At 43.6% G+C, this 975,175-nt stretch overlaps 2 protein-coding genes and 1 non-coding gene across 6 annotated transcripts; 2 read left to right on the forward strand and 1 right to left on the reverse strand.

The window, feature by feature from the left end:
• The first annotated feature begins 409,710 nt into the window (after positions 1 to 409,710).
• On the forward strand, positions 409,711 to 411,986 carry LOC124795605 (piggyBac transposable element-derived protein 2-like). The gene is made up of 2 exons (XM_047259675.1): positions 409,711 to 411,426; positions 411,942 to 411,986. The coding sequence occupies exons 1-2, from the start codon at positions 409,711 to 409,713 to the stop codon at positions 411,984 to 411,986; spliced, it is 1,761 nt and encodes a 586-aa protein (XP_047115631.1).
• A 10,684-nt stretch (positions 411,987 to 422,670) lies between these two features.
• On the forward strand, positions 422,671 to 974,929 carry LOC124794816. 4 transcript variants are annotated; one of them, XM_047258475.1, is made up of 6 exons: positions 422,671 to 422,849; positions 695,815 to 695,931; positions 898,673 to 898,831; positions 937,929 to 938,028; positions 965,964 to 966,058; positions 974,055 to 974,929. In XM_047258475.1, exons 1-6 carry the CDS (start codon positions 422,831 to 422,833, stop codon positions 974,381 to 974,383), a joined length of 819 nt encoding a protein of 272 aa, XP_047114431.1. In that variant the 5' UTR covers positions 422,671 to 422,830; the 3' UTR covers positions 974,384 to 974,929. The 4 variants fall into 4 exon arrangements, 2 of the variants coding, with proteins under 2 accessions (XP_047114431.1, XP_047114430.1); XR_007016614.1 differs by lacking the exons at positions 422,671 to 422,849; positions 695,815 to 695,931; positions 898,673 to 898,831; positions 937,929 to 938,028 and adding an exon at positions 964,580 to 965,876 and having other exon boundaries at positions 974,055 to 974,104; XR_007016615.1 differs by lacking the exons at positions 422,671 to 422,849; positions 695,815 to 695,931; positions 898,673 to 898,831; positions 937,929 to 938,028 and adding an exon at positions 964,580 to 965,776 and having other exon boundaries at positions 974,055 to 974,070.
• Trnas-uga lies at positions 771,103 to 771,177 on the reverse strand. Its single transcript has one exon. It is a non-coding gene; the product is annotated as a tRNA-Ser (tRNA).
• Positions 974,930 to 975,175: the final 246 nt, after the last annotated feature.

A 975,175-nucleotide genomic window follows, 5' to 3' on the forward strand; every position in this document is an offset into this window, starting at 1 on the left:
TGCGAGCGGCAGCGGCAGGATGCGGGTGAGTAGGAGAGCGCGGCACACCAGCTGCTCCTTGCCCGGCAGGTAGGGCCCGCTGCACTCCAGCTGCCGCGGCGGCGGCGGATCCAGCAGCGGCTCGCACCTGCGGCACGGAGAGCGGGAATGAAAACGTGAAAATAGCTCTGCGGCGGGTGGTGTGAAACCGGCGACGCTTGAAACAGCTCTGCAGGAGCCTGCAGAACAAGCAGGAGGTCGAGCACCAGGTGTTCGAGAAGTAACTACGATTTGCTGCTTCTCGGCGCACTGAAATATCACTCGCAAAGTTATTACAAAGAACAAACCAAACAGATATTTGACACTGCTTCTCATTAATAGTCCCTTTACATTTGTACGCAACAGTTTAAGCGATTTTCCCACTGTTGGAAGTAGTGCTGGAAGTCTCCCGGGGGAATCGCGTTCAAAAATATTTGCGATTCCGTTTGAATCTCTTCTTCGCAATCGTAAGTCTTCCTTTCAATTATAGCTTCATTTTCGGAAAGAACAAATTACAAGGAGCTGTACCAGGAGAACAGGGTGAGTGGTGGGACAGTTGTCACGGTTTTATTTTCCAGTAATTCCCTCGCAGGGAAGGAAGTGTGTACCAATACATTGACATTAACTAGCAATCACACTTTGTTCTGCGTATCTCTCAGATCATTTGCATCTAAAATCTTTCCTCTGTCTCCTCAAAACATCGCAGTAGCACTTCCTCGTGACTACCGGACCACATGGCCGAAATTCCTAGGAACAATTCCATAAATGTCCAAAAACTCATTAGCACTGATTTGATGTAGCTGCGAACATTGTAAGAGGTACTACCATCAATAGTTGTATCACGTAGTAAATCGTACTCGTTACATGGCTATTTCTCTGGAACTTGTGGAGTTGAGCGTGCCTTTTCCAGGCAGGTGCGTTGCCTTGCTGTTAAGTGTTGTAACTGCGACCGGGACGGTCGCGGGGTAGCAATGACGGAAAGCGCGGCGGCGGAGAGGCCCGCGAACAACACAACGGAAGAGGACGGACACGACCAACGAAGGACAGAACGAATATAACAATATCGAACAAAGGAGTCACAAGGAAACAAACACGTCCACTCGTACACGAACAACAAAGTAAGCTGTGTAACTCGAGGCGAGGTGTCAAGAGATTTACGCGAGATTAGACTGGCTGGCTGAGCTTTTTTTATTTTTTTTCTTTATTGTAATTTTAATCACCTCATACAGGCGGGCTGTCAGCAGCATATCACGCTGCTCTTCAGCCTTAAGTGGTACAATAATATGACATATAGGTGACACAGATAACACAATAAAAACGGCGGGCAAAAAATGTAGATACGAAAAAACGATAAACATGAAGCCGCTGGACGAGAAAAAACACTAACACTTGTTGACATGGCGCACATAACACGGACGACAGCGACGGCACACGTGAACAATGGTGGCGTGACGGCGAAAGAACACTAAACAGAAAACGAAGGCACACACACGAGACACTGATGGCGATGATCTCCGGCGCGCGAATGTTCACTGTGCGTGCGCGAGTCCGGGGACCTACCAAGAGGGGAGGAGGGGGGGTGGGAGAGGGAGAGGGGAGAGCAGAGATGCCACGGGCAGGGGTGATAGGGGGAAGGGAGGAAGGGGGAGGGGAAGCCCGGGACAAGATGGGTGGAGGAAGGGGACAGGGGAAAAGGAAAGAGAAGGGAGGGAGGGTGCCTAAAGGAAAGGACACAGGAAGTGGTTGGGGGGGGGAGGATCAGAGTTGATACGACGGGTAGATGGAGGGGAGTAGGACGTCATCAGGGAGGGGGAGCTGGTGGAAGCCACCTTGGGAGAGGGTAAGGAGGGTGGAGAGATGGAGGCCAGGTGGGACGTGGGAATACAGGCACGGCAGTGGGCGGGGGTGGGAAAGGATGGGCAAGACAAGCGGGTAACTGGCTGAGCTTTGAGCTTGTTTCTTTTTTCCTTTGTTGACTTTCGATTCCCCCCCGAAGGGGGCGGGCTGGCAGCAGCTTAGTACGCTGCTCTACAGCCTACAGACTTTTATTTTAAAAACGGAAGAAGAAAAGAAACAAGAAAAACAGGCGATAAAACAGTGACATAAAGTGTAAAATGGCGGAAAAATGCGGAAAGATAAAACAGAAAGCAAAAGGGGTTGGCAATGTTAATAAAAGACACAGGAATCAGACAAGTAACATAGTACATACACAATTAAAAAGCACGGCGACAGTCTGGTTTCTGTTCACAAGAGATAAAAAGCACACCCAGCAACAGTATGATGGCCGTTTGCAACACTTCCCAAAAAACACAACATGGAACACTCACTGTAAAACACTGCACGAAAAGGGCGGCACAAAGATGTCACTCCCGAGCCAAAGGCAGATGGGGGGGGGGGGACCTGGAGGAGGGGGAAGAACAAGGAGGGAGGAAGGAAAAAAACGAAAAGGGGAGGAACCAAGGAAGGAGAGGACTAATAAAGGGGGGAGAGGGGCAGGGCAGACACGAGAGGGAATGAGAGGAGGCAGAGGAGGGAAATGCAAAAGGACTCGGGGGAGAGAAGGGGGCAGAGAGAGGGGAGGTCTGGCTGAGCTTTTTTTTCTTTATTGTTATTTTCAAACCCGTACAAACAGGCAGGCTGACAGAAGCATGGTACCCCACTCTTCAGCCATAGAGTAGATAAATAAACAACAGAAAGAATACACAAATGTGACATAACAGTGGGTAATAAAACAGTAGACACATAAAGACAAACATGGCGCCTTTCACACTCGACGACAATCCACACTACAAACTGTTGTCATGACACACTAACACTGAAGATGGCGATGGCACAGGCGAACGATGGAGTGTGACGGTGAACACTGAACACTAAACACGACGGCACACACGAGATGCTGATGGTTATGATCTCCGGCGCGCAAATGTCCACTTAGCCTGTGCGAGTCCGGGGACCTGCCAAGAGGGGAAGAAGGGTGAGGTGGGGGAGAAGGGAGAACAAAGATGCCAATGGCTGAGGAGATTGGGGGAGGAGGAGAGGGACAGGGGAGGGGAAGTCCGAGGGAGGAGTGGGGAGAAATGGAGGAGGGAGGGAAGAGGGAGAGAAGGGTGGGAGGGTGCCCAAAGGAGCAAAAACAGGAAGAGGGAGGGAGGATCAAAGTTGGTAGGCGGGATAGATGGAGGGGAGGAGGACACCATCAGGGAGAGGGAGCTGGCAGAAGCCACTTTGGGAGACGGTAAGGAGGGTGGAGAGATGGAGACCGGGTGGGACATGGGAATACAGGCGCAGCAGCGGATGGGGGCGGAAGATGATGGGCGAGACAAGCGGGTGAGGAGGATCGAGTTTGCGGGAGGTGTACAGGATCCATATGGTTTCAAGGAAAAGGTGGAGGTAGGGGAACGGAATGAGATCGTACAGGATCCGCATGGGGGAGGGGAGACGGATGCGATAGGTGAGGCGGAGAGCATGGCGTTCAAGGATTTGAAGGGATTTTTAAAAGTTAGGTGGGGCAGAGATCCAGGCCGGATGGGCATAACAAAGGATAGGGTGGATGAGGGATTTATAGGTGTGGAGTATGGTGCAGGGGTCCAGAACCCACGTATGGCTGGAAAGGAGGTTGAGGACACGGAGTCGGGAGCGTGCCTTGGCTTGGATTGTCCGGAGATGGGGGGGTCGAGGAGAGTCGACGATCAAGGGTGACGCCAAGATAGTTAAGGCTGGGGGTGAGGGCGATAGGACGGCCATAGATGGTGAGATAGAAATCAAGGAGGCGGAAGGAAGGGGTGGTTTTGCCTACAATGATCGCCTGGGTTTTGGAGGGACTGACGTTGAGCAACCACTGGTTGCACCAAGCGGTGAACCGGTCATGATGGGATTGGAGACGGTGTTGGGAGAGCTGCAGGGTGGGGGCAAGGGCAAGGAAGGCGGTGTCATCGGCAAACTGGAGAAGGTGGTCGGGGGGTGACGGCGGCGGCATGTCCGCCGTATATAAAAGGTACAGAAGGGGAGAGAGGACGGAGCCTTGGGGCACACCGGCGGAGGGAAAAAAGGTGTAGGAATCCGTGTTATGGATGGCGACGTAGGAAGGACGGTGGGAGAGAAAGGAACCGATCGGACGGACGTAGTTAATGGGAAGGGGGAAGGTTTGAAGCTTGAAGAGGAGACCGGAATGCCATACGCGGTCATAAGCACGTTCGATGTCCAGGGAGAGGAAGATTGCGAAGCGACGGGAATTAAGCTGTTCGGAAAGGAGATGAGTGAGGTGAAGGAGAAGGTCTCTGGCTGAGCGAGAGGCAGGCGCTTAAGTACTCTATCGGGGGCGCCGCTATTTGCAAAATGGTTCAAATGGCTCTGAGCACTATGGGACTCAACTGCTGTGGTCATAAGTCCCCTAGAACTTAGAACTACTTAAACCTAACTAACCTAAGGACATCACCCACAACTATGCCCGAGGAAGGATTCGAACCTGCGACCGTAGTGGTCGTGCGGTTCCAGACTGTAGCGCCTTTAACCGCTCGGCCACTCTGGCCGGCCGCTATTTGCAGCTGGGACCACGTGTTCCACTGTGGCGCCCTCACATTAAAAGCGGGCCAGGAGGCGCGCGCCGCCACAGCTTATGGCGCGATGGTGCAGAGACCTCTAGGGGTCTTCGACGTCCATGACGTCTGGCGCGGATTCAAATTCCGCGGCGCCCGGTATCAGATTAAGTCCAACAACGGCCAAGGAATACCGGCGATGTCCCAGAGTAGGAGGAGAAAATCGTTGTTTGGGTTTCGTGCGAAACGATTAAGTGCAGTTGCGTCGCACCAAAATTATTTGAACACGTGAATGTATGTTCTGTCGGTGCAACTAATAGAAGGCAGTTTGTTTATCGCCACATGCGTTTCGTTTCTTTTATTTGTGAAGCATCATCAGTGGCCTGTAATACATGTTTCTTTTTATACATAAAATAAACGTATTATGTGGTAGATACAATATGTTGCTATGCTACATTTGTCCTGTTTTGCTCTTGTTTTTTAGGTTAAAATAAACTTTTGTAGCACAAAACCTAAAAAAACAAGAGCAAAGCACGACAAAACGTAACGTAATGACATATTGTATGTACCACATAACACGTTTATTGTGTGTATAAAAAGAAACATGTATTAAAGGCCACTGAAAATGCTTCATAAATAAAAGAAGCGAAACGCGAAGGGCAATAAACTGCGTGCAATTAGTTGCATAGACGGAACACACCTCCACGAATTTAAAGCACCTAAGGAAAGACGGAAAACAGGAAAAATGACGATTATTTGAACAGTTTGCTAAAGAAATGGATTATAAGTCTGGTACTATTGCGTCGATAGGTAGAGTAATTGTGAACCATGATTTGGTTTATTCGCGGAAGGTGCGCGTAGTTACCTATGAAATCAGTAGACGAAAGAATAAGGCCGTTCCTAGTCAGCAGCTTCCATTGGCTGGACCTCTTACTGTTTGAACAGTTCTAAATACGCTACAGTGAACAGATAAAACATGAGACATTAACTAGTAAAAGCAATACAGCAGTGACAACCTGTTAATACGACCATGGATGGGCCTAGGCACTGACAGGAGGGTGTTACTTGTAAAATGTCAATAAACTAAGTAAAATGATCTGTGCTATTACCCTTCGAAAACAACATTTTTCCACCTAAAATTTTGAGAAACCACAATACTTATAGGCAGACACGTTTTCGTATCAAGCAACGTGGTAAAATTTATTTTGCAATGGAGCGTTTTCTCTCTGTTAATCATCCCCTAACAATGTCCGATCGGTACAAATCAGAATGAAAGGAGATAAGAGGGAGTTTATAATTCGAATGTTCGTTTGCGATAATTGTTGTTTTATTTCAGGATCATAGCCATATTCCAATGATTTATCGGCAGTTATGACGCTGCACAGGAAATCTGCATTATCTAGAACTGTCGTTTGCAATGCACTGCACCACTGCACCCGATTGTGTCGTTTGTCGGCGTTCAAAGGACGATGAATTAACTTCCCTGCAGCTGGTCTCATTAGCTAGAATACATGGACATCTGCCGTAGGAAATTTCAAAGCTTTGACAAACATCATTGACTGTCTGACCTCAGTCCTTGTGAACCACTTCATCAACTTTCGTCATCGTTTCTGTATTTGATTTGAGCAAGATGATAGTCGGCCCGAATATTTGTTATCCACCATAAACATCCAGCCATCTTCAAATAGCTAAAACCACACTTCTACTACTTTCTCGCACAAACCTTGCTTGTCAAACGCTTCTCTTGTCGTGCCATGTGATTAAACTTCAGTTCTGGAGCTTCAGGTAAAACTTGATGCAGATAGTTTGTCCATTTCAAAATTCGCGGACACAGTAGACCGCAGTGTAAAGATATTAGCAACAACATCCAGACTAATACATTCACAGTGAGGACACGTATTAGAATGTCAGCTGAAAGACACAACTGGAGACGCCTTTGTACTACCGATTGTTTGTGTGCGATATTTCAGTTCCCGGAAATTTTGGGTAGCTCCCTGTGCACTATCGCCAATTATCTCTGATAAATATCGAGAGTTCTATCTCTCTCTCTCTCTCTCTCTCTCTCTCTCTCTCTCTCTCTCCCCCTCTCTCTCTCTTACACACACACACACACACACACACACACACACTTTTCCTCATGCAATATCACCCTCTTTTTCTGTATTTCTTTCTCTGTCTGTCTGTTTCTTATATAGCTTACATACACAGTCATGTACGTGCACGTGCTCACACATACACCCGCACACATACACGCACACCCCCGCATGCGCGCACGCGCGCGCGCGAGCGCTCACAAATGTGACAGCTATAAATACAAACAGACCAAGATCGTACAGTGCTCGACTTTCGCTTGTGGAGTGGTAGAATTTGTCCTGTGCCAGCATGATTTCTGTTGCCAACGATGCCATAACACAATTTTTACATCGCTGGATTCATACTGTTTATTACTCCTTTGTGGAAAGGTGAAAGTTCAACGTGATTAAATATTTACAAGGGAACCTCCCCATCGCACCCCCCTCAGATTTAGTTATAAGTTGGCACAGTGGATAGGCCTTGAAAAACTGAATATAGATCAATCGAGAAAACAGGAAGAAGTTCTGTGGAAGTACGAAAAAAATAAGCAAAATATACAAACTGAGTAGTCCATGCGCATGATAGGCAACAACAAGGACAATGTAACTCGGGAGCGCCGTGGTCCCGTGGTTAGCGTGAGCAGCTACGGCACGCGAGGTCCGTAGTGCAAGTCTTCCCTCGAGTGAAAAGTTTAATTTTTTATTTTCAGACAATTATTATTTGTCCGTCCGATGCGAGGTAACTGCGCCGTAGTATGGGGACGCTACACCCACACAAACATCGAAACACACGACGTAGCGAACAGTCAAGTACCAGCCAGGGAGCCTCGTTAGGAGGAATACCCTCTCTTCCGTGCGCTGTAGTCGACTGACATCGTGTGTTTCGATGTTTGTTTAGGTGTAGCGTCCCCATACTACGGCGCAGTTACCTCGCATCGGACGAACAGATAATAAATAATTGTCTGAAAATAAAAAATTAAACCTTCCGCAGCTTCTCAAGCTAACCACGTGACCACGGCGCTCCTGTACTCACAGCAACCTTGATGTTGCCTATATTGCACATGGACTACACATTTTGTATATTTTGCTTATTTTTTCATAGTTTCACACAACTTCTTCCTGTGTTCTCGATTGATCTGTGTTCAATTTTTCAAGGCCTATCCACTGTGCCAACTTATAACTAAATCTGAGGGGGGTGCGATGGGGAGGTTCCCTTGTTACAAGGGAGTCTTTTGCAAAGTACTCCCTGGAATAAGAAATTATGCCGAGTTATTGCGAGTAACCCACTAAAGCCACTGAAGTAAAGTTCGTACTCTTCGTCGGAATACACGCCGTGATGAAGAACTCGAGCAACGTATAGCTGTGTGCTGCATTGCAGTTCAAGTCCAGGTGGCAGGCTTTTGCGAGCAGTCTGCTCAACAATTTGCGTTTTTACAGTTGTATTGCTGCTCCACTGTTCTACTCCACCGACGATTATGAAACAGCGGGGAGAAAATTCTTTGCAGTTGGTTGTTTAAAAGATAAGACCCACTTAGGACAACCACGAAAACGACTGCAAATGCGTGTGGAGGCTGCAGCGTCCTGTGGGGCGCCGATTAATGAAAATAATAAATCATAAGTAATAGGAAATATTAGAATATTGTTCGCTGACTTTACTGGAAACTATTTTTGTGGTCAGCTAGAAAGCGATGGAGAACATACTGACCATAGTTTCCAGTCTGCAAGTCCACATTCTTGTCCAGCCCACTGACAGAAATGTTTCTGTTTTCTACTTACTCAGCGGAGTCAGGAACTACGACTATAAATGAAGATTTTGAGTTCTAATTGATAGATATATTTGACAAATTTTCAAACGCTCAACATCGTAATATTCTTGACCTTAACACCAATAATAAATCTCTGTAAGCTAAAACGCACTATGAGCAGTTCAGAGACGACCTCTACGGTAAGTTCCCATTAAATGGTCTTTCGCCCTAACTTCTGATAATCAAAATAATTGCTCGCCACAAAAGTGGGAAATAATTGTAACCGCTTGCCACGCGGATTTGTTAACATTATGGGCGGCACACAAACCGCCACTTCCGCGAAATCTAAGTGATGCAGGACGGTGTACAGTTCTCGTGATTTCACTTCCTATTTGTGCCGAAAACATGAGTTTAGTAGAGGTCTGGCTGTGACGTCATCCGAAGCATCGCGAACTCTGGCGTTTGACTGACATGGACGTACGTTAGTGGGTGCGAAGTAAAGTCTTTTCAAAAATCTAAACGATCCAGGACAGTGTACAGTTCTCGCGAGTTCACTTCTATTATTACTGAAAATATGTGTTTAGTAACAGCCTGTCTCTGACGTCATCCGAGGCAGCGCGTACTCCGGCGTTTGACGGACGTGGATCGTACGGTAGCTGGGTGCGAAGTGAAGTGAGGTCTTGCCTCTCAGGCCGTATTTATATACGGGCGCAGCGGACGGCCAAGGGAACATCTGCTGTTATCCGCTCTATGCCTACTGTAGCAGCCTCTAAACGACCGCTTTCTCGAACACACAAAATTTTATAACATTGTCATGAATCAATTTGGAATCTTCGTAATTTTTGTATGAATGTAGTTAAGTTGGATATAATCACAGAAAAAGATTTAGCTTGCCTGTGTATAAACTTTGGTATCTAGAAATTTTAGAACGGAACTGACAGTAGAACATGACCTCTGAACTACATCTTTAAGAGCCCTTTTATTTGTTATTATTAATATCCAGGCCTTGAAACTTGTTATAGCTTTACTATTTAATAGGTTTCATCACGTGCTGTAATCAGAACTTTCTTGTATTAATATAACAGATACTTAATCTGCTACAAATAAGGACGTTTTTGTTCCAAATTTAGTTTTCAGTAAATTATTCGAAACCTATTAGAGATAGTCCAAGGGGTCATGTAGTTACTATTTTTTATGTTGAACTGAAGCGTCATACAAATTTTCATATTTCTAAGTCTAATATTTAGCGCCTTTAGTTTTTGTTAAAAACGTGGATTCTGACCAATATATTGCTTTAATCACGTTGAGACTTGTACCAGTTAATTTTGACATACACTTACACATTTTGACCAGTTTCGGGTTTCCTAGCTTTATTATTTAGCGCCACTTATTTTTTTCTTAAAACCTTGTATTTAGGGAAAGATATCCATCCGATCACTCCGAGACTTGACAATGTACATTAATATACTGAAACATATGTTAACAAAGTTTGGAAAAGCAACTTTAACTTTTAAGTTCATCCTTAAATTATGGTGCAATACTTGTGAGCTACGCACAGACGCGTTATGGTAACGTGGCTCTACTAGCAGTGAACTGGATGAAGTCTCGGCACACTCGCTCGCCTCTGTATCTCTCAAATGACGCAGCGCTTGTTTCGCCACAATCTGCAGAACTTTCGCCAAAAATGTTATTTGTAAGTGGTCACAGTAATTGAGAGTTCCACGGTCGACATTACTAAAACGTATGATATGACTGGAATGAATGATTTGAAGTTAAAACAAAGTGACTGATCAGGCAAAAACGTCTCCAGGCTTGAGGGCGAATGCTCATTGTCTTTACAGCTCTACCTTCAAGGGGAAAAGTGTTTTTCACCTAAGAGTGTGCAATATCGCACTACAAAAGCGAGGAACATTTATTTCTGAAGTAAAGACAAACCACATGTTTAGAAAGAATTTGAACAAACCCCATCACATGTCATGATCTGGGCAGAAATGTCTGAAACACAGTCTGTAGGTCCACGTTCCTTTGACATATCTCACCATCTGACGCGATTGGTTTGTTCCACATCTGTAACATCGGAGACTGCTCGGTAGTATATAATTCCAGAAGAATGGAGCACCAGCCCATCATGCTACTGCCTTTAGAAAATATCTCAGCGAGATATTTTAGAATAAGCCTTCTGTTCTTTTGCCTGCATCTTTGGAGTGACCATCTCAAAGTCATGACATGTCATCGTGCGTCAATGCGTTATCGAGGTTCATTAAACAGAAGATTGCTGCCACACGTCACGAGACAGTTGTCGAACTTAAGGGTGGTGTTCGACGTGTATTTACTGCCACCACTCCAGGAATGTTGAGAATTTCATATCGTTCAGGGAGGAAAATCACAGTGTTATGAAAACGATGGTGTACACATAGACACCCAGGAGTAAACAATTAATAGTAGTCACACTACCTCAAAATTGTGCTCCGCCATGATCCCACATTAACACAATGCGACCATCTAGAAATATGTGGACACGCGGTAGGGGATAAAGTGACTTTCTGACCACACTGCATATCTGTCAGCCAGTCCTGCAGTCAGCATTTCGGTTATGGGTTCGTGTTTCAAGACGATAATCGGCGAGCACACAGTACGCACCTCGCGAAAATCCTCCTCAAGACAGGAAACAACCGAATGGAGTGACTTGCAATATCTACAACATGCCCCTGATCCAGCGTGCAATTGACAGGTTGAAACCTGTAATGTGTCATCACGGCAATCCGTCTCACACACTGAGTGTCACGTCAGGGGTACCACCTTCGAAATGTTGGACAGAATTAAGCCGTACCGTTTCAACCATCTAGTTGTCTATCTTTTCAACCACCTTGCGGACAACATGTAAAGGAGATCCAAGCCTGTTACAATGTACAATGTGGAGCAACACGATACCCAATGTTATCCAGTAGCAAATTTCGATTTTACAGTTGAACAAACCTGTACTTTCGACTGAAGGCCTTGTTTTAGATACTGTTTTGTTGTTATTCCACAGTGAGGTCATTTTTATTTTAGTTCCATGAGGATTATTCTTTCGTTCCCTGCTGTTATTGAATTTCAAATCACACACCTTCGCAAATAGCCTGGTCGTATAAAACATTGTCGAGCAGTTTGCATCCATGCTCTGAGATGCACAGAAAATTTGCAGACGCCTCCTTTCTGAAGTCGTCAGTCAGTGTTCAGAGCGCAACAGAGACACTTCTCCGTGTCGATGGGTCGCGGGTAAAACTGCATTCACAAAACGCTGCTGACAGCGAGTCAGCTGTAAATTTGTTGAACGTAATAATGCCAGTTAAAAGGAAATTCATCGAAGTTAATACAATTCTCAAAGGGAACCCGAGTATATAAGAACTATACCCACCACAATCCACAGCCAATAGACGCTTTACCTTGAAATATTATTTAGAGACGAGGCACGTTGCTGACAAACAAATGACCAGGAAAGTGACTGAACTGAACTTAGTTGTGATTCATTTGATTCACATGACGTAGATGTTTTACCATCACAAGTCGCTGTAACATGCAATCGCGCAACCTCATTTCAAAAGACGTAAGTGTAGTGGGGAAACTCGGCAACCAAAAATCGCCAATAAGGATTTTAGAGGAAGGACAGGATCCTGTGTTATGTATCGTCATTCATCATTTATTGCACATAAAATAATTTATTCATGTAAAGGTTTCAGATTTAAAACAAGCAATAAACTGTACTGAAAGTATAAAGGCCGGCCTCTGGTGGCCGAGCGGTTCTAGGCGCTTCAGTCTGGACCCGCGCGACCGCTACGGTCGCAGGTTCGAATCCTGCCTCGGGCATGGATGTGTGTGATGTCCTTAGGTTAGTTAGGTTTAAGTAGTTCTAAGTTCTAGGGGACTGATGACCTCAGATGTTAAGTCCTGCCGGCCGAAGTGGCCGTGCGGTTAAAGGCGCTGCAGTCTGGAACCGCAAGACCGCTACGGTCGGAGGTTCGAATCCTGCCTCGGGCATGGATGTTTGTGATGTCCTTAGGTTAGTTAGGTTTAACTAGTTCTAAGTTCTAGGGGACTAATGACCTCAGCAGTTGAGTCCCATAGCGCTCAGAGCCATTTGAACCATTTTGTTAAGTCCTATAGTGCTCAAAGCCATTATTTTGAAAGTATAAAGGTTCCTTAAATTCGAACATTGTTTACGAGTTTTAACAGAAATTCAACAATATAAAGCTATCAGACAGAAAAAACAATAATTTAATTGCAAAAAACCGCAAAATATGAGTATGTTTGCATGACCTTAACAACAACTTCTTAGAGGACAAGAGAGGAGTAAGTAACACTTCATTTCACGTGAATCACAGTTTTAGCAACTACACACGGTCGAACGACTAATTCCCAAAATTTCTTCGCAATAGGTAACAAGATCCATGGGCACAATTATGTTAACAATACTTCGCCTGTAGAAGGAAAGAGATGATGAAAATAACGGGCAAGAAGTCGATCGAGGAAAACGAGGGAATCTCAACCCCTGTTTATTAAAATAATTTTGAAACATACATGATAATTGCTACTAGTGGTAGCAAGAGACTCCCATACTCTTAGAGAATATCAAGAGCGAAATTCTTCGTGTCCACCATGACTTTTGGAAAAGCATCAGCATATAATCCTTTTTTCCTTTTAGAAATATAAAAATACAGCAACAGTAAAAAATATACCAATCTCAATATACAGCCTGTAACATTTCTGACATAGTCAGCCATCATATTAGGCTCCAAGAAGCTGTTCCCAGAGCAGTGGAGATGCAAGAAGTATATAGATGACAAAATGTGGTGTGAGGTACCAGTGACAGATGCTAGATTCGGTACCATTCCCGTGACAAAGACCGCCTGCATAATGCTACAGCTCTGTGATTGGCTGCTGTGTTCGGAGAAAGGGCGCCAAAACGTTAAAGTATAGTTATCATTATTAGTTAAACTACTCATTGGAATAACATCACTTTTTAATATAAATATCTCTCAACAGTCTGATGTTAATGAAACCAGGTAAATGAATATGACGAAAATTACGAAAGAATAAGATTTGGTGGCAGAAAACGAGGTCAGGAGATTACTAATGCAAAGATTGTGTTAAGCTTTATGGAGGTAAATACTATATTCTTAAGTATGAATTGCCAGCGGCGTAGTTTCTGTGGAGGTAATTGAGTATGTGTTTATAGGCAAGGGATGGTCCTGCCAAAAAGGTTTATGTAGTGGAGGTGTATTATTTTTAGGCGACAGGTAAGTCAGCCAATAGTAGATGAGAAGTGAGGAAAGGAGAATTATTCGGCCCCATTATAATGTAGTGTGAGGAAGTGGAGGTTTAGGGTAACGTGTGAGTCGGCCCATTATTCAGGAGGTATTCATTGGCGAAGTGGTTACCGCCAACTGGTTATGATGTACAAGGGAACAGACGTATTATTATTGGCATGAGCAAGACACAACACTAACACGAAAATCTCAAGGGGCACAGACAATACATTTACGATTTAAAGATAAGGCCACATAATATAAGGTATGGAGAGTAGTTCACCGGTTTATAATACGGAATATAAACAGCTCAGTCAGCCCCTACGAAGTGAAGTCACATAATGCTTGACATACGAATATTGACGCTATAATGTTATGAAATGATTACAAATGTGTACACGTTCCACTGACTCTGTAAGTAGTAACAAGATTTATGATAAGAGAAAGGTATGGTAACTCTTACTGTTGAGTGACGCGCCAAAACGTTAAAGTATAGTTATTATTATTATTAGTTAAACTATTATTAGATAAACTAATCATTGGAATGACTTCACTTTTTAATATATACCTCTCAGCAGCTGACTATCAATCAGTCATTTTATGATTATTAAAAACAATTTAAATCAAAAATAAAAGACTGACGAAATTGCAGACGAAGCATTTCGGAAGTGTTCGGGTCACGCCTTTTCTGGTATGGCGCGCGAAGTGTTTCGGGCTGTTCGTCACTCTGGTTTAGGCAGTCGAGAAGAACACAACTGTTGTCTGTCGTAGGATGTGTTTCCAATTTCTATTTAAGTTCCTGTTCGTCACTCTGGATCAGGCAGTCGAGATGTACAGTCATGTTGTCTGTGGCAGGATGTATTTGCCAGTACTCAGTACTAAAAGATTCACTTCGGTAGTCATAAGGCACAGACACGTGCCACAAATAGTGCAAAGATACATTTTCGTAAACATTGTGTTTGATCATTGACTTTGTTGTATCAGAAGGTGTTGTATTAAGATCATGTAGTCTTCTCGTATATTAAAATACGCGAGTGGCATCCCAAAGAAGTGATACATTATTTCAGAACAGAACCTCGCTAAAAGTCAGTTTCAGCCTCAAGATACAGAACCTACGTCCTGCGTGCTGTTTTCTGCGCTGGGGACATCAACTTGAAGACAGCAGGTTGGTGGACGATAACAGAACCTTCGTATTCCACACAGTGCAGTCGAAACAACTAGGTGCCTCACGTGTACTGCACGCACAGAACAAATGTGCTCAGTGACACGTCATCTGCAGTAATGCAGAGGAGGTAAAGGAGGATGATCGTTACTAACACGTTAACACTCAATTCATTCTTAATTTCTTGCCGTAAGCCCGAAGGTATGGCAATATACAAAATTAAAACTCTTTTCTTTGACATAGAAATTAATGACCGCTTTGAGAGCACAAGTTATTAAAGGAAACACACCAAAATTGTGTCAAAGACTCTGAGGGATAGAACAAAACAAATGAATAGGTGGGCTACGGTAACACCGACCACACAACGGTAGACACTGTTAATGCCTCGCTAGCCCGACCGTTCGACAGCCGGCGGAGGGAGAAACAGTGTACTGCTAGACTACGGGCGTGCGTACCAAGGATCAGAAGCCTTAACCAGGCTCGAACACTCACGCCGGCGCATGTCAGTCCCAGGCCCACAAGCAAGCAAGATTAGTGTAGACACCTGGAGTACTGAGCGTATATTAGTAAATATTAAATTACGGTGACGCCAAGCGCGTGCAAACAAAGTCAAATTGACACAATTAACCCCGAAATATACCAATGGACCCCTAAGAGTAGAGACACAATTTCAATTGAGTATACAAAATATAAATAACAAACACATTGTGAGCTACAGCTAAATCTACTGAAGAACACAAGGAAATTTAAATCTTAAAACGATTGGGTCAAAACCACACTTGGCCGGCCTGTAGGGCCGAGCGGTTCTAGGCGCTTCAGTCTGGAACCGCGTGACCGCTACTGTCACAGGTTCGAATCCTGCCTCGCGCATGGACGCGTATGATGTCCTTAGGTTAGTTAGGTTTCAGTAGTTCTAAGTTTTAGGGGACTGATGACCTTAGATGTCAAGTCCCATAGTGCTCAGAGCCAAAACCACACTTAAATTTCCCAATAAAACTAATTCCCAAAATATCCAATTCTAAATCTGTCTTACAGTCGTTGCTTATCCGGTGCAGAGGAAATACTCAGAACCCCTCAGAAAATATCTGTCCCAACAAAATGGCTGACGAATACGACCTCTACTCGGCAATACACGGTACTACCTGGAACAGATTAAATGCCAGTACTGAGAGAGGTTCAAATGGCTCTGAGCACTATGGGACTCAACTGCTGAGGTCATTAGTCCCCTAGAACTTAGAACTAGTTAAACCTAACTAACCTAAGGACATCACAAACATCCATGCCCGAGGCAGGATTCGAACCTGCGACCGCAGCGGTCTTGTGGTTCCAGACTGTAGCGCCTTTAACCGCACGACCACTTCGGCCGGCTACTGAGAGAGGGCAAAACAATAAATACCCAGACTGATCACAGATTTTCAAGGTAACAATATCAGTGAAACAACTCAAACCCTGGAGCGGATAACTTTATTTACTATTCAGTATAAAACTTCAGGATAAACACACCGCCGGCCGCTGTGGCAGAGCGGTTCTAGGCGCTTCAGTCCGGAACCGCGCTGCTGCTACGGTCGCAGGTTCGTATCCTGCCTCGGGAATGGATGTGTGTGTTGTCCTTAGGTTTAAGTAGTTCTAAGTCTAGGGGACTGATGACCTCAGCTGTTAAGTCCCATAGTGCTCAGAGACATTTGAACCATAAACACACTTACAGATATAGAGGCCACAAAATATGTTCAAAAAAACGACGTAAGCACAGGGAAATCATCTTAAAACATCTTCAAGAGTCTGCGTCCTACAGTATAAATTCTCAGCTGGCAGATAAGCAAACCAGGTCTACATAGCAACGGCCGTCATCGGCCCCCTCTCCCCCCCAGCACCTAGGCTTCCATTCCAGGCTAGACTACAACACACTGCAATTACTGCCGACCACCATTTCGCGAGACACTTGCTAGACTCGCACTGCTCTCACCTCTCCCCAGGGACTGATTTGTAGCTCCACTAGAGCGCACCACCTCGCTCTCAAGCCGCAACCGACGCCCAAAGATCAAAACAGTGGGCAACGGTCGATATCCAGAGAGCCGGCATGGCTCGGTAAGTACAGAGCAGGTCAAATAGCATCTAGCTCCTGACAGGCTAAGAAAGGTATATCACTTATGGCCAACATTGGGGAATTTAGAACTAATGTTAGAGCGGCCTGTTTTCATTAAAAAAAAATCAAACAAAAACTGTCCGAACAGGCCTTGAAGGCCGAACGGTACCGACCGGCCGTCGTGTCATCCTCAATCCTTAGGTGTCACCAGATGCAGATACGGAGGGGCATATGGTCAGCGCACTGCTCTCCTGGCCATTGTCAGCTTCCGTGACCGGCGTCGCTACTTCCCAATCAAGCAGCTCCTCAATTCGTCGCACAAGCGCTGAGTGCAATACGCTAGCCAACAGTGCTCGGCAGCCCCAGACGGTCACCCATCCAAGTGTTAGCCAAGCCCGATAGCATTTAACTTCGGTGATCGGATGGGAAACGATATTACCACTGTGGCTACATGTATGTAAAGGGGTTGGGCAAAGTACAGAAACATAAAAAAACCCAAAACATCACCATGACTAATGCGATGTAGGAAATGCGTTGGCATCAAAAACAGATTCCAGTAGTAACAGAATGGATAAATACAGGTCCTGTATGTTTTCCAAAGAAATTTTATACGATTCTTCCTGCAATTTGGTGGCAAGGTCAGGTAACGATGATGGAGGTAAATAGTTATCATTTATCCATCTCTCCAAAGTAGACAACAAAGGCTCAATAATATTGCGATCTGGTGACTGTGGTGGCCAGGGAGATCCTCGTGCCAACAAAATCTGTGCTGCAAGCTTTGTGGACAGGGCCTTGTCGTCTTGTAACACGGCATCACTGCTGGGAACCGAATATTGTATCATGGGATGGACCTAATCAGCCAAAATATAGTACTTTGCACAGTAATCACAGCGTCCACTGAATACCAAGATATGGCTGCCAAACTCATCATCAAAGACCCGCCATTATACACTCTTGGGACGTAAACTCTACCAGGAGGTGGAATCAGTGTCAAATAACGCTCGTCCGACCAAATTGCTTTCTTACATTGCTATACAGTCCAGGTTTTATAGCTTCAGCATCATGTTTTCTTCTTCTTACAGGCGTTTCTGTCACTGATGAGTGGCTTCGGAATTCCACCTCCACCTGCAATTCCCTATTCTGGACCGCCTTTCGCGCTGTTTTGGTTTTGACAGGATTCCATAACGCCACATTCAGTTCTGTAGTGACTTTTTCAGCTGCCGTCCTATTATTATTCATCGTTATCCTCTTGAATGGCCGTCTGTCACGATCACTCAACACACACACACACACACACACACACACTTCCGAACGCGTTGTGACTTAGCGGATGATGTTTTTCCACATTCCACAAAGAATTTGCCGAAGCTCGAATTCCCTTATCTCCCACATAATGGACTCACAATTACACAGAACACTTTTCTGACTACGACTGACACTTACGATGTATTGAGGACATTGCTGAGAAGTCGTTCGTGGTCAAATATAACAGTGCAACCGGCAGGTTTGGTTATCATGTGCATTTACGTTCAAGTTTTAATTTCTCGCGGCATCTGTGAATTTTTGTCCGACTCTAGTAGCAGATCCTAAGTTTTGTGTGGTCGTGGAAAAGGTTGTTCGACTCACATCTCAATAGTGGCTGCAAGAATTGGACTTTAAAATGAAGTCATACGTCTGGGTCAGGAAAGGACACGCGGTTCCTTGTATTTCTGTGTGAGAAGGTCATCACTCTCTGGTCGGAGGGGGGGTGGGGGGGGGGGGGGTGGGAGGGGGCAGTGCGGTGGATGACAAACAGACATCACGTTCTTGGTCCTAAATATTACTGTTCACATCTCAGAATCTTCATGAGAGCAGTCACTGAACTTACATGGGGGCACTAAGGCAGGAATACTACTATGGACCACTACCATTACTAAAAAGAGCAGAAGAATCATCGTAAGGACACTCTGAAAAATCAGTATAATTTCTTGCTCTCCGACATCGCATGATCTGTACCTCTTTGATTTTTACCGGAGGGGCAAATTTAAGCGCCAGTTACTTTTTGTTTTATTTCTTACATCGTTAACTATAATTTAAATACATACTGTACTTATTGTTTTTTAGATTGTTGCTATCAAGAGTTAACATTAATTTCTTCACATCAGCTACTACTAAAACCTACAACAACATAATACTACTCGCCCTCACGACAGCCATTTCTACTAGGTACTAATTTAGTTTACATCCAAGTCAGGATTTTTTTCCAGAATCCATCGTTCCCTTGGTCTGTAGACATCCCATGCCCGCACTTTGTGCCAGTGGGGGGGGTAGTCTGCCATGTTTCGATTGAGTTGCTGCCAGACAGTATCAACTGAATGTCCATACAGAGTACTCCTACATCCTCTGGTATGTTGTGTTGTGGGTAGCTCTGGATGTGAGAGGCCTTGTTAGTATGGAAGTTGAAGTGTTGCTAGAAGTGCTATTACAGTAAAGTGATGAAATATGGAAGTGGGTCAAGATGTGATTAAAAGTGAGCAATGCTGCCGATAACGTATTTGTGTATCCTCTCGCTGCGTGTCGTACCGTACAGTATCAATTATCCGCGCCGTGTTCGGTCTCCCAGAATGAACTGATGTGAATCAGTAGAAATTAGTTACCACAAAAGAGTGCAGTCATGTGCCAGTGTTTTGTAGCGAGCGTGAGAACGTGCGTTCGGTCATCGCGTTTCCGCGTCATCAACAATCAGCCGCGTGGCTACGGTTACGCGCACACTCGTACAAGTGAGAACTGAATAATTAACTCTATAAACAGTGGTATATCATTACTAGTGTCAAGGAGGATTGGTACCAAAAGAAATCTGTGTATGCGTGGCGAGCGTAAGAACTTTCGTTCCATTATTCGGCTTCCGCATCATCAACAATCATCCGCGCCGTGTTCGGTTACGCGTACGCTCGTTAGAGTGATATTGTGGACTGGTAATCATCCATCAATTGGGATAAACACCTACGACCTAGAATGTAAACAGTGCAACCTGCGATTTTCTTTTATCGCCTCGTAATACAGCTGTTCATACCAGACGTACGACAGTGTCATGTTTTAACGTTGAGCGGCTACCCTAAACCCGCTTGCATATTTCGATAGATAATTTCAGGCAAGCCAGCAGCGGTGTGGAGCAGAACAATGCGACTGCCGCGGGATTATCAGGTACGTGGTGTGGACAGGGCGCACGGTCGGAAGTGAGAAACCAGTTTAAGGGCTCCGCATCACCATTCGAACCCCCGTGCGTGTTACATGGCGACCTTCAGGACTTGCAATTTCGGATAAGAAGTGCCCTATAATTTACTAGGAGAGTGAACCATTTGTGTGTTAGCAGTGACTGTTAGTTTGGATTGTTGAGTGACGTCACGCGAGCTGTGGGATGTGTACGTCAAAGAACTCGTCCGATCCGTAACAGTGCAAAGAACTAGTGCTACGAAGTAAACATACTCCACGGTGGTGCGCTTTTGACGACGCTAGCGGCACCTATGTGTGAAAGGGAAGACTTATTTGACAGCCTTTACGGAAGACGACGCTAGTGGCACCTATGGGCAAAAGTGAAAATCTTTTGGCACCCATCACCGCATATGACGTGAGCGGCTCATTCCCACGCGTTGCAGAGAAGGTGCAGTGCTGACAGCGGCTCGGCGCTAAGGAGCAGCTGCGACTGTGAGGCCACCAGGCAACGCAAAAGTAAGTCGTGCATCACAACGTTACGTCACACAACTGAAGCAATGAGAGTAATTAACTGGCAATGCAGATTGCGTTCTATAATTACGTAATTACAAACAGTGACAGTTAAAAGCCTTTTATATCAGTAAATTGACATCACGAGACATTATTTACCTTGGCGATCGTACAGTCTAGTAAATGTCACTGTCACACCCTGCTTACTTAGTCGTCCAATTTTTTAACAACAGTTATTACAATTGCAGAACTATATTTACGTTGTTGTGTTGTTGTGGTCTTCAGTCCTGAGACTGGTTTGATGCAGCTCTCCATGCTACTCTATCCTGTGCAAGCTTCTTCATCTCCCAGTACCTACTGCAACCTACATCCTTCTGAATCTGCTTAGTGTATTCATCTCTTGGTCTCCCTCTACGATTTTTACCCTCCACGCTGCCCTCCAATGCTAAATTTGTGATCCCTTGATGCCTAAAAACATGTCCTACCAACCGATCCCTTCTTCTAGTCAAGTTGTGCCACAAACTTCTCTTCTCCCCAATCCTATTCAATACCTCCTTATTAGTTATGTGATCTACCCATCTAATCTTCAGCATTCTTCTGTGGCACCACATTTCGAAAGCTTCTATTCTCTTCTTGTCCAAACCGTTTATCGTCCATGTTCCACTTCCATACATGGCTACACTCCATACAAATACTTTCAGAAATGACTTCCTGACACTTAAATCTATATTCCATGTTAACAAATTTCTCTTCTTCAGAAATGCTTTCCTTGCCATTGCCAGTCTACATTTTATATCCTCTCTACTTCGACCATCAGTTATTTTGCTCCCCAAATAGCAAAACTCCTTTACTACTTTAAGCGTCTCGTTTCGTAATCTAATTCCCTCAGCATCACCTGAGTTAACTCGACTACATTCCATTATCATCGTTTTGCTTTTGTTGATGTTCATCTTATATCCTCCTTTCAAGACACTGTCCATTCCGTTCAACTGCTCTTCCAAGTCTTTTGCTGTCTCTGACAGAATTACAATGTCATCGGCGAACCTCAAAGTTTTTATTTCTTCTCCATGAATTTTAATACCTACTCCGAATTTTTCTTTTGTTTCCTTTACTGCTTGCTCAATATACAGATTGAATAACATCGGGGAGAGGCTACAACCCTGTCTCACTCCTTTCCCAACCACTGCTTCCCTTTCATGCCGCTCGACTCTTATAACTGCCATCTGGTTTCTGTACAAATTGTAAATAGCCTTTCACTCCCTGTATTTTACCTCTGCCACCTTCAGAATTTGAAAGAGAGTATTCCAGTTAACGTTATCAAAAGCTTTCTCTAAGTCTACAAATGCTAGAAACGTAGGTTTGCCTTTTCTTAATCTTTCTTCTAAGATAACTCGTAAGGTTAGTATTGCCTCACGTGTTCCAACATTTCTACGGAATCCAAACTGATCTTCCTCGAGGTCCACTTCTACCAGTTTTTCCATTCGTCTGTAAAGAATTCGCGTTAGTATTTTGCATCTGTGACTTATTAAACTGATAGTTCGGTAATTTTCACGTCTGTCCACACCTGCTTTCTTTGGGATTGGAATTATTATATTCTTCTTGAAGTCTGTGGGTATTTCGCCTGTCTCATACATCTTGCTCACCAGATGGTAGAGTTTTGTCATGACTGGCTCTCACAAGGCCATCAGTAGTTCTAATGGAATGTTGTCTACTCCCGGGGCCTTGTTTCGACTCAGGTCTTTCAGTGCTCTGTCAAACTCTTCACGCAGTATCTTATCTCCCATTTCATCTTCATCTACATCCTCTTCCGTTTCCATAATATTGTCGTCAAGTACATCGCCCTTGTATAAACCCTCTATATACTCCTTCCACCTTTCTGCCTTCCCTTCTTTGCTTAGAACTGGGTTGCCATCTGACCTCTTGATATTCATACAAGTGGTTCTCTTCTCTCCAAAGGTCTCTTTAATTTCCTGTAGGCAGTATCTATCTTACCCCTAGTGAGACAAGCCTCTACATCCTTGCATTTGTCCTCTAGCCATCCCTGCTTAGCCATTTTGCACTTCCTGTCGATCTCATTTTTGAGACGTTTGTATTCCTTTTTGTCTGCTTCATTTACTGCATTTTTATATTTTCTCCTTTCATCAATTAAATTCAATATTTCTTCTGTTACCCAAGGATTTCTATTAGCCCTCGTCTTTTTACCTACTTGATCCTCTGCTGCCTTCACTACTTCATCCCTCAGAGCTACCCATTCTTCTTCTACTGTATTTCTTTCCCACATTCCAGTCAATTGTTCCCTTATGCTCTCCCTGAAACTCTGTACAACCTCTGGTTCTTTCAGTTTATCCAGGTCCCATCTCCTTAAATTCCCGCCTTTTTGCAGTTTCTTCAGTTTCAATCTGCAGCTCATAACCAATAGATTGTGGTCAGAATCCACATCTGCCCCTGGAAATGTCTTACAATTTAAAACCTGGTTCCTAAATCTCTGTCTTACCATTATGTAATCTATCTGATACCTTTAGTATCTCCAGGATTCTTCCAGGTATACAACCTTCTTTCATGATTCTTGAACCAAGTGTTAGCTATGATTAAGTTATGCTCTGTGCAAAATTCTACAAGGCGGCTTCCTCTTTCATTTCTTCCCCCCAATCCATATTCACCTACTATGTTTCCTTCTCTCCCTTTTCCTACTGACGAATTCCAGTCACCCATGACTATTAAATTTTCGTCTCCCTTCACTACCTGAATAATTTCTTTTATCTCGTCATATATGTCATCAATTTCTTCATCATCTGCAGAGCTAGTTGGCATATAAACTTGTACTACTGTAGTAGGCATGGGCTTTGTGTCTATCTTAGCCACAATAATGCGTTCACTATGCTGTTTGTAGTAGCTAACCCGCACTCCAATTTTTTTATTCATTATTAAACCTACTCCTGCATTACCCCTATTTGATTTTTTATTTATAACCCTGTAATCACCTGACCAACAGTCTTGTTCCTCCTGCCACCGAACTTCACTAATTCCCACTATATCTAACTTTTATATTTACGTTAGCTTATATTTAATTTTTTTTCTTTTACGTGATCTTTTATGTTATGCGTGCTTCTGAGCACGAATTACAGCGCTGAATGCATACGGCCTTGTAGATTAGTTGCAGTTATTGCCATCCATTCTGTGCAACGACAGTTATTGCGATTTGTTTATTTCTTGCTTGGGTGACTTTACGGTGGTTCAATATGGCAAATGAGGTTGGTGCAACTGCAGTAGACAGGGAGGTGAAATCAGACTCTTTAGGCAAAAGTAACCAGGTAGAGACGAAAACAGAAGCAAGGGGTAGTGAAGTGTCGGATTCCGGTATAGGGGACAGTAGTCTATCAAGAGAGATGGGAAGTCCTAATGCAGTGTCGTCACCAATCATGGAGACGCCTAAACGGGATGAGTGTAAACTTAGGCCTGACCTGTGCATCGATGACGTGCTCAAAACTTTATTGCAGGACAAACAGAAATTATTATTGCAAGATAACAAACAATTAATGGAAGATATTATGCATCAGAAGGAAGATATTAAGCGATGGGTATAGCATGAAAACAAACAATTAAGGGAAGATATTATGCATCAGAAGGAAAATATTAAGCGATGGGTATAGCATGAAAACAAACAATTAAGGGAAGATATTATGCATCAGGTGGAAGATATTAAGCGATCGGTAGAGCAGATAAACGAACGACTCAGTAAAATGATCGACGAAACTAATGAGGCTCTAAGGAAGCTGGCTGATTCCAGTCATCAAAGGATAGATGAAATTACCATTCGGTTTGAGAAGAACTTTGCAGGTAATACTAAACCTTTTGAAAAGGTAGACTAGAATGTCAAAGAAGTGAAGGAAGAACTCACTAAAAAGGTTGAGGTTTACGACGAGCATTTTGAACAACTGGATGAGGAAGTGAAACACTGTAAACACAGGATATCAGACGTTGCGCCAAACCAGGACGCTTATGCACGGCGAGTAGAAGAGGTGTGCAGTGAGGTAGGCAAGACTAAGAAACAGGTCAGTCAGCAGGTGAAGAGTGAAGTGAAATCACTATTACGTGATGGAAGCGTTGCCGGAGATAGCTTAGTTGGTATACAAAATGATGTCTTCCTTGGCATAGGGAATTTTAAGACCTTCGAACCAAATGGAAGATGGCATACCAGAAATTTCTTAGATCAATTTAAGGCTGTGTTACCTGAATTATGGGACGAGCAAAGAAAGGTACGCTTCGTTGCAGTAAGATTGGAAGGTGAAGCTGGTACCTAAAGCATGAGAATAGGACATAAGTGTACAACCTTTGTTGAATCTGAAAAAGAATTTTTGCAACAATATTGCTCGCGACAGAAGCAAAATGAAGTACGTAACAGTCAATACCAGGGTACAAGCTTTGACAGAGGGCGTGACCAGAAATTAAAGAAACTTTTTCAAGATTATTATAAGAGGAACTTGGGTTTAGGTGAACCGATGACGACAGAAGCAATAGTGTCCCTGATCATAAGTAAACTACAGACAGGAGTTCAGGATAAGTTGTTAGCAATCCCTAGAGATGTCGTAGAGGCAGTGAAGTCAGCCTTAGGACAATTAGACACGTTGTAGGATTCACGAGGAACAGGAGGAGGAGAAGGTGATAGTAGAGTATCAGGGAACAACGAATCCAATACAGATACCCATTTACAAGGGGAGGCCGCCAATTGTGAAATTCAGATTCGATTCATACTGCGCATAATAAAAGCTCATGGCCAGAGGTGTAATGTGGCAAAGCACCAAGATGCAGTTCTCAGCCGTTGTCGAGAAAATCGACAGTTAAAAGAAACCGTTGCGGTGAAATACTCTCTACGATTAGTAATTTTCTACAGCGTGGTGGTGCAGCAGTAAGCGCTCGGGTTCGTAATCCGAAGGTCGCCGGATCGAATCGAGACCGCCAATTGTGAAATTCAGATTCGATTCATACTGCGCATAATAAAAGCTCATGGCCAGAGGTGTAATGTGGCAAAGCACCAAGATGCAGTTCTCAGCCGTTGTCGAGAAAATCGACAGTTAAAAGAAACCGTTGCGGTGAAATACTCTCTACGATTAGTAATTTTCTACAGCGTGGTGGTGCAGCAGTAAGCGCTCGGGTTCGTAATCCGAAGGTCGCCGGATCGAATCTCGCTTCATGCAACTTTTTTTAGTATTTGTTTTTTGTAATTTATATATATATAATTCCCGGCAATCAGTTGCAACAATTATGCATATAATAAGTTGTTGAAAGTCGTTTGTCGTGCAAAAACTGGCGACTTCGAACATCATTATGTTTTCCACAAACAAAGTTGTATTTCACAAATGTTATTAATTGTCTTCATAGTGTTAACCACCTATAGTTAACGGAAGACGTAGAAACGAATACGTACAGCGTAAGTCAAACGTTCGAATTAGAATAGAGACCCCACGAACACAAACTTGCAGTGGCAGGTATGAAATATAAACTCCGTTACTCGCTCGTTACACTTGAAGGACAGATGTTGAATGGGCCGAAACGAGCCGCCCCATAACAGCGTAGTTGCCTGCTAACTTCGAAAGAAGGTAGATGTGGTCCCTAGCGCAACTTATAACATCGTCGAAAATCAGTGCGGACGGGAGAGCTTTGGTATACCCTGTTAAAAAAACGTAAAAATGGAGGCGGTACAATATTAGAATTACAAAAAGCTAATTATAAAAAAATGTATTGCGCGAGATTCGATACGGCGACCTTTGGATTAAAAACCCGAGCGCTTATCGCTGCGCCACGACGCTGGAGAAAATTATCAATCGTAGAGAGTATTTCACGGCAACGGTTTCTTTTAACTGTCTATTTTCTCGACAACGGCTGAGAAGTGCATCTTGGTGCTTTGCCACATTACACCTCTGGCCATGAGTTTTTATTATGCGCAGTATAAATCGAATCTGAATTTCACGATTGGCGGCCTCCCCTTGTTAGACCATAACAATAGACACGATGGACGATATTGGAATTCTAATGGCAGGAGACATGGCGGTAGTTTCTGTGGCCATGGTGGCCACAGAGGACACTGTGATAGTTACGGATATCGGAACCCAGGGTATGATGCATCAAATGACCAGGTTCGAAGCTCAAATCATAGCCCAGACAGGCAGCATAGGGAAGGAACACCGGAAAACTAGAGGAGGTTCCTGGTGAGGCCCGATCAGGAACGGAGGATGGAAGACCCATAATTATGTCTATTCGCAAGCTGGATAATGTGACAGAGATTGAGGAAGACCTATCGCAAGAAGTTGGTGAAGGCTGTGAGAAAGCTATACAGCCTATCATTAAAGCAGAAATCTTTGGTACTCGTATCGATGTTTTAGTGGATTCTGGTAGCCAGGTCAATGCACTATGTCAGAAGCTTTATGCGAAGTGGTTAGAACAAGGAAGGAAGATACCCTATTTTCTTGTAAATGGGATGTGTATCACAGGCGCCGTTGGTACAAAGAGCAAGGTTATTAAGGAACAGGTCTTAGTCACAATGAAGCTTGGTGATGAAGATTGTAATGTGTTGGCACTAGTCGTGTCCAGGTTGGCGTTGCCCATAATCTTAGGGGTCGACTGGCTAAGTGAACAAAAGGCTCAATTAAACTTTGGGAAAGGATGTGTGAAAGTGCAGAAAGAAGGAACGGAAGTTGTTATTGCCTTTAGAGAGAGGATCAATGTCAAAGAAGTAGTTGTAACGACTAAGATATGCTGTGATATCGATCTGAAACTAACACCACAAGGGGACGTGAAAGGAGATTCGGGTGCTCTGAGCAAGAAGCAGTGGAGATGGGAAGGCAAGATCAGCATGGAAAATATTGAACCTGTTGTCAAACGGAAACTCCAGTTATTAGAGCATCAAGACCTTGAGACCAAAGAAGAATTGATGAGGGTCCTGCGAAGGTAGAGGCAGGTTTTTTCAAGTGAATATGGTATAACCAAGACAGCTGAATGCAAATTACAAGTGAAGGAGCATGAGCCATTCTTTGTAGGGCCCTATGTGATACCACAATCGAAACTTGAAGCAGTGGAAGAAGAGCTCCAGAGAATGTCGCAAATGGGAATAATAGAAAGGTCAACTCGCCAATATAACAACCCGTTGTTCATTGTGGAAAGGAGGAATGTGCTGATAGCCAAATATAGGCCAGCCTCAAATCCAGCTGGGAGAGCCATGAAAGAGGTGAACCGCTTGTGCAGGACATATTGTAGTCGGAAGCATTGCAAATGGAAAGAGCATATAACAGATTTTGAGGGTGTAATCAATAGCCTACCTCATGCCATGACAGGTTTTGCATCATGTAAAATCCTGCTCAACCAACCTCCTGAAAGTATATTCTCCAACATCTTGAATGATTCTCCCGCTGTAGATCGTGGAACAGGAAAATTGAATTGGCCGTGGAACATCTACGTGATGAGGCTCAACAGTGGAAAGAAAGACATGATAAGATCGTGCGACCGATTAAGTATGAAGTCGGTGACCTTGTGTTAGTCAAAACCCATACACGTTCTAGCAAGCTGAACGAAGAAATTTAGAAGTGCCGTCATGAATACCAAGGACCATATCGTATTATTGATATTAAATGCCCTAATACTGCGCGAAGTCAGGTAGACACGAGGGAAAACACCATGTGGAGAAAATTAAACCATACCATAGTGAGCAAGATTAACGACTGATTGTTATATGTGACGTGTAGGAAATGTATATATATCAGCTACTATTGTCCCTAAGTACAGGCATTAGTTTATGATTATTATGAAGTCTTATGAGGACACTCTAATCGAGTGAGATTTAACTAGGATGTGTTCCCATCATATGGAGTATCATTTTTTTTTCATTTCACTTTCTATCTGTTTAATTTGGATTATATGTCTTACATTTCTACTTACCCATACATGATGATGATTGGTTTGTGGGGCGTTCAACTGCGCAGTTATCAGCGCCCATACAAATCCCCAACATTTGCTCAGTCCAATCTCACCACTTTCATGAATGACGATGAAATGATGAGGACAACACGAACACCCAGTCGTCTCGAGGCTCTTACCCATACAGTGATTTGGTTTGACTGATTACGTGTCTCTAGTGTCTATAGGTTGGGCTATCCAAAAGTTTTCATTTAAAAGTTTCTTACTACTCCTGCTTAATGACTGCTATTATTTTTTTCTACCGTTCACTTAGTAACTAAATTTAACGTAGTGGAGATCGATATATTTTTTTTCTTATTAGCCTATGTTTTTTTTTACTATGTCATATAGAACATTGTTATGTTTACTGCAGTAGTAACAGACTATGAGTAGGTTGACTAGATATTGCTAGGACAACACTGAGAGCGTCAATTAACCTGTTTCATGTACGCCAATTGACGGATTACTGCGAGGCGAGAGCGGCGAGCTGACGACTATACACATCATCTCGTCGGCGCAGCATCGACGCTACAGTCACCCCCTACCTCTTTCAATGCAAAGAACGCTCCCTTGTGACCCAGTGTTGTGAGTAGTGAAATTATTATTTATTTAGTTTTTTTCTGGATTATTCACGGCCTTGTACTGGTGGAAGTTCTCTAGTTTTATACCCAACAGTGTTCAGTGATATCTTCTTGGAGTAGCAGTGAACGCGTGTGTTTTTCTACTATTTTTTTATCTCTTTCTTCAAGGCACTTGCCTTTCACATCTAACCTATTGTATTTGTAATTGTGAACTTTTCTATTTCAGGGACAATATTTTTGTCTCTTATTGTATTAGCTCTTTGTTTATCCACTTTATTGTAACTGTGCTTTGCTATACAGGTTGCACTATAGGTAGGGTTCTTTTATTATGTAGAATTTTGTGTATTTGACAACTGTTCTTTACATTTCAATGATTGTAACTCACTTCTGGTCCACAATGTGGCAATGGATCTATACCCGTGGGATGGGTCAGTATACCCCCTGTACCCCCCCTCCCTTCACACCATCTCTTTAACCTCCTGCAGTAGGGAATTATCTAGATTTCTATATTCTCTCCGACAATTCGAAAACCATTTCATCCGGGAATTTAAGCGTACTGTCATATCACTGGCTTGCGGGCAGCGCGTTTGCAGAGTCGAGCACGGGACAAGGAACTGTTATGTTGTGTTGTGGGTAGCTCTGCATGTGAGAGGCATTGTTAGTATGGAAGCTGAAGTGTTGCTACAAGTCCTATTACACTAAAGTGATGAAATATGGAAGTGATTCAGAGGAAAGTGCGTCAAGATGTAATTAAAAGTGAGCAATGCTGCCGATAACGTACACTCCTGGAAATGGAAAAAAGAGCACATTGACACCGGTGTGTCAGACCCACCATACTTGCTCCGGACACTGCGAGAGGGCTGTACAAGCAATGATCACACGCACGGCACAGCGGACACACCAGGAACCGCGGTGTTGGCCGTCGAATGGCGCTAGCTGAGCAGCATTTGTGCACCGCCGCCGTCAGTGTCAGCCAGTTTGCCGTGGCATACGGAGCTCCATCGCAGTCTTTAACACTGGTAGCATGCTGCGACAGCGTGGACGTGAACCGTATGTGCAGTTGACGGACTTTGAGCGAGGGCGTATAGTGGGCATGCGGGAGGCCGGGTGGACGTACCGCCGAATTGCTCAACACGTGGCGCGTGAGGTCTCCACAGTACATCGATGTTGTCGCCAGTGGTCGGCGGAAGGTGCACGTGCCCGTCGACCTGGGACCGGACCGCAGCGACGCACGGATGCACGCCAAGACCGTAGGATCCTACGCAGTGCCGTAGGGGACCGCACCGCCACTTCCCAGCAAATTAGGGACACTGTTGCTCCTGGGGTATCGGCGAGGACCATTCGCAACCGTCTCCATGAAGCTGGGCTACGGTCCCGCACACCGTTAGGCCGTCTTTCGCTCACGCCCCAACATCGTGCAGCCCGCCTCCAGTGGTGTCGCGACAGGCGTGAATGGAGGGACGAATGGAGACGTGTCGTCTTCAGCGATGAGAGTCGCTTCTGCCTTGGTGCCAATGATGGTCGTATGCGTGTTTGGCGCCGTGCAGGTGAGCGCCACAATCAGGACTGCATACGACCGAGGCACACAGGGCCAACACCCGGCATCATGGTGTGGGGAGCGATCTCCTACACTGGCCGTACACCACTGGTGATCGTCGAGGGGACACTGAATAGTGCACGGTACATCCAAACCGTCATCGAACCCATCGTTCTACAATTCCTAGACCGGCAAGGGAACTTGCTGTTCCAACAGGACAATGCACGTCCGCATGTATCCCGTGCCACCCAACGTGCTCTAGAAGGTGTAAGTCAACTACCCTGGCCAGCAAGATCTCCGGATCTGTCCCCCATTGAGCATGTTTGGGACTGGATGAAGCGTCGTTTCACGCGGTCTGCACGTCCAGCACGAACGCTGGTCCAACTGAGGCGCCAGGTGGAAATGGCATGGCAAGCCGTTCCACAGGACTACATCCAGCATCTCTACGATCGTCTCCATGGGAGAATAGCAGCCTGCATTGCTGCGAAAGGTGGATATACACTGTACTAGTGCCGACATTGTGCATGCTCTGTTGCCTGTGTCTATGTGCCTGTGGTTCTGTCAGTGTGATGTATCTGACCCCAGGAATGTGTCAATAAAGTTTCCCCTTCCTGGGACAATGAATTCACGGTGTTCTTATTTCAATTTCCAGGAGTGTATTTGTGTATCGTCTCGTTGCATGTCGTACCGTACAATATCAATCATACGCGCCGTGTTCGGTCTCCCAGAATGAACTGATGTGAATCAGTAGAAATTAGTTACCACAAAAGAGTGCAGTCATGTGCCAGTGTCTTGTAGCGAGCGTGAGAACGTGCGTTCGGTCATCGCGTTTCCGCGTCATCAACAATCAACCTCGTCGCTACGGTTACGCGTACGCTCGTACAAGTGAGAACTGAGGACTGAATAATTAACTCTATAAACAGTGTTATATCATTACTAGTGTCACAGAGGATTGGTACCAAAAGAAATCTGTGTATGCGTGGCGAGCGTAAGAACTTTCGTTCCATTATTCGCTTCCGCATCATCAACAGTCATCCGCGCCGAGTTCGGTTACGCGTAAGCTCGTTAGAGTGATACTGTGGACTGGTAATCATCCATCAATTGGGATAAACACCTGCGACTTAGAATGTAAACAGTGCAACCTGCGATTTTCTTTTATCGTCGCAGAATATAGTTGTTCATACCAGACGTCGGACAGTGTTGTGTTTTAACATTGAGCGGCTATCCTAAACCCGCTTGCATATTTCGATAGATAATTTCAGGCAAGCCAGCAGCGGTGTGGAGCAGAACAATGCGACTGCCGCGAGATTATCAGGTACGTGGTGTGGACAGGGCGCACGGTTCAGAAGTGAAAAAACTGCTTAAGTCCCCCCCCCCCCCTTCCAAAATTTGAACCCCCGGACACGTTACACCTTATTCACCACAAGAACATTGTGAGACTTGCCGTTTCCCCTTATCATGCTTTTACGTGGTATACGATTAAGGTGGCTCACTCCAGACTGATTTTTGAGAAGAAATCTTTTCGTCGGACTCACTGTTTAGGATTAATCCCATCTCTTCTACCATAGGAGAAGGATCACATTGCGAATTTGGCGACTGAGTGTGATCGTATTCTGTACTTGACGGTATCCAGTTCTCTTCAGGAAATACTTTGTCGCCGGCCGAAGTGGTCGACCGGTTCTAGGCGCTACAGTCTGGAGCCGCGCGACCGCTACGGTCGCAGGTTCGAATCCTGCCTCGGGCATGGATGTGTCTGATGTCCTTAGGTTAGTTAGGTTTAAGTAATTCTAAGTTCTAGGGTACTGATGACCTCTGAAGTTAAGTCCCATAGTGCTCAGAGCCATTTGAACCATTTTTTGAAATACTTTGTCGCTTCCTTTCGTAGGAATAATTCCACACTCTGGAAAACCTACATCAGGATATTAAAACCCTACAGCTGCCATCCCATAGGTAGAGACACCATGCGTGTCTGACAGTTTTGATAAATCATGCAGTTTGCCGCATCGGCGTCAGCTGTGATCACTTCCGTATCTTTCGCAGAGAGTAATTTTCCTGTGCATTACATAGGCCAGACTTGGATCATTTTATGTATTCTGCAGATATGTAAAGAAGTACTGTAGAGGTACCTTGCATCAAAACATACGGAGTAAAAGCTCGGTTAGGTGAAACAAGAAAATCAACCCTGTTCAGTTCAAAGAACCGGTTTCAAGATTCCTCTTCATGAAATTAGGTGAAAGACGTAATTGTGTACATCCACACAGGAATCTTAGCTCAGCTCCTCTCAAATGCGGTTTCAGTGCCTTAAGCAACGAATCTTTCTTGGTACCGATGAATCCACGTCCTCTCAGTAAGTATGTAAAATATCTTTACACACGTTCTGTAGTTCTACATCTACATCTACATTTATACTCCGCAAGCCACCCAACGGTGTGTGGCGGAGGGCACTTTACGTGCCACTGTCATTACCTCCATTTCCTGTTCCAGTCACGTATGGTTCGCGGGAAGAAAGCCTCCGTGCGCGCTCTAATCTCTCTAATTTTACATTCGTGATCTCCTCGGGAGGTATAAGTTGGGAGAAGCAATATATTCGATACCTCATCCAGAAACGCACCCTCTCGAAACCTGGCGAGCAATCTACATCGCGATGCAGAGCGCCTCTCTTGCAGAGTCTGCCACTTGAGTTTATTAAACATCTCCGTAACACTATCACGGTTACCAAATAACCCTGTGACGAAACGCGCCGCTCTTCTTTGGATCTTCTCTATTTCCTCCGTCAGACCGATCTGGTACGGATCCCACACTGATGAGCAATACTCAAGTATAGGTCGAACGAGGGTTCTGTAAGCCACCTCCTTTGTTGATGGACTACATTTTCTAAGCACTCTCCCAATGAATCTCAACCTGGTACCCGGCTTACCAACAATTAATTTTATATGATCATTCCACTTCAAACCGTTCCGCACGCATACTCCCAGATATTTTACAGAAGTAACTGCTACCAGTGTTTGTTCCGCTATCATATAATCATACAATAAAGGATCCTTCTTTCTATGTATTCGCAATACATTACATTTGTCTATGTTAAGGGTCAGTTGCCACTCCCTGCACCAAGTGCCTATCCGCTGCATATCTTCCTGCATTTCGCTACAATTTTCTAATGCTGCAACTTCTCTGTATACTACAGCATCATCCGCGAAAAGCCGCATGGGACTTCCGACACTATCTACTAGGTCATTTATATATATTGTGAAAAGCAATGTTGCCGTAACACTCCGCTGTGGCACGGCAGAGGTTACTTTAACGTCTGTAGACGTCTCTCCATTGATAACAACATGCTGTGTTCTGTTTGCTTAAAACTCTTCAATCCAGCCACACAGCTGGTCTGATATTCCGTAGGCTCTTACTTTATCAGGCGACAGTGCGGAACTGTATCGAACGCCTTCCGGAAGTCAAGAAAAATAGCATCTACCTGGGAGCCTATATCTCATATTTTCTGGGTCTCATGAACAAATAAAGCGAGTTGGGTCTCACATGATCGCTGTTTCCGGAGTCCATGTTGATTCCTACATAGTAGATTCTGGGTTTCCAAAAACGACATGATACTCGAGCAAAAAACATGTTCTAAAATTCTACAACAGATCGACGTCAGAGATATAGGTCTATAGTTTTGCGCATCTGCTCGACGACCCTTCTTGAAGACGGACTACCTGTGGTCTTTTCCAATCATTTGGAACCCTCCGTTCCTCTAGAGACTTGCGGTACACGGCTGTTAGAAGGGGGGCAAGTTCTTTCGCGTACTCTGTGTAGAATCGAATTGGTATCGCGTCAGGTCCAGTGGACTTTCCTCTATTGAGTGATTTGAGTTGCTTTTCTATTCCTTGGACACTTATTTCGATGTCAGCCATTTTTTCGTTTGTGCGAGGATTTAGAGAAGGAACTGCAGTGCGGTCTTCCTCTGTGAAACAGCTTTGGAAAAAGGTGTTTAGTATTTCAGCTTTACGCGTGTCATCCTCTGTTTCAATGCCATCATCATCCCGCCGTGTCTGGATATGCTGTTTCGAGCCACTTACTGATTTAACGTAAGACCAGAACTTCCTAGGATTTTCTGTCAAGTCGGTACATAGAATTTTACTTTCGAATTCACTGAACGCTTCACGCATAGCCCTCCTTACGCTAACTTTGACGTCGTTTAGCTTCTGTTTGTCAGAGGTTTTGGCTGCGTTTAAACTTGGAGTGAAGCTCTCTTTGCTTTCGCAGTAGTTTCCTAACTTTGTTGTTGTACCACGGTGGGTTTTTCCCGTCCCTCACAGTTTTACTCGGCACGTACCTGTCTAAAACGCATTTTACGATTGCCTTGAACTTTTTCCATAAACACTCAACATTGTCAGCGTCGGAACAGAAATTTTCGTTTTGATCTGTTAGGTAGTCTGAAATCTGCCTTCTATTACTCTTGCTAAACAGATAAACCTTCGTCCCTTTTTTTATATTCCTATTAACTTCCATATTCAGGGATGCTGCAACGGCCTTATGATCACTGATTCCCTGTTCTGCACATAGAGTCGAAAAGTTCGGGTCTGTTTGTTATCATTAGGTCCAAGATGTTATCTCCACGAGTCGGTTCTCTGTTTAATTGCTCGAGGTAATTTTTGGATAGTGCACTCAGTATAATGTCACTCGATGCTCTGTCCCTACCACCCTTCCTAAACATCTGAGTGTCCCAGTCTATATCTGGTAAATTGAAATCTCCACCTAAGACTATAACATGCTGAGAAAATTTATGTGAAATGTATTCCAAATTCTCTCTCAATTGTTCTGCCACTAATGCTGCTGAGTCTGGAGGTCGGTAAAAGAAGCCAATTATTAACCTAGCTCGGTTGTTGAGTGTAACCTCCACCCATAATAATTCACAGGAACTATCCACTTCTACTTCACTACAGGATAAACTACTACTAACAGCGACGAACACTCCACCACCGGTTGCATGCAATCTATCCTTTCTAAATACCGTCTGTAACTTTGTAAAAATTTCGGCAGAATTTATCTCTGGCTTAAGCCAGCTTTCTGTACCTATAACGATTTCAGCTTCGGTGCTTTCTATCAGCGCTTGAAGTTCTGGTACTTTACCAACGCAGCTTCGACAGTTGACAATTACAATACCGATTGCTGCTTGGTCCCCGCATGTCATGACTTTTCCCCGCACCCGTTGAGGCTGTTGCCCTTTCTGTACTTGCCCAAGGCCATCTAACCTAAAAAACCGCCCAGCCCACGCCACACAACCCCTGCTACCCGTGTAGCCGCTTGTTGCGTGTAGTGGACTCCTGACCTATCCAGCGGAACCCGAAACCCCACCACCCTATGGCGCAAGTCGAGGAATCTGCAGCCCACACGGTCGCAGAACCGTCTTAGCCTCTGATTCAGACCCTCCACTCGGCTCTGTACCAAAGGTCCGCAGTCAGTCCTGTCGACGATGCTGCAGATGGTGAGCTCTGCTTCCATCCCGCTAGCGAGACTGGCAGTCTTCACCAAATCAGATAGCCGCCGGAAGCCAGAGAGGATTTCCTCCGATCCATAGCGACACACATCATTGGTGCCGACATGAGCGACCACCTGCAGATGGGTGCATCCTGTACCCTTCATGGCATCCGGAAAGACCCTTTCCACATCTGGAATGACTCCCCCGGTATGCACACGGAGTGCACATTGGTTTTCTTCCCCTCTCTTGCTGCCATTTCCCTAAGGGGCCCCATTACGCGCCTGACGTTGGAGCTCCCAACTACCAGTTAGCCCACCCTCTGCGACCGCCCGGATCTTGCAGACTGAGGGGGCAACCTCTGGAACAGGACAAGCAGTCATGTCAGGCCGAAGATCAGTATCAGCCTGAGACAGAGCCTGAAACCGGTTCGTCAGACAAACTGGAGAGGCCTTCCGTTCAGCCCTCCGGAATGTCTTTCGCCCCCTGTCACACCTTGAGACGACCTCCCACTCTACCACAGGTGAGGGATCAGCCTCAATGCGGGCAGTATCCCGGGCAACCACAGTCGTAGTCCGATCGGGGGATGCGTGGGACGAGCTGGCCGTCCCCGACAAACCCCCATCCGGACCCCCACAGTGATGCCCATTGGCAACAGCCTCAAGCTGTGTGACCGAAGCCAACACTGCCTGAAGCTGGGAGCAAAGGGATGCCAACTCAGCCTGCATCCGAACACAGCAGTTGCAGTCCCTATCCATGCTAAAAACTGTTTTGCAAAGAACGTCTGAACTAATCTACAGAGAGCGCAAACAAATCGACCAAATTTAAACGGTTATTAAAATACAAGATTGCCTAGTAAGTGCAGTAATGCTGCTACTTGCGCACTGCTGACACTGCTCGGCGGCGGAAGGAGACTACGCGAATTTACACTATTCAGGTACTAAAACGCGATGCTACAACTCTCAAATACTATAATACGCCCGAAATTTATGAATTAAACAATGCAAGTACCAAAAACACGTAAAGAAATTAAGAATTAAACTATGTAACAAATGAGTGAGCTAGGAGTATACGACTTGCTGCTGCAGCTGCTTATCCAACGGCGGCAGGGAGCACACTGACTGTGACCAACCGACACTGGCCGTTCAAAACAAAAACAGAAGACAAACGACTACGCGAATTTACACTATTCAGGTACTAAAACGCGATGCTACAACTCTCAAATACTATAATACGCCCGAAATTTATGAATTAAACAATGCAAGTACCAAAAACACGCAAAGAAATTAAGAATTAAACTATGTAACAAATGAGTGAGCTAGGAGTATACGACTTGCTGCTGCAGCTGCTTATCCAACGGCGGCAGGGAGCACACTCACATGGACGCTTATTGCTGTGCGGGAATAGCCGAGTGGTCTAAGACGCTGCAGTCATGGGCTATGCGGCTGGTCCCAGTGGAGGTTCGAGTTCTCCCTCGGGCATGGGTGTCTGTGTTTGTCCATAGGATAATTTAGGTTAAGTAGTATGTAAGCTTAGGGACTGATGACCTTAGCAGTTAAGTCCCATAGGATTTCACACACATTTGAACATTTTTGAAGACCGTTTATTTCCTACTAACATTAGGACTTTGTGATATTCTGTGGATTGTGTGATACAGTTGTCGTAAGTGGCTATTTAATTACATAGAAACAATCAAATAGGTTACTGTTCTATTACTTCGTAACAGTAACTAAACGAAACACTTCTTTCAACGACGGCTTCACTTTCAAAATAATACGAAATAAATAAAACAGTAACAAGTATCTTTCCGTTTGTCAGTTTTTGTTCTTGATTAAATTAGTGTCAAAGACATATTAGAACTTCATGAAACAGTTAAAATATTTCAAGGGGTATATCACAGAAAATTAGGTATCTCTTATTTCATGAACAAAAGTTCTTTGAATTTTCTAACATGTATTGAGAAACTAGATAAAAAAGAAAAAGAAATGTAACAATAGATTTTCTGCGGGATGAAAAATAAAATTATCCGTGTACATTAAGGTTAGTGTTGTCAGAAAATATACAGGTTTGATGTTGTTGTTGTGTTCTTCAGTCCTGAGACTGGTTTGATGCAGCTCTCCATGCTACTCTATCCTGTGCAAGCTTCTTCGTCTCTTTCTGCCCTCCAGTACTAAATTGGTGATCCCTTGATATCTCAGAACATGTCCTACCAACCGATCCCTTCTTCTAGTCAAGTTATGCCACAAATTTTTCTTTTCCCCAATTCTATTCAATACCTTCTCATTAGTTATGTGATCTACCCATCTAATTTTCAGCATTCTTCTGTAGCACCACATTTCCAAAGCTTCTATTCTCTTCTTATCCAAACTATTTATCGTCCATGTTTCACTTCCATACATGGCTACACTCCATACAAGTACTTTCAGAAACGACTTCCTGACACTTAAATCAATACTCGATGTTAACAAATTTCTCTTCTTCAGAGACGCTTTCCTTGCCATTGCCAGGCAAAAATTTTATATCTTCTCTACTTCGACCATCATCAGTTATTTTGCTCCCCAAATAGCAAAACTCCTTTACTACTTTAAGTGTCTCATTTCCTAATCTAATTCCCTCAGCATCAACCGACTTAATTCGACTACTTCCATTATCCTCGTTTTGCTTTTGTTGATGTTCATCTTATATCCTGCTTTCAAGACACTATCCATTCCGTTCAACCGCTCTTCCAAGTCCTTTGCTGTCTCTGACAGAATTACAATGTCATCTGCAAACCTCAAAGTTTTTATTTCTTCTCCATGGATTTTAAGACCTACTCCGAACTTGTCTTTTGTTTCCTTTACTGCTTACTCAATATACAGATTGAATAGCATTTGGGAGAGGCTGCAACCCTGTGTCACTCCCTTCCCAACCACTGTTTCCCTTTCATGTCCCTCGACTCTTATAATTGCCTAACTGCCATCTGCTTTCTGCACAAATTGTAAATAGCCAATAGCCTTTCGCTCCCTGTATTTTACCCCTGCCACCTTCAGAATTTGAAAGAGAGTATTCCAGTCAACATTGTCAAAAGCTTTTTCTGAGTCTACAAATGCTAGAAACGTAGGTTTCCCTTTCCTTAATCTTTCTTCGAAGATAAGTCGTAGGGTCAGTATTGCCTCACGTGTTCCAACATTTCTACGGAATCCAAACTGATCTTTCCCGGGTCGGCTTCTACCAGTGTTTCCATTCGCCTGTAAAGAATTTGCAGCTGTGACTTATTAAATTGATAGTTCGGTAATTTCCACATCTGTCAACACCTGCTTTCTTTGGGATTTGAATTATTATATTCTTCTTGAAGTCTGAGGGAATTTCGCCTGTCTCATACATCTTGCTCACCAGATGGTAGAGTTTTGTCAGGACTGGCTCTCCCAAGGCTGTCAGTAGTTCTAATGGAATGTTGTCTACTCCCGGGGCCTTGTTTCGACTCAGGTCTTTCAGTGCTCTGTCAAACTCTTCATGCACTATCATATCTCCCATTTCATCTTCATCTACATCCTCTTCTGTTTCCCTTGTATAGACCCTCTATATACTCCTTCCTCCTTTCTGTTTTCCCTTCTTTGCTTAGAACTGGGTTTCCATCTGAGCTCTTGATATTCATACAAGTGGTTCTCTTTTCTCCAAAGGTCTCTTTAATTTTCCTGTAGGCAGTATCTATCTTGCCTCTCGTGAGATAAGCCTCTGCATCCTTACATTTGTCCTCTAGCCGTCCCTGCTTAGCCATTTTGCACTTCCTGTCGATCTCATTTTTGAGATGTTTGTATTCCTTTTTGCCTGCTCCATTTACTGCATTTTTATATTTTCTCCATTCATCAATTAAATTCAATATTTCTTCTGTTACTAGCCCTCGTTTTTTTACCTACTTGATCCTCTGCTGCCTTCACTAGTTCATCCCTCAAAGCTACCCATTCTTCTTCTACTGTATTTCTGTATTTCTTTCCCCAATTCCTGTCAATTGTTCCCTTATGCTCTGTGCAAAATTCTACAAGGCGGCTTCCTCTTTCATTTCTTCCCCCCAATCCATATTCACCTACTATGCTTCCTTCCCTCCCTTTTCCTACTACCGAATTCCAGCTACCCATGACTATTAAATTTTCGTCTCGCTTCACTGTCTGAATAATTTCTTTTATCTCATCATACATTTCATCAATTACTTCATCTGCAGAGCTAGTTGGCATATAAACTTGTACTACTGTAGTAGGCCTGGGCTTCGTGTCTATCTTGGCCACAATAATGCATTCACTATGCTGTTTGTAGTAGCTTACCCGCACTCCTATTTTTTTATTCATTATTAAACCTACTCCTGCATTACCCCTATTTGATTTTGTATTTATAACCCTGTAATCACCTGACCAAAAGTCTTGTGCCTCCTGCCACCGAACTTCACTAATTCCCACTATATCTAACATAAACCTATCCATTTCCCTTTTTAAATTTTCTAACCTACCTGCCCGATTAAGGGATCTGACATTCCACTCTCCGATCCGTGGAACGCCAGTTTTCTTTCTCCTGATAACGACGTCCTCTTGAGTAGTCCCCGCCCGGAGATCCGAATGGGGGACTATTTTACCCAAGAGGACGCCATCATCATTTAATCATACAGTAAAGCTACATGCCCTCGGGAAAAATTGCGGCTGTAGTTTCCCCTTGCTTTCAGCCGTTCGCAGTACCAGAAGAGCAAGGCCGTTTTGGTTAGTGTTACAAGGCCAGATCAGTCAATCATCCAGACTGTTGCCCCTGCAACTACTGAAAAGGCTGCTGCCCCTCTTCAGGAACCACATGTTTGCCTGGCCTCTCAACAGATACCCCTCCGTTGTGGTTGCACCTACGGTAGGGCTATCTGTATCGTTGAGGCACGCAAGCCTCCCCACCAACGGCAAGGTCCATGGTTCATGGGCGAGGAATGGTTTGATAAGAAACGGAATTTCCATTCAAGTGTTTAAAATGAGAAATGTTTAAATAAAATAGCTGTTAACGTAATCATTTAAGACTAAATTTAAATATTTTAGCATAATAATTCCAAGTTTCATGTGTCTTTAACATTTGGTGACACTGTTAAATTTGAAGCAGGAACAGCCGCCACAATAACACAGTAACTCAAAATAGGAAAGTATAAATTGAAATTCACATACATTAATATCAATGAAAAGTCGCAGGCAAACACAATTTTCGCGTTTGCCTGCGAATAGCAGTGCAAAGTTCCATTTCCTCGAAACAACTGTTACACACCTTAAGGTTCTTTCGGAGCTTCCTGCTCCAAGATGATAGTCATGGTATTCGCTGCTGTCTAACAGAACGGAAATTCTAAACTCACAAATGTCGAAGAGCCCAGCATGTCGCTCTGTATCGTACAATAGAAATTAAAATTGTGGAGTAGTAGACACAACGGGCTTGGTGGGCATTAATTATTAGTCGCTGGCGGCGTTAGCTCGCAGTGGGAAGACGCCCACAAGAAAGACCGATCGTGGCGCGAACATCACAGCACTTGGGACTGCAGGTCTTACAAGTGCCAGCAACCATCTACCGCGGGGAGCGTGTAAGTATTTCAGATGAGCTTATTAATTCATGAAGCGCATTTAAATACGTGCAAGTAGTCGATAGCACGTTAAAAGTTAAGACCTTTAATGGGTGCCTTTTCAAGTACTTATTTATATCCCGTGGGCTCTGCATGGAGCCGAGCGTTCGCGAAGTGTGGCAGACAAGCCCATTAGTGTGGCGTCACAAGATCGTTGCAGGGCCCGTAGTTCTCGTGAACGTCGTGCCAGGTATCTAGCACAGTAACGCTGTACATGTGCACTAGATCGGGTTAGTATTCGCGCAGCGGCTTCCACATTTATAGGGACCTCGAGATGCTACCATGCATGCGCGTAAAAGCTCTCATAGACTGAAGAAAATAGCATTCGTAATATCCTCTGCGGTGAAATGAAGTGAGGTTTATCGTGCATACAGCGTGGGAAGTTCCTGATTTGCTGAAGCTACCATGGCTAAAAGCTGAATTAAAAGTCCGTAATGCGCTGCATTCGGTCTGTTACCGGAGTTTCCTCTATCTGCCATTTTAATTTAATGGCAATCAGCGCTCGGTTCCAGGCAGTGTTTCGCTGAAATCCCGCATCCCTGTTGATCAAATTATCTGCCTTTCGGATATGTACCGCTTCATTAGTAACAAAATTCTAGAAAGAAAGTGCTGATGATAAAACATACATTGGCCGATGTTCCAACAAATCTCTGTTACTGCCGATGTGGCATGTTGGCCTAGTCGACTATGTCAGTGGTATGAACAGAGCGTTCTTGCACAGTGTGAGAGCTGTGCCCAATACAAGACTTCCGACAATGGCATAGAATGCTGTATGTGCCACATTTTCTAAGGGCAAAGACCTCTTTGAACATATCACATTCCATAATTTTGCGGATGGGAGAGAGCGTACATTATGTCACGGTGATCCTTTTGAATCTTGAAGATATTCTATTAAATAACGTCATAGAGCGCTTTGTAGTGAATGCCTCCGTATATTGATTTACCTCCCTGGGCTGAAAAGATTTGACCGGAATGCATTACGGATCTCTTTTTCACTATTACTATCCTGTGGACCACTGTTATTAGACGTTGCAGCTCACACAGAGGCTGCAGGGTCCAGAAACCACATCTGTTCTACGTACCAGGGATCATAATACACAATCGCACGCTGATGAAAAATTTTGGCCAGTGTGATTCCTGCTCGTGGCCCTTACAATTTTGGCCTCCTCTGCCCAGAGGTAAAATACAGGGAGCGAAAGGCTATTTACAATTTGTACAGAAACCAGATGGCAGTTATAAGAGTCGAGGGGCATGAAAGGGCAGCAGTAGTTGGGAAAGGAGTGAGGCAGGGTTGTAGCCTCTCCCCGATGTTATTCAATCTGTATATTGAGCAAGCAGTAAAGGAAACAAAAGAAAAATTCGGAGTAGGTATTAAAATTCATGGAGAAGAAGTAAAAACTTTGAGGTTCGCCGATGACATTGTAATTCTGTCAGAGACAGCAAAGGACTTGGAAGAGCAGTTGAACGGAATGGACAGTGTCTTGAAAGGAGGATATAAGATGAACATCAACAAAAGCAAAACGAGGATAATGGAATGTAGTCTAATTAAGTCGGGTGATGCTGAGGGAATTAGATTAGGAAATGAGACACTTAAAGTAGTAAAGGAGTTTTGCTATTTAGGGAGTAAAATAACTGATGATGGTCGAAGTAGAGAGGGTATAAAATGTAGACTGGCAATGGCAAGGAAATCGTTTCTGAAGAAGAGAAATTTGTTAACATCGAGTATAGATTTAAGTGTCAGGAAGTCGTTTCTGAAAGTATTTGTATGGAGTGTAGCCATGTATGGAAGTGAAACATGGACGATAACTAGTTTGGACAAGAAGAGAATAGAAGCTTTCGAAATGTGGTGCTACAGAAGAATGCTGAAGATAAGGTGGGTAGATCACGTAACTAATGAAGAAGTATTGAATAGGATTGGTGAGAAGAGAAGTTTGTGGCACAACTTGACTAGAAGAAGGGATCGGTTGGTAGGACACGTTTTGAGGCATCAAGGGATCACAAATTTAGCATTGGAGGGTAGCGTGGAGGGTAAAACTCGTGGAGGGAGACCAAGAGATGAATACACTAAGCAGATTCAGAAGGATGTAGGTTGCAGTAGGTACTGGGAGATGAAGAAGCTTGCACAGGATAGAGTAGCATGGAATCAAACCAGTCTCAGGACTGAAGACCACAACAACAACAACAACAACAACAACAACTGCCCAGACCTCATCTGTCGCATATTGTAGCTGCTGAAGATGCCAAACTTTTATTTCGATGGAATATTTTAGAACTTACTCAATGTTATCTGACGGCGATAACGAGAAGTCTGTCTACAACGGATCCGGAAGAGAGGCCTAAAAAGTCACCAAATTGCAGTATTATTGCGCAGAAGTAACGCTATATAAACCTCAAATAAATGTAAACAAAATGACAATGTCTCAAAAGGACATTTATAAACTTCAGTACCAAAAGTTATTTATGTGCCAATTTTGCCTTTGCGAAAAGAGTCAGAGATAGTAAGAGAGTAAAAGGCACTAAGTGAGGGAGAGTCTGTCAGAATAGCTCATTACAATCGGCAAAGAAATGTTTTTTCTTTAATTTTACAAATAACAGCCCAGATAATTTTAATTAAATGCACCAGGATATAAACTTTACAAAAAGAATACACTGAGGATGGATAACAAGAGCAGACAGTTAAATCGGTTATCAGAAACATGGCGAAACGCGGGAGGAGCTTCTGTGACGTGGCGTGTCAGAACTGTCAAGTTTGATCAGAAGAGACATAGTCAGTGTTATTGCCAGGCTGTACCGCCCACGAAATGACCGCGGCTGCCATGAAGGAATCAGATAAAGTTGAAGCTAACTTTACAACCTGATGTTTTCTGTACTGTCGTAACTACACTTCTAAGTGGACTACACCTTTCAGTATACACTAAAAGTTTTGTATCCACTTGTCAACACTTTAGCACCTGACCTGCTGCCCAGGGGAAAACAAACATTAATCGCTTGTTTGTGGCATGCGAACATGGAGGTACTACTCAACCTTAAAACACACGACTTGTAAATAGCTATAATCGCGTAAATAATGATGTAATGTTGTTCAGTACACCGGCCTCAGTCACCAACAAAAATAACCACAATCATACTCATTAAAGCCGGCATACTTTCCTTAAAGCGTCACTTACTACCTGTAACGCTACATGACGCTATACAGTCTCGCGAGGGGCAGTGGACGTAATGTTTTGGCTCATCAGTCTATTTCAGGGCTACCACTAGGATTTAACCAGAAGTAATAAAGTTCCGAAAAAAAGAGGAAGACAAAGTGATGAAGCACGTTTGAACAGCCACTCGAAAGGTGGAACCGTATATCAGCAAGGGACTTTTTATTAACTAGACACAATTTTACTAATTGTAGTACACATAACATGAAAAGCCGAAAACTATAACGGAAATGTGCGCTAAATTAGCACAAGAATCTTTAGCTACACATTTGTTCATAGGTTCAAATATTTAATAAAGAGTAAGACTCGTTTTGTCTTATTAATGACACTAATATTCAAATAAATTCCAAACTATTTGCAATACTACTAGCAGAATTAAGTTTAATTTTGGTTTTATTCAACAAAAGTCAATGTGCGGCGGGAGAGATATTACATCCAACGTTTCCCAAGTTATCTATCGTACTGTAACATATGGGAGTTTCAGCGCAAAATCACGAGATGTAGGAGAGATTATATATATATATATATATATATATATATATATATATAGAGAGAGAGAGAGGAGAGAGAGAGAGAGAGAGAGAGAGAGAGAGAGAGAGAGACTCTTGTACGCGCTTGACGAGACAGAACATGAGTAAGAGGAACTTGTCTTATGTGCAACCCATCGGTCCCATCTAAAAATCTTCGTATTTTCGCTGCGCAATGACTACTGTGCTAAATTTTGGGTGCGCAGCCGCCCAGAAATTCCACGTCTTCATCAATATTTCAGCAGCATGCCACTCGGCCTTTTCAGAGGGAGTCAAAACACCGACGCTAAACCTTTTGTCCTTTCTCTTTATTGTTATTTCAATTCCTCACAACGGGGGAGGGCTGACAGCGCTCTTCAGCCAAAGGTTACACAAACTGTATTCACAAATGATTAAAATATATAAAAGGTGACAACAACAGATGATTTTGTAAAAAAATACTTGTTGTTGTTGTTGTTGTTGTTGTGGTCTTCAGTCTAGAGAATCGTTTGATGCAGCTCTCCATGCTACTCTATCCTATGCAAGCTTCTTCACTACCAGTACCCGGTGCAACCTGCATCCTTCTAAATCTGCTTAGTGTATTCATCTCTTGGTCTCCCTCTACGATTTTTACCCTCCACGCTGCCCTCCAATACCAAACTGGTGATCCCCTAATGGCCCAGAATATGGCCTACTTAGCGATCCCTTCTTGTAGTCGAGTTGGGCCACAAATTTCTCTTAGCCCCAATTCTATTCAATACCTCCTCATTAGTTATGTGATCTACTCATCTAATCTTCAGTATCCTCCTGTAGCACCACATTTAGAAAGCTTACTATTCTCTTCTTGTCCAAACTATTTATCGTCCATGTTTCACTTCCATACGTAGCTACACTCCATACAACTACTTACAGAAACGACTTCCTGACACTTAAATCTGTACTCGATGTTAACAAATTTCTCTTCTTTAGAAACGATATCCTTGCCGTTGCCAGTCAACATTTTATAACCTCTCTACTTCCACAATCATCACTTATTTTGCTGTCCAAAGAGCAAACCTCATCTCCTCATCTACTACTTTAAGTGTCTCAATTCCTAATCTAAATCCCTCAGCATCACCCGACTTATTTCGACTACATTCCATTATCCTCGTTTTGCTTTTGTTGCAGTTCATCTTATATCCTCCTTTCAAGACACTGTCCATTCCGTTCAACTGCTATTCCAGGTCCTTCGCTGTCACTGACAGAATTACAATGTCATTGGCGAACCTCAGTTTTTATTTCCTCTCCATGGATTTTAATTCCTACTCCGAATTTTTCTTTTGTTTCCTTTACTGCTTTCTCAATATGCTGATTGAATAACATCGGGGAAAGGCTACAACCCTGTCTCACTCCCTTCCCAACCACTACTTCCCTTTCATGCCCCGCGACTCTTATAACTGCCATTTGGTTTCTATACAAATTGTAAATAGCCTTTCGCTCCCTGTATTTTACCCCTGCCAGCTTCAAAATTTGAAAGAGACTATTCCAGTCAACATTGTCAAAAGCTTTCTCTAAGTCTATAAATGCTAGAAACGTAGGTTTGCCTTCCCTTATTCTATTTTCTAAGATACGTCGTAGGGTCAGTAGTGTCCCACGTGTTCCAACATCTCTACGGAATCCAAACTGATCTTCCCCAAGGTCGGCTTCTACCAGTTTTTCCAATCGTCTGTAAAAAAATTCGTGTTAGTATTTTGCATCCGTGGCTTATTAAACTGATAGTTCGGTAATTTTCACATCTGTCAGCACCTGCTTTCTTTGGGATTGGAATTACTATATTATTCTTGAAGTCTGAGGGTATTTCACCTGTCTCATACATCTTGCTCACCAGATGGTAGAGTTTTGTCATGAATGGCTCTCCCAAGGCCGTCAGTAGTTGTAATTGAATGTTGTCTGCTCTCGGGGCCTTGTTTCGACTCAGGTCTTTCAGTGCTCTGTCAAACTCTTCACGCAATATCGTATCGCCCATTTCATCTTCATCTACATCCTCTTCCATTTCCGTAATATTGGCCTCAAGTATATCGCCCTTGTATAGACCCTCTATATACTTCTTCCAACTTTCTGCTTTAACTTCTTTGTTAATAACTGAGTTTCCATCTGAGCTCTTGATAATCATACAAGTGGCTTTCTTTTCTCCAAAGGTCTCTTTAATTTTCCTGTAGGCAGTATCTATATTGTCCCTAGTGAGATAAGCCTCTACATCCTTACATTTGTCCTCTAGCCATCCCTGCTTAGCCATTTTGCACTTCCTGTCGATCTCATTTTTGAGACGTTTGTATTCCTTTTTGCCTGCTTAATTTACTGCATTTTTATATTTACTCCTTTCATCAATTAAATTCAATATTTCTTCTGTTACCCAAGGATTTCTACTAGCCCTCGTCTTTGTACCTACCTGATCTTCTGCTGCCTTCGCTACTTCGTCCCTCAGAGCTACCCATTCTTCTTCTACTGTATTTCTTTCCCCCATTCCTGTCAATCGTTCGCTAATGCTCTCCCTGAAACGCTCTACAACCTCTGGTTCTGTCAGTTTATCCAGGCCCATCTCCTTAAATTCCCATCTTTTTGCAGTTTCTTCAGTTTTAATCTACAGTTCATAACCAATAGATTGTGATCAGAGTCCACATCTGCCCCTGGAAATGCCTTACAATTTAAAACCTGGTTCCTAAATCTCTGTCTCACCATTACATAATCTATCTTAACTCTTCCAGTATCTCCACCCTTATTCCATCTATACAACCTTCTTTCTTGAGTCTTGAACCAAGTGTTACCTATGATTAAGTTATGCTCTGTGCAAAATTCTACCAGGCGGCTTCCTCTTTCATTCCTTATCCCGCTTTCCACATTCACCTACTACGTTTCCTTCTCTTCCTTTTCCTACTATCGAATTGTAGTCACCCATGACTATTAAATTTTCGTCTCCCTTCACTATCTGAATAATTTCTTTATCTCATCATACATTTCATCAATCTCTTCTTCATCTGCGGAGATAGTTGGCATATAAACTCGTACTACTGTGGTAGGCGTGGGCTTCGTATCTATCTTGGCCACAATAATGCGTTCACTATATTGTTTGTAGTATCTTGCCCGCCTCCCTATTTTTTATTCATTATTAAACCTACTCCTGCATTTCCGCTATTTGATTTTGAATTTATAATCCTGTATTCACTTGACCAGAAGTCTTGTTCCTCCTGCTACCTAACTTCACTAATTCCCACTATAGCCAACTTTAACCTATGCATTTCCCTTTTTAAATTTTCTAACCCACCTGCCCGATTAAGGGATCTGATATTCAACTCTCCGATCCGTAGAACGCCAGTTTTGTTTCTCCTTATAACGACGTCATCCTGAACAGTCCACGCCCGTAGATCCGAATGGGGGACTATTTTACCTCCGAAATATTTACCCAAGAGGACGCCATCATCATTTAACTATACAGTAAAGCTGCATGCCCTCGGGAAAAATTACGGCTGTAGTTCCCCATGGCTTTCAGCCGTTCGCAGTACCAGCACAGCAAGGCCGTTTCGGTTAGTGTTACAAGGCCAGATCAGTCAATCACCCAGACTGTTGCCCCTGGAACTACGGAAAAGGCTGCTGCCCATCTTCAGGAACCACACGTTAGTCTGGCCTCTCAACAGATACCCCTTCGTTGTGGTTGCACCTACGGTAAGGCTATCTGTATCGCTGAGACATGCAAGCCTCCCCACCAACGGCAAGATCCATAGTTCATGAGGGGAGGAAAAAAAAAATACTTACAGGATGATATTGACAATGTTTACAAAAAAAGTGACAATATCCAAGGATTTTGCAAAATACAAACAGGTGGAAAGTATTGACGGTTTTTAAAACTCGTTTGACGATTTCCTATTACAGTTGAAATACAGTAACTGGTGAATGTGAATGATGTCGCAGTGTAATGATGATGCTAGGTGAAACATGAAAAAATTGGATGATGAAGATGCAATGAAGAATATAACTGTGGGGCCCTGCAGGTCCGTAGGTAGCGACTAGAAGTCAGGAAGATGGATCAAGGGGGAAGGAGAAAATGGAAGGATAATTTGAGGTGGAGCGTTGTGGTTAGGATTGGAAAGATGGGTATATCTCTGGACTGATTTCATCGTTGTGGAATGGGAATTGGTTAAAATTCCGTCGGGTCAGGATGGGTAAGGCGTGTACCTTCATGGACTGTGGAACATTGATGTAGTAGCGCAGCAGGGTACCTGGATTGATTACTAGTGGGTGGTAAATTGGGTGCTGGGACTAGGTTTCGCGAGTTACATATCGGATCCGAAGGTGGGCTAGGAAGGGAAGAAGGTGTGGGACGTGGTTGAGTCGGTACAGGGCACAATTTGGGGAAGGTAGGCGGATGTGAAAGGCAAGGCGGAGTGCGTGTCTTACCAGTATTTCAAGGGACTTATAGAATTTAGGCGAAGCACACATCCAGGCAACACTGTCGTAGGTCAGAATGAGGCGGATCAGGGATTTGTAGGTGAGGACAACAGTAGAAGGACGTAGGACCCAGATGCGGGCTGTAGCAGTTTCAGCAGTTGTGGGCGGTTTCGGGCTTTGTGTTGGATGGTGAGGAGATGTGCGTTACATGTTAGTTTTCTGTGGAGAGTTAGTCCTAAATACTCTATTGTGTTAGTCATAAAAATGGTTCAAATGGCTCTGAGAGCTATGGGACTTAACATCTGAGGTCATCAGTCTCCTAGAACTTAGAACTAGTTAAACCTAACTAACCTAAGCACATCACACACATCCATTCCCGGGGCAGGATTCGAACATGCGACCGCAGCAGTCGCGCGGTTCTGGACTGAAGCGCCTAGAACCGCTCGGCCACCGCGACCGGCTGTTAGTCAGAGGGATGAGTTTGTTGCATATGGAGAGATGGAAATCTGGACGACGGAAACGCCGAGTGGTGCGGCCAAAGATAGCGGCTTGGCTTTTCTGTGGTGGTACTTGAAGTTTCCACATATTACACCACCCGAGTAGGAGATTCAAGTGTCATTGGAGGGAGGTGTGGGAGAGTTGAAGGGTGTGATGAGTGGCTAGGTAGATCGCAGAAGGTACTTAGGGAGTGGCGGTTTGAGAATTCTACAGTTCACAGGACTAAACGAGGAGTGAAAGGACAGAGCCTTCGGGCACAGGTGCAGCTGCGTGAAAGTTGCGGAAGCAGGCGTGGTTGACTGTGACATATGTAGGACGGTGTTGAAGGAAGTGCACTAAAGGCGGACTTAGTTCACTGAGAGGGCATAGGTTTGTAACTTGAAGAGTAGTCCAGAATGCCATACCCGATCGAAGGCTTTTTGGATATCAAAGGAGCAAATATGGCGGAGTTTTGTTTATTCAGTTGATGAGAGATTATATGGGTAAGATAAAGAAGTTGGTCGTCGATAGAACAGTTGTGAGGAAAGCCGTATTGAGAATGGGGAGATGGGTTGCAAGCTGCTGATGGATTCGTTGGGTAAGAATGTTTTCAAAGATTTTGCTGGAAACTGACGTGCGGTTGATAGGTCCATATGATAAAGTCTGAGAGTGTTTTTAAAAAGCACTGGCTTCGTCATTTTGAACCCTCCGATTGCGCCACTGCGCATGCGGCCACAAATACCCAAGAACCAGAAACGTTGATCTGAAGCATCAACTGAGCCTGTGGCTACCCTGACCAGCCACACTGGGAAGTCGACGAATCACATTCTGCTGCACTGTGTCGACGCCTTTGAAACTTTATTAAAGAGAGCGCCACATTTCGCAACCTGTCCAAGCCAAAACCATTATCTCTATCAATTAAATTATTTGCTAGACGAGTTTCTTCTGTTTCTTCCACAACAGAGACTACTATGAAGGCGCTAGAATTCCGGTATTTTCGCACATCATAGAGTGACCGGTGTCAAATCAGCCGATTTATTGGGCTATAAAATCTGACTACTTATGATGTCCGTGCATTTTTTATGGACTGTACGAGCTGTCTGTGAGATATACGACAGGACTTCAAGAAAAAGACGGTGGAATCTTCTAGTTTGAAACGCATCCCGTTTTGTAGACATAGTGACAAAACTTTTGTAATGTGGCCCAATGGTGAAGACAAGGTCCGTCGCAAAGACGATGGCACCTTGAGACATCAGGTCTATGAAAGCCGACAGGTTTATATTTACGTGCAAATAGAGGTCACCATCCTTCCAAGACGATGAGTGTCCTTGGAACTTCGGTTCAAAGAGCACGTATCATTGCTGAAGAGAGCGGACTGCAGGATGAGCTTCTACACTTGAAGAGATTTTTTAAAGTCAATGTGCGACAGCAACGTAAGGCGCTACAGATAAAAGTTAAGGTAGGAATAAGGATTCCGGAAGAAGAAATATTTAAAACAATGGTCTTCCTGCCCTATGTGGTAACCCGGCGTCAAAAATAGGACGGATTCTCACCAACCACAAAGCGAAAGTGATTTCTCCTCTCCGCCACAAACAGCAACACTCTTGGATTCCGTTTAATATAATTTGATGCTCCTGAAGTCTAGGGTTTACAAGTACCCCAGCAAGTGTGGTGTTTTGTTCATCAGAGAAGCGACTCGCGCAGTCCATGAAAGATGCACGGATCACCGTAGACAAACCAGCTTTTACAGCCCAATAAATCGGCTGTGACAGAGCACTGTATCGACACTGGACGCTTTCTATTGTATGAAAATGTCTATATTCTAGTACCGACTTTATATTTTGGGGGCTCTAGGGTAAAAGAAGCGGTTGAATTGGCAGCTGGCGATAAACGTAATTAACGGAGGTAGCTTTTCAGCTTGGACAAATCATGCAATTCGGCGCTTTCTTTAATAAACTTGCAAAGTTGATAATGATGCAACGACTTCCCAGGATGGATGGACCGCGTAGCCACAGATTCATTTCAAATGGTTCAAATGGCTCTGAGCACTATGGGACTTAACATTTGAGGTCATCAGTCCCCTAGAACTTAGAACTACCTAAACCTAACTAACCTAAGGACATCACACACATCCATGCCCGAGGCAGAATTCGAATCTGCGACCGTAGCGGTACATTCAGTTCATGCATAGCTCTTCCCCACGGATCGAAATCTGTGGCGCTTGTGTATCTGCAGTCGCATGAGCAGTGGCGCTGTCCGCGGGTTTAAAAGGACGGAGCGAGTGATTTAGCTTAAGTCTTTATAGTCACACTGATGGCCGAACGGTCCATGGCCTAAATATTAACGAAGAAGTGGCGTTTATACGCTGCATGCCTGAAATTTAATGAAGCGCTTCTAAAAGTTTTGTCAGGTTTGATTCCATAGGGAAACAGCTGGACCTAGCGATTGTACTCATTTCAAGTAGTAAAGGGATAGCAGTCTGTCGCAATGATGTTTATTGCATATCTAGTTTTTTTTTAAAGTTATTAACTTAGGTATTTGAACAAGATGTTTTGCATTTTTTTAACTTACGTTCAGCTGTAAAATGTGGAGAAGTAACTAACGCCACTGGCTATCTCACACATTTATCACCACACACAATTGTAAAACATTAGTCAGTGCTTTTAGGTACAACCACCTTATTGTTTTATGGACAAAAGTCATTAAAAGTATAACATTATAAACAAAACGATAAAATATAAGAATTCTGAAAATAAAATTGAAGCTAAAACGTGTCAGTGCATCACACATGTGAAGAGGGCGCTGTAGATTGGCATAATGTACGGTGTAGATAGCTGCGTTGTAACCGTAAACAGCGGCCTCAGTGTGAACTCTACCTCTGACATGAAAAGTCCAGTTGGGACTTCTAAAAAATTGCTCTAAGCACCATGGGACTTAACATCTGAGGTCATCAGTCCCCTACACTTAGAGCTACTTAAACCTAACTAACCTAAGGACATCACACACAACCATACCCGAGGAAGGATTCGAACCTGCCACCGTAGCAGGCGCGTGGTTCCGGAATGAAGCGTCTAGAACCGCTCGGCCACAGCGGCCGGCTCCAGTTCGTACTATGTGCATATTGAAATATTTTTAATGTTTCAGCTTACATTAGCTGGTATGTATTTTATGACTGATTTACATTTAAAGCTTATGCAACTGTACATTTAATAAGGCAAACATGTTACCTAATTGCACTGGTTCTTTCTTAGCGCTGAAGACTGCCACACAGTTTCCGAACTCTAGATATGCAACAAACATCACTGCGACTGATTCCTGTACCGTTTCTTACCTCTAAAAGTGTCTGGAAACTTTTCGCCATTATTTGGTTATTTTACATCACTCATTGCGTCTTTTCTCTTTTAATTAATGGATTTAGAACCTGTGATGACCTCAACCCACAGGAAAAATAATTATCAGAATCTGAACTGTGAAGTCATCCAAAATTCTAGTTGGAAAACCACACTCTTCGTTATACTTCTCAATTGGTCACGATCCCACTTCGTTTATGAACTGAAAACTCTAATATTCACGAGAAACTGCTCTGAAATTAACCTGAACCGACAAAATTGTGTATATATTCTCTCAAACGTCAAAGGAATTAGAAAAAGTGACAAAATTTCGTGAATCACACACAATACTGTTAACAATCGTATGAACACGGGGGGGTTTCACCATACGTCTACCCACTTTTGAGTATAACCAATGTCTCTTAATACTACGACTCGTAGCAATACAATATCAAAAAACTTTTATTACTGGGTAAAGAGTCACTACGTGATTTGACAGCTGACATTTGTAATTCCCGCTCACGTCAGGAAAAGCACCAATACGGGAATAGCAGCTTTTACATCATTGGTCAGAACGGAAGCAATTATGTCAGTCGCCGTAGTTTTCGCGCGAAGCCATATTTCGCGACAAAATGCTCTTATTAGTCACTGTCATATGTCTAGTCTCATAACAATATATAAAACTACATAAAATAACTTCAATAATTTTGACATGCAAGGAGAATTAGTCGTAATGAGAGGAAGAAGTTTATATTTGCTGGTGCTTCAACAATGACTACCAGGCAACTTTTAATTCACTGATTGTAATTTTATTTTCGTTCGCAGAAAGCAAACAAACTAAACAAAGAATTTAATTAAACAGAGTCTGTAGTTCTTATACTTTTAATAGAGAAAGAAAGTTTCTAGGTCAGGAGATAGCGTTCGGCGAAATCCCTTAACTTTTTGTTGCATACGAAGCGTTGCGTTAGGCAGCACGATGTCGGCGGGTTACGATGATGAGAGCAGGATACAGACAGTTCCGCTGGTTAATCTTCTCCGGCGAAACGCAAATAAAGTTCCGGCACAGCTGTATCATTAACCCCGTGGTGATTAACTAACCACAAGACGCCGGCATACGACCGTTGTTGGCATGTCCTCTCTTTCAAAGTGCATGACGTAGGAATCGCTCGTTTTTACACTTTATGCACTGTCCGTGACGCTATCGTTCATAATTACACAGTTCGTCACATTCATATAGTCTTAGCCACAATTACACAGTTCATAGAATTGTTCTTGTGTGTGAAGCACACCGTAAACAATGTCCACTCTGTTCTCGCATTTCAAACTTCGACATCGTCACCCAAGTCATTTATATTGCACAGTTAATTAAAGTCTTCACTTTCAGGGCTTCATAGACTGCTATAGACAACAGTTCCACCACCCAAAACCAATACCAGCAAAGTTCATTCGCATAAAAGCACAGTTCGCGTCGGCCACAACTAAGTAATGTTAGCGACACTTTCACAGTCCGGTTTTTTTGCTCTTAAAGTTCGCTGGCGATGGCATTATATACCGCAGTGGTAAAGAGAATTAACAATCTGATAGTTCGGTATCACTGTCCATACAATTACTTATGCTTTTCATAAAACACAGTACTATTTTCCCGCGCACGCTTCACAGACACGCCATCCACCATCCCCTCTACTACACAACAACCTTTCGACTATCGATATCACTATCGCTGTCCCCTGTCTATAGATGTTAGATCGTTATCGTAAATTACATAAACCTTTATAAATGTTATTGACTGCATTTTTCACAATTAATAATATTCCAAAAGAGAACTTTAGAAACTTTACCACAGGTACAAAGCAAGAAACATATTTATCCATTGGCAAACGAAATAATCACAATTACATCTTTAAATTTAAAAACCACAGTAGAATGTTACATAATCATAATTAGAAATGCCCATATGAAGAAAAGAAAAAGAATAGAAATCCAAAGAAAATCACGAAAAAAAAATTTATATGCGTAATTAGCAATGCCTTCACAAACCGACAGTTGTACTGACGTTTCTGATTTGCATGTTTGGGGGGTTGTGTTGTGAAGATATTGCTAATTGCGATAGATAATTTTCTTCCTTTCTTTTATTTTGCTTCATTTACTCTGTACATGTATCACTGACGGTCTAGAATATTTTTTGTTTCGTTCTTTAACATGAAATGCAACTGTTTTGCTCTTACGTGCTGGTTACTTCGCCGCTGAGCTCTGGTAAACTTCATGAATCTCTTGTTAATTGACTGTGCAAACTTTCAGCACATTCTTGGTCTCCTTTGTGATGCTTTTGTGAACCCAAATGTAGTATGCAGCACTGCTGTGTGAACTGTGATGCGAGAGCGATTATCGACAGTGGCTGTTGAACACTGTTAATCAGGTGCATGCGGTATGGTGACGTGAACACGCCTATGTTGTGTAATCGTAATAGACAGAGATGCATGCAAGTTTTACGGCCACGTTCTTATGTTTCTGTCACGGTTGCAACTAAATTTCCACGTGGACGTCATGAAACAAAAGTTCAGACAGTGTGAATACTGTGAGTACTGTAAACAGCCGTGACAATCTATACACGACTGGACAATGATTTTAGTCGTGAGAACCGAGCTGTTTCCATCCCACTGAGTGGTACGAACTGGTGCACTTTAAAAGACATATCTCGTTTGCGGTTTAACCAGCTGCCGCACGCGTTAAAACATTATCTGTCTCCTTAAAGACTTTCAGACTGTTTATTAGGAGTACTTATACTTTCGCCAGAACTGTGAATTCGCAGTTGTGACTATTAAAAGCTAATGAACTGTAGTTTCGCGAATGGGGAGTCAAGGTGAATTTTATTCTATTTTAATATTGTGTACGGCTCGTTGATAACGGTATCGTATGTGTAAGAGGCGCTATTGTCGCGCACATATTAAAGTCAATCTGTACAGTAACAGCTACGCCCGACCGACCAGTGACTAAAAAATGGTTCAAATGGCTCTAAGCATTATCGGACTTAACATCCGAAGCATCAGTCCCCCAGACTTAGAACTACTTAAACCTAACTAACCTAAGGACGTCACACACATCCATGCCCGAGGCAGGATTCGAAACTGTGACTGTAGTAGCAGCGCGGTTCCAGACTGAAGCGCCTAAAACCGCCCGGCCACAGCGGCCGGCCTGTGACTAAAGGAAGGCCACCTATGGTGTTACCACCTGAAGAGTCATATTTCAAGCAAGAGGACAAATTCGATACAATTTCATAGCTGAAGGAGCTACTGTAATTACGTCACTAGTATCAACGAACCGTTGTCGATGTCACGACGCAACGACGACATACACAGATAAGCTGCAACGCCAAGTGCTCTCCCCTTGTGAAGACTTACAGCATTTCCATACATACATGTAACCTCTGTAAAGTGTGTCTACAGTCAGTGATGACATTGTTGATTGCACCTTTAACAGTAGTTATTACTATTTACCTTCTCCGTCTTATTCGTTCCTTTTATTGTAATTGTTATTGCATGTGTTTAAATTAGCTATTGTTACACGGGGCACTATCGAGGAAAACTTTGAATCTGACAGCCGTCAGCTACGTAAAGTGTATTTACATACATCTGGACTTCATTTAAGACATACGACCAAATGCCAGTTTATTTGTCTTTCCGAGTGATGACTGCGCACAGTTACAGTGATTTCAATAATTCTCTACGGGATTTTTTGTGTTCTATTTTCTACTGGAATTTGCTACCAAACTCTGACGTGGTTACTTAACTCTGGAAGTAAAACGGGTTCTTTTGAGTTGAAATAACCAAAATTGACGGCCAAAAGTACGCAAAGTAGACCTATAAGAATCATTTCTTTCAAATGTGTCTCTCTCTCTGTCTCTGTGTGTGGATCTTTAAGATATGACATGTTTTAATTCATCTTGACACTTCGATGGGTTTCTTTTGAACAAATTTTCTTTTGAATATTTTCGTTCGGTCGTTAAAGACCAAGATGTCGTGTGCCCAACTACATATATCATCATCATCGAACAAAACTTGTTGATAACAATAAAAGTTTTTATCACTCTATCATGGCACATACAGTTCATACAGATATATAAAATCGATGTTCTATTCAGTAAACTATGGTGAGACTGTGTCGCCGGCCGGTGTGGCCGAGCGGTTCTAGGCGCTTCAGTCTGGAACCGCGCGACCGCTACGGTCGCAGGTTCGAATCCTGCCTCGGGCATGGATGTGTGTGATGTCCTTAGGTTAGTTAGGTTTAAGTAGTTCTAAGTTCTAGGGCACTAATGACCTCAGATGTTAAGTCCCATAGTGCTCAGAGCCATTTGAACCATTTTGAGACTGTGTCGAGGACTATTATTTTCCTCCGGCACAATCCTGCCAGCAGTTTAAATAAATTACTCGAAGTATCAGAACCATGAGCAGGCGATGGGACCTTCTTGTGGCCGCCGCCTATATACATGCTGTCAACGAACGTCGAAGCTGGTCACACAGTTTCTGCTTACATCCTCTACACATTTTAAGCGGGCGCTAAGACAAGTATACACTTATTTCTATCTACGTATACGTCCGTGCTTCGCAACGAAATGTAAAGAACGGCATTTGCATACCGTTGCATTTTAGGTTCCGTGTCTGCAGCTCGTGGTATTGCGGTAGTGTTCTCGCTTCCCGCGCACGGGGTCCCGGGTTCGATTCCCGGCGGGGTCACGGATTTTTCCCTCCCTCGAGATGACTGGGTGTTGTTGTGTCGTCTTCATTGTCATCATTCACCCCCATTACGGTCGGACGAAGGCAATGGCAAACCCCCTCCGCTAGGACCTTGGGTAGTCTGTAGTGCGGGTCTCCCGCATCGTCCCATACGCTCCTCGGAGTGTGGGACCTCATCATCATCATCATCCCAGTCGATAAAAAAGGAATCCTTATAGAATCACTTTGTCAATGAATTCGTTTTTCCTATCCAAGAAGTTAACTATGAATAAAATCTATCGGAAGAAACAAAGCAATTTCGTAAAATTTTTAATACACAAACCGAAATCAGAAAACCCGTATATGCTAGCCAAGCAAATTCAATGTTAGCTTGTATTCGCAAAGATAATATTGCAGCGCTTAAGTGTATCGCTCCCATAAACTTCCGATGGTAATTCTGCCACTAGGGTAAAAATCTAACAGCTCCAGTTATTAGTTCTTTCATATACTACACCGTCACTAAGTTCGAACTACTAAGCTGAGCAAACTCCTAAAAATTTAAATTATAACGTCCTTTTTTTCGGCATCAAATTTTGATAAAATAAAGCTTACATTTTGTCCCAGTGTACGCTTAACTTACCTCTGAAAACTCCATGAAAATTCGTCTAGTACGGTAGTTTTGGAGATTTGCATGTTCGAACAGTTAAACAGATAGACACGAGATTTTAGATAAAATTTAAATTCCGATATTTTTGACGTTATCCGATTTTGATAAAATAACGCCTGCATGTTGCCTCAAGCTACGCTGAAGTTTTCTGTCAAAACCCTACGAAAATTCGTCTGTTAGTTCTGGAGATATGCGTGTTAAAACAAACAAAGGCACGACCGTTTTACAGTCCTTTTTTTTTAATAGAGGTACACACTGATGTCCAAAATTAAAGCAACAAACTGATATTTCCCCGTTCTGTGTCTAATTCACGATATAATTATACAAACTGTGAACCAGATGGCCGTACGATCGCGTTCTGCACGGAAGATGGCATTCCAGTTCCCGGACAAGCACGCCAACGATGACGTCATGGCACTTGTCAACAGGGTACTGTTTACTTGGTAGTCCTACATCTTCAATCGCTGTCCAGATGATGCACTATGGCACAAAGGAGACGCTTACCAGACTCTCTACTCTGGAGGGCCATAGGAAGAATGGAAGCAGGAGAGACCCAAAATGATGTGGTCCTATGGTTTAACGGGAATCATTCAGTTGTTTCTCGGATGTGGCGACAGTTTATAGAGATCGAAACTGTATCCCGAAGACCAGAGTATAGCCGACCATACGTGACATCAGAAAGAGATGACCGTTATTTGTCTGTAAGGGCACGACGCTGCCGCCTTAGTACTGCACGGCAACTGACATCTGACTTGGCAGCATCCAATGGACGTGTTGTGAAGAGGCAAATGGTGTACAGAAGGCTTCAGCAGAGTGGACTTTGTTGTCGAAGCCCTGCTGTATGTGTACCTCCGATGCGTCTCCACAGAAGTGAAAGCCTAGAATGGAGTTGTGGACAAGCCAACTGGAATGTCGAACAGTGGGCCAATGTTCTTTTTGCAGATGAGTCCCGGTTTCGTTAGGACAGTGATCCTCGGTGGATTCACATCTGAAGGAACAGAATTTCTGGACCCGAACATCGTGGAAAGAGACCAATATCGAGGAGGATCCCTAACGGTGTGGGCAGGGATTATGTTAACCACACGAACAGCTCTTCACGAGATTCGGCGAGGCTTAACTGCTGTCAGGTATCGAGAAGAGATCTTGAGACCTCATGTGCAGTTGTTGCGAGGTGCTATTGGCCCAGACTTCATAGTGATGGGCGATAATGCTCGACCTCATAAAGCACGGGTGGTTAACGTTTTCTTGGAAATGAAAGATATTGCGCCCATGGCGGGCCTGCTCGCTCTCCCGATTTGAATCCCTTAGAGAATATCTAGGATGCACGGGGAGGCGGGTAGCACCAATCACTCTACAAGACTTGCGACCAGCTCTTCAGGGGGAACGGGCGTTATTGTCTCAACATGAGATTCACAACATCATTCACAGCACGCCCCGTCGTTGTCACACCTGTATTGCTGTCAGAGGTGGTCACACTGAGGGCATTAACCAGTTGTCAGAATGTGTTTCCAAATTCGTTAAGTTGGAAAAAACGAAGAACATATTTGTCTACAGCTATGCGCAGTTGTTTGCGTTCTGTATTCTTTACATTATTTCTGCTTTACTATCACCTGTATATACTGTTTCGTGACAAAATAAGCGCAGTCTTCCAAAATTTCTTCTTCTTCTTCTTGCGTTACGGCCTCTGTTGGACCACGGGTAGCCCCTTCGTGGACTGCATTTTCCTCTTCTTCTCCCAGAACCTCTTCATCTCTCTTATCTTCTCTCCCGCTCTTCTTCCGAGATCTTCAGTTTCCGTTTCTCTTGTCGGCTCCACTGGTGACACTCTAATCTTTTCCTGTATTCTTCTCTGTCATTGATCTCCGGCATATTGTTCGGTGTATATTTGTTCCTCCAATTTTCCTTTCCTTCGACCTTCATCCCCAATTCCAACCAGTCCTTCCAAAGTTCAACAACCCACTTGGTTCCTGTCTTTCCTCTTGTCCTCCCTGTTGTTTCCCACACTCTCTTCGTCATTCTGGCCATATTCATCTTAACTACATGTCCAGCAAACCTTGCCCTTTAGAGTCTGATTTCCCCGGATATTGTTCTCATGTTCCGGTACAATTGTTCCCTAGGTCTTCGCATCCACCTCTCCCCACCTCTTTTGGGACGTAGTATTTTTTCAGTATTTTTCTCTTCTTTCTCTAGTTTTCTGCCCCATTTCTTCCTAGTGTCATCGTCTCAGCAGCATATAATACTGCATTCCTCACCGTTGCCTTGTAGTGCCTTATCTTTGCCTCTGTGGATATACTCTTTTTATTGTATATCTCTCTCGTCATGCAAAAGGCTGACCTCATCTTGTTTATCCTATCTGTTATTCCCTCCTTGCTCTTGTTCCTTCCTGTTCAAAAAATGGTTCAAATTGGCTCTGAGCACTATGGAACTTAACCTCTGAGGTCATCAGTCCCCTAGAACTTAGAACTACTTAAATCTAACCAACCTAAGGACATCACAGACATCCATGCCCGAGGCAGGATTCGAACCTGCGACCGTAGCGGTCACGCGGTTCCAGATTGAAGCGCCTAGAACCGCTCGGCCACATCAGCCGGCTCCTTTCTGTTATAAATTCTCGTAGGTATTTGTCCACCATTTGCACAGTGCCTTCCGGTGTTTCCCAGTCTGCAGTGGTATTTAATGTCTTGTTATAGGCGATCCTCAGTCCCACCTTTCTGGCTACATTACTTAAGTTGTCGAGTTGTCTTTGCGTCTTCTTCTGTCTCACTTACTATTGCCATGTCATCTGCAAAGGGTAGGCAGTCCACTTGAGCCCTGTTGTCCTTTTTCCTTTTTGTCCCCCACATGGGTCTTTGGTATTCCCATTTCCTCGTTTAGTGCACTCCACTGCCTGATCACTTCGTCCAGTGCTATATTGAACAACAATGGTGACAATCCATCTCCCTGTTTAACACCAATCTTGAACTCAAATTCTTCTGACAGTGCTCCTCTGAATCTCACCCTTGCTTTTGTGTCTGTCAGAATTGCTTTTATGAGTTCTTGTGTAGTTCCATGAAGTCGTCTGTTCTTCAGGATCGTAACAAGAGTCTGTCTGTCGATGGAGTCATATTTCCGTTTGTTGCTTTAATTTTGGACACCGGTGTAGATATACGTTCTCAATTTCATGTTAAGTCGAAAACAAACTCGTTGTTATATCTACATCTACATACATACTCCGCAATCCACCATAAGGTGCGTGGCGGAGGGTACCTCGTACCACAACTAGCATCTTCTCTCCCTGCTCCACTCCCAAACAGAACGAGGGAAAAATGCCTCTGTACGAGCCCTAGAGTTCCTGAAGCATTTCCGTAACACTCGCGTGATGATCAAACCTACCAGCAACAAATCTAGCAGCCCGCCTCCGAATCGCTTCTATGTACCCCCTCAATCCGACCTGATAGGGATCCCAAACGCTCGAGCAGTACTCAAGAATAGGTCGTATTAGTGTTTTATAAGCGGTTTCCTTTACAGATGAACCACATCTTCCCAAAATTCTACCAGTGAACCGAAGACGACTATCCGCCTTCCCCACAACTGCCATTACATGCTTGTCCCACTTCATATCGCTCTGCAATGTTACGCCCAAATATTTAATCGTCGTGACTGTGTCAAGCGCTACACTACTAATGGAGTATTCAAACATTACAGGATTCTTTTTCCTATTTATCTGCATTAATTTACATTTATCTATATTTAGAGTTAGCTGCCATTCTTTACACCAATCACAAATCCTGTCCAAGTCATCCTGTATCCTCCTACAGTCACTCAACGACGACACCTTCCAGTACACCACAGCATCATCAGCAAACAGCCGCACATTGCTATCCGCCCTATCCAAAACGTCATTTATGTAGATAGAAAACAACAGCGGACCTACCACACTTCCGTGGGACACTCCAGATGATACCCTCACCTCCGATGAACACTCACCATTGAGGACAACGTACTGGGTTCTACTACTTAAGAAGTCTTCGAGCCACTCACATACTTGAGAACCAATCCCATATACTCGTGCCTTAGTTAGGAGTCTGCAGTGGGGCACCGAGTCAAACGCTTTCCGGAAGTCAAGGAATATGGCATCCGTCTGATACCCTTCATCCATGGTTCGCAAGATATCATGTGAAAAAAGGGAGAGTTGCGTTTCGCAGGAGCGATGGTTTCTAAAGCCGTGCTGATGCATGGACAGCAACCTCTCTGTCTCAAGGAAATTCATTATATTCGAACTGAGAACATGTTCGAGAATCCTGCAAGAAACCGATATTAAGGATATTGGTCTGTAATTTTGAGGATTCGTCCTTCTACCGTTCTTACATACAGGCGTCACCTGCGCTTTTTTCCAATCGCTCGAGACTTTACGTTCGGCAAGAGATTCGCAATAAATGCAAGCTAAGTAAGGAGCCAATGCAGTAGAGTACTCTCTGTAAAACCGAACTGGAATCCCATCAGGACCTGGCGATTTATTTATTATTAAGGAATAACGCTGTCTTGTTCACTCAGTGAAGGGGTAAGCTGCAAGCAGCGGTGGGCGTACCGGCCGGTGAAAGGGAAGGAGCAGCAGTGTGGAACCTCGTCCTTTTGGCGGGCGAGCGCGCGGACCCTCCAGAAGACCTCCCTGGAGTCCGGCGGCGGCCAGCAGCTGAGCAGCACCGAGTAGCTGGAGCCAGCCTGGAACGGGAACGGCTGCGGCGCGCCCAGCAGCTGCGGAACCAGCTGGCCCGTCGTCTCGTCCACCACACTCAGGTTCCACCTGCCACAACATGGCCTACTGTAAGCATTCACAAGAAGCGGCCCGGCAGCGACGTTATTTACTACACATGCCATCCCAAATCTAATACCTACGATCAGTCCCAACTGAAATGATCCAACAATTATAATGATGAACCCCTTTCAACGGCCGGCCGGAGTGGCCGAGCGGTTCTAGGCGCTACAATCTGGAACCGCGAGACCGCTACGATCGCAGGTTCGAATCCTGCCTCGGGCATGGATGTGTGTGATGTCATTAGGTTAGTTAGGTTTAAGTAGTTCTAAGTTCTAGGGGACTGATGACCTCAGATGTTAAGTCCCATAGTGCTCAGAGCCATTTGAAGCAACCCTTTCAACGAAACCTGTGTGCCTCACATACAAGCCATTTCACCCAGCCAACTCTCAACGTTACTCACTCCCGGCTCAACACATCAACTGCTTTGTCAACACAATCCTACGAAATATCCATCCCTTTTAACATACCTACAAACCCCAAAATACCCAAGTGCCTGCCAGTCTCAACATACATATCACTGTCTCTGCATCATTTTCCCACAACCATCCAAACTTCACATTCTCCATCCATGGCTACCGACCGCCCGCCGTGTCATCTTTTCCTAAAAGTGGCACTGCATGCAGTAATGAGGGGAGTGGGGCCAGCACACCGTGTTGTAACCGCAGGAACAAGCCAAGTCTAAATACAGTCTTTCTCAGGCAGTACGACGGAAATAGTCCGTAAACACTAGGTGAGGTAAAATGTAAGCTAAATTCCGGGCGTGGCAGATGGGTCAGAAAGGAACACAGCTGGAGAGCCAAGGCGGAAATCCAAACTGTCGGGCAGCTACGCGTGATAAGAAAAGAAACAGACTCCTTAGCAAGACAAGGGACTCGCGGCAAGTAGGCAATTGAAAATATCAACCGAAAACTTCTGGTTAGAGACCGGTGGGAACCGCACTACGTCATGAGGAGCCAACGAAGAGCCCAGCAGGGAGTGCGTGATCATATTCGGTTGGCGCCTCTATCCCTCCACCCAGCCTCTGAAGAACAATAACAAGAATAATACTTAAACGTTACCAAACAAGGGTAAGTTGCCTTCGACGCTACGTCATGCCAAGCGCTGGCTGGGTCGAAGGGGCAGAGCTAACAAAACTCGGGAGAATACCACTTCGGCGTCTCTCGATGTTAGGCTCCAGGCAGCGACAGCAGCAGTCAGCATGATAGCAGCAGCCGACTTGAGCTGAGGAACGGGCTGTAGGCAGGCAGCCGGGGATAATCGCAGAAAGAGCGTTAGGGTGTAGCCGCGGGACTCTGACGTAGGGCGCTAGGAAGTATTGCAGAGCTTCTAGTAGGCAGTCTGGACGGTGGAATCAGTCATCGTCTCTGTATTAGACTTGGCCTTCCTGTGAATGCAATCACTACGCACTTAGGGTGAGCTGAAATTCTTAGGAATAAACTGCAACTTGTTTAAGTTAGCAGAACTTTAATTCTACCCGCTTCCTGGCCTTGTACCTTCACAGCAGGGATTTCCACATCTTAGCCAGATCAAAAAGTGTCCCTCTCACTAAGGTCAACCGGCTAAATCCCTTTCACGAACCGTATCGCTCAATCCCTTGCAATACCCACGTTTGGGACGCGGCAACCGCTCTCCCAGTCATTATCAGTTTTCGTGACCTGGAGCTATTACTAATTGGTCAAGCAGCTCCTGAATTGGCATCACATGACTGAGTGCACCCCGTTCCAGTCCTTCCACCATGGAAAAATCCCTGCCTCCACGTGGCAATCAACAATGTTGACCACTCAGTCACAGAGCCAGACCACCAACCTAGATGGTCTCGTGTAATCTCTCTCCCACATAGGCCTGTGCAGCACATTCCATGATGGTGTACCAATGATCCCAGTGCACATACTTTGGGCGTGCCTAATTGTTCTACTTCTCTCAGCGAATCTCGATCCACCATAACATCCTGCCTTCTCCTACCTAGAAATGCCCACTGCATTCACAAATTTCGCATATGGCTCTACTTTCGTTAATAGCTGTTGATGTGGTACTGAGTTAAATGCTTTTCCGAAGATTAGAAATACCACATCTACCTGATTACCTTGATCCATTGCTTTCAGGATATTGTGTCACCAAAGTGTAAGATGGGTTTTGTATGACCAAAGTTTTCAGAACCTGTTTCGGTTGGCTTCGAGGACATCATTCTGTTCTCAATACTGTGGCACTACAACTCAAGCCCACCTCGTCACATACCAAAATGCGTACATGAGCGGTCGTGGGAGATCAGTTAACAAAGAGAGAGGCCCTCTTTACTTGAAAACTTATTTCCCCCAGATTATTGTACCCGCATTACAATTAACACTCTGCTGTACTTAATTTTTATTATTAATTTTATTTCGATGTCTGCGCAATTTTACATGCAGATTTCCTTCCACAAAGAAAGATCGGAAAGTAAAGAGACAGTCAAAGTAACATTATTTACATGCAACAAAACAAAGTCCCGGCACCTGACCTCCGACACAATAATCATGGGATAATCTAGAAATGTCCCCAAAATGGCGACAACAGTTAGAATCCGCTGAAAATTTTAAAGGCTCTTGCCTCTTCAAAGAGGCACATTGATACAGAAAAGATGTCCCTTTGGACTAGTTGGCATCTTGGCAGGAAGGAAAACCTTTGAGGAACGAAGCCATTATTTGCTCTCTATGTCCCAGGAGGGAGGACGTGCCGGCTGCAGCCGGCCGCTGTGGCCGAGCGGTTCTAGGCGCTTCAGTCTGGAACCGCGCGACTGCTACGGTCGCAGGAGCGAATCCTGCGTAGGGCATGGATGTATGTGATGTCCTTAGGTTAGTTAGGTTTAAGTAATTCTAAGTCTAAGGTCTGATGACCTCAGATGTTAAGTCCCACAGTGCTTAGAGCCATTTGAACCATTTTTGAGCCATGCAGACACCAATGGTTACGGCAGTCGGTTCCAGGGACGTGCCACATAGAGTCTCGTTACAGTTGCAGCTGTTCATTACTTTGAACAAAGAGGCAAAACTACGACCGCGATAAATAATTGTTTCAGGAAGGAGCGTTGTAGCAGCTTGCTGTATGTTCCAAGGAGTCTCCGACTCCGTTGTGTAGTAAGACTTTGCGAACACCTCCTTTGTTACCTAGGCCCAACTCTGATTAGTACCATGGTCTATCTGGTCTCCCTGGTTTATCTCGAAAGCTTTCCACCAGCAGTATCTGTAGTGTAGAGATAAATGCTCCTAATACCACTGGGGTCAATATGACCTCACAAGTACATTGGAAATATGTATCTCCCTTGTTTTAAAAACTGTTATTTTCAAAACATTTGTATTTTTCCCTCTGAGTCAATTGTATGCTATGACGTTTCCTTCATTTTTTTATATCGAGGCACATTACAGTTTATTCATGATTTTTGCACTGCGTACCACTGCGATCAGTATGACCCCAATTTAAATTGTTTGTTTGTCTCTTGGATATAATATTTATCAAAGCAGAACTGTGAATATTACGTTGAACACATTTGAAACACCTGCAACACTGAATATATTATTTCACACTTATCTTTGTACCCATTGTTAGGATATCATGCCTCAGCTATTATAGCATTCCTATTACTACTCGGGTGATAATCACACTGGAAAATTGTACATCCCTTCTTTTCGAAAATATTGTTTTCAAAACATCTGCCTTTCTTCCTCTGAGTTAGACTATTCAGTCATGTTTTGTTCACTTTTATATTTTCAACACAATAAAATTTATTCATGGTTTTTTGCACAGGATACCACTGGTGTCATGTTCTCGAGCTGTACAGGGTGATTATAATTAAAGTTCCGCTGCAGAAAATGACTTCAAATTTCAAAGGAATATTATCGAAGTACGGTTCGCGTCATGGAAAGAATAAAAATAAACAATTTTTCCACCAAATGGCGCTGTAAGTGTCATAACGTAACTGAGTTCGGCAAGAAACGACAGATGAATCGGAACATGATGGCTGTGGAGTGACTTGCACATTAAATCAACCGTACTGAGCAATGTGCATGACCGCGCGAGCTTAGCATTCAACAGTTGTGGCAATGTAAGGTAGGTAAACCACCCACCAAGGCAAGGTCATACCACATCGGATGGGAAAAATGGTTTTCTAACTGTCCTTGAGCCAAAATCCACATAAAAAGCAACAACGATATTGCCTATTGATTGTCCTGAAGCCAAAAACCGCATGAAGAGCAACAGCGCCTTCGGTCTTTAATTGTCTTGTAGCTAAAAACCGCATGAAAATGAAAATGACAGCGGGTTTTAACTGTCGCGAGACTGGTGCAAGACATAATCAGTATGCTGTACACCATTTTCTGTAACAAGCTGGACTCGGGAAACAGCAGATCGGAGTGTCTCACGGGTCATGTTCAGAACGTGTAGCGCAGAGCGTGCCATCAGTTAACCTATCGGAACACTGAGCACGGCATCTTTCAGATAACCCCAGAGCCAGAACGCACATAGATTAAGATCAGGCGATCTGGACGGCCAGGCTGTAGGGAAATGACGGCTAATAATTCTGCATTTCCAAAATGCTTCTGCAGCAGCTGATTCACTGGCTGTACAATTTGCACAGAACCGTTATCTTGCATAAAATTAATGCTACCGACACATTCAGGCTGTTGAAGCGTTGGAATGACGTCGGTGAGCAAAAGACTCTCATAGCGCTTACCAGTGATGGTACTGGTAACAGGATCCGTACGCCCCATCTCCTCGATAAAATACGGCCGCACGATGCCGTCACCCTGCACCACACAATTACTTTAGCAGAATGAAGCGGTACCTGTTGATGTGGGTGCGGATTTTAGTCGCCCATATTCTGAAATTCTGTGTATTGACATGTTCTTGGAGAAATACACTACTGGCCACTAAAAAGAAGAAATGCAGATGATAAACGGGTATTCATTGGACAAATATATTATACTGGAACTGACATGTGATTACATTGCCACGCAGTTTGTTTGCATAGATCCTGATAAATCAGTACCCAGAACAACCACCTCTGGCCGTAATAACGGCCTTGATACGCCTGGGCATTGAGTCAAACACAGCTTGGATGGCGTGTACAGGTACAGCTGCCCATGCAGCTTCAACACGATACCACAGTTCATCAAGTGTAGTGACTGGAATATTGTGACGAGCAAGTTGCTCGGCCACCATTGTCCAGACGTTTTCAATTGGTGAGAGATCTGGAGAATGTGCTGGCCAGGGCAGCAGTCGAGTATCCAGAGAGCCCCGTACAGGACCTGCAACATGCAGTCGTGCATTATCCTGATGAAATGTAGGGTTTCGCAGGGATCGAATGAAAGGATGAGCCACGGATCGTAACACATCTGAAACGTAACGTCCACTGTTCAAAGTGTCGTCAATGAGAACAAGAGGTGACCGAGACGTGTACCCAATGGCACCCCATACCATCACGCAGGGTGATACGGCAGTATGGCGATAACGAATACACGCTTCCACTGTGAGTTCACCGCGATGTCACCAAACACGGATGCGACCATCATGACGCTGTAAACAGAACCTGGATTCATCTGAAAAAATGACGTTTTGCCATTCGTGCACCGAGGTTCGTCGTTGAGTACACCATCGCAGGCGCTCCTGTCAGTGATGCAGCGTCAAGAGTAACCGCAAGCATGGTCTCCGAGCTGATAGTCCGTGCTGCTGCAAACGTCGTCGAACTGTTCGAGCAGATGGTTGTTTTGTTGTAAACGTCCCCATCTGTTGACTCAGGGGTCGAGACGTGGCTGCACGATCCGTTACAGCCATGCGGATAAGATGCCCGTCATCTCGACTGCTAGTGATACGAGGCCGTTGGGATTCAGCACGGCGTTCCGTATTACCCTCCTGAACCCACCGATTCCATAGTCTGTTAACAGTCATTGCATCTCGACCAACGCGAGCAGCAATTTCTTGATATGATAAACCACAATCTGCGATAGGCTACAATCCGAACTTTATCAAAGTCGGAAACATAATGGTGCGCACTTCTCCTCCTTGCACGAGGCATCACAACAACGTTTCACCAGGCAACGCCGGTCAAGTGCTGTTTGTGTATGAGAAATCGGTTGGAAACTTTCCTCATGTCAGTACGTTGTAGGTGTCACCACCGGCGCCAAACTTGTGTGAATGCTCTGAAAAGCTACTAATTTGCATATCACAGCATCTTCTTCATGTCGGTTAAATTTCGCGTCTGTAGCACTCCATCTTCATGGTGTAGCAAATTTAATGGCCAGTAGTGTAAATGGGCGTCGTCTGAACACAGAATGTTCCATGACCATTCATTGTTCATTTCCACGTCAGCAACAAATTGTAGAGCAAGTGTTCGTCTTACTGGCAGGTCAGTAAGAAGCAAATCCTGAACAAGGGTATTTTGTACGGATAGCAATGTAAAATGTTTCGGAGAATTTATGCACCGTCCTCACGCACTTGTCCAAAATTCAGGCGACTCCTTGTTCACTGCATGTTTGCACACACCAATGCTGAAACCCTCCTGCAGTGCAGAGACCACGTCTTCCACTAACGTTAGATCAGTTGTTTTCCTCCCTCTGGAGGAGTTCACTCCAAAAGAACCCGTCTTTTCGAATTTTGTAATTGTTTTCTCCGGACCCTTGACAGAAATAGGAAAAATGCCTTTGTTCACACTCTTGAGTGCCCGAAGCTTCTACAGACATACTACCGCACAGTAACCGTTCTTGTAAAAGGGCCTTATCAGCAGCGCACGATCTTGCATTGAGGCAATCAGGTTGAGGGTCTCAGATGCAATGTGTGGAGCAGCCATGTACAACGCATCTTTTGTTTTTCATACTAGGTGAGAAATCCGGCATTGTACAGGTATCCATTTTGGCAATTTTCTATTAGAAACGAAAAATAAAACAATGAACTGGGTTTGTAGTGAACTATCGACAAAATTTCGTTTTCCTGTATGCGTGAAAACACATTTGAAACTGTCAAACAGTCATGCAAAGAAATATGCATAATGTACAAATGTACAAGTTCAGTACCCACACTAAGAAACATATTCCCGGATAGTTTCTGTATGCTGGACGCAATTGTTTCGCGTGTCTACAAAGCGATTTTGTAAAAGTATGACAACGCCTCTTCGTAACTCTGCCTAAAGCGCTACCAGATGTCAAAGATTTCGTTAAGGTGATTCGTCTGTACGACTGTCTTTATAGTAAAGAATAAACGTATTAAAACTTCATGCAGGATGCGGTATTTTTCAGGTATCTCAATATTTATGACATCGTATGTCTTGAACTATGTGTCTTACAGCGATATATTTGTGTAGGTACATTCAGCAGTGCATACCGTCTGCAAAACTTGTTGCGTGTTACCGTAGTAGAAAAGAAGTAGTAAATTCAAACTTCTTGAACGCTGTGGCAGTTTTTCACGTGTCTCCTGAACTGTACACTGACCACCCAGAACATTATAAGTTCCGACTACTATCGGTATAAACCCTCCAGGCGACAGCAGCTTCACCTGGCGAGAATGACTGCTAGTCAGACACACGCACGGTGCATGTAGTACCACTGAGCGTGCTGTCCGTCTGTGTATAGAATGGTGAAAGAGTGCGATCTGTCTGAGTCTGGCCGAGGGCAGATAGTGATGGCCTAGAGGCTCGCCACTAGCATTTCGGAAAATGCTGGCTTGTACGGTGTACGGTTAGTTCTGTGTTGAACGTCTTCAACACGTGGCGAAACTAATGTGAAACCACATCCAGACATCGTGGAGCTCGGCAGCCACCGCTCATTCCAGATGTCGGCTGTTGGAACAGGACAGGTGGTGAATTGTGGATGAAAAAACATGCGGCTTTAATTCTGGGCAGAATACAAGTGTGCCTGAACACAGCAACGAACCCTCCTAACAATGGGCCTCCGTAGCCAACGACCCATGCAAGTGACAACGTTAACACCACGACATCGAGAACTACGACTGAAATGGGCACATCGTCGTCAGCTCTGGACGTTGGCGCAGTGGCAGACGATTGCATTGTCTTAAGAATCCTGATACCTTCTTCATCATGCCGATAGGAGGGCGCGAATCTTCCAGTGGAACAGCTCCTTGAGACCTGTACTCTGGGACGGAGAGAAGCTGGCGGTGGCTCCATTATGCTCTGGGGAACATTGGGTCCAGTGGAGCTCGTGCAAGGCACCATGACGACCACGGAGTGTCGTACACTGGTTGCAGACCACGTAGACCGCTTGACGGCGATCAGATTTCCCAACGGAAGTGTCATTTTTCAACAAGATAATGCGCCATGTCACAAGGCCAGGAGTGTGATGGAGTGGTTCCAGAAACACAGTGGCGAGTTCCAATTGATGTACTGGCCCACCAGCTCGCTAGATCTGAACCCAATCGACCACTTCTGGGATGTGATTGAACGTGGCGTCAGAGTTCATCGCCAGCCTCCACGGAATTTATGGATATTAGGTGCCTGTGTGCGCAGATGTGGTGCCAACCCCCTCCAGCGACCTACCACGGCCTCACTGCTTCCATGCCACGACGCGTGACCGCTGTTATCCGTGCCAAAGGTGGACATAGTGGCTGTTCGGTATGTCGGCATAATGTTGTGGCTGATAAGTGTGTGTGTTACCATGATATATTTTTGCTGCATTTAGCGGCATATACAGGTTGGTCCATTGATCGTGACCGGGCCAAATATCTCACGAAATAAGGGTCAAACGAAAACACTACAAAGAACGAAACTTGTCTAACTTGAAGGAGGAAACCAGATGGCGCTATGGTTGACCCGCTAATGGCGCTACGGTCGACCCGCTAATGGCGCTGCCGTAGGACAAACGGATACCAACTGCGTTTTTTTAAATAGGAACCCCCATTTTTTATTAGTCTACATATTCGTGTAGTACGTAAAGAAATATGAATGTTTTAGCTGGACCACTTTTTTCGCTTTGTGATAGATAGCGCTATAATAGTCACAAAAATATGGCTCACAATTTTAGACGAACAGTTGGTAACAGGTAGGTTTTTTAAATTAAAATTTGAACATTTTATTTCGGATGTTCCAATGTGATACATGTACCTTTGTAAGCAGATCATTTCTGAGACCGCATGCTATTACAGCGTGATTACCTGTAAATACCACATTAATACAATAAATGCTCAAAATGATGCCCGTCAACCACAGTGCATTTGGCAATACGTTTAACGACATTCCTCTCAACAGCGAGTAATTCACCTTCCGTAATGCTAGCACATGCATTGACAATGCGCTCACGCATGTTGTCAGGCGTTGTCGGTGGATCACGATAGCAAATATCCTTCCAACTTTCCCCACAGAAAGAAATCCGGTAAACGTGCGGGCCATGGTATGGTGCTTCGACGACCAATCCACCTGTCATGAAATATGCTATTCAATACCGCTTCAACCGCACGCGAGCTATGTGCCGGACATCCATCATGTTGGACGTACATCGCCATTCTGTCATGCAGTGATACATCTTGTAGTAACATCGGTGGAACATTACGTAGGAAATCAGTATACATTGCACTATTTAGACTGCCATCTATAAAATGGGGCCCAATTATTCTTCCTCCCATAATGCCGCACCATACATTAATCCGCCAAGGTCGCTGATGTTTCACATGTCGCAGCCATCGTGGATTTTCCGTTGCCCAATAGTGCATATAATGCCGATTTACGTTACCGCTGTCGGTGAATGACGCCTCGTCGCTAAATAGAACGCGTGCAAAAAATCTGTCATCGTCCCGTAATTTCTCTTGTGCCCAGTGGCAGAACTGTACACGACGTTCAAAGTCGTCGCCATGCAATTCCTGCTGCATAGAAATATGGTACGGGTGCAATCGGTGTTGATGTAGCATTCTCAACAGCGACGTTTTTGAGATTCCCGATTCTCGCGCAATTTGTCTCCTACTGATGTGCGGATTAGCCGCGACAGCAGCTAAGACACCGACTTGCGCGTCATCATTTGTTGCAGGTCGTGGTTGACGCTTCACATCTGGCTGAACACTTCCTGTTTCCTTAAATAAGGTAACTATCCGGCGAACGGTCCGGACACTTGGATGATGTCGTCCAGGATACCGACCAGAATACATAGCACACGCCCGTTGGGCATTTTGATCACAATAGCCATACATCAACACGAAATCGACCTTTTCCGCAATTGGTAAACGGTCCATTTTAACACGGGTAATGTATCACGAAGCAAATACCGTCCATACTGCCTAGCGCCATCTATCACAAAGCGAAAAAAGTGCTCTAACTAAAACATTCATATTTCTTTACGGACTAGACGAAAATGTAATACGAATGTGGGTTCTTGTTTAAAAAAACGCAGTTGATATCCATTTGACCTAAGGCAGCGCCATCTAGCGGGCCAACCTTAGTGCCATCAGGTTTCCCCCTTCAAGCTAGAAGAGTTTCGTTCTTTGTAGTTTTTTCGTTTGATGCTTATTTCGTGAGATATTTGGCCTGGTCACTGTCAATGGACCACTCTGTATAGACACTGCCAGCGAAATTTGTTGCGAAAACCAGTTAGTAGGACAGAAGTAATAGATTTAAACGTCGTGCATGATGCGGCAGTTCTTCAGGTACGTTTCTGCTTATGACGTCCTTCCTACTCAAGTATGGTTCTTACCCCTACAGCGATTGATGCCTGACGTAAGGGGTATGGGTACCAATAATCGGCACAGTGGTTTACGAGGAGATGTGTAGCATAAATGTACATATACATTTTATAATATATATGGATAATGCAGGTTACAGCGCCGGGCGTAATTTTTTTTTTTTTTTTGTTCCCTATTCACAGATAATATTCCGTTTTAACTGACCATCGCTGGAACTTTAATTATAATAACTAGGTACAAGAGATGGATGGCAGTGTAGTTTTGAGAGCCACTTGTGCTACGCTTTGACGCACCTGGCCACGGAGACGACGGCACTGAGGGCGCACAGGCTGTCGCTGGAGGTGGTGCGGCAGTGGTTGAGGCCGAAGAGTGCGAGCGCCAGCCAGCCGCGGCTGCCCTCCGTGCTGGTGACCCCGCGGCTGTCCCACGTCGCCGCCAGCCCGTCCAGGTCCCAGCCGCACGGGTAGAGCGCCTGCAACCGCGGCCGCCCGCACAGCAGCGCGCGCAGCAGCCGCACCCCGGAGTCCGCAGGCGTCAGCAGCTCAGTCAGCACCCTGTGCACGCCGCGGAAGCACCAGCAGTCCAACGTACGTTCCAGAAACCAGGAGGTGTAATCCGAAAGGAGCAATGCATCATCTCAAAAAAATGTTACGCAATGAATATTAGCTTATTCGCGGCTACATCGTTTGCAATCCTGGTGCAAATTTAAATTTAATGTATCACGCACAATCGTTAATACGTTCACGCACGGGGCTCAGAATTGTGTTTATCGCTGTGGGGTGGCCTACGTATTCGTGCTTTCCATCATCTAGTACCTCAGCTTTTAATTAATTGTATTCATATACTACTGGCCATTAAAATTGCTACACCAAGAAGAAATGCAGATGATAAACGGGACAAATACATTATACTAAAACTGACATGTGATTACATTTTCACGCAATTTGGGTGCATAGATCCTGAGAAATCAGTACCCAGAACAACCACCTCTGGCCGTAATAACGGCCTTGATACGCCTGGGCATTGACTCAAACAGAGCTTGGATGGCGTGTACAGGTACAGCTGCCCATGCAGCTTCAACACGATACCACAGTTCATCAAGAGTAGTGACTGGCGTATTGTGACGAGCCAGTTGCTCGGCCACCATTGACCAGACGTTTTCAGTTCCTGAGAGATATAGAGAATGTGCTGGCCAGGGCAGCAGTCGAACATTTTCTGTATGCAGGAAGGCCCGTACAGGACCTGCAACATGCGGTTGTGCATTATCCTGCTAAAAGGTAGGGGTTCGCAGGGATCGAACGAAGGGTAGAGCCACGGGTCGTAACACATCTGAAATGTAACGTCCGCGTTTCAGAGTGCCGTCAATGCGAACAAGAGGTGACCGAAACGTGTAACCTATGGCACCCCATACCATCACGCTGGGTGATACGCCGCTATGGCGATGACGAATACACGCTTCCAATGTGCGTTCACTGCGATGTCCCCAAACGCGGATGCGACCGTCATGATGCCGTAAACAGAACCTGGATTCATCCGAAAAAATGACGTTTTGCCAATCGTGCACCCTGGTTCGTCGTTGAGTACACCATCGCGGGCGCTACTGTCTGTGATGCAGCGTCAAGGGTAACCGCAGCCGCGGTCTCCGAGCTGATAGTCCATGCTGCTGCAAACGTCGTCGAACTGTTCGTGCAGATGGTTGTTGTCTTGCAAACGACCCCATCTGTTGAATCAGGGATCGAGATGTGGCTGCACGATCCGTTACAGCCATGCGGCTAAGATGCCTATCATCTCGACTGCTAGTGACATGAGGCTGTTGGGATCCAGCACGGCGTTCCGTATTACCCTCCTGACCCCATCGATTCCATATTCTGCTAACAGTCATTGGATCTCGACCAACGCGAGCAGTAATGTCGCGATACGATAAACCACAATCGCGATAGGCTACAATCCGACCTTTATCAAAGTCTGAAACGTGATGATACGCATTTCTCCTCCTTACACGAGGCATCACAACAACGTTTCACCAGACAACGCCGGTCAACTGCTGTTCGTGTATGAGGTATCGGTTGGAAAGTTTCCTCATGTCTGCACGTTGTAGGTGTCGCCACCGGCGCCAACCTTGTGTGAATGCCCTGAAAAGCTAATCATTTGCATATATACAGCATCTTCATCAAATGATTCAAATGGCTCTGAGCACTATGGGACTTAACGTCTGAGGTCATCAGTCCCCTAGAACTTAAAACTACTTGAACGTAACTAACCTAAGGACATCACACACATCCATGCCCGAGGCAGGATTCGAACCTGCGACCGTAGCGGTCACGCGGTTCCAGACTGAAGCGCCTAGAACCGCACGGCCGCACCGGCTGGCATCTTCTCCCTGTCGATTAAATTTCGCGTCTGTAGCACGTCATCTTCGTGGTGTAGCAATTTTAATGGCCAGTAGTGTTGCTGATAGGTAATACACCATACATCAATGTACTGCTGGTAGGATGAATAGTACAGTCAAGCGTGAGCCACCGGTGGTACACACCGGCGAGGACGTGTTTAATGAAATAACAAGGTTGGGTGAGGAACAAATTCTTGCACACCAATTACCTTCCCTCACGTAACTTGCGGCAGATAGCGGAATACACACACTGATGCATAAATGAAGGAGGAACTAAAACTATAATCGCCCTTACTAAACTAATAAACTCTTCTCATAAGTTACAAACCGTTCATTCTGTTATGTCAGCTGTTCAAAGTTCTCCATCAAATAAAACTAGAAAAATTATGGCTGTTATTTACCGTTTGCTAATCGCAAAACAAGCTTCTCATCGTAAATGGAAAAACTGAACCTCACAATATATTTTGCATCTTATATAAAATCAGCGACCTACCATTCCTTTGCACGGATGCATTACGTGTTACCACTTCTCTCCATATGAGGGTACATAATGCACCCAGGAACAGTGTCGTACATGATTGTTTCGGTGCTCCACGTGTTATGATGTGGGGAGGGATTACGTTGCATGAGCGCACTGATTTCCAAATCTCTGGAGACTGCACACTCAGCGATCCACGTTATTGTGACACTGTACCGCTTTCCCATGTGGGTCTTTCCAGTGGTGCATTCGGCTCTGACATCATTTTCATAGCTGACAATGCGCGACCGCATCAAACTGCGCAGATGGTGGAGGCCTTCGGCCAGTGAACTAGTCCACCAATTTCCGCCATTTAAATAGCATCCAGCAGGTCTGGGATGCGCTGGGGAGACTTATTACTTATTGCAGCACGTCCTCACACGCCGACGACCGTTGAACAGTTTACAATCGCGCAGGTGGAAGAGTGGAACGCCAACAGCAAGAACTCTGTACCAACTTTCTTGTCAGCATAGGAGCACGTTGCAGAGCATGCAATGCTGTACGTGTTAATCACACACCCTATTAAGAACCACGTCCAACCACTTTTAATGTCCATGGGACCATCATCAATCGAGTTGACTATTGTGTAATTAATGTCTTAGAATAAAAGTATCAAGTCTATTCGTCTCATTGCGTATTTCTTTCAGACACTTTCTCTACTGTACTGCAGGAGTTCTTTCTATATGTGGTCCAAATTTCATCAAGCTACTCGTATGTTACTTGGCAGTGGCAAATCTTCCAAAAATTATTTCGTCGTTAAGTTTTTCACACGAGTGCATCTTGGACTAACCACCGACTCAGATCTAACACAAGAACCTCATCTGCTAACCACCCAGCAGAAAACACACAGTTCACTAAAACTGCTGACTGGATGAAGTAGGAGACCGCACCACTTCACTACTGAAAACTTACAAAACCCTGATCCAACCCATCATCTCTTATGAAAATGTTGCTCAAGTGCCCCCAGACCCTTGAACGTCATGCACTCCACCACGCTTTCCGCAGCCGCTTACCTTCCTCCACATGGATCCTTTACCACCTCATCTAATTCACATCTGTCATTAATCACACTGAACACCCTCGAACAACCTCCACCATCCGAAAACTCGCCTCCAGTAGTCCACCAGCTCTACATTTGCATACCCTCCACAATCTCTCCTAATAAAATTTCAACTCTCCTTCCCTTCCTGGCCATGAACTCCGCTCTGACACTAGCCCTTCCTTCCAACTACAAGTCCATTCTCTCTCTCTTTCTCTCCAACCCCCCCCCCCCCCCACCCAGTTCACCTCATCAGTGCTCCCTTTTCCTATATTCCCGTAACCGTTTTCCCCTCCCCTTCTTTCCCTATCCTCTTCTCCTGCTTCAGATTATAGTCTTACTTACATCCTCAACAATTTCCGGACTACCAACATCAACTCGTTCTCCATCGACGCAACCAATCAGTCCTCCATATGTCCATCTTTCTATACTCCTCAATGCTCACTGTCTTCCCCCTTCAACAACAAATGATCTTTTCCGTAGTAGGTCCTTCCAGTTTTAGTAACAATGAATTGCTTCATTTTAAGATCATGGTTTTAAATGGATTGTTATTGTTTTCGTTTAGCTTTTTATAGTTTCCCTTTAAAATTAAAGACGAATAAAGTCAAGTTTTGGTGTATAAAACCTCCCATTAATTTCACCTTTAAAAGTTTTTAATTCACTTGCAAATATATCACCTTGAAGTTAGTGTTTCTTCATTTTAGTGTTACTTGTCCCTTGACTGAAGAGCGGACAAACGTACCCCTGACAGCCCACCCGCTGCACATACGGAGCTAGGGGACTGAAATAAGAACAAAAATAGCCGGAATATGTATGTTGTGGTATCGTATCTGCCAGAGCCAGTGCCTTGAAGATTTCTGCGGGCGTCGCGAGCGGAGCTTTGAACATACCTACCAATGAAGAACCTCCAGACGGCTGACCAGTGAAGACCACCAGGACGGTGTTATAAGTGGCGGGCACCTGGGCACCAGTCTTCTAGTTCACGATTACTTCCAGTTGCTGCCGAACGTTGCATCGTGTTGTTGATGTGTTGTGTTGTGGTCTTCAGTCCTGAGACTGGTTTGATGCAGTTCTCCATGCTACTCTAATCTGTGCAAGCTTCTTCATCTCCCAGTACCTACTGCAACCTACACCCTTCTGAATCTGCTTAGTGTATTCATCTCATAGTCTCCCTCTACGATTTTTACCCTCCACCCTGCCCTCCAGTACTAAATTGGTGATCCCTTGATGCCTCAGAACATGTCCTACCAACCGGTCCCTTTTTCTTGTCAAGTTGTGCCACAGACTCCTCTTCTCCCCAATTCTATTCAATACCTCCTCATTAGTTATGTGATCTACCCATCTAATCTTCAGCATTCTTCTGTAGCACCATTAGCTCTATTATCAAAAACTGAGTGCACTGCCCACGTCATGCCTCTGCTTATAGCCACCCACGATTGGCACAATTTGTCAAAAGTGTAGCAGTTCTTTCGTACAAGTTGATTAAAACGTATTTATTTAAAGTGCATTTGTGTCAACTCTTTTGGTTGCCTGTCCACATTTCTACGGCAACAGATCCTTTGGTCACCTTCCACCCATTTATCATTAGCACCGGGGACATAGCACTTGGCCCCTAGGAACATAACGGTTATCGACTTGCATCATAAGATTTGGCGAATCTACGACGTCACATCATTCTGCTTTCTTTATCGCTTTCTAGACTTTTTTATTACGCTTTCATCACCTGTAGTTGTGGATATTTTCGTTTCAGATCCGCGCTTGCCATTTTTGTTCAGTTTGCTCGTTTATGCTGCCACATATTAGTTTAGCTTTAGTATTTTTCGCTTTCCCATGGCTACCCCATCACCCCAAGAACCACGCGTGCCTGCCTCGCACTTAGCAGCGCCACAATTGCAGCGCCCTTGGCATTAACTCTCGGTCTAATATAGCTTCTTCACTTACAGACGCAACAAATGACGCATCTTACCGAGATGATGAGTAGTTTCATTCAATTGCAAGTGGCAGACAATGAAAACCACAATCAGACGCCATCAATTACGGCAGCGCCAACACTTACGCAGCCATCATCGGTGTCTCCGTGTCACCCATTTGAAGAGGACAAAGAGGACTGGGTTGAGTACTTGGCCCAGTTTGAAGTTCATCTATATGCACACCAAGCACCAGGTACTGTTAAATAGTGTTTTTATTCTTGTGAACAGCCTGTGTGCCAGTGTATAGAATGTGCTGTAAATCGTTTCCCACTTCGCGGCCAGAACTTGTGACCTATGAGGAATTAATCGAGGCTTTGTAAAGAAGCAGTAAGGACAAACTTATAGACAGTGCGTGACAGACTTACAAGGGCTTACTAGGCAATGTAAGTTGGCTCAAATGGCTCTGAGCACTATGGGACTTAGGTCATCAGTACCCTAGACTTAGAACTACTTAAACCTAACTAATCTAAGGACATCACACACATCCATACCCGAGACAGGATTAGAACCTGCGACCGTAGCAGCAGAGCGGTTCTGGACTCAAGCGCCTAGAACCGCAAGCCAACGCGGCAAGCGCAGTATAAGTTAAATATGTGTGTGGTAAGTATTACACTGGCCTCATGACAGGTGACTCCATCACTCAGAACTGGCTGAGAACAGAATAAGGGAACAGATTCTCAAGTGTCCCGATCCTCTTCGGCAGTAAGTTCTGCAAATAACTATCAAGACTTGTGACAATGCGGTAGATAGTTTCCAGTCAGTAAACGTTTGCGCTGCAGCGCCTGGCAATAGCTTTGCGCGGCCGCGTGAACAGGCCGTTTCCGAGTCGAGCGCACAGCAGCCAACTCGGGCTCAACATAGCCAGCCACGTAAACAGCCACGCCGGCAAGGTACTGGCGTGAAGTCTTGCCTGAGCTGGTTCTCAGGGCATAAGCGTCACTTATGCCCGTCACAAAACGCAATTTGTTTTCCATGTAGCAAGAACGGACATGCTCAAGCGGTGTGGTTACAGAAAAAGAAGACTACCTCTCCTAATATACGCCCTCAGAAATCAAACTTCGTTGAACATGTTGTGTCTTCTGAATCAAATAGAGCTACTAGCGTGGAGATGAAATGTGGTAGTTTGCAATTCAAGAAATAAGTAACCTCTTCATCTGTGCAACGCCAATCTAACAAACTCTATGCAAACCTTGTGATAGCTGGTCAGACTACTCAGCTGCAATTAGGTACGATTGCCTCAGTTTCTCTGCTCAATCGCGATACTTACGATCTTCTTGGTAAGCTCACGCTGCAGAAATCACACACTACGCTTACAGCATGAAACGGACAAGACATTCCAGTGCTAGATTGTTGCAGCCTTCTTCCTGTATACCGTAATTTGCAAAAGATGTGAAATTTCAGGTTTTGCGTTCACAGAACAGTGCAAATATATTTGGCCTTGATTTGTTTGATTAGTTTAGGCTGACAACTGTCGTCAGTTATTCCTTTTGATTCGAAGGAAAGTGTTGCTCAGTTCCGCGATGAATTCAAATACTTGTTTGCTAATGGCTCAGGCAAAGCTTATAATTTTGTTGCGTTCGTGACCATGAAGGACAATGTACAGCCTCTCTTTTTCAGGGCTCGCACTATACCACATGTGCTCCGTGAACAGCTAGTTCAGGAACTTTTACAGAGGGACCCATCACAACCAGTCAATGGACATCTTCGTTAGCATTCGTCAAGAAGCCTTCAGGCAAACTTTGTGTTTATGCAGACTTTAAGGCGACAGTGAACCCCCAAACAGTCGTCACTGATTACTTTCCTTTGTCTCGACCTGATGAAGTTACCGACCATTGTAGATAATCGTTATTCTCTAAGATTGATTTACGCGATGCCTACCTCCAGATCCCCTTACAAGGGAACCTCCCCATCGCACCCCCCTCAGATTTAGTTATAAGTTGGCACAGTGGATAGGCCTTGAAAAACTGAACACAGATCAATCGAGAAAACAGGAAGAAGTTGTGTGGAACTATGAAAAAATAAACTAAAATATACAAACTGAGTAGTCCATGTGTAGGATAGGCAACATCCAGGGGGGAGTGAACCAACGAGCGCCATGGTCCCGTGGTTAGCGTGTGCAGCTGCGGACCGATAGGTCCTTGGTTAAAGTCTTCCCTCATGAGAAAATTTTAATTTTTTGTTTTCAGACAATTATCAAAGTTCAGGCACTAACATATAATCAATTTCGCTCTCCAAAATTCCAGGACATGTTCAGATTTGCTTGGACATATGCAGGATTTGACGGTCTGCACACGGAAAAATTTGAAAACGTTAAAAACATATGTTTTGACAGAGCACAGACAAAACTGTGCGACTGTGAAACTGTTGCATTCATTTGTTGCAGTTAATGTGACAAACTGTTATGTTTTCACACTTTTTTGGGAGTGATTATCACATCCACAAGAAAACCTAAATTGGGCAAGGTAAAAGAATCTTTTTACCCATTCACCAAGTGTACAAGTTAGGTGGGTCGACAACATATTCCTGTCACGTGACGCACATGCCGTCACCAGTGTCGTATAGAATATATCAGACGTGTTTTCCTGTGGAGGAATCGGTTGACCTATGACCTTGCAATCAAATGTTTTCGGTTTCCATTGGACAGGCACGTCCTTTCGGCTACTAATCGCACGGTTTTGCGGTGCGGTCGCAAAACACAGACACTAAACTTATTACACTGAACAGAGACGTCAATGAACGAACGGACAGATCATAACTTTGCAAAAATAAAAATAGTAAACTTTTCACTCTAGTGAAGATTTGAACCAAGAACCTCTCGTTCCGCAGTTGCTCACGCTAACCACGGGACCACGGCGCTGCTGAATGCGGACTCTCCTAGATATTGCCTATCTTGCACATGGACTACTCAGTTTGTATATTTTTGCTTAGTTTTTTCATAGTTCCACACAACTTCTTCCTGTTTTCTCGATTGATCTGCGTTCAGTTTTTCAAGGCCTATCCACTGTGCCAACTTATAACTAAATCTGAGGGGGGTGCGATGGGGAGGTTCCCTTGTTAGATGAACACTCACAGCAAGTGTTTGTCATTAATACGCACATGAGACACTTCAAATTTTCGTTTGCCTTTCGGTAATGCATCCGCACCCGAAATTTTTCAGCACTATTTGGAACAATTAACTGCATCTTTGCATTTATCAGATCGCACAGCACACGAGCACCTTAGTAATTTGCGCACTTTTTTCCAAGTGTTATCAGAGGCAGGCATTAAATGTACAGAGACAATAGTTTGTGCTTTCAAACTGAGACCGAGTACTTGGGGCACGTCATTCATTCTCAGAGGATTCATCCGATTCTGTCGCCCTTTCAGGCCATTCCTGACCTCAGACCTCCAAGCAATGTTACTGAGTTACAGTCAGTGCTAGGGAAGCTGACGTCTTACATCCGCTTCATTTCGAACGAAGCTCAGATTGCGGCACCGTTCCACCACCTTCGCCGCAAGAATGTACCCTTTGTGTGGTCCCAGGAATGTGGCATTGCTTTTTGAAGACTCAAATATGGTTCGATCAGTGATAGTTGCCAATTTCATTTTGATCCTTCACTACCTGTATTCTTACAAGGGAACATCCCCATCGCACCCCCCTCAGATTTAGTTATAAGTTGGCACAGTGGATAGGCCTTGAAAAACTGAACACAGATCAATCGAGAAAACAGGAAGAAGTTGTGTGCAACTATGAAAAAAGAAGCAAAATATACAAACTGAGTAGTCCATGAGCAAGAAAGGCAACATCAAAGACCGTCTGAGCTCAGGGGCGCCGTGGTCCCGTGGTTAGCGTGAACAGCTGCGGAACGAGAGGTCTTTGGTTCGAATCTGCCCTCAGCTGAAAATTTTGCTTTCTCTATTTTCGCAAAGTTATGATCTGTCCGTTCGTTCATTGACGTTTCTGTTCACTGTAATAAGTTTAGTGTCTGTGTTTTGCGACAGCACCGCAAAACCGTGCGATTAGTTGACGAAAGGACGTGTCTCTCCAATGGGAACCGAAAACATTTGATTGCAAGGTCATAGGGCAACCGATTCCTCCACAGGAAAACACGTCTGATATATTCTATACGACACTGGTGACAGCATGTGCGTCACATGACAGGAATATGTTGTCGACCCACCTAACTAGTACACTTGGCGAATGGGTAAAAAGATTCTTCTACCTTGCTCGATTTGGGTTTTCTTGTGGATGTAATAATCACTCCAAAAAAAGTGATGAAAACATAAGGGTTTGTCACATAAACTGAAAATAAAAAGTTAAAATTTTCGGTCGAGGGAAGATTCGAACCAAAGACCTCTTGTTCCGCAGCTGTTCACGCTAACCACGTGACCACGGCTCTCCTCGTCTCACACTGCCCTTAATATTGCCTATATTGCACATGGACGACCCAGTTTGTATATTTTCCTTGTTTTGTCGTAGTTCCACACAACTTCTTCCTGTTTTTTCGATCGATCTGTGTTCAGTTTTTCAAGGCCTATCCACTGTGCCAACTTATAAGTAAATCTGAGGGGGGTGCGATGGGGAGGTTCCCTTGTTAGCTGTAGATGCCTCCTAGTACGGTATTGGTGCGGTGCTCTCGCACTGGATTGGTTCTGCTGCCAGACCAGAAGCCTTCGCCTCCAAATTGCTTAACAAAACTCAGAGTAACTATTTGCAAATAGAGAAAGAGGCTCTTAACATCGTCTATGGAGTGACTAAATTCATCAGTATCGGTACGGAAGAAAGTTTTACTTGGCCACCGACCACAAGCCGTGGCCGTCACTTTTAAACTCGGCCGGCCGCGGTGGCCGAGCGGTTCTACGCGCTTCAGTCGGGAACCGCGCGACTGCTACGGTCGCAGGTTCGAATCCTGCCTCGGGCATGGATGTGTGTGATGTCCTTAGGTTAGTGGGGTTTAAGTAGTTCTAAGTTCTAGGGGACTGATGACCTCAGATGTTAAGTCCCATAGTGCTCAGAGCCATCTGAACCTTTTTTTTTTTTTTTTAACTCGGCCAAACCCATTCTGAATCGCTCTGCGCTGAAATTGCAACGCTGGGCTCTCATCTTATCGCACTGTCAAAATGTGATAATGTACATGCCCGCATCCGAATATGCCACTGCAGACACACTTTCGTGTTAGATCAGCGGAAGATCGCCCAGGCAACGGCAGCCATTCTGTTGCGTTATATCCGCACTGGCTGGCCTCGCACTGTGGAACGACGGTGGTTCGCAGATACTTTGCACGTCGGCATGACTTGTCTGTGCTTCAAGACGTGCTTTTGGTATGCGCTGAATCTGAACAACCGCTTGCAGTGATTCCCAATGTTCTCCAGAGACATGTTCTTAGTTTACTTCACCAGGATCACTGGGGCATGGTCAGCACCAAACAATTAGCCCGCTCACATTACACATGATTCTGCATGGACTTCCAAAAAGAGCAGACGACGGCTCCGTGTCACGCTTGTGCAGAACACCTTCTCAACTGTCCTTTGATGGCTGAAGCCTGAAGCGCCTTGGGTTTGCATTTTGTTGGACCCTACTAGAAGACACGTTTGCTGATAGTCATCGACAGATGTAGCAAGTTCCATCTTGTGGTTCCCATCGCTCTATGACGACACATTTCACCCTTCAAGCCTTGCAACCCATACCATACCATGAGTGTTAACCAGAGTTGTTCGTGTCTGCAGAATTCGAGGACTTCTGTACAGACAATGGGATTCGTCACTCCGACAGCGCGACTTTTCATCCACGGTCCAATGGAGAAAGGTCAAGCTTCGTTCGCATTTTTAAGCAGCAGATGGATTAACTTCGCATCTACCACAGGTGGGACCAAGCTTTGCTGCTCTTCTTGTCGTCCTACGGCTCCCAGCCTCGCAACGGCGCATCGCCGGCGAAGTTGCTTTACGGACGGCTCCATCTCACCTCGCTCCAGTTGCTGCAGACACCACGCCGGCCAGCGTCACTCCGCCCACTCTGACAATTTATCACATTAATGTCCCAGTTTTTATCAGATCATGCAGCAGCCGGAAGGGCTGGGAACGCGGCATCGTCGTAAAGTTGCCTGGCAATTGTACGTTTTTGATCCATGGTCCAGGTGGATTGCAGAAGCGGCACCTGAATCAATTTCGTGTCTGCAAACTGAATGATGCTGTCGCTGACTCTTCGTTCGCAGAATCACTGCCTGCCCAGATGATTCAGTCTGCATCCTCTTCTACAACCCTGGGCTCCGGCGTTGCCTGCAGATGGCCCGGAACCGATGGACATGGACCCTAACCTCATTCGCCGCCAAGTGGGCATCAGACGTCCACAGGCATTCTACATCTACATCTACATGGATAGTCTGCAAATCACATTTAAGTGCCTGGCAGAGGGTTCGTCGAACCACCTTCACAATTCTCTATTATTCGAATCTCGTAAAGCGTGCGAAAAGAATGAACACCTATATCTTTCCGTACGAGCTCTGATTTCCCTTCTTTTATCGTGGTGATCTTTCCTGCCTATGTAGGTCGGTGTGAAAAAACTATTTTGGCATTCTGAAGAGAGAGATGGTGATTGGAATTTCGTGAGAAGATTCCGTCGCAACGAAAAACGTCTTTCTTTTAATGATGTCCATCCCAAATCCTGTATCATTTCTCTGACACTCTCTCCCATATTTCAGGATAATACAAAACGTTCTGCCTTTCTTTGAACTTTTTCGATGTACTCAGCCAGTCCTATATGGTAAGGCTCCCACACCGCGTAACAGTATTCGAAAAGAGGACGGACAAGGTTAGTCTAGGCAGTCTCCTTAGTAGGTCTGTTACATTTTCTAAGTGTCCTGCCAATAAAACACAGTCTTTGGTTAGCCTTCCCCACAAGATTTTCTATCTGTTCCTTCCAATTTATGTTGTTCGTAATTGTAAAACCTACATATCTAGTTGAATTTACTGCTTTTAGGTTAGACTGATTTATCGTGTAACCTACGTTTAACGAGTTCCTTTTAGCACTCATGTGGATGACCTTACACTTTTTGTTATTTAGGGTCAAATGCCACTTTTCTCACCATTCAGATATCTTTTCTAAATCGTTTTGTAGTTTGTTTTGATCTTCTGATGATTTTATTAGTCAATAAGCGACAGCGTCATCTGCAAACAACCCAAGACGGCTGCTCAGATTGTCTCCCAAATCGTCTATACATATCAGGAACAGTAAATGGCCTATAACACTACCTTGGGGCACGCCAGAAATCACTTCTTGTTTTACCCGATGACTTTCCGTCAATTACTACCAACTGTGACCTCTCTGACAGGAAATCGCAAATCCAGTCACATAACTGAGACGATATTCCATAAGCACGCAATTTCATAACGAGCCGCTTGTGTGGTACCATATCAAAAGCCTTCCGGAAATCCAGAAATACGGAATCGATCTGAAGTCCCTTGTCAATAGCACTCAACACTTCATGTGAATAAAGAGCTAGTTGTGTTTCACAGGAATGATGTTTTCTAAACCCATGTTGACTGTGTGTCAATGGACCGCTTTCTTTGAGGTAAGTCATAATGTTCGAACACAATATATGTTCTAAAATCCTGCTGCATATCGACGTTAACGATATGGGCCTGTAATTTAGTGTATTACTCCTACTACCTTTCTTGAATACTGGTGTGACCGGTGCAACTTTCACAACGATCCCCTCCACTCTGCTGTCGACCAGGGCGCCGCCGCACTACTTCAAGGCACCGTTGCGATTTGACCACCAGAGGACCTCCTACCGTTGCTGGGTGCAGGGGCACGCCTCCTGTCTCATTTCTCGGCTGGCGTTCCGGGACTGTCTCAAGGTGATTGCTGGGGCCCGGATAGGAGCTCTGCACCAGCCACAGCTTCGGTTCCTATGTCCTCATCGCTTTCTGCACCCACGCCGTGTGGGAGACGAGTGAGAGATAATATGGTTCAAATGGCTCTGAGCACTATGGGACTTAACGTCTTAGGTCATCAGTCCCCTAGAACTTAGAACTACTTAAACCTAACTAACCCAAGGACATCACACACATCCGTGCCCGAGGCGGGATTCGAACCTGCGACCGTAGCAGTCCCGCGGTTCTGGACTGAAGCGCCTAGAACCGCAAGGCCACCGCGGCTGGCGAGAGATAATAAATAAAATCTCTAATGATGTGTCAAGGGCATTACATGACGAATACAGACAGACATGGCCGCATAACAGAATACTGCAACACACCCGAAGCACGTGAGGCAACAGCTCCAATTCGTACACCAACATAGACAACAATACCGAAACACACACTCGCTCAAACAGCGAACACTTTCACCAGTATCGCACAAATTTTACACAACATACAGAATAATTGGAGTGTATTAGAGTAAACAGTGTAATGCAATCAGTCCTGTAAATCTGTTCTAGCTGATGTATGAACAGCAGGAATATCCATCCCGCAATCATTATATCGCTGTTGGGCTGTAACACATGGAACTTTGCACTTACTGTATAAGCATCATAGTAGGTATAATTCAAGACACGTAATATTGGAAATGAAGGTTAATAAATACCCACAAGAAATAACATACTTAACTCTCATATGCCGTTGCGCTTTCCACAATGTACAGTCGTGGACAAAACGAGCGAGACCCCCTCGCCTTTTCCTTATGCTGATCCGCACAGCTTTAAAGTCTGCTACACAGCATAACAGGCAAGGCGACGAAGTGCTACCAACATACTATGCACAGGCGTGAAATTGACAAACTATCCGAATTTTCTCAGGCTGTTTTCAATAATGTGTGTGACAATATTAATGCTGATTAGTGTGTTAAACACAACACGTAAATATAAGATATAAATGAAAGAAGAAACGCTAATTAGTATGAACTGTACTAAAAAAATGAATTTCAGCTTATCGAAATAACGTAACTATTTTAGTAAGACAATGTACCCCAGATCGTTACGAATTAACAAAACTGGTTTTAAGGGCTGGGTAGACTGACAGACTAGTAGGGTTCCATGTTTACCTATTTACGCGACGAAATCCTAACAACGAAAATAGCTACGACGGTTACTGAAGATGAGGGCCGCATAAATAATTCCCCCTACGCTTTATTGGAAATGTTCTAGTTGCAGTCGATACATCAGCATATTACTCGTAGATATGCTTTCGATCCAAATCACGTTTACAGGAATGCAAATAAAATCCATTTGCCTATACACGTGGTAATTCAAATCCCAGTATTAATGCCACCGCGTTTTAGAAGTTCGAGCATTCCCATTGCTAGGTAGCTTAAGAAACACTTCGACTAATGAACGTTTTCGGGCTGTGGCGAGTCTAATGCAGAATTCGAAACAATTGTAGAATACGTCTGGCAGCTATGTAGCCGTTTGTTTCCTGGGGTGGTGCAGAATTATCCTACTAAATTTACTCGCTTAATAACAGTATTTTGTTATTTCGGTAAACATACCGAATGATTGTCACATAAGCAGTGACATAAAGGTAGAAAATTCTTGTTTTTGAGTCCAGAAACCTCTATACAACAAAAACTGCAGATCATTTTGCCATTTTCATTGCGAAATTGCCAGCTTATTCAAGTCTGGGGTAATAATAGACCGCTGTTTGCTTGGGTTGTCTGCTAGCATAGTGAAAGGTGTATGCTACTGCAAGGGAGGTCTGGTTTGTTTTTGGAAAAAAAAAAGTTCATATGTGTGTGAAATCTTATGGGACTTAACTGCTAAGGTCACCATTCCATAAGCTTACACACTACTCAACCTAAATTATCCTAAGGACAAACACACACACCCATGCCCGAGGGAGGACTCGAACCTCCGCCAGGACCAGCCGCACAGTCCAGGACTGCAGCGCCCGTAGACCGCTCGGCTAATACCGTGCAGCGGTTTGTTTTCGGTTCTAATCTCGATGGAGACAGATAGATTATCAGTAACGCAATTTTAAGGAATTCTCGCGCGCCCAATACTTTTTATTGCTACCTTTATTCTATACCGGCGCCCTGTGGATGTAAATATGAAGATCTTGTAGAATTTCATACTTGTTACTGATTACTTTTTCCGCTTCTGTCAATAATTGATTTGACTTATGTGTGGCACTGAATGATTTTTAACTGAATTTCGTTATGAATCTTTACGAATTGCTAAATTTGCACACTTTCATGGTATATCAGCAACGGTAATCCAGTATGACTGGTCTGAACGTTGACACAGACCGTTTCCAGCCGAATGCGCATAATGTTTTGCTAATTCGTAACGATCAGGGGTACTTTGTCTCACTATAACAGTTATGTTATCTCGATAAGCTGAAATTCATTTTTATTAGTACAGTTCATACTAATTAGCCTTTCTTCTTTCATTTACATCTTATATTTACTTGCTGTGTTTAACAAACAAATCACCAGTAATATGGTCATACACATGATTGAAAACAGTCTGACAAAGTTCGGATAGTTTTTCAATTTCACGCCTGTGCGTAGTATGTTGGTAGCACTTCGTCGCCTTGCCTGTTATGCTGTGTAGCAGACTTTAAAGCTGTGCGGATCAGCATAACGAAAAGGGGAGGGGGTCTCGCCCTTTTGTCCACGACTGTACATAATAGTTATAGTTCTTGTAAATAATGTTTTGAAATATTAACCCGTAAATTAAACTGTAGCGACCCGGGACTGCAAGGCTCGAAGTGGTCCCGATGCTTTCAGACCAGGCTGGCTAAGATAGGGTAATATTTCTCTCTATCCAAGTCTTTCCTGTCATCTGCCATAATATCTTCTTAAAATCTGAATATTTTGTGTGTGTGTTTTTTCTCTTTCAATTTCTAATGTATTTTTAATTTATTATTACTTCCATTGTAATTGCTGAAAACAGTAATTGCTGTTTGTAATATGGAATATCTTTTGTAAACTACATGAAAAGCTGTAAAATGAAAGACCTGTTATAAAATGTAAGACAACAGGTCTCTAAATGAGCAACAAATCAAATCAAATCCACGCCTCCCCCCCCCCCCCCCCAATCCCCCGCTGTCGTTGCAACAATCGTCACTATAGACGATGGCGACGAGGTTCGGGGGCGAGGACTGTAGTACCATAGCTAATCGATGCAGCCGGAGGCGGTGCCTTGAAAATTCGAAGATTACTGCAGGCAACATGACTGGCGCTTTGAACATCGCTACCAACAAGAACCTCCAGGCCGTTGACCAATGAAGACCGCCAGGATGACATCATAAGCGGCAGGCACCTGGGCACGAGTCTTCTAGCTCAGTATTACTTCTGTCATAGTATTTTATCCATCCTCGGCAACTGTAGTTGTGTGGAACGAAGTAATAAGCAAGCAGCTGCATAAAAGGAATTTCATTTCCTTATTGATTTCGAGCAATTACTGCCATTCTTCAGAAGTTTATATCTATCAAATTATTTGCGAGTGTAAAGAATAAGCTGCATAGAGCAAAATACCGTGGTCATGTGTTTCATAGCGTGTGTACAAAAACAGTGTAAAGAAAAGAAAGAACAAGTAATGCGATAGGTATAACCTTCTGAAGAAGACCGAAACCGGTAAAGAAATTAAATTTCTTTTCTGCAAATGGCTGTATTATTTCGTTACTTCTAGTTGCTAGTTGGTGCCGAAGGATATACGGAGTTGTTGATAGCTATTTCTACCGGCAAAAATTCATTGTACTTAAACGCATGTCCGTGTCGGGTTTGTGCTAATAGCTAGCCACGGCTGCCCCATGTTGTCAGCAGTGTAGCAGTTATTTTGTAGAAGTTCAGTAAATTATATTTACTGAAAGCGCAGTTGTCTCAACTAATCTTTTGTCTGCATGTCCAACCTATGGCGACAGGTTCTTTGGCCACCTTCCACCCACTTATCATTATCAGCAAAGACGTAACATTTGGTTCCTCGGAACATCCGAGGCATCATAATATAAGTAACACAGGCTGATTTTACTCACTGTACTGCCACCTACAACATTGTTCGTCATTGCCAGTTCTGTTACGAGAGGCGCCAGGCTACCTGATAGACAAACGCTTCTCTCAAAACGAGTAATCATGTTACATTAGAAAAACGAAAGAAGTATCTTAGCTCAAGAGACTGCTCTGTCACCAATCACACTCATTAAAAGAGATGCATTCATAAATTTATAATTTGAAATTTATAATTTGAAAAAATAAAGTTATCTAATTAATTTTTGTCTGTTTTCAGGTACATGTCTATAGACCTGGTACACATTTAAATCACGGCGCCACATTATACGTAGCACGCCGCTAGAGCAGCCAAAACAAACTGACATAGACCATAGATAAATTGGAGTATTGTACGGTAATTCGTATTCTCCATTTCAAACGGATGAGCGATGCAACAGTCCATGTCGACTTGGAGGAAGTGCATGCTAACAATGCACCGTCATATGATGCAGTGATTAGGTGGCAGTGATGCTTCTAACGTGGTCGAGCAAATCTGAAAGACGAAGACCGAAGTGTCAGACCATGTCTCTGTGAACAACCGGGAATCATAAGAGAAGTGGATCCCCTCCTCGTCGAAGATTTGCTTATCACAATCGAAGCTGTAGTGGAAAAAGTGGAAATTAGTGAGTAAGCACTTTCTAACATCTCGCACAACATTTTGAACGTGACAGATTTCGCCGACCACTGACAGGGGAATATTCCAATGTGCTAATAAACGATCTTGATGGTTCTTGGCGGGTCTGTAGAAGAGCCAAAATAATAAAATATGTACAGTTTTGCTTGTGCCCAATTTCATGATCAAGGAGTAAAATACACCCCAAAATGTAATTTAGCACGATAAATTTAGAAGGAATATCTTCGAAACAATGGTACATAAGAAATATTTTTCACATAAAAGTTGATATTTAATTAACGTTCTTGAAAACTGTATTATCAACTTTTGTAATAATCTGAAATTTTGCAAAATGCTATATCACCATTAATTAATTTTCAAAAACTAAAATCTTCATTATAACATAAATTAAGGAAGTTTTCAAGCCACGTACATCTATGTACAGTACAGCTGGTTTCTGAAATACCATTTCTGTAAAATAGGCTGGAGACAACGTGCTGTCAGAGAATACGTAATTAAGATATCTAAATGTTCAATATTATTCTAATTACTTATTTCAATTATTTTTGTTTTATATTTTTAATTGTTATTTATGTTTTGCTTCGTGTTTTCTTTTTGTTTTTTAATTTACCATTTCACATAAGAGTGTTCCGTTCACTGAATATAATAATTAACTCATTATTATGATACAAAATCCTTATAATAATGATAATCAGTAAAAATGCTTAAAATATAACGTTTTCTTTCACCAGACACACAGAATGAAGGAAACGTCTTCACATAATACACATGACAAACAACACATTATAAAACAAAATTCAGCAGGCTTCTCAAATTGTGTCAGGGTATCCTCTAAATATCCTCAATTCTATCACGCATATTTCAGGACACAGGAAGACCTGCTATAAGCAGACAGTCTACATTAGAGCTACTCAACGTAAAAGTTGCTAAGAATGCAAGTGAAGATTCAGATCACTATCTACCTACCGTTAAATTCAAAATTATGTTAATATATAAAAGAAAGAGCCAATATCAACCTAAAAAGTTTGACACTCAGAAATTAACTAAGGGAGATAATTTCATGACACTTTTGGAAAAGAGAACATCTAAAACATGGGAACAACTTCAGAAAGACATAGTGCAGACAGCAGAGGAAACCATTCTCCTTACCAAAAAATGGAAACATGCCTGGTGGAATGATGAGTGTGACGAGATAATCCTAACAAGACAACGAGCTTGGAATATATGGAATGCAAATAAAAAAGATAAAGATAGGAAGTCCCTAAAAGAAGCCCGGAAGCAAGCTTCAAAAGGCCGTATAAGATCAAAGTACAATACATGAAAGACTACTTAGCATCAATAGACACCAACTTCAAACAGAACAATGCTAGGGACTTTTAAACAACTTTCAAAAGTGGCGTAAAGAAACACATTCCACCCAGTCTATTTTTCACGGACCCAAAAACTGCCTATAATAACACAGAGAACTGTAGAATACTTGCCGAATACTTTAAGGAACTACATAACTGTGATCCGCCGAAAGAAAAATTTACTTTCGATATTGTAAACCCAACACCACCGGACTCAAAGCCGCCAAACACAGAAGAAATAAAAGAAATCATAAAAGACCTTAAAAATAATAAAGCACCTGGAGAGGATAACATAGTTGCTGACCTATGGAAGTACTCTAGAGACAACATGATGCAATTTCTACCAGCAATACTCAAATCTGGACAACACACAGCTTACCACCAGAATGGACATCTGCACTAATACGCCCACTACATAAAAAAGGGAAGAAAACAGCCCCTAGTAATTATAGGGGAATCTCCCTCTTACCAGTGACGTATATGATATTACCTAAGGAGCTTTTAAAAAGAGCAGAACAAATACTTGAGAAACAACTAGGAGATTATCTGGACGGATTTAGGAAGGGAAGGTCCCGTGCAGAACAAATATTAAACTAAAAGAACATAATAGAAATGAGGAAATTCAGGAACTTAAAATATGTAATTACTTTTGTAGATTTTAAAAAAGCCTATAATTCAATTGACAGAAATACACTGCTTGACATCTTAAAAGAATTGCGACTTGATACTAAAAAAACTGAAATAATTAAAGCAACTTTGACAAATATAAAATCGAAAGTAAAATTTAGGGAGAGCTCTCACAATCGTTTGAAATAAAGTAAGGTGTCCGACAGGGATAACCTCTGGTTTTCAATTGTGTGTTAGAGAAGGTAGTTCGAGAATGGAGGAAGGCCATCAATACTAATAGGATTCAGCTAGGAAGAAACCCAAACCAGATCACATGTTGACTGTTTAACCTTCGCATATGACATGGCATTGATTACAAATCCGCTACATAATGCCCAAGAACAAATAAGAGAGCTGTAAAAACAAGCAACCAAAGTAGGACTACAAATATCCTTTGAAAAAAAAGTTCATAACAAACATCAGTGATGCTCTTCAAAATATTGCAGTTGACAGCAATACAATACGCAAAATAGATTTCTTTAAATACATAGGACAGTCGATTACATACAATGCAAAAGAAAAGACAGCTATAGAAACGAGAGTGCACAAAATGTAAACATTGTTTCGTACGACCAAAAACGTTTATAGCAAAAAAATCCTTGTCCTGGAACACGAAATTAAGATATTACCAAACAGTGGCCAGACCTGAAGCTCTATATGCGGCAGAAACACGTAAACTAACAAGAAATCGAGATCTTGATAAACTATAGAAGGTCGAAAGAAGAATTTTTAGGAAAATACTGGGAGCTAAAGGAAACGATAATGCTGAGTACAGGTTAAGACCAAACAGAGAGCTACCCTTGAAAACAGAAAAACTAACTGATGTAATGAGGAAGAGAAGACTACAATTTTTTGGACATATATTCAGATTGGATAACAACAGACTATCCAAGCGGATATTCACATTACTCAATAGCTAGAAATCCAAGTCCGCATGGTTCACAGAGACTGTAAATGACATGGAAAACGCGGGAATTACAATAGACACCATAGAAAACAAAACACATTTCAGAAAGGCCGTTCAAAAGATAGAGTTTCAGGAGAGAAAGAAAACAACTAGACGAAAGTGGATTCAAGAAGAAAGGAAACAACACTCTAAAAGGATGAAGGAAATTTGGAAACTAAGGAAATTTAATACAATGCAGAGTAACCAAAGTTGATTCAGCGTACCCTCTAAATGGGTTATTCGAAAGAAGAAGAAGACGATAGCATTTTATTACACATATATGGACGCGGCTTGAAAGCTTATTTAATTTATGCTGCAGTTAAAGTTTTTTCAGTTTTCAAAGTTAATTAATGGCGGTGCGGTACTTTGCATAATTTCAAATTATTACAAAGGTTGATTATACAGTATTCAAGAACGTTAATTACACATCACCTTTTATATAAAAACCATTTTTTATATATTATCGTTTCGAAGATATTCTCTTTAAACCTGATACGCCAAATTACAATTCGGGGCATGTTTTAAATCTTAAAAGTGAGACTGGGCACAAAGAAAAAAATACGTTATGCATTTTTCCCCCATTACCCAACCACAAAGTTTCGTCAAAATCGTTTATGTACACTTGGGTATGTTCCCTTGTCAGTTCCACGACAGCTCACACCCTTGTACAGCAAAAGACAGTCGAAGCGAAGCAGCAGCAGAACCGTTTCAGCATTTTCAGGCCAATCCATATGACCAATGACATCTTTAGCCTCCTGATCACCTTGGACGAATGATAGATGTAAAACTATGACCCCGAGACAAAAGGAGCAAAGAATCAATACAAACATGTGCATTCACCACCACCAAAATAGTGCTAGGCCCCGTAATCCTCGGACAAGATGAATCTAAGCGTTTTTTGCGACTGACGTTGTGTGAAAATAATAGATTGTGCTCGAAATGGGCAAACCGCTATTAAAATCTCCAGACGCGCTCATAGGAGGCTCTCAAGATGAGGTTTTGCGGGAAGTCATTCCAGGTGGTGCTTTTGCTCCAAGAAAATGCCCCAGGTCGTTATGCTCACGGCACAGTCACCCATGCTGGTTCTTTGGGCTACCAAATTTTGCCACACTCCGCCCCGTTTTCTCCTGATGTGGCATCCTGTGATCTTCCTCTTCTGTCGGATGTATAAACCATTGCGTGAAAGGCGATCCTATAATTATGTGATTTTCGAGGCGGACCGTTCCATGACAATCAAAATCCAGACGTCTACAACGAAGGTCCCTGCAAAGTCATCTATCGTTGAGATAAAGGCGCTGTATTAAAGGATGAAAATGCAGAGATGGAAACACAACAACCAAGTTTCACGCTCGCAGCTTCATTTTTTCGAGGTTTTAATTAAAACTTTATAATTACCTCTTGCTCAGTTAGCCGCTAGGGGCACCGCGTGCTGAAGCTAGGCAATGGCTTGTACTCGTCAAGTTCTGCGCTATGTAAAATGTTCCTAGCGTTTCTACGCTCGTAGTGTGGAATTTTGTGTCAGCTGCGGTGCCTTTAATGGAAACAGTTTAATGTAAATTAAGCAAAGTAATACCTGTTTCAGTACTTAATTTTTTGATAACATTTTACTTTTCGTAGAAAAATAAAAGCAAAGCACTTACTGTAACAGTATTTTTTTCACTATGCCCTCCTTTTCGTGAGATTTTAAGGAAATTATTCGGAGAATAAACTGATTTTGTTATTATTCTAGTCCCGCATTCCCACATAAATTGGAGTGCCTACATTTTTGTTATTGGTCATCCACCCTCTTCACACAAATTACGCTGTAATTTATGATAGACTCATTTCATTAATTTACATCTACAGTTAACAGCCGTTTAAAATGTTATCCTCGTACGTTTCTAGAATAATAAATGTATGATTTTTTAATCCTGCAACAGAGGTTTCGAAATTTTTCAGAACTTTTATTCTATAATTGAATTGGAATTTAAACAATTTCATTGTTTTCATCAGAACACGTTTTCAAAATATATTTTCATCAGAACGTTTTCATAATATTTCACCCTACTGTGCTTTCACGATATTTTTTGAAAATCAACTGAACAACTGTAAACGAAATCTTTTATGTTCAAAAAAAGTTAACTTTTCAGTTTCTTTCCTCTGCGTATATCAAGTAAAGAAGCGAAAAATCATTGATCGAATTCCCGAAGAAATAGTCAGCTCCAAACAACCGGGACTGGAAACAGATCTGAGAACTTTTCCAAAAACAACCAACAAGTTTTAGTTATGGTCTCGATTGCTAACGATAACATCCCGTCAGCAGCTTGAAACTCCCATATGTTATTCAAATGCTTGAAGTAAATTACCGAGAACACGCTGGAATCGAGATATTAGCATTCCTCTGTCCTCAGATTGCTCAAATCCACTGCAAATTTTTGCGCATTCCATGTGCAGAGGGAGTGACCTCGATGTCGACAGGACGTTAAGCGCATGTTCCGACAACCGACAAGAGTGGTCTCCATGCAAGCAAAACCGTTCTGCATTATAGCAAAAATACCGAGTTTGCTAGTCTCAGAGATGCTATCATAATGTTTTTACGTAAAAAATAAAAGAAACGGGAAAATCTCTCGGTGGAAGATCCGGGCTGTACGGAGGACGTTGCAGCGTTTCCCAACCAAATTGCAGAAGCGTGACCTTGTCCGACTGGCAGTGTGGGGGCAGGAGTTATCGTGGACTTGGAGGATTGCACCCGACAACATTCCGGTAGCGCGAGGGCAAACGGCAAAGCCCCCAGTGGAAACATACCACACCTCCCTCGCCAAATAAATATAAAGCTGTTCACGCAAGTTCAGTAAGGTCATAACCCTCTTCTTCGAATTCAGGGGCCCTCTGATCGTCGAGTTCCTCGAGTGTGGAACGACAAGAAACGCACAGTGCTCTGTAGTCATTTTGCAGAATCATGCGAAGCGCCATAATGTCATGACGCCCAGGAGCTCTGTCAGAAGGAATCATGCTTTCGCTCGATAACGCCTGCCCCCACACTGCCAATAAGACGAAGGTGATCTGGTTGGGAAACGTTGCAACATCCTCCGTACAGCCCGCATCCTTCGCCGTGTGGTTGAAGAAATGTACGGGTGTACACAGTCGGACAAGGAACTGCATGAGTGGATGTGACTGCGTTCTACGAAACAGGAATTGATTGTCCCGGTTCCCAGTGGGGTAGATGTCCTAACGCGAGGGTTGATTACTTTTGAAGGGAACCATTCCATGCTCCCGTTGTGGTGGGAGTTCAGTTTTCAACTGAGTCCCCCTTACACAACGCATAACATTCCAGGAAGTCCACTACTTGTCGTCGGGTGGCAAGCGCCGATGTGAAGCGGTTACGACGTGATTGGTGCACATTACGACGGTCACCTGAGGTGGTCAGATATGTTGGACCGGAACCTTCAATAGCATGCCTGCCCTCATCTTCCATGTTCTCAGTTAGCAGGCCCTGTCAGGTCAGAATGCCCCAAAAATCTGGATATTTTACGTTTTAACGGGCCGGTTAAATTGAGATCCAAAATTAGGCTCGCCGCTAAGGGTAACAGCGCGGCTCCCCACTTCGGAGGTTCGAGTCATCCCTAGAGCATGGGTGTGTGTGTTGTCCTTAGCGTAAGTTAGTTCAAGTTAGATTAAGTGGTGTGTAAGCCTAGGGACACATGACCTCAGCAGTTTGGTCCCATAGGGAGTTACCACATTATTTACTAAAATGAGGCTCATTTCAAACAACGTAAGATGCTCATAACGCTGACTCACACCAGTACGCGGCCTATCCGTATCCTTCACATTGATCACGCAACGTCTGACGCTGTTCACGCCACTTTATACCCTACCAAACCTGGTAACAACATCAAACATGAACAACACTAATGCCAGCTCGTACCCGGTCTTCCTGTCACAGAGAACTGCATCTCTAAAGATTTACAAAAAAAACTGGCTCTGAGCACTATGGGACTCAATTTCTGAGGTCATGAGTCCCCTAGATCTTAGAACTACTTAAACCTAACTAACCTAAGGACATCACACACATTCGAACCTGCGACCGTAGCGGTCTCGCGGCTCCAGACTGTAGCGCCTAGAACCGCACGTCCACTCCGGCCGGCCGTAATGATTTACATACCCACTGATGGTGTGTGCGTGTACAAAGTTACTTTGACATCTGGCGGTGCCTTCTCGATGTCTGACGACTTTTTTCCCATGCAGTGTAATATGAAGCAGCAGTATAGTCATAGTTCTTACGTCACATGAAAAATGTGTGTCTGGGGAGGGGGAGGGGGGGGGGAGGGAGAGGGTGCGTGGGTAAGCGTAGGAGGAAGTCAGTGTGTGCATAGTGGTGAGACACAAATGTCTAGGGTGGCGTTATCGATTAACATGATAATGAGTGTAATTATACTAAAGAGCATCTATAAACTATACCTGTACATAATTATGTGCTTCTTCGTGGAACTTCTGTTAGTCTTGCATGGAGAATCTGTGCCCAATTGTGTATAACGTGAAGCTACTAGGTGTGGCCATTCCTATTACTCAGATAATGTGCCCACCGTTCGAGGTACACGATGTAGGATGCAGTTACAGGCTACAGTACAGATACTGCGGTCCGTGTTGCGAGCTGACGAAGAAGAGGAGTGCTGGGAAGCCGCTGGACACTCACCTGTAGCGCTCGCAGTACTCCGACTTGCCCTTCTTGCCACCTTTGGCCGGCTTCCCCTTGCCCTTGCTGTCTCGCGTCGCAGTCGAGCCCATTTTGATGGAACTCGTCAGCTGGGAGCCAGACGAAATATGTCGAATACCAGGCTCCATCTCCAGTAGTACGTCCAGTTCATTTGCTTCCTTCTCGTCCAGTAAGTCCACGTTAAGCCTGAAATCCACGTCAATGTCAGTTACTTCACTGCTTCGTAGTCTCTTAAGTGTACAGTTTAAGATCGGTGTGTTTGGTTGGTTCAAATGGCTCTGAGCACTATGGGACTCAACTGCTGAGGTCATAAGTCCCCTAGAACTTAGAACTACTTAAACCTAACTAACCTAAGGACAACACACACATCCATGCCCGAGGCAGGATTCGAACCTGCGACCGTAGCGGTCGCGCGGTTCCAGACTGTAGCGCCAGAACCGCTCGGCCACCAGCGGCCGGCATCGGTGTGTTTGTTGGCGACATTGTAGTTTCACATTGTAGTATCACGGAGGAGCCGTCACAAACGCTGTGACTTGTGAAAGAACGGAAAGGTTCTTAAGCGAGACGAGACCGTTTCCAAATTATTACATCACTACTTGTGTCCTGCCACGCTGCTAGTGTTATGGACCAGCGCCGGTGTCAGAATATCATTGTAAGAAAGTATTCTCGACCGTGGAAACGCCATCCAATTCCTCGCTACCTGTTTCCTGCAGGCTATCGTAGGTGAAGGGAGGTGGCGTTGTACTGCCACGTCCTAATAATTTCTCTATTTGACTTTACACTACTTTCACTATTCTGTTTATGTAATTCTTTGAATATAAATTATTATTAACTCCTTGGGCAAACGTCATATTTCGCTTTAATTTATGTCTCTGAACATGTAAAATGTCTGATATAGTGGTGAGTCCACCAGCAGCACTTTTGTAAAACGGAAAACATTATAAAAACTGACCAATAAGTCGTTGCTTCCCACATTAAATGGCCTAAGTCTGCTGATAAAATCAGTCGAATTTCTGAAATGATTTGGACTTTTTCTACAATTGTTTGGAGTAAAGACACCAAGTACTTTGCCAAATGGTAGGAGGCTGCTCCAATATTCCTCGCAATACGTCGCAGAGGTATACCTTCTTTATGAGTCTTGGGTAGTCTGTAGCGCCAGGGTGGAAATGGATTATGTTGTCTCAGTCTGTTAACGACCACCTTTACCACAGAACAGCAAAAACGCATGGTAAACCGAGATCTCAACCGGGCTTCCAGTAACTTGTTTCCGACGCCAACGTGGTGACACTGCCCGTAACCTCTATCTGGATTTAAGCTGTTGCCCACCGTCTATTCGTCAGAGACACTCAAACAACCTTAAACGGTATTCTCGTGGTGCGGTTCTGCAAGGAACGGTACCTCCTCTGTTTGCTAACTGTTGTCTTGAGTCCTCTTCGTCCTGCAGTCATTGCACTAAAGACAACTAACTGTCTGCACGGTCTGTCGGTATGAATACCTTTGTTTCTCATCTCAATGATACGACCTTTACCGAAGTCTGAAGGATGTCTAAAGCTACACGTGCACGTCCCTTGAGAATGCTATGTTGTGATCCGCACCAGTTCTAGTAATGTTAAGGAACGGATATTTTCTGTTCTGAATATACTGGTAAAAATTCTTCAGGCCATTTTCGTTCTGTCGTTGCAACTACAAAAAGGCTCGTCTTTTTCACCAGATGCGTTTCGTTTTATTGAGGTAAAGCATCATCAATGGTGGTGATATTCGATTGATTTCTCGCCTACATCGTGAAATGCCGTCTGCTAGCACATCGTTGACTTTTTTTTTTACTCTGATAGTTCTGGTCTAGTGTTTACTTTGTCTGCAGCACTATGAGTTGTTCTTACATGTTTTACACTGCACATTTTTTCGCACACAACTGTTTTCTGTTTGTTTCATGAAACGACGTCTGGTGTTGTTTCATAAAACAACGCCTGGTGAAAAAAACACATACTTTTTAGTAGTTGCAACGAAAGAAAGAAAATACACTCAAGAACTGTGAAGCAACTACGGACAATATGGTCACACAAAAGAAGAATTTACTGAAAAAAGTCGCTTTAAGATGAAATTGTGATCATCAGATCCCACAGTCATGTGATTCTACAGGGTCAAGTCGATAGTTTGGTCAATGTGTTCATGGTGTAACACTTCGCATTTTTGTCAGTGTGCTTGATAAGAATGAGGTGTTAAGATGATGATGATGATGATGATCGGTTAGCGGGGTGCTCATCTGCGCAGTTATCAGCACCCGTAAAAATTCCCAATCTTTACACAATCCAATCTCGCCACTTGCACGAATGATGGTGAAATAATGAGGACAACACAGACACTCAATCCCCGGGCGGAGAAAATCCCCAACCCGGCCGGGAATCAAACCCGGGACCCCGTAATCCAGAGGCACCGACGCTAGCCACTAGACCACGAGCTGCGGACTAAGATCTTCGACGCCAGTGTACCTGAGTTGAGACAGGAATATGACTGACTAGAGTAAACTACAAATATAAACCATTAACACAATAGCCACTTCGGCAAGTTTTTCAATCCTTAATGGCCATTTCAGTCCACAACTGACAAGGTACTCCCTCTAAATGAACTAGAGAAACTTGACAGTTCATAGACTGTACCGAGACACACTAGATTCGTCTGAAACACAATGAAGAAATCAGCAAGCGATGTGGATTCGAGGCTGCAAGCCGGCTCGCTTTTAAGGCTTAGCCGTTTGCCGATGCTCTTGCAGAACCTTCAACCCATCCCAATGCTTCAAAGACATTGTGAGTCTGGCACTGTCGTGTGCTACTCGATGGTACGGCGGCTGTGCTTTGTAGCACTGTCGCCTCAGCTCTGACGTTCCGTTGCGCTCTGATATCATAACTATTCGCCTTTAAGTGTTCTGATCTGGCGCAGCCGCCTGGCCACAGATGTGAATATCCACAATTCTAATGGCGTCTGATTGTGTTTTTTGATATTGGTCTCGTGCAGTCCTTACATTAACACTTGCAGCACCAATGCGGAGTTCACTATTTCGCTGAAAGTGTGTCTCCACTTGTAGCCACCCGATAGTGCACTGCCACTCCGTCGTAATACGCTACCAGTACTAACACACAGATGTGAGTGCATCAGTCTACTCAAATGGAGCTTTCAGCCTTTCTCACTAAAACAGGATAGAAATTCCGAACTGTTCGCCGTTTAGTGTGTCGGTTAACTTTAAGTCTGTTCACATCATATCATGCGGACTGTCATTTAAAACTATTTGAGTTTCGATCGTCAAAGGTAGCTATTGCCCCCACAAAGTATTGTAGGTCAACATACACTGTTTATATCCTGCTTTCACTACGTCTGTACCTGTTGTCTAGGAGCAAACTATGTACGAGGGGGAGTTGGGAATTAACCCTTTCAGACCCGAAATTTTTCTGGAGGAAGAAAAATTTTTCTTTATATGGTAGTGGTCGTAGGTGATTTTTAATGATTTTAGGAGCAAGATTTATACAAAAATATGGACCCGTGTCCAAAACGTACTTTGTTCACTTGGCTTCACTTTAAGGACTAAAACAACTAATTATGAAATATTCTCTACTGTAATAAATAGTAAAACGACCATTCAATAATTTCCATACAAAGTAACAACAGAAATATTCAGTTATACACTGTAATATAGCGAACCGTGTATTCTGGTGGTCACGAGTTGCTGCGCACTGCTACATTGACTTGCTGATATTTTGATAGTGATACCCAACGGTTGACAGCACTTGCGCGTGATAAAAAGGCTCAACATTTACAAGTGTGTACCTCAGATTCGCCTAGGGAAGAAATACTTTTGTTGCAGCTAACAGACTGTAAAAGTTAATGTACACAGTTATAGCCAGAGGGTCTGAAAGGGTTAAGTTTCCCCTGTCGATTGTGGGCAGAGTTGTGTCATATGGGCGAGAGACGACACGGCAGGTGAACGCGCACTTGCAAGACACCGACACACGATTGGGTAGAGGTCGGCCGCGATCAAGCAGATGGCGCTGTCGCAGTGCCTGAGCAAAGCGGAGGCCAGCCGCTCAGTCTTTTCCCGGAGCTATAGAGAAGGTGCGTTTTAGAGTCGTGGTCAAAGGCGGAAGCGAGAGCTGTCATCCGCTATGAATGGGCACGTGGAGTATCAGGCACAGAAATTCATAACCGCCTTGTTGAGGTGTATGGGTCAGGTGTGATGTCGAGGCAAATGGTGCGGAGATGGTTCACGCTATTCAGTGATGGACGTTAGCAAGTGCAGGACATACAGAGACCTGGACGGATGTGCACAGTCACTACAGATGCAAATGTCAGGAAGGTGGATGACATGATTAAAGCGAACCGGCGGATCACCATCGATGGAGTAGCGGCAGAACTTGGAATCGGACATGAGCGAGCTCTCAAAATCATCCAAGTCATTCTTCGATAGAGGAAGGTGTCAGCACGATGGGTGCCCTGCCAGCTGACCCCGACACACATGGAACAACGCATGGCGTTCAGCCTGGAACAGCTCGTGCGTTACCGTGAATCTGGCAATGACCTTCTGTTTCGGATTGTGACGGGGGATGAAACGTGGGTCCACCATTACACGCCCGAATCGAAGGCCGCATGCATGGAGTGGAAACATCCGCCATTACCTGTCCGAAAGAAGTTCAGAAGCACTCCGTCTGCAGGTAAAGTGCTACGCACCGTTTCCTGGAATGCCAAAGGAGTTTTGCTACTGGACTTCCTGAAGGATGCAACCATCAATGCTGCACTGAAATGTGCCACTCTGTCGAAATTGAAACACGTGATTCGGAAAAAGCGGCCTGGCCTTCTCAGATCTGGCGTTCTTCTGTTGGACGACAGTCCGAGACCACACATGGCGACGGCAACGCAAAACTATATTTCAACTCTTGGTTGGGAGCTCCTATACTACCCGCCTTACAGTCCGGATCTCGCACCAAATGACTTCCATCTGTTTCCTGCTTTGAAGAAATGTCTCGCCGGAAGGCGCTTTGGCAGCAATGCTGACGTCAAACAAGCCGTTCAACGCTTCTTCCGTAGGCAACGCCCTAATTTTTTCCTGGAAAGCTTTTTGAAGCTTATAAAGTGGTATGACAAATGTCTCAATGTACTTGGAAATTATATAGAAAAATAAAGATATGTCTTATCTTTAATGTCTCATTCTCTTTCTTTTCCTTACACACACAGCTGTGACCACAATCGACAGGGGAAACTTATTTTCCAACACCCCCACGTATTATGTCGCTGTTTACGAGCGACAGTGAAGGTCAGTTTGTGAAGGCATTGCTAATTACGCATATAAATTTTTTTTCGTGATTTTCTTTAGATTTCTATTCTTTTTCTTTTGCTCATATGGGCATTTCTAATTGTGATTATGTAACATTCTACTGTAGTTTTTAAATGTAAAGATGTAATTGTGATTATTTCGTTTGCCAAGAGAATGAGACATTAAAGATAAGACATATCTTTATTTTTCTATATAATTTCTTGCTTTGTACCTGTGGTAAAGTTTGTAAAGTTCTCTTTTGGAATATTATTAATTGTGAAAAATGCAGTCAATAACTTTTATAAAGATTTATGTAATTTACGATAACGATCTAACATATATAGACAGGGTACAGCGATAGTGATATCGATAGTCGAAAGGTTGTTGTGTAGCAGAGGGGATGGTGGATGGTGTGTCTGTGAAGCGTGCGCGGGAAAATAGTACTGTGTTTTATGAAAAGCATAAGTAATTGTATGGACAGTGATACCGAACTATCAGATTGTTAATTCTCTTTACCACTGCGCTGTGTAATGCCATCGCCAGCGAACTTTAAGAGCAAATAAACCGGACTGTTAAAGCGCCGCTAACATTACTTTGTTGCGGCCGACACGAACTGTGCTTTTATGCGGATGAACTTTGCTGGTATTGGTTTTGGGTGGTGTAACTGTTGTATATCACATTCTATCAAGCCATGAGAGTGAAGACTAATTAACTGTGCAATATGAATGGCTTTCAGTGACGTCGTCGAAGTTTGAAATGCAAGAACAGAGTGGACATTGTTTACGGTGTGCTTCACATACATGAACAATTCTATGAACTGTGTATTTGTGGCTAAGTCAATATGAATGTGACGAACCGTGTAATTATGAACGATAGCGTCACGGACAGTGCATAAAGTGTAAAAACGAGCAATGTCTACGTCATGCACTTTGAAAGAGAGGACATGCCAACAACGGTCGTATACCGGCGTCTTGTGGTTTGTTAATCAACACGGGGTTAATGATACAGCTGTGCCGGAACTTTATTTGCCTTTCGCCGGAGAAGATAGACCAGCGGAACTGTCTGTATCCTGCTATTATCATCGTAACCCGCCGACATCGTGCTGCCCAACGCAACGCTTCGTATGCAACAAAAAGTTAAGAGATTTCGCCGAACGCTATCCCCTGACCTAGAAACTTTCTTTCTCTATTAAAAGTATAAGAATTACAGACTGTATCGAAATAAATTCTTTGTTTAGTTTATGTTTGCTTTATGCTAACGAAAATAAAATTACAATCAGTGAATTAAAAGTTGCCTGGTAGTCATTGTTGAAACACCAGTAAATATAAACTTCTTCCTCTCATTAGAACTAATTCTCCTTGCATGTCTAAATTATTGTAGTTATTTTATGTAGTTTTATGTACTGTTATGAGGCTAGATATATGACAGTGACTAATAAGAGTATTTTGTCGCGAAATATTTGCTTGCGTTCTGACCAATAACGTAAAAGCTGCTATTCCCGTATTGGTGCACTTCCTGACGTGAGCGACAATTATAAATGTCAGCTGTCAAATCACGTAGGGACTGTTTACCCAGTAATAAAAGTTTTTGATATTGTATTGCTACGAGTCGTAGTATTAAGAGACACTGGTTATACTCAAAAGTGGGTAGATTTATGGTGAAACCCCCCCCCCCCCCCCAGTGTTCATGCGATTATTAACAGTATTGTGTGTGATTAACGAAATTTTGCCACTTTTTCTAATTCCTTTCAGATATTGTCTTAGATGTCTTTGAAGTTCCAGAGAATATATACACAATTTTGTCGGTTCAGGTTAATTTCATAGCAGTTTCTCGTGAATATTACAGTTTTCAGTTCATAAACAAAGTGGGATCGTGACCAGTTGAGAAGTATAACAAAGAGCGTGGTTTTACAACTAGAATTTTGGATGACTTCACAGTTCAAATTTTGATAATTATTTTTCCTGTGGGTTGAGGTCATCACACGTTACAAGCGAATTTAATTTACTGAACGTAGCAGTTGCGATGAAGGACAGTTACATACGAATTTATGGTCATATAATATATGAACAGTTGTAGTTATACACTGAAATGACAAAAGTCGTGGAATAGCGATCTGCACACGTACACATGGTGGCAGTATCGAGTAGACAAGGAATAAAAGGACAGTGCGCTGGCGGAGCCCTCGTTTATGCTCAGATGATTCACGTGAAAAGGTTTCCGACGTGATTACGGTCGCAAGACTGAATTAACAGACTCTCAACGGAAACTGGAAGCTGGGGTTAGATGCATGGGACATTCTACATCGGAAATCGTTAGGGGCTTCCAATATTCCGAGATCCATAGCGTCAAGAGTGTGCCGAAAATATGACGGCCTTCGCTTAACGACCGAGAGCAGCGGCGTTCGCGTAGAGTTGTCACTGTTAACAGACAAGCAACAATGCGTGAAATAACCACAGAAATTATTGTTCGACCTACGACGAACGCGCCCGTTAAGACATATCGGCGAAACATGGCACTATTGGACTGTGGCAGCAGACGACCGACGCTAGTGCCTTTGCTAACAGTACGACCTGTACCGCCTCTCCCGGGCTCGTGACCATGTCGGTTGCACCTTAGACAACTAGAAAACCGTGGTCTGGTCAGATGAGTCCACATTTCGGTTGGTAAGAGCTGAAGGCAGGGTTCGAATGTGGCGCAGACCCCACAAATCTATGGACCCAAGTTGTCAATGAAGCACTTCACAAGCTAGTGGTGGCTCCACTGTGATTTGGGCTGTGTTTATATGGAATGTAGTGGCTCCTCAGCTCCAGCTCCAGCTCCAACATTGACTGGAAATGGTTATGTTCGGCTACTTGTAGACGATTTTTAGTCATTCGTGGACTTCATGTTCCAAAATATGATGGACTCTTTATGGATGATAATGCGCCATGTCGCTGGGTCACAAGTATTCGTGATGGGTTTGAAGAACATTCTGAACATTTAGAGCGAACGATTTGGTCACCCAGATCGCCCGACATGAATCCCATCGAACATTTACCAGACACAATCGAGAGGACAGTTCGTGCACAAAATCCTGCATCGGCAACACTTTTGCAATTACGGACTGCTGCAAAGACAGCATGGTTCAATATTTCTGCAACGGACTTCCAACGACTTGTTGAGTATGCCACGCCGAGGTGTGGCATTACGCCGGGAAAAAGGAGGTGCAATATGATATTAGGAGGTATCCCGTGGCTTTTGTCAACTCAGTATAAACACATGATGGTCGCTTAATTTATGGAAGATATCTAGCCGGTTATAAAAATATGTGTACACAGCTTTTCCATGCGAGTGCATGAACAAGTAGAGTGGTTGATTCAGTACCTGTAGTTTTGCTGATCGCAGTTCAGATGCCCGACTACATAATCCAACCTCGGCGAAGACTGCCTCATAACAATCACAAAACTTATAGCTTTTGAGACTTCATTTTCTAGTTCATATAATGAGGACGAGCGAAATATTCTAGTAGAAATAACAAGATGCCCTGACTAATATTAACGCAAATAACATTAGTCATCTAAGATTCGAAACTTAGCATCGCTTTAGCAATGAATTTCAAAATTCTCCATTAATGGCACCAATAAATTGTGGGCCGTGCTCTAAAATGGAGTTAGGATTCTGATGGTAACGTGATCATAAACAGTCATAATACACGAAATATTCAAGGTTGGGCTGGTCCCAGCGGAGGTTCGAGTCCTCTGGCGTGGGTGTGTGTGTTTGTCCTTAGGATAATTTAGGTTAAGTAGTGTGTAAGCTTAGGGACTGATGACCTTAGCAGTTAAGTCCCATAAGATTTCACACACATTTTTTTTTATCGAAAGTTGATTTCTTCTTCTATCACAATTTGGGGTTTTTCGTTGGTCCAGGTGACTGAGGATTCAATTCAATTGATGAACCTACCACATCATATCAGAAAATTAAATATCAAGAATCCACTGCCGAAACTGGAAAGAAGGAACTACTGCAAGAACATGCTTTAAAATTTAATGATCGCTTTAAGAGCTAACTCACACGATAGTTAGCATACAGACTATAACCAAAACACATGCACAGTGAAAGTACTGCCTGCAATTTCAGCGCTACCCTTCTGAGTGTGAAGTCAGCTACACCCAGCGGAACGACTAAATGGGCTGACGAGTACCCAGTGTTGCCCTTGCATCTCCAAATACAGACGGTGCCATCCGATATTGTATTCCGTTATTAACGACCTCCATCGTTCACAGAGCGTAAACATTATTCTGGGCCACTAAACTAGTTGTTCTACGTCGAGCCGAATTTTGTCAACATCGACATAAGCTAAATCAACAAACCGGCGACGGCCTTATTGCCTGCGCACCTGCCAATTCAAAGCCATCGATCCACAACGTATTCAACTTCCTACGTCCACGGTGAAGAGCAATATCTCGCTTATTACTAAATCAATACATTAATAATTATGAGTTCATTTTTCTTGTAGCAGTACGATGAGATTTCGGGACACAGTGGAACAGCCTCTCAAAACTGTATAGCATTTCATGGGGAGACACTACGTTGACACAGCGCCTGCTCACCGCAGCTGCCCGTGGTACGAGGGCAAGCGGTGTGGCTGACGCTCGTCTGCTGTTTAACAGTGAAAAATGTCACAAATGTCTTTACCGTGCTGTGACTCCCTAGTTACGACTATGACATGACTGTGTCTATCAGAAATTCGATGGATACCCACTCTGATATCAATAAAGGCCTGGAACGAAAATCGTAAAAATGGTGTATTCATTCCCCAGAAGGTAGACACTTTGCTTCCAACAAGTGACATTATTTACAGACATTTCATTTGTATTTTAATAATAGGACGTATTCGTGTAGAGTGGAATGTTTTATCTAATAACTGAATTTAGAGTGCTATTATGATTAATTGTGATTCTTTCCTAATTAAGCTGCAATTTTACAATGCTACATTTGTTCCGGCGTTACGATAAGAGCCGGCACGGAGATGATGAACTCAAGAGCAGAGAAGGCCGTGAGACGACGCCAGCCAATAGTTCGTTGACTAGGACCAAACAACGACAGCAGAGGCCTCTACAAGAAGAGAATATATGCGCCGCTCCTGCCAGTCTCGGCCGGACAGTAGAAGACGTGCACCAGCAGACCCGGACCAGAAACCACGTACTAGAAGAGAGGCGCAAGAACAGCCGTCATTAGTGATCCATATCCATTACTTGCATGGACATTGTATATAGCGAAAGACATTGATTATTTGCATGTCGCCCATCGCTTGCGACACCACTGTAAACCAAAGTTATTATCAATCTAATTTATTGTAATAAAAACTATTAATGTGATTTGCTTGAATTGTTGTGTAGCTATGCGAGAAAGTTGCATCCTTTACGCACCCTGTAAAAGACGAGTGGGAAAGACCCCACAACACTGATGGCCGCTAACACTGCTACACCAGCAATGGTACCTAATAAAGAAAGTTTACTTGTTGTGTGTATGCAGTATAGCAGGAAGAATACATTTCATACTGAAATGAAACAAATATATATTCAACTTCCTATATATATATATATATATATATATATATATATATATATATATATATATATATATATCAAAAAAAAGTTTTTCATCACCCTGGTTCCCAGAACTCCTGAAGGTAGACGTTGAATGTGGATACTGTATCACAGACACAGTCCCTTTCACTGTTCAGAGATGTCACTAGTCCCTCCCAAAGATGTAAACAACCATGCATGAGCAGCACCTATTAGATGGAGAGGGTCCGACAGCCGATCAGTTCCAGTCATTCCACCAGGAAGGAGGTACACGGCTCGTGTTGTCTGTAGTTGAACCATGCCTAGATGGTCAATACCGCGGTTACATCGCATCCGCATTGTTACTTTGTGCCAGGAAGGGTTCTCAACAAGGGAGCTGTCCAGGCGTCTCAGAGTGAACCAAAGCGATGCTGTTCGGACATAGAGGTGATACAGAGGGACAGGAACTGCAAGGGCCACTACTGCAGTGAATGACCGCTACTTAAGGACTATGGCTCAGAAGAACCCTGACAGCAACGCCACCATGTTCAATAATGCTTTAAGTGCAGCCATAGGACGTCATGTTACGACTGAAACTGTGCGGAATAGGCTGCATGATGCTCAACTTAACTCCCGACGCCCACGGCGAGGTCCATCTTCGTAACCATGACACCGTGCAGCGCCTTACAGATGGGCACAAAAACGTGCCGAATGGACTGCTCAGGACTGGCATCCCGTTGTCTTCACCGCTGAATGTCGCATATTCCTTCAACCAGACAATCGTCGGAGACGTGTTTAGAGGAGGCTCAACGCCATAGACACACTGTCCAGCGAGTGCAGCAAGGTGTAGGTTCCCTGATGTTTACGGGTGGCGTTATATGGGGCCGACGTACGCCGCTGGTGGTCATGGAAGGCGCGCTAACGGCTGTACGATAGGTGAATGCAATCCTCCGACCGACAGAACAAACATATCGGCAGCATATTGGCGGGACATTCGTCTTCATGGATGACAGTTCGCGCCCCCATCGTGCACATCTTGTGAATGATTCCTTCAGGATAACGACATCACGCGACTAGAGTGGCCAGAATGTCCAGACATGAACCCTATCGAAAATACCTGGGATGGATTTGAAAGGGCTGTTTATGGTCGACGTGACCCACCAACCACTCTGAGGGATCCACGCCGAACCGCCGTTGAGAAGTGGGACAATCTGGACCAACAGTGCCTTGATGAACTTGTGGATAGTACGCCACTACGAATACAGGCATGAATCAATGCAAGAGGACGTGCTAGTCGGTATTAGAGTTACTGGGGTGTACAGCAGTCTTGATCACGACCTCTGAATGTCTTGCTGTATGGTGGTACAACATGGAATGTGTGGTTTTCATGAGTAATAAAAAGGGTGGAAATGATGTCTATGTTGATCTCTGTTCCAATTTTCTGTACAGGTTTCGGAACTCTCGGAACAGAGGTGATGCAAAATCTTTTTTGATGTGTGTATATAGGGTATCAGCGATGTTTTCCAGAAAAAAATGAGATAAATGCATCTAATGCATGGTAAGGCGTGTAAAATTGTTGTTGCAAAGGGATGCAAGTGAAGTCGCACTCTGTGTTGTTCCATATTGATTGAAACGAAAGCTGGTAAGAGGATGTCATGAAACAGTTACGTTCATGTAGGTTTATCCTGTTTTTTACGTTTTATATTACGTAAACAACGTTTTTATGATACATGAGAAGAGGGAAGTGATCTAGGTGGTTCGAAATGTGTTCAATAACGGGGCAATGCATTAAGCAATACTACTTTCACCGCAAATATTTCGAAAATTGAACGTGCAGTTGATGTGCGGTTTTCATACAATGGATTTGTAGTCAGGAACTCGTATAGATAGCCAATCAGATTCTAATGACACTCAGAAAGCATATTTTTGTGCAGACATACACTTTTTTAAATGGAACAACTCCTATTGACATTAACGAGATAGAAGTAGGTTAAATTAGAATACCAGTTGTATTTGTTGCATGATTCTAGTGCGAGCCGTATCCGAGATATCGTATTTTGTAAAGTTCCCACACCGACACTTGTACTGTACCTGTGGTAGCACACACTAAAGAACAACCCAAGTGTATACTTATGTGGGTCCTGACCAATAACGAGACGATTAATCACAGTTTGTGTTCAAAATGACCACCAAGAGCGGCAATACACGTTCTCAGTCTGGTATGAAACGACTGTTGCACATTTCGGCGTAGATGTCCGAGCAGCCTGCAATAACACGTCGTTGCATATGATTGGATGTAGTTGGTATATCTTTCAGATTTCCCTACAGAGAAAAGTCCACAACGCCACACCCAGAGAATGGGCCGGCAAAGGTACAAATACAGGTCCCCTGTACCGATTTGGAAACAATTCGTGAAGACATGCTGTAGCACTTCGTGCACTATAGGCTGGACAGCCATAATGTTGGTACCATATGTTCTTCTTAGTCTGCAGAGGAGCGTCTTCTAGCATTTGTGGAAGGTGATCTATTGGGAGGCTGCGATACCTGCGCGCTTTCAGTGTTTCGTCTATGAAAAATGGGTCTATGATCTAATGATTCACTATTCCACACCACTACATGGACGCTGACTTTCCGTCTGACAAACCAAATGGGATTGTCAGCAGACCAACAGTGCATGTTTCGGTGGTTTACCTGGTCGTTAGTGGTAAATGTGGCTTTATCGCTACACAAGATATCCTGATGTGCCAAAACATTATCATGACCTTCATAATAGCTTGTTCGTCGATCTTTGGAACGAAATACATCCCTGATTCTGCGTATTAGGAACCCGACAGTTTGTTGGTATTTTTGTTGAGGTACGTGACATTTGTAAAGGATCTATTATCCCACGAACATAGATGCTAGTACCCGACGCCCAGGTCGATAGTAGACAGGAGTCGATTGTCGAGAGCTGCAGGAGGCAGTGAGATTAGTGTTGAGGGCAGTAGTAGTAATGGAGTGTGTCGAGGGAGAAGTAGTGCGGGAGAGTCGGGCAAGAATGGTGGTCGAGTAAAATTCACAGGAGTATGACGAGTGAGCACGTCCGCCTGATCGTCGTGGGGTTGACCCTCACTAATACCGATTCGCGAGTGATATGAAACAGAAAGTGACAAGTGCCGAATTACGTGTTTCGCGTCAACCGCGTCGGCCAGCAACAACCATGGATTGCAGTGAGGATTGTTGTGAATGTTAACCATCAGCATTGCGTGTGACGAAGCACTGAAAATCAGCCACCAATAAAAAGATATAACCGTAATTAGACGTGTAAGGCGAAGGTAGCAACTGCGTCAGAATTTGTGTGTTCGTAGAAAATACAATACAGTTTGTACATCGCAACCTTCGTGGTCCTTAGTAATAGACAAACTTTCAATCATTCCACTATTCAGTCTCAGAATAGCCGCACTCGGTTGAAATATCCCCGAAACCAGAGCAGGAAAATCGATAGCCTTTCATCCATTAAGCACACGGTCATATAATCATAACAATTAACTGTTTGGCGGCTACGATAAATTACACAAAATCCAATAAGGAATTAATCGGGGGTGTTTCATCTTCGCTTCCATGAAAAGGACAGTTGCAATCTTCAGATCCGAACAGTGATTTATTAAGCACCATTTTTGGTGTCAGTGGAAAGACATTTGCAATTATCGGACGATTTTAGTGCAAGAATAATTCGGTATTGTCGTTACCGTGACTAAAATTACAGTATTCCAACTAGAAACAGTGTAATATAACATTTTTGATGAAATTAGAAATTGCGGGAACGAAGCACATTGTTTAGACAATACAGTGCAAAAGTGACTGAGGAACAGTAAACAATTTCTTTTCACTAGTTCAAGTGACAAAAGCGGTGTTAGTGAACAATGTATTGAAGTATGGACACAAACCCTGCATAAAGTACTGTAAAATTCATACTCTAAGAAAAGGCGCGTTTGTGCATAATCTCGAGTGAACCAACCAAAATTCCGTTACGAAAGTATTAGGAACATGTTTTCAAGTGACTTTGTACCCGAAATTGTCTTTTTGAACGGTGTAAATGGATCGATTTGATGTGGACCCATAAACTGTGACTGCGTTTGCGAGTGTTGACTGTGGCGTAATTGTTGGATGACGTCACACAGACTGTGAGTGGCTAGCCAAGGAATCTGAGGCAGTGAAGAAGTTCCACACGCTGTGACAGCAAAAATTTGGATAGCGGAAATGTACCACACTGTGCAGTGACTGCTGCAGCCAAGTGGCTGAAGTTGAAACAACGACGACGCGGAGTTCGACATCTAGTGGCCAGCCCCCGAAGTATGCGACGCCTGCGCCACCTACCCGCCGATCAACGAAATACATGATAGCAGCTCCATCCCGTCGCCATCCACCGTACTGCGACACTGCGTCAGCGCGATTCGCCGCAAACGTAAACAGTTGCACACGGCACCACACGAGCTACAACGACGCTTCGCTTGACAGCTGCCGCGCCGGAGGAGCCAACGCCAACACGACTAGTAGCGCGACTTCAAACGTCAAAACATCGCGACTTCGACGAGCGTCGAGGGGTGAGTGAGGACGATTTGCTGGCGCGAGACTAATTAATATTGCACTATCTTGACAGTGCGGATGGAACTTCAAATTAAATTTGACAATTCCAGAAATTATAAAAACAATATTTTTTTAACATTTTTTTGCGAATTTGCTCTGAAGCATGGTATGCTAATATGCGCTTGTTTTTATGCTGTACAGCACAGAATAGTGTCTCATTTGCATTATTTATTGTAAACTACATGTTTAAGTTGCGTGTATGTTACTTGGAGGTTTTGTGTATAAATGCAGTCATTGAAGTTTGATCTGAACAGGCATCTGTAATTTATGGTGTTCAACGGAGAGGTCTGTTTTGCCAGTCTGGGTTAACCGAATACAGTGAAGGATTATTTCGTTATTAGCTAATTAGTGAGTGTTTGGGTTACTAGGAGGTTATTTTTTATTTTTTTTTTTTTTTCTTGTCTGTGCATAGTGAATAGTTAGAATAGATCCTGAATTAAAAGAGAAGGTTGTGGAGGAGGTAATTAGAAAAATGGAGATAGGGCAGGAGGACAAGTATGAGTCAGGAATTGGTAGTAGTGGAATGTCAATGGACAGCCCATTGGGTCATTCAACCAGTTACCCTGAGACACCAGTAAAACCAATTAGAAAGGAACTGAGTCTTGAGGATAGAGAATCGCAGTCAGTAATACTTAAGGTGCTCCAAGGAATCGACAAGCATATGGAAGAGATGTCTAAAGGAAATGAAGAAACCAACAAATGTATAGAAGAGATGTCTAAGGTAAATGAAGAAATCAGGAAAGAAAACAAAGAAAACCAAGAAAATTTAAGGAAAGGGCTGCAGGAATTCCAGGAACAGATAAGAATAACTCTTTAGGAGAGAGATGACAAGCTACAGATGAAGGTAGACCGGCTCCGAGAAGAGATGAACGATATGAAAGCAGAGATAATCGGAAAAGCTGAGGGGGATGTCAAGAAAGTCAAGACTGAATTGGAAGGGAGAATGCGAGAAATATAAGTACATCAGAACCAACGGATTGAAGATGTGGTACAGGTGCAGCAGCTGTGCCAGGTTAACATCGGTAAATTGACAAATAGGCAAGTGAAATTGGAGGAGGCTGTGGAACATATAGTCACAAGTGAGATCAAACAGCTGCAGGAGGGAGTCCAACAGCTAGAAACTAAAACCGAAGAGATTGATAGGAAGATAAATAGTGCCACCTTAACAGTAGGAGAGGGCAAGCTCGTTACATTAGTAAATGCTGATGATAGATATACCCAGACCAACATGGGGCAAAAATATAAACCCAAAGGGGCGTTGCATCCAATGATATTTACCAAGTGGTTACGAGGAGTTTTCCCAGCAGATAAAATTCAGTTCGCAATAGACAGAATGGAAGGCGAAGCTTTCACCTGGGGAGTTAGGAAGAAAGAAGAAGTTACCAGCTACAGTCAATTTGAGGAAGAGTTTTTAAAGAAGTACTGGTCCAAAAGTCACCAATGTGCAACATTTGAAGATTTACTGCATCGCAAGTCCCTTAACACCTGGAGAGGTACCTTGAGAGAATTTGCTGAGCATCTATGGGAGCTGAATGAAACATTGGAGCAGCCGTTGAATGACGACATAATGATATCAGCAATTAAAAGGAGATTAAGTCGTAGGATGCAAGAAAACTTATCTGGAAGCCTGATTAAAGATAAAGATACTTTAATGGAAGTATTGGAGCAATTAGAAACTATTCATGCACAAGAAAACGATCAGAGGCATGATCAGAACCAAGGTGGGAATAATTACCATCAAAGTCAGTTTAATGGCCCACCGAATTACAGAGGTAGAGGTGGGGGTAATGGATATAGGAACCGTGGCAATGGTCGACAGTTTTACCACAAACAGAGGAGGGATGATGATAACAGGAATTAGGAGAGAAGGGATGATAGACAAAGGGATCACGAAGTACAAATTGAAGAAATAAGAGACTCGGTAAACTAAACGGCGCTCCGGATGTGGTCCAATCGGGAGTGAGACCTATCAGGACCAACATTAATCTTATTAGACATGATGAGGGAGGTGACTTAAGAGAAGACTTAATGGAGGAAAGTCAGCAAATTTCCAAAGAACCTGTGTTACCCATGGTTAAGGTTAGAATGTACAGTCTGGGTGTTAATGCCCTAGTAGACACTGGAAGTGAAGCTGTGCTATATCCCAGAAACTATATGAACAATTATTAAATACCAAAGTCAGTTTACCGAGTTTTCCAGTAATGGGTGTGAGAGTTGTGAATGCTGTTGGTGCCAAAAGCAAGCCCATTAAAGAGCAGGTTTTAGTTAGCTTTGAAGTAGATGGAGAAGAATATGAAGCGACGTTCTTAGTGGTGCCAGGGCTGAACCTGCCTATCATTTGGGGTATAGACTGGTTGAACGAGGTGGAAGCAAGAGTCAGGTTTGACGAAGGCATCGTAGAGGTAAAAGGAAGAGGAGAAGAAAGGAGGAAGCTGATATTTACAGAAAGGGGTGAAGCAGCGGATGAGGAGTTTCAACGAGTGAGCTTATGTTGGGAGGAGGAACCAGCAGCAGAACAGCGAGAATGGGAACCAGAGGAAGAATGTATGCTGATATTCTATGAAGGATTAGTACAAGAGGATAAACACCGAGAAGATACGATAGGCAGGAAACTGGAAAAGGTGACACACTTGGAAGAAGAGATTCAGAGGAAATTGGCTGCAATAATGCGTAATCATAGGGTCTTCTCCCAACAGCCTGGCATTATGAGAGGGGTAGTGTGTAAATTAAAGATAAAGGATCACAAACCATTCAATATCAAACAATACCCCATTCCTCAAGCAAGAAGGAGGGCAGTGGAAGAAGAAATTCAGAGGATGATGAACCTTGGCGTCATAGAGAAAGCGAGTAGTCAATACAATAGTCCGCTATTTGTGGTAGATAAAAATGATGGGAAGGTGAGAATCGTTTTGGATGCCCGCACGGTAAACCAGATCATCGAGCCAGAACGAGACAAACCGGAGACGATAGAGGAGTTAATCCAGAAATTTCGAGGGGCAAAGATACTCAGTAGTATTGACTTGACTGCTGGGTACTGGCAGATACCATTGGCCCCTGAGTCTCACCAGTATACAGCCTTTACTTATGCTGGTAGGAGTTACCAGTTTAGGGTTTTACCATTCGGGCTTAATGTATCTGTTTCGGAATTTATTCGACCACTGGATAAAATTTTGGGTGAGGAACTGCTAAAGAAAGACACTGTCTATGTAGATGATGTATTGATTGCGAGTGAAACGTGGGAAGAGCATTTGGACAAATTAGACGCCGTGTTAGAAGCATTTGAGGCAGCAGGAGTGACAGCAAACCTAGGTAAATCGGAGTTTGGCAAATCGCAGATAAAATTTTTGGGCCACATGATTTCAGAGGATGGTATCTACCCTGATGATCCAAGTAAATTGGAGGCAATTAGGCAGTTTCCGGTGCCAAGTAGTAAGAAACAACTGAGAGCATTTTTTGGAGTCTGCAAATTCTACAGAAAGTTCATAAAGGAGCCAGTACTAAATGCACCAAATTTGAGGAAGCTAACTAAGGCGAAGATGTCGTGGCATTGGAATGAGGAATGTCAAGAGGAATTCGAGGAGATTAAAGAAACTCTATGCAATGCAGAGCTACTTTACCATCCGGATTTTTCTAAAGACTTCTATTTGGGGGCAGACAGCTCGGATTATGGATTGGGCATACATTTATACCAAGTGGAGAAAAACGGGGAGAACGAGATTATAAAAACTATAGCCTTTGGTAGCAGAAGCCTGAATGCATGGGAAAGACAGTATTCTATTACCGAATGGGAAGTGTTTGCGATAGTTTGGGGCTTCAAACGATTCCGTTACTACTTAGCAGGAAGTGATGTAAAAGTGGTCACAGACCACAAGGCCCTTACATTTTTAACAACCAGTAAACTGAGACATAGTCGCTTGATAAGATGGGCCCTTCCCCTGCAAGACTACGACTTTGAAGTAATATACAAGCCTGGTAGAACCAACACAATACCGGATGCACTATCAAGACTGCCACTTGATTCACGGGGAATAGTGATGAGCAAACCACAAGGTGAAAAAATTAGCATTAACTTGATGAAGGGAGTGCAACATAAAGAGTTCATGAGGAGATTTCTGAGAAATGTACGTAGGGAACAGAACGAGGATGACAGACTGAAGTTGATTAAGAGCAAGTACAGGTGTGCAGGAGAAGAGAAGATCCGCGTGTATTATTATATCCACAATGGGATACTATACAAGAGGAACAATGAGAATGAGGAAAATTGGAAACTGTGTATACCGGAACATGTAGTGGACAAGTTGATCTGGTATACTCATTATAGTAATGCTCATTATGGACCGAAGAAATGTCTTGAGAAATACAAATTAAATTGTGCTTTCAATAACATGGGGAGACGCATACGTAAATTGTTAAATACTTGTGACACTTGTCAGAAAGCTATGACAACAGTCCAACATAAGGGTTATATGCATCCCACAGTACCAGCAGCAGTTAAAGATATCGTAGCTGTAGATTTGTTTGGACCCTTGCCTGCAGCATGGGGGAATTATACACAGATTCTAGTGGTTGTAGAATTAGTTTCAAAATTTGTAAAGTTTTACCCATTAAAGAAAGCTACCAGCAAAGCTATCATTAATAAACTGGAAAAGGACTATTTCAATAGTGTATGTGTACCAAAATGGATTCTGAGTGACAACGGGTCACAATTTAGATCCAAGGAATGGAAAGAAATGCTAGATAAGCATCAGATAGAACCAACTGCAATCTCAAGATATAGACCGGCCTCCAATCTGGCCGAACGATCGATGAAGGAATTAAATCGTTTATGCAGGACATACTGTCACAGGAAGCATGGGTCACGGAAGGAATACCTGGGAGAACTTGAACGTATCAGGAATCACCTCCCACATGACTCGACGGGATTTGCACCATGTGAGATTTTACTTAATCAAGAACCTGATAGTATGTTTCGTGAGCTATTACATTATCCACCTGGAAATGCATAACATGGGAGAAGAAATTAGAACTAGTGGAACTGAGTATGAAAGAGAAAGCAAAGAGGAGACAGGAGAGACACGATAAATTGGTGAAGCCAATAACGTATCGAGTTGGGGATCTAGTACTAGTAAAAGTGCACGCCAGATCGAAGAAAATAAATTCTGAGATACATAAATTTAACCATGTTTATAAAGGACCATATAGGATCATAAGAATTGATCACCCGAACACAGTTGAATTGGAATATGTGCAAACAAAAAGAGCTCATGGTAAAGAACATGTTGAGAATATAAAAAGATACTATCCACGTAAAGAGAAGAGCAATCCAGGTGATAGAAAAGAGTCAGAGTAGGTGTATGGAGCCAGCAACTCTTTTGCTGGTATACCAAGTGGCGACTGGTACACTCCCAGCTGGGTGAGACTTTATTTCTCATTTCAAGTTTCACTCCTCTACCATCTTTCTCTATCCTTAGGTTAAGAAGTTAGCGTATAGTAGTTAGAATAGGTAGTGGTCATCCAAGTAATTTAGTCAGGAACCATCTAGCAGATTTATAGTTGACTTAAAATAAGGATAAGTAGTTACTGTTGATGTGGAGTGTGAGATGTCAAAGAATCAATAAGTTAAAAATCAGTTTAGTGTCAGTACATTACAAAATTAATAGTGCCAGAAGTAATAAAAGGTGTACCAGATCAGAAATTTAATGTTTATAAAATGTGGTGGGAAGCTAACTGGTCAACCAAGAGTTTGTGTAATCTTATAGAGTTGTTTTGTGAGGCATGAAAAGGTCAACCTGTTGTAAGAAAATTGAAGTAATGTATCAGCTTGTAATTAGGATGGCATATAAAGAAACAAATACACGAGGAGATAGTTGTTCGAATAAATTATGTGAAATATGATGAACGGAGAGGCTAAGGAACCTGGAGTAGTATTTTTATGTAGTTATTGCAGAGAATATAGAGGGTTGATGTAGTTTGAAGATGTATATTTATTTGCAGTTGAAGTTGCTGTTAAGTTGAGGGAGTTATGTGTAATGAAGTGTATTGAGTATGATATGTTTGAAGTATTGAAGTATGTCATTTGGCACACGAGCAACATCTGTTTGCAAGTTATTTGCAGGTATACATGTTTATCTGAAGTATGCTGAATAAAACAGAAAGTGTAACTCACGAGTAATGAGTAAGTCATGTATCCAGTTAGCTATCAAAGTCAAGTATGGTTGTACTTACATCAAGCTTTAGAAGCAGAATTCTGGCACTGTGTAATGAATAATAAATATCCATATAGCAGATTTGAATTAATGACAGTATAATAGTAAATATTATATTTCTCATCTGAGCATTAGCGATGGCAGTAAATGTTTGGCAAAATGAAGGGATCAGTAACATAAAATTTTCATTGGGTGACCACAGTAGTTAGTGCGATGCAAATAGTTATGTAAGACATATTTAGTGGTATAATGGAGCATTTAATATTATTGAATCTGTAGAGGTATAAGGGATTGTAAAATAATTGCATAAGTCAATGTGTAAATGCTATACTTTGTTTTGATATTCAATTTCGCTTGTGTTAAGGACTCAAATGAATAAGTTCTGAATTTCTTCTTTTACTTTAGTGTGTGTTCACCAAGTGAGTTATATATTAGAGTGATAGCAGTATGGATGGCAGGAACCCCGCTGAAAGGACGGCATACCAAAAGGGTAGCTGGCATTCAACTAGTTTGTTTTCTTGTCTTTGCTGTAGCAAGTTATAAAAGATTAACCAGCAACAAATATGTAGTTAATAGCCCATACAAATCTTTCAAAGTGAAGATTTTTGGTAATTGAATGTGAGACAACGTTTGTAAAATATTTACCATGCTATGTTAATTAATATATATTGATATTGTATAATGTTTCTGTAGGGGCAGTTTGCTGCCGGAGTCAATAGGGTATTATTTGTGATACGATGTAATTTTCAGCATTTGAACCAGAAATTATGTTCCTCATTTCGATTTATATGCTACGTGATAACTTTTTCCTATTATTCTTTTTCGCCTGTGGCTACAAAGAAGGTTTTTAGGGCGGGGATGTAAGGGATCCATGAACCCACGAACATAGATGCTAGTATCCGACGCCCAGGTCGATAGTAGACAGGAGTCGATTGTCGAGAGCTGCAGGAGGCAGTGAGATTAGTGTTGAGGGCAGTAGTAGTAATGGAGTGTGTCGAGGGAGAAGTAGTGCGGGAGAGTCGCGCAAGAATGGTGGTCGAGTAAGATTCACCGGAGTATGACGAGTGAGCACGTCCCCCTGATCGTCGTGGGGTTGACCCTCACTAATACCGATTCGCGAGTGATATGAAACAGAAAGTGACAAGTGCCGAATTACGTGTTTCGCGTCAACCGCGTCGCCCAGCAACAACCATGGATTGCAGTGAGGATTGTTGTGAATGTTAACCATCAGCATTGCGTGTGACGAAGCACTGAAAATCAGCCACCAATAAAAAGATATAACCGTAATTAGACGCGTAAGGCGAAGGTAGCAACTGCCTCAGAATTTGTGTGTTCGTAGAAAATACAATACAGTTTGTACATCGCAACCTTCGTGGTCCTTAGTAATAGACAAACTTTCAATCATTCCACTATTCAGTCTCAGAATAGCCGCACTCGGTTGAAATGTCCCCGAAACCAGAGCAGGAAAATCGATAGCCTTTCATCCATTAAGCACATGGTCATATAATCATAACAATTAATTGTTTGGCGGCTACAATAAATTACACAAAATCCAATAAGGAATTAATCGGGGGTGTTTCACATTAAACTTCTATGCACAGGTCATGTAACGCGTAAATGACGGGCCGCTGGCTCGCGTAAGCGGTGATGACGCCCAACAGCGACCTGGATAGGTTCCACAGAATTTACATCAAGCGAATTTGGTCACTAAAACATCAAAATGAGTTCACTTTAATGCTCCTCAAATCACTGTAGCACGGTTCTAGCTCCAAAACACGGAAAATTATACTGCTGAAAGACGGCATCGCCGTCTGGGAAAACATCAAGCTTGAAGGTATGCAGGTGGTTCGCTGCTGTCAGCGTGTCTTCGATTACTACCACAGCTCCATTGCAAGCGCAGGAGAATGTCTCCCATAGCATAATACTGCTTCCACCAGCCTGCGTCCGCTGCGCGCTGCATGTTTCGAGTCGCCGTACGTCTCGATGACAGCGTTTGTGGAGACGACACTCGACTTAGTGTAGCAAAAATGTGATTCATTCGAAGAGCCGACACGTATCCATTGATCGACTGTCGGATCTCGAGGGTCCCGTGCCCATTGCTAACGTAACTGACGATATCGTTGGATCAACATGTGAACACGTAGGGATGATCTGCTGAGAAGCTCCATGTACGATGGATGATGTGCTCCGAAACACTTGGGCGTGCACCAGCATTGCGCTCGTTCGACACAGATGCCAGAGATCATCATCTATCCTACTTTACAGAGCGTAGAAGCTTCCGAACCCCACGTTCTGTGTACATCGTGGACGTCCAACTATTTTGCGCCTAGTGGTAGTTTCAGTGTACTTAGTTACCTCTTTCCGTAAATGCTCAAGACAGCACATGTCAACATTCGACCAGCTTCGCTGTTTTCGAGACACTCGTTCGTAAACTCAGCGTAACAATAATCCGTCCATTGTCAAAATCGCTTATCTCAAATGGATTTCTCCATTTGCAGCCCATATCTTCGCTGGGGTTATCCCCGTCCGTGTCTGCTCCGAGGCAGCATGCAGCGTCGAGGTGGGCAGTGGTCATAATGTTTTGGCTTATCGGTGTACATGATACTTCTGAAGTATTCTGTCATAATGCCAATGTACATGAGTCAACACGATTCTCGTAATCGTTTCCATGTAGCTCTTGATGGGGAGAGATGTAATGCAATGGATTCCATGCCGATGGAAAGCGCTTAGGACACCTTCTGACTCACGCCAATTCCTTGTGCGACTGCGCGGGAGCTAACATCTGATCAACTGCAACAGCAAGCAGCAAGAATATTAATTGCCCCCTCTTCCGTTGTCACTTGTTTCCTTCTGTTACGTTATCTAGGCGTTACACTACCACTTTCACGTAACTTATTGAAATAGTTGACGCATACACCGTACGTGAATGAACTGCATCCTTCCTACACTCCATACACCATGAGCATATCGGCTTTTTCTGCACTGCTAAATCCCATCGCCCCTTACCATCTGCTGCTTGGACTATCACACACCAACTGACCAGCAAGTCGGAATGCACTCAAGGAACGCACAAACACACTGTAAGCAAACATAACAACATGGTACCTAGCAAGTACATCTACATCCACGTCATACTGCGCAATGGTGTGTGGCGGCGGGTACTTTCGGTATAACTATCTGATCCCTCCAATCCCTACAACCGTGTTCCACTCGCGAATAGTGCGTGGGAAGAATGATTGTCGGTAAGCCTCTGTACTGGCTCTAATTTCTCGAATTTTCTCCTCGTGGACAATCAGTGAGATGTATGTGGGGGAAGTAATATGTTGTCAGACCCCTCCTGAAAAGTGCTGTCCCGAAATTTCGATAGTAAAACTCTCCGTGATGCACAACGCCTCTCTTGTAATGTCTGTCAGTGGAATTTGTTTAGCATCTCCGTAACGCTCTCTCGCCAGCTAAACGATCCCGTGACGACACGAGCCGGCCGCGGTGGTCTCGCGGTTCTAGGCGCGCAGTCCGGAACCGCGCGACTGCTACGGTCGCAGGTTCGAATCCTGCCTCGGGCATGGATGTGTGTGATGTCCTTAGGTTAGTTAGGTTTAAGTAGTTCTAAGTTCTAGGGGACTGATGACCACAGCTGTTAAGTCCCATAGTGCTCAGAGCCATTTGAACCATTTTTTTGAACCGTGACGACACGTCCCGCTCTTCGTTGGATTTTCTCTATCTCGTCTATCAGTCCTAACTGATAGGGATTCCAGATAGATGAACAGTACTCAAAAATCGGGCGAACAAGCGCCTTGTAAGCCCCTTTTTTGTGGATGAGTCACATTTTGCATTAAGATTCTTCCGATGAATCTGAGTCTGGTGTCTGCTTCTCCCACTACCTGTTTTATATGGTCATTCCACTTAAGGTCGCTCTGGATAGTTATGCCTAAATATTTTACGGCAGACGCTGTCTCCAGTTGTTTGTCATCAATAGTGTAGCTGCACAATAGTGGATTTCTTTTCCTATGTATGCGCAATATGTTATGTTTATTAACATTCAGGGTCAACTGCCAGAGTCTGCATCATTTATCAATTCTCTGCAGGTCGTTGTGCAAATTCTTACTTTCTTCTGGCGTTGCTACTTTGGTATGGACAACTGCATCATCTGCGAATAGCCTTAACGAGCATACGACGCTTTCTACTAGATCATTTATATATATATCGTTAACAGCAACGGTCCTATCACACTTACCTGTCGTACTCCAGATAATAAATCTGTCTATTTTCTTTCGTTAAGAGCGACGTGTTGAGTTCTATTTGCAAGACAGTCTTCAATCCAGTCGCAGGTCTGCTCCGATACTCCGTAAGATCGTATTTTTTTCATTAAACGGCAATGCGGGACGGTGTCAAGTGTCTAACTGAAATCAAGGCACAAAGCATCAACCTGAGCGCCTTTGTCCACTGCGCTGTGGATCTCATGGAGGAACAGAGCGAGATGAGTTTCGCAGGATCTCTGTTTGGAATGCATGTTGATTTTTATGGTTCAAATGACTCTGAGCAGTATGGGACTTAACAGCTATGGTCATCAGTCCCCTAGAACTTAGAACTACCTAAACCTAACTAACCTAAGGACATCACACAACACCCAGTCATCACGAGGCAGAGAAAATCCCTGACCCCGCCGGGAATCGAACCCGGGAACCCGGGCGCGGGAAGCGAGAACGCTACCGCACGACCACGAGCTGCGGACTTGATTTTTATGGAGGAGATGTTCATTATCCAAAAATGTCATAATTCATGAATATAAAACATGTTCCATAATGCTACAACAGATTGACATCATTGATATAGGTCTATAATTGTGTGTGTCGGTACCGGTTTGAATTACCGCGGTCGACGGTTTAACATCTGCGTGTGCTTGTAGGCTGAATAAGAGAAGTAGGCTCGTCTCAGCTTGATGGAATAATTTATTTACGAAACCCTGCGGTCGGAACAGACAATATTACACTGCAACCGATAACTCGTGCGAATGCGTGAGAAAAGTTCAGTACGGTAAACTATTCCGTATCTAACGCACTTGGATTCACGCTTTTGCCACGGAGTAGGACGTCGAAACAGAAGTCAACAATCAAAGAATAAAACACAGAACAAATGTTGCTTGTGTATAGCGTCTCTGGCGTCCAGCGGGAAAGTTTCGGAGCACTGTACTTTCAAACACCCGAGCATGTCGGCGCTGGACGATGACAGAAGACGCCACATCAGCCCCCATGGTGGAAGCGGAGCGTCATTCCAAATAGCGTGCTGGATAACTGACATGTCGTCCGTATCTTGAGGTGCGTGGTGATGGATCAACGGCGATGACGTTGACGGAGTGATTGCTGAGTGAGGCGGAAGTTGTGGTAGGTCAGGCGTCGTTGCTTCCGGAAAGACGTGCGCCGGTTTCACGCGGTCACTGGAGACTAGTCGGTTTCCCATTGATCAAGATGTCCACGGTCTTGCTTCCTCTGGTTACGACACGGTGTGGGCCGGTATATGGTGGTTGGAGCGAGGGTTTAATACCTTCCGTGCGTAACATGACGTGTGTGCAGTAGGATAGGTCACGATGGACAAACGTGGCAGGAGTCCCGTGTCGGTGAGGTTGCTGCGGACGGAGGCGAGCCACATGTTGTCGCAGTTGGCGGAGAAATTCCGGCTAGTCGCCCGTAGGGTTCGGCAGAGCGTCGGTGGCCACGAATACTCCTGGCAGACGTAATGCTTCGCCATAAACCAATTCGGCTGAAGAAGCATCCAGGTCTGGATTGAATGTGCTTCGGAGTCCAAGTAATACCACAGGAAGTGCTTTCGTCCATCCGGTGTCCTGACACATTAGGGCAGCTTTTACGGTACGGTGCCATCGCTCTATTAAACCATTGCTGGCAGGGTGATAGCTCGTCGTCCGGTGGTGAAGTGTGCCACAAAATTTTGTCAACTCTCGAAACAAATCGGACTCGAATTGACGTACCCTGTCCGTTGTAACGTGCAGCGGGCAACCAAAACGTGACACCCAGTGTGTGATGAAGCCGAATGCAATAGTTTCTGCCGTAACATTGTCCACTGGTGCAGCTTCTGGGCATCGAGTGTACCGATCAATCATCGTAAGTGCGTAACGGTGACCATCGGATGATGACAGTGGGCCAACAATGTCAAGGTGGACATGTGTGAATCGTGCTGTCGTGATTGGAAAGCTTCCAACCGGTGAGTGGACGTGGCGATTTATCTTGCTACGCTAACATTTCAAGCAGCATCTCGCCCATTCGCGACAGTCCGTTTGCATTCCAGGCCACACGTAATGCATTGTTACTAAGCGTGTCGTAGCTCTTATGCCTGGGTGACATAAGTTGTGCAGCGAATGGAAAGCGTCCTTCCGAAATTCCAGAGGTAGGAAGTGTCTCGGCTTCGATGTGGACATGTCACAACATAGCTTTACGTCGCTTCCAGGAATGTCTACCAGCTGCAGGTCCAGCGCTGATTCACCATTTGACAGAATCGCTTGTAATTCCGCATCAGCTTGCTGTGCTGCAACGAGGTTGGCGTAATCGATCGTATTGGCAATGCTGCTGACTCTGGACAAACAATCGGCCACTACATTGTCGATCCCAGACACATGACGTACATCAGTGGTAAACTGAGAAATAAACATGAGTTGGTTGTGTTGTGTGGGGGAACAGTTCATGTTGTTCTGACGGAATACGTATGTTAGTGGCTTGTGATCCGTAAAGATAACAAAGTCACGTGCTTCTAGATGCGGTCTGAAGTACTTGACAGATTCGTAAATGGCCAGAAATTCTCTGTCGTATGCGCTCCAAAGTCTTTGTGAGGTTTTCAACTTGCGTCAGAAAAATGCGAGTGGCTGCCACGTGTCATTACATTGTTGTTGCAACACAGCGCCGACTGCGGTCTGGCTAGCGTCGACTACCAGTGCTAACGTGGCGGTAGGATCAGGATGTGCCAGCAGGACTGCGTTGGTGATGCTTTTCTTGGCCGCTTCAAATGCGACAGTCATTTCGTGAATCCAAGTTATGGGCGCGTTACCCTTGGCTTTCGGACCAGTTAGCGCTGCGAGTAAAGGTTTCTGTAGCTCAGCAGAGTGTGGCAAATGGCGGCGGTAAAAATTTAACATCCCGAGGAAACTCCGTAGTTCCTTGGCTGTAGCGGGTCTCGGAATGCGCGAAATGGTTTCCACCTTCTCAGGTAGTGGTAGCGATCCTGCCGCAGAAATTCTATGTCCGAGAAAGTCTACTTCAGGTTCACCAAAGACACATTTTGAGGTATTGAGCACGATTCCGCAGTGTTCCAATCGCTTGAATACTTCAGTTAGATGGTGGCGATGTTCCCCAGGCGACGACGAAAAAACCAAAATGTCGTCCAGGTATGCAAACGCAAAAGGTAAACCATGTAGCACAGAATCTATGAAGCGCTGCCATGTCTGTGCGGCATTCCTGAGTCCAAAAGTCATGAACATGCTCTCGAATAAACCAAAAGGAGTGATGATTGCTGTCTTTGGAATGTCACGTTCGGCTACAGGTATCTGTATGTAGTCCTTTGCACAGTCTAACACAGTGAACACTACTGAGCCACTCAATGCGTAATTGTAATCGCGCAACAAGGGTACGGGATAACGATTGGGTATTTTCCGAGCGTTCAGTGATCTATAATCGCCGCACGGTCTCCGTGCGCCCTCCTTCTTTGGCACTAGATGTAATTGTGAGGACCAAGGGCTGTTGGAAGGCCGGACTACACCTTCGCGCAACATACAGTCAAATTCTGCCTTTGCTGCTTTGAGGCGATCTGGGGCTAAGCGTCGCGGCCTACAAGAGGTAGGGGGTCCGGCAGTAGTCTCAATGTAATGGACGGTATCGTGTCTTACCTCCTTAGCTTCTCCGGGTGGTCGCATCAGGGCTGGAAACCCTCGCAGCAGCTCCGCGTACTCGCCATCCACTACCTGAATTACCTTGGCAGTATGGACAGTGGCATCTCGATGGAATCCGTTAGTTGTTAGGCCGGTGGTGTTGTCGACCAGGCGAGAGTTCCTTGTGTCAGGCAGCAGGTTGTAGTGGGCGAGGAAGCCGGCTCCGATGATTGGTTCGGCGACGTCCGCGACGGTGAAGTCCCACGCGAAAGCGCGCCGCAACCCGAGGTCGAGTTCCAAGCGCATCGTGCCATACGTCGTAATCCGGGAGTTATTAGCAGCTGTGAGGCATATGGACGTAGACGGTCGCTTCTGACGTAGCATGGTTCGAGGAAAGATTGACAAATCGGAACCAGTGGCTACTAAGTACTTCCAGGTGGAACGTCGGTCACTTAACGAACAGGCGCCTGGATGTCGGACAGCAACCGGAGGAGGCGCTCACTTCCGATCGCCGCTGCCGTTTGGGTAGGCGCAGGGCGTCGTACACTTACGTGCTTGCTCGCCAAACTTGCGATGGCACCAACAGACTGTTTGTTCTATCCCTGTCGTAGTCGAGGCTGTCGATGATCGGCTGCGTGAGCGACGACGGAATCGATGTCGGCTCCTGTTATCCGTGTCGCGGCAGTGTAACAGCTCGCTGATTTGCCGTGATAATAAGTCCACTTTGTTGGCGAGAACATCATAATCCGCGCGAGACCGTTGTCGCCGCGCAGGCGCACGCCGCGGTGGCGCAGCAAACTACTGACGGCGTCATTGCCTCTTGGATCTCATCGGCTAATTCGGCCACTGCATCTAGAGACGCGTCAGTCTGTGATACCACGATTGCCTTCACTGGGGGTGGTAACCGGCTGTTCCAGATCGTGCGCAGTAAGCTGTCCGGGACTGTACATGTGTCTACATTACTCCGCAGATGACGTACAGGGTGCTTCAAAAATGACCGGTATATTTGAAACGGCAATAAAAACTCAACGAGCAGCGATAGAAATACACCGTTTGTTGCAATATGCTTGGGACAACAGTACATTTTCAGGCAGACAAACTTTCGAAATTACAGTAGTTACAATTGTCAACAACAGATGGCGCTGCGGTCTGGGAAACTCTGTAGTACGATATTTTCCACATATCCACCATGCGTAGCAATAATATGGCGTAGTCTCTGAATGAAATTACCCGAAACCTTTGACAACGTGTCTGGCGGAATGGCTTCACATGCAGATGAGATGTACTGCTTCAGCTGTTCAATTGTTTCTGGATTCTGGCGGTTCACCTGGTCTTTCACGTGTCCCCACAGAAAGAAGTCACAAGGGTTCATGTCTGGCGAATAGGGAGGCCAATCCACGCCGCCTCCTGTATGTTTCGGATAGCCCAAAGCAATTACACAATCATCGAAATATTCATTCAGGAAATTAAAGACGTCGGCCGTGCGATGTGGCCGGGCACCATCTTGCATAAACCACGAGGTGTTCGCAGTGTCGTCTAAGGCAGTTTGTACCGCCACAAATTCACGATGAATGTCCAGATAGCGTGATGCAGTAATCTTTTCGGATCTGAAAAATGGGCCAATGATTCCTTTGGAAGAAATGATGGCCCAGACCAGTACTTTTTGAGGATGCAGGGACGATGGGACTGCAACATGGGGCTTTTCGGTTCCCCATATGCGCCAGTTCTGTTTATTGACGAAGCCGTCCAGGTAAAAATAAGCTTCGTCAGTAAACCAAATGCTGCCCACATGCATATCGCCGTCATCAATCCTGTGCACTATATCGTTAGCGAATGTCTCTCGTGCAGCAATGGTAGCGGCGCTGAGGGGTTGCCGCGTTTGAATTTTGTATGGATAGAGGTGTAAACTCTGGCGCATGAGACGATACGTGGACGTTGGCGTCATTTGGACCGCAGCTGCAACACGGCGAACGGAAACCCGAGGCCGCTGTTGGATCACCTGCTGCACTAGCTGCGCGTTGCCCTCTGTGGTTGCCGTACGCGGTCGCCCTACCTTTCCAGCACGTTCATCCGTCACGCTCCCAGTCCGTTGAAATTTTTCAACCAGATCCTTTATTGTATCGCTTTTCGGTCCTTCGGTTACATTAAACCTCCGTTGAAAACTTCGTCTTGTTGCAACAACACTGTGTTCTAGGCGGTGGAATTCCAACACCAGAAAAATCCTCTGTTCTAAGGAATAAACCATGTTGTCTACAGCACATTTGCACGTTGTGAAAAGCACACGCTTACAGCAGAAAGACGACGTACAGAATGGCGCACCCACAGACTGCGTTGTCTTCTATATCTTTCACATCACTTGCAGCGCCATCTGTTGTTGAAAATTGTAACTACTGTAATTTCGAAAGTTTGTCAGCCTGAAAATGTACTGTTGTCCCAAGCATATTGCAACAAACGGTGTATTTCTATCGCTGCTCGTTTAGTTTTTATTGCCGTTTCAAATATACCGGTCATTTTTGAAACACCCTGTAGGTACTGTGAAGGTTTTTTATCGCGAAGCGGACACGCGCCGAATTAGTTCTGCTTTCAATCGGTCATAGCTGTTTGTTCCCGCCGGGCTACTTATGATGTCTTGAACCTCAGCGGCGTACTGGTGATCTAGATGGCTGACCACCAGCGCGAATTTCATGGCGTCGACCGTGATACCCGCGCAGTAAAAATTTGCATCGACTTGCGCAAACCACAGGGATGGATTGTGCGGCCAGAACGGAGGTAGTCGCACCGCTAGACGCGCCACAGAAGTATTTGTCGGCTCTGGTGGATTCGCCATCTCCATTTCTTGCAAGGACTTCTCGTAAATTCAGCGTGCACGCAGGAGACCACGTCGGGGACACCACCTTGTCGGTACCGGTTTGAATTACCGCGATCGACGGTTTAAAATCTGCGTGTGCTTGTAGGCTGAATAAGAGAAGTAGGCTCGTCTCAGCTTGATGGAATAATTTATTTACGAAACCCTGCGGACGGAACAGACAATATTACATTGCAACCGATAACTCGTGCGAATGCGTGAGAAAAGTTCGGTACGGTAAACTATTCCGTATCAAACACACTTGGATTCACGCTTTCGCCACGGAGTAGGACGTCGAAATAGAAATCAACAATCAAAGATTAAAACACAGAACAAATGTATATATACAGGGTGAGTCACCTAACGTTACCGCTGTATATATTTCGTAAACCACGTCAAATACTGACGAACCGATTCCACAGACCGAACGTGAGGAGAGGGGCTAGTGTAATTGTTTAATACAAACCATACAAAAATGCACGGAAGTATGTTTTTTAACACAAACCTACGTTTTTTAAATGGAACCACGTTAGTTTTGTTAGCACATCTGAACATATAAACAATTACGTAATCAGTGCCGTTTGTTACATTGTAAAATGCTAATTACATCCGGAGATATTGTAACCTAAAGTTGACGCTTGAAACCTCCGACGTTCAGTTGCGTGTTGTAACAAACACGGGCCACGGTCGGCGAGCAGCATCTGCAGGGACATGTTTACGATGACGACCGTGTTTACGAGTGTGGCTGTAGTGCACTGTTGTGGTTTGGTCTAGCTGTCGCAGTGTCCGCATGTAGCGCTTGCTGCTATTGTTACTCGGCATTCGTCTCTGCACGCAGACCAACTGTAGTACACCGTGTTATCAGACGTCTGTGATAGTGTAGTGTTAAAGGAACTGTGACCATGGTGTATTCGAACTCTGAAAAGGCGGAGATGATACTCATCTATGGCGAGTGTCGACAAAATGCAGCTGAAGCCTGCAGGCTGTATGCAGAACGGTACCCGGACAGAGAGCATCCAACGTGCCGCACATTGCAAAACATCTACCGCCAACTGTATGCAACAGGTATGGTCGTAGCACGCAAACGGGTCCGTAACAGGCCCGTCAGAGGAGAAGCGGGTGCAGTTGGTGTGTTAGCTGCTGTTGCCATGAACCCACACATGAGTACACGGGACATTGCGAGAGCCGGTGGACTGAGTCAAAGTAGTGTCATGCGCATACTGCATCGTCACCGCTTTCACCCGTTTCATGTGTCGCTACATCAGCAATTACATGGTGATGACTTTAATCATCGAGTGCAATTCTGTCAATGGGCATTAACAGAGAATGCGTTGCAGTTCTACCTGTTTACCGATGAAGCGGGTTTCACAAACCACGGGGCAGTGAATCTACGGAACATGCATCACTGGTCCGTGGACAATTCTCGCTGGCTCAGACAGGTAGAGCGACAGCGACCGTGGACTGTAAATGTATGGTGCGGAATCATTGGCGACCACCTCAGTGGTCCTCACTTCATTGCAGGGGCCCAAACAGCTGCAACATGCATCGCGTTTCTACAGAATGATCTGCCAACGTTGCTCGAAAATGTCCCACTGGAAACGCGTCGACGTATGTGGTATCAGCATGATGGTGCACCTGCACATTCCGCAATTAACACTAGGCAGACCCTTGACAGGATGTTCGACGGGCGCTTCATAGGACGTGGAGGACGCATAAATTGGCCAGCCCGTTCTCCTGATCTTACACCTCTGGACTTCTTTCTGTGGGGTACGTTAAAGGAGAATGTGTACCGTGATGTGCCTACAACACCAGAGGATATGAAACAACGTATTGTGGCAGCCTGCGGCGACATTACACCAGATGTACTGCGCCGTGTACGACATTCATTACGCCAGAGATTGCAATTGTGTGCAGCAAATGATGGCCACCACATTGAACATCTATTGGCCTGACATGTCGGGACACACTCTATTCCACTCTGTAATTGAAAACGGAAACACCGTGTGTACGTGTACCTCACCCCTCATGGTAATGTACATGTGCGTCAGTGAAAAAGACCAATAAAAAGGTGTTAGCATGTGGACGTAATGTGCTGTTCCAGTCTCTTCTATACCTAAGGTCCATCACCGTTCCCTTTGGATCCCTACGTACTTCGGTGCTCTCCGATACACACGATCGAACAGCGGAGGAGTCGTACTCAAGCGTCAACTTTAGGTTACAATATCTCCGGATGTTATTAACATTTTACAATGAAACAAACGGCACTGATTACATATTTGTTTATATGTTCAGATGTGCTAACAAAACTAACGGCGTTCCATTTAAAAAAACGTAGGTTTATGTTAAAAAACATACTTCCGTGCATTTTTGTATGGTTTGTATTAACCAATTACTCTAGCCCCTCTCCTCACGTTCGGTCTGTGGAATCGATTCGTCAGTATTTGATGTGGTTTACGAAATATATCCATCGTTAATGTTAGGCGACTCACCCTATATATATATATATATATATATATATATATATATATATATATATATATATATATATATACTCCTGGAAATGGAAAAAAGAACACATTGACACCGGTGTGTCAGACCCACCATACTTGCTCCGGACACTGCGAGAGGGCTGTACAAGCAATGATCACACGCACGGCACAGCGGACACACCAGGAACCGCGGTGTTGGCCGTCGAATGGCGCTAGCTGCGCAGCATTTGTGCACCGCCGCCGTCAGTGTCAGCCAGTTTGCCGTGGCATACGGAGCTCCATCGCAGTCTTTAACACTGGTAGCATGCCGCGACAGCGTGGACGTGAACCGTATGTGCAGTTGACGGACTTTGAGCGAGGGCGTATAGTGGGCATGCGGGAGGCCGGGTGGACGTACCGCCGAATTGCTCAACACGTGGGGCGTGAGGTCTCCACAGTACATCGATGTTGTCGCCAGTGGTCCGGAAGGTGCACGTGCCCGTCGACCTGGGACCGGACCGCAGCGACGCACGGATGCACGCCAAGACCGTAGGATCCTACGCAGTGCCGTAGGGGACCGCACACTGTTGCTCCTGGGGTATCGACGAGGACCATTCGCAACCGTCTCCATGAAGCTGGGCTACGGTCCCGCACACCGTTAGGCCGTCTTCCGCTCACGCCCCAACATCGTGCAGCCCGCCTCCAGTGGTGTCGCGACAGGCGTGAATGGAGGGACGAATGGAGACGTGTCGTCTTCAGCAATGAGAGTCGCTTCTGCCTTGGTGCCAATGATGGTCGTATGCGTGTTTGGCGCCGTGCAGGTGAGCGCCACAATCAGGACTGCATACGACCGAGGCACACAGGGCCAACACCCGGCATCATGGTGTGGGGAGCGATCTCCTACACTGGCCGTACACCACTGGTGATCGTCGAGGGGACACTGAATAGTGCACGGTACATCCAAACCGTCATCGAACCCATCGTTCTACCATTCCTAGACCGGCAAGGGAACTTGCCGTTCCAACAGGACAATGCACGTCCGCATGTATCCCGTGCCACCCAACGTGCTCTACAAGGTGTAAGTCAACTACCCTGGCCAGCAAGATCTCCAGATCTGTCCCCCATTGAGCATGTTTGGGACTGGATGAAGCGTCGTCTCACGCGATCTGCACGTCCAGCACGAACGCTGGTCCAACTGAGGCGCCAGGTGGAAATGGCATGGCAAGCCGTTCCACAGGACTACATCCAGCATCTCTACGATCGTCTCCATGGGAGAATAGCAGCCTGCATTGCTGCGAAAGGTGGATATACACTGTACTAGTGCCGACATTGTGCATGCTCTGTTGCCTGTGTCTATGTGCCTGTGGTTCTGTCAGTGTGATCATGTGATGTATCTGACCCCAGGAATGTGTCAACAAAGTTTCCCCTTCCTGGGACAATGAATTCACGGTGTTCTTATTTCAATTTCCAGGAGTGTATATATAGGGTGAGTCACCTAACATTACCGATGGATATATATATAAGGAAATCCGTTAATTCGTCGACGTAAGCGAATCTGGCACAAAGTGGACTAATATAAATCGACACTTGAGAATGATCATCTCCCAAAGCTGGTCGGCTGTTCGCGTTCTAATGTCATAGCTGAAGGACGGTAAAGACCAAGGGTAGGTAACGAGTTGGACTCCACAGGACGTCGGCAATGGAGGTTTGTCTGCTCTGTAAAGCGGAATACGTGGGAAATGAGAAAAATCTGATGATAGAGTACGATGGTATTTCAGGCAGAAGTGATTCGGCAAACGGCGGTCACAGCACAATACCGAAATTGGGGCGCTGCAGAGGACGACCACTACACTTACCGAATTGAACTACGGGATAGTCAGTTACGATGGTACGCTCCAGATACGCCGTTATTATGTTATAAGGGACATTCACCTGGACTTCCACAGGATTTGTGGTAGTAACTGCTATATCCTGCATCTGCAAATATTTGTCACTGCAGCCGAAACACGCAGGTTGCTAGCACACACCAAAGTAAACAAACTTATCGTCTGACATACATTTTCCGGCATGTTTAGTAGCTAACTTAAGGATGGATGCACTGAAACTCGTGGCGACAGCATCGCCATCCTCAGAGTCCACGTCCCTCCAGGTGGCACTATAGTGGCACAGCTACTTCGCCTGCGCCCGTCATGTGTCTGCCAGAACGAGGATCAAGTATCCATCCGCCTGGTCTGTATTTAAAAATGCAAATGGCTCTGAGCACTAGGGGACTCAACTGCTGTGGTCATAAGTCCCCTAGAACTTAGAACTACTTAAACCTAACTAACCTAAGGACAGCACACAACACCCAGCCATCACGAGGCAGAGAAAATCCCTGACCCCGCCGGGAATCGAACCCGGGAACCCGGGCGTGGGAAGCGAGAACGCTACCGCACGACCACGAGATGCGGGCGGTCTGTATTTAAAGGATCTCATGGCACCAGAGTGAGCAGATCCGATACTGAAGCTCCAGTCACACATGATCGACATAGGAACATTCCTACGAGCAGCCAAGCAGTCCTCACAGAAGCCATCGCTCTGCTCAGACCACTGTCTCGTTGGACTCTGTTTGTTCAGGAATAGTACACCGCCCAACTGAACTTAGAACCTGAATGAACGTTCGGTAGTTACAGTCATTTATTTACATCTTGCTGGACTTTGACTATCAGTCTTAATTATTCATACTTTCTGAACTAACTTAACAGTGACTTCCAATTTTCTTGTGGAACCTATTCAGGACCTATTTGCTTTGGGAATTTTTCAGACTTGTGAGGACGTGCGTCCCCAGTTAACAGTCGTTACATATAATATTGTATGTTCAGTAGCATTCTTTATTCCATTTTGGTCACCACATTTAACGGCGACGAGAGTGTTCAATCTCTTGCGTTTGCATACATTCCCAGTATAGTTACCTCACACAAAGGCCCTTTACAGAACTTCCTTGGCTTTTGGCAGTACAATTTACGTGTGCAATTACACTAATTCATCGGCCGGTGTGGCCGAGCGGCTCTAGGCGCTTCAGTCTGGAACCGCGTCGCAGGTTCGAATCTTGCCTCGGGCATGGATGTGTGTGGTGTCCTTAGATTAGTTAGGTTTAAATAGTTATAAGTTCTAGGGAACTGATGACCTCAGATGTTAAGTCCCATAGTCCTCAGAGCCATTTGAACCATACACTAATTCGACGTTTCCTCGTCCATGGTTTGATCCAGTAGGGACGTGTTCATTCAAGTACTTTTACTGTTAAAAATATCCAAGAGACCCAGGAACTGCCTTCGGAGAAGTTGACCAACATCTACACGGCGCAGTAAGGAGTGGCCATTCGTCAAGTTGATCCAGCTAACGGCGCCGTCTTTTCCCAGCTTTGACAAGAACTGGAACCACGGAGGAACTACAGTATGAGATCAGAACAGCATTTTATAGCTGCTGCGTCTCCCACGGGGAGATGCTTGATAAGCACCAATAAGACATAGGTAAACAAAAACAAGGGTTTGTTACAACCACAGTAGAGAAATTTAATAACAAATGAAAACTCTTCTCAACAACAAATAACACGACTTCTCACATGCTAACAGGCATACGCCTGGAACACACAGTGAATAAACGTAGTGCGACGTAAAGACTATGCTACTAACAATCCCTAACAACGAATGTTGAGCTTTCGGCGTAGCCAACCAACAGGTACGTCTCGGGATATAGCTGGAAGGTCATAGGCCCCGCTGCGGCGTTTTCCGACCGCGCTCTGACTAATAGCCAGCTAAGAGCTGGCGCATGAATTGGCCCAGAGCATCGTTGGAGCGAATTGCCGACGTGTTTATTTGTATTTTTTTTATTATTTTGTTTTTATTGTCCGCCGACGTGTTGGCTTGCACCGCCCTACATAGCGGGGGAATTCGTACCGATCCAGTTTCGCACACGTGACACGGCGGAGGAAATAGGTCCCTGGCACGGAGGACCTCTGGTGGCGCTTGCCCTGCCCTCTTTCGTCCATGGTGTGATCGACACAATCCTGGGAGGCAATGCCTTATGCATATGCAATCCCGTGATGCTTCAGTGTCTGAGAGGTTGCCGATCCCTTCAGGCGAACGTCGAGTACATGGTAGTGGTATATGCCGTAATACATGACATCCTTCGACAGTTTTTAATTATCACATTTTGGAGTGGTAGTTCACAAACTGTTCAAAACACTTTGACTCAGAGGTAAAACCAAATGAACTAACAATAGTGCAACTTATGAAAAAGTTGGTAGATTATTTTAATTCTCAAATTCATGTCGCAGCATACCACGAATTTTTTAGTTACACTAACCAGAATTGTCTCGAGATTGCAAATTTTCAGTGTCAGAAACCTAAATGCAACCATCACATGAGGACTATTCAGTACGTGATATGATTTTGGCCCATTTGTTAGACGATTGTCTTTAAAATTATTTACTGAAATTAAACGGTCCCTCCTTGGCGGCCTGTTTACCACTCATTTGGGCATTTCAACAAACTGTGGTGTCATCGGTAGCCCTATAGGACCGCTCGCATGTTTTTATGACTAGCAAGCTTACTAGGGTTCGGCTCGCTCCCACTGTTCCAAAACGACAGTGATCTCGAAAGCAGTCACCCAACCTATGGACTCATCAGGTTTCCGAACTTCCGAGAAGTTCCTCTTACAATCCTTTTGTCATCATCAGTGTCAGCAGTATTACTTCCAGAAGGTTGCGTGTTCGCTTTGTCACAAATCGGGTTACAGGGCTGAGGCCTGTAACTCCGCCAGCAGGGTGAATGTGGATAGTACACACTCGCGGAAATCAACTCAAATAGTGAGCCTGACCTGTCGGGGGGGGTGTATTGAAGTACTTCAAGTGCATCCAATCTTACGTTGTAATGCTTACAATTTCACTTTGCGGGGTGTCCGCTAATGGCACTCTGGTACAATTCCAAAAAGACACCAGATGTTCCACAACGATCTTCAATACATATACATGTAAGCAGGTGGGTTCACCGCCTCTTCAGTATTACAGAAATGATGCTATTTTCGTGCAAGGCAATTTCTGTCTTACCATCAGGTATAAGGATTCAGTCTTTACAGTCAAATTATTTGTCGTCAGGTCACCAGGTCGCACCAGTATCTTAGATTTAGACCTTTTCTCTACGTTAGGCCTCGTAGTACACGACTTCATCAAGCATATATAAACCTCATTATAAAGCTTATACCTTCAAGACCTCCTCCAAAAATATCTCACAATCTTTGATAGACATACAATGTGTTTTCGTAACTATGAGGCCCACACTACTTTGAAACCATCAGCAATTTCAAAATTTTGTAAATCTAGGCACGTTCTGCTTGCCTTGAAGGACAAATTAAAGTTGAAACTATAGTGGCTGTAGGCCGAAGATGTACTTACCACCATTTCGAGTAGTTTGTGGGCCACAATGAACGTGTTGGTGGAAAAACCAGATGAATCCCTTTATGTCTATGGCGACTTGAAGTCCACAATAAATTCTCGAACAGTCATGTGTAACTATCCGATCTCCAAAATCCAGGATATATTGAGCCAACTGACTAGCGGCACTAGTTTCACCAAGATTGCTGTTCAGGAGCTTACCTTCGATTACCGTCAGATGAACAGGCCAAACACTACTTGTTGATAAGCAAACCTTTCGCCTTGTTCCGATACAACTTAATGCAGCTGGAAATTTCTACAAATCCAGGCATTTTTCAACACCACCTGGAGTATCTGACACACATTCCCCCTCACTCTCCACATTATATTCTAAGACAAAAAACGGCACCGAATGAGATGAAAATCAACAGATCTTATGTGCATGTACAGGCAAACAAATGATTACAATTTCACAAAAATTTGATGATTTATACAAGAGAAAGTGCTTCACACTCTACGCAAGTCAATAACTCGTTGGACCACATCTGGTCCTTATGAGAGCAGTTATTCGGCATCGCATTGATTGACACAGTTGCTGGATGTCCTCCTGAGAAGTATAGTGCCAAATTCTGTCGAATTGGCGCGTTAGATCATCAAACGCCCTGCCCATATTGCTCCAAACGTTCTCAATTGTGAAGAGGTCCGGCGACCTTGCTCACCAAGGTAGGATTTGGCAAGCAAGAAGATAAGCACTAGAAACTCTCGCTTGTGTGGGCGGGCATTATCTTGCTGAAATGTAAGCCCACGATAGCTCGCCATGAAAGACAACAAAAGAGAATGCAGAATATTGTTGATGTACCGCTGTGCTGTAAGGATGCCGCGAATGGCAACCAAAGGGTACTCCTCTTCCAAGGCGAAAATTGAAAAACTCAGATCATGATTACCAAAGCCAGCCATGCACTACTAGTTGTTGGATCTACTTCATTAGGGACATTGGGGCATCATGTTAAGAAAGAGGATGGCCCAGAATCATATGTGCTGGAGAGGCATGGCTAAGAACAGCGAGCATACCCTTGCCAACAACACCAGGTGGCGCCGACTGGGAGATACTTCCAACGGTCTCCTCCCACACAGCCGTTGTCACGGGTGCACTTCAATTTTGTGGGCTCGTTCTTGTCGTCCCAGTGGCTCTCCTGATGGATGTGTACAGCAAGTTCCTATATGTGTGAAGTAAGAGGTCCATCACCTCTGTGGAAACAATTCAGATCATGGCTCATTCATTCTCGACTGAGAGATTGCCAACTACACTCGCTACAGTCAGTGGCTCCCAGATCTCTCCACCGAAATTTCAACAGTTTTGCGAGGACTTGTTAATCAACATGTGTAGACAGCGCCCTTTCATCCGCTATACAACAACATCACTGAGCATTTGGCCATACTTTCAAGACACACATCGCCAACTTCAACAGAATTACAAGAAGAAGAATACGCTGAAACTTTTTCTAGCTTCCTTTGAAAGCATACTCCAAGACAGTACCAGCCCCATCGAGAAGCTCTATGGTTACCCTCAGTGGACCAAGCAGTCAGTTGTCAAGTTAACCACCGACAGAGACTCATTGCCTGTGGGCCATCCACATCACTTCAAGCTCACCAATGAGGTGTTTGCAAAGGAGTGCCACAATGAGGCTAGTGCACACGAACATTCAGTCACCTCTGTCCCTACAGAAGCCCCAGTTTCTCCAACGGTTTTCTTTTTTTTTTTTTCTGGAACACGATCCTGGACAGTTTCTGCAGTTGTGGCCCCATCGACTGCGTATTCACGGCTCGAAGGACAGGGATGCAGCCTGCAGCTACGGAAGGGCGGGGTCGCATCGTCCCCGAGCCTTTGGACACTGACTTTGATGCTCTTTGGACACCTGCTCCTGCAGATGCCTGTGTCGCATGGGAGCTTCTAGACGTCGTAGAGTTCCATCTCTCCCCTAGGAGGGAGAGGAATGCTGTATACTGCAACTGCAGTTACTCAGCAACGCAGCTGATACCAGTGGGTCGCAGGACAAAAAGAGCTGGCCTACATGGATGTAAATAAGCCCAATGACTGTCATTCACATCCTGGCATGTTTACAAGCTACCTTAAGGATGGATCCACTGAAACTTGCGGCACCAATTCTTCAACCTGCAGAGTCCGTGTCGTTGCATGAAGCAATACAGCTGCAGAACTATTTTACCTGAACCACTCACGTGTCTGTCAGCACATGGAGCAAGTTATCGTCCACTTGGTCCGTATTTGAAGACTTCCCAGTGTCACAGCAGACAGTTCCAACTAAAGCTCCAGTCCCAGATAACCAACACAGAAGCACCCCTAGATCAGTCAAGCAGTCGCCATAGAAGCCATCGCTCTCCTGTGACCACAACCTCGTTGATGTCTGCTTTTCAGGAACAACATACAGCCCAGTTAGACTCATAATCTGAGTGGACGTTCAGTACTTACAGTCCGTCATGTACGTTCTATGGCAGTTTCACTAACAGTGTCAATTATTCATACTTTGTGAACTAGCTGAATAGTGACTTTCCAATTTCCTTGTGAGACTTCTATTTATCCTGTGAATCTTTCAGACTTATGAGGACCTGCGTCTCCTGTTAACAGTTTATATACCTTAGTATTGTAACAAATGCATTGAGAATCTTAATTAGTGCGTGTTTGGTTCTGCTTTGTTCACCACACTAATAAAAGTTACAATGAGAGCTGTGGACTATGTGAACATTATTGTAGACCGCTTGGATCCTTTCATGACTCTTGTTTTCCCAAACGGCGATAGCATCTTTCAGCAGGTAAATTTTCGTGTCACAAGATTAGAATGGTGTTACAGTGGTCTGAGGAGTACCAACTTCACCTGGTGTGAACCTGATGGAACACATCTGCGGCGCTGGCTGTTTTTTTTCTGGTAATTGCGTGACCTGGGGCAGACATCACATGTCACATACCTCCAGAAACATACCAAAGAATTGTCACGCAGAATTGCTGTGGTACTGGTTTCCATAGGTGGACGAGCACCCTATTAAGCAGATATTAAGCAGATGGTAATAATCTTTTGGCTCATCAGTGTATTTGAAGATAATCTGGGGGATACAGAGCGCAAAAGTTATTACACAGAACTGCCAACTCTGATTCTAACCCGACTCGGTGTCGAACTGAGCTGAACTTGGATAACAGATACGGCTAAATCATTCCATGATGCTTTAACTCTATACCAGGGTTCATTAACCACAGTGGAATGCAAGCCTCTCTATAACAGTCAAGGTGCTCATTGGAACAGAGATCTGGAGAACAAGAGTTGAAAACCCTCTGCATCTAGGCAGGTCATGCTGGGTAACATGCATTATCATGTTTGAAGGTGACTTCACCAAGACCTCGAAGATGGGGTTCAGCCACAGGTGCTAGCAGGCGAAAATGAGACACCTGCTGAGAAAACTACTGGCTATGCAAACCAGAGGTGATAGTGTTGTGTACCCGGTTACACGCCGTGCCATCACGACAGGCGCTGTGCCCATATATTTACTATGAACGTATGCTGGCAACGTCAGTTCTCATCAGAGCCTAGACATACCGATGTTACCATCATGATGCTCTTCGCAGAACCGAAATTCATTTGATCGGATGACTGATGGTGCCACTCTGTGTGTAGTCACTCACTATGCCGACCACTGTCGTTGGACCTCTCTTTGCAACACCGCCAAGGGAAGCAGCAACAATTATCAGCGTGTTGTCTGTCCGCAGCCCTGCAGACGTCCTCGCACTATAGGTGTGCGAGTTTTTCATGATACGAAGAAGTTCATTTCCTTGCAGAAGATACGTGACGTGGCTGTACGATGTTGCACGCCTGTTTCTCCTCTCAGAAGCTAGTTACGTGTGGTTACTGAGGTCCTGCATTCAACTGAGTGCGGCCCTCCTGAAACCATTGATTCCATATTTGTATGACAGTCATGGGAATCCCACCAACGCGAGCAGTAATATCATGGAACGATAGGTCACAAACCTGCCGCTACGGAGTTCTGAAACTTAGCTAACAGTCGTTTCTCCTTCTTACATGAGGCATTCGCAAATAAATGACATTCAACCGCGATTTACGAATAAAAATGTCCGCTACGTTATTGTTCGTTGTATACAGATAGTAGATTGTGTTACTCTTACCTACTTTGCGCGATTGTGCTGAAATGTCTATCGTTTGCATAATCAACCATGTCGTGTGCGCTTCATGCCAATTAGACGTCGCATGCCGCCTTCATTCAGGCTGTTACAATTTTAATTGCAAGTAGCGTATCTATGTCGAGAATTGCCGAGGGTATTATTTCCAAAGGGAATAAATAATTAAACAAATAAAATACATTTTCATGTTCGCACTCAGTATGCTGCCCTTATTTACATATTTTCTGCGGTTGCTTGTAGTCTTGTATCAACGACCTCTGGAAGCCTGGTAGCTTATCGCCTCAAAAATTTTAGCTTCAGAGAACTAGTGCGTTCCTTAATTTGAACCATGAGGTGAGTCTGTATGTAGACTGTAGCTGACTGTCATATTCTCGTCTAGTCTCCATAATACTAGATCACCTGTTGAGCTTCGAAATATACGGAAGGTAATTTACATATTAACAACATTTTCGCTTCTATCAGGCGAAGCTATTATTTACAGTTAGATCATTATCCCCCTGCTATATTCGAGTCATTCGGTGCTACATTCTTGAAACAAATGAAATGAAGTCCATTTTCCTAGAACTCGTTATATGTAAAAATACTGTCTCTGCAAAAACTGTACCTTATATAACGTTAGCGTAAAATTTTCTCAGATAAATGTCATTCCAAAAGACTTTTACCATCGTAAACTTTTCTTAAATTTGACGAGAGATGGAAGAACTAACATGCAAAGTGATTCAGAGGGTCTTTAACACGTGAAACTGTGTACGAATACTAAGACAATAAATATTGTTCAGCAAGTAGAAATATCAAAGATATGGAAACCACAAATATCAAGCAACAAAATTTATAAATAAAGATCATGCCTGACATAGACAATAAATAAAATGTCAGGTGTGATTCTTTAGTTCCTTTCGTGTCCGCTGGATGCTATGAACCGGCGTTACACCCGTAAACTGTTCGATCAAAATGTTAGGTGGTCGTGCTGTAATAGTGTTATTAATCCTGCCTATAAAAAAATCTGTGACCCCTACTCATGTACTTCAATGACAGAGTATAGAGCTACTGTACAGAGTAACACGTCTTGCAGCCTAGCATAAGACAGCATAAATTTAATAATCAAGAACATAAGATAGAGGATGTCCAATTAAATCATAAATGTTATATCTAATATACTGTACAACCTTCAATCAACTTTATTGAAGAAATGTATAATTTGTGCAAAATAAATAATCTGTCAAACATGTTGGAAATAAGTCTGGCATAGTTAACTTTGCATGTACTTTTGAGTATTATTAAAGGAAACAGACGGGCGCCGCAGTTGAGGTTAGTGTTGCCGATCCAGCTGTTTTGTAGCTAAATGCGTCCTTTTCACGAAACGAAATGCTATGTAAAGGTCAGTTTAGCTATTAGCCACGTACACTGGTGCACCAAACGTTAAAGACGGAAGTAACGTAGAACGATGGAACTTGGGCAACAGATATAAACACCCGCTGCAGCATAGTAGACAGGGTAACTGTTTTTGGTAAAACAGTGGGATAGGAATCTTTGAGTGGTGGCAGTGTAGACCCAAAAAAAAAAAAGTCCAGTAAAAAAAATTGTTCAAATGGCTCTGAGCACTATGGGCAAATGACACGGAATTAGGTTTTCATTATTGTTGAACTCAAACAAATGCTCATTTAGTTCAACGTTCCCAGTATTTTTCAATGATTGTAGAGTTTTCTTGCTGTTCAGTTCTTTCTTATGTAGTGGTCCAGAGTGCCACATCCACATCTGCATCATACTCGGAAAGCCACCTAACTCTATGTGGCGGAGGGTACTTACGGTACTGCTAACTGATCCCCCCTCCTCTTGTTATATTCGCGAATGGTGCGTGGGAACAAGAACCGTCAGTAGTCCTCTGTATTATATTTAATTTTTCGAAACTTCTCAACATGAGCCGGCCGTTGTGGCCGAGCGGTTCTAGGGGCTTCAGTCTGGAACCGCGCGACCGCTACAGTCGCAGGTTCGAATCCTGCCTCGGGCATGGATGTGTGTGATGTCCTTACGTTAGTTAGGTTTAAGTAGTTCTAAGTTCTAGGGGACTGATGATCTCAGATGTTAAGTCCCATAGTGCACAGAGAAATTTGATTTTTTTCTCAACATGGTCATTTAGCAGGATGTATGTGAGAGAAATTAAAATGTCCGACTCTTCGCGGAACGTGCTCTCTCGAAATTTCAATAGCAAACTTCTCCGTGATGCGCTAGGCCTCTTTTATAATGTCAGCCACTGGAGTTTATTGAGTATCTCTGCAATGTTTCCGCTCCGACTAAACAATCCCGTGACGAAACGTGGCGCTTTTCGTTGGATCTTCTCTACCTCTTCCACCAGTCCTACATGACGAGTATCCCAGATTGATAAACAACACTCAAGAATCCGTCGATCAAGCGCCATCTAAGCCACTTTGTGGATAAGTGGATAAGTTACATTTCCTTAAGATTCTTCCTATTAATCTCAGTCTGACGTCTGCTATGTCTACTACTTGTTTTATATGGTTATTCCACATGTTTCGCGCGTGGACGAATGTATGCATTCTTGTATCAATGATAACATTTTGGAAGAAATAATTACCATCTAAACTGAAACTTCTCAGATTTACTCATATTCCCGTGCCACTGATAAATTCTGTTACTTTCGTGGTATTCAGTGTACATTATAGACTATGTTTAGCTGCCATCAGCCATTACACCTTCTGCCTTCTGTGCATACAGCAGGAATGCTAGCCAAAGTCAGGTACTATTGCAAAAAAAAATGGTTGAAATTGCTCTGAGGACTATGCGACTTAACTTCTGAGGTCATTAGTCGCCTAGAACCCAGAACTAATTAAACCTAACTAACTAAGGACATCACACACATCCATGCCCGAGGCAGGATTCGAACCTGCGACCGTAGCGGTGGCTCGGTTCCAGACTGCAGCGCCAAGAACCGCACGGTCACTCCGGCTGGCTACTATTGCAGTCAGTATAAACAGTTTATGAACACTTTTGCCATTCCTTGGCTGCCTTGCAGGTCAGGAAGTAAGTGACGGTGGCGAGATTCGGAGAGAGGTAGCCGCATGTCATATAATGTTCTACGTCACTATTACGCACCTGTCAGTTTCAGGTTTCCAAGTAGAATGTGTTAGGTCAACAAACTAAATCGCTCCCCTGTAAGGTGCGTTATCAACACTTTATTGAAATAAAATCACAAGTTCATTTCTTTTATTTTTTTATACAGTCAGATTGCTTTATGAATCATCTACATCTACATCTACATGGATACTTTGCAAATCACACTTAAGTGCCTGGCAGAGGATTCATCGAACCACACTCACAATAATTCTCTATTATTCCAGTCTCGAACAGTGCGCAGAAAAAAACCAGCACCTATATCTTACCGTACGAGCTCTGATTTGCCTTATTTTATTATGATGATGGGTTCTCCCTATGTAGGTTGGCGTCAACAAAATATTTTCGCATTAGGAGGAGAAAATTCGTGATTAAAGTTTCGTGAGAAGATTCCACCGCAAGGAGAAATGCCTTTGTTTTAATGATTTCCACCCCAAATCCTGTATCATGTCAGTGACACTGTCTCCCCTAATTCGCGATAATACAAAACGTGTTGCTCTTCTTTGAACTTTCTCGAAGTACTCCGTTAATCCTATCTGGTAAGGGAAATTGCAAATACGTGGTAAGTTTCTAAGGGGCCGGACTGCTGAGGTCATCGGTCTCTAAGCTTACACACTACTGAATCTAACTTAAACTAACTTACGTTAAGGACAACACACACATCCATGCCCGAGGGAGGACTCGAACCTCCGACGGGGGTAGCCGCGCGAACCGTGGCAAGGCGCCCCAGACCACGCGGCTACCCCGCGCCGCCTATCTGCTAAAAACCCCAGACCGCGCATCAGTACTCCAAAAGAGGACGGACAATCATAGTGTAGGCAGATACGTTACATTTACTAAGTGTACTACCAATAAAACGTAATCTTTCGTTTGTCTTGCCCGCAACATTTTCTATGTGTTCTTTCCAGTTTAAGCTGTTCGTTATTGTAATGCCTAGGTATTTAGCTGAATTCACGGCCTTTAGATTTCACTGATTTATTCTGTAACCGAAGTTTCACGGATTTCTTTTCGCACTATGTCGCATGTCCTCACACTTTTCTTTGTTTAGGGTCAATTATCAATTTTCGCACCATACAGATATCTTCTCTAAATCGTTTTGCAATTGATGACTTGACTAGACGATAAACGAAAGTATCGTCTGCAAACAACGTAAGATGGGTGCTCAGATTGTCTTCAAAATCATTTATATAAATACGGAAAAGCAGAAGGGAGAACCGATAGAGGTACTCAAAGTACCCTCCGCCATACACCGTCAGGTGAATTGCAGAGTATGGATGTAGATGTAAATGCAGATGTAAATGGGGTATAACACTACCTTGGGGAACGCCAGAAATCACTTCTGTTCTACTCGATGACTTTCCGTCAATTATTATGAACTGTGACCTCTCCGACAGGAAATCACAAAAACCAGTCACATAGCTGAGACGATATTCCATAAGCACGCAATTTCACTACAAGCCGCTTGTGTGGTACAGTGTCAAGGGCCTTCTGGAAATCTAGAAATACGAAATCAGTTTGAAATCCCGTGCCAATAGGACTCAACACTTCGTATGAGTAAAGAGCTAGTTGTGTTTCACAAGAACGATGTTTTTAATCCATAATGTTTGAACACAATATAGGTTCCAAAATCCTGCTGCATATTGACGTTAACGATATGGGCCTGTAATTAAGTGGATTGCTCCTACTACCTTTCTTGAATATTGGTGTGACCTGTGCAACTTTCCAGTCTTTGGGTACGGATGTTTCGTCGCGCGAGTGGTTGTAAATGTTTGGTATGGAGCTATTGAACCAGCATACTCTGAAAGGAACGTAATTGGTATACAGTCTAGACCGGAAGACTTGCTTTTATTAAGAAATTTAAATTGCTTCACTACTCCAAGGATATCTACTTCTAAGTTACTCAAGTTGGCAGCTGTTCTTGATTCGAATTCTGGAATATTTACTTCGTCTTATTTGGCGAAGGAATTTCGGAAGGCTGTCTTTCGTAACTCTGGTTTGCCAGCACTTTCGTCGATAATATTTCCATTGCTATCGAGCAAAGAATGCATAGATTGTGTCTTCTCGCTATCATACTTTATAAATGATCAGAATCTCTTTGGATTTTCTGCCACGTTTCAGGACGAAGTTTCGTTGTGGAAACTATTACAAGCATCTCGCTTTGAAGTACAGGCTAAATTTCGAGCTTCTGTAAAAGATCATCTATCATTTTTGCGGTCTAAACTTCCTGAAGAGCTGCTGCTACGGTCGCAGGTCTGAATCTTGCCTCGGGCATGGATGTGTGTGATGTCCTTAGGTCATTAAGGTTTAATTAGTTCAAGTCTAGGGGACTGATGACCTCAGATGTTAAGTCCCATAGTGCTTAGAGCCATTTTAACCTTCCTGAAGACTTATTTGAATGTATTCAAGCAAAAGATACCTTGCTTACAACATTTTTAAAGATCCTTACATTCGTATGAAACGGTTTAGGGATACGCGGGAAACCTAATCTTTGTGTCCATAGAAAGTTAAAAATCCTATGCTCTCGAAGCATAGTCCACTATTTTATACCTACATCGCCTCACACCGATGAGGAAGAGGAACCATGTGACGTACAAATGTGTTGTCAAGCAGTCATACATGCTTGGACGGGTATGAATCGCAGACAAGAATGAACAATTACATGTCTGATCTGAATTTCTACGAATGTTTGTCTTTCCTATTGTTTCATTTTCCAAGCTGCATAAGATGTCTGAGGTGAAAATGACGCTCAACAGATATACACTGACGATCGAAAACATTACACCAGGTGCTTAATAGCAGTCTAGTCTGCCTTTGGAAAGCAATATTGCAGCCAGTCTTGCGGGGTAAGTCTTTAGTAGATTTCCGGAGATATGTGACACTATATCTCTCGGAAAAAGAACTGGCTGGTGGTTTGTAGACGAGGAGCTGGCATCCGATAGCGTCCTAGACGTTTTCTACGGAGTTTACGTCAAGTTAATTTGTTGCTCCTCAAACGACTATAACACGATTCTGGCCTTGTGCCACAAACAGTTACTCTGCTGCCAAGATGCAATCGCTGTCCGGGAAGACATCAGGCATGAAAAAATACAAGTTGATCCGTAATAATGTTCGCGTAGTCAGTAGCTGTCATGGTGCCTTCTGCTGCACCACAGGTCCCACGCAAGGTCAGGTGAGTACCCTCCACGCACAACACCGCCCACGTCGGCCTGTTTCCGTGACGTGGTTCACGTTTCGAGCAGCGTTTCGCTTCGTTGACGGGATATCCGGACATAACCTCTGACGTGGTCTGGTAACGAAAGTGATTCATCCGTTCAGGAGATATTTTTCCACTGAACCTAAGTCCAACTCGATAATCCTCCCCCCACTGCAATCGTGATTCGCCGTGTCGTTTTGTCAACATTGGAACACGTAGAGATCGCTTACTGTGGAGTCCCATGTCCAACAGCGTGCGTTGTGTTTCAGAACACTTGTGCAAGCAGCAGTATTTTACTCAGTAGTCATATCTGCCAAATATCGCCGCCTATCCTGATTTGCAGACCAGGCGAGCTTCAGATTCGGTGATCTGTGATGAGATGTAGATAATCAACACCTTGTCGCCTTATCGTGGTTTCAGCGTCCTTCAACTACTTTGCACAGTTGCTCACGGGAGTACTACGTTAACAGTCCACCCGCTTCCCCTTTTTTGAGATGTTCGTTCGCTGGTGCGGGGATATAACACTCTGTCATTTGTGAAAGTCACTTACGTCAGTTGATTTCGCTATTTTCACTACAACACTCCCCATCCCTCGCTGCTCCACTTAAACATTTGCCTGCTGCTCTACGTGCCCACAATGCAACCATGTGGCATTCAGACTCGCGATAGGCAGTGGCCATAATGTTTTACCATCGTAGATAATGCTGAATAATGCTCATTTGACAGTATGAACATATATGTAAGATGGGTTATAACGAACAAAATACACAGATTTGAAGGTAATTTCGGGAGTGCTCCAAGGAAGTGTGGCACGACAGCTACTGTTTACAATGCGTAGAAATGATCTTGTAAAAGGCAACGGAACCTAAGATTGTGCGCACATGCTGCGGTCGTCTGCAAGAAAGTGGCAACGCCAGAATACGGTATCGATTTGCAAAATGACGTGCGGAAGATTGATGAATCGTGCAGGCTCTCGCAGTTGACCCCCAACGGAAATAAACGCAACATATTGCGCATACATGGGAAAAAAAATTCGCTACTGTACCACTAAATATTTATGACAAATTGCTGGAATTAGTAATCACCGTAAAATATCTGGGAGTAACTATCCATAGTTACCTTAAGTGGAATGACCACATAAAACAAATAGCAGGAAAACCAAGTACCAGACTGAGATTCATTGGAAGAATCCTAAGGAAGTTGTAACGCCCCAAGGACAGAAAACCCCAATTAACAAACTTTGTGGAAACTTAAAGTAGGGAAGTGAGTCATCTTGACAGTGAGGGCAACTACTGACGATAAAATCTACACTGGTAATATTTTGATTAACACCTATATCATTCAAATATTGAGAATAGCATAGAAAAAGGCGAGATAAAAGGAAAGGATTATCATAGATTCTTTATCAAACATCTATAGAATAAATTCAAAAGCATATGAACGAAGGTTAAATCCAAGAAAGTAATTCAGTCAAAGATAACATTTACCATGGAAGAGAGTTGCAGCCGCATCGAAAAAGAAATTCAATGCGGCTACAATGCAACTCGGATATGGGAGGTTCAGTTAGTTGCTATTGAGTCGCTCTAGAGTACTTTTGCGATAGTTGTCTGGACGCAAACGCTATTAGATTATTTTAGTTTTGGAAGTTTGAAAATTCGTGAAGTAGAGACTGAAGTATTGCTCAGTCATTCCACTGATGAAAGTTAATCTTTACCGTTTTCAACGCGACGGTATAGTAAGACGAGTGTCAGACTTCAATTGAGTGATACTGGTTTATCGGACTTAGCCTTCGTACTGATGAACAGTTACAAACTTTGAGAGCAATGGACAACGACAGAAAAACAATTCGTAGCCTTTAGTAGGGCACAATAAAACGAAAACACGAAGAAAGACAAGTACGCCGATTAGTCAAGAGTTGTCGTCAGCGTCAAGATTCCTGAACTGAATAGAAGTTAATCTTGAATGACATATCGGTATGTGTGTGTGTGTTGTAGGGACAAACAATTAATTGCAGAAAGAACAATAAAATCTGAATCAAAAGATCAATCTTATGTGTCGCCTAACTCTTTAAACATTTTAAGTGACTAAGTGAGGACATGAATAATGGACAGTGAAGAGTGATTAGTTTAAACCAGTATTACGACGTATTAAAAAAAAAAATGTACTCCAACATAAGTTATTTCTGGAGTTACGTCGTACCGTTGTTAATAACTGGACGTAGCAACGGCATAGCAATGACATAGCAACGGAATAGTACACAGAACAATTTCATCCTCGCTATGTATGATGTGAAAAACTACCATAATGATGACATCAAGAATCAAGATTTTATTTCATCACGGAACTAACGGGGCATAAAAATAAACCTTTGCAGTTTACCAGTTCGCACAAACCGAGAAGATTGTTGCGGACAGATAACAGAATATTTCTAAACCACGCGAGGAGTTGTGTTCTTACTAGAGTTACAGGTGCTGTTCCACGTCAATCCGACGGGGACGAACATCGTTACGAGTCGCGCCTCCTCCCGGCGAGTGAAGAAGAGGAGAAGGGACGTCACAAAGTGGAACTCATCCACGACGGGAGTGGTTTACAAAGCACTTGTTCGACTGATTCTTGAATACTGTTCATCAGTCTGGGACGGTTACCAGGTAGAAGAGTTAGAAAAGATTCAATTAAGAGCGGCGCGTTTCGCCACGGGACAGTTTAGTCGACGCGAGAGTTTTACAAAGATGTTCGACAAACGCCAAAGGCAGACGCTGCAAGAGGGGCGTTGTGCGTCACGGAGAGGTTTGCTATTGAAATTTCAGAACATTTATTTCCAGGAAGAGTCGGACAACATATTATTACCTCCCAAACACATCTCAGGAAATGGCGAGAAAATTCGAGGAATTAGAGTTAATACAGAGACTTACCGACATTCGCGAGTGGAACAGGGAAGGGGGAATCAGTTCCTGGTGCCGCAAGTACGCTCTGCCACACACCGTCAGATGGCTTGGGAAGTAGATGTAATGCAGATAAACTATATACGTAGACCTATTTCTCACCATATTTGTTCAGTGTGTATATAACTTTCTTACTTTTTTTTGCATTTACTGCTACCTGTGCCGGCCGCTGTGACCGAGCGGTTCTAGGCGCTTCTGTCTACAACCGCGCGACCGATACTGTCGCAGGTTCGAATCCTGCCTCGGGCGTGGATGTGTGTGATGTCCTTAGGGTAGTTAGGTTTAAGTAGTTCTACGTTTTAGGGGACTGATGACCTCAGATGTTAAGTCCCATAGTGCTCAGAGCCATTTGCTACCTGTGACATATGTACATTCTCAGGTAACGTGGCCCCACATTTGGCTATACATTTGTCTTGTATGTCTATAATTTGTTGGGAATGTAAGAGGACGGCACAGGTTATATTCAATCAGAAAGATTCCCAATAATTAGTAATAAAACTATATTTATTAAACAAGAAAAAATACTCGACTTCAATGATGCTTCTTCTGGTGAAATGTCCGGCACAAATAGACGTTTGAAATTCTTAATGGTTCAAATGGCTCTGAGCACTATGGGACTTAACATCTATGGTCATTAGTCCTCTAGAACTTAGAACTACTTAAACCTAACTAACCTAAGGACATCACACAACACCCAGTCATCACGAGGCAGAGAAAATCCCTTTGAAATTCCTACGAGTACGCCAAAATATTAAACTCCTGTCAGTGTGCGCCTGAGTGATGCCTATGTGGAGTACAGAGCTAGCCTATGATGCCTTCAGAGCATAAGTCTCAGAGACGACGGACGAACACTGCAGCTTGCAACCTGCCGTAACTGTAGACTATACACGACTCGGCGCACAGTTTAGAACTGCCCGCCGTAGCTCAGTGCTCCAGTATTTAAAGAGGCATCGATGAATCCTATCCACGCACGTGATGCCCACGGGTTGGCAGCTGTGGCCCCTGGCGGACGTCGGTATAGTTCGTACTGCCGACCCACACAGGTGCAGCGCTACGAGTGTTTCGAGCGCGGCTTATCGACTGTGGTGTGCGGTACTTTCTGGAGTCGTGAGTACCGTCACCACATAATTTACTCAGGTTTCCTAAATATTCTGTTATCCTACTATTTTCTAAGTACAGCCATAATTTTGTATTGTACATTATGGACCTGTGCCTATGTTTAAACGTAACCCCTAATGGCTTTCAGACAGACAAAATGTGAAATAGGTGGACGGAGGTATTGTGTCTGCGATGCTGAAAGACAACATGGAACTTAGCGGTGAACCACTGCCATTTACAAACATAACAAAATTTTGATACAATTTTACATCAAATGAATTTCTAAGTAAAGTGTGGACTATTTCAAGAAACAAACAACTGATATTATTCGCAGAATTTGTTACAATGCTTGGGATAAAGGCCCGTTACGGTAATCCATATCACCACGATACAGCAATAAAGGCAAGGATAAAAACCGGTGGCCTTGTGTCAAAAGAGATGAAGACAATTTCTTCTGCTACAAGGGTTACGCCAGTATTTTCTGGGATGACATTGCAAAAAGTGAAAGAATAATCATCGAACATAATAACAGTGTTCTACAACAACGAGGCAAAAAAATCGTGAAAAGGGTCATCGATAGCAAAAGAAAAGAATCATCTTTCGTGAGGACAATGATTCAGTACTAAAGATACAGAGGTTGGACCAAAACTTTGGAATATAATACGATGTAGGAAATGCGTTGGCATCCAAAATAGGTTCCAGTCGTCTAGGAATGAATAAGTAAAGGTCCTGTGTGGTTTTCAAGGAAATCTTATACGATCCTTCCTGCAAATTAATGGCAAGTTAAGATAACGATGATGGACATGGACAGTGATCACGCATCCTTCTTTCCAAATTACACCACAAAGTCTCAGTAATAATGAGATCTTGTGGCTGCGACGACCAAGGCAGATACAACAATTCATCCTCGTGGTCAAAAAACGATGCGAGCTGCGTGAACAAGGGACTTGACTTCTTGAAACAAACATTATACAATGGAATGGACCTGATTATGAGCCAAAATGGTCACAACACAGTCCTTTGCAGTAATGGGACCTTGCAAAGTAACTAAAGAGCCCGTAGGGTATCACAATATGACTGCCTAAATCATCACGGATCCTCCACCATGTTTCACTCATGGGACGTAAACTCGGCCAGAAGTCGGAAATAGTGTGAAACAAATTACTTTCTTCCACTACTTCATAATCAAGGTTATATGGCTTTGGTGTCACGTTTTCCCGTTGCGGTCACTTCCATCACTGATGAGAGGTTTTGGAATTTTAGTTCTCCCTGGAATTCCCTGCTTACGGAGCTTCCTTAGTGTTATTTTGAGGCTGACAGGGTTCGTGAATGCGATATTCAATTCTACAGTAACTTCTGTAGTTACAAATCTTCGAATGGTGCTTTTTTGAAACAACAAACACTTTAGCTACCTCGCTTACGGAAGCACCCACTATACGATCACCAGTAATTCTGCCACGTTCGAATCCACTTAGCTCCGACATAAGGCACTCATAACTACGCAGGACAACGTTCTGACCGCGTCCGACAACTGTAACATATTGAGGGCACTGCACAGGTGGTTCGCACAGTACCTCTCAAAATAATTTCACCCACAGCAACGGAGCTCAAGTCGCATCAACGATGACCTGTTAATGTGACGCGACACTGCATTTAACTACACCTAGTTTCATTGCTCCTGTACCTGCCTGGGGGCCGAAGAAAGGAGGACAAATAAAGCGCGAACTTCATGACGTAAATTCTGAAGTTTACATGTGGTGAACAACGGATGTCTTCATGTTTCTAGCTGACATGTCCTGTTGAGCTACGCCCAAAAACTAATCGGACACAAACCCCAAAGTATACGTTCTACCACGATGAATTTGAGTTACGAAGGTAGCCCAGAATGTAATGTACCGCATCTTTTATCTTCAACGATTCTTTATTGAACATAATGAGAATTATACATACGAAAGAATCGTGTTTTATCTCCGAGGCATATTATTAGGTTTTTTAGCATTTTTATGTTTTTTATGTGAGTGAGGAGCTGGCCCACTGCACAACCCCCAACCTGGAGGACCAGGTAATTTTTACTCAAGGTTTTCTTCCTTTAGCCTTTGATAAGCCAATATCATACTACAAGGCAGCAGTTACTAGTTTTGGTCCACCCCGGGTATTTTATTTCCCCGGTACCCACCATATCTGGTGAGCATTCCCCTATCCGCCACCTGGGGAGGCGCCCGATAGGAGACCAGCAAACTCCACAAAAAACTCCAAGTGTTTTATCTACACGCCCTATTTTTTCACCTAATCTGCATCCCATTCTACGGCCTTCCTCCACCACGAAACAAGGGCGTGTATGCCCTGGCGGTACCAAACCTTGTCCTGGTGGCGGACCCAGCGCTTCACTGTGTGAATCACCTCCTCATCGTCCTCAAAATGTCTTCCACGAATGGCATCCTTTAACGGCCCAAACAAGTGGAAGCCCGACGCGGCTTGGTCATATGTGTCAAGTTATCACAGCCGTGGATGGTCTCCCCGACCGCGGTAAATCGTGGAGCTCTGCCGAACCGCCTTCTGATGGCCTCAGCCTCCGTGCCCAGCGACTAACTGTACTTCTGTCGACAGCAGACGCCCCACAGACTTTGCACAAGTGTTTGTGAATATTCCCCACAGTTTCTTTCTCTGCGGTGAGAAATTCAATGACAGCACGTTGCATGTAACGTACATCACCTACAGACGCCATTTTGAAACTGTCCTGCAGCTACGCTATCTGTCGGAAGTGACGGGAACTTGGCGCGCTGATTCAGGAGACTTCGAATAATACAGTATTGGCCATTAAAGTTGCTACACCACGAAGATGACGTGCTACACACGCGAAATTTACCGACAGGAAGACGATGCTGTGGTATGCAAATGATTAGCTTTTCAGAGCATTCACACAAGGTTGGCGACGGTGGCAACACCTACAACATGCTGACATGAGGAAAGTTTCCAACCGATCTCCCATACACAAACAGCAATTGACCGGCATTGCCTGGTGAAACGTTGTTCTGATGCCTCGTGTAAGGAGTGGAAATGCGTACCATTACGTTTCCGACTTTCATAAAGGTCGGATTGTAGCCTAGCGCGATTGCCGTTTATCGTATCGCGACATTGCTGCTCGCATTGGTCGAGATCCAATGACTGGTACCAGAATATGGAATCGGTGGGTTTAGGAGGGTAATACGGAACGCCGTGCTGGATCCCGACGGCCTCGTATCACTAGCAGTCGAGATGACAGGAATCTTATCTGCATGGCTGTACCGGATCGTGCAGCCACGTCTCGATCCCTGAGTCAACAGATGGGGACGTTTGCAAGACAACAACCATCTGCACGAACAGTTCGACGACGTTTGCAGCAGCATGGACTATCAAGGTGGAAGACCATGGCTGCGGATACCCTTGACGCTGCATCACAGACAGGAGCGCCTGCGCTGGTGTACTCAACGACGAACCTGGGTGCACGAATGGTAAAACGTCATTTTTTCAGATGAATCCAGGTACTGTTTACAGCATCATGATGATCGCATTCGTCATCGCCATACTGGCGTATCACTCGGCGAGATGGTATGGGGTACCATTGGTTACACGTCTCGGTCACCTCTTGTTCGCATTGATGGCACTTTGAACATTGGACGTTACATTTCCCATGTGTTACGACCCGTGGCTCCACCCTTCATTCGATCCCTGCGAAACCCTACATTTCAGCAGGACAATGCACGACCGCATGTTGGAGCTCCTGTACGGGCCTTTCTGGATACAGAAAATGTGCGACTGCTGCCCTGGCCATCACATTCTCCAGATCTCTCACCAATTGAAAACGTCTGTTCAATGGTGGCCGAGCAACTGGTTCGTCACAATACGCCAGTCACTACTCTTGATGAACTGTGGTATCGTGTTGAAGCTGCATCGGCAGCTGTACCTATTCACGACATCCAAGCTCTGTTTGACTCAATGACCAGGCGTATCAAGGCCGTTATTACGGCCAGAGGTAGTTTTTCTGGGTACTGATTTCTCAGGATCTATGCACCCAAATTGCGTAAAAATGTAATCACATGTCAGTTCTAGTATAACATATTTGTCCAATGAATACCCGTTTATCATCTGCGTTTCTTTTTGGTGTAGCAATTTTAATGGCTAGTAGTGTAAATAACGTTTCGCATTCCTAGGATTGTTTTCTGAAAAAAAATGCGGTGCATTAATTTCTGGGCGTATATTTCCTACTTCGAATGAATGCTTCAATCAGTTGTCTAATTTGGGGTACTTTTTGAACGACAGTTTAAAAGACATTAAGCTACACTGTCTTCAGGTTCTAGGAAGTCGGATGGTTTGAAGACAGAGCGCTGCTGGCAGAACTTACTGATCTTCCGCGAAGAACAACTGCAGCTCGACGAGCGCGCGCGCCACGGCGGCGGGTTCTTCCGGCTTGGCAGTCCTGGTCATCTCGACGAGTGCCTGCTGCAGGTAGGGGCGCACGAGGCGCGCCTCGGGGGCGGCGTCGGCGGGCGGGGGCGGCGTGCAGGCGGCCAGGAAGGCGGCGAGTGCGGGGGCGTGCTCCGGGCCGCCCGGCTCCGGCCGCAGCACCGACAGCGCCGCCTCCCGCACTACCTCCGCCTGCGCCCGCAGCATCGAGCCCGCACCCAGCGCCAGCCGGTCCTGCAACTGCGGCGCGCGCTCCGCTGACTGCAGGGGCAACCCTCCTCGCGGTAGCGAAAGGATCCGCTTTTAGATCAAAAAACGTCTAATTTTTCTTCGTAGCCCAATTTCAAATCAGTATACAGTGTCTGTTTAAAAGTATCCGGAAACTTATTTCTGGGAGTTTACATTGGTTGTGTTCGCCCTTCGCCATTATGGGGGACTGGATTCTGATGGGAACACTTTCAATGAGATGTCTGTGGAGGAATGGCAGCCGAATCTTTCTCAAGAGCCGAAACCAGAGAAGGTGCGAGAGTTGCCCGGAAAGCGATGCAACGCATTTTTCTTCTCAGCCGAAAACAATGCTACGAATGCGAAACGTTACGTGTGTATTACGAGGCGTGTTTTTTAAGTAAGTACCGTTTTGAAATTAAAAAAGACGTGCTAAGGTATCTCAATAATTTTATTTTCACATGAAAGCCTGCACCTTAATCTACGCACTGACGCCATTACGGTCTGATTCCTCCTTGTTTACGTTGTATAGCGAGTGTTTAAGATGCCTCCGATAATCGTGAGTCCCGCTGACTGCGAAGTACGACCTGTTATAAGACTTCTTAGTGCTAAAGGCCTAAAAGCGATCGATATTCATCGTGAGATCTCTGCAGTTTACGGAGAAAACGTTATGAGTGATGGAATGGTAAGAAAGTGGGTGCGAGCATTTAAAGATGGCCGCACAAATGTGCATGATGAACAACGGAATGGGCATACTTCGGTCGTTAATGAAAGTTGGGTGCAGGAAGTGGACAATAAGGGGAGAGAAAACAGACGCTTTACGATTTCCTCCTTGCGCGATGACTTTCCTAATGCTTCTCGTAGTGTTTTGTATGGAATTGTGACCGAGCACTTGAATTACCGAAAATTGTGCGCACGTTGGGTACCGAAAATGTTGACGGATGTGCACAAAACCAAACGTTTAGACAGTGCATTGACTTTCCTTGAGCGGTACCACAACGACGGTGTGATTTCTTAAGCCAAATCGTTACGGGCGGTGAAACGTGAGTGGCCCACGTTACACCAGAATCAAAGCAACAGTCAATAGAAGTTGAGCAAGGGCATCGTTTTGCTGCAAGACAATGCCCATCCGCATGTGGCGAATTAGACCAAAGATCTCATCACATCTTTTCGGTGGGAAACTCTAGATCATCCTCCGTAGAGCCCCGATCTTGTGCCCAGTGAGTACCATCTGTTCCTGCACTTGGGCGGTCAGCGTCTTCAAGACGATGACGAAGTCAAAACAGTGGTGATGCAGTGGTTAACAAGTCAGGCGGAAGACTTCTATGAGGAGGGTATTCAAAAACTGGTACAACGTTATGACAAGTGCCTCAGTATTGACGGAAATTATGTAGAAAAGTAGATTAAGGTACAGGCTTTCAGGTAAAAATAAAATTATTGAGATGTCTTAGCACGTCTTTTTTAATTTCAAAACGGTACTTACTTAAAAACACGCCTCGTATTTGCAGTCTCCTGAGTGAGCGCGCCAAGTTTCCGTCACTTCCGACAGATAGCGTAGCTGCAGGACAGATCCAAAATAGCGTCTGCTTGTGAAGCACGTTACAAGCAACGTGCTGTCAGTGAATTTCTCACCGCAGAGAAAGAAACTGTGGGGAATATTCACAAACACTTGTGCAAAGTCTATGGAGCATCTGCTGTCGACAGAAGTACAGTTAGTCGCTGGGCACGGACAGGAAGGTCATCAGAAAGCGGTTTGGCGCAGCTCCACGATTTGCAGCGGTCTGGGAGACCATCTACGGCTGTCACACACGACACGTTGCAGCGAGCTGATGTCATTCGCGAGGACAGAAGCATAACGACTCGGCAGTTGGCGTTGCATCTGTCAGTCAGCAAAGAAAGTGTGGATGCAGTTATCTCCACTCTTGGATATTCAAAAGTGGGTGCAAGATGGGTTCCGTGGTATCTAACAGTGGATCACAAATCGCACAGGAAAAACATTTGTCTTGACTTGTTGCAACGCTTAGAAGCTAAAGGCGAGGCCTTCTTGTTCCTAATTGTGAAGGTGATGAAACCTGAATTCATCATTTTGAGCCGGAAACAAAACGACAGTCGACTGAATGGCGCCATTTCCACTCCCCACCGAAGAAAAAATTGAAAGCAATTGCTTCCGCCGGTAAGGACATGATCACCGTGTACTGGGACAGTGAAACTGTGATTCTCATTCATGTGATGCTAAGAGGCGGTACCATTGATCAGAAGCCTGTGTCAACATATGTCATCAGGACGCGCTTCCAGCGACTTCGGCGCCACAGCAACACAGGAGATGTTTTGCTCCAGCACGATAACTCTCGGCCCCACACAAGTATGAGGACTGCTGAACACATCGCAAAACAGGGTTGCACAGTGCTACCCCATCCACTCTACAAGCCTGATCTAGCCCCCTCGGACTTCCACTTGTTTGGGCCGTTAAAGGATGCCATTCGTCGAAGACGATTTGAGGACGGTGAGGAGGTGATTCGCTGAGTGAGACACTGGATCCGCCACAAGGACAAGGATTGGTATAGACAGGGCAAACACGCCCTTGTTTCGCGCTGGAGGAAGGCTGTAGAACTGGATGAAGATCACGTGGAAAAATAGGGTGTGTAGATAAAACACCATTCTTTCGTGAGTGTAATTCTCATTACATTCAATAAAGAATTATAGAAGAAAATAATGCGTTGCATTACTTTCTGGGCAACAGTTACAATTGTTAGCAAACTTATTATCGCCAAGCGTGAACGTGCATCGCTTTCCTTTCAGTTCTTGCGCTAAGAGGCATAGGCCGGTTGATAGCTTGTTGATGTACAGAATATCTAATAATAAACCAATACTTAAACTACAGATCTAAAACCCGCAGATTATTTACAATGGCTCTGAGCACTATGTGACTTAACTTCTGTGGTAATCAGTCGCCTAGAACTTAGAACTAATTAAACCTAACTAACCTAAGGACATCACACACATCCATGCCCGAGACAGGATTCGAACCTGCGACCGTAGTGGTCGCTCGGCTCCAGACTGTAGCGCCTAGAACCGCACGGCCACTCCGGCCAGCGATTATTTACAAAGTGCAGCCAATATTTTTATAGGCCGGTACTGCGGCGGGGCAGGGACGGTCGGTCTGTCGGTCTTTCGTCTCCTTTGCTATCTCTAAGTTACTATCATCGAACAGTTCACCTGCCTCTATATTTCGTCCTTCCGACGTCCCTTCACTCTGCAGTAGTAGATACACGCTAGGCAGCGTAAAGGCGCGTTGATGGAACCACTACCTATTACCTACCATACAGAGGCCGCTTAACTCAAGTTGCGAATCAGTTCCTGTAAGTTCATTTTCACGAATTTCAGGCCATAGGAGAATGCAGTTTAAATGCAGTAAGCAATTGAAAATTCTATTAACGTCTTTTTATTCATAAGGAAGCACATGAAATGGCTATCAAGTCCGTATTTAATAATGCAAGTGCTCTGTCTTCCAAGTTAATTGTTTATCCAACATACTTCACAAATAAAAGCAGCCAGAATTCCTGGAAGTCCGACCCGATTAATTTTGCGACCTAACAGTCACTGACATACCACTATTCGCGAGTCGAACCTTCTGTCGTTTCAGTGGTCTTCTATGTTAGAAGTGCTCGCTAGAGTATTCCATGAAGAACACGGAATATGCCACGCAGAATTGTCTCTATGACCCAAAATTTCACATGTTCATAAAACTTCAATTAATTAATTCAGAAATATCACTCTTTCATCAAAATGTTCGTTAACTTAAGGCTTTTTAGTCACGACACGTTCTAAACACAATGAACTCCCCAGTTCTTCATTTTACATACTATTTTCACGGAGACATCTAGCATGGTGTCACCTGGAAGCAGGTTAGCGAGCAACTATATCGATGCTCCTCTCCTCTCTGCCTATCTAACTATCTGCACGCGGGAACTGCTTGATTCTGATTTGCAATTGATCTGAATGACCAATCACAATGATCCTTCCAGATCATTCCCGTGGTAAAACTTGCCTTAGCGAACCACTAATCAGACAGTCATTTACGTCATTACAATTTCAATTTCTAATATATTGTTTAATAAAATAGAACGAAATGCAAAAGATTCTTTAAATTAATATAGAAACTTATTCCTCTTCAGACTCTCATTCCTGCTGCTGTCTTACAAAAGCAAGCACACATCGACATACGTCATCAGCATCGTGATTGCAACATAATTTTCCCACGGTGGAATTTTATAGTGTTTTACATAAAATGACATTAAGTTTTAGCGCATGTCCTTCATACACTCTCTGATTCATTCCCATGTATTCATACAACAAAATAATAAGCAAATAATAGTTTTGAATGACTTTTTATACTACGTAATATAGAGTAATTAAAGTTTTGAAAAGAAAATTCCAATTAAGTGATTTTATATACTGTGAGTTTTGTTATGACTTCAGATGATACTAAAAGACATTTGGTTATTGTTCCTAACTGAGTTTTGAAACATAAGTGTCAGTTTTAGAACATTTAAGTAATTTTCTCAGTCTCCATAACTATAATAGATAAAAATCTGAAATTTTGACAGGATCCCTTCCTTAATAACAAAAGATTGCGTATCAGGTTTGAACAAAATCGGATGATAATTACTATGGTTTATTCAGATTCGTAGGGGGCATGAATTAGCGTACTGACTGGATGTTACTTGAGACCGTTGTCACGGCTGGTAACGTTAGCTGCGCTGTGAGTCAAAACGAAGAAAAAACGTAGCCATCCTGAAACCACCGTGCTACACGTCTGCGTGCCTTACTGCATCGAATGTTATCTCGTAATAACTTGCTACGTTACAGTACCACGATATTATCTTCGTCGATATACCGTTGCTTTCTTTCGATATATCGAAGCTCAGTCATGACACTTTTTTAAATATCGATGTATCGGTTTCCAATATTTTTAATAATACCAACAGTCCTAATAAGAAAGCCAGACAAAATATTTGTCACTCAATGTGACGTAACGCTAATATCACCTCTAAACTTAATAATGGCCATAATCTGGCAAAGAAGAGAGTTCGAAACTTTTAGGTGCTGGTAACGTCAGCTGCGCTGTGAGCTCGTACTGATGTTGTACCTTAGGTGTATGAAGTGGAATCGACATTCTAACTCATTCCAAAAGTGTTACATTGGATTCAAGTCACGACTCTGGGCAGTCCAGTATATTTCAGTCCTCGTCTCCAAATCATTCCTCTACAATTAACCACTGTCAGGCAGGGCTAGCACTTGGATGGGTGACCATCTGGTCTGCCGGGCGCTGTTGGCAAGCGGGGTCCACTCCGCCCTTCTGAGGAAAATTGAGGAGCTCCTTGACTGAGAAGTAGCGGCTATGGTCTCGTGAACTGATACGGCCAGGAAAGCGCTATGCTGACCACATGCTCCTCCATATCTGCATCCAGTAACGCCTGTGGGATGAGGATGACGCGGGGGCCAGTCGGTCCCTTTGGGCCTTCATGGCCTGTTCGGGGTGGATTTTAGTGTTTGTTATTTTAGTTAACCTCCGGAAAGGTCCACAGGTCGCTTTGGACGTGTGGACAGGGTAGAACGGTCATGCAACCCTCCGCTACCTGACATATATCATGACAGTGAAGTGATGCATGTGCTAGTGTGTTGTGTTGTATCCGTGCAGTAAGATGGGTCAGTGTGGAGACTTAGCAGTGTGGCAGAAACCGCGTATCGTGTTTTAATCTGAGTTTGACGACACCGTGAAGCTGCTAGGTTTCTTGTTCAATTAAGGCGGAGTATACACTGTTTAATAAAGAAATGTATACCAATCGCAGCCATGGAACACATCGTAAAAAAGTGGTCACAAATGGATGCTCACAAATGGATGCTCACAAATGGATTCTACCCCACAGGGACGGGCGACGGGTGTGCGCTTTGTCAGTGACAATCGGTTTCAAACTCGACGGGAAATGCCATGGTCGGTGCATCCAGGTCCATCACAACGAGTTTCCGAGGGGGATTTGAGAGAGAGACTGCATGAAATGGACATCTGGAGTCGGGCATTTCGACATTTATTACAGAGGCCCATGAAGCTGCAAGTTTTCAGTGGTCTAATAACACAAAACTCAGTGGCGACATGTAGTGTGAGCCGACGAGTCACGGTTTTGTCTCGCTTCAAACGATACAAGGCGTGGAGTGCAGGGGTGGCCCAATGAGGCTTTAATTCCTACTGTGTGTTGAGCGTAGTTGAGACCAGAGGTGGTACTGTGTTGTTATGGGGGCGTTTCTCGATCCATTACCTTTGCCGACTCTGTTCAGTTTTCCGTGAAGATGAACCAGCATGATTTTCGATGGCATCGGGGACCAAGTAGTGCCCTTTCTTCATTATCTGCATGACCAGTACGGCATGGAGACTTCCATCTTCCAATATGACAGTAAAGGTTTCCATAGGGTTGTATGTACAGGGTGTTTCAAAAATGACCGGTATATTTGAAACGGCAATAAAAACTAAACGAGCAGCGATAGAATTACACTGTTTGTTGCAATATGCTTGGGACAACAGTACATTTTCAGGTGGACAAACTTTCGAAATTACAGTAGTTACAATTTTCAACAACAGATGGCGCTGCAAGTGATGTGAAAGATATAGAAGACAACGCAGTCTGTGGGTGCGCCATTCTGTACGTCGTCTTTCTGCTGTAAGCGTGTGCTGTTCACAACGTGCAAGTGTGCTGTAGACAACATGGTTTATTCCTTAGAACAGAGGATTTTTCTGGTGTTGGAATTCCACCGCCTAGAACACAACAAGACGAAGTTTTCAACGTAGGTTTAATGTAACCAAAGGACCGAAAAGCGATACAATAAAGGATCTGTTTGAAAAATTTCAACGGACTGGGAACGTGACGGATGAACGTGCTGGAAAGGTAGGGCAACCGCGTACGGCAACCACAGAGGGCAACGCGCAGCTAGTGCAGCAGGTGATCCAACAGCGGCCTCGGGTTTCCGTTCGCCATGTTGCAGCTGCGGTCCAAATGACGCCAACGTCCACGTATCGTCTCATGCGCCAGAGTTTACACCTCTACCCATACAAAATTCAAACGCGGCAACCCCTCAGCGCCGCTACCATTGCTGCACGAGAGACATTCGCTAACGATATAGTGCACAAGATTGATGACGGCGATATGCATGTGGGCAGCATTTGGTTTACTGACGAAGCTTATTTTTACCTGGACGGCTTCGTCAATAAACAGAACTGGCGCATATGGGGAACCGAAAAGCCCCATGTTGCAGTCACATCGTCCCTGCATCCTCAAAAAGTACTGGTCTGGGCCGCCATTTCTTCCAAAGGAATCATTGGCCCATTTTTCAGATCCGAAACGATTACTGCATCACGCTATCTGGACATTCTTCGTGAATTTGTGGCGGTACAAACTGCCTTAGACGACACTGCGAACACCTCGTGGTTTATGCAAGATGGTGCCCGGCCACATCGCACGGCCGACGTCTTTAATTTCCTGAATGAATATTTCGATGATCGTGTGATTGCTTTGGGCTATCCGAAACATACAGGAGGCGGCGTGGATTGGCCTCCCTATTCGCCAGACATGAACCCCTGTGACTTCTTTCTGTGGGGACACTTGAAAGACCAGGTGTACCGCCAGAATCCAGAAACAATTGAACAGCTGAAGCAGTACATCTCATCTGCATGTGAAGCCATTCCGCCAGACACGCTGTCAAAGGTTTCGGGTAATTTCATTCAGAGACTACGCCATATTATTGCTACGCATGGTGGATATGTGGAAAATATCGTACTATAGAGTTTCCCAGATCGCAGCGCCATCTGTTGTTGAAAATTGTAACTACTGTAATTTCGAAAGTTTGTCTGCCTGAAAATGTACTGTTGTCCCAGGCATATTGCAACAAACGGTGTATTTCTATCGCTGCTCGTTTAGTTTTTATTGCCGTTTCAAATATACCGGTCTTTTTTGAAACACCCTGTATATGTTCCTGATTTGACGAGCGATCAAGCACCTCATTGGCCATCTAATAAATCACTCGATTGTATAAACATGAACTGTAATATGGGGAAGAAAAGGAAAATGTTGGGTAGGAAATTATGACGGCTAGCTGCATAGGGCGCTGTGCTAACGCAATGACGAAAGTTGTGTCGGACCCGGACTCGAACCTGGATTTGCCATTTATGACGAGCGGCTGGCTTATGCGCTTCGGACATCCGGACACGGGCCCTGCCCGACTGAAGTTTTCAACTTGTCGCGAGCCACAATGCAGCGTCCCTCGTCCACTAACTCACTACTCGCGAATCCTGATAGCCCGTTGGAGACCCAACGATATTTGTGGATTGGCGCTGAAATAAACGTCGGAAGTCAAGTCCCTCTTCTTTTCAGAAACGTATGTATCTGAGTAGCGTCCGTTCTGTCGGTCATGTGCGACACCACTCCGATATTTATATCAGCCGAACGATTGCACAAAGGGACCGCGCCTACTCGTCATCATCACCGATTTCCTCCTATTTTATTTGAGTAGAGGGGGCTTGGCCACAAATGAAAGTGACACGAGTGGGAATTGCAGATGACCATGCGTTTGGAAGAAATAGCATTTTGGGCGCTGTCAACCGAGGCATAGGCCATTTATGTAAGCGTAGTTTCCAGACAGTGGTTGGCGCAGAGGGAAGAGTATAGGTCGGTAAACCGGAGGGGTCGTAAGATCGAGCCCCTAAGCGCAAATATTCTTATTTTCAGTTTTTACGTTACATAAATTCCAAAAACCCGTAATAATGCTTAACACATTGCATTTATTAATATTTTCATAAAATACATGAAAAGATATTTTTTGACTGATGTGAAGAATCCCTACGTGGAGCAGGACACATATGTCCTGTTAATTGAGCACTGGGAAGCACAAAAAAATTCACAATTATAGAATGAGATTTTTCAAGATGAAGAAGGATTGCTACTGTGCGGTATCACACTAGTCGCCCCAGATGCATTCGACTAGTGCTAGCCTATGCTGTCTATTTCTATCGTCGGGTTAAGTATTTGATAAAGAAGCTTCAAAGATGTTCTTATTTCATCGAGAGTGAAAAACAGATCATATTCCGAAACAACTTTATCAAAACACATCCCACTGTAGAGCACCAACTATCCTCTACAAAATTTGGCGAAATGATGCATTACACGTCGTTTGCTGCCAAACTTTACAATGAGAAACAGCAAATTATTATTGTAAACCAAGTTTTTAATTCTGTAGAAACTTTAAAAAGACCATCTAACAGCAAAAATGCAAGATTCTGAGAAAATTACTGTTCCCTCGGTGTTCCTGTGAATGTCGCCGCAGCACGTGTAAATCATCAACTTTAAAACAAAACTATCTAAATCTATATAAAAAATTCTCTTGTACATTTTATAAGACCACCCCTAAAATTTATTTTTAATCCCACATTTTCCTTCATCTTTCATTTTCAGGCCTTTTATGAAAATAGTAATAAATACGAAGTATTGGACATTATTTCCGTTTATATTCAGTGTAAGGGACGTATAAATTGAAAATAAAATACAGGGCTATTACAAATGATTGAAGCGATTTCATAAATTCACTGTAGCTCCTTTCATTGACATATGGCCACGACACACTACAGATACGTAGAAAAATTCATAAAGGTTTGTTCGGCTGAAGCCGCACTTCAGGTTTCTGCCGCCAGAGCGCTCGAGAGCGCAGTGAGACAAAATGGCGACAGGAGCCGAGAAAGCGTATGTCGTGCTTGAAATGCACTCACATCAGTCAGTCATAACAGTGCAACGACACTTCAGGACGAAGTTCAACAAAGATCCACCAACTGCTAACTCCATTCGGCGATGGTATGCACAGTTTAAAGCTTCTGGGTGGCTCTGTAAGGGGAAATCAACGGGTCGGCCTGCAGAGAGCGAAGAAACGTTTGAACGCGTACGGGCAAGTTTCACGCGTAGCCTGCGGAAGTCGACGAATAAAGCAAGCAGGGGGCTAAACGTATCACAGCCGACGGTTTGGAAAATCTTACGGAAAATGCTAAAGCAGAAGCCTTACCGTTTACAATTACTACAAGCCCTGACACCTGATGACAAAGTCAAACGCTTCGGCTCGGTTGCAACAGCTCATGGAAGAGGATGCGTTCAGTGCGAAACTTGTTTTCAGTGATGAAGCAACATTTTTTCTTAATGGTGAAGTGAACAGACACAATGTACGAATCTGGGCGATAGAGAATCCTCACGCATTCATGCAGCAAATTCGCAATTCACCAAAAGTTAACGTGTTTTGTGCAATCTGACGGTTTAAAATTTACAGCCCCTTTTTCTTCTGCGAAAAAAACGTTACAGGACACGTGTATCTGGACATGCTGGAAAATTGGCTCATGCCACAACTGGAGACCGACAGCGCCGACTTCATCTTTCAACAGGATGGTGTTCCACCGCACTTCCATCATGATGTTCGGCATTTCTTAAATAGGAGATTGGAAAACCGATGGATCGGTCGTGGTGGAGATCATGATCAGCAATTCATGTCATGGCCTCCACACTCCCGACTTAACCCCATGCGATTTCCTTCTGTGGGGTTATGTGAAAGATTCAGTGTTTAAACCTCCTCTACCAAGAAACGTGCCAGAACTGCGAGCTCGCATCAACGATGCTTTCGAACTCATTGATGGGGACATGCTGCGCCGAGTGTGGGAGGAACTTGATTATCAGTTTGATGTCTGCCGAATCACTAAAGGGGCACATATCGAACATTTGTGAATGCTTAAAAAAACTTTTTGAGTTTTTGTATGTGTGTGCAAAGCATTGTTAAAATATCTCAAATAATAAAGTTATTGTAGAGCTGTGAAATCGCTTCAATCATTTGTAATAACCCTGTATTTTCGTATGTGGTCTCGAACCCACGAACCTCAGATTACCGTTCCATGCTCATTCCTATGCGGCAATCGCTGCATGGAATCTAAACTAAACAGACTGCTGATGTTTCACCCGAGCCGCGCCTGAAATGCTAATTTCTCTAAACGCTTGGCGATCTGGAGATCTTCTTTCACTTGCATATCTGGCCAAACACTGCATATAGATTCCATATATTTGAAGTAAATCGCTGATAACAGGTAGGCACGATCCCCTAGTAAATCCCGCAGAGAGTGTTTGGGACAATTTGGAACCACTGATGAAACGCAGGAAACAACAGCCCCTCACAGTCTGATAACTCTATGGGAACTAATTAACAGTGAGTGCCTTCATCAGCGTACGGCACACCTAAAAGTTTTGGACTCTCTTCTTTGCCAGATTATGGCCATTATTAAGTTTAGAGGCGATATTAGCGTTACGTCACATTGAGTGATAAATATTTTGTCTGGCTTTCTTATTAGGACTGTTGGTATTTTTAAAAATATTGGAAACCGATACGTCGATATTTAAAAAAGTGCGATGACTGAGCTTCGATATATCGAAAGAAAGTAACGGTATATCGACGAAGATAATATCGTGGTACTGTAACGTAGCAAGTTATTACGAGATAACATTCGATGCAGTAAGGCACGCAGACGTGTAGCACGGTGGTTTCAGGATGGCTATGTTTTTTCTTCGTCTTGACTCACAGCGCAGCTAACGTTACCAGCCGTGACAACGGTCTCAAGTAACATTCAGTCAGTACGCTAATTCATGCCCCCTACGAATCTGAATAAACCATAGTAATTATCATCCGATTTTGTTCAAACCTGGTACGCAATCTTTTGTTATTAAGGAAGGGATCCTGTCAAAATTTCAGATTTTTATCTATTATAGTTATGGAGATTGAGAAAATTACTTAAATGTTCTAAAATTGACACTTATGTTTCAAAACTCAGTTAGGAACAATAACCAAATGTCTTTTAGTATCATCTGAAGTCATAACAAAACTCACAGTATATAAAATCACTTAATTGGAATTTTCTTTTCAAAACTTTAATTACTCTATATTACGTAGTATAAAAAGTCATTCAAAACTATTATTTTCTTATTATTTTGTTGTATGAATACATGGGAATGAATCAGAGTGTGTATGAAGGACGTGCACTGAAACTTAATGTCATTTTATGTAAAACACTATAAAATTGGACCGTGGGAAAATTATGTTGCAATCACGATGCTGATGACGTATGTCAATGTGTGCTTGCTTTTGTAAGACAGCAGCAGGAATGAGAGTCTGAAGAGGAATAAGTTTCTATATTAATTTAAAGAATCTTTTGCATTTCGTTCTATTTTATTAAACAATATATTAGAAATTGAAATTGTAATGGCGTAAATGACTGTCTGATTAGTGGTTCGCTAAGGCAAGTCTTACCACGGGAATGATCTGGAAGGATCATTGTGATTGGTCATTCAGATCAATTGCAAATCAGAATCAAGCAGTTCCCGCGTGCAGATAGTTAGATAGGCAGAGAGGAGAGGAGCATCGATATAGTTGCTCGCTAACCTGCTACCAGGTAACACCATGCTAGATGTCTCCGTGAAAATAGTATGTAAAATGAAGAACTAGGGAGTTCATAGTGTTTAGAACGTGTCGCGACTAAAAAGCCTTAAGTTAACGAACATTTTGATGAAAGAGTGATATTTCTGAATTAATTAATTGAAGTTTTATGAACATGTGAAATTTTGGGTCATAGAGACAATTCTGCGTGGCATATTCCGTGTTCTTCATGGAATACTCTAGCGAGCACTTCTAACATAGAAGACCACTGAAACGACAGAAGGTTCAACTCGCTAATAGTGGTAGGTCAGTGACTGTTAGGTCGCAAAATTAATCGGGTCGGACTTCCAGGAATTGTGGCTGCTTTTATTTGTGAAATGTGTTGGATAAACAGTGAACATGGAATGATAGAGCACTTGCATTATTATATATGGACTTGATAGCCATTTCGTTTGCTTCCTTATGAATAAAAAGCCGTTAATAGAATTTTGAAATGCTTACTGCAGTTAAACTGCATTCTTCTACAGCCCGAAATTTGTGAAAATGAACTTACAGTAACTGATTCGCAACTTGATTTACGCGGCGTCTGTGTGGTAGGTGGTTCCATCAACGCTCCTTTACACTGCCTAGCGTGTATCTACTACTGCAGAGTGAAGGGACGTCGGAAGGAAGAAATATAGAGGTAGGTGAACTGTTCGATGATAGTGACTGAGAGATAGCAAAGGAGACGAAAGACCGACAGACCGACCTTTCCCGCCCAGCCGCAGTACCGGCCTATAAAAATATCGGCCGCACTTTGTAAATAATCGGCGGGTTTTAGATGTGTATATTTAGGTATTGATTTATTATTAGATATTCTGTTCATCAACAAGTTAGCACGCGGCCTATCCCCCTTAGCGCAAGAACTGAAAGGAAAGCGATGCACGTTCACGCTTGGCGATAACCACTTTGCTAACAATGGTAAATGCGTGTAACTGGCACAATAAAAGGTGTCCGCTGGGTCCGTCCTTCAGTTTCGTCACATATGGGACTTGTTAAGAACAATTTATGTCAACTTCCCTTTTTTTTCATTTCTGCAAACGCTAGTGACCTAGCAGTCGTAGTGTCAAAACTGCGTGTTGCAGTTAAATGTTGCAGTTTCTGTTAGAAGCACCGAGCGCCAATTACGTCAGCATATTGCCTCACAAGCCTTCGAGCAAAGCAAAGTCCAAACTAGTCATTTAGATTTTTGTTCATATTTTCAGCAACTGTTTCTGAAGAATGCCGATTTGCAGAAATAGCACACTAGTTGAGTTAAAAATTGTTTCATAATGCAACTGGTGTGCTATTTCTTCACATCGTAAACACTGTTATTCCACTCACACCGCCACCCCACAGTGCAATCGGACTCCTTCTTTGTGCCACCTATACTTACTTTACAAAGTCAAAGAGAAAGCTTGGACGTGATGGAAGCTCAAAAAGTAGAGTCCTTCACACAGGGAAAGCAAAATTTTGTTCAACTACAGGTTCAAAAAAACGATTTCAAATATTTAGAGAAAACTGCGAAAAAAACTTATAAAATAAAAATATCGGCACTCGATATTGGCAGTTCGATTTCGTTACATCGATACATCACTGAATAGCAGTGCCAGCGTAGATCGATAGCCTCTGAAGAAAATATTGATACATCGATATTTTATCAACAGGTCTACACTGAAGAGCCAAAGAAAATGGTACACCTGCCTAATATCGTGTAGGGCCGTGCCCCAACGCTACGTGGCATGGACTCGACTAATGTCTGAAGTAGTGTTGGAGGGAACTCACAGCGTGAATCTTGCAGGGCTGTCCATAAATCCATAGGAGTACGAAGGGCTGTAGATCTCTTCTAAACAGCCCGTTGTAAGGTAGCCCAGATATGCACAATAATGCTCATCCTTGGCGAATTTTGTGGCCATCGGAAGTGTTTAAACTCTATCTGCAGCAATTCTGGACACGTGGGGTGCCGCGTTGTCCTGCTGGGATTGCTCAAGTCAGTCAGAACGCACCCTCTACATGAACGGATGCAGATGACTAGACAGGATGCTTACTTACGTGTCACCTGTCAGAGTCGTATCTGACCGGGCAACATGTTTCCAGTCATCAAAAGTCCAATGTCAGTGTTGACGGATCCAGGCGCGGCTTTGTATCGTGCAGTCATCATGGTTCACGAGTGGGCCTTCGGCTCCCAAAGCCCTAATCAATAATGTTTCGTTGAATGGTTCGCATTCTGATACTTGATGGCCCAGCAATGAAATCTGCAGGAGTTTGAGGAAAGGTTGCACTTCTGTCACATTGGACAATTCTCTTCAGTCGTCGTAGGTCCCGTTCTTGTATCATCTTTGTCCGGCCGCAGCGATGTCGGAGATTTTTGTTTTGCCGACTTCTTGATATTCACGGTACACTCGTGAAATGGTCATAGGGGAAAATCCCCACTTCATCGCTACCTCGGAGGTGCTGTATCCCGTCGCTCGTGCGCTGACTATAATACCATGTTCAAACTCACTTAAAGCTTGATGACCTGCCGCTGTAGAAACAATAACCGATCTTACAACTGCGCCAGGACTTGTTGTCTTACACAGACGTTGCCGACAGCAGGACCGTATTCAGCCTTTTTACACGCCTCTTTATTTAAGTACGCATGCCTGTACCAGTTTCTTTGGCATTTCAGTGTAGTTCTTACGCGGTTGAAGGAGATACATCTTTCATTACGTTTCATTTACACTACTGGCCATTAAAATTGCTACACCAAGAAGAAATGCGGATGATAAACAGGTATTCATTGGATAAACATATTGTACTAGAACGGACATTTGATTACATTTTCACGCAATTTGGGTGCATAGATCCTGAGAAATCAGTACCCACAACAACAACCTCTGGCCGCAATAACGGCCTTGATACGCCTGGGCATTAAGTCAAACATAGCTTGGATGGCGTGTACAGGTACAGCTGTCCATGCAGCTTCAACACGATACCACAATTCATCAAGAGTAGTGATTGGTGTATTGTGACGAGCCAGTTTCTCGGCCACCATTGACCAGACGTTTTCAATTGGTGAGAGATCTGGAGAATGTGCTGGCCAGGGCATCAGTCGAACATTTTCTGTATCCAGAAAGGCCCGTACAGGACCAGCAACATGCGGTCGTGCATTATCCTGCTGAAATGTGGGGTTTCGCAGGGATCGAATGAAGGGTAGAGCCACGGGTCGTAACACATCTGAAATGTAACGTTCACTGTTCAAAGTGCCGTCAGTGCGAACAAGAGGTGACCGAGACGTGTAACCAAAGGCACCCCACGCTATCACGCCGGGTGATACGCCAGTTTGGCGATGACGAATACACGCTTCCAAAACACGGATGCGACCATCATGATGCTGTAAACAGAACCTGGATTTATCCGAAAAAATGACGTTTTGGCATTCGTGCGCCCAGGTTCGTCGTTGAGTACACCATCGCAGGCGCTCCCGCCTGTGATGCAGCGTCGAGGGTAACCGCAGCCACGGTCTCCGATCTGATAGTCCATGCTGCTGCAAACGTCTTTGAAGTGTTCGTGCAGATGGTTGTTGTCTTGCAAACGTCCCCATCTGTTGACTCAGGGATCGAGACGTGGCTGCACGATCCGTTACAGCCATGCAGATAAGATGCCCGTCATCTCGACTGCTAGTGATACGAGGCATTTGAGATCCAGCACGGCGTTCCCTATTACCCTCCTGAACCCACCGATTCCATATTCTGCCAACAGGCGTTGTATGTCGACCAACGCGAGCAGCAATGTCGCGATACGATAAACAGCAATCGCGATAGGCTACAATCCGACCTTTATCAAAGTCGGAAACGTGATGGTACGCATTTCCCCTCCTTACACGAGGCATCATAACAACGTTTCACCAGGCAATGCTGGTCAACTGCTGTTTGTGTACGGGAGATCGGTTGGAAACTTTCCTCATGTCAGCACGTTGTAGGTGTTGCCACCGTCGCCAACCTTGTGTGAATGATCTGAAAAGCTAATCATTTGCATATCACAGCATCTTCTTCCTGTCGGTGAAATTTCGCGTCTGTAGCACGTCATCTTCGTGGTGTAGCAATTGTAATGTCCAGTAGTGTAGTTGTACGATAAGAAATGCCTGTCCTGGAACACTTTTGGTTTCCAGTCGAGTGCATTGCTAGATAAGCATTCCTTGTGCCGTAACTTCCTTTGGAGAGAGGAAGGGAACAAAGAGTAAATTAGCCGGGGCGCGGCGTCACCTGCTCCCTGGAGCCGAGGAAGAGGTCGTCCTGGGCGAGCAGCGTGAGGCAGTGGTTGCGGGGCAGCCGCGAGCACCAGAGGCGCAGCGCGCACTGGCCCGCGGGCAGAGACAGCAGGCGGCAGCCGCCGGCGCTCACCGACAGCAGGGGCGGCTCCGGCGCCGCGGCCGCCCACACGTAGCGCTCCACCACCAGCGACGCCGCCGACACCTCGCCCTCGCACGGCCCCACGTCGCCGGCACCCACTGTGCACACGGGAGCGGGGAGGCAAATTAACGTCGTCAGCGGAAGTTCAGCAGCCAGCTGCTCTCTCACTGACGGTGCTTACTAGAGCACGTCACTGCAGTGTCGCTCGATCTCGAGGTAAATGAATAGAGCACTGGCGGCACTGGATGAAGCGTTCGTCGTGACCACATACTAGGAGAACTTATAAAGTTTCCATTATAAAACAGAGCTACGACCAAATTCTAAAGGTGGCAGTGGTAAAACACAGGGAGCGAATGGCTATTTACAATTTGTACAGAAACTAGATGGCAGTTATAAGAGTCGAGGGGCATGAAAGGAAACCAGTGGTTGGGAAGGGAGTGAGACACGGCTCTGTATACTGAGCAAGCAGTAAAGGAAACAAAAGAAAAATTCGGAGTAGGTATTAAAATCAATCGAGAAGAAATACAAACTTTGAGGTTCGCCGATGACATTGTAATTCTGTCAGAGACAGCAAAGGACTTGGAAGAACAGTTGAACGGAATGGACAGTGTCTTGAAAGATGAACTTCAACAAAAGCAAAACGAGGATAATGGAATGTAGTCGGATTAAGTCGGGTGATGCTGAGGGAATTAGATTAGGAAATAAGACACTTAAAGTAGTTAAGGAGTTTTGCTATTTGGGGAGCAAAATAACTGATGATGGTCGAAGTAGAGAGGATATAAAATGTAGACTGGCAATGGCAAGGAAAGCGTTTCTGAAGAAGAGAAATCTGTTAACATCGAGTATACATTTAAGTGTCAGGATCAATACAACTGCATCGAAACGTCTCTCAGATCCACGATTGGATTCGAAAACGAGCACCGCAAACAGTCAGTACACCGTCCCCAATCGGTTCGTAGAATCTCGACCGGAAAAAAACTGCAAAGGAAGGATAACAGTCTAAGGTTAAAAAGGAAAAGGACATAAACAAAACACCACAAGCTTCCTCTGAAACAAATGGAATTTGTTGTGTCCTCTGACACCTCGCCAATTTCGACTCGTTGTTATGAAACATTAGGCCATGCCTCCAGCTAACCGAAGTCTCGGCGTTCTAACGTAACACCTCTGTCCACAAAGCAAGTGTTAGCTCAATCAAGTCCCATCATTTCTCCCAGAAACCAGAAAATATCTTACGCCCTCACGGTCGTGCGTGGGAGACGCACTTGCCAACCCTTTCAGTTTTCCGCAGCAGAACAGCAACTTTACTGATCACTGATGATCAATCGTTCCACGCTTTTATACACGCAACACTTATTAAACCTCAACTCCGCGCCAAAAGCACGAAGGCTCTCAGTTGACTCCCGATTTTGCGAGCTGTCGAACTGCTCCACGAGGTTATCTAACGTAAGCCCTTCTAGGCAATCAGAGCAAAATGTAGGAGTTCTCTCCGTCCGCCATTTACTGCTCGCACTTACACCGCTTCCATAAGTTACTGTTTCCTTACCACATTTTCAGAAGTTTCCCTTGGAAAACATCGGCCGTACGAGAAAATTACCTGCCCTCGAGATCAGCCTCGTTGGCTCCAATCATCAACTATTAACGATGATTAGGGAAAGACCATCCATCATCTTCAGGTTCTCGCGTCCGTCGGCCGTCGTAATTTAATGTATATATTATTATTGTTATTATTATTTTTTGATTGTTGCCGACTTACGTGGTGGGCCTTAATAAAAATGATATTTAAGTTGAACAATGTAATAAACTCGGCTAGTCAGTTCGCTTTAAAGCAAGAAATCTTTAGTTATCAATTAAAATTGCGGCCCACACACGCGCGAGAGTATTTTTCTTACCTCCGTTGACCATTGTATTGTAGTCAGAGTCCTGGCTCTGGGTCTCGGCTATGCTACTGAAAATAAGAATCTTAAAGCTAAGTATTTCTGCAACTTCGTGCGGCTGTGGAGAAAAATTAATATTATGCTAATAGCGGGCGAGTTTTCCGCTTCCGCTAATTTTTCATAAGTTAATATCGCCACGTAATGGCGTCGTTGGCTGCATCGGCCGCTGCGATTGTTGAGCTGTAAATTACTTGAATGCAGGTTAATTCAAGGAAGGCGGACATGAAATCGGGATCACCTCTTACAAATTAAAAGTGCACAATAATATTAAATCGTTATATTATATGTTCAACTCATACAAATATGCTTACATTTGTCAGCACACGCAAGATGTCCCTCTAGACACATTCAAGACAAGCGAAGAAGTAAGGTCGACTAAAAAATTAACAAAAGAGTGTAACTGGGCGTCTCTTTAGATCATTCTGTCAAATTATTTCTTTGCAATCTAAACCTACACAGAGAAATTATTATTTTAAGGCTACATGAGAAAAAAAAAATCTCTTACAAATTATGAATGTCTTCTTTATAAATATTGTCTTTTCGTAATGTGGCACTGGGGACGCTATATTGCCCCCCGAAATGTTTATGTCATAAAAAATGTTCGTGTTTTTTGACATAAATATTTCCACTTTCATGTCCACAGTGTCCACACGCAGAGTTTTCTTTCATAGTCTATATATGTCACATCGTATGTTGTAATTACTGAGGTGTGTTGCACACAAAGTGTAATACAGATGAAGTTATCTACATAACAATATAATATACAATTGGTTACGTATGCAGTCATGTACAAAAGGACATAGAATACAACTAGTTTTATTTTGGTTGCTTCTTCTTAGGGTTGCAACTTTTGCAGTGTTCAAAGGTATACAATCACGAGTTAGTCCATAAACTTGAAGTCCCAGGGGTGTCAACTGTTCGCTCCCCATTTGGCGCGGCCGTAGGGAAACCTGGGGAAAACCTCGGCGGAGCGACAGACTAACTGCTTTGGTCACTTTCACTTAATTGTTTCTGGAATGTCATTGGAGTACAGAATGTGCATACAAATATTTTTGTTGCACTATGCAAAAAATGAGGTCATTAAAACAATTGATTGCGGTGTCGTTGATGATCTACGCCGCGACGTTTGGCTCGCGACGGCGTCGGTTGGTGTGTTCGGTGCTCGGCGTTCGCGGCGGCTGCGGAGAGGTCAACGCCCGCTCGACGCCAGCGTGTCTCTCGCCGTCGCGGAACGTCAGAATCAGCTGATCGGCTGCACCGTTGGCGATGCGCTTCTGTCTCGGCCGGGCGTGGCGGAGTGGGATGATATCCGCCCCCCGCTCTTGTTGGCAGGAGTTAGCTCTGCTACGCATCTCCGACGTAGTACATGAAACACACACACAACCAACATAATATTTGTTTCCCGCTGCAGATGGTTACGCTAGTGGGAAAGGAGCATTTATTAGTGCGGCAGTTGTTGTTAAGTTTTCGCCAGTTTCCGAGTGTCAAGCTAGCACTGTCTTGCAGAAAACATGACATGGACCTTCTCCCGTGAATGCAGTTTTGATGCAATACTGTTTCCATTACACGTCAGTTTTTGTCTTGATAAAATTATTTATGTTTTCGCCGCACTCGCAGGCACTGGTGAGTGTCCCAATACGAGCTTAGCACAAACATTCGCCGTTTCTGCGGTCGCTGTTTTGCAACAGTCCACGCATCGCATTCCAATCTCGCATTATTGTGCTCACTGAAACTACAGTCTGTCCCAAAAATATTGACTGTGGGTTCACTTCACGTTAACAGTTCACATTTATAGTAAATTCACAGTTTTTCGTGCGTAATATTGGCGTTTGGCGTCCTCACCGCTGTTGAACGTTCAATACTAGCACTTCACTGTCCATATCACAGTTTCACCTTCACAGTTTTTCACACTGCTTAAAGTAACTGTTTCGATTAGTTCACAAACACTAATGTATTTCATTCAGTCTGAACTGGATTTTGGCTAGTGCTGGATTCTACCAGTCTCTCGCACTACTTGTCTCTTTTCCTTTTCCACTTAGAGTCGTACTTGCCTTCAGATTTTTTGACTATACAATTGTATTTCCGTCTCATCTGAGGTCAGTCCCCATGTCATGTCTGCCCACTCATTGCGTACTTGCCCTCCAGAGCCAGGCTCGACTTTACAAAACTTTGCCTCTCGCATTATTGTAGACATTTTATAATCTAGGCCTAGCGTGCAAGTTCCTAGATTAATGTTAGATTTGTGACTTTTGTTTGCACTACAAATTCGTGCAAATCTCTGCCTTAGCAGATGGCAATATATTTTAACAGTGCATAGCGGTAGTCGCGTTTACTGATTTGCTTTGTACCTTGTCCATAACACATGAGGTACCTTGGGTGATGTACACCCTGCACTCATGTTGTTTAGTAAATTACGATTGAGCATATTTCAAGATCGGTATAGACATAAATACATGAAACGACTTATACACTATAATTTTGAATTTCATAAGTTGCATTACTACTACAGTTCAAAAATATTCATGACACACTAATGAAAAATTCTTTCATCGTTACATGCTGTTGACTTTTTTTTTTAACATTTTTTTAAAGCATTTTTAAACATGACATTTGTAAAATATTCTTAAACCTACGTTCATTTTTTTTTCAAAATGCAATTGCTTAAAAGTACTATTATTCCTTAACGTCTACAAAATTGAATCGCACTAATCTTGTGTGCCTCATTGTCTTTAAATGTTACACTAAAATCTTAACATTTACACACAGAAAAAAATACATTCTAAACTTAACCTACTACACATATGTAAACGTTGCTCTACTGAGCGAACTTCTTTAAGTCTTTGTATGGATAGAGTCCTTTAATCTCTCCCGATTCTACGTCACCCAACAAATAGCTACATCCATGTGGTATGTCTATGATTTTGTAGGGCCCGGCATACACCAGTTGCCATTTTTTATTCTTTTTCGCTAACAGAGATGACTTGGGATGAGTCCTTATTAGAACCAAGTCACCTGGTTGATACACTGTTACCTTCTTTATTTTCTTGTCATGCTTTTCCTTTCGGCGCTCCGCGCACCTCGTTAAGTTATTTAGAGTCTCAGCTATAATTTGTTCGTGAGGTACAACTTGTCGTGGTACAGTTGGTAATGGTGACAGCCAGCTGTCGGTTTCATTCTTTCCAAACATGACTTCTAGTGGAGTATAACCGGTGGCTGAATGTGGCAATCTATTATGGAGTTCCTCAAAAGTCGAAACGTATTCTGCACACTTGGTGTGGCGATTCGGAATGTAAGTTCTCATGAACCTGTTCAACTCTTTAAAGGTACGCTCTACAAGACTGCTCTCCGGGTGAAATCGAGCTACAAAAATGTGTTTAACACCTTACTCTTGTAGAAACGTTTTCCATTTGAGACCAGTAAAATAGGTGGCATTATCGGATAATATGATCTGTGGTTTGCCAACATTAACAAAATAATCTGTTCGTAATTTCTGAATGAGGGGTGTGGCCGTTGAAGCTTTTACAGGATACAATTTTAGAAATTTGGAAAAGGCATCATATACAGCAAATACATATTTCACACCACCTCTGCCAGTGGGCAGTGGCCCTAGAATGTCAACAGAAACTAGTCGTAATGGTTTGTTAGGAACAACAGGATGCAATTCACTTACAGTGGGCAGATTTGTAGGTTTCGTCCTTTGACAAACTACACATGTCCTTACAACATTCTGAATTATTCTTTTCATATTCTTAAAATGACATTGTCTTGCGAGAAGTGCTCTACATTTTTCAATACCCACGTGTCCCCACGAAAGGTGCACGTGCCAGATTAAATCACTGATACATACTTCCGGTACACAGATACACCACAAGTCCTTGTTAACATCCTTCCGGTAATATAATACCCCATTTTGCACAGAATAATGGCTACCTATCTGATTTCCACCCGAAGATAGGAGTTCTCGTTTGACTTTTCCCAAGCTGTATCTTCGTCCTGCAAACTAGGCAGTTGCTTGCACGTCTGCAGGAACTTTTTTCGACAAGTAGGGTCTTTCATAACTAAAATTTTGTACTCTGTTGCCTGTTCTAGTATTGTTGTTAACTCAGGCAGACCTTGCGGCAACCGTGACAAAGCATCAGGCACTACGTTGTCACAACCTTTTATATACATTATTTGAAATTGATATTCCTGCAGAGCAAGCACCCACCTAGTCAACCTGTCGTGCATTAACTTGCATGTCAGCAAAAAACTTAAGGCCTGATGGTCACAGAAAATTTTTACATTTTTTCCGTACACATAGTATCTGAACTTCTTCATGGCCCATACTACTGCTAGTGTTTCGAGTTCGGTGACTGTATATGATCGTTCACAACTTGACAACACTCGGCTTGCGAAACCGATTATTCTTATGTTCTTGTTTCCACCATCCTCATCGATTTGAAATAAACAAGCGCCTAGTCCGACAGTGGAGGCGTCTGTAGCAAGGCAAAATTCCTTTGACATGTCAGGATGTGACAGTAGATTAGCATTTAGAAGGGCTTGTCGTATTTGCTCAAATGACTGCTGGCACAGTTCATTCCATATCCAGGGTGTATTCTTTCTCAGCAAGTTTAACAGGGTATTATCATTTAAAAGCTGGTCAGGTATGAATCGTCTGAAAAATGACACTAGACCCAGAAATGCCTTTAGCTGTTTCTTGGTTCTAGGAGGAGGGAAGTTCTCAATTGCTGCCATTTTCTTCGGATCGGGCACAATACCTGTAGGTGATATTACATGACCAAGAAATTTTATTCTCTCCCTGCCAAATTTGGATTTTGCGAGGTTTGCTGTTACGCCTACCTCAGAAAATCTTTTTAGTACGCATCTCAGCGTGTCCATGTGGCTTTCCCAATCGGGAGTAGCTATTAATAAGTCATCGACATACAACGTTACTCGGTCCAACAAATCTGGTCCTAATACTTTATCGAGCGCTGCAATGAAGACACCTGCACTAACATTTAATCCAAATGGTAAAACTTTAAATTGGTAACTTCTGCCGGCAAACACAAAGGCAGTGTACTTTCTTGATGATTCAGTTAGTGGGATTTGCCAATACGACGAACGCATATCGACAGAGGTCAGATATTTAACTCCATAAAACTTCTGTATCTGTTCATCCAGGTTTTCTGGTCGCGTTCTGACAGGTACAATTATTTTGTTAATGTCGCGCGCATCAAGCACGAGACGTATACTGCCGTCCGCTTTCGCTACGGCCACGAGCGGACTGCTGTACGGGGACAGAGATGATTCAATTATCCCCCAATCAAGCATTTTTCTTATTTCCTTCGTAACTGCCTCCCTCTTTGACCACGGGATGGTGTAGTTTGCGTGACAGAAAGTATCATGAGGTACCACTTCGATGTTATAGGTGTAGCCCTCGATAACACCGGGTTTTTCCGAAAACACATTCTCATAATCTGTAAGTAGCTGAGTCAATTCGTTTTGTTGTGCTCCAGTTAAATGTTCTGACTCCCTAACTTTCATGGCTATCAGTTTCCTTTTTTCCTCTTTGTCTTCAGTAATAAGATCTTTAAAATATACTTGTCTTGTACTTAAGTCAGAATATAAATTCATTACCTGTATTCCTTCGAATCTCGTTTGAAAGCTCCGGCAATATTTACCGTGCACTTCCCGTGTCCTCAACAATGGCAAAATTACACGTCTATCCTCATTCATAAGGCTTACTTCCCCGCACAAGAGGTCGATTTTTGCGTCCCTCTGGCGTAAAAATTCCATGCCCAGGATGCAAGCAACACCTAATCCCCCAACTACTAGGAACGAGCTTTTCATTGCTTCATTTCCTACCGTAAACTCGACTTGCACCTGGTGCTTTATGATATGAGATTGTGCACCTATTGCACCTGTTACACGACAATTCTTCACTGCCAATACTGGTATTCTATTATTTTGACTCAAGTACTTGTAAAAATTTGCACTCATGACATTGGTTGACGCACCGGTATCGACTATTATCTGTATTGGTGCTCCATACATATCTGCTTGCAATATAGCCTGCACAACACTTTTGTCGGTTCGGTTACATTTCTGCGGTATGTCTACAAGTTCCTTTTCTATTTTTGTTCCTTCATTGTATGTCAGCATACAAAGTTTATGGCTGTCATCCGTGAATGTGCCCTCACTACACCATCCTGCAGCCAACAACGGAGAGTGTATTGTGGCTGTCTTTAGTTTAACGGATGAGCATTAGTGGGTTGACAGTTGTCTGTCACTTCCACTAACCTCACATTGTGGTTCTGGTTGTTGTTGTTGCTACTGTTGGGTTGGCCGCCCTGCCTCCCCGATGGTGTATTTTGATATTGCGTATGGCTCTGGTTTTGCGGTGGTCGGTTGTAACTTCCTGACATGTTCTGTGATGGACCTGGGTTGGCGTTCCATTGTGGCGCTGTGTTTTGTTGCCACTGTGGTGTCGGTTCGTTACGACCACGCCACTGGTTTCGGTTGTTCCGCCATTGCGGATTGCCGTTACCATTATATCCATTACTCATGCGTCCATCATGATGTCTCTTTCGATTTTCACGATTATAACCGTTGCCGTTATAACCATTGCCATTGTTTGTGCCTTGATTCTGTTGCCGGTGCTCTTGCCTATTCCCGTTACCGTTTGGTACTAAGTTACTACCATTACTGTGGCTGCTATTGTAATCGGCTTTGTGTTGATTATAGCCTGCATGGTTCCACTTGTTTTCGGTTTTCATATCTTCGATCAATAGGTCAACAGAATCCACTATTTCCATGAATTGTTCTATATCGTATTCCGGCACATTGATGAAATATCTTTTAATTTCACTGGGCAACTTCATTTTTATTAATCTGATTATGTCACGATCGGACATTGGCTCGTCCCAGTACCTGGTTTTGTTTATATACTTTTCGAAATATTTGCGTAACGTTCCCATCTTAGGATTGTACATTTCTGGACTGTACAACTCCTTTCGTAGTCTTTCTTGGACGCTATCGGACCAGAATTTTTGCAAGAATGCACCTTCAAACTGTTGCATCGTTAGACATTTTTCGGACACGTCGGTGGCCCACAGTGCCGCGTCACCTTGAATAAAGGAGACCACGAACTGTATTCTTTGTCTTTCCGTCCATGTCCTGGGAAACACATTCCTGAAGCTCTTAATAAATACAACAGGGTGGACATTTCGTTTTTCGCTATTGAAGGGTTGGAATGTCCTGTGTTTTATTACATTGTCCTCTTTTTTGCACATCTGATTGCTACATTCTGGGACATTCATCACTTCGTGATGTGCGCTGCACGGTATCGCGTGTTGCTCGTGCTCATAATTCGCATTAGGTTGCGGTTGCGCACTCGCACCCTGGCTACCGTCAGCGTTATTATAGTAATCAGTACGCGGAGTCTGATTCATGATCTGTCCGCCACTGTTTACATTGCTTTCCAACGCAGACAGTCTCCGCGCGACCTCCTGTTGCCAATTTGGCAACTCCGCAGTCACACGGGACTTAATCTGTGTTAATTCGGCATGTAGTGCGGCAGCGCTGGCGTCAATATTTACACTCGCGGCCGCAGTCGCTTGTTCTACAGCTGTTTTTACGTCGCTTTCAATCTTTGCAGATATCTCGCGATCCTTTACTTCTAGCCATTCATTTAATTCTTTTTCTACTTTTTGAGCTTGCACTTCCAAATATGCGTCAATACTTTTCCGTGCATCTATCTCCACATTATCCACGCGGTTGGTTAAAGTCTGGACATTGTCTTCAAGCCTAGCCTGCGATATCTGTGATTTTTGCATCTCTCCGGCTAAGCTTTGCACAAGATCGGGGATCTCTTTGCACGCATCCCGCATCTCGGCTAGTTCGCTTTGGATCCTATCTAGTTTCGCTTCATTGCGCTGCTCTTGCTCACGTAGCATCTGAGCCAGTTTTTCGTCTCTTTGTTTTTCCCTCTGTTCTGACATTCTTTCCTTTTCCCTTTCTTTCAGTTCTCTTTGTTGCTCTTGCTCATGGAGCATCTGAGCCAGTTTCTGATCTCTTTCCCTATCTCTTTCTTCTAACCTGCGCAGAAATTCTGCAAATGGGTCTGCAATCGGTGAGCATACTGGTGCCCCGCTTAATCTAGCACTCGATTGGCCCCCCTGCCCAGGCAGTGGAGTTGTTACTCTATTCCCATTCTGCTGTGGAGCGTCATTCACCGTCCACAGATCCTCGCCCCCCGCTCCGGAAATTATGTTATCCGAGGCGGTGGCTTGGGATTCGTTTACGTATTGCAAATGATCCTCACTTTCCATATTAACAGAATTTTGTTCTTCTGGTACGGATGCTTTAGGTTGTCCTATCTTACCCATACTAAATTCACTTTAAGCTACTGACAAATCTTTAACACTGATACACACACAAATAATTATCCCCTCCAAAAATAAACACATAAATACACGAAACGAATAATTATCCCCTCCAAAAATAAACACATAAACACACAAAACACCGAAGGTATCTCATGTGCACATGGGTTCGATATTCCGCACAGAGCTACACAGGATGCTTGTACAATAGGCCTTACCTTACTTATTTTTCTTTCTCGCAATCCTTTTTCTTTTCTACACTTTTTCCTCTCCAGATCTCCTCAGGGTGTGGTTTAGTTGTTGTACATGTAAAAGAATTCATACAAGCATTAATATTTTACAACAATTAGACACATACATAATTACATTCATTACAATAGAATCATATTAATCGGGCCCCACGTTGGGCGCCAATCTCGCGTCCGTCGGCCGTCGTAATTTAATGTATATATTATTATTGTTATTATTATTTTTTGATTGTTGCCGACTTACGTGGTGGGCCTTAATAAAAATGATATTTAAGTTGAACAATGTAATAAACTCGGCTAGTCAGTTCACTTTAACGCAAGAAATCTTTAGTTATCAATTAAAATTGCGGCCCACACACGCGCGAGAGTATTTTTCTTACCTCCGTTGACCATTGTATTGTAGTCAGAGTCCTGGCTCTGGGTCTCGGCTATGCTACTGAAAATAAGAATCTTAAAGCTAAGTATTTCTGCAACTTCGTGCGGCTGTGGAGAAAAATTAATATTATGTTAATAGCTGGCGAGTTTTCCGCTTCCGCTAATTTTTCATAAGTTAATATCGCCACGTAATGGCGTCGTTGGCTGCATCGGCCGCTGCGATTGTTGAGCTGTAAATTACTTGAATGCAGGTTAATTCAAGGAAGGCGGACATGAAATCGGGATCACCTCTTACAAATTAAAAGTGCACAATAATATTAAATCGTTATATTATATGTTCAACTCATACAAGTATGCTTACATTTGTCAGCACACGCAAGATGTCCCTCTAGACACATTCAAGACAAGCGAAGAAGTAAGGTCGACTAAAAAATTAACAAAAGAGTGTAACTGGGCGTCTCTTTAGATCATTCTGTCAAATTATTTCTTTGCAATCTAAACCTACACAGAGAAATTATTATTTTAAGGCTACATGAGAAAAAAAAAATCTCTTACAAATTATGAATGTCTTCTTTATAAATATTGTCTTTTCGTAATATGGCACTGGGGACGCTATAAGGTTTCCCTTCAACAAAAACTGGCCCTTGTGACCACGACAGTGGAGAGGCCTAGAACAAAGGTCCGACCGGGAATTCATATGTTACAGCCCTGCAATGCGACAGATTTTTCCCAGCGATAGATGAATTAGAAGACAGCTTGGTTGTAAAAGTCATCATCTGGCTGTTCAGAAGGCGTTCCACCTCGGAAGTCACCTCGCCGCCAATCTAAAAATGCCTGCCACACAGTGGTTTCTTCATCCAAGGAAAGGAGAAGAAGTCACTTCGTACCTTCTCAGGAGAATCGGAGATGCGGGATACAAAGTGGCACAGCGCGTGTGTCTGTGCCCTATGCAGAGTCGGTTGGTGCGTTCTCATGGACCAGAAACACTTCTTGGACAGTTCCCACAAAGCTTCGTCCTGACAGCCACCTGCGATCTCGCAAGCAGATTCCGGAAGTATGTGCTATGATAGTTTGCCCTTTACGACGGGTTTCTGTTCACACTACACTACGGCAGTGAAAGGTGGCTACACTGAGTCACAGCGCCAGAGATTGCGCCAAAGACTATTATTCCGCCGCCTCCACTGGTGCAGTAGTAGTTCAGATGATGTCGAGGGCAGTTGTTGTTCTGTTGGGCGAGAGAGTAGATGCTGTTCGGTTAGTGTAATGTATAGATGGGAGATGTTGCAATTGTCAGAGTCTATTTGAGAAAGTAAATGGGCTTTTGATTTATGATGCCAGTGTAATGGAAAATTTTCGTCAATATACAATGAGATAAAAAGGTATTACAGTTTTCTTTAATGACAATGCCTCTTCCTCACAGGTACAGTCAACAAAGCATCTGGCTTGTGTTCATTTATTAGACTTGTAATCCTGGTTTCTATGTGCAATTATAGTATTTCTGGTTTTTCAATTAGTTCATTGTAAATGGTGTTTAAAATATTTTGTCGAATTGAGAAAGAACCGAGCCAAATACATGTACGTTGAGTCACACTACCACACACAGAACAGTTACACTTGTGCTGTGTTGTTTCGTAGCTTTTATAGTTGCAGGGGACTTAATTAATCAATTGTGTTAATGGAAATTCCTTGTCATTCTTTATTTTTATTTTATGCAGTCAGATTGCGTGCTAATACTAGTCAGGGCCAACCGGTTACGAGACTTCGTAACCAGTCACACAGCTACTAAAATTATTGCATTTATTCATTAATATTTTTAATTAAGCCCCCTTGCAGCAGAAAGATAAAGAACCTCATCGTCATCTTCCTCACTATAACTAGGTCTTGGACTTTCTCGGCAGTGATGAATACTCTTAAGTTTGAAGCTCTTCTATTTGTGTTGCCTTACAAACAAATTTGCTTTTGGATATGATCCATCTTGAGCGAAACACATTTTTTATTTTTATTCCCGAGACGAGAACGACTCTTCGTGTGGCATTTGGTAAGAATATAAAATGGAACGTTCACATAGGCACAGTCTTAAGAAAAGCAGGTAGTAGACTTCCGTTCATTAAAAATATCCTGAAAAAGTGCCGTCAGTCTACAAATGAGATTCCTTACAGAACGCTTGTATCAGTCTTCGTACAGTACTATTCAAGTGGGTGAGTCCCATTATCCCAAAAAACAGAACTAACGGAAGATTTGAACGTATACAATGAAGGGCAGAACGTATAGCCACCAGTCTGTTCCACTCATGGGAAAACGTCACTGGTAGACGTTTGAAGATAGACGCCAACTATCTCTATTCATAAAGTTTGAACATGTCAGCGCAGAGCACGCCCCTGTGTTTGATACTGCAGGCAAGCACGCCCCGCGCGAGCCTCTTGTTTTCGAAGTATCACGTGGCTGTCGACTTCGACCAGGCAGCGCCTGCTATCTTTGCCTCGATAAGAGTGACACATCTCGGCCACTTCAGGAACTTTAATCAGCGAGAGCCAATGAGAGCGCTGGCGCCAAAATCCGGCTGAACCAGCATGCTCTGAAAGAGAAAACTTACTCTGGGTACGGCATTCATGTGATATAGTCGTTTTGGTGGGCAAAGGTGGCTGTTGTGGAGTCTCAGTGTGCTGCTTGGTATGACTGGGTGAGATTCTTGCCCGTTGCACGTTTTACCCGTTTATTTTACTTACATTCCATATAAGTTTGTTGCATTTCAAGTGTATTTGCAAGTCATGCTTATTCAAAATAGTTTCTCATGTTGCAAGTTTGTTCGATGTGCAGTGGTATTCAATATCAGTTCGTGGTATGTTCGAATCCATATGCACAAATGCTTTAAAGCGTAAATTTATAATCATTTCCTTCAATGGTTTGCAACATCCTTTTCTCTTACAAAGCAAGGAAAACATCGTATAGCTTTCATTTTCGATCTTGTCAACTGATCACGGAATTTGTATCTTATGCAACATTTGTAGCGACGATTTGTATTCTCCATGGCGGTCTACCATTTCTGCAAAATTACTTTGAACTTTATAATATTAATTTATCACATTTCGCGTACACAGAGTCACTGCATTAAATAATTTCTTCTATTCATACATACAAACACGTGGTCTTGCTCACTGATATTGATACTATGTTGCCTCGTGGAGTCTCTTCCCATTTTCCTTTGTGGTTTATCTGCAAAGAAAGATATCTAATAAACATTGCAATTCTTGTACCAACGATCCTTCTTCCTATTTTTTCAGCGATTATGTAAGGCTATATGACACGGTTCCTGAGGTGTAGTTTAGAGCAGTAATTTAATTTCAACGCTAGGACCACAATTCATTATTCATTAGTTCTTCAAAGGAAAAATAAGAATGTAACAGGTGGTAAGCACATTTGCCCTGCACGAAATGAGTCTGCAAGGGAAGGTTCATTATACGGTTAGACAATGTATATTTAATATTTAATCTGTGCTAGTCACAAATGCATTACAAAAACCCGTGTTGCACTTACGAAGGTCAGCTGTCAGCAGAGATTTTTCAGATAGCGTTTACAGGGATCCATATTTGAAAACTGGCAACACAAGTCTGGGTGAAACTCGTTCGAAGCTTCGTTAAACATTGAGTCAAAATTTTCCAAGACGAGGTAGGCTTTCAAGATTCACGAAACAGTATTAAGTGAAGACTCTAGGTTATCGCTATGTGCTGCATATTGCTGCTGTAGCGTCCCCGAAGACAAGACTGTACTAATCCGAGTGCGCATTTAAGCAATCCTTCTTCTCGCGTTCCGTACGCGAATGGAGTGCAAAACCTCTTAATACGCAAAGTCCCCTTTTCAATGCACTTCACATCTTAGAAAACCTTTCCATACATTTCTTGTCGTTTGTGTGAGCTTGATTTCTCTCACCCAGGAGACGAGGAGTCTACTGAACCTGGACACCTCGGTCACCGGACTTGATTTTTACCTATGAGTAATATGAAAAATGTGCATGTTAAACCAGTTGCTAGTATGCCGACTCTCTAACAGCGTGTTCGTGTAGCCTATGGGCTATGCGGCTCCAGCCTGAAACATTCGAAAGACTGTGGCAATTCATGATACGATGTGTGAACGTCTGTGCTGCATCCGAAAGGTGGCAATGAACATCTTCTGTAGCATGAAAAAAAAAATACTATGTAACGTGTAATACAAGATGCCAGTATTACGAGGGTGAGTCAAATGAAAACCTTGTATTTGTAATAACAAATCGAAATTTCGCGCTGTTATCCTGTAAGTTGGTAAGCGTGCTACAAACGGCGTGCAGAATGGCCTGTAGGTGGCAGCATAGTGCAGATGCACACATAGCGTCACAGTATCAGTATAAAGATGGCCGCCCCACTTGCGACTTGCACCAGGGAAGAACAGCGTTCTGTTATTCGGTTTTTGCGTAGTGAAGGTGTGAAACCTATTGAAATTCATCGACGAATGAAGGTTCAGTACGGTGATGCATGTTTGCCACAGGAGCAAGTCTACGAATGGAGTAGGAAGTTCGCAAATGGTGTGACTTCAGTGGAAGAGGCTCCTCGTCCAGGTCAGGCACAACGAGTTGTGACTCCACAGAACATTGCAGCAGTTGAAGCCATAATGAAGGAAAACCGCCGAGTGACACTGAATGACATTGCAGCATGTTTACAGATTAGTCACCACAACACATTGTGCATGATGTGCTCCAGTTTCATAAAGTGTCTGCAAGATGGGTGCCACGGCAGCTCACTCCTGAAATGAGAGAAGGACGTGTTGGTGCTTGTGAAGAACTTCTTCGACGCTTTGAAGGAGAAGGTGATGGCTCCCTTGCAAGAATCGCTACTGGGGACGAAACCTGGGTTCACTTCAACCAACCGGAAACGAAGAGAGTGAGCAAGGAATGGGGCCATTCCTCATCACCAAAGCCAAAGGACCACTCAAAGACGCAATGAGAGGAAAGAAGTTCCGTTCCGATGAAGAGGTACGTCACGCGGTGCATGAGTGGTTGCGCGGACTACCAAAAGAATTTTTTTTTTTCTAAAGGAATTTATGCACTTTGTAAGCGCTGGAGGACTTGCATTGAGCGTGCCAGAGAGTATGTTGAAAAATGACACATTTTTGTACCACTTCTGCACAATAAATAATATTTTAAAAAATATTTAAGGTTTTCATTTGACTCACCCTCGTAATTGCCTTATTGCAAACTCAGCGTCCATCTGTGAACATAAGTTAATATGACATTTCTGTTCCTTTTTCCGTCAGGAAACATCGCCAAAATTTGTCCCCTTACTTAATGTTCATCCTGTGTATATTGTAAATAACAACTGTCGTACCACCGTATCTTGAGTTATGCCGGACATTACGTTTGTTTCTGACGGTGCCAATGAGAATATCATACTGATTTTTATCTGTTAGAAACTCTCCACTCGAGACCGCCTAGCTGTTCGGTTATTCCATACGCACAACTTTGTTTACTAAGAGATGAAGCGGAACTGTAGTGCAGGCATTCCGTGCGTCAGAATCAAGACTTGTGGTGGTAGTGATTTGATGCGGCTCGCAACGAATTCCTCTCCTGCCCCAACCTCTTCATTTCAGAGTAGCACTTGTACCCTAAGGCCTCAATTATTTGGTGGATGTATTTCAGTCCCTTTGCTCTACAGTTTTTATCCTCTACAACTTCCTCTAGTAGCACTGCAGTTATTCTCTGATATCTGAACACATTCTATTCCTTATTCTTGTCAATGTTTGCCACATGATCCGTTCTTCGCCAATTCCGTGGAAATCCCCCTCATGTCTTATCTTTTCAGATCATCTGATTTTCAACCTTCTTCTGTAGCATTACATCTCAGACACTTCGAGTCTTTTGTATTTCGTTTAGACAACTTCTTCTCAATATTTTTCAATTCAACGCCCACTTGCTTCCTTCCAATGAAGTTATGTTGCCTTGCTTTTATGTACGGCAATAAAAAACAAGACCATGTTCTTACAACAGAAATCGGCACAGTTCTGAAATTATTTGTAGATCAGCACTGATGTGATCCACAAGAGTTACTTAACGGAAAACAAAATCTGAAAACAAGTGAACCAACAGATTTCGACTCGAATATGATTGTAATTAGTCTCTTAACTTTTGACCACATGAGAGTAACGCAGACTTTGGCAGCACAGACAAGTGACTGCAAGTAACATTTTATATGTGTAAAAATGATGGCGAATCTGTAAGTTTCATGCATTAAAACACAACTGTGTACCATTTCAGGAAAATATCCACATAAGACTCCTTTAATGTAAAAAGATGAAACACGTCTGGAGAATAAATATTATATTGCAACAAGAAAAATGCGTTAGAAATTTATAAAACGAATATTTATCCAAACAATGCTAACATTTCTTTCTCTATGCTATTTTGAGACGACTTGGTTCCAAACTCCACTTTTTACGTCATATACTCCGTCGAATATATGTACAACAACTTACCACAACAAAAGCGTAGCGGCCGGCTGGAGTGGCCGTGCGGTTCTAGGCGCTACAGTCTGGAGCCGAGCGACCGCTACGCTCGCAGGTTCGAATCCTGCCTCGGGCATGGATGTGTGTGATGTCCTTATGTTAGTTAGGTTTAATTAGTTCTAAGTTCCACGCGACTGATGACCTCAGAAGTTAAGTCGTATAGTGCTCAGAGCCAAAAGCGTAGCATCTACAGTCTCAATACTGACACTCCTAAATGGATGCTGGATGTCGAGCCTATTCAAAGAATTCCCTTTTGGGAGCTTTACTTTAATCTGGCCTCGTTTACTTGGCTGGCGTAGTGACTCGAGGGCAGAATACCCGCTAACATTAGAGCTGCTTGTGGAAGTTAAGACGGTAATTCTTGCCAAATAATAAGTATATTCGTATTTCTATGTATTTGCAAGCTGTTCTGGCCTCATTTTTAAATTAACTAACAAGACATTCTTTTCATCAATGATACTGGACTCAGCTGTCAAGTACCGTCGTACGAATATCTCATCATAGTTATCAGAGATTAAACGTAACTCCTTGTTATTGCAGCTATCCTCATGTTTCTTCCATCCTTACCATTCGGTGGTAGTTCCTGCAGTTCACTCCTCCGATATGACTTCACAAAAAGGATATTCTAGGGTTGCCTCTTGATTTTTTCCAGGATTGTTCCTTTTCAGATGATTTTTATGAAACTGTTACGTCGAATTGGGTTTATGACTTATTTCTTCTTCTCGATAACATGTGATCAATTTATTTTTTCCCCTTAATTTATTTTAGTGTTTGTTTTTTAGATTTTCTTTCTGTCCAGCATGTCTTCGTCGCTCTTCCCATATTAACATCTCTCTTGCTACTAGTTTTTTCTCTTTCCCCAGACTTCGCCCTTCGCAACCATAGGTTATAACGATTCAAATAAATTTCTTGATGAATTTAGTATTTGTTTCAATATTAAGGCGGTTGTTTGATAGTACTTCGGTCATTGCAAGTCTTTCAATACGTCTTTCTTTTGCTATCTATTGCTGTATTTCGCAAGCAGTAATACTCATTTATTTAAATTAGTATTGCATTTCCTATTTTAAGTTTACGTTTGATGTTTCTATTACCATTATTTTAGTCTTGTCTGCATTTATTTTTAGGAAATTAAATTCACGAACAGTTTTGTCTCTTGGCAACTCAAAGAGAAATCACTAAAAGCAAACACAGAATGCACTTCTCCTCCACCCACTCAGCGACTCTTTTCCCTACAACGACCTTACAACGAACCACCGCCGCCCCTAACGTTGCACCGCATTACAACCTACCACCTACCCCACCCTCCGAGAAGCGAAAACACCCTTACAGGAGATCATCTGGCCATCTAGTGAATCCGAGGTTATATCAAGGTTTCCCCAGAAAGCGTTATAGATCCACCTGCTACTCTCATTCTATACAAACGATCTGGAGATAATATGAGCAGTCTTAGACCGTCCGCAAATGAACTAGTAAAATCATCACAAAATCAAAGTGAAATGCCAAATGCTTTAGACAAGATGTCTGCGTAGTTCGAAAAATGGCAGTTGTCTCTACATAATAGGAAGTGAAGTCCTCCACACGACTCCGTTAAATTTCGATTCCACGATAAATCATACATATTTATATTCAATTAAATACCAGGGGATTACAATTACGAACAACTTAAATTGGAGCTGTCACATAGAAAAAGTTGCAGGAAACGCGAACCAAAGATTGCGTTCTATTAGCAGAACACTTAAATAATGCAACAAATCCAATAAAGAGACTGCTTACACTACTATTGTACCATATCTCTGGAATGTTGCTGCGCGGTATGTGTCCTTACAAGGTAACATTGACAGAGAACATCGAAAAAGTCAAAAGAAGTGCCTCTCGTTTTGTACTATAACGAAATGTAAGAGAGTGTCACTGATATAGTAAGCGAGGTGTGATAAAAACCACTAAACGAAGAAAGTACTCACAATATGATGATCTGGTTGTAGATCGATAGCAAACTCCCTGCTTACATTCCTGAATACGTTGTAGTTACTGTAATGGAAAAACACCACTCACATCACTGTCAGAATCTGATTTGACATTGTCTTCCTCAGCACTACTCGAACTATCACTGCTCTCTCCCAGATGTATAATTAAATTTTCGATGCATTCTTCCACAACCCCTTCGGTTTTGGCCGCCTCTCTGATGGCACTTGCAGTGCTGTTTACAATTTTAGCCCACGTCTCGCTTGTCACTTTATTGATAGCTGCTGGAAGGAGAGTTTCCACTTCAGAGACCGTGAATTTTTTATTGTTTGCAGTAATGTAATTTTTTATCTGCGCCCACACTCCTTCAATTGCATTGAAGTGACAGTGGTATGGAGGAAGCCGAACGATTTCATGCCCGTGCCTTTTAGCAATCTCGTCAATATGTTGGACATTGGGGTTTCTTTTGTGCCACAATTTCGAGCAGTTCCGCCTTCCTTAAATCTTCTCTGAAATCTACTTTTCGCCGTTTCAACCACTGAATGATATCGACTTTTTTTGTTGCCAAGGTTGGTGCCTTATCGTGAACAACGGAATGATAAGGCGCATTGTCCATAACAATCACTGATGGACTTGTCAGATTCGTCATAAGCGATGTCTCGAACCATTCTTGAAATACTACACTGTTCATTTCTTCATGGTAATCTCCCGTCTTTTTTGATCGAAACATTTTCAAGCAGTTTGGCACAAAACCTTTCGATGTTCCTGCATGTAAGACAATAATACGCCCTCCTTTGCCAACAGGCAGTGCCATTGTCCCCTCGGGCGTTCCATCATTCCAGCCTCTACGTAAAGAATGGCTGGCATTGACCCAAGTTTCATCTAACCACACTATACTTTCGAATTCCACACCCATGATCCTGCGCAGAAATCTGCACCGCCAACAACTACATCTGTCCTTACCATTAACATTTTGCGTCCGTTAAACAGTGAATAGCTGAAGCCTATGTCTTTCAACACTGTACGCAATGAAAATTTGCTCCCTTTAAAAAGATCGTCTTTCTGAAGCGACACCAGTAATTTAGATAGAGTGGGATGTTCCCTTCTCTTATAATAGCTGTATATATGACGACGAATAGCGTCTTTCTGAAAATCGTCCAAAGCTGTCACCTGCTTATTTCTCGGTCGCTTCTTTCCTGGTGTGTGCAGCTTTGTTGTGCCACCCTCGTCACAATCTACACTATACTGTTCTTTCCCTATCTTTACAACAGTGTTCTTACTTATTTTCAATGCTGCTGCAGTTCTCTTCACAACCTGAACAACAGGAATTAAGGGCCCACCTTTGTCCTTTTCTTTCTCAAAGTAATCCCTCACAGAGCACACGAATTCACGGGCCTGGGTGTGTAGCACACTTTTCTTCCTCCGTTTCACTTCTTGTGTTGGGCTGGTACTACCCGCCGCACTAGACATTGTTTACAACGAAACATAAACAAAGAAACACTAAAAACAACAAAAACGAAATAAACTGCGAATTCAGCTTAAGACAAACGACGAACGACCGCACCGCCTGCACGCGAGACACTGGTAAGTTTCATAAGCGCGCGCGACCGGGTTTCAGAGCGGCAACGTGGCCCTTGCTACCCGCTCAAAGTCAGGCCGTCATTGGCTGCCTGCCTGCGGTCGCTAGGCAACGGAAAGACGCTACCGAGCTGTCAATACCAAAGACCGCTGGCCGGCACACTGATTTCTTGTCCTTAATCTGCGTGGCTGATTCGATCCGTGTCAGGCTAGCCACGCCGTGTTCCGGCAGCGGTATGTTAACGCGCTACGCTATTCGCGCGGGTCCCGCCGAGAAAATAATAGCTCACAAGCAAATATTTACGTGTTTATTTGTCTCGCAGATCTTTGCGATATATGAGAGTGTAATACTGTAGCTATAGTCTGATCACAGCTGTATGCCATCTCTGCGAAACGCCTAAGTGTCTATTGCATAATAATGATGTACACTGGTGGACAAAAAAATGGAAGCACCAAACACAAAACACTTTACCATGCCTAACACGGTGTAGGGAAACTGTTGGCATTCAAAAAAGCTTTCAGTCGTCTCGGAATGGATGAATATAGGCCCTGGGTGGTTTTCAATGGAATCTCAGAGTATTCTTCCTGCAAAATAATAGCAAGTTCGGATAACAATGATGAAAGTAGCGCCACCATTGGGAAACAAACTATGGAGTGGACCTAATCAGTCAAAATGATTACATAATCCTTTGCAGTAGTGTGACCTTGCAGACTAACCAAAGGGCGCACTGGACACCACGATACAGTAGTGTAAATCAGTACAAAGGCAAGATTCCAACGAAACTAGTTTGCTGTGTCTGAAGCAAAATACATCTAATTTATTATAAAAGTAGTAGATATACATACAGGACAAACACAATCATCATGGAATTACGTAGCTTCTTCCACAACACGAGTAACAAAATCAGGCGTTCGCGTTCCGTGAATAGAAATTGGTATAAAGGCACTCACTGTCCTGTGGTATTATTGCTTTGCCAGTAATTTTTCTTCCTGTGTTCTTCCTAATTACCTCTAGAATTTTCTTCGAGGCTGATTTTGGGTTTGTAATTCTTGCAGTGAAATTGTAGCTCAAATCTTCTCATATCGCTCTTTTAAGCTCACAAACGGCCTCAAACTGCCTTCCATTCTAATAAAAACGCCTTGGAAGTTTTCCCCAAAGGTTTTCCATGTCGTTCAAATCTGGGCTACGTGCAGGCCAGGGCAATACATCAATATCCGTATCTTCAAACCACTCTTTGGTTGTAGCAGGAACATGCACAGATGCATTATCTTGTTGAAACATTAGGCTTTCGTCCCTTAGGTCCTCATGTATTGCAATCAGTTCTGTCTCTCGCAGTTCAGTATGCATGTTATAGTTCATTCTAGAGTTCAGCCAAGCAATGCCTGATTTACCTTTTTAGAGCAGAAGTCCTGCTCATTCTTACCTGTTGCTCTATTCTCAGATCATGCCAACAATACTGAAATCCAGCCAGTATATCTCAGTTAAACTTCTTATCATCGCTGAAGATGACTTTATCCCATTCTGCAATCCAATGCAAACGTTTTTCAGCAAATACCAGTCTAGCCTGTTTACGTTTGGGAGTTAGAGGAGGTTTCTGCAGTTGTTTCTTGAATGCTACATATCCGTCGTGTGACAAAATTTGTCGTCGGTTTCTGGCACTTACTGACAACTGCAAATCACCAAAAAGTTGAGAAGAATAGCGGTTTGTGGCCTTTTCTTTCCCCAAAGGTAACCGTTTCCATGTGACAGATAATTTTCTGCTTTGTCTATATTTTCCGTTCTGTCCATATCCTGCGGCAAATCCAACGAAATTATCAATCAGTGTTCTTGAGCGGTTCACCTTCTTGACGATTTGAGCGTCAGAGTGCTCCATTTCGCTGTACGCATCGATTTTTTTTCTTTTTCATAACAACTGTTTTCCGCGTGGCATTGTCACACTCGCAGTTTATGTGCTCGACAGGTTGTGTGACTAACGGTGTCTGTTTCCCATCTGCAGTACAGCGACGTACACATACTCTAACACCACATATAGCCGACTGCCTTTAAACTGAGTTCCACTCTCTGTACCTGTATCGTTGATGTCTTGTTATGTACTTTACTACTGGCATCAAATTCGATACCATTGAATTGTATTCGTTGGTGAACTGGATCTCATACTGTTCCATATACACTATGCACAAGTATTATGGACGACAGTGTTAATTTTCCTACAAAGACCTATGCCTTTATACGGATTTCCACTTCTGTGTAGCCGGCCGCGGTGGTCTAGCGGTTCTGGCGCTGCAGTCCGGAACCGCGGGACTGCTACGGTCGCAGGTTCGAATCCTGCCTCGGGCATGGGTGTGTGTGATGTCCTTAGGTTAGTTAGGTTTAAGTAGTTCTAAGTTCTAGGGGACTTATGACCTAAGATGTTGAGTCCCATAGTGCTCAGAGCCATTTTTTGAACTTCTGTGTAGCTGCCCAAATCAACACCGGACCCATGTCATGTTTCAGTCTTAGGGCGTAAATTCGGCCAGAAGTTGGAAACAGTATGAAACAAGACTCGTCTGACCAAATGGCTTTCTTCTATCTACATCTACATCTACATCTATACTCCGCGAGCCACCTTACGGTGTGTGGCGGAGGGTACTTATTGTACCACTATCTGATCCGCCCTTCCCTGTTCCATTCACGAATTGTGCGTGGGAAGAACGACTGCTTGTAAGTCTCCGTATTTGCTCTAATTTCTCGGATCTTTTCGTTGTGATCATTACGCGAGATATATGTGGGCGGTAGTAATATGTTGCCCATCTCTTCCCGGAATGTGCTCTCTCGTAATTTCGATAATAAACCTCTCCGTATTGCGTAACGCCTTTCTTGAAGTGTCCGCCACTGGAGCTTGTTCAGCATCTCCGTAACGCTCTCGCGCTGACTAAATGTCCCCATGACGAATCGCGCTGCTTTTCGCTGGATCATGTCTATCTCTTCTATTAATCCAACCTGGTAAGGGTCCCATACTGATGAGCAATACTCAAGAATCGGACGAACAAGCGTTTTGTAAGCTACTTCTTTCGTCGATGAGTCACATTTTCTTAGAATTCTTCCTATGAATCTCAACCTGGCGCCTGCTTTTCCCACTATTTGTTTTATGTGATCATTCCACTTCAGATCGCTCCGGATAGTAACTCCTAAGTATTTTACGGTCGTTACCGCTTCCAATGATTTACCACCTATGGCATAATCGTACTGGAATGGATTTCTGCCCCTATGTATGCGCATTATATTACATTTATCTACGTTTAGGGAAAGCTGCCAGCTGTCGCACCATGCATTAATCCTCTGCAGGTCCTCCTGGAGTACGTACGAGTCTTCTGATGTTGCTACTTTCTTGTAGACAACCGTGTCATCTGCAAATAGCCTCACGGAGCTACCGATGTTGTCAACTAAGTCATTTATGTATATTGTAAACAATAAAGGTCCTATCACGCTTCCCTGCGGTACTCCCGAAATTACCTCTACATCTGCAGATTTTGAACCGTTAAGAATGACATGTTGTGTTCTTTCTTCTAGGAAATCCTGAATCCAATCACAAACCTGGTCCGATATTCCGTAAGCTCGTATTTTTTTTCACTAAACGTAAGTGCGGAACCGTATCAAATGCCTTCCTGAAGTCCAGGAATACGGCATCAATCTGCTCGCCAGTGTCTACGGCACTGTGAATTTCTTGGGCAAATAGGGCGAGCTGAGTTTCACATGATCTCTGTTTGCGGAATCCATGTTGGTTATGATGAAGGAGATTTGTATTATCTAAGAACGTCATAATACGAGAACACAAAACATGTTCCATTATTCTACAACAGATTGACGTAAGCGAAATAGGCCTATAATTATTCACATCTGATTTATGACCCTTCTTGAAAATGGGAACGACCTGCGCTTTCTTCCAGTCGCTAGGTACTTTACGTTCTTCCAGCGATCTACGATAAATTGCTGATAGAAAGGGGGCAAGTTCTTTAGCATAATCACTGTAGAATCTTAAGGGTATCTCGTCTGGTCCGGATGCTTTTCCGCTACTAAGTGATAGCAGTTGTTTTTCAATTCCGATATCGTTTATTTCAATATTTTCCATTTTGGCGTCCGTGCGACGGCTGAAGTCAGGGACCGTGTTACGATTTTCCGCAGTGAAACAGTTTCGGAACACTGAATTCAGTATTTCTGCCTTTCTTCGGTCGTCCTCTGTTTCGGTGCCATCGTGGTCAACGAGTGACTGAATAGGGGATTTAGATCCGCTTACCGATTTTACATATGACCAAAACTTTTTAAGGTTCTTGTTTAGATTGTTTGCCAATGTTTTATGTTCGAATTCGTTGAATGCTTCTCTCATTGCTCTCTTTACGCTCTTTTTCGCTTCGTTCAGCTTTTCCTTATCAGCTATGATTCGACTACTCATAAACCTATGATGAAGCTTTCTTTGTTTCCGTAGTACCTTTCGTACATGATTGTTATACCACGGTGGATCTTTCCCCTCGCTTTGGACCTTAGTCGGTACGAACTTATCTAAGGCGTACTGGACGATGTTTCTAAATTTTTTCCATTTTTGTTCCACATCCTCTTCCTCAGAAATGAACGTTTGATGGTGGTCACTCAGATATTCTGCGATTTGTGCCCTATCACTCTTGTTAAGCAAATATATTTTCCTTCCTTTCTTGGCATTTCTTATTACACTTGTAGTCATTGATGCAACCACTGACTTATGATCACTGATACCCTCTTCTACATTCACGCAGTCGAAAAGTTCCGGTCTATTTGTTGCTATGAGGTCTAAACCGTTAGCTTCACGAGTTGGTTCTCTAACTATCTGCTCGAATTAATTCTCGGACAAGGCAGTCAGGAAATGTCACAAGAGTCTCTGTCCCTGGCTCCAGTTCTGATTGTGTGACTATCCCATTCTATACCTGGTAGATTGAAGTCTCCCCCTATTACAATAGTATGATCACGAAACTTCTTCACGACGTTCTGCAGGTTCTCTCTGAGGCGCTCAACTACTACGGTTGCTGATGCAGGTGGTCTATAGAAGCATCCGACTATCATATCTGACCCACCTTTGATACTTAACTTAAAAACCCAGATTATTTCACATTCGCATTCGCTAATAACTTCACTGGATATTATTGAATTCTTTACTGCTATAAATACTCCTCCACCATTGGCGTTTATCCTATCCTTGCGGTATACATTCCATTCTGTGTCTAGGATTTCGTTACTGTTCACTTCCGGTTTTAACCAACTTTCCGTTCCTAATACTATATGCGCACTATTTCCTTCAATAAGAGATACTAATTCAGGAACCTTGCCCTGGATACTCCTGCAGTTTACCAATATTACGTTAACTTTTCCTGTTTTTGGTCTCTGAGGACGGACGTTCTTTATCAACGATGATAATGTCCTCTCTGGTAAGCCGTCTGGTATTTTATCGTTTCGCCCAAGGGGGGGTCCCTCTAACCTAAAAAACCCCCGTGTGCACGCCACACGTACTCTGCTACCCTAGTAGCTGCTTCCGGTGTGTAGTGCACGCCTGACCTGTCTAGGGGGGCCCTACAGTTCTCCACAGTCGCCCGCATCTCGTGGTCGTGCGGTAGCGTTCTCGCTTCCCACGCCCGGGTTCCCGGGTTCGATTCCCGGCGGGGCCAGGGATTTTCTCTGCCTCGTGATGGCTGGGTGTTGTGTGCTGTCCTTAGGTTAGTTAGGTTTAAGTAGTTCAAAGTTCTAGGGGACTGATGACCATAGATGTTAAGTCCCATAGTGCTCAGAGCCATTTGAACCATTCCACAGTCCAGGTTACATGGCTCTGGCACCAAGTTTTCCTGTTGCGGGCATTTTCATCACCGACGAGCGGTTTTGGAATTCCAGTCTGCCTTGCCATTCCCTGATTACGGGGCTCCTTTCGTGTTGTTTTGTCAGTCGAGTGCATGATGCCACAGAGTGTGGACCACAGAGCGCGCGCGGCAGAGGCTGATCGCCGTTCAGCTGCGCTCACCACGACGGCGACCCCATCGGCCACTTCACTTATGACGGATGTGTCTACAGCAGGAGAACCATCGATGGTGACGACCCAAGCAAGGAACAAGGTACGCTCAGACATGGCTAGATCAGAGAACGAAGGAGGGCCAGGGCACCGTCCGCCAGTGGTCAGCCCGCGATCCATAAGGCACAAGTCCAGGGCAGCGAGGAGACATAGTTTCGAGAGTAGGGCCGTCAAACTTCAGGATTACAACCCCTCTGCTGTCAACATTCAACCTCTGCCTGACAACAACGTATGACGATCGGAAGTGAAGATATCAGCTAGCGAGAGACCTGGTTGCCAGACACGGCATGGAAACGACTAATAACGGCAACGATGACACCTTGGGCGATGACAGCAGGCCCATTCTGACTCCAGCGACTGACGCAGAAACTCTCCAATCCTCAAATAACAACCGTTTCAGATTGCTCACGGAAAGTGAGTGGGTTTGAAAACGAAAGCCTTTCAGAAAGTGGACGACACAAAGAGAAAACAGCTGCCAGTACCAATTTCCAATCAGTTCGACTGCTGTCTGTAGAGGGCGAAAAAATGGATGCGACAACACAATCTACTACAACGCTTCAAACACATCTCAAGCTGGCCTATCACGGGCGCTCAAAAATCCGAAGACGAAGATCCCACCCTTCACAATTCCATATACTGAAAACAATGTATATATTTAAATTCAGAACTTAAGAAACATGCCACAGGCTCGATCAAGGCAATACACAAAGGATAGACGACAAACTACCACTCTGAATCATTAACTGAGCAAAGCTTGGCGCTGCATATCTTCCGACAGGCCAAGACACCAGCCGCCAATGGGCAAAACACCCAAGGTGAACAAATACCTGCCTGCCGAAATCTCGTCGCAAGATGTTGAGAAGACACTATACGCCAGGGGATTTCCCCAAGCAACTGTCTATCAGTTTAAGTCCAAAGATGACAAGACTAATCATCTTGTGCCTCAGCTGGTGCACTGGGTCTCGCTGCCAGTAGAAACCATCAGTGACACTATTTACGACGTCCGCCACTTGTTCGATACAAGGATGGAAGTTGAAACACACCAAGCAAAGTAGGGCCCCCACAAAATGCAAGTGCTGTCAGAATTTTTTCCATACTGCCAATTAGTGCGTCTCACCAGGCAGATACGACAGGTGTGGTGAAAAGCACAAAGCCAAGAACTCATAAAGTGAAATGCACCATCTGTTATGTTGAACACCGGGACACTTGGAGAGGACGTGCTACCTTCCAGCAGGTTCTTTGGACATACGCTGTGCAAGGCCAGGCAATGAAGATATGGGAACAGCAACAGCTGCAGAACCATCGAAAGTCACGAAATGCAAGAGTTTCTCATCATTACTATTGCGCCTGCGATGTCATCAGCCAACACTTACAAAGAAAACAACAGTCAAACATCATTCCATCAACAGGACCAGTTCCATTTGACAAAACCAAACTTATGGCAATGTTCACCAACATCAGGGACTTCATAGCAACGTGGCAGCAACGAAACGTCTTTACCATCATTGAGGACACTATCCAAATATTCAGGAAAGGACCTATGAACCTAACGAAATGAATGCACCTCTTTGACGGCACCATGTCAATCTGTGCTCCCAGCATGGGCCATAGACTCATCAGGACAAAAGGCTTCTGCTTCGCATGTTTAACGCTGACAGCTTATTTAACAGAAAAATCGAACTGGAAGAGTTCATCAAATGGCACCACGTAGACATCCTTTTTGTCACGGAAACGCACGCGGACATGACCCATATTTTCAGATTCAAGAACATGACTGGATATAGACTGAACCATGAAATTAACCATGGGGTAGGTACAGCGATCATCATCATTAAGAAATCAATTGTACATGTCTCAACTGTCGACTATGGAAGCCACAGCAATCACGGTCTCGACTTCTTATGGCATCATCACCGCAATAGTAGCTTACCTCAGCCTGCAACGGCCTTTCGAAGAAGACGACTTCGGGATGCCCTTTGACCACTACCCGAACGTGTTACTGTGTGGGTACTTAAAAGCCAACCACCACGCCTGGAATTCAAGGAGAACCAACCCATGAGGAGTTCAACTGTACAGCATCCCAAAACGATTACTTTCAGACTGGAAGATCCAACCCACATCCTCGAAAATCCTATACATAGCCCTGATGTTTTAGACATAGGTATGGTAAAGAACCTGCGTTTGCACCTCCTATCATAGACGCTTAATGATCTCACATTCATCATCACCTGGTTATTGAAGTATTGGCTGATGTTCTGGAGCATTTGCCATCCATCGATATCGATCTCCAACTAGTACCAATTCGAACAGTGGCTGAACAACAATATGCACCCAGTTGATGATGGATTGGCTGCACAAAGCATCGATGAAGCCATTCCAACCTGACAGGGAAAATCAAGTGCGCCTTTAACCAGGTCTCTGTCACAACACTCTTCCATGTCCCGTACCAGGACACCTTTTCGCCAATACGCCAGGACCTGAAAGCCATCAAAAATGGGCCACAAAGATGTTGGCAGTCGTTTTGCAAGCCGGAGTACCATAAAGAGATGAAGAGACTTCGCAGAGAGCTATAACAACAAGCTGTGGAACACAAAGAGGAACTTTGGGGAGACACGATGATCTCTCTTGTACTCTATTCATGAGACCATTGGAGTTTGGTCAGAAATTTGTGAAACCCAAGGCCACTTAATTGAGCAATTCAGATTCTGGCGAGTCCGATTTATGACCATTGGGCAAGGCAAAAACTTTTGTGCCAACTTCAATACCCAAAACACAATCGAAGAACTGGAAGACAATACTGAGACTGGATGAGTTCGCCACAGGGCACAGGAAATTAGAGACACCAAGCTATGAACTGAACTAGAAGTGATTACACCAACAGAGGCCAAGAAGCCCTGAATAGTATTATAAATGTACAGCTCAAACACAATCCTCATACGCCTCTTGTATAGCTCTCGAGGATTTACGACAGTTGCCTGAGGCTTGGCTATTTCCCAGGACCGTGGAAGGTTGCCAGCATCGTCCCATTTCCAAGACCTGGCAAAGACTCAAGTCGGCCAGCCAACTAGAGACTGATGATCGTCTTATCAACAATGTCAGCAATTCTGGAATGACTTATCCTACAACGATTATCCCCGTCACTAATCTGACAACATCCAACCTGACCAGTTCGCCTTCTATCCTTCACTGTCTGCATAGTTCCAACCCCTGCGGGTAACAGAATACATCACCTATAATCTCAACATGTCGAACTATACTGCAGCGATATTTTTAGACGTCGACGTCGAACACTTCCCTGGAGGCGATAAGACGATGAGCCGGCCCACATAAGACGCTTTGTAGGTCGATTCGGGTTTCGCCTAGCGAGACGCCAACGTAAGCATTGCCTAGTTTCATGAACTGTTTGATTCACTTATGATTCTCTCGGCGATAACGATGAAAGGATAAGACCCTATTTATGGTTAATGAATTGGTATAATCAGTAGCACTCACAATATTTACATTTTAACTAAGAAGCATTACAATTTTCAAAACACTATAACTAGGACGCTGACAAGCTGTGTACTTCCTATCTTTGGATAGCGATAAATGTTGCCTCACCAAAGTTCATACAGCCTTCATCAATTTACAACGAACAGTTTCACTATGCTAATGTTACGAAAGTCAAAGACATACGAAATACTTGCAAGGGCACAATAAAAATTATAAAAGTCACTTTTTTAAACGTATCAAATGCCCTTTATTTTACTTGTATTGACGTTACTTTCACTTTTCGCTGTCTCTACTTAAGCCCGTCTCCCACGGAGCAAGATTCGCTACAAGTTTCCTTGCTGGCTCGCGCGACGGCTACCTTGCGGGCTCCGTCGTCTGCTAGCGGGCTACCTTGCTGGGGACCTTGTAAGATTTCCGGGATAGGTCCAGTGCTATTTTTCTTGCAAGGTTCCCTGCGTGCTACCTGCGTTGGCCAATCATGAGGCGCTTCGTTTGTGACGTCAGACGCGGAAAGCTTGAGCGGGAAGCATTTGTTGATAGTTGCGTTTCTGGTGTTGTGAGGTGCGGTAGGAAGTTCTTATAATTATTAAATAATGGCACCGCAGTGGTCCAAGGAAGCGATTGAAACATTGATATGTACTTATAGGGAAGAACAGTGTCTGTACGTCGTGAAAAGCGCAAACTATTATAATAAACGCTTGCGTGCAGAGACACTCGAAAGAGTTGCAAATACTAATACATCCATTCGTATGAAATTTGCAAAGGATGTACGATCTTCTAACCTATAAAATAAAGTCGTAAATAACAGTCATTATTGGTATATTTATAAAATCAAACAGTACTGAAATGGTGATACTTTTCAAACAAAAGTAGGTGTTATGCGAATTAACCTCAACTCTTTATGAAGCATGGAGAGCACACCTTTTTCCAGCGTTTCTCCTCTTAATACAGTTTTTCGTCCACTCTTTCTTTCTTGTTCTCTCATTAGCATACATTTCTGCATCGTTTAGCACCAAAACAGCTAATAACGCCAGTTTGCTCTGAACATCTGTACCTGAAGCAGCCATCTTCGTTCGATACAACATGCAGCCGATCACAACACAACTAGCTGCCGATCTTGCACCGTGGGAGAGCTTCGGCATGGAAGATAGCCCGCTCCTTCCCTGCACGCCGGCCGGCATGCACGCCATCTCGCCAACTTGCGGCGAACCTTGCTCCGTGTGAGACGGGCTTTAGTTACTGACTGGATGCAATAGGAGCACTACAATGCACAAAGAACACTAAATATTAATGCATCTGGTTTCATGAAGTTTTTGATTCAAGTTAACTGCAAATGTATAAAGATTAATTTTCTTTCCAGTTAATAACTTTATGTCATTCACTTATCACTCTCTTGGACTAATGATTAAAGGATAGGACCATGCTGATGGTTAATGAATTGGTATAATCAGTAGCGCTCACCGTATTTATAGTTCAACTAAGAAACAGTATAATGTTCTAAGTACTGAAACTACGATACTGGAATGGCGTGTGCGTAACTAGAAAGACAGCTGGGTCAGTCCTCCTTTGTGGTCCGACGTAATACAGTTTGTAACGACTATTCATGACAACAGGCTCTTCTTTAACAATGATCAACTTTTAATAATTCTGGCCACTCAGTTCTCATATTCCACAACCATTTCTCATTATATGCTTCGTTATGTGCCCAGACACGTGCTCGCTTATCATTTCACAACGCCTTGCCGTGCTTCAGACTCCATTTCGAAAACAGTCACCATTGCGCCCTAGAGCATCGCCAGTTTGCGCCCGTACTTCACCGCAGTATGTATTGCGCATACATGGGAAAAGAAATCCACTACTGTGCAGCTACACTATTGATGACAAACAGCTGGAGACAGCGTCTGCCGTAAAATATCTAGGCTTAACTATGAAGAGCGACCTTAAGTGGAATGACCATATAAAACAGATAGTGGTAAAAGCAGACAACAGACTCAGATTCATCGGAAGAATCTCAAGAAAATGTAACTCATCCACGAAAGAAGTAGCTTATAAGGCGCTTGTTCGCCCGTTTCTTGAGTACTGTTCATCTAGCTGGGATTCCTATCGGGTAGGACTGATAGAGGAGATAGAGAAGACCCAACGAAGAGCGTCGCGTTTCGTCACGGGATCGTCTGGCCGGAGTTACGGAGATGCTAAACAAACTCCACTGGCAGACGTTACAAGAGAGGCGGTGTGCATCACGGAGAGATTTACTATTGAAATTTCGGGACAGCACTTTTCAGGAGGAGTCGGACAACATATTACTTCCCCCCACATACATCTGGCGTATTGACCACGAGGAGAAAATTCGAGAAATTAGAGCCAATGTAGAGGCTTACCGACAATCATTCTTCCCATGCACTATTCGTGAGTGGAACAGGGTTGGAGGGATCAGATAATGGCACCGAAAGTACCCTCCGCCGCACACTATTAGGTGGCTTGCGGAATCTGATGTAGATGCAGATGTAGATGTACATGTACGAGGGCGGTTCAATAAGTAATGCAACACATTTTTTTTCTGAAACAGGGGTTGTTTTATTCAGCACTCAAATACACAAGGTTATTCCCCAATCTTTTAGCTACACAACACTATTTTTCAACGTAATCTCCATTCAATGCTACGGCCTTACGCCACCTTGAAATGAGGGCCTGTATGCCTGCACGGTACCATTCCACTGGTCGATGTCGGAGCCAACGTCGTACTGCATCAATAACTTCTTCATCATCCGCGTAGTGCCTCCCACGGATTGCGTCCTTCATTGGGCCAAACATATGGAAATCCGACGGTGCGAGATCGGGGCTGTAGGGTGCATGAGGAAGAACAGTGCACTGAAGTTTTGTGAGCTCCTCTCGGGTGCAAAGACTTGTGTGAGGTCTTGCGTTGTCATGAAGAAGGAGAAGTTCGTTCAGATTTTTGTGCCTACGAACACGCTGAAGTCGTTTCTTCAATTTCTGAAGAGTAGCACAATACACTTCAGAGTTGATCATTTGACCATGGAGAAGGACATCGAACAGAATAACCCCTTCAGCGTCCCAGAGGACTGTAACCATGACTTTACCGGCTGAGGGTATGGCTTTAAACTTTTTCTTGGTAGGGGAGTGGGTGTGGCGCCACTCCATTGATTGCCGTTTTGTTTCAGGTTCGAAGTGATGAACCCATATTTCATCGCCTGTAACAATCTTTGACAAGAAATTGTCACCCTCAGCCACATGACGAGCAAGCAATTCCGCACAGATGGTTCTCCTTTGCTCTTTATGGTGTTCGGTTAGACAACGAGGGACCCAGCGGGAACAAACCTTTGAATATCCCAACTGGTGAACAATTGTGACAGCACTACCAACAGAGATGTCAAGTTGAGCACTGAGTTGTTTGATGGTGATCCGTCGATCATCTCGAACGAGTGTGTTCACACGCTCCGCCATTGCAGGAGTCACAGCTGTGCACGGCCGGCCCGCACGCGGGAGATCAGACAGTCTTGCTTGACCTTGCGGCGATGATGACACACGCTTTGCCCAACGACTCACCGTGCTTTTGTCCACTGCCAGATCACCGTAGACATTCTGCAAGCGCCTATGAATATCTGAGATGCCCTGGTTTTCCGCAAAAAGAAACTCGACCACTGCCCGTTGTTTGCAACGCACATCCGTTACAGACGCCATTTTAACAGCTCCGTACAGCGCTGCCAACTGTCGGAAGTCAATGAAACTATACGAGACGAAGCGGGAATGTTTGAAAATATTCCACAAGAAATTTCCGGTTTTTTCAACCAAAATTGGCCGAGAAAAAAAAGTGTTGTATTACTTATTGAACTGCCCTCGTATACGTCGGGGTATGGCGAGATAAGCTGCTTCTCATAGATGAAGATCTCCAGACCATTAGACAGATTAGCAGCTTATTACAAAATTGTGGATCATGGTCAAGATTAACAGACAACTGTCAAGCTGCAAACTAGTCCAGGAAGGCATCCTACAAGGATCCGTCTTGAAGCTGACACTCTTTGTTTTTTATGTAAACGATTTGCCAGTGCTGCTCCAAGTCGTCCTCTCCCAGTTTGCTGTCGACACCACCCTACTGACGAGCAGCAGACGACTCATCACTGCCATAGGGTATTACAACGTCATCTTACTTTAACGGAAAAATGAGCAGCAATGAATAACAGTAGACTCAACGCTGAAAAAATGAGAGCGGTCATGTTCACTTGCTGGCGTCCCGATCTGAGTAACAGACTTATTCTCTGCAATAAAGAACTCGCCTAGACCAATCAAGTTAAATATCTGGGGTAGCTTTAGGTAGCAAATTACTTTTCAAACTTCACATCCAGTCTAAGAGGGTGCAATTATTACATCTCCTGCACCAACTGTACTCAGTACTGGCTAGCATGCAAATGAACGTAAAGACAAAGTTCAGACTATACACGACGGTCCTACTGACATTACAGTATGGCTGCTCAGCATGGGGGATCACTGTCACCATGAATCTCAATCCACAACAGATTATCCAGAACGGATGTTTAAGACTCATCCTTGGCCCCCAAAGATGGGTCTCAACAACGACTTATACTAACAAGAGGAGGCCGCCAATTGTGAAATTCAGATTCGATTAATACTACGCATAATAAAAGCTCGTGGCCAGAGGTGTAATGTGGCAAAGCACCAAGATGCACTTCTCAGCCGTTGTCGAGAAAATCGACATTTAAAAGAAACTGCTGCGGTGAAATACTTTCTACGATTAACAATTTTCTACAGCGTCGTGGCGCAGCGGTAAGCGCTCGTGTTCGTAATCCGAAGGTCGCCTGATCGAATCTCGCGCCATGCAACCTTTTTTTTTTAGTATTTGTTTTTTGTAATTCAAATGTGTATACACACACACACACACACACACACATATATATATATATATATATATATATATATATATATATATATATATATATATTAATTCCCGGCAATCTGTTGCAACAATTATGCTTATAATAAGTTGTTGAAAGTCGTTTGTCGTGGAAAAACTGGCGACTTCGAACATCATCATGTTTTCCGCAAACAAAGTTGTATTTCATAAATGTTATTAATTTTCCTCATAATGTTAACCACGTATACTTAACGGAAGACGTAGAAACGATATTCCGAAACGAATACGTATAGCGTAAGTCAAACGTTCGAATTAGAATGGAGACCCCACGAACACAAATTTGCTGTGGCAGGTATGAAATATAAACTCCGTTACTCGCTCGTTACACTTGAAGGACAGATGTTGAATGGGCCGAAACGAGCCGCCACATAACAGCGTAGTTGCCTGCTAACTTCGAAAGAAGGTAGATGCGGTCCCTAGCGCAACTTATAACATCGTCGAAAATCGGTGCGGACGTGAGAGCTTTGGTACACCCCGTTAAACAAACGGAAAAATGGAGGCGGTACAATTGGAGAGCGATCCGCCTTCACCAACATGCATAAGCAATTCATTAATATATATATATATATATGAATTACAAAAAACTAATAACAAAAAGAATTGCATGGCGCGAGATTCGATCCGGCGACCTTCGGATTACAAACCCGAGCGCTTACCGTTGCGCCACGAGTCTGTAGAAAATTATTAATCGTAGAGCGTATTTCACCGCAGCGGTTTCTTTTAACTGTCGATTTTCTCGACAACGGCTGAGAAGTGCATCTTGGTGCTTTTCGACATTACACCTCTGACCATGAGCTTTTATTATGCGCAGTATGAATCGAATCTGAATTTCACAATTGGCGGCCTCCCCTTGAAAGAACTCCAGTTGCCACTGACCTCCGACCAAATCAGGATCAAAACCCAAACTCTACTGGACAAAATCGACGCACTACAGCCGAACACGAGACATCTGGGATGCACAGACTTAGTCCCCGCAGAACAATGGCACTTGCTAAGTGTCTCGTACAACCGCGGAGGAGCCCCAATAAAACTAAAAACTAACTGTAGAAACTATTACTGTAGTAAGGCCTACCGACCATGAGACCAAGCCCTTGTTCATGCTGCAGTAACTTTTGCAGCTGTCGTCCTCTCATTTTTCGTCACAATTCGCTTCAGTGACGGTCTGTCACGATCACTCAACACTCACTTTGGTCCACGGTGTGATTTGTTGGATGGTGTTTTTCCACATTCCCTGTATGCGGTATAACTCTTTGGTACAGTACCTCTTGAAATACCAAAGACTTCGGCTCCCTTGGTTACAGAAGCACCCACCATACAAGCCCAACATTCACACGTGCGAATGCACTCGTAACTACGCAGAGCACTGTTATGACCATGACTGGCACCTGCGAAGTATTGAGGGCATTGAGCAAGCGTCGTTCGTGGTCAAACAGACAGCGCAAACTGCAGGCTTGGCTAGCAGTGGCGTTTATGTCAAAACATGCTGCTGCGCCGTGAATAAGTACAGGCGTGGATTTGAGGAATTTTTGTAAATCTCCCGCAGCTACGGCAGGAAAGCAGAAGTTAAGGGACTGATTGGCACATCGGATGGCAGGCGCGGCCGATATCGATATTTTGCAAACGATTTTGCGAGGCATGTTTATAATACCGCTTGCAAGCTAGACGGCACGGCCCGGCGGGCACTGTATACAAATGTGAAGTAGTCAGGGCAGCACAGGGCACCGGCTTGCTGTGAAGAGCCCATACGTTGCAGTTACAACATCTCCTAGTGACTTGTGTCTGTCGCGGCCGAAGCGGGTTGAGGAATGCTGACGTTGTAATTACTAAAGTGCAGTCCATTTGTCAAATGGCTCTGAGCACTATGGGACTTAACATCTATGGTCATCAGTCCCCTAGAACTTAGAACTACTTAAACCTAACTAACCTAAGGACATCACATGACACCCAGTCATCACGAGGCAGAGAAAGGTCCATTTGTCCCCTCCAGAGAAACTGCATCAGAGGCGTAGGGAAAAGACGTATAAATAAGGCCGGTATTACACTATCAAATTTCTTTGTCAAAGATTTGATCAAAGATGTGATCCAATATTCCGTCCAATATATTTGACAAAGATCTTTGACGTAGCGCTAGAAGGGGTATTACACTGTCATCAAATTTTTCGTCAAAGTTCAAGATGGCTGACAACAACTTGTTATTAACCGCAGCAGTTCTACGTACTCCAATTGCATTGTGTGCACATGCGGAAAAGAAGTGGGGGAAAAAATGGAACTATACATACGAGGTTGAGAGTCTTAAAGTCCTGGGATTACAACTTGATAATAAATTCAGTTGGGAGGCGCACACCACAGAACTGCAGAAAGGCCTTAACAAATGTGTATTTGCAATTCGAGTGTTAGCAGACATAGGCAACATAAAAATGAAAATGCTTGCATACTTTCATTCCATAATGTCATATGGGATAATATTTTGGGGTAAATCTTGAAGTCAAACAAAAGTTTTCAAGGTCCAAAAGCGTGTAATATGTATTATTTGTGGAGTAAATTCACGGACCTCCTGCAGAAACCTCTTCAAAGAACTGGGTATACTAACTACTGCCTCTCAGTGTATTTACTTCTTAATGAAATTTGTCGTAAATAATATATTTCTTTTTCCAACAAACAACTCAGTTCATACATACAATACCAGGAACAAAAATGATCTGCACAAGGACTTAAAAGCACTTATTTTAGTTCAAAAAGGGGTCCACTACTCAGGAACACTCATCTTCAATAATTTGCCAGGAAACATAAAAAATTTAGTTAGAAATAAAGATCAGTTTAAAAGGAGCCTGAAAGACTTACTACTGGCCAACTCCTTCTACTCCATTGGCGAAATTTTTAATAGAAACAAATGATGTATTTATTCATACTATTAGTATTGTTATTTCAGCTTTAAAAAATCGACATGTTCCACATCCACGAGGATCTCCTCAGCACGGATCTATGGAACGATAAACTAATCTAATGTGGGTGAAGCCGTGGGTTTTATGACGACACGATAAAAGCATTCAACAAAACTTGTTACGTGAGCTTACAGTGGAAGACGTCAAGTCGTACATCAATTACTTAAGAATGGATGAGCATACATTTCTGTATGTGCTCAATGAAGTGTATCCTCATATCACAAAGCACAATATTCACTTAAGAACTGCTACATCTTCAGAAGACAGGCTCATTATAACACTCCGATTCCTTGCTACAGGAGAGGGTTATGTTAGGTTAGGTTAGGTTAGGTCAGGTTAGGTCTCCAATCTTCTTAATCTATTTTTGTATTCAGTGTGCCTCACGTTGTAAAGCGCCTCATCAGCTTCAGACATCTCTATTAATTTTCTAGTTGTCGGCACACACCAATTGTATTTACCGGCAATGGTTATAAAAACACTACAGACGACAGAACGCTGCAGCGATGCTAGCGCTCCATGTGGTAACAAGTCACATTGCAATGAACAGAAGACAAGCGGTTTCTTTGATCAAATATACAGCGAGGCCCTAGATTTGATCAAATATTGGACGACATTTGACAAAGTCCCTATTACACTATCAAATATCTTTGACAAAGATATTTGACAAAGATTTTGGACAAAGAAACTTGATAGTGTAATACCGGCCTAAGCGAGCCCAGTGGCTCAAAGAAGGCTGTAGTGTCGCCATTCTGTCTGCGTCTAGAACCGCAGAGAACGACTATTGTTTAAGTTGCGGTCAGCCAGCCCACTGAAGCTACCTCCGACCTCCGTTGTACGGATGCGTCATAGGTGTGGCACGGCGCGATTAGTGAGAGGGCTGCTAGCCTCCGGTCTCTGGGTGACATCGTCTGGCGGAACGCAAGCTTTCGTCGACAGGGGTGGAGCTGGGGGGCGAACTCTCGGCCTCCCAGCTGCTGAGCTGTCTGCAGGCACTGAACGAGCTGCCCCAGGTGGACGGTCGGAGCTCCTAAGGCTCAATACAACGACGACGGTCGGCTGCATGGGGTCCACGAGTCGCGCTTCAGAGAGCAGTGGACCGTGTTCCGGGACACGGACACAGTTAACGCAAGCAACGGTCACCTAGCCGTGGCGCGAGTATTGTTATTACAATTAAAAGAAAACAGCCCTCGGTCACTAATTTTTAACGAATTAACCGGGTTTCGACACTTCTAGCAGTGTCTTCCTCAGAATTTACACCAAAGCATGGTCTATAACATGGTCACAGAATTATGACTAAAAACCGATGATACAAATTACATGTACGGAATTGTCGTGAAAAACTGACAGTACTTATATGTCATTTATAAAATAATAAATATGCCGAAAGGGCATTAGTCACAAAGATATTTAAGATTAAAAAAACTGATGGCGAGCCACTAAGGGCTGCTCGTCACCTGCGTGGTGCAGGTTGCAAAACGGACGGAGGTGCCCGCGTTAACAAATGCGGCCAGGTGAACATGGCACTGCAACGAGCGCGCCATCTAGTAGCCGTAGATACAATTAGGCTACTTCAAAAATTGGCTCTGAGCACAATGGGACTTAACATCTTAGGTCATCAGTCCCCTAGAACTTAGAACTACTTAAACCTAACTAACCTAAGGACATCACACACATCCAAGCCCAAGGCAGGATTCGAACCTGCGACCGCAGTGGTCGCCCGGTTCCAGACTGTAGCGCCTAGAACCGCACGGCCACTCCGGCCGGCAATTAGGCTACTTCACATTGAAATATAGGCAGAAACGATCATAAATAAACAGTATTTGGTACTTAATGGAAAACAGTGTTTGTTTGATAGTAACGTACAACATAACATTTTGTCTACATCAAAGCTTATAACAGTAAAATAAAACATGAAAGTATCATTATGAAAATGTAGATAGGGCTGAATGGCAACTTTTAGAAAGCAATATCGACGTGAAATACAGCCAACAAGCATTTGATAATTAGAAAACATAGGCCTACCTTAGAAGGAAAAGAACATTTCGGCAACCTGCACAAGGAGAGCCGAAGTCAGATATCGAGTAACGGCTTTATACCTTCAAAAATTTTTTTTGTTACATAGCTGTAGCTGTTCGTTAAGGATGAGGCTATCGTTTCGAGATAGATGCTTGAAAATCTCTAATTCTTCTAGAATGTCTAGTCTACGCCGTTTCTTTTCGGTGTGCAAAATGTTGCTATCGCAGATGGCTTTAGGTGAATGACCTGTAATTAGAAGATGGTCGGCAAAAGATAAATTTTGAGGGCTAGTGCCGTTTTTTCTTAGCGAGTGTCCTTTATATCTGGTAGTGAAGGCACGTCCAGTTTGTCCTATATAGTAAGAGGTGCAAGTATCGCAGACAATTTTGTAGACACCAGATTTTTCTAAAGGGGAACGAATAGATTGTAAATTATGAATGAAGTTTTTTCAAATTGTTATTAGTAGAAAAAGCAACGTTGCAATCGTATTTCTCGAAGAATGCGTTGGATCTGATAAGAGATAGGCCCCACGCAAGGAAAAGAGAAATATTTTTTTTAATTAGACTCGATGACAGAAGTGCCTAGCGTAGTAATTCTTTTAGCAGCGTTCTTTTTAAGAACGTCATCTACTGTGATTGGTTTATAGTTATCGTTAACTGCTATTGTTTTAAGGAAATTGATTTCGTCGTTGAACTTTTCTTTAGAAAGTGGGATGGAAATCGCTCGGTCAACAGCAGAATGATAGAAGGATTTTTTATGCGATTCTGGATGAGTAGAAGATGCTGGAACGATCTGGTCGATATATGTTATTTTACGAAATATGTTGTGAAACGTCCTCTTTCAACAATTATACATGACTGTGCTTAAACTGACACACAATATTTTTAGCGCAACGCAATCTGACTTTCAATAATCCCTACAAAAGAATGGCCCTGACTAACATTAACCTATACCTTTCACAAATCACTTACCTCACAAAAATCTTCGTTACTCGAACTACTGCAATACAGCGAGCGCCACTACTGCCAGCTAAAAGATTCAAACTACGGAAGGCACTAACTACTGATAGGCATAGTTAGCAAATGAAAGATTTTAATGGAGAACAAACAATGTATTTACCTTAATAGTCATAATATATATAGCAGTTCATGACATCCAGTCTTACAAATTTCAAAACTCCGCCATCTCTCTCCCCACATCCACCACTGCTGGCGGCTCACCTCCAACTGCGCAACGCTACTCGCTGTTAACATCCAGCTGCCCAACACTACAACAGCGAATATTACAACAATGCCACCCAGCCACAGACTGTACAGAGCACAGCCAGTGATTTTCATACAGAGCGCTACGTGGCGTTACCAATAAGGAAACCTAAACAGCCAACTTACATAGCCCCCATGCTCCCCACAGAAAATTTTACAAATCGTTTTGGGCACTGGCCAATACATATTTGTTAAAATTTTTTCACAATTACAATAACAAAGATATCAAATGCACACACTTATTGATACAATGTTGGTCAAAAGCTAAAATTTACTCACAGTCCATAAAGACAGTCCTGACCATTCATCACAGTAAAATAGCAGTGTTTTTCTCAAAGTCTGAGCAGTAGAAGAAAATGCACACGGAAGTAGTGGATTTCCATGCAGTCTTGAAGAAGTAGTGTTGTCCTTCCAACGAAAAGACAGTGCTGACTCTTGACATGCAGACAGGTAATGGGCCACAACAGAGTAAACCCACTGCAGAGTCAGTCGAAGTTTTGAAGAATACTGGTAGGTAGGTCATCACAGAGCAGACCCACTATAGTCTTGGTAGAGATTGTGGTATTGGTGGGCCACCAGAGGTGCAGGCCCACTGCAGTCCTTGTAGAAATAATGGTACTGGTGAGTCAGCAAAGGTGTAGACCTACTGTAGTCCTTGTAGAAATAATGGTATTGGTGGGTCATCAAAGGTGTAGACCCACTGTAGTCCTTGTAGAAATAATGGTATTGGTGGATCATCAAAGGTGTAGACCCACTGTAGTCCTTGTAGAGATGGCCAGCAGCCATCTGCTGCGACTGTGCAGGTGCACAATCACCATCGAAGAGTTTTGCAGACAATATAGAAAGTCCATAACCACCACTTGTGCACTCACAAAGTTTTTGGAATTGTCCTTAGAACCAGCAATGCTGTTATCCAGTCCCTTGCTGAATTTTTAACACACGTGCAAACACTAGCAGTCCCAACTTCTCACATATTGTGCATATACTATGACCAACAGAAATGTGTGCAGTGAAATGTAACTTACAAGTTACTTAATTTGATGAACTGGTGTCAGTTACAATTATAAATTTACAACATAAGGATACAATTGCAAAGGTGCAAAATACATCATTCAAGAACATAACAATACAGATAACATTTGTAGTAAAACAGGCTTTACAAAAGAATAGAAATAAACATGTACATTAGTGTTACAGGAATTATGACATGAGTACATACATAAAAGATCAGAATAACTTTCGAAACATCAACTTCACACATGAGCAATAAAACAGAACAGAATAAATAATGTCTAAACATCTTTACAAAGAAAATAACATAGTATTAGAAAATTTCTACAACATAACTCTTATTAGCTAAACACATTAAGACAGGAAAAACACAAATTTACATAGTGTCATAACACAAATATACAGGACAGGGTTTGTTTTCAGTGTAACATTTGGTACTGCAGTCCAACTCAAAACTTCATTCCACAGATTTTTTGTCTTATTTCAACATTTGTTTCCACCAAAAAATTCTATCCAAGCATGCTTTCTGTATTTATATGTTCACATATTTCTTACCTCATTATTTATTTTCCATTATCTTACCTCATCATTTATTTCCAAGAAAGTCCTACCTAAACCTGTTGTCCCTAAACCCTACTTTTTTGGTTCATATCCTCTTCCAAAATACTTTTTTGGCCAAACCATTTTCTTATAGCTTCTCAATGCATTTCTTCCAATTCATCACAACTTGTTCTCTTATATGGCCTACCCCATCTTAAGCTAACTTAAATCTACTGAGCTCAGATGCTAAACTAAGGGACGAGGCAATGCAGGAGCACAAAACAATTAACACAAATAGCAATGACAAAAAAAGCAGATTTGCAAGGCAAGCAGCATTATAGAAATTAGCAAAGCAATTGCAATATTACAAGTAATATAAGGCAATGTGCATCAAACAAGAAAAATAAATCGGTAGTAAAACTGGCTTAACAGAGTAATACAAAGTGAAATTCAGTAGCACTATGCCTGGCAAACAGCAGCAGCAAATGCAATAACTTATACCTAAACATGACATAGCTCAAGCAGAAAAAATATTACAGTAAAAATGGCCATGTTTAATACCTATGTCACATCTTAACACTGGGGTGATGCATCACCTTAACGTACACTACTAAATAAGTTACCCAGTCATTGACAAAAATTATGTATGCAATTCCTGTGAAGGGAAATGTCTTTTTGTGCTCCCTCGTTTTTTTGAAGTAGGTTATAAAATGATTATTTACTGGATCTGTAGGCATAAAATATCTATATTAGTACATCTATTAAATTTTATTTTAACCAATGCTGCAGTGCAGCTAGAAACTAGATATTAAACGAAATGAGCAAATATATATAGCCTATATAGAGCAACGCATGAAACGTTATTCACTAGGCAAATGGTGTCTCCAAAGGCAAAAGAATCTCTCAACTAGAAAGACAATAAATGTAAAATGTTTCTCATCATTTCATTAGGCATTTCAGTAAATATCATAAATTAAGAGCTCCACAGTGTAATCATATGTTTTCAGTTTGAGTGTGTCGTATTTGCGATGCTTTCTACAAAGAAATGTCAATAGCGAGGATAATGGCCTCCCCTTTTTTTTTTACCTGTGTCTCTGAAAAGGCACACACTAATGGCTTTTTCTCCAGGCGTCTGACACAGCTGGCCACTCAAGACGCATTACGTCAAGGTCACTTGGCTTTCTTACCGAAATATTTACGACACCAGTTTGCACTACTGTGACAGTCTCATATAAAAATTTCACAGTTCGAGAATTTGCGTTGCAAATCTGTAGAAACAAAATCCTATAAATATAACAGTGTCCAAAAAATATTCGTCGACATTGTGACACATTCATGCATTTAGACACATTTCATAACTCTTAAAGTATGATTCTTGGTTTCCAACATACTTTTTCACTAGTCAGAGTCCCTAACCACTACTCATTATTCCTTACCGTATTACACATATACATATTCGTCAACACTTCTTCAATATTTCATCATAATAAATACGTAGCATAATCAAATTCCCCATATAGCATCAGCTTATTGATCACAAACATACCGCAACAGCGTAATACACATCGTCATCATAACATCATAAAACCTCAGCCAAATCTCAAAAAAGGCTCAGCTTTCTGCAATAATGTCAAAACCTAAAAAAAATTCTCTGCTCATTTCAATAGTGTCATCTACCTCAAACGTACTTTAAAAATCATGTTCCCTTACCAAATACATCATTCAAAGCTCTCATAGTATCACAATGGTTCCAAAAAAATATGAACAGTTCACAAAGTACAGACAAAATACAATTTCATAAGTGTCAAGTTACCCAACTGTGTAACTGTGTAAACATGTGTCACTGATGTAGTAAAAAACAATGTTTATCTCTCAGTTAAATGATCAGATAGCTGTGTAATTTGTGTGCTAGAGAAATATCGTACCGATGTGTAAAGTTGTATAAGCAAATACCATATTAGCTAGGGCTCCTTGTGCTTGCCAAATACATGGTACACAAAGTAATGTGTACCCCCCTGAGGATTAATGTAATTATACCCTCAGGTGTTACAGATTACAGCAATGGAATGAAATGTATCACGGAAAACCTCTGTATCATTGTACTTCAAATATCTATAAAAATAAATGTTTTAAGTACAAAATTAATCACTCAAATACGTGTACTGTAGCGCTAAACTGTGTGTCTTGTTGTAAGATAATCTCTGTGGAAGTGTCGTAGTTATCGTCCTCTGAAAGATAAGTTCTGCAGAAGTCAATGTACTCACCTCATCATAAACAAAAGTGAGATGCTTTGCGTATAAATATCGTAGTTATTATGCTTATTGCCGTGATGAAGAAAGTACTGTGCTGTAAAGTATTGTTGTGCTACGGAAAAGGCTGTCTCCTTGTACCACAAAAGTTACTACTAACATATGTTTTCCTTTCCAGAAGAATTCAGAAAAACTGTGCAGATATAAAACAGATACAGCGCAAAAGCAATATTGTAAATTGTGTCACGTATTAGTAGCATCGTGATATAATAGTGTAGCTGTCAAAGAAACCAAATGCTAAGTCATCTTTAATCTCACAGAATGTACTTCAAATCCAGAATGTATTTTCAAGTAAACCAAAGTGTTGCATTAAAATCTCATTAGCAGTACTGGTAAATGTTCTAAGTATGTGAGCCTTATAGTCATTACGTAATCGTGCAACTAACCAGCAAGAATGTACACACACAATAACACTGTGTCGTCTGTTCACAATAACAATGCATTCGTAATTTCTGTTTAAATAATTTCTCTTGGTTCTTGACTGGATATTTAACTTCAAACATTGTTGCATATTAACAGATTCTAAGTCTGACAAAGCATACTAGTAATGTAAAGTGAAAAGTTATATGGCAAAGACAAAGTTAAAAAGCAGATTATCTTTCAATAAACGGTTTTACATGTGAAATGTGGTGTAAACCTTTACTCTTCCTAGTACGCAGAGTTTCAGCTTGAACGCAATTATCATGTGGTATACATTGGTAAAGAATACTGGAATTTTTCTGAAGGTTAGCGCCTATGTTATTTTTCTCTGGGCCAGGCGGCCTACGCGGCTGCCTGCAGTGCAAGTCATTGTCTGTTCCTTTGTTGGCGCGCGTCGTTATTGGGATTAGGAGACCTAACTTCTACAAATTCACCTTGTCGAGAGTGCCCTGCTCTGTTTGAATCTCGCCAGTTCTGATGCAATTCAAGTCTGTCGTTACGATTATATCGTCTGTCGTCATGTCAGTGGTTCCTGTAGTACCCTTCTTGTCGGTTAAGTGGTGGAGAATTTCTCCCAGAATTATCACTGCACAGTGGACCGTTGCGTCTGAAGTTATTGTCTCCCGTGATAATAATAGTTCTGGTTGCCATATTGTCTGTTTCTATGATTGTCTCTGTTATATTCATTACTACGGAAATGCGATCTTTCTCTGTAACTATTATTACTCTGCCAGTGGTTGTCATGTGGGTGGTGTCTGTTTTGGTCACGATTTGCGTTGTAAGAATATACTTGTCGTGTTCAGTTATTGTTTCTGTCGTCACGGAATTGTGACGGATGTGACCTGTAGTGATTGTTTTCCTGTTTTCGCATCCCGCGACTGTCTGTGTCAATTTCTAATTCTTGTAGGAGTCCCTGAAAAGCTTCAATGTCGTCTTTGCAACGTCCTGTCAAAATAATATTTCTTAAATGTTCAGGCAATTTCATTAAGCAAACGCGGATGAGTTCTGAAGGGCTGTATGGGTTTGACAGGTACTGATTCTTGTGCAACATGTCTTCAAAATATTTCACAAGACTGGAAAATTCAGATTGTTCGAAATGTTTCATCATTATGATGCTATGTTTTACTCGGTCTGTGTAGCTTGAGACCAATATGCTGAGAGGAAGGCATGGTAAAATTCTCCTTCACTGGGACAATCGTGAATGACCAATCGCATTCTCGCAGCTTGTTCATTCTCTAAATAGCCACACATGAATTCTAATCTGTGCTGCAATGACCAGTTGGGAGGAAAACAATGAGAGAATTGATGAAGCCATGCTCGTGGATGAATGTCGTTGCCAGAATTCTTAAATGTTTTGAATTTACGTGTAGTAATGAACAACTGATAGTCAAAATCATCGTGTCGGCGAGTCGCACATCGCTCATTGTCACTTCGTTTTGGCAGTTCCATCTCAAAATTCAATGTGCCTTGCCAATTTCTTTCATAATTTCCGAAGTGTCCTGTGTTATTATTTTGTGGTTGCTCCATATTTCTATGTCCCTCTTCCCGTACTGGAGCGCGAGTGTCCTCTGAAATATGTAATTCTTGTATTACTTGTGCCAACTGATCTTTTACTTCCTGGATTTCTCTTTTGTACTGTGTATTGATTTGATTTTGATTTTGTTTGAATTTTCTAATTTGTTCATACTCTTCAGTGTCAGTCAAAGCTACAGGTCTTGTGTCATTCAGATCATCATCTACCTTTGTAGATAAGTTAGTGAAGTGATCTGAAAGTTCGGCTACTTTATCCGATAGTGAAATTATTTCCTCTGTGTGTTTTTCTGAACCAAGTTTCAGAGTGTCCATTTGTGTTGAAATCGTATCTACTGTGTCCTTTAATTTTTCCTGAGTTATTGCAAGTTGTGTAACCGAATCGGTAGATGCAACTGAGTCAATTTTAGCTTGCAAGGTCTCATGATTTTCATGAACAATAATTTGCAGTTCTTTTATGGCTGCTTCGTGATTCTGCAATGCATTTTGATGGCGCGAAAAAATAGGTTGGAAATGCTCACAAATTTGTGTTTTTACGTCATTACAGGCTTTTTGACATTTCGATTCAATGTTATGTAACTCAGTAGTTATATCTTCACGTGTTTGTTCAAGTGTGGTGTGAAGATTTTGTTCCACTGCATTTAACTGTTGCTGTGTTTGTCTCTGATTTTGTTCCATTGTGTCTAACTTTTGAAGCTTTTGCTGTGTTTGTCTCTGATTTTGTTCCATTTGTTGCATTAATTGCAATAATAATGTATTAGTGTCTGAAATGTGTTTCTCTACGCTTTTTGGCAGTGCATTTTCATCGGCAACATTCACGTTTTGACAAGCAGAAAATGTGTCTTGACTCATCTGAGAAAACGGTGAGGACCCAAAACCTGAGTCTACAGTATTTGCAATACTGTGTTCTGTCATTTCGGATTCCTGAGGCGAGCTGTTCCCGACCGATCGATCGATAATGCGTCCCTGTTCACTAATTGTTTCACTGCCTACACCATTATTTGCAGCCCGCTCCATTTCCCTATGCACAATTACCAAATTACTACTTTGAACATTAGTTAATTCATTACTCTGCGGCGCTAACACACTGCTTTCGTCTTCACTGTCATTTCTCAGTTTACTTTGAACCCTAGTATTACGTTTTTCGCATGCCATTATTGTCACAACATTTCACACGACAACACAGAAAAGCAAAATTTGAAGAGCAAAATAACAAAACACATTAACATAGCATTGAAAATAATATCTAGTTAATTGCAAGCGCAGCTGCAAAATACTTGGTGCAAATCTATATGCATGCCACAACTGAGTACGACAATGAAAAACTACAACTACAAAGGAAATTCTCTCTATAATTACGCGCTAGCAATAAACAAAAGCTACACAAATTTCACAAACTACAAGAAAAAATCAGAAGATTCCAGTGAGGTATCCTTGGCTAAGGGTCGACATATGAAATGTCCCCTTTCAACAATTATTCATGACTGTGCTTAATCTGACACACAATATTTTTAGCGCTACGCAATCTGACTTTCAATAATCCCTACAAAAGAATGGCCCTGACTAACATTAACCTATACCTTTCACAAATTACTTACCTCACAAAAATCTTCGTTACTCGAACTACTGCAATACAGCGAGCGCCACTACTGCCAGCTAAAAGATTCAAACTACGGAAGGCACTAACTACTGATAGGCATAGTTAGCAAATGAAAGATTTTAATGGAGAACAAACAATGTATTTACCTTAATAGTCATAATATATATAGCAGTTCATGACATCCAGTCTTACAAATTTCAAAACTCCGCCATCTCTCTCCCCACATCCACCACTGCTGGCGGCTCACCTCCAACTGCGCAACGCTACTCGCTGTTAACATCCAGCTGCCCAACACTACAATAGCGAATATTCCAACAATGCCACCCAGCCACAGACTGCACAGAGCACAGCCAGTGATTTTCATACAGAGCGCTACGTGGCGTTACCAATAAGAAAACCTAAACAGCCTACTTACAGTTGAAAGAAATTTTATTTGTTTCTATGGTAAGCGTCGAGTCAAGAAAGTTTAATTGACGGGTCTCATTTTCAAATCCGATAATGAAAGAAATTTTCTCATGAAGATCATTGAATAGGTTAATTATCAAATGCTTCTTGGCTGTATTTCACTTAAATATTGCTTTCTAAAAGTTGCCATTTAGCCCTATCAACATTTTCATAATGATACTTTCATGTTTTACCTTACTGTTATAAGCTTTGATGTAGACAAAATGTTATGTTGTACGCTACTATCAAACAAAGATTGCTTTCCATTATGTACTAAATACTGTTTGTTTATAATCATTTCTGCCTATATTTCAATGTGAAGTAGCCTAATTGTGTCTACGGCTACTAGATGGCGCGTTCGTTGCAGTGCCATGTTCACCTGGCCGCATTTGTTAACGCGGGCACCTCAGTCCGTTTACAACCTGCACCACTCAAGTAACGAGGAGGCTTTAGTGGCTCGCCATCAGTTTTTTTTTAATCTTAAGTAGCTTTGTGACTAATGCCCTTTCGGCATATTTATTATTTTATAAATGACATATAAGTACTACCAGTCTTTCACGATGATTCCGTACTTGTAATTTGTATCATACGTTGTTAGTCATAATTCTGTGACCATGTTATAGACCATTCTTTGGTGTAAATTCTCAGGAAGACACTCTTAGCAGTGTCGAAACGGGGTTAATTCGTTAAAAACTAGTGACCGAGGGCTGTTTTCTTTTAATTGTAACTATTCACGGTCTCTGAACGTGCAGCCATGTACAAAATTTTTATTGCTGTTACGTTCGCAAGGCTGGGCAACCAGACGCCGACGCTGCGGATCAAGGCATTCGCGTTGGCGCTGACTCACGCACGCTGCAAGGCGCCATCACCGAGTTCAGTGCAAGGCCGGCCGTGTAACTTCGATGTAATAAAGTCAGTGACACGCTTGCCTGTGTTTCTCCGCACGCTCTGGCGTGAGTCATCCCTCTCTTCCAAATCGTGCCTCTGGATCTTTCTGTGATATTACAACCACTGATGTCGGAGGTTGAACCATAGAGTAAATATCTCTGGAGTGAGCATTGCGTTCTGCGCATGTTGTCAACATTAAACCAGGATTGTCACGTGTTTTCGGGACTTCGCTGTGCGTGTGTGCTTTCCGCAGAGTTTGAAGTTTATAATATCAAGAGTTTTTGTTGTGTTTCACCGTTTGTTGATAGGGTAATGTCGATGGTGAATTACTGTTGTTGCTACGGATGCAAAGAAAAATATGTGAAACGAGGGATAGTAACTTTTCATGGGTACATACCATGTAGCTCTAATTATAGTTATCTTGTTAGTAAGAGACACTGTACACGTTTAAAAATTTCGAGACGCATTATAATTAAGGCTTGATTCTGATGACCTATTTTTCTACGATTTTATGATTATATAATAGATTTTACGGCTCGTATAAAAGTTTACAAACAATCGCTTCCTCTCGTATATTTGCTAGTGGAACAGGGAAGGGAATGGTTAGTTGTTTCAGCAAATACTATCCACCATGCATTTATCAGTGACTTGTCGATTATGTATATAGATTACTCAGTCTACTCTTTATTTAATAAACTGGGAGCAAGTACGTAAAATGCGATAAATAAATACTTCAAAGTGTCAGCAGTAAGAAAAATTGTGCTTTAGGTCGCAAAAACGACAAAATAAATGCGCAGAAATAGCAGAAAAAATGGACGAATTAGCAGGGATATAATCGCTAATGTGTGACAAATTCGGTGTTTTTCGGACACTTGCAAAAGTACTAGCGTACTGTCAAGTCGTTTTGCAAGACTATCACTGCAAAAATGTACGTCAGGCTCTGTAATACTAAAAAGTGCCGTATCATACCGAAAACTACCAAAAATCGAGTGCATCTGAACTGTGATACCTATCGCAAAGAAGCAGGATGTAATATCACTTGCCCTTAAAAGTTACGTAGCTGATTTATTCCCGGTATCAAATGGATACTGTTAAAATGTCTGCGCAACATACGAGGGCAGTTCAATAAGTAATGCAACACATTTTTTTCTGAAACAGGGGTTGTTTTATGCAGCATTGAAATACACCAGGTTATTTCCCAATCTTTTAGCTACACAACACTATTTTTCAACGTAATCTCCATTCAATGCTACGGCCTTACGCCACCTTGAAATGAGGGCCTGTATGCCTGCACGGTACCATTCCACTGGTCAATGTCGGGGCCAACGTCGTGCTGCATCAATAACTCCTTCATCATCCGCGTTGTGCCTCCCACGGATTGCGTCCTTCATTGGGCCAAACATATGGAAATCCGACGGTGCGAGATCGGGGCTGTAGGGTGCATGAGGAAGAACAGTCCACTGAAGTTTTGTGAGCTCCTCTCGGGTGCGAAGACTTGTGTGAGGTCATGAAGAAGGAGAAGTTCGTTCAGATTTTTGAGCCTACGAAAACGCTGAAGTCGTTTCTTCAATTTCTGAAGAGTAGCACAATACACTTCAGAGCTGATCGTTTGACCATGGGGAAGGACATCGAACAGAATAACCCCTTCAGCGTCCCAGAAGACTGTAACCATGACTTTACCGGCTGAGGGTATGGCTTTAAACTTTTTCTTGGTAGGGGAGTGGGTGTGGCGCCACTCCATTGATTGCCGTTTTGTTTCAGGTTCGAAGTGATGAACCCATGTTTCATCGCCTGTAACAATCTTTGACAAGAAATTGTCACCCTCAGCCACATGACGAGCAAGCAATTCCGCACAGGTGGTTCTCCTTTGCTCTTTATGGTGTTCGGTTAGACAACGAGGGACCCAGCGGGAACAAACCTTTGAATATCCCAACTGGTGAACAATTGTGACAGCACTACCAACAGAGATGTCAAGTTGAGCACTGAGCTGTTTGATGGTGATCCGTCGATCATCTCGAACGAGTGTGTTCGCACGCTCCGCCATTGCAGGAGTCACAGCTGTGCACGGCCGGCCCGCACGCGGGAGATCAGTCAGTCTTGCTTGACCTTGCGGCGATGATGACACACGCTTTGCCCAACGACTCACCGTGCTTTTGTCCACTGCCATATCACCGTAGACATTCTGCAAGCGCCTATGAATATCTGAGATGCCCTGGTTTTCCGCCAAAAGAAACTCGATCACTGCCCATTGTTTGCAACGCACATCCGTTACAGACGCCATTTTAATAGCTCCGTACAGCGCTGCCACCTGTCGAAACTCAATGAAACTATATGAGACGAAGCGGGAATGTTTTAAAATATTCCACAAGAAATTTCCGGTTTTTTCAACTAAAATTGGCCGAGAAAAAAAATGTGTTGCATTACTTATTGAACTGCCCTCGTATATAAATAATCCACGACACGTACGAAAAGAATCCGTCTGTACTAGGGATGTAGTGACATTCTAAATCAGGGGCGGGCAAACGTTGCACGCGGCTCATGAGCGCACAGCGCTGCACGTGTGCTGCTCGCGTGCAGGCGTCGACAGGGGCTGTGGCGACAGCCGGCAGGTTGCCGCAGTGTAGTTCCAGACTAAGCTGCGGACGTTGAAGCAAAGCGACCACTACATAGTGGACGTTGTATTTCAACAACCGGAAAATGCAAAGTGAATCAAGGAAACGGAGAATTGGAGATTTGCTATCTTTTAAAAAGGAATGGGTGAATCAGTTTTTCTCTGTGCAAAAACGTGAAAATTGGAAATGTATAATATGTGACAGTATTCTCGCTGGTCGGCGGAAGTTTAATACTGAACGCCATTATAATAAATTTCAGTATGTTGCCGTTCTTAGTGCAATAAAAGAGGAATTTCTCAAGCGATTTGGGGATATATCATACTTATCCCAAGGTTTTGAATAGTTCTCGAGACAATCTGCTGTTTCTATAGATGATATTCATCCCAGTTTGCAAATGTAATTAATAGGTCTACAGCGTAATTCTCGTCTGAGAGACAGGCTCCTTTTGGCAAGACGTGTGATAGATGTTTATCACCACTTTCCACAGCAAGTTTCCACGTCTCCATCGTGAAGCCGCGAAGATAATGTCAATGTTTGGCTCGACATACGTTTGTGAGAGATTTTTTTCTGTTATGAAAATTAATAAGTCTCGGTTAAGAGCAAACATCAGGAATGAAAATTTACGTAACTGTTTGCGTTTGTCTGTATGTAGAAATTTTGTTCCAGACATTAAACGTATTGTAAACTCCACCTGTGATAATTAAATAAAACGTATCGTAGGTAATAGGTACTCTTTCAAACCATGATTACTTTCAAGCACTCCTACTAACATTATTCCTTCATTAAATAAAGTTGGCCAGGAAACAAAACGCATTACAGAGGAAGAAGCGGAGAGACGGTATGGTGGGGAGGGGAGAGAAGCGGGTGGCCAGCTTGCCCCTGTGTGCGCACAGAACACCTGTTAACTGCACACGTGCATGTGCACCGCACACGTGCAGAATTCCTGCCCGCCCCTGTTCTAAATATACAGTGCGCTATACGGACAAACACACGACGTCCCGAGATCACGTGACCAGGCCGGTGACAACACGAAATCTGTTCTGCGCATGTGAATGCTCACTCCAGAGATATTTACTCTATGGGTTGTACCAATGCTTTTCTCACGTTGTTTCCATATTTTCTTCCAATCCCTGTAGATGCAGATAACGCCCAGGTCAAGAACCACTGGTTTAGACGGCGGCGCGTCCTCAGACGTAAGTACAGTTACCTGCCGCGGCGAGGCGTTCAGGTCGAAAACCACTGGTTTAGACCGCGGCGCGTCCTCAGACGTAAGTACAGTTACCTGCCGCGGCGAGGCGTTCAGGTCGAGAACCACTGGTTTAGACCGCGGCGCGTCTTCAGACGTAAGTACAGTTACCTGCCGCGGCGAGGCGTTCAGGTCGAGAACCACTGGTTTAGACCGCGGCGCGTCCTCAGACGTAAGTACAGTTACCTGCCGCGGCGAGGCGTTCAGGTCGAGAACCACTGGTTTAGACCGCGGCGCGTCCTCAGACGTAAGTACAGTTACCTGCCGCGGCGAGGCGTTCAGGTCGAAAACCACTGGTTTAGACCGCGGCGCGTCCTCAGACGTAAGTACAGTTACCTGCCGCGGCGAGGCGTTCAGGTCGAGAACCACTGGTTTAGACCGCGGCGCGTCTTCAGACGTAAGTACAGTTACCTGCCGCGGCGAGGCGTTCAGGTCGAGAACCACTGGTTTAGACGGCGGCGCGTCCTCAGACGTAAGTACAGTTACCTGCCGCGGCGAGGCGTTCAGGTCGAAAACCACTGGTTTAGACCGCGGCGCGTCCTCAGACGTAAGTACAGTTACCTGCCGTGGCGAGGCGTTCAGGTCGAGAACCACTGGTTTAGACCGCGGCGCGTCTTCAGACGTAAGTACAGTTACCTGCCGCGGCGAGGCGTTCAGGTCGAGAACCACTGGTTTAGACGGCGGCGCGTCCTCAGACGTAAGTACAGTTACCTGCCGCGGCGAGGCGTTCAGGTCGAAAACCACTGGTTTAGACCGCGGCGCGTCCTCAGACGTAAGTACAGTTACCTGCCGCGGCGAGGCGTTCAGGTCGAGAACCACTGGTTTAGACCGCGGCGCGTCTTCAGACGTAAGTACAGTTACCTGCCGCGGCGAGGCGTTCAGGTTGAGAACCACTGGTTTAGACCGCGGCGCGTCCTCAGACGTAAGTACAGTTACCTGCCGCGGCGAGGCGTTCAGGTCGAGAGCCACTGGTTTAGACCGCGGCGCGTCCTCAGACGTAAGTACAGTTACCTGCCGCGGCGAGGCGTTCAGGTCGAGAACCACTGGTTTAGACCGCGGCGCGTCTTCAGACGTAAGTACAGTTACCTGCCGCGGCGAGGCGTTCAGGTCGAGAACCACTGGTTTAGACGGCGGCGCGTCCTCAGACGTAAGTACAGTTACCTGCCGCGGCGAGGCGTTCAGGTCGAAAACCACTGGTTTAGACCGCGGCGCGTCCTCAGACGTAAGTACAGTTACCTGCCGCGGCGAGGCGTTCAGGTCGAGAACCACTGGTTTAGACCGCGGCGCGTCTTCAGACGTAAGTACAGTTACCTGCCGCGGCGAGGCGTTCAGGTCGAGAACCACTGGTTTAGACGGCGGCGCGTCCTCAGACGTAAGTACAGTTACCTGCCGCGGCGAGGCGTTCAGGTCGAAAACCACTGGTTTAGACCGCGGCGCGTCCTCAGACGTAAGTACAGTTACCTGCCGCGGCGAGGCGTTCAGGTCGAGAACCACTGGTTTAGACCGCGGCGCGTCTTCAGACGTAAGTACAGTTACCTGCCGCGGCGAGGCGTTCAGGTCGAGAACCACTGGTTTAGACCGCGGCGCGTCCTCAGACGTAAGTACAGTTACCTGCCGCGGCGAGGCGTTCAGGTCGAGAACCACTGGTTTAGACCGCGGCGCGTCCTCAGACGTAAGTACAGTTACCTGCCGCGGCGAGGCGTTCAGGTCAAGAACCACTGGTTTAGACGGCGGCGCGTCCTCAGACGTAAGTACAGTTACCTGCCGCGGCGAGGCGTTCAGGTCGAGAACCACTGGTTTAGACGGCGGCGCGTCCTCAGACGTAAGTACAGTTACCTGCCGCGGCGAGGCGTTCAGGTCGAGAACCACTGGTTTAGACCGCGGCGCGTCCTCAGACGTAAGTACAGTTACCTGCCGCAGCGAGGCGTTCAGGTCGAGAACCACTGGTTTAGACCGCGGCGCGTCCTCAGACGTAAGTACAGTTACCTGCCGCGGCGAGGCGTTCAGGTCGAGAACCACTGGTTTAGACCGCGGCGCGTCCTCAGACGTAAGTACAGTTACCTGCCGCGGCGAGGCGTTCAGGTCGAGAACCACTGGTTTAGACCGCGGCGCGTCCTCAGACGTAAGTACAGTTACCTGCCGCGGCGAGGCGTTCAGGTCGAGAACCACTGGTTTAGACCGCGGCGCGTCCTCAGACGTAAGTACAGTTACCTGCCGCGGCGAGGCGTTGCTCCCAGGAGGCGAGCGCGGGCTCGTCGACTGCGTCGAGCGCGAGCACCAGCTTCTTGGCGTACGGCGTGTCGAGCAGCGCGTACAGGCAGCCGGGGAAGGCGGCGGGCACGACGGCGCAGCCGGACGCAATGGAGCCCTTCTTGCCTCCGCCGGCGGGCGGCCGCGAGTCGACGGCGGCTGCCGGCACGTCGGGCAGGCGCGCCGCGCTCAGGAAGCAGCAGGGCCGCAGCAGCAGCCGCAGCCCGCGCAGCCGGCCCGCCAGCCACTCCACGTCCAGGCACGAGTCGCGCTCGTCCTGCACCGCCTGCCACAGGGGCGCCACGCTAGAGCCGGCCGGCCGGAAAACACCGACCAAATAACGAAATTCTCCAGTCCGCCTGATAATGCGTGCGTCGCGAGCCATTCACCTCCAGACAAAGCCTCCCCCTCCAACTCTACACTGGCGTACACCCTTCGTTTGTTTATCACCACTCGAGTCGGCACCTCTGAGCACTATGGGACTTAACTTCTGAGGTCATCAGTCCCCTAGAACTTAGAACTACTTAAACCTTACTAACCTAAGGACATCACACACATCCACACCCGAGGCAGGATTCGAACCTGCGACCGCAGCGGTCGCGCGGTTCCATACTGTAGCGCCTAGAACCGCTCGGTCACACCGGCCAGGAAAAATGGTTCAAATGGCTCTGAGCACTATGGAACTTAACATCTGAGGTCATCAGTCCCCTAGAACTTAGAACTACTTAAACCTAACTAACTTAAGGACATCATACACATCCATGCCCCAGGCAGGATTCGAACCTGCGACCGCAGCGGTCGCGCGGTTCCATACTGTAGCGCCTAGAACCGTTTGGCCACTCCGGCCGGCAGTCGGCTGCGTCACTTCGGGGAGGCTCTGTGTTTTCTTAGTCCGTTTGCTCTCGACATTTTGTTCCGATTTGCCCCTTAATATTGCGCTCCCATTCAGTGTGTCATTTAGGGAGAATACGTGATTAACTCTGTAGGTTATTTTAGTTCCGAGGCTCTCGTATGTTTCGAAAGCGACGGCAACGGCATTTTTTACTGCCTTGCTAGGCCCAACATAATCGATTACTTTCTTTCGGGGGTCTAATTCCTCAGCCTTTGCCGTTTGAAGATGCTCAAACCCAGATGACAGCCGGCCGAAGTGGCCGTGCGGTTAAAGGCGCTGCAGTCTGGAACCGCAAGACCGCTACGGTCGCAGGTTCGAATCCTGCCTCGGGCATGGATGTTTGTGATGTCCTTAGGTTAGTTAGGTTTAACTAGTTCTAAGTTCTAGGGGACTAATGACCTCAGCAGTTGAGTCCCATAGTGCTCAGAGCCATTTGAACCAACCAGATGACAGACCCATTGAGGAAACTGAGTCCCTCCCAGCTAAAACACAACCGTCTGCGTTTCATCTTAAGCACAATTAGACATGTTGCAAACTTTGCCTCATGTAGCAAGGAATACATTTAGTAAATACACTACTGGCCATTAAAATTGCTACACCAAGAACCAATGCAGATGATAAACGGCTATTCATTGGACAAATATATTATACTAGGACTGCCAGGTGACTACATTTTCACGCAATTTGGGTGCATGGATCCTGAGAAATCAGTACCCAGAAGAACCACCTCTGGCCGTAAAAACGGCCTTGATCCGCCTGGACATTGAGCCAAACAGAGCTTGGATGCCGTGTACAGGTACAGCTGCCCATGCAGCTTCAACACGATACCACAGTTCACCAAGAGTAGTGACTGGCGTATTGTGACAAGCCAGTTGCTCGGCCACCATTGACCAGACGTTTTCAATTGGTGAGAGATCTGGAGAATGTGCTGGCCAGGGCAGCAGTCGAACATTTTCTGTATCCAGAAAGGCCCGTACAGGACCTGTAACATGCGGTCGTGCATTATCCTGCTGAAATGTAGGGTTTCGCAGGGATTGAATGAAGGGTAGAGCCACGGGTCGTAACACATCTGAAATGTAACGTCCACTGTTCAAAGTGCCGTCAATGCGAACAAGAGGTGACCGAGACGTGTAACCAATGGCACCTCATACCATCACGCCGGGTGATACGCCAGTATGGCGATGACGAATAAATATTTCCAATGTGCGTTCACCGCGATGTCGCCAAACACAGATGCGACCATCATGAGGCTGTAAACAGAACCTGATTCATCCGAAAAAATGACGTTTTGTCCATTCGTACACCCAGGTTTGTCGTTGAGTACACCATCGCTGGCGCTCCTGTCTGTGATGCAGCGTCAAGGGTAACCGCAGCCATGGTCTCCGAGCTGGTAGTCCGAGCTGCTGCAAACGTCGTCGAACTGTTCGTGCAGATGGTTATTGTCTTGCAAACGTCCTCATCTGTTGACTCAGGGATCGAGACGTGGCTGCACGATCCGTTACAGCCATGCGGATAAAATGCCTGTCATCTCGACTGCTGGTGATACGAGGCAGTTGGGATCTAGAAAGGCGTTCCGTATTACCCTCCTGAACCCATATTCTGCTAACAGTCATTGGATCTCGACCAACGCGAGCAGCAATGTCGCGATGCGATAAACCGCAATCGCGATAGGCTACAATTCGACCTTCATCAAAGTCGGAAACGTGATGGTACACAATTCTCCTCCTTACACGAGGCATCACAACAACGTTTCACCAGGCAGCGCCGGTCAACTTCTGTTTGTGTATGAGAAATCGGTTGGAAACTTTCCTCATGTCACCACGTTGTAGGTGTCGCCACCGGAGCCAACCTTGTATGAATGCTCTGAAAAGCTAATCATTTACATATCACAGCATGTTCTTCCTGTCGGTGAAATATCGCGTCTGTAGCACGTCATCTTCGTGGTGTAGCAATTTTAATGTCCAGTTGTGTACGACCCACCAAAAATATCTCGGAGTCACTCTGGATCATACTCTCAACTACAAGCAGCAGTCCACGAATACAAGAATGAAGATGGAAGCCATAAATATATCCTTCGCAACAACACTCGTAATACGCGCGGCTCTCGACCATACACCCTGAGAACGACGGCTCCATCAACATGCTTCAGCGCTACGGAGTGTGTGTGCGCAGTCTGGTACAAGTCCACTTGTACGAACATAGTGGATAAAGCGTTAAATGAAACGTGTAGGCTTATTACAGGTTGCCGTAAATCTACGCCACTTGCCAAACCTACCACATTGCTGGCATAGCGACCACCAGCTATTCGTCGTAAAGTACGTGGCAACAAATCAGCCCCATCAGGAAAATCATCCATTGCGTGGGCAGTTCTGGCAGTCCCAAGGTTGAGGTCCAGAAGTAATTTTCTCAACAATGCTTCAGTCTTGCAAACAACAGCATCTAGAGCAAGAAAACAACTGTGGATCTCTCGACTTGAGAATAACTCCGCTTGGCCTCTCATCGAAAAACCTTCCAGCTTGGCGTGAACGGAATTAGAGCGTTCGGAAATGTCTCAACCCTTTTCGTTCTTGAGTTGCAAGATCCAGCAGTAACCTCCTGAAATGGCACGAATTGTGACTGCGGAGAACCATAAACCATGGGCCATCTACTGGATGTCAACTATGCCCCCATCCTACTCAGAAGAAGAAATGGTTCAAATGGCTCTGAGCACTATGGGACTCAACTGCTGTGGCCATCAGTCCCCTAGAACTCAGAACTACTTAAACCTAACTAACCTAAGGACATCACACACACCCATGCCCGAGGCAGGATTCGAACCTGCGACCGTAGGAGCAGCGCGGCTCCGGACTGGAGCACCTAGAACCGCACGGCCACAGCGGCCGGCTCAGAAGATCTTCTACATGCGACATTATGACAACTGTCTCACGATTCTTATCAAGAGTAGCGTAGCTTGGTAGTTGTTTCAGTTATTTCTTTGTAATGGTAATTATAACGTTCTGTACTTCTTTTATAACTTGTGTGAATAAATAGCCCCTTCCGAATCTTCAAGGCAGCATATTTTTGATAGATTTGTCATTTCCTCCAATCAGGCATTATCAGTTCATGGGGAAGAACTTCATCGCCCGCAGCAGTTGGTTCTCCCTTAGTTGGTCAGGTTTGGCACAGGCCAACCAACATTTAGACAGTCACAAGTAATACTGTCTACTGTCACATACCGTAGTAGGAATGCTAGTGGCGTGATGGGTGAAACATAAGAGGAAGTTCATACCAAACTCAATGTGTGTAAATGCCTGTTCCCGGAATACAACTTCTACGTCAGCGATACCAAGAGAGTGGTGACAGCAATCAACAGAGATCGACATCCCACAAGTGTGAAACTACGAAACCATCAGCTACAGTGGGTAGGCAGTTTTGCGTACCTCAGAAGTACAATCTCCAAATATTATTTGATTAGACAGGGGATTATTAATAGAGTGCGAAAGGGTTCTAATTTCTATCAACAAGTAAACATCCTTTTACGGGAGAAATAACTCCAAGAAAGGTAAAATCGCTGATACTCATCAGCTAAACAAACAAACTCCGTCCGAACAGCCCTTGAAGGGCCAATGGTACCGACCGGCCGCCGTACCATCCTCAGCCATTAGGCATCACCAGATGCGGGTACGGAGTGGCATGTGCTCAGCTCACTGCTCTCCCAGCCGTTGTCAGTTTTCGTGACTGATGCTGCTACTTCTCAATCAAGTAACTCCTCAACTGGCCTCACAAGGGCCGAGTGCAGCCCGCTTACCAACAGCACTCGCCAGACCCGAACAGTGACCCATCCAAGTGCTAGGCGAACCTGACGGCGCTTAACTTCGGTGAGCTGACGGGAACCAGTGTTACCACTGCGTCAAGGCCGTACTCAGCAGCTACTCCATACGAATATTCACCTATGGCACTGTATCGCACAGCCTCAAAAATAGAAAGTCATCGAGATTCCTTGCATCAGAAATGGAATGCCTTACATCCACCAGCCTGAAGACCAAGAGGGATAATTTTACATCCTCGAAAGTTGGGACATTACCATGAGCCGCTAGTGTCGGGGGAAATGTAACTATGTGAGCCGACAGTGTCTCGACAAAAAAGCAAATGGGCTGAACCCCGGAAGCCGGCCGGGTTGGCCGAGCGGTTCTAGGCGCTACAGTCTGGAACCGCGCGACCGCTACCGTCGCAGGTTCGAATCCTGCCTCGGCCATGGATATGTGTGATGTCCTTAGGTTAGTTAGGTTTAAGTAGTTCTAGCGGACTGATGACCACAGAAGTTAAGTCCCATAGTGTTCAGAGCCATTTGAACCATTTTTTGGAACCCCGGAAGAGGAAGCAAAACTCGACTTGCGGAATGCGAGACAACATACAGAAAAATAGTGGGTGACACGTGTAGATCTCTGAAGAAACCACTAAATTCCACATGGTGGCCAGCTTTCACTTCTTAAAAGTACTTCAGTTTTCTGTCTCTCTCTCGCTCTCTCTCTCTCTCTCTCTCTCTCTCTCTCTCTCTCCCTCCCTCTCACACCCACCCACCCACCCACCCACACACACACACACACACACACACACATGCACATGCACATGCACAAGACATAGTGTTACACCGCATAAGGCAGTAACTAAAAATTCGTTCTACGAATGAGATAAAAATGAAATATAGGAACAAATGTTGCCAGAAAAGTTTAAAAAAATGTTTGTGTCATAAGCTATCCTAAGCAACTGCTGCTTATCAAATTCTGTTTGCTTAATATATACATAACTGCAGACATGGCTGTCAGGGAGTTACAGTTACTCAAACGCTATGACACTCGGGACTTAGTACACCAAGAATTGTTATTTACCATGCTACTATCCAGAATTTTCAGTTATCAAATCTATGTAGTTAAATTGTTTGCAGAACGAGTGATTTTTCCAAATTTTCATTTGACTTTGCATATTTTCTCAGTTTCTTACCTTGTAACTGTAGGGAGCCTCTTAAGAGATTTTTGCAGCAAAGTGGTGTAGAATCTCACGCTGAAATATCGACAAAAAAAGTCTGCACGCTGATTCCTTGAGGTTACGGATCTGAATACTGTTGAATAGGAAATATTCTTCTAAGTGAGTAAAGCTTCATCTGCACTATCCCACAAGATAATACCCTAGGATACCATTGAGCGGGAAATGCAAAATACAATGACACTTTTGATTGCGGATCAGCGGTATCTGTGAGATATGCAACTGGAAATCATGCCGAACTGACTTCAATGGCCACCTTATTTGTGGGGTGACGTCACTTCAGCTTTGTATCCATTCAGCAACCAATAACTTTTATAGGGTCTCGTTTTCTCCGTGACCACTTGTGCACATTTTTGATCTCATTAAGTGATTGTTTATTCTTAAAAACAGCGTAACATTTCCTTCTGCTAGATTAAACGTCAATCTGTTTGTTGTGAACCAGTTTTACCCTCCGCGGAGCACATGGGGCCTTTTGAGACCCTATACTCCTTATTACTTACTGATCCTGCAATTCTTATGGCCCCTGGCGTCTCTTTCCTAGTTATGATTTAAAGGACCACTATGTAAAAATACCATTAATTAATTCTTTCTTTAATTGATGATAACTTAGTTTTAGAATGAACGAAAACGGGCACTTGGGGTCTTCAAAGACCACAGATGGTTTAACCGATTCGTTGTTGCCAGGAAATAGCTGAACCTGGCAAAACTTTTAAACAACGAAGGTTACTCATTTGCTGAGCTTCAGACGATATTGTTCACGTAAGTGAAGCAAATGATATCTGCCTTTATTAGATAAGCTCAGTATTTGTTTTCAAATCTTACAATTTTTTATATACATATGAAATAATTCATAAAATGAAAGAAATGTCAGTTCATTATAACGGAAATAAGTTATAAATTATGGGAATTGTGGGAAAAATTACTACCTCATAACTTAGTTTACAATTTAAATAAAGTATCAATTTTTTTGTTTAGATCCGATGGAAGACTTCTTCGTAGTGAAGAGGCCTATAAGATTCTTCTTCAGATGGAGGATGATGCTGATGTCGATAATGAATGATGAGTACTTGTTCTGACGTAGTGGAAGAGGAAGCTAATGAAGATGACGCCATTCATGGCGATGATTATGTAACTGTAAGTAATGACAATTCTATGAAAATTTATTTTACTCAAAAAATCACTCCAACTTAGTGCCATACTGCATCTTATAATATAATTCGGGATAAACCTGGTCCTAAAGGGGCACCCACTAGTTCAACAGAAGATGCTCTAAAGCACCTAATTACCTCAGAAAGAATTTCTGTTGTGGTAAGGGAAACTAACAGAGAGGGTAGGCGAGTTTACACCAAGTGGAATGAAGTTATCCAAGTATAGGGTCACCAAACGACCTGGGAAACCGGAATTGTTCTGGTTTTTTATCATGAGAAACGATGTCCCGAAAAATTGTTTCGGGGCGTTCAAAAGTTCCGGAACTCAGCTTTTAAATACATTTTACGAAATTCTATATGTTTTTAGAGATTTCGCTCGACTAAACCGAATACGACACGGTAGATTAGTATATTTTAACTCATTGCTCTGATTTATTTAGAGCAGCACTGCGACTGGAGAGTAGTTGCATTGTTGTAAGTTTCAGGCGTTGAAGCTTGGGAAGAGTAATGAAAGCTGTCAGATTGTCGCAGCACTTACCACTGTGATTGTCATAGTAGTGTAACTGTTGATAACAGAAAAGTTGTACCGGTGGTTCTCGTATTAGTCGTACTGTTGCCAGTGAGTTGCAAACCACGATGCCGTACCGTGTCTGAAAATATGTTGACAGTTATTGTAAGAAGTGGAATTTTGTCTAGAAAGATCGATCTGATAATGAAGCAGTGTGTTCGGTGTTTAACTGTTTTACTAGTATCAGTCATGGTGGGCGTTCTAACATTGTTGATCACATCAAGTCAAATAAACACTTTAACAAACGGAGTGTACCAAGCTGTAATAAAACACTGCAAAATTATTTTGTGAAACAATAGTCAAGTGAAGTCATGAATGTTCCAGCAGCCAAGCTTACAAGTACCTACGACACGGTAAAACATCAGCAAACCTTTAGATCTAGTGGTTGTAGTAATTAGCTCAATAGCGTTATGTTTAATGATTCTTCCAATGCAAAAAAGTTTAGTTCGGCAAGAACTAAGTATCGGTCATATTGAATGAACTTATATCGCTCCCCAGAGTTTAAAGGAATGCTCTTAGAACATCAGGAAGTCTTGTTTTTACGGGATATCCGCTGATGTCAGCAACCGTGAAGCTGCTAAAACATTTCAGTTTGTTTTCAACATTTCGATATTAATGATATTAATTTTTGGAGGTAAGTTCCCCACCTAGTGAAACATCGGAGGGAATTTATATGAATACTATCGAAGTGTTTGATCTCGAAAATGTAAATGCCTGACATTTTGTGGAGACAACACGAACAACAACTTTGGCACTTTAAAAAGACAAAGCTAATTTAACGAATCCACCAAATCAATGATAACATTGCATAAAAACATTGAAGTGATAGTCTGCCATACACATGTTTTACACAACTGAATGCAGATACCTGCTGGTGGTTTGAAACGTAATGTTGAAACTGTTACTGAGGAGGTATTCTCGTAATTTTCTATGTTCACAATTAGAATAGAGAGGCTTAAGGAGTTTTAATATTATATACCGATAGAATACATGAATTAATGTGTAATTCGAAAACCCACTGGTTACCATTATTTATAAAGTTTAACAGGTCATTAATCTGTTTGAAACCTTAAAAGATTTTTTCTAAATGAAGATAAAGAGCCCAAAATATTGCTTCATTTTTTCAGAAATTCTATGAGTGAAACTTACTAATGGTTCATTCATAGCTAGCTTAGCACTTTGCAGCACGGAATAATAGAAACTGAGGGGATCACGAAAAGTGTAATAGACGTAAATGATGCCCTGAAAAATGCTCTTGAAACTGTTTCTGAGAAAAAAGAACAGCGGTTTATTTCGTTTCATGGTAAATCTGTTCTTAAAACAGTGCAAGCAACGTATTCAACAGAAAAGGGCTTTAAAGAAGTTGACAAGTTTTGTGACATTTGTATAGAACAGCTGAGTAAGTGGAGCACCTGGGATTCACCATTGCTGTCGGTGTTTGACTGAATGTTATTGAAGAGAGTGCCAAAACGAAAAAGTGTTGAAGAGAGAGTTTCTTATCTGAGAGCGGAAAACTTGAAGTCGATGACTTTACTCGATTTGATTAAATCGGATAACTGACAAATTTCGCTGGTGAAAATATTCGCAAGTGGAATGATGGAAACGAAGCCAATTGAAGTGTCATGAGAAGTGGATGAGTTTTTTCTTAAAGCTAAGAGTATCTTCAGCAGTAATAATTGCCAGGCATTTGTTTGCAAAATTAGCTCATAATTCCAGTCTAGAAAGAATGTTTTCGTCCGTGAATATCCAGTAGATTGATGAAAGGAACAGAACTGAGATGGACTCTCGTGCAGCAGTCTTACAAATCCTGTACCATTACAAAATCGCCAGTGAAGAATTTCACCACTACTTCCTAAAAACGAAGACGCGAACAAGAAGCCTGGAAGCAGTGAAAAATACCTCATCTCCAATTGCAACCTCACCTACAAGTGCTAAGTAATGTTTAAAGCTTCTGTTTATTTTATTTTATTAAAAATTCGATAGCTGTAGTGTTTTAAAAATCATAGTAAATTTATTTTTTGTTATGTCTGTATTATATAATTACTTCGAAATCTGGAGACTCGAACCCAGTGTGAGTAAAAGAGAAGTGTATTGCTTCCATTTAAATAATCGGTTGGCGAACGTAAAACTGGAAGTAAGTTTCAGAGGCAGTATTCTTCGTCATAATTGGAACCCAAAGTATCTTGGTGTCATCCGGGACCGTACACTATGCTTCGAACAACACCTTCTTAACTTAGCTCAAATGTTGAGGACTCGAAACAACATCCTCCATAAGCTATGCGGAACTACCTGGGGATCTTCAGCAAACACCCTGCGATCTTCAGCTCTGGGCTTGGTGTACTCGAGTGCTGAGTATTGTGCACCTGTTTGGATGAACTGTCATCTTACAAAACTTGTTGACACCCAGATGAATACGACAATGCGCATATCATCTGACACAATCAGATCTACTCCAGTTTATTGGCTTCCACTGTTAACCTGTATAATGCCTCATGATCTACGCAGATGTACTGCCCTTATGAGGAAATTCCACAAGATCTCCAGGAATTCTAACCTACCCGTGCATAGCGACCTGCCACTTTTAAATCGTAAGAGACTGAAATCACGCCATCCAACTCTGTGCGATGCTGCTGACATCGTTGCTGAGGATTTCAAACCCCTTGAAGAATGGAAAGGTCCGTGGGAAGCAGTGACAGATGTGAGCCTGCATAACATCGTCTCAGGTGCTAAACTTCCAAGTGGATTCGACTTACCACGCAAGACCTGGTCTACTGTAAACAATATCCGTACCGGCCATGGCCGATGCAGGGATGCTCTCTTTAAGTGGAAGAAGCTGCCTATTCCAGATAGTGACTGCGGGGCTCCATACCAGACTGTTCAGCTCATTGTCAGTGGATGCAGGATTAGAGCCTATCACGGCGCCAAAGAGGACTACCTGCTAGCAACTCCAGATGTAGTGCGCTGGATTGAAAGACTGGATATTCAGTTGTAAAGACTAACTTAAGCTTCTTGTGTATAAATATGTACATATGTGTATATAATTTAGTTTTATGATATGTCTGTATTAGCCATACGTTAAAATAAAATAATCATTAATGAAACAAATATTTTAGAAATACGTCAAAGAAAATTACTTTATACCAAAAATTTAAAAACATTGGCACATTTGGGGGGAGGAGGGGTTGTTTGTGGCCCGGTTTTCTCCGAAAATGATTTAATCACACTATCCTAATAGTATGCCTAAGATATGGAAGAAACTAGATGCAGAAGAATTAGAGATCTACCATTGGAACTTCCTGGCAGATTAAAACTGTGTGCCCGACCGGACACTCCGCTGCAGAGTGAAAATCTCATTCTGGAAACATCTACCATTGGTTTGTTCATATCTTCTGGAGCCTACAGATCTGGTCGCGGGACTTGAGTGAACAGGGGAACGAGGAAAATGGTAGGTCTAGTTTTGGCATCACCGCCAGATTCCTGTATGCAGGACGAGGAGACGTTCGCATTAGACTGGCGACGTGATCCGCGACTCTACCGTAAGTGGCGACAGTATCACGTGCAGTGGAGAGTGCCTCTACAGTTTTAGCCTTCCTGGCGCGACTCTGCGGACTCAGAAGACAGTCGTTCACTAGCTCTGTCCCGGATTCTTGTCCACAAGGCGTTTACTTGCATTCATTTGCGAATTATTCACATTGTCGCGCTCTCTTCGGTCCGTGTTTGTTCCTGGCCGTGTTTTCGGAATCTGTTCGCTCATCTGACTCGGCAGAAAATCCTAAGAAATTCTGGTCTTATGTCAAAGCGATAGGTGGATCAACACAAAATGTCCAGACACTCTGTGACCAAAATGGTACGGAAACAGAATATGACAGACTAAACGCCGAAATACTAAATGTCTTTTTCCAAAGCTGTTTCAGAGGAAGACTGCACTGTAGTTCCTTCTCTAGATTGTCGCACAGATGACAAAATGGTAGATATCGAAATAGATGACAGAGGGACAGAAAAACAATTAAAAGCGCTCAAAAGAGGAAAGGCCGCTGGACCTGATGGGATACCAGTTCGATTTTACACAGAGTACGCGAAGGCACTTGCCCCCCCTTCTTGCAGCGGTGTACCGTAGGTCTCTAGAAGAGCTTAGCGTTCCAAAGGATTGGAAAAGGGCACAGGTCATCCCCGTTTTCAAGAAGGGACGTCAAACAGATGTGCAGAACTATAGACGTGTATCTCTAACATCGATCAGTTGTAGAATTTTGGAACACGTATTATGTTCGAGTATAATGATTTTTCTGGAGACTAGAAATCTACTCTGTAGGAATCAGCATGGATTTCGAAAAAGACGATCGTGTGAAACCCAGCTCGCGCTATTCGTCCACGAGATTCAGAAGGCCATAGACACGGGTTCACAGGTAGATGCCGTGTTTCTTGACTTCCGCAATGCGTTCAATACAGTCTCCCACAGTCGTTGAATGAACAAAGTAAGAGCATATGGACTATCAGACAAATTGTGTGATTTGATTGAAGGGTTCCTAGATAACAGAACGCGGCGTGTCATTCTCAATGGAGAGAAGTCTTCCGAAATAAGAGTGATTTCAGGTATGCCGCAGGGGACTGTCATAGGACCGTTGCTAATCACAATTTACGTAAATGACTTTGTGGATAACATCGGAAGTTCACTGAGGCTTTTTGCGGATGATGCTGTAGTATATCGAGAGGTTGTAACAATGGAAAACTGTACTGAAATGCAGAATGCTCTGCAACGAATTGACGCATGGTGCAGGGAATGACAACTGAATCTCAATGTAGACAAGTGTAATGTGCTGCGAATACATAGAAAGAAAGACGCCTTTAAAATGGAATGATCATATAAAGTTGATCGTTGGTAAAGCAGATGCCAGACTGAGATTCATTGGAAGAATCCTAAGGAAATGTAATCCGGAAACAAAGGAAGTTGGTTACAGTACACTTGTTCGCCCATTGCTTGAATACCCCTCACCGGTTTGGGATCCGTACCAGATAGGGTCGATAGAAGAGATAGAGAAGATCCAACGAAGAGCAGCGCGCTTCATTACAGGATGATTTAGTAATCGCGAAAGCGTTACGGAGATGATAGATAAACTCCAGTGGAAGACTCTGCAGGAGAGACGCTCAGTAGCTCGGTACGGGCTTTTGTTGAAGTTTCGAGAACATACCTTCACGGAGGAGTCAAGCAGTATATTGCTCCCTCCTACGTATATCTCGCGAAGAGACCATGAGGATAAAATCAGAGAGATTAGAGCCCCCACAGAGGCATACCGAAAATCTTTCTTTCCACGAACAATACGAGAATGGAATAGAAGGGAGAACCGATAGAGGTACTCAAAGTCCCTCCGCCACACACCGTCAGGTAGCTTGCGCAGTATGGATGTAGATGTAGATTAGGTTGACACTTGGTATTTGTTCAAGGCCGCCGCACTTCGTGGTACTGTGCGCTCATTCCGCGCATTTTCACGAACGCTGTCAACGAAACGTGTGATATAACGGTACTCATATTGTGAAATTTAAAATTTTCCCGGCGAACTGAATATTCAAAAAGATTTCGGGCTTGCAGCCGGACGTTCCGTTGTTAACCTCACGGACAAGAATTTGGACGACGCGACGCTGTCGGTTTTAAGTATGGGTTTGAATTTTGCATCTACACCTAGAGCACCACCTTTGATAAGTTTTGTGAGTGGTGTTGAAGAAGCCGTACGACGCCTTCCTATGGAAACTGCAGAGGAAGTAAGGAGGGAAACTTGCCGTGCTCTTCTGAAGGCTCCTCCTCAACACAGTAACATTACCTCCGCAGAAAGGGCTGCACTGCGAAATCTCCGAGAAGATCCGGACGTTGTGGTACTGAAGGCTGATAAAGGCAATTTAACTGTGCTGTTACCTCGCAGTTTGTATGAGGATAAGATGTATGGTCTCCTAAATGATTCTTCCTGCAGGAAGATTGATAACGACCCTACAGGACGTGTGCAACGGAAGACATCTACACTCCTGAATTCTTCCTCGTTGCCTCCAGAGGCGATCAAGCGCTTAAGACCTCATGGCAGCGTACCTCCAAGACTGTACGGCCTTCCGAACGTACATAAAGACGGACTACCCTTACGGCCAATAGTGAGTAATATTGGGGCCCCCACTTACGATTTAGCCAAACATCTTGCATCCTTGCTGAGGCCATTTGTGGGCAAATGTCCACATCACATACGTAACTTGGCCGATTTTATCAACAGACTGCGGGCTCTCCGCCTAAGTACTTCTCAACTTTTAGTTAGTTTTGACGTGGTGTCTCTTTTTACAAAGGTACGTCTTGCAAACACCTTGGCACTAAGTTTCAGGTGGGAATCACTGCTTTGTTTCACCACGCTCTCTCCTCAACATATTTTATGTTCAACCGAGAATATTTTGAACAGATTGACGGTGTCGCCGTGGGTAGCCCCTTGTCTCCCTTGGTGGCCAACCTTTTTATGGAGGATTTTGAGGAGAGAGCACTTGAATCAGCAGCCCTCAAACCAACTGTTTTTTGGAGGTACGTGGATGACACTTTCGTAGTGTGGCCTCATGGAGAAGAAAAATGAATGGAGTTTTTAGATCACCTCAACTCCATTCATGAGAACATTCGGTTTACCATGGAATTAGAGAGAAATGGTTGCCTCCCTTTCTTGGATGAGCTAGTTAGACGAGAGTGATGTCTCTCTGGGGTATTCGGTTTATCGAAAGCCCACACATACTGATTTGTATTTAAATTCGTTCAGCTGCCATCACCCATCGCAAACAATGAGTGTACTTAAAACACTTGTACACAGAGCTCACGTAGTGTCAGATGCAGACAGTTTGCCTGAAGAGCTTGCCCATCTGAAGAGGGTTTTCAAAGAGAATGGATATTCTACCCGGCAAATTAGCAAGGCACTTGCAATTAAGCCAAAGAAACAGGGAGTGGAGAAAGAAGAGAGCACGTCTACTAAATCTTTAGCTTTTCTTCCCTTTGTTGGCAACATTTCCTTCAAAATTGCAAGAATCCTCCACGGTTTCGAAGTGAAAGTAATTTTCCGTCCACCATCGAAGATTTCCGACCTGTTGGGATCAGTGAAAGACGATCTGGTATTGCGGAAGGCGGGAATTTATAAAATACCTTGTCAGTGTGGCATGTCATATATAGGACAAACATTGCGAACAGTAGAATAATGTTGCACTGAACATCAGCACTGTACTCGGCTTTTGCAACCTAGCAAGTCTCTAATTGCTGAGCACTGCATTTCCACTGGACACTCAATGGAGTATGACAAGACAACAATTTTGGCCACAGCAACATCCTTTTGGGACTCAGCTAGATAATGCGTGGAACCCCGTCATCTCTAAGATCTGCTCCAGACGAAGACGTCAGAGTACTCCGATGGCCGCGGCAATTGACAACGCCGAAGACAGCTGAGTTCTGCAGTTCCACCAGCGAGGGCGCTGCTGGCGGGCGGTGTGGTTCGTCTCCATATGATTTTGACGCATGCGCGGAATACTCGCTGCACGCTATATACACTCCTGGAAATGGAAAAAAGAACACATTGACACCGGTGTGTCAGACCCACCATTCTTGCTCCGGACACTGCGAGAGGGCTGTACAAGCAATGATCACACGCACAGCACAGCGGACACACCAGGAACCGCGGTGTTGGCCGTCGAATGGCGCTAGCTGCGCAGCATTTGTGCACCGCCGCCGTCAGTGTCAGCCAGTTTGCCGTGGCATACGGAGCTCCATCGCAGTCTTTAACACTGGTAGCATGCCGCGACAGCGTGGACGTGAACCGTATGTGCAGTTGACGGACTTTGAGCGAGGGCGTATAGTGGGCATGCGGGAGGCCGGGTGGACGTACCGCCGAATTGCTCAACATGTGGGGCGTGAGGTCTCCACAGTACATCGATGTTGTCGCCAGTGGTCGGCGGAAGGTGCACGTGCCCGTCGACCTGGGACCGGACCGCAGCGACGCACGGATGCACGCCAAGACCGTAGGATCCTACGCAGTGCCGTAGGGGACCGCACCGCCACTTCCCAGCAAATTAGGGACACTGTTGCTCCTGGGGTATCGGCGAGGACCATTCGCAACCGTCTCCATGAAGCTGGGCTACGGTCCCGCACACCGTTAGGCCGTCTTCCGCTCACGCCCCAACATCGTGCAGCCCGCCTCCAGTGGTGTCGCGACAGGCGTGAATGGAGGGACGAATGGAGACGTGTCGTCTTCAGCGATGAGAGTCGCTTCTGCCTTGGTGCCAATGATGGTCGTATGCGTGTTTGGCGTCGTGCAGGTGAGCGCCACAATCAGGACTGCATACGACCGAGGCACACAGGGCCAACACCCGGCATCATGGTGTGGGGAGCGATCTCCTACACTGGCCGTACACCACTGGTGATCGTCGAGGGGACACTGAATAGTGCACGGTACATCCAAACCGTCATCGAACCCATCGTTCTACCATTCCTAGACCGGCAAGGGAACTTGCTGTTCCAACAGGACAATGCACGTCCGCATGTATCCCGTGCCACCCAACGTGCTCTAGAAGGTGTAAGTCAACTACCCTGGCCAGCAAGATCTCCGGATCTGTCCCCCATTGAGCATGTTTGGGACTGGATGAAGCGTCGTCTCACGCGGTCTGCACGTCCAGCACGAACGCTGGTCCAACTGAGGCGCCAGGTGGAAATGGCATGGCAAGCCGTTCCACAGGACTACATCCAGCATCTCTACGATCGTCTCCATGGGAGAATAGCAGCCTGCATTGCCGCGAAAGGTGGATATACACTGTACTAGTGCCGACATTGTTCATGCTCTGTTGCCTGTGTCTATGTGCCTGTGGTTCTGTCAGTGTGATCATGTGATATTTCGACTGGACAGCTGCCAGCCATCCTCAGGTGAGCCATCGAAGACTGACGAAGACGCCCTCCGTTCCGTAATACACTCCTGGAAATTGAAATAAGAACACCGTGAATTCATTGTCCCAGGAATGTGTCAATAAAGTTTCCCCTTCCTGGGACAATGAATTCACGGTGTTCTTATTTCAATTTCCAGGAGTGTATTACGGAACGGAGGGCGTCTTCGTCAGTCGAAATATCGTGAATGGAAGCTAACGACGACCGGCTGCAAGCCCGAAATCTTTTTGAATAATGGGTACTCATATTACTAGCTCTCTGTAACAATTTAAAAAACTGTAAAACAGCCGTGTCTCTGTTTGAACTTGCTAATCTCCAAACCTACAAGAAGCATTTTCATGGTGTTTCCACAGGTAACTTGAGCATAGCTTCGGGCGACATATAGAATTTATTAAATCAAAGTAGGATCACGGAAAAAAAGATATCGTAATTTAAAGCTTTATCTGAAACCATCGTGTCTGTCTATTTCAGAATGTAAATCTCCAACACTACTGCAAGAATTTTCTTGGGGTTATTCGCAGGTAACATGAGCGTAGCCTAGGCCAATGTGTATGCTTTATTTTATCAGAATCGGAACACGGAACAGAAAGATACCGTAACTTAAAGTTTTTGCTAAGGTCATCTGCTCAGTCTACTAGTTACGATATAGTACACCAAAAAACCAATAGATGGCGGTGTTAGTCTCGTAGTGCACCAAAAAAGATATAGTTAGTTTGTTTTAACTCAGTGAAGGATGTGTTTCCGGAAGTTTACTTCAGTGACAGAATTAATCGCCACAGCCTAACAGCGAATTTACATGGTTAGTACGTATGGATCTACTGATTTCGCTTTGTTTGTGAAAAACTTAGCGAGATTGCTTCGCTCTTTTTTTTCTTCTTCTTCTTTATTGAGTTTCGATTCCCCCCAGGAAGGGGGCAGGCTAGCAGCAGCTTAGTAAGCCGCTCTTCAGCCTACAGAATTTGTTTTAAAAAGATGAAGATAATAAACAATAAAAGCAGGTGATAAAATCGGTGACTTAAATGGTAAAATGGCGGAAAATCGTGGAACAAAATGGCTCTGAGCACTATGGGACTTAACAGCTATGGTCATCAGTCCCCTAGAACTTAGAACTACTTAAACCTAACTAACCTTAGGACATCACACAACACCCAGTCATCACGAATCGTGGAACTTAAAACATAAAACAAAGAGTAGTTGATGCTAATATTATACATTTGACAGGTAAAATAATAGACAGACAATTAAAAAAAACACGGCGACAGTCTGGTTTCTGTTCGCAACACTTTGGAAAGACGAACAACACTGAACATTCACTTGAACACTGCACTAAAAAATTGGCGCAAATATGACATACCACATCCGAGGGCAGATGGGGGGGGGGGGGGGGGGCGGGGGACCCGGACAGAAGATGGGAAAGGAAAGGGGGGGGGGGGGAAGGAGAGGAAAAACCGACGTGGGGGGGGGGGAGGGGGGAAAGGAGCCGATGGAGGACGAGGACCCATAAGGGGGGGAGGGGGGGCGGGTGCTGGGCAGACGCGACATGGAGTGGGGAAAGGCAGAGGAGGGATTTACAAAAGGTCTCGGGGGAGGGGGGAGAGGGGGGGAAGGCTTTGCTCCTTTCAATAGGTTTTATTTATACTCTTTGCTTTATGATTTGGGTGCGGTCTCATTACATTTCGTATTTGTTTTGTTTACCAATAAAAATTCCTATAAAATGGTCGAGTCTTTCTGAATACACCAGACTCGCTAAAAGACTGAGGACTGCGCAGTCCCACGAATCCAATGGAAACCGTGAGGTGGGATTTGCTGCTGCTCGAGAAGATCCCGTTTCAACTGGAAACTTCTGCCGAAACCGAGGCGTGACGTAACTCGTATCTAGACCATCGTGCATAATCTTGCTCCTCAATAGCCTTCACTCAGAGAGGCTTAAAATTACTTCTCTCCAACGCAACGACATAAAAGCAGAAATCTTGATGGGAAGCGGCGCAGGCGAGGGAGTTTTTGTACCCCGAATCCCGATTATTCCTAAAAATTTACGATTTCGCTTTAAACGAGCACAGTTCCCGGTGAGCTTATGTAATGCCACAACGCAAACAAAGCAAAAGGCCAGACGCTGCGTGCTGGGCGCACGGACGCTACTGTCAGTTCCTTTTCACACGGTCAGCATTACGTGGCTCCTCTCGTGTTAGTGAAGCAAACAAGCTCTTCGTCTATGGCTCCAATCATACTACGTCGAACACTGCAGTAAAGAATTTTTTTCTATTTGCCGCTCAAAATATATCCTTAATGGTTAAGCCTCTAATTACCAACATTCCTTAAAGCCAAATTTGGACACATTTTTGGTTACGCTGTGGTTATATACACCTCGCCTTCTTTATGGTATTAGTATGACTGATATACTAGGCTTCTAATTAAGCACTTTAACGAAACTTTATTTACATATGATGTTTTCCTCTAAATGTACTCGATATTTCACAGTAGCCTAATGGTTCATTACTCTAACTGTCCGCCCCCGGTAGCTGAGGAGTCAGCGCGACAGTATGTCAGTCCCTAGGGCCCGGGTTCGATTCCCGGCTGGGTCAGAGATTTTCTCCGCTCAGGGACTGGGTGTTGTGTTGTCTCAATCATCATCATTTCACCCCCATCGACACGTAAGTCACCGAAGTGGCGTCAAATCGGAATTCTTGCATCCGCCGAATGGTCTGCCCGACAGGAGGCCCCAGTCACACATTTACATTTTTAGTATAACTTAGATACATAAGAATGCCGTCTGACATTTCAACCTCTTTCTGAACACTGTAGTTTAGCTTGTTTTTATGTTATGGAAACTATTTTCGTACATTTATGATATAACTGACTTTTGTTTATATTCATTTCATATAGTACATGTATTGATTATGCTACTGTTTAACATTACGATTTTATAAATATTTCTACCTTATATTGTAAGATCGATGTTATCCTATGTTCGGGGAGAGCAACTTCGTTCTTTTGTTTGTACGTGAAACTATACCAAAGATGTTCGGCAAAGATAGTACAGTCCCCTGCATTTAGTAAGAAATTTATCGATGAGATATTTTTGTATCATATGACGAAAATACCTTATAAACACCTTTAACAAACTCCTCAATATTTTGAAAAATTGTAATACTTACACTTCCGATCTCCTCTTCAGTACTACTCTGTTTACGCCTGTCATTAGTATGGTTGCCTTCCAAAATCCTGTATGTCATACTGGGATCCATGGCATGCCTACATATGAGATGTGGCCATTATTTATGTAATGACAGATGTGATGTTGTGGCTTAAACAGTTTTAAAGCCGTAAGTATTCTCGCATATTTTGCACTTCCTTGGGAAAAAATCTGTAACAATTCCCGTATATTAGATGTATTTTTTGTATCTTTAGATAGAAACCGTGAAGATGGTCTGTGACTGAAACCTGTCGATATCTGGGTTTTAAATAAAAAAGAAGAAGCTTATAGTCATACATGCATTTTATACCTATGTAAAGAAGTTTTATAAGCCAGAAATAAATTCCACGTGTACGAAGTCTTTGGCATAGCGATAAGTAAAAACCTGGGCAATGACAGCTCTCTCCGCCTGTATACAATATTTTGTAAAGTTCTTATAAATATTTGTTCTATTTTTTGAAAAAACTACATACACTACTGGCCATTAAAATTGCTACACCACGAAGATGTGCTACAGACGCGAAATTTAACCGACAGGAAGAAGATGCTGTGATATGCAAATGTTTAGCTTTTCAGAGCATTCACACAAGGTTGGCGTCGGTGGCGACACCTACAACGTACTGACATGAGGAAAGTTTCCAAACGATTTCTCATACACAAACAGCAGTTGACCGGCGTTGCCTGGTGAAACGTTGTTGTGATGCCTCGTGTAAGGAGGAGAAATGCGTACCATAACGTTTCCGACTTTGAAAATGGTCGGATTGTAGCCTATCGCGATTGCGGTTTATCTTATCGCGACATTGCTGCTCGCGATGGTCGAGATCCAATGACTGTTAGCAGAATATGGAATCGGTGGGTTCAGGAGGGTAATACGGAACGGCGTGCTGGATCCCAACGGCCTCGTATCACTAACAGTCGAGATGACGGGCATGTTATGCTCATGGCTGTAACGGATCGTGCAGCCACGTCTCGAGCCCTGAGTCAAGATATGGGGACGTTAGCAAGACAACAACCATCTCCACCAACAGTTCGACGAAGTTTGCAGCAGCATGGACTACCACTTCAGAGACCATGGCTACGGTTACCCTTAACGCTTCATCACAGACAAGAGCGCCTGCGATGGTGTACTCAACGACGAACCTGGGCGCACGAATGGCAAAACGTCATTTTTTCGGATGAATCCAGGTTCTGTTTACAGCATCATGACGGTCGTATCCGTGTTTGGTGACATCGCGGTGAACGCACATTGGAAGCGTGTATTCGTCATCGCCATACTGGCGTATCACCCGGCGTGATGGTATGGGGTTCCACTGGTTACACGTCTCGGTCCCCTCTTGTTCCCACTGACGGCACTTTCAACAGTGGACGTTACATTTCAGATGTGCTACGACCCGTGGCGCTACTCTGGATTCGATCCCTGCGAAACCCTACATTTCAGCAGGATAATGCACGACCGCATGTTGCAGGTCCTATACGGGCCTTTCTGGATACAGGAAATGTTCGAGTGCTGTCTTGGCCAGGTCATTCTCCAGATCTCTCACCAACTGAAAAGGTCTGGTCAATGGTGGCCGAGCAACTGGCTCGTCACAATACGCCAGTCACTTCTGTTGATGAACTGTGGTATCGTGTTGAAGCTGCATGGCAGCTGTACCTGTACACGCCATCCAAGCTCTGTTTGACTCAATGCCCAGGCGTATCAAGGCCTTTATTACGACCAGAGGTGGTTGTTCTGGGTACTGATTTCTCAGGATTTATGCACCCAAATTGCGTGAAAATGTAGTCACATGGCAGTTCTAGTATAATATATTTGTCCAATGAATACCCGTTTATCATCTGCATTGGCTCTTGGTGTAGCAATTTTAATGGCCAGTAGTGTAGACTGTCGTACCCAGTGGCTCACTCTTTCGCAGTGTTGGCAGCAGCTGTACAGCTGAGTGACAGGGATGTGACAACGCCACCCACCTGCTTGCCTTTCTTAGGGGAGATGGAGGCGCTGCGGGTGGTGGCGGACTTAGCGGCGTCGCCCCCGCCGCCCTCCGCGGCGGCCGCGTCTCCCATGTCGGGCAGCGGCGGCGCCTGCAGCCGGCCCAGCGGGCAGAAGACGCTGAGCGTGCGGTAGAGCGCCGGCCCGCGCTCCTGGATCAGCCCGTGGCGCAGCGCCCATGCCTTCCAGCGGTAGCGCTTCCAGGGCGGCGTGGGCGGCCGGTCCCGGTAGCGGATGGCGTTCCACAGCACGCCCGCCCCGTGCACCACCACGGCGCCCGGAGCGTCCTCCGCCTGCACCACCAGCGCCGTTGTGCCCATGTTCTCAGAGACCGCGTCCATGGGCGACACCTTCTCCTGGGGCTGCCCACCGAACGGATCCTCTGCAGCAACTGCGGGCAGTGCATCCTGGCTCAGAAGTTGCATCTGGGCCGTAATTGGTGCAGTGGAACTTCGTCTGTCCGGACTATGTCCGGCCATACGTCATCCAGATTATCGAAAACACAGATAATCTCGGATTTCAGAAGAAAACTAATATGGAGTCAACTTGTCAAAATCTGTGACATTTGAATAAAATCTTCTCGGTTTTTAAATCGCGTCAATTCGAATAAAATTCTCGAGCTTTCAATGGCCACCTCCGCTACCGTCATCAAGAGTACAGACACTGACTGCCGGTGCTGGCTTTTTTTTCCTTTATTGTGATTTCATTCCCTTGCCCCATACGGGCAAGGGATAGTTAGCAGCGGCACAATCCGTCGCTCTTCAGCGATGAAAAGGGGGACAAAATGGCTCTGAGCACTGTGGGACTTAACATCTACATCTATACTCCGATAGCCACCAAGCGGTGGCGGAGGGCACAATTCGCGCCAAAGTCATATTTCCCCCTCCCCCCCCCTTCTATTCCACTCGCGGATCGCGCGAGGGAGAAACGACTGTCTGAACGCCTTAGTACGAGCTCTTATTTCCCTTATCTTTCAATGATGACCATTACGCGATTTGAAATTTGGTGGTAATAATACACTCCTGGAAATTGAAATAAGAACACCGTGAATTCATTGTCCCAGGAAGGGGAAACTTTATTGACACATTCCTGGGGTCAGATACATCACATGATCACACTGACAGAACCACAGGCACATAGACACAGGCAACAGAGCATGCACAATGTCGGCACTAGTACAGTGTATATCCACCTTTCGCAGCAATGCAGGCTGCTATCTCCCATGGAGACGATCGTAGAGATGCTGGATGTAGTCCTGTGGAACGGCTTGCCATGCCATTTCCACCTGGCGCCTCAGTTGGACCAGCGTTCGTGCTGGACGTGCAGACCGCGTGAGACGACGCTTCATCCAGTCCCAAACATGCTCAATGGGGGACAGATCCGGAGATCTTGCTGGCCAGGGTAGTTGACTTACACCTTCTAGAGCATGTTGGGAGGCACGGGATACATGCGGACGTGCATTGTCCTGTTGGAACAGCAAGTTCCCTTGCCGGTCTAGGAATGGTAGAACGATGGGTTCGATGACGGTTTGGATGTACCGTGCACTATTCAGTGTCCCCTCGACGATCACCAGTGGTGTACGGCCAGTGTAGGAGATCGCTCCCCACACCATGATGCCGGGTGTTGGCCCTGTGTGCCTCGGTCGTATGCAGTCCTGATTGTGGCGCTCACCTGCACGGCGCCAAACACGCATACGACCATCATTGGCACCAAGGCAGAAGCGACTCTCATCGCTGAAGACGACACGTCTCCATTCGTCCCTCCACTCACGCCTGTCGCGACACCACTGGAGGCGGGCTGCACGATGTTGGGGCGTGAGCGGAAGACGGCCTAACGGTGTGCGGGACCGTAGCCCAGCTTCATGGAGACGGTTGCGAATGGTCCTCGCCGATACCCCAGGAGCAACAGTGTCCCTAATTTGCTGGGAAGTGGCGGTGCGGTCCCCTACGGCACTGCGTAGGATCCTACGGTCTTCGCGTGCATCCGTGCGTCGCTGCGGTCCGGTCCCAGGTCGACGGGCACGTGCACCTTCTGCCGACCACTGGCGACAACATCGATGTACTGTGGAGACCTCACGCCCCACGTGATGAGCAATTCGGCGGTACGTCCACCCGGCCTCCCGCATGCCCACTATACGCCCTCGCTCAAAGTCCGTCAACTGCACATACGGTTCACGTCCACGCTGTCGCGGCATGCTACCAGTGTTCAAGACTGCGATGGAGCTCCGTATGCCACGGCAAACAGGCTGACACTGACGGCGGCGGTGCACAAATGCTGCGCAGCTAGCGCCATTCGACGGCCAACACCGCGGTTCCTGGTGTGTCCGCTGTGCCGTGCATGTCATCATTGCTTGTACAGCCCTCTCGCAGTGTCCGGAGCAAGTATGGTGGGTCTGACACACCGGTGTCAATGTGTTCTTTTTTCCATTTCCAGGAGTGTATATGCTCTACATCCTCGGTGAAGATCGGATTTCGGAATTTAGTGAGCAGCTCCTTCTGTTTAGTGTCCTACTTAAAAGTTTCTATCAGATTTGTAACGCTCTAGCGATGGCTAAATGTACTAGTCACGAATCTTGCCGCTCTTCTTTGGACCTTGTCAATCTCTTGAACCAGACCCAACAGGTAAAGGTCCCATACAGACGAACAATACTCCAAGACTGGACGAACTAACGTATTGTAAGCTATTTCCTTTGTTGAAGGACTGCATCGCTTCAGGATTCTACCAATAAACTGCATCTAGAGTTCGCCTTGCCCGTTACTTGTGTAATCTGATCATTCCATTTGAGATCATTTCGAACAGTCACACCCAGATACTTGACTGATGTTACCGCTTCCAAAGACTTATCATTTATTTTGTACTCATACATTAATGGGGATTTTCGCCTTGTTATACGCCGTAGGTTCCACTTACTATTATTGAGAGATAACTGGCAATCATTACACCACGCATTTATTTTCTGCAAATCGACACTGATTTGTTCACAACTTTCGTGTGATACTACCTTCGTGTAGACTACGGCATCACCGGCAAACAGTCTAAGGGCGCTGTCAATACCATCAACCAGATCGTTTATGTAAACCGTAAAAAGCAGAGGACCTATTACGCTGCCCTGGGGCACACCTGAAGTTACTCTTGTTTCTGTTGAAAACTTTCTATCCAACATCATATGTCATTGGATAGACCGTAGGCGCGCACTTTTTGTAGGAAGCGACAGTGCGAAACTGAGTCGAACACCTTTTGAAAGTCGAGAAATATGGCATCAACCTGGGAGCCGGTATCTAGAGCCTGTTGTACATCACGCTCAAAGAGGACCAGCTGTGTCTCGCATGACCGCTGTTTCCTAAAACCGTGCTGGTTTCCGCAGATGAGCTTCTCAAGAGTCTAGAAAGGTCATTATGTCTGAACACAAAATATGTTCCATGATTCTACAACAAATCGATGTGAGTGAAATTGGCCGGTAATTATGTGCATCCGATTTTCTACCCTTTCTACAGGTTAGAACTACGTAAACCTAACTAACCTAAGGACACCAAACACATCCATGCCCAAGGTAGGATTCGAACCTGCGGCCGTAGCAGTCGCGCGGTTCCGGACTGAAGCGCCTAGAACCGCTCGGCCACCACGGCCGGCGAAAAGGGGACATAACAACATAATAAGAGCAGACGGAGGGAGTTAAAACATACACTTACACGGAGACGTTAATTATGGGACAGTTAAAAAAGTCCACATAAAGATAAAAAAAAAAGTTGGCGATTCGTGAAGCAGGTAAAATACACTGAAGTCACACTCACAACTTAAAAGTTGGCCATAGTACGAGGGCAGTTCAATAAGTACTGCAACACATTTTTTTTCTCGGCCAATTTTGGTTGAAAAAACCGGAAATTTCTTGTGGAATATTTTCAAACATTCCCGCTTCGTCTCGCATAGTTTCATTGACTTCCGACAGGTGGCAGTGCTGTACGGAGCCGTTAAAATGGCGTCTGTAACGGATGTGCGTTGCAAACAACGGGCAGTGATCGAGTTTCTCTTGGCGGAAAACCAGGGCATCTCAGATATTCATAGGCGCTTGCAGAATGTCTACGGTGATCTGGCAGTGGACAAAAGCACGGTGAGTCGTTGGGCAAAGCGTGTGTCATCATCGCCGCAAGGTGAAGCAAGACTTTCTGATCTCCCGCGTGCGGGCCGCCGTGCACAGCTGTGACTCCTGCAATGGCGGAGCGTGCGAACACACTCGTTCGAGATGATCGACGGATCACCATCAAACAACTCAGTGCTCAACTTGACATCTCTGTTGGCAGTGCTGTCACAATTGTTCACCAGTTGGGATATTTCCCTCGTTGTTAAACCGAACACCATAAAGAGCAAAGAAGAACCATCTGTGCGGAATTGCTTGCTCGTCATGTGGCTGAGGGTGACAATTTCTTGTCAAAGATTGTTACAGGCGATGAGACATGGGTTCATCACTTCGAACCTGAAACAAAACGGCAATCAATGGAGTGGCGCCACACCCACTCCCCTACCAAGAAAAAGTTTAAAGCCATACCCTCAGCCAGTAAAGTCATAGTTACAGTCTTCTGGGACGCTGAAGGGGTTATTCTGCTCGATGTCCTTCCCCATGGTCAAACGATCAACTCTGAAGTGTATTGTGCTACTCTTCAGAAATTGAAGAAACGACTTCAGCGTGTTCGTAGGCACAAAAATCTGAACGAACTTCTCCTTCTTCATGACAACGCAAGACCTCACACAAGTCTTCGCACCCGAGAGGAGCTCACAAAACTTCAGTGGACTGTTCTTCCTCATGCACCCTACAGCCCCGATCTCGCACCGTCGGATTTCCATATGTTTGGCCCAATGAAGGACGCAATCCGTGGGAGGCACTACGCGGACGATGAAGAAGTTATTGATGCAGTACGACGTTGGCTCCGACATCGACCAGTGGAATGGTACCGTGCAGGCGTACAGACCCTCATTTCAAGGTGGCGTATGGCCGTAGCATTGAATGGAGATTACGTTGAAAAATAGTGTTGTGTAGCTAAAAGATTGGGGAATAACCTGGTGTATTTCAATGCTGAATAAAACAACCCCTGTTTCAGAAAAAAAATGTGTTGCATTACTTATTGAACTGCCCTCGTATTAAGACACTCAAGAACGAAGACAATTTAAAACCACTGCACGAGATGGAGAACACACGACAAAGAATAAAAACTGCCAGGAGGAACCTGCCGAAGGAGAGGAGGCGTGAGAGCAGGGAAAAAGTGGGGAGAGGAAGGGGCAGCGGGGCACCGGAGGTGGCACGATCTTCCCCTTGTACAGCCACGATTGCGGCCTCTCACGCCACCAGAGAGGGCCGAAGCCACGCATGCGCGGAAGCTGATTGGGCAGCTGATAGCAGCTCCGGCCCGCCACGGGACCGAGTGACCTCAGGGCGCACGAGGGGTCGGCGCCACGTTTGAAACTGCCGCTCCCGCCCCGCCACAAGCGTCAAGCATTCGTCGTTGCTTCCTTTCGACGTCCACAGTAACATTTTTCAATTCCCTTTTGAAATTTTCAACAAATACTGTATCCTCTAAAAGGCTTCACGAGTCATTACCAGCTGCACGTCCGCCCCCAGTAGCTAAATGGTCAGCGTGACGAATTGTCAGTCCTCTGGGCCCGGGTTCGATTCCCGGCTGGGGCGGGGAATTTTCTCCGCCCAGGGACTGGGTGTTGTGCTGTCCTCATCATCATCCTATCATCCTCATCGACTGCAGGTCGCCGAAGTGGGGTCAACTTGAACGACGGGCACTCGGCAAACGGTCTGCCCGACGGGGGCCCTAGCCATACGAGTAAATAAAATAAGCCAGCTGAACCATTCAATGTCGACGGTACTCCGTTAGTAACCAACCCTGTCCGGCCGTGAAGTTAACCTCACCATTAGAAAACTTCTAGTTTAAATTATCACTTTTTCCTGCGATGTTGGATGTGAAATCGGAACGCCAATTTCCCTTTTAGCAACGAACCACATGGAAAGTGCGCCACACTACAGTTCATTCTTTCCTTCTTTCGTTGTCCTTTATCATCATTATGAGACAAAAGTCTTCAATTTTTTCCGGTTATTCTTCCAATCTGCCACCACTGATGTCCCGACAACAAATCCAGGAGCAATGTTTTGCAATAATTCTCTTTCATCTGTCGAATGCACGCGATGTTGGATGTTAAATCGGAACGCCACTTTCCCTTTTAGCGACGAACCACATGGAAAGTGAGCCATACTGCAGTTCATTCTTCCTTCTTTTGTTGTCATCTTTCTTGTTGACCTTTACCACCATTATGAGACAAATTTTTTCCATTTTTTCCGGTTATTCCTCCAATCTGTCACCATTGCTGTTCCAACAACAAAATCAAGAGCAATTTATTTAATAATCCTCTTTCATCTGTCGAATGCAGTGATGTAACTTCTTAGGCATGGTCATAGCCACCTTCTTTCTGCGTGATGTTATTTTACACTCGCAGCAAGTGCGGACAGGTAGTACTGTTACATTCAGTGACACTGTGCCAGGATCCGTGTATGGCGCTTGGCTCAATTTAAAGTTAATGGTCATCTTCGTCTATTGTTGCTGCTATTCATTCCAGAGTATGAACCACACTATAATTGTTAAACAGAAAAAGAACGATCCAGGTGAACTGGAAACTGGGATTCATGAGAGCCAGATAAACGAAGTTCCACAGCACGTATATTTTGAAGAAGGAAGGGATACTACAGCTTACCGTCTCGTATACACCTAACGGATTCCCTCTTAAGCGTTTTAATGACCTGCTGTAACACGTCATGAAGACGACTGATATAAATATAGGAACATTGGAGAATTAGCTGTGGATCGTGTACTGTAGAAGAACATAACATCCACAGCTGCCAACTTGTTTGGAGGAGAACGCTGCACACATGAAGATATCAAGCAACAAATAACAAAGCTCCTTCAATTACAGCTCAATCCTCCTCCAACCATTCAGTGCTATTTGTATGGGCGCATGTATTATGCCAGGATTGGCTTGTTCGGTCATCGGAAAAACATCCATAAGCCGAGTTGAAATGTTCACGTTATGCTGGAAAAAGCTATCCATGCTCGGCATATAGTAGCAGCCGATAACGACAATAACACGACGGAAATGATGAAGCACCAGCTCTGTAAGACAACTTGTAGGGTAGGGATCGATTCCGATGAAGAGTCTCCCACAGGTAAGAAATTTACTGTCTACTAAGACATGAAGAAAAGATATAAAAGTTCAATTATCACACTGAATCATTCAAGTTACATAATTGTTTTCGTTTCCGGGAATATGTCTTCAGTCATGGATCAGTTTTCATCAACTTGCGCATCATGTTGGACGTGACAAAAGTCGCCAGCTGCTGGGTTCGGCGAGCACTCATACCCGTTCCAAAACTCCATCGAATCTAGGTAACAGTGGAAATGTTGCAGCTGCGTCAGTCCGAAAGGGATGAACGCTTTAGCTGCCCAGTCAGCATGGACGGGTGCTGAACTTGTCACTATGACACCGACGCAAAGCAAAATGACTACAGAAACCATTGGAAATATATGGAACCACCTGCGCCAAAATAGCCGAAGAAGCAACCACCCTCTGGTAAGGTGATGCCCAGTAGATTATTTCTTAAAAAAAACCGTTCTAGGAATATATTACCAAAATCTCCCAACAAGGTCACACAATGCTGTCAATCAAGACGAAGCTTTCTAGAAATCTAGAAATCGTTTTTGTTCCAAGACAACACTCCTGCTTATGCCGTACGGAATATATCCAAACATCCCTCATGTTTTGGCTATCATATTTCGCCTCCCCCGCCCCTCCAGAAATCTCCTGGAATGGTATCCAGTGACTACTTTCTCCCCCCAAGGTTGAAGGAACCATTGTGTGGCAGGAATTTACATGAAGACTACCAGGTTATTCTCGAGGTGGGACACGAACAGCGAAAATGCAGAAGTTTACATTAAGAGTTTCCACCAAGTCATCCAGACCTTTAGGGAAATGTGTGGACTTACGCCGTCACCCAATTTCACGCTAGAAGCTTGATTTTTCAAGGAGCTATTTAAAACATTACGAATACCTCTCGTAGGTACTGCGCGCGCTTGATGGCAACCAGAATCAGCAGCTGACAGAGCTGTCGCAGAGAATGGGCAGAGAACCACCGCAATGAGGCAGGTATGTCCAGCAGGAAGTCACTGCCTCAACTACGAGTTTAAGGACTTCACTGTGTGTATAATATTTTGGAGCTTACGTCACCATAAAAGTGTAGAAAATTGATAATTATATTAAATTTAATAACTGCTATACAAAAATAGGTAAAAGATATGACAAGGTGCCGTTGGGTAGTTCATATCATTAGTTGCCACAATATATCACGAACAATACTGAAAACATATTTATTTAGCCGGCAGACGTTAAGTAGTGCTCATAAACAGACTCACTTAATCAATCGGAAGAAACAGTTACAAAGAAGCATACAACTGTATGCCGTAGGCTAAACAGAATGATTTAAGCACTAGGTTTACATTTAGATACTTCATTATATAAGATCCATGTAAATAACCAAATGAAATTAGGACTTTAATACCATTAATAATGCGCAAACTGAGTAGAATAGTATCGTTTTGAGAACATCAGTGGCAACACCGGGAAACATCTTGCAAGATACGTAGCATACTTCCGGCTAATCACTGGGACTAGGGAATTTTCTGTGTATTGTTTACGAACATCGAAAAGTGCAACTTGATCACTACGCCATATCTCCAGCAATATCAGTCACAGAAATAAGCTCAAACCGCGATGGTAAAGGACGCAGAATGACAAGCATTTCATATATGAATCAGGAACGTGGTTCAATAACTTTAGTAGCGTCCCAGAAGTGTGGAAGGCGCGCCCCATATAAACTCAGAGTACAAGAGCGGGCCACAAAATGCCATTTTCAACGTTGTGTAGTGCGGCACCTGTGATTGTCTGTTTAGTGTCCCTGCATAATCGTTTGCAGACCCAGTTTTTGGGTAGCAAATTATGCATTTTCGAGTTGATGTCAGTTTAGGACGTTTTCTCTGTATATTATAGAGAGGATCTGGAAATATTCCGTGAATATTTGAAAGATAGAACTTTACTTATACTAAAACAGAAAGTTAGAACTTATAATGGGACCACGAGCTAATCTTCTAAATTATTTGGAAGTGTAACAGCTTGCTACATCTCATTACCTGGCCGTGCATTTGTGCCCTTTCTTTGTCTCTTGTCCCTGCAGGGCCGTAGGCTCTCTTCATCCTTGAGCTGAAAGGCTAGTCTTCTTGTAACCCTCCTAAGTGGGTTGTGTATGGTACCTGCATGGCTAGGTTACATTGAAAGTTTTCCCCATGACAGCTGGTGTCAGCAGCACCCGTTGCAGAAAAAGTTCTTAAAGTACTCCCAGGAAACAACACCTTACACAAGCGTTGTTAACAGGAGCAGAAAATGGTCAATTAGAGTGCCTTCATTCTGCTCTTAGCTCGATTGACTAAAGGTTAGATAATTTCGTGAAGCGGTCTGTCGTTAGCGACATGGAGGAGTCAGCTAGGCCTCGTGGCATTGATGTGGCAAGCCGTGGGGGGGGGGGGGGGGGGCGGGGGAGGGCGGAGTTACTGTTTTAAACTGGTTAGGATTTCATAAGTCTGGAGTTAGCTATCTTTCCTGATCAGCGAGGTTACTTTTCCGGTACAGGAAACTTACAGTGTTTTATACAATTTTGGTAAACATTTTTGGAGAGCAGTGATCAATAAATAAATAAATAAATAAAATCATATATTACAAGCGATATGTAGACGATACATTATTGCTTTATAATGGTTCAAAAGATGAAATTGAGAAACTTGCTATAAAATTAAACTCTATGCATCCAAAGTTACAATTTACAGTTGAGCATGAAAATCGAAAATCTATTAACTACCTAGATCTCACTATAACTAATAACAATGGGAAACATTTATTCACCATATACAGGAAACCTACAACCACTGATGTTATTATTAATGCCACATCATGTCATCCTGACAAGTATAAAAAAGCATTTTTTAAGTCTATGATACACCGAATACTAAAATTACCGCTAGAAGCTAATGAGATCAAAAAGGAAATGACCATCTTAAAACAAATTGAAAAAACCAACTCTTTTGACACACGACAGGTAGATATCATTTTTAATAAAGTACAACAATCACAAAGTACTCCACTAATAGGTAATCCAAAATATATGAAGATGACATATATGGGAAACATATCAGATAGAATTACTAATTTATTCAAAAATTCTGGAATAACAATAGCATTTACAACTAACAATACTTTACAACAAAAATTAAGACATACCGTAAGTAAAGATAATGGAAAATCTACCAGATCAGGAGTGTACAAGATCCAATGTAGAGACTGTGAGAAAATATATATCGGCCAAACAGGTCGAAATTTTGCAGTAAGGTACAAAGAACATACGTCGGGTACCTCACGAACAAAGTCCGTATTTGGTCATCATATAGCATTCAATAATCATGCTGAGGGGACAGTACAACAGAATTTACAAGTTCTTCATTATGCAAATAAAGGCTTACTTATGAATATCCTAGAAGAAACCGAGATATATGCTCATTTGAAAACCAAATCATCAATGCTGCTCAATGAACAATTCGATTTTCGCGAAAAATATTATTACGACCTTTTTGACGAAGTTTTATAATAAAAGCATCTACTCTTTTGTTTTTTAAAAATATAAGACTAGTTATACCCATGGCAAAAGAAACGTATGTAAATATGCTGCACAACATAAAAAAAATATGAAATTGACATTGATTATTATAAAAACTATTAGATCGATGATTTAAAAAAATTGTAATCAGTAGTTCAGATATACATAATGTGGAACTTACTCTTGGCTGCTACCCTACTGTTATAAAGAATATTGCTATAAAAACTACAGCTAAAATAAGACGATTCTGCAGCATCCAACAAAGATGCAATTGTGATGTAGGCGACTCGGTATAATCGATATATACTACAACGCCAAGGACTTTCACATCTTTGATGTAACTGGCACTGTAGTAGTATTAAGGTTGCCCATAGAGGGCACAACTGTCACACATCGTAGTTCCCTGTTTTTATCCAAAATATAAATAAGCTGTAGACATACTAACTATCTGTTAATCAGATATTTAAATGAATCAATTTTATGTTATTAGTGTATTTCCTACTTTTATACTTTGACGATGGCGTCATATTATGAACGCTGATTGGCAGTTGTGAAGTAGTGTGACAGGAAGTAGGCGGAGCCTCTGCATATTTAAGCTCGTGCTCAGCACTCATAACCATCAGTTGACTGCGTAGCAGCGAGGAGAGCTCCGCCTACCATCCTAAAGGAGCCAGGGTATAATTAATTTTATTTTATCTTGTTAAAGTTTGACATCATTAGACACTTTCATCTTATTTAAAGATTTGTATCTAGTATTTCTTAAAATTTATCCACAGGTCTGATGATGGTTTTGTAGAAAGAACCGAAACCGGTCACCTGTATCATTAAAACATACATGACGTGATCAAGACTGAACTTTAGTCAAAATATTACAGTGTTTTATTTCATTTTTTTGAGTGTTTCGAATTAATAAGGGTGGAGTTGTACGGTAAAAAGACGCCTCAGAGAAGAGCATGGAACCATTAGCTAGCTGGAGGTGATGTTGGATAAAAATGACGGACTTGACTAGGGTTAATTGATACTGAAAGTTTCATTTGTTTCCGTGCAAATTTGAGCGTGGTGTTTATGAGTGATTTCTTCTTTATTCACTCTACGCTGTTTAACAGCTTTGTAGTTTTGGTGATTATCGGCGTTGCTTGCTAGTAACCAATTAGACGCGGTGCACTGTTTTTGGTGAACATACTCCAGTCGAGTGATCGGTCTCTGAAGGTTTAACTATATGGTTGCAGTGCCTATAGTTATTGACTCTGGAGTTAAATCCAGTCTCGCCGACATAAGCGACACTGGTGAGCCTTATTTTTACATGTGAAGCAGTGGAGAGGATTATTAATCCGATGAACATTTCCGACTAAATCTGTGGAGCAGGAAGCTCCAGGTACGGATGAAAGAAATTTTCAGACTATGAGGAAAGCCTATTTAATTTCGATGACCTTATGCGAGGTGTAGCAAAGATAATGCAGTGAGCGCTCAGCTACGATCTACTCTCTTCTGCAAGAAGGAAGTCAGTACCAAGACTAAGTTATCTGTGCACCGTTCGATCTTTCGACCAACTTTGTTGTGTGGGAGCGAAAGCTGGGTGGATTCAGGTTACCTTATCAACAAGGTTGAGGTTACGGATATGAAAGTAGCTAGGATGATTGCAGGTACTAGTAGATGGGAACAATGGCAGGATGGTGTCCACAATGAGGAAATCAAAGAAAAACTGGGAATGAACTCTATAGATGTGGCAGTCAGGGCGAACAGGCTTAGATGGTGGGGTCATGTTACACGCACGGGAGAAGCAAGGTTACCCAAGAGACTCATGGATTCAGCAGTAGAGGGTAGGAGGAGTCGGGGCAGACCAAGGAGAAGGTACCTGGATTCGGTTAAGAATGATTTTGAAGTAATAGGCCTATCAACAGAAGAGGCGCCAATGTTAGCACTGAATAGGGGATCATGGAGGAACTGTATAAGGGGGGCTATGCTCCAGACTGAACGCTAAAAGGCATAATCAGTCTTAAATGATGATGATGACCTTATGCGAATTTTAAGCTATGGTGAACGGACGCAAGTGAACGCTCACTTATTTTTGCGCGCTTCTTCGGCAGTTTTTGTAGCAGCCTCACAAAGGACATCTGAAAGTGATAAACATTGGCTTAAAGTCGTCATGTGTCGACATCCATAATGTAAAATACGGCCCTAGATCCATATACTAGTAAGCATTTCAGGTAGCAGCAGGACATCTCAGAGGAGTGTGATCCCTCCTCGCTTGGACAGCGAGCCAAAATTGACCACATGTTGTTCCACCATCCCCAGAACAGGTAGAACTGTAAGTACCATGATAGCGTCGCACCGGTCTGACGGAGCAGAAACCTGGATTAAAAACAACGTACACCAGACAGCATCCATCGGTTAGTGTGGGGAAGCGTGTGCTGCTAAGATATACGCCTTGAGAGAGACTTGTTCTTGCTGGAGACTGCGAGTGAATGTTGCTCGGGTGGGCCGTTAACTACCGCGGATTACAATGTTCACGGAATTATTGCTATTTAACTTCACCTGTCTAGGAGGCTTTTGACTACTATGGAATAATTTGGCATTAACTTGGATTCCCAAATGAGAGAGCTTTCGAGATTTTTGTCTGACGCGAGGAGCGTCAGACAAACTGAGTGTCAAAAAAACTGAACCAACGGACGATATTCACATAGTTTTGGAGTAGTCGTTCGGTCTATGCCAAGCAATCTATTTAGTCAGTGTATGCCAGGCAGTGTGTCCGTTCTAATCTCCGTGAAACTCTCGTTATAAAAGTTATAAATGACACCTCGGATAGCTATATTTTGGTAAATGTTGCATTGCGGAATGGATGCTTTATAGAAGTTTCCGGAACCCACTGTTTCGAATCACATTTTATAACTAGACTGAAAGTGGCTTGCAGACTAACGCATTTCAAATTTCGTATTAAGCTTTTGATGACCACTTGCATAAGACACCATTGGCAAGTGGAGTACCAGATCTTTTCACTTTTAGGGCGAGCATATTTACTTTTGACCTAACCGGCCAATAATTATTTCAGTGGAGCAATAATAATTGACTTTCAACTCATAAACGTGCCAGATACTGCTTGACTGTGTTGTAGAAGGGTTAGCTTAAGAAATGATCTCCAAAAACTTCAGTATGCTTCTATTCTAACAAACCGAACTTTACCTGTATGCACTGTTTTTTAGTAGATGAAACTGAGTGTCAACAAGGAGGCTTAACATTACACGTAATTCTTTTAGATTATTATCAGATTACCTTCTAGAATAATCTGCAGATCCTTGTTGCTTGGATGGAAAAGAAATTTGGCAAATAAGAAATTTAGGTACTGGACAGTGAGCACTGAGTCGAAGTAACTGCGTAAAGAAAACTTGCCGTGGTTAGGTTCTATATTTCTCAACTGTATTTGACTTTCCATTTGCCGAATTGAAAAAACCGAATAACCCGTTAAGAACACGAACATACTCATCACCCCATCCTATGTATGACTAGGGTCCAAGCCACCACTAACTTGAGGGTCGAAGCAGCATGGTTTCCACGAGAATCTTCGAGGGAAGCTGTACCATAGGTATTTACAAGATAATTCGGTTCAGACATCTGAGGAAAATTTGTACCACCCCACAACAGTTACTATTAGGAAGGATGGAGAAAATCAGTAAAAAAAAAAAAAAAAAAACAAAAAAAAACAGGTGCACGACGGACATCTCGAAAACTTTATGAAAGTCAATACTGATGGCTAAAATGCGATATAACTGTGCCTAGTCATAGAGACAGTAAATAAAAAGTTGCCTGTGAGATCGTGAGAGGGGAAAACAGAACAATTAAAACACTCATGTTCAGAAAGAAAACACAACACCTTGAACGACTAGAGATAGGACATTGATATTCACAGGTCATGCACATTAGTATGTTCAGCAGAAATGATCAGCATTTCAGTCACCTCGGTTCAGTATATGTCCTGTTGCCTAGTAGGCACAGGGTCCGCCATGGGCCCTGAAAACTTGTTCCATGCGTGATGGCATCGACGCGTATAAGGTGCGAATGGCGTCCTGTCTTACAGCCATCGACGCTCCATTCACCTGGTTCCAAAGTTCAAAAAAAATGTTCAAATGTGTGTGAAACCTTATGGGACTTGATTGCTAAGGTCATCAATCTCTAAGCTTACACACTACTTAACCTAAATCATGCTAAGGACAAACACACACACCCATGCCCGAGGGAGGACTCGAACCTCCGCCGAGACCAGCCGCACAGTCCACGACTGCAGCGCCTTAGGCCGCGTTCCAAAGTTCAGTTGTGGTGGTCGGCATAGGGTCACAGCGCTACACCCTTCGTTTCACCACATTTTCGACTGGCAACATGCCTGGTGATCTGGTGGGCCAGCGGAAAAGGTTGACATCCTGTGACACCGAGAAGGCAGATGTTCGTGCAGCAACATGCTGTCGTGCGTCGCCTTGCTGAAAAATGGCGTTTGGCGTGGAGTGCTGACAGGGTGTGGCTACTGGTCACAGGATATCATTCGCGTAGATCACACTGGTCAAAGTGCCCTGGATACGCACCAGCTATGGTTTGTGATTGTACACCCACGCCATAAGGCCTCGAGTTGTCTTGTGCGAATGCAGTCACTGTGATGCTGCTCCCCCTGTCTGCAGCGAACCAAATGCGATCATCATTTTCAAACTAGCAGAACTTTGATTCGCCCAAAAACAGTGCCGGCCGCGGTGGTCTACCGGTTCTAGGCGCGCAGTCCGGAACCGCGCGACTGCTACGGTCGCAGGTTCGAATCCTGCCTCGGGCACAGATGTGTGTGCTGTCCTTAGGTTAGTTAGGTTTAAGTAGTTCTACGTTCTAGGGGACTGATGACCACAGATGTTAAGTCCCATAGTGCTCAGAACCATTTGAACCATTTTGAACCAAAAACAGTGTCTGATGTCATTCCTGTCCCCAGTGACGTCGTTCCGTACACCATTGCCGTCTAGCATGTTTCTGCACATTCGTCAATGGTAGGGGGAGAAGTGGACGACGCGGATGTTTCTCGTGCCGTAATAAAAAGCGACGGACCCTCACCCTTGATGGTGTACGATGTGTTACACTTTTCCACTGTTGAGCCAGAGCCGAGGAGGACGCAGGTCTGTCCTGTAATGCCATTCGGATGAGGGGTCGATCTTCTCGTCGTGTTCGACGGCCTTCCGTGAACCACTCTGCACACACCCCTTGCACTGCCGAAATACTTTGTCCCACACTAGCAGCAATTCCCAGATGGATGAATCACTTTCTCTCATGCCAATGATACGCCCTCTTTCAAACTCACTGATTTGACGGTACGGTTCGCGCATACTTCAAGGCATTCTGCATGTGTACTCAAGTAACGCTGATCCATTACCTTTGGTTGTAGCGACAACGAGAGCGGCAGGCACATTTTACCGATAGGTGGTATTGTACCGCGATATCGATGTTGATCTTGAACCCGTGGGCCAACGTGGTTCAGATCCTAATCATTTTTGCAGAACATACTAATCTACATGAGAACAACTAAAAATTTCTATTCAGAGTAGTGGATGACATACTTCGTTTCGTGTAGCTTACTAGCCGATTACACAGCATTCCGGGGTGTGTATTTATTTCAGTTTCTATTAATCAAAATGGTTCAAATGGCTCTGAGCACTATGGGACTTAACTTCTGAGGTCATCAGTCCCCTAGAACTTAGAACAATTTAAACCCAACTAACGTAAGGACATCACCCACACCCACACCCATGCCCGAGGCATGCGGTCGCGCGGTTCCAGACTGTAACGCCTAGAACCGCTCGGCCACACCGGCCGACTTCTATTAATCCATCTCGTCGTTACAGTTCTCTCTGTCCATCTTCTCCTCTTTCCTTTCTCTGTCAGTCTCCTGCTCTTCTCTTTCTCTGTCCTTCTCCTCCCCCTTCTCTGTCCAGTTCCTTCTCCCCTCTCTTTGTCCATCTCCCCCTCCTCTTCTCACACCGCCCTGTTACCTCCACCTCAATACGAGGTTGCTGCTTTTCAACCCCGCAGCATTTCTTTCCACATGTCAAGTAATGTGTGTACCAAAGTTCAGTTGAAATCCATCAAGGGGCTTGCGAGAAGATTTTTACCCGTGGCTTTGCCCACACACGCCTGTCGCATATACCGCTAATTTGCTAGGCGAAATCCAACTACAGCGTTGGACTCGTTTGATGTAAGTCATGACAGCATTCTGTTGGATTTTTGTTTTCGCGTTTTTTTTTTTTTTTTGTGGCTTTTGTATGTTTTAGCCATTTCCACCGCTTTCAACCTGGGTCAATCAAAACATATTATAAACACAATTTTCATAAGACCAGAACAGACAATTTGTGTTCCCACTGTAAATTGGACGCGCTGAACTACTTGTATTATTATCCCTGAATGTAACTTAAATTTAGACGATAATTAATTTGAGTTGTACGACACATCGTAATTTTGAAGTGAGGATTGTGATAGGGAAGGTGAATGGCCGACTTTGGTTTACTGGGAGAATTTTGGGAAAGTGTGATTTGTCTGTAAAGGACACGGCATACAGGTCGCTGGTACGACCTATTCTTGAGGAGTGCTCGAGTCTTCGGGATCGGCACCAGGTCAGATTAATGGAAGACATCGTAGCGGTCCAGAGGCGGGCTGCTAGATTTTTACCTCAAGGTTCGAGTAAGACGCAAATATTGCGGTGATGCTTCGGAACCTCGAATGGGAGTCCCTAGAGGAACGTTGCTGAGAAAATTTAGAGACCGGAATTTGAAACTGATTGCAGAATAATTCTACTGACGCAACAAACATCTCGTCTATGGACCATGAAGGTAATATACGAGATATTAAGGCTCGTACAGAGACATATGGACAGCTGTTTTTTGCGAGCGCAACAGGAAAGGAAAGGACTAATAGTGTTACAGGGTACCCTCCGCCACTGTACGGTAGCTTCCGGAATATGTATCTAGATGTAGATGTATATTAGGTCTTGTCTGACGCCGTGGGAGTGACGTCAGTAGCATCTAGAGTAAAAGCAGCAGCCTCTTTGGCAGTAGCGCTTCTGTCACCATTTGTTATGGTGAGAATCTTGGCACATACTTTAGCAGACGACAGACGTGCGTATGTTTCCAAGATGATGCTGAAGTATTATTGACTAGGGTGAGGGTGGCAACACTGACTCTCTGAGGCAGCAAGAGATGTCAGTCGTCCAGTGTATCGATCTCATGTTTTTCGTGAACAGAAGAATAGTAAACTAAGATCATTCGAAGTGTTTGCTTGTTCTTTACGGCGCTTGAAGATCACACCGAACATAAATATGAATCTGTGGATCTGCACCCTTAGACGACAAACGACTACAAGGTAAGTACACGTGTTGGAAAAAATAGAAACAGCAAAACCACAATACTTAGTATGGCTAATACGGCGTAGGAAATCTGTTGGCATACAAAGCAGCTTGCACTTGCCTCGGCATGGATAAATATATGTCCTGTCTGGTCTTCAATGGAATTTTGTTCCATTCTGACTGTGAAATAGTGGTACGTTCAGGTACCGATGATGCAGGTGGATAGCGATGACGCACCCTTCTCTCCAGAGCAGACTTCTAAGGACGAATAATATTGAGATCTGGTGACTGTAGTGGCCAGGGGAGATGCGACAATTCATCCACGTACTTGCAAAACCAGGCCAGGACGATGAGAGCTGTGTCAATTGGGGCCCTGTCTCGGAAGACAGCATCACCATTTGGGAACCAACATCGTACCATGGAATGGAACTGATCAGTCAAAATATTCAAATAATCCTTGATAGTAATGCAGAGAAATTATGGGGCCCATGGTATATCACGACATGGATGTCCAAATTAACACTGAACCCCCTCCATGTTTCACTCTTGGGAGGTAAACTGGGCCAGACACTGGAAACACTGTGAAACTAGATTCGTCCTACCAAATGACTTTCTCCCATCGATGCATAGTCCAGGTTTTATGGCTTCAGCACCACGTTTCTCTGTTACGGGTATTTCCGTCAGTGATGGTTGGTTTTGGAACGAGCACCAACAATTCATCCACGTAGCCTCGACATAACGCACTCACAACTACACGGTTTACTATTCTGACCATGACTGACAAATGTAACGTGTTCATAACATTGCGTAGGTGTCATAAGTATCAAATACAAAAGCGAAACCTGCAGGTTTGACTAGCATGTACATTTATGTTCAAGTATGCATTCCTCGCGGTTTTTGTCCGTTCCCTCTTGGGGATTTGAGTATCTACATAATTAGTGCGGGCTCGGAAAAACTTAGAATTAACTCTTCCTAGTCGTACTGAGGCTAGAGGTCGTGTTACAAGGTCGTGGGCTGATGTCTACCGTGCTTTTGACAATTTTTGTTAGTGCGTAAGTACGATAGCACTCTTAACGCATACATTCGCGACAGTTATTGCTGTAAAAGCTGTTACCGCCTGACCGCTGGAACGACAGAAGCGCCCCTAGCGCTAAGAAAGCCTGCCGTAAGATTAATGTTTGTTTTTAAATGTTTTTCTACTTAATTGATGTAATAGTTATTATACTCGTATTTCTGCGTTCCTAGCACTAGTAAATTATCAAGAGACATGAATGATGGTGAAGTAAATGAAAAATCAGCTTACTCTCTTTGATTCAGTGATGTAAGCCACAATTTATTCATGAAGGAATGCTTTTGAATATGCGTATAACTGCGGCTTACTCCGCTGAAAGCAGGAGAATATAAATACATTTTTCATACATGCGAAGCATAGGCCTATATTTCTGTTGTTGTCCATTGTTTATACGATAGATCCTTTCCTTGACATGTAACAAGTTTTTATAGAGCCCAATGATTCGCTTATTCTTACACTTCACTCGAGTTTCTAATACACTGATACTGTTGTAAATGTAATTGGTTTTGCTTGAAACGCGAAGGAATTGAAGGCTCTTGCCACGTGTGGCTCAGATGTAGCAACAATTGTGAAGCTGCTTTCTTCTGTGTTCGGAAACCGCTTTGTTGCTTTTCACATTTTATTGTCACATCTGTGTGGTTTTCCGTTCAGCTACAGTTCTGGTGGCTTATTTGATATATGTCCCATAAAGTTTCCTTCGTTCCACATTCAATGATTTGAGTGGAAGTGCAGTGAAGAAAACTTGACATTGTTGAGCAGATATACGACGTCTTTCTGCAAAATGTCTAATCTCGTGCTGATTGCTAGTCATTTATTTGTTTTTGAAAGAAAACGACATTCTTTATTAAATATCTGTATGTTAGAAGACAATCGTAACATACTGCCCTGTAATATACCGTTTCATAACTGCCAGGGTCCTTCAGGAAACAAAAGGAAGACAAATGTGGTGCCATCTTTCAGTTATTGCCGATTTTTATGCCACTACATACGATCTCCGTTGTAAAAATCATGTTACAAATCACGGTAAATGATACAATTGGCATTTATCCGATATCATATTTAGAAGTGTAGTTTTCTGGTCGCTTGAAGCGCTTCTGTCACAGTGTATAACAAAAATGGGCAGGAGTGTTGTGACTGTATACGTTAGGTCAGCGGTGGGGAACTGCCAGCCCACGAGCCGGGTCCGGCGAGCTGTTGGTTTCAATCCGGCCCGCAGAAGAAATTCATGGGAAAGAGAGCGAGGCACTCGCATTGAACTCCGCCAGTGACGAATTTTGGGATATTCGACACTCCTTTGTTCACATTTTTTAAGGTGGGCTTTCGTATATAAATACTAAGATCAAGCGATTTAGATTTTTAATTTTTTTAAAAATGAACTAGGAAATCATGGGTTAATTTATTGTCAAAAAAATGGTTCAAATGGCTCTGAGCGCTATTAGACTTAACATCTGAGGTCATCAGTCCCCTAGAACTTAGAACTACTTAAACCTAACTAACCTAAGGACATCACACACATCCATGCCCGAGGCAAAGAATTTTTGGACAAATATTTCAAAAACGCTTGCTAATAATATTTGTGGATATTAACACATTAAATTTCAAAAACTCCAATCACATGCCTGTTGACACAAATCACAAAGTTGCTCCGAATTCGTCGTCGGATGGAAATGCCAATCTCGTTGCCATATTTTATCTATTTTCCCTCGTATTAACATCCATACATATTATAAAAATGGATGTGTGTGTGTGTGTGTGTGTGTGTGTGTGTGTGTGTGTGTGTGTGTGTGTGTGTGTGTGTGGTGTGTTCCACATCTCCACCTAAACTGCTGACCCGCTTTCAACCAAACTTGGTACACATATACCTTCCTGTCAGGTAACAATCGCTGTGGGGGTAACAGCCACCTACCTGTCAAAAGCGTGGGGCTGAAAAAGCAGCGTAGCCCGCGACGCCTCATTCCCAGACTTTATTTACCCAATATTTGAGAGAAAGAGCACTTAGTGACTTGCAACAAACTTAACACGTAAGTTCAAACTTAACGAAATTTTTTCTCGCTGAGAATCCCTGCAAAATGACGAAAGGAAAAATGTATATTACTTAATACTTTTCCGCTGCTCGTGCAGTAAAAGTACCGCATGAGGCATGGTATTATAATTTATTACTTCTTTACTATTCACTTTAAGCCGGCCGGAGTGGCCGTGTGGTTCTAGGCGCTACAGTCTGGAGCCGGGCGACCGCTACGGTCGCAGGTTCGAATCCTGACTCGGGCATGGATGTGTGTGATGTGCTTAGGTTGGTTAGGTTTAATTAATTAGTTCTAAGTTCTAAGCGACTGATGACCTCAGAAGTTAAGTCGCATAGTGCTCAGAGCCATTTGAACCATTTTTTTTTTCACTGTATTCGCGGAACATTTTGCAGTCAGTAAATGTAAATGGAAAGCCGGCCGGGGTGGCCGAGCGGTTCTAGGCGCTTCAATATGGAACCGCGCGACCGCTACGGTCGTAGGTTCGAATCCTGCCTCGGGCATGGATGTGTGTGATGTCCTTAGGTTAGTTAGGTTTAAGTAGTCCTAAGTTCTAGGGGACTGATGACCTCAGATGTTGAGTCCCATAGTGCTCAGAGCCATTTGAACAATTTTTTGTTTTTTTTGTTTTTGTAAATGAAAAATTATGTCATTGTACGACACTTGGTTGAGGGGATATGACGTCAGAAACAATGCGATGCGTGAAAAACTGTCGCATCATGCTTGACGTTTAAATTTCTTGCTTCTTTGCTACTAGGTCTATTCGCGACAAATTTCCCACATAGTATCCTCATATGCCGCTGAATGTATCTACTGAATTATATCAATGTGCGACCAATTCAGGAGATATGACGTCATAAACATTAAGCACGAGGCCAGCGCTGCATCGTAGGGCGTGGACGCACACCTATACGTATTAGAGACTTGAGCCACAGTAATATATTTTCCTTCACTACTTACAAAAGTCTGCCAACGGTAAGGTAACTTTTCGATTCCGTGACTGTAGAAATCGTGGTTTTGAGGCGAAGAACTCATCGAGCAACGATTAAAGCGCATTTTCATTCGGAAAGTAAGTTCTTTGAAGGTTGTTCGATGGAGTGCGGAAAAGGTGCAAATCTGCAGGCGCAAGACCAGGTGAATAAGATGGGTGAGGACTGACTTCCCAACCGAATTCCCGTATAGTGTTTTTCGTCAGTCCAGCAAAATGTGGACGGGCATTATCGCAGAGTAGCATCAGTTCACGCAATGTTCCTAGTCGTTCTTGGATTGCGTCTGCAACACGTCTCTATTGTGGACAATAAACTTCAGCAATGGTGGTTACACCTCAGGGAAGCAATTCATAGTACACAACACCATCACCGTTCCACCAGATGTACAACATTATATTTTGTGGATGCGGGCAGGTTCTTGTATAGGGACTAACTGCTTTGTTTGGGATCAGCCATTCCCTTTTTGCCTTACGTTAGCATAAAGACACCATCTCTCGTCATCAGTAATGATACAGAATAGGAATGGTCAGCGTTGTTCATGGGCCAATTGGTGACGAGTAAGCAGAAATGCACATGTGGGCACCCACTGAGTTTTGTGATTTTGACTTAGAGCCTGGAGTACCCATACACCCGATTTTCGAACCTTCCCCATTACATGCACATGTCGCATGATGGTGGAATTCGACAGTCCTCGAGTACACTGACGTGGATCATTGTGGATTAATGTGTTTAAATGATCTTCATCAAACCCCCAACGTCTTACTGATCGTGGGAAGTTACTAACATCAAAACGATCCTCCTTAAAAACGAGAGACCCATTTTCTTCCCGTCCTCTGTCCAGTGGCATTATCCTCACACACGGCGCAAATGTTTCTGACTGCTTCCGCTGCTATCACCCCTCTACTGAACTCACCAGAAGAATATGCCGGAAATGTTCCTATTTCCCCACTTGGCATTCCATTTTGTAGCGTCCACAGGTCCACTCACTATCTCCAAATGACAAAACTATAATATGTAAGCTCAAACAGCGACAGTGAACTACTAACCGAAAACGGCTATCGCCAAATAAACCCACAGCAACCGCAATAGCAACATGCAAAACAAAAACCCTACGAACCTATACACCAATCTAGTAGATACTTGGGCTGGATTTATTTGCTGATTAGTAAGACTGCAACTGTTGGAATTAAACATAATTTATAATGAATTAACTACAACTACATTTTATAGGTGTTTATCTTTCCATGATTACGTTTCAAGATGTTTGACACCCCATCTTAAGATACTTACACTCATTTACATGTCATCAAATTTGTTTCTTCAGTACCGGTATTGCAGAATTTTGCAATATAAGTTCCTAAGACCGCTATTGTGAAACATGTGAAACACTGTAAGTAAAGAAACACTGTTCACATCACGTAGATAAATGTAAACATCTGAAGATGGGGTGAACATGTATTTACTCCCAAAAATTGCAAGTTTTGAAGTATGATTTTTTGGTGTCGCGAAAGAGGTGTCATTTATATCGGTGGGTTACATGGTGAACATTAATGTCATGGATGCTATAGTTTTGACTTCATGGGATAGGAGTGCAGCTGTTGCATCACATGACAAGCTCATCCACGAGCTTAAATCGGTATGTGACTCGGACCCACGGGTTACCAAAGACTGCCCACGCCTGTATTAGTGTAAGAACATAACAAAAGCCGATAGTGTGGGTGCTGACTCTGTGCTGTTCAGCACTGCTATACGTGTCTATGGGTGCACCCAGAGAATGCTGATTAGCATGCTAGTCAAGTGCAGCAGTGCCGTTACGGGTACAACGTCATGTGTACTCTGCCAGCTTTCTAGTCTTCCTCACACTATTTTACAGAAACTATTCATCAAAAAATTTTATTTTTACGTTACTTCTAGTTTTCTATGTCAGCTTCATGGTGCAGCGCCCTTCATCTTGTTAATTGCCATACATATTCTGGTACTGTCATTTAAGTAAGCCGTTGCGTGAAAGTCCAAAAAGTTTGCTATGACAAGTATGCGTCATTAGGATTTAGCTTTTGGTGCATATGGCACCATATGTTGCTGCAAATGAAATTAAGCTAAGATATTGAATTTTTATTTATGCATGGGAGAAGGTCTCTGTCTGTCTTCAATCTCGAGAAAATTATGTAGCGCATTCACTTCCGATACTCGCATGGACGAGAGTGAAATATTCATAGTATACCTCGTATCCCTTAAACCGTTCCAAGATATTGATACAAGATTTTGGCAAGTGATAGCACCCAAAGAGGAGATATTTTGCCATATGGTTAACATACATAAATTTTTTACCTACGGTGATATAGCAGGATCTACAGTTTTATTTTATTTTTTTCAATTCAATATTGTATTTTTTAACAGTCTTCGACAGCTATAGGAAAGAGAATTTCAAAAAATGTGGCCGGTCGGAGTGGCCGTGCGGTTCTGGGCGCTACAGTCTGGAGCCGAGCGACCGCTACGGTCGCAGGTTCGAATCCTGCCTCGGGCATGGATGTGTGTGAAGTCCTTAGGTTATTTAGGTTTAATTAGTTATAAGTTCTAGGCGACTGATGACCTCAGAAGTTAAGTCGCATAGTGCTCAGAGCCATTTGAAACTTTCAAAAAATGTTCAAATGAGTGTGAAATCTCACGGGACTTAACTGCTAAGGTCATCAGCCCCTAAGCTTACACACTAACTAACCTGCGTTATCCTACGGACAAACACACACACCCATGCCCGGGGGAGGACCCGAACCTCCGCCAGGACCAGCGGCACTGTCCATGGCTATAGCGCCCGAGACCGCTCGGCTAATCCCGCGCGGCAAAAGAGAATTTGCTAGTATGGAAATAAAAGTGAAATTTCCTACCATATGTTGCAGCAAACTGACACAAATGAGGTTATCCAAAGGTACTGACCACGCTGGTTCTCTATTGCTTGTTTAATAGGACACTGTGTTTCAAGAATCTGTTGCAATAGCTATTACAAGGCAAGTTTTTGCAACTTCTACTGTCTCTTGGCAAAAAATGCATATTAAGCCTGTCGGCAAGAGAAATGCAGCTGTTCCTCATAACTGTCAACGCTTCTTCAAATGTGAAATGTTTAACAATTAAGAAAAACCGCCAATTATGTTGCAATTTTCGCAGAATCATGTAACACTCTGTATTTCTAAACATGAACGACAGGAATGTAAACTTACCGAAAGATTTTCTCCCTGTTTTCCATCTGAGAGACACAAAAATAAAACTACGAGGGTCGCTCCAAAAGAAATGCACACTATTTTTTAAAATCCATCTTTTATTCTACATGTTTGAAAGTCTTACAGTGTGTAGATACATCGTTTAGGAAGAATATTTTCATTTCTCCACATAATTTCCATCCCTCTCAACTGTCTTACGCCATCTTGGAACCAGCGCCTGTATAACCGCACGGTAAAATTCTGGACCAACCTGTTGGAGCTACTGTTCGGCAACGTGCACAAGGGAATCATTATCTTCAAACCTTGTTCCACGAAGAGACACTTTCAGTTGCCCAAAGAGTTGATAGTCACATGGAGCCAGGTCAGGACTGTAAGGCGGGTGTTTTAGTGTTGTCCATCCGAGTTTTGTGATCGCTTGCTTTTTTGACTGACATATGGCCGTCCATTGTCGTGCAACAGCAAAACATCCTGCTTTTGCCGATGTGGTCGAACGCGACTCAGTCGAGCTTGAAGTTTCTTCACTGTCGTCACATCTGCATCAGAATTTACGGTGGTTCCACTTGGCATGGTGTCCACAAGCAAGATTCCTTCGGAATCGAAAAACACCGTAGCCATAACTTTTCCAGCAGAAGGTGTGGTTTTGAATTTTTTTTTCTTGAGTGAATTTGCATGATGCCACTCCGTTGATTGCCTCATCGTCTCTGGTGCAAAATGATGGAGCCATGTTTCATCACCTGTCACAGTTCTTCCAAGAAAGTCATCTCCATCCTCTCGTATTGTTCCAAAAGTTCGCTGCATACCGTTTTTCTTATTTCTCTGTGAGCCACTGTCAACATCCTGGGAACCCACCTGGCACAAACCTTTTTTGACGCCAACACTTTCAGTGTTCTGCAAACGCTTCCTTCCCCTATCCCAACGTAGCGTGACAATTCGTTCACTGTGACGCATCTGTCAGCAGTCACCAATTCGTTAACTCTCTGCACATTGTCTGGAGTGAGGGCAGCACGAGGCCTGCCGCTGCGAGGACAATCCTCAATAATGTCGTACCCGCTTTCATCATGTAACCTGCTTGCCCACCGACTAATTGTACCGCGATCGACAGCAGCATCTCCATTCACCTTTTTCTACCTCTTGTGGATGTTTCCCACTGTCTCGTTTTCACAGCACAGGAATTTTATGACAGCACGTTCTTCTGACGAACGCCACCTTGAAGACATGCTGTGACGGCGCCACTCACGGGAAGAGGTTGAACTAAGTTCGAAAACAAGCAGGAAGGATGTATCTACACACTGTAAAACTATCACACATGCAGAATGAAAACTGTATTTCTACAAAAATAGTGTGCATTTGGAGTGACCCTCGTATATTACTGTTCCGGTTGTAATGGTACTTGAATTACGTAACCACTACGGCACCTCACCTCAACCTCTCGATACCAGCAATATACTACTGTGTTTCTGTAAAATAGTTAACATATTTCTGTGACAACATTCAGATTTGATTTCATTAATGTAGAGGTACTTTGATACATCGATATGTTTATGTTGCAATGATATTATTCTTATTTGTATTCTTTCTTTTGTCACTATGATCTTTGACGTACTTGTAACTCTGATTTTTGGGCGCGTAAGCGGTTATTAGAAAGTCAAGTCTTGGTCGTCATGTTAAAAAGACGCAAATTGTTGTCAGTTTATGAAATGTGAACTTTAACAGTGAGGAAGATATTTTCAAGTATGTTTTATATTGTGAAGTGATGTTTTGGGTCGAGTTACGTGATATTGCAACACTCTCCTAACTTGCAAAATTTTAGTCTTCAAGAATGGTTTAAAAACACATCATAAAACTTTTGAATATCGCAGAATAACACCTAGGCCTCTTTGCATCCCAGCTTGGAATCATCACTACCTAGATTTTCGACGATTGAGCCATGAGTTCACAACGAGACCAGCGTGGGGAACACGGAAAGATGAGTACCTAGTTTATCCATTATTTCAAGAAATGACTTTATTAACTGTGCTCTAATGATACCTGCCACATAATATAACTTTGTTGTTGCCCGAAAATGCAATATTTAGCAGCGTTAGCAACACTACAATCATAATTTATTTTTTACCTTTGTTGTGGTACGGTTTTTGACGATCCTGTTTCTGTAAAATCGTTTGAGAAAGATTGTAGGACATGCGCCTCGATTCTGTCAGCACAGCTCGTTGGCAGGCTCGGGCTGCGCTAGTTGTCGCCACCACCCGGCTACCATTGTGTGCTGCCTCATTAGATAACGAAGGAATGCTTTCCGCGCTGTGTCAAGTCGCCTCCTGTAGAGTTCTCCCTCTCTTTCTGTGCACACGCTTCGACTCTGGTACGCTTTTGCAGACAGTGATGTACCTTCCCGGAAGGAGCGGAGGTCGTCGGCCATGAGGTCGGTGCCCTCCGGCGCGAGCGCGGCGACGCAGAGGCGCCACACGGTGGGCAGCTGCAGCTGCTGGCAGTCCACGGGCAGCGGCAGCGACAGCCAGCCCGTCAGGCAGCACACCGGGTCCCAGCCGCGCAGCTCGTCCTCCGCGCTCCACGACAGCGCGCCCACCGCCAGCAGCGCCTTCGTCAGCAGCGGCGCCCACAGTGCCCCTGCGTGACACCGGCTGTTCCATTCGACAGCAATGAACTACGGTACAGCTCAGAATTAACGTACGTGGGTGTTCAAAGAACACGACAACTTTGTAATTCCACATGCTGATATTAGTCCGAGCCACGCGTGTTTTTTTCGTGGTTATCTTCATAAATATGTCCTAGAAGAATCCATACCTTGTTAGCTATACCATATATTTAATATGCTGTCAACTGTCAAATACGCTACTGGCCATTAGAATTGCTACACCAAGAAGAAATGCAGATGACCAGGTTGCGAACGTTAGGTGTTTTCTTTGATTTAACGAAGGCTTTTGACTGTGTTGACCACAAAATATTACTGCAGAAGTTGGAACATTATGAAGTAAGGGGAGTAGCTTACAATTGGTTCGCCTCCTACTTTAAGAACAGAAAGCAGAAGGTAATCCTCCGCAATATTGAGAGTGGTAATGATGTTCAGTCACAATGGGGCACTGTTAAATGGGGCGTTCCCCAAGGGTCGGTGCTGGGGCCACTGCTGTTTCTTATTTATATAAATGATATGCCTTCTAGTATTACAGGTGATTCAAAAATATTTCTGTTTGCTGATGACACCACCTTGGTAGTAAAGGATCTTGTGTGTAATATTGAAACATTATCAAATAATGTAGTTCATGATATAAGTTCGTGGCTTGTGGAAAATAATTTGATGCTAAATCACAGTAAGACTCAGTTTTTACAGTTTCTAACTCACAATTCAACAAGAACTGACATTTTAATCAGACAGAATGAGCATGTTATAAGCGAGACGGAACAGTTCAAGTTCCTAGGCGTACGGATAGACAGTAAGCTGTTGTGGAAAGCCCATGTTCAGGATCTTGTTCAGAAACTAAATGCCGCTTTATTTACCATTAGAACAGTATCTGAAATAAGTGACATTTCAACACGAAAAGTAGTATACTTCGCATATTTTCATACGCTTATGTCATATGGTATTATTTTTTGGGGTAAATCTTCTGATTCAAAAAGGGTATTTTTGGCTCAAAAACGGGCTGTTCGAGCTATGTGTGGTGTAAGTTCGAAAACCTCTTGTCGACCCCTATTCAATAGTCTGGGAATTTTGACATTGCCTTCACAGTATGTATTTTCTTTAATGTCGTTTGTTGTTAGCAATATTAGCTTATTCCCTAGAGTTAGCAGCTTTCACTCAGTTAATACTAGGCAGAAATCAAATCTGCATGTGGAATGCACTTCCTTGACTCTTGTGCAGAAAGAAGTGCAGTATTCTGCTGCATCCATTTTCAATAAGCTACCACAAGAGCTCAAAAATCTTAGCAGTAGCCCAAACACTTTTAAGTCTAAACTGAAGAGTTTCCTCATGGCTCACTCCTTCTATTCTGTCGAGGAGCTCCTGGAAGAGCTAAAAAATTAAGCAAATTCCAGTGTTACATTCTTGATTTTCTTTATTTAAACTAACGATTTGTCGCCTGAATATGTTTCTTATATTTCATTTTATCTGTTTCTACAATCGTGTTATAATTTCATGTATTGACTCGTTCCATGACCATGGAGACTTCTCCTAAATGTGGTCCCACGGAACAACAAATAAATAAATAAATAAATAAATAAATGATAAACGGGTATTCATTGGACAAATATATTCTACTACAACTGACATGTGATTACATTTTCACGCAATTTGGGTGCACAGATCCTGAGAAATCAGTACCCAGAACAACCACCTCTCGCCGTAATAACGGCCTTGATACGCCTGGGCCTTGAGTCAAACAGAGTTTGCATGGCGTGTACAGGTACAGCTGCCCATGCAGCTTCAACACAATACCACAGTTCATCAAGAGTAGTGACTGGCGTATTGTGACAAGCCAGTTGCTCGGCCACCATTGACCAGACGTTTTCAGTTGGTGAGAGATCTGGAGAATGTGCTGGCCAGGGCAGCAGTCGAACATTTTCTGTATCCAGAAAGGCCCGTACAGGACCTGCAACATGCCGTCGTGCATTATCCTGCTGAAATGTAGGGTTTCGCAGGGATCGAATGAAGGGTAGAGCCACGGGTCGTAACACATCTTAAATGTAACGTCCAACGTTCAAACTGCCGTCAATGCGAACAAGAGATGACAGAGACGTGTAACCAATGCCATCCCATACCATCACGCCAGGTGATATGCCAGGATGGCGATGACGAATACACGCTTCCAATGTGTGTTCACCGCGATGTCGTCAAACACGAATGCGACCGTCATGATGCTGTAAACAGAACCTTGATTCATCCGAAAAAGTGACGTTTTGCCATTCGTGCACCCAGGTTCGTCGTTGAGTACACCGTCGCAGGCGCTCCTGTCTGTTCAAAAATGGTTCAAATGGCTCTGAGCACTATGGGACTCAACTTCTGAGGTCATTAGTCCCCTAGAACTTAGAACTAATTAAACCTGACTAACCTAAGGACATCACACATATCCATGCCCGAGGCAGGAATCGAACCTGCGACCGTAGCGGACTCGCGGTGCCAGACTGCAGCGCCTAGAACCGCACGGCCACTTCGGCCGGCGCTCCTGTCTGTGATGTAGCGTCAAGGGTAACCGCAGCTACGGTCTCCGAGCTGATAGTCCGTGCTGCTGCAAACGTCGTTGAACTGTTCGTGCAGATGGTTGTTGTCTTGCAGACGTCCCCATTTGTTGACTCAGGGATCGAGACGTGGCTGCACGATCCGTTACAGCCATGCAGATAAGATGCCTGTCATCTCGACTGCTAGTGAAACGAGGCCGCTGGGATCCAGCACGGCGTTCCGTATTACCCTCCTGAACCCACCGATTCCATATTCTGCTAACAGTCATTAGATCTCGACCAACGCGAGCAGCAGTGTCGCGATACGATAAACCGCAATCGCGATAGGCTACAATCCGACCTTTATAAAAGTCGGAAACGTGATGGTACGCATTTCTCCCCCTTACATGAGGCATCATAACAACGTTTCACCAGGCAACGCCGGTCAACTGCTGTTTGTGTATGAGAAATCGATGGGAAACCTTCCTCATGTCATTACGTTGTAGGTGTCGCCACCGGCGCCAAACTTGTGTGAATACTCTGAAAAGCTAATCGTTTGCATATCACAGCATCTTCTTCCTGTCGGTTAAATTTCGCGCCTGTAGCACGTCATCTTCTTGGTGCAGCAATTTTAATGGCCAGTAGTGTAGAACGCTGGTGCCCGCTGACGGAGCCACAGCCTTGCACTTCCTTGTGCGATTGAAAATTACGTTCACACATCTCTTTCTTCAGGTCGACATTCACATTGTGAACAATCTTGGCTGTATAGGGGATCTTGCAGTGTTTCCCAACCAAATCGCTGAAGTGCAGCCTTCGTCCAATTGTCAGGAACACTCATTTACAATAACTTGCTAACAGCCATAAAAAGTTCAAGTACTAATAGAGCTCTGTTTAGGAGAAGCCTAAAGAATGTGTTGGTGGCCAACTTCTTCTACTCCACTGATGAATTTCTTAGTAGAAACAACTGATGCATGTGTGCATTAATAATAACATAAAATAATGTGAACATTACCGCTGTAATGCAACCATTATAAATAAATGTTGTAAAATGATACGTCTATACAGTGTTTATTAGCCCATAAATGAAAATAGGTCCAAAACATTTTGACTCCTTGTACATACATGACGATCATTCCATTTGGGATCAGTGGAAGGTACATTAGCAGTGAAACTTCCTGGCAGATTAAAACTGTGTGCCCAACTAAGACTCGAACTCGGGACCTTTGCCTTTCGTGGGCAAGTGCTCTACCAACTGAGCTACCGAAGCACGACTCACGACCGGTACTCACAGCTTTACTTCTGCCAGTACCTCGTCTCCTACCTTCCAAACTTTACAGAAGCTCTCCTGCGAACCTTGCAGAACTAGCACTCCTGAAAGAAAGGATATTGCGGAGACATGGCTTAGCCACAGCCTGGGGGATGTTTCCAGAATGAGATTCTCACTCTGCAGCGGAGTGTGCGCTGATATGAAACTTCCTGGCAGATTAAAACTGTGTGCTCTACCAGAGAGCACTTGCCCGCGAAAGGCAAAGGTCCCGAGTTCGAGTCTCGGTCGGGCACACAGTTTTAATCTGCCAGAAAGTTTCATATCAGCGCACACTCCGCTGCAGAGTGAAAATCTCATTCTGGAAACATCCCCCAGGCTGTGGCTAAGCCATGTCTCCGCAATATCCTTTCTTTCAGGAGTGCTAGTTCTGCAAGGTTCGCAGGAGAGCTTCTGTAATGTTTGGAAGGTAGGAGACGAGGTACTGGCAGAAGTAAAGCTGTGAGTACCGGACGTGAGTCGTGCTTCGGTAGCTCAGTTGGTAGAGCACTTGCCCGCGAAAGGCAAAGGTCCCGAGTTCGAGTCTCGGTCGGGCACACAGTTTTAATCTGCCAGGAAGTTTCATATCAGCGCACACTCCGCTGCAGAGTGAAAATCTCATTCTGGATACATTAGCAGTGTTTTCATTGTATATATTTATTGAGTACTCTTGTTTTCTGGCATGTTCTACGTCCCGGAGAATCTCCTCACTAGGGATCAATTGGAACGGAAAGTACATCTAATCTAATCCAATCCAGCAGTGGAAACATCCCATTTCCCCGCTGAAGAAATTCAAAGCTCTTCACACAAGCTCTAGTAAGGTCAAGAAAGCTGCATTTTTTTTAAAGTCGTCAGTGTTCTGATTGATTTGATATGGTCTGCCACGAATTCCTCTTCTGCAAACCCTTCTCATTCGAGAGTAGTGCTTGCACCCTACACCCTCCATTATTTGCTAGATGTAGTCCAATCTCTGTCTTGCCCTACGTTTGTACCCTCTACAGCTCCCTCTAGTACCATGGACGTTATTCCTTGGTGTCTTAACACACGTCATGTCGTCCGGTTGCTTCTTCTTATCACTGTTTTCCATATGTTCCTTTCTTCACTGATTCTGCGAAAAATCTCCTCATTCCTGACTTTATCACTCCACCTTATTTTCAACATTCTTATGTAATACCACGTCTCAAACGCTTTGATTCTCTTCTGTTCCGGTTTCTCCATCGTCCATGACGCTACCATACACTGATGTGCTCCAACGGAAAGTTCTCTGCAATTTCTTCGTCAAATTAGGGCCTATGTTTAATACCAGTAGACTTCTCTTGGCCTGGGATGTCGTCATTGCATACAGCTGTGATTAAACATTTGCTTCATGATTTGTTATGTAGTTCAAGCATTTATAACAATTTGTAAAATTAAACATAAAAAAGGCAAACCTCCTAAAACACTTAGAGTATACTTCTTCCATCACATCATATGACTTACTCGCAGTTCCTGATCTTAACCACTGGGTCATCTAAGGTTAAGGAAGTTATATTCATCAGGAAGACCTTTTGTGCAATTCTACGTCTATGACCTGTTCTACCATTAGGAGAAAGTGCAGAAAAGTAGCCACTTTAACGGTAATTGAATTTGCACCATACCATGATAATTGATACAAGTTTGCTGCTTATACATTCTGAATCTACATATTGTAAGGTATCTCAATAAACATTTTTAAGCAAAAAAATATGTAGGAACTATATGCATTTATCTGGAAGCGTACATAGTGACCAATTTTCCCTGTCTAAGGGGGTAATGTGGCCAATGCCATCCAAACAGAATCCCATGTTTGTTGTTGTTCTGCTTTCTAGACATTTTTTCTTGGTATCTTATGCCCTGCTATCTGAAACAATGCCAAGCAGCTGTAGCAGACCACTGTAATCGGATTTTTGCATTAGGACAAATATAACAGAAGTAATTCAGATTAATTAATCTGTAGCAGCACAGGAATGAGTGGGAGTTCCTGAGGATGCACAGCTCTTCAGAGTTATGAGACTCTTCAAAACCCTTGGCTCTTTCCCCAGTCCGGGAATCCTTGCGATAGAGCATATAGCCCCGTAGTACAGGAGTGTACACGCTTTGAAATGCGTTCCCTGCAAACATAAGTCCTGGGGGCGTTCCTGTGCTAGGAGTTTCAGTTCCTCCTAAGGTATCCTGAACCCATTAATGTTCCATTGTAGTATGGGAGCCATCTTTCACGGGGGTAGCACTTTCACTCTGACTTCCTGCCAGAGATGGGGGTCTGCAACCGATGGAAGCTCCTGCTTGGGACAAGGTGAGAGCCGCAGTATGACGACAAGGTCCATCGGCTCTGGAGAAGATTCAAGAAAGACGTCAGAGAGGATGACGTCGAAATCATTGGACTGTTTCCTTCCCGTCCCCATCAGTGGTTGAATCTTTGCCTTCGACTTTGATTTTTAGCCACAACCGTGGAAGTGGTAGGCAGTGCTGGACGCTGGACCAGAGTGAACCTTAGGAGGGGCAGAAAGCTCCTCAACGTTGGCAGTCGCTGCCTTTTTTGATTTTCTGGGTGGAGGTTTGGGTTTAGAAATAACTGCAGCAGCACAAGTGCCTCGACAAATGCAAGTACTAATATTGACACTAGCACCTCCGTTTGTATAGCAGCATCGGCTTTCTGAACAGGCTTTTTAAGAGCTGAGGCAAAGGAGGGAGCTAACTTCAGTGGCAGCATGGCTTTATACAACTTTTAGGCCTCACCATATGGGATGCACATCGTAGTTTTAAGCTCTTGTATCTTCCTTTCTTGGAGATATGTTCCACAGTCCTTAGTCCAGTCAGGGTGAGCCCCAGCGCAATTCACACATTTCAGAGGAGATGAACAAGCGAATATTTCAAGGGTGGCCTTATCACATTGACCACAAGTAGCTCCTCCTTTAGACCCAAGAGTGGTATGCCCAAAGCGCTGACATTTGAAACAGCACATTAGGGTGGGGACATAAGGCCGCACACTTAAGCGAATGAAACCTGCCTTGATATGCTCTGGAAGTTTTGTGCTTCTGAACATCAGAATAAAGCGGTCGTATTTTACAAGATCCCCATTCACCCTCTTCGTAATATTTTACACGTTGATTATGCCTTCTTGAGCCTACTCATCTTTCTTTTCCACATTGGAAATTTCCACCAGATCCCTGCATATCACAACATCTTAGGTATAATTCAATGTCCAGCAGATCCCTGCATGTCACAACATCTTAGCTGTAATTCAAAGTGCTGTGGAGCTCAGTTTCAGTGGCTTTCTGCAGGTCTGTCGCTTGTTGGGAACTAGAGGTTTCGACCAACAATGTCCCACTGTGCAACCGCTTCACAGATTTTAATGTACCTGCAATGCCCTCTAAACCTTTCTGAATATAGAAAAGGGCAACTTTCTCAAAAGTGCTCTCTTTTCTTTTAACAATAAAAAACAAATTCTGATCAGCAGCATGAGTTCTGTACACTGAAGAATTCTCTGTAATCCTTGAGCCTGGAGACTGGCTGCAAGAGCCCTCTTGTTTGATGGTATATTTGTATCTACCAGAGGCCCACGCTTTCCAGTGAGAGGGGGAGAGAATTTAGAGGGTTCCATTCCGGTCCCACGAGCAGCTGGGGAAATAAAAGTACACCTAGATAGAGCCCTGCGTATCTAGATAAGCCTTATACGACTTAGGTGCGGCACGCTCTCCAGGAGTTGCCTGCTAACAACTGTTCCAACTCAACCGCCAAGCTTCTCATCAGCGCATTGCACACCTGGAGACTGGCGTTTTTTAAAGAGATATTTACCAACTTCGCGATCTGGGTGGTCAAGCCAAGATCCCCGTTCCGTGTGACACACATCGTTCTACCGCCGCGCCACACAGTGGTCGCTAAAAAATGCACAGAGTCTGTGGTGACAGGGGATTGGCGACACTTACCAACCCTCAGCGCAGGAAACCCGTGATCGCCAAGCCTGTAACCAGCCTGCAACCAGTATTCACCTCAGCACACTTCCTAAATGATGCCAAAGTGGTAACTACTCCATGTGGACCACGATCAGAAACTACGAGGTAACCTGAGAACGACTTATGACTAAGAACAAAGACCAATTAGGACAAAAAATGGCTCTGAGCACTATGGGACTTAACTTCTGAGGTCATCAGTCCCCTAAAAGGTAGAACTACCTAAAGCTAACTAATCTAAGGATATCACACACATCCATGCCCGAGGCAGGATTCGAACCTGCGACCGTAGCAGTCGCGCGGTTCCAGACTGTAGCGCGTAGAACCGCTCGGCCACCCCGGCCGGCCCAACTAGGATAATTGGCGTAGATGGAAAAACGAACATCTACTGCTGCAAAGAAGTTACCTACCACAAGGTGAAGGTATAAACCTCAAGAAGAAAACCTAGAATTATAGAAGTTGTTCTTCTTCAGAAAGATATCAAAACACGACCACTCGTGGAAGTGAACAGTGATGGAAAACATGTGGCATGCCAATGAAATAAAATAAGATGAGTCATTCTCCAGCAGTGGATGGAACGAAGTCCTGTTGACCAATCGCCGGCCGGTGTGGCCGAGCAGTTCTGGGCGCTTCAGTCTAGAACCGCGCGACCGCTACGGTCGCAGGTTCGAATCCTGCCTCGGGCATGGATGTGTGATTTCCTTAGGTTAGTTAGGTTTAAGTAGTTATAAGTTCTAGGGGACTGATGACCACAGATGTTAAGTCCCAATGTGCTCAGAGCCATCTTTTTGTTGACCAATCCAGCTGCTCATTCCCCATGAGACAGACCAGGGCAGGAGAATGTCGCGGAATAAGAGACTCTTATACCATCTGTTGGCGTCTTATGTAAAACTGTAAACTGTGCTGTACTCTGTAATACGTGTGTCATGTAATGATAACTGTAAATGGATGCACATGAAATTTATTCGCAGTTGCGAATATGAACAACCATCAGCTGTATAACAGAATGACGACGGTGAAAATTTGTCCTGGACCGAGACTCGGACCCGGCTTTCCCGCTTATCGCGAGTGGTCGCCTGACTATCAGGCTATCCAAGCACCTTTCATGTTCAGACCCATATTTCCATGTGTCTCAACCATGTGCCTACAAACTGTACCCGTACAGTTGTTCTGGACATTCCTGTACAGCGGAGTTTGAATCCGAGTCCAGCACAAATTTTCATTGTCGTCATTCCGTTATACAGCTAATGGTTGTTCATATTCACAAATGCGAATACATTTTGTGTACTTCATACCGGCTGTAGTTGCTGCAGTGCCTGTTCTTTGGACATTTATTCATGTCCAAAGGAAAACTGAATCATAATCTGGAATAACATAGGCACTGCAATATTGTAAATTGATGTTGTGCATAAACGTGTGTACTGAGGTTTACTGTGTCGAAGTCCTTTAATAGTTGTAAGTAGCAACATTACATTTCACTACTTCTGATCATCCTCTGCCAACGGCCTTGCCGCAGTGGTAGCCCCGGTTCCTGTTGCATTGCAGAAGTTAAGTGCTGTCAGGCTTGGCTAGCACTTTGAAGGGTGACTGTCCAGTCCGTCGAGCGCTGTTGGCAAACTGTGTCCATTGGGCCCTTAAGAGGCAAACTGAGGAGCTACTTGTTCGAAAAATAGTGGCTCCGGTCACGAAACTTGACAATGGCCGGGAGAGCGATCTGCTGACCACACGCTCCTCCACATCCGCATCCAGTGAAGCCTATCGGCTGAGGATGAATATCATTGGGTTTTCTGAGACGTGTCCGAACAGAGTTTAGTTTTAGTTTAGTTCTGATCATCATTTGTGCATGTGTTAATTCTGGAATCGGTGAATCCTTGGTGGCATTCACTGGAATCGCAGTATTCACATCTGTGCAGGCGCCTAGCTAGTGTCGGTTACTGGAAATAATTCATTAATATTTTACAGATAATTTCAATTTTCTCTCTCATTGAAAGCTGCAACCCACCACCAGTGCGAGTTTCCCACAGTATGTGTGTGACTGTAGAACTATGGTTTGCGGAGACTCCTTCATTTCGTGTGCTCCAATGAAGCAACCAGTCATATGTGTTTCTAGGTGTCCAATAAGAGCCGGCCGCGGTGGTCTCGCGGTTCTAGGCGCGCAGTCCGGAACCGCGCGACTGCTACGGTCGCAGGTTCGAATCCTGCCTCGGGCATGGATGTGTGTGATGTCCTTAGGTTAGTTAGGTTTAAGTAGTTCTAAGTTCTAGGGGACTGATGACCACAGCTGTTAAGTCTCATAGTGCTCAGAGCCATTTGAACCATTTGTCCAATAAGAGGTGTGAAAAAGGATTCACTTGTTAGAAGCTGGCCACGTCTCAGAGGACAGAACACAGCCTAGTTTCCCTCTTGGTTTCCAGCTATCCAACAGATCACATTGCTTTAGGCTCTCTCCCTCTGTCTCTGTTATTCAAGACTAACCACCCGCTAAATCGAACGTGAATCACTTTTTCTCACGCTTCCTATTACCTTTATTTTATTCGATCACCTAGACTGGCGATTGGTGCATACCCCCATCTCAGGTCAATCCATCTGTAACCCAAACTTTCAGAATTCACCCAAGAGACATTTCACTTATCTCGTTTGTTTTAAAAACTTCCCTTCTGATGCCCATCCCATCCAGGTCACTTCTCATCTGTGCTTTTCAGCATCATCACGTACAGCAGAGTTTCGTCTTACAGTGTGCTTTGGCACCATTAAACTTTAAGTTTGTTAATTTGATCGTGGCTGCAAGTGTACTCCATCGTTCACCTGAAAGTAAAGCTTATCTTGCAGACTTGACTTGGAATTCATTTCTCGTCTGCTGTTAACAAGTCCGTTTGACAAGTGCTTGTAGTTTAATTGCGACAAGATTTGTTGATGTTTTCAGTACGAAACTGGAGTGTGATGGACATCGATGGAGTGTTAACAAGATGTCATCTGAGTCATACCGTGGTCACAGTTAATTCACTACAGTTGCTATCTCATTACACTTTTTCTTCTTCTCCAGTTATTGATCAATTACCAGAGGGTGGCATCAGTTTCTTATTTAGGAAAGATGTTGGTCAGAGACGATAACCACCTTCTAGAATTTCTGGGTCGTGAGATTCTCTTCTTCGACGCTCAATTCTCATGACTGTGTTGCTCTGAAGTGTTAGAGTGAAGAGTAAATAAGATGGTGGGCGGAAGATGATTCTCAATATTAGAGGCAGTGGACTTAATTAATACACCATCCAATGGCTTAGTTCTGCTGCATTTATCAGTTACGTACGGATGGTGTAGTGTCTTGAACACTTGGCGTTATTTTTTGTGTTAGAGCAAGTAAGGCGTGCGTTTCTTGCCGCTTTAATTCTCATTATGAATGACATAAAGCGAATACAGGAAATATTACACGAACAAGGGGAGTTATAGCATTCCAAATACACTGCTGTACATTAAGGCTGCAACACTGGGAACGACAGTAAATAGCAAAATACGAGTACTAGTTATTGTGCAAAGTACGGTAGAAGGAATGCGAGTAAATTTGCAGGTTATTTTGGGTACACAGGGTATGAAATTTAGTGGACACAGCTGCGACCTCTGGTAGCAATGACAGTTCTAATCCTGCTGGGTGTCGAGCTGAAGCGAGCTTTGGTGACAGATACAGGTATTGATTCCATGCTGGCCAGGACAACAGGGCAACCATCCTCTGTATCGAAGTAGGTCAGAACTGTTCGAGTAAGATGTGAGATGTGGCCATGCGTTACATTGTTGAATGAAAACATCATGGTGGCCTCGACGATGGGGCCTTAAGAAGTCTGAAATATAACGCCTGCTGCCCAAAATACCGGCTGTGCAAAGCGAAGGTGATCGTAACCCCGAAGCACCCCCACCATCACACCAGCTATAGGGGCTTACCGTGATGACGAATGCAATCTGGCGACGTTCGTTCTCGTTGGAGCCTCCAGTGGCGGATGTGTTCTCCACGATGTTGCGCATAGTATGAGGACTCATCAGACAGTACGGTGGCGCTCCTGTGTCAGTTGTGCGCCACTGTCAGCGAGCCTCCCTCAGCTGCCCAGCCAGGGGAATCCTCAACATTGGTCATAATGCTGACAATCCGTGATGCTCCAGACATTGTACTACCTGTATGGGCATTTGTCTTGTTGCAAACAAACCCGTTTTCCTCAATCGAGGTACTTGACGTGACTGCACGATCCCGCATGACCGAGTGAATAATATGCTTACCCTCTCAGGTGCGAGGCGCTGAGCTTCTGTGCATGGCGTTGAGTGAGGCCCTTATGAATCCATCCACTGAATATTTGCGTGACAGTCATGGCATCCCGACTAATGCTAGCAGCTGTATCGCTGAACGGTAAACCGAAATCTCGACAGGCCACGATCCTGCTTATGTCAAAATACGGCACCTGCCTTCTTAGATGAAACGTAACTTGATCTTCTCACAAAGGACGTTCATATGTGAGCTCTGAAATAGAAATGCACTGCTTAATCTTTCATTATATACGAAAGTGGACGGACTCGCATCTATATACTTTCCACGGCTGCAATGAAATTCTAATCATTTGCATATCCAAGCGTGCAGAGCACTTCATAACAATCTGACGTATGCTCCCTGCCGCCTTCATGGTGTTGCAGTTTTAATGGCCAGTAGCGTATATCTCTTTCTCGAAGACTGTCAGATGCAGAAACGGAATTCCTGTGTAGAGCAGGGACCAACATTACCACTAGATAGAGCTGGAGAACAGCTGAACCATGCAGTGAAGGCACAGAGAGTAGACTGGCGACGACGTGAAGAATTTTCCTTTTTAAAGGCAAAATGTTCTGCAGGATTAGGCCTGTTAAACTCCTCCTCACTTTCTTCACCAAACTTGACGTTTCGACCCGCCTGCAGGGATCTCACTCAGGAGTCTTTGGTTTCCCAGGGTGGTTGACGGGAGTAATTTATTTATTATTTGTATCTAGGCCTGAATCTGGTACAATTATGCTTGTATAACTAAGAAACAAAACAGCTATATTGTTTATCGGTTCCAGTCAGTGTATGTATCCAGTTGTTATAATTAAAATGTAGCTACTCACAGAGGTCTAGTGTGGGCTGTAATTATCGTGTGGCAGTGAAATTTGGTAGATTTGCTAATGCGTTTATGCGGAGACGATTACGCTGGAGAAACATTAGCTCCAATTATGGCCAACAGGTACAAATCTGGCGCTGTACACTGTTAGTAAGACGGTATGACATCCGCGTTGTCATTTGACAAGCCGTAACGTGAGTGAACAGTATAGTTATCGAGAAGAGAAATCGTGAGCTGTTACTGAAACTGTTTTATGTGAACGGCACCAATTACAGTACTGCACTGAAAGAGTATCGCCGACTAAGAGGTCCGAGGTGGGGCCCGATGTCATTAAAAGGCTTAAAGAAGACGATAATGAAATTCGAAAACACTGATAAGCTTGGTGTGGCACCTGGAAGAAGGCGTCATATACCAGTGGAAGTTATTTATGAAGTTGCTGTTGGTGTAACTGACCGTGAAGTAAGTGCCCCGTGTTATGCTAGTGCTTCTGCAGTGCCACGAAAATTGTCCATCCGATAGCCAACAGAATCGAAATTCTTGCGGTCTGTAGTGGCCGAGCGGTTCTAGGCGCTACAGTCTGGAACCGCGCGACCGCTACGGTCGCAGGTTCGAATTCTGCCTCGGGCATGGATGTGTGTGCTGTCCTTAGGTTAGTTAGGTTTAAGAAGTTCTAAGTTCTAGGGGACTGATGACCTCAGAAGTTAAGTCCCATAGTGCTCAGAGCCATTTGAACTTTTTTTTTTTTTTTTGCGGTCTGTATTACACTGGTACTAGTACAAGGTGCAGAGAGTGCAGCAACTGAACCCTCATGATACGCAGCAATGTTCTGAATTTGCTCTTCGGTTTCTGGCACGGATCGAAGTTGATGACATGTGCCCGGCATTCTACGGAGTGACGAGGCACATTTTATAGTACAGGGTGCAGTGAATACACACAACTCCGAATTTGTAGAACTGTTAAGCCACGTGTTGCGCACGAAGAGCCATTACACACGTCATATGAGATTGCGTGGTGTGTATACATAAGAAGTCTTATTCTCGGCCGGCCGCGGTGGTCTAGTGGTTCTAGGCGCGCAGTCCGGAACCGCGGAACTGCTACGGTCGCAGGTTCGAATCCTGCCTGGGGCATGGATGTGTGTGATGTCCTTAGGTTAGTTAGGTTTAAGTAGTTCTAAGTTCTAGGGGACTGATGACCACAGAAGTTAAGTCCCATAGTGCTCAGAGCCATCTTATTCTCGGTCCGTTCTTCTTTGAAGAGAACACGCCCATAGGGCCTGTCAGGTGTACCGAGACGTCTGCTCGTTATCGAGACCTCCTGGTACAGTATGTTATTCCCGATTTGAAGCCGGCCGGTGTGGCCCAGTGGGTCTAGGCGCTACAGTCTGGAACCGCGCGATCGCTACGGTCGCAGGTTCGAATCCTGCCTCGGGCATGGATGTGTGTGATGTCCTTAAGTTGGTTAGGTTTAAGTAGTTCTAAGTTCTAGGGGAGTGATGACCGTAGATGTCAAGTCCCATAGTGCTCAGTGCCATTTGAACCCGATCTGGAAGATCGCAACGGTGTGCAAACTACTGTTTTCATACAAGACGGGCAGCACCTCACGTCGTTCGCCCAGTGAAACATCTGTTTAATGCAACCTTCCATGAACGTATTATCTCCAGAGATTTTCCAAATAGGTCGCCTGATCTGAATCTATGTGGGTTTGGCTCTGGGGATATCTACAAGAACGCGTTTACCAGGGACACGTTCAGTCTCTATCTGATCTGAACGCCATTACACAGGAATATGTTGCTCAACTGTTGATTACGTCATTTTATGGCAGCATCTCTCGACATCTCCGGTGCTTACACAGAACAAATTGTGTAAGCGTTAGTTAATAATAAAATCATCATTATGCCTTTAATACATTTTTCACCTTTTCTGCCCAAATTCCGTTCCTAATTGATTACATATGGAAACATTTCGATACGTCGTCCTTGCGATCACAGCGCCAGATTTGCACCTGGAAGCCAAAATTGGAACTATTGTTTTCCAGCGCAAATTGGTTCTGCATTAACACTTATCTACCAAGTTCCGCTGTCATATGATAATTACAGGTCACGCTGGACCTGCACTTTAATTTTAGCCACCCGGGATCTTCATTAGAAAAGTAGTCAACGTATGAAACGATGAAGAACACCCGCCGTGACAGTGACTCAGATTGAAGTTTTCTTCCTGGTAGATGACGATGTTAAACCGCTTTCTACCTCAAATATATCTAGATGATGTTTTATTTACCTTGGCATATAATCTTTTACAATGTTTTAAGCAAAACCATTATTAATACTTCTACCACAAGTCTATCCGCAACCTTCACACTCGGAGCGAAACAAATGCTGTTGCATATCAAAATGTAAAGACGTGACTTACCAGTGACGTCCCCCGGCAGCAGGGTTTGTCCATCCTCATCGACAGGAAGACGGTCGTCAACTGCTATACTGCGCCACGTGCCCATATACCACAGGCGGACCACGTATTTCCCTGCAGGATTCACCACGGGCTTATGAGCAGCACCTTTCCCTGCCTACGAAAGATGACCAGAAATTAGTAATTTTATCCTGTTGCGGCTATTCCAAAAATATGATATCAGATACATCATTTTAGTTGACGATTTTGAGACGGATTAAAACAAAGTCCACATTAGGAATCTAACAGGAAACGCTTCTTCCTGCTCAATGTGCAGAACAGTGCCTTCAGCTTAATGTGCATTGCATCAGACACTATAGGCTCTCCAAATGGAGTAAAGTAAAACGTCACTATCTCCTTGTTCCTCTCCAATCACAGTTATTCCGTGTTCTGAAGGAGCAAGTCTCAAATCTGCGAATGATTTCCCTGACGTTCATTTCCTCCTGTGGTCTGTCGGAGTCGACGTTTGGATAAATCCTTGGCAACCTCCCACATAGTCCATGGCCGATGGTGCTTTGTACCTCAGCTGTTTCCTCCCCTGTTCCACTTGCAAATGAAGCAATGTGCCTATTTATGAGCCCTTATTTCTTGGTTTCTTCTTGCAATCGCTTAGTGAGATGTATATTGTATTGCACTGTGTGGAGCTGGGGACCCAGAAACGACGGAGAGGCTTCGCCCCGCCGTAACCCACAGTGGTACACAACGCCACACCGGTTCGACCCCCAGAACGGGTCGCATTAGCGTTCTTTATGCCGTCTCCTTTATGGATGAGCTACACTTTCCCCAAAGTCTCCCAGTAAAAGCATTCGTCTTCCCTACTATCAACCTGACGTGCTCATTCCATGTCATATCGCTTGGCAACATTACGCCTAGGTATTTAATCGAAGTGGCTGCGTCAAGGTGCACCCTTCTAATACTGTATTCGAACATTACAAAATTGTTTTTCCTGTTCGTCTGCAATGACTTTCATTTTTCTATATTTAAACAAGCTCCCATTCATCACACCTACTAGAAGTTTTGTCGAAGTTATCTTGTATATTCCTACAGTCACTCAAGGACCACATCTTACTGTACATCACAGCGTCGTCAGCAAACAGCCGTAAATTTCTCATCACCCTAGCCGTCAGATCATTCATGTATGCAGAATAAAAGCGGCCGTACCATACTTCTCTGGGGCACTCCTAATGATACTCTCGTCTCCGATGAACACTCGCCGTCGAGAACCACGTGCTTCGGTTCTATTGCTTAAAAAGGCTTCGAGCCTCTCACAATCTGCCTTTCTCAACAGTCTGCAAAGAGGCACAGTGTCAAACACTTTCTGGAAATCTAGGAATACATCTGAGTAGAAAACTTTGGGAAAAATAAAACAAACAATACTGTTTATACCTAAGTTTAAAAGGATGTAGTAAATGGATACGAGTACGCACAATCAATCCAAACCAAGGTTAAATGAATTACGAATCAAATCAAAATAATACGTCTGTTCAAGGAACGCTAGTCAGGTAATACAATCCGCAGAATGATGGAGTCGACAACCCCAGATAGCAAGGCATACTACAATTTAAAAAAATGCCCAGAAAACTGATGGGGTCTAAAATTCAAAGTTTGAAAATGTAGAGTTAAAACGAAGGTAATTAATAAAACAGAAATATAATTAAAACCACCGCTGGGAGGGCAACATAATGCAGAAAAGATTCGCGTGGCAGCAGCATACGGTAGTATGCAGGTAGAAAAACGGATCAGATAAAAACCACACTAAAATAGGAAACCTAAGATAAAAATAACGCATTCAAGGCCATTAAAGACAGCTTCGAAGGAAAATAGATATAGGTAAACAAACTAACCAAAAGACGCTGAGAAATGGAAAAAGGGTGATATTAAGGAACTTAACCAGAATATGGAAATCAGTAATCACGTAGGCGGAACAAATACAGGCGAGAGCCGGTGGAACACTGAACGCGCGGGGGCAAGGAACCGACGGCAAAGAACAGCGAACGCAGACTAGGTAATAAGCGACACCACAGCAGCGTGTCAGAAACAATAAATGCTACGAATGAACGGGACAGAGAAACTTGGGTGGGAACCATACATTGCTTATTAATACAAAGGTAGCAGAGCATAACCAAACCTGGAACACGATATAATCGTGATAGGAAAAAAAGACATTAGATACAGATAACACTCATCGGATTATAATTCTGATGAAAACTTTTAGTTGAAGAAGGTGGCAGAAAAAATGTTCAAATGTATATGAATTCCTAAGGGACCAAAGTGCTGAGGTCATTGGTCCCTAGACTTACACACTACTTAAACTAACTTAATCTAACTTACGCTAAGAACAACACACACACCCATGCCTCAGGGAGGTCTCGAACCTCCGGCGGGAGAGCCGCGCAATCCGTGACACAGTGCCTTTAACCGCACAGCCACTCCTCGCTGCCAGGTGGGAGATGTAAAGGGGATCTCAAGAAGAGGCAGGGGAGGGGTAGAGGTGAAGGAAAGTAAAAGGAAAGACTGGATAACAGGGAAAGAGAGGTGAACTAAATGAAGGTGGGTGGAAAACAGAAAGACAAAAGAAATGGGACGAAAATAAGTAATATAAAAGCATAGTATTGTAATAGCAAAAATATGAACAAAACTAACCCTATTTAGGCAGTCGTAATTTCCAAGAGGATTCACTTTGACCAGTTAATGTGTGTTGTGGAAGACGATTCCCACAACACGTTAATTATGAGGGGCATTCAATAAATAATGCAAACCCGCCAGGTTAGCCGAAGCGCTAACGCGCTGCTTCCTGGACTCGGGTAGGCGTACCGGCCCCGGATCGAATCCGCCCGGTGGATTAACGACGAGGGCCGGTGTGCCAGCCAGCCTGGATGTGGTTCTTAGGCGGTTTTCCACATCCCCCTAGGTGAATACTGGGCTGGTCTCCACGTTCCGCCTTAGTTACACGGCTCACAGACATCTGAACACTTTCACACTATTCAATAGATTACACTAGTCACAGACATGAGGTACACTAATTCCTTTCCGGGTGGTGACAGGATGGGCATCTGCCCGGCCACCCCTTAACTAACATCCGCTTAACCATGCCGACCCTGCATCTCCATGGGAAAACATGCACAAGCAAAAGAAAGAAAGAAAAGAATTCAATAAATAATGCAACACATTTTTTTCTGACAGCAGGTTGATTTTATCCAGGATTCCAATAACCATAGAATTCCCCTCTCTTTAGGCTACAAAAAGCCCTATATTTCAATATAATCTCCGTTCAGTGCGACTGCCTTATGCCCCAGAGTCCCGTCTGCGTGTACGGTTTAGAACTTTTTCTTCGGAGGAGAGAAGAAGTGGCGCCACTCCATGGATTGACGGTTTGTTACCGGTTAGAAGTGATCAACCCATGTTTCATAGACACACCTTTTAGTATCCAGCTGGTGGACAGTGTGTCAGCACTACCAGTAGACGTCCAGTTGAGCAGTGAGGTGTTTGCTTGTGTTCCGTCCATCACCTCGAGTGAGACTGTCTGCACCCTCCAACATCGTAAGAGTCACACCTGTTTGCAACCGGCCGGCACTCGGGAGGCCAGACAGGTTTGACCTACGTTGTTGCTATGATGACAGATGCCTCGCCCAACAATTCACCGTGCTTTCGTTCACTGCCAGGTCTCCTTAGACATTCTGCAGGCGCCTGTGAATATGCCTCATCATCACCTGACTTATTTCAATTACATTCCACTATCCTTGTTTTGCATTAGTTATGTTCAAATTATATCCCCATTTCAAGACACTGTCCATTCTGTTCAGCTGCTCTTCTAAGTCCTTTGCTCTCTCTGACAGCTAATCTCCAAGTTTTTATTTCTTCTCACTGGATTTTAATTTCTACTCCAAAATTTTCTTTTGTTTCCTTTTTCAATACTTCACTGTAAACACAGTTCATTTTTTGTTTTCGTTTATAACACAAGATAAATAAAATTAATACCCAGGCAATGCTGGGTTTGTCAGCTACTGCTGTATAATTAGTTAGAATGAGTTAATTGCCATGCACTTACCTGTTATAGTGAATGCACAGTGAATGATTAAAGTTTCATTTTCAGAAATTTAATTACGTATTTTTTTTAGAGTTTGAGCTTTGGACAGTTCTGTTATTTTAGTGTCAGAAGTTTGTTTGCATATTCATGTTTACACACTTGTTGCGGGACTCTCTTAATGGAACTGGTCAGGCACCTGTTTCTGTCATGTATTGAAGAGTATGATACACTACACTGATGACACAATCACACTGAATCAAAATTGTAATACTGTATTTATTGTAAATTGGAAGACATAGCCTTATATTCTTTAAACAGAAATAAAACATTAAATTAACATGGGATTTATCTTTCGAAAACATCATTATTTTTCATAATTGCAATTTAATTTGATATTTTGATCACATCTGAAATGATTAATGCCATTCTATAATTTATTCTGAATAACAATTTGATAATATTTGTAAAATAACTATAAGTGTATTGATGACTTTTAATATAAAGAATCAATATTTTGTAAGACCACTGAGCTGCAACTGTTGGAATTATCTTTGTTCTTCTTTGTGGTGGTAGTTGTTATTATGGACTTGGCATGAGAAATAATTACAGAGAAATTGATATGAAGTTGTTCTGTTCAAATGAATGGAATGTACAAGAATGCAGACAGAATTTGTAATATTATACTGAAAAATGACACAATGAAAATAAAAGGAATGTTGAAGTAATTTAATCATAAAGTGTCCAAATTGTTAAACATAAATGAACCTAGCCGTCTCACCTAGATAAAAGTATTGTTTTCAGTGATCCATGTTTTCAACAAGCTATAATATATATAAAAAACGGCTATAAGAACAAGATACGTACATTTTATTTTAATTATTAGTTTGATCCTCCTCCTCGTCCAAAAAGGCTGCACAGACTTTGTGTTATGACAGATAAAAAGTGTACATTAACAATAATTAGTTTTTAGAAGTAACTGGGGGCAGTTTCATAGTAATGGGACTGTTCCCACAATTTGAAATCTCGTAACAGCCTGTTGCTGGCTAAGCCATAGTGTCCATGGTAAAGCACAGCTGGTGAGGCATGCTGGCAAGTGTTGCCTATAGCTAGCCAGCAGTAGGAAATGTGGAGGATGCTACATGTGTCTCCAGAGCTTGCAGGCACAGCATGGTTCCCAGGCTACTGTTTCTCTTGCTGTCTTATTCAGCCTCCAATGAGACAACATGCATCTTTTTGTGATTTGGCTAGAATGACTGCTCCACTTTGCTGGTAGTCTGAACAACTTCTCTAGGCATGCCTTATGTCCCCCATATCATGAATTACACATGTTTTCCATTTAGCAAATCATCCTGTTCTTTCTTACAAGTACCCTTTGGATACCCACTCCTAAATCCTTCCCTTGCCCACCTGAAGATACACTTTCAAACTTTGTCTATTAAAATCTTCTACTTATTGTTAGTGTTCATCTGGGTTACAAGCAAACAGGACAGTGTCATCCATAAAATGTAGATGATTCAGATATGTTCCATTAACACATCTTTCATTTTTTTATTTTCCCACTTTAAGGGTCTGAAAACTTTCTCTATAATCCCTGATTACTCTTTCAATCCTGAATTTCTCACTGTCCATTTAAATGGGTTGCTGAAAACCAGTAACTTTTCTGTCTATGTTGGTGTTCCAACCCACTTATCAGTCAACTAGGCACAGCACATTTCCTAAAAGACTGAAATGTGTCATGGTATTATGCATTTATAAAAGCACAAATATGCAAGTAACATTAAATTATGTGCCCATTTCTCTCCTATCCATCCTCATAAAATACTGAGATTGTAGCTTCTAACAGAATACTGAACCTCTTTCATAAACAATGTGACTTAATTTCTGTAAAAAAATCTATTTCTGTAAAGAATTCTCAACAGAGAAAACAACACATAATCTCACAAATTCAGTTCTGCCATAGCTAAATGAGAAAAGTTACCTCAGTAGCACTTCAATGGCTATGTCAAAGCCTTCAGTTGTTTAAATCATACAATTCTACTAGGGAAACTAAAATCTTTAGGCATTGAAGATACGCTGCTTGTGAGCAAGGCATTATATCTTAGCAACAGAAAAAAGAGAGTCTCAATATCAAATGATAACACAGGAATAAACCTCATTTTGGGGTGGGGAAATATGAAATGTAGTGTTCCACAGGGTTTGATACTTGCCCTACTCCTATTCTTCACCTACGCAAATGATTTACTGAAAATGTTGAAGGAGTCGTCAAAAACTGTGATGTTAACATCACAAGGACACTGATAAAGACCACAAGCGCCCCCCCCCCCCCCCCCCACGAGTGTTTCTGCTTTCATCTGGGATGCCTGAACTCATGCAAAAGAGGACCCTTTCAGAAGTTAAGGGGATAAGTACTTCCTCTTGGAGCACCCGATTCACAGGAAAAAATGTTTCAGATGGAGCAAAACATAAGCACTCACCCAATCCTAGGTGTGACATGATCCATGCTGAGTTGCACACACATGATATGATATGTCATGAACAGTGCCTCAGGGACACCACATAACCTCCCTGAGTAATTGGCCTGGATTTTTTTTGTAATCCACACATTCCTTGGCAGATTTACAGTCCTGCTGGCAGTTATCTGTAAACAGTTACCTTACAGGGACTAAATCTGGTCTGAATCATCTGCCAGAGTGCACTGTGGGAAGTAATTATTGAGGAATACTTTCAGCATCACATGTGCTTACCTAGTATACTCACCATCCTCCCTACTTAGTGTGCCTCCTGGATTTGTGTGTAGTCTAGTGAATCTTCACTAAATTTTGCAAAGTCTCACTCTGGCAGCTATACCTTCCATCTCTTCACAGAATATCTTCAAGTCCAGTTGTTTTGCCTTTTAACAGCAAGAATGTATTCAACAAGGGTCTCTCAAAAATTTGGCCACCATCCTTTCCATCCTGCTTTCTTTGCAATTCCAGATTGTTGTCCCACCAAGCTAAATTCCTATTGTGCACTTCCTGATGACTGAACAGTTTTCTACGTACGAGACTGTGATGGCACACATTACTTCATCTACCATTTCTTTCAAGTCTGCTGGATTTCTTATGGAAGTTTTAACTTCAGATAAACATATGTCTAGCTCTTTCCTATATGAATACCAGTCTGTCCTTCTAGGATTGCTGTAGGCCATGGTCTGTTTGGCATACACTTCCACCTTAAACTTAATATACATATATCAGTGAAGGATGGTTTCATTGCCACATCCATTGCCTGATGTAACTACCCATTAAGATGGTCTCAAAAGTTATGTCAATTACTTCTTCCCTTTATGAAGATAGGTTCCTTATCCCTGTTCAAGTTCTCTAGCTTGCTCTGTAATAGATATTTCAGTTGGTACACGCCTAAATTGTTAATGTCACCATTTCCCCACGCCAAGTTGTAGGTACTGGCATCACAACCAATCAGAAATTGTTCATCCAGCTAAAAGCAGTTGTCTATCAGTCTCCTCAATTTCTGGGATGGAGGAACACTGTCATCATAAGGAAGATGTGCTGAGGCCAACACCACTTCTCTAGTGCTCCCTTACACTTTTTCATTCTAATGGTTACAAAGGCCCAGTGACAGAATGTTGTCATTGGTATGAATAAAATACCATTTTTAACATAAATGCATGTTCAGGAGGCAGCACTAGCTTCCTCCTGTAAATGAACTTACGTCCAGTTCCTCCAAGGTCTGATATGACTCCTTTACCTGAGTGGGGTTCTTGGATCATGGCCACAACCATCTATTTTATTCCCAGAAGGTGACTCAAGGCAGCAAGTTGTCCCTTTACTGTGTTGCAGATTAACTTACAATACTGTTAGCAACCACTATGGCATCGTTGTCACGTTTTATGTCTTTACTGACTCTGACAATCACCTGCAAGAACCCTAAATGCAATTTTAGATATTGCCTTCAGGGATTTCCCTCCAACTTCCACCACAAGGATTTGGCTGTCAACTCTGACCTTTTGGTTAATGATCCTCAAGGCTTCTCTAACAGGGTCTCTAGGGAACATCCATAAATAGTTTTGGTACCCAGTTTGATATTTTTGTAATCCTAAATTGTTCTGCTGCCGTCTTGACCGAAAGATTCACTTGATTCCATGCAAACATCTTGGGTAAAATCTTCCTCAACCAGTCCACTGTCCTTATCCCCTCACAACGATCAGGGCACATTTACTCAGAAATACCCTCTGGAATTTGAACCTTGATTTGTGCCATCTCCAATTTTTCAAAAGATTGCCATCTGGACCTGCTCCTTCTTCTGTGATGTGATGTTAACAGGTGGATGGCCTTGTTGGAAATTGCCATTCTAAAAATTCAGACTGCAGTACTATAGGTGTGATTCTCTGTTTTCTGTCTTGGCTTTTTCTGGATGCATTTCTCCTATAAACTGGGAATAACAGATCCCTCTCATTATCTTGCTGCCTGTCTTAGAAATAGAATGGGTGGTATATTTATCCTCTTCACTTTCAGCCAGCCTTTTCTTTGGGTCTTAAGTTCAAGAACATGTTCCCTCCATTTGTTCTTATACCTTTTCTTCCTTTTCTCTAGTTTTTGAATAAGTGTCCTCCTCTCCTGTGCTTGTCCAGCATCTCAGTAACTTTTTCCCCTCCCAGTGCAGTTGTGCAAACAGTTTCCATTGAATCTAGGCCTGTGCCTGGATGTTTGCAGAATCTTGAATATCAAGTCCCTCTGTTTTTTGTGTTTGTACTGTGTTACCTATTTTGGTCCAATGAGTGTAGGGGATATATTGATCCACATCAGCAGGGAATTGATCATACCAAGACTAAGGACATGAAATCAATCTGTTTGTCCTCCTTTCTTCTAAAGAACTTAGAGAAACTGGTGACCATGCACATTTGAGAAAGAGGGTTAACTGATGGCCTCTAGATGAAACCCAACATGCATATGAAGCTGGCGAATTATGTGGAAAAGCATATTATCAACTTGTTATGAAGATAGAAAAAGCACTACAGCACAATCTAACACATACAGTCACAACACTACTGCTCATTTTGGTTATACACTGCATAAACAGTGCTCCAAGCAGTCAGAAAGCTACATTTCTGAATACAATATCAGATGTATGCGAATTGTATCATTTATGTGGAGTGTATGTAGTACCCTAAAAATTGGCACTAACTAAAATATCATACCACATTCATCTTTCTTTAGTTTCCTAAGGACCCTTGGAGGTACAAAACACTACATCACATTATTTATGATTCTCTTGTAACCTACAGGCATTTAACGAAGAATTTCATTTTCTTTTATGGACAATAGAACAAGGGCACCAGAAGACCTGACCTTTTATAGAAAAAGTCATATTTCTGCTCAGTAATGTGGAGTTTTCTTCACTACACTTTCAGTCAAATCAGTGAATTTAGAACATAGGAAAATTATATGGATTGCAATACCTACATTATTTAACATGCCAAATAAGTCACCACAACTATATCTGAAGGCAAAACCACACAAACATGATTATAAAATGCCCAAAGCAAAAAAACTGTTTCCTGACACAGAAGAAATCAGTTCCACAATTATTGCTACATCCGAGTCACGAACAGCAAGAATCTTCAACACATTTTCTTTTGAAGCAAAAGTAATTACATTTATAAAACTGTTCCTGTATTATAAAGTGGAATGAATTGTAAGAATGTATGAGCATTAAACTCCACACAAAATTGTTATGTGGCAAGTAAAATGCCTATCATAATAAGAACAAATACTTGTTTATATTCTCTTGCTTTCAGGAGAGTAAGCTATAGTTATATGCAAATTTGAAAGTGTTTCTTCGTGAATAACCTGTAGCTTGTGTTATTGAATGAGTGATACTCAGCTGTTCTACATTTATTTCAGATCACTGATGTCTCTTGATCATTAACTAACACACGTAATGTAAAAAATTATAACAATGTTGGTAATTAAGCAGGAAAATAATTAAAAATAAGCATTAATCTTAGGGATATCTTTCTCATGACTAGGGGCACTAGTGTTGTTCCTACTGTCACACAGTAACAATTTTCATACTAGTGAGTGTCGCAATGGTCAATGCAAGTACCTTCTATTATCCTGGAAATTAAAACATCAGTATGCTCCAGTTCTTAAAAATGGTAGCAGGTGCTTACCTTGCTGAACCCAAAGGGGCCTGGGTATCAAACATTCATCAGACTATCAACACCAAGTGTTTCTTTAGACATCAGAACTTCAGAAACACACTTCTGATGTGAAAGTAAAGAGAATGGTAGGTTGCAAGAAAGACGCAAGGAGGCAGTGATGTGTGTCTGATGTGGGACAACACATAGGGTGTTTCAGAAAGAGCTTTACAACTTTACAAATTCAAAACAAAAATTACTAAAAGAAGATATAGAGCTGGGTTTAGTGTTATTTTGTAGGGAAACACATCATGACTTGTTTTTTTTTTTTTTTTTTTTTTACCTTGAACTAATGATCCTGTTGGCTTTCATTGGTTACCTTACCCTGCACGCATCCCAGCGGAAGTCACTTTCTTCCCAAACTCACTGTAGCATTACAGGTGTAACTTACTCAGTGGTGGCGTAAATTCTTGCTCTAAGTTCGGATAGAGAAGCCGGCACAGGAAGTACAAACACAATATCCTTGATGAAACCCCATTAAAAAAATTGAATGGTGTAAGGTCTGGGGAACATTGGGGCCATGCGATTAGCACATCATGGCCAATCCGTTGAACTGTAAAGCTGTCACTGAGAAAATTCTGAACATCAGCCAAGTAGTGGGTGGTGCACCATCTTGCATGAAATAAACATTTTGTTCTTGCTCATCCTCCTTGTTCTGTGGTATCAAAAATTGTTGTAACATATCCAGGTACACCATCCTGTTGATGGTTCTCTCACAGAAAAAAGGGCCATACACTTTTTCTTGCTCAATGCACAAAAAATGTTCAGTTTAGGGCTATCATAAACCTGTTCAGTGTTGATGTGGATTTTCACTGCCCCACATCCTACAGTTATGTGTGTTACTCTTGCCACTTAAGTGAAAAGTTGACTCGTCAGAAAAGATGATTTTGTCCAAGAAATGTTCATCCTCATGTAATCGATTTAACATATCCACACAGAAATTCTTGTAAGCAATTTTATCAGTGTCTTTTATTGCTTGTACGATTGTCAATCTGTGCAGTTTCAAATGCAAACAGTTTCTCAACACATGCCAAACAGGTGAATGTGGGATTTGCAGTTCCCGAGATGCATGCCTGGTCAATTTCATAACGCTGTTGACAAAATGTTGTCTCACTTACTCAGCGGTTGTCAGATGTGCTTGGATGACCTGATGATTTCCCCTGTCTTACCGAGAACCCTGTTTCTACAAAACACTTACATCACTCATAAATTGTAGGCCTACTAGGAGGATCTTTAGCATACTTGGTACAGAAATTACTCTGAACTGTTGCTGCTGACTTCGATTCTTCACACCAAACCACACAGCTAACATGCTCAAGTCCTGTGAAGGCAACCATCTTTAACACAACTGCCGCTGGTGCTCCTTATGGTGCAATTCGGCAATAGCAAACTATGCGAGAGAGAACTTGATATATTTCCTTACAAATTGACACTACAATCACCTCTGTGGGTACTATGAATTAATTTTTATGAATTTCAAAGTTGTAAAGTCCCTGTTTAAAACACCCTGTATTTACTGTTTTCCTCTGTGGCACTTATAGGGAAAAAAATTACAGATTAAGTGATATTTGCCATGATCCCCATTTGGGGACTGTTTAAAGTATATTGTTTCTTTCCTAAAATTCCTCTGGTCTCTTCAGTCTAGACTGATTTGATGCTGCTCTCTATGCTAGTCCATCCTAAGCAAGTCTCTTCATCTCTGCAAAACTATTGCAACCATAATCTATTTGAACCTGCTTATTTTAGTCAAGTCTTGGTCTCCCTCTACATTTTGTATACACCATTTTTTCCTCCATTAACAAAGTAAAAATAGTTTTTAGTAATTCTGCCATAAATTTCTTTTCTTCCCAGTTCTTTGTTAGCTTTACTATCTACCCACCTGATCTTTACCATTCTCCTGCAACACCACATTTCTGAGAGTCTGTTTGATTTTGTGTGAAATGTGTATCATTCACACATCATTTCCATGTGAGGCTACACTCCACACAAATATCTTTCAAAATGACTTCCTAACACTTAAATTTATGTTCATCTTTAATGAGTTTCTCTTTGTCAAAAGTGTTTTTCTTGTTATTGTAAGTCTCCATTTTATATTCTCCCTACTTCAGCTGTTGCCACTCATTTTGCTGTGCAAATAGTTAAACTCATCTACTACCTTTAGTGTCTCATTTCCAGACTTAATTTCCATAGTACCGCATGATTTAATTCAACTACACTCCACTACTTTGGTTGGTGTTCATCTGATTTTCAAGACACTATCAATTGTTCTTCCAAGACATTTGTGTCTCTGGCAGAATTACAATATCATTGGCAAAACTCAAAGTTTTAATTTCTTCTCCCTGAACTTGAACTCTTTTCCAAAATTTCTCTTTGTTCTCCTATACTGCTTATTCAAAGAACAACAGATCGAACAACACTGGGGTAGGCTACAACCCTGTCTCACTCCCTTCTCAATCACTGCCTCACTTTCACGTCCTCTATCTCTTATAACTGAAGTCTGACTTATGTACAAGTTGTAAATGAAGTTTCACTCCTCGTATTTTATACCTGCTACCTTGAGGATTTCGAAGTTTGTATTCCAGTTGGTTTGGTTGTGATCTTCAGTTCAGAGACTGGTTTGATGCAGCTCTGGTCCCTCGGGAAAAATTGTGGCTGTAGTTTCCCCTTGCTTTCAGCTGTTCGTAGTACCAGCACAGCAAGGCCGTTTTGGTTAGTGTTACAAGGCCAGATCAGTCAATCATCCTGACTGTTGTCCCTGCAACTACTGAAAAGGCTGCTGCCCCTCTTCAGGAACCACACGTTTGTCTGGCCTCTCAACAGATACCCCTCCGTTGTGGTTGCACCTAAGGTATGGCTATCTGTATCGCTGAGGCACGCAAGCCTCCCCACCATCGCTCATGGGGAGGGTATTCTGGTTAACACTGTCAAAAACTTCCTCTAAACCTACAAATGCTAAAGTGTAAGTTTCCTTTCTTTGAACTGTCTTGTAAGATCTTGTTTCTTTTTTTCAAAGAAGTAGAATTTGAAAACCCATCAATGAAGTTATCAGTGATTGAGCCCAAGTTCATATCACCCACCAATAGAGAAGATAATTGGTGATGACCTTAAAAAAAAAGTGACCGGGCACTGATGACCACACAGTTGAGTGCCTCACAAACCAAACATCATCAGCATCATCAAAAAGTGAGTCCCATGTGTTAACCACTTCAACAGCTCTTTCACAAGTGGACCACACCTTTTTGTCATCACCGATTTAATTCAAAATTATCCTATATTCGGGACCTGGTGAGAAATGAAAGTGGCAGAATTGGGAGCTCCAGATGGTCAAGTGTTTAGGGAAAAAATAGCATTTTTGGAGGAGGTAAAGTGGGGTATGTTTTATTTATGTTACGGTAGTTTCCAGGCAGCAGTGGGTGCAGCGGAAAGAGTACAGTATGGTAATGAGAGGATTGTGAGTTCCAGTCCCTATGCTAAAAGATTTTTTCCCACTTTTTACTGCATATGAACCAAAATAATGTCCAATACATTGTGCTTATTATTTTCATGAAAGGCATGAAAAGGAAAATTTATGATTGCAAATAAATTACTGGAAAGTTATTATAAGACACACATGACAACTTCATTCATCATGCACACATCATAAATGCCACATTCTATTTTCTCTAAAAGCCATCTGGACCTCCCTCTTGTGCCTTTTTCCATTTCTGCCCAAGCTCTGTATATACCATAAATTTGGACAAAATTGGTGACAACAAGCAGGCACAGCCCCCTTGTCAGTAAAAAACACATTGTCAAAGATACATTCTTGTCTTGTAATACTGATAAATATATTATTTACCTCACATCTTGGTCCATTACAAATGATTGATGCTGAAACATTAGGAATCCTTCATTTTAGGTGGACTAATCATCCAAAACCAAAAATGGTTAAGTGTGTCTACTCGCCAATACATCCTCTGAACCAGTTGGAATGTTTTCAGTTGAAAACGTACACTTGCAGGTGTCATATTAAAAGCTAGGGAAAAACAGTTTATTCACATAGAATTCTGGATGCCAGAGTAAGCATCAAACGACTTGGGTGTGTCCCAGAAATTGCCACACAACAAGTGTTCCGTTGACACTTATTTCATCAACTTGTATTTGTATCTTGCCTTGTGACTGAGGCTTTTCTTACAGATTTCTACCATAATATTCTATTGAACACCTCACAGTCACAACCACATAACAAAATTTCACTTTACAGCAACTTCAGTTAGAACTAAATTTTTTATGATATAGAAAGCAGAAGCTGTATGTATACAGTTAATTGAAGTGAATAACCTTTATTGAGTTGAATGACAAATCCAACAAAAATTCATAAACAATTTTTCAGATTGTTGCAGAGCCTGAATCAAATTTGTGAGTCAAATCACATGAAGTTGCTTCTTAGACATGACACATGGTTATCAATAAATAACACATGATTTAAGATAACTTATGCATGAGGTGCATTCAGTAAATAATGCACCCTTTTTTTCCTCTCAAAACGGAATGGATTTATTCAAGATTCCAGTACACCATATTATTCTCCACTCTTTTGGTCACAATATCCTATTTTTCAACATTAGCTCTGTTCAATGTAATGGCCATATGCCTCTTCATTGGGAGAGCCTGTATGCCTGCATAGTACTTCTGTACTGGCCAACTGCAGAACCAACATCTTTCTGCATCTTCCCATCATCCGAGTACTGCTTCCCATGGAGTGCATCCTTCATTTGTCCAAGCAGATGGAAGTCAGAAGGTATGTGATCTGGGCTGCAGAGGAAGAAAAGTCCAAAGTGTCATGGAGAAGAGGATGTTTATTTGTATTTTTGTGGCAACGAACAGTCAAGTCATTTTTTCAGTTCCTTGGAAGTAGCACAACACACTTCAGAGCTGATCACTACACCATGAGAGAGGACATCAAACAGAATAACCTTTTCAGAGTCACAGAAGACCATTGCTATGAATTTACTGGCTGAGGGTGCAGCTTTGAACTTTTTCTTCAGAGGAGAGGTGATGTGGCACCACCCCATGGATGACCTTTTTGTTTCTGATCTGAATCCATGTTTCATCACCTTTGATGACACTTGACAAAAAGTTGTCAAGATCAGCCTTATAACTCACAAGCAATTCTACACAGATGGTCCTTTCTTGCTCTTTATGGTCTTCTGTTAAGTGGCGAGGAAACCAGTGGGGAGACACCTTTGAGCACCCCAACTGGTGGATGAGTGTGCCAGCACCACCACCAGCGACATCCAGTTTTGCAGCAATATATATGACTGTGATCTGCCAATCACCTCAAATGAGAGTCCACGTGTTCCACCACTGCAGAAGTCTCAGCTGTGTGCGGCCGGCCGACACCCAGGATATCGGACTGCTTTGTGCGTGCTTGTTGCAATGATGACAGACACCTCGCCCAATGACCCACGGTGCTTTTGTTCACTGCCAGGTCTCTGTAAGCATTCTGCAAGCACCTATGTATATCTGTGATGCTCTGTTTTTCTACCAAAAGAAATTCAATGGCAGTTCTCTGCTCAGAACATACCTCTATCACAGATGCCACTTTGAATGCTATGTATACTCATAGTACCACCACCTATTGAAACTTCACAAAACTATAAGGGATGAATTTGGAATATTCCATGATTTTCACAACAGATTCCGCATTTTTTTCAACCAAAATTTGCTAAGAAAAAAATGTATTGCATTACTAATTGAGTGCCCCTCATAGTACCAACTTCCTATCATGCAATATGGTGCACACAATTGTTGAATGTTATCTCATTACTGTTGTTCATGGAGATAAAAAATCTTAACTAACAATTTTTTTGCTGAAATAAGGCAAGGAAACCCCTTACATTCACAACACTTCACATTTTTAAGGTGTCTTGCATTATGATCTTTTTTTCCTTTTTTTCATTATTTGATTTTAGCATATAGAAAGCACATTTGCATCTTTTGATCAGTTGTCACAGTGGCTGAATTAATTTTCTCTTCATCACTTTCCTCTCCTCAGCTGTTTGTTTCTTATCAGCTTTTTCACAATCTCTATCTCAAACACAAACATTGCTTCCCTCAGCATTTCTCTTCAACTGTAGGGTTCTTATACTGAATATGAATGGGAGTGTGTGTACCACTGTTTCTGACTGACGTGAAAGAAAAGGAAAGTGTCAAATGACACACATCTATAGCATGGGGCTATAGTACCTGAATTCCACTGACATCAGTGTCATCAATGTAGGAACAAAAGCACAACAAGGTCTCAGGGGCAAGAAAATCTGGGAGAATTCCTGGACCATATCAGCAACATCCAGGACAAAATCAAATTCACAGTGAAGATAGAAATGGATGGTGCGTTGCTGTTCCTGAAGTCCTTATCTGCTGAAAACCAAATGGGCATCAGCCACAATGTTCACATAAACCTGCACCAATTGGTATCTGCATACTACCAACTATTGCTACACTGTGCAGAAACATACTGCTCTAAGGCCCTTGGTGCACTGAGCAGAAACTGTTTCAGGTGCTGAAAACCTTCCAAAAGAATTGAGCCACTAAAGAAAGTATTTAATAAAAACTGCTACAACCACACTTCACAAGCCAAAGACACATAAGCAGAAGGCACTCAGGAGGATATGAAGATAGCTTGCATTTTTGTGCTTCTGTGGCTCAGTAACAAGAAAAAATAGCCAACCCCTAAAGAGGCATAAAGTCAATTAAGTCTTCAGGCATTTAGTGAAAATTTGACAACACTTGAGGCCTCTGAAAGGTGATGTAGAGCTCAGAACACAGGGGATATACAAAATATCATGTAGTGACGATAGTTTTATGTCTAACAGGCTCTGTATACTACTGCAAAGCATGGTATAGAACATGAGGGATGTTTCTGCCTATAGCACCTTCAGAAATGAGAAGTAACAGAACATGCTCTTGAGAACAGAAGCCAAATTACGTTTGACAAGAGGTCTATTACTAAATAGTTAGTTGTCTTCTAGGACAGCATTAACCCTTTTGGTCACGAATTATTTTTTTCCTGAAAAAAAAAAATTCATGGCAATGCCACCCAGTCCTTTGAATTAAACCATGATTTTTCAGATGTATAAAATATTTCGATGTGTCCACCAAGGGGGGATACAATGCATCTCCAAATGAGAGCATTGTGCTCAAGTGGTTACAGTATAAGTCGAAAACTCAATGTATTTTATTTTTTATTTCATTAAAATACATAAATTACACAAAGCTTACTTAATGATTATATACATAAACTATCGTTTTACCCTTGTGAAGAATGATAATCAAAGAAGCAATTTTTTTCTAGCCAGACATAAGTGAATGTTACATTTTACACAATAAAATTTTGTTTGGCCTTTGCAACCTGGTTTCTCGCACCTGTCAAATGATTTTTCGTCACTGACCATTGGAAGATGCTCAATGTTGTCCAGACGAACATCAGCTTTGGGACAAACTTACACAGTGACTCGTTTTGAAGTACTTGGAGACTCTCACTAGTTGGACGCCCCCTCTTCATGGCAGCTGGCTAATCTATTTTTGCCAGTACTTTGACCACACTTGCCCTAAAGTGAAGCTAATCAAGTGGCCAATTTTTAGGAACACCTAATTCTGATGTGTTTTTCTTGTACTCAGTCCATGCATATACACATGCAATATCAATTGCATGAACAAACATGGCTGTTGAAAATCGTGTTCGGTTTCAAAAGCAGATAACTGCATGTTGTCTTCGGGTGCAGCACCTGCTAAATGCCCAATAGTCGTGGCTGTCGCCATGCCACGTCCGGACGCAAAGCATGTGAACAGGCATCAGATGTACCAATCTGGACATTCAAAGCTACCTTTCAGGCTGTTATGATTAGAATGGGTATTTTTCTTATTCAGATTTAGGTTGGCTGCACTGAAACAAATCCATATGCAACAATAACATTCTCACGGCCAATGCATTGTCATTTGGATGGGAAGAGTGTTTCATGATTATCTCAGTGTCACTTATCATGAATTAGCGGGCTTTGCATCTAGGCTACTCAGCTTACAGTATACCATATTGTATAAAACGTCTAACATTACTTCCAGCATTGTCCTCTTGTTCAAAATTATTGCCAGGATCATCGGATAGATCATCAATTTCAGATGAGTTAAGGAGCTCTGTAACTGTTTCTTATGTAAGTGGCCTTCGTCCATCTTAGACATGGGGCATTGTGAAATCACCGTAAGATGACTAAAAAGACAGCAAAATAATGTCCTAAATTTCTATTCTATTACATCCTTTCAATCACAATATCCTCATTTGGAAGACATCTATAAAGTTATAAATATGTCACTTACCTTTTGTTCTGAAAGGCACCTTTCTATGCACAAATAAACTTTTTTAACTCAACTCAGAAGATATTAGCCGGCTCATGGAAGGTACAAAGGTATCTAGGAAGCATCCGTGCAACTGTGTGCATTTAGTTTTGTTTTGTGGTCTCACAGACTGACAGAAGATGTTGACACCATTCTCAGATAAACTCTCTGCATGTGACAATATGAAGACAACAGTCACAAATGGTAAAATTTAAAGAATTTTAATATACTAAGCATTTATTTAGTATGTCCTTATATGAGGATGTCATAACCGAAAGGGTTAAATAAGAAGCAGTCGAGATAGATATTTGTGATGACATCCTCAGTAAGTTATGCGCAACTTGAGGTGTGGCCATCAGAAGACTGAAGAGAACATGGCCTGTGCACAATGAAAACATTACCTTAAATGGTGCTGAAGTGGTCACCAAGAATGAGGGCAACTTAGATATTTAAAGATTGATGCAGCAATACATGATTGGCACCACTTCACTACAGCCGAGGAGCAATCAGCCAAATGTTTGTCTTAAACCACTTGATGTGACTGGAAGCTCAAGAAAATTTTATCGCTATATAGTTCTGTGAAACCACAGATTCCTACATTTTACTAAAAGTGTTCATATTTTTGACCATCCCAAAAAACTTTTCGTGCAGAAACAAAATATAAATTATGGAGCACATGTTTTTTTCGTTACCAGGGGGACATTAATCAGAATGATTACCTTTCTTGTAACTTTTCATGAAGATATGAACAGCAGTACAACTTTTTTAAAATAGAACACCATTTTTTATTCCAGTGAACCACTTCCTCTCCTCAAGACCCATTCAGAAACCATTCACAAAACATGATATTATTAAAACATTAACATAGAAGCAACTTTGGGTCTCCTGCAATAGCACACAGTGCAGGTACCTTGAGTAACATGACTTGTCCACTTACTGGAGTTGCCAATAAACAAATGTAAATACTAAGAAAATCCACACCAGTCCTTCAGAACATGACATACAAGCAAGACATTATGTACTGGATATCCATCATGTTTGTACCATATCAGCATTCCAGTTCTTAGTGGCACTTCATCTGTAAGACAAGTAATTCATGTGAGAAAGTTGGCATGTGCCCCACTTTTTAGGTTACCAGTGATGAAATAAGGTCCAATAATTGTAGTACCAAGCACCCCAAACTAGATATTAACTCTTCATTGGCACTGATGTTCCACCTGTATAAGCCATTATGGGTTCTCACTGGACCAGCAATGCACATTCTTCAGCTTACCTGTATTTTGTTTGCATAGGAACATTCATCAGTAAAAAGAACATTGGAGAAGTAGTCACGGTTCACGCAGACACAATGCCATGACCACTGATAGAATTATGTGCAATATTGGAAATCATTCCCATGTAGTTGTTGTAAGTGTAGATGATAAGGATGGAACTCATGACATGTTAGAATGTGATGTACACTGGTTTTATGAATGGCAGTCTCCTGTTCAAGCAGTCATGTGCTCACATGTCGAATGTGTTGTTAACATAGTAACTGAACATTACTCTAATTTGGCCCGAACATCCATGGTAGCTGGAAAATGTTGCCCTGCTGCAGTTCCTTTACAATAGCTGTTGCACACCAAGGTTATTACGTAAACAAATGCTGTGACAGGGGAAACTATAACAAAGATGTTGCAACACAATAAGAAATAACATTTCTTAAGAGTATGTTACAAAATGGTAACTAACTATGGCACAGTTTGATGCATGGGACTTGATGTCCTAAACCTAATACAATGATAGTTAATTATTTGTGCTGTCTCTTGGAGGTCTATATACTGTACCACTGATAGTACAGACACTCTGTTACTGGTCATAATTCTCCTCGAATATCGATTGCTATATCAGAAAATGTCTGAGCTAACTGCAGGCACTGAAGTTAATTGTCTAATTTCTGGTGTGGAAATGACTCAGTGTCTGTGATACATCAAGTTTTGAGCCTGTCAGTGTGAGAATATATATATGCCTGCCTATACAAGGAAGAAACAAAGTAGTCCGCAGTTGACAGCATTCCCTATCAGCTGTCCACACTATCGGCAGACATACATGACATGCTGGAAGAAGTGGCATGGTAGTAGGAAGAGGCCCCTTTTGTAAGTGCCTGCTGGAGGTTGCTGTACAGAGCTAAGAGATACCAGGTGAGTGGTTGTGCCCGTGTGGTGGTAGCCACTCATGCCCGTGTGGTGGTAGCCACTCATGGTATTTGTCGCTTATCTCTTTCTTGACATACACCATCCCTCCCCTGGGGCGGTGGGTATGGGAGGGAGAGGAGTGGGGAGGAGGAAGGAGGGAAGCTGATGATGCAGGCAGTCTTCAGTAGCATACTGCTTCCTTGCTTGCCACCATGAATATCTTGTGGGTGCTCAGTCCCCATGGCGTTTTCCTGTGGCACTGCAGGACATTCACGCAAAACCATGGTGAGGGTGTGGCCAGTCAAGTGTTCACCATTTCAATGTGCACAGGCTAGTCTGAGGTGGGAGGCATGACATCCACTTCCATTGGTTCATTGAAGGTTGCACCCACTGCTGGAGGCATTGGAAGGGGCAGCTGCTGGTGGCTGAGGTACCCTCAGATGGCTGACTTCATACAGGTCTTCCGATTCTGTAAAAGAAAATAGCCTAAGACTTCTGCCAACACGCGCGTGAGTGAGTGAGGTGCAGCCTGATTTGACTTTTATGGAATGTTGCTGCATGAACATTTAATCTTAAACATACCAATGCAGAGCTGCTCTACAACTGTACCTGTTACCCATATCCTTTTCCCATACTTGTACAGTGGAATGAGCACCAGATCTTTAAGATTAAAAATGTCTGTTTTTGATTGTTTCAAGGATTAGCATGTAGTTACATGAGCGACTTTAAAGTTGTCATTAATGTCTAATTAATTATTCCAAGGAGTTTCTCAGCTGGAGATTGTGTATCATGTGGAGTGTCTCTGTAATGAGACAGGAAGATTAATAAAGCATTGTCTTTCTTGTGCTTATAAACCAGCTTTGTCACGTGTGAGTCGAAAGTTTGTATGAATCTTTCAGCAAGTCCATTGGTCTCAGGATGAAATGGTGCAGTCTGGAGGTGTGAAATGCGATTGGTTTCACAAAATAGTTTAAATTCCTAAGGAAAAAACTATGTGCCATTGTCCATGCCAGATTTTAGCAATCCAACAATAGAGGGGACCTTTCACAAAACATGAATAGTCTTTATTGAAGATATTAATGACATCTGTGTCAGAAATGGAAATTTGGAGAAAGCATTGATAAAAATGAGCCAGTAGCTTTTGAGAAATGGTCCTGCAAAACCAGTAGGCAGATGACCAGGGTTGTGCTGCCTGTGGCCCAAGAAATATTGTCTAGGTAGAACTGACAGGTATTTTTGAAATGAGGCATTTGGCCAACATCATTTTTTCTGGCAGTGTGTTTGGTACAAACTATGCCCCAATGGCATTGATGGGGCATCTGCAGTACCTTAGGTTTAAGCAAGTAAGGAATAACCATTCATGTCTTGCCTGATTCTCAATGTGCCAGAATGACTCCTTTGTACATTGTAATAGCATGCCTCATATTCCAATAATATTTAATCTCTGGTTGATTAATGACTTTATCTTTAACTAACAGGAAGTTTAGCACAAGTCTAGCAATTATGAGGGTAGTTTGAAAAGTTCTTGGAATGGAATAGAAAAAAAGTACCTACATGACTGGAACTTTTCTTATTTTTCAATGTAGTCTCCTTGCAGATTAGTGCACTTGGTCCAACAATGTTCCAGTGACTTGATCCCATCTCGAAAATAAGTTTCCTCCAGACTTGCAAAATAGTTGTCAATTCCGGCTATCAACTCTTCGTTTGAAGTGAATCTTCGTCCACCAAGAAAAATTTTCAGTTTTGGGAAGAGGTGGAAGTCTGACGGAGACATATCAGATGAATAAGGCAGGTGTGGCAACAGTTCATACATTGGTTCATGTAATTTTGCCATGTCCATTCTCATGTGTTTTTGATCCAGTGTCAAGAGTCGCGGAACCCAACTTTCAGACAATTTTTTCATTTCAAATTCTTCAGTTAAAATGCAATATACACTTTCAGATGACATTTGGCAAGCATGAGATATTTCACACACTTTCAATCGGTGATCCTCCATGACCATTTTGTGCACTTTTGCAACGATTTGTAGAGTAGTGACACATCTTGGCCAACCACTGTGCAGATCATCATCTATGCTCTTCCAGCCAAATTTAAATTCATTTGTCCACTTGGCAACAGTTGAATATGAAGGAGCAGTGTCCCCCAAAGTATTCTGGAAATCGGCATGAATGCCCTTTGCTTTCATACCTTTCTTTACAAAGTACTTAATCACTACTCGAATCACAATTTTTTCCATCTTCGCAAATCACTACACAGGAACAACAACAGAGGCATATCACCACCACAGCTCTCTTCCAAGAGCACTGACATGGACATATTTACAGGCAACAGTCCAATGAATATCATGTAAACAACTCATTGCGCTAGTTCTGATTTCTCATGATAATTCTGAGAACTTTTCAAACCACCCTCATAAATTTGAGTTTGCTGAAATTTTCCAGTGTCTTGATTACTGATATATACTGCAAAACAAACATCAGCTAATGAGTCAAACTTTTTATCTTGTCCTATTGGCAGATGGGAAAGAAAATCTGTGTTTGTGTGTTGTGCCATGGAGCTGAATATAATTTTGTAGTCATAATTCAACAGAAGCAGCATTCAGCCTGACAAACATTGACCTATCTGTGTAGGAACAGTATTGTTTGGTCCAGATATAGCCATTAAAGGTTTGTGGTTTATGAGAAGGATGAATTTATGTCTGTAAAGGTAATCATGAAATTTCTTGGCTGCAAATATAACTGAGAAAGCCTCCATCTTGATCTGTCTGTAATTTCTTTGTGCCACTGTCAGATCTTTGAAGCCAATACAATTGGTCATTTAAAATCATGATATTAATGCAAAAGAGTTGTGGCTATGCCATAATCTGAAGCATCCATGCCAGATGTGGATATTTTGCTATGCTCGTATGTCATAAGACATATGGCACCAAGTAGACATTATTGTAATTTGTTAAATGTACTTTGGCATTCGCTCTTGCAGTTCCATTTAGGCAACAACTCATGCAGTAGTTTACTGATGGAAGGTGCATGAGGGAGAAACTTCAGATAGCAATTTATATGTCACAATGCAGAACATAATTGCTTGATGTCTTTAGAATCTGGAAAGTTTCTCATGGCATCGGTGTGTTGTGGCATCAGCTTGCTGCCATATGCAGATAATATGTGACCTAAGCATCGCACTTTGCACTGAAAGAACATGCGCCTAACTTTGTCATATATCAAATCTGCACTTCAGAAGTCTAAAACAGATTCCAGATTCTGTAAGAGTTCTGTGGATATGTGTCTGAGACAATTATGTCATCAAGGTAGTTCACAGCTTTCAGAGCTTTCCAAATTAATTGTTCTAAACACTACAGGAATAAACTTGATGCACTGGCTATTCTGAAAGATACCTTTTTATAATGGTAGAGACAAAATGGAGCCTTTATCATTATAGATATATGTGTGTCTCCTCCAAAGAGATCTGCAAATATGCTTTTTTTAAGATCCAGCCTGGCAAAATATACACCACCAACTAATTTTGACATCATGTCTTCCAGTTTTGGAAAGGGGTATGAATCTATAATAGATTGAACACACTGCAGATGCAAACTGAGATGTTAGGTTTCTGTACAACTACAATCCATGCTGCCCACTGGCTTCTGGTTATGATTTCAACAGGCTCATTCTGTTCAAGACGGTCAAGTTCCATCTTTATCTTTCGGTGTAAAAGGAATGATCTGTGTTTTGCAAAATTTGGGCACTGCATTTGACTTCAGCATAATGTGTAATCTTCAATACTGCTTGTTGCTTCATAAGACATATTATCATTTTTGTACAATGCTTTATTTCAGAATGTCAGTTTGAAATTGACTTGCTCCCTCATGAAAGGTGAAGCCCAATAAGAGCTTCCAGTCTACATAAATTCGTTGCTTTATTTGAATGTAGTCTCCTTCATAAATTATTCATAGGGCACATTTGTTGAAAACTGTCCTTCCACTTGAATCTCTTGGTTGCTGCAACTGAACTGTGAACTTTTGGAAGTCTGTTAACTTTAGCATTCCTAATTTTCAGTACACCTTCAGGTTAACAATTGAAACTGATGACCTAGTGTCAGTTTGAAAATTGATCAGCACTTTGTTAAATTGACGAGTTACAGTTAATGACTTGTATTTCCAGCAAAGATGGCATTCTCACAATGTTCTCACAATGTTTTGTCCATTAAAGTTTTTGAACTTGTACATGTTTGTTATGAACAGCTCTCGTTTTTGATGCTGGAGTTGGCAGTTGTGTGCATGACCTGTGCTTGCTTGTGTCTTGTTTGTGTGAACGGTGTGTGTCTCACTTTTACTGCTGAAGGCTATGACCGAAAGCTTTATGTAAGCATCTTTTAATTGTGCCTGTCAGCAAGGTGATGTGTCTTCTTTACGATAAGAAGCAAATCTGTTTTTTCCTAATAATAATACTTTATTCAACATTGAAGGATTCATTGCATATGTATAAAAACAGGTTACAATTCTTGATACATAGCACAATAATACATTCTTCTGAATACATCATTGATTAACAAAATGGTTAAATTACAAATAAGATGGTGCTTAACACTATTTACATATTTTTTTCGAAGTACCTCTTATCTTATTCTGCATGTGAGTATGGTATTCTTCTAATGTGTAAAATGGCATGTGAGTATGATATTCTTCTAATGTGTAAAATGGATTTTGTAACAGGAATTTCTTTAGCTGAAATTTAAGCTACATTGTGTGTAGGGCCATAACTTTACTGGGCAGTGCACTGGCTGACTTTAAACCTGCATATTGTGGATCCTTTTCATAGAGCAGGGCTTCCCAACGTGTGGTCCGCGGACCCCTTAGGGGTCCGCCAGCTCTTTCTAGGGGGTCCGCAGCCACCCTTCACCAAATTGTGTAAAATAATGAATAAAATTATTGAATAAATTATTGGATAAAAATGTGAAAATCAAATTCATCACTATTTTTTTTGTGTGAAAAACACATGTACCTTTACTTCAGGTCGTATTCCCAAGCAGCCTTTGTGGTTCCTAAGTGAGAACGCATACACAGTTTAGTGCCGGAGAATGCGGCTTATCTGATCGACTGTTTCGCAACAATACGGAGGTCGTTTGTGCGCCGGCTCATGGTGGTAGATGCGCTGAAAACTTTTACGCATGCGCGGAGCGAGCTTTGTCGACCAATCACAGCACTCGCTGGCACGTACGCGGCCCCAGGCATCATTAAATGTTAAACTTGCTTTGTCAGTGCACTACCTATTTCATAAGTCAATTTTTGACCTTTAAGTTGTTTTCATTCATCTCTAAACCAAACACTATTGATACTTGGGGGGGGGGGGGGGGCATTGGAAACAGACTAGGGGTCCGCCATGGATTTTCGACTGAAGAAGGGGTCCACCAGCTGAAAAGGTTGGGAAGCCCTGTCATAGAGTGTTGCTCTGTGGCTGCTGATGTAAATTTTTTCTTTATTTCTGGTACTGTACTGAAACAAATCAGAACAAATGTTGGGCTGCAGTCTTTTAATAAGTAATAATATGGCTTTTGTAATGTACATGTTTACTACAAGTTAGTAGACCTGTTTTTGGAAACATGATTCCTTATATTTTGCTCCACAGATGATTCTTATAGCCCATTTTTGAAGTAGCAGTAGATTATTTGGATTTGCTTTGGTTGTTGCTCCCCAAATTTCTATTCCGTAATTCAGGTGAGAGGAAAATAGAGCATGGTATGCAATCTTTAGGGCAACAGTCTCTTTGTAGAATTTGCTAATCATATTATTTGCAAATATATTCTTAGACAAATTACATACTACAGTATCAACATGTGCATCCCATTTTACATTGCTTTGTATTGTTAAACTGAGGAATTTTATACTAAACTCTGTTTTTACTAATTCATTGCCTATGTACAGATTAATTCCATCATTAAAACTACTGTTGTTAAACTCCATGAGACGTTTTACTACTGCTTACATTTAAGTGGCTCTCATTAAGGTACTGAACAATTTCCTTTGTCATGTTATTACAGTTGGTCCCTAGTTCGTTAAATGATTCCCTTTTACACACAATGGATGTATCATCTGCATGAAGAACTGTTATGAAACTCTGAGTGCAATATCTTATGTCATTTGCATAAATCAGAAACAGAAGAGGACCCAATACTGAGCCCTAGGACACTCCCTATTTTATATTAGTGATTTTGAATTTTAAACTGTTTTTGGTTACTCATGTAAGATTTTATTAGGTCATGAGCAGTGCCTCTGACGCCAGTGTTCCATAGCTTTTCTAATAGGACTGTGGCTCAAAAGCTTTCTCAAGGTCAAGGTATATACCAGCAACATGTTGCTTGTTCTCGATACCACTTATTATCTCTTCAATTAACTGAGTAGCTTCTATGCTTGTTGATTTACATTTTAAGAAACCATTTTGATTTTCAAACATTAGATTGTGCATCTAGAGAAAGTTTATAATTCTGCTGTATATGACTTTTTCAACTAGTTTGCAAAAGAGAAGAAGTATTGAGATTGGCCTGTGTTTTGAATTTTGAGTTTGTTTCGTCTTTTAAAGACTTGTGTTACCTGAGCTATTTATAGTCTGTCTGGGAAGGTGCCTGATTCTTTTATATTACTTACTGCTACAGACAGAGGTGCAGAGACATTCTGCCTGCATGCTTTTAGTAAATTAATACTGAGGCTATTTGTAACTATTTGTATCTGCTGTTTATGCCCTTTGTGCTTCATTTTGCGCACTTCAGCCCTTTGTCCAGTCTTTTTACAGTAATTACAACACAAGTTGTGATAGCAGTAATTGTCTCTTTTGTACTTTATGCCACAGTGTGAACAAGATTCTAACTTAGAATTTGTAAACTTGTTTTTGACTATCGCAGTTGAGTAGCATGTGCAGCCTGTAATTTCCAGGTTCTGCTCTGGTGTATGCTGTTATACACTTCACACATCTGAAATGTAAGACAAGCAATAACTTCTCAGCCATTAAAAGCTTGTAGCCTCGGTACAGTGTCTACTTTAGGTCCATGTACTACAGCCATAATAACCTAATCATTACCATGACCACTATCATCTGCATTAGTAAGCATGAAATTCAATACACAACCACAAAACACTGACGGTCCATGCAAAATTTATAGCTTTACATACCGTAAGATTCAAATGCCTTCTCCTCCTAAAATAACGCATCATAACCAGTCTGTGTCGATGCTGCCCCAGGTGCGGCTGCTCGACAACTGATGCCGTCTTATCAGAAATGTCACTTATATAGCTGCCAGTTATCGCTAACCCACACCATCTGGTTGTGCAATCACCTAACTGAAATTTAGTACACCGTGACGCTTGTAAAACTAGAGCGTCGCGTACAAGGTACCAAGAGTGGGCAAGGCAACGTACCTAGAACGCCACGCATAGTACACTAGCATATCAAAGATATACATATCAAAGTAACAGGCAGCAAACTTACTTTATATATAAAAATCAATGACTTTGTTCCCCCCTCCTAAAATAACAAGGCATAACTAGCTTGTGTTGCATTAGAAATTCACCCCGTCCAGGTGCTATTGAGATTTTACATGCCAGAAATTCTTCTTTAGCTATATTCAGTGGTAGGTGTAGGGCAGCATGGGCAGTTCATCCTCCATCCATAATTGTCACTGCAATACCAGATGATGCCAGTGCAAGCGTGATGTGTTGTTTAGCATGTATTTCCACCAGCAATAGATTAATTAGAAATATTTTCCTGGTGCATCCAAGTAAATAATTCTTGTCGTCGATCTGGTCCATGATAACATTGTTAATTTCTTTTTGATTGTCATTGAGGAGCGGCTTAATGTGAGCAATGTATTGAAGTAGTTTGTTGATGTAGCTTTTTCCCTTTGTAATTTTGAAGTTTGGCATACCAGTAGCATCTTTTTGTGGTGCTTGCATCCCAAGTTGTACTAAAGGTCTGGTTGTTTATTGCTAAACATTTGTCTTCTAGGTGAATGAGCGTTCCATTGAAGATAACATCACTGAATTCGATGGTCAGTTCAGGAAGAGCTTGTCAGATTTGGTACACTATGTCATCACTCATACTCCCTTTGAAGTAGTCCTATAGATGTTTTGGCTTTGAGGGATAATATTTTGTCAGAATTATGGTGAATAAGTCTCTCATTTGTTCAGCTGAGGCTTTGGCGTTTGGCACAGACGATAAAAAGCTGTTAATGTTGTGTTCTGAGAGGGTTCACAAGAAGTTTCTTTGATGGTGTCATTTGCAAAAGCAACTCTCTGTCCATTCTCCAAATGTACTGCCAAATGTTGCACTGTTGATTCACATTAGTGTATGGGAAAACCGAAAATCTGCCACGCTGCTTCATTACTATTAATATATCTTCCCATTTGGTACATGAGGATCTTGTCATTTCTGTTTTGTTGTTCACTGTCTGGGGCTATTTGAAATACTGCCATATCACTGCTTTTGTTCACATACTTACAAGACAGAATTGATGGATTTCATTGAATTGCAGTATTCCGCATTTATGTGTACTTGGAACATTTTCAAAAGTAGTGTGTTTTGTGGTACTACCTGTTGACTATATTTCCAGTACATCACTGCCTCATATCCACATTCTTGTGTGAAGCCACTATTTTTGGGTGATCCTCTTACGTATTTGGGATAGCCGTAACTCTGGATTGTGTGTCATCCATGTTTAGTTTTGGGTATTCTTTTGTACATTTTCCGTCACTCATACATGCCGAATTGGGATTTAATTATCTATGTGGTCTGTGAATCATGTTTTTCACTACTATGTGTACAGTTCCAGATCATCTTGGGCATTGGGAAATTCAGTTTGGATCATTTTGTTGATATCCATGGGAAAAATTCCGTCATGTAGCCACATGAGGTTGTGCGAGTCAAGCAGTCCGTGTTTTTGCCATTCAATTGTGTATGCAGCATCTAATGATTCCAAAGATTTGGTATTTTGTGATTACTTTAGTAAATCTCATTTGTTTTTGTTGGAAAACTCGGGTTATTATGTCATGTCGATGCATGGAGGCTTGTCCATAGCTCAGTTGTTCTTTTATTTCTGGGCACAAGCTGTGTGTGAATGTTATGAAGAAGTCATGTTGTCCATATTTTCTTATGTAGGTCATGGCAACTTGAATGTATTCACGCATGTGCCTCAGACTTCCTAAGTATGATGAAGGTAAGATTACCATTGTTCCAAAGTTGTCAATGTTTGCATCATTTATATTTGTGTCTCGGAGGTGGATGTATTCTTCCATGAGTAGTTTCCTCTGATTCAGACTTATGGAAAGTATCTGTTCCAATTCTATTTTGGCATATACATCTGCAAGGAACTGTTGGAATAAAAAGTAAATGATGAGAATATGATTGTATGTTTCATTGCCTCAATCATTGAGCTGGAAAGTGACTTTTTTGTTTGTTTGTGTGCCTGTTTAAGGTTGAATTTGTTTCACATTAAAATGATATCCATTCTCTCTGTGCAGAAATATTAATGGATATTTGAGGGCGTTATATAATTGGTGTGTCTCTGCAATTCGTTGTATTCCTTCTCTCTTCATTGTACAATTATGTCACAGCTTGTGTTTTCATTGCCCACAGTCATGATCATGACTTACATTACAGTCATAAGAAATCATTCAGTCTAGTGCTGTTTTGAATATGCAAATCAGCTGATTGTATTTGTGTGAGATCCTCTGTACACCTCAGAATTTCTCATAGCAATCCACTGATATTTTTGCATATTTCATCAATATCTGTTTCTTCACTTTCAATGAAATATACTTGCAGGAGTTTATGGTCTTTCTTGGGTACTGACAGTAAGGGTCCCATGTTGTGATAGATTTGTCCTTGGATGGAAAAAAACATAATCGATTTCATATCCATTAGTGTTGATCGAAATGACATGAAAAGGAATCATCTGGGAGCAGGCATTGTACGCTTTTATATTTCGAAAAAAGTATTTTGATTATGGAGTTTTCTCAGTCATGTAATGTAAAAATTCATGTGGAGATGCTTCCAGGGGTGGTAATTAAATTTTTCCATTCATGCAACAGAATCCTTTCATTTCTCTATTTAATTTTTTTCATTTTGCAAGATTGGAAGATGTTATGGTGCATTTGTATTTGTTATATTCTTTCATCGTGTCATAGTGGAATGCTTCATTTGTAGGACTGTACTGTTAACTTGTCCTCATCTGTGCTTCTCATGGGGTGACATTTTCATGGCTGACTTGAGTCCACAGTCTTTTATTATGAGATTGTGTCACAATTCCTGCTTCTTCAGTCCATTCATTTCATCATTCTTTGGTTTCCCTGCCTCTTACAGTACTCATTCTCTTTCATTGGGAACTTAAACATGCTTCATACTCATTCTAAACTTTGTTTTTTTCATTCTTCTTTTTGTTTTTGCTGTTTTGCTTAAGAACTGGTAAGGTCTCCTCCTCTTATGTTTGGGCATTGTCTAAAACATAAATCAAATTGACTTCTTATTAACAAATATACTAAGCACACTTTACACACTTTGTTGTCAGTTTATATTCACTCACTGTATTACTTTAACTACTCACACTTTACTGTTTGTTTTTATTCACTCACTGGACTACTTTTTTTATTCCTCCGTTCATCACTGATAAAAAACCGATGTTCGAACCCACGATGGGTCTTGCTTCTTATACCCCTACCAGTGGGTAGCCCACTAGTGGAAAATTCCTGAACATACCAAAAAGACTTCAAATGGTCCACAATGTTCCAGGACATTCCACAGCATTCAAAAGTGTTCTGTAGTACTCCACAATGGTCTTGGATGTTCTGGGATGTTCCAAAGTATACTGGAATCTTCCTGAATGATCCAGACTATTCTTGAACATTCCAGAACACCCTGGATCATTATGGAACATTGTAGAATGTTGTGGAATGCTCTCAAATACTCTTGAATGTGTGGCATCTTTGGCACAGAGTGCCCTATCTTTTGCACCTTCCTTCTTTGAACTAATTGTTCTTGTGTGAACTTTCGGCACACAGATGTGTAACAGCCATTCTTTGCTATATGGACAAGTGACCAATAAATATGTATTCTATATTAAGTGTGTTGTTATCTCTCAACTCATCTTCAGTGATAACCACAGTGGTGACCTCGACACCGTCGACATCTCATTCAGCGTTACCTGTGCTTGTTTTCGTCATTCACTCACATCGTGTGCCGGACTGCATTGTTTGCGCCACAATGGATCTACCCATGACTTTTGGTGCAAATGTAATGGGCCTCATCAACTCTGCCACTTGCAACCATGAGTGGACAAGTGTATGTCCTTTGAACTTGGTTAAAAGTGAACAGCTATTTATGCCCAGCCACACCGGTGGCCTGGAGGACCCTCCAGTTCAAGACATTGTGGTTTACCCTTCATGTACATCTTTCCCTTTGGAATCGCTTGACGTGCAAGCAAATTTCCAGGACTATGAATCGGACATTTCTATGCATGGGGTAGCACATTCTCAATTACATTTACATAGTGTTGTAGCACCCCCCCACCCCTCACCCCCCACTCACTGTTTTGGCATCTCCGGTTGCCTCGACTGCGCCAGTTCCCACGATCACAGCACCACGGTTGCACCACAACTGCCTTCCGCTCAATTTCATAACAGTCCCAGCCGTCCTGCCTGTGCCGGTTACCAAGTCCACCTCCACATGCCTTGTGCCTCCACCATGGCCGTCCCCCGCCTGCTGTTGCAATGGCACCGGCCATTATACTCACGCCGAGTTCTTCGTCAGGTTTGCCGATTGGATACACCTTGCCAGCTTATATGCACACTGCCTCCTCCACCATCTCTTTATCGTGTGCTGCATGTGGCCACTGCCTCACCCAGACCTTGGGGATGCACCATTCGCTGCTACCACACTTCCGGTGTTGGAGACACCAATCTCCGCCTGCCTGTGCTGACTCAACATGTGTTACCAGTCAGGTTCCCTAAGCTACTTCCATTGCAGAGAGACAACCCAAAAACTTGGTTCCCCTTAGTGGACCACCTTCCACGGTATTTCCGATGACGGTGCCCATTTCGTCTGCCTGATGAGCCATCTCCAATCACATAAGACTTCAACAGCAACTTGCTCCTCTCACCACCTGCCCCACACAACAATTCGACAACCAAATCACTGCTTACCAAGTGTCTTTCCCACCCTCCAGCGGGGGCTATCCATCACATTATCCACGAGAAGCATCTTGATGACCGCACCCCTTCACAACTTTAGCAGTGTCTACGTGCTTTAATCGATGACCACGCATTGCCAGGTACCTCCCTTTGGACATTGTGGATGATCAAATTGCTTTCAGATCTGCAATTTCATCTAATGTCTCATGTCGCTGACCCACTTGAGGTTCGATTACGCATGGCGGATCAGGCTTACGCCATCATTCCTCACCGACACCACCTGTCACGAATGACACCCACCATCCTACTAAGTTGGCACACCTGCACCTCTGGTTCCGCACCCAGTTGGCAGAGGCCAGCGCACTCACCTCAGTGCCTCAGCTCCCTGTCCGGAGTTGCCACCTAGTGGCCTACAGGATGTACTGCCAGCGGGCTCCTGACAGCCGCCAACCTTGCTGGAGCACTGGCCTGATCGGCTACCGGCCCCACCACTGTCAGCCACAACCCCCGCCCACACCGCGCTGGCCCACCATTCAGACTACCCTCTGTGCTGGTTCCACGCTACTTACAGAGATGCTGCCCGCAATCGCCATGTGCCCTGCACCTACCCAAACAAGACTGGCAGGCACGTTTAGGCACCACTTACCTTCACGGCACCTACCTTCCGATGCTGCACCGTCCACTTCAGTGATGCAACGCCTCTATGCCACAGATATCTCGACCCGCATCCGCTTTCTCATCAACACTGGCACTGACGTTAGCATCATACCGGTCAAGCACACTGTCAATGTGCTATCCCCCTCTACCCTCGCTCTGATCACCACCAACCATTCTCCCACTGTGGTCCACAGCTCCAAGATGTCACTTCACCTCTCATCAGTTCACACCCTCCCCTGGATCTTCCACGCTACCGACATGGATTAACCTGTGTTCGGGTTGGAATTTCAACACCATTATGAGCTTTCAACAGACCTGCAGGCTGCTGCACTTCACCATGCATCTGGCTCTACAGTCCAATGCACACCTGAGTTCAGCACCACTTCGCTCTCCACCGCCTTGGCTAAGCTTTCCACGTGTGTTTCCCTGGTTCAAGCACATAACAACACGGCTCATGGCTCTCTGATCCATTGTACGTGTGCTCCCAGATCGACAAACTCCGCATCCAGATGCACAGCATACCATACATCGCCTATCTGCAGCCCCGCAGTGATGTGGCCTGGCATACACCCTTACAGAGTCTTCTCGCCAACCTGCTCCAGTGTCGAGCACTACCCCACCAACTGTTTTCTTCGCATCAAATGGTTCAAATGGCTCTAAGTACTATGGCACTTAACATCTGAGGTCATCAGTCCCCTAGAACTTAGAACTACTCAAACCTAACTAACCTAAGGACATCACACACATCCATGCCTGAGGCAGGATTCAAACCGTAGCAGCAGCACAGTTCTGGGGTGAAGTGCCTAGAACCGCTCGGCCACAGCAGCCAGCACTTTCTTTGCATCGCCGTGGACAAATTACCAAGACACACCTGCATGCACCTCTTCTGATTCTTCACGCTGCTTCACTCCTGCATCGCCCCTTCCATTGCCCACTGCAACCCTTCTTGACCCCTCATCCTGACTTCCCTACGCAATTATGAGCCATTAGTAATGGCACTTGTCATAAGATTTGCACCGCCGATGGGCCACCTGTTCGTTATAAGGCTAGGTGCCTTAACACTTCCAAACTTCTGTGTTCAGGGCCTGTTGGCTTTGGGCATCCACCACCCCCTCTGATAGCAACTGGTCTGCATCTACTCACCTTGTTCCCAAGAAGGACGGCACCTTACACACATGCAGGGACTATAGGTTCCTTAATGACTGCACCATTATCGATAACTACCCAATTACACATATCCAAGATTTCATGCAGTTGCTTCATTGTTCTCCATATTAGATTGTTCCAGATCATATCACCAGATTCCTATGCATCCACCGGATATTCCGGAGATGACCATCATCAAATTCTTCGCCTATTTGAATACGGTTACATGCCTTATGGATTGAAAAATGCTGCACAGACATGGTAGCGGTTCATTGATTCCATTTTGCTCCCTCTGCCTTTTGCCTGTGCTTACCTAGATGATATCCTTATCTTTTCTTCCTCCGCTGAGGAGCATCAAGTTAACCTCGATGCGGTCTGTTTGGTCCTCATTGCCAACAGCATGGTGATCAACCATTATAAATTTCAATTGTGTTCCACATCCGTTACCTTCCTCGGCTATTCTGTCTCTGTCGATGGCCTCCAACTGATGAGTTCTTGTGTCAAAATCATACTCATACTTCCTCTCCCCAAAGATTATTCTCAGCTCCATAGTTTTCTGGGTATGGCAAACTTTTACCACCACCATACTCCTCAAGCTGCCTCCACCCAAATAGCCTTCACCGACCCAGCTGATGCTCGGCTCTTTTGGTAACCTTAAAACTGCCCTCACCAAAGCTGTCACACTCGCCCACCATGACCCTGAGACCTTTGTCTCAATCACAACTGATGCCAGTGACTCGGCTGTGGACGCCATTTTACAGCAGCACTCCACCACACCCTTCCGCTTCTTTTCCAAGAAACTGACTAAGAGCCAGTGCAAGTGGTCGGCATTTGACCGTGAGCTACTCGCTGTGAATGAAGTGACTAAACATTTTTGTAGTGACCTCAAGGGGCGATCCTTCATGATCAATACTGATCAGAAGCCATTCGTGGACACTATTCGTAATCCAGTTAAGGATCTTCCACCAAGGCATTTCCGCCATGTGGACTACATCTGTCAGCACTCTTCCGATGCACGCTACATCCACAGCATGAAGAACATTGTGGCAGACTACCTTTCCCGCATCTGCGTGCTAACTGCATTGCTGAATCTGGAGGAACTTGCCTGACTACAAGCCGACAACAATGATATACAGCGAATAAAATCAGAAAATGGCTCATCGCTCTCTGTCTAGTCCCATATACTACCTAGTTTGGTAATCCTTGTCCTTTGTGACACCTCTATGGGCACACTTCACCCCCTGGTCCCCACTGCCCTTCGCCATAGGGTCTTTACCACCTTGCGTGGCTTAGCTCACCCTGATATGCAAGCCACGATGTTGCTGGTTACAGAGCACCTTCTGGCCTGGCATGAAGCACGACTGTCACACTCTGAGTCACGCATGCATTCCGTGCCAGCGCAACAAGGTTGGTAGGCATGCTCAATCTCCTCCGGGTAAGTTTGACAGCCCGAAGGGGCATTTCCAGCACGTCCATATCGGCATCATTGGTCCCCTTCCCCCATCCGAAGGCTACAGATATATCTTATCAATCATCGACCATGTAACCTGCTGGGTCAAAGCAGTCCCACTTACTGATGTCACAGCCAAAACTGTCACCCTTTCCTTCACCTCAGCATAGGTTTCTTGCTTCAGCTGTCCCCTATCTCTCACCACCAACCAGGGACGTAAATTTGAGTCCACACTCTTCGCACAACTGCAAACTCTGTGGCATCGCCAAGTTTCATACAACAGTATACCACCTGCAGTCGAACGGCCTCATTGAGTCATGGCACAACACACTCAAGGCCGCAACAGAGGCCTCTGGTCGCAGGCTCTCCCTTGGGTCCTGCTGGGTATTTGCTCAGCTCATAAAGATCTTAATACATCGCTTGCCGAGGTTCTGTGAGATGACCTTTCCTTCTCCCCACTGAATTCGTCAAGGATTCACCTCCTACCGCATCTGAGGATCTCCCTGCCCTTATTGAGCATGTCCGCACACACATCGCACACCTCTGCACCCTCCCAGACCCCCTCCCCCTCCCGTGTTTGCCCACAAGGACCTATCTACATCGATTTTGTTATGCTACAGGATGACACTGTGCGGGCAGCCCTTCAGCTGCCCTATTCTGGCCCTCACCATGTGCTATGTCACGGTACCAACACATTCATCATCCACCTCCACGGACGGCCACAGACAGTCTCACTTAATAGACTTAAACCGGCGTGGTCCATCAACGATGACCTTCCTCCCGACGCATCTGTCCTGCCTTCAGCCGATTTGTCTCCGCCCGCTGTCATCTCTCACGTGCAGCAGCTGGAACCACTGGGCTGCAGCACTGCTGACACAGCCATCCACACTTCCTGCGCCAGTTGCTGCCTACAACCACCGCGTTGGCACCAAGATTACGACTTCATCTCATGAGGCTTCCCTCCGCCGCGCTCCGCACTACTGGGGAGAAGCGAGGGCCAGGGCCTCTGTGGTGTCTCTGGTGCAGAGTGCCCTATTTTGGCACCTTCCTTCTTTGAACTAGTTGTTCTTGTGTGAATTTTTGGCACGCAGATGTGTAACAGCCCTTTTTGTTATGTGTATGAGTGACCAATAAATGTGTATTCAATATTAAGTGTGTTATCTCTCAACTAATCTTCATTGATAACCACAAATGTTCTGGAATGTTCTAGTAATTTCTGGAGGGAGAATCTTCCCAGCCCTTAAATCTTCAAAACCACACCCTTCAGGCAAAAACAGGAATCTTCTTCATGGAAGGGAGATAGAGGGCTACCACACCATGTAACTCCCTTGATCATACTGTCACTCATTTCTGAATATTAGCGGCATGCACGTTGCACACTTACTTTTATAATATATATTGATTATAGAAGCTGAGAAAAGTGATCGGTCCTATTTTGATAACAACACTACAGTTCCCAACCAACAACAAACATATGAAATATGAATCAGTACACCATTTCAGAGATAATGTCCTATTACACAATACACATGTATTTGTAATGTGCAAGACTTGCCCACACCTGGTGAATACAGTAGTTCCTCGCTGTCATCCTTGGCATCTGTTGTTTTGCAGAGTGGTACCAGTACTTTACATAGGGTGATAGCAATGAAGTACAATGCTCTACTTGTTTTAAAAGATTATAAATGGGAGGAGGCATAAGAAACTTTTCACATCATATAAGGAGACTGGCAATGGCAAGGAAAGCGTTTCTGAAGAAGAGAAATTTGTTAACATCGAGTATAGATTTAAGTGTCAGGAACTCGTTTATGAAAGTATTTGTATGGAGTGTAGCCATGTATGGAAGTGAAACATGGACAATAAATAGTTTGGACAAGAAGAGAATAGAAGCTTTCGAAATGTGGTGCTACAGAAGAATGTTGAAGATTAGGTGGGTAGATCACGTAACTAATGAGGAAGTATTGAATAGGATTGGGGAGAAGAGAAGTTTGTGGCACAACTTGACTAGAAGAAGGGATTGGCTGGTAGGACATGTCCTGAGGCATCAAGGGATCACAAATTTAGCATTGGAGGGCAGCGTGGAGTGTAAAAATCGTAGAGGGAGACCAAGAGATGAATACACTAAGCAGATTCAGAAGGATGTAGGTTGCAGTAGGTACTGGGAGATGAAGGAGCTTGCACAGGATAGATTAGCATGGAGAGCTGTATCAAACCAGTCTCAGGACTGAAGACCACAACAACAACAACATAAGGAGACAATATCCACAATTTTTCTTGGAAGATAAAGTAAATTTGATTAATATACCTTTAATGTTATTGATCTCTATCTATATCTACATAGATACTCTGCAAGCCACCATAAGGTGTGTGACAGAGGGGACCCTGTACCACTACTTGTCATTTCCTTTCCTGATCCACTCACAAACGGAACAAGGGAAAAACAACTGTCTATATACCACTGTAAGAGTTCTAATTCCTTGTATTTTATCTTTGTGGTCCTTATGTGCAATGCATGTTGGTGGCAGCAGAATCGTTTGGCAGTCAGCTTCAGATGCCAGTTCTCTAAATTTTCTCAATAGCATTTCTCTAAAAGCACATCGCCTTCCATCCTGGGATTTCCAATTGAGTTCCCAAAGCATCTCCATAACACTAACATGTTGTTCGAACCTACCGGTAACAAATCTAGCAGCCTGCCTCTGAATTGCTTTGATATCTTCCTCCAATCCAACCCACCGAGTGAGGTGGTGCAGTGGTTAGCACACTGGACTAGCATTCGGAAGGACTATGGTTCAAACCTGCGTCCAGCCAACCTGATTTAGGTTTTCCATGATTTCTCTAAATTGCTTCAGGCGAATGCCAGGATGGTTCCTTTGAAAGGGCATTGCCAATTTCCCTCCCCATCCTTCCCTAATCCAAGATTGCACTCCATCTCTAATGACCTCGTTGTCGATGGGACGTTAAACACTAATCTCCTCCTCCTCCCTCTCCAATCCAACCTGGTATGGATTCCAAATGCTGGAGCAGTATTCAAGAATAGGTTGCACCAGCAATCTACATGTGGTTTCCTTTACAGGTGGACCACTCTTTCCCAAAATTCTCCCAATAACCCAAACTTGACCATTTGCCTTCCCTAACACAGTCCTTACGTTCTCATTCCATCTCATATCGCTTTGCAACATTATACCCAGATATTTAAACAGCTTGTTTGCATCAAGCAGGACACTCCTAATACTGTATCTGAGCATTACTAGTTTGGTCTTCCTACTCATCCATGTTAACTTACATTTTTCCACATTTCATTTAGGGCTAGCTATCATTCATCACACCAACTGGAAATTTTGTCTAAGTCATCTTGTATCCCCCTACAGTCACTCAACTTCAACACCTCACCATACACCGTGGTATCATCAGCAAACAACCACAGATTGCTGCTCACCCTGTCTGCCAAATCATTTATGTGAATAAGGAACAACAGCACTCCTATCACAGTTCCCTGGGGCACTTCTGCTGATACCCTTGTCTCTGAAGGACACTCGCCATCAAGGACTACATACTGGGTTCTATTACTTAAGAAGTCTTCAAGCCACTGACATAGCTGGGTACTGATTCCATATGTTCATACCTTCGTTAACAGCCTCTAATCGAGCACCATGTCAAACACTTTCAGGAAATATAGAAATGTGTAATCTGCCTTTTGCCCTTCATCCATAGTTCGCAGTATATCATGTGAGAAAAGGGCAAGCTGATGTGCTATAAACTAGGGATGCTAACTGTGCTTGCTTCAGGTTGAAAAATTGATACTATCCAAAGTGACAATACAAGTCATCAACTTGTGACATCTCACTGTCACCATGCCTGTCTCTTTCATCTTCACAATTTTTGCTGGACACAATGAGACCAATTTCTGCTCCTGCCTCAACTCAATAATGAATGTGATGTTCTGTTACTCCAGTCCCATTAAAATTGTTCAGACTCAGTTTGAAGTCTACATTTATTACTGGAAGTAATAGCAAAAAAAAAAAAAAAAGGTTTCAACAGTCAGGTTAAACTGGAGCTGAAAAGAACTGGGGTAACTGAAAACCAGTTGTTTCAGTGATAATGGCCATCCCTAGATCACACACCCTATTAAAAACCACATCCCATATTTTGTAATGCCCAGTGGACCATCATGAATCATGATGACTTCAGTGTAGTTATTATCTTTTAATAAAAGTGTCATTTCCATTTGTCTGCATATTTCTTTCAGTTATGTTTTGTGCTATACTGTAGTAGTTCTTTTTGTCCGTGGTCCAAGTTCCCTCAAGTTATGTTACTTGGCGGCGATACATCGTGCAAAAGTTACTTTTGTCCTTAAAATTCGCAAAAAAATTAATAGAATAACATTAAATAAAGTGCAAAAAGTTTGTTTAGATGAGTACTGATTACATTTATTAATAATTTTTTCAATATGAATGTCCACATTGTTAAACACTAATTGAATAAAAGATTGAGAGTTTTACTGCTTTTTACACACTGGATGCTTCAAACTATCTGATATCGTTACAGAACTAATTCAAAAGATGACAGCACATATACAAGATCTCTTGATCCAACTTTTCTATATGCCATTTTTTCCAACACCGGTACCTACTTGTGTATTAGAAACATAGGAACTCTGTCATATTGCTGAAATAACAGAACGTGAAAGGCAGTTAATTGTCGTCTTTCGATTTCAATCCTCAGCTTTCTTTTCTGGACAAATCATCATTCTAAGAAGCAATTTTGATGATCCCGGATGCAACTGTCAACTTTATGCAAGACAATTTCTGAAGGGAAATACATTCCACTTCATAAACTTGTGATCTAATGGCCTCCAGGATTACAGCAGCAGTTTCAATAATTCAGGTGTGTTTCTTTTGTTGGTATCTGCTTCTGGTCTGATACCACATTTAATGTATGATGGAATAGCTGTCTTTTAAAAGGTTATTATGGTTTTCTTGTGCTGGTTTATTTTTCCAATGAGTAACAAATCTTACAGAATTTCTAGAACAGCAGTCTTTGTATCATCTCAGTTTCTGAGAAGTATGCATTATAATTGTTCAGAATGTCTCAGAGTGCAAAATGTCATTCATCATCATTTCCTCCAAATGCTCACCAAAGATATTTATTTTTACAGATGCCTCATTATCTTTTGGTCATTCATCACTACTGTGAATTGCAACATCATATTTGAAAACCTGTTTGCTCAGTTACCATGGTATCTACCATCAACAACAAAAAGATCTTTGATGTGTCCTACTCAAACTTTTACTTTGGTGCCCAAGTCATTATTCCATTTTGTCACCATTTCCGTTATTGATTCTGAAAACGTCTTTATAAGGTCACTATCAACTTGTCTTTCCCCCCCCCCCCCCCCCCCCCCAGTTGGTTTCTTCACTTTTTTCTTAATGTACTCCTGTGATGAGTCTTCCCCAAAAAATAAATAGTTTCTTTTAAGTAAGATTTGGACTGGTGATCAATAAATGTAGGACTCATTTTCCTTTGTACCTGTTCTGCATAATGATGCTTCCAATAATATTTCCTACAATTTTCACGAACAATAGAGGCGATGCAGTTCATCAAATCAGCTTGTTTACCATCCTTTCTCATATTACTCCTGATAATAAATGTTTATACACCTTTTTCCTTCACAGTGTGAAATCTACCTTGTCTGTAACACTTTCACCACAAATAAAATATTCAGATGTCACGCTGACTTCCACTCACAAATGTAACTGTTGAGTTCAATAGGGGGGTGACAGTGGTGGAGGCAGTAAGAAACATTTGTGCCATGTATAGTGATAATACCACTGGACACAGCAAGGCAAGAAAATGGTTTTCTCATTTTAAGAAGCATCATTTTGACATTATTTCTTCACTTTCAGGAAGGTCTACAAGTAATGAAGTGTGATCATTCCACCATTGTGCAACATTTGCATGCAATTGGGAAGGTTCAGAAGTCAGGTGTATGGTTACTGCATGCTCCAACACAAAATCACAAAATTAGCAGGTGATCACATGTGCATCTCTGCTTGATTGCCGCCAATTGGCCCATGAGCAACACTGACCATTCCTATCCTGTATCATTACTGGTGATGAGAAATGGTGTCTTTATGCTAACATAAGGAAAAGAAAGGAATGGTTGAGGCCAAACAATGCAGCAACTCCATGTACAAAACCTTAGGTGCACCCAGAAAAATTAATGTTATGCATCTGGTGGAACAGTGATGGTGTGGTGTACTATGAATTGTTTCTCTGTGGTGTAACCATCACTGCTGAAATTTATTGTCAACAACTGAGATGTCTTGCAGACACAATCCATGAACAAAGATCAGGAAGACAGCATGAAGTACGCTACTCCATGATAATGCCCAGCTGCATTCTGCTAAACTGACAAAAAAACGGTGTACAAGATTTGAGCTGGAAAGTCATTCCATGCCCCCTTATTCACCTAACCTTGGACCCTCAGAGTTTCACCTTTTCCACTTGTGACAAAACAAGCTGGGATCTTTTTACTTCCTCTCTTGTTTTGCCATCTACCTTCTTAAATTCATTTTATTTTCATTTTTGCCTTATTACCTTTAACATGCACGAGTATAATCTGCATTTCCATAAAAGAGGAAGTTTGGCCCTCATCTTAAAGAAATACAGCACCAGGTTGTGCTTATTTTTGTGAATGTAATTAATTTCCTAATTTATTTTGACCATTCCTAATAAATACCTTTGTTAGAGGGTGAAATCAGTAATTATTTCCTGACTTTGGTTCTCTAATAATTATTCTCTAATAATTATAAATGTTTGGATGAAGAACTGCTAGGATTCTTAAAATATTTATTTGGCTCTATTCAAAAACATATTAGCAAATATCTAAAATAATTACCAGATTTGTCAAAAGCATTGTTTGTGTAACTATATCTGTTAATTTCATTATTTAAACAAATAATTCAGCCTAACCTTTGTGATAGAAGAAACTGTTAAAAAGAAGGAATTTTTCAATGTATTCAGTCAATTGAATGAGTTATGTTTTAATTGTAACTTCTGTAATTTAAACATCGAACAATGTTTAGTTTCAGTGCCTTTTATTGTGAGGCCCAATTTTTGGTTCTGAGACAGTCAGTCCATGGCCAATATTAAGAGGGAAATTATATAATGTTTCAAGTAACAACAATGCATCAACTTAACAGTGGAATTAGTGTCACACAAACAGGCTGTGGGTTAAAACAATGACAGTGTCTGTTCAATTTATTTGAGAAATACTGTCACACTTACCTTATTATTCTGCAAGCTCTGTGAATCGTGTGGTTAGGTATTTACTGCTCATAGATGTTCAACGGCAAACTATTGTAGCAGTACGTTGATGTTTCCCTGCAACCTATTACTGAGGCTCAACATTTACCAATAGTGAACAGGCCATATAACTGTAATATTGAGGGGTTGTGAACAGTGAAAGTAAAGAACTGTGAAACGCAACAGTGCAACTGTCGGCATCATTTACAGTAGTCAGTGTTGAAAGGTGAACGTCACACACTCTCTATCGAACAAAATTCAAGGAACTTCCTTTCCAGATGAAAATGTGCTCTGAATGTGGCTCAATGAGTTCTTTGCCTCAAAACCGCATGATATCTCCTGTTGCAGAATACAAAAATTATGCCAGTGTTGGCAGACTGTTGTAAATAGTGAAAGAGAATATATTCTGGATAACTAAAGTCTCTGTTATGTGTATATGTTGTGTTCATTAAACTTATGAAAAAATGCTATGAACTTAATGCACCAACCCAATATTTCCATATTTCAAAATGTTGACAGGCAAATATTGTTTTCATGCCAAATATGTTGTGACTGTAGTAACGGAATGCTACTCTTAATTCAGACCAAACATCCACAGTAGAAGGAAAATGTTTCCCTGCAACATTTCATTTGTGGCTGCCTCCTGTTTCCTGAAGCATCACAACAACAAACGAAAACATATTAACACTGTGGATTCTTATCAGGATATTGCTCTCTATAAAGTTCCTCTGTCTGTGCAGCATTACACCTACCTTCAACCACAATAAAGGAAAAGTAATGATTGTGCAGTTTTTAACTGAAGACTGCATTTGTTTTAGAGAACTTACCATTTAATAGTACTTCATTTCTGATTCTTGAAATTTTCCTGGCTTAAAGAGTATTCCATAAAGTTTTGGGATTTAAGCTGCATGATGTCAGTGTTGTGTTAACATTTGTTTATTGGCATCTCCAGCAAGTGGACAACTTATCTTACCCCACTTACCTGCACAGTGTGCTATACAGGAGAGTCAAAGTCACTTCCATGTTACATTTTTAATAACTTCATGCTTATGTGAATGGTACACTGTACATGGTTTCAATAGGTCTTGAGGAGAGAAAACAGATTACTCAATAAAAAACATAGGATGCTATTTAAAAAAAGACGTACTGCTGTTCATATCTTCATGACAAACACAGTTACAAGAAAGGCAACCATGCTGGTTAATCCACCCCCCCTTCTGGTATCAAACCCCAAGTTTCTTAAATAATTTCTGGGAAAAAAACAATTGCTCACTTGATGTCGCACACATGCAAGTGTTTGTGAGCTGAGCAGAAATGAATTATCAAGCAAGGGAACTTAAGTACAGCAGAGCCCATACTATTGGGGCAAACTGTCACGAAAAAAGAAGAGTGTATGTAATTTCTTTTGTAAGCATTTTTTCACCATAGCCTGACAGGATTTGATTGTGTTTGAACAAGAGTGGTAAGAACTGAATATCCATGCTCTGTGATGTTTACTGGTTGCTCTTGATGAGGAAGTATTGTTCTGTTTTGTATACTGTTTCATGGAACAGAATACAATTTTGGAAAAGCCAGTTAATCATTTAGTTATGAATTAACTTTAATATTGTGATACGAAGTACTACTGATAACTGACAATCACTTCAGTGAGAGGTTTCATGATTATTTTGAGCCATTTCTTGAGTTTTCTTGTCGTTGTGAAAATCACAAGATTTAATATAAATAATAGACTTTTTAGAAGCAAGCCTATTATAACCACCAGAATACATAATGATAACTTGTTTTCCTTAGAAACTCACACTATGAGTAAAGTGGTATGTGATGAGTGCACCTAACTCACATGAAATATATAAGACACCTCCCAATTTTATCTATACTTCTGAATGTCTAACAAATATTGCAGCTGTTCTTCATGAATGTCTTCATTTTTCATTAATAACATGTGCCTGTTTGCTGTTTTTCTCTAAATCTTAAATTACCAATAAACTTTCATAGAACTCAAGCAAACAGTCCAAAAAGTTAAATCTCTTTAAAAAAAAAAAAAAAAGAAAGAAAGAAAAAAAAAAAAAAGAAAACAGGAAGCAATGTTCTCACTGTTAGGCATTCATCATTCATTTTGTGGGCATTGTGTACCACCCATCAAGCAGTACATCTCAATGAAATTGCCCATTTTCATTCCAGCTTCTTTCTTAGATGCCCCCTATTTAGTGTGGAAAATGATCCAGCTGGTTTGTCAATCCTATGGCCCTCACTCTCAATGCATCTCAAGTGACTCACATATATACTCATACTGCCAATAACATATGAAAGAACATTGTTCAGATTAATAGGGTTGTTTAGATTAGCCTCATTCCTTAGGAAGTTGTATATGCAATTCACAAAGACTTAAAAGAGGTGTCAGGCAAATTATTTAAATGCAACCATTACAGATCATAGACTGTTTCTTCCCTGAGCATACAAACCAATACATACATAGGCCTACTATGCATTCTGATGTTGTAACATGTGTCATGTCTGACTGAATATGTTAAGAATAAAAGATTTTTCATATGTTTGTACAAACCTTGTTCAATGAATATACATGATGCCATGGCCTCCAAGGAGGTCCAGCAGTGGGAAGAAATAAATTACTCGTGCCTTCAATGACTGGGAATGGAGGCTCCGCTTGAAGCCTGGCAACACCAGTGATAGCAGAAAAAATTGCTTTTAATGCAGGTGAATAGTTCACTAATTCCTGGCCCCTTTCATCCAACTGGGGAAGTACCCATTCTTGAGGAGGTAATATCTGATTACCTTTCACTACTGGCCTCACATAATCCACCACCAAATCTGACAAACTTGGTGGAAGCCAAAATGAACCAAGAGGATGAATGAAGGGAGGTTTTGCCTCTACACTTGCCTGCAAGGAGAACAAAATGCTAAGTGAAACATCAGACAAATGGCTGTGCCTTAGCTTAAATTATCTTATGAAAGAATAAAAGTTTATGTTTGAAGTTAACTGATGCTATTTTTCTACAAATATGATGAAAATGAGTACTAGTCCAAAGCAGGGAGATGTAAGAGAGAAACTGATTGTACAATCTGCAGTTCCTAAGAATATGCTTTATACATTCTATACTACAAAACTGTAGCCTTGTTGAAGAGTCAACCTGCCAGTCATTACTTATGGTGGTTCATCAGAGGAGAAGAAAGTAATATTGGCACACAGTTAGTTTGTAGAATTTGCAAATGCATGTTTGTCGCTAGACACAGTGACTGACATATGCCGTCAATACATATCAACACTGAGCCCTTATTCATTCATTGCATTATGTAGATACTCCCACCCCTCCTAAAGTGGTGTTCCATAACATCCTAGGCCATCCATCTCTATGCCACTCACAAGCTCACCCCCTTAACACAAAGATCTTGTCCCTGTGGAAGAGCCAGTTGCAAGACCTTCGCAACCCACCCATCCGGCACTTCCTATTCCAGTTCTATCACAGGCTTATCCCACCCCATCAGAGGCCAGGTCACCAGTGAAAGCAGCCATGTCATATACCAGCCCTCTGGCAATCATTGTGCTCCTTTTATACTGGTATGACTACCAACCAGCTGTCCACCAGGACGAACAACCACGGCCAAACTATGGCCAAGAGAATAGGCACAACATGCAGCTAACCATACCATGCTTCATTTCAATGGCTGCTTCACTACCCGAGTCATCTGCATCCTCCCCTCCACCTCTAGCTATTGTGAACTGTGCAGGTGAGAGCTATCCTTTCAGCACACTTTTCGCACCCAAAATTAACTCAGCCTCGACCTATGGTAACATACTATCCCCACACTGTCGACCCAACAGTTTCCACACCCTCTGTTCTATCACCTTCTCACTATTTTCATCTCCCACCTTCTTGGTGTGCCAACCTCTGCCAATACACCTGCCCTTCTTTCCCCATTCCTCTCCTTTTCACTCAGTTTTCTCCCTCCCCACCTCCCTGCCCCATAGCTCCCTAATACTGTGCCTGTTGGCAATCTACTCCCTGCACACTCTGGCACATAGTGCTCCTCTCTCCCCAACCGTGCACTGTTATCCCTTCCCCATTCCTGCCCCCTCCAGATTGCTGCTCCCATTCCACATGACACCTGCATTCTATTCCGAGCTGCCAGAGATGACAGTCATATGTGCGTGAAGTGTGCATGCTTTGTGAATGAATGTGTGTGTATGTGTCTCTTTCTTTTTCTGATGTAGGTTGTGGCCAAAATCTAATGTGTAAGTGTCTTTTAATTGTCTGCATCTTAACATGTCATTTTTATAGTAAGTAGCAATCTATCTTTTTCTTTAATCAGAAAATTATGTTTTGTAATCCACAGGTATTATAATAATGTACTGCATGTGTGTATGCACATATGTTCCACATCTCATCATAAAGCACTGGACTGATTTCAAACTTCGGACACACATCACGTACTGTGTGGAATGAATTGCTGTGGGGGTAAGAACAACCAGAAACAAATTTTTTTCATCCAGAATCTGAGAATAAGATAACTTAATGACTTGCATCGAATTTTATACATAATTTCAAATCTTTACAAAACTTTTTTTCACTGACATCCCTCACAAAATGATAAAAGAGTGAAACTTTATCACTTATTACATTTTCACTGTTCATGCTGTAAAACTGCTGCACAAAGCATGATGTTTAATTTACTGCTGCTTTACTACCAATTCTATTCGCAACACATTTTTCAGACAGTATTTATATACACCACTGAAAGTAACTGCAAAGTTATATCATTGTAAAACATGTAGTTCAGGAGATATGATGTCATAAAAACTGAGATGTGTGAAAAACTGCATATCATGCATGGTATTTAAATTTATTGCTTCTTTGCTACTAACTCAGTTCATGACACATTTTTCAGACAGTTTTCGCATATGCCACAGAATGTATCTACAAAATTATATCATTTTATGACACATAGTTTAGGGGATGTGACACCATAAACATTGAGCTGCGTGAAAACAAAACTGCAAGGCCTAATTTGCTGGACATACAGGTGAAATATGTCTACAAAAATGTATGAAATACATTAAACATATGTGAAATACATGTAACAGGTGTGTGTGTGCAGGCAAATCCATGGGTAAAAACTTAAAAACTTCTTCTAAACCCCTGGATCAATTAAACCAAATTTGGTACACATATACTTACTGTGAGTGAATTTTGTAATTTTACTTGTATTGAAATGTTGGGACCATGGCGTAATACCAAACCTTGCCACAGTGACACATTTTATTAAGGCTGCCACTGCATGGAGCAGGCTAGTCAAAGAGAGGATGTGCTATTTGAGATAATGTTTAGATGCCAATTCAGAAGAATTGTTCCATCTACATCTAAAAGTTGCAACACATCTCCCACCTGTACCATGGGATTGGGCTGATGGAATGACTTCAGCCAAGTTTGGCTGGATCCATAGGAATGCAAGTTCTCAGAAGATGTCAAAATTTGATTCTCTGTTGCCACAGCAGTCGCCGCCAAGGCAGATGTTGCATGACATTTCACTGTCAACTTCACGGAGAAATGTTTGGATGCTGTGATGCTGTCTGCATTAGGGAAATGACTCAGTTTTGTATCTACACCTTAGCACCACCTATAATAAGTTTTGTGAGTGGTGTTTAAGAAGCTGTATGATTCCTTCCATCTGTGTTCTTTTGAAAGCTCCTCCTCAATGAAGTGACTTATCTCCACAAGAATGGCTGCTCTATAAAATTTGAGAGGATCCTGATACAGAGGTACTGAAGGCTGATACAGGTAATTCATCACTATTGTTACCTCATAGTGGGTATGTAGATAAGATGTATGTCTATTAAGTGATTCCGCATATAGGAATATTGATCATGATCCTACAGGATGTGCACAATAGATGACTTCTGTGCTCCTGAATTCTTCCTCATTACCTCGAGGGATCATCAAGTGACTAAGACCACAAAGTTGTGTACCACCAAGACTGCATGGTCTTCCTAAAGTTCATACCAAATATCTACCTTTGTCCACAACTGTAAGTGATACTGGTGACCCCCTTGTATGATTTAACCCAACACCTCACTTTCTTGATGTGGCTGCTCATGGACAAAAGCTCATATCATGTATGAAAGTTGGATGATTTCATCAACAGACAGGTACACTCTGCCTAAGTAGTTCAAAGTGTTTAGTGAGCTTTGATATACACTCCTGGAAATGGAAAAAAGAACACATTGACACCGGTGTGTCAGACCCACCACACTTGCTCCGGACACTGCGAGAGGGCTGTACAAGCAATGATCACACGCACGGCACAGCGGACACACCAGGAACCGCGGTGTTGGCCGTCGAATGGCGCTAGCTGCGCAGCATTTGTGCACCGCCGCCGTCAGTGTCAGCCAGTTTGCTGTGGCATACGGAGCTCCATCGCAGTCTTTAACACTGGTAGCATGCCGCGACAGCGTGGACGTGAACCATATGTGCAGTTGACGGACTTTGAGCGAGGGCGTATAGTGGGCATGCGGGAGGCCGAGTGGACGTACCGCCGAATTGCTCAACACGTGGGGCGTGAGGTCTCCACAGTACATCGATGTTGTCGCCAGTGGTCGGCGGAAGGTGCACGTGCCCGTCGACCTGGGACCGGACCGCAGCGATGCACGGATGCACGCCAAGACCGTAGGATCCTACGTAGTGCCGTAGGGGACCGCACCACCACTTCCCAGCAAATTAGGGACACTGTTGCTCCTGGGGTATCGGCGAGGGCCATTCGCAACCGTCTTCATGAAGCTGGGCTACGGTCCCGCACACCGTTAGGCCGTCTTCCGCTCACGCCCCAACATCGTGCAGCCCGCCTCCAGTGGTGTCGCAACAGGCATGAATGGAGGGACGAATGGAGACGTGTCGTCTTCAGCGATGAGAGTCGCTTCTGCCTTGGTGCCAATGATGGTCGTATGCGTGTTTGGCGCCGTGCAGGTGAGCGCCACAATCAGGACTGCATACGACCGAGGCACACAGGGCCAACACCCGGCATCATGGTGTGGGGAGCGATCTCCTACACTGGCCGTACACCAGTGGTGATCGTCGAGGGGACACTGAATAGTGCACGGTACATCCAAACCGTCATCGAACCCATCGTTCTACCATTCCTAGACCGGCAAGGGAACTTGCTGTTCCAACAGGACAATGCACGTCCGCATGTATCCCGTGCCACCCAACGTGCTCTAGAAGGTGTAAGTCAACTACCCTGGCCAGCAAGATCCCCGGATCTGTCCCCCATTGAGCATGTTTGGGACTGGATGAAGCGTCGTCTCACGCGGTCTACACGTCCAGCACGAACGCTGGTCCAACTGAGGTGCCAGGTGGAAATGGCATGGCAAGCCGTTCCACAGGACTACATCCAGCATCTCTACGATCGTCTCCATGGGAGAATAGCAGCCTGCATTGCTGCGAAAGGTGGATATACACTGTACTAGTGCCGACATTGTGCATGCTCTGTTGCCTGTGTCTATGTGCCTGTGGTTCTGTCAGTGTGATCATGTGATGTATCTGACCCCAGGAATGTGTCAATAAAGTTTCCCCTTCCTGGGACAATGAATTCACGGTGTTCTTATTTCAATTTCCAGGAGTGTAGTCTCTCTTTTTACAAAGGTCCCTCCCTCAGATTCTTTGGCACTAATTGGTAATAAGTTGCAGGTGGACATCACTGTTTTGTTTTGGCATGCTCCTTCCCAACCTATTTTATGTTCAACCATAAATATTTTGAGAAGACTGGCAGTGTTGCCAAGGGTAGCTCTCTGCCTCCCCTAGTGAAATGAAATGAAATGATCATTTGGCATTTTTGGCCAGGAGGCCCCATCTGGGGACGTTCAGCCACCAAAATGCAAGTCTTATTTCAATCAATACCACATTGGGTGACTTGCGTGCTGGTGATGAGGATGAAATGATGATGAGGACACACAACACCCAGTTCACAAGCAGAGAAAATCTTCAATCCGGCCGCGAATCGAATTCGGGCCCGTTGCATGGACGGCAAGCATGTCACCACTCAGCTGAGCAGGCAGCAGTGGCCAACCCTATATGAAGAACTTTGAGAGGAGAGATCACTTGACTCATTCACTGTGGAATTAAAGAAAGGTAGTTGTCTTCCTTTCCTGGACATCCTAGTTAGATGGAAGAATGATGGGTCTCTGAGGCATTTAGTTTATCATAAGCACACATATACCAACTTGTATTTACAATCATGAAGTTGTAGTCATCCATTGCAGATTGTTAGTGTGCTTAAAATACTTGTACATAGAGCTCACATGGCCTCAGATGCAGATAGTTTGCCTAAAAAGCTCAACCACAAAAGACAGTGTTCAGGGAAAATCGATATTCTACTCGTAAAATTAATGAGGCCTTATCAGTTAAAAGCAAGAAACAATAAGTGGATGAAGAGGAAGGCATGCTGGCAAAATCTCTAGTTTTTCTTCCCTTTGTTGGAAATTTTCATTTAGAGTCCTCCATAATTTTCAGGTGAAAGTGGTTTTTATTTATTTATTTATTTATTTTTTCCTTGCCCACCATCTAAGGTGAAAGAAGGTTGTATACATGGAAGAATCCTGGAGATACTAAAAGGTTTCAGATAGATTATATAATGGTAAGACAGAGATTTAGGAACCAAGTTTTAAATTGTAAGACATTTCCAGGGGCATATGTGGACTCTGACCACAATCTATTGGTTATGAACTGCAGATTAAAACTGAAGAAACTGCAAAAAGGTGGGAATTTAAGGAGATGGGACCTGGATAAACTGAAAGAACCAGAGGTTTTACAGAGTTTCAGGGAGAGCATAAGGGAACAATTGACAAGAATGGGGGAAAGAAATACAGTAGAAGAAGAATGGGTAGCTTTGAGGGATGAAGTAGTGAAGGCAGCAGAGGATCAAGTAGGTAAAAAGACGAGGGCTAGTAGAAATCCCTGGGTGACAGAAGAAATATTGAGTTTAATTGATGAAAGGAGAAAATATAAAAATGCAGTAAATGAAGCAGGCTAAAAGGAGTATAAACGTCTCAAAAATGAGATGGACAGGAAGTGCAAAATGGCTAAACAGGCATGGCTAGAGGACAAATGTAACGATGTAGAGGCTTTTCTCAGGAGGGGTAAGATAGATACTGCCTGCAGGAAAATTAAAGAGACCTTTGGAGAAAGGAGAACCACTTGTATGAATATCAAGAGCTCAGATGGAAACCCAGTTCTAAGCAATGAAGGGAAAGCAGAAAGGTGGAAGGAGTATATAGAGGGTCTATACAAGGGCGATGTACTTGAGGGCAATGTTATAGAAATGGAAGAGGATGTAGATGAAGATGAAATGGGAGATATCATACCGCACGAAGAGTTTGATAGAGCACTGAAAGACCTAAGTTGAAACAAGGCCCCGGGAGTAGACAACATTCCATTAGAACTACTGACAGCCTTAAGAGAGCCAGTCCTGACAAAACTCTACCACCTGGTGAGCAAAATGTATGAGACAGGCGAAATACCCTCAGACTTCAAGAAGAATATAATAATTCCAATTCCAAAGAAAGCAGATGTTGACAGATGTGAAAATTACCGAACTATCAGTTTAATAAGTCACGGCTGCAAAATACTAATGCAAATTCTTTACAGACAGATGGAAAATCTGGTAGAAGCCGACCTCGGGGAAGATCAGTTTGGATTCCATAGAAATGTTGGAATACGTGAGGCAATACAGACCCTACGACTTATTTTAGAAGCTAGATTAAGAAAAGGCAAACCTACATTTCTAGCATTTGTAGACTTGGAGAAAGCTTTTGACAATGTTGACTGGAATACTCTCTTTCAAATTCTGAAGGTGGCAGGTGTAAAATACAGGGACTGAAAGGCTATTTACAATTTGTACAGAAACCAGATGGCAGTTATAAGAGTTGAGGGACATGAAAGGGAAGCACTGGTTGGGAAAGGAGTGAGACAGGGTTGTAGCCTCTCCCCGATGTTGTTCAATCCGTATATTGAGCAAGCAGTAAAGGAAACAAAAGAAAAATTCGGAGTAGGTATTAAAATCCATGGAGAAGAAATAAAAACTTTGAGGTTCACCGATGACATTGTAATTCTGTCAGAGACAGCAAAGGACTTGGAAGAGCAGTTGAACGGAATGGACAGTGTCTTGAAAGGAGGATATAAGATGAACATCAACAAAAGCAAAACAAGGATAATGGAATGTAGTCAAATTAAGTCGGGTGATGCTGAGGGAATTAGATTAGGAAATGAGACACTTAAAGTAGTAAAGGAGTTTTGCTATTTGGAGGGCAAAACAGCTGATGATGGTCGAAGTAGAGAGGATATAAAATGTAGACTGGCAATGGCAAGGAAAGCATTTCTGAAGAAGAGAAATTTGTTAACATCGAGTATAGATTTAAGTGTCAGGGACTCGTTTCTGAAAGTATTTGTATGGAGTGTAGCCACGTATGGAAGTGAAACATGGATGATAAGTAGTTTGGACAAGAAATGAGGAGGTATTGAATAGAATTGGGGTGGAGGTTGTGGCACAACTTGACAAGGAGAAGGGACCGGTTGGTAGGACATGTTCTGAGGCATCAGGGGATCACAAATTTAGCATTGGAGGGCAGTGTGGAGGGTAAAAATTGTAGAGGGAGACCAAGAGATGAATACACTAAGCAGATTCAGAAGGCTGTAGGCTGCAGTAGGTACTGGGAGATGAAGAAGCTTGCACAGGATAGAGTAGCATGGAGAGCTGCATCAAACCAGTCTCAGGACTGAAGACCACAACAACAATAACAATTGACTTACCCTCATACTATGCACATATTTATTCAGTATTTGGTGAACTATTCTTCTAAACTTGAGCACAACAGAATACATTACAATAAATTTTCTCATTAAATAGAAATCAAGCAGATGTATCATTCACCATGGTTTGCTTGTATGCCAGAAGACTGCTTACTGTGTGGTACTTTCACAAGGCTGCAAGAGTGAAATTACAATGGACTACAACATACATAAATTTGGACTACCAATAGTGATAGGAGACCTCTTTACTCCAAAGTTAGTGGGTCTTAATTTGCTCTTAATATTTTTATCTGTAGTAGTAGTTTTATTCATGAATCTCTTTTATAATGATAGTGGACACACTGAGTAAGGACAGTGCAGGTAGTTGGCCATGGTCTTATAGCAGGAACCATCCCAGCATTTGCTTGAAGTAATTTACAGAAACTACAGGAAACCTAAATAAGTATGACTGGATGGGAATTAGATCCTACCTCTTCCTGAATACAAATTCAGTCTGTTAAAAACAGTGCAACCTCATCTGAGTTATATGTAGTGTATATCGTCATCTAGTTCATACATTCTTGCAAAGAAGTTATTTCACAATACAAAATTCTATTGCTAAAACGGTCATTCATTTCTCAACATCAATCACTGTAACCAATACACATGCTAAACATGCATCGTTCTATAATGTAACAAGATAATGTTGTGTTCTTCATTCATTTCTCAACATCAATCACAGAGCACCCTAGAGGTGACATCAGAGCCATGATAAGAATATTTGGCTTCCATTCTGTGTACCACAACCTCCCATTTGCTTACCTCAAAAATAATATTTGTCTGCTGTGAACTGTAAAGGATTTACTAGCTCCTGGTGTAACAAAATGGAGGAATCAGTGGGCAAAAGTCTTTCAAGAGGTGAATACAGTAAAGAACCAGGTCTAGGTAGATGAGCTCGGTGCCATAAGTGGGCCATTTGTGGCAATACACACAGACACTGTTGTAGTAAAGCAAGCTGAGACCCATTCACATTTTGTTTTCTTATTTGCCTTCTTAAATACTTTTTTTTCTTAGTTATCATTAGTGATAGTGAGAGATGTGCCTTAAAAAAACATGTAATTCTGTAATTCAGAATATAAGACCAGGCCCAACATTGCTAAATTACATTAGTCAGAATAAATTCCTAATTAATTTGAACCATTTCAAGTAACTGATGCTCGTTTTGGCTAACTAACAGTAATCATATCCTACTGTAGTCACACTGTTGCGATGTAAACAGGTGTAATTCCTATGTTACTGATAAAGTTAGGAAAATAGTTCTTAGAAATTCTTAAAGTATTCACGTAGGTAATTTCCAAAACATGGTGGGAACATCATCACTTAATTAGTTTCAGGCTAATTAACATTTTTATGTATTGTATTGTTTATTTAGCTATTTTTGCAGCTTCATCGTCGAGAAGTCTTATTTTTGGCAAAACTCTTATTGTAACATAAAGTTCAGACAAAAATAGTTTTTATGGTCTATTCATTTAATTTGAGATGTAAAATTCTAATTGTAAATTATTGAAAGAAAGTATTTAATAACGTGAAAAACCTTAGCAGCCATTTTTGCAAAGCTATATACGCACTGGGCCTAAAGCCATTTCCAGGTCAGTCTGTTCCGAGATTTTGAGTGTGGAATCCAGTCAGTCAGAACTACAATAATGTAATGATGCAATGCTGTGTTGTCATGAATAAGAAGATGAACATTGAAGTAGGACAATTAACAATGATTATTGATTAACTTTAATGTAAAAGTGCCACATGTGTTGCTCATTTGAGTGAAACTGGTTGTTGGTTGGTTAGGTTATACTGCACAGTGACTATTATTGTATAATTAGAAGGTGCAGTATGCACATACCTGGTAAATGAGACTTAATTAGATAATTAAGACATTCAGTGAGGGGTTCCGACATTTATGGAAGTAAATCCTTTGAAACCAAATGTGTGTGTGTCGGATATATTACTGGATGAGGATATTTACATATTTACAGCCAGTTTGTCACTGTGATTGCTACCACCAAGGAACTACAAGCTGATTTATGACCAGGTAAGTTGTAACATTGCAGCTATTTGCAAGGCTGCAGAGTTTTGCAGTACGCTTTATTCCATTAGGTCAAGCTGTATTGGAGGCTGGCAATGAAGTCTCCAGCCCTGGTTGTTATGTAGTCAGCTGCTGGTGTCATAATGCCATCTGTCGCAGTGTGAAGACCATGAGAACTGCTCTGTGTGGAGCGTACTAAGATCACTTATTCATCTCACCTAAGAAACTAAATAACTAAGATCAGTATGGTCTGTTTGTTTTAAAATTTGGTATAGAAACTTTTATAATTTAGAAGAACAGTGTGTAAAATTTTCATGCTGACAACTTTAATAGTTTTGGAAATATAAAAAACCTATTAAAAAGTACTGAACCAACACTTAGTAAGGTAAATTCAGATACAAATCATGATAGTTTAAGTTTCTTTGTTATTTGAAAACAATAACAGCACTCTCAGTGTGTACAAGTTATTTTTAAGGAATTTTGATTCTAAACTTGTAATAATTTTGCATTTGTAATGGAAATAATAGTTTAAAAGTTTATATTTATATTTTGTGTTAGGGTCGGAGTAGATGAGAGTGAATATGAGTGTGTAAGTGGGGACATACATCAAATTTAAATTTTATAATGTATTACACCATCTGTAACTAACAAGTGTTACATAACCAGGATGTCCTGAAAATGGTGAATCCCCCTAACTGGTGGATGATGTATGTCTAGGACCATTTGCTTTTGTAATAAGGCAGCCAGAAAGATAGCAAAAGGATACTTAGTTCTAAAGTATATTTCAAGCATAGTTTTCTTTTAATTTTCATTATGTTTGGTTTTGCGGAACATTTTGTGAATTTTTGCAATATGAAATGACGTAGATGCATCTGTGAATGCTGACTGGAGTAAAGCGGTTTGCACGTGAAATTGATCATGAAAGGTTAATCTGATTGGATGATCATTTTGATCAACCAATACGAGAGAAGTCTTTCCCACATAATTGAATGAGTTATATGCCCTGTGAGCGACGGCATTGGGTCGGTCATGGAGTCACTGTTGGACGAGAAGGTCATGTTAAATCTGTCCAAAAAAATTATCTGTAAGATGAAGAAATGGCGGTTAAATCATGCTCGGTTTATATCGCCATGCTAGCAGATGCAATTACGGACATTTCGGTGCAGTTTTGAGAGGTTTCTGAATATTGGTTGCAGAATAAACCGCGTGTGAAACTATTGGCCTTTGTGAATATTCTGCGTGGTCTTCCATATGCATGTACAGAACATTTTGGCGTGCATCTTCTCTCGAAGAATCCATTGAAAAGGACTGAATGTGAACTCATTTTGTAACAGTGTGTTGCCTGTGTGAATCTCGTAATATTTCAGGTTGGACTTAGCACATTTCTGGCTGTCTTACGTGTGATATAAGCTGCATGAACTAGTAGTTATGTACTACCAACATAAATGTGGGCTTGGTGACACAATAACTCAAAAGGACTGTAATAAAACATCAGTATCTACAAACAAACATTTTCAATAAAGGGAGGAAGCACCCACTTTGCCTGCTATTAATACAGATTTACAGGTTTATCTTGTTACTGGAGTTACACGGACTTTGTAATCGTACATATGGACAGTGGTTTTCTTCAACTCTGATTTTCTCATCACCTACATAGTACCTACAAATGCAGGGCAACAGGTGGTGAATGGACACCATACTGAAGTAGGTGAACGACAATAATTAAATTGCAACAAAGCACAACAACCCCGCCCCACCACAAAGTCACACAGTGTTGCATCTTGGCGTCACCGTCTGCTTGCTGGCACTACAGTTTTTTTGGTAAAAATGACTTTAACAGCTAAAAAACTACAATAGGTCCACTCTAGCATGTATACATACTGGCCAACCAGCCACACTGGTCACTCATCAAATTGGTGATCATCATGCCATCAACCATCATTGTGCCAGCATCTGCCATATACACCATGAGGTCACTACTGCTCTGTCATCACCCTGACAGGACCACCTGCCAAGTGGCCCAGCCATTGCCTGATTGAGCTGAGGCTCAAACTGAGACCCTCTCAGCCAACGAGCCATGGGGGCGCCCACTAGGGCCAGACAGCTGTTGGTCCAGTGTTCACTTCCTGGACATCTGCATCTGTCACTTGTTGCAACCAGGCAGGACTTAGCATCCAACACTCAGCAGTTACAGCAGTCACAGAAGCACCTGATGTATCTTGGTCACAGCTGGAACCACTGACTACACGAGGTCGTGCTGTGACGAAGCAAGCTGGGATATTTTTACGTCCACTCTTGTTTTGCCATTTGCCTCCTTAAAATTCATTTTTTTAACTAATTACCATTAACATACATGAGTATAATCTGCAATTTCATAAAAGAGAAAGGTTGGCCTTCACTATTAAAGAATATACCACCAGATATAATTTTGTGCTTAGTTTTATGTATGCAATTGATTTTCTAATTTATTTCAACTATTACTGGTTAGTATCTTTCATTATGGGATGAAATAAGTAATTGTTTAGTAACTTAAATTCTATTGTTGACTTATAAAGCAAATAAAAATTCTATAATAATTACAAACATTTGGAGGAACAACTAATAGTATTCTTAAAGGATCTATTTGACTCTATTCGAAAACACGTTAGCAAAGCCAGCTATTAATGAATTCCAAAGTAATTACCAGTTTCATCAAAAGTATTGTTTGCATAACTATATATGTTAATTTAATCATTTAAACAAATAATTCGGCCTAAGTCTTGTAGTAGAAGAAACTGTTAAAAAGGCAGAATTTTTCGATATATTCAGTTAATTTAATGAGTTAAGTTTTAATTGTTATTTCTGTAAATTACACTTCAAACAGTGTGTAGTTTCAGTGCCTATTATTGTGATGATATATAAGGGCCCGATTTACGGTCCCGAGACAGTCAGTCCATGGCCGAGTTTCAGACGAGGAACCCGTATTGGTTAGATCTACAACACTGCATCCACTTAACTGTGAAATAAGTGTAATAGGCTGTGTGCTAAAACAATGACAGTGTCTGGTCAACATGTACTGTATTATGTGGCAGGAACTGTGTGGTTAGGTTTTTACTGCTTATAGATGTTCAACAGTAAACTATTGTAGCAGTGTGCTGACGTTTTGTTTGCAACCTATTAATGAGACTTATCGAAAGTTAAACAAAAGTGCACTGGCCATGTAACTGTGTATTATTGAGGGGTTGTGAACAGTGAAAGTAAAGAACTGTGAAACGCATCTGTGCAACTGTCGGCTACATCATTTATGTAGTCAGTGTTGAACTTCCAGAACCCTATTTTTCAGCCTGTGTAGCAACGTAGTATGTCGACATAGAGAACAATTAATGAAGAAATAAAGCAGGTGAACGTCACAGTGCCACATCTGGGCCATGCTGAGACTAACAGTTGCCAGTTTTCTATGGCACTGCTTTATTGTCATCAGTTCATGGGTCGAGGTCCATCTTCTCACTGCTGTGATAGGAGGTGTTGGATTTGTAATTAGTTAATAACAGGGGTCCAGTACTTATGAGCGGCTTCCAACTCACCCGACTCCCCATCGTCCACTGGAGCATACTCACATCCACTAAATGTTCTGTTCCAAATACGCCCTCAAGAAGAACCTTCAGGAATGTGAAATGAGGGAAGGTATACATTACCATGAGACAAAGATACCCCAGAAACTTTATCTGTTTCTTTATTAACACTAAACTATCGTCATACTACATAGTGCCATTCATACTCATGCCAACTAAATTAAAAAGAGAAAATTAGTAACCAAGTGCCTACTCTGAAAAAAACTGGTCTCATCAGTTTTATTATGCACCTACTATTTATCTGCTGTTAGCAGCTTCATACATACTTGATTACAATACTATTTTTCCAAGAAAATATTTTTATATCTATACATACTCAGTCCTATTTCTAAAGCTATTACTTATCACACAGCTTTGTACCAAAGATTGCTCTTGCAACATTGTTGTTACTGTTGTGGTCTTCATTCCAGAGACTGGTTTGATGCAGCTCTCCATGCTACTCGATCCCGTGCAACCTTCTTCATTTCCCAGTACCTACTGCAACCTATATCCTTCTGAATCTGTTTGGTGTATTCATCTCTCGGTCTTCGACTAAGATTTTTACCCTCCACGCTGCCCTCCAATACTAAATTGGTGATCCCTTGATGCCTCAGAATATGCCCTACCAATTGATCCCTTCTTCTAGTCAAGTTGTGCCACAAATTTCTCTTCTCTCTAATTCTATTCAATACCTCCTCACCAAGCAAGGTGGCGCAGTGGTTAGACACTGGACTCGCATTCGGGAGGATGACGGTTCAATCCCGCGTCCGGCTATCCTGATTTAGGTTTTCCGTGATTTCCCTAAATCACTCCAGGCAAATGCCAGGATGGTTCCTTTCAAAGGGCACGGCCGACTTCCTTCCCCGTCCTTCCCTAATCCGATGAGACCTATGACCTCGCTGTCTGGTCTCCTTCCCCGATACCTCCTCATTAGTTATGTGATCTACCCATCTAATCAGCTTCTATTCTCTTCTTGTCCAAACTATTTATCGTCCATGTTTCACTTCCATACATGGCTACACTCCATACAAATACTTTCAGAAACGACTTCCTGACACTTAAATCTACACTCCTGGAAATGGAAAAAAGAACACATTGACATCGGTGTGTCAGACCCACCATACTTGCTCCGGACACTGCGAGAGGGCTGTACAAGCAATGATCACACGCACGGCACAGTGGACACACCAGGAACCGCGGTGTTGTCCGTCGAATGGCGCTAGCTGCGCAGCATTTGTGCACCGCCGCCGTCAGTGTCAGCCAGTTTGCCGTGGCATACGGAGCTCCATTGCAGTCTTTAACACGGGTAGCATGCCGCGACAGCGTGGACATGAACCGTATGTGCAGTTGACGGACTTTGAGCGAGGGCGTATAGTGGGCATGCGGGAGGTCGGGTGGACGTACCGCCAAATTGCTCAACACGTGGGGCATGAGGTCTCCACAGTACATCGATGTTGTCGCCAGTGGTCGGCGGAAGGTGCACATGCCCGTCGACCTGGGACCGGACCGCAGCGACGCATGGATGCACGCCAAGACCGTAGGATCCTACGCAGTGCCGTATGGGACCGCACTGCCACTTCCCAGCAAATTAGGGACACTGTTGCTCCTGGGGTATCGGCGAGGACCATTCGCAACCATCTCCATGAAGCTGGGCTACGGTCCCGCACACCGTTAGGCCGTCTTCCGCTCACGCCCCAACATCGTGCAGCCCGCCTCCAGTGGTGTCGCGACAGGCGTGAATGGAGGGACGAATGGAGACGTGTCGTCTTCAGCGATGAGAGTCGCTTCTGCCTTGGTGCCAATGATGGTCGTATGCGTGTTTGGCGCCGTGCAGTGAGCGCCACAATCAGGACTGCATACGACCGAGGCACACAGGGCCAACACCCGGCATCACAGTGTGGGGAGCGATCTCCTACACTTGCTGTACACCACTGGTGATCGTCGAGGGGACACTGAATAGTGCACGGTACATCCAAACCGTCATCGAACCCATCGTTCTACCATTCCTAGACCGGCAAGGGAACTTGCTGTTCCAACAGGACAATGCACGTCCGCATGTATCCCGTGCCACCCAACGTGCTCTAGAAGGTGTAAGTCAACTACCCTGGCCAGCAAGATCTCCGGATCTGTCCCCCATTGAGCATGTTTGGGACTGGATGAAGCGTCGTCTCACGCGGTCTGCACGTCCAGCACGAACGCTGGTCCAACTGAGGCGCCAGGTGGAAATGGCATGGCAAGCCGTTCCACAGGACTACATCCAGCATCTCTACGATCGTCTCCATGGGAGAATAGCAGCCTGCATTGCTGCGAAAGGTGGATATACACTGTACTAGTGCCGACATTGTGCATGCTCTGTTGCCTGTGTCTATGTGCCTGTGGTTCTGTCAGTGTGATCATGTGATGTATCTGACCCCAGGAATGTGTCAATAAAGTTTCCCCTTCCTGGGACAATGAATTCACTGTGTTCTTATTTCAATTTCCAGGAGTGTATATTCAATGTTAACAAATTTCTCTTCTTCAGAAACGCTTTCCTTGCCATTGCCAGTCTACATTTTATATCCCCTCTACTTCTACCAACATCAGTTATTTTCCTCCCCAAACAGCAAATCTCATCTACTACTTCAAGTGTCTCATTTCCTAATCTAATTCCCGCAACATCACCCAGTTTAATTCGACAACTTTCTATTACACTCATTTTGCTTTTGTTGATGTCCTCCTTTCAAGACACTGTCCATTCCGTTCAGCTGCTTTTCCAGGTCCTTTGCTGTCTCTGACAGAATTACAGTGTCATCGGTGAACCTCAAAGTTTTTATTTCTCCTACATGGAACCCAGTTCTGACCAAAGAAGGGAAAGCAGAAAATGGAACGAGTATATAGAGGGTCTATACAAGGGCGAAGTACTTGAGGACAATATTATAGAAATGGAAGAGAATGTAGATGAAGATGAAATGAGAGATATGATACTGCGTGAAGAGTTTGACAGAGCAGTGTAAGACCTGAGCTGAAACAAGGCCCCGGGAGTAGGCAACATTCCATTAGAACTACTCACGGCCTTGGGAGAGCCAGTCCTGACAAAACTCTACCATCTGGTGAGGAAGATGTATGAGACAGGCGAAGTACCCTCAGATTTCAAGGAGAATATAATAATTCCAATCCCAAAGAAAGCAGGTGTTGACAGATGTGGAAATTACCAAACTATCAGTTTAATAAGTCACAGCTGCAAAATACTAACACTAATTCTTTACAGACAAATGGAAAAACTGGTAGAAGCCGTAGAAATATTGGAACACATGAGGCAATACTGACCTTATGACTTATCTTAGAAGAAAGATTAAGGAAAGGCAAACCTACATTTCTAGCATTTGTAGACTTAAAGAAAGCATTTGACAATGTTGACTGGAATACTCTCTTTCAAATTCTAAAGGTGGCAGGGGTAAAATACAGGGACCGAAAGGCTATTTAAAATTTGTACAGAAACCAGATGGCAGTTATAAGAGTCGAGGGACATGAAAGGGAAGCAGTGGTTGGGAAGGGAGAGAGACAGGGTTGTAGCCTCTCCCCAATGTTATTCAATGTGTATATTCAGCAAGCAGTAAAGGAAACAAAAGAAAAATTCGGAGTTGGTATTAAAATCCATGGAGAAGAAATAAAAACTCTGAGGTTCGCCGATGACATTGTAATTCTGTCAGAGACAGCAAAGGACTTGGAAGAGCAGTTGAACGGAATGGACAGTGCCTTGAAAGGAGGATATAAGATGAACATCAACAAAAGCAAAACAAGGATAATGGAATGTAGTCGAATTAAGTTGGGTGATGCTGAGGGAATTAGATTAGGAAATGAGACATTTAAAGTAGTAAAGGAGTTTTGCCATTTGGGAAGCAAAATAACTGATGATGGTCGAAGTAGAGAAGATATAAAATGTAGACTGGCAATGGCAAGGAAAGCGTTTCTGAAGAAGAGAAATTTGTTAACATCGATTATAGATTTAAGTGTCAGGAACTCATTTCTGAAAGTGTTCGTATGGAGTGTAGCCATGTATGGAAGTGAAACATGGACGATAAATAGTTTGGACAGGAAGAGAATAGAAGCTTTTGAAATGTAGTGCTACAAAAGAATGCTGTAGATTAGATGGGTAGATCACATAACTAATGAGGAGGTATTGAATAGAATTGGGGTGGAGTTTGTGGCACAACTTGACAAGAAGAAGGGACCAGTTGGTAGGACATGTTCTGAGGCACCAACAGATCACAAATTTAGCATTGGAGGGCAGTGTGGAGGGTAAAAATAGTAGAGGGAGACCAAGAGATGAAGACACTAAGCAGATTCAGAAGAATGTAGGTTGCAGTAGGTACTGGGAGATGAAGAAACTTGCACAGGATAGGGTAGCATGAAGAGCTGCATCAAACCAGTCTCAGGACTGAAGACCACAACAACAACAACATCGATTTTAATTCCCACTCCAAATTTTTCTTTTGTTTCCTTTACTGCTTGCTCAATATACAGATTGAATACCATCGGGGATAGGCTACAACCCTGTTTCACTCCCTTCCCAACCACTGCTTCCCTTTCATGCCCCTCGACTCATAACTGCCATCTGGTTTCTGTACAAATCGTAAATAGCCTTTTGCTCCCTGTATTTTACTCCTGCCACCTTCAGAATTTGAAAGGGACTATTCCAGTCAACATTGTCAAAAGCTTTCTCTAAGTCTACAAATGCTAGAAATGTAGGTTTGCCTTTCCTTTACCTATTTTCCAAGGTACGTTGCAGGGTCAGTATAGCCTCACATGTTCCAACATCTCTATGGGATCAAACTGAACTTCCCAGAGGTCAGCTACTACCATTTTTTCCATTCACCTGTAAAGAATTCGTGTAAGTATTTTGCAGCCATGGCTTATTAAACTGATAGTTTGGTAATTTCCACATCTGTCAACACCAGCTTTCTTTGGGATTGGAATTATTATATTCTTCTTGAAGTCTGAGGGTAATTCACCTGTCTCATACATCTTGCTCACCAGATGGTAAAGTTTTGTAAGGCCTGACTCTCCCAAGGCTGTCAGTAGTTCTAATGGAATGTCTGTAATTGCTCTGTCAAACTCTTCACGTAGTATCATATCTCCTATTTCATTTTCATCTACATTCTCTTCCATTTCTATAATATGGTCCTCAAGAATATTGCCCTTGTATAGACCCTCTATATACTCCTTCCACCTTTCTGCTTTCCCTTCTTTGCTTAGAACTGGATTTCCATCTGAGCTCTTGATATTCATGCAAGTGGCTCTCTTTTCTCCAAAGGTCTCTTTAATTTTCCTGTAGGCAGTATCTGTCTTACCCCTAGTGATATGCGCCTCTACATCCTTACATTTGTCCTCTAGCCATCCCTGCTTAGCCATTTTGCACTTTCTGTCTATCTCATTTTTGAGAGGTTGTCTGCTTCATTTACTAAATTTTTATATCTTCTTCTTTCATCCATTAAATTCAGTATCCCTTCTGTTACCCAAGGATTTCTATTAGCCCTTATCTTTTTACCTATCTGATCCTCTGCTACCTTCACTATTTCTTCTCTCAAAGCTACCCATTCTTCTTCTACTGTATTTCTTTCCCCCATTCTTGTCAATCATTCCCTAATGCTCTCCCTGAAAAGCTCTCTACAAGCTCTGGTTCTTTCAGTTTATCCAGGTCCCATCTCCTCAAATTGTCACAGGCCACATCTGCCCCTGGAAATGTCTTACAACTTAAAATGTGGTTCCTAAATCTCTGTCTTACCATTATATAATCTATCTGAGACCTTCCAGTATCTCCAGGCTTCTTCCATGTATACAACCTTCTTTTATGATGCTAGAACCAAGTGATTAAGTTATGCTCTCTGCAAAATTCTACCAGGTAGCTTCCTCTTTCATTCCTTACTCCCATTCCATATTCACCTATTACGTTTCCTTCTCTTCCTTTTCCTGCTATTGAGTTCCAGTCACACATGACTATTAAATTTTCGTCTCCCTTCACTATCTGAATAATTTGTCATCATACATTCTATCAATATCTTCATAATCTGTGTAGCTAGTTGGCATATAAATTTGTACTACTGTAGTAGGCATGGGCTTCATGTCTATCTTGGCCACAATAATGCGTTCACTATGCTGTTTATAGGAGCTTACCCACACTCCTATTTTTTTATTCATTATTAAATGTACTCCTGCATTACCCCTATTTGATTTTGTATTTATAACCCTGTATTCACCTGACCAGAAGTCTTGTTCCTCCTGTCACCGAACTTCACTAATTCCCACGATATCCAACTTTAACCTATCCATTTCCCTTTCTAAATTTTCTAACCTACCTGGCTGATTACAGGATCTGACATTTCACAGTCCGATTCGTAGAACGCCAGTTTTCTTTCTCCTGATAACAACGTACTCCTGAGTAGTCCCCACCTGGAGATCCAAATAAGGGACTATTTTACCTCCGGAATATTTTACCCGAGAGGCTGCCATCATCATTTAACCATACAGTAAAGCTGCATGCCCTCAGGGAAAATTATGGCTGTAGTTTCCCCTTGCTTTTAGCCGTTCGCAGTACCAGCTCAGCAAGACCATTTTGGTTAGTGTTAAAAGACCAGATCAGTCAATCATCCATACTGTTGCCCCTGCAACTACTGGAAAGACTGCTGCCCCTTTTCACGAACCACACATTTGTCTGGCCTCTCAACAGATACTCCTCTGTTGTGGTTGCATCTACAGTATGGCTATCTGTATCGCTGAGGCAGGCAAGCCTCCGCAACAAGGCAAGGTCCATGGTTCATGAGGGGTCTTGCGACATAGCTAACAGAAAGTTTCAATCCCTGAGTCTAGATATTCAAATAAAATTGTAGGACAAGCGGCTTATGTAGCATGTTTTAATTTTCTTTCAAACTGATAGTGATACAAAGTTTCTTTTATCACACAGGAGCTTGTTGAATACCTTACCACCAGAGTACATAATTTCATTCTGAATGCTGGACTGCAAGGCAAAGTCTTCACGAAAATTATATTTTTGTCTGATATTGGAACTGTTTATCGAGTTCACCAGAAACTGATTTTTACCAATCAAGCAGTAAATATAATGGGAAGTGTGTGTAAGAATTTCATGATCCTAAAATAGGCTTCTGCAAGATGTACAGTTATCTACTTTACACAATATTCTTACTGCTTGTTGCTGCTGAACAAATACTTTATTTACTTTAGGTCAGTTGTGGCCACATGTGGCCTACTAATGGTTTTTGTGTGGCCCACAAAGATGGACAGAAAAATCTGCCTTGGACTAAGATCTCCTTCCCATGCACAGCTGAAGATTTTTCCTAGAACTGCCATGTCAATACGCATGCGCAGTGTAGATATTGCTCCGAGCACTCCCATCGCTGACCCACTGAGCACTGAGTTTAAACTTTGTCTGCATGAATAGTACAATGCCATGCTTTTCTGGTTAATGAAGACTTGACAAACACAGTATTTCTTTGTTGATATAGGGGGTAAAGCAGTGTGTTTATTGGGTCATGAAATGGTAGCTATTTTTAAGGGGTAAAATCTGAAATGACATAACAAAACAAAACACAGCAATTTTGGCTGCAAACCTTCCAAGGAAAAACAGGAAATAAAAGATTTGGAGTATGTGAAAAAGCTGAAGAAGTAACAAGCATTATTTACAAAGTAATTAACACTTTGAGATAGTTGTACAGAAGCAAGTTTCAATATAGCCTCTAATGGTGCTAAATGCAACAAGCCTTTTTCAGATGATGATTTTATTAAATAGTGTATAATAGAATGTGCAAGCATATTGTGTCCTGATGATAGACCCACATTTGAAAGCATTTCTTTGTCAAGATGGACTACAGTGCAGCACATTGACTTAATTAGTGGCAAACTTACAGAACAGTGGAAGACTGTGGGCAGGGAGAGGGGGGGGGGGGGGGGGGGGTTCTGCGGCAATGGATGAGAGCACAGATAATGAAAAAACTGCACAACTACTTGTCTGTATCCTTGGAATTAATGAAACTTTCATCATCACAGAGAAATTACTTGGCCTAGACCCAAAGACAGAACCACTGGTCAGAACTTGATTGAGTGTGCTGAGAACTATGTTGAGAAAAGTAGCTTGTCTTGTAGCAAAATGATAAGTACTACAACAGATGAAGCCAGAGCTTTCAGTGGAAAAAATGTAGGTGTAGTAAAGCTTTTAAAAAACAAGTTACAAGCACAAAACAGATTGTGATATCATGTATTTTAATTGTATTTTGCATCAGGAGGGGCTTTGTAAAGCAACAATGGACTTACAGCATATGGTAGTGTGGTGGTGGTGTGTTGGGGCTTATGGGCGCTCAACATCGAGGTCATCAGCGCCCTGACACACATTAAAAGAAACGAATGTGGACAGACCTAAGAAAACTAAAGCATACACTCAAACAAAGCAGGAAAAGAAGGAAAATGCTACCTAAGAAAGTAAAACCTAAGGAAAGGGGAAACATAGCAACAAGAATGTCACAGGAAATTGTTATTGGCTGGCCACTTACATAAAATATGGGCGAGCTTGTCACACAGTGAGCAAATTAAAATCCTCTCCCTAAAATCTTTGTAAAAACATTTGACAGGGCACAGAACTTTAAAACTTTAGCCACATTCATCCGAGTGTTGCCTAAAAGAGATGGCAGGTCCGCTGGCAAGTCAGCCACGACCCGCTGGTCAGAAAATAAAATGCAGTCCAATAAAACGTGGCGCACAGTGACCTAGACGCCGCAAGCACCACACATTGGAGGGTCCTCTCGCCGGAGAAGGAAGCCGTGTGTCATAGGGCTGTGGCCTATTCGAAGCCGAGTTAGGAGAACCTCGTCCCGTCAATTGGGCTGAAAGGAAGTACACCACACAGGCGTTATGGTCTTGACTTTACAGAGCTTATTGTCAGTCACTTCCAGCTACTCATCCTCCCACCGACGCATGACCCGTGAGCTCAACAGCGAGGTGAGTGCGTGCAAGGGGATAGCACACTGAGATACTTCTGGGGCGAGACACGTCTCCTTGGCTGCGAGATCTGCCCTTTCATTCCCAGCAATGCCAACATACCCCGGAACCCAGCAGAAAGCTACAACTTTCCCCAGTCGCTGTAGTCGGAGGAGGGCATGCTGAGGCAGTCGGACCTTGAGGACACGATATGGAAAAACAACTGAGCAACCAACAGAATCCCCTTGTTTCGACCCATCCATAAAAACAGCTACATAGTCATGGTGCTCAGATAAAATGGCAGAAAATGCTGCATTAAAAACGGTGGCAGGAGTGCAATCTCTCTTGTACTGCAATAAATCTAAAATCACTCCGGGCTTCTTCAGTAACCAGGGTGGCAGGCGGTTAAAACCTTGGATTTGGGGTTGTACAGACTCCACACCGAGGGACTCTAGTACACGTTGCACACGGATCCCAAACGGCAACGTAGCCCGGGGACGGCGGGAAAAAAGGCGGTCCAGAGGTGGATGGGCAACAAGATGGTGAGCAGGCGATCTGGGAGCTGCAAGAAACTTACAAGCCTGGCGCACCAGCAGGAGCTGCCGCCGGATGGTAAGTGGCGGTTCGGCAGACTCAGCACAGAGGCTGAGTACGGGACTGGTCCGATAAGCACCTGTGGCCAGTTGGATCCCAGCATGGTGAACAGCATCAAGGATCCGCAAATAAGATGGCCTCGCTGACCCATATACTGTGCACCCATAGTCCAGCCGTGAACACACAAAAGCTCCATAAAACTGTAGGAGACGCACCCTGTCTGCACCCCAAGACCTGTGGCTGAGGCACTTGAAGATGTTCAGTGCCTTCAGCGTTCTGGCTTTCAAGTCACATAAGTGTGGCAGCCATGACAACCTGGAGTCAAAAATTAGGCCCATAAACCGCACTGTGTCTCTAAAACGTAGGACAGTATCCCCCATATGCAAGGCAGGCAAAGTAAAAAGATGACGAGAACGATTAAAATGAACACAAACACACTTTTCGGCAGAAAACCGAAAACCCGTCTTTGCAGCCCACTCCTCTAACCGCCGCACTGTTAGCTGCAACTGACGGCTCACGGTTGCAACACTGGAGGAGGAACAGAAAACAGCAAAGTCGTCCACAAATAAGGAGCACTGTACTGGACTCCTCACTGTAGACGTTATACTGTTGATGGCTATGGCAAAGAGGGTAACGCTTAAAACACTGCCCTGGGGAACACCGTTCTCTTGCTCAAAGCGATCAGACAGTGTGTTACCAACGCGGGTCCGAAAAAACCGCTGAGACAGGAAAGACCAAATGAAAATCGGGAGGCGGCCACGAAAGCCCCATTGATGCATTTGTGCAAGAATACAGTGTCTCCAAGTAGTATCATATGCCTTACTGATATCAAAGAAGATACCGATACAGTGATGCTGACGGAGAAAAGCCTGCAGAATAGCCGCCTCTAGGAGGGTCAGGTTGTCGACCGTGGACTGAAATTTTCGGAGTCCATACTGAAAGCGGCTAAGGAGCTGTCTGGTCTCTAACAGCCAGACCAGACGCCGGTTAACCATCCGTTCCAGGGTCTTTCCGACACAGCTTGTCAAGGCGATACTACGATAACTACCGGGACATGTGTGGTCCTTTCCTGGTTTGAGGAGAGGGATGAGAATTGCCTCCCTCCACGAGGTGGGGAACACTCCTGTCTGCCATATGAGATTAAAACATTCGAGGAGGATTTCCTTTGACGCCGCTGGCAGATGTCGAAGCATGGAGTACCGGATGCGGTCGTAACCTGGTGCAGTGTCAGAAGTCTCAGTAAGTGCCGATTCAAGTTCCCACATGGAGAAAGGGGAATTGTAGGCCTCAGAACTGTTCGACCGAAAGTCCAAGGTCGCTCTTTCGACAGTCGCACGGTAGCGACGAAACGCTGGATCCTGATTTGCAGTGGCAGTACTTTGTGCAAAATGCTCTGCCAGCGTCTGAGCAATGGCTCTGGGTGTCGTTTGGAGGCATCCCTGGTTCAGGACAGCAGCTATTGGTAAACGGCTATGTTTACCGGAAATCCTCCGGATGGCTTCCCATACTCTTGTGGAACAAGTGGAACGGTTGATGGAGTCCAGGAACTCCTGCCATGACCTTTTCTTGCTCTCTTTAATGACACGGCATGCCCTGGCTCTCGCGATTCGAAAGGCGGTAAGATTGACCGCTGTTGGGCGGCATTTAAATCGGCGAAGAGCCGCACCCCTGTCCCGGATGGGCTGAACGGCACTCTTCCGTCCACCAAGGCACAATGCGCCGCTTGGGAGGGCCAGAAGACTGTGGCATGGACAGGTCAGCAGCATGATGGTCCACAAGCGTGATGTGATCCACCCATTCCTGTACGTTATTGTGGCAGTCAAGGACAGCCAACCGAAGTGAACAGTGGCCAGTTAGCCCTGCCAATCATCCACGATGGTGGCCGCGGCTCCAGCAATACACCATCCAGGAGATGAATGCGGATAGGGAAGTGATCTCTGGAATGAAGGTCATCAATGACCTTCCAGTGAACAGAGTCGGTGAGGGTTGGAGAGCAGAAAGATAGGTCAATGGCTGAGAATGACCCTGTAGCAGTAGAGAAATGAGTCGGAGTACCTGTGTTGAGGATGCACAACACTTGAGATGTTAGGAGGCTCTCCAAAATTCGACCTCGAGCGCAAAGAGAAGTGGAGCCCCACAGGACATGATGGGCATTGAAGTCTCCCAGGAGAAGAAATGGGCGGGGGAGTTGGTCGATAAGATCTGTGAGAGCGTCTAAGGTCATTGCATCCAGAGGGGGTAAATAAAGGGAGCAAACGGTAAGCCTCCGAGGTGAATGAATTTCAACTGCAACTGCTTGCAGGTCAGAATCCAGGGGGAGGGCAGAGGAGTGGTGGTCATTATTGACAAACACAGCGACTCCACCTTTGGCCCTTTCTCCAGTCAGGTCATCTTTGCGATATGACGTATAGCCCTTTAGTACAGGAGCATCAGATGGTTTTAAATGTGTTTCCTGTAAACACAAGCACAGGGGGCGTTGCCGTGCTAGGAGGTTCAGTTCCTCCATATGTGTCCGGAATTCATTCATGTTCCACTGTATAATGGGAGCCATCTATCAGGGGGGGACTACCTTCATTCTCACTTTCTGTTGGGGAGGAGAGCCCACAACAGGTGGAGGCTCAGTTTTGGGGCGAGATGATTGCCCCAGTCTGACATCAACCTCCATCGCCTCAGAAGAGGAGTCGAGAAAGACGTCAGAGAGAATGACATCCACATCAGGAGACTGTGTAACTGCAGTCTCCTTTAGTGGGCGAGTCTTCACCTTTGTCTTTGGCTTCGATGTTCTGGCCTGAGGTGGCATTGGAGCCAAAACCTCAGAAGTAGTAGGGGGTGTAGCAGTGCTGGGCAGTGCACAAGACTGGACCCCGGAAGGGGCAGGAAGTTCCATGATGTCAGCTACCACGGCCTGGTCAGAGGGCCGGGGGGGAGCAGCAGGCTTCACAGGAACGGCAGCAGCACACGTACATTGACAAGAGCAGGTGCTAGTGCTGAGAGTAGCAACCTCCGTTTGTGTAGCAGCATCGGTTTTCAAGACTGGTTGTTTGAGAACGGAAGAAAAGGAAGCAGCGAATGTGGGCGGCTGCATGGACTTGTAGATTTTCTTCGCCTCACCATACGGGATGCGTTTTGTAGTTTTTAGTTCCTGGATCTTCCGTTCCTCAAGGAAAACTCTGCATTCCCTACTCCACACAGGGTGATCCCCAGAGCAGTTGACACACTTGGGAGGAGAGGAGCAACCAACTCCCTCACGGGCGGCTTTACCACAATTCCCGCAAGTGGCTTCCCCTCTACAGCTGAGAGTAGTGTGTCCAAAGTGTTGGCATTTAAAACACCGCATGGGGTTGGGGTAATAAGGCCGTACACTGAGATGTAGGAAACCTACTTTCACATGCTCTGGCAATTTTGTGCTGTTAAATGTAAGGATAAATGAGTCAGTCTTTATGAGAGCACCATCCACCCGTTTCATAATGTGTTGCACGTCGACAATTCCTTCCCGGGACCATTCAGCCTTCAGTTCGTCTTGGGGAATGTCAACGAGATCTCTGCAAGTCACAACACCCTTGCTGTAGTTCAAGGTGTTGTGAAATTCAGTCCCTATCGCAAACTCCCCAAGAAATTGTGCCTTCTGAAGGTTCTGGACTTGCTGTAAGCTAGATGTTTCAACCAACAAGGTGCCATTTCGCAAGCGCTTTACAGATTTTAATGTGCCAGCAATACCTTCTAAGCCCTTCTGTATATAAAATGGCGAAACTTTTTCAAAACTCCCATCTTTTCTTTTAATTCTGAAAAACACATTCTGCGAAACAGCATGCATTCTGTTACTACTACCTGAATCAGGAGGACTGGCTACATGAGCCCTCTTGCTGGATTGGGTGTTAGAACCCACCAGCGGTCCACCCTTTCCGCTGGCAGGAGAAGAATAAAAGTTCGAGGGTTCCATCTCGGTCCCACGAGCAGCTAGGGAACTAGAAGTCCACCTAGACAGAGCCCCGCGTGCCTAGGTAAGCCTTATACAACTGGGGCGCGGCAGGTGCCCCAGAGGTTGCCCGCTTGCGACTGTTCCACCCCAACAGCCATGCATCTTATAGGTGCACAGCACACCGTAAGATTGAGGGGTTTTTATAGAGGTTTACATTCCTCGCAATCCAGGCGGTCAAGCCAAGATTACCATTCCCCGCAGCACACAACATTCCACCGCCGCACCATGCGGTGGTCGCTGAAGCATGTCCGGGGGTTACGGTGACAGGAGACTGGCGGCGCTGACCAGTCCCCAGCTCAGGACCCCGGGGTCGCTAAGCCCGTACTCAGCAAATGGTAGATCCTGTTGTTGGTGTTGTGAATACAATCAGAACAAGGGCACACCCCATCAACAGTTCAAATTCTTGAGGATGTGCAAGCAGAATATGACAACACAATTTAGCACAACACTGTGAGATGGCTGAGCTTAGACAAAGTGTTGAAAAGAGTCTGGGCATTGCAGAATGAAATTACCTCATTTCTGGACACAAAGGAGATATCTCGTGATTTTGTTACAAAAACAGGATGTGAGGAGTGGAGATATGAGATGATGTTTGCGGCTGAAATGTCTGAGAAATTGAATGACATTGCAGGGAAAGCAGTTGTCTGCAGGTAAAATGTGGAAATATGTAAAATAATTCAAAGCAAAACTGAGTCTATTTACAAGAAAAGCAGATGAAAGCAGTTTGTCATTTCCTTTTATTAGGAAAACAGAAAGTATCTGAAGGTGCTAGCACTAAGATTAGAGATCATCTGCAGAGTCTATAGAATGAGTTCACAAGAAGATATCAGGACTTTAAGAAAATTAAGCCTCAATTCAATTTGATATCTTATCCCATCAGTGCTGATATTGACTCATCACCTGAGGACCTGCAGCTCAAACTTATTGACATGCAGTCAGATCAAATGGTGAAAGATATGTTTAATACTGTGAACTGAAAAATTTCTATGTATGAAGCAGTTTGGTGGGAAAATGTTCTCCATATTTGGGTCTACATATGAGGTGTGTGACAAAAGTAGTGAGACTGATAACACTGCGAGCAATCTTACAAAGCTGTGTTGTTTTACTTGCATAGACTAGTGTGTTCATCCCTTCCAGGTGCTCAGTCTGAGTTTCAGTTCCCTACAGCCATCATGTGATTTTTGATAGCATCATCAGTGAAGTTGTGTTTATTGTTGTGCATTATGAATATGGAAAAATGGAATTTAGAGCAATTTTATGCCATCAAGTTTTGTGTTAAACTTAAGAAATCTGTAAGTATGACCTTTGAGAAGTTGAAACAGGTCTATGGGGAACCTTCTTTATCAAGAGCACAAGTTTTTTGCTGGCACAAATTACTGATGGGAGGTCGAGAACTTGTTGAAGATGAACCTCACTCAAGACGACCTCAACTGGGAAAACAAACAAAAATGTGCATGCTTTGTAAAACCAGACTGACATTTAACAATGAGGATGATGGACTGACATTTAACAATAATGATGATGGGTGTCCTGCTAAACTTAACACTTTCACTGTACATCAAATTTTGAATGAAGGTTTGGACATGTGAGAGGTTTGTGCCAAAATGATGCCAAAAAACCTCACAACTGAGCAGAAGGACAATCGAAGATACAAGTGCATTTATCATCTTGTGAAGAATGTCAATGGCCATGAACGGCTCAGTTATGTGATCACAGGTGGTGAATCCCAGATTCCTGAGCATGATTGTGAGACAAAGTGATTAAGTCTGGAGTGGTACCCACTGAGACATCTCCCCAAATGACACAAGCTAGAATTAGCAAATCAAATATCAAAACAATGCTGATTTGCTGTTTTTGACTGTAGTGGTATTGTACGTAAAGAATTTCTTACTCCAGGACAAACTGCCAACCAAGTGTTTTACAAAGATATCCTGAAAGGCTCAGGAAAATGGGGAACTGAGTGAGACCAGACATTGCAGACAAGTGGATACTGCATTATGACCAGGTCCCATGTCACACAACCACCTCCATCATGGAGTTTTTGACCTCAAAAGGCACCCCTGTTGTTCCAGAGCACACCTATCCATCTGATCGAGTCCTAGTGACTTTTCTTTCCCAAAAATTGAAAAATATTTTAAAAGGATGTAATTTTGGAACTCAGAAGGACATTCAATAGAATGTGACCTACATGTTAGAGGCCCTACTAGTTGAAGCCTTTCAGTGGTGCTACAAAATCTGGAAACAATGATTTCACTGGTGTGTAACTGTCAAAGGGAACTACTTTGAAGGGAACAATATCGCTGCCTGGAAAAAAAAAGCTTTGGTAGGTAAAGAATCAGTCTCAGTACTCTTCTCACACACCTCAAATATTTGTGAGCCAAGTTTTTTTTTTGCTTAAAGATCAACAACAGTATATATCAATGGCCTTTGAGGGACATTAACTTGCAGGCTGTGATGAGAATCTCAACATGCAATATCACTCCTGATTTTAAAAAAATTGTACAAAAATGTGATAGGATACATTTGCCTCACTAAACTGGTTCTAAAATTAAATGTGCTTGCAGATGGAGAAGATGTGAAATTAGCAAAAAAAAGAAAAAGAAATTGACTAAAACAATGACTATTTTATTTATAGTTATTGATTTTTGTGACAATTTATGCCTTTTCTGAAATGCAAAGTTAACTAGTGAATACAGTCATTTTAAAAGATTTGGCCCTCTGCTAAACTCCACTTCCACAAGGTGGCCCTGTGCCAAAACAATTGCCCTCCCCTGCTTTAGGTAACTTGTCACAGAAAATAATTCTATAAGTCAGTAGGGAGTGAAAATAAATTAAATAAGCCAAGAGATTTATCTTATCAGTGATCACTTATTCATACACCATTCATTCATTCATTCATTCATTCATTCATATCTTCTAAATCCAATCATAAAGGAAAATCTTTGAGAACTTGGAACATTGCACTTTAACAGGCAAAAGCAACCACAGCAGGCTACTTCTACAAAGCTATATAGCTGTAAAGTACACATCTGGGCATTATAGTGACAACCAATTATGAGTAGTGGAAATCAAATTAACTTGCTCAGATAGCTAAGTGTGCTAGTTTCTCTTTTCTAGGATTTGGTGAGACAAGCCTTCCCTGGATCGAATTTTACCTCATGGATTAATGACAGGGGCTTATGAGCCAAGCAGTGGGGATGTGGTTTTTAGGTGTTTTTCCACATCCACCTTGGTAAACACTGTGCTAGATCCCACGTCCTCCATTAGATACATGCTATGCAAACATTTAGAAAAAGTTCTCCCATATGAATATGGGATTTACTCTAAATGCAGACAGATGGGGTACACAGACTCTGTCCTCGGCTGAGTGGTGGCATCAAGAAGGGCACCCAGCTATCAACTTACAATAATGTTTCAAAAACCCTTATAATAACGCTGACCCCATAGAGAAAAGGGAAAACATACAAAAAGAGAAGAAGAATGAAATCAAATTTAATTGTTAAATATGCAAATTACTTTTAGAGCAGTTTTAATTTACATTAGGAGAAGGCAGGTGCTTTGAAAAAAAGCCACTTCCCTCCTCTTATACTGTTTTTATTTCCTACTTTGTCATAAAAAATTATGTATTTTTACTGATTTTAGAGAAATCAGCTAGCTATTTATATTTTGCATTGTGGAAGTGACGAAACAGCACATCCACGGAACCTTAGAACATCCTCCTGGAGATAATTACAAGCGCATCTATCTAGAAGATCTACACTGCTAGCAATGAGGTGGAGTTTCTTACATCTTTTCCCTGTATGGTGTTTTGACAACTCTTTATCACATGAAACTACCCTGACTGTAGTTTTGTGTTTGTTGTTGTCCTGTATCTGCCAATGATGATGAATTCATTTCAAATCTTTCAAATGAAGTTGGCGCATTCTGGAGACATACCTAGCATTCTAGTATCACAGCAATTGCGCCATAAACAATTGTTCCTCAGAAACTATTTCTCAGTATCATAATATATCTCTCTAATAATCAAACTTAATATTCGATGGCAGCAGCAGATGAGTACCTGAGAGGACTGAGCTGGCCAAATGGGTGGAGGGTCCCAGAGCTCCTGGTTCAGTTCGGCATCACTCCACTCAGGCCAAGGTGGCAATAAACGCTGTCTTAATGCATCAGAAGTCATCATCACTCCACGTGTTTGGCTTTTCCTGCCATTCATTAGAAGACAAATCCTACAGCAGAATTTTTCCAGTTATTGAACAATATCACACATCATATCAAAGTGTGAATTGCTACTAGAATGTCCAGAAATGACACTTAATCATATTTTGACACTATTAGACTTCAACTCAAAATAACAGTACCATGGAAATAACATATAATGTGAAATGCCATTATATGAATATTGAAAATGATTGTTTTTAGGGTATCATAAATCATTCCCAGTAAAAGTGTAACAGAGTTGCAATAGTAGGCATATCTAGTAGCAAATACCAAATCATTGATTTTAAATTATTTTAAATCACTTGTAATTCATGAAAAATATTATAAAAACTGACATAACTTCCATGGAATTACTTCTCTGAAACAATTTAGCATTTGGATTGTTTCACAGAATCAAAAAAAGCCAGGAATAGAACTTTTGAGGATGGGCCTACCACTACTGACAATCAGTGTGACCTAATTCCAAATGATTTTAGCTTTTATTCTGCCTAAAGTTTCCAAACTGATTACACACCTCTTTCAAATTTGGATTCAAATCTTTTGGTTTCAGAAAGTTATTATTTTTATTCATGAGCATATGCACAATTTATTTATTCAGAAGTGGGTAACACCCTAAAATTACCATTTATTTGTATAAATGAGTTGGTCAGTTTCGAGACGTGTCATGGGGTAAGGACTACATTTTAAAGAGTTCACAAAAACTTATTATATTTCAGAGAACTGATGGTTATCCACTCACTTTTAGATGTGTATGAGAATTCTATAACGAATAAAAACTCTATACTCCAACTTCCAAGAGAAGGCAAGTGCTCCATCTTGTGCCCCCCACCCCTCCCCCCCCTTTGTGGGTGCCTATGTTTTTACTGTATGTTCTCACTGAGTTCCTTCAGAAACAGAAGTTAGAGGAGTGAATGCAGTCCACTGCACAGCCCCAAATTCACTGACAAGCCTATGCATGTGGGCAAAGACTGTTGCAGCTATGTACCTAGACGTAAGCAACTTAGAGGGCTCTCAGTTATATTCTACAGTGAGAGCAATATCAACAACACCTGAAATATAAGAGGTTTTGTGGACAACACGAAAATGGAGGAACATACATGTTTTGGACAAAGATCGATATAGAGCATCAATCAATGATACAAGCTAATGGCACAACTTTGATAAATCACATAACGATGTGAATATTTTTGAACAAACCTGCTGTACCCTGCTACTAGTGCATGTGAGTGTGGGTGCACCAAGTGTGGTGTTGACATCCATGCGTACTTAAATCACCCGCCAACTATATCAGCACAGGCCAGCCACTAGAGGCCGCATGTACGGAGCATGCGCACTGCATGGTCTCCGCCGCGCCGTCTATCGGCAACTCGTGCCTATATACGTATGGAGCAGAGCTGACTCACTCTATGTTCCTTCAGTTTGTCCCACCCACATCAGTTGTTCTGTGTATCACTTACGTTGCACCTTCTGTGTGATTCTTTTGTCTTGCTATGTGTGGAGTCATACAAGACTGATTTCCGTTATTGATCAGAGGTTTATTCATAAAGCTGTATTTGTGTTACCTGGATCAGTTTCAAGTATTACTTGGTTACTAAATATTGGTTACAAGTTTGGAATGGCTTCTGCATCTGCAGTCTTTAAGTGCAGTTTCATTAGGCTTAGTCAGTGCTACTGGCCCTGATGGAACAGCTTACTTTGGCAGTGACCTCTTTGTTGGCTTCCATTACCAGACGGGGTACTGTTCCATCAGTCCATCCACCTACTTTTCATCTATATGATGATTTAGCTGAGGACTGGGAAGTTCATGAAAAATGGCCCCGACAACATTTTTTGCCTTTCAGTGTGACAGGCTTGAATTTGTGCAAAGCCTTTTTCCTCTCAGGGATTCCATCAAAGGTGTATCAATTACTGTGTAAGCTTGCCCCTTTACAAGAACAGGCAGCCTCTTACTTTTGATGCAGCTTATTGTCCAACTATCATCATAAACAAACGCTGTCACAGAAGCACAAATTGAATTCTACTGATGCCGCAAAAAACCAAACCAGTCATACAGGGCATAGGCAGCCAAACTTCATGGCCTTAGCCATATGTGTTAGTTCATTACTGATGCCTCTAATGACTCTTTTACTGACTCTATGGTGTGCAACATAATTATCTGTTTCACTCTGGACAAAGAAGTGCACCACAAGGCTTTACTCTGTGAAAAACCTATACTGGCAGAAGTTTTCCCAATAGCACAATATTTTGAAGTTTCTCTGGCACCAGGTGATCAAACTGAAAAAATGGTTCAAATGGCTCTGAGCACTATGGGACTCAACTGCTGTGGTCATAAGTCCCCTAGAACTTAGAACTACTTAAACCTAACTAACCTAAGGACAGCACACAACACCCAGCCATCACGAGGCAGAGAAAATCCCTGACCCCGCCGGGAATCGAACCCGGGAACCCGGGCGTGGGAAGCGAGAACGCTACCGCACGACCACGAGATGCGGGCGATCAAACTGAAGTGTGGGGTGATGTGGCATTAGTGTCACAAGATGTGCCTACTAGGACAACAGTTAGCTCATGAAAGGAAGTGGCAGTGGTGGATGTAAACATGCGGGCCCAGCACGGGGAGGACCTAAGTTGGCCCAAGCATCCACAACTGCCACATTGCCAGTGTCAGCATTCTCTGTTTCCATCTTGTCCTTTCTGTTTTGACTAGCATGAATTTTTGGCATGCCCCAACCCTTGGGTTGACTGTAATACTTCCCAGAAGAAATGTGGCATTGCCTCCGTGTGTCTTTCACCAAAGGTTGCTCATGATATGGACATGGATGTAAACTGTGTGACTCCAATGCTTGTGACTTCCCCCAAGTTGTTTATCGAGTTAAGTATTTTTCGCCAAGTACTACAGGTCGACACAGACACTGCAGTGACAATATGAAATTCTCAAGCCTATGTGAGTTTAGGTTCACCACTGTTGATGCCGGTCACACTGAATCAGGTCAGTTATAACAAACAGAATGTTGCGTTGTTGGGACAATTTATGGCGTCTACCTCTTACAGGTCAGTGGTGATTGCTGATGTCAGTGTTGGGAACTTGTTCAGGATGGATGCATTTTAGGAATATGGATTATCTGCCAATGGCACAGTTCTCCTTGTGTCCAATCAGGTACCATACTCTCAATGGGGAACACTGTGTGAGGAGTTTTTGGACTTGTTTTTGGAAGATATAGGGTGTGCTATGAATTTTTCTGATCACATTTCTTTAAAATCCATGGCTTAGCCTCATTTTTGTTGTGTGCGTCCTAATCTTGTTGCCCTGAAAGATCAAGTGAAATCAGAATTGGACAGACTTCAGTCTCTAGGGGTGGTACAACCTTTCATGGCTAGCGAATGGCCGCCTCCATTGTTTATAGTTTGGAAGCTGTCGGGGAAACTTTGCCTCTGTGGAGACTTCAGTACTGCTGCCAACACACAGTTAATTGTGTATATGTATCGCCTCCCACATCAGGAGAACTGTTGGCAAAAATATTGGGTGGCCAGCACTATTCTAAAATTGATTTGTCTGAAGCATAAGTGCAGGTTCCTGTGGATGAAGAGTCTCGGCGAGTTCTGGTTTTGAATACTCCATTTGGTCTCTATCAGTATGTGCACCTTCCTTTTGGTGTGGCTAGCACCCCTGCAATTTTCCAGCAATTTTTAGAGCAACTGACTATGCCTGTCCCAGGTTGCATCGATTATCTGGATGATACTGTAATCACAGGATCCTCACAGCCGATCATTTGAACAATTTGTACACTTTGTTTACTGTCATATTTTCCACAGGCTTATGGTATAACCTCGCAAACTCTTGTTTATTTGGGATTTGAGGTCTCACGGGATGGGGTTCACCCTCCGCCAGACCATATCTCCACTATCACATCTATGCCCCACCCCTTATCCATAAAGGAGCTTCAGGCCATCCTGGGGAAAATATCCTTCTACCATAAATTCCTGCCACATTGTCCCACCCATTGAATGCCTTCTTACAAAAGAATGTATCCTTTTGCTGGAGCCTCGATTGCAAATGTGCTTTCAAATGTTGAAGTCCAAACTAGTCTTAGCCCCTTGTTTAGCTGCGTTCTCTCTTGACCAGCACATAATTTTGGTGACTGGCCCCCCAACATCTCACAGTATCACCTCAGCACAGCCCTGTTGCTTTTGTCTCTAAATATCTCACTCCGGCCCAGCAGCATTACTTTCAGGCGGCAAAACAGGCTTTTCTAGTAGTCTATGTTCTCCAGAAATTTCATAATTTTTTGTTTGGCTCCAAGTTTCAGCAAATAACTCATCATAAACCCGAAGTTTCCTTCTTTAATCCTCACATGTCCTTGCCTGATAAGACAGCAGACCGCCTACAATGCTGGGTACTGTTCTTGTCACACTACAATCACAAAATCTATTTCTGGCATATGTCTCGACATGCCAGTGCAGACACCTTGATTCACCTTCCTGTGGGTTCTGATCCCAACTTCGATCATGCAAAATTACTTTGCTTCCATCTTGAAATTGAAATGCAGGTGGCAGTCAAGGGTTTTCCAGTTAGGAGCTCATGCATAACAGCTGCCACTGCCATCGACCAGTTCTCCGCCAAATGGTTTGGTTTAATCAATAGTGCTGACCAGATAAGCCTCCAGGTCAGGCTTTGGATCTCCTATGCAACTATTTTTCCTTATGGTATTGCCTCTCTGTTTTTTACAGTGTCTTGTTCTTGTCCATTGAAGATCTCTCTCCCAGTGTAGTCTTTCCCACCACATTTGCAGCATTAGATTCTATGCCTTCCCAGGGCCATTGGGGAGTTTTGTGCACTAAATTGTTAATTAGAAGACTTGTTTTTTGGCCAGGGATTGATGGCAAAATTGTCCATTTTGTCACAGCTTGTGAACGATGTGCCCAACAACAGGCAGCCCCCAGGGTGTCTCTGTCTCCCAAGCTTGTTCTACACCAGCCATGGAAACCGATTCATGTAGACTTTGTGGATCACTTCTTGAACTCCTATTGGCTCTTGGTCCTTGAAGCATTTTCCTGGTTTTCTTACATTCTCTAGTATGCATTGACAACAACTGAGGTCACAATTTGTATACTTTTGAGCGTTTTTTCTATTAAGGGGTTGCCTTGTACCTTAGTTCCAATAATGGGCCCCAGTTCATTTCTCACACCTTTGAATTGTTTTTTGTTTTGAAGATTATAAACGACAGCATAGTAAAATGTAAAACCAAGACCCATAACTTCAAAATTGAAAGTGAGGGTAAAGTGATAGAAGATGCTCAACAGGTAGCCAATATATTCAATGAACATTATGTGACCATAGCACCGAACCTAATTAACAGTCTGCGCAATTCAAACAACAAAAATATAAAAGTACCAACTTGTGAAAAGACAATGTTTCTGTTCCCAGTAACAGAATGTGAAGTTACAAATGCTATTAATTTACTAAAATATTAAATGTCTTCTAGAATTGAAAGAATTCCAGACACAGTAATCAAACATAGTTCTACCACTATAGATACTCACCTAACTGACATTATTAATACTTCTTTCAGGGCAGGGGTGTTCCCATCAAAACTAAAACTCTCCATAATAAAGCCACTTCACAAAAAGGATAGTACAGCTGACATAAATAATTATAGGTCAGTGTCATTATTGTCAGGTTTCTCTAAAGTAACTCAAAGAGAACTCTCCAAAATAAAGCCACTTCACGAAAAGGATAGTACAGTTGACATAAATACACTCCTGGAAATGGAAAAAAGAACACATTGACACCGGTGTGTCAGACCCACCATACTTGCTCCGGACACTGCGAGAGGGCTGTACAAGCAATGATCACACGCACGGCACAGCGGACACACCAGGAACCGCGGACCGGACCGCAGCGACGCACGGATGCACGCCAGGACCATAGGATCCTACGCAGTGCCGTAGGGGACCGCACCGCCACTTCCCAGCAAATTAGGGACACTGTTGCTCCTGGGGTATCAGCAAGGACCATTCGCAACCGTCTCCATGAAGCTGGGCTACGGTCCTGCACACCGTTAGGCCGTCTTCCGCTCACGCCCCAACATCGTGCAGCCCGCCTCCAGTGATGTCGTGACAGGCGTGAATGGAGGGACGAATGGAGACGTGTCGTCTTCAGCGATGAGAGTCGCTTCTGCCTTGGTGCCAATGATGGTCGTATGCGTGTTTGGCGCCGTGCAGGTGAGCGCCACAATCAGGACTGGATACGACCGAGGCACACAGGGCCAACACCCGGCATCATGGTGTGGGGAGCGATCTCCTACACTGGCCGTACACCACTGGTGATCGTCGAGGGGACACTGAATAGTGCACGGTACATCCAAACCGTCATCGAACCCATTGTTCTACCATTCCTAGACCGGCAAGGGAACTTGCTGTTCCAACAGGACAATGCACGTCCGCATGTATCCCGTGCCACCCAACGTGCTCTAGAAGGTGTAAGTCAACTACCCTGGCCAGCAAGATCTCCGGATCTGTCCCCCATTGAGCATGTTTGGGACTGGATGAAGCGTCGTCTCACGCGGTCTGCACGTCCAGCACGAATGCTGGTCCAACTGAAGCGCCAGGTGGAAATGGCATGGCAAGCCGTTCCACAGGACTACATCCAGCATCTCTACGATCGTCTCCATGGGAGAATAGCAGCCTGCATTGCTGCGAAAGGTGGATATACACTGTACTAGTGCCGACATTGTGCATGCTCTGTTGCCTGTGTCTATGTGCCTGTGGTTCTGTCAGTGTGATCATGTGATGTATCTGACCCCAGGAATGAGTCAATAAAGTTTCCCCTTCCTGGGACAATGAATTCACGGTGTTCTTATTTCAATTTCCAGGAGTGTAATTATAGGCCAGTGTCATTATTGTTAGGTTTCTCTAAAGTAATTGAAAAAGTAATGTATGAAAGGCTAGCTGACTTCCTGAATAAAACTAAAATACTGACTACTGCTCAAAATGGTTTTAGAAAGAACAGATCCACAGAAACGGCAGTCTTCCAATTTATGAAAATGGTTCTAAGAGCCTTGGACAAGAACGAATTAAGCTGTGGAATATTCTTAGATTTATCTAAAGCGTTTGATTTAATCAGCCATGACTTATTGCTTATGAAACTAGAATGTTATGGGGTCGGGGAACGTGCCTTCAAATGGTTCAAGTCTTATCTCTCTGATAGACAACAGAAAGTACAAATATGTCATGAGGGCAATGAGTATCTTTCAGATTTCAAAAAAACTAGCTATGGAATGCCCCAGGGTTCCATGTTAGGCACTCTGTTGTTCTTGGTGTACATAAACGATTTGCCAAATCATCTCACAGTTGCAGAAACGGCGATGTTCACTGATGACACTAGCATTTTTATAAAAGGATACGCTGAGGATAATCTACAGCAGAGTGTGTCTAGGACAATAAATGAGACAGGAAAATGGTTTAGCAATAATGCTTTGATCATAAATAAGGATAAATCGGTATTGATGAATTTCAGTAATATTAAAAGTAAAGCTAGGAGAAGAGTAAAAGCTGAGTTAGGGGACTATGTAATTGCACAAGCTCCATACACAAAATTCCTCGGTATACGGGTGGATGGGCACTTAAGATGGGAAAATCATCTAGAAATTTTGAGTAAAAAATTAAGTAAATGCTGCTATGTGCTAAGAATGCTTCGGAAATGTTGCAACACTGAATCATTGCTGTGTGCCTATGATGCTTAAATGAAAAGTATGCTTAGATATGGTGTGACCTTCCGGGGAAATACAGGTATGGCAAAACAAGCATTCAAAATTCGAAAAAGGGCTATTAGAATAATGAAAGTGGTTCCTGCAGAGTGTCATGCAGGGAAATTTTTAAAGAATTTAAAATAATGACTCTTCCTAGCTTATACATCTAATGAATGTGTATGCTTTCTGAAAACTCACCAGGAATTTTCAGCATTAAATAATCAGGTTCATAACCATGAAACAAAAACAGGGATGATTTTCACAGACACACCCACAAAGGAGCACTCTATCGAAAAAGTGTAAACTACTGGGCCAAAATACACTACTGGCCATTAAAATTGCTACACCAAGAAGAAATGCAGATCATAAACTGGTACTCACTGGACAAATATATTACACTAGAAGTGACATGTGATTACATTTTCACACAATTTGGGTGCATAGATCCTGAGAAATCAGTACCCAGAACAACCACCTCTGGCCGTAATAACGGCCTTGACATGCCTGGGCATTGAGTCAAACAGAGCTTGGATGGGGTGTACAGATACAGCTGCCCATGCAGCTTCAACAAGATACCACAGTTCATCAAGAGTAGTGGCTGGCGTATTGTGACGAGCCAGTTGCTCGGCCACCTTTGACCAGACGTTTTCAGTTGATGAGAGATCTGGAGAATGTGCTCGCCAGGGCAGCAGTCGAACATTTTCTGTATCCAGAAAGGCCCGTACAGGACCTGCAACATGCAGTCGGGCATTATCCTGCCGAAATGTAGGGTTTTGCAGGGATTGAATGAAGGGTAGAGCCACAGGTCGTAACACATCTGAAATGTAACGTCAACTGTTCAAAGCATCATCAATACGAACAAGAGGTGACTGAGACGTGTAACCAATGGCACCCCATACCATCACGCCGGATGATATGCCAGTATGACGATGACGAATACAAGCTTCCAATGTGCGTTCACTGTGATGTCGCCAAACACGCATGCGACCATCATGATGCTGTAAACGGAAACTGGATTCATCCAAAAATATGACTTTTGCCATTCGTGCACCTAGGTTCGTCATTGAGTATACCATCACAGGCGCTCCTGTCGCAGCCATGGTCTTGGAGCTGATAGTCCATGCTGCTACAAACATCATCAAACTATTCGTGCAGATGGTTGTTGTCTTGCAAACGTCCCCATCTGTTGACTCAGGGATCGAGACGTGGCTGCACGATCTGTTACAGCCACGCAGATAAGATGCCTCTCATCTCGACTGCTAGTGATACGAGGCCATTGGGATCCAGCATGTCGTTCCGTATTACCCTCCTGAACCCACGGATTCCATATTCTGCTAACAGTCATTGGATCTCAACCAACACGTGCAACATTGTCGCAATACAATAAACCGTAATCGCGATAGGCAACAATCTGACCCCTATGTAAGTCGGAAACGTGATGGTACGCATTTCTCCTCCTTACACGAGGCATCACAACAATGTTTCACCAGGCAACGCCGGTCAACTGCTGTTTGTGTATGAGAAATCTGTTGGCAACTTTCCTCATGTCAGCATGCTGTAGGTGTCACCACCGGCGCCAACCTTGTGTGAATGCTCTGAAAAGCTAATCGTTTGCATATCACAGCATCTTCTTCCAATCGATTAAATGTCGCGTCTGTAGCACTTCATCTTCGTGGTGTAGCAATTTTAATGGCCAGTAGTGTACTTTTCAGTGCCTTCTACAATAAAGAAATTTAAAGAATTTCATTAACTCAAAGTAGATCTTAAACAATTTTTACTAACACATAGTTTTTATAGCATTGAAGAATATCTGAATATGGAAAAGTAATATTATTTATATATACTGATATAAAACATTTGTATTTATTATCCAAGTTTTTGAAACAAATTAAAGATAAGAAACTATATTGTAATTGACTACATCCGTACAATGTATATTGTTAATAGATGAATAAAGATGGTTAGGCCTAAATAATTAATGGTATTGACCATCAAATGCCTTTGTGAATTTGTGCTCAGAATTTGTCTGTGGAGGAGTCTTTGAAGTTGTCTGACAGAACCTATCCATAAGCACAATACATCATCAACTTATCAAAACCAGTATCCAGCACTGAAAGACAGTGAGTCTGCTTTCCAAGAAAGGCTTTTCAAATCTGTCCATGAAGATTTCTGTGAGGACTGGAGTGAGAGTGGATCCCATAATTAGACAATGGTGTAACAGCTGAATAGCAGTTTGTAAAAATAATAAATAGCCTACTGTAGAATATCACAGAAGTGTCACATGTTTTTTTCATAATGTATAAAATATTCTACCAAGAACCACCGGAATGGTCAATTAACCAGGTTGCTCGTGTCCTGCATTGGGACTCCCCAGCTCTAGATCAGCTGCAGGTGGTAGAAGTCAATCAAATTTGGAGTGTCTCCTGTCCAGCCGCTGCCAACATTGGTAATTTAATAACACAGTACATGCATGCACCAGAGCCATTACAAAGTGACTTTCCTGCTGTACTGTGCCAAAGCGTCAAATCAGTAAGCAACTCTACAGGACAACTAAGAATCAATTTCCCATCTAGCAATGCAGTACAATGTGCTGCAATTTTCATAGTTTCTGTTTGTTCACATTATATTAGTTGCCATTTTCTGTATTCCATATTTTGTTGAAGCATTTAATGGAAATAAACTCTCCCTGGGTGTGCCTGTGCACTGTGTCACCACTGATTCAAAGGGCACACAGCAGATGGGTTGGCATAATCTTTTGAAACAGCCATTAGGTGGCCATTGTGACATAGCTCGGTAGACAAAGTGTGGACTAGCTTGCATGTTCTTCAGTTTACACACTCTCTCTCTGACAGGCCTTTAACAGGAACTGCCCTTCTTCCGTAGTATCTGTGCAGAGTACTAGTATGAGTGCTATTCTTCATGTGTCTTCAACTAGAATGCCAGAACCGCATGAAGAAAGTGAAGGTTGTTCCCACCTCCCCTTCCCCGCACTACCCTCCCCTTCATGTGCTGTCCTTGTGCTGACGCTGACTGGACTTTGGTAGGCTCAGCTCTCACGAGCTTACTTACCTGTCCCTCCCCTCCCCCACCCCCCAACTTCATTCTCAAACTTGGTCAGGACATCGTGAAAGAAATATATATCCAAGTAATCTCATACAGCACTTTGTTCTAATATATCTGATTCAGGCATTTACTTGCTGTTTTTCTGATTAAAAAACTGTTGTGATAAAACAGCATAAAATATAGGATCTTATAATAGTTTCATACCTCATCATGCTAAATCTTATACTACCACAAAACTTTTCAAACAGTTACTTGAAGGAAAGTAGTGTTCACATGGATAATTTTTTTCCTGTGTCCCTAATTTTTGTGCTTTCCCTCTAAGTAACTGCTTCTGGATTTATGGACAGCAAAATGAATCAATCAATATATCTGATCTGAAGTGCATTCTTTTCCAAACTAAACATGTCACTACATTGTACTGCATATGCTGAGAAAACTGATAATGACATTTAACAATACAGAGAAAAGATAAGACTGCTAATCACTGAAAAGATGACACATTGAGTTGCAGACATGCACGACAAAAGGGAACTTACGCATTAGCTTTCACCCAAAGCCTTCACCAGAAAAGGGAACGCATACATATTCATTCACAAAAGCACGCACAGACTACTGCTATCTCTGGCAGCTCAGACTAAAATGAGAGGTGTCATTTTTACAGTGAGTGTCAATCTCTCTCTTCCTTAGCCTATATAGTTAATATTCTAAATTGGAGTTTCCGTTGTTTGGTGATGATATTCCTTTGACACAAATGACTGTGTAATAACATTAAAACCCACTTGCTGCATCTCACATGTAATATACGATAAAAAAAACTGCAATCACATTTGAAGACTAGAACTGGAAAACATTCTAAGCGCCAAATATTACACTTGTGAGGAAAATCAAACAACAATGTATCTTTTTGCGCTTATTTGTATCTGAATAAACTTAGAAGATATTCTGATATCACAGAACTTCGCTGCCAATCTCATCACTTCAAAAATATTGAGATAAAGTAGAAAATAAAGAATTTGTTAAGAATGTTCTAAGTGTCATTACAGGAAACTGACTACAGTAGTTCCAAGTACCAATAAGAAAGCTTTTGTTCCAAGTGCTATTACTACAGAGGCACTATGTTTGTACCTGCAATAATGCAAGTACAGAAATACTGCAGAAATATTTTATCCAATAGGACTGTAGTCATAAAAAATTAGAATTCATTTCATATTTTTATAAGAGAATAAGAAAATTAAATTCATGAAAGAACCCTTTCAGTATTGGCTATGTTATACAAATCAACTCTTGGGAACAGATGCTGCAAAGTTTACAATAAAACACCCAGTGTTGATGAGGAAGAAATGGGAACATCGTCAACAGGTCTTCCTGTTCTCTAACTGATAAACAGGGCTGATCTTTCAAATTAAGAACAGCATTTGTCACATTCTTTCCTCTTTTGAATATACTGACATTTTACCATTCCACTGTTACAGAGAAAGAAGCTTTAATAGCTGTTTGAGGTGAATGAGACACTTTGATCACACTGCATTTGGAGATGTTATGCACCACAGTATTTCTGCAGCATCTTTAAAATCAAGAAAGTCAGTTAAGTGCATTGGAATGATATTTGGAACGCCTGCTTGAGAAACAGACCATGCACTTTCTAGTAATTGATGTTTGAAACATTTGGAACACATGTAGGGGCATGCAACACAGTATTGAGAAGACAGTACCACTGACAACAGGGTTTTGAAGGAAACAATTACGTTTAGAACGTTTTCCAATTTCAACCTTCATTTGTTGTTGTGGAAATATGATTTTTCAACGTACTATACAGGGTGTTACAAAAAGGTACGGCCAAACTTTCAGGAAACAATCCTCACACACAAATAAAGAAAAGATGTTATGTGGACATGTGTCCGGAAACGCTTAATTTCCATGTTAGAGTTCATTTTAGTTTCGTCAGTATGTTCTGTACTTCCTCGATTCACCGCCAGTTGGCCCAATTGGAGGAAGGTGGTGTTGACTTCGGTGCTTGTGTTGACATGCGACTCATTGCTCTACAGTACTAGCATCAAGCACATCAGTACGTAGCATCAACAAGTTAGTGTTCATCACGAACGTGGTTTTTCAGTCAATGCAATGTTTACAAATGCGGAATTGGCAGATGCCCATTTGATGTATGGATTAGTACGGGGCAATAGACGTGGCGCGGTACGTTTATATCGAGACAGATTTCCAGGACGAAGGTGTCCCGACAGGAAGACGTTCGAAGCAATTGATCGGCGTCTTAGGGAGCACGGAACATTCCAGCCTATGACTCGCGACTGGGGAAGACCTAGAACGACGAGGACACCTGCAATGGACGAGGCAATTCTTCGAGCAGTTGACGATAACCCTAATGTCAGCGTCAGAGAAGTTGCTGCTGTACAAGGTAACGTTGACCACGTCACTGTATGGAGAGTGCTCGGGAGAACCAGTTGTTTCCGTACCATGTACAGCGTGTGCAGGCACTATCAGCAACTGATTGGCCTCCACGGGTACACTTCTGCGAATGGTTCATCCAACAATGTGTCAATCCTCATGTCAGTGCAAATATTCTCTTTACGGATGAGGCTTCATTCCAACGTGATCAAATTGTAAATTTTCACAATCAATATGTGTGGGCTGACGAGAATCCGCACGCAATTGTGCAATCACGTCATCAGCACAGATTTTCTGTGAACGTTTGGGCAGGCATTTTTGGTGATGTCTTGATTGGGCCCCATGTTCTTCCACCTACGCTCAATGGAGCACGTTATTATGATTTCATACGGGATACTCTACCTGTGCTGCTAGAACATGTGCCTTTACAAGTACGACACAACATGTGGTTCATGCACGATGGAGCTCCTGCACATTTCAGTCGAAGTGTTCGTACGCTTCTCAACAACAGATTCGGTGACCGATGGATTGGTAGAGGCGGACCAATTCCATGGCCTCCACGCTCTCCTGATCTCAACCCTCTTGACTTTCATTTATGGGGGCATTTGAAAGCTCTTGTCTGCGCAACCCCAGTACCAAATGTAGAGACTCTTCGTGCTCGTATTGTGGACGGCTGTGATACAATACGCCATTCTCCAGGGCTGCACCAGCGCATCAGGGATTCCATGTGACGGAGGGTGGATGCATGTATCCTCGCTAACGGAGGACATTTTGAACATTTCCTGTAACAAAGTGTTTGAAGTCACGCTGGTACGTTCTGTTGCTGTGTGTGTCCATTCCATGATTAATGTGATTTGAAGAGAAGTAATAAAATGAGCTCTAACATGGAAAGTAAGCGTTTCCGGACACATGTCCACATAACATATTTTCTTTCTTTGTGTGTGAGGAATGTTTCCTGAAAGTTTGGCCGCACCTTTTTGTAACACCCTGTATACGTCCATATCAAACATGCTGCACTTTACATGACCGTTGCTTAGTCTGTTTTTTATTTTCATTTACTATAATTTTTCGTTATTTGGCAACATTTCATTTTTGGCCACTTAAATGATTTGCTCTTATGTACACGAGTAGCATTGCACTGTGTATGTGCATAAACGGCCCCATACACGATCCGGCAAGCTTGTCAATTAGGCCTGAAGAGATCGCCGGAAGACCGGCGTCCACAATGTGCACGAGTCGTGCTGTTTTGTACAGTCCAAACGGCCGGAGAACGATCGAAAACTAATTCCTCCATCCGCCCGAACTGAGGACTGCGCGGGCGCGCCGGGGAGTGTAGGTGGTGATTCCGGCTGATGATTATCGGTACTTGTTATCGAGTCGGTGCGGTTCCTGATAGCAGCGTTCTCACGGGAGAAAGAAATGATTGGGAGAGTTTATCAGCATAGATCAGAGCGAGGGCTGCCTACGGAAAGCGAGGTCTGTTGAGTACAACGATTGGGTGAGGCGGGACGCTGCATTTGCCCGACTCGTGAAAAAATTGAACCTGGTTGCACGAAATGAACAGTCGTAAGAAAGTCAATAACTTATGGAACAACTACTGGAAGGAGTTAAAAATGGTTAAGGAGTTCATGAAAATAGATGCGTCCGCAAATGAGGTTTACACACCAAAACTTTCGTATTACACGCGGCTTGAGTTTGCAAATGGCCAGGAAATCCCCAAGTTCACGATGCAGCGAACCCAATAACAGGCCAGTGCACAGGTTGAGGTAAGCATAATATAAAGCAACAATGAAAGTACGATAAGGTCGTCAGTTAAAAGGGGCCATCAGTAACAACAATTGCACGTATGCACTTTCTTCTACTCTACTCTAGCTTGTGGCACTCTGTTGCTACGAGTCAGATTAGTTATCTGATTTCAATCATTTATAATTTTCCTTCCTTAAAACGTTTGCAATCATTCTAATAAAAAATTAGTAAATATTAACTAAACAGAATTCATGCTTCCGTTTGTTCTGGATGCATTCAACTCGCTGTATTTGTAAACCTTACAACAAACATTACTCTACGAAGTTGCAGATTATCTATGACCTGTGGACAGCAACTAACACATTAGTGTTACCGGTATGCTAAGGGGGCGTTGCACCTGTCGCCACCCCTCCCCCCCCCCCCAGGAATCGTTTCATTTTTTTCATTACAGAATTAATTCTCATTCAGCATGGATAACCATTAGTTCCTTGGGAAACAATACGTTTCTGTGTCACCTGTAAAAATTAGTTCTTGTGCCTTGAGAAGCCTCGAAACTGACGAATTTATTTATTAAAAATAACAGTTTTTAGAGGATTTCCCTCCCCCATTCCCTAATGCAGAACCTGCAAATCATAGCTGACTGTTATAAATTTTGGTTTTGTATGCAACTTAACGAAAATGATGAATGAAATTTTCTTTCAGTTACGGTACCCATAATTAATTATTCACTGACTGAATGAGATCCGTTTCCGCCTCCTCTCAACACGAGCGGAAGACCTTTTACAACTCAAGCTGTTTATTATCGGTACCTAATACCCGTTATTTAGCCACACTGTAGCACACTCTAACTGTGTCTCAGGTATTAACGGCTGTACCTATGAACAATATTTTTAATGCATATTCATGCGCACTCTGGTGTACTTATGATTTGGGAAATCAGGAACATCACACATAAGTATTGCTTTCTACTAAAGGGCAGTAAATGCATCGTAATACTTAAGTTCTACTTTTGGTGGAACTTACGACTAATTGTTTATAATACTTACACAGAACTATATCAGCTAAGATCCTTATTCTTCACACTTCGTGAGGTAGGAGCCACCAGTTCCTTTAAAACGTCTCTGGAACTTGATTAAGGAAACCGCCAAAGATTCTATAACTGTAAACAAAAAACCCGCTCTTGCGATTTTCGAATTGTCCTCTTCTATTAATTACTTTCGTTTAGTGGTTAACAATAACAACTGAAATTTTTGCATTACTGTTGTGTCCTTTTAAAGTTGTATCATTATTTCATCGTAGGTTTTCGAATTAACCAATACGTAGATGTAGGCAATCTACACAAGCTACTTGACAACGTGGCGTTAATGTTTCCTGATTAAGGCTTCTCAACAGACCACATAAAACTACGAGTCGTGTATTATTCATGTTCTCTGTCTTGTATAGATGTTGAAAGGAATTCATGGTATGATAAGTGTGGCAAACAAATTCGGACTCTTCTCAAATTCGTTTAAGGGTAAAACGATATTACAAGCTAGAGCGCATCCATCGAGGGAAAGCAGTTGCGTTCCCCTCTCCTTACCCAAAAAAGTAAATGTTTACAAACCAAACTTACATCCTGCCCTGCCAAACACTTAGATTTATCAGTTAGAAGAAATTCCGATTCTGAGTAGTAGCAAAGTGCACCCAAAGCCTTTTGTGGCGAAATCTCAAAACCGTTTCGTCATTCAAGGCGACTATCACAAGTTGCCCTCACCGCAGCTCAGGACCCCGGGTACGCTCTTGAGGCAAGGTCTATAGAGGAAAACTGACACCCTATTTGACCGTTGAATGTGAAATCGACGAGGTGATGTGGTATAATTGTTGTGGGATATTTACTACGGTAATATATTACATTACTTTTAAATATCTGGTCCGTTGGTGTCCGAAATGCATGCCTTCAAGCTGTATCGAGAGACTGCGAGGAACGAATTTAGCAATCTGCCGATCCTGAGCAGAGAAAAATATTACCGCCCCTCGTTTGTATCACGTAGTAAGTTACATTTGTACGTAACAGAATACTACGACTGCCCCTGCTAATAAGTAATAGTAAACACAACAATATTCAACTAACCGCACTCAAGTTAGTAAAAGTTGTTTTACGATTTTTTTAAGCAAATTCTTCGATAACACATTCATAGTACTCGTATAGTTTACTGTGGTATGTCAGAATTCATGGAGAGGACAGAGCAACGCTGTTGACTCTATCCTGGGAGATGGATGACCGAAAAAATTCTTGAGTCTATTGAGTCTGTCCTCGGCAGAACAGCTGTTGCAGGGGCTGCCAAAAATATTCGTAGTGCAATCTCCAAATTAGGAAACAGTTACCGAAACTGATTTTCATGCAACACACTATACATAGTACTTAGTGAGGAGGATTTTATTTCGTTGCCCTCTCGTATGCTTTAAAATGAATAACCTCATCACTTAAAAATTCTTCCAAGTCGTCTATTTAAAGCTATTGCCATTTACTAGCACATTTCAGTAGTTCAGTGTTGTCTCGGCAACTCAAAACTGCTATAAAACACTTCCTATGATTTTTTTTTCTTTTCTCCAATTCAGATACCAATCTGGTTATAATAAACAGAAAAATGTTCACCCGAAAATCTTCCTTTCCTTCAAAAACAATACCACTCTCGGCTGTTTCGTTTATCTTACTCTTTTCGACGATAGCCTTCTCCTACATGTCGTACATAAAATGATTGTGCTCAACGTACTCAAATAAAGAATCGAACTTTATTACAGTCGCAAATATTCGTATCAACACTTTGCAACAATTTATTTGTGGCATTAATCTCTTCAATACTGCTGACCAAAAAGTTATTTGTATCACAGTTTCCAGACCCTGCAGATCGTTCATCATTCCAGTCGCCACATATCTTACTGAAGCCTTTCGAGTTTCATCATGCTGACTGATTTGTAAAGCTGATATTTCTACCCAGTTAACACTGAAACTATAGCAGGCACGGTCTAGACCAGCATGTCTTTGTAGGTCGCTTTTTTTTTTTTTTTTTTTTTTTGTCATCAGTCTACTGACTGGTTTGATGCGGCCCGCGACACGAATTCCTTTCCTGTGCTAAACTCTTCATCTCAGAGTAGCACTTCCAACCTATGTCCTCAATTATTTGCTTGACGTATTCCAATCTCTGTCTTCCTCTACAGTTTTTGCCCTCTAAGCTCCCTCTAGTACCATGGAAGTCATTCCCTCATGTCTTAGCAGATGTCCTGTCATCCTGTCCCTTCTCCTTATCAGTGTTTTCCACATATTCCTTTCCTCTCCGATTCTGCGTAGAACCTCCTCATTCCTTACCTTATCAGTCAACCTAATTTTCAACATTCGTCTATAGCACCACATCTCAAATGCTTCGATTCTCTTCTGTTCCGGTTTTCCCACAGTCCATGTTTCACTACCATATAATGCTGTACTCCAGACGTACATCCTCAGAAATTTCTTCCTCAAATTAAGGCCGGTATTTGATATTAGTAGACTTCTCTTGGCCAGAAATGCCTTTTTTGCCATAGCGAGTCTGCTTTTGATGTCCTCCTTGCTCAGTCCGTCATTGGTTATTTTACTGCCTAGGTAGCGGAATTCCTTAACTTCATTGACTTTGTGACCATCAATCCTGATGTTAAGTTTCTCGCTGTTCTCATTTCTACTACTTCTCATTACCTTCGTCTTTCTCCGATTTACTCTCAAACCATACTGTGTACTCATTAGACTGTTCATTCCGTTCAGCAGATCATTTAATTCTTCTTCACTTTCACTCAGGATAGCAATGTCATCAGCGAATCGTATCATTGATATCCTTTCACCTTGTATTTTAATTCCACTCCTGAACCTTTCTTTTATTTCCATCATTGCTTCCTCGATGTACAGATTGAAGAGTAGGGGCGAAAGGCTACAGCCTTGTCTTACACCCTTCTTAATACGAGCACTTCGTTCTTGATCGTCCAGTCTTATTATTCCCTCTTGGTTGTTGTACATATTGTATATGACCCGTCTCTCTCTATAGCTTACCCCTACTTTTTTCAGAATCTCGAACAGCTTGCACCATTTTATATTGTCAAACGCTTTTTCCAGGTCGACAAATCCTATGAAAGTGTCCTGATTTTTCATTAGCCTTGCTTCCATTATTAGCCGTAACGTCAGAATTGCCTCTCTCGTCCCTTTACTTTTCCTAAAGCCAAACTGATCGTCACCTAGCGCATTCTCAATTTTCTTTTCCATTCTTCTGTATATTATTCTTGTAAGCAGCTTCGATGCATGAGCTGTTAAGCTGATTGTGCGATAATTCTCGCACTTGTCAGCTCTTGCCGTCTTCGGAATTGTGTGGATGATGCTTTTGCGAAAGTCAGATGGTATGTCGCCAGACTCACATATTCTACATACCAACGTGAATAGTCGTTTTGTTGGCACTTCCCCCAATGATTTTAGAAATTTTACGGAGACTGAACTATTTAATTTTGACTGCAGAATATTCCAACGGTTCGTCGAAGCAGAGAAGAAAGCGTAAATTTTTGCTACAAACGGATAGATGAGGCCCCTTAATGGCAACACTCTACCGCTAAGGCAGAGAGCTACAAACAGAATATACACACCAAGAGAATTGATTTGGTTAAGTGTAGCTTGGAAACCAGGGTAAGTACCAGAAATATTGCTTGCATTGTCATATAACTGCACAATTCACGCACAAATTTACCTTTGAGTTACGGATCAATTTCTTAGGCATAAATCACATTAGCAGCAGCTCGGGTTAATACTGGCTTGAGCAACCATGGATGTAATATCAAAAAGGATAAAGAAAGTGGTTTTTTTATTCTAAATTCACATCATAATGTAGAGAAATCCATTTCAGCTCGAAATGGGAAACATTCAGTTTTCAGTGTTGTAAAGTTTAAAGTGTATCTTTGTTCTTTACAGTCAAAATACACTGGAGAGGCAAAGAAACTGGCACTCCTGCCTAATATAGTGTGGGGCCCCGGCGTTCACGCAGAAGTGCCGTAATACGACGTGGCACGGATTCGACTTATGTCTGAAGTAGTGCTGGAGGGAACGGACACCGTGAATCCTGCAGGGCCGTCCATAAATCGGTAAGAGCACGAGGGGGTTGAGATCTCTTCTGAACAGCACGCTGTAAGGCATCCCAGATATGCTCAATAATGTTTATGTCTGTGGAGTTTGGTGCCCAGAGGAAGTATTTAAACTCAGAAGAGTGTTCCTGGAGCCACTGTGTAGAAATTCTGGACATTTGGCGTGTCGAGTTGTCCTGCTGGAATTGCTGACATGAATGGATGCATGTGATCAGACAGGATGCTTACGCACGTGTCACCTGCCAGAGTAGTATCTAGACGTATCAGGTCTCCCATATCACTCCAATTGCACACTCCCCACACCGTTACAGAGCCTCCACCAGCTTGAACAGTCCCCCACCGACATGCAGGATCCATGGTTTCATGTGGTTGTCTCCATACCCGTTCACATCTATCCGCTCGATACAACTTGAGACTCGTCCGACCAGGCAACATGTTTTATTAGATTTTAGTAAGTTAAAATGCTGGCTTTGATGAACATTATTAGGCTTCGGGTCACTGATTTACAGAGGTATTTATCTTTCTCGGTCTCAACGTTTAATCGAACGTCCGATGCAGTGTATAGCGAATTATAAAATGTGCCGGAGAGGGAGTAAATAATTTCAAGACTGTCAGCGACAAACGCAGCAGGGAAAGATTCATAACTGTCTTTGTGTGTATAGAGAAATCTTTGTAATACATCTCTGTGAACAACGCTCGGAGACTTCTTGTTCTCTGCGTATATTTAAAGGTTTGTGGCTCTCATTTCATGAGAACAGCCAATTCAGAGCTGTCCATGCGAAAAATATGGTGTTCCCAGATGAATAGCTGCCACTTTTAACGTTTGTGTTTCAGAGGGATTAGCAAGCGTTTGAAAAAGAAAGGCAAGTTTGGTGGGATGATAGGAACTCATGGTATCAATAATTTCATTTACCAAAACAGTTAAAAACTATTCTCTACGCTAAACTTAAAGGATTCACCGCTTTATCGTGAAGGAATAACAAACATACCAACTCGACGAAGAGAGAGAATAAGCAGTTTCTAGCTCACTGTAACTCAAATTTTATAATATTTGTACGTGCAGCAACGCCGTCTGTCCTCGAGTGTGTATATGTTACCAACGGATACGCTCGCATGTCATAATCAAATCCAGCCTCATTGAAAGCTTTCCATGCTCTACATGTAAAGGCACGACGCCCCTCTGTAATAGAGCATTTAAAAGACACTATCGTGAGTCTTCAAGCTTCTTAGAAGCTATGACACACGCCTGACTCTCAGCGTCAAAAATGCGATGGATCTGTATGGAAGTATGGATTAAATTATTTTGTATTAGCATTTTATTCCCTACGTTGAATCGTATTATGTAGGACATGTTAAACAATAAAAGCATTTTCACAAGTACGATACAATTCACAGGTCAAAAGGTAAACAGCTTGTTCTAAGAGCACTTACTGATCCACGTTTCTTGTTATATTCTTCAAATTAATACATGTCTTGTACCATGGATATTCCATAAAGTAACATGTTTTGAAATAAAAAAAAATTAACAATATGGAAAACCAAATGTCATTATATACATTTTGAAGGTCCGGTCTCAAACTATTTTTCTACGTAATCGTCATTCAAACTGAGGCACTTTTCATAGTCTGGCACAAGTTTTTCAGTGCCGTCTCTGTAGAAACCTGCTGCCTGCGACTGCAACCACTGGTTTACATCGGCATGCAGTTTGGCGTCAGTATCAAAGCGTTGTCTAGCAAGCCATGTCCCCACTGCGTGGAAGATGTGGCAGTCACTCGGCGCCAAATCCGGGCTGTATGATGGATGATCAAACACTTCCCATCCAAAACCCGTAGGAGCTCTCGGGTACGACTGGCCGTGTGTGGAAGTGCGTTGCTATGAAAACAAAACTTTTGCGCCAAGTTTTCCCAGACGTTTGTTTTGTATCGTTCGCCTTAAATTCGTCAGTGTTTGACAATACCTCTCTGAGTTACTTGTTGTGCCACGTTAGAGGTAATCAACGAGAATCATTCCTTTAGAGTCCCAAAACACAGTAGTCATGGTCTTTCTTGCTGACAGCGTTTACAAATGGGATTTTGGGTACCCATCTAGCACAAAATTTCTGGTAACCAAGCTTCTCCGCCACTATTCCACGCACCAAACTCCGTGACATTTTGGGGAAAATGTTGCGAAAGCTCCGTAATAGTGAAAAGACGATTTTCACGAATTTTGTCGTCAATTTTCATCACCAGTTCGTCAGTCACAAGGCTAGGCCTACGACTGCAGTTCTCATCGTGAACGTTGGTGTGGTCATTTTTAAAATCAGTGCACCATTGTGTCCGCAGCTCGTGGTATAGTGGCTAGCGCTGCTGCCTCTGGATCAGGGAGTCCCGGGTTCGATTTTCTCTGCTTGGGGATTGGGTGTTTGTGTTGTCCTCATCATATCATCATCACCATTCGTGGCAGTGGGTGGACTGGACTGTGTAAGGAATTGGACTACGAAGATGTTGGGACTTTGTACGGGCGCTGGTGACCGCACAGTTGAGCACCCCACAAACCAACCATAATCGAACAATGCACCATCGCCTCTCTCAGCTGTCACTCATTGTTCCTTTTCTGTACACATCACAAAAGTCGTGATAAATTTCAATTGGTTTACAGTGTTTTGCCAATAAAACCTAATCACCAAATGCACCCCACAATTGGCGGGATTTTCTATTGCAGCACACGTTTTGCCACTTCACAGAAAGCAAAGTAACAAAGGCACAGACCGCGTGCTACCACAACTGAATTCAAACTGAGTGTAGAAACGTTATGGCACAAATATGGCGGCTGCAGCCTCACCCACCACTGCGATAGCCCCAAACGTCTGTTACTGTCTAGATAGCCCTCGTACTAAACAATTCCGAAAGTAGCCTGTGTGTTAATTTAGGGTATAAGCTGATTCCATTTCAAATTCGTCGAACCGTTTCAGCATGAAAGAGCAACAAACACACTCACACACAACTTTCGCATTTATAATAGGTTTTTATAATTATATGGGATTAGTCTGCATCCACAATTCATATCAATGAAGCTTTTCGTAATATCTTTAAAATTTAGTTTTCATTTTAAGACGCCTTTCAATATTCTACTTAATGAAACCAAAAAGTCGACATGCAATAGTAGAGCGACTTCGATATTACAGGGTGTTTCAAAAATGACCGGTATATTTGAAACGCAATAAAAACTAAACGAGCAGCGATAGAAATACACCGTTTGTTGCAATATGCTTGGGACAACAGTACATTTTCAGGCGGACAAACTTTCGAAATTACAGTAGTTACAATTTTCAACAACAGATGGCGCTGCAAGTGACGTGAAAGATATAGAAGACAACGCAGTCTGCGGGTGCGCCATTCTGTACGTCGTCTTTCTGCTGTAAGCGTGTGCTGTTCACAACGTGCAAGTGTGCTGTAGACAACATGGTTTATTCCTTAGAACAGAGGATTTTTCTGGTGTTGGAATTCCACAGTGTTGTTGCAACAAGACGAAGTTTTCAACGGAGGTTTAATGTAACCAAAGGACCGAAAAGCGATACAATAAAGGATCTGTTTGAAAAATTTCAACGGTCTGGGAACGTGACGGATGAACGTGCTGGAAAGGTAGGGCGACCGCGTACGGCAACCACAGAGGGCAACGCGCAGCTAGTGCAGCTGGTGATCCAACAGCGGCCTCGGGGATCCGTTCGCCGTGTTGCAGCTGCGGTCCAAATGACGCCAACGTCCACGTATCGTCTCATGCGCCAGAGTTTACACCTCTATCCATACAAAATTCAAACGCGGCAACCCCTCAGCGCCGCTACCATTGCTGCACGAGAGACATTCGCTAACGATATAGTGCACAGGATTGATGACGGCGATATGCATGTGGGCAGCATTTGGTTTACTGACGAAGCTTATTTTTACCTGGACGGCTTCGTCAATAAACAGAACTGGCGCCTATGGGGAACCGAAAAGCCTCATGTTGCAGTCCCATCGTCTCTGCATCCTCAAAAAGTACTGGTCTGGGCCGCCATTTCTTCCAAAGGAATCACTGGGCCATTTTTCAGATCCGAAACGATTACTGCATCACGCTATCTGGACATTCTTCGTGAATTTGTGGCGGTACAAACTGCCTTAGACGACACTGCGAACACCTCGTGGTTTATGCAAGATGGTGCCCGGCCACATCGCACGGCCGACGTCTTTAATTTCCTGAATGAATATTTCGATGATCGTGTGATTCCTTTGGGCTATCCGAAACATACAGGAGGCGGCGTGGATTGGCCTCCCTATTCGCCAGACATGAACTCCTGTGACTTCTTTCTGTGGGGACACTTGAAAGACCAGGTGTACCGCCAGAATCCAGAAACAATTGAACAGCTGAAGCAGTACATCTCATCTGCATGTGAAGCCATTCCGCCAGACACGTTGTCAAAGGTTCCGGGTAATTTCATTCAGAGACTACGCCATATTATTGCTACGCATGGTGGATATGTGGAAAATATCGTACTATAGAGTTTCCCAGACCGCAGCGCCATCTGTTGTTGAAAATTGTAAATACTGTAATTTCGAAAGTTTGTCTCCCTGAAAATGTACTGTTGTCCCAAGCATATTGCAACAAACGGTGTATTTCTATCGCTGCTCGTTTCGTTTTTATTGCCGTTTCAAATATACCGGTCATTTTTGAAACACCCTGTAGATAAAGAATGCTGGTTTGGATGAAATGAGTTATGGAAGACATCAGCTTCCAGTGAAATGGAACGCATACCAAATCCCCAAAATTCCGTTAATCATTCTTTAAAAAGTCTTAGCTGTTTTGCCAACTGAAGTCCAATCAGTTTGACCGCACTGGGAACTTAACATGAGGGAGTGTGAGGTTTGAGAGGTAAATGTTGATTTAATCAGCTGTTATGGTTTTTTCCTAACACTGTTACACCACAAATCCATATTCTGTGTGTTCCATCAACAAAAAATATGAATTATGCCAGCAGCAGTTTATTCTAGGAGACTGATCCCATGGTTCACTTGTGCCGACACTGGGTTCCATGTAGCAGGCAATAAGTCAAAACACTTCTTCATATCATTACATTTATTACTATACACAGTTGGCAAACAGGGTAACAACATAAACAGCTATCTGCCACGTTTTTCCAGTGATGCCAATCTAGCTTTTATAGACAGTTACAAAAGTACAGATAATGTCGGCAGCACAAACTACCTCAGTGTTAACTCACACTGAGTGTCTGTTGGTGTCTCTCAAAAATCTGTTTATAGCTTGTCTCTCCCCACCAGTTTAAGGGAAGTGAGGTCATAAAACCCAAGTATAAATATGTACTTTATAGTAGAATTAAGGTGTTTCGTGGCCAGCCTGTTTTATTTATATTTGTTTTAACATAAAAATTTACGTTTAAAGTTTCGCTACTTGAGCCATTGTAGACGGAAAATTATTTACTGTGTGTGTTAGTGTCATGACTTGCCAAAGAAACACAAGTATCAGTGTGTACTAGAGTTGCAGACAGCCAGCATGGGTTTGGACAAGGTAAGAAGGGCTTTACTTGTAAAGCTGTTTTTCGAAGCAACAGCAATATTGCGAGTTGTTGTTGTTGTGATCTTTAGTCCTGAGACTGGTTTGATGCAGCTCTCCATGCAACTCTATCCTCTGCAAGCTTCTTCATCTTCCAGAACCTACTGCAACCTACATACTTCTGAATCTGTTTAGTGTATTCATCTCTTGGTCTCCCTCTACGATTTTTACCCTCCACGCTACCCTCCAATGCTAAATTTGTGATCCCTTGATGCCTCAGAACATGTCCTACCAACCGATCCCTTCTTCTTGTCAAGTTGTGCCACAAACTCCTCTTCTCCCGAATTCTGTTCAATACCTCCTCATTAGTTATGTGATCTATCCATCTAATCTTCAGCATTCTTCTGTAGCACCACATTTCGAAAGCTTCTATTTCCATCTTGTCTGCACCATTTATCGTCCATGTTTCACTTCCATACATGGCTACACTCCATACACATACTTTCAGAAACGAGTTCCTGACACTTAAATCTATACTCGATGTTAACAAATTTCTCTTCTTCAGAAACGCTTTCCTTGCCATTGCCAGTCTACATTTTATATGTAGCAAAACTCCTTTACTACTTTAAGTGCTTCATTTCCTAATCTAATTCCCTCAGCATCACCCGACTTAATTCGACTACATTCCATTATCCTCGTTCTGCTTTTGTTGATGTTCATCTTGCATCCTCCTTTCAAGACACTGTCCATTTCGTTCAACTGCTCTTCCAAGTCCTTTGCTGCCTCTGACAGAATTACAATGTCATCGGTGAACCTCAATGTTTTTATTTCTTCTCCGTGGATTTTAACTCCTACTCCGAATTTTTCTTTTGTTTCCCTTACTGCTTGCTCAATATACAAATTGAATAACATCGGGGATAGGCTACATCCCTGTCTCACTCCCTTCCCAACGACTGCTTCCTTTTCATGCCCCTTGACTCTTATAATTGCCATCTGGCTTCTGTACAAATTGTAAAAAGCCTTTCGCTCCTTGTATTTTCCCCTGCCACCTTTAGAATTTGAAAGAGAGTATTCCAGTCAACATTGTCAAAAGCTTTCTCTAAGTCTACAAATGCTAGAAACGTAGGTTTGCCTTTCCTTCATCTATTTTCTAAGATATTTCGAGTATTGACGCATGAAATGAATACAGAGTCCTCTTTTCGGCGCCTTGCCACGGTTCGCCCGCCGCTGTGGCAGAGTGGTTCGAGGCGCTTCAGTCCGGAATCACGCTCTCCCCGTCGGAGGTTCGAGTCCTCCTTCGGGCATGGGTGTGTGTGTTGTCCTTAGTGTTAAGTTAGTTTAAGTTTTATTAAGTAGTGTGTAAGCCTAGGGACCGACGACCTCAGCAGTTTGGCCCCATGGAGACTTACCATAATTTTTTTTCCTCTTTCCGTACCGGAGTTGAAGAACATGTTTCGGAAGTTCAAATTAACTGGCAATTTGAAATTGCTCCTGAGTGAGGCCAGCTGCCAATTGCACCACAAATTATTTAAGAATTTATTGTTCCCACGGCTGAGAATGACGGATGCAGTATGCGATCTTTAAGTAGTGCGTGAGATGTGTCACGACAGCTGAACATTCCATCGTCCACCGTTCAAAATGTACTGCGAACTTGTGAAATGGCATTTCTAATGCGGTTCCTAGCTGTCGGTGATACAGATGGTCGTCACATTAAGCAACTTTTGTAACCTGCGATGTAAACATGATACGCAATTAACAGATGTTACCCTCTCGTGTGGAAATTGAAATGTGTTTCTTTCAATAGTTTATTCGTTACTTCTTTTCCGCATTTCCTTACAAATGTTTCTACAAACTTTCATTTTCCCACGATTGCTCGTTTTTCATGGGGACTCTCTCTAGTAGCGGAAATTTAACTATTACCACCCTAGACAATTAATGTGGTAACAACAATATTTGAGTCATCGATTCCTTCCACAAATCGTTCTGCCTTCTTAGCAAAACAAAATAAAAGTAATTTTTACGAAATTCAAAACAACTGTAAAACTATGTTCAAAATGCCTCATCTTAAAGGAAATTTTGTGCTGATTTCAAAACTGGGCTTAGATTCTGTAACATTACGGAAGTTATGGAGACTTTAAAACTATGATTAATACTTTATTAACATTAATTCACATAGAATGAAATTTTCACTCTACAGTGGAGTGTGCGCTGATATGAAACTTCCTGGTAGATTAAAACTGTGTGCCGGACCGAGACTCGAACTCGGGACCTTTGCCTTTCGCAGGCAAGTGCTCTACCATCTGAGCTACCCAAGCACGACTCACGCTCCGTCCTCACAGCTTCAATTCTGCCAGTACCTCGTCTCCTACCTTCCAAACTTTACAGAAGCTCTCCTGCGAACCTTGCAGAACTATCACTCCTGAAAGAATGGATATTGCGGGGACATGGCTTAGCCACAGCCTTTCTTTAGGGAGTGCTAGTTCTGCAAGGTTCGCAGAAGAGCTTCTGTAAAGTTTGGAGGGTAGGAGACGAGGTACTGGCAGAAGTAAAGCTGTGAGGACGGGGCGTGAGTCATGCTGGGGTAGCTCAGTTGGTAGAGCACTTGTCTGCGGAAGGCAAAGGTCCCGAGTTCGAGTCTCAGTCCAGCACACAGTTTTAATCTGCCAGGAAGTTTCATTAATTCACTTGATCAGCTGAGTTGCAGTTGTATGCGGAAAACATGATCTTTTGTTCTCTGACACTGGTAATGCTTTCGTTGACACATACACAGTTTGGGAATTAGCCAAGGGCATAGGTCTCCCATAAAGCCTATTATCGTATTATGATCAGTAGTTGCAGTAGATCCTCAGTCCATGGTAGCAAAATACGGGGTAATGAATTAAACTGATTTCAACATTAGGGTTAAAGATTCAATTGTGATTAGTCATGATCGACTTTACAATAAGCGACAGTCGTTAGTAGAATTACATCACACTGTCGACTGAAAAATTCAGCTTAATAAGTCCAGGTAAAACATCACGTGTTTTGCGATCAGGTGATAAGGCCTATAAAGTGGCCCGTGCCACAATTAAAAAAAAAAGACATTTTTGGTTAAAGCTATCGTGAGCAAGCCCTCTTGGTGCTGCAGCCTAGATAGCCTGCACTAGGAATGGGCGATTAATCTTAGTTAATCGATTAATCATAATTATTCTGGTAATCAGTATACCAATATTTCTTCCATGTCAATTGATTTAATGTAATCAGTTATCCTTATGACTAATTATTACAGTTTTTTCTTTTTTGTTTTAAAGCCGATTGAGTGTAGTGCCAGCATCAGTTTTCTATTATTGGTAGTGGCTCCTGAAGCCGGTCCACACGCAACGATCTTTTGGCGCAGATGTCTGTACATGCAATAAATTCAGCTTTCAACTGCGTAGCCATAATGGCTGCAGGAGAAAACGATAGTTGTCTGTACAGCTGCGACAACACTGAGGCGTTGACAGTGCGCTACGACAAAGACAGGCCACAGCGCACGTCTGCGTGACGCAGGCAATATAGTGTTAGTGCCGGTCGACACAAACACCTGAAGCATTAGGCCTGTAAAAGATCTTTGTCAAAGATTTCGTCGAACTTCTTTGATCAAATTACTTCACTGGAGCTATTAAACGATCGCAAAATTTTTCACTATAGTTGTTTGGGAACGGAAATCGAGCATTAAGAAACGCAATTTCTTACATTCATTCATCATAATCGATGTTTATGAGTAGTCTGCAGCTGTATCACTAACGGTTTAAATAATGAAACATTGCTCTAGTTACGTTTTTTTTTTTTTTTCACGCTTAAGATGACGGCTTTAGAGGATATATTTTCATTATCAAGAGGAAATATTTACGTAAGTATTTTATGTGCTGTTTGTATGTCTGTTCTTCTGCTCTACTGCATTGCAGTTGTATTTTTGTGGCTTACTGCAGGCTTCTTTAGTCCGATTTTTCTAATCATCACATAACATAACATACCTATGTATATACACACATCAATAAAAGTTTTGCATCACCTCGGTTCCGAGAGTTCCGGGAGCTATACAGAAAATTGGAATAGAGATAAACATAAACATAATTTCCGCCCTTTTTATTGCTCATGAAAACCACACATTGCATGTTGTACCACAATACAGAGAGACCTTCAGAGGTGGTGGTCCAGATTGCTGTACACACTGGTACCTCTAATACCCAGTAGCACGTCCTCTTGCATTGATGCATGCCTGTTTTCGTCGTGGTATGCTATCCACAAGTTCATCAAGACACTGTTGGTCCAGACAGTCCCACTCCTCAACGGCGATTCGGCGTAGATCCGCCAGAGTGGTTGGTGGGTCATGCCATCCATAAACAGCCCTTTTCCATCTATCCCAGGCATGTTCGATAGGGTTCATGCCTGGAGAACATTCTGGCCACTCTTGATGAGCAATGTCGTTATCCTTAAGGCAGTCATTCACAAGATGTCCACGATGGGACCGCGAATTGTCGTCCATGAAGACGAATGCCTCACCGCTATGCTGCTGATATCGTTGCACTATCGGTCGGAGGACGGCATTCATGTATCGTACAGCCGTTACGGCGCCTTCCATGACCACCAGCGGCGTACGAAGGCCCCAAAAAATGCCACCCCAAAACATCAGGGAACCTCGACAGTGTGTCTAAGGCGTTCAGCCTGACCGGGTTGCCCCCCAAACATGTCTCCGACGATTTTATGATTGCAGGCATATGCGACAATTGTAACCTCCCCCTCACTTATCGACCTTAATGACAGTGAAAAATTAAACCGCGTGTATCTAATGGAAATTTGGGAAAAGCAATCGTCACTGAAGTTAATCTGGAAACCGCGTGTACCTAATGGAAATTTGGGAAAAGCAATCGTCACCGAAGTTAATCTGTCGGTAAAGAGGGAGGAAGGGTTACATCTAAACGAAAGGAAAAATGCAAATGAAATTGGTGGAAATTAATTTTGAAAAAGGGTACAGCTAATAAAGAAAGTAAATGTGCGGTCCTTACGTTAACAATTAACTGGCGTTAATTAGATATTTGAGATTTGGGGAAATTATGGTCGCCAGTCCTATGGACAACTACTATAATAACTGAAAAAGAAAGGTTAATGCACATACAATTAGCACTGGAAGCGTGACAACTGAAGGTTGACACATGTTATGTGAAAACTGAATGTCTGTCAGAAGTAAGAAACTTCGCTACACTCTGACTTAATTTAGCAAAAGAATTAATAAAACCGGAAAATTGAAAGTTAATTTAGTGACTGAAATTAATAGTGAACTTTGATTTTGAAGCACTACTAAATTAAATAAAATAAAGTTAGTCTTGCTACCTCAACAATCATATCAAAAGCAACTTGAATCTGCGCAATTTAGAAATAAGAGATTTAACTTTGAACTTGAATTAGACGATTTTGAACAATTAACAATAGTAAAATTTAGTACATACCAAGCTGAGCTGCAGTCACAGGTCAGCTAAAATATGGTAACAAAACTCGCACTCTTAATTTGTGCTTGTGTAATCTAAACATAATTCTGTTTGGTTATGGTAGCCAGCTATGAAGACTTTAACTGAACTTTGAAATTAAAGCTGTGAAATGGAATGATATTAATTTAATGCTGGCGTTTGAATTTCAACGACACTCGGGTTCATTCCGGAAAAGGAAGGGACCCTGCTTGGTAAAGCAATTGGGACATTGAGCAACAAAGGTTCATGCTAAGTTGCTGTATTTTTGTGAGGCAAATGGAACAGTTTGAAAAGCTGAGGTCTGCCGTACAGTTCTAAAACTTTACGTGCTTTCCGTCTTCCTTGTTGGCTAATTGAAGGTTTGAAGTCGTCGATCGAGGAGGTGGCGACAGTCACTCATTGTCGGCCGTCGCTGTTGCAGAACCTGGATGTTGGCGCGCCTTCTTCTCGACACGGTCACCAGGCGAAACGGGCTCTTGATGTGCGCCAGCTAATGCTTCCTGTCAGCGACACCGTGTCAGAAACTATCATAGCAAGTCGAGCGCAATTACATGCTGCCAAACCCCGAAAGCGCGGCAACTCGCGGGAGCGTCACTCAACACACCTGCTCCACCGCCCTATTCCAGCCAGACTCTGCTCAGCCCGCGCTCCACGCGGCAGAGTTAACACTACCAAAGATCCTAACACTTTGGTTCTCCACACGACCTATCGATGTAGTCGTACGATAGCATAGTTTTCCCTAGGCTAGACCCAGAGTAAAAATACAAATAATATTTACGAAACAAACCAATTATACATCGACATAAATGCATATAAAATAGCAAAACAATTACAATATATAAAGACACAGAAATGTCATATCGTCAGGTAACAAAGTAAGGAAAAACGTTATAGTACAATAGACGGAAATAGGAGGATATGCATTTCCGGCGTTACATGTGCCCCACATTGTCTGAGGATGTTCGTGTAACCTAAACAGACTCAGAAAATGTCCCAAAAAGGGAAAAAAACAGCGGAAATGCATAAGCTCAAAACATCAAGAAAATTTAGCATTAGGCTAATTAACCATAAACCAATTTTTAGACCATAATAATTGAGTGGAGACACTCCTAACTTTATTCCACTCTGTCATCTTACACAAAGGAAACAGGTTGACAACATATTAAAATTCATAGAAAACATAGAAAATGGTTTAGCTATTCTAAAATTAGCAAAATTCCTAACAGTATCAAGAAATGGCATACTATTTACAAAATTAATCAGAGTACATGGTCATAAAAACAGGTAGATCAAAATATGCAAATTAATAATTAATTACATAGAATACACACTTTTATATAACCTTTTCATTATTAATATTCTCGCCACGAGAGTCCACTTAACGCTAAACAAGAAAATAATATTCAGCAGATCGAAAAAACATAAATATTGACAGAGGAATTCTTTCACATCAGCTGTCCGGGAAGAAAAACAACTCCGCCTTCCGTACCCGCAGTACAAAGAATACCGATAGCGGCACAAAAGCCGACAGCGGCTCCGCCTCGCCAGTATTGTTGCGCCCGCCTGTGCGGCACGCTTGATCTCACTCGCCTGTGTAACGGCATTTCCAGAACGTCCGTTTCACTGAATTCTTTCGGAAAAACTCACTCCCGAGCAATCTCAAGGAGTCCATCAACACTACACAGCGGATAACTCAACACTGTCCATCATCACACGCATGTACTAGCCTGAAACTTAACCCTTTAATGCATACTGTAGCTGATAAGCTACAGACCTCATTTCTTCGATTTATTCCATATGGAGAAACATTTTCGATCAAATTCGTTATGTAGCTAAGTGTATACACTCTGCTGCAGTTTCTAGTAGTTCTTCATAGCGATCATAGATGGCAGGACGAGCTGAAGCAGTTCGACAGTGAGCTGTGTGGACATACTGCCAAGTGTGTGTTTTGGCGGAAAGTTGAGGTGTGTTTTTGGTGTTTGTGCACTGATTTCTGGGTTTGAAAATTACTTTTTCATTTTGAAAACGTAAGTAGATATGGTGTAAACAGTTAATTCGAGTGTCTTTGCGATAGATTTGAAATGAGGCCTGTTTTTGTGTATGTAGCTTAACAGCTACATTTTTCATTTACTGCATTTCAGGCGCTGACGTAAAAATGTCTCGAAAGAGTCAAGAAGAAATGCTTATGGAATGGTTAGAGATTCCACTAAGCAGTGATGACGATCTTGAGTGTTTCTCTGACGATTCCATTCAAGATGAGACATATGTTGCTCCAGAATCTGTTGATTGTGATAGTGACAGTAGTGACGAAGAAAGTCAAGTACCAGTAACTAGGACTGAAGATGTTTCTGGAACAAGACAATCTGATGTTATAATGAAGGAATCGACGTCACAGTTGTCTGATAATGCTCTGAAACTGCCATGCAGCAGCAAAAATGTTACCAAAAACAGCAGGAGTGTGGTTTGGAAAGATAAACAGTTGATTATTCCCGAACTGCAGTCAAAATTTCATGGCAATACTTCGTTACCAGAAGAAGTAATAAACTTAAATACTCCATACCAATTCTTCAAACATATATTTCCATCTAAATTGTTTGATCTAATTGTCGAAGAGTCTCATAGATACAGTGTGCAGTGTAATCCTGATAGACCAATAGATTTATCCTGTGATGACATAAAAAAATTTATAGGCATCTGTCTCGTAATGTCAATAGTTCATGTACCTAATACGAGGGATTACTGGGGAGAAGTTACTTGTACTCATCTGATCAAGACAACAATGACAGTGAATCAGTATGAGCAAATACGTAAGTTTCTTCACTTCAATGACAACAGTGCAATGATACCCAGGGGTGAAAAAGGTCATGATAGACTCTTCAAGATAAGACCCATAATAGAATTGATGAGATCTCGGGTTCAAACAATACCTGTTGAGGAGTGTGTTTCTGTTGATGAACAGATATGTTCAACAAAGGCTAGAAGTTATTTGAAACAATACATGCCAAACAAGCCTCATAAATATGGATACAAATTATTTGTTATTAGTGGCATATCTGGTTATGCCTACGATTTTGAGATTTTCACTGGAGATGAAAATGAACCAGAAAAAAGAGTGACTGAGGAGGAAGACTTGGGAGCAAGTGCAAATGTTGTAGTTCGACTCAGTAGGATACTACCAAGAAATATGAACCACAAACTGTACTGTGACAATTATTACACAAGTCTGCCACTGCTTGTATGGTTACATAAACAAGGAATTTACTCACTTGGAACAGTCAGAAGAAACAGAGTGCCAGACTGCAAGCTCCCTTCAGAAGCTGAGCTGAAGAAAATGGCACGAGGTGCATCAGTAGAGCGCGTCGTAACAGTGGATGGTGTCGACATATCAAATGTAGTGTGGAAAGATAACAAGAGTGTGATGTTGCTTTCTACACTTGCTGGACAGCAGCCTATTCATGAAGCAGGGAGGTATGACAAAAAAACAAAGTCAAGAATAACAATACCTTGTCCACAAATAATTAAGCTCTACAATAAACATATGGGAGGTGTTGACCTTCTTGACAGCATAATGGGTCGACATAAAATTCTTGTGAAAAGTCGAAAATGGTATACAAGATTGTTTTACCATCTCCTGGACATGGGAGTAGTCAATTCCTGGCTGTTGTATAGGAGAGTAGCAGAAACCAAAGGGATTAGGAGAACTATGAAACTCTCCGAATTTCGAATGGAAATTGCTCACTGTTTGTGTCGCTCAGGTCAAACTTCAGCAAAACGTGGAAGGCCAAGTAATGAACTCGAAAACCAAATACAAGCTAAGAAGACAAAGGGGCCCACAGCACATGTACCTCCACAAGATGTAAGGCTGGATCAAGTAGGTCACCTGCCTTCGTACTTGCAAGTGAGACAGAGGTGCAAAATGCCAGGATGCAAGGGATTTTCCTGGGTTCAGTGTAATAAATGTGCAGTTGCATTGTGTTTGCACAAACAAAAGAACTGTTTTCAAACTTTTCATGTAAAGTGATTATCACATGCTTGGTACAAACCTGTTGGAACTAGATACCTTATTGTTCATATATAAAAGTGTATAAAATATACAATAAATGCTCAATATTTACAACATTAATGTCCTATTTATTATTTTAGGATTTTCCCTTCCTATACAAAGTATTTAATCATAATCAACAATTAAATTACGAGAGATTTGGTCAAAATTGAGGGAGCAAAATAAGCACATTTATTGTGGCTCGAAAGGTGTTAACTCAAAATGTAGCTGATCAGCTACAAAGCGATTTTCAACAATAGTGCTTTGTTAATTTAATTTAAAAAATTTTTAAATATTTTTTTCGAAATGTAGGCACTATAAACTAAACATGGTAATTTTTACAGCTTGAAATAAAAAATCATGCATTTAAGGGTTCAAACAGCGTCTAAGTACATCGGCAATGACTAGTAAATCACACATTCATGAAATCTTACAGCTAGTTACAAAATCATATTTACATTCCTGAATCTACTGTGACTCAGCTGAAAACTTAAACTAGCAGCTTGGATTTTTCAAGTGTCATGACGATGTGTGCGGGCATCGGCTCTTAGCTTCATTATTTCTCACAAACGATCCTTTTTCACATCAACACTAATCTCAATCCGTGGAGGGAATTTGATTATCTGTTCCACTAAACTTTTACTTCTGTCATCTAAGAGGATTTTCTCACGTTACAGTAGTTCAGATTCATGCCTACGTCAATGACATCCAGCCAGTTAACAATGTGTATAGGCTGGTATTGCCTATGCACACCGTCTCCTGCCTCGACAAAACTAACTACTATTGTTTTATCTTGTGACTTACATGTCAAAGTTTTGCTTTCGCAATTAATCACTGCGCGGTCCTTTAATAGCCAAACTAACCCGATAATTACTTCCGTAGTTAAGTCTGGCACGATGACAAACTCTTGTTCAAATCGTGCCCCATATATCTCGAAGTTGACAAAAATCTGTTTTGTGACCGGTTTACTGGCCTTCCCAGTAGCACCGATAATTTTCACTCCTGTTACTGGCATAACTACGATGCCAGGTCTGTCTTTCAGTAACTCAAATATTTTCCCAGATACAGCACTCAATTCTGCACCGGTGTCAATCAACACGTTTAGTTGTAGGTCGTGCATATTAACAGACACCACTATCTGTCTACACTTGTCCTCGACTGTTTCATTATTTTCCCACAGTAAATCCTCGTCTATATCCAGGTCATTCCAGAAAAAACCATCCGGCTTTGATCCTAAATCCGGCTTATCTGGCGGCTTTTTCAGCCTCTGTTCACATACAGTTTTAATTTCAACACGTCTGTCCTGAGGCTTAGTCTGTAGCTTGGCCTCCAATACCGAAACCTTTTTCTGTAACTCGTCAACTAGTAAGTGTTGCTTTGCTATCACTTCACTAATTGTCACCTTCGTTGATTCCTCTTTGGCCAGATTGATCTCATCTGCCAATCTACCTTGAGGAATGTGCCCAGTAGTATCTGCAATTACTTCCTCTCGATCTGCACAACCCACACTGTTACCGTCCGACCGTATAACGTCAGCTCGAACCTCATACACGCTGTAATCTACGTGCCTCTCTACCAAACGTGTCCAGCTATCACTAAAATTCTCGTAATCTTTCTCCTTAATACTTTCGCAATGTTTAAACTGGAGTTTTGCGTCGGATGGGTCGGCCACTTCTACCACTATAACTTTCGGTAAAGTCTGCCGGTCAGAGCCAGAATTATCTATCACTTCACAAACTCTATCTTCCTGTGGGACGAGACGCGGCAAATCCTGCCCGCGCTCCCCATAAACACTTCTCCCGTACAGGCCCCTATAATCTCTTAGTTCGTCGTATAAGCGACCGAACTGCCTTAACCAGACCTCATCCCTCTCTGCATCTCCTCGCTCGATGACGGACGTTTTATCCGACATCTGATCTTCTCTCAACACTTGCCAATCATTCTTAAACTCAATCTCCAGTTCCGCTGTGGGTGCTACAGCTGCCACTTTATAATCGATTTCCAGAACACTACTTAAATTGTTCTCACTGACAGTGAATGTATTTTCTACTGCCGTGTCTACAGCTGATCTACTACTTGTGGGCGCACTCCTTTCTCCTAATACTGGCACACTCTCCCGCCGTTGATTATTCCATACGGAATTTTCATAACGACGACACCTGGGTTTTCTCCTGTTATTGGGCCGCCAAAATTTCTCCACGCCCGGTCGGCCCCTCACCGGCACGGCTAATGGTTTCCCTGTCTCGTCCCAGCAGATCCGCTCCCTGGATGCTGCTGAGGCGGCTGGTCACACCCTCTGGCGTTATTACTTTTCTTCGAAGCCCGTACCACGTATAGTATGATACTGGTTATCGTCATTCCTGTTATTATTTGCATTGTACCGCTTGTCATTACGGTCCGAACCATTATTGTTATTGCTGCCATGGTTGCGGTATGCATTATTCCCATGGTCATCGTTGTTGTGGTTGTGGTACCCATTGTTCTTACCACAGCCTCTACCATTGTTACGAATATTGCGCCAATTGTCCTCGTCCTCAACTCCTTCCAGGAAATCATTGATTGTCCTGTAATTGCTTCCTACGTAGCGTTTTGTATCATCTGGTAGCTTCTTGTAGAGTTCCCAGACTATTTCGGATTCCGTGCGGCGATCACGCAAATATTCCAACTTGCGGATCCAGCCCTCACAAAACTCCTTCATCGAGCCGCGCGAATACGCATCGAAAGGCCTCGATACGACAAATTCGCGCCAGACACTTTGTTGTTTTTGCTCTGACCAATATTCAGACAGAAACAAATTTTTAAACTCGTCGAAAGTCTGGTTTGTGATGTTGAGGTTTAAGCCCCAACGCTTGGCACCACCAGCCAACACGTCAATAACCGCATTAATTTTTTCTCATTAGTCCATGATCTGGGTAAAATTCTTTCATAATTTTTAATGAAATCGGTCGCGTGTATACCGCGTCTTTTCAAGGGGTTGAACCGCTCCTCTTTCGTCAACAATTCCAAACTATATGCACAGATTGGCACATAGCTCTGTTTTTCGTCAAGTTTCTTTTCTAATTCCGACACTCTCGTAATTACTTGGCATGTGGTTGTCGCGAGCGTTTCCACTTCCATCTTTTTCTCTTCGCAGGTATTAGCCTGCTTCCTCACTTCAGTATCTACCTCGGATACCAAAGCCTTTAAAGTTTCCACCTTCTGTTGATCCTCTTTTTTCACTAATTGAATTTGTTCCGTCACCTTATTCTCGATGATCGGAGCAACTGCTTCTCCTACACTTTTCTCGATTCTGCTAATTTTGGAGTCAAAATGGGTATTTATGCTCGCAATCTCCGCCTGAACTCCTATCATTTCCTGTTTAAGATTGCCGATTTCGGTATTAATCACAGCAATATCTTCTTTGATTTTGTCAACTTTTTCGTCAACAACTCCCACATTGTTGTTAACAACATTAATAGCTTTGTTCTGATTGTCTAGCTTCCTGTCAATTTTTTCAGACTGAGCTTTAATTTCTGCCGCTTGAATTTCTATCTTGCTAGACTGAGCCTTGATTTCGTTAATCAAACATTCAATAAATCAGTTAAATTCCCGGAAACTACCAGTTTTACTTCCGTAGAGGGTTCCTCCATAAATGTCCTCCCGTATTCGTCATGAAGGTGTTCATATTTGATTTTCACTTCCGATTCCAAAACATTTTCTATAACTTGGAATTCCACTTCTGCTCCTTGTTGCGTTTTGGCGGCCGCGTCTTTCATGCTAGCCGCCTGCCCCTGAACAATGGGTTCAGCGGTGCGCGTTTCCCACTGTTCGACCGATTGTTTCGTACCCATGTCTACCAAATTCTGGTAATTGTTGCCTTCATTCATTTTACCAATTTTCAATATAAATGCCAAATCTCATCTAATTAGGATTCTCGCTGACGTAACGACCTGTTCGCAACCAGTATTTTTTACGAGATTTGCACAATGAAAAATTCGTGTCCAGAACAACCTCAAATCCGAAGATCGTCCTGTCACCAGGTCGCCGCGCGTAACCTCCCCCTCACTTACCGACCTTAATGACAGTGAAAAATTAAACCGCGTGTACCGAACGGAAATTTGGGAAAAGCAATCGGCACCGAAGTTAATCTGTCAGTAAAGAGGGAGGAAGGGTTACATCTAAATGAAAGGAAAAATGCAAGTGAAATTGGTGGAAATTAATTTTGAAAAAGGGTAAAGTTAATAAAGAAAGTAAATGTGCGGTCGTTACGTTAACAATTAACTGGCGTTAATTAGATATTTGAGATTTGGGGAAAATTACGGTCGCCAGTTCTATGGACAACTACTATAAGCGAGCAGGAATGTCGCGATACGATAAACCGCAATCGTGATAGGCTACAATCCGATCTTGGTAAAACTGTTTGAGTTGCTCTCTCATTTGACATATCATAACTGTAAGTTTAATTTAATAAATATTATAAAGCTTTAAAACCCCGATATTCATTTATAAACACCTTGTATAATTGTACACTATTTGTTTGAAGACATTCTGCACAGCTGGATCGAATGGGATGGTCGACATGAATCCCATCTAGTATTTATGGGCATAGTCGAGAGACCAGTTCGTGCACTGACAACACTTTCGTAATTACTGACGCCTATAGAGGCAGCATACTGTGCGGCACATTCATTGCATTATTCTACTGGTAGATGCCATCTTGCGGAGGACAAACAAACAGCACGTAGGGGTAGACATTATCCCCAAAGGTAGATGCGTACTTGTGTTAATTCATTGTGCCTTGCAGAATGACCAGATCACCCAGGGAATGCCATGAAAAAATTCCCCAGACCATAACGCTTCCCTCTGCGATCAGGACCCTTCCGACAATTTCTGCAGGGTGTTTGCTTTCAGACGATGGAGCATAAAACTTGATCCGTCTGAAAAGGCCACCTGTCAACACTCAATGGATGCCCAGTTGCGTTATTGGCGTGCAAATTCCAGCCTTCGCTGCCAATGAGCAGCAACCAGCACGGATGCGTGAACCAGGCGCCTCCTGCGGAGGCCCATACCCAGCAACTTTCGCTGAGCGGTCGTTCAGAAGACACTGTTGGTGGCCTGCTGGTTAATCTGGGCGGTCAGTTGCTCAACAGTTGCACGGAGACTCGCAGGTACACATCTTGTCAGCAGTCGCTCACCTCTCTCATCCATGGCTGTGGTGCACCACAGCTCCCTCGGCGGCGGGTGTGGATGGCGCCATTATGCCAAGCACGGCACACTTTCACCACAGCGGCGTGCGGACAGTTAACAGACCTAGCCATTTCGGAAATGCTTCCACTCTTGCTCCGAAGCCAATGATCGTGCACTTTTGGACATCCGAAAAATTGCTCAGTTTCCGCATTATGACAACTGCTCTGTTTCCTGTGTCCTCTAGACACGCTTTTTATATCCTCCATGCTAGTGCTGCCATCTGCCGCCCTTGATGCTTATTGTACGTTGACTTCGAAGATAGACGGTGGTCACATCAATGTGACTGGATCGAGTAGTTTAGTGCCACAACTGAATATTCAACTTCGCCACTGAAATTTGTGTGTGCCGGCCTGAAGACTTGTGCAGTGCAAAAACTGGTCGCTGTAATTAAAAAGTGAACTTTGAATGTAATCAAATGTGTGTGTTAATTTCACCAAAAATACTGAGTTGTGTACATCTTTCAGCAAACATCATCGTGCTCTCATTTAAACTTTCAGCTTCAAGGCAATCAAGATTCGTGCTACCGAGGACAGGTCAGTTAAGGCGGAACTTGCAAAACAAAGTCAGTTTCATCTCTGATGTTGACCTGCGCCAAAGATAAATTTTCCGTTCTCTAACAGACATTAATTCCATACGAAATGGTTCAGTATTTGCAACGTCAGCACTGAAACTTTCCTCAGACATTCTTCTGCATTGCGCTGATTAGGCACCTGAACAGCCATTCACTACTATCCTTGAAACCTGTTTGGCTCAATTCATCTGCAAATCTTTCCGCTGGAGCCTGCAATTCGACTCCTCGTGTCGGAACTCCATCAGAGCTTTGTTGTTTGTAAATGTGTACAGAGCTTCAACAGTATTTGTCCAATTATCCGTTTTCATTTCCTGGCTAATTCGTCTTGTTTTAGCCCGTCGTCCGAATTTTATTGCGGTTTCTCTTAATGTTGTAAACAGTCCACCTAGCAACGGCAAATTCTGTCGAAACAGTCTGGGCTGAAGCATCGGCTTGGGTTTTATCAAGCACTCTCATTTTATCTTCAAACTCAATTACGTATATTTACTCCTAACACCCATTCTGGTTACTTTATTGTACCATGCTACACTTTGATACACATTTAAGCGACCACAGAGATGTCATTTAACACAATACATATGAGTTTAAACAAGCAAACTGTGAAGACTTTGACTTCGCTGTCCGCCTGTGACCCACAATGATACAAATGTCACTTATTACCGGCCTCCAGTCAAGCGAATGGGAATGGAGGATACACGTTCAACGTTTTACATTAAATGAGCTTGGCGCGATATATTTCCAGTACAGTCACAGGATGCTTCACTTCGCAATAAAAAAATTCACTCCGGATTATCATGAATTTCGACTTATGTTGCGTTCGCAGTGGCACCGGATCAGTACCCAGACGCTGTCCGCTGGGGTTGCCCCATAACATCGGTCGGCAGCTTGGTCACAGCGCGCCCGATCCCATTTGTTAGCTTTTGCCGGGGTCAAGGAGTTTAAGTTAGGTTAGAATCTATACTAGTATGAAGCAGGTTAGAGTTTAACCTCCTTGACTGGTCGGGGATACCACGACGCCTCTGCGCTTGGAGACGAGTGCAGCATTGCGACCTTTGCTATTAAAAAGAATGAGCTATATCAGTCTCGAAAAGATCGTAGCGACTACTGTACACTCTGTCCTCAGTTTCCGAATTATCAGACAAATTCTACGAATATACGAGAGGGAGGGAGAAACATTCTGTTACATACTCAAGACGATTCGTGGTGACCTTGAAAAGCAATCTTACATACACTCCGTTTTCCTGTATTTATCTGAAGTTATGCAGACGAACGTCAATAACCTTCAGTGACTATCATTCAGCATACGTGTGAAAGACAAGCATAAAGTTTAGAATAATATTCTCTGAACACCTAAAGCATTGAAACGTCGAAACACGAGCAGCACAGCCGGCCGCGGTGGTCTAGCGGTTCTAGCCACGCATTCCGGAACCGCGCGACTGCTACGGTCGCAGGTTCGAATCCTGCCTCGGGCATGGATGTGTGTGATGTCCTTAGGTTAGTTAGGTTTAAGTAGTTCTAGGTTCTAGGGGACTGATGACCACAGTAGTTAAGTCCCATAGTGCTCAGAGCCATTTTTGAACGAGCAGCACATTTGCAAACCACTTCATATAACAGAATCGCCGCTTTACTGGTACGCCAGTAAGCAGTAATACGAGGTGCATTCAAGTTATAAGGCCTCCGATTTTTTTTTCTAATTAACTACTCACCCGAAATCGATGAAACTGGCGTTACTTCTCGACGTAATCGCCCTGCAGACGTACACATTTTTCACAACGCTGACGCCATGATTCCATGGCAGCGGCGAAGGCTTCTTTAGGAGTCTGTTTTGACCACTGGAAAATCGCTGAGGCAATAGCAGCACGGCTGGTGAATGTGCGGCCACGGAGAGTGTCTTTCATTGTTGGAAAAAGCCAAAAGTCACTAGGAGCCAGGTCAGGTGAGTAGGGAGCATGAGGAATCACTTCAAAGTTGTCGTCACGAAGAAACTGTTGCGTAACGTTAGCTCGACGTGAGGGTGCGTTGTCTTGGTGAAACAGCACACGCGCAGCCCTTCCCGGACGTTTTTGTTGCAGTGCAGGAAGGAATTTGTTCTTCAAAACATTTTTGTAGGTTGCACCTGTTGCCGTAGTGCCCTTTGGAATGCAATGGGTAAGGATAACGCCCTCGCTGTCCCAGAACATGAACACCATCATTTTTTCAGCACTGGCGGTTACCCGAAATTTTTTTGGTGGCGGTGAATCTGTGTGCTTCCATTGAGCTGACTGGCGCTTTGCTTCTGGATTGAAAATTGGCAACCACGTCTCATCCATCATCACAACCGATGAGAAGAAAGTCCCATTCATGCTGTTGTTGCGCGTCAACATTGCTTGGCAACATGTCACACGGGCAGCCATGTGGTCGTCCGTCAGCATTCGTGGCACCCACCTGGTTGACACTTTTCGCATTTTCAGGTCGTCATGCAGGATTGTGTGCACAGAACTCACAGAAATGCCAACTCTGGAGGCGATCAGTTTAACAGTCATTCAGCGATCCCCCAAAACAATTCTCTCCACTTCCTCAATCAAGTCGTCAGACCGGCTTGTGCGAGCCTGAGGTTGTTTCGGTTTGTTGTCACACGATGTTCTGCCTTCATTAAACTGTCGCACCCAGGAATGCACTTTCGACACATCCATAACTCCATCACCACATGTCTCCTTCAACTGTCGATGAATTTCAAATGGTTTCACACCACGCAAATTCAGAAAACGAATGACTGCACGCTGTTCAAGTATGGAAAACGTCGCCATTTTAAGTATCTAAAACAGTTCTCATTCTCGCCGCTGGCGGTAAAATCTCATCTGCCGTATGGTGCTGCCATCTCTGTGACGTATTGACAATGAACGCGGCCTCATTTTAAAACAATGCGCATGTTTCTATCTCTTTCCAGTCCGGAGAAAAACAATCGGAGGCCTCAGAACTTGAATGCACCTCGTAACAATTTGTAGACAACCAAAAAAATCCATTAAGGTAACTGTAAGTATAAGATACGCCACCCTTCTCACATGAACAAATTATTGTTTGAGATTATGATTTAAACCTAAAATTTACGATAAAGATTTTGCCCAATGGGCGCCCATATCCTAGAGTAAGGGGAGAGAGGGGGGGGGGAGTGTCGCCACCTCCTCCCTCCGCCCCCCTCCCAGCTCTTAGGTAAAACCGAATATATAGTGTAGTCAGGAGTTTTTCTCTCAAGAAAATGATTTAATAGTCGGTATTAGGCAACTTTTTAACAGGATCGGACCTGGAACTTTTTTAAGGCTACTTGCAAGTCGCCTTTCGTCATCCAAAACATTAAAATAATACGTACTCTCAGGTCTAGCCCCGTCTGCCCCCCTCCTCCCCCCCCACATCCCCCCCCCCCACCTCCCCGGCAAACTGACTGTCGTATGAATGCACTTGATTTTCCCTACTTGTCTACTTGTGGTTTCCAATAAACCTGCGATTTCAGTCCATAGATGACGATCTATATCCTGACTATGGTATCTTTCATCCTCAAGATGCCACAAACTTAACTCTTTCTTGAATAAAACTTATCAGTTGCTCACAGTCCCTATTTCGTGTGTCGTCTGTTGATTTTGACCGAAAAAGCAAATTGATTTGAATTTCAGTATGACCGCGCACGTGGTGACTTAACTGATCTGAGAAGTTCGGTCGTCTTCGGCAGATGTTTAGTCGTCGGCTGAATCCACCGACATCCGCGCCAGACATGACCGCAGCCTTAGTGAAAGTGGACTGTGCTACCGTTGCAATGTTCCTGCGTTCTCTTATTCCAGTTGTTCGCCAGCAAATAGTATATATATCTAGGAACAGAGCATAGTCTACTGCGCATGCTCTCAACATCAAACCGAGCTAGTCACGTGATTTTGGGACGATGCTGCTTGTCTACAATTTGCAGTAATAGCGAAACTTGAAGATCGCACATATTCGCCTTGTTTTATATCCGTTTCTGCGTGTTTGAGTTTTAGTAACATCGGTGGTGCAGTCTCGTCGTTGATACCGGCGTAAAGAGAAGTATGTGAGAGGAGGACCAGTTGCTTTTCGTAGGTGTGTACAGCAAACGTATTGTTGTAAATGTCATATTGATATGAGATGTTGAAAATTATCGAGACACGGTATTATAAAGTCTTGTATTATACACATAATTTTTGCGATTTTAGTGCCAGGTGTTTGCGAGACAAGTGCTGGATAAATTTGGAAGTGTATCTGAGTAAACCACCTGTCAGTGTATACATATTGGTGCTATGTTCATCAGCAGATAAAATTTAGACATGACAGTGATACATTCCCTCCAGTTTTTGCAGGTTTTCAAACCCTTGTGTGTATCTGAGTAGTTCTGTATGAGACTACTTCCTGTCATTCTAGCATACCTAATTAATTAGAACAGATTCGACAACATGAATCAGTGCAACAGAAAACATTTAAAAAAGTTGTTGGCTGTCACTTCTTTTATTACTCCAAAACACGAGCACTGATCTTGCGTTTTGTTCATTCTTTGTGCATAGTTTATGGTTTTACGTTTTGATGAGATGGCGAAAAAATGTTATAGATATTGCGCTTGCATCAAAAAGAAAAACTGAATATAATAATGGACAAACAGGAGGTGCAAGTTGCTTACCGTATTTACTGTAACAATTTCATAGTTCCAATTGCGTTGTCTTTTTATGACACTTCGTCACTGTTTACTGTACTGTAACGTAGTTAATTAGAACAGAGATTGGACAATATGAATAAGTGCAACAGAACACATAATAAAATATTGTTGGCTGTTATGGCTTATCCCGTTATCGAAAAACGTATCGCGAGTGGAATCTGAACTATGGTACTGGGCGAAAAATCACTGTGCCAATGCTGTCCACATGTTTAAGCTGACTACATTTACTGTTATAAAATTGTTAAGATGTTTGTAAATCGTTTGTACAACGTTTCATTGTAGCTGCTTCTGAAGGTGACCTATCTGTAGCAGCGAAGTAATAACACTCAAAATACGCTAAGCGCTAAAGTGCGTCGTCCTAAAATCACGTGGCTTGAGCCGTAGGAGCTGCTGGGTACAGAATCCTCGTTCTGCGCATCCGAAAACTCACTCCATAGATATTTACATTCCGTGTTCGTCGTCAAAGATATTACACGAGCTTGGCGCAGGTGGAAATCTCTGCCTTGCGGCAAAGTAGTTCGCCGTGCGCTGCCTAGAGTGCAGCACAAGTGAAGCAGACGCCGGAGCGGCGTGCGCGCCGCGCAGCAGCGATCAATACGACGTAGGAGTTGTCGGGCTTTAAGCAGCTAGCGTACGCGGGCGCGGCTATACGACTTTTGCAGCCGTGGGCGGGAGACGGTCATCCGGTACGGACAGTGGAGGCATGGTCTGCGTCGCGCTGCACAGCTGACTGCGAGGACGGCACCATGGCACCTGTCAGAGAAGGTGGGTGTGCCGCTGCCGCTGCCGCCGGCGCGCGCTCCGCCCGAGTACTCGCGCTACCATTCATAACTCCCCGCCCATTGATTTTTTACCCGGGATCTTGTAGTACAACTGACAGCGCTCCCCGTAACTTTTAGGCACGTGCTGGAGAATACGGCGAGGCGTCAGCTACGTTGTCTTCGCCTCTCCTGCAGAACGCGGCTCGTCTTCACGCGAGTAAACATTGTTATTTCGTACCTCGTATAACACAAACAAACAGCGCTAAACTTTCTGCCTCAGAGTGAAAAGATTAAAAATAACTTTTTCTGTTATCAATACAATATTCTTCTTCAAAAAGGTAGTGAGTCTGCGGACGTTTACCTCCGGAATAACTTTTCCGTAACATGTCAAGCAGCCTTTCCTTTGACCAAGTTTATTATTAATTTTTTGCCGATACAAGTATCACTAATAATTCCCAAGTGTAAAAGAAAAGTTATTTTGAATACATTCTAAACCAAAGAACTCAATACATAAAATTTTATCAAACGCAAATTACTAAAAATAGTGGAAAATAACGAAGACGTCAGATAGAAATTTTCTGGTAGAGTTGAGGATCGCTGTAATTTGCCATGCGCAAAATAAACGTTACCTGAATAAGCTTCTGAACTGAAAGAGACATCTGCCCGAGTCAGTGCAACAGGTATCTCCGAACCCGAAGTAATATCGAACGATTTACTTCGATGCCTGTTCCTTCCCCCTTTCTCTCGCGCACGCTGGGAGAAAACAAACGATGATAGCATTGTAACGAAGGAATATTGCCTGCGGGTGTCTGATAACTAAGTGATGAACCTTTTTACTTAACTGCAGTTACTAATATCTCATAGAGTGGAAGGACAGGATTACTCTTAGCACAACGTTCTTGAAGGCTTTTTATCATTTTCTGTCAAATTTGTTGACGAACTGGTCGCTTCCAATATCATACTCATGAGACGGTAAAGCAATAATTATCTACCCTTATATCAAATGTTTGCTGTTGCAGGAGTTACAGATGAATTTTACAAGGTTTGCTGCTTCCATTTTTCCGATACACCCTTCGTAATTTAGCAAGAGGCAGCTACATGGAAGAGAAAGTGTGTGTCTGTGTGAGTTTGCTTTGCTGCAGACGATGTATAAGCATTACCGTATCCGTGTTCATACTTTTTCTTTTACAAAACACATACTCATAGCATCTAGTTCACCGAGAACTATATTCCCATTCATTAAAATCACTACTCACTTTTAAACTGTGAAAAATGTGCTACATGTTGTTTCTCGCTGTTTCTCTTCTATGTTCGCAACGCAATGAAACTAATGTTTGAACAGCGCAGTATGCTGACAATATAAATTATTTTTCAATAAAAGTTGTTTTAACAAATGCAGTTACGCAATCAAATATGGTGAAGAGATAATCCGTTCCTCGGAAGGCGTTGCGCGGAATGTCAGAGAGATAAGTCATTAACGGCCATTGATTGTTACTTTTTCTCTTTCATCGTCTTTGATAGTATTATGGTTTTATTGCCAAAAACATTCATCTGTTGATGGGCATAAATTTATTCCGTACTATTGTAGGTAAAAAATGATTGTACCGAGCGACAAAGGGTCTGCGGTTTGCTAGCCAAACTACGCTGTCACTAGCAAAACCGATACAAACGATGTCTATACGAAGAGCATTCGAGAGGAGTGTTTGTAACATTAAATCCCGTTTTCGACGTTTGTTGTACGTGGTAATCTCATCCAGACGAAGAATCTGTTATTATTAAAAATAAAATAAATTTAACTTTAATGAATATTACATGAGACTCCGTGTCTTTATTTAATAAAATTATTTATGCGTACATCCAGCAGTTAGTTTAACTTACTTTTGTTTTCGACAATGAGAGGTGTATCTCTCTCTGACCTTGCATAGTGGTTTTCGTGTACGTAATGCAACAGCGTTACGTAAAAAATTGTGTTCACAGTTACGATAATCTTTGTAGAAAATAATATTTTGTTCGACTGAAATGATTTCACAAGTTTCCTCTTGTGAATGGAGCAAGAATCTACAGCAACACTGTGATAAATTTCCTAACGTATGTTGTAATTGGAAGGATATTTACTAAGTGCTCTGAAACGCAAAAAGTATTATACATTTCCATACGAAATTTACATCGTCCTTCACGCAGTAATCACGTGGAAGTCAGTTAATTGCTCACACTCCTCGATACACTGCTCTACATTCGCCAACGCAAACCTGCGTCATCTAATGATGCGTTTCGTCGCCCGAAATCGACAATGAAAACAGATAAATGTAATTTAGCATAAATCGTTGCTATCTCTCCTCATTAACGATTTTAAAACCAGAACAGAATGTCATCAGCATGTTATGCCCTTAGAATCCTATCATCAGTGTGTAACATGCAGTGTCTTTTAGTTACATATTATTCATATGTACACTCAATTCTTAGCTATGGCATTCTTTTTTGGGGAACAAATGAACAAAATATGAACACAATTTTCAAACTCCAGAAAAGATCCATGAGAATCATAACCAAAAATGGTAGTCGAGCTCATTGTAAAGATCTGTTCAGAAGCTGCTCCTTGTGAATATATTTACCAGTCAGTTGTACACATCAAAAATAACATTGGTAATTACTGCACAAACAGCTCTGTCCATGACCATGATACAAGAGATAGGCTCAACTTACATTTACCAATAAAAAAATAAACTTAAAACTCAAAACAGCATTTTCTACCAAGAGATAAAACTGTACAATAAATTACCAAAAGAGATTAAAGAAATTGCAAAAATACAGTTATTTAAAAAGGCAGCTAAAAAGTACCTGTCATGCAATACATTTTATGCATTGAAGGATTACTTAGCTAAAACAGAGTAGGGGTTTGATAAAAATGTTATAAAAATAAATAATAATAATAATAATGATTATAAAACATCCAACATTCCACATAACACCTTCACTTTATGTTTTTTGCTTCTGTTTTTTTCCTTTCTAGACACACGTACCCCCAAGCTATGCATGGCACAATACTAACACCTCTTCCTCTTTCTGAGCTAAACATCTCACTCATTATGGAGGGACGCTGAGTTAATTTTTCAGGATAGCAAATGGGAAGTTGTGGTACAGAAAATGGCTGAGAGATCACCAATGTGTGTGTGTGTGTGTGTGTGTGTGTGTGTGTGTGTGCGTGTGCGTGTGTGTGTGTAGTGAGTGAAGTGTTACGAAACAATGTGTGTATAGTGTGTGCAGTGACTGATAGTGAGATATGAGAGGACAATGTGGCATTACATTATTTAATAAGTTATTTGTATAAAAGTATTGTACACCAAGAGTAAATCTAGTGATTGTCTCTAACTAGAAGTCTGTAAATATATGTGTATACGAATTAGATTATTTTAAATTGATCTAAATTTGTACATACGTTGACATGTCCTATATCCTTGTAAAAAGAGATGTACGGATGAATAAAGCTACTACTACTGCTGCTACTAAACATTCTACAATTCGTTAACAGCTAGTACCATGCCGAACTAAACGGCCACTTTTATTAATGGAATGAGTCTGATGTGGAAACAACTATATAAGCAGAATTTTTATTTTGTTATCAACCAGACGTGTCTCACACAATTTTTTATGAATCTCCACTGATCTACAAAGAGATTGTTTTCTTAACTATAAAAATTTTGTTCCAAGATACTTAGTATTTCGTAGCAGCACTTTCAGCTATAGCTCTCGCCAGACTTAACTTCATAGCGCTCAGAGGATATCCTTTACTTCGAAATTCCACGGAGAACAAATTCTTCTATGCAGTGTTACGTTTCAGTAGCATGTCGTAAGGTACCTGAAAATCCGTGGGTTAAATATTAACTCTCTGAAATCCATTAAAGGCTTCTTTTGTTTCTGGAGAAGTCTGTTTTGCGAGTTTGACTTTTCGCAGTGGTGTGCTGTCGACCATGCTCTGCATAGACCTCGAGATTCGGCCACTTGGCATGTGGCCCGGAACGGTTGGTCAGTCTAAAGACGACAGATAATGACGCGGCCATCATCCAATAGAGCGTCCTAACAAGGAACGTACAGTTCTCGTCCACGTGGAAAGGAAAAGCGGAAAACAAGTAAAGCCTGAAGCAAAATCGTGGCCATGATAACTGAAGTTGGTAAACCCATAATGTTTTATGTGTCGTCTTCCTTTCGTGGATGTGGCGTTCTACGCCTACAATCATACCCTATGAGTGAACATCCACTGCATAAATGCAAGAAAATAAGATAATTACAGATGGAGCACCTGTACTAATTTCCTGTCTGTACTCATATTATGGTCAGTATGTAATATGTGTGTAGCGAGGAGAGGAGGGAGGCATCAATATGTACTTAAAATCTTGCGGCAACACAGGATTTCAGAATCTAATGAGTAATCCTTCATGTGATGTACGGCAGCTAGATTATTTCTCCCACTTTTGTTTGTAGGATATTTTTTAATATTCCTGAGGAAGTACTGGCAACTACCTATCATTATTTCGGTTTTCAAACGTGTTCTATTACCCTTCACCGGCTTATGTTGTATCCACATCGATATAGGTAGTTCGCACGTTTAGATTTTTGCGCTTAATAAAATATAGAGGGACTGATAAAGCGAGGATAAAGATAAGCTATCAGGGCTCGTATTTACTTTTGTGTGACGTGCAACTAAATGTTACTACAGTAACTATTGCTACATGTGAACGTAAATGGGTACATTTACCGCCATCTACATGTGTGCATATCGCTATCCCTAGACTTTTGTCACCTCTCATGACAAAGACATGGGACAGCGGTATGTACGCATGCAGTTGGCGGTAGGATAGCGTACGCAAGGTATAAAACGGCACTGCATTGGCGGAGCTATCATTTGTACTGAGATGAGTCATGCGGATGGGTTTCCGACGTAATTATAGCCGCACGACTGGAATTGCACTACTGGCCATTAAAATTGCTACACCACGAAGATGACGTGCTGCAGACGCGAAATTTAACCGACAGGAAGAAGATGCTGTGATATGCAAACGATTAGCTTTTCAGAGCATTCATACAAGGTTGGCGCCGGTGGCGACATCTACAACGTACTGACATGAGCAAAGTTTCCAACCGATTTCTCATACACAAACAGCAGTTGACCGGCGGTGCCTGGTGAAACGTTGTTGTTATGCCTCGTGTAAGGAGGAGAAATGCGTACCATCACGTTTCCGACTTTGATAAGGGTCAGATTGTACCCTATCGCGATTGCGGTTTATCGTATCGCGACGTTGCTGCTCGCGTTGGTCGAGATCCAATGACTGTTAGCACAATATGGAATCGGTGGGTTCAGGAGAGTAATACGGAACGCCGTGCTGGATCCCAACGGCCTCGTATCACTAGCAGTCGCGATGGCAGGCAACTTATCCGCATGGCTGTAAGGATCGTGCAGCCACGTCTCGATCCCTGAGTCGGCAGATGGGGACGTTTGCAGGACAACAACCATCTGCACGAACAGTTCGACGACGTTTGCAGCAGCATGGCTGTCAGCTCGGAGACCGTGGCTGCGGTTACCCTTGACGCTGCATCTCAGGCAGGAGCGTCTGCGATGGTGTACTCGACGACGAACCTGGGTGGACGAATGGCAAAACGACATTTTTTCGGATGAATCCAGGTTCTGTTTACAGCATCATGATGGTCGCATCCGTGTTTGGCGACATCGCGGTGAACGCACATTGGAAGCGTGTATTCGTCATCGCCATACTGGCGTATCATCCGGCGTGATGGTATGGGGTGTCATTGGTTACACGTCTTGGTCACCTCTTGTTCGTATTGACGGCACTTTGAACAGTGGACGTTACATTTCAGATGTGTTACAACACGTGGCTCTACCCTTCATTCGATCCCTACGAAATCCTACATTTTAGCAGGATAATGCACGACCGCATGTTACAGGTCGTGTACGAGCCTTTCTGGATACAGAAAATGTTCGACTGCTGCCCTGGCCAGCATATTCTCCAGATCTCTCAGCAATTAAAATCGTCTGGTCAATGGTGGCTGAGGAACTGGCTCGTCACAATACACCAGTAACTACTCTTGATGAACTGTGGTATCGTGTTGAAGCTGCATGGGCAGTTGTACCTGTACACGCCATCCAAGCTCTGTTTGACTCAATGACCAGGCGTATCAAGACCGTTATTACGGTCAGAGATGGTTGTTCTGGGTACTGATTTCTCAGGATCTATGCACCCAAATTGCGTGAAAATGTAATCACATGTCAGTTCTAGTACAGTATATTTGTCCAATGAATGCCCGTTTATCATCTGCATTTCTTCTTGGTGTAGCAATTTTAATGGCCAGTAGTGTAACAGATTTTGAACGCGAAATGGTGGTTGGAGCTAGACGCACGGGACATTCCATTTCGAAAATGGTTAGAGTATTCGATATTCCGACATCCACAGTGTCAAGAGTGTGCCGAGAACACCATATTTCTGGCATTAACTCTCACCACGGACAACACAGTGGCCGACGGTCTTCACTTAACGACCGAGAGCAGCGGCAATTGCGTAGAGTTTTCAGCGCTAAGAGACAAACAACACTGCGTGAAGTGACCACCAAAAACAATGTGGAACGCGCGACGAACTTAAGCGTTAGGACAGTGCGACGAATTCTGGCGTTAATGGGCTGCGGTAGAAGACGACCGACGCGAGTGCCTCTTCTTCTTGGCTCGTAACCATATCGCTTGTACCCTAGAGGACAGAAAAACCTTGGCCTTGTCAGATGAGTTGAGATTTCAGTTGATACGAGCTGACTGTAAGGTTCGAGTGTGGCGCACACCCCACGAAATGGACTCAAGTTGTCAACAAGGCACTGTACAAGCTGGTAATGGCTCCATAATAGCATAGGCTGCGTTTACATGGAACTGACTGGGTCTTCCTGTCCAACTGAACCACCTGATACCATTTGCAGCCCTTCACGGGGGTCATGTTCCCAAACTTTTAATGGATGACAATGCGCCATGTCATCGGCTGACAGTTGAGGACATTATGGACCATTCGAGCGAATGATTTGGCCATCCATATCGCCCTGGAGAAGAAGTAAAAACTTTGAGGTTCGCCGGTGACATTGTAATTCTGTCAGAGACAGCAAAGGACTTGGAAGAGCAGTTGAACGGAATGGACAGTGTCTTGAAAGGAGGATATAAGATGAAGATCAACAAAAGCAAAACGAGGATAATGGAATGTAGTCAAATTAAATCGGGTGATCCTGAGGGAATTAGATTAGGAAATGAGACACTTAAAGTAGTAAAGGAGTTTTGCTATTTAGGGAGTAAAATAACTGATGATGGTCGAAGTAGAGAGGATATAAAATGTAGATTGGCAATGGCAAGGAAATCGTTTCTGAAGAAGAGCAATTTGTTAACATCGAGAATAGATTTAAGTGTCAGGAAGTCGTTTCTGAAAGTATTTGTATGGAGTGTAGCCATGTATGGAAGTGAAACATGGACGATAACTAGTTTGGACAAGAAGAGAATAGAAGCTTTCGAAATGTGGTGCTACAGAAGAATGCTGAAAATAAGGTGGGTAGATCACGTAACTAATGAGGAGGTATTGAATAGGATTGGGGAGAAGAGAAGTTTGTGGCACAACTTGACTAGAAGAAGGTATCGGTTGGTAGGACATGTTTTGAGGCATCAAGGGATCACAAATTTAGTATTGGAGGGCAGCGTGGAGGGTAAAAATCGTAGAGGGAGACCAAGAGATGAATACACTAAGCAGATTCAGAGGGATGTAGGTTGCAGTAAGTACTGGGAGATGAAGAAGCTTGCACAGGATAGAGTAGCATGGAGAGCTGCATCAAACCAGTCTCAGGACTGAAGACCACAACAACAACATCAACAACAACAACATCGCCCGACATGAATCCCATCGAACATTAATAGGACATAATCGATAGATCATTTCGTGCACAAAATCCTGTACCGGTAACATATCCCAAGTATGGACGGCTGTAGAGGCAGCATGGCTCAATGTCTGTACCAAGTACTTGCAACGGTTTGTTGAGTCCATGCAACGTTGAGTAGCTGCAATACGCTGGGTATAAGGAGATCCGACACGATGTTAGCAGGCATCTATTATATCTCTTAAAAGAAATATAATGTATATGCTATTTATTTATTTAGAGGAAACACTCTCCTAGTAAATTTGTTTGAAAATACAAAAGAGATATAATAAGCAAAATAATGAATTTCGTAGGTTGCCAATTACGTATTATGTCTGGTTTTATCGAGCGCCAGGCTCCCTACAAATTACTGTAAATGCAATAGCGTAGTAGTACTCAGCTCTGAAATTATTACTATCACAGAAAATAGACAAGTTTTAATAAAATTATTTCACTGGATTACTTCAATTAATCTCACTGAACATTTTTACATAATTTCTTCCGTTCCGGCTATCAGACATTGTGCTGTGAAAAAATATTTTTAAATGTACCGCGTAATGGCGGCTAATTGTTAACAGTCAGAGATTGCTGTTACTCGCTCCGCAGCAGCTGGAAACATGCTAAATAATTTTCATTACATATTCTTTTCATGAGATAAATGTGGCGTAGGTTCTTGAAATAACATACGGAGATCACTTTATACTAATATATTCTTACTAGGACACAGTTTACACCATTAAATATTTGCAATTACGTTACGACAGAAACAAAATGCTAGCGCCGCACAATAGCTTGCGTACCTTATTCCAGCTAACACCAGAACGAACAGAACAAAACAGACTAGAGAGAAGAATGAGCATTGCATTGTATTTTGTACTCTTACAAAGATAATCACATTATAATCTCATACAATAAAAATAATGTCTTTTCTGCATTTATCGATATATATATTGTATATTTTTACAGTTAAATCAATGATAAATCAATGTTTGCAATTCATTTTGAGTCACATACTGTCAGTTTTATTTATGTTTCACCTTCATAAGGGTGAACATTGCAAAAGGGACACTACACATCCCATCACTTTTGTCACATTATGGCAAGAAAGGAAGAATGAATTGATTGTTGGTGTTAATAACTATCGTTCTCCTTTACCTCCTCTGCATTACTGCAGATGACGTGTCACTGACCACATATCTTCTGTGCCTGCAGTATACGTGAGGCACCTAGTTGTTTCCACTGCACTGTGTGGAATACGAAGGTTCTGTTATAGTCCACTAACTTGCTATCTTCAAGTTGATGTCCCCAGCGCAGAAAACAGCACGCAGGACGTAGGTTCTGTATCTTGAGGCTGAAACTGACTTTTAGCGAGGTTCTGTTCTGAAATAATGTATCACTTCTTTGGGATGCCACTCGCTTATTTTAATATACGAGAAGACTACATGATCTTAATACAACACCTTCTGATACAACAAAGTCAATGATCAAACACAATGTTTACGAAAATGTATCTTTGCACTATTTGTGGCACGTGTCTGTGCCTCATGACTACCGAAGTGAATCTTTTAATACTGAGTACTGGCAAATACATCCTGCCACAGACAACATTACTGTACATCTCGACTGCCTAATCCAGGGTGACGACCAGGAACTTAAATAGAAATTGGAAACACATCCTACGACAGACAACAGTTATGTTCTTCTCGACTGCCTAATCCAGAGTGACATACAGCCCGAAACACTTCGCGCGCCTTACCAGAAAAGGCGTGACCCGAACGCTTCCGAAGTGCTTCGTCTGCAATTTCGTCAGTCTTTTGTTTTTGATTTAAATTGTTTTTAATATTTCTAAAATTACTGATTGATAGTCGGCTGTTGAGAGATATTTATATTAAAAAGTAAAGTCATTCCAATCAGTAGTTTAGCTAATAATAATAACTATACTTTAACGTTTTGGCGCCCTTCCTCCGAACACAGCAGCCAATCACAGAGCACTAGCATTATGCAGGCGATCTTTCTCACGGGAATGATACCGAATCTAACATATGTCACAGGTACCTCAAACACATTTCGTCATATATATACTTCTTGCATCTCCACTGCTCTGGGAACAGCTTCTTGGAGCCTAATACGATGGCTGACTAACGTAAGCCAGAAATATTACATCAGTGTATATGTTTATGTTTACATTTATGTAACAATTGTTATATAAATGTATACTGTATGTAGGCTAAGCCTGTCCAGACGTTTATTAGAGTATCGTATAAAAGTTTGGTGTAAATCAGTCAAAAACTTTTTGGTAACAACGTTAAACAATATCTTGTTTTTATATATTAGTATAAACAGAGTAGCGTATATCTATAATTTTCGTATTATTTGCCAGACTGCCCTGGACGCGACATTAGTTCCACATGCAACAGATAATCATTTAAGGCCTGTCAAACACGCGAGCAGGAACTGTCCGTTGAGAATCAGGAGTTAACACAGTCATTGATCTCCTTTTTCGTCCTATTGTGGTACCACTTGCCCAGGTTTTCTCAACTGTCGTAACAATGGAGAGCGTCCTACACGAATACTTGGCCTTATTCAACGTCTGAGCTTCTTGCAGTTTCCACTAGCGAGTTCGTAGACGAAAATTACGTCCGTTAATTACATAACCGGCTACGGCGCAATTTCGCTAGACATAGTTGATTGTATATACGCTTCAACTCGTAAACGCAGACTGCAGTCTTGCATGCAGACCTTTACGCTACAGATGGCCATACTAGTGAACCCATCTTACCGTCTGCATTTAGTTGACCGAGTTAATTGTTCTCGACTCTCACGATATACACATGCAAGTTGCTCCAATTCGCTTACCCTACAATATTAAGAACTACATACACGATAAATCTGCGTACCACATCGCACCAGCGATGATTCGGAGGTTCTCGTATTCTACTGGCCCAGATATTCCACAACGCATTTGGCTTCTTAGGTTTCGTTTTACTCGTTTTGAGATTAGGGTTCCTCATCACAAAATGATACATTTACCTTTTTGTATCACGCCAGAAAGTTTTTATTATGATGGAAACGTCCACTGTTCAAGGTCCACAAGTTCCGGTGCTGCATGCATGTCACTATGAGATAACTCATCACAATGCAATTAACGTCATAGTGGGTCAATGGTAAATGAAGTGTGATACGTCATCGTAGTAAGCAATAACGGATCTGACGATGGTTATGACGTATCGAAATCAATATAAGTCACTGGTGGATCGTTGTATATTACCTGTGCGTTTAAGGATGAAAATGGATGTGTCAAATATATAAAATATACTATCTCATGAAAAGTATATGGACATCTCTACGTAACGTGGAACTGACCACTAGATGCCACTAGAGGCAGACCTGCTAGTATAAAAGGCGGCGGGCAATAGTGTCAGTACAGAAGCAACGACTGCAGTCAAGCTGCTTTTGCAGAGACACGCCACAAGCGACGAAACAAAACACCTGAATTTCTGAAGAATGCCCAGTGCAGAGCGCAGCAGCAGCTCCTTCTCAACTCATTTATGCCAGCCCTCACCCCGACAAGTGTAAGTCATAAAACTGCTGTTTTAATTAAGTCCCCCCGGTTACCTACTGCGAAGATTGAGCACACAACACACGTATCTTACCGAAGGAGGGCGAAATCTTTTCACATATAAGCGTCAGCAATAATTCAGCTACGTCATCGTTTCGTACTTGAGCTGTGGGAGAGCTTCACAAAAATATACACTCCTGGAAATGGAAAAAAGAACACATTGACACCGGTGTGTCAGACCCACCATACTTGCTCCGGACACTGCGAGAGGGCTGTACAAGCAATGATCACACGCACGGCACAGCGGACACACCAGGAACCGCGGTGTTGGCCGTCGAATGGCGCTAGCTGCGCAGCATTTGTGCACCGCCGCCGTCAGTGTCAGCCAGTTTGCCGTGGCATACGGAGCTCCATCGCAGTCTTTAACACTGGTAGCATGCCGCGACAGCGTGGACCTGAACCGTATGTGCAGTTGACGGACTTTGAGCGAGGGCGTATAGTGGGCATGCGGGAGGCCGGGTGGACGTACCGCCGAATTGCTCAACACGTGGGGCGTGAGGTCTCCACAGTACATCGATGTTGTCGCCAGTGGTCGGCGGAAGGTGCACGTGCCCGTCGACCTGGGACCGGACCGCAGCGACGCACGGATGCACGCCAAGACCGTAGGATCCCACGCAGTGCCGTAGGGGACCGCACCGCCACTTCCCAGCAAATTAGGGACGCTGTTGCTCCTGGGGTATCGGCGAGGACCATTCGCAACCGTCTCCATGAAGCTGGGCTACGGTCCCGCACACCGTTAGGCCGTCTTCCGCTCACACCCCAACATCGTGCAGCCCGCCTCCAGTGGTGTCGCGACAGGCGTGAATGGAGGGACGAATGGAGACGTGTCGTCTTCAGCGATGAGAGTCGCTTCTGCCTTGGTGCCAATGATGGTCGTATGCGTGTTTGGCGCCGTGCAGGTGAGCGCCACAATCAGGACTGCATACGACCGAGGCACACAGGGCCAACACCCGGCATCATGGTGTGGGGAGCGATCTCCTACACTGGCCGTACACCACTGGTGATCGTCGAGGGGACACTGAATAGTGCACGGTACATCCAAACCGTCATCGAACCCATCGTTCTACCATTCCTAGACCGGCAAGGGAACTTGCTGTTCCAACAGGACAATGCACGTCCGGATATATCCCGTGCCACCCAACGTGCTCTAGAAGGTGTAAGTCAACTACCCTGGCCAGCAAGATCTCCGGATTTGTCCCCCATTGAGCATGTTTGGGACTGGATGAAGCGTCGTCTCACGCGGTCTGCACGTCCAGCACGAACGCTGGTCCAACTGAGGCGCCAGGTGGAAATGGCATGGCAAGCCGTTCCACAGGACTACATCCAGCATCTCTACGATCGTCTCCATGGGAGAATAGCAGCCTGCATTGCTGCGAAAGGTGGATATACACTGTACTAGTGCCGACATTGTGCATGCTCTGTTGCCTGTGTCTATGTGCCTGTGGTTCTGTCAGTGTGATCATGTGATGTATCTGACCCCAGGAATGCGTCAATAAAGTTTCCCCTTCCTGGGACAATGAATTCACGGTGTTCGTATTTCAATTTCCAGGAGTGTAGTATAAAAAATTTTCGATGTGCAACATTAGTTGTAGTTTAGAGATTTCAACATCTACATCTGCATCTACATGGATACTCTGCAAATTACATTTAATTGCCTGGCAGAGGGTTCATCGAACCACCTTCACAATTCTCTATTATTCCAATCTCGTATAGTGCGCGGGAAGACTGAACTCCTATATCTTTCCGTACGAACTCTGATTTCCCATATTTTATCTTTGTGATCGTTCCTCCCTATGAAAGTCGGTGTCAACAAAATATTTTCGCATTCGGAGGAGAAAGTTGGTGATTGGAATTTCGTGAGAAGATTCCGTCGCAACGAAAAACGCCTTTCTTTTAATGGTGTCCAGCCCAAATCCTGTATCATTTCTGTGACACCCTCTCCCATATTTCGCGATAATACAAAACATGCTGTCTTTCTTTGAACTTTTTCGATGTACTCAGTCAGTCCTATCTGGTAAGGATCCCACACCGCGGAGCAGTATTCTAAAAGAGGACGGACAAGCGTAGTGTAAGCAGTCTCCTTAGCAGGTCTGTTACATTTTCTAAGCGTCCTGCCAATAAAACGCAGTCCTTGGTTAGCCTTCCCCGCAACATTTTCTATGTGTTCCTTCCAATTTAAATTGTTCGTAATTGTAATTCGTACGTATTTAGTTGAATTCACGGCTTTTTGATTAGACTTATTTATCGTGTAAGCGAAGTTTAATGAGTTCCTTTTTAGCACTCATGTGGATGACCTTACACTTTTCGTTATTTAAGGTCAACTGCAGCTTTACGCACCATTTTGATATTTCTTCTAAATCGTTTTGCAGTTTGTTTTGATCTTATGATAAGTTTATTAGTCGATAAACGACAGCGTCATCTGCAAACAACCGAAGACGGTTGGTCAGATTGTCTCCCAAAGATAAGGAACAGCAAAGGGCCTATAACACTCACTTGGGTAACGCCAGAAATCACTTCTGTTTTACTCGATGACTTTCCGTCAATTACTAAGTCAACTACTCTCTGACAGGAAGTCACAAATCCAGTCAAATAACTGAAACGATATTCCGTAAGCACGCAATTTCAGTACAAGCGGCTTGTGTGGTTCAGTGTCAAAAGCCTTTCGGAAATCCAGAAATAAGGAATCGATCTGAAATCCCTTTCGACTTTCGACCAGCTTGACCATTTTCGAGATACCCATTCTCAGGCCCTGTGTAATAATAATCCGCCCTTTGACAAAGTCGCTTATCCCAATAGATTTCCGCATTTGCAACCAATATCTTTTGTATGGTGACCCCCGCGCGTGTCTGTTCAGCTTGAATTCTTTTGTTACCGCTTAAAGTGCCCGCAACACCGCCAGGCTTTATCCAATGTCGCGGTGGTCAGTGGCCATAATGTTTTGGCTTATTAATGTATATAATTACGGCGATGGCTGTCAACGACCCCTTCAATGCTGATGCACACAAACCTGGAACTCATACGGGAATGGTCGAGATGCCGCAAGTAATGAGGCTAATCAGTATTGTATGGTATAAGTTGAAAATTTGTCGCCCGGGTTCCGGGGTTCGATTCCCGGCGGGGTCAGGGATTTTCTCTGCCTCGTGATGGCTGGATGTTGTGTGCTGTCCTTAGGTTAGTTAGGTTTAATTAGTTCTAAGTTCTAGGGGACTGATGACCATAGATGTTAAGTCCCATAGTGCTCAGAGCCATTTGAACCATTTTTTTGAAAATTTTTGTCTGACGGAGACGTGCTAGGGTAGTCCGTGTTGTAATGCCCACAGTGTCCGGAGGGCGTAGTGGTCAGCGCATCTGCCTAGTGAGCAGGGGACACTGATTCGAATCACGGTCCAGCACAAATTTTCAACTCCCCGCTTTGATATAAATAAATGCTCACTGGCTGCCAATGCTGTTCATTCCTTTGTATCTTTATTACATACTGGATTTACGACGCCGTAACTGAAAGTGGTGAGCATCTGTCAGGGAAAAACTTGTGACTGTGTTCAGACCTGCGCGTTCTTGTGATGACTTACTTCCTCCATGCTACTTCGGTTAGTCAGTGAAATGGTGTATATATTTGAAGGGTGGCAAGCACTTAGTTGTTACCTTAATTTCACCGTTTTATGGCAATATCTCCAGCATTAAGTTTCTCAATTCGCGTTCTGCTTCAGCTACCTTTTAATGCCAAAGGTACAGAACACTGGTAAAATTTTCCTGTCGTTTTACTTTCGCAAAATGGTTCAAATGGCTCTGAGCACTATGCGACTTAGCATCTGAGGTCATCAGTCCCCTAGAACTTAGAACTACTTAACCCTAACTAACTTAAGGATATCACACACATCAATGCCCGAGGCAGGATTCGAATCAGCGACCGTAGCAGTCGCGCGGTTCCGGAATGAAGCGCCTAGAACCGCTCGGCCACCGTGGCCGGCTTACTTTCGCAATTCTGAGGTATCTGTTGTGGGCTGTGCCTGTCGTTCTGGTAACATGGTTTCTCCTTAAGTTCTAGTACGTGGAGCGACGCGTGATACTTTGTCTGTAATCAGCTGGCTCCCACTGTCAGTTAGACGAGCATGTAAGCTGCGAGCCCGCATCTCGTGGTCGTGCGGTAGCGTTCTCGCTTCCCACGCCCGGGTTCCCGGGTTCGATTCCCGCCGGGGGCAGGGATTTTCTCTGCCTCGTGATGGCTGGGTGTTGTGTGCTGTCCTTAGGTTAGTTAGGTTTAAGTAGTTCTAAGTTCTAGTGGACTTATGACCACAGCAGTTGAGTCCCATAGTGCTCAGAGCCATTTGAACCATTTTTTTGTAAGCTGCGAGCAGCACGGCGGCATTTCGCTTCTTCGTACGGAAGCCAGTTCGTTCGTCAATGTGGTTCATGTATTTCTCGTTATTAAATTTTCTCACTGTGTAACAGACGAATCTCCTGTTAAGAATATCATAAGCTTGAGTAAAAATTTCTTAAAATCAATTAGATGCTTTCGGAGTCTTATATTTTTATCTGTTTAATTAAGTTTTATGTCGATTCATACTGAATATTGAAAGATTCACTTTTGCCGATTTGCGTTAAAACACGATGAATTTTCTTAATTACATTTTTGGTTGTAGTTGAAACCTTTATTTCAAATTAAGATAACAGCAGTACAACTGAGATCAGTACGTCGGTCTGTTGATTTAACTATCGTTAACGAAGAGTTGATTTTATGTAAAGGTTACTCTTGTACCAAATTTCCTTAAAAAAGAGAAAGAAGGAACGAAGCGACTCTCAGCAATAAATGCGTTACGTTATAAAAAAAGTGATTCTTTTCTGGGTAATCATCCCTTGCCACTCCCATGTCCATGCATTTGCTATCCAGGACCATTTCAAGTTTCTCATATCGTGCCAATACTGCCACTATATGCACAGCAAAATGCCGAAGAATCAAGGTGCATGAAACAATGAAGCATGGTGGAAATGTATCCTTGCGTGTAACTTTCGCGTGGGTAACTTTATTTTCGTTGGTTTGTTGCCTATAAACAATACCAATAAAAGTGACTAAAAATCTGTATGAATGGGAACTTTTAAAAGCAAGAAGACAGTAGTTGCCAACACTAAAAATCGTACCAATAAAAAACCTGACATTATGGAATCACCGGAAAGTAGGATGAGAGCTCAAATCATAACCTTCACAACAGTGTTGACTTCGATTTTCATTGCGCATTTTGTGATGTCAAATTTTGTAGTTTTTTATAGTGTGCTTTTCTTCGTTTCGTAGTGTGGTTAATTTTTTTTTCCTCTGTAGTTGTTAAACGCCCTTTACTGTAAGAAACGATGATGACTATGATGATGACTGTCATGGCCCCTCTAGTCACAGAGACTGATCTCAGTTCGTATGTCAGCATGCCTCTGGAGTCGCTCAGTAGTTTCACTCATTCGGGTGTCGGGTTTTGCTCCAAGGCTCCACATACGAGGTGGAATTCAAAATTTTCGAGACTGGTGCTGCCATCTGGAAAGTAGGAGTAGTAGATCTTTGCACCGCTAGGTGGCGAGATCTGCATATCTGATGAGTCAGAATGCGCAGTGGCATTCATCTGGGAGGACGTGTTGCGTGTCCACAGTGATTTCTGTAATACTCTGTGTTTGGTATGTGGCGATTTTACGATGGATCCGCGAACACAACAGCGCGTGTGTATCAAATTCTGTGCGAATCTCGGGAAAAGTGTTACGGAGACCCTTGCAATGATTCAACAAGTGTGTGGGGGACAGAGCATGAGCCGTACGCGTGTGTTTGAGTGGCATGCTCGGTTCAGGGCCGGTCGTACAGACGTCGAAGATGATGCTCACACTGGAAGGTCCATTAGCCGCACAACGCTAGACATTGTTCCCAAACTTCAACAACCGATTCGTGCGGATCGACGTCGAACCATTCAAGACCTTGCGGATGAAGTGGGTATTGGTTATGGAACATATCAATGAATGTTGACTGACGAATTGGGCATGCATCGTGTCACCGTAAAATTTGTGCCAAGGAGCTTGACTGCCAATCAGAAGACACAGCATGTTGAAGTCTGCACAGACCTTCGTTAGACCACATCTAATGATCGCGGGTTATCACTGGCGACGAGAGCTGGATTTACGGTTATGACCCAGAGACAAAGCAACATTCGACCCAGTGGAAGAGCCCAGGCGCTCCAAGATCCAAAAAAGCGAGACAGGTGAAGAGCAAATTGAAGAGCATATCATCGCTTTCTTTGATACCAAGGGAACTGTGCACAAAGAATTCGTCCCATCGAACCAAACAGTGAATTCCGTATACTAATGTGACGTTTTGCGATGGCTCTGTGAAAACATGTGGCAATGACGGCCCGAAGTTTGGCGTCAAGGGAACTGGCTGCTGCATCACGACAATGCACCCTGTCACACGTCCTTGCTCACCATGTCCTTTTTGGCAAAAAACAACATATCGGTTGTACCCCACCCACTGTACTCGCCAGATTTGGCACCTTGCGACTTCGCGCTATTCCCAAAACTGAAACTCAAGTTGAAAGGCCGTTTGGTTCGACACTGTAGAGAGGATCCAAGAAGCATCGATGGCGGTGATAAACACTCTCAAAGGACAGAACTTCTAGAAAACGTTTGACGAGTGGCAGAAGCGCTGGGACCGGTGTGTACGTGCGGATGGGAACTACTTCGAGGGTGATGGCGACCATTAGTCCAAAGGTAAGGTTTTCAAGAGATGGCAGCACCAGTCCAAAAATTTTGGATGGCACCTCGCGTGTCGGTGCTCCTCCTTCTGTTCCCATATCATTGGCACACATGCTGAGTTTCTTACCAAGGTACAGAGACTTGTCAGCGAGGAAGTGCAGTGGAATAATCACGTGGCTCATTTAAAATCTATTAAATGCCAATCGCCTCTCACTGTGGACAAGAGAATAAAACATAAAATATTCGGGACTCATTGCGTATGGTACCCACATGCCTGTGAAATAATGAAGGCTATGACGCTGTTCCGGACACTTCCCGTCTCGTTATGGTATCTTTGAGGCTTGGGACTAGCTTCAGGACTGCGTAATTGTTCATCGGATACCACATCAGTTCCTTATATGAAATTAATATGAGTGAAATTTGTGTTTTTTCTTTAGCTCTTTAAACCTATTGTTAGTACGAAATAGAGTAAAAAATGAAAAATCCGCAAATATTTGTGAAATGTTTAATCTAAAAGTAAAAAATGAAATAGATTAGGGAAAAATTTGATGTGTCTTTGAATGATATTCGTAATCATGTACAACATATGAGGCAGTGCGGCTATTTAATCCACCGGGAAAATATGTTTAAATTCCCCAGCGGCACCTTATCTGCCGTGCATGATTTCGATTATCATTCAAAGGTATGTCAAATACTTCTCTAATCTATTTCATTTTTTACTTTTAGATAAATCATTTCATAAAACATCTGATCATTTTATTTAAATTTGTGTTTTTATTGACAGGGAAATGTCACACTGAAATAACTTTTTTATGCGCAAATTAACTAGACTTTGAAGTGATGAAATTTTCGGCACATCATTTATATAGATAGAAGCAGCTGTTTGTGAACTATTTCTACTTTCCTTCAAATCTCTAATGAAGTTTTTCTTGATTGCGCTAATTACTTTCTAGCAATCAAATATTTATTTTCAAAACTGGTGAATTTGATATGACAACTGTGCATTTCCCACTCTTCGTCTGGCTAAGAAAATTCGGTCAAAAATCCATTGTGCAATTTCTAGGGAGTTTTGTGTTCACTACAGCCTTTTATTAAAGGTCATGTGTGGATAGAACTCTCCGTCCGTGAGAAGAAACATCAGATAAGATGAGCTAAGAGGATGTGTACTACGTATATTTTTGCAGTTCGTCTTTATTTGAGTTATAGTTTACTATAGGCTTTCAGACAGAATAAAATTTCGCTGCAACAGTTTCCCATCTACGATTCCGGGATATGGCGCGCCAGACTGTCAGCCACAATTACCCGCTAATTTCCGGCCGCGGAAACATACGAATTACTTCCAGTTCCCGACAACGCACCCTTCTTCACTCTGCCCTTCAGAAGCACTAGCACCCGTCGTGGAGAATTTCTACCAGTAAGAGCCTCCTTCCCAGTCCTCTGAATTCCATGTTTCTCTTCCGTTGCGCATTCGCCTACATACAGGGTGTTTCAAAAATGACCGGTATATTTGAAACGGCAATAAAAACTAAACGAGCAGAGATAGAAATACACCGTTTGTTGCAATATGCTTGGGACAACAGTACATTTTCAGGTGGACAAACTTTCGAAATTACAGTAGTTACAATTTTCAACAACAGATGGCGCTGCAAGTGATGTGAAAGATATAGAAGACAACGCAGTCTGTGGGTGCGCCATTCTGTACGTCGTCTTTCTGCTGTAAGCGTGTGCTGTTCACAACGTGCAAGTGTGCTGTGGACAACATGGTTTATTCCTTAGAACAGAGGATTTTTCTGGTGTTGGAATTCCACCGCCTAGAACACAGTGTTGTTGCAACAAGACGAAGTTTTCAACGGAGGTTTAATGTAACCAAAGGACCGAAAAGCGATACAGTAAAGGATCTGTTTGAAAAATTTCAACGGACTGGGAACGTGACGGATGAACGTGCTGGAAAGGTAGGGCGACCGCGTACGGCAACCACAGAGGGCAACGCGCAGCTAGTGCAGCAGGTGATCCAACAGCGGCCTCGGGTATCTGTTCGCCGTGTTGCAGCTGCGGTCCAAATGACGCCAACGTCCACGTATCGTCTCATGCGCCAGAGTTTACACCTCTATCCATACAAAATTCAAACGCGGCAACCCCTCAGCGCTGCTACCATTGCTGCACGAGAGACATTCGCTAACGATATAGTGCACAGGATTGATGACGGCGATATGCATGTGGGCAGCATTTGGTTTACTGACAAAGCTTATTTTTACCTGGACGGCTCCATCAATAAACAGAACTGGTGCATATGGGGAACCAAAAAGCCCCATGTTGCAGTCCTATCGTCCCTGCATCCTCAAAAAGTACTGGTCTGGGCCGCCATTTCTTCCAAAGGAATCATTGGCCCATTTTTCAGATCCGAAACGATTACTGCATCTCGCTATCTGGACATTCTTCGTGAATTTGTGGCGGTACAAACTGCCTTAGACGACACTGCGAACACCTCATGGTTTATGCAAGATGGTGCCCGGCCACATCGCACGGCCGACGTCTTTAAATTCCTGAATGAATATTTCGATGATCGTGTGATTGCTTTGGGCTATCCGAAACATACAGGAGGCGGCGTGGATTGGCCTCCCTATTCGCCAGACATGAACCCCTGTGACTTCTTTCTGTGGGGACAATTGAAAGACCAGGTGTACCGCCAGAATCCAGAAACAATTGAACAGCTGAAGCAGTACATCTCATCTGCATGTGAACCCATTCCGCCAGACACGTTGTCAAAGGTTTCGGGTAATTTCATTCAGAGACTACGCCATATTATTGCTACGCATGATGGATATGTGGAAAATATCGTACTATAGAGTTTCCCAGACCGCAGCGCCATCTGTTGTTGAAAATTGTAACTACTGTAATTTCGAAAGTTTGTCTGCCTGAAAATGCACTGTTGTCCCAAGCATATTGCAACAAACGGTGTATTTCTATCGCTGCTCGTTTAGTTTTTATTGCCGTTTCAAATATACCGGTCATTTTTGAAACACCCTGTATCTACACCCAAAGGCCGCAAGCCACCTTAAGGTGTGTCGTGGAGAGTAACGTGAGGAACACTATATACACAAGCGTTAGATTCACCTACACTCAAAATGGACACTTAAGAAACAGCTTTATTTAGCCACGTGAAAAGGGGTCATTATACGCAGAGAGAGAGACCGAGAGAGAGAAAAATAAAAAAAATAAAATAAAACACCTTTCCTTTAGGCGGCTGACCAGTTTCTGAACGTCTCGCAGCCGAAAATGCCGTACTAGTCTTGCTTCCTTTTATGACCAATCAAAGCATGTAATCAGATCTGGTGAGTCTGCTTTATTTCTTATATCTGCGGCAGCTTATATTCGCATTTACGCAGAGAATACCAGAAAAACGCACAATCCAAATAGCCATTTCCAACGGTGGAGCGATGTGAAGTTCGAGCAAGGCTTTGCGTGTCCATATACAGGGTTATTACAAATGATTGAAGCGATTTCACAGCTCTACAATAACTTTATTATTTGAGATATTTTCACAATGCTTTGCACACACATACAAAAACTCAAAAAGTTTTTTTAGGCATTCACAAATGTTCGATATGTGCCCCTTTAGTGATTCGGCAGACATCAAGCCGATAATCAAGTTCCTCCCACACTCGGCGCAGCATGTCCCCATCAATGAGTTCGAAAGCATCGTTGATTCGAGTTCGCAGTTCTGGCACGTTTCTTGGTAGAGGAGGTTTAAACACTGAATCTTTCACATAACCCCACAGAAAAAAATTGCATGGGGTTAAGTCGGGAGAGCGTGGAGGCCATGACATGAATTGTTGATCATGATCTCCACCATGACCGATCAATTGGTTTTCCAATCTCCTGTTTAAGAAATGCTTCTGCTTTAGCCTTTTCCGTAAGATTTTCCAAACCGTCGGCTGTGGTACGTTTAGCTACCTGCTTGCTTTATTCGTCGACTTCCGCAGGCTACGCATGAAACTTGCCCGCACGCGTTCAACCGTTTCTTCGCTCACTGCAGGCCGACCCGTTGATTTCCCCTTACAGAGGCATCCAGAAGCTTTGAACTGCTCATACCATCGCCGAATGGAGTTAGCAGTTGGTGGATCTTTGTTGAACTTCGTCCTGAAGTGTCGTTGCACTGTTATGATTGACTGATGTGAGTGCATTTACGCTTTCTCGGCTCCTGTCGCCATTTTGTCTCACTGCGCTCTCGAGCGCTCTGGCGGCAGAAACCTGAAGTGCGGCTTCAGCCGAACAAAACTTTATGAGTTTTTCTATGTATCTGTTGTGTGTCGTGACCATATGCCAATGAATGGAGCTACAGTGAATTTATGAAATCGCTTCAATCATTTGTAATAGCCCTGTATGTGGTGCTACAGAAGAATGCTGAAGATTAGATGGGTAGATCACATAACTAATGAGGAAGTATTGAATAGGATTGGGGAGAAGAGAAGTTTGTGGCACAACTTGACCAGAAGACGGGATCGGTTGGTAGGACATGTTCTGAGGCATCAAGGGATCACCAATTTAGTATTGGAGGGCAGCGTGGAGGGTAAAAATCGTAGAGGGAGACCAAGAGATGAATACACTAAACAGATTCAGAAGGATGTAGATTGCAGTAGGTACTGGGAGATGAAGAAGCTTGCACAGGATAGAGTAGCATGGAGAGCTGCATCAAACCAGTCTCAGGACTGAAGACCACAACAACAACATAGTGGTCCTAAGTTCAGGAAGTAAGGAAAGGTAACTATTATGCTCGATGTACATTTCTTAGGTGGCCACGACCATTCAGTCGTACAGAAAGGAGATTACATCCTCCAAGATGCTGTTGCCGTTGTCGTCTTCAGTCTAAAGGCTAGTTTGATGCAGCTCTCCATGCTAGTCTATACTGTGTAAGTCTCTTCACCTCGGCGGAATTGCTGCAACCTACACCCACTTGTATAAATTGTGTCCAAGCCGTGGTCTCACTTTTTCCCTCTATAGTTCTCGCCTCCCACACTCCCTAACGTTATCAAACTGACGGATCCTTGATGTCCCAGGATGTTTCGTATCAATCGATTCCTTCTTTTGCGAAGGGCATTCAGTAGGTAATGAGACACTTCCTTTTCTCGGTCAATTTCGGTAGAAAAAATGCAGAATTTGCTGTGGGACATTATGGAATATTCCCGTTTCAGTCCCTATAGCCTCATGAAGTTTCGATAAGTGGCGTTGCGAGCTACTACGGACGAGAAATATCACTTTGCGAGCTTCGCTGGGTCGAGAAAACCTTTTGCGACGTGCTGCGGTTTCTCTCTATGCGCGAGATCGGGAGAAACGCACTGGTCGCATTGGGTGATCGCAGTAATTTTAATTCAAAGTCAGTTATCTAGTAAAACTAGATGAGCCCTCACGTGCTTCTGCAAGAAAAAAAATGATCACCTAAACATCTACATAGCATACACGCGCTTGGGGTTCCGTACAATGTGGTTAGACTTATTAACTAAATTGGCTGCGTTAGGTCTGAGGGGTGCCAACCACATCCGCTGCACTATCCCCATTAATTTTAAATTAATGTCAAGTTTATAAAAACAGATGTTAGCAGGCAGGAATAATTTTTTAGTGAACACAACACAGTTTTAACTAATTGCAGTTTATTTTAACTTGTTCAGTGACAGATATGACTGAAATACTATTAAGTGTTCTTGATTTGACCTCAGATATTTACCGAGTCAGTTTAACAGCGCACCTCAAATATTAATCACAATCATTCTGCAATTATTCACTTAATGTTTCCTTCCCAAGATGAACAAAGTCCCGGGCGGAGAATACTTCTCGAAAAATAATAATAAACCAAACACAATGCGAAGACCAACCGCAAGCTGAAATCACTATGTCCCACAGCGGTTGTTCAGAGCTAAAGTTCGACACGACTTCGCAGTACGAAAATATTGTAAGTCCAATTCGTGTGCGGACTTTTGCCAGTCACACGTGCTACTCCTTTCAACTCAACTGAATGACTGCCCCCTACCACCGAAAATGGCCGCCCTTAAAAGCCCTCGTTTTGAACACTCTGAAGTCAAATCAAGTTTGTTTAGAACCTTTCATTATTAAAAATGCTTTGAATGCGTAAATAAGTGATATAGTTGTATTACTTATTTCCTTACGTCTCCTTTCCCGTTCTTCCGCTATCTTTATAGTTCCAATTTTTTTATTTATCAAAACTCTGGATTTTTAATCACGAAAACAGCATTCCGCTTCCTCATTTGAATTTTTAAAACATGTAAAAAAAGTTACATGGGTATCTTAATACTACTCATTCAGACCTTTCATTTGTCAAATGAAAGGTCTGAATGAGTAGTATTAAGATACCCATGTAACTTTTTTTACATGTTTTAAAAATTCAAATGAATTTTGTGAAAGCGTCTCCAAGATGTCCAATTTACAGTCTTACTTAGTTGTTAAAATATTCAATTTATTATAATTCAAAACCTACCAGGGTGACTGGAGGCGCGTTTATAAGAGCACAACCGGCTAATTTTCTGCTTTAAAATGAGCATACAAACTCCTTTGTGCCACATTGGAATCAGTTTTCATTTATTTCTACATCATACATTCTCTTTAGCTCTATGCTAAAAGCGGCCCGGAGAAAGCCCGCCATGAGCCAGCGTGCCATCCGTTGAGTTTCCCCGTCAAGTGGCTGGACGCCAAACTGATCGCACTCATTTTAAAGTACCGCCATCTGTCGGTCAGTGCCGAAACTAGGACGATTCTGCTGCTGTCAAAACGGCTGAAACACATCCATCTTACAAGGGAACCTCCCCATCGCACCCCTCTCACATTTAGGTATAAGTTGGCACAGGGATAGGCCTTGAAAAACTGAACACAGATCAACCGAGAAAACAGGAAGAAGTTGTGTGGAACTATGAAAAATAAGCAAAATATACAAACTGAGTAGTCAATGCACAACATAGGCAACATCAAGGAGACTGAAAGCTACGGAGCGCCGTGGTCACGTGGTTAGAGGGAGGAACTCTGGAACGTGAGGTCCTTGGTTCGAGTCTTCCCTCGAGTGAAAATTTTACTTTCTTTATTTTCGCAAAGTTACGATCTGTCCGTTCATTCATTGACGTCTCTGTTCACTGTAATAAGTTTAGTGTCTGTGTTTTGCGACCGCACCGCAAAACCGTGCGATTAGTAGACGAAAGGACGTGCCTCTCCAATAGGAACCGAAAACATTTGATCGCAAGGTCATAGGTCAACCAATTCCTCCACAGGAAAACACGTCTGATATATTCTATACGACACTGGTGGCGGCATGTGCGTCACATGACAGGAATATGTTGTCGACCCATCTAACTTGCACACTTGGCGAATGGGTAAAAAGATTCTTCTACCTTGCCCGATTTAGGTTTTCTTGTGGATGTGATAATCACTCCCAAAAAAGTGATGAAAACATAAGAGTTTGTCACATAAACTGCGACAAATGAATGCAACAGTTTCACAGTCGCACAATTTTCCCTGTGCTCTGTCAAAACATTGTCTGAAAATAAAAAATTAAACTTTACACTCGAGAAAAGATTTGAACCAAGGACCTCTCTTTCTGCAGCTGCTCACGCTAAGCACGGGACCACGGCGCTCGTAAGCTCACACGTTCCTTGATGTTGCATACCATGTGCTTAGACTACTCAGTTTGTATATTTTGCTTATTTTTTCAATAGTTCCACACAACTTCTTCCTGTTTTCTCGATTGATCTATGTTCAGTTTTTCAAGGCCTATCCGTGTGCCAACTTATAACTAAATCTGAGGGGGGTGCGATGGGGAGGTTCCCTTGTTAGATGCAAACACGGCAGATTCTCGACTGCCACTTTGCCGCGATTTTTACTACAGAAACTGCGGTCTTCACATGCGCCCCCCAGAGCCTGTCACCTCACAACGTAGCCTTAAAAATGGCGCCTGTAACGGAGGTACGTTCCAAGCAGAGAGCTGTTTCTGAGTTTCTTTTGGCGGAAAACCAGAGCATCGCAGATACTCATCGGCGCTTGCAGAAAGTGTGCGGAGACCCGGCACTGAACGAAGGCACGGTGACTCGTTGGGTGAGATGTCTGTCATTGCAACAAGATGGCGTAAACCTGTCCGATCTCCCTCCTGCCGGTCGGCCGCACGCAGCCGTGACTCCTGCATTGTTGGAACGTGCGGACACTCTCATTCGAGGTGATCGATGGATCAGTCAGACACCTCGCTACACAACTATACGCCTCTGTTGGTAGTGCTGACTCACTGTTGGGCTACTCAAAGGTGTGTGCACACTGGTTTCCTCGCCGCCTAACCGACGAGCACGAAAAGCATCGAAGGACCATCTGTGCGGAATTGCTTGCCTGACCGTGACAGTTTGCTGTCGAATATCGTCACAGGCTATGAAACATGGGTTCATACTTCTAACTGGAAACAAAACGACAATCCGTGGAGTGAAACTTCCTGGCAGATTAAAACTGTGTGCCCGACCAAGACTCGAACTCGGAACCTTTGCCTTTCGGGGCAAGTGCTCTACCAACTGAGCTACCGAAGCACGACTCACGCCCGGTACTCACCGCTATACTTCTGCCAGTACCTCGTCTCCTACCTTCCAAACTTTACAGAAGCTCTCCTGCGAACCAAGTGGCTCGAAACCACCTCTCCTCCGAAGAAAAAGTTCAAAGTCGCACCCTCAGCTGCTAAAATGAAGGAGACGGTCTTCTGGGACTCTGAAGGGGTTATTCTGTGTGATGACCTCCCTCATGGTGCAACGATTAACTCTGAAGTGTATTGTGCTACCATCAGGAAACTGAAGGGACGACTTCAGCGTGTTCGTCGCCGCAAAAATGCAAAGGAACGTCGCCTTCTCCATGGCAACGCAAGGTCTCACACACAAGTCTGCGCGCCTGAGAGGAGCTCACAAAACTTCGCTGGACTGTTCTTCCTCACCTACACTACAGACCGGATCTCGTACCTTCCGGCCTTCATCTGTTTGACCCAATGATTCACTCCGCGGGAAGCAGCAAGCCATTGGCTCCAGCGTCGATTAGTAAAGTGGTACCATGCGGGCGTACAATTCCTCCCCGTAAGGTGGCGTAAGGCCGTCACATTATGTTGAAAATGGGATTTTGTAGCCAGAAGAATGGGGAATAATATCGTGTATTGGAATCCTGAATAAAACCACCCTGTTTTCAGAGAAAAAATGTGTTGCATTACTTACTGAACGGCCCTCTAAGTCAATTTATTCGATCTACCCATCCAGTCGTGGCATTCTTCTATTGCGCCATATTTCAAAAGCTTCTATTCCCTGATTGTCTGAACTGCTTATCGTCCACTTTTTATTTCCATACAGCGCTACACTCCAGAAAAAAACATTGAAAAGGCTTCTTACTACTTAAATTTATATTAGATATTAACAAATCTCTTTCTTCCAATATGATAAAGCACATTTTCATACGGTTTGAAGTCTCGTATATTTGAACTGTGATCTTGAGCCTGAAATAACACGTCTTTTGTGACCTCTACAATAGTCAGATTTGAATATTGTCATGCGAGTGTCGTTTATATTAGAAACAACTTTGAGCCCGTTCCTTACCTCGAAGAAAACTGTCTATTGACACATAGTCAACATGGGTTTAGAAAACATCGTTCCTGTGAAACACAACTAGCTCTTTATTCACATGAAGTGTTGAATGTATTGAAAAGGGATTTCAGATCAATTCCGTATTTCTGGATCTCCGGAAGGCTTTTGACGCTGTACCACGCAAGCGGCTCGTAGTGAAATTGCGTGCTTACGGAATATCGTCTCAGTTACGTGACCGGATTTGTGATTTCCTGTCAGAGAAGTCACAGTTCGTAGTAACTGACGGAAAATCATCGAGTAAAACAGAATTGATTTCTGGCGTTCCCCAAGGTAGTGTTATAGGCTGTTCCTTATCTATATCAACGATTTTGGAGACAATCTGAGCAGTCGTCTTCGGTTGTTTGCAGATGACGCTATCGTTTATCGACTAATAAAGTCATCAGAAGATCAAAACAAACTGCATAACGATTTAGAAAAGATATCTGAATGGTGCGAAAATTGGTAATTGACCCTAAATAACGAAAAGTGTGTGGTCATCCATGAGTGCTGAAAGGAACTCGTTAAACTTCGGATACACGATAAACCAGTCTAATCTAAAAGCCGTAAGTTCATCTAAATACCTAGGTATTACTATTACGAACAACTTCAGTTGGAACGAACACACAGAAAATTTTGTGGGGAAGACTAACCAGAGACTACGTTTTATTGGCAGGACACTTAGAAAATGTAACAGTCCTACTAAGGAGACTGCCTACACTACGCTTGTCCGTCCTCTTTTAGAATACTGCTGCGCGGTGTGGGATCCTTACCAGACAGGACTGACGGAGTACATCGAGAAAGTTCGAAGAAGGGCAGCACGTTTTGTATATCGCGAAATATGGGAGAGTGTTTCACAGGAATGATACAGGATTTCGGCTGGACATCATTAAAAGAACGGCGTTTTTCGTTGCAACGGAATCTTCTCACGAAATTCCAATCACCAACTTTCTCCTCCGAATGCGAAAATATTTTGTTGCCACCAACCTACATAGGGAGGAACGATCACCACGATAAAATAAGGCAAATCAGAGCTCATACGGAAAGATATAGGTGTTCATTCTTTCCGCGCGCTGTAAGAGATTGGAATAATACAGATTTGTGAAGGTAGTTCGATGAATCTTCTACCAGGCACTTAAAAGTGATTTGCAGAGAATCCATGTAGATGTAGGTGTAGATGTAGATGTGATGCTACAGAAGAATACTGAAACTCAGGTGGAGTGATAAGATATGATAGGACATGTGTTACAGAATCAGGTCTAGAGGGAACTGTAGAGGGTAAAAACTGTAGGGGAAGACAGAGACTGGAATATATCAAGCAAATAACTGAGGATATAGGCTGCAAGTGCTACTCTGTGGTGAAGAAATCGGCACAAGAGAGGAATACGTGGCTGGCCGCATCAGGCCAGTCAGGAGAGTGGTCACCCAAAAAAATATATGCGTTAAGCACAAAAACCTTTGCCTGGCACGCTCTGGCAGCTGCGGTTTCTCATCAAGCTTGGGCAAGGTTCACAGTATAAAGATCCAGTGGCTTCTGGTCGCTCAGACATACATTGATGTGCAAAACTTACAGGCGAAAGTAACTTCCCTATGATGTGTCACTGACACGTAACATAGCTCGATGAAACTTGGACCTCATATACTAGCAACAGGGTTGGTGAAGACATCTTGTGGTAGGCCGCTCCATTCTTCCAACATAGCGGTTGACACTTGCTGGATGGTTGTTGGTGCACCATGGTCGTGCTGCAATACGTGTGCCCAACGGATTCCATACGTGCTTTATAGGATCTAAGTCGGAGGCACGCGAAGGCCAGTCCATTCGCCAAAAATCATCTCGTTCCAAGAGATCCTCCACTTGCGCTGTTCTATGCAGTCGCGCATTGTCATCGATAAAAATGTCCGCCCCGATAGCTGAGTGGTCAGCGTGACGGATTGCCGTCCTACGGGCCCGGGTTCGATTCCCGGCTGGGTCGGAGATTTTCTCCTCTCAGGGACTGGGTGTTGTGTTGTCTTCATCATCATTTCACCCCATCCGACGTGCAGGTCACCCAATGTGGCGTCGAATGTGATAAGACCTGTACCAAGACGGTCGAACCTGAACCGCAAGAGGCCTCCCGGCCGATGACGCCAAACGCTCATTCATTTCCATCGATAAAAATCAAGTCAGGGCCAAATGTACCCTTGGAAGGAGTACAGTGTCACAGTAACTTAGACTGGTGAGGGTACCGTGTTCAAAGATTTGGAGGACAGTTGTTGTTGTTGTTGTTGTGGTCTTCAGTCCAGAGACTGGTTTGGTGCAGCTCTCCATGCTACTCTGTCCTGTGCAAGGTTCTTCATCTCCCAATACCTACTGCAACCTACATCCTTCTGAATCTGTTCAGTGTACTCCTCTCTTGGTCTCCCTCTACGATTTTTACAGTACACGCTGCCCTCCAGTACTAAATTGGTGATCCCTTGATGCCTCAGAATGTGCCCTAGCAACCGATTCCTTCTTCTAGTCAAGTTGTGCCGCAAACTCCTCTTCTCCCCAATTCTATTCAATACCTCCTCATTAGTTATGTGATCTACCCATCTAATCTTCAGCATTCTTCTGTAGCACCACATTTCGAAAGCTCTTCTTGTCTAAGATATTTGTCGTCCACGTTTCAGTTCCATACATGGCTAAACTCCATACAAATACTTTCAGAAACAACTTCCTGACACTTAAATCTATACTCGAAGTTAACAAATTTCTATTCTTCAGAAACGCTTTCCTTGCCATTGCCAGTCTACATTTTACATCCACTCTACCTCGACCATCATCAGTTATTTTGCTCCCCAAATAGCAAAGCTCGTCTACTACTTTAAGTGTCTCATTTCCTAATCTAATTCCCGCAGCATCGCCCAATTTAACCCGACTACATTCCACTATTCTCGTTTTGCTTTTGTTTATGTTCATGTTATATTCTCCTTTCAAGACACGGTCCATTCCGTTCAGCTGCTCTTCCAGGTCGTTTGCTGTCTCTGACAGAATTACAACGTCATCGACGAACCTCAAAGTTTTTATTTCTTCTCCATGGATTTTGATTCCAAGGACAGTAGCGCTTATGTAACATTATGGCTCTCCACTCCACAACACCTGGACCACCAAAAGGATCGCATTCGACAATGTTCGTGGATGTGTTAAGTGTTCACACCTCTCACCATATGAGGGTACGTCTATCACTGTCGCACGTCATCGTTCCTGGTGGTTATCGTAACACTGAACTACTCCTCAGTGTGCGTCTTTTCGGGGGTGTTTTCGGCCCTGACTTCATGGATGACAGTGCGCGATCGCATCGAAGAGCGCAGATGAGCTGCTCATCGAACGACAGGATATTCAGCGAATAGTGTCTTGCCCAGTCCTCCGACTTGAATGCCATCGAGCATATGTGGAACGTATTACGGAGACCTACTGCAGCGCAGTAAGGGGTAAGTGAAACAGGATCCTTTCATGGTAGTGCTTCCTCCTCGTTGCTAAACTGACCTGCTGGTTGCGGCAGCTGTCGTTGCGTGGGAGGAAACTACGTCGTAGTCACTCATCGACAACTCCGACAGCGCTTTGCCTGCCCAGAGTACCACTCCCATGCTATTGTTCTTCTGGCGATGTCCCTGCGTAGGTGGCTCTTCTGTCGCGTGACTCTCAGATAACGAAGCGCACTTCGGCGGGTCGTTAAAATAAAATCAAAGAGGCCCGTCGCGATCCCCGTCCAGTCACAGTTGAGTTCACCACTTAACGGCAGTCAGCCAAACAACCTGTTGTGATCGCGCCGCACAGGTAAGCAAGCGCAGTGGACGCGAAACAGTTGTTGGCTGTCGGCTGTCTAGTGCCCGGAGCCTCGTTTACATCAGAGAGAACAGAGCCAACACGACCGAGTGACCATTCATAGGACTAACTGCCAGTCTTCACTACCATTTGCTTGTATCTGTGAATAACGGAATACACTAGAGGGAAGGGAACAGAAAGCGACGTAACGAGTAGCGAAACATACGAGTCCTACAAATATTCTGTTGTTTTATTTATGTTTTACGCTTAATTCATATTCACATAGGTTTCATTGAAAGCTCGTAAAATGAGAGCTACACATGTCTGATATAACTGCAACTACCTTCAGCGTAAGCCACGATTATGATAACGTTTTTTGAAAATAATCTAGATAAGACACGTAAATTCTCATCTGTTTAGTTGCAATCAATTTTTTGCGCTTTCCTTCTTAATACAAACAAATACAAAAGTTTGTGCCCTCTTTCCTCTGTCCCCACGAATGGAAGATAGTACCAAATTTAAATTCCGTTTCTCTCCTCAGGCTGGAATTTTGAGCGCGTCAGCAACGCTCTGTCAAGCTTTCTTCGTGTGTTTTCTGCCGTGAATCTCTTGAAAATCACAAGCACTTCTGCATTCTTCTACACTGCCGCAAAACGATGCAACACCCTAAACGGCTGTTTGCACTGCCACCAGAGTGTAATACGTGCATACCGGGGCTGCTGCAGTGTATGTGATTCACTTATCACGGTCATCAGCTATCAGATGGCGCTCAGGAGGCCCGTCTGTGTATCCGTCAGTTTCGACTCTGCACGCAATAACTGTGCTGAATTTAGAGGTGGACAGTGTTTGCAACATTGACTCTACAGGACAATCATTCTCCGAGGACGACTATGTACTCCCGTTGAACGCAATCACAATGAGGCCTGCGGGAAACAGGTTGAACATATCGATGGATTCAGAAAGAGATTTTCACTCTGCAGTGGAGTGTGCGCTGATATGAAACTTCCTGGCAGATTAAAACTGTGTGAAGGACCGAGACTCGAACTCGGGACCTTTGGTAGAGCACTTGCCCGCGGAAGGCAAAGGTCCCGAGTTCGAGTCTCGGTCCGGCACACAGTTTTAATCTGCCAGGAAGTTTCATATCGATGGATTGTTGCACTTGATGGTTTTCTGAGCACGACGATGAACTATTGCATTCTCCTGTCCACCACAGTCCCCATATCTCAGTATTATTGGAATTTGTGGTCTAATTTGGAAAGAACGGTGCGTGATCGCTATCCAGATCCATTATCATTACCTGAACTTGCAATTATTTTGCAGGAAGAATAACAGGTTCGCTTGTAAAAATGGTTCAAATGGCTCTGAGCACTATGGGACTTGACATCTATGGTCATCAGTCCCCTAGAACTTAGAACTACTTAAACTTAACTAACCTAAGGACATCACACAACACCCAGTCATCACGAGACAGAGAAAATCCCTGACCCCGCCGGGAATCGAACCCGGGAACCCGGGCGTGGGAAGCGAGAACGCTACCGCACGACCACGAGCTGCGGACCGCTCGTAAAACATACGCGACTTGTATTTATCGGTTCCAAGACGACAGGAAGCTGTTTTGAATGCCAAAGGGCTTCGTACATCGAATTAGGTACGGTAATGTCTTGTGTTTTTTGAGTTTTCATATTCTCGTCCACGACAACGGCCTTGCCGCTGAGGTAATCCTGGTTCCCGTCAGATCACCGACGTTAAGCGCTGTTGGGCTTGGCTAGCACATGGATGGGTGACCGTCCAATCTGCCGAGCGATGCTGACAAGCGGGGTGCTCTCAGCCCTTGAGGCAAATTGAGGAGTTACTTGATTGAGAAGTCGCGGCTCCGGTCACAGAAGTTGTGAACGGCCGGGACGGGGGTGTACTGACCATGTGGCCCTTCATATGCGCGACCAGCGACGCCGATTGGCTGACGACGACACGGCAGTCGGTCAGTACCGTCGGGTATTCCGAGGCCTGTTCGGGTGGAGTTTAGTTTAGTTTAGTTTATATTTTTGTCCACCCCCTGCAGACTTCAGAGACGGGTAGAGGCACTTGACCCAAACCAGTGTCCTCCCACGCAGTTCCTCTATGTACAGACTCCATGTCAGGCAACTGTCCAACGTCTACATCTACATCTACGTCTACAGCTACGTGATTATTCTACTATTCACAATTAAGTGGACCGAGCGAGGTGGCGCAGTGTTTAGACACTGGACTCGCATTCGGGAGGGCGACGGTTCAATCCAGCGTCCGGCCATCCTGATTTAGGTTTTCCGTGATTTCCCTAAATCACTCCAGGCAAATGCCGGGATGGTTCCTCTGAAAGGGCACGGCCGACTTCCTTCCCCATCCTTCTCTAATCCGATGAGACTGATGACCACGCTGTCTGGTCTCCTTCCCCAAACAACCCAACCCAACAATTAAGTGCCTGGCAGAGGGTTCAATGAACCACCTTCAAGCTGTCTCTCTACCGTTCCACTCTCGAACGGCGCGCGGGAAAAGCGAGCACTTAAATTTTTCTGTGCGAGCCCTCGTTTATCTTATTTTATCGTGATGATTATTTCTCCATATGTAGGTGGGTGTAGGGGTAGCGTCTTTGATTCATAATCAAAACGTCTTCGGCCGCGGGTTCGATCCCCGCCACTGCCTAAATTTTGATAAATAATCAGCATTGGCGGCCGAAGACTTCCGGCATAAGAAGTCAGCCTCATTCTGCCAACGGCCTTGTCGAAGAGGGCGGAGGAGCGGATAGAGGTTCAGGGCACTCTCTTGTCCTAGGGGTGGGAAATTGCCCCTAAAGGCGGAAGAATCAGCAATGATCAACGACATGAGGATGCAGAAGGCAATGGAAACCACTGCATTAAAGACACGTAACGTGTATTCACAGGACATGTGGCCTGTAATTGAAGAAATGTCGTGATGATCTCTCCATTGGCAAAAGATTCCGGAATAGTCCCCCATTCGGATCTCCGGGAGGGGACTGCCAAGGGGGAGGTTACCATGAGAAAAAGATTGAATAATCAACGAAAGGATAACGTTCTACGAGTCGGGGCGTGGAATGTCAGAAGCTTGAACGTGGTAGGGAAACTAGAAAATCTGAAAAGGGAAATGCAAAGGCTCACTCTAGATATAGTAGGGGTCAGTGAAGTGAAGTGGAAGGAAGACAAGGATTTCTGGTCAGATGAGTATCGGGTAATATCAACAGCAGCAGAAAATGGTATAACAGGTGTAGGATTCGTTATGAATAGGAAGGTAGGGCAGAGGGTGTGTTACTATGAACAGTTCAGTGACCGGATTGTTCTAATCAGAATCGACAGCAGACCAACACCGACAACGATAGTTCAGGTATACATGCCGACGTCGCAAGCTCAAGATGAAGAGACAGAGAAAGTGTATGAGGATATTGAAAGGGTAATGCAGTATGTAAAGGGGGACGAAAACCTAATAGTCATGGGCGACTGGAATGCAGTTGTAGGGGAAGGAGTAGAAGAAAAGGTTACAGGAGAATATGGCCTTGGAACAAGGAATGAAAGAGGAGAAAGACTAATTGAGTTCTGTAACAAGTTTCAGCTAGTAATAGCGAATACCCTGTTCAAGAATCTCAAGAGGAGGAGGTATACTTGGAAAAGGCCGGGAGATACGGGAAGATTTCAATTAGATTACATCATGGTCAGACAGAGATTCCGAAATCAAATACTGGATTGTAAGGCGTACCCAGGAGCAGATATAGACTCAGATCACAATTTAATAGTGATGAAGAGTAGGCTGAAGTTCAAGACATTAGTCAAGAAGAATCAATACGCAAAGAAGTGGGATGCGGAAGTACTAAGGAATGACGAGATACGTTTGAAGTTCTCTAACGCTATAGATACAGTAATAAGGAATAGCGCAGTAGGCAGTACAGTTGAAGAGGAATGGACATCTCTAAAAAGGGCCATCACAGAAGTTGGGAAGGAAAACATAGGTACAAAGAAGGTAGCTGCGAAGAAACCATGGGTAACAGAAGAAATACTTCAGTTGATTGATGAAAGGAGGAAGTACAAACATGTTCCGGAAAAATCAGGAATACAGAAATACAAGTCGCTGAGGAATGAAATAAATAGGAAGTGCAGGGAAGCTAAGACGAAATGGCTGCAGGAAAAATGTGAAGACATAGAAAAAGATATGATTGTCGGAAGAACAGACTCAGCATACAGGAAAGTCAAAACAACCTTTGGTAACATTAAAAGCAACGGTGGTAACATTAAGAGTGCAACGGGAATTCCACTGTTAAATGCAGGGAAGAGAGCAGATAGGTGGAAAGAATACATTGAAAGCCTCTATGAGGGTGAATATTTGTCTGATGTGATAGAAGAAGAAACAGGAGTCGATTTAGAAGAGATAGGCGATCCAGTATTAGAATCGGAATTTAAAAGAGCTTTGGAGGACTTACGGTCAAATAAGGCAGAAGGGATAGGTAACATTCCATCAGAATTTCTAAAATCATTGGGGGAAGTGGCAACAAAACGAATATTCACATTGGTGTGTAGAATATATGAGTCTGGCGACATACCATCTGACTTTCGGAAAAGCATCATCCACACAATTCCGAAGACGGCAAGAGCTGACAAGTGCGAGAATGATCGCACAATCAGCTTAACAGCTCATGCATCGAAACTGCTTGCAAGAATAATATACAGAAGAATGGAAAAGAAAATTGATAATGCGCTAGGTGACGATCAGTTTGGAGAGACGAGAGAGGCAATTCTGACGTTACGGCTAATAATGGAAGCAAGGCTAAAGAAAAATCAAGACACTTTCATAGGATTTGTCGACCTGGAAAAAGCGTTCGACAATATAAAATGGTGCAAGCTGTTCGAGATTCTGAAAAAAGTAGGGGTAAGCTATAGGGAGAGACGGGTCATATACAATATGTACAACAACCAAGAGGGAATAATAAGAGTGGACGATCAAGAACGAAGTGCTCGTATTAAGAAGGGTGTAAGACAAGGCTGCAGCCTTTCGCTCCTACTCTTCAATCTGTACATCGAGGAAGAAATGATGGGAATAAAAGAAAGGTTCAGAAATGGAATTAAAATACAAGGTGAAAGGATATCAATGATACGATTCGCTGATGACATTGCTATCCTGAGTGAAAGTGAAGAAGAATTAAATGATCTGCTGAACGGAATGAACAGTCTAATGAGTACACAGTATGGTTTGAGAGTAAATCGGAGAAAGACGAAGGTAATGAGAAGTAGTAGAAATGAGAACAGCGAGAAACTTAACATCAGGATTGATGGTCACAAAGTCAATGAAGATAAGGAATTCTGCTACCTAGGCAGTAAAATAACCAATGACGGACGGAGCAAGGAGGACATCAAAAGCAGACTCGCTATGGCAAAAAAGGCATTTATGGCCAAGAGAAGTCTACTAATATCAAATACCGGCCTTAATTTGAGGAAGAAATTTCTGAAGATGTACGTCTGGAGTACAGCATTGTATGGTAGTGAAACATGGACTGTGGGAAAACCGGAACAGAAGAGAATCGAAGCATTTGAGATGTGGTGCTATAGACGCATGTTGAAAATTAGGTGGACTGATAAGGCAAGGAATGAGGAGGTTCTACGCAGAATCGGAGAGGAAAGGAATATGTGGAAAACACTGATAAGGAGAAGGGACAGGATGATAGGACATCTGCTAAGACATGAGGGAATGACTTCCATGGTAATAGAGGGAGCTGTAGAAGGCAAGAACTGTAGAGGAAGACAGAGATTGGAATATGTCAAGCAAATAATTGAGGACGTAGGTTGCAAGTGCTACTCTGAGATGAAGAGGTTAGCACAGGAAAGGAATTCGTGGCGGGCCGCATCAAACCAGTCAGTAGACTGATGACCAAAAAAAAATGTTGGTGGTTGCCAACAGAATGTTTTCGCATTCGGAGGAGAAAACTGTTGACTGAAATTTCATGAGAAGATCCTGTCGCAACGAAAAACGCCTTTGTTTTAATGATAGCGACTCCAATTCACGTATCATGTCTGTGGTACTATCTCCCCTATTTCGCGATAATACAAAACGAGCCGCCCTTCTTTGAACTTTTTCAGTATCATCCGTCAGTCCCACCTGAAACGGATCCCACACCGCACAGCAATACTCCAGAATAGGGCTGATAAGTGTAGTGTAAGCAGTCTCTTTAGTGGATCTGTTGCACCTTCCAAGTTCTCTGCCAATGAATCGCAGTCTTTGGTTTGCTCTAGCCTCAACATTATCCATGCGATGGTTCCAATTTAGGTTATTTGTAATCCCTAAGTATTTAGTGCAATTTACTGCCTTCATATTTGTGTGATTTATCGGGTAATCGAAATTTAGCGGATTTCTTCAAGTACTCATGTGAATAATTTCACACTTTTCTTTATTCAGGGTCAATTGCCACTTTTCGCACCTCACAGATATCTTATCTAAATCTTTTGCAATTCGTTTTGGTCATCTGATGACTTTACAAGACCGTAAATGACAGAATCATCTGCAAATAATCTAAGAGGGCTACTCAGATTGTCTCCTATGTCGTTAATATAGATCAAGAACAATAGAGGGCCTATAACACTTCCTTGGGGAACGCCGGATATTACTTCTGTTTTACTCGATGACTTTCCGTCTATTACTACGAACTGTGACCTTTCTGACAGGAAATCATGAATCCAGTCGCACAACTGAGGCGATATTCCATAGGCACATAGTTTGGGTGGAAGACGCTTGTGAGGAACGATGTCGAAGCCTTCTGAAAATCTAAAAATATGGTGTCAATATGACATCCCCTGTCGATAGCACTCATTACTTCATGAGTATAAAGACCTAGTTGTGTTGCGCAAGAACGATATTTTCTGAATCCGTGCTATGTGTCATTAAATCGTTTTCTTCGAGTTACTTCATAATGTTCGAATACAGTATACGTTCCAAAACCCTACTGCCAATCGACGTTAGTGAGGCCGAGGCAGAGCGTATTGCTCCTGCCCAGTTGTACTGCACCGTTACACACGTGGAATGGCCCTAGGTGGACGCTACTGCTTGTACAGAATTTTCTTACTGACTGAAACCATGGCTAGATAAAAGAAACCTCTTACACTGCTTACAATGCCTTACTTGAAAAACTGATACAGTATTTTGGATATTGCAGGTCATCTTTCCCTCAGTAAGTATTTCTTAAGATAAGTTCACCAGACAAAGTACGCAGATGAATCATCGAGCCTTTGCAGATAGCGGAGCGATCGCGTCCGTGCTCAACCACGCGTGCATTGCCTCTACGTGAGCATAAGGCAGTAGCGAACTGTGAGACATTTATGTTTCAAGAGGACATTGTGCGTAACATGGGTAAATGCAAGGGTGCGACAGAATAGCAAAAAGGGGCAATCGTGTTTGGCCGTGCTCATGGCCCTAAGGTGTATCATGTTGGTATATTTGTTGGTATTTCACGGCAAACTGTTCAAAATGTTTACAAGCTGTCTCCCACGCTCTCTCCATCTCCACACCCTCCGCCTCCTTTCCCAACACAACTTCCACTGTCTACCCCTCCCGGATGATGAGCTTCGCCCTGACATCTACCCTTCCTACCAACTCTAACCCCCTCTTCCTGCCTCCTCCTCCAGGCTCCCTCTCCTCCCCCTCCCTTCTCCTGAGCGGCTTCCCCCTCCTACTCCCCACCCCTCTCTCTGTGCTCCCTTTCAGTGTCTCTGCGCTCCCTCCTGCTCTGCCTTCCCTCTTCATCTCCTGCCTCACGTGTCTCCTCTTCGTGTACCTGCTGACGCCCCTACTCTCTTCATCCCGCCGCCTCCCCTGCTGCCCCTTGCTCTCCCCTCCTTTTCCATCCTCTCCGGTCTCTCCCTCGGCAGGTCCCACCTGGCAGTTTTATACTTCACAGTGTATGCTCAAGTGGGTTTTAAGTGTGTTGTTCTGGAGTGTTTTTAATACTGTGGCCGACTTTTAAACTGTGCATGTGCATTCAGTGTCTCCTTTGTGTTTTAAGAATCGCCAACTGTGTTTTTTCAACTTTATGGTGACTTTTTTAAAAGCCCCCCCCCCCCCCATGAACGTCTCCCTGTCAGTGTGTTTTTACCTCCATTATCTCTCCTTACTCTGTTTTATGTTCCCATTTTTTATCGCATTTTATTCTTGTTTTAGTTGTCATGTCACTCGGCTGAAGAGCGGCGGATTGTGCCGCTGACAGCCCTCCCCTACCCATATGGGGCAGGCGAATGAAATCACAATAAAGAAAAAAAGTGTTTACATGCAGTGGTTAACACATGTGGCCGCGAAACACATCAGAATTGCAGTCACAAAAACAGCCTGAGCGAGACATACCGAAGAGGCGTTTCACTGCTTGTGAATCAAAATCTCTTTCAAACGCGACAGGAATTGCTGCATGTAGTTAATCAAGGCCCATCCACACCTTTTAGCGAGAGAACATTCTGACGAGAACTGCATGCAATGAACATTTGGAGTCGGTCATCTCGCAAGAGACCATTGCTTGCACACGCATATAAAGATATCAGCAAAGTTCATCAGGTTGGAAGAGTATGTGATTGGTATTCTGAACACTCCAGCACCCCATTAGATCTCTATTGGTCTGCATAATTACCTAACTTGAACCCTATAGATAAGTGGTGAGACATTTTTGAACAGAGGCTAAAATGCTGTTATCAGGATCTCAGCAATTTGCTGGAACTGCGCATTTAAATCATCAGATCGGATTAACCTTGATACGACGTACCTACACAATCTTGTCAGATCACGTGCTAACCCAATCCAGGTGGTTGTCAAGCCCAGGGGCGGAATCGCACAGCATTAAGTGGTGCTTGTAAATGATATATCTTGGGGTGACTAATTTTTGTCCGGTGAGCTTAAATTTTCTCACTCTGCCTAATAACAGAAATTTTAAATTCTATTTGTCGCATATGACGTAAGTAGTTTAGTTGGAAGACGTAATAAGACGTCAATATATCGGCAGCAACCCATTATTCGAGATGAAACAATCCGACAAGCTCCTGCACATTAAACAGAGGTGCAAATGGTTCAAATGGCTCTGAGCACTATGGGACTTAACTTCTGAGGTCACCAGTCCCCTAGAACTTAAAACTACTTAAACTTAACTAACCTAAGGACATCACACACATCCATGCCCGAGGCAGGATTCGAACCTGCGACCATAGCGGTCGCGTGGTTCCAGACTGTAGCGCCTAGAACCGACCGGCCACCCCGGCCGGCTTAAACAGAGGATTGTGCAACACATTCGAGTGGAGTTATTTCGTGTTGAAGGTTGTGACAGAATTCTAAACATTTCGGTGGCTTAACGAATTCATGTAAACTCAGTAACGAAGAAGTTTCCAATAGGTCACAATTTGGTAATGCCCAGCAGATGTATTTACGTAAATTTATCGTTGTTGCGGTGGTGTTCAGTCGACTGGTTTGAAGCAGTTCTCCATGCTAGCCTATCCTGTTCAAGCCTCTTCATCTCTGTATAACCATTGCAACATACGTCCATTCGAACCTGCTTATTGTTTTCGAGGCTTGATCTCCACCCCGTCCCTCAACCGCGACTTCAGACGGGAAAGAACTATAGGGAAACTGGACGGAGGACGAAATGTGACGAATGTAGCTCAGGAGTTTGGTATTGCTCGCAGCATTATTCCACGTGCATGGGAAGCGTTCCAAAACACAGGCACTGCTGCCCGAAGGGGACGAAGTGATCAACCACAGTCACCTACAGCCATAGAGTAAATATCTCTGGAGTGAGCATTGCGTTCTGCGTATGTTGTCAACATTAAACCAGGATTGTCACGTGTTTTCGGGACTTCGCTGTGCGTGTGTGCTTTCTGCAGCGTTTGAAGTTTATAATATCAAGAGTTTTTGTTGTGTTTCACCGCTTGTTGATAGTGTAATAGCGAGGGTGAATTACTGTTGTTGCTACGGATCCAAAGAAAAATATGTGAAAAGAGGGATAGTAACTTTCTATGGGTACATACCATGTAGCTCTAATTATAGTTATCATATTAGTAGGAGACACTGTATATGTTTAAAAATTTCGAGACGCCTTATAATTAAGGCTTCATTCTGTAGACCTATTTTTCTACGATTTTATGACTATATAACAGATATTACGGCTCGTACAAAAGCTTACAAACAATCGCTTCCTCTCGTAAATCTGCTAGTGGAACAGGAAAGGGAATGGTTAATTGTTTCAGTAAATACTATCCTCCATGCATTTATCAGTGACTTGTCGATTATGTATATAGATTACTCAGTCTACTATTTATTTAATAAACTGGGAGCAAGTACTTAAAATGCGTTAAATAAATACCTCAAAGTGCCACCAGTAAGAAAAATTGTGCTTTAGGTCGCAAAAACGAGGAAATAAATACGCAGAAAAACAAGAAAAAAGGACGAATTAGCAGGGATATAATCGCTAATGTGTGGCAAATTCGGTATTTTTCGGACACTTGCAAAAGTACTAGCGTACTGTCAAGTCGTTTTGTAGGGCTATCACTGCAAAAATGTACGTCAGGCTCTGTAATACTATAAAGTGCCGTATCATACCGAAAACTACCAAAAATTGAGTGCATCTGAACTATGACACCTGTCGCAAAGAAGCAGAATGTAATATCACTTGCCCTTAAAAGTTACGCAGCTGGTTTATTCCCGGTATCAAATGGATACTGTTAAAATGTCTGCGCAACATATATAAATAATCCACGACACGTACGAAAAGAATCCGTTTGTACTAGGGATGTAGTGACATTCTAAATATACAGGGCGCTATACGGACAAACACACGACGTCCCGAGATCACGTGACCAGGCCGGCAAGGTATGTTGACAACAGAAAATCTGTTCTGCGCATGTGAATGCTCACTCCAAAGACATTTACTCTATGCCTGCAGCAGCAGATGATCCATACAGTGTGCAACAGAGAAGAAGAGACCACGTCAAACAGCGGCTGCAATGCCACCACATTTAACAGGACTGCAAGGCACGCAATCTTGCGACGAATGCGTGGGGGTGTCTCTTAGCACTGTCACCAGTATCTTGTGTTCCGCTGATAGCGACGGTGCCAAGAGACTATGGGCTGGACCAGCGAGGACGTCGCGTGCTGTTCTCGAAAGAGAGCGGGTTCACTCTGAGTAGTGAATCTGGACGTATCCTCCTATGGCGAGAAGTGGGAACACGTAATTCGCCAATGACCATTGTCGAAGATGATCGTTATGGTGGTCCAGGTTTGGGGAGGCATAAAGTTGTAAGGACGTACTCACCTTAGGTCTTTGAACACGGCACGCTCACTCAGATCCTACATCGACCTGCACCCAACTCCATCGCCAAAGAATCACAGTGCAAGGCAAAGTCCTGCAGAACATAGAACACTTTCAGTACCTTGGCAGCCACCCTTCAACAAATGCAAGTATTGATGCTGAAATACAACATCGCCTCAAATGTACCCTTGCGGCTTTTGGTCGTGTTCGGGTAAGGGTCTTTGCTAACTATAACATGACAGGTAAAATGGTTCAAATGGCTCTGAGCACTACGGGACTTAACTTCGGAGGTCATCAGTCCCCTAGAACTTAGAACTAGTTAAACGTAACTAACCTAAAGACATCACACACATCCATGCCGACGCAGGATTCGAACCTGCGGCCGCAGCGGTCGCGAGGTTCCAGATTGTAGCGCCTAGAACGGCTCGTCCACTCCGGCCGGCAATCAGCGGTAAAGCCAAGCTCTATGCATACCAGGCTATTGTTATCCCATCTCTCACATATCGGTGCGAAGCACGGACTACTTACAGAAGGCACATACGATGTCTATTGAAGTACCATAAGCGCTGCCTGAGAAGGATCATAAATGTGTGATGGCAAGATCGGCGCACTAACATCATCGTTATAGAAGCAAACTCTACGAGCACTGAAGCTATTTTCATTAAGCATCAACTACGTTGGAGGGACCACATTGTTCGTGTGCCTGAATCCCGTCTACATAAACAAATTATGTATTCTCAGCTAATGGATGGTCAGAGTAAAACTAGAAAAACCACAGAAACGATACAAAGATTTACTAAAGGACAAGAAGAAAACGTATCAAATTGAAGCTGATAAGTGGAAAGCCACAGCACTCGACCGTCCAGTATGGCGTCTTAGTCCTTGGGCAGGTATTCAGCGCTTCGAGCAACTGAGGCGGAAAACAGAAACTGCCAAGCGCAATGCTAGGAAACAACGGCAACTCCTGAAGATAAGCGACTCTACGCAGCCAGTCCGCACCAGAACAAACGTGTCAGTAGTGTGAAAAAATTTGCAACTCCATGATTGGCCTCTACAGTTACTTAAGACCACATAGAAACTGAGTTTCGTAGAAGACAATCATACACGTCAGCGAATGATAGTCCGTCATCTTCTCTCCTTCCAGATGCGCGTCTTTTCATGAATGCATTCAGTCCTGAATTCATACGCAGATGGAGCAAGTCTCCAGTCCGTTCCCCCGACATAAATTCCCATCGAGCACGTGTGGGATACGGTAGTGACACGTATTGTCGACATATACCAACGACAGAAAATCCAGCGTTTGGCAATCGCGCTAGTGGAGGAAATGAACGCCTTGCCATCAAAACTCCGTATCAGCCCTGTAGCCAGCATAGGAGCTCGTTGCAGAGCACGTGTTGTCGCACGTGGTGACAACACACCATGTTAAGACCGACGTCACGCATTTGTAGTGTCCAAGGGACCGACTCGCATCACGATGAGGCGAGAGTAATTCTTGTCGTGGAACAAAGGTGTCGTCTCATTGCGTATTTCTTTCAGTTTGTAAGGTGGTCATGTTATTTTAGTTTTTGTATGTTACCGATGTGCACGTCAGAGAGACAGCAAGTTACATTACTGTTAAACAATCTTTGGTCTTGAATGAGATTTTTACTCTGCAGCGGACTGTGCGCTGATATGAAACTTCTTGGCAGATTAAGACTGTGCATCGGACCGAGACTCGAACTCGGGACTTTTGCCTTTCGCGGGCAAGTGCTCTACCATCTGAGCTACCCAACCACGACTCACGCCCCGTCCTCTCAGCTTTGGTCTCGTCGTGGCAAAGTCTTCGCCTCTGCGCAGTCTGACTCATTCTTAGTTGAAGTGTGGTTGGTGATGGCAGACGGATACATTCTGAGTTGAAATGTGGTAGGTGATGTCCGTATTTAGTAGTGTTGTGTGGACTTCTGACTGCATCTGTTAGATGAGGAGTGATTGATTGTAAAAGTCAGCAAGGATGAATATGGTGTATATATTGGAAGGCGAAAAAGATATAAATTTTGAATAACGTTATTATTTTCGAAGAGAAGTTCAAAAATGGCTCTGAGCACTATGGGACTCAACTGCTGAGGTCATTAGTCCCCTAGAACTTAGAACTAGTTAAACCTAACTAACCTAAGGACATCACAAACATCCATGCCCGAGGCAGGATTCGAACCTGCGACCGTAGCGGTCCTGCGGTTCCAGACTGCAGCGCCTTTAACCGCACGGCCACTTCGGCCGGCCGAAGAGAAGTAGTTTGAGGTAAGACCACAGCACTGCGCACATAGGACCGATTATTGTCAGCTACACTGAAGATACAAAGAAACTGATACACCTGCCTAATATCATGTAGGGCCCACGCGCGCTGCAGCACGACGTGCCATGGACTCGATTAATGTCTGAAATAGTGCTGGAGGGAATCGACACGATGAATCTTGCAGGGCTTTCCATAAATCAGTAAGAGTACGAGGGGGTGGAAAGCTCTTCTGAACAGCACGTTGCAAAGTATCCCAGATATGCTCAATAATGTTCATGTCTGGGGAGTTTGGTGGCCAGCGCAAGTGTTTAAATGCAGAAGAGTGTTTCTGGAGCCACTCTGTAGGAATTCTAGACGTTTGGAGTGTCGTATTGTCCTGCTGCAATTGAGCAAGTCCATTGGAATGCACAACGGACATGAATAGATGCAGGTGATCAGACAGGATACTTACTGTTGTGTACATAGTTCCACATAGTCAGCGCGTACACAACTTTCCCACTAGTGGGCGCCCCGCTAAGCACAACAGCGCAGGCGCAGCGCTCGTCCATCTCCGCACTACGAGATGGCGCTGCCTTAGAGATGGACCAAATTCTGCTTCTGCCGATCCGCGTATTAATATGTAACGCAGCCAATGAGATTGCTGCTAACGTAGAACCTTTTCTCCTCGCGGATCACACTTGCGCAGTGATACATGAACATGCGAGGTATTATAACGAGTGTACAGACCTCCGATCAGTCAGTCTGCATTTGTCTGCACCAGTCTGTACCAGTCTACATTTGTCTGTACCAGTCTATAGTCAAGTTTCAGTCTGCGCCTAATAAGATTACCATATTCCTGTACATAGCCATGAAGATAAATGAATAGACACTTTGTCAAGTATCAGAGATATGTGAGAGTAAGATTAACGTACCAAGCCCAAAGGAACTTCAGATTATCAATTGTAAACAGTATCCAGAATCAAGTTACATAATGTCTATGCTTTTTATTATTTTAATAAATGTGTGTGAAAATTAATCATGTTCTGTTTAAAGTTGGTCACCGTCAATCTGCTACTCTAAGCGTGCAAGTGGCATTTCTATCGTCTGACCTAACAGCAGAAGATTAACACGCCACAATAAGACCACGAGACATATTTCTGACACTCGCATACTTCATTAGAGCGACAAGTCAAATAATCTGATGGTGTGTGTACCGAAGGTCTTACAGTACGCAGACCACACTTATATACATGTCATCTACCAGAGTCGTATCTAGACGTATCAGGGGTTCCATATCACTCGAACTGCACACGCCCCACACCATTATAGAGCCTCCACCAGCTGGAAAAGTCCCCTGCTGACATGCAGGGTCCGTGGATTCATGAGGTTGTCTCCATACCCGTACACATCTACCCGCTCGATACAATTTGAAACGAGATTCTTCCGACCAGGCATCAACAGTCAAATGTCGGTGTTGACGGGCCCACACAAGGCGTAAAGCTTTGTGTCGTGCAGTCATCAAGGCTACATGAGTGAGCCTTCGGCTCCGAAAACCCATATCGATGATGTTTCGTTGAATGGTTCGCACGTTGAACCTTGTTGATGGCCCTGTATTGAAATCTGCAGCAATTTGCGAAAGGGTTGCACCTCTGTCACGTTGAACGATTGTCTTCATTCGTCGTTGGTCCCGTTCTTGCAGGATCTTTTTCTGACCGCAGCGATGTCGGAGATTTGATATTTTACCGGATTCCTGATATTCACGGTACACTCGTGAAATGGTCGTACGGGAAAATCCTCACTTTATCGCTCGTGCGCCGACTACAACACCACGTTCAAACTCACTTAAATCTTGATAAACTGCCGTTGTAGCAGCAGTTGTTAAACTGCGCCAGTCTACTGTTTATAGTTATCCATTATCACATTTCACAGTTTGAAAATAGTTTGGAAATTTTATTTAGAAATAGAAATCTAGGTTAGCCGCTGCCTGCTTGCTGTTAGGCTTTGGAGAAATCTGCAACAGTGTTGTCGAGACGCGAGGTAAGTGGAGATTTTGATTAGAGTCAGATTATTGTTTTACGTCAGCTGCGTATTTAATATAAACACAAGTTGGATTCTGATCAGTTACGGTTCATGTCAGAATTAGGTTTTATTTAGTTAAATGTTAACACACAAGTTTAAGTTGGACAACAATTTATGGGGACATAGTTTTGTTAATAATTAGACTTTAGAGTAGGAGGTAAAGTTGGATTAAATTTCATACAGAAACAAATATAGTGGGGAGAGTACAAGTTGGCTTCTGTACTACTCCGTAGCAGCTGTTTCTACGTGTGGTCCAAGTTACTTCCCGCTACACTACTGGCCATTAAAACTGCTACACCACGAAGATGACTGGCTACATACGGGAAATTTAACCGACAGGAAGAAGATGCTGTAATATGCAAATGATTAGCTTTTCAGAGCGTTCACACAAGGTTGGCGCCGGTGGCGACACCTACAACGTGCTGACATGATGAAAATTTCCAACCGATCTCTCATACAGAAACAGCAGTTGACCGGCGTTGCCTGGTGAAATGTTGTTGTGATGCCTCGTGTAAGGAGGAGAAATGCGTACCATCACGTTTCCGACTTTGATAAAGGTCGGATTGTACCCTATCGCGATTACGGTTTATCGTATCGCGACATTGCTGCTCGCGATGGTCGAGATCCAATGACTGTTTGCAGAATATGGAATCGGTGGGTTCAGGAGGATAATATGGATCGTCGTGCTGGATCCCAACGGCCTCGTATCACTAGCAGTCGAGATGACAGGCATCTTATCCGCATGGCTGTAACGAATCGTGCAGCCACGTCTCGATCCCTGAGTCAACAGATGGGGACGTTTGCAAGAGAACAACCATCTGCACGAACAGTTCGACGACGCTTGCAGCAGCATGGACTATCAGCTCGGAGACCGTGGCCCTTGACGCTGCATCACAGACAGGAGCGCCTGCGACGGTGTACTCGACGACGAACCTGGCTGCACGAATGGCAAAACGTCATTTTTTCGGATGAATCCAGGTTCTGTTTACAGCATCATGAAAGGTCGCATCCGTGTTTGGCGACATCGCGGTGAACGCACATTGGAAGCGTGTATTCGTCATCGCCATACTGGCGTATCACCCGGCGTGATGGTATGGGGTGCCATTGGTTACGTCTCGCGGTCACCTCTTGTTCGTATTGACGGCACTTTGAACAGTGGACGTTACATTTCAGATGTGTTACGACCCGTGGCTCTACCCCTCATTCGATCCCTGTGTAACCCTACATTTCAGCAGGATAATGCACGACTGCATGTTGCAGGTCCTGTACAGGCCTTTCTGGATACAGAAAATGTTCGGGTGGTGCCCTGGCCAGCTCATTCTCCAGATCTCTCACCAACTGAAAGCGTCTGGTCAATGGTGGCCGAGCAACTGGCTCGTCACAATACGCCAGTCACTCTCTTGATGAACTGTGGTTTCGTGTTGAAGCTGCATGGGCAGCTGTACATGTAAACGCCATCGAAGCTCTGTTTGACTCAATGCCCAGGCGAATCAAGGCAGTTATTACGACCAGAGGTGGTTGTTCTGGGTACTGATTTCTCAGGATCTATGCACCCAAATTGCGTGAAAATGTAATCACATGTCAGTTCTAGTATAATATATATGTCCAATGAATACCCGTTTATCATCTGCATTTCTTCTTGGTGTAGCAATTTTAATGGCCAGTAGTGTATTTTACTTGGCAGTGACACATCGAGCGGAAGTTACTTTCGTCCTTGAGTATTGCACGTGCGTGAACACGAGTACGGTAAGTGTGAGAAGAGCAGAAGCAGGCGCTCGCTGGCGTTATGCCAAGACACGGCGCCACCGGAGACGCGTCTGTCGAACACGGAAGCCATCAGCGCCCCTCCCTATTGGCTGGGCTCGGGTCGGCCCGTCACGAGCCGGTGACAGGCGAGTCCCCCTGGTCCGGGGTGGCTGGGACCGCCCCACACCGCCCCACCCCACATCACGCTACGCCACGGCACACGCCTGGCGCAGCCCGGACCCGCTATCGATCGCTCTCGCCGTCGCTCCCTGCTGCAGACTAGCCTCACACTTCGCTCAGCCAATCACCTCGCACACACACACACACACACACACACACACACACACACTGTTAATGTCTCCGGAACGCCCTATACTTGCAATGTTAAAATAACGTTTATAAATTACATCTTTCCTCACAAAGTATTTGAGGTAGGAAGTTGAACTTTTTACAGATTATTTATTGGAATATGGGCTACAACTTAACACAGGGATTTTACAAAATTTTAGTTCAGTTATTAAAGATGATTTTTTTCAATTGTAATGAAAATTCACAACATTTTTTTGCAATTTTTTATTTATACATTCAAAAATATACAGTTTTTTGGGAAAAGGCTGTGTTAAATTATGCAGAAGGTACTGTGTAACATTTACTGAAAGTTTGAAACAAATATGTTTGGAAGATCCTTAGAAAACATGTAATTAATATGAGAAAATAAAAGTTTTGGGAATCGAGCGACAAAGATTGGATTAACTTTTTAGTGCATTCCAGGTCCATAGGATGGATTATCTTCATCCTCTGCAAACTCCTCCTCCAGCTTCCTCTTGTTCCTCCTCCTGTTTACTCTTGCTTGTATTTCTAGACTCTTTACAGCCCTGTCTGCAGCCCGAAGGCGTTCCTTGTCTAAAGCAAGCATCGCTCGTTGTTGTGTTCGTAGATTTTGTTACCATTTTCTTCAGTTGCAGTTACTGCAACACTGTTCCAAAAGGAGGTCATGTATGAACACTTATCACATTTCAGTTGTATTTCACTAGCAAGTCCTACGTGCTTTATTATGGAGAGTTCCAGACCAACTTCACTACAATGAATACATCTTACACAGTTTGAAAAAATTCCTTTGAGAACCGACATATCAAATATTTCATTCACATCCGATTCGCCCATAAAACATTCATAGTTTTCACTCATTGAACCAAGCTTCTTCTGTGAAGTATTTTCTTTCCCACTTCGACTGCTATGGGCAGGTGTACTTGAGAGGTTAGGTTCACTCACTTGGCTATCGTCTTTATTGTTTACAGTAATAACACATACCTTTGGCTTTCCAACATTTCTCCTTTTCTTAAAAGCCTTCAGAGGATTTCTAATAACTTTACTTTTACTCATTATTATACTTCAACAAAACAGAGACTCAAGAAACAGAATTAATTACGAATATTTTCGAGATAACGACAGAGTAAATAAACATGAAACAATCGACAATCACACCAGCGATATATATTGAACCATCACAGGTTAGCCACAACACATACTTTATCTCACATCACTAAAATGTACCTGATGAACACGGACGTTAATAATAACACCATTTGACAGCAGTTTAACAGCGCCACAGTGGGTCACGCCCATGTAGAACACATTTAAAAAAATATTTAAAAATAGTTGTAGTCTTCGCAATTGAATAAATTATATATCTATTAAAAGGTAATAGTCTGCAGATTCAGAAAACGCAAAAAAGTAAAAATTGAACTTTTCATGATTTTGAGCCTTTCCGGAGCCCCTTAAACCTAACTAACCTAAGGACATCACATACATCCATGCCCGAGGCAGGATTCGAATCTGCGACCGTAACGGTCGGGCTGTTCCGGACAGAAGCGCCTAGAACCGCTCAGCCACAGCGGCTGGCCAATTAAATTTCCAAACAGTTTCTTTGTACGGTGTGCTACTCGCTTGTTATTGGTAGAACACGAGAAACTGCACGACTACATTCCACTTTAGAGTCGCAAATAATTTCTATTCTTCAACAAATTAATGAATTGCCTATTTCTGCAATTACAGTCACACTGTTCTCAGCTGCACGTCCATATAAGCATACTTGCTAATAAATTCTTAACCTGATAACGACTGCGGCAGACAACATGTCTGTACTCCGAGGCTGCCGAACCAGCTCTGATCTTACAGCCGAACTAATTCGCCCGCCATCCAAGTTGGGCGCGATCCGCAGATCTCCGAAGTGCTTCGTCTGCCTTTTCGTTTCGCAGTTGTTTATTATTGTGCTGGTTATTAATACTTGTGAAATGATGGAATTATAGCATGCTGTTGAGAGATGCTCCAGATTGAAATGCAAGCAAATACGCTGTTTAGCTTGTCTAATATTAATAACAGAAGATTATCATTTTGGCGCGCAACTACCGAACGCAGCAGCCAATAGCGGATAAGGACCACAATTTAAACGGTCTTTCTCACAATACCGTCCCGAACAAACCATCTGTCATCGTCACCTCACACCACATTACGTCATCTTGCACTTCTGCCTTCTGAACTGCTCTAAGAAGAGCTTCTTGTACCTAAATATGATCGCGGAAGTAACGCTTCAGTCTGTCATCTAGCACTAAGTGGTCACTTAAAGCCAACCATTGATTTTAAGTGCACTCGTTGAGCACTCGATGACGAACGACTGTGAGGCATACGGTAGAACAGAGATAGATGGCCATGATATTTTTCACATCCCAGTATCAAACCTTAGCAGACAAAAAACACTGGAAAACGGACATATATTGCTTTACTTTTTCATATAGAACAAAATAAGACGTCGTTCACGAAATCAGACCAAATTTCAAACTACGATTTCCAGAATGAAATTTTCAGTCTGCAGAGGAGTGTGCGCTGATATGAAACTTCCTGGCAGATTAAAACTGTGATTCGGACGGAGACCCGAACTCGGGACCTTTGCCTTCCGCGGGCAAGTGCCCTACTGACCGAGCTACTCAAGCACAAGTCACGACCGTCCTCACAGCTTCAATTCTGCCAGTACCTCGTCTCCTACCTTCCAAACTTAACAGAAGATATCCTGAGAAACTTGCAGAACTAGCACTCCTGGAAGAAAGGATATTGCGGAGAATGGCTTTGCCACAGCGTGGGGGATGTTTCCAGAATGAGATTTTCACTCTGCAGCGGAGTGTGCGCTGATATGAAACTTTCTCGCAGATTAAAACTGTGTGTCGAACCGAGACTCGAACTCGGGACCTTCGCCTTTCGGGGGGAAGTGCTCTGCCAACTGGCGGAAGTGAAGCTGTGAGGACCGGTCGTGCGTGGTACCTGGGTAGTTCGGTTTGTGCTGGCACGGTAGCTTAGCGTGTTCGGTCAGAAAGTCAGCTGCCCTCTGTGATAAACAAAAACTGAGTGAATGTATCGACGATGTACTTGAACGGGTGTTATTGGACGTCCGCCCCGAACCAATCCAACGAACAATATCGAACAAATTAAGACTTTTGGTAGAGCACTTGCCGCGAAAGGTAAAGGTCCGGAGTTCGAGTCTTGGTCCGGCACACTGTTTTAATCTGCTAGGAAGTAACTACGACTTCTTTTAATTGTGTGATACTTGGCCAGCTCAGTGTTGGCCAGACACGCAAGGGATAGGTGGTCAGCTGGCAAAACACTTTAAAAACAAAGAGGAAATCTTATTGGCTCAAATGGCTCTGAGCACTATGCGACTTAACTTCTGAGGTCATCAGTCGCCTAGAACTTAGAACTAATTAAACCTAACTAACCTAAGGACATCACACACATCCATGCCCGAGGCAGGATTCGAACCTGCGACCGTAGCGGTCACGCGGTTCCAGACTGAAGCGCCTTTAACCGCACGGCCACACCGGCCGGCCGGAAATCTTATTGAAAGAGTATCCAGTAATCTTAACATGTTTTTGTTGAACTTGTTACAGAGATATTTTGTAGATAAAAAATAATAAATCACACAAGCCGGTCCTCATTGGTTAAATTGAAACAGAAAACTTGTTCAAATGGTTCAAATGGCTCTGAGCACTATGGGACCCAACTGCTGTGGTCATAAGTCCCCTAGAACTTAGAACTGCTTAAACCTAACTAACCTAAGGACATCACACACATCCATGCCCGAGGCAGGATTCGAACCTGCGACCGTAGCGGTCGTGCGGTTCCAGACTGTAGCGCCTTTAACCGCTCGGCCACTCTGGCCGGCAGAAAACTTGTGTCCATATTAGTTTTTGAATAACAACCAGTGTTTGCTCTACGGTTTTCCTTGTTATATTAAACTGCATAGAACCTTTTCTTACTGTGTAACTACCAATTTTTTACTTTATTAATATCAATTTCAACTCTTCTCTCTATCAGTCTTTAGTAGAACCAGTCTCAAGAACGTACTTAGTTGGCACCTGTAAAAAATGATTTTGTCAAAACCAAAAAATACATAAAGTTTTGCGAAGTCGCTAACTATCCGAAAGATGGTATGGCCATCTCTCCCAGTAGGGTGGGAGAGAAACAATTTGTCGGTATGAAGCTAGACTTATACAGTCCTGAAATATGAGTTTCCGTAATTATTCAGTCTAACTTACAAGAAAATGGAAAGGTATTGACATGCTATATGATGTTAAGATATATTAAAAACTAAAATCATGAAAAATACTTACTTTTTGTTGAAATAAAGAGTCGAGGGAAGCATCAACATGTCACTCGTGACGAAGACTCGCTGTCAACCGACGGGCAGCCCTGTAAAGGCGGTAATTGAACCACAGCCGTTGGCCATATCCCCCGTATGGCTATCTGTCCCTGTTTTATCCTAATTCTGTTCAACATTTCGTAAATCCGAGCTCGATTGCGCAGACTCGATCTGTTCCTAATCTGTTGCTTCAAAAGAAAACTTCTTTGTAATAAAAGTTCATTCTAAAGTTACACAACAGGCACTTTACACTGTTACATAACATTGCTTCAAATTCTAGGTCTATATTCCTGCTAGTCATTTTATTTATTTTTTAAAAATCAGCTCTCTTTCTTCTTTTTCTTCTTCTTCTCTGGCACTACAGATCTTGATGGGCTTTAGCCTGGTCTGATATCTGCCGCCATACATCTCTGTTCTCTGCTTTTCTCTTCCATCTTCGGATCTCCTTGTTGGAAAGGACAGCCAACACATGGTCCAGCCACTTAGGTCTTGGTCGGCCCTTCCTTCTGGTCGAACATAATCGCCTTTCATTGTTCGATTGGTCACCCTGTCATCTACCATCCCACCCCATCTGTCCTAATCAGCACATTCTTTGAGATTTAATAAGTCCTACTGCATCTTTCGCTTGTATAAACTCGTGTATTTCATTTTTGTACCGTACTCACCAACCCTCTATGTCAATCACAGGTCCATAAATTTTTCAGGATTTTTCTCTCAAATGCTCTTAGGTTCTTCATAGCTGCTCCTGTCACCGTCCATGTTTCTGACCTACACGTAACAACTGGTCGTACTGTTAACTTGCTTTTTCTTACAATTAGAGCATTCATAAATACCTACAAGTTCGCATAATAGGCTCTGTTTCCTGCTTGTATCCTTTCTCTAATATACAGGTTGTTAGGGGTATAAGTGTAGATACTTTTATTGGTGACTGAGAACAGTGTACTGAACAACATTACATCAGTATATATTCATTTATAGACTAATGATTATAGCTATTAGGAATAGTACGTTTTTAGATTGGTTAGTACCTCCAAGTACCTTAATGGTTATTTTCCCATGGGCAGCACGTTAGGTGTTCAAGTGTGGATGTGTGCACGCAAAACTGTTAGTATATGCTGGTATGGTACAGTTACGATCATGCAGAAAACATCAGGCAGTAAATTACTTGGCGCGTTTGCGGGCAGACTGTTAGACGCAGAGAAAAAACAACTAACACACTGAAGCGAGTACACATTAACTTACCAATACACCTATGCTCCGAAAAATCCCTATAGTCTCATATTATAATCGCTGGTTAAACGGACACCCAGGTAATGAAAGCAGGTAGCAGTCTCAAAACAATCATTAGAAGCCTTCGCGTTATGTGGTGTCCTTCTAGCCTTTGAATTGCACTTCACTTATATCGTATATTTCTCTACCGCTGTTTGCGTGTCTTACCACAATTGCGGTATCATCAGCATATGCGCAATTATTGCGTTTGATTAGAGGATTCTGAAACTGACATTCAGGTTTAGCTAGGTAAAGTATTACGAGAGTTACGGTGATGTTGTACGAGGGCTATGCCGAAAGTTTTTAGCAGAATGTGTGGGAAAAAATTTATTTGCAAAAAAACGTTTATAACTTTTCAAAATACTCTCCATTAGCATGCATACATTTTTCCATTCTCTGAAACCACTAAGAAAATGTGTCAGTCCAAGCTTCTTTTGGGATGTGCACTCTCGTACGCTGCAATGGCCTCTTCATCTGATGAAAACCGCTGCTCTCGAATTTTTTCCTTAGTCTTAGGGAACAGAAAGAAGTCACAGGGGGTCAGGTCTGGTGAATAGGGGGGATGGGGTAACACTCGCACTTTTTCCTTCTCCAGAAAGTCCATCGTTCTGGCAGCTCTGTGCGCAGATGCATTGTCGAGATGCAGCAGAAGGTGCCCACTCTTGGAGTTTGGATACTCTTGGAGTTTGGATGCTGTGACTTCTATGTGGCGATGACTTTTGGAAGACAATCGTTCACGTACCATTCAGCATTGACTGTACGACGTGCGTCCAAGGTCACAGAGGTGAGATGCCCGATCTTTGTGAAAAAAGTTGCCACCATCTTTTTCCCAGAGCTCCGACTTCGTCGAACTTTTGTGGATGGTTCCTCCCCTGGAAAACACCACACAGAAGACTTGTCTCTTCGTTTCAGGGTCATAATGGTAGACCCACGTTTCATCACCTACGACGATATTGTAGGTGTCTTGGGACTTCCCTCCATTGAATTTTTCGACCGTGAAACGACACCAGTGCACTCTCGCCTCCTTTTGGCTTTCTGTCAGGGAATGTGGCACCCAACGGGCACATCTCTTAGTAAGGCCTAAGTGACTATGAACGATGGTCTGTGCTGTTGTTGATCCAATATTTAGGGTCCCTTCAATGCCGCAAAATGTAAGATGTGGATCTTCTTTGATCATTTTCCTCACAGCATCAATCTTTTCAGGAGTCACAGCTGTTGCTGGCCGACCGGGACTCCTCGAAAACTCGCGAAACCAATTGGTTGCTTAGGCTGCCTTTAACAACACAATCAAACGGCTGCAATTGGAATGGTGCCGTGACGGGGGAGCATGGATTGTCGTGAATGGCGTCGCATTGTGTTCAGCGATGAATCGCGGTTCTGCACCGCCCTGGATGACCATCGTCGCCAAGTATGGTAGCGACCTGGGGAGAGGTCACCTTCTTCCAATGTTTCAGAGAGGCGCTAAATGGTGTTACTCCTGGCGCCGTGGTGAGTGGAGCCATCGGTGGATGACGGAACTCTGATGGCGCAGTGGTACCTCACGGGCGTCCTGCATTTTCTTGCTGCCTCTCGTGTGACAGTGTGGTATTGCCATTTCTCAACAGGACAATGCTCGTTCACACATGACGTAGCGCGTCTATGAACTGAATGTACGATGTTGAGGTACTGCCGGGGCTAGCGAGATTCCCAGATTTGTCCCTGACAGAAAATGTGTGGCACCAGCTAGGCTGGCTGGCTCTGAGCACTATGGGACTTAACATCTATGGTCATCAGTCCCCTAGAACTTAGAACTACTTAAACCTAACTAACCTAAGGACATCACACAACACCCAGTCATCACGAGGCAGAGAAAATCCCTGACCCCGCCGGGAATCGAACCCGGGAACCCGGGTGTGGGAAGCGAGAACGCTACCGCTCGACCACGAGACACCAGCTAGGAAGTCAACTCAGTACCAGTGTCATTATCCAGGATGTAAAGGACGAGTTACATCAGTTGTGGGCCATCTTGCCTCAGGAGAAGATTTCGAGTAAGCTTTAGACCGTAAATTCATGGTTTTGTCGAATGGAGTGGATTGGCTCCTATCTGTTCTTGGTAATGATTGCTAGTTCATCTGAAAAAATGAATGCAGATGAGTTTTAGTTTCATATAACGTAGCAGTACTTATTTCACTACGTCTACACAGATGTGAATTACCTTCTCCCACACAGACGTTGGTTTAGGGAAGTGTTAGTATTTTGTTTAAGAATTTTTGGCTCGGTTCATTAATTTCTACTTATTCTGGATTGGATCTTTGAATTAAAACTTTACTTCACTTTCACATGTGATGATCGGAGTCAGTTATTTTATTTTTGCTTTTGATCTGTTATTTCTTTTTCATTATCCTTGGAAGTTGTCTGTGATCTATTTGAAATTCTCCTAAATAACTGTTTAGATACCTAAAAACTCGTTTCGTTTACGAAAGTGCCAAAACAACTGTTAGACAATTGTTAATTGAAAGTTAATCTCCATCACCTCAACTATTTGTTTGTTAATGTGATCTAAGAATATTGCAACATGGCTTTTGAATGTCTTTTCATCTCCTAACTACGCATTGAAGTCTCCCAGAAAATATTTGTATGATGATGTAGAAATTTGGCGAAGAATTCTTGTGATAATCCTCAAAAGTACTCTACGTTTTTAAGATCTTTTGATTGTAGCGTATTGGACTTCAATTAGTGACTTGGCTATATTGTCTGATTTCTTTGGTAAAAATGCTGACAGTCCTTCACAAAGCTTTCTGAAGTTCAGTACTAAATTGCTGTGGTAGCAAACACTGTGTCAAAGTACAGTGGTTTCTAGCCAGTTTAAGTTTTAAGATTATGTAGTTTTATCAGAATATCTTGTTTTTGATTTGCTGGAGTCTGGATGTTGTAAGATGTCGTGGTCTCCTGACCTACATTGCTTACGCATTCCACCCTCACAATCATATTCCGCACATCAAGATGCTTCATTCGAACTCAAACTCGATAAGATAAAGTCAATGTTGTATGAATTCATGTAAATGATATGCAAATAACAAGTAAATCGCAAATGTGCAACGTGGTTGAAATACTGGAGACTGGCGTACACACACACATTCAAGACACGACGGTCAAAAAAGCTTTTAGTTCAGGGGAGGCACACTGCACGCCAGGAGGCCGGTCCCTTCAGAGGACGAGTCAACCCATCTACATCAGCCGGCGACCGCCCGTAGAGCAGACAGCGTTTGCTCAAGTGAAAGGGAGAACAGCCCCGTGTTCGGCTTAAAAGCAAATTCCGCTACATTGTGTGGGAGCGCCCAGCCTACGCATACTTTACAAACATAGCATGTTGTTTCAGAGGTTTCCACTGGGAGACAACAAACGCCAAACGCCGATGCTACAGATTTCCGGATTGGTCGCCTTAAACAAAACGTCATTCTCCCATTTTAGAAGAGCAATGCTGATTGGCAGACGATATTCCTGACACCTTTAGCTGAAGGAGTAATGGAAGACACCGAAAGATATACCCCTTCACGTCTGGTGTGGAGAGGGGCCGTTCCATTGTCGCTCTTGGAGCGAGAACACGTAACGAGAGCATGTGCGCTCGTACGTGTACTCAAAGAGTGAGGAACAAGTCTCTCCTCAGTACTTCACTGGGAGAGCACCTCTGTCGAGAGTGAATCGGAGTGCGACTCTATATTGAGTCCTTGCGATTAAGCGTTGTTCACTGTGTTGGCCGCCACACGTATTGTGCGTTGTGAACGGACAGAGTTATAGTTAAACCCCTACGGGCGAATTTTTGAGTGGCATCATGGTGGACTGGACTGGTTATCTGACCGGTGTACCACGCCAATAGTTAGACTAGGGGCGAACAGGAGTCCTTGACTTCATCAAGGCGTAGGGAGAGTTTGATTGGTGAAGGTCAATCCAGATTGAACGAGAGTTATCTTGTCTGTCTGCAGCGAGTGGCGCAGACAGAAGTCATCACAGCTTACGGTATTGTGAGCTACAGCTCTTGTGAGCCCCATATTTCCTCCACAACAGTACACTTCACTGCATTTTGCACACGACAACCTTGACCATGCCTAGGAACATTCTAACAGATAATTATTCAAGTTGAGTAGGCATGGTTCTCAGCCATTCTGCCAAGTCAATAATAATCTTAAACTTTGTATAGAAATTTCATTAGTGAATCCTATCCTTAAGAGGTAACTTCACATTCCGAAAAGAACCTGGAAATAACTTGTTCAGTGCATAACTAAAAGTGCCATTGTGATTTCTCAGAATTTTTGCAAAGAAAATAATAATTTTCGTTAGTTTCACGTTTTTCTTACACTAACTAGCACTGCTCCAGTACCCAAGTATCCCACTAGTTGCGAAAGAAATTTTGTGAATTTTTGTGTCATTTCCTTACAGCGGATGACTCCAGAAGATACTCATTGCTGAAAGTTTTTCAGGCATTTCTCTTTAGAACGTTAGGAGCGTCTGTCTGACTTCTGTAGTAGTGCGGGGGTGGAAATTCCATCTTGCAGGAGCCACAGGGTAAAGGGTAAATCTCAGATTAATCCATTACACAGAATGACAGAATAGCACCCACACATCGCTCACAATGTCAAACATGACTTTTTACAATTTTGCGAGAGTGATTGTGTTTAAGGAACCAACGAATGTTTGCAAGTCGACTGGTGAGATTGGAAAAGCTCTGATATTTCGTCGTGTGAAGCTCTTGATCCCCAACAACTAATAACCGAGGCACACTAGTTCATCATTCATGGGTTGAGGCAACCGCTTTATTGTCAGACGTATCTGTCACACTAGTAAACTGTAAGTGGTGGGGAAATCGATCATAGTCGATCCGATTCTCACACCTGAAGAATAAACTGCATCACGGTGTTGTCGAGCTTTTGTTTTACACCTTCTCTATAAGCCGGCTCCCCTACTGAATCCTCACTCGGAACCGGCAACCAAAAACAATTAGGTTTTCCCATTCAGGCAGTAGCTACTGCAAGTATAATGCATTGATGTAAGTTGGAGCTTGTAATAAATCCATGGTCAAAAGTAAATCACGTCACGTCAAAGTTGCTTTTAACGTGTCTTGCCAGGCAGGTTGGACTTGTGGCATTTCACTTTTAATCTTCAATTTCTCCACATTTAATAAAGATGACTATTTCATACGCCATGCTCGATAATTCCTTTGTAAGCCAGGCTATGGGACAGCTGACAATTCTTGTACTGTTGCATGTACTGTTCTCACTGTAATACCTACCGTACAATTGCATATCACGTGCAAGTGATGCAAGTTTCACTAATGCTACTGGCCATTTTCCTTCTTTATTACCGTCATCTTACGAGATTATGTTGTGGGGAAGGCTAACCAAAGACTGCGTTTTATTGGTAGGACACTTAGAAAATGTGACAGACCTACTAAGGAGACTGTCTACACTACGCTTGTCCGTCCTCTTTTAGAATACTACTGCGCAGTGTGGGACCCTTACCAGACAGGACTGACGGAGTACATCGACAAAGTTCAGAAAAAGGCAGCACGTTTTGCATTATCGCGAAATACGGGGGAGAGTGTCACAGAAATGATACAGGATTTGGGCTGGACATCATTAAAAGAACGGCGTTTTTCGTTGCGACGGAATCTTCTCACGAAATTCCAATCACCAACTTTCTCCTCCGAATTCGAAAATACACTCCTGGAAATGGAAAAAAGAACACATTGACACCGGTGTGTCAGACCCACCATACTTGCTCCGGACACTGCGAGAGGGCTGTACAAGTAATGATCACACGCACGGCACAGCGGACACACCAGGAACCGCGGTGTTGGCCGTCGAATGGCGCTAGCTGCGCAGCATTTGTGCACCGCCGCCGTCAGTGTCAGCCAGTTTGCCGTGGCATACGGAGCTCCATCGCAGTCTTTAACACTGGTAGCATGCCGCGACAGCGTGGACCTGAACCGTATGTGCAGTTGACGGACTTTGAGCGAGGGCGTATAGTGGGCATGCGGGAGGCCGGGTGGACGTACCGCCGAATTGCTCAACACATGGGGCGTGAGGTCTCCACAGTACATCGATGTTGTCGCCAGTGGTCGGCGGAAGGTGCACGTGCCCGTCGACCTGGGACCGGACCGCAGCGACGCACGGATGCACGCCAAGACCGTAGGATCCTACGCAGTGCCGTAGGGGACCGCACCGCCACTTCCCAGCAAATTAGGGACACTGTTGCTCCTGGGGTATCGGCGAGGACCATTCGCAACCGTCTCCATGCAGCTGGGCTACGGTCCCGCACGCCGTTAGGCCGTCTTCCGCTCACGCCCCAACATCGTGCAGCCCGCCTCCAGTGGTGTCGCGACAGACGTGAATGGAGGGACGAATGGAGACGTGTCGTCTTCAGCGATGAGAGTCGCTTCTGCCTTGGTGCCAATGGTGGTCGTATGCGTGTTTGGCGCCGTGCAGGTGAGCGCCACAATCAGGACTGCATACGACCGAGGCACACAGGGCCAACACCCGGCATCATGGTGTGGGGAACGATCTCCTACACTGGCCGTACACCACTGGTGATCGTCGAGGGGACACTGAATAGTGCACGGTACATCCAAACCGTCATCGAACCCATCGTTCTACCATTCCTAGACCGGCAAGGGAACTTGCTGTTCCAACAGGACAATGCACGTCCGCATGTATCCCGTGCCACCCAACGTGCTCTAGAAGGTGTAAGTCAACTACCCTGGCCAGCAAGATCTCCGGATCTGTCCCCCATTGAGCATGTTTGGGACTGGATGAAGCGTCGTCTCACGCGGTCTGCACGTCCAGCACGAACGCTGGTCCAACTGAGGCGCCAGGTGGAAATGGCATGGCAAGCCGTTCCACAGGACTACATCCAGCATCTCTACGATCGTCTCCATGGGAGAATAGCAGCCTGCATTGCTGCGAAAGGTGGATATACACTGTACTAGTGCCGACATTGTGCATGCTCTGTTGCCTGTGTCTATGTGCCTGTGGTTCTGTCAGTGTGATCATGTGATGTATCTGACCCCAGGAATGTGTCAATAAAGTTTCCCCTTCCTGGGACAATGAATTCACGGTGTTCTTATTTCAATTTCCAGGAGTGTATTTTGTTGACACCGACCTTCATAGAGAGGAATGATCACCACGATAAAAGAAGGGAAATCAGAGCTCTTACGGAAAGATATAGGTGTTCGTTCTTTCCGCGCGCTATACGAGATTGGAATAATAGAGAATTGTGAAGGTGATTCGATGAACCATCTGCCAGGCACTTGTGATTTGGTTCAAATGGCTCTGAGCACTATGGGACTTAACATCTGAGGCCATCAGTCCCCTAGAACGTAGAACTACTTAAACCTAACTAACCTAAGGACATCACACACATCCATGCCCGAGGCAGGATTCGGACCTGCGACCGTAGCGGTCGCGCGGCCTCATACTGAAGCGCCTAGAACCGCTCGGCCACAAAGGCCGGCTAAATGTAATTTGCAGAGTATCCATGTGGATGTAGATGTAGATTATGGTTGACAACCTGGCTCGCTGAAGATGAAGTTTTTAACTGCATACTGTCATAGCCTTCTTGGTCCGCGGTACGAATGTATTTCATTCCATGATTACACTTAACGATGCTGTTTTCAATGCTTGTTCACCGCTTGTTTACGATTTGAACGGTCTTAAGATCATAGTAGAAAACCGAAACTAGTTATCGTGGTGTAATTGTGTACTGAAAATTGCTTTCAATGCATAAAAAGTTTTTTACAATAATAAGTTAGTAAATTAAATGTTGATTCGATATGAAATCATGTGACCATTATGTACACTGTTCTTGGTTTTCTTGAATCTTTTTGCACGAAAAGCGGTTGCCGAAATCTTTTACAGTCGCTGTACTTACGAGGATCTCTGTCGGCTAACAATTTTGCTGCCTACCGTACTAAGGAGAATCAACGAAGCACACCGAAAGTGTTGGGAGAGCGTCCGAGACCCTGCGCGACGTGTGTTTGCTGTTCCACCCGTGAGATTGTGTACGCGGAAGGAGTACTTACGCAACGAGGTGGCGACGATACTGCACTTAGCTAGGAACGCTATCCTTGTCTGCCTGCCACAAGAAACTAACTCACCAGCTCAGTCACGGTCTGCACTTCACGTTCCGGTCAATTAGTTGGTTTCATCTGCCATGGATCATTTGCTCGTTTAATCGTAATGATACGAGTCATTTTGCATTCAGATCAAACATCCATAACTAAGTGTTTTTATATACAGATGTGACTTATCAATTCCTACACATAACTTTCTACATACTACATAAATAACAGTTCTTCCTCGGAATAGGAGTTGTCACGATGAAACTATTCAGTGTGTTTCCTCCAGTCTAACTTTGCCATCTGCAAGTCATTTAATATCATTGGGTAAGAGGTCAATAATTTTGGTGGCAAAATTGCGCAGAGCTCTTTAAAGAGCTAAAGACGAGCTTAATGTAGAATAGTGAGTGTTTTTTTCTTCTGGTATAGTACTGAACTGTATTATGTTATTTACAGCGAACCTCATGAGAGAATAAATATACTGTGAAACAGCAGTGAAAATGTCTGACTCCTTGCACAAATATGTACAAGATAATCGCGGGTGAGCACCACATATGGTTGTTGAAGCTCAGTTTTGGGCAATAAGATTTCTTTTTTGAAGGTGAGTTACTCCAGTACATTATTCCATACGACATTACTGAACGAAAATTCGCAGAATATTTTCACTTATTAATTTCTCTCCCGTGAAGATTCTGAGTGATTCGAAGTGCACCTGCGCCTGAACTGAACTGTTTTAAGAGTTCAGAAATGTGTTTCTTCCAGTTTAAATCATCAGTTTTTGAATTTTCGTCCTGGTTATTATTTCTTCACCATGGGCTACATCTGTCATTGGTGCAATACCTCTAGTTGTGTTTTTTGAAACTGAAAGTAAGACCAATTGCGGAAAACTACTTAATAATTATTTTAAGAATATTTTTTACCATTTGTTCTGTTGCTGTCTGTTTGTTTATGTCGATTACAACATCAGTCATCTGCGAAAGTAGCTACTTCTGGTAGACAACCATTTTGCCTCTAGATGTACTACTCCTCCAGTTGTGCGAAAATCTTCGAATAAAACTGAAGAGAGTCTACAGCTTACACCAAGCTATCGAACGGTCTCATATGATGGATATTTTAAATGGGCCGACGAAACTCGTCCGTTTCCAAAGGTTCTTGTACCTGAGTGTATTCTAGAGGAACTTGATTAGGAACGACTACCACGGAGTCTTAGCATCCCGTTTTGCCTGATGACGGTAGCGACGTGTCTTTGGCACAGACTCTACAAGACAACAAAGCATTCGGGAGTCATTCCGATGCATAAACGCTTAACGATGGCACATAACCAACAGAGCGATGTTAAAACCGCTCACGTACCCCTCGATGGTGTCGCACATATTGTCATGGCTTACGACAACAGCCACCCCTGTTGACTTGGGAGAAATCGAGAGGCGAAACTAGAAGAGCCAGCGGATACGGCTACGGAAATAGCGAAAGCGCAGACGTTCTCGCTGCTGGTCTCTCACACCTAGAACTCGATGGTCTGATCGATGGGCGGTCGCCGCCGAAGGCAGCTGCCATCTCTGAGGTTTCCGCTGACGCTGCTACATAAACAAAGAGAGCTTCATCACAGATTAAAGAGAAGTCAAAACCTTGCCGACATACAAAACCTGAACGAAACGAAAACGGGCGTGCGGAAAGAAACGTTCAGAGATTGAAAGTAAAATTTTGTCAACCTATCTGAATAAAAACCCGAAGAGATTCTGGCGCTACGTAGAATCAGTAAGCGGTTCGAACTCCTCTGATCATTTACTCAAAAAAATGGCTCTGAGTACTATGGGACTTATCTTCTGAGGTCATCAGTCCCCTAGAACTTAGACCTACTTAAACCTAATTAACCTAAGCACATCACACACATCCATGCCCGAGGCAGGATTCGAACCTGCGACCGTAGCGTCATCTACTCAGCTACCATACTGGTACCGAAAAGTATGACAACAGAGAGAAGGCCGAAATACTGAATTCGGTCTCCCGATATTATTTCACCGTGGAAGATCGCTATACTATCCCTCCTATCAATCATGGTAAGAACGTCGAAATGGCAGATATTGAAATAAACGATAGCGAAATAGAAAAGCAACTACAACCACTCAGTGTTGAAAGGCATCAGGACCAGATGAGACACCTGTAAGATTCTAGAAAGATTATGCGAAAGAACTTGCTCCTCTTCTAGCAGAAGCTTATCGTAGACCGCTGGAGCAACAGAGGGTACCTAAAGACTTAACATGAAGGCCCAACGGTACCAACCGGCCGCTGTGTCATCCTCAGGGCACAGGCGTCAGTGGATGTGGATATGGAGGGACATGTGGTCAGCACATCGTACTCCAGGCCGTACGTCAGTTTACAAGACCAACGCAGGGTACCTAGCTGCTGGAAAAAAGAGCTGGTCATTCCCGTTTTCAAGAAGGGTCGTAAGATAGATGAGCATAATTATAGGCGTATATCTACATCTACATACATACTCCGCAATACACCATACGGTGGCGTCAGTCTGTTGTGGAGCTATAGAACATGTTTTATGCTCAAGAATTATGAAATACCGGCCGGTGTGGCCGTGCGGTTCTAGGCGCTGCAGTCTGGAGCCGCGCGACCGCTACGGTCGCAGGTTCGTATCCTGCCTCGGGCATGGATGTATGTGGTGTCCTTAGGTTAGTTTGGTTTAATTAGTTCTAAGTTCTAGGCGACTGATGACCTCAGAAGTTAAGTCGCATAGTGCTCAGAGCCATTTGAACCAATTATGAAATTTTTGTAAAAGGAAAATCTCCTCTATAAGAGTCAACATTAATTCTGCTAACAGAGATCTTGTGAAGTTCAGCTCGATCTGTTCCTCCGTGAGACCCATAGCGCTGTAGGCTTCAGGACAGCCTCCCGCACGATCGTTTAGTGAAAAAATTTACGAGCTCACCGAGTATGGGACCAGAATTGCGGCTAGACTCAAGACTTCCTTGCAAATAGTACGCAATACGTCACTCTTAACGGAGCGAGATTGACAAATGTAAAGGTAATTTCAGGAGTACCCCAAGGCCGTCTGATAGAAACGTTACTGTTTACAATTTACAAAAATGATCTAGTAGAAAGCGTCGGAAGCTCTTTAAGTCTGTTCGCAGATGATGAGGATGTCTATAACAAAGTTGCAACGCCACAAAACTGTATCGATTTGCAGAATGATCTATAGAGGATTGATGAATGATGCAAGATGTGCAAGTTGACCCTGAACGTAAATAAGTGTAACATACTGCTCATAGATAGGAAAAGTAACAAACTACTTTACGACTGCACTATCGATGACAAATTTCTGGCAACAGTATCTACCGTCAAATATCAAGGAGTAACCATCCAGAGAATATCCTTTTGTGGAATGGGCACATAAAACAGAGTAGGAATAGCAGAGGCCAGTTTGGAATTCATAGCAACAATCTTAAGGGAATGTAACTCATCCTCGAAGTAAGTGGCTTACAAGGCGCTTGTTCTGCCGATTCTTGAGTATTGTTCATCAGTTTGGAATTCTTATCATGTGGGACTGATAGAAGTAATAGAGAAGAACCAACGAAGAGCGGCGCATTTCGTCACTATTTCGGTTTGTGTGTGTGTGTGTGTGTGTGTGTGTGTGTGTGTTTGTGTGTGTCTGGAGCTTACGCCTGGCTCATTTCGTCGGCGCGAGAGCGTTATAGAGGTGCTCAACAAACTCCAGTGGCAGACTTTACAAAAGAGGCGTTGTGCATCACGGAGATGTTTACTGTTGGAATTTCGAGTGAGCTCTTTCCAGAAAATTCTGACAATATATTGCTTCTTCCTATATACACGGCACGAAAGACCTCAAGGACAAAATTAGAGAAATTAGAACTCAAACAGAACTTTACCGACAGTCATTCTTCCCACACGCCACTCGTGAGTGGAACAGGAAACGGAGGATCAGTTAGTACACTACTGGCCATTAAAATTGCTAGACCACGAAGATGACGTGCTACAGAGATGAAATTTATCCGGCAGGAAGAAGATGCTGTGATATGCAAATGATTAGCTTTTCAGAGCATTCACACAATTTTGGCGCCGGTGGCGACACCTACAACGTGCTGACATGAGGAAAGTTTCCAACCGTTTTCTCGTGCACAAACACCAGTTGACCGGCGTTGCCTGGTGAAACGTTGTTGTGATGCCTCGTGTAAGGAAGAGAAATGCGTACCATCACGTTTTCGACTTTGATAAAGGTCGGATTGTAGCCTATCGCGATTGCGTTGGTCTAGATCCAATGACAGTTAACAGAATATGGAATCGGTGGGTTCAGGAGGGTAATACGGAAAGACGTGCTGGATCTCAACGGCCTCGTATCGCTAGCAGACGAGATGACAGGCATCTTATCCGCATGGTTGTAACGGATCGTGCAGCCACGTCTCGATCCCTGAGTCAACAGATGGTGACGTTTGCAACTCAACAACCATCAGCACGAACAGTTCGACGACGCTTCCAAGGGCATGGACTATCAGCTCGGAGACCATGGCTGCGGTTACCCTTGACGCTGCATCACAGATAGGAGCGCCTGCTATGGTGTACTCAACGACGAACCTGGGTGCACGAATGACAAAACTTCATTTTTTCGGATGGATCCAGGTTCTGTTTACAGCATCATGATGGTCTCATCCGTGTTTGGCGACATCGCGGTGAACGCACATTGGAAGCGTGTATTCGTCATCGCCATACTGGCGTATCACCCGGCGTAATGGTATGGGTTGCCATTGCTTACACGTCTCGGTCACCTCTTGTTCGCACAGACGGCATTTTGAACGGTGGACGTTACATTTCAGATGTGTTACGACTCGTGGCTCTACCCTTCATTCGATCCCTGTGAAACCCTACATTTCAGCAGGATAATGCACGACCGCATGTTGCAGGTCCTGCACGGGCCTTTCTGGATACAGAAAATGTTCGACTGCTGCCCTGGCCAGCACATTCTCCAGATCTCTCACCAATTGAAAACGTCTGGTCAATGGTGACCGAGCAACTGGCTCGTCACAATACGCCAGTCACTACTCTTGATGAACTGTGGTATCGTGTTGAAGCTGCATGGGCAGCTGTACCTGTACACGCCATCCAAGCTCTGTTTGACTCAATGCCCAGGCTTATCAAGGCCGTTATTACGGCCAGAGGTGGTTGTTCTGGGTACTGGTTTCTTAGGATCTATGCACCCAAATTGTGTGAAAATGTAATCACATGTCAGTTCTAGTATAATATATTTGTCCAATGAATACCGGTTTATCATCTGCATTTCTTCTTGGTGTAGCAATTTTAATGGTCAGTAGTGTAGTACGAAAAGTGCCCTCCGCCACACACTGCTAGGTGGTTTGCGGAGTATGATATGGATGTAGATGTAGGCCTGCCGTACGCACGTGGTTGCTAATTTCTGCTGGTGCGAATTCATAGCAGCGTAGCGTTACAGGCCTGGAAACGCCCAAAGGCATACAAGCAGGAACCCCAATCTTCGCCGTACAGGTGACAGCTGTTAATATTATTTACAGAGGAAAAGGACGAGGGACCACCGAAGGTGACAAGTGCGCTTCGTGTAATTCTGTGTTGCATTCGGAACGCCGTAAAACTGGATTGCTGGCCTCACCCCGCCTCTGGGGAAGGTGGAAAATCGTTACCCTAGCCCACAAAACGTCACGTGTTTTCGAGCAGTGTGTATGTTTCCGGCGCAAGGATAGATGTGCCGAATCAACTGTTGTCCCCCCACCCGCCTCATATAGGACTTTGCAATTCGCGTTATGTGTCTCCTCACTCAGCAATCGTAGCACTAAACTTCCGTAGGGCTTGAAATTAGCGCAGCCTCTCTATACCGCCTGCACACTTCTCGTTTACCTGTTTGTAATCAGTGATAGTAAATAGATACTTACTGAACTTTAGTGTTAGTTCCGTAGCATTTATTTACAAAAATTTCCTCAATACAGATGAGTCTACCATAGGACACATTATCACCTCCACTTTCAGCGTTAACTTGCAACAGTATGGAGCCCTCGCAAGGCGAAAAGATTAAGCACAGAACTTCCAGTAGCAACAATGTCCTTAGCAAAATGGTTCAAATGGCTCTGAGCACTATGGGACTCAACATCTGAGGTCATCAGTCCCCTAGAACTTAGAACTACTTAAACCTAACTAACCTAAGGACGTCACACACATCCATGCCCGAGGTAGGATTCGAACCTGCGACCATAGCGGTCTCGCGGTTCCAGACTGTAGCGCCTAGAACCACACGGCCACTCCGGCCGGCTGTGTCCTTAGCAGGACTGGGCTAGTCCACATAAGCACCCACGTGTATGTCGAGTGTTATTCAAACCGTTGCGATACAATTAAGAAAGAATGAATCTGGTAGAACTTGCAAGACGGCTGCAGCGTTCTGTAAATGAAGGATTGAACAATAGGTACCTGGGTCGTTGTCAGTAAGAAACAATGACAGACGCATCGGGAACTCCTTCCCATCCCATGTCAAAACACGCTACACGGGAAAACCTTGACCACCATCTGTAATAATACCCTGTTGGGAAGTGGGATTCATCGGATCGCGTGGTTTGTAACGTACCGTACCCTGTAATTCGTGGACACCAACGTGGCGCCGGCCGGGGTGGCCAAGCGGTTCTAGGCGCTACAGTCTGGAACCGCGCGACCGCTACGGTCGCAGGTTCGAATCCTGCCTCGGGCATGGATGTGTGTGATGTCCTTAGGTTAGTTAGGTTTAAGTAGTTCTAAGTTCTAAGGGACCGATGACCTTAGAAGTTAAGTCCCACAGTGCTCAGAGCCATTTGAACCAACGTGGCCCACCGTTCGTCAGTCCAGGCGATCTTTTTCATTCATCGAGCATACGGTGCCTGTTTTCCTGTGGCTGGATTAATCTCTGGGAGGTGGCGGCTTTTATACCCATAGTGAAGAAATGGTACGGAATGATACGACTCCCCAGTGCTTTTTGTTGTCCAGCATTGCAGCCCGGGCCACGAAGACCAAAAAAAGGTCGAATAGGGGAAAATTCGTTTAGCCGCAAATTTTTGCTCGGGGGTAGTAGGGGCGTTCCATGAACAAGGGTGGTAGTGGGGCTGCGTTTAGAGGTCACTTTTTATGTTTCTCTTGAATAGTTCGAAAATCGCGGTTTCTAGTGAAACTATTTCCCAGCTCAAAATTACACTATATTACATTTTCTATAAATAAGGTCCTATTCATTTTTTCCCTCTGGGGCTTATAATTTCGGTGTTACAGGGGGCGGAAAAACCGTATCTGGTTAAAAATAGTGTGGCACAAAATTAATGTTTACTTTGAAATAAGGTAGGTTAAGAATAAATCTTAAATGGCTGTACCACATCTAAGTGCTGTAGAGTCGAATCAAGCTGTAAATTATGTTCTGGTGTGTAATAGGGGAGCACCGGAGGGGAGGGAGTGGATGTTAGAGGTGTCAAAGTAAGTACTTATCATAATAACAGACAACATCATAAATACACACATCAAAAAAAGTTTTGTATCCCCCCGGTTCCCAGAACTCATGAAAATAGACGTTGACCGTGGATATTGCATCACAGGCACAGTCCCCTTGCCTGTTCAGAGATGTCACTAAACCCTCCCAAAGATCTAAACAACCATTCATGAGAAGTGCGTATTAGACGGAGGGGTCCGACAGCCGATCAGTTCCGGGAAGGAAAAATACGGCTCGTGTTGTCTATACTTCAACCATGCCTAGACGGCCAATACCGCGGTTCGATCGCGTCCGCATTGTTCAAATGGTTCAGATGGCTCTGAGCACTATGGGACTTAACTTCTGAGGTCATCAGTCCCCTAGAACTTAGAACTACTTAAACCTAACTAACCTAAGGACATCACACACATCCATGCCCGAGGCAGGATTCGAACGTACGACCGTAGCGATCGCGCGGTTCCAGACTGTAGCGCTAGAGCTGCTCGGCCACCCCGGCCGGCAGTCCACATTGTTACTTTGTGCCAGGAAGGGCTCTCCCCCAAGGGAAGTGAACCAAAGCGATGTTGTTCGGACATGGAGGAGATACAGAGAGACAGGAACTGTCGGTGGCATGCCTCGCTCAGGCCGCCCAAGACTTGCTACTACAGCAGTGGATCACGGCTACCAACGGATTATGACTCGGAGGAACCCTGAAAGCGACGCCACCATGTTGAATAATGCTGTTCGTGCAGCCACAGGACGTCGTGTTACGACTCCAACTGTGCGCATTAGGCTGCATCATGTGCAACTTCACTCGCAACGTCCATGCCGAGGTCCATCTTTGCAACCACGACACCATGCAGCGCGGTACAGATGGGCCCAACAACATGCCGAATGGACTGCTCAGGATTGGCATCACGTTCTCTTCACCGATCAGTGTCGCATATGCTTTCAACCACACAATCGTCAGAGACCTGTTTGGAGGCAACCCTGTCAGGCTGAACGCCTTAGACACACTGTCCAGGTAATGCTGATGTTTTTGGGTGGCATTATGTGGGGTCGATGTACACCACTGATGGTCATGGAAGGCGCCGTAACGGCTGTACGATATGTGAATGCAATCCTCCGACCGAGAGTCCAACCATATCACCAGTATATTGGCGAAGCATTCGTCTTCATGGACGATAATTCGCGCCCCCATCGTTCACATCTTGTGAATGACTTGCTTCAGGACAACGACATAGCTCGATTAGAGTGGGCAGCCTGTTCTCCAGACATGAATCCTATGGAACATGCCTGGGATAGACTGAAAAGGGCTATTTATGGACGACGTGACCCACCAACCACTTTGAGGGATCTACGCCCAATCGCCGTTGAGGAGTGGGACAATCTGGACCAACAGTGCCTTGATGAACTTGTGGATAGTATTCCACGACGAATACAAGCATGCATCAGTGCAAGACGACGTTCTGCTGGGTATTAGAGGTATCGGTGTGTGCAGCAGTCTGGACCACCACTTCTGAAGGTCTCGCCGTGTGGTGGTACAACATGCAATGTGTGGATTTCATGAGCAGTAAAAAGAGCGGAAATGATGTTTATGTTGATCTCTGTTCCAATTTTCTTTTCAGGTTAAGGAACTCTCGGAACCGAGGTGATGCAAAACTTTTTTTAATGTTTGTATATGGTTCTCAGATGTGAAATATGTGTTCATAATCTCTCGCTTTCAACGGGGTAAGCTGCAACTGCACACCTATAAGAAAGCATTTTTCATGAATTAGATGTAGCATACGTAATTGAATCAGTGAAATTCGATTTCTTTTTACGTTTATCTCACTGTCGTTCATGGCTCTTGATAATTTCTAATGCTTGGAAAGCAAAAATACATTAATTATTTCATTAATTAAGTATAAGCATAATTAAGCACAAACATTAATCTTACAGCTGCATTTCTCTACGCTAGGGGCGCTGCTGTCGTTCCAAATATCAAACGGTAACCATTTTCACGGCATTGAGTGACGCGACTGTGGCATATGGTCAATCCACATGTTCTTGTGTAGAAGTATTCGGACGTGGAGAGTAACACAATGTCTGGTCTACAAGTGCCGACAGAAGTCCACAAATTGTTCTGTTAATAGCTATCGCCAACAATGCCACGCGTTCATTTCATCTTGCCGGCCGCTGTGGCCGTGCGGTTCTAGGCGCTTCAGTCCGGAACCGCGGGACTGCTACGGTCGCAGGTTCGAATCCTCCCTCGGGCATGGATGTGTGTGATATCTTTATGTTTGTTAGGTTGGTTGGTTGGTTGGTTTTGGGGAAAGAGACCAAACAACGAGGTCATCGGTCTCATCGGATTAGGGAAGGACAGGGAAGGAAGTCGGCCGTGCCCTTTCAGAGGAACCATCCCGGCGTTTGCCTGGAGCGATTTAGGGAAATCACGGAAAACCTAAATCAGGATGGCCGGACGCGGGATTGAACCGTCGTCCTCCCGAATGCGAGTCCAGTGTGCTAACCACTGCGCCACCTCGCTCGGTGTTAGTTACGTTTAAGTTCTAAGTTCTAGGGGACTGATGACCTAAGATGTTAAGTCCCATAGTGCTCAGAGCCATTTGAACCATTCATTTCATCTTCCATACTTCTGACGATTTTTGTTTCAGCAGGAGGCGGGACTTAAGGAGAAAATTGCATTTAATATCACCCCTAGAACCCAAAAAGTATATGCTGCCAAGAATGTAAATATCGGTTATAAAAAAGTAAATTTTAATCTGGTTACGTCAGCAAGGGACGAAATGTAAATATCTTAAGGGTGTAACCAGTAGCGACACTGATAAGGAATGTTTGTATTACAGCACTGAGAAAGCCCAACAGTGAATGTGAAATAACTGGCTACCTCCACATAGCATATCTGTGGCTAATGTTCCGAGAGTATAGATTTACAGCTTAAATAACTCCTAAATGGATTTTGACTCAGGCGCTAAGGCACAATAACACGCGGAAAAAACAGCATTTCGGAACGTTATTCAACTACCATCTCTTGACAAAGTGAAAGCGATGCGGAATGTCCTCATTTCTTCTGCAGTCACTTCTGTCATGCTGGAACGGTCTCTTCCGCGACAGAGAATCACTTCTCACGCAAAAACTAAATGAAGCTGAGCTTTTAAAGGGCCGGGAAATTATCAAAATGAGCTATAATACCTGTAATTAAGACCACTGCATAAGCGACTGGCCCAGTTTCTGAGCACTTTGCCTCTTTATGTTGAGGGGTAGAAGAAACGGCTGAACAATGCTTCACAATCAATCCAGCTCCTACGTCTGTCGGCAGAAAACCAGGCATAGCAAACAATTGTTGCATCTACATACACACACATCGGCAGAAGTATTGATACAGAGGAATCCTTTGTATCTTGTTTACTGCACCTCGATGGACAATGATAGTATGTTCTCAATAAACTTACAACATAACAATTCCAATTCTTTATTATCTGACAAGATGAACTGAGTCCCAACTGGAGTGACAGCATTGTATGGCTTACGCATTATAAAGAGGAAGGCAGGAACAGGAAACAGGTACGCTCCGGTATTATAAGAACTGAAATGTTGCCAACTGCTACTCTAGTAATGACGTGACTGCCAGATTGTTATCAAAATACAAATGGGCATTTTTTTCTTTTCTTTCTCTGCTAACCACGATGTTTCGCTAACAATGACCGTGCGACTGTTTTCTGTAGCGGCGAGTAGCCGTCCCACGCCCGATAATTTAAACAAGCGAACACCCATATATTAAAGTACCTTTAGAGTGTAGTGAGTAATTGGCGCTCCTTTTTTAAGGAAAGTTACTTTTTCACGTTTCTCAATGTTTTTGACGGAATATCACCTGAACTGTGTGTCGTACACTAATACAATCTCTCATGTACATTCACTGGTGTACATGGATACTGTCTGAAAAATGTGATACGAGTAGAACTTGAAGCAAAGCAGTAATAAATTAAAACGTCGTGCCTAATTCTGACGATTTACTGCATAAACAGCGAAAACATACAAGTGCATGCTGACAAGTAATGCCTCCAGGTTTTTTATGTGAAACTTCTTAAACTTTTTTTTTAATGAAACAAACTTAAACATTCTACAGCTTTATTCTTCTTGCCTACATGTTTGGAGCCTTCTGCCGCTAGAGGGTTCCAAATTGTTGCGTTTAACATGGCGGTGTGTAACCTAACTACGTACACTAGTGGCCATTAAAATTGCTAGACCAAGAAGAAATGCAGATGATAAACGGGTATTCATTGGACAAATATATTATACTAGAACTGACATGTCATTACATCTTCACGCAATTTGGGTGCATAGATCCTGAGAAATCAGTACCGAGAACAACCAACTCTGCCCGTAATAACGGTCTTGATACGCCTGGGTATCGAGTCAAACAGAGCTTGGATGGCGTGCACAGGTACAGCTGCCCATGCAGCTTCAACACGAAACCACAGTTCATTAAGAGTAGTGACTGGTGTATTGTGACGAGCCAGTTGCTCGGCCACCATCGACCAGACGTTTTCATTTGGTGAGAGATCTGGAGAATGTGCTGCACAGGGCAGCAGTCGAACATTTTCTGTATCCAGAAAGGCCCGTACAGGACCTGCAACATGCGGTTGTGCATTATCCTGCTCAAATGAAGGGTTTCGCAGGGATCGAATGAAGGGTAGAGCCACGGGTCGTAAAACATCTGAAATGTAACGTCCACTATTCAAAGTGCCGTAAAGGCGAACAAGTGGTGACCGAGACGTGTAACCAGTGGCACCCCATACCATCACGCCGGGAGATACGCCAGTATGGCGATGACGAATACACGATACCAATGTGCGTTCACCGCGATGTCGCCAAACACGGATGCGACCATCATGATGCTGTAAACAGAACCTGGATTCATCCGAAAAAATGACGTTTTGCCATTCGTGCACCGAGGTTCGTCGTTGAGTACACCATCGCAGGCGCTCCTGTCTGTGATGCAGCGGCAAGGGTAACCGCAGCCATGGTCTCCGAGCTCATAGTCCATGCTGCTGCAAATGTCGTCGAACTGTTCGTGCAGATAGTTGTTGTCTTGCAAACGTCCCCATCTGTTGACTCAGGGATCGAGACGTGGCTGCACGATCCGTTACAGGCATGCGGATAAGATGCCTATGGCAGTGATGCCTGTCATCTCGAGTGGTAGTGATACGAGGCCGTTGGGATCCAGCACGGCGTTCCGTATTACTCTGCTGAACCCACCGATTCCATATTCTGCTAACAGTCATTGGATCTCGACCAACGCGAGCAGCAGTGTCGCGATACGATAAACCGCAATCGCGATAGGCTACAATCTGACCTTTATCAAAGTAGGAAACGCGATGGTACGCATTTCTCTTCCTTGCACGAGGCACCACAACAACGTTTTACCAGGCAGCACCGGTGAACTGCTGTTTGTGTATGAGAATCGGTTGGAAACTTTCCTCATGTCAGCACGTTGTAGGTGTCGCCCTCTGCGCCAACCCTGTGTGGATGCTCTGAAAAGCTAATCATTTGCATATCACAGCATCTTCTTCCCGTCGGTATTCCGGTTGCTATGCGTTTATTTATCGATTGCCATTTTTATTTGTAGCTTATTGATTGTATTTCAATTTACATATTGTCATTTTTTCATTTGGATGTTAGAAAGTGGAGTGCCAAGGCATTTTCTTCTGTTTGAGTTCAATAGAGGGGTGACAGCAACAGTATCAGCCATAAACGTTTGTGCCTTGTATGGGGATAAGGCCATTGGACAGAGCAGGACAAGAAAATTGTTTTTCATTTTAAGGAGGATAATTTTGATGTTAATTACTACGCTCCAAGATCAGGAAGACCTTCGGGGTTTGATGAAGATAATATAATGCATTAATCCACAATGGTTCACGTGTGTATACTCGAGAAGTGGCAAATGTGATGAACTGTAATCATTACACCATCGCGCGATATTTCATACAATGGAGATGGTTCAAAAATCCAGTATATGTGTACTGTAGTGGGAAGAGGTAGAAGGCACCATATTAAGACTCGTCCGAGCTTTCCAAGTGATTTATTGTTTCCGGTCACAGTGGCCCCATTCCTCTTGGTCTACGTCACTGGGTTCTATAATGCTGAGTGGAACGCTGGCGCCCCATCTGCTGCTGCAACGCTCTCCGAAGCGACGGAAGCGGAGGCGTAGAGCAACTTCCGAACGGAATGCAACACCGCCTCCAGAGGATGACGATTCCACCTTCAATGACGACGCTACCACAGAGGCAGCCGCCATTTGCTGCAGTGTGGCACCATCGAACGATACTGAGGACCAACCACATATATCTACAGTGGCACAATCGGATGCCGAGATGCAGGACAGATGCTGCCCACCACCTTCTGGAGTGCAAGCACCAATGCCGTGTCCTAAGGACGCTAGGGAAGCCGATCTTGCTTTCAGTTCCCCGACGTGGGCGGATGACCACGACGACGAAGGAACCATGCAAGTTACGCCAACAGGGCCCACGGCGTTGGCGCCGGCTCTCTAGAACAGCCTGCAGGTGAGGTTTGGGGGGATGCGGAGGTGTCAATACAGTCAGAAGCGTCATAGGTAATTCCAGTCTTAATGAATAACTTAACATCTGCGGTTCGTCAACAAGCTTATCGTATCGCCACGCTTAACCTCAACACGATACGAACGGCAGTGAAGATCCAGTTGCTGCGTGAGATGCTTTGTTCTTCGGATGTTGACATTGCCCTGTTGCAAGAAGTATATATAGCGGCCCTCCCCGTTTTCTACGGTTATGTGACATATGTGTCACCGGCGGACCGGAATGGCAGCGGTACGGCAATACTAGTGCGCGACGGCATTGCCATCGAAGAAGTGACTTACCTTCCGTCAGGAAGGGGGCTGGCAATCACAGCACTGGGCACGCGCATCATTAACATTTACGCTCCATCAGGAACTGACCAACGCCGCGAACGATCGCTGTTCTACTCGGAGGATATCGCCCCCCTCTTCATCAGCCGCGTCGATCAATATATCTTCGGCGGCGACTTTAACTGTGTGCTCCACCCCAAAGACCAAGTCCCACATTTCTCGACTTGTCAAGAACTTCGGCTCCTGGTTCGAGACCTGCTTCTCACCGACACGTGGGAGACAGTGCTCGGTGACCGTCCCGGGCCGACATACCTTACTAGTCACTCAGCCAGTCGCCTAGACCGCATTTATGTCTCACGAGCTCTAGCGCCGGGAGTATTGGACGCCGAACGTTGGCCGCTTGCCTTCTCCGATCATAGCGCTTTCATATGCACACTCACTCTACAACAGCAGCGGATATGGCGCAGCCGAGGACCCTGGAAGCTGAATGTGGCACATCTTCAAGCCCCGGAATGCCGTCAGATTATCGCCAACACTTGGCTGGATTGCGAACGTCGTCTTCCCCGATACCCATCGACTCTAGCATGGTGGGTGGACTGTGCAAAACCAGCTTTTCGGCGTGTGCTAACACAATTCGGAAAAGATACCGCAGCTTGGCATCGTCACACATTGGACTTTTATTACACGATGCTTCGCGAACTCGACAGCCAACCACCATCTCCAAACCGACAAATGGAAAGCCGCCGAATTAAAGGTAAAATATTGTGTCTTACGAGGAAACGTTTGGAGGGGGTCGTAGTGCGATCGCGACGTCAAGAGCGAGTGGAAGGAGAAAACCCGTCTATGCATCACATCGAGCTCGACAGCCGCCGACGCCGACAGCAGCTGATCACGGACTTCGTATTGCCGGGTGGTAGGGTCGTAACAACTCAGGCGGCGGTTACAGAAGCCTTCGCAGATCACTATCGCCGGTTTTACGACGAGGTGAATACAGAGGACGAGGAAGCGGACGATCACGACATACTGCAGCACGTGTCGCACACCCTCGACAACGCAGCAGCGGCGACGCTTTTAGGTGGAATTACACGAGACGACATCGAGGACGCGCTTAACAAGGGAGCACTCAACAAATCTCCCGGGCCAGACGGACTGCCGCTCGAGTTTTATCGTACTTTCCGCGATCTCATGATGCCCCGATGGATCATCATGTACCAAGAACTGATGACCCCTGGTTCCCACGTGCCACCTGCATTCGTGGAAGGTCTCCTTATACAGATTCACAAGCCTTCCAGAGGTCGGACGGTCGAGGACTACAGGCCCATTACAATGCTTAACTCGGACTATAAAATCTTCGCCCGATTACTCGCCAGCCGCATAAAGAAGGTTCTGCCCCTGCTCCTCTCAATGGAGCAAACGACACAGGGCGGAGTGACCAACATGCAAACGGCAACCAGTGAATGCAGGGATTTAATAGCCATCGCCACATCCTGTCGCCTTCGAGCTGCTCTGCTCTCTATTGATTTCGACCACGCCTTCGACAGAGTTCACCACAAGTTCCTTCTGTCCGTAATGACCCGCATGGGCTTCCCGCCTGACTTTATCGACATCTTTCAGCGCCTTTTCCGTGGAGCTGCATCCCGTGTACTGGTGAATGGACGGATTGCGGGTCCCTTTCCGATCCGACGGTCAGTTCGCCAAGGATGCCCACTCTCCATGATTCTTTACGCGATCGCACTCGAACCACTTGTCGGAGGGTTGAAAAACAGGCTCTCGGGCATTTCATTGAGGGATCATACCTTTCAGTGCAGAATATATGCTGATGACCTTCTATTACTTGTCTGATCTGATGACGAGGTACGCTCGGTGATACAATGGGTCAATCGCTATGGTTTGGCAGCGGGCAGCCTCATGAATGTGGACAAGTCGGCAGCGATGCCGATTGGGAGAGGTCTACAGGAGGACGCTTTAGCCCCACTCCCACTAGTTAACAAGATCCGGTTCTTGGGCATAACATTTACACAGGATGTGCGCCCCACGGCTGCCATGAACTATGCACGATTACTACAGGCAATACGCACAGAAGTTCGCCGGAACTTACTTCGACGGATGGACCTCCTACAGCGTGTGGAATACCTCAACCTTCACGTGGCGACTAAGATGATCCACATGGCCCAGGTCCTACCGATATCGACAGCGATGGCACACAGACTGCAAGCAGCGTTTGGATATTACCTTACCGCCGGACACCTATTCAAAGTCCGCTACGAAACACTCACCCTCCCTCCGCTTGATGGAGGACTGGGACTTATAAATGTACGAGCGAGGGCTACAGCATTATACTTGTGCACAATGATGAAATTGTGGACCCACCAAGATGCTTTCCTTACGGGTCGTTTGTTAGAGGAATTGCTGCCGGCGTCTCTTCTGCCACCTGTCACGGTTGCACACATTACACCCTCACTCTCGCACCTCTCGGCATTTATTCTTGAGTATAGTTACGTGCACCCAGACCTTCCCAACACTCGCACTCCCAAGGCGAGAGACTTTTACAGACTGCTGCTAAGGTCCACACCTCGCAATGTGATTGAGAGGAAGAGCCCTACGACCCTATGGCCTGCAGTGTGGAGAGTGGTCCAGAAGTCGTTCCTCCCCACGCGGGTACGAGCCGCGTGGTACCAGGTGGTGAACGGGAAGGTTGTAACACGACAAAGGCTGCACGCTATTGGGATGACGGATTCCCCCCCTTGCCCACGTTGCCACCTCGTGGATACTGACAAACACCGCTTAACATGTGGATCGGCGTTAGATGTATGGCTGCTAGTGCAGAAGATCCTCGCCTGCTACCTACGTATCGCGCCTCGCACAATTGAGCCACGGCTCCTCCTTTGTCCAGAGGATACTTATTTCCCACCTGCGAAGACTCACGCTCTCACATGGTTTAAAGGCATGTCCATATACTACCTCTTTCGAGATGATGAGAAGATGGTGCTTGATTACTGGCAATTTCTCCAGGACAGTCATAGCACACTTGAGTGTACACCCCGATACCGACAACTATTTGCTAACTATTTGCGCAGTGTCTTCGATAACCCCCCTCACAGTTGGGGAGTACCGGGCAGAGGATAACCGCCTTCATGGGGCTCCACACGCTGCGAAATGTTGTACCAATTTGGAACATGGAATCTGTACGCAGATGGGCCATGCACATGGAATGGCGTGCGGGATTTGGTTACTTTTCTTTCTTTATTATCTATCATCATAGTCTTGGTTTCAAATTCTATTTCATAGTATAGAAGGAACTCTTGTTCTGTTGTTGCTACGGATGTACATTCTAATTTTGTTTGTAAAAAAAAAAAGTGGTCAGCGCGACGGACTGTCAGTCCTAAGGGCCCGGGTTCGATTTCCGGCTGGGTCGGAGATTTTTTTCCCCGCTCAGGGGCTGGGTGTTGTGTTCTCCCAAGCATCATCATTTCATCACCATCGACGCGCAAGTCGCCGAAGTGGCGTCAAATCGAAAGACTTGCACCAGGCGGGCGGTCTACCCGACGGGAGGCTCTAGTCACACGACCGCGTTGGTCCACCTCTGGTTTTTATGCAAGCAGTTACTCGGTTTGTCATTGACTGATAGAGTTGCTGGATGTCATCTGAGAGATATCGTGCTAAATTCTGTTCAACTGGCGTGTTAGATCGTCAAAATCCCGAGTTCGTTGGAGGATCAAAGAATGGCTCAGATGGCTCTGAGCACTAAGGGACTTAACATCTGAGATCATGAGTCCCCTAGAACTTAGAACTACTTAAACCTAACTAATCTAAGGACATCACACACATCCATGCCCGAGGCAGGATTCTAACCTGCGACCGTAGAGGTCGCGCGGTTCCAGACTGAAGCGCTCCTAGTTCCTAGAACCGCTCGGTAACAATGGCCGGCCTTTGGAGGATCCTTCCCATAATGCCTCAAACGTTCTCAATTGGGGAGGCTGGCAAGCACGAAGACAAGCTTAGAAACTCTCGCCGTGTGCGAGCGGGCATTATCTTGCTGAAATATGAGCCCAGAGTTTCCTTTAATGAACGGCAACAAAATGGGACGTAGAATATCGTCGACGTGCCGCTGTGCTGTAAGGGTGCCGCGGATCACAACCAAACGGGGTCCTGCTATGAAGAGAAATGGCACCCCAGATGTCACTCCTGGTTGCCGGGCCTTATGGCAGGAGACAATCAGGTTGGTATCCCATAACTGTCCGGGGCTTCTCCAGACAGGTCTTCGGCATGGTATCTCCCTGACTGAATAGAATTGTCTTCAGTGATGAGTGCCGCTTAGAAATGAGCTCCTGTGACCACTCACATTCTACGCTCCTGTTCTTAAAGTAAGTACCGGCAATCTCTTGCATTAACAAGCGAGGTATGGACAACTGATGATGGCCTTCGTACATCCATATTTAAACTGGATCAAAGTGGGACACAGCTGGTATAATTTTTATTAAAAATGAAATTCTTCCAGCCGTACTTACAAGGGAACCTCCCCATCGCACCCCCCTCAGATTTAGTTATAAGTTGGCACAGTGGATAGGCCTTGAAAAACTGAACACAGATCAATCGAGAAAACAGGAAGAAGTTGTGTGAAACTATGAAAAAAATTAATAAAATATACAAACGGAGTAGTCCATGCGAAGATATGCAACATCAAGGACAATAGGAGTCAAGGAACGCCGTGGTCTCCTGGTTAGTGAGACCAGCTACGGAACGAGAGGTCCTAGGTTCAGATCTTCCCTCGAGTAAAAATTTTAATTTTTTATTTTCAGTTTATGTGAAAAACTCTTATGTTTTCATCACTTTTTTGGGAGTGATTATCACATCCACATGAAAACCTAAATTGGGCAAGGTAGAAGAATCTTTTTACCCATTCGCTAAGTGTACAAGTTAGGTGGGTCGACAACATATTCCTGTCATGTGACACACATGCCGTCACCAGTGTTGTATAGAATATATCAGACGTGTTTTCCTGTGGAGGAATCGGTTGACCTATGACCTTGTGATCAAATGTTTTCGGTTCCCATTGGAGAGGCACGTCCTTTCGTCTACTAATCGCACGGTTTTGCGGTGCGGTCGCAAAACACAGACACTAAACTTATTACAGTGAACAGAGACGTCAATGAACGAACGGACAGATCATAACTTTGCGAAAATAAAGAAAGTAAAATTTTCAGTCGAGGGAAGAACTCTCGCTCCGCAGCTACTCACGCTAACCACGGGACCACGGCGCTCCTGAGTTCATATTCTCCATGATGTTGCATATCTAACGCATGGCCTACTCAGTTTGTATATTTTACTAATTTTTTTCATAGTTCCACACAACTTCTTCCTGTTTTCTCGATTGATCTGTGTTCAGTTATTCAAGCCCTATCCACTGTGCCAACTTATAACTAAATCTGAGGGGGGGGGGCGATGGGGAGGTTCCCTTGTTAGATGTTTTATTTACTTCGCTTCTAGTTTCGACGTTGCGTCAACGCCATCTTCAGGCCCGTACACTTAGATGAAATCAGTTGCGTGTGGCTCAGTCTAGAAGTCCGCGGTGAGATTAACACGTGTTCCACATGGATGGCGGACTTCTACACTGAGCCACACGCAAGTGATTTCATCTAAGTGTACGGGCCTGAAGATAACGTTGACGCAACGTCGAAACTAGTAGCGAAGTAAATAAAACATCTTAAGTACAGTTGGAGGAATTTCATTTTTCATAAAAAAGAAAAAACTGATGATGGTGGTGTAGCAACGGAGATACGCCATGGATCAAGTAAAAAGATTCTGCCGTAACCGCTAGGGGTGGCGATAGGGGCATTTACGCCAAACCCCCTCCCGCCATCCCCCTTGAATCTGGCGTACACAGGTTCTTCTTTGGCATATTGAAGGAATAACCAACAATTCCCTGGGACGTGATAAATTTTTAGTGTCACCTTTAAAATTTAGGTCTTAGCTACAACTACATCTACATGGATACTCTGCAAATCACATTTAAGTGCCTGGTAGAGGGTTCATCGAACCACCTTCACAATTCTCTATTATTCCAATCTCGTACAGCGCGCGGAAAGAAGGAACACCTATATCCGTACGAGCTCTGGTTTCCCTTATTTTGTAGTGGTGATCGTTTCTCCTTATGTAGGTCGGTGTCAACAAAATATTTTTGCATTCGGAGGAGAAAGTTGATGACTGGAATTTCGTGAGAAGATTCCGTCGCAACGAAAAACGCCTTTCTTTTAATGGTGTCCATCCCAAATTCTGTATCATTTCTGTGACACTCTCTCCCATATTTCGCGACAATACAAAACGTGCTGCCTTTCTTTGTACTGCGTCAGTCCTATCTGCTAAGGATCCCACACCGCGCGGCGGTATCTAAAAGAAGACGGACAAGCGTAGTGTAGGCAGTCTCCTTAGTAGATCTGTTACATTTTCTAAGTGTCCTGCCAATAAAACGCAGCCTTTGGTTAGCCTTCCCCACAACATTTTCTGTGTGTTCCTACCAATTTAAGTTGTTCGTAATTGAAATACCTAGGTATTTAGTTGAATTTACGGCCTTTAGATTTGGCTGATTTATCGTGTTACCGAAGTTTAACGAATTCCTTTTGGCACTCATGTGAATGACCTCATACTTTTCGTTGTTTAGAGTCAACTGCCACTTTTCGCACAATTCAGATATCTTTTCTACATCGTTTTGCACTTTGTTTTGATCTTCTGATCACTTTATTAGTCGATAAACGGCAGCGTCATCTGCAAACAACCGAAGACAGCTGCTCAGATTGTCTCCAAAATCGTTCATAAGGAACAGCAAAGGGCCTATAACAATACCTTGGGGAACGCCACAAATCACTTCTGTTTTACTCGATGATTTTCCGTCAATTACTACGAACTGTGACCTCTCTGACAGGAAATCAGAAATCCAGTCATACAACTGAGACGATATTCCATAAGCAGGCAATTTCACTACGAGCCGCTTGTGTGGTACAGTGTCAAAGCCTTCCGGAAATCCAGAAATACGGAATCGATCTGAAATCCCTTGTGAATACCACTCAGCTCTTCATGTGAATAAAGAGCTAGTTGTGTTTCACAAGAACGATGTTTTATAAACCCATGTTGACTGTGTGTCAATAGACCGTTTTCGGTTCAAATGTCTCTGAGAACTATGGGACTTAACTTCTGAGGTCATCAGTCCCCTAGATCTTAGAACTACTTAAACCTAACTAACCTAAGGACATCACACACCTCCATGCCCGAGGCAGGATTCGAACCTGCGACCGTAGCGGTTGCGCGGTTTCACCGTAGCGCCTAGAACTGCTGGGCCACCCCGGCCGGCAATAGACCGTTTTCTTCGAGGTAATTCATTATGTTCGAACACAATATATGTTCTAAAATTCTGCTGCATATCGACATTAACGATATGGGCCTGTAATTTAATGGATTACTCCTACTATCTTTCTTGAATATTGGTGTGACCTGTGCAACTTTCCAGTCTTTGGTTACGGATCTTTCGTCGAGCGAACGGTTGTATATGATTGTTAAGTATGGAGCTAATGCATCAGCATACTCCGAAATGAACCTAATTGGTATACAGTCTGGACCAGAAGACATGCTTTTATTAAGTAATTTAAGTTGCTTCACTACTCCGAGGATATTTACTTCTACGTTACTCATGTTGGCAGCAGTTATCGATTCGATTCTGGAGTATTTACTTCGCCTTCTTCTGTGAAGGCATTTCGGACGGTTGTTTTTAGTAACCCTGCTTTGGCAACACTGTCTTCGATAGTATCTTCATTGCTATCGTTCATGAAATACCTAGAAACTGACTAACACATTTATAGCAAAACTCTCGCCTCGTCCCCTCCTCAATCGCCCCCTCTCGCCCACCTCCCCACGCCTCCTGGAAAAATTTATGCGGGCGCTATGCTTGTGACATGCATATACTGTTGTAAGTTCCTGTCTACTATAGTAGTGTGTTAACTGTAAGAGTCCGCAGCTCGTGGTCGTGCGGTAGCGTTCTCGCTTCCCACGCCCGAGTTCCCGGGTTCGATTCCCGGCGGGGTCAGGGATTTTCTCTGCCTCGTGATGACTGGGTGTTGTGTGATGTTCTTAGGTTAGTTAGGTTTAAGTAGTTCTAAGTTCTAGGGGACTGATGACCATAGATGTTAAGTTCCATAGTACTCAGAGCCATTTGAACCAATTTTGTTAACTGTAAGGCGGAAGACGGCAGAGTTGTGCGGGGAGAGGAGGAAGCAAGCATTGGCTGGCGGGGGGAGAGGAGCCGGAGGGGGGGGCGGGACAAGGCACGCCTACCAGTTGCAGTGCTGGCACTACAAATTGCGCGTCATGCTTACGCGAAAGCAGACGAAAGGCTTGGAAGTAAAACTCGCTTTAAATGTTGTTCGTAAACGAAACTGAAATCGTCATGTACATTAAAATCTATATATATATATATATATATAAAAATGAATGTATGTATGTTTCTCTATTATGCGTTCACAAACCATTCATCTGATTGCAAAGAAACGAGATCGCCAGTGCACAATGTCTGGACGTTCTAACAACACATTCCTCTTGTTTTCCACCTTACGCCATATGAATCCCATAGACAAAAGTACTTTTCTCAGCGAGACAATACTCCACTTCCAGCCTATTTTGTCGTGCAAAACTGGAAGCAGTGTTCGCAGGCTCGGCACAATCTTCCGCACTGAATAAAATTCCGCTATCGTGTCGCGAATGACACGCTGCTTGAAATGATCGATCATTACTTCGATTTCTCCACTTCTTTTCCTTAAGTTAAAAGAGAGAGAAAGATTAATAAGAAAATGCCTTCTGCACTGCATGTATTTTTTTGAATTTGGAAATGTACTGTAATATGGTTTCGAAACAACACAGTAACCAGTGCTGTTTCCATACAAAGCAATACGGTAGCAAGGAAAAATGAAATATAAGGTAATTCGGACGAAATAGGGGGCTCCTTCAAAGTGATCGCGAACAAAATATCTGAAATGGAAACTCACCTTTTCTTGCCAGGCGTTTGTGGTGATACGCCAGGATGATTCTTGGAAAACTGTTTGAATCTTCCAGTGCTACGCATGCTTTGTCCTGTGTATGTAGCAGCTCTCACTGAAGATTTGTAAATGGGGTGAAGCAATTTTTTCTGCTCCCTTTCTCTTTCGCAGCATTCAATCACACGCAATATAATTTTGCGAGCATCGCTACGTAATACTGGTTTCCTTCTAACCGTAGACCTACCGGTAGGGGTAGGGGTTGTTGGCGACTCCCGAGATGGGCCAGCAACTGCCTCTTCACTCATTTTGATAATGTTTAGCACAACTGCACAATAAAACCACGCAGAACGGTACAGAGCAAAACAATAACGAAGCAGACGACAATGGCTACCTTGTACAACACAATTAGCTACGTAATGTTGGCAGCAGTCGAAACTGCGTGCCTACCGAAGCCTCCCGACGTTTACCGACTTCTACCGATTCAGGACTAGAGAGAGGTGTGCCATCTAAAAGTTTACTCACTGTACTGTGAACGGATCATTTGTTAGCAGTCACCATTCGTTATTCTCCCCTCAAGTGAACGCAACAAGATTGAATCGAATAGTAAAATAAAGAGACTGATGTACCGTCAGTGCCTCGGTTTGCAGTGATTGTTTCACTCGTAGCGCTCAATTCGCGGCGTTTTGTTTCCCGCAGGCAGAGAACAATTCCGCTATAAATGACCGACGCCGCCGCAGGGCGCGCTGTTTGTAGGGGAGATAAGCAGGGCCCTCCACGAGGGCGGCGGAGTCAAGCCGAGATCGATAGGGCCTGGAAGGGCGGAGGGAGCCGCCGGAAGCACTCGCCAGCCCATTCTTGGGCTCGTTGGCCGCCCTTCGGCCAGCAGGTGGCGGCCGCTTACCGTGAAATCCCTCCCTGCCCCGGCTGCGCCCTGTATGGCAAGTCGGGGAGCCCAATGGGCCGTGCGGGAGTGTGGAGCGATTTGGCTGCGACGAGAGTGTCGCGCTTTACTGTGTGCTGGCTATCACAAACGCTGGAGGGTCGAAATTATCCAGAAGACAGGGGATGGCAAACTTTGTACGTTGAGGTTAGGGACCGGTGGTCGAAAATTAACATTTCAGGTAAAATGGTTCAAATGGCTCTGAGCACTATGGGACTCAACTGCTGAGGTCATTAGTCCCCTAGAACTTAGAACTAGTTAAACCTAACTAACCTAAGGACATCACACACATCCATGCCCGAGGCAGGATTCGAACCTGCGACCGTAGCGGTCTTGCGGTTCCAGACTGCAGCGCCTTTAACCGCACGGCCACTTCGGCCGGCACATTTCAGGTAATATGAGGTCGAGAATGAGCAACGCTTGTGAGATAAGAGTTAGTACAAACATCTGCAAGCCGAACCAACCAAACTTTTAGAAAATATAATATACAGGATGCTTCCTAACCACTAGAGTACAAACAGCATACTGTCAAAATCTGGATATCCAAAGGGGTTAGATATAGAGAATGTTATTTACACATACAGCAAGAATGTACTGACTTCATTACACAATAAATTACAAGTTACAAATATATTCTGTGAGCAGCTGAACGGAATGGACAGTGTCTTGACGGCCGGAGTCGCCGAGCGGTTCTAGGCGCTTCAGTCTGGAACCGCGCGGCCTCGAGCATGGATGTGTGTGATGTCCTTAGGTTAGTTAAGTTTAAGTAGTTCTAAGTTCTAGGGGACTGATGACCTCAGAAGTTAAGTCCCATTGTGCTCAGAGCCATTTGAACCATTTTTTTGACAGTGTCTTGAAAGGAGGATATAAGATGAACATCGACAAAAGTAAAACGAGGACAATGGAATGTAGACGAATTAAATCGGGTGATTCTTAGGGTACTAGATTAGGAAATGAGACACTTAAAGTAGTAAAGCAGTTTTGCTATTTGGGGAGCAAAATAACTGATGATGGTCGAAGTAGAGAGGATATAAAATGTAGACTGGCAATGGCAAGGAAGGCGTTTCTGAAGAACAGAAATTTGTTAACATCGTGTCTAGATTTAGGTGTCAGGAAGTCATTTCTTAATGTATTTGTATGGAGTGTAGCAATGTATGGAAGTGAAACGTGGACAATAAATAGTTTAGACAAAAAGAGAATAGAAGCTTTCGAAATGTGGTGCTACAGAAGGATGCTGAAGATTAGATGGGTAGATCACATAACTAATGAGGAGGTATTGAACAGAATTAGGGAGAAGAGAAATTTGTGGCACAACTTGACTAGAAGAAGGAACCGGTTGGTAGGACATGTTCTGAGGCATCAAGGGATCACCAATTTCGTATTGGAGGGCAGCGCGGAGGGTAAAAATCGTAAAGGGAGACCAAGAGCTGAATACAGTAAACGGATCCAGAAGGATGTAGGTTGCAGTAGGTACCGGGAGATGAAGAAGCTTGCACAGGATAGAGCAGCGTGGGGAGCTGTATCAAACCAGTCTCTAGACTGAACATCACAACAACAACAATATATTCTGTGATCTCTCAAAGTCTGTGTTCTAGGGGACTGATGACCTCAGAAGTTAAGTCCCATTGTGCTCAGAGCCATTTGAACCATTTTTTTGACAGTGTCTTGAAAGGAGGATATAAGATGAACATCGACAAAAGTAAAACGAGGACAACGGAATGTAGACGAATTAAATCGGGTGATTCTTAGGGTACTAGATTAGGAAATGAGACACTTAAAGTAGTAAAGTAAGCTACAATACTACGGTGTAACAGGAAATGCTGCAGAACGGTTCAGATCGCATCCGTCTGGCAGGAAACATAGGTTGTCAACGGGAAAGGGTCCTTTATTAAGCGGCCAGCCACTACTAAACTGAGAGCCAGTTGCGTATGGTGTCCCACAAGGTTCCATTCTAATGCCGTTCGTTTATTAACGTTTATTAGCGACCATTCATCAGTAACGTTGCTTGAAGTCATGTTCTTTTGTTTGCTGATTGTAGAAACATTGCAACAAATAGCGAATCAACTGCAGTTGAAAAAGAGTTCAGTGATATTTTTTAATTTTTTGTCACTAAAAAATGGTTCAAATGGCTCTGAGCACTATGGGACTTAACATCTGAGGTCATAAGTCCCCTAGAACTTAGAACTACTTAAACCTAACTAACCTAAGGACATCACACATATCCATGCCCGAGGCAGGATTCTAACCTGCGACCGCAGCGGTCGCGCGGTTCCAGACTGACGCGCCTAGAACCGCTCGGCCACATTGGCCGGCTTTTGTCACTAAACAAGACGCTGTATATGTGGTTCAGAATTTGTAAGAGGTTTCTCCGCAGTATGTGTTTAATATCTTACAACCAGATAGAAGAGACTGACTAGCATAATTTCATGGGATTATAACTTGACGTCTTTTCTGAAAGTATTCTCCGGAGTGTAGCCATGTATGGAAGTGAAACATGGATAACAAGCAGTTTATACAAAAAAGAATAGAAGTTTTCGAAATTTGGTGCTACAGAAGAATGTCGAAGAATGTTGAATATTAGGTTGATAGACCCCACGTAAGTAATGAGGAGGTACTGAATAGAATTGGGTAGAAAAGAAATTTATGACAAAACTTGATCAAAATAAGGGATCGGTTGATAGCACACATTCTGAACATACACACGCGCACACACATACACACACACACACACACTCACGCAAACGCAACTTGCTCAAACACGTCTGAGACTGCAGACGTGAGTGCAATTTGCGTTTGCGCGTGTGTGTGTGTGTGTGTGTGCGCGTGTGTGTGTGTGTGTGTGTGTGTGTGTGTGTGTGCGTGTGTGTCTATTGCTGACAGAGGCCTTAATGGTCAGAAGCTATAATTGTGTGAATCATTTTGTTGTGCCTATCGCGACTCAGCACCTCCACTTTCCTTCTCTAATATTGTTAATCATGAAAGAGGCTGTATAACGATTAACAAATACTGAGTTTTGTTTGTTTTCTTGTCCATGAGATTCTAGTGATATCAGTTTATTAGGATACGTCATATACAGGGTGAGTCACCTAACATTACCGCTGGATGTATATTCGTAAACCACATCAAATACTGATGAATCGGTTCTACAGACCGAACGTGAGGAGAGGGGCTAGAGTAATTGGTTAATACAAACCATAAAAAAATGCACGGAAGTATGTTTTTTAACACAAACCTACGTTTTTTTTCAAATGGAACCCCGTTAGTTTTGTTAGCACATTTGAACATATAAACAAATACGTAATCAGTGCCGTTTGTTGCATTGTAAAATGTTAGTTACATCCGGAGATATTGTAATCTAAAGATGACGCTTGAGTACCACTCCTCCGCTGTTCGATCGTGTGTATCGGAGAGCATCGAATTACGTAGGAATCCAAAGGGAACGGTGATGGACCTTAGGTACAGAAGAGATTGGAACAGCACATTACGTCCACATGCTAACACGTTTTTATTGCTCTTTTTCACTGACGCACATGTACATTACCATGAGGGATGAGGTACGCGTACACACGTGGTTTCCGTTTTCAATTACGGAGTGGAATAGAGTGTGTCCCGACATGTCAGGCCAATAGATGTTCAATGTGGTGGCCATCATTTGCTGCACACAATTGCAATCTCTGGCATAATGAATGTCGTACACGCCGCAGTATGTCTGGTGTAATGTCGCCGCAGGCTGTCACTATACGTTGTTTCATATCCTCTGGGGTTGTAGGCACATCACAGTACACATTCTCCTTTAACGTACCCCACAGAAAGAAGACCAGAGGTGTAATATCAGGAGAACGGGCTGGCCAATTTATGCGTCCTCCACGTCCTATGAAACGCCCGTCGAACATCCTGTCAAGGATCAGCCTAGTGTTAATTGCGGAATGTGCAGGTGCACCATCATACTGATACCACATACGTCGACGATTTTCCAGTAGGACATTTTCGAGCAACGTTGGCAGATCATTCTGTAGAAACGCGATGTATGTTGCAGCTGTTTGGGCCCCTGCAATGAAGTGATGACCAATGACGTGGTCGCCAATGATTCCGCACCATACATTTACAGTCCACGGTCGCTGTCGCTCTACCTGTCTGAGCCAGCGAGGATTGTCCACGGACCAGTAATGCATGTTCCGTAGATTCACTGTCCCGTGGTTTGTGAAACCCGTTTCATCGGTAAACAGGTAGAACTGCAACGCATTCTCTGTTAATGCCCATTGACAGAATTGCACTCGATGATTAAAGTCATCATCATGTAATTGCTGATGTAGCGACACATGAAACGGGTGAAAGCGGTGACGATGCAGTATGCGCATGACTACTTTGACTCAGTCCACCGGCTCTCGCAATGTCCCGTGTACTCATGTGTGGGTTCATGGCAACAGCAGCTAACACACCAACTGCACCCACTTCTCCTGTAACGGGCCTGTTACGGACCCGTTTGCGTGCTACGACCATACCTGTTGCATACAGTTGGCGGTAGATGTTTTGGAATGTGCGGCACGTTGGCTGCTCTCTGTCCGGGTACCGTTCTGCATACACCCTGCAGGCTTCAGCTGCATTTCGTCGACACTCGCCATAGAAGAGTATCATCTCCGCCTTTTCAGAGTTCGAATACACCATGGTCACAGTTCCTACAACACTACACTATCACAGACGTCTGGTAACACGGTGTACTACAGTTGGTCTGCGTGCGGAGACGAATGCAAAATAACAATAGCAGCAAGCGCTACATGCGGACACTGCGACAGCTAGACCAAACCACAACAGTGCACTACAGCCACACTCGTAAACACGGTCGTCATCGTAAACATGTCCCTGCAGATGCTGCTCGCCGACCGTGGCCCGTGTTTGTTGCAACGCGCAACTGAACGTCGGAGGTTTCAAGCGTCAACTTTAGGTTACAATATCTCTGGATGTAATTAACATTTTACAATGCAACAAACGGCACTGATTACGTATTTGTTTACATCTTCAGATGTGCTAACAAAACCAACGTGGTTCCATTTAAAAAAACGTAGGTTTGTGTTAAAAAACATACTTCCGTGCATTTTTTTATGGTTTGTATTAAACAATTACACTAGCCCCTCTCCTCACGTTCGGTCTGTGGTATCGGTTCGTCAGTATTTGATGTGGTTTACGAAATATATCCAGCGGTAACGTTAGGTGACTCACCGTGTATAATTTCTTACAGAATATTTGTGTATGTGTTCTACTCTTGAAGGAACAATAATTTTTATAATTATCTATCCTAATAACATTTTATAGCGGAATATCAAAGAGTATTACTTAATATATTATAATGTGAAGATAAACATAATTTGTCTAAACTGGCCACTAGTTATCTTGTTAACAATGACTGAGCATTACCTTAAGCTTTACTTTATTTTCACTCAGTACTAAGACTTTTTATGTTCGAAGAATATATTCGCATTACTCTAACGCACACCGAAAATAGATCTAACACAGAATATGCTCACTTTTCCACAAATAGCCGAACGAAAAGCTTAGCGACGCCTGAAACGGTTACACAAGGCCTAATGCGAGCAATGAGATTACGTGTCCTTTGCTACAATGCCTCACACACGGCGCTCGAACACGGTTCGGAACTTCTGACGTAACTGTTTACGCTAGACCTCACTGAAACGCGAAACGGACATGCACATGATCGTGAGCACTGGTGCAAGTTATACAGCAACTCCGGACAGACAGTAGTACACGCTGAATTTCATCGGTACTTACCGTAGCTTATACAGATGTTGTATGGCATTTCATGTCTTAAATGCGTGTTTCCTTGTAGTCCTATTGTTTTAATTTTTACCACAGAAAATATACGGAGGTGTTAAATCTGGTGATCGTGCCTGCCGTTTTGTGATTCCCTAATGAACAATCCAATGATCGCGAAATGTCATGGCGGTATAATAGTTATCAGTTGTTGTAGCTGTGACGGGAATGAACCATAGGTACTTTTACTACTGTCTTATACATTGTGAAAGTCGGAATGGGTTCATTAGGAAGCTGTGTTGTCGGTATTACTGCAGAGCAAGGAGTCGTGGGCCGCATGAACACAGGTAAACAAATCAACAGTCCCTGTCTTACGTGTCAGCTTAGGTTCAGTAGAGTAGGGCTGAAATGTTTGGTCCTCTTCTGCTGATGATGGGACTGTGGTTTGCGCATTACTTCGTTGCTTCCTGATCGATTCCCACACATGTTATGCTGTTCAAGTACTCTTTCAGAGCCCTGTACAACACCACAAAGACGTACTATTTCCAGTATAAAAAACGATGCTGTAATTCAGCAGCTGTAAACGTTAAGAATTACTCGTATACGTCAAAGTGTTTGTCGTGTCATCCGCTATAACTGAACGACAGTCGCAACCCTACATGTTTACTCATTCTGGATAAAAATTTTGTGATAAACGTCTAGGGGATCATGTATCAAGTGTCATGGAGAAAATATTTGTTAGAGGCAAGACGTTCGCTGTCGTTTCTCGAACACTCTGGGTGACGGTTTGTTTCTTTTTTTTTAATAAAAAAAAAAAAATTCGCCGGCCCTCGCACGAGATTTCACTGAACTAGCAGGGTCTACGAACCTACCGTGTGCATACTACCCATCCCAATATATTACCAGAGTGATTCTCAGCAAGAAAACCTTATGAATGAGTGTCTCTAAGCGCAGAAACATATTTCAGAAGCTCGGCCTACCCCCTTTCTCACGAAGTACGATGACCTGTAGATGACTGAATTACAGAAAACACACATTGCATACCAACTCCGCAGATCGTGGCGCTTCTCAAGGGCATAATCAATTATAGCAAACGGCTAGTATCGCCTGGAAACGTCGGAGAAAATGTATTCTATCGTCCCTAGACATTTGTCGCAAGGACTCTGAAACAACCTGTATTTGAGGCAGCCTATGTCACCTGTTCTACCCTATATAACGTGTACTAGTAATAGATTTTGCAGATCTCGGCATTAACATGAGGGCAGGTAAAAACAGACGAAGAAAGATCAGAGTGTAGGTAATCGACGATTAGAGAAAAATACAACTGGGCAAAAATTGGTGGAGAATTTACTTATCTAATTTATTTTTCCTTTCACACTGCTGGAGGAAATAGCCGCTGTCCTTACTGCAATAACCATAGCACCATCTGCCTTACATTTGATCAATAAGTCACAATAATTGGACAGGGTTTTGAAACGTGGTTCTTTGGAATACGAGTACAGTACACTGTACGTAGTAATGACAGAAACCGTAAAACAGGAATAAAAAAAGTAAAGTTTATCCAGAGAACACACTGACAGAAGCTGAAGCATACGATGTGTCTGTATGATGGGGTCAAAGGACCAGCTTGAGACAGGAAAGAAAGTGTCTTGCCAGACAATGGGTTCCATACGAACCTCCAGGACAGCAAGAATAGTGGCAGGTAGGACCCATACCGAAATCTATGGCTCGTTTTATCTACAGAATGGGGTAGATAATGCTTAATGGACGAACCTGGGGACATTATTTACAGCCCAACAGAACAAGGACTATACAGATATCAATAAACTAAGCGTTACTAAGGAACTGAATAACTTAAACCTAACATTCTTGGTATGTATGAGAAAGCGAGAGTTATTAATAATCAACTGAATGTGTTAACGAGTAACTCAGTTGACGAGGTGGAGAATGCACGCTGACCAATCAAATGTGTCGAAGTACCCAACACGATTTTTGCAGAAACTTATGGGAGAGAGTATGAGGTGTGTTCCAAAAATAACAGAAATTCTAGTTTTTTTTAAAGGAACTTATTTATTCGTCGACATTAATGTTATATTCTTCAAAGTACTTCCAATTAGATATTGTAAACTTATGTCAGAGCTTTTTCAAACTACCGAAACACTTCCGCAACTAATCACTGGGTATCTTTTAGCTCTGTCAGAGATATGTTTTTAATCTCACCCATGCTAGTAAAAGGAAGGCCTCTCAAGGTTTTCTGTGTTGTTGAGAAGTCATAATAAGGCCGTTTCTGACAAATGTAAAGGCTGGAGAATCATTATAGTACTAGTTTGGTCCAAAATTTATAGACAATCAACTAAGTGTGAGCAGGTGCATTATCATGGTGCAAAAGTCATGTTTCGCCACAAATCAGGATTGCTTCAAGTAACCGGAGTTGATCTTGTAATTCTGCTTATTGATCGTTCGACCTTTTGACAAAAACTGTAATGCACCATTCAGTTAAAAATCGAAGAACTCGGCGATTAAAAAGAAAAAGAAAAAATAATGATTCTGCGTAGACTCGCCCCATGACCCTCGGACTATCGGCGTGTACTCGGTCCACTGCGCCTACCATTGCCTAGAAATTACACTGATAAGCCAAAACATTATGACCACTGCCGCCTGATGGCGTTGCGGACACGTGACTGGGTAACAAAGTATGTAAGCGGATCATACACGGATGGGGGATCACCCTAGAGAAGATATGGTCTGCAAATGGGGAAACCTAGTGAGGTAAGTGACTTTGTCGAAGGACAGATTATTAGTACGCAGGACCTGTGAACGAGTATCTCCAAAACGGCGTAGCTGGTCGAATGTTCACGTGCTACTGACGTGAGGATGTACGGAAAGAGCAAGGACAATGAAACTACCACTAGGCGCTTATTGATTGGACGTCCACGGTTCTTCACAGAACGTGGAGTCCGAAGGCTTGTCTCCTCTGTGAAGGAGGACAGATGGTGATCTGTAACTCTCTGCCACGAGACGACAGTGCTGGTGCACGTACAAGTGTTTCGGAACACCCCGTTCGTCGTACATTGTCGAACATGCAGCTCCGCAGCAGACCACCTCTAAGCGTTCTCATGGTGACCCAACGATATCGTCAGTTACGATTGCAGTGGGCACAGGAGCATCAAAATTCGACGGTCGATCAATGGAAACGTGTCGGCTCATCGGGTAACTCACATCTTTGCTTCACTGTGTCGATGGTCGTCTCTACAAAAGCAGTCATCGAGGTGAACGGCGACTCGACACGTGCAGCGCGCCACGGACGTAGGCTGGTGGGAGCAGTATTATGCTATGGGAGACATTCTCCTGCGCTTGCGTGGGACCTGTGATAGCAATCGGAGACACGCTGACAGCTGCGAACCACTGCATCCCTTCGCGCTTGATTCCCCGCCAGCGATGTCACCTTTCAGCAATATAACTGTCCCTGTTTCGGAGCCAGAACCGTGCTACAGTGGTTTGAGGAGCATTATAGTGAACTCACATTGATGTCTCGGCGACCACATTCGCCTGATGTAAATTCTAGGGAACCTATCTGGGTCGTTATCGGGTGCAAAACAGCGGCCCGTTATTTACGCAAATTACGTAGACGTCTAATGCCACATACCTCCACAAACTGCCAGAAAAATTTCGGATCTCTGAAGCGTAGAATCAGTGATGACGGACAAACAAGCTATTAAGCATGTGACCATAATGTTTTGGCTCATCAGCGTGTAACATAAATGTCCCATGCTTCGCCCTACCAGAGAGAAAAATCCTATGTTTTTCTGAATGCTTGGCCATCTGCAACTTTCATTCCTGTCACTTTCATTTCTGCCCAAGCCCTACATACACTATAAATTTGGACGAAATCTGTAATGACAAGTAGGCATGCTCCCGTTGTTACTCCAGACTGACAAGGAGAGGCCGCCAATTGTGAAATTCAGATTCCATTCATACTGCGCATAATAAAAGCTCATGGCCAGAGGTGTAATGTGACAAAGCACCAAGATGCACTTCTCAGCCGTTGTCGAGAGAATCGACAGTTAAAAGAAACCGTTGCGGTGAAATACTCTCTACGATTAATAATTTTCTACAGCGTCGTGGCGCAGCGGTAAGCGCTCGGGTTCGTAATCCGAAGGTCGCCGGCTCGAATCTCGTGCCATGCAACCCTTTTTTTTGTATTTGTTTTTAGTAATTAATATATATATATATATATATATATATATATATATATATATATATATATAATTCCCGGCAATCAGTTGCAACAATTAGGCATATAATAAGTTGTTGAAAGTCGTTTGTCGTGCAAAAACTGACGACTTCGAACATCATTATGTTTTCCGCAAACAAAGTTGTATTTCACAAATGTTATTGTCTTCATAATGTTAACCACGTATAGTTAACGGAAGACGTAGAAACGGTATTCCGAAACGAATACGTGTAGCGTAAGTCAAACGTTCGAATTAGAATAGAGACCCCACGAACACAAATTTGCTGCGGCATGTATGAAATATAAACTCCGTTACTCGCTCGTTACACTTGAAGGACAGATGTTGAATGGGCCGAAATGAGCCGCCGCATAACAGCGTAGTTGCCTGCTAACTTCGAAAGAAGGTAGATGCGGTCCCTAGCGCAACTTATAACATCGTCGAAAATCAATGCGGACGGAGAGCTTTGGTACACCCTGTTAAAAAAACGGAAAAATGGAGGCGGTACAATTGGAGAGCGATCCGCCTTCACCAGTATGCATAAGCAATTCATTAATAGTATATATATATATATATATATATATATATATATATATATATATATATATATATATATATATTTGAATTACAAAAAACTAATAATAAAAAAAATTGCATAGCGCGAGATTCGATCCGGCGACCTTCGGATTACGAACCCGAGCGCTTACCGCTGCGCCACGACGCTGTAGAAAATTGTTAATCGTAGAGAGTATTTCACCGCAACGGTTTCTTTTAACTGTCGATTTTCTCTACAACGGCTGAGAAGTGCATCTTGGTGCTTTGCCACATTACACCTCTGGCCATGAGCTTTTCTTATGCGCAGTATGAATCGAATCTGAATTTCACAATTGGTGGCCTCCCCTTGTGAGATAAATTTTGTGGCAATAAAGCAATTATGTTATACTTTATTTACTTCCCTGCACCTGGGGCACCTAACCCTATAATTTGATATTGATCGAATATATCACACTCAAGTGCATATCTTTAACTAAGAACTGTAATTGGCGTATTTTAGGGACTTGGGTTCTCGGGAGTGGGTAGGCGTGGGCAGTTCGTTGTGTACACATTGGAGGTAGTTGATTCATTTTTAGAGATCCGTGCCTCAATTTGTAAAAACTAAACCTTTATAGGATCACTTTGTTGTCCGTTTGTCTGTCTTCTGTCCGACTGTTAAGAACCCTTTTTCTCTCGAACAGTTTGGCGCATCACAGTCCAAATTTATGTCACATACTAAGGTCTATGGTCCCTTGTTGGTGTAAAAACATTTAAGCTTCTAAGTCAATGCAAACAAAACGGCCAATGTTTGTTATTTTTATACTCGAAAACACAGTTGTCAGAACCTATGTGATTCAAAATTGTTCAAATGGCTCTGAGCACTATGGGACTTAACTGCTGAGGTCATCAGTCCCCTAGAACTTAGAACTACTTAAACCTAACTAACCTAAGGGCATCACACAAATCCATGCCCGAGGCAGGATTCGAACCTGCTACCGCAGCGGTCGCGCGGTTCCAGACTGTAGCGCCTAGAACAGATCGGCCACTCCGGCCGGCAACCTATGTGGTACTTCCCGTTGATCTAGAATCATGAAATTTGGCAGTAAGGAAGGTTTCACAGTACAAGTAAGGGGAAAAATTCGAAATCTTTAGTTTGTAATTGTACCACACGAAAAAAAATATTTCTTTCGTCTTTTGTTATCCGGCTTCAGACGTGAAATTAAAATATTGTCGAAAGTCTTCGAATCCCTGGGACCAATGTCTTGCCAGTATCAATTGCGATAATAGGTAAAAATCTCACCAACTGCGACATGGTCGCCTATACAAACAGTGATCCAATACTGTCAATTTTTTTTATTCCGGTCTTTGATCACAATATGAATTCTTTAGACGATGACCGGTTTCAGTCCGTAATGACTGTCCTTAGATCTATAATATACACCTAGTGAGCAGGATGTCTTTCAACATAATGCAGCAATACGTATCACAATATACTATCATACAACCAAGGAGATGTACAGAAAATACGGTAAAACGTACCTTTCTTACACCATGTCCTAAAGTGGTAAGGCCATAATGGCATCGTCAAAACATATAATCAGCATAGCATCATCAAATAGATCTAAAATAAGGTGTAGAATAGACCGCATCGTCCACGCAGTCATTATTGCAACTGGCTTCTGAAGTACAGTAGCTACCAGAAATCTGTTTGCCTACGTCATCCCTAGATGTCGCTACTTTCGGCTTAGTTGTAGTCACCATTTACGCAAAAAACGTAATCTGATAAAAACAGATTACGTAAAATACTTGTAGCAAACTTTTAAAATTGATAACTATCATAGAAACTAAATTGTGACACATTAAAAGACGAATAGTCACCCATATAAAATTATTAAAAGGACATACATGAATAGAATAGGATATATCAGAACGTGATATATCTCCACAGGAAATTTTAAACAACATATTAACAGTCAATAGATAAAATTATATAGTCTGGTTACACATTCAATGAATAGGCACTTACTTGATGATTTATTTCGAGAACCGTAGGCATTTGCCTTCATTCCATACATTAATCGCACTAGTCCTGTAACTGATTATGTCCTACCTATTCACTGAATGCATAACCAGACTATACAATTTATTTATTAACTGTCAATGTGTTGTTTAAAAGTTTCCTGTGAGAGACGTATCAAGTTGTATGTAAAGCCCTCTAGTAGTTAAGCTCTTAAGATCGGTGCACGCCTAAATAACATCCTGGCGGCCAACCCAACAGAGGGCGCTGATCATTGAACTGTCCTCTTTTCAGCTGTCATATAGACATTTTATCTTTCATAGGCAATTTATAGGTTGCTACAGGCAATGTAATACGTATATTAATTGTTGGCCGTAAATTCACCTTAAAAAGGATCGGTCCTATTCTATTCATATATTTCCTTTTAATATATTTATATGGGTAACCATTATGTATTTTACATAATGTGTTTTTATCAGATTATGTTTTTTGCATAAATGATGACTACATCCAAGCCGACAGTAGCGACATCTAGGGATGACGTAGGCAAACAGATTTCTGGTAGCTACTGCACTTCAGTAGCCAGTTGCAATAATGACTGTGTGGACGATGCGGACTATTCTACACCTTATTTTAGATCTATATGATGATGCTATGCTGATTATATTTATATGTTTTGACGATGCCATTATGGCCTTACCACTTTAGGACATGGTGTAAAAAAGGTACGTTTTACCGTATTTTCTGTACATCTCCTTGGTTGTATGATAGTATATTGTGATACGTATTGCTGTATTATGTTGAAAGACACACTGCTCACTAGCTGTATATATTTGTATATAATAGATTTGAGGATGGTCATTACGGACTGAAACGGGTCATTGTCTAAAGAATTCATATTGCGATCAAAGACTGGAATAAAAAACATAGGTAATAATCATCAATATCTTTGATTTTTGGAATGGATGAACTGTCTACATACATAATTAATTTTGTACAGAACCCAGAGTGCGCGATCCTACACACGCCTGTCCATTTTTTAAAATTTATTTACAGTAGTTTACTGCAGAAGTCATGTGTCCACGTTTGACAGGTGGATATGGATGTCGAACACACCCCTTGCAGGGTAGGTATTCTACGCCGCTGAGGAAGCTGCGTCAGATGCTGATGCTGCAGTGAGGCACCGCTATGCTTTTAGCGAGTGGGGCGGGACCTGCCCCACAGACTGCCGTGTTTGAAAACCCAGCCGTTGTGTCTGGAGGCGTCTGGTGCCAGTAGAAGCCCACTGGCTAGTCGACTGGAACCTCAACCCAACAGAGCTGAGGTTGGACCCCGAAGCAGAAAGTCCCATAGGATGGCGGACGGAGATAGCTGCTCCAGTGTGGCAGCCCACGCAGACGCTGATTCAATGTCACTTGCTGGCTCGGTGATCGGTATTTATACACTCATTGATGAACAGATAGCCCAGGTGTCTCATACTCCACTTGCTGCCGTGTCCTTGAAGCATCCCAGGTTTCGTTAATACCGTTGGTCACTGCACTAGCTAATTATAGCAAGTACCATGATTATGGCCACGAGTGCTGGCACAGTCTGTGCCGCTACAATATATTACTTTCTTTAGATTGATGATAAAATAAATTCATCGCCAAATAAATTAACTGCTAGCCGAGGCCAATAAAATTGCTCCAAATATACAGGGTTATTACAAATGATTGAAGCGATTTCACAGCTCTACAATAACTTTATTATTTGAGATATTTTCACAATGCTTTGCACACACATACAAAAACTCAAAAAGTTTTTTAGGCATTCACAAATGTTCGATATGTGCCCCTTTAGTGATTCGGCAGACATCAAGCCGATAATCAAGTACCTCCCACACTCGGCGCAGCATGTCCCCATCAACGAAAGCATCGTTGATGCGAGCTCGCAGTTCTGGCACGTTTCTTGGTAGAGGAGGATTAAACACTGAATCTTTCACATAACCCCACAGAAAGAAATCGCATGAGGTTAAGTCGGGAGAGCGTGGAGGCCATGACATGAATTGCTGATCATGATCTCCACCACGACCGATCCATCGGTTTTCCAATCTCCTGTTTAAGAAATGCAGAACATCATGATGGAAGTGCGGTGGAGCACCATCCTGTTGAAAGATGAAGTCGGTGCTGTCGGTCTCCAGTTGTGGCACGAGCCAATTTTCCAGCATGTCCAGATACACGTGTCCTGTAACGTTTTTTTCACAGGAGAAAAAGGGGCCATAAACTTTAAACCGTGAGATTCCACAAAACACGTTAACTTTTGGTGAATTGCGAATTTGCTGCACGAATGCGTGAGGATTCTCTACCGCCCAGATTCGCACATTGTGTCTGTTCACTTCACCATTAAGAAAAAATGTTGCTTCATCACTGAAAACAAGTTTCGCACTGAACGCATCCTTTTCCATGAGCGGTTGCAACCGCGCCAAAAATTCAAAGTGTTTGACTTTGTCATCGGGTGTCAGGGCTTGTAGCAATTGTAAACGGTAAGGCTTCTGCTTTAGCCTTTTCTATAAGATTTTCCAAACCGTCGGCTGTGGTACGTTTAGCTCCCTGCTTGCTTTATTCGTCGACTTCCGCGGGCTACGCGTGAAACTTGCCCGCACGCGTTCAACCGTTTCTTCGCTCACTGCAGGCCGACCCGTTGATTTCCCCTTACAGAGACATCCAGAAGCTTTAAACTGCGCATACCATCGCCGAATGGAGTTAGCAGTTGGTGGATCTTTGTTGAACTTCGTCCTGAAGTGTCGTTGCACTGTTATGACTGACTGATGTGAGTGCATTTCAAGCACGACATACGCTTTCTCGGCTCCTGTCGCCATTTTGTCTCACTGCGCTCTCGAGCGCTCTGGCGGCAGAAACCTGAAGTGCGGCTTCAGCCTAACAAAACTTTATGCGTTTTTCTACGTATCTGTAGTGTGTCGTGACCATACGTCAATGAATGGAGCTACAGTGAATTTATGAAATCGCTTCAATCATTTGTAATAGCCCTGTAGTTTTGTCAACGTGGGACTGTAACAAGTGCCCACCGCAAGCAGTGAAATGGCAGTGGTTAAGATATGCTACGTTAGATGGAGGAAACTTATTAGTGTGTGTGTAGCGCTGTGAGAAAAATGTGGAAAGAAAAGGCAAAGAAATAGGTGGCAGATATGTGGAAGGCAAGGCAAATAATGTGACGAATGAGATGAGAATATGGTCATCTTCAACGGTCATCGACAACATGGAACAGAAATAAATCGATTACATTTCGTCTCGTCGAGCTGTATAAATGAATGAAACTTTAGAAAGCTACTGGACGCTCATTGGCTGTCGGCGAATGCATATATTCACGTCCAGCTGCGGCAGTTGGGTAGGCGTAGCCATATTCTTGTGGCGTAGCTGGATTCCTACCAATCTTATACTGCAGATGAGGCACTCTGAAGTAATGGAGGCCAGTACATGTTAAGTTAAGATGGCGGCAACTTGCACACTAATTCTTTGTAACGATTTAACGACACCGTCGTGAACCAGCTTCAGAATAGGCTCCGCAGGTAAGCTGTATCCGAATAAACTCATTGAAAAAGCCGCGTCCGAATGGGCTCGGAGAGCTGGTGACCATGGTTTTACCGTATCGGAAGAATCGTGGTGAAGGATCTGTTCGGGGAAGAAAAATAGCTGCCGTAATCAAACTTACAAGGGACACAGCGCTGACCAATTCTGAAGGATTTTAACCGGAGAGGCGGGGGAAAGACAGCTTAACGCTTAAGGTGGTCAGTCTGCAATGGTGCCAGATGAGCCTATCAGCGGAAAAAAGAACTCCTTCTCTGGTAACATGTCTTCTTGTCCAATTTGAACGCAATCGATCCATTATTTGATGAGTTACACCAAGAAAAAAATGATTTTTTAACATAAATTTCCAGCTTGTTAAATGTTAAGGAAGTTTGACCGTGATTGTGGTTATTGGGTATGTAATGCTGCCTCTTTTATGAATTCGTGGTTGGAAATGGACGCCAACACAAAAAAAAGGGGCGCCACGAAGGAATTATCCAAACAGGACGGAAATTGACAGATGTGATGTACATGTACAGGCAAAACAATTTTTATAATTTCAGAAAAATTTAATGATTTTTTTCGAGAGAAAGAAATTCACAAATTAAGCAAGTCAGTAACGCGTCGGTCTACCTCTGGCCCTTGTGCAAGCTGTTATTCGGCTTGGCATTGACTGAGGGAGTTATTGGAAGGGATGTTGTTGTTGTTGTAGTCTTCGGTCCTGAGACTGGTTTGATGCAGCTCTCCATGTTACTCTATCCTGTGCAAGCTTCTTCATCTCCCAGTACCTACTGCAACCTACATCATTCTGAATCTGCTTAGTGTATTGATCTCTTGGTCTCCCTCTACGATTTTTACCCTCCACGCTACCCTTCAATACTAAATTGGTAATCCCTTGATGTCTCAGAACATGTCCTGGCAACCGATCCCTTCTTCTAGTCAATTTGTGCCACAAACTTCTCTTCTCCCCAGTCCTATTCAATACATCCTCATTAGTTATATGATCTACCCATCTAATCTTCAGCATTCTTCTGTAGCACCACATTTCGAAAGCTTCTATTCTCTTCTTGTCCAAACTAGTTATCGTCCATGTTTCACTTCCATACATGGCTACACTCCATACAAATACTTTCAGAAACGACCTCCTGACACTTAAATCTATACTCGATGTTAACAAATTTCTCTTCTTCAGAAACGCTTTCCTTGCCATTGCCAGTCTACATTTTGTATCCTCTCTACTTCGACCATCATCAGTTATTTTGCTCCCCAAATAGCAAAACTCTCTTACTACTTTATGTGTCTTATTTCCTAATCTAATTCCCTCAGCATCACCAGACTTAATTCGACTACATTCCGTTATCCTCGTTTTGCTTTTGTTGATGTTCATCTTATATCCTCCTTTCAAGCCACTGTCCATTCCGTTCAGCAGCTCTTCCAGGTCCTTTGCTGTCTCTGACAGAATTACAATGCCATCGGAAAACCTCAAGATTTTAATTTTTTCCATGAATTTTAATACCTACTCCAAATTTTCCTCTTGTTTCCATTACTGCTTGCTCAGATTGGAAGGGATATCGTGCCAAATTCTGTCCAATTGGCTCGGTAAAACGTCAAAATCCCGAGCGCACTGGAGCTCGCTGCCCATAGCCTCCAATCATTGTCAACTGGGAAGAGATCTGGCGACCTCGCTGACCAAGGTATTTGGCAAGCACGAAGACGAGCAGCAGAAACTGTCGCCTTATGTGGGCGGCCAGTATCCCGGTGAAATGTAAGCCGAGAATAGCTTGCCACGAAGGGCAACAAACCGAGGCTCAGAATATCGCCGACGAACCGCTGTGCTGTAAGGATGCCACAGATGACAAGCAAAGGGGTCCTGCTATGAAATGAACCAGCACACCACCATTACTCCCAGTTGTGGGGCCATATGGCGTGTCACAGTCAAGTTGGTATCCAGGTACGTCTTCGCTGGTCATCGGGGTTAATTTCGAAGCAGGACTCGTGACTGAAGAGAATTCTACTCCAGTAAATGAGAGTCCAGGATGAAGACACGTCTAGAGACAGCCCAGAAAGCGGTGGGGTATCAACCTGACTGTCGCCATCCATATGGCCTGACAACCAGGACTGATGGCCTGGGCTGCCAATTCTTTTCATAGCAGGACCTCTTTGGTTGTCATCTGCGGCACTCTTACAGCGCAGCGGTACAACGAGGATATTCTGCTCCCCGTTTTGTTGCCCTTCATGACGAGCCATTCTGGGCTTTCATTTGAGCAAGATAATGCCCACCCGCATACAGCGAGAAATTCTACTGATTGTCTATGTGCTTGCCAAACCCCTCTGTGGCCAACGAGATCGCCAGATTCCTCCCCAAATGAGGTTTGGGGCATTATTGGCAGCGCCCTCCAACCAGCTCGAGATTTTGACTATCTAACGCGCCAACTGAAGAGAATGGGGCACGATATCCCTGAGGAGGACACCCATCAATACTATCAGTAAACGCCATGCCGAATAACTGGTGTCATAAGGGCGAGACAGCGTGACAGAGCACTGAAAGACCTAAGTCGAAACAAGGCCCCGGGAGTACACAACATTCCATAAGAACTACTGACAGCCTTGGGAGAGCCAGTCCTGACAAAACTCTACCATCTGGTGAGCAAAATGTATGACAGGCGAAATATCCTCAGACTTCAAGAAGAATGTAATAATTCCAATCCCAAAGAAAGCAGGTGTTGACAGATGTGAAAATTACCGAACTATCAGTTTAATAAGTCACAGCTGCAAAATACTAACGCGAATTCTTTACAGACGAATGGAAAAACTGGTAGAAGCCGACCTCGAGGAGGATCAGTTTGGATTCCGTAGAAATATTGGAACACGTGAGGCAATAGCGATCCTACGGGTTATCTTAGAAGCTAGGTTAAGAAAAGGCAAAGCTACGTTTCTAGCATTTGTAGACTTAGAAAAAGCTTTTGACAATATTGACTGGAATACTCTCTTTCAAATTCTGAAGGTGGCAGGGGAAAAATACAGCGAGCGAAAGGCTATTTACAATTTGTACAGAAACCAGATGGCAGTTATAAGAGTCGAGGGGCATGAAAGGGAAGCAGTGGTTGGGAAGGGGGTGAGACAGGGTTGTAGCCTCTCCCCGATGTTATTCAATCTGTATATTCAGCAAGCAGTAAAGGAAACAAAAGAAAAATTCGGAGTAGGAATTAAAATCCATGGAGAAGACATAAAAACTTTGAGGTTCGCCGATGACATTGTAATTCTGTCAGAGACAGCAAGGGACTTGGAAGAGCAGTTGAACAGAATGGACAGTGTCTTGAAAGGAGGATAATGGAATGTAGTCGAGTTAACTCAGGTGATGCTGAGAGAATTAGATCAAGGAATGAGGCACTTAAAGTAGTAAAGGAGTTTTGCTATTTGGGAAGCAAAATAACTGATGATGGTCGAAGTAGAGAGGATATCAAATGTAGACTGGCAATGGCAAAGAGAGCGTTTCTGAAGAAGAGAAATTTGTTTACGTCGAGTATAGATTTAAGTGTCAGGCTGTCGTTTCTGAAAGTATTTGTATGGAGTGTAGCCATGTATGGAAGTGAAACATGGACGATAAGTAGTTTGGACAAGAAGAGAATAGAAGCTTTCGAAATGTGGTGCTACAGAAGAATGCTGAAGATTAGATGGGTAGAACACATAACTAATGAGGAGGTATTGAATAGAATTGGGGAGAAGAGGAGTTTGTGGCACAACTTGGCAAGAAAAAGGGGCCGGTTGGTAGTACATGTTCTGAGGCACCAAGGTATCACAAATTTAACATTGGAGGGCAGCGTGGAGGGTAAAAATCGTAGAGGGAGACCAAGAGATGAATACACTAAGCAGGGTCAGAAGTATGTAGGTTTTAGTAAGTACTGGGAGGTGAAGAAGCTCGCACAGGATAGAGTAGCATGGAGAGCTGCATCAAACCAGACTCAGGCCTGAAGAACACAACAAAAAGAGCGAGATATGGACCTGCTCAGAGTGTGAAGCGCTTTCTCTTGAATAAATCATCCGATTTATCTGAAATTGTAATCATTCGTTTGTCTGTATATGTACATCACATCTACTGATATCCGTCCCATTCGGATGATTCTTTCGGACTCCGTATTTTTTTTCCTTAGAATGTATTCGGACAGTAGGCCCTTGATTGTGTGGTTACTGAACTTCTAATTCTGCCTCTTGCACGAATCAGTGTTTGGAAATATTATTAAATGGATACTTACCTCGTCTTTGTAACGGCCAGAAAACACAGGCGTCTCCACATTAAGTGACTGCGAAGGTTACAACCTCAGACTGGACAAGAATGAGAGAGGAAATCCATAATGTCCTCGTCGAAAGATTAATTCCAGGACTGACGGAGTACATCGAAAAAGTTCAAAGAAAGGTAGCACATTTTGTATTATCGCGAAATATGGGAGAGAGGGAGAGACTGTCTCAGATATGATACAGGATGTGGGCTGGAAATCATTAAAAGAAAGGCGTTTCTCATTGCGACGGAATCTTCTCACGAAATTCCAATCACCAACTTTCTCCTCCGAATGCGAAAATATTTTGTTGACACCGATCTATGTAGGGAGGAACGATCACCACGTTAAAATAAGGGAAATCAGAGCTGGTACGGAAAGATAGAGGTGTTCATTCTTTCAACGCGCTATATGAGATTGGAATAATAGAGAATTGTGAAGATGTTTCGATGAACCCTCTCCAGGCACTTGAATATGATTTGCAGAGTATCCGCTTAGATGTAGATGTTTGTGCCAAGTGATGTGGGAAAACCACAGGAACCTACGGCTGGACGTTACTTCGGACCCAGCTGTTTCCAAGTACTTCTTCCACAACTGGTTCCAAAGCTGCCACATCCAGCAGCAACGTGAGCAGAGGCTGCGACTTTATATGCAGATTGTCGGCAGCCAAGAGGCCGTCTGCTGACTGCTCGGCGCAGCGGGAGGGCAGAGCAGAACTGGACTGCTCCCCGGCACTGAGCCCCAGCGCGCGCCCGTAATCACGTTCCAGCGGACCGGCGGCGCCGGCTGCTAATGAGAGGGGCGGACCGGCTCTCTCCTAGTCCTAAGCTGCGCCCCGTGGCCGAAACATAGCGGCCTTCCTGTCGGAGATTGCGGACTGCGCGGTGCCTACGGCAAGGGCGCTGCTTCTTCAACCCGACAGTGGGAGAGTAAATAAATGAGGCAACAGAACAGGCAAGTTCCAGGGCACTGTTCATCGACGGGGAACACACAAACTAGACCTCTTAAAATACTACTACATCTACATCCATACTCCGCAAGCCACCTGACGGTGTGTGGCGGAGGGTACCGTGAGTACCACTATCGGTTCTCTCTTCTATTCCAGTCTCGTATTGTTCGTGGAAAGAAGGATTGTCGGTTTGCCTCTGTGTGGGCTCTAATCTCTCTGATTTTATCTTCATGGTCTCTTCGCGAGATATACGTAGGAGGGAGCATTATACTGCTTGAATCCTCGGTGAAGGTGTGTTCTTGAAACTTTAACAAAAGCTCGTGCCGAGCTACTGAGCGTCTCTCCTGCACAGTCTTCCACTGGAGTGTATCTACCAGCTCCGTAACGCTTTCGCGATTGCTAAATGATCCTGTAACGAAGCGCGCTGCTCTCCGTTGGATCTTCTCTATCTCTTCTATAAACCCTATCTGGTACGGATCCCACACCGCTGAACAGTATTCAAGCAGTGGGCGAACAAGCGTACTGTAACCTACTTCCTTTGTTTTCGGACTGCATTTCCTTAGGATTCTTCTAATGAATCTCAGTCTGGCATCCGCTTTAACGACGATCAACTTTATATGATCATTCCACTTTAAATCACTCCTAATGCATACTCCCAGATAATTTATGGAATTAACTGCTTCCAGTTGCTGACCTGCTATATTGTAGCTAAATGATAAAGGATGTTTCTTTCTATGTATTAGCAGCACATTACACTTGTCTACATTGAGATTCAATTGCCATTCCCTGCACCATGCGTCAATTCGCTGCAGATCCTCCTGCATTTCAGTACAATTTTCCATTGTTACAACCTCTCAATATACACCAGCATCATCCGCAAAAAGCCTCAGTGAACTTCCGATGTCATCCACAAGGTCGTTTATGTATATTGTGGATAGCAACGGTCCTACGACACTCCCCTGCGACACACCTGAAATCACTCTTACTTCGGAAGGCTTCTCTGCATTGAGAATGACATGCTGCGTTCTGTTATCTAGGAACTCTTCAATCCAATCACACAATTGGTCTGATAGTCCGTATGCTCTTACTTTGTTCATTACATAGAATTGGCAGAACTCAGACGCAATAATCACCCTACGACTTACACTGTCTGACCAAAAAAATTAAGCACTGAGAAGAGGGAGACGAAGCAAAATGAAACCTCGAGGATTGAGAGGGAATGTACTTTCGTTTCAGTGTCTACAATACAGAGTCATATGTACAAAGAACTCGGCAACATCAGCCCACATACCAATATGACGTTGCTCCTCTGGCCTGAATGCGTGCACTCATTTGGTTGGGAAGGATGTCAAGAAGCCCTTGCATCCCCTCCTGAGACAAAATGGTCCATAATTGTTGCCACTGGTCCTCGATGTCCTGGATACTGTAACTACGACGGAGTTAACATCAGAGTTCACTTCACACATATTCTACCGGTGACTGATCTGGAGATTTTTCTGGCCACAGGAGTACATCAACGTGGAGCAGATGGTTCATAGGGATATGTGCCACGCGTGAACGAACAATGTCCTGTCGGAAACGTGCACCACGATAAAGAGGTAAAACATTAGGACGCAGGATGTCCGTGACATACCGTTGTGCCGTCAGTCGGAAACAGCCGTTTGTGTTGTGGTGTTAACGGCAGCCTACGCAAGGGTTGGTAATTCCGTAGTCCGACTGCTGTTAGTCTCCAACCAGCGCTGCGGAATGCCTCTCAGCGAGTCCATTACTACACTACAGGCCATTAAAATTGCTACACCACGAAGATGATGTGCTACAGACGCGAAATTTAACCGACAGGAAGATGATGCTGTGATATGCAAATGATTAGCTTTTCAGAGCATTGACACAAGTTTGGCGCCGGTGGCGACACCTACACCGTGCTGACATGAGGAGTTTCCAACCGATTTCTCATACACAAATAGCAGTTGACCGGCGTTGCCTGGTGAAACGTTGTTGTGATGCCTCGTGTAAGGAGGAGAAATGTGTACCGTCACGTTTCCGACTTTGATAAAGGTCGGATTGTAGCCTATCGCGATTGCGGTTTATCGTACCGCGACATTGCTGCTCGCGTTGGTCGAGATCCAATGACTGTCAGCAGAATATGGAATCGGTGGGTTCAGGAGGGTAATACGGAACGCCGTGCTGGATCCCAACGGCCTCTTATGACTAGAAGTCGAGATGACAGGCATCTTATCCGCATGGTTGTAACGAAAGTGCAGCCTCGTCTCGATCCCTGAGTCAACAGATGGGGACGTTCGCAGGACAACTACCATCTGCACGAACAGTTCAACGACGTTTGCAGCAGCATGGACTGTCAGCTCGGAGACCATGTCTGCGGTTACCCTCGACGCAGCATCACAGACAGGAGCGCCAGCGATGGTGTACTCAACGACGAACCTGGGTGCACGAATGGCAAAAGTCATTTTTTCGGATGAATCCAGGTTCTGCTTACAGCATCATGATGGTCGCATCCGTGTTTGGCGACATCGCGGTGAACGCACATTGGAAGCGTGTATTCGTCATCGCCATACTGGCGTATCACCCGGCGTGATGGTATGGGGCGCCATCGGTTACACGTCTCGGTCACCTCTTGTTCGCATTGACGGCACTTTGAATGGTGGACGTTACATTTCAGATGCGTTACGACCCGTGGCTCTACCCTTCATTCGAGCCCTGCGAAACCCTACATTTCAGCAGGATAATGCACGACCGCATGTTGCAGGTCCCGTACGGGCCTTTCTGGATACAGAAAATATTCGACTGCTGCCCTGGTCAGCACATTCTCCAGATCTCTCACCAACTGAAAACGTCTTGTCAGGTGGCCGAGCAAGTGGCTCGTCACAATACACCAGTCACTACTCTTGATAAACTGTGGAATCGTGTTGAAGCTGCTTGGGCAGCTGTACCTGTACACGCCATCCAAACTCTGTTTGACTCAATGCCCAGCGGTATCAAGGCTATTATTACGGCCAGAGGTGGTTGTTCTGGGTACTGATTTCTCAGGCCCTATGCACCCAAAGTGCGTGAAAATGTGTTCTCATGTCAGTTCTAGTATAATATATTTGTCCAATCAATACCCGTTTATCATCTGCATTTCTTCTTGGTGTAGCAATTTTAATGGGCAGTAGTGTAGTTATCGTTGTGAATGGGTTATGATGTGCTAGGTGCATAATACAGAGATCGTCCATTGTGGCGGCACACGTTGACCATAATCTTGACGAGTATTCCTGCCGCCTGTTCCCTAGCAGCCCAACATTAGGCCACTGTCACAGCCGAGAGCCCCATAAATTTTGATACTTCACAATTGGGCCAACTGGTCAGATGATGAATCTCAGTGAGGTCCCTTTCAAACTGTCAGTTGCTCATAACGTTGTCTCGCGCAAGTATGTGCCGTCTCCGTGACCGTCAGCGATCGCTCATCTGACGCTGATCACGCCCCTTATAAACCCTACCAGGCATTGTAGTAACACCAAACACGAACGACGGTTATGCACTCTGGCAACCTGTCACAAAGAAAGGCAGTTCTAATCATTTATGGTTCAAATGGTTCATATGGCTCTGAGCACTGTGGGACTTAACATCTGAGGTCATCAGTCCCCTAGAACTTAGAACTAGTTAAACCTAACTAACCTAAGGACATCACACACATCCATCCCCGAGGCAGGATTCGAACCTGCGACCGTAGCGGTCTCGCGGTTCCAGACTGCAGCGCCAGAACCGCGCGGCCACTTCGGCCGGCTAATCATTTATGTATGTCAATGGTTTGTACGTGTATAGGCTGAAAACTAACAAAACCGACAAACTGCAGAGACGGATGCCTGACTAGAAATAAAGGAGAAAAATCCTATGAAAATGACTCCGAAAATATGTCTTCGGCGCTAACGAATGACAGTTCCTCTGAGCACGTTTGGTGTTTTCCTTTTGTGGTGCAGGCCTTGCGACTGATGCAACGTACTGTAAACGCAGAATGGTCAGGTATTCATGTCGGGAAGAAGACGATACGGTGGTCTTGGTCGGCCAAGCAGATGGAAACGGTCGGGAGGCAGCACGGCCATACCAAAACAAGTACACTCACGGACACCAACCGTATCACACGACATTTCGATCCCGTTGTGGGCGTTTGTGTGATCATAGGTCCTTTCAGACAGGCCAACGTGCAGGGAGGCGGCGGACTGTGCGTACACCTGATTCTACAGGATATTGAGACCAACCCTAGTAGAATCTCCAGGTAAGTGGTCCACGCCAACAAGGTGTAAGCCAAAGTGAACCGTGAATTTACTTTCAAAACCTTTTCTTAAGAATGTACTTTATTTACTAGCGATTCATCAAGAACATTAACACATTTAATCACACTATGTGAGCGTGGAAGTAGTTGCCAGTGGTTAACTGATGAAAACAAGTCAAATTTCTTTCAACAAATGGAAATTTTATTCCTATAGGCCCTTTTTTAAAGAAAAAAAAGATTTAAAATTATAATCAGAAAGCACCCTCTAAATATCAAGTTACAATTTATTCAGAGGCAGAAAGAACAAATTTTTCACAGTGTGAGCTTTCGGGCTGAGAACTTTGCCGCTCCCTTTTGACACGGCCATAGTCACGACCGCTCACAACCTCTGAAAGACTACACTGGTGCAAATCTGCAACACACCATATTACTTTAAACTAAAAATTTTAACAACTCACACAAGCACATAAACTATGCACCCCGTAGGGGGGATGGAAATGGTACAAAACACTAACATTAGAAGATTAACTTGCCACCGAAGATGCAACTTGATTTTAAAAATAAAAGTCTTACGGTGGAAGGGTGGCAACTTTATATACTAAAATGACCATTTAAATAAAATCCATGAAATGCAATTTACATAAAATATACAAGGTTGATCAAACATGCTGTACATTACACTTATACCGCCTCTCAAGATGATAGGCAAGATAGAAACATATTTCAGGAATTCGACCGTTACACTTCAAGCAATAAATTCGTTAACACCGAATCCGACAAACATGACAGAGGCAGCTATTAACGTACGGCAGACCGACAGGCAGACAGACAGACACTAACTGCCTAACAAATGCCGTCGAGAGACAGATGAGCAAGCTGGGGACGAGAGACTTACCGAGAAAACAAGTAGAATTTAACAAGTAAATGAAACAACTATCACGAATCACTTAACTTCTAATAAACTGCAATGTCTGGCGAAGACCTGGCGCAGCACCCTCAAAACGCTCCCACGAACCGTCCGCTGCCAGCCGCTTCAACGGACGCAGGAAGGCGCGCCGATCTCCCGTCTCACGGCGTCGCAGCTCGCCCCGGCCAGACCGATGTCAAGGGTTGACTCCTGTTGCTCTCGTGTCGACCGCGAAGCCACTACACCTCGCTATACGGCGCGGCCCACTGGACTCATGTGGCGACCTCACATGTGCCGACGTTCCAGGCGGAGAAATCATCTTGTGTCCCAGTGCGCGACCGACCAACCGATCGATCCAACCGCCAATAACCGTTGCCTAAACAAACTCGAGCAGACTGGCGGCCTAACACATACTAGCACTCCGGACGACAGACAGACACTAACTGCCCCACACTGACCCGGCTGACCAACTGACGACTGGCGAGCTCATAGCGCCCCTTAAATGCACGTGAACAGGCAACCTTTCCTCTTTCCCACCAGAGGGAGACACCAAAGCTGCGATTGCCACAGCGGCGCCACCGCCAGAAATGGTGGGCGACTGCTTCACACTACACGCTGCGGCGCGCTCTTCAAAACAGCAATTTTTACCACGGCTCACAAAGTATGGTTATGTATATCCTGCATGACAACTGCTTCTCTCCCTATCACCTGCATTCCCATGGTGGCCACTTTGAACATCGGTTGTCACGTGGATGCGATGCTGCTATGTACTGTGTTCCGGGACGACTCGTTGTCGCTGCACGCACACCTTTAACTTCCAGACGCTTGTTCGTAGAAGTTGTTCCTCCATTTCCACTCAGGAATCAGTACCTGCAGTTTGTCGGTTTTTTTAATGTTCACCCTGTATAATACTACACTGATATTGCACCACGTCTTCTGGGAGCTTTATTTTCTTTGTAAAGGAAGCGTATCTTAGAACATCCTCGGTTTGGTAGTTCTGATGTTTGTTTGCCTCAGTGGCATTATCGTGACAGCATAACACACCAAAGAACCAATAGATGGCGGTGCCACTTTCTTTTACCTCAGTGATAGGAGTCTTTTCGGAAGTTTACGTCAGTGACGGAATTAAGCACTGCAATCCTACCTTTTCGAACACAAACTGACGTTGAAATTACTTGGCTAGCATGCACAGATTTTCTGATTTCGCTGTTTGTATTAAAAACATAACGACATTTGTTTCTTAAACTTCTTGGCGGATCAAAACTGTGTGCCAGACCGGGACTCGAACTCCGCACCTTTACCTTTCGCGGGCAAGTGCTCTAATTTGTTCGATATTCTTCGTTGGATTGGTTCGGGGCGGACGTCCCAGGACACCTGTTCAACTTCATCGTCGATAGATTCACTCAGTTTTTTTTATACTACTGGCCATTAAAATTGCTGCTCCATGAAGATGACGAGCTACAGACACGAAAATTAATCGACAGGAAGAATATGCTGTAATATGCAAATGATTAGCTTTTCAGAGCATTCACACAAGGTTGGCACCGGTGACGACACCTACAACGTGCTGATATGAGGAAAGTTTCCAACCGATTTCTCACACACAAACAGCGTTTGACCGGCGTTGCCTGGTGAAACGTTGTTGTGATGCCTCGTGTAAAGAGGAGCAATGCGTACCATCACGTTTCCGACTTTGATGAAGGTCGGATTGTAGCCTATCGCGATTGCGGTTTATCGTATCGCGACATTGCTGCTCGCGTTGGTCGAGATCCAATGACTGTTCGCAGAATATGGAATCGGTGGGTTCAGGAGGGTAATACGGAACGCCGTGCTGGGTCCCAATGGCCTCGTATCGCTAACAGTCGAGATGACAGGCATCTTATCCGCATGACTGTAACGGATCGTGCAGCCATGTCTCGATCCCTGAGTCAATAGATGGGGACGTTTGCAAGACAACAACCATCTGCACGAACAGTTCGACGACGTTTGCAGCAGCATGGACTATCAGCTCGGAGACCATAGGTGCGGTTACCCTTGACGCTGCATCACAGACAGGAGCGCCTGCGACGGTGTACTCAACGACGAACCTGGGTGCGCGAATGGATTTCGCATGAATCCAGGTTCTGTTTACAGCATCATGATGGTCGCATTCGTGTTTGGCAACATCGCGGTGAACGCACATTGGAAGCGTGTATTCGTCACCCGGCGTGATGGTATGGGGTGCCATTGGTTACACGTCTGGGTCACCTCTTGTTCGCATTGACGGCACTTGAACAGTGGACGTTAGATTTAACATGTGATACGACCCATGGCTCTACCCGTCATTCGATCCCTGCGAAACCCTACATTTCAGCAGGATAATGCACGACCGCATGTTGCAGGTCCTGTACGGGCCTTTCTGGATACAGAAAATGTTCGACTGCTGCCCTGGCCAGTACATTCTCCAGGTCTCTCACCAACTGAAAACGTCTGGTCAATGGTGGCCGAGCAACTGGCTCGTCACAATACGCTATCCAATACTCTTGATGAACTGTGGTATCGTGTTGAAGCTGCATGGGCATCTGTACCTGTACACGCCATCCGAGCTCTGTTTGACTCAATGCCCAGGCGCATCAAGGCCGTTATTACGGCCAGAGGCGTTTGTTCTGGGTACTGATTTCTCAGGATCTATGCACCGAAATTGCGTGAAAATGTGATCACACGTCAGTTCCAGTATAATATATTTGTCCAATGAATACCCGTTTTTTATCATCTGCATTTCTTCTTGGTGTAGCAATTTTAATGGCCAGTGTGTAATAACGAAATTCTGGTAGAAAAAGAGAGATCAGTATAGCCATTTTACAAGCGCAGAGGAATCCTGCGCTCCATGCGAGTGCAAAAATAGTAGTTGTTTACACAGTAGGCTACGTTTGACGACAGAGAGGGAGCTGTGCCTTAGCAGGTCAGGCCTCTCTACAGCTGCAGTTTAACGCCTCGCATCGACGCCCGCTGACTTGGGACGAGGCCGGTATATGGGCCTGTTTTATGGGGCCGCCGTGGCAAAACGGCGGCCATTCCCGGCGTCTTTTCAGCGCGGCTGCCGGCTGCCCGCTCCTCCTACCGTTTACGAGGGTGAGCGGCGGCGCGCCGCGGTCGATGCCGCCTCTGCCGTCTCCATCCACCTGCCCTGCCGTTCCCTCGGCAGCGTGGACGCACCGCTCTGGGCAAACACAGCTCTGCGCACGTGAACAGCAGGCGCAGAGCAACAAGTACTACCTGACCATTGCAGTATCCCTCCTGTCGCCTTACCGGAAACGCGATGTGACGTCACAGAAAACATGTACAGTGGTGACTAAGGCGGGTATCTACATCTACATCTACATCTACAGGGTGTCACAAAAAGGTACGGCCAAACTTTCAAGAAACATTCCTCACACACAAATAAAGAAAAGATGTTATGTGGACATGTGTCCGGAAACGCTTAATTTCCATGTTATAGCTCATTTTAGTTTCGTCAGTATGTACTGTACTTCCTCGATTCACCGCCAGTTGGCCCGATTGAAGGAAGGTAATGACTTCGGTGCTTGTGTTGACATGCGACTCATTGCTCTACAGTACTAGCATCAACCACATCAGCACATAGCATCAACAGGTTAGTATTCATCACGAACGTCGTTTTGCAGTCAGTGCAATGTTTACAAATGCGGAGTTGGAGATGCCCATTTGATGTATGGATTAGCCCGGGCCAATAGCCGTGGCGCGGTACGTTTGTATCGAGACAGATTTCCAGAACGAAGGTGTCCCGACAGGAAGACGTTCGAAGCAATTGATCGGCGTCTTTGGGAGCACGGAACATTCCAGCCTATGACTCGCGACTGGGGAAGACCTAGAACGACGAGGACACCTGCAATGGACGAGGCAATTCTTCGTGCAGTTGACGATAACCCTAATGTCAGCGTCAGAGAAGTTGCTGCTGTGCAAGGTAACGTTGACCACGTCACTGTATGAGGAGTGCTACGGGAGAACCAGTTGTTTCCGTACCATGTACGGCGTGTGCAGGCACTATCAGCAGCTGATTGGCCTCCACGGGTACACTTCTGCGAATGGTTCATCCAACAATGTGTCAATCCTTATTTCAGTGCAAATGTTCTCTTCACGGATGAGGCTTCATTCCAACGTGATCAAATTGTAAATTTTCACAATCGACATGTGTGGGCTGACGAGAATCCGCACGCAATTGTGGAATCACGTCATCAACACAGATTTTCTGTGAACGTTTGGGCAGGCATTGTTGGTGATGTCTTGATTAGGCCCCATGTTCTTCCACCTACGCTCAATGGAGCACGTTATCATGATTTCATACGGGATACTCTACCTGTGCTGCTAGAACATGTGCCTTTACAAGTACGACACAACATGTGGTTCATGCACGATGGAGCTCCTGCACATTTCAGTCGAAGTGTTCGTACGCTTCTCAACAACAGATTCGATGACCGATGGATTGGTAGAGGCGGACCAATTCCATGGCCTCCACGCTCTCCTGACCTCAACCCTCTTGACTTTCATTTATGGGGGCATTTGAAAGCTCTTGTCTGCGCAACCCCGGTACCAAATGTAGAGACTCTTCGTGCTCGTACTGTGGACGGTTGTGATACAATACGCCATTCTCCAGGGCTGCATCAGCGCATCAGGGATTCCGTGCGGCCGGCCATGGTGGCCGAGCGGTTCTAGCCGCTCCAGTCCGGAACCGCGCTGCTGCTACGGTCGCAGGTTCGAATCCTGTCTCTGGCATGGATGTGTGTGATGTCCTTAGGTTTAAGTAGTTCTAAGTCTAGGGGACTGATGACCTCAGAAGTTGAGAGTGCTGAACCATGTTTTTGATTCCGTGCGACGGAGGGTGGATGCATGTATCCTCGCTAAAGCAGGACATTTTGAACATTTTCTGTACCAAAGTGTTTGAAGTCACGCTGGTACGTTCTGTTGCTGTGTGTTACCATTCCATGATTAATGTGATTTGAAGAGAAGTAATAAAATGAGCTCTAACGTGGAAAGTGAGCGTTTCCGGACACATGTCCACATAACATATTTTCTTTCTTTGTGTGTGAGGAATGTTTCCTGAAAGTTTGGCCATACCTTTTTGTAACACCCTGTATACTCCGCAGTCCACCATACGGTGCACAGCGGAGGGTACCTCGTACCACAACTAGCATCTTCTCTCCCTGTTCCACTCCCAAACAGAACGAGGGAAATTGTCTGCCTATATGCCTCTGTACAAGCCCTAATCTCTCTTTCTTATCTTTGTGGTCTTTCTGCGAAATGTAAGTTGGCGGCACTAAAATTGTACTGCAGTCAGCCTCAAATGTTGGTTCTCTAAATTTCCTCAGTAGCGATTCACGAAAAGAACGCCTCCTTTCCTCTAGAGACTCCCACCCGAGTTCCTGAAGCATTCCCGTAACACTCGCGAGATGATCAAACCTATCAGTAACAAATCTAGCAGCCCGCCTCTGAATTGCTTCTATGTCCTCCCTAAATCCGACCTGATAGGGATCCCAAACGCTCGAGCAGTACTCAAGAATGGGTCGTATTAGTGTTTTATAAGCGCTCTCCTTTACAGATGAGCCATATCTTCCCAAAATTCTACCAATGAACCGAAGACGACTATCCGCCTTCCCCACAACTGCCATTACATGCCTGTCCCACTTCATATCGCTCTGCAATGTTACGCCCAATCGTCGTGACTGTGGCAAGCGCTACACTACTAATGGAGTATTCAAACATTACAGGATTCTTTTTCCTATTCATCTGCATTAATTTACATTTATCTATATTTAGAGTTAGCTCCCATTCTTTACACCAATCACAAATCCTGTCTAAGTCATCTTGTATCCTTCTACAGTCACTCAACGACGACACCTTCCCGTACACCACAGCATCATCAGCAAACAGCCGCACATTGCTTTCCACCCTATCCAAAAGATCATTTATGTAGATAGAAAATAACAGCGGACCTACCACACTTCCCTGATGCACTCCAGATGATACCATCTCCGATGAACACTCACCATTGAGGACAACGTGCTGGGTTCTATTACTTAAGTATCAATACACTATCATACAGACGGGTCCAAAAAATGTCTCTACTGTTTAAAGTCCACAACTGGCAAACTAATTGACGGGGCTATCTCATCTTTGGTAGTGTAATAGTTTGTAGTTCCGGCAATCGCCACACAAGCGTTGTGTTAAAAATGTACACAAACAACGATCTGGACGACCTGTAACTGTAACAAGTCCAGCTAACTCCCGTCGTGTGTTACAACAATTCACTCGCTCACCAGAGAAGTCTGTGAGACAGTGTGCCCGTGAAACTGGAGTGAGTCGCTCACGTGTTCGGCGAATTTTGAAGACAGCATATTGGAAGTGCTACATCCCACGATTGCTACACGCAATGCACGAGGACGACCCAGATCGTAGAATGGAGTACTGCAAGTGGTTTACTAACATGGTGCGCAACGATGAAGAGTTTGCAGAGGTGATTGTGTGGTCTGATGCTACGGTCGCAGGTTCGAATCCTGCCTCGGGCATGGATGTGTGTGATGTCCTTAGGTTAGTTAAGTTTAAGTAGTTCTAAGTTCTAGGGGACTGATGACCGCAGATGTTAAGTCCCATAGAGCTCAGAGCCATTTTTTTGTGTGGTCGGATGAGGCATGGTTCAAAGTCAATGGTACAGTAAATCGCCACAATTGCATCTACTGGGCAGCCGAAAATCCGAACGTCCATGTAGACAAAGCTGTGAATTTGCCAGGAGTAAATGTGTGCTGTGGGTTGTCTTACCGGGGCTTGATTGGGCCATTCTTCTTTGACGGCACAGTTACCGGTAATGTGTACCTTCAGAAGCTTCAGACATCCATTTTACCTGCCATCCGAGACTTGTATGGAAACGGAAGAGTTCACTTTCAACAAGTGCCCCAGCCCACTACCAAAATCGTGTTAGCGCTTATCTCGACGAAAATCTATCCGGAAGATGGATAGGCCGTAGAGGTGCTGTGAAGTATCCACCACATTCCCAGACCTAACTTCTCTGGACTTTTACCTGTGGGGAACACTAAAGGAGGTCGTTTATCGACAAAAGCCACGCACATTGGATGAACTTCGAGAATCCATAGTACATTCATGTGCAAATATCCAACTGAACACGTTGCAGTCAGTAGTTCGTGCTGCAGTTCGGCGGCATCGTTTGTGTGTGGAAGTTAATGGTGACCATTTCGTACACCTACAGTGATATCCTTAAGTTGGACTTTAAGCTACACTTTCTCCAAAAATGAGACAACTCCGTCAATTAGTTTGCAAGTTACGGACTTTTAAACAGTGGATACATTTTTTTGGACACCTCTGTATTTCTTTGATAAAGAAATATGATCAAATATTCGTCAGATTTGTTTGACAAAAATCTCTGACGTGGCGCTGAAAAGATGTGTTACACTGTCATATTTCTCACCAAAGTTCAAGATGGCGGATAACAACGTGTTATTATGCGTTGCAGTTGCTTGTACCACAATTGCGTTGTGTGTGCATTTGGAAGAGAAGCGGCGGAAAAGGCAGGAAATGTACTTGGGTGAAGCCGTGGATTTCACGTCAAGGTAATAAAAGCATCCAGCAGAACTGGTTGCGAGAGCGGCAATTGGAGGACGCCAAGTGTTATATAAATTACTTACAAATGGATCAGACAGGATTGCAGTATATACTCAGTAAAGTAAAGCCACAGATTGCAAAGCAGAATACTCACTTGAGAAATGCTGTGTGTACAAAAAAAATAACACTCAGGTTTCTTACTAGAGGAGAGAGCTACTCGAGCTTACGATACAGCACTCGAATAGCACAGTGCATCGTAACCAAAATAGTTCTGGAAACGTGTGAAGAAGCGATTACAAAGCACAGGAGGAGGAATATCTGAAGGAAAATAAATGTTCAATACACTATATGGGCATTTATTTTTGAATAATTTAATTAATAGAATTAGTGTTCCAACAAATACAAAATCAATAAAAGCTACGAAACAGGTGGAGCAATTTTCAACCTGTGACGTCTAAAGTTCAAAAATAGACAAAGTAGAATGGAGAGCTATTTCTTTTTTCTTTTTTTTTCTTTTTTAATTTTAGAGTATGTCCTCCCCCTCTGTTCTGGCCTGCTGGAAAGCTGCCTGGATGTTTGCTGATGTAGAGATGGATGGCTGTAGATGTAATTGTAGATTTGAAGTCGCCTACGCCTGTCCATCAGCACGCGGTTAGTAAGCCGGCCGGTGTGGCCGAGCGGTTCTAGGCGCTTCAGTCCGGAACCGCGCTGCTGCTACGGTCGCAGGTTCGAATCCTGCCTCGGACATGGATGTGTGTGATGTCCTTAGGTTAGTTAGGTTCACGTAGTTCTAAGTCTAGGGGCCTGATGGCCTCAGATGGTAAGTCCCATAGTGCTTAGAGCCATTTGAACCATTTTTTTGCGATTAGTAACATGCATTGTCGTTGCTCATCCCCCCACCCCCACCGCCATCTCCACCCAAGTCGAAGCAATGTTGTTAAAAAGAGTCGAAGGAATACACCAACTAAACTTTGCAATCATGTTTACAACACGCACTACAGACGTCAAGTAGCTATAGCGACGCCAGCACTCGAAGAGGTTATATTTCGCATTGCAGTGAATGGAAGACGAACAATTTTTTTTGATCGCAAATCTATGATGAGGCCCTATATTTGATCATACTTCCTTGACGAAAGGCGAGATTTGACCAAGTTCCCTATTATACTGTCAAATTTCTTTGGCATTAATATTTGACATATCAACTTTGACAAAAAAATATGATAGTGTAATACCTGCCTAAGGTCTGTACTTTCGGGTTGCTTGCGTACATAAGCTCACTGGATAAACAATTAGTCACTCCACTTCGAATGGACTGATGAACTGTAAGGCCACAGGGTACTTGTGAATTATAGAAAAAATCGAATTGTTTTATTATCCATTTAAATGCTGTATGCTATGCTGATTACATTGATATATGCTTCACCGGAGTTAGAATGGAAAATGACCTCTACGTACTAAATTTTTCAGTCATGGTAGTTTACGTTACCACATTCCCATTGTTTAAATTACGGAAAACTACTAGTATATTGAAAAAGAACTGGAAAATTCTTGTTTCCAGCGATCCTGTTGGTGTTTTATTCTGTATGTTAATAACGCTGCTGGTTTCCAGCGTCTGTAAATTATTATGTCCATATGCTCGTCGTCAAATATGTGGAGTCTAGGAATCCTGCGCATTCAGTTCGCTGGATAAACAATTCTAACAAATCGTATTAATGAGTTTTATTATAAAATGAGGAGAAACAATACTTAACTTTGACAACTACAGAGATATGTCACAAGCAAAGGACAACATACAAAATAAGCAATCTCTTCCGTATGACAATTCCCAAGTCTTTGTTACATAGAGTGCTCAAGCGAAGTATCAAGCGTTGACGCTTCTATCCAAGTCGCTAGTCATCCAACTGGGGCGTCGCTAGTCGATCGCGGCGCTCATGTCCTCTTGACATAGGGGCCGCTGCTGTCGCGTTGTCGCCCTGGAGAGGGGTCGGCCAGCGTGCGATTGGCTGATTTCTTCTCACAGCCTTCTCTTCTCTATCGTTCCCGATTGGAGTGCCGGCGCTTGGCGTTACGCCGTAACATAAATGATCATCTTTCCTGTTTATTTTCGCTTTGTTGGACTGTTTTGTTTACGTCTTACTGAAAGTTTATTGCCTAAGTGCTACTTACTGAAAGTTTATTGCCTAAGTGCTACAGATATTTGTGATTCTACATGTTCATTAGTATTCAGTAAATACTAACAAAGCCACACATCAAGAAAGAAAATTCGGGGCAACTAGTTTACAAACAAAGCTGTCCAGACTTCTGAGAAAACCTATTATGAGCTCTTCATGGGTGTTTCAGATCTTCAAGTAAACAATAATACTGTTTTTAGTGAATCCGAAACCCTTCCTACTATTTTGTTGTTCAGTTACTTTCAAGCACTCTATGCCAACATGTTGTTTACATTTCGCCACACTCTTTATCAAAGAAGATGCTTCGATAATCAATAAATGATTATGAAATTTCAACACAATATCCACCAGAACTTTAACGATAACACGCATTAAATGTAAAATTCTATTGATAGGTACATATAATCTCTTTTAAGCTATTATATATTCATTTATATAAAATGCATTTATGTCCATAGTAATCTTATGCAACCAAATTAATTTCATAGTTATTTTTGCTGAAGTATGGGGACACAAATATAATTAGTATACACTCACCAGTGGAGCAATAAATACTAAAAAGAAAGCCAAGAGGAAGCTCGAGGATGAAGAAATGCAGGAGGACGAAGACTATGCTTCAGAGGCACATTTTAATGACTCAAATCTTAATTTGCAATTTCCCACAAGCTGTACTTGTCAGAATTTAGGTTCACATATCTCCTTAAGTTTATAAAGTTCTGAATTATTTTTTCAATAACTTGTTAATTGTTTTGTAACTCTAAATTCATAAAAATATCTATGCTCTAGACCTAAACTTTGTTGCAGGTTCAGCTAAATTGAAGCAATAAAATTTTCAATTAGGAAAACTAATCTAAAAATTTAAATATAAGATTCAATAATTTTTCTGTTAATATACTTAATGTGCGGAATTAAATAGGTCTAGTACCTTAGCCAACGTGGCATACATATCTTGTAAAAATTTGGTCTCCTTCACATGTGTATTATTAGGTTAAATGATTCCTGAATTTGAAGAAGCATTTTAGATGATCACTTTTTAACTATTGTTTTTTATAAACATCAATAGGTGCTAAATTGTTCAAAGTACTTGCAAATTGTTTAGAAAGTATTCTGCATTAACTGTGAAAAACCACAAAACTATAAAACACAGCAAAGAAATACTGCATGAAACAAGTAGGTGCTGATTTTCACAAAGTATGAAGCCGACAAATTACCCTGTGTCCTTACAAGCCTTTAGAGATGGCGCAGAGATCGAGTCACGTACTAACCACGCGTGCACTCTCCCCACATGAGCATAAGGCAGTAGGCATCAGCGACATGGGTAAATGCAAGGGCGTGACAGAGTGGCGTAAAGGGGCAATCTTGTTTGACCGTGCCCGTGACCCTACAATTCGTGAAGTAGCTGATTTGTTGGTGTTTCGCGACGCACTTATTCAGCGTGTCTACAAGCAAAGGTGTAACACGTGGCCACAAAACACGGCGTCAGAATTGTGGTCGGGGAAAGATTCTGACTGACAGGGACCGGAGAGGCGTTTCACGGATTGTGGATCAGAATCGCTTCCAAACCCGACAGGAACTGCTGCAAGTGGTGAATCGAGGTCAATCCACACCTGTTAGCGAGAGGACATTAAAACGACAACTGCATCCAATGAACGTTTGGGCATTGTTCACACAAGCACACAAAATTGCTCGCTTTCAGTGGGCCAGAAATCATCGAACGTGGCCGTTAGCTGATTGGCGGAACGTAATGTGGGCTGACGAATGACGTTTTTTGTCCGTATTCAGATTACGCACGTCGTCGAGTGAACCGAAAGCCAAATGAAACATTTCATCCTGAATATTTAGAGGATCAGGATCAATCAGGAGGTCGGTCTGTGATGATTTGGTGGTGTTTTTCTTATCATGAACTGGGCCCTCCCACTGAAGTGACCACTTAAATGAACCAGGATGTTTAAATATACGTACATCCTGACTAGGTGTTGTATTTCAGTCAAGATATGCGTGATGAGTATGTTATGGTACCCCAATTTTTCAAGACAGAACAACAACAGAGTTCATTAGGCTGGGAGAATATGTGACTGGTTTTCTGAACACTCCCTCGCTCTATCACACCTGGAATGCAAACTCCCCTGACTTGAACCTCACAGAAAATCTGTCGGGCTTGTTGGAACGGGGGGTAACATTATCATGCCCCTAATTTGGTGGAATTACGCGATCAAATCCTGAGCTTGTGGCTTAACCTCGATGCTTCGCACCTGCGCAACATCGTGGACCCATTTCCTCATTTCGTAACCCAACCCAGGCTATTATTAAGTCCAGGGACAGCATTACAGTGCGTTAAATTATGCTTGCAATGACTTCTATCAGTGTGACTATTCTTTTATCTACATCTACATCTACATCTACATTTATACTCCGCAAGCCACCCAACGGTGTGTGGCGGAGGGCACTTTACGTGCCACTGTCATTACCTCCCTTTCCTGTTCCAGTCGCGTATGGTTCGCGGGAAGAACGACTGTCTGAAAGCCTCCGTGCGCGCTCTAATCTCTCTAATTTTACATTCGTGATCTCCTCGGGAGGTATAAGTAGGGGAAGCAATATATTCGATACGTCATCCAGAAACGCACCCTCTCGAAACCTGGCGAGCAAGCTACACCGCGATGCAGAGCGCCTCTCTTGCAGAGTCTGCCACTTGAGTTTGTTAAACATCTCCGTAACGCTATCACGGTTACCAAATAACCCTGTGACGAAACGCACCGCTCTTCTTTGGATCTTCTCTATCTCCTCCGTCAACCCGATCTGATAAGCAATACTGATAAGCAATACTCAAGTATAGGTCGAACGAGTGTTTTGTAAGCCACCTCCTTTGTTGATGGACTACATTTTCTAAGGACTCTCCCAATGAATCTCAACCTGGTACCCGCCTTACCAACAGCTAATTTTATATGATCATTCCACTTCAAATCGTTCCGCACGCATACTCCAGATATTTTACAGAAGTAACTGCTACCAGTGTTTGTTCCGCTATCATATAATCATACAATAAAGGATCCTTCTTTCTATGTATTCGCAACACATTACATCTGTCTATGTTAAGGGTCAGTTGCCACTCCCTGCACCAAGTGCCTATCCGCTGCAGATCTTCCTGCATTTCGCTACAATTTTCTAATGCTGCAACTTCTCTGTATACTACAGCATCATCCGCGAAAAGCCGCATGGAACTTCCGACACTATCTACTAGGTCATTTATATATATTGTGAAAAGCAATGGTCCCATAACACTCCCCTGTGGCACGCCAGAGGATACTTTAACGCCTGTAGACGTCTCTCCATTGATAACAACATGCTGTGTTCTGTTTGCTAAAAATTCTTCCATCCAGCCACACAGCTGGTCTGATATTCCGTAGGCTCTTACTTTTTTTATCAGGCGACAGTGCGGAACTGTATCGAACGCCTTCCGGAAGTCAAGAAAAATAGCATCTACCTGGGAGCCTGTATCTAATATTTTCTGGGTCTCATGAACAAATAAAGCGAGTTGGGTCTCACACGATCGCTGTTTCCGGAATCCATGTTGATTCCTACATAGTAAATTCTGGGTTTCCAAAAACGACATGATACTCGAGCAAAAAACATGTTCTAAAATTCTACAACAGATCGACGTCAGAGATATAGGTCTATAGTTTTGCGCATCTGCTCGACGACCCTTCTTGAGGACTGGAACTGCCTGTGCTCTTTTCCTATCATTTGGAACCTTCCGTTCCTCTAGAGACTTGCGGTACACGGCTGTTAGAAGGGGGGCAAGTTCTTTCGCGTACTCTGTGTAGAATCGAATTGGTATCCCGTCAGGTCCAGTGGACTTTCCTCTGTTGAGTGATTCCAGTTGCTTTTCTATTCCTTGGGCACTTATTTCGATGACAGCCATTTTTTCGTTTGTGCGAGGATTTAGAGAGGGAACTGCAGTGCGGTCTTCCTCTGTGAAACAGCTTTGGAAAAAGGTGTTTAGTATTTCAGCTTTACGCGTGTCATCCTCTGTTTCAATGCCATCATCATCCCGGAGTGTCTGGAAATGCTGTTTCGAGCCACTTACTGATATAACGTAAGACCAGAACTTCCTAGGATTTTCTGTCAAGTCGGTACATAGAATTTTACTTTCGAATTCACTGAACGCTTCACGCATAGCCCTCCTTACGCTAACTTTGACATCGTTTAGCTTCTGTTTGTCTGAGAGGTTTTGGCTGCGTTTAAACTTGGAGTGAAGCTCTCTTTGCTTTCGCAGTAGTTTCCTAACTTTGTTGTTGTACCACGGTGGGTTTTTCCCGTCCCTCACAGATTTACTCGGCACGTACCTGTCTAAAACGCATTTTACGATTGCCTTGAACTTTTTCCATAAACACTCAACATTGTCAGCGTCGGAACAGAAATTTTCGTTTTGATCTGTTAGGTAGTCTGAAATCTGCCTTCTATTACTCTTGCTAAACAGATAAACCTTCGTCCCTTTTTTTATATTCCTATTAACTTCCATATTCAGAGATGCTGCAACGGCGTTATGATCACTGATTCCCTGTTCTGCACATACAGAGTCGAAAAGTTCGGGTCTGTTTGTTATCAGTAGGTCCAAGATGTTATCTCCACGAGTCGGTTCTCTGTTTAATTGCTCGAGGTAATTTTCGGATAGTGCACTCAGTATAATGTCACTCGATGCTCTGTCCCTACCACCCGTCCTAAACATCTGAGTGTCCCAGTCTATATCTGGTAAATTGAAATCTCCACCTAAGACTACAACATGCTGAGAAAATTTATGTGAAATGTATTCCAAATTTTCTCTCAGTTGTTCTGACACTAATGCTGCTGAGTCAGGAGGTCGGTAAAAGGAGCCAATTATTAACCTAGCTCGGTTGTTGAGTGTAACCTCCACCCATAATAATTCACAGGAACTATCCACTTCTACTTCACTACAGGATAAACTACTACTAACAGCGACGAACCCTCCACCACCGCTTGCATGCAATCTATCCTTTCTAAACACCGTCTGTACCTTTGTAAAAATTTCGGCAGAATTTATCTCTGGCTTCAGCCAGCTTTCTGTACCTATAACGATTTCGGCTTCGGTGCTTTCTACCAGCGCTTGAAGTTCCGGTAGTTTACCAACGCAGCTTCGACAGTTTACAATTACAATACCGATTGCTGCTTGGTCCCCGCATGTCCTGACTTTGCCCCGCACCCGTTGAGGCTGTTGCCCTTTCTGTACTTGCCCAAGGCCATCTAACCTAAAAAACCGCCCAGCCCACGCCACACAACCCCTGCTACCCGTGTAGCCGCTTGTTGCGTGTAGTGGACTCCTGACCTATCCAGCGGAACCCGGTGAACTTACAATCAAGTAGGTCAGTGTGCCCTCGTGAAATATCACCAGTAGTATAGTGCGGTGTTATCCACAATCATGAATACCCCAGAGAGTGGGAAACAGAGGGCGATGTCCCGAAAGTGGACACAGTCAGGTCAAATAGAGTTTACATTCAAAGTTATACGATTTTTCCAGGGAGAAAATAAGCAGAATCAGGTAATGACACCTCTACAGAAAGCAATCTCGCGGCCGGTAAAAATGGTGCGGAAGCAGGAAAAAACACAATTCTTATTGAAAGTCTTTAAAAAAGCGGAAGAAACAAAGACGTTCTACAAAAGTAGTTTCTCTAGATAACATCGATAAAGCACTTATTCGAAGAAAATTTTTGGTGTATTATGAGCAGAAGGATATCCCAACGTTGAGAAAGTCGTTCATAGTTTCAATAACTGAGATAAATTTTCAGGGGGGGGGGGGGGGGGGGAGGGGGAGGGAAACACTTCGGAAAATTTTGAAGGAGATGGGATTTCGTTCCAAAAAATGTAAAAATGAGAGAACCATCCCACCAGAACGTTCCGAAATTGGTGTAAAGTGTGCGGAATACCTGAGAGCAATCAGAAATAATGAAAAGAGGCCAAATAAAGCAGTGCTATTCACGGACGAAATGTGGGTTGACACGCATTATTTAAAAAGTGCTGTGACCAAATAGCAGTGCAGGCCAAAACAGTTGCTATCCATGCTGAAGGAGCAATAGGTTTCATAGACGAAGCAGAGATAATTTATGATTCGGAATCTAAATTTCAAGACCATCACAATGATATATCAGTAGTATTTATTAAATCTGCCTGTGTGATTCGGGCCACTGTTAAGTCATGCTTATGTTGTGTAGCACACTATGTCATCTTTATGTCTGGTATGCTAATGTGTCTTCTATGAGAAACATGTATTTTCATCCAGCAAATATATAGTTTTTCTTCCAGGGAAGGTAGTTGAAATAATCGATACCAGTCAAGAATAAATTTAAACACATACAGCTGATGACGAAAAAATGATTTCATATTAAATCCTAACATCCTAGCAGGTAGTACTGTTCTTGAAAACACTCAAAATGGTCACATTAACGTTTGCAGTGATGCGACCTTGCACAGTAACAATGGTGCCCATGGAATATCACGATATGACGGCTCAAATCATCATAGATCCTCCGCCATGTTTCACTCATGGAACGTAAATTCTGCCTCATGTTCGAAACAATGTGAAACATGACTCATCTGACAAAATCAAGAGCGCCCGTACGATACTTTGTGGGGGAGCTGGCGGCTAACCTGAGGGTATGATGTATTTTTAATATTTTTCGAAGGCGAATGGCGACTCGTAAGTAGCCATAAAAATGTTTCAGCTCCGATCCTGTCAAAACCTTTGTAATACAGGCTTTTAAATCATTCTCTTGAAAGAAAAACATCTGAATACATTATTTTTTCCTTTCTCTGAGAGGTGGAATGGTCCTCTCCCGCGTACGGGTGCCCATGGATCAAATGAGAGTCTTCTATCGCTCTGTGGGCCAGGTTTTACGGCACTGGCACCACGTTTTCCTGTTACAGTCTTTTGCATCACTAATGTGTGGTTTTGGAATTCCAGCTCGCAATGCTTTTGCTGTTTTGCCTCTGACAGGGTTCACCAGCGTGACATTCAGATCTGCAGTCACTTTTGCGTCTGTCGTCCTCTTATTTTTCGTCACAATGCTCCACAATGACCGTCTGTCATTATCACTCAACACAATTTTCGTTCCGCGTTGTGACTTAGCGGATGTTGTTTTTCTGCTTTCCTTGTACGCGGTGTAAATCATCGATACGTTGCCTCGTGAACCAACAAACACCTCGGCTACGTTGGTTATTGAAGTACGCACCAGACGAACATTAACAATTTGCCCCCTTTCGAATCAACCTAGCTCTGGCATACACTGAGGTCGCAAAAGTCAGGCGACACCTCCTAATACCTTGTCGGACCTCCTTTTGCCCGGCTTAGAGCAGCATCTTGACATGGCATGGATTCAATCGTCGTTGGAAATACTGAGCCATGCTGGTCTCCCTCTACGATTTTCATCCTCCAAGCTGCCCTCCAATACTAAATTGGTGATCCCTTGATGCCTCAGAACATGTCCTACCAACCGATCCCATCTTCTAGTCAAGTTATGCCACAAATTTTTCTTTTCACCAATTCTATTCAATACCTTCTCATTAGTTATGTGATCTACCCATCTAATTTTCAGCATTCTTCTGTAGCACCACATTTCCAAAGTTTCTATTCTCTTCTTATCCAAACTATTTATCGTCCACGTTTCACTGCCATACATGGCTACACTCCATACAAATACTTGCAGAAACGACTTCCTGAGACTTAAATCTATACTCGATGTTAACAAATTCCTCTTCTTCAGAAACACTTTCCTTGCCATAGCGAGTCTACATTTTACATTCTCTCTACTTCGACCATCATCAGTTATTTTGCTCCCCAAATAGCAAAACTCATCTACTACTTTAAGTGTCTCATTTTCTAATCGAATTCCCTCAGCATCACCGTACTTAATTCTACTACATTCCATTATCCTCGTTCTGCTTTTCTTTGTGTTCATCTTATATCCTCATTTCAAGACACTGTCCATTCCGTTCAACTGTTCTTCCAGGTTCTTTGCTGTCTCTGACAGAATTACAATGACATCGGCAAACCTCAAAGTTTTTATTTCTTGCCGGCCGGAGTGGCCGAGCGGTTCTAGGCGCTACAGTCTGGAACCACGCGGCCGCTGCGGTCGCAGGTTCGAATCCTGCCACGGGCATGGATGTGTGTGTTGTCCTTAGGTTAGTTAGGTTTAAGTAGTTCTAAGTTCTAGGGGACTGATGACCTCAGCAGTTAAGTCCCATAGTGCTCAGAGCCATTTGAACCATTTTTTTTATTTCCTCTCCATGGATTTTAATACCTACTCCGAATTTTTCTTTTGTTTCCTTTACTGCTTGCTCAATATACAGATTGAATAACATCAGGGAGAGGCTACAACCCTGTCTCACTTCCTTCCCAACCACTGCTTCCTTTTCATGTCCCCCGACCCTTATAACTGCCATCTGGTGTCTGTACAAATTGTAAATAGCCTTTCGCTCCTTGTATTTTACCGCTGCCACCTTCAGAATTTGAAAGAGTGTATTCCAGTCAACATTGTCAAAAGCTTTCTCTAAGTCTACAAATGCTACAAACGTAGGTTTGCCTTTCCTTAATCTATCTTCTAAGATAAGTCGTAGGGTCAGTATTGCCTCACGTGTTCCAACATTTCTACGGAATCCAAATTGATCTTCCTCGAGGTCGGCTTCTACCAGTTTTTTCCATTCGTCTGTAAAGAATTCGCGTTAGTATTTTGCAGCTGTGACTTATTAAACTGATAGTTCGGTAATTTTCACGTCTATCAACACCTGCTTTCCTTGAGATTGGAATTATTATATTCTTCTTGAAGTCTGAGGGTATTTCGCCTGTCTCATATATCTTGCTCACCAGGTGGTAGAGTTCTGTCTCCCAAAGCTGTCAGTAGCTCTAATGGAATGTTGTCTACTCCTGGGGCCTTTTTTCGGCTTAGGTCTTTCAGTGCTCTGTCAAACTCTTCACGCAGTATGATATCTCGCATTTCATCTTCATCTACATCCTCCCCCATGTCCTCAAGTACATCGCCCTTGCATAGACCCTCTATATACTCCTTCCACCTTTCTGCTTTCCCTTCTTTGCTTAGAACTGGGTTTCCATCTGAGCTCTTGATATTCATACAAGTCGTTCTCTTATCTCCAAAGTCCTCTTTAATTTTCCTGTAGGCAGTATCTATCTTACCCCTTGTGAGACAAGCCTCTACATCCTTACATTTGTCCTCTAGACATCCCTGCTTAGCCATTTTGCACTTCCTGTCGATCTCATTTTTGAGACGTTTGTATTCCTTTTTTCCTGCTTCATTTACTGCATTTTTATATTTTCTCCTTTTATCAATTAAATTCAATATATCTTCTGTTACCCAAGGACTTCTGCTAGCCTTTACTATTTCATCCCTCAAAGCTACCCGTTCTTCAAAAAATGGTTCAAATGGCTCTGAGCACTATGGGACTCAACTGCTGAGGTCATTAGTCCCCTAGAACTTAGAACTAGTTAAACCTAACTAACCTAAGGACATCACAAACAGCCATGCCCGAGGCAGGATTCGAACCTGCGACCGTAGCGGTCTTGCGGTTCCAGACTGCAGCGCCTTTAACCGCACGGCCACTTCGGCCGGCAATACCCGTTCTTCTTCTACTGTATTTTTTCCCCAATTCCTGTCAATCGTTCCCTAATGCTCTCCCTGAAACTCTCTACAGCTTCTGGTTCTGTCAGTTTATCCAGGTCCCATCGCCTTAAATTCCCACCTTTTTGCGGATTATTCAGTTTTAATGTACAGTTCATAACCAATAGATTGTGGTCAGAGTCCACCTCTGCCCATGGAAATGTCTTACAATTTAAAACCTGGTTCCTAAATCTCTGTCTTACCATTATATAATCTATCTGAAACCTTCCAGTATCTCCAGGCCTCTTCCATGTTTACAACCTTTGGATACACTAAGCAGATTCAGTAGGATGTAGGTTGCAGTAGGTACTGGGAGATGAAGAAGCTGGCACACAATAGAGTAGCATGGAGAGCTGCATCAAACCAGTCTCTGGACTGAAGAGCACAACAACAGCACAGCAACAACAACGGCTACCCTTATAGTCGTCCATAATTGCGAAAGTGTTACCAGTGCAGGATTTTGGGCACGAACTAAACTCTCCATTATCTCAAACCAAACTTCGATGGGACTCATGTCAAGCGATCTGGGTGTCCAGATCATTCGCTCTAATTGTCCATGACGTTCGTCAAACCAGTTGCGAACAGTTATGGCCCGGTGACATAGCGCAGAGCCGTCCATAAAAATTCCATCGTCGTTTGGAAGGATGAAGTCCACGAATGGCTGAAAGTAGCCGAATATAACCGTTTCCAGTCAAAGATCGGTTCAGCTGGACCAGAGGAGCCATTTCATGTAATCACGGCACACACCATCATGAAGCCACACCCAGCTTGCACTCTGCGTTGTTCATAAATTGGGTCCATGGCTTCGTATGGTCTGTGCCACACTCTATCCCTGTCCAACTGAAATCGGGATTCATCTGCCCAGACCACGCTCTTAGAGTCGTCTAGATCCAACCGACATGGTCAAGAGCCAAGGAGACGCGCTGCAGGCGATGTCGTGCAGTTTGCAAAGGTAATCGCTTCGGTTGTCTAGCTGTCGTAGCCAAATAACGCCAAACTTTCGCCGTACTGTGCTAGCGGATACGTTCGTCGTACGACCCACATTGATGTCTGCGGTTATTTCACGCAGTGTTGCTTGTCTGTTAGCACTGACGCAAACGCCTTTCCACTCGATCGTTAAGTGAAAGTCATCGGCCACTGCGTTGTCCGTAGTAGGAGAGAATACCCGAAATTTGCCATTCTCACCACACTCTTAACACTGTGGACCTCGGAATATTGAATTCGCTAACGATTTACGAAATGGAATGCTCCATGAGTCTAGGTCCAACTACCATTCCGCATTGGAAGTCAGGTAATTCCAATCGTGCGGCCTTAATCATATCGGAAGCATTTTCACGTGAATCACGTGAGTACAAACGACACCTCTGCCAACACAATACTACCACCGTCTGTAGTCCACGACTTTTGTTACCTCAGTGTAATACACTCACAACTACAGGGCTATTACAAATGATTGAAGCGATTTCATAAATTCACTGTAGCTCCATTCATTGACATATGGTCACGACACACTACAGATACGTAGAAAAACTCATAAAGTTTTGTTCGGCTGAAGCCGCACTTCAGGTTTCTGCCGCCAGAACGCTCGAGAGCGCAGTGAGACAAAATGGCGACAGGAGCCGAGAAAGCGTATGTCGTGCTTGAAATGCAGTCAGTCATAACAGCGCAACGACACTTCAGGACGAAGTTCAACAAAGATCCACCAACTGCTAACTCCATTCGGCGATGGCATGCGCAGTTTAAAGCTTCTGGATGCCTCTGTAAGGGGAAATCAACGGGTCGGCCTGCAGTGAGCGAAGAAACGGCTGAACGCGTGCGGACAAGTTTCACGCGTAGCCGCGGAAGTCGACGAATAAAGCAAGCAGGGAGCTAAACGTACCACAGCCGACGGTTTGGAAAATCTTACGGGAAAGGCTAAAGCAGAAGCATTTCTTAAACAGGAGATTGGAAAACCGATGGATCGGTCGTGGTGGAGATCATGATAAACAATTCATGTCATGGCCTCCACGCTCTCCCGACTTAACCCCATGCGATTTCTTTCTGTGGGGTTATGTGAAAGATTCAGTGTTTAAACCTCCTCTACCAAGAAACGTGCCAGAACTGCGATCTCGCATCAACGATGCTTTCGAACTCATTGATGGGGACATGCTGCGCCGAGTGTGGGAGGAACTTGATTATCGGCTTGATGTCTGCCGAATCACTAAAGGGGCACATATCGAACATTTGTGAATGCCTAAAAAAACTTTTTGAGTTTTTGTATGTGTGTGCAAAGCATTGTGAAAATATCTCAAATAATAAAGTTATTATAGAGCTGTGAAATCGCTCAATCATTTGTAATAACCCTGTACATACGAGGGCTGTTCAATAAAGAATGAGCATAAATTTTTAATGGTCATAATTTCTCACGCTAAAATTTAATCTTATGATATTCTGTTAGCTTAATGTGCAACAAACACGCTGCAGTAGTTTCATTGTTGGGACTCCTGGTTCCCGCCTGTGAGAGGCAGGCAAGGTCCGACATGTTCAGTATCGCCTACCGCTACAGTGAAGGTAACACGCGAGAAACAATATGCGCCTTTCAAATTCTGCTTTCGTCTCAACAAATCTTCAGCTGAGGCCTTTACAATGTTACAGGAGGCCTACGGAGAGTCTGTTCTTCCCTACAGCACAGCTCAAAGCTGGTTTAAAATGTTTAAAGAGGGTAGACAATTAATTTCAAAGGAAGGTGGACCTGGTGCTCCAGTTACGGCTCTTACGGACGAAAACATCAACACTGTTGCTGTCATTGTGAGAGAGGATCGACGAAATGCAGGAAGATCTGCAGCGGATAGGCACTTGGTGCAGGGAGTGGCAACTGACCCTTAACATAGACAAATGTAATGTATTGCGAATACATAGAAAGAAGGATCCTTTATTGTATGATTATATGATAGCGGAACAAACACTGGTAGCAGTTACTTCTGTAAAATATCTGGGCATATGCGTGCGGAACGATTTGAAGTGGAATGATCATATAAAATTAATTGTTGGTAAGGCGGGTACCAGGTTGAGATTCATTGGGAGAGTGCTTAGAAAATGTAGTCCATCAACAAAGGAGGTGGCTTACAAAACACTCGTTCGACCTATACTTGAGTATTGCTCATCAGTGTGGGATCCGTACCAGATCGGTTTGACGGAGGAGATAGAGAAGATCCAAAGAAGAGCGGCGCGTTTCGTCACAGGGTTATTTGGTAACCGTGATAGCGTTACGGAGATGTTTAATAAACTCAAGTGGCAGACTCTGCAAGAGAGGCGCTCTGCATCGCGGTGTAGCTTGCTCGCCAGGTTTCGAGAGGGTGCGTTTCTGGATGACGTATCGAATATATTGCTTCCCCCTACTTATGCCTCCCGAGGAGATCACGAATGTAAAATCAGAGAGATTAGAGCGGACACGGAGGCTTTCAGACAGTCGTTCTTCCCGCGAACCATACGCGACTGGAACAGGAAAGGGAGGTAATGACAGTGGCACGTAAAGTGCCCTCCGCCACACACCGTTGGGTGGCTTGTCGAGTATAAATGTAGATGTGAATGTAGATGTAGAATTACCTTAAGATCATTTTGTGAAATACTGAACATTTCATTGGGTGCCACCCATGCGTTGGTGACAGAAAAACTACACATGACACGTGTTTGTGCGCGATGGGTTCCAAGACTGATAACCGACCTGAAGGACATTCGCGAGCAAGTCTGCATGCAGTTAAAAGTTGATGTTAGAGGAAGATCCGGACTAATGACTTGGCTACATCATTTTGAACCTGAGAGCAAACACCAAAGCTCAGTGTGGAAATCTCCTTCATCACCAACCTCCAAAAAAGCAAAAGTGGTTGCTTCTGCTGGGAAAGTTATGGTCATCTCATTCTTTGATATTCATGGAATTGTTTAACAGCATGTTGTACCTGCACACACATCAGTAACTGGACAATGTTACAGGTTTGTCCTGAAAACAAGTCCATATCAGGCGCAAAAGACGACATTTTCGTGAAGCAGGCTGGATGCTGCACCACGATAATGTGCGGCAGCATATTGCCAATGTTGTTGCTGAATATCTTGCAAAAATCAACATCAAGTGCATCCCTCACCCTCCCTATAGTCCGGATTTAGCCCCATGTGAGATTTTTCTATTCCCTAACATGAAGATACGCCTTCGTGGGAGGCATTATCAATCATCAGAAGCAGTGGTGGGGGCTGCGGAGGCGATTTTGAAGGACGTCTCAAAAAATGGTTTCCAGCGTGTATTTGAAGAGTGGCAGAAACGCTGGGACAGGTGCATCGCGTTTAGGGGAGACTACTTTGAGAAGGACCATCAAAATTATGAGGATGTGTAAAGATATGTTGTCAAAAAGAATTATGTTCCTTTTTTAATGAAGAGCCCTCGTAGAATACTGTGTTGGCCACGTGCAACGTAATGAGGGCACTGCACATTTGCCGTTCGTGGTGAAACACAACAACGCAACCTGCAGGCTTGGCTAGTCTCTGTCTTTATGTTCAAGCAAGCATTTCTCGCGGTGCTGCCAAATTTTTGTCCGACTTTAGTTTTCCCTCTCTTTTCGGTCGTTCACAGTACCAAAATAGCAAGGCCATGTTAGCTAATGTTACAAGGACGGATGAGTCAATTATCCACACTGTGCTCTTACAACTGAAAATGCTGCTGTCCCATTTCAGAAACCATGTGTTTGGTCTGGCATCTTCACAGATACCCATCCGTTGTGGCTGCACGCACTGTACTGCTGTCTACATCGATGAGACACGCAAACTACCACCCCACTGTGGAAACCAGCAAGACGGGGAGTACAGGGCATGTCTAGCGTCGGACCCATTTACGAAGCGACTAACGAAATTTTAACAGATTAAAATTGAAAAAGCGGAATTGCACTAATAGTATGCAAAGAGGCAAATGCGAGTAAGTAGAAGTCTCCAGGAGACAATGCGACTTGCCTCGGCCTATAGTTGCGAGTGCGACTTTAAAGCTGTTCCTCTGGTTTTTTTTAGAGATGGGGCCCCTCCACGCCCGCACCAACGTGGTGACCAAACCAAAAGTTCTACTGTCACCTCCGTAAACATGTTAGTTGTCTAGTATGTGGATCACAGGATGCTGGGCTGTGACGTTGTCCGTGCGTCTGGGTAAGGCTACGCATTAACACGGTCCATCAGGTGATAGATAGTGGACGAAACGCGAGTGAGGGTAGCGATTTGAAGAGCAGAGGAAAAAAAAGTGCCATGGCTCGTGCCGTGGGAAAAAAACCTCTGCGACAGTGGGATGGGTAGTAAGAGCAGTAGTGGCTTACTAGCTGCGATAGTTCATGCAAGGTTGGATTTGTTAGTATAGGTATCATGCATCATTACCATGACAAGCGATGGCGATGTGTCCCAGTTGTGTGGTGCCAGTTATTCGGCAGTGTTCTCCAATCCAGCTGGATATCCAGTAATGGGTCTGATAAACAGGGGCTCGCCTGTGCCGTTATGTTTGCGTATGCTTGGCCATAGATGTTATGTCCTTACAAGTATGTCTTTTGGTCTTTTATGTTTCCATCTATGGTTGTGGTCGTAGTTCCCCAGATTCAGAATAAACGGGTTCTGCGAATGTCTGGAGTTTCTGTATAGTCTTGTGGTGAGTTTGTGGCCCGACCGCGGCTCTCGCGGCCGCTACCCGTCATATGCAGCCGCTCTGGCTGCGTGCCCGGCCCTCGGTTCACTGGCCCAGTTATGCAGACCCCCACACGTTGTAGTGTAACGACGTGTATGACTCAATGATTTTTGTTTGAAATATGACCATGTGCAGACTTCGTCACCTACGTCGTTTACAAAACACTTCAAAAAATTATTTAAATTCTTTTAAAGTTCTCTATAAAAGATTCTTGAACGAAACTGTAATTAAAACACCTTCAGTTGAGTCGTTAGTGCAAAATTACGTTACTCAGTCCAACTGGTTTGCGCAAAGTTTTGAAATTTAGATGTCGTTTGTTTCTTCTTGGAAATTATATTCTTGCACGTTATCTTATTTTTCCCATATTAAAATCAGACTGTAAAACCTTTTAAGATTCAAAAATCGAAATCAAACTCTTCTGAAAGTTAATATCTTGGAAAAATTCAATAATAATTCTTCCTCAATATAACTCTTCATAAATAATTCTCGAACACATATTTAAGCTTTAGAGCATAGACTACTTTATTGTCTTCGTATATGCTACATACAGATGTGAACGTCAGACTCGACAAAACAGAACTGAACAAAATACAACATGAACTAAACATTCTGTGACGTCACTACAATGGAAAATTACAAATGTTTATTTATTTGAATGTTGGAGGATCGACGCAACAGCCCGGTCACAGGATCTTCTGCTGCTCTATGGCCGTTGACCCGCGACGTCTAGTGGCCAGCAATTTTCTTTCTGGTTCCGGCAGTGAAGATGCTGTTTCCGCGAGTTGCGCTGCTCTCTCCAAACATGAAACAAACAAAACAAAAATACAAAACTTTAAATATTTTACAAACATAACAAACTATTACAAATACATACACAAAACACTAAATTAATCCTATATTTACCTGCAAACAGAGCTGATCCTTGTGGATGGGTGACGCTTATTTTCGCGTCCCATTACAGCGTCCGCCCGAATTACACGCAGCCTTGCTCTAATACAGGGACACACACACACACACACACACACACACACACACACACACACACACACACACACACACACACACATTGATAAATCGCTCGTGCAGAGTACAGCCCCATGTAACTGGAAAAGAGCACAAATCACTCCGATTTCACAAGAAGGCTACAGAACAGATGCACTGAGATGTATCCTACATTTAACTCAGACCGAAAATAGAATCACACGGTCTTAAAAAGTATATCTTGGACTCGAAGAACTTTTCACTGATAGAACCTACACTCATGATCGTAAATTAAGGTTAATTGCAGAATGTGGTGGCACACAACGTGGCACTACACAAAACAGGCGGTAATAACATAGGCACATAGGGAGCATACACTATACAGATTTGTAAGTCCGCGGTATTGGTGATAAGTTGAGAAAACCGTCCCGAAACACGTGTGCTACAAAACGCTACTGTTTCCTGCGCGTATATGGGATATGATCACCATGCACGCGTACACAGGCCGCACAACTGGTTGGCATACTCTGGATCAGGTGGTCGAGCAGCTGCTGGGGTATAGCCTCCCACTCTTGCACCAGTGCCTGTTGGAGCTCCTGAAGTGTTGTAGGGGTTTGAAGACCAAGAGCATCCCAGACGTTCTCGATGAGGTTTAGGTCTGGAGAACAGGCAGGCCACTCCATTCGCCTGATATCTTCTGTTTCAGAGTACTTCTCCACGATGGCAGCTCGGGGGGGGGGGGGGGGGGGTCTGTGCGCTTTCATCCATCAGGAGGAAGGTGGGACCCACTGCACCCCTGAAAAGGCGCACATACTGGTGCAAAATGACGTCCCGACTCACTTGACCTGTTTCAGTTCCTCCGTCAAAGACATGCAGGGTTGTACGTGCACCAATCATAATCCCACCCCACACCATCAAACCACGACCTCCATACAAGTCCCTTTCAAGGACAAATTAAGGGGTTGGTATCTGGATCCTGGTTCACGCCAGATGAATACCTGGCGAGAATCACTGTTCAGACTATACCTGGACTCGTCCGTGAACATGACCTGGGACCGCTGTTCCAATGACCATGTACTGTGTTCTTGACACCAGGCTTTACGGGCTCTCCTGTGACCAGGGATCAGTGGAATGCACCTTGCAGGTCTCCGGGCGAATAAACCATGTCTGTTCAATCGTCTGTAGACTGTGTGTCTGGAGACAACTGTTCCAGTGGCTGCGGTAAGGTCCCGAGCAAGGCTACCTGCAGTACTCCGTGGCCGTCTGCATTCACTGATGGTAAGATATCGGTCTTTTGTGGTGTTGTACACTGTGGACCTCCCGTACTGTAGCGCCCGAACAAGTTTCCTGTCTGTTGGAATCGTTGCCATAATCTTGAGATCACACTTTGTGGCACATGGAGGGCCCGTGCGACGACCTGCTGTGTTTCACCAGCCTCCAGTCGCCTTAGTATTCTACCCCTCATAACGTCATCAATATGTGTTCTTTGAGCCATTAGCACGTCTGAAAACGTCTGCACACTTACTCGCTGCACCGTGCTCTGACATATACCAACACACCTCTGCGTATGTGGACTGCTGCCAGCGCCACCGCATGGTCAAACGGCCAACCAGAGCGTTGTTTCACCATGTATCAGCATTATCCTTAATTTATGAGCATGAGTGAAGTACGATATGCTGTACGGAGAATGCTCAGCAGAAAAGAGAGTAACATCAACGGTGCCTCCAAAAAAAGCGTAATAGGTCCTTCAAAGTTCTCAGTATACAGCGTAACTTTTCGAGTTGTATGAACTATCAAACGATGTACAGATAATACTGAAAGGAACCGAGACGTTGTTTTCACTCAGATCAATATTCATGGAATTATTATTACTTTTCTGTAGCTCACCAACGACAAATCGGAAGAACATAAAATTGAAATCAACAGACATCAAGATTTCACAGCGTTGCTTCATCTGAACGAAATATGTTGATCGTAAAATCCACGACAAGTTGCAGTAGCCACCCATACTTTCTCCATGCTTGTCTACTTCTCGAATGTCGTCAGGCAAATATGGCACACTTTCCCTCGCAAGTACCCACCGAGTTTTGTCAACAAGAACCGGGAAGTTTTCCACGCTGCTGTTGGTACTTCTGTTGTCGAATTTGGAAATTTTTGGAAATTTGTGGTAAGGTCTTATGGGACCAAACGGTCCCTAGGCTTACGCTCTACTTAATCTAACAAGGGGGGCCCGCCAATTGTGAAATTCAGATTCGATTCATATTGCGCATAATAAAAGCTCATGGCCAGAGGTGTAATGTGGCAAAGCACCAAGATGCACTTCTCAGCCGTTGCCGATAAAATCGACAGTTAAAAGAAACCGTTGCGGTGAAATGCTCTCTACGATAAATAATTTTCTACAGCGTCGTGGCGCAGCGGTAAGCGCTCGGGTTCGTAATCCGAAGGTCGCCGGATTGAATCTCGCGCCATGCAATTTTTTTTATTAGTTTTTTGTAATTCTAATATATATATATATATATATATATATATATATATATATATATATATATATATATGTAATGTATGTAATTCAAATGTGTATACACACACACACACACATATATATATATATATATATATATATATATATATATATATATATATATATATATATATTGCTTATGCATGTTGGTGAAGGCGGATCGCTCTCCAATTGTACCACCTCCATTTTTCCGTTTGTTTAACAGGGTGTACCAAAGCTCTCACGTCCGCACTGATTTTCGACGATGTTATAAGTTGCGCTAGGGACCGCACCTACCTTCTTGCGAAGTTAGCAGGCAACTACGCTGTTAAGCGGCGGCTCGTTTCGGCCCATTCAACATCTGTCCTTCAAGTGTAACGAGCGAGTAACGGAGTTTATATTTCATACCTGCCACAGCAAATTTGTGTTCGCGGGGTCTCTATTCTAATTCGAACGTTTGACTTACACTACACGTATTCGTTTCGGAATATCGTTTCTACGTCTTCCGTTAACTATACGTGGTTAACATTATGAAGACAATTAATAACATTTGTGAAATACAACTTTGTTTGCGGAAAACATAATGATGTTCGAAGTCGGCAGTTTTTCCACGAGAAACGACTTTCAACAACTTATTATATGCATAATTGTTGCAACTGATTGTCGGGAATTATATATATATATATATATATATATATATATATATATATATATATATATGTGTGTGTGTGTGTGTGTGTGTGTGTGTGTGTTTGTGTGTGTGTATACACATTTGAATTACAAAAAACAAATACTAAAAAAAAAAAAAAGTTGCATGGCGTGAGATTCGATCCGGCGAACTTCGGATTACGAACCCGAGCGCTTACCGCTGCACCACGACGCCGCAGAAAATTTTTATTCGTAGAGAGTACTTCACGGCAACGGTTTCTTTTAACTGTCGATTTTCTCGACAACGGCTGAGAAGTGCATCTTGGTGCTTTGCCACATTACACCTCTGGCCATGAGCTTTTATTATGCGCAGTATGAATCGAATCTGAATTTCACAATTGGCGGCCTCCCCTTGTAAGTTAAACTAACGTACGCTAAGGACAACACACACACGACCATGCCCGAGGGAGGCCTCGAACCTCTGACGGGGGTAGTCGCACGGACCGTGGCAAGGCGCCCTTGACCATGCGGCTACCCGGCGCGGATTTTCGAATTTAAACTGTATGTATACCGGTAACCTGGTTTCATACATTTAATCAGAGCTCATCAACCAGCTGCTCTCCTTCACACAAAAGAATACATCACCTTTAAAACAAATTAAAATTTTTTTAAAATATATGTAACCTTATCCTGTAAAATCTGAAAATGACTGTACGGCCTTTTGGCTGGTTTTCACAGCAGCAGACAGTTTTTCCAAAGCTAAAAGACTTGAGAATACCATGGTAACCATTTCGAGAACATATGCGTTTTCCCCAAATCACTCTAACTGCTCCCGTAATAGACTGCAGTGAAGATTTATTCATAAGTTGAAGTTGCAACAGATCTTTCGATATTCAACGTTGTACGGTTTACGATAATAAACACGTTTCTCTCCGATTCGCCGTGACGAATTAAGCGATGATTTTCCATCTCTTCTTTTGATACGTTTTCCAACCTCTGATTAACATAGTTCGTGTTAGCACCATCTCTAGCTTCTCTTCAGATACGGCTTTAAGACCATCGTTTCTCTGCCTACACCGAGCGATCATCTTTGCCACAGTTGGAAATCATCAGAAGGAGCTATCTGCCATATGTTTGCCATCTCCTTTACTCAACCTCCGATGCTTCTATGCTCAGGCGTTTCTAAAATAGTGCCGTTAACAGAATCTACTTGTTGATTACTGCTGCTCCCAGGTCTATAAATCTCTTCAGCTCACATTTTCTTGTTGCCTCATATAACCTATAGCCGCTTCTTCGAACTTCTCAAGCACTTCTCATACGTACTTGATTCTAATTTTGTATGTAGTTTCATCAATAATTAATAATTCTATTAGTTTCTTCATTCTGTGTGAGCTGAATAATAATTATTACCTGTTCGTTGGGTATGAAAATATAAACATTGTAATTGTTATTGGAACAGATTTAGTGTCCCGTCACTAGTGTAATCTTCAGGCACTTATAGCAAGAGAGACTCTGACAAATACTAAAATTGTGGTATCCACGATCACACTGCTGAAAAATATACTGCACACTTGAATAGTGCCTTACATATTGATCCGAAACATGAAATGAGTGTGAAACTGGAAAATAATCGCAATGACGAACAGTTATTCACATAAAAATAATTTTTTATATAACACGCTTTTAAATCGAACTGAAAAGTATGAAATAATTTCTCCTAGCCCCACACAGATTCCTAACCCCAGACAGATAGTTCTGAAAATTTGTGATTGTGTATTTTTAATACGAGGATGGAACTTACTTTTAAATAGTGGCAACTATTTATTCACAACCGATACAACAGAGTTACATGTTGCACCTGTTACTGTCCTTCAAAGTAGTCACCAGCGTTGTGTAGAGCCCGTTGCCAGCGATGTGGAAGGCGTAGTATACCGTTAGCAGAGCCTGTTCTGTTGGTGGTGCGAATGGAGCGGTCTACTGCCTGTCGAATCTCTGGAACAGTCCTGAAGCGAATGCCACGAAGTGGTTCCTTCATCTTCGGAATCAAATCAAAGTCACAATGACTTACGTCCGGAGAGTATGAGAGTATGGTGGATGGTACAGTACTTTCCAGTCCCATCGACCGAACAGAGCAGCCGCAGCTTGCGCTGTATGCGTCCGCGCATTGTCGTGCAAAATGATGGGTGGGTTGCGCAGAAAGTGTTGCCGCTTCTTTAGCAAAGCCGGTCGCAGGTGATTCTCCAAAAACGAACAGTAATACTGTGCATTGACGGTCTGCCGTGGACGAACGTAATACCTTAGGATAACACCATCACAGTCGTACACGAGAACCACCATAACTTTAGACCGCTCCATTCGCACCATCAACAGAACAGGCTCTGCTAACGGTATACTACACCTTCCACATCGCTGGCAACGGGTTCTACACAACGCTGGTGACTACTCTGAAGGACAGTAACAGGTGCAAACATGTAACTCTTTTGAGTCGGTTGTGAATAAATAGTTGCCAGTGTTTAAGTTCCAACCCTCATACCTATGAAAATATTTGTAAGATTTATAACGAAAAATATGGGGCACACATAATATATAACTGATGCTTGAAGAATTCACCTCCCCACCATTACATTTTGCATACTGCGCACGTTTTCCGTTTTAATCTTACAAGTATTTTCATAGCTATTAAAAATTCACAATCACAAATTTTCGGAACTATCTGTATGGGGTTAGGGATGTGTATGGGGCCAGGAGAAATTATTTTATACTTATTAGTCCGATTTGAAAACGCGTTATATTAAAAATGTTATATTTAAATAAAAGAGCGTAGGCAACAGGAGTGGGCTGGAGTAGAGATGGACGGTAACTTCAGTTGTCTCGCATATGCAGATGACATAGTACTACTAAGTGAATCAAAGCACGACCTGAAAGAAATGTACCAGAAAACGGACAATTATGCACAGAAGGTAGGGCTCAAAGTGAATCGAGACAAAACAAATTGGGAAGAAAAGAGCAAGAAGAATTTCTTGAGATAGATGGCAAGAGGTTCAAGAGAGTACACCAGTTCAAATACTTGGGATCTTGGTGTACCACGGACAACAACATAGAAACGAAAATCAAGGAAAGAATAACAGTGGGAATGAAATGCATGCTATTAATATTTGAAAGAAGAGTAATGAGGCAGATATGGGGATCAGTTTTAGATAACGGAGAAGGGAGGAGGAGGAAAAACGAGGAAATCTACCTTCTGATGCGACAACCAACTATCCTACAGAAGATAAAGAGCAAAAGAATACAATGGGTGGGCCATGTAGCCCGTATGCCAGATGGAAGACAGGCGAAGATGGCACTAGTGTGGAAACCAAACGCCAAACGCCCCATTGGACGACCAAGGATGCGCTGGATGGACGACCTGGCGAAGGACCCAGCAGCCTTGGGAACTGAAGACACCTGGAGGAACCAAGCACAAAACAGGAAGGAAGCAGCGCGTGGTCTGCAGGGCCTGTGATCGCTGAATATCTATCTATATTTAAATACCGGGTGATCAAAAAGTCAGTATAAATTTGAAAACTGAATAAATCACGGAATAACGTAAATAGAGAGGTACAAATTGACACACATGCTTGGAATGACATGGGGTTTTATTAGAACCAAAAAAATACAGAAATTCAAAAAATGTCCGAGAGATGGCGCCTTATCTGATCAGAATAGCAATAATTAGCATAACAAAGTAAGACAAAGCAAAGATGATGTTCTTTACAGGAAATGCTCAATATGTCCACCATCATTCCTCAACAGTAGCTGTAGTCGAGGAATAATGTTGTGAACAGCACTGTAAAGCATGTCCGGAGTTATGGTGAGGCATTGGCGTCGGATGTTGTCTGTCAGCATCCCTAGAGGTGTCGGTCGATCACGGTACACTTGCGACTTCAGGTAACCCCAAAGCCAATAATCGCATGGACTGAAGTCTGGGGACCTGGGAGGCCAAGCATGACGAAAGTGGCGGCTGAGCACACGATCATCACCAAATGACGCGCGCAAGAGATCTTTCACGCGTCTAGCAATATGGGGTGGTTCTAATAAAACCCCATGTCATTCCAAGCAAGTGTGTCAATTTTTACCTCCCTATCCAAATTACTCCGTGGTTTATTAAGTTTTAAAATTTATACTGACTTTTTGATCACCCGGTATTTATAACGTTACTTAAAATCCGTCTTGATTGCAAATTTTTTTATTCATATGACCGGTTTCGGTTCATTCAGAACCATCTTCAGATCTGATATTTTAGTTACAGGAGTAACCCGTCCAAATCCAGCAACTTTCACATGCTGCGTCACACAATAAAAAAATTTGCAATCAAGACGGATTTTAAGTAACATTATAAAATCACTGATTGCTGTTATCCCATAAGACATTATGTCTGTTTTTGCGAACACCCGGTATTTATTTTCGGCTTTTCAGTCTTGTGTGTGCGAAATTTCTCTATGGGTTTTTAACTTGTTGATGAGATTATCAGGGAAACATTTGTTAAGTTTCTCGTTTATTTCAGTGTCATTCCAGCAGACCATATAGGAAACAGAATAATGTTATACCTACCTACTAATAATACATCAATTTGTTTAATCGTTATTTTCCTAAAAGATGAAATAGATGAGCAGCCAAAATTAATTTGTATGATTTTATTAGATTTTTATTTTTATTGTTGCGAACTATTGTACCTGCACTCTGACAAGGTGCGGGAACGATTCAAAGAGCCAGCGGAGACTGACCGACTAACCGGCGCCGAGTGTGAAGAGGAAAATGGGTATTGGAGCAGTGTAATCCAAAAGCGAAAAACTAAGATGTAGTGAAATCTGAGACCTACCAAGGGAGTGTGAAGATAACGATACAGGAGCACGGCGAATACGCAACTGAAGGCACAGCTTGCTAGCTTCCTAGTGTGGCCTCGAGCACTAATTGGCTGGTAAGATGATTGTGGCCTTGGGGCGTTGCGAGGCGAGCACTGCAGAGGCGATACTGGAGATCACAGGTGTAGCAGTGTTATCTAGCGGCTGTGCCAGAGTTCCACGGATACTGCCCGGAACACTCCGTGGCACTATCCATACACCTGCAATCAAGATGCCAGACTTTACCGAAGCTTTTCTCCCCCACACCAACCCCTACGGCAGCTACGTGGATTAGACGGAGAAGAAAGTGAGTTAATATTCAATGTCACTCATTTATGACCTGTGTCTAAAATTTCAAGTCTCTGGCTCATCGGAAAGTTATTTTAAAATCGAGTGCGAAATTTGAACCGAACTGACAGTCAGACGACAAAGCGAACTAATAAAAACGCGTTAAAAAGTCACCACAACGAGACATCACGGTAGTACAGCGTAACACTGGCTCTAGCATTGATAATGGGCTCATTTCGCGAGGAAGAGAGAGCACAATTTTCTGTAGAGCTACCAAGTTGTGGAGATGCTGATTGCTACATTTTGCCTGGTATTCTAAACAGGTCCAGGATTACGATCGCCTATTTAACAGTGCATGCGATGAGGCACCACAGAGTACGTTTCCAGATCTGTGAACATGCGTGTGGTCATCTTGAAAGATGGGAGCGTCCACAGCACGCTCATCACGAAGGTGCAGAAGAAGTGTCATCACCTGGTCGCTGACAATGTTGAAATAATCATTCTCGTTCATGTTCTTGGTCACCTGAATGAGTGGGCCTACCTCATGGTACCGAAAACACCCCCAAAACACGACAGGGCCACATCGAGCCTGAACTGCACCCTGCACATACTACGGTTAACCGCCTCATTGGGCCATTGGTGTACGGCTCGTTGCATCCATTAAAAAGAAGTAAAATCGCGATTCGTCAGACCAGACTACACGTCTACACTCAGCTACTGTTCAGTTTGTGTTGTTTGACCCATCCAAGATGTCCAGTTTTGTGTGCCTATGAGACCATTGGCCTTTTGCGAGGCACCCGACTCCAAATGTCCATTGAACACAATTCCCTTCACAATGTTCGCACGGCATCTGCTTGACACGGACCTGCATTCCTGATAGCAGCAAATGCTGACGGTTTTGAAACTGGTTGTCATTGACAAGGCACGACACTCGTCTATTATCCCTATCAGTTACGATGCCAAAGTTTGAACTTCTCAGTGGTTACTACCCCATTTTCCTGTCAAAGAATAAAACATGTTTTCATCAGCAACCCCGATTGTATGTCTGGGTGCAACTCTCGGCTGGCTCCTTTCTCTCAGCCGCTCCCGACCTGTAGCGATGTGGAAGCTCTCTTTGGATTGCGGAAGGCAAGGAAAGGACACAAGAGGAAGCAAGGAGGAATGCAAGCCATTAGTCCAATTAATAACAGACGTCTCATAGAATGCAAGACATTAGTCCGTTTAGCCGGCCGGAGTGGCCGAGCGGTTCTAGGCGCTACAGTCTAGAACCACGCAACCGCTTCGGTCGCAGGTTCGAATCCTGCCTCGGGCATGGATGTGTGTGATGTCCTTAGGTCAGTTAGGTTTAAGTAGTTCTAAGTTATAGGGGACTGATGACCTCAGCAGTTGAGTCCCATAGTGCTCAGAGCCATTAGTCCGTTTAACAATAGGCGTCTCATCGAATGCAATTGGATGAGACGTCTATTGGCTTCTGGGATAGCGTGATAAACGAGGCCATAGAGATTAGAATTTCTGACATCATCTTCTATAGAGACGGTGGATTGCAGCTGAGTACAGCGTGGGATCCGGTGTTGAGGGAGTTGAAGCGGGTCCGGCGGTCGCGCGGCCAAAACATTACCATATATGGTGCGGGACCGAGCACCAGTGACGTCACGAGCGACGGCACGGCTATATAAGCGCTTCAATGACAACCACACGACAGTCATCCACTTGACAATGGCAGAGGAGCTCTCTGCCGAAAGCCCGTGGGCAGTAAGCCACTTGACGGGGCCTGAAACCCGAGAATGTTTTATTATTTGCATTTTATGTTTCCACACACAGTCATGCGGATGGCGTATTGCTTCCAAGAACGCCACTATTGCTTCGTCAGAGTCTGCTGTAAGTGCCTGAATAGTAGAGCAGTGACAGGACACTGAAACTGATCTAATAACAGCTACAATGTTTACATTTTCACATCCAGTAAACACGCAATAATTATACACTGAGCCGGCCAGTGTGGCCACGTGGTTAAAGGCGCTTCAGTCTGGAACCGCGCGACCGCTACGGTCACAGGTTCGAATCCTGCCTCGGGCATGGATGTGTGTGATGTCCTTAGGTTAGTTAGGTTTAAGTAGTTCTAAGTTCTAGGGGACTGATGACCTCAAATGTTAAGTCCCATAGTGCTCAGAGCCATTTGAACCAATTATACACTGAAACGCCAAAGAAACTGGTATAGGCATCCGTATTCAAATACAGAGATATGTAAACAGGCGGAATACGGCGATGCGGTCGGCAACGCTTATATAAGACAACATGTGTCTTGCTCAATTGCTAGCTCGGTTACTGCTGTCACAATGGCAAGTTATCAACACTTCAGTGAGTTTGAACGTGGTGTTATAGTCGGCGCACGAGCGATGGGACACAGCATCTCCGAGGTAACGATGAAGTGGGGATTTTCCCGCACAACCATTTCACGAGTGTACCGTGAATATCAGGAATCCGGTAAAACATCAAGTCTCCGATGTCGCTGCAGCCGGAAAAAGATTCTGTAAAAACGAGGCTAACGACGACTGAAGAGAATCGTTCAACGAGACAGAACTGCAACCCTTCTGCAAATTGCTCCAGATTTCAATGCTGGGCCATCAAAAAGTGTCAGCGTGCGAACCATTCAACGAAACATCGTCGATATGGGCTTTCGGAGCGGAAGGTCCACCCCTGCACCCTTGATGACTGCACAACACAAAGATTTACGCCTGGCCTTGTTCCGTCAACACCGACACTGGGCTGTTAATGACTGGAAATGTGTTACCTGGGCCGGCCGCTGTGGCCGAGCGGTTCTAGGCACTTCAGTCTGGAACCGCGCTGCTGCTACGGTCGCAGGTTCGAGTCCTGCCTCAGGCATGGATGTGTGTGATGTCCTTAGGTTAGTTAGGTTTAAGTAGTTCTATGTCTAGGGGACTGATGACCTCAGATGTTAAGTCCCATGGTGCTTAGAGCCATTTGAACCATGTTGCCTGGTGAGAAATCGTGGACTCTGCATGTCAGCAGGAGACTGTTCAAGGTGGTGGAGGCTCTGTGATGGTGTGGTGCGTGTGCAGTTTAAAGACTTCCCCTGGCCACCAAACTCTCCAGACACGAACTGTATTTAGCATATCTGGGACGCCTTGCAAAGTGTTGTTGAGAAGAGATCTCCACCCCCTCCTACTCTTACCGAATTACTGACATCCCTGCAGGATTCATGGTGTCAGTTCGCCCCAGCACTACTTCAGACATTAGTCGAGTCCACGCCACGTCGTGTTGTGGCACATCTACGTGATCGCGGGGGACCTACACGATAGTATTTAGGTTTACCAGTTTCTTTGGCCCTTCAGTGTATATTCCACTGACATAGAATGAAGAAACTAGTAGAATTAATAATTATTTATAGAACTACTTACAAAATTAGAATGTAGTACATAGGAGAAGTGCTTCAGAAGTTCGAAAAAGAGGCTCCAATGGCTCTGAACACTATGGGACTTAACATCTGAGGTCATCAGTCCCCTACAACTTAAAACTACTCAAACCCAACTAACCTAAGGACATCTCACACATCCATGCGCGAGGCAGGATTCGAACCTGCGACCGTAGCGGTCGTGCGGTTCCAGACTGAAGCGCCTAGAACCGCTCGGCCACACTGGCAGGCTAAAAAGCGGCGATGGTCGTATGAGGCAACAAGAAAATGTCAGTCTAAAAGTTAAAATGTATTACAGGCAGGCTGGGAACAGAAGTGTCAACTCGAGCGCGCACAGTAAACAGCGCACCTGACAATTTGAGGCCAGCACTTAGCTAAGTGGGCCCTACATGAGCACCGCTGCCGGTGTTTGTCGGGCAGGAGCCTCACAAAGTGGGTCGCCGTAATTTGTCGCACCTCCAGGACCGCCATTTGACGATGCACGCTGCCTGCAGCCTTGTTCTCGGCGCACTGTTATCCCACCGAGAGAAATAACGCCCTCGGCGCTGCAGTCTTTGCCGCCAGCGACCTGGTTGCTCGGAGAGCGTGCGAAATGACTCTTCCCAGGCTGCCCGCCGGCGCCACAAGTGCGCACGTGCTCTCACTAAACTGTAACTTGCAAACACACTCCAGCGCGCCATAAACACACAGAATATCAAATCACGAGAGTCACTCACAAAAGAAATGCAATCTATTTTTGTAAATATACAGTTTTCATTCTGCATGTGTGAAAGTTTTACAGTGTGTAGATACATCCTTCCCGATTGTTTTCGAACTTAGTTCAACCTGTTCCCGTGAGTGGCGCCATCACAGCATGTCTTCAAGATGGCTGCTACACTTGACGTTCGTCGGAAGCAACGTGCTGTCATAGAATTCCTCTGCTGTGAAAAGGAGACAGTGGGAAACATTCACAAGAGGTTAGAAAAGGTGTATGGGGATGCTGCCGTCGATCGCAGTACAGTTAGTCGATGGGCAAGCAGGTTACGTGATAAAAGCGGGCACGGCAATATTGAGGATTGTCCTCGCTGCGGCAGGCCTCGTACTGCACACTCCAGACAATGTGCAGGGAGTTAACGAATTGGTGACTGCTGACAGACGCATCGCAGTGAACGAATTGTCACGCTACGTTGGGAAAGGGGAAGAAGGTGTTTGCAGAATACTGAAAGTGTTGGCGTTAAAAAAGGTTTGTGCCAGGTGGGTTCCCAGGAAGTTGATAGTGGCTCACAAAGAAACAAGAAAAACGGTATGCAGCGAACTTTTGGAACAGTACAAGAATGGTGGGGATGAATTTCTTGGAAGAATTGTGACGGGTGATGAAACATGGCTCCATCATTTTTCACCAGAGACGAAGAGGCAATCAACGGAGTGGCATCATGCAAATTCACCCGAGAAAAAAAATTCAAAACCACTCCTTCTACTGGAAAAGTTATGGCTAAGTTGTTTTTCGATTCCGAAGGACTCTTGCTTGTGGACATCACGCCAAGTGGAACTACCATAAATTCTGATGTATATGTGACGACACTGAAGAAACTTCAAGCTCGACTGAGTCGTGATCGACCACATCGGCAAAAGCTGGATGTTTTGCTGTTGCACGACAATGCACGGCCACATGTCAGTCAAAAAACCATGGAAGCGATCACAAAACTCGGATGTACAACACCGAAACACCCGCCTTACAGTCCTGAACTGGCTCCATGTGACTATCATATCTTTGGGAAACTGAAAGTGTCTCTTCGTGGAACAAGGTTTGAAGATGATGACTCCCTTGTGCACGCTGCCAAACAGTGGCTCCAACAGGTTGGTCCAGAATTTTACCGTGCGGCTATACAGGCGCTGGTTCCAAGACGGCATAAGGCAGTTGAGAGGGATGGAAATTATGTGGAGAAATGAAAATATTGTTCCTAAAGGATGTATCTACACACTGTAAAATTTTCAAACATGTAGAATAAAAGATGGATTTAAAAAAAAATAGTGTGCATTTCTTTTGGAGTGACCCTCGAAGCAGCTTTACTTTATTTAATAGGAAATGAAAATACCGCTTCAGTTGTAAGCTTTTCTGTTAATTTTCAATGCTTAGACCACCACGGGGCTGATGGCTTATCTCCATCGCGACACTCGAGGCCACAGCTCAAAGTTTTCACATCCGATGATGGGCATGTAATAACCCGAAACCAGTCGTGTTCTAAGAATTGAAAAATAACAGATAACCTTACGGCTGAAGCGGTGTTTTCAATCTCTACTATAACGCTCAGTTGCGGATGTTCCTCCGACAGGATTCTTTTTTTTTACTTTAATGATTTATTCAGCACAATACATTGAAAGTATCCTTGGAAAACGTGTAGTGTGGTGATTAAATATATATACAATGGTTGATGTTAGACCATTGCTTTCATCATTGTTCAATAACAGGAGAATGCTAGGTAAGTCATCTAGACTGACGTGCCAAAGATTGCAAAAGAAGTTTTCATTATGAACTTCGTCTGACCACAAAGGTACTGTGAGAGTGGGAGAACTGAGGGAGTTTTAATAACAAATTGAGAGCGGTCTTCGATGAAAGGAAAAACGTTTATCGCATACTACATGTTTGCTATTCATCCAGCAAAACCTTAACATCAGACTCGGCGTTGTAATTTGTTACTTCATTACTGCTGACTCTTTTAGCAACACAATTTGCAGGCATCACGCACATATACCACTGACAGACCTGCAAAATTATATCATTGTAAGAAACATACTTCAGAAGATATGACGTCATAAATACTGAGTAGCTTTTGCTTAAAATGGAGTGCAAACTACCCGGACTATATTCATCCAGTGTTTCATAACGAGAGCACAAAACAATCTGCAATAAACTTCAAGTTTAATTTCAAACCTTTTCCAAACGTTTTGTCTCATACACGCTTAACGTCGAATATTTAACACATTAAACGATTTGCAAAGGAATCACGCTTAAAGCTCTTTTATACAAGGTATTTCTATTCCTTAAAAATTAGGGGGTTTACTACCACAGCATATGCAATTTGTAGCTGGAAATCGTTTTGAATACAACCAGGAGGATACGGCAGGCATAGATGATCATTGTGCAAAAACACAAGAATCACACTTCTAATGTGGAATCTGCTTACTGGAGAGAATTGGACAGCTGTACCTTAAACTGGGCTACGTCGAAAAATATTTGACCTACAATCAATATTTCTATTCCTTAAAAATTAGGGGGTTTACTACCACAGCAAATGCAATTTGTAGCTGGAAATCGTTTTGAATACAACCAGGAGGATACGGCAGGCGTAGATGATCATTGTGCAAAAACACAAGAATCACACTTCTAATGTGGAATCTGCTTACTGGAGAGAATTGGACAGCTGTACCTTAAACTGGGCTACGTCGAAAAACATTTGACCTACAATCAGTATGCCGACCAGCTGTCGAAAAACATTTGACCTACAATCAGTATACCGACCAGCTGTCGACTTCAATATGTGCAAAAAACATATACGGATAGCCGTTAACCTGAAGTAGTTGTCGATAACTATGTCGGCCGGTATTCACTCACGTGTTATAAATGCAAACAAGTACAGACAGTACTGGAGGTAATACCCTGAGGCACGCATTGTTTGATGGGCTTCTGGAAAAGTATGTATTGAAAATAATGACGTTTATAGTGAATCCGTTTAATGAAACTGTGTAAGAAATTAAACAAGGAGGACAATACTGGGCACCTTTGTGTAAGACTGTGAGCTATACCTACCTGTGAAACTTTGATAATTGAGTTACGAGCAATTACAGGATCCCTGCTTCGGACGCTAAGAAAAACTTCTGCACTAACTCGGAACATAGAATTCCGCCTAATGTGAAAGTGGACAGGAAGAAGTTTTTAACCATGTGATACTTGGGTGCTAACGGCGTGAGCCATGGACGTCCCACTACAGTTGAAGAGCATGGGATAGAGTGGACCAAAGAGCGTGAAAACGCTCCTGGCAAAGTCGGACAACGAAATTTTCCAATTAATGACATACTTCCGTGCAGCTTTGGAACTGGGCCTTTGTAACGTTATCTATGTTTGTTACTGAATGTCTGTATATTTCATATATAGTCTTGTATGGAAGTGAAATATAAACATAAAACAGTTTAGATAAGAAGAGAACAGAAGCTTTTGAATTGTGGTGTTACAAGGAAATGCTGAAGATTAGTTGGGTAGAATGTGTAACTGATGAGTAAGGTTTAAATCGAACTAGGCAGAAAAATAAGTTACTGCATAAATAACTAAAAGAGGGAATCCTGTGCCACCAAGGAAACGTAACTGCGGTAATGGATGTTTGGAGGCGGGAGATTGATTGGTTGATTAATTTGGGGGAGAAGACCAAACAGCAAGGTCATCGAACCAAAATTGGTGGGAGAGGTGGGTAAAAACTGTAGAGGGAGAGCAAGGGTTGAATGCAATAACCACGTTCATGTTGGTGTATGTTGCAATAATTATGCAGAAATGAAGATGCTGCACAGAACAGACGAGTTGAAGAGCTGAATCTAACCAGTCTTCGGACTGAATACCACAAAACATGAGTTATCATGCTCGTAGGAACATCATGAACGCAGCAAAGTGTAAATAGTACGTCTTAAACTCGCCATATGAATTTGTAGATAGCGATGTGCGTGAATTGAAGGTGTTCAAAAAAATGGTTCGAATGGCTCTGAGCACTATTGGACTTAACTTCTGAGGTCATCAGTCCCCTAGAACTTAGAACTACATACACCTAACTAACCTAAGGACATCACACACATCCATGCCCGAGGCAGGATTCGAACCTGCGACCGTAGCAGTCGCCAGGCTCCAGACTGCAGCGCCTAGAACCGCACGGCCACTCCGGCCGGCAATTGAAGGTGTGATACTGTGAATGTGTAAGTAAACAATTCCAATAAATTAATTACAGAAATTGTATCTTCTTTATAGTTACGAGCAGCTAATTCCAGTTTCCAAATATTCCTGCAGAGTCTTGATCTTGCTTATAATTGTGTAAGTCTAATTATTATTATTTAATCATTTGTGAAAATCAGTTTTCACTGGTTCTCGTTCCGTGGTCGTCAAACAACAGCCCGAACAATGTATTGATGCTATCCGCAGCTCTTAGCCGTGTTTTTTTTTTTCATAATAACATGCATCTAGCAACTAATAGCCGAATCCATAAACTCATCTAACTTTAATAGCTTCTTAAGAGCGTAGTTCTCCTTCTCACTATCAAACAAAAATACTTACAGAGGCAGTAATATTTTAAGCGGTTTTTAATTTCAATTGACAGCGGTTAATTCGGCAGTGAGGAAAGTAAAGCTGGTCCCTTATCTCAGCGCAGGGGCAGAGGTATAAGTAGGGCTTCCACTGCGGGGTCAGAGGATGTGGGAGGGCTTCAAATGGCTCTGAGCACTATGGGACTCAACTGCTGAGGTCATTAGTCCCCTAGAACTTAGAACTAGTTAAACCTAACTAACCTAAGGACATCACAAACATCCATGCCCGAGGCAGGATTCGAACCTGCGACCGTAGCGGTCTTGCGGTTCCAGACTGCAGCGCCTTTAACCGCACGGCCACTTCGTCCGGCAATGTGGGAGGGGGTAATGTTTTTTTGTTTGTCTTCCAGTACTGACAATTCAGGGGCGTGTGCAAGTCGTACCGATCAGCTGCTACGGTATAAATTTTGACACAGAAGTAACATGGATTCGTCAACGGGCGTCACAGATAGCGCAAGCCGTCGCTTGCTTTAATCATAAATATATGTCTGAGTGATGCAAAATGTTATGATTTTTACATACAAAAGCAGTATCTTCTCAGTAGCCTTCAAATCGTGAGCTACACTCTTAATTTTTATGTATGAATTAGTGAATTTACTCATGGTACTTTGCTGCCTACGCCTATGGCCACTTTCAGAAATCAGATTAATAATCAAATTTATTAATTTATAAGACTGAACCTTAAATTGCTGTTGCACCAATGTAACACCACAATAAAATAAAAACAGAGGGTAACTGAGAGAGAATGAATAAGAAAAATGGCGTATTTAAGTTTACAAAATAATGACAAGTTTCAAAAAGAAAAAAAAGGCTCTGAGCACTATGGGACTTAACAAAAAAAAAATGGTTCAAATGGCTCTGAGCACTATGGGACTTAACATCTGCGGTCATTAGTCCCCTAGAACTTAGAACTATTTAAACCTAACTAACCTAAGGACATCACACACATCCATGCCCGAGGCAGTATTCGAACCTGCGACCGTAGCGGTCGCGCGGTTCCAGACTGAAGCGCCTAGAACCGCTCGGCCACACTGGCCGGCTGGGACTTAACATCTGAGATCATTAGTACCCTAGAACTTAGAACTACTTAAACCTAACTAACCTAAGGACATCACACACATCCATGCCCGAGGCAGGATTCGAACCTGCGACCGTAGCGACCGCGAGGTTCCAGACTGAAGTGCCTAGAACTGCTCAGCCACACCGGCCGGCAAATGGCAAGTTTATTTAATTCTTTTGTAACTACAACTAGGTGATAAATTTTACACAAAAATGGCAAACACAAAACAGAAAAGGTGTGGTGTTTGCTTGGCAAAGCATACATTAGGGTGGAAGCTATACAAATTCTTCCCTCATTTAATCCCTTTTACAACGCAATCTGACTTTTTTAGGCCCAACATTATTCAAATTAAATTAACTGTATCATAAAATACGCTTCACCTGAGAACAGGGAGCTGTGGATATCATTTAACAACCCTCCGCAAGTGCAGCAATACTTCACCTTTTACCTTGATTCAGGCGGCAGCAGAAAACAGTGTGCTGTCGGCGAGGTGCGGCGCGCGGCAGCAGCTGTAATGTTCTGACGAGTCCACGAAGATTTGCAAAGCATGCGGTCTGGCATCCTGATTATCAGAAGCCGGAAACTTCCCTATCAGAGCCCTGAAATCCCTGAACATTTCAGTGTGAGGTGCACCCGTGGGCTGGTCTGGCCAAACTAATTTGACTCACAGGCATGCTAGAATTGTCAAACGTCAGACGGCCGCCGACTCAAGACGGATAAGTTCACCCTAGTAACACACGGTATGTCCAATACGATATGCAGTTAGGCCACCACAAGATACAGATTAGAAGTGTCGCCGACTGGTTAAAGATCTGAAGTTCTCCACCGCGGGAGGACCAGAAGATCGAGCCGGCAAAGAATCGCAACCACTTTCCACCAAGCCTCGGTATGGGAACCGAATTAGCAAAACACGAAACCGACCCCATATTTCACAAACGAGTAGAGCTATGCTCTGCTCATTGAATGTCCCTTCTTGGCTGTTCTGTTGGCCTGGCAGCCAATCCAGATACAACACCGCGGTTACCATGCTGGTGTAGCAAGCCTCCACCTTGCACATCCTGAAGGGAGCCAATCAGCGACTCCAAATCTCTCTTCTCTGAAAAAAGAGGATTTTAGACTGGGGAGGCGTCGTTTCCACAGTAAGTATAGCCATGTTTTGGCAAAAAAACATCTACCTAGATGGGACCACAGTCCCTCATTTACGGAGAACTAACTCGCTAAGAGAACCTGGCAACTTGCTTGCGTCAGGAGAGTTACAGTCTTGCCTCCACTAAACCCATGCACCTGTCGCCCCGCCCGGGTCGTCCCAGCTTCTCAAATGGGACTACACACTTTTACGACGTTCCCACCAATGGTTCAAATGGCTCTAACAAGGGAACCTCCCCATCGCACCCCCCTCAGATTTAGTTATAAGTTGGCACAGTGGATAGGCCTTGAAAAACTCAACACAAATCAATCGAAAAAACAGGAAGAAGTGGAACTATGAAAAAACTAAGCAAAATATACAAACTGAGTAGTCAATGTGCAAGATAGGCAATATCTAGGAGAGTCCGAGTTCGGGAGCGCCGTGGTCCCGTGGTTAGCGTGATCAACTGCGGAACGAGCGGTTCATGGTTCAAATCTTCCCTAGAGTGAAAAGTTTACTTTCTTTATTTTTGCAAATTATGATCTGTCCGTTCGTTCATTGACGTCTCTGTTCAGTGTAATAAGTTTAGTGTCTGTGTTTTGCGACCGCACCGCAAAACCGTGCGATTAGTAGACGAAAGGACGTGCCTGTCCAATGGAAACCGAAAACATTTGATTGCAAGGTCATAGGTCAACCGATTCCTCCACAGGAAAACACGTCTTATATATTCTATACGACACTGGTGACGGCATGTGCGTCACATGACAGGAATATGTTGTCGACCCACCTAACTTGTACACTTGGTGAATGGGTAAAAAGATTCTTCTACCTTGCCCAATTTAGGTTTTCTTGTGGATGTGATAATCACTCCCAAAAAAGTGTGAAAACATAAGAGTTTGTCACATTAACTGCAACAAATGAATGCAACAGTTTCACAGTCGCACAGTTTTGTCTGTGCTCTGTCAAAACATATGTTTTTAATGTTTTCAAATTTTTCCGTGTGTAGACCGTCAAATCCTGCATATGTCCAAGCAAATCTGAACATGTCCTGGAATTTTGGAGAGCGAAGTTGATTATATGTGAGTGCCTGAACTTTGATAATTGTCTGCACCAATGTAACACCACAATAAAATAAAAACAGAGGATAACTGAGAGAGAATGAATAAGAAAAGTGGCGTATTTAAGTTTACAAAATAATGACAAGTTTCAAAAAGAAAAAAAAAAAAGGCTCTGAGCACTATGGGACTTAACATCTTAGGTCATAAGTCCCCTAGAACTTAGAACTACTTAAACCTAACTAACCTAAGGACATCACACACACCCGTGCCCGAGGCAGGATTCGAACCTGCGACCGTAGCAGTCCCGCGGTTCCGGACTGCAGCGCCAGAACCGCACGGCCACCGCGGCCGGCGTTCCCACCATTTGCACAGTTTACAGCAGTCTCTCGTAAATGGCTTCCTCCATGCACTTTCCGCCAAATGACCGCCTTCGCAATGAACTGCCACCTGCCCCAGGTAAGATGTTTCGCGAACCGGCGCCCTCCAGTCTGACACAAAGTGTAATAAGGAGAGTGCTGCGACCAGAAGTCCCTCCGCAGGTACTGCGCACTTGCGCTTCTTCCCAGAATCATTCACACAGCCTGGTCGCTACACTCGCCATTTACGGCCCCCAACCCTTCTCTCTCCCCATTCTCCGTCGTCTTCACTACGTCCCCTCGTGCACAAGTTCTCTACAGGTTACACAAGCAGTTATAAGAACATTCCGCTCCCAAATTCCTCGTGTAAGAAAGTCGTAAACTACATATACCAAATGTAGTACTGGGGAACTCCGAGGTCATGACCTGAAAAACGAACGGTAATCTGACTGACAGTGTTGTTGCCGGCCTAAGTAGCCGAATGGTTCTAGGCGCTACAGTCTGGAACCGCCCCACCGCTACGGTCGCAAGTTCGAATCCTGCCTCGGGCATGGATGTGTGTGATGTCCTCAGGTTAGTTAGGTTTAAGTAGTTCTAAGTTCTAGGGGACTGTTGACCTCAGAAGTTAAGTCCCATAGTGCTCAGAGCCATTTGAACTGATGACCTCAGATGTTCAAGTCCCATGGTGCTCAGAGCCATTTGAACCATTTGACAATGTTGTTAATCTGAGACAGTAGTGTGCCACCTCTCAATAGAGTTCCCATAATTTTCTTCCTCAAAACTGTAAAACGCATATTAGCTATTAAATACAGAACGCTGTCGATGAAATAAGTAATACAAAAATATTTGGAATTACAACGAAATTGACACCCTTAGCTGCTTACAGGCATTGACATACGTCAATGGGGACAGATGAAAATGTGTGCCCCGACCGGGACTCGAACCCGGGATCTCTTGCTTACATGGCAGACGCTCTATCCATCTTTTTTTTTAAGACGTTTTGTTTTGATATTTTTTTAAAAGAAAACAAAGACTCCAATTATACTGGTTTCTCCTTCCAATAAACAAAAATGAGTCTCCTTCGTCTTGTTGGCGAAGAAGCAATCTTTTGGAACAAATATTTTTTTTTAAATTTAAAGTTGTCGTGCGACTTTTAGTTAAAGACCAGTTCTTACAGGAGCTCCTGAAGTATCTCCGCCTACAGCATGCCAGCTCGTCCAAACGTATCTTCTCATGGCGTAGGCGTGGGTTCTGGGTAGCAGATCTATTCAGTTCGGTTCGGTTTATACAGTTTTCAGCTTCTCAGCGCTTGGACGTTCCAGCTACTAGGTGGGTCATCGAAAGTGCTCCGTAAGAAATTGGAAAAATATTGCTTATAGCGTAGGTTTCGCATCAGGACGCAGTGTCGTTCGTTGAGATAAGTTGCATGGGGGCTTAATTAAATTTTATGCAAATAATTTTTTAATTTTTAGTAGCTAACTGTCCGGTTGCGCAGTCTCGTAACCGGTTGGCCCTGACTAGTATTACTCCGCAATCTGACTGCATAGAATAACAACAAAGAATGAAAGAAAACTTCCGTTAACACAATTAATTAATTAAGTCCCCAGCAACTATAAAACCTACGAAACAACAAAACACAAGTGTAGCTGTTCTGTGTGTGGAAGTGTGATTTAACGTACACATCTGGCACGGTTCTTCCTCAATAAGACCAGATATTTTAAACACCATTTATACTGAAGTAATTAAAAAAAACCAGAAATACTATAATTGCACATAGAAACCAGAAATACAGTCTAATACAAGAACACGAGCCAGATGCTTTGTTGACTGAACCTGTGACCAAGAGGCATTATTGTTTAAGACATTGAAATAATAAAAATAAAGGAATTTTTTACCTTTATATATATATTGACGAAAAGCACACTCTGATCATTACAGCATCCCCAATCCAACAATATCTAGTGTCTAGCCCATCAAAACAATATGACAACATCTGAACAAGCACTTTCCATGGGAACTTCTCAACAACGACTCACCACTGCTACATCTCAACAAGCACTGCCTACTGCTACTTCTCAATAAGCACTGCCCACTGCTACTTCTCAACAAGCACTGCCAGTGGAGGCGGCTGAATAATAGAACAAGCACTCTCCACGGGAACTTCTCAACAACGACTCACCACTGCTACATCTCAACAAGCACTGCCTACTGCTACTTCTCAATAAGCACTGCCCACTGCTACTTCTCAACAAACACTGCCAGTGGAGGCGGCTGAATAATACTCTCTGGTGCAATCTCTGGCGCTGTGACTCAGTGTAGCCACCTTTCAAAGTCCAATATCCCAGCGTAGACTTGTCGCCAGAAGTAAAAAGATAGCGGATCGTGTGGCCACAGATCCAATTCACAGAGTGAGTTTTGGCGGAGGGGTAGAAAGTCTTATCGGGGTACAAAAGCATGTGGACGTCGGTCTGAGCCGGTGTCTGGCGAGTAAGAAACGCCAAAATTTGCCGCGCAAGTGTCCAGACGTCGAACGCTGTGCCACAGTGGAACCGGTGAACATCCGTGTCATCCACTCCACAGTGGGTGCAGAGGGATGAATCGGCGAGATGGATGCGGTGCGGACGATCTCGGTTAACTTGTTTGCCATTCACGGTGATGTACCACGCTGATTGACCGTCTGATTCAAGAAAACGCGCATGGATCGCCTTCCATATGTGTCGCCACACGTACTGTGGATACTTACGTTCGATGGGGTTGGACGGGCGGCACTGTTGTAACAATTCGAAGACTGTTTTCGTGAGGTACAAACGTGTAAGTGGTAAGAACCGGTAGATATAACTGAACTCCAGGAAAAATCATTGGATGTAATAAAAGAGGGTTGGAATGGTCGATACCAGTACTGGGGCGGACAAGGAGGCCGGTGCAAAGTTGTGAAGCAGGAGTCTAGTAAGGCTCTGCGGGCAACGATGCCAAAGTTTTACTTGGGAGCTGACGTATAGGGCCTTGACACGAGTCGGCACGTGGATGAGTCCCACCCCGCCACGATCTCGTGGCAGTGCAAGGGATTCATACTGCACCTTGAATAACATCCCCGAGCTGACGAAGGAGCCGAAAGCCATCAACAGTCGTCGCGCCAGGAGATTTGGGACTGGTAGTACTTGAGCCACGTGTGGTATACGGGAAGCATGATGCATGTTCACGTATTGCGCGCGTTGGATAACGTCGAGAGCTCGTAGCCGGTGATCTGCGAGATTTGCTCTGATTGTCTGTAGCAAGCGTCTACCATTGATAGCCGCTGAGCGGCGCAGGTCTGCTGTGAAATCAAGTCCAAGACACCGTATGGTGGCGGCGACACTAAGGGGGGCAGCGCATCTCTCCGGCAAGCCCTCACCAATGAGCAGGACCTTGGATTTTGACACGTTGAGGCAGCTCCCCGAAGCTTCGCCGTAAGTCGCCACCCATGTCAGTGCTGCTCGTACTTCATCTTCACTGCGCAGATATAGTACTATGTCGTCTGCATAGGCTGTACAACAAAAACGGTGGCCGTGCACACTCATTCCTTCCAAACGTTGGCGCATGCCCTGGAGCAGGGGTTCCAAGGTGGAAAGAGGGCAGCCTTGCCGCACAGATCGTGCGATGATCAGGGGCCGTGTTAGGTGACCATTGTACATGATTTTAGAGGTTGCACTACTCAACAGGCGCATATCTACTGTGACAATACCGCCAGGAAAACCCATATGCTGAAGAACTGTCCGTAAATAGAAGTGGTCAACACGGTCGAAAGCCTGGCTAAAGTCCAGTGAAGCCAAGGCGCCAGGGAGACGTTGATAATGCGCCAATGCTATCAAGTCTCTGTAACGGCAAAGGGCCGTACGGATGCTGTCGCCTCCTAGGGAAGTCTGGTCGCAGGATGTGACGTAACGTGCGACCTTCTTGAGTCGCGATGCCAGTAGTCGTGTGAATATTTTCATGTCGCTGTTGAGCAAAGTAATTGGTCGATAGTCCTGGACACTCGATAACCCGCGCGGTTTATGTACGGGGATAATAATGCCTTCTAGAAAGGCGCTCGGGACCACTGTCATCGGTGACATCAGCTCTTGTGCGATCGCCGTCCACGTAGAAGCCAACAAATAGTGAAAACTTTTATAAAATTCGATGGGTATACCGTCAGGTCCAGGAGATCTGTTATCGGAACCCGCCTTGATAGCATCTACCACTCCATCTGTGGTTACGTCGTCTTGGAGGTCACGCACTGCATCCTCCGGAAAAGTGTTCGTAGTAAGCTGAGCGACTTCTGTGATCAGTGCTGCAGAATGCGGTACGGCTGCGTATAGCCCGGCAAAATGAGCATGGAGAGTATGACCGATGCTTTGTTGGGTGTCGTGCCGGCGCCCTTCCACATCAGTGAGGACTTGGATCAGAGCTCGTCGTCGTCGTTGTCTTTCCTGAAGGAGGTGGTACATCGACGGATGTTCTTCAAGGATTCGATTAGAAACTCGAGAACGGACTACAGTGCCTTCCAAGTGACGCCGCATGATCAAGGAGATCTGCGCCATCGTGCGATGGACCATCGACTGCCGGGCTGGCGAGAAAGGCATCGTCGTACAGTCACGTAGTATGGTGTAGTAGAAGTACAGGGTATTAGTTTGCCACGCCTTTAATTCCTTCCCATAACTCATCAGAGTCTTCCGGAGGGTCGGCTTTGCACAGGAGAGCCACCATGATAAGGTGGAGTCATAGGCTTCTCGACGATGGTGGCAGCGTGCCCACGCTTCTTCGACCATACGGCGTCAGTCTGAGGAGGTCAAGTGAGCGACATTGAGTTTCCATAGACCACGACTATGCCACACTTGCTGTCGGGCGAGAGTGACGTCACAGAGGTACGCATCATGGTCTGAAAAGGCCAAGGGCCAGACTTCCGCATGACGTGTGCCATCAGCAAGGGAGCGGGTAACGTAGATGCGATCTATGCGGCTTGACGAGTGAGAGGTGTAGAATGTATAGCCCGGCTGAATTCCGTGGAACTTATTCCATGTGTCAACAAGTCGTAGACGGTCAATGACCACTGAGAGAGATGCACAAGGGGAATGTCGCGGGAGTTGGTCCGCGGGCTCTTGTGTCGAGTTAAAATCCCCACCGAGTACCAAATCGTCCAGCGGACCGGTGAAGAGGGGTGTGACGCTTTCGGCAAAAAAAGTTTGTCGGTCATGACGGCGGCCAGTGCCGGACGGAGCGTAGACATTAATAATACGCACGCCGAACAGTGTGAGGGCCATACCTCGCGCAGTAGGGAGGTAGATGACGTCCTCTGCAGGGAGTCCGTCGCGTAGCAGGATGGCGACGCCGCTACCGGTGTCGGATGCGGGAGAAACATGGGCGTTGTATCCGGTGGGAACTAGAAAGTCAGCCACAAACACCTCTTGTAAGAGTAGTAAATCCACATCCGCAGAGTAAATAGTGTCTCTGAACATGGCCAGTTTATGTGGGGGCACGAATGGTGGCAAGATTCACCGTGGCGATACGATATTGCTGTGTACGGCCATCCTCAGTATTTGCAGAACGTGCGGTAGAAGTAGCCGGCAGGTGGAGACCAGCCGGTGGTCCCGCCGTGGTGATAATTACTGGCGGGGCGCCAGCCCCAGTGTCGCCGAGGTGGACTCCTGTGCAGACACGCTGGCAGTCTGTTCCACTTCTTCTTCAACGTCATCGGCCCAGGAAGCTGACGACGTGGACATGTGACGGTCACGCACTTCCGGAACGGGTGTTGTGGATTCCGCAACATGAGTGGCAGGGGGACCGCCGTCATCATTCGTTGACAACGGCGAGGACACGTCCCGAACCGGGAGAGGAGGCGTCACAGGAGGGGCGCCTGTTGCTGCCGCTTCGCGTGACTGGACGCAATGTGGGAGATCACCGTCAGACAACAGGTCGACATCTCGCGGGGCCGTCTGAGAAAGGGCGTCATCGGAAGGCGTTCGTCGTCGTTTCCTGTGTTTGCGAGGCGACCGCTGTTTTCTGATGTGGCCTTCTGAATCAGAATGTGGTCGCCCGTCGTCTGACGCCGAACCCGTCTGGACAAAGGCAGACGTCGGCACGACACCGAGGTCGACGTCCATGGTTCCAACAGGAACATCGGTTTCGGTCAGCAACCCGGACGATCCTAAAGCGAGCACTGTAGGCGACGCCGTGCTTGTGTCGTCGGCGCGTTGTGCTGCGGCGGGTGACGTTGACGATGCTGCTGGCGCAGTCGAGATTGGTAATACGGGGTCCTGTGCAACCTTGGCGTAGGTGATGGGTAAGGACGTGACCGTCGAAGCCTGGGTCTCTTCACGTAACGGTGTCTGTATTAAATGGCGGTGTAATCATTCGGAACGTACATGTCCCTCCTGGCCACATCCTGCGCACGTTCGTGGCTGTCGATCGTACATGACGATGGCCCTCACACCACCAATCAGCAGGTACGTTGGGACATGTTTCGTCAGCTCAATTTTTATTTGCCGGACGCCATTTAATACGGGGTAGGACGTAAATGTTTGCCACTTCTCTGCGACGTGACCCAAGACGGTGCCATATGGTTGGAAAGCGGCAATGACCACATCCTGAGGCACCTCGAACGGGAGCTCAAACACCCGCAATGTCCGGAGACCGAATCCAGCATGGGCGACTGTCACAGCACCCATATGTCCATCAGAGTGCTTAAATTTGAGTCCGGTGGCATGACGGTGAATTATGTCATTGCAAATTTCCTCCGTCGACATCTTGATGTAGACAACACTTCCAGTGATGGAAAAATGTATGCCGATTACGTCCTGGGGGTTCAAACGTAGATCCTCACGTATGAACTGTTCGACTTCGAAAGCTCTGGGTCGTGGATGTTCGGCCTGAAACGTTACTTTGATCGTTGCACGGCGGTACGAGTGCGCCATGGTGTACGTTAGTACTGGACTCCATAGACACAAACACGGAGACGCGGAAGTAAACACCACCGAGAGCGGAGCGTCGGACGGCGCGCGGAGCAGCTCCGCACGCTAGCACGGCTGCGAGCCGACTTTCCTTCTGAGCCACCGAGGACACAGACGATAGTGCGACTGCAGGGATTTATCTCTGGCACGCCTCCCGCGAAGCCCACACTCTCAACGTATTGTCCCACACTATGTTCGTAGTGGCCCCGTTATTATAGTCATTACTCGCGGCGCGTTGCCGATTCCCGTAAGAGTTCGGGCACTGTTTGTGCATTCGCACAAAAGAAGAAGATGGTCAAGTGGCCGGTGAGCCTTAACTATATATATACTAAGATGGTATCTCTTCTTTCGGACATGTCCGAAAGAACAGATACCATGGATAGAGCGTCTGCCATGTAAGCAGGAGATCCCGGGTTCGAGTCCCGGTCGGGGCACACATTTTCATCTGTCCCCGTTGACGTATGTCAACGCCTGTAAGCAGCTAAGGGTGTTAATTTCATTGTAATTTCATTCTAACGAGCTGCATGGTCACTGATGGTATCTATCCTTTCGGACATGTCCGAAAGAACAGATACCATCTTAGTACATAAATATATTTGGCATAGTTTTAATGAGAAATGCTTTGCAATATACACACATCAAAAAAAGTTTTGCATCACCTCGGTTCCGAGAGTTCCGGAATCTATACAGAAAATTGGGATAGAGATTTAAAAAAAACATCATTTACGACCTTTTTATTGCTCATGAAAACCACACACTGCATGTTGTACCACAATACAGCGAGACCTTCAGACGTGGTGATACAGACTGCTATCCACACCGATACCTCTAATACCCAGCAGCATGTCCTCTTGCATTGATACATGCCTGTATCCGTCGTGGCATACTATCCACAAGTTCATCATGGCACTGTTGGACCACATTGTCCCATTCCCCAACGGCGATTAGGCGTAGATCCCCCAGAGTGGTTGGTGGCTCACGCCGTCCATAAACAGCCCTTTTCAATCCGTTCCAGGCATGTTCTATAGGGTTCATGTTCGATATGGTTACACTATCGGTCGGAGGATGGCATTCACGTATCGTACAGCCGTTACGGCGCCTTCCATGACCACCAGTGGCGTGCGTAGGCTTCACAGGATGGCATCCCAAAACAGCAGGGAAACCCCTCCTTGCTGCACTCGCTGGACGGTGTGTCTAAGGCATTCGGCCTGACCGGGTTGCCTCCAAACACAACGATTGTATTCGACACTCATCGGTGAAGAGAACGTGATGCCAATCCTGAGAGGTCCACTCGGCATGTTGTTGGCCCATCTGTACCGCGCTGCATGGTGTTGTGAAGATCGAGTCGGGAGTGAAGATGCGCATCATGCAGGCTATTGCGCACAGTTCGAGACGTAACACGACGTTCTGTGACTACACGAAAAGCTTTATTCAACATGGTGGCGTTGCTGTCAGGGTTCCTCCGAGCCATAATCCGTAGGTAGCGATCATCCACTGTAGTAGTCGCCCTTGGGCGGCCTGAGCGAGGCATCTCATCGACAGTTCCTGTCTCTCTGTATCTCCTCCATGTCCGAACAACATCGCTTTAGTTCACTCCGAGATGCCTGGACACTTGCCTTGCTGAGAGCCCTTGCTGGCACAAAGTAACAATGCGGGCGCGATCGAACCGCGGTATTGATCGTCTAGGCATGGTTGAACTGCAAACAACACGAGCCGTATACCTCCTTCCTGGTGGACTGACTGGAACTGATCAGCTGTCGGACCCTCTGCGGCTAATAGGCACTGCTCATGCATGGTTGCTTACATCCTTGGGCGGGTTTAGCGACATCTCTGAACACTCAAAGTGACTGTGCCTGTGATGCAATATCCAGTCAACGTCTATGTTCAGGAGTTCTTCTGGGAACCGGGGGGATGCAAAACTTTTTGTGATGTGTTTAGTATAATTTATGTTTTATTATGTCAATTGTACTTTTGTAATGACTAAGTAGAGTCAAGATATTTCAGATTTTTGTCTCTGGAGATTAACCCTCCGATGGTCACGCCGTTTTGCCCCCCCCCCCCCCATTCATAGGACCCTGCATCTGTTCGCTGCTTTATCTAGTTTGTGAGGGTACAGTGTCCTCACATGGCAATGTATTTGCCGTATATCTCGATGAAGTTCTCCATTGAGCGTGTTGTAGCCGTGGCTAGCAGTATAAGTTAATCTTTGCTTGTTGACAATACACTGGAGGCCATTTGCTGTTGTGGTGCGAATTGTTGGCAGTTGGGCTCTCGGCCAGGCCGAGTGACCCGAGCTTGGACAGTGCATTCGTCAGCATTGCTCGGTAACCGTCTTAATGCTTTTATAGCTCCTCCGTGCCGCGGTTGGTTGTTGCTTAAGTTTCACTGTGGAAGCGATCGCTAGCAAATTGCGGCACGTAGATTGAAATGCTGAATTTTATCAAACGTGTTATTGTTTACTGAGTGTTTGAACAAATTATAATTCGTGACCCCTCAAGAGTCGATGTTCTCACTTGAAACAATCATCGTACTATCGCTAGTGGTGGCGGAATTATTTGATAAGATTAGCTGCACGGAAAGTTTTTTCGTAAAAGGAGAGATTGCGACCTAATGTAGCGGGCCTGGAGTAATACCGAGAGGTTCGTTATAAGTTTTACCGGTAAAAAAATCCCAAGCCTCTGTGCGCTTTGTGAAGCCATAGATAAAGTAGGAAACAACACATTTCACATAAATAACTAACTTTATTATATTTTAAAGTGAACAAATGGGCAAGTGATACGGACCTCGAGAATACTTATTTCTGGCTTCTACAGCACCTATGAGGTGTGCGGGACTAACGGAAAGTTAATGTGTAGAATTCAGAACAACTGAAATTTACCATAATATATTCGATGCCAAGAATTCTCTAATTGACGATAGATTTAATTTATCTCCGTCTCCAGATTAATGAGCATTAGCTTTGTGGCCGGAAGAGAGAAGAAATAATTTGTCAGTTGCTTACAGAGCGACGCAGAACTGGCGGCATTCCTGTGCTTCACTGCACCTACGTGATCTTTGATGTCACTTTTCACCCAAGTGCAACAGAAAAATAACAACTGGAAAAAAATTTAGAGTACTAAATGCGACTTCGGGCAAACTAAAACCTACTTCTTATTTCACAATTTGCTCTATTTCTTTCTTTTAAAAATTAAAATGAGAAGAAACTCACTTGCAGAATTTATATTCCGTTTCAGGTTCGCTTAGACCTCGTTTCACTGAAGGAAATTCTCTGGTGTACATGTGTTTAAACGCTATTTTCCGCTTTGTAGCCCTGTCTTGTTATCGTAGTACAGTTGAAACGGAAGCGGTAGTGCTCGAAGTACGTAGAAAAAGGCGATAATTCAATAGTTTTTCTTACTTCATACATAACTTAAAACGGTATAGAAAATTTTTTTTAGTTACATCTACTCAAATTGATAGAGTTCGAAGAGATCGAGAGGTCGCTGAAATTACATTTCATTAATAAAAATGGTTCAAATGGCTCTGAGCACTATGGACTTAACTTCTGTGGTCATCAGTCCCCTAGAACTTAGAACTACTTAAACCTAACTAACCTAAGGACATCACACACATCCATGCCCGAGGCAGGATACAAACCTGCGACCGTAGCGGTCGCGCGGTTCCAGACTGTAGCGCCTAGAACCGCTCGGCCACTCCGGCTGGCTGTAAGTACAGTTGCTGTTATTAATCAGATGCTCATTCTCTCTCACATACAGAACACAACAAAACTTCGAAAGGCAATTACTGTGTCACAACGTTTGTGTTGGGTGTGTGGCAGCATCTGAAACAGAACAATCCACACGAAGTGTTCCGAATCTACAGCTACATCTAGATGGATACTCTGCAAATTACATTTAAGTGCCTGGCAGAGGGTTCATCGAACCACCTTCACAATTCTCTATTATTCCAATCCCGTATAGTGCGCGGATAGAACGAACACGTATATCTTTCCGTACGAGCTCTGATTTCCCTTATTTTATCACGGTAATCGTTTCTTCCTATGTAGGTCGTAGTCAACAAAATATTTTCGCATTCGGAGGAGAAAGTTGGTGATTGGAATCTCGTCAGAAGATTCGGTCGCAACGAAAAACGCCTTTGTTTTACTGATGTTCATCCCAAATCCTGTATCATGTCCGTGACATTCTCTCCTCTATTTCGCGATAATAAAAAAACGTGATGCCCTTCTTTGAACTTTTTCCATGTACTCCGTCAATCCTATTTGATTAGGATCCCACACCGCGCAGCAGTATTCCAAAAGAGAACTGACAAGCGTAGTGTAGGCAGTCTCTTTAGTACATCTGTTACATTTTCTAAGTGTTCTGCCAATAAAACGTAGTCTTTGGTTAGCCTTCTCCACGACAGTTTCTATGTGTTTCTTCTAATTTAAGTTGTTCGTAATTGTAATTCCTAGGTATTTAGTTGAATTTACAACCTTTAGATTTGACTGATTTATTGTTTAACCGAAGTTTAAGGTATTCCTTTTTAGCACTCATGTGGATGACCTCACACTTTTCGTTATTCAGGATCAATTGCATATACTCGCATCATACGGATATCTTTTCTAAATCGTTTTGCAATTTGTTTTTGTGTTCTGATGACGTTACTACTCGATAAACGACAGCGTCATCTGCAAACAACCGAGACGGCTGCTCAGATTGTCTCCCAAATCGTTCATATAGGTAAGGAGCAGCAAAGGGCCTATAACACTACCTTGGGGAACGCCAGAAATCACTTCTGTTTTACTCGATGGCTTTCCGTCAGTTACTACGAACTGTGACCTCTCTGACAGTAAGTCACAAATGCAGTCACATAACTGAGACGATATTCCATAAACACGCAATTTCACTACAAGCCGCTTGTGTGGTACAGTGTCAAAAGCCTTCCGGAAATCCAGAAATACGGAATCATTCTGAAATCCCTTGTCAATAGTACTCAACACTTCATGCGGGTAAACCGCGGGACTGCTACGGTCGCAGGTTCGAATCCTGCCTCGGGCATGGGTGTGTGTGATGTCCTTAGGTTAGTTAGGTTTAAGTAGTTCTAAGTTCTAGGGGACTTATGACCTAAGATGTTGAGTCCCATAGTGCTCAGAGCCATTTCATGCGGGTAAAGACCTAGTTGTATTTCACAGGAACGATATTTTCTAAATCCATGTTGACTGTGCCGACTTTTAACGATCAGTATTTGTCGGTCGGAGACCAACTTTCAGTCCCTTACAATAGCTTGCCTACTGGAGGCTCATAACATACTAATTTATGTACACGCTACCAACTAATGATGGTACATGTGTAGTCCGAGGTGTCGTTCCAAAATGCCAGTACTTGCTCGTGACTGAAAAGAATCTTACGGCCACTGTTGTAGAAGATTTTTCACGGCACTCACTCCAGTACGTCGCGTGTGGATCTTGATTAACATAGAAGAATTTTCGGTGCTTTCCAAAGTCCTCATTAAGACCAAAAGAGGAGCCATGTGTGTCAGCAGACGTCGAGTTACAGTGTGTCCTGGTTAGAAGGTTGCTTGGGTACGCCTGCATGTCTCCGTGGCGTGGTAGAAGAATGCACGCCACGCATTCTCGTTGGTGTGCTGCCCCCAGGCAACGCACAACCCCCCCTTCCCCTCCCTCTTTCCTCCCCTCCATTACATCTGCAGCTTTCGTGATGGAGAACTCACGCACAGGCAAACGTAAACACTCGTTGCCCGCCGGCCGCTGTTTATGAGCTCGCGTGTTTATTTCCTCTGCTGTCCGTGCAAGAGCAATAGCTGTGCGTTACCTCTCTACGGCGACTTGTCCGTGGTACGCTCGTCTCTGACCAATACAGGACGTTCCCCTATACCACTTACCTTTTCGAAAAAAGTCATCAATTCATTAGGGATTACAACTATAAGGAAAACTCAACAAGGAATCATTTGAGAGGATGCTTATTGAGGGATCAAGAAAATGTCAATTTCGAAATGGAGGGAACCGTTGGGAACTAAAACTGTAGAGGAAGGCGAAGGATTGTTACACGAATCCTTTGCATGATTGTTCCTGTGTTAGCACCTCTATTGTGATATGAACGCTTTTTTATTAGAATCGTAACTCGTGTAATTAAAAGGGACGAATGCCCTAAAAAGAGAAGCATCAACTGAAATGGCAAAGAGACAGGGTTTGATCAGTATGTACATTAACGAAGCAGTAAAGGAATTCAGGGAAAAATCTAGAGAAGGTGTTAATGACGTAGAAGAAATACAAAGTTTGCGGTTTGCCGATGACACTGTAACTCTGTCAGAGATAGCAAATGACTTGGAATACCAGCTGAGCGGAATGGATACTGTCTTGAAAAGAGCTTCTAAGATGAAAATCAACAAAACTAAAACAATGCTGATGGAATGTAGTCGAGTTACATCGGGTGATGCCTAGGGAATTAGAATAGGAAATGAGACAATAAAAGTAGTAAGAATTTTCTGTTTAGGCATCAGAATAACTGATGATGGATGTTGTAGAGAGAATGTAAAATGCAGAGTGGCAGTATGTAATCCATACATATTACATAAATGAATGTGTGTTTGTGTTCTACATCTCCTCCTAAACCACTGGACGGATTTCAACTGAACTAGGTCTGGCAACAATCGCTGTTGGGTTAAGAACCGCTTACCTGATGTAGTTTAAGAGATATGTCATCATAAACAAAGAGATACAAGGAAATAGCAGCAAAATGTATGACGTTTAAATTTTTAATTCTGTGCTACTAACTCTGTTCGAAATAAATTACAGTCATAAACACCGAATTGCATGAAAAAATGCCACATCATGCATGAAATTTTAATACGTTTATTCTGTACCACTAAGATGTTCCTATAGTTGAGTCATCTGAAGGAAATCCTTTCCGAGCGACTGCTACGGTCGCAGGTTCGAATCCTGCCTCGGGCATGGATGTGTGTGATGTCCTTAGGTTAGTTAGGTTTAAGTATTTCTAAGTTCTAGAGGACTGATGTCCTCAGATGGTAAGTCCCATAGTGCTCAGAGCCATTTGAACCATTTTTTTGTGACCTCGCTGCCGCCACGTCAAGAGAACCGCAACAACAGTTAATGGCCGGACGTTCTCGCATTGTATGTGCGGATACTTACCTTGCTGAAAACAATCTCTCATGGTATGTGATGTGGGTGCACGATCCTGCACAGCAAGCGAACAACCTGTATATCGTCTTAGTCGATAGTCGCGTGAGGCGGCTGAGATGTTGCATGGTGTTGAGTATGGTCAATTTGAACGCAGCGATCGTAATTTCGCGTATCAGTCACGGGATCGACACCAACGTGAGCAGCAATATCGTGTAACGATAAACAGCACCATCGACGGGCCACGGTCCGAGCCATGGAGGTTAATGGAAGCAGGGAGGTGGCACTACTGTATGTTGTGGGCGCCATTTTGAGTAGACCGAAACATTAGCAGACTACTGTTAACGAGTGCTTCTTGTCGTGTGATTGCCATAAATCTTTTAAATAGTAAACATTACAGAGCTTACATGAATAGCATAGTGTCGGGAAGGCAGTTTCGAACTTTTCTGTTCGTGAATGCGTATTTGCTCTAATAATACGACACAGAGTGACGTCACGGGGAAGTGTCGCCGCGGTGAACTACGGGGATATCAATGTGGTGAACCTAGTATTTTGGGCGAGTTAAGATATCGGACATCGGCTTAAAGTTTGTGACACAATGTCACCTCCCCTCTTTTTCTACCTCCATGGTCTAGCCGCTGTTACATTGTATGACATACTGGTAGACGTTATGACTTCTTAGACGAGGCATAATGTGGTACACTTTTTGCACTGCACGTGGATCATCTTGATGAAAAATCCGCGTCTGCAGTATTGATTCTGAAGAAAATGACAGCACCAGTTGCTCTTTTATTTGTATTTTAAAAACTACAATCGGTTTAATGTAATACATAAATGTACAAAACAGCTCGTCCGCACGCTACATAAAAGTTACAGATTAAAAAATAATGAAATCTGGTTTCGCAGCACAGAGCAGATCAGGTTATGATTGTGGAAAGGGGCGAATGTCAGTTACTGTTAGTTGCACAAAACACACTGTTATATCCTAGCCAGTAATGCCAGCCGAGCCCGCTGCCAAAAGGTTGGCAGCATCAAAGTCCGGACGCCGTCCGCATAAGCAGCGCCAGCGAGACAGGAAATCGCCGCAAGTCTGCGCGCGCCACCGCTGGCTTCTGGGTTCTTAAGCGCTGGAGTCGCGAGCGCTAGGACAGTTCTGTATTCGCCGCTCAGTTGTATACTCGCCACCGAATTGTGTACTTGCTAGTCAGTTGTGTGTTCATCGCAGCAGAGTTGTTGTTTGTCGTCAGCCGACGCTGACCTAGCCGCTCCGACTCGAACTAGACAGATCTCTGTAGACACGGCGTTCACTACTGTGTTCTGTATCTTCGTTAATAAAGATAAGTACCGACTTTTATTTAATCAGAGTGTTTGGGTTTTCATCTTTCTGTTCACTGTTCCAGCGGACCGGTCGGCCCGCTATTAAAAGTGTGGCGGTGACTTCGTAAGCCGTTTCTACAGCGAATTGCTTGTCGCTACGAACACCGCCACAAAACACACAAACTTTATTTTCCTAAAAACACTTAATCACACATGGCCTTAAAACGATTCAAAAACAATACGGCTGAAAGCCCGAACACAAGTTATTAAAATTGCTTTAAGGAATACACGTGGCTGAAGGTCTTACTTAGAAAAAAAAATACGTAAATACTCGGCTGAAGGCCACGCAGTAGACATAGAAGAAATGAGGCTTAATGCCAGGATAACAAGAATTTCCAGTTGATAAAAAAATTTAAAAAGGTTTTAAGGAAGTGAATTTTCAAATTCTAGTTTAAGACGGCTGAAGGCCTTATCTTAAAAACATTCGACGTAAAAGCTCGGCTGAAGGCCACGTACTGAACATAGAACAACTCAAGGCTTAAGGCCTGTATAACAAGTATTTGCAATAGACCAAAATTGCCCTTTTTTCTTTTTAAAAGAAAATTGGTTCAACAAGAATCTTCAAGGTTATAACTTAAGACGGCTGAAGGCCTTATTTTAAAATTAAAACAACCTAAATTAATAGGCAGCTGAAGACCTCGCACATTACTTGAGACTCACAACCTAAAAACAACAGAACAATGGTGCTCAGAAGTGTTTCAAGGGTCGGCTTGAGGAGGTAACTCTAACGTAAGGTTAGGTGAGATAGGCAGCCAAGAATAAGAGTAAGTATTCAGATGGCAAACCTACCCAGGGAAGGCTCAAGGACCGACCAAGAACCTAATCAATTCCCTTCCGCCGACCAACGGCACGACAACGGAAAATATCAGCCGAGGACGAAGATACCAGCAGCACTACGTTTCAAAATAGGCGTCTAAAAACAGCCAAGCCACAATAACCACTCAAAAATATGAACAACTCAAAAGGCTGTCGAACTACACGCGGTACTGGATAGCATCTACACGGCGAGGAAAAACACACTGCGGAACACTACGCTAATGACCTCGCCGCGGAGGCTTCCGCGCTGCTCTGTCCCAACCGACCGACTGCCTACTCGAGTACGCAGACAGCGTTAACATAACTGCTCAGTCGAAGTTACACATGCTAGACACAGTTCCACGAAAGCACTTCCACAAGAACTCTAACAATCTTAAAAGCAGTCACTGTGGAACAACAAGGACGAATGACAGCTGGCCGGGGTGGCCGAGCGGTTCTAGGCGCTACAGTCTGGAACCGCTCGACCGCTATGGTCGCAGGTTCGAATCCTGCCTCGGGCATGGATGTGTGTGATGTCCTTAGGTTAGTTAGGTTTAAGTAGTTCCAAGTTCTAGGGGACTGATGACCTCAGAAGTTAAGTCCCATAGAGCTCAGAGCCATTTGAACCATTTGACGACTGACAAGTCGACGCACACAGAGAACCCGAAGTGGTCGTAGACCAAATGTAAGTCGTCCGATAAGACGACCGACCGAACGACCAACCAAGGTCGTCCCCTCTCAAGTCACGTGTGTCAGCAATGGTCGGGCGAGTCTTTGCTGTCCGGACCTCGCTGCAGCTCCATCCTGACTCAACTCCATGTCCGTTCGGAACTCGAAGACACGGCGACCCGGGCACAATGGCTCGGACCCAAATATGCAGAGGTAAATGGTTCAAATGGCTCTGAGCACTATGGGACTCAACATCTGAGGTCATCAGTCCCCTAGAACTTAGAACTACTTAAACCTAACCTAAGGACATCACACACATCCATGTCCGAGGCAGGATTCGAACCTGCGACCTTAGCGGTCACGCGGTTCCAGACTGAAGCGCCTAGAACCGCACGGCCACACCGGCCGGCCCTGCAGAGGTAACACTTGCCCATTGGCCACCCGATATCTCGGCACAAGGAAGGAACCGGACCACGTCCGGCAAGATGACCAACTGACGAGACCCAGAAACTGTCAAGAGACCAAATACACGTCGCCCGATGAGACGATAGACCGAACGACCAACCAACGGTCGATCCCGGTCCAGTCTCCTTCAGTCGGACAGTTCATGTGTGTCGCCAGCTGTCGGCGAGCACTGGCTGTCCGCGCCTCACTGGCGCTAGGTCCCGACTGAACTCCCGAAGACGACGAGCCGGAAATACTAGCGGTCGCTTCAAAGATAATACGACAGTGCTCTTATCGATACGCACTGCTGCTGCCACTCACGGGCAGGCAAGTGACGCCAGTAAATCGAATAAGAAACGAGGCGACAGTTCCGTAAAGAGAAGCTGTCAAACAAGAAACAGCATGAACACGAGCCGCGCACTGCTCAAATAATATAGTGTGAACTCGTCTAATATCAAAGAACAGCAAGTGGTCATACACACCTTGAACGAATAGAGATAGGACGTTCATATTCACAGGACATGTGCATTAGAATGTTCTGCAGAAATGATCAGCATTTGAACGATGTCGGCCCGCGGGTTCAACGTCAAGATCGATATCGAGGCTTACCACCACTTACCGGTAAAGTGTGCATGCGGCTAAATGGGTCAAATGGCTCTGAGCACTATGGGACTTAACATCTGAGGTCATCAGTCCCCTAGAACTTAGAACTACTTAAACCTAACTAACCTAAGGACATCACACACATCCATGCCCGAGGCAGGATTCAAACCTGCGACCGTAGCGGTCGCGCGGTTCCAGACTGAAGCGCCTAGAACCGCTCGGCCACTCCGGTCGACGTGCATGCGGCTCTTGTCGCTATAAATCGAAGGTGATGGGTCGGCATGACTTGATCAGACGTGCAGGATCCCTTGCAGACGTATGCACGAACCGTATCATCAAATCAGTGAGTCTGAGAGAGGGTGCATTATTACCATGAGAGAATGTGATACATCAACCCGGCAAATTGCTCCGGCAGTGGAACGGTTGTGTGCAGAACTGTTCTCGGAAGGCCGTAGAACACGACGAGATGGGACCGGTCGCACCACCCAAACCACCGCCGAGGATATCGACACCCCATCAGAATGGCATTGCATTACAGATCTGGGTCCTGCTCGGCTCTGGCGCAACAGTATAACAGTGTAACACATAGTACAAAACTCAGGGGTGATAGTCCGTCTCCGTTTATTACGGCATGGGATACGTGCGTTTCTCCTCCTACCTTTGACGAATGCGCAGAAACATGCTAGACGGCAGCGGTCTAAGGCGCTGCAGTCAGGGGCTGTGCGGCTGGTCCCGGCGGAGGTTCTAGTCCTCCCTCGGGCATGGGTGTGTGTGTTTGTCCTTAGGGTAATTTAGGTTAAGTAGTGTGTAAGCTTAGGGACTGATGACCTTAGCAGTTAAGTCACATAAGATTTCACACACATTGAAACATTTTGCTAGACGGCAGTGGTGTACGGAACGACATGACTGGGCAGAGGAAAGGCATTAGGTAGTGTTTTCGGACGAATCCCGATTCTGTTTATTTGAAAATGACGGCCACATTTTGGTTCGCCACAGGCAGGAGGAGTGGCATTACAGTGTCTGCATTCGCACAATACATACAGTGCCAACTCAAGGCCCTATGGTGTAGACTGCTAGGGGGTACAACCACAAATCACGGTTGGTGCGTGTCCAGGGAACTGTGATCAGCGTGACCTATATGAACGACATCCTGCGACCTGTAGCCATACCCTTTCTGCACAACACCCTAGGTGCCGTTCTTCAGCATGACAATGAACGACTACATGGTACTGCACGAATACGTGCCTTCTTCGTGTCACAGGATGTCATCCTTTTGCTCTGGCCCGCCAGATCATTAGACTTGTCGCCACTCGAAAATGTGTGGGCTACGGTGAAACGACGGGTCCAGTAGGCCTACTGTGACCCAGTGCCAACCACCACACACGAAATCTGGAACCAGTTGAATGCAGCACGGTTGGCGCGTTCTACCAACACCGAATCAAAGGAAGGCCTCGGCGCTTGTTCGTGACGTCATGTCAGCTAGGAACGGCGAACGCCAGGTCTGTTGCAGGCATACTCGTAATGGTGGTGTCTCCCTCTCCTACACAGGAAAATGTGAACTATTGGCGGTAGTTGACCAATACACATTGTTCTGAGAGATTTCTGCAATCAATTAATTGTGCGATTCATTACACTTCTTAACTAATAGTGTACTCCTGAACTTAAATTTCCACCTGTTTAAGGATTGACATACAAAAACAACTTCATGGTCCAGCAGCAACAGAATTCGTGCTTCTTTATTACCTTATTTGTAAATCTGAGGAAGTTACGTTTGTATTGGGTTGCTTTTACAAGAAACTGTGAACATATTGGTGCTCTTCTTTAGGTATCTTGGTTGACTATGGGGTGAGGAGCACTGAATGTTAATGAAATATCTTGCGATTGTACACGTTGGGGGAGGGGGTGGGAGACAGAAGAAGAGGCAAAAGAGAGATACTTGTTTTATCATATAAAATTTTTTTATCTTATAAAGTTTCTCCTTTCAGTTGCAAGAAGGGGAATATTTATCTTTTATAATGTGCGTGTTTAAAAAAGTTTAAGCTCAGCAGTATTTTCGATGTATGAAGCTATTTTGTTTCCTGTTTATAATTCCTTTCGTTGAAAACGACTGTAATCTAACGACTGGCAACAGTTGGACATTTACACATGTAAATTAGTTCACATTTCCAGTGACGATGTCAAACGAAAATAAATAAATAAAAGAAACGAGTTAATTGTAAGGGGGTTGGGGTAAGTTTCGATAACAAAATGTATCAAGTAAATGTAGTTACTTGAATGTAAAATTTCCGAAGCTTGCAATGGGGGAAAGCATCTTCTCATATTGATCTACGTTTGTTTCGACAGGATTCAGTAATACAGAACTATGATCTTCATTTGTAGCTTTACGATAATAAGAAAATCTTTCATCTAAATAAAACTTCAGAATCCAAAACAATACCAAACATTTTGTCCAAAAATAAGAGATTTATAGTGATAAGCACGCCCAGGCGTTTCCGCCTGCAACAGACCTGGCGTTCGCCGTGCCTAGCTGACGTGACGTCACCAACAAGCGCCGAGGCCTTCCTTTGAGTCGGTGTTGGTTCTACGCGTCGATGCCATCACGCATGGAATGAGTTGTCAGGGTCCGTGGCGGACCCTGTGGCTGCTAGACAACAGGACACGTGCTGATCCGAACTGACTGGAATGCTAATCATTTTTGCAGATAAACATCATAGGTACCTACATGTACGGTTTACGTCAGTATGATAATCGTTGAATGGCGCCCCCACGCTGTTGCAGTATTAATGCCTAGCAGTGTAGTGAGGCGTTTCATTTAGCAAAATCCCGTTCCGCCCTCCCCTACGGCAGTGCAGTAATGGTGTACTGGCGGCGTGGCGGGCAGGTAGCCACTTTACTCGGCCGGCGTGGAGAGTCAACAAACGGCAGCTCACTCTCAGCGCGCACAGGCGGCGGTAAACAGCGGCGGCGCCGAGTGGCGTGGCTCGGCTTACGGCCGCCTGTTTACACGCCGCGTGGTGGAGTGGAGTGGGGCAGCGGACCGGCGCACCGCCGCAAACACACGAGTCCGCTGCTCGCACGTATGTGACCCGCCAGCGGGCCGCTGAGGGACCCGGGCTATGCCAACAGGGCGCAGCTCACCGGAAAACTGTCAAGGCGTGATCAGGCACCCGTTTGTTTTAACCAAACTGCTGTACTAACAAGGGAACCTCCCCATCGCACCCTCCTCAGATTTAGTTATAAGTTGGCACAGTGGATAGGCCTTGAAAAACTGAACACAGATCAATCGAGAAAACAGGAAGAAGTTGTGTGGAACTATGAAAAAAATAAGCAAAATATACAAACTGAGTAGTCCATGCGAAGATAGGCAACATCAAGGACAGTGTGAGCTTAGGAGCGCCGTGGTCCCGTGGTTACCGTGAGCAGCTGCGGAACGATAGGTCCTTGATTGAAGTCTTCCCTCGGGTGAAAAGTTCAATATTTTATTTTCAGACAATTATTATCTGTCCGTCCGTCCGTCTGATGCGAGGTTTCTGCGCCGTAGTATGGGGACGCTACACCTAAACAAACACCGAAACATATTCCTGTGATGTGGCGCACATGCCGACACGAGTGTCCTATAGAATGTATCAGACGTGTTTTCCTGTGGAGGAATCGGTTGACCTATGACCTTGCGATCAAATGTTTTAGGTTCTCATTGGAGAGGCACGTCCTTCCGTCTACTAATCGCACGGTTTTGCGGTGCGGTCGCAAAACACAGACACTAAACTTATTACAGTGAACAGAGACGTCAATGAACGAACGGACAGATCATAACTTTGCGAAAATAAAGAAAGTAAACTTTTCACTCGAGAGAATACTTGAATCAAGGGCCTCTCGTTCCACAGCTGCTCACGCTACCCACGGGACCACGGCGCTCCTGAGCTCATACTATCCTTGAGGTTGCCTATCTTGCGCATGGACTACTCAGTTTGTATATTTTGCTTATTTTTTTCATATTTCCACACAACTACTTGCGCTGTATACAGTAGACCAAGTGTTCCCACACTAAATGATTTGATTTTGTTTCAGTCACGAAACTAAACTATTTTCGAAAGATCATTACTATGTCACACTTTTATAAGACTCTAATACCGATTACATAAGTCATTAATAATTACTTTTTCTCAGTGTTATCATTAACGCCGTGGAGATTACAGGTTCCTCACATAGTCCACCCACTACACACATTATGCTGTGCTTTGTTCGTACATCGCTGATGATTCAAAAATGATTCAAATGGGCCTGAGCACTATGGGACTTAACCTCTGAGGTCTTGAGTCCCCTAGAACTTAGAACTAGTTAAACCTAACTAACCTAAGGACATCACACACATCCATGCCCGAGCAGGATTCGAACCTGCGACCGTAGAGGTCACGCCGTTCCAGACAGAAGAGCCTAGAACCGCTCGGCCACAGCGGCCAACTTCGTTGATGATAAAAGTGACACATACACGTCACAAATGCTAAATATCTCAAGAGAATTTCTTCTCCAGGTTATAGACAGTACCTGCAGTTGTCCAGAAATTGCTTCATAACTCGCTTCGAAACAGACAAATGAATCAAATGATAACATGACATAGAACTACATAAGGGCTACTATAGTGCCGTACAGTTGTATTCTTATTATTAGACTGGTTAGACACAAAGCATTAACTGCCTGAAGTCGTCCAATTTCTGCCAGTTCAGAAGCAATGGGTGATTTACGAGCAGTAAGTATAGTACACCCATCTGAACTTGTTTGATTTTAAATGGGGCTGCAGTGTGCAGGTAAAGCAAGTGCCGCAATGGAGAGGAGCAATGTAGGGCAAGCATATTTTGTAACAAGTGTCTGCCCTCACTGTAAATAGTCAGCTTTCTTTTCTGAGGAGGAGTTGTGGGTAGCACTTGCGATGCACCACGAATTCCTTCGTCATTCGTTCTCACACAGACACGCACACACACAAACTAAATATCATTCACCTTTCATCATTTTAAAAATGGGTGTTCCAAGAAAAGTCTTTCATTCTACAGTTTAGTTAGATGCCAAATTTCGTGATAATGTAGGGGAGGAGGGGAGGACAATAAATGACGGAAGGGGGGGGGGCGAGGCGGGGATACTATTTAGTGCCTGATTCCACTCAGGTGTAATGGTCTAAGAAAGGTTGGGAACCACGGCAGTAGACGGTTGTTCTGCGATTGTCGCTCTCTCTCCCGCCCAAACCCTCTCCCCGGCCAAACCTTCTCCCCGCCCACCTTTCCTGTTACATTCGCGAATGCGAAGAACGAATCTGAACTCTAATTACTGCCGCGTTCTCACCATGACCATTTCGTGGCATGTACACTGTCTGATAAAAAAATCCGGACATGTCTATCTCATACGGAATTCACCACTAGATATCACGAGAGGCGGACCCACAAATACAAGAGGAACCAAGAAGTATTCTGTTGTCAGCAGAGAAACAGTTAACAGCAGAATTGGATTGATAGAATGTCACCTGAGCAACAGTTCCATCAGGGCCATTTCAACCCATCTGAAGCTGGCCACGTCGACTGTTGGTTATTTGAAAGTGAAGTGCAAAGGTGAAGGAACGACCGCAGCTGGATAACCCCCAAGTAGATTTCATGTACTGATGGATAGGAACCGTAGAGCATTGCGAACGGTGGTTGTAGAAAATCACTCGAGAGTTCCAAAGTGCTGCCACCAGTCCAATTAGCCCAACGACTGTGCGTACGGAGCTAAAAAGAATCAAGCAGCTCCTTATAAGGCGCACATTTCTGTTGTCAGTACTAAGCAGTGATGGACGCGGTGAAAAGATACACGCCACTGGACAATGGATGACTGGAAACGAACGATTTAAAGCGATGAATCTTGCTAAACACTGTGGCAATCCGATGCAATGTTTTGGATTTAACGAATCTTTGCAAATATCATGGGTAGTGAATTACACAGGAGGTGGTTTTTCTTATTGCGCTTAATAAAACGCAGAATACGAAACGATATGAGCACATATTACAACATTGTGTACTGTGTACAGCAGAGCAATATTTCTGAGATGACGGTTGTATCAGTGTGATAATGGATCCTGTGACAAAGCAGCATATATGAGGCAATGGTCTATAGACAGTAACATTCCTGAAATGGACTGATCTTTTGGGGCGGCGGGTGGAAAATATTTAAGATTCAAAAAATGGTTCAAATGACTCTGAGCACTATGGGACTTAACTTCTCAGGTCATCAGTCCCCTAGAACTTAGAACTACTTAAACCTAACTAACCTAAGGACGTCACACACATCCATGCCCGAGGCAGGATTCGAACCTGCGACCGTAGCGGTCGCGCGGTTCCAGACTGTAGCGCCTAGAACCGCTCGGCCACTCCGACCGGCTAAAATATTTAAGAATTTTATATTATTATATATTGCCATTCTCAACACAGGCTCTCTAACTACAATGTTGGCAACCAGAAAGTGCTTAGCAAAAATGTGATGCCTGTAATTAGAGTTCACTGTGCCCACTCTGATGGAGAATAAAAGCTGTTGATTACTGAAGTTCATTGCTCTGAGGATTTAGGACGATGTCTGGGATTCATAGAAAATACAGTTTACTATAACAATTTTCACTATATTCCGAAAACGATAAAGCGTAAAATTCCAGACAAATGATTACCCATATCAGCTATTGTACTATCAGAGCTGTTCAGAGTCTGTTACGCGGATCCTATCATCCCTAGATAACGAAACTGTTCAATAATCGTTATCGATGTAAATGCTCAAAGTGAATGCTCGCCAAAATTTGATGTTAATGCTCATCAAACGCCATGCTAGTAACGGTAGAAAGTCTGTCCTGCGGCGACACGTGAAAATACGGCATACGCAAACTGAGAATAAATCACTGAAGCCGTTCTGTTATTAACTCATTGTTAAGTGCATATCGAGTTACGTAACACGGCATCCAAGGCTGTTCCTTGCAACTGCCCAAACGCGACGCGGTTTCCGACATGGAGTGCGCGCTGATACGAATCTAGAAGAGAACTGGGCCCTTACTCTAGCTCGCACGCTCGTATTTATATAGCCACAGTGCGGACCGCCGAAGGTGCAGCCGACAACATTTGCCTTACTGACTAGCCGCTGGGCTAGCAAAAGACCACTTCAGGTTACTAAATAATTAATTGCTTCATTCGCTGAAGGCCAATGAAGCTCGCAATTTAATTGTGCTATCAGTACACAGGTAAGTATCTATAATAAAATTCTAATGTGGCTAGGTTAAATACTTTTGGCGGGAGAATTATTTTAGTTGTACTGCACGCAATAGATGAGCTTTGAACTTGCCCTTTGGAAAGACGCTACAGCTATAGTTTTATAGCTACCGTTTGGAAACTTCTCACATTTTTGTTGTTGTAGCGTATCTCCATTCTACCTAAATCTAAACATCCTAGCTTTATCTGATCACTTACTTAATCTATCTTGCTTCCGTACTTTTAGGACACAAAAACAGAAAATCATTAATTTCAATCAAAATATTACTTTGTGAGATCTAGCATGTTGTTTCCATTAAATTACAATGAAAAATGAATCCGAATATAAATTTTGAAGTTTCTAGCTCCTTCCTGTTACGCCGATGATTTTTATATAAAACATCCAAATTTCGAAAACTGTTTAAGTTACCAAACTTATTATTTTAGCATCACTCCTGACATACTATCAACTTTTCAGATTATTTACTTTATTTTTAAGGAATTGCGCAACATTCGTGACGTCATAGCTAGTGACAGCGGATTAGGCTAGCACACAATGGAAAGCATATGAATTCTATATGGCGTGAGTAGGCTGCTTCCCTACAATCTGTCCAGAGTCCCGACCCAAAGTCGATGGAATACCTTAGGGATGAATCAGAACGTCGACTTCACTCTAAACCAGAGCGTTCGACATCACTACCTTCTCTGGTTTCGGGTCCTCAGGAAGAATGGGCTGCCAACCCTCCGCAGACAGTCGGACACTTTATTGAAATTGTGTCGAGCAGAGTTCAAACCGTCATAAAGATAAAGGGTGGACATAGCCCACTTCAATGTTCGCTAATAGGTGTGCGGATACTTTTGATCAAATAATGTGCCTGCGAGGAAGTAACAGGAAATGAAAACGTCGTATGCCGTTGTTGGCTGCGATATCCCACGGATGGGCCCTACTGCCTAGATGAAAGGGTGCTCTTCCTTGCACACACTGCCCCCTTTCCTTGTGGGATGTGTGGGAGACGTATCGTATGTGTACTTATGGAGTATAGGTGAGCGTAATGGCTGCGTTTAGAATGCGCTGTTATGTTTGTTGTGTTTGATGATAATGATGATGGTGTTGTAAGACGTGTATATTTCTATTGTTTATTGTCAAATCACAATTTATGAAAGATGTTTATATTTTATTAATAGGATTAAGTAGGAATAAGTATTATTTGTCATGTTGGAAATAATTGTGGTAGCAGGGAATGTCTGCACCAAAGTATTGTTGGCACGAGAAACCGCAAATTGATATAATTTTAAAAATGGCGGGAGAGACCGCGTATGGATACATTTTAAGAAAAGAGCGGGAAAGATCGCGCATTGATACATTTTGTAATGGTAGCAGGGATTGCCTGCACCAGAAAGCATTGTTGGCAGGAGAGACCGCACTTTAGCGTTCGTAGGAAATCAGTAGTAAGCGAGATGTGACGCGAGTCGGTAGCAGGTCTGAAGTGAGAGATTGAGAGGAGCGGTGTGCCTGCCAGCCACTAGCTATGATTTACAAGAGATTATAAACGGATGTACAGAGACATCAGCTAACTATTATAATAAGAGGAACTAATATTATTGAATTAATTTTTTGAGAAACTCAAGACTACTGAAGGTATGTTTGCGCATTGCTAGTTGTAAGATTATTGTAAAAAGTAAGTCCCATTTGAACGTTTGTAAAATCATTTCATTCAGAATATAATTAACTTTTGCCAGCAATATTGCATTTCTAATTATAATCCATCCCAAAAACCATCAACGTAAAACTTTGCAAAATTTTGTTGTTGTCAAGAAAACGTTTAACTATGAATTACGTAACTTCAGTCAAATTAATTAAAGAATAACGTCAGCTTTGCTATTAAAGAATAACGTCAGCTTTGGTAATAAATTCAGCCACTTATTATGAAAGCCCACCAGCAGCTAATAGAGTATAGTAAAACAGAGTAAGAATATTCATGTCGCAGTTCGATGTAGCAGTCAGATGGCGATCCAGTAACAGTAAAAGAAAGGTAAGGAACAGTTTTGGGTTATTGCAGATAACGACTGAGGGCCACGACGACGACACATTCTATGTTTCGTCGAAATAATCAGAAAATCACTTTTTATAAGCAACAATTAAATTTGTATGCGAAGATAGAGAAAGAGAATAAATTTCAAAGGGAAGATTTCATTTGTTATTATTAAGCAAGAGATAGAAATTCTAAGAAAAGGTTACATAGTTTGTTGTAAAAGGGAAGGTTATCAATATAACACAAGAGGTACAGAGGAGACGGGAAGGTTTCAGTGAAAGAAGAGACAGGGCGAAACTCAGCGCCGGTACATAGCTTACTGCTGTCAACTTGCACCAAGGGGGCCGCCGACCTTAACGTCAGCATCCGACGTACTGATCGGAATCAACAGCGTCACACACCCTCACTCCATGAGAGACTGAGAAGACGTTTGGAATTTAATCCAGGGCATTGGCGCAAAGACTGGCGATCAGTAATTTACGCCACCACCTCTCCGGGCAATCAAAATTCATCCACCACTAGCACTCGAATCGGCTACGTTAGAGTTTTTTTCTCTCCAGGAAATAGAGTGGTTAGCTTCGAGCCGGTGGAGACAGGGTGGGCAGGGGTCCAAACCCGAGGCCTGGCCACGATGCCTCCCACTTCCCGTCAGTGAACTGCTCCCCTCTACTTTATTTTAAGCAGGAAACTGGTTAAATTAAGAAAACATCTTTATTTGTAGAGGCATAAATACAAAAGAAAGGACGTCATTCCGGTGGAACCAGCATAAGACATTACAATCGAAGAACATGGCATTCAAAAGTCTTTATTGACAAGGTGTGGAGAAAAAAATAGTACACTACTGGCCATTACAATTGCTACACCACGAAGATGACGTGCTACAGACGCGAAATTTAACCGACAGGAAGAAGATGCTTTGATACGCAAATGAGTAGCTTTTCAGAGCATTCACACAAGCTTGGCGGCGGTGGCGACACCTATAACGTGCTGACATGAGGAAAGTTTCCAACCGATTTCTCATACACAAACAGCAGTTGACCGGCGTTGCCTGGTGAAACGTTGTTTTGATGCCTCGTGTAAGGAGGAGAAATGCGTACCATCACGTTTCCGACTTTGATAAAGGTCGGATTGTAGTCTATCGCGATTGCGGTTTATCGTATCGTGACATTGCTGCTCGCATTGGTCGAGATCCAATGACTGTTCGCAGAATATGGAATCGGTGGGTTCAGGAAGGTAATACGGAACGCCGTGCTGGGTCCCAATGGCCTCGTATCGCTAACAGTCGAGATGACAGGCATCTTATCCGCATGGCTGTAACGGATCGTGCAGCCACGTCTCGATCCCTGAGTCAATAGATGGGGACGTTTGCAAGACAACAACCATCTGCACGAACAGTTCGACGACGTTTGCAGCAGCATGGACTATCAGCTCGGAGACCATGGCTGCGGTTACCCTTGACGCTGCATCACAGACAGGAGCGCCTGCGACGGTGTACTCAACGACGAACCTGGGTGCGCGAATGGCAAAACGTCATTTTTTCGGATAAATCCAGATTCTGTTTCCAACATCATGATGGTCACATCCGTGTTTGGCAACATCGCGGTGAACGCACATTGGAAGCGTGTATTCGTCATCGCCATACTGGCGTATCACCCGGCGTGATGGTATGGGGTGCCATTGGTCACACGTCTCGGTCACCTCTTGTTCGCATTGACCACACTTTGAACAGTGGACATTACATTTCAGATGTGTTACGACCCGTGGTTCTACCCTTCATTCGATCCCTGCGAAACCCTACATTTCAGCAGGACAATGCACGACCGCATGTTGCAGGTCCTGTACGGGCCTTTCTGGATACAGAAAATGTTCTACTGTTGCCCTGGCCAGCACATACTCCAGATCTCTCACCAACTGAAAACGTCTGGTCAATGGTGGCCGAGCAACTGGCTCGTCACAATACGGCAGTCACTACTCTTGATGAACTGTGGTATCTTGTTGAAGCTGCATGGGCAGTTGTACCTGTACACGCCATCCAAGCTCTGTTTGACTCAATGACCAGGCGTATCAAGGCCGTTATTACGGGCAGAGGTGGTTTTTCTGGGCACTGATTTCTCAGGATCTATGCACCGAAATTGCGTGAAAATGTAATCACATGTCAGTTCTAGTATAATATATTTGTCCAATGAATACCCGTTTATGATCTGCATTTCTTCTTGGTGTAGCAACATCAATGGCCAGCGGTGTAACAATAACACTGTAAGTAAGCTAAGAGGTGTGAGGCCGTACACAAAGAGGGAAGAATGGATGGGGGTATGGTAAGATTTGCAGGCATCCCCCTGATCGGCAGATGGGGCATGAAGGCAGAATGGACAGAGGTCAACATGCAAGGCCTGGCCTCAGTGTCTCCGGCACCACTACGGGGAAGAAGCATCCGAAAGGGGAGCAGATGCCAAGGAGTAGGGGACAGTAGAGTTGGGGGAATGACCAGCGTGCTCTGGTATAGTGCATAAAAGAATGGGGCGCGTGTCCATGGGCCTACACTGCTGTGGGGTAGGATATGGAAGTGTAGCACAGGAAGTCTCAGATCACAGATGTCAGCAGGAGGGGCGGGAGTGTAGTCCGCGTGTGGCACCATCCAGGTGAGCGTGAAAGACATAAAGATCGCGCGATGATAACAGGTGAAGAAGGCACGATAGCGCGGTCGGTGCTCGACTTCGTTGTGGGCAGTTTGTAAGTACTGCCAGAACTTAAGGCGTGATATATCGCCATCAGTATAAAGGTAAGTGATCGTCCATCCCTTGACCAATACAACTGCATGATTTTTGGTGGCGGGGAAATAAGTATCCTCAGGGTGTGAAAAGTCCATGGGTCAATAGAGTCAGGCGGAACGCGGAGTTAGCAGGCAACAAACTGACGACCCAGCTTCCAGACGTCACTGGTGGCAGCACAAGTAGCAAACTGACCGAACAAGCTTGCGTTAGCGACCTCTGCTACGCGGACGGGTCCCCAAGAAGTAATATGATGCCTGCCACTTCTTGCAGCATAAGCATTTTTAACGACAGACTTCTCCCGGATGCTGAACGCCTCTACTTCTCCTGATAATGCTACGTCAGAAGCGTGCCAGGTTGATGAGCAGGACTGAAGTACTCGTCGAACGAGGGTTTGTAAGCTATTTCCTTCGCTAGTGCGACTATTCTAGGCTCGCTGAAGGGTTAGACTTCCCCAGAACGCCACGAGTTTGAAGGAACGTAAAAAATGTTGTGAGAGGTAGGAGCAGGAGACAGCATTTTCTGAAGAATATACAGGGTGTTTCAAAAATGACCGGTATATTTGAAACGGCAATAAAAACTAAACGAGCAGCGATAGAAATACACCGTTTGTTGCAATATGCTTGGGACAACAGTATATTTTCAGGCAGACAAGCTTTCGAAATTACAGTATTTACAATTTTCAACAACAGATGGCGCTGCGGTCTGGGAAACTCTATAGTACGATATTTTCCACATATCCACCATGCGTAGCAATAATATGGCGTAGTCTCTGAATGAAATTACCCGAAACCTTTGACAACGTGTCTGGCGGAATGGCTTCACATGCAGATGAGATGTACTGCTTCAGATGTTCAATTGTTTCTGGATTCTGGCGGTACACCTGGTCTTTCAAGCGACCCACAGAAAGAAGTCACAGGGGTTCATGTCTGGCGAACAGGGAGGCCAATCCACGCCGCCTCCTGTATGTTTCGGATAGCCCAAAGCAATCACACGATCATCGAAATATTCATTCAGGAAATTAAAGACGTCGGCCGTGCGATGTGGCCGGGCACCATCTTGCATAAACCACGAGGTGTTCACAGTGTCGTCTAAGGCAGTTTGTACCGCCACAAATTCACGAAGAATGTCCAGATAGCGTGATGCAGTAATCGTTCCGGATCTGAAAAATGGGCCAATGATTCCTTTGGAAGAAATGGCAGCCCAGACCAGTACTTTTTGAGGGTGCAGGGACGATGGGACTGCAACATGGGGCTTTTCGGTTCCCCATATGCGCCAGTTCTGTTTATTGACGAAGCCGTCCAGGTAAAAATAAGCTTCGTCAGTAAACCAAATGCTGCCCACATGCATATCGCCTTCATCAATCCTGTGCACTATATCGTTAGCGAATGTCCCTCGTGCAGCAATGGTAGCGGCGCTGAGGGGTTGCCGCGTTTGAATTTTGTACGGATAGAGGTGTAAACTCTGGCGCATGAGACGATACGTGGACGTTGGCGTCATTTGGACCGCAGCTGCAACACGGCGAACGGAAACCCGAGGCCGCTGTTGGATCACCTGCTGCACTAGCTGCGCGTTGCCCTCTGTGGTTGCCGTACGCGGTCGCCCTACCTTTCCAGCACGTTCATCCGTCACGTTCCCAGTCCATTGAAATTTTTCAAACAGATCCTTTATTGTATCGCTTTTCGGTCGTTTGGTTACATTAAACCTCCGTTGAAAACTTCGTCTTGTTGCAACAACACTGTGTTCTAGGCGGTGGAATTCCAACACCAGAAAAATCCTCTGTTCTAAGGAATAAACCATGTTGTCTACAGCACACTTGCACGTTGTGAACAGCATACGCTTACAGCAGAAAGACGGCGTACAGAATGGCGCACCCACAGACTGCGTTGTCTTCTATATCTTTCACATCACTTGCAGCGCCATCTGTTGTTGAAAATTGTAACTACTGTAATTTCGAAAGTTTGTCTGCCTGAAAATGTACTGTTGTCCCAAGCATATTGCAACAAACGGTGTATTTCTATCGCTGCTCGTTTAGTTTTTATTGCCGTTTCAAATATACCGGTCATTTTTGAAACACCCTGTATGTATAAGGGAGAGGACAGTCAGTGAGAATGTCTACATTCAGCTCTCGAGTCTGGCTGGAAAGACGGAATGTGCAACCAACTTCTGGAGGTATAGTGAGCTCTAGGCCGCTGGAAGCAGTCCCATCTGCGAAAGCCAACATGTATGCCCTAAAAGGCGTTGGCCAGGCTTAGAAATTCTGCAGATTTCTTACTTGGGAAAATGGTGATCCAGAGTAACCTACAGAGTTATTTCGGCAATATGGAAAGCTTACCGTCACTTGTAAGTGCGTTCCCGTGTTCGAGCGTGGAATTCTAATGGTTTTCTTATGTTTACTGGCAGTACCGAATAAATCATAATTTTATTATCTCTAATGAGCCAGTTCAGACCAACAGTCCCTCATACAAAATTATTCAAAGAATATCTGTGAACAACGTGTGTACGACTTGGACAACGTGGTAGATAAAATAATTGTCATTTTGCACACGGCAGTAACAGCGTCAGCAAAAAACATAATATTGACGAAGATAAATCTGTATTGTGACAGTCGAAGATGAGTAAACATTCGAAACGTGTTCTCGCATTGTATGTTGACTGTCTTCTTTTTAAGTATTCGCAGTACATGAAAATATGTATCCTGAAACATGTCCTGAATTAATGCCCTCATCTACAGAAAGTTTAATACCCAAGAAATTATTTACAACGCTGTTGTTGTTGTTGTGGTCTTCAGTCCTGAGACTGATTTGATGCAGCTCTCCATGCTACTCTATCTTGTGCAAGCTTCTTCATCTCCCAGTACCTACTGCAGCCTACATCCTTCTCAATCAGCTTAGTGTATTCATCTCTTGGTCTCCCTCTACGATTTTTACCCTCCACGCTGCCCTCCAATACTAAATTGGTGATCCCTCGATGTCTCAGAACATGTCCTACCAACCGATCCCTTCTTCTAGTCAAGTTGTGCCACAAACTCCTCTTCTCCCCAATTCTGTTCAAGGTTGGTTGGTTGGTTTGGGGAAGGAGACCAGACAGCGCGGTCATCGGTCTCATCGGGTTAGGAAAGGATGAGGAAGGAAGTCGGCCGTGCCCTGTCAGAGGAACCATCCCGGCATTTGCCTGGAGTGATTTAGGGAAATCACGGAAAACCTAAATCAGGATGGCCGGACGTGGGATTGAACCGTCGTCCTCCCGAATGCGAGTCCAGTGTCTAACCACTGCGCCACCTCGCTCGGTTTCTGTTCAATACCTCCTCATTAGTTGTGTGATCTACCCATCTAATCTTCAGCATTCTTCTGTAGCACCACATTTCGAAAGCTTCTATTCTCTTCCTGTCCAAACTATTTATCGTCCATGTTTCACTTCCATACATGGCTACACTCCATACAAATACTTTCAGAAACGACTTCCTGACACTTAAATCTACACTCGATGATAACAAATTTTTCTTCTTCAGCAACACTTTCCTTGCCATTGCCAGTCTACATTTTATATCCTCTCTACGCTGTCTGACCGTAATTTTAAAAGCAAAGGATCGTGTTGGAGGGCGGTTACAACTTACTTTGGGCAATGAAAGAACAGTGGGCATATCTGAACATCTGAATAATTTCTATGAACGCATTTACTTGTAATAAGTTCATAACTTGATTTCAGGAACGTGTAGGTAACCCACCTTGTAGGGAAGTTGCGTGCAGTGAGTGTGTGTGGTTCAATCTGTTAACAAATCTTTACTGTATAGAAATCTGCAATCTAAAGACACAGTATTCAAGTTGAACAGAAGGTGATGTACCATCAGCTCTGCCAGCCGCTGTGGCCCAGCGGTTCTAGGCGCTTCAGTCCGGAACCGCGCTGCTGCTACGGCCGCAGGTTCGAATCCTGCCTCGAGCATGGATGTGTGTGATGTCCTTAGGTTAGTTAGGTTTAAGTAGTTCTAAGTTCTAGAGGACTGATGACCACAGCAGTTGAGTCCCATAGTGCTCAGAGCCAGCCACGGAACCGTAAAACATGAATTTAACCGTTGTACGGGTTTATGAGTAAACCTCATAAACTTTGACTTGAGTGATAATTATTTCATCCAAAACATAGTACTCGCTCACTAAAGCATGCAACCGTCTGTGAGTGATACAAGTGGTGTATTGGATCACCACAAAACAAAAACTTTGAAGAAACAAGAAAATACTGGGATCCTGCTAACAGACGAGAGTGTGATGAACTCAACAGCCCTAGCATGCAGATGGAATAATAGAAACAAGATTCTGTACAAGGTGCCTCGTTAACTCACCACCTCAGCAAACAGTGAACTCTGAGTTCGAACACCGATAGGTGCTCAGTAAAGGTATGGAAATATCGCAGATAATGTTACATAAGACAAGCCGCGTGATGCCAGCTAGAGTCTCGCCATTCATTCGTAACATGTCATCTGAGAATGACCAACAGAAACAGACTTCAAAGCAACTTGATACACTATTCATCCGTGGCAGCGCTGATGTACCCAGAAAGCGCCGACAGGAAGACCCAGACTAGACTCACTAGATGGCCTTTGTGCCGTTTAAACGGCCCATTCACAGCGAAACACGCGATCGCGCTCGCTTCCCATTGGCTATCCCAACAGCTCGGTAAAATGTTTCGTTTGAGATATTCGAAGTTCGTCAAAGGCTGTGACACTTTCAGTGATCGATTGCAGCATGGCTGCAATTTAGAATACGTGGAATGGAGAACAGTTCTGAAAGTACTCATCGTGACAGGCTACATCTAGCATAATTAAAGGTAAACAAAAAAAAAAAAAAAAAAAACTGTGGCAGGCTGCTGTATTTCTCCAAGTAACATTGTTTATGTAAGTACGTGGTCATTCAGCAACTAGTGCCTCCAATTTATTTTCATGACGATTACCAACAGATAGAGAAAGCGCAATAATACATTTACATGTAGCCCGATTTCAGCCCCATGCTGTCATTTTTCCACTTGGTCACCACCATTCGTTATGGTTCAAATGGCTCTGAGCACTATGGGACTTAACTTCTGTGGTCATCAGTCCCCTAGAACTCAGAACTACTTAAACCTAACTAACCTAAGGACATCACACACATCCATGCCCGAGGCAGGATTCGAACCTGCGACCGTAGCAGTCGCGCCCATTCGTTATGGATTGTTGCCAACAATGAACAGGAGCCCCCATGCCACGCCCATAAAAGCCTTATGTAACGATGTTAGCTACTGTTTATTAGCGTTGGGCAACACGATTCTTCTTCCGATTCGACTCGTACGATTCAATCTCACATTGCGAATTGATTCCTACGATTCTTTCACGATTCATTCTAGTCTATGATGGCACGATTCTTACGGAATGCAAAAAGTTCTACATCTTACTCACAGATGGTAGGACATGTCCGAAATTGTCAATGGGGCTAGAATCGAATTGTGTCATGATAAGATAGGCCAGAAATAGTTTATTTATGAGTAAACATGCACATGACGTTACAAGTGTGAGTCGCGATTTATACGTGTAATGCCTTAATTGATGAAAGGTCATGTTTGATTTGATTGCATCTATGGTTTTATTTCAGTATGCCACGAAAGAGGAGGTCGATTTGTGCGAAAGGTGGTGCAAAATAACGTGGTATGCCAGTTTGGTTGTGTGGCTTGAACGTATCAAACTACAGACGTCTGTTTTATAGAAACACAATCTAGCAGTGAGGCAGACGTGGTTTGGCTCATAGCTTGGTTTTCACGAGTAATATTACGGCCCACGAACTTCGTTTGTTCGTTCCGAGCTTCCTTTGTTCACACGCATCCTCCACTTGACTGTCATCTGGCGGTCGTAATCATTCGGCACGACTCGGCATGATTCGGAAGTTGCCTTCGAAGCAAAGTGTACTAAGAATCGATGAATCGTTGGAACTTGGAATCGTCACGACTCGAAAACACGCAATCGTTCTTATGATTCTTTTGAACGACGATTCGTCCGTATCACGATTCGATTCTTACGATTCTTTATTTAGAGTCGTTCAAATGAACGACTCATTCACGAATCGCCACAACTCTACTGTTTATAGCATCGACGATAGCATCTGAATCTGTAAAACGTTGGCAACGCAGTCACTCTTTGATCGGTTCAAGAAGACGGAAGTCTGAATGTACTAAATGGTTAATGTGGTAGAGCGGACCAACCAAAATTCACAGAATTCCATGGTCTCAAAAGTGTTGTGGGGCTAGGCGCTGTCGTATCGCAAGCGGAAATTTGTATTCTTCTCTGACTTTACTCTGGAAATTCGGTCTTCAGCTTAGTCAGCGACATATTGTAGCGATATGAATTGATAGTTGGTTTAGGATCTTAGACATCCAAATGAATCGCATACCGCCTGTCTCAGAGATTTTGCGCGTCACCTGTCTGCAGATGGCCATGTCTTGAACTGATTGTTTGGTGGAGATTTCATACTGAAGTTATTCCTCTCTCAGCATTCTATGAGGTAGTGAAAGTTTACAGAGAGGTGATGTAATGGAATTAATTTAATTAAATGACATATATGTAAAGATGCAGGCCAGCCGTGGTGGTCTCGCGGTTCTAGGCGCACAGTCCGGAACCGTGCGACTGCTGCGGTCGCAGGTTCGAATCCTGCCTCGGGCATGGATGTGTGTGATGTCCTTAGGTTAGTTAGGTTTAAGTAGTTCTAAGTTCTAGGGGACTGATGACCACAGCAGTTGAGTCCCATAGCGCTCAGAGCCATTTGAACCATTTTGTAAAGATGCAGACAACAATCGCCACGGTAGGACAACACTTCGTTTGGCGGTGGTGAGTGATTCTGTTATCGTACAGGCTTCGTGCTTATACATACGTTCAGTACAGAGTACTGTACGCGAATACTAACCTTTTCCCTACGACTATCTGTTAAAAACAGTACAGCGGGACCTGTGTCTGCTATCTAAGGTCGACAACGTCATTAATTGGAGACCAATAACTGACTCATTCTCAGCCTAGTTTGCAAAAAAAAAAAGTACTGCAAGATGGTTTAAATGACTGGTGACGTACTGAGGGCCACTTTTTTTTTTGTTCAAAGACAAATTAATGACTGAACGCGATAAGTTCAAAAATGGCTCTGAGCACTATGGGACTTCACTTCTGAGGTCATAAGTCCCCTAGAACTTAGAACTACTTAAACCTAACTAATCTAAGGACATAACACACATCCATGCCCGAGGCAGGATTCGAACCTGCGACCGTAGCGGTCTCCCGGTTCCAGACTGTAGCGCCTAGAACCGCTTGGACACTCCGGCCGGCGAACACGATAAATGTTCGAAAATTCATTTTCGACCTCGCTGTTCCAGACGTTGAATGTTCTGAAAATAGTGAATGAATACATATGCATATCAAAATTCCCGAGGGAAGGAAAGTGTTCTGTACATATAACAGAAACTATGTCATACTCAAGTTTAATCTTATTTAAGGCCAGGGGAAAAAATACGTACACAAGCAGACACAGGATAATTCAGCTCTGCAAAACAGAAGACGGAAGACAAAACAAAAGAATTATCATTACATGTTCTTGTAATACGAATACCGTATATCTCTGAGTATCTGGAAAGTTTTTATTTGACATACAGATCGGTAGTGTCTTTCAAAAAACTGGAAATCTGTGGTAAGGTCTTATGGGAACAAACTGGTGAGGTCATCGGTCCATAAGCTTACAGACTACTTAATCTAACTTAAAGTAACTTACGTTAAGGACAACACACACACCCATGCCCGCGGGAGGACTCGAATCTCCGACGTGGGTTGTCTTTCACAGAATATCTGCGTTTTAGAGCTTCGATTTAAATGAAATTTGTGCGTATTTAATAGAAGAAGGAAAGATGCACATATAAACTACAGCTGAACTCTCTCCTTAGTATCAGTAAGGAAAACGTGTGTATTTTATAAACAAAGATCTCAACAAGTCGCCACTCCATGGGCAGTCTTCTGGATTCTAGCTCGTAGTGTTGACACTACGTCTCACATCCAACGTTGATGGTTGTTAACAGTTCGCCTCTGAAGACTTTTAGTACGTAATTTTAATCCTCGTGCAAACCACTAAGATTGAATAATGTACTGAAGATTATTCTTGAGCGACCAGGTGGAGGCACAAGTAGAGGATCTGTCTCGTACTAATGTGTGTGTAGAAATATGTTCTAGATAGAGATTTTGTATCGACGCTACACAGTATCCAGCAAGGCTGGGGGCGTTGAAAGTGCCTTCTAAGGAGGGAGACAGCAGGATGACAATGGAGTGTCGCCACGTCAGTGCTGTCGAACAAGAAATATGAACTCAAATTACGCGCCACCAGTCGTTGCAGTGTGTTCCTGATCAACTGACATGATTTATTTACATTGCACCAGGTCGAGATTCTTTATTGCAACTAATACTGAATTCAAGATACATAGGGAAAAATACGGCGCATTGTGTGTAATGTTTTCGGGAATTACATTACAATATTTAACGTCTTTGACATTCGTAGGTTGAACTTAGTTGTCTGATAGTAAGGAACTGTGATCACAGATTTAAGAATAATTTACAATGCAACGTTTTTCTTTTATGTGGAAAAATAATTACGAGAAGAGAAAGCTATTTATTCTTAGGAAGTTAGAAATATTCGGAGGGAAATGAAACTTTTAGATTTTGTGCAGGGAAGTGATTACTTACTCGAAGTTTAGTCACAGTCTAACATAAACTACAGCGACAACATGGCGCGGCACTCACTGCTGTGGAAGTTCTTATCGTCTGACGGTTGCAAAGACACTAGCGCTTCTAGCGGTGAGAACCCAGCCGTAAGATTAATGTTTCTTCTTAATTATATTTCTGCTTAACGAAAGAAATAGATATTATTTTTTGCGTCTCAAGTATCAGTAAATTATCAAGAGACACGAATGATGGTGAAGTAAATGTAACAAAAAGAATAATCTCAACATTTCAGTGACAGACAACAATTTATTCATGAAAAAATGCTTTCGAATGTCTATATAGTCGCTGAAAGGAAGTGAATGCAAACATAGTATTTCATGCACGAGAAGCATCCATTTCTGTTGTTATCGCTTCCTATTGGGATAGGCACTTTTCTTACGCATAACAATTTTTCCATAGCTTAATGATGCACATTTTTACTCTTCACTCGACTTTCTAATACACGAATATTTTTGTAAATTTAGTTACTTTTTCTCGAAAAAAAAAGAAAAAAAGAAAAGATTATGGTGTAGATTCTTACCATTTGTGGCTCAGAGCAAGCAACAATTGCAGAATTGGTTCCTTCTGTGTTAGAAAGCAGTATTATTATCATATATATATGGTTTTCTCTTCAGCTATAGCTGTAGCAGCTTATTTGGTACATTAATAATGTAGTACGAGTTTCCTAGGTTCCATATTCATTTATTTGGCACTAAGTGTAGCGAACAAATCTTCGCATTGGTAGGTAGACATTTCCGCAAGAGCTCAGGTCTACTGCTGCATACTAGCCATGTTTTATTTTTAAGGAAAGTAACATTCTTCAGTAAATACCTATACATTATATGAGACTCATAAATAAAGTGTCCTCTAATGTACTGTTTCATACCTCCCACGGTAAAGTAAAGAAAGACAAATGTGGTGGTTTTTTTTTTTTTTTCTACTGACAATTTTTTATTGCATTATAGCTCTCTTTTGTAAAAATTATGTTACAAATAAAAATTAACGATTCTATTCGCACTATTCCGAAATCGCGTTCAATAGTGTAGCATAACGTCCGCTTGGAGCGCTTCTGTCGTAGTGTATAAGGAAATCGTGCCGTGACTGAATGTGTTAGAGATTGGTTTAGTATTGAATCGTTTTATTTCAGTGTAGGAAAAATGATTATTACGGACGGAAAGAAAATATTTGTCCTTTGTAAATGGTAGAACCTCTGAGAAAGACTGTGTTTTAGATTTTGCGAGAAGCGAAGAACTTTAATTAAAACATAGTCAGATCATTAAATATTTAGGGCCATCAATCTAATAAACGGTTGCGCGCGGGTCTGGGGATTTAATCTTTGTCTCCTGTTGACGGTAATCTCACTTCTGCTGGAAACAGATACTCTTTGAGCGTCCAGGGTCGCGAGTGTATGTGCAAGCGAAAAGTTGTAGCCGGCCGCGGTGACCGAACGGTTCTAGGCGCTTCGGTCCGGATCACGCCGCTGCTACGGTCGCAGGTTCGAATCCTCGGGCATGGATGTGTGTGATGTCCTTAGGTTAGTTAGGTTTACGTAGTTCTAAGTTCTAGGGGACTGATGACCTCAGATGTTAAGTCCCATAGTGCTCAGAGCCATTTCTAAAGTATCACAAATAACTGTGACCATTAAGGAAATGATGGTTACATCGTAATGAACCTGGCATATAAAGCTACAAGTAAGAAAAAAATTAATTTTTTACCGAAAATTTTCTGCAAAATTGTTGTCTATCCACACATCATCGAAACTGTTTGCTACGGTTCCAACAGCATAGGGACTGGGAAAGCGAGGGGTGAGGTCGCGCGCTGTTCTCGGATGAGAGCAGTTCCAGTCTGAGTAGCTGTTCTGGACATACTCTCATATGCCGAGAGGTGGGAACACGTAATGAGCCCACAAACATAGTCGAACATGGTAATTTTGGTGGTCCAAATATTATGGTATGGGAGGCATAATGTTGCATGGGCGCACTGACCTCCAAATCTTTGAACACGGCACACTCACCGATCGACGTCATTGCGACGCTGTACTCCTTCCCCACATGAGTCTTCAGGAGTGGGTGACAGTGCGCGACTGCGCCGAACAGCGTGGGTGGAGCACTTGGAACGAGAGGATACTCGGCGAACGGATTGTCCCCCCTGCTTCCGCGGCTTACATCCCATCGAACCCACGTGGGATGGATTTGGGCGACGTAATGCATCACATCCTCAAGGTCCAACGACCATCCACCAGGTGTGAACCGCGCTGGCGGAGGATTGGAAAGCCCTACCAAAATAACTCGTTACCAAACTTGTGACCAGCGTGGGAGCACGTTGCAGTGTGCATTGCTGTCTGTGGTGGTCATACTCTTCATGCTCTCTATTAAGAACCGGGCCCGCCTTTTGTAATGTCTAGGTGGGCATTATAAATCGCGGCGATTCCAGTGCAATTATTGTCTTTGAACAAAATTGTCATTTCTTTTTGTCTCATAACGTACGAGGGCAGTTCAATAAGTATGCAACACATTTTTTTCTGAAACAGGGGTTGTTTTATTCAGCATTGAAATACACCAGGTTATTCCCCAATCTTTTAGCTACACAACACTATTTTTCAACGTAATCTCCATTCAATGCTACGGCCTTACGCCACCTTGAAATGAGGGCCTGTATGCCTGCACGGTACCATTCCACTGGTCGATGTCGGAGCCAACGTCGTACTGCATCAATAACTTCTTCATCATCCGCGTAGTGCCTCCCACGGATTGCTTCCTTCATTGGGCCAAACATATGGAAATCCGACGGTGCGAGATCGGGGCTGTAGGGTGCATGAGGAAGAACAGTCCACTGAAGTTTTGTGAGCTCCTCTCGGGTGCGAAGACTTGTGTGAGGTCTTGCGTTGTCATGAAGAAGGAGAAGTTCGTTCAGATTTTTGTGCCTACGAACACGCTGAAGTCGTTTCTTCAATTTCTGAAGAGTAGCACAATACACTTCAGAGTTGATCGTTTGACCATGGGGAAGGACATCGAACAGAATAACCCCTTCAGCGTCCCAGAAGACTGTAACCATGACTTTACCGGCTGAGGGTATGGCTTTAAACTTTTTCTTGGTAGGGGAGTGGATGTGGCGCCACTCCATTGATTGCCGTTTTGTTTCAGGTTCGAAGTGATGAACCCATGTTTCATCGCCTGTAACAATCTTTGACAAGAAATTGTCACCCTCAGCCACATGACGAGCAAGAAATTCCGCACAGATGGTTCTCCTTTGCTCTTTATGGTGTTCGGTTAGACAACGAGGGACCCAGCGGGAACAAACCTTTGAATATCCCAACTGGTGAACAATTGTGACAGCGCTACCAACAGAGATGTCAAGTTGAGCACTGAGTTGTTTGATGGTGATCCGTCGATCATCTCGAACGAGTGTGTTCGCACGCTCCGCCATTGCAGGAGTCACAGCTGTGCACGACCGGCCGGCACGCGGGAGATCAGACAGTCTTGCTGACCTTGCGGCGATGATGACACACGCTTTGCCCAACGACTCACCGTGCTTTTGTCCACTGCCAGATCACCGTAGACATTCTGCAAGCGCCTATGAATATCTGAGATACCCTGGTTTTCCGCCAAAAGAAACTCGATCACTGCCCGTTGTTTGCAATGCACATCCGTTACAGACGCCATTTTAACAGCTCCGTACAGCGCTGCCACCTGTCGGAAGTCAATGAAACTACACGAGACGAAGCGGGAATGTTTGAAAATATTCCACAAGAAATTTCCGGTTTTTTCAACCAAAATTGGCCGAGAAAAAAAATGTGTTGCATTACTTATTGAACTGCCCTCGTATTTCTTTCCGTCACCTTCTGTACTACACTGTATCAGTTCTCTCTATGTGTGGTCTAAGCTGCATCGGACTGTGTTAGTTGGCAGTGACGCGAAAGTTAAAAGCTACTTTCCTTACGTTTTGTACACATGTGTATAAGCGCTTCACACGGAACCGCACTAAAATCCCGCTCAGTGACATCGCCGCCATCAGTTGGGTGTGCCTCAGGTAACTCAACAAAGCACTTGTGGAACACCAGGTAATACACTTAGTTATTCTTTGTTTAGATGATTAAGGAGACAATACCCGTTTCATTGTCACAATATTTTCATGTCCTATTGTAATATGTTGTCCTATTGCTGACAACATCATCCACTGAGCACCGCTTATTGCAAAGCGGATACAGTAGCAACTGCCCGTAATCAGCTGAAAGAATTATGTTTCGGCAAAAATCATAGATCGTGTTCATGTCACGCACCAAGCTGAAACTGAAAATGCTCCTGCCCAGGCTGTAGCACCTAAAGGCTAACTCACGAAAACTTCTAACGAAACTCCAGATGAACATGAAGTAGATCATAATGAAGAACTAGAACCTTCACCAAATGCTGCCTCCATTAAGCCAAGATAGTGCCGAAGTAGCTCGGCTTTTAAACCATAGCCTAAATACAAGGTCATTTGCGGAAAAACCATTAAGTCACAGTATACAAAGTGCAAATGTTTTAATAAGCTCAGAGCCATTTGAACCACTTGAAATGTGCTGGTAGACCGGTCACCTAGTGCAAGTCTTTTTGAGTTGACGGCACTTCGGCCACTTTCATGCCGATGGTGATGATGAACACCACACCAGTCCCTGAGCAGAGAAAATCTCCGACCCAGTCGGGAATCGAACCCAGATACCTTTACACTGCATTCATGCGCGCTGACCACTTTTTTTTTTTTTTCCATCTTGTTCGTTACTGTCCGTTGTATTTGGTCGTAGCTGATGTCACATGACATCCGTTGAAGTTCGTTGTTGATCCTTTCGCTCGGTTTTTTTTAGTACAGAGGCCAGCCAGTTCTTCGACAGAAATTGTACTGCCCACCACTCAACTATCGAGGCGGACATTAAAAACGATTAATCACTGATAGCACAACATACGCATGTGTTCTTTACTACACAACATAATCTGGTTCGCTCGTTCAGTCGACAGACAAGAAATACGTAGGATGCGTTAGTTCCGGATTCACTCTCGTAGAAGAGTCGAAAATCAAACACGATTCTGCAACGAAGCACTTATCGATAGAGATGACAGTTATCGTTGAAGTAATCGGTTTTCAGTCGCATAATTTTCTTTTTTCAACGCCAATTTAACCGGACGGTTAAATGGCTCTGAGCACTACGGGACTTAGCATCTGAGGTCATCAGTCCCCTAGAACTTAGAACTAATTAAACCTAACTAACCTAAGAACATCACAAACATCCATGCCGGAGGCAGGATTCGAACCTGCGACCGTAGCGGTCGCGCGGTTCCAGACTGAAGCGCCTAGAACCGCATGGGGACTGTTAAAACCGCTCAAAATAACCGGTTTCTGAAATAACCGATTTTCGTTTTTTTTTCGTATTGTTTCCTGTAAACAACGTAGAACTCGAACAAAGATTCAAAAATTTTGACGTCCTCAATTTCGAACCACGCAGAATCGAAATATTAAATTAAATAGGCAAATAAAAGGATATTTAGTGTGTCCACCATTCACTGCTTTCCTCTAAAAGTGATAAGTGGTTGACTACTACAAAAAGAACCACCACCATTCTCCTATTGTTTCTAATTTTTTGAAAGTCTCCTCAAACATAACGTTGTAATTGAGGATCGCACCATTATTTGCACATTGCGAATAGTCAGTAGTAAATGTTGAGACACTGAGGTTGAAGAACTATTTTACTTGTTAATTTTTCTTTTTCCAAGGGCTACAAGCAGGTGAACGCATCTTATATAAACACAGGCAGCAGATCACTTGTTTCCTTTTTTATTGTAAAATGTGAGTGAACTCTTAAATTTTAAAGGGGTCTGCACACGTTCAGTATATATTGACAATACTGATTTGTCAATCCTTCAGTATATTGAAGCGACCTCACGCTATCAGTAACAGTGACAGAAACTGTCAGTTGACAACGCGATTTTACAAGGTTAAGCTGTCGAACACTCAAAAGAAAGCGTGTGCTCCAATTATATCAGCTATAGCTAACAACCAACAAAGAACAACGGAAAAGAGGAAATGGTTCCGAGTTTGGTTTAAAAAAGGAGCTATTGATCACATGTTCATTTACTGACTGAAATCAAAATCACGGATTCGAAAGATTTCATGAATTATTTTCCGGCAAATTATTAGTGTTGATACGAGACTAACTACAGAAGCACAATATGTTAATTGCAGTCGACAAGAGTTTAGGAGCAATTTCGAAATGTTTTGCGACAAAGAGTTATTCCAATACTGGAAGCTTAGTTCTGTAATATCAGCCAGCACAATTGGTAAAATTCTATGGAAACCTGTGAAGAAATTATATCTGCCTAGCAAGCAGCTGTTCAGGTAATTGTAAAATACTGTTTTACACTTTATGATTATTTGGAGAAACTGACACGCATTTCGCAGACCTCTTACTAGCCGTTGCGGATATCTGACGTATTTTTCGAAATGGGTGCAGTTTTGAAAAACTATCCGGCAGATGACGTCACATGATAAAAGGTGCATTATTCTCTCAGCAGTGATGTACCAATTTTTATGGCTTGTCCTTGTTGCTCGTTTCTCTGGGCCTGGTTATTAAAATAACAATGATAGTTTTTCCCAATTTTAGGACGCGTGCCTCAGCCTGCAAAACCGGAATCCTCGAGGGAAAGCTTTAATTGTCAGTCTGTCCATCTCTCTGTCTGTCAGACTGTTAAGAATTCTTTTTCTCTGGAACCGGTTGGCTTATCAAGATCAATATTATGTCACGTACTAAGCTCTATGGTCCCTTGCCGGTACAAAAATTTTAAGCTTCTAAGTCAGTGAAATCAAAAGATACGGCCATTTATGTCATTACTGATACTCGCAGACTCACTCACCGAACCTGTAGCGTACTTTCCATTCACATCTACACCGACATGGATACTATACAAATCACACTTGAAGTGCCTGGCAGAGGGTTCATCCAACCATCTTCACAATAATTTTCCATTATTCCACTCTCGAACAGCGCGTCGAAAAAACGAACACCTATAACTTTCCGTGCGAGCGCTGATTTCCTTTATTTTATTGTGATGATCGTTTCTTCCTACGTAGGTTGCCCGCGTCAACAAAATATTTTCGCATTCGGAGAAGAAAGTTAGTGATTGAAATTTCGTGAGAAGATCCCGCCGTAACGAGAAACGCCTTCGTTTTAATGGTGTCCACCTCGAATCCTGTATCATATCCGTGACGCTCTCTGCCCTATTTCTCGATAATACAAAACATGTTGTACTTGTTTGAACTTTCTCGACGTTCTCCGTTAATCCTATCTGTATAGGATCCTACACCGCACAGCTCTACTCCAGAAGAGGACGGACAAGCGTAGTGTATGTAGTCTCTTTAGTACATATGTTGAATCTGGTAAGTGTTCTGCTAATAAATCGCAGTCTTAGGTTCGTTGACCTGGAATCATGAAATCTGTGAAGAACCAAGGTTTCGCAGAACAAGTAACGGCCGGCCGCGGTGGCCGAGCGGTTCTGGGCGCTTCAGTCCGGAACCGCGCGACTGCTACAGTCGCAGGTTCGAATCCTGCCTCGGGTGTGGATGTGTGTGATGTCCTTAGGTTAGTTAGGTTTAAGTAGTTCTAAGTTCTAGGGGACTGATGACCTCAGATGTTAAGTCCCATAGTGCTCAGAGCCAACAAGTAACTTAACCGAGTGAGGTGGCGCAGTGGTTAGCACACTGGACTCGTATTCGGTAGGGCAAGTAAAGAATCTGGAACTTGTTAAATTGTAGTTAAATAACATAAAAAATATTTTATTTGGCATTTGAGCATACATTGCAGTCACTATCCATCAAAACCAAACATGGAAATAGAAAATGTAAGTTATCATATTTTAGTAAGTAAATAAATGTTCGAATAAATCTTTCCTCTCTACATATAGAAAGAGAACTCATCTGCTCGCATCATTTTGTAAGACAAGCCTGAGGAACTACTGTAGAGATTTTAATATGGTCTTTGAATTCTCGGGACCAATATCTTGCCAGGATCGATATCGATAATATGGAAAAATCGTTGAGATTCTCAATTCTTAGGATGGCTTATCCATATATACGAGGGTAATCCCAAAAGTAAGGTCTCCTATTTTTTTATAAGTACATAGACCTGTTTATTTCTACAATGGTTTACATCAGTTTACAGCTTGAACATTTAGCTATTTTTCGATATAATCACCATTTCTGTCGATGCATTTTTGTAGACGCTGTGGCAGTTTTTGTATACCCATGTCATACCAGCTCGCCGCCATGCTTTTCAGAAAGTTATGAACCTCTTCTTTCACCTCGTCGTCGGAGATGAATCGCTTTCCGGCCAAATGTCCTCGTCACCCGTGACAATTGAGTCCGGAAAGTTGTCCTGTTCAGCTGCAATGCGGTGAAGAAATGCGCGGGAAGCATCAACTCGTTGTCGCATGTGGTCTTTAGTCAGCATGCGTGGCAACCATGTTGCCCACACCTTCCGGTAGTTCAATGTTTCCGCTAAAATTCTGTGAGCGGTGCTTCGGGAAACCCCAGGAACCAACGTGCAGAGATCATCCGGTGTGATCCGCCGATCTTCACGCATGCTTTGCCCAATCTTCAACACTGTCTCCTCAGAAATTGACGGTCTGCCGGTCCTTTGTTAGTCGTGAATTTCGGTCCGACCAGCTGCAAACTCTCTACACCACTTACGAACATGTTTGACTCCATGCACGTCTCACTATACACTTCCGTCAGTTGGCGATGGATTTCAATGGGCGAAGTGCCCTTTGCGTTCAGAAACCGAATAACTGCGCGCAATGCGCACTTGGCGGTAACATCCAACGGGAGCTCCATTTTCAACGGTTGCCAACCTAAGACTGAGCGCCTCAGCGTGGCGTGCGCATGTTTACACACAGCGCGTGAAGTACTCTTCATAACAGTGTGACCAACTGCCACACAGAGTTCTGTACTTACAAAAAAAAAAAAAAAATAGGAAACCTTACTTTTGGGATTACCTTCGTATATATATAATCTTTTTCAGGGTCTTTGTACGCCGTTATTAGTCAAAAAGAAGAATACCTGTTATAGCCGAGACCAAACAAATACCGAAAAGTAGCAGTTATTCAGAACTAAAACACAAGTATCGGTTTCAGTCGGTCGGCTTTTCCCATCCCTACTTGTCGAGTGTGCACCTATCGCAGGTACCGGAACGAAATACTTGTAAACAAAGGAGAAAAAACCATGGCTTCCGAGTTGCCGCCGCTGAGGACGTTCCGCGAACCGGCTGCTCAGACGTAAACGGAGCGGCCGGCCTTCCGGTTCCTCTGTTACCACCCCTCCCCCTCCCCAACAGACTGGCCACTGTATCGAACGGCGGGCCGTCCGCTTGATCATCGTCAGAGCCAGCCGCGACAACCCTCCTAATCGGAGGAAGCAAATTTAGTCTGGCTGATTGGGCGCCGTGCAATCAAATCTCGGCGTCCCCCTTTTTTCCGTCCCCAGCACAAATACAGGACGGTAACTGGATTCCAGTGTCCGCTCCAGCTACTGGACTGTCTGCTTTCTCCCTTTTTGAAAAAAAAAAAAATTAATTTCCCCTGTGTTTGCGTAGTCAGTTCGCCCATTCTGCGGTTTTATCGACTACCTGTCACCGCACATGGAGGCTTCCGGAACAGAGCGTCCCTCTCTCTACTCTGAACTCTGTTTTATTACATGTTCGTCTCATTCAACAATATATTCCCTCAACGCTTCCCCACTGCTCCTAACTTGTCCGAAACTCCGCCCGTCTACGTATCTGCCACACGCTACGATCCCATCAGTCTTGTAGGTTTTTATTCGCCTATTTCTCCCTATATTGTCGAATGTTCAAATACTTTATGTCGAAAACGTTTTAGAGACCGCACCTGGATAGGATGACATTTTTCATGCTGTGGTTGCCACGTCATTACGGCCTCAAGTCATTGAAAGGCTTCCTCCCTGGATGGTCCGTTTTCAACATAGTCGTTGTTGCTAGTTTCTTCCATCTTGTCACAAGGATCTTGGTCGTCGACGACGCTGGCAGTTACATCATCGTCTGTCAATACAGTCAGTAAAGTACCAGTAAACCCCCATTCCCGTTACTTTATCGCACGTATAAAACAACTCTGTTTTAAGAAAAGCTAGTATTTCACCCATCTCGATGTTTATGACGTCATATGTTCTGAACTAAGTGTCGTATATTGATATAATTTTGCAGATCCATTCAGTGGTATAGGTGTATACGGCCTGCGACATGTGTTGTGAATAGAATTAGTAGCAGAGAAGTAATAAAATAATATCTCATGCCTGATGCTGAAGATTTAGTGGATGAAATGCAAGAATTACTAAGCGATATTATTTTTCTCCTTTATTTTATGGAGGATATCAGCGTAAAAAAAGTTTTGTAAAGGTTTGAAATTATATATAGAGTTTGTTCTAAGTGTAAGTATTCTCAATCTAAAATACTGAATGAATACAATATGGGTAATTCGTAGGTCGTGACTTATGGTGTCTCATGACACATACGCTGTTCCTAAAATAATAATTCTCTTACTGTGTTAAAACTTCAAAATGCGATTCTATTTTTTAATGAGTAGATAATGGCAGCATTTAAAATTTTTGAATTCGTTCAGTAATTATTTGAAATACTGAAAAACTTAAAGATCCTTTAGCCCTTTGAGTCCCAAAAATATGAAAAAATATAATTTTAAAATTTTTCACAAGATTAACCTTTATTGTCCTAGCAAGCAACGAATACAAGAAGAAACTGGGAAAAAGTAAACAATCAATTGGTTTACACCGCCAACCTACAACGGTTAAAACTTACCGCTTCTCGGTACTGCGGTAGGGACCGAACGGCAATATCGGGTCTGAATCACGTCACAGTGCCGTGCACCAAATACACGGCCGCTAAAGCTGTCCTCTACAGGTAACTGATTGCCAGGGGCTACCCTCCCCACAGTTATAACTCTTTTACTTCATCGGTTTGATGTATATAAACACAACTTTCTCGTGGACTGTTTAAAAGACGCCGGTATCCAGCTTCAAATTATACGTTGCTGTGGGTCTCGTTTTCACAGCCCGACTCGAAAACTGAGTGGTAATTTTTTTATTTTTTTATTTTGCATTAAGAAGTTATCTTTGTACTTCAAACTTTCATCTTTTTTCTATTATGAAATTTTCAACTCTGTTAACTTGACACGACAGTGACTACTGCTGGCCGTAGCGTGGTCGTCATTTTGTGGTTAATGTTACATCAACAAATGAAGCGCGCGATTATGTTGAAATGGCACTGATGTAACTACTGCCATCTGTGTGGTCATCGATGCCCAAAACCAAAATAAAAAAAAATACATTTAAGCAAGAGGCTGTGCGATTGCCTCGGAAGCACTCGTTGCTCCAGCCTCCTGAGCGTACAGTAATTCTGCTTGTATCTCCTTTAATTACGCGACTGCTAGTGGGTCACGGCTGGAGTCGTAGGCGTGACCGCGGTTTCATTACAGCAGGTGCGGAGACAACCGCGCTGCGAGATTGTCTAATTGTTACACCATTGCGTGCCACGTTGCAAGTTCTTCGTCATTACCGTCCCACTTTCTACACCCTTCTTCGCTCTGAGACTTATACAGGGCTATTACAAGTGATTGAAGCGATTTCATAAATTCACTGTAGCTCCATTCATTGACATATGGTCACGACACACTACAGATACGTAGAAAAACTCATAAAGTTTTGTTCGGCTGAAGCCGCACTTCAGGTTTCTGCCGCCAGAGCGCTCGAGAGCGCAGTGAGACAAAATGGCGACAGGAGCCGAGAAAGCGTGTGTCATGCTTGAAATGCCCCCATAACAGTCAGTCATAACAGTGCAACGACACTTCAGGACGAAGTTCAACAAAGATCCACCAACTGCTAACTCCATTCGGCGATGGTATGTGCAGTTTAAAGCTTCTGGATGCCTCTGTAAGGGGAAATCAACGGGTCGGCCTGCAGTGAGCGAAGAAACGGTTGAACGCGTGCGGGCAAGTTTCACGCGTAGCCCGCGGAAGTCGACGAATAAAGCAAGCAGGGAGCTAAACGTACCACAGCCGGCGGTTTGGATAATCTTACAGAAAAGGCTAAAGCAGAAGCCTTATCGTCTACAATTGCTACAAGCCCTGACACCCGATGACAAAGTCAAACGCTTTGAATTTCGGCGCGGTTGCAACAGCTCATGGAAGAGGATGCGTTCAGTGCGAAACTTGTTTTCAGTGATGAAGCAACATTTTTTCTTAATGGTGAAGTGAACAGACACAATGTGCGAATCTGGGCGGTAAAGAATCCTCACGCATTCGTGCAGCAAATTCGCAATTCACCAAAAGTTAACGTGTTTTGTGCAATCTCACGGTTTAAAGTTTATGGCCCCTTTTTCTTCTGCGAAAAAAACGTTACAGGACACGTGTATCTGGACATGCTGGAAAATTGGCTCATGCCACAACTGGAGACCGACAGCGCCGACTTCATCTTTCAACAGGATGGTGCTCCACCGCACTTCCATCATGATGTTCGACATTTCTTAAACAGGAGATTGGAAAACCGATGGATCGGTCGTGGTGGAGATCATGATCAGCAATTCATGTCATGGCCTCCACGCTCTCCCGACTTAACCCCATGCGATTTCTTTCTGTGGGGTTATGTGAATGATTCAGTGTTTAAACCTCCTCTACCAAGAAACGTGCCAGAACTGCGAGCTCGCATCAACGATGCTTTCGAACTCATTGATGGGGACATGCTGCGCCGAATGTGGGAGGAACTTGATTATCGGCTTGATGTCTGCCGAATCACTAAAGGGGCACATATCGAACATTTGTGAATGCCTAGAAAAACTTTTTGAGTATTTGTATGTGTGTGCAAAGCATTGTGAAAATATCTCAAATAATAAAGTTATTGTAGAGCTGTGAAATCGCTTCAATCATTTGTAATAACCCTGTATATCTTCCCAGTAAAGTAGTCTGAAAGTAGTTCTGGTCGCAGCAGAAGACAGTTTCATTTTCATGAAGTACTGTTTTTCGCAGTTTATCTTTAAAGGGTCTGTGAACGGTTGCACCTCATGGTGACAGGTGTGGCGGTCGCGAGGCTTTGCGCTGGTCTTAGGCGTTACAGTCGGGTCCACGGTCCACTACAAGCAGCCACGAAACTCTACAGGGCACGGAAGATGCAACCATTTGGCAGCTGAAGCAATGGTAGCGCTCCAAGCAGCTAGCATGTACTAACAGACAGAATTTTAGCAAAGTGTGGTTCATCTGTAAAGGAGACCGCATATAGAACGTTAGTACAATCTATTCTTGAGTACTGCTCGAGTGTTTGAGATCCTTACCAGATCGAATTAAAGGAAGATGATACAATTCAGAGGCAGGCTGCTAGATTCGTTACTAGTAGGTTCAGACAACACGCATGTGTTACGCAGGTGATTCGGGAATTCAAATGGGAATCCTTGACGGGAAGGTGACATTCCTTTCGAAGAACACTACTGAGAAAATTTATAGAACCTGCATTTGAAGCTGACTGCAGAACGATTCGAAATTAGAACTATGTATTAATACCTTCAGCTGCTGGCGGGCGGTGATATATATCAACGGGGAGAGGTGAAAATGTGTGCCCCGACCGGGGCTCGAACCCGGGATCTCCTGCTTACATGGCAGACGCTCTATCCATCTCAGCCACCGAGGACTGCAAGGACTATTTGCCGAACACCTCCCGCGAGACCCACATTCTCACCTTATGTCCGAAAGAACAGACACCATATCCCTATAAGTATGCAGAACGATTCTGTTGTCGCCAACATATATTGCGCATAACAACCACGAAGATAAGATACGAGGAAGTAGGGCTCATACGAAGGCATACCGACAGCCGTTTTTCCTTCTTTCTATTTGCGAGTGGAACAGGAAAGGAAATAAATAGTAATGGTACGGAGTACCCTCCGCCACGCGTGGATCGCGGAGTATCGATGTAGATATAGGTAGATGTAGACTTTCTTTGAGCACATCGTTCGCGACTGGAACAGAAAACGGGGGAACTAATAGTGCTACAGAAACTACCTCCCACACCGTAAGGCGGCCTGCGTACTATATACGAGGGTTAGAACTTAAATAGTGGCAACTATTTATTCAGAACCGATACAAAAGAATTTCATGTTTGCACCTGTTACTAGCCTTCAAAGTAGTCACCAGCGTTGCTTAAAACCCGTTGCCAGCAATGTGGAAGACGTAGTATACCGTTAGCAGAGCCTGTTCTGTTGATGGTGCGAATGGAGCGGTCTACTGCCTGTCGAATCTCTGGAACAGTTCTGAAGCGAATGCTACGAAATGGTTCCTTCATCTTCGGAATCAAATCAAAGTCACAACGACTTAAGTCCGGGGAGTATGGTGGATGATGCAGTACTTCCCAGTCCCATCGACCGAACAGAGCAGCCACAGCTTGCGCTGTATGCGCCTGCGAATTGTGCAAAATGATGGGTGGGTTGCGCAGAAAGTGTTGCCGCTTCTTTAGCAAAGCTGGTCGCAGGTGATTCTCCAGAAACAAACAGTAACACTGTGCATTGACGGTCTGCCGTGGAGGAACGTAATATGTTAGGATAACGCCATCACAGTCGTACACGAGAATCACCATAACTTTTACCACACTGGGGCCCTGACGCGCTTCCGACTTTCGCGGCGACCCATAATGACGCCATTCGTTGGATTGGCGTTTCAGTTTTGGTTCGTACGACGTGGCCCATGTCTCATCCAGTGTTATGATACGGCGTAAGAAAGCCTCTCCTTCGCGCTTATAGCGCTCCAAGTGCGTCTGAGCAGCATCGAAACGCAACCATTTCTGCATTTCCTTCAAGTCATGCGGAACCCATCGTGATGCAATTTTTCGCATGCCCAGGCGTTCCTTCAGGATGCGAAGCACAGTCGTATGCGCTAATCCGGTTTCATGGGCGAGCTCACGAATCTTATGGCGTCGATCACTGTCCAGTAACGCGGCAACAGCATGCACGTCTTCTTCAGAGACGCTGAGACGACGTGCCCGATTTCTGTCTGCCACAGTTTGCCGACCTTCGTTGAAGGCTCTGCCCAACTTGCCACTGGGCAATGCCGATTCCCCGCACGCCTCTTCAAGACCTTGATGACACAATCGTGCTGTGCGACCTCTGGCACATTAAATCTTGATCCAACTCAGTTATTCCTGTTTAGAAAATATAGTGACACCGTTATGTTAGACTGATCGCTCAGCCGGCCGGAGTGGCCGAGCGGTTCTAGGTGCTACAGTCTGGAACCGCGCGACCGCTACGGTCGCAGGTTCGAATGCTACCTCGGGCATGGATGTGTGTGATGTAGGTTAGTTAGGTTTAAGTAGTTCTAAGTCCAGGGGACTGATGACCTCAGATGTTAAGTCCCATAGTGCTTAGAGCCATTTGAACCATTTTTTAACCAGCCTCTGTAGTGGGACGAAATTAAACGTCACCCATCCACCAAGTCAGCCCAGTTTGCAGGTGACTATAAGCTTAATTTAGTTTTGTTTATGTGTTTTCTTATTATTTATAATAGATGTGAATTATCTAAAAGTTTTGTATTTTTTATGTGTTTCATGTACGGAGAGATCGGCGCAACGAACGGGGACAGCATCTTCGTTGCCGCGACCAGAGAGGAAATTGCTGGCCGCTATACGTCGCGGGTCGACAGCCAAGGAGCAACAGAAGATCCTGGAACCGAGTTGTTGCGTCGTGTTTCTAAAAAATTAAAAATGAATTTTTATACTCTTTTTGTACAACAATGACGTCATAATGATCTTAACCTTATTGAAAAGTTAGTCACTGTCTGTCAACGCTCAAGTTCACATCTGTAGTATGTGTAGGAAGCTAATAAAATAGTGTGTGCTACTAAAGTTGAAACACGTGTCGTGAAGATTTATTTATGAAGAGTTATGTGAACGGATTAATAATATATTTGACAAGATTATTGATTCAGACAGCGTTGACCGAAACTTTGAATCTAAAAAGTTTATTTAATGTGTGATTCTGATATCGATTAGATCAAGATAACGTGTGTCGATATAATTTTCTGAGGAGAAACAAACGAACTTTAAATTCGAAAAAAGTTACAAAAACCAGTTGGCCCAAGTGATGTAATTCTCTGCACACGACTCAACTGATGTTTTACAGTTTCGTTCAAGAACCATTCTATGACAATTTAAAAAGAATATAAATAATTTTTTGAAGTGGGTTGTAACTGACGTAGGTGACGAAGTCTGCACATGGTCATATAACAAACGAAAACCTAATAAAACGTCGTTACACCGCACCGTGGCGACCTTAGAAACAGGACTTGTGTGCAACTAAGGCACACAGGTACGAAACAAAACATCAAGAGTCCTTCGGAAGTCAACGCGAGTTTTCGTGGAGCCTTCACCAGCCAGCGGCGACTTCGTGGGTGTGGGCATCTGACGGAGTGCAGCCAAGCAGTACGGTCACGCAGTTGTTCCACGAGAAGGCGCATCTGTTGGGCAGCAGCTGAACGCTGCAAACCTCGACAACCCTTTTTCTCCTTAAACTAACAGGCCCAGTACGTCAGCTGCGGGGCGTTCCTCCGGCTGGTATTAGAGGTGTTGCTGAGGGCTTCGCCTGTCTACGGCGGTGCCGGGCGTGGTTGCAGCTAGCGACGTTTCCGGTGTTCGACTCAGCGTCCTGCCGGTTGCGGAAGCGGGGTCGCAGCATCTCAGCGGCTGCATCGACGGCTGTTACATCTGCAGCCCATAGCAGCACACTGATCATCGAGAACTACAAATTACAATATTAGTGTCCGGTGAGTTTGTTTCAAGTTGGAAGTGGAGTGTTGTACATAGGAAGTGTGCTTTTATAGGATTGTTGATTCCAAGTCTGCATGTGTAAATAGTTAATATTTTACAATAATGTCGGGAAGTGAAATGTCAGACGAAGAGCAATCTATGTCCGATAGGAGCGTGAGATCCCTTTTTAGGGCGATCGCTAAATTAAAACAATCTAACGAGGAATCTACTGCTAGATTAAAAGAGGAATTGAAACAATCTAACGAAGAATCTACTGCTAGATTAAAAGAGGAATTAAAACAGTCTAACGAGGAATCTACTGCTAGACTTAAAGGGGAGCTAACAAAATCAACAGACAGGTTGCAGGAATATCTTAATGAAACCAGTCGAGAATTAAGTGATAAAATAGAGTCTTCTAAAGTTGAAATGCAGGAAAAATTAGTAGGACTTAGTAATAAGATTGCTGATAATTGTAAAAGGTTAGAAGAACATATCCAGGAATCGCGCGAGGAAAAAGCTCGCATGCGACACGATATTACTGACTTAACCGACAGACTAGATAGTGTCAATATCTTAGTTGTAAATGAAATACAGAAAAATAATAACATGTTACGAGATGAACCTTCTATGCAAACGGAAACTGTTCGTAGAGAATTATTGGAATCTATTAAAGAGGTCTCTACCAAACCTGTAGAGATTCCTTCAATAGATAATGTAGAATTAGAGACATTAACTCATCAAGTAGAAAAGGACCATACTGAAATCGAAAACATGAAATCTTTAATTACTGAAATATGCAGTAACCTTGAGACTGCCAAAGATAATAATATTGACGAAGGTACAGAGCGTTCACATCGTGAACACAGTGAAGAATCGATATTAGCTAATCGCGTATCCAATACAGAAATGCGGATACAGGAAATTACTAAACGGTTATCGGAATTAGATAATAACGAGAACATTTCAGGTAGCAGAGGTAATAACATAATCAGAGACAACAGTCGCATCGAATTTGCTAGCACGGAAGACAACAATATGAATAAAGCAATCACGGCAAGCCAATCCGATGCAACTCCGTCTCTGCAATCTAAACAAAATCCGACTATTTCTCTCGCAGAATGTCTGGATGACATAACAACAAATTCAAATGTAGCAAGTCGATTTCCTGTATTCAAACCAGGAGGCGAACTGCACCCTATAATCTTTATAAAAGCTTTTGAAACATCATTATCTCCTAAATGGAGTAATGAAAAACGCATTCAATTTGTAATAGGACATTTAGAAGCAGAAGCTGCGGAATGGGCAGTACTGCATAGAACTGAATTCAGGGATTGGGATGATTTTGTTAAGCAGTTTAAACAAAATTATTGGTCAAGACGAAAACAACAACACTTAACTTTAGAGTTGTTAGCCCCTCCTCCATATTCTAAACGGTGGAGAGGTTATAGGAATTATTTTGAATGGGATTTAAACCGTGCTCAGTTAATTGAAGAACCAATTATTGACAGTCATCTAATACGAGTCCTAAGTAGTAGGTTACCGTATTACATAAAGGAAAGAAAAATGTTATTCTACGATTTATACAAAACCTTAATAATGGGGACGAAACAGTTAACACCCGGGGTGTGTGGTTATATTTTAACGACTTGTTGTATTGGAAAGCACAGAGGGAACACCAGAGATGGAAAATCTGCATTCCGAAAACTGTTGTGGACGAGTTAATTACTTATATTCATGAAGGTTACGGGCATTTTGGAATTCATAAATGTATTAAACATCTAATGAAGTATTATTATTTCAAAAATATGTCCCGTATTGTGAGCAGTATTATTAGGGCTTGTGAAACCTGTCAAAAGGTTAAAGTTAATAACAAATCCAAGCGTTATAAATTATATGCTGTAATTCCTCGAGGTTTGTGGGATCTACTGTCATTAGATTTTTTCGGCCCTCTGCCTCGGAGTTCAGGAGGATTCACATATGTGTTTGTTGTAATGGAATGTTGGTCCAAACATGTGAAACTGTATACTTTGAAACGAGCGAATACAGCAAGCGTTATACGCTGCCTCGCCCGAAATTACTTTGTTAACTGGGGCATTCCTAAACGACTTATGTCTGACAACGGTAGTGCCTTTATTAGTCAAAGATTTCAAGATATGATAAGACAATATGGAATAAAACATATATTAATTTCGAAATATCACCCTCAAAGTAATTTAGTAGAAAGAGTCATGAAAGAATTAGGACGATTATGTAGAACTTATTGTGCACATAAACATACTCGGTGGGCCAAACTAATGCCTGAATTCGAAAAGATATTAAATGAATTGCCTCACCTAACGACGGGATTATCACCTATAGAAATTTTAGGCAAACGAATTATAGGTGAGCCTTTACTAGCTGCTTTACCTTGGCCACCAGTAAATGAGATACAACAAGATATTCCAGACGAAAAAGTTTGCGAACAGATTGTAAAAAATGCCGAACGGAGAATTAAAAGTTATAATCAACATGCTGTAGAACCCTCATTTCAGGTAGGAGATCTTGTGTTAGTACGATCTCATCCTAAAAGTTCTAAGATCGATAAGGAATGTAGAAAATTCTTCTTTATCTTTGAAGGTCCATATGTTGTACATAAGATTGTACATCCCAAAGCATTACTTCTTAGGGAACCTTCATCAGGTGTAATTAAAGGATTATATAGTGTTGATCAAATGAAACCCTTCATTTCTAAATAAGTTAATATTTAGTATATGTTACATATGGAAGAGCGTTCATAGTTTATTCATGTGAAGTTTTTCGTGATAGTTACGTGTTATTTTAAATAAATGACAGAAAGCTTAAACATGTGTTCTACAATAATCTACTGGTACTTCAAAAAGAGAAAGATAACCAAAAGGGGGATTTATATGGAGGAAATTTTGCTCTTAGGTCTAAAGGAATTTTGCGTATTTTAAATTTACTCGGATAGTAGGAGCCAAAGGGGATGGTTGATAGTTTTAGGGACCATGGGCGTCCAGAGCTATATGGCTCACGAGAACATAGCAGAGTGCCTTTAATAGAGGTTTGTAATAGTGTTAATATAGAACACACCAAACGGGGCTCTCTCGCTTGTTTCTCCTAAATAAATGGCCATTACCCAACAAGGTGTCCGAAGGTAAAGAAAGCCGTGCCGAGATTCTAAAGAAAGTTTTGCTTGATTTCTTCTTGACCTCAGGCATAAATAAGGCATTAGGGAAAAGAATGACGTAAAGTAAATAGTACTATTAGTTATTGTGAGAAACTTATTAGTGATATACATTCTTGAGAAGAATAACTCTAGTAAATAAATGAAACTGAAACTAATCTATCACAATTTGAACGCTCTGTCCTAATGTACAACGTTAAAGAACGTACTAAATTAGTATTTATTAGCAACTATTAACTGAAGAGGAGCAATCTCCCTATATTCGGTTACGAATTACCATAAGAGCACAATTAAGAGTAAATGACAAATAGTCACAACGATATCGTATTAAAAGGATTAAATCTCTCTAATAGCAAGGACTCTAGGTTACGTAAAATGTGAGGAAAATGTATTAACAGTTAAATATTGTATATTGAACAGTTTTAATTTCGGTTAAAACCTGACAAACTGAGCTTGTGGGTGGGGTATGTAGTGGGACGAAATTAAACGTCACCCATCCACCAAGTCAGCCCAGTTTGCAGGTGACTATAAGCTTAATTTAGTTTTGTTTATGTGTTTTCTTATTATTTATAATAGATGTGAATTATCTAAAAGTTTTGTATTTTTTATGTGTTTCATGTACGGAGAGATCGGCGCAACGAACGGGGACAGCATCTTCGTTGCCGCGACCAGAGAGGAAATTGCTGGCCGCTATACGTCGCGGGTCGACAGCCAAGGAGCAACAGAAGATCCTGGAACCGAGTTGTTGCGTCGTGTTTCTAAAAAATTAAAAATGAATTTTTATACTCTTTTTGTACAACAATGACGTCATAATGATCTTAACCTTATTGAAAAGTTAGTCACTGTCTGTCAACGCTCAAGTTCACATCTGTAGTATGTGTAGGAAGCTAATAAAATAGTGTGTGCTACTAAAGTTGAAACACGTGTCGTGAAGATTTATTTATGAAGAGTTATGTGAACGGATTAATAATATATTTGACAAGATTATTGATTCAGACAGCGTTGACCGAAACTTTGAATCTAAAAAAGTTTATTTAATGTGTGATTCTGATATCGATTAGATCAAGATAACGTGTGTCGATATAATTTTCTGAGGAGAAACAAACGAACTTTAAATTCGAAAAAAGTTACAAAAACCAGTTGGCCCAAGTGATGTAATTCTCTGCACACGACTCAACTGATGTTTTACAGTTTCGTTCAAGAACCATTCTATGACAATTTAAAAAGAATATGAATCATTTTTGAAGTGGGTTGTAACTGACGTAGGTGACGAAGTCTGCACATGGTCATATAACAAACGAAAACCTAATAAAACGTCGTTACACCGCACCTCTTAAGTCTTCAAGCTTATGTGTCAACGACATGTGTTATCAGCGACAATAGTAGATTCCATTGCATAGTTTCTCAACAGCAATGTTGCCACTATTTAAATTCCAACACTCGTATGTAGATGAAGAAGCGTGTGTTAGCAACCTCATCTACAGAAGCAGGTTTCCAAGAGATTACAACATAGTTTATTCGCCAATATATTGACTTCCTATGCGCAACACTTGTTGTGAGTATGACATAGGATACAATGTGAAAGCAAAACTAATAGTGTGTAACCACAACGGTGTAAAGTGCCGTGCATAATTCACATGAAATGGCTTATCCGATCGATGCAGGACCTTTACTCTGAGACGGGTGCTGCCGGCTGGGGAACATAACGACGCCGGAGGAGTTTGCGGCAAAGCGCATCATCTGGGGCCGGTGTGAAAGCGGCGAAAGCTGGGCACGCTTCGCGCTTGACAGCCGCCGTCGCTTCGCAAGCACAGAGCTGCACAGCACAGCACGACACAATACAAAAGCCCTCGCGGAGAGACATTCTGGCGAATCAGCCACCGTAGTATCCCTTCTCCACCGATTCTTGATTCACGACGTGACCAGGTAGCTCAAGAATAACCTGTCATTTTCAGAGAAATATCAACATCATTATTCTACATTAGTATGTTCGTATTAATTTTGTTCATATACCTAAAAGGCGTTATCAGGAGAAACAAAACTGACCTTCTACGGATCGGAGCGTGGAACGTCAGCTGTCTTAATCGGGCACGCCGGTTCGAACATTCAAAAAGGGAGATAGATAGGCTAAAGTTAGATATAGTGGGAATTAGTGAAGTTCGGTGGCAGGAGGAACAAGGCTTTTGGTCAGGTGAATACAGGGTTATAAATACAAAATCAAATAGGGGTAATGCAGGAGTAGGTTTAATAATGAATAAAAATAATAGGAGCGCGGGTAAGCTACTACGAACAGCATAGTGAACGCATTGCTGTGGCCAAGATAGACACGAAGCCCACGCCTACTACAGTAGTACAAGTTTATATGCTAACTAGCTCTGCAGATGATGAAGAAATTGAAGAAATGTATGATGAGACAAAAGAAATCATTCAGTTAGTGAGGGGAGACGAAAATTTCGATAGTAGGAAAAGGAAGATAAGGAACAGTAGTAGGTGAATACAGAATGGGGTAAGGAACGAAAGAGGAAGCCGCCTGGTAGAATTTTGCACAGAGCATAACTTAATCATAACTAACACTTGGTTTAAGAATCATGAAAGACGGTTGTATACGTGGAAGAGGCCTGGAGACACTGGAAGGTTTCAGATAGATTATATAATGGTAAGACAGAGATTTAGGAACCAGGTTTTAAACTGTAAGACATTTCCAGGGGCAGATGTGGACTATGACCACAATCTGTTGGTTATGAGCTGTAGATTAAAACTGAAGAAACTGCAAAAAGGTGGGAATTTAAGGAGATGGGACCTGGATAAACTGAAAGAACCAGAGTTGTACAGAGTTTCAGAGAGAGCATTAAGGAACAATTGACAAATACGGGGGAAAGAAATACAGTAGAAGAAGAATGGGTTGCTTTGAGAGATGAAATAGTGAAGACAGAAGAGGATCAAGTAGGTAAAAAGAGGAGAGCTAGTAGAGATCCATGGGTAACAGAAGAGATATTGAATTTAATTGATGAAAGGACAAATATAAAAATGCAGTAAATGAAGCAGACAAAAAGCAATACAAACGTCTCAAAAATGAGATCGGCAGAAAGTGCAAAATGACTAAGCAGGGATGGCTAGAGTACAAATGTAAGGATGTAGAGGCTTATCTCACTAGGGGTAAGATAGATCTGCCTACAGGAAAATTAAAGAGACCTTTGGAGAAAAGAGAACCATTTATTTGAATGTCAAGAGCTCGGATGGAAAATCAGTTCTGAGCAAAGAAGTGAAAGCAGAAAGGTGGAAGGAGTATATAGAGGGTTCTATACAAGGGCGATGTACTTGAGGACAATATTATGGAAATGGAAGAGGATGTAGATGAAGATGAAATGGGAGATACGATACTGCGTGAAGAGTTTGACAGAGCACTGAAAGACCTGAGTCGAAACAAGGCCCCGGGAGTAGACAACATTCCATTAGAACTACTGACGGCCTTGGGAGAGCCAGTCGTGACAAAACTCTACCATCTGGTGAGCAAGATGTATGAGACAGGCGAAATACCCTCAGAATTCAAGAAGAATATAATAATTCTAATCCCAAAGAAAACAGGTGTTGACGGATGTGGAAATTACCGAACTATCAGTTTAATAAGTCACGGCTGCAAAATACTAACACGAACTCTTTACACATGAATGGAAAAACTGGTAGAGGCCGACCTCGGGGAAGATCAGTTTGGATTCTGTAGAAATGATGGAACACATGAAGCAATTCTGGCCCTACGACTTATCTTAGAGGATAGTTTAAGGAAAGGCAAACCTACATTTCTAGCATATGTAGACTTAGAGAAAGCTTTTGACGATGTTGACTGGAATAATATCTTTCAAATTCTGAAGGTGGCAGTGGCCAAATACAGGGAGCGAACGGCTATTTACCATTTGTACAGAAACCAGATGTCAGTTATAAGAGTCGAGGGGCATGAAAGGGACGCAGTGGTTGGGAAGGGAGTGAGACAAGGTTGTAGCCTATCTCTGATGTTATTCAGTCTGCATATTGAGCAAGCAGTAAAGAAATGAAAGAAAAATTGGCAGTAGGATTTAAAATAAATGGAGAAGAAATAAAAACTGTGAGTTTTGCCGATAACGTTGTAATTCTGTCAGAGACAGCAAAGGGTCTGGAGGAGCAGTGGAACGGAATGGACAGTGTCTTCAAAGGAGGATATAAGAAGAACATCAACAAGAGCAAGACGAGGATAATGGAATGTAGTCAAACTAAATCGGGTGATGCTGAGGGTATTAGATTATGAAATGAGACGCTTAAAGTAGTAAATGATTTTTGCTATTTGGGGAGCAAAATAACTGATGATGGTCGAAGTAGAGAGGATATAACATGTAGACTGGCAATGGCAAGGAAAGCGTTTCTGAAGAAGAGAAATTTGTTAACATCGAGTCTAGATTTAAGCCGCAGGGAGCTTTTTATGAAAGTATTTGTATGGAGTGTAGCCATGCATGGAAGTGAAACATGGACTATAAATACTTTAGACAAGAAGAGAATAGAGGCTTTCGAAATGTGTCGACCACTGTACCCACCCTTTTTGCGTCTTTGTCACAATAACTGTGCTAGCTGGACTGCTGGTAGATTTGTGGAACCTCGAGAAATTCCTTTCGCTGATTTCGTGTCACCTTTCTGTTTAGCTGCGGTTGTTCCTTCTCTTACCACTTCAGTCACTTCACCAGCAGTGGACTTGGGCAGCTTTGGAAAGGTTGAAGAGTACCTAATGAATCTGGTGACAGCTAAGCACTAGTCTACATTCAGCGTCACTCAGCCCTCCTGACAAAGCCATTCTGGAGTTACAGTTCCTCTACTGATAGAACAGTACTGCCTGCTTCCTTTTATACTGGCGGATCCATCTGTCGTGGCATCTGGCGGTCAATTCCCCGTTACGATTGGCCACATAGTGTACGCACGGTAAATACGAGGGGAGTTCAATAAGTAATGAAACACAATTTTATCCTGAAAGGAGGTTGGTTTTATTCGAGATTCCGATGCACAGTATTATTCCCCACTCTTTTGGCTACAAATCATATTTTTCAACATGATCTCCCTTCAACGGAACGGCCCTAAGCCACCTTGCGGGGTGGGCCTGTACCCCGCATGGGACCACTCTACTCGGAGCCAACGTCTTGCTATATCAATAACCTTCTCATAATCCACGTCCTGCTTTCCGCGGAGTGTATCCTTCGTTGGGTCAAACAGATACAAGTCAAAAGATGTGAGATCCAGGCCGTAGAGTAGATGAGGAAAAACAGTCCAATGATTTTCTTCCTATTCATCTGTGACATGAATCAGCATACCAGTGTTTAATAGTATTAGTTGAAAACAGTCTTGGTTGCTTTTTATTTATCAACTACGCGTTTCACCTTATTTAGGCATCTTGAAGCTGATCTTAATTTGGTATCTCTTAGGAAGATCCTTTAGACAGTGTAGCTAAAGGCATCGCCGAGTACAACATCAGGCCAACATCGCCAGTATACAGGCCAACATCGCCAGTATAAAGTATTTACTGAGGTTAACGAAGGCGATGTTGGCCTGATGTTGCACTCGACGATGCCTTTAGCTACACTGTCTAAAGGATCGTCCTAAGAGATACCAAATTAAGATCAGCTTGAGGATGCCTAAATAAGGTGAAACGCGTAGTTGATAAATAAAAAGATTAAAATTGCATCCAAGACTGTTTCCAGTCCAGTGAAGTTTGACGGGCAGAATTGTGCGACGCCTTGTGTTGAGTAGTTTGTTTGCATTTTTGTGTTGTCGAACAAAGGTGCGGCTTTGAACCTATTGTTCGGAGGAGAGGCGCCGCTCCATGGACTGCGTGACCTTGCTGCGATGAGGACACAGACGCCTCGCTCAACGACTCAACGTGCTTTTGTTCAGTGCCAGGTCTCCGTAGACATTCTGCAAGCGCCTGTGAGTATCTGCGATGCTCAACTTTTCCTTCAAAAGAAACTGAGTGACAGATCTCTGTTTGGAACGCGCCTCCGTTATAGACGCCATTTTGAAGGCTACGTATAGCACCACCATCTGTCGGAACTTCATGAAACTATACAGGCTGAAACGGGGATATTCTACGATGTCCCAGAATGAATTACGTATTTTTTTCAACTGAAACTGTCAGAGATAAAAAATGTATTGCATCACTTTTACAACACCCTCGTAAAAATTCGTAATTTCCTGTGCTTCCTGGTTCAGGAATTTTAATGAAATGGAATATCGTGTTGCTAGGGCCTCCCGTGGAGTGAGCCGGTCGCCTGTTGCACGTCTGCCTAGCTGACGCCTCTTCGGTGACTTGCGTGTCGATGAGCGTGACATGATGATGAAGACATCACAACACCCAGTCCCCGAGCGGAGAAAATCTCCGTCCCAGCCGGGAATCGAACCCGGGCGCCTCGTACGGCATTCTGCCGCACTGACGAAGCAGCTATGGAGGTGGAATGGAATTTTAATGACCAGCAGCGTATTTCGAGATGGGCCTTGTCTGTGCAGGCACTGTTGCGCATGTTCTGCCCCTCCTGTGCAACCGTCGTCTACACACACACACACACACACACACACACACACAGGTAAACACATTCTCTCCCAGGCAGACAGCCAGATGGGGCCGCCGCTGACGCAGTGCTCAGAATTCTGATGAGGGCGGCGGCAGACGTCTGGCTATATCCTGGAGGCGGGAGAGCGAACAGGTGTCTGGCTCGGCGCGCCCGAGGCTCTGCCGGAACCGAAGGCGGCTGCCTCCCCCGGCGTGTTTCCTCTGCTCTCCGCCTCGCAATCAATACGGCGGAGGCGGCGATCCCCCGCCAAGGAGCGCCAGACGCGACGGCCACAAGACGCTGCGTGGCCCGCCGTGCCACAGCACGGCCTCACTGTGCGAGGCGCTCCGGCCACGCCCAGCGTCCTACCTGTCGCTCAGCCGAGTTTCTGCTCCGGCCGTACTGATTACCCTACCGTTCCTCAACAGTCATCCATATAAAAACACTCGGAGACCATTTGTGTTCTCACATCCTCAAGAGACGACGACCAACCTTTAGAATTACACCGCTTATTACACATCAAAAAAGATTTTGCATCACCTCGGTTAAGAGAGTTCCGGAACCTGTACAGAAAATTGGAGTAGAGATCAACATAAAAGTCATTCCGCCCTTTTTATTGCTCATGAAAACTACACATTCCATATTGTACAACCACACGGCGGTACCTTCAGAGGTGGTGGTTCAGATTGCTGTACACACCGGTACCTCTAATACCCAGTAGCACGTCCTCTTCCATTGATACATCCCTGTATTCGTCGTGGCATGCTACCCACAAGTTCGTCAAGACACTGTTGGTCCAGATTGTCCCACTCCTCAATGGCGATTCGGCTTAGATCCCTCAGAGTGGCTGGTGGGTCACGTAGTCCATAAACAGCCCTTTTCAATCTATCCCCGGCATTTTCGATACGGTTCATGTCTGGGTTGGGTGGGGGGTGAGTTGGGTTGTTTGGGGGAGGAGACCAGACAGCGAGGTCATCGGTCTCATCGAGTAAGGGAAGGACGGGGAGGGAAGTCGGCCGTGTCCTTTCAAAGGAACCCTCCCAGCATTTGCCTTGAGTGATTTAGGGAAATCACGGAAAACCTAAATCAGGATGGCCGGACGCGGGATTGAACCGTCGCCCTCCCGAATGCGAGTCCAGTGTGATAGCCATTGCGCCACCTCGCTCGTTCATGTCAGGAGAACAAGTTGGCCACTCTAGTCGAGCGATGTCGTTATCCTGAAGGAAGTCATTCACAAGATGTGCACGATAGCGGCGCGAATTGTCGCCATGAAGACGGATGCCTCGCCAATATGCTGCCGATGTGGTTGCAATACCGGTCGGACGAGGGTATTCACGTATCGTACAGCTGTTACGGCGCCTTCCATGACCACCAGCGGCTTACGTCGGCCCCGTATAATGTCACCCCAAAACAGCAGCGAAGCTCCACCTCGCTGCACTCGCTGGACAGTCTGTCTAAGGCGCTCAGCCTGACCGGGTTGCCTCCAAACACGTCTCCGACGATTGTCTGGTTGGAGGCATATGCGACACTCATTGGTGAAGACAACGTGATGTCAATCCTGAGCGGTCCATACGGCATGTTGCTGGGCCCTTCTGTACCGCGCTGCATCGTGTCGTGGTTGCAAAGATGGACCTCGCCATGGACGTCGGGAGTGAAGTTGCGCATCATGCAGCCTATTGCGCACAGTTTGAGTCGTAACACGACGTCCTGTAACTGCACGAAAAGCATTATTCAACATAGTGGCGTTGCTGTCATGACTCCTGCGAGCCATAATCCGTAGGCAGCGGTCATCCACTGCAGTAGTAGCCCTTGGGCGGCCTGAGTGAAGCGTGTCATCGACAGTTCCTGTCTCTCTGTATCTCCGCCATATCCGAACAACATCGCTTTGCAGAATGATATTTTCACTCTGCAGCGTAGTGTCCGCTGATATGAAACTTCCTGGCAGATTAAAACTGTGTGCCGGACCGAGACTCGAACTCGGGACCTTTGCCTTTCGCGGGCAAGTGCTCTACCATCTGAGCTACCCAAACACGACTCACGCCCCGTCCTCACAGCTTTACTTCTGCCAGTACCTCGTCTCCTACCTTCCAAACTTTACAGAAGCTCTCCTGCGAACCTTGCAGAACCAGCACTTCTGAAAGAAAGGATATTGGGGAGACATGGCTTAGCCACAGTCTTGGGGATGTTTCCATAATGAGATTTTCACTCTGCAGCTTACTGTGTACTGATATGAAACTTCCTGGCAGATTAAAACTGTGTGCCGGACCGAGCCTCGAACTCGGGACATTTGCCTACCATCTTTGTTATTGTCTTTTCTTATGGTTGTGTCTACAAAGTTGAGTGAGTTTTGTTGTTCTTCTTCTGTTGTGAACTTTGTCTCCGTGTACAGTAGTTATGTTTTTGTGTAGCTGCTGTATTCTATTTTTAGTTAATGTACCATGCATAACCATGCATGTTATATATCGATTCATATGTACCAGTAGATGATGTTGTAGCTTTTCTTCAAATATTAATTTTTCTATATGGTTCAAGAAAACGTTGCCTAATGTTCCTGAAATAGGTAAACCCATGGGTGAACCTTCTTCTTGTATGTAGTATTCTTGATTGAAATCAAAGCAATTTTGTTGTGTTATTAACCGTAACCATTTTGTTGTTTTATTTGTGAGCTTATGAGGTAGCTGGTTGTATTTTCAGGTTTTCTTCAATTACTTTTATGGTTTCGTTTACAGCGATACAACTGCACAGTGTTGCTGTGCCAGGGATTTTAATGTCTTTGATATATTCTACTAGCTGAGATGTATTTCTTATTTATCGGACAGACAGGATAATTTTCTTTATGGACCTTTGGTTAACATCTCATATTGGGGGCTTGAGGATTTTTTTTTTTTTTGCCCTAGTCGCTGTTTCTCTCTGTCTGTAATTGTATAGTCTACGTTTTTGAGTGTGATTTTAACATGTGTTTGGAATCTGTTAGTTGGGTTTGATTTTAACTTTTTTCATGAGGACAACACTATTATCTTTGTCAAATTTTGTAATAATGACGTATTCTGCTTGCAGTTTTTTCTTTAGATTTTGAAGTCTTGTTTCATCTCAAATATTTTTTAATTTATTGTTTTCCTTTTTAATATGTGTTGCTGTGTTTTTAATTTCTTCTCATTTTATTTATATAACTGCTGTCATTTTTCTCCCCTGTAATGAGAACATATTCAGAATCTGTAATGAGATCTTCTGTTTGTTGTTCATTTGCTTGAGAGTCAACGTTGTGTTTTAAACCTGTATCTAAGAGATGTCTTACCACCGACCCACCTCGATTGCTTGCTTCGAAAGAGTGAAAGAATGAGAGCTCCGTACTTTTATTGGGACGCTAAACTCAAAGAACCCCTTCCCTCCTTCCACCAATCCAGACAACGTACAATGCGTTTACATGTTTACACCCCTTTTCGCAATCTTAATATCATTGCCATTTTTATGATGGGTTTAAGTTCTGTTTTAGAATCATCTGGATGTGTGTGTGTGAGGGGGGGGGGGGCTGCAATGGAGCAAGTAATCCGTTAAAATATTTAATTTTAGCATGAACATTGACTTAATTTAACCGTACCCGTCTCGAATTACCAATTTACCGGCGCTATCTACCACGTAGTTGAGCCCTCCAATCAAAAGCCACCATACCCGCCGGTATCTAAGTCATTTCAGACGGAAAGCAGTTCAAAGCGCAGACAGAGTGTATTATCAACGGTATCGTTGTGATCTCATTTGCGGAACAGGTCAAGTGACATTTAAGTCAGGATGGTTGGAACGGCATCCAAACTGCTCCTCTCCAAACATTAATCCTGTTTGATAACGACGCTCCTTTACAATTTCAGGGCCAAAATAAAGGCTTTGAAACCTCGTGCTCTCAAGGCCTTTGGCTTCTACACAGTTGTTGCAGTACACAACCAGTAATCCCCCGTTTCCTTAGATAATCAAACTCCCATGTATAAAACAGCTTAAAACGTTTGATTACTTTACAAATAAGTTAATGATTTAAATATTGGACGTCGCAAGCAAGCAAGAAAAAGTTTAGAAAAGGTTTTAAATTAAGCTTAAAATTTATTGGAAGTCGCCAAGCGTTCTCATTATGAAACACTGGATGAATATAGTTCGGGTAATTTGCTCTCCATTTTAAGCAAAAGCTACTTTTTCACTCATTTCAATGTTTATGACGTCATATCTCCTGAACAATGCGCTGTACTACGATATAATTTTTCAGGTGCATTTAGTGATATATATAGACACTACCTACAAAGTGTGTTGCGAATAGAGTTAGAAGTAAATAATTACTAAACTAAAACGTCATGCTGAGCGTGAAGCTGTATTGTGCGCCATTTTAAGGGGAGGTAGTGATCGGGAAGCATGAAAAATGGGTGAATTTTATAATTTTTTCCTGCAGGGATTGCTTTTATTGCCATGGGAGTTGTCACACTTTATTATACATTCATTCGTGCATGAAAACCCTCTCTTTCTTATAAAAAACTAAACATGGCGGCTGCAGCCTTCGTCGAAGTACGCACCTCGCGGTGCGTCCTGGTTCGCTCGAAGCGTCGTACAGACTCGTGACTATTCCTGAAACCCATCCAAATAGAAAATTCGCAAATTAGAATGAATTTGGGGGGGCATCACGATGGGATATTGTGTCAATTTCGTGACATGTTTTTCTAAGTTCAAATGAAAAAAAAGGAGCTATCGCTAAGGCCCTCTAAATTTAATTGCTTTTCGCTTTAAAGAAAAAAAAACTAAATGAATCGGTTAATCTGTTGAGGCTCTAGAGCCCTTCCCGCTCTGAAAAATGGTGATTCGAGGAAAACTCGTTTGAAATTTGGAGTAACAAAAAAATACGTTGTTCTAAAACTTACGATTAACCTGCGAACTCAAGACTGTAGAAGCGTCCTTTCTCTACTTCAAACGTGCTTTTATTCTGTATTTGGTGCTATTTTTCGAGTCCAAACTCTTCCAACAAATTGAGACATTCCTTGCACGCGTTCCCTGTCAGAAAACTCCGCGAAGTTTTTGCTGTTCACGGTCTTCAGAGTAGATGAATGACCTTTGAATATATCCACAACTATATACGCTCCTGTTTCAACAGTTTCCGCCCCACAATGAAGATGTTTCGTTATCATTTCCAAATGCACGCGTAGAACCTCTCGTTGTCGTGTTACGAGCCGACCGTTGTGGCCAAGCGGTTCTAGGCCGGAACCGTGTTGCTGCTACGGTCGCAGGTTTGAATCCTGCCTCGGTGCTGCCCTTAGGTTAGTTAGGTTTAAGTAGTTCTAAGTCTAGGTGACTGATGACCTCAGATGTTAAATCCCGTAGTGCTCAGAGCCATTTGAACCATTTTTTGTCGTGTTACGTGTTGGCACCGGTGCATCTTTAAACCAAATCTTCATTGATCAGAAATTCATCTACTGATCGAATCTTTTCTTGGACTATTTCATCGAGCGCCCACAGGTGCCTATGTTTCGGCCAGCGCACGGTTCCATTCTACAAGCTGTAACTTCTAAAATACTTCCACATTGAAAAAAGCCTTTTGCATGCGTAATCTGTATACTTCAAGGATGTAAATTATATACAAAAATCCATATTTTCATCGGTGTCGACCAGAACGCCCCTTAAGCAGAACTAGGTTTTCAAGCTTATAAATACCCGTGACAGTGTATGTACTGAACTACGTATCGTACAACGAAATAGTTTTGCAGGTACATTCAGTGGCATGTGTGGATAGTGCCTGCAAATTGTTACGGATAGAGTAGGTAGCGAAAAAGTATTAAATTAAAACTCTTTGTTTAATGCTGAAGTTCTACCACGCGAACAGTGCAAATCCAGTAAGCGACAAACTTTTCTCCTTTCATCATTTGGTGAGTGCTGACAGTGACAAAAAGTTTCGTAAAGGTTTGAAACTGTGAGCAAACTTTGTTGGACGTCGCTAGGTGCTCTCATTCTGAAATAATGGACGTATAAAGTCCGGGTATTTGGGCGCCTTCAGTTACATTGCCTCAAGACGAACACACCGTTTCTAACTGTAATCCTTGTCTTACTGCGTAAAACGTTTAGCATAAGACGGCTAAATGGTTCAAATGGCTCTGAGCACTATGGGACTTAACATCTATGGTCATCAGTCCCCAAGAACTTAGAACTACTTAAACCTAACTAACCTAAGGACATCACACAACACCCAGCCATCACGAGGCAGAGAAAATCCCTGACCCCGCCGGGAATCGAACCCGGGAACCCGGGCGTGGGAAGCGAGAACGCTACCGCACGACCACGAGCTGCGGGCTTTAACATAAGATTATACCTCCTAACGAGTAGATTATGATTGCATTTAACACTTTTGAATTCGGTCACTAAGCGTGCGAAATATTTAAAATCACATTTTTGTTGCTCCTGCAAGTCGTTAGGCAACCAGCTATTTGTAATGGGTTGCGAGATAACCGCCTAGTAATGCAGATAATCTATGTTGCTCGTAAAGTGTACACGCGTGGTATTAACTTCGAGTAGTCTTTCACTTCAGATGGTTCCACTCCATTGCTAATATCAGGGGAATTTGTTATCTCGGAGGATTCTTTCCAGAGTACCAGCCATTCTTCATCCGGTTGTCAATATTTATGTTCTCAGTTGGTAATATATTACACCGCCTTGTTGCCCAAACACCTCTGCATTTCTCTCCGTGCTGCGCCGTGATGGCCTGCAAAATACGACCCTAATATTCCTCAGAGTTTCGTTTATCACCTCAGAAATATCAGGTTTGTCTGTAACAGTGAACATTACAGTGAGACAGTAACATCCGTAAGGGAAAAGAAAGCAAATCCTCTGCTTCATTTCGAGTCGGCCGCATAAATCTTTCTCCGCGAGTTATTTCTGACGCCTGCCTCGGCACAAAATTGAAACCGAGTAGGTGACAATCACCCACTGTATCCCTCCAGTCAAGTAATTTGAAACGTCCTCTTTGGAAAATTAATGAATTACTGTGCTGATAAACCTCTTACGTTATTAGATTTTCAAACAGCTGAGCAGAACTGAACGTACTCAGACATTCCTTTCTTTGCTTATTCTGGTCAACATTAAACTGACGCACAATATTTTTAGCGCAACGCAATTTGACTTTCAATAATCCCTACAAAAGAATGGCCCCGACTAACAATAACCTATACCTTTCATGAATCACTTACTTCACAAAAATCTTCGTTACTCGAACTACTGCAATACAGTGAGCGCCAATACTGCCAGCTTAATAAAAGATTCTAACTATTGAAGGCACTAACTACTGATAGGCATAGTTAGCAAATGAAAGACTTTGATAGAGAACAAACAATGTATTTACCTTAGTAATGTTCAAAAGTCATATCAGTTCATGATATCCAGTATTACAAATTTACTCTTTCTGATGGACACACGTCCAGATCATCCGCTCTCAAAATTCTGCCATCTCTCTCCCCACATCCACCACTGCTGGCGGTTCAACTCCAACTGCGGAACGCTACGCGCTGTTCACATCCAACTGCCCAACACTACAATAGCGAATATTCCAACAATGCCAACCAGCCACAGACTGCACACAGCACAGTCAGTCATTTTCATACAGAGCGCTACGTGACGGTACCAACATAAAAACCTAAACAGCCTACTTACAAATTTTATAGGTCTAAGACCTTGATTCTACAGTAAACAAATTGTTGTCCTCGTGTCAGGAAGCTCTTCTTTATTGAACGTGGTTGAGAGTGCTCTGGAAAACTGCTTGTTTGCTGGTGGATTTTAATTGATACGCCAGCTGCAGGAAAGTAGTTAAAGTGCAGCAATCTCCCGATTACCTGGGCTAATGCGCATCCAGAATGCACAGATAACCGAAAAACGCGGGTAATCCAAATTACACATGGAGGAGGAGAGGAGGAGATTAGTGTTTAACGTCCCGTCGACAACGAGGTCATTAGAGACGGAGCGCAAGCTCGGGTGAGGGAAGGATGGGGAAGGAAATCGGCCATGCCCTTTCAAAGGAACCATCCCGGCATTTGCCTGAAGCGATTTAGGGAAATCACGGAAAACCTAAATCAGGATGGCCGGAGACGGGATTGAACCGTCGTCCTCCCGAATGCGAGTCCAGTGTGCTAACCACTGCGCCACCTCGCTCGGTATAATTACACATGTTTACTGTTTTGCAAGACATGCTTAATGTCACATTTCAGAGTCCGCTGCATAATTTGCAAGCTACACGCCTGAAACAAGGTGAAGATGAAGTGGGACACGACGGAGAAATAGAGGATTATTTGTACTTCCTGGGTTTCAAAACACCCCCACGCAAAAACTACGAGACATACAGGAAACACACACCTGTGAATAGAGCATCTTTCCAGCTTTTTAATTTCTACTATAGATGCTTAATATGGACACTATTTGTGACGCGGTGAACATTAGTCAAACTCTTTCCGTACACATCCCAACACGTCATAGTCGAGATCAGCGACCGCATTGGCTACTCCTCCGTGCAACTCTTCCAAATTAAGTGGCAATGGAAGCAGGAACACACAAGCTTTAAATTAACCATATAGAAGGACTTAAGTCAAATTACTGTGGGATCCACTGAAGAATAGTCATATTGGAGTCCAAAGCTGGGGCAGTTTGGCTTTGTGTAATCACCAATATCCGAAAGAAAGTATGATGGAGCACCGTCTTGTTGCAAAATGAAGTCTCTAATGTCTTGATTAAGTCGAAACAAGGCCCCGGAGTAGACAACATTCCATTAGAACTACTGATAACCTTGGGAGAGCCAACCCTGACAAAATTCTACCATCTGGTGAGCAAGATGTATAAGAGAGGCGAAATAACCTCAGACTTCAAAAAGAATATAATAATTCCAATCCCAAAGAAAGCAAGTGTTGACAGATGTGAAAATTATCGGACTATCAGTTTAAGGAAAATTACCGAACTATCAGTTTAATAAGTCACAGCTGCAAAATACTAACGCGAATTCTTTACAAACGAATGGAAAAACTGGTAGAACCCGACCTCAGGGACGATCAGTTTGGATTCCGTAGAAATGTTGGAACACGTGAGGCAATACTGACCCTACGACTTATCTTAGAAGAAAGATTAAGGAAATGCAAACCTACGTTTCTAGCATTTGTAGACTTAGAGAAAGCTTTTGACAGTGTTGACTGGAACACTCTCTTTCAAATTCTGAAGCTGGCAGGGGTAAAATACAGGGACTTGACTAGAAGAAGGAATCGGTTGGTAGGACATATTCTGAGGCATCAAGGGATCACCAATTTAGTATTGTAGGGCAGCTTGGGGGGTAAAAATCATAGGGAGAGACCAAGAGATTCATACACTAAGCAGATTCAGAAGGATGTAGGTTGCAGTAGGTACTTGGAGATGAAGCAGCTTGCAAAGGTTAGAGTAGCATGGAGAGCTCCATCAAACCAGTCTCTGGACTGAAGACCACAACAGTAACATCAATGTCTTGCTGAAATTGTGGTAGCAGACGTTGCTGCAGCATATCAGAGTAAATGAACCCAGTCACAGTATTCCCTGCAAAGGAAAGTGATCCATAAACACAGGAAGAGGAGGTCGCGCAAAAGTTAATTTTCGGCAAATCACGAATCTGTTTCACAACCTCATGTGGATATTCTGTGTCCCAAACGAGCAAGTTATAACATTTCAGCTTTACAGACACCTTCGTCACTGAAAATCAACTTCTGTGCAAAGTCGTCTTCCGCCAGTAGCTGCTGCGAGTCAGTCGGAAATCAGAACGGAGCTTCTTGTCCCCAGTAGTCAGCGCACGTCACAGCTGCAGCCGGTACAGTTTTACGCGCAGACATTAGCATAGAATGCGCCAGACAGTTGACTGTGAGGTATCTGGAGTTCTCTGCTAGCATGACTGTGTCACCGATTTCTTTGGGCTCCTTGCGAAGCCGCACACGCTCCTCCTTCCCTGATGACGATCCTGGCCGCCCTGTCTTCTCCTAGAAACGTAAACAGTGAGTCTCACGGAAAGTGTAATACCACACACGGATTGTTCTGTCTGTCTGGAGCTTTTATCTGCGAATTCCCACAAAACCGTTGCTGAATCGACACAAGTGACTCACATTTAGCGAATACAAGGACTCAAAACGCACGCGTCACTTCGTTATATCACATGTTCTGACACACCTGTTAAGTCACCTAGTGGTGGGCTCTGCAACCACACCATGGAGCGTATAACAAATAGAAACTTGGAGAGAAGCTCTATCCAGTGAAACAATCATTTTACTGTATGTCTTGTACAGTGGGACTGGGTACCAAATGATGTTCCGTCGGTAAAACTTGTGTCACGTGTGTAGATGTGTATTCGAAACGATTTTTTTTTTCATTTTTAGGATTCCATACCTCAGTCGGTAGAAACGAAAACCTTAAAGAATCACTTTTTTGTAAGTAAGTCTGTCTTCCTGCCCGACTGTTAAGACCTTTTGTTCTCAGGCATAGGTAAAGAGGAATTAAGTTGAAATTTGTCACATACTAAGGTCTACAGTCCCTTGGTGGTGTAACGAATTGAAGCTTCCAAGTCAATGCAATCAAACGATACGGCCATTTCCGTCCCATACTTTGATACTTGTAAACTCACTCATCAGAACCTATTGATGAACTGTCTAAATAGGTGTCAGGCCTGGTAGGGTAGCAGTAAAGTGCGTGCCTCGAAACAGAGTTCGTGGGATCGAGTCTCAATCAGGCCGCGGATTTTTGAGTCTTCATTTTAAACCAGCCTTAACTTGTAACCTCCCCCTCACTTATCGACCTTAATGACAGTGAAAAATTAAACCGCGTGTACCTAATGGAAATTTGGGAAAAGCAATCGTCACCGAAGTTAATCTGTCGGTAAAGAGGGAGGAAAGGGTTACATCTAAATGAAAGGAAAAATGCAAATGAAACTGGTGGAAATTAATTTTGAAAAGGGGTAAAGTTAATAAAGAAAGTAAATGTGCGGCCGTTACGTTAACAATTAACTAGCGGTAATTAGATATTTGAGATTTGGGGGAAATCACGGTCGCCAGTCCCAAGGACAATTACTATAGTAACTGAAAAAGAAAGGTTATGACACATATAATTAGCACTAGAAGCGTGGCAACTGAAGGTTGACACGTGTAGTGTGAAAACTGAAAGTTTGTCAGAAGTAATAAATTTCGCTACACTCTGACTTAATTTAGCAAAAGAATTAATAAAACCGGAAAATCGAAAGTTAATTTAGTGACTGAAGTTAATAGTGAGCTTTCTTTCTGAAGCACATCGAAATCCAGTAAAATACGGTTAGTCTTGGACTACCTCAACAATCATTTCAAAAGCAACTTGACTCTACGCAATTTAGAAACAAGAGATTTAACTTTGAACTTGAATTAAATGATTCTGGTCAATTAACAATAGTAAAATTTAGTACGTACCAAGCTGAGCTGCAGTCACAGGTAAGCTAAAATATGGTAACAAAACTAGCACTCTTAATTTGTGCTTGTGTAATCTAAGTATTGTAGCCAGCTATGAATACTTAAAGTGAACTTTGAAATTAAAGCAGTGAAATGGAATTATGCTGGCGTTTGAATTTCAACGACACTCGGGTTCATTTCGGAAAAGGAAGGGACCCTGCTTGGCAATGCAATTGGGACAATGAGCAACAAAGTTTCATGCTGTAATTTTGTGATTTGAACAGTTTGAAAAGCTGAGGTCTGCCATACAGTTCTAAAACTTTACGTGCTTCCAGTCTTCCTTGTTGGTTGAATGAAGGTTTGAAGCCGTCGACCGAGGAGGTGGCGACAGTCACTCATTGTCGGCCGTCGCTGTTGCAGAAGCTGGATGTTGGCGCGCCTTCTTCTCAACACGGTCACCAGACGAAACGGGCTCTTGATGTGCGCCAGCTAATGCTTCCCGTCCGCGACACCATGTCAGAAACTATTATCGCAAGTCGAGCGCAATTACATGCTGCCAAACCCCGAAAGCGCGGCAACTCGCGGGAGCTACACACAACACACCTGCTCCACTCGCTACTCCAGCCAGACCCCCTCTCCTCAGCCCGCGCTCCACGCGGCAGAGTTAACACTCCCAAAGATCCTAAACACTTTCGTTCACCACACGACCTATCGATGTATTCGTTCGATAGTATAGTTTTCCCTAGGCCAGACCCAGCGTATAAATACAAATAATCTTTACACAACAAATCAATTATACATCGACATAAATGCATAAATATATATATACAAATAGTAAAACAATTACAATATATAAAGGCACAGAAATGTCATATATTCAGGTAACAAAATAAGGAAAAAATTTACAATACAATAGATGGAAATAGGAGGATATGCATTTTCGGCGTTACAAAGTCTCCACGACGTGAGAATTCGACAGGAACACTGTAGGTCCTATTTGCATAGTTGGACAAGTGGAGTTGGTTTAGGGACTTGCAAGTCGCCAAATTGACATTCAATTGAAAAACTTGCACCAGGTGTCATTGGGACACTCGAAGTTATCGTCATCATCATCATCATCATCATCATCACCACCACCACCACCTATATACAAAAGTAGGTGTGTACGGAACCCTAAGAGTGTGTCAGTTCTACGCACACTTGTGTTGATTATAGGTGTCTAGTTGTATAGTTTGACTATTATACAAAGTAAAATAAAAAAAAGCACAAACAACAGATAATCTAAACCCAGAGAATCGGAAGACTGATGTACGTTGTAACTGCCTTTGTTTCTACAAAATTACTTTGTTCTGGACTAGAACTAAATTGATGGTAGTTATCATTGATGGAGTTCATGCAGAGACTTAGGTGTTGCGAAACAACTCAAATCACTTAAGAAAGGCAAGTATTCCGGTCCAGATGGTATACAAATCAGGTTCCTTTCAGAGTAAGCAGGCACAATAGTGCCTTTCTTAGCAATCATATACAACCGCTCACTTGACGAAAGGTCTGTTCCTGAAGTCTGTAAAGTAGCACAGGTCATACCAATATTCAGGAAAGGAAATAGGAGTAACCCATTGAATTACAGACCCATATCACTGACCTCAATTTGCAGTAGGATTTTGGAGCATATACTGTACTCGAACATTAGGGATCACCTTGAAGAAAATGACTTATTGATACATAACCAACACGGTTTCAGAAAATATCGTTCTTGTGCAACACAGCTAGCTCTTTATTCCCATGAAGTAATGAGTGCTGTCGACAAGGGATCTCAGATCGATTCCATATTCCTAGATTTCCAGAAGGCTTTTGATGCCGTTCCTCACAAGCGACTATTAATCAAATTGCGTGCATGTGGAGTGTCGTCTCAGTTGTGTGACTGGATTCGTGATTTCCTCTCAGAGAGGTCACAGTTCGTAGTGATGGACGGTAAATCATCGAGTAGAACAGAAGTGATATCTGGCGTTCCGCATGGTAGTGTCATAGGCCCTCTGCTGTTCCTGATTTACATAAATGATCTAGGTGATAATCTGAGCAGCCCCCTTAGATTGTTTGCAGATGACGCTGTAATTTACCGTCTAGTAAAATCATCAGACGATCAATTCCAAGTACAAAATGATCTAGAGAGGGTTTCTGTGTGGTGCGAAAAGTGGCAATTGGTGCTAAAAAAAAAGTGCGAGGTCATCCACGTGCGTACTAAAAGAAATCCGATAAATTTTGGGTATACGATAAATCGCACAAATCTAAGGGCTGTCAATTCGGCTAAATGCCTAGGAATTACAATTACCAGCAACGTAAATTGGAAAGATCACATAGATAATATTGTGGGGAAGGCGAAACAAAGACTGCGCTTTGTTGGCAGAACACTTAGAAGATGCGACAAACCCACTAAAGAGACAGCCTACATAACACTTGTCCGTCCCCTGCTGGAATATTGCTGCGCCGTGTGGGATCCTTACCAGGTAGGATTGACGAAGATGCGAAAAAGTGCAAAGAAGGGCAGCTCGTTTCGTGTTATCGCGCAATAGGGGTGAGAGTGTCACTGATATGATATGTGAGTTGGGGTGGCAGTCACTGAAACAAAGGCGGTTTTCTTTGCGGCGAGATCTATTTACGAAATTTCAATCACCAACTTTCTCTTCCGAATGCGAAAATATTTTGTTGACACCCACCTACGTAGGAAGAAATGATCATCATAATAAAATAAGAGAATTCAGAGCTCGAACGAAAAGATTTAGGTGTTCCTTACGCGCCATTCGAGAGTGGAATGGTACAGAAGTAGTACGAAAATGGTTCGATGAACCCTCTGCCAGGCACTTAAGTGTGAATTGCAGAGTAACCGCGTAGATGTAGATGTAGATGTAGAATCAGCGGAAAGTGTATGAGTCTGACTGGGTCTCAAACCCAGGTTCTCCTGCTTACTAAACAGCACTGCGACACCTGGACACACTGTTCATCGTAAATGCTCGGACTATCTCGACACACTCCCTGACCGACCCACATTGCCACCTAGCGCCACCTATCTGCAGTCCGTTCATGTCCTCCATGCTCGCTAATTTTATATTCACACTAAAGATCAAGCATAAAAATAATGTGAATCCGCAGTGAAGGTTGTGGATTCATTGCTCATCGAGGCAACTCAGTTATATGAAGGATTGGTGTCTGCCCTTTGGGATATGTCCGATAAAACAGACACCATGTATTCACGTGACACTCCGAAGTGTTTGAACTAAAACAAATGTTTCTCTCCATTTCCGATATGAAAGCGTACATCATAAACAAAGTATCGTCATTAGCTGTGCATTGAATGTATACCATAAGTTTTAAAATGGCTCTGAGCACTATGGATCTTAAAATCGGAGGTCATCAGTCCCCTAGAACTTAGAACTATTTAAACCTGGCTAACCTAAGGACAGCACACACATCCATGGCAGAGGCAGGATTCTAACCTGCGACCGAAGCTGGTGCGCGTTCCAGAAAGAAGCGCCTAGAACCGCTCGGCCACACCGGCGGGCTATACCATAAGTGAGAACCAGACAGCCCAAAAATAAAGCATGGTAGTAGCAGGCGCAGCAGCGTGACGAAAGACTGAACTCTTCATACACACAGCCCACGTGACATTCCGGTGGCGACTCCTCATGCGGTCGGGTGCGGCTACTTTCCTACTAGAGACTTGTGGGACCTCTATGTCGCTGCTGCTATCGATACTCACTATCGGCAGAGATATTAAACAATTAACACCTTTCCATGCCACATTAGGATTAAAAGAAAATAATAATTCCCCCATTATGTTAATTCATATCTTAGTGAATAGAAATGGGGAGAAGAGGAGTTTGTGGCACAACTTGACTAGAAGAAGGGATTGGTTAGTAGGACATGTTCTGAGGCATCAAGGAATCACCAATTTAGTATTGGAGGGCAGCGTGGAGGGTAAAAATCATAGGGGGAGACCAAGAGATGAAACACTAAGCAGATTCAGAAGGATGTAGGTTGCAGTAGGTTCTAGAAGATGAAGAAGCTTGCACAGGATAGGGTAGCATGGAGAGCTGCATCAAACCAGTCTCAGGACTGAAGACCACAACAACGACAACAATCTTAGGGTCACCTTTCTGTAGTTAGTTACTTCGAGTCAAACAGCACACAGACAGGTAGATCTTACTTGGGTACTGGAGTGCGTATCATTGACCTGGTGGCGCGTGGACAATGTGTTGACGTCGATGTCTTATGCATTTCATATTGCCCGTGAGATGACGGTCAGCAGCTATTGTGTGTCTCCCTACCACCCAGCATGACTAGTTCAAGCGTGCTCTATTAATGATACTACATGTCCGCCATCGCCCACTCTATTCGCGGACGACGGCATTATCTATAAGGAAGTCAACGGCAAAAATGTGTAGGAAGACTTGCAGAGGATCACAAAACTAAGTGTGAGAAAAGTAGATTCCATATTGAGATTCATTGGAAGAATCTTAAGGAAATGTTATTCGTCTAAGGAAGAAAAGGCTTACAAAACACTTATTCTAATTATTCTTGAGCATTCCTCATCAGTATATGGGACTCTTACTGGGATGGTTTAATCGAAGAGGGAGAGAAGGTCCAATGAAGAGCGCCACGGAATCGTTGAGTTGGTGCGAGAGCGTTACGAAAATGCTCAACAAACCCCAGTGGTAGACGCTGTAAAAGAGTCGTTGTGTATAAGGGAGTGGTTTACGAATGAAATTCCTATAGAATTCTCCTGGAACGTATTACTTACTCCCACATACATCTCGCGAAATAACCACAACGAGAAAATTCGAGAGGTAGAGCTCATACGGAGATCACCAATGATCCTTCCTACGCATTATTCGAAAATTGATCAGAAAAGGGGAGAAAACTTAGTGGATCTAGAAATACCCTCGGACAGACACCCCAAGAATGAGATTTTCCCTCTGCAGCGGAGTACGTGCTGATATGAAACTTCCAGGCAGATTAAAACTGTGTGCCCGACCGAGACTCGAACTCGGGACCTTTGCCTTTCGCGGGCAAGTGCTCTACCATCTGAGCTACCGAAGCACGACTCACGGCCGGTACTCACAGCTTTACTTCTGCCAGGCTGTGGCTAAACCATGTCTCCGCAATATCCTTTCTTTCAGGAGTGCTAGTTCTGCATGGTTCGCAGGAGAGCTTCTGTAAAGTTTGGAAGGTAGGAGACAGGATACTGGCAGAAGTAAAGCTGTGAGTACCGGGCGTGAGTCGTGCTTCATAGCTCAGATGGTAGAGCACTCGCCCGCGAAAGGCAAAGGTCCCGAGTTCGAGTCTCGGTCGGGCACAAAGTTTTAATCTGCCAGGAAGTTTCAGACACCCCAAGGTTCCAAACGGAGTACAGATATAGGTGTATAATTGCCTGACCCGTACGTATGACTCATTGTTTCTAAGAAATAATTGCGAAGTACACTTCGGTGACAAAACTTATGGGGTACCACGTAATATCGTGTCGGACCTCTTTTTCCCCGGCGTAGTGCAGAAAACGTAGCATGGACTCAAAAAGATGTTCGAACCCTCCTGCAAAAATACTCAGTCGTGCTGCCACCTATAGCCGTACATAATTGCGAAAGTGTTGCCGGTGCAGGGTTTCGTGCATGTACTGACCTCTCGATTATGTCCCATAAATGTTCGATGGGATTCATGTCGGGCGATCTGGATGCCAAATCATTCGCTCGAATTTTCCAGAATAATCTTCAAGCCAATCGCGAAGAATTCTGGTCCGGTGACATGGCGCATTGTCAACCGTAAAAATTCCATCGTTGTTTGATGCAAATGGTCTCCAAATAGCTGAACATAACCATTTCCACTCAATGATCGATTCAACTGCACCAGAGAATCCAGTTCATTCCCTGTAAACACACTTGTTGACAAATTGGTCCTTGGCTTCGTGGGGTCTGCGCCGCTCTCGAACCGTTCCATCAACTCTTACCAATTGAAATAGGGACTCATCTGACCAGGCCGCGGTTTTCCAGTTGTCTGGGACCCAACTGGTATGGTCACGAGCCGAGACGAGGCGCTGCAGTCAGTGTTGTTTGATAATTCGCAATTTTTCACATACACAACTTTCATTTATGTAAGTTTACAAGGTTGATGACTGAACAACAAAAGAAAGGTAACCATAACGAAGAAAGTAAGTCTCCTAACTGAGGCAGACAAAATTTCACTTTTAATTTTCCACAAAGCTTCGTGGTAACACAAACACACACACACACACACACACACACACACACACACACACACACACACAGTAGTGAAAGTCCATTTCAGAGACGAAGAAGTAATTTTCAGCGGTCGAAGTCCATGAGGTTAGCGTCCAAAATGGTTCAAATGGCTCTGAGCACTATGGGACTCAACATATGAGGTAATCAGTCCGCTAGAACTAAGAACTACTTAAACCTAACTAACCTAAGGACATCACACACATCCATTCCCGAGACAGGATTCGAACCTGCGCCGTAGCGGTCGCGCGGTTCCAGACTGAAGCGCCTAGAACCGCTCGGCCACTACGGCCGGGTCAGCATCCAGAGTGAACTGAACATCGGGGCTGGTTCTAGCCCCTAAATAGCTGTCTCCAGCCAATCAGGTTTTGGCATAGTGATACTTCCTGCAGGCCGTGGCTAGAGCTCCTGTTGCACGAAGTAGTGTGCAGAATGTCTGTTTCCATTATCCTTAATGTAAACAGCCGGTATTTACCATGGTGCTTTTGGTACGCCTTGTACATAGGCAACCCCGTCCTCTGTGGTGTAATATGGGTTGCCAGCCTTCAGGGGCTACCTTGGCTACGGCATAACAATGTCGTGGTGTCAGCAGAGGCACTCGCGTCGGTCGTCTGCTGCCATTGCCCATTAACACCAAATTTCGCGCAGTGTCGTAATGGATAAGTTCGTCGTACGTCCCACATTGATTTCTGCGCTTATTTCACGGAGTATGGCTTGTCTATTAGCACTGACAACTCTATGTAGACGCCACTGCCCTCGGTCGTCACGTGAAAACCGTCTACCATTGCGTTGTCCATGGTGAGAGGTAATGCCTGAAATTTGGTATTCTCGGCACACTCTTGACACTGTGGATCTCAGAATACTGAATTCCCTAATGATTTCCGAAATGGAATGTCCCATGCGTCTAGCTGCAACTACCATTCCGCGTTCAGAGTCTGTTAATTCCCATCGTGCTACCACAATCATGTCGGAAACTTTTTCACATGAAGCACTTGAGTACAAATGAGATCTGCGCCAGTGCAGTGTCCTTTTATACCTTGCGTATGCGATACTACCGCCATGTGTATATGTGCATATGGCTGTTCTCATGACTTTTGTCATCTCAGTGTACTGTTAAATTTGTTACTCTCTGGCGTTTCACGTAAGTACAGCGTAACGTAGGGTGTCCGCCCCTAACAGTCGTCAAGCGCATTTTCTCTAATCTTTCGTCATATATTTGGAATTTCGTTCTTGCATTCTGCAGGTGAAGTCAGATGGAACAAATACAGCTCATCACGAGAAGCGTCAACTGGTTTCCCCATAGAAAGAAAATGATTTTAAAAGTGGACTTTTACATGCCCATTCTATAGAACGACCCCAAATCAATCTAAGCACAGAGAATAACCGGTGCTCCAACAGTGACCATGCAGCCCTGCCATGTGGCGGTAGCAATCACCACGGGCCAGGTCGATGCTATCGCTGCTGAAGTACTGGCTATTCTTCCTCTTTAACTGTCCCTATTAACACATACCGACAAAATGAATATCGCACTAGGCTAATTTGGAACGGCTTATCGAATGGACATGTAGAATTTCGCTTTAAAAATCGTTTTGTGTGTAACAGGAAACAAACTGACGCTCTGTGTTGAAAACGCATGAAAGACGTTATGGCCGGCCACTGTGGCCGAGCGGTTCTAGGCGCTTCAATCCGGAACCGCACTGCTGCTACGGTCGCCGATTCGAATACTACCTTGGGCACGGATGTGTGTGATATCCTTAGGTTAGTTAGGTTTAACTAGTTCTAAGTCTAGAGGACTGTCGACCTCAGATGTTGAGTCTCGTGGTGCTCAGAGTTATTTGAACCATTTGAAAGACGTGATGAACAGTGTTTGTTGGGGCTGACTGCAACTACACACTGGAAAAGCATTGCAAATATCTGCCGAAACACCAGGGAAAATTCATCTGACGGCTCTTAACATGGACATCCCGTACGTGAAGAACAGGTATGTCAAACATTCTAAGTGCCATTGTTCCAGAAAACACGTTTTCACTGCTTTTGCATTGACGGTACGCTGCTGGATGACTCTAGACTCCCTAGACAAGTTCCAAGTGCCAAATCGTGGAAAAAATGTTTCAAACGTTCGTTATTAGATGCCGCATGGTCCTTTTGTAACGAGAACACAACAAGTGCCATAACCCGATTTCCCATAAACTTCGGCCAATGGAAGAGAGGTCGAAATAAGGGAACACGTGTATCGGCTTATGCCAACCTTTTCGTGATACTTCATATGCCTTTTGGCGAGTTAACAGCTCAACCGAAGCGGTGGCACAGTGGCTAGCGCCAGGGCTTTACACTTTTGAGCACCCTGTTCGAAATCCGTTTACTATTTTTATTTTTTTCATTTATCTACCCATGTCCGTAGGAGATTACTATACGAACGTTTTCCAATGTATATTGAAATAATGTCCTTATTCGTCTACTAATTGTACGTCTGGCGAATGAATTAAAAAAAACAACAAATGAATGAGAATCGTCTACCTTTTGAAATGGTTTTCCGTGGAATTCCTGTAGTACATCTTGATTCATGCTGCATTGCAAGCGCCAGTTTTTGTGATCTGTTGTGCATGGTTCGCCGCGAAATTGTTTCCAAAGCGTGGAATCCTCAGCAATGTTACCGACGGTTCTTTCCCGAGTCAGATTCATATCGAGAAATGTCGCTGTGGTAAACCTGCCTTTGAGCGATGATCGTGGTGCTCGGAATTTCTGTTTAGAATGTTTCTGCAATCGTTATCATTCTAGGATGTGCACCAAATTTTTTTCTGAAGAATAAACTTAAAAACAGAATATAAGAATAAATATAAGAATAGACAACAGAATGAAATATAATCTTATGAGAATTTGAGAAGATTGTAACGTCTGAAAATACAATACACACATATGTTGTTTAACAAATGTGTGCCATTGTGAAACAAAGTCGTAATTTTACCATTAATATAACACCTTTGTAACCGCTAAGTGATAAGAAATATTGATGTAGTAGCCTTCTATGGGTATGGGTAGAAAACGAATAAATAACATTAAATAAAAGCAGAAATAGGGCGCAAAATTGAAGGATCCGACCGCTAGTCACTGTGCCACCTTTGCGGCTGAGACTGTTGCATCCAAATTACGGCCAGAAACTTCGACAGTTGTTTACTCAGAAATGGTCGAGCGTCTACCTAAGCTGAGACATGTGTTCGTTTATTTTGATTCCTCTTCCTCTGAGCGAAATTCCTGGGAAATCTGATGATGGCACTTCCTGTGTCCTCTTCGTAAACAATGATTGCCTCTGGAGTTCCAACTGTCGTGCTTCGAGGTCCCCTTCATTTCGTTGATGTATAGTTTCCGAGATATGCAGAGTGCTTATAAGCTTTTGTTTGGATCAGTGGAAGACGTTTGTAACGGAAGAAGATAATTTGAGTTTCAAAAGTAGTAAAAAAGTTGGCTAAGAAGTGTAAGCAAGCTCTTTGTTCCGCAAGATTTAAACAAGACTGTTGATTCAGCTAAAGCTGTGAACCCATTCCATGTCATTTCAATGCATACAACTTACTTCTTTGATTTTAAAGATTCTGCTGAAACACTGTTGTCATTGCAGGCGTCTGGGATCTCCAAATGCAGTAAGATCAAAGAATCTCATATTCATTCGTACATCTCAAATAGCTTCTTACTGTGAGACAGAAGAACGGAAAAAAGTCAACGTATTCGAAAGAGGAAAGGCCATGGCTGATGTGTGCCATGCCGTACTTCATCTGAAAGCCAAGTTTATCAGTAGCAAAACAAAAAGACCTGTTAACTATGTTGCCATTTCTTCCTCAGCTTCAGAGTTTTGCAGTAAACTTCGCAAAATCTGATCCGAAGAATAGGGTTGTATAAGAAACAGAAGTCAGTACAGAGAGGATTTTTTCTCGAAACTCAATCTGATATTCTCTTGTAAAAAATGTTTGTAAGATAGGAGAAATGATTTTTGTTGGCACGTTTTCTACGAGTTAAAACAGTACTACCGCGTTTCTATACTTGTATCACCACAAATGAAACGTAGTGTCTTAATATTAATGAGACTTGAAACACAAACTTTCTGACTGGCACTTAGAAGCTGTCACTTTCGTAGAATGGTGCCCAGAAAGTTCTTAATGAATTATTTATTTTCTAATTTGTCTCATTATTTTTTGCAGTGATGAAGCGAGCGACATAATTCTGTGGCATCAGAATATATTCACACTTTTTTTTTCTTTTTTAGTGCATGGAAGCTATGTTCAAGACAGAGTGACATTGCTTTTCGATTCTCCCGAAAAATGTAATATTTGGCACGTATAACATTTGATATTTTCGCTCTTCATATGACTAATCTCATTTTCCAAACTAGTTAAACAATCCAGCATTTCTATCAGGTATTAAAATGATTTATTAAGATCCATATGCATCTCAAAAAGAAATGGCTGCGCTTTCCAACACACACAGATGTCGATCCATTTACCGCAGCGTCTGCGTCGGATGAGGTTTAGTGTAAACAAGCGTTTACCGCAATCGTTCGGCAAGCGCCTCCCAATTTTGTAGAGTGGTTGGGAGCAGCAGCCATCTCTGGCGGGCCAGGCCACGAACCACGTGTGTGGGCAATATCAGGCGGCCTCTTCACGCAGCGCTCGCGATATTGCCGAGGAGCGGCAGAAGCTGGTCTGGTCTCGTGGAACGCTGCAATGTCGAGCCTACGCGCGTTCCGTGACCGGCAGCCCGATGCGCGCAAGACAAAGAGGGTGGAACGGGGGGAGGGAGGGGCGCCGGGCTCGCAAGGAGGGCGTGCCCCTTGCCGCTCCCCTGCCGCCATCACCGAGATGAGGGCGGTTTCCATTGCGAGGGGAGCGCACACATTGCTACAAATTGCGCAACATATACGTTGCTGGGATAAAACAATTGCAACACCACAAGCGACTCATATATCGAGGGAAAAAAATGCAACACGAACGAGAAACGTTTCGATTTAATCAAAACTGAAGTGGAACGCAACATACTACACTAGCACGTGTTTTTAACGTTCCATGCCTCAGTCTGTACAAAACGGAACCCTTAGAAGAACGCTTTGTTGTCTGTCTGTCGTAACGCGCCGACTGGCGGGACTCAATATCTAACTCAAAACAAGGGATCGTACTCTACCAACGTCGCGATGCCGCTGATGTAAGGCTTCCTGCCGCGCAAAATTCCTTGAGCGAACCACTACAGCAAGAATTAGGTAAGGTTTTTGTATTTGCGCCGGCCGCGGTGGTCAAGCGGTTCTAGGCGCTCAGTCCGCCGTAGCACGACCGCTACGGTCGCAGGTTCGAATCCTGCCTCGGGCATGGATGTGTGTGATGTCCTTAGGTTAGTTAGGTTTAAGTAGTTCTAAGTTCTAGGCACTGATGACCACAGCTGTTAAGTCCCATAGTGCTCAGAGCCATATACTAAAACTGACATGTGATTACATTTTCACGCAATTTGGTTGCATACATCCTGAGAAATCAGTACCCAGAACAACCACCTCTGGCCGTAATAACGGCCTTGATACGCCTGGGCATTGAGTCAAACAGAGCTTGGATGGCGTGTACAGGTACAGCTGCTCAAGCAGCTTCAACACGATACCACAGTTCATCAAGAGTAGTGACTGGCGTATTGTGACGAGCCAGTTGCTCGGCCACCATCGACCAGACGTTTTCAATTGCTGAGAGATCTAAAGAATGTGCTAGCCAGGGCAGCAGTCGAACATTTTCTGTATCCGGAAAGGCCCGTACAGGACCTGCAACATGCGGTCGTGCGTTATCCTGCTGAAATGTAGGGTTTGGCAGGGATCGAATGAAGGGTAGAGCCACGGGTCGTAACACATCTGAAATGTAACGTCCAGTGTTCAAAGTGCCGTCAATGCAAACAAGAGGTGACCGAGACGTGTAACCAATGGCACCCCATACCATCACGTATGGCGATGACGAATACACGCTTCCAATGTGCGTTCACCACGATGTCACCAAACACGGATGCCACCATCATGATGCTGTAAACAGAACCTGGATTCATCCGAAAAATGACGTTTTGCCATTCGTGCACCCAGGTTCGTCGTTGAGTACACCATTGCAGGCGTTCCTGCATGTGATGCAGTGTCAAGGGTAACCGCAGCCATGGTCTCCGAGCTGATAGTCCATGCTGCTGCAAACGTCGACGAACTGTACGTGCAGATGGTTGTTGTCTTGCAAACGTCCCCATCTGTTGACTAAGGGATCGAGACGTGGCTGCACGATCCGTTATAGCCATGCGGATAAGATGCCTGTCATCTCGACTGCTAGTGATACGAGGCCGTTGGGATCCAGCACGGCGTTCCGTATTACCCTCCTGAAGCCACCGATTCCATATTCTGCTAAGAGTCATTGGATCTCCACCAGCGCGAGCAGCAATGTCGCGATACGATAAACCGCAATCGCGATAGGCTACAATCCGACCTTTATCAAAGTCTGAAACGTGATGGTACGCATTTCTCTTCCTTACACGAGGCATCACAACAACGTTTCACCAGGCAACGCCGGTCAACTGCTGTTTGTGTATGAGAAATCGGTTGGAAACTTTCTCATGTCAGCACGTTGTAGGTGTCGCCACCGGCGCCAACGTTGTGTGAATGCTCTGAAAAGCTAATCACTTGAATATCACAGCATCTTCTCCCTGTCGGTTAAATTTCGCGTCTGTAGCACGTCATCTTCGTGGTGTAGCAATTTTAATGGCTAGTAGTGTAGATAACCGAAATATCCAAATGACATTGACAATCGCTATCTACCAGCAATGATGAAACTAGCAAAATACGACAACATACGTTATCTCTCTATCGTCTAAAGCAAGGCAGCAAAATTATTTCAATTCGATGCCTGTTTATATTATATCAAGCTAAATCGTAAACCAAGCTTGCAGTTGTTCTCACAAGCAACGACTTCCTTCCAACGCAGAACAGTATTTCTGGAACAGCTACGTAATCTTTTAATAACTTTTAACATTCATCTCAAATACGAAGGGAGTGCAAAGACCGATTCATATTAAACTCGTTTATACCGAGATAAAGATAAATGATGCGATAATTGTATTTCTTTTTGTGTAGTCTACCGTTGCTACGTAAGTAATGATACGTAGTGTATACCACAGATTAACCACTACATCTCTGTGTATATGGTCGTTGCCTTTCGTAACATCTTCAGATAACTTCAGTTCTGATTTTCACTCACTTAGAACTTTCCTTACATAGATGTTAGCTTGTTAGCTTTATTAGTCTCTGACTCATGTGTAGTGATTTTCACTGAAACCAAAGCTTCCTAATACCAACTCGAGATTATGTAACGCAAGAAGCTAGTAATATCTCTGAAACTTAAATTTTTGCTTTCGTCGTTTTGTAAGAGTTTCTACTGATTCACCTTTACGTAATAATTCTGTTTTCAGAGATTATTCATCACTCAATTTTAACCGAAATTGCACTTTGAAATTAAATATGCTTCAAACACGTCATTTTTAGGGTGACACATAAACTTGCAATTACAACACAATGAACTACACGTAACAGCTACTAAGCAACCACCCATAAAGGTTTCTTTTGACCCAAGAAAACTTGTCTTTATTTGGGCTAGGTATCTCAATAAAATTTCAAATCTCATAAGTGATCGAGTGCCACAATTGAAGAACAAACAAAAATATAAACAAAAAACCTAAGCGGCACTGCCTCTTTTGCTTTAACCGTAATTAACAACTCAAACCAAACTGAGCCTCTTCAGGCGTTAGCACAACGCGGCCCGCTGAAGTTCCCTAAATTAAATCAGGCCACTCGTCACCTCTACTAACCAAGTTTTTTGTTTAGTTACGTGTTGTTTGTAAATGGTTCCTTTCTATACACGTCGCTTAGCGACTCAACCTACTGGTGCGATCTCTCATATCAAGGTGAAACAGTTCGAATATACACGAACCAATTCCAGATCCGCTGTATGATCGTAGCATCCAAACAACAACCAAAAATCTGTTCGAGACTTTCCCTTCTCGATACACACCAGTTACTACCAAACCACTCCCCAAAACATCTAGCAACCCAATCACCTCTGGATGAACCGCAACCACTAGTCATACAACACGGACAGGATATCTGGTTCTACCGATTCCCTACAAATCATCAAATGCAAGTCTCTATCTCTAACGCGCCTCACGCTGTAGGTATCAGAGTAAAATAACCACTCCTCCCTCCCGAACTGTCCACAGGACGACAACCAACCGATCGCTCAAAAACACAAATCGCCAAACCAGTATCTAATCCGCGACTACTTCAAAATCCCGGAACCTGCATTTTTCCATAGTTCGGTCTTTGGAGGAAAACTACGTCTATCAACAGGGGCCTAAACGACAAAGTTTGCCACACTGTCTCCGTAAACTGCACAAAATACTACAATGGCTTCACCAGCCAAACTCCTTCACCTCTCCCAAGCCTTAAACACCAATTGCGCTGCCTCTATACAACACGCAGTGGTTCGGTACTATATCCGACCTAGACCTACCACGAGATTAAGTTTATCGGTAAGAGGTCTACTAGGGAACTAACTATTTTCTGATATCATACAATGGGAACCATTTACATGAACAAACACCCAATGCCACACCAACTTTTGACAGTTAAATTATTATTACTTTTGGCCGTCGGGTAATGTAGATAGCGGCCGGCTGCGTCGCGTCGCTGACGCAGCATCTCTGGAATCAGCGATGGCTAGTTCTTACATCGCTGAAGTCACGAGAGTTCACCACCTGTTTTCTCTGCGGTACGCTCGGATAATCTAGAACATGTTTGATCGCCCTAGAATACATCATACAGAAGTGATTATTGTATTCACCAGGTGTTATTGGCCATTTACCGGATCAAATGCTCAGCAATTGTAATGGCGAACGAAATCCGTGCTTTTGACACGGCACACCGTCCATCCGTCCGTCTGTCTGTCAGACTGTTAAGAACCCTTTTTCTCAGGAATGGGGGCCACGTAGAATGTTTATATTTGTGTCAAATAAAAAGTCTGTGGTCCCTTAAAGGAATAAAATGTTGAAGCTTCTAAGTCACTTCAATCAAAAGATATTGCCATTTATCTCATACATTTTTATATCGGAAAACTCACTCTTCAAAATCTATGCGGTGCTTTCCGTTGGCCTAGAATCATGAAATGTGTCAAGAACCACAGTTTCACAGTACAAGTAAAGGAAAAAAATCCGGAAATTTTTAATTTCTAGTATATCACACGAAAAAATATATTTTCTATTCTTTTATCCGTCTGTCTGTCCATCTGTTAAGACACTTTTTCTCAGGAATGTGTAGACGTAAGAGTTGAAATTTATGTCACATTCTAAAGTCTACGACTCCGTGGCCGTGTAAAAAATTTATGCTTATAAGTCAATATAATCAAAAGATCCGGTCATTTACGTCACGTATTTTTGTTATTCGCAAACTCACCCATCAAAACGGATAGGATACTTCGCGTTGACCTACAATAATGAAATTCGTCGACAAGCAAGATTTGACAGTACAAGTAAAAAAAAAAAAAAAAAACTGAAACTTGTTAAACAGTAATTGTATCACATTGAAACTTCTGTTACCATTCAATTCACCATCCGCCAAAAGCATAATAGACGAACACTACTGCGTGCAAACATAAAACGTAAGTATAAAAAGGTTTTACTTAATCTTTTTTGTCCGGTCGCTTCATTTTGTACGTCCGGGGTAGTCTGAGAAACTATTGCAGTGATTTTGATATGGTTCAAATGGCTCTGAGCACTATGGGACTTAACATCTGAGGTCATCAGTCCCCTAGAACTTAGAACTACTTGAACCTAACTAACCTAAGGACATCTCACATATCCATGCCTGAGGTAGGATTCGAACTTGCGACCGTAGCAGCACCGCGGTTCCGGACTGACGCGCCTAGAACCGCTCGGCCACACCGACCGGCTTTTTGATATGGTCTTGGAATTCCCTGGACCAATTTCTTGCCAGTATCGATATCAATAACAGGCAACTGTCGTTGGTATTCTCGATTTGCAGGCTGGATGAACAATCTGAACACATGATTAAGTTCGTACGGAACCCTCAGTGCGCGAGTCCTACTCGCAGTTCGCCATTTTTTTTATCTACTGGTGCATTTACACAGAAAAGCGAGCAGTTTAACACCACTGCCCATCACGACAATGAATGTCACACGAACACGCGGTGCGGCAGCGAAAGAACACGCGTGTACAAGCATGAAGGACAGAAGTAACTCTCACAAGACGTGCCACTGCCACGTAACATGGCTCCATGACGTTTGGACGATACATAGACAGAACTGCTACAGTGTGGGGCAGAAAGTAACGCAACGGGACGAACAGAAATGAAAAACGGAAGTGACACTTTTATTCAAAGACACGCTGAACTCATCGCTATTTATGATGCTCACCTGAACATTAAAAATGGCAGGACATGCTTTTTAATACCGTCTCACCACGGGCGGCAGTGTATGCTCTGCAACGTGCTACCATGCCGATAATGAGGTTGGTAAGGAGATCTTGTGCTATGGCGTTCAATTCCTCCACTACCGCAGGGTGGTCGTTAGTCCATGCGTACGGGCTGTAGCACGTCGTCCCAACGCATCCCATACTTGCTCTGTGGGACTGAAGTCGTGGGAACGGGCAGGCCAGTTCGCCCAACATCCTGTCCTTCCAGTAAGTCCTCCACCTGTGGCGCTCAATGCGGTCGCGGATTGTCGTCTATAAGATGAAGTCGCACTAACGGCTTCTGGGACACTTTAATAAAGGAAGCTATTGAAACAAAAATTACCGCAAACGCCCCGAATAGAGACGGTGGCTTGCAGCTCAGCGCTGCGTGGGATCCAGCGATCGCACGGTTGAAGGAGGCACATCGAACGCCGATTCAAAACATGCCCATATATGGCGATGTCACGGGCACCAGTGACGTCACAGCCGGCAGCTAGCATATAAGGGCGCACCAACAGCCCATTGGCAGTCATACCACTTGACAATGGCCAAGGAGTACTTGGCCGAAAGCTCGTGCAGTTTTAAGCAATTGACGCGGTCAGAAACACGAGAACATTTTGATCCATTACTTGTTCTCGGATGGGAGGCGCAGATGTGAAGGGGTTTCGATGTGTTCAGTGGCCAATGTGTAGATGTTCCCTTGTGGTGGTCAGACGAGGTCCTCCGGAACCTCGACAGAGAATGTGGATGCCCTCACATTCCCGTGCAGTCCAACACTGGGCCACTGTCACTTCTGAGTGTCCCACAAATCTGCATGTTGCACGATCCTACCAGCCAGTCAAATGGAAATCCACAACAAGGCCTCTTTCAGACTCTACCAGGTGCTGATAACGCTGTCTCACGTTCCTGTACAGTGATCACTCAGCATCTGACTCTCTTGACACACCTTACTTGCCCTATCTGGCCTGATAACATCATTAAACACGAACAGCCTTTCACCTTGTCACAAAGAAATGCAACACTAATCATTTATATATCTGCTGATGGTGTGTTCACGTATGAAGCTACACTACTGGCCATTAAAATTGCTACACCACGAAGATGACGTGCTACAGACGCGAAATTTAACCGACAGGGAGAAGACACTGTATGAAACGTCCCCTTAGAACAATTACACAAGACTGTGCTTAAACTGACATACAATATTTTTAGCGCAACGCAATCTGACTTTCAAAAATCCCTGCAAAAGAATGGCCCTGAGTAACATTAAACTATACCTTTCAGAAATCACTTACCTCACAAAAATCTTCATTACTCGAACTACTGCAGTACAGCGAGCGCCACTACTGCCAGCTAAATAAAAGATTCAAACTAGGGAAGGCACTAACTACTGATAGGCATAGTTAGCAAATGAAAGATTTTGATAGAGAACAACCAATGTATTTACCTTGATATCATCATATATAAATATAGCAGTTCATGACAAATTTCAAAACTCCGCCATCTCTCTCCCCACATCCACCACTGCTGGCGGCTCACCTCCAACTGCGCAACGCTACGCGCTGTTCACATCCAGCTGCCCAACACTACAATGGCGAGTATTACAACAATGCAAAGCAGCCACAGACTGCACACAGCACAGCCAGTGATTTTCATACTGTGATATTCAAGTGATTAGCTTTTCAGAGCATACACAAGGTTGGCGCCGGTGGCGACACCTACAACGTGCTGACATGAGGAAAGTTTCCAACCGATTTCTCATACACAAACAGCAGTTGACCGGCGTTGCCTGGAGAAACGTCGTTGTGATGCCTCGTGTAAGGAGGAGAAATGTGTACCATCACGATTCCGACTTTGATAAAGGTCGGATTGTAGCCTATCGCGTTTGCGGTTTATCGTATCGCGACATTGCTGCTCGCGTTGGTCGAGATCGAATGACTGTTAGCAGAATATGGAATCGGTGGGTTCAGAAGGGTAATACGGAACGCCGTGCTCAATCCCAACGGCCTCGTATCACTAGCAGTCGGGATGACAGGCATCTTATCCGCACGGCTGTAACGGATCGTGCAGCCACGTCTCGATCCCTTAGTCAACAGATGGGGACGTTTGCAAGACAACAACCATTTGCACGAACAGTTCGACGACGTTTGCAGCAGCATGGACTATCAGCTCGGAGACCGTGGCTGTGGTTACCCTTGACGATGCATCACAGACAGGAGCGCCTGCGATGGTGTACTCAACGACGAACCTGGGTGCACGAATGGCAAAGTCTCATTTTTTCGGATGAATCCAAGTTCTGTTTACAGCATCATGATGGTCGCGTCCGTGTTTGGAGACATCGCGGTGAACGCACATTGGAAGCGTGTATTCGTCATCGGCATATTGGCGTATCACAAGGCGTGATGGTATGGGGTGCCATTGGTTACACGTCTCGGTCACCTCTTCTTCGCATTGACGGCACTTTGAACAGTGGACGTTACATTTCAGATGTATTACGAGCCGTGGCACTACCCTTCATTCGATCCCTGCGAAACCCTTCATTTTAGCAGAATAATGCATGACCGCATGTGGCAGGTCCTGCACGGGCCTTTCTGGATACAGAAAATGTTCGACTGCTGCCCTGGCCAGCACATTCTCCAGATCTGTCATCTATTGAAAACGTCTGGTCAATGGTGGCCGAGCAACTGGCTCGTCACAATACGCCAGTCACTACTCTTGATGAACTGTGGTATCGTGTTGAAGCTGCATGGGCAGCTGTACCTGTACACGCCATCCGAGCTCTGTTTGACTCAATGCCCGGGCGTATCAAGGCCGTTATTACGGCCAGAGGTGGTTGTTCTGGGTACTGATTTCTCAGGATCTATGCACCCAAATTGCGTGAATATGTAATCACATGTCAGTTCTAGTATAATATACTTGTCCAATTAAGACCCGTTTATCATCTGCATTTCTTCTTGGTGTAGCAATTTTATTGGCCAGTAGTGTACATTAAGATTCAAGCATGTCTTCTGGGTGCTTCACTTTTTTGTTAGACAGTTTAAAATTAAGATGTAGGTTTCGGTTTAATCTCTCGAAGGATATCAGTCTGTGTCTCCTCTGTTAGTCGAGGTCGAAACCTCTAAATTCCATACAATGTTTCTCTGCGTTGTTGGCAGTGTGGACCCAGAATCAAAGAGAAATCGCTGTGGAGAGTGTGAGAAAGAGAGTGGGGGGGGGGGGGGGGCGGGTACCCATGGCATGCGGAAACTCTTGCCGCAGGTGGATAACAATGGCTTTGAAAACAGCGAGACTGCTCTCTGGCTGTTCGTGCTGCAGCGAGTGAGTCAGCAGAAGTTTGTGGAGGGCGCGCTCCCCCTCGACGGCCCTTCCTCCCCAGCAAGAAGGCGGCTGCCCCAGGGGATGGTACCGCGCCGTCTCAGGTCCAGATCCCGCTACAACTCACTCCTTGATCTTACAAAGTTGCCTCTGCGCTCTCTTATTTTTCCTAGAATGTTACAGATCGAAATACGACGAATGTAGTCTATTCATTACTTATTATGGAAAGACTATTTTACAGCTGCAGTTTTATGTAAATTCATACTGTACTACAGAATGATTTTTGTATTATTTTTTTAATAGTTCTTTATCCATTCTCCTCTTCTATGCCAGTCACCTTCACCAAAATTATTGCACTTAAGGGTATAAGTGCAGATATTTCTATGGATCACTGAGAACGCTGTATTGAAAAACATTGCATCTATATTTACTTCATTTGCAAACTATTAATTAGAGCTGTTACGAGTAGTATGCTTATAGGGTGGTTAGTACCTCTGTGGCCCAAAGAAGCGATCAATGTTTGTTTACTCCTGGGCAGAGGATCAGGTATTGGAGTGTAGACACATGGACGCAAAACGGGAAATCTATACTGACAGGTGTAGACCACTTCGCGGTCCAGTTACTACCGTGTAGAAAACATTAGGTGGCAAATTATGTGTTGTGTTTCTGGAATGACAGCTAGATACAGAGATAAAAAAATGAACACACAGGAGGGGTACATTTTAAGGTACCAATTATCACACTATCTGTAACTACACTCCTAAAACCCTGTATACTTAGTTCTACAATACGAGGGCTATCCACAAAGTACATTACATTTTGGAATTAAAAATAAATAAAGTATTGGAATTTTTTTTTATTACATACAGATGAAAGCCACACTTCAATACTACTTTTCTACATAGTTGCCATTTAAATTAAGGCACTTATTGTAGCGATGGACGAGCTTGGAAATTCCTTCGTCGTAAAATTCGGCCGCCTGTGCCTTCAACCACGTGGTTAATCAGTAACCCGGTAGAAATACGATTTTTGTGGATTTCCTGGAAAGAGGCACTACAATAAACCCTCAAAGGTATTGCCAAACTCTGCACAACCTCAGAAGAGCAATACAAAACAAGCGCAGGGGAAAGTTGGGCTCAAAGATCTTGCTGATTCACGACAACGCCCGGGCCCACACGGCAAATGCCACTCGTGAAGTTCTCGAATCTTTTAAGTGGGAGTTGTTTCCTCATGCGCCGTACAGTCCCGACCTGGCACCGAGCGACTTCCACTTATTCCCAGCAATGAAGAAGTGGTTGACTATGCAGCGTTTTGATGACGACGCACAGCTTCAAGAAGAGGTAACCACGTGGTTGAAGGCGCAGGCGGCCGAATTTTACGACGAAGGAATTTCCAAGCTCGTCCATCGCTACGATAAGTGCCTTATTTTAAATGGCAACTATGTAGAAAAGTAGTATTGAAGTGTGGCTTTCATCTGTATATAATAAAAAAAATTTCCAATACTTTATTTATTTTTAATTCCAAAACGTAATGTACTTTGTGGATAGCCCTCGTAATTTCTGTAATGATATTGTCACCAATTTCTGCAAAGACGACGTCTGAACAACTTCCAGAAGAGCCATGTACCTTTGGTGCACTTAGACAGTAACGAGTAGTATGCTTATAGGGTGGTTAGTACCTCCTTGGCACAGACAAGACATCAATGTTTATTTACTCTTGGGCAGAGGATCAGGTATTGGAGTGTGGACACATGGTATCTGCTACAATGATCTTCTGTTGGTAATGGTAAGTGGTTTACACCAAAGCTTATATAGTACTATGGTACAAGAATAACCCTGCAGTGAACAATTTTTTAGCCTCACATTAGGAACCTATTTCTTGTGCTGTCCTTTGGTTAAGCTCACTTTGGACAAGTCACTTAGTTCCTCTTGGATTTATATCATTCTGCTCTTGGAGCTAATTTAAATTACTTTTAAGTGAGTCATGTTGCAGTCAGATAGAGTAATTAATGAACTGCAGCTAAGCGGGCATTTCAATTAGTAAAATTAGAATTAGGTACGCCAGCCATAGGAATGAAGCTAAAGAACATAGCTGTTGCTTTTATTTCTGCATCCTTCATTCATTAGATCTTTATCGACAACGACCTTCTGCCTGATTTGTTGTGGTTCACCACATCCTCTCTCGTACCAACCTCCTCATCTCAGAATATCACTTGCAGCTAAGGTCCTCAATTTCTCGTTGGCTATATTTGTCTCTGTCTTTTCCTACAGTTTCCGCCCTATACAGCTCCCCCTAGCGCCATAGAAATCATTACTAGATGTCTTAACACATGTCGGATCGTCGTATTTCTTCTAACTGACGTTTTCCAGATATTCCTTTCCTTACCGATCCTCTGGAGATCCTAGTCATTTCGTACCTCATCAGTCGACTTAATTTCCAACTTCTTTCTGTAACGGATCATCTCAAGCATTTCGATTATCTTCTGATACTATGCGTTTTCTATTAATAATAATCTGAGGCCCATTTCTTGAATGTTCGCAATTAATTACTTTGAGACACGCTGAACACTGGCCGGCCGAGTTTTACTGGTTGAACTAAGCGCATTTCGCATTCTTTTGGTGATGGATTTTAATGTTAATAAGAACCACCACAGTTGTATTTAGATACCTTTATTACGTCACTTAGGGTAATTAACGCCACACAGTATATAAATTGGTGCTAACAAACTACTCGAACATTTTTATGCACTACAGAAGCAGGTGCAATGCTGCTGACAAATCACGCTGCAACGAAACAAGTGTAGCCATCTGCAGAAGGGCATACTGGCCAGAACCGGACATGGCAGTAAAATAAAGCTTTTTGAAGGTGTTTGTGGCTGGTTGCGTTCTTCCTCAGCAATCGATAACTAAATAACAGCCATGTAGTTCAACAAGATCCATCATGGATAGAATAATAGAGGTTGGTTTATAAACAGGGCAAAAGCGAATGTTCAGGTACCCTCGAACAAAGTTTAAATGCCTGAAGTGTGTGTGTGTGTGTGTGTGAGAGAGAGAGAGAGAGAGAGAGAGAGAGAGAGAGAGAGAGAGAGAGAGGGCCGGCCGTTGTGGCCGAGCGGTTCTAGGCGCGTCAGTCTGGAACCGCGCGACCGCTACGGTCGCAGGTTCGAATCCTGCCTCGGGCATGGATGTGTGTGATGTCCTTAGGTTAATTAGGTTAAAGTAGTTCTAAGTTCTAGGGGACTGATGACCTCAGCAGTTGAGTCCCATAGTGCTCAGAGCCATTTGAACCATTTTTAGAGAGAGAGAGAGAGAGTGAGAGAGAATGAAAGGGGGAAGGGGCCGGGGTAGGAGACGGGGTGAGAGCGTGAGTGTCTGTGCGCGCACGTATTAGACTGCAAGTCGATCCAACGTCAAGCCGATGGCGATCCCATCGATCTTCGTTTCGTCGCTTCGGCAGCTGTACGTGTCCAGAAGGGCGTGAAGTGATGTATGACGTCGCTGCCAGCCAGAGATTCATTTGCATGACTTAGGGTCCTGAGTCTTCAGCCCATATCTCGTACAATACAGGCCAGAAAAGCAGCGTACATAATCTCAAAAGTCTCAAAAACACCGTGTTGCACAAAAAAATTGGTCTACAATTACTGTATCGAAAATTATTAAATATTTACGACGGTAAACATACGACTAGTCTCCAATTTCCTAAGACGGCAGAAATGGCTACAAATTCCTTCTCCAGTATTGCCTAATTCACGAGCTGAAACAGAAGTCGGTTGGTGGACTGAGTTCGTATGACTTGAAGCGTCGAGAAATCTATTTCAGAAGGATGAAATCAGTAAGACCACCACTGGTATGTAATATTCTTTGCAGGGTAGAAACAAGAAATAACTCCATTAAGGCATGGCTAAGACTCTAAAATTCAGGTTATTTAAAAGAGATTCATCCGCTTTCATACACTACTAGCCATTGAAATTGCTACACCACGAAGATGACGTGCTACAGACGCGAAATTTAACCGACAGGAAGAAGATGCTGTGATATGCATATGATTAGCTTAGCCATTGAAATTGCTACACCACGAAGATGACGTGCTACAGACGCGAAATTTAACCGACAGGAAGAAGATGCTGTGATATGTAAATGATTAGCTTTTCAGAGCATTCACACAACGTTGGCGCCTGTGGCGACACCTACAACATGCTGACATGAGGAAAGTTTCCAACCGATTTCTCATACACAAACAGCAGTAGACCGGCGTTGCCTGGTGAAACGTGGTTGTGATGCCTCGTGCAAGGAGGAGAAATGCGTACCATCACGTTTTCGACGATGACAAAGGTCGGATTGTAGCCTATCACGATTGCGGTTTATCGTATCGCGACATTGCTGCTCGCGTTGGTCGAGTTCCAATGACTGTTAGCAGAATATGGAATCGGTAGATTCACGAGGGTAATACGGAACATAGTGCTGGATCCCAACGGCCTCGTATCACTAGCAGTCGAGGTGACAGGCATCTTATCCACATGGCTGTAACGGATCGTGCAGCCACGTCTCCATCCCTGAGTCAATAGATGGGGACGTTTGCAAGACAATAACCATCTGCACGAACAGTTCGACGACTTTTGCAGCAGCATGGACTATCAGCTCGGAGACCATGGCTGCGGTTACCCTTGACGATGTATCACAGACATGAGCGCCTGCGATGGTGAACTCAACGACGAACCTGAGTGCACGAACGGGAAAACGTCATTTTTTCGGATGAATCCAGGTTCTGTTTACAGCATCATCATGGTCGCATCCGTGTTTGGCGACATCGCGGTGAACGCACATTGGAAGCGTGTATTTGTCATCGCCATACTGGCGTATCACACGGCGTAACGGTATGGGGTGCCATTGGTTACACGTCTCGGTCGCCTCTTGTTCGCACGGACGGCACTTTGAACAGTGGACGTTACATTTCATATGTGTTACGACCCGTGGCTCTGCCCTTCATTCGATCCCTGCAAAACCCTACATTTCAGCAGGATAATGCACGACCGCATGTTGCAGGTCCTGTACGGGACTTTCTGGATACAGAAAATGTTAGACTGCTACCCTGGCCAGCACATTCTCCAGATCTCTCACCAATTGAAAACGTCTGGTCAATGTTGCCGAGCAACTGGCTCGTCACAATACGCCAGTCACTACTCTTGATGAACTGTGGTATCGTGTTGAAGCTGCCTGGGCAGCTGTACCTGTACACGCCATCCAAGCTCTGTTTGACTCAATGACCATGCGTATCAAGGGCGTTATCACGGCCAGAGGTGGTCGTTCTGGATACTGATTTCTCAGGATCTATGCACCCAAGTTGCGTGAAAATGTAATCACATGTCGTTTCTAGTATATTTGTCCAATGAATACCTGTTTATCATCTGTATTTCTTCTTGGTGTAGTAATTTTAATGGCCAGTAGTGTATTTTTTCCCACAGAGCCAGAAAGAAGGTCGATGGTCTTGTCCATATATGTACGCCGTCGTCCAGTCCAATGGCTACTTTAAACATTGGTCGCGCCACAGGCGCAAGCCAATGAGGGCATTATTATGCTGTGGGGGACATCCACCTGGGCTTCCGTTGGACCTATAGTAGTAATCCAAAACACCAACAAGGAGCAGCTATAGTGCGAGGTCGCAAGTTCAATCTTTAGTAAGGCTCATTAGAAAGTGTTGTGTTAACAATTATGACAGGAAAAACACTAGCTGCTATTGATCGCCATGTGCATCGGGAGGGCGGCAGGAAATGAATGTCCGGGAGTGCAGAGATCAACATACTGTGAGTTGTATGTAGCATACTTCACTTAATGGACATCGTCGACATTCAAGAAATGTTCAAAACAAACCATTAACTTGCACCATGAACACCGAATGAAAATGGCGCGTCAGAGTGACCACATAGGATCGCACCATCAAGATAGGAGACGAACTCCTTGGCAGTTACTAACTGTACAGGACATTCAGATAGGTATCCAATCTTAAATAATGGATATATAATCACATCGGTGTAACGGTATGGTGAGAACTGATGGAATGTGATGGCGTTCAACCGAAAGCGAAACAGTCGGTCGTGGAACTTATAGTGAAACTGGCTATTCTTGAAGGAGTAGCTGCAGACGATGTGTTTCATAGGCGCGGGTTTTTGTCCAGTGATTCCATGTGGTGTAAACAGCAATGCCACGTGCTTTTTAAGAGGGATAGTTTGCTCTAAGGGCGTATGATTTTCATACGCAGACCATGAATAAAAGAAAAACAAGTTATTTTGGCAACTATTGGCCAAAAGCAGTGCTCATACCATAGTTTTCTTACACCCATTTTCCCACTCTTACTTACTATAACGCAATTATTCCCTGTTGCCTTTGCGAGATCATGCACACGAGAAAGAATTGTAGGAGGCAGAGCACCTCCAACTTCTCTCAGCACAATAAATAACTTCTCAGCCAATTTATCATCCAGATTAACAGTCGGCATAGCTATATAGGAATGTGTTAAGCCATTGATGTTAGTTGATCTTGATACAACTCTCTTCGTGCCTCTAATTTCCAGGGTTCCTTTCATATGCGTTTCCTCTTCAAATCCCGATTGCTCGGAGTTGAACACAAATTCCTTACTGAACGATGGGATAAGTTAGTTTATCTGACGTACAAATTTAGGGCCGATTCCTCCGTTGGCTGTGAATCGTCAAACTGACGCTTTGTTTGAAATTTCGTTATATTATGCCTTGCAATTCTGTTTGAAGGAATGCAACCGTCCACTGGTTCCCTTAAAATCACTGTAATCTATGTAGCGCTCAATTTGATACGTATAGCGTAGTAGGTCACACATCCTGTAAATTGTATCGAGCATCCTTGAAACACCCAAACACCAGTTTCCATAAAAAAAAAAGTGCGCCTTGTCCTCCCTTGAATATCTAAAGTTTTTCTTACGCACAGCACGGTCATATTGCTGCGGACTTATGCTAAACCTGTTCATAATTGCTTCTTTACTGTGCTGCGGATTATCTTCGATGTTTATACCCGTTCCTTGGGTAACGACTGTCCAAACTGCGTTTCACTGGAGACGAGATTTGTGGCTCGCTGTCCGACAAGTAGGATGAACTACAGGGCTCGACACCTGTTGCACGATGACTCCCGCCCCCACACTGCCAGTCGCACGACGACTCCGCTTCAGCGATTTGGTTGGGAAACCCTGCAACATACTCCGTACAGCCCGAATCTCCCACCGTGTGACTCTCATATCTTTGGCGGCCTGAAGAAGGGCATGCATGGACGTCGGTTTAAGTCGGATGACAAAGTGCAAGAATGGCGCTTTTGTGGATCAGTCGGCGGCCGACCACAATCTACAAAACAGCAACTGATCGTCTCGTCTCCCAGTGAGATAAAAGTCTTAACGTGTTAGACGATTATTTTTGAATGAAACCATTCCATGATCAGGTTGTGGCGGGTGTTCGGTTCAGATATGACTGCCTGTCATACAATATTAACGACCGCCAGAGGCGCTGGCCAACTCATACATATACCTATGTGTACCAGTTTGTAGGCATATGAAATGGAACGATGGCACAGGCTCACCAGTACGGAATTTAGGACATAGACTTGACTTCATTGGTGTGATACTGGGAAAATACGATCTGCTCACAATGGAGACCGCTTACAAAACGCTCGTGCGGCCCATCCTAGACCATACATCAAGAGTGTGGCACACATACCATACTGCATTAACAGAGAGTACTGAATCTAGACAAAAAAAAAGCAGCATGTATTGTCACAGGTTTGTCTGACGTACGGAACAGCGTCACAGGCAATCAGAAGAACCTCAACTGACACACGCTTAAAGATAAACATCAAATGTCTCGCAAAAAGCCGCGCGGAGTGGCCGAGCGGTTTGAGGCGCCATGTCACGGACTGCGCGGCCCCTCCCGCCCGAGGTTCGAGTCCTCCCTTGGGTGTATGTGTTGTTCTTAGCATAAGTTAGTTTAAGTAGTGTGTAAGACTAGGGACCGATGACCTCAGCAGTTTGGTCCCTTAGGAATTCACACACATCTGAACATCTTTCACGTAAAAGTTTCAAGAACCAGCTGCAGCTGAGCAGTCTATATGTCGCTTCCGTAGACTAACACTATCTTGTCGAAAGTAGAGGTGAGAACCATGGCTTTAATAGAATTATAAGGTTTATAATTTGAAAGAGAACCAGCCACAATCATTTTTTGATAAAGTTTGCGTAGATAAAATCATTACCTGTTTCGTATCTCTTACTAATCGATCTTCATGTAAGTGTTAAAGACTTCCTTGATTTCCTGCTGCGGTCTTGTTTTATGGTCGTTATTGGCTTTCTGCACTAAGATAAACAAAGTTTTTCGTAATGTTTTATTAGCTGTAAACCCATTTCCTGTATGTTTCTGCGAAGTACAAATAAGTTTCTCTCGTAAGTTTACCGAATTTTGAACAATAAACTTTTTGTTTGTGTTTGTGCAGAAAACCAACGACGACGAGAAAATGAGACAGCATCAGGAAAGTACGTGTATAACAATTATCTGAAGACTGGTTTGTAACAAATCCGAAACCAGTATGGTTCGATTAGAATAAACTTTTTAAACCAAACTTATGGCTGGTTGCTGTTTCAAATTATAAACCTTACAATATGAGACTGACTACAGAGTGCACACAGCCGTTTGAACAGTAATGCTTCCTGCACTTCTTACGCGAATGGAATGAAAGAAAGCCCTGATAATTGGTACAGTGGTAAGTTCCTTCTGCCATGCAGTTCAGTATTTTGCGAGGTATAGATGTAGATATGAGTAAAACCTGAGACCGCCTATTTAGAGATTATTTTATTTGAAGTATAATTAATGCAATTTAACATTTCCTAAAAGCAAATATGGTCGAATATGAATCAGACTGACTGTATACTGCCTGAACAAAAGTATCCAGACACCCCTACCTAATGCGGAATTGGCCACTGGATGCCACTGGAGGCGGACTCACACGGATAATAGGGGGAGGAGAGTATTTTATTGTCAGCAGAGAAGCAGCAACAGCAGAATGAGAGAGCTCAGTGACTTTGAACGTGGACTACTGATTGGATGTCACCTGAGCAATAAATCCACCAGTGACTTTTAAACTCTTTTGGTGATGTGATTGTGAAGTTATAAACAATGTGTGCTTTGGAAGTCACATTTGGAAGCCGAAGAGACCTGGAGAAATTGAATAAGAGTCTCTGACCGTGTTGTGTCGCCAGCGCAGAAGACAGCTCTTCGGTGGTGACATCTTCTTCGGCGGAGGCTGCTATGCTGTCAGTTCGAAACTGTGATTGTGCTTTTTGTGGGATGCCGCTTGCCCAGATTAGCCTCTATATCTACAGAGAGCAAGATCTGTTGTACTAACAATGATGGTAGGCGACACTTCTCAATAATGTAACCTGTTTGGTTATTATTTAAATGTCCACACATTTTATACTGTCTTTTGCAACACTCTGCGGAGCTTTCTTAATTGTATGGTAACTTTTCCATCCAACTTCCAAAATATGATACACTTGTCCGCCTTCCGGTGCGCACTAGACAAAGTGAGTATTACATATTCACAACTAAGTTACGCCCGATGTAGAGTACAAAATGTCCGGCTCTGAAGAACACCCGAAACAGAGTGACTATTTGTTATCCGCATCTAAGTAACGCACGATATTGAGATATGTGTCCGACCCTTCAGAAAGCCCGAAACAGAGATACGTGTCCGCCTCTGAAGAACGCCCGGAAACTGTGACTAGCCCAGCCGAAGTACTTCTTCTCCCAGGCGCGCCAATGCGACCCGAAAGTGTCTTAAGGGGCTCCGGAACGCCCTATACTTGCAATGTTAAAATAACACTTATAAATTACATCTTTCCTCACAAAGTATTTGAGGTAGGATGTTGAACTTTTTACAGATTATTTATTGGAATATGGGCTACAACTTAACACAGGGATTTTACGAAATTTTAGTTCAGTTATTAAAGATGATTTTTTTCAATTGTAATGAAAATTCACAACTTTTTTTGTAATTTTTTATTTATATATTCAAAAATATACAGTTTTTTGGAAAAAGGCTGTGTTAAATTATGCAGAAGGTACTGTGTAACATTTACTGAAAGTTTGAAACAAATATGTTTGGAAGATCCTTAGAAAACATGTAATTAATATGAGAAAATAAAAGTTTTGGGAATCGAGCGACAAAGATTGGATTAACTTTTTAGTGCATTCCAGGTCCATAGGATGGATTATCTTCATCCTCTGCAAACTCCTCCTCCAGCTTCCTCTTGTTCCTCCTCCTGTTTACTCTTGCTTGTATTTCTAGACTCTTTACAGCCCTGTCTGCAGCCCGAAGGCGTTCCTTGTCTAAAGCAAGCATCGCTCGTTGTTGTGTTCGTAGATTTTGCTACCATTTTCTTCAGTTGCAGTTACTGCAACACTGTTCCAAAAGGTGGTCATGTATGAACACTTATCACATTTCAGTTGTATTTCACTAGCAAGTCCTACGTGCTTTATTATGGAGAGCTCCAGAACAACTTCACTACAATGAATACATCTTACACAGTTTGAAAAAATTCCTTTGAGAACCGACATATCAAATATTTCATTCACATCCGATTCGCCCATAAAACATTCATAGTTTTCACTCATTGAACCAAGCTTCTTCTGTGAAGTATTTTCTTTCCCACTTTGACTGCTATGGGCAGGTGTACTTGAGAGGTTAGGTTCACTCACTTGGTTATCGTCTTTATTGTTTACAGTAATAACACATACCTTTCGCTTTCCAACATTTCTCCTTTTCTTAAAAGCCTTCAGAGGATTTCTAATAACTTTACTTTTACTCATTATTATACTTCAACAAAACAGAGACTCAAGAAACAGAATTAATTACGAATATTTTCGAGATAACGACAGAGTAAATAAACATGAAACAATCGACAATCACACCAGCGATATATATTGAACCATCACAGGTTAGCCACAACACATACTTTATCTCACATCACTAAAATGTACCTGATGAACACGGACGTTAATAATAACACCATTTGACAGCAGTTTAACAGCGCCACGGTGGGTCACGCCCATGTAGAACACATTTCAAAAAAAAATTTAAAAATGGTTGTAGTCTTCGGAATTGAATAAATTATATATCTATTAAAAGGTAATAGTCTGCAGATTCAGAAAACGCAAAAAAGTAAAAATTGAACTTTTCATGATTTTGAGCCTTTCCGGAGCCCCTTAAGCACTTCGGTTGCAATATCGTTACTCTTATGTTTCTCCAAAGCTAGTGAAATTTAATAAACAAGAACGATAGACTCGTAGGGTAACCATGAGAGATTGTCATACTAAAAACTGGGTTAAATACAATGAAAAGTATATAAATAATTAACAAGAGAAGTTAGGCGTTTGGGCGCCTAGCACCCGAACGTGCCGACCAATCAGATGCAAGTTCAGTACAACTGACGGACTCACCCACGGTAATGATATATACAGGGTGGCGCACGAAATGTGTTACCAATTGTTTCTTTCGCAATTTACGACGCACATTAGATATCCCGCTGGGATCTCTACAGCAGTACCAGCAGAGCTTGGAAAAACAAATAAGTTACGAAATGACGTGTAATTCACGGTACTGCCACTAGGAGACCAGTAAGCAGCAGTGGCTGACAATGGAAGACTGACAACACAGCAACGATCGGCAATTGTGTTACTTTTTCATGAAACGAAAAGCCTTGTTGTGACCCAGAGGCGTTTTCGACAACAGTTTAACACACGATGGGTCCCTTGCAAGAAGACCATCCACAGGTTGTACGATAAATTTGTACAGGAAGGAACAGTATTCGAAGCGAAGCGACCTCGACCTACGAGTTGCTGTACAGAGAAGTCACTGGAAATCGTATAGAAAGGCAGCAGTGCAACTGGGAATATCCAGACGCTCTGTTCAAAGCATTCTTAAAAGTGACCTCCATATGCACTCATACAAGATGACCTGTGCACAGAAGCTCACTGAAGAACACAAGCAGCAGAGACTGCTGTTTGCTCAGTGGGCGGAGGATAGGGAAGAAACTCTCAACAACGTTTGGTTTTCAGACGAGGCGCATTTTCATTTAGACGGTGTGGTTAACAAACAAAATGTACGCTTTTGGGCCACTGAAAACCCACAAGTGCTTCATGAACGACAACATTATGCTCCGAAGATTACAGCGTCGGCAGCAATTTCCAGTCACGGACTTATTGGACCCTTTTTCTTTGAAGAAACTGTGAACAGCGAGCGTTATTTGAGCATGCTTCGCAATAGCTTCATTCCACAGCTTCTTGCTACTGCCTTGCCCTTCAACACGCAGTGGTTCATGCAAGATGGAGCAAGGCCACATACTGCAAACACTGTGTTGGTGTTTTTACACGAGCATTTCGACATGCGGATCATTTCACTCAGGTTTCCAGGTCGCTTCAATGACGGACAAAATTGGCCCCCCAATAGTCCAGACTTCAATCCATGTGACTGTTTTCTTTGGGGGTACCTAAAGGAAAAAATTTTCCCGAAACGTCCACGTGATTTAATGGAGCTCAGAAGACTTATTCTTCAAGCTTGCAGTGAAATTACGGAAGACATGTGCCGTAGGGTAATCACTAACTTTAGTGTTCTTTTGAAGAAAGTTAGGAAACGAAATGGTGGACATATTGAGCATGTGCTGAGTTAGAACAAATCTCCATGGACGGCTCTTCATTGTAGTATATGTTCCTTTCAGATTGTATTGACTATAAAGATTATATTCAAAAACAAATTGGTAGCAAATTTCATGCGCCACCCTATAGTGTACCATCTGTCGCTTGTACTTCACTCCGTTTCTGTACCATATGCTACTTCACGTGTATCAAGCTGCATCAAGGAGAGCTTGTAGCAAAATACAATGCTGGCGGCCACAGCCAGGAATATCACGAAGCGGAAACGCGAAGGGGCAAACACAGGGCAGGCAGACCTCATGCACTGGCCGACAGGGACTATCAGGCTTCGCGGAGGATGGTTGTAAGAAATCGCATGAAATCAGCGGAAGGAATCACTCGCGATTTTCAAAGTGTTACGAGCAGTCCAGCTGGCACAACCACCGTGCGTAGGGAGTTAAAAGGAGTTGGGTACAATGGACGAGCAACTGCTCGTAAGCCACACATTTCTGTTGTGAATGCTGAGCCACACTTCAGGCTGCGTAAAAATGGGTGCCACTGGACAGTGTATGCCTGGAAATGACGATGATGATGATGTTTGGTTTGTGGGGTGCTCAACTGCGCGGTTATGATGCCCGTACAAATTCCCAACCTTAGCTCAGTCCAATCTCGCCACTTTCATGAATGATGATGAAATGATGAGGACAACACAAACACCCAGTCATCTAGAGGTAGGTGAAAATCCCTGACTCCGCCGGGAATCGAAACCGGGGACCCAGTGCTCGTGAAGCGAGAACGTGACCGCGAGACCACTAGCTGTGGACTCTGGGAAAGAGTGATTTGGTGTGATGACTCACGCTATACCGTGTGGGAAGCCCACGGAAGGGTTCTCGTTTGACGAACGTCTAAAACACGTCACCTGCCACCATGTGTACTGTCAACAGTTAAGTACGGAGGAGGTGATGGGGGTGTTTCTACGTGCTTAGTGTGTGTTCCCGTAACTGCGTTTAAGAAAACACTACGTGCAGAAGGGTATGAACATATCTTACGCCATTGTATACTGCCTACAGTAGAGGTACAGTTCGGAGCTAATGATTGTTTGTATCAGCACGACGTTGGTCTTTGCCATAAAGTAGCATCCATGAGAGTGCCCCAGGGAAGTGTGGTAGGTCCGCTGTTGTTTTCTGTCTACATAAATGATCTTTTGGAAAGGGTGGATAGTAATGTGCGGCTGTTTGCTGATGATGCTGTGGTGTACGGGAAGGTGTCGTCGTTGAGTGACTGTAGGAGGATACAAGATGGCTTGGACAGGATTTGTGATTGGTGTAAAGAATGGCAGCTAACTCTAAATATAGATAAATGTAAATTAATGCAGATGCATAGGAAAAAGAATCCCGTAGTGTTTGAACACTCCATTAGTAGTGTAGTGTAGCGCATGACACAGTCACGTCGATTTAATATTTGGGCCTAACATTGCAGAACGATATGAAGTGGGACAAGCATGTAATGGCAGTTGTGGGGAAGGCGGATAGTCGTCTTCGGTTCATTGGTAGAATTTTGGGAACATGTGGTTCATCTGCAAAGGAGACCGCTTATAAAACACTAATACGACCTATTCTTGAGTACTGCTCTAGCGTGTGGGGTCCCTATCAGATCAGATTGAGGGAGGACATAGAAGCAATTCAGAGGCGGGCTGCTAGATTTGTTACTGGCAGGTTTTATCATCACGCGAGAGTTACGGAAATGCTTCAGGAACTCGGATGGTAGTCTCTGGAGGAAAGGAGGCGTTCTTTTCGTGAGTCGCTGCTGAAGAAATTTAGAGAACCAGCATTTGAGGCTGACTGCAGTACAATTTTACTGCCGCTAACTTATATTTCGCGGAAAGACCACAAAAATAAGATAAGAGAGATTAGGGCTCGTACAGAGGCATATAGGCAGTCATTTTTTCCTCGTTCTGTTTGGGAGTGGAACAGGGAGAGAAGATGCTAGTTGTGGTACAAGGTACCCTCTGCCACGCACTGTATGGTGGATTGCGGAGTATGTACGTAGATGTAGATGTAGATGTTGACAATAACGTATTTCAATAGACTGACCTGCACAAGAATCCCGACCAGAACCTAATGGAACACCTTTGGTGTAAACTGGAACGTCGGCTGCGTTCCACACGCCAGCATCCAAAATTACTATCTTCTCTGGTTTCAGCTCTTGTGGAAGAATGCGCTCCTCCACAGACATTCAGACACCGCGCTGAAGGAGTCCCCAGCAGAGTTCGAGCCGTCATAATGGTGGACGCATCCGATGTTAGTGTCCAGTAATATGTGTCTCCGGATGCTTTTGATCGGATAGTGTTACGTGCTAATACACAGTTACCATGATATCATTAACACTGCCGGCCGAGGTGGCCGAGCGGTTCGGGGCGCTTCAGTCCGGAACCGCGCGACTGCTACGGTCGCAGGTTCGAATCCTGCCTCGGGCATGGATGTGTGTGATGTCCCTAGGTTAGTTAGGTTTAAGTAGTTCTAAGTTCTAGGGGACTGATGACCTCAGATGTTAAGCCCCATAGTGCTCAGCGCCATTTGAGCCATTTTTGTGAATCCTCAAGTGAACTGTGGTATAAGTGTGTTTTCTGTGGTGTAACGTGGTCTCTCTGAGCAGTGTTGTGCTTCGTGGCTGTTGCAGGCGTGATCTTCTGCACGGACACGATGGCGTGCATGAACCTGCCCGGCTACACGTGCAAGGGCGGCCGCTGCGTGTGCGAGCCGCAGCGAGACACGGGCCTCTTCTCCTGCTTCGGCGGTAAGCTGCCTCTCCTGCCCTGCTCTAGCCTGTCACCTAACGACGCCATTACCGGCCTCTTCGTTAACACGCCAGCTCAGTCCGCCCGCTGCTCCTCATTACTCGAAGCTTGCCTGCCGCAGCACTCTGCACGTAGTCACCTGTCGTGTGCGCCTTAGAACTGTGCGGCTCACAACGTTTCTTTCCTACTGGCCACAACTGCGCTGCTCCACAACTGATATGAAGAGTGTTCCAAATGTGTCGCTACGTCGCAGCGATGTAGCTGGATGCAGCTATTTGTACGTGACACAGACATTTCGTCTCATCCCAAAAGCACATTAAGGGATCAACACCGTGGATCAGGTCGAAAAAAATCGATTTTCGGTTTTCATCATATTTCGACAGATTAAGGTTTTATTTAAGTTCTATGAGAAGAATTTTGCTCAAAAAAATTTTTTTTTCGAGCATTTAAAGGACATTTTTCTACCACGTGTGTTTATGTGCCACACCCACTTTTCTGCCACCCACTTTTCTGCATATATTTTAGATCTTTATACCCCCTACATTGCACGTTAGGGATTTTTTTTTTACTCCAGAGTGTGTTGGCTATCCTTGGAATGCAAAGGTCGGTATTCTTTTGTTTCTGCTGTTTGTAAACAACACACTTTCAAACGCGCGGTTAGTTTTGTTCAAGTGTGATTGCGAGTAGTTGTTATACTTACGTTTGCAGTGCTTGTTTACGTGTGTTTTGTTGTGTTTATTGAAGATGACGAAACGTAAAGGCATTTTCAAGAAACGACAATTTAGAGGAAACAAGTTTAGAAAGCTTTCTGTACAAGAGGTTATGTCGCCTTGCAACGATGTTTCTAATTGTAATTCTTCAACGAGTGCATCATCAAAGAAGCTCCCACAATTTCAAGAGAGTTACAACGAATTTACTGTGAGTGACAAGGGGTGCAGTAACATTATTATAAATTTGAGAATATTATCAGATGTAATTTCTAAATTTGTACAACGTAGACAGTGTGGTGAGTCACAGAGTGTGAAAATTTGTGAGAGTGCCAGCGGGAGTAAAGGCCTAGCAATTGCTTAGGATTTAATTTGCACTAAATGCTCAGCTGTGATTTCATTTATGAGTACTTCAAAACCAGATAGATGCAAGTGGTCCTTATGAAATCAATACTAGATTAGTTTATGCCTTACGATCCATTGGCAACAGCATGGCTGCAGGGAGAATATTTTGTTCAGTGATGAACTTACATCAACCACCAAATAAATTTGAAAAACTGACTGCAATATTAGAGAAAGCTGTATGTGAGGTCAGTGAGGAAAGCATGAAACTGTCTGCTAGGGAAGCAGTGGAAGAAAATGATTGATGTTTGGATATTGCAGTTGCACTTGATGGAAGTTGGCAGAAAAGAGCACATACTTCTCTGAATGGAGTAGTGACTGCCACGAATGTAGACACCGGTAAAGTGTTAGATGTGGAGAACATAAAGAGCACAACTGCGTGGCTAATTTTAGAGGAACAAGTGGTGGTATGGAAGTTCATGGAGTACAACAAATATTTCATCGCTCCGTAGACACAAGAGGCGCACGGTAGACCAAATATTTGGGCGATGGTGACAGTAAGGCATACAAAAATGTGGTGAACTCTAAGCCATATGGAGATGCCATTATTAGCAAAATAGAATGTGTAGGCCGTGTTCAGAAACGTTTGGGAACAAGGCTGAGAAAACTAGCTGTTGATGTGAGAGGAAAAAAAAATTAGAAGATGGAAAATTGTTGACCGGACAGGGCCTCAAACTCAAACAGAAAACTTGCAGGTATACTATGGACAGGCAATTAGGAGAAATAAAGAAAATCTGGAGGCAATGAAGAGAGATGTTTGGGCCATATTCTTCCATTAGTCCTCTACTGATGATAAGCCATGTCATGGATTGTGTCCATCAGGTCCGCAGCTCGTGGTCGGGCGGTAGCGTTCTCGCTTCCCACGCCCGGGTTCCCGGGTTCGATTCCCGGCGGGGTCAGGGATTTTCTCTGCCTCGTGATGACTGGGTGTTGTGTGATGTCCTTAGGTTAGTTAGGTTTAAGTAGTTCTAAGTTCTAGGGGACTGATGACCATAGACGTTAAGTCCCATAGTGCTCAGAGCCATTAGAAACATTTGTCCATCAGGAGAAAATTCGTGATGCAAATACAATAGGGCTCAAGCAACTGGAGAATCTTATTCTCACCAGCATTCTCTTCGTGCTGCTGTTATTACAGCAATTGAACCTATTTGCAGAGACTTGGCTCATCTTGACCTTCTAAGGAAATGTCTGCGTGAGCAGACACAGAACCCAAATGAATGTTTCGACAGCATAATTCGGAACAGCCTTCCTAAAACTGTTTTTGTAGGCATGCATACAATGAAACTAGGAGTTCACGATGCTGTTATTACATTCAATTGTGGTAATATTGGAAAGTGCTGGGTACTGAAAAAGCTGGGAATTAATCCTGGTTAAAATACGATCACTGGACTGCAACATTGCGATAAAATGAGGATAGCAGATGCTGACAGGTCTACATCTAATATGGCCAAGAAAGCAAGTCAAACATCCAGGAAGGTAAAAAAGAAACTGGACGACTTCCTAGAGGCCAAAGAAGGGCCATCATATGCAGCAGGACAGTTTTAATCAACTGTAAATAACAAATTTCAAAATTTTTACTTTAAAGTCACTTTCCCGCAAACTAATATTTTCAGTACATTTGCCCCATTATATCAGAAACTATCATAGATAAATGAATGAAATTTTCAGAGATTCTGAATAACATAAAAAGCCACCTCTGGTACTACATTCGTTAATATTCCCCCATTAGGAAGTTCACAAAAACTATTTTCTGCAAGAAAAAACTTAATATTTTTTGTTAATAAATTTAAAAAAGTATTCCTTAAAAACTATAAAATGGATAAAGTAGATTTTAATACAGTTGACTCTATTAGAAACATGTAACATACAATAAAAATATTAAGGCCCTGCATCAAATAGTTTTTTTCAGAAGTGGGTCAAATACTTGCCTAAATTAACATGGGGTAGATAGGCAGGGTGTGGTCTCCTTAATACAAATTTTTTCTGTTCGGCACAAACGTATATTTATTTAATATTTTCTACAAGGGAGTCGTTGTCAGCTGCAGGACATTTTAGGAATTAGATTGTGTGTCCAACAGCTACACTTTTTTTATTTATTATCAGCAACCTGTTTCGGCTGCATTCGATCGTCTTCTATCTGCATTACAAGCGAACTAACATTACGGAAAGTGGATACGCGTATACTAATATAAAAGCGCAAGAATACAAAGCTGTAGTAACACTTACATAAAACATGATCAGGTGAGCATGATACAAAATCCCGGGACCGGCCATCCTGATTTAGGTTTTCCGTGATTTCCCTAAAACGCTCCAGGCAAATGTCGGGATGGTTCCTTTCAAAGGGCACGGCCGACTTCCTTCCCCGTCCTTCCCTAATCCGATGAGACCGATGACCTCGCTGTCTGGTCTCCTTCCCCAAAACAATCCAATCCATGATACAAAACTCACCCTTACAATAAGACCACTATGTTGTACACAAAAGATGCCGAAAGTCAAGTAGACTGGAAAGTTTTGTATACCATCTTATCGTACGGATAGTTTCAGATTTATATCTGTATTTCAGCACTGTACTGTTTAGCAAAAGAAATTAATATAAGAGAGGCAGAAGCCCCCCCACCCCCCTATGAACCATGGACCTTGCCGTTGGTGGGGAGGCTTGCGTGCCTCAACGATAGAGATAGCCGTACCGTAGGTGCAACCACAACGGAGGGGTATCTGTTGAGAGGCCAGACAAACGTGTGTGGTTCCTGAAGAGGGGCAGCAGCCTTTTCAGTAGTTGCAGGGGCAACAGTCTGGATGACTGACTGATCTGGCCTTGTAACAATAACCAAAATGGCCTTGCTGTTCTGGTACTGCGAACGGCTGAAAGCAAGGGGAAACTACAGCCGTAATTTTTCCCGAGGCCATGCAGCTTTACTGTTTGATTAAATGATGATGGCGTCCTCTTGGGTAAAATATTCCGTAGGTAAAATAGTCCCCCATTTGGATCTCCGGGCGGGGACTACTCAGGAGGACGTCGTTATCAGGAGAAAGAAAACTGGCATTCTACGGATCGGAGCGTGGAATGTCAGATCCCTTAATCGGGCAGGTAGGTTAGAAAATTTAAAAAGGGAAATGGATAGGTTAAAGTTAGATATAGTGGGAATTAGTGAAGTTCGGTGGCAGGAGGAACAAGACTTTTGGTCAGGTGAATACAGGCTTATAAATACAAAATGAAATAGGGGTAATGCAGGAGTAGGTTTAATAATGAATAAAAAAAATAGGAGTGCGGGTAAGCTACTACAAACAGCATAATGAACGCATTATTGTGGCCAAGATAGACACGAAGCCCGTGTCTACTACAGTAGTACAAGTTTATATGTCAACTAGCTCTGCAGATGACGAAGAAATTGATGAAATGTATGAGGAAATAAAAGAAATTATTCAGGATGTGAAGGGGGACGAAAATTTAATAGTCATGGGTGACTGGAATTCGAGAGTAGGAAAAGGGATAGAAGGAAACATAGTAGGTGAATATGGACTGGGGCTAACAAATGCAAGAGGAAGCCGGCTGGTAGAATTTTGCGCAGAGCATAACTTAATCATAGTTAACACTTGGTTCAAGAATCATGAAAGAAGGTTGTATACATGGAAGAACCCTGAAAATACTAAAAGGTATCAGATAGTTTATATAATGGTGGGACAGAGATTTAGGAACCAGGTTTTAAATTGTAAGACATTTCCAGGGCAGATGTGGATTCTGACCACAATCTATTGGTTATGAACTGTAGATTAAAACTGAAGAAACAGCAAAAATGTGGGAATTTAAGGAGGTGAGACCTGGATAAACTGAAAGAACCAGAGGTTGTAGAGAGTTTCAGGCAGAGCATAAGGGAACACTTGACGGGAATGGGGGAAAGAAATACAGTATAAGAAGAATGGGTAGCTTTGAGGGATGAAATAGTGAAGGCAGCAGAGGATCAAATAGGTACAAAGACGAGGGCTAGTAGAAACCCTTGGGTAACAGAATAAATATTGAATTTAATTGATGAAAGGAGAAAATATAAAAAGGCAGTAAATGAAGCAGGCAAAAAGCAAAACAAACGCCTCAAAAATGATATCGACAGGAAGTGCAATATGGCTAAGCAGGGATGGCTAGAGGATGTAGAGGCTTATCTCACTAGGGGTAAGATAGATACTGCCTACAGGAAAATTAAAGAGACCTTTGGAGTAAAGAGAGCCACTTGTATGAATATCAAGAGCTCAAATGGAAACCCAGTTCTAAGCAAAGAGGGGAAAGCAGAAAGGTGGAAGGAGTATATAGAGGGTCTATACAAGGGCGACGTACTTGAGGACAATATTATGGAAATGGAAGAGGATGTAGATGAAGATGAAATGGGAGATACAATACTGCGTGAAGAGTTTGACAGAGCACTGAAAGATCTGAGTCGAAACAAGGCCGCGGGAGTAGACAACATTCCATTAGAACTACTGACAGCCTTGGGAGAGCCAGTCCTGACAAAACTCTACCATCTGGTGAGCAAGATGTATGAGACAGGTGAAATACCCTCAGACTTCAAGAAGAATATAATAATTCCAATCCCAAAGAAAGCAGGTGTTGACAGATGTGAAAATTACCGAACTATCAGTTTAAGGAAAATTACCGAACTATCAGTTTAATATGTCACAGCTGCAAAATACTAACGCGAATTCTTTACAGACGAGTGGAAAAACTGATAGAAGCCGACCTCGGGGAAGAACAGTTTGGATTCCGTAGAAATGTTGGAACACGTGAGGCAATACTGACCCTACGACTTATCTTAGAAGAAAGATTAAGGAAAGGCAAACCTACGTTTCTAGCATTTGTAGACTTAGAGAAAGCTTTTGATAATCTTTCAAATTCTGAAGCTGGCAGGGATAAAATACAGGGAGCAAAAGGCTATTTACAATTTGTACAGAAACCAGATGGCAGTTATAAGAGTCGAGGGGTATGAAAGGGAAGCAGTGGTTGGGAAGGGAGTGAGACAGGGTTGTAGCCTATCCCCGATGTTATTCAATCTGTATATTGAGCAAGCAATAAAGGTAACAAAAGTATAGTTCGGAGTAGGCATTAAAATCCATGGAGAAGAAATGAAAACTTTGAGGTTCGCCGATGACATTGTAATTCTGTCAGAGGCAGCAAAGGACTTGGAAGAGCAGTTGAACGGAATGGACAGTGTCTTGAAAGGAGGGTATAAGATGAACATCAACAAAAGCAAAATGAGGATAATGGATTGTAGTCGAATTAAGTAGGGTGATGCTGAGGGAATTAGATTAGGAAATGAGACACTTAAAGTAGTAAAGGATTTTTCCTATTTGGGGAGCAAAATAACTGATGATGGTCGAAGTAGAGTGGATATAAAATATAGACTGGCAATGGCAAGGAAAGCGTTTCTGAAGAAGAAAAATTTTTTAACTTCGAGTATAGATTTAAGTCACAGGAAGTCGTTTCTGAAAGTATTTGTATCGTGTGTAGCCATGTATTGAAGTGAAACGTGGACGATAAATAGTTTGGACAACAAGAGAATAGAAGCTTTCGAAATGTGGTGCTACAGAAGAATGCTGAAGATTAGATGGGTAGATCACATAACTAATGAGGAGGTATTGAATAGAATTGGAGAGAAGAGAAGTTTGTGGCACAACTTGATTAGAAGAAGGGATCGGTTGGTAGGACATATTCTGAGGCATCAAGGGATCACCAATTTAGTACTGGAGGGCAGCGTGGAGGGTAAAAATCGTAGAGGGAGAGCAAGAGATGAAAACACTAAGCAGATTCAGAAGGATGTAGGCTGCAGTAGGTACTGGGAGATGAAGAAGCTTGCACAGGATAGAGTAGCATCGAGAGCTGCATCAAACCAGTCTCAGGACTGAAGACCACAACAACAACAACAACAACAAGGCAGAAGAGAAATTGAAACAAACAGAGAAAGAATGAAGAAGAGTAAGTACTTGTTAAGAGAGAAAGGATGAATAAAAAAGGCTCTGTAGTAATAACCTTTGATCTTCCAGATGTATGCTCAACCGTAATCCAGAAGTCACATGCTACTACAGAACTGTAGTGTACCTCATTGCTACACAACACTATTTATTCTTCGTAGTTTTTTAATACACTGCATAACATTACGCTACACCACACTACACTTGGTGTCAGAAAGAAAACTTGTGTTTGTCTTCTTTTCTTGAATGGTAGCTTCTGGCGCGAAAAGCCATGATTAAAGATTCACAGGGGGCATGCCGTCAATCCACCCTAGGCGTAGAGATTGGAAGACGGCTGTCAGGATATCAGGGACTGCCCTCTGGCCCACGCTGAGGTTCACCTCTTCACGTCTTCCGGAGATGTATGGCTTCTTCTAGTCTGTCTTTTGCTCAGATAGACCTGCAATCCATACGCTGATATTTTGGCCTGTAGGAAGTTCAGCTTATGCCGCAGTTCATTCCTTGTTAACGGTGTATTACAGAAGATATTTCTGTCCTAATCTGTGACATCTTGTCTAGTAGCACATTATCTCAAACGATGTGGTCCGGAATTCCGATTGCTCCACATTCACGGGAGTCTCTGGTTCATTTGTCCATACGCAACCTGTTTACTAAAAATGTGCCACGTCCCAACGGTTACTATTGCTCCCATGGTCGGCGAGAAGTACGACGTTCTAGATCGCGCTTTTACGTTAGGAAGGAACGAGTGGGTTCTCCTCCCTTCTTCTGCACTGTCCCAAACTTCGTCTCCATCAACGCATGTCTTTATTTCCTCCTTCGATGTGGCTCTTATGCCCAGTATTCCCATCCATATTACCATGTTGGCCCTTTTTGAGCCAGTACGTTGCACCTCTCTGTTCCTTACGGCTATGTCCAGCGGGAGGAGGCCCTAAGTATCACGAGGAGCGTCCCAGTCGGTGTGATTCTGTACGCTCCCATCAGGCGCAGTTCATCACTGTACTCGCCGAATAGCCTTTGCTGTCTGTAGCTTTCTAGCTCTATTAGCCCATACACTCGCCCCAAACACAAAAAAAAATAAAAAAATAAAATGGCTCTGAGCACTATGGGACTTACCATCTCAGGTCATCAGTCCCCTAAAACTTAGAACTACTTAAACCTAACTAACCTAAGGACATCACACACATCCATGCCCGAGGCAGGATTCGAACCTGCGACCGTAGCAGTAGCGCGGTTCTGGACTGAAGCGCCTAGAACCGCTCGGCCGTCGGGGCCGACCCCAAACACCACAAAAAGCGACTAAGATAATGTTGTGGTATGTTCTTATTGCAATTGAAAACTTCTTTGATCAGTTGATGCTGCTTAGTGAATTATTTTAGTGCCTATCTGGCAAACGATTTCCACATATGCATGAAAGTTCTGATTTTTGTTGATGCTTAGACCAACTTATCAATACCGTATACTTCTTTTCTCCTCACTAGTAGGCCTTTTATTCTGACAGAGGGGTTTCCCGCTCTTAATAGTGTTCCTTCGAATAACATATAAATAGTTTTGTGAGCTGCTGTCGTTAATTTGTTTCATGCATACCAGTCGCTTAGTTATCTGAGAACTTGCCTACAGTTTGCTTCTGATTTTGCCTTGGTGTTGGGATATACTGTAACTATTAGCAGGTCATCTGCTTAGGGGATACAGTCTTCAGTTCTTGTCATATCGTGAAGCGTATTCAGTAGTCGTTCTCTCCTTGCCTGTTGCTAATTGGTACGTTCCAGTGTTCTTCCGACTAGTAACAGTTGTCTGCACATTTGCTGCATCGTCCTCGTTGCTGGACACCGCCTGTCAGCATACCTTTGCACGGACGTTTCAACTATTCTCTTCACATTCCTTCCGCATTCTTCGTTAATAAGTAGAATAAATACACTCCTGGAAATGGAAAAAAGAGCACATTGACACCGGTGTGTCAGACCCACCATACTTGCTCCGGACACTGCGAGAGGGCTGTACAAGCAATGATCACACGCACGGCACAGCGGACACACCAGGAACCGCGGTGTTGGCCGTCGAATGGCGCTAGCTGCGCAGCATTTGTGCACCGCCGCCGTCAGTGTCAGCCAGTTTGCCGTGGCATACGGAGCTCCATCGCACTCTTTAACACTGGTAGCATGCCGCGACAGCGTGGACGTGAACCGTATGTGCAGTTGACGGACTTTGAGCGAGGGCGTATAGTGGGCATGCGGGAGGCCGGGTGGACGTACCGCCGAATTGCTCAACACGTGGGGCGTGAGGTCTCCACAGTACATCGATGTTGTCGCCAGTGGTCGGCGGAAGGTGCACGTGCCCGTCGACCTGGGACCGGACCGCAGCGACGCACGGATGCACGCCAAGACCGTAGGATCCTACGCAGTGCCGTAGGGGACCGCACCGCCACTTCCCAGCAAATTAGGGACACTGTTGCTCCTGGGGTATCGGCGAGGACCATTCGCAACCGTCTCCATGAAGCTGGGCTACGGTCCCGCACACCGTTAGGCCGTCTTCCGCTCACGCCCCAACATCGTGCAGCCCGCCTCCAGTGGTGTCGCGACAGGCGTGAATGGAGGGACGAATGGAGACGTGTCGTCTTCAGCGATGAGAGTCGCTTCTGCCTTGGTGCCAATGATGGTCGTATGCGTGTTTGGCGCCGTGCAGGTGAGCGCCACAATCAGGACTGCATACGACCGAGGCACACAGGGCCAACACCCGGCATCATGGTGTGGGGAGCGATCTCCTACACTGGCCGTAGACCACTGGTGATCGTCGAGGGGACACTGAATAGTGCACGGTACATCCAAACCGTCGTCGAACCCATCGTTCTACCATTCCTAGACCGGCAAGGGAACTTGCTGTTCCAACAGGACAATGCACGTCCGCATGTATCCCGTGCCACCCAACGTGCTCTAGAAGGTGTAAGTCAACTACCCTGGCCAGCAAGATCTCCGGATCTGTCCCCCATTGAGCATGTTTGGGACTGGACGAAGCGTCGTCTCACGCGGTCTGCACGTCCAGCACGAACGCTGGTCCAACTGAGGCGCCAGGTGGAAATGGCATGGCAAGCCGTTCCACAGGACTACATCCAGCATCTCTACGATCGTCTCCATGGGAGAATAGCAGCCTGCATTGCTGCGAAAGGTGGATATACACTGTACTAGTGCCGACATTGTGCATGCTCTGTTGCCTGTGTCTATGTGCCTGTGGGTCTGTCAGTGTGATCATGTGATGTATCTGACCCCAGGAATGTGTCAATAAAGTTTCCCCTTCCTGGGACAATGAATTCACGGTGTTCTTATTTCAATTTCCAGGAGTGTAATTCCCTTGTATTGACAGGAACACTTTCGGCTCAGTTTGTGTTGGTAACATAGATATTTGAAGCTAAAGCTTGATCTCTGTTGTACAGAAATAAAGTTTTGCGAAGTTTGATTAGGATATATCTTTAGTCGCGATACGAAAATTATGTTTGTAAACGGAGTAGAGGAGCTGCGACTTTGCTTTGATCTTGCACAGAACTTTTAGCAGATACGAATCAATATAAGCAGTGAACGGCAAGACAACACCCGCACAGTGTCACTTATATCAGGCAACATTAGCTGCATTTCTGCTGTCAAATATTGTAGATTGAAGACATGAGCGGAAAAACGGGCTAACCGTGAAATGCAAAAAGTTAGAAATAAGTGTTGCAATCTGTTAGTGGGTGCGGGAACTATAAAATTTGACATTGGTCTCACCCCTAAATATCACTTAGGGGTGAGACCATTGTCGATTTTGATAGTTCCCGTGCCCTGCAACAGATGGCAACACTTATTTCTAAGCTTTTACATTTGATGGTTAGCCCGGTTTTCGGCGCATGTCTTCGTTCCACAGTTAAGCTGGACATATAATTATAGTTGTGACGTCATGCGTCACGGTTAGGCTACACGAAGTAGTCTCTATATTTTAGTTTCTTGCTCTCTGGCTGCCAAAATCAGAATACTAAGAACTAATCAAAGACGTAAGTCCGCCAATATGCAGTAGGATAAATAAGTCTTTCTATAAAGATCATTAGTCTTAAGAAAAGGAATCAAGACCTTTGGATTCTCCGCTGCGAAATGAAGCGAGTGTTAATTAAAAGCAATGAAACATCCAAGAGCGGCCGTTATCTTTGTTCCAGACAGACAGCCTGCGGTATAATTTTCTGCCCTGGAGTCAGCCTGCCCTTTAACGCTGTGGTATCAAGGCAAGCGAGAAAGGCAAGGAATGGAATATAGTGCTTGACAACAGTTCATTTCTTCATAATGAAATTTTCACTCCACTGAGGCAAGTTTATCCCTACTTACAAGCTGCATTTCTTTCATTTCGTCTTCGTTGTACAACTATAGTAACAAAGTCAAGTTCGACGCAAATAATAAAGCAAACCACAAGCACCACTCCGTGCGGCGTGTTTCTCCGGCAAATACGAGATAACTTTGACGTTACCTAGCACTAAAATGATACGAAGGTGTAGACAGGGCTAAGAGTCAACAGTCTCTTCAGCAACCGATGAAGATGTTCGTCATGGGCTTCGTTTTGGTAGGAAGGAAGATAGAAATGAGGACACGTCGGCGAGGAAGTCATTAAAGACCAAGCACAATTTCTGGTTGTCCAGAGACGGAGCAGAAAATCGGATGTGATGTTTCCAACGGAACCATCCTTGCATTCGCGTTAAGTGATTTAGGAAAAGAGTGGAAAACGTCAATATAAATCTGAATGCCCAATCGGAAACTTGAATCCCAACTCGCCCAATTGCTGCCCGTCTACCTTAATCACCGCCAAGTCGATCGGTCACGTAACCTGCGTACCATGCGCAAGAATGTGATAAGTGTTCAAAAACCTTATGAACATTCTGACTGCGGCTGGGGACTGTGAACAGATTTCTCGAAACACTCGAAACATCTTGTTCATGTTGTGGTGCACCGTCAACCCTTGAGGTTAGATGTACCAGAAAAACAAATCAGCTGATGACAACAGTTGAGAGCTCGGGCCATTCACAGTGCTGGCCAGTAAGAATGCTGCCGGCCGCTGTGGCCGAGCGGTTCCAGACGCTTCAGTCCGGCACCGCGCTGCTGCTACGGTCGCAGGTTCGAAACCTGCCTTGGGAATGGATGTGTGTGATATCCTTAGGTTCGTTAGGTTTAAGTAGTTCTAAGTCTAGGGGACTGATGACCTCAGATGTTAAGTCCCATAGTGCTCAGAGCCATTTGAACCTTTTTAAAAATTCTGCAGTATGAATGCGGCATGCCACAAACGTACAACTGTAATACGTGCTTCGATGTACAAATCATTAGTATTTCAGTGCAACGATATGAAACGGGTAGGAAAGACGTCATACACACTCTGTGTGTAACGAAAGATCTCGAAACTGATTTCTCATTCACATATCCGCATTTGGATTTTTTTGTTTGTGAGAAGATCCGTGTTATGCCCATGTAAGAGGTACAAGCGGGTGTGTCTGTAAAATGCGAGCCTAATTTATTGCTAACTAATTTCCGGAGACAAAGATTTTCGCGGATTTTGCGACTGCGGCGCGAAATGGAAACATAAATACAATACATGAATCGAGAAAATTATACTCGTAGGTATCATATTCAGGGTGATGTAGGACTCATAATACTTTAACACAGCAGTACATTCCTGGAACCCGTTGTTATGCGCGAAAACACATAACTGATGCAGTATTTTTTGTTGTTTGAATCAGTTTTAATGCAGTTGCAGACTTTCAATAGCGTGAATAACTTACATTAATAAAATCAAACTATCACCATGTCTTGTTCTTTATGCGCTGCACCAAGTCTGGCACAGGAAGAAAGCTGCTAGTTTGGTTGTCCAAGATTCCCCATCATGGAATGTTGGTGGGTATGTCTGTGGGTGGGTGTAGAGCCACAAATTCCAACTACTTCACGAGGATCCAACCATGGAAAGTTGGACAGGAACACAATCCGGAAGATCTGTGCGTTCACCTATAGATATTACGCATTAGGTAGGGGAAAGAAACCCATTTTTTGGTTAATTGGTAGTGCAAGATGGTGATACAAAAACATGGCAGATTCTAAGTGAGATTCTGTAATCTAGAAAAAGAGTGCTTCTGCCTTATCGAAGAGGTTCACAACTCGTTCATGTGTGAGAGAAATGATGGTGATATAGCTTGCGTTTTTCAGATCGTTTTGTTGCTGGAAGTACGGGGGTGAGTAAAATGAAAACCTTAAATATTTTTTAAATATTATTCATTGTGAAGAAATGTTACAAAGCTGTATCACTTTCCAACATAATCTCCCCCACGCTCAATGCAAGTCCTCCAGCGCTTACAAAGTGCATAAATTCCTTTAGAAAAAAATTCTTTTGGTAGTCCGCGCAACCACTCATGCACCGCGTGGCGTACCTCTTCATCACAACAGAACTTCTTTCCTCCCATTACGTCTTTAAGTAGTCCAAACATATGGAAATCACTTGGGGAAAGGTCTGGTGGGTATGGTGGATGAGAAAGACACTCAAAATGCAGGCCTGTGATTGTTGCAACTGTTGTACGGGCAGTGTGGGGCCTTGCATTGTCATGTTGCTAAAGGACACTTGCTGACAGCGATCCACGTCGCTTTGATTTGATTACAGGCCGCAGATGATTTTTTAGGAGATCTGTGTATGATGCACTGTTGACAGTGGTCCCTCTAGGCACGTAATGCTCCAAAATAACGCCTTTTCGTCCCAAAAGAGAGTCAGCATAACCTTCCCTGCCGATGGTTCTGTTCGAAACTTCTTTGGTTTTGGTGATGAGAAATGGCGCCATTCCTTGCTTGCTCTCTTCGTTTCCGGTTGGTGGTGAAACGTCCCCTTTGAACAATTCTACAGGACTGTGCTTAAACTGACACACAATATTTTGTTAGCGCAACGCAATCTGACTTTCAAAATTCCCTACAAAAGAATGGCCCTGACTAACATTAAACTATACCTTTCACAAATCACTTACCTCACAAAAATCTTCGCTGCTCAAGCTACTGCAATACAGCGAGCGCCACTACTGCCAGCTAAATAAAAGATTCAAACTATGGAAGGCACTAACTACTGATAGGGATAGTTAGCAAATGAAAGATATTAATAGAGAACAAACAATGTATTTACCTTGATATCATCATATATAAATATAGCAGTTCATGACAAATTTCAAAACTCCGCCATCTCTCTCCCCACATCCACCACTGCTGGCGGCTCACCTCCAACTGCGCAACGCTATGCGCTGTTCACATCCAGCTGCCGCTGCCCAACACTACAATGGCAGACAACAATGCAAACTAGCCACAGACTGCACACAGCACAGCCAGTGATTTTCATTCAGAGGTGGCGTTACCAATAAAAAACCTAACCAGCCTACTTACATAGCCCCCATGCTCCCCACAAAAATTTTTTACAAATTGGATTGGGCAGTGGCTTGGACTACTTAAAGACGTAATGGGAGGAAAGAAGTTCTGTTGTGATGAAGAGGTACGCCACGCGGTGCATGAGTGGTTGCGCGGACTACCAAAAGAATTTTTTTCTAAAGGAATTTATGCACTTTGTAAGATTTGAAAAAAATTTTTCATAATTACAATAACAAAGATATCAAATGCACACACTTATTAATACAATGTTGGTCAAAAGCTAAACTTTCTCACAGTCCATAAAGACAGTCCTAATCGTTCATCACAGTAAAATAGCAGTTTTTTTCTCAAAGTCTGCGCAGTAAAGAAAATGCACACGGAAGTAGTGGATTTCCATGCAGTCTTGAAGAAGTAGTGTTGTCCTTCCAACGGAAAGACAGTGCTGACTCTTGACATGCACACAGGTAATGGGCCACAACAGAGCAAACCTACAGCAGAGTCATTCGACGTTTTGAAGAATATTGGTAGGTAGGTCATCACAGAACAGACCCACTGTAGTCCTGGTAGAGATTACGGTATTGGTGGGCCACCAGAGGTGCAGACCCACTGCAGGCCTTGTAGAAATAATGGTACTGGTGAGTCAGCAAAGGTGTAGACCCACTGTAGTCCTTGTAGAAATGGCCAGCAGCCATCTGTTGCGACTGTGCAGGTGCACAATCACCATGAAGAGTCTTGCAGAGAATATAGCAAGTCCATAAACCACCACTTGTGCACTCACAAAGTGTTTGGAATTGTCCTTAGAACCAGCAATGCTGTTATCCAGTCCCTTGCTGAATTATTAACACACGTGCAAACACTAACAGTCCCTACTTCTCACATATTGTCCATATACTATGACCAACAGAAACGTGTGCAGTGAAATGTAACTTAATTTGAAGAACTGGTGTCTGTACAATTATAAATTTACAACATGAAAATACAATTACAAAGGTACAAAATACATCATTAAAGAACATAATAATACAGATAACATTTGTAGTACAGGCTTTACAAAAGAATAGAAATAGATATATACATCAGTGTTACAGGAATTCTGACATAAGTACATACATAAAAGATCAGAGTAACTTTCGAAACATCAACTTCACACATGAGCATTAAACAGAACAGAATTAATAATATCTAACATCTTTACAAAGTAAATAACATATTATTAATGCCAATTATATTCGAGGATAACAGTATTCCTCATCATAGTGAATGTAACTTAGTATTAGAAGAGAAAAAAGTTCTATGAAACAGTACACAGAGACAGGAAGAAAACAAATACACAAGGGTACACAAACATATAGTGGAATAACACCAATAGGAAAGGACAGGGTTCGTGTTCAGTGTAACATGTGGTAATGCAGTCCAACCCAAAACTTCATATATCTTTCCTCTTATTTCATCCTTTGTTTCCACCAAAAAAATCCTATCCCAGCATGCTTTCTGTATTTATTTCACATATTTCTTACCTCATTATTTATTTCCAAGAAAATCCTACCTATACCTGCTTTCTGTACGTTTTTCGTATAGATTCTCAATGCATTTCTTCCAATTCATCGCAACTCATTCTCTTCTATAGTCTACCCCCTCTTAAGCTAACTTAAATCTACTGAGCTCAGATGCTAAACTAAGGGACGAGGCAATGCAGCAGCACATAAAACAATTAATATAAACAGCAATAAAAAAACGGAAAATCGCAAAGCAAGCTACAGTAAATCTAAATTACCAAGCAATGCAACATTACAACTAATATGAGCCAATGTGCAGCAACAATAAAAATAAATGAGTAGTAAAACTGGCTTAGCAGAGTAACACAAAGTCAAATTCAGTAACACTATGCCTGGCAAACAGCAGTAACTTATACCTAAACATGACATAGCTCAAGCAGAAAAAATATTACAGTAAAAACAACAATGCAGATAAGGGAAATGTATAATCACATCTTAATGTCTATGTAATTAAAGTGGTGCACTCGCAACAACTTATTGTAAAAGAAATATTACCATGTACTTGAAAAGAATATTATGTATGCAGTTACTGTTACTAGTCCCCTCTTATTGTTCTTTCCTTTCCAAGTGCTCCTTTTTTGAAGAATGTGGATCACAAAATTATTATTTAATAGATCTGTTGACAGAAAGTGTTCACATTAGCAAATGCATTTAATTTTATTTTATGAAACCAATGCTGCAACACAGCTGGAAAACAGATGTCAAATGAAATAAGCAATTACGCAAACCAAAGCATAAAAACATCATTCAATAGCTATGTGGCATTTCGTAAGTCAGTAGCTCTCAACTCTCGTAGAAAGACACTTGTCATTATCAGGTTTGCAGATGTAAGAATATTTCCCATCAATTCATAAGCATTTCAGTAAATATCATAAATTAAGAGCTCCAAGTTCGACCGTGTCGTTTTTGCGATGCTTTCTACAAAGGAACGTCAATAGCGAGGATAATGGCCTCCCCTTTTTTTTTCTACCTGTGCCGCTGAAAGGCTAATGGCTTTTTTTTTCGGGCGGCTGTCGCCCAGGTGGGTGCCCGCGACGCATTACGTGCAGGTGGTCACTTAACTTTCTTACGGAAATTTTTACGACAGCAGTTTCCGCTACAGTGACAGTCTCACATAAAAATATTTCACAGGTCAAGAATTTGCGTTACAAATCTGTAGAAACAAAATGCTATTGATATAACAGTGTCCAAAAAAATTTTCGTCTGCATTGTAATACATTCACGCATATACACACACATTTCATAACTCTTAAAGTACGTTTCTTGGTTTCCAACATCCTTTTCATAAATCAGAGTCCCTAAACACTACTCATTATTCCTTACCTCATTATACATATACATATTTGTTGACACTTCTTCAATATTTCATCATGAGAAATATGTAGCATAATAAACATTCCTCAACAACATAATACACATCGTTGGCGTAATAATAACATCATAACACTTCAGTCAAATCTCAAAATCGTCGTAACTTCCTCCAATAATTTCTAAGCCTAAAAAAATTCTCTGCTCATGTCAAAAGTGTCAGCTGCCTCAAACGTACTTTAAAAATCATGATCTCATACCAAATACATCATTCAAAGCTCTCATAGTATCACAATGATTCCGAAAAAATATGAACAGTTTACAAAGTACAGACAAAATACAGTTTCATAAGTGTGAAGTTATCCAACTGTGTAATTACGTAAACATCTGTCACTGATATAGTAAAATAAATGTTTGTCTCTCTCAGTTAAATGATCAGATAGCTGTGTAATTTGTGTGTTAGAGAAATATGGTACTGATGTGTAAAGTTGTATAAGCAAATACCATATTAGCTAGGGTTCCTTGTGCTTGCCAAACACATGGTACACAAAGTAGGCGTGTACCCCCCCTGAGGATTAATGTAATTATACCCTCAGGTGTTACAGATTACACCAATGGAATGAAATATATCACGGAAAACTTTCTTTGTAATTCAAAAATCTTTAAAAATAAATGTTTTAAGTATAAAGTTGATCACTCAAATACGTGTACTGTAGCGCTAAACTGTGCATCTTGTAACATAATCTCTGTGGAAGTGTCGTAGTTATCGTCCTCCGAAAGCTAAGTTCTGCAGAAGTCAATGTACTTACCTCATGATAAACAAAAGTGAAATGCTTTGCGTATAGATATCGTAGTTATTATGCTTATTGGCGTGATGAAGAAAGTACTGTACAGTAACGTATTGTTGTGCCACGAAAAAGGCTGTCTCATTGTTGCTATACCACAAAAGTTACTACTAAAACATGTTTTTCTTTCCAGAAGAATTCAGAAAACTGTGCAGATATAAAACAGATACACCGCAAAAGCAACACTGTAAATTGTCACTCATTAGTAGCGTCGTGATAAAAATCGTGTAGCTGTCACATAAACTAACCTCTGTGTCATCTGGTATCTCTCAGAAAGCACTTTAAATTCAGAATGTATTTTCAAATAAACCAAAATGTTGCATTAAAATCTCATTAGCAGTACTGGTAAATGTTCTAAGTATGTGAGCCTTATGGTCGTTACGTAATCGTGCAACAAACAAGCAAGAATGTACACACACAATAACACTGTGATGTCTGTTCACTATAACAATGCATTCGTCATTTCTGTTTAAATAAGTTCTCTTGGTTCTTGATTGGATATTTAACTTCAAACATTGTTGTATGTTAACAGATTCTAAGTCTGACAAAGCATATTAGTAATGTAAAGTGAAAAATTTTACGACAAAGACTAACCTTTACTCTTCCTAGTGCACAGAGTTTCAACTGAAAAGCAATTGTCATGTTTTTTTTACGTCGGTAAGGAATACTAAATCTTTTCTCAAGGTTAGCGTCTGTGTTATTTTTCTCTGAGCCAGCCGGCGCAGGTGGCTGCCTGCGGTGCGAGTCATTGTCTGTTCCTTTGTTGGTGCGCGTCGTTATTGGAATTAGGAGACCTAGCTTCTACAAATTCACCTTGTCGAAAGTGCCCTGCTCTGTTTGAATCCCGCCAGTTCTGATAAAATTCAGGTCTGTCGTTATGTCGGTAGTTTCTGTAGTTTCTTTCTTGTCGGTTAAGTGGTGGAGAATTTCTCCCTGAATCGTAACTGCGCGCTGGACCGTTGCGTCTAAAGTTATTCTGTCTCCCTTGATAATAATTATTTTGGTTCCCAAATTGTCTGTTTCTCTGATTGTCTCTGTGATAGTCACTACCGCGGAGAGGTGATCTTTCCCTGTAATTATTACTACTCTGCCAACGGTTGTAATACGGGTGGTGTCTGTTTCGGTCACGATTTGTGTTGTGAGAATAGCCTTGTCGCGTCCAGTTATTATTTCTTTCATCGCGGACTTGCGACTGATGTGATCTGTAATTGTTGTGCTCCTGCGTTCCGCGATTGTCAGTGTCACTTTCCAGTTCTTGTAACAGTCCCTGAAAAGCTTCAATGTCGTCTTTGCAACGTCCTGCCAAAATAATATGTCGTAAATGTTCAGGTAATTTGATTAAGCAAATGCGGATGAGTTCTGAGGGGCTGTATGGGTTTGACAGGTACTGATTCTTGTGCAACATGTCTTCAAAATATTTCACAAGACTGGAGAATTCAGACTGTTCGAAATGTTTCATCATTATGATACCATGTTTTACTCGGTCTTGTGTGGCTTGAGACCAATATGCTGAGAGGAAGGCATGGTAAAATTCTCCTTCACTGTGGCAATCGTGAATGACCGATCGCATTCTTACAGCTGGTTCATTCTCTAAGTAGCCACACATAAATTCTAATCTGTGTTCCAACGACCAGTTGGGAGGAAAACAATGAGAGAATTGATGGAGCCATGCTTGTGGATGAATGTCGTTGCCAGAATTCTTAAATGTTTTGAATTTACGTGTAGTAATGAACAGCTTATAGTCAAAATCATCATGTCGGCGAGTCGCATATCGGTCATTGTTAGGTCGTGTCGGCCGTTCCATCTCAAAATTCGGTGCACATTGCCAATTTCTTTCATAACTTCCGAAATGCCCTGTGTTATTATTTTGCGGCTTTTCCGTGTTTCTAAGTCCCTCTTCCCGTGTTGGAGCGCCAGTGTCCTCTGAAATACGTAATTCTTGTATTACCTGTGTCAGCTGATCTTGTACTTCCCGGATTTCTCTTTGGTGTTGTGTATTAACTTGATTCTGATTTTGTTTGAATTTTCTTATTTGTTCATACTCTTCTGTGTCAGTGAAGGCTACGGGTCTTGTGTCATTCAGATCATCATCTACCTTTGTAGATAAGTTAGTGACCTGATCCGAAAGTTCGGCTACTTTCTCCGATAGTGTACTTATTTCTTCAGTGTGTTTTTCTGAACCAAGTTTCAGAGTATCTACTGTGTCCTTAAAGTTTTCCTGAGTTTTTGCAAGTTGCGTAACCGAATTGGTAGATGCAACTGAGTCAAATTTAGCTTGCAAGGTCTCATGATTTTCATGAACAATAATTTGCAGTTCTTTTATGGCTGCTTCGTGATTCTGTAATGCATTTTCATGCCGCGAAAAAATAGGTTGAAAATGCTCACAAATTTGAGTTTTTACGTCGTTACAGACTTTTTGACATTTCGATTCAATGTGATGTAACTCAGTAGTTAAATCTTCACGCGTTTGTTCAAGAGTTTGTTCCAATGAGTCTAACTTTTGAAGCTGTTGCTGTGTTTGTCTCTGATTTTGTTCCATTGTGTCTAACTTTTTGAGATTTTGTTCCACTGTGTCTAGCTGTTGCTGTGTTTGTCTCTGGTGTTGTTCCATTGTGTCTAACTTTTTGAGATTTTGTTCCACTGTGTCTAACTGTTGCTGTGTTTGTCTCTGGTGTTGTTCCATTGTGTCTAACTTTTCAAGCTTTTGTCCCATTTGTTGCATTAATTGTAATCACAATGCACTGGTGTCTGAAACATGTTCCTCAGTGCTTTTCGGCAGTGAAGTTGCACCGGCAACATTCACATTTTGACAAGTGGAAAATGTGTCTTGACTCATTTGAGAAAACGGTGGGAACCCAAAACCTGAGTCTGCAGTATTTGCAATATTGTGTTCTGTCATTCCCGATTCCTGAGGCGAGCTGTTGCCGACCAATCGATCGATAACGCTTCCCTGTTCACTACCTGTTTCACTGTCTACACCATTGTTTGCCGCCCGCTCCATTTCCCTATGCGCAATTACCAAATTACTACTTTGAACATTAGTTAATTCATTACTCTGCGGCGCTAACACACTGCCTTCGTCTTCACTGTCATTTCTCAGTTTACTTTGGAGCCTAGTATTACGTTTTTCACACGCCATAATTGTCACAATATTTCACACGATAACACAGAAAAGCACAATTTGAAGAGCAAAATAAAATAACATAGCAATGGAAATAATGTCTACTTAATTGCCAGCGCAGCTGCGAAATACTTGGTGCAAATCTATATGAGCAATAAACAAAATCTACATTAATTACACAAACTACAAGAAAAATCAGAAGATTCCAGTGAGGTATCCTAGGCTAAGGGTCGACATATGAAACGTCCCCTTTTTAACAATTATACAGGACTGTGCTTAAACTGACACACAATATTTTGTTAGCGCAACGCAATCTGACTTTCAAAATTCCCTACAAAAGAATGGCCCTGACTAACATTAAACTATACCTTTCACAAATCACTTACCTCACAAAAATCTTCGCTGCTCAAGCTACTGCAATACAGCGAGCGCCACTACTGCCAGCTAAATAAAAGATTCAAACTATGGAAGGCACTAACTACTGATAGGGATAGTTAGCAAATGAAAGATATTAATAGAGAACAAACAATGTATTTACCTTGATATCATCATATATAAATATAGCAGTTCATGACAAATTTCAAAACTCCGCCATCTCTCTCCCCACATCCACCACTGCTGGCGGCTCACCTCCAACTGCGCAACGCTACGCGCTGTTCACATCCAGCTGCCGCTGCCCAACACTACAATGGCAGACAACAATGCAAACTAGCCACAGACTGCACACAGCACAGCCAGTGATTTTCATACAGAGGTGGCGTTACCAATAAAAAACCTAAACAGCCTACTTACAGTGGAAGTGAACCCAGGATTCGCTCCCAGTAACGATTCTTGCAGGGAAGCCATCACCTTCTCGTTCAAAGCGCCGAAGAAGTTCTTCACAAGCATCAACACGTCGTTCTCTCATTTCAGGAGCCAGCTGCCGTGGCACCCATCTTGCAGACACTTTGTGAAACTGGAGCACATCATGCACAATGTGGTGTGCTGACTCATGACTAATCTGTAAACATACTATTTCATTCAGTGTCACTCGGCGGTTTTCCTTCACTATGGCTTCAACTGCTGCAACATTCTGTGGAGTCACAACTCGTTGTGCCTGACCAGGACGAGGAGCATCTTCCACTGAAGTTACTCCATTTGGGAACTTCCTACTCCATTCGTAGACTTGTTGCTGTGACAAACATGCATCACCGTACTGAACCTTCATGGTTCAAATGGCTCTGAGCACTATGGGACTCAACTGCTGAGGTCGTAAGTCCCCTAGAACTTAGAACTACTTAAACCTAACTAACCTAAGGATAACACACACATCCATGCCCGGGGCAGGATTCGAACCTGCGACCGTAGCGACCGCGCGGTTCCAGACTGTAGCGCCAGAACCGCTCGGCCACCAGCGGCCGGCGAACCTTCATTCGTCGATGAATTTCAATAGGTTTCACACCTTCACTACGCAAAAACTGAATAACAAAACGCCGTTCTTCTGTAGTGCAAGTGGGGCGGCCATCTGTATACTGATACTGAGACGGAATGTGTGCATCTGCACTATGCTGTTCTACAGGCCATTATGCACGCTGTTTGTAGCGCGCTTACAAACTTACAGAATAACAATGCGAAATTTCGATTTGTTATTACAAATTTAAGGTTTTCATTTGACTCACCCTTGTAGCAACAAAATGCGCTATGTGACGCGATACTCTCGCCGAATGGCGCACATCTATTGAACAGATGGGGTAAGCGCGATAGACCACTGTCGCAGGAACGAAGCACAAGGGTACCTAACTTCACGTACAACGTGTGCAAAAGCTTTTCCAGGAGAACACACCATGATAGCCCCTTCGGTACTCTCAGAAAAGTCCAGATATGACTGCAGCACATTTGCACCTGTCACTGCTGTCGAACTGCTTTTACCTGAGCAACCCCGTTGTCGATTTATTTGGGCAGTCCATCCCTACGTTGGAAGCAAAAACTTAATTAATACTGCCGGGTGAGTGCCGGAGCGGTTCTGGGCGCTTCAGTCTGGAACCGCGGGACCGCTACGGTCGCAGGTTCGAATCCTGCCTCGCGTATGGATGTGTGTGATGTCCTTAGGTTAGTTAGGTTTAAGTAGTTCTAAGTTCTAGGGGACTGATGACCTCAGAAGTTAAGTCCCATAATGCTCAGAGCCATTTGAACATTTTTTTAAAAATGAATACTTGAATAAGTAGTGCATTTAGTGTACCAGAAGCAATTCAGGAGGAGATGTGACAATTGCAGGAATGGAATGAATATACAGAGGCTGGACAAATATATTGAACACCGCGAGAAACACATGCTTGAACATAAGGTATTAATGCAGGTGCTAGCTAAGCCTGCAGGTGGCACTATTGTATCTGATCACGAACGGTACCTGTTCAATGTTCTCAATACGTAGCAAGGATCTGTCGTGGTCAGAGAAGTGTTCTGTGTAGCTGTGTGTGCTTTACCTCAGAGCTGGGTGAATTCGAACGTAGGCAAATTGTTGGTGCTTGTCAGGCGGGACTCTCCGTAACCAAGGTAGCCGAAGTGTTTGTTATTTCTGCATCTACATACACTATTGGACATTAAAATTGCTACACCAAGAAGAAATGCAGATGACCAACGGGCATTCATTGGGCAAATATATTATACTAGAACTGACATGTGATTACATTTTCACGCAATTTGGGTGCACAGATCCTGAGAAATCAGGACCCAGAACAACCACCTCTGGTCATCACTGGCATATTGCGACGAGCCAGTTGCTCGGTCACCGTTGACCACACGTTTTCATTGGTGAGAGATCTGGAGAATGTGCTGGCCAGAGCAGCAGTCGAACATTTTCTGTATCCATAAAGGCCCGTACAGGACCTGCAACATGCCGTCGTGCATTATCCTACTGAAATGTACGGTTTCGCAGGGATCGGATGAAGGTTACAGCCACGGGTCGTAACACATCTGAAATGTAACGTCCACTCTTAAAGAGCCGTCAATGCGAACAAGAGGTCACCGAGACGTGTAACCAATTGCACCCCATACCATCACGCCGGCTGATACGCCAGTATGGCGATGACGAATACGCGCTTCCAATGTGCGTTCACCGCGATGTCGCCAAACACGGATGTGACCATCATGATGCTGTTAACAGAAACTGGATTCATCCGAAAAAATGACGTTTTGACATTCGTGCACCCAGATTCGTCGTTGAGTACACCATCGCAGGCGCTCCTGTCTGTGATGCAGCGTCAAGCGTAACCGCAGCCATGGTCTCCGAGCTGATAGTCCATGCTGCTACAAACGTCGTCGAACTGTTCGTGCAGATGGTTGTTGTCTTGCAAACGTCCCCATCTGTTGACTCAGGGATCGAGACATGGCTCCACGTTCCGTTACAGCCACGCGATAAGATGCCTGTCATCTCGACTGCTAGTGATACGAGGCCGTTGGGATCCAGTACGGCGTTCCGTATTACCCTCCTGAACCCACCGATTCCATATTCTGCTAACAGTCATTGGATATCGACCAACGCGAGCAGCAATGTCGCGATACGATAAACCGCAGTCGCGATAGGCTACAGTCCGACCTTTATCAAAGTCGGAAACGTGATGGTACGCATTTCTCCTCCTTACACGAGGCATCACAACAACGTTTCACCAGGAAACGCCGGTCAACTGCTGTTTGTGTATGAGAAATCGGTTGGTTTCCTCATGTCAGCACGTTGTAGGTGTCGCCAGAAGCGCCAGCCTTGTGTGAATGCTCTGAAAAGCTAATCATTTGCATATCACAGCATCTTCTTCCTGTCGGTTAAATTTCGTGTCTGTAGCACGCCATCTTCGTGGTGTAGCAATTTTAATGGCTAATAGTGTACATACTCCGCGATGATGCTGTATCCAAGACGACAGAGCTGCTGTTCACACAGCTCGCATCGTGCAAGAGTGGTTATGTGAGCACAGCGATGAATTTTCGCACCTCCTCTGACCACCAGAGTAACCAGATCTCAATATACAGGAAAAGCAGAAAACATCATCCGCCAAGTCACAACGCGGAGGAAAGTCTATGTTGAATGGTCGTGACAGACTTTCATTGAAGAGGAGTGTGGCGAAAAATGAGAGGACTATAGCTGCAAAAGTTACTCCAGAACTGAATGTCGCACTCGCGAGCCCTGGCAACACCATAACAATACGAAGTAGCTGCGTAAGCACGGAACTGCAGCGAAAGTTCGAATTACAAAACCACACGTCAGTGTTCATAACATGAAAATGCAGTGCCAAAGCCATAAGCCCCGGACTGTGGAGCACTGAAAGAAATTCATTTGGTCGGATGAGTCTCGTTTCGCACTGTTTCCAACTTGTGGCCGAGTTTACGTCTGGCGTGCGCCGCGTATTGCCTGCTCCCAAGAGAGAAACGTGGCGGAGGTTCGGTGATGATGCAGCCGTATCGTGGTATTCGATGGCAGCCAAGGTTACTATCCAAGGTCGCAGTTGTGTCAGGGATTGCGTGACTATTTTGGCTGATCAGATTCATCGTATGGTACAGTGTTTGTTAACCAATTGTGAAGCCGTGTCCCAAGACGGCAGAGCTCCTGTTCACACAGCTCGCATGGTCCAGGACTGGTTTTGTGTGAGCACGGGGATGAATTGTCGCACCTCCCCCAGCCATCACAGTCACCAGATCTCGGTATTACTCAGCCTTTGTGGGCTGCTTCTGAGAGAAGGGTGCGTGATCGCCATCCACGTCTACTATGGTTACCTGGACTTCCCACTATTTTGCACGAAGAATGCTATAAGATTCCCTTTGAAACCATACGTGACCTATATTTAGCCATTCCGAGGAGACTGGAACCTGTTTTGTGTGGCAACTATTTTTCAACACCATATTTTGGATGGTAATGTGTTGCGTTTTTGGTGTTCCGATGTTATTGTCCATCGTCTGCATCTTGTAACCAGTTGCATTTTCCACGAATAGTTGACTTTACCCAATAGCTCATTTTTAATGTGTTTATCCGCTCCAGAACACCACAACTATGTGCATACAGCTCTTACCTTTTCCAATAATTTGATACATTTTTCATTACTAAAAACATTGGTGACAGAGAGAATGAAAGCATTATGTGATCATCATCATCAGTGTTCTGCCAAAAGGTAGGTTTTCACATGGTAGTTCTAAATGGCTCTGAGCACTATGGGACTTAACATCAGAGGCCATCAGTCGCCTAGACTTAGAACTACTTAAACCTAACTAACCTAAGGACATCACATACATCCATGTTCGAGGCAGGATTCGAACCTGCGATCGTAGCGGTCATGCGGTTCCAGACTGAAGCGCCTAGAACCATTCGGTCACACCGGCCGGCCATGGTAGTTCTCCAGGCTGTCCGGTCTTCTGCCATCCTCTTCAGGTCTGCATAATTTTCTCTTCCCTTTATGTCGTCTATCATCTTGTATCTCCTTATCTCCTTCTTCCTCTCAGTCTTCTCCCACAACCCAATCCTTCCAAAGCATCTACTAGCAAGCACTCCCTTCTCAATGAATGTCCCAACGAGTTCGGTTAATGTCGATGGCGGTGCCATGCCGTACTTTACACACAGTGAAATAAAACTTTCCCATTTTTGGGAGACGGAGATTAAGGAAGTTTTGTAAATCAAGGTACGTAACATATAACAGACGTTATTTTATTCATATCTCAGGCCGAATTAAAGTTATTACACTATCACATACTTTTAAAAAGTATGTGATAGTGTAATAATTTTAATCACATACTTTAAAAAAGTGTGTGATAGTGTAATAATTTTAATTCGGCCTCAGATATGAATAAAATAACGTCCATTATAGGTTACGTATCTCGATTTTTGTAATTCTGTCAGAGACAGCAAAGGACTTGGAAGAGCAGTTGAACGGAATGGATACCGTCTTAAAAGGAGGATATAAGATGAACATCAACAAAAGCAAAACGAGGATAATCGAATGTAGTCGAATTAAGTCGGGTGATGCTGAGGGAACTAGATTAGGAAATGAGACACTTAAAGTAGTAAAGGAGTTTTGCTATTTGGGGAGCAAAATAACTGATGATGGTCGAAGTAGAGAGGATATGAAATGTAGACTGGCAATGGCAAGGAAAGCGTTTCTGAAGAAGAGAAATTTGTTAACATCGAGTATTGATTTAAGTGTCAGGAAGTCGTTTCTGAAAGTATTTGTATGGAGTGTAGCCACGTATGGAAGTGAAACATGGACGATAAATAGTTTGGACAAGACGAGAATAGAAGCTTTCGAAATGAGGTGCTACAGAAGAATGCTGAAGATTAGATGGGTAGATCACATAACTAATGAGGAAGTATTGAATAGAATTGGGGAGAAGAAAAGTTTGTGGTACAACTTGACCAGAAGAAGGGATCGGTTGGAAGGATATGTTCTGAGGCATCAAGGGATCACCAATTTAGTATTGGGGGGCAGCGTGGAGGGTAAAAATCGTAGAGGGAGACCAAGAGATGAATACACTAAGCAGATTCAGAAGGATGTAAGTTGCAGTAGGTACTGGGGGATGAAGAATCTTGCACAGGATAGAGTAGCATGGAGAGCTGCATCAAACCAGTCTCAGAACTGAAGACCACAACAACAACAACATCTCGATTTACAAAACTTCCTTCATCTCTACCTCCCACAAATGGGGAAGTTTTACTTCACTGTGTGTAAAGTACGGCACGGCACCGCCATCAACGCTAACCTAGTCGACATGAAATTAGTCACATGAATCAAAAAATACGCAACTTGCAGCTGTCCATCTGCACATTAGCGTGAACCGTGATCAGTAATCTAGTAACAGTGGAGGCTAGGAGTAAAGTTGTGATGACCAACGGAGAGCTGAGGCTAGCGTTACAACCTGACAGTCCTTCCCAGCTTTTCTAGCTCAGTTGTGTGCTGTGTGCTGCAAACGCCGTTATAAAAATGTAACTTGGCAGTATGTGTGTGTGTTCAGCAAACACACCAGAGAAATTCACCACTTGTTGTGCCCAGTCAGTACTAATTTTTAACACTACTGAAAATCTATGGTGAATTTTATAAATCAGAATCCAGTTTAGTGTTACCTATTATTGAATTCTTAGAAAAAATTCACGCGTTGTGAGCATTCGTTGCGTCGTGAATCGTTGCTGTTTTACAGGTCAGATATGAACCACACAGTATAAAAGGGTTATCGTTGAATGTACTGATCATTCTCATAACCATCCAACTTACCCAACACTACATGATTATTTCAAACGGACTTACATGTACTGTGTTTTTGTCTCCATTATATGCTGAATTTGTTGGCGTACCACAACATGAAGTATGCGCAACGGACACAGAGCGATATTAACAGGAGGGTTACACCTAGAGTATTTTCATTCGAAGATAATAATTTCTGCTTCTTTATTCATGCTAACACACTAATAAGGAGGATTTTCTCTTCGATCAGCCGTGTACCATCTGTAGCTGTACCTGGGATGTTTCATGCTGCTCAGACTTGTCCCACTGGGTTCTCAGTCTGATTTGCAGGTACATGATATTGAAACTCTCCGTTGCAGCCTTTTTAATGTTCACTGGACAACAGATTGGTAAAGGAACGAAAAAACAACCAAAGATACGGGGCTGGAAAGACATTATATAAACAAAGACAGTTAATAGGTAATGACATACGTGAAAACAAACACACATTATTAATTCGTATTTTCAATCAATCCAAGATATAAAAATCTTGAGTCTGTACATCACAGAGTGTTTGGCCTACGTGTAGATTAAATGTACATTAATTATTCCGTTTGGGACACTGATTACATTTGCTTGTGACAATATACACTGAAGCGCTAAAGAAACTGGTATAGGCATGCGTATTCAAATACACAGATTTGTAAACAGACAGAACACGGCGCTGCGCTCGGCAGCGCCTATATAAGACAACAAGTGTCTCGCGTAGTTGTTAGATCGGTTACTGCTGCTAAAATCGCGGGTTACCAAGATTTAAGTGAGTTTGCATGTGGTGTTATAGTCGGCGCACGAGCGACGGCACACAGCATCTCCGAGGTAGCGATGAAGTGGGTATCTTCTCGTAGTAATTTCACGAGTGTACCGTGATTATCAGAAACCCGGTAAAACATCAAATCACCGACATCGCTGCGGCCGGAAAAAGATCCTGCAAGAACGGGACCAACGACGACTGAAGCGAATCGTTCAACGTGACAGAATTGCAACCCTTCCGCAAATTGCTGCAGATTTTAATGCTGGAACATCAACAAATGTCAGCGTACGAACCATTCAACGAAACATCATCGATGTGGACTTTCGGAGCCGAAATCCCACTCGTTTACCCTTGATGATTGCACGACACAAAGCTTTCCGCCTCGTCTGGGCCCGTCGGCACCGAGATTGGACTGTTGACGACTGGAAACATGTTGCCTGGTCGGGCGAGTCTCGTTTGTAATTGTACTGAGCGGATGAACGTGTATGTGTATGGAGACAACCTCCTGAATCCATGGGCCCTGCATGTCATCAGGGGACTGTTCAAGCTGGTAGAGGCTCTGGAATGGCATGGGTTTGGTTCAAATGGCTCTGAGCACTATGGGACTTAACTGCTGAGGTCATCAGTCCCCTATAACTTAGAACTACTTAAACCTAACTAACTTACGGACATCACACACATCCATGCCCGAGGCAGGATTCGAACCTGCGACCGTAGCGGTCGCGCGGTTCCAGACTGTAGCGTCTAGAACCACTCGGCCACTCCGACCGGCAATGGCATGTGGCTTGTGCAGTTGGAGTGCTATGGGACCCCTGGCTACTCTGACAGATGACACGTACGTAAGCATCCTGTCTGATCACCTGCATCCATTCATGTCCATTGTGAACTTACGACGGACATGGGTAATTCCAGTAGGACAATGCGACACCCCTCACGTCGAGAATTGCTACAGAGTGGCTCCAGGAACACTCCTCTTAGTTTAAACACTTCCCCTGGCCACCAAACTCCCCAGACACAAACATTATTGAGCATATCTGGATGCCTTGCAACGTGCTGTTCAGAAGAGCTCTCCACCCACTCTTACTCTTACGGATTTATGGACAGCGCTGTGGGATTCATGGTGTCAGTTCCCTCCAGCACTGCCTCAGACGTTAGTCGAGTCCATGTCACGTCGTGTTGCGGCACGTCTGCGTGCTCGCGGGGGCCCTACACGATATTAGGCACGTGTACCAGTTCCTTTCGCTCTTCAGTGTATATTTGAAGGATTTTTCTCATCATCATCATCATCATTTAAGACTGATTATGCCTTTCAGCGTTCAGTCTGGAGCATAGCCCCCCTTATAAAATTCCTCCATGATCCCCTATTCAGTGCTAACGTTGGTGCCTCTTCTGATGTTAAACCTATTACTTCAAAATCATTCTTAACCGAATCCAGGTACCTTCTCCTTGGTCTGCCCCGACTCCTCCTACCCTCTACTGCTGAACCCATGAGTCTCTTGGGTAACCTTGCTTCTCCCATGCGTGTAACATGACCCCACCATCTAAGCCTGTTCGCCCTGACTGCTACATCTATAGAGTTCATTCCCAGTTTTTCTTTGATTTCCTCATTGTGGACACCCTCCTGCCATTGTTCCCATCTACTAGTACCTGCAATCATCCTAGCTACTTTCATATCCGTAACCTCAACCTTATTGATAAGGTAACCTGAATCCACCCAGCTTTCGCTCCCATACAACAAAGTTGGTCGAAAGATTGAACGGTGCACAGATAACTTAGTCTTGGTACTGACTTCCTTCTTGCAGAAGAGAGTAGATCGTAGCTGAGCGCTCACTGCATTAACTTTGCTACACCTCGCTTCCAGTTCTTTCACTATGTTGCCATCCTGTGAGAATATGCATCCTAAGTACTTGAAACCGTCCACCTGTTCTAACTTTGTTCCTCCTATTTGGCACTCAATCCGTTTATATTTCTTTCCCACTGACATTACTTTCGTTTTGGAGATGCTAATCTTCATACCATAGTCCTTACATTTCTGATCTAGCTCTGAAATATTACTCTGCAAACTTTCAATCGAATCTGCCATCACAACTAAGTCATCTGCATATGCAAGACTGCTTATTTTGTGTTCACATATCTTAATCTCACCCAGCCAGTCTATTGTTTTCAACATATGGTCCATAAATAATATGAACAACAGTGGAGACAGGTTGCAGCCTTGTCTTACCCCTGAAACTACTCTGAACCATGAACTCAGTTTACCGTCAACTCTAACTGCTGCCTGACTATCCATGTAAAGACCTTTAATTGCTTGCAAAAGTTTGCCTCCTATTCCATAATCTCGTAGAACAGACAATAACTTCCTCCTAGGAACCCGGTCATATGCCTTTTCTAGATCTATAAAGCATAGATACAATTCCCTGTTCCACTCATAACACTTCTCCATTATTTGTCGTAAGCTAAAGATCTGGTCCTGACAACCTCTAAGAGGCCTAAACCCACACTGATTTTCATCCAATTGCTCCTCAACTAATACTCGCACTTTCCTTTCAACAATACCTGAGAAGATTTTACCCACAACGCTGATTAAAGAGATACCTCTGTAGTTGTTACAATCTTTTCTGTTTCCATGTTTAAAGATTGGTGTGATTACTGCATTTGTCCAGTCTGATGGAACCTGTCCCGACTCCCAGGCCATTTCAATTATCCTGTGTAGCCATTTAAGACCTGACTTTCCACTGTATTTGATGAGTTCGGACTTAATTTCATCCACCCCAGCCGCTTTATTGCACTGCAATCTATTGACCATTTTTTCCACTTCCTCAAATGTGATCCTATTTCCATCATCATTCCTATCCCACTCTACCTCGAAATCTGAAACATTACTGATCGTATTTTCACCTACATTGAGCAACTCTTCAAAATATTCCCTCCATCTGCCCAAGGCATCCACAGGATTCACCAGCAGTTTTCCTGACCTGTCCAAAATACTTGTCATTTCCTTCTTACCTCCCTTTCGAAGACTGCTAATTACACTGCAGAATGGTTTTCCAGCAGCTTGACCTAATGTCTCCAACCTGTTTCCAAAGTCTTCCCAAGATTTCTTCTTGGATGCTGCAATTATCTGTTTGGCTTTGTTTCTTTCTTCAACATAACTTTCTCTGTCTACCTGAGGATTTTTCTTCTTATTAAAAAACGGACTCTATTCAAGGAAAATGCCTCTCGTTTATTTCAGTCTTTGTACTGTGGAAGGGGATTTTATAATCTCACCGTTCGGCAGTGGGCTAAGTGAAGCGACATTACGTCTAATGTGAAAACACACTGTCATTTGACGGTGATGTCGGCTTCCCTTCCCTTCAGTTTCATTGCGTCCAGTGTGAACCGGTGTTAAGGGTGGAGGACGGAGCAACGTCCGTGGAGCGCTGAGATGCCAGGAAGTTGCGTCGCGCTGCGCCCGCCGGAACCTCCCAATAAACGCGCCGCTGTGGTGGGCTGGCGGGCCGCCGCTATTAAACGCGGCGTGGCGGCGCGAGCCATCGCAGCCGCCTATTGTCTGGGCAGTGTAGCCAGTAATGAGCCACCACACTGCCGCCCCCATCAGCACAGCGGCCACCGCCTCACGCTGCCGGCACTCGTCACCTCAAACCTGCACCCCACTGGCCTCTGTTCGACGTCAACGTGCGATAGCCACTCACAGGTTCCAGGTGGCAGTAGTAGATGTGGAGGGTACATAAGGCGTGTCGGGAGAAGGGGGGGGGGGGGGTGACACGGAAAGGAGTGCAGTCATTGTCGTGATGTGGAAATGGAGCAATTTATCTGACGACCAAAAGGACATGAGCCGTGCTGCGGCTCGCGTTGATGCTGTTTGTAGGTTTCCGCCCTCTGTTGCAGGCAAAATGGAAATGGAAATGTCGTGTGGCTAGGGCCTCCCGTCGGGTAGACCGTTCGCCTGGTGCAGGTCTTTCGATTTGACGCCACTTCGGCGACCTGCGCGTCGATGGGGATGAAATGATGATGATTAGGACAACACAACACCCAGTCCCTGAGCGGAGAAATTCTCCGACCCAGCCGGGAATCGAACCCTCTGTTGCAGGCCAGACGTATCGTTCAGTTGACACGGTTGCAGTTGTTGGACTTCTTCTCGTGTTGACTGGCGCCACTCGGTTTCGCAAGCGTTGCCTGTCCGCTAGTTGCAGCAGCGGCGGTTATCGATGTGTAGTAACTGTTCCCCTATCTTTGGGGCGACGTCGTTGTTTTTCCGGGTCGTGTGAGTGTGCCAGTTTGGTTCGGGACTCACGTGGAGCCAGGTCCGCACAGTGCGAGGACCCGCCGGGACCACTGGCGGCGGCCGGCCGGGGTGGCCGAGCGGTTCTAGGCGCTACAGTCTGGAACCGCGTGACCGCTATGGTCGCAGGCTCGAATCCTGCCTCGGGCATGGATGTGTGTGATGTCCTTAGGTTAGTTAGGTTTAAGTAGTTCTAAGTTCTAGGGGACTGATGACCTCAGCAGTTAAGTCCCATACTGCTCAGAGCCATTTGAACCATTTGAACCACTGGCGGCGCGCGTGGACTACCGGATGGAAGGGCTGCGGTCACGAGGGTGCACGGCCTCGTCTTAAACCAGATCCTGCAGGCTTTAAGATGAATGCATTTCAATTCAAGTAGAAAAACCTCCGCCATTGTGACATCTCGCGATTCTCCACTAACTTGGGTTCGTGTTGCTGCTCGTAGTGTCGCCGAGGCGAAGAGCAGCGAGTGGAGTGCTTGGGGAAAGCGGATCTGATTAGCTTTCCTCGACTTCTTATTACACTACTGGCCATTAAAACTGCTACACCACGAAGATTGAAAAGTCTGTGCAAAAATGAAAACTACTTATGTATTTGGGGTAAACCGTTTTTATTTTCCGACATAGACCCCTTTTAGTCTTATACACTTCGTCCAATGGTGTTCTAATTTGTTGATCTCATCCGAATAATAGGAATTGTCCAAGACTGCAAAATAGCTATTAGTTGCTGCAATCACCTCCTCGCTTGAATAAAATCTTTGTCCCGCCAGCCATTTCTTCAAATAGGGGAACAAGGTTCGAGGGAGCCAAGTCTGGAGAATAGGGAGGATGTGTAACTAGTTGAAATCCTATTTCCATTAATTTTGCGACCACAATAGCTGAGGTGTCTGCTGGTGCATTGTCGTGATGGAAAAGGGCTTATTTGCGGTCCAATCGCCGGCGTTTTTCTTGCAGCTCGCTTTTCAAACGGTCCAATAACGATGAATAATATGCACGTGTAATAGTTTTACCCTTTGCAGATTGTCGATGAGGAATATCCCTTACGAATCCCAAAAGACAGTCGCCATAACCTTTCCGGCCAAAGGACTGGTCTTCGCCTTTTTTGGTGCAGATTCTCCCTTGGTAACCCATTGTTGTTTCGTCTCAGGAGTGTGGTAATGTATCCATGTTTCATCCACAGTGACGAAACGATGCTTAAAGTCCTGCGGATTCTTCCTGAACAACTGCAAACCATCCTTGCAACACTTCACACGTTTCCGTTTTTGGTCAACCCATCTTGCGGCTAGCTTTTTCATGTCTACATGTTTATGCAAAATATTATGTACCCATTCATTCGAGATGCCCACAGCACTAGCAATCACACGCACCTTAACTGTTCTGTCATCCATCACCATATCATGGATTTTATCAATGATTTCTGGAGTCGTAACCTCCACAGGGCGTCCAGAACGTTCAGCATCACTTGTGCCCATATGGCCACTCGGAAAATTTTGAAACCACTTATAAACCGTTCTAATCGAAGGTTCAGAGCCACCGTAATGTTTATCAAGCATCTTTTTAATATCCTGAGGCATTTCGCCTTTCATAAAGTAATGTTTAATCACCACACGAAATTATTTTTCGTCCATTTTTTGACAATCACTCAACTTCCTTGATTTACACGAATGCCAAACACTAAGAAGTGGACCAATATGGCTGAAACATGGTGCGCGTTCTTTCCAAATATGCTACTAGCTAAAAATGACCTCGATATGCGCCGGTGGTGCTATCTCTCGGACTTTGCACGGACTTTTCAAACCCCTCTCGAATGGGCAGTAAATGAAATGATCCTGTGGCATTGTTGGCTGGGAGGCCCCGTACGGGGAAGTTGGCCGCTGGGTTGCCAGTCCTATTTCAGGTGACCCCACATTGGGCAATTTGCGCGTCGGTTATGATGAGACGATGACGAGGACTATACAACACCCATTCCACGAGCGGAGAAAATCCCCAACCCGGTCTGGAATCGAACCCGGGCCTGTTTCATGATAGGAAAACACGCTACCACCCAGCTAAGCAGGGGGGACATTATGGGTAGGGCGGTCCAACCATCTCGCGATTTTGAGTATCCGACGCGCCAATTAGACAGAATTTGTCACAAATACGTCAGGAGGGTGTCCAAAAACTCTGCCAATCAACGCCAAGGCGAATAACTTCTTGCATAAGGGCCAAAGACAGTCCAACCGTTACTGACTTGCTCAATTTGTGAAGCTCATTCTCTTTAATAAATCATCAAGTTTTTTCCGAATTTGTAACTACACTCATGCGTATAAATTAAGGATAATTGCAGAATGTCTGCCACACAACGTGGCACTGCACAACACTGGCGCTAATAGTATAGGCACATATGAAACACACGACACAGATCTGTAAGTCCACGGTATTGGTGATAAGTTGAGAAAATCGTACCGAAACACATGTGCTACAAAACGCCACTGTTTCCTGCGCATGTACCCCGACATCAGTATGGGAGATGATCAACATGCATACGTACACAGGCCGCACAACGGGTTGGCATACTCTGGATCAGGTAGTGGAGCAGCTGCTGGGGTATAGCTCCCATTCTTGCATCAGTGCCTGTCGGAGCTCCTGAAGTGTCGTAGGCGTTTGAAGACGTGCAGCGATACTTCGACCGAGAGCATCCGAGACGTGCTCGATGGGGTTTGGGTCTGGAGAACAGGCAGGCCACTCCACTCACCTGATATCTTCTGTCTCAAGGTACTCATCCGCGATGGCAGCTCGATGGGGCCGTGCGTTGTCATCCATCAGGAGGAAGGTGGGACCCACTGCACCCCTGAAAAGGCCGACATACTGGTGCAAAATGACTTCCCGATACACCTGACCTGTTACAGCCTCTGTCAAAGACATGCATGGGTGTACGTGCACCAATCATAATCCCACCCCACATCATCAAACCACGACCTCCATACAGGTCCCTTGCAAGGACATTAAGGGGTTGGTATCTGGTTTCTGGTTCACGCCAGATGAAAACCCGGCGAGAATCACTGTTCAGACTATACCTGGACTCGTCCGTGAACATAACATGGGACCACTGTTCCAGTGACCATGTACTGTGTTCTTGACATCAGGTTTTACGGGCTCTCCTGTGACCAGGGATCAGTGGAATGCACCTTGCAGGTCTCTGGGCGAATAAACTGTGCATGTTCAGCCATCTGTAGACTGTGTGTCTGGTGACAACTGTTCCAGTGGCTGCGGTAAGGTCCCGAGCAAGGCTACCTGCAGTGCTCCATGGTCGTCTGCGGGCACTGATGGTGAGGCATCGGTCTTCTTGTGGTGTTGTACACTGTGGACGAGCCGTACTGTAGCGCCTGGACACGTTGTTTGTCTGATGGAATCGTTGCCATAATCTTGAGATCACACTTTGTGGCACACGGAGGGCCCGTGCTACGACCTGCTGTGTTTGACAAGCCTTCATTTGGCCTAGTATTCTGCCCCTCATAACGTCATCAATATGTGTTCTTTGAGCCATTTTCAACACACAGTCACCATTAGCACGTCTGAAAACGTCTGCACACTTACTCGCTGAACCGTACTCTGACATGCACCAACACACCTCTGCTGCCAGCGCCACCGTGCGACGACCGCAGGTCAAATGTATTGCATGGTCATACCCCGATGTGTTTTAAAGCCGCCAGCCGCCCACCAGAGCGTTGCTTCACCATGTATCGGCATTATCCTTAATTTATGAGCATAAGTGTGTTTGTTTGCCTGTACAAGTGTATATCACATCTACCGATTTCCTCTCCAATCGAATAATTCCTTCATAGGGCCGGAGATATACAGGGTGTTACAAAAAGGTACGGCCAGACTTTCAGGAAACATTCCTCACACACAAAGAAAGAAAATATGTTATGTGGATATGTGTCCAGAAACGCTTACTTTCCATGTTAGAGCTCATTTTATTACTTCTCTTCAAATCACATTAATCACGGAATGGAAACACACAGCAACAGAACGTACCAGCGTAACTTCAAACACTTTGTTACAGGAAATGTTCAAATTGTCCTCCGTTAGCGAGGATACATGCATCCACACTCCGTCGCATGGAATCCCTCATGCGCTGATGCAGCCCTAGAGAATGGCGTATTGTATCACAGCCGTCCACAATACGAGCACGAAGAGTCTCTACATTTGGTACGGGGGTTGCGTAGACAAGAGCTTTCAAATGCCCCCATAAATGAAAGTCAAGATGGTTGAGATCAGGAGAGCGTGGAGGCCATGGAATTGGTCCGCCTCTACCAATCCATCAGTCACCGAATCTGTTGTTGAGAAGCATACGAACACTTCGACTGAAATGTGCAGGAGCTCCATCGTGCATGAACCACATGTTGTGTCGCACTTGTAAAGGCACATGTTCTAGCAGCACAGGTAGAGTATCCCGTATGAAATGATGATAACGTGCTCCATTGAGCGTAGGTGAAAGAACATGGGGCCCAATCAAGACATCACCAACAATGCTTGCCCAAACTTTCACAGAAAATCTGTGTTGATGACGTGATTGCACAATTACGTGCGAATTCGCGTCAGCCCACACATATTGATTGTGAAAACTTACAATTTGATCACGTTGCAATGAAGCCTCATCCGTAAAGAGAACATTTGCACTGCAATAAGGATTGACGCATTGTTGGATGAACCATTCGCAGAAGTGTACCCGTGGAGGCCAATCAGCTGCTGATAGTGCCTGCACACGCTGTACATGGTACGGAAACAACTGGTTCTCCCGTAGCACTCTCCATACAGTGACGTGGTCAACGTTACCTTGTACAGCAGCAACTTCTCTGACGCTGACATTAGGGTTATCGTCATCTGCACGAAGAATTGCCTCGTCCATTGCAGGTGCCCTCGCCGGTCTAGGTCTTCCCCAGTCGCGAGTCATAGGCTGGAATGTTCCGTGCTCCCCAAGATGCCGATCAATTGCTTCGAACGTCTTCCTGTCGGGACACCTTCGTTCTGGAAATCTGTCTCGATACAAACGTACCGCGCCACGGCTATTGCCCCGTGCTAACCATACATCAAATGGGCGTCTGCCAACTCCGCATTTGTAAACATTGCACTGCCTGCAAAACCACGTTCGTGATGAACACTAACCTGTTGATGTTACGTACTGATGTGCTTGATGCTAGTACTGTAGAGCAATGAGTCGCATGTCAACACAAGCACCGAAGTCAACATTACCTTCCTTCAATTGGGCCAACTGGCGGTGAATCGAGGAAGTACAGTACATACTGACGAAACTAAAATGAGCTCTAACATGGAAATTAAGCGTTTCCGGACACAAGTCCACATAACATCTTTCTTTATTTGTGTGTGAGGAATGTTTCCTGAAAGTTTGCCCGTACCTTTTTCTAACACCCTGTTAGATTCAGAATATACCACTGCACACTATCTATGTAGTTTCCTCCATACCCACATTTGCAGTCCCTTTAACTTTCATTCTTTATCTTTCCACAATGTCCATGTTTCTGAACCGTATGGAACTATGCTCCGAATGTAGCATTTCGCCACTATTTTCATCGGGTTATTACATCCTAGATGAAACAAATTTCTGCTAGAACTGAATTGGTAGACGACACCTGCGTGCATGACAGGCGTCTCCTTTAAGCGAGCCGGCTTTTTCCCCGTCTGCTGCCGGCAGGTTGCCACTCGCCGCCGTGGCGGCGCTGCAGTCGCCACGCGCCTCCCCTCCACTCACGACACGCACCCCACGCGCGCAGCACGTACGCCACGCACAATGCACGCACACCCTTATCACTGGCGGCGGCCGCTCTCTGAAACACGCGCGTTGAAAGAGCACGCACGCACGCAGACACCTCCTCGGCGCTGCTAATTGGGGGGTGGCCGGGAGGAGGGGGGGGGGGGGGGAGAAGAAGCAGGTTCCGAGTGCCTCTCTCAGCCGCACGGGTGCGTCTGCTGCCTGCTGCGGTTGCAGTGCGAGCCGCTACGCACACACCTCCCCCTCGTTTCGCCCACCTGCAGTTTTGAAGCAGAACTGCTGTCTTCTACGAATTAACCGCGAAAGAAAGTGTCTATTGAATGGCAGCATGCACCTGTTACAAACTTAAACACTTTCAGTAATTAAATGAAAGCATTCAGAAAGTTTTCCTAATGAAGATCTTCGTTAAAACACGAAGACGCCGAGAACGTATCACGCTAACGTACCAATTACAATTTACGTAAATTCTGCGTCATTAAAAAGGCATCTGCTGAATCTACATTTATGCTCCACAAGGTATCAAATGGTAAAGTATGGAGTGGTGGATGATACCTCGTCACGTTTAACATCCCTCTCCCCTTCCTCCTGCGTGATGATTTCGTGAATGAAGCACGGGAAGAGCAAATGTCGTTAAGTCACCGTACACTATATTGACAAAGGTATAAGGGCATCTGTATGTAATGCGGAAGTGACCACGGCAGGCGCACCTGCCAGTGTAAAAGGGGGCGGAGAGTACTGTGTTGTCAATAGAGCAGCAATAACAGGGTCGGTCACGAGAGCCCAGTGGCGTAGAACGTCATTGGATATAAACTGAGTTACAAATACATCAGGAACACTTGAGGCCTTCTAAACCAGCTCGAGTCGACTGTTGGTGACGTGAGTGTGATGTGGAAACATGGAGGAACAGCCACAGCTAGGACAAGACCAGCCTCATGTACTGACAGACGTGGACCATCAAGCACTGTAGAGGGTAGCTTTAGGAAATTGTATGAAATTAGCGGAGGGATCATTCGGGAGCTCTAAAACTCTACCAGCAATCCAGACTGTGCGTTTGGAGTTCGAAAAAAGATACGCATTCCTGTAGCTAGTGCTTACCGACACTTAGGTGGTGTGGAGAGCGAGGACACTGGACAGTGGAAAACAGGAAACGAGTAATTTTGAGTGATGAATCACGCTGTCCCCAATGGCAGTCCGGTGGAAGGGTTTGGGTTTGGTGAATGCCTGGAGAACCTTATATACCACTGTTTGTAGTGCCATCATCTAAATAAGGAGGAGATGGTGTTATGGTATGGGGATGATTTCCGTAGTTAGATTGTGGTCCCCATAAACCCGCCAGGGTAGCCGAGAGCGCTAACGCGCTGCTCCCTGGACTCGGGTAGGCGCGACGGCCCCGGATCGAATCCGCCCGGCGGATTAACGACGGGGGCCGGTATGCCGGCCAACCTGGATGTGGTTTTTAGGCGGTTTTCCACATCCCGCTAGGTGAATACCGGGCTGGTCCCCACGTTCTGCCTCAGTTACACGCGTCGCAGACATTCGAAATACGTCCGCACAATTTCACGATTTACACTAGATGCAGACAGTTGGGGTACACTGATTCCGTCCTGGGGGGTACGGGGTGGCGGCAGGAAGGTCATCCAGCCACCCCTAACACTAAGACTGCCATATCCGCTGTAACCACGCCGACCCTGCGATCGCTGCGGGATTACGGCGTAAGCGAAAGAAAGAAAGATAGCAATTGTGGTCCCCATAAAGCTAATTAGATTATTTGGGTCCCATACTCCGAGGAGCGTAGGGGACGATGCGGGAGACCCGCACCGCTTTACTAGGCAAGGTCCTAGCGGAGATGGTTTGCCGTTGCCTTCCTCCGACCGTAATGGGAATGAATGAAGATGCTGAAGGCGAGACAACAACACCCAGTCATCTCGAGGCAGGAAAAACTCCTGACCCCGCCAGGAATCGAACCCGGGACCCTGTGCGCGGGAAGCGAGAACGCTACCGCAAGACCACGAGCTGCGGACCATAAAGCTAAAGGAAACGCTAAATGCGGGAGGATATGAACACCTTTTACAGTTGTCTGCTGGGTGCAGTAGACGAACAGCTCGGTGATGATGATTACCTGTATCACCATGACAATGCACTCTGTCACAAAGCATCACCGGTGAAGCAGTTCCGTGGCCGATAATATTCTGAAATCAACTGGTCTGTCCAGAGTCCGTACTTGAACCCAATGTAACACCTTTAGGATGAGCTAGAAGGTCGACTGTCAACATCACTACCTTCTCTGGTTTCGGCTCTTAAGGAAGAACGGGCTGTCTTCCTCCCCAGACGTTCAGACACCACATTAAAAGTGTCCGCAGCGGAGTTCAAGCTGTCATAAAGGCGAAGGATGAATGCATGCCGTATTAATGTCTGCTAATAGGTATCCAGATACTTTTTATCAGATAGTGTACAAGCGTTCAAAGTGAGTGAGGAATGGACAGGTCATTCTCGTATTCAAGAAACGACGTTCGGAGAAGTTGGCATCACAACTACAGATATATCTCGCTTACGTCTTTCTGTTGCATAGTTATGGAATCCTTTTCGTGCTAGGGATTTGAGCCTCTTTGCAGGCCTGAAATCTCATCTGCTGTTTTGTGCAACTCGTCTCGTTCTCTTCGTTCACGACATACAAAGCCAGTAGATAGCGGCGCCCAGAGTGATGGCGTGTTTCTTGACCTACGGGAGTCGTTCGTCATTCCTCTGCACAGTTTGCAGACAGCATGAAGGTGGTTCATTGAACCCTCTGCCAGGCACTTTATTGTGAATAGCAGAGTAATCGCGTAGGTGTAGATATAGATAGTGATCCAGCTTTAAGGCTGAATCTAGGCCCTACTAGAAGATAGAACTGAACATGTTGTACTCATCAGGGCAAACTCGTTATATATCAAACAAAGATTAGAATCTAACGTCCCATCAATGACGAGGACATTGGAGACGGAGCATAAGCTGCATTTGAATAGCATCGGGAAGGAAATCGAACGTGTCTCTTCCAAAGGAACCATCTCGGCATTCACCTTAGGCGATTTTGACACCACGAGAAACCTAAATCCGGATAGCCAGACAGGGATTTGAGCTATAGTCGTCCTGAATGAGAGTTAAGTGTCATGATCACTGAACCATCCCGGTCAGTGAAATGTCAAAGCAACTTTGTGTGTAGCCGAAGAGAGGCAGGGCCAGTTACAGGCCATATATATACTAATCAACCAAAATATTATGACCACCGCTCACCGCAACGTTGGATGCCGCCTGTTGGCGTTGTCAGTACGTGACGCGGTAACAGAAGCATTTAAGCGGAGCAGACACGGACGGGGGATCACCCTAGCGAAGAAATGGGCTGAAAATAGCGACATTCATTGAGATAAGCTTCATCGACAAATGGCAGATTATTATTACGCAAACCCTATAAACGAATATCTCGAAAACGGCGAAGCTGGTCGAATGTTCACGTACTACTGTCGACAGCATCTAGGGAAAGAGGTAAATCGACAGTGAAACTACCACTAGGCACTAAAATGATTGAACGTCCATAACTCTTCACAGAACGTCGAGTTCGCAGGCTTGTCTGCTCCGTAAAGTAAAACAGATGGTGCCCTGTGGCATCTCTGCCGAAAGAGCGTAATGTTGGTGCAAGCACAAGTGTTTCGGAGCACACCGTTCATCGTATTTTGTTGAACATGGAGCTCCGCAACAGACTACCCCTACGTTTTCACATCTTGACCCAACGACATCATGAATTACGATTGCAGTGGGCACTGGACCATCGGGATTCGACCGTCGATTAAATGGAAAAGTGTCGGCTCTTCGCATAAAGGACGTTTCTGCTACACTAGGTCGGGGGTCGCCTCCACAAACCCCGTCAACGAGGTAAACGGCGGCTCGAAACGCGCAGCGCGCCACGGGCGCAGGCTGGTGGGAGCAACATTATGCTACATCTACATCTACATCTGCATTTATACTCCGCAAGCCACCCAACGGTGTGTGGCGGAGGGCACTTTACGTGCCACTGTCATTACCTCCCTTTCCTGTTCCAGTCGCGTATGGTTCGCGGGAAGAACGACTGTCTGAAAGCCTCCGTGCGCGCTCTAATCTCTCTAATTTTACATTCGTGATCTCCTCGGGAGGTATAAGTAGGGGGAAGCAATATATTCGATACCTCATCCAGAAACGCACCCTCTCGAAACCTGGCGAGCAATCTACACCGCGATGCAGAGCGCCTCTCTTGCAGAGTCTGCGACTTGAGTTTATTAAACATCTCCGTAACGCTATCACGGTTACCAAATAACCCTGTGACGAAACGCGCCGCTCTTCTTTGGATCTTCTCTATCTCCTCCGTCAAACCGATCTGGTACGGAGCCCACACTGATGAGCAATACTCAAGCATAGGTCGAACGAGTGTTTTGTAAGCCACCTCCTTTGTTGATGGACTACATTTTCTAAACACTCTCCCAATGAATCTCAACCTGGTACCCGCCTTACCAACAATTAATTTTATATGATCATTCCACTTCAAATCGTTCCGCACGCATACTCCCAGATATTTTACAGAAGTAACTGCTACCAGTGTTTGTTCCGCTATCATATAATCATACAATAAAGGATCCTTCTTTCTATGTATTCGCAATAAATTACATTTGTCTATGTTAAGGGTCAGTTGCCACTCCCTGCACCAAGTGCCTATCCGCTGCAGATCTTCCTGCATTTCGCTACAATTTTCTAATGCTGCAACTTCTCTGTATACTACAGCATCATCCGCGAAAAGCCGCATGGAACTTCCGACACTATCTACTAGGTCATTTATATATATTGTGAAAAGCAATGGTCCCATAACACTCCCCTGTGGCACGCCAGAGGTTACTTTAACGTCTGTAGACGTTTCTCCATTGATAACAACATGCTGTGTTCTGTTTGCTAAAAACTCTTCAATCCAGCCACACAGCTGGTCTGATATTCCGTAGGCTCTTACTTTGTTTATCAGGCGACAGTGCGGAACTGTATCGAACGCCTTCCGGAAGTCAAGAAAAATAGCATCTACCTGGGAGCCTGTATCTAATATTTTCTGGGTCTCATGAACAAATAAAGCGAGTTGGGTCTCACACGATCGCTGTTTCCGGAATCCATGTTGATTCCTACATAGTAGATTCTGGGTTTCCAAAAACGACATGATACTCGAGCAAAAAACATGTTCTAAAATTCTACAACAGATCGACGTCAGAGATATAGGTCTATAGTTTTGCGCATCTGCTCGACGACCCTTCTTGAAGACTGGGACTACCTGTGCTCTTTTCCAATCATTTGGAACCCTCCGTTCCTCTAGAGACTTGCGGTACACGGCTGTTAGAAGGGGGGCAAGTTCTTTCGCGTGCTCTGTGTAGAATCGAATTGGTATCCCGTCAGGCCCGGTGGACTTTCCTCTATTGAGTGATTCCAGTTGCTTTTCTATTCCTTGGACACTTATTTCGATGTCAGCCATTTTTTCGTTTGTGCGAGGATTTAGAGAAGGAACTGCAGTGCGGTCTTCCTCTGTGAAACAGCTTTGGAAAAAGGTGTTTAGTATTTCAGACATTCACCTGCGCTTGCGTGGGACCTGTGGTAGAAATCGAAGACACTGACAGCTGCGAACCACCTGCATCTCTTCCAGCTCGTCATATTCCCCTACGCTGATGTCATCTTTCAGCCGTATAACTGTCAGTGTCTCGGAGCCAGAACGGTGCTACAGTGGTTTGAGGAACATTATAGTCAACTCACGCTGACCGCACGGCGACCAAATTCTCCTGATGTAAATCCTACGGAATCCATTTGGGTCGTTATCGGTCGCCATCACCGCGTACGCAAATCAGCGGCCCATTATTTACGCGAATTACAGACCTGTGCGTGGACATCTAGCGCCGCATATCTCCACAAACCTACCAACAAACGCAGAATCAATGATGTATTTCTTTCCGAAGATGGACAAGGTGGTCGTAATGTTTTGGCTCATCACTGGTATAAGTCTTGTGGATTACAACAGAAGCTCGGTGGGGCTGTTGACAAATGATCCTGATGTGTGTAGGAAAGGCACAAACATATTCAGTTGTGGCAAAATGGAGGAAGACTCACAGAGAATAAATCTCACTTTGGCGACTGGCTGTTGGAACGAGCGATTACTCTTAGGTTACATGGTTGCGGTCAATACCTGTAAACAATAATAGTCATAAAATTTCTAGAATTACCCGTCCAATGCAAACTACAGTGGAACGACAGCGGAAAACTAGTTTTTAAATGACGACATTTTTGCCATAAACTGAAGTATTTATTACAATTTTCACAGTTGAAATTTCTACTTCTAGTTGCTTTTCACGTACTTGAGTTACTGAAAACAACTGTTGTCAAGACCGTACTGGCCGGAATCAGGCGGGACTGCCTACTCAAGACAACTACAGTTGTGTGAAATTAGCTGTATTAAAAGCGCATGGCAGGTTAAAATTAGCTGCAAGAAAATGCGGAAACGCAGTTCACCCACGAAAGAGAAAGCTCACTAAATCTTCATTCGACCGACTCTATAATGTTACTGTTCAGTCTAGATACAGGAGCCGCAGATGATCAAAAGAAGGGCGGTGCGTCTCGTGACAGATTAGTTCAGTAAGTTCACGGACATGCTCATGCAGCTCCAGTTGTGCATCACGTAGGCGTTCGCAATTAAAATTCCGGAGGCGTACTTTATAAGAATAGTCAAGCACCTATATGCATCTCTCGTAATGGCCATCAAATAAATTCAAGTTCATGCGGAGTCTTTCTACCTGCCAAAACCATTCGCGAATGGAGCAAGAACTACAGAAACATAGTGGTACCCGAAGTACCCTCCGCCACACACCGTAAGGTGGATGGTTAAGTGTAAATGCACATATATAAACTCTGACCTTTACCGCCACGGTCACTTCGCCAGATACGGTGTGGGGGATGGAGAGCAGACAATTTATTTCTCGACTGGTGCGGGAATGTTAGGTCTCGAAGTATTTGCAGCAAGCAATTCCATGAGGCACAGTTGCTGTCTCGTAGTATCTTCTACCATCTTCGTTTTCCCCTCTACGTAACTATCTCTGACTTATCAAAGAACACGCCACAAAACCGTATATCTACTTTCAAATCTTCTTTAATCCTACCTATAAAGGTTTCTAACGAGTATTATACAATAATCCCTAGAATTAGGACATGGTAAACTGCCTTCTTTCTACACTAATTACATTAAGCAAATGTAATGATCTTCCGAACAGTCTCAGTCTTTAATAATAAATTTAATGTGGGCATCCCTCGTTAAATTGCTCGGAACTCATACTGCTAGGTGTTTCACGGCCTTCACCGATTCCAGTGATTAGTTAGCAGTTCTCTCACCGAACGATAATTTATTTGGAGCTAAGAGTGTTGTAATAAAATACCTGGAAAGCAAATGGCCATATTTTTTGCGTACATATTCTGACAGATCCAAAACATATGAGGGAGTTGATTGCTCATATTATTGCCCTTGGTTTCAGATAGCTAAAAAGTTTTTATTATCAACGTTAAGTAGCACCTATGCCACAGAGGTAACAGCAATTTAAGAAACAACATTGGAACTGAAATGGGAGCAAAATACACTACTGGCCATTAAAATTGCTACACCAAGAAGAAATGTAGACGATAAACGGGCATTCATTGGACAAATATATTATACTAGAACTGACATGTGATTAAATTTTCACGCAATTTGAGTGAGTAGATCCTGAGAAATCAGTACCCAGAACAACCACCTCTGGCCGTAATAACGGCCTTGATACGCCTGAGCATTGCGTCAGAGCTTGGATGGTGTGTAGAGGTACAGCTGCCCATGCAGCTTCAACACGATACCACAGTTCATCAAGAGTAGTGACCGATGTATTGTGACGAGCCAGTTGCTCGGCCACCATTGAGTAGACGTTTTCAATTTGTGAGAAATCTGGAGAATGTGCTGGCCAGGGCAGCAGTCTAACATTTTCTGTACCTTGAAAGGCCCGTACAGGACCTGCAACTTGCGCTCGTGCATTATCCTGCTGAAATGTAGGGTTTGCAGGGATCGAATGAAGGGTAGAGCCACGGGTCGTAACACATCTGAAACGTAACGTCCACTGTTCAATGCGAACAAGAGGTGACCGAGACGTGTAACCAATGGCACCCCATACCATCTTTTAATTTATAATTTTATATACGATCAAAATACCTTTTTGTTTAAAATTTAATTGTAGTCACGACATTAGCAATTATAATGGTTGTGTTGTTTGTGCAAAAAACCAATTATACTAATTTAAAAAGCCATTCCTGCGCAAAGCGTTCATCCTTTGTATGTCTTCCTGCACTTAGATTCACTTTCTCGGGTTGCACCTTCCTTATATTCTACATCTACAACGATACTCTGCAAGCCACCATACGGTGCAAGACGGAGGGTACCTTGTACCACTACTATTCATTTTCTTTCCTGTTCCACTCGGAAACAGAGTGCGGGAGAAACGACTATCTATGTGTCTCCATACGACTCCTAATTTCCCTTACATTGGCGGCAGCAGAATCGTTTTGGAACCAGTCGGTTCACTAAATTTTCTCAATAGTGTTTGACAAAAAAAGTTGAGTCTCCCCCCCGAGGGGTTCCCATTTGAGTTTACGAAACATCTCCGTAATACTCCTGTGGTGATCGAAACTACTGGTAACAAATGTAGCAGCCTGGCTCTGAATTGTTTCAATGTTTTTCTTTAACTTGACCTGGAGGGAATTCCATACATGTGAGCAGTACTCAAAAATGGATCGCACTGCTGTTCTATATATGGTTTCTTTCTAGACGAACTAAACTTCTTTATGCGGCTCCTTTATAGACGAACTAAACGTCGCCAGTATTCACCCAGTAAACCACAGTTGACCATTTGCCTATTCCACAACAGACTTTCGCCACATTACGCCCAGATATTTAATCCACGTGACTGTCAAGCAGTGCACAACTATTACTGTATTTGAACATTACAGGATTGTGTTTCCTGTTCATCTGCATAAGCTTAAATGTTTCTATATTCACTTTTTTTTCAAGAGATGGAGCCCCTCCACGCCCACACTGGCATGATGGCCAACTCAGAAGTCCTACTGCCATCTCTGCATAAGGGTTAGAATTCACTAAAGTGATGTGTCGCCGGATGTGGGTACTGCAATGTTTGCGTACGTCTGGTTAAGGTTAACCATTAAAACGCGCTCATCTGGAGATAGATTTGGTCGAAAGTCGAACGAAGGGTAGCGGTTTGAAGGGCAGAGGAAAAAAAGTGCCAAGGCAAGAGACAAGGGAAAAAAATCCTCCGCGTTAGTTAGGTCGGGTGGTAAGAGCAGTAGCTGATGTCTTGCTGCCTGCGACAGGTCGTGCAAGGGTAGGTTTTTTTAGTAGTGGGTATCATGCATGTCGATACCTTTGACGTTGAGGGGTGCTGTTACTCGGCGGCTGCCGCTAGGTGCCGGTGTTGATCTCTTGGTCAGCGTCAGCAAACCTGTAACAGAATGAGATTTTCACTCTGCAGCGGAGTGTGCGCTGATATGAAACTTCCTGGCAGATTAGGTCCCGAGTTCGAGTCTCGGTCGGGCACACAGTTTTAATCTGCCAGGAAGTTTCATATCAGCGCACACTCCGCTGCAGAGTGAAAATCTCATTCTGGAAACATCCCCCAGGCTGTGGCTAAGCCGTGTCTCCGCAGTATCCTTTCTTTCAGGAGTGCTAGTTCTGCAAGGTTCGCAGGAGAGCTTCTGTAAAGTTTGGAAGGTAGGAGACGAGATACTGGCAGAAGTAAATGGTTCAAATGGCTCTGGCCACTATGGGACTTAACATCTATGGTCATCAGTCCCCTAGAACTTAGAACTACTTAAACCTAACTAACCTAAGGACATCACGCAACACCCAGTCATCACGAGGCAGAGAAAATCCCTGACCCCGCCGGGAATCGAACCCGGGAACCCGGGCGTGGGAAGCGAGAACGCTACCGCACCACCACAAGCTGCGGACGGCAGAAGTAAAGCTGTGAGTACCGGGCGTGAGTCGTGCTTCGGTAGCTCAGATGGTAGAGCACTTGCCCGCGAAAGGCAAAGGTCCCGATTTCGAGTCTCGGTCGGGCACACGGTTTTAATCTGCCAGGAAGTTGCAAACCTGTAACAGTTAGGTTCATCAGCGTTTTGTGTCCGATAGGTCATATATCAGATGCACAGTGTAGGGTGGCGTTGGCGATTTGTTTGTGCGTCAGTGGGCGAGCTCGTCGGTTTCCCTAGTGTAGCCTGTTGGTCGGCTTTAATAGCCGCTGGTATATCCAGTCAACGTTGGTGATATGCAGGGGCTTGCCGCGTTTATCGCTTGTTGGTGCATATTAGCTTGCCTTAGCTAGTACTGTCTTTTGCCGCTTATGCTTCCCCCTATGGTTGTGGAAGTGTCTACATTTACAGTAAGCTGCCACTCATCACACCAAAAGGAAATTCTGTTTAAGTCAACTTGTACCTTTGTAAAGTCATTCAATGACGACATTTTCCAGTACACTTCATCTTCCTCAGCAAACAGCTGCCCACCCTGTCCGTCGTATCAATTATGTTCTCTATATACAGGAGTGGTCGTATCACATTTCACTGCCGCGTATCTGACGATGCCCTTAGCTCTGATGAACACTCGCTGTCCAAGTTGACGTACTGGGTTCTATCATGTAAGAACTCTTCGACACACTCACTTATTTGAGGATCTATTCCCTATATTCGTACCTTCATTAACGGTCTACAATGGGACACCGTGTTAGACGCTTTCCAGAAATCTAGGAGTATGGAACCTGCCTATTGTCCTTCATCCACGGCTCGGAGGAAATCATGTGGGAAAAGGGAAAGGTGATTTTCGCACGAGTGATGCTTTCTAAACCCGTGATGATCTGTGGGCAGGAGCTGTCCCAAGGAAACTTGTTATATTCGAAACTAGCAAAAGCTCAAGAACTCAAACTGATATTAAGATTATTGGTCTGTAATGTTGTGGGTGCCTTCGTTTACCGTTCTTATACAGGGTGGTCCATTGATAGTGACCGGGCCAAATATCTCACGAAATAAGCATCAAATGAAAAAAACTACAAAGAACGAAACTCGTCTAGCTTGAAGGGGGAAACCAGATGGCGCTATGGTTGGCCCGCTAGATGGCGCTGCCATAGGTCTAACTGATATCAACTGCGTTTTTTTTAAAAATATGAACCCCCATTTTTATTACATATTCGTGTAGTACGTAAAGAAATATGAATGTTTTAGTTGGACCACTTTTTTCGCTTTGTGATAGCTGGCGCTGTAAGAGTCACAAACGTATAAGTACGTGGTATCAACGGACGGTATTTGCTTCGTGATACATTAACCGTGTTAAAATGGACCGTTTACCAATTGCGGAAAAGGTCGATGTCGTGTTGATGTATCGCTATTGTGATCAAAATGCCCAACGGGCGTATGCCATGTATGCTGCTCGGTATCCTGGACATCATCCAAGTGTCCGGACCGTTCGCCGGATAGTTACGTTATTTAAGGAAACGGGAAGTGTTCAGCCACATGTGAAACGTCAACCACGACCTGCAACAAATGATGATGCCCAAGTAGGTGTTTTAGCTGCTGTCGCGGCTAATCCGCACATCAGTAGCACACAAATTGTGCGAGAATCGGGAACCTCAAAAACGTCGGTGTTGAGAATGCTACATCAACACCGATTGCACCCTTACCATATTTCTATGCACCAGGACATTGAACGTCGTGTACATTTCTGCCACTGGGCACAAGAGAAATTACGGGACGATGACAGATTTTTTGCACGCGTTCTATTTAGCAAGGAAGCGTCATTCACCAAAAGCGGTAACGTAAACCGGCATAATATACACTATTGGGCAACGGAAGATCCACGATGGCTGCGACAAGTGGAACATCAGCGACTTTGGCGGGTTAATGTATGGTGCGGAATTATGGGAGGAAGGATAATTGGCCCCCATTTTATAGATGGCAATCTAAATGGTGCAATGTATGCTGATTTCCTACGTAATGTTCTACCGATGTTACTACAAGATGTTTCACTGCATGACAAAACGGCGATGTACTTCCAACATGATGGATGTCTAGCACATAGCTCGCGTGCGGTTGAAGCGGTATTGAATAGCATATTTCATGACAGGTGGATTGGTCGTCGAAGCACCATACCATGTGCCGCACGTTCACCGGATCTGACGTCCCCGGATTTCTTTCTGTGGGGAAAGTTGAAGGGTATTTGCTATCGTGATCCACCGACAACGCCTGACAACATGCGTCAGCGCATTGTCAATGCATGTGCGAACATTACGGAAGGCTAACTACCCGCTGTTGAGAGGAATGTCGTTACACGCATTGCCAAATGAATTGAAGAAGAGGGACACCATTTGGAGCATTTATTGCATTAATGTGGTATTTACAGGTAATCACGCTGTAACAGCATGCGTTCACAGAAATGATAAGTTCACAAAGGTACATGTATCACATTGGAACAACCGAAATAAAATGTTCAAACGTACCTACGTTCTGTATTTTAATTTAAAAAAACCTACTTGTTACCAACTGTTTGTCTAAAATTGCGAGCCATATGTTTGTGACTATTACAGCGCTATCTATCACAAAGCGAAAAAAGTGGTCCAACTAAAACATTCATATTTCTTTACGTACTACACGAATATGCAATAAAAATGGGGGTTCCTATTTAATAAAAAAAACAGTTGATATCCGTTTGACAGCGCCATCTAGCGGGCCAACCATAGCGCCATCTGGTTTCCCCCTTCAAGCTAGACGAGATTCGTTCTTTGTAGTTTTTTCGTTTGATGCTTATTTCGTGAGATATTTGCCCCGGTCACTATCAATGGACCACCCTGTATACGGCAGCCACCTGCGACCTGGGACTTCGCCCTGGACGACAGATACGCAATAAAAGCAAGTTAAATAGGAAGCCAACGCCGAAATTAACTCCCTGTAAAATCGAACTGGGAATCCAGCCTGATCTGGCGCCTTATTTGTTTCCATTTTTTTCAGTTGTGCCTCAGCGTCAGGGTCACCTATTTCTATGTCCTCCATATGGGGGTGTGTGAAGCGTTCAAACGATGTTAATGTGCCTACGATCCTCCTGCGTTAATGATATTTCATTTTGCTGTCTTCTGTTGCCACACCAGATTGGTCGACGTGTGATTGAATAGAAGTTTTCGATCTGCGTAGCCAAGTTCTTGGCAAAATATTTCACTAACGTATGAGGGTTGAAGTTGTTGCATGCTTTATACTAACTATTGCCTGTAGAAATTTCTACATTCTTTTTCTAATCGAGAGGGCTACCATCGCTGTTTACTCAGTATTTTCCGAATTTTGTTATTAAAGCACAGTGGGCCTTTTCCGTCTTTATCACCATCACCGAGCACGTGCTGTCCATTCACTGTCTAAGTAGGATGCCAACAGCTGCTTCTCTCTTTTTTCCAGCATAAACACTCCACCAGCCTTCTCCTAACAGCCGCGCAGACAGAAAGTTTTAGTGAGCTGCCGATTTTATCCACCAGGTAAAGAGCCAACAGCACTGCCTGTGCGTGACCCCTAAGGTACCATCATATCGGATGTTACTTACGGAGATGCGGTACGATCATTAATACATACCGTACACATCCGGAGCGTATTATCTCGCCTGCTCATCTTCATTTAGGTTTTCCACGCTTTTCCCAGATAGAGTTAGACAGATTGTGGTATCATTCCTTTGAAGTGGACACAATATTGGTTTCCTTCCTACGACAGTACTGGGCACTAAGCACTGTAGTTTGTGTAGTTAGCTGGAGCCCCAAAGTGCTATGGCACGAAAATATAGATATTGGTTACACTCAACACTCAGCTTAATTGAGCGGCCAAGAGATGTTGCTCGTCTCAATGTTTGGCTGCGATTTTCGTCGTATGGTGCCAGTTCACACATGTCGTAAACTCAATTTTCAAGCTGAAATAAAATAATAAAAAAACAATGCAGACAGGTATTGCGGTGAAATTTAAAAATGTTGAGTCACGTTGATTCATAATCTGAACAAGTAGTTTATTTCTATTTTTCCGCCAATAGTCTTCAGTGTATTGACTAAACACTTCAAATGCAGTCTGAGGGGCTTTTACGTAAAAGCGGCCATTAATAATTGATGCAACAACACTTCACCATAAAATCATATGTCGCGATCACTGCTCTCGACCGTCTGTTTGCAGTTCTCAAAATACACTGTTGTCTGCTGTCCTAAACCATTATATTGCGCTCAACGTGATCGTTTCCGAACGTGGCTACGAACCCCCCCACAGATGGGCAGCACGTCCGGCACTTGACGTCACTCAAACTCAACTCCTCTCTCGTCAAAGATGGCCGCCCTATACACCCTCTAAACAACTGCCAACCTCAAAACAACGTTTGACAAAAAAATTATGAGTACTCTAAAACTAAACACAAAAACATGTGATACACTGAAAAATATGGATATTTTCCGGGCAATGACAATCTAAAATCCAATTTTTTGTATCTGCCACCGTTTTTTCACAAATAATGTTCTTGTGGCGTGATTTTGCTTTTCCCAGATTTTTCATATTAAACATCAATAAACAAATAAAAATACGTACATAATTACTCACATATCTCTTTAAACTTTAGAATGATGTCGCTAGCTTCGTCCCTTTAAATTTATTTCTTACTAAAAACGCAGTTTCTCTCAGTCGAATCCCATATTACGACCTCTCATTAAAAAATGGTACAGATTCTGCTAAATCAGCTATGATTGCTCGATGCAGCTCTACTAGCCGCATCCGTAGACACTTTGTTTATATTAAGCGGCCAAAGCATTGCCGAAATATTAGCTTTTGAACTTTCATAAATTTACAATTTTAAGACAACAATAACTTTCAAACTATTATATATTTTTGTGGCGCGTCTAGATAATTCAGCTTTACATATTTTTCTGTCCACGTGTGCCAACTCGCACCTCCGTGTCACTCCTAGTTTCGTTTTTATCAATTTTTTTCTGGAATATAAATTCCTCCAAGCACGCAAGCACGGCCATACGCTCCCCTGCCAAGCTCCTGCTCGGGTTTTTCCAAGGCCGCGTAATCGCTAGATGCTCGCCACAGCCCCGTAGCAACCGCCAGCCACGTGCTCTGCGGCGGGAAACTGCCGCTCTATCTCCATCCATAGCTTGTACGCTCACATTCCTCACACTCGTACAATAGGAGCTTTTACTTCATCTGTAAGGACCTAGTCATGGAAAGGTGTTTAACCGAAATCTTTCTCATTCGGACCGATTTAAGACGAGCTGGGTCTAGCGGTTTGAAGAATGTTTGTAGATTCACCCTGCAAATGTGTTCTTCGAATTTTCTATTTATGTTTTCACGAAACACGATTTTCTTCGATTATCCAGCACTGAAGTTTTTCAGTACTTCTGCTTTGCGACTTCGTTGGGCTAAAGCACTTCGAGATCCTTCACGCTGCCCATCTTTGTTTATTTTAAACGCTGCTATTAGTCCTGCCTAATATGAATTACATATTTTGGGCTTTCAGCTTAACTGTTAAAAGAATTTTCTAAGTGATGTCTTTCTCAGACAAGATGTAGTTTGCCAATAATGTACCAGTAAATCGATACCTCTTCATTACATTAGCTGTATATAAGGGTATGTCAACGTCCAAATTCACATCCTCCCTCATTGTTACCCCAAGTATTCATATGGCACGTACAACTTCAGTTATGAGTTGTTAACCCTTAACCCGAAACATCGGTGTCTCATACCCCTCATTTCTTTTAAATGTCGAGTGTGGCAGCACTGTAAAAAAGCGCGGCTTCATTTTCCAAGTACCTTTGCCGCAATACTTACCGCGTGTAAAGCAGAAGTCAACAACCGTTTTTACTTCGTCAGTGAAGGCATACAGAGTATTGTTTAGAGGACGGCGCGACGTTATGTGCCTGAGATACCGCATGTTTCGTATTACGTACAAGAATTTCATAGGTCGAATAGACCGCATGTTTCCAATTACGATATATTCTGCTTTCAGTGGCTGTTATTTTATAGCGTCTTCTTCTGTGCGTGAATTTATGTCATATTTCAGGTATAACACGGACCGACTTTCTAAGAAGAGTAATATATTTGCAGCTAATCCAGATTTGGAAGCTTGGATGCGAGCGCAGTTACGGGATATAGATGAAGAGGAAAATAGGTCGATGACGACACATTTGACGATGCTGTTGACGATCCAGATGTAATAAGTGATAGTCACCATGAAACAGAGTCACACTAGTGAAGAAAATGTTTTATTGGAAGAAGAGCCTGGAGCGATCTATACTACAGATAATACCTCACAGCAAACACAGTACTTTTATATTAAAAATAATTGCCAATGGGAAGGTTCTGAGCCTGTTAGAAAAAGAAGAACACCAGAGCACAACATTCTGAAAGGTGGAATGCTTGGCCTAACAGCCAAAAATCGAAGTTTGAGACAAAGTTCTACTAAATTTCAAATATGGGAGAATTTATTTGATGATGACATGATAGATGAAATAGTTTTACATAAAAACGTGAAACTGAATACAATAAGGGCAAAGTTGCAGGAAACAACTAATCTGTCCAATTACAGAGATACTGACAACGCTGAAATCAAAGCTTTCATAGGCCTTCTAATGATGACATCAATATTCAAATAGTCTCATGAAGATATGTTGTCTCTTTTCGAAAAGAATCTGACCGGTCGTCCTATATTTGTGGTGACAAAGTCGGCAAAGCGCTTTGAAATGCTTCTAAGCAGCCTGAGACTTGACGATACGACTACCAGTGACGAAAGAAAGAAGTCAGATCGCGCAGCTGCAATATCGTACATTTTTGAGAAATTCGTTTTCAATTCTCGGCAATTATACTGTGTAAAAGGCAACGTTACAGTGGATGAAATGTTAGTACCATTCAGGGGAAAATGTCCTTTCCGCGTTTATAAGCCTAGCAAACCAGCCAAATAGGCCATAAAAATTACATGCCTGGAAGACTCTGGAAGCACTTACCTCTTCAATGCCTACATATACTCAAGGAAAGATAGTGATGGATGTGGCCTGACAGAAGAAGAGAAAAAACTTGCCGTACCAACTCAGGTTGTTTCACGTCTGTGCAAATCGATAGAAGAAAGTAATAGAAACATTACCGTTGACAACTGGTTTACATCTATAGAACTCAATCGTGAGCTGAGAAAGAGAGGGCTAACATACGTAGCAACGGTCAGAAAGAACAAACGCGAAATTCCCCAAGAATTTTTGACTAATAAAAGTAGGCCAGTTGGGTCAGCATTATATGGATTCTCTGAGAATGCAACACTGGTTTCATGTGTTCCTAAGAGAAACAAGGCAGTAATTCTTGTGTCTTCAATGCATCACTCCATTGTAAATGATACCATAAAAAATAAGCCAGAAATTATTTGTTACTACAAGCAACGAAATCTGGAGTAGATTTGCTCGACATGAAATGTGCCTATTATTCGTCAAACAGACGTACAAGGCGCTGGCCAACGGCAGTAAACACCAGTTGCTCGAACAGTTTTGTTCTGTAGTTGTGCTACAGAGGAAACCCCATGCTAACTCGTCTCAAATTCACCAGAAGCCTGGCCATGGTGCTGATAGAGCCACAGCCAAGAAGACATCTGGAAATTCAAAATTTACCTAGAAATATCAAGGAAATGATCCACAAAATTCTGGGAGACACTCAACAATCAAGTGAAGGCATACCAAGTGACAAAAGGAAGACAGTGGACAAAAGGAAGACGTGTATGACGTGTCCTGCGTCCAAGAAGAGGAAAACGGCGTATGAGTGCATCAAATGTGGTCACCTAGATTGCCTGGAATGCAGCAGAAAGATTTGTGTCGACTGTGCAAAAGAGATGTGATTTAATATTTCAGTTCAGTTGATTTTTATCTTTTTTTTACATTTTCTGCAATATTTTATTTACATTTAGGAATATATTGTCTGGTATAACAGTGGTGGAAATCAAAAGAAATCTGACACTGAATGACTGCATGTACTTGTAATATTTCGTGTTTCTTTTAGATACTTTAAACAACAAAGTGTTTATATGGGCTGAAAAGTATTAAATTTACTTATAACGTTAATTAACTGACTATTTAGTTGATTTCTGTCAGCTTTTGTGGAGTTCTGTGATATAAAATATTAGGTGGTCAGAGAGACTGCAAGTTTCTAGTTAAGCACATTTCAGAGATGTTTCGGGTTAATGGTTAATATCGTAGTAGATGGCAACTGAGTTTATACGTCTCATGATGTGTGGAACTTAGCATTTGTCTCTACCAGGAACTTCTTTCATGTCGTTACGTTACATTCATATTTTGTCCTGACTGGATAATTCTTTCATGTAGATAATCTTGTTCACAAGAGCATATGGAGAAGTAAATGTATTACTTGAGTTAGCAGTAAGCAAGCCTATTAGTAAGCCAACTCAATTGAAGTTAACATTGCTGTACATTGCCGCTCCGATATGTCCCAACGAAATGTTACTTTTATCTCTGGAAAAATAATGAGATTTAATGTTCTTAGCAAAAACTACACTTTTCAAAGTTTCTTCTTCTTCTGTATCTACATCTACTTCCACAAGGATAACCGAGCGAGGTGGCGCAGTGGCTAGACACTGGACTCGCATTCGGGAGGACGACGGTTCAATCCCGCGTCCGGCCATCCTGATTTAGGTTTTCCGTGATTTCCCTAAATCGCTCCAGGCAAATGCTGGGATGGTTCCTCTGAAAGGGCACGGCCGACTTCCTTCCCCATCCTTCCCTAATCCGATGAGACCGATGACCACGCTGTCTGGTCTCCTTCCCCAAACAACCAACCAACCAACCAACCTTCCACAAGGATACTCCACAAATCGCATTTAAGTGCACGGCAGATGGTTCAGCGAACCACCTTCGCAATATTCTTATGTTACTCCAATCTCGAACAGCGTGCGGAAAAGATGAACACCTATATCTTGCCGTGTGAGCTCTGATTCCCTTATTTTATTATGATGGTCGTTTCTCCCTATGTAGGTCGGTGTCAACAAAATAGTTTCGCATTCGCAGGAGAAAGTTGGTGAATGAACTTTCGTGAGAAGGTCCCGCGGCCACGAGAAACGCGTTTGTTTCAACGACGTTCCAAATGCTGTATCGAGGCCGTGACACTCTCACCTACTTCTCGATATTAAAAAACGTGCTGCTCTCCTTTGAACTTTCTCGATGTAATCAGTTAATCCTATCTGGTAAGACCCCACAAGGCACAGCAATACACCAAAATAGGATGGACAAGCATAATGTAGGCAGTCCCATTAGTAGATGTACTGCAACTTCTAAGTGTTCTGCCAATAGAACCCAGTCTTTGGTTCGCTTTCCTCACAATATTTTCTATGTGATCTTTCCAATTTAAGCTGTGCGCAATTGTAATTCCAAGGTGCTTAGGTGAATATTTAAATTGATTGATTTATCGTGCAACCGAAGTTTAACGGATTCCTTTTAGCCCTCATGTCGATGACCTCACTCCTTTCATTATTTACGGTCAACTGCCAATTTTTGCAACATGCAGATATCTTTTCTAAATCGTTTTGCAATTTGTTTTGATCTTCTGATGAATTTCTAGACAATAAACGACAACATCTTCTGCAAAAAACTTAAGACGGCTGTTCAGATTGTCTCCTAAATCGTTTATATAGATAAGGAGCAACAGGGCGCCAATAAGCCTACCTTGGGGAACGTCTGTTTCACTCAGTGGCTTTACGTCATTTACTACGAACTGTGACCTCTGACAGGAAATCACGAATCCAATCACGTAACTGAGGAAATATTCCATAAGCACGCAATTTCAGTACCAGCCGCTTCTGTGGTACAGTGTCAAAAGCCATTTGGGAATCTAGAAATACGGAATCAGTTTCAAATCCCTTTCCGGTAGCACTCGCAACTTAGAGTTAGTTGTGTTTCACAAGAACGATGCTATGTAAATCCGTGTTGACTGTGTGTCAATAGACAGTTTTCTTCGAGGTAATTCATAATGTTCCAACAGAATACATGCTCCAAAGTCCTGCTGCATACCGATGTTAATAATATGCGCCTGTAATTTAGTGGATTACTCCTACTACGTTTCTTGAATATTGGTGTGACCTGTGCCACTTTCCAGTCTTTGGGTACGGATTGTTCGTCGAGCGAGCGGTTGTCTATTATCGTTAAATATGGAACTATTGCATCAGCATATTCTGAAAGGAACCTAACTGGTATACAGTCTGGACGGGAAGACTTGCTTTTATTGAGTTAAGCTGTTTCGCTATTCCGAGGATATCTATTTCTAAGTTATTCATGTTGGCAGCTGGTCTTTATTCGAATTCTGGAATATTTACTTCGTCTTCTCTGGTGAACGAATTTCGGAAGGTTGTGTTTATTAAATCAGGTATGGCAGCACAGTCATTGATAGTAGGTCTATCGCTATTGCGCAGAGAAACCATAGAGTGTGTGTTGCGGTCAACGTACTTTACATACAACCAGAATCTCTTTCGCTTTTAGGTCGGGTTTCGAGACAAAGTTTCGTTGTTGAAATTATTATAACCATCTCACTGAAGTCCGGACTAAATTTCGACCTTCTGTGAAAGATCGCTAGTCTTGAATATCATCTACTTTTTCTTGTGCCTTTGTTCCACATCGACGCAGGGTCACCGTGGTTATTGCCGGATTTGGCAAGGTCAGCATAAGGGGCGGCCGGGTGGCCTTCCCGCCGCCACCCCGCTACTCAACCTCTGCTCCCCCTCACCCCTGTATAGAATACATTACTGGCCATTAAAATTGCTACACCATGAAGATGACGTGCTACAGACGCGAATTTTAACCGACAGGAAGAAGATGCTATGATATGCAAATGATAAGCTTTTCAGAGCATTCACACAAGGTTCGCGCCGGTGGCGACACCTAAAACGTGCTGAAATGAGGAAAGTTTCCAACCGATTTCTCATACACAAACAGCAGTTGACCGGTGTTGCCCGGTGAAACGTTGCTGCCGGCCGGAGTGGCCGAGCGGTTCTAGGCGCTACAGTCTGGAACCGCGCGACCGCTACGGTCGCATGTTCGAATCCTGCCTTGGGCATGGACGTGTGTGATGTCCTTAGGTTAGTTAGGTTTAAGTAGTTCTATCTTCTAGGGGACCGATGACCTCAGAAGTTAAGTCCCACAGTGCTCAGAGCCCTTTTTCTTTCTTTTTTTTTTTTTTTTTTTTTTTTTTTTTTTTTTTTTTTTTTTTTTTTTTTTTTTTTTTTTGAAACGTTGCTGTGATGCCTCGTGTAAGGAGGAGAAATGCGTACCATCACGTTTCCGACTTTGATAAAGGTCGGATTGCAGCCTATCGCGATTGCGGTTTGTCGTATCGAGACATTGCTGCTCGCATTGGTCGAGATCCAGTCAGCAGAATGTGGGTTCAGGAGGGTAATACGGAACACCGTGCTGGATATCAACGGACTCGTATCACTAGCAGTCGAGATGACGGGCATCTTATCCGCATGGCTGTAACGGATCGTGCAGCCTCGTCTCGATCCCTGAGTCAACAGATGGGGACGTTTGCAACACAACAACCATCTGCACGAACAGTTCGACAACGTTTGCAGCAGCATGGACTATCAGCTCGGAGACCATGGCTGCGGTTACCCTGGACGCTGCATCACAGACAGGAGCGCCTGTGATGGTGTACTCAACGACGAACCTGGGTGTACGAATGGCAAAACGTCATTTTTTCGGTTGAATCCAGGTTCTGTTTACAACATCATGACAGTCGCATCCGTGTTTGGCGACATCGCGGTGAACGCACATTGGAAGCGTGATACTGGCGTATCACCCGGCGTGATGGTATGGGGTGCCACTGGTTACACGTCTCGGTCACCTCTTGTTCGCATTGACGGCACTTTGAACAGTGGACGTTACATTTCAGATGTGTTACGATCTGTGGCTCTACCCTTCATTCGATCCCTGCGTAACCCTAAATTTCAGCAGGACAATGCACGACCGAATGTTGCAAGTCCTGTACAGAAAATGTTCGCCTGCTGCCCTGGCCAGCACATTCTCCAGATCTCGCACCAACTGAAAACGTCTGGTCAATGGTGGCCGAGCAACTGGCTCGTCACAATACGCTAGTCACTACTCTTGATGAACTGTGGCATCTTGTTGAAGCTGCATGGGCAGCTGTACCTGTACACGCCATCCAAGCTCTGTTTGACTCAATGCCCAGGCGTATCAACGCCGTTATTACGGCCAGAGATGGTTGTTCTGGGTAGTGATTTCTCAGTGTCTTTAGCCGAGCGGTCCAAGGCGCTGCAGTCATGGACTGTGTGGCTGCTCCCAGCGGAGGTTCGAGTCCTCCCTCGGGCATGGGTGTGTGTGTGTGTTTGTCCTTGGGGTAATTTAGGTTAAGTACACTCCTGGAAATTGAAATAAGAACACCGTGAATTCATTGTCCCAGGAAGGGGAAACTTTATTGACACATTCCTGGGGTCAGATACATCACATGATCACACTGACAGAACCACAGGCACATAGACACAGACAACAGAGCATGCACAATGTCGGCACTAGTACAGTGTATATCCACCATTCGCAGCAATGCAGGCTGCTATTCTCCCATGGAGACGATCGTAGAGATGCTGGATGTAGTCCTGTGGAACGGCTTGCCATGCCATTTCCACCTGGCGCCTCAGTTGGACCAGCGTTCGTGCTGGACGTGCAGACCGCGTGAGACGACGCTTCATCCAGTCCCAAACATGCTCAATGTGGGACAGATCCGGAGATCTTGCTGGCCAGGGTAGTTGACGTACACCTTCTAGAGCACGTTGGGTGGCACGGGATACATGCGGACGTGCATTGTTCTGTTGGAACAGCAAGTTACCTTGCCGGTCTAGGAATGGTAGAACGATGGGTTCGATGCCGGTTTGGATGTACCGTGCACTATTCAGTGTCCCCTCGACGATCACCAGTGGTGTACGGCCAGTGTAGGTGATCGCTCCCCACACCATGATGCCGGGTGTTGGCCCTGTGTGCCTCGGTCGTATGCAGTCCTGATTGTGGCGCTCACCTGCACGGCGCCAAACACGCATACGACCATCATTGGCACCAAGGCAGAAGCGACTCTCATCGCTGAAGACGACACGTCTCCATTCGTCCCTCCATTCACGCCTGTCGCGACACCACTGGAGGCGGGCTGCACGATGTTGGGGCGTGAGCGGAAGACGGTCTAACGGTGTGCGGGACCGTAGCCCAGCTTCATGGAGACGGTTGCGAATGGTCCTCGCCGATACCCCAGGAGCAACAGTGTCCCTAATTTGCTGGGAAGTGGCGGTGCGGTCCCCTACGGCACTGCGTAGGATCCTACGGTCTTGGCGTGCATCCGTGCGTCGCTGCGGTCCAGTCCCAGGTCGACGGGCACGTGCACCTTCCGCCGACCACTGGCGACAACATCGATGTACTGTGGAGACCTCACGCCCCACGTGTTGAGCAATTCGGCGGTACGTCCACCCGGCCTGCCCACTATACGCCCTCGCTCAAAGTCCGTCAACTGCACATACGGTTCACGTCCACGCTGTCGCGGCATGCTACCAGTGTTAAAGACTGCGATGGAGCTCCGTATGCCACGGCAAACTGGCTGACACTGACGGCGGCGGTGCACAAATGCTGCGCAGCTAGCGCCATTCGACGGCCAACACCGCGGTTCCTGGTGTGTCCGCTGTGCCGTGCGTGTGATCATTGCTTGTACAGCCCTCTCGCAGTGTCCGGAGCAAGTATGGTGGGTCTGACACACCGGTGTCAATGTGTTCTTTTTTCCATTTCCAGGAGTGTAGTTTGAAGCTTACGGACTGATGACCTTAGCAGTTAAGTCCCATAAGATTTCACACATAGTTGAACATTTTTTTCTCAGTATCTATGCACCCAAATTGCGTGAAAATGTAATCACATGTCAGTCCTAGTATAATATACTTGTCCAATGAATACCCGTTTATCACCTGTAATTCTTCTTGGTGTAACAATTTTAATGGCCGGTAGTGTATCTGTACCCAAACAATCTGCGTGTAGTATTACTCAACTGAAGGTGACCCATAGTTGTAGATATGTTTGTGAATCGCGTAACTGAGGAAGGATTTGGATGCCAGTCCGGTATTCACGTAAGGGGAAGCCGCCCGAAAACCACATCGATGCTGGCCAGCACGCCGACCCCCGTCTTTAATCCGTCGGGTGGATTCGATCCGGGTCCGGCGGACCTCCCTGTCACTGAAGCGCCGCTCTAACACAGACGGCTATGCAACGGGCACTTTTCGAAGTTTTCCATGAGAGAAATCAATCAACTTCCACTACTCTCCCTCTCGTTTGGGCATTGACAAGTGGGCCATTGTTCCTTTAGAAGCTTTGTGAAACGCCTGAGAGATTAATTGTCCTGTCCGAGGCTCTAATGACGCCGGAAAAATGGAGAACAGAGTTATCGGATTTAGTGTCTTTTGTGGCAGTACTTCAGTGAAGTGGAGATTTGGCAAGACGAGCGTGGAAACCTAGGAGGGCGACAAACGATCTTTGGACCGTCCAAAGAGACGGAGAGAGGCGGTGTTAAATGATAGATTTTATATTGTTTTGTTTTAGACGTACCGATTACCTGCACCTTCCACAAATTTCTCTTATTAGTTTCTCCGTGTCTGCAGGAATATGAAAACAGTGCTTACAAAGTCTAGGATGTTTCAAAAAATTGATCCGGCTTCACACCTTCTACACGAATCTTGATATAAACGGGGTAGATTTTAGCGTATGCATAGGAACTAAAAGTTTAACTTGGCGCCAGTAGTAAGTTGCCGATTTATGTGGTTCCCGGTTAGGATATCTCCAGAGGAGCTAGCTCGCTCGTTCGTTCATTACCAAATGTGCACCGAGTCAACACTCGGTGCCGGCCGTTTTGGCCGAGCGGTTCTAGGCGCTTCAGTCCGGAACCGATCTGCTACTACGGTTGCAGGTTCGAATCCTGCCTCGGACTGGATGTGTGTGACGTCCTTAGGTTAGCTAGGTTTAAGTAGTTCTACGTCTAGGGGACTGATGAGCTCAGATGTGTAGTCCCATAATACTTAGAGCCATTTGAACCATCAACACTCCGTCTTTCATAGTTGAAAGTTGGTGACCCATCGTACAATCCTCTAAACAGTCTGTCTCCATTTTTCCCGGTCTTCTGCATATCGGATTAGCGGATCGCATATGTTGTCTGTCTATTCCTTTTTTACCGAGAGGCGTAGCGCAGTGGTTTAGCACACTGCACTTTCATTCGGGAGGATGGTGGTTCAAACTCGCGTCCGGCCATCCTGATTTAGGCTTTCCGTGATTTCCCTAACCTGCTTAAGGTAAATGTATGGATGGTTCCTTCGAAAGGGCACGGCCGCTTTCTTTCTCCATACTTCCGTAATTCGAGCTTGTGCTCCGTCTCCAGTGACCTCGAAGAGGATGGGAAGTTTAACACTCGTCTCCTCCTCCTGCTCTCCATTGTCTGGTCCGTCCATCATCTCGGTAGTCTTCCCTACAACCTTTTCTCTTCGACTTTGCCTTGGATGATCATATTTTCCTAGTTATCCTCCTGTCGTCGAACTAAGCGACCAAAGAACTGCAGCATTCACTGTAAACAAATACTGGACAACCTCTTCTCAGCCCGACTTCTTGGAGGATTGATTTCTTGGTCCGTTTGTCCATCCGTGATATTCTGAGCAATCTCCTATATGTCCACATCTCAAAATCATAAATTCTTATGTGGTCCCCTTCAGTTATTGTACACCTTTCAGCGCCATAAAGGAAAGCTGGTAACACCAGAGACTTCAGCACTCTCAATTTAGTATTTATGGTTACCGCTCGGTCTTTTCAGATCGTTGTCAGCTTCGACGCAGCATTCCTAACCAGAACAGTTCTAAGCCGTATTTCCTGTGCAGAGCCACTCTACTCTGAACACCTGGGGGCAAACAGACAAAGTGATCAACTTCTTCATATTCTGATGGTACATCAGCGGCTGGTAGTGACTCACCTCTGTAAATTACCATGATTTTCGTTTTATTCTCATCAAGTGACAGTCAAAGTTCATCATTTTCTCTCTTCACTCTGTCCAGTAATTTTGCACATAATATGGCATCATCAGCAAATCTTAAATTATAGATTCTTTGTCCTCCAATTCGGATCCCACCAGTCCAGTCATCAAGTGGTTTTTTCATAATATATTCTCCATAGATGTTAAATAGAACTGGTGACACAATGCATCCGCGTCTAACTCCTTCACATGGTTCAAACGAACTTGAAATAGTCTTATCTGTTCTGATTACTGCCTTGCAATAAGAGTAAAGATTTCTGACCAGCGTAATATGATGATCACGAACGCCCATCTTCGCTAGCACCTCCACAGCTGTTTCCATCGAACGCAGTCTAAAGGCTTATGATACTGCAAGAAACACAGAACTAAAGGGATACTGAATTCTCCACATTTTTCAATTAGCCGCCTAACATTAAGAATCTGTCCTCGAGTTCTTTTATGACGCACAAGCCCACCTTGCTCTGATGGTATTTCTTCATCTAAGTACTCGTAGGTTCTCAGGCGTTCATGAATGACATTTAGAAGAATGTTGCTGCCATGCGAATTCAGTCAAACTGTTCTGTAGTTCTCATAACGCTGTGCGTTTCCTTTCTCATGAAACGGAATCATCACCGACATGGTCCAGTCTTCCAACCGCGTTCCGTTATTCCATATATTGTTACATACACTGATCAGCCACAATATTTTGACCGCCTACCTATAAGCCGGTATGTTCCCCTTTGACACGGATAACAGCAGCGATGAGTCGTATCATGGACGAAATGAGGCTTTGTAGGTCGCTGGAGGGAGTTGTCAACACATCTGCACACACATGTCATCTATTCCCGAAAATTCTGGGGAGGGTAGCGATGAGCTCTGGTTCCACGTTCAGTCACACCCCAGATGTATTTGATTGGTTTAGATCTGGCGAGTTTGGGGGGCCAGCACATTAACTGGAACTCGACACTGTGTTCCTCGAACCACTTCATCACACTCTTAGCCTTAGGACATGACGTATTACCTTGTTGAAAAATGCCACTGCTGTCAGGAAACATGAACGTCATGAAGGGGTGCCAACCAGTGCACGATACTCCTTGGTCGTCATGCTGCCTTGCAGGAGCTTCACTGGACCAATGTATGGCCACGTGAATGTTCCCCAGAGCAACTTATCTCCGTCCCACAAGCAGCTGTTCTCCTGGAAGACGACGGATTCACGCACTCCCATCGGCATCATGAAGAAGGTTTCGGGATTCTTCAGACGTTGCAATGTTCTGTCACTACTCCAACGCCAGTGCCGAATGGTCACTTGCTCATTTCTGCCGTAGTTGCCAATGTTGTGTTGTTAACACTGGCACTTGCATGGGTCGTCAGTTGCGGAGGCCATCGTTAGGAATGTTCGGAGCACTGTGTGTTCAGACACACCTGAACTCTGCCCAGCATTAAAGTCTTATGTTAGTTCCGCCTCAGTTCACCACCTGTCCTGTTTTACCAGTCTTCCCAGCCTATGACGTCTGACATATGTAATGAGGGCTGGCTGCAGAACCCCACAATGTCACCTTGGTTTCGCCATGAGATGAAGATACTCGCCGTAGCACTCCTCGGACACCCAACAAGTTATGCAGTTTCAGAAACGCTCGTGCCCAGCCTCCGGGTCATTACAATCTACTCTCGGTCAAACTCAGTTCGTGCGTCTTCCCCATTCTACTCATGGTCGACACGCTCACTGGTATCACATGCATGACGCATGTGTCTGACTAGCAGTCATTCCTCGACAGGTGAAGCTGCTGTGGCTTGGATGGGTTTATACCGATAGTAGGCCGGTGATCATAATGTTCTGGCTGGTCAGTGTATTTCATGCGTGATTTCTAAACCCACATATTGGCTGTAACAAAGGACCGTATTTCGTTTTGCGTTCGCCGATTCAACAGGTGACATTCAGCTGTACCTGGGAGGCGTGAATTTCATGTCCATTATAATTATCCGGGCTGTTATGCCGTGGTTGGTTGATGAATTCTGTGTCAATTCCCAACGTTTCGTCTCCGACTGCGGGAGACATCTTCAAGGGGGTCCGTAGCTCGACGGAAGGTCCAACACACTCACTGGCTCGCTACTGACATAACAGCCCGGATAATTATAATGGACATAATATTTCCGGCCGTGAAAGTCTACATTTTAGTATCAGACGTGAATTTGCTAACATTCCGCCTCCATAGCTCGGTGGTCAGAGTGTCAGACTGATATGCGGAGGATCCGGGATATATTTCCGGTTACTAACAGGAATTTCTCCTCGGTGGGAGGACTCGAGGGGGTGCACTCGGCCTCTTCATGCCTACTGAGGAGCTACTTGAGTGGGAGGTAGCGGCTCCAAGGTGTGGCAACCTGACTAGGGACCAGGGGAGAGGTGTGCTGACTACATGCGCCTCCACAGCACATCCAGGTGACACCACTGAGGGACGGCACTGAAAGGCCCGACGGTCTCAGTAGACGGAGCTTTAGCTTCGGATTTTATTAATAACTTGCGAAACTGGCAATCCTTCTCTTGTGCCCCATTCCCTCTCTCAGTCCATATTCTCACCCCCCCCCTTCTCCCTCTCTCCTTCTCTCTCTCTCTCTCTCTCTCTCTCTCTCTCTCTTTCTTTCTCCGTGCATCTCCTCCTCCCTCCATTTCTCTGTGCATAACATCCTCCCCCCATCTCTCTGTGCATAACATGCTGGCCCCGCTCTCTGTCCATCTACTCCTTCCTTACCACCCCCCCCTCCACGCTCTGTCCATTTCCATCAGAATGTTCAGTAAAGTACGAGATTTTTGGTAACAGCGTTTCCCCTTTATATATTTTATATGTATTTATATATATTATATTTAACTATCAAACTGATTTTTTTCTGTAATTAAAACCTGCGACAGGAGAAATGTCAAACTGAAAGCAAATTTTTTTTACTTTTCTTTTTCATGCCAAAAATGCCATTACCATCCAGCCGTTCTCAAGTGATACTCCTTCACAATTGATTTTAATGTCCGACTTTTCCGCAGGATTTTACGAAAATTTTCTTTCATAAAAATCTTGTTCTGACAATTAGGAACACAACAAAGACGAAAATCAACCAAATTTGTCGAGTTGTTCTTAATTGATGATATTTCATACACGCGGCAGTTCATGTTAATTTCCAACTTTTCCGTTAAATTTTCCAAAAAAATTTTTGGTACGAACGTTGTCCTGACAGAAACAAATAAAACAACAAAAAAACCAAATCTGTCGAACCGTTCTTAACCGATGATAATTCATATACGCGGCAACTGATTTTTATTTATGTAGATGGGAAAGGCTATATGCGGTAGAAAGAATATTAGTTTAATGGTTTAAATGCCCTGTAAAAAAGGAAACGAAACCGCAGCTGTCAAGAAGCACGGTCTCCGGCACGAGCAGTGTTTAGCATTGCGCATGTTGCTGTTACGTTCAACAGATGGCGCCCCAGTAGGTATACAAAAACACGCGCGTATTGGAATGCAATGTTGTGTCAAAATTCCAAAGCAATCGGTGAAAATTTAAGATTTTTGACAAGCCAACGTTTAAATTTTTATTCCTGCAGATGGATGAAAGAGTTTGTGTGTGCGCCCCCCCCCCCCCCCTTCCTGCCTTCCAATAACTTGGATGACCTGCGACGCCGCACGGAGGGAGCATTATATGCAATAAATCTAGACACTCGCGAAGGCATGGGCGCAGTTGAACTATCATCTGAATGTTTGTCGTGCATCTGATGGAGGGCACATCCATGATTTTTCAGAGGTAAATTAAAACTTTAGACCTACACGTTATTCTAAGAAATACACAAAGGTTGTATGTGCATGCATGTGAAAAGTGTACAGTTCTTTTGAAAAAAAATATTAACAATCACACTATAAAACCGTTACATCCGTCTGTCTGAAAATGCTGATCCCCCGAACTACTAGATGAATTTTCACCCGATTTTCAAAGGTAACTTGAGCGTAACTTGAGACAACATACAGGCTTTATTTCATCAAAATAGGAACACCGGAAAAAGATATCGTAATTTAAAGTTCTGTATAAAATAATCTGCTCAGCTTATGAGATGGAATCCAAAATTTTCGGGACTGGTCCTGTCACCTGGAAAGTAGGAGTAGTAGATCTTTGCACCACTAGGTGGCGAGAGCTTCATATCTGATGAGTCAGTGTGCGGAGTGGCATTCATCTGGGAAACGTGTTTGCGTGTCCACAGTGGTTTCTGTAATACTCTGTGTTTGGTGTGTGGCGATTTGACGATGGAACCGCGAACAGAACAGCGCGTGTGCATCAAATTCTGTCCGAATTTCGGGGAAAGTGCTACGGAGACCCTTGCAATGATTCAACAAGTGTTTGGGGGATAGAGCAGGAGCCATACGCATGTGTTTGAGTGGCATGCTTGGTCCAGGGCCAGCCATACAGACGTCGAAGATGATGCTCACACTGTAAGGCCCATTAGCCGCTCAACGCCAGACATTGTTGCCAAATTTCAACAGTTGGTTCGTGCGGATCGACATCGAACCATTCAAGACCTTGCGGATGAGGTGGGTATTGGTTATGGGACATGTCAATGAATGTTGACTGATGAATTGGGCATGCATCGTGTCGCCGCAAAATTTTTGTCAAGGATCTTGACTGCCGATCAGAAGGCACAGCATGTAGAAGTGTGCACGGACCTTCGTCAGACGGCATCTGATGATACAACCTTCTTGTCACGGGCTATCACCGGCAACGAGAGCTGGATTTATGGTTATGATCCAGAGACAAAGCAACAATCGTCCTTGTGGAAGAGCACGAGCTCTCCAAGACCCAAAACAGCGAGACAGGTGAAGCACAAAGAGAAGAGCATGATCATGGTTTTCTTTGATACCAAGGGAATTGTGCACAAAGAATTCGTCCCAACCAAACAAACAGTGAATTCCGCGTACTACTGTGACGTTTTGCGACGGCACCGTGAAAATGTGTGGTGATGACGGCCCGAACTTTGGCATCAAGGGAACTGGCTGCTGCATCACGACAACGCACCCTGTCACATGTCCTTGCTCACCAGGACCTTTTTGGTAAAAAACAACATGGCGGTTGTACCCCGCCCACCTTAATCGCCAGATTTGACACCTTGCAACTTCGCGCGATTCCCAAAACTGCAACTCAAGTTGAAAGGCCGTCGGTTCGACACTCTAGAGAGGATTCAAGAAGCATCGCTGGCAGTGATTAACACGCTCAAGGAACAGGACTTCCAGAAAACGTTTGACCAGTGGCAGAAGTGCTGGGACCGGTGTGTACGTGTGGATGGGAACTACTTCGAGGGTGATGGTGATCATTAGTCCAAAGGTAAGGTTTTCAACAGATGCAGCACCAGTCCCGAAAATTTTGGATAGCACCTCGTAGTCGTTCTGATGTTTAATCATCGTGGTGTAACACACCAAACAATCAACAAGTGGCTTTATTAGTTTTGTAGTACACCAAAGAATCAAAAAAACGGCTCTGTTATTTTTTTTATCTCAGTGACTGGTGTATTTTCGGTAGTTTATGTCAGTGACAGAATTAAGAGCCGCAGCGTTATCTTTGTGAATTCACTTTGCTGAGCTATTTTATAAACTTAATGACAATGCTTTGCTTCGTGTGATACGTTTTGTTTACATTTGACTTCTTTCTTATGAAAGTGTTTTTTTAACTCAGTCACAGAAGTATTCACAGAAGTTTACGTCCCCGCTCGAGTTAAGAACCGCAGTCATATCTGTACAAACTAACACTGAATTTGCATAACTAGGATATATAGAGTCACTGATTCCGCTTTTTATATTAAAAACTTAATGACATTGCTTTGCCCCTTTCGATAGACTTTATTTGTAACCTTTGCTAGGAAAAACAGATCTATGAAGTTTGCTTTGCGATTTGGGAGCCTACTCATTACATTTTCATTTAGTTTTATTTACTAATAAAAATGCCTGGGAAACAGTCATGCCTTTGTGAATACACCAGAACGCCTAAAAGAGTGATGACTACGTTGTTACAAGAATCCAGTGAGGATCGTGAGGCGAGATTTGCTGTGGCTCAAGCACATCAGGCTTTAACTTCCTCTTTGGAATCTCGTTCCGGAAGCAGGTGTGACGTAACTTTGATCAAGAACGTCGTGTGTTACATCGCTCTTCAGCACCCCTCATTCACAGAGGCACAAACTTACTTCTCCCCAATGTAAAATCGTAGAAGTCGATATTTTCACAACAAGTGGCGCAGGCCAGTTTTTATACCCGGAATCCTGTTCATTTATAAGAATTTACCATTGCACTTTAAACATGTGCAATTCCCAGTGAGCTTATGTTAAGCTATGACCATAAACTAAGTACAAGAGCACAGGCTGCATGTTACGGACATGGACCTTAGTGGCTGTTGCTTTTCGCAGAGTCAGCTCTACATGGCACTCTCCAGCATCAAACGTTGTGCACAAACAAGTCAAAAATAAATTCCACGCATATGAAGTCACTGGAACACCTTTAAGTAAACAGTCAGAAAACACAGGGTTTCTCAGATAGATTGAAATTTTTTTTAAATGTACAGGGCTATTACAAATGATTGAAGCGATTTCATAAATTCACTGTAGCTCCATTCATTGACATATGGTCACGACACACTACAGATACGTAGAAAAACTCATAAAGTTTTGTTCGGCTGAAGCCGCACTTCAGGTTTCTGCCACCAGAGCGCTCGAGAGCGCAGTGAGACAAAATGGCGACAGGAACCGAGAAAGCGTGTGTCGTGCTTGAAACGCACTCACATCAGTCAGTCATAACAGTGCAACGACACTTCAGGACGAAGTTCAACAAAGATCCACCAACTGCTAACTCCATTCGGCGATGGTATGTGCAGTTTAAAGCTTCTGGATGCCTCTGTAAGGGGAAATCAACGGGTCGGCCTGCAGTGAGCGAAGAAGCGGTTGAACGCGTGCGGGCAAGTTTCACGCGTAGCCCGCGGAAGTCGACGAATAAAGCGAACAGGGAGCTAAACGTACCACAGCCGACGGTTTAGAAAATCTTACGGAAAAGGCTAAAGCAGAAGCCTTACCGTTTACAATTGCTACAAGCCCTGACACCCGATGACAAAGTCAAACGCTTTGAATTTTCGGCGCGGTTGCAACAGCGCATGGAAGAGGATGCGTTCAGTGCGAAACTTGTTTTCAGTGATGAAGCAACATTTTTTCTTAATGGTGAAGTGAACAGACACAATGTGCGAATCTGGGCGGTAGAGAATCCTCACGCATTCGTGCAGCAAATTCGCAATTCACCAAAAGTTAACGTGTTTTGTACAATCTCACGGTTTAAAGTTTACGGCCCCTTTTTCTTCTGCGAAAAAAACGTTACAGGACACGTGTATCTGGACATGCTGGAAAATTGGCTCATGCCGCGACTGGAGACCGACAGCGCCGACTTCATCTTTTAACAGTATGGTGCTCCACCGCACTTCCATCATGATGTTCGGCATTTCTTAAACAGGAGATTGGAAAACCGATGGATCGGTCGTGGTGGAGATCATGATCAACAATTCATGTCATGGCCTCCACGCTCTCCCGACTTAACCCCATGCGATTTCTTTCTGTGGGGTTATGTGAATGATTCAGTGTTTAAACCTCCTCTACCAAGAAACGTGCCAGAACTGCGAGCTCGTATCAACGATGCTTTCGAACTCATTGATGGGGACATGCTGCGCCGAATGTGGGAGGAACCTGATTATTGGCTTGATGTCTGCCGAATCACTAAAGGGGCACATATCGAACATTTGTGAATGCCTAAAAAACTTTTTGAGTTTTTGTATGTGTGCGCAAAGCATTGTGAAAATATCTCAAATAATAAAGTTATTGTAGAGCTGTGAAATCGCTTCAATCATTTGTAATACCCCTGTAGTGTTTTGCGTAAGTTAAAACGTACCTTAAGTTTCTGTAGAAGAAATGGTCTTCTGAAATCAGGTAAAACTTTTTAAAATGCCCTGTATTGAGAATGACATCCATGGGAAGCACCGCACAGTTTAAGCCGTCTTGTCACGGTTCGCACGGCTCCCCCCCTCTCCCCCCCCCCCCAATTGGAGGTTTGAGTCCTCCCTCAGGCATGGTAGTGTGTGTTATCCTTAGTGTAAGTCAGTTTAAGTTAGAGTAAGTAGTGTGTAAGACTAGGGACCGATGACCTCAGCAGTTTGGTCCCATACAAATTTCCAGTTTCCATAGGAAGCAATTCTCAGCGTGAATGGACACATGTTATATGCAATATTTTATTCCAATTAGTCTACACTACCACTTCATAAAATAATTACCATTGCTGCTGACACACCCTTTATATACATCGCACCATGAAAATAGTGATGCACTCGATGAGAACGCATTGCTTTCCTGCATTAGTATTCAGCAGACTCGACTCTTAGGCGCATTGGCGTAACCATGGAGTTAACAACAGCAGCATCGCTCACAGTTCAGACAAAATAAAACATGCAGCAAAATGTGACAAGAAATTAAACCACTGCAACTTGGAGAGTCAGTGAGCTGACTGACAAACTACTGAAAGAAAATTTTACTACAGCTGTTTGGATTATTTCTCATAAATGGTAGAAGCTTCTATTTGAAATCCAAAATTATCTACATCTGTTAAATTACTGCATTTAACAAATGTAAAAGGCAAATGAAATTCAGAATCTTAAATATTTTGGGTCAAATCAGTTCCTAGCTGATTCAAGAAATGGAAAGTTTATGAAACTTCCTGGCAGATTAAAACTGTGTGCCCGACCGAGACTCGAACTCGGGACCTTTGCCTTTCGCAGGCAAGTGCTCTACCAACTGAGCTACCAAAGCACGACTCACGCCCGGTACTCACAGCTTTACTTCTGCCAGTACCTCGTCTCCTACCTTCCAAACTTTACAGAAGCTCTCCTGCGAACCTTGCAGAACTAGCACTCCTGAAAGAAAGGATATTGCGGAGACATGGCTTAGCCACAGCCTGGGGGATGTTTCCAGAATGAGATTTTCACTCTGCAGCGGAGTGTGCGCTGATATGAAACTTCCTGGCAGATTAAAACTGTGTGCCCGACCGAGACTCGAACTCGGGACCTTTGCCTTTCGCGGGCAAGTGCTCTACCAACTGAGCTACCGAAGCACGACTCACGCCCGGTACTCACAGCTTTAGTTCTGCCAGTACCCCGTCTCCTACCTTCCAAACTTAACAGAAGCTCTCCTGCGAACCTTGCAGAACTAGCACTCCTGAAAGAAAGGATATTGCGGAGATATGGCTTAGCCACAGCCTGGGGGATGTTTCCAGAATGAGATTTTCACTCTGCAGCGGAGTGTGCGCTGATATGAAACTTCCTGGCAGATTAAAACTGTGTGCCCGACCGAGACTCGAATTCGGGACCTTTGCCTTTCGCGGGCAAGTGCTCTACCAACTGAGCTACCGAAGCACGACTCACGCCCGGTACTCACAGCTTTAGTTCTGCCAGTACCTCGTCTCCTACCTTCCAAACTTAACAGAAGCTCTCCTGCGAACCTTGCAGAACTAGCACTCCTGAAAGAAAGGATATTGCGGAGATATGGCTTAGCCACAGCCTGGGGGATGTTTCCAGAATGAGATTTTCACTCTGCAGCGGAGTGTGCGCTGATATGAAACTTCCTGGCAGATTAAAACTGTGTGCCCGACCGAGACTCGAACTCGGGACCTTTGCCTTTCACGGGCAAGTGCTCTACCAACTGAGCTACCGAAGCATGACTCACGCCCCGTACTCACAGCTTTACTTCTGCCAGTACCTCGTCTCCTACCTTCCAAACTTGCCAGGAAGTTTCATATCAGCGCACACTCCGCTGCAGAGTGAAAATCTCATTCTGGAAACATCCCCCAGGCTGTGGCTAAGCCATGTCTCCGCAATATCCTTTCTTTCAGGAGTGCTAGTTCTGCAAGGTTCGCAGGAGAGTTTCTGTTAAGTTTGGAAGGTAGGAGACGAGGTACTGGCAGAAGTACAGCTGTGAGTACCGGGCGTGAGTCGTGCTTCGGTAGCTCAGTTGGTAGAGCACTTGCCCGCGAAAGGCAAAGGTCCCGAGTTCGAGTCTCGGTCGGGCACACAGTTTTAATCTGCCAGGAAGTTTCATATCAGCGCACACTCCGCTGCAGAGTGAAAATCTCATTCTGGAATGGAAAGTTTAGTTATTAAAAAACAACTGTATCAAATGGCTTCGTAAAAATATCCATGATTAAAATTAAAATAGTAAACAACATACAACGGTAACAGAATGTTTGAGTAAACTGCTTACTTGGCCGTGGCTGCGTATGCAGCCGCAGTGGCGCTGCAGTCAGGTAGGATGGTGACGCCACTGCTCGGGAAACAACGGCCGGGTCTGCGCAGCAACGCAAATTAAGAAGATGCGAGATCAAACAGAGCACTACCGAAATCTATAACAAACTAAAATGAAACGATAACTAAATCAAGACCCTACGCTGCCGACAGGCGTTGATATACATCAACGTGGACGGTTGAAAATGTGTGCCCCGACCGGGACTCGAACCCTGGATCTCCTGCTTACATGGCAGACGTTCTATCCATCTCTTAAAAAAAAAAAAATCTTATTTTGTTCGATTGTTCGTTGCCTTTGTTCGGAGCGGACGTCCCATGACACCCGTTCAAATTTAGCGTTGAGCCGTTCACTCACTTTTTTTTTTTTATTAGAGAGGACATATAACTCTCTGACCGAACACGCTGAGCTACCTTACCGACCATCTGAGCCACTGCGGGCACAGAGGTGGGCGACCGCAGGGACTTATCCCTTGCACGATCCCCATGAGACCCACATTCGCAACTTAATGTTCACACACTACATTCGTAGTGCCCCTGCCCATTACACACATTACTCGCGGCAGACCATCTTACCGAGTCCTGTAAGAGTTGGGGCAGTGCATGTGCATCCACACAGAAGAAGAAAGTCAATGGCCGATTAGCCTTAGCTATATGAAGATGGTATCTGTTCTTTCGGACATGTCTGAAAGGACAGATACTATCTTCATATAAGAAACTAAAGCTAAAGTTAGATTACACAATTACAAGCCGATTAATGCACAAAGCAATACATCGTTAGAAGGATGCCCAGAGAGGGGCACGACAGTAAAATGGCCAGGCTCAAGTGACAAGGCCTAATCCTACAGGAGAACTTTTAAAATTTGTCAGTAGCCACAATAAAAGTGACTTAAGCATTGACGCACAAAAAATTCAAGAGATCATTTCATAACGCCAGGCAGTGACGGGGCTTAAATAAGTGGCCTAAATATTTCGTCAGTTAGAACCAAAATTATAATTACAACTTCGCCGAATTTTCAGGGAACTGTTGCTACTAATAAGCAATTAGCATAATTCGGCCTGCAATTAATGGCCGTTAGGTAAGAGTAAACAGTCAATCTGTAGAACTCCAACCTAACACCGTGCTGATACTCTGATGTCATATGTGAGGAAACGGACGAGTTGTGGCGCCCTGAAAATATTCTAAGTTCGGAGTTGGCGTGGCTGCGATGGGGCCTTTCAGCGGACCGCGGCTGGTCGGCGGCTGCCGGCGTCCAGGCCTACCACGTGGCTGGGAATTCCATCTTGACACTCTGTCGATGAAGGAGACATTCCGGGAGTGCCACAGTTGGCGGACTTTGTGAAACCTTAATGAGAGACATTTCACGGTTCGCATAGAAATTAATAGTAGCCACATGAATCATGATACCTCAATAAGAAACAAGTGCATTACCATTATTTGCATGACGATTCTAATCATTACTTTAACGTTTCGCATCTGACTGTAAATTATACAAGTAACACCCAGCAACGAATTTCCAAAAACCTAAACTGTTCATCCGATGTTGTCGACAGACATAGAAAGCTGTTAAGGTAAACCTAAACTGATATGAATTACAGGCATGTAACTTGAATAGTACATGTCTTATTGGAGGTCAAAGCGGCCAATTACTACCGATCGCGTCAGGCCATAAGTACTCCATAGTTACATGAAAAAACGGTGGCAGCAAGCTTATAAATATATTTATTCATCTATGTCTTAGTTTTATCTGATATATACTATTCATGAAGAAATTGGTCAGTTACACTACTGGCCATTAAAATTGCTACACCAAGAAGAAATGCAGATGATGAATGGGTATTCATTGGATAAATATCTTATACTAGAACTGACGTGTGATTACATTTTCACGCAATTTGGGTGCATAGGTCCTGAGATATCAGTACCCAGAACAACCACCTCTGGCCGTAATAACGGCCTTGATACGCCTGGGCATTGAGTCAAAGAGAGCTTGGATGGCGTGTACAGATACAGCTGCCCATGCAGCTTCAACCCCATACCACAGTTCATCAAGCGTTGTGACGAGCCAGTTGATCGGCTACCATTGACCAGACGTCTCCAGTTGGTCAGAGATCTGGAGAATGTGCTGGCCAGGGCAGCGGTCGAACATTTTCTGTATCCAGAAAGGCCCGTACAGAACCTGCAACATGCGGTCGTACATTATTCTGCTGAAATGTAGGGTTTCGCAAGGATCGAATGAAGGGTAGAGCCACGGGTCGTAACACATCTGAAATGTAACGTCCACTGTTCAACGTGCCATCACTGCGAACAAGAGGTTACCGAGACGTGTAACCAATGGCACTCCATACCATCATGCCGGGTGATACGCCAGTATGGCGATGACGAATACACGCTTCCAATGTGCGTTCACCGCGATGTCGCCAAACACGGATGCGAACATCATGATGCTGCAAACAGAACCTGGATTCATGCGAAAAAATGACGTTTTGCCATTCTTGCACCCAGGTTCATCGTTGAGTACACCATCACAGGCGCTCCTGTCTGTGATGCAGCGTCAAGGGAAACCGCAGCCGTGGTCTCCGAGCTGCTGCAAACGTCGTCGAACTGTTGGTGCAGATGGTTGTTGTCTTGAAAAGTCCCCATCTGTTGACTCAGGGATCGAGACGTGGCTGCACGATCCGTTACACAGCCATGCGGGTAAGATGCCTGTCATCTCGACTGCTAGTGATACGAGGCCGTTGGGATCCAGCACGGCGTTCCGTATTACCCACCTGAACCCACCGATTCCATATTCTGCTAACTCGACCAACGCGAACAGCAATGTCGCGATAGGATATACCGCAATCACGATAGGCTCAATCCGACCTTTATCAAAGTCGGAAACGTGATGGTATGCATTTTTCCTGCTTACACGAGGCATCACAACAACGCTTCACTAGGCAACGCCGGTCAACTGCAGTTTATGTAAGAGAAGTCGGTTGGAAACTTTCCTCATGTCAGCACGTTGTAGGTGTCGCCACCGGCGTCAAACTTGTGTGAATGCTCTGAAAAGCTAATCATTTACATATCACAGCATCTCCTTCCTGTCGGTTAAATTTCGCATCTGTAGCACGTCATCTTCGTGGTGTAGCAATTTTAATGGCCAGTAGCGTATTTACTGTGTTTTAGAAAGCACAGACATTAGGCTACTGGCTTACTTGGGTTCTATTCCTTTCATATATGTTTAATTTGTTTATAGTCCAGACGTAAGAATATTTATTTCATTTCAAGTTATTTAAATGTAAATCCAGTATTTCGGATGTGTTTCATTATGTATGTCAGTATGCGTTGGGTTGGAGACAGGGCGCCAGCCGGTGTGGCCGAGCGGTTCTAGGCGCTTCAGTCTGGAACCGCGCGGCCACTGCGGTCGCAGGTTCGAATTCTGCCTCGGGCATGGATGTGTGTGATATCCTTAGGTTAGTTAGGTTTAAGTCGTTCTAAGTTGTAGGGGACTGATGACCTCAGCTGTTAAGTCCCATAGTGCTCAGAGCCATTTGAACCATTTTTTTGGAGACAGGGCGGGAGCGGGCTAGCCAATCACAGCGATCGTTCCAGAGAGGACACGTGGAGAGACTGTATGGAAGTGAGGGAGGAGTATCGCTTCGAGAGAGGACGGGGGGGGTTCTGAACAGTGCGGCAGGAGGGACAGTCGCACAGGACACGGAAAGAGTGCTGGACAGTACGGCGCGACGGACAGACGGTCGTGGGAAAGACTTGGAGAGTGGAGCAGTTTGCGTGTGGTGGTGGGAGATAGAAATATTTCGTAGTGCCGACTTGTGCACTTGCGAGATTTCTGTGGCTTCTGCAGTGAAGACATAGTATGCGTTTAGAAGTGAATATCTCGCGAGCTGTGTTGTTGCCCATAACTAATTACGTGAAGTAGGAATCTATTGTTTCCCCTTTATTCAACTCATATTTTATTTAATTGCTGCAGCATGGACACCAATAAGTGTTTTACAGTAATAAACGGCATTCTTAAAGGTACTTCTGCTATCGAACTTGCAGAATTCATTTAATTGCAATCTTTCATTTATAAATGTCTATGTTGCATTCATAACTCGCAATTGCTGAGTGATAGGAACCTTCGACCATTTGATTCATGTGTGTATTCATATTGTATACTGTAGACTCAGCAGTATTTGGCTTGCAATGCGGCAACTGCGTATCCCAGCCCCTAGACAACGAAACCAGCCTAAAATTTTAACATTTCAACTCTGAGTTTGAGGGTACGTAGTTGAGGGCCACTCGCATCATATACCATTTGAAAGCCCGCATATAGTGTGTGACAACCATTAACTCACTGTAGAACAAGCGACAAGGAAGCTTAATCAATATCCTTACTTGTTTGTTGTTGAGGTCTTCAGTCCAGAGACTGGTTTGATGCAGCTCTCCATGCTACTCTATCCTGTGCAAGGTTCTTCATCTCCCAGTACCTACTGCAACCTACATCCTTCTGAATCTGTTTAGTGTATTCGTCTCTAGGTCTCTCTCCCTCTGCGATTTTTACCCTCCGTGCTGCCCTCCAATACTGAATTGGTTATCCCTTGATGCCTCAGAACATGTCCTACCAACCGATCCCTTCTTCTAGTCAAGTTGTGCCACAAACTCCTCTTCTACCCAATTCTCTTCAATACCTCCTCATTAGGTATGTGATCTACCCGTCTAATCTTCAGCATTCTTCTGTAGCACCACATTTCGAAAGCTTCTATTCTCTTCTTGTCTAAACTATTTATCGTCCATGTTTCACTTCCATACTTGGCTACACTCCATATAAATATTTTCAGAAACGACTTCCTGACACTCAAATCTATACTCGATGTTAACAAATTTCTCTTCTTCAGAAACGCTTTCCTTGCCATTGCCAGTCTACATTTTACATCCTCTCTACTTCGATCATCATCAGTTATTTTGCTCCCCAAATAGCAAAACTCATTTACTACTTCAAGCGTCTCATTTCCTAATCTAATTCCCGCAGCATCACCCGATGTAATTCGATTACATTCCATTATTCTCGTTTTGCTTTTGTTGATGTTCACCTTATATCCTCCTTTCAAGACTATGTCCATTCCGTTCAGCTGCTCTTCCAGGTCCTTTGCTGTCTCTGACAGAATTACAATGTCATCGGCGAACCTCAAAGTTTTCATTTCTTCTCCATAGATTTTAATTCCTACTTTGAATTTTTCTTTTGTTTCCTTTACTGCTTGCTCAATATACAGATTGAATAACATCGGGAAGAGGCTACAACCCTGTCTCACTCGCTTCCCAACCACTGCTTCCCTTTCATGTCCCTCAACTCTTGTAACTGCCATCTAGTTTCTGTACAACTTATTTAAAGCTACTTATACAGTTAACAAGGAAAGATTTTGAAATTTCAAGGTTCCTGAAAACAACGCCCAATAAGACGGCCCTTGCGGCCTGTACTGCAATGCCAATAAAACAAGTAGAGTAGTAATTTAAAATCGCGGGTTCTCTGGGGAATACGGGTAGTACAATGTAGAGCAGGGACAGACTTTGACCCATTCCTATAGAACGTCTTGCAGCCCAAAACACAGTAACCGCGCACAATTTAATGACCGCAAGATTCGTATAAAAGGTCGAAGAGGCAGCACCTCGACAACAAGGCACTAACAGACCATAACGTGTAACAGCCTGAAATTGCTCACAGGATCCGCGACCCCATCGAACTGTGCAGGCGGAGGACCTCTTGGAACGACGGGCTAGTCGTCGAATGGACCGGTCTGCCCGTTTCCCCGAGTTGGATCCCACAGAACACGCGGCGAATGCATTGCGTGGTCGTATTGCAGCGCGCCCACATGCACCAGCGAACATACAGCAGTTCTCATCAGCGCTAGTGGAGAAATGGAACGCCCTACCACAATAACTCCTGACTTCTGCGTAAATTTTGTCTTTGAATAAAGGTATCATTTCTGTTCGTCTCGTCGCCTATTTCTTTCAGTTAGCTTCTACCGTATGCCTTAGCTGTTCTTTCCATGTATGATCCAAGTTTCATCGAGCTCTGTTAGTTGACGACATGCGCAGAGTGAAGCCAGAAGGTAGAAATATCGCGAGGAAATGGGCGTCGCAGCGGTGGACACCACGCCAGCCTCTAGCATGGCGCGACGCGCTGTGGTGTCCGTATGTCAACACGCCGCGGCGAGCTTACCGTGTGTGCCGTCGCTGGCTTTGTCGCAGACGCAGCGGGAAAACCGCTTCGTGTGCCGTGCCGCCCACGTCCACGTATCAACGCGTGATCTCTGGAAGCTAACGGCGTATTAAGTACGCTGCGAGCTTCACAAACATCGTTACGGGACGATTAACATCCGGGACTCTCGGGGAGGAGAGCTGTCAACTCGCTACTCGAATATTAGCGCTCAGTCACGTCGAGGTTCTGTTCTCACATTAAGCGGTTTACCACTAGCCAGCACGTACATGTAGTCCTTAAACCACCACACGCGATACATTACGCAACAGCGATATTTTAATTTATTCCCATTCTGTTATAAGACTGTTAGATGTTTCTTGGCCCTGTTAAAAAGTCTGCTCTAGCAACTTCAACTAGATTTCTCTTTTATAGATTATTGAGCACTTCTCTGACGCTCTTACTCTCATTAAACATGTAATGATACGTGAGCCTCACTGCCCGTTTCTTAACTAACTTGTGCCTAATTTTATTCTGAGGAGCTCAGTAAGTATGTAAATACCAAATGAAGCGCAGTTGGACAGCAAGAAACTGTTTAGCGCGCAATCCCCACAACGATACTAGTTGTGAATCTTTGAGTATGGACTCTAAAAAAAAGCAATTGATTTATTAAAAAGAAAAAGAGGACTGTTAATCTGTATCTTGTGAGAAGACGGCGTGTTGCTAAGCCGGCGCTCAGAACGTATTGTTACATGTAATGAAAATTGCTATTTTAGTGATAAAACCGAGTAAAGTGTGTGTAAGAGTTGCCAAACACTTATGTATGCAAATTTTCTGGAAGTGAAGAATAGAAATATCTTGTTTTTGTAAAAGGATGGTTCAAATGGCTCTGAGCACTATGGGACTCAACTGCTGTGATCATTAGTCCCCTAGAACTTAGAACTACTTAAACCTAACTAACCTAAGGACATCACACACATCCATGCCCGAGGCAGGATTCGAACCTGCGACCGTAGCGGTCGTGCGGTTCCTGACTGTAGCGCCTTTAACCGCTCGGCCACTCCGACCGGCCTTTGGAAAAGGAGGTAAACTTCATTGTCTATCAATCGACAGAATTGTAAGTGTACAAAGTTCTCTAAAACACAGGAAAAGAAATGCATTCTCTATAGTTTTCATTCAATACGTAACAACCTCTCATAATTTCTTAATTACAGTAATTGGATTATGTTCTTGTACTGTAGTATGGTGCTGAACTCCACTGATCAATTTTGATGTAGCAGGACGTGTAGTTCGAAGGACGTTCGTGTGCCAAGCAATCTCCATTTATCAATAAAAACAGATTGCTGTTTGATGTTCAGTTGTTCAAAGGTGTGTCAAATCTTATGGGACTTCTGCTAAGGTCATCAGTCCCTAAACGTACATACTATTTAACCTAAATTATCCTAAGGACAAACACACGCACCCATGCCCGAGGGAGGACTCGAACCTCCGCCGGGACCAGCCGCACTGTCCATGACTGCAGCGCCCTAGAGCGCTCGGCTAATCCCGCGCGGCTTGCTGTTTGATCTTTCTTACTTACAACAGTGGTCCCTTATGTATGATAAGCTACAAAAACTTGGGCTCAAAGCTATCCGCAATACGGCCAAGTAGCTAACAGAATCGTACTTTAAAATCTTAAAGAATAATAACTTCCTCCAAATTATAATACGTCACCAACTGGTGCAGAAGCTGATCATTTAAGGAGGCAGCAACCAAAATTCAGGTACTAATTACGACATAAAGTCACAATCAAAATCAATCTCTCTCTGCCGGCCGTGGTGGCCGAGCGGTTCTAGGCGCTACAGTCTGGAACCGTGCGACCGCTACGGTCGCAGGTTCTAATCCTGCCCCGGGCATGGACGTGAGTGATGTCCTTAGGATGGTTAGGTTTAAGTAGTTCTAAGTTCTAGGGGACTGATAACCTCAGAAGTTAAGTCCCATAGTGCTCAGAGCCATTTGAACCAATCTCTCTCTCTCTCTCTCTCTCTCTCTCCGAACACATATATAAATATTCATATTATTAAGATAAAATTACTTTTATCTTATCAATTACTGTAATTAAAAAATTATGAGAGGTTGTTACGTATTGAATGAAAACTATAGAGAATGCATTTCTTTTCCTGTATTTTAGTTAACTTTGTACACTTACAATTCTGTCGATTGATAGACGGCGACGACAATAAGTTCACCTCCTTTTCCAAAAACAAGATATTCCTATTCTTCACTTCCAGAAAATTTCTATACATAAATGTTTGGCAACTCTTACACATACAATACTCGGTTTTGTCACTAAAATAGCAATTTCCGTTGTATGTAACAATACGTTCTGAGCAACGGCCTAGCAACACACCCTCTTTGCACAAGACACAGATTAACAGTCCTCTTTATTTTTAATAAATCAATTGCTTTTTTTAGAGTCCATACTCAAATATTCATAACTACTATCGTTGCGTGGATTGCGCGCTAAACAGTTTCTTGCTGTCCAACTGTGCTTCACTTGGTATTTACGCACATTACTGAGCTTCTCAGAATAAAATTAGGCACAAGTCAGTTAAGAAAAGGGCAGTGGGGTTCACGTATCATTACAAACAATCTTATCACGAATTGATCATTCCACTTTTTAGCCTTCGCTATGTCTTCCATTAACTGTATTTGGTAATAATCCCAGAATGATGAGAATCTGTGACAAATTAATTCCATTTATTTCAGATTCTCTCTAGTGAATTTCCGTATCCCATCTGGCATCCCCCACAGTATGAGAGGAGTCAAATTAAAACTGAACACGCGCAATAACGGGATCATGGAGTGGCTCCATTGAAAAGTAATCACCACACTCGATAAGACAATTATCCCACTGGGAGATGAAACGATGATTTCCTTTCTCGTAGAACGCGGTCGGCTGCTGATGGATCAACCACACCCACTCTTGCACTTACTCGTCCCACTCAAACCGACATCCACGCATGTCTTGCTTCAGGTAGCCAAACATGTGAAAATCACACGCTGTAGGGTACGGACTATACCGATCACGTTCCAGTCTTTCCCAACCAAACGGCTAAAGCGTAGCCTTCATGCCCCTTATCAATACCTGCGTATGTATGGCCCGGATATTTCAATCTTGTGACTGATTACAGCGATGGCTACATCACAGAGTCTGCCTGTTTCCACGCATCATGTTACAGATGGATAATTGACGATCAGCTGACAGTTTTGCGCCGATCGTTTACAGTCTCACCACATTCTACAATAGTTAAATAGTGTGGCCTCACTACAAAACAATTTTGTCAACCACCAGCATTAGAAAGCTAACAATGGTGTATCTGCATAGTGAATAATAATGGTGCCGCCACAGTTCCTGACTGTGCACCTGGAGCTACTTTCGCTTGTGGCCTAGTATCCGAGACGAGTACAACGTAACGAGCTCTTCTTTCGTAAGAAACCTTCAGTTTGTGTAAATCCAGAAAGGACTGGATGGTGCTGTTGTCGCGGTCTTCACTCATGAACAGGTTTGATGCAGCTCTCCGAGCTACTCTATAATATGTGAGTCTCTTCATCTCCACAAACTATCTCTACACGTATAACCAGACTTTGAAAACAAGTACATAGCACGTGGCAGAGGATGCTTCCCACTGTGTCGTTCATTACAGTATCTTCCCATTCCATGTGCGTATGGAGTGCTCACAAAGTGACTGCTTGAATGCTTCTGTGCGCGCTGCAGTTACGTTGATCTTTTTTTCGCTGTACTCTCGGGGGGAGCGAAAAGCAGAGCACCTGTAGTATGTTTTTATTGTGGATATGCTTTGGCCTCCTGTGGGGCGGCGGGTGGAATTTAATCAATTTTATGTTGTTTATATAAATGTTTGGTTTGTAGAATGTAAAACCAGTTCCTATTATTTATGCTGTTGTTTGCCGTTCTCAACACTGGCTCTCTAACTACAATATTGGCAACCAGAAAGTGATTTGCAAAACGTGAAGCCTGTAATTAGAATTCCTAGTGCCCACTTCATCTGAGAAACACACTTATAGCTGCAGCTTATAGCTCTGAATAATTAGGAGATTTTCTGGGATTCATAATCAAAAACGATTTCCAAAAATAGTTGAGTATATTCTGAAAGTCACAGAAAAAAAAAAATTCACACAATCTGACTAACAGAGCAGTTCAGAGTCTAATGCGCTGATGCAACTATAACTGTCCAAATTAAATATTTAAATGAATGCTCGCCATAATTTGATGATTAGGTTCATCAAACGCCACGCTAAATAATGGTAGAATGTCTGTCCCTCGACGGCACGCGAAAATACGACATACGCAAACTGAAGGTAGATAATTAAAATCATCCCAGAATTAACACTTCACTCGAAAATGATTTCATGGTTACGCGTATCCCGAGCAACTTAATACGGCATCCGAGGCTGTTTATAGCAATGATACCGACGCGACGCGACTCCCGACACAGGTGGTGTGCTATTCAGCGTCTGGAGAGAACTGGGGCCTTCCTCCCTCGCGCAGCTTTCTTATATATAAAGCCGCGGTGCGGACGGCTAAGGGAACGCCTGGACTAGTAATGCACCACATTAAGTTATTGAATAAATCATAGCTTCTTTTGCTGATGGCCGATGAAGCTTTCAATTTAAATGTGCAATCAGCACACACGTAAGTAATCATAATAAAAGGCTCATGTGTCTAAGTCAATTATTTTGGGCGAGAGAATAAATTTAATTACATTACACGCAGTAGACGAGCTCTGAACCTGCCCTTTGGAGATACGCTATCGCTATAGTTTTATAGTTATTCAAATGAAACTTCTCACATCTTTATGGTTATAGCGGATCTCCATTCTATTTAAATATAAACATCCTAGCCTTATTTATTAACCTACTTAATCTATCTTGCTTCCTTAATTTTTAAGACAAAAGTCAGAAAATATTGAATTTCCACTAAAATCTTAATTTGTGAGATCCAGAAGACTGTTTCTACTAAATAATTATGAAAAAGGAATCTAACTATAAATTTTTAAATCTCTAGCTCTTTTCTGTTGCGCCAATGATTTTTACAGAAATACGTCCAAATTTCGAAAATGGTTAAAGTTCTGATATTCAACACATATTAATTTAGTATTACTCCTGACATGCTAGAAACATTTTAGGTTATTTACATGATTTTTAAAGTATTGCGCAACATTGATGACGTCAAAGCTAGTTACAGCGGACTGGCTGGCACACAATGGAAAGACTGATGTGCATTTATTACGACGTGAGTAGGCTGCTTCCCTACGCTCCCTCTACAATTTTTAACGTGCCCCCTACTACTACATTCCTGTTAGTTACCAAATTAATTAATCCTTTTGCTGAGCACGTTTTTCCCATTCGATTTAGCACTTCGTCATTAGATGCGCTGTCTACCCTTGTGATCTTCGGCATTCTTCTGTAGCACAGTATTTCAAAGGCTTCTATTCTCTTCTTGTTCATCACGTACGGTTTACTTCCGTATAAGGCTACATATGAGGACATGCTGAAAAGTATTGCCTCCGAATTCCTTATGTCAAAATTCTTAAAGTTTTTTTAAATGTTCAATGTTTGCAAAGAAAAAGTATATTTCCATCTAAGACTTGAATAAATCTTTAGTCCTTCTCGATGATGCTGACTGCTTCAAGGATTGCAGCGAGCCATCACTAATGTTTGCGGTATCGATGTGCGTTGCCGACTTTGGTGTGGCGCCACGATCTTTCAATGATAAACACTATCGTACAGTACATCTCAATCATCATGCAGTGAATCTTCTGAATACGCACTATCTAGAAGCGCTTTATTTCGACTAGAGAGTCTACTCTGAGGTGCAGGGATAACAATGCAACAAATGACCACTTCATTGATGCAAATCAAATAGTCCATATGTAGACTGCAGCCATCTGCCTGTCAAATTTTGCGGACAATGGTACAAACTCAAACGTAACATTTTATCTATTCTGCATAGAGCATACAGGGTGAATCAGACCTCCACTGACAAACGTTCAGAGGTGGCAGTAGGGAGCAAAACAAGAAAAAAAGTGTCGTAAGCAGGGGTTGTAGAATACATACCCTAAGAGCTGTGAGCACTTAATCAGTAGAAGAGGTGTGTTTAGAGGAGCGAAGATCAGCAAGTACTCTTAGCTCTTAAGGTATGAACATTAGACCTCACGTTTACTCGACATTTTTTCTTGTTTTAGTACATACTATCTCCTTCCAAAATATAGAAAGCAAAGAGCTTTTAGTAGAAGATATATGTCTCACAGTTTGCGAAGACGAACAAGTGCTCACAACTCTTTAAGGGATGCGTTTTACAACTCATGCCTACTGATCTTTTTTCTTGTTTTGATTCATGCTGCTGCCTTTGAACGTGTGTCGGTGGAGTTTCGGTTCACCATGAATTTAAAGACTACACTGTCCAGTCACATTATGTGATCACCTGTCAGGAGCCTGAATAACCACCTCTGGACCGCTGCCAGACGTGCAGGAAGGGAATCAATGAGGTTCTGGAAGGCGCCGACAGGGAGGAATGTGGGGCCATGCCGACTCGCGTGGTACTGCCAGCTGCGCTGGGTTTCTCGCACGGGGAATCCATCGCGCGAACAGCCCGACCGACGTGGTCCCACAAATTCTCGATTGGGTTTAAATCCGGGGAGTTAGGTGGCCAGGGAAGTACGGTAAACTCATCGCGATGCTCTTCGAAGAGTAAAGGACGAGACAGCTAACTCGCGGAACAGCCTCGTGCAACTGCTTCGCAAGACAAGTCTCGCATAGTGCAAATGCACCTTAGACGACGTCACCAATCTCAGTCCATGCATTAAACCTGCGCATAAAATTTTGCCGCCCCGCTCAGTCACAGTCGTCTGTTGTTCAGTTAGAGCCTATCAACCGGTTCCTCTTCACTTTATGCTGGGGATTCAACGCACGTAAGACAACAGAAAACGCAATAGACAAATGTTCATCATCCTCGCATCACAGATAATAGTAATAATAATGTCGTGTGACGAGGGCCTCCCGTCGGGTAGACCGTTCGCCTGGTGGAAGTCTTCCGATTTGACGCCACTTCGGCGACTTGCGCGTCGATGGGGATGAAACGATGATGTTTAGGACAACACAACACCCAGTCCCTGAGCGGAGAAAATCTCCGACCCAGCCGGGAATCGAACCCGGGCCCTTAGGATAGACATTCCGTCGCGCTGACCACTTTAAAAAAGGAAAAAAAAAAAAAAAATCTCATTTTGTTCGTTGAATCTGATCGGGGCGGATGTCGTAAGACACCCTTTTAAGTTCGTTGTTGATCTATTTTTTTATTACAGAGGGCAGCTAACCCTCTGACCGAACACGCTGAGCTACCGTGCCGGCTAAATGAGAGGGAGCCAAACCACTCAGCTACCGGGGGCGGACCGCATCACAGATAATTTTGTATATATTGACTGCAAGGGAAAAAAGAAGAGGAAGAAAGGACGCACCATGAAGGAATTATCAGAACTGGATGGAAATCAGTGATGCGCTGTACATGTACGGACAAACAAATTATAATTTCAGACAAATTAGATGATTTATTCAACATAAAGGGTTTCACAAACTGAACAAGACAATAACGTCTTGGTCTACCCCTGACCCTTATTCAAGCAGATATTGGGCTTGGCACTGATTGATAGAGATATTGGATGTCCTCCTGCAGGATATCGTGCCAAATTCTGTCCAGTTGGCACGTTAAATACCCAAGATCGTGAGCTGGTTGGAGGACCCTGACCGCAGTGCTACAAAACTTCGGAAACGGGGAGAGATCGGGCGGTTTGTTGGAAGGGTTTGGCATGCACGAAGACAAGTAGTAAAAACCTTCGCCGTATGCGGGCGGACATTATCTTGCTGAAATGAAAGTCGAGGATGGCTTGCCATGAAGGACAACAAAATGGGGCGTAGAAGGTCGTAGAAATACCTCTGCGCTGTAAGGCTGCCGCGGATGAGAAGTAAACTGGTCGTGCTATGAAATGAAAGGGCACACCAAACCATCACTCCCGTCCTCGCTGGTCATAAAAGCTTAGTTTGAAGCGGAACTCATCAATGAAAACGTATCTATTCCAGTCAATGAGGTTCCAGGCGGAATGTGCGCGATACCACTGCAAACGGGCTTGTTGGTGTACACGGTACAGAGGTCAATGGTAGCTTACGCAATAGACACCGCGAGCTCAGCCCCCTTCCCCTGCACTGCTTGTTGGTGGTCCTTGTGGTCACTGAACCACCAGTTTCGCGTCTGATAAAGACGACTCTGGGACTCTGAGTGCCTCTCAGACTATTGCTCGTTACTCACGTTCCGTCTTCTCTCTATGTCCACAGCTTTATTTTTCACGCTTGTGTTCGGCCACGGTTCACCCATTCCTGCCAACATCGTTGAACAGTGGCATCGCTCCCATTCAGATGTCGAGCGGTTCGCACATTACTCCAACCGCCATCACTGGGCCCAGCTACACGTCTTCTTGCGAATGCTGATATCTGCGTACATTGTTCACGTGCCTGTTTGCGAGTATAGTTAACTGTTCAACCGAGTACACAGCATGAAATTCGCAGAAACTTTATGCACTGGTATCTACATGTCCCCTGTTTACTAACCTTGCTAGCTGCTCGGTGAACTGTGCTGCAGCGTCATACTTTCATCCAAGGGCCGCCAAAGTTCACCATTTTTCATTTTCTGTTGACACCTCGGTGAATATCAGTTTGTGACTAACTCGCAGAAACCCAAGTCGAAATAAGGCACTTTGAATGGACGACATTCGCTAAGACTTATTAACAACCTTTGCAGAACCAACTATGGCAGTAGCGAAATACTCTTGGACTTGAGTAAGAATGTAACAGGTTCAATATCAAAGAATGCAGGAGCTGACAGAGGTATTACCAAACCATCAACTTACACTACTGGCCGTTAACACTGCTACACCAAGAAGAAATGCAGATGATAAACGAGTATTCATTGGACAAATATATTATACTAGAACTGACATGTGATTGCATTTTCACGCAATTTGGGTGCATACATCCTGAGAAATCAGTACCCAGAACATCCACCTCTGGCCGTAATAACGGCCTTGATACGCCAGGGCATTGACTCAAACAGAGCTTGGATGGCGTGTACAGGTACAGCTGCCCCTGCAGCTTCAACACGATACCACAGTTCATCAAGAGTAGTGACTGGCGTATTGTGACGAGCGAGTTGCTCGGCAACCATTGACCAGACGTTTTCAATTGGTGAGAGATCTGGACAATGTGCTGGCCAGGGTAGCAGTCTAACATTTTCTGTATCCAGAAAGGCCCGTACAGGACTTGCAACATGCGGTCGTGCATTATCCTGCTGAAATGTAGGGTTTCGCCGGGATCGAATGAAGGGCAAAATGGTTCAAATGGCTCTGAGCACTATGGGACTTAACATCTATGGTCATCAGTCCCCTAGAACTTAGAACTACTTAAACCTAACTAACCTAAGGACATCACACAACACCCAGTCATCACAAGGAAGAGAAAATCTCTGACCCCGCCGGGAATCGAACCCGGGAAACCGGGCGTGGGAAGCGAGAACGCTACCTTACGACCACGAGCTGCGGACAAATGAAGGGCGAGCCACGGGTCGTAACACATTTGAAATGTAACGTCCACTGTTCAAAGTGCCGTCCGTGCGAACAAGAGGTGACCGAGACGTGTAACCAACGGCACCCCATACCGTTACGCCCTGTGATACACCAGTATGGCGATAACGAATACACGCTTCCAATGTGCGTTCACCGCAATGTCGCCAAACACGGTTGCTACCATCATGATGCTGTAAACATTACCTGGATTCATCCGAAAAAATGACGTTTTTCCATTCGTGCACCCAGGTTCGTCGTTGAGTACACCATCGCAGGCGCTCCTGTCTGTGATGCAGCGTCAAGGGTAACCACAGCCATGGTCTCGAGCTGATAGCCCATGCTGCTGCAAACGTCGTCGAATTGTTCGTGTAGATGGTCGTTGTCTTGCAAACGTCCCCATCTCTTGACTCAGGGATCGAGACGTGGCTGCACGATCCGTTCCACAGCCATGCGGATAAGATGCCTGTCATCTCGACTGCTAGTGATACGAGGCCGTTGGGATCCAGCACGGCGTTCCGTATTACCCTCCTGAAGCCACCGATTCCATATTCTGCTAAGAGTCATTGGATCTCGACCAACGCGAGCAGCAATGTCGCGATAGGATATACCGCAATCGCGATAGGCTCAATCCGACCTTTATCAAAGTCGGAAACGTGATGGTATGCATTTTTCCTGCTTACACGAGGCATAACAACAACGCTTCACCAGGCAACGCCGGTCAACTGCAGTTTATGTAAGAGAAGTCGGTTGGAAACTTTCCTCATGTCAGCACGTTGTAGGTGTCGCCACCGGCGCCAACCTTGTGTGAATGCTCTGAAAAGCTAATCATTTACATATCACAGCATCTCTTTCCTGTCGGTTAAATTTCGCATCTGTAGCACGTCATCTTCGTGGTGTAGCAATTTTAATGGCCAGTAGCGTATTTACTGTGTTTTAGAAAGCACAGACATTAGGCTACTGGCTTACTTGGGTTCTATTCCTTTCATATATGTTTAATTTGTTTATAGTCCAGACGTAAGAATATTTATTTCATTTCAAGTTATTTAAATGTAAATCCAGTATTTCGGATGTGTTTCATTATGTATGTCAGTATGCGTTGGGTTGGAGACAGGGCGCCAGCCGTTGTGGCCGAGCGATTCTAGGCGCTTCAGTCTGGAACCGCGCGGCCACTGCGGTCGCAGGTTCGAATTCTGCCTCGGGCATGGATGTGTGTGATATCCTTAGGTTAGTTAGGTTTAAGTCGTTCTAAGTTGTAGGGGACTGATGACCTCAGCTGTTAAGTCCCATAGTGCTCAGAGCCATTTGAACCATTTTTTTGGAGACAGGGCGGGAGCGGGCTAGCCAATCACAGCGATCGTTCCAGAGAGGACACGTGGAGAGACTGTATGGAAGTGAGGGAGGAGTATCGCTTCGAGAGAGGACAGAGGGGGGGGGGGGGGGTTCTGAACAGTGCGGCAGGAAGGACAGTCGCACAGGACACGGAAAGAGTGCTGGACAGTACGGCGCGACGGACAGACGGTCGTGGGAAAGACCTGGAGAGTGGAGCAGTTTGCGTGTGGTGGTGGGAGATAGAAATATTTCGTAGTGCCGACTTGTGCACTTGCGAGATTTCTGTGGCTTCTGCAGTGAAGACATAATATGCGTTTAGAAGTGAATATCTCGCGAGCTGTGTTGTTGCCCATAACTAATTACGTGAAGTAGGAATCTATTGTTTCCCCTTTATTCAACTTATATTTTATTTAATTGGTGCATCATGGACACCAATAAGTGTTTTACAGTAATAAAGGGCATTCTTAAAGGTACTTCTGCTATCGAACTTGCAGAATTTATTTAATTGCAATCTTTCATTTATAAATGTCTATGTTGCATTCATAACTCGCAATTGCTGAGTGATAGGAACCTTCGACCATTCGATTCATGTGGGTATTCATATTGTATACTGTAGACTCAGCAGTATTTGGCTTGCAATGCGGCAACTACGTATCCCAGCCCCTAGACAACGAAACCAGCCTAAAATTTTAATATTTCAACTCTTGAGTCTGAGGGTACATGGTTGTGGGCCACTCGCATCATATACCATTTAAAAGCCCGCACACAGTGTGCGACAACCATTAACTCACGGTAGAACAAGCGACCAGGAAGCTTGATCAATATCCTTACTTGTTTGTTGTTGTGGTCTTCAGTCCAGAGACTGGTTTGATGCAGCTCTCCATACTACTCTATCCTGTGCAAGGTTCTTCATCTCCCAGTACCTACTGCAACCTACATCCTTCTGAATCCGTTTAGTGTATTCGTCTCTAGATCTCTCTCCCTCTGCGATTTTTACCCTCCGTGCTGCCCTCCAATACTAAATTGGTGATACCTTGATGCCTCAGAATATGTCCTACCAACCGATCCCTTCTTCTAGTCAAGTTGTGCCACAAATTTCTCTTCCCTCCAATTCTATTCAATACCTCCTCATTAGTTATGTGATCTACCCATCTAATCTTCAGCATTCTTCTGTAGCACCACATTTCGAAAGCTTCTATTCTCTTCTTGTCTAAACTATTTATCGTCCATGTTTCACTTCCATACATGGCTACACTCCATATAAATACTTTCAGAAACGACTTCCTGACACTCAAATCTATACTCGATGTTAACAAATTTCTCTTCTTCAGAAATGCTTTGCTTGCCATTGCCAGTCTACATTTTACATCCTCTCTACTTCGATCATCATCAGCTATTTTGCTCCCCAAATAGCAAAACTCATTTACTACTTCAAGCGTCTCATTTCCTAATCTAATTCCCGCAGCATCACCCGATGTAATTCGATTACATTCCATTATTCTCGTTTTGCTTTTCTTGATGTTCACCTTATATCCTCCTTTCAAGACTATGTCCATTCCGTTCAGCTGCTCGTCCAGGTCCTTTGCTGTCTCTGACAGAATTACAATCTCATCGGCGAACCTCAAAGTTTTTATTTGTTCTCCATAGATTTTAATTCCTACTTTGAATTTTTCTTTTGTTTCCTTTACTGCTTGCACAATATACAGATTGAATAACATCGGGGAGAGGCTACAACCCTGTCTCACTCGCTTCCCAACCACTGCTTCCCTTTCATGTCCCTCAACTCTTGTAACTGCCATCTAGTTTCTGTACAACTTACTTAAAGCTACTTATACAGTTAACAAGGAAAGATTTTGAAATTTCAAGGTTCCTGAAAACAACGCCCAATAAGACGGCCCTTGCGGCCTGTACTGCAATGCCAATAAAACAAGTAGAGTAGTAATTTAAAATCGCGGGTTCTCTGGGGAATACGGGTAGTACAATTTAGAGTACGCACAGACTTTGATCCATTCCTATAGAACGTCTTGCAGCCCAAAACACAATAACCGCGCACAATTTAATGACCGCAAGATTCGTATAAAAGGTCGAAGTTTTCATTCGTTGAGGCAGCACCTCGACAGCAAGGCACTAACAGACCATAACGTGTAACAGCCTGAAATCGCTCACAGTATCCGCGACCCCATCGAACTGTGCAGGCGGAGGCTCTCTTGAAAACGGGCTAGTCGGCGGATGGACCGGCCTGCCCTTTTCCCTGAGTTGGACCCCACAGAACACGCGGCGAATGCATTGCGTGGTCGTATTGCAGCGCGCCCACATGCACCAGCGAACATACAGCAGTTCTCATCAGCGCTAGTGGAGAAATGGAACGCCCTACCACAATAACTCCTGCGTAAATTTTGTCTTTGAATAAAGGTATCGTTTCTGTTCGTCTCGTCGCCTATTTCTTTCAGTTAGCTTCTATCGTACGCCTTAGCTGTTCTTTCCATGTATGATCCAAGTTTCATCGAGCTCTGTTGGTTGACGACATGCGCAGAGTGAAGCCAGAAGGTAGAAATATCGCGAGGACACCACGCCAGCCTCTAGCATGGCGCGACGCGCTGTGGTGTCCGTATGTCAACACGCCGCGGCGAGCTTACCGTGTGTGCCGTCGCTGGCTTTGTCGCACACGCAGCGGGAAAACCGCTTCGTGTGCCGTGCCGCCCACGTCCACGTATCAACGGGTGATCTCTGGAAGCTAACGGCGTATTAAGTACGCTGCGAGCTTCACAAACATCATTACGGGACGATTAACATTCGGGACTCTCGGGGAGGAGAGCTGTCAACTCGCTACTCGAATATTAGCGCTCAGTCTCGTCGAGGTTCTGTTCTCACATTAAGCGGTTTACCACTAGCCAGCACGTACATGTAGTCCTTAAACCACCACACGCGATACATTACGCAACAGCGTTATTTTAACTTATTCCCATTCTGTTAGAAGACTGTTAGATGTTTCTTGGCCCTGTTAAAAAGTCTGCTCTAGCAACTTCAACTAGATTTCTCTTTTAGAGATTATTGAGCACTTCTCTGACGCTCTTACTCTCATTAAACATGTAATGATATGTGAGCCTCACTGCCCGTTTCTTAACTAACTTGTGCCTAATTTTATTGTGAGGAGCTCAGTAAGTATGTAAATACCAAGTGAAGCGCAGTTGAACAGCAAGAAACTGTTTAGCGCGCATTCCCCACAACGATACTAGTTGTGAATCTTTGAGTATGGACTCTAAAAAAAAGCAATTGATTTATTAAAAAGAAAAAGAGGACTGTTAATTTGTATCTTGTGGGAAGACGGCGTGTTGCTAGGCCGGCGCTCAGAACGTATTGTTACATGTAATGAAAATTGCTATTTTAGTGATAAATCCGAGTAAAGTGTGTGTAAGAGTTGCCAAACACTTATGTATGCAAATTTTCTGAAAGTGAAGAATAGAAAAAATGGTTCAAATGGCTCTGAGCACTATGGGACTCAACTGCTGTGGTCATAAGTCCCCTAGAACTTAGAACTACTTAAACCTAACTAACCTTAGGACATCACACACATCCATGCCCGAGGCAGGATTCGAACCTGCGACCGTAGCGGTCGTGCGGTTCCTGACTGTAGCGCCTTTAACCGCTCGGCCACTCCGACCGGCCTTTGGAAATGGAGGTAAACTTCATTGTCTATCAATCGACAGAATTGTAAGTGTACAAAGTTCTCTAAAACACAGCAAAAGAAATGCATTCTCTATAGTTTTCATTCAATACGTAACAACCTCTCATAATTTCTTAATTACAGTAATTGGATTATGTTCTTGTACAGTAGTATGGTGCTGAACTCCACTGATCAATTTTGAGGTAGCAGGACGTGTAGTTCGAAGGACGTTCGTGTGCCAAGCAATCTCCTTTTATCAAGAAAAACAGATTGCTGTTTGATGTTCAGTTGTTCAAATGTGTGTCAAATCTTATGGGACTTCTGCTAAGGTCATCAGTCCGTAATCTTACACACTACTTAACCTAAATTATCCTAAGGACAAACACACATACACCCATGCCCGAGGGAGGACTCGAACCTCCGCCGGGACCAGGCGCACAGTCCATGACTGCAGCACCCCAGACCGCTCGGCTAATACCGCGCGGCTTGCTGTTTGATCTTTCTTACTTACAACAGTGGTCCCTTATGTATGATAAGCTACAAAAACTTGGGCTCAGAGCCATCCGCAATACGGCCAAGTAGCTAACAGAGTCGTACTTTAAATCTTAAAGAATAATAACTCCCTCCAAATTATAATACGTCACCAGCTGGTGCAGAAGCTGATCATTTAAGGAGGCAGCAACCAAAATTCAGGTACTAATTGCGACATAAAGTAAAGTCACAATCAAAATCAATCTGTCTCTGCCGGCCGGGGTAGCCGAGCGGTTCTAGGCGCTACAGTCTGGAACCGTGCGACCGCTACGGTCGCAGGTTCTAATCCTGCCCCGGGCATGGATGTGACTGATGTCCTTAGGATGGTTAGGTTTAAGTAGTTCTAAGTTCTATGGGACTGATAACCTCAGAAGTTAAGTCCCATAGTGCTCAGAGCCATTTGAACCAATCTCTCTCTCTCTCTCTCTCTCTCTCTCTCTCTCTCTCTCTCCAAACACATATATAAATAATCATATTATTAAGATAAAATTACTTTTATCTTATCAACTACTGTAATTAAATAACTATGAGAGGTTGTTACGTATTGAATGAAAACTATAGAGAATGTATTTCTTTTCCTGTATTTTAGTTAACTTTGTACACTTACAATTCTGTCGATTGATAGACGGCGACGACAATAAGTTCACCTCCTTTTAAAAAAACAAGATATTTCTATTCTTCACTTTCAGAAAATTTCTATACATAAATGTTTGGCAACTCTTACACATACTTTAGTCGGTTTTATCACTAAAATAGCAATTTCCGTTAAATGTAACAATACGTTCTGAGCAACGGCCTAGCAACACGCCCTCTTTGCACAAGACACAGATTAACAGTCCTCTTTATTTTTAATAAATCAATTGCTTTTTACAGAGTCCATACTCAAAGATTCATAACTACTGTCGTTGCGTGGATTGCGCGCTAAAAAGTTTCTTGCGGTGCAACTGCGCTTCACTTGGTATTTACGCACATTACTGAGCTTCTCAGAATAAAATTAGGCACAAGTCAGTTAAGAAAAGGGCAGTGGGGTTCACTTATCATTACAAACAATCTTATCACGAATTGATCATTCCACTTTTTAGCCTTCGCTATGTCTTCCATTAACTGTATTTGGTAATAATCCCAGAATTATGAGACTCTGTGACAAATTAATTCCATTTATTTCAGATTCTCTCTAGTGAATTTCCGCCTCCCATCTGCCATCCCCCACAGTATGAGAGGAAGTCAAATTTAAACTGAACACCCGCAATAACGGGATCATGGAGTGGCTCCATTGAAAAGTAATCACCACACTCGATAAGACAATTATCCCACTGGGAGACGAAACGATGATTTCCTTTCTCGTAGAACGCGGTCGGCTGCTGATGGATCTACAACCACACCCACTCTTGCACTTACTCGTCCCACTCAAACCGACATCCACGCATGTCTTGCTTCAGGTAGCCAAACATGTGAAAATCACACGCTGTAGGGTACGGACTATACCGATCACGTTCCAGTCTTTCCCAACCAAATGGCTAAAGCGTAGCCTTCATGCCCCTTATAAATACCTGCGTATGTATGGCCCGGATATTTCAATCTTGTGACTGATTACAGTGATGGCTACATCACAGAGTCTGCCTGTTTCCACGCATCATGTTACAGATGGATAATTGACGATCAGCTGACAGTTTTACGCCGATCGTTTACAGTCTCACCACATTCTACAATAGTTTAATAGTGTGGCCTCACTACAAAACAATTTTGTCAACCACCAGCATTAGAAAGCTAACAATGGTGTATCTGCATAGTGAATAATAATGGTGCCGCCACAGTTCCTGACTGTGCACCTGGAGCTACTTTCGCTTGTGGCCTAGTATCCGAGACGAGTACAACGTAACGAGCTCTTCTTTCGTAAGAAACCTTCAGTTTGTGTAAATCCAGAAAGGACTGGATGGTGCTGTTGTCGCGGTCTTCACTCATGAACAGGTTTGGTGCAGCTCTCCGAGCTACTCTATAATATGTGAGTCTCTTCGTCTCCACAAACTATCTCTACACGTATAACCAGACTTTGAAAACAAGTACATGGCACGAGGCAGAGGATACTTCCCACTGTGTCGTTCATTACAGTATCTTCCCATTCCATGTGCGTATGGAGTGCACACAAAGTGACTGCTTGAATGCTTCTGTGCGCGATGCAGTTACGTTGATCTTTTTTTCGCTGTACTCTCGGGGGGAGCGAAAAGCAGAGCACCTGTAGTATGTTTTTATTGTGGATATGCTTTGGCCTCCCTCTACAATTTTTAACGTGCCCCCTACTACCACATTCCTGTTAGTTAGCAAATTAACTATTCCTGTTACTGAGCACGTTTTTCCCATTCGATTTAACACTTCGTCATTAGATGCGCTGTCTACCCTTCTCATCTTCGGCATTCTTCTGTAGCACAGTATTTCAAAGGCTTCTATTCTCTTCTTGTTCATCACGTACAATTTACTTCCGTATAAGGCTACATATGAGGACATGCTGAAAAGTATTGCCTCCGAATTCCTTATGTCAAAATTCTTAAAGTTTTTTTAAATGTTCAATGTTTGCAAAGAAAAAGTCTATTTCCATCTAACAAGGGGAGGCCGCCAATTGTGAAATTCAGATTCGATTCATACAGCGCATCATAAAAGCTCATGGGCAGAGGTGTAATGTGGCAAAGCACCAAGATGCACTTCCCAGCCGTTGTCGAGAAAATCGACAGTTAAAATAAACCGTTGCGGTGAAATACTCTCTACCATTAATAACTTTCTACAGCGTCGTGGTGCAGCGGTAAGCGCTCGCGTTCGAAGGTCGCCGGATCGAATCTCGCGCCATGCGACCTTTTTTTTTTTTTTAGTATTTGTTTTTTGTTAGGTTAGGTTAGTGTTTTTTAACGTCCCGTCGACAACGAGGTCATTAGAGACGGAGCGCAAGCTCGGGTTAGGAAAGGATGGAGAAGGAAATCAGCCGTGCCCTTTCAAAGGAACCATCCCGGCATTTGCCTGAAACGATTTAGGGAAATCACGGAAAACCTAAATCAGGATGGCTAGAGACGGGATTGAACCGTCGTCCTCCCGAATGCGAGTCCAGTGTCCTAACCACTGCGCCACCTCGCTCGGATTGTTTTTTGTAATTCTTCCCGGCAATCAGTTGCAACAATTATGCATATAATAAGTTGTTGAAAGTCGTTTGTGGTGGAAAAACTGGCGACTTCGAACATCATTATGTTTTCCGTAAACAAAGTTGTCTTTCACAAATGTTACTAATTGTCTTCATAATGTTAACCACGTACAGTTAACGGAAGGCGTGGAAACGATATTCCGAAACGAATACGTATAGCGTAAGTCAAACGTTAGAATAGAGACCCCACGAACACAAATTTGCTGTGGCAGGTATGAAATATAAACTCCGTTACTCGCTCGTTACACTTGAAGAACAGACGTTGAATGGGCCGAAACGAGCCGCCGCATAACTAGCGTAGTTGCCTGCTAACTTCGAAAGAAGATAGATGCGGTCCCTAGCGCAACTTACAACGTCGTCGAAAATCAGTGCGGACGGGAGAGCTTTGGTACACCCTGTTAAACAAACGGAAAAATGGAGGCGGTACAATTGGAGACCGATCCGCCTTCACCAAGATGCATAAGCAATTCATTAATAGTATATATATTTGAATTACAAAAAACTAATTATAAAAAAATTGCATGGCGCGAGATTCGATCCGGCGACCTTCGGATTACGAACCCGAGCGCTTACCGCTGCACCACGACGCTGTAGAAAGCTATTAATCGTAAAGAGTATTTCACCGCAACGGTTTCTTTTAACTGTCGATTTTCTCGACAACGGCTGAGAAGTGCATCTTGGTGCTTTGCCACATTACACCTCTGGCCATGAGCTTCTATTATGCGCAGTAAGAATCGAATCTGAATTTCACAATTGGCGGCCTCCCCTTGTAAGACTTGAATAAATCTTTAGTCCTTTTCGATGATGCTGACTGCTTCAAGGATTGCAGCGAGCCATCACTAATGTCTGCGGTATCGATGTGCGTTGCCGACTTTGGTGTGGCGCCACGATCTTTCAATGATAAACACTATCGTACAGTACATCTCAATCATCATGCAGTGAATCTTCTGAATACGCTCTATCTAGAAGCGCTTCATTTCGACTAGAGAGTCTACTCTGAGGTGCAGGGATAACAGTGCAACAAATGACCACTTCATTGATGCAAATCAAATAGTCCATATGTAGACTGCAGCCATCTGCCTGTCAAATTTTGCGGACAATGGTACAAACTCAAACGTAACATTTTATCTATTCTGTATAGAGCATACAGGGTGAATCAGATCTCCACTGACAAACGTTCAGAGGTGGCAGTAGGGAGCAAAACAAGAAGAAAAGTGTCGTAAACAGGGGTTGTAGAATACATACCCTAAGAGCTGTGAGCACTTAATCAGTAGAAGAGGTGTGTTTAGGGGAGCGAAGATCAGCAAGTACTCTTAGCTCTTAAGGTATGAACATTAGACCTCACGTTTACTCGACATTTTTTCTTGTTTTAGTACATACTATCTCCTTCCAAAATATAGAAAGCAAAGAGCTTTTAGTAGAAGATATATGTCTCACAGTTTGCGAAGACGAACAAGTGCTCACAACTCTTAAGGGATGCGTTTTACAACTCATGCTTACTGATCTTTTTTCTTGTTTTGATTCATGCTGCTGCCTTTGAACGTATGTCGGTGGAGTTTCGGTTCACCATGAATTTAACCCTTTGTTTCCTGACGTAAGAAAAAATTTACTTTTTAACATTTTCTTTGCAGAATTTATGCTATTGTGGCCTCAAATGACGGTAGAATTTTTTGTAAAATTTTATTTTATTTTTGACAACTTTTTTCTCTCCTGGTACTCAGAGGTACCGTCAGACTCCATGGACAGAATCACAACATGCGCAGAAAAATGCTCCAATTTTTATAACTTGTACTTTATTCCACATAAATATTAAATATTTTTACATTAGAAAATTAATTAAGAGAAATACGGCATTTCTGATTTTTTTTAAATTTCGCATAAATTTATTCTAGAGCAATTTCACAATACATAGTAACTTAGCTATACATTTTTGACAGTATACACATATCACGTATTTAGTGATACCTCATGAAACTGTAGGAAACAGTTCTTTTTCTCATTGCAGCACAAATACACTTTACATGTACTACATTGTGAATGTGGTCTCGACTGAATTTTATTTTTCGCACACATTTCGCATCGTCCTCTTTTACAACTGAACACTACAAAATGGTTTCCTCGGTTGCCAAGATGTACATCCTTCAGAACAGAAAAGTTATCCTTCCTTCTCTTTGGGAGAGTTATTTCATCTTTACCAGAGTTTCTCTTTTTGAGATTTGGCACTTGCTGTTCATTCATTAGCCCTAGTGCCACAGCACGCCTGAATTCCAGCAGTGGCAGTGCCCCATGTAGATCACTGAAAATGACGTAAGCATTGACAAAAGCAATTTCTATTGCTCCCCAGAAGAGACGGTGCCACCATTTCTTTGATTGCTTGTCAAGACCATAAGTTGAACGTAACCTGTCTGCATGATCCACACCACCCATGTTTTTATTGTAATCACATACAATAACTGGACATGGTGTAGTCATACTAGTTCCATCTTTCTGTTTTCTTGTCACTACTCTCTGTTCAGTGGCATGAAAGTTTGACGCAAAATACACTACTTTATTTCCTTCCATTGAAATACTGTTAGGTCTAAAGATGACTCTCTGTGATTTGATTTAGACATTTTTCTTTAGGTAAATTCCCTGGCAAACCTTTCCTGTTTGTTCTAATTGTTCCACAGGCAAATGTATTTACGGATTTCTGTGTGAGAAAAAGTGGACAGAACAACTAGTGAGAGGTAACGCATTCTTGCTACAATAGTGTTCGCACAACCTGACGGTACTAATAAGTCCGCTTTATATTTTCCACTTTATCTCATTCACTTGTAACGTAATGCTTCAAACTGTTATAAAAAAACAAAGAAGGTAAGTACGTACAATAGAAAACTCAACGGAAGTTTCAATAAACTGCGCACAAATTCAGACAATACCATAGAAACAAGGACATACAATCTTCTGTTTTCACAGCAGCGCGCGAAAAACAATTTCAAGCTCTGACCGCCAGTGAGATCTATGTATTGCACAATAACATCTATGAAACAGTAGAGCAGAGTTACTGTTACGTACCGACAGGCTCTCAGATTACGAAACTGCACCACAAGACAATAATGAGAGTCAAAACTTACTGGTACTTTTAAGTACCGTCAGGCAACAAAGGGTTAAAGACTACACTGTCCAGTCACATTATGTGATCACCTGTCAGGAGCCTGAATAACCACCTCTGGACCGCTGCCAGACGTGCAGGAAGGGAATCAATGAGGTTCTGGAAGGCGCCGACAGGGAGGAATGTGGGGCCATGCCGACTGTCGCGTGGTAGCCAGCTGCGCTGGGTTTCTCGCACGGGGAATCCATCGCGCGAACAGCCCGACCGACGTGGTCCCACAAATTCTCGATTGGGTTTAAATCCGGGGAGTTAGGTGGCCAGGGAAGTACGGTAAACTCATCGCGATGCTCTTCGAAGAGTAAAGGGCGAGACAGCTAACTCGCGGAACAGCCTCGTGCAACTGCTTCGCAAGGCAAGTCTCGCATAGCGTAAATGCACCTTAGACGACGTCACCAATCTCAGTCCATGCATTAAACCTGCACATAAAATTTTGCCGCCCCCGCTCAGTCACAGTCGTCTGTTGTTCAGTTAGAACCTACCAACCGGTTCCTCTTCACTTTATGCTGGGGATTCAACGCACGTATGACAACAGAAAATGCAATAGACAAATGTTCATCATCTTCGCATCACAGATAATAATAATAATAATAATAATGTCGTGTGACGAGGGCCTCCCGTCGGGTAGACCGTTCGCCTGGTGCAAGTCTTCCGATTTGACGCCACTTCGGCGACTTGCGCGTCGATGGGGATGAAATGATGATGATTAGGACAACACAACACCCAGTCCCTGAGCGGAGAAAATCTCCGACCCAGCCGGGAATCGAACCCGGGCCCTTAGGATTGACATTCCGTCGCGCTGACCACTGCTTTTTTTTTTAATCTTAATTTGGCCGTTTTTGTTCGTTGAATCTGATCGGGGCGGATGTCGTAAGACACCCTTTTAAGTTCTATGTTGATCTATTAACTCAGTTTTTTTTATTACAGAGGGCAGATAACTCTCTGACCGAACACGCTGAGCTACCGTGCCGGCTAAATGAGAGGGAGCCAAACCACTCAGCTACCGGGGGCGGACCGCATCACAGATAATTTTGTATATATTGACTCCAAGGGAAAAAAAGAAGAGAAAGAAAGGACGCACCATGAAGGAATTATCAGAACTGGATGGAAATCAGTGATGCTCTGTACATGTACGGATAAACAAATTATAATTTCAGACAAATTAGATGATTTATTCAACATAAAGGGTTTCACAAACTGAACAAGACAATTACGTCTTGGTCTACCCCTGACCCTTATTCAAGCAGATATTGGGCTTGGCACTGATTGATAGAGATATTGGATGTCCTCCTGCAGGATATCGTGCCAAATTCTGTCCAGTTGGCACGTTAAATACCCAAGATCGTGAGCTGGTTGGAGGACTCTGACAGTAGTGCTACAAAACTTCGGAAACGGGGAGAGATCGGGCGGTTTGTTGGAAGGGTTTGGCATGCACGAAGACAAGTAGTAAAAACCCTCGCCGTATGCGGGCGGGGATTATCTTGCTGAAATGAAAGTCGAGGATGGCTTGCCATGAAGGACAACAAAATGGGGCGTAGAAGGTCGTAGAAATACCTCTGCGCTGTAAGGCTGCCGCGGATGAGAAGTAAACTGGTCGTGCTATGAAATGAAAGGGCGCACCAAACCATCACTCCCGTCCTCGCTGGTTCAAAAATGGTTCAAATGGCTCTGAGCACTGTGGGACTTAACATCTGTGGTCATCAGTCCCCTAGAACTTAGAACTACTTAAACCTAACGAACCTAAGCACATCACACACATCCATGCCCGAAGTAGGATTCGAACCTGCGACCGTAGCGGTCGCGCGGTTCCGGACTGAGCGCCTAGAACCGCTAGACCATCCTCGCTGGTCATAGGAGCTTAGTTTGAAGCGGAACTCATCAATGAAAACGATTCTATTCTAGCCAATGAGATTCCAGGCGGAATGTGCGCGATACCACTTCAAATGGGCTTGTGGGTGTACACGGTACAGAGGTCAATGGTAGCTTACGCAACAGACACCGCGAGCTCAGCCCCCTTCCCCTGCACTGCTTGTTGATGGTCCTTGTGGTCACTGAACCACCAGTTTCGCGTCTGATCGATGATAAAGACGAATCTGGGGCTCTGACCGCCTCTCAGACTATTGCTCGGTCCCCACGTTCTGTCGTCTCTCTATGTCCACCGCTTTCTTTTCGACGCTCGTGTTCGGCCACGGTTCACCCATTCCTGCCAACATCGTTGAACAGTGGCACCGCTCCCATTTAGATGTCGAGCGATTCTCACATTACTCCAACCACCATCACTGGGCCCAGCTACACGTCTTCTTGCAAATGCTGATATCTGCGTACATTGTTCACGCGCCTGTCTGCGTGCATAGTTACTGTTCAACCGAGTACACTGAATGAAATTCGCAGAAACTTTATGCACTATCCTTGCTAGCTGCGGGGTGAACTGTGCTGCAGCGTCACACATTCATCCATCGGTCAACAAAGTTCACCATTTTGCATTTTCTGTTGACACCTCGGTGAATATCAGTTTGTGACCAATTCGCAGAAAGCCAATCGAAATAAGGCACTTTGAGTGGACGACATTCGCTAAGATTTATGAACATCCTTTGGAGAACCAACCATGGCAGTAGTGTTCCACCCTGCACGCGGGTAATATAAGAAGATCGAAATACTCTTGGACTTGAGTAAGAATGTAACAGTTTCAATACCAAAGAATGCAGGAGCTGACAGAGGTATTACCAAACCATCAACTTACACTACTGGCCATTAACATTGCTACACCAAGAATAAATGCAGATGATAAACGAGTATTCATTGGACAAATATATTATACTAGAACTGACATGTGATTGCATTTTCACGCAATTTGGGTGCATACATCCTGAGAAATCAGTACCCAGAACAACCACCTCTGGCCGTAATAACGGCCTTGATTCGCCAGGGCATTGACTCAAACAGAGCTTGGATGGCGTGTACAGGTACAGCTGCCCATGCAGCTTCAACACGATACCACAGTTCATCAAGAGTAGTGACTGGCGTATTGTGATGAGCCAGTTGCTCGGCAACCACTGACCAGACGTTTTCAATTGGTGAGAGATCTGGACAATGTGCTGGCCAGGGTAGCAGTCTAACATTTTCTGTATCCAGAAAGGCCCGTACAGGACCTGCAACATGCGGTCGTGCATTATCCTGCTGAAATGTAGGGTTTCGCAGGGAACGAATGAAGGGCAGAGCCACGGGTCGTAACACATATGAAATGTAACGTCCACTGTTCAAAGTGCCGTCCGTGCGAACAAGAGGTGACCGAGACGTGTAACCAATGGCACCCCATACCGTTACGCCGTGTGATACGCCAGTATGGCGATGACGAATACACGCTTCCAATGTGCGTTCACCACGATGTCGCCAAACACGGTTGCGACAATCATGATGCTGTAAACATAACCTGGATTCATCCGAAAAAATGACGTTTTTCCATTCGTGCACCCAGGTTCGTCGTTGACTACACCATAGCAGGCGCTCCTGTCTGCACCGTCAAGGGTAACCGCAGCCATGGTCTCGAGCTGATAGTCCATGCTGCTGCAAACGTCGTCGAACTGTTCGTGTAGATGGTCGTTGTCTTGCAAACGTCCCAATCTGTTGACTCAGGGATCGAGACGTGGCTGCACGATCTGTTACAGCCATGCGGGTAAGATGCCTGTCATCTCGACTGCTAGTGATACGAGGCCGGTGGGATCCAGCACGGCGTTCCGTATTACCCTCCTGAACTCACCGATTCCATATTCTGCTAACAGTCGTTGGACCTCGACCAACGCGAGCAGCAATGTCGCGATACGATAAACCGCAATCGCGATAGGCTACAATCCGACCTTTATCAAAGTCGGAAACGTGATGGTACTCATTTCTCTTCTTCACACGAGGCATCACAACAACGTTTCACCAGGCAACTTCGGTCAACCGCTGTTTGTGTATGTGAAATCGGTTGGTAACTTTCCTCATATCAGCACGTTGTAGGTGTCGCCACCGGCGCCAACCTTGTGTGAATGCTCTGAAGAGCTAATCATTTCCATATCACTGCATTTTCTTCCTATCGGTTAAATTTCGCGTCTGTAGCACGTCATCTTCGTGGTGTAGCAGTTTTAATGGCTAGTAGTTAATAAGTCAAAAATACTAACACGAATTATTTACGGAAGAATGGAAAAACTGGCCGGCCTAGGTGAAAATTATTCTGAGTTCGGGAGAAATCTAGGAATACATGTAGGCGACTTATTTTCGAAGATAAATTGAGAAAGAGGGTATCCCAGATTTAAAGCATTTTTAGACTTAGAAAAAACTTTTGACAATGTTGATTAGAACATACTCTTTGAAATTCTCAAGATAGCGGCGATAAAATACAGAGAGCGAAGGTTAACTGCAACTTGTACAGAAACCAGGTGGGAGTTATAAGAGTCGAAGGGCATGAAAAAGATGCATTCATAGAGGGGGGAGCGAGACAGCTGTAGCCTAGGCCTCAAGTTATTGAATTTGTGCCTCGAACAAGCAGTAACGGAAACCAAGGAAGAATATGGAGAAAAATTAATATAAATAAAAAACTTCCAAGTGTTTCGGCGACACTGATTCTCTGTTGGAGACAGCGAGAGCTTGGAAAATCATTTGAGTGGAATTGAAAGTGTCTTGGAAGAACACTGGAATGATCGAAGTACCGGGTGATCAAAAAGTCAGCATAAATTTGAAAACTAAAAAAATACGGAATAATGTAGATAGAGAAGTACAAATGACACACATGCTTGGAACGACATGGGGTTTTATTAGAACCAAAAACATACAAACGATTAAAAAATGTCCGACAGATATCGCATCATCTGATCAGAATAGCAATAATTAACATAACAAAGTAAGATAAAGCAAAGATGATGTTCTTTACAGGAAGTGCTCAATATGTCCACCATCATTCCTCAACAATAGCTGTAGTCGAGGAATAATGTTGTGAACAGCACTGTAAAGCATGTCCGGAGTTATGGTGAGGCATTGGCGTCGGATGTTGTCTTTCAGCATCCCTAGAGATGTCGGTCGATCACGATACATTTGCGACTTCAGGTAACCCCAAAGCCAATAATCGCACGGACTGAGGTCTGGGGACCTGGGAGGCCAAGCATGACGAAAGTGGCGGCTGAGCACACAATCATCACCAAACGACGCGCACAAGAGATCTTTCACGCGTCTAGCAATATGGTTTTTTTTTTTTTTTTTATTCTAATAAAACCCCATGTCATTCCAAGCATGTGTGTCAATTTTTACCTGTCTATCTACATTATTCCGTGGTTTATTAAGTTTTCAAATTTATACTGACTTTTTGATCACCCGATATATCAGGTGATGCTGAGGGAATTACATTAGGAAATGAGACATTGTAAGTGGTATGGGACCTTTGCTATTTGGGCCGCACAGTAACTGACGGTGACCGAAGTAAGGAGAATATAAAATGCAGACTAGCAATAGCAAGAGGAAACTTTTCTGGCCAAGTGAAACTTGTTAATATCTAACAAATGTAAGTGTTAGAAAGTCTTTTCTGACTAATTGGCTGGAATAGACGATAGCGTATTAAATAGTAATGCCTTCGATTTTTTAAATTATTTTTTCAATGTAGGTTGAGTTATTAAATGTCATGTGTGTTACTAGGTCGACTTTCGCGCTTCGCTGACATCTTGCAGCCCTCTGACCCTAGAAGCCTGCGAATTGTAGCGCATAACATGACGCTGTCCAGCGTAGCTACGTACTACCGTGCGGAGAAATTGAAAGCACGAATTCGAAGAGTTTGTTCACACAAGGAGCAACCTCTCCTTCAGGCAGATCACGCCTGAGCGCTGCGACCTCCGCAGCAATACAACGCCACGAGTTCACTGTCGTCGATCAGCCTTCACACAGTCCCGACTTGGCCCCGTCTGATTTTCATCTGTTTCCAAAACTTAAAGAACAACTTCGTCAACTTCACTTTGATACTGATGAAGCGGTACAGGCAGAGTAGATTGTAGCTCCGTCAACAAAGTCAAATATTCTACAGTGACTGTATCAACAAAGTTTTCTCTCGTTGGAAGATGTGTGTTCGACGCCTGGGTGAGTACGTTGAAAAATGAACATGTAGACATGAAGAATAAAGACTTAGAACGTTTTATGAGGCGACCATCCCTGAGCTAGCGTACCGAGCGGGACTCGAGTGCGTAATCGGGCGTACAGGTGCATTAATCGGGATTGATTTCGTGTTTGATGAAGGAATATTTAGCCGGCCGCGGTGGCCGTGCGGTTCTAGGCACTTCAGTCCGGAACCGCATGACTGCTTCGGTCGCAGGTTCGAATCCTGCCTCGGGCATGGATGTGTGTGATGTCCTTAGGTTAGTTAGGTTTAAGTAGTTCTAAGTTCTATGGGACATGACCTCAGATGTTGAGTCCCATAGTGCTGATAGCTTTTTGAACCATCTGAAAGAATATTTACTACTGCGGCGACAGTATCTCTTTCTGAAAGCAATGGCTAACTCCAAAAAGGTATGAAATCGCAACTGTGGTGTGAACGGCGATTAGGTAATGTTGATACATTTTACTTAAAGATTGAGTTTTGACCTAAACTGTTTATAAATGGAAGAGATTGAAATAGAGTTATACATTTGGAAGACAAACCCGAATGACTCCCGTTTACACCGCTAGAGACCAGCACTGAATGATGGACGAATTCAATTAAGCTTGAAATATCGAATTAAGCTTGAAGTATCGAGCAATCGAAATGGGACCGGAGGTCGGAAGGAGACGCGACTGTCGAGGATGGAGAGCCACAGTGGGTGGCCAGACAATGTAATGAAAAACGACACAAACCCAAACTGTTTGTGATTTTGATGTGATACGTCATGTAAGTTACCAGCAGTATGTGATTTTTGCATATGTTTTTACCTGAGGGTTGAATTTGGAAATTATGTTTAAATTATAGACTTACTGAAATTTCGACTTACTGAAACTTCCTCGCAGCAGACTAAAACTGTCTGCCGTACCGAGACTCGAACTGCGATCCTCTGCCTTAATGGTCAAGTGCTCTACCAACTGAGTGACCTCACCATTGGAGAGTCACTTGACAGTTCATGCTTGGGTAGCTCAGTTGGTAGAGCACTTGCCCGTGAAAGGCAAAAGTCGTGAGTTTTAGTCTCGGTGCGGCACACAGTTTTAATCCCCCAAGAAGTTTCATATCAGCGCACACTCCTCTGCAAAGTGAAAAATCTCATTATTGAGACATGTGTTGTGACTGGAGTTGTAAAAATATCAAACGAAGTTATTTTCATTTGATTGTAGCAGCTTACTCAGTTTTGAATCTGTAATGGTTTTCAATATAATGTAGTTACATCAACTGTAACCAGTACTCAATTTGTATGGTTTTCATAGAGTGTGGTTTGATCAACTGTTAAGGCGTCTCATTCTAATCTGAAGTTTTCAGATAAATGGTTGTGAACTTTATGGCATATACTCACTTTTATCACGATGTACGTTAACAATTATGAACCTACTGTTCCTATTCAGCAATGACTGTAAGTGTGCAATTACATTTATTTATTTTTCATTTCCCAGTGATTTTCAACTGATCGTATTTACTTTGCTCCACTGATTTTCCTCCAGCGTGTGAATTTTAATTTTGTATGTTCAACTATCTTAGTGGCAAGAATAGCGTTACACCCTGTCTTGAAATTAAAAGGGGAATGTTCACCAAAAAATTCATTTTTATATGATTTGTTTACTGATAACTGCATAGAGAGAAATATTAATCCACTTTGAAGCGGCACAGCGTGGTGTTTGGTTTGGGTATCGTGCAGTTCGGCTGAGTGTTGCTTCTACCAAATGCCAAGTACAGTATCCGTTTACAAGACTTTTTCCATCAATTTATTACTTTGCTGGGGATTGAGATACAGAAATACTCGTAGTAGCAGTTTCTATAGTGCACATCCTAGTTGGTGCCCAGTTAGGAACTTCCATTTTTGCGATAAGTGTACCTTAGATGTAAGTCCGTCCTCCACTGCTGTCATTAAAATTCAAGTCCGAAGCCAATTAATTCCGACAGAAAACTAATAGGAACAAACCTTTTATAAACAGAGCTGGGGGATGTTTAAAAGTTCGGTAGTATCCTTCAAAAATAGCATAGTTTGGGAGTACGGTCATGGGCTCAAAAGGTGCCTTGCCTCCGCTCCTTTGTATAAAAGCCTCTCTTAAGCTGTGACACTTCTTTACCACGTCAAGTGAAGTAAAGGAGCCTGAAGTAAGTTCATACCTAGGCAAGAAATTTGAAACAGCACAAATAATAAACCTGACTCTGTTATGAATAACGTATAACTTTTGCTTCGGATGGTGTCGCTGAAACTACTCAGTATTTACACCTGTTCGTCACCTTCAGAAGATGATGCCGGCTATCAACATCATTGCCTAAAAATGAATACCACGGGAAAGCGTTAAACAGCGTACCCGAGAAAGCGTTAAATAGCGTATGGCATTTTTTGTTGCAGGTACCTGGCCCCCTGTTCTTTCAAAGCACTGGAATATTCATTTAGAATATCAGACATTCCAGCTGAGAGAATAACCAAAGAAACTTACCAAGGAATTTGGGATATTTTGCACGCTTAATACGTATCCCTCCGCAAAGAAGACGATGTCAAACCAAGAGCAGAAGGGTTTTGGGACAAATGGTAGTCTCCGAATTGTGTGTGGGTGCGTAGTTAGCGAGCGCTTTAGAACAAAGTATCGAGTAGCATGTTGGGAAATAATAAGCAGTTTTGTACTGTTGTCTCACAAGGTGTAGCTGGTCCATATCGTAAGTTTCTAGCTACACCCTTTGGGTCAGACGGCAAAGACGGCGTTTTTTCGCATTCGAGCATTTCTCACAAACTTGGCGACGGCGTGCTTGGTGTTCGACGTGGCTGCGCTCTTCCAAGATTTAACATTATTCTCTTGGCCGATGAAGGCTATCTGCCAAAGAATTAACTGATGAGACCATTCCCAGTGTCAAAACTTAGACCACTTTTGTCAAGCTTGCTTCTAAGGCTCGACCGGTGGTAGAATGTGCTTTTGGCATAAATGGAGATTGCTGAAAGGAAGTACTGAACTGTGAAGCCTGATAATGTTGACATCATTGTCAAATGTGCGCTCTAAGACAAAAAAGACATACAGAGAAGGAATTATCCAAATGGGACGGAAATCGGTATGTGTGATCTACATGTATAGACAAAGAAATGATTACAATTTCAGAAAAATACTGGATGATTTATTAGAGAGAAAGAGCTTCACAAACTGAGCAAGTCAATAAAGCGTTGGTCCACCTCTGACCCTTCCACAAACATTTATTGGGCTTGGTATTGATAAACAGAGGATGTCGTGGCAAGTTCTATCCAACTAGAGGCTTAGATCGTCAAAATCCCGAGACAGTTTGAGGGCCCTACCCATAATTCCCTAAACGTTCTCAACTGGGGAAAGATCCGGCGATCTTGCTGGCCAAGGTAGGATTTGCCAAGCACGAAGACGAGCAGCAGAAATTGTCGCCTTGCGCGGGTGGGCATTATCTTGCTGAAATGTAAGCTCAGGATCGCTAGCCTTGAAGGACAACAAAACGGAGTGTAGAATACGAGGGACGTTTGAAAAGTCCGTGAAAAAATAAAAACTACTTACGTGTTTGGGGTAAACCTTTTTTATTTTTCGACATAGTCTCCTTTTAGACTTATACACTTCGTCCAACGCTGTTCTAATTTGTTGATCCCTTCCAAATAATAGGAATTGTCCAAGTCTGCAAAGTAGCTATTAGTTGCTGCAATCACCTCCTCTTTTGAATAAAATCTTTGTCCCGCCAGCCATTTCTTCAAATGGGGAACAAATAGTAGTCCGAGGGAGCCAAGTCTGGAGAATAGGAGGGATGTGAAACGAGTTGGAATCCTATTTCCATTAATTTTGCGACTACAACTGCTGAGGTGTGTGATGGTGCATTGTCGTGATGGAAAATGACTTTTGCGGTCCAATCGCCGGCGTTTTTCTTGCAGCTCGGTTTTCAAACGGTCCAATAACTACGAATAATGTTCACCTGCAATATTTCTACCCTTTTCCAGATAGTCGATGAGGATTATCCCTTGCGCATCGCAAAAGACAGTCGGCATAACCTTTGCGGCCGAAGGAATGGTCTTCTCCTTTTTTGGTACAGATTCTCCCTTGGTAACTCATTGTTTAGATTGTTGTTTGTTCTTAGGAGTATAGTAATGTATCTATGTTTCATCCACAGTGACGAAACGACGCTTAAAGTCCTCCGGTTTCTTCCTGAACAGCTACAAACCATCCTTGCAACACTTCACACGATTTCGTTTTTTGGTCAAGCGCAAGCAATCGCATAACCCATCTTGCAGATAACTTTCACATGTCCAAATGTTTATGCAAAATATTATGTACCCTTTCATTCGAGATGCCCACACCACCAGCAATCTCATGCACCTTAACTCTTCTGTCATTCCTCACCATATAATGGATTTTATCAATGATTTCTGGAGTCGTAACCTCCACAGAGCGTCCAGAACGTTCAGCATCACTTGTGCCCATATGTCCACTCCGAAAATTTTGAAACCACTTATAAACTGTTCTAATCGAAGGTGCAGAGTCACCGTAATGTTAATCAAGCTTCTCTTTGGTCTCCTGAGGCGTTTTACCTTTCATAAAGTAATGTTTAATCACCACACAAAACTCTTCTTCGTCCATTTCTTGACAATCACTCGACTTCCTTGATTCACGCGAATGCCAAACACAAAGAAATTGACCAATATGTCTGAAACTTGGTGTGCGTTCTTTCCAAAGATGCTACTAACGAAACATGACCTCGATACGCGCCGGTAGTACCATCTCTTGGGCTTTGCATGGACTTTTCAAACGCCCATCGTATAGTCGACGCACCGCTGTGTTGTAAGGGTGCGCCGGCCAGAGTGGCCGAGCGGTTCTAGGCGCTTCAGTCAGGAACCGTGTGACCGCTACGGTCGCAGGTTAGAATCCTGCCTGGGGCATGGATGTGGGTGATGTCCTTAGGTTAGTTAGGTTTAAGTAGTTCTAAGTTCTAGGGGACTGATGACCTCAGATGTTAAGTCCCATAGTGTTCAGAGCCATTTTTGTAAGGGTGCCGCAGACGACGAACAAAGTGGTCCTGCTATGAAATGAAACGGCAGCCCAGACCATCACTCCTGGTTGTCGGGCCGTATGGCGGGAGACAGTCTGGCTGGTATCCCATCGTAGTATCTGGGGCGTCTGTAGACACGTCTTCGCTGGTCAGCGTGGCCTGGAATCTCACTGACTGGAGTAGAATTGCCTTCAGTGATGAGTCCCGCTTCGAACTGAGCTCCAATTACCAGCGAGAATGTGTCTGGAGAGGCGCCGGACAGTGGTTGGATACCGACCTGACCACCAAACGGCCCGGCAGCCAACTGTGATGGTCTGGGGTGCCATCTCATTTCATAGCCGAACTGCTTTGGTTGTCATCCGCGGCATCCTACAACACAGCGGTACGTCAACGATACTTTATGATACGCCCACTAAACCCGCTGGGCAGAACAGGTAATTAGGATTGTGGAAAGGGCCAAATAAGGTTGGGGTCAGTTTCACCTTCAAATTGTAATTTAGCAACACATTTACAACCAAAGTGGCACATGGCCGAACCTTTACACACGCAATTCTTTCACGGCTGTAGGCCTCTGCAAGAAATCTAAAAAATCAACAAGATAAAAATCCAATTAAAATAGCAAATGAAATAGTTAAAAAAAACATATCAAAGCTAGGTGGAAACCCTCAAAGCAAAGTAGATAGAACAAACATATGCAAGGTGCAATACCAATGACTGAAGGCCAAAACTAAGTTTCAAAATTTTAAAATATTTTACCATAATCTTTTAAAGGTGGAAGGCCGCAATGTTTAAGCTTGAAAGATAATTTTAAGAATAAAGTTGCAAGGCTGAAGGCCCACAATTAATTTTGCAAATTTTTTTAAAAAAAATATAATCATAAGCCTTAAATTTTAAGTAGCAGAAAACAGATAATTAAACACCGGTGGCAAAGACAATAAAGACAACGACACTCAGAAGCCCCCAGGGAGGTCGGTCTGTCCTCGTTCACTTAGGTGAGGCAGGTGGTGAACCCAACTACACTTGATCTGTCGGAAACCCAACCAAGGGACAGTCACGGACCGACCGACAAAACGACTTGCTTGCCACCAATCGGTACATGAGAACTCAAACACAAGATGTTACGAACGTAATTATCCACAATGAAATATGATTAAGCTGTCAAAACTACACACCATGTTGGACAGCGACAACAAGTGAGGAAAGGACGCTACCTGAAATTATGTTAGTAGCCAGGGTAGGTAACCGGAACACTAACGGCCACAAGGCAGAAAATTCCGCTGGTGAATTCGAATTGTAGTCAACCAATATAGTTAATTCCACCGCACGGTGGCTAAATTTCAGCAATACAAACACTCGGTGTTGCTCACAGGAAAGCCTCCCCAACAGCGAATCACCGAAGCGAACAACACAACATGAATGGACGTGGCTTAGATAGTTGAAACCACTACTCGACTTTGACGTCCTGGGCCGGTGAACCACGAAGCTCGTAGCCATCGGACAGCTCCACACACGCTCTGACACTGTGCAGGGACCGCCGACTGCATCGCGCGGAGATAACTTTCCTGGTCCGCAGCAACCGGCCGACTCGACTCAGAATGCCGACAACATCTAAAATAGCGTCAGTGGACATAACGCCAGCTACACACACAAGTTGACAAACATTTGCACGAAGACCTGAACGATACCCAACAGTAACTAAGCACGCACGAAGACAAACTGGGAGTCGATGCACACACACAACACACACACACACACACACACACACACACACACACACAGCCGACTCATGAACGATCGGCGAGTCCAAAACGCGTTGTCCCGTAGGACGACCGACTGACGATGCACCAAGACCGTGGCCGGGCTGAAGTGATGCGTGGCGGCAATGGTAGGGCGAGCCATGTCGACGCAGACCTCACTGCTGCTCCAACCCGACTGCACTAGTGCAGCATTGCAACTCCCCGATTGCCAGGTCCGGACTGCGCTCCAGACACGTTCCAACTGACTGGCAGACGCGAAATCGCGACCGGCACTCCCAACCCGAACTCCCGACACGAACTGGTTTATGACCGACAACGACCGGGGAGTAATAGCAGTCCAGCAAAAATACTACGAGATGGGATATATCGATACGCGCTGCTAGCGCCGCTCGCGGTCAGGCGAAGCAGCAACTCAGTGACAGTAGTAATTTAAATTAACGTAGTGAGGTGGGAGTACGTTAAAAACAGGGTGTAAAATACATGGTGGCGGGAACACGAGCCACGCACAGCTCACTTTACACCCCGTTTTGTTGTCCTTCATGACAGGCCATACTGGACTCTACGTGGCACCCGAACACAGCAAGAGTTTTTAATGGTTGTCTGCGTGCGTGTCAAACCCTTCCTTGGCCAGCAAGGTCACCAGATCTCTCCCGAATTGAGAGCGTTAGGAGCCTTATGGGCTGGGTCCTCAAACCAACTCGGAATTTTGATGGTCTAAACGCCAGTTGGACAGAATGTGGCACGATATCCCTCAGGAAGACTTCCAGTAACTCTGTTTATCAATGGCAGGCTGAATACTTGCTGGCGTTAAGCCCAGAAGTGGACCAACGCGTCACTGACTTGCTCAGTTTGTAAATCTCATTCTATTGAATAATTCACCCAATTTTTCTGAAACTGTAATGATTTGTTTGTCTGTACATGTGCCTCACATCTACCGATTTCCATCCCGTTCGGATAACTTCTTTGTGGTGTATCTTTTTTGCCTCTTAGAGTGTATATGCTTGTTACAGAACTTGGTAATTAACAAGAATGTGGAAGAACTGGGAACTGGATTCCCTTGTCAGCTAACACAGTTGACGCATTGTCGGCGAGGACCGTCGGTCACAGCAGCTCATTCAATCCGAAACAGATCTACGATGTTCTTTTGCACAGTGGAAATGCTAGCAATGTGCTTCATATAATACTACACTCATGCTCATAAATTAAGGGTAATTGCAGAATGTGGTGCCACACAACGTGGCACTACACAAAACTGGAGCTAATAGCATAGGCACATAGGGAACACACACGACACAGATCTGGAAGTCCACGACACTGGTGATAAGTTGATAAAACCGTACCGAAACACATGTGCTACAAAACGCCATTATTTCCTGCGCGTATACCCCGACATCAATATGGGATATGATCACCATGCACACGTACACAGGCCGCACAACGGGTTGTCATACTCTGGATCAGGTGGTCGAGCAGCTGCTGGGGTATAGCGTCGCATTCTTCCACCAGTGCCTGTCGGAGCTCCTGAAGTGTCGTAGGGGTTTGAAGATGTGCAGCGATACGTCGACCGAGAGCATCCCAGATATGCTCGATGGGGTTTAGGTCTGGAGAACAGGCAGACCACTCCATTCGCCTGATGTCTTCTGTTTCAAGGTACTCCTCCACGATGGCAGCTCGACGGGGCCGTGCGTTATCATCCATCAGGAGGAAGGTGGGACTCACTGCACCCCTGAAAAGGCGGACATACTGGTGCAAAATGATGTCCCGATACACCTGACCTGTTACAGTTCTTCTGTCAAAGACATGCAGGGGTGTACGTGCACCAATCATAATGCCACCGCGCACCATCAAACCATGACCTCCATATAGGTCCCTTTCAAGGACATTAAGGGGTTGGTATCTGGTTTCTGGTTCACGTCAGATGAAAACCCGGCGAGAATCACTGTTCAGACTATACCTGGACTCGTCTGTGAACATAACCTGGGGTCACTGTTCCAACGACCTCGTAATGTGTTCTTGACATCAGACTTTACGGGCTCTCCTGTGACCAGGTGTCAGTGGAATGCACCTTGCAGGTCTCCAGACGAATATACTATGTCTGTTCAGTCTGTTCAGTCGTCTGTAGCCTGTGTGTCTGGAGACAACTGTTACAGTGGCTGCGGTAAGGTCCCGAGCAAGGCTACCTGCAGTACTCCGTGGTCGTCTGCGGGCACTGGTGGTGAGACATCGGTCTTCTTGTGGTGTTGTACACTGTGCACGTCCCGTACTGTAGCGGCTGGACACGTTTGCTGTCTGCTGTAATCGTTGCCATAATCTTGAGATCACACTTCGTGGCACACAGAGAGCCCGTGCTACGTTGTGTTTGACCAGCCTCCAGTCGCCCTAGTATTCCACCCCTCATAACGTCATCAATATGTGTTCTTTGAGCCATTTTCAACACACAGTCACCAATAGTACGTCTGAAAACGTCTGCACACTTACTCGCGGCACCATACTCTGACATGCACCAACACACCTCTGCGTATGTGGACTGCTGCCAGCGCCACCGTGCGACGACCGCAGGTCAGATCCACCGCATGGTCATACCCCGAGGTGATTTAAACCCGAAGACTGCCCACCAGAGCGTTGTTTCACTATGTATCAGCATTATCCTTAATTTATGAGCATGAGTGTAGTTACATAGGATGGAAGTATTGTTGAAGGTATTCTTCTGAATTTTGCTTTTAAACAGACTTACTAAAATTTTTTGAACAGAGTTACTGAATGACAATGTACATCACATTTGTCTGTACTAGTTTTTAGCAAAAATGTGTAATGTGTTCAATGATTCTGCTTGCACCATATTTTGCTCTAAGTTATTAGGTTTTCTAGGGCCATAGTTGGTGATTAAGTACGAAACGCGCCCAGACATCAGCAGCAACAGGAGCCCGCTTGCACCTGCTACGCCCGACTACGCTCCACCACTGCCGTTTCCCTGGGAACCGCCCATTAGGCGGCCGTGTACTGCCGTATGCGGCCGACTCGGTCGTGCGCAGTGGTCGCGAACCAATGCCGCTACATGCCTTGCGATTAGTCGGCCGCGTGCGACCGTATACGGCCGTCCAACTAGTCGGGCGATCACGGTTCCAGTCGACGCTCAGCCTCGGAGTTATTCCGATGTGGGAACCAGCTCGTGAGGGAAATGGGTGTGGGACCCATTGAAGGTATCTTCAGGAATTTCGCCTTGCGTGACTGGAGAAGATTTTTTAAAAGAGGAAAAGCTCTTCACGTGAAATTCATACACCACCGGCACCACAGATACCATTAGGAATGGATAAATCGTGAACGTGGAAAACTGACCGACCAACGTCATCGACCCTGCATCTTCGCAATATTCCACAAGGCGCATGTGAAAGCACCAAGGCCATTCGACACCATTTAGCAGATTACTTTGTTTTAAGTTATAGCATGCCATAGCATAACAGGTATTGATTCAAGGCAATACTTACTTCACTTACAACTGTGTCCGGGTTTGCATTTCGGTTGTCTTTGTTCTCAACTCATGTACGTTATAACGACCTAAGACCAAGCTTGTTAGTTAGTTAGTTAGTTACGTGTTCCATTGATCAATAACACGGAAAAACCGTTATGATGTGGAACGTGTCAAATGGACAAGAAATGCGCACAGGAAACAAGTTTTTTTTACATTATAGTGTTATACCTGAATATTTCTATGATCTATCCCATTCCCTTGAATGGCACGAAATGCATATACTAGATACCTCCAGATTTATTTACTCATATTCAAGAATTCATCTATAGTATAGAAGGAGTTGTCAAGGAGGTATGATTTCAATTTGTTTATGAAACTATTACTGCTGTCTGTCAGACATTTTATTTCATCTGGTAATTTATCAAAAAGTTTTATAGCGACATATTTTACCCCTTTTGTGCCAAAGATAGGCTAAGTAAAGGAAAGTGTAGGTCTTTCTTTTTTCTGGTATTGTAATCATGAATGTCGCTATAGACTTTAAACTGGTCCATGTTGTTCAGAAGAAATTTCGTTGCTGAGAAAATGTACTGTGAAGCAGTTGTAAGAATTCCTAACCTTTTAAACAGATGCCTACAAGATGTGTGACTATGAACCCCACACATTATTCTAACTACTTTCTTTTGAGCAGTGAATACCTTTTGCCTAAGTGTTGAGTTGCCCCAGAATACACGGTGATTCAAAAAGAATACCACAACTTTAGGAATTTAAAACTCTGCAACGACAAAAGGCAGAGCTAAGCACTATCTGTCGGCGAATTAAGGGAGCTATAAAGTTTCATTTAGTTGTACATTTGTTCGCTTGAGGCGCTGTTGACTAGGCGACAGCGTCAGTTGATGCTAAGATGGCGACCGCTCAACAGAAAGCTTTTTGTGTTATTGAGTACGGCAGAAGTGAATCGACGACAGTTGTTCAGCGTGCATTTCGAACGAAGTATGGTGTTAAACCTCCTGATAGGTGGTGTATTAAACGTTGGTATAAACAGTTTACAGAGAATGGGTGTTTGTGCAAAGGGAAAAGTTCTGGACGGCCGAGAACGAGTGATGAAAATGTAGCACGCATCCAGCAAGCATTTGTTCGCAGCCCAGGAAAATCGACTCGCAGAGCTAGCAGAGAGCTGCAAATTCCACAATCAACTGTATGGAGAGTCCTACGAAAAAGGTTAGTTATGAAACCTTATCGTCTGAAATTGGTTCAAGCACTGTCTGCAGCTGATAAGATTAAAAGAATCGATTTCTGTGATTTTATCCTTGCTCAAATGGAAACAGATGAATCTTTCGTTTCAAAGATTGTGTTTAGTGATGAAGCAACTTTCCACACTAACGGGAAAGTCAACCGTCACAATGTCTGTATATGGGGCACTGAGAATCCGCGGGAAACAACTCAGTATGAACGTGACTCGCCTAAGGTGAACGTTTTCTGTGCCATTTCAGCCAATAAAGTTTTTGGTCCCTTTTTCTTCGAAGGTGCTACTGTAACTGGACTACAGTATCTGGAGATGTTAGAGAATTGGCTGTTCCCTCAGCTCGAACAAGAAGCACAACAATTCATATTTCAGCAGGATGGAGCGCCACCACATTGGCACTTATCTGTCTGTAACTACCTGAACGTAAACTACCCGAGGCGATGGATCGGCCGCCAGGCAGCCCGTGACAGAGCACTTCATCACTGGCCTCGAAGAAGCCCTGATCTTACCCCCTGCGATTTTTTCTTATGGGGGAATGTTAAGGATATGGTGTTTCGGCAACCTCTCCCAGCCACCATTGATGATTTGAAACGAGAAATAACAGCAGCTATCCAAACTGTTACGCCTAATATGCTACAGAGAGTGTGGAACGAGTTGGAGTATCGGGTTGATATTGCTAGAGTGTCTGGAGGGGGCCATATTGAACATCTCTGAACTTGTTTTTGAGTGAAAAAAAAACCTTTTTAAATACTCTTTGTAATGATGTATAACAGAAGGTTATATTATGTTTCTTTCATTAAATACACATTTTTAAAGTTGTAGTATTCTTTTTGAATCACCCTGTATTATTCTGTATGACATCTGAGAGTGGAAGTATGCAAAGTATGTTAGCTTACTAATTTCTACATCCTCAAAATTGGACATTATTCTGATTGCAAAAGTTGCTGAACCTAATCGCTTTAGGAGATCCAAAATATGAATTTTCCAATTAAGATTCTCATCTATATGTACACCCAAAAACTTAGTATGCTCTACCCTGGCTGCTGACTTCTTTTAATGTGTTACGTTTATTGAAGGAATTATACTTTTTGCAGCAGAAAATTGGATGTACTGTGTTTTCCAAAGTTCAGAGCAAGCCCATTCGCAGAAAACCAATTAATAACTTTTCCAAAGACCTTATTTGTATCATTTTCCATCGGACTTTCTTTTACTGGATTAATAACTATGCTTGTATCATCAGCAAATAGTGTCAGTTCAGCATCTTGTTTCACATAAGAAGTGAGGTCATTCACATATATCAAGAACAGGAGGAGACCCATGATCGAACCTTGTAGAACACCTAATGTAATTTCACCCCAGTTAGATGAAGTGGCAAACTCCTTTGAATCACTTAAAGCATATAAAGAGACTTTTTGCTTCCTGTTCTGGAGATATAACTTAAACCACTCATATGCTGTTCCATTTATACCATAGAATTGTAATTTCTCTAACATAATGTCATGGTTCGCACAATCAATACAACTACAGTAAAAACTATTAAATAAGTATTGTGTAAAATACTATAAAATAATAAATACAGTACATTATGTGCAGACTGAATCCAGTGGTCCTGTTTTCATTCCTTCTCTGCCTTTCACTCCTACGTGAGTCAAACAGAGTTGTCATTCTTGATATTATATTTGAGACTGGTTGCTGAAGCATCCTTCCTTTTTGCGCTTTGTAATGAGCTTTTTCTTTCGGTGGAACAAGTTCGAGCAACTTTTTTTAAACTCGATGAGGAGGATACTGTCCTCCTGGGTCGCTGTGTCACACGCATTAAGGAGCGACGTTCACACTACACGAACAAAGAGGAGGCGGTACACTGTCGCACCCAAAAACCGACAGGTGTCTGGCTCACCGCGAAACAGCCTGGCGCTACACGTTTCACGATGATGACCACGTTTAGACGACGGGCGTCTTGCCTTGCAACGCTACTGCACGAGGATCTTTCTGGTAGTGTAAACGTAGTTATGCAACAGTTGCCATAAACTCTTTCGTTGCAGCCATAAACTGTAAGTTTATGCCACTAAAACACTAACTATTCATTTCAAACAATTGGTTTCTTAGCTCAAACTACTCAGTTTGGCATCTACTAATAAAGCGGTTCCCAACCTGAAAACACAGTGGCCCAACTGCGTTTGCCCTGCCACTAAATTATTTTTAAAAGTTCATTACTATAATCAATATTTCGTAAGACTCTAATACTTATTGCATAGGTTAGCAATAACTATTTTTTTCCAAATACTGCCATTAATGTGTGACACAATGTGGTGGGGATTGAAACTTCTGAAACTAATGTATGAACACCTCCCTCTGTTATATACTTTGACCATGAGCCGGCCTAGGTGGCCGAGCGGTTCTAGGCGCTACAGTCTAGAACCGCGCGACCGCTACGGTCGCAGGTTCGAATCCTGCCTCGGGCATGGATGTGTGTGATGTCCTTAGGTTAGTTAGGTTCAAGCAGTTCTAAGTTCTAGGGGACTGATGACCTCAGATGTTAAGTCCCATAGTGCTCAGAGCCATTTGAACCATTTTGAACTTTGACCATGCATATATGACATGTAAGTTAAGGGATGTACAGCGTGACAATTATAGAACTATACGAAAAAAACGTAAATTAGTTACAAACTACGGCGTGCACACACTTTATTGAACACGTGAACATCACTAAAAAAATTCGGATTTAGGTTATGACACGTTCGATCCTTGGCGATGATGGGACGCAGACGATTAGCGAAATTCTGCGTGACCTGCTAAAGTGTCGCAATATCGATGCTGTCGATGACCTCCTGAATGGCTGTTTTCAGCTTAGCAATGATTTTAGGATTATTGCTATAGACCTTGTCTTTAATAAAACCCCACAAAAAGGAGTCGCATGTGTTCAGATTCGGAGTGTATGGCGGTCAGTCGAGTCCCATGCCAGTGGCCTTTGGTTACCCCAGAGCCAGAATGCAATTCCCATAGTGTTTCTCCAGGATATCAAACACCGTCCTGCTTCGATTGGATGGAGCTCCGTCTTGCATGAACCACATCTTATCAAAATCGGGGTCACTTTGGATCATGGGGATGAAATCATTCTCCAAAACCTTCACGTAACGCTCGGTAGTCACCGTGCCATAAAGGAATATCGCACCGATTATTCCGCGACCTGACATTGCACTCCTCACAGTCACCAGCTGACGATGAAGAGACTTCTCGATGGCGAAATGCGGATTCTCAGTCAGCCAAATGCGCCACTTTTGCTCATTGACGAATCGATCAAGCTGAAAGTGGGCTTCTCCGCTATACCAAACCATACTGCGCATACTAAGTCCCATGATGCCCCGCGGTCGACCGTGTAGTTAAAACGTCCTAAAGAAAACCGTTCAGAAGTTACGAGGATTTTATTTCATATAGTTCAATAACTGTCACCCTGCATATCATATATACTTAAATATCTCATGAATATACCTTCTCAGAGTTGTAGATAGTTCCCGCAGTAGACCAGAAATTGCTACACTTCAGAAGGGCTTACAGATTATTATTATTATTATTATTATTATTAGTGGCAGTAGTCGGACACAGAGTATTGCAGCTTGAGGTCTTCCAATTGCTGCCAGTTCTGAAATTAAGGATTCCAACAATCGACTGATCTCCGGACAGTGTGTATAGTACACACGTTTGAACTTAATTAAATTAGGTGCGTAGGTTATGGGTGAAGCAAGTGTCACTATCGAGAGGAATAGTGCAGCGGAAGAATGTTTTGTAACAGTGTCTAAACTAAGGGTGGATAGTTAGCTTTCCTTTCTGAGAAGGGGTTTTAGGAATCGCGGTGCATCGAGAGCTGCTTAATCTCAAGATGTGAAAGGCGATGTCCCTACTTACTGACTGACTCACTCACTCACTCACCGACTCATCATCGCCCAGCGCGAACCACTAAGGACAGAAACGTAAAATTTGCAGAGGTGTGTAGGCGCCTACGGGGTTGAAATGCAGGATGAAAGATTTTTTGAACACATGTCAGCTAGACCTACGAAAATTGGTTTTTGGTTTCTCGGCCAGGAATAAAGAAATACACGTTTCAGCGTTTTCTTTTTTTTAATTTAACCCCCATGGGGGTAAAATAGTGGGTGAAAGTGGTTTAGGAAAAAAATCATTATTTAAGATCTACTGAAGTATCTTTAAAGGTAAATCTATGAAAATTGGTATGTAACTTCCCGGCAGAAATAAAAAAAGCATGGTACGTAATTCAGTGTTTTTGCATACACAACCACTAAGGGGGTGTTTTATGAAGTATTTTATTATGAAAGCATTTTTAAAGCTAATGTATGAAAATTTGAGTATTTCTTCTTGGTTAGAAACAAAAAATGTCTTTCACTGTTTTTGAAAACTGATGAAAGTTTATATGGAAATATTTCATTATGCAAGTATTTTTGAAAATAGATCTATGAAAATTTGTATTAGGCTTCTCTGTTCGAAATAAAAAATACGCATCTCTGGATACTCAACCCCTAAGGGGGTGAAATTGGGGATGAAATGTTTTACGAAAACGCTTCGTTGTGAAAGCATTTTTGAAGCTCTATCTATGACAATTGTTATTTATGTTCACCAGTGGAAATGAAAAATTACGTATTTCATTGTTTTTGGAAAATTCAATCCCTAATGGGGTGGAATAGGACTAGATTCATTCACTGAGTCATCATCGCCCTTACCAAACCGATAAGAATAGAAACTTGACATTTGGAGAGGATGTGAATCTTGTATTGTAGGTATCGTTTAAGAAGCGACTGTAAAAACTTACACTCATAAGGGTGTGAAATATGGGATGAAAGGGTTTTTAAAAATATGTCGCTGTTAAGGCAATTTTTAAGTTACAACTACTGAAACTGGTATCTGGTTTCTCAGACAGAAGCAAAAAAGATGTGTGTCAGCATTTTTGGAAATTCAACCACTAAGGGGGTAAAATAGGAGACGAACATTTTTAAGAAAATATTCCGTCATATTACAAAATTTTTAAAAGTAAATGTATAATAATTGGTATTTCACTTTTCTGTCATCTATAAAGAAATATGTGTAAGGAGATGAACGTTCCAATCGAAATACCACCACAAGAACACAAAAGGCGTGATTAATAAAAACCTTGGACTCCAGCTGCCAGAATCGCATTTTGGTCGGAAGTACATTCGACAAATATCATGCTTCTATGACATTATTTAGCCTGAAAAGTTTACAAGGTTTTGCAATTTGTGAACAACAGAAAAAATTAATTAAAGATAAACAAAACTTCTTTGCAGACCATACAGTCTACGTGAGCGAAGCAGCGGGTGTTAAGCTAGTGATTCCATAGAAAAATGGTTCAAATGGCTCTGAGCACTATGGGACTTAACATCTGTGGTCATCAGTCCCCTAGAACTTAGAACTACTTAAACCTAACTAACCTAAGGACATCACACACATCCATGCCCGAGGCAGGATTCGAACCTGCGACCGTAGCAGTCCCGCGGTTCCGGACTGAGCGCCTAGAACCGCTAGACCACCGCGGCCGGCGATTCCATAGAAAAAGGTTATCAGAAATAAGCAGTAGCGTTGTCTCATTTAGTTCGTGATTCAATAAAACACCTACTAAAAGTGAATGTCATTTTAAAAATAAAAGTAATCAAAGAAAATTCTTTTTTGTTCTAAAGTCTAATTAGGGGCTAATATTTACGATTAGTGGTGGTTGGGGTTACACTCCAATACCTGATTACACTTAGGAGTATCGGCCTCAGAAAGTTGGGGATCCACTGTTCTGATATCCTTATAGCTCTGACTATAAATGTTTGGGACATACAAAAACTGTTAGTCAATGGTAGCATTTTGTTAGATTGTTGAGTTAATAATAAGCTACAAGAGAGTTTGATCGAAGGAAACGTACGGTTCACTAACGAGGAATTAAATCTGAGTGTTCAGAATGAAATTTTCTCTCTGCAGGGGAGAGTGCGCTGATATGGAACTTCCTGGAAGATTAAAACTGTGTGCCGGACCGAGACTCGAACTCGGGACCTTTGCGTTTCGCGTGCAAGTAGAGCACTTGCTCGCGAAAGGCAAAGGTCCCGAGTTCGAGTCTCAGTCCGGCACACAGTTTTAATCTGCGAGGAAGTTTCAGTCTGACTGTTCCCACGAAACTGTGTTACGCTCCGTGTGGCAGTTCTGATTCTCGTGATTTTAAACGGTTATCCCGAGACTTTTGTTTCCGGATGATTCCGATCACGTTGCATGGAACCCATTTGGATATTGGGCACAGACTGTCTGTGGTGTACAGTTTTCGATTCTGTGGGCAGTTCCTGCAGTCTACGTAAAAGCAGTCAGACTGTCAAGGGCGGCACACACCAGCAACGGTTCGCAGCGGTCCGTCGCCACAGCCCGCGCGGTCTGTCCGCAGATCGCAGTTCGCAGCCATCGATTGCTGGTCTCTCGGAATTTCCATACAACCTGATGAATCGCATGCGACGAATTCCTGACTGCGATGCGTTCATCCAGCTATTAACCGAGGTTGTGTAGCTCTGTTTCGTTTCCCCATTTTCACATGAAGTAAGAACTTGACGCTACAATTCATTTTTATTCAGGTTGCACGGATCACTCTGAAAAGTGAATGTGAAGCAGCTCCTGCCACTTACATTACGAAGGTGTGCAAATATAAAAACACTAACACCCTCATCTTTTTCAAACATTGGCATTTCGAAGCGTGTGCTGCACAACCAGGATTTCATGCGACGTTGATAGTAATAGTTGCAGTATACTTGGCTCCACCTAGTGGTTTTGCGTTATTTATAAAACAATCAGACCCATTATTAAAGTTTTTAGCTTCCATATAGAATGAGGTAATATTGAATTGGCATTTTAATTTAAATCTTTAGAGCATTCCCATTCGACACCTACAGTTAAGTCCCTTCTCATTTCGCATAATCTAACTCTCCCACATACAGTCTAGGAATGCGTGTTGAAAAGTAATTTCCTAGAATTTTTTTATCTGAAAATTCTTACAGCTTTCTAACTAAAGCAAACGTTTACATCTTTATTCTTCATGTCTACATATTTATTTCTCAACATAATCACCCTGGCGACGAACAAATTTCTGCCAACGAGAGACCAGTTTGTTGATACTGTCACTGTAAAATGTTGAGGCTCACCGGCCATTTGACCATCTTCTTCTGTGCGGATGCACAAACAGTGCGCGAACTCTTACGGGAATCGGCAAGAAGCCGCGAGTAATGAGTATAATGGGCAGGGGCAATATGAATATAGTGCTGGACAATAAGTTGGGAATGTGGGTCTCACGGGAGGCGTGCCAGAGATATGTCCCCGCAGTCGCACTATCCTCTGTGGCTCAGATGGATAGAACGTCTGTCACGTAAGCAGGAGATCCCGGGTTCGAGTCCCGGTCGCGGCACACATTTTCAACTGTCCCCGTTATATCAACGCCCATATGCAGGTAGGGGTATTCATTTCATTGTAATGTCGACTTTGTTGACGGAACCACAACCACACCTCTGTTTGCGCCGCTTCATCACTATCAAAGTGCAGTCCTCGAAAGTGTTCCTTAAGTTCTGGAAACGGATGGAACTCGGATGGGGTCCATTCGAGACTTTATGAAGGATGATCAATGATAATGAGCCCAAGGCGTCGGACTGTTGCCTATATAGTATGGCATCGTAATGCTAAAGGAGAGGGTATCCCATGTGTGGACGAACTCTTCTGCGGTTAGAAACTCGATTACAGCACGCTGTTTCTCATTCACCGACATAGTGAAGTTTCATCCGCCATGTTAGGGCTACATTTCGGATCCCTCTAGCAGCAGAAGACTGCAAATATGTACACATGAAGAATAAAGATGTAGAATATTAGTAATGCTTGTTTTATTAAAAGCTTTAAGAGTTACTACACAAAAAGTTCGGAAGTATTACTTTTCAGCGAACCCTCGGACAAGTGTTATGGAAATCAACAGTGCTGTTTGTGATAAAATTTCTCCGGGCACAGCCAGATTGCAAAGCAGTTTTTTTTAAATACTTATAAACTACAAGAGCAATGAATGGAAAAAGAATTAAAGGCCTTCAGATGAATTTTCAAAATAAACTGTAAAACTGCACAAAATGAGACACGCAGTGTATTTTGTACCATAGCCTACAATTCAAGAAAAGTTTAATAAATTTCAGTTCCCATTTTGTGGGAATAATAGTAGACATATGGAGAGAAATTGCATCTGTTGGTAAACATAGTCTTTCTCTTTTCATAGCAGAACTTCAGGACAGAGTGGCCCTCGACGCACTGGTTGAAACTGCTTGGTAAATATCTACTATGGCGGACTCGAAGCGAGCGACAGACTCCAGGCAATATCGCTGTCGAAATCGTTCGCGACAAATGTGTACCGCCCTTTACACGCCTCACACCGGCTGTGTCCGAGTTGTGACTATGTGACCTTGCTACGAGGGTCAAAGTGGGGCTCGCAACCCTTACTGAAATTATTTCGCAAGTCAAAGAGTGCAGTAAGTTGACCCGGGCCCGTTAGTTTTATTTTTCGTATCCTGCTGCGTAATTACAATCTCTGGCAGTAAAGTTCGGTGAATAGTCCAGTAACATTAACGTAGATGAACTATGAACTACAGTTACCTTACTGTCCTTCGAAATAGTGACTTCCCATAACTATACACCACTGAGCTCTGCGATACATGTCCTGGAAACTCTGCACGAAATATTCCTTTGAGATGGTGTTCAAAAGACGCGTCACGTTTTGATGGATGTCAGGAATATCGTCAAGTCTCTTTCCTTTCAAAGCGAGTTTGAGTCGAGGGAATAGGAAGAAGTATGGAGGATTGAGATCCGGCGAGTATGGTGAATTTTCAAGTTGCTCCACCCCCTTTTTTGCCAGGAACTGTTTGACAATATTGGCTGTTTGTGTGGGCGAGCGTTGTCGGAAACAAAAAACCAGGTACCTTGATGTGCGTACTGGGGTCGTACCCTGAGTAGACGTTGCATGAAACGGGTCAAAATATCAACGTACCGCGCAGCGTTCAGCGTCGATCCCTCAGGTTGAAATTCCTTGACTATCGAAAAAGGTGACGAGCATCGTTTTGATGTGTGATTTTTCGGCTCTGACCTTTTTCCGACGAGGTGATGTCGGAGAACGCCACTCCATGCTTTGCCGTTTCGGTTCAGGGTAGTACCGAAGACACCAAGTTTCATCCTCAGTGACAATACGGTTCAAGAAATCGAGTGTCGCATCCACTGTATCGACAAAATTCTGTGAAGCCTCTAAACATGGCTGCTTCTGATCGTCAGTCAAGTGGTGTGGCACAAGACGACAACACGTTTTCCTCTTCCCTACCTCCTGGGTAAGGATTTGTCGCACGGATTCATGGATCATCTGCAGTTCATCCTCCATCATGCGCACAGTTACTTAATGGTTGTTCGTGATGGATGTCTTCACTTTCTCAATGTTTACGTCACTGACTGCGGTTGCCGGTCGTCCGCTACGGGGATTGTCAGGAACACCTTCCCCCCTTCTCGAAAATGGCCAAACCACTCGTACACACACTTCATGGACAGTGATTGATCCCCATAAACACGTACCAGCAATGCATGCGTTTCTTTCGGTGTCTTGCCAAGCTTAAAAACAATACTTTAAATTGATCCTTTACTCGTTCATTGTCCTGTTCTCAGTTCAGAACCAACGCACGAAACAAGCACCTCAGCCGGCCGGAGTGGCCGTGCAGTTCTAGGCGCTACAGTCTGGAGCCGAGTGACCGCTACGGTCACAGGTTCGAATCCTGTCTCGGGGATGGATGTATGTGATGTCCTTAGGTTAGTTATGTTTAATAAGTTCTAAGTTCTAGGGGACTGATGACCTCGGAAGTTAAGTCGCATAGTGCTCAGAGCCAAGCACCTCGTCCAACAGGCCTAACACGGAACACACACGATGCTCAACTGAACTACGCCGGCGGCTACGCAAGTGCAGCGTTGTGAGTCACCAGTGTTGCCCAATCGACCGTTCTGACTGTTGTTGTGGTCTTCAGTCCTGAGACTGGTTTGATGCAGCTCCCTATGCTACTCTATCCTGTGCAAGCTTCTTCATCTCCCAGTACCTACTGCAACCTACATCCTTCTGAATCTGCTTAGTGTATTCATATCTTGGTCTCCCTCTACGATTTTTACCCTACACGCTGCCCTCCAATGCTAAATTTGTGATCCCTTGATGCCTCAAAACATGCCCTACCAACCGATCCCTTCTTCTAGTCAAGTTGTGCCACGAATTCCTCTTCTCCCCAATTCTATTCAATACCTCCTCATTAGTTACGTGATCTACCCACCTTATCTTCAGCGTTCTTCTGTAGTACCACATTTCGAAAGCTTCTATTCTCTTCTTGTTCAAACTGGTTATCGTCCATGTTTCACTTCCATACATGGCTACACTCCATACAAATACTTTCAGAAACGACTTCCTGACACTTAAATCTATACTCGATGTTAACAAATTTCTCTTCTTCAGAAACGATTTCCTTGCCATTGCCAGTCTACATTTTATACCCTCTCTACTTCGACCATCATCACTTATTTTACTCCCTAAATAGCAAAACTCCTTTACTACTTTAAGTGTCTCATTTCCTAATCTAATTCCCTCAGCATCACCCGATTTAATTTGACTACATTCCATTATCCTCGTTTTGCTTTTGTTGATGTTCATCTTATATCCTCCTTTCAAGACACTGTCCATTCCGTTCAACTGCTCTTCCAAGTCCTTTGCTGTCTCTGACAGAATTACAATGTCATCGGCGAACCTCAAAGTTTTTATTTCTTCTCCATGGATGTTAATACCTATTCCGAATTTTTCCTTTGTTTCCTTTACTTCTTGCTCAATATACAGATTGAATAACATCGGGGAGAGGCTACAACCCTGTCTCACTCCTTTCCCAACCACTGCTTCCCTTTCATGCCCCTCGACTCTTATAACTGCCATCTGGTTTCTGTACAAATTGTAAATAGCCTTTCGCTCCCTGTATTTTACTCCTGCCACCTTCAGAATTTGAAAAAGAGTATTCCAGTTAACGTTGTCAAAAGCTTTCTCTAAGTCTACAAATGCTAGAAACGTAGATTTGCCTTTTCTTAATCTTTCTTCTATGATAAGTCGTAAGGTTACTATTGCCTCACGTGTTCCAACATTTCTACGGAATCCAACCTGATCCTTCCCGAGGTCCGCTTCTACCAGTTTTTCCATTCGTCTGTAAAGAATTCGCGTTAGTATTTTGCATCTGTGACATATTAAACTGATAGTTCTGTAATTTTCACATCTGTCAACACCTGCTTTCTTTGGGATTGGAATTATTATATTCTTCTTGAAGTCTGTGGGTATTTCGCCTGTCTCATACATCTTGCTCACCAGATGGTAGAGTTTTGTCATGACTGGCTCTCCCAAGGCGATCAGTAGTTCTAATGGAATGTTGTCTACTCCCGGGGCCTCGTTTGACTCAGGTCTTTCAGTGCTCTGTCAAACTCTTCACGCAGTATCTTATCACCCATTTCATCTTCATCTACATCCTCTTCCATTTCCATAATATTGTCCTCAAGCACATCGCCCTTGTATAAACCCTCTATATACTCCCTCCACCTTTCTGCCTTCCTTTCTTTGCTTCTGACTACATTCACCAAACTTTATTGTCATAGGTTGTATATCGCACAGACAGCGCGGAAGCGACGTGTTTACCGAGCAAATCCCCAGAGATCAGCAACCAAGGCCATCCTCGGCCCCATACTTAGGGTCAAGCAATTTTGTCGGCGTTACATGGAGAATTCTGTTGTGAACTAGGAGGCAAGCTCCAGTGTGACACAAACAGGGTGACTACGTGACCGGCGCAAGGCCACGACACTCTGATGATAGGCTAAAACAGGCCGAAACACAAAAGACTTTGAAACATCGCCAAAACTACTTAATGCTCACGTTTCATGAGCGACAAGAAAGGTGTGCTGCGTTCAGATTTATCAGCCGTAGACGTATACGTCGCAACTGCAACAATTATTGAAATAGCAGTCGCTGCAACCATCGTGCGTAAAGTGGTTGTCGGCAAATGTGGGTGATATGTTTGTTGAGAGCCGTCATACAGATTGTAAGCTACCACCTCCATAGTGCACTACACGCCAACGGACATTAGCGGTCGAAAATTTTATTAAAATCAAATGGAATGTATTTAGACGGAGGATACATCTCCAATACAGGTAAACGGAGGAAGGTTCAGAGCTGTGACGCAGTGTCCAGCACCCGTCCTATGTCCGTGTTTCATTATTGTTCACTGCACTTTCATAGGTGTTAGTGTGTCCATGGTTTAATTCAAAAACTTGCTGCAAAAGACCCGTTTCGCTTGGTCTTATTTTCATTTGTTTACGGTGAACATTCCAGATCACTCAGGAATATTGGAGAGCATAGTAACAATGAACATTCAGAAAGTTAATAAAAATGATAAGTGTTCCACGAACTCCACTATACTCTCTTTCGTAATCTTGCTTCTTAAGCAATTTGTTAGTACCTGCTTTCTGAGTGCCTTTCTCAACCCTCTTCTTTAATTTCATCTCATTTTCCATCTGTGAGGTTTTCTCTCGATCTGTTCATCGTCTTCCTGCTCTTCATCTGTTTAATTTCTTCTGTGTTCTTTCCGTTTCCTTCTTTTCAGTTAACCAGCCTTTTACGTTTCGGCATCCTGTTAAACGTCAATATTCCTTAACAAACTAAAATTCAACTTAATACAGCATTCACTACCTTAATCAGTTACTTCCCCTTATATTTATTTCACTTTCTGCCCCTTTCACTTTTCCTTGATCCGCTTTAATCAGTTTCTAAAAGCACTGCGCATGTGTGTCTCCATCGTCTGTATATGCTATTTTGAGTTTGAACCCATCCCCACCACAACAGGATAACGGATCTTACGAGAAAATTCGCGAACATCGTGGAACATTCTAGAAAATTCTGTGACATTCCAGAACGTTCTCGAACTTCCTGGATGATTCTACAGCAGTGTCTAACACTCTCAGACATTCTAGAAGGAACGTTCTCGCCCGTCTCGGCTACGTCGGCATCCGATTCCCAGCTGCTTCGGCGACTTCCTGGAACAAATCCATTGGTGGGGTTCCCTTCTAGTAACACCAGTGTCTTCTAACGCAACGCTTGCATTTCCAAACCGAAATATTCTTAATGAATGGCGACACCCACAGACAAATCACACTTATATTTAATACATATATTGATTAAGAAGGAGCAAAGTAAATATAACACAGTCACTGTTTATTTGACAAGCATTTCAACCCTGGTAGCTTCAGTTCACCTTCACGCTACCAGTACATCACCATCGGCCTTGCCGCAGTGGTAACACCGATTCCCGTCGGATCACGGAAGTTAAGCGCTGTCTTGCTGGGCTAGCACTTGGATGGGTGACCATCCGGTCTGCAGAGCGCTGTTGGCAAGCGAGATGCACTCAGCCCTTGTGAGGCAAACTGAGGAGGTACTTGATTGAGAAGTCTAGGAAACTGACAACGGCTCAGAGAGCGGTGTGCCCCTCCATATCCGCATCTAGTGACGCCTGTCGACTGAGGATGATACGGCGGCCTGTCGGTACCGTTGGGCCTACCAAGGCCTGTTCGGACGGGGTTTAGAGTTTTAGTGTCATTCTATAAATCCACCATTAAAATCGAGAAGAATTAGATTCGACGCTGTGTAGGACGATTAGTATTTCTTACCATTCACACGCGGCTGTTAACTTTAATCAGCACACTGTTTGTCCGTCATGGGCACGATGACGTCAGGAGGTGTCAAAGTGGTTGTGTGGTGGTAGCTGTAGTGATTATGGGGATAGGAGTGTGTCAAGTGGTCGCCATCACATCGTGGTGGTCACCAGGACATCTTCTCTCACTTTCGCATCAACGTATTTTTCGAAAGAAAGTATTGGAGATTGTTCTACAGTGTTCTCGAGCTTTTGCGAAGATTCTCGAATACTCTAGAATAAAACTTGCAGTGTCTTATTTATTTTGGCCAGACAGGCAGCGCTATATTAGTTAGCCTGGCTGACAAAGGAACACAGTTGAACATTGCTGAAGGATGGTCAAAGATATGAAGTCAACACAGAAGCAGTACAAGTAGCCAACAAACGGAGCAAACAAAGCTATTAGAAGTACTTGAGGCAGATAAACATTGCGCTTAAAACCCCCACCAGATTCTATATCATCAGTTCCTACTGAGCACATCCCCACTTTCAGGCTTATCCAATTATCCAGCCATACACTCCCAAACCTTTATGTCAGTGATCATAATCATCTCCATAAACTTGTACCATAACAGAACTGCCATATACCTTTCCTTGTTTTTTTCTTTACAACTTTTATTATTGCATTCACACAATTTGCATATTTTAATTTTCTGTGTTTCCGATATGTTCTCTGTTTCTTGCTATTCATTTTCTGAGTTGTAATTTAAAACGTTCTGTTCATAGCCACTCCGTCTTTGGCGGCCGGCCACGGTTCGCGCAGCTCCCCTCGTCGGAGGTTCGAGTTCTCCCTCGGACATGGCTGTGTGTGTGTGTGTGTGTGTGTTTGTTGTCCTTAGCGGAAGTTAGTTTAAGTAGTGTGTAAGCCTAGGGACCGATGACCTCAGCAGTTTGGTCCCACAGGAACTCACCACAAACTTCCAAAAATTTCTGTTCATAAAACGAGTGATGAGCACTTGATATGACACTTCTCTCCTGATTTCATGACCAAATATTCTGTGTGCGTTGATAGTATCTTTGTTTCAGATGTTTAGTTTTCCACACACTAGTATCTTTTATGGACGCCTGTCGGGATAGTTGAACAAAAACGCAGTTCTTTTTTCGTTTTGCAACCTTCAATATGAAATTATTCTACGAAAAAGTGACGAAAGAGTCCATAAGCAAAATCCTAACAAAAAAGAAAAGGTCCCAGAGGAGATGCTAGGAAGTCTCTGCAACTTCGTGCAGGTGCACACCGTTCGGTAATTAAATTCCGTTTCGATTTTTCTCCGCGGTACTGCTACGATCGCAGTTCCGCTCATGCGCAGAAGTATCTCTGCTTCAGACAGAATGAAACGACGCCATTTCGAGCGCGCTCTATGTTGTGTTTGTCGTTAGTAGTGGTTGTTTATAATGACATCGTTGATCGAAAATCCCGCCGCCTGTGAATTGAAATCTGTGATTCATTTCCTAAATGCTAACAACGTTAAACCAAATGACATTCATCGACAAATCTGCGAGGTTTACGGAGAAAATGCAATGAGTGCTTCAATGGTGAGAAGATGGGTCCGACAGTTTAAGGAAGGGCCTGATCAAGTGCATGACGAAGAATAAAATGGACGTCCATCTGTGGTTTCTGGTGAAGTGGTTAGTGCAGTCGAAGAAATGATCAAGAAAAATAGCAGGTTTACGATAAAAGCTTCCACACATTTGGCGAGCAGTAATTTACGTGGTTGTTACTGAAAAACAGAGCTTTCATAAACTTTGTGCGCGTTGGGTGTCTAAACCTCGTAGTGAACAACGGATGCGCAGCGCACTTGAATTTTTTGACACGCTATTATGACGTTGGCGAGAAATTTTTATTCCAGAGAGTCACAGGAAATGGAACTTGGGATGATTATGACGCCCCTAAAACGAAATGGTAATCGATGGAATGGAGGCACACTTCATCCACAGGAAAGGTTAAACCCAAGCAACTCTTGACAGCCGGCCGCTGTGACCGAGCGGTTCTAGGCGCTTCAGTCCGGAACCGCGCTGCTGCTACGGTCGCAGTTTCGAATCCTGCCTCGGGCATGGATGTGTGTGATGTCCTTAGGTTAGTTAGGTTTCAGTAGTTCTAGGTCTAGGGGACTGATGACCTCAGATGTTAAGTCCTATAGTGCTTTGAGCCACTTGAACCAACCCTTGACACCCCAAAAAGTCATGTGTACAGCGTTTCGTGACAATGCATTTTACTGACTGATGTTTTACGACGAGATAAAACAACAATAAGGATGTTTATTGCGAGGCGCTTGAGAAATTGCACCGCGCAATATAGAACAAGCGCAGAGGTATGTTCTCAAATTGTGTGGTTTTAATTCACGAGCCCGCGCGACCACATACTGCGAATGTGGCAAAACAACTCCTTCAGAGCTTTGGCTGGGACGTTTTTGGCCAATCTCCATTCAGTCCAGACGTAGCTCTTTGCGATTTTCATCTCTTTCGGCATCTGAAGTCTTTCCTTGGTTGTAGGCCCTTCTACAACGATGAAGGGGTAAAAGAACACGTTACCAGGCGGCAACATTTTATGATGAAGGAATATATGAACTTACACCACGCTATGAGGAATGCCTGCAAAATTGCGAGGGCTGTGTTGAAAAGTAGCGTAAGTGTTAATAAGTTTTTGTGAAATAGATTCCAATCTACAAATCTTTAACATAGAGTAGCCCTTCAGCAACCGTGAGTTGCTCAGAAATTAAGAAATTCAGCCTTCAATTGCAAGGTAAAATTTTATTAGTTTACCTAGGTTTCGATGTCAATAATGGTATCTTCTCCAGAACCTATAAATTGACCCATACGGACATATGTTACACATTGAAATACATCATCAATCTAATGATTTCATAATAAGGAAAATCGTGGTAATTACAAAAATTAAATTATTTTGTGGGCCAAACGTTGGCCATGTTACAGAATAAAATTAAAACAGAATAAAGACGCATAGTCATAAGATTATGTCTGTCAAAACGAAAAACATTATAAGCAACAAGGAAACTAGACGTCGCGAGCAGTTCCGCAGCAAGGCTCTAGCAAGCGCTACAGACAAGCTGTCTCAAAATTACTTAGATCAAACGTAAATTGTAAACAAACTGTGACAGGAAGCAGTCCTACAATTGGACAAACCTACATATTGGTACAGTACATTAAACAATTTACCTGAGAACTAGCTACAAAGTCAGGGCAAGAAAATTTACATTCAAATACAGGGTAATTCAAAAAGAATACCACAACTTTAGGAATTTAAAACTCTGCAACGACAAAAGGCAGAGCTAAGCACTATCTGTCGGCGAATTAAGGGAGCTATAAAGTTTCATTTAGTTGTACATTTGTTCGCTTGAGGCGCTGTTGACTAGGCGTCAGCGTCAGTTGATGCTAAGATGGCGACCGCTTGACAGAAAGCTTTTTGTGTTATTGAGTACGGCAGAAGTGAATCGACGACAGTTGTTCAGCGTGCATTTCGAACGAAGTATGGTGTTAAACCTCCTGATAGGTGGTGTATTAAACGTTGGTATAAACAGTTTACAGAGAATGGGTGTTTGTGTAAAGGGAAAAGTTCTGGGCGGCCGAGAACGAGTGATGAAAATGTAGCACGCATCCAGCAAGCATTTGTTCGCAGCCCAGGAAAATCGACTCGCAGAGCTAGCAGAGAGCTGCAAATTCCACAATCAACTGTATGGAGAGTCCTACGAAAAAGGTTAGTTATGAAACCTGAACGTCAACTACCCGAGGCGATGGATCGGCCGCCAGGCAGCCCGTGACAGAGCACTTCATCACTGGCCTCCAAGAAGCCCTGATCTTACCCCCTGCGATTTTTTCTTATGGGGGTATGTTAAGGATATGGTGTTTCGGCCACCTCTCCCAGCCACCATTGATGATTTGAAACGAGAAATAACAGCAGCTATCCAAACTGTTACGCCTGATATGCTACAGAGAGTGTGGAACGAGTTGGAGTATCGGGTTGATATTGCTCGTGTGTCTGGAGGGGGCCATATTGAACATCTCTGAACTTGTTTTTGAGTGAAAAAAAACCTTTTTAAATACTCTTTGTAATGATGTATAACAGAAGGTTATATTATGTTTCTTTCATTAAATACACATTTTTAAAGTTGTGGTATTCTTTTTGAATCACCCTGTATTATAATAAGAGGGCGAAGCCCCACTATAGTAACTAATAAATTAATATGGGACACAAGCACGCGAAGCATGAAATATCTTGAACATACAACAGGCAAATTAAGAAACACCCAGCAACTGGATGTCATTAACAGTATAATACAAAATACATAGAGACACATTGTACAATCACACTATAATAAAGGGAAAAATCAGACAGGAAACAGCATCGGCCATTCGTAGCAAACTGTGGGTCAACTCCACTGGAGTAAAGGTTGAAAACCTTCGAAATAATTTCTGCAGATGATCATTAAGTGAATTTTCTCTGTCAGTAATAAGATGATTAAAAATTTGCAATTCTTCAAGTGTGTCTAATTTACATCCTTCATTATGCAAAAGTTCTGCATCTTTTAGAGGCTTGGGAGCATGGGCCATTTGGACAAAATGTTCAGGAAGTGTATATCCTCGTGTTCCATCGCCGCTTTTAGTCGGCAGATGTTCTTCAAACCTAACAGACAGGGCCCTTCCTGTCTGGCCAACATAATAACAGGCACATTTTACCTTGCAACTGAAGGCTGAATTTCTTAATTTCTGATATTCCTTTCTTTATCTGTATTCCATTCCTTTTTTATTATCGCCGGCCGGTGTGGACGTTTGGTTCTAGGCGCTTCAGTCTGGAACCGCGTGACCGCTACGGTCGCAGGTTCGAATTCTGCCTCGGGCATGGATGTGTGTGATGTCCTTAGGTTAGTTAGGTTTAAGTAGTTCTAAGTTCTAGGGGACTGATGATCATAGATGTTAAGTCCCATAATGCTCAGAGCCATTTGAACCATTTTTTTTATTATCAAACGGAACTACCTTTCCAAACTACCTTTGTAAATACAGCTGAAATTTTCTGTAACAGAGTACATTCTTGCTGTTGTTCATCCTCCCACCGTACTGTGCACCGAGCACATCGTAACCCGCTCACATCTGGTCCGCCATCGGAGAACAGCGTCCAACAGTCTGTATTGCAGCGCATCATTGGTCGTGGATTAACAGCAGCCAGACTAGGGAATCACCGACCCGTATGTAAGCTGCCCGCAACACCACAGCACAAACGGCTGCTTTTGGAAAAGTGTCATGACCAGGTGGCTGGACTGCTGACGAATGGCGTCGAATTGTGTGCGGTTCGAGTATGACGTGACCTGGGCAGAGGTCCCGTTCTTTCAATGTTTTGGACAGGCACAGCTGTATCACACCTGGTGTCATGACATACTGAAAGCTTAGGATCAAGGCAATCAGTTCAATGCAGTATTTCTTGTTTTCCGAAAAGCATTTGCTCAGTACCACATCTACGCTTATTATCAGAAGTATGATCATATGGAGTGTCAAGTGAGTTTTGTGACTGGATTGAGGAATGTTTGGGAGGAAGGACGCAACATGTTAGCTTGGATGGAGAGTCATCGTCAGATGTAGAAGTAACTTCGTGTGTGCCCCAGGGAAGGGTGTTGAGACCCTTGCTGTTCATGTTGTGTGTTAATAACCTTCGAGGCTATATTAATAGTAACATCAGGCTTTTTGCAGATGATGCAATTATCTGTAATAAAGTACTACCTGAAACATCCTGCATAAATATTCAGTCAGATGTTGATAAGATTTCAAAGTGGTGCAGAGATTAGCAACGTGCTCTCAGTGTTCGGAAATTTAAAATTGTAAACTTCACAAAACGGAAAGAACATAGCCTCCTATGACTATAATGTCAATGTGTCACTGTTGGAATCAGCCAACTCATACAAATACCTGTTGGAATCAGCCAACTCATACAAATACCTGGGTGTAACACTTCGTAGGGATATGAAATAGAATTATCACATAGGTTCAGTCGTGGATAAAGCAGGAGGTATACTTCGGTTTAGTGGTAGAATGTTGGGGAAGTGCAATCAGTCTGCAAAGGAGATTGCTTACAAATCACTCATGCGATCCATCCTAGGATATTGCTCAAGTGCGTGGAACCGGTGCCACAAAGCACAAACAGAGGATATTGAACGTATACAGAGAAAGGCAGCACGAATGGTCACAGATTTGTTTAACCTGTGGGACAGTGTTACAGAGAGACTGAAGAAACTGAACTGTCAGACTCTTGAAGACAGACGTAAACTATCCCGAGAAACCCTATTAGCAGAGTTTCAAGAACCGGCCTTAAATGATGACTCTAGGAATATAGTACAATCCCCTATATATCGCTTACGTAGCGATCGTGAGGATAAGATTAGAATAACTACTGCACGCACAGGGGCATCCAGACAATTATTCTTTCCGCGCTCCACACGTGAATGGAATCGGAAGGAACCCTAATAACTGGCACAATGGGACATACCCACAGCCATGCCCCTGACGGTGGTTAGCAGAATATAGATATAGATGTTAAAGGTGTGGGGAGCTATTGGGTATGACTTCAGGTTGCGTCTGGTAGTAACTGACGCAGAACTGTAACTCACGGACATCTTGCACCCTCATATGAGTTAGCTCTTACGTGACAATATTGTAGTGCCACTTTTCAACTGAACAATGCTCGCCCATTCATGATAACTGCCTCTATGAACTGAGTGATGGTGAGGTATTTCCGTGGCCAGCAAGATTTGTCCCCGATTGACCTGGGTGGCACCAGTTCGGCCGACCATACGGTCCCAGTGCCAATATCCAGCATATCAGGGACCAGTTACAGCAGTCCTGCGCCAGCTTGTCTCAAGCGCATGCATCTAGGCCAGAGGCGCTGCAACTTCGTGCTGATCACTGAGCTCATATTTCAGATACTTTGTAGACCTGTGTCGTTTCTGTAATCACTGCAATAACAACACGTACCCACTCAATGCTGAAATTTCATTTTCCCTTTTCCTTTCAGCCGGTGTAATATAACAATATACGTTGAATAACTTAGATGCTATAGAAATCAGTTCATTAACTGCTCATTTTTGTCACTTAAGAAGACAAAAAAGCCGATGCGAACGTCCTTTTCAGCTAGCGAAACACATCTACACCCACACTCCGCAAACCACCTGACGGTGTTTGGCGGAGGGTACCTTGAGTACCTCTATCGGTTCTCCCTTCTATTCCAGTCTCGTATTGTTCGTGGAAAGAAAGATTGTCGGTATGCCTCTGTGTGGGCTCTAATGTCTCTGATTCTATCCTCATGGTCTCTTCGCGAGATATACGTAGGAGGGAGCAATATACTGCTTGACTCCTCGGTGAAGGTATGTTCTCGAAACTTCAACCGAGCTACTGAGCGTCTCTCTTGCAGAGTCTTCCACTGGAGTTTATCTATCATCTCCGTAACGCTTTCGCGAGTACTAAATGATCCTGTAATGAAGCGCGCTGCTCTCCGTTGGATCTTCTCTGTCTCTTCTATCAATCCTATCTGGTACGGATCCCACACTGGTGAGCACTATTCAAGCAGTGAGCGAACAAGTGTACTGTAACCTACTTCCTTTGTTTTCGGATTGCATTTCCTTAGGATTCTTCCAATGAATCTCAGTCTGGTATCTGCTTTACCGACGATCAACTTTATATGATCATTCCATTTCAAATCACTCCTAATGCGTACTCCCAGATAATTTATGGAATTAACTGCTGCCAGTTGCTGACCTGCTATATTGTAACTAAATGATAAAGGATCTTTCTTTCTATGTATTCGCTGCACATTACACTTGTCTACATGTGATTCAATTGCCATTCCCTGCACCATGCGTCAATTCGTTGCAGATCCTCCTGCATTTCAGTACAGTTTTCCATTATTACAACCTCTCGAAAAACTATAGCATCATCCGCAAAAAGCCTCAGTGAACTTCCGACGTTATCCACAAGGTCATTTATATATACTGCGAATAGCAACGGCCCTACGACACTCCGCTGCAGCACACCTGAAATCACTCTTACTTCGGAAGACTTCTCCCCATTGAGAGTGTCATGCTGCGTACTGTTATCTAGGAACTCTTCAATCCAATTACACAATTGTTCTGATAGTCCATATGCTCTTACTTTGGTCATTAAACGACTTTGGGGAACTGTATCAAACGCCTTGCGGAAGTCAAGAAACACGGCATCTATCTGGGAACCCGTGTCTATGGCCCTCTGAGTCTCGTGGACGAATAGCGCAATCTGGGTTCACACGATCGTCTTTTTCGAAACCCATGCTGATTCCTATGGAGTAGATTTCTAGTCTCCAGAAAAGTCATAATACTCGAACATAAGACATGTAACGGTTCGGAAATTCTTTCCTGCTGTTGTGTCTTAGTTCATAAAGTGTGTAGCGATTTAAATTACCGTATTGCAATCACAAACATCTCCACATCTTTTTACGAAGTATTTTACTTATACATACCGCAGTCGTGCTTAATGCATTTCTAGCTGGTTCGTAACGAATGGGTGGAAAGAAAGATCGGCCTGGGTTTAAATTCCCTTCAGTAATGGCGTTATCAGTGATGGAGCAGATATTCGGATAGAGGTCTGAAGGCGTTTACTCACTGGCAAATAACTTCCGAAAGTAACTTCTGCAAGTACTTGCTGGGGTGTTTACATTCGAATAAAACCTCGCGCTAGTTTTTTTTTTCTGAAAGCCGCTTGGGCAAGTTAATTTCAGGAGCTTCCTGCAAGTACTTACGGAAATCACGTCGTGTGCTAAGCAAGAGGAATTTTACTGTGTCGTGCGCAAAAACCAGATCAACCGCAACCGTTTGTGCATTATTATTATTGAAGAAAAATGTGAAAAAGAACAAAATTTTAAGAAAGGAAGAAGTGTTTCGGTGTAGAGGTGTACATGTTTAAGTTTTCAAAAAACATTATTGAATGAACTGAAATCAGAGGACTCTGCTCAGATCAAAAACTTTCTAAGGATGTCGTATGCAAGTTTTCAACAACTGTTGTCTACTGTACAATCAAGTATTCGAAAACAGGACACAAAAATGTGGCAAGAAATTTAATCAAGAGATCGCCTTTTAATTAGGCTTCGATGTTTAGAAACAGATGAGAGCATAAACATATAAGTATCAAACAAAGGAAATATTATTTTTTTCAGTAATTAAATATACTTACTTAATTTATTTACTAACTGCGAATTCGATCCACTTGCTCACATCTCTCTTTGGCACCCCTGTGTGCACGATTTCTCGCATCGTTCTCCATTGCTGTGATACTATATTTGATTGTTTAAAGAGAATATTTAAATGTTAGTACTTTGATATGTCATAAGCTCTCTTAAATAATTCACTTAAGCAGAACATTTGCAAAACAATTACCTTGTCAATGACACATTTCGACGGGATGAGATCGGATAATTACTTAGTTCGACGGTGCATACATTGTAGAAATAAAATTTCTGATGTAAGAAATGCAACTATTAGCTTTACTGTAAGCAATTAAACTTTCATCCTCTGCAGGAACTTCCGAAGTTGCTTGCTGTATTATACGTTTTATTTGTTATTTTTTTTACTTGCTGTTTGTGCCAATGCTCTGAGCTCAGAAACAACGTAGTCACCAAACACTTGATATTCATCATTGGGCTTCTTCATCACATATGATGCATTTCGAAGGACAGCATCAGAATTTGCTTGTGTAACTTTCTTTCTTTTGCAAGGAGCCCTAGAACACTTTGCTTCCAAAACGGTAGGCCTTTTTGTATCACATTTATTTTCCTTTTTTTCTGTCTGATACCTGAAATAAATACTATAACATAGCTTGTATCTTATTATTCATGTGACTAAATTTCAGATATAATTGTTGTTTTCTATATAAAGTACCTTCGTCAGAAGAAGAATGGTTACAAATTGTCAGTGGTTTTGGAAATAGATGGGATTTTCCAAACCGTATTGGTGCTGTGGATGGAAAACATTTAGTCATATGGGCTCCCAAGAAAGAAGCGAGTGTGTAAAATGGTTCAAATGGCTCTGAGCACTATGGGACTTAACATCTGTGGTCATCAGTCCCCTAGAACTTAGAACTACTTAAACCTAACTAATCTAAGGACATCACACGCATCCATGTCCGAGGCAGGATTCGAACCTGCGACCGTAGCGGTCACGCGGTTCCAGACTGAAGCGCCTAGAACCGCACGGCTACACCGGCCGGCGCGAGTGTGTACATTATTACAAAGGCACACACATTATTATACTATTAGCATAGACTGGACCTGACTCTAGAGTTCTGTATTCCGATGTAGGCAATAATTGTAGGATATCTGATGGCGCAATTTGTACAGTGTTTTGCCGCTTTGATGTATGTAGAGTGGCGTAGCGAGATGTGACATCGCGTCCCACTGCTAATATAAATCGTTAAATTTTAGTCCTAGATATTTAACTGAGTGTAATAGGAACTGCGCACAAGCTACGCATCCGACTAAAACATAAGTAAGCGGGTTACGTACCCCTATTACATCGTACACACTGTCAGTACTACACTCGTTCATAATGGTGCAATGTGTTGAAGTGGTGAAGGATCAACTCACTTTAGTATTGGTGCTTGTTACAGTGACTAGGATCTGATTAAATCTTGTGCACACTGCACGGTATCTGAAACATAAATACACTCGTTCAGTGAGCCGTAACGTGGACTGCTGTTGACAACAACAGTTCAACAAGTCTTAGTACGTGGGTTGCTATTGACAACAACAGTTCAACAACTCCCATTAAAATGGTGTACGCTATTATTCGTAACTTGCGCCTATTATGGCGTTGTTATTACTAATTATTTAAATCATTTAAACCTCTTACTGACGTCAAATTTGTAATCCGAAATAACAATAGTTATCGCTGGTCATTTAAGTTACTAACGCTAACGGTCGGTATAGTTTACTACTAGGCGAAGTTCTTTCAGTCACTATTATAAAACAATTCACTATTATAAAACAAAATCACCTAAAAACGCGTAATAAATATTTACCATGACCAATGTTTCACTTGCTTACGGTAAATCTCAATTTCGTACACCCTCGTTCAGTTGAATTTAATAAATCATTGCTTATTACGACAATTCCGAACGTAGCAACCGAAGCTATAATTTCACTGCAAACCAGCGATGTAACGATAGCTGTCTCTGCGATATTATTAATTCTCTTACGATTTCTTGTTGTCCCTTTCCCTTATTTATTTCTCTTTGAATCCCTGAAATAACCGTTAAGTGAATAGAGAAGTTAACAGCCTCGCCTTTTCTTTAATGAAATCTTTGTTCTCTAATTACTGATTTTAAATCGTAATAAAATCAATAAGACATTGATTCTTTGAGTCCAGCTCTTTGAAATCTGGAATAACTGACTTATCTTCGCAAGACTGGCTTTTAACTACTTCGCGTCAGCGTAGCCCTTTATTGTTTACGCTACTTGCGTATCTTTAGGTAGGAATTCAATCCTTTCTATTGCAAAATTATACTCTTAACTCAGAAATAAATTTGACTTTTCTTTATTTGAATCTAATTAGTAACTCACATACAACTTTCTTGTGACGATTGGCATTCAAAAAGTCTAAGCCCCACACAAATCGGGACAGGAAAAACAAAACAAAAATAGAAACAAAAACCCTACATTTTGCACCAACTTTAACAGCAATCAAGGCCCGTCAGCTTCTAACAGTCCCTAAATTAAATTTGTCACTCTCCACCCTACCAAGCAACTGAATTGAATACCGTCGGATAATATTATTTGGTACCGCTAGGGTACGAAGTTTGTCTTCAAAAATTAGGATCACAAAATATACAGGCAACAATAACTGTGTCCTCTTTTACGTAAGTCGTCCAGAGCCTGGTTCCTGGCTTTATAAAACACCACTTGTGTCTTAAACCCAATGGTTCACAAAATCACAATTCTTAAGCCACTAACCCTATAGCGCGATCTCAAAATATACACCAACATAAACTGCTCAGCACTCAACTACCTTAGGGTGGGCTTCCAGAATCACACATATACCACAACCGCTCAATTACCTTAGAGCGTGTGTGAAAACAACGTCCACCAATCCAAACCACAACGACTTCTACAGGGTGTGGATCTGAAATCCGGACAAATTTCAGTCTGAATTTGCCGACATATCGTTGTTCTGCTGGAAGTCGCGATTGGCGTTCTTGAAAGACATAGGCATCTAGTAAACAGACAGACAAAATGGCCGAGAAGTTACGGAAAAGTGCGAAGTACAACCGAAGAGTATCGATTATCGAAAGTCTTCGTGCTGAGCGTTCGCCCACTGAAATAGTTGGATTCTTCGGGTATCCGAGAACAAATATTTACGATATTGTGGGCAAGTATAATGTTCATCTGAGCCACCGAGGGCACAGACAATAGTGCGACTGCAGGGATTTATCCCTTACACGCTCCCCGTGAGACCCACATTCCCATGTCTGAAAGAACAGATAACATCTTCATATAGTTAAGGCTAACGGCCATTGACCATCTTCTTCCATGCGGGATGCACACGCATTGCCCGAACTCTTACGGGACTCGGTAAGATTGTCTGCCGCGAGTAATGAGTGTAATGGGCAGGGGCACTACAAATGTAGTGTGTGGACTTTAGGGATTAGCAGAGCGGTCTAAGGCGCTGCAGTCATGGACAGTGCGGCTGTTCCCGGCGGAGGTTCGAGTCCTCCCTCGGGCATGGGTGTGTGTGTTTGTTCTTTGGATAATTTAGGTTAAGTAGTGTGTAAGCTTAGGGACTGATGACCTTAGCAGTTCAGTCCCATAAGATTTCACCCACATTTGAACATTTTGTGGACGTTAAGTTGGGAATGTGGGTCTCAAGAGGAGCGCACAAGGGATAAATCCCTGAAGTCGCACTATCTTCTGTGCCCTCGGTGGCTCAGATGGGTAGAGCGTCTGCCATGTAAGCAGGAGATCCCGGGTTCGAGCTGCAGTCGCAGGTTCGAATCCTGCCTCGGGCACGGATGTGTGTGATGTCCTTAGGTTAGTTACGTTTAAGTACTTCTAAGTTCTGAGGGACTGATGACCTCAGACGTTAAGTCCCATAGTGCTCAGAACCATTTGAACCGGGTTCGAGTCTCAGTCGGGCACACATTTTCAACTGTCCCCGTTGATGTCTATCAACGCCTGTCGACAGCTTAGTGTCTTGATTTAATTATCATTTCGTTCTAAGAGAGCTGCATGGTCACCGATGATATCTGTTCTTTCGGACATGTCCGAAAGAACAGATAACATCTTCATGTAGCTAAGTTAATATGTGAAGTGAATTAAAGTACGTGACAGTACCCAAAAACTTTTGTCCCGTCACAAATTTTTAGTAACTGTATACCGTCAGAATGTTTTAACCATAATACTTTGAATTTATACTTTTTGGAACGTTACAGACACTATAGCCGCGCTGTTAGAGGCGCCTTGTCGATGACTGCGCGGCCCCTCCCGCCGGAGGTTCGAGTCCTCCCTCGAGCATGGGTGTGTATGTTGTTCTTGGCATAGGTTAGTTTAAGTAGTGTGTAAGTCCAAGGACCGATGACCTCTGCAGTTTGGTCCCTTAAAAACTCACACAAATTTGTAATTTTTTGTAACAGACACCATACCTCATACACGGAAGGTATTCAAAGTTGCGAATATGGACAACCATCAACCGTGTAACGAAATGACGACAATGAAAATTTGTGCCGCACCGGGACTAGAACCCGGATTTCCCGTTTATCGCGAGCGGTTGACTTACCGTTTTTCTTAATTTTTATTTATTTAGTTTTTTACATTTTGTTCCTTCTTGTTCATTGTATTTGGTCGTAGCGGTCGTCACGTGACATCTGTTGAAGTTCGTTGTTGATCCTTTCACTAAGTTATTTAATACAGAGGCCAGCCAGCTCTCTGACCGAACAAGCTGAGCTACAGTGCCGGCACTATTAGGCTATCCGAGCATAACTCACTACCAGACCAAAACTTCCATGCGTTGTCAACCATGTGTCTACATCCTGCACTCGTACACACATTACGTATATTCCCGTACGGGGGAGACATTTTAATTGAAAGTCGCTTACCATGTCGGCGAACAAATGCGATACTGCAGTGCCTGTGTCGCTCAGTAGAACGGTGCAAAGCTCCTTCTGATAAGCATGCGTGTCCGAAGGAACTTTTATCGGACCACATCGGAACTAACGTCTCCCGACGCGCCACTTCCACCTGCCTTTCTAAAGGGGATGATCATTCCAATGCTTAACCTTCAGGTGGAACACGACTCACAGACTACCACCCATCAACACTACGTAACTGTGATTTTTAAGAATTTTACCAGACGATGACAGCACTACTTCCAACAATAATGCATGCGTGGTGTCACTTGACCAGAAATCCCTCAGCGGCGATTGCAACATCCAGACGTCACTCGGCAAATACCGCGTGTCGATTGCACTGGCGAAAGCATGTCGCCCACGCGGAATTGTGATATCCGTAAACTTCGATCGACCCTGTGACAGGGTCAGCCATACTTACAGTACCGAAGTGTTGACATAAATGAAGTTCCCACAGCCCAACATCGCCACGGTGATGTGGTTACTACACGGAGCAACCTCTAAAGCACTTGATAATGACCGATTGATAGGGCCCTTTACTATTACGAAATGAATCTGACAGGGATGTCCCTTATCCACGATCATACACTACTGGCCATTAAAATTGCTACACCAAGAAGGAATGCAGATGCTTAACGGGTATTCACTGGACAAATATATTAAAAAGTTTCATATCAGCGCACACTCCGCTGCAGAGTGCAAATCTCATTCTGGAAATATATTATACTAGAACTGACATGCGATTGCATTATCACGCAATTTGGGTGCATAGATCCTGAGAAATCAGTACCCAGAACAACCACCACTGGCCATAATAACGGCCTTGATGCGCCTGGGCATTGAGTCAAACAGAGCTTGGATGGCGTGTACAGGTACAGCTGCCCATGCAGCTTCAACACGATACCACAGTTCATCAAGAGTAGTGACTGGCGAATTGTGACGAGCCAGTTGCTCGGCCACCATTGACCAGACGTTTTCAGTTGGTGAGAGATCTGGAGAATATGCTGGCCAGGGCAGCAGTCGATCATTTTAAGTATCCAGAAAGGCCCATAGAGGACCTGCAACATGCGGTCGTGCGTTATCCTGCTGAAATGTGGGGTTACGCAGGGATCGAATGAAGGGTAGAGCCACATCTGAAATGTAACGTCCACTGATAAAAGTGCTGTCAATGCGAACAAGAGGTGACCGAGACGTGTAACCAATGGCACCCCATACCATCACGCCGGGTGATACGCCAGTATGGCGATGACTAATACACGCTTCCAATCTGCGTCCACCGCGATGTCGCCAAACACGAATGCGACCATCATGATTCTGTAAACAGAACCTGGATTCATCCGACAAAATTAAGTTTTGCCATTTGTACACCATCGCAGGCGCGCCTATCTGTGATGCAGCGTCAAAGGTAACCGCCGCCACGGTCTCCGAGCTGATAGTCCATGCTACTGCAAACGTCGTCGAACTGTTCGTGCAGATGGTTGTTGTCTTGCAAACGTCCCCATCTGTTGACTCAGGGATCGAGACGCGGCTGCACGATCCGTTACAGCCATGCGGATAAGATGCCTGTTATTCGACTACTAGTGATACGAGGCCGTTGGGATACAACACGGCGTTCCGTATTACCCTCCTGAACTCACCGATTCCATATTCTACTAAAAGTCATTGGATCTCGACCAACGCGAGCAGCACTATCGCGATACGATAAACCGCAATCGCGGAAGGCTACAATCCGACATTTATCGAAGTCGGTAACGTGATGGTACGCATTTCTCCTCCTTACACGAGGCATCACAACAACGTTTCACCAGGCAACGCCGGTCAACTGCTGTTTGTGTATGAGAAATCGGTGGGAAACTTTCCTCATGTCAGCACGTTGTACGTGTCGCCACCGGCGCCAAGCTTGTGTGAATGCTCTGAAAAGCTAATGATTTGCATATCGCAGCATCTTCTTCCTGTCGGTTAACTTTCGCGTCTGTAGCACGTCATCTTCGTGGTGTATCAGCTTTAACGGCCAGTAGTGTAATTTTTCCATTTGCGTCGTTCCCATTTGACTGTCCCTTGCATACTTATCCAATGTTTTAGAATACATACTGACTTCCAAAACTTTTTTCGAAACTCTTTCTCGTTGCCATCCCTCCACAAAATAACAAAAATAAACGTTTCTCTCTTACGTATTTTCGCTGTTCATTCCGAAAAATTTCAGCGTCAGGCATAACGTTTTAACCTATTCCTTCTTTACTGTTAACTCTATTCGCAACTCATTTCTCATGCAGTATGCACGCACATATTTCATGGAATGTACTTGTAAAATTATGTTATTGTACGACACTTCATTCAGGAGGCATGAGGTCATAAACATCGAGATGCGTGCAAAAATAGTTTTTCTTAAAACTGAACACAAATTACACACGCTATACTGATCCGGTTTTTTATACTTTGGAATTCGATGCTTCAAAGAATCGAGTGTGAGGGAGACGTTGCTCTTACTCATTACGTTTAGGTCCAGCGCAGCGTTAAGACACACACCAATTCTCTGTCTCGTCCTCTCATTCCCACGTATCTGTCCTCAGACACAACATATCTGCATCAACGGGAATAGCAAGACACTCGATCCTCACTTTCAAATGTGCATCAAACCATTCTCAATGACACGTGTTTACACTTAGCCTTTCTTTGCTGCAAGCGCTTGACTGTGAAATTACCAGCCGACAGCATGCGTTCTGCACTCCTACATCTCCTCTACACATCTGATGTCTTAAAAACTGTTTCATCCCAACTAACTTCTTCAAATGCTGACGACACTGCTTTCTTCACTGCCTATCCCGCCCTACATCCGTCCAAACGACCGCATCAACTCCACCTAAACATCAACACCATTTGGTGTAACCAAGCAGTCCCGCCCCATCAACGCTGCAAAATACCCGAGCAACAATTACAGCAAAAACCACTCAAACTTATCCGTTTAGAGAGCTTTGCCTAACGACCATTGAATCGTCAAACTCTTCTTTCTATTTGGAAGTTTTGGAGATAAATTTCCTGTCTGGCTTTACAGAATGAGGTGTCCCGTGGTTTTCCTAAAGCACTTAAGGCAAACACCGGATTGATAACAGTGACAAGGACATTACCGCTTTCCTGTTGTGTCCTTGTTAAGGTGTACACATCTGTAAATCGCTTGCCAGAGCTACTTCTGCAACTCTTTGACGTGGAAACACCCACTTCCGCAAGTTTCGTCAGCAGTGGCGGCCAGTGATCATGTGCTATGTGTTACACCACACTGTAAGTATCAAACTAAAATTATGCCGTTTCTCTTCGAATGCAAGCTGGAAATCGCCCTACAATTACGCCATTTCTCTCCAAATGTAAATGGAATTTCCACTAGAATTACGTGAGTTCTCTTCGAATGTGTGCTGGTATGCAAGTAAAATCGACGAAAACATGTTTTGTAGCGCTCTCTCTGAGGTAACTAGAAACCAACGTCGAGTCCTGGAATGATGGTCTGTTGCACTACGATCAACTCGGAAAAGGGACATGGCTTCCAGTTTTCGACTGTGCATGCTCTGATGTGACGTCATCCCTGCCAACGCTGATGGTGCTATGTTGCTCAAGCATCAGGTCAGGATTTCTCTTTGAGCAACGTGTGTAAAGTACTGGGAAAGCGTAGAGTACGAGGGATTTTAAAGTAGTATTTGTCAAAATGGCGCCATGGTTTACTGTATAAACTGGCAATTTGTTTGCTCTAGTTCGAATGCTGCTCCTACCAACATTTTTTTCATTTTATTTCATTCTTATCACAGTTAAACTGTTAAATATAAAATTTAACCCTTTGACTGCTACAGACGTGCTCTCTACATTCCTTGAAGAGATCGGTTTTGTTGTCACTGTGCTGTTCGCCAAATGCTGCCAGCTGTGCAGAGAGGCGGCGTCCAATCGCTATGAAATACTTATGATCCGATTTTAAGAAGCCTATTCAGTGAAAGATTTTGATTTTCGTAAATCTTACTGTCTCATATCTTCGCTCATTAAAGGACTGACTATATTTTCGTTATTCTTCATAGTTACTGTGCTGCATCAAATTAAGTAAAGCACTGTACAAAATTTTAAAGAGTTTACAGAGGTAAAAATGCATTGTATAAACTTTGCGTATGGTTGGTTTTAGCTCAAACATTGCTGTGTGTGAAATGTGGATAAGACATCGAAATTTTACTTAAAACTGTGAGCAAGGCGATATCTCATTTCGTTCTCGAGATATTTTTACATCCATCGGAAAGTGTGCCAACGCACCTATTTCGTCCCTGTGCATCAGGAATCATGTGGTTAGAACAATCGGCATATTTCATAAAAGGTTCAAGATATCGAAACTAGGTATTCTGCAAATGATATCACGCAAAGAGGCACTATAAACACATCAAAAAAACTTTTCATCACCTCGGTTCCGAGAGTTCCGGAACCTGTACAGACATTGGTATAGAGGTCAGCAAAAAAAACATCATTTCCGACCATTTTATTGCTCATGAAAACCACACATTGCATGCTGTACCACCATACAGCGAGACCTTCAGAGATGGTGGTCCAGATTGCGGTACACACCGATACCTCTAATACCCAGTAGCACGTCCTCTCGCACTGATGCATGCCTGTATTAATCGTGGCATCCTACACACAAGTTCATCAAGGCACTGTTGGTCCAGATTGTCCCACTCCTCAACGGCGATTCGGCGTCAATCCCAATGGCAACATTTTTCTATGAAGGTATTGACCAACTTGTCTCGCAGTGGGATAAACATAGTAATAGTTTTGGCGATTACGTTTGAAAAAATAAATAGTTTGCCGAATTTTTTGTCCATCTGTTTCGCATCCATTGGACTGCCCCTTACAGGTGGTAATTTGCGTGTCGTGAATTACTCTGGCTCAATACAAATGCACAGTTTCTAACCCAATACTTGACTTATTATTTTTGTCTTTAACTTAAGATCATACCCCTTAATGAATAGATACTCCCCTGAGAAGTCAAACATGCTGTACGTAAGATCAAAAAAGGAAATGCTCCAGGTAGTGATGACCTGTCAGTCGATACTTCGAAGCTGACAGATGAGGAATCTATAAAGCATTTAGCTAAAACCTTTTCAAGTTTTTGCACAATGGAGAATTACCGAGAGATTGAAGCAAAGCTAAAATAATCCTAATACGTCAGAAAGGTAGTGGCTAAAAATATGAAGGACGATCGCGCTATATAGTCCTGTGTCTATACTGTACAATGTTTTTATTAGAAGTTTGACTACCAGATTCAGCGTTACACCTGTCCTGACTCACCCATTAAGTAAGCTGGATTCCGCTCAGGATTTAGTACAATTGATTGTATCCTCGCTCTAGGCGCCGGAAATAGTAGAACAAATGAGCACCATCTATCCTTTTGCCTTGCCTTTATGGATTTTTAAAAGGCATTCGCTCGGATCAGATCAAATGGTTCAAATGGCTCTGAGCGCTATGGGACTTAACATCGGAGGTCATCAGTCCCCTAGAACTTGGAACTACTTAAACCTAACTAAGGACATCACACACATCCATGCCCGAGGCAGGATTCAAACCTGCGACCGTAGCAGTCGCGCGGTTCCGGACTGAAGCGCCTAGAACCTCTCGGCTACCGCGGCCGGCCTCGGATCAGTCACCTAGCTGTATTTGAAGTTCAAACACTACAAGGAATAGAACAGGGCTATATTAAAGTCTTGCATAACATACACAAAACATCCACAGCGTTTTTCACTGTTCTCGAAGGGACCAATGAACTGCCCATCGAAAAAGGTGTAAAACAAAATGACTCTTATATCTCCAAAACTGTTTTCAGTAGTCCTACAAAAATCAATGGGTAAACTGGTTTGGAAAACAAACGACTCCAAATTTTGGAAAAGAGATTAAATAACCTGAAGTTCGTCGATGATCTTGTTCTATTTGCAAATTGTACAGAGGAATAAATATTGGTTAGCGAATTGGATTAGTCCGTTCTGAAATTGGTCTAAAAGTGAATATGATAAAACCAAGATCACTATGAATGAATGGACACCGTAGGGACATATATACGTTGGAAGTCGCACCTGCAAAGGATCACAGACTATGTATGTTTGGATCAACCTGTAAATATGAAAGGAGACATAGAACAAGAGGTATTTCGACGTATTGAATAAGACTGGCAAGCTTACGGCAAATATTGTTCCGTTTTGAAGTCCAAGAAGTTGGCTGAGCTGAAGAAAACAGTTCAAATGTTCAAATGCGTGTGAATTCTTAAGGGACCAAACTGCTGAGGTCATCGGACCCTAGACTTACACACTACTTAAACTAAGTTATGCTAAGAACAACACACACACGCATGTCCGTGGGAGGACTCGAGCCTCCGGCGGGAGGGGCCGCTCAGTCCGTGACGTGGCGCCTCAAACCACGCGGCCACTCCGCGCGGCAAAAAAACAGTTTTTGACCAATTTATACCGCCAGTATAAACTTACGGCTGTGAGACGTGGACATTAAATGAATGATTGTCAACAAACTAATACTAAACGAGAAGGAGTGGAAAGACCAACGCTGGGCTTCACGAAGAAAGACAGAAGGAAAGCAGTTGACATCAGACGGACAACACAGGTCAGTGAGGTAATGGAAAGAGTGAACACCTTGAAATGGCAGTGGAAAGGTCATGTCGCTCGAAGAAAAGATGGCAGGTTGTCAAAAAAAAGTACTAGGCTGGTGCCCAGTTAACCAAAAAATGCCCAGTTTACCAAAAAAGATAGAGGGGAAGACCACCGAACAAATGGGACAGAGGCTTGGCAACAGAAAGCTCAAGATAGGCAGAAATGGGAAAAGCTGCAGAGAACCTATGTTGCACGCTGGCTGAAAGAGGCCACGTCATCAACTGATGTAACTTGCAGACAGTATTGATGATAGTGAGTAGATTATGAGGTAACTTTAAATTTTTAAATTAGGTCAATAAGTATATAAAATACTCAAATTTCTATTTTTGTAGTTCCTGGAATCCGTTTGATAGGGAACCTGCAACAGGTATCAGATGTCCGGATTAGCCTTTTAGTAATACGGATTAGTCCTCTATAGGAAAGACTGATAGGCGGCCAACAAGATATACGGGCCTTCAGCGAATTTGTGACGTCACGCTGGACGACCGGCGTGGCCGAGCGGTTCTAGGCGCTTCAGTCTTGAACTGCGCGACCGCTACCGTCGCAGCTTCGAATCCTGCCTCGGGCATGGATGTGTGTGATGTCCTTAGGTTAGTTAGGTTTAAGTAGTTCTAAGTTCTAGGGGACTAATGACCTCAGAAGTAAAGTCCCATAGTGCTCAGAGTCATCTGAACCATTTGAACGTCACACAGATTTTCTTCTCCGCCACACTTCGGGAACGTTCGGCCCCGTGCTGGTCCCACGGGAAATTACCCTAGGACGCCCAAGCCATTTTTTCTAACTTGGATGCCTAAGGGGGGGGGGGGGGTTCGGCGAACCCACAGGTATTAAATAAGTTTACTGACGAAAAATTACAACTTTCAAAATGGTTTATGTATTTTAACTAAGGCATCGGTTTATAAATGTTGTTAATTGTTATAAATATTGCATTGAGTGAATAAAAAATTGACATATTACGATACAAAATGCAGATGTGTTCATATACAACAGACTACTCTGAGTCCTCAACTGCAAGGCAAGAGACACACTTCACAATTTTTTTCTGAATGTGTGTTACACACATGTTTATGACACTATCCACAATACTGTTTTGGTTTACTTAGATTGTTGTACTTCTGCTTCTTTGTTTTAGTTTCTCTTACACAAATATGGCACCGACCTTTCCCTACAGGAGGCTGACGTGCTTCTGTTGTCACTTCTTTGATTTTCTTTTGTAGAATAGTCTCCATTGATTGAACAATTTGGTTAGATAACCCTCTTGCATTGGCGCTTCTTTCTTCTACCTGCAATTTCACTAGTTCCAGCGCCCTCTAAACAAGCTGAGCATCTCATCAATGGTGAGGTGGACCCCTGGTTTATACAGTAGTGGAAACCTATCATTCACTTTGTTGAAAACATCACGGATTGCTGTGAACTTGTCTGCTTCCCTTCTTAGCTGGCGGATACTTTTGTCATCAAACCTTATGATTGCAATAAGTTCCTTGAAATGTGCTCTTGCCATAATATCCTTGTAACCTGGTCGACCCATTAGGTCTGACAAAAGATCGTGTATACTGACAGAATTGTCTATATTTGCCCCCATAAGTATCAGGAATCCTATAAAGGCATACAATTCTTTCTCATTAGTCAAAGTAACATTTCGCCTAACTGCCTCTTCATTTGAATGTTTTGCTATAACATCCATGATGTCAGGCGTAAGAAGTAACTTCAAGGCTTCTTCAGGTGAATGGCAAACACCAGCTGGAGTTACTCCTGCCTGCTCTCTTACTATATTAACAACAGACCTCCGAGGAATTCTAGGCTTTGTGGTTACGTACCTTCTTCCAGACTTGGCCACAATAACATCCTGATGGTCACTGCCTGAAGCTGCGCTATCTTCATCTTCTCTAACATTCACATCACTTTCCCGATCTGAATCATACTCCATAAAACTATCCTCATATTCACTTTCACTCCCCGAGTCAGAATCTTCATCTAAAATTTCATTCAGAACTCTTTCTAAAGACGAGTCACGTATTCTTTTAGTCATTTCTAAGTCTGAGTGTGAACAGTAGGGAACTGCACTAACTCACTGCAAGTTTACAAGATAAATAACAGCTGACTGACATTAACAATCACTTCCTCTGAAAGTAAACCGATTGTTGTGAATATCAATAATACCAACCAACAAGAAACTAATTTGCATTGTTGTAGAGATGAGAAATATTAAATACTACTAACAAGGGAACTTCCCCATCGCACCCCCCTCAGATTTAGTTATAAGTTGGCACAGTGGATAGGCCTTGAAAAACTGAACATAGATAAATCGAGAAAACAGGAAGAAGTTGTGTGGAACTATGAAAAAAATAAGCAAAAGATACAAACTGAGTAGTCCATGCGCAAGATACGCAACATCAAGGTGAGTGTAAGCTCAGACGCGCCGTGGTCCCGTGGTTAGCGTGAGCAGCTCAGAACAAGAGGACGTTGGTTCAAGTCTTCCCTCGAGTGAAAAATTTATTTTTTTTATTTTCCCAAAGTTATGATCTGTCCGTTCGTTCATCGACGTCTCTCTTCACTGTAATAAGTTTAACGTCTGTGTTTTGCGACCGCACCGGAAAACCATTGATTAGTAGACGAAAGGACGTATCTCACCAATGGGAACCGAAAACATTTGATCGCAAGGTCATAGGTCAACCGATTCCTCCACAGGAAAACACGTCTGATATATTCTATACGACACCAGGACGGCATGTGCGTCACATGACAGGAATAAGTTGTCGACCTAACTTGTACACTAGGCGAATGGGTAAAAAGATTCTTCTACCTTGCCGTATTTAGGTTTTCTTGTGGATGTGATAATCACTCCCAAAAAAGTGATCGCATCGGACGGATGGACGGACAGATAATAATTGTCTGAAAATAAAAAAATTAAACTTTTCAGTCGAGGGAAGACTTGAACCAAAGACCTCTCGTTCCACAGCTGCTCACGCTAACCACGGGACCATGGCGCTCCTAATCTCATGCTCTCCTTGATGTTGCATATTTTGTGCATGGACTACTCAGTTTGCATATTTTGCTTATTTTTTTCATAGTTCCACACAACTTCTTCCTGTTTTCTCGATTGATCTGTGTTCAGTTTTTCAAGGCCTATCCACTGTGCCGACTTATAACTAAATCTGAGGGGGGTGCGATGGGGAGGTTCCCTTGTAAGGGAAATTTTCTATAGCATGGAAGCCTAAGAGGGGCGGGGTTGTTGTTGGACCCATAATAAGTTTATTTATTTTTTCTTACAAAGCAGGAATTTTCTATAAAATATATTGACACTAATGTTTCATAAAATAGCCAACAAACAATAACTCAAAGGGAATATGTAGTATGAAAGTTACTTGGGCAAAAGCAGGGGACATAAAAAAATTGTGGGTTCAACGAACCCCTCCCCCCCCCCCTTAGGCGTCCTAGGGTTAATTGAAAAGGTACCCTCTAAAGGTCTTTATATTCCCGTGTGCTGTCGAGAAATTGCGCGCAGTTAAGAATTAATAAACTTCTCTGTAATAGTTACTCGCTCACAGCCAGATACGGCTGCAGTGTTACGGCGCCGCGGCCTGTCTTTCTCGTGGGCCTCTGACAGCGGTGTGACGCAGGCGAAGCAAGAGGATGCACGCACCGAACGGAGCGCCGGCTTAACGGTGCGCCCGCAGTTGGCTTGTGCCGGGCGCAGCGCGTGGTGACCCCGAGTGCCACTGTAGGCAGACGAGTACTGTACCTGCGACACACTGCGCCACTTCCAGTCTCCTGGGCCGGCCCCGGCTGTTCCTAGCAGCGGAACCACCACTGCTTTCCTGTGCCAGTATTGTAACGCGCAACCTTTTCCTCTTACGAGGACAGAGGCTTGACGAAAAATAGGTTGGAATGCTGGGTGCTCACAAACTTTTTAAATTCAGATAAATATAAGTCTGAAATTAATAGCATCTGCTATATAACAGTTATGATTATCAATATATTTATACAACTTTTCTGTCCATAATAATAATGATATTAATAATAGTAGCTTACATAACTTGTCTGAAAAAAGAAAGATTTGTTTCTGTGGATTTTTTTATTTTTTTATTTTTATTTTTATAGGTAATTGGGTACAGTTTATGGCAAGAGCGAAACTGCTTCCACTACTCTCCGTTTCGCATTTTTGTGTAAGTGGGAGTTTTTTCAGACAAATGTACAAGATCCCTAATAGACGTATTAGTTAACGAATTAACCTTCAGAGACGTATTAGTTAACGAATTAACCTTCAGGCTGAAAACCACACAAAGTGGGAGTTTTCGTGCTTTTTTATTTTTTCAGAAAAATGTACAAGATCCCTAATACACATATAGTTAACTAATAAACCTTCACGCTGAAAACCACACATTCTTATGTTGCACCACACAACAATAGGCACTTATTATACAGTTCCTTGTTAAGTGTGCGCTTCTAGTCACGCTTCCTTGATTTCTTCACTTTCTCAGACAATGTATCTGGGCTGGGAGATCCTAGTTTCGTTGCCGCTAACTTTTCATGGTAATTTTCTTTTCTGTTAGCACTTAAAACAGATTCAACAGAGTTCTCGTTGACACTGCACAGGAAAGACGATTCTTGCACAGTAGCCGGCCAGGATGGCCGAGCGGTTGTAGGAGCTACAGTCTGGAACCGCGCGACAGCTACGGCCGCAGATTCGAATCCTGCCTCGGGCATGGATGTGTGTGATGTCCTTAGGTTAGTTAGGTTTAAGTAGTTCCAAGTTCTAGGGGACTAATGACCTCAGATGTTGAGTCCCATAGTGGTCAGAGCCATTTGAACCATCTTGCACAGTAAATAACCAACTCCAAACACAACTGCCGTTTGCGGGAATTACGAAATTCAAGTAGTATTAGTTACTAACAAGATCACTTGAATACAAATGAGGCGCTGAGAGGCGTAAGGCCCAAAAGCACACCGTCTTCGACCCCACATTTAAGTGAATTTCACACAAACCAGTGAGACAGCTGTTCATATAAACGTACAGTGTTGGCCTACAGTATCGATAAACTTGAGGCACCATAAGATTAACAGACGTCAGAAGTATGAATAAATGCTACAACTCACAATCTACGATGATGTGCTTTATGGTTCTCAGGACCTCAAATGGAGTACTGTATGATAAAGTCCTAAACTTAATAATTGTCTAACATTCTGCGTGGTGTTTCTTGTTCTATATCGTGTCTCCCTACCACTTTCGCGCAACGGTGCTCTGAACGTGTTTTTTAGGGAATTGACTAGTTTGAACCTGGGACCTGTTGCTGGTAAGGAGACGCCAGACCACACATGACATGTAGAGTTCAGAAGAGTTCAGTGAGACTAGCGATGATATAACCAAATAATTAATGATTTCAGCGTCAGCTCCACTGCACTCCCTGTAAAAGAATCTTAATACTAACTAAATTTAGTGGAAGGGGTTCAAGGCTTTCCTATTTTTAGTTAGCTGGTAAAATAACGTCTAAAAAGCAGTTAAGTTTACCATTGGAAATTTTATTCTACTCACAAAACATTGTTTATAAATTGCACTATTGATAAAAGGAAATGTTTTAATACAGGACGGTAAAAACCAACTGTGTTCAACAAAAATGTGAACGAATATTCCGTGAATGGGTTTCCAAGTTCTACAATGGATCGAAGGATGACCTATGCCATATCACATCTATAATCTAGGTTTAAATTAAGTTTCACAAAAGAGAAAACTATCAAAATGGTCTACAGTGACCCTCAATTATCTTAAATTACTTATCTAACTTGTCGTAAATTACAGTGGCTGATGTGGCTTCTCAATAACTATATAACAGAAAAATCATCGCGTTTCAGATTTTTACTTCAAGTGGCAAATGTGAACACCATGAGCTTTAATTGACGATCGACACTAGTATTACGCAAAAAGGGGGTGTAACAGATGAGACTTCTGCAGTTCTGAGTGAAGCTTTATGCGCTGTTATGCAGCATCGCGTGCGTTCATTACCTTGTCGGTGTTCGTCAGGGGGCGGCGAGCAGCACAGCTCCGCTCACCTCGCCGTCTCAGAAGCAACTCTCCCCTAACTTCTCCTTACTACAATTTACCGAAGTTGGTTTAAAAAAAAACTAACTGGCTGTGTTTTCATGTGACCATTGTTAACTTTAAGCTCCGCCTACAAAAATTCTGTCTATCCAATGAGAAACGTTATACTTTTCGTGGTGGGGCAATGTTTTTAAAGTTTGCAACGTAACAGAGACGCGAAAAAGTCTCATGCTAAAACTTGCAGTTGGTGTGGTCCTTTTAGTGTTATCGTAAGATCTATACTGTTCTTCTGGAGGGCTCTATCTTTTAACATGGGCTGGGGGGTGGTCCTGACGTAACAGAGACGCGAAAAAGTCTCACACTAAAACTTGCGGCTGGGGTGGTCTTAGCGGTTAGCTGTAAGCGTGGGTGTCCGTCCCTTATCGTAGGACCTTCTCGCTTAACACGGTTCTGCTCTCGGCTTCTGTTCTCGTTTCTCCCCTCGGAACTGCGTCTGTCTCACGGTGGGAAGGTATGACATGCATTTAGGCATTCTTGTGTTAGTCTGTGGTATTCCATTTGCTCACTCGTTACTCATATTACTTTGGTTAATTTAATGTTACGATTTATTCGGAGCTATGTGACATACTACTGGATTTGCTCATCATGTCAGGGTTTTCATGGAAGGTGTTGGATTTGCCTGACACCTTACAATTGTATCTCATATGGTTTCCTACAACATAGATTTTTGTATCGGTATAACTATAACAAGCACTGACATCCGATCTAGTTTTACTATATAGTGGTTGAATTGGCGTATCTGAGGAATGTGTTGCCGTGTAGTGGGATTCATGCCAAGCAAACAGGGGTAAAGTGTACTGCAGTGTGCTGGCACCTGGTGGCATTGACATAAACTTGTAGATGAGTAGGAGGGGCTAGCTGTGCACACTGTGAACCGTGCTCATTGTTTATAAAATCCATACATATTTCGCCCATAAGGCAGTTACGCCACAACAGTTGCGCATGCGCCGAAGCTCCTTAAAACGTGCACAACTGAAGGCGTGCTCGCGACCCTGATGCCAATTTTCAGCGAGTCTGCAGCAGCAATGTAGAATAGCGCGGTAGATTTAGTGCCTGTATTTCAGATTACCGCTTCTACATTACGTTTAATACCATAACCAATTAAACCACAAGGTGTCAGAAGTTAGGGTGTTCACGTGCTCTTGTGCTCTTACACCACAGCCGCAACTATTCATATGTTGTTAATCGAGATGGCAGCGGAAGGCTTATTCACCGTTTTGTCGTCGTTTCCTGTTAACAACTTTGAGCGTTTCTTGAATGACAATCTGCCGCAATGACTATGATTGTTTGTATTAGAATATCCTTTTATTTTTTATTGCTCACTTTCTTCTGTGTAGCCATTCTGAATGGACACAAATAGAATCAAAGTTTGAGTTTGGGGGGAGGGGGAGCTTCATAGCTTCTTACTTTCTTCTCCCCTTCCCTTAGCCCAAAAAGTAATTTCGTTTCAGTCCCACTTTCAACGTACCATAGTTATCTAACATTTAGTAATAATAAAGTAACAAACATAGAATGTCTTAATACACCTTCTGATCAGCAGTATCCAGACACCCCTTTGGAAAGCAAAATTCACCGCTAGATGTCACGAGAGGTGGGCGCGCCGGTATGAAAAGGACACGGGGAGTACTGTGTTGTCGGGGAGTGTTGTGTTGTCAGTTCCCGAGCGTTTGACTCGGTGCGGCACGACGGTCTCGAGTTCAAACTTTTTGAACAAGGGATACCGACGTCCCACATGACGCTACTGCGGTCGTACCTGTCTGAACGAACTTTCCACGTGAGGGCCGGCGACGGTACGTCCACAGACCGGCAGATACGTGCAGGGGTGCCGCAGGGGTCGGTACTCGGCCCCTCGCTGTACTCCCTGTACACTGCCGACGCCCCGAAAGTGGCAGGAGTCGAACTGGCGCTGTACGCTGATAATACAGTCCTGTTCACTCGCAGCATGAACGCCCAAGTGCTGAGAAACCGCCTGGGCAACAAAATGGCGGCTGAAACTCAACGCCACGAAGAGCCAGGCAGTTGTCTTCACCCGAAGACTTCTGCCGCCAGGGCTTACGCCAGTTGATATCCTGGGGGAACCTATCCCGTGGAGTGGGACGGGGAAATACCTAGGCGTTACCCTAGACCGCAGGCTCACCTGGAAGCATCATATCCGCTGCTAAACCCGCAGTCGTCATTGCCACCGCAACACGGCATCACGCTATACCTAACATTGGTCCGCCCACTGTCAGAGTATGTCTGGGGGAAAGCCACAGATGCTCACATTGTGACTCTGCAGCGGATACAGAATCGCGCCCTGAAGACTGCCGTGCATCTTCCGAGGCGCTGCTCAACGAGGAAACCGGGATCCTGCCTCTCCGAGACAGGATTCACGCCCTCGCTGAGAAGTTCTACGAGAAAGCGGGACTCTCCCGCAATCGGCTCATCCGAGGACTGGACCAACAACCTCATCACAGGCCAACAACGCGTTGGCCTGACCTGCTGAGGGATTAAGTTTTACTAATCCCCCATCGGAGTGTGTCTTTGTAACCTCCCCCTCGCTTATCGACCTTAATGACAGTGAAAAATTAAACCGCGTGTACCTAATGGAAATTTGGGAAAAGCAATCGTCACCGAAGTTAATCTGTCGGTAAAGAGGGAGGAAAGGGTTACATCTAAATGAACGGAAAAATGCTAATGAAACAGGTGGAAATTAATTTTGAAAAGTGGTAAAGTTAATAAAGAAAGTAAATGTGCGGCCGTTACGTTGACAATTAACTAGCGGTAATTAGATACTTGAGATTTGGGGGAAAATTACGGTCGCCAGTCCTAAGGACAATTGCTATAGTAACTGAAAAAGAAAGGTTATTACACATATAATTAGCACTAGAAGCGTGGCAACTGAAGGTTGACACGTGCAGTGTGAAAACTGAAAGTTTGTCAGAAGTAATAAATTTCGCTACACTCTGACTTAATTTAGCAAAAGAATTAATAAAACAGGAAAATCGAAAGTTAATTTAGTGACTGAAGTTAATAGTGAGCTTTCTTTCTGAAGCACGTCGAAATTCAGTAAAATACGGTTAGTCTTGGACTACCTCAACAATCATTTCAAAAGCTACTTGAATCTACGCAATTTAGAAATAAGGGATTTAACTTTGAACTTGAATTAAATGATTCTGAACAATTAACAGTAGTAAAATTTAGTACGTACCAAGCTGAGCTGCAGTCACAGGTAAGCTAAAATACGGTAACAAAACTCGCACTCTTAATTTGTGCTTGTGTAATCTGAATATTGTAGCCAGCTATGAATACCTGTAACTGAACTTTGAGATTAAAGTAGTGAAATGGAATGATTGTACTTTAATGCTGGCGTCTGAATTTCAACGACACTCTGGTTCATTTCGGAAAAGGAAGGGACCCTACTTGGTAATGCAATTGGGACAATGAGCAACAAAGGTTCATGCTAAGTTGCTGTAATTTTGTGATGCAACAATTTTAAAAGCTGAGGTCTGCCATACAGTTCTAAAACTTTACGTGCTTCCAGTCTTCCTTGTTGGTTGATTGAAGGTTTGAAGTCGTCGGTCGAGGAGGTGGCGACAGTCACTCATTGTCGGCCGTCGCTGTTGCAGAAGCTGGATGTTGGCGCGCCTTCTTCTCGACACGGTCACCAGGCGAAACAGGCTCTTGATGTGCGCCAGCTAATGCTTCCCGTCCGCGACACCGTGTCAGAAACTATCATAGCAGGTCGAGCGCAATTACATGCTGCCTAACCCCGAAAGCGCGGGAGCGTCACACGACACACCTGCTCCACCGCACTACTCCAGCCAGACTCCCCTCTCTGCTCTGCCCGCGCTCCGCGAGGCAGAGTTAACACTACCAAAGATCCTACACACTTTGATTCTTCAGACGACCTATCGATGTAATCGTTCGATAGCAGTTTTCCCTAGGCAAGACCCAGCGTAAAAATACAAATAATATTTACGAAACAAACCAATTATACATCGACATTAATGCATAAATATATATATACAAATAGTAAAACAATTACAATATGTAAAGACACAGAAATGTCATGTATTCAGGTAACAAAAATAAGGAAAACAAATTTATAGTACAATAGGTGGAAATAGGAGGATATGCATTTCCGGCGTTACATCTTTCTCTTTTTCAGGCTCCACCAGCAAGGACAAATCAACGAGAATGGTAAGATCTGTTCTGTCTTCCCTAGATGCCGCAGGAATGACAAATTTTTGTCCAAACTGCATCATCTCGAGCCAAAGACCGGCTCGTCTTTTCAGTGTCAGCGTCATTGTGTTGTCAGTGGAGAAGCAGTAACAGCAGAATTTGTCTGTCGACAGAGCTGAGTGGCTTCGAATGTGGGCTAGTTGCTGGACGTCATGTGAATAGCAAATCCATCTCAGCCTTCCTAAAGCTGCCCAAGTCGGCTGTTGCTGAAATGACTGAAGTGGAAATGCGAAGGAACAAACACAGCTAAACCCAAGACTAAGCCGAGCTCATATACTGATGGAAAGGGAATGTCGAGAATTGCAGAGATCATTCTAAAAAAAAAATCGCCTGAAATCAGAGGATGGAACCACTCGTGAATTCCACACTATTATCAGCAGTCCATCTAGGACAACGACTGTGCGTGGGGAGTTAAAAAGAATGGGATTCAACGATCGAGCAGCTCTTCACAAACCTCACATTTCTGCAGTCAGTGAAGTGGTGTAAAGAGCGACCCCATTGGCCAATGGATGACGAAAAACCAGAGATTTGGAGTGACGAGTCACGCTATACGCTGTGGCAATCCGATGGAAGGGTCTGGGTCCGGCAAATGCCTGGAGACCGTTACCTGCCGTCATGTGTAGAGCCAACAGTGAAGTACGGAGGAGGTGCAGTCACGGTGCAGGGGAGCTTCTCAGGGTCTGACCGATGTCTCGTTGTTGTACTTAAGAACAAGCTAAATTGGAACAACATTAATATATCTTATAGCATTGTGTACAGTGCAGAAACACTTAGGAGCCGATGACTGTATCAGCAGGGCAGTGCACCCTTTCATTAAGCAGCATCTGTGAGGTAGTGGTTTGTGGACAAAAACATTTCTGAAATGGACTGTCCTACCCCGAGTTTCAACCTTAAAGCAATGGAACATCTTTGGGTTGAGTTAGAACGTCTACATCGCTTCACATCCCAGCATCCAACATCATGGTCTTCTTTGGTTTCAGCTCTTGAGGAAGAATCGGTTACTATTCCGCCACAGACATTCAGACACTTTGTACAATGTGTTCGACGGTAGAGTTCGTGTCGTCATGTAAGTGAAGGATGGTCTAACCCCATAACGATACCTGCTAATTGGTGTCCGGATAATTTTGATCACATTGTCTACAATAATAACTTACATTTATGCTTAGTACAGCGTTGAAACACAACTTACAAGAATAATAATTTACGCGATATAAAATCAAAGTATGCACTTACCCTCTATGACTGTGAACATAGGTTTGCAGACAATGCTATGCGAGCATCTAGACGAAAAGGATGGTTATTCCATTCGTTTCCGCCAACAGTCATGAAAATCACTGTTTCTGTTTTTCTTCCCTCCATGGTGGAGGCATTCCCTTCCTGTCTTCAAAAATGGCTCTAAGCACTATGGGACTTAACATTTGAGGTCATCAGTCCCCTACATTCAGAACTAATTAAACCTAACTAACCTAAGGACATCACACACATCCATGCCCAAGGCAGGATTCGAATCTGCGACCAAAGCAGTCGCGCGGTTCCGGACTGAAGCTGCTAGAACCGCTCGGCCACACCGGCCGGCACTTATCTTAGTAGATGTCCATATGTGCGCTACGGAGTTGTACGAGAGCTTGCTAAAAAATAGTGCCTCCGAATTTTTGTGTAAAAACTTTTAACGCTTTTTAAATAAAAACAAACGTTATTAACTTTCTACGTCATTCTACATCGTATCTACATATTTATTTCTCAATAGAGCCACCCTGGCGACGAACTTATTTCCTCCTCCTGGAGATTAGTTTGTTGATACCGTCACTGTACAATATTTGACTTTGTTGAAGGAGACTGGACTTGAACCGCTTCATCATTCTCCAAGTGAAGTCCTTGAACGTGTTCTTTAATGTTGTGGGTTGGCAGGAGAGCCAACACCGTATTATTAGAGGAAGCCGAAAGGCACGCGTTTTAGCTCACGCAGGCTGGCGTGAGGTCTAGAACAGGACAAGGAAATTAGACTTTAGAAAAACGGACGTAGCTGGTGGAATACTTAACTTTAATCCATTAATGATGAGCGTCGCTCTTGACTGTACATGACTCAGTATCAATAGTAACTGGTAACGGCGCCTTGCTAGGTCGTAGCAAATGACGTAGCTGAAGGCTATGCTAACTATCGTCTCGGCAAATGAGAGCGTATTTTGTCAGTGAACCATCGCTAGCAAAGTCGGCTGTACAACTGGGGCGAGTGCTAGACCTGCCGTGTGGCGGCGCTCGGTCTGCAATCACTGATAGTGGCGACACGCGGGTCCGACGTATACTAACGGACCGCGGCCGAGTTAAAGGCGGTGATATCACATTTAACTTCTGGAAAGAGATGAAATTCTTATGGGGCCAAGTCGGTACTGTATGGAGGATTTTCGATTGCAGTGAATCCAAGACGTCGATTTGTTGCAAATGTCGCAGCGCTGGTGTGTGGTCTGGAATTGTCATGCTGAAGGAGAAAGGTGCTCCACATGTGGTCGAACTCTTCGAATTCGGAAGTCGATTGCAGTACGCTGTTTATCACGCACCGGCATAGTTACGTCACACACCGCCTTGTTGCACGCCACAATTTGGAGCCCTCCAGCGGCAGAGGACTGCAAATATGTAGACACGAAGACTGAAGATGTAGAATATCAATAACACTTATTTTATTGGAAAACCTTTTCACACTAAAAATTCGGAGACATTACTTTTCTGCACGCCCTCGTAGGTTCCTTCAGTTCATTATTTGCGTTTATTGCTGATGTCGGTGATGGATACAACTAATTAAATGACGGAGATATTAAGTGCTTGCTTTACAATGACTGCTTACATCACAGCAGAACCACCATGCCTGTTAGCTCCTCAACTTGAGGTTGCTAATCAATTTTTTTAATAGAGTGCGAAAACTAATGTACGTCTGTTTCATATGTTATTCTGCAGTTAAAGGGACCACACTGTGGTTCAGGTCGAAAAAAATCGATTTTCGGTTTTCATCATATTTCGATAGATTAAGGTTTTATTTAAGTACTCTGAAAAGGATTTTGCTGAAAAAAATTTTTTCGAGCATTTAAAGAGCATTTTCCTACCACCTGTGTTTATGTGCCACACCCACTTTTCCGTCACCCACTTTTCTGCACATATTTTAGATCTGTATATCGCCTACATTGCACGTTAGAGATTTTTTCCTTGGAATGCAACGTTCGGTATTCTTTTGTTTTTGCTGTTTGTAAACAACACCCTTTCAAACATAAGGTTAGTTTTGTTCAAGTGTGATTGCGAGTAGTTGTTATACTTACGTTTACAGTGCTTGTTTACGTGTGTTTTTTCGTGTTTATTGAAGATGAAGAAAGGTAAAGGCATTTTCAAGAAACGACAGTTTAGAGGAAACAAGTTTAGAAAGTTTTCTGTGCAAGAGTTTATGTCACCCGGCAACGATGTTTTTAATTGTAATTCTTCAACAAGTGCATCATCAAAGAAGCTCTCACCATTTCAACAGAGTTACAATGAATTTACTGTAAGTGACAAGGGATGCAGTAATATTATTATAAATTTTAGAATATTATCAGATGTAATTTCTAAATTTGTACAATGTAGACATTGTGGTAAGTCACAGAGTGTGAAAATTTGTGAGAGTGCCAGTGGGAGAAAAGGCTTAGCAATTCCTTTGGATTTAATTTGCTCTAAATGTGATTTCATTTATTGTTCTTAGAAACCAGATGCAAGTGGCCCTTATGAAATCAATACTAGATTAGTTTATGCCTAACTATCCATTGGCAAGGGCATGGCTGCAAGGAGAACATTTTGTTCAGTGATAAACTTGCATAAACCACGAAGTAAATTTGAAAAACTGACTGCAATATTAAAGAAAGCTGTATGAGAGGTCAGTGAGGAAAGCATGAAACTGGCTGCTAGGGAAGCAGTGGAAGAAAATGATGGATGTTCGGAATTGCAGTTGCACTTGATAGAAGTTGGCAGAAAAGAGGACACACTTCTCTGAATGGAGTAGTGACTGCCACGAGTGTAGATACCGGTAAAGTTTAGATGTGGGGATAATGTCTAAATATTGCAAATGTTGTAAAGACAATGAACATACAGAGTGGAACTGTGTAGTTAATTTTAGAGGAACAAGTGGTGGTATGGAAGTTCATGGAGTACAACAAATATTTCATTGCTCCGTATCAAGAGGCGTACGGTACACCAAATATTTGGTGACAGTAAGGCATAAAAAAATGTGGCGAACTCTAAGCCATATGGAGATGCCATTATTAGCAAAATAGAATGTGTAGGCCATGTTCAAAACCGTTTGGGAACAAGGCTGAGAAAACTAACTGTTGATATGAGACGAAAAAAATTAGATGTAAAATTGTTGACCGGACAGGGTTGGTTAACAAAAATTGAAATAGAAAACTTGCAGGTATACTATGGGCAGGCAATTAGGAGAAAAAAAGAAAAACTGGATGCAAGGAAGAGAGATGTTTGGGCCATATTCTTCCATAAGTCCTTTATTGATGATAAGCCACGTCATGGATTGTATCCATCAGGAGAAAATTCGTGGTGCAAATACTCTAGGGCTCAGGCAACTGGAGAATCTTATTCTCAACAGATTCTCTTCCTGCTGCTGTTATTACATGAATTAAACCTATTTTCAGAGACTTGGCTCATCCTGAACTTCTAAGGAAATGTCTGCGTGGGTAGACACAGAACCCAAATGAATGTTGCAACAGCATAATTTGTAACCGCCTTCCTAAAACTGTATTTTTAGGCATGCATACAATGAAACTAGGAGTTCATGATGCTGTTATTACATTAAGTTGTGGTAATATTGGAAAGTGTTGGGTACTGAAAAAGCTGGGAATTAATCCTGGTGAAAATATGATCACTGGGATGCAACATTGCGATAAAATGAGGATAGTCGATGCAGAGAGGTTTGCATCTAATATGGCCAAGAAAGCAAGACAAACATTCAGGAAGGTGAGAAAGAAGCTGGAAGACCTGCTAGAGGCCAAAGAAGGGCCAGCATATGCAGCAGGACAGTTTTAATTAACTGTAAGTAACAAATTACAAAAGTGTTTTCTTTAAAGTCACTTTCCCGCAAACCAAAATTTTCAGTACTTATGCCCCATTATATCAGAAACTATCATAGATAAATGAATGAAATGTTCAGAGATACTGCATAACATAAAAAGCCACCTCTGGTACTACATTCATTGATATTCCCCCCTTAGGAAGTTCACAAAAAAATATTTTCTGCAGAAGAAACTTAATATTTTTGTTAATAAATTTAAAAAAGTATTTCTTAAAAACTATACAATGGATAAAGTATATTTTAATACAGCTGACTCTATTAGCATCATGTAACATACAGTAAAAATATTAAGGTCCAGCATCAAACAGTTTTTTTCAGAAATGGGTCAAATACTTGCCTAAATTAACGTGGGTTGGATAGGCAAGGTGTTGTCCCGTTAATATCATTTCTATCCAAAGCGTATCAGCTTAATTCCTACACTAGGTGCGTCAGAATTCACACGTCAAGACGACAATATCGGTGACATTTCAAAATAAAAATAATTATTCTTCTCATAATATGTAAAATTGACAAAATAATATGCACACGCATATTGCTCAATTACACTACGTTTTTAAAACATTGTTTCTAACGTTAAATTTTCTGTGATGAATGATCTTCAAGTCATGAATATTTCATTGTGGATATAGTAACGATTCTTCTATTAATTGTAACATAATCTTTTACTTGCATCCAAAAGCCTGCACCAAGATGTTTCGTCACTCTAGGTCCTGCCCAACACCTCGGTCGCTCCAAAACGTGATATAATCATGATTATGTAATACCACATTTTCGAATAATCGGTCATCCGGTGTGATCGAACATCTTAATGAAATAGTACCCCCCAACGAACAGCTTGTGTTCCTGTCATTCATTTAATGTTATCGTAATTTGGCACGTTTACCACAGTTGCACGGGGTTTATATAGCGCATTCACACGTAGTTATACGCGCGGGAAAACATATTTAATGTACCTTATATCAAACAACTCAGAAAGATACACGTAGAAACATGCGGTTGCCTGAATTGTGTGTTATGTACAATCGAAATTGAACTGATATACTACTTGAATTGAAGTTATGAGAAACAAACATCGCAATTTGTAAAATTTTTATGATTTACTAATGCAGCGGTAAACAGGCTCAGTGTATCGTCTACATGATGGAGCCATTTTAACCACCGTAGGTTGTCAGTTTTATTCCTTTAACGAACTAAGCATAAAAATTACATTATACATTTTTAAACGTTTGTTTCGTGTTATGTGGGAACTCACACGCGGAACACGAAACAAACAATTTTAAATGTGACCCACACATCACCAATGTCGTACACTTGATAAGGGCCTAAGGCCGAAGCTGGTCAGTAATGTAAAGTATTTGCTTGGTGCGTTAAAGGAATAAAACTGACAACCTACGGTTGTTAAAATGGTTCCGTCATTTAGACTGTGGAATTCTGTCGTCAACTTTGTACGTGCAAGCGACCTTTCATGCGTGAAAGTCAGCATTAAAGTGAAACTACATAACGCAACTCAAGCAAATGCCTCAGACAGGTTACGTCATATACCTACTCCATCCTTGTCCATCTGAGCCAATACTTCATCCGTCTCTAATAATATCAACGTCGACGGCACACTGGTCACAGATTTTTCACACTTCTTTGCATTACCTTTTAGGCGTGTAATTCGATCAAGACGATTGAGATGAGTAAAGAAAGGTTAGAGTTGAACGTTCTGTAGGCATTTGCATCATGAAAGTAGGAAACTAATTCAATTGAAGAAAGGTAAGAAATACAATCACGCGAGGCCTTGCTGAGGGAGATATCCCAGCATTCGACTGGAGTGATTTAAGGAAACAATAGAAGAACCTGCAGTACCTTCTCCAATATTGCAAACAGTTCTGTAGACGTTTTGGGAGCTGCGGCTCATATCAGATAATTTCAATGTCGCCGAGTTGGTCATACATTTCACTCACGCATTTTTCGTCAACTCGTTCTTATAACTCTTGATTTAAGAATTCATCGACCTAGATGAGGCAGTGCTGCAGACGCGCGTGTCTTGCGGCAGCTGCTATAAAATCACCTTCCAATCCTCCAGATTTAGGTTTTATGGTGGTTCCCCTAAATTATTTTCTTAAATACTGGGATGACTCCTGAAATAGATCACAGCAGCTTGTGGCGAGCCAGTGCTGTAGACAAACGTATTCCGGGGCAGCTGCGATAAAATCACCTTCCGGTCCTCCGAATTTAAGTTCTCAGCAGTTTCTCTAAATACCTTTCACAAACACTAGGGTAGCTCAGCGGCTTGTCCAACCGAGATAGTGCTCCTGATCTGTTGATCTCCATATCAACAGGACAATAAACTCTTAACTTTACTTTTTCGCCTTTTTATGTGAAAAACGTTGCAGTCGTACATACAATATTAGCTTACAGAAATCGTTTTTGTCGATGTCGAAAGTAAAACAAGCCTAGAAAAAAAAAAAACTGCGAAATATTAATTTACACCCTAACACCTCCATGTAAACTAAGGTTTTCCTGCTGCGTTATAAGTTCCCAGAAGTCCCGCCTCATGAGACTTTGCTCTCTTGTCTAGGGTACCATTCTGGTGGAATGAAAATTAAAAACATACCTCATTAGACACTTTTTCTGCACGCTGACTATCTGAACACGAGCACTGAAAAGCTCTGTTCGCTACTTGGCAGCTAGCATCCTTCGTTGTAAAATTGCATGGCAAGCAATAATGCAATGTAGATAGCACGAAGTATTTACAGATGTAAATAAATATTTTCTTTGAAAAATACCAGTGCAATCAAGTAAGTATTAAGCTAATAGCAGCAGATAAAGAGCAGCTACCTGATATAAATAAGGAAGCAGCAACTTCTTATTCAAAGCTACACTTATCTTTCAAACTAACTTAATTAAATTTAGCTGGTATTGTGATGAATAGGATCCAGAAGTATAGTGATAGCTTATTTTGAATACAGATTTTACTGAAACATACATTGACTCATTTCATATCCATGAGGGTTCTTGTTCTTGATGGAACCTACAAAAAACGATGAATGTATGAATGAAATGAGTGAATGAACGAAAGAATGAAATCGTAATGTGTCATGTGCTGTAGAGACGCGATACACGCGATACTGTACGGGTGCTGTTGCCACAACATCGTGCTGTTTCAAAAGATCCACCGAGCTAAATTTCTCAATGTGAACAAAGCTACCCGCTCATTTGGGATTTACGGCGTCCGTACAAGTGAATACGATTGACACACGTGCAACATGCAACATCCCATCTCTCCACCTGATTCCCTCCTCTTGTTTTAAGTACATCCTGGCGCCGTGATTCGCATCGCTGTAAACGGGGTGAGCATTCAGCACTGCCATTGCCGCTTGTGCGGCAGCGTACTAATGTAAATCAACTGCGAACACCACTCGATGCACGTTAGAATTACTAGCATCATTTGCAGAGAGCAACTGAGAGTTCAGAGTAAATTTCTTTTATTTTCGTCAACGATCAGAAAACGTTTGGTCCTTTAGACTACCGGTTTCGGTCAGAAGTGACCATCTTGAGATCTCTGTACTGATTTTCTACTTCCGTTTACAGAGTGCACACTTCCTGGGTCACAGTTTTCATCCGCGACTACGTCGCAGCTTGTGAAACTAGTGCCATGTCTGGCTTACGACAGAGTCAAAGGGCTCTGCAAACTCAAGCAACAAATTAGCACCGAGATCTGAAGATGGTTTCTGCTGACCGAAACTGGTATCTAAGGGTCGAAAGTTCTGTGTTTATAGACGGAAATAAAAGAAATTCATTCTACATTTTCTGGATCACTGTTTTAATCGGAGACTGTGTCACAGGCTGTGAACTAAAGAGATCGGTGGTGGTGTTCGCTTACGAAATTTACCACTTTCCCTACGACACACTTCGAATGCATCGACCGTTCCACTGTCAATGTTCCTGTCTTCGATATTGGCCGCTGGGTTTCTATACGTCACTGAAGTTTATGGTTCACCACTTTACAAATCGTATTTGAACGTGGTAACTGAAATATAAACACTACACTGCGAATATGGTTTGACGCCAGCTGTGCATTTTATTAGTGACACATGAAAATGTGTGCCAGACGGGGACTTGAACTCAGATTTTCTGCTTATTGTGAGCGGTCACCCGAACCACTTCGGCTATCCGTTCACCCCTCCCGGACCGACCCAAACCTCCACTTGTATATTGTCCACCCTCCCTATGCTTGTACTTTGAGAGTCCCGCACAGGGAGAGAGAAATTTTTATTATCGTCAGTTTAGCCCTTTGAATCGTATATACGAGTCGGAAGGACATTATAATGAAACATACAGCCACTATGCAAACACAGATACACTCCTGGAAATTGAAATAAGAACACCGTGAATTCATTGTCCCAGGAAGGGGAAACTTTATTGACACATTCCTGGGGTCAGATACATCACATGATCACACTGACAGAACCACAGGCACATAGACACAGGCAACAGAGCATGCACAATGTCGGCACTAGTACAGTGTATATCCACCTTTCGCAGCAATGCAGGCTGCTATTCTCCCATGGAGACGATCGTAGAGATGCTGGATGTAGTCCTGTGGAACGGCTTGCCATGCCATTTCCACCTGGCGCCTCAGTTGGACCAGCGTTCGTGCTGGACGTGCAGACCGCGTGAGACGACGCTTCATCCAGTCCCAAACATGCTCAATGGGGGACAGATCCGGAGATCTTGCCGGCCAGGGTAGTTGACTTACACCTTCTAGAGCACGTTGGGTGGCACGGGATACATGCGGACGTGCATTGTCCTGTTGGAACAGCAAGTACCCTTGCCGGTCTAGGAATGGTAGAACGATGGGTTCGATGACGGTTTGGATGTACCGTGCACTATTCAGTGTCCCCTCGACGATCACCAGTGGTGTACGGCCAGTGTAGGAGATCGCTCCCCACACCATGATGCCGGGTGTTGGCCCTGTGTGCCTCGGTCGTATGCAGTCCTGATTGTGGCGCTCACCTGCACGGCGCCAAACACGCATACCACCATCATTGGCACCAAGGCAGAAGCGACTCTCATCGCTGAAGACGACGCGTCTCCATTCGTCCCTCCATTCACGCCTGTCGCGACACCACTGGAGGCGGGCTGCACGATGTTGGGGCGTGAGCGGAAGACGGCCTAACGGTGTGCGGGACCGTAGCCCAGCTTCATGGAGACGGTTGCGAATGGTCCTCGCCGATACCCCAGGAGCAACAGTGTCCCTAATTTGCTGGGAAGTGGCGGTGCGGTCCCCTACGGCACTGCGTAGGATCCTACGGTCTTGGCGTGCATCCGTGCGTCGCTGCGGTCCGGTCCCAGGTCAACGGGCACGTGCACCTTCCGCCGACCACTGGCGACAACATCGATGTACTGTGGAGACCTCACGCCCCACGTGTTGAGCAATTCGGCGGTACGTCCACCCGGCCTCCCGCATGCCCACTATACGCCCTCGCTCAAAGTCCGTCAACTGCACATACGGTTCACGTCCACGCTGTCGCGGCATGCTACCAGTGTTAAAGACTGCGATGGAGCTCCGTATGCCACGGCAAACTGGCTGACACTGACGGCGGCGGTGCACAAATGCTGCGCAGCTAGCGCCATTCGACGGCCAACACCACGGTTCCTGGTGTGTCCGCTGTGCCGTGCGTGTGATCATTGCTTGTACAGCCCTCTCGCAGTGTCCGGAGCAAGTATGGTGGGTCTGACACACCGGTGTCAATGTGTTCTTTTTTCCATTTCCAGGAGTGTATGTGTAAATCATTGATACATAAATGTTCCATAATTCTATAAATCCCGTCATATATTATCTAATTACTCATTTGCTATCGTCGAGATCACGAAAAACTTTCAGATCTCAAACTCCAGCATACTGCTGCCAAAAAACCCTTACCTACAATGATCAGCTGACCCATAAATGAAAAAAAACCTCACTTTCCCCACTGCAAATCTAATCACTTACAAAACAATGTTACAAACAGTAATCTACACTCATATGTAGTATCTGTAACCTATCCTACGCGCCGTACAGATGAAAGACAGAAACCACCACCAAACCGGCCTGAAATGGCTGCCCCTGCCCGCTCCATCGACAAGTGACTCTATCAAAACAGCGTCCTACGTCTCGTCTCCACAACTCAAGATATAATCCGTTTTGTCACCATTGTCCTCCAAAACATTTCCACTTTGGACGACCCCTTATCGTTCATCAGATCACACTGACTGATTCTGTACATTACCTGAATGTCACCGCCACATATTTATACAAATGCCGTAATTATCTCGGACCTAAATACCCTTGTTTAAAACCTCTCACACACTAACACGAGCAGTAGCTCCAATCGTACTGCACCCAAAACTTGGCACAAGCACAGTCAGATCTACTTTCTTTACTCCAAGCCCAGCAATGTACACTTGATGAAATCGCAACGATAAGGAAAAGTTCGAAAATTATTAACTTAGAAACTTATCTACACTGAAGAGCCAAAGAAACTGGTAACCTGCCTAATATTGTATAGGGTCGCCCCCCCCCCCCCCTCCCCAGTACGCAGAAGTGCCGCAACACGACGTGGCATGGACTCGACTAACGTCTGAAGCAGTGCTGGAGGTAACTGACACCATGAATCCTGCAGGGCTGTCCATAAATCTGTAGGAGTACAGGAGGGTGTAGTTCTCTTCTGAACAGCAAGTTGAAAGGCATCCCAGACATGCTCAATAATGCTCGTATCTAGGAAGTTTGGTGGCAAGTGGAAGTGTTTAAACTCAGAAGAATGTTCCTGGAGCCACTCTGTAGCAATTCTAGACTGTGGGGTGTCGCATTGTCCTGTTGGAATTTCCCAAGTCCGTCGGAATGAACAATGGGCATGAATGGATGCAGGTGATCAGACAGGATGCTTACGTACTTGACACCTGTCAGAGTCGTATCTAGGCGTATCAGGGGTCCCATATCACTCCAACTGCACACGTCCCACACCTTTACAGAGCCTCCACCAGCTTGAACAGTCCCCTGCTGATATGCAGCGTCCATGAATTCATGAGGTTGTCTCCATAGCCGTACACGTCCATCCGCTCGATACAATTTGAAATGAGACTCGTTCGACCAGGCAACATGCTTCCAGTCATCAACAGCACAGTGTTGGTGTTGACGGGCCCAGGCGAGGCGTAAAGCTTTGTGTCAAATGGTTCAAATGGCTCTGAGCACTATGGGACTTAACATCTGAGGTCATCAGTCCCATAGAACTGAGAACAACTTAAACCTAACTAACCTAAGGACATCACACACATCCATGCCCGAGGCATGATTCAAACCTGCGACCGTAGCAGTCGCGCGGTTCCGGACTGAAGCGCCTAGAACCGCTCGGCCACCACGGCCGGCAAAGCTTTGCGTCGTGCAGTCATCAAGGGTACACGAGTGGGCCTTCGGCTTGGAAATCCCGTATCGATGATGTTTCGTTGAATGGTTCGTTCTCTGACACTTGTTGATGACCCAGCACTGAAATTTGCGGAAGCGTTGCACTTCTGTCACGTTGAATGATTCTCTTCAATCGTCTTTTTTCCTGTTCTTGTAGGATCTTTTTCCTGCTGCAGCGATGTTGGAGATTTGATATTTTACTGGAGTCCTGGTATTTACGGTACACTCGTGAAATGGTCGTACGGGAAAATCCCCATTTCATTACTACCCCAGAGATGCTGTGTCCCATCGCTCGGGCGCCGACTGTAATACTACGTTCAAACTCACTTGAAGCTTGATAACTTGCCATTGTAGCAGCAGAAATCCATCCGACAACTGCACCAGACACTTGTCTTATAGAGGCGTTGCCGACAGCAGTGCCGTATTCTGCCTGTTTACATATCTCTGTATTTGATTACGCGTTCCTATACCACTTTCTTTGGCGCTTCAGTGTATATCATGAGACAATTATATCAAATATAAATTATCTTCGTCAACAAGTATCCGTCCCTTGCCCTTTTCCAACCGCTAGCACGTACTGTATAGAAAAACCAGAACCCCTGAGAGTGGAACGACGCGAACTGCGGCTGTTATCTGTGTTGACAAGCGGTAGGAAGCGGAGCAGGACAGTTGCAGAGCTGGCTGGCGAGATAGCGGAGGCGGCAGAAGCGTGACAGGTGCAGCAGCTCAGCAACAAACATTCACACTGGACGAGCGAGAGATACGTTTCACTTCCACAGCCACGAAGTCTTTCTTCTGCATTAACGGTTCTGGTGTATTCATATAATTGTAGCCAAATAATTTTGTGACCCCCCCCCCCCCCCCAAACACACACACACACTCACACACCTTTCCTCTCATCCGAATGGATTTACATTTGACTGCCTTGTTTGCAATAAATACAGAATTCATATCTCCACAATTACACTTTGTTATCGTTTGCAATTGTCCAGTAAAGGTACTTCAAGGTTGAAAGCAAGACATGGATAGTTTTTATGTATATGTCTACACACTCTTTTTGCACCTGCTGGACAGAAATATAAAGAATTCTTGGCATCTAATTTCTCTTTAGTTGCCATCCTCCTTACTGTTACTTCGGTTTTCGTAATTGTAGTATTTCCTAACTGTGAGAACAATTTTGTCATACATGTGGCAGAAAGGTTTTTAGTGAAGTCGATCTGCCCAAAGTATGTGACATATTAAAGGTAACCTGCAAGTCATTTTCATTATCACAGGATCCGGTAAACTCTTAATATTCTGTATTGAAACAGTACAGCGATAATTTATGTAATCTGTTTCGTAAAATCTGCCGGTAATTCACCTTGAGGTCCACTGCCAACAGTTCAGTGGCTGGTTAATCTTTTTCTTTTTGACACTTAAAAAATAGTGTTTTCCAAGCTTCTGATTCATTGTTGTTTTCCTTCTGCAATTTATTAGGGTGAAGGTACTTTATGATCAAAGCAAAATCTCTTTCCGGATTTGTTCACTCAAGTGCCATTTGTAGGTGTGAATGTAGGTAGGTGGTGATCTAGTCATTTTTATAACTTGTTTCATCATAGCGACCTTTGCGGAGTAAATGGGATGATTTATGTGTAGATGCACCGATATCAACATTGTTCCCTTGGAAGTTGGAGGATATTTAGTTTTTAATTCGTTTTTTGGCTTCCTGACATTACCCACTCAGTCTGCAGGAACACAATGTAGTGCGCGCTAATGGAATGGAATTTACACAGGTGACCTAATCAGACATCAGAGTTAGAGGATGGCTCGAGAATAGAGTTTACGTATTAGAGGTCTTGCGTCAGACCACTTGGATGGTCACTGTCCGGGTCTGCCAAGCGCTGTTGGCAAGTGGGCTGCACTCGGCCGTTGTGAGGCCGATTGAGAAGCTACTTGACTGAGAAGTAGCGGCTTGGGTGACAACTGACAAGGGCTAGGAGAACGGTGGACTGAGTCGTTACCACTGGGCCTTCCCAGGCCTGTTCGGATGGAGTTTAGGGTTATTTTATATGTTTTCAAGTGGCAAGTGACAGCACTTAATTTAGCTTGGTATCATAAATGAGATTTGAGTTTTCACGTGACTTATAAAATTCTTGCTGCTGCACACAGAACTTCTTTTAAACTAGCGCAATAATGTAAAACATTATTGGAACACAGATCATCTTAGTCGAGAGAACAACACAATGGAAATATGGTAAAGGTATCGTTGATTGGGTTCAGCACCTAGCGGAGTAAGAGTTGCTTCTTCGCGCACATTGGCCCCTTTTCTTGTGATGTACGTGTATTTGTGGAGTGTGGGTACGTGTAATGGATGTGAGTATAGTGTAGCGTTAAGTTTGTGTAGTATACTGCAGATATGAAAAAGTAGAGGGTGATACATAATGCCGTCACATAGCCTACTCCTGTAGAACAGCACCAAGAGGGCCGTCGAGCTTAACATTTCCATCCGATCAAAGGATCACAGTTAAAGAGTGTCACATGCCCTCACTCCAATGGACACTGCCGAGGGCTTTGGGATTTAATCCGGGACGCTGGCACGAAGACTGATAATCATGAACTTTGTCGCTATCTCTCCTCCTCTTGTCGTCCAAATACTGGCGACGGAAGTTTCATTCACTACCAGGATTGGAACCGAGCTACCTTCGAGTCTAGCGGCACCGCATGGGCATGCATTAGCGAGCACAGCTAAGGACGCGTGTATGATAGTCACTAGGATTTACGTAAAATGGCAGAGGAGTTGCCGGTACAGATGTGGCCTACTGTTGTTCTCATGTCAGTATGAAGTAAGATGTCATTATTCCTGAGTTCTTGAACCGATGCTAGTCAGTAGATAGTTGTACAGCATTCGTCCTAGTCGTTGTTGCTGGTGTGTCTTTAGTCCGGAGACTGGTTTGATGCAGCTCTCCATGCTATTCTATCCTGTGCAAGTCTCTCCACCTCCAAATAACTGTTGTTGTTGTTGTGGTCTTCAGTCCTGAGACTGGTTTGATGCAGCTCTCCATGCTACCCTATCCTGTGCAAGCTTCATCATCTCCCAGTACTTACTGCAACCTACATCCTTCTGAATCTGCTTAGTGTATTCATCTCTTGGTCTCCCTCTACAATTTTTACCATCCACGCTGCCCTCCAATGCCTAATTTATTCATCTCTTGGTCTCCCTCTACGATTTTTACCCTCCACGCTGCCCTCCAATACTAAATTGGTTATCCCTTGATGCCTCAGAACATGTCCTACCAACCGATCCCTTCTTCTAGTCAAGTCGTGCCACAAACTCCTCTTCTACCCAATTCTATTCAATACCTCCTCATTAGGTATGTGATCTACCCGTCTAATCTTCAGCATTCTTCTGACATGATACTGCGTGAAGAGTTTGACAGAGCACTGATAGACCTGAGTCGAAACAAAGCCCCGGGAGTAGACAACATTCCATTAGAACTACTGACGGCCTTGGGAGAGCCAGTCCTGACAAAACTCTACCATCTGGTGAGCAAGATGTATGAAACAGGCGAAATACCCTCAGACTTCAAGAAGAATATAATAATTCCAATCCCAAAGAAAGCAGGTGTTGACAGATGTGAAAATTACCGAACTATCAGTTTAATAAGTCACAGCTGCAAAATACTAATGCGAATTCTTTACAGATGAATGGAAAAACTGGTAGAAGCCGACCTCGGGGAAGATAAGTTTGGACTCCGTAGAAATATTGGAACACGTGAGGCAATACTGACCTTACGACTTATCTTAGAAGAAGAATTAAGGAAAGGCAAACCTACATTTCTAGCATTTGTAGACTTAGAGAAAGCTTTTGACAATGTTGACTGGAATACTCTCTTTCAAATTCTAAAGGTGGCAGGGGTAAAATACAGGCGAGGGAAAGGCTATTTACAATTTGTACAGAAACTAGATGGCAGTTGTAAGAGTCGAGGGACATGAAAGGGAAGCTGTGGTTGGGAAGGGAGTGAGACAGGGTTGTAGGCTCTCCCCGATGTTATTCAATCTGTATATTGAGCAAGCAATAAAGGAAACAAAAGAAAAGTTCGGAGTAGGTATTAAAATCCATGGAGAAGAAATAAAAACTTTGAGGTTCGCCGATGACATTGTAATTCCGTCACAGACAGCAAAGGACTTGGAAGAGCAGTTGAACGGAATGGACAGTGTCCTGAAAGGAGGGTATAAGATGAATATCAACAAAAGGCAAAACGTGGATAATGGAATGTAGTCGAATTAAGTCGGGTGATGCTGAGGGAATTAGATTAGGAAATGAGACACTTAAAGTAGTAAAGGAGTTTTGCTATTTGGGGAGCAAAATAACTGATGATGATCGAAGTAGAGAGGATGTAAAATGTAGACTGGCAATGGCAAGGAAAGCATTTCTGAAGAAGAGAAATTTGTTAACATCGAGTATAGATTTGAGTGTCAGGAAGTCGTTTCTGAAAGTATTTGTATGGAGTGTAGCCACGTATGGAAGTGAAACATGGACGATAAATAGTTTAGACAAGAAGAGAATAGAAGCTTTCTAAATGTGGTGCTACAGAAGAATGCTGAAGATTAGATGGGTAGATCACACAACTAATGGGGAGGTATTGAACAGAATTGGAGGGAAGAGAAATTTGTGGCACAACTTGACTAGAAGAAGGGATCGGTTGGTAGGACATATTCTGAGGCATCAAGGTATCACCAATTTAGTATTGGAGGGCAGCGTGGAGAGTAAAAATCGCAGAGGGAGAGAGACCTTGAGACGAATACACTAAACAGATTCAGAAGGATGTAGGTTGCAGTAGGTACTGGGAGATGAAGAAGCTTGCACAGGATAGAGTAGCATGGAGAGCTGCATCAAACCAGTCTCTGGACAGAAGACCACAACAACAAACAAGTAAGTATATTGATTAAGCTTCCTGGCCGCTTGTTCTACAGTGAGTTAATGGTTGTCACACACTGTGTGCGGGCTTTCAAATGGTATATGATGCGAGTGGCCCTCAACTGCGTACCCTCAGACTCAGAGTTGAAATATTAAAATTTTAGGCTGGTTTCGTTGTCCAGGGGCTAGGATACGTAGTTGCCGCATTGCAAGCCAAATACTGCTGAGTCTACAGTATACAATATGAATACACACATCAATCGAATGGTCGAAGGTTCCTATCACTCAGCAATTGCGGGTTATGAATGCAACATAGACATTTTTAAATGAAAGATTGCAATTAAATAAATTCTGCAAGTTCGATAGCAGAAGTACATTTAAGAATGCCCTTTATTACTGTAAAACACTTATTGGTGTATAGATTTAAGTGTCAGGAAGTCGTTTCTGAAAGTATTTGTATGGAGTGTAGCCATGTATGGAAGTGAAACGTGGACGATAAATAGTTTAGACAAGAAGAGAATAGAAGCTTTCGAAATGTGGTGCTACAGAAGAATGCTGAAGATTAGATGGGTGGATCACATAAGTAATGAGGAGGTACTGAATAGAATTGGGGAGAAGAGGGGCTTGTGGCACAACTTGACTAGAAGAAGGGATCGGTTGGTAGGACATGTTCTGAGACATCGAGGGATCACCAATTTAGTATTGGAGGGCAGAGTGGAGGGTAAAAATCGTAGAGGGAGACCAAGAGATGAAAACATTAAGCAGATTCAGAAGGCTGTAGGCTACAGTAAGTACTGGGAGATGAAGAAGCTTGCACAGGATAGAGTAGCATGGAGAGCTGCATCAAACCAGTCTCAGGACTGAAGACCACAACAACAACAACAACAACATATTCACAGTCGCGCTTCCACTCCAATCTGTTCCGCAGGTCATTTCTCTGTTTTCCTGTTGCTCGTAGCAACTCTCAACATGTAACTCTCCGGAGATAGCTGAGTAACCTACGGGTTTTGAATAATTTTCATAGCGAAAGTCAGTGTCTCGCTGCCATAACTCAGAACTGGTAACATGTATTATTAAATAGCAGATTACCTATGTAACGGTTTCCAGGGGAGCAAAAATTAGATTTTTAGTGCCCCATATAATCAGTGACAGAATTTAAAAACTTTAAATGCTGTCGTAATCTGCTGATTAAGAGGTAAAAATCTTACATTAAAGGATTGACACAGACGTCCAATAGTAAAGTTAGAAACTTATTTGTTGAGGCAGCATAACTCATAACGCACAAATTATCCAACATTTGAGAGTGAGAGCACGTAACGACTTCCAGCAAACTTCACACGTAATTTCAAAACAGATCTCAACTTATTCTTGCTGACATCCTACCACAAAATAATGAAAAGAAAGACGTTTGTCGCTCATCACATTTTTCTGTTCAAGCAGTAAAACTTCAGCATCAAGCGTGACGTTTTAATGTATTACTTCTTTACTACTAACTGTACTTGCGGCACTTTTTGCAGACAATAACCTTATATACCAATAGATGTGCTTGCAAAATTAAAACATTGTACAACATATTCGTCAGGAGATATAACGCCATAAACATTGAGATACGTCAAAAACTAGATTTCTTAAAAAGGAATGTCTCACCCAAGATTTTGCACGCTTAACGTCATATATTTGGCATGTTAACTCACTTGTAAAGTAATCAGACGTCTAAAGTTGTTTTTTGCTTGGTAGCTTGATTCTTTAAACAGCCGGGGTTGGAGGGGTTACTGATAGACACAGGTTGTAAACTTTCCGTTTCGGACATATTAAAAACTTAGGTTTGAGTTATCTATGTATTTCACCGAAATCACAACAGTTTATTTTCACTCTTTTGTTTAATTCTTTCGCTGTCCACCAGATAATGGTCTTCAACTTCCCTAACTACGAAAACTCATTAACTGTTTCTCTGACCTCATTGTTAATTTGTAGTATTTTCTTTCCAGTGTGTTCCCGACACCTTGTTCCAGTCTTATTAAACTATTTTCGGGCCGGCTTTCAAACTTGCTCTGTTATATTCTTCAGTTAGTTTCTGAATTTTATATGCGCTAGATCGTAACGGTACCATGTAACCAGCAAAACAAATGTGACATAGACACGTTTCATTATCATGCATTTCTTTTTCGTTTTTCCAATTTAATCTCCTCTATTCTACATCTAGGACTACCGAGAACAGTTCTAATGCTATAGAATGCTCCGTCTGACTCCCCTTTTCATTCCAAATCACTCACTATCCTCAAGAAGTCTAATGGATCCATCGACATGTACAGTACTATCTTCATTACACCAACATAACTTGAATCCACGCGTCGTTTATCGAGGTATGGTGCTGTAGGTTTTGTGCAAACTGATTCAAAAGCGTTCTTACAATGTAGAATCTCAGTTACAGTGATACCTCGCTTTAGTTTCCTACGATTCGCAAGTGGCCCACAGTATTATGTTCGCTTTTGTTTGAGGAGTACGTTCTTTTGCTTGATTAAAATCTATTTTTTGTACATGTCTGGTAATAATTTTAGTTGAATATCTTGCACATTAGAAGATGAGGCAGATTGGTCCTTAGTGTAAGCGGCGAGCAAAAATTTTCCATTTGAGAGTGTTGCTGCAGCATATATGCAACGTAACGCGACGCCGATGCGGGTATACGAGCAGCGACACGAAGGCAAGGGAGTAGTGTGGGATTCGTGTTCTTCCGGCGTGCGATCAGTGAAGGTTGAACTATGGCGACGTGTCCAAACAGGACCAACATGCTGTTATTCTTTTCTTGGTTGACGAAGGACAAACATCGGTAGACATCCATCGGAGAATGGAGAATGTGCACTTGTCAGCACGTCTGTCGAAAAATACCGACAAGGGGTTCTGCTGCTTCGTGATAAGACTCGTCCCCATACGGTCATGATCTCTCCCAAAGCGATTATCGCGCACTTGATCTTTTAAAAAGCACCCTGAACAGTCGACGATTCTGTGGGACGAGGACGTCCAGCTGGCAGTTACGGACTTTTCAGGCAGCACGATACAGTATTTTAGCAAACGGCTATCTTCAACCTCGTGTCTCGGGGGAATGATTGCCTCAGTGATCACAGCGATTTTGCCTGGTTAGCATACCGATTCTGGACTATGGCCTTCGAACGGAAACTTTTCGATCGCCCCTTACATAAAAATTATAGGAAAGCTCCAGTTTTGGGGAATTATCTTACTCCGCATGTAACAAGTACATAATTTCGTAAGTTTCCCCGCATTACTTTTCTTGAAGTTTAAGCAATTCTACAGCAAAACTACCACTTCAGACGCCTTATCTTCTACGTAACCTGAACAGCTTACTCAAACGTTACTTCCAGATTGTCACCATTCCTGTGTCGTCTTCTAAACAGTACAACCATTTAAAGCATTCTTGGATGCTGGTACAGTTTCTTAGCTACTGCTGCTTACTGTATTGTCTGCCTACTCAACTGATGAAATGTCGACTCCACCCAGCATAATTTTCTGTTTTGTTTTCATCACACTCAATCTTTTCAATAATATGCCTTAGCAAATATAGGACACTGAAATATTGTGTGATCTAGCGTTACTGCAGGAGCATCATACACTATTGGCCATTAAAATAGCTACACCACGAAGATGACGTGCTACAGACGCAAAATTTAACCGACAGAAAGGAGATGCTGTGATATGCAAACGATTAGCTTTTCAGAGCATTCACACAAGGTTGGCGCCGGTGGCGACACCTACAACGTGCTGACATGAGGAAAGTTTCCAACCGAGTTTTCGTGCACAAACAGCAGTTGACTGGCGTTGCCTCGTGAAACGCTGTTGTGGTGCCTCGTGTAAGGAGGGGAAATGCGTACCACCACGTTCCGACTTTGATAAAGGTCGGATTGTAGCCTACCGCGATTGCGGTTTATCGTATCACGACATTGCTGCTCGCGTTGGTCGAGATCCAATGACTGTTAGCAGAATATGGAATCGGTGGGTTCAGGACGGTAATACGGAACGCAGTGCTGGATCCCAACGGCCTCGTATCACTAGCAGTCGAGATGACAGGCATCTTATCCGCATGACTGTAACGGATCGTGCAGCCTCGTCTCGATCCCTGAGTCAACAGACGGGACGTTTGCAAGACAACAACCATCTGCACGAACAGTTCGACGACGTTTGCAGCAACATGGACTATCAGCTCGGAGACCGTGGCTGCGGTTACCCTTGACGCTGCATCACAGACAGGAGCGCCTGCGATGGTGTACTCTATGACGAACCTGGGTGCTCAAATGGCAAAACGTCAGTTTTTCGGATGAATACAGTTTCTTTTTACAGCGTCGTGATGGTCGCATCCGTGTTTGGCGACATCGCGGTGAAAGCACATGGGAAGCGTGTATTCGTCATCACCATACTGGCGTATCACCCGGCGTGATGGTATGGGGTGCCATTGGTTATCCGTCTCGGTCACCTCTTGTTCGCATTGACGGTACTTTGAACAGTGGACGTTACATTTCAGATGTGTTAGGACCCGTGGCTCTACCCTTCATTCGATCCGTTCGAAATCCTACATTTCAGCAGGATAATGCACGACCGCATGCTGCAGGTCCTGATCGCGCCTTTCTGGATACAGAAAATGTTGGACTGCTGCCCTGGCTAGCACATTCTCCAGATCTCTCACCAACTGAAAACGTCTGGTCAACGGAGGCCGAGCAACTGGCTCGTCACAAGACGCCAGTCACTACTCTTGATGAACTGTGGTATCGTGTTGAAGCTGCATGGGCAACTGTACCTGTACACGCCATCCAAGCTCTGCTGACTCAATGCCCAGGCGTAACAGAGCCGTTATTACGGCCAGAGGTGGTTGTTCTGGGTACTGATTTCTCAGGATCTATGCACCCAAATTGCGTGAAAATGTTATCACGTGTTAGTTCTAGTATAATATATTTATCCAACGAATACCCGTTTATCACATGCATTTCTTCTTGGTGTAGCAATTTTAATGGCCAGTAGTGTATTTGCAATTCAGTGTAAGCCCTTTTCCGGTGCCGCATTAAATGTGACGGATAAGTCCGCGCACTATTGCACGTAGGCTCACGGAAGTAAATGTCTGTCTGTGTTTGGAAGGAGCACACTGGCCGCTTTGGAACGGTGTAGATGGATTAGAATTGGTACCAAAGAGTCATGTGACGCTCCATTACTGGCGTAGTGCACGGCAGTGAAAATATGTAAGTGTAGCATTCGCATGTGCATAATCAGTGTAGTAAAATGAGATATCAGGAGATCTGTTAAGACGTCATGGAATAACTGCCATGGTACTAGAGGGATATGTAGAGGGAAAAATCTGTAGAAGAAGACAGACACTGGGCTACATCCAAACAAATTAAGGTTGCAAGTGGTACTCTAATATGAAAAGGTTGGGACAGGAGAGGAAATTCGTGGTAGGTCGCATCAAACCAGTCAAAAGACAGATGAATTAAAAAAAAAAGGTCGAGATGGAGACGCGACAGAATGGTAGAAAGGAGCTATTGTGTTTGGACGTGGCCACGATCATTGCGTGAATGAAGTCGCCCTATTTCTTGGTTTATGGCGGACTGTCCAACAATGTATCCAAGGAATATTTTAATGCTCGCAGCCATGTCACAAGGCGAAAGAATAGTGTCATAAAAAGATTCTAAGTGGGCAAGTCTGGGGTAGGATATCTTATCAGTGGCAGTCGGCTTCAAACCCGATAGAGAACGCTGGTCTCAGTGAATGGCGTCATTCTCGACCAGTTTCCGAGTGGACATTCCGAAGGAAACTGTATAGAATGACTCCTGGATTCGGATACCTCGTAAAGGGACATTTATCACAGCGGCGCATGAAGCTGTGTATCTACAAACGGCCAAACATCACAGAAACTGGAAAGCAGCTGACTGTAGGAGCAGAGTGTGGTCCGAGGAGCCACAGTTCTGCCCATTTAGACATCATGCAAGGCCATTAGTGCACCGACGGCCCAGCGTGGCGTTTAGCGCGCAGTGTCTGGAGAGCAAAGTTAGGCCGCACGTCATTCTGTCGTGTTTCGGCGGTGTTTCTCGTAGCCTGGCTTTCGCTCACCCATCCGGGTTACCGTGAAGACGACCCGGGACATTTACTTCAATAACGTATGTATCCAGATTATTCCCTTTTACCCCTACATCTTCATGATGAGCATGCTGTGGACGCTCCAGTCCTCCAAGATGACAACAGCCCTTTTTACGGGGCTGCACACGTACGTTCCTGGGTTGACGCACAATTAGACACCCTAAACAACATCGACTGGCCTGGCGAACAACACCCTGTACCATCTCCACTGGCCCCATTATTCACGCGATCTTAATCCAGCAGAAAATGTATTGGACTGTTTCGAACACTTGATGAATTATAGCAAATAACGTCCTGGCAGTTTGGTGGTTCTGTGGAATCAAATCAACATTGGATGGCTTCAGCTGGCATGACACGTGAGGCGGAAGTTACTTTCGTCTGTAAGTTTTACACGTCACTGTACGGTACTTTATTACACTCCTGGAAATGGAAAAAAGAACACATTGACACCGGTGTGTCAGACCCACCATACTTGCTCCGGACACTGCGAGAGGGCTGTACAAGCAATGATCACACGCACGGCACAGCGGACACACCAGGAACCGCGGTGTTGGCCGTCGAATGGCGCTAGCTGCGCAGCATTTGTGCACCGCCGCCGTCAGTGTCAGCCAGTTTGCCGTGGCATACGGAGCTCCATCGCAGTCTTTAACACTGGTAGCATGCCGCGACAGCGTGGACGTGAACCGTATGTGCAGTTGACGGACTTTGAGCGAGGGCGTATAGTGGGTATGCGGGAGGCCGGGTGGACGTACCGCCGAATTGCTCAACACGTGGGGCGTGAGGTCTCCACAGTACATCGATGTTGTCGCCAGTGGTCGGCGGAAGGTGCACGTGCCCGTCGACCTGGGACCGGACCGCAGCGACGCACGGATGCACGCCAAGACCGTAGGATCCTACGCAGTGCCGTAGGGGACCGCACCGCCACTTCCCAGCAAATTAGGGACACTGTTGCTCCTGGGGTATCGGCGAAGACCACTCGCAACCGTCTCCATGAAGCTGGGCTACGGTCCCGCACACCGTTAGGCCGTCTTCCGCTCACGCCCCAACATCGTGCAGCCCGCCTCCAGTGGTGTCGCGACAGGCGTGAATGGAGGGACGAATGGAGACGTGTCGTCTTCAGCGATGAGAGTCGCTTCTGCCTTGGTGCCAATGATGGTGGTATGCGTGTTTGGCGCCGTGCAGGTGAGCGCCACAATCAGGACTGCATACGACCGAGGCACACAGGGCCAACACCCGGCATCATGGTGTGGGGAGCGATCTCCTACACTGGCCGTACACCACTGGTGATCGTCGAGGGGACACTGAATAGTGCACGGTACATCCAAACCGTCATCGAACCCATCGTTCTACCATTCCTAGACCGGCAAGGGAACTTGCTGTTCCAACAGGACAATGCACGTCCGCATGTATCCCGTGCCACCCAACGTGCTCTAGAAGGTGTAAGTCAACTACCCTGGCCAGCAAGATCTCCGGATCTGTCCCCCATTGAGCATGTTTGGGACTGGATGAAGCGTCGTCTCACGCGGTCTGCACGTCCAGCACGAACGCTGGTCCAACTGAGGCGCCAGGTGGAAATGGCATGGCAAGCCGTTCCACAGGACTACATGCAGCATCTCTACGATCGTCTCCATGGGAGAATAGCAGCCTGCATTGCTGCGAAAGGTGGATATACACTGTACTAGTGCCGACATTGTGCATGCTCTGTTGCCTGTGTCTATGTGCCTGTGGTTCTGTCAGTGTGATCATGTGATGTATCTGACCCCAGGAATGTGTCAATAAAGTTTCCCCTTCCTGGGACAATGAATTCACGGTGTTCTTATTTCAATTTCCAGGAGTGTATTTACTGAAAGCCGTGTGACTAAGTAACCGCCTAATTCTGTCTAAAGCCCGTGTCTTCGACCCGCAGGCTTCCTCTTCTTGTATTCTCTCACCCTCCCTGGCCCCGTAAACCCTGTTGTTAGCGATCCCCACTTTTTTACTCTGGCGGCAGACCGGAACTGCGGCTGGCGGAGCCGACGCAGCTCGGGGTATAGCGCACGCCGTGTTTGCTTAGCGCCGGGCCGCCGGCCGCTGAGCAAGCTTTTAATCAACACTTACGGGCGGGCAGCCTGCTCGCTTGTTTGGACGACGGCAAATCTCGCCCAGATTTAATTACAGCCGGCGCCTAATGAGGCGGCAGGCAGGCGGGCAGCTCGCAAACAAACCGGGCCCCTCCCCCTCCCGCATTAGCCGGATTAAGCGGACGCTGCCTGCGTGCTCCAGCAGAGCGGACCACAACACTACAGGAGCGCCACCTGCCCTGCAGCGGGCGCTGCCGGCCTAATGACGACGCCGCACGCGCCACAACACCCACACCGGCCGAGGAGTGAATGGCGGGACACGTCACGGCAGGTCACGACACGTCTAGGGACACGGTACCGAGTGAAACGTGTCGATACTACACTGAAGCGCCAAACAAACTGGTATACGCGTGCGTATTCAAATACAGAGTGAATACGGCGCTGCAGTCGACAACGCCTATACGGGGTGTTACAAAAAGGTTCGGCCAAACTTTCAGGAAACATTCCTCACACACAAAGAAAATATGTTATGTGGACATGTGTCCGGAAACGCTTACTTTCCATGTTAGAGCTCATTTTATTACTTCTCTTCAAATCACATTAATCATGGGATGGAAACACACAGCAACAGAACGTACCGGCGTGACATCAAACACTTTGTTACAGGAAATGTTCAAAATGTCCTCCGTTAGCGAGGATACATGCATCCACCCTCCGTCGCATGGAATCCCTGATGCAACCCTGGAGAATGGCGTATTGTATCACAGCCGTCCACAATACGAGCACGAAGAGTCTCTACATTTGGTACCGGGGTTGCGTAGACAAGAGCTTTCAAATGCCCCCATAAATGAAAGTCAAGAGGGTTGAGGTCAGGAGAGCGTGGAGACCATGGAATTGGTCCGCCTCTGCCAATCCATCGGTCACCGAATCTGTTCTTGAGAAGCGTACGAACACTTCGACTGAAATGTGCAGGAGCTCCATCGTGCATGAACCACATGTTGTGTCGTACTTGTAAAGGCACATGTTCTAGCAGCACAGGTAGAGTATCCCGTATGAAATCATGATAACGTGCTCCATTGAGCGTAGGTGGACGAAACTAAAATGAGCTCTAACATGGAAATTAAGCGTTTCCAGACACATGTCCACATAACATCTTTTCTTTATTTGTGTGTGAGGAATGTTTCCTGAAAGTTTGGCCGTACCTTTTTGTAACACCCTGTATAAGACAACAAGTGTCTGGCGCAGTTGTTAGATCCGTTACTGCTGCTACAAAGGCAGGTTATCAAGATTTAGGTGAGTTTGGACATGCTGTTATAGTCGGCGCACGAGCGATGGGACTCAGCATCTCCGAGATAGTCATGAAGTGGAGATTTTCCCGTACGACCATTTCACGAGCGTACCGTAGATATCAGCAATTCGGTAAGACATCAAATCAGCGACATCGCTGCGGGACCAAGGACGACTCAAGAGAATCGTTCAACGTGACAGAAGTGCAACCCTTCCGCAAATTACTATAGATTTCAGTGCTGGGCCATCAACAAGTGTCAGTATGCGAATCATTCAACGAAGCAGCATCGATGTGGACTTTCGGAGCCGAAGGCCCACTCGTCTACCCTTGGTGACTGCACGACACAAAGCCTTACCCCTCGCCTACACTGCTACGGTCGCAGGTTCGAATGCTGCCTCGGGCATGGATGTGTGTGATGTCCTTAGGTTAGTTAGGTTTAAGTGGTTCTAAGAACTAGGGGACTGATGACCACAGCAGTTGAGTCCCATAGTGCTCAGAGCCATTTGAACCCTCGCCTGCGCCCGTCAGCACCGACATGTTGTTTACTGGACACATGTTGCTTGGTCGGACGAGTCTCGTTTCAAATAGTACATTTACATTTACATTTATACCACGCAAGCCACCCAACGGTGTGTGGTGGAGGGCACTTTACGTGCCACTGTCATTACCTCCCTTTTCTGTTCCAGTCGCGTATGGTACGCAGGAAGATCGACTGCCGGAAAGCCTCCGTGCGCGCTCGAATCTCTCTAATTTTACATTCGTGATCTCCTCGGGAGGTATAAGTAGGGGGAAGCAATATATTCGATACCTCATCCAGAAACGCACCCTCTCGAAACCTGGACAGCAAGCTACACCGCAATGCAGAGCGCCTCTCTTGCAGAGTCTGCCACTTGAGTTTGCTAAACATCTCCGTAACGCTATCACGCTTACCCTGTGACGAAACGTGCCGCTCTTCTTTGGATCTTCTCTATCTCCTCCGTCAACCCGATCTGGTACGGATCCCACACTGATGAGCAATACTCAAGTATAGGTCGAACGAGTGTTTTGAAAGCCACCACCTTTGTTGATGAACTACATTTTCTAAGGACTCTCCCAATGAATCTCAACCTGGTACCCGCCTTACCAACAATTAATTTTATATGATCATTCCACTTCAAATCGTTCCGCACGCATACTCACAGATATTTTACAGAAATAACTGCTACCAGTGTTTGTTCCGCTATCATATAATCATACAATAAAGGATCCTTCTTTCTATGTATTCGCAATACGTTACATTTGTCTATATTAAGGGTCAGTTGCCACTCCCTGCACCAAGTGCCTATCCGCTGCAGATCTTCCTGCATTTCGCTGCAATTTTCTAATGCTGCAACTTCTCTGTATACTACAGCATCATCCGCGAAAAGCCGCACGGAACTTCCGACACTATCTACTAGGTCATTTATATATATTGTGAAAAGCAATGGTCCCATAACACTCCCCTGTGGCACGCCAGAGGCTACTTTAACGTCTGTAGACGTCTCTCCATTGATGACAACATGCTGTGTTCTGTTCGCTAAAAACTCTTCAATCCAGCCACACAGCTGGTCTGATATTCCGTAGGCTCTTACTTTATCAGGTGACAGTGCGGAACTGTATCGAACGCCTTCCGGAAGTCAAGGAAAATGGCATCTACCTGGAATCTAATATTTTCTGGGTCTCATGAACAAATAAAGCGAGTTGGGTCTCACAACGATCGCTGTTTCCGAGTGGATGCACGTGTGCGGGTATAGAGACAACCCCATGAATCCATGGACCCTGTATGTCAGCAGAGGACTGTTCAAGCTGGTGGAGGCTCTGTAATGGTGTGGGGCGTGTTCAGTTGGAGTCATATGGGACCTCTGATGGGTGTAGATACGATTCTGACAGGTGACACTTACTTAAGCATCCTGTCTGATTACCTGCACCTATTCATGTCCATTGTGCATTCCGACGAACACGGTCAATTCCAGCAGGACAATGCGACTCCCCACAGGTACAGAATTGCTACAGAGTGGCTTCAGGAAGACTCGTCTGAGCTTAAACACTTCCGCTGGCCAACATACTCCCCGAACATGAAGCTTATTGAGCATATTTGGCATGTCTTGCAATGTGCTGCTCAGAACAGATTTCCATCGCCTCTTACTCTTCTGCATTTATGCATAGCCCTGCAGGATTCGTGGTGTCAGTTCCCTCCATTACTACTTCAGACATCAGTCGAGTGCGTGCCACTTCGTGTTGCGGCACTTCAGCGTGCTCTTGGGGACCCTACACGATGTTAGGCAGGTATACCAGGTTCTTTGGCTCTTCATTGTCTATTCACGTGTAGTGTTTTTAAAAAAGTACCTCGAAGTATAGACACAAAAGATTAGTAGACCAACTCGTTAGCCGAATGGATCGGAACGAAGGCCTCAAAGATTTGGCACTTTGTCTGCGACCGACGGTCCGGAACTGGCAAAAACGGAAACATGCCGTAACATCAGCTCTGACAGAAAAACTCCGATGGCGGTGGGCAACACCTCGCCTTCTCTTGCACACACATCCTCATTTTTGCTGATTATAGTTATTTTCACCCCTAAGTATCATTCATGAGAACACTCACGACTCAGCGGATCTATCGCTGCTTGGTGAGTCATCACGGCTGCGAAAGTCATGAAAATGAAACCTCCAACGAGAAACTGGCAGCATATGCATACGCCACTACCGACAGCGCCAGCGCGATCGAGGTGGCATATCCTCATCAAGTGTAAAATTGTCACACGCCGTGTTCATATGATTGATTCTTCCCTTTGCGTAACCTGTGGATTGTTGGACACAGAAAAACATGGCTTACAAGGGAAACTCCCCATCGCACTCCCCGTGGTGAGATGGACCAGTGGAAAACCCGTCAAAATCTGAACACACATCAAGTATGAAACCAGGAAGAAGGTGTAGTGAACTGTGAAAAAACAAGCAAAATAGAAACGGTGAACGGTCCAAGCTCACGATGTGCAAATGGAGCGGAAGGCAAACATCTCGGCGTCGTAGTTGCGTGGTCACGGTGTTGCACTGTGTTGAGATCTCTCCCGTGCCCTGCCTTCTTCTTCTTCTTCTTCCTCTTCTCCATAAAATTATGAACTTTCTGTCCGGTCATTGACGTGTCTTTTCTCCTCCTGTAGTTTTGTCAGTTGTCATACTATGCATTCACATTACCTTGTCATGTGCTAAGAATATTCTAACATTCTGCGTGGTGTCTGTTGTTCTATATCGTGTCTCCCTACCACTTTCGCGCAACGACGCTCTGAGCGTGTTTTTTAGGGAATTGACTAGTTTGAACCTGGGACCTGTTGCTGGTAAGGAGACGTCAGACCACACATGACATGTAGAGTTCAGAAGAGTTCAGTGAGACTAGCGATGATATAACCAAATACTTAATGATTTCAGCGTCAGCTCCACTGCACTCCCTGTAAAAGAATCTTAATACTAACTAAATTTAGTGGAAGGGGTTCAAGGCTTTCCTATTTTTAGTTAGCTGGTCGAATAACGTCGAAAAAGCAGTTAAGTTTACCATTGGAAAGTTTATTCTGCTCACAAAACATTGTTTATAAATTGCACTATTGATAAAAGGAAATGTTTTAATACAGGATGGTAAAAACCAACTGCGTTCAACAAAAATGTGAACGAATATTCCCTGAGTGGGTTTCCAAGTTCTACAATGGATCGAAGGAGGACCTATGCCATATCACATCTATAATCTAGGTTTAAATTAAGTTTCACAAAAGAGAAAACTATCAAAATGGTCTACAGTGACCCTCAATTATCTTTAATTACTTATCTAACTTGTCGTAAATTACAATGGCTGATGTGGCTTCTCAATAACTATATAACAGAAAAATCATCGCGTTTCAGATTTTTACTTCAAGTGGCAAATGTGAACACCATGACGATCGACACTAGTATTACGCAAAAAGGGGGTGTAACAGATGAGACTCCTGCAGTTCTGAGTGAAGCTTTATGCGCTGTTATGCGGCATCGCGTGCGTTCATTACCTTGTCGGTGTTCGTCAGGGGGCAGTGGACAGCACAGCTCCGCTCACCTCGCCGTCTCGGAAGCAACTCTTTCCTAACTTCTCCTTACTACAGTTTACCGAAGTTGGTTTAAAAAAACTATCTGGCTGTGTTTCCATCTGACCAATCAGGGTCTCAATGTTAACCTTAAGCTCTGCCTACAAAAATTCTGTCTATCCAATGAGAAACGTTATACTTTTCGTGGTGGGGCAATGTTTTTAAAGTTTGCAACGTAACAGAGACGCGAAAAAGTCTCACGCTAAAACTTTGCGGGTGGTGTGGCCCTTTTTGTGTTATCGTAAGATCTATACTGCTCTTCTGGAGGGTTCTAGCGTTTAACATGGGCTGGGGGTGGTCCTAGCGGTTAGCTGGCGACGTGGGTGTCCGTCCCTTATCGTAGGGCCTTCCAGCTTAACACGGTTCTGCTCTCGGCTTCTGTTCTCGTTCCTCCCCTTGGAACTGCGTCTGTCTCACGGTGGGAAGGTATGACATGCATTTAGGCATTCTTGTGTTAGTCTGTGGTATTCCATTTGCTCACTCGTTACTCGTATTACTTTGGTTAATTTAATGTCACGACTTATTCGGAGCTATGTGACATACTACTGGATTTGCTTATCATGTCAGGGTTTTCATGGAAGGTGTTGGATTTGCCTGACACCTTACAATATATTTACCGTCGCAGGTAAATATGATGAAGAGTGAGAACAGGCGAGACGCCGCATAGACCTCTCACAGGAATGAAAACGACAAATAAGCGGATGTGAACTATGTTACAACAAAGAAATTCAAGATTCAGAACTTCCAAAACAGAACGCACGAATCATAACGTGTGGCACTTGTGTAGAGCAAATAGGAGGTACGTACGTTTGGAGGTCCCTTCTTTACACCTCGCTGTTGCAGACGGACGTTACACCGTGACACAGACACAAATGTGAATACAGCGAACAGACACGTCAATTGTTAAATTTGCCATATCGCACTGGACACCAAGCGTGGGGCAAATTTTTACGTGAATTGTTACAATATGAATAATTGGTATTACATAGTCATTACAATATAATCTTAAAGACAGTACAAATCATTGAGCTCTCGAGCAAACTGGTGCTCAGGTGCATAAATAGTAAATTTAAAGTCTGATCATGTCATAAACAAAATATTCTAAATTCATGTTGCTAGAAGATGCATAACTTTAGTGAAACTAAGAGTAAAGTATATCCCTAGTTGTTACGAAAATAATGGGAAAATTGTTCAGGAAAGGTTGGTGTTTGGCAGAAGCTTATACCCATGTAGACGTGGCTGCATTATAAAGTCCAATTCTTTGCAGTCTGACATCTGAGCATTAGCTGTAGTAGGTTGGACCAGCATCCAAGAGCAGTTAAACAAGTCACCATAGTCTTGTAAATAATAGATTTCAGCTATCAGTCGTCCTTCTTAAATTTTATTGGTAGATCTAGATTTCAGCTAGAAACTAGCCATTCTCAATGCACTATCCTTTTTTTATTAATGCATGTAATGCCTGTTGATCGGGCTTCATCCACAGTTCATTGAATGTCTGCAGTTTCCATAGGATAACTGTGCGGGGTCGGTATATCGAAATGAGTGTGTTTGCTTGTATTAAATAAACGGTGAACTGAATATAAAATATTTTCTTCCCCTTGCATAGTCTGTTGCGAAAATAATTTGGAACTGTTTTTGGCATTGTCCTGAAGGCCTGTCTCGTTAGATAGAACTGACTGATCGTAGATAATAAAATCCTGTTCACATAAAATGACATCTGCATATATACTGGTCTTCTGAATATTCTTCCTACGGCGTTGCTTTCGTGACTTAGGCTTTTCTGTACTGGTGCTGAAAGTATTACTCTGAGCAGTTTCACAAATTTTAGCTGAAATATCACCAGTGTTGCTTGACAGTGTAAGGTCAACTGTGCCAGAAGATAATTTTTTTATGAAAGCTGCTGCCAATTGTAGTTCTCTAACGTCATCAGAGTGAATATGATGTTCGTTAGAATTAGAAGTGGGCTGTTGAAATAAATTCGAATGGTTGTGACCATCACTCTTACGGGCTGTGACATCAAACTGGGCTGGCTCATCGTCGATAGTAAAACTCTGTTTGCTCAAAATAACATCGGCATTCATGCTGAAATTCTGAATGTGAGCCGGCCGTGGTGGCCGAGCGGTTCTAGGCGCTACAGTCTGGAACCGCGCGACCGCTTACGTCGCAGGCTCGAATCCTGCCTCGGGCATGAATGTGTGTGATGTCCTTAGGTTAGTTAGGTTTAAGTAGTTCTAAGTTCTGGGGGACTGATGACCTCAGAAGTTAAGTCCCACAGTACTCAGAGCCATTTGAACCATTTTTTTCTGAATGTGAGTACCACGAAGTTGCTGTGTTTTATTTTCTGTAGTAGTGGACATCGTCTTCATGTAGCTGTTAATATTGGGTTCTGACTGTCGTGATTACACGTAGCTGCTTTGAAAGGGATAAACTGAATGGTGATATATTGCGTGGTTTCGCAGGAATCCGTAGCAACAGTAGATAGAACTTAAGTGTTAGAAAAATTTTGCTCCTCAGAATGGTTGGTAAGTATGTTAATGGGTTGTGAGGGGTATACGTTGTTTGCTTTTGTGCAGGATTAGTTGCACAGTTCAAAGATTCAGCTTAAGAGAAATCGTCTTGTCCTTCAAAAAATTTAGCGTTGTGGCGTAGTGACAATCTAGCATTTCTGGTATGCGTCACGGAAGGAAACAAACTCTGTTCTGTGTTGAGACTGAATGTGGCGTCTCATGTTTGTTCGCATCATTAATCTGAGGAAAAAAAAGTTATTTGTTGAGGATTGATTCTGCTGTATGAATCTGGTCTGCAAATCGATCGCTGGGGAATAGCATTTATCAGCACAAAGGTTGACTTAAGCAGAAGTGTTTGCGCACGATGAAGCGGAAAGCTGCGGTGTTCAAAAATGGTTCAAATGGCTCTGAGCACTATCGTGTTCTGACAGCTGCGTCTTTATCTTCCTCAGCGTCGTCTACTATACCGGAACATGCAGGACGGCTGTAGGTGTTTTATTTTGTCACAACTGTACGGAAAGTTCTGAGACGGCGTTTGCTCTACAAGCCCTGCCGATTACAACTTGTGCAGGCTCTCAACTCCAATGACAAAGAGAAGCGTCTCGCATTTTGTGGATATGTGCTAGCAAAGATGGAGGATGACGTATTTCTACAGCATGTAATTTTTAGCGATGAACCGACGTTTCACCTTAGTGGAAAAGTCAACAGACACAATATTCGCGTATTTGGTTTGGAAAATCCACATTAACCACTGCAACACGAAAGAGACTCACCAAAAATCAATGTGTTCTGTACCGTCTCTGTACAAAGGTTTATGGACCATTTTTCTTTGCGGAAAGAGCTGGAACGGGACTCACGTACCTGGACATGTTGGAACAATGACTGTTCCCTCACGTTATGAAAGATTCCCAGGACTTCATTTCCCAACAGGATGGTGCTCTGTCCCACTGGCAGTGTGATGTACGAGGCTTAAATGACTCCCTTCCTCAGCGCTAGATCGACTGCAGGGGACTTGGGGACCTGGCTCTGCACTTCTGACCACCGAGATCTCCTGATCTCACACCCTGCGACTATTTCTTATGGGGTTACATGAACGAAGCTATCAATCGCTCTGAAGGATCTGCAGAACCAATCATTGCTTACGTGTACTCGGTAACAGCAGATACGCTTTGACATATGTGGGACAAGTTCGACTACCATGTCGATGTTTGCCGTCCAGCCAACGATGGCCACATTGATCATTTATAATATTTGTCACATTTCTAATTATTAAATAATTATTAAAAACTAATTAATTACAAATTATTAAATTTATTAAATTGATATCAAAAATTATGAAAAAAAACTTTCTAATTTCCTCTTTTCATTAGTACGAGGTTGAGTCAAATGAAAACCTTAAATATTTTTTTAAATATTATTTATTGTGCAGAAGTGGTACAAAGCTGTATCACTTTCCAACATAAGCTCCCCCACGCTCGATGCAAGTCCTCCAGCGCTTACAAAGTGCATAAATTCCTTTAGAAAAAAAATTCTTTTGGTAGTCCGTGCAACCACTCGTGCACTGTGTGGCGTACCTCTTCATCAGAACAGAACTTCTTTCCTCCCATTGCGTCTTTGAGTGGTCCAAACATATGGAAATCACTTGGGGCAAGGTCTGGTGAGTATGGTGGATGGAGGAAGACACTCAAAATGCAGGTCTGTGATTGTTGCAACTATTGTACGGGTAGTATGGGGCCTTGCAGTTGCAAAAGGACACCTGCTGACAGCAATCCCCGTCGCTTTGATTTGATTGCAGGCCGCAGATAATTTTTTAGGAGATCTGTGTATGATGCACTGGTGACAGTGGTCCCTCTAGGCATGTAATGCTCCAAAATGACGCCTTTTCTGTCCCAAAAGAGAGTCAGCATAACCTTCCCTGCTGATGATTCTGTTCGAAACTTCTTTGGTCTTGGTGATGAGGAGTGACCCGATTCCTTGCTCGCTCTCTTTGTTTCCGGTTGGTGGAAGTGAACCCAGGTTTCGTCCCCAGTAACGATACTTGCAAGGAGGCCATCACCTTCTAGTTCAAAGCGCTGAAGAAGTTCTTCACAAACATCAACACGTCGTTCTCTCATTTCAGGAGTCAGCTGCCGTGGCACCCATTTTGGAGACGCTTTGTGAAACTGGAGGACATCATGCGCAATGTGGTGTGACTAATCGGTAAACATGCTGCAGTGTCATTCAGTGTCACTTTCCTTCACTATGGCTTCAACTGCTGCAATGTTCTGTGGAGTCACAACTCGTTGTGCCTGACCTGGACGAGGAGCATCTTCCGCTGAAGTCACACCATTTGCAAACTTCCTACTCCATTCGTAGACGCTGCTGTGACAAACATGCGTCACCGTACTGAACCTTCATTCGTCGATGAATTTCAATAGAGTTCACACCTTCACTCCGCAAAAACCGAATAAGAAATGGCTCTGAGCACTATGGAACTTAACTGCTGAGGTCATCAGTCCCCTAGAACTTAGAACTACTTAAACCTAACCAACCTAAGGACATCACACACATCCATGCCCGAGGCAGGATTCGAACCTGCGACCGTAGCGGTCGCGCGGCTCCAGACTGTAGCGCCTAGAACCGCACGGCCACTCCGGCCGGCACCGAATAACAGAACGCTGTTCTATCCTGGTGCAAGTCGCAAGTGGGGCGGCCATCTTTATCCTGATACTGCGACGGTATGTGTTCATCTGCACTTTGCTGCCACCTACAGGCCATTCTGCATGCTGTTTGTAGCACGCTTACCAACTTACAGGATAACGGCGCGAAATTTCGATTTGTTATTGCAAATTTAAGGTTTTCATTTGACTCATCCTCTTATGAAGCGTGTTCATTTTGGATTTGTACTTGAATAAATACGAAGTTTTGAAAATGGGTCCATCATTTAGAATAAGCCTGTATTTACAATGGGCAACCGATATTTTTACAAGCCTGTACGTCGATATCTTTTGCGTCTATTTATCGATACTTCTCAATATATCGACGCCGGTTAATGATACCTTTAATATCTGTATATCGAATTCGCAATATTTTTAAAAATATCAACAGTCCTAGTACACACGTGTCCTTTGCCTTTGCCTGTTGCAGGCAGCCAGTACGGCGAGCGGTGCCGCTTCGACGAGGACTGCGGCTACCACGACGAGGTGCTGGTGTGCTCCCGCGCAGACTCCAGGACCTGCCGCTGCCCCAGGGGCCTCGTCTGGGACGACCACTCGCGCAAGTGCTACGCCGTCGGCGACACCTACGGTAACTCGCGCTGTCTAATGGTTCGAGTTCTTTCTGCATTAACCACACACTTCCTCTACGACTTTATTTCAACACCTGCCTTGAAAGAAAGAGAATTACTTTAATTATGAGACACCCGCATCGTTTTAAGGAAGCGTTCTTACGCAGCTTTCAAGTATTTTTAAAAATCACGATTAAGCAAAACGCGTGCACGTCAATGTACAAAAACTAGTAGTTTCTGTCAAACGACAGATCATCTGTAGGTATAAAAAAACACGTTAGTTAGAGAACATGCCTTCACTCATAATAATTCTACATCGATGTCATACTCCGCAAGCTATCTAATGGTGTGCGGTGGAGGGCACTTTTCGTACCACTAACTGAACCGTCCAAGCCTGTTTCAATCGCGAATAGCGCGCGGAAAGTATTATTGTAGATAATCTGATATGATCCATTGTAAATGGTTTTTGAAAGTCTGCGACTGTGAAAACAATAAGTTTATTTATAAATAACTCTTCTGCTACCAGTTGTAACATGCCCGGGGGTACAAATGGGTGGGGGAACTTCTTATACTGGCTTGTCGTTTCTGCTTCCGTTTCTTGACCGTGAGCCCTGTCCACACCACGTACCTGATAATCCTGCGGCGGTCGTATTTTTCTGCTCCACGCTGCTCCTCGCTTGCCTGAAATTACCTATCGAAATATGCAAGCGGGTATAGGGGAGCCACTCAACGTTAAAACAGTATACTGTTCTACGTCTGGTATGAACAACTATATTCTGAGACGATAAAAGAAAGTCGCAGGTTGCACTGTTTACATTCTAATTCATGGGTGTTTATCCCAATTAATGGATGATTACCAGTCCACAATACCAGTCACACGTGCGTCCGCGTAACCGACACGACGCGGGTGATTGTTGATGATGCGAAAGCCGAATAATCGAACGAAAGTTCTTACGCTCGCCACGCATACACAGATTTCTTTTGGCACCAGTCCTCCTCGACACTAGTAATGATATAACACTGTTTATAGAGTTAATTATTCAGTTCTCACTTGTACGAGTGTGCGCGTAACCGACGCTACGCAGCTGATTGTTGATAATGCGGAAAAGCGATGATCGAACGAACGTCCTCACGCTCGCTACAAGACACTGGCACTTGTTTGCACTCTTTTATGGTAACTAATTTTTGCTGATTCGCATTAGTTCATTCTGGGAGACCAAACACGGCGCGGATGATTGATACTGTACGGTACGGCACGCAACGAGAGGATACACAAATACGTTATCGGCGGCAATGCTCATTTTTAATTACTTCTTGACGCACTTTCCTCTGAATCATTTCCATATGTCATCACTTTACTGTAATAACACTTGTAGCAACACTTCAACTTCCATACTAACAATGCCTCTCACATGCAGAGCTACCCACAACACAACAATTCCGTGTCCGATGCTCGACTCCGCAGACGCGGCTGCTCGCAAAGACACTCCGCAACCAAGCCAGCGATATGACAATACGCTTACACAGTCACGATTTTCTTTATTTACTTTTCACACGACGCGTTTCATGAAATGATTCCCATTTTCAAGTGCATTTTTTGTGTGTATTATGCCATTTCCATGTGATGTTGTCGGTGTGTGAGTGTCTGCCTCCTTTCGTTGACATCACTGCAATTAAGAAACACGGTTTTTTTAGTTGGTTATCGATCTTTATGTGAAGTTAGTGGCGAAATTTAGAAGAATTTGTACTTATAGTTATCTTATGGGCCATTTGTACGGAGAGTCACAAACACTGAACATCACACGCAACTTGCTGTACACCTTAAACATCGAAAATCTCTTACATAAACAAAACAGTTACAAAAGATGTTCCTACAAGTAGTCCACAGAGATAACATTATGTGTCTTCCACAGAGTGCGATATGATTTTGTGGAGAGGTTGTTTATCTTAACTATACACAATACAGGACAACTATTTGGAAAAATAGAGTAAAATGTCAAAATACTCCACTGACTAAATAAAGGACATAAAATGGATTTGCTAGAAGAACTGGAGATACATTCACATTACAGAAAATACAAAGATAAAATATTAAAAGAAAAACTTGAAAGTGAATCAGTGAATTTCCTCAGATGTTATAATATACTTAAATAAAAAAAATAGTAACAGACACAGAAATAAGCACAATTGTAAAATCGGTATAAGAAAATTATGATCCAAATTGTTAAGATAAATAATCTCTGCACAAAAACGTATCACAATCTGTGGAAGACCTATAATGTTATCTGTGTGGACTACTTGTAGGAACATATTTGTAACTGTTTTGTTTATGTAAGATATTTTCGATGTTCAAAGTGTACAGCAAGTTGTGTGTGATGTTTGTGTGAGACTCTGCACAAATGGATCATAAGAAAACTGTAAGTACAAATTCTTCTAAATTTCGCCACTAACTTCACAAAAATATCGATAACCAGCTAAAAAAATCACGTGTTTCTTACATATTGCAGTAAAGTCAACGAAACAAAGCAGACTCACACATCGACAACATCACATAGAAACGACATAATACACACAAAAAAACACTTGAAAATGTGAATCATTTCCCGAAACGCGTCGTGTGAAATGTAAATAAAAAAATCGTGACTACTAGCACAAGAATTATTTATAAACAAACCTATTATAATCGACAAGCCTCTGTATTGGCATAATTTCTCGTATTTTCTCCTTGTGGTCATTGCGCGAGACGTATGTGAGGGAAGTAATATGTTGTCCGACTCCTCCCGAAAAGTGCTTTCTCCAAATAATTTGCACCTAGATCAACGTTGTACGCTCACTGCATCAAAGTTACAGAATTCGACCAGACTGAAGTAGCTCGTTCTCTTCACTGAGTACGTGCCACTACAGTCTGGCCTTGCGCTCCGCACTCCGAACACAGTAGCTGGTCAAAAGTATCCGGACACCTATTAGCGGACGTAATATGGAGAAAGTCCACCCTTCGCCTCTACGATAGCTTGAATTCTGATGAAGATAATTTCAGTGAGGCGTCTTGAATGTCTGTGGAAGAATAACAGCCTATTCCTACTAAAGAACCAAAAACAGAGAAGGTAGTGATGTTGGACGCTAGGAGTCTCCAGCGAAGTCATATAACGCGATTCGAGGATTTTGCCGTAGAAGGATAGTTTGGCGACGATGACATTGTATCAGCATGACGATGCATCCTGTCGCCTAGCTACATCTGTGAGGCAATGGGTTGTGGAGAATAACATTCCTGAAATAGACTAGCCTGCCCAGAGTTCCGACCTGAACCCAAATGGTTCAAATGGCTCTGAGCACTATGGGACTTAACATCTGAAGTTATCAGTCCCCTAGAACGTAGAACTACTTAAACCTAACTAACCTAAGGACATCATACACATCCATGCCCGAGGCAGGATTCGAACCTGCGACCGTAGCGATCGCGCGGTTCCAGACTGCAGCGCCTAGAACCGCTCGGCCACATGGCCGGCATCTGAACCCAGTGGAACGCTTTTGGAATGAGTTGGAATGTCGACTTTGCTCGAGACTCCTGGCATCCAACATCACTACCGTCTCTGGTTTCGTCTCTTGAGCAGGAATAGGCTGCTGTTATATTAATTGCTACATATAATAACTATTGTGCCAAATCGAGATTTTTGAAAAATAGCATGAAAAAAGTAAGCTATCCGCTGTGGTGACGTGAACCGCTTGTGAGAAGCAATTGTAACGGTGCGTTGCGTCTATTTTTTGGGTAGACCGGTATCCATATGTACAAGACAAGCAACTGACGTTAGATCCAGATGTTGCATCACGCTTGTATTGTATCGCCTGACAGACTGAATTTTTAAGTTAATCAGCAGTTGATATGCTGTTGCTGTTGTTATTTTAAGTACTGTAGTGGGGCGGGGTCTACCGTCTTCGTTCTCTCTCTGAATTTTCGTAAGTCCACCTACCTCGATATTCCTTCCTTCTGACGTACCTTCACTCTGTAGTAGCAGATACGTGCTAGGCAGTGTAAAGCAGCTTTGATGAAACCGCTACCTAATGCCTACCACACAGAGGCCGCATAACTCGAGTTAAAAGTCAGTTCCTGAAAGTTCATATTAAAAAAATCGGGCGTTCGGAGGATGCAGTCTACTTGCAGAAAGCATTTAAAAATTATATTGAATCTGATTTTTATTCATATGGTAACACATGAAATTAATTTTTATATTTAATGTTTATATTTATTTTTAATATGGTGAACTTTATCCTTCGAAACTCACTGTACAACAAATTTTCACTCGAAAAGCAGCCAGAATTTTTGCAAGTCCGACCCGACTAATTTACACGATCTAACACATGGTTCAAATGGCTCTGAGCACTATGGGACTTAACATCTGAGGTCATCAGTCCCTTACACTTGAACTACGTAAACCTAACTAACCTAAGGACGTCACACACATCCATGCCTGAGGCAGGATTCGAACCTGCGACCGTAACAGCAGCGCGGTCCTGGACTGAAGCGCCTAGACCACTATGTCACAGCGGCCGGCCACGATCTAACAGTCACAGACCCACCACTCTTCACGAGTTAAACATTCGGTCGTTTCAGTGCTCCTCTTAGTAAGAAGTGCCCGATAAAGTATTGCGTACAGAGCACGAAATGTGCCACGCGGAATTGTTACTACGACCAGGAAGTTCACACGCTCATAAATCTCCAACTGTTAAATTTAGAAACACCAAACTTTCATTAAATTGTTTGAAACTCCAGTCGCTTCACTCATGACACGTTCTAACCGAAATGAACTCTCTAGTTCTTCGTCTTACAGACTATTTTTACGGAGCTATCTAGCATGGTGTTATCCGTAGGCCGGTTAGCAAGCGATTATCTCGAGATCCTCTACTCTCTGCCCAGCTCACTATATTCGCGCGGGAACAGCTTAATTCTGATTGGCTGTTGATCTAAATGACCAATCGGAATGTTCCTTCCAGATCATGCTGGCGGCAAAACTTGCCATATCCAATCACTAATCTGACAGTAATTAATGTCATTAAAACTTCAATTTCTAGTATATAGTATAATCAAAATAAGCGACGTTCAAAATATTCTCCAAATTGATAAATAAACTTACTCCGCCTCTAACTTTCATTCTGGCTGCATTTATACAAAAGTAAGCTCACACCGACATACGTCATCTGAATCGTGGTTGCACCATAACTTTCCCACAGTTCGTTTGTCAAGGCCTTACATAAAATGACATTAAGTTTTAACGTATGTCCCACATACAATCTCTCAATCATTCTTATGCACTCACACAGCAAAACTATAAGCAAATATTAATTTTGAGCGATTTTTATATTACGTAATATAAAGTAACTAAAGTTTTGAAAAGAAAATTCTAATTAATTGATTTTACGCACTGATAAATTTGTAATGGCTTCAAATGATAATGAAAGTCAATTTGTTATTGTTCTTAACTGGTTTTAAAACATGAGCGTCGGTTTTAGAACTGTTAGGTAATTTTCATTGTCTCCGGAACTATAATAAATAAAAATCTGAAATTTTGACAGCATCATTCCATTAATAACAAAAGGCTGTGTACCAAATTTGAACAAAATCTAATAATAACTAATATGGGTTATTTAGATTCGTAGAGGGTATGAATTTTCGTACTGACTGAATGTTACTCTATGCAGTTCTTACGGCAGGCAGCATCGACTGCGCTGTGAGCAAAAAGAAAAAAAAATAAATAAATAAAATAAACGTAGCCATCCTGCAGTAACCGTACCAAACGGCTGCGTGCACTACAGCAACGAATGTCATCTCGTAATAACTTGCTACGTTACAGTACGAAGACTAGTCTGAAGTAGCTATCTGTGCTATGCTATGCTGTTCAAGTCTTTTCAGCCCCACATAGGTAAACTAACTTATATCCTGTTAAAACTATTTATTATAGTAAAGCCTTGGTCTCGCTCTATAATTTTGACCTGTCAAACTTCTCTCTATAACCACTTTTTGATGCCTCTAGATGTGTCCTATTAATCAAACCCTCTTTGCAGTTACTTTGTGCCTTAAATTTTTCTGTCCAGCTCAATTCATACCTCTTCATTAGTTGACCGACCTCCCAATCTACAGATTTATCTCAAAGTGGGAAGGATTGGAGTCTAAAGTCCCATCTATGTATTGCTCATTAGAGGAGAAGCACTTGCACAGCTGGAAAAATATGAGATACAGAATCGTTCGCAGTTTTACTGGAGGAATCACCAGGGCTTTGCCTAAAACGATTTAGATAAAATACGGAAAAGAGGAGCCGAGTTTTTCCCAAATAATGTCAGATGTAATTCAGAGTCCTCCAACAGTTTGGTGGACCCCACTGCTCTGTCGATTTCCTTCCCTACCACACACTTCCCTTTTTGGCACCCTCCCCTCTCCCCCTAGTGAGAAACTTCCTCCGTGTCTCTCATATGTGTAGCTGTTAAAGCTTGAGCATCGGAATTAGACGCCGCACTGCAAGAACTTAATGCCCAGGGAGGATCGTTAGTAGATCGGTGTAGCGAGTGTTTGTACAGCTCTCCAGAATGCTGTTCGGACGTACTGTCGTCCATAGCTGATATTTCGGCGGTCAAACCTCGCACCATTCTCAAGGCAAACAACTGGTGAAACAGTTTCCTCCGGGAGGGCGGCGGGATTTGCCTGTAATATGGGTCTCTACTTGGTTGCATTTCCGAGCGCTGTGTAAACATTTCATACACCAGAAAGAGCTCAAACTGTGCCCTTCAGCGAGGATTTGCGAATGTCTGATAAATCACAAGATACAGTATTGTCACTAGGCGAACAAATTCTTTTCAGTGGCATTTTCCGAGTATCAGAACTTTCTTAATCACAGTGAAGCAAAGCACAACACAGCACAACGCAAGCATGCTGTAGAACCCATACACAGCACACGTTGTTTATGTTCACACAAGCAAAGCCGGCAACTCTGGAGCCTCGACGTCAGAACCGGCAGTGATTGGATCGCGTCCCACGCCTAGCGCCTCGCGCTTCTCATTCTTTACTTATTAAACTGTTACACTGCCAACTTGAAACGCATACGTCAAGCGCAAAGTTTCAGCAGCCTCGGTATAGGCATGTAACTGTGCGCTCAGAACTGGCAAATGCGACGTGACGTGATCGACTTGCATACCAGAGATGCTGCGTAACGCATCAGTGCAAACTTTCATAGGAAAAAAAAGCCTTAGTATAATGTACGAGGGCAGTTCAATAAGTAATGCAACACATTTTTTTTCTCGGCCAATTTTGGTTGAAAAAACCGGAAATTTCTTGTGGAATATTTTCAAACATTCCCGCTTCGTCTCGTATAGTTTCATTGACTTCCAACAGGTGGCAGCGCTGTACGGAGCTGTTAAAATGGCGTCTGTAACGGATGTGCGTTGCAAACAACGGGCAGTGATCGAGTTTCTTTTGGCGGAAAACCAGGGCATCTCACATATTCATAGGCGCTTGCAGAATGTCTACGGTGATCTGGCAGTGGACAAAAGCACGGTGAGTCGTTGGGCAAAGCGTATGTCATCATCGCCGCAAGGTCAAGCAAGACTGTCTGATCTCCCGCGTGTGGGCCGGCCGTGCACAGCTGTGACTCCTGCAATGGCGGAGCGTGCGAACACACTCGTTCGAGATGATCGACGGATCACCATCAAACAACTCAGTGCTCAACTTGACATCTCTGTTGGTAGTGCTGTCACAATTGTTCACCAGTTGGGATATTCAAAGGTTTGTTCCCGCTGGGTCCCTCGTTGTCTAACCGAACACCATAAAGAGCAAAGGAGAACCATCTGTGCGGAATTGCTTGCTCGTCATGTGGCTAAGGGTGACAATTTCTTGTCAAAGATTGCTACAGGTGATGAAACATGGGTTCATCACTTCGAACCTGAAACAAAACGGCAATCAATGGAGTGGCGCCACACCCACTCCCCTATGAAGAAAAAGTTTAAAGCCATGCCCTCAGCTGGTAAAGTCATGGTTACAGTCTTCTGGGACGCTGAAGGGGTTATTCTGTTCGATGTCCTTCCCCATGGTCAAACGATCAACTCTGAAGTGTATTGTGCTACTCTTCAGAAATTGAAGAAACGACTTCAGCGTGTTCGTAGGCACAAAAATCTGAACGAACTTCTCCTTCTTCATGACAACGCAAGACCTCACACAAGTCTTCGCACCCGAGAGGAGCTCACAAAACTTCAGTGGACTGTTCTTCCTCATGCACACTACAGCCCCGATCTCGCACCGTCGGATTTCCATATGTTTGGCCCAATGAAGGGCGCAATCCGTGAGAGGCACTACGCGGATGATGAAGAAGTTATTGATGCAGTACGACGTTGGCTTCGACATCGACCAGTGGAATGGTACCGTGCAGGCATACAGGCCCTCATTTCAAGATGGCGTAAGGCCGTAGCATTGAATGGAGATTACGTTGAAAAATAGTGTTGTGTAGCTAAAAGATTGGGGAATAACCTGGTGTATTTCAATGCTGAATAAAACAACCCCTGTTTCAGAAAAAAAATGTGTTGCATTACTTATTGAACTGCCCTCGTAAATGCTCACTTCGCCCTTGTTCATTGACTGATGATGCAAAAATACAGAGGGCTATTTTTTTTTATTACATATTCGTCTAAGGTCACACAGACGTTATCGTAATCGATTTCCTAGTGTGTGCCACTACTCTGGATGATGCATTTACCGTACAGGTGGGCCACTGCAGAGATATATCTGGCTCTCGCTGCTGATCCTGGTCGGAAGTCACTTGCTGGAGACAGTCAAAACGTGAAATCTAATCCCAGGTGAACGCATGTGCCACATTCTCAGCAATTGATGTTTCCAGTGGGGATACCTCTGGCCACCGGGTGTATCAATAATTTTGATATCGTACCAGTAGTTAAGTGCAGCTGGTAGTGGTCCTACCAGGTCCAAGTTGACATGTGAGAACTGTGCCTCCAAAACTTCCAAACAGAGCTCATACACGCCATGTTATTTGGCGTTTCTGGGAGAGAACGCAAGTCTGAGTCCATGTACATTAGTCCTTCTGGATACTGGGTCACACTAGCGCATTCACCGAGCAGATTCCCGGATCGCCGAGGCTACGCTGAGAGTCGAAAACCCCCATCGTAGAAGGGCAGAACATATGGCCACAGCCGGCCTGCCGACTCATCGCAGTGTATCGGCTCCTCAGTGTCTGGCAGTGGTACGCGGTGCTTGTGCAGGACCATCTTGCCTTTCTGCAGGTGCTTTAACTCATCATCATTTTGTGCTGCCACCAGTTCAGCACAATCCGCAGGTACGGAAATGTTTTCCACTGTAAATAAAGCGCCTGCAGTGACTTTACTCGAACTGCTTGGAAGTCGGAATTCTGTCGCAAATTGCGAAATAAAATTTAGTTGGTTGATTTGCACTGAAGGATTGTATTGTATTGCATATTAACTGGGGACCTAGAAACGACGAAGAGCTGCAGCTGCAGTGGTCCGCAACCCCACGATGACTACTGGAGTCCACTTCACCCCTCCACTGCCCCACACCGAACCCAGGGTTATTGTGCGGTTCGGCCCCCGGTGGACCCACTAGGGAACGTCTCACACCAGGCGAGTGTAACCCCTATGATTGCGTGATGGCGTAATGGTGGTGTACGCGTACGTGGAGAATTTGTTTGAGCAGCAATGGCCGACATTGTGTAACTGAGGCGGAACAAGGGGAATAAGCACGCATTCGCCGAGGCAGATGGAAAACCACCTAAAAACCATCCACAGAGTGGCCGGTTCACCAGACCTCGACACAAATCCGCCGGGCGGATTCGTGCCGGGGACCAGGCGCTCCTTCCCATCCAGAAAGCAGTGCGTTAGACCGCACGGCCAACTGGGCGGGCACACGGAAGGATAGTTATTCCGTAGCTGCAGAAACGCGAAAGTCAGCGGCTGATGGTCTGTACGTGTAATAAAGGAATATCTTTCCACCATGAACAGGAAGTGCCTAACTGATTCACATACCGCTAAAAGTTCTGCGTAAAATAATGGACAGTAGCACTGCTTCTCTTTCATCTTCTCAGAGAAAGAAAACCAAAAGGTTGCCAGTACCTTTGTTACATTCTGCTGGATCACGCACCGACAACACAGGATGATGTGTCCGAGAAAATCCCTAGTGAGGCGCTAGCGACTGGAGGGTGGCTTGCGTGAGGCATGTCAGGCAGGCTTCAATGTTGCGTGCAGTTCGTCAGTCCAAGTGACAGGAGTGGAACCACGCACTCTGGGGCCAGAGAGGACGTCGTGAAGTGACGGTTGGGCCTCGGCAGCTCTGGGTAAAATATGGTGTTAAATGTTTATCATTCCCAGATGTCGACACACTTAGTGCACCTTTCTCGAAGCTGGATAAGTTGGAAGTGTGGCGATGCACTCAGTTAGCTTATAAGAATGGGCCACAGAAATCGGTAATTCCAGGAATCCAGAATGAAATTTTCACTCTGCAGTGGAGTGTGCGCTCATATGAAACTTCCTGGTAGATTAAAACTGTGTGCCCGACTGAGACTCGAACTTGGGACCTTTGCCTTTTGCGGGCAAGTGCTCTACCAACTGAGCTACCCAAGCACGACACACACACACCCCAACCTCACAGATTTAATTCTGCCAGTCTCGGTACAGCACACAGTTTTAATCTGCCAGGAAGTTTCATATCAGCGCACACGCCACTGCAGAGTGAAAATTTCATTCTGGAAACATCCCCTTGGCTGTGCCTAAGCCGTGTCTCCACAATATCCTTTCTTCCACGAGTGCTAGTTCTGAAAGGTATGCAGGAGAGCTTCTGCGAAGTTTGGAAGGTAGGAGACGAGGTACCGGCGGAATTAAAGCTGTGAGGACGGGGTGTGAGTCGTGCTTGGGTACCTCAGTTGGTAGAGCACTTGCCAGCAAAAGGCAAAGGTCCCAAGTTCGAGTCTCGATCCGGCACACAGTTTTGATCTGCCAGGAAGTTTCAATCCCAAGAATGTTACTTTGTTAGCACCTAGGACGCATTTAGCCACATTTATGAGGATTCCAGTTACGAGTCCCAAAGCAGACTATGCGTAGATGTCTTTCATGTTCTTCTGACGATGGCAGTGCCACCAAAATAGCATCAACATACGCAAAGCAGAATCCCAATCCCCGCAAAACTTAATCAACATAGTGCTGAAAAGTCTATGCAGCACTTGTTAGGTCATAAGACATGTGTTGAAATTCAAATAGTACAAAAGGTGTAGTATCTGCAGCTTCATGGATGTCCTCTGTTACATAGGTATTTGATTATAGGCTTTTACTAGGTCCAATGTTGAGAAAACGGTGTGCCACTATAGTGGACATACAGAATTTCCGATGTGCCGCACACGGTAACAGTCGGCAGTTGTCCAAGCGTTGAATCCTCCGTAGTTGCCACATGGGCGTCAGCTGTCTGTATTCTTTGGCACCAGATGAAGGGAAAAGTAGAATTGCTTTCTGATAGCCACGATGTGCCTGTTCGGATCACTGAGTCGAATTCTGCTTTTGCAGTTTTGCATTGCAGAATTTCTCGGGCGCCGACAGCTACAAGAAAACAGGGGAACTGGGTACGTTCGTTATGTGATGCACTGTCGAGAGGTGAAGCAATGTCAGTGACAGGAGCTCTTGTAGTAGACACGCCAGTCGCCTGTGGCAGCGACACGGCGACAAACTAGTTGCAGGTTGCCTATGTACGAACTTCCAGGGGCAACAAATGTTTGAATATCAAAATTTCACATAATTATTGACCGTCTTTAAAAATTTATACTGTTATCATTATCTTCTCGTCGAGAGGTACTCTTATATTAAAAGTTTAATACAGTGAGGCAAGTATTACAGTTAAAATCGCGTGTTTTTCTAACGGCAGCGTAGCTGATGGCGCACAGATACCTACGCTTCATTCATCCAATATTTGAGAATGAAAGCACTTAGTGACTTCCAACAAACTTTACACATAATTTCAAACCTTTACCAAATTTATTCTCGTTGACACCATCCACAAAATGATGAAAGGAAAAAAAGTTTATCATTCACTACATTTTCGCTGTTCATGCAGTAAAACTTGTGCCTCGGTCATGACATTTTAATTTGTTAGTCGTTTACTGCTAACTCTACTCGCAATATACACTGACAAGACAATACATTTTCACCACCTGCTTAATAGCTTGTTTGTCCGCCTACGGAACGAAATACATCACTGATTTTGCGTATCAGGTTCAAATGGCTCTAAGCACTATGGGACTTAACCTCTGAGGTCATCAGTCCCCCAGACTTAGAACTACTTAAACCTAACTACCTAAGGACAACACACACATCCATGCCCTAGGCAGGATTCGAACCTGCGACCGGAGCAGCAGCGTGGTTCCGGACTGAAGCGCCTAGAACCGCTCGGCCACAACGGCCGGCTGCGTATCAGGGATCCGACAGTTTTTTGGTAGGTAGTGGAGGCACGTGGCAGTAGATGTCTACGGACAGGTCACGTAATTGGCGTAAATAACGGGCCGCTGATTTGCGTGTGCGGTGACGGCCCCCAATAGCGACCCAGACGGGTTTCATAGGATTTACATCAGGCGAATTTGGTCGCCCAGACATCAACGTCAGTTCATTCCAATGCTCCTCAAACTACTGTAGCACAGTTCTGGCTCCGAGAGACAGATAGTTATACTACTGAAAGATGGTGTCGCCATCAGGGAAGACATCAAGCATGAAGGGATGCAGATGGTTCGCAGCTGTCAGCGTGTCTTCAATTACTACCAAAGGTCCAGTGGAAGTGCAAGAGAAAGTCTCCCATAGAATAACACTGCTCCCACCACCAGCATGCCGCGCTGCACATTTCGAGCCGCCCTTCTCCTCGTTAACGGCGTGTGTTGAGACGACTATCGACATAGTGTAGCAAAAATGTGATTCATCCAAAGAGCTGAAACGCATCCAATGGCCAATGGTTCAATCCCGATCATCCTGTGCCCACTGCAACCATAATCGGTTATGTCGTTGTGTCAACATGTGAACACATTGAGGTGGTCTGCTGAGGAGCTGCAAGTTCAATAATGTACAATGAACGGTATGCTCCGAAACACTTGTGCGTGCACCAGGATTGTGCTCTTTCAGCACAGATGCCACAGATCACCATCTATCCTACTTTAAGGCAGACAAGCCTCCCTACCAGATGTTATGTGAGAACGTCCAACTGTTTGAGTACCCTACAACCTTGGCCCCTTACCTAGCTTGCATTTGTCGTGAATTTCTCACCCACCTCAAAGTCCCAAGCGACTGGAAAAAAGCCCAGGTGACTCCATTATACAAGAAAGGTAAAAGAAAGGACCAGCAAAATTACAGAACAAAATCCCTAACTGCTGTTTCCTGCAGAATCTGTGAACATATTCTCAGTTAGAATGTAGTAAACTTTCTTGAGTGTAAGAAGCTTATGTCCACGAATCAGCGTGGTTTTAGAAAGCATTGCTCTTGTGCAACTCAGCTTGCCCTTTACTCACATGATATTCTGAGAACTATGGATGAAGGGCAACAGGCAGGTTCCGCATTTCTAGATTTCTAGAAAGCATTTGACATGGTGACCCATTGCAGGCTGTTAACGAAGGTACGAGGATATTAAATAAGTTCACAGATATGTGAGTAGCTCGGAGACTTCTTAAATACTAGAACCCAGTATGTTGTCCTCGACGGTGAGTGTTCATCAGCGACAAGGGTTTCGTTAGGAGTGCCCCAGAGAAGTGTGATAGGACCGCTGTTGTTCTCTGTATACATACTCATAAATGATTCGGCGGTCAGGATTGACAACAGTCTATGGTTTTTTGTCGATGATGCCGTGGTGTATGCTGAGGTGTCGAAGGTAAGTAACTGTAGCAAGATGCAAGGCGACTTAGAAAAAATTTCCAGTTGGGGTGATGAATGGCAGCTAGCCCTAAATGAGGAAAAATGTAATTTAATTTGGATGAGTGGGAAGAACAAACCTGTAATTTTCAGATACAGTATTACTAGTGTCCTGATTGACATAGTCGAGTCACTTAAATATCTGGGTGTAACATTGGAAAGTGATGTGAGGTGGAACGAGCAAGTGAAAACTGTGTTAGGGAAGGCAAATGGTCGTCTTCTGTTTATTGGGAGAATTTTAGGAAAGAGTGGTCCACATGTAAAGGACACCGCCTATAGGACGCTGATGAAACCTATTCTTGGGTACTGCTCGAGGGTTTGGGATCCGTACCAGGTCGGATTGAAAGAAGATAGCAAAGCAATTCAGAGGTGGTCTCCTAGATTTTTTACCGGCACGTTCAAACAACACGTAATTGTTAGGGACATGCTTCGGGAAGGAAAATGTGAATCCCCGGGCAGAAGGCAACGTTCTTTTCGAGAAACACTAATGGGAAAATTTAGAGAACCGGCATTTGAAGCTGACTGCCAAACGATTCTACTGCCGCCGACATACATCGCGCGTAAGGACTACGAAGATAAGATATAAGAAATTAGGGGTCATATGGCGGTGAAAAGGCAGTCTTTTTCCCTAGCTCTACTTGTGAGTGGAGCAGGAGGGGAAATGACAAGTAATGGTACAGGGTATCCTCTGCCACGCATCGCACTGTGGCTTGCGGAGTATCTGTATAGATGTAGATCTGTATTTAAAGCCTGGTGGTAGTTTCACTGTTCTTCTGTCTCTTTCCGTAGACGCCCACGACACTAGTATATGACAATTCGACCGTTTCCGTCGTTTTCGAGCTACTCGTTCACAGGCCCTGCGTAATAACAATCTGCCCTTTTGTAAAATTAGCTCAGCTCGATGGATTTCTGCATTTACAGCCCATATCTTCGATAGGGTGATCCCCCGTCCGTATCAGCTCAGCTTACATACTTCTGTTACAGTGTAACGTGCACGGAACGCCACCAGGCGACATCCAACATTGCGCGTTGCAGTGTTCATAAAGATTTGGCTTATCAGTGTATTTTGCAGACAGTATTCACATGTATGACTGAATGCACCTGCAAAATTACATCATTGTTCAGGAGATATGAAGTCATAAACATTGAGATACGTGAAAAACTAGCTTTTGTTGAAAATGGAGCGCAAATTACAAGTGGCAGCCAGTTGTAATGTGCTAATACGCCATAACTGTCCCATCCTGTCCACTCGCCTAACATAGGGTGCCGAGGAAGCTGTTTTCTCGGATAGTTAGAGAACAATTAGAGCAAATCTTATTAATGGAGTTTATTACAGTAAGTTAAATTGACAATACTTAACTTTGCGTTTTCACAAAGAGGTGTCACAAGCAATTGGCGACATGCAAATAATCAATGTCCTTTGGTATATACAATTTCAATGCAAGCAAAACACAACAGTTCATACCATTGGCTGACGTCGTCTCACAGCCCTCTCTGCTGTAACGTTCCAGGCCGACGTGCCGGCACTTGATGTTACGCCGTAACAATAACACACTGCAAAGTACACTAAAATTATGCCATTTCTCTTCAAATGTAAGCCAGAAATGGAACTAAAATTACGCTATTTCTCTTCGAAAGCAGGCTGGAATGCAAATAAAATGATCGAAAACATGTTTTACAGCACTCTCTCCACGATAACTACATGTTTGTTCAGGAATGTGTGGTTGGCCAGGACTTTTGCCTTTACAGAGGCACCCTTTATTCTCCAGACTGTTTATACCACCGTTGAATGTTCTTTGGTGATGGTGGTTTAGCACGAAATCGAATATGAAACGCCCGCTGAACTGCGATCACTGACTGAGTACGACTAAATTCAATAACACAATACGCCTTCTGTTGCGCGGAGGCCATATTGCGCGAGACTGGCTGGACTCTCCAGGTCAGCGCTCGTAGCGACATCTAGCGGATTTTTTCAGAAACTCTAGACCATGCCGATTACATCTAGCGCTGTTTCAGTTACCTAGTGACATTTGTCTCAATCTTATTACTAGATAAAATCGGGTCATTCTTTTTGGGACACCCTGTATTTCATTTTCCCTAAGAGTGACTGCAATTCTGCGACATTGCGAGGAACTGGCAAATCTCGTCTGGCTAACAAATGTGACTGAAGAGGATGTACATCTTGATTGTTTGTGACAAGATCGAGATATTGCAACTCAAGTTTAAAACAATTACAACTGTCCAGTCTACACACTCAGATAACACACTAAACAAAACACGCAAATTTGCAATGTGATCTTCAGGTGTACGACCTGCTACAACAATATCGTCCAAATATTTTGAACAGTTTGGCACTTGAACAGTCCAAATACCGTTACAAAATGGCGGCTGCGGAAGCACTGCCAAAAGGCAAATGCAAATGTTTAAACAAGCCCAAATGAGTATTTACTATACACAGTTTTTGAGATTCTTTATTGAGCGGTATTTGAAGATACGCGTCGCCCAAATCAATTTTTGAAAAGTAGCGACCAGCACCTAATCTGTCCATGAGATCTTCTAGGGGTGGCAATAGGTAAGTATCAATCACAGTTTGTGGGTTGACTGTAAAGTCAACACAGATGTGAATGCGACCTGAAGGTTTGGGGAGCAAAACTAGTGGACTTGCCCGTTGACTGGCTTGTATGGGCGCAATGGCTCCGCTATCTTGCAGTTCTTTAAGTTCAGCAGTGGCTTTGTCCTGTAATGCAATGGGAACAGTTCTGAACCTGCAAAATTTCGGCTTAGCGTTGTCTTTCAGAGTAATATGTGCAACAAAATTGTTAGCCTTGCCTAAACCTTCAGAAAAGAATTCTGGCAATTCTTTTAGCAAGCTAGCTACACTGTCTTGTGCATGGAATGCAGACACTAACAACACATTGTCCTGAATGCCAGAGCCAAACAAATCATATGAATCAAGACCAAATATGTTGTCACAATCGCGTGATTGTAGCACCATAAAAGTCACTGTTAGCGTATGCAAGCGATGCATGGCAGGCAAAGTACATTTTCCAAGAACAGGAATGACTTGTCTATTACATATAAGCTGTCAGTTGTGTGCTAGTTTTAGACATGCTTGGGGAGCCTAACAGTTCATATTTGTGACGATTTAGCAATGTGACAGAGGCACCCGTGTCCAACTGAAATTTCACACATTTCCCTCAAAGAAGCAAATGAACAAAAAGTTTATTGGACTGGCATATCAACGACGAAACTATTCGTGTGCCAGTTTTGCAAATGCCTGTTGCAGACTTTGAATATACTCCATTAATGATATGGACCTTGTGACTAGATTTTTGTGAGTGGGCCGAATTCTTATGTTTGTTCTGTTGCAAACATAGAGATTGTAAATGTCCTTCCTTGCGGCAGGCGTAACACTGAGCTTGACAGAAGGGGAACCCTTTGCGTTTGTGCCATGAATAACACCGAGAGCAAGACGTAATTCTGTTCACCTGTGTAGCCACCTGTTGAGCGACTTCGGGCATGGATGTGTGTGTGGTGTCCTTAGATTAGTCAGGTTTAAGTAGTTCTAAGTTCTAGGGGACTGATGACCTCAGAAGTTAAGTCCCATAGTGCTCAGAGCCATTTGAACCATTTGTTGAGCGAGCTGCTTACGCGGCGTGGAGCACTGTTTACTCAGCATGGCGAGCGCAAGGTGCCGCTGCCGAATGGGCCAGTTGCAGACATGGGACTCAACCCGGCAAGATGCTGGGTGCTCAAATTTATCGGACTACAAGACACCTGAGTCGTACTGATCTAGTATTTGCACTACCTGCTAAAATGATGGATGGCAGTGTTTCAAAATCTGTTCCCCGAGTTTGACATCAGGTACACTGTACACGATTGCCTCACACAACATGACGTCTGAATATAAAGCACCACAAGCACATTTGAATTTGCATTTCCTCATCATACTCTGAAAATCTGTTACCCACTCGTGATAAGTTTGTTCTGACCGTTTTTTACAATTAAATAACCGATACTAAGCTGCTACTACATTCACTTGTTGATCATAATACACTACTGGCCATTAAAATTGCTACACCACGAAGATGACGTGCTACAGACGCGAAATTTAACCGACAGGAAGAATATGCTGTGATATGCAAATGATAAGCTTTTCAGAGCATTCACACAAGGTTGGCGCCGGTGGCGACATCTACAACGCGCTGACATGATGAAGGTTTCCAACCGATTTCTAATACACAAACAGCAGTTGACCGGCTTTACCTGGTGAAACATTGTTGTGATGCCTCGTGTAGGGAGGAGAAACGCGTACCATCACGTTTCAGACTTTGATAAAGGTCGGATTGTAGCCTATCGCGATTGCGGTTTATCGTATCACGACACTGCTGCTCGCGTTGGTCGAGATCCAATGACTGTTAGCAGACTATGGAATCGGTGGGTTCAGGAGGGTAATACGGAACGCCGTGCTGGATCCCAACTGCCTCGTATCACTAGCAGTCGAGATGACAGGCATCTTATCCGCACGGCTGTAACAGATCGTGCAGCCACGTCTCAATCCCTGTGTCAACAGATGGCGACTTTTGCAAGACAAAAACCATCTGCACGAACAGTTCGACGACGTTTGCAGCAGCATGGACTATCAGCTCGGAGACCATTGCTGCTGTTACTCTTGACGCTGCATCACAGACAGGAGCGCCTGCGATGGTGTACTCAATGACGAACCTGGGTGCTCGAATGGCGAAACGTCATTTTTTCGGATGAATCCAGGTTCTGTTTACAGCATCATGATGGTCACATCCGTGTTTGGCGACATCGCAGTGAACGCACATTGGAAGCGTGTATTCGTCATCGCCATACTGGAGTATCACCCGGCGTGATGGTGTGGGGTGCCATTGGTTATGCGTCTCGGTCACCTCTTGTTCGCATTGATGGCACTTTGAACAGTGGACGTTACATATCAGATGTGTTACGACCCGTGGCTCTACCCTTCATTCGATCCCTGCGAAACCCGACATTTCAGCAGGATAATGCACGACCGCATGTTGCAGGTCCTGTACGGGCCTTTCTGGATACAGAAAATGTTCGACTGCTGCCCTAGCCAGCACATTCTCCAGATCTCTCACCAACTGAAAACGTCTGGTCAATGGTGGCTGAGCAACTGGCTCGTCACAATACGCCAGTCACTACTCTTGATGAGCTGTGGTATAATGTTGAAGCTGCATGGGCAGCTGTAGCTGTACACGCCATCCAAGCTCTGTTTGACTCAATGCCCAGGCGTATCATGCCCGTTATTACGGCCAGAGGTGGTTGTTCTGGGTACTGATTTCTCAGGATCTACGCACCCAAATTGCGTGAAAATGTAATCACATGTCAGTTCTAGTATAATATATTTATTCAATGAATACCCGTTTATCATCTGCATTTCTTCTTGGTGTAGCAATTTTAATGGCCAGTAGTGTAGTTAGTTAGCGAATCTACAACCTGATCATATGAAAGTTCACTCAGAGTGGCTTTAGGATATAACTTCTGGATAAATCTGAACACTACATTTCCTGCTGTGGACAAGAAATAGGATAGTTTCACAGTACCTGGTACATTGTGAGCAATTATGTGGCTTCAAACTGTTGCAACCACTTGAGCCATTCTTCTTCTTGTTCAATAAACTGGCAAGAAGATGGCATAGCTGCTGTAGGTGTTGCTTGTTCCATTGGACATGCAGCGTTGGCCAGTAGCTGCTGCACTGTGTTGAGCAGTGTAGATACGAGGGCATTTCGAAAAGTAAAGATACAGTGGCTCGCAGTCCTTAAATAGAACATTTATTTAGAAAACGTCAGTTACATCTTATTAACTGCATTATTTGTTATTTTTCGACATAATAACCCCTGTTATCCAAACATTTGTTAAGTCGGTGCACAAGCTTTTGTATCCCACAGTCATAGATGGTTGCCGCCTGTTGTCGGAACCACATCTCAACTTCGTCTTTGATCTCTTCATCGCCGTGGAATGATTTTCCACCAAGATGTGACTTCAGGTAACGGAAGACATGGAAGTCGGTGGGCGCAAGGTCCGGGCTGTATGGCGGATGGTCGAATACGTCCCATTTGAATTGTTTGAGTAGTGCTATGGTTATGAGCGCTGTGTGAGGCCGAGTGTTGTCATGAAGCAAGTGGACTCCACTTGTCAGCATTCCCCTGCGTTTGTTTTGAATTGCCCTTCGAAGACGTTTCAAAATCTGGCAATATGCAGCAGCATTAAGTGTCGTTCCAGGAGGCATAAATTCCAACAGAAGAATGCCTTGTCTGTCCCAGAAAACAAAAGCCATGATTTTCTTCGCTGAAATCGACGTTTTGCATTTCTTGGCTTTTGGTGAATTCAAATGGCGCCATTGCATCGATTGTTGCTTGGATTCAGGTGTATGGTGATAAACCCATGTCTCGTCACCTGTCAGAATGTGATCAAGGAACTAATCACCTGCTTCAGCATAGTGTGTGAAGAAGTCGAGTGCAAAGCCCATTAAAGGCGCTGCAGTCTGGAACCGCAAGACCGCTACGGTCGCAGGTTCGAATCCTGCCTCGGGCATGGATGTTTGTGATGTCCTTAGGTTAGTTAGGTTTAACTAGTTCTAAGTTCTAGGGGACTAATGACCTCAGCAGTTGAGTCCCATAGTGCTCAGAGCCATTTGAACCATTTGCAAAGCCCATCCTTTTCTTTTTGTGTTCTTCTGCTAACAGTTTTGGAACCCAGCACACACGAAATTTCCTGTGCCATAACTTGACAGTCACAACATCATAAAGAGTTGTGATTGACACGTCTGGTATGATCTGAAGCAATTCTTTCAGTGTGAGACGTCTATTCACACGAATTGCTTCCTCCGTTCTCCGAAGAAGGGTTTCAGAGATCACAGATGGCCGACCTGTTCTTTGTTAGTCATGAACATCGGTCCTACCTTCCGAGAAATGACGACACCATTTCCTTACATTTAGTCGATTCATAATGTTCCCATAAACAGATACAATTTCTTTGTGAACTTCCGCTGGTCGCTGACCTTTTGCATGAAGAAAATGTATGACGGAGCGCACTTCGCATTTGGCGGGATTCTGAATCTGTGCAGCCATTTTAAACACGACCTACTCCAACCAGAAGCAACGTTCAACTGCCGGACGACGGCGAGGAGAAAGCTAACAGTTCAAGGTTAACATCAGTGTTGCCAACTTGCTCGCCAAAACTCTTCTGTTCCTCTGGCGTGCAGGGTATCTTTACTTTCCGAAATACCATCGTATTTGCTGAGTCTGGAACTGAAACATCTGTATTAGCTGCGTTGCATCTAACGCTGGCAGGTGTGGCCCCTGAGCATGGTGTGGGATAGGTGGTGTGGCATGTTGGAGGAAGCAAATGCAAGGAACAGAAAAGGCAAGCAAGAAAAATAAGTACAAAAGCGAAGAAAATTTGTGTGACTTCCACCTGAAAACTCTGCTTAGCAAAAACAAGGTAAGAGACTGTTAAAGCAAGTCAACACAGCTACAAAGTAAAGACAACAGAGAATTAAGACGCCAGCAAAACACAAAAGAAAATTCCCTGGCTGTCAGGCACTGCGTTCATCCCCATCCTCATCGCCTAATGTCGTATCCTGCCCGCTTGCCTAATATAGGGTGCCTAGGAAGCTGTCTTCTCGGATAGCTAGACAATAATTACAGCAAATCTTATTAATAGAGTTTACTACAGTAAGTTAAATTGACAAAACTTAACTTTGCGTTTTCACAAAGAGGTGACACAAGCAATTGGTGAAATGCAAATAATTAATAGTTCAAATGGTTCAAATGGCTCTGAGCACTATGGGACTTAACACCTGAGGTCATCAGCCCCCTAGAACTTAGAAATAATTAAACCTAACTAACCTAAGGACATCACACACATCTATGCCCGAGGCACGATTCGAACCTGCGACTGTAGCAGTCGCGCAGTTCCGGACTGAAGCGCCTAGGACCGCTCGGCCACCGCGACCGGCACAAATAATCAATGTCATTTGGTATATATAATTACAATGCAAGCAAAACACAAGAGTTCATAAGTCACGGCTAAAGCGTTTGGATGAGGGCTCGTCGTCTAGAGCAGCCGCGGTTAGGTGGAACAGCGCTTATATTCTCTTTATATAGGGGCCTCTCCTGTCGTGGTGTCGTCCTAGTCAGAGTAATATTTGCTGACGTCGTCTCACAGCCCTCTCCGCTGTAACGTCCCATGCCAACGTTCCGGCGCTTGATGTTACGCCGTAAAAATAACACTCTGCAAATTGCACTAAAATTATGCCATTTCCCTTCAAATGGGAGCCAGAAATTGAACTAAAATTACGCTATTTCTCTTCGAATGCAGGCTGGAATGCAAATAAAATGATCGAAAACATGTTTCATAGCATTCTGTCCACGATAACTACATGAAGAGCCAAAGAAACTGGTACACCTGCCTAATATCGTGTAGGGCCTCCGCGAGGACGCAGAAGTGCCACAAAACAGCGTGGCAAGGATTCGACTGATGTCTGAAGTAGTGCAGGAGGGAATTGACACCAAGAATCCTCATGGCTGCCCATAAATCTGTAAGAGTACAACGGTGCGGAGATCTTTTCTGAGCAACAAGTTGCAAGGCATTCTAGGTATGCTCAATAATGTCCATGTCTGGAGAGTTTGGTGGCCAGCAGAAGTGTTTAAACTCAGAAGACTGTTCCTGGAGCCACTGTGTAGCAATTCTGGGCGTGTGGGGTGTCGCATTGCCCTGCCCAAGACCGTCGGAATGCACATTGATTCAAAAAATAAATAAATCAAATGGCTCTGAGTAATATGGGACTTAACATCTGAGGTTATCAGTCCCCTAGAACTTAGAACTACTTAAACCTAACTAACCTAAGGAGGACATCACACACACCCATGCCCGAGGCAGGATTCTAACCTGCGACCGCAGCAGTCGCGCGGTTCCGGACTGAAGCGCCTAGAACCGCTCGGCCACCGCGACCGGCGGAATGCACAGTGGACATGAATGGTTGCAGGTGATTAGACAGGGTGCTTACGTAAGTGTCACTTGTCAGAGTCGTATCTAGACGTGTCAGGAGTGCCATATCACTCCAACTGCACATTCCCCACAAAAATACAGAGCCTCCACCAGCTTGAACAGTCCCATGGATTCATGAGGTCGTGTCCATACCCGTACACGTCCATCCGCTCGATACAATTTGAAACGAGACTCGTCCAACGAGGCTACATGTTTCCAGTCATCAACAGTCCAATGTCAGTGTTGACAGGCCCAGGCGAGGCATAAAGCTTTGCGTCGTGCAGTCATCAAGGGTACACAAGTGAGCTTTCGGCTCCGAAGGCCTATTTCGATTATATTTCGTTGAATGGTTCGCACGCTGACATTTGTTAATGGCCCAGCATTGAAATCTGCAGCAATTTGCGGAAGGGTTGCACTTCTGTCACACTGAACGATTCTCTTCAGTCGTCGTTAGTCCCAGTCTTGCAGGATATTTTTCTGGCCGCAGCAATGTCGGAGGTTTGATGTTTTACCGGATGCCTGATATTCTCGGTACACTCGTAAAATGGCCGCATGGGAAAATCCCCACTTCATCACTACCTCAGAGATGCTGTGCCCCATCGCTCATGCACCGTCTATAACACCATGTCCAAACTCACCTAAATCTTGATAACCTGCCGTTTTAGCAGCAGTAACCGATCTAAGAACTGCGCTACACACTTGTCTTATGTAGGCATTACCGACGGCACTGCTGTATTCTGCCTGTGTACATACCTCTGCATTTGAATACGCATGCCTATACCAGTTTCAGTGTTGAAACCAGTGTCGAGTGCTGAAATGATAGGTAGCCACGCTACGGTCAACTCAGAGAAGGGACACAGCTGTATGTTTATGAATCTGCTTGCTCTGATGTGACATCATCCATCCCGGCACTAAGAGTGCTACGTTGCTTACAGCACCATGTCAGAATTTTTCTTTGAAAGTGCAAGCATAGAGCACGAGGAATTTTTGAAGAGCAGTCGATGTAATGGTGTCCTGGCCCCCATTCGCCTCTGTAGCTCGGCGCTCATCGCTACAGATTGCTAAGCAAAGTGGCCTGAATTCAATTACCGGCCACGTCGGAGTTTTAGAAGCACGGTGATTGGGTTTTGTGTCGTCCTTACGTTCGTGTCGTCATATTTCACTTTCCACTGTGGAGATGGCTTTTTGGGCATGTCTTGAAAGCCAATAATAATTAAAAAATAAATAAACAGCACAAACAATGAAAAATTGGTAAATATTTAAGGGGAAAAAAGTGGTCAGGTGCATCGAGTGTCAATTCATCGGCTTCGGTTCGATTCCCACTGCTGCCATATTTTTCTTTTATTCCTCGCAATGTTAACCTATCTGCATAAATTCAGCTTGATTTCATTTAGATTACATCATGGTCAGGCAGTGATTCTGAATTCAGATACTGGATTGTAAGTTGTACCCAGGAGCAGATGTAGACTCAGATTACAAATTAGTTTTGATAAAGAGTAGGATGTAGACTAGCCAGGAAGAATCAGTGCGCAAAGAAATGGGTTACCAAAGTACTAAGGAATAAAACGATGCGCTTGGAATTCTCTGAGGCTATAGCTATTGCGATAAGGATTAGCAAGGCGAAGTGGCAGCACGAAAAATATGGAGAAATTGAAGAAGAAATTACTATCGGAAAGACTGACTCAGCCTACAGAAAACTCAAAACAACCTTCGGTGAAATTAAAAGGAAGGATGGTAGCTTTATGAGTGCCATGGAAAAAAAATGGCTCTGAGCACTGTGGCACTTAACATCTGAGGTCATCAGTCCCCTAGAACTTAGAACTACTTAAACCTAACTAACCTAACGACATCACACAACACCCAAGTGCCATGGAATTCCAGTGTTAAATGCAGAGGAGAGAGTGGACGGGGAAGGCTTGTCTGATGACATGATAGAAGAACAAACAGTAGTCGATGTAGAAGAGACAGGGAATCTAGTATTAGAGTCAGAATTTGAAAGAGTGTTTGCATACTTAAGATCAAACATAGGTAGATAACATTCCATCAGAATTTCTAAAATCATCGGAGGAAATGGCAACAAAGCGACTATTCACGTTGGTGTATTTAATGTATGAGTCTGCGGTATAACATCTGTTGTTGTTGTTGTGGTCTTCAGTCCTGAGACTGGTTTGATGCAGCTCTCCATACTACTCTATCCTGTGCAAGCTTTTTCATCTCCCAGTACCTACTGCAACCTACATCCTTCTGAATCTGCTTAGTGTATACATCTCTTGGTCTCCCTCTACGATTTTTACCCTCCAAGCTGCCCTCCAATGCTAAATTTGTGATACCTTGATGCCTCAAAACATGTCCTACCAACCGATCCCTTCTTCTAGTCAAGTTGTGCCACAAACTTCTCTTCTCACCAATCCTATTCAATACCTCCTCATTAGTTACGTGATCTACCCACCTTATCTTCAGCATTCTTCTGTAGCACCACATTTCGAAAGCTTCTATTCTCTTCTTGTCTAAACTATTTATCGTCCATGTTTCACTTCCATACATGGCTACACTCCATACAAATACTTTCAGAAAGGACTTCCTGACACTTAAATCTATACTCGATGTTAACAAATTTCTCTTCTTCAGAAACGCTTTCCTTGCCATTGCCAGCCTACATTTTATATCCTCTCTACTTCGACCATCATCGGTTATTTTGCTCCCCAATTAGCAAAACTCCTTTACTACTTTAAGTGCCTCATTTCCTAATCTAATTCCCTCAGCATCACCCGACTTAATTAGACTACATTCCATTATCCTTGTTTTGCTTTTGTTGATGTTCATCTTATATCCTCCTTTCAAGACACTGTCCATTCCATTCAACTGATCTTCCAAGTCCTTTGCTGTCTCTGACAGAATTACAATGTCATCGGCGAACCTCAAAGTTTTTATTTCTTCTCCATGAATTTTAATACCTACTCCGAATTTTTCTTTTGTTTCCTTTACTGCTTGCTCAATATACAGATTGAACAACATCGGGGAGAGGCTACAACCCTGTCTTACTCCCTTCCCAACCACTGCTTCCCTTTCATGTCCCTCGACTCTTATAACTGCCATCTGGTTTCTGTACAAATTGTAAATAGCCTTTCGCTCCCTGTATTTTACCCCTGCCACCTTTAGAATTTGAAAGAGAGTATTCCAGTCAACATTGTCAAAAGCTTTCTCTAAGTCTACAAATGCTAGAAACGTAGGTTTGCCTTTCCTTAATCTTTCTTCTAAGATAAGTCGTAAGGTCAGTATTGCCTCACGTGTTCCAGTGTTTCTACGGAATCCAAACTGATCTTCCCCGAGGTTGGCTTCTACTAGTTTTTCCATTTGTCTGTAAAGAATTCGCGTTAGTATTTTGCAGCAGTGACTTATTAAACTGATAGTTCGGTAATTTTCACATCTGTCAACACCTGCTTTCTTTGGGATTGGAATTATTATATTCTTCTTGAAGTCTGAGGGTATTTCGCCTGTTTCATACATCTTGCTCACCAGATGGTAGAGTTTTGTCAGGACTGGCTCTCCCAAGGCCGTCAGTAGTTCCAATGGAATGTTGTCTACTCCGGGATCCTTGTTTCGACTCAGGTGTTTCAGTGCTCTGTCAAACTCTTCACGCAGTATCATATCTCCCATTTCATCTTCATCTACATCCTCTTCCATTTCCATAATATTGTCCTCAAGTACATCGCCCTTGTATAGATCCTCTATATACTCCTTCCTTTCCCTTCTTTGCTTAGAACTGGGTTTCCATCTGAGCTCTTGATATTCATACAAGTCGTTCTCTTATTTCCAAAGGTCTCTTTAATTTTCCTGTAGGCAGTATCTATCTTACCCCTAGTGAGATAGGCCTCTACATCCTTACATTTGTCCTCTAGCCATCCCTGCTTAGCCATTTTGCACTTCCTGTCGATCTCATTTTTGAGACGTTTGTATTCCTTTTTGCCTGCTTCATTTACTGCATTTTTATATTTTCTTTCATCAATTAAATTCAATATTTCTTCTGTTACCCAAGGATTTCTACTAGCCCTCGTCTTTTTACCTACTTGATCCTCTGCTGCCTTCGCTACTTCATCCCTCAAAGCAGCCCATTCTTCTTCTACTGTATTTCTTTCCCTCATTCCTGTCAATTGTTCCCTTATGCTCTCCCTGAAACTCTGTACAACCTCTGGTTCTTTCAGTTTATCCAGGTCCCATCTCCTCAAATTCCCACCTTTTTGCAGTTTCTTCAGTTTTAATCTACAGGTCATAACCAATAGATTGTGGTCAGAGTCCATATCTGCCCCTGGAAATGTCTTACAATTTAAAACCTGGTTCCTAAATCTCTGTTTACCATTATATAATCTATCTGATACCTTTTAGTATCTCCAGGGTTCTTCCATGTATACAACCTTCTTTCATGATTCTTAAACCAAGTGTTAGCTATGATTATGTTGTGCTCTGTGCAAAATTCTACCAGGCGGCTTCCTCTTTCATTTCTTAGCCCCAATCCATATTCACCTACTATGTTTCCTTCTCTCCCTTTTCCTACACTCGAATTCCAGTCACCCATGACTATTAAATTTTCGTCTCTCTTTACTACCTGAATAATTTCTTTTATTTCATCATACATTTCTTCAATTTCTTCGCCATCTGCAGAGCTAGTTTGCATATAAACTTGTACTACTGTAGTAGGTGTGGGCTTCGTATCTATCTTGGCCACAATAATGCGTTCACTATGCTGTTTGTAGTAGCTTACCCGCATTCCTATTTTCCTATTCATTATTAAACCTACTCCTGCATTACCCCTATTTGATTTTGTGTTTATAACCCTGTAGTCACCTGACCAGAAGTCTTGTTCCTCCTGCCACCGAATTTCACTAATTCCCACTATACCTAACTTCAACCTACCCATTTCCCTTTTTAAATTTTCTAACCTACCTGCCCGATTAAGGGATGTGACATTCCACGCTCCGATCCGTAGAACGCCAGTTTTCTTTCTCCTGATAATGACATCCTCTTGAGTAGTTCCCGCCCGGAGATCCGAATGGGGGATTATTTTACCTCCAGAATATTTTACCCAAGAGGGCGCCATCATCATTTAATCATACAGTAAAGCTGCATGCCCTCGGGAAAAATTACGGCTGTAGTTTCCCTTGCTTTCAGCCATTCGCAGTACCAGCACAGCAAGGCCGTTTTGGTTATCGTTACAAGGCCAGATCAGTCAATCATCCAGACTGTTTCCCTTGAAATTACTGAAAAGGCTGCTGCCCCTCTTCAGGAACCACACGTTTGTCTGGCCTCTCAACAGATACCCCTCCGTTGTGGTTGCACCTACGATACGGCTATCTGTATCGTTGAGGCACGCAAGCCTCCCCACCAACGGCAAGGTCCATGGTTCATGGGGGGGGGGGGGGGGGGGGGGGTATAACATCTGACTTTCGGAAAAAAATCATTCAAACATCTGACTTTCGGAAAAAAATCATTCATTCAGTTCTGAAGATTGCAAGAGCCGATAAGTGCGAGATTTATTGCACAATCATCTTAATAGCTCAAGTTTCTCATAAGTGTACTATCTAGAAGAATGGAAAAGAAAGTTGAGGATGTGATAGATGACGATCAGTTTGGCTTTAGGAAATGTAAAGGCACCAGAGAGGCAATTCTGACATTGAGATTGATAATGGAAGCAAGACTAAAGAAAAATCAAGACACATTCATAGGATTTGTGGACCTGGAAAAAGCGTTTAACAATGTCAAACGGTGCAAGATCTCCGAAATTCCAACAAAAGTAGAGGTAAACTATTAGGAAAGATGGGTAATATACAATATGTACAAGACCCAAGAGCGAACAACAAGTGTGGAAGACCAAGAATGAAGTGCTCAGATTAAAAAGGGTGTAAGACGGGGATGTAGTATTTTGGCCCTACTATTCAATGTATACATCAGAGAAGCAATGACGGAAATGAAAGAAGAGCTCAAGAGTGGAATTAAAATTCAAGTTGAAAGGATATTAATGGTATTAACAGTCCAGTGAGTACAGAATGTGGACTGAGAGTAAATCTAAGAAAGACTATAATAATGAGAAGTAGCAGAAATGAGAACAGTAAGAAACTTCACACCAGAATTTATGACCACAAAATAGACAAAGTTATGGAATTATGCTATCTAGGCATAAAAAAATATAGCACAAGGAGCAAGGAGAACATATAATGCAGACAGACTAGCACTGGGAAAAAGGGCAATCCTGGCCAAGAGAAGTCACTAATATCAAACATTGTCGTTAATTTGAGGAAGAAATTTCTGAGAATGTATATCTGGAGAATAGCATTGTATGGTAGTAAAATGTGGACTGTGGGAAAACCAGAAAAGAAGAGAATTGAAGCATTTGAGGTGAGAGGTGGTGCTACAGAAGAATGCTGTAAATCATGTGGACTGATAAGGCAGGGAATGAGGAGGTTCTCGGGAGAACAGGCAAGGAAAGGAATACATAAAAAAAAACACTCACAAGAAAAAGGGACAGGGTGGTAGGACGTCTGTTAAGTCATTAGGGAATACATTCCGTGGTACTAGAGCTAGGAGGAGAGGCTAAAAGCTGTAGAAGAGGACAGAGAGAGTAGTAGGGCAATGGAGGTTCTGGCACGCTTTTTATATAAAATTGATATCAAACTAATTATATAAATTAATTAATTGATCAATTAATATCCTCTCCTCCTTGTGATGCCATGTGTTTCCCCAACCAGCACATGTCCCCTTCCCCCACCATTCCTCTGGGAAATCCCCATCCCTTCCCAACCCTCTGCCCCTCCTGCCACTGAGAAAAAAAATGGCAGGGAAAATCGCTCAATCTGTGTTGGATTTTGGGACTGGGACACTCTCACAACAGTAGGCTAATACATCATTAAACACATTGCATTAAACAACTTAAGGCATTGGGAGACTGTAAACGATTTTCAGGGATAATATTTATTAAAACAGTTTGCGGGGGCCAAGGCAGTGCGTAATATTGTTTATCTGACCAATTTCTAGGGATGGCTTATCACAAAAAAATAGTAAATCTACATTGGATGCTCCCCCCATCTGCAAGTCGAATTAAATGAAATGCTGTGTGGGCTTCCTGCTCAGGTGAGGGGTGTTAAAGCATTTACTTTTTGTTTTCCTCACTTTTAAAAGCACAGTTCTACAATGAGAAACACTCACTGGTGTCTAAGCGTAGATGGGAAAATCAGAACAATTACATATCTGAAAGTTCATGAGATATTTCGAAACCCACAAGAGATCGTGAAAAAAAACACAGATACACGGCAGATGAGAAGTGCTTAAAAGACTCTCCTAGAATTTGAAGCACTGTCCTACAGACAAGAAAAATGGCTGGAATTTTTAATGTCCTATGACTGCCGGCCCCCCCCCATGAACCATGGACCTTGCCGTTGGTGGGGAGGCTTGCGTGCCTCAGCGATACAGATAGCCGTACCATAGGTGCAACCACAACGGAGGGGTATCTGTTGAGAGGCCAGACAAACGTGTGGTTCCTGAAGAGGGGCAGCAGCCTTTTCAGTAGTTGCAAGGGCAACAGTCTGGATGATTGACTGATCTGGCCTTGTAACAATAACCAAAACGGCCTTGCTGTGCTGGTACTGCGAACGGCTGAAAGCAAGGGGAAACTACAGCCGTAATTTTTCCCGAGGGCATGCAGCTTTACTGTATGATTACATGATGATGGCGTCCTCTTGGGTAAAATATTCCGGAGGTAAAATAGTCCCCCATTCGGATCTCCGGGCGGGGACTACTCAAGAGGATGTCGTTATCAGGAGAAAGAAAACTGGCGTTCTACGGATCGGAGCGTGGAATGTCAGATCCCTTAATCGGGCAGGTAGGTTAGAAAATTTAAAAAGGGAAATGGATAGGTTGAAGTTAGATATAGTGGGAATTAGTGAAGTTCGGTGGCAGGAGGAACAAGACTTCTGGTCAGGTGACTACAGGGTTATAAACACAAAATCAAATAGGGGTAATGCAGGAGTAGGTTTAATAATGAATAGGAAAATAGGAATGCGGGTAAGCTACTACAAGCAGCATAGTGAACGCATTATTGTGGCCAAGATAGATACGAAACCCACACCTACTACAGTAGTACAAGTTTATATGCCAACTAGCTCTGCAGATGACGAAGAAATTGAAGAAATGTATGATGAAATAAAAGAAATTATTCAGTTTGTGAAGGGAGGCAAAAATTTAATAGTCATGGGTGACTGGAATTCGAGTGTAGGAAAAGGGAGAGAAGGAAACATAGTAGGTGAATATGGATTGGGGGACAGAAATGAAAGAGGAAGCCGCCTGGTAGAATTTTGCACAGAGCACAACATAATCATAACTAACACTTGGTTTAAGAATCATGAAAGAAGGTTGTATACATGGAAGAACCCTGGAGATACTAAAAGGTATCAGATAGATTATATAATGGTAAGACAGAGATTTAGGAACCAGGTTTTAAATTGTAAGACATTTCCAGGGGCAGATGTGGACTCTGACCACAATCTATTGGTTATGACCTGTAGATTAAAACTGAAGAAACTGCAAAAAGGTGGGAATTTAAGGAGATGGGACCTGGGTAAACTAAAAGAACCGGAGGTTGTACAGAGATTCAGGGAGAGCATAAGGGAGCAATTGACAGGAATGGGGGAAATAAATACAGTAGAAGAAGAATGGGTAGCTTTGAGGGATGAAGTAGTGAAGGCAGCAGAGGATCAAGTAGGTAAAAAGACGAGGGCTAGTAGAAATCCTTGGGTAACAGAAGAAATATTGAATTTAATTGATGAAAGGAGAAAATATAAAAATGCAGTAAGTGAAACAGGCAAAAAGGAATACAAACATCTCAAAAATGAGATCGACAGGAAGTGCAAAATGGCTAAGCAGGCATGGCTAGAGGACAAATGTAAGGATGTAGAGGCCTATCTCACTAGGGGTAAGATAGATACCGCCTACAGGAAAATTAAAGAGACCTTTGGAGATAAGAGAACGACTTGTATGAATATCAAGAGCTCAGATGGAAACCCAGTTCTAAGCAAAGAAGGGAAAGCAGAAAGGTGGAAAGAGTATATAGAGGGTCTATACAAGGGCGATGTACTTGAGGACAATATTATGGAAATGGAAGAGGATGTAGATGAAGATGAAATGGGAGATAAGATACTGCGTGAAGAGTTTGACAGAGCACTGAAAGACCTGAGTCGAAACAAGGCCCCCGGAGTAGACAATATTCCATTGGAACTACTGACGGCCGTGGGAGAGCCACTCCTGACAAAACTCGACCATCTGGTGAGCAAGATGTATGAAACAGGCGAATTACCCTCAGACTTCAAGAAGAATATAATAATTCCAATCCCAAAGAAAGCAGGTGTTGACAGATGTGAAAGTTACCGAACTATCAGCTTAATAAGTCACAGCTGCAAAATACTAACACGAATTCTTTACAGACGAATGGAAAAACTAGTAGAAGCCAACCTCGGCGAAGATCAGTTTGGATTCCGTAGAAACACTGGAACACGTGAGGCAATACTGACCTTATGACTTATCTTAGAAGAAAGATTAAGGAAAGGCAAACCTACGTTTCTAGCATTTGTAGACTTAGAGAAAGCTTTTGACAATGTTGACTGGAATACTCTCTTTCAAATTCTAAAGGTGGCAGGGGTAAAATACAGGGAGCGAAAGGCTATTTACAATTTGTACAGAAACCAGATGGCAGTTATAAGAGTCGAGGGACATGAAAGGGAAGCAGTGGTTGGGAAGGGAGTAAGACAGGGTTGTAGCCTCTCCCCGATGTTGTTCAATCTGTATATTGAGCAAGCAGTAAAGGAAACAAAAGAAAAATTCGGAGTAGGTATTAAAATTCATGGAGAAGAAATAAAAACTTTGAGGTTCGCCGATGACATTGTAATTCTGTCAGAGACAGCCAAGGACTTGGAAGAGCAGTTGAATGGAATGGACAGTGTCTTGAAAGGAGGATATAAGATGAACATCAACAAAAGCAAAACAAGGATAATGGAATGTAGTCTAATTAAGTCGGGTGATGCTGAGGGAATTAGATTAGGAAATGAGGCACTTAAAGTAGTAAAGGAGTTTTGCTATTTGGGGAGCAAAATAACTGATGATGGTCGAAGTAGAGAGGATATAAAATGTAGGCTGGCAATGGCAAGGAAAGCGTTTCTGAAGAAGAGAAATTTGTTAACATCCAGTATTGATTTAAGTGTCAGGAAGTCATTTCTGAAAGTATTCGTATGGAGTGTAGCCATGTATGGAAGTGAAACATGGACGATAAATAGTTTGGACAAGAAGAGAATAGAAGCTTTCGAAATGTGGTGCTACAGAAGAATGCTGAAGATTAGATGGGTAGATCACATAACTAATGAGGAAGTATTGAATAGGATTGGGGAGAAGAGAAGTTTGTGGCACAACTTGACCAGAAGAAGGGATCGGTTGGTAGGACATGTTCTGAGGCATCAAGGGATCACCAATTTAGTATTGGAGGGCAGCGTGGAGGGTAAAAATCGTAGAGGGAGACCAAGAGATGAATACACTAAGCAGATTCAGAAGGATGTAGGTTGCAGTAGGTACTGGGAGATGAAAAAGCTTGCACAGGATAGAGTAGCATGGAGAGCTGCATCAAACCAGTCTCAGGACTGAAGACCACAACAACAACAACAATGACTGCCGGTCTGGAGATGCTCTAAAGCCACAATGGTGGGCTGGGGACAGCATCCCACATGTTCGAACCAGATGTGGCTGGTCTGCCTGGACTTGTCTCTGAACACTCGAAAAAAGAAGACATCACATGACTTTCTTACATCATGGAATTTTCCGTAGATATGTTGTTCTGCCTTGTCTCCTTCAAACCAGTCTGTAGAGACTACTGTGACCCCCACAACGGATGTCTTGTGTCTCTTGACGCCATGCAACTTCCTGTGAATGAAACGTCTTCATTTATTATTACTAAATTTATCCACCAAAACGTTACTGCTGGTGTCGGAGCACTGTTGGTTGGTTGGTTGGTTTGGGGAAGGAGACCAGACAGCGTGGTCACCTGTCTCATCGGATTAGGGAAGGATTGGGAAGGAAGTCGGCCGTGCCCTTTCAGAGGAACCATCCCGGCATTTGCCTGGAGCGATTTAGGGAAATCACGGAAAACGTAAATCAGGATGGCCGGACGCGGGATTGAACCGTCGTCCTCCCAAATGCAAGTCCAGTGTCTAACCACTGCGCCACCCCGCTCGGTCGGAGCACTGTCCAATACTTTCTGCAGATGGACAAATTACGAGAATTTCAGCAGAAAACTATTTTTTTCCACAGATCAGAAAAAAACATACTGTAGTCATATTGCACTGACAGTTCAACCCTGCAAAAGCGATCTACAGATCATGAAATACAGAAACTATTGCCAAAGACACTTAGTCAATTACACTTCTCTGGTGCTGTCAAAGAAAACTTGATTTTTTCGGCGTGATACCAGTCTCCAGCAATGCCATATCACCACAAACAATTGCACCACCATGCCGTATAGCTGAGTAGCTGTAGTAAACACATTTCCTATCCTGCACCAATAAAAGCATCACTTTCACATCTTGCATATAGATATCAACTGCCAGGCACTCCTATATATACCGCAGAGATATATAGATCTCAAAAACAGAAGCACATGCACCATATATAGTTGCAGTGCTAGATATCCCCCATGAGGCTTGTCAGTCATGCACTGTGGCCAACGGTCCCTAGACAAGTGCTCCCATACACACTAGCACAATACTTGATCGGAGCGTCCTCTGAGGACAATGGCCACTGTCCGAACTGGTATACAAAAAGGGTGGGCTGGTTTCTCCTACCCAAAGGCGTCTGCTAACAGTACTGTTTCCGGCTGGGGCTGCTTGCTGTCATGTTTTCTGCAACGAGTAACGACCATCTCCAGGATCTGCTATTTCAAGGATATCTACTTTCTGAGCTCTGTCGAAGAAAAACGCTTTGACAGTCGCGAATTAATTTACCAATATCAGCTGCAATATCCGATTTCACAAGACACCAGATGACGATATTATGCTGAAATCATCGAGTAGCATATGAAAATTTCCAGAATTTGATGTGTTTTCATGTGGTTTGCCAGAATATCATACCATTTACATGGCTGTTTAAGATGCCAACCACGTGGCAGTATGCTGCCGATCACTTGCACAGTATACTTCTGAAAGTAAAGAATGGAAATTATGTCTCTAGAGAATCAAAGCTTTAGCGAGGTCATTATGTGGGATGTGCTCCAAACCACCGAGTAACTAGAAACTTATCTCGTCTGCGAAGATTTTTACGTGAAACCTCGAAAATAGAGGTAACTAGTAGTTCCACTCATAATTTCTTTATGTATACCGGTGTCAGTGATACAAAAAAAAAAATCCCAGATTGAGATCATCCTTGTATTTTACAAACCCGACTAAGGTTTTGATACTGATAATCATAAGTGTTTCTCATGTCTAGAGAACCAGCAAATGTCTCTTCTGCCTGTGTTTTACCATCTAAACGCAAACAAAACATCCTAGTCGATTTTCTCTCAACCAAATAAAAATGGTGAAATGTGTAGAGTGGCGGTACAAGCAGTCAACTGCTCAATTTATGTAGGAGGGAATAATTTTCCAGTGCAAACACTCACTATACCGAATCATCCCAAATTTCCAAATAAAAATCAGAGAATATTCACAACACACACAAACCCAATACATACTGAGTATTAGTTCGCCATTCACTCACACAGAGAGCAACACGACTAGGTCAGCTGCATGCTTGTACCCCGCCTGCCCAGTTCGGGAGGTTTAGTGGCGGCTCACAAGAAATATCCATTCGTTCCACTCACTGGCTACCTTCACCACGCACTCGGGTGCCAGGCAGAGTCGTCCTAAGAAACCAGCAATTCATTTATCAGCATGATTACAATTAAATGTTATGACTGTAGCTCCAATCTGGTGATATTTGACAATGAGCAAAACATCAGAAATACCTCCTCCTGACGACTGTGGCTCTAGAAAAATCAGTTTCCCATGTAAATCTATATCCTACATATGACTGATCGTAATTTGCCATGTAAAATCTTTCACCTTCTTAGGGGTATCGAAGTGCTGAGATCACAATTTACCAGGTTAAATCTATGCCTCTCTTAGGACCTAACATAGTCTCACCCCCATCATTTTCTTTGCACATGTGGGGAGGGGCAGAGATTTCCCAGAGGGGTGGTGGGGGAAGGGGACATGTGTCAGCCAAGGAAAACCCATATCATCAGGTGTAAGAAGTAATTAATTCATCAATTAATTAGTTTACAGAATTAGTTTGATATCAATTTGATATAAAAAATGTGCCAGAACCTCCTTTACTCTTTGCTAGAGAGTGGAATACATCCAGCAAATAACTGAGGATGTAGGTTGCAAGTGCTACTCTGAGATGAAGAGGTTCACACAGGAAATGAATTCGTGGCAGGTCGCATTGGACCAGTCAGGAGACTGATGACTCAGAAACGTAAATAAATAAATAATATAAATGTTTGTTTGTTCAAAATCGTCAATCTCCAAAAGTTCTTAACTGATTGCTTTGAAATTTTGACACAACATTGAATTTTAATATGAATGTGTTTTCAGATACCTAATTCCTTATTAATACATGATGTGTAATACATGCACACATAGGTCTTTCAGCTTTTTGTAAGAACATTTCCCTACTATTAAATTTATATAAATTTATGTATTGTATGTATTTAAAAAATAGATAAATAAAAACACACACATGTACCAATGGAACATTGTGTCAAAATTTCAAAGTAATCACCAAAAAATTTAAGAGATTTGCTATTAGGAACATTTCCATTTTCTATGTAAGAAAAAAGTTAATGTTGTTTCTTCAAAATCACAAATCGCCAAAAGTTCTTCAGGATTGTTTTGAAATTTTACACACCATTGTATTCAAATACTCAAATGTTTTTATATACTGGTACCTACTGAAATGTCATCTGGTATATTTGTAATATACATGTAATAACAGTGGAAATGGTATAAAAATGTAAATTTTGGTTAGTCCTTAACGGGTTGCTTTGAAATTTTGATACAATGTTAAATTCCAATAGGGGCACGTTTTTAAGAACCTAATTTATTAATACCTGTATGTTTCTACTACATACAATGCATACATAAATATGTGTAACATATAAAAGGAAAACATTGTTACCATAAATCTTGAAATGTACATTTCTGACTGACTTCAGGTTTTCATACATTACTGTAATAAACATTTACTACTGCAGAATATGAATTACATTAACAATAAACAAAGCATAAGATCAGAAAGAGAGGGGGGAAGAGGAGATGGACAGAGGGGTGGGAGCAGATGGACATAGAAGACAGGAAGGAGGAGATGGAGAGAGAAAGTGGGGAGGAAGTGATGGACTGAGAGAGGGGGAGACAGAGGTGCAGGAGGAGATGGAGAGGGTAGGGGGAGGAGAAGGTGGACAGAGAGAAGAGAAGGAGGTGATGGACAGAGAGTGGGGGAAGGAGGAAGAGGAGGAGGTGGTGAACAAAGAAAGAGGGAGGTGGAGATGGACAGAGACAGGGGAGAGAAGCAGGTTAGGCCATACATCAAATTAGCATACATATTAGAAACATGTGCTTTCTCTTTTCCATTTAACCACACTGAACCATGGCAAAGCATGGCTGGGTACAGCTAATTAATTATAAAATTTCAGTATATTTAAACAATACATAAAATTAATATATTCAAGCTAGTTATTAATACTGCCATTGTAAGTAAAAAAGGCTATGTCATCATGCTGTAGCACATTGGTTAAATTTTGCTTGACCTGCCACTGCAAATTAAATTACCCAGGCTATATCCATCTGGTGTTTCATAAGCACAGCCCATGGCAACTTTGAACAAACTTCAAGCATAATTTCAAACTTTTTCTCGCTTGTGATTAACATAAAATGTTTTCATGCTAACTCATTTGTGAAGTTATCAGACTTTTAAAGTGGTTTTATAAATGGGAATTCTGTTCTTCAAAGACTCAGGGGTTTACTGATATGTAGCTTTGAGTGAACCATTCGCAGCTGCTAAGTCATAATTTGCAGCCAGCTGCAGTTCTCACAACAGACATCTGTGAAACACACACTCACATTGAGCTGGTATCCAGCAGAAACAGCGTTCTAGTGGTCAATCTGTCACCCCTAAATGTTGCAGTAGTTTCCCAGGCTTGTGCTGCTGGTAGACCAGTGAGAGGCTGCCATTCAGTTTCATGTCCAGAAGCCCAGTGACCTGTACCTACTCGGTCAAAAACATGTTCTGGTCTGTCGAGGGCATGTTCGCACACTGTGCCACCCACATGATGATGGGCAGTCTCATCATTTGTATATGTTGATGACTGCAACTTGATGTGTCAGCTCAGCAAGATGTGAGGTGGTGTCCTTCAATGTGTATCTGCCAAGTATGTAGTAAACACGTGCAAAGTAGCGGCTTGAACACCTGATCCACAATTTCTACCATCTTGCTCAGGTTTGCCTCTTTCATTACTGAGGGCAGGGTGTAAGGCATCTCCAGCAAGCTAGATATCCATGTGGATCCTAGGAGTGGGTCTGGTATGTCCGTTCCAGCCAAGTTACAGAGATGTCACGTGAATTGTGGCTGTTTCCCGTCACCAGTTTCCTCCCTGTGGAACAAGTGTCCTAAGCATTACATGTTAGAGAGGGAAAGCTACCAAATGAGCTCACTTTTCAGTAATTTTCCCTTTACGGAGGCACATGTGTTTTTGATAAAGACGTCACTGCCAGAGCTGTACAGATATTAACTGACTTGGATAATAAATTAAGATATAACAACACAAACATATAACTCAGACAAGAAGGAGCAGATAAAAAAATGTGAGTATGTCACTAACAATCATCAGTATCATTTCAACCATCACTCATTCCTTTACACAGTGATTTTTAAATTTTTTTTTAAGTGGATGGAGTCATTATGTTCTGTAGTGAGAAATGAACTTACATAATTAACAGCACATCATTTATTGTTTTAATCTATAATGAGTAGCTGTTAAAATTTATGGATAACTTACATTCAACTGAAATTTTGTTTTGATTTTTCTAGGCAGCAAATTTGATGCTGTGAGGGATCTAATCATACCTGGTATTATTGTGATGACTATAGGAGCAATGGTGTATCTTGGTATCAAACTCTTCTGCAACTGGTAAGTTGTGTTATTATCAATACCATTTTGCTTTCTCCAGTTGATGTTTGTAGCTTTGTTCACTGAATGAGCTAAAGATGTGGGGCACTATATAAAATAAGGTACTAAAAATAAGGTAACCATTTTTTGCAATCATACGGTTTCCTTTTCCCATTAGTCACTACCATCATTATTTGCATCATTTATGAGTACAAAATATTTTATTTGGTCATATTTAAATATTGTAATGCCAACAGTGAATTCTCTACTGTAAGTATATATCTTGTGAACTAGTTTTTGTCTTACAAGGCCATTATTGTACATTAATTGAGTGTTCTGTAATTATTCATTCCTGAGACTGTGGTAACCAATGTCTTGTGATTGTCCTTTTCTTGTTAGTTTTCATATTCTTTGTTGATATTCATAATATCTATACATGTGACAGTCCCTAAATAGTTATGACTTTATGGGGTTTTCATAAATGTGACTTATTAACTCCTGTGTAGGTGACAAAGCTACATAGTGGTTTGAATAGGAGAATACCGAGATACATACCATTCCTGTGCTACAGGAAATACATTTAAAAAGTGTGTTCCACTCTCTACATCAGCTGGGTGAAAAAAAAGACAATTATTAAATGGTAATTATTAATTTATTACATTTCTATCCAAGTACCTAATGTAGTACCAGTGTCCAATACCAGTCACTGTTGTAGCACTGTAAACTGGTAAGGACCATTGGTAGGAGAGAGACTGACTGTAAAATGTGACATCTGAATACTATGTACTTCATGTTGTCATTGGACTTAGTTACAATACTGGTTAGCCTGTTAGAAATGTAGAAGTTACTGCAGTCACATTAAATTACTGTTGCTGTTGCATCCAGGTGATGTAGAGTGGAACACGTTGTTTTCATGTTTTCTCCCACACAGTGGAAACTGTTCAGCCCTTGATATGAGTTTCTATTCGCATATTTATCTGCCCATTACTGTCAACACATCATAGAAGTTAATAAACTCAACTCACATTTGGTAAACAGAAATTAAAGATTCACTAACTGAATTGACCATCTATGTTGCAAGTCACAGTCACAGTCAGAAATCATAAGCAAATAAAAAGGACAATTTTGTTTTCACCACATGTCAGAGATTTTAGCAGCTTTGTTAGTAGTATCATTACACTACTTGTCTTGTCTAATGAAAATCTTCATAAAACGTATTTCTATATTCTGTGTATATTTATATTTCACCTGTTTATTTTCACTGCACTAACAAGTATGATGACAGTTTTGATATCACTGTGAGATGATTCCTCGATAAAATAATAAAATAAGTTTGTTACTGGCAGTTGATAACAGTTCTTAACTAGAGAATGTATCACAAACATAATATTGTATAATGTATGGAAACATTCATTTCCCTCTATTGAATCCATCTACAGTTCCAAAATTAATTGCTTGGCTGTCATTAACCTCATTTACTGTTGATTTGATGGTCTTCTGTCAAAGTCCAGTTTGATACAGCTCTCCATAATAGTCTATGATGCACAAGCCTCTTCATTTCTGCGTAATCACTTCATTTGAATTTGCTTATTGGTCTCCCCCTACATTTTACCACCCCCCCCCCCCCCAACGCGCACACACACACACACACACACACAAAATCTTCCATTACTAAAGCTGATAATTCTTTGATGACTTAGGATGTGTTCTATCAGCCAGTCCTCCCTATAAGTCAGGCTTTAGCATAAATGTGTTTCCTCCCCAGTTTGATTCATTGGATCCTCATTAGTTATCCAGACTTCCAATCTAGCGTTCAGCATTTCCCTGTAGCACCACATTTCAAAAGCTTGTATTTTCTTCTTGTCTGAGCTGTTTATCATACACATTTCAATTCTGTTCAAGGCTACACTTTAGACAAATACCTTCAGAAAATCTTTCTTAACACTTAAATTTGTATCCAACAATACTATGAAAAGGATAGATCACTACTGAGGTTGTAGATGAGACATTGAATCACAGGCAGGCATAATGAAAATACTGCCATTCATATGACGTATTGGCCAAAAGACCTTCTTCCAAAGTAGAAAACTCACACACATCCATACAAGCACAACTCACACAGGTGACCATGAATAGTCCAAGTGGTTCAAAAATGGCTCTGAGCACTATGGGACTTAACGTCTCAGGTCATCAGTCCCCTAGAACTTAGACCTACTTAAACCTAACTAACCTAAGGACATCACACACATCCATACCCAAGGTAGGATTCGAACCTGCGACCATAGCGATCGCGCGGTTCCAGACTGAAGCGCTTAGAACCGCTCGGCCACCAGCGGCCGGCAGTCCAAGAGGTAATGTGTGTGTGAGTTCTACGTGTGTGGCTGTGAATGTGTTTTTTACTTTGGAAGGAGGCATTCTGGCTGAAAGCTTAAATATATAGCAGTCTTTTCATTGTGTCTGCTTGTGATTCAGTGTCATGTCCGTAAGGTGAGTAGCGATCTATCCTTTTCATGATGTTATTTTTCCATCTGTGGTGGTGTTGTGCTTTGCAGAGTTTCACTCACCTGGTGGTGAATTTCTTGATACTCGCACACGTCCTTGAAGTTATTGACCTGAAGTTCTCAGCCAGAAAAAGCTATAGAAAAAACAGCTGTACACATCATAACCTCAAAAATTATTTTATCAGTGGAAGGAATAGTTAAATAAAAGTATTTTGTGCATAATATTTCATTCTATTATGATAAGCTTGCATACACCAGTTACTACCAAGCCTTACTCTAAGCTGTACAATGTCTGAAAAGTTCACACGTACACCTCATTCATAACTGTAGCCAGTTTATGGTAATTATGAATTATCCTTCACAGAAAGTATACAAACGGATCATTTCTTTTAGAATTGCTCATTCAAATGTTGCTAGTCTCAGTCCCATGGAACAAATTGTTCAAGTTCGTGAGTAAGCAACATGCCTCACAGTGTTCAGATACTTTAAACATCAGCAAAAGTTCTGAATTTCACCCTGTACATTAACTCAAATTCTCTTCCACACTTTACAGCACTTCTCAAACATTTTTGGTACCAAAATATCACAATATTAACAATTTTCAATGGAGCACATATTAATAGGTCTGATCACTGTGAGATCAAAGCCCTAACTCTACTCTTCTCTCTACACAAAAGAAGCTTCTAGTTCCCTAAAAACATGTGAATATGCTAATTTCTCACTGGAAGAGAAACATCACAGACAGATGGAAAGCAGCATCAAGCCTGCTCAATCCCATACATATATACAGAACCAATCAAAATTTGTCACTGCATCAGAACAGTAAATTAACATAAATAAATTTTGAAAATCCACAGATATAAATTTAATTCCCTCTTAACAAAAGTACTTTACAGAAATTATAATCTGCTTTCCCCAGTACCATAAAGTGATGAAATAGTTTATAATAAATTCCCCAGTACAAATGACTAACACACATGTCATTCTTGAATATTCCTCACATGACCAGTTACTTCACTGTGTAGAATAAAAGCTTTACATAAAACAGTGTTTCACATTCACACCTTCTTTCACTCTCATAATCAAACACAATAATAGTAGTAGTAAATAAATAATTAGAAAATCAAACAAACAAAACTGGAAATAAAATTGACAGTATTTTGACAGCAGTTCAAACAATGTCTGTCAGCTAGTGAGCTCTACCATATCATATAGATACTACATACACCTGAGCCATCTGATACCACTTGTCTTGCATGTGACTCATACTGCATGTCTAATCACTGCTGTAATATCCCATCTGAATAGGCATGATGCAAGGTGCTATGCCTCACAGCCTGGAATTTCCGTTGTTCAAATTTATATTTAATATTAATAAATCTCTCTCTTTCCACTGATTCCAACAGTGACTCATTAATCTGTGAGGACAAGATTAGATTAATTACAAATCACACAGTGGAATTTGAACAGTCATTCTTCCCACACTCCATACTTGAATGGAACAGGAAGAATCCTTAATACATGGCATAATGGGAAGTATCCCCTGTGATACGCTTCATAGTTGTTTGCAAAGTCGGGATGTAGTTCAGATGCCTGGCATGACTGAGTGATTAATATATCTGAGTCAAAAGCAAACAATGAAGTCTTTGAACTGTCCTAAGTTATGGGAAGTTCATTTACACAATTTAGATACTAAAATGGATGTAACACCAAGCCTTCTGGGACTCCATATTTTATGTTCCTAGGTACTGAATTTAGTTTCACTCTTGGGATGCAGTTTGGGAAAGGTGGTCCTCTAGTTTGTGTTATGATAGTAAGACCTCAGCCATGAAAGAGTCATGGCAATTAAGTCCATGACATTTTAGTTTCCTTAAATTAAATTCTATGATCTGAACAATCAAAGACTTCAGAAAGTTCAGATAATAGACAGGTTGGTCTTTGTTGTCTAAATCTGTCAGGATTTCATTTCTGAAATCAAATATAGCTTTTGCTGCAGAATAATGAAAATCTGTATGAGGAAGATATAATGTTAAAGGAGACACAATGGCTCAGCAATACCTCACTTCAAAATTCTAAGTGCCGCTGATACACATACACAAGCACAAAAAGCTGTCCTAGCTTTCAGAAATGCTAGTTCCTTCCTCACAATTGGTAGAGGTGTAAGCTGGGGAAGCCCAGAAAAAGAGGGACATGTCACTTAGACCCAGGGTGAGAGTCATCCTTTAGTTGGATGGATAAAAGATTGCGAAGATGAAGGGAAAAGTGCCACAGAGAGGGAGCAGTGGGCCAGCTTGGGTCCAGACAATTATTTAATAGAAATAATTTTATTCTAATTATTATCTAACTGTATAGTGCAGAACTGATTTATTCTATTATAGTTTACTTGTAACGTAAGTGGATTATGAAAGGACAGAGGCAAAAGTAAAAATGGATTAAGAGGAAAAGGAATGAATAGTGAAATTAAGAACTAGCAATAAAGTGAAATAGGAGATGCGGGAAAATCCAAAAAGAGGGAGCAAGAGAAACAAGGTTAAAAAAAGAAAGGGGGAAGGTTGAGTGTTAGTGTGGTTAATGTGGGATGAATCCAGGATGTGGCAGGATGTGAGGATAAACCAGTGGGCTGAATTTTTTAATACTGTTTCCACATTAGCCATGCTGTTGTTGCATCTGCATCTATACTCCAAAAGAGACCTTGCAGTGCATGGCAGAGGGTACTTTGTTTACCAGTGTCACTTCCCCCCTTTCCTGTTCCAGTCACGAATAGTTCACAGGAAGAATGAATGCCGGTAAGCCTCCATGTGGGCTTGAATCTCTAATTTTATCCTCATGGCCTCTCTTTATTATACATTTTATTTATTTATTTAATTCTTGTTCCAATGATCCATGTTGTGACAATATCACAGGACATGGAACATGACAGGAATCTATAGTGGCACATAAAAACAAAACAAACTGATTTCATATTACAGTAAGCAGTATCTTAGGTTCTACTACAGAAATTCAATTTTGAGACATAAATAAATATTAAATAATAATATGTGTTACAGAAATTAAATATTGCAAATTATGTGTTTACAATAAATAATAGTCAGGATTACAAATGTAGATTTGAGCATATATTTGCAGTTAACAATACAAGAAACTCTAAACACTGTAGTTCAGGAACTCTTCTATCGTATGAAATGATCCTTGTAATAGGAACTGCCTTAGAGTTTTTTTAAACAAGAGTTCATCTTCTACCAAACACTTAATTTTTTAAGGGAGGGCATTAAAAATCTTACAGCCAGTGAAATGGACTCCTTTCTGTACCATACTTAGATTTGTCTGTTCATAGCAGATATCATGTTTTCTTTTTGTCTCACTGACTATGATGCTCACTATTCAGTTTAAAAATGGATTTCTTTCTTTATGAAGCACATCAAAGAGGATATATATTGCACAGTGGATGTAAGGATTCCAAGTGTCTTACAAAGATTCCTGCATGTGGCTCTAGGACAAACTTCACACATGATCTTTAAGGCTCTTTTTTGTGCACACAGTACTTTTTTAGCCAGTGACTGATTTCCCCAAAATACACACATCAAAAAAAGTTTTTCTTCACCCAAGTTCCCAAAAATCCTGAAAACAGACGTTGAGTGTGGATATTGTATCGCAGACACAGTCCCTTTGACTGTTCAGAGATGTCACTAAAACCGCCCAAAGATGTAAACAACCATGCATAAGCAATGCATATTAGACACAGGGGGTCAAACAGCCAATCAGTTCCAGTCATTCCACAAGGAAGGAGGTACACAGCTCATGTTGTCTGTAGTTCAACCATCCCTAGACGGTCAATACTGTGGTTCAATCATGTCCGCATTATTACTTTGTGCCAGGAAGGGCTCTCAACAAGGGAAGTGTCCAGGCATCTCGGAGTGAATCAAAGCGATGTTGTTTGGACATGGAGGACATACAGAGAGACAGGAACTGTAAATGACATCCCTCACTCCACTACTGCAGTGGATGACTGCTACCTACGGATTATAGCTTGGAGGAACCCTGACAGCAGCGCCACCATGTTGAATAATGCTTTATATGCAGCCACAGGACGTCGTGTTACAACTCAAACAGTGCGTAATAGGCTGCATGAAGCGCAACTTCACTCCCGACGTCCGTGACGAGGTCCATCTTTGCAGCCATGACACCTTGCAGCACAGTACAGATGGGTCCAACAACATGCCGAATGGACCGCTCAGGATTGGCATCATGTTCTCTTCAGCGATGAGTGTCGCATATGACTTCAACCAGACAATCATCAGAGACATGTTTGGAGGCAACCCAGTCAGACTGAATGCCTTAGACACACTGTCCAGCGAGTGCAGAGGTTCCCTGCTGTTTTGGGGTGGCATTATGTGGGGCCGACAAATGCCACTGGTGGTCATGGAAGGCGCTGTAATGGCTGTATGATACGTGAATGCCATCCTCCAACCAATAGTGCAACCATATCGCCAGCATATTGGGGAGGCATTTGTCTTCATGGACACGCTCGACTAGAGTGGCCAGCCTGCTCTCCAGACATTAACCCCTATCAAACATGCCTGAGATAGATTGAAAAGAACTCTTTTTTGATGACATGACCCACCAACCACTCTGAGGGATCTACACCGAATTGCTGTTGAGGAGTGGGACAGTCTGTAACAACAGTGCCTTGATGAACTTGTGGATAGCATGCCTCAAAGAATACAGGCATGCATCAGTGCAAGACGACGTTCTGCTGGGTATTAGAGGTACTACTGTGTACGGCAATCTAGACCACCACCTCTGAAGGTCTCACTGTATGGTGGTACACCAGTAACAGTACAGAATAGGAACACACAGTGTTGTTCATGAGCCAAATGATGACAAGCAAGCAGAGACGCACATATGGCCATCCACTGTTTTTGTGATTTTGGCTTAGAGAATGTAGTACCCATACACCCGATTTTTGAGCCTTAGCCATTGCATGCAAATGTTACACGATGGTGGAACGATCACAGTTCATCACATCTGCCAATTCTCAAGTACACTGGTGTGGATAATTGTGGATTAATGCGTTAAAATGATCTTCATCAAACCAGAAAGGTCTTCCTGAATGTGGAGAATCACTAATGTCAAAACAATACTCCTTAAAATGAGAAAACAATTTTTTTGCCATGCTCTGTCAAAAGGCTTTATCTCCATAGGCACAAATATTTCTGGCTGCCTTTACTGTTGTTATCCCTCTGTTGAAATCAAATGGAAGAATACGTTAGAAACATTCAGATTTCTCCACTTGACAGTCTATCATCTAGCGTCCACAATTCCACTCCCTATCTCAAATAGCAAAAGTGAACTGCAAATAGAAAATGAAACTTGATAAATGAATCCATAGGAATTGGAATACCAACATGCAAAACAAAATGCAACAAATTTATGCACCAATCTAACAGTAAAGAATTGATGCTCCTTTTAATAGGTGTAACGCTAATAATTCTTCTGTTATGTTGAACTCAATATCTACACCATGAACAAAAATTACTAACTGAGCAGGGTCTAACAAACCAGTGATCTTGTCTTAAACAATGGCAAATGCTTCAAATGTGACAGCATGAGCACACAAACTATTGTTAATGTCATCAGCCATCATACCAGTTCGTCAAACAATTGTTATTTCCATAAAATTATTTCTTTGAACTTCTTTTTTATCAAGACATAGTACATCTGGAATGTCCAAGGGGCATGTGTGTATGAATTCGCCTTCAGCAAAAGGCTGTAATGCTCTGGGAATTAATCTACTCACTATAAAACTAGCTTCAATGAAAATGTCGCATGAGTCCATGGTTGGACAAACATATGCCGCTGCTTATCCAAATTGAAAACTAATATTTTAATTTTTTTCTTTCCACAACCACCCTTTAAGCTGTTGCTGAGTAATCTGTTTTGTAAAAAAGTGTCTTTTCATATTAAATATAGTTCTTCACAACAAATAGTGATTCACTACCCAACAAGCAACCATATTTATCTTTGTACATCATAATTAAATAATCATCTGTCCATTTCTCCTGGAATTGGCAACACTCTGCATCAAATTTTCTTTTCTTAATGCCAGATTTGCTTGTGAATCAAGTCAATAAAGATGAAATTAACAATCAACTAGTACAGTACATTAAATGTGAACCAACAACAGATAAATAGTTTATCCACCGAGTTTTTGCCCATGCTGCCCCCCTTCAAATCGGCAAATTTTGCAACTAGTCAATAATTTTTGTGTTGCTGTAGCCTACTATTAAAACTTGTGATCTATCAATGTGTGGCACAGACAAAGGCAGTAAGCAGTAAATAATATATGTGTGCTGTTAGCACTGATCCAGAGGCAAGAATACTTCTCCCTGCATCCCTTCAAGGTAGTGAGCTGTTTCCCTTCCTCTCCACATGCACATAACCAAATATGCTACACCGTAAATTTGTGCACTGACTGGAAATGTATTTCTCTTTGTTGTACAAATCCAAAGAGAGCAAAATGGTTTGTGCACGTGTGAAATGGCATGTGCAGATTAAGCAAATCTTTCAGCGGTCTGCCTCATGAGCTTCAAACCCAAGGCAAAGTGAATGTTGATGGAAATACTGAAAAACGTGTCTTGGATGGAGTACAATGTGAGCACCTTGCTCTCTCTCTCTCTCTCTCTCTCTGATTTATTTCTTTCACAGGCTGGATTGAAACCAATCGCGGACCTGATCCGGCCCACAGGCAGCCAGTTGCCCACACACGATAGACACAATGAACACAAAAGGCCCAAGCACTGAGCCTTGTGGGAATTGTTGATCCACTTCAAATACACATGCAATTTATAAGCAATTAACATTTTATTTTGCATTAATTACACTTTCCACAACTAAAACATAGTCCATCACACACAAATGCCAAAAAAGCTAGTATTAGCAAAGACAAAAACCAGTTTCATAGTAGTGATGAACACTAATCAGCTTATTGATACCACCACATCAGCCTCCCCCCCCCCCTTTTCAAAGAGCTGTGCCTCAGAAGGTCTTGCAATGTAACAATAATTTTTCATGCAGTTCACTCCTTACTTCACACAATTACAAAACCCGGGAGCTCTTCTAACTAGTAAGTACTTAAAAGTTACCTGACTGACAGATCACATTTACACTAACTGGTTTTTATAAAGAACTGGAATAGGCACTGTGTCTCATGCGCTGTGCACTACATTTTGTGACTGAGATATGGGTTGAATTGGATTGTTCAATGCTGTAGACAGTGTTTTCTGTGTAAGCAGGCTTGGGACACTCAACCAATACAGTATCTCATTTCCCATTTCTCTAAATTATGAATGTTTTCTCCCTGCTGTCTATAACCTTAAAAGGGCTCATAAATTGTGAAGATAGAGGTGTTTTAATTGTGACATCTTAGCCACATAAAATCGCATCTGAATAAATCTTTGCAAAAGAAAATAGGTCTGCACCATGTTGAACTGGATTCTTTGGCAGGAGGTGATGAACGTGTGCATGCAGTCTGTGCAAGAACGCATCTGACTCCCCAACTGGTGAGACATTAGCTCGTGGTTCAAATATGTTTGCAACTGCACATTCTCAAAAGCTGTTTGAATAATTGCCACTTGACTTGCCTACACCTGTCCATTGTAGTAATTTGTGGAATGCAGAATTTTGAGAACCAACAATTTAGGAGGGCCTTGGCAATCAAAACTGCAGAAATATCTGATACCACCATGGCTTCAGGCCACCTTGTCAATCTGTCTAGTACAGTCACCAAAAAGCGAAACCCATCGTAGGGGGGGGGGGGGGGGGAGAAGATCCATAAATTAACATGTAAGTGCAAGAGTCCTCCCAAAGGTGAGTGAAAGAAGTCTATGGGGACAAAAACATGTCTAAAAGTCTTGCAGTTTTGACACTTCCCACAACACTGTGTCCAGTACTGACTATCTTTTTGCGTCGCTGGCCAAACCGCTTTGTCTGCCACCAGTTCAGCAGAAGTTTTGATACCAGGGTGTGGTAAGTTATGAAATGCATTCAAAATGGTGCATTGCCACCTCGCAAAGCTGAAGGGATGAATATTGTTATTTCTAGTGTCACACTATACCTGTTGACTCATGCCGTGCATTGACCAATACGCAAGTCATAAGCTTGTCAATCCACGATTCTTAGGACACAGCAGCAGGAACGTATTCATCTCTTGCTCTGCTTCCACTGCCACCCAGTCAATAGCAGTAACAGCTGTCCAGTTTTGAGACAGTCAGCCACAATATTATCTTACATTAACATTAGCTAACTTATGTACCATTTGGCTCATAGATGGCTCTGTCTGCTGTAGTTGCATTTGTGGCAAAGCAATGTGCAGGTCCAGGCTCCCTGCCACTACAAATGGCTGACTGCACAGTTGTGAACTGAGCAATAAGCTCAGTGCATCTACACTGTCGTGGTGAATTAAGTTCATCACATGTTGAAATATAGACATTAAAGGCTTGTGATCAGTAAAAATTGTAGAAATTTGTCCCTCTACCCAAGGCCGGAAATGCTTTACAGTTAAGTACATAGCAAGGAGCTCCCTTCAGATGTGCTCTATTGTTGTTGCTGAATAGAGAGGTTTTTGAAAAGAATTCCAGAGGCTACCACATTATGGAGATGTACTCTGCTTCAGTACAGTACTCACAGCTCTTGATTAACCATGACACCATAACTCTTCAGCTGCTTGAAAAGTGCACATAAATGCTTGAAGTGTTCATCTTTGGTTTTAGAATATACCAAGATGTCGTCCATGTGACAAAACACAAACAAAAGCCCTTGTAGCACATCATACATGTTGCCAAGTTTGGTCAGTATTTTGTAGCACAAAGGGCTTTGTATTATGTTTGAAGAGTCCAAAGGTTGTAGTAACTGCAGTTTTATGCTTATCATTTCTTCTCATGAGGATCTGTAAGAAAGCCTTTGCACAATCAGATACAAGCGTCTGCCACACTGTTGTTAAAGTCAGCAATGTTGGAAACTGATCATCAGCTATCCTTCTTCTTTACTACCTGCAAAGGTGATGCCCAAGCACTGTGAGATCTTGCCGTGGATCTGACAGAAATCTTCTTCTTGAACTCAGATTGTACAGCATGTAACTTGCCAGGACTGCTAGGGCTTGGTGGTCACTGGTTGCCTTGGTGTTGATTGAATATGGTGTTGAGTCAAATGGCTTCTTTTCCTCTTCATCAGGACTGGGTCCATTAGCACTGGGAATCATTGCAACAGCTGTTGGGACAGGCCATCACCCATCCTTGCTGTGACCTTGATGGCAGGAGAGGGATAGCTGCCTGGTGCAAATCCTATAAAACAGCAGTGTAGTATAAGGGACACAACAATTCGAGTGTTTTGCTTAACTTGTGTTGTGTAGCCAGCCAATACTTTTCTCTTCAGCTCAGCATTGTCATCTTGTAACACTGAAAGGGCAAATTGCTCCTTGTTACACAATACATTGCCTTCACAGATCTTTGCTTTAAGTGCCTTGCACACCTCTCTTGACTCCAAAACTTCAGTTAGTACTGGAAATGTGGAATGCAAAGTCTTCTCATGAACGCACATGTGTGCTCTTGGCATTTAGGTGGTTGTGGCATTGAGTGCTTTACAAACAGTGCAGAAGATGCAGATGTCCCATGAACCTCCAAACAGTGTATGTCTAAATTGCCAAATTGTTAGCAGCCTTGAGAAGCGGAAATGTTGTAAATGAGCGATGTTCATTCAGGCTATCTGGATATGTGCTAATCTTGGAGCTTGTGTCAATCAAGGACAGGTCACCAAATTTTCTGTCCTTTGCAAATAGTTTAGTTGAGCCTGCAACTGCAGATGCCATTGCATTTCTGTTGCACTTGAGTGTTCTGGATGAGTGTATGCACCTCACCTACCGACACTCATTATTTACATTTGTGTAGAGGCACAGCGTTGTGCACTGTCTTGCTCCCTCACCATAAAATTTTTGGTACCAACACCATTTTAAATTTTTGTTTAGCATGACAGCCTTGAAAACTGCTGTTGGCTTTCTATCTCTGAAGCCTTACGTTAATCTTAGCTAACTCATGCACCATTTGGCTCATAGATGGCTCTGATTGCGGTGGTTGCATTTGTGGCAAAGCAATATGCAGGTCCAAGCACCATGCCACTGCAAATAGCTGACTGCGCAGGTTGGGGCCTCCTGCCATAACTGTTTACCTGCAGCACGTGAACTATTGTCCACATATGCAATGGCTGTAGCATCTGCCCTGCATGCCAAATCATCAATAGGAAACTCTGTGAAGGTGGATAAAATAGTCCTAACATTCTGTGGCAGTCTGTGTAGCCAAAAATGTTCAGAGATTGCTCAGACAGCAGTTCAGTTCCTGCCAGTGCGTGTAGGAAGCTAAGTACTTGTTAAGGGGCAACCACTTTCAATAATTCTGTGGAGCCATGACTCAGCTGGTAACATGGAATGTTGGAGCTCTTACTTCTTAAGAACTGTATACGACTGCTGGTGAAAAACACCATCCAGTTGTTCTACAACATCAGATCCAGTTGTGCTATAACCACTGTAAATTCTTCCGAGTCCAACACCAGTCGATGTAAATGAAAGATGGCTTCCACCTGGGTTAGCCATAGCTGAGCCTTTGTGGGCCAAAAAGATGGAAGCAATGATGATATTGTACCTGTTTCCATTGCCTGTGTCATTGTTGTTGCTTGATGTAGCTGGTAAAGGTACGATGTTGTTAGCTACAAGCAAGCTCTGGGGCTCCTCTTTCACTGCTGTATTGTTGATAGGGTTCATTGTTCCATGTGCAAGCACAGAATATCAGTTTTAACAGTTCAGTGCAGGGTCATCACTGTGAGCATTGTTGATCCACTTTATTTAGCACAATAAAAAAGGTGAACCATCACAAATATGTACTAAAGAAGCAAGAACTAGAAAAGACAAAAACAATTTTCATTTCACTACTACACTGGTGTCCAAAATGAAAGCAACAAATGGAAATTTTGCAAATTCTGACATCTGGTTAATGTGCTCAGTATGGGATATGACCACCTCTGGCAGCAATAGAGGTCTGACAATGATGGGGCATGCTGTGAATAATATCTTCAATCTTACATTGAGGCAATAATGCCCATTCTTCCTGGAGAGCTGCTCGCAAGCCTTGGAGAGTGATTGGTGGATGCTGACATGATGCAACATGTCTCCCTAGTACATCCCAGACATGCTCTATGGGATTCAAATCAGGAGAGCGAACAGGCCATGCCATTTGTGCAATATCTTCAGTTTCCAAGAAAACATCAACCACTCTTTCTCTATGAGGTCAATCATTGTCATTCATCAATATGAGGTCTGTGCCCACACCACCTTCCAATAACAACACATGAGGTCCCAAGATACCTGACAGCAGTTAAACCTTGCCAGTTCACCCATACAATTTAATGAAGAGGTGTTCATATGATCAACATAATCCTCACCCACAACATTGCAGATCCTCCTTGATGTTGGTCTTTTTTCACACTGTTTGGGTCATAAAATTGTGCTCCACATTCCCTCCAGATGCAGATGCATTGAGGATCACTCTTCAGACCAAATCAGGACTCATCTGTGAAAGGAACACTGGCCCACTGTTCAGCTGCCCAGGTGGCAAGTTGACGACTCAACTCTGGATGTTCTCTTCTGTGAAGATGCATCAGAGGTACGATACAGCAGGTCTCCAACAATAAATGCTACTCTGCTGAGGACTTCTGTACACTGTTTGTCTTGATACAACACTTCCAGTGCATGCTGCGAGATCAGATACCAGTTGCTGTGCAGTACTAAGGCGGTATTGTCGTGCCTTTACATCCAAATAACGGTCCTCTTTCTGATACCACATGTGGTTGGCCCTGGCCTGGTCTTCGGGGTACTGTTTTGATCTCTATATTTCACGTTAAGCCATCGGGCCTCATCAGTTTGCGACTGTCCTGCTTCCATTCTTCTTATGGCCCTCCACCGCAGATAGTCTGTTGCGTCTTCTTTGCACCCTCAGTGACTGTATACACAGCAATTGTGGAAGTGGGACTAACCATCGAACACCACCCCATTTGATAGGTGCCCTTGCTTCATCATTGACATGGTTGTCCGTTGACTGGTATGCGATTTTCTGTACCGAACACAACTGTACAGACATCTGTTTGCTGTTTGTGTGAGTATACAGTGAATCACAGACAAGGCAGGGAAATAGCAGTTTGTTGCTTTGATTTTGGACACCAGTGTATTACTGTATTAATGTCTGCATTTGACATCTGTCAATTCTGCTTGTTTATGGTGCCAAACTCTCTTTATTTTCAGGAGTGTTCACTTTCAGTTCTTTGCCTTTATCAACTGTACCCTGTTGCTTAAGTATGACTGAAACAGTTGTAATAGTGTATCTACACCACCATAATGCTCTAGCTTTTTTATCATTATATCATGTGTGATAGTCAAATGCTTTGCTTAAATCTAACAGTGTTGCACAAGTGAGTGCTTTGTTCTCATATTCTTCATACACGTTATTGAGGAGACATTCTGCTGCTTTTGTTGTTGATAGCTGAGATCAACAATTGTAAATCTGCATATGTATACTGTTTTCTATGTCTTTTGATGCAATGGGAACTTTTGATGTTAGTCTGTAATTGTTTGGCATTTTTCTGTCACCTTTCTTATAGACTGGGAGTGTAACATGATGGAACCTCATTTTCAGACATTCAGGAAAGACAATTACGAGTGCAAATGACTTTTATACCATTATAAGGTATTTGCAGTATGAAATAAATAGGTAATTATTTGCACATGTGTAATTTGTTCAGACTGGAGCATGTGTGTCATAGTGCATTGCTTTCCTGGTTTAGTGGGAATTGGTGTTCTGTAGCAGGAATCTCTAGCACTATTTGGCAAACAACAGGCAGCTGGTACCCATATATATTTTGCTGCTACAGCTTGTGGTTATGCATTAAGGTGCCTTATGTGCAATGTCTGCTGACTCCACTGACACTGACACTGACACTGAAATTTATAGATGATTGTGGGCAAAGAGAATTCATTTGGAAATCCATTTTTAAAGATTATGTGAACAAAAATTTGAGATGTGATGCCCAGATTGCTAGTATGGGCAAGGCTGGGCAGTAACAACAAGTAGATGTAAGTCTTGAAGAAGAAAAACAGAGAATTGACAGCCTAGAAATTTATGAAAAGTGCATGCGAAAATTGTGAACGACCATTCACGCCATGGTGACATAATAATGCAACAATTGAGGACCTTGACAATCTGAAAAGTGAAAAAAATTACACCATTGGAGCTATTCAACAAAGAAATAGAAAATCTGATGATGGCCTAAGAAGCTGAAAGCCGGTTCATAAAGGATGCCCCTGGCCACCTTCTGTGATGACCATTCCATCCCCATCTGTCTACTGGGCTGGTCCCGGCCTCTTCTTCTGATTTGTCCAGGTGCCTTCTGTTCCTTAGTGCTGGATAAGGACCGTCTTTTTTTCCTTCTCAGGGCCTCTTCTATTCTCCTGGTTTCTGATTCTGCTGCTGGCCTGTGTACAGGTTATTCAAGTAATGCAAAAGTGGTTCTCAAAGCCGTGCAGTCCTTTTACATAATGTCGAGTTGGGCATGTTTGATATTCCAAAGAGAGGTGACCTATTGCTTATAACTGCACACTAATTCCACAACCACCCCCGCATACCTGGCACCAGAAAAATGGTCCCATGTCACTTCCAGTGAGTGGTCTAGATGTTCAGTGACATTTGAGACTGGAGAAGGTCCACACAGTCAGCTAACATGGAGATAGCTAACTGGAGGTTTCAATGAGTTGTGGAACTCCCTCAGGAAATAATCAAACAAATACAAGACTCGAATAACTACAATCTTTAATTGCTCATCTGAGCAATAATTGGATAATGACTTGAATGAAAATACACTGCTTCTGATTGCAAAACCGCTTGGAGGTAGGTACGCTGCTAAGTATGAGTGCGAGCAGATCCAAAGTGAATACTACAAGTCCAAGCCCCGTGCCTGACCTATACAGACATTCCTTCTGGAATACTGTCTGTACTGAACTCTCCCATGGGCTACACCACCCTCCCTTTTATCTGTGCGCAGGCTGCACTGCCCCTTCCACATTTGCACTTCCAGTCAGCATCGTGTGGGGCCTCATGTGACCATACATGGTCACTGCCAATGAACCGCCATGCCTCCTGGCTCTCCAGTGAGCTCATCTGATACCTCATGAGTCTACGTAGCATTTTCGGCCAATGCCCAAACCAACACCCTTCCTGTGGCATCTCCTTTGTACTTTGACTACTTTCTAGAAAACTTGTTCAGTCTGGCTGCTGTTCTATTGCCTTCTATGCATTGCATTTTCTAAATATGCAACACCTCCACCCCTTAGGGAATAATTAGTAGATGCTGTTGTCGGTGGTAACAAATTTTTGATACAAGGTTTTTCATACATTTTATTCCATTAATGTGGAAACATAAACATTTGCTTTATAATAATGTTCAAAAGACACACAAAATTGCTTTGCAACTGTCTACAACAGAAATACATACAAATAAATATTTCCCTGTAAGAGAAAAATTTACATTTCTACATTTTACACTTAATATCATTGTTACATCTTCTAATACCTGGAATAAAGATCATTTTATTTTACAATATGAGACATTTCGTATTATCCTACCAATTCTCTCTTCTGGTAGTATAGGTATAGATACTAATTTACAATCAACTTTACAATGAATTACACTTGATACATTGATGCACACTTCATAATATAATTACAATTTACTTGAAAGTAGTTTTTCAAACTTTCTACCACTGTCATCATTCTTCAGTGTTTGTCTGTTTTTGTCTTAACAGTCTAATAAACACCTCTTCTAACTTCACTTCTAACATGTCTAGCAAGCACTAGACATCTGTCAAAAATTGTCTCTTCATTGTCTTTAGATGTGCTTCTTGAAGGATGACTGACTACATACCCCTCTGGTCACTGATTTATGATGGTGTTTTTAACATATATTTTTCTGCAACAATTGTAACCCATTGTTTTGCACACAAATTTAAAACAGTCTTGGCAACATTACAATATCTGTGTAGACAACAGAATATTACTATACCAGAGCCCATGAAACTCCAGAAAGAGAAATGACTTAATGAGAAGTTGCTGAAGGCATCTCTCTCCAGGTATTCAGTCTCACTTTGTAGCTCATCCAACTTACATCCCACAGCTGTTAGGTCAACTGACTGCTTAACTGCAGGTTGTATTGGCAGTTCCAGCTTAAGTTCACTTATATGCTTCCTCTCACTACTGAAGGCATTTGTTCATATTGTATGTTCACACTGTATTAGCATCTAAGCCCTATACCCATGACCTTTACTTAAAAATTTTATCTTCCTTGTGCCTCGGAGCATGATATCTGTGGGACTTCCATCATGCCAGGTGACTGTAATGCCGTGATTTACAGGGCAACAAACAGCCATTCATTATTACTTAATGATGTCCCCAGACTTTCGTTAAATACTAGCAGCTTCTGCATGCAATTCTTCAGAGTTTCTCGCACTGGTTTTAGCATCTTAGCCTCACACTTCTCATGTTCATACATGAACGAAAGTACAAAAGTGCACTTGCATATTCTGGGGGTCTGATCTACTGTCTTACACTGTACTTGCCCATTGCTGTCATTTTGCATCATCAATTAGCAACAGCTCTTCCTCAGGTCAATATACATAAATAAATGTCTTATTCTGTCCACTTCTGATGGGAATGGTAGTATTTTGTAGAGGTTATCCATATCATTCTCTATTAGTAGGACAATTAACACATACATGAAGATGTTTCTATCAATGAAAACATCCAGATCAATGATTCTGATTCTGAGCATTGACAAGTGTTGATATTAACATATTGTCTTCCTGTTCTGTGTCATTGAAAATGCCCGTCAGTTGTATCAGCTGTTTGTTAATGGTGATCAGAATTATGGCTCTCTGTAACTTTTTGAAAGTACTGTTCTGAAATGCTACTATGTTCATTTTGTTATACGGGATTCGTGCCATGTCAATTACCCAATAAGACGCAGTGTCTTTTCTATTTTTCCTATGTGCCATTTTAATGCAAGTTCCACTTTTTTGCACTCATATTCAATAATGCCAACCTGTATTTACAGTCTCTGATTGCTTACCTAGTAGGAACCTCAGTATGCTCAAATTTATCGCTCAGTTCCATTAAATTAAAATAACTTACAATTTTCCACATTACACAGTAAATTTTCACTCAACCCACATTGTCATAATACAGCCCAGGTGACAACTTGAACTTCACACTAATTGTGTGCACGTTTCTTGTCTGGTATGCTCAACCCCAATGAGCAGTAGGATAACCCTGAAAAACTGTATGATGCTGACATCTGGAATTAGAAAGATTCTTTCAGTATGTTTGCATGTACTGTGAGATATTTATTTCTTTTCAGACAGATTACAACATTAGGCTCCTTTGTTCATACCACCATGTATAGACCTTCCCATTGCGTATCCAACTTATGTGATCTGCCTTGTCCTACATTCTCATCAAACAACAGAACCTTATCACCACAATGGAATTCCTTTGGATTCTGGGTCTTATAATATTCATTTTTTTGTATCTTACACTGTTTATTCTGTATCCTTGCACATCAGTGCATTTCTTGCATGTGCTCCTTTAGCTCTCCCACATTATCATCAAAATTATACTTCACTCCAGCCAGATCTTTCTGCACTATCCCTGCATTGTTACCTGTTCTTCTAAAGAAGGATTCACGTGGCGTATAACCTGGCGCACTATACGATGTTGTATTATACACAAAAACTGCAAACGGAACCCAACTGTCCCAATTTGACTGTGTTCTATTTACATAGCATCAGAATGTAACCATTAATGTACTTCCCATGTTACTTATCAATACAGATGGTATTACATACCTCAGTGTAATGTTCTCAACTAGCAACCTCGCTACTGTGTTGACATCTTACCTCTCAGTGAGAGGTAAACTTTGACAGCACATCATACCACGTCAATGTCACATCTTTCAAAAATGTGCTCAGGCATTTTCATTATCTCTAGAGGCATCATTACGTGCTTCCTGGTGGGCTTATTCTTTTAACAACTTTCTCATTTCTGGATATATTCTTTCATGTCTTTCTTCATATTACTCCATTCTTGGTACTTCTTTTTTCACTCGTAGGTTCTTCCTGTGCTTTGGTGTCCTCCAGTGGGAGAATCATGGAAATATTTTAATGCTGTAGCTTTTCTTCCATCTTTTCCGACCCAACTGTCTCTTGTTCTTGGCTATACTTTTCTATATCCTTGATGCAATTTTTGCATTCCTGAATAAAATCTTTTACCGTTCTCAGATCAGCTGTTTTGTGTCCTGCCTCCTTGTCTGCCGCTTCTTTCAGCTGCTCATGTGCACCAATAGCCTCATTGTTGTTGCCTGCCAGTGAGTCCCTGACCAATGCAACTGCTTCCGTTTCTGCTATGTCTTGCTTGACCTAGGCTATTGCATCAGCCACCCTGACCTTCCTCACTCATGAGAGTGTGTTGGTGACTTGAATTCATTTGCCACTCCCGTACAGCATCTGATAGTCATATTCCTCCAGCTTTAACCTAAATTTCATCAACCTGGAAGAGGGATCTGATATACTACCTACCTATGTTTGGGGTTGATGGTCAGTACATATCAGGAACTTTCTTGCAAATACATACAGTCTAAAATATTTCACTGCCCAAAAAAAGGGCCAACATCTCCCTCTCAATCATACTGTACCCTCTTTCTGCCTTGTCCTACGAACTCAAGGTGTATGCAACACGTATATCACTTCCAATTTTTTCCTGACTTAGAACTACTTCATTACTAGACTGAATAGTGTCTATGGGAATTATAAAGTCCCTTACAAAGTCTGGGTGCTCTAGTATAGGTGGACTGATCAGCTTCTCTTTCGAATGCTGAAAAGCGTTTTCTTACTCAAGACGTAAGTCATATTTTTCTTTAACAATTCATGCAATGGCTTAATGATTTTGCTGAAGTTGCTTATAAAATACCAGTAGTATCCCACAACCCCTAAATAAACTTTTAATTGCTGCATTGTTTTGGGCTATGGATACTTCTTTATCACCTTGACCTTCTGTGGATCTGGCCTCATGTTCAGGGATGGCAACATATGACCCAAATAGTACTCTTCCTTTTGCAAAAACTTGCTCTTGTCCACTTGTAGCTTTAAATTTCAGAGTCTAAGCTTCTTAAAAAGCTCCATCAGCTGCACATTGTGTTCCTCAATGGATGCCCAGAAGGCTTACTGAATGCTGTCTTTTCTCTATACTGTTTGCCTAATAAGACTTGATAATAGCCCTTTGCTAAGTTGAAGGTTGAGAAGTACTTTGCCTTTCCTAGACCATCAAGAATTCCACCTATTATTGGCAATGAATACACTGAATTTAGGGAGATCTCATTAAGTTGCTCACAGTCAATGACTAGTTGCCACTTTTGCTCTCCAATGGCATGTGTATTTTTTGGAATTAAAATCAAGCGAAAATTCCTTTACTTGATACTATAACATAAGCTTCTCAAATATTTTCAATTTCCTGTTGGAGCACTTCCTTTTATGCTTGCAGTATTCTGTAGGGTCGAGAACATATTACCCTACCTTATGCTTCTGGTAGCAAATTAATTTCATGCCTGACACTACCCACGTAAGATAATATGTCTCCAAGCAAACGGAAAACTTCGCTGTACATGATGCATAATTATGGTTGCTGCCTTCTCTTCTGTATTTAAATGGCTTGTACACATGTTCTCCTTTAGTATACTTATTCTTGATTTCAGCTACGGCTCATTTTTACTGACATGGTACACACTGAATGATTCCTGCAAGAATGTCCACTCCAGAACTGCTTCTGCTACCACCTGTGGGCAGTCTACTGACACTCTCTCATCTGCAATGTTAGACACACTTGTTATGCATTCTTCTGATTCTATTTTTACTAATGCCTCAATTAAATCCACACCCTTGGTGATTTCCTATTTCAGAATGATAGCTTCTCTCATTCCATTTTCCTTTATTTTTATTTGACTCACCTGTTCCTCCCAGGGTCCTATTGCTAATGCTGAAACAATTTGTTTGCACTCTTCTTGCTTCCCTCCAGAATTCCATGCTGCCTGCCTCTGTTACTTTCTACATCTACATCTACATTTATACTCCGCAAGCCACCCAACGGTGTGTGGCGGAGGGCACTTTACGTGCCACTGTCATTACCTCCCTTTTCTGTTCCAGTCGCGTACAGTTCACGGGAAGAACGACTGTCTGAAAGCCTCCGTGCGCGCTCGAATCTCTCTAATTTTACATTCGTGATCTCCTCGGGAGGTATAAGTAGGGGGAAGCAATATATTCGATACCTCACCCAGAAACGCACCCTCTCGAAACCTTGCGAGCAAGCTACACCGCGATGCAGAGTGCCTCTCTTGCAGAGTCTGCCACTTGAGTTTGCTAAACATCTCCGTAACGCTATCACGGTTACCAAGTAACCCTGTGACGAAACGCGCCGCTCTTCTTTGGATCTTCTCTATCTCCTCCGTCAACCCGATCTGGTACGGATCCCACACTGATGAGCAATACTCAAGTATAGGTCGAACGAGTGTTTTGTAAGCCACCTCCTTTGTTGATGGACTACATCTTCTAAGGACTCTCCCAATGAATCTCAATCTGGTACCCACCTTACCAACAATTAATTTTATATGATCATTCCACTTCAAATCGTTCCGCACGTATACTCGCAAATATTTTACAGTTAATGAGTTTCTGTCACTATTCACTCTCGTCTTTCCACATGTTTCTTGCTTTGTGCTTAAGAGTCTCTCACAAGAGTTTTCTATTTTCTTTGACTGTACTACTGGAGCTCACCCTGTGACTCTATCTTCCTTTCCTCACATGCCTTTTGCTCTGCCTCTGAGGTTTCTCTTAAAGAGCCTTCTCTTCCTTGTATTTGCACAACCGTATTAGCAAGTTTCCGACTTCTAATACCAATCTGCACCAGGCGGAGTATACACTCCTGCTCCGCCTTCATTCTGACCTGTTCCCCATGGACCCACAGGCTTCCACTGGCACAACTGATTATGACTCATTGTTCCTTGTGAAAGTCTCAGCCCACAAGCCCATCAAATGAAAGATCTGCATCTTCCCCAGTTACGGGGAAACGATGCCTCACTTGTATTCTGTTTTGCATTCATAAATCGGGAATTACAGTTCTCTCTGTCCTTGCAACTGTATTAGTGATTCCCCGAATCTTAATTTGATTTGATTTGATTTTTTATTGGTCCAGTTTTATCATATAGCACAAATTGTACAATTGATATTGGACAGGTGAAAGATAAGTTACAATAATACATAGTATTAGCAATTAAAAAAATATAGGTACCTACTACAATTAATTTTGTTACTTATTCAGAAATTCTCTGACAGAATAGAAACAGTGCTTTATTAGAAATGCCTTTAGTTTAGCTTTAAATATTGGATGAGTAGTATTTGTTATTTCCTCTGGTACCTTATTGTGTAGTATTACACCAATGTTAATTATACTCCTCTGATAGGTGGTTGTTCTGTGATATTTTTGATGTATATTTGATTCCTTTCTGGTACTATAGTTGTGTACACTTTTGCTGGACCATACTTTCTGCCGTTTCTCAAACTACTTCTCCTAACTAGGCTTATCTGTGCACCACAATCCACAAGAAATCTCAGGCATATAGTAATGCCATCATGACACTCTAATTGTATAAACTCATTTTTACTTTCACAGTTGACTGTTAATATCTTTCCAGGTAAGGCGTAAAGCGACTACTTTCTTACACCGTTACTTAGTTTTCCTGGCTTTTACTGCTCCTATATGCACCCTGTGCATGGCAAACACTTTCTGGGCAGTCTCTCATGTAATGACTATTTTGTTTCCATTTAAACTTGCTATAGACTTCAGATGCACACATGGGCCTTTATGACTTGGCGAACTACACTGTGAGCACCTGGCCCATCTCCCCGCCTTTTCTTGGTAGAACCTGGTCCCATCTTTCATATTATTTTATCTGCACAACACTCCCACGCCATATGGTCTGGCTTCCCATATGAGAAACACTTGGTAGCTTTCTTCTCAGTCTGCAGCACCACACCACCACCTTGGGCAATCATCATTTCTCGGGTCGAGGCTCTTGCACTGTCCTCTGTCAGAGCTAACTATATAGCCTCTGTTAACATTAGCTGATCATCTCGCACACGCACAGTTGTATTTATCCTGTCATCATACACCCCTTGGATAAACACTGTTAAGCTGTTCTAGCTCCAGTTCTCGCATGGGACCTCTGATTGCTTCCCTGAAATGGTGCTACATGGTATCCGACCTCAAGCCCCATTGAGCTATACTTTCCCCATGTTCTTGCTGACTTGCAGACATCTGACATGCATAGAAGTCTAGTGACCTTTCACCAGCATAGTTTTCTAGTTATATGGCGTGCACATCTCGCCAAGTGGCACTTAGATCTCTGATTAATAGCGCTATAAATTTAAATAAAAGATCACAATTGTCGAGGAATTCATTCAGAGTGTTCTTACTGCCATCAGACAACTGCAGTAATAATGTTAGCACATCTGTCAAACTAACAAATTGCCCACTTTGTGACTCAGGCACATCAGAACCTGTGCCAGAAACATTGTCTCCATTTTATGACATGCCTGCAAGTCTTTTAACTCACCATCAGAATTCTCACAGCTGCAGCTGCTTTTGTGCATCATCTGCTGCGAAATGTTGCCCTTGCCCCACTGTCCATTGTTGCTGCTACTGATATGTTCCCTCTGCGACTGTGCACTGCTCCACCGTCTCCAGCACTGCCGCTGCCTGCACTTGCGCCGTGTGTGACCCACACTGCTGTCTGCCATTGTCAGTGCTGCTGCACCACCTCTGCATCGCCTGCGACCTCGCACTGCCTGCTGCAGCTGCTGCTGCTTTTGGCTGCCCTCACACTGTCAGCTGTAGCCTCACGTCATTGTCCGCAACTGCCGGTGCCACTGCACCACCTCTGCACAGCGTATGCGACCTCACGCCACTGTCGGCTGCCCCTGGTTGCTTTCTGGAGTGTCCCAACACCCTCGCCCAACTTCAGTGATGACCACTCCAAGCCCAGGTGCCGCCTGTCTGCTGGGCTGGTCCTGGCCTCTTCTTCTGTCTTTTCCAGGCACCGTCTGTTTCTTGGTGTGGGATAGGAACTATCTTCTTTTTCGCCTTTTTCTCGGGAGCTCTTTTACTCTCCTGGTTCCTGTCTCTGCCACTGTCCTGTGTACAGTTTATCCAAATAATGCAAAAATGGTTCTCTAAGCCATCCTGTCCTTTTATTTGATGTCAGGCTGAGCATGTTTGCTAATCCAAAGAGAAGTGATCTATTCCTTCAGCTACTGCATGCTGATTCCATGACTAACCCCACACACCTAGCACCAGAAAAATAGTCTGCATGTCACTTCCAGTTTATACATTCAGTGACAATGGAGAGGGTCCGTCCAGTCAACTAACGTGGACGTGGCTTACTGGAAGTTTGAAAGAGTTATGGAACTTGTTCAGGAAATAATCAAATTAAGACAAGACTTGAAAAACTACAATCTCTAATAAATTATCTGAGCAAGAATTGGATAATGACTTGAACGAAAATACACAACTCCTGATTGCAAAATCCCATGGAGGGAGGTATGCTGCTAAGTCTGAGTACAAGCAAAGCCAGAGTGAATACTAGAAGTCCAGGCCCTGCGCCTGACCTATACAGACATCCCTCCTGGACCACTCTCTGAAGTGAACTCCCCCGCAGGCTACGCCGCCCCTCCTCTTATCTGTGTGGCACGCTGTGTCGTTCCTTCCACGTTGGCGCTTCCTGACACTGCCCTACAGGGCCTCATGTGACCATGTATGGTCACCGCCAAAGCACTGCCACGCCTCATGGCTCTCCACATGAGCTCATGTGATACCTCACGAATCTACAAAACTTCGGCCAACACCCAAACCAACCCCATTCCTATGGCGTCTCCTTTATACTCTTGAGTATTTTCTTGAAAACTTACTCGTTCTGGTTGCTGTTCTGTGCCCTTTCAGGTGTAGCATTTTTTAAATGTGCGACATAGTGGAATGTGGGGTCTGTAACACCTGAATTTGTCTAGTCCATCGATGTTAATCTATAATCTTTTTGAGTGAAGCTGTGTAAACATTTTTTTATAAAATAAAAATGACGTAATGAAAGCTAACCAATTTTCACATAAGCACTAAGAACATCCCTTATGTATCTCCCAGTTTCAAGCATTTTCACTAACATATTTGTTTTGAAATGCTTAATAAATAGCTCAAACTAGTATATGAGTCGCCGGTTGGCAATTAACAATGTTATTGCCACGATTACTGCCACAGAAAATGCATTGCGTACAAAAGTATCTTGCCTAGAGCGAAAAGTTCTCAGTTTCACAAGCAGAGGATCGAAATCGTGTTCTGATTTCTCAGATTTGCTAGCAAAACTTAGCCATTCCGGTACTTTGTATTTTTCGCAAATAGTACTTCTGTTATTTAGATACTGTTTTAGTCATAGTCGCCTCCGCGTTTTCTTTTTCTTTTGAATTGCATTTCAAGAAACGCTGCTAAGAATGGGACGCGCTGCACACTGCTTGAAGCTTGAACAATAAGGCAATGAGTTGCGCATGCCTATAGTGCACTTAGTTTTACGCACGCGTCAAGTTTCCCATGCGTCTGCGCAGACGACTCCACGAGGCTGTGGTATGGGCGTAACTACATGAGAAAGCGTGAGTTAAATGTATCAGAATTGATCGTATCAGCATGTAAAGACGACGGACAGTATCGTGCATTTTGCTTTAGCCGTTTAGCTTTACCATGTGATTATTATTTGTTCAGTTGTGTGCATTTCTCTTTGGTAGGCATTTGGTTTATCTTTTTAACATCTTTGGCGCGACTGATCTCTGCTGGCAATTGGCAAGTAGTGCGCAATCGCATCACTGCATCAGTGGTGTTTACGTGCGATGTAAACAGTCGGTTGTTGTGGTAGGAAATGTGTTGAAATTTGTTGTACAAAATGTTGAACATTTTTAAACGATTTGAGACATTGAGATGTATGGTTCGAGTATGTGATACAAGGTTTGCGTCATCAGATACTAAATCGGGCCACCCAAAAAGAGTTCCGTGGCAGAAAAAGGAAGGTGAATGGAGAAGTAAATTGACAGCATTTGCACCGGATGAGGGGAAGGCTATAGGCCCAGACATCATAAATTTCTTTCGTGGCCCTCTTTCATTCAAGCAGTGGTTCGCCAATGTTAAAGAAGGTCACGCAGATCACCTCCAGCGTTTTATTCCAGAGAGACACGATATACTAGGATGTGATTTAGCCACAGCACATTTCATCGTGCACAGAGGCGGTTCTGTAAAATTCTGTGACCATTCGGAGTGGATTAAGAAAGATGAAAACGACGAGTATGATTTGCCTAACAAGTATGTACCTAGTATGTATTTGGAAGCAGTTGACGCTTCCAACACGGAACTGAGATATGAAGGTCTCCGAAATTTTGTGAATCTTAAACGATTGAAGTGGCTTAATTTAAGTAATTGTGCACACATTGATGATTGGTGCCTCGACAAAATAAGTGGCGAATTAAGGACGCTGGAATATTTGGACATCAGTGACTGTAAACAAGTAACCTATCGTGGCTTATCTGCCTTTTACCGGTTTGAAAATTTGAAACGTTTGAAAGTTATTAATATTGCTTCGTCGAGAGAATTTGAGTTCATGTGCCTTATGTTGGAAGACATATTTCCTAATCTGGTTATCGACGGAGTCAAATACATTGATTTTAAGTCTCCATAAACTTTACAATGAGGAAATCGACGTGTAGTTAATTAATACTTAAGTTTGTAATTTATTCATATTTTTTTAATTGTTGCTAACTACCCTTTCGGTATCGTGGAGTTTGCAGAAAGCAACTGATAGCGATATTCTGCAATCCTGGTGCGCCTAAGCAGCACGTACGCGAACTTCTAGGAAAGTACATGGGTATTGGAAGTTGTAGGACGTCGATATACAGTCATAGTGTTCGAGTAAAACGTAAGAGATTTAATCCACTGCTCATACGAGACAGTGAAAAAAATAAAGAAAATGGGACTGCACTCACATGAGGGAACCAGGTGCATACATATGTACATCAAAACATAAATGAATGTGTGTTAGACTTACACAATTGTAGATTGCACTGGTATAGTAGTACAATTGCAGTTGTAGACAGTGGTGAGCTTCCGTATTTTTGCAAGTGTTCTGTTTTTTTTCTGTGTTGTTAAAGCATTGCACAGAGGGGAAAAAAAATCTTTGTTTCAGCGGTAAACTGTGGAGAAGACGAAGGAGACGGCCTGATTTATCCCATGAGCTGGATGATTCACATCAACAAGCCACTTGGGTAGCTTCTTACAGAGGTAATTACACCTTCAACAATTTTGTGCCATGTTTTTGCATGGCTACATCTACATATTTACTGTGCAAACCACCATTAGATGCATGCAGAGGCTGTGTTCCATTGTACCAGTTTTAGAGTTTCTTCCTGTTCCATTCACATATGAAGTGTGGGAAGAATGATTGTTTGAATGCCTCTGTGCATGCAGTAACTATCCTAATCCTATCCTCACAATCCCTGTGTGAGCAATACATAGGAGGTTGTAGTATAAGAGTAATCATTTAACCCTTTCAGACCTGATTTTTTATTTACTTGTAAAAAAAAATGTCTGACATCATTTTTACATTCCGGTGAGTCTCCGACAACATTTTTCGAAGAAAAAATTTCGTATGATCTCTACTTTTCTAGATATTTAATGTACACAAATGTGATTGTCAGGTCCCGAGCTTCATGTCATACATTAAGGAGGTTAACAGTACGGATCAATTATGCCACTCTTTATTTCACTTTAAAACAGAGGGAACAATAAAAATAATTCCATATTTCATTCTTGTTTAAACAACAATTGTCAACACCTGATTTTAAGGTTTAGTATGAAACTGCAAAAAAACAATTTCTGTCCTTTTGGAGACATAAATGTACTTTACATTTTCTGCACTGAATTCTTGAATGCCCTGTACATTTTGGAAATTTGCAGCGACTTGGAGCCCCTACATCATGCAAAGGCAAATGGTCAATGGAATCAAACTGTATCTCTGTAGCTGATCATAATTTTCCTCGTTTTCTTGGTATGACTCATGTCTGAAGCCAGTCCTTCATCATACGGACGCCCCCTCTTCTTTCCAGTCACTTTCTTTTGGCACAGTATCAATCCATCTGCTACCCTGATACGAAAGGAAAGAAGGTCCATTTGCTTCTTCTTTGGGATAGACAGGTTGTCTGCATCTCATCTGTATTCCAACCAACTTTGCACGATGGCAAAGTCAACAGGGTGAAAAATCATACACAAAGGCCATTTTCGAGATCTGATGAAAACTCTGTAGTAGCTTATCAATTGATCAAATAGATCCACACCACCCATTGCATGATTATATCTTCTCACTATTTCAGGTCTTTCTACTTTCACACATTTATGGTGCTTTTTGTCCCAACGCTCGACTTCATCCACTGAGCCTTTACCAACAAAGTTTGAACACAATACAACTGGCCTATTGTCTAACCACTTACACATGGTAATGTCATCAGCACTAGTGATTTCTTCACCGTAACCTCTGGTTTGTTTCATTATTGTTCTATCATCTGAAAAAGGCAAGTTCTTTCCAAATCTGTTTTGACGGACAGTACCTGCTGCATTGATACCTTGAGATGTCAGAACTTGAAACAGATGATAAGATGAAAAGAAGTTGTCAAAGTATAATTTATGACCTTTACCTTTTAAGAATGGAACAGAAAATCCTAATCCAGATTTTTTACGGCATGTGGTATTTAGTTAAGTTGTAGCACCTTGATACAAAAGGAAATCGTGCACTATTCCACTCTTGCCACACAACATGAAGACTTTGATTCCTCATGGACTTGGTTTCCCCTTGACATACTGCTTTGCAGAAAACTTCCCAGTGAAAGGAATAATTCCTTCGTCCACACAAACATTCTCTTCTATAGGAAGTTCACTGTAGCATTTTCAAATGGCTGTGTAAACTGGCCTGACTTTGTAAAATTTATCTTTATTTTCAGGTGGCTTCTCCAGATTGTTCACCAAGTGTAAATTTGTTCGTAATTCTAAAAATCTGTCTCGTGACATGTTTTCCCAAAACACATTTACCTTCAGGCTTGTATCCCAATACATTTGTAATCTGGGAAATTTCAAAGCACCAGTCAGTATATGCAAACCAAATAGCACCTCTAATTCTTGAGTTGTCTGCTTGAATGAGCATTTGCCTTGTTGTAATGCATAAATATTAGTATGTGCTGTCATGCTAGTGAACAAATCATCTGGTATATATCTTTTGAAGTAATGTATTGGAGAACACAAGACAGATTCTTCAAAATTTGGAGCTTTGTATGTTTCTGCCATGGTACTTAGAGGCTTGCATTTCCATTTTATGGATTCTTTAGGTGTCACCATTATGTTGTCACACAGGTTATTCAATTCTGGGTTGTTTTCATTGCATAAAAAGTTCATTTCAGCATTCACCACGTCTCCGTCATCTTTATCTTCAGATATGGTGTTTCTACACACATGATTCACGCCCACTTTATCTGCTCCAACACTTTTCACTATTTGTGGAGCTTGCCTTTCAATAAGTGGTACACTGTCATCCTCATCTCCACTCAAACTAATGTCAGAAACGTCACCATTTTCAATTATGTCCATAATCAAATCCCAATCTTTCTCCACAGAAAGATATTCCTTATCCATATTTGTAAGTCAAAAGCCATAAATATAAAATAAAATCATGTGTACTGGTCAGTTATTCTCCTCCTTGCTGCTGGTACTGAAATTACTGAAAAAAATACCACACATAACTACCATCGCCATGCAAATACATCTGAGGCTAATTTTAGGTTATGTTTCCTATTTTACACCATTAAGGACCTGTGTACATTAAATTTACCTGATACATAACACAAATATGGACTTGTCCACTGAAAGAAAGTCTAATGTTTCCAAAAGAAGGAAACCACACAAAATTCATTAACAAAACACACAATGTGACTGTTACAGCAATAAAGTCGAGTAATGGCTTCCCACAGAGAGACAACACCAGAGAGTATATTTTACTACGTAGTTCACTGACTGCTCACAAGAGAGCATGGCTAAAATAAACCTACACAAATGTGCACAGTGAGTTTTGATGCACCTGACATTTCTTGTCAGCGAAATATTAGTGAACAAATTTTATGTACACAATTGGGACCACCAGGTCTGAAAGGGTTAAAGCTGGTTCTTGAAAGTTTGTTATTAAACTTTTTCAGAATAGTTTACGTCTGTCTTCAAGAGTCTGTCAGTTCAGTTCCTTCAGTCTCTTTGTGACACTCTCCCACAGATTAAGCAAATCTGTGATCATTTTTGCTGCTGTTCTCTGTAGTAAGTTCAACATCACCTGTTAGTCCTATCTGGTATGGGTCCCACACTCTTGAGCAATGTTCTAGAACTAGCTGCACAAGTGATTTGTAAGCAATCTCTTTTGTGGACTGCTTGCACTTCCCCAGTGTTCTACCATGAAAGGAGGATATAAGATGAACACCAACAAAAGCAAAACAAAGGTAATGAAATGTAGTTGAATCAAATCAGGTGATGCTGAAGGAACTAAATTAGCAGTTTAGACACTTGCTGTAGTAGATGAGTTTTGCTATTTGGAGAGCAAAATAACAGATGATGGTCCAAATAGAGAGGGTATAAAATGTACACTGGCTATGGCAAGAAAAGCGTTTCTGAAGAAGAGAAACTTGTTAATACAGAGTATAGATTTCAGTGTCAGGAAGTCCTTACTAAAAGTATTTGTATGGAGTGTAGCCATGTATGGAAGTGAAACATGGATGATAAACAGTTTAGACAAGAAGAGAATAGAAGCTTTTTAAATTAGATGGTTTGATCACATAACTGATGCGGAGGTACTGAATAGAATTGAGGATAAGAGAAATTTGTGGTGCAACCTGAATAGAAGAAGGGATCAGTTGCTAGGACACATTCTGAGGCATCAAGGGATCACCAATTTAGTACTGGAGGGAAGTGTTGGGGGTAAAAATTGTAGAGGGGGTAAGAGCTTTAATGGCCGAAAGCTTTAATTGTGTGAATGAATGTTTTTATTGTGCCTATAATGACTCAGCATCTCCACTATATGCTGAGTAGCAACTTTCCTTCTCTAGTATTATTACATTCCATCCTGGATTTTCCATTTGATTTTTTCCTGACAGCATTCGTAATGTGTTTCATAATACAAATTTATGATGAAATTCCTTGAATGCACCTGGTGCACAGAGATTTGACTTAAGTAAAACTTACGTGATTGAATGTTGGGTAATTCATCTAGCTACATATTCTGTGGCGTAGAAAGGAGCTACACCTGTTAGTCCTATCTGGTATGGGTCCCACACTCTTGAGCAATGTTCTAGAACTAGCTGCTAAAGGAGCTATCAGGGAGATGCAATCTTACATTATGTTAAAGACAATTGTGTTTTCAAAGGACCATTTCATTTCACAGTGTTATATAATTGTGTGCTCATCCCCATTTCAGTCTAAAATAGATCCAGTAAAAATATAGTTAAGATCATGTCATATATTTTCAAATGTATGTTTTCCTACTGGGCTGGAATTGTTGATAGTCAATTTCACCTGAGGGTAAAGTTATTTTGCAGATGTTCCAGATATTCAAAATTATTTCAACTCATAGCTACAAGATTAAAAGTTGAAAACAACATATAAATCAAGACGCCATTTTTTTTTAAGTGCCCCCCCCCCCCCACACACACACACACACACACACACACACACACACACACGCGCAGAATATTTAGAATCACCAGAAGTTGTTTAAATGGCATTGTACTTAATTTGATTCTTAGTATTAGCCACCAGTACTGTTGGAAAATAAAAACCTGCTAAGGTAAGCAGTATAAAATTTTAAGTGTTCGGTAGATACCAGTGAATGAGATTCTCTTTGATCAGAATTGTTTTCTCACATTTGATGGAACTTGTGAATTGCTTCAAATTTAAGAAATGGATTGCACTGAGGCAAAAAAGGACAAGGTTCCATTTAGAGGCATTAATTTGAATAAGTCATTCATGATGAAATTATTGAAAACGGGTTGTAGTCTCATCACAAAATGTCTTACACTACTTGCTATTCTGAAACAAATAAATAAGAAAAATACACCGTTTGTGGCAGATAATAGTTTACATATGCCCCTTCTCAAGTACCTTCATTGCAAACATTGTTGTTAACAGATGCTGAATTTTTAATTGCCTTATCCTCCAGCAGTTTGCTGACACTGTTACTCTTGTCATAAATTGCATGAATATTTAGTAATGGTGTGCCTGTTTTCCAATAGTTGGTATATTAGTTTTAAAGTTTGGAATTTATCCAAGCAGGCACAATTAGAAGACTGTTAGTTTAATCACGTTGGCTCTTTTCAGTGCTAATCTCATCTTTTGCTACTGAAATTAGCACAATATAGGTGGTGCTGAGTTTGCTTTTGATTTGTCTGGTGACACGGTAGAAGAAAAAAATGAAGGCAGTATGGAAGACCTAGGAGATCCAATATTAGAATTCAGAAGAGCTCTGGAAGACTTGAGGTCCAATAGGGCATTCCATCAGGATTTGTAAAATCATTGGTGGACGTTGCAACCGAACAACTATTCAAGCTATTGGGTAGAATTTATGAGACTGGCGACACACCATCAGACTTTCAGAAAGATATCATCCCCACAATTTCGAAGATAGCAACAGCAAATAAGTACGAGAACTATTGCACAATCAGCTGTTCATGTATCCTACATGCTGGCAGAAACAATGTACATAAGAATGGAAAAGAAAATTGAGGATCTGTTGGATCACCATCAGAAAGATAAAGACACCAGAGAGGCTGTTCTTGTATTGCACATGGTAATGGAAGCAAGGCTGAAGGAAAATAAAGATGTGCTCTTAGGATTTGTCTACCTAGAAAAAGTATTTGCCAGTGTAAAATAATGTAAAATTTTCAAGATTCTGAGTAAAATAAGAGGCTGATAATATGAGGCCTGTACAAAAAATTATGGAATTTTATCCACAAAATTTTTCTACACTTTTCTACACTGGTCTCCTTCGAAATACTCTCCTCCACAATTGATACACCACTCCCAAGGCCGTTTCCACTTCTGGAAGCAGTCTTGGTGTGCCTGGTGCTGTATCGCGCAAAGTGGCATCTGCGAATTTTCTTTTATCTCGTCTATTGTACCAAATCTTCAGCCTTTCAGTGGGATTTTCAACTTTGGAAATAAATAAGTCCACGGGGGCCAGGTCTGGAGAGTATAGAGGATGAGGCAGCACAGAAATTTCATTTTCTGTGCAATAGTCACACACCAACAGGGACGAATGTGTGGGTGCATTATCGCGATGCAAGAGCCATGAATTGTCTCGCCACATTTCACACTGTTTCCTTCTAACATTTTCTCACAACACATCCTAATAGCATCAGCGATTAACAGTTTCTTCCTATGGCATGAATTCATGGTGAATTAATCCTTCAAAGACAACGAAAACTATCAGCAGGGCTTTGACGTTTGACCTGACCTGATGAGCCTTTTTTGGTCTTGGAGAACCTTTCCCTACCCATTGTGAAGATTGAACCTCGGCCTCAACATCGTAACTGTAGAGCCACATCTCATCAGTTATGATTCTTTTAGGAACATCTCATTCTCTTTAGCGCGATTCAAAGGTCTTCACAGATTGCGGGAAGCAAGTGTTCCTGGTCTCGGCTCACGAGCTGTGAGGTGAACGTGGCGGCAACATGATGCACTCCAAGAGGCTATGTCAGGATTTCATGACATGATCCAACTCAAATGTTACATTCTTCTGCAATCTCTTGGGCAGTCAGTCTTCAATTGGCATGCACAGTTTCGTTGACATTCCTGACAATAATGTCGTCATTAGTCACTGAAGTGCATCCTGAACGAGGGCCATCTTTAACTTCTGTCCAGCCATCTTAAATTGTGTGAACCATGTGTAACACCAAGTACAGCTTAAACACTCATCACTGCAGGCTTTCTGCATCATTTGGTGTGTCGTTGTAAAGGTTTTTTCGAGTTTCGCCCAAAATTTAAAGCAGGCACGTTGCCCCTGTAACTCTGCCGTCTCGAAATTCGCAAACTGTGCGACACAACGTTCTACTTAATACAGCAGTGAACGACAACTACCAAACACGCCAATGGCACAAAACTGTAAATATTGCGGAATTTTTTGGACAGACCATGTACGATACAAGAGGGAACAATAAGGCAGGAAGATGAAAAAAGTGCTCGAATTAAAAAGTGTTTAAGATAGGCATGCAGTCTACTGTTCAGTCTATACATCAAAGAGGCACTGACGGAAATAAGAAGGATGGTTCAAGAATGGGATTAAAATTTAGGGTGAAAGGATATTAGTGTTAAGATTTGCTGATGACATTGCTATCCTCAGTGAAAGTGAAGAAGAGTCACAGGACCTGTTGAATGGAATGAAGAATCTAATGAGTACAGAATAAGAATTGAAAGTAAACCAAAGAAAACAAGAAAAGAGCTCAGAAGTAGTAGAACTGAGAATAGCGAGAAACCCAACATCAAAATTGATGACCACGAAGTTTAGGAATTCTGCTACCTCAGCAGCAAAACAGCCCATGACATACAAAGGAAGGAGGACAGAAAAGCAGACTAGCGTAGGCAAATTGGGCACTCTTGGTCAGTTGAAGTCTGTTGGTATGAAACATAGACCTCAATTTGAGAAAGAAATTTCTGAGAATGTACAGATATGTTTGGTGCACAGCATTGTATGGTAGGGAAATGTGGACTGTGGGAAAACTGGAACATTAGAGAATCAAAGCATTTGAGTTGTGGTGCTAATGAAGAGTGTGGAAAATTAGGAGGGCTATTAAGATAAGTAATGAAGAGGTTCCCCGCAGAATCGGGGAAGAAAGGAACATGGAAAATACTAACAAGAAGAAGGGACAATGTGATAGGACATGTATTAAGACATCAGGGTATAACCTCCATTGCACTAGTGGATGTTGTAGAGAGTAAAAACTGTAGGGGGAGACAGAGAATGAAATACATTAAACAAATAATTGAGGATATAAAGTGCAAGTGTTGAATTCGTGGTGGGCTGCGTCGAACCAGTCAGAAGGCTGAAAGACTTAGGACTCAAAATGAAAAGGAGGAAATTCATTATTTTTATGTGTTGGAGTGGATAGCAAAATTAAATTTAGTAATTGATAGCAACAATTTGTTAATTTTAAACATTAATTTATTATATTGAGTTTTTAAAAATTGGCATTCTGATTTTAAGTTTTCAGTCCATTAAGCAACGGTGAGTCGAGACCGTCACCAGTTCTCTCTCCGAGTTCCTCATTCCCACTGCACCCGGCGCCGTGCATGGGTCTCTTTTTGCCGGCAGGATCGCTGCCAGGACCAGGTGCTCCTGCAGCGCCAGCTGCTGGCAGCGCACCGTCACCACCGTCGTATGAAGAGTCTCTTAAGCACAAGGTGATACTCAGTAGCTATCCCCTGACTGTGGTGTTACCACCAGCAGGGACTCCAGGGTCTGTGGGAGCTGCCCTGGCTCCTATACCAGCAGTTCCGACACCTGCACCCAGCCCCGGCACTCCTGGTGACTGACATGTGACCCTGTACTGCGGTGGCTTTCTGCCTCTGTGTTTGTATAGTGCCTTTCAAAGCAGCACTCCAGGTGTCATAAAGCCAGTTCTCTGAGAAAGGCAGTGTGCCATTTGCTGTGGAGTCATGTTGTTGGAGTGCATCAGTACTTCAGTTTTGTGGGTATTATACTTCTTAAATTCCTATACAAATATGTATTTCGCAAGCAGCATTTTTTTCACAGCTGCAAGAAATCACAAAGCTTATGACATCAGCAGCTATTAGGACTGAGTAATGACAAGGCACTAATTATTTGAAATCGAGATTCATTACACTGTAAAAATATTATTCTGTCTTGTATAGGGGCATTTCCACATTCATTCTTACACAATATGATGTGAGGACTGAAACGTAACTGTAGTTATAAGAGCACTGAAATTACAGATTAAGATGTCAAAATGTACAGGCCACATGAGCTACAAAAGAAAAGACTGTATTGAAGCAGAAATTGTGAACAGGGTGTACAGCAACATAAAACTTTATAATAAAATAATTTGAAGATTTTGCATTTTTCTTGTGTGCTAATTATTGCCAATCATCTGCATTTTAATAAAAGCCATATGTTTGCAATGATGTGTTTGTTTACCATACAACAGTATCTTCTTTGTTTCAACATCAGCAGTTTTTAAGTCTATTTACAGTATTTTACTTTTTTACACAAGACTGGAAAATTCTGAGCGGAATACAAATAATGGAATGAGTACAGGTAATTACTTTCCATACACCTGAAGTGCCAAAAGGCACTAAAAGATTGAA

The sequence above is a fragment of the Schistocerca piceifrons genome, chromosome 4, assembly GCF_021461385.2.
Source record: "Schistocerca piceifrons isolate TAMUIC-IGC-003096 chromosome 4, iqSchPice1.1, whole genome shotgun sequence".
NCBI classification, from domain to species: Eukaryota; Metazoa; Arthropoda; class Insecta; order Orthoptera; family Acrididae; genus Schistocerca; species Schistocerca piceifrons.

Excerpts from the sequence above, each read along its gene's own strand:
- LOC124795605 (XM_047259675.1), top strand. The coding sequence starts at position 409,711 with ATGTCTCGAAAGAGTCAAGAAGAAATGCTTATGGAATGGTTAGAGATT. Across the intron at positions 411,427-411,941 it reads AAGATGTAAGGCTGGATCAA|CTTGAAATAAAAAATCATGC; the intron begins GTAGGTCACCTG and ends TAATTTTTACAG.
- LOC124794816 (XM_047258474.1), top strand. The coding sequence starts at position 964,674 with ATGTTGAACATTTTTAAACGATTTGAGACATTGAGATGTATGGTTCGA. Across the intron at positions 965,087-965,963 it reads GAGTATGATTTGCCTAACAA|CGGTAAACTGTGGAGAAGAC; the intron begins GTATGTACCTAG and ends TCTTTGTTTCAG. Across the intron at positions 966,059-974,054 it reads TTGGGTAGCTTCTTACAGAG|TTTTCAGTCCATTAAGCAAC; the intron begins GTAATTACACCT and ends TCTGATTTTAAG.